Genomic DNA, 1,003,906 nt, shown 5'->3' with positions numbered 1-1,003,906 from the left:
TGATATCGAGAGAGAATTTCCAGAAGGAAGAGGTGGAGCAACAGTGCCGGGAGTCCAGGAGGGCCCAAAGAAAGGGAAGGAGCAGCCATCACAGCGCTTGAGTGCACGCAAGCATTCCAGGTCTGCAGAGGGGCCCCTGTGCATCCTCGGCGAAGCACTGATGAGCACTTAAACGTGAGGCGTTTCCTGAGGCTGGGGAAGGAAATACCCCTCCCCACCCAAACGAGATAATCCTCGAAGCTCACCCGAAGCCAGGGATGCTTCACACTCTTGCTATACAGAGTGGAAAACTTCCTAATTCACAGGCATCAGGCAGGTACTCCAGATCAGGAAACAATTATTTCCAGACTAAAGGCTGCTCTGGTCTCACCCGACAAAGCCAACCTTGCAAGAATCCTACTCCTAGTTTGATGCCAGAACCAGTCTTGTGGCCCCACCCAATCCCACTGGAACAAGAAACAATCCCTGGGACTTCCCCGCTGGTCTAGCGCACCTGCCGATGCACAGGACATGGGTTCGATCCCTGGTTCGGGAACTAAGATCCCACAAGCTTTGCATCAACTGAAACTCCGTGTCTCGACTAGAGAGCCCACGCACCCCAACCACCGAGCCTGCCTGCTGCGACTAAGACCGGACGTGGCCAAAAATAATTTTTTTTTTTAAGAGAAAGTTCAGTGTTCTCACATTTTCAAAACACTCTCCCAAGGAAGCAGTATCATCCTAATTCATAGCCAAGCAGCAACAATCTGGGGGATCTAGAAGAATACCCCATATACATTATTATCAATGACCCAAGTTTGATCCCCAAGTCAGGAAGATGCCTTGGAGAAGGAAATAGCAACCCAACTCCGGTATTTTTGCCTGGGAAATCCCATGGACAGAAGAATCTGGCAGGGTACAGTCCATGGGGTCACAAGAGTCGGACCCAACTGAGCAACTAAACCTACCTATCTACCCCAGTATTTATGGACAGGAAGAAATCTGGAGTGGAAACATTCAACACGTCCACATCACTATGTTTTTTTGTTCATGTATTTGGAGGTAAATTCTTATAAATGAAACCTTTTGTGTAAGTAAGACAACGAGGAAACTGCAGTTCTGTGAAGCACAGTGACATTGTGCATGTTTACTAACAGCTGCTTGTACCTCTTCAGACATTGGGTGTTCTCTTTCTACACTGTTCACGAAGCTCAGTGCCTGGATCTTGAATGATATTCAACAAATGCTTGTGGAGCTGAATGCGTGACTCAGACCACTTTAGAGAACATAATTCAAGAGGCAAGAAATACTTTTTCCAAACTTTTCTTTTAGTTTGCTCATGGAAATAACAAATGAGTTCCCCATCCTGAAGGTATTTGTGCAAAAGCTGAAGAGTTACTAGTGATGTGAAAAGGATCAAGCATTGAAAATGGGTCCCTAGGACATCCCTGGCAGTCCAGTGGCTAAGACTGCACTCTCAGTGCAGGCGGCCCAGGTTCAAACCCTGGTCAGGGAACTAGCTCCCAGATGCCTCAACTAAAGAGCTCGCATGCCACAACTAAAGATCTCACATGCTGCAAGGAAGATTAAAGATTTCATCTGCCACAACTAAGACCCAGCACAGCAAAATTTAAAAAAAAAAAATTTTAAAGGAAAGAAAAAAAGGAAATGAGTCCCTTCTATACTTTATGTTCTCTGATCTGAGACCAAAACTCAATTTGCTACATCAGATAAAATCTCTTCACAACACATGTATGCCATTTGAAGAGAAATTTCACTTTAATCAGGGAAGGTCTAAGTCCAACAGAGGATGCCCTACTTCACACAATATGTAACAGGACAAAATTCCATCAAGACACACAGGAAAACAGGGAGTCCAACACAACAGTGTGTGTTCTGTGCAGCAGTGATTGTGACTGTGAGACAGGAGGGCAAAATGGGACGGGGCTTAAAGTAGAAGAACCATTTCTCTCCTGACACCAAGGACCTATTCCCTCCACGGATACTTGGCTGGTAGCCATGGGAACCATCGAGGACAAGAGATGCCTGGGTCCCCAGACAGGCCCAAACATGGCTCTGAGCTACTGTGCTAAGTCCATCACCTGCAGCTGGAAAAAACCAAGGGGACTTTGGGGACTTCTGGATACAGGGCCTTGGCAGGTGACTAATGAGGCTGTTTGTGTTCTTTCATCAGGAGGATGAGGGACTCCTGAGGGTTCTGCCCCTGCTTCTTATTTCTAGATAATAAAGACGATCAACAAAGCTTCTTACAGCTCCACGGCGCTGGCGTGCTCCCTGGGGATGCAGGGAAGGCCCTGAGGACACTGTTTTCAGCTGATACACAATGCCCAGTGCATACCTACACCTGGGACCGAGGCCTGCTTGGAGAAGATCATGGGAACTGTACAATCTTAAACTGACAGCAAGTTAAAGCTAGAGAGACCTTTAAGACAATGCAGTCCCAACCTGTATTTTTACAGATAAGGCAAACAGAGCTCAGAGAGACAAGCATTAGCAGCTGACCTGGAGCTAGACTCAAGAATTTTGACTCTAACTCTGATAACAAGGAGATAGGAGCTGGCTCTGGAGACCAAGAGCCTGAGTTCCAATTCTGGACTACACCACTGACAAGCTGTAGAGCCGTGGACAAGCTGGTGAGCACTGGGTGCCTGCTGCTTCCTCATCTGTAAAATGGGGGGTTTATTCCTGACCTCACGGTTTGGGAGTTTCTCAAATGTTAAATATAGAGTTATTAGCAATTCTACACCTATATATACTTACCCAAGAGAAATAAAAAACATATGTCCACACAAAGACTGGTGTACAAATGTTTGTAGTAGCATTACTCATAATAGCCAGACGTGGAAACAACACAATGTCCTTCAACTGAATGAGTAAATGAATGAATGAATAAACAAAATGTGGTTTATCCACACAACAGAGTATAATACAGTCATAAAAAGGAAGGAAGTACTGACATGAATGCATAACAGAGAAAACAAACCTAACTCCATACTGAATCTGTTTCTTTAGCTCTAATCTTTGAGCTCTGTTGCCTGTGCTTAGTCATGCTGGCTCTGCACCTTTATAAATGAATATTGCCTATAGCCTGACATTTATAGGACAGCCCATTCTCAAGGCTCTGACCTTTAATACCTTTCCATTCATATATAAAGAAAAAAAAAAATCCCTGCAGAACAGAAAATAAAAATTGTCTTACTGGATGTTTATAGGAACACTGTGACCAGACCTCTGTGGACAGCTGCAAGAACAAAGGATTCCAGCACCAAAAGGTTTGCAATGACGAGCCACATCTCCTCCTTCTAGTGTAAAAGAAGCCCGAGTTCTAACTAGGGTAAGATTCTTCTTTGGGACAGGATTCCACCATCTTCTGGGTCTGCTGGCTTTCTGAATAAAATCACTTTTCCTTGCCCCAACAACTTGTCTCTCAATTTATTGACCTGTTGTGCAGCAAGCAGTATGAACTTGGCCTCAGTAGCAGATGAACCTTGAAAACATTACGCTAAGGGAAAGAAGCCAGTCTCAAAAGACCATATAATGTATGATATCATTTATAAGATGCCTGGAATGGCAATCAGAAAGTAGATAACTGGTTGCCGAGGACCAAAGGTCAGGGACAGCCAGGGAAATGGGAGAGTGATTGCTGCTGTGTACAAGGCTTCTTTTGAACATGATAAAATTTTCTAAAATGAGATTAATGTCCTCACAGCAAAACTCTAAATATGCTAATAGCCATTGTACTAGCCACTTTAAATTGGCACATTTTATGGATCATATATCCTAATAAAGCTATTAAAAAATGAGTTATAATAACACTTCTCTCAAAGGGTTTTATTGGGAATTAACATGAGCTAATACATATATAACTATATCTAGAACAGTCCTTGATGCATAGTAAGTCTTCAGTGATTGCATGATCATTATTTCCTACTCTACAGGGATGGAGGAATTAAATCTGTTGACTTTTCTTCCATGAAGGATAATGAAATTAGAAGAATTGTCCACTGATAAGCTTAGAATGGTATATTTTGATCATTTAGAAAAGCACAAATTAATACAATATGGTTTTCATAGTAATATATAAATGTACATATTATATTTCATAGTAATATACAGAGTAAGGGCATATGAGGGGGTTACCCCTATAATGTTCATTTTGGTAAAATTTCAGAACACTGGGAATAAAAAGATCTCAGGTGCCTACAGAGAAAAATGTAAGTGATCTACATCCAAATGGTCAGGAAGCAAATTGTATCAGATTTTCCATGACAACCATAGAATTCTACACACAACCAAATGGTCTGATATCTAATGGTCAGATATGCAATATATCAAAAAATTTACCTTTCATTTATCCTTTCTGGGGAAACTACTGGAGAAAGTAATCCTGAGTGGGGTGGGGAAGAGTAAACAAGAGAGAAACAGTTGGGCTCTAACATAAGACAGAGGTAAAAAGAACCCCAGAAAGACAGCTGCGCAGCAGACCTCAGAGAGTGATCGGCCCAAAGTGGAAGACAGGACATCCAGCATGCCTTTCTCCAAAGACTAGAACTGACAGGAAATCTGATGAATTTCACCAAATGAAAAAATAGCATTCATGGTATGTGTGCTATTTGTCTTTTTTTTTACACATTAGATGGCATGGTTGGGAACCGTGAGTGCTTACAGTACAGAAAAATCATGAAAAAAGAGGCAAATATTGCTCTAGAAAGATACAAAGTTGTAGGAGAGAGGAAACGTAATCATAATTCATTGCTTTGTCTGTTGTCATAATAGCATAAACGCTAAGTACTGATTCAGTCAGAGTTTTTGGTATCACCATATTGGAAAAATAGGAGGGAGAAAAGGCCGAGTTGGTGGATACTGTCCAAATACTCGTCCTCAACTTTCATAACAGCAAGCCAATAAGTACTGTCTTAAAACAGGGGTCCCCCACCACCAGACTGCTCCCGTCTGTGGTCTGTTAGGAGCCAGGCAGCAGAGCAGGTGGGAAGCAGCAGTTGAGAGAGCGAAGTTTCATGTGCCTCTCCCCATCGCCAGCTTCACTGAATCATCTCCGCCCCAGCCCGAGTCTATGGAATAATTGCCTTCCATGAAACCCATCTCTGCTGCCATAAACACTGTGGACCACCATCTTAAAATGAAAAGGCACACACAAGACATTACTTTATTTATTTTTTTTAAGACAGTACTTTAAAACACAGCATACCACAAGGCATCAAGAATTTGGAAAAGGACGTACTTCCCAGGTGGCTAAAACTCTGTGTTCCCAACAAGGCTATGGTTTTTCCAGTGGTCATATATGGATGTGAGAGTTGGACTATAAAGAAAGCTGAGCGCAGAAGAATTGATGCTTTTGAACTGTGGTGTTGGAAAAGACTCTTGAGAGTCCCTTGGACTGCAAGGAGATCCAACCAGTACATCCCAAAGAAGATCAGTCCTGGGTGTTCATTGGAAGGACAGATGTTGAAGCTGAAACTCCAATACTTTGGCCACCTCATGCGAAGAGCTGGCTCATTTGAAAAAACCCTGATTCTGGGAAAGATTGAGGGCAAAAGGAGAAAGGGACAACAGAGGATGAGATGGTTGGATGGCATCACGGACTTGATGGACCTGGGTTTGGGTAAACTCTGGGAGTTGGTGATGGACAGGAAGGCCTGGCATGCTGCAGTTCATGGGGTCACAAAGATTTGGACACGACTGAGCGGCTGAACTGAACTGACTAGACGGACCCTCATGTCCCCCCAAAAACTTTCTGAGTAGCAAACTCTTCATTAAACTCTCATACCCTTTAAAAGTTTTCATTCTTAAACATAAACAAATAATCTTCTGTCACTTTTCATTCCTAGAAGAAATATTGTGAAACACTGTATTTAATGGTTCTGGTGGTTACACTCTGATAATGTGCTCTATTTCTTGGTTTATCAACTTTAGACAGTATCAATATAAGTCATGCAGTATTTTAACTTATTTTTATTTATTACTATTATTATTATTATTATTGGTTGTGCCACGTGGCTTGTAGGATTTTAATTCCCTGACCAAGGATCAAACCAAGGCCTTCAGCAGTGAGAGCATAGAGTCCTAACACTGGACTACTAGGGAATTCCCTAAATCATGCAATATTTATTTACTTATTTATTTATTCATTTATGGCCACACCACAAGGCATGCAGGATCTTAGTTCCCTGATCATGGAATCAAACCTGCTATCCCTACAGTGGAAGCTCGGAGCCTTAACCACTGGACCATGAGGGAAGTCCCAATCATGCAATATTTTTTAAAAAAATCAAAATTAGTGAAGAAAATCCAGGATGAAAAAAAATTAATACACTAAATTGTTTAAAATATGACAATAGCTTTTGCTATGTCCCACATCACCAAACCAATAAAGTTTCTGCTCTCCCAGAAACAGAACCTTACGGTAGTCAATCAGGAATTGCCCGATTAGCACTAGATAAGCTGTATGATAGACACTTGCCATTTCCTAAAGGAAACAGCTATTAAGTATAATTATAGTAACAAAAGAAATGGAAAGCAAGTCAAAGGAACAGTTTCCAGCATGGGGTCAGAACTGGCTTTTTCTCTGCAACAAAATCATTCCACGTCAAACTTAAGGGCCCCCATTTCCACCCTTGAAGGAGGCCATGCGTGGACACCTCCCACGTTGATGGGACTCCAAGAGATTCTCTGGTCAACTTTACCAGTTATTTCTTTAAATATCCAGTAGGAAACCAAAATCAAAATTAGTGAAAAACTAGGACTTCCCTGGTGGTCCAGCGGCTAAGACTCCATGCTCCTAATGAAGGGGGCCTGGGTTTGATCCCTGGTCGAGGAACTAGATCCCACTCACTCCAACTAAGAGTTGGCATGCCACAACTAAGACTCAGCAAAGCAAAATAAATAAATATTTTAAAAAACCAAACTGTTCTTGTATTGCAAATTGAGTCTTTATAAGAACTGAAATGTACCTCTAGAAGCAATTCAAACCACACCTTTTCTTTCTTCCAATTTCCAAACCTCTCCTATCCATCGTAAAAGGCTTGTAGATATTGTAAAACATCTGGACTTGGGGAACAAAATTCTTTCTTGGTGAAACTTAAATTCTTTTTCTGTGCCATGTGATATGTAAATGTTCGACCTGGTCTCCTCTAGAAACAAAGGTAATTCTTATCAGAAGGAGTGTGGGGGGGAGGTGATTTGGAAATTAGTGTGTTAGTTGCTTAGTTGTGTCCAACTTTTTGCAAGCCCATGGACTGTAGCCCGCCAGGCTCCTCTGCCTATGGGATTCTCCAGGCAAAAATACCCGAGTGGATTGCCATTCTCTTCTCTGGAGGATCTTCCAGACCTAATTTGGAAATTAGGCCTGTGAAAAAATCTTAAAAATCTTCACCACAAATATTAGTGAAAAGCTTCAGTTATTGGAGTAGGAAAACTTAACTTGAGTCCATCTGCCAGAAATACAATTTGGATCCAACTGTTCTATTTTAAACTAGTGGATTTTGCATCATTGTACTTGTCCCACATATAAAATTGAAAAACAAAAGCCATAAGATCCTATTTGCCTCTGTCTGCATGTTTATGTATGTCTATATGTTTTAAATGAGTCATTCTTTTCTAACTCTAGAAGGTATTATTTATAAAGAGCTCTATTCATATTCATGTGATTAGAATAATCTTTGGTATATAAAAGCTAGTTTGTGTTTTGATGAAAACAGGCATGCCTTTACAGTTATCAAAATTAAACACTTTTATTCCACCCAAGTTTATTAAAAGTCAAGTCAAGTTTATGTCAGGGCTTCCCAGGTGGCTCAATGGTAAAGAATCCACCTGCCAATGCAGGAGACACAGGTATGATTCCTGGGTCAGGAAGATCCCCTGGAGTAGGAAATAGCAACCCACTCTAGTATCCCCACCTGGGAAATCCCAAGGACAGAGGAGCCATCACAAAGAGTCTGACACAACTGAGCATAGCACAAAAGAAGACCCCCTATGTTCATCGCAGCGTTATTTAAACAGTCAAAGCAAGGAAACAACCCAGATACCTATCAACAGATGAATAAAGAAGATGCAAGGGTCTTCCTGTCTTCCCTGGTGGCTCAGTGGTAAAGAATCTGCCTGCCAGTGAAGGAGACATGGATTCAATTCCTCTTCTGGCAAGATCCCACATGCCGCAGAGCAACTAAGACTCTGCTCTCAAGCCTGGGAACTCACCTACTGAGCCCACCAGCCACAGCTACTGAAGCCTGGGCACCCTAAGGCCTCTGCTCACAACAAGGGCAGCCACCACAGTGGGAAGCCTGTACACCACAACTAGAGCGACCACAGCTAGAGTGGCCCTCGCTCCCTGCCAGGAGAGAAAAGCCAGTGCATAGGTGAAGATGCAGCATAGCCTAAATGAATTAAAAAGATGCGGAATCTTTTTAACACACACACACAATGGAATCCTAATCAGCCATAAAAAAAGAATGAAATAATGCCATTTGTAGCAATGATTCTTATAAGTGAAGGAAGGCAGACAGCTAAAGACAAATATCACATGATACCACTTATGTAGAATCTAAAAAATAAATAATACAAATGAACTTATTTACAAAAGAGAAATAGACTCACAGATACAGAAAACAAACTTACAGTTACCAAAGAGGAAAACAGGAAAAACTAGGAGTTTGGGGTTAGCAGATACAAATCACTACAAAATAGATAACCAACAAGGTCATACTGTATAGCACAGGGAACTATGTTCAATATCCTGTAATAAACTATAATGGAAAAGGATTTGAAAAAGTATAAACTGTATACACAGATTACTGAATCACTCTTCTATACACCAGAAACTAACAAAACATTGTAAATCAAGTACACTTCAATTAAAAAAATTCTAAGTGGAGTCTTTTAAAAAAAATATTTACTTGGTTGTGCCAGGTGTTAGTTGCAACATATAGGATCTAGCTCCCTGACCAGGGACTGAACCCAGGCCCCCTGCATTGGGAACAGAGTCTCAACCACTGGACCACCAAGGAGGTCCCTAAGTGGAGTCTTTTAAGCTCAAACTTACTTTAAGTCTTTCCAAAAGCCCCTGGAAAATCTAAAGGATTTGTCGCTCACCAGATAAGATGTTGAGCTAGTTACATTTATTTGACTTGTTATATTACTTGGGAAACATTATCAAAAAAAAAAAAAAAGGAAGAAGTGATGTTAAGAAGTTGAACCTTCTTAGATTATATTTGTATGATGCATGTTATTAATATAGGTGTTGTTATAGAAATTCCTAGAAATTGGACATATCCTAGTATAATATTATCAATCCTAATTCCAGTTATGATCTTAAAATTTGTGTATCACATAAATGACCAAATTTCCTTATTAATTCCACTGTAAAAAACTCTCATCAAATCTTTAATCATGGGCATTTTAAAGTCTTTTGGCTACAGACTACTACTGTTTTATTCTGATGCTTTGCAAAGGTCAGATTCAAGAAAAGGGTGCTACCAAGTGCTTTTGATCACTGATACCCCTGTCAAATTACAAGGTGTTGAACCTTGGGTGCATATTTCACACCTGAAGAAGGCTCTACCAGACATCTGGTCCTGTGCAAACACTGGAGACCTCAAAATCAAATTGACTAGGAAGAGAAGTAGCCAACTGCAAGTTGGACTGCTTCCTCCAAGATGTCGGACCAAGAATATTTCTATAGCAAAAAACCAAATAAGCCAATCAAAAAATGGGCAGAAGTCCTAAATAGTCTGAGTGTGCTCACACTATTTGCAGCAACACGGATGCAATCAGAGATTATCATACTAAGTGAAGTAAGTCAGAAAGAAAGACAAGTATCTTTTGCTGAGCAAGAGGGTAACTGTGCTGTGTACAGCCCTTACCACTTGCTATACTTGGACTGACACCTCTGAGGAAATTAAGACTCAGCTACATAAGATCACTGCATAAGCCAGCTGACTTTGAAAAGAGACCCTCCTTCAATAGTGTCTTTCTTTGACTTACTTGATTCTGACTGGCTTGGGTCTTGGGAACTATGGCTCTCAAGTGCACTCCAGACACGCCTCCTTATAAAAATCATAGTCGTCTCCTTCATGTGCTGTATTTTCTCAAAAGTTTTAAATACATATTTGCAACTGCTAACCACCAAACCAAGGATTTCCCAAAGACTCTCAGAAGAAAATCAAAGAAAAAAACTGACTTAAAGTGAACCTGATAGGAATTCCCTGGCAGTCCAGTGGTTAAGCCTCAGTGATTTCACTGGCCTCAATTCCTGGTCTGGGAACTAAGATCTCGCCAGGTCCACAGTGCAGCCAAAAAAAGTGAGTCTGATATTGTGAATACAACACAGAGACTCATAAAAAATTATGAGAATTCCAGAGTTTTGCTGGAAGTAGCACTAAAACCTTAAAAAAAAAATTTTTTTTTTTTAAGTTACATCTCTCAGGCTGAGTCTGATCAAAAGGAGGGCATTGTTTAAAACAAAACAGGCCCAAAATGGAGTTGCCTAGGCTGCTTCAGGTCACTAAACCTCAACTTAATTAGTTTTGGTTCTCACAGAAATGGACTCTTAAATTTAGTCAATCTGGAATCTTCAGTAATCTGCCTGAAAGATTCCTGCCATCCCTTAAAGGAATGTAATCTTGCAATAATTAACCCACCTTTTGCCTCGCATAACTTCTTCCTGCTTCCTTTCACCTAGAAAATTCTTCAATTTGGACAGCTCCTCAGAACTCCTTTCTGTCTGCTAAGTCTTGAATGCTGCCGGATTCCTGAATTGTTGAATAAAGCTAGCAAGAGCTTTAAAACTTACTCGACTGAATGTTGTTTTTAAACAAAATAATCCCTTTCAACTAACTCTTCCTCTTGCTTTAGGTGCAAAATGGCTTGGCTTGGTAAAAGTACTAAGCCCATCTTTATTTAACATTTTAATTTTTCATCTGTTCAAGCTTTTTGCCTTCAGATGGATTTTTAATAAGTTGCACTAAAAAGTTATCTTGATTGCTTGAGTTTTCTCATCCCCTTAAATTTTGCTTCTTCCCCTAGTGTGCTTCCCATCTTTCTTCCCTCGAGTTTTCTTAGTTATCACCTGTAAATTTTCTGACGGTTACACTTTTTTCTTTCCACCAGCACAGGGCTAACATGCCGGATCCAGTTCCCAGACCAGGGATCCAATCCGCGCATACCACAATGGATGCATAGAGTGATCCAACCACTGGAAGAGTCACCAGGGAAGTCCCTCTGAAGGTTATGTTAGTATTTTAAAGTTCTATTTCTTTTTCCTTCACCTTTTGACAGTGTCTTCCTTCTGTAGGATGAAGACTTTACTATAACTTTTACTTTTGATAAACTTAAAAACGTAAAACTTTGTTCCGATCAATTGTCCTAAGTAGGACTTTGGATAAACAGCACTACACTCTTATCTGTCTTGGCTGGTCTTTAAGTGCTTCCCCTGATGATGATAACAAGCCTTGGACTAGCTCTTCAGGAAAAAAAGCTCTTCTCCTGATTATGAGAAGGGGTTTGCACCCGGGATCTACATTCTAGGGGGGGAGCCCCAAACCCACCCCCCGGCCCCAGCAAGTGTAAAATGTGAACCTTGCAAAAGCAGGAATAAATTCATTTCTCTAGAACCAAGTCTCCCAGGTCATCTTAGCCCTAGAATCCTAAGTCTAGTCACAATGACTCAGCGAATCTGAGTCTAAAGAACTGCAGTCCTTCGCCTTCCTCTCTCAGACCGGCCCATTCCATTCAGAGCCATTCCCCGGGGCTAGGAGAGGGCCTGGATAGATTGCCCAGCGGAACCCCGGACTCCATCGGACACTTCCTCCTTTTGTCCCAGGGTGGTTTCAGAACAGGGTCCAGAAGACACGCCTCCCGCACCCACCCAGACCGATGGGTTCCTAACTCCCTATCCCCTAGGAACCCTTCTTCCACAAGGGTCCTTATGCCTCCACTCAGACTGCCAGTTCTTCCTAGAACCTCAGCCAAGGCGTGCTCCGCCCTGCACCCCAGGGCCTGAGCAGCGGCTCCGCCTTTGCTGGCTCCCTACTTTATGGGCCGGGCCAGCTTGACTGGGTATAAACTAGCAGGCGCTCGGTGGCGGGCAGCACCGGTGACGCCTTCTAGATGGCAGCTCGCTAAGCAGCCTGAGGGTCTTGCCTTCCACCCCTCCCCAGCTTGAGTCACCCGGGCAACCAACAGACCAGCCAATCAGCGTGCCGCCGGAGCCATGGCTGGTGAGTGTCCACTCCCCCCACTCCAACCACTCCAGGAGCCTTGCTGTCCCCAGCAGGAGGTTGTAGTTTTCTTCCTCGACTTAAAACTGGAAACGTGGAAGCATTAGAATCGCTGGATGAGCCCTGACAGATGCCGGGAGAGGAGGGGCTCCTGTTTCTACCCCACCCCCAGAAACTACGATGGGCGGTTAGGAGAGAATTGACCTTGGAAGCAAAAGGTTCCTTCCCTCTAGGGTCAGAATCAGCCGTCGGAGACCAAATTGGCCCACTTGCACACCCTGCTTAAGCTTAATAGTATTTAAAATCTTTTGGAATAAGTTGCTAACATTTAAAATAAATATAGGCAATTTCACTTAAAAAGGTGGATTCCCAACTTCTGGAGGAAAACGGGAAGATTGGCGGTGGGGGTGCTTGAGCTGGGGAAGCTGCTTCCTTTAGTTTGATGGACATCAGACCCAGCTCCAGGCTGCTGGGCTAGGAAACTTTTCAGACTGTGACCCTTGGAGTGGGCAAACCTGATCTGGGTGCTCCTCTAGTGACAGAGCCTCCCTTCTCCACCGTCAACCGTAGGGGGACCTTGGAGGCCACGACTTGAATCTAATGTGTGAATGGCCTTTCACACATGCTGGACCAGCTGCAACACCTGCTGCGGCTGGAATCCCTGTTTTCCAGAGAGCCTTACTCTGAGATTGGATAATAAGCTAAAATCTTGATACCTATTTCCTTCCTAGAAGGCAGAATTCTACCTTTTTGTAATTTCCCTCCCTATGAACCTAGTTCTACCTTCTGAAAACACACACACAAACACACAACCTCATCTTGCTAAAAGTAAGTGGGTGAGGGAAGACATTGCTTTTGGAGCTGACAGACTACTTAGGTTCTCAAGAGAAAAGGGCTAAGCTAAGCTGGGGACTGGAAGCCCACCCAAGGTTTCAGGGCCTAAGGGGTAGGCCTAAGGGGTAGGCTTGGCTGACAAGGCTTCTGCCTGCAGATTAGTGGCTGTTTCCCTCTAGGTTATTTGTACCTCAGCTGTCTGGAGGGGATCAATACCCCTCCTGAAATACTAGGGCAAGAACTATTTCCCCATTCTCCAATCCTATAGAATGTTCTGTATCTATGTGTAACAGACCCCCCAAAAAAAAGGGGTGGGGGTTGGGGGAGCTAGTGAGGGAAAATGGGAAGATTTAGATCTTGTATAACTAGTATTAAGCTTCCTAGGTAGCGCAGTGGTAAAGAATCTGCCTGCCTATGCAGGAGATTCGGCTTCAGTCCCTGAGTAGGGAAGATCCTCTGGAGTAGGAAATGGCAAAGATTTGTTTTGTGTTGATATATCCCAAATGCCTAGAGAGGTGCCAGGTGCATCCTAAGTGCTCAGTAAACCGAGGTGGGGAGGCTGGGTCCGTGAGAACATTAGCATTTCAAGGTGGGGGAAAGAAGGGTGGCTGGTGTGGATGTGGATTGGAAATAGAAGATGTAGGATGGTGGGGACACAGAGAAATGAGGACAGACTGGGAGCATATTGCTTAGGGATTGAGACCTGAAAAGGAACTGGTGCAGGGAGAGAGAGGCATTAACAATATGTGCTTAGCTATGTTACATACTCACTTCTAGCAGATGGGTTAATCACGAGCAGGACAAGCAAAGTGAAGTGAAGTCGCTCAGTCGTGTCCTACTCTTTGTGACCCCATGGACTGTAGCCTACCAGGCTCCTCAGTCCATGGAATTTTCCAGGCAAGAGTCCTAGAGTGGGTTGCCATTTCTTTATACTGAATGGTAAATTAGAGGTACTGATAATAACCCTATTTGTCTTCCAAGACTCAGCTCAAATGCAGCTCCTTCTCAAGGCCTTTCCGGAGGGGCTGGCCCTGAAGTGAACAGTTTTCCTCTGTTAGTTACTTGTGTATATGTCTTATGCCTTTCTTTGAGTAAATTCTGATAAAGTCAAGCTTGTGTAGCTAGTTAAATGGCAGGAAGGGAAACTGAGCCCTCTAAGTCCAAAAAAACTCAGATTTGGCCATGGAAAATGACCTGAAAACTGGAGAGGTGGGCTTATCTCTCGCTTTACCCGTACCTCTAGCAAATATGCACAACTGTTCTATTGATTGCCCATTTATAACCTTTGACCATTTTTCTACTGGGTTGTTTTTAAGAAATCTATATATTTCAGATTTTGAGCTCTATTTGTTATATTTCTTGTGAATATATTCTTCCTGTTTGAGTCTCATCTTATTTTTTTTTTATTTTTGAAGGTAACAGTCATGGCTGTACTGTAGTTAGTAGATGTAAGCCCTTTGAAAGCAAGAGATTAGATGTCTTGACTTACTCATTTTCTGGGAATCACCTTTATGTTTTACTACTTATAAAATGTTTGTTAATGTTGGTAAGAAGTGAAACTATATATATATGTAAATTTAAAAATTAAATATACATATGTAGGTAAGAAGCCATGAGAATAAAAACTGACAAAGCGGTATTTAATAAACTGATATGACTAATGTAAAGATAAATCACAAAGAAAACACATGTTAGAGTTTAATATACTCACGTTGCTCTCAGTAGTGTTCAGTCCATGAGTTGATAAGAAATTGGGTGGGAATTTGTTGAAGCAGCCTCAGGAATTCCTTTCCATTTTCCCAGGCTACTTCAGAAAAAACTAAATCACTTCTGTAGCATTTAAATCATCACCAAATTTATACCCCACCGAATCTGAGTTTATGGAGCCCAAAAGGCCAGGCCAAGCTTGGGAATCCTCTTTTTTGACAAGCAGGAACCTAAAACTTACACATGACTGAGTTTAAGCCAATGGGAGATGCCTACGCCAGGTGTGGTTAATACTGAAATCAGGGAGAGGACTAAAGGCTTACAGGTGCCTTAATTTTCTTCCAACAATACTATAAGAAGTTGCAGGTGTACTCTCTCCTCAGTTCCACCCACAGTCACTGCTTTTAAAGAGTAAGGTATAAAATTGTAGCTCCAATTTCGGGAGGATGGTGGTGGTGAACTTCCTTTCTCTGGTACTCTTCCCCATGCCCTGCATGTTGTTGTGTGGATTTCTCTCTATATATATTTTCAAGTTATTCCAGCTTCACCACTTAACAGGTAAATTTGGGTAACTTGCTTAAAGTTTCTGTGCCTCAGTCTTCCCATCCCTAATGATATTAATTCTGTTTACCTCACAGGGTTGCTGTGACAACTGAAAAAGAATACAGAGTACTTAGAACAATGCTCAGCATGTAGTAAGCACCCTTTACATGCTCTTGTTGCAGAAGCAGGCATGTTCTAATGACTTTATTAACACAAAAGATGTCCAAGAAAAAGCTCATCTTCCCCTCTACGTCTGCCCCCTTGCTACCTCTTGCTTGCCTAAGAAAACTGTTAACAGTGTCATGTGATCATGCCACATCTTTTTCTCTTCAGAGCAATAGACTGCAGATCTACCTACAAACATGGAGTTTCTTTCTTTTTTATAAAAGTAGATTCACATTCACGTTAAAAAGATTTTTAAAATGTGGACTATTTTTTAAAGTTTATTGAGTTTGTTAGAATATTACTTGTTTTATGTTTTGGTTTTTTGGCAACAAGGCACATGGGATCTTAGCTCCCCCACCAGGCACTGAATCCACAGTCCCTGCATTGGAAGGAGGTCTTAACCACTGGATCGCCAGGGAGGTCCCCATTTTAACATTTAATGATATATCCCATATATCTTTCAGGGTGACAGTATATCAATACATGCAGCAAACTCATTCTTGGTAACAGCATAATATTCTGTTCAGTTCAGTCACTCAGTCGTGTCTGACTCTTTGCAAACCCATGGACTGCAGCACACCAGGCTTCCCTGTCCATCACCAGCTCCCGGAGCTTACTCAAACTCATGTGCATTCAGTTGGTGATGCCATCCAACCATCTCATCCTCTGTCGTCCCCTTTGCCTCCTATCTTCAATCTTTCCCAGCATCAGGGTCTTTTCAAATGAGTCAGTTTTTCGCATCAGGTGGCCAAAGTATTGGAGCTTCAGGATCAGTCCTTCCAATGAATATTCAGGACTGTTTTCCCTTAGGATGGACTGGTTGGATCTCCTTGCAGTCCAAGGGACTCACAAGAGTCTTCTCCAACACCACAGTTCAAAAGCATCAATTCTTCAGTGCTCAGCTTTCTTTATAGTCCAACTCTCACATCCATACATGACTACTGGAAAAACCAAAGGTTTGACTAGACAGACCTTAGTCTGTCACTGTTTCCATTGTTTCCCCATCTATTTGCCATGAAGTGATGGAACCAGATGCCATGATCTTATTAGTTTTCTGAATGTTGAGTTTTAAGCTGACTTTTTCACTCTACTTTCTCACTTTCATCAAGAGGCTCCTTAGTTCTTTGCTTTCTGCCATAAGGGTGGTGTCATCTGCATATCTCAGGTTATTGATATTTCTCCCGGCAATCTTGATTCCAGCTTGTGCTTCATCCAGCCGTGTTTCTCATGATGTACTCTGCATATAAGTTAAATAAGCACTGTGACAATATACAGCCTTGACGTACTCCTTTTCCTGTTTGGAACCAGTCTGTTGTTCCATGTCCAGTTCTAACTGTTGCTTCTTGACCTGCATGCAAATTTCTCAGGAGGCAGGTCAGGTGTTCTGGTATTCCCATCTCTTTCAGAATTTTCCACAGTTTGTTGTGATCCACACAGTCAAAGGCTTTAGCATAGTCAATAAAGCAGATGTTTTTCTGGAACTCTCTAGCTTTTTCAATGATCCAGTGGATGTTGGCCATTTGATCTCTGGTTCCTCTGCCTTTTCTAAAACCAGCTTGAACATTTGGAAGTTCATGGTTCACATACTGTTGAACCCTGGCTTGGAGAATTTTGAGCATTACTTTGCTAGCATGTGAGATGAGTGCAATTGTGCAGTAGTTTGAGCATTCTTTGGCATTGCCTTTCTCTGGGATTGGAATGAAAACTGACCTTTTCCAGTCCTGTGGCCACTGCTGAGTTCCCCAAATTTGCTAGTATATTGAGTGCAGCACTTTCACAGCATCATCTTTTAGGATTTGAAATATCTCAACTTGAATTCTATCACCTCCACTAGCTTTGTTCATAGTGATGCTTCCTAAGGCCCACTTGACTTCGCATTCCAGTAGTATCATAAAATTTATTCACATGTGCTCCATAAATAGGCAATTGAGATTATGTCTAATTTTTGCTAATGACTACAAGGGTCCAAGGGTTCAGTACACATCCTTGCTCATCTATCCTGATGCTTACAGTCTGTAGGACAGACTCCCCAAAGTTGGACAACTAGATCAAAGATTTATGTATCTTTAAAATGTCTAAAGATTCAGCTTGATTGCTTTCACCAAAGGCTGAGGCAATGCATTTTCCCACTGGCAATGTGCCAGTTTTAATGCACTCTTAATAGCCCTTGATGTAATTTGTCTTTAAGTTGTTTTGCCAATCGATCAGTAAATAATGATGTCTCATTTTAATCTGTTCTTCCTCACAGGCCTGGCAGGGTACCTTCTCATTTGCTTATTGTTTTTTTTGTAATTTCCTTCTCTATCCTTATTTTTCTATTGTATTGTCTTTTTCTAATTATTTGTAGGCATTTTGGGGGCATCTGGTCCCATCACTTCATGGGAAATAGATGGGGAAACAGTGGAAACAGTGTCAGACTTAATTTTTTGGGGCTCCAAAATCACTGCAGATGGTGACTGCAGCCATGAAATTAAAAGACGCTTACTCCTTGGAAGGAAAGTTATGACCAACCTAGATAGCATATTCAAAAGCAGAGACATTACTTTGTCAGCAAAGGTCCGTCTAGTCAAGGCTATGGTTTTTCCTGTGGTCATGTATGGATGTGAGAGTTGGACTGTGAAGAAAGCTGAGCGCCGAAGAATTGATGCTTTTGAACTGTGGTGTTGGAGAAGACTCTCGGGAGTCCCTTGGACTGCAAGGAGATCCAACCAGTCCATCCTAAAGGAGATCAGTCCTGGGTGTTCATTGGAAGGACTGATGCTGAAGCTGAAACTCCAATACTTTGGCCACCTCATGCGGGGAGTTGACTCATTAGAAAGACTCTGATGCTGGGAGGGGTTGGGGGCAGGAAAAGGGGACAGAGGATGAGATGGCTGGATGGCATCACCGACTTGATGGACATGAGTTTGAGTAAACTCCGGGAGTTGGTGATGGACAGGGAGGCCTGGTGTGCTGTGATTCATGGGGTTGCAAAGAGTTGGACACGACTGAGCAACTGAACTTGGGGGGTGGATTTTAACTCTTTTTGGTAAGAGTTGTGAATATCTTCTCCTGGTTGTCTTTTGACTCTGTTTCTGGAAACTTTCATTAAACACAATTTTTAATGTTTCTGGGGCTTTATCTGTCAAGCTTTTCCTTCATGGGTCTGGGTTCGATGCACGATGCTGGGTGCTGGGGGCTGGTGCACTGGGACGACCCGGAGGGGGGATGGGGGTTCAGGATGGGGAACACGGGTGTACCTGTGGCGGATTCATTTTGATATTTGGCAAAACTAATACAATATTGTAAAGTTTAAAAATAAAATAAAATTAAAAAAAAATAATAATTAAAAAAAAAGTAGCCTCTATCCAGAGGTTATACAACTTCTCCCTTTCATCCCATACTTTTTAAGGTTTTAAAAATAACATTTCTTAAAAGTTAACATATGCATAATAGGAAACAAAAAAACACAAGAAGCAAAAAAAAAAGTTATCCCTAATCAGTTTACCTTTTGATGTGTCCTTTCTAGGTCCTATATGCATATTTATCCAATTAAACATGCATTTTTTAATAATTAAGATTATACAGTTATGTGTCATGCTTTTTTCACAAATCGTGAATATTTACCATTTCAAAGTCCCAAAGCTATGAGTATTCTGATAACCAATGATACACTACACCAACTCAATCTAGAAGAGAAAAATGTAATCTTGCCTTTCTTGGCAACAGAAATTTCATAAAAGACAAAAATGACAACAAGCCTCTAGATAAAGGTATTAGCAGAGTTTATAATTTAAATACTGTGGCCCCTTGATGTTCAATTAAAAATGAGACATAAAGCAGAGTACATAGAGCATCCCATACTAGCCTAATAGTTTCAGTTTTTAAAATTTAGATCTTTAATCTGCCAGTAAGTTGTTGCTGTGTGTGGTAAGTGGGAAACTTGTGTTGAATGTTATAGACACACTGGAAAGTGCACAAGTTCTAAGTGAAGTTTCACCAACTGAACACACGCTTGTATAATCTGCATCCATTTCAAGAAATAGAACAGGGGACTTCCCTGGTGGTCCAGTGGCTAAGACTCTGCTCCCATGAATGGGGTCCGGATTCGATACCTGGTCCAGGAACTAGATCCCACATGCCACAACAATCCTCCAAGCTGTAATGAAGATCATAGATTTCCCAAGTGCTGCAATTAAGACCCAGCAAAGCCAAATAAATATTTTAAAAAATAGAACACAGACAGCACCCCAGGTGCTTTGTTTCCTTCTGGTCATTATTCCCTGATAGAGGATAACCACTGTACTGACCTCTAACACTTTATATGAGATTTCTAAGGTGATAATTTTATGGGGACGACAGAGAATGAGATGGCTGGATGGCATCACCAACTCTATGGACGTTAGTTTGAGTGAACTCCCGGAGTTGGTAATGGACAGAGGCCTGGCGTGCTGCAATTCACGGGGTCACAAAAAGTCGGACATGACTGAGCGACTGAACTGAACTGAATTTTATTTTTATGCAGATGTTTGATTAAGTATGCCAAAACGATTTATTAAATTAGCTACTGTTTCCCCAGTGAGTTAAAAATTGCTCCTTTGATCAACGGGACTTATGAGAAAATGTATTTCTGGATGCAGTTGGACGGGTTGCATAACCCAGTGTCTAACAAAGTCACGTCTTCCATTATGGAGCCCAGCTGGGCTCCCCTGCAGCCTGAGCTTTGCTGGTTGGTGACTGATTTTCTCCATGTGCCTTGTGTGTGTCTAAATAGTCAGAAAAGCACTGATCGTACTGGCCCACTCAGAGAGGACGTCCTTCAACTATGCCATGAAGGAGGCTGCCATAGAGGCTTTGAAGAGGAAAGGATGGGAGGTCACTGTGTCGGACCTGTATGCCATGAACTTCAATCCCGTCATCTCCAGAAAGGACATCACAGGTGGGAGCGGCTCTCCCCTTTAATTAGGTCTTTGTGGAATTTCTCCCTTGTGGGCTTTCTGGCCCCGCCTTGGCCCTCTGGCGTCAGCTTCTCTTTTCCTCTCTGCAGGTAAACTGAAGGACCCCGGGAACTTTCAGTATCCTGCCGAGACTGTTTTAGCTTATAAAGAAGGCCGTCTGAGCCCAGATATTGTGGCCGAACAAAAGAAGCTGGAAGCTGCAGACCTTGTGATTTTTCAGGTGTGGTAAGACATCAGAAGGGGTGTTGAGACACTTGTTTTTTTGTCCTAGACCTGACACCTAATTAGCTATGTGCTCTTAGGAAAGTCACAGCCCCTTGACCACACTCTCCTTAAAGAAGGATAATTACTTCAAAGGTGCAGGATTACACAGATTTATAGACGTTATGAAGCTGGCTGTGTATTCTTTGAAAGTATGACTGTGACTGCAGAGATAACATGTGAGCCTTGAGCTCTTTTCCCGAGAATGTTTAGTCTTTTCTTCAATTAGTAATTTCTCATGGAATCATTCACGTTTACAGTTCTCACCCCATCTCCATAAGCATCCTGAAAACAGTTTGTAGAGCGAGGCATAAGAGCTTGACTTCTCTGCGATGGGAGCTCCCAGTGCAGTGTGCACTGCCCTGCTTAATGTGTTCTAGCAGCAAAACCACAGCCTTTCTCCTGGAAGCTGCCTCACCATTAGCAGTCAGTACTGAAACTGGGTATGCTTCTTGCAAGTCACGCTTCCCGACAATGGTGGACTGTAGTCAGTGACTTTGCTCCTACCCACCGCAACCAGCGTTTTGGTATTAAACATGGAATGTATGCGACCCTGGAAACTTCCTAAGTTTGATACTGGCTGTGATTTTTGTAGTTATTCAATCAGCTGCAAAGACTCTAACCTTTGAAGTCCCTTATTCTACCTGTTGCTATGAATCAAAGCCACATAACATTAGCCAGTGCCTCAAAGGACCCCTTTTTGGTCTATATTTTCTACTCTCTTGTTGCAGTACAGCTAAGGCAGTAGCAGTAGCAACTTGCAGTTCTGCTTCTAAGAATCACCGTATTTTATAATTGGAAAGGACGGCCTTTAAATTCAGCTTCTATCCAATGCATATGTTTTCTTTACTACCATACAACTGTATAGGTTGCACACTGCAAAACAGCAACACAAGGAAGGGCAATGTAAACTCCACAGATTTGCATATTTATTATACCAGTTTTGCAACAGATGACAGGAAGAGTCTTATTCCAGCAAAAGCAGTGTGCTAGAAATGATAGTCTGGCAACATTAAAATAAATGTCCTGAGGAAAGACTGCCCGCATTCATACCAACGTGCCACATGGGCTAGGCCCTGCTCAGCTGTCTCACTTCTCCAAAAGGAACTTGAGAGTCAACTTTTAATATCAAGCAAGCCAACCAATTCTATTTTCAGCCCTGACTGGAGAACATTCACAGGGGACCAAATCTACTTGCTCAAATAACCTACACATCCTAAAAGCTGCACATATGCCCTTCACAATTGGAGCACCTTAAATGTGAGAATATGAGAAGCTCCTAGAGACCCCTCAAGCCCCTCTTTTTATGGATGAGGAAGGGGCTTGTGTTGCAGAGGTCATGCCTCACATTATTGGCAGATTCAGGGTAAGAATGCAGGTCTCATTCTCAATCGTGTCTAAAACTTGACTTCCTTACTCTCTTTCCTGTGGGTCAACCATTCTTCAAAGGGAGAACTACCAAGTCCTACAAATTTCTTCTCTGTCCTAGCTTTTTCTTTTAACCTCTGGGCATGTTCCTGTCATCGTAGCCTTTAAGTGAGTCAAGAAGAAATACTGGTATGGCCTTGCTCGACTTTTACCAGGACAAGAGCCCCAGCATGTCTTTCTTGTGAGAATTCCCTGATGAACCTTAGTTACACTTGATCATTTGATAGCATTTTGAGTGGTTCTGTTTATTTTTATTTTTTTTTTTTTTGGTTCTGTTTATTCTAAATGATAAGATTTTACATCCATGAGCACAAGGTACAGGTCTCATATTTGTGATACCACACCCACTGAAGCAAGTTCTTGAGAAAATATTGATTTAGGTGTCACACACTGAGGCCAACTTTGCCTCTAATCCTTGCCATTTAGATTTTGCTGCCAAACGAGATTTCACAGAAACAAGTCTTTATTTCACGTGGCTCTCTTCACACCCACCTGATATTTGTTATTTGTATGCAGGAATAGGAATGTCTGTCTAGCTGACTGACCAAGGGCAATGATTTTTTTTTAAATTTTCTTTTCTTGAATGTTCTACCTTCTCCAAGAGGAATGACAGGGCCTGAAGAAAGTTTCCCCCTCAGTGATGTCATGGACAACAGCTAAGCACTGGATCTTCTGTGCTGGGGGTGCTCCCAATCTAACCTCTCTGTCCTCTGTCCCTCAGTTTCCCCTGCAGTGGTTTGGAGTCCCTGCCATCCTGAAAGGCTGGTTTGAGCGGGTGCTCATAGGGGAGTTCGCTTACAAGTATGCTGCCATGTATGATAAGGGGCCTTTTCGGGTAGGTGGATAATTGTTCTTGGTTTTCTTTTTTCTAATGCCTGGATTTTAGAAAGACTCTGTCTAGATGCAGAGTTTTGAGTACAGTTAGATACCACAATCAGGCTCCAGGTCCCTTTGGGAGAGATGTATGGAGATTAGATAAACCTAGAATGGAAAAATACTGAGAGTTAAAGCAGGATGGTGAATGTATCATTATACTATTTTCTCTTTATGTACTGATATGGACTTTATGAACGTGTCCATTAAAAAAAGGGGGTCTGTCTTCACTTTCTAGACACCCAAAACTATACAAGAAGTATTTTTGAGACCTTCTAGATCACAGGCCTCGATACATGCCTAGTACTGTGAAGGGACAGATTTAAAAAACTCTACCTAGGCACCAGCAGTCAGCACTGATTTTGCGTTACTGTGGCAGCCTTCACATGCAAGAGTATGGAATCCTGGGCCTGTCCCTCTGCGTACCACTTTCCAGGCTGGTACTTCTGCAGAGTCATACTGCATGGCTCAGAAGAGCCAACGTTTGAAGTAATACAAGGAGCAGAGCTAGGCAGCAGGGGGTGGAGGGTGGGGACTTTTATATTCTTTTCCCTGGGGCTGTTTCATTAACTTCCTGTCACCAAAGAGATGTAGATGATAATGACTTTTCTTTTACAGAATAAGAAGGCAGTGCTTTCCATCACCACTGGTGGCAGCGGCTCCATGTACTCTCTGCATGGTATCCATGGGGACATGAACATCATTCTCTGGCCAATTCAGGTATCTTGTTTTCAGTGACCCTTCAGGGGGATTAACTGAATTTTCTCTTGGGTCCAAATCCTCCAGATAACATCTGGAAACAGACCTGAGGTATGAAGATCAAAGAACTATAGAAGGGGCTTCCTTTTAGGACTGACTTGTCTTCCCCAGGACCCCAGGCTTGTAGAATAACTCATGTGTTCACATGGTCAAATACCACTCTCTCCTCCTAGCCAGAGGATAGCATGGATGACTCCCCCAGGTTTGTACAGCCACGTGACTGGCATCTCTCGCCAATCTCCCTGTCCTCCAAGTTGCTGCTACAGTCTCACAGACTATCAGAGCCCAAGAAAAGTTAAGAAATTATTTAGTTCAGCTAATAAAACTGAAGTCTGAAGCAGGTTTTTTTGGCGGTCACTGGACCCTCAGGATAATCTCCTAACGCTGGCAAGAAGAGCATGTGAGGTGGCTATCTACAGAATGAGGGAATCAGTATTAGTAATAATACTTTATGAAGACTCGTCTGGTAATGTGGAGAGGCAAAGAAACGCACCTTTGCAGGTCTTGGCAACAGTCAGCTGCTGAGAAGCTGAAACCCTCCCTGAGGTAACAGAACTTTGGGCACTTCTGGCAGATAGTGCCAGGCTGGCACAGTTTCAAAGGCTTTATTCATTAAGAGAAGAGTACAGCTGAATAGGCTAAAATAGGTAACAGCTAGGTACAGAGAGCACAAGGTGTGAGGATGGAGCTATGAACTAATTCTCAAGGCCTTCACATCAGGGTGTCCTACTGGGAAACCCAGATTAACTTTCATTGTCTGTGGTACAAGGTGTGTGGCGTTTGAGCTGTGACTCACCTCTGTGCTTTGTGTATCCTCAGAGTGGCACTCTGCACTTCTGTGGCTTCCAAGTCTTGGAACCTCAACTGACATATAGCATTGGGCACACTCCCGAGGATGCCCGAGTTCAGATCCTGGAAGGATGGAAGAAACGCCTGGAGAATATTTGGGATGAGATGCCACTGTATTTTGCTCCAAGTAGCCTCTTTGACCTAAATTTCCAGGCAGGATTCTTAATGAAAAAGGAGGTGCAGGATGAGCAGAAAAGTAAGAAATTTGGCCTTTCTGTGGGCCATCACTTGGGCAAGTCCATCCCAATGGACAACCAGATCAAAGCCATAAAATAAGATTCACAAGACCGGACTTCCTTCTAAAAATGTAACCTAATCTTGGTTTCTATTTTGAGCTTCCTTGATTTGCTTTAGTTTTTAAGATCTGTGTTTTTCTTTTTCCACGAGGAATGAATAGTAGAGAACAGACTAAATTCTTACGTTTTTGGATAGCTTTATTAAATAATGTAACCAATTCTTATGACTGCTATCATGGCAAAATCTGATTAGGCTCAAAAGGGCTCTTAGGATGTAAAGCCAGACAGAAAGGTAGAAAGATGCCAGACAGTATTCTTTAAGGCCCTCTACACAATTTAATTCCTCTCTCTTTAGGGATATATTTTTAGGAATAAATCTGGCTAGAGAGCATCCACCTCCTCAATGATCTATTTTTCTTTAATTACCTCTCTGTGGTTTATGGCAGAAGGGAATTGCTCAGAGGAAGAAATGACAGAATCTGTCTGACCTAAGGAACTTGCTTAGTAATTGCTACTCTCTGCTTGTTTGTGATATATATTAGCTTTATTACTACACAGTGACTACCATGCCTATATGAATGTCCTTCTTCCTTCAACTTTTGTTGTTAACACAGATACCTTGAAAAGTTAATAAAAATCTTTTTCACTTCAATCTTCTGATTTAATATCTGCAAATAAACCAAGACATCTGTAACTATATCTGCTATAATGAATGAATTCACAAAAAGAAATAGTACTCCTAATACCTAAAAACAGCCTTCCACAAATAGTACTTCATTTTTTGATCCATATAACTAACCTAGAAATTTTCCCCATATCATTTATAAACTGATGACTTTCAAGGATGTGTCTTGGTTCCATGAATCTGGGGGCAAAATTATAAGCCTAGAGTTTCACTAACTTTGGTGAACCATTTTGGCATTCATAATCTAACTTCCTGTTTAAATGAGGTGCATGTCTACTAAGTGTTGGTATAATCCAAGTTGAAAATGATGAAAGAATGCCCTCTTGTGGTCCAGAGAAAGAAAACAGGAGAAACGATGCAAAGCAAGGTTGCCTCTTACCTGCCAAGCAAATGATGGCGTCAGGCAGGAGAGCCTCATGTACCAGGTGCCAGCAAGCACTGGGTATTCTTTCCACAAAATCCACAATGGCAGATGGCTGGGTGCTTCAGTTTGAAAACATGAAAATGTTTTCTTTTGCCTTTACCTTTATCCTCACTGCAGTTTTATGTAAATTTCTAAAAGTTCCAAATAAAATCCATTTTTATAAAACAAACTCAAATTCACTGGTTTCAGGCAAAAGTGGAATCTACCGGGGAAGGGATCAGAGGATTCAGTGATAAACTGTGGCCAGAAGCCTAAACGGTGACTTGACTTGAGAGCTTGCCCAATAGGGCTGCTTCATTCTGAATGGTAATGGAACCTATTAAGATTCTCTCAGGGGATTTAAAGGACATTTAAGAAGATCCAGGAAGGAGTGCTTAGTTACTAAGTCATGTCTCTTTGCGACCCTGTGGACTAGCTGGCCAGGCTCCTCTGACAATGGGATTTTCCAGGGAAAAATACTAGAGTGGGTTGCTATTTCCTTCTCCAGGAGTCTTCCCAACCCAGAGATCAGGACAGTGGTATAGAAATCAAGAAAAACACGGAATGTAATAAATAAATGCCAAGGGGCAATATTTATTGTGACTTGACTGAATTATCTTGATTAATCAATGGGGCAGGCATTCTTCTAGGCACTGGAAATATACAACAGCAGACAAAATACCTATCCTCATGGAGGTTTGCATTCCATGATAGAAGAACAAATGTCAGTCAGGTGATAAATGCTAGAGAGGAAGAGCAGGTAAGAGGGTTAGAGATGCGATCTGAGTTTTATACAGGATGATCAAGAAAGATCTAATAAGGTTATATTTGAGCCAAGACTTGATAACATTAAGAGACTGAGACATGTAGATCCCTGAAGTATAGGCAAACCGGGAGTGATGTGAGCACAAACCCATGAGGTAGCAGCATGATCAGTCTGTTTTAGGGAGGGAAAGGAACTTAGTGTGACCAAAGCAGAGAAAGCAAGAGAAGGATGGGTCAGACACACAGCTGGGACAGACCACAAAGGGCCTTACAAGCATTGTGAAATGCAGAAAACAGGAAGTCAGTCACTGGATGGTTTTGAGCAAAGGTGTAACATAGGACTTATGTTTAAATCTAGTTGGTAAGTGAAGAATCAAGTATGAGGAGCAATGAGAGAAGTAGGGAGAATTGTTGGGAAACTCATGACAATCAAGGCAACAAATGCTTTGGTTCAAAGTGATAGCAATAGCTGTATTGAGAAGTGGCTGGATTCTGGATATATTTCAAAGGTCAGAGTAACATGATCTGATGACAGACTGTATAAAGGTCAAAAAACACAAACTCCCAGAGGTATTTTGGCTTAAACAACTGGAAGAATGGAGATTTCATTTTGCTCAAATGAGGAAGAATCTGGAAAGAGTACTGGGTGCAGAAGATGGGGATGGGAAGGGGAGAATCAAAATTTGACTTCAGACATGCTATGTCTGAGATGCCCGTTGTGACTGTCAAGTAGACAGTTGGGTAATAGGAACTCAGAGTAAAGTCAACACGTAGAAGTATATAAAGCAGTGTGACTGGATGGGATCAACTGGAAATTAAGTTATGATAGAGAAGAGATCTAATGATCGACTTCTAGAGGTCTCCAACGTTAGAAGGTCAAGATGATGAGAAGAGAAAAGGCCAGTGAAGCGAGAGAGATGAGCGTCGTGTCCTGAAAGCCGAGGGAAGAAAGTGTTTCAAAGACTGTCAAATACTGCTGATAAGCTGAGTGAGTGAAACAGGCATGGGAATTGACTTTTGAGAGGCCATTGGTGGTGCTGACAAGAGCTACTCCTGGAGAGTGGGGTGATAAAACCTGATTGGAATGGGTTTAAGAGGGAATGGAAAGAGAGGAAGTGGAAATAGTGTATATGCGGGATGTGTGGTAAAAGAAAATTGTTTTTTGAGATGAGGAACATTACAGAAAATTCATATTCTAGTGGGTATGAGAAAAGGTTTTGATGCTGGAGAAAGAGGGTAATTATATATATAAAACTGAATCCCTTTGCTGTTTACCTGAAACTAACACAACACTGTAAGTCAACTATACTCCAACAGAAAATAAAAATCAAATAAAAATATGAATTAAATTAAAATTAAAAAGTAAATTACAAATAAAAAAAAAGAAAGAGGATAATTAAAGGACCATGTATTTGGAAAAGCAAAAGGATATGGATCCAGTGCACCAGAGGCAGAAGAACAAAGCAGTATCAGGACTAGTATGACTACTACAGAGTTAACACTTACTAGGCACTTAGCTCCTGTGTACCAGGAACTAAGTAGTTTTATGCTGATTAACTTAGGTAATTTTTATAACAACCCTTAGGGGATCATTCTAGTTTTCCTCCCACTTTATAAAGAAACTGAGGAATGGAGAGGTTAAACCTTTGGTATAGGAGCCAGAACTTTACCCAAGAGGCAAACTCAAGAGCCTATGTTTTTAAATACTATTGTGCCTCAGAACAGGCAGGGACAATGACACCATGAAATAGAGCATAGCAGTAATCAGCTGTCTTCCTGAAAGACCATAAATGTTGCTATTGAGAAACCATAGCGATTTTTAAATTGGAAGATAATTGTTTTACAATGTTGTGGTGGTTTCTGCCATATAACAACATGAATCAGCCATAAGTTGTGTGTGTGTGTGTGTGTGTGTGTGTGTGTGTGTGTGTGTGTGTGTGTGTGTGTGTGTGTGTGTGTATGTATCCCCTCTCTTGAGCCACCCTCTCCCTGTCCCTATGCCACCTCTCTAAGTTATCACAGAGCGCCAGGTCAGGCCCCTTGTGTTATATACAGCAGTTTCCCACTAGCCATCTAATTTACACATGGTAGTATATATTTGTCAGTAGCTGCTTTTACACTTCTAAAGTCCTCCGGTGTCCCTAAGCAGGGATAAATGATGTTCAGTTCTCTGACAGGCCTAATTATATGGCTGCTGAGAATTGTTTGCTCCTCACGAGTTGACAAAGCAGGACTCTTATCAGCTTGGAGTAAAGCAAGAAAACTCTCTCCCTTGTTCTGGACACTGTAACTTAGATTATGTAACCCAGGACCACATCAGCCTTTCTGGCAGCCACTTGTAGTTCCATCTTCAGATCAAAAATACCTAAATATTTTTAATATTTATACTTACTAAATTGCATTTGGTTATTACTTCTTTCCAATGTTGCTGAAGTCCATAAATGCTAAAAGACAACTTTTAAATATATTTAGAACAATGGCAGCAGTGTTATTACTTTAGACCCCAAAAGTGAAAACTTATTTAGATGGATTATATACATTTGGATGTTAAAAAAATTCAGTCACTTTCACAGAATCAACAGATACCATCTACATTTGATAAGAAAGTATAAGAATATTGTTTAAAGCAGCATTACTGAAGCTTCAGTATTTATACATCACATACATGATATTCATGTATCACCTGTATTAGTATTTATTTAGAATGTTGGCTTTGACTCACATTTCCCCATAGTCTAGTAGGTAAACACATTATATATTTTCCTAATGTACATCCAAACACACACACACACACACATATATGTTTAAAAATAATGTTTACCCATGTAAATCACCTAAGATCATTCTGAATGATTAACTTACAGAAGAATAAAAAGAGACTGCGTCTGGATGTGGGACTGAGGGCTGGGGAGACTTTGTTTTCATCAAAAGCACCTCCACAATTCATAACTTGTCACCACATGTATGTATTATTTTACTAAACATGAAACACTTTAAGTAAAACAAAAATTCTATCACACCAAGTCACTTTTGTACACTACCTGGTAAAAGAGTAGGTACAAAGTCACTATTAAAAATATTTCTGTATTTCATACCTTTTCCTAATGACTTTAAGTTCAGTCACATATTCACGTTGTTAAAAACTGACATTCTTAGATATGACTTCACTGGCAAAGTCTGAGGAAAAAAGACAGTTAACCACTACAAAATGAAAACTTTCAATGTTTTATTTTTGACTGCAGCTGTTTACAGAAATATAGTTGCGAGTATACAAATGTTCCAATAGAAGCAAAATATCTTTTTAATATTTAACAAGTTATCACAGATAGCTAAAAACATAGATGCAAATGAAGTTCCCCCAGAGAATAAACTGAAGTATCTGGTGTCAGTGCTCTGAAATACCAACTATGAAAGCCATATACACAAAAATGTAACCCTTATATCATTGCAGGACAATGGAAGAAGGCAGCTCAGTGGTTGATCAGTGTACTCAAGCAAATAAAATTAAATTAAAAACTTAAATGGCAGAATGGTAGCTAAACCACTTGAGAACAGGTTAATGAAATAACTGTAGTATACTTATTAAAAGACTAAAACAAATGAATGAACTCAGTAAAAAGTATCCCAAAAAAGTAATAAATACTTGGAGCTTATCAATTCAAAGTAAGGGAACAAGGTAAAGCAGATACATTCATTAGATCAAAAGAAATTAGCTCAATGTCACTGGAGTCAGTTTGTCACTGAAAGTCATAAACACTTCTGTGCAGGATAGTTCTTTAATCTGATTCCAAAGTCACTCTCCAACATCTGAGAAGGCATGTTTGTGTACGTGTGTGTGTGTCTGTGTGTGCTGTCCTGAGGCTCATTAGCTAAAATAATAATAGTTATACAAACTACCTAAAATTAGGCAAATTAATTCTGGGAAAAGAAAGCATGGTGATATGGTTAAACACAGAACTTTTAAAGAAAATAATACAAGTTGGAGTTGAATAATATTGTGGTATGGTAGAATGCCTTACGTAATAAGAATATAGTATGCAATAAGGTGGTAAAGATGGTAACAGGAACAAGAAAGCAGGAATGTAGCTAGAGCATCTCCCAACAGTTTGCCTATGTATTTCCAGCACCAAAGTTTGTAGAGTAAGCCACTTACATTTCCACTGCTACTATTAAGCAAACACAGCAGTGGTGATTTTTATTTTGAAATGTGCATTTTTCTTTCATGAATTTAGTAATCGGTGATTTGTAAACACCAGCAATTATGGAGGTACTGAATTATAGAGGGAGATTAAAATGTATAAATAAATCTATTTATCTTATGGTTAGTTGCATATAATTGGAAAGGGAGAAATGCCTAAACTAAATAACACAGTGTCTTGTTTAACATCTCATCTGAACCGTAAGTTCCAACCAAGGGTAGTTACATTTCCAGTGCGTCAGTTTTCATGTAAAGCAAGCTATTTTAAAAGAAGATTTATCTATTAAAAAAAGAAATTAAATAAGGTGCTTTGTTGACCTGGCTAGCCATGTTGTTTAATAGCTCAGATACAAATGTAAATATAAGGAATGACAAATAATTTTGTTCTGAGAGTTGGTCTAGCCAGGACAAAACTGTTGTCTGCTGGTAAGGTAAGAGGCAATGAAAATGAAGCTTGTATTATCACTGCCCACAATGTACCCATTTTATGGATAAACAGGAGACTTTAGCACCCGTCAATTATGTTAGCTACTTAAATGTCACCATAGTTAAAATAAAAAATATAGACCATTGCACCTATATATTTAAATCAGTCATTTAATGTAAACTTTTTAGTATGTGGTAGGAATACACCAAACTAAGTTAACTGAATTATCAATAACTGGACTAATTGTATATGTACATAAAATATATTTCTATAGGTAGTACTGAGAATAAATTATCATTACCAGTAAATGATTATAGATAACCAGGTTAAACTGAATTTACATTTAGAACAATGTATAACTGTGTGAGTGGGAAAAAAGCCCTTTCTATTAATACATTTTACTGTATACACTGTAAACCAGTGGTTCTCAAACTTTGGCATGGATCAGAATCACCTTTAACAGAAGGCTTGTTAAAAACAGAGATTGCTGAGTCCCACTCCAGAGTTTCTGATTCACTGTGTCTGGAATAAGACCCAAGATTTTGTATTTTTAACTAGTTTCCAGGTGATATAGACATTGGCTGGTGGGCTGAGGACCACATTTTGAGAACCAATGGTTTATACATACATGTAGAAAACTATATACTATGTTATTAATATGAAAAAAATATAGGAAGAAAGCTGGTTAATTAACTCTCGAACACATAGATTAGCAAGCTGAACATTTTAATGTTTCTAAAATGATTTTCTGAAGTGTAATCATTTCCCCTTATAGTCAGTTACATCTCAAAGCCTTAGTAAGTCCTACTATACAGTCATTTTAGAAAATATTCCCATAACATACCAAGTTGGCTATCCAAAATAAAAAGGGACATAAATATTCTAAACAGTTAAAATGTATTCATCAAAAGGAATCATCACTATACAGCATTTTTCACTTCTTTGGAATGATTAAAGTGCATAATATCATTAGGGTATTGAGAATATTGCATAAAGATCTGCAGTCTTTAGAGCCACCAACAGTCATGGAAATACTCACATAGGGAAAGCAGCTCTATCTCTAAGTCACTACTATCCTGACCTGTTTGCTGCTGATGGCCCTTTCTTTAGGCACCACCACTATGGGGAGGAGCTGGAACATAGGCAAAATTAACAAAACAAAGCAGAACAGAGGGACACCCTATCCAACTCTATCTGGCTGCAAGGAATTATTTTAGTTCTGGGGGACTCAGATATAACTTCATTTCTTTTGCAACTATTTTTCATGTGCAGATTACTAAGGTTCTGATGGGCAAGAGGCACAAAACAATGAATTATTTGACTATCATTAGAAAAACTGACATTACCAAGCTTTACCTAAACTATGTGTTATTGATTTATTTTCATCCATCTTATAATTAAGAGCAGAGCAGGTGCTTCAACTTCCTTTCTGAAAGTTAACCATACCCATTTGAGCCATAGTCTCACATATAGTAAAATTTTTGACAGTTGGTCAGGATGAAGACAAATTTATCTAATTTATATAAAGTCTAAAAGAGGATCTTTTACTTATCCTCTTTCAAAGAAACAATCCTAGCTATTTATCTTTTCTGTTCCTCTTCTGCCAATGGGCGTTAGGAAGGTTTGAAACTTTTCTATGGTGATCAAGAAATGGAGAAAAGAATTACCAGAAAGAAAAAATGAAAGTCGAGACTATTAAAGTCATTTGCCTATGTGTTTTTGGCAACAATGAAAAATGAAATTATAAGAAAGGGGCACTATCATGGTAAAAAGGCACTTTTCCATAAGCATTTAATCTAGATATAAAATATTAATTTAAAAAATGTCCTAAAAGAGAAAGTGGAGTAAAAATAGATTTATATTAATAAATGAGGCTAGAATGACACAAAAACAAAGGGGGATTAAAGAAGTAATTAGAATGCTGGGACAAATCACAGATGATATTTTAGGTATTATTCTGGTATTTACTACATTATGAACATCATCTTCACTATTTAGCTCTAGTGACACAAATAAGCAGATAGGAAAACCTCTTTTTAATACATGTTATGAGATTATACTACCCCATTCACTGGGGTATATATATTCCAAGTCATTTTTCTAATAAAGCCACTGAACTATACACTCTTTTATTAAGTCCTTCCACAAAACAAAGGCATGCAGATATAACATAGCTGTCTGTCTAAGGGAAGAAGCCTGTGGTCATAAAGCAGAATGGTCAGAAGCTAATAGGTCTAATATAATTTTCAATTAGTTAGAAAATAATCAACTAGAAAACAAATACTAAAACAGAAATTCTTACCAGAAAGATGAAAAAATTCTCAAGTACTCCCAGTGAGTCTTTACAAAACCATATTGATTTTTGAGGCTTTGATTAATTTTAATTTAAGCATTTAATTTCTGGTCTATAATTGCTGATGCATCTAAACAGGTTATACTTTTCCAAAATAAGCATTTATAATGGCTTAAATGGTCAAAAGGAATTATTCTCTTAGTTCTAAGGAGGACTTAGATATAGTTTCTTTCTCATTCCCTTTGACACAGTTTTTCCTAGGTGGATTAACTGAGGTTCTGATGGGCAAAAAATGCACTGTAATGAAATTCCCAACTACAGCATAAACAATGTTACAAAAAAGAAAGGAAGGAAGAAGGTCCCTCATACTACTGCTTCTATTATAAACAAAGCCCTTTAAAAACCTGTTCTAGGGAGACTGGCAAAAACAGATTTGCATTGGTTAAATAACAACATAATACTCTAATTACAAAGGTAACAAGATAAAGCTAAGAAGCAAAATATAACTTTTAATTGTTGTATACAACTTCTCCCATGTTGGTGTAGATATATAATGGAATGACAATAAGGAATAAAGGACAAACACACACATACACACACACATGCAGACATACAGATAAGCTCCAAGCATTCATGTGAGTTCCTAAAGGCAAGAACAATTGAATGTAACATTATAAAGGAATAAAATGTGGTTTATAGTTCACTTAAGTCCTTCTGCCATAAGTAAATTTAATGAATTGTTGTTTCCAAGGACTCTGCTGGTTCTTGGAATCTCTCTCATATATAGATGTAACTTGTAACAGTAATCTTGAATCTGTATTATTAGCACAAGTATCAACCACTGACAACTAAGCTAGCTCTTCAATAAGAAGACAAATACTTTTTTTAACCAAATAATATGTTCTGAATGCTGTACTTAACATTGACCTTTTAGCAGTAAGGAACATTTAACAATGTTAAAAAAAAAATCATTACTGAATTAAGAATATGGTATCTTAGCACAGCCCTTGTACAAATAACCACAAAATTTATGAAAATAAAAGTTGGGTTTTCTGCCTCCATCCAATCAAACCACTACAGTTCAGGTGTATGTTCTGTTCTAAACTGAAATAGTACAAAACACAAAATTGGTCCCTGGTGACTTGGCATTGGCAATCAGCATTTTACAATGATAAACTTCTTGCTAAATAACAAAAGTCAGCACACAAGCCAGTCTTCTTGCCACCACTTCACCCATAGAGCAGTGTTAACAGTGGAACTTGATGAACAAATAGACTTTCCTGAGTCTCCTGTGTAATCTCTCGGGAAAAAATTCAGAAAACTCAGAAATAAACTTATAGCATTTTATTTCTACTTATTTTTATACCACTGGATAAGCTTTCTAACATCAGTCAATCCTCTGTAATTAGTTATCCATTTTAAAACTGAAGCACTGGATTGTGTGGCTGGTCCTTCTCATAACCTGAACTATACTGGGTAATTTTTCCTGATGGGGTGGGGAGATATATATATATATATATATATATATATATATATATATATATATATGAAAATGCTTTTGGTTTAGAGAATTTATAAAGTAGCTCTGGATATTACAAGATGGGGGAAATGTTATTAAAATTACAAACATGTTTTTTTTTTTAGTGTCTTTATAAATAAAAGGCATAGAATACAGAAAGCCAATTAATAATAACAATAACAACAATAATAAAATATTAAATATATAGTGAGCAAAGACTGGATGGCTCATTCTTGTGAAACACCATTTGACACAACTGCCTAGATGGGTTTCCTTACTTGAACATTTTGCTGAGTGTAAGATCCAGCGAACACACAGTAAGCTGACTTTAGCCCACTAATCACATCAAGGAACTGCCTGATGGAATGGCCACAGATGAACAGGTCATTTGTTTCAAAAGATACTTAAATACTCAATAAAGACATAACAAACCCCCCCCCCTCACTTTTATCAGACGCCACGTTGTGGTAGAACATCAGACAAACTCACAAATTTACCACAAAAATGTGTGGCAAAAAAAGAATAGTTTATATATATGTATATATATAAATTTCTATATTTATGCCAATGTACTCACTCAGTACAAATAGCAAAATAGTATACCATTTCCTAAATACAAAATATAGCTTTCCAAAAAAATGAAACACACATTAGATATAAACCATCCAAAACTTGAACGATTGAAAACTGTATTCAAAATTAAATGACCCAGAGTGGGTCTCTTTCTGAAAAGTTCCCTTCATATCGGCAAGAAGCCTGTACTACTGAAAACATAATTCAATGCCTCTCAATCAGAGAGAGAAAGAAAGAAAGAAAGGGTTGGGGGTGGAGGAAAGAATAAATGAGACCAAAGAGAAAAAAACAAATTAAAGAAGAGTACAATTCAAAGAACCAAGGAAGACCATCACAAAAAGGGGGAAAAATCCGGCTGTATAAACAAAACCAACACCACAATTCCACAAAGTTCAACTAAGTGTAGGATAGAAAAGACAAAAACAAAAAACAGAAATGTAGCCTTGAACGAACAATTAACAGGCTATTTTTTGTACATTTAAAAAAATAAATGAAACGGACAAGAATGCCAAAACATCTTATCTACATATAGAAGCCACACACAATTTGGCCTTAAACTGTATTAACAGCTTTCTACATGCCAAAAGGAGAATAAGACGTAAGCATATGTCCAGACAACAGGTTGTAGTGAGAAGCAGGCATCCCATGGGTGGTGAGAACACCCAAATCTGTATAACTAATACTACAACTGCAAGTTCTGGAGTGTGTTATTTTGCTCTCTATAGATGTAACACAAATAAATTTTTCACTTTAAGTCAATGATATGACCCTGTAAAGCCTAAGGCTTGTGGGAACCATCAGGTAAATGACCACTTCAAACTGTAAAGCACTGAGGTAACAAGTGAATTACACTCACTACAACTCAGGGAGAAGTGATGTTTCAAGAAATTTTAGTTTCTCTCTCTTTTTAAATTAACATTTACACTGCTTCCTATAAGAGGGAAAAATTTGAAGACTTCAGAACAGCACCGTTCATGGGAAAAAAAATGCATTGTTTATTTCTCAGGAGTCAGTTCCCCTTATTCCTGAAAGGGTACCCCCCTGCCTGTGCTGCAGGAGTTGCTGGGTAACCCTAGATCAACATGGTCTTTTTATCTAAGTTACTACAGGGTCACAAAGCTAGTAGCATATTACTAATTGTCTAAAATAAAGTGAAGAGGGGAAGAATAACATAGATGAACATAAAAAGGGAATACCAGTCCAAGACTGGGATAAGAAGAAAACAGACTCCAATTACTGTCAGTTTTAACTACTGTAGGAGGCTATCAGAACATAATTTACCATACATCATCCCCTTCATTTTTTTTTAATAAAGCAAGGTATTTCTTTTTCTATGCACAGTTATGACTAAAACCCTTAACAGAAACCTAAGAGAATTAATGACTCTCTGAAAAATAAAATCAATAGCATTCCAGCTGTTCCCTGTTTGTAAGTGTGTTGTCTGTGATAAATAGAGGCCTCTTATCTGTGCAGAGCTCTTAATACAGCCTACTTGTCAGAATGTTATCCCTTCAGTTTCTCCATAAAAACTGAGAAAAGATTCCTTCACTATAGCCAATAGCTGTGCTTTTTATACTGAAAAATTACAGCCTTAGTTATTATTTCAACTCTTTTTCATAAGCCACTACTTGACTAAACAATGCAGAAAAGAAAATACAAATGAACAGAAGTAAACATGAAACATGAATTATTTTCTAATAGCAATAATAACTGAGTGATCCAGCTTGTCAACTTAAACTGTACTTTTAAAGAAAGAGTGTCTACAGAAATAGCAATAATTAATTCTGTCAGCTGGAAACTCAAATAGATTCTCAGTCATCACTGTTATTAGGAACATAAAATATAAAGATGTTAACAATGGTGGTTAATCACTGCAATAGGTAGCCAAGGTGTGCTCTTTTGCAGCCAGAGTAAAATCTATCCATTTACTCAATCACAGTTTTTCATATTTTGTTTTCTTTTAAAGTAACAGTTCGATAATCCTCATGGAATCACAAGATCTCAGGATATCTTGAAATCAGGATTTTCTTCATGGAATTTCTAAAAAAAGAAGACGTTTAATTTAACTCACTAGGGAGGGAAAGCATTTACAAAGTTCCTGTTGCCCTGAATGATCCCAAAGTATATTACACTACTATAAATGATAACTTTACCACATTTATACTGTCATATTTTTTCAGATTCAAGGTTTACTTCTTGAGGAAATGAAATATGAGATGTAATTATGTCCAATATATAGTACATTCAGCAGATGTTCCATCATTTCAACAGCAAAGAAACTTAAGAGCCAGAAGGAATGCCCAGTACTAACAATATGACTGTAGGTTATCATTCAGAGCAATCAATTCAGGGTAAAAAAGGTACCCTGTGAGAAAGCCATATTTTAAAAGATCAGAGTCTAAACAGTGTTAAATTACTTAACCCAAATATGCTAAGAATAATAAAATTTATTGATGCTTTTCAATAAGAAAGAAGCCAAAATGCATTACTTACATATCCAGTTAAAAGGAGCCAGTTAAGTTGTTCCCTTGGTTTTGCAATGAAACAAGCAAATCAATCTTTTCAATGTTCTGGTTGGTGTTTATAGAGGATGCCATTGGAGAATTCTCTGGCATTTGCTGAGAAAGAAGTGTTGTCACAGGTGGTTGGCCCTCGTTTTGTGGCTGGCCTGGTGGACTTATGGCCATCAACTGATCTGGCAATGTAGCTGGTCCAGAAGTTAAAAGCTGACTACAGTCTGCAGAGACATTGAAAACAGAGAAGCTACCTGATTAGTTATTTTCTGTTAAGATTCATAAGAAGGTATTTACTAGTGGCTGGGGTATATAAATGCATTATTTTGTTAAAAGTGAGGAACCTGACAGCCTCCAAAAAGGTTTTCATCAAACAGTAGTAGAATTCATCCTCGGTTGTCTCTAAGCAGTATAAAAATACAACACTGCTTAGTTATCAACATAAGTCCTATATAAGTTCCTTGGTACATAAACATTAAAGAAACGTGGGTTTCTACCTCCTTGGAAACTACTTGCTTTAACTGGCTGAAAATTTTTCTGTCGTTTGTACTTCATCTTCCTTTCAAGGTTATATCTCAAAATGGCAGACACATATATTTAGATATATCACCACCTTTAATCCTCCCAATATCCTTGTCAAGTTTGTAGTATTACCACCATTTTAGATGTGGAAAGTGAGGCTCATGCATGTCAAATAACCTGTCCAAGGTCTCAGTCTGTAAGTGGTACAGCTGGGACTTGAACTCACTTCTGTCCAACTACAATCTCTGCTCTTAAAACCACTGTGTTGTGCTTTCTCTGGTAACGATAACGTGACCATTTCAACCAATAACATTTAAGAAATGGGAAATTAGAAAGAGTTTCTTACTATTTTGAATGCCAAATAAGAACATTCCAGATGTCTGTTGAGAAGAGCCAGGAGAATTCTGTAGCTGGTTCATTGTACCTCCTGTAGTGTTGTGAAATAAAGTAGCCTGTGGTTGAGGTGAAGATGTGGCTCCCTGGATTCCAGGCATGTTGTTCTGAGGGGAATAAAGGGGAGACTGTTGCATGTCTTGTTGGTTCATACTGGTCTGCAATGCAGACATGGATGCTGGAGAGAGGAAGAGTGTTACTTGCTGCTCTTGAGAACTGGGTGACCCTTGGACCAACTGAATCTGAGGTGAGCTATGGAACAAGGAGGTCTGTGATGATTCGGATTGGGCAGGACCTGGGTTCTGAAGTGAGGAAACCGTGGTCTGGTTCTGAAATTGCATGGGCTGCTGCTCTTGATTCATTGGGGCCATATTATTTTGTTGATGGAAAATTGATTGGTTCTGCTGCTCCTGATTAGCCACTGGATTTTGACTTGGATTGAATATCATGTTTGGTGGTGGCTGCTTTTGAGACGCCATTGGTGCCATGGCGTTCTGGTTACTGAATAAAATGCTCTGTTGTTGCTGCTGCTGTTGTTGCTGCTGCTGCTGCTCCTGGGATGGAGAGTTACTCTGGATGGCAACTATTGAGTGCTGTGACTGAAAGATTGTTCCTTGTTGGTTTTGAGGCATTGGGTTAGGAGGAAGGGAGCCCAGGGAAACCTGAGGCTGAAACAGACCTTGCTGGGAGGGTTGTGCCTGTTCCTGGGAAAGCATAGGGGTCTGAATGTGTGATATTGGAGCCTGCTGCTGGAAAGCAGCTTGCTGCTCAGTGTTTGATGTTGACTGAAGTGGAGAAATTGAATTCTGAGCTGCAAAAAATGAAATCTGTTCTTCCTGGGCCACTGTGTTGGTTTGGAGATTATTCATTGGACTTTGGGAAAGAAATATGTTGGCTGACTGTTGGTCTTGAGGAACAGAAGAGCCCTGCAGCACAGCCATGGTATTTTGAGAGTGAAACATTGGAGGCTGCATTTGTTCAGAGGAGGCTGTAGAAGTCTGACTGTGGACAATAGGACTTGGACTATGAAAAATAGAACCTTGAGTTTCCTGGGAAAGGTTCTGAGGATCAGCAATAGGATTCTGAGGATGAAAAAGCTGAGCCTGTGAATGAGAAGACTGCTGCAAAAAATTCCCTGATTGAAGTGACATCATCTCATTACCTTGCGGGAATAAACCATTGCCTTGCTGCTGGGTACCACTATTTTGAACACTTATCATACTTTTTGTAGATGAAAAAAGGCCAACTTGAGGCTGACTGTCCCCACTATGTTGCATTTGGACCATGGTCTGAAAGACACTGTTCTGAATCTGTTTTGCTTGTGCTCCAGTCTCTTCTCCATCTCCTGAATTTGATGTCTGAAACAGGGTAGTGCCAGAAGTTGCAACCTGCTGTGTGGTAGTTGTAGTAGTTTCATTTCCAGAAACTGCCGGAGGAGAAGAAAACAATTCACATTGCATTTGCATGTCCTCATTGGCTGATAATGCGCTCATCATATGAGAAGTCTGCTGGTAAACTGGAGACTGCTGAAGGTTTCCATTTGCTGAAGCAGATGAAGGAAACAGCTCTGACTGAATCTGGGCAGCTGCCTGGCAGATACTCTGTTGCATCTCCATCACCATTGCAGCTGAGGAGTCCATCACTTGCTGTTGCTGCTGTTGCTGTTGCTGATTAGACAATGTGTTTTCATTCTGTGGGTGAACACTTTCAGCTCTTCCAGCTATTAAATTATCTGGTCTGGTATGGACTGCTGGTTCTGTTGAGGAAAACATTCCAGGGCTTACGCTATTTTGAATTTGACTGACTTGTTGAAAAATGTCTGCACTAAGTTGTTCTTGAACATTCTCGTTACCATCTGGAGCAGAAAATAAAACTGAAGATAACTGCTGTTGTGCCTCTAAAACTTGTTGGACCAAGTCAACATTTCCATTGCTGCCACTGGCAGTACTGCCTGTAAAACTCCCTGCCTGCAAGTGTTGTATCGTATTTTGTAGTTGCTGACTCACACTATTTGGTGATGGGAAAATATTTGATGAAATCTGCTGCTGTAAAGTCTGTGCTTGTTCTTGCAGTGGAGACTGCTGCTGTTGCTGTGATGTCTCAGTCAGGTGTGACAAGTTAACCACTGTACCATCTGACTGTAACACCTCTCTAGACTGAGTTTCTCTTGTTTGAAACTGTGTAGCCTGCTGTAGTAGTGCGTCATTGCTGGGCAGCTGACTAGACGCAGAAACTGCTGGAAAAGTACCAGGCTGTGAAATGTCCTGTGTTTGGATAGTTGTCAGGGTCTCTGGGTTGTATGCCTTGGGCTGAATCTGTTGTTGCTTTTCATTTTCAGAAGTTAAGTGGGAAGATGATGACGAAAAAGACCCATTTCCTGCTATGTGAGAGATATTTTCTAACGTTTGTTGAGTTGATCCAACTGTCTTTGTAGTCTAAAAAATAAAAGCCAAATAATATGTATATGTATAAATGAGCTCATATGATTCTTCAAAAATTATTATTATAAAAACATATGCAGGACCAATTTCCTAGTTTATATTATTATTCAGAAAACAAGTGTAAGACTATGATTATCAGTGATAACATTATATATTACTGTCATCAGGATTTTTAAAGAAGCACATAAACAAAGACAGTCAAACAATAGAAGTAGACACAGAAGAATAATCAGCTATTGATATGCTTAGGACAGTAAGTACACATTAATTCTATGGTTCATGAATTACTAGCAAATTTTAAAATATCTCCATTTGTGCATCACTTATAACATTATTGGGAAGGGGAAATAAGAGAAAAATGGAAAAGGAAAGAAGAATCTTTCTTGGAAAAAGGAAAAAAGAAATAAGAGAAAAAGGAAAAAAGGAAAGAACAGAAAGGAAATAAAATGTCTCTATAGTTTTGAAAATGTTAAACCTGTACTTTCATTATACCAAACATCACAAAGGTCCGGCTAATGCATGAATTCCTTTCTTGTCAAAAATGTATATTGGAAGTTGCCCTGCAGGCTATTTTATTTGAATATAAAATCATTTACTCTACAAAGCAAAATTCATTAAGTGCAGCCAAAGAGAAACAGCTATAAGAGAAATAGGAAAAGTAAAAAAGCATCATCAGGGAAAAGAAATCAAACTACTCAAACTATAACTATTTTTATATTTGAGGTTAAGATGTGACAGGGCACTCACTAGTGAGTCAATATAGCTCACCTTAAAAATAGAAGGCGATCTTTTCTCTGCTGTTACTTCCATTGGAGTAATGTCTTCACTCTTAATCATAGTGCTTGATATGAGCGGAGTGATCAGAGGATTAGGAAGCATATTTACCTTATCTAAGTTACATCCAGTAGTTTTCATTGCTGTACACACACCAAAAGAAAAAAAAAGTTGAAAATCACTGAAATCAACTGTATCATTCTACTGTGTATTGATACCTTAGTCATGATTCAAAACACTAATTTTCTGATGCTCTGATAGTAGCATGAAGATACAAAATGTGCCCAAAGTGTGTCCTCCCTCTTTTTAAGTAGCAGTCCCTTGAGGACTCCTGGCAGTAGCCTGAGACTATGAGTTAAATATCAACAAGCTTGAGCACTCAGTTATCAAGTTATACCTCTCAGCACGCTTCAAAAGGCCCTGAATTACACTGCTGGACATGGCCATGCAGCCTGGAAATCTCCAGGAGGTTAAAGCTGCTCAGTTACAACTGTTATATTTTCCTCTTAGTATCTGGCTGCCGGGAAATTACAAAGTCAAACTTTGGGGGATTATAGGATTGCTTGAACATTTCTCTCCTCAACAAAACTCAAGCTTCTCAGTAGGATGCCATCAACTGATCAAACAGATTCACTTTTCTAAACTAATGTCTTAGAAAACTTGAATTTGCCAAGTTGACATATGAACACATTTTTCAAGAAAGGACTTAAGTTTTTTTCTTTTCAGAAATTTAAGTATGACTGATATTTTAGGTTTACCAATTAAATTTCCAAAGCAAAACCAGCAAGTATTTTTCTACTTCCATCTACTTCCATTTTCAGAAGTAGTTACAGATTAGAAACCAAGGAGAGGCAATATGTAGCAGATAGGTAGGTTCTACCACTTCATTCTAACTGCTTTCCCCCCTTGATTCTCTTTCTTCTTTTTTTGTCTATTTAAGCCTGCCACTGGCACTTAGTGGAGCATAGTGTTGAAGCATCACTGAAGGCAGGCTTCTGAATCGAACACATAGCCGAATTCTGAGCTAAGGTTTACCACTACTTTGAGACCCTGTGTAAAGAAATACAGATTCCTTAGAAAGCTTAGCTGTTAAACTTTTTTTTTTAGTTGAAAAACTAACAATATTTTATTAGCTTCAGGTGTACAACAAGGTGATTTAATATTTTAATACATAGATTTCTTAATTTGATACTGAAAAAGAAATCCTGGCTACAAAGAGGGTTTTAAAATGGAATATGGTATATAAGCAGGATAGTTATTTTTGTAAATATTTTGACTTAAAAATATTAGAAATCTTCTGGTCTTTATTCAACCTTTCTCACAGCCAACTGGCTAGAAACAATCACTATGAAAACTGATTATACTGGGGGAGGAAAAAGTGCCCACTGCTTTCATTACTCTAAGAAATCAATCATTTACGCATGAGTTCTGTTGATCTATTTTCACCTAGATTCTATCAATACCAACACAATTCAATTTCAATTCTGTCTGAGTCAAAGCTACAGATACAGGCAGGCATTTAAAAGTATTACAGGCCCACCTCAAAAGATAATTTGAAAGACAATTAGTATTGTCGTACGTTGATCCTGTAACATCAACTGCTATTCTTGCTTTTGGATTCTATTAGAATGTGAGTTTCATGAAGACAAGAGATTTTGTTGTTGTTGCCTGGTGCATACTAGGGAATAAATAAGTATTTGCTGAATGAAGAAACAAATGCTTTCTATGTCTGTACATAATGTCACATTTGTGTATCAAGTTCTAAATCTTATTGTAATTGATGGCTATTTTAAAGGATGTTATATGGAGGATTATGCCACAACACAAATTTAAGTCATTTATGTTGCTAAGACTTCATTATTAAAGCATAACTAATTAAATCTCTAAGAAGGACACCTGGGTGTTATACTAAAGCTCTGATTCCAAGGAATCACAAAAATAAGCCATTTGTCAAGGGAAATTCCTGCTTGAAAGCGACTGTCTTTTTAAAACTGATCAGGAATCTCCAGTTAATGATGTTGTATTTAAAAATGACAAATGAAAATTTTAAACAGATAAAATAGTTTGAAACTGAAAGTCGCTCAGTTGTGTCCGACTCTTTGTGACCCCGTGGACTACATAGTCCATGGAATTCTCCAGGCCAGAATACTGGAGTGGGTAGCTTTTCCCTTCTTCCAAGGGATGGTCCCAACCAGGGATCAAACCCAGGTCTCCGACATTGCAGGTGGATTCTTTACCAGCAGAGCCACTAGGGAAGCCCAAGAATATTGGAGTGGGTAGCCTATCCCTTCTCCAGCAGAATTTCCTGACTCAGTAATCGAACCGGGGCCTCCTGCATTGCAGGCGGATTCTTTACCAACTGAGCTACCAGGGAAGCTTGATAAACAGTTTAGTATTCAATTTTATATCTTCATAAAATTATTTTACATGATTTCAGCTGATAAAATTGTCAAAATAAGGTCTGAAGTGTGAGAAAAAATAATACGTGTGTCTGTTTCTTATTCATTTTTTAATCTTGTAAGATTTTGATTAAATGACTATATCATTTTACTACCAAAAATTAAACATAGTGTTTAACACCTTTTAACCTTCCATCTACAATCTTGTATGAGAAATTTCACACTGGATGAGATTAGCATCCCTGATACTCTAGGAAAAAAACATCTAAGCGTTTTTGGGGAAAAGCATGAAACCATCAAAGCTGGAAAAGGAAAGATCACAAATGTCCCTAACTTTCTTTAATGATTGTTTAATTATGCTATTATTAACCTAATGCACATGGTTTGAATTATTATTGCTTAGATGTTACCTTACACACTAAAACTTGATCTATCTTTTAAAATCCTAGCTAAGTGACCTTCAGCAAATTATAGAACCTCTCTGGAATCTTGATTTCCTCATCTGTGAAATGAGAATCATAAATTATCCACCTCAGAGTTTGGCTAAACAAGATAATGCTGGTGAAGAGTGTGGCATGCTGACTAGCACTTAATATATGTTCAAGAAATATATGTTCTGCTTTGGTTATCCAAAGCAGAGACTTGTAAATTGTCCTGTAGTTAAATCAGATAATTATGCACTTCAGTTCAGTTCAGTTGCTCACTTGTGTCCAACTCTTTGCAACCCCATGAACCGCAGCACATCAGGCCTCCCTGTTCATCACCAACTCCCAGAGTTTACCCAAACTCGTCCATTCAGTTGGTGATGCCATCCAACCATCTCATCCTCTGTCATCCCCTTCTCCTCCTGCCCTCAATTTTCCCAAGCATCAGGGTCTTTTCAAATGAGTCAGTTCCTCGCATCAGGTGGCCAAAGTATTGGAGTTTCAGCTTCAACATCAGTCCTTCCAAATGAACACCCAGGACTGATCTCCTTTAGGATGGACTGGTTGGCTCTCCTTGCAGTCCAAGGGACTCTCAAGAGTCTTCTCCAACACCACTGTTCAAAAGCATCAATTCTTTGGCACTCAGCTTTCTGTACAGTCCAACTCTCACATCCATATACGACTACTGGAAAAACCCATAGCTTTGACTAGATGGACCTTTGTTGACAAAGTAATGTCTCTGCTTTTTAATATGCTGTCTAGGTTGGTCATAACTTTCCTTCCAAGGAGTAAGCGTCTTTTAATTTCATGGCTGCAGTCACCATCTGCAGTGATTTTGGAGCCCCAAAAAATAAAGTCAGCCACTGTTTCCATATCTATTTGCCATGAAGTGATGGGACCGGATGCCATGATCTTCGTTTTCTGAATGTTGAGCTTTAAGCCAACTTTTTCACCCTCCTCTTTCATCAAGAGGCTCTTTAGTTCTTCTTCACTTTCTGTCATAAGGGTGGTGTCATCTTCATATCTGAGGCTTTTGATATTTCTCCCAGCAATCTTGATTCCAGCTTGTGCTTCATCCAGCCTAGTGTGTCTCATGATGTACTCTGCATATAAGTTAAATAAGCAGGGTGACAATATACAGCCTTGACGTACTCCTTTTCCTGTTTGGAACCAGTCTGTTGTTCCATGTCCCAGTTCTAACTGTTGCTTCATGACCTGCATACAGGTTTCTCAAGAGGCAGGTCAGCTGGTCTGGTATTCCCATCTCTTGAAGAATTTTCCACAGTTTGTTGTGATTCACACAGTCAAAGGCTTTGGTACAGTCAGTAAAACAGAAGTAGATGTTTTTCTGGAACTCTGTCATTTTTTTAATGATCCAGCAGATGTTGGCAATTTAATCTCTGGTTCCTCTGCCTTTTCTAAAACCAGCTTGAACATCTGGAAGTTCATGGTTCACGTACGGCTGAAGCCTGGCTTGGAGAATTTTAAATATTACTTTGCTAGTGTGTGAGATGAGTGCAATTGTGCAGTAGTTCGAGCATTCTTTGGCATTGCCTCTCTCTGGGACTGGAATGAAAACTGACCTTTTCCAGTCCTGTGGCCACTACGGAGTTTTCCAAATTTGCTGGAATATTAAGTGCAGCACTCTCACACCATCATCTTTCAGGATTTGAAATAGCTCAACTTGAATTCTATCACCTCCACTAGCTTTGTTTGTAGTGATGCTTCCTAAGGCCCACTTGACTTCACATTCCAGGATGTCTGGCTCTAGGTGAGTGATCACACCATGGTGATTATCTGGGTTGTGAAGATATTTTTGAACAGTTCTTCTGTGTATTCTTGCCACCTCTTCTTAATGTCTTCTGCTTCTGTTACGTCCATACCATTTCTGTCCTTTATCGAGCCCATCTTTGCATGAAATGTTCCTTTGGTATCTCTAATTTTCTTGAAGAGATCTCTAGTCTTTCCCATCCTATTGTTTTCCTCTATTTCTCTGCACTGATCACTGAGGAAAGCTTTCTTATCTCTCCTTGCTATTCTTTAGAACTCTGCATTCAAATGGGTATATCTTTCCTTTTCTCCTTTGCTTTTCACTTTTCTTCTTTTCACACTAGTGCATAATTCCTAATTAATCTATTTTGGAAGTGTTGATGGTCAGAAATTATAATGGCAAGCAATACTGAACTGTATATGTGAATGCTGAATTCTACTATGACACAGGGAAAAATTCCATGGAATTTGATAAAATGTATTAAGGATATTATGCCCCTTAAAAATATAAGTATATAAAATTTTTAAATTTAACTCATGAATTTAATGGCAAAAATGTAAGAAAAAGCTAGAATTATAGAATAAATCAATGACCATTATGTAACTGACATCTTAACATATAATGGCACAAAAGCATCATGATTGAGTGTCACAGATGTATTAGAAATCTGCTACGAAAAGAGTCTACTCTAACGCATTATAACATCCTGAAGACATTGTTATTGTCTGCTTGGAAATAATGATATCAGAAGAAAGAATGGTACCTAAAGCAACTTTTTCAAATGCCAATAGTTCTTATTTTGGTTCTTCAGCCTCAACGTTAAGTCCTACTCACTGGCAGCAAGAAGCTTTATACAGCTATTTTTCATACCTTATCGTACCCTATTATACTTTTAAGATTTTTAATATTAGGGAATAAAAAACAAAACAAAAACTCCTTAACTGTAACATGTTTTTTAAAAAAGTTGTTTATATGGCAAATGAATGGAAATATCAAGTTAGGAAGCAAGTTTCTGCATTCAGTGAAGTTAAACAAGTATTTAACTTTGATATTTTACAATATCAAAGATAACCTGCTAACTATTTCAAGTACACAACAGTAAATAAAATAGTAAGGTTTGTTAGAGAAAATATATAGCATCACTGATTTACAATTTTTGAGCATAATTAACTTGGTACCTTTCATGGCTTCTTCGAAAGAGCAAGGTCTTGCCGGACTAGATATTTCCTTCTTTACATTCACATTCAAAGCAACAGATGCTGTTATTAAACAAAAAAGATTAATGTATTTATTTAGACTTATCCTGAAAAATATATATCTTAAAATTCTTTAACAGGAGTATTTTCTCACAAAGCATTATTAAATTATTTGTTCAGCAGAAATTCTAGGTTCAGATGAGTTTTTATAATCTATAATCACCAGTTTACCCTCTAAAATGCACCACTCTCCAAGTGGGCAGAAACATATGCTTATTATTAAAACAAAATAAAAATAACAGCAACTTTTAAAAATCTTTCTTGTAACAATACAAATGAGAAGATTGACATGACATCTTTAAAAACGTATTAATACCAAATATACTGTAACACTAGCATGAAAAAAATTCACCATTCACCTATGTAAATGATTTTAAAAATACTGATTCAGAAACATAATTGAGAATTTTTTTTAAAAACTGTGCTGAATATACAAAATACATAGTATTACTTTTTTATAAAGCCTTAGAAATAATAATCTTTGCTATTATTAATGAAGAATTGCTACATTATTATATCTGCACATATCAAGTACACCTACTATGAAAATTTTAAATTTAATAAGCATAAGAGTAGTGATCAGTTCTGAATGGTAAAGTTAAATTCCAACTAAAAAGGTTTTCTTAAATTGACTGTATAGTAATTTTATTTAAATAGATGCTAATTTCTATTTTTCAATGTATTTATATTCCTTAACTTATTCAAAATAAGAACTGAGCCAATTTATTATCAATTTATTCTTGACATCATAATGCAAAATGATGGTTAGAGAATATTAGGATAATTAACTGTGAACAAAGAGACAAAATGTACATGTTTCCTAAGAATGAGGTTAAAACATTTATCTAAGCATGCTGTATGTAAGGGCCAACAAATGATAATCTGAACGAACTGTTAATTGAATGAAATTATCAACTGAATAGAATTGACTGGAAAAGAAATTCATAGACAATTTTAAAGCATAACATTTATTCTAACAATTACAGATTTAAGAATGAAAACTAATCTTCAAAAAATTTTTAAGTTTCTACTTTAAACACAAGTTTTAGTCATTTGTTTTTAAAGCAACAAAAAATTATGAATAAGTATTTTATCCTCCATTTCTTAGAGCAATTACCACTGCAGAGTCACTGCAAAAAACAACTAATATGATTTCTGTGTCTTAAAAGATGGAAGTAAAACAAATTAATGGTCAAGCAATGGTTCAGTGACTAGCAATGAAACACAGGTTTTTTAAGTCTGCAAAATAATGGTCTAAAAGGATGCACATGTAATGTATTTTTGGCAGTATAGACTCAGAGGGCTTTAGAGGGGCTTGTGTCTGGCAAAGCATGCAGAGCCAGTTTACGTTCACTTGAGCCCTTGCTCCAATCCTACTTTTAGACTACATACCCAAGTACATAAGATACCAAAATTTTCTGCACAACTACTCTATAGACTGTGTGTGCCATCTTAAGCCTACAGGGTGAACAGAGCTTAGGAGCATCAGCTGGTGCATCAAGGCCCTCCAGGTGGAGGATGGAGCCAGGAGAGGGAAAAGAAGGGTGGCAGGCTGGGAAATCCTTTCTTCGTGTTGCCATATTCCAGTTTGGACCTCCAAGCAGTCTGAAAATCCTAAATTCAAATCTGGCCTTCCAGGTTATTATGAAGGTATCTAGGTCAAATTAGGATAAAATATATTTATTTGTTCTTTTTTTGTCTGTAACTTAAATATTTTGACAAAATGGTGTAGCAGTCACCATTTCTACTCTTAACTCACAAAAATGAGGGTGGGTCTTGTTTTAGCTGTTATAATTACTATGTGCTAAGTCTCATCAGTCATGTCTGACTCTGTGTGACCCCATGGACTGTAGCCCACCAGGCTCCTCTGTCCATGGAATTCTCCAGGCAAGAATCCTGGAGTGGATTGCCATTCCCTTCTCCAGAGGATCTTCCTGACCCAGAGATCGAACACGCTATCTCTCACATTTCCTGCATTGGCAGGCAGGTTCTTTACCACTAACACCATCTGGGAAGCCCTATAATTATAATTATTATATGCCACTGAATATGCAAATCTTTAACCACAGTCCCCAGCTGAGTCAAAACAGCAACTAGTTTATCATAATGAGACAGTGCAAATTACCATAACCAAGTTTTCCTGAAATATTCTCTCATGTGCACACCTAAAAAGACATTCACATTTTATAAAATACAAAAAAGTGAAATTATGGGAAGATTCTTTAATTAGCTATATCATAAAGGCATAAACTGAAGCATTAGATCTCACTATAAAATTTGCACAAAATATATTTATTCAAATAAGAGTTTCTGAGAGCAACTGCGGTCTAGTATATATAAAAAACAAGGGGGAAAAACATAAAAGAATAAACATATGTCAGTGATGGTCTAAATGTGGCCAAATATAGCCAATTAGTATAGGCTTTATATTTGGTAATTTATCAAAGGAAAAATTTTAATAATGAGCATTCATCACTAAGAAATGAAGATTCATAGTGCTGATGCTAAGCACTTCAAAGTCCTGAAGTTCTTTATTATTGATCAATAAAAAGAAACAAAAACAACAAAATCTCAGTATTTTAAGGATGGTAGAACTTTAAAGCTATTCCCCCTCCCCCTCCACACACTTCCTTCTCCCCTTCCCATATGAATGCATTAATTACTGTATGGCATTTTTCTCCTTCTATGAGCAAGCTTCTTTTCACATAAAATACTAAATATTCTAGCAATTACTAAAATGCTTTAACTACCATTAGTTTTAAATCAAACTTTCTTGGATTTTTGAGACTTTCCTAGAAAGAAAACAATCAACTGTTTGATTTTTAAGTATAAACCAGTATCCTCTTTCCTAGTTTTGTTGAAGCCAGTATATTATTTCCAAACTTTGTCTTTTTCTGTCTGAAATTTCTACATGTAATCTTTTATTCTGAGACAAACACTAAAATAATTTCATAAGGGCTATATTATGGCATACTTATGTAACAAACTGGTGGGAAATAACCAATGTTGTGAAAGTTGGACATGATTTACAAAAGAAAACGGGAACAGATAACATTAAGTGATAGAGAATAATTGTCAAGACTAATTATAACTCTGTTGTAGCTACTGTGTTCAACACTTCTGTTACCAGGGCTTTCTTTTCTTGCTATCATTTTTCACTTTGCACCTCACTGAATTCTGAACAATTTGGGAAAAATGTTATCAGTAAACTTGGAGATATGGAAGAACTTCTAATTCTGGAGCATGCCTGAGATACGAATGGAGTAAATCAATGGCAGCATGGCAGCAGCCAAGTCTACATCAACAAAATACCTGAAGCATTTCCATTTCCAAAATGTTTCCTCTACTTTTCCAGTAAAGGGCTTCTCCAGGCAACTAAATGAATGTAGGTAAAAATCTCATAAGATATTTCTTACCCAGAGATATAAATTTTAAAACAACTGCTCTGGTTTCTAAAGCACCTGTTTTACCTAAATGCTTAAAATTATTTTTAAAATACTTATTCACCAGAAGTCTTTGATATTTTTGACTACACAAATTAGAAAATGTTATAGGCATATGACTCTACTTGTGATATTATCACTTATCTCTCTGAGATTATCTTTCACCTCTCCCAAAATGCATCCTGTAAGACAGCCAGACTGAAAACTACTAGCAGTTTCCTAAAGTAGTCACTTTCACCTTTCTGTACATAAGAGGTATTCAATGAATGGTAATTCTTACCTTATTATACAAGGAGTACTTGTATGATAACTCTGGAGAGCCTGACTTCAGAGAATTCCTAACTTTTCTTTTATTACTAGACCCTAAGGCAGAAACAGTTCTCTTAACTAAGAGTAAAAGCAGGGTTTGGTGACCATCTTCTTGGGAAATAATGACACCTCCAAAAAATACTGGTATCAATTTACCTTTGCACACTACTTCCTCTTTTAGGTTGGCTAGTCTTCATATTCTTCTGAAGAAGCAGAAATGGATTACTCCTTTTGATTCAGAACTTTTTATTTTGACATACCTGGGTCTGGAGTGTAAGTGAAAGGCTGAACATCATGAGATCTTCCAGCATTGGTTACTACATATATTCCCACTGCTACTGGCAAAGTTATATGTTGATCATGATATGGGGGAACCTTCACAATAAGATGATTCTAATTGAAAGAAAATTATAAGAGGCAGAAATAAAGCAATATGTAAATTAAAAATTTGAAATAAAATATTATAATTAAGTACTTTCCTGTTAGCTGTAAAGCTTAAAAAGTTTGACTAGGGGTTCGGATCCATGGGCATCATGACATTAATCTTAAAATTGCTTTTAAGGTAAAATACCAATGTTCTGCAATGGCATAAAAGGTCCCTGTCCTGTCAACTTTCTCTCATTCCCATTCTCCTCTAGCTTGTTACACTCCAGTCACACTGACTTTCTTACACTAACACACTAAATTCATTTTTACCTCAGAGCCTTACAACTTTGCTATTCTTTTTCACTGGAATACTATTCTCCTTTATCTCTTTAAATATCCAGTCCCTTACCCATTTCCAGGTCTCATTCAAATGTCATCTCCTCAGAGAAGCCTTCTCTGACCATCCTCTTTAAAGTGGCACCCCTCTCCAATCTGATCACAGAATCCTGTTTATTTCTTATCACCACCTGAAATTACTGTGATTATCTGCTTGTTTTTTGTCTCCTTTACAACCACAAGAATGCAAGTTCCAAGAGAAGCTAGGATGTTCTGTTCTTCATCCCATCTCCACTATTAAGCTCCTCACACAGAAATACTCAAATAGATTTGTTGAAAAAAAGAATGAATATATTTTCAAGAAAAAAAATTGCCCACCAAGCACAATGTCAGTTACCATATGCTTTGTAAACCTTAACGGTGGTATGTACTTTGCAGTGCAGTTCACTGCTTTCTAACCACTAACAACTAATTCTCATTTAGTCTATTTAAATTTTAAATATTTCAATTTGTACTTAAAACTAGTAACTAATTCTCATTTAAAGTCAACAGAGTTCAGTTTACCCAAAACCCAGTAAATCGAGGTCATTTCTATGTGTGTGAAAATAGTGGTAGACGCATCCTTTTAAGAGAAGGGAAGAGTTCCATAAATGCTTCAGCAGCACTTATTCAAGGGGACTACATCTTCTTAGAAGATACCATGAACTGCATCTGACTTATTCTCTTTTTCCCTGCTACGTTATAGTACTGGAAAGAACAGCAAAAGGTAGTGACTGTGCTTTTGTATTCAGTATGTGATATGCAGGAGGCCAATGGTGACAGCTGAGGATGAAATGAGTTTAATGTCATTTTTTACTTATTCAGACTCTGGAAGTTGGCTGACTCAGTTGAACAGAACATGACAAATGAGGCCAAGAGTTTGATTTTTGAGTACTTAATTTGTTTCTAAGCCATCTTAAAACATGCTCTGAAATAATCATAAATTTAAAAATAGCTTCTTATTTATGGCAACAGTAGAATGCTTTCTGAGTCCAGTTAGCTATCTCAAAAAAATCACACTTCTAATTCAGGTGGAAAAATATATAAATGTATACATCCACAGGAATTAGGGGGCAAAAATTTGAAAGCACATACTCAATTGTATATGAAGCCATCAAAAAATATATCTGCATTAACTCAAATTCTAAGAAATAAGAATTTTAAAATGTTGCCCACCTTCATTTTTCCTCCTTTGCTTAAACACTGCAACTACATCAAAAGCAGTTCTACCTACAGTTAAGATGGCTGAATGGATGGACTTCTGAAGTATCTTCCCAGTCTTAAGATTATTTGACCAACTCAATAACTGAAATTATTCTTCCAAATAAAAAATTTGTTCTTGGTAATCAGTAACAGAATTAGTATCTAAAAGTCAGATGAATATATATACACACACACATATATATATATTTTTAATCTTTTACTCCACTTGTTTTAGAGAGTCTAGTTAAACAAACCTAATTTGAAACTTCTTAAAAACCAAATGAACAAATTATTCACACATCCTCAATCTGAAATCATGAAATTCTACAAATGATTTAAATTAAAAACTAAGTAAAAAAAACCTAATCTCAAAAATTAAGAGCAATTAACTACCACTGAACTAGGAGTACAATACACACAAAACATACAAAGGGCTGGGAGGCCTGTGGAGCAGGTAGAATGTTTTCTGAGGTAAAAAGGGAAAAATATCTAAATTTTAATTTCTTAGAAAAATCTGGTTGGATTCAAAATAACAATTTTCTTTATCCCAGCAGGTAATCGTTTTTCAGAGTTTATAAGCAATGGTGCTAGACATTTTTCACTTTCCTAAGGAATAATTTATCATTGTCAAAATTGTCATTTTGCAGTTGGGGATATACACATAAAAATAACTGGAGACACAAAACAAATTCCTAATAAAACCACTTTGAAAACATATAACTTCAAAACTCTCAAGTCTTTGTTTAGCCTAGTTGTTCCCCAAAATTCTGAGGATCTTTTAGGCATTTCTTCCGAGAATTTTCTTTACATATTTCTACTGAAAATTCCATCTTCTTCAAAGCTCCACCTTATTTTTTTTTATTCTTACTCTCTAAAAAATACAATATAAAGAACCCAGAAGACTAGAAGTTGAGAAATTATAATCTATACATTTTTCTATTTTTAATAGGCTAATGTCTATTTCATGTTCTGTAAAACAAGTTATACTTATTCATATTATAGACCTCTGATACAAATGAACTTACTCACAAAATATAAACAGATTCACAGACTTTGAAAATAAACTTATGCTTACTAAAGGGGAAAGGTGGGAGGGAGGGATAAATTAGAAGTTTGGGAACTTACATATAGGCATTACTATATATATATTACTATATATATATTATATATAAAATAGATAATCAACAAGAACCTACTGTACAGCACAGGAAACTCTACTCAATATTCTGTAATAAAATTTACCCATATTAATTACCTATATGGGAAAATAATCTGAAAAAAGAATGGATATATGTATACCTGTACACTTTGCTGTACACTGGAAACTAACATAACATTGTAAATCAACTATACTCCAATATAAAGTAAATAATTAAGTGAAAAAAACAAAAGCTAAAAAAAAAAAAAAAAAAAGAGCTCTCCTAGGCTCTAAAATACTTGCTTCTAGTTTCCTTTTAAAATCACCTCCACATGCAAGCTGCTAATCTCTCCTTCTTTCTTTTAAAACCAATTTATCTTTCAAAACAATACATATATATGCTGCAGTCTGTGGGGTCGCTCAGAGTTGGACACAATTGAGCGACTTCACTTTCATTTTTCACCTTCATGCATTGGAGAAGGAAATGGCAACCCACTCCAGTATTCTTGCCTGGAGAATCCCAGGGATGGGGGAGCCTGGTGGGCTGCCGTCTATGGGGTCGCACAGAGTCGGACACGACTGAAGCAACTTAGCAGCAGCAGCAGAGAGGAAATTTGTATTTAAGATATGTATCTTATATGTACATTTAATAGGCAATTAAGGCCCTACAGAATTCATCTAAAGTTGTTAAAATGGGAGTAGATATAATGACAATGTGCCTATTGCTCTTGGTATACATGAGTATGAGATATATTATGGCGTTGACTAGAAGAGCCAAATATTAACAAAGGATTATTTTCCCAGACTTTGTTTGCCTTAATTTTCAAGTAATAAAAAAGTTTAATACCTGATGAGTTGATTTTTGGAGTTTCAAATGAATAGCTATCACAATTATATTTGCAATTTGCAAAGTCATCATTAAATGGTCTTTTCTACTTTACCATCTTCTGGTCATTTTTTGTTCTTGTATAGGCCCTTTTAACTTTTCATTATAGGCCCATTATTTCTTTATTGACCACACTCAAAGTTTCTTTACTTTTAATGTATTTTCTGATCATACTTTCTTCTAAATGTTTAATTTTTGTGTTTTTTTTCTTTAATATAATATAATCTTTAGGATTTATTTTGTATATCTCAGCTCTGATTCCACTCTAACACACTTCCCAGAAAGCCCTTTAGAAAGAAAGAAAAAAAGAAAGTTTTCTCTGAAAAAGATAAAAAAATAGCAAAACCACAGAATTAATGAAAGATCATATTATGATTTACCCTGTTTACATACTTGCTTGCAAGAACCCCAGGGCCTCTATATATAGCCACCAAATGAGGATATAATTCCTTTCCATTCCACCAAATTTTTATGATTATTCTGCATTAATCCACTGTATAACTTGTTTTACAGAGCATGAAATAGACATTAGCCTATTAAAAATAGAAAATTCCAAAAAAAAAAAAAAAGAAAATTCCATCTTCTTCAAAACTCCACTTTATTTTTTTTTTATTCTTACTCTCTAAAAAATATAATATAAAGAACCCAGAAGGCTAGAAGTTGAGAAATTATAATCTGATTTGTGTTCTTTTGCTATAATAAAACTGATATTGTTAAGTACAGTGCTTTCCTGAGTTCTGTGAGTTCTACTAGCAAATCTTTGGGGGTAGTGGAAACCCTTGAATTTGAAGCCAACTGTTCAGAAGTGAGACCTGTTCAGGGGACCCCTGAACGTGCAGCTGGTGTCTGAAGTGAGGGCACTCTTAGGCAACATTGTACCTTTAGCTTTGAGTTTGGCAATATATTGGATGCATAATGTTAAATTTCTTTATTTTTTTCAGAACACAAAGGAATTTTTAAAAATTTTAAACCAAAAATGAATATACACCGAGGTCCTACAAATACAGACTCTAAGTGTAATAAGTAGTGCTTCTGAATGCAAAAGGTAAGGAACAAATATAAAACACCTGGCACACAGCAGGTACTCAATAAATAAGTTTCTCTTATTAAAAAGTAGGTGAAGATAACCCAAGGATAATCCAAAGTAGGTAGAGATAGCAAATAAATATTAGGAAAGACATGTTTCATTTATTAACAACGGTAATTTTCTCATGGTCTTAACTTTCCAAATACAGAACTGTCATTTCTAGCATCAGTGGAATAAATCTATTTCAGTTAAAGAAACTCAAGAAAGAAACTTTAAATGATTTACTTCAATTCCATATAAATAAGAAATTTAATCTGTTGATTTAGGAAAATCTTGGAGCAAAACTCAGTTTCTCAGAGAATAAACAATCAAACTATAAAAAGTTTAAATTATACCTGATGAAATAATTCCATATCAATTTCAGCTTCTGACTTCCAAGAGTTTTCATCTGATTGAAATAAAAAACAGTGACTTACTAAAATTATGAAAAATTTTTTACTTTGTAGCTACAACTATATCTTCATAACAAAGTGAAACACCCAACAATTTCTAAGGCAGTGTTATGCCTACTTACCAGAAACATTTTCTTGGAAAATAACTTTAGTTCCTTTCAGAAAGTTCTTGCCAATTAAAAATACTTCTTCCTCTCCTTTCACCGAACAGCTATGCAAGCTCTTCTTTAAGATTTCTGGCACTCCTGCTGGTTGAGCTGTAGGTATATATAAGCATTCCATAAGAAGAACCACCAATACATTTCTTACCTAAAATCAACTCTCAATTATTCAGTTCTGTAAGTTGTCTTTGTTGACCCCTGAATTTGCCTTCTTTTATTCTACAGTGCAGGGGACCCTGATCCTGGGTTGGGAAGATCTGCTGGAGAAGGGATAGCCTACCCACTCCAGTATTCTTGGGCCTTCCTGGTGGGTCAGAGGGTATAAGAATACACCTGCAATGTAGGAGACCTGGGTTCAATTCCTGGGTAAAGATCCCCTGGGGAAGGGAATGGCTACCCACTCCAATATTCTGGCCTGGAGAGTTCCATGGACAGAGGAGCCTGGCAGGCTATAGTTCTTGGGATTGTAAAGAATTGGACACAACTGAGCAACTTTCACTTTCATTCTGCAAATTAAAATTTACCATAACAGAAAGCAAAGTTACATACCATCTTTGTTTTCTCATTACATGAAAAAAAAAAAAAAAGGTGTAAAATATGAACTTGGTCATGTTTTTAACACTCAAAAAAAATCAATTTAATAACAAACATCTCACAATCCTAACCTTAAAAATGTTAGCTGTGCTACACCTTCACAAGACTTCTGAGGCAAAGTGAGCCTCTGGGTGGTATTAAGAGTATCTTTAAGGATCCAGATCTAGGACTTAGAGGCTCTAAATGAAAAGAACACCTAAAAACAGACTGAATCCATTTCAGAATAATTCTTCCTACCAGAGGATCTCCCTGAATTAGGATACCTTGAGGATAAAAATAAAACACACTCATTTTTCAGTTATAAAGACTAACTAATCACTAGTAAATTAACAAAGAGATAGAGAAGTACTGAGGAGGATCCAGATCTAAAAAACTATAACTGGCTTACTAATCTTCCTGATTTTCTTAGGAAAATTTAATATGTACTGTTTAGTAAAATAGGTTCCAAAATTTCCCCAAACATTTCACATTCTGATGTACACTATAAATATCCAAGAACTGGGTGTAGTACACAGTTTTCTCAATATATTTGACCCCAGAAACATTCTTTGATATTGACACCTAAGGACTAGGTTTCCACCAGAGTACTCCCTGGAATACTGGTTAATGCAAATACCTACGTTTTAGGTACTCAGAAAACTACTCCCTTAAGATTAAGCACTTTGAAACCAATTACATCATTTGTTGTTTTAGTAAATCCTAATAACATACTAATTACACAATATGTATATTATATCTGTAACATATAACAACAAACCTAATAACGTACTGCAAAAGTAATTTTAAACATGGCTGTATAACTCATCAACTTCTAAATTAATGAGATAGTCTAATATATGTTGAATGTTACAAACCTCTGTCCATATTCTTCAGGCATTCTGTCTACCAGGTCTAATCCCTTGAATCTATTCGTCATTTCCACTGTATAATCATAAGGGATTTGATTTAGGTCATACCTGAATGGCCTAGTGGTTTTCCCTACTTTTTTCAATTTAAGCCTGAATTTTACAACAAGGAGCTCATGATCTGAGCCACAGTCAGCCCCAGGTCTTGTTTTCGCTCACTGTATAGAGCTTCTCCATTTTTGGCTGTAAGAATATCATCAGTGTGATTTCGCTATCGACCATCTGGTGATGTCCGTGTGTAGAGTCGTCTCTTGAGTTGCTGGAAGAGGGTGTTTGCTAAGACTAATGTTTTCTCTTGACAAAACTCTGTTAGCCTTTGCCCTGCTTCATTTTGTACTCCAAGGCCAAACCTGCCTGTTACTCCAGGTATCTCTTGACTTCTTACTTTTGCATTACAATCCCCATGATGCAAAGGAAATCTTTTTTCGGTGTTAGTTCTAGAAGTCTTGTAGGTCTACATAGAACAGGTCAACTTCAGCTTCTTTGGCATCAGTGGTTGGGGCACAGATTTGGATTACTGTGATGTTCAATGGTTTGCCTTAGAAACGAATTGAGATCATTCTGTTGTTTCTGAGATTGTACCCAAGCACTGCATTTCGGACTCTCTTGTTGATTATGAGGGCTATTTCATTTCTTGTAAGGGATTCTTGCCCACAGTAATAGACATAATGGTCATCTGAATTAAATTCGCCCATTCCCATCCATTTTGGTTCACTGATTCTTAAAACACCAATGTTCACTCTTGCCATCTCCTGCTTGACCTTATCCAATTTTCCTTGATTCATGGACCTAACATTCCAGGTTCCTTTACAGCATCGGATTTTACTTTCACCACCAGACACATCTACAACTCAGCAATGTTTCTGCTTTGGCCTAGCCTCTTCATTCTTTCTGGAGCTATTTTTCTGCTATTCCCCAGTAGCATGTCGGACAGCTACCAACCTGGGGGACTCATCTTCTGGTGTCGTATCTTCTTGCCTTTTCATACTGTTTATGGGGTTCTTGAGCAAGAATACTGGAGGGGTTTGCCATTTCCTTCTCCAGTGGGCCACATTTTGTCAGAACTGTCCACCATGACCCATCCATCTTGAGTGACCCTGTACGGCATAGCTCATAGCTTCGAGTTACACAAACCTCTGATTCATGTGATGATTGTGGTTACCTTTCTGGGATTGTGGTTTTCATTCTGGAGGTTGTGGGACTGTAGTTCTTGCTTCTTCTGTTTGCCCTTTGATGGATGAGGCTAAGAGTCTAGTGCAAGCTTCCTGATGGGAGAGACTGGCTGTGGGGAAATCTGGGTCTTGCTTTGGTGGGCAGGGCCATGCCCAGTAAATCAAATCCCTTACAATTATACAGTGGAGGTGACAAGTAGATTCAAGGGATTAGATCTGATAGACAGAGTGCCTAAAGAACTATGGATGGAGTTTTCTAACACTATAGAAAGCAGTGACTAAAACCATCCCAAAGAAAAAGAAATGCTAGAAGGCAAAGTGGTTGTCTGAGGAGGCCTTACACGCTGAAAAAGAAAGAGAAGTTAAAGGTGAAAGGGAAAGATATAACTAACTGAATGTAGAGTCCCAGAGAACAGTGAGGAGAGATGAGAACGCCATCTTAAGCGAACAATGCAAAGAAATAGAGGAAAAACAACAGAATTGCAAAGACTAAAGACCCCTTCAAAAAAAACTGGAGATACCAAGGGAACATTTCATGCAAAGATGGGCACAATAAAGGACAGAAATAGCAAGGACTTAGCAGCAGCAGCAACAGAAGCAGAAGGGTTTAAGAAGAATTGGCAAAAATACACAGAAGAGCTATACAAAATAGGTCTTAATGATCCAGATAACCATGATGGTGTGGACACTCACCTAGAGGTGGACATTCTGAAGTGTGAAGTCAAGTGGCCCATAAAGCATTACTATGAACAAAGCTAGTGGAGGTGATAGAATTCCAGCTGAGCTATTTAAAATTCTAAAAGATGATGCTGTTAAAGTGCTGTAATCAATATGTCAGCATATTTGGAACACTCAGCAGTGGTCACAGTACTGGAAAAGGTCAGTCTTCATCCAATCTCAAATAATGGCAATGCCAAAGAATGTTCAAACTACTGTACAATTTCATAGGCTAGCAATACTCAAAATCCTTCAAGCTAGGCTTCAGTAGTAATGTGAACTGAGAACTTCCAGATACACAAGCTGGATTTAGAAAAGGCTGAAGAACCAGAGATCAAATTGACAACATCTGTCGGATCATCAAAAAAGCAAGGGAATTGCAGAAAAACATCTACTTCTGCTTCACTGACTATATACTAAAGCCTTTGACTGTGTGGATTACAACTGTGGAAAATTCTTAAAGGGATGGGAGTACCAGACTACTTTACTTTACCCGCCTTCTGAGAAACCTGCATGCATGTTAAGAAGCAACAGTTAGAACCGAACATGGAACAATGGACTGGTTCAAAATTGGGAGAGGAGTATTACAAGGCTGTATGTTGTCATCCTGCTTATTTAACTTCTATGCAGAGTACATCATGCGAAATGCCAGGCTGGATGAATCACAAGCTGGAATCAAGACTGCCAGGAGAATTAAACAACAACTTCAGATTTGCAGATATTATTTTAATGGAAGAAAACAAGAGGAACTAAAGAGCCTCTTGATAAGGGTAAAAGAAGAGAGTGAAAAAGCTGGCTTAAAACACAACATTCAAAAAACTAAGATCATAGCATCTGGTGCCATCACTTCATGGCAAACAGGGGGAAAAAGTGGAAATAGTGACAGACTGTATTTTCTTGGGCTCCAAAATCACTATGGACAGAGACTGCAGCCACAAAATTAAGACACTTGCTCCTTGGAAGAAAAGCTATGACAAACCTAGACAGCATATTAAAAAGAAGGGATATCACTATACAGCAAAGATTTGTATAGTCAAAGCTGTAGTTTTTCCAGTAGTCATGTATGGATGTGAGAGTTGGACCATAAGGAAGGTTGAGCACCAAAGAATGAATGCTTTTGAAATGTTTTGCTGGAGAAGACTCCTGAGAATTCCCTGGACAGCAAGGTGATCAAATCAGTCAATCTTAAAGGAAATTAACCCTGAATATTCATTGGAAAGCCTGAGGCTGAAGCTGAAGCTCCAATACTTTGGCCACCTGATGCAAAGAGCCGACTCATTCAAAAAGACACTGATGCTGGGAAAGACTGAGGGAAGGAGAAGAAGGAGGAAAAAGAGGATGAGATGGTTGGATGGCATCACTGACTAAATGGACAAGAGTTTGAGCAAACTTTGGGAGAAAGTTAAGGACAGAGAAGCCTGGCATGCTGCAGTCCACAGGATCACAAAGAGTCGGACACAACTTAGCAATTGAACAACAACAACTAAACTTTAACCAAAGTTTTTAAGTTTTTTTCTCCTTAGGTACTTATATATTTGATAATCAATTTTATCTTTACAAGAAAGTAATCTGGGAAATTACTACTGTCAAAGTATTTATTGCCCTGTTTTCCCTAGGGCTGCCCTTTCTGTCAGAAGACTCTTGCTCCACACAAGGTCATTCTTGCCCCACTCATTTAAGGATTGGCCACATGACTTGTTTATATAATGAAATGTGAACTGAAGTAAATGTGCCACTTCCAGGCTTTACCATCTCCACGTGGTTGCACCATCTTTTTTTCCTCCACTAAAAAAACAGCAATATCCCAGAAAAAGGCAGCTTCTAAAGCCTGGTTCCCACAGTGAAGAAAATGGAGCTGTTTCTCAACTGCTGCCAATATTATCATAAAATGAGGGGGAAGTAAAACTGCGTTGTATAAGCATTTAGATTTTTTTTTGGTTGTTTATTTATTACTTTTAGCATCATTTAGTTTCATTTATTGATACAAACAAGTATCTTATCCTAATTAAATACCAAATAATATTTTCAGCAATGCGTAACAGCTAAAAAAAATCGTGATTGTGTATACATATATACTGTCTAGAACCACAGGGTTAATGTATGAACAGATGGAAACAGTTATCTGTCATACACTGGTAATCATACACCCTTTTAAAACAAAGAACTAACTGAATTAATTTATAACTTTTTGGAGTAACACTGGAACTAGATACTTGTTTTTAAATGACATTCAAAAGAAAAATATGATGAATATTATTTTGATTAGAAAACAGTAAGAGGTGCAAAATTATATGAATATAGTAACAAAATGAATGGAAAGTCTATAATCTCCCCCCCCGCCGCCATCTACTTATAAGATACTATATGGAAACTCCACTTTGCTCATGATTATCAAAACTTTTTCCTATCTCCTTTTTCCCTTTTATGCATTAAAAGGCATAAGATGGCCAAATGAGGCCCCTCTGAAGATACAATGTTTATTTTATATATTTGTATTTACATTACACAAAGAACTAGTCTGCTCAAGATAATTTAACTTTTGACCTTAAAAAGTCTTATCTGTTAAAAAATTTGGTGGTTACCTAACAGGACATACTCTATACCAAATAGAACTGAAGTCAGCATTATTTAAGCATTAGATGTTTTATTTTTACCTTTAAGAAATTAGTGAGCTGCCTCTTGAAAGGGATCACATTGCTTTAAAAAATTATAACAGAAAAAAGCAGCCACTTTTCTGGTATTATAAAGAACAATGTGCTTTTAGATGCTGTTCAAACAGGAGCCTCAAAAATAAAGCTAAAGAAAATGAATACCGAAAAATAACAAAGCAAATATTTCAACCTGTCAAAAGAATTAGAAAGCCTGTGAAGAAGAATTAGAAAGTCTGTGAAGAAGGGCTGTATATTGTCACCCTGCTTATTTAACTTATATGCAGAGTACATCATGAGAAATGCTGGGCTGGAAGAAGCACAAGCTGGAATCAAGATTGCCTGGAGAAATATTAATAACCTCAGGTACGCAGATGACACCACCCTTGTGGTAGAAACTGAAGAAGAACTAAAAAGCCTCTTGATGAAAGTGAAAAAGGAAGAGTGAAAAAGTTGGCTTAAAACTCAACATTCAGAAAACGAAGATCATGGCATCTGGTCTCATCACTTCATGGGAAATAGATGGGGAAACAGTGGAAACAGTGTCAGACTTTATTTTTCTGGGCTCCAAAATCACTGCAGATGGTGACTGCAGCTATGAAATTAAAAGACGCTTACTCCTTGGAAGAAAAGTTATGACCAACCTAGACAGCATATTGAAAAGCAGAGACATTACTTTGCCAACAAAGGTTTGTCTAGTCAAGGCTATGGTTTTTCCAGTGGTCATGTATGGATGTGAGAGTTGGACTGTGAAGAAAGCTGAGCACCGAGGAATTGATGCTTTTGAACTGTGGTGTTGGAGAAGACTCTTGAGAGTCCCTTGGACTGCAGGGAGATCCAACCAGTCCATTCTAAACGAGATCAATCCTGGGTGTTCTATGGAAGGACTGATGCTAAAGCTGAAACTCCAGTACTTTGGCCACCTCATGCGAACAGTTGACTCATTGGAAAAGACTCTGATGCTGGGAGGGATTGGGGGCAGGAGGAGAAGGGGATGACAGAGGATGAGATGTCTGGATGGCATCACCGACTCTATGGACATGAGTTTGGGTGAACTCTGGGAGTTGGTGATGGACAGGGAGGCCTGGCGTGCTGCCATTCATGGGGTCGCAGAGAGTCCGACTGAGCGACTGAACTGAAGAGAACAAAAGTTTACTGAATGATATTAGTCGTTCCCTAAAGTTGTGGAAGAGCCAGAAATAAGTAAAGGAAGAACTTGTTAATTTTAGTAAGACTTAATACAGTATTAGTAAGATAAAACATTATATTGAAGAAAGCTATGATTAATTTTGACACATTAAAAATTATTATATTAGGGTAGATACTAAAAAAGTATAAAAATTGATATTTTTACTTTGATCTAGTATATATATATTTTCTGGAGAAATCTAAAGGTGTGAAAGGAGAGGATTCTTCTATTCCCTTAAAAATAAACAAACTAAAAGAAAATGGATCCAATGGCCACTGTTAAACCAACAAGTAGAAGCAAGATTGTTTTTCTAAGGTCACAAGGCACAACATGAATTCTGGCATTAGGCCTTCTTTCCACTGAGGGAAGATCAATTATCTGTTTCCTCTCCTCCCTTTCACCTCTAGCACCTTTTGGCCCCTCTTCCTTTCTACTTACCTCTCATCTTCCTGTTTCCTTCTACCTCCCATTCCATTTCTAACGAATTATTATTGCAAAGGTATGTCTTTCTTTAAAAGAAAGTATTGCTCAAGTTTATCTAATTCAATTTCACCAAGCAGATGGCAATATAAATGCCAAATAGTCAACTAAAGGAGTAAAAATATATATCCTACACCTCCATAATAAATGACGTTTACAAAAGGAAATGGAAGGGATAATATAGGTATTCAAGCAAAATCCCCTAATATAAATTGAGATCTATTTTCTAAATTCATAAAAAATCTATAAATTACATAACACAAATCTCATAGGTAGAGGAAATAGTTTTCTAACATAATTTCATACTGTAACTATAGTCCTAACCATCTGGAAGCTATAGCTGGGATAAAATGAATCATTCAAATTTTGTTTTAGCACTGCTAAATTTTAAGTGACTGTGGTGGCAACACAGCACAATGGCTAAAAAGGAGGCTTTTAATCCTGATCTTACTACATACTAGCTACATGACCTTGAGGAAGTTATTTAAGTCTCAGTTTCATCAACTGTAGAACAGAAACAATGAAAGGCAATGGTGAGGGTAAATGACATAATGCTTATAAAATTGTTAATAAAATCTCTGGCATACTGTGCAGAGTTCAAAATATGGCAATTTTTACTATTAGCTCTATATGCCTTCCACTATATGCTGCTGCTTCTTAGGACTATCATAATTCACCCAGACACATCTTCCAAGGGAGATAACACTTTTTGCAACATGAACATATTAATATGTTACCATATTAATATGGTTAAATGGTGATAATTAACGAATGAAAATTATAACTATAGATGAAAAATTTCAGAAAATCATGTTTTCTGTTTCTTTTATATTTTCTATCTTTGGCTGGATACATTTATATTTATATTTTAACAATACTTCAATTAAATAGGAAATAAAGAAATGAACTACTGAAAGAAGAAACAAACAATTATTAATACAATAAAGTTGAGGGGGATTCGGGACGGGGCGGGGGGAAACATGTATACCCATGGCTGATTCATGTTGATGTATGCCAAAAACCACCATAGTACTATAAAGTAATTAGCCTCCAATTAAAATAAATAATTAAAATATAAAATCAAATAAAGTTGACAACCATCCCCCCCCCAGTTCCTGCTAAGGCAGTATGATCTGAATTATCTAGCATCTCCTGGATCTGGTCTTCAGAGAGTAGCTATGGTCATGCTCAAAGTATTAGATCACATAAAAGAAGAACTGCATGTACCCCCACTAAAATTGAAATTCCATCCTTATAATATTCAAGTTGAGACATATTGTGATTTATAGTAAACTAGTACCCAAATTAAAAAAAACTTCAGAATTCAATAAACCATCTACAGATTATTTATTCTGTCCCTATCTGAACACAACAGAATGGACATGGAATCTACAAACTTTAAAAGGAGCATATTTATAAGTGAACGTTCTCCAGAAATGGCCCAAGGAAACACTAATACCATAACAAAATTTTCATAATAATGAAAAATAGAAGTCTTCTGAGTTCTCTTGAGATCACAAATACATTTACTACTACTCTTTTAAAACAAGGGTATTTGCCAAGCTAATGTATAAGTATTCACATCTCAAGTGAATTAAAAGGAAGGGAAAAATAAGATTTACTAAGGGTGAATAAGTTGACAAAACTAAGCTACAATTAAATAACAAAGGCTTTGTAAATGTCTGGGGGTACCAAGGACATAATACTCATAACCATCCAATAGGAAATTCAAGTAAATGGAATTCACTCAGTCTCTTCTGCTCTTCTGAATTCAGAAGCAAGGCCGAAGAACATAATACTTAATGAAAATCTTAAGGGATGTACAAAGGAAAAAATTTTCCTACATATTACTTGTACTAATACTCATTACAGGGAAACCAGACTATATGGTGAGGCACATACAACACGACTGAATTTAAATACACACATATACACATCATTTATTTTCTATGCCAAGGTCAGCAAAGTAAGAAGTTAATTTCCCATTATACTACAGCACTTTAATTTGTAATCAGAACCCTCACTGCTATATATTTACAAAGTTCTGCTTACCTTTCTGTTCCTTTACGTTCTAACACAAAACACTTAGTATCACAGCAATTTACCACAAAATGAAGATGCTGTGAAAATCCTTTGGATTTGTAATTTACTTAGGCAAACTACTCAAATTACTTTTTAAATCAGTATAAGAGTAACAGGAAACTACAAAACGCTACATAACTTCTGAATCTTATTAGAAATTACCCACCTTTAGCTTAGTCTAGAAAACTTGACTATAGCTTTAAAAATGTTGCAAAGTTTGCATGACCATAAGCTTGAGTATGTAATACAACTGAAATTTAGAGATATCTGAACAATAAACAGAAAATGGAAAAAACCCCTCTATATATTTAGTATCTTCATATTTTCTTACTTACTACATAAAATTGGAGAAGAGGGTGTTTGCAGTGTCAAAGTGGAGCCATCTTTCCTTGTGATATTAACTCGAAAAACCAATCTGGCACGAGTGCTCTTTTTCTTGGAACCAGCAATTCCTATTCTGGCTTCAACATCAGCATTCCTCAATTTCAATATCCCTACGCAGTCAACCCTAATACAGAAAAAATATATTAATTGATAGTTTCTGCTGTATAAATAGTAATATATTCTTAAATATTTTCTTTTTAAGTATAATTTGCTTCTTTATTAATTTTTGAATATGTAATATAATTATTCCAAATTTTAAAAAATAGAGAAGTGTAAATTCTAAATATTCATAACTTCTCTGGTCAACTTTTTATTTATAATAATAACGGGAAAAAACAGTATAGAAATCACTATTTCAAAATCTGAACATAAGTTATGGTTTATAAGAGATATTTTGACAGTATACTAACATATATGGAATTTAGAAAGATGGTAACGATAACCCTGTATGCGAGAGAGCAAAAGAGACACAGGTGTATAGAACAGTCTTTTGGACTCTGTGGGAGAGGGAGAGGGTGGGATGATTTGGGAGAATGGCATTGAAACATGTATAATACCATATAAGAAACAAATCACCAGTCCAGGTTTGATGCAGGATATAGGATGCTTGGGGCTGGTGCACTGGGATGACCCAGAGGGATGGTATGGGGAGGGAGGTGGGAGGGGGGTTCAGGATGAGGAACACATGTACACCTATGGCGGATTCATGTTGATGTATGGCAAAACCAATACAATATTGTAAAGTAATTAGTCTCCATTAAAATAAATAAATTTAAATTTAAAAAAAAAGAGAAAAAAGAGATACTTTTGCTTTAAAAAATTAAATTTATCCTCTTCCTTTTTATACCTAATTCAGATATTAAAATAAGGAACAGATTTTACTTGGGAAAAAACTAGCAACTGTCTCCCCCCAAAATGAACACTGTACCATTAAAATGTACACTTTAAATATTTAATGTTATGGGAAAATGCTCATAGTAAGTGAAGAGTAGGTTACAGAGCAGTGAGTACAGTATCATCTCATTTTATCAGAAAAAAGGATGAAAAAATAAATGTCAAAATTGTAATTAGTTCTATTAAGTTGGAAGCTGGCATTTGAGGAGTATGTTTTTAGCTTTCTATTACTACTATTTTTACTAATTTTAAATTTTTATTCTGTTTTCAACTTATAAGGAATAAGTACTATTTTTATAATCAGTAATCTCTATCTTCCACCATATACATTTACTTTTATAATCCCAAAAGTTAAAAAAAAACTTTATTAAATATGTTTCAAAATTTCCCTTTTCCAACTTATTATTTCCCTCTTACTTATTCAAAATAGCTTTAAAGAAAAAAAAAACACCAAATAAAGAAAAGTCTTTAGCTATCCAATACAAATAATTACAAGGTCTATCCCATATCAATATTTGCTGCTGTTAAGTTTATCTTTCAGATTAAAGGTCCTCAACAAAAGGGGTAAGGAAAAAAAATTTTTAATTTAAATCCTTAACACTTGTAATATATTTCAGGAAATGAAAATGCATAACATGAAAAATAGGTAATCATAGGACATCATTTTTTTTTAACACAGGAAAACAGAAATAAAAGGTAAATTTAGACTAACAATATGCTTTTTCATTCCAAGATTGGTTAAAGATACCATGAATGATGTCTGTCAGTTTCTACTGCAAACACTACAAAAGTGGAACTTAGGAAAGCAAATCAAATTGGTTGTAATTTTAGTTTTTAATGTTAATATTATAAAACCAACATATAAGTCTATATTATTTTGCCAAAAGCCAGCATTCCACCTTGCTTTTATATCCTTGCCATTCACTATGGGAATTCTCTAGCAAAGGGCAAGAATTCATTTCCTCCACTACAATTCTGCCATAATCTATTCTTTTTATTTGCAATGCTTAAAACTAAAAATCTTTTATATTTACATTACAAACTAAAACTTTTCCTTCTATTGCAAAAGTGTAATGAACTAAGAAAAAAATTTTTAGTAAGTACTCACGCCAGTGTCATATTGTTGCTTGGATCAAGGCCAACTTCTATAACAGTAGTGCCTTCGATATCCACTTCTTTGCAGGGAGTTGTATTTCGCCCAGTTACCCTGCAGGCCTGATAAAATCCATGTGGTTTCACTCGACCAGAGTCATTGCCCACAAACACCTGCAACACCACTGGCTCATTATGGCCTTCCAGCTGGAATGGATAACATGGAGCATAAACACTAATTTGTATTTCAAATAATCGAACTGTAAAAATCAAACATTTAAGGTCAAGTCTTATATTATTATATTTATAACTGGATTACAGTAAAGAAATAAGTCCTTCAGAAAAACAGAGGAAAAATGTTTTCATAAAGGAGAATTAGCTAAATTTTTCAAGAAAACTTTTAAGTTTTAGTTCTGCAATAATCACATTTTAATTAAAATTTTAGATGTGTAATGAAAAATTATCATTTGTAATTAATTTTTACAACCAAATGACAATGAATACACAATCCTTTGAGGTATTTATAAATTTGTGGACTGCCAAAGCATCTGGGTTACTCAGGATTTACCACCACCACTAACGGAAAGTTCACTAAACTGTGTTAGTGGCATCATCATCAAGTAAGAGTACATCTACTAAATTTTTACTCTGTGAAAGTTATTGGGTAGGAAAGCATTTGACCTTCAGCTATATAAACAATAGAGGAACGGGCTTATTTTTATAGACTAGATGCATATATGCAACATCATAAAATCATGGGCCAGAACTAATATTATGATATGAAAAACTGCTGGTTCAAACCAGGACCTATGGGTCATTTACAGGTCTCTAACAAGCCTTCATAAATTAAACTACAGTTTGTATGCTGATGAATAAATAAATTGGGTTCTTGATAAGGTTTATAGTTAAACATTGAAGCTGCTAATACAGAACATAGAAAATCACAAAATAACTTGTACAATGCACATCAAAGTGCTTAAAAATAACTCATAAATGTTTTTTATTCAAGAATAGCTGTATCTCAGTATCAATGGTATCATAATGAGTCAAATAAGCAGTCCACCCAAGCTGTTAAGTCAGCAGTACCAGAGAACAGTGTCTGACACATAGAAGGGTACCATATCTGTTGAATGAGTGAATAAATAAACTTTTAACATCAGGCAATTCATCCCCTATTACAGGCAATTAATCTAACAATACTTCTATAGATGAGTACTTAGACAAAACTTACTTAAAGCCAGAGCAGTTAGGTTAAAATTTTCAAACTATCAAAATGTCTGGCTAAACAAATATTTACACAAAGCATAATTTAAATGTTTCACTTGCCTGTTACTTGTCCTAAGTTTGGGGGACTAAAGAAGGACTGGTGTGGTGAGCAGTAGAGGGGTAGAAATGATATGGTACATGTAACTATTAACCAACCTTATAATGGTCATGAGTAAGTTTCTTGATTTCAAGTTTCTACCATTATTTCTTTCATGCATAAAAAGAAAGGCAGTTCAATGAAATTGCGTTCAACTAAAACATTTACACAAACTGTATTTACAAGAATCTACCCTGTGACTAGCCAAAATTCCTCCCTGTTTAGTATTTTGCAAGGGGTAGGAACACTTGTTAAATATTCCCTACCCACTTTTATTTTGGTTTGTCTTCAAAGAGACAAAATCTTTATAATAAGGTAAGCCAGGTGCTGAAATTTAACTGCTCCTTCTTTTTCCTTTTAGTCTAAGTTCTGAAACGCTAAAGACTCAATTGATATCCTGTTTCCTAAACTGAAAACTTAAGTTACCTATCAACCAACTCTTTTCAGAGTTGAGTAGACCTGATTGCTTTCGACATCTCAAAAACCTTATTTTCCAAGTCCACAATAATTTCTACAATATTTCTTTGGATTCACTTTAAAATATTTTTAATATACAGGTTTGGAGAGAATGTAAAAGAGTTGCTACCAATGTCAAACATAAAGGGAAAATAGTTCATGATTGCCATATATTTTACTTGTTAGAGCACATTCTGTTTCCATTTAAACTAAAATTCAAATGACATCAGAGCAACAATATTTGGCTTATGATTCAGACTTTTACTTTAATTTCTAATATATACAGCAATTAGTTTTATTTTAGACAGCTTTTATTGGTCAAAAACAAAATAACTAATAAATAAAAGTGGATAAAATTCTTCATTTACTGCTAAATAAAATAAGTACCTTCACTGTAGGAAAGCCTTGCTGTGTTCTGTCCTTTACTGAGCCACGACTACCCTCAGTCAGGTACCGAGCTCTGTGCTGGGTCTCAGGTTGTACAACTATCTTCAGCTCCTTTCCCTCACTTTTAACAGGATACTGTCCACATAACATAGGGCTCTTCTTTACTCCAGTTCCTTTTTGGTTTTCCAATGTTCTGAGAAATCAAAGCACAAAGTGGAAAAAGTATCAAAAAGAGTTTTCTACAAAAGTCATCCAAGATAAAGGAAGAAAGAGAACAAGCAATAACATAAAAAACAACTAATTACCTTACTGACAAAATAAATACAGGCTAAGGAATAATACATTCCATAAGCAAAGTATGTTTTAAAACTTTGTAATTAAAAAGAATGTGTGTGTGTACATACAGATATATATATATACACACACACACACATTAAGTCACTTTGCTGTACAGCAAAGATTGGCACAACATTATAAATCAACTAAATACTTCAATTAAAAAAACTAATAATTGAATTTTGTAATAAAGTTGGACAGGGAAGACAAAGAATGCATATACGTAGCAAGAGGAAGGAAGACTGAATGCAATAAACCAAGTATAACAGGAAAGAGAATAGCTAATGTCACTGTAACCTTTCACATTGTACTTCAGTCAAAATAAAGTTTAAAAATTACATATATGTGTGAGGGTTACATAAAGTTACAAGATTATCATTATCTTCTAAAAGGTCTTGAAATGCAAAAGTAGGGGTAGCAAAAAGAAAAACAAAAAAACATAAAAGGCCTTAAAAAAAAAAAAAACAAGGTACATGTGCATATTCTTTTGGATATCTTCCTCAGTATATCAAACTGAGAAAGTTATACTAAAAAAAAAAAGTGATTCGATTTTTATTTGGAAATTAGCTTTATTCTAAACAATCTTTCCCAGAAGTTTAATTTTTCAGAGTATTTTCATTTGTGATTAAATAAGCCTTCAGCATATAAAAAATGTATAATCTGGGCTTTAAAGATAGGCAATTCAACATTTTTTTAAGTTGGGTTTCCAGTGTTTACTGATATATCATGCATTTGCTATGCAGAATGTATGTTCGAAGAAATATTTCAAGTGGTGGTTAGGACTTCAGGTCAATACATTTAATCTGAAGTACTGTAAATATGTGATAAAAATAAATAGAAAACAATACTATAGTTTAAAAAAATTGCCTATGTATATTTAAAAACAGAATCAGGGCCTATAACGCTTTTGGCATGATTTTCCCAGTCCTAAAGTTTACACTTATATTGAAGATACAGGATCCAAGAGATGACTGTGGCCAAAATCCTGTCCAAAAGCAAACAGGTCCCAGGAGAAATATTATGACTTCAAACATAGGTGGCTAAGCAGCCTAAAACCTAGCTCCAATGTTTACCTCTCCATTTTCTTTCTTTTTTTTTAATAAAGTTTTTTTTTTTTTTTAATATGTGGACTATTTAAAAACTCTATTGAATTTGTTACAATATAGCTTCTGTTTTATATTTTGGGTTTTTATTTTTTTGGCCTTGAGGTATGTGGGATCTTAGTTCCCTGACCAGGGATCAAAACTGCATCGCCTTCATTGGAAGGTGAAGTCTTAACCACTGGACTGTCAAGGAAGTCCCTACCCCTGTCATTTCTAATCAAATTGTTGCCTCAGTAGTCAATAATAAAGAGGGAAATGCTACATTCTCAGTGGAATTGGGACTGGGGTGAACACATGGCTAGGAAAGGGACAAAAGAATGGAGGGAAGAAGGGATGCAAAGGAATGCAGTCAGACTGACTGAGAAAAAGGGTTCAGGGTTCTGAGGGGGAAGTACTTTGCTCCATCATCTTCATATTCCTTAAATCTTGCACAAGTCCCAAAACAAAAGAAGCTGAAAAATATTTGCTGATGAAGGCAAACTTGTTGATGAAGTTTGACATAATTAAGTCACAGATTACCTGTATAAGTAATTTAAAAGGCCCTGGAAGAAAAAATTCTATGAATAAAAGTATGGAATCAAAGTCAGAACAAAGGGCAATAAATTCTATTTTTTCATTATTCTGGGTAGAAACTCAAATCTTTGCAGTGAATACAGTATTTTGCATGTGAAATTCTATAGTGATACTGTTTTTTAATCATTTGAAAAATCAAAGCAGGGACTCCTCTGGCAGTCCAGTGGTTAAGACTGTGCTCCCAGTGCAGGGGGCGAGGGTTTGATCCCTGGTTGGGGAACAAAGATCCCACATGCTGCACAGTGTGGTCAAAAAAAATTTTATTTATTTAAAAATCAAAGCAAAAATATTCACTCAAACCATATAAAAACATCCCCAAATATGCACTGAAAGGGACTAAAATTAGTTGTATTGATTTACTAGATTATAGATTATTTCTTGTCTTCTTTTTTTTCTGCATTTTTCAAATGTTTGTAACTAATATCTATTAACTTTACAATGAAAAATGGAAGACTTTTAGTCTGAAATATAAGAAAACTGTAGCACATCATTAATTTGGCAAGATATGGCTTGTATTCACTTATGGTAGCCAAAGCTATATTTATGAGGATAAATAAGATACTAAGCTTGATTATTTCAATAAAACATTTCATTTGGGATGAAAACTATTAAGGTAATGAAGTATACACATTATGGTTTAAAGAACAACACATGTAATCAGTTTGTGAAATGATACTTTTAAAAGCCCTTAAAACTAACTTTATTCTCTAGGTTTAAATGTAAAAATGGAATACACACATATTTAGATATCAGGCTGTGTAAAACTGAACATCAACTAATTATTAGAAAAGTATTCATTCAAATTACTAATTTTTAATGCTTTATGGCTTAAAGAAAAAATAAGAAAATAGCAGCTATTTGTATGGGATTTTACTTTTAAATTGACTATCTAAAAAGAAAATCCACTATCTTGCCATATTCCATTCAGAAGTCTTAAAATGATAATTTAATTCCTCTGTGCTGCACATCATTCTGGTTGCCTGTCACAAAAATAATTTTTACTACAAAATCCCTAAAACAGTTTCACATATATCATATCTTAATCTCTAGGAATATCTAGAAGAGACACTGGGCTACTGATTCTCAGGATATTTAGGTGAAGAATTTAAGAAAAATATGGGATGCTTAAATAACTGAGTAGTTTTTTAAAAATAGTTTTGTTTTCTTAGCAAATTCTTTCATTTAACATTTTAATTATACAAAATGCTATTTCCATCTTGAAGATAAATAAAAACTGCTGTACCAAAATATTTTAAAGTCTATTTTCTATAACGTAGCTTTATATAAACTGAAATTTTATGGCAAAATTTCTTTCATTTTCTAACATCTATGAACTCTTTTTTTGAGATCCTCTTAACAATTGTTTCCAAAGACCTAATTTTTTTATATTTACATATGGTTTTATCCTTTCCTCAATATAGTTCTTATAAATTCAAAGTTTAAACTTCTTCCATCATTTTCATAGGCTAGTGTCAAATGTTTTTCCATTACCTAAGAAGCTGGACATTTCTTCTGCTGCTTGATGAGTTTCTGTTCCATGAATTATTTCATGAGAGATTGTGTCTTGACAAATGTTATTATACTTTCCCTGGGTAACCTCAAATCATTTCTAAGATATATCTATCATACAAAAGCAGAAGCAGAAAAGACGTATGTCAAGATATCTTTTTAACAGCAACTGCAAATCATGTGTGTTGACTAACTGTTAAGTCAAAATTTTATTTGTTCTTCATCTGAACTTTAACATTTTTTCAGTATAAAAATGAAAATCTCTCTTATGGAACTTAAAAAAAAAAAAAAAAACCACTTTCTCCACAGAAGCCCAAATAAACACATACCTGTATTTAATGATAGACACATATGAACCTTTTATATCTATGCTACTATGTTTCAGAGCATTATTCTACAGGTTATAGTTATACAAAATGTCCTACAATTGTTGACTCTGCTAACAGCAATACTTTTGGAAAGGGTATATAAATATTTTTTAGATAATTTCCTAACCTGGACTTTATAAAAATGAAAAATATTTAAATGGGCATTTTTATTTAACTACATCACCCCAAAGGAGTAATGGGCATTTTTTATGTAACTTCATCACCCCAAAGGAGTTTTAGATGAGAGCAGAGAAGAGAGCAGTACAGAATAATCATTGCTTAAATGGTAGATATTACTTTTAAAATATACTGAGAAAATATTTAAGGACAAGTTTAAGAAACACTAAAGATATTCTAACTCTCAATCAGATTTTTATCTAAAAATCCACCAATGATGTAATCAAATAATGAACCAATCAAAAGCATCTCCATCATATTCTGTGACAACCTAAAATTGTAGGAGATCCTGGTCAACTAAAAGACCATCCAAAAAAAGTAATCTCTCAAGATCCAGTAAGTTAAACTTTATCAAACTACGTTGAATATACTGCAGGAAAATGTAATCAGAAGTCTAGCAATTAAATGTTACAATGAAAGTATCAAAGGAATTGGAAAGTCATAGGGTTCTGTACTTTAGAAGTGAACGTTTTATAATATAGCTACTGAAATATATCTAGTATGTGTTGTAAACTGGCAGAAATGAATGAAAAATCAAAATAGGTACCATGATTCTGTTCTATTACCCTTTAAATACCCAGAATCACAGAAAAAAAGTGATCTATTTATTTTTAAAGAAATCCTAAACTGGCAAAATATATTAAACAAAAAGCTTAAAATAAATACATGAATCTAAATTGAGACTCAAACTATCAATTTAGTTTTTTGTTTTCATCAAATAAAAGGAAAATAAGGTCTTCACAAAAATGGAAATAAACTGAATCATATGGGGGAGACAATGTGAAAGAGAAAACAAATTAGCCCTCTGTAAAAGTCTGTTTTAGCTAGAGCCATTACATTACTAGTTATCTCAATGAGTAAAAATATTTTAAAAATCTTTTAAAATATAAATTCATCTGAAATTTAAGTTACTTCTTAAACAGATTATTTTCATTTTCTACTACTTAATCATACCCTTACTAAGATATCTACTGGCAAAATCTGCTGGTATTTTATTATCTTCTCTTGTGAAACCTGATCATTTTAAGTTAAAATTTTCATGTTTATCAATGATAAAATTAGTATCTTTGCTTTAGATGCAAACTTGAGCTGAGCAATTAAGAAAAATGAGGAATGACTTATTTTTTTGTTTTGCATAATGGTGAGAGAACTTTAAAAAAAATGTGAATACCAACCCATTTCCTGCTTTTGAGCTGCCTTTGTTGTCCGTGGTAAGCTGAGAAAGCACATAGTGAGGTGCTTTGGCACTGTCGGCATCAAATATATCCATATTAGATTCTTCACAATCTCGTCGTTTGACCCCCGGCCTCTGCTTTGGATTTCGTTTTCGTGATTTACGAGGTACCTCAGTGTTATCATTGTAGGAACTGGTGCTCATGTTACTGAAGTTGGAGGGGGAATCCTCCATCCACATACTGCAGCTCTGCTCAGATTCCAATCCACACCCCTCATCCTGGCAGGACATCCGACTGTTATCCAGCAAGTCCTCAGGTGGTGGTGAGATGTACAAGACTGTGTGCCTCTTCGGTGTTGATGGATGCTGCTGAACTGTGTTACTGGTTAACTGCTTTTCACTTACCCCTCGGTTACTTACCCCCAAGGCTGAGGAGCAGCTCTCGACTTGCATAGCCTTGCTGTCGGTGACTGAGGTAGAATAAATGGTAGGGCTGGAAGAGGTGGTAAAGGAGCTGCAAGCACCGCCCATGGAGGAAGAGGAGGGAGCTGAAGAAGCATCTGCAGTGTACAATTTAAGAGTAAATACACTATACATGTTTTCACCTACGCTGGCTAGCAGTCCCAATGAAAAGTGATTTGTGAACTGATTGTTTTCCCCATAATGAATAGTTGGAATTTGGTTAAGTTTTAGAATATAAATGCTTCAAGCAATACAAGGCCTAAAAATGCACAATTTAAAAAAAATGCCAAAATAGCATTATTTTACTTGTTATAATTGATAAGATTTTAAAAAATCTAATTTAATGTTTTAGGCTGTAAAGCAAGAACAAAGCTTTTATTGCCTCAGCTGGATATTTCTATTGAATTTTAATCATTTAAAATAATAAAAAAAAACCCCAATATGAAATATATGCTTGTGGTCCACATTCAATGCCAATTAAATAATTCATTATAGAATTTGAAAAGTGGGACTGTGCTTAGCCACAAAATATTAAAATAAGTTTCTAACCTATGAAGCAGAGAACTACAGGTCATTTTTAATGCAGACACTCCCTGCTTCAGAGGCAAATCCTGGAATAAAAATATGAGAAAATAAATGAGAAAAGAGCTGCTGATTATTCCAGATATCAATTATAAAATGAGAAATAAATAGAAAAAATATATAATCAACTGACTTGGAGGCAAAATGGAACTGGTACCGTCACTACAATTATTTTAAAATCTAGAAGAATAAAAATGAAAAAGATTTGATTTGGAACAGGCTGGGCTGTAGAAGATAAGCAAGTTAACTACTGAGGGTCTCCAGAAGTTGGAAGTGGCAGTTCAAAACCATGATCTCTAATAATACCATCCTTTGTGGCAGAATGAAAAACAGAGGAAGGACTTATTAATGGATGGATTTTTCTTGTAAAGTACTTGATTACACATTCAGCACTTGGTTACCACTGTCCATTTACTCTCTCTTTAAAAGGTCTACTTGATTTGAACTATTAAGGGAATTTCTTCAGGTGAGTAAACAGTCAATTTTATTGACTGAAGTCTAACGAAAGAGTTGAACAGGAAAAAAAATCTCTGGAGAGAATCAGAATTATTAATAGTTCTTATAAAAAGGTTTTTTATAAAATCATTTCCCTTGCCTATGCCTAACCAAAAAAGTCGAAAGTAGATCTTTTCAAAATGTGTGGCCACTGGCAGATCAGTTCATTGAAAAATACAACTATTAAACCCTTTAACAACATAATCTATGGAAGCACACTTATGTTACAGTTGGAAGTTATCAGTCCTATACAATTTTATCTTGTATAAGATACAGAAGGGTTTATAATCATAAACATATACAAAAATGAAAATAGGCAACATGGACAACTAAAAATATGTTTAAATTGAAATTAATTTTTATCTATACCATGTATGCTACTGTTTTATAGTGGCATGATAAAATTTAAAACTGTGATGTCCAGTTACTAGAATTGCAACATCCACATTAATTATGTAAAGAGTGAAATGTAAGAATGCCAATGTTCAGACAATCAAAAGCCAAGTGCCAAAGATCTATTTTTAAATTGAAAAAATGCACCAAAACACTCAAATCATTGAAAGAACTAAATTCATCCATAATTTTTCACTGCTGTCAAGGCTGAAGAATACTGTTACTAATGTTAGCCATAAATAATGTAATCTACATAATGCCACATGGAAAGATTTTCTCAACTACCATGAGTTAAGGCACTTAATGCAATTAGATGATACCAGTTCCATTTTCCAGTTTGTATCCTTGTCAAATGCAGTAGTTGAAATTGGAAAAATTCAGTCACTTTAACTGCATTCCAATTTAAAGAAAAATTTTATCACTTTTGTATCATGCATTAATGCAATGTTTTCTTAGTAAATAAATATTTTAAAAGATTTGTAAAAACTACAAAATTCTAGATACTAATGTCAGTGACAGTTTAGGAGCTGATTTGTAGCCACTTTGGGTTTAAATAACAAGGTTTTCCTTATTTTTTTGAAAAATATGACAATTCATTTTAGAAAAGATAAAAAAGGTATTATGTCTAACATTCCTCCATCTGTTCCAACTATTGGCAAAAAAGAAACTACATGTTGTTGTATGTATGAGCCTACGTTCATTATTTTCAGAAAAATACAAGTATGCAGCATGCAATATTTGCAGTGGAACACACAAAGCATGCAACATGAATGCTGTGAACTTGTATTTCTAAAAAGACATTTTCTCCCACCCACTCTTTGAATCTAGGTACCATGCAAATGAGAATGCAGAATATGAACATCTCAGGGATCCCTGTCCATGAAAGACAGAAAGTTAGGTAAAATGTAATCATGAACTCAAAAGTAAGTTATATGATACTTATGAATTTAATATGCAAGATATAATCTAGCATTGCTCTTTAAAAGCATGTGTGATTAAATCTTGCAAGTCTTATTTCAAAATCATGGTTATAAAACCCAATTGATATAACTGTACATAAATATCTGTTCTGGGACAGGTATGCCAAACTGTGATATCATACCCTACATAAGTTAAAATATTCTCTACATTTTCCATGGACATCTAACACACATTTTGAATATTATACCTGCAGTTTCCTGGATATACTTATTAAATTAAAAAGTTCATGAGCACAAAACTATTAAAGCTGAAAACATAAACTGTCAAAAGACAGTAGCAAGCGTCTTTAATTTTTTAAATTATTTTTTAAAGGTTACCTCAGTTCGATCCTAAATTACTAAAGTTCTCCTTATTTTAAGAACATAATGAATATAAGACAATTTTTTGAACTATAAAACTCTTTACAATAGTATCATTGTTCCTCTGATGCTTAATGAAGATGGTGTATAAAACCCTTCACAAAAGCATGTTACATTTTGGTTAGGAAAACATCACCTAAGTGCATTAATAATGCCAGGTGAGGTGGTAAAGTAAGGGGTAAGAACTATGGGCCCCTAGAAAGCATGGACAACATCTTTCTCATCTTAGACTCCCCAGACACGTAACATACTATGACTTCCATGTAGTAAAAATTCTACTTTTTAATTAAATTGATTTACGGGAAGGTCAGTATTTCCTATGTATGCTGAGTTACATTAAACTGGTAAATAAATGTACCCATGTGTTAATAATAGACACATATCAGGTTTAAAAAAAAAAGATTTACTACTCAAAATGCTTAGACTATATCTTACTATAGCAACATTATCTGCTACAGGAAAAGTCTGGAAGTAACTTAAAAGAGTTTAGAGGTAACTTACTTACTATTTCTACAAAAATGTGCTAAGAATCTTCTTTCTTAAAACTCAGATATAAGTCAAGTGACTTACTTGTGTGCATGCATGCTCAGTCGTGTATGACTCTTTGCAACCCTAAAGACTGTAGCCTGTCAAGGTCTCTGTCTATGGCATTTTCCAGGCAATACTGGAGTGGGTTGCCATTTCCTCCTCCAGGGGCTCTTCCCAACCCAGGGATCGAACCCACACCTGCTGCAGGTGCATTCTTTACCACTGAGCCACCTGGGAAGCCCCTACATACTTGTGTATTAATCGATAAATTTACTAAAAAATTTAGCAAACTCTTAATATTATCTATTAAAAATAAATGCATAAAATAATAGCAAGAACATTTTAGATTTCAAATCTGTGGATGAAGAGCCAAGGACACAGAATGCCAACTGTAAAGTAATACATGGATTTTTGACTGTGCTAAGGGACAGCACCCCTACTCACTTCAACCCTCTGTCATTCAAGGGTCAACTGTATTATTAATTTGTTTGGAAAGATGAAAATGGAGTTTTAAATGATACTACATAGAGAAACCCATGTATATTTTACACAGTTTGCTTAAATTACATTTTAAAATTGAGAACTATTAGTTCTAGATTTGTAAACAAGAAATTAAATTATCACATCATTTCAGTGCTTTAAATACCATAAAAAAGAGATGATACTTTGTGGACCTAACTAAACTTTTTATAGAAAGCTATGAAATTAGAAACATTCTTTAAAGTCCTCAAAAGAAACAAATACCTTTCACTGATTTTTAAAAATATAACAGAAATGACATTTAACTAAACTTCCAAGATAAAAATGTGGTCTCTAGTATTTAAATATGCACTTATATTGTATAACTTTTCAATATCAGTGCAAAATCAGTTGAGTTTCCTTAAAAAAAAAAAAAAAAGCCATAAAAATTTACAAGTGTGCTAAGTGAACCCAATAGTGGAACGGAGAAGGAGTAAACAAGACTGCTCAGAAAATAGTAATAAAAAACAACACAGGTTATCTGGAAACCATTTCTGATCTAAAACACTTACTGTTCAGCCTAAGTTATTCTTTTTAAGTATTTCATTTTTCTTACTGGTAACAATGACTTCAAATCTAAACATTTTGTTTGATAAAAGTCACCAGATATAAGAACATATTTTCAGATCAAAGAAGAAAGATATTGACAGAAAAAATTTTATAAGGCCAACATTCATGTTGCCAAGGGATTGAAAAATCTAGAACACACAAAGTGGCTGCAAACCTGCTTTGTCAACACCTTACATGCCAACCTTCATTTTCTACTTTTCTTCTTCTTCTTAAAATATTAACGTAAAGTTTAAAACTTTACATAAAGCTTTAGTTTCAATCAGTATCAATTCACTATTTAGAAACAAAAAAAGAAAGGAAGGAAGGAAGAAAGAAAGAAAGAAAAAAAGACTTATGAAGAAGTCTGAAAACGAGACCGACCTATACCCTGGGTGAGATTGGATGGGTTAAGTGTCTCTGGCACTATTTGTCTTCACTATTGACAGACACTGTCACACAACCCACCACACGATGCCTGTCTCTGAATGGCGAAGCTAGAATGCAAGTTAAGTGTATTAATAGAAAAAACAACTAGCATCCCAGCATATAAAATAAGCAATCCAGATTACTTTACCAAAAAACAAAAATGAAAACAAAACAGAAAAAAAACCCCAAAACCCAAAAATCATAGTGTCTACCATTTAATTTACATGTTTAAAACAGTTTCAATTTCTCATTTGTACTTTTCCCACCCAACATAAGTTTATATGTTACAATAAGCAATGTTTTAAAACAAACTTTTAAAAATTAAATTATTAATACCCAAATAAATGCATATGGGGAAATTTCTTATTCAAAATTTTTGTTAACTCATATTCACCAATTTGCTCTTTTGTTTACTAATGCAATCTAATCCATAAGCCAGAATGTTTTAAGTGTTTTTAAACTGTTCCCTTACCCAAATTTCCTTAAAGAGCAGAAAATGTTATGTTCTGACAAATACACAAAAGCAGAAAAAAAAAATTTACAGCAAAAGAGTATTTTCATTTCTCAGGCCAGCTTCCAAACACTTCTTCATACCCCTCCCCGGCAAAGTTACTAATGTACACTTAAAAAAATTTTTTTTTAATTTAAAAAAATGTTTGCCTGTACTACACAGCATGTGGAATCTTAGTTCCAAACTAGGGATCGAACCCATGTCTCTGCCCTGGAAGCTTGGCGTCTTACCACTGAACTGCCAGAGAAGTTCTAATTTATACTTTTAAATTAGATATGCTGCTGTGCATAAAATGCTTGATCCCAGTGGCTCTATTTTGTAAAAAATTAGCTCTACTGCTGAAACTGAAAGGTTTGTTACTGATTTACTACAGACCATCCTTTTCTCCTCCAGTTCATCAAATTGCCAGTCAGAATTCTAATACTATACAATTAACTACTCTCCCACTTTTAATCTAAATTCTCCTAAAATAATTATTTTTACCTTGTCTGAGTGCCATTTATGAATATATTCACATAATATTTATTAATAATGTTTATTGAAAAATAAAATGCTTACAACATTTGCAAATGTCCTGACACTTAGAGCAATGTTTTTAAAATATGTATTTTGTCCTATTCAATCCTAAGTATATAAGCACAGGGTAAAAGAGGTACTAAGTACACATTATACAATTTATTTTTTAAATCTTCTCGGAAGAGAAAGATGCCTTCTATCATCCAGTGATTTAAATACTACTAGGTAGCATCAATCATTGATATTATCCTCACCCTCAAATAATTTAAACACAATAGGGAATAACTATACTAGCTGACAACTGTATTTGTTGTTGTCAAAGACCCCAGGAAGAACAGGTTTAAAAAAAATAGACAGCAATTATACTACCTGAAAGGTAATGTTTACTTGAAGACAAAAAGAGATTACCATCACATTAACTTAAGGACTAGAGAGAAAAAGCAGCTCTGAGGGATGCTATTTGAAGGTCACTTCAATGCTTTATCATATAATACATTTTAAAATAGTTTAGATTAAATAATAAAGGCACTCCAGCCAACACCAGTCCAATGTCTTCACACTTCTTTTTTTAGAAGTGACCAAAAAAAGGAAAAGAAAATAGTTTTTGTATCATTAAAATCTTCTAACTTAATTATTCAGAATGGTTTTACAACTGGATCTGGATTAGAGTGTATATTAGATCCAACTGTAGATAAAATAAAACATCTAGACAAAAACCAAAAGCAATAAATTGCTCTACTAAAAAGTTGTGATAATCGTTCACCCAACTTTATTATTTAATTTTTTAAAAAGTGGGAAGAGCATTCTAGGAAGAATACTTAATTAGTCAAATTTGCAGAATCATCTCACTGGGAAATGTCTGTTCTCCCTATGATTCATCATCCTTCATCCATGTTTTTTTATTTACAAAGGTTCCTAGTGAGAGAGTGTCAACATTAAAGACTTGAGAGAGTGTCAACATTAAAAACTAACTCAGAGAGGAAATCCCACAGCTCATGTGTTGTCTGATACACAAAACTTCAAAATAATGTAAAAAGCAGAGTGAGAATGGAAAGAAAGAAACAAAACAAAGCTTAAAAACTTGTTTTTATAAAAATAAGATCTATTTTTTTAAAAACCTTACTAACAAATGAAAGGAGAAATCCATGTGGGAGGGAGGTCAATGTTCATCTAAACATTATTAATCATCAAGCAACATTAAGTATCTATCTTCTTAATAGCCTTAAAAAAGTTTTATTACTGTCCAGTTACAGGGGTAATATGAAAAATTTACTCAATTTCCACAAGATTCTGTCTATATGATAGAAATGATAAGATAGCAATCAGATTCATATTAGTTCTTTATGATTCCAAAGCTCAAGCTAATTTTACTGTATTTCACATATAGGAAAAGAAAAATAATGTCACAGAAATAGGTGAAGTCTCTTGTTACATTCTACCCTTATCAATTTCCCTCACTCTAGTACAGTTGGAGTGTCTTTATATATAATTAATTATTATAAAATGGTTATGGTAATACGTTTTGCTTACTATCAATCTTATTGGTAACATAAAAAAGTAAGCCCACTTCTGTACATTAACTTATTAATGTGAAATTCTACAAAACACAGGGTAAAAAGAAACTGTCTATTTGATACATGTATTTTCTCTATGAATGGTTGAGAATCTGTGCAGTTTCAAAATGCTATTTCTAAAACTCGGGTGACACAAAAATGTGCTTATTCTATCAGAAAATGAATAAATCACAATATTTATAAAAGCTGCTAGAAATTAAGAGAATAAAAAAGGTAAACATTTAGGGAATAAATCATTAATAAGCCATGTGTACTTTTTGTCAATGAAAATTTACAATATGGACAGTCTCCCAAATTGGTAATTGTTTCTGAATTAACCATTACGGTTCAAGTCTGCTGATGCTTTTTTCATTCTAATAATGCAGATGTTAGTAAACATCTATACATAGGTCCATACACACATACTTCTATATGTATAAATATATGTATTTATGTGGAATTTTAAAAGATAGAATCCTACTCGGCAACATGTTTGTAACTGACTTCCTTTTGGAAGTGGTCCAGTTTTCTAGGAAAAGTAGGAATTGATCATATGGAATAACCAAGATCAATTCACCTTTCAGTTTACAACAATATCTTAATAAAGCTGTTATTTAAGAAAAATACCTGCCATATCTCTTTAAAACCCCTAAATTCTAATGTGACTGTTTTAGTTCTTCTTAGTAATTCTTACTAATATATTTTAGAGTCTTATAACCTACACTATAGGATTAAAGAAACAACAAAAAGAATCCTTTCACAACTTGAATTTTTTATCTACTCCTTGAACAACTCCTTATTTTGCCAAAAAATATAATAAGTTCATGTGGATAACTTTATGTTAGAAAAATGGCCTCTGTCTTAATTACCAAAAACCTACAATATTCTTCAGGAAGTCTGTACCTTAAAACTTTTATACATTCACATACTGAATCTCAAACTACTAAGAAACTTTCTAGTGGGATAAAAACATATGTTTTTAAAAAATGGTTTAAAATACAAATTTCAGACTGCTGATATTCAACTACACCTCCAGACTGTGACACTGGCCCTCTAGAGAGGAGAGACATTGTGAGGAAGGAAGCCCTCTTTCCCCTACTCCCAGTCCAGGTTCTTACCAGACTAAAGATATTATAAATGACAGTATTAAAAGTGTGTATAATGTAGAGACAGGAAAGGAGGTTTCAGAGACATTCTTTTACCCAATATTCTGGATTGTGGATTAGCAGCATCATGTTTACTCAATCCTTCAGTAATACGTAAAGGGAAAAAAATATAGATTGGCGAATCTGAGAAACACATTTTTAATAATTAAATAATCTTAAATGTACATGAATATCTATATGCCCAGTCTCTAAATTTTAAAATTTAAATTGATTCAGAATTTGTGAAACACAAACCTTTATGGCAGAACTAGAAGTCTGTTCCCACCAGGCCCTCATACCTGATAGCAGCCAATCCAGCTCCTTCAAAACTCTGAAGAATTAACTACATCAAGAGTCATCATTTTTATGCATTTCATATTAAAACAGCAAATGCTATAGATTAAAAAATAAATCACAAAAGTCTAAATTAATGTATCTTTCCCTAAATATCTAGTCTTTTGGCCAGAAAACACTGAGTAACTGGTAATTTACTCCAAAACTCTTTTTGACATTTATATCGCTAAGGATATTAATATGCCAAATTTTTAAAAAGCAACTCTAAATATATATACTAACTGAACTCCCTACAATAATTATTCTGCAATTTAAACTCTCTTACCTATAATGTTAGATGATGAAGGCTCTATCAATAAGACACTAGAATTCTAGAATGAGTCTATGTTGGTTAAAAGTAAATATGTGTAAAAAAAAAAAATTACAAATGGGTTTTAAATCACAGAAACTTTCTGTGTGTGAATATATGAAAATTGTCAAGGTCACCTCCTTACTCTTTTCACAATCTTACAATGTCAATAACTGCTTGATCTAATAAAAGACTATTACTTCAGAATACTTCCTTTAGTTAATTCTTGCTGCTAAGTTGCTTCAGTCGTGTCCGACTCTGTGCAACCCCATAGATGGCCTCCAACCAGGCTCCTCTGTCCCTGGGATTCTCCAGGCAAGAACACTGGAGTGGGGTGCCATTTCCTTCTCCAATGCATGAAAGTGAAAAGTCAAAGTGAAGTCACTCAGTCGTGTCCGACTCTTAGCGACCCCATGGACTGCAGCCTACCAGGCTCCTCCGTCCATGGGATTTTCCAGGCAAGAGTACTGGAGTAGGGTGCCATTGCCTTCTCCGAGTTAATTCTTACTTTCATGATTTTTCAACTCAAAGCCTTCATTCTAATTTATCTGGAGAGGATTATGGAGGGAGAGAGGGAGAGAGGGAGGAAGGATCAACATTCCATCAGTGACTCAAATTCAAAAACTTTCAATATTTATATATAAAAACTTCTAAAACTGAGTTTGGTATTATTTAAAAGGAAGTGTTGTTCTTTTTCCAAATCTAGTTAACATTTTTCAGCTTTTAAAAGGAACTGGATCTACTGTCAACAGATGTTAAAAAGCACAGAAGAAACAGACTTTTAGTTCTATACAGATTCAAAATGGCTTTAAAAAAAAATCTCAAAAGATACAAAAGAAATCAGTTAGTCAATTTCTACCTGTGGATTTAAAGTGAAATATTTCATTTAAAATTTTTAAAAAATATTTTATTATCTGATACTATTTTAAAACTAAATACTTAAATTCCAGAAAAAAATATTCAGTGCATATAAAATGAAACCAGGTCATCTTTACAATTCAATTTCTAAAAAGTTCACGATTAAATCCACAGAATCTGTTAGAAAATGTCTGGCAACACATGAACAGTGAGCAGGGCTAGTATGTTTCTTGGCCATGGTTAAAGTTTTCCTGCCCTCAACAAGGAAGGCTGCAGATTACACTGTACGGCTCAGGGGAAATATTGGTACACAAAGTGACTGGACTTAGGTTAATGCAAATAAGAAAAATACCCAAAGTTCTACTTCAGTACCAATATTGTCATTTAAACCACAACCTTCCACTTCACTGTTCTCTTTGAAACAAAAAGAATTTACTGAAAACAATCCTCTGATGGATTCTAAGTACCATTTTAAAAGATGAAAGGTATCATATTGGGCAAGAAACCTCTAATTAGTAAGAGACAGATAAAGCTTCAGAGTATGTACATATAATTTTCTAACTTTTTTTAAAAAACCAAACACACTTAGTAATCTGCAAACCCAACTAAAAAAAGAATTACAGTTGGGCAATCTAGTATTATTGAAAGCATTCTTATTATTTATCATAATCAAGACATTTTCCTATTAATTTATCTGTCAATCTTTTAATTCAGTAAAAATTTGAACCAATTTTATATAATTATAAAGTGTATGATTTGAGAGATGATTAAAAATAAACTTGATAAATTTCAAACATTACTTTCCATACATTTTCACTAATATAAAAAAGTATCTTTATATAAACATTACATTCAAATCTTCCATTACTTTTGATTAAATTTAAAATGTGTAAGGTCACACATGTTTTTAAATGTAGGGAAAAGGTTATAGTAACATGCTACCAACCAAAAAAACACTTGGTGCTTGAGTCCTTTTTCAGATTACACGAAATAAAACATTTTCCCCTTGGAGCAAACTTTCAAAAATAACTGTTTTATAGACTCAAATGTAATTTCCTATCCACAGCTTGTTATTTAATAACTTTATTATGTGCAGTCAACCAAAGAGCTTTAAACTCACTCCCATAGTTGAAGATAAGATCCATTCTGGGAGATGGATCTAACAGATGTGCCAATATGAAATTTTAAGAAATAATAAATGTATAAAAGTATTTTATAGAAAAATTTTAATGTTAAAAGTATGTATTTTAAAACCTCCTGAAACAAACCCTCAAATCACACTCTTTAATACAAATTTTGCCAGCACTGTTCATGTTGACCAGATAATGCTTTAGTTTTCTTTAAAAAGTAAAATGAAATGCATACCAGCAGCAACTACAGCTGGAGGAGGCGAGCCTGCCTCACCACCACTTGTCTGACTCATTGATGCTACAGGTGTTTCTCTAGATGGAGGTAACTGTAACTCCTTTGGGAGAAGATCATAGACAGATTCTGTTGGGAGAAAGAGAAAAAATTTTTATGAGCACAAAATTAATGTTTTTCCACTCACAAGAATTATATTATTCATACACACACACACTAAACTTCATGTAATTACTGTTGTAAAAATTATTAGCAAACATTTTTATTTTATTATAATTTTAGTGAAAGGCACAATGAACTTTCCATTCATTCTGACTCCCATTTTCTTCTTGGCTTTTCCTTTCATGCTGATGATATACAGAAAAAGTTACCAAATTTTTTAAACCATATAAAACTAGGCAGTAGAGACGCCAAATAACACAAGATGCTCCAAAATCTCTGTTTAAAAAAAAAAAAAGTATTATGTCTCATCCTTTACATGTAAGATGGCATGTACTGGTGTATATCAGCTATAAATTGGCTTCTTCAAACAGACCATTAGTCTACTCCTACTCTTTTATCCAGCACTTTCATAAAATATTTTAATTTGCTATCATATTGAATTTTTCCCTCCTAAAGACACTAGAAAGAGGAATGTTATGACTCAAGGAACTACTTCTTACTCTGAGATATCTCCAACTCAAGAAAGGCACAAGCATAGGATTCTCTGAAATGAAAAAGCATAAGTGCCTTTATTAGACTATGATTAGTTTTGTATCCCAGATTAAAGAATACTGTGTATCTTTTAAATATATTTAATAATATTATAATTGTCCATAACATCAAATTTATATCTACTATTCAAAAATTAGTTTATAATCGTTATTACATGCATTTAGGACAGAAATAATAATCAAGATATCCTCTAAAGACAGTAGAATCAATGTTGGAAAAATCTTCAGAAGACCAATTAGAATCCTATGTTCATTTTCTGAGAAACCAAGGCACAGAGTTTAAGGGACTTGCCTAGTATTCCAAGAAAAGCAATATTTCAACAATTAAGGAAGACTATTATTTGTACTAAGTGATTAAAAAAATAAAAGTAGCACTAGAAGACGTTTTATCCTCGGTAGCAAACAATATTTCTAGTTAACTGTTTACTGAATTCAAAAATATTTTGAACCTCCCAGTTAAAATATGTATCCTGAATTTCACACAGATAGGAATAAGAAAGAATATCATGAAGGAAAGCTAAAATTAGAAGTTGTAGTATTAAATGATCTTTGTTCACAATGAAGAATCAACTGAAATTTTTCTTTTGAAAAACTATTACCTAACACTTGAAATTTTCATCTTCAAAGCATTTGGCAAATTTTACATCTTTCTAAATATAATAAAAATTTTCAGCTTGTTAAACCATCGCTAAAAGCCTTAAGTGTTAGTTCTAGAAGGTCTTGTACGTCTTCATAGAACCACTCAACTTCAGCTTCTTCAGCATTACTGGTAGGGGCATAGACTTGGATTACTGTGATACTGAATGGTTTGCCTTGGAAACGAGCAGAGATCGCAGAGATCATTCTGTCATTTTTGAGATTGCATCCAAATACTGCATTTTGGACTCTTGCTGACTATGATGGCTACTCTGTTTCTTCTAAAAGATTCTTGCCCACAGTAGTAGATATAATGATCATCTGATTTCCAAAAAAGATGTCCTTTTCATTATAGGGGACTGGAATGCAAAAATAGGAAGTCAAGAAATACCTGCAATAACAGGCTAATTTGGCCTTGGCATACAGAATGAAGCAGAGCAATGGCTAATAGAGTTTTGCCAAGAGAACGCACTGGTCACAGCAAACACTCTCTTCCAACAACACAAGAGAAGACTCTACACATGGACATCACCAGATGGTCAATACTGAAATCAGACTGATGATATTCTTAGCAGCCGAAGATGGAGAAGCTCTACACAGTCAGCAAAAATAAAACTGGGAGCTGACTGTGGCTCAGATCATGAACTCCTTATTGCCAAATTCAGACTTAAATTTAAGAAAGTAGGGAAAACCCCTAGACCATTCAGGTATGACCTAAATCAAATCCCTTATGATTATAAAGTGGAAGTGACAAATAGATTCAAGGGATTAGATCTGATAGACAGAGTGCCTGAAACTATGGACAGAGGTTTGTGACACTGTGCAGGAGACAATGATCAAGACCATCCCCAAGAAAAAGAAATGCAAAAAGGCAAAACGGTTGTCTGAGGAGGTCTTACAAAGAGCTGAGAAAACAAGAGAAGCAAATGGCAAAGGAGCAAAGGAAAGATATACCCATTTGAATGCAGAGTTCCAAAGAATAGCAAGGAGAGATAAGAAAGCCTTCCTCAGCGATCAATGCAAAGAAATAGAGGAAAACAACAGGATGGGAAAGACTAGAGATCTCTTTAAGAAAATTAGAGATACCGAGGGAACATTTCAGGCAAAGACAGGCACAATAAAGGACAGAAATGGTATGGACTTAACAGAAGCAGAAGAGAATAAGAAGAGGAGGTAAGAATACATAGAAGAACTATAAAACAAAAGATCTTCATGACCCAGATAATCACGATGGTATGATTACTCACCTAGAGCCAGACATCCTGGAATGAGAAGTCAAGTGGGTCTTAGGAAGCATCACTACGAACAATGCTAGTGGAGGTGATGGAATTCCAGTTGAGCTATATTTCAAATCCTAAAAGATGATGGTGTGAAAGTGCTGCACTCAATATGCCAGCAAATTTGGAAAACTCAGCAGTGGCCACAGGACTGGAAAAGGTCAGTTTTCATTCCAATCCCAAAGAAAGGCAATGCCAAAAAATGCTCAAACTACTGCACAATTGCACTCATCTCACACCCTAGCAAAGTAATGCTCAAAATTCTCCAAGCTAAGCTTCAGCAATACGTGCACCGTGAACTTCCTGATGTTCAAGCTGGTTTTAGAAAAGGCAGAGGAACCAGAGATCAAATTGCCAACATCCGCTGGATCACTGAAAAAGCGACAGTTCCAGAATTACTGACTGTGTCAAAGCCCTTGAATCTGTGGATCACAACAAACTGTGGAAAATTCTTCAAGAGATGGGAATACCAGACCACCTGACCTGCCTCTTGAGAAACCTGTATGTAGGTCAGGAAGCAACGTTAGAACTGGGACATGGAACAACAGACTGGTTCCAAATAGGAAAAGGAAGACGTCAAGGCTGTATATTGTCACCCTGCTTATTTAACTTATACGCAGAGTACATCATGAGACACGCTGGGCTGGATGAAGCACAAGCTGGAATCAAGATTTCTAGGAGAAATATCAAAAACCTCAGATATGCAGATGATACCACACTTATGGCAGAAAGTGAAGAAGAACTAAAGAGCCTCTTGATGAAAGTGAATGAGGAGAGTGAAAAAGTTGGCTTAAAACTCAACATTTAAAAAACTAACATCATGGCATCTGGTCCCGTCACTTCACGGCTAATAGATGGGGAAGCTATGGAAACAGTGACTTTGGGCTCCAAAATCAGTGACTGGGCTCCAGTGATTCTGGGCTCCAGAATCACTGCAGATGGTGACTGCAGCCATGAAATTAAAAGATGCTTGGTCCTTGGAAGAAAAGTTATGACCAACCTAGATAGCATATTAAAAAGCAGAGGCATTATTTTGCCAACAAAAGTCCATCTAGTCAAAGCTTTGGTTTTTCCAGTAGTCATGTATGGATGTGAGAGTTGGACCGTGAAGAAGGCTGAGCGCCGAAGAACTGATGCTTTTGAACTGTGGTGTTGGAGAAGACTCTTGAGAGTCCCTTGGACTGCAAGGAGATCCAATCAGTCAATCCTAAAGGAAATAAGTCCTGAATATTCATTGGAAGGACTGATGCTGAAGCTGAAACTCCAATCCTTGGGCCACCTGATGCAAAGAACTGACTCATCTGAAAAGACCCTGATGCTGGGCAAGACTGAAGGTGGGAGGAGAAGAGGACGAGAGAGGATGAGATGGTCTGATGACATCACTGACTCAATGGCCATGAGTTTAAGTAAACTCCAGGAGCTGGTGATAGACAGGGAGGCCTGGCGTGCTGCAGTCCATTGGGTTGCAAAGAGTTGGACACAACTGAGTGACTGAATCGAACTGAACTGATAAGCCTTAAGTAAATTATTTCCATCTTTCAAATAATATAGAGGAAAGAGTAGGGAGAAACTAATTAAAACAGAAATGCCCGTCATCAAATATTGATTTTAATAAAATTATTTTTCTCAATCCATGCTGAAAACAAGAGCTTCTTATATATAAAAGAAAAGCATACTCAAGACCCTTTTTTGGGGGAGGAGATAAACAGAAAGAAATATGAAAGTAAAATTCGCTTAGATAAAAAGAGAAAGGATCTGCCAAAATGCATTTATGTAAAGGGGAAAAAAAAACCAAACCTAGGAACAGCCCAATAACTAACCACATTTCAGTTTCCCAAAGAGGAATACAAAGTTGAATCTAAATTAGAAGTATAAAAGCAGTGTTAGTAAAAATACACTGGAAAGTAACTAAATATAGAACTTCTTATATCTCAGTCTTCCCCACAGCATACCCTCCAAACCAAATAAGTCAAGTGGAAGGTGTAGGACAGATGGATTCATTCCTTCACCAAAGGTATTTTCTGATTAACTGACTCAAGTGTTTGAAAATTAGAGAATTCAGAAGTGTTATCCTATCTTTCCAAGGAAAACAGCAGTTAACAGTTCATACCGTCACAGGCTCTGACTTTAGACAGCACTCTGTTGGCTCCGCTACTTTAAGCAACTTAAATCCTCAATAAAACTTTTATTTTAGCCCATTACCTCAAAGAGATTCCCTCCAAGATAAAACTATACAACCTGACCACATACACTGGTCTTACTCTCAGGCCTGCGTGTGTGCTAAGTTGCTTCAGCTGTGTCCTACTCTTTGCAACCCTATGGACTGGGGCCCACCTGGTTCCTGTCTACGGGGATTCTCAAGGCAAGAATACTGGAGTGGGTTGCCATGCCCTCCTCCAGAGGCTCTTCCCAACCCAGGAATCGAACCCAGGTCTCCCACATTGCAGGAGGATTCTATACTGTCTGAATCACTAGGGAAGCCCAAAGAACAGCACAGGCCCTTTAAATACATGAAAACAACAAACAATCCTGCCTCATGTTAAGCAGTTATATCTATTTTCCTTGCATTATCTGTTAAATCAGCTAAATAAATATGGGAGGAATGAAATTCTAGATTTATAAGCATAGGATATGAAGAAAGAGAATGGGAAACCTATAATGGAAAAGCAGTTTGCCGAGAAAAGACTTCCTTAGAAAACAAAAGTATAATCTGTACATTTATTTTAAAGAACCTACTAGATTTTAAAAGAATTTTTAAGATTTTTGTTTTAGAGAGAGAAAATGGTTACAAGGTTTCTTTTTGGGATAATAAGAATTCCAAAATTAGATTATGGCAATGGCTACACAATTCTATAAAATATACCAACCACCACTGACTGTACACGTTAAATGGATGAATCTTACGATATGCAAATTATACATGGGTAAACGCTGTTTTTAAAAAAGAGAGAAACAGAAACAGAAAAAATAAAGATAACTGAGAACTGCACAAGAGTGAGCTAGGTCTATGTTCCTAATAAACTTCATGGACAAAATACCTCTTCACATAGTTTCTGTTTGTAAAAAGTAAAACTGTGAAGGCTAAACTGCAAACTAATTTAATTTGCTTTTTAAGGCTCTTCTATTAGATGAGGAAAATTTAACAGCCATAGGTATCCTACATTCAGTAAAATAACCTGATGAAAATCTTTAAAAGTTCTTATGAATAAGATTAATGTAGACTTCATAAAACAGATGCCTCTAAGCAACAGCACTCGAAAATCTTATGGGTTCCCCACCTTGAGAAACGCAGTTACATCAACAACTTGAAAAAAGATAAGGAATTTGCAAATGACACAGGCCTAAGAGGAATATATCATATGCCATAATTCATCACAGATAATGAAAACTGGAACATCTGCCCAAAAGAATAAAGTGAACTTTGATACAGATCAATGTAACAGCTGGTAAAAAACTGCTCTTGTGCAGTGTACTCAAATGTACTCACTCTCTTTCTCATTCTTTTTTTCAAAATCTAGAAACGATTTTACTTTTGCTTTTTAAAGAATTCTTTCCTTGGTCTGTCAGAATTGGGGTGATCATATTTTTTCCATTAATGTGCTAATAATTTGTGCAATAATAATGTTAATCAACTCATTTAATTGTTCATTATAAATTTTAGTTGACCAAAATCCCAATATAAGTGGGATTAAGTATCCATGTAACAGACTTAGATCAAGTACAATAGTTACCATAAATTATTAACATAAGTGTATGAAAAAAAGAAATTAGGCAGAAAAGCAAACAAGCTCAGAAGATCAAGAGTTTGTTTTATGTTAGTACAACAGTGCAGAGCCTACAGCAATTAGAGGAATGAAATCATTTTCAGATATTAAAAGCAAACTAAATGCTTCCTAATGTTTGATGGGAAGGTAAACAATGCAAATATTGGCTGGCTGGTTGGTGTGTGTGTTCAGTCAGTCATTCAATAAATTCCAATAGATCCTTTTATATCACTAGTTATTTCTGGGCAATTTGGTCTTTAACTCTGCAACACTGGCGAGTTGCAACACTGGCGAGTCCCATCACACTGCATCAAACTCAAGGAGACAGAAATCCTATCCTGAGGGCACAAAGCAGTGAAAAAGAAGAAAAAACTGGTAACTTAATAGTGAAGCATTTTTTTTATTCTTCTCAATTAGAAACTCTGTTTCCTAACTGCTGATCAACCAAATCACATTGTACTATTTTACATGTTGCCCAGTTTCAAAAACATGAAAGACTTCAAACCCTTATACTCCTCACTTTCCCACAGAAGAGTCCAGGGAGACAAAAACAAATGAAACAGCTGAGAAAAGACATGCTTTTCTAGTTTTTCCCCTTTGCAAAATAACACCATTAATAATGCAATTACATCTACCGTTTATTGAGCACTTGGTTGTTGGCACAGGCACTGTTCAAAGGTCTTCTACATACATACTCACTTAATTTCAAAATAATTATGTGAAGTCAGTTTTACCAATAAAGAATGTAAAACTTAATAGTTTAAAAAAAAAAGGAAAAGAAAAATACATATGATAAAACAACGAAAGAAGGGAATGATAAAGTTTAGGACAGCAATTTCCTTTGATGGGGAGACAAGGATATAGGACAAAGGAGTAGCAGAAATAAGTTGGTCTGGACAGCAGGCTCAAGAATTTTCTTTTTACTAAAATATATAATCTAATCAGTAAATACAATAAAAGGCTATGCATGGACAGTGCACAGCCTTCAGAATTGCTATAAGGCTTAACTAAGATGATCTGTTAAAAAGAACTCTGTAAATAATTCTTGGGGCTTTCCTCGTGGCTCAGTGGTTAAGAATCTGCCTGCCAATGAAAGAAACAAGGGTTCAATTCCTGGGTTGGGAAGATATCCTAGAGAAAAAAATGGCAATTCACTGTAGTATTCTTGCTTGGTAAATCCCATGAATAGAGGAACCTGGCGGGCTACAGTTCATGGGGTCGAACATGACTTAGGGACCAAACAACAACAACATCACCATTTTGCCTTTGTTGACCTGATAGCTAGCATTCAATATTCAGCTGCTTCAGAGTCAGAAAGTAAAGATCAGAATTTTCAGAGTCCACCTACTCTTGAACTTTTCTGAAGACACTTATTAACTTTCAGGTAACCAAACAAATCATAGTTGTACACAACTAATACCAGAGACTTATCTTCATGCAGAGATAAACAATATAAAAGGTGGTAGTAGTGGAGTAAATAAATGAATGCTTCTATTCAACTGTCAAGCAATCAGCTAAATGGAAGTACTTGCGGTAAAAAAAAAAAAAATGATACTTTGTGTTGGAAATGCTTTAAAAAATTAATGAAAAGTAAATTAATGTTCAGCATAGATATTAGTTATTCAAATAATGAGTGCTCCCAGATACTAGATGCAAACATTCTAATACTGGAAATGTATTTATAAATGTTTGTATCTTGTTTCTAAAATGGGATTTCACTTTGTTTTTTAAGTCTATATACAAAGCTACCTTAGCATCCAGAAGAGTTAAAAAAGACTTACGAAGAGTTCTTGCAAATGGTTTGGCAAACTAATTGCCTTACTCTTCCATGTCTTTATTAACTATCTCAATAAGCTGGTGAATCCCAAGGCTATGGTTTCACATCAGACATTCTAAAACAAAATGCCTGGCACCTCCACTGTGCCAACATACTTCTGCATTGAAGAGAGACAGCATTCATTCTGTTAAAAACACTTTGGGCTTGACAGTCATCATACTTGGCATCTCCACTGGAAAATGTACTGGCTGCAGGTCTACTGGATATTTGGTTTCTAAAAGATTATTAAGTCCAAGAATAACTTGTATGTGATCTCTGTTTTAATAAAATTTTCTCATTTAAGTTTAAATCCATTTACTAGTTTGCTGTTACTTATTTAATCATATCACCTTTTTTTGAATATATTTTATTACCATTTTCCTCAAGCTAGTGGTCTACAATAATTTTAAACAATATGCAGCAGCACAGATTGCAACAATTTGGGAAATAAGAAGAATAACTTGAGATCTATTTTTTCTAATAGGTATTATTTTTCACTTTAAAATTTCACAATTATTTTCTACATAACTTAGTAACACTTTTAAGATACAGAATGGATTATTCTATTTAACCATTTTTGTTATATATTATACTTTCTTAATTTATTTATACTATTTTCAAAAGAAGTTATTTAAATCTGTTCTAGAATAAACACTTTCAAAGTCTTACCTATGACCTGACTACTGAGTAAAACCTTTATCGATTTATAATTTCCAAACATCTTATAGGAATATTTTTTCAAATCAGCTTTAAAGAATTGTAGAGTTCAGAGTTCAAGAAGGGTAAGGAGGACTAGGGCTGAGTGTCAGAAGTAAAGAATGAGAAGGGAATCCATGGTATGGGTGGGAGTGGTGGAGGTCTGGCAAATGGTTTCAGAGCCCAAGCAGGGTGAGAAAAATATTAATGGGGAGCGGGAGGGAGAGGGAGAAGATTTCCAGGTGCAGAGTCCAAGCAATGTAAATAAAATATCTGCAGCCTAGTATGTGGTATCAGAACCCAAGCATAATGAATAACTTATCTAGGGATGGGGGTGGGGAAAGGTGGGAGAGAGTAGAAGGGTGGGATGGAACCCAAGAAAGCAGGATGAGAAGAGGAAATTTTGCCTGACACACAGGACAACCTACTGGGTTAGAGTCCAAGCAAAGTCAAAGTCTCCTGGGATGAGTAGTCCAAACAGAATGAGGACAGTATGTAGAGGAGGGAAGGCACAGAGTCTAGCATAGGGTGTCAGAGTCAGAGCATGGTGAGAAATGTAGCCTTAAGGGGATGGCACAGGATATCACAGCTAAAGACAATGAGGTGACGGAGGATACCCAACACAGGGAAACAAAGCTTGAGCAGGGTATAAAGGGTATTCATGCAAGGGCAGCCAGCTCTAGGTGTAAGAACCCAAGCAATAAGAAGGATGTCCATATAATAGGGCTGCCTGAGCTGGGTATCAAAGATTAAGCAGGAAGTAGAGTGTGCCCCGGAGAAGGCAGTGGCACCCCACTCCAGCCCTCTTGCCTGGAAAATCCCATGGACAGAGGAGCTTGGTGGGCCGCAGTCCATGGGGTTGCTAAGAGTTGGACACGACTGAGCAACTTCACTTTCACTTTTCACTTTCATGCACCTGAGAAGGAAATGGCAACCCACTCCAGTGTTCTTGCCTGGAGAATCCCAGGGATTGGGGAGCCTGGTGGGCTGCCGTCTATGGGGTCGCACAGAGTTGGACACGACTGAAGCGACTTAGCAGCAGCAGCAGCAGAATGTGCCCATGAGGGGAGTGTGGAAGACCAACATGGGAATTAGAAATTTAAGCAGGGTGAGGAGGGCATTCATATGAGGCCTTCAGGCCTGAGCAGGATGAAGAGGACATTCCCATGGATGGGCAGCCCAGCATAAGATGTTGGAGTCCCAGTGGAGTAAACAAGATATTCATGAGGTTGAGGGAGCAGGAGCATAGGGCATCTCTTAAGTAGAATATCAAAATCTTAGTAATGTGAAGGCTATCTGCCTAGCAGGGCTGCCCAAAATGGGGAGTCAGAACCCAAGGAGGGTGAGGAGGGTGTCAACAGATAAGCAAGAGGGCAGCTCTGGGAGTCACAGCATACATAGGATGAAGGAGGAAAGCAGTCACAGTCTAGAGGCAAGTTATGTATGTCCAAGTTGGATAATTAGATATCAGTGTGTAGGAAAGGGGGAAGCAATGGCAAAAGAAGCTCAATTATACAAAGGGACATTGCTCAAATAAGTAAATATATTAAAATTAAAGGGAATAAAGTTTTGCAGTGTTGAACAAAGGAGTTACAAACAGAGGGAGAAAAACAAGGAGGAACCGTGTGTTACTAAACTGCAACTGGAGGTATCAGCATGAACTCATAAGAGAAAGAAGAATAAAAATATAAATGTATATAGGTATGTAAGGACTTGCCTCATAGCTCACTCGGTAAAGCATCTTTCTGCAATGCAGGAGACCCGGGTTCGATTCCTGTGTTGGGAAGACCCTCTGGAGAAGGAAATAGCAACCCACTCCAGTATTCTCTCCTGGAGAATCCCATGGACAAAGGAGCCTGATAGGCTACAGTTCATGGGATCGCAAGAGTTGGACATGACAGCAACTAAACCACCAGTGTCTGTAACTTCCTGAATTGGGAGACTGACATTGGTGTATGACCAATGACCAATGTAAGTATATAGTTCAGTTCAGTTCAGTCGCTCAGTTGTGTCAGACTCTTTGTGACCCTGGGGACTGCAACACATCAGGCCTTCCAACTCCCGGAGTTTACTCAAACTCATGTCCATTGAGTCGGTGATGCCATCCAACAATCTCATCCTCTGTCATCCCCTTCTCCTCCCACCTTCAATCTTTCCCAGTATCAGGGTCTATGCTGCTGCTGCTGCTGCTGCTGCTGCTAAGTCGCTTCAGTCATGTCTGACTCTGTGCAACCCCAGAGACGGCAGCCCACCAGGCTCCCCCGTCCCTGGGATTCTCCAAGCATGAACACTGGAGTGGGTTGCCATTTCCTTCTCCAATGCATGAAAGTGAAAAGTCAAAGTGAAGTCGCTCAGTCGTGTCCGACTCCTAGTGACCCCATGGACTGCAGCCTACCAGGCTCCTCCGTCCATGGGATATTCCAAGCAAGAGTACTGGAGTACGCTGCCATCGCCTTCTCTGATCAGGGTCTATAAATATACGTATATTCCCAAGCTCTGTCTTCTAAAAGATTCTGTAAGAAGCACGACCCCAAAAGCATACTCATGGAAAATAAGCTTACCTAGTACCCAGATCCTGGTTTCTAAATACTCTTTTCGTCTGAAAGTAGTTAGGGCTTCTTTGAGAAATAGCTGTTATCAGGACTGGGATACGAAAAGTACAAGATTAGCCTGATATATATATTGTTTTGCTAAAGTAAGGAAGTACTCAAATAACTAAGGAGACATGTCAAAAGGATACAGAAACTATCTTGACCAGGCTCTCACTAAGCAACATGAGCATGAAAATAAGCAATGGAAGTTCCCTGGCAGTCCAATGGTTAGTACTCAGTGCTTTCACTGCCATGTCCTGGGTTCAATTCCTGGTTGGGGAACTAATCCTGTAAGCCATACAGCATGGCCAAAAAAGACAGTAATAATAGTAACAGATTAAAATTGAATGAAAACATAAAAGTCCATACTGACATAAAATAGTAATGAATAAACTGGAAGTATGATGAGGAAAGAGATATTTATACAGTTTCAAAGTACAACTTCACAAAACATTTACTGATTACAAAGGAGAAATGGGGTAACTTTGGAGAAGTCTGACAGATACCATCTTAATCAAGTGATCAAAGTGAGTATCATCAGTAATGATACAAATCAAAATTGTATGCCACCCTAGGATGCAGAAAGAATTTATCATTATTTCTGTGGTATTTGTACCAAAGATGCATAATTTGAATGCAATCATCAGGAACATTCCACAAATAAGTGATCTGTAATCTTCAAAAGTATCAGAACTGTGAAAAGTCCAGGAAAGACCGACGAACTTGTCTGACACCTTATTATTCTACACTCATTGGCTCAGTATTTTTAGCTATGCCATCTCATGTTTACTAACACCTTCAAACTGACAGAACAATTAATTTAAACATGCATTCATCATATATTTAGCACCTGTACTGGACTAAGGACACAACCTAAGAGGAAATCACTCAAGAAATTCACAGTTGAAAGAAAATAAAATTAGTCAAGTTTAAAAATAATGCAATATGCTACAAATGGGAAAAAATATTTGCAAATGATGTGACAGACAAGGGCTTACCCTCCAAAATATATAAACAGCCCATACAACTTAACAACAAAAAACAAACAATCCAACTGAAAAATGGGCAGAAGACTTTAACAGACATTTCTCCAAAGAAGACAAACAGATGGCAGTAGGCACATGAAAAGATGCTCAACATCACTAATTATTACATAAGTGTAAATCAAAACTACAATGAGGTACAACCTCACACTGGTCATAATGGCCATCATTAAAAAGTCTACAAATAACAAATGCTGGAGAAGCTGTGGAGAAAAGGGAACCCTCTGACACTGTTGGTGGGAATGTAAGTTGGTATAGTGGCTATGGAAAACAGTATGGAGGTGTCTCAGAAAACTAAAATCAGAATTACCATATGTTCTGGCAATTCTACTCCTTGGACAAAACTGTAATTCAAAAAGACAGATGCATCCCTATCTTCAGAGCACCACTATTCACAATAGTCAAAACAGGGAAACAACCTAAATGCTCATCAACAGACAAATGGATTAAAAAAAGGTGTAGTCCATATATACAATGTAATACTACTGAGTAATAAAAAAGTAGAATAATGCCATTTGCAGCAACATGAATGCAACTAGAGATTATCATACTAAGTGAAGTCAAAATGAGAAAGTCAAATACCATACGGTATCACATAGTGGAATCTAAAACATGCAACAAATCAAACTATCTATAAAACAGAAACACACTTATAGAGAACAGATTTGTGTTTGCCAAGTTGGGGGGCGGGAGAGGAATGGACTGGGAGTTTGGGGTTGGTTGATGCAAAACTATTACATTCAGAATGGCTAAACAAGCCCCTAAAGTACAGCACAGCGAACTATATTTAGCAAGTATTAGTGTTGGTCGCTCAGTCGTGTCCAACTCTTTGCCACCCCATGAACTGTAGCCCTAAAGGCTTCTCTATCTATGGGATTCTCCAAGCAAGAATACCTGAGAGGATTGCCATTTCCTACTATATTCAATATCCTGCAATAAACCATAATGGAAAAAAATATACAAAATAATGTATATATGTGTATGACTGAGTCACTTCGCTACACAGCACAGATTGGCACAACACTGTAAATCAACTATACTTCAAAAAAAATACAATATGTGCTTTAATAGAAATATAGACTGTTATGCAACTGGAGAAGAGGGAATCCTAAACACTGTCTATAAAGGTCCGAGAAGGGTGCCTGGGGTATGTGACACCTGAGGTCAACCTTGAACAATGAATTGGGTATTTGACAGATACATTTGTGAAGAAGGAAGAGAAACTTTAAAAGAAAATCTGAACAAGGAGAGTGTTTGCATTTTGCTTATTTCGGTTTTCAAGTAATTTAGTTAAATTAGAATACAGGAGTTACATGGAGAAGTAGCAAGAGATGAGTCTACTGAAGACATGCAGGGGTAAGATCATGAAAGGCCCTGTATAATCATTCTAAGCAATAAAGATTTTATCCCTCAACACACAAGGAGCTTTTGAGTGTTTCAAGAAAAGACATGATAAGCTCAGATTCATATTTGAGGATGATCACCTGCCCAGGATATGCAAAATAGACTACATCCTAGAGGTGGCGAAGAGCTAAGTTTTTTACAATCCCAGTTCCAAAGAATAGCAAAAAGAGATAAGAAAGCCTTCTTCAGCGATCAATGCAAAGAAGTAGAGGAAAACAACAGAATGGGAAAGACTAGGGATCTCTTCAAGAAAATCAGAGATACCAAAGGAACATTTCATGCACAGATGGGCTCGATAAAGGACAGAAATGGTATGGACCTAACAGAAACAGAAGATATTAAGAAGAGGTAGCAAGAATACACAGAAGAACTGTACAAAAAAGATCTTCACAACCCAGATAATCACAATGGTGTGATCACTCACCTAGAGTCAGACATCCTGGAATGTGAAGTCAAGTGGGCCTTAGAGAGCATCACTACGAACAAAGCTAGTGGAGGTGATGGAATTCCAGTTGAGCTATTCCAAATCCTGAAAGATGATGCTGTGAAAGTACTGCACTCAATATGCCAGCAAATTTGGAAAACTCAGCAGTGGCCACAGGACTGGAAAAGGTCAGTTTTCATTCCAATCCCAAAGAAAGGCAATGCCAAAGAATGCTCAAACTCCCGCATAATTGCACTCATCTCACACACTAGTAAAGTAATGCTCAAAATTCTCCAAGCCAGGCTTTAGCAGTATGTGAACCATGAACCTCCTGAGTTCAAGCTGGTTTTAGAAAAGGCAGAGGAACCAGAGATCAAATTGCCAACATCCGCTGGATCATGGAAAAAGCAAGAGAGTTCCAGAAAAGCATCTATTTCTGCTTTATTGACTATGCCAAAGCCTTTGACTGTGTGGATCACAATAAACTGTGGAAAATTCTGAAAGAGATGGGAATACCAGACCACCTGATCTGCCTCTTGAGAAATGTGTATGCAGGTCAGGAAGCAACAGTTAGAACTGGATATGGAACAACAGACTGGTTCCAAATAGGAAAAGGAGTTCGTCAAGGCTGTATATTGTCACCCTGTTTATTTAACTTCTATGCAGAGTACATCATGAGAAACGCTGGACTGGAAGAAACACAAGCTGGAATCAAGATTTCCGGGAGAAATATCAATAACCTCAGATATGCAGATGACACCACCCTTACGGCAGAAAGTGAAGAGGAACTAAAAAGCCTCTCAATGAAAGTGAAAGTGGAGAGTGAAAACGTTGGCTTAAAGCTCAACATTCAGAAAACGAAGATCATGGCATCCGGTCCCATCACTTCATGGGAAGTAGATGGGGAAACAGTGGAAACAGTGTCAGACTTTATTTTTTGGGGCTCCAAAATCACTACAGATGGTGACTGCAGCCATTAAATTAAAAGACGCTTACTCCTTGGAAGGAAAGTTATGACCAACCTAGATAGCATATTCAAAAGCAGAGACATTACTTTGCCAACAAAGGCCCGTCTAGTCAAGGCTATGGTTTTTTCCTGTGGTCACGTATGGATGTGAGAGTTGGACTGTGAAGAAGGCTGAGCGCCGAAGAATTGATGCTTTTGAACTGTGGTGTTGGAGAAGACTCTTGAGAGTGCCTTGGACTGCAAGGAGATCCAACCAGTCCATTCTGAAGGAGATCAGCCCTGGGATTTCTTTGGAAGGAATGATGCTAAAGCTGAAACTCCAGTACTTTGGCCACTTCATGCGAAGAGTTGACTCACTGGAAAAGACTCTGTTCTGATACTGGGAGGGATTGTGGGCAAGAGGATAACGGGACGACAGAGGATGAGATGGCTGGATGGCATCACTGACTCGACGGATGTGTCTCAGTGAACTCCGGGAGTTGGTGATGGACAGGGAGGCCTGGCGTGCTGTGATTCATGGGGTCGCAAAGAGTTGGACATGACTGAGCGACTGATCTGATCTGATCTGATCTGAAGTAAGAAATAATGAGGTCCTGAACCAAGGCAGTGAGAATGGCAAATAGAACACAAATTTAAACATGTTCAGGAAACTGATGAACTAACTGAACTGGATGACTGGAGAGGGAGAGACAGAAATAGTTCCAGGCAGCACATAGAAATTCTGGCACAAAAAATTAATGTAAGGTGGTACAGTGTCCCATGATAGAGAGTTTAGGAGTAAGAGTAAAATTGGAAAGTCAACAAATTAAGTTTTAAATGATGAGGCTGAGTACCTAGTGAATGTATAAACAGGAGAGGGATCTACAATGGATGATACTGGGTACATGACTGCTTTATTTTTCACTTTAATACATATCTTGTGCTAGAACTGGGGCAGAAAATTGTTAAAGTTATTGCTTGCTTTTGAAAATACAGATGTGTATGAAAGAAAGTAAATTTGCCCATGATCTCACCATCCAAAACATAATATATTTATGTTTTCTTTCCCTATTTTTCTACACATATTTTTAAAAAGTTGAATAATGTACATGAACTTAGTATTAAACTTTTCATTGAACATAACATTAATTTCTCATGTGTACTGTAAGTCTGACACCCTCATATTGTTATATATCATCTTTATGCCTATTTTCTCTCTCTCCAACTACTTGAAAACTCAAGGACAGAAACTATGATATGTCTTCTTTGAATGACTAAAGTTTAGTGGTACTATACTCACAATGGGAGTTCAATGTTTGCTGATGAGGTTATCAAAATACTAAAGAATGTTACTGGGTAATAATTTTTAGTTATGAAATAAACCATGAAAATTTCTAATTTTCGTATTATTTCAGAAACATTGCTAATATATAAAAGAAGTAATAAATGACATATCAGCAGTGACAACATTATACCTGTTATAGAATGAAGCACAGTTGAATAAATATTCTCATTCATTTATTCATTCACTCAACAAATAACTACTAAATGCCTAATGTAAGCCAAGCACTCTCTTGGTTCCTGGATATAAACCAGCTACAAAACAGACAATCTGTGTCACGGACCTTTCAGTCAAGTTTAAATTTTGGTGATGGCTTGCTTGCTAAAAAGAGAAGGAGGCTCCAGTGTTCCATAATTTTCTGTCCTTACTAAACTCACATTAACTGTGTGTGAAAGTTGCTCAGTTGTGTCCGACTCTTTGCAACCCCATGGACTATACAGTCCATGGACTTCTCCAGACCAGAATACTGGAGTGGGTAGCCTATTCTTTCTCCAGGGGATCTTCCCAATCCAGGAACTGAATCCTGTACTGCAGACGGATTCTTCACCAACTGAGCTACCAGGGAAGCAAAATAAGTTCATTTCTGGAATATAAGCAGTAGAAGCATCTCAACCAAAAGAGTCAGATATGACTGACTAAACATAGTGCATATAATATGTATACACACTTGCAATTTAGCTTACTGTTTCCAAAACCAACACTGAATATAAACCTGTTCCATTGCTTAACAGTTAACCATCTTAAATAGTCATATATTTAATAAACTAAAATAACCATGGACTTATCAATGTATATAATAATCAATGAAAATGAAATAAACAGAGCATTATTTTATGCATATTTGGTTTTGAACTTGAAAAGACAGCAGTTAATAAATGATAATCTGCTCATTCATTCATAAAGCACATTATTTAACAGTCCATTATGTGCTAGGCACAATAATAAAATAAATAAAATAGAGTTCTTAAATTCAATGTTATTTCTAATTGCATGGACTTTGGATTACAAGGTACCTCAGGAGTTTATTTTCTAAAAGAAGAAAAACATAATTTTATCACCACTAATTTATTTTGTGTATGTAAGTGTAGACACTAAAGTGACCTGTATCTGTTTTCAAACATTTACAGTCCAGTGAGGTAAACTGCATGGAATCATCAATAATTAAATCCATTCTGTTGTTAAATAATTAATGTTTATAGTTTTTACCTTTTACAAAAATAATGCCATCAACATTCTTATATGTGCATATATATACTTCCATTGGATATATATATAGGTTGAAATCGCTGAGTCAGAAGGTATGGTTCATCAAGTCTTTTACCCATTTTTATATTTGGTTGCTGTTTTTAAAAAATATTAATTTGTAGGAGTTCACTATATATTCTAGATGCAAATCCTATGTTAAATGTACATGCTGTAAATATCTTCTCCCACATAATGGTTTGCGTTTCCACCTCCATAAAGTTACCTTTAATAAACAAGAGTTCTTAATTTTAATCAAGTTCAATATATGAATCTTTTCATTTATGATTAGTGATTTTTACATACTGTTTAAGAAATACTTGCATACCCCAAGAACATGAAGATATTCTGTTTTCTTCTGGAAGTCTTTGTGCTTTATCTTCCAAATTTATATCTATGATCCATCTGGAATTGGTTTCATTATATTATTGAACTCAAAGTTCATTGTTTTTCACGTTGATATTCAAATGACTCATCAAAGAACATTTGCTTATACTCCAGAAAGAAATATCTTGGAAGCATTCATTTTCAGAAAGATGAAGTAGACACACTTTTCACTATTCCTTCCAACAAGTTCAGCTAAAAATCTTGAACACTACATACATTTAAAAGGAAAAAAAAACCCAAAACTAAGAAGATTGAAAGGTGAGATAAAAAGAAAGTAGGCCAGCCAAGGATGGTGGGACCTACAAAATTTCTTGCTAACGTCTATGGGTCACACAGAGTCGGACGTGACTGAAGTGACTTAGCAGCAGCAGCAGCATACCAGACTGAGTTATTGGGGAGGCCGATAATCTGGTAACACCAATGGGCACAAGTTAAAAAAGCCACAAGTTATTTTAAAAGCAGTTTCAATTTACTGATATTTCTTGTTACATTTTGTAATTTTCTGCCTCTTTCCATGACTGGTAGTTTTTGATAAAAATAAAACAAACTTTTAGAACCATGGTAATGATTTTTGACTTGATGGCAAACATTGAGAATTTCACTTTGTGTCCTTATATTTTCATATTCCTACAAATATTCTTGAGCTTTACTTTGGGTTATGGTTAAGTTACTAGGGAACAGTTTGATCCTTTTAGTTCTTGCTCTTAAAGCTTTGTTAGCCATGACCAGAGCATGTTTGGTCCAGTATTACTACCGAGGCAAGATCCTTCTTAACACTACTCATGAGTAAAACGGTATTCTACAGATTCCCTGCTCCTCTGGTGGTTAAGAATCCACCTGCCAATGCTGGAGACATGGGTTCGATCCCTGATCAGGAAAGATTCCAAACGCCGAGAGACAACTAAGCCCTTGCACAGCAACTACTGAGCCTTCATGCTGCAATTAATGCAGCTGACACACCTAGAGCCCATGATCTGCAACAAGAGAAGCCACTGCAATAAGTGCCCGTGTACCACAACTAGAGAGAAGCCCCTGCCTGCTGCAACTAGGAAAAAACCCTCATGCAGCAATGAAGACCCAGTGCAGCCATAAATAAATAAATAAAACTTAAAGAAAGTATTCTGCTCTTGCTGTTGCAAACAGGCATCATATCCAGCCCTTAGTGAGATTTGAGCACTGTTTCCTCTCATCCTTTTAGGCAGTTCTTTCCTCAGTCGTGGGTGGTTTTCCACCTGCATGTAATGATCACCACTTAGCTGAATAGTCAAAGCACACCCTCTGCAGATCTCTAGAATTCTCTGGCTCCATTTCCCTCCTCTCTAATATTCTGCCCCTGAGAACTCTAGCTATTTTGGCTTTCCCAGACTCCTAGTTCTACCTCCTCAACTCAGAGACTACTGGACTCTATTTGTACTTCCCCTTTCACACCAAAGCCTGGAACTTTCTCCAGGGAGTAAAGAACTTGCAGGGCTCTTCTTGCATTTGTTTTTTCTTTTTTTTTTTTTTTCTTCAAGGATCACTTTCCTTCACTGCCTGATGTTAAATGTGAAGAGAACCACTGTCTCATATTTATCTGGCTTTTTAGTTTCTTCCCGAAAGAGAGTAAGTAAATCTGGTCCCTTTGTTTAGCCTCATCTTGGCTAAACACGGAAGTTATTATAATTTTAACCCATAACAGACTGGTTTCAAATAGGAAAAGGAGTACATCAAGGCCGTATATTGTCACCCTGCTTATTTAACTTATATGCAGAGTGTATCACGAGAAAGGCTGGGCTGGAAAAAGCACAAGCTGGAATCAAGATTGCCGGGAGAAATATCAATAACCTCAGATATGCAATTGACACCACCCTTACCGCAGAAAGTGAAGAGGAACTAAAAAGCCTCTTGTTAAAAGTGAAAGAGGAGAGTGAAGAAGTTGGCTTAAAGCTCAACATTCAGAAAACTAAGATCATGGCATCTGTTCGCATCACTTCATGGGAAATAGATGGGGAAACAGTGGAAACAGTGTCAGACTTTATTTTGGGGGGCTCCAAAATCACTGCAGATGGTGACTGCAGCCATTAAATTAAAAGACGCTTACTCCTTGGAAGGAAAGTTATGACCAACCTAGATAGCATATTCAAAAGCAGAGACATTACTTTGCCAACAAAGGTTTGTCTAGTCAAGGCTATGGTTTTTCCTGTGGTCATGTATGGATGTGAGAGTTGAACTGTGAAGAAGGCTGAGCGCCGAAGAATTGATGCTTTTGAACTGTGGTGTTGGAGAAGACTCTTGAGAGTGCCTTGGACTGCAAGGAGATCCAACCAGTCCATTCTGAAGGAGATCAGCCCTGGGATTTCTTTGGAAGGAATGATGCTAAAGCTGAAACTCCAGTACTTTGGCCACCTCATGCGAAGAGTTGACTCACTGGAAAAGACTCTGATGCTGGGAGGGATTGGGGGCAGGAGGAGAAGGGGACCACTGACTCGATGGACATGAGTTTGAGTAAACTCCGGGAGTTGGTGATGGACAGGGAGGCCTGGCATGCTGCGATTCACAGGGTCGCAAAGAGTAGGACACAACTGAGCGAATGAACTGAACTAAGTATGTTTACTCAGAAAGAACTTAGAATATCATCATGTTCTACTTGTGACAGTAAAGTGAAAGTGACAGTCGCTCAGTTGTGTCCGACTCTTTGCAACCCCATGGACTATACAGTCCATGGAATTCTCCAGGCCAGAATACTGGACTGGGTAGCCTTTCCCTTCTCCAGGGGATCTTCCCAATCCAGGGATCGAACTCAGGTCTCCCACATTGCAGGCGGATTCTTTACCAGCTGAACCACCAGGGATTTAAAGAACTTTTTTAGGTTATTCAATTAAATATCTGATAAATACTATAATGTGCCACATGTAAAAAATACTGGGTTAAGTCCTTCAAGGTTTTAAAAAAATGAGAACCATGTAAAATTACAAAAATACTCTGTACATAAAGACTCATACAAATGTACTCTTTGTATTCTATGCACAAAGAAATATGTAAAAGAAAATAAAGACACAGTAGGTTATGCCCCCCAAAAACAGAATATCTGGACTTCCCTGGTGGTCCAGTGGTTAAGAATCCACCTGCCAATGCAGAGGACATGGTTCAATCCCTGGTCGGGAAGATTCCACATGCCATGGGGCAACTAAGCCCGTGCACCACAACTACTGAGGTCCAAGCACTAAGAGAAGCCACTGCAATGAGAAGCCCAAGCACAACTAGAGAATAGCCCCCACTCACTGCAACTAGAGAAGGCCTGCGCACAGCAACTAAGACCCTGAGGAGCCATAAATAGATCATAGGCCAAGGTCTTGAATAATCAGTAACATAGACTTTTAAGTCAGATCTAGTAAAATAGGCAGCACAAACCTATCATAAGACCAGTCTATAGCAATAAGCAATTATCAGACTCAGATATCTTCTAAAACCTAGTTGTGATTGTTCATAGCAGCAAGAGTGAAAACTAGGCTATTAAAATGTATAATTATGTGACACTATAATTATAAAATAATAGCACCAATACTTGTTGAATGAATATTTATATGAGTGCCTAATTTATGACCATGCACCATTATCTCTCCTCCATTCTCTTTCCCTCCACTCTCAAGATACAATGATTTTCAATACTTTAGCCATGCACTCCCTTATTTTATTTCTTTGCAAATGCTATTGTTTCTCCCTGAAATACTGACTTTTCCCACAGCCCCTTTCTACTGTTATTTCTTCCCCAAAAGCTTTTCCTAACCACTCTAGTCTTCGTTAGGTATCCTTTCTCTGTACTTCCTCTACCAGAACACTTACCACCCACTGTTTCACAATTACCAGTTTACCTCCGTGTAGTTCTTATTAAACTACATTATGTCATGAGGACAGTGGACATGACCATCTCATTCATACTGTCTTCTCAGCAACAGCACAGTGCCTGGCACAAACAGGCATTTATTTGATGAATGAACAAGAAAACAGAAGCTGTGGGAATACATAAGAATGCTGACAAACCAGATAATAAATGAAGAGGCAGAAGGGTCAGAGTGAGGGGAAAAAAACTAGGAAAAAAACTAGAGAAAGAGTCAGAGGATAGCTTGGAGAAAGTGTCAAAAAGAACAGTCTTGGAAGCTGATGCCCCAAAATGAAAATGCCTCATTTAGTTCGAATAAGAAAAACTGGAAAGAATGTATTTATTTGATGTGACAAAAGATATTTCTTGATACCTTTACCAAGGAAGTATCAAGGGAGTGATGGGGATAGAAGCCAGAAGGAAAAGAGTTGACGACCAAAGGGAAGTGAGGAAATAAATGCAGTGTAAGCAGAAATATAGACTACTATTTCACAAAGTCCCTGCAAGGAGATAAAAAAGAATACTTAAGGAGACAGGGCCAAACAATGGGTTTCTGTTATTTTATTGTGTGGAAGAAGAAATATGTACGCTTGACAGTATAAGGAAAACAGCCAGTAACGAGGAAACGTTTGAAGATCCAAGAGAGAACATACAGAAGAGATTTAATTAAAACACCACCACCATATCTGACAACTGTGAAGTCACAACTGAATTTTCAGAAGAATGCCTGTGTGCTAATAGAGGGTTATGGGACAATTAGATGGTAAAGTTGAAATTAGTGTTTCAATGAATATAATAAAACAGTTTTCTAGGGCATTGTTATAGAATTATACTACTATAAGGAGTTTGCTTTCTAACTTTAACTATAATTTCTTTTAGAATTGTATTATCATGTGCCACAGCAATTCCAGAGAAATTGTAGTTAAACAGTTTGACAACTACTACTACGAAGAAACAAAAAACATAATAAAAAATAATGAAAAACAAGAGATTGCCATGCCCTCCTCCAGGGGACCTTCCCAACCCAGGGATCGAACCCAGGTCTCCCACATTGCAGGTGATTCTTTACCATCTCAGTCACCAGGGAAGCCCATGAATATTGGAGTGGGCAGCCTATCCCTTCTCCAGGGCCTCTTCCCTACTCTGCAATCAAACCAGGGCCTCCTGCATTGCAGGTGGATTCTTTACCAGCTGAGCTACTAGGGAAGCTCATGAAGGAAAAAAAAACCATAATAGTAAATAATGAAAAACAAGAGTTGAAAACTATTAAAGCAAAGGAGTACGTTGCAGAGTCAAGTCCCAGGCATTTGAGGATGCCTTAGCATTTCTTCTACTAACATGAAAGAAAAATAGAAAAATAAGAAGACCCAAACAAATTTTTGAGATAAAGAAGCAAAAAGTTGCTTTTTCATGAAGATGGCATGGAAAGTGAAGAAGGAAGCCTTTGCCCCTCCCTGCCAAATGGCACCCCACTCCAGTACTCTTGCCTGGAAAATCCCATGGACGGAGGAGCCTGGTAGGCTGCAGTCCATGGGGTCGCTAGAAGTAGGACATGACTGAGCGACTTCCCTTTCACTTTTCACTTTCATGAATTGGAGAAGGAAATGGCAACCCACTCCAGTGTTCTTGCCTGGAGAATCCCAGGGACGGCGGAGCCTGGTAGGGTGCCGTCCTTGGGGTCACACAGAGTCGGACATGACTGAAGCGACTTAGCAGCAGCAGCAGCCAAAGCCAAAGCAAGTGCTTTGAAGGCAAAGAAAGCAATGGTGAAAGGCATCCACAGCCACTGCTGCTGCTGCTGCTGCTAAGTCGCTTCAGTCGTGTCCAACTCTGCACGACCCCATAGACGGCAGCCTACCAGGCTCCGCCGTCCCTGGGGTTCTCCAGGCAAGAACACTGGAGTGGGTTGCCATTTCCTTCTCCAATGCATGAAAGTGAAAAGTGAAAGGGAAGTGGCTCAGTCATGTCCGACTCTTATCGACTCCATGGACTGCAGCCTACCAGGCTCCTCCATCCATAGGATTTTCCAGGCAAGAGTACTGGAGTGGGGTGATCCACAGCCACACACACACACACAAAGATCCAGATGTCACCCACCTTCCAGCAACCCAAAACACTGTGGCTCAGGAGGCACCCCAAACATCTTCAGAAGAGCGACCCTAGGAGAAACAAACTTGACCACTAGGCTATCATCAAATTCCCCCTCCTCGTTAAGTCAGCTATGAAGAAAACAGAAGACAACACAATGGTACTCATTGTGGATGTCAAGGCCAAAAAGCACCAAACTAAATAGGCTGTGAAGCAGCTCTATGACACTGTTGTAGCTAAGGTCAACACCTTGATTAAGCTTGATGGAGAGAAGAAGGCCTGTGTTTGAATGGCTCCTGACTATGATGCTTTGGGTGTTGCCAACAAAATTGAGATCATCTAAACTGAGTCCGGCTGGTTAATTCCAAATATAAAAGTTTTCACTATTAAAAAAGAGAGAGAGAGAAAAAGCTGAGGGACTTTGGAGGGAGCACTTCAAAGTGCTCAAAGATAATTCAATTATTTCTTTTAGGCAGTGGCTGTGTGGAGAAGGAAATGGCAACCCACTCCAGTGTTCTTGCCTGGAGAATCCCAGGGATGGGGGAGCCTGGTGGGCTGCTGTCTATGGGGTCGCACAGAGTTGGACACGACTGAAGCGACTTAGCAGCAGCAGCAGCAGCACTGGCTGTGCTCTAGAAGTAGATGCTTAAGAGGCATGTAAGAAATCCTTCTGTATCTATTAATGTTTAAAGGGCCAATTATATACAGGAATTAGGGATTAAAACTCAAGGTATGAAACTTCTAATACTAGAGGTTGTCAATATTATTATTAAACAAAAATACACGAATTTTCATTTGACTTCGATCAGAAAGTCAGTATCAAGAGACACTATACATAGCAGATGGTTATTAGGTATTTCCAATATTATTGTAATCGTTTTTGCATGAAGTGGGGTAGGGAGGAAGGAGAAAACCACAAGGTTACACAGAAATGTATAAAAGCAGTATGATCCTTGTGTCAGGATACCATACTGTTTACAATAAGTAAGAGGTAAGTAGCACGTCATAATGCAAGAGCAAAGGTAGTGTGAACTGGGCTTTCATTACAGTTCTATCTATTTTCTGACTTTAGGCAAGTTACTCATCATAGTAAGCCCTGACTGCCTCATTTATAATATGACAGTAAGCTTATAATATAACATCCATTTATCTTGTAGAGTTGTGAGCATTAGCAATAATGTATACAACACACCTAAAACAAACTGTCCAGCATAATGTAGGCATACAATGACTAATATGCTGACAAATAATTAACTCAACCAGAAGTAATTTACTGTGAGCCAAGGATACAAAAATTAAATAAGACAAAAAGGTCCCTGTCCGTAAGGAATTTTTCTGTAATGAGAGAAACAGGAAAACAAGAAATCATTTTTAACAATTCAAAGTGGGATGAATGCTATGAAGAAGTCAAATAAGAATCTGTAATAAAGAACAAAGTGGAAACTACTATAAGAGAAGATAGTCAGAGAAGGCCTCTCTGAAAGGTTCCTGGGTATAAGTGAATCAGCAACTCAAAAAGAGCATAAAGAGAAGTAAAATCATCTGAGGAAACAACATGTACAGAAGTCAGGAAAAGACGTGGCTTGTTTGAGTAACCAAAAGGTGCACAGTCTGGCAAAAGCAGAATAACCAAGAGAATGTGCTTCCTAGCATGAGATAAGGCAGGGATGGTAGAGGGCAGCTCTTTCAGGACCTTGGCATCTTTGATAAGGTCAATACAGTGTTTGTTAAATGGATGGATAAATGAACAGAAGTATGAAACAGAATTTAAACTTCATACAAACAACACAGGCAGAAATACCTAATGATGTGGCCAGCACCTTTAAAAAAACAAAAATAAAAACAAGGAAGTACTACTTATTCAAATTAGTTCATTTTTTAGGGAAGCGAAACAAAGTAAAAATACAGAAATAATTACTATCGTCCTAGTAAAGCTAAAAATACAAATGAGGGTAAACAAGAGCTAAACACACACTAACAACACAGTACTACAGCTGTTTCCTCAACCTAAAATCTCCCAATCTAAAATGTGCCAGAAGTTTACATGTGAACTGGTTACAATCTATGGCTATCTCTACCCTAAGTCTATAAACTTTGTTATAAAGGGAGCCACAGCTGCTAAAATTACATGTATTCATTGAGGGATTACCAAGAACCATTGAGTCATGGAGATACTAATTGGAGCTCATAACACAAATAAAAGTCATAATTTCTGCCCTCAAATGGGTATGCAATGAGGAGGTTGTTATGGATATGAGACATTCCCCAAGCATTATTTTTTTCATTCCAAAGGCAATCAAGTGAATATTCATGACCATTTTAAAATTACTAATTTCACTTTGAAATGCACAGCTTTTCTTTCTGCAGGTCTTGCACTTTCTACAGCACATATCTGGAGGGCAAAAGTGTTCTGTCTGGCCCACAGAGTGTTCTAAAACATTCTGAATTAGTAGTCAACATTTAATAATGGGATTTTACATAATCCAGATTTCTGGCTTCTCTTGACAAATCACAAGACCTGGCAACATTAAGTATATATTCCCACAAGGAAAACTTTTAGTGTGACTTCCAGTTACTGAAAGTACCACCCAGCCCATTTCACTGTTTTACATTACACCGAGTCCCGTAGGCATCTGAGTTTTCAATCTCTACACTAGGAGTTTTATGACTGAGATTTTCTTGTGAAATGAAGGGAGGAAAAAACAAAAGATGAATCTTTCCTGAAGAAACTTTTCAAGAGCTTAAAGACTAAAATGGTGATCTCAACTTTCTTGATCATATGGATGATCTTGATCCCTCTCCAGAGGCAAATTTAATGAGAAGGAAACTGTATATGATAGTCAAGGGCTGGGAAGTACCTCATCTTCCAGAGTTGTGAAATAAAGATGCAGTACCAAAACACTTCATATTTTTTTTAAAAAGGTACAGACTTATACAGAACTTAATAATCTGATTTTTAGAGTTTATTTAGTCTACTTTTTTATTTTATAGATATAGACACTGTATCTATATAGGTCATAGATACCTAAACTTCATCTATATAGGGCCAAAGGTTAAGAATTTGCCCCAAATCAGATAGCTGACAGCTATATCAGAATTAGAAAGCAGTCTCAAAACCAATAGTTCATGTTTAACATTTACCAAACACCTAATATTTATAAGGCTCCATGCAAGATAATGACTTCCTTGGTGGCTCAAACGGTAAAGCGTTTGTCTAAATGCGGGATACCCGGGTTCTATCCCTGGGTCGGGAAGATCCCCTGGAGAAGGAAATGGCAACCCACTCCAGTACTCTTGCCTGGAAAATCCCATGGGCAGAGGAGCCTGGTAGGCTGCAGTCATGGGGTCACAAAGAGTCGGACATGACTGAGCGACTTCACTTCACTTCATGCAAGATACTAAAAACATAAACATGTACAATAGTACTTTTTAATATATTGCTTTTTCACTTTCTTTTTTGTTAATATTTTTATAGAATTTTAAAGAACCCCTAAAGGCTACTTTCAAAAAAAAAAAAACAAATAAAAAAACCTACTTCCTATACCCTGAAGAATAGAAAGCTGGTACTCAAACAAATACATGTATGTGCATATTCATAACATGCGACTAGCAGCACTACTCACAAGAGATAAAAGGTAGAAACAACCTACACGTCCATCAGAAAATAAATGGATAGGACTTCCCTGATGGCTCAATGCTAAAGAATCCACCTGCCAATGCAGGAGGAGACAAGGGTTCAATCCCTGATCCCGGAAGATCTCATATGCCACAGAGGAACTAAGCCCACAAACCACAACTATTTTGAGTCTGTGCTCTAGAGCCCAGAAGCTGCAAGTACTGAGCCCACATGCTGCAACTGCTGAAGTCCACCTGCACTAGAGCCCATGCTCTGCAACAAGAGAAGCCACTGACATGAGAAGCCCATGTACTGCGACTGGAGAGTAGCCCTTACTCGCCACAACTAGAGAAAAGTCTGCTCAGCAACGAAGACCCAGCACAGCCAAAAATAAATAAATAAAAATTTTTTAAAATATATGAATGGACAAAATACACTGTGGTATCCATACAATGGAATAGTACTCACCCATAAAAATGAATGAAGTACTAATAGATGCTACAAGGTGGATATATCTTGAAAACACACAAAGTGAAAGAAGTCAGACACAGAAGGTCACATGTTGTATGCTTCCACTTAGGTAAAGTGACCAGAAGGACAAATCCATAGAGAAAGAATATAGACTGGTGGTTACCAGTGGCGAGGGAGAGGTAGGGAACAACTGTTTAATGAGTACAAGGTTTCTTCTGGGGGTGGCAAAAATATTTTTGAGCTAGATATAGAGAGACTGGTTGCCTAATACTGTGAACTGCTCACTTTAAAACAGTTAATTCATGTGAGTTTCATATCAATAAAGACATTTTAAAGAACAATTCCTTATCTGACCACCTAATACAAAGTAACTGCTCTTCCTATTACGACAAAACAAAAACAAAACAAAAAGTCCCACATCCATGTAACCACCTATTAGGTACCCAAATGCAGTGCTAAATGTTTTAAATATAAATTATCCCAGCAAATCTCACACAACAACTAGGACAGATAAATTTACCATAGGGAAAGGGAGAGGCAGTTTCATTACCCAATGAATACCACTTGAATGCCAGTTATACTGCTTGCTACAAGGTACCCCTGAACAAGTTACTTTTAGCCTGTTTTCTGAACTGTAAAATAGATAAGCTATGATGTTACCTATCCTTCAGCTGCTGCTGCTGCTAAGTTGCTTCAGTCGTGTCCGACTCTGTGCGACCCCATAGACCGCAGCCCACCAGGCTCCCCCGTCCCTGGGATTCTCCAGGGAAGAACACTGGAGTGGGTTGCCATTTCCTCCTCCAACGCATGAAAGTGAAAAGTGAAAGTGAAGTCTCTCAGTCGTGTCCGACTCCCAGCGACCCCATAGACTGCAACCTACCAGGCTCCTCCGCCCATGGGATTTGCCAGGCAAGAGTACTGGAGTGGGGTGCCATTGCCTTATCCCCTATCCTTCAGAGGGACCTTCTAAAGACTAAATGAGATAATTCAAGAATTTAATGACCCAGCTTCTTTGAAAGAATTAATTTTAGCTATTGTTATTATATAATTAAATAATCATTAACATAATGTAGCTAATTTCATTAATTACTATTAATATTATTGGAAATCTATAACTGGTAGGTCTCTCAATCACCAAAAACTGCTCGTATATAATAGTACTGACAAGTGAACTGTTCAAATCTCAAGTTCTTTGATTTAGAATGTATGCGCAAGAACAGACAATCCTGAAATTATACACATCACAGAAGCAGACCTTAATAGAGAAATATGTTTTAAGCTCTGTATAAATGAAAAACATGAAGAGGACTTAGAGGGCTGAAATAAATGCAAACACTGAAAATTAAAATCTGTGAGGAAAAATTTAAAAGATGGTATCATGAAAGTTTCATTTAGTTACAACGTTCTAATACATGAATCTTCCTATTTTAACATTTTGTTAAATTACAAAAGTGATAAAAGATATATAAGAGAGACATCATTATAGAAAATTGGGATTATTTTTTAAGTATAAAGGAGAAAATAAAGTCACTTCAAATCCCAGTTCTCAGAGATAACCATTTTAACATTTTAATCTATTTCCTACTAGACTCTTTAATAAAACTGGGATCATAATTTTATATTTTCCTTAACATTCATCATGGACATTTTCTTTGATCAATAAGTGTTCTTTGAATACATGATTTATAGTCATAGATTTAGTTTCATGAACATTTACTAGACAAAAGATAATGAAGATTTCTTTACCTTTCGTAACACAGAAAAGGAAATTCTAACATTAAATTGAATCCAGAAGGATTTTAATTAGCTAAATATTTAAAAAAGTATTTATTCTTAGTTATAAAATTTTCAGAAGAAAAAAAGGTTTTATGCTTTAAATGTCTTTCATTCAACAAACTGGAAAGCTGAAGTTCAGAGTTTTACAACTACAGTTAGTAGCAGAACAAGGATTTGAATCGAAAGCCTAATCAGCATTTAACCAAATGCTTTTTATAATTTAACAAAATGTTAAAATAGAAAGCTTCATGTATTAGAATGTTGTAACTAAATGAAGCTTACATCCTAAATTTCAGGATGACCTGGTTGTGGTTTTATCTAATTACAAGTGGGTAGTCTCCTTTCGGAGAAAGCAATGGCACCCCACTCCAGTACTTTTGCCTGGAAAATCCCATGGACGGAGGAGCCTGGAAGGCTGCAGTCCATGGGGTTGCTAGAGTCGGACACGACTGAGTGACTTCACTTTCACTTTTCACTTTCATGCACTGGAGGAGGAAATGGCAACCCACTCCAGTGTTCTTGCCTGGAGAATCCCAAGGACGGGGAAGCCTGGTGGGCTGCCATCTCTGGTGTCACACAGAGTCGGACATGACTGAAGCGACTTAGCAGCAGCAGCAGCAGCAGTCTCCTTTAGTTATTCCAGTCTCAAGATAAAGCTAAAAGATGCACCTCTGAAGGAAACCCCTTGAAATTTAACAATAGAACAAATTTTAAAATAAAAGATAAATTTAAGTGGGTAGACTAGAGCTCACCATAGAGAAAACACTACATAAGTATTAGCTATTATCACTCACAGAAAATAATCATACTAGTGCAGAAAAAAAAATTGCATGATGTGTTTAAAACAGTTAAAAAAAGTAAACATAGTGATGTTTGTAACAGTTAAAAAATAGAATAAAAGCCCATAAAAGATTAGTTGATTTAAGTATATTTTGTTATTACATTATGGAATACAGTCAGCCCTCTGTATCCCCAGGTTCTAAATCCTTGGATTCAACCAACAGCTACAGGCTGACAATTACTTACATAGCACTTACACTGTATTAGATATTATTAAATAAACCTAGAGATGATTTCAAGTATACAGGAGGATGTGCATAGATTATATGCAAATACTAGCCATTTTACACAAGGGCTACAAATTTTGGTATCCCCGGAGGTCCAAACCAGGATTGAACCAATCCCTGGTGGATACTAAGGGACTAGCATTGAAGCTATTGTAATAGTTATAATAGATCAATACATAATAATATCAGGAACCAGATAAGAAAACACGATGTACTATATCTCATTTATGCATAAATGTACAATAAGAACAAATAATGTAAAGTAGATGGGGCTTCCCTGGTAGCTCAGTGATATTAAAGAATTCACCTGCCAATGCAGGAGAGCGGGTTCAATCCCTGGTTCAGGAAGATCCCCAGGAGAAGCAAAGGGCAGCCCACTTCAGTATTCTTGCCTGATATATCCCATGAAGAGAGGAGCCTGACAGGCTACAGTCCATGAGATCACAAAGAGTCAGGCACAACTTAGCAACTAAACAACAATACATGCATAGAGTACAGAGAGAGATGTCTGAAAGAATAAATAACATATTAATGGTGGTCATATAGAGATACAACAGACTTTCATGTAATTTGTTGTTTTATATCTTTCTATATTTTAAAAATTCAAGATAAATAAATATGTAAATACTCATTATATAGATTAAATATAAGGCAGTATCAACAGGGAAAAGAAACACAAGATGAAAAAGACCAATGGAGAATAACTTCAAGGAATAGATGGTTGTAGGTTGTGTCTTGAGAAATTCTTTATCCACCCCTTATTGCTTTTCTAACATATTCATTCTATTAATCTTGTACAATCCTCAATAACCCTAACCACTCATCTTCAATAACACTAACCATTCATCTTCCTGAATCACAGCATCTAAGTTTCAATGGAGAAAATAAAAACAAACAGATTAGTACCACTATGAATTCATGATCTTCAAAGTAGCTCAAGAAGTCTTTTTTGTTTGTTTTTTGTTTGTTTTTTTGGCCAAGCCACACGACTTGCAAGATCTTAGTTCCCCAACCAAGGATTAAAGCTACCCCCTTGGCAGTGAAAACATGGAGTTCTAATCACTGGACCACCAGAGAGTTCCCTCAGCTCTCCCATCTTAAAGCCACCAACTCATATCTGTCATTCTTGGTAAATGAGTGTTCATTGCTCCACAAAGAAAACAGGCAGGCTATAAGACATGAGTTCCCCACATTCTTCCTTTCCCAGATACAAATTATCCTTACCTTTGTCTCTTTAGGTCCAAGAGAAGAACCAATCCTGTGTACTAGATCCCTTTTTCCTTTCTTAGTCCTTCAAAAGTTTCTTCTATTAATAAATTCCTATTCTTTATCTTCAACTCCCTCATTCCACAAAATTCCTACTCCTATTGTATCTCTTTCTAGTTTCCAACTTCGCTTCCCTTTACAATCACGCTTAGTACAACAGTGGTCTTCACTAGCTGCCTCCACTTCCTCCACTCACATTTATTACTCAACCTACTACTACTTGGCTTCTGTTCCCACTAGTCCATCAAAATTTCTGTCACCAATAAACTTCAATAAAACTGACTTATTTGCAACTTCTGACTCTATTACTGGTAACGCCTCTCTCCATTATCTTTTGTTTCTCTTCTTCCCTCTTTGATTCTTCTTTAGTCCACTAGTTTTTCCATTCCTCTTAAATATTTTGAGTGTTTTGTCCTGCAAAATGAATTTTCAACCTTCTTCTTTCTTATTCTCCTCTCTTGTTAATTTCAATTTCAACCACAACTTCAATGATATTCATAAACTGATGACTATCAATGTTTGCCTCCAGTTCCAGATTGTTAGATATAATAAATACTGACTAGTATCTTCATTTGGATACTTATATAGACATTTCATCATTAGTGTGTCTAAACCCAATCTCTTTATTTACTTCACCCTCCCATCAGTCTTTTACCATCTTGTTAAAAGAGAACTCCATTTTTTCAGCCTGCTCAGTTCAAAAATGTGGTCATCATCTTTCACTTACCTTCTTCTCTCATACCCTACACCTAATCTTTAAGCAATTCCTGTCCACTTTTCCTACAAAATATATCGAGGACTCTTACATTTCTTGCTACATCTACTACTACCATCCTGATCTAATTGTCTCACCTGGACTGTTATCTACATTGTACCCTGAATAATCCATTTAAAACAATCCATTTAATTCAAAGAAATAACTGGAAAATAAAAACACACACAAAACCTAATTCACATCACTCCTTAGCTCCCATGTCAAAGTAAAACCTAAAGTCCTTATGTGATCTCAGCTCCTTAACATCTCTCTCACTTTATCTCCTACAACTCTTCCCCTTATCCACTCTGCTCCAGCACACTAGCCTCCTAACTAGAGTTTCTTGAACATGCCAAGCACCTTCCCAGTCTCAAATCCTCTGAACTTAACCATTCTTCCACCTGGAGAATTCTTTCCCTAGATATTACCATAGCTGTACTCCCTCAGTTGCTTCAGGTCCATGTACAAATGAAGCACAACTTCTTTGAGGCACTCCTACTACCTTATTAAAATAGCACCCACTAGCCCAGTGTTCTTGCCTGGAGAATCCCAGGGACTGGGGAGCCTGATGGGCTGCCATCTATGGGGTCGCACAGAGTCGGAGACGACTGAAGCGACTTAGCAGCAGTAGCAGCATCATTTTATTGGCTTCCCTGGTGGCTCAGACGGTAAAGCGTCTGCCTGCAATGCAGGAGACCATCTTTCCTAATGCTACTTTTCACTCCCCGTCATTTTTTAATCGATGTAATTTATGCAACAAAGGTGTTCCCTTTTAAACTGTGCAGTTCAGTGGTTTGAGATATATTCACAAAGTTTTAAAGTCATCACCACTACCTAATTCCAAAATACATTCATAACACGAAATGCTATATCCATTAGCAAATCATTCCCCACTCCCTCATGCCGCAAATCTCTGGCAACCACTAATTTACTTTCTGTCTCTATGGATTTGTCTTATTTTACCCTCTAACATTTGATAATCATTTGTTCACTGTCTCTTTCCAACTACCAGAATATAAACTGGTGAGGGCAGGAACTTTGTTTTCTTTAATTCTGTGGCCCCAGCATCTAGATTAGTGCTTGGTATATAGGAGGTGCTCAATATCCCACAACCACCTTACTTCAACATACTCAGAATGAAACTCATCATCTTCTGCTTGGCTTTCCAGGTCATACTAGTGGTAAAGAATCCACCTGCCAATGCAGATGTAAGAGATCCCTGGGTTTGTTCCTTGGGTCAGGAAGATCCTCTGGAGGAGGGCACGGCAACCCACTCCAGTATTCTCGCCTGAAGAATCCCATGGATAGAGAAGCCCATCAGGCTACAGTCCATAGGGTCACAAAGAATTGGACACAACTGACGGGACTTAGCCTTACTTTTAGCATGAAATAATAATTTCTAAGCAGCACTTATCAAACTACGCTAAAATTGTGTCTGCTCTATTATTAACAATAGTGAGTCTCTTTAAAGCACTCAGCACAAAATACATTGAATAAATGAATAAATGGCCACTTTCCCAAATATCTGAATATTCAGCGTATTAAAGACTAAAATTTGCTTAAAAATTAATAACTAAATACCATTATGGCAACAAATCATAACTTCCACTCCTCCATTCCTACTTTTTCCCTAACATCTTCTCCAGACAACAAAGACTATTAATGTCTATCAAGGATAACGCTCACTCACTTATTCATCCTCAATTAACTTTGGGTCTAAAACCTAGTTTAGAATACACTGGAGGAAGATTAACCTACACATGCCAGAGTAGGGAAGCGAAAGTAGAAATGGCTGTAGCCAGAGCTAATCTCCAAGATTCACCAAGGTGAATAGTGCAGTTACCTGTTTTCAACTATCAGGATCCTGTGACTTTTACATACAAAAAACCACAAGACATATGTAATAACTGTATAAAATGTCACTAGTTGACTATGATACTTCTGTCACATTTATTGAGCTTTCTATGATACTTGATGGTCTCTTTACTTCATCTGTGCTGCACTAATTCAGGTTCTTAGCATATTCAGCCTTGGTTTACCACATCTTTCACTGTTATACCTTTTCTCTAGCTTATTCACCCCTTCCTCAATCTCTAGTTCTACGATCCAGCTGTACTGAATTTCTTTCAATTCTCCAACATACTCATCTCAATATCTTCCAATATGATATTCTCCCCTTCACCTAAAACATTCTTCCTCCAACAAAGTCCCTTCACCTTTACCTGATGAATTTTTATCATTTCAGAACTGAGTCTGGATTTCACCTTTTATCAAAAGCCTAACCCTGGCACACTGGCACCTTCTCATGTCCTACCTCATCAATCTGTATTTATTTCCCTTTCCAGAGCACCTAAACATACTATTTTTGATGGATTATTTGTTAGTCTGTTTCCCCAACCAGAAGGCAAGCTAAGTTAGGGTAGGAATAACATTTTTTTCTTTCACTATTATATCTGCAGTCAGTTGGTAAATACATGTTATTAGCCAAGATTACAGGGGAAAAAAAAGAACCGATCAGAAGTCAGAATACGTTTCAAAACCTAGCTCTTCTACTGATTAACAGTGCAATCTTAGGCAAGTCTCTCAATCATCTGGGGTTTTGGTTTTATTGTCTGTAAGATGCGGATGATAACTATACCTCCCAGGTGCAAAAAGATTAAATGAAGTAATGTATATCAAAGCGCTCTACAAAGCTGTGGGCAAAATGTAACACAAGTGTAAGCTGTCTACTTGTCCATTCTCCAACAAGAGAAATAATCCTACTTGTTTATCATTACATTTTACATCGGTCTATTAAAGTTAAAAGGAACTTTTCTTTAAAAGAAACAAGATTTGGAAGATATACTAGAAGCAGAATGGTTCCTAGTCCATCTCTTAGCAGTTTCAACTAACAAGCAGTAGATTTTTCTGAATCTGTTAGTCAAGTGCTAAAAGGTTAATGAACAACTAGGTAGAAAAGGATAAATTCAGCCCTCTTAACAGCTACAGCTGAAAACTGCACCTGGGGGGAAAAGTTCTAACATAAAAACAGGTTAAAATACAAGTTTTTTTAATTAAAAAATGCTGATAATCTTATACTCTTACACTGTACCAAAAATGGCATCATTTCATATAATAGTAAACTCAATTAATTTCCTCTTGTTTCCTTTTTCTCATCCTATTCTACACACCTACCAGTTTTAGAATTACATTTATATCTGTATTCTCAAAATTACTTTGTTAAAAATATAACTGTGCTGAAATATTAGAGGTGAATTAAAGTTATTCTGATGGCAAATGCCATTTCAGTCTCCTCCATAGGTATTTCACTATAACATCTTCTAGAGAGACAGATAGATACAGAAACTTAGTAAAAATTAAAAAAAAAAAAAACTTGACCAATTAAAATAAAATTCTGACGATTTGTTGTTTAAGGACTTCCTTGGAGAAGGCAATGGCACCCCACTCCAGTACTTTTCCTGGAAAACCTCATGGACGGAGGAGCCTGGTGGGCTGCAGTCCATGGGGTCGCAAAGAGTCAGACCTGACTGAGCAACTTCACTTTCACTTTTCACTTTCATGCACTGAAGGAGGAAATGGCAACCCACTCCAGTGTTCTTGCTTGGAGAATCCCAGGGACAGGGGAGCCTGGTGGGCTGCCGTCTCTGGGGTTGCACAGAGTCGGACATGACTGAAGTGACTTAGCACAGCATGGCAGTCCAGTGGTTAAAACTCCACACTTTCACTGCAGGTGGCATGAGTTGGATCCCTGGTCATGGAACTAAGATATTGCACACTGCAGAAAGATTTGTTTAATGCATTTATTCATGTTTAGTAAAGGTATACACATAATCTGTAATATTCAAAACATACTGGTAATCTAAAACTAGTTTATTCATTTTGGACACTAATATAACTAAAAAAATGTAGTTAAATCTGGCATTTTCTCAACTCTCCACAAAAAGAATACAGAGTATGTGACTATACAGGCCTTTGTCAGCAAAGTGATGTCTCTGCTTTTTAATACTCTGTCTAAATTTGTCATAGCTTTCCTTCCAAGGAGCAAGTCTTTTAATTTCATGGCTGCAGTCACCATCTGCAGTGATTTTGGAGCCCAAGAAAATAAAGTCTGTCACTGTTTCCATTTTTTCCCCATATATTTGCCATCTATAGCTCTTGTATTGGACTAAGGACACAATGTAAGAGGGAATCACTCTTACAAAGTTCACAGTTGAGAGAAAATAAAATCAGCAAACTTTAAAATAATGCACTATGTGCTTTATTAGAAATAAGGGGTGTTATGCAAGTAGAAAAGAGGGAGTCCTTAACACTGTAAAGGATCAGCGAAGGCTGCACAGGATATGTGACTTCAGATGTCAGTCTTGAACACTGAAATCAGCATTTAGCAGACATTTTTTTTTTTAATTTTATTTTTTAACTTTACAATACTGTATTGATTTTGCCGTATATCAACATGAATCCACCACAGGTGTACACGTGTTTCCCATCCTGAACCCTCCTCCTACCTCCCTCCCCCCGTACCATCCCTCTGGGTCGTTGCAGTGCACCAGACCCAAAGTCATGTATGGATGTGAGAATTGGACCATAAAGAAGTCTGAGGGCCAAAGAACTGATGAATTTGAATTGTAGTGCTGGACAACACTCTTCAGAGTCCCTTGGATTGCAAGGACATCAAAAGGAAATCCATCCAGTCTATCCTAAAGGAGATCAATCCTGAATATTCATTGGAAGGACTGATGGTGAAGCTGAAGCACCAATACTTTGGCCACCTGATTAGAAGAGCCAATTCTTTGGAAAAGACCTTGACGCTTGGAAAGATTGAAGGCAAAAGGAGAAAGAGGGCAGAGAATGAGATGGTTAGATAAAATCACTGACTCAATGGACATAAATTTGAGCAAACTTCAGGAGATGGTGAAGGACAGGGGAGCATGCTACATATAGTCCATGGGGTCACAGAGAGTCAGATACAACTGAGCAATGGAACAACTAAGGGGAAGAAAGGCCAGAAAAAGAGAACACAACTTGAACTTTATAAAATTACAAAATTCAAGCTGTATGTTTATTTATTTTATTATCATTAATTACAATTTTAAGTAGAAATCTTCCTTTCAGAATTTAAACCCAACAAGCAAGTTGTTACTTAAAAACTGGAAAAAAACAGTAACAAACTCTCTAAGACTTTTAACTACAAATCTATTGTGAAGGATAGCTGTTTGTTAAGACTATGTTTGGATTTTTTACTGCTATTCATTTATTCAATGTATTTTGTATTTTATAAATATTAAACTTAAAATATTTCCCATTCATTTACTTTACCTAAAAGTCTAGACTAGAATATAACCTAACAATAAAAATGAAAAAGAATATAAGAAACAGTTTTGGAGTTCACAATACAATTTTATAAAACCTTATTAAAGTAAACTTTTAATTTACAATGTTTCTCAAATACTTTAACTGCCCATCATCTAGGTACTTATAAATTGAGCATTTACATTTATATATGACTATCTAAACCACTTTAGAAGTTATTTTCTCCATATAACCTAAGACAAAGTAACTGTAAACAACAATTTTCTAATATTTACAAGCTGAAATTCAGCTGAGTTTTAATGATACAAAGAAGAAATAATACTGTTCTGAATTATGAAACACCTCTCCTGAAAAATCCTGAGTTTCAGCTAATAAGGCTTTTGTTTTCAAATAAATGCTCAAACCTTAAATTACTAGGAAACCATTTTGTTACATATCATTGCCAATCATCTAAAACAAGATTTGTCAATTTATTGGTTCATTCAGAATTATTTATTAATTAATACTTAATCAGTATTAAGTCAGTTGGTATTTAGCACTCATCTAAATCTGTACTGAGAAGACTTACAAATGTCAAAGTAAGGAAGGCTCTTTAGATACCAGGGGTGTCAAAGAATGACCTATGATGACAGATAAAATATATGGAAAAGAATAGTGAAAAATAAAGTAACAAAGTATCAAAAAAAAAAAAAAAACAAAAAGATGACTTCCTGCTGAAGATAAGAAAGATTTGGAATTCAAGAGCCTTACCCTGAAGACTCAAAGGAGTTATCTGAATCATCCTGAAGTTTCTATTCAATCATAGTTGAATACCAAAATTAGAGATACTGCTTTTTACTGTCTATTCCTAGCTATTTTAACTCAAAAAAACTTCTTTACTCTCTTATCTTTACCAAATATTATCTTTTTAATTTCCATATTGAAGTTTTATCTACATTTAAGGATTTTTAGCAATCCAAATGTGGATTTGCTCTGTCCTAATATAGCACATCCACATTTGAATTGCTTAAATGCTACTTTTCTCACAGTATACCCCAACCTTTATGAAGAGCTATGTTTACTACAATCCATGATCTCTTCCCTATGCAATTAACACACAAGTAGATGAACAATGTCCTACTAAAAAGGAAGCAGGAAACCAAAGATGGAGCAGAGCATTACAGGGAGGCCCTTCAATACTCTGGGAAGGACCCTCCCTGTAATGCTCTGTTCCATCTTTGGTTCCAGAACTAGACAGTGGTGAATATTCAAACAGTTCTTAAAGGAAGGCCTAGAACCTTGCTTTCCACCAAAATACCTCTAATTTGACCTATCCAACAAATGGTTTCTCTCTCCTGGGCAATATTATAGGTTCCAATTTACAGTGATTTTTTCCCAAAAGACCTTACTTTTCATAGTTCACTTTTTCTGTTTTATTCATATAATAAAGGTTTGCTAAATTTCACTTTTAAATCTATTTGACTTGGGAAATTCCAACATACAGTTTATCTCTATATTGGTTGATAACTGATGTTCTGAAAAGGCCTAACAGTTAGTTCAAGAAATACTAGTATAAATGCATAGGAGAACAAAGCACATCTAAATTTAAGAGAAAATGCACTTTGGATTTAGACATAAATAAGCAAGTAAGTATGGTGAGAACACAATTACTCACTAGCTATCTTTCAGCTTTAGGTTACCTTTCTATTTTTAGAATTAGTGGCCATCTCCCTTCTGAAGTTTGCCACCTCAAGCAGCCCATCATAATTTCACCAAATGAGTAAAGCCAAGCTTGATTACAGACTTATTCTTACATATTCTTAGGAGTAGGTTGGTTTCTGTAATTAGGGGCAATATTAAGCTTATAGGTTAGTTGGGGAATCTGTGATAAGATCAGTACTCACTAAAAGCACTAGTCATTCTACAAAAATTACCGTAAATTATTTACACCTAAAACATTATTTATTCATAAATCCTACTTGTACACAGATTAATAAGCACTTATCAGTAAACTTACAAGTACTAGTCAAGATAAATTTAACTTCATTAAACTGAATCATATTTAAGTTCTCTCATTTATTCTCAAACTTAAACTTGAGCTGTGGCAATAATTTAAAAGAACGTCCTTTTAAATAGAGAACATTTTAGTAGTCTGAGGACCAAAAGAAAATAAGCACTTTAACGCTTACACAAAACAAATACTGAACTACCCAACAATGCATTTTACCCAGGAACTCTGATGAACACAATTACACCTTAAGAAAATGAACAAAAACTAATAATAATCTAGCAGTTATCCAGGGTCCTTATTATCCTCTACTAATTATTAATATAAATACAAAAAGAACATCTTTACAAGACTTAACAGGGTTTATAGTTTCCATAAACACTATGAAAAGGCCAGAAGATGAGCCCCCCCACACCCACGTCAGAAGGTGTACAATATGCTACTGGGGAAGAGCAGACGGCAATTACTAATAGCTCCAGAATTACTAATAGCTCAAAGAATGAAGTGGCTGGGCCAAAGTGGAAAAGATCCTCAGCTGTGGATGTGTCTTGTGGTTAAAGTAAAGTCCGGCGCTGTAAAGAACAATTTTGCATAGGAACTTGGAATGTTAGGTACATGAACCAAGACAGTGTACAGTCAAGTGGGCCTTAGGAGGCATTACTACAAACAAAGCTAATGGAGGTGGTGGAATTCCAGCTGAGCTATTTCAAATCCTAAAAGATGATGCTATTGAAGTATTGAACTTAATATGTCAGCAAATTTGGAAAACTCAGCCGTGGCTGCAGGACTAAAAAAAGGTCAGTTTTCACTCTAATTCTAAAGAAGGGTAGTGCCAAAGAAAGTTCAAACAAAAGGATAACTGTGCTCACCTGCTCACTCTTCATGCTAGCAAGGTTATGCTCAAAATCCTTTAAACTAGGCTTCAGCAGTATGTGAACCAAGAACTTGCAGATGTACAAGCTGAGTTTAGAAAAAGCAGAGGAAACACATCAAATTGCCAACATTCATTCATTTGGATCACAGAGAAAGTAGGGAATTCCAGAAAAACATCTACTTCTGCTTCATTTTCTATGTGAAAGACTTTGTGTGGATCACAACAAACTGTGGAAAATTCTTCAAGAGATGGGAATACCAGACCATCTTACCTGTCTCCTGAGAAACCTGTATGCGGGTCAAGAAGCAATAGTTAGAACTGGACATGGAACCAGAATGACTCAAAACTGGGAAGGAATACAACAAGGCTGTATATTATCACCCTGTTTATTTAACTTATATGCAGAGTTTATCATGCAAAATGCTGGGATGGATGAATCACAAGCTGGAATCAAGGTTGCTGGGAGAAATATCAACAACCTCAGATGTGCAGATGATACCACTCTAGTGGCAGAAAGTGAAGAGGAACTGAAGAGCCTTTTGAGGAGGGTGAAAGAGGAAAGTGAAAAAGCTGACTTAAAACTCAATATTCAAAAACTTATGATGATGGCATCTGGTCCCATCACTTCATGACAAATACATGGGGGAAAAAGTGGAAACAGTGACAGACTTTTTTTCTTGGGCTCCAAAATCACCATTTGGCCATAAAATTAAAAGATACTTGCTCCTTGGAAGGAAAGCTATGACAAATCTAGACAGAGTATTGAAAAGCAGAGACATCACTTTGCCGACAAAGGTCTGTATAGTCAAAGCTATGGTATTTCCAGTAGTCATGTACGATGTGAGAACTGGACCATAAAGAAGGCTGAGCACCAAAGAACTGATGCATTTGAAATGTGGTGCTGGACAAGACTCTTGAGTGTCCCTTGGACTTCAAGGAGATCAAACCAATCCATCCTAAAGGAAATCAACCCTGAATATTCACTGGAAGGACTGATGCTGAAGCTCCAATATTTTGGCCACCTGATGCGAAGAGCCGACTTTAGAAAAGACCTTGACACTGGGAAAGATTGAAGGCAAAAGGAGAAGAGGGCAGGAGAGGATGAGATGGTTAGATAGTATCACTGGCTCAATGGACATGAATTTGAGCAAACTCCAGGAGATGGTGAAGGACAGGGAAGCCTGGGGTGCTGCAGTCCATGGGAGTCACAAAGAGTAGGACACAACTTAGTGACTGAACAACAACAAAATAGCTTCCATAGCTATAGAAGCATATCTCACTTCATTTATGCAATTTTTCTTCCTCCTAGCTCACTGTCATTATTGTGTGACATTTATCGGAAAACTGCAATCCTCATGCTACAATTAAATATAAACATTTGCTTTCGAAAAATTAGCAAAATGAATCAGCCATGCATATTAATAGTCAAAAAAATTTCCAATCTAAATGAGGTTAATCTACTTCATGAATTTTTCACAAATTCATCTGTAGTCTAATCGTGCTCATCAAAATTTTGTTTTTGATTATTTAAAATGTAGCACACTCAGTATTGAGATGATGCCATTTACATTTAAAGCACATTTAAATTATTCAGACAGCTAAAGTACACTGTGTTAAATGGGAAAATGAAAGTCTCCCATGTGCCACCACACAATTACCTGTTTCATTAACTTTACCCCCAAAAAAGTTACTATATCTCAGTCTTATAATTACTTTTTTAAACATTTCATGTGTGGGGTAAAACATACATAAAATGTACCACTGTAACCATTTTTTAAGTCAACAATTCAACGGCGTTAAGTTCATTCACAATGTTGTACAATCATCATCACTACTATTCATTTCTAGGACTTATCACCCCAAACATAAACTCTATATATACCCATTAAAAAATAACTCCTCACTGCCCTCTCCCCATAGTCCCTGGTGACCACGTTCTACCTTTTGTCTTTATTCTAGATACTCCAAGGAAACTGACAATATTTGTCCTTCTGTGTCTGGCTTATTTCACTTAGCATACATTTTCAAGGTTAACCCATGCTGTAAAATGATATCAGAATTTCATTCCTTTATAAGAATGAATAATATTCCACTGTATTTATATACATTTTAGTTATCCTTTCATCTGTTAATGGAAACTTAGCTTTCAGTACAGAGTTGTGCATCCATCATCACAATAAATTTTAGAATAGTTTTATCATTCTCCAAAGAAACTCCAAATGGTTTAACTATAATTCTCCATACCACTGTCCATCCCTAGGAACTACTAATTTACTTTCTGCCTCTCTAGATTTGCCTAGTCTGTAGATTTTATATAAATGGAATCATACAATATGTGGTCCTTTGTGACTGACTTCTTCAACTGAGCATATTTTCAAGACTCATCCATGTTGCAGCAAGTATCAGTAATTGATTCCTTTGGCCAAATACTATTCTATTAAATGGACATACTACATTTTGTTTATCCATCCATTCATTAGTTAATGGACATTTGGGTTGTTTCCATACTCTGTCTATTATTAACAATGCTGCTAAGAGCATATATATACAAGATTTTATGTGTACATATGTTTTCATTTCTCTTGGGTATGTATCTAGAAATGAGGTTGCTGGATATGGTAACTCTGTGTTTAACTTTTTGAAGAACTATCAGATTATTTTCCAAAGTGGCTGTACTGTTTTATACTCCACCAGCAATGTGTGAGCTTATTTCTCTACATCCTTATCAACACTAATTTTACCTGTCTTTTTGATTATAGCCATCTTAGTAGATCTGAAGTGGTATCTTACTACGGTTTTGTTCTGCATTTCCGTAATGACTAATGATGTTGAAAAATTTTCATGTGCTTATCAATTTAATATATTTTTATTAAATCGGTGCCTTCATTTTAAAACATTTGTTTATCAATACTTATGAAAAATATATTAAAGCCAAAATACTCTTAAATATAACTTAAATAAATATGTTTAATAGCACGAGCAGTATTTTGCTATTACTAACTAAATACATATATATAACTAAATATAACTAAATACACAGGAACAGTTAACCTAATCAATAAAATGAAGTATAGATTCTTCATACTGTTTCTTTATAGCCAATCACCTATGTATTTCTTTCATTTAACTAAGCTGTTTTTATTTAAATACCATCAATTCCTGTGCTCAAGAATGTCAGTCAGGTGCAGCCACTAGGAAAACAGTACAAAGGTTCCCACCAAAATTAAAAGTAGAATCGTATGATCCAACGATTCCACTTCTGGGTATTTACCTGAAGAAAACTAAACAACTATCTTGAAAAGGTATCTGCACCCTCATTTTCACTGCAGCATTATTTACAACAGTCAAGACAAGGAAACAACCAAAGGGTCCATCAATAAATGAATGGATAAACAAGATGTGATATATATATATACACACATACACAGAGAAATATTATTCAGCCATAAAAGAAGGAGATCCTGCCATTTAACAACATGAATGGACCTTGAGGGCATTATGCTAAGTGAAATAAGTCAGACAGAGAAAGACAAGTATTGTATGATCTCACTTATATAAGCAATCAAAATTTTTTCTTAAAAACTGAACTCAAAGATATAGACTGGTGGTTTTGGGGGTGGGGGAGGGTGGGTGTTGTAAATGAAATGGGTGAAGGTGGTCAAGCTTCAAGAGAACCTTCTTATTTGAGTATCCCAGATTTAGTGATCAAATCTACCTCCATTTTCACCTTAATTACTTAAACCTTTGTCTTAACAGATTAAATAACTCCAATTCTTTAAAGGCCTAGCATCCTTCCACCTGTAATAATTTTAATTTGGTTATTATTCCAATCAATGGTTTCTACATGGTTTATACAATTAGAGCACAATCCTCAGACTTTCAAGACCATTCCTTCCTTCTTTTTTGCATGTGATATTCATTCATTCAGTCATCCATTCAAGCACCTTTCAGATATAAGGCACTTGTGCCACATAAGAGAATGTGAGGTCCTTGAGAAACAAGGTTATCAGTATAACTTTTTAAACAAAACTGGACTTTACTAAATGCTCTTTATGGTTTATTGCAGCTTTAATTTCCATGGTTGATTCTAATATTGTACAGTTACCTTATTGTGGTTTGGGTTTCATTTCCTGATCACATGCGTAAGGTATTACTTTAATACTAAAGCTCTCCTATGTTTTGAGAGATCTTTCTTCAAATTATTTCCATAATTTTATTAAAAACAATGATCAAAAAGAATAAAATACTTAAAAATAGATGTTTAAAAGATGTAAAACTTATATTCTGAAAACTACAAAACATTGTTGAAAGAAATGAAAGAAAACCTAAATAAAGGAAAACACATCCCATGTTCATAAAGACTGAATACTATTAAGATGGTAATGCGCCTCAAACTGGCCTACAGATTCAATGCAACCCTTATTAATATCACAGCTTACTTTTTTGCATAAATTGAGAAGTTGATTCTAAAATTCAAATGGAAATTCAAGGGACCCTGAATAGCCAAAACAATTTCATAAAAGAACAAAATTTAAAGATTCATTCTTCCTAATTTCAAAGCTATAGTAATCAAGACAATGTGGTACTGACATAAGAATAAACATACAGATGATTAGAAAAGAACTGAGGATCCACATGCCTATAGTCAACTGATTTTCAACAAGGATGCCAACGCCATTCAATGGGAAACAGCAGCCTTTTCAACAAATAGTACTGGGGGCAACTGGATATCCACATGCAAAAGCATGACACTGGACCCCTACTTCACACCACAGACAAAAACTAACTCAAAATGGATTGAAGACCTAAATGTAAAAGCCAAAACTACAGAACTCTCAGAAGAAAACATAGGTGTAATCTTTCTGACCTTGTATTAGGCAACAGTTTCGTAAATATGACACAAAGCATAAGCAACAACAACAAAAACAGATAAAGTAGATGTCAACAAAATTAAAAAGATCTGTGCATCATAAGACTCTACCAAGAAAGTAAAAAGACAATTCACAGAACAGGAGAAAATTCTGGTAAATCATATATTTAATAAGGGACTTGTAAAAAGAATATAAGAGCTCCTACAATTAAACGACGGAAAGACAAATAGTTCAGTTTTAAATGAGCAAAGCCTTGAATCGGTATTTCTCCAAAGATATTAATGGCAAATAAACATATAAAAGATATTCAACATCATTAGTCATCAGGTAAATATAAATCAAAACCCCAGGAGACTGCTTCATACCCACTAGTGATAGCTATAATCAAAGAGACAGATAATAGTAAGAATGACAACAATGTGGAGAAATCAGAACCTTCCTATACTGCTGCTGAAAATGTAAAAAGGTGCAGCTATTGTAGAAAGCAGTTTGGCAGTTCCTCAAGAAGATAAATATAGAGTTACCATATGACCCACCATTTGCACTCACAGGTATACACCCAAGAGAAATGAAAGCATCTGTACACACAAAAACTTGTACATAAACGTTCATAATAGCCAAAACAACCCAGATGTCCATCAACTAATAAACGAATGGATAAACAAAAGTATGTATCCATTTAATGGAATATTATCCATCCATAAAAAGAAATGAATTACTGATACATGCATGAATAAACCTTGAAAACATTATAAGTGAAACAAAGAACTCACAAAAGACCACATATATGATTTCTTTTATATGAAATGTCTAGAATAGGCAAATTCATAGAGACAAAAAGCAAAAGAGTGGCTACCAGGGGCTGGGGGTGGGGAAGGGAATGGTGAATGACTGCTAAATGAGTAAGGGGTTTCTGCTTGGGGTGATGAAAATGTTCTGGAATTATATAATGGTGCTGGTTGCACACTATAAATGGACTAAAACTCACTGAATTATACATTTTAAAACTATTAAAATGATAAACTTTATCCTCTATGAATTTCATCATAATTAAAACAAAAAGATAATCTGGAACCAGGTAGGTCTTTAAGAATTTGGATTTCATCCTAAAAGCCCATGGGCACCATTATAGGATTTTTTTAAGCAAGCAATATGATTAGATTTGTATTTTAGGAACATAAATTCTGCAAGACATATTGCTGTGAATATCTAAGCTTTAGCATATAAATTTAACAACATCTGATTTGGGTGTTCAGAACCTTATGCATAATAATAAAACCCTGTTTCCTTACTGTATCTTAGCTCTACATATGAATTTTATTTAACAAATATTTATATACTGCTTACTATGTAGCAAGCTCTTTAGAAATATTAACAAATATCCAATCCAATCCTCATAACAAAATATGAACCTATTAGCTCCACTTTATAGAAAACAAATAGAAAGGTTAAATAACTTGCTTAAAATTACACAGTTCAGTTCAGTTCAGTCGCTCAGTCGTGTCCGACTCTTTGCGACCCAATGAATCGCAGCACACCAGGCCTCCCTGTCCATCACCAACTCCTGGAGTTCACCCAGACTCACGTCCATCGAGTCAGTGATGCCATCCAGCCATCTCATCTTCTGTTGTCCCCTTCTCCTCCTGCCTCCAATCCCTCCCAGCATCAGAGTCTTTTCCAATGAGTCAACTCTTCGCATGAGGTGGCCAAAGTACTGGAGTTTCAGCTTTAGCATCAGTCCTTCCAAAGAACACCCAGGGCTGATCTCCTTGCAATCCAAGGGACTCCCAAGAGTCTTCTCCAACACCACACTTCAAAAGCATCAATTCTTCAGCACTCAGCATTCTTCACAGTCCAACTCTCACATCCATACATGACCACAGGAAAAACCATAGCCTTGACTAGACGAACCTTTGTTGGCAAAGTAATGTCTCTGCTTTTCAATATGCTATCTAGGTTGGTCATAACTTTTCTTCCAAGGAGTAAGCATCTTTTAATTTCATGGCTGTCTGCAGTGATTTTGGAGCCCCCCAAAATAAAGTCTGACACTGTTTCCACTGTTTCCCCATCTATTTCCCATGAAGTGATGGGACCAGATGCCATGATCTTCCTTTTCTGAATGTTGAGCTTTAACCCAACTTTTTCACTCTCCTCTTTCACTTTCATCAAGAGGCTTTTTAGTTCCTCTTCACTTTCTGCCATAAGGGTGGTGTCATCTGCGTATCTGAGGTTATTGATATTTCTCCCGGGCAACCTTGATTCCAGCTTGTGCTTCTTCCAGCCCAGCATTTCTCATGATGTACTCTGCATATAAGTTAAATAAGCAGGGTGACAGTATACAGCCTTGACGTACTCCTTTTCCTATCTGGAACCTGTCTGTTGTTCCATGTCCCGTTCTAACTGTTGCTTTCTGACCTGCACATAGGTTTCTCAAGAAACAACAGAATGGGAAAGACTAGGGATCTCTTTAAGAAAATTAGAGATACCAAGGGAACATTTCATGCACAGATGGGCTCGATAAAGGACAGAAATGGTATGGACCTAACAGAAGCAGAAGATATTAAGAAGAGGTGGCAAGAATACACAGAAGAACTGTACAAAAAAGATCTTCACGACCCAGATAATCACAATGGTGTGATCACTCACCTAGAGTCAGACATCCTGGAATGTGAAGTCAAGTGGGCCTTAGAGAGCATCACTACGAACAAAGCTAGTGGAGGTGATGGAATTCCAGTTGAGCTATTCCAAATCCTGAAAGATGATGCTGTGAAAGTGCTGCACTCAATATGCCAGCAAATTTGGAAAACTCAGTGGCCACAGGACTGGAAAAGGTCAGTTTTCATTCCAATCCCAAAGAAAGGCAATGCCAAAGAATGCTCAAACTCCCGCACAATTGCACTCATCTCACATGCTAGTAAAGTAATGCTCAGAATTCTCTAAGCCAGGCTTCAGCAGTACGTGAACCATGAATTTCAGGAGTTCAAGCTGGTTTTAGAAAAGGCAGAGGAACCAGAGATCAAATTGCCAACATCTGCTGGATCATCGAAAAAGCAAGAGAGTTCCAGAAAAACAACAATTTCTGCTTTACTGACTATGCCAAAGCCTTTGACTGTGTGGATCACAATAAACTGCAGGAAAAAATTACACAGCTATTAAGTAATATATGTTTTTGAAATTGTGTTTTTATTCACAATTCAGATAAGTATATGGGACTTTGATTTACTTATTATCATCTCTAGCACTTTTAATTTATTATGAATTTATTAGAAAATCACTTCATATTCTTTGATTTCAACTCTTCTTTTTATTTGTTCTCAATTCAGGATGCACTAATTTTTTTTTTCCTATGCAGCATTTACAGTGTTATCCACTCTTGTGAAGTTTGGGAAACATTCTCAAAAAAGTCATTTTTTAGTTTTTATTTACTATATTTTACACTATAAACATGTTATTTATGCTTACTATAACAAAGCAGTAATTTGGTTAACTAGTGACTTTCTGTCCTTCAATAACTTCATTATCCTGGTTTTTTTTTTTTTTTTTTTAAGCAATAAAGAGTTTTTAAAGGAATTAAGTGGTGATTTTATCCAAGGCATATTAATCAATTAGTATATATAAATGTTCACTCTCTACTCAATATCATAGGCAAAAGTAAACTAAGAAAATGAAAAGTTCTTCAAAAATCATTATAAAATTACAAAATTCAAGCTGTATGTTTATTTATTTATTTTTAAGCTGTATGTTTATATTTCCCATTCATTTACTTTACCTAAAAGTCTAGACTAGAATATAACCTAACAATAAAAATGAAAAAGAATATAGGAAACAGTTTTGGAGTTCACAATACAATTTTATAAAACCTTATTAAAGTAAACTTTTAATTTACAATGTTTCTCAAATACTTATAACTGCCCATCATCTAGGTACTTATAAATTGAGCCTTTACATTTGTGAACATTCATTTATTATCATTAATTACAATTTTAAGTATAAATCTTCCTTTCAGAATTTAAACCCAACAAGCAAGTTGTTACTTAAAAACTGGAAAAAAACAGTAACAAACTCTCTAAGACTTTTAACTACAAATCTATTGTGAAGAATAGCTGTTTGTTAAGACTATGTTTGGATTTTTTACTGCTATCAGACACTTTTAAATACAAGGTTTTAATTGATTCCCCTAGAAAATTGTAACAAAAACTTTATTTTTATTTTTTAAATTTATTTTTAATTGAAGGATAACTGCTTTACAGTATTGTTGTAATGAAAACTTTAATTCAAGCAAATAGTTAAGGTTAATCACACCTTCATCAATAAACATTTAATCGTTCTGTTACACTGTTTTACAAAAGTATTTTAACGTCTAATGTTCAAACTAGTAGTAAAGTAGTATAATACAATTATAGTAGTATAGTAGTACAATATGATTACTGGGCAAACATGAATTTTACTCAAAATTAGCATTTATAATTCACAACCAAGCACAAGATAGTACTCACATGGGACAGAAAGCTCACACTGTTTTTACCTTTATGATCAGTATAAGTAAGTACATACCCTCCACATATTCTTCAACTCTATAACCTTCTGAAGACTTAAACAGTTTTAAAAAGAAAGTTTAAAGTTTTAAACCTCAATTTACAGTTATTAAATAGGGGGACAAATAACACTCAGATACACTCTGCACAAAAGTATTTTCCTATTAACAAACAGGAACTTCATATTAACTTCATCCTCCATTCTAGAATGAATTATAAAACCTTTTAAAACTCTGTTATCACTGCTTATTTACATACAATCTCTATTACTAAACTATAAGCAATATGTGGCCAGGATACATGGGAATAAATTCACTTTGAGTGAATGAATAATAATATTACTATAATAATATAACAATAACAATAATATGACTATGTAACCTATAACCCTGCACATAGGCATAAAAGAATTATCTCTAAAATAAACCACACTTGGCTACATTCAGAATACAGAAATAAAAAATGCCTTACTAACTTTATGTCCTTTAAAACACTAGTTTTCCTTTTTAGAAGGTTATGGTGGTTGAACAACAAAATTAAAGAGAAGAGTACACACTGCATACTGTAAACAGTGTGTTCTGTATAAATCCATTTATACAAATTTCTAAAAAAGGCAAAACTAATCTAAGGAAAAACAGATCAGTAGTTGCCTGAGGGGCTAGAGTGGGCAGAATTGACTACAAAAGAGTAGAAGTTCTATAGCTTGTCTGTAGTGGTTAAACAATGTATACACTTGTTAAAAACTTCAGGAACACTTAAAATGGGTATACCTGTGTACATGTATAAAGATGGTTTGTTTTTGTTAAAAGAGAGGAAAGAAAGGATACAAAAAGTAACAGCAGAACCAACAAGCAAAATGTAGAGAGAACCATGAGAAAATGGAGACATAGGTAAAATGGGGAGACTGGGTGAAAAAAGAGAGCGAGACAGTGGAAAGAAGAACCAAAGTAAATTTAATAGGGCCTTTTGCAAAATATCACTATTTTTTTCAAAATCCTCTAACATTATTTCAGTTATTCTTCCCCACAACTCTTAGGTAAGCAAGTCTGATGATAATGTCCCTGCTGAATAAAAGGACCACTTATACGATTTTCCACGTGGTCTAAAGGCTTAATCAAAATTAATATCCAGATTTTCTACTGCCTAACAATTTTCAGCAAGCTCAGGAACTAACACCAACCACAGCAAGAAACAGAACTAACTCCCAATGTTCTATGAGTACTGCTTTTTCTATTGCTTATTTCTTCTTGGGTTTAGTTAGGCTCTGAAACATACCAGCAGAAATAGGGTGCAGTGACTTCTATGCTTCTATAAACTACTGCCAAAGAAATGAAGAGACCAACGGCATCCTCCATTTTTAAAGCAGTCCTCCTTAGGTGGTGGCTTGCTTACCCCTCCCCTTTCTTTTCACTTGAGCACCATCATCAGTCAAAACAGGTTCAAACAGCAGTGTGCTTCAGATAAATCTTAAAGACACCCATCAAAGTGAGGCACTGATTTGCTAATTTTGAGCATTAAAATATTTCTCAAAAGGGTCATCATCATAATCTTTACTGATTTTTATGTGTGGCTTATAGAATTTCTCTCATTATTTTATAGGAACTGTTAAGCTAAAGAAATCTACACAAAGTATTCTTTTTACACCACTTGAATAGTAGTATAACCTCATTAGGGCCTGAAGTATAAATGCCAATTACCAAATATTTGTACTGTTAAGAGAGTAAGTAAAAACTCAAAACTCTGGAGTAAAATAGTCAAGTTTCAAATTCCAGCCTCCTCCACTAGCTAACTATGTGACCTTAAAAAAATTATTGAATCCCTCTATACTTCAGTTTCCTCATTGATGAAACAGGGATACTCACAGGATTTTTCTGAGGATTAAATGTGAAAAATATCTGTAAAAGCTGATAAATTGCTCAAAAAATGTTTTCAATTATTACTAACACTGAATTGATTACTCTTTCTTCTCTTTACCAACACTGTTTCTTCTAACATGTCCTACAAAGATGGCTTTACATAGATGTTTTTTTAAAACTAAAACTAAATTTGTAAAGAGTAATCAACAACTTGGCTCACTATTAGTAACTCTTCTGTTCTTGTCTCATTTTAAAAACCAAGTACTAAATTTACTAAAGGACTAATAACATTTCTGAATGGGAAAGACAGGATAAGGATTCATGGCTGGCCTGCAGTAATAATCATTACCAACTTTAGCAACTAAACAACAACTTATCAAAGTAAATATTAAAAATAAAAGAGGAAAAAAAATCTATTTTAATAGTTATTAATAAATAAAAGTAACTGAAAAATCTCATGCATCGCATCTTTAGTTTAAACCAAAAATATAGATGCTTCATCACAACATGAGGTTTTATTTATACTTGGAAGCTGAAATCATTATCTATAGTTAATCCATAAAGATGATTTCTACCTTTTCATTCAAGTACATGTTTATAATTAGTGTATTATACTTCATTAGATTTTTTAACCTTGATTTTTATTAAGACAGCAGGAAATAAAAGACACATGAATCTCTCTCACGTAACTTGAAATAAAATCTTAATAACAAGAAAAGAGTATAATAAGCAACATTACTATTGAAGAACATCTTTTACCTCTCTAACAGAATTATCCTCTGTCACTATATAATCAGGCCCAACTGATGGTTCAGATTAATTTGATCTTTATTTTTTCTAATTACATGTTATCCTTAATAGAAAACAATCTAATCAGTCAACTTTTTCTAATAAAAAGTGGCTATTTATATAGTTATTGATCACAATAAGAAATGTCTTTCTGTACTTTCATTTTCAAGTTTTAGGGGACTCCTGGAATAAATACAGTAGAGTCAAGAGTGAATGAAGACCAGACCAAGAACCATCTGATTAAATATGTATTTCTATCCTTTTGCTGTAATAAGCAACCGAATTCTAGTACTGAATAAAAATTAAAATTAAAAAAAAAAAGAGAAACAGAGTTTAGGAAGAGACAAAAAACAAATGAAATTAGAGAGATGGATCCTAGAAACAAAAAGTTGGCATAAACTAGGTATAAATTTGTTATGTTTAAAATTCATTTCTATAATTATTTCCATAATAATATTTTTAGTTTGTTAGGTATAGACGAATAGAGATTAATAGATTCTAAACCAGAAAAGGATTCAGTAGAGTACTTTTAACATTAAATATTTCCAAAAAGTCCTTTCCAGTAAGTTATCTTAATACATATCATCGTGTATGCCCTGACTATCTTATGAACACAAGCCCTAGGAAAAAAATAAATCAGACTTAGAGGTAATTAAATATCCCAGTAATATCCCAATAAAATCTGTTTAAAAAAAAACCTACTATTTTTAGGATTTTCAATTTTGAACTATAAAGTAACATTACTGCATGATATAATATCTAATAGATTTAGAGTAGTGGGTTTTTTTTAAGTAGTTTATTTTTCCCTAACTCATTACAATATTTCATCTTTTCTTTTAAAAATCTTCCAATCTTAAATATTTAAGTCATTTCAGGACTACATCATATTGGTGTTTAGCTCTTATCTAACCAGTTCTTTAATTTGATCCATATGTAATTTCTTGACTCATACTTTTAAAAGTATTTTAATGTAATCTCTTAACTCATACTTTTTGAAGCATTTTAAAATTTTAATCCCGTTTTTATTACTCTATTTTCTTCTAATTTGCTTATATTATTTTCCCTATTTTATCTGATTTTCTACCACCTTATATTACATCTCTATAGGTATTTCAAGAATGACTTATTGCTTATTTAACTTTGTATGTCAGTTTTTACATAGCCACCTATATATGCCAAAATCAACATTTTTTAATATAGAAAGTGTAAGAAATGGTTTTTTGTAGCTGAACATTTTTTCCAGGCACAACAAAGAAAAATCCTAGCCTTAAAGTCTGAACACTAAGTATAAACCACTTTATTTTTTAAAAAATATATATAAACTACCTTCTTTAAAGAAAGCAGGGAAAATGCAAAAATAGAATCAAAAGGTAAAAATCTGCAGAATATACTTTTGTCCAGGACTTTTTCTATGCAAGCTATTTTTAATATAATTACAGTCTTTTATTTACTTATTTTATTAGGAGTTTCACATGTAACTATGGGGTCATCAGAAACATTATTTTAATGGCTATGAATCATTATATTAACTAGCTAGACCGTTTTCCTACTGTTGGGCAACCACTACATTAAAACAGCAGTAGCAGAACTATGTAGGGTGACAGAAGGTAACTAGATTTACGGTGATCACTTCCCAATATATATAAATATCAAATCTTTGTTGTCAACTTGAAACTAATATATGTCAATTATTTCTCAAGTAAAAAAAGCAAAACCTAATTTCCTGTTCTTAAAAAGGAGACAGAATAGAAAGGTCCATCACTGATATGTAAGATAAATGCAAACAAACTGAATAGTAAAAAGATTTTGAAACTATTTTTAAAGCTAAAAACTCAACTGTAGGTTTTCCAACTTTTGTTTCAAATCCTCCCCCCAAAAAAACTTTAATTTGTAAAATCTATGTTCTTTAAAAAGCTTAACAAATTGTATGATAACAACTCAATTCCCTCACTCTGGGCTGTGCACATGTGTTTAGTTGCTAAGACATGTCAAGATTCTTGAGACCCAGTGGACTGTAGCCTACCAGGTTCCTCTATCCATGGGATTTCCCAGGCAAGAATACTGGAATGGTTGCCATCTCCTCCTCCAAGGGATCTTTCTGCATCTCCTATGTCTCCTGCACTGGCAAGCGGATTCTTTACCACTGAGCCACCTGGGAAACCCCACTCAAGGCTGATTTTTTAGTTATCAGATGGAAATCTGGACTACTGACGTAAGCATACAATAAATATTACTAGACAATACTTCATATTATATATCATAGCAGTCAGTACAGTTTAGTACTTAAGAGCACAGACTCTAAAGTGAGACTACTTGGGTTGGAATCTTGTCTTTACAACTTATCAGCTGTGTGACTCTCTATGTAAGTTACTGAAACTCCCTGTGCCTCCTTAGCTTCCTCATCTGTGAAACAGTGTAATAATAATGATCTCAAATAGCTGTTATGAGAATTGAGTTATTTGTAAAGTTCCTGGCACACAGTAAAAACTATGTAGATGACTGTTTAAATTTTTAAAATTTAGGTAACATTTACTGTGTTTACTATGTGCCAGGCTAAATGCTTTACATGAATTTGCCTCAAATAATCTTACCACCACCTATTAAGATACTATTATTGTCCCCATTTAAAAAACAGAGAAAACCAAAGGACAGAAAGACTAAATGACTAAGCTGAGATCATACACAAACGTCGAACAAGGATCTGAACCTAAGTATGACTACATAACCTACAAATCTAGCATAGATTTTCTTGTACACTTGAAGCAGTAGCCTCCTGCTGTATTATATCTTGTTGAAATAAATTAGAATATGTATTTCCTGGAATAACAGAGTATTTTAAGAAGTAATATAAGAAATATCACTCTAATACAGAGGTATTTATACATGAAATGATTATGATGTCTGATATTTAATACAGCTTGAGGGAGGAGAGAAGATTAAGAAGAGTAGACATATTTTGATAATTGTTAAAGTCTGGTCATGGGTCTATATGGCTTCATCATTTTATTCTCTCCACTTTTGTATATTCTTTAAAACTTCCACAATAAAAGGTTGAAAATAGAATAGGGTACATAGATTAAACTCTTTTATCACACAAGCAAACAACTTTCTTTTGATACTTTGTATCAGAGATATAAAAGGACATGACAAACTTGATACTTATACATTTTACAATTTATATATAATCTGTAAAGGGTGATCTTACTTTAAATAAGTGAATATCCTCTCAACCAAAATGAAAAATTAGTAAAAGCATTTTGGTTAAACATATACATATTAAATTTCTGTTTGCATTTCAAAACATTTGCTTAAGTAATTAACACTCATATTTTTTCTTTTCTTTCTCCTGCCTGATATCTCTACAATTATAACACTCTAATTTGTTGCCCATATTTATACAGACAAATATGACTTCACAACATGGTCACAAATTGAACATTACAAATAACAACAACAAATATGCTTCACTAAGAGACGCTTCAGAAATTCCTTGCCTCAAACTGAAGTTGATTTGTATATTAATATATAACTATGGACTTCTATAAGTATAAATATAATAAAAAATTCATTTGAGAACACTTTATATGTTTTAAGTTATAGTTAAGACAACTTGGCTGATACTAAAGGAACAAATACACAACAAGCCAGACACTATACTAAGCACTTTCATACACATTAGCTCACTAAATTTAAGAGATTATATACATTTTAATAAAAGAATATTAAGACTTAGAGAGATAAAACCACTTCCCCCGAGGTCACAGAGCTAATAAGTAGCTAAATGGTATTCAAATTTAAGCTTACATATAAAACCCACTTTTTCCCTTGCTATATATACCAGGCTACCATATGGGAGGCAAAAACCTACACTCAAGTCAAACTTAAATATTTAGGGCCTTTTTTTAAGTGGACCATAAAATGCTTAAGTTGCGGGCTACATATATATTACAGTGGCAGCTTGGGTTCGGGTAAAAAGTACCAACTACAACACAAAAGCACTGTTTACTTTGCTACTGTATGACTCTCCCCCCTCCCCAAGTCTCTTAATTTCAGGTTACTCATCATAAGGAAGTTAACATCTCTGCAGTCCAATTCCCAGGGTTATTAGATTCAAAAATGACATATGTGAAATCACTTCAAAAACTACAAAAACAAAACAAGTAGTCCTTTTTTTTTGTCTTAAAATGCTGAAGGCAACACAGAATAAAGTTTTCTAAAGTAACTGTCAGCCGTTTGTTCAACAGTCTATTAACATTTCCAGAACTTTCTAAAACCTTTTTTTCTAAGCATAACTCAATCAGTATCTCTATTACTTGGCTTTTCTCATCCTTCAAAATGATGCAACAGTAACGACATCAATGCTTTTGTAATAAATAATTAATATTCCATTCTGAAATGCTCAGCCTATAGAAGTTCTAAATTTTGACTTTTCAAACTAAACATGTGTTTGGTGTCACTCTAAGTCTTATTCATTACCTTACTTAATGTTAGAGCCTTTTTACATTCAGTTTGCTTTGTAAAAAACTTGAATCAAGATACGGAATTCTAAAGTAGAACACCCAACACATAATTTTTAAGTTTTGTGGGTTTTTTCCCCAAAGCTTCTCAAAACAGATACAATAGCTAACAAGGACATCAAACACAGCAATAAAATCCACTAAAACATTCAGCTGCTCTAAAAGAAGGATCAGGCTCTTCAGGAGAAAACTACATTGTATGAGTTTGCAAAGTTTCTCATTTAAACTCCATTTTAGAGAAAGCCTTTGCATACTCACACAATATGCTTTAAAATGGCACTTTGCTGACCTTCCAATAGTCCAGCTCTATGAAAATTCTGTGATGGGTGTAACTTCAGAGAATCTGAAAAACACAAAAAGCATTAAGTACTTTTTATGCTGAATGACTAAAAAAAAAAGCCAAGGATAGCATACATCTCTTATATAATTGTCACGTATTTTTAAGAGCTAAAGTCCATATTTGTGAATATATTCTCTGCAAAGGAAGGCTGAATTGCCTCTACACTGGTCTTCATGCTGAACTTAGATTTTCATAAAGCATTTGTTTCATGGAAAATTATCTGATGGTTACTGCACAAATGGTGTTAATGTCTTGACTATTTTTAACACCCAATTGTATCACATTAGCCCTCCTCTAAGGATCACCTCTAGATACCGTCTCTTCCTTCTGACACTCAAAATTACAATATTTTCAAGCTACTTCAGGTAATGTTGCCCGAAAAACATCCTACAGGGACTTGATTGCCAACTAAAGTCATCAGAGCAACAACAAGACAATGGCTACAGTCACTAAGTAGGACTCTACAAACGTCAGTCTATAAAGCCCAGTACCTTCCAGAGTAAACCATCGCACTCGGATTCACTTAAGCGATTTAGATAGAACAAGGTGAGGCTGAAGCCGCCCTTTTTGGAAGAGGTGGGATCAGCGGGTGGATACATCAAACCCAAAACTAAAGAAACCCTGAATTTCTCAGTAAAGAGGTCCACATTGGTATTCATTTTTTTTAATACGTCAAAATAAATGGCTAATAGCCCGGTAATATCTTTTACCCCCTCTCAATGGTTTAAAAAGTGGTGAAGAGTGCAGTGAGAGAATTTTGGTTAGACGGCCCTTGCACAAGAAACCTGTTCTAACACATTCTTGTGTCCAGTATAGGAATTTAACCCCAGTAGAGATCAGCTCAAGTGTTAATATTTTATATCCCGGGAATCCCCTCCAAGCCTTAGCCAACAGTTTTAAAACTGGAAACTCTGTCCAATGCCCCCTCCCTGCAACAAGCCCCAGAACGGCAACGAAAGAGAAAATTCTCAAAGGACAGCGTCTCTGCCCTGAGCTGGTACCCCTGGGACAGGAGAGGAATAAAACTAATGCAGAGAGAGCACCCCTCTCTTTGTAAAACAGAGGGAGAAGTAATTAGAATGTCACAGAGATGGAAAGAGAGAAAAAAGAAAAGAAAAGAAAATTCGGGCTCTTTCCAGCAATAAGATGACGAGGAAAGAAGGACGCCTGGTCGAGGGGGGCCGTCCCAACAAGGGGAGGGAGTGGACTAGGCCGGAGAGAGAGGGGGGGAGAACCACGGCGCACAAACAACCTGGAGGGGGAGAAAAATGGTGATCCTGCACCCAGAACCAGCTCCAGGCTACACTGCCCCTTTGGGGGCAACTTTGCTGGGGAGGGTGGTCCTGGTAAGAAGAGCCACGGCGCCCGGATCGCGGCAGCTCCAGCGCGGGGCCCAGTCCTGGGTGATCCTCAAGCCGGGGAGGCCGGGGCCGACCGCCCGGGGAGAGGGGACAGCCCGCCACCGAGGGGCGCTCAGAGCCACCGGGGGCCGCAGACCCGGGGGCCGACGGCATTTGGGCCCCGGGCGGCAGGCGGCTCCGCGGGGGAGGGTTCACCACTCCTCTTGGGCCCCTTCCACCACCGCCCCCAGCCCCTCGGCCTCTCCTTACCACCGCCCCCCCCCCAAGACAGACCATTCCGGCGGAGGCTCGGCCGCCCCCCGACCGGGACCCCTCCGGTTCCCCCTGGGTCGGGCCTCCCCGCTTCCCCCCCACACACCCAGCCCCCAGCCTGACTCACCTCGTGAGTACAGGGACTTGGGCGACTCCAGGTCTAGGTCCGCGCTGAGCAATGAGATGAAGTCCGAGGGCATCGCAACTCGACCCAGCCCGGCCCGAGGGCAGCGGGAGGGGGGGAGCGGCGGTGGCGGCGGCACCTCCTCTCCGGGACCGCGGGCACCGAACCGGGGGCGGCAGGCGAGGGCGGCTGCCGCTGCCTCCTCCTCGAGGGCAGTGACTTCCACCGAGCCGACGAACCGAGGAAACAGCGGCGGGGTGGAGGGGGAACTCCACGGCGACTAATTCCCGGCGAGCCAGGAGGGGGGGGTTCAGGTCGGGGGAAAGGGAGGGGGAGAGCCAACGGGTCCGTTTCGTGCTTCTCCTCAGCGAAAACTGACGGTCGCCGCCACCGCCGCCGCCGCCGCTGACAGGAATCTGAGCCCCGCCTCCCGCGAGGCACTGCGCAGGCGCGGAGGGGGGCGCCCCAGAGCAGGGAATAGCCCAGGCGACTACCGGAGGGCGGGGAGGCGCGCCACGGAACAGCATCAACAAGGGCTCCGCTTCCTGCTGCAGCGGCCCGGGGCTGCTGTTCACGAGCTGGGAAACGGCCCCGCCCCGCTGCCGAGAGGGAGGGAGGCTGGGAGGTGTCCGCGCCTGGGGCCCCAGGGAGAGAAAAGGTATTTGCACCGACCTGGTGGCGGCAAGCCGGAGGCGGCCGGCCCAGCTCCAAGCTGAGCTCAGGAGGACACAAACCTAGGGGAGCTGAGGTGTCTCCGGGAAGAGGGGAGAAACCCCCCCACCCCCAGAGCCGGGACATCCCGAGCGGGCAGGCGTGGGGTCTCAGAGGGGAATAGAGTTTCGTCCCTTGGAGTTACCACTCCTTTGGGGTTTTCATAGCAATGTCTGAATTGAGTTGGCCAAAGGACTATCAAACTCATTTCTTAATTAGGAAATGGCAGACCATATCCTGAAAACCTTGAGTTATTAGTTGTTTTTAAATTAAAGTACCTTCTCTCCCATCTTTACCCTTCCCCTTCTTTCTCTCCCCCTCAACCCCCAACTTTTAGAGGCTGAAAAAAAAAAAAAAGAAATTTAAGTCTCTCATTGTGCTGGGATGGCCGGGTGTTTTCAGAGTGGGAGATAAAAGTCAATTTAAAAACTGAGTCCTATGAACCCACCTGACTGTTGTAGAGGGAAAAAAGCAAACTTAAAAACTATTCTTACAGTTTTTCTTTTTCTTTTTAACCTGTGGACTATACAAGAATGGAGAAAGGACACTTAATTGAGTTTTTGCTCTTCTATTCATGAGACCAAAAGTTTCCGTTGCAAAACTGAAAATTCTCACATACACCACAGACCGTTTCCTGACTCTAATAGACTTATGAGAAATTTTTAGTCAAGTTATTAAAAATCAATCATATCAATTGGAGTGCAGGGTATGCTACATAGGAAATAATTTTACTCTTGTGTGGAATAGTAATGCCAGCAGCCACTGGGGCAATATTTTTAAGCTATTTGAGTTGGTTTCGTTTCTATTATTTACAAAGATAGTTACAAATCATAAAAAAATTGGCCTGTTATTTATATATATATACATATATGTGTGTATACACATACATGCACACAGGATTTGTGGAACCTTTCCCCCAAGAATTTGAGCAATTCATCTGGACTTGGAGTGGTGGGGATAAGGGAGAAGCCCTAAGCAAAGGAGACCCCTGTCAAGTGTCTCTGGGGTGGGACCCTCTGCAAAGCTTTACCTGCAGACCAGGAATTTAAACTTGTGTCACCAGAGTCTACCTATCTTTCCATCTTTACATCTGAGTCAGGTTGCCCAATTCTCTTCACTGCCTTCTGTGTAGTAATCAACCCTGTGAACATTCTCTTCCTATCAGAGGTAAGAAAGCTTTTCAGAGCCACCCCAAGATGGCAAAGCAGAACCAGAAATTATTCTCAAAAGTACATCACCGCTGTACGCTGTTGTAACAAGTCCCAACGGAAGTCCCTTCAAAATGGGCCAAAGTCCCATTCATTTGAGAGAGGAAGATTCAGACCCCACATTGCCCAACAGGCCAAGGATTAGGCCAAAGCTTTTGGATCTAAGTGGGTGTGAACACCTATTGGAGACCTCCCCACTCCATTAGTCCATATGTAATGTGAGAAGAGGAAATTCTGCAAGGTACCAGGCAGAACCCCATATAAAAAAAAAAGTTGAATGAGTCACTCTGAGCTTATCCCTCTCCCCCAGATCTATGTAATCATTCAACAAACTTAGGGTATAGGAAATCCCCATTGCTGTCCTGACCCTAGTTAACAAGTCAAGAATTGGCAAGGCCTCTTCCTTCCCCTTTCCCTTAACATTTCTCTGCTCTTTTATGACTTTTTTCCTAGTACTGTGCTAAGCTTTGTTGTTTATGTTAATCAGATTTTCCCTGATTGAGTAAAAGCAAAGTGAATAAGTTTCCCCCAAAAAGTAACTTGACCTCAACTGAATTCCAGAGATTCTTTGGGCTCAGGACCCACTCCATCAAGCCCTGCATCAAGCAGTGATTGTATCTAAACAAACATTTGAAAACTCAGTGGTTAACTCCACCTCCCATCCTTTCACAGAGATACTTAAACAAAACAAAACAAAAACGCTTAAATGGATAGTTTTCATGGTCATGCTTTGCAATACCATAGAGACGCAGATTTTCAATGACTAAAAGTACAGATTCACCAGTAAACAGTGTTTGCTCTGCTCTGATCACAAAAATACAGTTTGACCTTCCTAATAGTCAGGGTTACCAAAAATAATTCTCTGATCATTGTGTTTTTAGTAAATTACATGCACTGTCAAGTTCCAATGGTATTTCCTTTTCTGGTCATTGATATCTCATTTGCTTTCCCTTTTATCTGATATTTGAAATAGTCTCATTTTATATTTTAAAACCCACTCTATTACTAGAACATATTAGCACCCCCTTGGTGGCTCAGACTATAAAGAATATGCCTGCAATGCAGGAGATCCGGCTTCGATCCCTGGGTCGGGAAGATCCCCTGGAGAAAGAAATGGCAACCCACTCCAGTATTCTTGCTTGGAGAATTCCATGGACAGTGGAGCCTGGTGGGCTATAGTCTATGGGGTCGCAAAGAGTTGGACACAACTGAGTGACTAACACTTCCACCAGAACATACTTCTTCATAAAACCTTTTCTATGCACAACATGAAGTAAAACTTTAAGCATATAAAATTTGGAAATTTCCTTTCACTGGAAATTACAATAGAATCATGGGACAAAACATAAAGAAGACTTAATAGTTTGTAGAATTTCTTTACATTACTTCCCAATGGTTATATCATATTCCCTAGTTATTTGATTAAGATGTTCCCAGAAACCCAGATTCAACTACAAGGTTGTGTAGATTATGCAATAGAGTGGCAGTTCTTACACTGACGGTGTGTCCTTTAACCCCTCCTGGACCTCTTTAGGCACCGTAGTGAATAGCTGGATCTGCTCTCACTGAAAGAGGTTCAAATATCAACCACTGAAAAGGAATTAAATAAACTCACACAGAATAGAGGCATGTGTTGTCACAAGATCTTCAGAATTTTCGTCATTCTAATACAATTAAGGCTTTTAAAATAATTTTAGTCACGTGTATATTGTAGTGAACCTGCTAAACAAACACAAAACCTGAAAGGAAAATTTCCAGAGCAATTCAAGAAACAGACAAAAAAAAAGTTTAGACCGCAAATTATCTTTGCCCCACCTTGGGAGCGCTCCTTCATAATAATGGAGAATTGATAGTGGTGGGAAATAGCAGTGACAGCATTTGTGCTGAAACTGTAACCGAATTCTTATTTGATGATGTTTATGCATCAATTTTCACCCCTAGAACATGTTCTAGCAAATATTCCTGAAGGCGAAATTTGTTTCGATAGTTTTGCCATGGAGTTTAGAATATTTTCACTTCTGACATCTTTCAAAGTGTACCTAAATCTGATAATCAGGCATCTCATTCACTTTGATGAAGTACTTTGGCATTTTATGAGTTGCTTGGTCTGGGTCAGAGTTTTCATTTGAAGACCCATGGAGACAAAAGTCTCTCAAGATTTAGAATGGTTGCAAGTCCTGAGATACAGTGCAATCAGTTTGAATCCAGAGGATTTAGCAGTGAGGAAAGAGGTAAATGCCAGAGGAATTCAAAGGGTGGATCAGGGAGGAGTAACTTAAATGGGAAAATAGAAATTCTTGAGCCCTTTAAACCAAGAAAGGAAGGAAGACATCTCTAGGTCATCCCATCCCAAGAATAGGCAGGTTAGACTTAGGCAAACTGCTCAAGTCCTTATTCACATTGGCCTTGATACGACCACCTATCTTTGCCATGGTGCTCTTTCCACATCTAATTATAATATATATTGAGTCTATCAGCCCCACCTTGGCTGTGATGTTAGTTTGACCAAAAGTACAAATTATAAGTGGTTTTACAATCTCCTGTTACCCTCTCTCAATTCATGGAGTTTTAACCTGAGGTCCCTTGGTTTTCTTCAAGACATCTGTGATCTCCTTAAACTTGTATACAAAGTTTTCTAAGTGTGTACCTACATATGTCTCTTTCTTTAGGATGAAAGTCTTTAACTTTCTATGTTTTTGGAAAAAGAAATATACTTAACCTGGAAAAAAATGAAAAACCATTCTTCTGTATGAATACTATCTATTCTTATGTCTTTCCACAAATGGGCCCTGGGAACTATGCTAAGTACAAGAAACATGAAGATTGTTACAAAGATGAATATGAGAAATATGTGTGTGTGCACGTGTGTGTGTGCTTAGTGGCTCACTCATGTCCCACTCTTTGCAACCCCATGGACTGTAGCCCACCAGGCTCCTCTGTCCATGGGGATTCTCCCGGCAAGAATACTGGAGTGGGTTGCCCTCCTCCAGGGGATCTTCCCAATTTAGGGATCGAACCAAGGTCTCCCTCACTGCAGGTGGATTCTTTACTGTCTGAGCCACCAGGGAAGCCCTATGAGAAATGTACTCTCTGTCTAATGGAGGAGCTGACCTGTAAACAAGCTCACATTGTGACAGGTGCTAAGCTAGAATTCTGTACAGGTACCCAGAAATGATTTATCCTTTTACTTTCTTAGCTGATAGAGGGGAAGAGAAAGGAATGCCACCTGTCATTCTTTCTCCTCCCTCTACTATGCTCCACAGCTGATATCTCTTCACTCCAACCCTAATTTTGTAAAGTGGTTAAAAGAGGCTAGATCATTGCTGAGCAAAGTTCTAACATACCAATGTTTATATTGTGATGCATCACAGCTATTTTGTGTTGATACAAGTATTCCAAGAAATACCTGGGCTTCACTGGACTTTGTCAGTAGATGGTCAAAGAAGCAGAGTATCTTTTTCTCAGCTTTGCTGAGGATTGTGACTAAATACTTAGGTTAAGGATGCACTGACAAAATAGTTGAATTGGTTATCCACATCTAAGCTCCAGAATTGAAGGGCTAAGCTGAAGTTATAAGATAAATTAGACTGCTTTGGAAATAACATATTCCACCTGCGAAACATGTCATTCAGCTGAATAAAGAAATGTGGACTGCTCCAGACATGGGGAAGTGACACAAAGGGATCTACCCACAGGTGTTAGGATCTAATTATAAAATATGAGGCTTAGAGAGAACATTTATTTATTTATTCAGTTTCTCTACCTGCACAAATCCTACTTATCCTTCAAAGTTCAGCTCGGATATTAGTTCATCTGTGAATCCATCCTGAACCATTCCAAGCAATATTAATTTTTCTCCCCTCTGGGTTCCCATAGCATTTTGTTCAAACTGTAGTACAGCAATTAACACAGTGAATTACATTTTATGGGTCGGTCTCTAGTATATTGTGAACACTACTTGTATAGTCTCTAAGATCAAAATAGATAAAACACATCCTTGCCTTAAATAACTCATAATTGACTGTGAGCACATAATTTAGTACCAAGACAAAATGAAACAAACTCTCTAATAAGCCATTTATAGATATTTTAATAGGAATTTGATGCTGAGTACAGAGATGGATAGAATGAAAGGAGAAACAAAAGAAGAAAGAAAAGGACAGAGGCGAAAGGCCTTAAGTGTTATGCCAAACATTTTGTTCTTTATCCTATAGTACTGGGGAACCACTGAAGGTTTTTTGAGGAGGGAGATGACTTGCCCAGAGTTGTATTTTAAGAAAGTAACAGAGGCAGCAGTGTAGAGAGTAAATTGGCAGCTGAGAGGCTGGAAAGAGAACCCAGCCAAGACAAATAAGGCCTGAAAAAGAAGAGCCTGAAAAAAATGGAAGGAAGGCTTTGTGTACAAAGTATAAAAGTAGAATCAGAAGAACTCAAAAATGCTTAAAGGATGAGTGAGGGAGACAGAAAAGTCGGAGGATATTCAAGAAAAGCAGATAATGGGACAAAGGTTTGAAATATCCACATACAGTTTCTTCATCGTTGCAGCGAAAGAGCTTAACCTATCAAAAAAATAATATTTAATGGAGATACAAACACCACTAAATCTGAACTACCCTCAAGAGACTTTACACTTTGTTATCCAGAGCAGCAAAAACTCTAACCAGAAAAGAAATTATCCTATATTTACTTCTTACCAATAGGAAATCCAAGTAAACACAATTTGCTGAAACTCAGTAAAGGAGTAAACTGGTAAGAAACAAATCTACATGAACTTGCATTTCCAATTTTCACTCTAAACGTACATCAGCATTAACACAGAAGCCTTTAAATGCTTCACCTTCAGAGTAGCTATGTTTGGCAGAATTTCAAGAATCCTAGGGCTTCCCTGGTGGCTTAGTGGTAAAGCATCCACCTGCCAGAGTGGAAGATCCAGGTTCGATTTCTGATCTGGGAGGATCCCACATGCTGCGGAGCAACTAAGCCCTTGCACCACAACTACTGAGCCTGTGCTCCACAAGAGAAGCCGCCGCAATGAGCAGCCCTTGCACCACAACTAGAGAGCAGAGAAAAAGAAGCCCCAGCACAGTCATAAAGGAATAAATAAAATTATTACTTAGAAAAAGAATCCTAAAGGCCAACAATTTTGAAAAAAGGGAAGTAAACAAAAAGGCTCGTAGAAATAAAAAGCAACCACGATGTTTTTAAAGATCAGTTTGCAAACATTCCATTCGTGGAAGAGTTGGGTAATAATGGATTTAAGGTTTACTCTGTAAGGTCTGGACCAAGGCAAAACATTTAAAAGTCAGGTACAAAAGAAGGTGCGGGAACTCTGAACCGAGCCCTGCCTGCCTGAACTGGAGCCCTAAGGAACAAACAGATCATCTGCCCTTCATAGTTATCAAGTAAGTATCCTTTTGCGGGTGCAAGAAATAGGAAAAGGGGGGAAATTCAGAAAGAGAAAAACATGAGAAAAAAACCCATGGAGAGGTGATCCAGGAGATATCCCTCTAGAATAAAAAAGGAAGATTAATTTTTATTACTGCTCTTGAGCAGATTCACCCTAAGGTCCGAATCTGACTTTGTCTTCAGAGTTGGGGGCAATCTTTTGAGTTCAAATTGTTTCTAGATAGACTTGGTATTTTCTTTTCAGGGTTCACATATACATCAGTGGCCAAAAACTACCTAAGGAGCATGTGATCACATGATCCAAGGGAATATGGGACAGATCTGTATTTCTCATGGATGTCACATATGCCTATTTAAGTCTAGCAGAGGGTATTTGATGAAGTGGCAAATAAACTGAATTGGAACCAGGGATCCTCTAAGTTCTAGTTCTCAGCACATACTAAGCAGAGGATGTGGCCTTTTGGAATGCCTAGCAGGCAGTCACACTTCTCCTGAGTGGGGTGAGTTTCCTCCATGGAGGAGTTTTGGCTTGCCCGCTGGACTTAATCGTGGGTGGGGTCAGGCTGGAACAGCTGGCATCACCTTGCCACACAGAGGAAAAGAGCCTGTCTGAGGTGGAGGGAATGGAGAAAGCATTGCCAAGAAGTGGAGACGGGGGCACAAAACACAAATCAAAAAAGTCATTTGAGTTTCTGGAGGAAGCCACACCTGACCTCAATGATTTGAATTGATGAATCCATTTTTAAAGGTTTTTTTTCCATGGGAGGTATGGCATTGGGTATTCAGTCACTTCAAAGAGAGAGAGTCTTAACTTGATACACTCTATCCAGGGTTATGGAACTTTCTTGGGCCTTTGTCTCCTCTCTGTGAAATAAGTCAGATGATTTATCAGGCAGGCGTTGTGTTTAGATGCTGGAACCATGCTGTGCAGGGCCACTCAAGACAGACGGGCCATGGTGGGGAGTTCTGACAAAACGTGGTCCACTGGAGAAGGGAATGGCAAACCACTCCAGTATCCTTGCCTCCAGAATCCCATGAACAGTGTGAAGAGGCAAAAAGAGAGGATACTGGAAGATGAGCCCCCCAGGTCAATAAGTGTCCAATATGCTTCTGGGGAAGAGCAGAGAAATTGCTCCACAAAGAATGAAGAGACTGGGCCAAAGCAGAAACAACCCGCAGTTGTGGATGTGTCTGGTAGTGAAAGTAAAGTCTGATGCTGTAAAGAACAATATTGCATAGGAACCTGGTATGTCAGGTCCATGAATCAAGGTAAATTGGACATGGTGAAGTAGGAGATGGCAAGAGTGAACATCGACCTCTTAGGAATTAATGAACTAAAATGGATGGGAACAGGAAAATTTAATTCAGATGACCATTATATCTACTGCTGTGGGCAAGGATACCTTAGAAGAAATGGAGTAGCCCTTATAGGCAACAAAAGAGTCTAAAATGCAGTACCTAGATGCAATCTTAAAAACGACAGAATTATCTCGGTTCACTTCCAAGGCAAACCATTCAGTATCACAGTAATCCAAGTCTATGCCCCAAGCACTGATGCTGAAGAAGCTGAACAGTTCTATGAAGACCTACAAGACCTTCTAGAACTAACACCCAAAAAAGATGTCCTTTTCATCACAGGGGGCTGGAATGCAAAAGGAAGTCAAGAGATACCTGGAGTGACAGGCAAGTTTGGCCCTGGAGTATAAAAGGAAGCAGGGCAAAGGTTAACAGAGTTTTGCCAAGGGAACTCACTGATCATAGCAAACACTCTCTTCCAAAAACACAAGAGATGACTTCTACACGTGGACATCACAAAGTGGTCAATTCTGAAATCAGACTGAATATACTCTTTGTAGCCAAAGATGGAGAAGTTCTATACAGTCAGCAAAAACAAGACCTGGAGCTGACTGTGGCTCAGATCATGAGCTCCTCATTGCAAAATTCAGACCTACACTGAAGAAAGTAGGGAAAACCACTAGGTCATTCAGGTATGACTTATATCAAATCCCTTACAATTATACAGTGGAAGTGACAAATAGATTCAAGGGATCAGATCTGGTAGACAGAGTCCCTGAAGAACTATGGATGGGGGTTTGTAACACTGTACAGGAGGCAGTGACTAAAACAATCCCAAAGAAAAAGAAATGCAAGAAGGCAAAGTGGTTTTCTGAGGAGGCCTTACAGATAGCTGAGAAAAGAAGAGAAGTGAAAGGCAAAGGAGAAAAGATAAGATATACCCACCTGAATGCAGCGCTGCAGAGAATAACAAGGAGATAAGAAAGCCTTCTTAAGAGAACAATGCAAAGAAAGAGAGGAAAACAATTGAATGGGAAAGTCTAGAGATCTCTTCAACAAAATTGGAGATACCAAGGGAACATTTCGTGCAAAGATGGGCACAATAAAGAACAGAAATATCAAGAACCTAACAGAAACAGAAGAGATTAAGAAGAGATGATAAGAATACACAGAAGAACTACACAAAAAAGGCCTTAATGGCCTGGATAACCATCATGGTGTGGCCACTCACCTAGAGCCAGACATCCTGGAGTGTGAAGTCAAGTGGGCCTTAAGAAGCATTACTACAAACAAAGTTAGTGGAGGTGATGGAATTCCAGCTGAGCTATTTCAAATCCTAAAAGATGATTCTGTTAAAGTGCTGCACTCAATATGCCAGCAAATTTGGAAAACTCAGCAATGGCCACTGGACTGGAAAAGGTCAGTTTTCATTCCAATTCCAAAGAAAGGCAATGACAAAGAATGTTCAGACTACCATACAACTGTGCTCATTTCACATGCTATCAAGGTAATGCTCAAAATCCTTCAAACTAGGCTTCAGTAGAACGTGAACTGAGAACTTCCAAATATAAAAGCTGGATTTAGAAAGGGCAGAGGAAACAGAGATCAATTGCCAACATTCACTGGATCATAGAGAAAGCAAGCCCGTTCCAGAAAAACATCTACTTCTGGTTCATTGACTATGCAAAACCCTTTGACTGTGTGTATGGAAAATTCTTCAAGAGAATTTGGTTCTCCAAACCACCTTACCTTTCTCCTGAGAAACCTGTATGCAGGTCAAGAAGCTAAAGGCAGAACCCGATACGGAACAATGGACTGGTTCAAAACCAGGAAAACAGTACATCAAGGCTGTATACGGTCACCCTGCTTATTTAACTTCTATGCAGGGTACATCATGCGAAATGCCAGGCTGGATGAATCACAAGCTGGAATCAAGATTGCTGGGAGAAATATCAACAACCTCAGATATGCAGATGATACCATTCTAATGGCAGAAAGTGAAGAGAAACTGAAGAGCCTCTTGAGGAGGGTAAAAGAGGAGAGTGAAAAAGCTGGCTTAAAACTCAACATTCATAAAACTAAGATTATGGCAGCTGGTCCCATCACTTCACAGCAAATAGATGGGGAAAAGTGGGAACAGTGACAGATTTTTTTCTTGGGCTCCAAAATCACTGCAGACAGTGACTGCAGCCATGAAATTAAAAGATGCTTGCTTCTTGGAAGAAAAGCTATTGACAAACTTAGACAGCAGATTTAGCAAAGACCTGACTTTGCCAACAAATGTCCATATAGTCAAAGCTATGATTTTTCCGGTAGTCATGTACAGATGTGAGAGCTGTACCATAAAGAAGGCTGAGTCCCAAAGAACTGATGCTTTTGAATTGTGGTGCTGGAGAAGACTCTCGAGAGTCCTTTGGACAGCAAGGAGATCAAACCAATCAATCCTAATGGAAAGACCATGCATATTCATTGGAAGGACTGATGCTGAAGCTGAAGCTCCAATACTTTGGTCACCTGATGTGAAAAACTGACTGGTTGGGAAAATCCCTGATGCTGGGAAAGACTGAAGTCAGGAGAAGAGGGTGACAGAGGATGAGATGGTTGGATGGCATTATCAACTCAAATGGACATGAGTTTGAGCAAACTCCAAGAGACAGTGAATGACAGGGAAGCCTGGTGTGCTGCAGTCCATGGGGTTGCAAAGAGTCAGACGTGACTTAGTGATTGAACAACAACATACCCAGTGGCTCACAGACTTTATTTTTCTCATGCAATGAGTCTGGATTAGGCAATCCGGTACTAGTCTTGAAGTCCTGCAATGCCATCAGGCACACAGGCTTTCCCCTCTGCCAGAGTTTGAGATTTGGGCCCTTGTTCATATGTTTGCAAGATGACTGTCACCTCTAGGCATCCTGTCTGCATTCTAGTTGAAAGGCAAATGGAAAGATGAAGGATAAAAAGAGCAATTCTGATCCCTGGAACACCCACACAGTGGCTTCTACTTATATATCATTGGCCAGGATGGTGTCAAATGATCAACTCAGCTCAAAGAAGCCTGGGAACTGTGTAGGTACACTAGATGGCTACGCTGATGCTCTGAATTCAATTGCAGGTCAGTTGGCAAGGAAGAGGGGGAGAACTGATGTTGGGTAGACAATTACAAACGACGCAGCACCTTCCACAGACTTTATAATAACAAAGGTAACCTCCCTCTCTGAAATTCTGAAATTCTAATCTATTTCATTTTGCCTGTTTCTTTCCTTTTTCTTTTCTGGCTGTGCCTCGAAGCTTGTGCAATCTTAGTTCCCATCAACCAGGGATTAAACCCATAGGCTTGGCAGTGAACGTGCAGAGTTCTAACCACTGGACCACCAGGGGATTCCCCCTAATCTTTTCTTAATGAAAAAGAAGTAAATATTTTGTGGAAAGGGAGCACATGTGAGTGATCAGATTAATAGTCAGAAACCCTTTACGTTTACTTTCTCTTTTGTGAAACTTCCTTCAACTTTTTAATTTCAGTCTTCAGGAAGCCTGTTCCCACTCAACTCCACTATTCTGATGTCTCCTTTAATTGAACCAAGTTCTCTAGTTTTTCCTCCTAGTTTCCGGTACGTACTTCTCAAATGACTTAGAGTCTCATCTTTTCTCTCTCCAACTTAATTGTAAACTTATAAAGAACACAGCCCAACACTTAGCACAAAGCAGGATGTGTAGAGAGCAATCGATAATGGCTGAGCAATGGCTGGATAAATGAATAATTGAAATCTGAATTTGTATTTCTTTTCTCTCCTCAGAACTCCTGTTCTCAATGCATGCTTGTTAACTGACTATATCTCAGAGTCATTACCAAGGCAATTTGTATCCAGGGAAGCCAGCTTTAGAAAGTCTTTGGTTTTCTACCTTTAAGTGTCTCTGGCACAGTACATTCAGGTCAGCCCCACGAGTCAGCAATCTGATCACCTCCCTTCACTTAAGTGTTTCACCTGTATCTTTACCTTCGCTTCCTCCCACCAGCCTTGCAACTTGCAGGATCTTTGTTCCCTGACCAGGGATCAAATCTCGGCCCACGCAGTAAAAGCACAGAGTCCTAACCACTAGAGCACCAGGAAATTCCCTAGACTCTTACCATTTTAACAGATTTGAAGGTCTTACCTTGAAGAAATTCTTATATCTAAACTAAATTCTGTACATAGCCATTTCCTTCCCCTTCACTCTTAAAGTTGACAGAATGTAGCAGTAAATCACATGTTCACTAATGCTTTATAAAGGCCTGAGTAGGGTTTTTTTCATTTAAAAAAAGTTACATGGAGGTTTTATACAGCAAAAACAATATGTGTTCATTGTAAAAAAAAATAGCAGAAAATATAAATAATAATTAACAATTAGTCAAAAACTAAACCACAACCAAGAGAAGATCAAATTTTTTATGTATATTTGCATCATATATACAAGAATTGACTGCTCCATGTATACTGTTATCCTGCCTTCTTGACACAACTGTGGACATCAGTACACATCAATAAATATTCTTAATAATGTGTGATGGCAGAGAAGTACTTAACTGCAGAATCTATCTTAATTAGCCAATCATCTACTTCTGTCATTTAGTTTGCTTCCTTTTTTTGAAAACCTTTGTAAATATGGAACACTTACTCTATGAACTTTTATTGTTATTGTTCAGTAAAAGTGTCTCTATACTATAATCACTGCAGATGGTGACTGCAGCCATGAAATTAAAAGACGCTTACTCCTTGGAAGGAAAGTTATGACCAACCTAGATAGCATATTCAAAAGCAGAGACATTACTTTGCCATCAAAGGTTCGTCTAGTCAAGGCTATGGTTTTTCCTGTGGTCATGTATGGATGTGAGAGTTGGACTGTGAAGAAGGCTGAGCGCTGAAGAATTGATGCTTCTGAACTGTGGTGTTGAGAAGACTCTTGAGAGTCCCTTGGACTGCAAGGAGATCAGTCCTTGGTGTTCTTTGGAAGGAATGATGCTAAAGCTGAAACTCCAGTACTTTGGCCACCTCATGCGAAGAGTTGACTCACTGGAAAAGACTCTGATGCTGGGAGGGGTTGGGGGCAGGAGGAGAAGGGGACGACAGAGAATGAGATGGTTGGATGGCATCACCAACTTGATGGACGTGAATCTGAGTGAACTCCGGGAGTTGGTGATGGACAGGGAGGCCTGGTGTGCTGCGATTCATGGGGTCGCAAAGAGTCGGACATGACTGAGCGACTGAACTGAACTGAATACTATAATCTTGAGTGCAAAAAACAAGACTATATGGACAAAGGCTGAAAGATAGTAGGCAACAATAAGAATGAACTGAGATGAACATCCTTGTAGCTAATCTGTGTTTATAGCCTATCTTAACTATTTTCCTTGGATATATATCCCTCCATAAGCTTTACCTTGATGAGCAGTAAGGGAAAAAATGTATGAAATGAGAGAATGAAGCAAGTCCATAGTAGTTTTTCCCCATTATTTTGGGACATAAAATGCATTTGGCTTGCAGGTTCCAGGGCTTACTCAGCATATCATAATGCAATGATTTTAAAATATTTTCCTGTGGCTCAACACCTGGAAATCTGAGCTCTCTGCAAAACACTGCAGAAATGCTGATGGGGAAACTTAAAATCACAAGACACATAACTTCATGCTACATCAGAAGCCATCTACTCCAGCATCTTGTACAGACAAGCAAGAGGTATCCATTTAAGAAAAACACATAAGAGAAAATGGCTGGCATTATCTGATTTGGTGGAGCTCAAAAACTATTAGTGCAGATGGGAAAGCAGAATAGTTTGAGTCTCTACTCTGCCACTTAGTAAATACATAAATCTCTTAATCACTCTGAAGCCTCAATCTTTTCTTCTGCAAAATGGGCTTATAATAGTACCTTTGCCATTCACAGAGTTATTTTAGGGGAAAAAATGAGCTAAGTTGTGAGAAACTGCTTTGTGAAGTATAATACTGTAACACAAATGTTACTGGTAATGGCTATTATAATTAATGAAGTGTTGAAAAATTCAGACATTCCTAGAACTGAGTTTGTCACAAAGATTGGACAGCATAAATACAATCCTAAATATAAGAATTTAATGATTTGAGAGTACTCTATATCAAAACTGTCATCAAATAAATATAGAAACAAATACTTAAATCAGCCTTTAAAAGATGAGGTTAAAAATTTCCCTTCAGTTCTAAAAGTTCTTTTATTCTGTGACTCAAGTGGGAAGGAACATTTATTCTATGAACTTCTATTGTTATTGTTCAGTAACAGTGTCTCTATGCTATAATCGCAAGTGCAGAAAAAAACAAGAGTATATGGACAAGGGCTGAAAGATAGTAGGCAACAATAAGAATATTTGCACCTAGATGGCAGCTTTACAGATTTTTCTTTTTAAAATTCCCCTTGATCATATTACATCATTTCAAATAAAATTTTAAATGTATAAAGAATAAAGTCTTTCCTCTTTGTCTTATCTTTTTCTTTTCTATTTCTTAAAGTTTATAATCACATGGGCAAATTGATTTAAAGAAATGTATCTCAAGTTAACAGTTCTTAGAGTTCTATGTCCTTTAATCAGCTTATTCTTATCCAACTTACAAAATACTTATAATTAGGCAGAAAACATATCTCTACTCTATGTTCTAGAATAATAAAATCAATCTTCCTACCCTGGTTTGAAACAAGTCACAAGATAAATAAATGTTAAGGTGAGACAGAAAGAATATTTTAAAGGAGACAAACTTATGGTCATCTCAATCAATGTAAAAAAAAACCACTGTGTCATATTTAGTACTCAGTCATGGTACAAAAAAGAAAAAAAGCAGCAAACAACAACAATAAAAACTCCAAGCAAACCAGGAATAAAAAGGAATTTCTTTTATCCAATAGATGTTTAATTAAGATAAGTTTACCTGCAAATGACAAAACAAAAACAGTGGGTGAAACAAGAATTTATTTCTTACTCATGTGAATATGGGCAATTCTGGCTAGCATGACAGCTCCATGATAATCAGAAGATCAGCTATCAAGAAGGTAAACCTGGGAATTCCCTGGTGGTCCAGTGTCTAAGACTCCGAGTTTCTACTGTGGAGGGGGTGGTTTGATCCCTGGTTGGGGAGCTAAGATCTTGCATGCCTCCCAGCCAAAAAATCAGTTAATTAATTTTAAAAGCTCACATACTTTAAAAAAGAGAAAAAGGTGAAGCTATCAAGAGAAAGGAGGAGGAAAGGGAAAGAAGAGAGCATCCCCCCTTCCCTTTAAGGATATGGACCACCTTGATCATACATGCTTGGCTGAAGCTTAGAGAGAACCATATCTTCTAACTGCAAGGGAGGCTGAGAAATATAGTATGCATTTTGTGTAGCTATTTGATCAGCTAAAAATCTGGGGTCCTATCACTGTAAGAAGAATAAAACAGATAATGAGAGATAACTATATACCAAAAATCTACAGCAAATTTACAGCAAACACCATGGTTAGTGCTGAAAAATTACAAACATTTCATTAAAATAAGAAACAAGACAGGCTTTCCTCTCTGTGCTACTATTCAACATTGTTCTAAAAGTCCTAACCAATGAAATAAGAAAAAAATAAGAGGAATAAAGATTCAAAAATAATACAGAAAAATCTTTGCTATTTGCAGTTGAAATGGTTTTTTATGTAGGAAGTCCAAGAAAAACATTCAAAGAGTTCAGCAACTTGCTAGTAAAAACAACATCCAAGAATCAAAAGCTTTGGTAATGACAAAAAATACAATAAGAGCAACGAAAACTATGAGATATCCATGAAAAAACAGACAAAAGATGGACAAGACCTTTAAGGAGAAATTTACAAAATATTATTGAAGGATATAAAAAATGACTTAGGTAAACAGAGACTATACTTTGTTGGTGAATAGAAGGACTCAAAATTAGCCTGTAAATTCATTAGTTTATAATGTCAGTCTAGAAATTCATCATAATAATCAAAATTCCAAAAGGACATTTTATGGCTCTTGATAAACTGATCTTAAAGTTCACATGAAAGAACATAATGCCCAAAATAGCCAAGATAATTTTGAGGGGAAAAAATATGGAGGAGGGAACTCGACTTACCAGATAAGAAAAACTTATCATAAAGCCATATTTAAAAAAAACAATTTGAGACTGGTTTAAGGATAGACAAACAGATTAAAGGGACAAAGGCCCAGAAACAGCTGAAATACATATGGAAACTTGGCATAAAATAGAAATCACATTATAAATCAGTGGTAAAAGATTAAAAACTCAATAAATGATGCTGGAACAATTAGCTACTTACACAAAAAACAAAATAAATTTGTTTCCTACCTTATACTAGATAAAAAGAAATTCCAAGGGAATTTAAAAGTTTTAAGGTAAAAAAGTAACTTGCAAAAATTGTTAGAAGAGAACAAGTAATACCTTTGTGACATCAAAATAGGGAAAGATTTTCTACACAAGACTCAAAAGTACAAAAATAAACAAAAGCATCTGATGCTATTAACATTTTAAATATCTGCCCTGACCATAATATACCATAGAATGTATCAAAGGATGTTTACCAACTGAAGATATTTACAACTCAACACAACAAAAAATTAATAGATGACCCAATAAAAGATTAATACACTGAATATATATAAATTCCAGCAAATCATTTAAAGAAAACAAATGTGTGTGTGTTAATCAGTGTCACACATTCAGTCGTGTCCGACTCTTTGCAACCCCATGAACTGTAACTCATCAGGGTTCTCTGTCCATGGAATAGCACATTTTAAAAGATAGCCAAAGGATGTAAACAAGAAATTCATCAAAGAGAATACTGGATAGTCAATAAATATATGAGAAGATGCTCAACTTTACCAGTAACAAGAGGAATGAAAATTAAAATAACAATTAAATACCTTTAGGAGTACAAAAAATTAATAGACATTACATTCTGAAATGGCTTTAGATTTACAGAAAATCTGAGAAAACAGCATTTCCGTGTACCTCATGACCAGGTTCCCTGTATGTTGATATGTGTGATACATTTGTTACAATTAATGACACATCATTATTCATTAAAGTCCCAGATTTTCTTAGTTTACCTAACACTCTTTTTGTATTCCAGGATCTCTCATCCAGGACCTTTACATGTGGTCCTCTTGTCTCCTTAGAATTCTCTTGGCTGTGACATTTTCTCAGACTTCCCTTGTTTTTGATAACCTTGACAGTTTTGAGGAATACTGCACAGATATACCAGAGAAGGCAATGGCAACCCACTCCAGTACTCTTGCCTGGAAAATCCCATGGACAGAGGAGCCTGGTAGGTTGCCGTCCATGGGGTCACTCACTTTCACTTTTCACTTTCATGCATTGGAGAAGGAAATGGCAACCCACTCCAGTGTTCTTGCCTGGAGAATCCCAGGGAAGGGGGAGCCTGGTGGGCTGCCGTCTATGGGGTCGCACAGAGTCGGACATGATTGAAGTGACTTAGCAGTAGCAGCAGCACAGATATACTGTGGGATACTCCTCTATTCGAATTTGTCTGATATTATTCGTGTGATTATACTGAGGCAATGAATTTCTTAAAGGAAGACCACGGAGTTAAAATGCCACTTTCATCACATCATATCAAGCGTACATACAATCAACATGATTTATGATGTCAATCTTACACACCTGGCTAAAGAGTAGAAACATTTAGGGACCTTAAAATTCAAAATATAATCAGACAAAAAGTAAATGAGAACTTTCATACACTGCGGATCCTAGTGGAAATATAAATTGACAAAACATAAACAAATGAACAAATCCCTAAGTTTGTGTAGAAATTTGGCAACAATGTTTGGAAAGTAGGACATCTCTATACTCTTGACTTAGCAGTTTCCCTTCTAGATCTGATAAACTTTCACTCATGTATCAGTTCAGTTCAGTTCAATCACTCAGTTGTGTCCGACTCTTTGTGACCCTGTGAATCGCAGCACGCCAGGCCTTCTTGTCCATCATCAACTCCTGGAGTTCACTCAGACTCACATCCATTAAGTGGGTGATGCCATCCAGCCATCTTATCCTCTGTCGTCCCCTTCTCCTCCTGCCCCCCAACCCCTCCCAGCATCAGAGTCTTTTCCAATGAGTCAACTCTTCGCATGAGGTGGCCAAAGTACTGGAGTTTCAGCTTTAGCATCATTCCTTCCAAAGAACACCCAGGACTGATCTCCTTTAGAATGGACTGGTTGGATCTCCTTGCAGTCCAAGGGACTCTCAAGAGTCTTCTCCAACACCACAGTTCAAAAGTATCAATTCTTCAGCGCTCAGCTTTCTTCACAGTCCAACTCTCACATCCATACATGACCACTGGAAAAACCACAGCCTTGACTAGACGGATCTTTGTTGGCAAAGTAATGTCTCTGCTTTTGAATATGCTATCTAGGTTGCACTCATGTACATAAACATGCAATAACATGCTTATTGCAATATTATTTGTAATATTAAAAAAACTAGAAAGTGATAATAGATGTCATCATTTAAGACCCTGGATCCACTGGTGCTGAAGCCTGACCAGCTCTCTCCTGCAGCTCAGAGTTTTTCACTTTTACAGCCAAATAAAAGTCCATCCTAAGCCTGTTTGAAATGATTTTTCTGTCACTTGCAAGCTTGTTGAGACCTAACCGATACACCTAAATATTATTGTCAAGTACATCTAAATCCATGCCTAGTTTTTAAAAAAAAAAAAAAAAGGCAAAAGGCAACAGCTATTAAGCCAAGCCTAAATGCCTAGACTCTAGACCCTAAGAGGATAATTAAACTACAATAACCAACATCTCTTGGGTTTACAGTGTATAAACTATTCCAGACAGGTCTTGCTCAAAGTGCAAAATCAATAAATGAAAGACATGAAATAAAAATAATACTTGAAATTGAAGAAAATATTTTTATGAAGTGATGTCTTACAAAGTTTGACATTCATGTAATCAAAGTGAAATCTTTCTTTTTGTTTAAAATAGGAAATATTTCAAATGTGCAGGAAATAGATGCCATATACCCATCACCCAGATTTAACAAATTCAACTTTTCCCTATATTTCTTCATAATTTTTAGAAAGACAGGAGACATTATACATAATGTAGAAGTCTTTCTCATCCTTTTTTACCTTTTTCTACTCCTACAGTAGCCAGTATTCTGAAGTTGGAGTGGGTCATCCCATGCTTGGTTATGTACTTTTACTACATATATTTATCTCATTGTTTAAATTTGCTTATTATTGAGTTTGAGCATCTTTTCAGATATTTACTGACTAATAAATGTCCTCTTCTGTTTATTCCTTTGTCACTTTTTTTTTTCATTCGGGTGGCATGTCTTTCGTTATAGTCTTTCATATATTCTGGATACAAACTTGTTGTTGGTTATGTGTGTTGCAAACATCTCCTCCTCCCTATCCATAGCTGGTCTTTGCTTTGGTTTATGGTGTCTCAAGAACATCTGAATGACCTCAGACTTGAAAGCCAAGTCTTGGGTAAGGTGGGTCTCCATCCATTAGAGATTTGCTTCTAGGTCACAAAACTCTGTCCAATGTGTGAATGGACAACTGCCTCTAAAATAACTAAATAAAGCTGTTTGTTACAGGATCAATAATCTGTAAGGCTCTCAGAACTTTCTGAGAATCTGAGAATTAGTACATGGTTGTCAACACATATTCTAATTTATGCCAGTATTCTTTTATCACAGAGTTTTTGGAGTAGCCAGCTAAACTTCCTTGAGTGAATTAAGTTTTCTTCAGTGGACACAAAAAGAAGGCCCCCAATTCAGATGCTTCTATGTAATATGAGGGAGTCATATCTTAAACTAATACTCAAAATGTGTTCCACACAGGACATTACTTTTTTGGGATGTTTATAGATGTAAATGGAACAAGAGAGTTTTGTGATCAAATACGTGGGAAATGTTGGGTTAAAATTCTTTTTACTTTGGACTTTTTTTTAACTTCTTCACTTTTGATATCTTACTGTGCACTGTGAATCAAGGGCTAGCTAGAACAGACAGGGTTTCCCAAACTCTTTTGACCACAGAACATTTTTTCCATGGATTTATTTTCAGCCATTAAGATTGATTAAGCAGGATCAAGCTTTCTTTTTAAAGGATAAGAAGATAGCAATAATAAGAATAGAATGAACTAATGCCATCTGCAGCAACATGGACGGACCTGGAGATTGTCATACTGAATGAACTAAACTCAGATAAAGACAAATATCATATGATATTGCTTGTATGTGGAATCTTAAAAAAGGGTCCAAATGAACTTACATGCAAAACAGAAACAAGAGTTACAGCTGTAGAAAACAGACTTATGGTTACCAGGGGGCAAGAAGGGAAGAGGGATAAACTGGAAGGTTGGAATTAACATACACACTGCTATGTATAAAACAGGTGGTTTTCTCACTAGTAAGTGAGAACCTACTATATAGCATAGGGAACTCTACTCAAATACTCCATAATGTTTATATGGGAAAAGAATCCAAAAAAGAGTGGATATCTGTATATGTATAACTCATTCACTAAGTTGTACATCTGAAACTAATGCAACATTGTAAATCAATCATATTCCAACTGTAAAATGTTTTCATCGTAAAGAGTAAAGAGATAATAATAACAGCTGTCAGTTCCTTAGTGTTTGCAACATTGGAGGTCCCACGCAAGGCACATTATTATTTCATGTCCTTGTCACAACAACCTAGAGATACATATTATTACGACCTGTGTTACATGAGAAAAGTGAGGTTCAAAGGTGTCAGGTATGTGGCTGAAGGTCACATAGGAGTTGGAATGGAACCTCATTCAATAGCTGGAGGGCTCTCAGTGCTGGAGAGAAACGGCAGGGAACACGTGTGCCAGGCTCAGGGTGAGTTCTCGATATTCCTATTATTGTTAACTCTCATCAGTGATCTACTCTGAGGCAGGTACTATTATTGTGTCCATTTTGCAAATGAGGGAACTAAGGTTTTATTCTCCTATCCTGCTCAGGATTCCCACGCCTCAAGGTGCATGTTAAGATGCAGAACAATGGTTACAGTACCAGTACTGATACCTCAAAGCAACACTATATGTCACCAATTTTTATGACCTATAAATAGGAATACATGAAAAAAACTACTCAGAAGAATACCATATATTGTTCATATAAAATTTATGTGTATATTTCTGTATGTATACACACACATATTCAAAAATAAACTGGAAGGGAAAATCCCAACCTCATGATACGGGATGGTGGTTAAATCAGCCTTTAGCTTTATCTTCAGTGTTTCTTTTTTCTTTAAACAAACAAACAAAGATTGATAGCAAACATTAAAAAATGTTAATGGTTATTCCTGAGTCAGCTGTGAGAACATACGTCTGGTTTTTATTTTGTTACTCTGCATTTTTCCATGTTTTTGAAATGTCTCAAAATATAAGAGAATTTATAAAGCAAAATGGGAAGGAACTACACCAAAATAGTAATAGTGATCATCCTTTCATTCTTCCTTCTGCTTTTCTATCATAATTTCCAAACTTTTGTAATAAGCACATCTATACTGGGAGGGAAATTACCACATCATTTTTGTCTTGTCCTAAAGTTTTATTTCTAGCAGACATGATCCTAATATCTGGAGGTAATTTCAGTATACAATAAACACTGAGCTATCATCTTATGCATTTTTATATACATTCTTATTAATATAATCCCAAGGACTGAGTAGCTACAATTAAATAGGAAAAGCCCATACTGTGTTAATACTATTCCTAACTCAGATCAGTAGGTGAAAGCCCTCTCAATGAGCTTGGAGTCATGAGGACATGAGTCATGGACATGATGTCAATGTCTATTAAATCTTTAATTTCTAAAGAATAGAATATATATTTGCCTGCACATGTGGGTATTCTGATACCCTGAATTGCGGTTACTGCCCAGAGACAATGGACACATTCAAGATAAATACAAGTGAGGCATTTATTGGAATTAGATAGGGTTCCCTTACAAACTGTTTTATCATTCACTGCATTGATGTTAACAGTTGGGTAACAGGAGGTGTAAGCGGGTGAAATGACCCTAAATCACAATCACGTGGCGGAAGTTAGGAAAACTGCTCAGAGCATGGAAACCTTTTTACTTTTGTAACGATCTGAGCAAGCAGAGCTTGCGTTTCCAAGTCTACTGACAGATTTATTTTAATGTAATTGAATAATTGGAGTTTTCCACTGTCAGAAACTTTTATCCACTTTATTACTTAGAGGATTAAAAGAAAATCTGATCTGGTGTTTTATGGAGTTTTCACTTTCCAGGGACCTAGAGAGGGAACAACGGGGGAACACATGACCCTGGATATTATCTGTTTCCACTGCATCTGACTGAGCACAGTATATATGAGATCACTGCCAAGAATTTAGAGTCAGCCTCTCCCCTCTATTGTCTTAGGATGATTGTGTTTTACGAGCTGGCGGAAAGAAACCTTAGAAATCGCTGAAACCCTCTCATTTTACAGATGAAGAAATCAGGGCATAATTTTGGCAGGAACCAGTGAAATTAAAATTAGGTATTCTCTGTATCAGGCTTCCCTAGTGGATCAACGGTAAAGAATCTGCCTGCAATGCAGGAGATCTGGGTTCAACCCCTGGGTCGGGAAGATCCCCTGGAGGAGGGCAAAGCAACTCACTTCAGTATTCTTGCCTAGAGAATCCCACGGACAAAGGAGACTGGCGGGCTGAAGTCCATAGGGTAGCACAGAGTCAGACACAACTGAAGTCACTGAGCAGCAGTATTAGCATTGTCTATACCTCAGCAATTCTACTCTTGAGAGCAACCAAGGAGATGTTGATTGCAGTACTGTTTGTAACAAAATGAAAATAAAAAGCTAGAAACAATTAAAATATTCATCAGTAGGAGAATGGCTGATAAAACATAAAATGGTTGTACCATGAAGCATTATGCAGCAGATAAAAGGAAGGCACTAGATCTAAGTAGACAGATGTCAAAACCAGAGTGAATCCAAGAGCTAAGTTGCAGAAAACTGTGGGAAATACATTTATATAAAAATTTATAAAACAAATGCTTTGAATGTACTTACCAGGGGCCTGAACTCACCTTTAAGAGTAGATGAGGAAAGCTTCCCTGATCATGTGACAATATGGCCTGCTCTTTTCACCAAACATGGACAGCACCTGTCTGCCATGGGCACAATTTTGAATAAATAAGTTCATGCCAGTGGTCTGTGACAAGGACATCAGATGTGACTTCTATTATCTAAAGCTTACTCCACTGGCATATCTTGGGCACACTGCCATGAACCTAAGACTAAACCAGCTAGGGGACTTCACCAGTGGTCCGGTGGTTAGGACTTCACGTTCTAATGCAGGGGGTGCAGGTTCAACCCCTGGTTGGGGAGCTAAGATCCCACAGGCCTCATGGTCACAAAACCAAAACGTAACACAGAAGCAGTATTGTAATAAATTCAAAACAGACTTTAAAAATGGTCCACATTAAAAAAAAAAAACACTTAAAAAAATAAAAAGACTAAACTAGCTGGTTAAAAAAAAAAAAAAATGGAGCCCGGCTATAGGCACTGTCCTCCTCACAAGAGGTCTGGAGGTCATAAATAGTAAAGCAAAATGAGAATCCAGGATTTACCATGTTTTATATTCCTCTAAGAATTTGAACAGAATCTCTCTCTCTCTCTCAGAATTTGAACAAGGCTCCCTCCATTTAGAGCCTTGACAACAAAAATTTTTGACAACAAAAATACAACTGAGTAGAGAGAAATGGAAAAGACCTGTTAGATCACCAAATATCTCCATCCCCAGTGACTACGGGAATTGGGAGTCCCTGGTTGGAAGATGTGATCAGATCTTTGTTCCTTTTCTTAATGAGGCCAAAAGGGACTCCTTGGAGCCGAGGCATCTATTTGAACATGTTGACAACTGTGTTTGGAAAGCACCTTTGCATCCCACTTTAACTTCCTAATTTTTTTCTCCCCTGAAAAAGAGTGGTACCTTGGACTTAAGAGAGGGAGCTTAGCGATCTTTTGCCCTACCCATTGATATTATACATGAGAAAACCAAGGCCCAGAGAGGGGAAGCATCTGACTCACCGTTGCACAGCTGTTTGTGACACAGGCATTCTCAATCCTCTTGATCTCTTCTTTCACCTATATTTGGGTGGAATATATATACACACACACACACACACACACACACGAGAGAAATGTATGGAAATATATATATACATTCCCAAATATAGGGGAACATATAGATACATAAAGTCAAAAGTGACACAGCTAAATGCAATGAGGGTCTGAGAGATCCTGGAACAGGAAAGGGACACTAGAGGAGAACTACTGGAGTCCAAATAAAGTCTGAAGATTAACAGTAGTAATTTACCATATTGGTTTCTTTGTTTTGACAAATATTCCAAACACCCAAAGATGTTTACAGTAGAGGAAAGCAGATAAGGAGCATAAAGATTCTCAGCACTATTTCTGCATGTTTTCTGTAAATCTTAAATAATTCCCCAATAATATTATTTTTAAAGGTGCATTAAAACGAGTTCAAACAAAACAGAAATGTTCAAATACAAACCAAAAGGAGACCTTGTAGAGTCTTCTACACTGTTGGTAGGAATGTAAGTTGGTGTAGCCACTATGAAAAACAGTGTGGAGTTTCCTCAGGAAAAAAATAGAATTACCACACAATCTGGCAATCTCATTTGTAGGAAAATACCCAGACAAAACCAGCATTTAAAGATACATGCAGCCCTCTGTTCATAGCACCACTATTCACAATAGCCAAGACATGGAAACAACCTGTCCTTTGACAAATGAGTGGATTAAAAAGATGTGGTACATTTATACAAAGGAATACTACTCAGCCATTAAAAAGAATCCAATAATGCCATTTGCAGCAACATGGATGTAACTAGGTATTATCATATTAAATGAAGTCAGTCAGGCAGAAAAAGACTAATACCATATGATATCCCTTAGATGGCAAATCTAAAATATGACACAAATGAATACTTGTGAAACAAACAATCACAGACATAGAGAACAGGCTTGTGGTTGCCAAGGTGGGGGGGCTTGGGGGAGGGATGGAGTAGGAAGTTGGGGTAAGCTTTTATATACAGATTGGATAAACAACAAGGTCCTACTGTGCAGCACAGAGAACTATACTCAATATCCTATGATAAGCCATAATGGAAGAGAATATTTTTTTTAAAAGAATGTGTGTGTGTATATATATATATATAAACTGAATCACTTTGCTGCACGGTAGAAATTAACATAACATTGAAGATCAACTATACTTCAATTAAAAATATAATATGTACACCAAAATAGGCCTTGTAATTCTGCCCTTAAATTCTAACCACTTCTAATAGCTCCTTGTGTCTCTTTCCAGGCATTTTCTTTTATGTTTATTCAAAGAGTCGGAGACGACTGAGTGAGTGAACTGAACTGAAACACACACATACAGTATTTAAATTCTATCTCATTTAAGCCTTCAAACAACCATATGAAATCACAGTCAAATGAAGAAACTGAGGCTCAGGAGGTTAAGTAACTGGGTCAGGGTCACAATCAGACAGTTCAGTTGCTCAGTCATGTCCAACTCTTTGTGACCCCATGGACTGCAGCACACCAGGCTTCCCTGTCCATCACCAACTCCTGGGGCTTGCTCAAACCCATGTCCATTGTGTCAGTGATGCCATCCAACCATCTCATTCTCCGTCGTCCCCTTCTCCAGCCTTCAATATTTCCCAGCATCAGGGTCTTTTCCAATAAAGTCAGTTCTTCGCATCAGGTGGCCAAAGTATTGGAGCTTCAGCATCAGTCCTTCCAATGAATATTCAAGACTGATTTCCTCTAGGATTGACTAGTTTGATCTCCTTGCAGTCCAAGGGACTCTCAAGAGTCTTCTCCAACAGCTAGTAAATATCTGGGACTAGATTCAAAGTAGATTCTACCTAACTCCAAACCCATGCTGTTCCCAGGGTCTATGAGGCTGTGCAGTGCATAAGGGGAGCCCCACTATATACTCCATCAGTCATGCACTCTGGCAAGGGCTGTATCTGACTGTGGGGCGGAGGCCTCGTTTCCTTGACATGAAGGCTTATCTTCCTCTCTCCTATGCCAAGGGGATGGTGATGCTGGCCACAGCCATGATTTTTACAGAAAATAATGAGTGTAATTTTCAATGTGTTTTGCGTTGCCAGTAGTGAAGCGTACAAAGAGGGGCGTATCCTGTAAATATCAGGAAACACAGGGGCATGGCATTTCATAACAGGTTAATAGCCAGCCCATATTCTGCCCATCATAGGCTCACGTTTTGGGTCCTCCAATATTAACCAGTAGCAAAAGATTCAAAACACAAAATAGGTTCAGCTCTCTTCCCCAAAGCAGTTTGCTATGCCTGCCAGGAATGGAATTTTCACACATTTAAGGTCAAAGTGAAATTTCTGGGAGGGATCTCAGTGAAATCATAAAGCCAGTCACCACGTGCAGGGCCTCTGAATAGGAGGAAATCGGAACAACAATATGCTGAGTTTTTCAGCGCTCGCCTGTGGGCAGTTCCTGAGCCCTGTGTGACCTTCCCAACAGCAGAATCACCTTTGGTTACATTATCAGAGCAGCATTCTATAAAATTCACTGCCAAAACAATGTATAAACATTGACCCTTAGAACAGAAGAAACTACACTGGTATTAACCTTCACCCTGTGCCAAGTCTAGCATCGCACACTTTTATGCGCTCTTATTTCATCTTCCCATCTCTCTGTGATTAATGTACTATTTTCATCCCCATTTCACAGGGGAGGAAACTGAGACCCAAGGAGGAGAGGCGACTCCACTAAATGTCACACAACCACTCAGCAGCTTAAAAAGGACTGCAATTCAGATGCATTCGACTTGGAACCACGTGTTTTTTCTAAATGTTTTAAAGTAACTTTGAAAACAAACTATATATATATATATATATATATATATATATATCTTTTTTAATCTCCTAAACTAAAAAAAAAAAAACTAAACTAAACCATTTCTACAGCATATGCTATTCCCACACTGTGGTTTATATTCTGAGACCAGATGGTAAAATAACCAACAGTCCTTTCCAGCACTCACACAAGTTCTGCTCACACTTTTCTACTCAAGGAAGATCTAAATACATTGGGTATGATACCCAAGGAACAGATTACACATTTCAAACTTGGCATAACGTGCTTACCTTGTGCCTGACTTTTTCTAAGATTTGCTCCATTCTCTTTTTAGTAAACAGTTCTGAGATCAACTAACATTCATCTACAAAGTTACCCCTTCTCGATATTTTATTATGAAAACTTTCAAACACATAGACAAGTTGAAATCATTATTAATATATAGGGAACATATATATCCACCACCTAGATTCTACCATTAACATTTTAATACTTAACATTTTTAAAATTGGTTTTAATAGGTGCCTAGAACTTTGCACACCTCACCTCAGCCACGCCATGAAGTTGGTACTACTATTACTCCCACTTAATGGATGAGGACACTGAAGCTCAAAGAACTGGAGCGACAGACAATGAGGTTGTCTCCAAAGCCACGATTCTAGTTATAGACATAAAGAGGGAAGCCAACTCAAGCTGAATCTAATGTAATCTTACTAGTTTAGTTCATTTTGGAGGTTTGTTTCCTGAATCAGAGGAGTTTCCAGGTAAAAAATTCAGCAAAGGAGACTATATGTTGAGCAGGAAGAGGTTTGCTCTTTTGAATTCTTTTTTTAAAAAGTGCACAGCAGAGATATATACACAAAGATGTTCCCTGCAGTGTTATTTAAAATAGGAAAAAGTCTGAAACAATCTAAATACCCTAAATTAGAAAAACAGTTGATCACAGTATGCTCAAAAGATGGCATATGATGCAAATACGAAAATTCATCTTCCCTTTGCCTCATAGAAATATTTGTCAGTATAGCATAGGACATACATGCACAGTCCAAATGTAATGTGATAGTCAGAAATGTAAATGCTAAGACTGCATATTATTCTCTTTGGCATAGGAAAATAACAGATTGAATATCAGAATCTGAAAGGCATAGAACTCCAGGAGAAATGGATCTGTAAAAAGGACTATCACTGAGGACATGTATTGGGTGCATTTAGTTCAATCTTGAAAAACCTAATATAAAGTGCAACAACAACAAATCACCAGCATCTTTGATTGTGCACACATTTATCAAGTGCTTATTAGATGCAGATACTGGAGACTCACTGGCGGAGGAAAAAGTTTCCTATCTTAGTGAGGACAACAGTCTCTATAGGAAGTAATCGTCCTACATCATCTCAGGGTCACATCAAATGACTTGGGTTAGCAAAGATTCCTCCATCTAATAACACTTAGAGCAGTGGTTCTCAAACAGAGGCAATGTTTCCCCCGCCCCCTCACCCCAACAGCATCTAGAAGGAATGGTTTGTCACAGTTTGGAGGCAAGTGCCACTGGCATCAGTGGGCAGAGGTCAGGGATGCCCTAAACAACCTATGGTGCATAGGAGAGCTGCACATTCCCCTCCCTCCCAGAGCCAAGAATTATCTGACCCAAATGTCAGCAGCGATGAAGTTGAGAACTCTGACTTAGAGAGACTCTCAGGATTCCCTTCCTTGGAAGTTACAGAGAAGGAGAAACATGGAAGCAGAAAAAGGCTGTCAAAAGCAGATGACAGCCCAGGGGGGAGGGGAGGTGGAGAGGATTTACCTGGGTAATTCCAGAGATTGCTAGGCAAACCCAAGGGTAGAGACAGCTCTGATTTATTGAGAATCCTATTGCAAAAGTTAATTTGTAAATATTTCTTTGGCATATCTTGGATCCCCTTGCCTCCCTACAGGAGAAGACCATATGGTCCAAATGAAAGGCTCCAGAGATAAAATCAGATGATCTGGGTGGAATCCCAACTTTGCAGTGATGAAAATCACTTTTGAGAAATGGGAATGCAAGTGATCCCCCTCCCACTGAGGAGATGAGCACAGGTGTTTGAACCTGCCTGGCTCTCTTCATAGGCTCAAAGGTGACACTGTCATCATTATTGTTTGTATGTTCACAATGTATCCTTGAGTGAAAAGAACAGTTATATAATAGCACATATGGTATGTGTCCAATTTCTGCTCAATATGAATACCTAGGAGAAAAGAGTATGGAGAAAATTGTATCAAATGGCTAACACACATTGTGCCTGAGTGAAGAGAAACAAAACAAAATACCAATCTATTGCCAATATATGTTGCTTAAACTCTTAAAAGTTTTCTTTTTCTTCAAAAAGATGTTTTATGATATGAAGAAACACTTGCTGCTGCTGCTGCTGCTGCTGCTAAGTTGCATCAGTCGTGTCCGACTCTGTGCAACCCCATAGACGGAAGCCCACCAGGCTCCCCCGTCCCTGGGATTCTCCAGGCAAGAACACTGGAGTGGGTTGCCATTTCCTTCTCCAATGCATGAAAGTGAAAAGTGAAAGTGAAGTCGCTCAGTCCTGTCTGACTCTTAGCGGACCCATGGACTGCAGCCTACCAGGCTCCTCTGTCCATGGGATTTTTCAGGCAAGAGTGCTGGAGTGGGGTGCCATTGTCTTCTCCGGAAGAAACACTTAGGATACAATTTAAGCAATAACTAAGGCAAGATAGAAATTGTATACAGCTGGGCTGATCAACAGTGTTGCCACTAGCCCCATGTATCCACTGAATGCTTGAAACCTGGCTAGCCTGAATTGAGATGTGCTAGAGTGTAGGAGAAAAATAAAGATGTCTTTTTTTTTTTTTTTGCCATGCCACTCAGCAAGCAGAAACTTCCCCAACCAGAGACTGAATCCATGTTCCCTGCAGTGGAAGTGTGGAGTCCTAACCACTGGACTGCTAAGGAATTCCTTCAAAAAAGATTCCAAAGAGTTAAAAAGAAGGTAAAATCTTTCATTAGAAATTTAATGAAATTATTAAATTTTCAAAATTTATATATTGATTTTATATTGAAAAGGTAGATCTACTGGATTAAATAATTATTAAAATTAATTTTACTTGTTTATTTACATTTTTCTTTAATGAGGCTACCAAAACAGTCACATATCTTTTGAATAGTGCTGTCTCAAATATAAACAGCATAAACTTGACTGTAGAATCTGAGAAAAAAACTGAATGGAAAAATACCAAATTCACCATCATGCCTGAATCTAAATGATAGGACTATGGGTGTTTTTTTTTTTTTTTTCCCCCCAGCTTTTTTACACTCTTCTGAGCTTTCCAAGTATTCTGCAGGGTGCAGATACCCCTGTGATAATCTCGAAACAGGCACAAAGAACCGAGAATCTCTCACACATTCCAAGGCAAAAACTGTCCTTTCTTCAAATGATCACGTCGAGCGGGGACTATTGTTTTGCGGATTGGAAAATGACCTGGTAGCTAGCTAGCTGCCCTCTCCCCTGGTCCTGGTTATGACAGAGAAGGTCCGGAACTTTGTTCCTGCTCTCCAGAGGAAGGCAGGACGATCCTCCTGGGGTCTTCCCCACAAAAAGGGAGCAGAGGGTGTGAGGATGAGAGGAGCAGCTCGGTGCAGGCTCACATCATCCCCGGGCAAGGAAATGAGTCAGCCAGTGAGTCAGCCCCGCGGCTCGGCTTTCATTCTTGGTGTTGTTCCACCTCACTGCTCCTCTCTGTCACCCTTTGCCCCTAAACCACATGCGCGGCCTCGTCAGGCGGAGCTGGCTGAGAAGGGCATCTGGGTGTGAGCACCCAGGGTGCCTCCTTCGTCCCTCCCCCATCCTTCACCTGTGGTCCCCACTTCATGTCTCACCCTCATGGCTACCTCCTTCAATATAGGTGTTGTTAGCATTGCCACCTCAAAAATGAGGAAACTGAAGTACAGCAATTCTGAGTCAAGGGCTCACACACAGGAAGAGGCCAAGGTGAGATTCAAAGTCAGACCTGAGTCCAGCCCAAGCCAGTCCTCCCAAACATGACAGACCCCATGGCTTGGCCCTTCCTAGAGCTCTCAGCCAGGTCTACCCACCTCCACCCCCAAAAAGAAGTAATCAACGTGTGTCTTTCCATTGCCCTATATTTCAGGTGTCCTGAAATGGCCCAGGCACCTGAAATATAGGTGGTCTGCTTGCTCTCTCCCAAAATATGTCTTTGGGAAAGCATCTAAGAGTCTGTCTGATACCAGACATGTAGACCAAAGCATGACTTCAGGCCTATAATTTACTCCTTCAGGAAGAATCTGTAAGGCGAAGTCCTACTGCAGTTGTGGGGTGAAAGAGAGAAAAAAAGAGATTTCTGCCATTGGGAGACATGCGGGAGAGAGGCCTGAGGGAGAACAAGGGTGTTCTCAGTTCTGTTCCCTCTTGAGAATCCCATTGACCCAAGAAGCCAAGTCCCGTCTTCAGTCTATTAGCAGGGTGGGTGGGGCAGAGGCCGAGGAAGCAGACGCTCATGTGATGTGACTGCCACAGAATGCCACCCCCTCACAGATTCCACTGGAGGAGAGTCATGCTTGGGGATTAAAGACTTCCCCTTTTTTTAAACATTTTTATTTTTTTGTTATTTAATGTTTACATGGGTAATACTTTCACGTAATTCAAAAATTACATACCATTTATATAAATGCGTATAAAATGACATACATTTTTAACCATGTGAATGTCTTACACACACACACACACACACACACACACACACACACACAGTTATACTTAATAGTCTTTCTCTGATTGGGTCCCCCCTGCCCAGGTCCCCACTGCCCAGTTCCTATCCCACTCCCAAGGTCACCTCACTGCGGTTACTAGTTTCTTGTATATCTTTTCATACATACAAATAAATATAAATACACATGCACAGATTGCCACCCTTTTTTTTCCCTATAAAAGTTGCAAGCTCTTTTTACAAAACTAAAAATGCTGGAGAGAAAAACACATTGTTACTAACACTTTTGTGCAAAGGAGTCTGTAGCTATTTTCTTCCTGGGGGCCACTGAGCCAGGGCCTCTTCCTTTGTTTGGACTTTTTTTTTTTTAAGTCTTTATTGAATTTGTTACAATATTGCCTGTTTTATGTTTTGGTTTTTTGATGAGGAGACATGTAGGATCTTAGCTTCCTAACCAAGGATCCAACCCACACCCTCTGAATTGGAAGGACTGCTAGGGAAGTCCCTGTTTTGCCGTTTTAAAAGTCAGGTATAACGAGGCATCATTTACATACAGGAGAATTCACCCTTTTCAGTGGACAGTCCTGTGAGTTTTGACTGTCATGTATACAGTCATGCAACCACTACTGCCATCAAGATATTTAAAGATTTTATCACCTCCGCACCTCCCTTCAAAAATTCTTTCCCGACTCTTTGTAGTCATTCACTACCCACCCTCTCTGCCACTCGATTTACACTCCCATCTCTGGCCCCTGAGCCACAATGGGCTTTCCCTGTGGCTCAACAGGTAAAGAATCCACCTGCAATGCGGGAGACCTGGGTTTGACCCCTGGGTTGGGAAGATGCCCTGGAGAAAAGAAAGGCTACCCAGCCCAGTATTCTGGCCTGGAGAATTCCATGGACTGTACAGTTCATGGGGATCATGGTGTCACAAAGAGTTGGACACGACTGAATGATTTTCGCTTCTCCAGCCCCTAGCAACCACTCATATGTTTTTTTTTTTTTTAATTTTTAAACTTTACATAATTGTATTAGTTTTGCCAAATATCAAAATGAATCCACCACAGGTATACATGTGTTCCCCATCCTGAACCCTCCTCCCTCCTCCCTCCCCATACCATGCCTCTAGGTCGTCCCAGTACACTAGCCCCAAGCATCCAGTATCGTGCATCGAACCTGGACTGGCATCTCGTTTCATACATGATATTTTACGTTTCAATGCCATTCTTTCAAATCTTCCCACCCTCTCCCTCTCCCACAGAGTCCATAAGACTGTTCTATACATCACTGTCTCTTTTGCTGTCTCGTACACAGGGTTATTGTTACCATCTTTCTAAATTCCGTGTATATGCGTTAGTATACTGTATTGGTGTTTTTCCTTCTGGCTAACTTCACTCTGTATAATAGGCTCCAGTCTCATCCACCTCATTAGAACTGATTCAAATGTATTCTTTTTAATGGTTGAGTAATACTCCATTGTGTATATGTACCACTGCTTTCTTATCCATTCATCTGCTGATGGGCATCTAGGTTGCTTCCATGTCCTGGCTATTATAAACAGTGCTGCGATGAACATTGGGGTACACGTATCTCTTTCCCTTCTGGTTTCCTCAGTGTGTATGCCCAGCAGTGCGATTGCTGGATCATAAGGCAGTTCTATTTCCAGTTTTTTAAGGAATCTCCACACTGTTCTCCATAGTGGCTGTACTAGTTTGCATTCCCACCAACAGTGTAAGAGGGTTCCCTTTTCTCCACACCCTCTCCAGCATTTATTATTTGTAGACTTTTGGATCGCAGCCATTCTGACTGGTGTGAAATGGTACCTCATAGTAGTTTTGATTTGCATTTCTCTGATAATGAGTGATGTTGAGCATCTTTTCATGTGTTTGTTAGCCATCTGTATGTCTTCTTTGGAGAAATGTCTATTTAGTTCTTTGGCCCATTTTTTGATTGGGTCATTTATTTTTCTGGAGTTCACTCATATGTTTTTTGTCCTTAGAGTTGTTCCTTTTCAAGAATGTCATATGAATGGAATAATCCAGTACTGTAACCGTTTATGTCTGCCTTCCTTCACTTAGAATACATTTAAGATTCATCCCCACTATTATTGTATACGTTGTGTGTATCAATACAGTTGATTCTTGAACAACACGGAGGTTGGAGGCACCAACTCTCTGCCCAGCTGAAAATTCATGTATAACTTACAGTTCACCCTATATATTTGAGGTTCCTCTGTATCCATGGTTCCACACCCTCAGATTCAACCAATGGCATACCATATAATACTGTATTTATTACTGGAAAAAACTGGCATGCAAGTGAACCAGTATAGTTCAAACCCATGCTGATCAAGGGTCCATTGTAGTTTATTCCTCGTTTTCAAGGAGTTCTATTCCATTGTATGGATGTATCAGTTTGTTTACGCATTCATCAATTGAAGGACATTTGGGTTGTTTGCAGTTTGGGGCAGTTATGAATAGAACTGATGTAAACATTCAAATACAATTGTGTGTATGTGTGTGTATGAGCATCCTGGAACATGCATTATCATTTTCTCTTGGGTGAATATATAGGAATGGGATGTCTGGGTCATATGGAAGGTGTGTATCATTTTGTTTTAACCCTTCTGATAGCCCCACGTCCTGGTCTTGTTAAGCCTCATTCTTAGGGGGGAAATCTGAGGGCCAGAAAGGTTTAGAAGCCTGTGACCTTTATCACCCATCAAGTTAAGTGAAAGAGCTGCAACTTGAACTCAGATCTGAAAAAACATCCTCTGGTAACTGTGATATAATACAGTTCTTTTTGCTCCTCTTGTTAAAAGAGGTCAGAGACACATATAAGATATAAGGGCTCCAAGTATTAATGAGACACAAACCATATTTCTAATTCCGGCTCCTTTATAAGAATTCAGACCTCCAGTTGAGAGGAAATCCTAATGGCCCCCCCCTCCCCACTTGGCTGGTATACGCTCTGTTGCCTCAAGAACACCAGCTTTTCCAAAGGGAATGATTCCTAATGCTTATGAGTGGGTCTGGAATGTTCTTAAAAGTTTATAGGTCACTTAACATGCATCACCTCATCAGAGAATGATTTCATGACGAGTGGACCTGTCTTTCCCTGTAACCCACCCAGAGCCACTGACAGCTGGTGAGCCTTGTGCAGAGGGATCCTCTTTTATCCCTAATTTCACTCTACCCTGAGTCGCACATCCCTCCCTCCCTTTGTGCAGTGACAACCTGGCAATCCCAAACGCTCTCCCAGCACACCTAGATTGGCAGGGTGGTGGCCTGGAAAGGGTGCGGGTCTGGGACTCCAGTTCTTCTCTCAGGAATCCGTTGGGAATTAGGAGGGCTAATATGGGTACCAAGCATGGGACCTGGCACCCTAAAGACTATCAGCAAATGCTGGCCTCCTTTCCTTTCCCTAATAGAGAAGACAGGTACCGAGCCAGCAAACAAGATGCTTGGGGTTAATTTCTGCCACCAACATACCATTCGCTCGAGCAAGGCACCTCCCAATTCTGTGCCTTCAGTCTCCACATTCATACAAGTGGACCACGTCCAAGTTCACTATATGGAATGCAATTATAAATGGAGCCTTTCTTTAAACCTAAAGAAGGGGGATTAAGGAGAAAACTCCTTATCTCCTGGCTGCCCAGAGGCCCTGTCCTCTCCAAGCAGAGAGGAGATTTTAGAGCCATGGAGGGGAAACAGTAGGGAAAGGCCTTAATCTTACTGATCACACATTACTTCACTAGATCGTTCTGAGGTGAAATGAGACCATTTCATTTCACACCATGAAATGTGAGCCAGAGGTCTCACAAGAGTTCTGTGTGGGCTGCACGTAAGTTAACCAACCTGTCCTAGTTCACAATGCAACTTCCACACCCCAGGAAATCCCTGAGTCCTAGAATAGTTGGTCATTCTACCTACACGCCCACTTTTTAAAGTTGAACTCACAGCTAAATTTCAAAATTTAGTCACATCAAACATCCCAAATGTTCAGAATCCTTTAAAAACTAGAGGCTCTGTCAACTCTTTGCCCATATTTATGCATGGAAACAATGGGCTGGGGCTGAGTGGTAGCAGCTTTTTTAAGATAAATCAAGCACTCACCACTTTGCCACAGTCCCCATGACTCCCTTTTGTCTTTCACCATCATACCACGCACCTCACTTACTGACATTACCTGCCTGGCTCCTGTAGCACTGAGGTTTGCAACCCTTGGCGTAAATTCACTCAAACTTCAGAACAACTCAAAAATTTAATAGATGTAACTTGTAAATGTTGCCCCTAGGTTGCTCCTTTTCAAATGGTCCAAGATAGTATTACACCCAAATCCCAACATTTTGGTGGCTACAAATCACCATCAATTTTTTCCACTAGTGTTCTTTATTTAAAAACAAAATAATATAAACTGTAATAACCTATATTGTTTTGCCATGAAACTTAATGTATTGTTGTTTTCTAATGTAAAAGAAAATGCAAACTCAGATGTTCTCCTCATGAATTGACCCTCAAGCACAAATTCTAGTTGCAAGTAACAGAAATGTAATCTCAAGCAGTTTAAGAAGGAAAAGAGGATGGGGGTGGGGGATGAGCAAAGAGCAAGAAAGCAAAATCAGGTGGGAAAGAGAGATTAATTTAAGGGTTACTGTAATCAGGCTGCAGACAAGTGGGAGTAGGGGTTTGGATCTAGGGTCAATAGGATTCAGGAACTTGGGCTCTGCCCAGCTAGGAGACTCTGGCCTAGGTGCTCTCTGCAAATCAGCTTTAGTCTTTCAGGCCAGCTTCTATATACAAGGGAGGAAAGGAAGAAATGGAGCTCTGGGCTCACATCTTTACGGTTAAGGAGGGAAAGGGGGAGTGGTGAAGTGATGGTATTTTCTTTTCTATCACTGAAAGATCCAACTGGAAAAATCCTAGGGAAGAATTCTGATCGGTCTTGACTAATTGCTATGGCTGTTCCTGGACCAATCATTCATCTAGCCCAGAAGAAAAGAGGGATGAGTACTACATCCAAATCACAGCCACCAACAGGTCGCTCTCTGCAGGTTTAAATGATCTCCAGGGCCCTCCAGCCTGGGACGCTCTTCTCTGCAGTCTAGTTTTTTGGTAGCAATTATGGTGATGATTGTGCCAGGTACTGACTTAACTGTTTTGCCTATATTCTCTCATTTAATCTCCTCATTGACCCTCATTAAGGATTTAATCATTACTGGTTTTACAAAGAGAAGAAACTGAGATGCCAAGCAGTTAAGCAACCTGCCCGAGTGTGCTGTGAACCTGGGGAGTCAGCCAGAAATCACGTGACCTACTTGTATCACAACCACCTATCTGGAAAGAGCTACCTGCTAGACTATAAAATTTTTGTCACAAATGCCCATGTGTTGGCAGTGTTCAAAGGTGTAACCACTAATGGGGTGGCTTTCCATCTGTGAGCGTGGGTGGGGGACTGGGTGAGAGGTCCGGATTCCTGCCACGCTTACTGCCTGTGCTGGGGAAGCCAGCTTTGATCTGCCTCTGAGCCACTGGGCACAGGCTATCTGTTCATCTAGCCCTCTGCCAGGCACCTTGGCCCAGACTTTCCTTCTGCTGCATTTTTGTTCCTCACCAAGTCTTTCTCCAGTGACCCAAGCCCTGAATCAGGAGTCAGAAAAATCGTATTTTGATTTTTGTTTTGTGTTCCTGGTCCTGGCTTGGACTCAAACGGAATACAAATAACAATGTGTTCCTTGTTTGGGTTTTAGGGGAGTTCGATTCAGTCCAACAAATGCGTAGTTTCTTACCCTGAGCCTAACTATGAGGCCAGGGTTAGAGCAATTAAATGAGAAGCAGACTCTGCCCTTAAAAAAATTTTCAGGCTGCATTTTTGTTTTTTAATCCCCGTTCCTACACGGCTCCATTCTGTACTAGGCAAACGCTTTCTTGACTCTCTGGGTCCCTTCAGTTTCTCGATTTTTGGAAAAGTCCTATGGACCGCAGCCAGCCTAAATGCTTTAAAATGCCGCTTTCATCCACAACTGGGGTGTTATTTTTACCCCTAACACTAAGTCAGACCTTTAACTCAGGCCTTGCTTAGAAGTGTGATAGCCTTCTCTCTTTTCCACTCCTACCAAGTGAACTGATTTGCTCCCAGTATCTTTAACCTATTACTGCCTCCTGGTTCACACTTCTTTGGAATTTGCCTTCAACTGCAGGTCTTAGTAGGCTCAGGCAGCCATGTTTGAATCACGAGCGTTACCTCCTGACCGTAGTTGATTGTTTCTGAGGGTCACCTGACTCAGGGTACCCATCTGGAGGCTGGGCTGAGCCAATCAGCTTTTCTTCCCTTGATGTTCTGACCTAAAAGGCTCAGAAATCGGATGGGGATGGCTGGGCCTGGAGCAGGAGGGTGTTGTGGTGTTAAGGTATGAAGCTTGCACCGAGTAAAATCCTAGCAAGAGAGAGAATCGGAGAGGGAAGGGAGCTGAGTGTGGAGGAAGTGGTAGAGGTCAGAGACAATCCAGGAGGCATTGCAAGGAGAAAGGGAGGGAGAAGAACCAGTCCGGTGTACCAGATCGAGCCTTCTGGTTTCCCTTTTGAAAGAACTCTACTTTCTAGCCTTGGATATCTGGTACACCTTTCCATAAACTCAAAACTAATTTGAGTGAGTTGGGCATGATCTCAGTTCCTTGCATCCAAATAAACTGTGATTAGAGCCTCAAAAAGTTTCTTCCCTACCCTCATGTGCACAATTATTACAATAAAGTGCAGCCATTCTGTCCACCCCCAACACATACTGATGCCTTTTGATTCATCTTTAGAGCTCTACCACTTTCTTTGGCCTCAGCACCTGGCAAATGGTCCACCTTCAATAAAAGCTTGACGGAGGAAGGTTGATCTCCTCTACATTTTTTTGCCTGGCTTTTCAGCCTCCCCCTGTCTGGCCCCATATCTAACCTCATTCCCCACTACTCCTCACTACACACCCTTCACTGTGGTTAAACCAGTCTCACCAAGACATCCAACTCATTTCTTGGGGCCTTTCCTCATGCTGGAATGCCCTCCTCCCTCTTCCTCACCTATTTATCCTCCTAACATCGGCCCCCTCCTTCTACATTCCTTCCTTTAATATTTACTGAATACCCATTCTGTATCAGGCATTATCCTAAGCACCAGACTGCAGCAGGGAACAGAAGACAGAGGTTTTCTGTCACCATGGTGCGTCTGGTCTCTCTCAAGCCTTCTCCCACCTTCTCCCTCTTCTCATGCTTCCTGTAAGATTAATTCTTGGTACCTCGAAACTGCTGTCAGTTCAATTTCTTGGAGTTGGTTTTGCCCACCACGCCTCCTCCTGCTCACTGGATTTTATGTGCCTTGAGGGCTGGAGCCTCAATTCTGTACTTTTTCTATTTATATTTATGAGGCTCAGCATTGGGGACACCGTGGGCACCTCGAAAATAATTCTTCACTGCCTGGCTGTTTGATTGAAAGTGTCTCCTGCCCTCTTGGCCTGGAAAATGGAAGGACAGAGAGGCATCTGTCTCTGCAATCCCAGGAATAAACACCAGCCTGGGTTTTGGTTGATCCCCATAACCCTGGCCATAAAGCACCATCTAAATCCAGGGTCGAGAGGAACAAATAGAGGTTTCATTTGTTCTGTCTAGTGCTGGGTCCTCTGGGGAGGGCTTCACCGACCTCCTTACCACAAACCCACGCTGACAAACAAGAAGCCACTTCTCTCTGGCAGCCTTCTGAACGGGCACCCTTTTTACCTACGAGTCAACTCTCTCGTCTCCAGGTTTTCTGAAAGACATCTTTCAGCTCTGCATGTCTACTGGGTGGGAGGGGAAAAGGAAAAAAAAAAAAAAAAACCCAGGGGCGCTAGATTTCATTCTCTCCCCAGACATAAGCAAAAGTGGTTCATCCCCAAACCAAGCCCAGCAAGCCCTCACCACAGAATTTCTCTGTATAAAGAAAGTACCTTTTTGAAACACAAAGTTACTCTTTCAACTCAGGAAGGGGGAAAAAAAATTAATCCGCCGAGCAACCCCTAAACCTGTGCTTGGCTGGGATCCTGATGTCGATGGTGGGATGGAAGTGAATCATTTCTCTCTGCTCTGACTGCATCAGCAACAGAACGACAGGCAGACGTGTCTGGGAGCTGCTGGGTCCCCAGCAGAGGCCTCACACCACACTTGCGCCTAACTCTGATTGCCTTTTTGTTTGGAAGCAGGGCCATCTTAGCCAATGCAGGACAGGAGTTAGGTTTAACCCAACCAGCTGAGGCCGGGGACTGAGAGTTTTGAGGAAGAATCTGTTGGGTACCCATGAGGGATTACTGCTCCTGAGTCTAAAACGCAAGCCCAACTAGCTCCATCCCTCTGTCCCATTTGAACACTCATCAAGGCCTTCAACAGGAAGTCTTACTTTATAGGTATCTCTTCACAATAACAATAACTAGCAATTTTTGAACCAAGTCTTCCTAAGTACCCTGCCTTTGCTAAATGTTGTTTGTATGTCATTTCATTAGTTCCCAAAAACAAAAACAAGCAAAAAAACACCCATTTAAAAAACAACAACAAACCTATGAGGTGAGTGCTATGTTCTGTTTTATAGACATGGAGACTGAGATCCGGAGAATTGAGGTGGCTTGTCCACATCTAGTAACTGGCCAAGGCAGGATTTAAACCCACAGCAGCCAACTCCACAAGTTCTTACTCTCTATGCTAAAAGTTCTCTTTCTCCTCACTTTTCCAAGGACTCCCCATTCCCCAAAGACTGAATAAAATTCCATCCCCTCCCAGGTATCTGTAGGCCCCTCTGGCCTTCTCTCATCTGACGGACTTCCTCTTACCTGTTAGCATCCCTCAGGCCCTTCTGAAGAAACCATTCACTCATCCAACAAACACTGAGGGGAACTTCCCTGGTAGTCCAGTGGCTAAGACTCTGCACTCCCAATGCACGGGGCCCAGATTCCATTCCTGGTCAGGGAACAAGATCCCACATGACACAGAAAGGACCCTGCAACCAAGAGTTCACATGCCACAACTGGGGGAGGCAGGGGAAAGGAAGGGGTCGACTTCCCTGGTGGTCCAACGTGGTTAAGAATCCACCTTCCAATGCAGAGGGCATGGGTTCAATTCCTTTAGGAGAACTGAGATCCCTCATGCCACAATGAAGATCCTGCATGCAGCTAAATAAATAAATGAATAAGTATTGAAATAAACAAAAGCTCCCAAATACCGAACACTTACACATGACAAGCACAGTTCTAGAAGACTTGGCAGTGAACCAAACATATAAAAATCCCTGCCTTCACGGACTTTACATTCTAGTGGGGGAAGTCAGATTTTTAAAAATATAAACACATGAAAAATACATGTGTCAAAGATGACAAGGAGTGCCAGCAAGAGACATGAGGCAGAGAAAGGAGAGAGAGAAGACATAAGAAAATGTACAATTTTAGGCAGGAGGGCTAGGGCCTCACTGAGAAAGTGATACCAGACTTAAGCTCTCACAGACAAGAGAAGAAATTGAGTCGTGGAGGGGGAAGGGCATTTGAAACAGAGTGAAGGGGATGTGCAAAGGCACAGAGGCAAGAGTGTGTTCGAGGACTGCGCAATGTGGCTGGAGTAAGACCAGTGAGGTAAAGAGCAATCAGAAGTGAGGCGAGAGAAGTAAGGAGAGGAGGCCAGGCCATGCGGAGCCTAGCAGGCCATGGCAAGGGTGCTGGCGTTCACTCTGAGCGAGTCAGGAAGCTGATGGAGTATTTCAAGCAGATGTGCATTTTAACAGAATCACCCTGGCTGCTGTATTGAGATCAGGCTGATGGGGGACGAGGTTGGGAGGCTGTTGATAATCCAGGTGAGGAATGCTGGAGGCTCGAATGGAACGAAGGTGGTGAGAGCAGTCAGAGACTGGGTGTCTTCTGCACTGAAGTCAGCAGGACTTCCTGACAGATTGGAGGTGGGAGGTGAGAGAAAGGGAGGAGTCGGGAATGACACCCAAGTTTCTGGCCCAAGCATCTGGAAGAATGGAGTTGCCATTTACTGAGCTCTCTGTGGGAGGAACAGGTTTGGAGGAGGGAAAGCAGGAGCTCAGTACTGGGTATGATAAATGTCAGATGCCTATTAGAGATCTAGGTGAACAGGCAGTTAAACAAACAGTTCTGGCACTCAACGGAGCAATCTGGCTAGATACACAAATGTGGAAGTCATTAGGGTGTGGATAGTATTTTTTTAAGCCACGAAATAGAGTGGAGTCACAGAGAGTGAAAGTAACTAAATAGGTAGGGTGTAAGGACCATGCCCTGGGGTGCTCAAACATTTAGAGGTCAAAGAGATGAAGAGAAAGTCGGCAGGAGACCAAGAAGGAACAGACAGGGAGATAAGATGCCACCTAGAGGAGTCTTTCAAGGAAGAGGGAAAGATTAACTGGCAAAGGCTTCTGATCCATCAAGTGATGAGAGAAATTCACCCATCTGAGCAAAAGAAGAAATGTTTAGTTGAATAGTTTTCTTGTTTTGTTTAGATGTGCATTCATCTAGACTTCTCAACCAATCACAAGGGTGAGAAGAGCAGAGTTGGATCCTCACCCCACTGTGCTTCTGTCCCCTACTCTTCTCCCCACCTCCCTCTTCTCCTCCCCTCCCCCCATCATCCATTAACCCCTTCCCCCCCACCTCTAACCTCACCTCCAACTTTTGGTGGGGTTGACTTACCTAAGCCAGGGGAATCTTGGGCCTGAGCTGAAACAACAGAACAATCTCTGAGGCGAGTCATTGCTTCACAGATTTGGTGAAAGAAGTAAGCTACTATCTCTCTTTAAAAGGGCTTCCCAGGGAGCACTAGCAGTAAAGAATCTTTCTGCCAATGCAGGAGGCAAAAGAGATGTGAGTTTGATCCCTGAGTCGGGAAGATCCCCTGGAGGAGGGCATGGCAACCCACTCCAGTGTTCTTACCTGGAGAGTCCCATGGACAGAGGAGCCTGGCGGGCTACAGTCCAAAGGGTCGCAAAGATTCCAACACAACTGAAGCGAAAGAGAGGGGTGGGACTTCCCTGGAGGTCCAGTGGTTAAGACTTTGCCTTCAAATGCAGGGGGTGTGGGTTTGATCCCTGGTCAGAGAGCTGAGATCCCACCTGCCTTGTGGCCAAAAAAAATCAAAACACTAAAAAAAAAAAAAAGGCAGCAATATTGTAACAAATTCAATAAAGACTTTAAAATGGTCCACATAAAAAAAGAAATCTCTAAAAAAAGCGGAGTGGGGGGGAACAGTAAGAGGGATAAACTAAAGGTGGCAGAAAGGGAAGACACAGACACCCACGTAAAGGGAAGACAATTTGTTTTTAAACAATGCCTGCAGCAATTCTGTTGTTGTTGCCATCAGGAAGCAAAGGAATTTATCTTGGAGCTGCACAGCTCTTCAGTTTAGGTGAAGTCTTTCATGAGCCTTTTCTAGCTGACTCCATCCTGGAGCCTAGAACAGGGTAGAGGTTGAGAACTAAATTCCTCTGCACTGAGTTCTCACTTAGCAGGTGAGGGAGATAGGTGTGTCGGAGGCCGGGAGCTGGGAGAAGAGAAATGGGAGGAAAATGGCTGGCAAAGAATTCCCAGGGGTGGGGTGGGGCTGAGGAACCTGTTTTAAGAGCAGTGAGGTCTAACAATTTTTTTTCTGGAACACTTTTATTGAAGTAATAATAGATGTAGAGATAAATGTCTACTACCTGCTAACTTTTCACATACACCCATATAACCAGCACTCAAGTCAGGCAATTTAGCAGCTGCCCTTGGATTCTTTTCCAGTCGTGACTCCACCCCAGGGCAGTCACTATCCTGACTTTGAACAGCATGGACTAGTTTTGCCTGTTTTTGTATATTATCAAGATGGGCGTGCCCTTTAGTATATGCCTTCTTTCACTTGATATTGTATTTGTGAGGTTCAATCATACTGGTGCATATAGTTATACATCTTTTATTTTTCATTGCTGGAGACTGTTCCATTTTAATGATTATAATGCAATTGATTTATCCTCTCTATTGCTGATGGACAGAGATGTTATTTCCACTGGGGGCCACTGCAAACAGTGCTACTACAAACGCACTTGGACATTATCTAGATTTCACTTTTCCCCCAACAGTTTATTTTCAAATACTACAAACATAGGAAACTGCAATTATTATATAGTGAACATCTATATACATATGACTGGATGCATTTCAAAGCAAGTTGCACTTTCCCTAGCATTTCAGAATATGTATCATTGACAAAAGTTTACTGTTTATTTATGGGGTTTCCTTTGAGGGAAGACTTACATGAAGAGAAATGCATTCATAGTAACAGTATATAATTCATTGTGTTTGAGAAATGCATACACCTGTGTAATCCAAATCTCTAACAAAATCTAAAATGTTGTTACCATCCAGAAAGTTCCCTTGTGCCTCTTCCCAATTCCCCACTACAGTCATTGTATTCTCCTTTTTTTTTTTCCCATCAAAGATTAGTTTTGCCAGCTTTAGAACTTCATATAAATGAAATGACACAGTATGGACTCTTTTGTCTAAGGCTTCTTTCACTTGGCATAATGTTTCTGAAATTCATTCATGGTGTTGCATGAATAAGTAGTTTGTTCCTTTTCACCGCATGAATGTACCACAATTTGTTTATCCATGCTCCTGTTGATTGACATCTGGGATGCTTCCAGTTTGGGGCTTTATAAAGAAAAACGCTATTATCACTCTCATACTAGTCTTTCTGTTGGACATATGCTTTTATTTCTCTTGGGTAAATAACCCAAAACCAAAATTGCTGGGTTGTAGGGGTATGTTTAGCTTCATGCGAAACTGCCATAGCTTCATTTCAAAGTGGCTGTATGACGACCCAGAGGGATGGTATGGGGAGGGAGGAGGGAGGAGGGTTCAGGATGGGGAGCACATATATACCTGTGATGGATTCATTTTGATATTTGGCAAAACTAATACAATTATGTAAAGTTTAAAAATAAAATAAAATTAAAAAAAATAAAAATAAAGAAAATTAAAAAAATAATTAAAAAATAAAATGTAAAAATAAATAAATAAATAAATTTTCACTAGAAGATACTGAAAATAAAGATGTAATTTTTTGCCCCTTCAAGCTTCCTGACTTCATGCTTTAGCGGTAGAAGTGAAAGGACTTGTTTATGAATTGATTTGGCTAATAAAGAGGTGAGAAAAAGAAAGCATATAGGGATAGGTGAGAGCATAATTTGGGTGTGCAGACATGACTGAAATAAAAGTTACTGTGTCTGGGCTAAAAAAAAAACAAAAAAAACAAACAAAGTGGCTGTATGACTTTAGACTCCCAGCAACAAGATGGGAAAGTTAACACTGGTTCAGTACTTTGCTGACATTTGACGGTGTTTGCCTTTCTCATTTAAGCTGTTATGGTGGGTGTGTAGTGATACCTCACTGTGGTGGTGTTTTTTTTCTTAAAGTTTTTTTTAATGTGGATCATTTTTAAAGTCTTTATTGAATTTGCTCCTGGACCAGGGATCGAACCTGAACCCCCTGCATTGGAAAGTAAAGTCTTAACCACTGGACCACCAGGGAGTCCCCTCACTGTAGTTTTAATTTGCATTTCTCTGATAACTAAGCCATCCTTGTTAGTATAGTGGTGATTATCCCTGCCTGTCATGCAGGAGACCGGGGTTTGAGTCCCTGATGGGGAGGCAACACACCGTTTTAGGGCTTCCCAGATGGAGCTTCCAAATGTACTTCCAGATGTACAAGCTGGATTTAGAAAAGGCAGAGGAACCAGAGATAAAATTGCCAACATACGTTGAATCATTGAAAAAGCAAGGGAATTCCAGAAAAACATCTACTTCTGCTTCACTGACTATTCTAAAGGCTTTGACCATGTAGATCACAACAAATTGTGGAAAATTCTTAGAGAGATGGGAATACCAGGCCACATTACCTGCCTCCTGCAAACGTGTATGCAGGTCAAGAACCAACAGTTAGAACCGGACATGGAACCTATATGCAGAGTACATCATGTGAAATGCTGAGCTAGATGAAGCACAAGCTGGAATCAAGATTGCCTGGAAAAATACCTATAACCTCAGATATGCAGATGATACCACCCTTAAGGGAGAAAGCAGAGAGGACGAGGGAACTAAAGAGTCACTTGATAAAGGTGAAAGAGGAAAGTGAAAAAGCTGGCTTAAAACTCAACATTCAAAAAATGAAGATGATGGCATCCAATCCACCACTTCATGGCAAATAGATAGGAAAACAATGGAAACTGTGACAGACTTTATTTTCTTGGGATTCAAAATCACTGTGGATGGTGACTGCAGCCATGAAATTAAAAGACACTTGCTCTTTGGAAGAAAAGCAGTAACAAACCTAGACACAGTATTAAAAAGCAGAGACACTACTTTACTTACAAAAGTCTGTATAGTCAAAGCTATGGTTTTTCCAATAGTCATGTACGAATGCGAGAATTGGACAATAAAAAAGGCTGAGCACTGAAGAACTGATGCCTTCAAACTGTGGTGCTGGAGAAGATTCTTGAGAGTCCCTCGGACAGCATGGAGATCAAACCAGTCAATCCTAAAGGAAATCAACCCTGAATATTCATTGGAAGGCCTGATGCTGAAGCTGAAAGTCCGATACTTTGGCCACCTGAAGTGAAGAGCTGACTCATTGGAAAAGACCCTGATGCTGGGAAAGATTGAAGGCAGGAGAAAGGGACGACAGAGGATGAGATGGTTGGATGGCATCACTGACTCGATGGACACAAATTTGAGCAAGTTCTGGGAGTTGCTGATGGACAGAGAAGCCTGGCATGCTGCAGTCCATGCAAAGAGTCAGACACGACTGAGAAACTGAACAAGGTGGAGCTAGTGGTAAAGAATCCACCTGGCAATGCAGGAGATGCAAGAGACACAGGTTCAGTCTTTGGATAAGGAAGATCCCCTGGAGAAGGAAATGGCAACCCACTCCAGTAGTTTTGCCTGGAGAATCCCATGGACAGAGGAGCCTGGAGGGCTACAATCCATTGGGTCACAAAGAGTTGGACACAACTGAAGCGACTTAGCATGCACGCACTGATAATTAATGACATGGAGCATGTTATCAAGTGCTTACTGGACATTCATCTAGCATCCTTTGTGAAGTGTCTCTTCAAATTTTTGCCATTTTTTAGTGGGTTATTTGTCTTTTGTACTCTTGACTTACAGGAGTCCTTTCTAAATCCCAAATACCAATCCTTTGTTAGATAAATGCTTTCTTTACAAAGAATATCTCCCAGTCTATGGCCTGCATTTTCCTGTCTTAAAAAAAAAAAAATCTTTATCAACCAGTCACAAAAGATATTCTCCTAGAGAAGCTTTATAGTTTTAGTTTCTACATGTAGGTCTATGCTCCACCTCAAAATAATTTTTGTACGTAAGCTAATGTTTGAGTTTTTTTTAAATTACACATATCTAGCTGTTGCAGCATAATTCAATGAAGAGTCTCCTTGCTCTGTTAGACTGCTTTAATACCTCTGTCAAAAATTAAATCATATTATATTTCTGAACTTCCTATTATGTTCCATTAACCTATTTGTTGATCCTTATAATAGAATCTTGATATAGAGCCTTGACTACTATAACTTTATAGTAGGTCTTGAAATCAAGTAGCAGGAGTCCTTCTTATCTTGTCCTTAAGCTCCTTTTTCTTTCAGTTTGGGTAGTCTATCAATAGGTCCTCCATATAAATTTTAGAATCAGGTTGTCGTTTTTAAAAGGTTGCTAGGATTATGAAAGAGACTTGTTGAATTTCCACATTTGTAGTGATATCCTTTCTTTTATTTCTAATGTTGGTAGTTTGTCCTCTCTTTTTGCAGGGGGTGGAGGGGGGAAGTAGTTAGTACAGCTGGGGGTTATTTCTGTTGATCTTTTCCAATAGCCAGTTTTGGCTTTGTTAAATTTGTTTATGGGCTCTCTCTTTTATAACTTCTGTCCTTCTCTTTCTTACTTCCTTCCCATCATTTACTTTAGGTTTATTTTGCTCTTCTTTTTCTAGCTTCTGAAAGTGAAACCTAAGTCTTTTTTTTTGCCATTTGGTTTTAAAGCTATAAATATATCTCTAAGAACTGTTTTGTCTGATCTCACAAAGCTCATATATTTTATTTTTATAATCAATCAGATAAAATACTTTCCAATATTTGCTGAGGCTTTTCGTATTAATTTTTTGTGTGCATGCTAAGTTGCTTCAGTCATGCACGACTCTTTGTGCCCCTATGAACTGTAGCCTGCCAGGCTCCTCTGTCTATGGGGATTTTCCAAGCAAGAATACTGGAGTGAGTTTAAATGCCCTCTTCCAGGGGAACCTACTGATGCAGGGATTGAATCCTGCATCTCTTACATCTCCTGCATTTGCCGGCAGGTTCTTTACCACTAACACCACCTGGGAAGCCCCCTAATTATTTAGATCTGTGCTATTTAAGTTCCAAGTATTTGGCATTTTTCTACATACATTATTATTACCGACTCATGATTTCATTGTGGTCAGGTAACATTCTCTATATGATTTTAGCCATTTTATTTCATTTTGTCTTTTATTTTGGCTGCACCACGCAGTTTTCAGGATCTCAGTTCCCCCAGTAGGGTTGGAACCTGTGCCCCCTACAGTGGAAGCGCTGAGTCTTAACCACTGAACCACCAGGGAGGTCCCAGCTTTAGCCACTTTAAATTTACTGAGAATTGTTTTACGGCTTAGCATGTGATCATTGTGAATACATCAGGGGCACTTGAACATGAAGATAATGTGCATTTTGTTGAGTACACTGTTCTGTAAATATCAATTAGATCAAGATAGTTGGGGTGTGTGTGGGTGTGTGTGCACATGCTCAGTAGTGCCCAACTCTTTGCAGCCGCATGGACTGTAGCCCGCCAGGATCCTTTGTCCATGGGATTTTCCTGGCAAGAGTACTGGAGTGGGTCGCCATTTCCTTCTCCAGGGAATCTTCCCAACCCAGGGATCGAACCCGGGTCTCCTGCATTATAGGCAGATGCTTTACAAGATAGTTGATAGTAGTGTTCAAATCTTCTATATCTTTTACGATTATTTTGTCTTGGCTGAAAAGGTGTTTAAAATATCTAATTATGATAGCAGATTTCTATCTATGTATCTATCTATGTATTTTTGAATTCTGTCACTCTGTTTTTCCTTTATGAACTCGCTGAAACTCTGTTATGTAATGATTGCTATACCTTCCTGGTGATACTTATTACCCTTTTTATCTCTGATAATAGTCACTGTTCTCATGTGTCTTGTAGACAGGGTACAGTTGAAACAGGCATTTTTATCTGTTCTGACAATTTCCACTTTTAATTGAAGTGCTGTAGACTATTAACTTTTAATGTAGTTATTGATTTGGTTGGATATAAGTCTACCATTTTATTATTTGTTCTTTTCTTTGTCCTCTGGTATGTGTTTGCTTCTCTCTTCTTCCTATCTTGTCTTCTTTTGGATTAAATATTTCTTCAGAAACCTACTTTGTCTATCAGATTTTTTGTTATGCTTCTTTGCACCTTTAAAGTGGTCCCTGTACCCTCCTACACTGTTGGTGGGAATGTAACTTGGTGTAGCCACTATGGATAACTTAAACTTTTATGGAGATTCTTTAAAAAACCTGAAAACAAACAAATTAAAAATAGAACTACCATATGATCCAGCATCCTACTCTTGGCATATATTCAGAGAAAGCCATAATTTGAAAAGCTGCACTCACCCCAGTGTTCACTGCAGCACTATTTACAAGCTGAGACATGGAAGCAACCTAAATGTCCATGGACAGAGAAATGGACAAAGAAGATGAGGCACACACACACAATGAAATACCACTCTGCCATAAAAAATAATGAAATAATGTCATTTGCAGCAACATGGTGGACCTAGACATGATCATACTAAGTGAAGTAAGTCAGATAAAGGAAAAGTCGTATCATATGATATCACCTATCTGTGGAATCTAAAAAAAAAGTTACAAATGAACTTATTCACAAAACAAAAACAGACTCAGAGTCCTCAAAAACACATTTATGGTCACCAAAGAGGAAAGATGGGTGGGGCGGGGGTGGGGGGGCGGGTGGAGGATAAATTAGCAAGTTTGGGATTAACATATACACACCACAATATAAAAAGATAGACAATCAATAAGGACCTACTGAATAAGCCCAGGGAACTCAATTCAATATTCTATAACAATTTATATAGGAAAAAATCTGAAAAAAGAATAGACGTGTATATGTATAACTGAATCACTTTGCTGTACAGCATTGTAAATCATCTATACTCCAATATAAAATAAAAATTAGATAAAAAAATTTAAAAATGAGGTAGGCAATGTATAAATTAAAATGCATATCCTTGGGGATTCCTCAGTGGTCCAGTGGTAAGGACTTGGCACTTTCACTCTAGGCCCTGTGTTCAGTTCCTGGTCAGGAAACCAAGATCCTGCAAGCCATGTGGTACAGCCAGAAAAAATACATACATATATTTCAGGATCTTAGTTTATATATATATATCCTCAGATATAGATTATATATATATATCCTAACATTTCACAGTCCATTTAAAATTAATATTGTGCCATTTAATGTAAAATACTTATTATTTCATAAGTATTTTAAAGAAATGAAGTATTTTCAAATGGTTCTTAATACTACTCTTTTTATTTGCCCTTCATTCTTCCTAAAGATCCAAGTTTCTATCAGAGACCATTTCATTTCACTCTGAGAAATACCCCTGTAGTGTTTCTTGCAGTGCAAATTTGCTGGCAGTGAATGATCTTAGACTTTGCTCATCCAAACATATCTTTTTAAAAATTTAAATAGTTTCCTGTCCTGAACTGTGCTGTAGTCTCTTTGTTCCCCACAAACCTTCAGGAAAAGTCTCTTACACAAAAAGCCTTGTTGCTGATACCTTGGGGATGTGAGGAAAGAAGTGTCTGCATGGAGTGAAAAGCATTACCCAGAGAGGATCACAGCTGCCTGGGCAAGAACTTTTTGAGGGTTAGGGAGTCAGGGTAGCAGAGACTGAAAGCAGGAGCGGACAGAGGCAGTACAAACCCTTCTCCCTTTCCCTTGGGAGCATCCCAAACTCTATGCAATGATGCCCAAGCCTCTTGTTTGATTGTTAGAGGAAAAATAACCTCAGATTTTGTTGTTATTCAGTCGCTAAGTCGTGTTGCAACCCCATGAACTGCAGCATGCCAGGTTCCTCTGTCCTCCAATGTCAGAAACTTGGAGCATTTGAGAACATTCAGGTGACACCAAAGAGAAGTTGAATTCAATGTGACAGGTATTATTAGGTGGGTAATGTGTACCTTTGTGCCTCCGTTAGGACTTTCAGAAGTTTTACTTTTCATCCAGGGAATGTGGAGACTCAGCAGGAAGACACTCTCCCTCACTGGTCTGTCGGGTCAGCTGACCCCATGACAGCACCTGGCTGCAGGATGTGCCCCGTGAACAGATAAATGTGTCCGAATGGAAAAAGTTGAAAAAAAGTTTTCTCCTGCCATCAGTGATGCCAGGGAGAGAAATTTCAGCTCACAAAGCCAGGCACACATGGGGTGGGTGGTGTGGGAGCTTCTTGCCAGCTTTCCCTGGCAAAGATGTTCAGGGCTGGGGTGAGGCAAGAGAGATATTTGTCTCAACTGCAGAAAATTTAAAGGGGTGCCAAAAATTCAGCAATCAAGATAAATAATATTTTAGTGCAATGTTTTCTTTTCCAAAAAAGAAATATCTGTGATGAATATCAAAATTCTAGGGAAGACAGAATCTGACTCTGCACTTGTAGAACCCACGTCATTCATCATTTTCTGATTCCAACCCTGCTGGGTCTTGCCGTCACTTAAAATACTAACATTTTGTTCATCATGGGTTCTTTGATTCTTTTGGATTAAAGAATCAAAATTCTTTAATTTTGATTTTTTAAAAATATACCATAAAAATGGCATTTATCTTGATAGCTGTGGGTTTTGGCAAGCCCTTAAATTTTGCATCTGCCTCACCCTTGTACCAGCATTGTGTATCCATGAGAATCTCTTTAAAATCCCTCCTTCTACACCCCCATACCCCCAAGAGAAACCAGCCAGCATACCATGATGATAAGAAGGCATTGTTTTTCATATATAAAAATAAAACGCTTACTGGTGACACTAATAACAGCCAAATGAGGAATTTGGGTAAGTGGTTGGCACAGTTCGTTTAGCAGTTTTATAACTGGGAACTCTAAAAGACTTCTGGATCTCAGAGTAAAGACTCACAACTAAAATGATCCTAAATTTTCTCATTTCAACATAAAAGACTAAAGAGTTTAGGCTGAAAATTTCAAGAAATTTGTTATATTTCATTATGTTTCTTACAGTGCATATTAATGTATTTGTTATATATTCAGGAATGGCTTCAGTTGGATAGAAAAATTAAAACTCAGGTCAGATACTTAGTGGTTGAGTATGCTCATCATGAGTACAATTCATAAGATACTGAATCCCTTTTATTCAGTGCCACTGCATGTGGGTAGAGGTTGCTGCTGCTGCTAAGTCACTTCAGTCGTGTCCGACTTTGTGCGACCCCACAGACAGCAGCCCACCAGGCTCCCCCATCCCTGGGATTCTCCAGGCAAGAACATTGGAGTGGGTTGCCATTTCCTTCTCCAATGCATGAAAAGTGAAAGTGAAGTCGCTCAGTCGTGTCCGACTCTTAGCGACCCCATGGACTGCAGCCTACCAGGCTCCTCCGTCCATGGGATTTTCCAGGCAAGAGTACTAGAGTCGGGTGCCATTGCCTTCTCCGGTGGGTAGAGGTTACACAGAATAAAAGTAGAATTTGAGATTGAGAATCCCAATTGTATTTACCTGTGTCAATTTGAGCAAGTCATTAAATGTTCCTGGGTCTCACTTGACTCATCTGTAAAAGATTGCTACGATTGACTTTAAATATCATGTCACTTAAAAACAACAACAAAAAGGACTTCCCTGGCGGTCCAGTGGTTAAGACTCCACCTGCCAATGCAGAGAACATGGGTCCTATCTCTGATCCAGGAAGATCCCACATGCCAAGGAGCAACTAAGCCCAGGACCCACAACTGCTGAGCCCACGCACCTAGATGTTGCACACTGCAGTGAGTAGACCCTGCTTGCTGCAACTAGAGAAAGTTCATGCGAAGCAACAAAGACCCAATACGGCCAAAAATAAACAGATACATAAATAAATATTTTTTAAAAAGTGGACTTTGAGTTCATGGAGTTTACAAAACACACACACACCACATAATACAACAATGATACTTATCTATATGAAATGATGAATGATAACTTATTGTAATTATTTCACAAAATGTGCAAGTCAAATCATTATCCTGTACACTTTAAACTTATATAGTGCTGTATGTTAATTATATCTCAATAAACCAGAAAAAAATTGTCATCTGAATGTTAATGACATCTAAACAAAAAAATCTCTACAAGAGTGTGAAAAAAGAAACTATAATTGCCCTGTTCTTTATTTATGCTAAATAACTATAGGCCATCTTAATTATGCTTGATCTCAAAAATTATAATTTTATAAAAAATATAAAAAGAGATCTCAAAATCTTACAAAAATTATAAAGCTCTGAAAAGCAAAAAATTATTTCTAAAAGAACATTTTGAAAAAGGAGACAGGATTAAGCAGAGAGATCTGACAGAATGTGGTCCACTGGAGAAGGGAATGGCAAACCACTTCGGTATTCTTGCCTTGAGAACCCCATGAACAGTGTGAAAAGGCAAAATGATAGGATACTGAAAGAGAAACTCCCCAGGTCAGTAGGTGCCCAATATGCTACTGGAGATCAGTGGAGAAATAACTCCAGAAAGAATGAAGGGATGGAGCCAAAGCAAAAACAATACCCAGCTGTGGATGTGACTGGTGATAGAAGCAAGGTCCAATGCTGTAAAGAGCAATATTGCATAGGAACCTGGAATGTCAGGTCCATGAATCAAGGCAAATTGGAAGTGGTCAAACAAGAGATGGCACGAGTGAATGTCGACATTCTAGGAATCAGTGAACTGAAATGGACTGGAATGGGTGAATTTAACTCAGATGACTATTATATCTACTATTGCGGGCAGGAATCCCTTAGAAGAAATGGAGTGGCCATCATGGTCAACAAAAGAGTCCGAAATGCAGTACTTGGATGCAATCTCAAAAATGACAGGATGATCTCTGTTCGTTTCCAAGGCAAACCATTCAACATCACAGTAATCCAAGTCTATGCCCCAACCAGTAACGCTGAAGAAGCTGAAGTTGAACAGTTCTATGAAGACCTACAAGACCTTTTAGAACTAACACCCAAAAAAGATGTCCTTTTCATTATAGGGGACTAGAATGAAAAAGTAGGAAGTCAAGAAACACCTGGAGTACCAGGCAAATTTGGCCTTGGAGTACGGAATGAAGCAGGGCAAAGACTAATAGAGTTTTGCCAAGAAAATGCACTGGTCAGACCAAACACCCTCTTCCAACAACACAAGAGAAGACTCTACACATGGAAATCACCAGATGGTCAACACCGAAATCAGATTGATTATACTCTTCGCTGCCAAAGATGGAGAAGCTCTATACATTCAGAAAAAACAAGACCAGGAGCTGACTGTGGCTCAGATCATGAACTCCTTATTGCCTAATTCAGACTGAAATTGAAGAAAGTAGGGAAAAACCACTAGACCATTCAGGTATGACCTAAATCAAATCCCTTATGATTATACAGTGGAAGTGAGAAATAGATTTAAGGACCTAGATCTGATAGATAGAGTGCCTGATGAACTATGAAATGAGGTTTGTGACATTGTACAGGAGACAGGGATCAAGACCATCCCTGTGGAAAAGAAATGCAAAAAAGCAAAATGGCTGTCTGGGGAGGCCTTACAAATAGCTGTGAAAAGAAGAGAAGCAAAAAGCAAAGGAGAAAAGGAAAGATATAAGCATCTGAATGCAGCGTTCCAAAGAATAGCAAGAAGAGATAAGAAAGCCTTCTTCAGTGATCAATGCAAAGAAATAGAGGAAAGCAACAGAATGGGAAAGACTAGAGATCTCTTCAAGAAAATTAGAGATACCAAGGGAACATTTCATGCAAAGATGGGCTCGATAAAGGACAGAAATGCTATGGACCTAACAGAAGCAGAAGATATTAAGAAGAGGTGGCAAGAATACACAGAAGAACTGTACAAAAAAGATCTTCACGACCCAGATAATCACAATGGTGTGATCACTCACCTAGAGCCAGACATCCTGGAATGTGAAGTCAAGTGGGCCTTAGAAAGCATCACTACGAACAAAGCTAGTGGAGGTGATGGAAGTCCAGTTGAGCTATTTCAAATCCTGAAAGATGATGCTGTGAAAGTGCTGCACTCAATATGCCAGCAAATTTGGAAAACTCAGCAGTGGCCACAAGACTGGAAAAGGTCAGTTTTCATTCCAATCCCAAAGAAAGGCAATGCCAAAGAATGCTCAAACTACCACACAGTTGCACTCATCTCACACGCTAGTAAAGTAATGCTCAAAATTCTCCAAGCCAGGCTTCAGCAATACGTGAACCGTGAACTTCCAGATGTTCAAGCTGGTTTTAGAAAAGGCAGAGGAACCAGAGATCAAATTGCCAACATCCGCTGGATCATGGAAAAAGCAAGAGAGTTCCAGAAAACATCTATTTCTGCTTTATTGACTATGCCAAAGCCTTTGACTGTGTGGATCACGATAAACTGTGGAAAATTCTTAAAGAGATGGGAATACCAGACCACCTGACCTGCCTCTTGAGAAATCTGTATGCAGGTCAGGAAGCAACAGTTAGAACTGGACATGGAACAACAGACTGGTTCCAAATAGGAAAAGGAGTACGTCAAGGCTGTGTATTGTCACCCTGTTTATTTAACTTATATGCAGAATACACCATGAGAAACGCTGGGCTGGAAGAAATACAAGCTGGAATCAAGACTGCCAGGAGAAATATCAATAACCTCAGATATGCAGATGACACCACCCTTATGGCAGAAAGTGAAGAGGAACTCAAAAGCCTCTTGATGAAAGTGAAAGTGGAGAGTGAAAAAGTTGGCTTAAAGCTCAACATTCAGAAAACGAAGATCATGGCATCTGGTCCCATCACTTCTTGGGAAATAGATGGCGAAACAGTGGAAACAGTGTCAGATTTTATTTTTTGGGCTCCAAAATCACTGCAGATGGTGACTGCAGCCATGAAATTAAAAGATGCTTACTCCTTGGAAGGAAAGTTATGACCAACCTAGATAGCATATTCAAAAGCAGAGACATTACTTTGCCAACAAAGGTTCGTCTAGTCAAGGCTATGGTTTTTCCAGTGGTCATGTATGGATGTGAGAGTTGGACTGTGAAGAAGGCTGAGCGCCAAAGAATTGATGCTTTTGAACTGTGGTGTTGGAGAAGACTCTTGAGAGTGCCTTGGACTGCAAGGAGATCCAACCAGTCCATTCTGAAGGAGATCAGCCCTGGGATTTCTTTGGAAGGAATGATGCTAAAGCTGAAACTCCAGTACTTTGGCCACCTCATGCGAAGAGTTGACTCTTTGGAAAAGACTCTGATGTTGGGAGGGATTGGGGGCAGGCGGAGAAGGGGACAACAGAGGATGAGATGGCTGGATGGCATCATTGACTCGGTGGACGTGAGTCTGGGTGAACTCTGGGAGTTGGTGATGGACAGGGAGGCCTGGCGTGCTGCGATTCATGGGGTCGCAAAGAGTCGGACACGACTGAGCGACTGAACTGAACTGATACTGTTTTAGAAGTAAGAAGAAGGGCTTCCCTGGTGGCTCAGTGGTAAAGAATTTTCCTGCCAATGTAGGAGACACGAGCTCCATCACTAGGTCAGGAAGATCCCACATGATGTGGAGCAACTAAGCCCATGGGTCACAACTACTGAAGCCCCCATGTTCTAGAGCCCATGCTCTGCAACAAGAGCATCCACCGCAATGAGAAGCCCTCACACCGCAACTAGAGAAAAGCCTGCTTAGCAACAAAGATACAGTAAACCAAAAATAAATAAATAAAATCATAAAAAAATAAATGTAATGAGAGTTCCTTGGTGGTTCAGTGGTTAGGACTCTGTGTTCTCACTGCCGAGGGCCCAGGTTTAATCCCTGGTCGGGGAATTCAAATCCTGAAAGTCATGAGACATGGCCAAAAGTAAACATATACAAATAAATAAAAGTAATAATTTCAATGGTTTTTCCAGCTATGGTTTTTCCAGTAATCATGTATGACTACTGTACACATGTATGATATGTGTGAGAGTTGAACCACAAAAGAAAGCTGAGTGCCAAAGAACTGATGCTTTTAAACTGTGGTGTTGGAGAAGACTCTTGAGAGCTCCTTGGACTGCAAGGAGATCAAACTAGTCAATCCTAAAGGAAATCAGTCCTGGATGTTCACTGGAAGGACTGATGCTGAAGCTCCAATACTTTGGACACCTGATGGGAAGAACTGACTCATTAGAAATGACCCTGATGCTGGGAAAGATTGAAGGCAGGAAAAGGGAACAACAGAGGATGAGATGGTTGGATGACATCACCGACTCGATGGACATGAGTTTGAACAAGCTCTGGAAGTTGGTGATGAACAGGGAAGCCTGGTGTGCTGCAGTCAATGGGGTTGCAAAGAGTTGGACACGACTGAGTGACTGAATAATTTCAAAACTTTTGGGGGCCCAACATATTGGTCTGCATATGCCAGATGCGGAGCAGAGACCATTTTTTTTTTTTTTTTGCCATGGGGCATGCAGGATCTTGGTTCCCAGACAAGGGATGGAACCTGCATCCCCTACATTGGAAGCTCAGAGTCTTACCCACTGGACCACCAGGGAAGTCCCGTGACTACTTCTAATCTGAAACTTCAGAGAGTTGAGAGTAGACACTCTGGGCTAAAACATCAGTGATCTGATGTTTTTTACAAAAATGGGAGGGGCACTTAACATCTGGGCTAAAGCTCCAGCAGACAGAGTAAGAAAACTGCTCTTGACAGTGGCTGACTGTCATAGAGGGTGGAAACCACATTCTCACCAGGACTTAATTAGGAATCCAGGTTCTATTATTAATCTCCTCCCCAAAGTCTAATCTTGTCAGGGTTACAGTTCATGATTCTGATTGTACAGCATTTGGTAGGTTAGAATTACTCTTTAATGATTTTAGCAGAACATATATCTGCTCCTTGCTTCCAATTCCAGCAGTTCTTTTCTACCATGCAGCCAGGTAAATCTCCTAGGACCTTTTCCACGCACCTGGCATGAGAGACATTAACACTGTCATCGAAAAGAACAGGAACTAAACCCCTATGAGGTTTCTAGGATAGCTTGTCTCTTTATAATTTTTTTATAACAGCCTTATTGAGATGTAATTCACATATACAAGTTACCTATTCGAAGTATACAATTCAATGGCTCTTACTATATTCACAGGGTTCTGCAACCATCACCACACTCAAATGTAGAACAGTTTCATCATCACTCCAAAAAGAAACTCTGTATCCACAGGTGCTCACCACTCATTCTCCCATGCCCCACACCACTAGGCAACCACTGGGCAACCACTAATCCACTTCCTGTCTATAGATTTGCCTGTTCTGGATGTGGCATATAAATGTGGTCTTTCGTGACTGGCTTCTTTCACTTTAGCCAAGGTTCATCCATGTTACAGTATGTATCAGGACTTCATTCCACTTTATGGCCAAATAATATTCCACAGAGTAAATATACCACATTTCACGTATCTATCGATCAGTAAACATTTTTTTGGCTGTTGTGAGTAATACTGCAATGAACATGTTGGAATATGTTTCCAATTCTCTCGGGTATGTATCTAGGAATGGAACTGCTGGATCGTGTGCTTCTCTATTCTTTTCAATGGAACAATGTACCAATTATGTATTCTTGCACAGGAAATAACCCCGAAAGCTTCATGCATTAAAATAATAGTAATTTCTTCTCTCTCAGTTTATGCGAGTCTGAAATTTGGGAGCACCTGGGATACGAGGTTTTGCCTCCAGGTCTCTCATAAGGTTGCAGTTAGATGCTGGTCAACGTGGCAGTCGTCTGAAGGCTTGGCTGGAGCCAGAAGATCACTGAGATGACACTCACACAACTGGCAAGTTAGTGCTGGTTCTTGGCTGGGGGAGGGGGAGGCGCTCAGTTCCTCTCTATCTGGGCTTCCCCACCAGGATGACTGAGTGTCCTCAAAATATTAATAGCTGGCTTCCTCTAAAACAAGCTAACCAGGAGACCAAGGCAGCGGCTGCCTTATCTTTTACAACTTAGCCTCCTAAGTTAGACTGTGTTGCTTTCACCAGATTCTACAGAGGCCAGCCCAAATCCATGTGGGAGGGGACTAGTTCCACAAAAGGGGATACCAGAGGCGGCAAGGTTGGAGACCGTCTTGGAAGCTGGCTACCGTCTTGGACAGGATGACTTTGAAGATGTGTTCTCTGTTGCTCCTAAGAAGATGATCCAAATTTACAGACTCCAGGCAGGAGGTCAAAAAAGTGCACATCAAAATCTGTAGGATCCTAACAGCTCTGTGATTCCCTCCTTCTATGGGATGCATTTAACCTGCAGTGGAGCTTCCTGAGTCCCCCGCAGGGGAATTTGAGGAGAACCTTAGTATACTTAGCGCCTGGTGGAAATAAGATAAAGAACTCCAAGCCTGCTGCTGACCTTGGGTTAATGCTCTAGGTATTCACCTCTGGAAGTGCCAACACTTTGTCTCTCTATCCACACCAGCAAAACCTTCCTGGAATGTCATTTGGGTTATTTAATCCAGAAGTCAAATCCACTTTCTTTCCTGGCAAATCAACAAGTACTTACTAGCATCTACAGTGTACCCAAGAGCAAACTCCAGGATCATTTGAGACCAGTGTAGATGGAGAAGCCAAAAAAATGCCTAGGCATGACCAAAATAGATTGTTGTCAAACCCACCTGTCTTGAGGCTTCAGAGGCAAGGAATTGAAAAGGGCTTTTTTTTTTTCTTCGAGTTAACATTTAGAGAAGTCACAGTCATGAAAGTGCTTTTAGATTTAAATTTGCTTAGAAAACTCCTGAGGACATGAAAAAGAAAGAAAGATTGGGGAAAGATTCTAGAGTAAAGAAGTTAAAGATACCTATCGCCAAAATGAAATGCTTATTCTGGATGAGATACTGGACAAAGGGAAAATAGCTATAAAATACATAATTGGAAATTGGTGCAACTGGAATTCAAACTGGAGAGTAGATAACAGTGTTAGATCAATGCTCTCTTTTCTGAATCTTATGATCATATTGTGATTATGTAATAAAATACATTTGCTCTTAGGAAACACAAACTTAAGTATTAAGGGGCAAGTATGTCTACAATATACTTTCAAGTGGTTCTGAAAAAAAATTCTGTATACACGCACACACACACACACACATAAGGCTCCCCTGATATCTCAGATGATAAAGCATCTGCCTGCCAATGCAGGAGACCCACGTTTGATCCCTGGGGTGGGAAGATCCCCTGGAAAAGGAAATGGCAACCCACTCCAGTATTCTTGCCTGGGAAATCCCATGGTCAGAGGAGCCTGGTGGGCTACTGTCTATGGAGTCGCAAAGAGTTGGACACAACTGAGCAACTAACAAACATGGAAAGAGACAGAACATATGCAGCAAACAGACTGAAAGATATGTAGGAATTCTTTGTGGTATGTTTGGAACTTTTTTCTAAGTTTGAAATTATTTCAAAATAAAAAGCTTTTTAAAAGAAAAGGAAGCTCCTAAGGGTTTTCTGTGAAGAACAGGATTACTTTGGTGCCACTGCTCCTTCGAGGAATATACAAAAACAAATTGAGGTCAGATAGGTGTCAACTCCCCACATGACCCAGCCAACATTGTGGCTAGGGTGCTGGACGTGACTTCTGTCTGAGTTGACATCTCCTGACAGTTATTAGGAACCTGAGCATTAGGAACCACAACTTTACACGGTGTTTGTGACCCCAACTTCAGCCCCTGGAAGTGGTGGTTTCAGCTCACTCCATCCCTGACCTCTGGTCTGACAGCCATCTGTATGGCTCCTCCATCATGTCCCAGGCTGGCCAGTGGCATCACCTGATCCCTTGCTCCCTAAGAATCAGTGTATTGAGCCCTGAGTTGGAAGACATAAATCTCTCCCGTTCCCTCCAAATCAGAGGCAGCCTAGCCAGAAAGCCATAGTGCAGAATCCCCCAAATTTCCAAAAACATCTCAGAGCCACAGAGTTAGCCAAACGTCTCTGAGCTGGCCCTGAGTCAGAAATGCTTAGTCTCAGATGTAGGGTGCACACTCTGCTTCCCATTCTACTAGGTGGGTAGGAGGCAGCCGGGAGCTCCACTGACTTAGAAGAAACAGACTCAATCAAGGTCCAGAGGATGCCCAAGTGAAACGGATTGGCCCTCTGGCCTGGAAAACTCACTAAATCCTAATTCTACCAAATACTCTCAATACCAGCCATATCCGAGTATCACTATCTATCTGCTAAAGCCAACCCACTAAAGCCAACCCACTGACTTCCAGTGAACAGTAAGAGGAAGTGGAAAGCTCATCAGTCCCAAAGGCTTTCAGAGAGAAGGAGGTCAGGGAGCTCCCTGACAAGACTCAGTCACAGCACCCACCATGTGGACAGGACAATATGGCATTTCCAGTTCCTAGGAAAGTGGCTACTGGGACTTCCCTGGCAGTCCAGTGGTCAAGTTTCCATGCTTCCAATGCAGGGGACTAGGGTTCAATTCCCGGTCAGGGAATTAAAATCCCACGTGCTGCACAGTGTGGCTAAAAAAAAATTTTTTTAATCTTTAAAAATTGTTTCAATTAAAAATAAAAGTGGTTACTAGACTGTGATGATCCCCAGTGAGCCCACAGCCCAGTGGCCATGTGCTGGGGACAAAGACCAGTCACCTCCAGCTTGAATTCTCTGCTGTGTGTGTGGAAAAGATCAGCCTATGTCTATTCACCAGTCTCCAGGATGTTCTCAGCCTTCCTGACCACCCGAGACGTGGCAAATGAATCACAGGTCCAACACACAACTTCTCAGCAGCGGCACACACTGTCATAGCGCTTACCAAGTGCCGGGCGCTGTCCAAGTCACTTTACAGATAACACCTCGTGTAACCTCCCAGTAACCCTATGAACAGGGTACTCTCTTATTACCCGCATCTGGCAGCTGTGGAAACAGGCACAGAGAGGTAAAGCAACATGCCCCAAGCCACTGACCTAGTAAATAATGAAGCCAAGATTTGAACTCTGGTGTCTGGCTTGCATTTGTGCTTCTAGCCACTTCCTTATGTGAGGCCTCCTGGCTTGTTCTGCGAGCTGCTTCTAAAGAACCCGTAAGTGAGGAAATACACACTCATATTTCAAAAATCATATACAGACAGGAAGAGAGGGATAAGGAGTCTGCAAAGCAGGTTGATGGGTGGTAGGAAAAAGGGAGTGGGTCTCACCATTCCCCAATACATTCATCATCTGTACTGAACCATCCATCTGCCAATTCATTACTCACTCACCCCCTCATATTTGGATTCAGGACCTACTAGATGTTAGGGTGGGAGGAAACAAGAGGAGTCCACTTTAGTTAATGAAATGAAACCTGGGCACACAAATAGTGAAATAATCAGGGAAGGAGGATTTGAGGCAGAGTGAGCGGTGCTGACGTCAGGAACAGGGTGGGATTGGGAAAGGAAATTTGGGCCAACTGCACTGGCACAAGTCTTGGAAGTGTTACCCTGACCGCCACCAATGCCCCCACAGGTTGAGCGGGGGGCCCTTTTTTAGTCCATCTGTATCCACCCACACTCACTATCCTGATTTCAGCATTTTCCACACCGAGCTGAAGTTGCCCATCTGCTTTCCTGCCCGCTATTAATTTCTATATCCCTTATGAGAGGCTTGAGATTAGTTACTCAGTATTTGTCAGATGACTTTCTGAATGAAGAAGGCACAAACATACTTGTGAGGGGGAAAAAGCAGCTCATAAGGGTACTGAGGGAAAATGAGCAAGCAGGCTCATCTGAGCAGGGTGGGTTCGAGCAGTGTTTCTCAACATGCGGGCACATGAGAATCACCTAGGGATCTTGTGAAAATGCAAATCCTGACTCAGCAGGTATGGGGTGCAACCTGAGAGTCTTCCTTTCCTACAGTCTTGCTGGTGATGTGGATAACGTGGATACTGCTGGTCCCTGGACCTCACTTTGAGGTATGGGGCCCTCAATGATCTCTGGCTCCTCCCAGCCCCAAGAGAGCCTCATTCCACCCTAGGACTCCCTTCCTCTGCCCTTGTGCTTCTCCTAAGGCCCTTCATGCTGCCTCAGCCCCTCAGCCTGTGGTTTCCATTTGGTTTTGGCCAATGTGGTCACTGCTAGGAGACCTGAGAGCACGAAAAGAACATGGAGGGGCTTCCCTGGTAATCCAGTGACTCTGCGCTCCCATTGGAGGGGGCCGGGGTTCAATCCCTGGTCAGGGGACTGAGATCCCGCATGTCTCAAATGAAAAGATTCCACGTGCTGCAACTAAGATCTCAGTTCACTTCAGTCGCTCAGTCATGTCTGACTCTTTTGTTAGCCCATGGACTGCAGCATGCCAGGTTTCCCTGTCCATCATCAACTCCTGGAACTTGTTCAAACTCATGTCCATTGAGTTGGTGATGCCATCCAACAATCTCATCCTCTGTCATCCCCTTTTCCTCCTAAGATCTGGTGTAGCCAAAAAAATAAATATTAAAAAAAAAAAGAGAGAGAAAAACATGGAGATATTTCATCCTCGCTGCAGACTCACACACCTGGGCAGTGCTGCATCTCTACAGCCTCATCCCCCTCAAGGTGACTCCTCCACAGCTCAGCTCTCACTGGGCTCCCTTCGGCCTTGCCACCCCAGGATGCTAACAGCTGTCTGTTGTCACAAGTCCCAAGGCACCTCGCCATCCCTGCTGTTTCTTTCTGTCCTCCCCACTTCACTGGATGGAGTCCTGTCACCAATTACCTTACTTGATTTTATTTTTCAGTTAAACCCTTTGAGTGGACCATCTGTTCCCTGCTAGGACAGAATGTTGCATTTTTTATCAGGTACAAGGTCCTAACTTGGCTTAAGCCAAAGCAATGAAGTTCTGATCGTGGAACCCGGGGCCAGAGGGAGTCCAGAGACAGAAGGTACTTTGTGACAGGGGAAGTGTGCTGGTGCATCTCAGGGACCTTAAAATCCAACTACATCAAGACCCAAAAGTTGGCTTCGAGATAATTTTATTCTGTTCCACTGCTGTGTTCCAGACACAGTGCTCAGGCTTGTGGGAACCAAGGGCAATGGAGCCCAGGCCCTGTGTCCCAGAGCCTCCCACTCGGAGACACTCAGGCCAAGGCAGAATGAAAGCCCTGGAGTGGAATTGAATGTGACAGGCAGCCAAGCAGGGCAAAGCCGGCTGAGATAAGGACCTAATCAGAGTTCAGACAGAGAACAGTAGCGGAACAGCAGGCAGAGGCTTTGTTCCAAAGCTCAAGACCTGGGAGGACCTCAGAGGGTGGAGGAGGAGGTCACACAGGACCTTGGAGGATCAAGAAGCCAGCCAATCAGCTGCCTCAGTGCAGAAGCCAGAGCAGGGCCCTTTTCTGCAGCCTCCTGGGGAAGCCTTTTTGGACGCTCAGGCAGTTTTATTTGCTCTGAATTCTTCTCGCACATCTTAATACTTTCCTCCCACACTGATGGAGTGCCTACCCTGTGCACAGCGCTGGGGCTTCGCACCTATACGTGCCCAGTCAATCCTCCAATCCCCTCCTCTGGGTGGATGCTATTTACCCCATTTTATAGCTAAGGAAACTGAGGCTCAGTTCAAGTGACAGACCCACAGTTTTATGAACAGGCCTTGGAGGAACCAGGATTTGAATCCAGACTGCCTGGCCCAGAAATGCACTCTCTCTCAATCACTTTTATTTTATCTGCATTGATTTCTAACTGGAGGCAGCAGTGGCGCTAAGCACTTTGTATCCTGTCTCATTTGCTCCTCACAGTGCCCCCATGAGGTAGGTCTGAGTATTATACCCACTTTTTGGAAGCCGAAACTGGCCTCCAAAAGGGCTCTTTCAAGGTTATGGTGGAGTCAAGGTTTGGACCCACGAGATCAACTAGGAATTCATGCCCCCACCCAGTACATTCCTTGAGAGCACAGCCTAGGTTATTAACGTTTTAATACATCTTACTTTGTAGAATGGTTTTAGATATACAGAAAAACTATGAAGATAATACAGAGTTTCCTAACTGTTCTTGCTAGGACTCTCAATACTCTGTTAAATAAAAGTTGCAAGAGTGGGCATCCTTGTCTTGTTCCTGATCTTAGAGGAAAAATTTTCAGCTTTTCACCACTGAAGACGAAGCTAGTGGTGGACTTGTCATCTATGGTCTTATTATGTTGAAGTACATTCCCTTTATAACTTTGTTATAAACTTTGTTGAGAGTTTTCATCCATAAATGGATGCTGAATTTTGTCAAATGTTTTTCCTGCATCTATTGAGATGATCATGTGGCTTTTATCCTTCATTTTGCATCCCTAGAATAAAACCCACTTGATCATGGTGTTCAATTCTTTTAATGTGTTGTTGAACTTGGTTTGTTAATATTCTGCTGAGGATTTTTGCATCTATGTTCAACAGGGATATTGACCTATACTACAATTATCAACATTCTGTCATTCCTGGTTCATCTATATCTCTACCCACTTCTACTCTATTTATTACTATTTTCTTATAGCCCACACCTCCCCATTTTTTTTCATCCCCCCTCTTCAGGCTTCTTGCACTGAGTATGGTGTCTCTGAGGTTTCCCCACACTGTTGTGTGTGTGTCAGAATTGTATCCCTTTCTGTTACTCAGTGGCATTGCACTGAATGCATTTGCTGCAACTTGTTTATCTCTTCCCCTGTTAATGGGCATTTGGATGGTTAACAGCTTGGGCTAAAGCTGCTGTGAACATTTTTGTACGCTTTGGGGTGTATATTCTCATTTCTTGTGGATAAATACCTTTTTATATGTTTCTGTAGCCACCAATGTTTACGAGCTAGTCACTACTCGAAAAAAAAGTGTGATAAAATGAACTGAGTGGTGGAACCAAGAGCTGCTGCTGCTAAGTCGCTTCAGTCATGTCTGACTCTGTGCGACCCCAGAGACGGCAGCCCACCAGGCTCCTCCATCCCTGGGATTCTCCAGGCAAGAACACTGGAGTGGGTTGCCATTGCCTTCCCCTCAAGAGCTGCTAGGTGGCAATAATCGTTTCATATAGTAAAGTGCATTCCATTAAGTTCCAAAGTTGAGCACAAATGCCAAGAGCAAAGCCTGGATAAAAAGAAAGGACATCTGAAGTAGGGACTGAGTGATTCAGTCAAGAATTTTGAAAAAGAACAGGCTGTTAAGAAGAGCCAATATGTAAAGAAAACCAGGAGACTTCCTCCTGCAAGGGACAGAGACTTCTCTCCAAAACATTGGCTGGACTGGGAGACCAGCAGGGTGTCTCAAAGCAGGACAGTTTGGGTGGGGCAGATGCAGCTGGAGCAAAATCAATGCCCAGAGTTTGTTAGTGAGATCTGTCATTATGTTTTATTATGTCTTGTTGAAGATCATTGTTCCCCTTTGTTTTTCCTTTCTAAATCCACTCCTGACCTGCCACACCAGAACAAGAGACCATCCAGCAATCTTTCCTCTTTGGCGTGGGGAGATGTTTGTGTGTAGTTGGGGAACCTGGGCTTCTGCCATTAACTAGCCATGTTTGCCTTTGTCTCCAAAGCTCCTTCCAGCTCTGAAATATCATGACCCAGCAACTATACTTCTTTTTTCAATTCATGCTGCTTATTACAAAAGTACATGTATTCACCATAAATAGTTAGAAAATGTAAATAAGAGAGTCAAAGAAAATATAAAATCACTCACTGGGCTTCCCTGGCAGTCCAGTGGTTAAGAATCCACCTGCCAATGCAGGGGATGTGGGTTTGATCTCCGGTCTAGGAAGAGTCCATATGCCATGGGGCAACTAGTTCTGTGAGCCACAACTACTGAGCTTGGGCTCTGGAGCCCATGCTCTGCAACAAGTGAAGCCATCGCAAAGAGAAGCCCTCGCACCACAACTGGAGATGAGCCCTGCTCTTCACAACTAGAGAAAACCTGTGGGCAGCAACGAAGACCCAGAACAGCCAAAAGTAGATACATAATGAAAAATAAAAATAAAATCACTCACCATTTTGTCACCCAGTGCTAACCCTTATTAACCTTCACTCATTCATTAACACATATTCATTGAGCGTTTGCCACATGCCGAGCAACATATGAAATATACCTTTCTAGGAGATTCATATTTTAATGAAATCGTCCTGCTTTGTAGCTTGCCTTTCACTTAATAAAGAGTTGTGAACATAGTCTCACGTCAGTAAATATTTTCCTACAACGTTCCAGTCTCTCACGTTAATGAACACTCTCAGAGTTAAGATTTTGAACAAATTCATAGCCGTTACTTTAAGATAATTCCCACACGTAGAAATCCTAGATTAATTAGTAATCACCCTGATGAAGCCTCTGGCAGGCGAAGCCAAAAGTCAGCCTTTCTAGCCTCTCTTTACATCCGTCCACTCAAACATCTGCATTTAAATGGTCTATAACCCCTGCTACCCATTGCAGCAAACACGAGACACACAAGGCTGTGGATAGTTAAGTTAAAACTAATTAAAATATAGAATTCAGGGCCTCAGTTGCACTAGCCACATTTCAAGCACTCCATGGGCATATGTAGTGTTACTGTGACAGCACAGAAAACATTTCCATTATTGCAGAAAGTTCTACTGGACATCACTGGTCCAGATGAGAGGTTTTACTGATGTCAATTATTGTTACTTTGAGGTACAGAAATTTGAGGGGATTTTCTGGAGATTTTCCTTTTTATTGCATTTCTTGGTCCTTTTATCTTATTTGGCCATGAGGCTTGTGGGATCTTAGTTCCCCAACCAGGGACCGAACCTGAGCCCTGACAGTGAAAGCACCAAGTCCTAATCATTGGACCAACCAGGGAACTCCCTCCTGGTCCCTTTATAACGAGCATTTACCAATTATTGTTTTACATATTTCATGTTTAAAAGCTTTCTCCTCTTTGGAAAGGTGTACCTTCTGCTCACTGGTCCCCTGTAGATGTCTAACTATGGGAAAAGCTCAGAGCCCTTACGTCTGGTCACTGGGTTTAAATTCTGATTTCCTTCCTAGAGACAGAGCTCCAAAAGAGTTGCATTAATAATCTCTATCCAGGGACTTCCCTGGTGGTCCAGTGGTAAATAATCCGCCTGCCAATGGAGGGGACATGGTTCCAGCCCTGATCCGGGAAGATCCCACATGCAGCAGAGTAACTAAGCCCGGGCACCACCACTACTGAGCCAGCACTCCAGAGCCCGAGAGCTGCGACCAGAGAAGCCACCACAGGGAGAAGCCCATGCGCAGTAATGAAAACCCAGCGAAGCCAAAGATAAACACAAAGAATCTCTATCCAAATTTACTTACATATACATAAGGAAATTCTGGAAGGATTCAAAAAAAAAAAAAACCCTTAGGAACGTAACTTACATTCTCTATGGCATGCAGAGCACCTGTCTTTGCAGATGAAGACAAGAATGAGAAGGAGACTTTCCATGTGAATGTATCACCAATTTAAAAATAGATCAAAAATAAATTTAAAATGTCTTATTACACAAAGAGCATACAATTGTAAAAAAAAATTAATAGTAGACAGCGAAATTCCTTTCACTGAAGGTTATTAATGGGAGGTTGGTGAGACTCCTTTCAGATTTGGGTCTATTATGAACAATCATACATAATACCCTTTTTTTATATAAATAGGGTCATGGGCAATTATGCTCTTCAGCGTACTTAACACTTCTCTAAAATTTTGTCTTGTCAGCATGATTTCACTCCTTAGACATCACCAGAGCCTTCCTTTTCCTTCCTGACAGCTGGAAAAAGTGGGCTTTTAGAGCTCTAGGAATTTTTTCTCTTACGTCTCCAGGTGGCCCTTGATAACACCTCCACGTCTCTCTCTGGAAAGCCCGTCTGTCAGATCCATTTCTAGATGATGGCAGAGCTGGCGTCAGTTGGTCCAGGTCAGTCCCACCCTCACTGACGTTGCAGAGTCGGCTCCCCCACAACCCTCGCCCTTCCTCAGGTGTCTCCCGGTCCACACCTTTCCCAGGCAGTGGGAGTGAAGGGACTCAGAGCACTTCAAGATGCGGTGTCAGGGCAGGAAGGAGGCAGGGACATGGGGGTATGAGTCACCTCCAGGTGCTCCCTCTCCTCCTCCAGGCAGCCAATAACAGCCCCATTTCGGATCCACTTCCAGACGCTGTCTTGCTGGACTTGTGCCTGAACATGCATCTTTTTCTGCGTTTCTGTGATGGGTTTCCCACACTGACCTTGGAGAATCCCTTCCCTACCCCCTGCTTGGGTGCATCCTTGTTCATCATCTTCCACAGGAGAGGAGGGGGCATTTCCAGAGGACTGGGTAGGCCTGGGGAGCCACAGCGAAAGATCCCATGTGCCACAACTTAGACTCGGTGCAGCCAAATAAATAAAAATATTTTTAAAGAAAGAAGTAGAGGCAAAGGGTGAGTCACCTACAGGTGTCACTGATGCCCTTGGAAGTCACCCAAAACCTGGAACAAAAAGAGAAATCTGGGGGGTGAGTGTGCCCCTTCCCCAGGGGGCCCAGTAACCGGCCCAGCTTCAAAGACTCTGATCCTGGCCACGCAGGTCTGGAACCAGCAAGTCCAGAGAGACAGAAAGTAGATTAATAGTTGCCAGAAGCTAGACTTGGGGGAATGCGAAGCGACCGTCAGTGGGTACAGGGTTACTTTTCACGGTGACGAAAATGTTCTGGCTAATGGTGATGGTTGCTCTGTGAATATGCTAAAAATCACTGATTTGTACACTTTAAAAGGACGAATTTTATGGAATGTGAATTGTGTCTCAATAAAAAAGGAACTTGGAGGGTTGCCAATCTATTGAGATATAATTGACAAGCACTAAAATGCACTGAACAGGAGTATGTTAAGGCTATATATTGTCACCCTGCTTATTTAACTTCTATGCAGAGTACATCATGAGAAACGCTGGGCTGGAAGAAGCACAAGCTGGAATCAAGATTGCCGGGAGAAATAGCAATAACCTCAGATATGCAGATGACACCACCCTTATGGCAGAAAGTGAAGAGGAACTCAAAAGCCTCTTGATGAAAGTGAAAGAGGAGAGTGAAAAAGTTGGCTTAAAGCTCAACATTCAGAACTAAGATCATGGCATCTGGTCCCATCACTTCATGGCAAATAGATGGGCAAACAGTGTCAGACTTTATTTTTTGGGGCTCCAAAATCACTGCAGATGGTGACTGCAGCCATAAAATTAAAAGATGCTTCCTCTTTGGAAGGAAAGTTATGATCAACCTAGATAGCATATTCAAAAGCAGAGACATTACTTTGCCAACAAAGGTCCATCTAGTAAAGGCTATGGTTTTTCCAGTGGTCATGTATGGATATGAGAGTTGGACTGTAAAGAAAGCTGAGTGCTGAAGAATTGATGCTTTTGAACTGTGGTGTTGGAGAAGACTCTTGAGAGTCCCTTGGACTTCAAGGAGATCCAACCAGTCCATTCTACAGATCGGTCCTGGGATTTCTTTGGAAGGAATGATGCTAAAGCTGAAACTCCAGTACTTTGGCCACCTCATGCGAAGAGTTGACTCCTTGGAAAAGACTCTGATGCTGGGAGGGATTGGGGGCAGGAGGAGAAGGGGATGACAGAGGATGAGATGGCTGGATGGCATCACTGACTCGATGGACGTGGGTCTGAGTGAACTCCGGGAGTTGGTGATGGACAGGGAGGCCTGGTGTGCTGTGATTCATGGGGTCGCAAAGAGTCGGACACGACTGAACAACTGAACTGAACTGAAAATGCACCTATCTTAATGTAGAGTTCAATGATTTTTGACAAAGACACCCACACCACCACCACCCTAATCAAAATATAGGACATGTCCATCACCCCAAAGTTCTCCTGTGCCCCTTTAGCATTATTTTTTCCCCACAAAATTTAACAGTGTAGAAACTATCAGAATCCATCACACATAGTAAAGGGTATTAATTCATAAAATTTACATTTTATTTATATTTAAAGGTATATATACACACTTTCACTTTTCACTTTCATGCATTGGAGAAGGAAATGGCAACCCACTCCAGTGTTCTTGCCTGGAGAATCCCAGGGACGGGGAAGCCTGGTGGGCTGCCGTCTCTGGGGTCACAGAGTCGGACACGACGGAAGCGACTTAGCAGCAGCAGCATACACACACATTATAGGGTTGTGATGTGAATCACAGCAAAAAGATCTGAAAGTTCCTACTGAAACAGAAGTACCATGGAAGGTGTAGGGGTCGTGGCAAAAATGTTATGCACTTGCTCTGAGGCTGCTATGGGCTGAGCTCTCTGCTCAGCACATAAATGCAAGACTTCAGTCAATACTTACAGCCATTTTCTACGATGTGTCTCATCACCTCTTTCTGCAGATGAGGAAACCAAGACTTTATGATCTTTGCTGGAAGCTAGATCTGATTTCAAAACATACTGCCCTTAATGCCTCAGTTTTCTCTTGTTTGTTTTTCAGTCGCTAAGTTATGTCAGACTCTTCTTTTATGACCCAACAGACTATAGCTTGCCAGGCTCCTCTGTCCATGGGATTCTTTTGGCAAGAACACTAGAGTGGGTAGCCATTTCCTTTTCTGGGGAATCTTCCTGACCTGGGGATTGAACCCGTATGTCCTGCATGGCAGGTGGTTTCTTTACCAATGAGCCACCAGGGAAGCCTCTGTTTTCCCTGTGGGCTTATAATTCCAGCTGAAATGTCAAATCCTAGAGGATGAAGACAGTGTCTGTCAGCCTCTGTTCATTCATTCAAGCACAGCAAAAACAATAAAGAGAAGAAGACACAGCCCTCCCTTCATGGAGCTTGGTCTAGTCACAGGTGTGCACACCCACCAGAGAGCCTGAAACACCACAGACAGGAACACATGTCATGTTTCTCTTTGTAAGCCTGGGTGTAACCCTGGGTGTGATGGGCTGGCTTTTCCTGTGTCCAGTTGTTGGGAATGTTGCCCCAGTCTTTTTCTGAGACAATCCCAGGCAGTCAGACAAGGTGGACCCTGTGAGGCCCACTCCCTTCTGGGTTGTTCTGCAAGGACAAAAGGAGTCCTCACGATACACAGAGTCCTGAGGCTCCAAGGACCCCGGGCCAGAGGTCCTGCTGGAAACACTGGAGTCCTCAAGAACCTTCCAGAGTTCTCCTGCCATGCACCTGGCTGCAGAGCAGCAGGGGAAGGATTTAAAACACAGAATTTCTCAGTAGAGTCTCTGTCCCTGAGTTACTCCTCCATGATAAACTCGTAGCCACCATCAGTCTCTCATTTCAAGAGTCAAGCCAGGTGGCATAAATTCTACCTTCCAGTCAGCCCTAATTGAGTTCACCCTGAGTTGTTGCTAGTTAATGAGCCTGTTTACATGAAGACTCAAATCCTTCTTTCTCCCTTAGATTCTCTGGCATCATTAAATCTTCTAAACATTAGGGAACATCTCTAAATGCAAGTCTTGGACATCACCGCGCTCAGCACACCCCATGTTCTGGAACAGTCAGGGGACTCCCCAACAGAGGCCAGTTTTCATCCAAGGAGTAGCTAAAACCCTGTGAGTTTTGAGGTTACTAAGTCCTCCTCAATGTGCTCACCTGGGATGGTGTGGAAAGCTTTGGAACCACGCTGGCCTGGGTTAGGGTCCCAGTCTATCACTTGCTATCTTTGTGGCCTTGGGCAATTTACCTAACCTCTCTGAACTCGTTCTTATCTCAAAAAAAAAAAAAAAAAAGAAATGAAACACCAAAGCAAAACAAAACAAAAAACTACGAGCCTTGTAGGGTTACTGTGGGATTAGATGAAATCAAGGTATGCAGTTGGTACCTAATACATACTAGCTCTCCTCCCCCTCCTTCTGCCTGCCAAGGTGATTAACGTTCTGCAGAGACAAGAACAGCCAAGCAACTTTCTCTAAAAGAAGATTCGTTTCTCTGTTCACGTTTTTCCTGGAAGGGCACTAACAGGAAACCTTAGACTGGCAGGAGCACCTTCACTTTGGTCCTTCTGCGCAGTAATAAAAGGTTCCCACAGAGCCTCACCCGCCTGGAACTGGCGTGTATGACATGATATGAACCACGTGCGTCCATTGGAAAATGGCTGTCTTGCCATCTATGGCCACCAGGAAGTCAGGGCTCGCATCTCCCACTCACCTGGGCCACTAGTCAGCCTCGCTTCGGTCCGTCTTCCACTCTTGCCCTCCCCGAAGACACTTCTTCCGCGGAGGCCAAATCTCAAAATGCAAATCTGCAAATCCAGTTACAGACGCCTGCTCTGCCCCCTCCATCGTCTTTCCTGCAAACCCCAACGCGGCCCACCCGCTGCCTACCACTCCTGTCCCCGTCCCGGCCTCCTCTCTCCCGGAAGCTGGACCTTCCTTCTCCCGGAAGCTGCACCAGCCACAGGTGTTTTCCCTTTTCCTTAAGCAGCCCCATTTGTTTCAGCCTCAGGGCCTTTTCAGCAGCTGCTCACTCCACCTGGAGCTCTTCTCCTCCAGATGGAAGCTGCTTTTGCAATATGTAGGTTTTGGCTCCAATGCACCTTCTCAGTTCACATCCAGTACTTCACCCTATTTTATTTTCATCCTTGCCCTTGTCACTACATTTAAAACTCTCTGGTTCGTTGTCTGTCTAAATCACAGTGCACCCCAGGGACGCAAACCATGCCTGGTAAATAAATGAACCCAGGGAATTCCCTGGCGGTCCAGAGATTATCAGCTCTCACTGTCGATGGCCTGGGGTTCAATCCCTGGTCAGGGAACTAAGATCCCACAAGTTGCACGGTGTGGCCAAAAAAATAAATAAATGAAGCCTCTAGTCTTGCCATTTAAGTATAAATCAATGATCTTCAGGAAGGCCTCTCTTCATAGGAGAGCTTCTAGTGTGTGTCTAGACAGCCCTTTTATTTTTGGCATTTTTGGCAAAATGACTTGCTTCTGGAATTTAACAAAACCAGACAACGCCTGTCTCCCTAGTCTCACCCAAAGCTGTGTTACCTCTTCTAGAATCTCCGAGACTCTGGCTGCCCAGCTCCTCCATAATAACCAGGCATGGATGAGACAGAGATTTTACAACCCTCACTGGAATATCCTGCTGCCTGAAAAAGCACCACGGACCTGGAGTCTTGAAACCAGAGGCAGCCCGAATCCAGCCACTGTCCCTGCTCCTCAGCAGGGTTGATTAATTCAGGCAAGAGCCAGGCAAGAAGTGCTGGGGGATTTTAAGATCCAGATGGAAAAAAAACCCTTGGGGTGGGAGCGGGGGTGTGGGGTAGGAAGAACACACTCTTCTTCATCCAGGGGATTTTAACCTCCTAGGACTGATATTAAATGTGAAACTGGGGGTATCTGTGTGTATGTACATTTGGGGGACAGGGTCCATAGTTCTTATCAGAGTTCCAATAGGGTCCCTACCCTAAAAGGTTAAGAACTCTGCATCTGGAAGGCAGGCAATTAGGTTAGCAAATCATCATCCTAAACATGACCTGAACTGAGACAATCACGAGAAAGGAAAAGTGCTTTGTGCTCCAAAGAAAACAAAAGCTATTTCCAACAGGAATTGGCTGTCACATTCTCTGCACTTGGAAAAAAAAAAAATCAACAGAGCATCCGCCCAGCCTGCCCAAGGCCCATCCCTTAAGCCCAGGTCTCCAGGGAAGGCTTCGAGCCTTTGTTTTCCAGTCTGTGGGCAACTGGTTGGGCAGAGAGCCAGAAGGCAGAGACCTTGATGGAAGAAAATATAGAGATGTGCCAAATTGTGTGGGCTAGAAGCACCTGAAAGTGGGCTCTGGCTGCTGCCATGAGACCCACCAGGTGAGGGAAAAGGTGCCGGTTCAGACCCAGTTCTCTTCTGATGCCTTGCTTTGGCTCCAGCCATGATGTCAGGCCTGCTGTTTCCTCCAGGTGCTCTGGGCATCATGGTACTCATCGGGGCCTGGGTGCCTATTTCTAAGCAAACTTGGGACCCTTCAGAGTTAGCAAGCCCACTTTTCTCCCCGTGGCCACTGCCTATTTAAGGCTATGTGTCCCATCTGGTGTTCAGAAGGGACACTCCCTTCCCCTGGCCCTCCTTGCCTTTGTAAGGGGAGGACCTCAGACATGGCAGAAGGCCCAATAAACACTGGAAGGAGCCCCACGAGCAGGCGGGTGGGCTGGGAGCCAGAGTGCTGTGCCAGCACTTGGTGTAACCTCCAGGGAGGGTGCAGTCCACACACGTCCTGGCTTCTGAGGCGGGCGCTGGGTGTCAGCCCTCAGCCATCGCCTCTCCTCCTTTGCCTCTCTGTGAACCCCACGGACTTTTGCTTGGCCTTGATTTGTTATTCTTCTGCGTTTGTATAGGTTCTATCTTTAATACGTCCCTGTGCCGAGGTTTCTGACTTCCCTCCCCTAAACCTGGCTCTCCTCTGAGCTTCCCCATCTCGGCCAGCAGTGCCTTTGTCACCTTGGGGCTCGACCCTTCAGGTCCCAGCTCAACAGTGTCTCCTACCTGGAAAGACCTTCCCAGACAGCCACCCATACCCCAGGATGCCCTCCTTCATGTCATCCTGTTTGTTGACGACGTTCCGTAATTGTTTTTTCTCTTTGTCTCCCCACTCAAAACCTAAAGTTTGTGACAACAGGGGCTCCTAGGCAGTTCCCCATTTGCCTCTGCAGGGCCACCGTCCAGCCTCTTCCCTCAGGTCTTGCTGGATCCTCCTAACCCTGTCGTCTTCCCAGGCCCAGGTGGCATTGGCTGCCAGCTGTCGCCACCCCAAGGTGCCTCGCCACCATTCCTTCACCAGGTATCTCTTAGCCCTGCCCGCATTTCTACAAACTGTCCCTGCATTAAACTGTCCTTGGTGACCCCACCTGAATGTGCATTGGCTACCCAACGGTGGTTCTGACCAAAACAAGGTTCATATCTAACTCTTTGACCACCATTTTGCCAACAATGTGCTAAGGAACATCTGGCATGTCCTAGGTATTCAATACATGTGTTTTGAATAAATTAATGAACAATAAGGAAACTGTGTTTGTATTGACATTTCTGTTCAGATCTAATTCCCATACCACTGATTAAACGGAACATGCTTGTAATACTTAGTGTGCTATAGAAAGTGTGGGAATCAAAGAATGGTGGAGGGCCTGAGGGAAACACTAAATAAATCTCTGATAAGTAAAGAAAAGTTAAAGAGAATTAGGAAAGTTGGTGATCCCAGTAAGTAAAACAAAAATGCTTCCCCTTAGGATTTGCCTGATGGTCCAGTGGATAGGAATCTGCTTGCCAACACGAGGGACATGGGTTTGATCTCTGGTCAGAGAAGATTCCACATGCCTCAGGACAATTAAGCCCATGGGCCACAGAACTATTGAGCCCACGTGCCCCAGAGCCCAAGTTCGACAAGAGAAGCCACAGCAATGATAAGCCTGTATGACACTCCTACAGAGGAGCTGGCCTCAGCAATGAAGACCCATCACAGCCAAAAATAAATAGGAAAATAAAGTTGTTTAAAAAAAAAAAAAAGCTTCCACTCCCATGACCATTGTCTGAGGTTCAACAGCAGGAGTTTATCAAAGAAGGGGAACATCCAGCTAAGACTAGTACCTCAGAAGGTTTAACAGAAGGTTAGAAACACATCTATTTTAAGGTTTGCAGCCTAAACGTCACATAGGAATAAAAAAGAACCCCAGTGAAGGACTCCTCACATAGAATTCCATCACAAATTAATCACAGGTTATCATAAGTTGAGGGAAATGGCAGTATAGCAGAAAAAATTTATTTTAATTTATACCTCTAATTAAGCAACATTTGAAACTTTTCTGTTTAGTTGAAAGTCTGTTTATCTACTGCTGAATAATAAAATACCCCCAAACATATATACATACGTGTGTGTGTATAATTCACATACCATTAAATTCCCCCTAAGGCATACAATTCAGTGGTTTTTTCAGTATATTCACAAATTGGTCAGACTATCACCGCTAACTCCAGAACATATAGTGTCAAGTGTAAACTGTTAGTCGCTCAGCAGTGTCCAGCTCTTTGCAACTCCATGACTGTAGCCTCCCAAGCTCCTTTGTCCATGGGATTCTCAAGGCAAGAATACTGAAGGGGTTGCCATTTCCTTCTCCACGGGATCTTCCTGAACCAGGGATCGAACCCTGGTTTTCCTGCATTGCAGGCAGATTCTTTACCATCTGAGCCACCAGGAAAACCAACACCAGAACATATTCATCACCTCAAAAAAGAACCCTGTACCCATCAATGTCACTCTCCGTTTTCCCTGCCCCCTTGCTCCTGGCAATCAGTAATCTGCTTCTGTGATTTTGCCTATTCTGGACATTTCCTACAAGCAGAATGATACGTGACTTTCTGTGTCTGGACTTTCTTCACTTACCACAAAGTTGAAGTATTATCAGCGTTTCATTCCTTTTTACGCTGAATAATATCCCACGTAGGTACAGACCACATCTCACTGATCAGTTGATGGACACCTGGACTATTTCCACATTTTGGCTCTTATGAATAATGCTGCTACAAAAATTCATGCCCAAGTTTTGTGTGAACGCGTTTTCAGTTCTCTTGGGTATATACCTAGATGTGGAATTGCTGCTGCTGCTGCTAAATCGCTTCAGTCGTGTCCAACTCTGTGCGACCCCAGAGACGGCAGCCCACCAGGCTCCCCCATCCCTGGGATTCTCCAGGCAAGAACACTGGAGTGGGTTCCCATTTCCTTCTCCAATGCATGAAAGTGAAAAGTGAAAGTGAAGTTGCTCAGTCGTGTCCGACTCTGTGTGACCCCATGGACTGCAGCCTACCAGGCTCCTCCGTCCATGGGATTTTCCAGGCAAGAGTACTGGAGTGGGTTGCCATTGCCTTGGTAATTCTATGTGTAACTTTTTGAGGAAGGATTGTTTTATTCTTTTTTTTTTTTTTGCCTGCACATGGGAATGTAGTTTCCCCACAAGGGATCAAACCCACGCCTCCTGCACTGGAAGCTTGGAGTCTTAATGACGGGACGTCTGGGAAGTTCCAGGATTCTGTGTTTTAAATCTGTGCATCCCACAGCACCACACAGTAATTTCCTTGTCCTGTGGCCCCAGGTACAGGCATCTGCATGAAAGAGAACCCAAACTGACAAGGACGTGGAGCAAAGCAAGTCACACACAGCAGGCTGTCTCCTGCTTACACACCCACGAGACAGCCTTGCACATGTGCACCAGCATACAAACAAGGATGCTTCCAGTCATGCTGTTGGCCCCAAATCAGAAACAATCCAGTGCCTATTCACAGTGCCTTGCATAAACACATCGTGGACTATACATCAAAGAAAATAAACGAACTACAGCCACACATCACAGCATGGATGCACCTTACGGACATGGTGTTGAAAGAAACAAGTCACAGAGAATATGTGTAGTACAGTTTCCTTTATATAAAGTTCCAAAGCAAAGAAAGTGAAATCATGTGGTTTAGGGATGCAAATGCGGGTGGAAAAACTATTAAAAATTGTTTCAACCAAAAAACAGGATATTGGTTACCTCTGGCAGGGAGAGTAGGAGACGTGTCAGGGAGGGACACGGGAAGGTCCTCTGAGTGGCAGCCAATTTTCGAGTTCTTGTCCTGGGTGATGGATACACCAGGGTTCACTGTGAATTATTTTTAACTGTACATAGGTACTTACTTACTCATGCACTATTCTTAAAGTTTTATTTCACAATTCAAAGGACAGATGGAACAGAACCCACGTCGAGGGGTCAGGACACCTGGATTCTAGATCGGGTTACCCCTAAAGAGCCGAGTGACATAAGACCAATTCTTTAATCTCTCTGCCTTGATGTCCTCATCTCTAAAATGGGAACAATGATAATAATTGACACTTACTTAGGACTATTCCCAGGCACCACGCTAAATGTTTTTACATATGTCATCGGTAATATGTCCCAGGAGCACAACAAACGTAACTGAAGCCAGCTCAGGCAAGAAGCATGACATGGTTGCAGAAATGGCCTCCATCACCTCCGGGCAAGGTGCAGAGAGAACAGAGAACAGAAGCTGTCTTTCATTGCAGCTCTTCTCTCTGGAACTGTTGCATTCTTCTCCTTTGCTGTAAACTGGTTGTTTTTGCACTCCACTCACATGTGAGCAAATGACCACCCACAGCTGCCAGGTTTATAACTTCTCCATACAGTAAGAGACTTTATTTTGGGGGGCTCCAAAATTACTGCAGTCATAAAATTAAAAGACGTTTGCTCCTTGAAAGAAAAGTTATAACCAACCTAGACAGCATATTAAAAAGCAGAGACATTACTTTGCCAACAAAGTTCCGTCTAGTCAAAGCTATGGTTTTTCCAGTAGTCATGCATGGACGTGAGAGTTGGACTATAAAGAAAACTGAGCGCCAAAGAATTGATGCTTTTGAACTGTATTGTTAGAGAAGACTCTTGGGAGTCTCTTGGACTGCAAGGAGATCCAACCAGTCAATCCTAATGGAAATCAGTCCTGAATATTCATTGGAAGGTGGGAAAGACTGAAGGCGGGAGAAAGGGACACAGAGGATGAGATGGCTGGATGGCATCACCGACTCAATGGACATGAATTTGGGTAAACTCCAGGAGTTGGTGATGGACAGGGAGGCCTGGCGTGCTACAGTCCATGGAGTCGCAAAGAGTTGGACACGACTGAGCAACTGAACTAAACTGAACTGATTCAAGACACCAGCCAGACAGAGCCGAGACATCTCTCAGTACAGATTACAGAGTTCCTTGGAGAAAGAACTCTTACTGCTTTAGTTTGCATCTGGCCTCTGCCCTGATCCAATCAACTGTGGCATGGGGCAGAGAGACACACCATGCAAAACGCCTGCCAGGGACAAACATCATGAAACCAAATGGGAACTATGGACAGTCAGCATTCAGCCCATGGAAATCTAACTCTGGAGAGATGCCTGTTCCAAAGAGGGCGGCTCTGAGAATGGCATAGAGAATGAAAGACAGTCCAATATCAACCATTATTTCATCTACTCTTCGTAACAATCCAACTAGGTACTGTCAGTATCCCCACTGTATGGATGAAGAGACTAAAAGTCAGATTAGAGCCAGGGGTTTCCCAGCAGCAGCACTGCTGCCATTTCGGGCTGCACAGTCCTTTACAGTAGGGAGCTGTCCTGTGTGCCGCGGGATGTTTAACAGCGTTCGTGGGATGCTCCTCTAGTTGCGACGATCAAAAATGTCTCCATAGGTTGCCATATGGTGGTAAGAACAACTGACCACTCAGCTTGAGTACACTTCACAACACAGTTCCACTGGAAAGACAGAGACAGGATTCAAATACAGGTCTTAGACTCTAAGGTCTGTTCTCTTAGTCACTGTCTCTTTTATGATCATATCTAAATTACCTACCTCACAAGGCTCAGTGAGGATATACTGGATGTATAAGCACCTTGATGAGTTAGGTGGGACAGAAATTAAGACGTCTCCACATTCTGAGGAGCTTCCAGTTCTGCAGGTCAGCGTAACTCCTCAATCAGGACAGGGCTATAAGGAGCTAAGGAATTTGAATTCCATGGGTCTGACCACCAACCAGATTCCCCATTTAGTATCATGATGTAATCACTCTCCAAATCCACCTCCTCATGAGGATTTATATTACCAGCAACTTGCTACCCCAGATCCAGTTCCATTCTCCAACCTACGATTTATGGTAACTTTCATCTTAAAAAAAATTTTTTTTTAAATGTGAACCATTTTTAAAGTCTTTATTGAACTTTTAACAATATGGTTTCCATTTATTATGTCTTTTTTTTTTTGGTTGAGAGGCATGTTCGATCTTAGCTCCTTCACCAGGGAGCTGCACCCCCTGCATCGGAAGGCAAAGTCTTAACCACTGGACTGCCAGGGAAGTCCCTATGGCAACTTTTCTTACCTGGTTTTCCTCCAGTGGTGCCAAGTCTTTTTCTAGATAATTTGGTCCCCGAAGCCTATATATTCTTCTTCCACAAACAACTAACTCAACATCTTCCATCCCTTCCTCCATGAACCAGAGGTCTCAACCTAGGCTGCATGAGGTTGCTGGCTGCAGTCTTCAAACTCTGTGGTTTCTCTGGAGTGGACCCTCCTGTAACTAGAATGCCTCTCTGAGAAAGACCAAGCCTTATGTGGACAGGTGCCAGCCTGTTAGCTTTCATTTTGGTTTTTAATTGTCATTGTGACTGAACTCTAAAAACGATGAAGTACTTCATCTGTAAGGATGTGACGCCCTCCCATCTGAACCCTACGGGAAAGCATTCTGGCTGAGATTAGAGAAGGCTGGCCACACACTAGTGACAGGGGGTCTTCACAATGAGATTCTGGAAGCCTATCAAAGAAAGCACATCACTGTAGCTGAGTTTGGCTGCCTAATAAAATGACCACAATATGGCATTCATATCCTTCCACTCAAGATATAAACAGTTTGTGTGGAGGTCTGGTTACAAGGTAGTATCTCTACTAAAAGTTTACTAAAACTTTCTTTTAAAAATTGAAGTATAACCTCCATGCAGAAAAGTACACAAACCATAAGTCTACAGTCCAATGAATTTATCCCAAAGTAAACACACTCACCAAACCACCACCCAGATCAAGAAATTACCAAGATTCCAGAAGCCCCTCTGAGGCGCCCTCCCAGCCACTGTCTTCACCCTCTCCTTAAATGTAACCACGCTCCTTTTAGTCTTATGACCTCCATACTTTTTGTGTATCTGATGGCCCAGATAATTATCTCTGGAGGCCAGAGTTAATCAGAAGCTGGGAGGACTGTTTCCCCATGAGTCATTCCTCTTAGGGATAGTTTATCAGTGAGGATGCTTCCAGCTGCAAGTAATAGAAACCCCGACTCAAATGGCTTAAACAATAAGAAAATTTACAATCTCTGCCTAAATGGAAGTCTTGCTGCAGGGTGCGCAGGCAGCTGGCAACAGTCTCCTGTTCACTGTGCCAGCAGCTGGCAACAGTCTCCTGTTCTCTCCTCCACTCAGCCATCCTGGTGTGTTGCTCTCTTCTCAAGATGGTGCAAAACAGCCATAGCAGTTCTTTCTGTGACCCTTGTCTTTGGAGAGAAAATTTCTTCCACAAGTTTCATCCCACTGGTGAGAATTGGGTCATATGTAGAACCATGCGGGACAGAAGACAGGCCCAACTGTCCTAGACTTATCAGCTCGGGTGTGATTGATGTTGAGAAGCCCATGCCAGTGCTCCCTACAGCAAGCCACAGAATGAAAGCGGAAAAATGCCTGCCTCCACTCATGTATATACATGCTTTATACTGATCAGTGGTAGCAAGGGTCATAAACAGGGGAGATCTGTGGCTGAATCTAATGTTAAAGAGATTCAAGGTTAGAGGTAAGTAACTCTCTGGGAGGAGAGATTAAATTGACCGTGGCAAAATAAACACAGCGGCCTTCTGCCCTCTCTCCCTCTGCTCTGAATGTCAATGATCCTTCCTCTTGGAATTGCCCATTTGGGCACTGAGTCATTAACATTTTTTGACGTACTGGGATGGTGTCTGTTACCAGTGATGTTGAGCACAGAACATAATGCTTCAGTATACTCTTAGGACAAATCTTACCTCTTTACAGATCCCATGATGGCAGGCAGGACTTATATAGGTAATCAAGGCTGACCTGGTGATCAAGGACAACCTCGTCAATCATACATCTTATTGATAGTATATACCCTTGACATGACACAATAATAACAAATTACATCTAGAGCTTCCCTGGGCCCCAACCAGACCTATAACCCCAGTCTAATCATAAGAAAAACATCAAGTTCCAATTCAGGGCATCCTTCAGTGTACCTGGTCAACACTCCTCAAAACTCTTAAGGTCATCAAAACAAAAGTCTGAGAAATTGTCACAGTCAAGCAGAGGCAAAGAAATGATGACTAAATTTAACAGTGGAACAGAAAAAAAAAATTATGTAAAAATAGGAAGTATGAATAAATTGCAGACTTTGATAATAATGTATTGATAGTGGTTCATTAACTGTAACCAATGTACCATATTAATGCTTAAGATGCTAGTAATAGGGGAAACCAGGTGCTGCTGCTAAGTTGCTTCAGTCGTGTCTGACTGTGTGACCCCATAGACGCAGCCCACCAGGCTCCCCCGTCCCTGGGATTCTCCAGGAAGGAAAGCTGGAGTGGGTTGCCATTTCCTTCTCCAATGCATGAGAGTGAAAAGTGAAGGTGAAGTCGCTCAGTTGTGTCCGACTCTTCGAGACCCCATGGACTGCGGTCCACCAGGCTCCTCCATCCATGGAATTTTCCAGGCAAGAGTACTGGAGTGGGTTGCCATTTATGTCAACTCTTTGTATTATCTTTGCAATTTTTCTAAATTTAAAACTGCTCTAAAAAATAAAGTTCAGTTAAAATATATCTATGAAACCAACAAATGCTGGCAGCTGAATTCATTTACAGAGAAGACAGAATCGATTTGTAGGGATGCAGGAGTGAATGGGATTCTTGGTTGTTAGTGATGTGGGAAGAATTAGAATTCATCTCAAAATTCTACTTAGGAGTCCTAGATACTTCTGCAACAAATTTGGATAGGTTGCTCATTTAGACACAGCATGATAAACCATACGGAATCTACTTAGTCCTTCCTATGGCCCAGTATAAAGCAGAACAACTTGAAGGATGCAGAAGATGCTTCCTTCAGGGGGCATATAGCCTATTAATGAAGGCACTCAGACAAAATACACAAAGCATATAACAGTACCTGCCTTGGCTATCTGCTTCCCCCTGATCTTTCTCCCATTCAAACCTGAGGAATGTGTCCCATTGTCTTTGATGGCACCAGAAATGGACACTCTGATACTATCTGGCTAATTACATTCTCACTTCTAAGAGTTAGTCTTCCTCACAGGTTTGGACTGGAAACCAAAACCTTGATTCCCACTGGTTCTAGCACACATGAGGTTCAGTTGTGCTCCTTACCCCTAGGTCCCATCAGATGCTCATTCATAACTGATTCATAACAAGTGAAGTTCCCTTTGCAACTGTTATCTTAAATACATTTATTTATGTATCTTATTCTATGACAAAAATAAACTTGCATATATTTTTTGAATGTGTATCTTTTTAAAGTAATGAATAGTTCTTCTTTGCAAAGATACTTAAGACTTGGTACAGAATAAGAAAATGAGTCTCTGCCCTACAGGAGCTAGGTATACTTGGAGAGGCTGAACCTTTTCAAAGATGCTACCGAGGCAGGCATTTTAAGGTCAGGTAAGCTGCAGGGGCCACTGTATTCAAGATACGTTTTAGAAACCAAGTTTGAACTAGCTTGAGACAAAAACCAAACGTACTGACTCAAACACAAAAGGTTCAGAGGTAGAATTTAGCCGAGCAAGGTCAATCAAGATGTCCCAACAGGACTGCACTAGTTCACATGGATGGCCCAGCTTAGAAACAAATCAGCTTTATTTCTTCCAAATGTTCTCTAAGACAGGCTAGTGGGTATATTTTTGGACCATAATACGTAAAAATGAAGGGACGCGTAGCTGAGGTGTAACCTTGTCACTTATTAGTAAAACATTAGTTTAAGGGGGCCAGATGGAGCAGAATGAAGTGTAGAAAAAGTCTAAAAACTAAAAAGCTTAAAAAAAAAAAAGATTCAAGGAAAAAAAATCGGGGTGGGGGCAGTGTGTGTGTGTCAGATTGGGAGTCTTGGAAAACTCATTTTCCTGGACTGCTCTTGATTAGATTTCTTGGATAATTAAATCAGAGTGGACAGGTGTGTGAGAGGATTTCTTTTTATTGTGGACATCTATTGTTCTGTAAGGTAATGCCACCTTCCTTCCTGAAAAACTTAAATGAGGAAACTGGGGGGGAGGGAAAAAAGATCCCCAAAGTAAGCTTCTCGAAGAAGAAATGAAATTCAGGCTCCTGGGTTCTTAAATTTTTCTCTTACCAGGTCCATGTGGTTCTGAAGTTAACATCACATTGATGTCTCAGGCACAGAGCTCAGGACCAGGAGCAAACAATAGGAAACTGCTCTGAGACTGGCACTGATGAATCAAAAATGCCACTTGTCACACTTGGAACAAACAGTGTTTGTTTTTGCATTATGTTGTGCTTCCTCCAATGACCTTGAATCATCTTTTGCAATGATATAAGAAAAAAAAGCCAGAAATGACAGTTTCCCAGTCTTGTGTGCTTCACGGCATGAAGTGGAAGACTTTCATTTTTCGGATTTCCTCATGATTTATAGTTTCAGAAGAGGCAAAGGTCAAGCCAACGTATTAACAATCACTCATCATTAATAATTATAAGTTTACACATAAGTATATGTCCAAGTTAAATCTCATCCAGAACCCTAGACTGGGTTATAGGATGGAAGAAGTTATGTAAGAACTTCTCATCTCTGCTGCCTAAGGATTTCAATAGTCTTTAACTGTTTTACAGACTACCTTTTCTCCAAAGTTGACTCTAATAATACAGTTCAAATCTAAATTCTCATTAACTAGCATCAAGAAACTGTTTCGCAAGGAAGGGAGTGAGGGTCATTTTAAATTTTTCACACTGAACCAACAGGATTCGCTTCAACAATGAAGACTTTGGGGGTGGACTCCTAAGATAGTACCTACTTTCTGGTATCTACTGATTAAGAAAAATGATTGTATTATTCATGATTCTATTTTATTGACCATACACAGAAATATCTATATATATATATGTGATAATCAGTAGTAGAATACCAGGCATATTATTTCGGTACAGCTAGAGCTCAGTTTTGGGGTCTTTTTGGCCATGATGCATGGCCTGTGGAATCTTAAGTTCCCTCACCTGGGACTGAACTTGTGCCCCCTTGCAGGGGAAAGCGCAAGCAGAGTCTGAACCACTGAACCAACAGGGAAGACTCTAGAGCTTAGTTTTCATATGGGAACAACCAACACTAGAGATTGAGAGCTGTGGGGCTAGATTTGGGTTTAAAATCCAGCTCACCTCTCAGTTGTGTGGCCTCAAGTCACTGGTAAAATTTGGATATCCTCGATTTCCATGTAAAGACCCTGCGGAATCAGAAATGTGTGGAAGTCGTCTAAGATGCTGCACGGCAGATAGGTGGCACATACGTGAGTGTTACAACTGTGTCCTCACGTTTTGCCTGAAATCCAACCCTAGTCTCTCCTGAATGCTTCATGTAAGAATTGTTTTCTAAAATGTTACGTTTGTGATTAAGCTGACTGGCCCTGAAAATGCAGTTCCAGGCTTAGCGTGGTTTAACTTATAGTTTCTCTACTTTATGACAGTGGAAGTGATATGCATTCAGTAAAAATCATACTTTTGAATTTTGATCTTTACCTGGGCCAGCGATATCCAGTACGATATTCACTACTGGGGTGTAACCATCTCATAAATGGAGGAAAACCTGCAGAGTATACAGATATCTATTAAGCTAATTAATGTTAGGTTACCTATGTTACCTGCAATTACCAATCATTTAGCAGTCTGTGTGGGTGCTTGGTCCCTTAAATTTACACAACTGAAATCACAATCTTCCATCTCAGGTTTTCAGGAATCAACCAGGATTTGTCAAATACTTGCCAAATACTCAGCATCAGGAACAGTGAATTATTAGGACTGAAGATGAAACATTAGACTCAAACACTAGCAACAAGAATGGGACTTTTCTATTAGTAATCCTCAATTCATATGATAGTGAAATAACTACACCCTAGAATGATGTCTCATGGTACTGTTAGAAGGCTATCAGTGTGTTTTAAAAGGTAATTGTAAAAATGGCTTATTTACCTTGTTTTATTAAGTCACTAGAACTTCGATCTCAATGCTTAATTTCCCCCAACAGTTTAGCTATTTCCAAGAAAAACAACCATTTGAAGACTGACATTATAGATAACAAATACTATTACCTTGAACTGGTTTCTCTTTATCAGATGGTTTCAGTAAAAACCTGTCTACTTCGTTGCCATATCATATCTGTTAACACAGCAAAAGTCTTGGTTTGTGCCTCTCGTGATTATCAAATGAGCAACACACATCAAGGGAAGAGCAACAGCAGCAAGAATCCTGAAGAACCACAGAACTCTCTTCAGTTACACTAACCCCACTATTAGCACAGATACAGGCGGCTTTTATGCTCTCTAATTCTTTTCTTCCAGAACACCTGAGAACTACAGAACCAAAATTTCGACTAAAAAAAGAAATTAAAACAAACAAACAAAATAACTGTAGTCAGGGCAAGAAATGGAAAACAGTATCTTTATTGTGTGTCGTTCTAAACAAACACTCACTGTGTGCACATTCCAGCAGACAAAGATCTTTGTTCAAAATATGCTGATAAAATAGGTAAACAAACTCCATTTATTGAATACACAAAAGGAATGTTAATATTACTTGCTCAGAGTGGAGGGTAAAATCAAAAGAAAGAAAGTGAAATCATTGTGCTTTGCCTGAACAGCAAAGGGAGAATCAGGTGCAGGTGCCAACTGGGCCCTCAAGTTCATGAGTGAGAAGCTAGGTGTGGAGTAGGTCATCTGAAAAATACCTCTCTGCTTCTTGGAACCTCCCCTCTGAGGTCACCCCCAACAAATTACAAACCCAGCTCTCTCAGAGCACAGCCGCCAGATGGGACTAAACTCATTACTTTCATGATATTTGGCAAAAGAACAAGATGGTTGAAAGAAAGAAAGAAAAAACAACAACCGTCTCTGTTGACACAAGACACATGTGAATCCATTTCTCCTGGGGAAGGAAGTAACCAGTATTACTGTTCTGTGTTTCTAAAATGGAATTTAATCAGACGGGTATCACTTGAGATTTTAAACTTGAGATACTCTGTAAGTAATGATATATCTGGCCTGAAAAGCATTTTTCTTTGCTCCACATGGGAACTGAGTGAGTGTAAACACAACAATGTTCTTATTTCACAACATGTGCATTCATGACAATTGCTGAAAGAACTTTACAGGGTCAAATTATAGGTTCCAATGGATTTTTGTTGCAGCTTAAGTGGTCACATGAGAACTAAACACAGTGTAAACTTTGTCCCCACCACTTTCCTGTCTTTACAAAATGTAAGTCATTTGGAAACCAAAACCAACTCCTGAGAGAGAGAGGCAGGAAATCTTGGGACCCGGCACTAACATCCTTATTTGGGGGCACTAATTTCCCCTCATCTCCTCTCCTGTTGATCTCCAGCCATTATGCTGACAGTATGGTGGGCGCCGGCGGTTAAGTCTTCCTTGGGAATAAACAACCGAACACTCCAGACACCCCAGGAGGCTCGGGACAACAGGGGCTGGCTCCACTGGCTCTGCAGAGGGGTTTTTTACAACCCATCAACGTCGAGGCTGTTTCAAGAATTCCCATCTATGTCTTCAAACAAAAGTCCTTTTTGATAGATTTGGCTAATATACTTTATTACTTTATTGTTTAGATAAAAACCTCTGCAAGCTCTCACACAAGCTCTACCTTTCACCTGGCTGTTTATGTAGGCAGCAGAATAATAAGTGGACCCAAAAGTGGTTTTTATAACATAAAGTGACATCACATTAGCAGATCAAAAGAGAGCCCTGGGTATTGGATGGATTTCATGGCTGGCTGAGACAAAGTCTGAAAATCTTTTCCTCTGGCTCTGAATGAAAACAAGTCCAGATGTAAACAGGAAACGACAATCAATATGAAACAGAAAAACATACCTTTTGCAGTGATCTTCACCTTAAAAAATATCAAAAAACACAAATTTTACTGAAGAATATTGTTCTTTAATATTTCTTCTAAGCCAGATGTTTTCCATTCAATTTTGGGGACTGCCAACACATTTTTAATTGATCCAAGTTATCTTCTGGCTTAGTTTTAGCTTGAATGTTCCCTTTTCCAGCTCCTCAATACTCCTTTGTTCTTCATTTCTACCCCAGTGTGGGCCCATGTCATCAGGTGACTTAAATGATTACAGCAATTAAATATCAATTCTTATTCAAGGCAACCCTTCTTTGCCTTCAAATTGAGGAGTAATCAAGTCACACCACCCCTGTTACATAATCATCAAAGATTTTTCTTTCAGTAAATTGTCTTAAATTGGCATCTTATAATGCATACAAAATATTTTCTAAAGACGATAAAAATTTTAAAGTTAAGCCCACATCCCTGACATATAAAAGCTGGCCAGAAATCCCCTAAAATTACTCCATAATGTCATAACCAAGTGCACAATTACCAGGTTAATGTTATTTTTATGAATCCTGAATTTGCTCAACTGCTAAATCACAGGATACGAGACCTGGGCTGAACTTTTTCTTAAGCAGTTTGCATGGGCAGACCCTGGTTTGCTGTGTAGCTTCCTGTCCTGTCAAGTCTCTGGCAAGCAGGAAGAGGGGAGCAGACGCTGAGCAGTGACCATGGTCCTTCCTGAACCACAAGGTTCCCTGCTGTACGTGACAACGGCTCAGAGCAGACTGGTCACCCTCAAAGGACAGGGAGGAAGAATCACCACAGTCGTCAGCAGAAAACTACCAGTGGACGGTCTCCTCAGGTGCTTCCAGAGAGGAAGAGAGCAGCCAAATACGCCAGAGAAACGCCTGAACTGAGAAGAAACAGTAATATAATTCTGAATAATAACCTACTCCTCACGGAAACAGTTATCCAAGGGAAAAAAAAAAGTAACTACCACTTTTTTCCCCCCCTCTCAATGGAAAAACAACAAAACCACAAATTGGAGCCATGGAGGTAAAATACAGATGAAGTGGAAAACACTCTTGTCCCACTCTCCTGCTTCCAAATGCTGCTTTACCATGGGAGTTACTTTACTGGGGCAAACAGAAGATCAAATACTGTTTCTTTTATCAATTTGGAGTCTCTTACTTTTAAAAAATGGGGGATAAAACATTGCCAATTAATTTTAAAAAAACAGCAAAATCCTTCATAAAACTGTAAAGCTCTAAAGATACACTTACTTGCATTTTACCCATAAAAGATGGTAACTTAAAAAGAAGAAAAAAGATGGTTAGGAACTGGTGCCAAATCAAAATAAAGGATGAAAGTTTTAGTGCTTCTTCTGAACTCTTGCCCTTAAAGTAGTATTTTTCAATATTTTTCAAAAGAAAGATTACTGTGAATCCACTCTGTCACCCTAATTCATCTCTCCCTCTCCCTGTTTCTCTCCACTCCCAATGAACAAAAGGGAAGCAGCGTTCTGCCCAGCACCACCATCTGATGCCTTAGAGGGTGGCAAGGGCTCCTTGCTACACTTGGGCAGTTTTAACAAATACAAACAAGGAACAGGATAATTCTGCAGTTGCATTTTAAGTCACAGATGTGCAACCTGATGCCATGAATTAAAACCTCTTATGATAAATAATAAAATTAAGTCATAATTTAAAAAATAGGAACATTTACTTAAAAGAAAAAGGGAAAAATAAAAGCTTCAAAACCAGAACGTGACAAGCTGTTAAATATGTCTAGTGTGCGTTTGAAGCACTGGAAAGCAGGCCATTTTACCAAAGGGAATGCCACAATGACATGTGGACTGTAATCACAGAAGACAGTCCTGAAACATAAAGGCGCTCCTGGAAAAGAGTAAAGAGAGGAAACAAAGGCAAGGATACAGAAAAACGAGCAGGTGCTTTGAGAGTAAGGCTCTGAGAGATGACTTGGACACGGCCGTGGAGCTGAGGTGGACGTCTGGCCAACGGTCTGGGTTCCAAGGGGTAAGAATACAAATGGCAGGACTCGAGAAGAGGGCACCGCTGCAGGCTCCAAATAAGTCTCTAGTTCTTGCTCCCAAGTGGAAATGCTTTCCAGACTTCAACAAGGTCTCCTCAGGAGGACTTGCTCTCCGCCATGTAGTAACGATACAGAAAACCTAAGAGAATAGCACCCACGATGGGGAAGATCCAATACGACCAGTAGCTAGATGTTCAAGGGGGAAAAAAGCAATAAAATTGTGAACATTTCATACCAAATGTTCCCTATCATTCAACATTCACATTTTAATACTGAAGTATTTAAATACTTTAATATTTAATATTCTCCAAATCAAAAAATTTTGATTTGGAGAAATTAAAAAAAAAAACACAAGATTTTAATTAAAGTGAAAGTTCAACAATAATTTTAAAAGGACTAAAAATGGAACATATAGCATGATACCAAAAAAAGATAATACATACACACACACACTACGTTTTCACAAAGACATAAATGGTTATTTCTGGGTTATGGGATTACAGATAGTTTAAATTTTTCTTCAAGCCTTTTCACATATTCTACAATTAACATCCTTAAACAGGAAAAGGCCACCATTTTATGTATATAATTATCAGTGTAGAACCAATGATACCTAATACAATTGCTGATGATATTATATCTGCCCCAAATATATTTTTAAAATTTAATCCTCACAACAATCCTATGAAATGAGTACTATTATTATTCTCATTTTACACATAGAAAACACAAGCTCTGCACCCAAAATCACAAAGGGAAGTTGGTCAAGCAGCTTGATTCCTATCCTCCTTTGGACACTAATAAGGACAGACACACACACAGAACATACTGACAGTGCTAATGAAGTCAGGCAAATGGTAGCCGGCTTAAGAAGTCCTACAAAGAAATTTTCCTCAGTTTAAGGACAGTCATTATTCTCTTCAAAATAAAGAGAATTCCCTGGTGGCCCAGTGGTTAAGACGACACTTTCACTGCGGTGGCCCTGAGTTCAATCACTGGTTGGGGAACTAAGATCTTGCAAGTTACATGGTACAGTCAAAAAAAGAAAAAAAAAAAAAAAAAAATCCTTCTTCGCTATTAGAACTTAATTAACGCTGCTAGTTTTAATCCAAATGACCTGGCTGCCCCTCCACTTAAGACATATGCAGTCTTAGTATTAAAAGGCTTTGAAGTCCACAAAAACCAGCTGCCGTTCAATAATAAAAATTATTCTTTTTGCCTGAACATGCCAAGTACTTGTACATTAAAGTATGGCAGAAAGCTATTCTCCACAAGTTTAGAATGTCAGCCAGGTAGCTTTGCTTAAAGACACAAGCAAGTTGGTCAGTATGTACAACAGCTATATGGCACGGGGAAACATAAAAGTAATCTCCCCAAAAGAGTAATGATTTCAGGTACCTTTCAGGGCAGCCCAAGAGGCAAAAGAGATCAAAAGCAGGACCCTTGACAAAACACAGAAGATAAAGCCTTCCGTGCAAAAGACTATGAGTGGTTGACCATCAGTCCTCAGATAATCCTCTGTAACTTTATGACCACTGAGAACAGAAGCAGAGGAAATGCATCTATACTGCAGCAAAGGAGATATAGGTTCAACAACAACCTCTTGCCCACAAGACAGAACTCTATTCATTCAGATTTATCCAGGTTATTGCCAGTAGCTGTGACTGTTATATTTTTGTTGGTTTGTAGTATTCCACTGTGTGAATATCCCAGAATGAATTCATTCATTTTACTAATGAATGGTTATCTAGGTCGTTTCCAATATTTTAATATCTTGAATAATGTTGCTATGAGCATTCCTGCAATGTGTTCACTGGTATATATGTATACACATTTTTCTTGAGTGTGTGTGTGTGTATATATATATATCTCCCTAGAAATGGAATTGCTGGATCAAAAGTTACTATATTATTAAATTTACTTGATATCAACTGTTTTCCACAGTGATTGTACCCATTTACATTTCCTCAAGACCCTAAAGGGCCTAAGAATATTGGTAATTCACTTCCTAAACAACTCTTCTTATTTTTAGAATTTTTAATTTTGGCCAATAGGTATGAAATATACCCTATGATTTTAATTTACATCTCTCTGATGACAAATGAAATCAAATTTTTTTTAATATGCTCATATTTGTGCTTCCTCTTCTGTAAGGTGCTTAAATCTTTTTCTCATATTCTATAAAGTTATTTTTTAATTGATTTGTAAAAATTCTTTATGTATTCTACATAATAATTCTTAACCAATTTTAAGTGTTGTAAAAGTCTACAGCAAGTTTATGGCCTGTATTTTCAAATTCTTTATGGGACTTTGGGCTGAGTATAAATCAGCTGAATTTACTAACAGTTTCCTTTAATTTCCACTTTCTAAAAATATTCTGACCATCATATCAAACAAAAACGACATGGTACTTTTATAGGGGCGGGGTGGGGGAAGACACATTTTCTCTTTCTATGAAATGCCTTAAGTGTGATCTCAGAAAGATGAAACAGCTCGATATAATCTCTGTAAATTTTTATAAGCCAAGGATTCTACAATTATCTCAAGCAGAGACACTATTTAAGGGATGCCAAATGCATACTTTTCAGGGCTACCACTACTGTATTAGCAACATTACTGCAAGGGACATTACTAGGTAAACCTTTGATAAAACTCAAACTCCTGAATATGACTGCAATACACAATTTTTTTCTTTTGTAAAATGTAATAATAGCACCCACATTATAGGTGTGTTGTGAGGATTAAAAGAGAATAAGTTTTTAGTGGAAACTGCATAGCTGGGCTGAGCTGCAGACACTGTGGGTCTGACTTAGGAGTAATACTTGTCCATGCACTCTTGCCTCTTACTACGTATAACTCTGATTTATGTCACAATGAGATTTAAAAACTACTCAAGGCAAGAACTTTTTTGAGATTATTCAAGATGACTGAAACTGGAAAAATTAATTTTGCTAAAGCTAAGAGACTACTGATTTGCAGTAATTTTGACCAAAAAAAAAAAAAAAGAATGAGCTGTCGAACTACACTCTTAAGTTATGTTACATATGTATATTTATGGAAGGCACCTCTTTGCCACGTAGTATGTTGGAGCATAAAAAAGTCTATTAAGGGAATACCAACCTTTTGCACGTATTGCTTTTCGGAGGTTCCTGAAGAAGACGCATATTTAAAAACAAACAAAACAAAAAAACATTAACACAGAGTATATAAAACTTCTCAAAAATATTCATGTAAACTATGAAACTAAAATAACAACTTCATCTTTCATGTAATTTGATGTTCGCAAGTATCCATATGTAATGGGAAGATGGGCAATTCTTTTTCTGATAATATACTGGCATTCTCTAGTAAAGAATCACTATGAAAGCATACAGAAATGACCTAAATTCTTTTTATTTATTGGAAAAAAAAATGCCATTGATACAAACTATATTACAATAAACTAATGAACTAATTTGCAGTCACAATGATATGCCTAGTTTAGCTGGGCTTGCCACTGGCAGTAGTTAAAATCACATTTCCCGAAAACATATTTAAAAAATAAAAACTCCTCTGTCGTAACAGAGATCAACTGGGAAATGCTCAAAAGCATGCAGATGACTGCTCTGTGACTTAGAGAAGCAAACTGGTTTACTCTCCGAAATCATAATAATTAAGATTAGAGATCTTAGGGCTTATTTCACACCGAAAACAGGAAAAATGGGGTTAGGGTTAAGAAAATACCAAAATAAATTTTAAGAAAAAAGTGGCAGCAACTAATCAAGAGGTACTGATACATCAGTGACAACACAGATGAACCCTGAAATTGTTACTTGACAAAACCAGACAAAAAGACCATGTATTACATAAGTCCATTTACATGAAATGTTCAGAACAGGCAACCAAAAGGCAAGAAAGTAGATCAGTGGTTTCCTAGGGCAGGGAGAAGAGGATCTGGAGGGACACGGAAAATGACTGCTGAAGGTTATGGGGTTTCTTTTTAGAGTGATGAAAATGCTTAAAAATTGATTTGTGATTATGGTTGAACAACTCTAAATATACTAAAAACCCTTGACCTATACATCTTAAATAGGTGAATTGGATGAAATGTGAATTACATCTTAATAAAGCTGATACCAAAATTTTAAATTCAATTTATATAAACATCAAATGAACTTATGGATTTCATTAATTAATTGTAGAGTACAAAAAAGCATGCTAACTTACCGCCAGAGGACAGTAACTCATTAGCATAGGTTACTGCTGCCTGAAAGATCATCTCTGCCAATAGTCAGCAGTATGCCAGGGTATGAACACATAATTACAGTTCTCAGTAATCTCCAAGAATTCCAACAACCCTACATACATATTGGCCTAGATACTTTAGAGCAGACCATGAGGTGAGTTTTAGCTTCCTATATCCAGAACACTGTAATTCAAATGAGACCATGCCTCAAACCTGAAAGAAATTCACCTACAGCCAAGTAAAACCTCTAACAAGTTTTAGATAAATCTTATTACTTTAGTATTACATTTCTTTGCAATCCCGATAATAACAATCTGGGACATTTCTCCTTGAGTAGAATGAGTCAGGCTAGTTAAAACATGTTACTGTCAATCTTTGAGAAATACAGCAAATGTTTTGCAGAGTTGAAAGGTGGGAGTGGTACTGACGGTTGTGTCTGCATCTCATTTATTACACTGCCTTTCAAAATATTCCACTACAGTAACCAAAAAGTGATTGAATTCTATGAATAAAATGTCCATGGTCTTTTATGCTTTCATTATCCACAAATATACCAATGATTTATAAAACAATGTAGAATTAGCATTTTTTTAAAAAAGAAGGTAATCTGAAAGGCTTACATGAGAGCATAATGAATAATATATGTATCACTTAGCTTAACCTATAAAAACATTAAAAGCCATTAGTTCATATAAAGGAATTCTCTAGAAGTTTTTAGCTTCTTTTACAACCACAAGCACTGGGTGTGTGCTAACTCGAGTGAACCTCAGACAATGCAGTAAGCAACCCAGAGAAGAAAGAGGGCGGGGAAGAGAGGAGACATACCGAGACCATAATATACTGAAATGGTAATAGTTCCTAACAAGCAATTTTTTAAAATTTAAATATATATGGTTTCCATCCTTCCTTCCCACTGCTCATTCCTCCTTTTAACCAAGTACCTCAACCCGTTTTAAGATCAAGCTTTCCCTGAAGGCAAAAAGAACTACCACCCTAACACTGGAGGAAAGAGAAGAGAAAGCAGCATATCCTCTTTAGAATACTGACAGCCAAATAAATGCCAAAGGACAGTTACTCTGCTTTTAATCAACTATAAATGAAAGAGTAGTTTAAGGCACACTGCTCATGGTAGCCAAGTGCCTCAGCCAACTTCAGAAAGAAGCCAAAAAAGTTATTTTTAATTTAACAAAATTAAAAAGAAAAAAGTTCTATTAACACAGAATCTTTCTTCGAGTCTACCTTTCTGTTCTCACCGTGCACAGTTCTCATTTCCACTCCAGAGCTCTGTGCTGAGTCTAACAGATGCTTAGGTGAAATTCCTACAGTTTATGATTGACTTTAATTTACCCCTGTGGGTGTTCAGGCATATCTTGGCTGCTTATGTTCTTGAATTTACATGCACGATTGGTCAGGAGAAGGCACTGGTCTCCATCTTTGGCACAGACAATAATAACTACAATACCCTATGATTTTAGTTACAAAAGAGCAGTTCAAGTCCAGAGTTTTTCTACGAAAAGCTTTCTCAAGTCATTAACATCCATGTTTTCTTTCTCCTCCAACAAGTCTGGAATATACTCCCCAACAACCACATCGTTCTAAGTCTACTCTAACTTTAATTCAAAATTAACAGAAATTAACTGTTTAAACAAGGTGGTTCCTCAAGTTCAAGATTCACTAAGGCTTTAATTCCCTCATAAAATAAATATGTAAATAAATACATGCACATACATATAAATACTAAACAAAGGAAATAGTTCATAATTTTTGAGTAACCTTTTAATTAATGCTGATTATAACTGAAATTACACCTGGTATCTTCGGGCTCCATGCTAAATCCGTTTCCTCACTTGTGAACTGAAAAGCTCAGATCAGATGAACCTGAATTCTAAAGTCATATTCAATTAACTCAACACATTTCTCTGAGCCAAGGGCATTGTAGCAAAACTTACAAGAGCAGACTTCTAAAGATTAGAGAAATGTTAATACCATGCTCCCACATCCAGGAAGACTGAAGGAGCACAACCACATAGAGATGCTTCGATCTCACAGATGCTCTTCTGATATGCTTTCATGTGGTTAAAGGAATGATAAAGAAATCTCAAAACTGGCAAACATATGGGAACAGATTTAGGGATCAGTGGGGGGTGATTTCAATATGAATCCTGTTTAGAGAAAAAAACATAGGAGAACACATTCTTAAGGAATGGTGTCTTTTGTCACCAGAATATACATAGGAAGCAATGAGTCAAAATTATGGTTATGAGGCATTCAAATATATAGACAGGGCATTATACATATACTTCAAGCCTAAATAGCTTATATTTAGACTTTCAGAGATTTAAATAAAAGGGAAACATAAGGTATATAAGAAGCTTATGTGTTAATTCCTAAATTGAATATTTGCCATTCCTAGAGGATTCCAAGTATTTAAAATGGGAAGAAGTGGATTTTAAGCCACAGGACACCTTCAACAACTTTAATGAGTATTTGGGCAGCCTGGTAGTTTTTGTAGCTTTTTATTTAGAATAGTTTGGTTTGTATGTGGCCAGAAACATGAAAAACAACTTGGGAACTTTGGGCTTCAAACTATTGCAAAGGGTTCTCCCCTCAGAATACAAAAGACTATGTAACATTAGCTATTACTATATGAATTCTAACGTTAGGTTCATTGTACAATCTAGGAAGTCTGAGTTTTGAAAGTACATGATGTCAATATATTCATGGGCATGGGGTATGGATCTTGAGGACAGCCTTCTCAGGAAGCTCCAATGTACTAAGATTTCTTTCTAGATGAGAATACAGTTGTGACAACTACTGTCTTGTGAAGCACAAATGCCTGGTCAGCCCAGTCATACAAAAAATAGTTCCCTGTACATAAGGGCAAATGCAAACATGAAAAACACCCGCTGAGGCAAATTTCTACGTGACTCTCTCAAGAACCCACTGTGACAAGATATAGAAGATAACACGGAAGGAAAAAATTAAAACACTCAGAGACTATTCTACTTATCACCACACTGGAGGGCTGATTTGAAAAAGATGTTACCCTTGTCCTTCTGACATCCTGCTTTGCAAAACTACCTGTCATTCCTAAATAAAGCATTACAAGGAGAGACACTAACCCTTGAGATTTCTCAAGAAGGGTGTTTTGTCTTTCAAGAGTGACCTTGCCACTATAGTCTGCTTTATTTCAAAAGATTATGTTACAAAATACAAATGTTAGGTAAACAAACAGTCAACAATGAAACAACCACACAAAATTCTTTGATAAATAGCAAGCACTACTCATCCAAAGGCATATCCATTTCAAATATTAATAAATTGGGTTGTAGCTATGATAGGAATATTTAACAATTCTTAAAAGGAAATTTTTAGTATGATGCAACCAACTACATCACAAAACTATAAAGTACATGTTCTTTTTAGTTTCCCTCTCATAAAAGAGAAGGTAAACGGAACATTATGTATGTTCCTGCATGTAACTATAATAGAAAACTCTGTGTAACAAAAGTCTGTAATACCTGGGAAAGAAAAATGTACTTGCCTTTAAATGTAATTTACAAATTACTTCTAATATAGACAGAACTGACTAGATTTCAAGTTAAATTTCTTAAGTTGAAAAATGAAGTTTAAGAAACATGCTAAGCTTTTATAGAGACAACCTTACTTGCTTAAAAAGATGTTTATAAATTGATAGGGAACAGTCACTAAGGTAAAATGCTTTAGCAGAAAGAGGCAAGGCTCAGAACAGCATGTGCGAGATTTTTAAAGGATGGGGTAGTTGGTCTGTTGGTCAATCCATCTGCCTTCCACCCATCCATTTACATTTATGTATGCACAGAATCCCTTCAGAAGAGTAAACGAGAAAATGGCAGCTGGCTACCTCAGGAGAAGGGAACCCGGGAGACACAGCTGGCGATGGGAATCATTTTTATAGTATACTTTTTCATACTATTTGAATTTTTAACCATGTACACCACAAACTTCCCATTCAAAAAATGGAAAAACGGTCAAGTTATTGGGTCTATTCACTGCAATGAGACTTGACTAGTGAAGCAGTTGGGAACTGTAACCTAGAAAATACCTTCTGAATAAATGAATGAAACAGTACCACATTTTTTGGTCAGGTTGCGTATGTATGTTACCTCATCTCCTGAACTAAAGGTAGACTCTGACTGATCAAGGTTCTAGCCAATAATTAAATGCATAATCAAGAGACATCACTGACCACAAATGTATCTTGGTTACTTGCAGCACAGTAGGCAGGCAAATGGGCACAGAAAACAGCTTCTAAGGTGAGTTTCCGTAACTCAAAAGCAGACCAGAAAAATTTTAACTCAAATGTGAACAGAAGACTGGTAGCATGGGGACTAATTCAGCTGAGGAGAGATTTAAGAGAGAAAAATGTTTTTAATTCTAGTTATTTTCAACTGAAGCAGGTAAGAAAAACATCCGCAGTCTCTAAGCTTTTAAGCTTTGGTATTATAACAAACACTTCAGGGTCTTGAACCTCAGGCATTACAAGGAAACAATGGTGACCATCAGTGTCAAAGCAAAAGTAGTATGAAGAGCAGTTTCTAAAAAACTGGGAAAGTTCCTGATTTGCAGTTGGGAATAGCATGTTTTAGGTGCTTTAAAAAAAGTTGTTTGTTTTTTTTGCAGGGGTGCGGAGGTAGTTTCAGACGGGGAAGAGGTATGGAGTTGTGGAGGGAAGAGAGAAGCAGAGAAATAAAGGAAGAAGGGAAATGAAAACTCTGTCCATAAGGCAGGAGAAACCTCTAAATGAGGCATTGTAAAAAAAAAAAAATCAATTATTTACAGAGGTTCTGAAACCTTAACTGAAAGCACAGTAATGAAATGAACTTGACATTTACTTCTTCATGGTAAATGTAAAAAAAATTAAGAAAAGAGATAGCTGGAGCCTAGATGCAGAAGGGCTTATTTAAAACCTATGTAAGAAATAAATCTGAAGGCTCAAGAATTTCTTTCTGGAACTAAAATCAGGCTGGACTATATAAGCTCTACGACAACCTATGTAGGTGGTCTTGAAATTTTTCCCAAAGGTTTCCCTTGGCTGGTCTGCCTGAAGTACAGCAGTGTGACTGGAAACACTCAATAATCAGACTCTCTATTTAAAGGAGACTGTAGACTTTGAGTACAGCAGACATGAGGAAAACACAGCCTTGAAAACACTGCCCTTAATCACTGCTTAATTTAAGCTGGGCTGGGGCCAAACTACATTTGGAGACTTCTAAATTCTTACCAAATTTCATCAAATCTCACCAGTTAAAAGCGTTTTTCTTTATTTCTTATAAAAAGTTCAAGGCTCAATAGTTTTATCTGAGACATCTCTAGTTACTTCTTTGGGCTACAGAAGGCAGACAGCGCTTTCCACAGAAAAGAATTAAAAGCTCCCTAAAAGTTTTCACATGAAAAGATGGGCATGTCATTCAGCCAAATGTCTGGCGCTTGGCTACCTGGGTTACTTTAAATGCAAACTCCCACCTCCAGACAGCATGAATCAGTAGTAGTAATGGAAGCCCAGGGAATACGCACTTTGGAAAACATGCCAAGAGATTCCAATACAGGCGGTACAAGGAACAGAACTGGAACAACACTGCTCTCCATTCCTAAGGATGGTCCTAACTCCATACTATACCACCAAGGAAGAAAAATGGCAACAAGAAGCAATTTGTAAGACTTCTGGACACTGGAACTTCTCCCCTCACAGATTTTGTTTTAATATAGAAAGTGCTCTCAGGGTGCTATGAACAAGTGGGTTATGGTTCCTGAATTAAGGTACATCTCCTGTACAAACAGGCATATCCCTCAAATCAGATGTTGACCTCTGAGAGCAATGGTTTCTGGACATGTTCAATATACCAAACAAGCCATTGCTTAGTTCAAATTTTACCTTAATTACACAAGTGAAGATTCAAGAATGGATAGTACACGTGTTAGGAGGGGAGGACAAACTACCAGAGCTCACAAAGCCTTTAAGGAACCACTTCACATCCCCTTCATAAACAATTCAACAGTTCAGAGTAGCAGAGTGCAACGAGATGGAAGAGTTAATTTACACAAACACTCCAGATGGTGGGGGAACAGGTGGCAGAATCTGTCAAGCAACCTCTAGAGTTGAAAGAATCCGTGTCTTGGCCAACTTTACTGTCACACAGGTTCAGTAATTCCAGCTCAATGCGGAAAGGGAAGCTAGGAGGAGGAAAAGGGGAAGGAGCATCGCCTCCAAGAAGTTCTGGTGACAACTAAGTGCTGCGTCTTTAAATTCAGAGAGAAGAAGAGTTGAGGAAGACAGAAAAAAAATGAGGGAATAAGGGAAGTGAGGCATCCCGCTTGTGGGAAACAAAAAGGCATTCAAATTTTCTTCCTGGTACATTATGCAGTACACATTAAAGTTTTCAAATATTTAATCTTCTACTTTTGTGGTAGAAGAATTCACCGAGTGAATGGGAAGGGTGTGTAGACCTATTTGAGCCCAGACAACAGGGTAATGGGGACAGAAAGGCCTGTTCCAGTCAGTTACTCAATTATTCCGGTCTACAACTTGTTCTAAGACTTGCAAGAATAAATCAACTTTTCAATTCTTTTTCCAACACAGAAGCAATTCTTATCACCTATACTATTGAATGTAAGAACACGAGTCATAGCTTTAGAGTTTCAATTTTTTAAAAAAATGAACAGGGGCCTGAACAAAATGTTCCTATTGTTCAAGTCTCCACTACTTTTTTCTGAGATGGTACTGGATGCAAATTCCTGAAAAATGAGATTTTTGCTTGGAGGGAAAAGTAAACATTGCTCGTTAAAATACTTCAAAAAAAAAAGTAATTCCATTTGAGTAAATAGAAATATAAACACTTGAAACACACAAGAGAAATAGAAGACTTCTTACCTTGCTACCACCTCCAGGTTTAAGGTCATTCTGTTTAAAGAGGAAAACAAATAATATTTTAAGACACATCCAAACAAACTCTCATTACGTACTTATTTCTAACTTTGGGACATGAGACTACCTTCTGGTAGCAATTCCCTAGGAGGTGCCAGGATCTATAGAAAGGCCCTGCCCACTACCCCCGACCTCATCCCTGCATCCCTGACTCTGAGCACATCACGGTCCCTTGTTGGAATGGCATGGTCCACAGTTACCACTTTTAGCAAAGAATTTGCAAGAACAATCAAACCACTATTTTAGATCAAGGTATTAACCTCATTACAAAGAAATTAATCAACTAAAAACCCACTTCCAAAATCAGTTCCTTTTCAGAGATACTCTATGTGCTGATTTACAAACAAGAAGCTCCAGCTTAGCACAGTAAGGCCGGATGATTTTGGAGAAAATTTAGCCTCATGGCTGGGCTGAATGAATCTCCACTTTAGTCATTCATTCCCTCATCACGACCTGTGGCTGCTAGATAGCTTCCTCTCTCTACAAGCACTCCTAGCTCGGCTGGTTCTTACCGGGTGCACGTCACCAATATAGTACTGCTTGAGCATTTCTCTGGCGTCTGAGGAGTGGCCTACATCTTCAAAGCTTTCAGTTGCATCTCCTCCAGCTTGTTCCATCAGAACCTCTTCTCCACCAGGATGCTACAAGAAAAAGATATTTATTAAAGTAAGGGCTCTCTAAAAAGCTAACTGATATAAGCTCCTCCCCTGCTGCCCTCCTCTTTTCCCTTTTCTCCTTTAAATGGCAGCAATGGGATGAACCAGCACTGTATACCCTGTGACAGGAGCAGTGGGGAGAACACTACGTAATTACTGTGTCTTCTGGCCAAAAATGCATACTGTGAGTTTATGAGGAAACCTAGGAAAATCGCAAACTGAGAGACATTCTACAAAATGATCTGCCCGTGATCTCCAAAAATATCAAAGTCAAGAAAGCCAAGGAAAGACGACTTTTCTATTCCTGGTCTGGGATGATTCCACATGCTGCGGGGCAACAAGCCCACGCGCCACAACTGATGAGCCCGCAATTACCGAGAAGCACAAGCTCTAGGCCCATAGGTTTCAGTAGATTAGTTATTGCCTAATGGTTATGAAGTTTGTTTGGGGAAATGAAAAAGCTTTAGAAATAGATAGCAGTGTTGGTTGTACAGACTGTGAGTGCAATTAATGGCACCTAATGGTACAGTTAAAAATGGTTACAATGGCAAATTTTATGTGTACTTTACCACACACACATACAAAGCTTGGTTTACATACCTATAATTAATGTAACCCAAAAATTTACTTTTGTCTGAATCATAGCAAAATAAAACAAGTAAGACCAAAAGAGTCTGGAGGTTAGTGAACTAGATTGGTTACCAGTGCTATTCAAATCTATCACACAATCATAAATTTCTCCCTGTTTTTATTAAGTAGACCTAACATAAGGTGGTACACATTTCCCATTTTTTTCTGCTTTACTTTTAAATCTCATATGAATCTGCAAAAAAGATTCTTCTGAATTTGACAGCCTTTATGTTTTAAGACTAATGGATCTTGTCTTAGCTTTTATTGTATAAGCAATTAAATAACATTACAAATATTTCAAATAAACTATATGGCAGTCAAGATCATAAACTTTCAATTGATGAAACAATGCCTGTGATGGATTCATTTCTATTTCAGTCCAGCAATAATCAATTGAAATACTTCACAGATACAAAGGAAACTTTGTGATGTTCTTCTGTGAAGGGTTTTAGTAAATTCAAGAAATATATGGCAGGGAGCAAGGGAAATCTTTCAGCTTTTCATTAAGTTCATGTACTAAGTATTATTGAAAGGAGGACAGAAAATTTATATTTTAATACAGAAAAGAAAGAGGACAAATTGCTAACATAAAATAATACTTCTAGATTGCTAATTCTATGGAATGGATAAGGAACAGACGGACATAAAAGAGAATGTGAAGAATGACAGTTACAGAATAAAAATCTTGTTGGGAAAAAAATTACACAAATTCTCTGTGAATGGAAAAAATCTCTGTGAATGGAATAGTGATGTAATAAAAATGTAACAATAGGATATGCTAAAGACCACCTGACTTGGAAAATGAAATCTAGAAACATTAAGATTACGGAAGCTGCAAAATTAGGCCAGGTTAGCCAAACAGATTAGCAGAATACTAATCATCAAAATAAGATATGGAGGTTAAAGTTTTGGAGAGGATAAATACTACTTCATAAAAAATAGTCTGACAACTCAAAGAAAGATAAGAGACCTGGGTGGTGAACAGCAGGAAATGGTGCAGGTCCATAGGTATTTGCGTTTGGATTAGAAAGAACCTAGTAAGGCAGGGGTGTCACCTAGGAGAGGTTAACCTGATGGCTGCCAGAAAGGGTGTAACTCTGGCAGTTCCAACTGCTCAGGGTCTAAATATCAGGTCTGCAGATCCAAACGTAACTCATCCCCACCAGATGATACACCCGTATTCCCCACCATGTTAGGCCCTACTGCTACAGATTCTCACAGTTCCCTAGGCATCTGCATGGTGTTTATCACAACTGCAACTGTTTATTTAATGTCTTCTTCCTGCACTAGACCATAAGCTCCCTAAGAACAGGAACCATGGCTGTCTTACTCGTGGCCATATTCCTGAATATCACAGAACCTGGAACACAGTGAGATCTAGGGGGCGCTCGCGGTGCCCTCCTCCACTCCCACCTGCCCCCTCTCTGCCTCGCTGGCATGTATGCCGCACAAATACACACGCCAAAGTCAAAGTGTCCATCAGGGCAGCTCACCTGGGCAGTGCTGGAGGTTAAATTTTGCCTCATGTTATTTCTAGCTTTCCCTAGGACTAGCCACATGGGCCTGTTTGAGAAAAGAAAGCATACTTTCTATAGATTTGCTAATTCCACAAGCTATATAACGACTGAATTGCACTTTCATTTGACCAGCCTTGGAGAAAGACAGTAGGAATTGTGCTTAGTCAAACTCTGAAGCTTTCAGGGGATGGCACCAAGCAGAGCCCACATCCTGTCTTTCCTAAAGCAAGACTACTCTACCACGCACAACAATTGCTTGTGCACAGATCTCATCTTCCTGGCAAGTCCAAAGCATCTGATTCACCTTTACATCTTCAGGGCATGTGCTAGTTACTATGCACTCAAAAGCTTACTGAGCTTTTTATATCAGGTACCATGATAAATCTTTGTATGAATTACCTAAATTAACTGTCTCAACAACTCTGTGGAGTAGATACTATAATCTCCCTTGAACAGATGGAAAAAGGTCTTTACAGAGCACATTTTCCTAAAGTTATAGTTAAGTAGGAAACTGAACAAGACTTTTTAACCCCACAGCCCACATCCAGTCATTAGAATGTTTTATATACCAAATGTGTGTGTATATATATATATGTGTGCATGTATATATATACATCTCACCAAAATTCTCTTCAAAAGACACCTAAGAAAACGAGAAGGCAAAATACAGACTGTGAGAAAATATTCACAATACATATTTCTGAAAGGACTTGCATCCAGAATATATAAAGACTGCCTTCAAGTCAGTAATAAGAAAACAATACAATTAAAAATGAGCAAGACTGAACACACCCTTTATAAGACACACACAAGGCCAATCAGCCCTTGAAGATGCTCAAAATCATTAGTCATCAGGAAAAACAAGTTAAAACCATTGTTATGTACAGACACACATCTATCAGAACGGCTACAACTAAAAGCACTGAGAACACATCATGCGTCAGTGAAGATGGAGAGAAACTGGAAGACTGACACACTGCTGATGCGACTGTAAAATGAGGGGGCCACTCTGGCAGAAAAAGTCTGCCAACTGCTTCAGATGTAAAACAAAAACAATAGAAAACAAAAAATATGAGCTATAGGAATTCCCTGGCATCCAATGGTTAGGACTCAGCTTTTACTGTCAAGGGATCCCTGGTTGGGGAAATAAGACCCCACAAGCCATGTGGTACAGTCAGAAAGGAAAAAAAACAGAACAGCAATCTCACTTGTAGGTATTTCCCCAAAAGGAATGAAAATGTATCTACACACAGATTTGTACATGAAAAGTTCACAACAGCATTATTCATAATAGCCAAAAAAAAAAAAAAGAGGAAACAACTCAGCATCAGTCAACAGGTGAACAGCTAAATTTTAGTACAGTTACAATGAAATAATAAGCACTAAACAGGAACACGCTGCTGACACATAGAAAAAATATAGATGAATCTCACAGATACATTGAAAGATGTCAGGACAAAAAACAAAGTGTGAGAAATCAATCACTGGCTGCACAAGAACACAGATGGTAGAAATGTTCTAAACAGTGATGGTGATGCGGACTATACAGGTGAGACCTCTGTCAAAGCTCATGGAACTCCACGTATAAAATCTCTACGTTCTGTTGTATGGACGTTAGATCTCAATAGAGTTGACTTAGACGGGGGAAAAATCTACACAGCAAAATATTACTAACGACCCAAATGCTTAGAAATAGGAGACTGCTTGAATAAGTCAGAATCAGTTCAACGATTTCTATGAATAATAAGAAAGTGTTCCAGATGTGGATATGGAAAGACTCTTGAGATATATAGTTATGTGAAAAAGGCATGTTATCAGTTACCTTATGGGGGAGGGGGGGAGAATGAGAGGAACTACATTCACTTTTGCTTACAGGCACAAAATAAAACTCTGGAAATATTCACAAACAGTAGTAGTTAACTTTAGGAGGAAGTGGAGGTGGGCAGATGGGAAGAAGGCTTTGCACAGGATACCTATATGACCTACTCAAAAAATTAAAAAATTACCTGGGTTCCAGAAAAAAGGTGCTAGTTCTAACTTCCCTCTAACACATTCCCACCCTTCCAAATTACATCTAAGATATGGAAGAAGGTGGCTGTAAAACAGACCTAATTCTATATTCTATAGCCATGAAAAAAACAAAAAACAGAGGCAAATCCTAATGTCATGGGCACAGGCTATCTGGTCAGACTGCTTGTATCAGTGAGCATTATGACTTTTTTAAAGTTATTTCTCTGCTCCTCAGTTTTCTCATCTCTAAAATGGGCTATTAAGTGGATTAAAAAAGAAATTATATGCAAGCTGTTAGAATAATAAGCACCTAACACAAACTATTACTATTCTGAATCAATTAATAGACACTATAACTTGATTACAGAGAAGGCAATGGCACCCCACTCCAGTACGCTTGCCTGAAAAATCCCATGGACAGAGAAGCCTGATAGGCTGCGGTTCATGGGGTCGCTAAGAGTCCGACAAGACTGAGCGACTTCACTTTCACTTTTCATTTTCATGCACTGGAGAAGAAAACGGCAACCCACTCCAGTGTTCTTGCCTGGAGAATCCCAGGGACAGGGAAGCCTGGTGGGCTGCTGTCTCTGGGGTTGCACAGAGTCGGACACAACTGAAGCGACAGCAGCATAACTTGATTAAGGAATACTATGATTCTATTTCTGTTTATCAGTCAGTTCAGTCCCTCAGTCATGTCCGACTCTGCAACCCCATGGACTGCAGCACTCCATGGAAGATGGAGAATTCAAATTCTTGGGGTTTAAAGAGTTCCTTTCTTCCCTTCTGTATTGTTTTTCCCTTCAATCTAGTCTCAAAACCTCAGCAAAAATAATATATTTGAAATAAATTCCTTCAATGTCACCCCCATGTTAAAACACATCAGTGGTTTTCCATTTACCTATGGTATGGTTCACAAATCCATACCACCTACCCAGCCTTGCCTGTCCTGGCTCCTGCCAAGCTCTTCGGCCATTCTTGACCTTTACTGGATACACTAAAGCCACAGCTGCTTTCAGTCCCACCAACACGCCAAACTCTTGCTTGACTCTGCAAATGCCGTAGGAATGCTCTTTTCTTTCATCTTCCCAAAGCTAGTTCCCTCTCATCAACGAAAAGTCATCTTCACAGAAGCTTTCTCAGATCACTCTTATTAAAGTAGATTTCCCCACCACGGCCATTTTACTTTCTCAACTTCTTGCCTGTTTCCTTCCCAGGAAGGAAACATTTGGCTGTTTTTGCTGTGTCTCCCTTAGAAGGGTAGCTTCAAGAGGGCAGATCTATGTCTATTTTTATACTACCAGGACCTAGTACCACAGCACTTGAGAAGAGTCAGCACTAAACAAATGTTTGCTGAATGAATAAAATGCTATCCCATCTGTGAAGCAGATCCTAAAGCAGTATACCCACTCATCCCAACAGTCACTAAAAAAGTACATAGAAAGCTTTAAAACAGCATAATGGGTTATTTTAGGTTACTGTTGTCAGAAATGGTTAATTATACATAAGACAATGGTTTCCCAAATTTTCCCACTTGTGATACAGTAATAAGAATATAAACTGAAACGAAGTTCACAAAATCATATTTACCTTTGCTAAGATGTACTTTGATATTTCAGTCAATGGCATAAGATATTGTAACCATTTCTACATAATTTTTTTCAAAACCACTAAGTAACAGAAATACAATGTGTACGATTGTAATGTTTTGGTTTTTCATTTGTGATTTCAATAAATTAAATCAATACCACTGACCGAAAACTATGAAATTAATCTATTAGAAGATAATTCAATTATATTACCAATCCTAAATTATCACATTCAAAGTCCAAAGTAACACTCTAACCATATTCATTAATCAAAAAAGAAAGCAATCTATAAATGCTATATACTCAAATGAGGACCCTCTTTCTGAGGAGGAGCCCCAAAGCGAATTCAGATTGGAAAGAAAAGGATGAAAATTGATGTTTCTTCCTGATCTGATCTAACAGCAACCCAGTTCCTCCAGACCTCAAGGCAAAAACCTCAGTCACCCTTGACTCTCAAATTTAAGGCATCATTAAAAAAAAAAAAAGGCATCATTAAATTTATTGGCTCTACCGTCACAGTACATCCAAAATCTGACACTTCTCACTACCACTACCACCACCCTAGCCTAAGCCACTATCTCTAGCCCAAGTTACCGTCACAGCCTCCTAACTAGATTCCAGTGTTCCTTCAGTCTCTTCTCAACAGTGCAGCCAGTGATGCTTGAATAATAAACCATTAAGTCACATATTACTGGTCCTCTGCTCCACTATGCTTGGGAGAAGGCAATGGCACCCCACTCCAGTACTCTTGCCTGGAAAACCCCACGGCTGCAGTCCATGGGGTCGATAAGTTGGACAAGACTGAGCAACTTCACTTTCACTTTTCACTTTCACGCATTGGAGAAGAAAATGGCAACCCACTCCAGTGTTCTTGCCTGGAGAATCCCAGGGATGGGGGAGCCTGGTGGGCTGCAGTCCATGGGGGTCGCACAGAGTTGGACACGACTGAAGTGACTTAGCAGCAGCAGCGGCAGCTCCACTATGCTTACCCATCTCAGAACAAAAGTCAAAATCCTTTCTAAAACCAGCAAAACTGTACTTGACCTGCTCCTCACCTTGATCATGCTGACCTCATCTACTACTCTCCAACCACCATAACCTCCCTCACTGTTCCTCAAACACACTGGACATACTCGCACTTCAAGGCCTTTAAATTTGCTTTGAACAAGCTCTTCCTGCTGATATCCACAAGGCCAGCTCCCTTAACTTCTCTCTGACCTTTACTTTAGTCATCATCTTAATAAAGCCATTTCTGGCCACCACACCTAAAATTTCAACCCCTCATCTTCATGCTGTCACTCCATACATGTCCATAGTCCTCTTCTCTGCTTCATTTTTCTCCTTAGCACTTGACTTGGAATGAAGAAGAACACAGGGACAGAGACTCTGGAACAGGGTAAGTGAGAATGGCGAACTGCAGGTAAAGATCTGCAAGTCAAGCTTGAAAGGCCATGCTGGCACACCTATGGTATCTCTGGCTTCATCAGCACATGGTGAACCACGCTAGTAACTGTTCAAGATTAAACTAATGTCCACCACATGCACTGAGTGTTCCTTCCAAGTTCATTATCTATTCTGAATTAATCAAGAAGAAACTGGAGGGGAATGAAACCACAAAAAACCCCATACTGGCTACCCATTTTGAACTATGCTTTACTGTGCTATAAGCCACACTGGAAACTTACGAGGCATACACCAAAGTACAGCTAAGACTAGAATTCCAAAGCACTGCTATGTAGACAAGAGAAACCAAGGAATATATCTAAGACACACCCTGCCACTAATCAGTTGCCTGACCAAAATCTTTCTGAACCTGTTTCTTATATTCTTGCTAAAATAAGGATCAATACTATTCAGTGAAAGTGAAAGTGAAGTCGCTCAGTCGTGTCGCACTCTTTTCGACCCCATGGACTGTAGCCCACCAGGCTCCCCCATCCCTGGGATTCTCCAGGCAAGAGTACTGGAGTGGGGTGCCATTTCCTTCTCCAATGCATGAAAGTGAAAAGTGAAAGTGAAGTTGCTCAGTCGTGTCCGACTCTGAGAGACCCCATGGACTGCAGCCCACCAGGCTCCTCCATCCATGGGACTTTCCAGGCAAGAGTACTGGAGTCGGGTGCCATTGCCTTCTCTGGTTAATAGGTTTATATTATACAAATATGCCCAAGAAATTAACCATTAGATTATTAATCTACTGCTCAAAATAAAAATATACACATCAAAAATAAACCACCAAATACATTTACACTTAAAATATCCCAAACCCTCAGGGATTGGGATTGAGAGGAATGACTGCAAAAAAGCACGAGGGAAATTTTTACTGTAATGAATATGTTCTTTCTCAACTGGAGTTGTGATTACATGGATGAATATATTTGTCAAAACTCATCAAACTGTACATTTTAAACATGCACGATTTATTGTATGTAAATTACACCTCAGTAGAGTTAAAAGTGTATTTCTTAAAAAAAAAAAAAACAATCAGTTGCACCAGTCTCAAGGAGAACTTGTAAAACCTAATACACACGCTTGATTTACCAAAGAGGTAACAGTCTGAGTCAGAAGCCAAAAATAAAAAACCCCAAATCAGCTCATAACCTCTGGCCTCAAAGTCTGCTCAAAACAGGAAAAAGAAACGCAGCATAATGGTAAGAAGGGAGAAGGCATCTCAGCTTCTTCTCAAGAAAATTAAAACCAAACAGTGGTATTACTTCAGAAGGCACAGTGAAAAAAAATGAGTAGAGATTTTGCGCTTTCAGACCTAGGTTCGAATGACTCTAGGCTGTTAGGTGAGAAACTCTGAGGCTCGGTTTCCCTTTCCGTAAAATGGTGATACCGGTGACTCAAAAGTTTAGCCAAGCTAACAGTAAGTGCTCAATATGTGGCAGAAGCATAGTATTGAAGGTACCAGCACTTAATGGCGGAAGAAATCCACGCAGACCTAAGGTCCCCCCTCAAACCCACCAAACTCCGTCTCGAAGGGTCTCGGTCCCTTTTCGCACGTCTTTTCGTCCTCAGCTAGGCCTCACTTCCCTCCCACACACCCTACCAGCGTTTCGGGGCCCGTACCCCCTCAGCGCAGTCCACCTGCCGGGCCCCACCTCGTCAAGAAAGCGGCTGACATCGTAGACTCGCCCGTGGATCACCAGCCATATGTCCTTCGGGGAATTGCGCTTCGCCACCTCCTCCAGTCGGTAATAGGTGACGGAAGTCTCGACTCCTTGCTCTTTTCCATCGCCGCCGCTTGCTACCACAGTGGCCATTGGGCCTGAGATAACCTCTTTTCCACCGCTATTCCGGTTTCCACTACCAACTTCCTGGAAGTCGACCTCCTGCTCTGTCCTCACCAGCTTCCGTAACCGGGGCCAACCTGTCAACAGCCAATCACGCCTACGAATAGTTTCTGGTTCGTTTTCTTTTCACCAATGAAACGAGGAATTCTATTTCAAATCCCACACACTCCTCACCAGACCCTAGGGGCGTCGGCCTGGTTCGAGGTAAAACTAACCAATCTGGATCACCCATCCCCTCCAATCTCACCAATAAGATACCGTGATTTTGGAAAGGCGCCTAAGAGACACGTCTGTCTAAGAGGTTTCTTCTTCAGTCGGTTTATGTGTTGTGCTTAGTCGCTCAGTCGTGTCCGACTCTTTGCGATCCCATGGGCCATAGCCCGCCGGGCTCATCTGTCCATGGGGATTCTCCAGGCAAGAATAGTGGAGTGGGTTGCCATGCCGCCTCCTCCAGGGGATCTTACCAACCCAGGGATGGAACCCAGGTCTCCAGCATTGCGGGCGGATTCTTGACCGTCTGAGCCACCAGGGAAGCAGCTTACAGACCTGCAGAATTCTGGAAGACGAGGCAAAGTCACCTTTTTCCCATTTTCCTTCACCTTGTAAAGGATCCGTCTTGAGACAAGAGCAACTTGTTCTGCCCCTACCACCACCCCAACTCCTGAGCAGCTTCTGTTCCAGCCCCAGATGTACATTTTTACTTTGCACTCTCCGGGCTGTGACCTGTCTCTTTAAGGCTCAGTTTCCTCTTCACCAGTAAAACGGGCATGATAATCTCTACTTTATAGAGAAATTTGGCCGATTGAGAGAGAGAGAGCGTGTACCTGCAGAGCGCTTGGTGCCTAGTATTCAGTGTATAAATGACAGGCGGTGAACCGGCACTTGAGACAGTGTTTGAGGGTATGATATGGAGAATCCCAAGTTTGTGCTATTACTGAGAATCTGATTTTCTTGTATGTCAATTATCTCTAAATAAGGCTCAGGGCGGGGTGGGGGGAGAGATCTGTTTTTAAGTGAATTATTAAGTAACCAGGACAACTACACTGTTTCTACGTATCCTAAAATAAAATTTCGCCTCAACTGTGGCTGGTTAGAGGTCCCAGCATTTTGGAATTATAAGTATAGTTAATATGCAATATTGTGAGCTACGCATTCTTAACTGCCATTACAAATGACAAACTGGTCATGGTGAGATGTTATTTTCATCATGTCACTCTCCCATATTCTCCATGCATTCATGTATGCTAAGTCACTTCAGTCATGTCATTACTCTCCATAATCCATCCCCAGCCATTCCCTTTTACAAGCCTTGTGCACCAGTCCCTGACTCCTAAACCAACTGGTATAAGCCCACATCTGTGATCATATCAGGTCCACCCACTTATGATACCCTCTTCCTTCTGATGCCTACTCACCTTTCAAGCTCCTTGAATTCCTTCTTTATCACAAACTCTGCTACCATCCTGAGCTCCAGTGATCCCATCTCCATATGGTACTTAAGCACATTACTATTTCAGAAATTTCTGAAAGGAACAAAAACATTTACATATATATATAAATTTAAGTGCTAGCAATAGAAATTTGTAGCAAATGCAAAAGGACACAGTTCTGTAAACATATTTGTTAAATGATGATTCATACTTAACCCTGGTGTGCATGAGTCAACTAGAAGGCTACGTTAAAGATGCAAATTCCCAGGAATTCCCTGGAAGTTCAGTGGTTAGGACTCTGAGCTTTCACTGCAGTGAAAGTTTGATCCCTGATTGGGGGAGCTAACATCCTACAAGTCACGAAGCTCAACAACAACAAAAAAGCAGATTCCCTCCAGTCCAGACTTAGAGACTTTCAGTCACTCAGTCGTGTCCGACTCTGCGACCCCATGGACTGCAGCACGCCAGGCCTCCCTGTCCATCACCAAATCCCGGAGTTTACTCAAACGCATGTCCATTGAGTCGGTGATGCCATCCAACCATCTCATCCTCTGTCGTCCCCTTCTCCTCCCACCTTCAATCTTGTAGGTGAGACTTTTCCTCACCTTAAATCTTGGCTTTCCTTGTTACTTACTTTGGCCAATACATTGTGACAGAAATGGTACTGTGCAAGTTACAACATCTAGACTTCAAGAAACCTTGAAATTTCCATCTTCACCATCTTAGAACACTTCATGATGCTGTGAAGAAGTCTGGGATTAAAGATGTTACCTATATATTGGCACTTGCCACCTAACTCTGCTGCTGCTGTTGCTGCTAAGTTGCTTCCGTCGTGTCTGACTCTGTGTGACCCCATAGACGGCAGCCCACCAGGCTCCCCCATCCCTGGGATTCTCCAGGCAAGAACACTGGAGTGGGTTGCCATTTCCTCCAATGCATGAAAGTGAAAAGTGAACGTGAAGTCGCTCAGTCGTGTCCGACTCTTGGAAGTCCCATGGACTGCAGCCTACTAGGCTCTGCCCTGCAGGCTCCGTCCATGGGATTTTCCAGACAAGGGTACTGGAGTGGGTTGCCATTGCCTTCTCCGGCCACCTACCTCTACAAGGACCAAATTATAAGCCACTGCAGCTGCAGACCTTCAACACCCCATGAAAGGAGTTAAGGTGGAGATCAGGAATGAGGCACTCTCTGCTCTGGTAAAAACTGGCAGAACAAGTCTTCAGATAATTAGGGACTTTCAGGAGATGATTTTATGAGCCCAATTTTTGCATCTCCTTGAATCTAGAAATGCACTAAAATCCTTCCTGGTGACACATGCTCCTCGTGACTATCAGTAATCTGCAAAAACTATGTGTTTCATTGCATGCACTCTCCCTTCACCAAAATCACATATATATATATTGACATTCCCCCCTACCTCTTCGTTGCAGTTTCTCAGAGCTATATGAAATGCTATCTCTTGGGCTATAGAAATGCTGTCTTTTTGGGCCTGCTGCTGCTGCTAAGTCGCTTCAGTCGTGTCCGACTCTGTGCGACCCCATAGACGGCAGCCCACCAGGCTCCTCTGTCCCTGGGATTCTCCAGGCAAGAATACTGGAGTGGGTTGCCATTTCCTTCTCCAATGCATGGAAGTGAAAAGTGAAAGTGAAGTCGCTCAGTTGTGCCCGACTCTTAGCGACCCCATGGACTGCAGCCTACCAGGCTCCTCCGTCCATGGGATTTTCCAGGCAAGAGTACTGCAGTGGGGTGCCATTGCCTTCTCTGCTCTTTGGGCCTATTTTGCCCCAGATGAGGCAAAACACAGCTCACACATTGTGCTTTTTTTCCCCCTAGTCGACAAAGATGAGCTACTTAGGGTGTCTCAGCTGAGACTGCCCCTTAATCAACTTAATACAAACCATGACTGTGTTCAGGCTATATCAGCAGGTCAGCCCCATCAACCCCAGCATTATGAGATAATAAAACATTGTTTTAAGACACACAAAAATTTAAAAAGCCAATTCCCAGCCCCATTTCCAGTGATTCAGGTCCAGCAAGTCTGGATATATAATCAGAAATTAACATTTTTAGCAAATTATTTTGAATGACGCTGATGCATGTGATCTACGGGTAACTTTGGGAAACACTGAACTTTTTTACACAATTTTTAAAGGTTTCACTCATTTACAGTTATTACAAAATACTTGGCTATATGCCCCATGGTGTACAATATGTCTTTGTAGCCTACCTTACACTCAATTATTTGTACCTGCCACTCCCCCCAGTACTGCCCCTCTCCCACCCACCTGCACCCACTGGTAATCACTAATCTGTTTTCTATTATCTGTGAGTCTGTTTTTTTTGTTGTTGTTGTTAAGCCATTCTATTTTGTTTTTCTTCTGGCCACACCTTGAGGTTTGCTGGATCTTTGACCTCCAACCAGGGATTGAACCCTGGCCCTTGGCAGTGAAAGCACAGGGTCCTAATCACTGTACTGCCAGGGAATTCCCTGTGAGTCTGTTTTGAAGCATATTTAATATGTGTTTATCTTTCATACAGTAAATTAGCAAAATCACATGGCATTTCCTTTACTACCTCCACCTCTAGGAAACTGAGTCCAATAGTGTTTTTGAAGATCCTAAGAAGCTAGCAGAGGATGAGATGGCTGGATGGCATCACCAACTTGATGGAAGTGAGACTGATGAACTCTGGGAGTTGGTGATGGATACGGAGGCCTGGCGTGCTGCAACTCATGGGGTCGCAAAGAGTCGGACACGACTGAGTGACTGAACTGAACTGAACTGAAGAAACTAGCATGGAAGAAACTCTCCACCAAGGGAGGGGTTGGACAAATATATTTGGAGTACCACAAAAGCTAAATTGGGCTTCCTGAGTCTGGGACGAAGAAAGCAGTTTGGGATTTCTCCAGTAGCAAGAACCCTATAAGCTTTGCCAAAGGGACCTAGGTTAGTGACAGGATTTTGAAGTGGAAGGGTTACATGATGCATGCAGAAAGGCTGGACCCTTGTTGCCAGTGCTCCCAGCTAGTAGACATATTTGAGCATCAGTGCAGAGGCTGCCAGCTCTGCCCGGTCTTCAGGAAGTGACCAGTGTGGACTGAAGACTAGAGGGCCCCTCCTGAATGTTCTGCACTATGTAAAATCCCTGGGGCAGAGGAGAGAAATGTTCATAAATGACTGAGACTCAATTTGCCACCATCATGGCAACTGGAATTAGAATCAGATTAAAGTGTTTTTTTTTAAAAATTAGTATTTAAATTTCTTTTTTAGAATTTCAAATGGTTTTTCCAGTAGTCATGTATGGATGTGAGAGTTGGACCATAAAGAAAGCTGAGCGCCGAAGAATTGATGCTTTTGAACTGTGGAGTTGGAGAAGACTCTTGAGAGTCCTTTGGACTGCAAGGAGATCCAATCAGTCCATCGTAAAGGAAATTAGTCCTGAATATTCATTGGAAGGACTGATGCTGAAGCTGAAACTCCAATACTTTGGGCACCTGATACGAAGAACTGACTTACTGGAAAGACCCTGATGCTGGGAAAGATTGAAGGCAAAAGGAGAAGGGGACAACAGAGGATGAGATGGTTGGATGGATGGCATCACCAACTCAATGGACATGAGTTTGAGCAAGCTCTGGGAGTTGGTGATGGACAGGGAAGCCTGGCGTGCTGCAGTCCATGGAGTTGCAAAGAGTCAGACACAACTGAGCGACTGAACTGAAGTTGAAATAATAATTTAATCAATTCCCACTTTAACTTAGATTTACCAATGGTTATTATTTTTCCATATTTTATTTCATTTATATTTATTTTTATTATTGTCATTAATATTGTTAAACCAAACCATTTCAGAGTTAAGTTGCAGACCTCATGACACTTTACCTCCAAATAATTCCGTGTCTTCTATGAAAAGCCCCTGTATGATTTTCAAGTTCAGAGAATTTAACATGCAGATAAAACTATTATCTAACAGGCTGTCCACATTATTTTCCAATCATTATAATACTGTTCTTTGTGAAATTTTGGTATGTCTATGGGATCAAGGATCCAAGTCAGGATAATGTATTGCATTTATGTATGTCTCCTTGGTTTCCTTTAATCAGGCATGATTCTTCAGCCTCTGCTTTTTTTTTTTCCATGAAAATAGATATTTTTTTAAAGAATAGACATGACAATAGACATTCTTTTTTAAGAATATGGCTTCAAATTGAATTTGATTCAGGAAAATACTATGGCTTAAATAAATTAATATTCACAATGGTAGCCTATGATAGCCAGAAAGTCTAGCTTGAAATCTGTGTCCCTGCTACTCACAAACTTGGTGACCTCAGCTGGCTTTCTCAATCTCTTTTTTCCAAGTGGATACTTAGGGTCTCAACACTATTTGATGAAAACAGTTCCCCACTGAATTGTTTTCATGTTTGTCGAAAACTGACTGACCATGTAAGTGTAGGTCTTTTTCTCAACTTGCTAGTCTGTTCCAGTTATTTGTCTAGCCTCATGCCAGTCCCACACTATCTTGGTTATGATCGCTTTGTAAGGCTGAGAGTCAAGCTTTTGTGAGTTTTCAAAATTGTTTCTGCTATTCTAGACCCTTTATGTTTTCACCAAAGTTTTAAAATCAGCTTGTTGAGCCACGTGATCAAGGTTAACATCACCAGTGACAAATCATGTTGATAGCATGTACTCCCTGGTATGTGCTACAAAAGCACTTCCCCACTCTGGCATTCTTCCCCCAAACCCATAATTCCATCTAAACAGGAGAAAAACATTAGGCAAACCCTAATGTTTTAGGCAAACTGAGGAACATTCTACAAAATACCTGACCAATAGCAATCAAAACCATCAAACTTACTTAAAAAATAAAAACAAGGACACAAGGAGAAATTGTCACAGACCCACTTTGACTAAGGAGACAGACAACTCAAATGCAAAGTGGCAACCTGGAGTGGATCCTAGAACAAAATAAAAAGGATATCAGGGAAAAAAACAGTAAAATTCAGATTAAAGTGACAGTAATGTACCAGTGTTGATTTCTTAGTTTTGACAAATGTACTATGGTATATTCAAGATGGTAACATTATTGGACGTGGGGTAAGAGGTATATAAAAACTCTGTACTATTTTGCAACTTTTCTGTAAATCTGAACGTATCCCAAAATAATAAGGTTACTTTTAAAAATCAGCCTGTTAATTTCTGTAAAAGCACTTATAGATGAATTTACAAAGAATGAACACCTTAATAATCCTGAGGCTCACAATCCACCAACATGGTACACTGCTCCACTTATTTGAATGTTTTTTCAATTTGTGGTTTACAGCACCGAGGTCTTCTACATCTTTTGTCAAAATTATTTCTAAATATTTTATGGTTTTCTGCTATTACAAATGGAATTATTTCATCTTCAATTGTTTGCTGCTATAATAGAGAAATATAATTGATTTTGTACATTGACTTAGTATCTTATAACCTTGCTAAACTCACTTATACTTCTAGTGATTGTAAATTTCTTAGAAAACTCTACGTGGCAATCATATCATCTGCTAATAGGGATGGTTTTACTTGTTCCTTTCCAATCTATATGCCTTTTTCCTTGCCTTATTTCACTGGCAAGGAGTATTTCACACTAGCATTTCTAGTAGAACACTGAATAAAAACGGTAAAATGAGCATCTCTGGCTTGTTCCTAATCTTAGTAGGAAAGCATTCTGTCTCTGACAATTAAATATGATGTTTGTAGATTTGTCAGTAGATACTCTTCATCTGATAGAATTCCCCTACCTACATTGTTTCCTGAGGTGTCTTTTTTTTTCTCTTTAAATCATAAAAGGAGACTAGAGCCTGTAAAATATTTTGTCTGCTCTATTAGGATGATGTTTATATGATTTTATATGATCATCTAGATATGCTATGCTAAGTTGCTTCAGTCGAGCCCAACTTTTTGCGACCATATGGACTGTAGCCCACCAAGCTCCTCTGTCCATGGGATTCCATATGTAGATAAATAAATGTGTATGTGTCCTTACAATGAAATATAATTCAGCAGTAAGAAAAAGAGCATGCTAAAACATGAATGTACCTTGAAATCATCGTGCTAAGTGAAAGAAGCCCATCGCAACAGACCACATACAGTATGACTTCATATATATATAATTTCACGAAAAGGCACATCTAGAGACCTCCCTGGTGGCCTGGTGGTTAAGACTCTGCACTTCCACTGCCGGAGGTGAGGCTTCGATCCCTGGTCAGGAAACTTAAGATCCCACATGCTGCAGGGCAACGAAGCCCACCTGCCACAACTAAGACCCCACACAGCCTACTTAATTAATCAATTATTTTTTAAAAAGGCACATCTGTAGAGACAGAAAGTACATTTAGTGGTTGTACATGGCTGAGAGGGTTGGGAAAAATGGTGAATGACCACTAATGGGGATGAAGCTTCTTTTGTGTATGGTGACGATGTTATAAAATTAGATTGCAATGATGCCTGCACGACTCTGTAACTACACTAAAAGATACTGAATTGTATACTTTTGATAGATAATTTGTATAGTATGTGAGTTATAAAGCTGCTAAGGAAAAAACAGACAAAGTTAATTTAGTGGTTAGGGGAAGGGCATAAGGAGGGAATCAAAAAACATTAAAAGACTACAATACTTTCCAGACGTGGAGCCAATGAAAAAATGGATGTGAAAAGATGTTAACACTTAGAAATTCTTTACCCGGTAAAGGGTTCTTTTTGATAAAGATGATCCAGTTCAGAGATTGGATGATGTCATTGTTTTTACTACAATCTACTGAGCCAAAGGCCACTTTGAAAAATCATAATGTTTCCATAAACACAAAGTTTCCTTTAGGCAGGTTTTTGCCTTCAGAATGTTCCAAATGTCTTTGGTCAATGACCTTTATTTAATCTGTGGAGGATGAGGGGTAAAGCACAGAAATCTCCTTCGTGATTAGATTAATCTCTAACATGTTTTTTAAGTCAGCTTTTTAAAAATATATATGCACTAATGTACTTTTTATAACCATCATCCACATTCATTTAATGAAACACTTCCTCAGGAGAGCGGCTGGAGGAGTGAACAATGGCTATGGATTAAGTGATAAATTAATAAATTAAGATAAGAGGTAGTAAAGGGAAGAAGTTTTAAATTTAATTTCTAAGTCTTAATATATTCACATGGCTCCAAACTAAAAAAAAATTAAACATCTCAATAAAAAGTATCTTGCCCACCACCTTTCTACCTACTTTCCATTCCCTTCCACTCACCCACCACAGAAACCATTTAATAATTTTTATGTGTATCCTTCCTGAGTTTCTCCATGCAAAATGCAAGTAAATACACATATTTATACTTAGTTTTAAGGGCTTCCCTGGTGGTTCAGACAGTAAAGAATCTGCCTGCAATGTGGGTTCAATCCCTGGGTCCAGAAGATCCCTTTAAGAAGGGAATAGCTACCCACTCCAGTATTCCTGCCTGGGAAAACCCATGGATGGAGGAGCCTGGCAGGCTACAGTCCATGGGGTCACAGAGTCAGACACAACTGAGCAACTAACATTTTTATACTTAAGTTTTCTTTACATATAAAATGTAGTGAACATCACCCTTCTGCATCTTGCCTTTTTTACTTAATGACATCTTAGAAATGTTTAGATAATGATACATAAAGTACCTCCTCATTTATTTTTACATAGTTTTTACAGCTGCATAGTTTTCTACAGCTCAGTATTCAGAGTTTGGTATGAATACATCATAATTTAACTAGTCTGCTGATGGAGATTTGGGTTTCCAGTGTTTTGGAATTGCAAATAATGCTGCAATTAATACAACTCTGATCTTTTATCACTGTACACATGTATAAGAAGAAATGGGAATTCTAAGTCAAAAGCACATGCAATTGTAATGTTAGCAATTGCACCAATTTATATTCTCACTGGCGATGTACATGAGTGCTGGATTCCTCACAGTCTCAGAGTGTGTGTTATCAAAGTTTTTGGATTATAACAGTGAGACATTTTTAGGACTTCCCTGGTGGACTCGGTGATAGAGAATCCGCCTGCCAATGCAGGAGACACAGGTTCAGTCTCTGGTCTGGGAAATTTCCACATGCCGTGGGGCAGCTCAGCCCATGCGCCACCAATATTGAGCCTGCGGCTCTAGAGCCTGGGAGCAGCAACTACTGAAGCCCAGAGCTCATGCTCTGCAACAAGAGAAGCCTGTACACTGCTCGCTGCAACGAAAGAAAAGCCAGCACAGCAACGAAGACCCAGCACAGCCAGCAAAACCAAACGATGAGACCTTTTAAAAATTATATCACACTGTGGTTTTGACTTGCATTTCACTTCTTAAGAGTGAGGTCAAACATCTTTTTTCTATAGTTAAGAGTGACAGAGGAATTTATCAATCTTCCATCTAGATCCATATCTGAAGGAAAAAAAAAAAAAAAAACCAACCCTAATGGCCAAAAATTTCTTTTTTGAGTCAAGATGGTTTGATTTCTATATGCCAAGCACAAGCCTACTTTGGGGGTATTCTCTCTGCCCAACTTCACATTTAGATTTATCAGTCTAATCTCTGGTTAAGTGTCAACCCCTGGGTGAGGCCTCGGTGAGCCTCCACATCCTGAGTGGCTGCTCTGTCCAAAACATCATTGTGTTTTCTTTCTATAGAGCGCATGGCTACATGATATTTTTCTTTCCCTTTTCCCTCTCAAAATCAACTTTATTGGCATTCTGGAAACTAAGCAAAAAATTACAACAACCAGGTGAACACTTAATCAAGGAAAAAAAAAAAAAAACAGATGAATCTCAGTCAGAGAACTCTGTGATGTTTTAACTTGCCCTGTCTCCATCCCCTGCTCTCCAGTTCGGCAGAAAGCTTTGACCATGGCAGTCCCCATTCCTAGCACAAGTTCCTAGTCCTGGAGGTAGTAGCAGTGATCTCATTCTTCAAAAATTGTGGCTGTTCATTTCAACCAGTCTGGTGGCTCTCTGAAGGGCCAGCTCAAAAACTTTACCCTCATTTTGCTTAATTCAGAATTCCTCCAAGTACGAGGCAGCTATGGGGGGCGGGGGGTGCATTTGATAGATTTAAAGGCAAATGTATTAGTCGCTGCCTCCCAGAACAAGAAATAATGGTTGGGCAAACAAAAGACCAACCAAAAATAATAATATTTAGGTATAAGGCATTTCTTTGAGACCCTGATTTTAAATCTTTTGAGTACCTGGAAATGAAATTGCTGGATCATATGGTAATTCTATTTTTAAGTTTTTGAGAAACTGCTATACTATTTTCCATATAGCAGCTATACCATTTTACATTCCTATTCCTATCAATAGTGCACAAGGGCTCCAATTTTTCCACATTCTCACCAATACTTAGTATTTTTAAATTCTTCATAGTACTCATCTGAATTGGGGCGATGGGAAAGGAATCTGGCTTTGCTACTGGGCTGCTCAGGCAGCCTCAAACCCTGAGGCATTCTTAAAGCATTTAACTTCGTGCTAACTTTGAGCAGTGGACGTGAGATCCACCCCGGTTAAGTTCAGGTTAGCTTTGGGACATGGGGATATTTTCTTTCATCCATAATCATTGGATCTGGGCCTATAAATCAAATAGTTAAGAAACAAAACACAAACAAGGTCATAATTTGTTTCTTCCTGCCCTCTGTTTTTCTTGGCATGGAGAAAACTCAAGCCTTTCCTGACTGGGGATGGGTAATGACACTGTTGGAGGGTGGGTTGTGATTCATTAAAAGTAGCCTGAGTAACTAGCCTTTTATTTCTTCTCATTCTTTTCCCTTATTGTCCCAACTCATGTAAGGAAACACATGGAATAAAATAATTCTCCTGCTGATAAAGAACTTTCCCTCAGCTCTTTGTTCATTTGCAGCTATATGCTCCCAGAATCAGAATCAAAATCCTGGGGCTCTGGAGGCAACTATGGCAGATGTGATGGGTATTTCAGAATAGAGAAGGAAGGTCAAGAACCCTGGCTTATGGAAGCCACCTTCTTCACTCGCTTTTCTCACAGAGGTATCTATTACGTTAGGAAATTGTATGTGTCCCCTGGGATCCTGGCCACACGGCAGGGGTTGGGTGTGGCTGTGGTGAAGTCACAGTTCCCTGTCTCTAGTGTGATGACACTCGCACTTTCCTCTCAGCTGAGGGCCACAGTGTCAACCTTTGCTGAGGCCACGAGAGGGAAAAGGAAGCAGTGAGCAATAGAAAATATTCACTTAATAGTATACATAGATCATAATACTAAGAGAAATAATATTATAAGAAATAGCATAATATTTTCCTCTTTTACACTACATGCTGCTATTTTGTTTGAAATATTTTTATAATCTTTTTTAAAAGAAATGAAGAATACATTAAAAAATATGTATAGAAAGAAGGGTGGACAGTAACAGACCAAAATCCTAACGATAGCTATCTTAGGGTTGAGGGCTTAGAGTGGATTTTAGTTTTCATCTTTATACTTTTATGTATCTTTTTCCATTCTTTTTACAGACTGCATATTATTTCTGTAATCAAAAAGAAATTATAGTGTTATTTTTTAAGTTGATTTGTGTGCCCCAGCTTCCCGCACCTCTGTGGAATTGGAACAATTTATTTTCAAAGAGGTGGGCTTGGAAGGACCCTAGTGGGATGGGAGAGGTGAGAGACACACATGTGACCACACTCAGGGTCAGGGTGAGGTTGTGGAAAAATACCAGCGAAGCCACACCCTCAGTACGGTTTTGGTCAAGGCTACTATTTTTACTATTTTTTTAACCCGTGTTTTTTATTTTATTTTTAAAATTTTTACTTTTTGGCCACGTTATGCAGCATGCAGGATCCTAGTTCCCTGACCAGGGATCAGGCCCACATCCCCTGCATTGGAAGCATGGAGTCTTAACCACTGGACTGCCTGGGAAGGTCCAAGTTACTCCTGAATCACCCCTCCACTGGCTTTCCCCCCGACCCGCCCATGTGAAATAATCCCAGTTTACAACCTGCTGTTGTAAATCTAGCTTCCTTGCCTCTTATCATTTTTGTGGTCACCCTCTGAGCCTGCTCCCAGCACTCCACTGTCTCTGCGGACAGCTTCTCCTGTGGGGGACCCGGCCAGGAAGGGGAGCATGAAAGGATGAAATCTGTGGGTCCCTAATAACCGAAGTGGATGGTTCTTGTTGACTTTTGAGAAGGGGCTCAACAAAAAGGACACCCCTTCCCTATTCAGTCTCTGAATCAGCTGGGGGTCTGGGTGGTCAGGAGATGAATTATCTTCTGATAAGGCTATATGTTAAGAGACGTGGCTGATCATGTGTGCCCGGTAGGCTTTCTTGAATTCTAATTAAATAGACTTTCCCACAGTCCCAGGAAACACTGGACCAGGGTGCCCTCCGTGGGTGGAGGAATGCTGCTTCCCAGCATCTGGACCCTGAGAGCCCAGGAAGAGGACGACACTGGGAGACTCATATCCAGCTTCTCCTAATACTCCTTCTTCCCTAAGTGCAGGAGAAGGAAGACATGGAGAGGAGCTGTGAGCGTTAACGCTAATTGATGACCCTCTACAGGAAGGAAATATCTAGAGTGGGGAAAAAGCATTTTCCTCTCCCAAAGTTTTACTATTTCTTGGATTATAGAACATTGGGAAGATATGAAGCAAGCTATAAACCACCCCCTCAAAAAGTGCACGTAAGTGCCCGTGGCTTTGGTATTAATGGTTTCTATCTGCCTTTCCCTTTCTTCTGGTCTCTGTACCCCATCTTCCCAGGAGGAACTGTTCCTGCTGTAGTGTATGCAAAGCTAGCAAGGGCTGCTAATCAGATGCTGTTGGGGCATGTGATCCAATCTGTCCAATTAGAGAAGCTCATTTCCCTGGCCCTACTGTTTCAGGAAGAGACACTTGATCTAAGGTACCCAATCAGGAAACAGGACTAAAGGCAGGAAGACTGCTTAATATGAATACTGGATTTGGAAAAAGAGTAAACCTCAGAGCTCTCCACAGCTATTTTGTCTGCAAAAGTAGCAAGAATCTAAAGAATAGAGCCCAACAAAACAGAAAGGTGCCCTGGGGACGTTGTTGACCCTAGGATCTAGTCAGAAATGAAATCTGTCTAGTCTTGTGGTTACATGAGCCACTAAACTTGCCCATTTCTGGCTCAAGCTAGAGTCAGGTAGGTTGTCCGTTCCTTGCAATGTATGCGCACACACAGAATTTGGCCTCCACTTTCCAAGGGTGCTTAGGCTGTGAAGCCCAAACATCCATCGGACATTCAGAGCCCCTTCATGGTGCCCTTTATAAACTTGAAAATTGATCAAGTATTCTAAAAGATTCAGATAGCTCTGGTTACTGCATTGGGGCAGCAATACTTGCTTCTTCATGTTGGTGCCATTTCTGCTTGCCAGCAACCTGGACACACAGACTGGAGGGCCTATAGCTTGAGAGAAGACAAGTAATATGGGTGTGCTGGAATGCACAAAATGCTAGGAGAAAGTGACTGATTCTCTTTTCCTTTATATGTAATGAATGAGAATTGGAGGTAGAAAGAAAAGGAAGACAACCCCAACCAAAAAGAAGAGGATGTGTGGGCAAGTTAACTTGCAAGATGGTGCTAGGATGCAGGGCAGTGTAGAAAAAACCATGGAAAAATAACAGCTAACACTTTATTTAGCATTTAATCAAGAGAGACATTAGGCACTTCACATGCATTGTAACAATTCTAGGTGGTAGGTACTATTGTTATTCCTACTCTACATACACTAACACTGAGATGAGATGGGTTAGGCACCTGTGAGAGGGTTCCACAACCCTGGAGCCAGGACTCTACATCATGGTCATGTGAACCCTGCACTTCCTAACCATCACGTCCTCTTCTCAAGTTAAACACCTGAATTAGAACCTAGCCTCTGTCTCTTGCTTGTTGAGTGACAGTGGGCAAATCAGCCTCTCTGCGCATGTTGCCTCACCTGGAAAACTCATATTATACCAGATAGATAACCGTTTTCTTAAAGCTCTTTTGGGACTTCCCTGGTGGTCCAGCAAGGGGCATGGGTCTGCTCCCTGCTCCCCCTAAGATTCCCACATGCCACCCAGGGCAGCCAAAAAGTGAAAACAAACAAAAAACCTCTTTCAACTCACAATTTCAGGAAAACAAAAACAAAAACTTTTAAAACACAACTCCCCAATCTAGGATTTATATTCTTGGCCTGAGCTTTGCCCTTCAAGATCATATAGATTGGTTTTTCCCATGGATTTAGGATCAAAGGGCTCCTTCGGGTTATGTGTTCCTTTGAAATGGATTCAAAGGCATGCTTTTTCAAAGTGCAGGGGAAACTGGAAAGCCTTCATCCTTGCTGAGTGAATCACCATCCCAGAGCACAGGTGACAAGTCCTGACCCATCCCTACACTGTCTGATAAACCCACAGGTCACAGGTCTAAAATCAACCCCACTTTTCCTTCTTCCTGGCTCCTTTGTGGGCTTTCTGATAAGGTGCCCTAAGTCAGCTGTGACAGTGTTTTCTCTCTCTGCAAACAACAGTCCCCAGGGCGTGCACTCTGCCTGCAAGCTCCCCAGCTGCTTCCAGCTCTCGCTCTGCCCAGAGCCCTTTAATTGCTGCATTCCAACAAATTAGCCATGTGACAGAAGATTATTTTTAACTTCAATAGAGCAGCTCCCTCTCTTTTAATATATCATGCTTGGCCCACATTCCCTCGGTGAAAAGGGCACCATCGGCTACTTCTGAGAACTTTTAATTACTTCAATTGTTTGCAAAATCCTTAGAAGCTTAAAAAAAAAGTTCCTTCTCCTTTTCCAGTTTTCCCATTTGCTATTTAATGAAAGCTGAGGCTGACTCCAACATGGGTATTTACCAGCTTTAAGGGGTCTCCCCAAAGCCACTCTATCTGCTGCCATTCTCTGCAGGACAGTTTTCTGAAGTGCAAACCCATTGGGGGTTGAGAGGAAGGCAAGCTCCAGAACAACAGAGGCTCGTTCCTCAGCCCCACATGGAACCCCAGAAGGAGGCAGGATGGGGATGGCTGGCAGCCTTAGGAAGACTGAGTGCTAAACACCTCCTAGGTCTTGGGACCCTCCAAGAGGCTCCTGATGATTGAGCTTGACACTATGCTGAGCCTTTCGCCTTCAAGTAAACCACACAGAACAATGAGCATCTCAGGGACCACCATGTGGACCAAAGACCATTTAATTTTTCTGAATTTTCTCAACTCCAGATATTTCTTGGCTCAGGTGGCCAAGTTGGCAGTGTGGCCAAAAAAGAGCAACATTGTGTCACCCACCATCACCTTTAAGTTCAAGTCTCCCCCAAATTGAGAAATGTACATTTTCTTATGCCTGAGTTTTATAAGGCAATTCATACAGGTTACAAAATAATTCATACAGAAATGTATCATTCCAGCCATTTTCTATCTAATCCCACCCCTTCCCCACGGTTTTGCTTTCTACCATTTCTGTCACCCACAGTCAACCAAGGTTCAATAATATATGGAAAATTCCAGAAGTAAGCAACTTATAAGTTTTAAATTGTGCACCATTCTGAGTAGCTTGATGATATCTCGTGCCATCCTGCTTCATCCCAACAGGGCTGTGACAAGTATCCACAATATATATGCTAACTCGATAGTCACTTAGGATTCTATTAGGTTATCAGACTGCCATCATATCACAGTGTTCAGATAAATCTTATTTTACTTAGTAACATCCCCAAGGCTCAAGAGTAGTGATGCTGGCAATTTGGATATTCTCTTACTGTGCCTAATTTAGAAATTAAATTTTATCACCCTGAATATTCATTGGAAGGACTGATGCTGAAGCTCCAATACTTTAGATATCTGATGTAAAGAGCCAACTCATTGGGAAAGACCCTAATGCTGGGAAAGACTGAAGGTGGGAGGAGAAGGGGACGACAGAGGATGAGATGGTTGGATGGCATCAACGAGTCAACGGATAAGCAAACTCTGGGAGATACTGAAGGACAGGGAAGCCTGGCATGCTGCAGCACATGGGAGTCACAAAAAGTCAGACATGAATTAGCGACTGAACAACAAAAGTATGTATGTATAGGGGAAAACATAGTATATATGGAGTGTGGTACTCTCCGAGGTTACAGGCATCCACTGAGGGTCTTAGAACATACACCCCATGTGTAAGAGGGAACTATTTTATATATTTTTTTATATTTTATATTTTTGATGCACTGTGAATTATAAAAAGACAGATGTGCGTGTGCATGTGTGTGTGTATGGGTGAATGGGTGTGGTTATATGTTGGTAAAAAGGAAGGAGTGTTTCAGGCAGTGGGAACAGCATACATGCATGCTGACAGGTGAGAAAAAGCACAGTGCACGTGGGGAATGGAAAAAGGCCAGCATGACTGGGATCTGCAGGGAGTAACATGTTATACCCTCAAACTCCAGTTCTTTCAAATTTTTTTTTCAAGTTTTTAAAATTGAGGCATGTTTTACAAAAATCAAATATCTACATTATAATGTGGGTCAGTGAGTTTTGACAACTGCAAACACTCATGTAACCCACCACCCAAATTAAGATATAATGTTTCCTTCTCTTCAGAAAGGTGCCTAGTATCCCTTTTCCAGTCTCTGCCCCCCAAACCTGGGGCGGCCGCTGTTCTGATTTCTGTTACCTATATTTGTCTCGTTTCTTCTTGGAATCATGCAGTGTGCACTTGTCTTTCTACATTGTGTTTTTGAAATACATCTGTGTTGTTCCAACAGCTCCCACCTGGGTGATGGTTTTCTGTTGGGTTTGCAGGAGTAAGTGGAAGTCATAAATTCGGGCCTAACCAAAAAAATTTCATTAATGATGGATTTTCTTAGAACAGGCTTACATCAACTGCCATGGACCACAGTAGAACTATTTAGACGTGGCAAGGTGCTTCTGATTAAAAAGAAGCTGGCAAAATGTAACTCAAAGCTTATCCTTGACCTAGCTCTTTTACATTTAGGAGTTTCTCTTACATTTAAATATACTCACGCAAGTACAACATGATGTCTGTATAAGAATATGAATGCCAGGACTATATTTCATAGCTGAGGATTAGAAACAAACTAATGTCCATCAGTAGGGATCTGATTAAATAAATAATAATGAGTCCAGAAATGGAACCCTATCCAGTCATGAAAATAAGTGAGAAGGTTCCTTATGGACAGAAATGAGATGATTTCCTAAGGGCAAGAAGTGGAACAGTGTGTTCATTCACTTTATTCAATGAACATTTATGAAGAAACTACAGTATACCAGGTGCCATTCTACACGCTGAGGATATAACACTATAGCATTAAAGTCCCTCTCCTCGTGCTGCATCCATTCTAGTGGCAGGAGTAGAAGGAAAAACAGACAGATGAGAAATGTATTTGTAGGGTGTGCTATCATTAATATAAAATAAAAGAATAAAAGCGGGGAAGAGGAACTTAACCCTGGTGGTCCAGTGATTAAGCCTCCATGCTTCCCCTGTAGGGGGCGCGGGTTTGATTGCTTGGGTAACTAAGATCCTGCATGCTGCAAGGCACAGCCAAAAGGTAGGGGGAAAAAGGGAAAAGAAAACATAAACGCATTCTTTTATTTTTTATTTTTAAATAAATAATGCAATGCCTCGAGGCTTGCATGATCTTAGTTCCCTGACCAAAGAGTGAACCTGGGTCCGGGCAGTGAGGGCTCTGAGCCCTAACCACTGGACCACGAAGGGATTCCCAATGTGTTTTTTAAAAATACGCATAAAATCTCTATCTTGAAGAAGATACTCCAACTGGTAGCACTGGGGAAGAGAACTGGGAAGCTGGGGCACATGGACAGAGGAATAAATACCACTTTGTGTTCTTCATACCCTCTGAATTTTAAAATTTTGAATGTTACCTAACCCAGAACTAATGGATATAATTACAATTTTTTTCTTTTAAGTTGGAAGAAGTTCTTGGCAGTAGTTCCAAGCACCTGGGCCCTCAAGTTGTGGGAAACGCCCAACTGCTTTTGAATCAGGGCTGGAGGAAAGGGCTAGCTCCAGGCTGTCACTCACTGCTGTCATGAACCAAAGTTATAGCATCACTCCAGGAAGATTAAAGAACCATCAGGGGGACAGAAGGAAATAAAATCAATCTTGAGTCACTTATGTTTCACGGGTATTTATAAAAGGCTTAGGAAGCTCCTTCCTAAATATGAATTAATGTCAAGAGCAAGTCATCTCAGGAAATGCAAGTTCCTTTCTTTAAACTTTCTGGGACCATCCCATTCTGGAATGAACTGCATAGGGCCAAGTTCTTTCACAGGGAACATCTGTGTGTGGGCAGGTGGAGGGATGGGAGCATAATAACAGGACCATCTAAAAAAAAAAAAAAAAAGAGCGAGGGAGACCTTCTAACACTGAATTTGGACCTCATCTTTTTTCTCAGCTTCCTTTGAGTTCTCCATATGTTTGGTTGTATGGGAAGGAAGGTCTATAGGATTATTGATTGGGTTTATTCATGTGAAAGTGGCAATCTGTAAGAGGAGCCTGACTGAACTCTGTTATCTTTTTTCTTTTTCTTAATATTTACTTGGCTGTGCCAGGTCTTAGTTACAGGATATAGGATCTAGTTCCCTGAAAAAGTGAAAGTGAAGTTGCATAGCCGTGTCCGACTCTTTGCGACCCCATGGACTGTAGCCCCCCAGGCTCCTCCGTCCATGGGATTCTCCAGGAAAGAATACTGGAGTGGGTTGCCATTTCCTTCTCCTGGGGATCTTCCCAACCCAGGGATTGAACCCAGGTCTCCTACATTGCAGGCAGACGCTTTAACCTCTGGGCCACCAGGGAAGCCACCCACGCCCCCTGCATTGGGAGTGTGGAGTCTTAGCCACTGGACCATCAGGGAAGTCCCTGAAATCTGTACTCTTTGTGAATGTTTGTGTTCCAGAAGCTTCCCAGAATTATTGCATGATGGCTCTGTGACTACGATCTCTGTGTGGTCTCCAGTCAACCAAAATGGGAAAAAAAGTTTGGCTTTGAATAACAGGTCTATAATTATCTTAACTCACAATAAATTACCCCTTTAAAAAATCCTATCATTATTTTTCTTATATTTTTATTAACTTTTAATTAGTAGTTAACATAGGAATCTAATTTTGAAAAAAGTAGATTGTTGGAGATAAAATTTTGGTTCTCTTTAATCATTTCCTACAATGCTAATTTAATTGGTCTGGAGTGTGGCTGGCAAGTATTACTTTCTTACAATGATTCTAATACTCAGCAAAGTATGAGAACCACTTGTCTAACTGATAAAGGACTCCAATATTTTTGAAAACTCAATACCTAGATGTTATGGAAAATATATACATACATTGAACATAATAAATGGTTTTCTTTCTCTAAGTGAAAGGTGAAATTTCCCTTTCAATACGGACTGCATTTTAGCAAAAGCACTTCCATAAACTTTTGGGTTTTGTAAATAAAAAGCCAATTTGTGGGACTTCCCCGGTGGCTCAGTGGCTAAAACTCTGCACTCCCAGTAGGAGGCCTGGGCTTCGATCCCTGGTTGGGGAACTAGATCCCACATACTGCAACTAAAGACCCAGCATGGTCAAATAAACAAATAAATATTAAAAAAACAAAAAAAGCCAATTTGCAATCCTGGAATGAAACCTGAGGACAATGAGACCCTAAACTTGTATCAAAGTTATCACTGTTGGGGAATGTTGCACCTCTGTAGATCATCAACATGTGGCTTGAGACTGGGGACTGAGGAACCAATGAAGAAGTTTCTTGGCTAGAGACAGAGAAGGTTGTCCAGACCCTTCTGGAAGGTAAGGCTGAGACACTTAAGGACTGTGCTGTCCAACACAGTAGCCACCATCTGCATGTCGTTGCTAAATATAAGTGAATTAAAAATTAAATCAAATTAAAAATTCAGTTTCTTAGTCATAGTGGCTACATTTCAAGTGTTCAATAGCCCGTATAACTAGTGGCTACAATACTGGATGCGAACATAGAACATCCCCATCATCAAAGATGATGACACAGAGCTGTCTTTGGGACAGCACTACTGTAGAAATCATTTTACATGGTCTTATCTGGTTGGTAGTTTAAAATTCCCTTTCCTGAAATGTAATTACGTGCTCTCATTACCAAGCTTTCGACACAGTTTTAAAGTGATAATAACAGCTAACGTTTATTGTACACTTAACATAACCATCAGTTCTCTTGGTTGCAGACAGCAGGTTTCTCTCTTGCTAATTTAAGCACGAAGGGACTTATTAAAGGGTATGGCTTTAGCGCACAGAATCGGTAAGAAAGTCAAGAAACAGACTCCAGGCTAAACATCCAGGAACCACTCCCAAAATGATACTGTGGAACTCGTTGACAAGCAAGCCACAGCCTCTGTCACCGTCCGGAAGCTTCAGAACTGCTAAGCTGCCACCACAGCTGCTGGTTCTAGAATCACGAGGCCTTGGCCATAAACGGCCTCAGCAAAATGGATGCTTCACACCTGCCTCTTCCTCCACGTAGCTCCTAGTTCTAAAGACTCACACAAATGGAATCCAAGTCATAAACAGAACTGGAGCTGCAAGGGAGTTTGTGACATGTTATGCAGGTTTATCCCTCCAGCCTCCTGAAGTTCAGAAAGTGAGCTAAGACAGGGCTGAAATGGGTTTGGAGCAAACCAGTCAGTCTAAAGTAACTGCCATGACCTGCTGTATGCCAAATCCTGTGAACATGCCTCATGGCACTGCTTTCTTACAGAAATTCAGGGAGGAAGGACCTGTAATCAACCCCCTTTGACAGAGGAGGACACTACAGGAAATGGTGGGGCACACAGACAGTCTTAGCTGTGCTTTGCGAAGTTAGAAGAGGGCCCTCTGCCCACTCAGGGAGAGAAGGAAAGTGGAGCGAGGAGGGGACAGCTGCCTTGAGAAGCAGGGATGGAAGATGACCACACAGGAGAAAAAAAGCAGCAGTCCCAAGGTGACAAAGGACAGCCAGAATGAATTTGAGAACTCACGAGTGCTGCTGCTGTACAAATTCATGCCAGATTCCAGAGTCCCTGCCCTCTCCACAAACCCACGCCGCCCTCAGTGGGAAGAACCATAACTTGACGCACAATTGAGACACAAGGACACTTGTCTGTCTACATCCCAACAACCCCAGTTGCATCTGTGGCACAGGACAGGAGTACAAAAGTAAAGAACTCAAGCAGGGAAGGCTTCCAGAAGGAGGTGAGTTTTTAGTGGGTTTGAGAGGAGATGTGTAAGCTTATGCACAGCTGTCAGAAGGCAGAGGGTTTCAGATGAAAGAGCGCATCCATCCTCATGCCAAGACTCATGCCAAGGCTGAAAGGGGGCAGCCACTGTAGCATATCAAAGCAGTGCCCTTGACTGAGGATGAAGGAGGTGAGTCAGTGTTTGGGAGAGAACAATAAATAAGCAGGGTTGGGAAGGGAGTTGATTTGCAGGATAAAATCATGTGAAACCCTTCCTATGATAATAATTAAATTCAAATATTAGTAAAGTATGTATTGAAACTGGACTTGAAGCAGAACGAAAATCTCAGGGAGTGGGTCCTAGACATTTTCTAACAAATACTCCTGGGTTAATTTTCCTGATCTGCCTGTCCTGAGGACTATTCTCAGTCTTAGCTTCTCTGTGATGCAGCTCAAGTTTTGGTGAGCAGGGGTTGGGGTCCCTTTGCCACATCATTCTTTTCTGGAGACATTACAGTAGGATCAAAAGACAACTACATCAGGGAAAAGAATACAGCTCAAGGAAATGGGACTCTTGGAGTTGGGCAACTCAGGAAAATTTAAGAAAGGGATGTCAACACCCCAGACATATGCTGGCAAGTTTGATTCTCACTGTGCTTAAGCTTTACCAAACAATACATTTTAATAAGTGTTTCCACCTACCAAGTTCAATCTTAAGCCATTTAATAATATATTAAATCATTTAACCCTCACAGCAATTACCAACACTAAGCTTTCCTCATTTTACAAAAGAGAAACATGAGGCTTAGACGGTCCCACAGCTAAGAACTGGACTCCACAGCCCATGGATTTAACTATCCTGCTATGCTGCCTTGATTTCTTCTTCCTCATTTGTGTTTTCTTATTATTTTTCACGTGTTATGTTTATATACTTGTCAGCTCCAAAAACTAGAAGTTTCTTAAAGTGTAATGATCAAGTCTAATAATTCATCCTTTGATACCCTTACCCCCAGCACTTACCGGAGATGAGCACACAATGAGTGCTTAATATACATAAGCAAGACAGAGCTTTGTGACAAAGTGATCATTCACCTTATACTCATCAATTCTTGCAGACATTCACAGCTTCCAGAGAACAAGTAGAAGGAGAAAATCCTCATTCATAGAGGACCACAGTCAAGGCTCTTGGATCCTGACAGTCACAGGCTTAAATCTTAACTCAGACATTTTAGTGGTGTAATCTCAGGCAAATGTTAAAAGGAAAAATAAATTTAAATTACAATTTATAGGCACTTCCCTGGTGGTTCAGTGGCTAAGACTCTACGCTCCCAAGGTAGGGAGACTGGGTTCAAACCCTGGTCGAGGAACTAGATCTCACAGGTCATCTGAAGAGTTTGCATGCCACAATGAAGATCAAAGATCCCGCATGCTGCAACTAAGATCCGGCACAGTCAAAAAACTAAATAAAACTAATTAAAAGAATTATAATTTATAAAGAATTATTCTTAAAAAAAAAAAGGCACTGCTGTTGGGACATGAAAAATAGCTAGGAAAGTTTATGATTCAGGATTTAAATACATATATTAAGTATGTGTTTTATAGAAGTGGTAGGTGGCTGTGTTCCCAGAAGAGCTCAGTGTCTTGCTAGCGGGCCTACTGACTCTCCTTGGCCCCTCCTATTGAGAAAGACCCAGCAGCAAGAACAGGGACTCATGGTTAAATGTTAACTTGTGTTTATTTCTCTACAACTGCCTGCTGTTTAATTTGGCCAACCCAGTGAAGATTCTTTCGTAAGCCTGTGTGTAATTTCTAAACACCAGACCTACGACCTTTACACACATGCTAAACATTTATAGAGTGGGAGAGTTCTCCTTTTTTCTCCATCAGTGGAGTGAGTAAATACCAACATCCTCCCCTCCCACCCCCTCCCAAAAAGTATTCTTTGATCTGCACTACAGATAAACCAGTAATAATTCATCCTGATCAGCTAAGAGCTATAAAGCAGATTCTTTGATAAGCCAATTAATTTCAGAGGGCACTGGGGCTTGTTTCTTCCTGATGCCGATTTAGATTCTTAAAGTCATAGAGTTTTAGAGCTGGGAAGAGATCTTTTAAGATTAGCTTGTCAAACTGTCTGATGTTAACAGAAGGTTGCTGCTGCTGCTGCTAAGTCGCTTCAGTCGTGTCCGACTCTGTGCGACCCCATAGACGGCAGCCCACCAGGCTCCCCCATCCCTGGGATTCTCCAGGCAAGAACACTGGAGTGGGTTGCCATTTCCTCTTCCAATGCATGAAAGTGAAAAGTGAAAGTGAAGTCGCTCAGTCGTGTCCGACTCTTAGCGACCCCATGGACTGCAGCCTAACAGGCTCCTCGGTCCATGGGATTTTCCAGGCAAGAGTACTGGAGTGGGGTGCCATTGCCTTCTCTGTTAAAAGGAGATGAGAAAACCGAGCTTCAGAGAGGGGAAAAAGGCAGCGTAGACTCACTCACAGATGTTAAGGAAGAAAGAGCCCTATAGGAATTATTTGTCACAAATTTCTACAAAATTTTAAGGTTTCTTTGATATTGCTTTTTGTTTCTTTTGTAATCTGGTAATTCAAGTATAGTTTTGGGGCCTGGAATTGGAAATCTGTGGACACTGATCCTGTTTTACGCTGACATCAGAAATACGTGAGAATCATTGCTGCCCCCTGCTGGAAGTTTAAAATCTCATAGGTTTTGCAGGTTATAGGGAATTTTTTTTAACCAAAAAAATTATAAAAGTAATGTTTCTTTAGGTTAAGAAGTTTAAACAGCATGAAAGGATGAGGGGAAGGGACAGTTAGAGAGTTTGGGATGGACATGTACACACCGCTGTATTTAAAGTGGATAAGCAACAAGGACCTACCGTATGGCACATGGAGCTCTGTCTGCTCCATGTTTGTGGCAGCAGGATGGGAGGGGAGTCTGGGGGAGGCTGGATGCATGTGTATGCATGGCGGAGTCCCTTAGTTGTTCACCTGAAACTGTCACCACATTGTTAATCAGCTGAACCCCAATACAAAATAAAAACTTAAATAAAAAGCATGAAAGGGTATAAAGAGAAACTAGAAATCTGCTTCCCTGCAGTCATACTTCCCAATGATATTTGTCATTAACAATTTTGGGGGAACATTCTTCCACATTTTTTCTACTTATGTATATATATATGCACATGTGTATATATGTATTACACACAAATTGGACAATACTATGCACACTGTTTTGCAACATGTTTTTCTTTTTTCTTTAATTTACTGATTTTTGAATAATACATTCAAACTAATGTTATTTCAATTATACCTCAATTTTTTTTAAAAAAGAACTGTCTTGAACACCTTTCCAAAGCAGTATATATTGACAAACCTTGTTCCTACAATAATATTTATTTCACTGCTTGGGTGTATCACAAATTATTCATTCAGTACTTCTTTGATGGAATAAAACATAAATCTCTATAAAAGTAAGGATTTTATTATTTTCTTGTTAGTGCTGTCTCTCATAATGAGAATAAAGCTCAATAAAAGTTGTTTAATGAATGACTGACATTTTTCTAGTTTCAATTATTTTTCTGTTTCAAAAATGCTGCCCTGAATATGTTTGTGTCTGTATTTTGGGGCACAGGATAAAATCTAGGAAGACGAACAGGTTCAAAGGCAAGCAAATCTTAAATTTTGATTGATGGCCAATTTGGTACTTTTAATGATTCAGGAGTTTAATAATTCTATCATTCCCATCCCTGACTGAGCATCAAAATTCAGATTCTCCCAGAGAATTTAATTTAAAATAACTCCTTTCTGCACATACCTTTCCGGTTCTAATTCAGTTGTGTGTGTGTGTGTGTATGTGGAAGGAATATATATATTGAATAGCCCCTCCACAACACCGTGATTCCAGTGCATACCCAGGACCAGGAACACCTTACCCACTTCTTGCTACACTGCAGCAGATGGAAATGTGCTCTCCTATATCCTGATTGTAACATGGTTACTCATTTGTTATGCACCTGATGCTTATCGTGTGCCTACTGTATGCAGGACCCTGTGTTCCCTCTCCCAGAGGCACAGCTGTACAGGGGGTGTGGTATGGATTTCGCCACTCCCATGGGTGGTGGTGCTGGGTTAAGTGGGTGAGTCTGTTGGCTGTACTTGTGTTGGCCGGTGGCTGGGGTTTGGGGAGGGAGCAGCATGTGGGTGAAACTTAGGAATCCTGCAGCACTACAGTGGCAAGAATCTTTAAGAGGCCTCGATGACATGTCTGTGTGTCTGACAAACACGGAGCCAGTCCAGTTCTAGGTCCTCTTAGGCGACTGCTACTGGGGTTCCCTACAAGTGATGTGTGGGGTGGGGCACAGTCCTTTTCCTCTGGGCCCTTCTAAGGCAGATAAAATAGAATGCAGATGAAACACACATGGGAAATGCACTGTGGACAGCCAACAGATCGGGGTCATAAAAAAGGATGACAGATTCCACGTCATTCGTGACCCACCCAAATGTCACATCCTTTGGCAGTTCCTGCCACAAGCAGGTTTGTTTCCACATACTTCATAGCACTGGAAATATAACAATGGAAAGAAAAAAAATATATGGCTACCACTGTCACTTGAGGTTTATTATGTCAAAACTTCTAGTTGCTTTACTGGGCGACCCCATCATATTCCCCCAATAGTGCAGGAAACTCAGGGAAGTTAAATGACTAGATAAAAGCCACACAATTTGTTTAATGGAGTGGTCTTCATAGTTTTTCTGCTTGTAAATGCCATCACATGGGCTTCCCTGGTGGCTCAGCAGTAAAGAATCTGCCTGCCAATGCAGGAGACTTCGGTTTCGATCCCTGAGTCGAGACGGTCCCTTGGAGAAGGAAATGACAAACCAATCCAGTGTTCTTGCCTGGGAAATCCCATAGACAGAGGAGTCTAGCTGGCAACAGTCCCTGAGTCGCCAGAGGGGGTGACATGTGACCCCATGTCATGGGGTCACAAAAGAGTCAAACACAACCTAGTGACTAAACAACAACAAATGCCATCAAACAATTTTGAAAAATGGCGTATCCCTAGAAGCAGACACACTTCTATGGACGTTTAACTTAAAACAAAGGAGGCACTACAAAGAGTGGGAAAAGATCTTTTTAAAAAATAGCGCTAGGATCCCCGGATACCTAATGGAAAAAAATGAAATTGGACCTTTCTTCATTTCAGATACAAACATAAAATCCAGGTGGATAAAGACTTAAATGTGAAAGGCAAAAATCTACAGTTTTTTTAGAAGATGATATTATCTATATCTTTATGACTTATGAATGAAAGGATTTCTTTAACAAGCCCTGTCATCTCTCATGATATAAGAATGATAAATTAAATTATACTTAATACGTAAATTAAGATACCCAGTGGTTCTTAAGTATACTCTCTGAAGAGTATAATAATAGATAAAGCACAGAGTGAGAGAAGATATTTGCAATAGGTAACCATATAATCGGGGGAGCCGCTGGGCTGCCGTCTATGGGGTCGCACAGAATCGGACACAACTGAAGTGACTTAGCAGCAACCATGTACTCAACAGACTGTTGCATTATTAAGCTTAGGCAGCATGGTTAAATGGATTTACTGGAAAACAGGCATTCTTTGAATGTATATTTCACAAGAAAAAAAGAAAAGAAATTACTGCCTAAGAATATGTATCCCCTTGTCAATTTTAAAGTTGATATCTGGGAGGGAGGCTCAAGAGGTGCAGATATATTATACTCAGAGCTGATTGACATTGTTGTACAGCAGAAAGGAACATAATATTATAAAGCAATTTTACTCCAATTAAAAAATAAGTGGACATCTAAAAGTTTTTCATCTTGTTTACATGTTTTAAACTTGTACAATAATGCTCACAGCAGCCTTATTTGTAACTCTCAAATTGGAAACAGCCCAAATATCTATGGAGAGTGAATAAACAAATTGTGGATTTTTGTACAACGGAACATTACTCAGCAATAAAAAGGAACAACAGGGATGAATCTCAAAAACATGGTGATACAAAAGAAGTCCAGCAGAGAGCGTATATTATACTACATGATTCTGTTTATACGAAATTCAGGAACAGACAAAACCAAGGCATTGAAACCCAAAGAGCAATTGGGGATGCGGATTGGCTTGAAAGGGGCATAAGGGAATTTTCTGAAGTGGTTCATCATGTGTTAACTAGATACAAAAGATGTAACTTCTGCACATTACAGATCTTAACATTTAAAAATAAAACTATTTATTATATTACTGTCATAAATATATCCAATGAAATATAAATGCAGTAGTGATTTGATATCTACCATCATCCATTTAAAAATAAAAAGATATGGGGATTTCCCTGGTGGTCCATTGGCTAAGACTTGGCATTACTGATGCAGAGGGCCTGGGTTCAATCTCTGGTCAGGAAACTAGATCCTGCATGCCACAACTAAAGATCCCCTCGATCGTGTCTGAATCTTTGGACCTCATGGACTGTACCCCAGCAGGCTCCTCTGCCCATGGAATTTTCAAGGCAAGAATACTGGAACAGGTTGCCATTTCTTCCTCTAGGGGATCTTCCCAACTTAGGGATCGAACCCGCATCTCGTATGTCTCCTGTGTTGGCAGGTGGATTCTTTACCACTGGCGCCACCTGGGAGGCCCCAAAGATTCCTTCATGTGGCAACTAAAGATTCCTGCAGCTAGAGATCCCATGTGCCACAACAGAGATCCCTCGTTCCGCAATTAAGACTTGGCACAGCCATATCAATAAATATTTTTAAAAATTCAAACATATCTGATCTGAGATCTAACTCAAACATATTCATTATGGTATCTTGGGCAAGTCAACCTCCTAGAGACTCAGTTCACTCAACAGTAACACTGGCAAAATGAGACCTCTTTTGCAGCATTTTGGTTAAGATCAAATGAAATGGCAGATCTAAGTCATCTTAGCATAGTAAGTGATAAACAGTAAACATGCAAAAAATTTTTTATGAGTATTATTTCCATAAATTTGTTGTCACATATATGTTTCTATCCTTTTTCTCTTATTACCTCTTGAGCATAAAATAATCTTTGGGTCCAAAATTATTATTTTATGGTTAGGTACAATTTTTATTACCAATAAAAATTCCTTACTATGAACACACAATGACTTAGTTAACAATTTTATTATCTTTTGAGTTCTGATTTTTTTTACATAACAAGTAATGTTGTGATGAAAATCCTTGTACTTAAATCTTGGTGCTCTCATTCATGATTATTTCCATAGAGTAAATTTCTGAACAAGGCAATTTGTATGGCTTTTGCATTTTTTTTCCCTTTTTCTTTTTCTGAGTTGCTCTCTGGAAAAGCTGTACTGATTTACTCTCACCAGCACTGGCTGAAACTGCTTATTTCACAGCACCCTCCCTGACACTGGGTATTAGTATTTGTTAAAATTTTACTATTACTATGATAATTTAACTGGAGTGTATCAGGCATTGTTTACAGGCCTTATCTCATTTCCTCTTCACTACAACCCTCTAAAGGGTCCATTTGGTAGTCTGGTGTCCTTAGAAGATTGGGAAAACAAGGCTTCCAGAGGTTAAGGTCCTAGCCAAGCTAGTACAGGCACACCTCATTTTATTGTGGGTCACAGACGTTGAGTTTTTTTTTTTAACAAATTGAAGGTAATTCGTGCGACTCACTTCATTGCAGTGGCCTGGAACTAAACTTGCACTATATATCTCTGAGGTATGCCTGTAACTTCATAGGGCCAGGATAAGCCTATTTGGTCCCTAACATGCTAACTATGGCGCTTCCCTGGTGGCTCTGCTGGTAAAGAATCTGCCTACAATGTGGGAGACCTAGGTTCAACCCCTGCCTTGGGAAGATCCCCTGGAGAAGGGAATGGCTACCCTTCCATGGACTATAGTTCATGAAGTCTCAAAGAGTTGACCACAACTAAGTGGTCATGCTGACCATGGCTTCTCCCCTATATCACACTGCCTCCTGCTGGTGCCCATTGAGAGGGCAAGAAGTCCTGAAACTCCTCCAATCAGATTCCTTAGATGAGATTTGGGTATTTGTGGTCAGGAAGAGAGTGATGCTGGGACAACCACATAATAGTGGGACTCTGAAAAATGAGAAAGCTCATCAAGCTTTTCCCTTAATATTTATGCAATTTATGTGTTACACATTAACTTTAAAAAAGAGAAAACAAAAAATGAGATTTTTGATATAGAAGAAAAGGAAAGGCATTTCAGGCAGGCGGGCAATGAATGGATAAGTTAATAAAAGTAGCTCACACTTACTGAGCCCTCATACAAGCCAGACCCCCTCACCAAGGGCGCTGGAAATACTAATTCATTTAATTTTTATACAACCCCTATGTGGTACCTCTGTTATTTGTGCTTGACAGATGAGGAAACAGAGGCACAGAGATGGTTAAGTAACTTGCTCAAGGTTACACATCTAGCAAATCCAACAGTCAGGATTTGAGGCAGGTAATTTGGCTCCCGGTTAGAAGCAGATAGGCTGGAGCTTCTCTGGTGGTCCAATGGTTAAGAATCTGCTCTGCAATGCAGGGGATACCGGTCTGATGCCTGGTCCGATCCCTGGTCCAGGGAGATCCCACATGCTGTGGGGCTACTGAGCCCATGAGCTGAAATTACGGGAGCCTGCACATCTAGGGCCTGAGCTCCATTATAAGAGAAGCCAACGTAATAAGAAGCCTGTGTACCGCAACCAGAAAGTAGCCCCCATTTGTTGCAACTAGAGAAAGCCTGCACAGCAATGAAGACCCAACTCAGCCAAAAATAAGCAAATAAGGCAGGCAGGCTGGGATCACAAAGCAGCCACAGTCACCAAAGATCTGACAGAATGAGAGGCCTCTTCCCCTGTACTGGAAAGTCCACCATAAGGAGATTTTGTCAGACCAGGATACTGAACAGTTTAAGGTCCAAGTCTAATTCATTCAAGGATCCAGCATGTCATGTCACATCCTCAATGATGCTGCCACTTGTCCTCCTGAGTTCTCATTTAGTGGCCCCAAAATAGATCTCTGCTGATTATGGTCCAGTGGCATTAGTGGAAAAGCGTTTGAAGTAGACCAAGTACTGGGCCTCCCAGAGAAGGGGCACATACACCCACCAGAGCTGCGATTTCTCTGTTTAGTTCCGATGATGCGCCATGAATTCCAAGTGCATCAGAGACACCTATAGGTGGCTCACATCCTATATCCCCACTTGCTACCTACACCCACAGCCCACCTAGTCCTTTGGAAATGCCCCTTATTCACTAACTCCCTTGCCTGTGGAAGATATGGTAGATGTGGAAGACAGTGACACATGCAATGAAGAAGGCTCTCTAAGGTCAATGTGGCAAATCAAACACAGAAATGTAAAGAAGCAAGTAAAGCTCAGGAACCCAGTTCGTGTAACCCCAAGCTGGAAGTGGATTTGGAACTGGGATTGGACAAGACTTAGAAAAGGAGAGATGAAAAAAAAAAAAAAAGAAAGAAAAGGAGAGATGGACCTCTCCAGGCTATCTACAAGGATAGAAATGGAGAAAATAACTCAGGGTATGTATCCTGTAAAGTCATAAGATTATGCAGTCAGCGGCTCTGTAGCTAGAAAATCATAACACAAATATTTAAGAAAGGGGAGGCAGTTACAAGAATGTCCCTGTTTGAGTAAATATAGTTTCCTGGTGGACACAGAATTAAATTTCAGTAAAAATAAAACACTGGTGGTACAGTTTTCCAACATGTATCACAAGCCTTACTCATGTGCCTCCTCAATTCTATCCAACCTCACGTGGCAGGCCCTGGGCTAGGCTCTTGGATGCATGGCAAACAAAAAGACAGAGTGCCAGCCCCCAAATGAGCTGACTGTGGAGAATGTATTTCAGGAAGGGTGAAGTATGAGGTGCTCAGGACACAGCACAAGCAGGATTTAACCTAACCCAGAAAACCAAGAAGGGGTGAAATGTCTTTTCAGTGACACTTGAAGGACAGGAAGGATTTAGGAAGGCTAGAGTGGACAAGTGAAGTGAAAGTTGCTCAGTCATGTCCAGCTCTTTGCGACCTCATGGACTATACACAGTCCACAGAATTCTCCAGGCCAGAATACTGGAGTGGGTAGCCTTTCCCTTGTCCAGGGGATCTTCCCAACCTAGGGGTCGAACTCAGGTCTCCCGCATTGCAGGCGGATTCTTCAGTGAGCCACAGGGAAGCCCAAGTGAAGGCTCTGAGCAAACTGAGTAGTAGGTGAAAAGGAAACGATAGAAGTTGTATACACACACACACACACACACACACACACACACACACACGAAACATGAGCCCAAAATCAAGTTGGCAATAGGCTCCTTCTTCAGGCTTTAAAAGCCATTTTAAGGGGTCTGCATCATGTTCAAAAGTAAAAGGGAAGAGTGATGAGTGAAATTCTGATCAGTGTTCTACTGTATATTCTTTGACTCAGTAATTCTACTTTAAGGAAATTATCCTAAGGAAATAATTATGAATTTATGCAATGATACATTTAAAAGGGTATTTCTAATATTGAGATAGTCTAGAATTACAAAATTTTGAAATAAACAGAATAACTTATGGTGGTGAAAGTGATAGTCTCTCAGTTGTGTCGGATTCTTTGTGACCCCAGGGACTGTAGCCTGCCAGGCTCCTCTGTCCATGGGATTTCTCAGGCATTGGAAGCAGATTCTTTACCACCTGAACCACCAGGTAAGCCCCCTTACAGTAGTTGTTTAGATAAATGAGACTTTGGTTCATTGGTAAAATGTTCAGTTCAGTTCAGTCACTCAGTTGTGTCCGACTCTTTACGACCCCATGAATCGCAGCACACCAGGCCTCCCTGTCCATCACCAACTCCCGGAGTTCACCCAGACTCACGTCCATTGAGCCAGTGATGCCACCCAGCCATCTCATCCTCTGTCGTCCCCTTCTCCTCCTGCCCCCAATCCCTTCCAGCATCAGTCTTTTCCAATGAGTCAACTCTTCGCATGAGGTGGCCAAAGTACTGGAGTTTCAGCTTTAGCATCATTCCTTCCAAAGAACACCAAGGACTGATCTTCTTTAGAATGGACTGGTTGGATCTCCTTGCAGTCCAAGGGACTCTCAAGAGTCTTCTCCAACACCACAGTTCAAAAGCGTCAATTCTTCGGCGCTCAGCCTTCTTCACAGTCCAACTCTCACATCCATACATGACCACTGGAAAAACCATAGCCTTGACTAGACGAACCTTTGTTGGCAAAGTAATGTCTCTGCTTTTGAATATGCTGTCTAGGTTGGTCATAACTTTCCTTCCAAGGAGTAAACGTCTTTTAATTTCATGGCTGCAGTCACCATCTGCAGTGATTTTGGAGCCCAAAAAATAAAGTCTGACACTGTTTCCACTGTTTCCCCATCTATTTCCCAGGAAGTGATGGGACCAGATGCCATGATCTTCGTTTTCTGAATGTTGAGCTTTAAGCCAACTTTTTCACTCTCCTCTTTCACTTTCATCAAGAGGCTTTTGAGTTCCTCTTCACTTTCTGCCATAAGGGTGGTGTCATCTGCATGTCTGAGGTTATTGATATTTCTCCCGGCAATCTTGATTCCAGCTTGTGTTTCTTCCAGTCCAGCGTTTCTCATGATGTACTCTGCATATAAGTTAAATAAGCAGGGTGACAATACACAGCCTTGACGTACTCCTTTTCCTATTTGGAACCATGTTATGTAGCTGCTAAAGACACCATAGGAAAAAAAAAAGCAATGACGTGCAAAGATGTTCATTACATGTTGGATGCAAATTGAAGTTTACATAAATATACATAGTATAATCTCAATTTTGTATATATACACACACACACCTACACACACACAGCGAAATAGGTATACAAGATATTGGAAAGCTATAAACCTAAATTTCAACCTTTCTTTTCATGTGGGATAATGTTAATATTAATAGCTGATTTAAACTTATACTTTTTATTTTTTCTAATTGTTCTATATGTGCTACTTCTGTGATTTTAAAAAATTATGTCTTAGAAAAAAATTTAAAAAAAAAACAAAAAAATTAAAAAGAAAATTTATAAAAAGAAAATAAAAAAATTTTAAAGATTATATGTCTTACATGTTTAGAGATTTCTGGGGTGCCGACCATATTCTATTTCTTGACCCCTGATGGGTTAACACTGGCCTTTTGCTTTACTTACTAAAACGCAAAACGTAAACTTTAGAATAAAGTTTCCTCCCTGCATATTACATTTCACGATTTTAAAAATGCTTAATAAGATGCACGCATTTTTCAATAGTTTACACATAGCCCCGCGTCTCTAACGTTCCGTAATTTCGGAGTTGGCAACCGCAAACCGTGGTTAGTGTATCCGTCTTGGCAACATAGACTTCAACTCCCAGCAGGCATTGCGGCCAGCACACTGGGATCTACGGGGTCCGAGAGGGAGGCTGGGAGCCTCCGGTTCTTTCCCTCCCAGAAGCCCGCGGGCGGCTCGGAACGCCGTCCGTATCATGGCCGCGGGAGCCGGGACGGCGGGCTCTGCTTCCGGCCCGGGCGTCGTGCGTGACCCAGCGGCGTCACAGTCGAGGAAGCGTCCCGGCAGGGAGGGCGGGGAGGGCGCGCGGCGATCAGACGCGATGGCGGGAGGAGGCGGGAGCAGCGACAGCAGCGGGAGGGCGGCAGGCAGGCGGGCGTCCCGTAGCGGCGGGCGGGCTCGGCGGGGGCGCCACGCGCCCGGGCTTGGGGGAGCCGCGGAGCGCGGCGCGGGGGAGGTGCGGCTAGAGGAGGCGGTCAACCGCTGGGTGCTCAAGTTCTACTTCCACGAGGCGCTGCGGGCCTTTCGGGGTAGCCGGTACGGGGACTTCAGGCAGATCCGGGACATCATGCAGGGTGAGGGCCGGCCCTGGGGAAGGAGGCTGGGGGCTCCTGGGAAGGGGATCTGTGCACACTCCCCGCGCCCCCACGTGTCGCGGCTGGGGGTCGCCGAGTCAACGATGTCTTCTTTCCCAGCTTTGCTTGTCAGGCCCTTGGGGAAGGAGCATACCGTGTCTCGGCTGCTGCGGGTTATGCAGTGTCTGTCGCGCATTGAAGAAGGGGAAAATTTAGGTATGGCTATTTTTTTATGTTATTCTCTTAGCTTATTTAGGGTTACACTGTTTTCAAACTTACATCCTGAAGGATTCGGGGTTAAGGTGGGCTCTTATGTTTCAGTCACAGTGGTCTTTTTCCTTCTAGGACGAGTTTATTATCTGGCTCTACTTTTCTCCACTTAGTATATTCTCTTGGCTGCTTTTTTGTGTTTATTTCCTCCCACCTGTTTCTTGCTCGCCCCAACTTTGTTGCTATCTAAATTGAATTATGTGAAGATGGACATTTTTCCTCCATAGTAGAGGGTTTTTAAAGTATGAGCACCTTTTTTTTTTCTTTTCCTAAATTGATCTTGACAGCTGTTTAGCAAAATGATCTATAGTTTCTGTTTGTATCTGATTCTGATATTTAAGATGCATATGCATGTGTTAAAAAAAAAAAAAAAATTTTTTTACCTGTCCTGAAAATTACTGAAGGTCACTTGAAATTCAGGGATTTGAATTTGGACCCTTAACATGTTTGTAAGCCTGTAGCCAGGATATCAACAAATTAAATGCAAGTCTTAACTATATTTGCATGTTTTATATATATATATATATATATAGACATAATTCTTCTGCTCTTTAGAAAACAGTTAAAGTGAAAACTGTGCTTTTTGTCCTAGACTGTTCCTTTGATATGGAAGCTGAGCTCACACCACTGGAATCAGCTATCAATGTGCTGGAGATGATTAAAACAGAATTTACACTGACAGAGGCTGTGATCGAATCCAGTAGAAAACTGGTCAAGGAGGCTGTAAGGCTCTATTTTTAATTTCTTTTTTCTTTTAACAAAGATAAGAGTTCTTTGAGGAATCAGTGCTTATCTTTCCTGTGTGGGGTGGAGGACAGACAGGGATGGAGAGAGAGCAAGTAAGCACACTCAAAACACATTAACTCACACACACAGGTGTTACTTCATCAGGTGACCCTTCTTCCTAGCCCAGTCTTGGAAAGGACTGTTGAGGCACGTGCTCAGCTTTTGTGATTTTTGATGGTCTTCCTTGTGGCCATGACAGGAGGGGCCACAGTACACAGGAAGTGAGTTGGCATTGAAGAATGACATTTTGGAGGTTGTACCATTCAGAGCAGCATGTTGAAAGTGCTAAAAGTAACTGGCCTAGGATATGGTCACCCTTGTTTATTATAGACTAAGGAGAAGAGCTGGTGCCTTGGAAAATGTGGGACTGCATTGCGCTCTTTCATGCAATTACTGAGAGGCTTAAGAAACATTCCCTTTGAGCAGACAAAATCAGAGATGCTGAGATAATCAGCAAGTTAGAAAAACAGTAATGGTAGGAGGTTGGTGCAGGCAGCGTTCTTGACAAGAAAAAAGCTTGTAGAGTGTCTAGAAACTTGGGACTGGAACTATGTTATGGTTCAGTTAGCTTTAAGTAGTGGAACTTATTTATATTTAAAACACTGAAGTGGCCATGGAAACCAGTCAGAAAAAGCTTTTTCTTCTCCAATAACTAAGGCTGGGGGTATGGAAGCAGATGCAGAGATAGGGACTGAACAACAATAGCTCAGCATTGTCTTGGTGGTGAAAGTAAGGAAATTGGTAAGAAAAGAGCACCTCCTAAAAGGATGAGATCTCAAGAGCAGAGAGGTAGGAGATAAAACCTTGCTTAGCAAAGACTTTCGGACCCTTGGCTGTGTGCTGGGTACTCAGACACCCTGTTTAAAAAAAAAGTTAAAAAACTGTGTGGGATGCCGATACTTTATTTATTCAGTTAAGGACCTTGGGGCAGGATCTGCTTTTGGTATTGCAAAGAATGCTGAGAAAATTCCCATTCCAAGGAGGAATGATTACAAGAATAGATTTTTAGTATCGGTGAGTCAGGTTTGTGTCAGAGATAAAATGCCAGAAAAGACATTAGCAAAGGAGAAATCCATGCCTACTTGGAAAATAGCTTAAGAATCTTTTGAATGGGAAGAAATGGTGCTAGTTCAGGGTAGGAATCTGGTAGTGATTTAGCTGTGTTTCTATCTGGAAGTCTCTGATGAGATTATAGTGAAGCTGCCTGCTACGGTTGTAGTTATCTGAGTTTTGACTCATCCGGGGCTGATGAGTCCACTTCTGTGCTCACTCCATTGGTTGTTAGCAGGACTCACTTTCTTGCTAGCTGTTGGCTTGAAGACTTCAGGTTCTTGTCTCTCCTTTGGGCTACTTAGAGCATAGTAGCTTGCTTCCCCTAGAGCAGTAGTGATCGAAGAGAAGAGAAAGCTGTAGTCTTTTATAAACTAATCTCAGAAGTGACTTACCACTTCTGCCATATGCTCTTGTTCACGTAGACCTGACCAGTTGGATTAGTGTATGGAATGGGACTATGCAGGAGGTGGGGATCACTGGGAGCCATCTTAGAGGCTGGCTACCATAGTAATATCCAAGTTATTAAATGATGTTGTATCACTTGTCTCTCCAGTTTATTTATTTAAAAAATTTCTTATTTAGTCATAGAATCTGTTAGTGGTCATCTTTAGGAAAATATCTTGGAATGCCTAGGCTCACTGAGGCTTTTTGTTGTATTTTTAAGCTTTGTAAAGTTTATTAAATTTGTTTTTTAAAGTTTATCAAATAAGTTATTTGTTAAGTATGAACTTCTCCATGCATGGTCCAGGGATCTTTGCAGGTCTTTGGGACCCTGAAAGGGTTCAAAACTATTTTCATAATAATGCCAAAATGTTAATTGAGGTTTTCAGTGCACTGACATTTACACTGATGATGCAAAAGCAGTGATGGGTAAAATTTCTGGTGTCATAGCATGACCAAAGCAATAATAAAATGTATTAGTAGTCATTGTCTTCTTCATTGGCACATGCTTACAGTTAAAAAAAAGCCAGTTTCAGTTAATGTCTTTGATGAAGCAGTAGAAATTAATTTTATTAAGCCTAATTAATTTTATTAATACACCTAAGAATGTCTGATGAAGCAGTAAAAATTATAATTTTATTAAGCCTTGAACAAAATGTTTTTTCAATATTTCATCTGACAAAATAGGAAATTTTCCTGTAGTATTTCTATTGCATACCAAAACATGATGGTTTTCTTCAGGAAAAGTACTTGTGTGATTGGGCTGCATGCTGACCTAGCTGCTTTTGTAATGGAACACCATTTTTGAAATTGACAAAGTTTGGTTTTTTGGATGTGGTAAATCTGGTAGTCATTTTCTTGAGACAGCAGAGTGAACTTGTCATGTCAATGGAAACAATTGGGAGCATGTGTTGCCAGAGATAAAATTTAAGCTTTTCAGGTGAAAATTAGAATTTTGGAAAACCTACATTCATATGCTGGGTATCTTTCCAATACTTAATTCTGATATGATTGATAATAATATTAATAACTGTGATTTTGAAAATATTTTTAATGAATGTATCAAACACATGGAAGATCATAGCTCAGTAAACCAATATTTTCCAAATGACCAATGAATTGTATTGCAAAACCATTCAAGGGTAATAGATCCATTAAAAGTGCAAGCTAGACTATCACATTTTAATATAATAATGATGAAAAGTTCACTTGCCAAAGTTTGGTGCAGAGTCAAAGAAGAATATCCACATTTTCTAAAAGAGCTCTTAAAATAATCCTCCCTTTTTCAACTTTGTGTGAGGCTGTAATTTTTTAATATCCTTCAACCAAAACAACATATCACAACAGAATGAATACAGAAGCAGAATACCATCTTTCTTCTATTAAGCCAGATTTGCAAAAATGTAAAACAATGCCACCCTTCTCATTAAACTTTTGTCTTAGAAAATAAGTAGTTTTCATGAAGATATGTTATTTATATTAACCTGTAATAAGTTTATTGTTATTTTTCAATGAATAAATATCTTGAATTTTTATGTTTTATATTTCTAATAACAGTAAATATCAATGGATATAACCCATGTAAACAAAAGTTCTTTGGGGGTCCTCATTAACATTTAACAGTATAAAGAATCCTGAGACCAAAAGTTTGAGAACTGCTTCTGTAAGCTGTTAATGATATTGACACTATGTTGGTTTTCTTTTTATAACTAAAAGAGGCCCCAGGTTTTTGTGAACACAGGAGAATAACATATATGGCATGTCCTTGGGGAAACATTTATGTGTTGCTTTTGCTGTGCACCTTTGGTGATACCACCTTGGTTTTCTTTGGGGGGGAACTTACCCCATTTGAGGGACTGGTGCATCTCACACTGTCTTAAAATTTTAATTTCTTGAAACAGAAAGCTTTGTCAAGGCTTTTTGAGCATTTGTGGTTCCTTAACATCCAGGTTTCTTTCTGAGTTTGCTTCTTTAGCCTTTCTTCACTTCTGTGAGTTTGGCTTTCTCTTCTCAGGTCCTTTCTGGCATTTCCTCCAACATAAACCTATCTCAGCTATTTTGAAAATATGTGCTTGGAATTTTGCTTTTATTTAAGTTATCCAGAGACCATTGCTGTTGCTTACATGATAAGAACCTTAACAGATACATGAGAAGAAATTATCCTTATCTCTCAAAACTTCCAAGTTTTCAAAAAGCAAAGTTTCATCTCTTAAAAAAACAACAGCAGCAAACAAAAACTTCCTGGGAATCAAATTAATGCATAGTTTTTAAAAGCTCATAGTACAAACTTTGGAGGTAGGCTTTCAATTTAGATTTTGAAAGCATTCACATTTCCTGTTTCACAAATTAAACACAGTTGGGCCTGTATTCCAGTTCTAGGGAAGATAGATAAGCATACTCTTCTGTCTTTCTTAATGCAAGTATAAATCTTGGACAGAATGAATGGAGCAGCTATCTGAGAACACAGAAATGTAAAGGGCAGTAAGCAAATGGAGAAGACCAGAGTATGAAAGTCTACCAAACTGCTGATGGGTAGATGACCATTTTTCCCCTTTCTAGTATCACCAGGCCTGGACTTGAAGGATTCTGAACCTGAAGTACACTCCAGGTGTCAACAGAAATAACTCCAAGAGAAGCTCTCTCTCTGGTCTGAAGAGTAGGAAAGGGAATCAGCTAAGGGTCAGAGAGGGTGGAAGAAATCTCAGGGGGTTTTTTCCTTCCTTTTCCCCCCTTCTCTATCCTAGCACCCAGGCAGTATCACACTGGTGGCAGCAGTGACATAGTAATGATTACAGTGGCAGGGGGGCAGGCACCTAAAACCAAAGGAAGAGAACCTTTTTTCTTTAGCAGTGGAGCTGTAATTCCCAGAACTTGAAATGGATTCCACTTTTTTTTTTGTCTATTCTGATGCTTAGTCCTGGATGCAGATACAGTTAGTATGTGGCAGAATGGGGAAACTAAAGCCCAGGAATGCAAGGCTGGTTCAATATTTGAAAATCAATGAATGTACTTTACCCTGCTGGTCCAAAGAAAGAATCATATGATTATATCAATTGAAGCAGAAAAAGCGTTTGACAAGATTGAACATCAGTTCATGGTAAAAACACAGACCAAACTAGGAACGGAAGGAAACTTACTCAACCTGACAAAAGGCATCTACAAAAAACCTATGGGGAACATCATAGTTAATGGCGAAGAACAGAATGCTTTGACCCTAAGATCCAAAATGAGGGAAAGCTGTCTGTTCTCACTTCCATTCTACATCATACTAGAAGACCTAGCCAGTGCAGTGAAGTCAAGAAAAATAACAGATTGGAAAAGAAGGAATAAAACTGTCCCTTTTTTCAGATCACATGGCTATCCATATAGAAAATTCCATGGAATATATCAAAAACCTATATAATAAATAGTTTAGCCAGACTGCAGGATATAAGATCAACACACAAAATCAGTGATATGCTAGCACTGAAATGAAATTATCAAAACAGTATCATTTATAATAGTTCCAAAGAAGAAAAGAAAAAATACTTAGGTATAAATCTAATAATACAACATGTAGGTGGGACTTCCCTTGTGTTCATTGGTTAAGAATCTGCCTGCCAATGCAGGGGACATGGTTTGATCTGGGTCCAGGAAGATCCCACATGCTGCATGCCAACTAAACCCACGTGCCACAACTGCTGACGCCTGCGCGTCCTAGAGCCCATGCTCTGCAACCAGAGAAGCCGCCGCAAGGAGAAGCCTGACACTGCAACCAGACGGTAGTCCTGCTCACTACAGCCAAAGAAAGCCATGCACAGCAACGAAGACCCAGCCAGCCAAAAACAAACAAAAAATGTAGGATCTGTATGTGGAAAAATTACAAGATGCTAACGAAATCACAACCTAGTCAATGGAAAGAAATACCCTGTCTATGGATTAGAAGACCTAATATAGTTAAGATGTCAATTCTCTCCAACAGATCTATGGATTTACTATAATTCTAATCACAGCCTCTGCAGGATTTTCTGTTAGACTGATTCTAGATGACATATGGTAAGGTAAAAAAAAAAAAACTAAAATCACGACAGTTCTGTAAAAGAAGAACAAAGCTAGAGGACTCACACCCAATTTTAAGAATTACTAGAAAGCTACAGTATTCATGACTATAGACAGATGAGTGGAACAGAAGACAGAGTCCAGAAATAGACCCATACAAACATGACTGATTAATTTTTAACAAAAAAATGTGAAGGTGAACTTCCCTGGCGGTCCAGTGGCTGGGACTCTGCGCTCCCAATGCAGGGGGCCTGGGTTCGATCCCTGGTCAGGGAAGTGGATCCCACATTCTGCAACTGAAAGATCCTGCATGCCACAGCTAAGACCTGATGCAGCCAAATAAATATATATATTTTTAATGTGAAGGAATTTTAGTGGAAAAAGGATAGTCTTCCATAAATGGAATTAAAACAACTGGATGTCCATATGCAAAAATAAAGGAACCTTGACCTAAAGCTCCTACAAAAACTTGATTCAAAGTGGATCGTAATCTAAATGTTAAGCAATAAAACTTTTAGAAGAAAACAGTAAAAAAAAAAACAAAACTATGTCCTGGACTTAAGGTAAAAAGCTTCTAGATATGATACTAAAAGCATGCTCCACAAGAGCATGAAATAGACTTCATCAAAATTAAAACTTGAGAAAAACACTGTTCAGAGAATGAAAAGACAAGCTATAGAGTGGGAGAAAATATTTGCAAATCACATATCTGACAAAGAATTTATATCCAAGATATCTAAAGACCTTTCAAAATGAACAAGAAAACAAACACCCCAAAGAAAACAACTAGAGAGAATATACTGTTGGCAAATAACATTAAAAGAGGCTCACCATTTAGACAGTGGGGAAATTCTGGCACATACCTATTAGAATGGCTAAACTTTAAAACTCCTCTAACACTAATAAGTGTGAGTGTGAATATGGAGCAACTGGAGTCTTCATACATTGCTGATGGGGATGCAGAAAGGTATCTCAAGGGCATTATTGTACTAAGGGAAAGACACAGGTCTCAAGGGCATTACACTAAGGGGAAGAAGCCAGACTCAAGGCTATATCCTTTAAAAACTAAGCTGAGTGACTCCATTTATATGATACCATGTACATGACATTCTGAAGAGATGAAATGGTGAAAAGATGAGGGGTTAGGGGTGGAGAAGAGGTAACTATAGAGTGCAGCATAAGGGAGGTTTATTGGATCCGTGGCTCTGGCATCATTGTGGTGGCCGCAGGAGTTGACACGTGTTAGAACAGTACACCTAAAAAGAGCTAAAACATAATAGGACCTAAATGATTTATAAAAGGTAAAACCTTTGTATTCTTCAAGAAAGTAAGTATAGTCTTAGTATAGTTTTTCTGCTGATAATGATGTAAAAGTGAATATGATGATCTGATTAAAATGAAAAGACTTACTTCGTCCCCTCCCTGGCAGCAGGAACTTAGTGTTGTAACTGCTATTCAGAAGCATGTGACGCCAGTTTCCTTTGCCCTATATGGTTGTGCTCAGCCTGTTGAGGACAGAAGCACCAGAAATTTGTATTTTCTGAATTCCCTTGCTAGTCCTCCTTCCTTTGATCTGTATGTATCTCCTTAAACTCTTCCCTGTGAAGAACTGAAAATATCTGTGGAACAGTTTTCCTTCCTTTTTGTGTGTGTGTGAGGTATGTTTCTTTGACACTGTATTTAAATTAGCTACTTTATCCTATTAGATAACTCCAGGTGGTACCAATTTTTTCCTGGCTTTCCTCATTTTTAAAAAAATGTGCACATGTTTTTAAATATCCTTTTTAATTTTCAATCACTGTTATTTGCCCACTCTGTGTGTGCTCTTGGAACATAGAACATAGGTTTCTTGACTGACTCTCCTTTTTCTCTGTGACTGAGGAGACCTTCTCATCCTATGTGGAACTTTGTGCTGTTTTCTGTGCTGCTTGTGGAGTTAGCCCCCTGGGGTTTATAGTATGAGAGGCTGTGCTGGTTCTCTTACTGAATTGGCCTGAGTTCCACTAGTGGACCTCTGGTCAGCAAGTCCCTCCCCCTGTCCACCCCGCAGTATATCCTCCTCTCATTCCCCGTTACATCAAAGCTTGTGCATCCCAAAAGAACAAAACCACCTGTTCCAGGGGTCTTCTGTCCATTTTGCCTTTCCATAGGAGGCCCTATTCAGATTGAGTAAATGGTCTGTAATCCAGTAGATCAGATTCTGCTGTTATCAGCTGTCTTTTTTTTTAATTCCAATGTAATATTGAATTAGTGGAGGTGATGAAATTCCAGTTGAGCTAGTTCAAATCCTAAAAGATGATGTTGTGAAAGTGCTGCCCTCAATATGCCAGCAAATTTGGAAAACTCAGCAGTGGCCACAGGACTGGAAAAGGTCAGTTTTCATTCCAATCCCAAAGGCAATACCAAAGAATGCTCAAACTATTGCATAATTGCACTCATCTCACACTCTAGTAATGCTCAAAATTCTCCAAGCCAGGTTTCAGCAATATGTGAACCTGAACTTCCAGATGTTCAAGCTGGTTTTAGAAAAGGCAGAGGAACCAGAGATCAAATTGCCAACATCTGCTGGATCATGGAAAAAGCAAGAGAGTTCCAGAAAAACATCTATTTCTGCTTTATTGACTATGCCAAAGCCTTTGAGTATGTGGATCACAATAAACTGTGGAAAATTCTTCAAGAGATGGGAATACCAGACCACCTGACCTGCCTCTTGAGAAACCTGTATGCAGGTCAGGAAGCAACAGTTAGAACTGGACATGGAACAACAGACTGGTTCCAAATAGGAAAAGGAGTACGTCAAGGCTGTATATTGTCACCCTGCTTATTTAACTTCTGTGCAGAGTACATCATGAGAAACGCTGGGCTGGAGGAAGCACAAGCTGGAATCAAGATTGCTGGGAGAAATATCAATAACCTCAGATATGCAGATGAGACCTAAAGAGCCTCTTGAAGAAAGTGAAAAAAGGAGAGTGAAAAAGTTGCCTTAAAGCTCAACATTCAGAAAACTAAGATCATGGCATCCAGTCCCATCAGTTTATGGCAATAGATGGGGAAACAGTGGAAACAGTGTCAGACTTTATATTTTGGGGCTCCAAAATCACTGCAGATGGTGACTGCAGCCATGAAATTAAAAGATACTTGCTCCTTGGAAGAAAAGTTATGACCAACCTAGATATCATATTCAAAAGCAGAGACATTACTTTGCCAATAAAGGTCCATCTAGTCAAGGCTATGGTTTTTCCAGTAGTCATGTACAGATGTGAGAGTTGGACTATAAAGAAAGCTGAGCGCCGAAGAATTGATGCTTTTGAACTGTGGTGTTGGACAAGACTCTTGAGAGTCCCTTGGACGGCAAGGAGGTCCAACCAGTCCAGCCTAAAGGAGATCAGTCCCGAGTGTTCATTGGAAGGACAGATGTTGAAGCTGAAACTCCAATACTTTGGCCACCTGATGTGAAGAGCTGACTAATTTGAAAAGACCCTGATGCTGGGAAGGATTGAGGGCAGGAGGAGAAGGGGACAACAGAGGATGAGATGGTTGGATGGCATCACCAACTCAATGGACATGAATTTGGGTAAAGTCTGGGAGTCTGATGGCCAGGGAGTCCTGGTGTGCTGCGGTCCATGGGATCACAAAGAGTTGGACATGACTGAGTGACTGAACTGAACTGAATACTGAAAATCTAGTACATTACACACTGTAGTACCTTACACAGTTGTTCATATGGTTGAAAAATAATTGTTAGTTTTTTATACAGGAATTTGATAGAATGTGAAAAGTTCTTGGATATATAAGACTCAGTTTTACTTTTCAGTAGAGCTTATTTTGATATTTGATATTCTGATTATATCTTTCATTATTACAACAGTTAAAAATTTTTTCCTCCTTTTTTAGGCAGTCATTATTTGTATCAAAAACAAAGAATTTGAAAAGGCTTCAAAAATTTTGAAAAAACATATGTCCAAGGACCCTACAACTCAGGTAAATTTGATATACTTTGCTTCCATTACCTATATCCAGCTCATTGCTTTTTATGGGGAAACAGGGAAAGGGTTCTCTGTCAGGAATGTTAATATTCAGTATCTTGAACATGTCTTTTATATCTAAGATAATTTACTGTTAGAATGGCTTTTCAAAAATTTGAAGAATTTACAGAAATCATTTACTTGACCATTTCTGCCAGGTGTGTGACAAAACTAGTGATCAGCACCGGTACTAACACATCTGACTTTATTTACATAAATGCTGATCCTGCAGACTTGAGAATCTGCCTTACTGAGGACTCAACGCCTGTTTTCTGGTGTCAAAAACTCTGCTGGTACCCCGCTCTTTTTTTAATATATAAATATAAATTTTATTTTTGAAAAGTTAACACATGTATATAATACAACATTCATAAATACAACAAAATAGCTTAGTGAAAATTCTCTCATCTCTGACTTGGCTATCTCATTCCTCTCCTTAGAGGGAACCAATGCTTTTTTCTCCTTAAGAGATTCTGTGCATATGTAGGCAAATAAGTGTGCATGTGTGTATGTACAGACAGACACATATATCCAGTCTTCCTGTTCTTCCCACATACATATGTGAGTGTATTCTACACACAAACTTGACCATGAAATTGCTATTTTCACTTAATGTATCTTGGAGATCTTTTTATACTAGTACATACAGAGCTTTTCATCTGTTTCGGTTATCTTTTTTGAAAGTTTAAAAGTCTTTATATGTAAAAGTAGAAAGGTACTTTAGATCCTAAGTTCTTCATCTTTTTTTTTTTCCTTTTGTATAGCTACATAGTAACCAACCGTGACTGGTCAGTAATTTTTGACCTGTTCTACACTGTGGTGGAGAAGGCAATGGCACCCCACTCCAGCACTCTTGCCTGGAAAATCCCATGGATAGAGGAGCCTGTTAGGCTGCAGTCCATGGGGTCGCTAAGAGTGGGACACGACTGAGCGACTTCACTTTGACTTTTCACTTTCATGCATTGGAGAAGGAGATGGCAACTCACTCCAGTGTTCTTGCCTGGAGAATCCCAGGGATGGGGGAGCCTGGTGGGCTGCCGTCTATGGGGTCGCACAGAGTCAGACACGACTGAAGCGACTTAGCAGCAGCAACAGTTACACACTGTGGTAGGCTTCCTTTTCTCCCAGTGCTATTCATTGACAGCACTGAGAAAGTTCTGATAGTGTTGTCTTAACTCATCACTGAATCTTTACTGGAGTTTTTCTTTCTCATGTTTCTACTATTGGTCCTTTGTGTAGAAGCTGAGAAATGACCTCCTAAACATTATCCGTGAAAAGAACCTGGCCCACCCTGTGATCCAGAACTTCTCCTATGAGACCTTCCAGCAGAAGATGCTGCGCTTCCTGGAGAGTCACCTGGATGACGCAGAGCCCTACCTCCTCACGGTGGGGCTTGGAAACATTGGTCATTCTAAGTTTCAAAGAAAACCAAAAGTCTGGCTTTTGCATGTGAGCCCAAAGGTCTATGTAGGATTCAGAAACTAGATTAGGGGTGAGAGTAAAAGGACAGAAGAGGAGACATAAAGTAAAATCACTTAGTTTGTTGTCCAAAATAACTGTTTGGAATTCTTGCAACATCAAAATCCTTTTAGTACTACTCAGATTGAGTTCTCCTTTAGTATAGAAAACTATGAGCCATTGTGTGGGGAAGGAAAGAAGAAAGAAATTTAAGACAGTTCTTTAAGTTTTCTCCCTTTTTATGTCCTCCTGTAGTCTTTGCCTAAATTGGGTTTGTAAATGAAACATGCTTGCATATTGAATATGTTCATGGTAAAAGCAGAGAGTTAATGAAATTCTGTGACTTCCTCTTCTTGACGATATTTTTCCTTTCTCAGATGGCCAGAAAGGCTTTGAAATCTGAGTCCTCCGCCTCAGCCACAGTGAAAGAACCACAACCTCAGCCAGCACCAGAGCCTGTGGAAAAGCCACTCAGAGAACCTGCCAGGTAAGAGGGATGCACTTTTGTGATGCTGGGATGAAAAACAGAGGTAGTTGGAAGCATAGTCGTCATCTTAGAGCAGAGTCAGTTCTTCCTGGTGATTTGACCTCCTAACATGTTACTGAGCTACTCAAGGAAGGCACTGTGGGTTTCACAGAGCACACCCTGGGAAAATGGGAATATTGAAAACAGGAGGTTAGGTCTTAGGCAGAAGTTCCCGACTGGCTATTTATTCTTCAAAGGCTCTTTCCTTCTGTTTCTCTGTCTTTGCCTCAGTACTTCCCTGTTGATATGTTATCTCAATACAGCGTTTAGACTTGTGAATCAAATTCCTGAGACCAGTTAACAAAGCAGAGATCTCTTTGAGGGCCCTGTAGGAGATGTAAAGGAGCAAAGTGGGTCCAGGACAATACAGTTGAGGGCATGGGACTGCGACCCAGAGAAAGCATGCTTTCCAGCTTTGTGTGATAGTTGCAAAAAATATTTTTTGAGATTTCCCAATTTTTGAATGTTGGTAGTTAGTCTAATTAAGGGGAAAGAAAAAAAGGTTAGATAAGACACATCTGCCAGCTAGGATTGGCATGCCGGCTGCCAGTTTGCCTTCTCCTTACAGTCTTTACTTAAAACATACTAGCTATTCCAAATGCTCGATGAACTTTATTTTGAAAAGGCAGTTTCTTATTGTTCCAAGACTGTGGCATGCCCCTCACTGAGAATTCTCAAGATCCCATTTATAAGTGTATTGTAGGAGAAACAGGGAAGAATTGAGACCACTCTTTAACTAGTCTCACATGAGGGTTGGACTGGGACGGCTGGAAGAAGAGTTTAGACTTGAAGGTGAGATTGCTGGATTATCAGTTGGTCATCCAGATGGACTTATAGCTGTTAGACATTCTGCAGAGCTCTTGCATTAACGGAAAGCATTGCTTTAGTCCATGCAGAGTAACGGATTAGTGCACCTGCTGAAGAGGTCTCTGGAGGGAGTATCTTTGGCCCTAGTTCCTTTTAGGTTCTCTTGAAGTTTAAGCTTCATAATTCAATTTACATATCATATTTAAAACCTCTGCTTAACACTTATAAATGGAAGTGCTTATAAATAAAGGCTGTATCACGCACTTTTCCTTTTTTTTAAATGAAGAGTTCTCAACTTGAGTCTGTAATTTGAAGCTTCACAGTTTGAAAAAGTTGCAGCTGCTTGGACAGGCCTCAGCAGTGATGAAACTGATTTCTCTGTGTTTGTGTTGTTTGTAGGCAGCTACAGAGCACACCAACCACCATTGGGATTAGGACTCTGAAAGCAGCTTTCAAGACTCTGTCCAGTGCACAAGATTCTGAGGCAGCCTTCTCAAAACTGGACCAGAAGGATATGGTCTTTCCTAATAAAGTGTGCCCACCATCACCAGCCCTCAAAAACAAGAGAACAAGAAAAGATGATAATGAAAGTTCTGCCCCCACTGAGGGTGAGGGTGGCTCTGAACTGCAGCCCAAGACCAAGCGCATGACAATAAGCAGACTGGTTTTGGAGGAGGACAGCCAGAGTACTGAGCCGAGCTCAGGCCTCGACTCTTCCCAGGAGGTCACACCGGCATCACCATCCAAGCCCACTGTCCTCAACCAACCCCTCCCTGGGGAGAAGAATCCCAAGTATGAAGACCTTCTTTGTAGAAGTTTGGGGGCTGGTTGGTGGTCCTGGTTAGGCCTGGTATTGCTTCCATGAATGAAGTAACTTTCAGCTACGTTATTCACCACCAAGGCTTGCTCAGACTTCTAGAGTGTGACTCAGGGTGGGGAGGGACATCATAGCCATTCTGCCAGTTCTGAAGCCCTGTGCTGGGCTTCCAGGCATTGCACTAGGTGGGAGTGGAAGGGTGTCAGAGCCTCCTACTCACCACTGCTTCCATTTTTAGTGAACTGCTGAGTGCCTTGACTACTAAATAGTAGTCTTCTTACAAGAAGTTTGTTTGAATTGGGCCACATTATACTCTGATCCTTAAAAGAGATTTATGAATATTTATAGTTTTGCATGTTCAATGGACATTTGAAACTTGGCAAATTCAGTAAATACTAATCTCTCACATTCTGCTAGGCTCTGTGGGGCAGTGGTTAGAGTGCTTTCATTTCGCTCCACTTCATGACCCCAACCTGGCTTTCAGTTTTGCTACCTTTGTGCCCTCTTGTGGATCTTTCCTTTAGGCTGACTGGTCTGCTTGCTCCCCTTAACCCTGTTTCTGTCACTCTGCTCTTCTTGCTGCCTCTCATTCCCCAGTTTGGACTATCATTCTTCCATCGCTTGTCAGAACCCCATCTGTCTTTCAAAGGGAAGAGAAGCGATGTTAACTAAATACTTTCTGTGGGCCAAGCACTTTCAATTATCTTAATATCTACACTCCTCACTCTGAGTGATTTATTAGCCCCATTTTATCGGTGAGGAAGGTTCAGAAATGTTACTAACTTATCGGAAGCCATACAGCTAAAAAGTGGCAAAATTGGGCTTTGGGATTTTTAAATCCTAGTTAGTCTTGACACAAAAACCCATGTTGATACACCATGTACACCAAGCTGCTTCACCTCCATAAACTTCCCCTGGTCAACCTGCTGTAAGTGATCACCTCACTGATCTAAGGTCACTGCCATCTCTACTTCTGCACTCTGTTGTAGATGTTTGGGGACCTATGCCCCAGCATGCTTGTGCTAGGTACTGTGTGGGGCTGTGGCATCTGATAAGTGATTTATACTCAGGCACAGTTCTGCACTATATACCACTATCTGCATTTAGAAGTGAGTCAGTCATTGGCTGGGCAAGCTGAATAACACACAATTATCCTCATTTGATACCTGATCTCTGCCTCTCACAGCAATTCTATGAAGTATAGGTGTTGCTCCCATGAACAGATGAGGAAACTGGAAAGAGTATGATTACAGTGGCTTTATAAATGGAAGGATCTGTCAAGGGTATGAGGAAGGATGGGTACTCTAAAGCAGAGGTTGGCAAATTATGGCCTCTTGGATAAGTCCACCTGTTGCCTGTTTTTGTAAATAAAGTTTTATTGGAACAGCCACACTTATGAATTATGTATTGTCTGTGGCTGCTACCTTGAGTTGAGTAGTTGCAACAAAGACAGTAAGGCCTGCAAAGCTTAAGATACTATATGCACTTTATAGAAAAAAGGGATTCCCTGACTCTGGTTCTAGAAGAAGCTTATGTGAGGTGCCCTGGGAGCTGCAGGGAAGAAGAGCTGACCTGGGCAGCAGAGTTGTGGGTGGGCAACCTTGCAGAGGGGCTAGCCTTGGAGAATGAGTAGGAAGTCATCCAGCATATTGGGAGCTGTGGGGTTCTGGGCAGTGGGAACCTCTTACAGCTCAAGAAAGCCTGGTATGCTCCAGAAACTGTCATGCAGTCTGTATGGCAGGAGAATACAGTGCACAGAGAGGATGAAGGGAGAAAGGTCTGGAAGGTAGATGGGCCAGATTTTAGCTCCTATTCTGTTCTATCAGGCAGAGATTCTAAGAGGGGCTTCATATCAATAACCTGCAGTGTTGGGTTCCTGACTACTGAGTGAGAAGGGATGGGGAGTGCTCTCTAATCTGCTTTGCTGTGCCCCAAATAAATCTAATACACCTAATCTGAAAGCCTCTGAGCAGACATCACTGACAGCTTTTGTACCAACACTGAGGGAAAGGAGAGGAGGGTGGTGGAGCCTGCTGCGCAATCAGGACTCAGGGGAGGCTGGGCCAGTGGAATCGGAGGCAGGGAAGGCAGGCTTAGGGTCTGTCACCTTGATGGGGCCACAACTATTAGGCTTTCATATCCCTCATGGCACTTGGCACAGAACTAGTGCTTAAGAGGTATTTTATCAACCAAACAAAGTAACAGTTCTTGGTTCTCGGAATTTAAGGGGCCACTAGCAAAACTTCTATAAAAGGGTAAGAAAGAAAAAAAAAAGGGTAAGAAAGGAAACATTTTAGCCTTTGTGGGCCATTTGTGTCTCTGTTGCATATTATTTTGTTTTTTTTACCACCCTTTGAAAAATATAAAAACCATTCTTAGTTCAAGGGCTCTACAAAAACCAGTAGCCACAGGCTATAGTCTGCCAACCCCTCTAAGACCATTAAGCTGTTCTAACTTCACCACTTAGGAGCGCAGTGAGCCAGGAGTCTGCACAGCCAGCTAGCAGTCAAGATGAGAACCAGGTCTGAGCCCCGTCTACAACATGAGAAGTTAGGAAATACTGAAACGTTTATATATGTAATAAATGCTGAGTTCAGAGGAGGCGCAGAAAGTTACCAAAGTGATCTGCAAAGACAGTCTACAGAAGAATGACCAGCCACTTAGGTGAAAATGATGGACATAGAGGTAAAAACCAGTTTTATCCCAGGACTTGGATAAATTGATGGAAAACTTAAACTCTGATCCTGACTTTTATTTATGAGCAGTACTTAACACAGCTAACATCCTGAGATGGATAAACCTCATGTAATTTTTACTCTGTCTCAAATCAGTTATTCTTAGAAATACCTTTTGGAGGTTATGATCTAATTTAAAAACAAGAGTTCACTATTTGTCTCAGTCAGTTAAGTAACTGTATAGAAAACTTATGAAATTTTTTTCAAGTGTATGCATTTATTAAGCAAATTGCTTTCATTGCTCATTTGAAAAATACCCCCACAGGCTTTGCAACAAAATTTCATAGTGGGGAAGAAGACAGCAGTTTGTCTGTGCTCCCTTGTCAGGTTTTTCAGGTGATTTTGATCTCTATAAATTCTTCAAAACTTAGTTCAGATACTTTCCATGTTTGTTTTGTAAAGGATGTTATAATTCTGAGGTCGGATTTGTGCTATGTACGGTAAGACAATATATAATTCCATTTATTTAGCAACTTGGATTTTGGATTATTTTTTAGTTTTGGAACTGTTTTTGGTTGCAACTAGGTACTAAAAATTTCATGTTCACAGGGAGGATTCTTGTTTGCTTACTACTGTAATCTTTGATAGTATAATTCCTTTATGGCTCTTTGATAATCCAATTGTTAGTTTAGTTAATCTCTCTCCAGCTTCTGTTAGGGTATGTGTTACGGTGCAAGGGTTTGGGGTAGACAAATGAGGATAATGGTCTCTGCTGTCAAGGTGCTTATGGTTACGGGTATGGCGTGAAATGGTTGTGTAGTACAGTGGAAGCAGAGGAGCAAGGGATTTTTGTATGTGTCGGGCAGTCTTCATTGAGAATGGTGGCCTTGAAAGACTTCACTTGGCAGGGAAGGGAATCCCAAGCAGAGAGAACTAAACAGAGGCAGGAAAGTAGAGCTCATAGGAGAGAGGAGGGTGAGGCTGTCCTGTTTGAGTGAGTGTGTGGGTGGTGTGGCAGGGATGTTGGTGGGGAGAGGAGGAACTGATGAGAAACTGATGGGCCAGACTGGATGATCTTGGCTCCCCTATATGGCCATTTAGTCTTAACTGTTTACACAGTGAGAAGCATCACTGAATAGAGGAGGGATCTGTAAGTTTAGGATGACTGTTCAGGTGGCTTTGGAAGGAGAAGGGGCTGGAGGGGAGAGATTCCAATTAAGAGGCTAGTATGATACTGGTGAAAGGTACTGGACCGTGGGCTTGGGCTTGAGGAATGGGGAGGAAAAGGAGAACACTCCAAAAAAAAAAAAAGAACACTCCAGAGATAGGAACAGAGCATCTCTATGACAGAGGGGAAGGAATTTGCAGCTTCTAGGTTAGAATAACGCTGAAATCTTTAGGAGTTCAAACCAACCAAACAAAAAGCCCCAGGAAAATGAACAGGTTGTTGAAAGGGGATGGTGATGTATTCAGTGCTGAGTTTGGGATGATTTTGTTTTACACCTTGTCCTCTCATTGATTTTACCTCAGAGTAACTAAAGGCAAGTGGAACAGCTCTAATGGGGTTGAAGAAAAAGAGACTTGGGTGGAAGAGGACGAACTGTTTCAAGTTCAGGGTAAGCCAGAAGATTCTCACTGGTCTCTCTCCTTGACACTTGCTGAAGTACAGATGCATGCTACTGTCACATCAGTGTTCCAGAAACTGCTTGTCTCCAAAATAGAAAAAAGTTTAAAAGTTCCATATAGTGATTCATGAGGAATCAGTTTTGTCTTTTCCTATTAAAGAATGGAGACTATCAGAGCAACATTTTACAGTTAAAAGAAAATTCTTGGTTTGGTTTAATAAACCCTATATTTAATGGTAGTTGATATTCTTCCCAAAGTATTTTAATTAGAAAAGGTAGAAGTGGTCATTCCCTACATTTCTTATTTAACTAAATGGTCTCTTACCAGTTTCTGTATAGTAAATGTTTTTTTCCCAAGATGAGAAATGTTACTTTCCCTTAATGAATACTAAGCTTCATAGCATTTGCATTAGGATCCTCCCCCCCCTTCCACATACTTTGCACTCTAATGAAAATATCTACATGCTAAACCTTAGTCTTGTAACAAGGTTTACTGTAAAAAAGCTGAAGACTTTTGTAACACAGCAGCAACCAGTAATCTTTTGCCGGTCTCAAAGGTTTTGTCCTTAAGAATTACCTTTTGTTGGCAAAAACATAGTTGGCAAAATCAAGATTACACAGAAGATGGGAGAAATAACGGTTAATAAAAGTGGCATTAAATATGTTTAAAAACAGGATATAAAAGTTCTAGAAAACATCTACTTCTGATGCAGTCCAGATTTGTCAGTTTCAGAAATCTGCTTCTACTATATATAGTAGGAAATACTTCATAATTTAAAAATAATCTGCTCTTGTAAGTACCCCTTCTTCTGCGTTACCCTCCCTCATTCTTTAGGAAGCATACCTGGGACAGTGATGTCTGCTAAGGCAGACCCTGCAGCAGGTTCCACGTTTATGCAACTTTGCCTTACACAGCTTTTTAACTGGCTCTTGTTGGCTTGAGATGGCATGTCTGGTATACCCTCCTGTAGCCCTCTGGTCCTTTAAAAAATTATCTTGGTCCTTGTTTTATGAAGCCTGACCTATAGCCATAATGATGAAAAGGTAGAATCTGAATAGATCTTACATGGTCTGTTGGAGTGGGAAGCAATAATTACCCCATTCTTTTTGTTTGAGGAATTGAGCCAAATTTTACTTACATCTAATATTTTGGAAATTAAAAAACAATAAAACTGGGTTATTTCAAAGCAGTGGTAAACAAGGAGTTAACAAATTATACACACACACACACACTCATAGGTGTACGTATATACACAAATACATATATTACATATTCACACATATATGTATGTGTATATTAGGAGTATATACATATATTAATATATATATTAGGATTTTAAATACCACAGTTCTCAGTTAAGTTTAGAAAACGATACTGGTTTTACTAAAGAGCCTGAAATCCTGACCGTTTACTGAATGCCTGTTTGTGAAGTATTTGCTTTGTACAGATTCTCATGGACTCAAATGATTGGTATCTTGCAAGCAAAGGACAAAGACAGATTATCCTTTAGTGATATCCTTTATTCTCTCAAAGTTTGTAAAATCTGAATCAAGTTTTCCCTTTGGCGATGTTGTGTGTCTTTTTCTTGTGGGTTGTGCTGAGAAAGGTGAGCTCTGATATGAGTCTGCTTGTAATGTTTTCCAGCAGCACCAGATGAAGAGAGTGCAACCAATACAACAAAAAAGCAGGTAATTTTTTTAAACTGTCTTTTCTAATCTTTTCTGGTTGTAGCGGTAGAAGAGAGGTAAAATAATAAGTACCCACATTTCTCAGGCATAGACTACCCATGCACCTGGTAAAAAAATTTGTAGTTTTCAGATAATCCAAACTAAAGTAGTAGTTACTCTCTGGAAGAAAAATCTAGGTCAGAAAGCTGACAAATTTCCCAACCATAAACAATAGATGTTTAAAGTTCTAAATGCAGAAATGATTAGTTGAGGACACAACAGTAAGACAACTGAGAATTAGTAAATGTTCAAATCCATGGTGTTAACTTATAATCTGTATCATGTTTTAAGAGTATAAATCCTTTCTTTGGGTTCAGATTATTCTCCTAGACCTCTTCACTATATGAAAATGTAAGTGGAGTGAACAGGTGGTGATAAATCCTTTGCTTCTCTCTTTTCTTTCCCCTTGCAGAAGTGGACTGTAGAGGAAAGCGAGTGGGTCAAGGCTGGAGTGCAGAAGTATGGAGAAGGAAACTGGGCTGCCATTTCTAAAAACTACCCATTTGTTAACCGAACAGCTGTGATGATTAAGGATCGCTGGCGGACCATGAAAAGACTTGGCATGAACTGAAACAGGCTTTCATTTCCACAGAATTCACAGGAGCATGGTTCCTAATAATAGCCCCTGGTAGTCTGCTGTTTCTTTCAGAAGCTGGGCTGGGATGAGAATTTTGGGCATCCTCCTCTCATGTGGGAGAGGTCCCAGTTCCACTTCATCACAGTTGGAGATCATGGAGCTGAGAAACAAAGCCAAGTCCACCCCATGTCCTTGGCAGAGATGACAGGCACATAGCTTGTACAGTGCCAGAATACCATTAGTATTTCCCTTCTTTAGTGGTTTGCTTGAATTTAAATCCCTGGTAATCAGTAGAACCTTCTCCTAGGAAATGGTGGAGTCTATTAGGAGCCACTTTTGACTCCATGACCTGTTAAAACCAGCAACATGAGCATTATTTGGAGTGAACTTCTTCCAGGTAAAGCTTTGGCCTTCTGATGCAAATGCAAAGGAACTTCAACTGTCGTGAGCCCAGGTTGATGAGAGCCCAGTCCTGGTGGAATCAGAGTCCCTTTAAACATTGTTCAGCCAATTGTGACATCGACACCTAGAAATGTGACTGCCTTGGCATTTGCTCTATTTGCTGGCCTCTGTAGGCAGGTTTAACCTCCACTTCTCACGTGGTTGAACCAGTGTGTTTTTTGGTAAAATGGTGATTGTAGATAAGCTTAGCCCCTGTCCCCATCCACTCTTCCCAATTCCCTTCTTTATGCTGGACTTTTAAAGCTTAAAAAAATCCTGATTAAGTATAAATGCCTAATTCCATTCTTTGTGAAATGGTTGCTTCCGCCTGGTTCCCTAATTGTGCTGTGTTAGTGTCTTGCACTGGAATTCAACATTCCCTTCTCCTTTTGTACTGTGTTGTGCTTGCTGTCTCTCAGATCCTTAACGACTGTCTTTTTAGCAAAAGAAGAATTTCAGTAAAGTGTTTTCTGTAATCTTTTTTTAAAATGAGAACTAATTATTGTCCATAACTTGTAGCATTCTTCATTAAAGTCTTGCTTCTCTCAAATTTAAGTAGCTGTTTAATTGCAGCTGAAAAAACGGAGATAGCAAAATGCTGAACAAGCTTTGGTAAACCCTGCTGTTTGTGTTAAGAAACTAATGTCAAACTGTATTGAATGTTCTAATCCTTAGAAGCTGTGCCATACAGACATGTGGAAGTTCTTAATCTGTCTCATTTCTTCATATACCATACCTCTGAGGACAAAAGAATTCCCTTTTGTCCATTTCTTTTGACAAAACAAATGTTAAAGTTTAAAATTCATCTTGTAGTTAAAATTTGGAAACTTTGTACAGCTTTAATACCTATTAACTACATGTTTGGGGGTTTGGTACTGCTGTTTTTCTAACAGTTAACCCCAAATTAAACTAGTAAGAAGGTGAGAACTTGGTCTCCACTTGATGTTGGTGGTAGCTAGTTGTGGTCTCCCTCCAAACCAAGCTTTAAGATCCAGTAGCTTCTTTATTTCCAACTCTCACATTGTTAGATGGCACACTCTAAGTAAAAGTGTGACACTGGGATATACTTAAGGAAGCAAAATATTCCATTAAGTGTTTCTCCAATTTGAGAAATGCATAGATCCACTAGCCTCCCCCCCCCCACTTTTAATATAACTTCAATGTTATTTTTTACTATAATGTTACGGAATGTGTACAGAAAAACCTCTGCCTATAGTTTCTATGGGACTAGACAACTTACCATGAACTGATGACTATTTTGGTGAATCTGTCACTGCTTACCACATATTGGTGAGCAGTGATAGGACTGGGGCAGTGGTGGGACTCCAGTGGAGGTGCTGGTCACTGTGCGTCACTGGGTAACGATCCCGGTGTCTCCTACCTTCACCTTAGCAGCACTGCAGCCACTGTGCCTCCAGATTGCTGTGATGTCATCTGGCCTTGGAACTGACCACAATTATGAAGTACATTCTTCATAACAGCACATACTTGGTGACAGTTAAAAGTATTACCACTCGGATTCATTGTGATACATTCTGAAGCAATACTTGGTTAGAAGGTACTCATGCTTAAGATGATGGCTGAGAGAAAAACATGTAGACTCTGTCAGAACTCAGAGACTGACAGACACACTGTCCTGAGGGGTAGGAGTGTGAGGCCTACTCAGGGCCCCAGCTGTGCTTGTAGATGGTGAGTTAGCCCCTGGACCCTGGATGTCCATTTCATTTCTAATGTAGTAGGTAATGGTACTTCCGTTGTAGGCTGATGTGAGAATAAGATGCAGGTAAATCTCTCCTCCATGAAGACAGTGGGTGTTCAATAAGTCTTTTTCCCCCTGTGGGTGCTAAAGAAGCCACAGATAAAAGAAGACATATCAAGTGTCTGAACAACGTAACAGTCTTTCAGTGGGTTTTAGATAGCTTTAGGGGTGACTGTTATCATTCAGGTGGATGGTAGCAGAATGAGGAGGGTTAGCTGGAGGAGTTTGACCACTGTCTCTTGCTCACTCTTCATCCATTTAAATGTTTCTACACACTTCCATGCTGTGCTTTGCTCTCCTATGCTGTAGCACTGGGCAGAAAGAAGTCCTGAAACAGGTTTTGCCCCTTGTATCTTACAGGAGCAACAGGTATCATCTAACAATTTGATATGAATAAAAAAAATCTCCCAGCGACTGTGTACTGAGAAATAAGTCCATACATTCAAATAGTTGGAAATAAACCTGCTTAATGTTTATTCCCAACAGGTAAAAACTGAAAAATGACAGCCCAAAGGAAGGGTGGAAATCGCTCTTCTGAAGTAATAGTCTATGTAGAAACCCATTAAATAGGTTTGGTAAGCCACTGAGTTTTCGATGTTAAAGCAAAAATTCTTCCTGTGAGCCAAATGTGGGTATCATGCCAATTCTATTCTGGAATATCTTATGCGTGGCCCTGAGACTGGCCTAAGTGTTACTTGTGGAGTTAATCATTACCCCAGCAGTGGTCTAAATTGCTTGATTCCGTGCTTGGTTCAACAGTACATACACTAAACTGCTTGATTCCACTGGGCTGCACACACAGGAGTCTCCAGGGAGCAGCATGTTCCCTTTGCTTTTTGTGGCTGGACTGGTTGTTCTGAACCTAGTGAGCTCTGCTAGGAGCCAGAAGACAGAACCCCTTAGTGGCACTGGGGACCAGTCCCTCTTCCGTGGAGCAGATCAACACGACTTTGCCATTGTGATCCCTCCAGGAGGCACAGAATGCTTCTGGCAATTTGCCCACCAGACTGGCTACTTCTATTTCAGTTATGAGGTGGGTACGTGGTCATACTGGGGACTTGTTTTTCTTGTTTGTTCATTTCCTTTTATAAAGGGGGTCAGGTTTTAAATAAACACAAGGTTCTAGTTGTCTTTATTATGCTATGACTCCCCACCTGTTAGTGAAATGGGTCTGCAGTTAAATGGAAACTTGATAGATGAATAATCACTAAAACATATGGCTTGGTTTCTCAAATTTGGGGCTGTGGCAGTGTGCCCGAAGTCATGGGACAAACTGGGTGCCTCTTCCTGGAGAGAGAATCATCACATTTACTTGAATTTGGAGATGAGAGGGGAAAGAAAGAGTCCATTTTTTAAATATTAAAATAATATGGATATGGTACCAAGCTGAACAAAAAAAATCACACGGACTTTGGAGACAGACCCAGAGATTTCAAAGACGCTTCAGTTTATGAAGTTGGGGAAACAATATTACTCTCTTGCCTTTAGGGGTAATTCCCACAAATTGAAGAATCACCGACTCAAGGTTTCTCTATGTAATCAGTCCTGTTGCTTAAATACTTTAAGCCAAGTACTTTAATCCATGCTGTGCCCAAGGATGGTCTTGCTCACCAGTAACTTAGTTGGTTCATTTCCTTTGTTCTTTACCTTGGAAACCTATTAACTTTCTAAATTTTGTTTACATATTAAAAAACTATATTAGTCTTATGCCAATGTAACTTAAAATTCATTTTATACTAACTTATCAGAGATTTTCCTTATCTCTGAATTAATAATAGAATAGTAGCTACCACACAGCTCACAGCCTGGGCTTGTCCAGCTTGGAGACAAGTGCCTATTGAATGCCTTACTTGCTGTCAAGTATCAAAAAAGCCCAAGTCTGGTATACCACTGGGGACGTCAAAACCAAGTTGAGTTCAGCCAAGAACTACATGGCCAGATTCAAGGTCTGAGACACGTTTTCTCACCAGGTGCTACTGGCATTTTGGACAATTCTTTGTCTTGCTTACTGTTTCTAACATGGCAGGATGTTCAGCATTGCTGCCTCCCGGCCCTCCCCTACTCGCATGCAACATCAATGCGATACCTCGACCCAAATTCAAGGTGGGGGTTGGGCAGTACCACCCCTGACTGAGAACCACCGTACTGATGGTCACTGGATGTCAATCTTACCATTCAGTTAGCTTCCTGATGATGTAGCACGGGCTTTCCTCCCTCTTTAATGTGTCTCGGCAGGTTCAGCGGACAATAGGAATGTCACATGACCGGCATGTTGCTGCCACTGCACATACCCCACAGGGTTTCCTTATAGAGACCTCTAAGAATGTTCGGGGACAGATTAACTTCTCTACCCACGAGACAGGTCTGTTTTCATTCTCACAGCTATTGTAATAATCATGTATTTCTTTGAAATTGGGAAAATAATGAGGAAATATTGAAATTAATAAGTACTGAGATGCAAAAGCCCTGACTTTTCCACATATGGATGGTGAAACAGTAGGGGAAAAAAATTAACCTTGAAAACCAGAAACCAGATTTCCTGTAGACTGCCAATGGCCAAGGACATTAATCAGATGTCCTTGATTGGGCTCCAGAAGCTCGATTTTATTTCATCATCTCCAGTGAACCAGATTATGGGAAAGTGATCAAAACAGGCAGATCCATTTATGATACAGAATTACAATTAATAAATTTATTATGGGATAGTACCCCAGTCATCGGAACAACTTGAGCCAGTTACCAAAAAGCAGACTCAGAATATAAGGAAAATGCATGGCCATGACAAATATCCACATTCTACAACAAAGCACTTCTCCAGTCGCCATAAAATTCCCACAGTCAGATCGAGCCTGTCCTCACTCCGGACAGCACTAGTCAGTATGAACTGTTCTCTGTACCAGCCAGGTGCACAAAAAAAGACAGTATTTCTCAACAGGTACATAAGACAATCCTTCAGTTCACAGCACAGGGTATCAGCATTATTATTTAACATCTTGGCCCCGATATGCCAGTAGTGCCTTCCAGTCGCTTAAGACGATCAAATACCCTGCCACATCTTTCGAACCCTGCTCCTCCCCACTGCTCCCCCACCGCCACGTGCAGGAGGCGACCTCAGTTGAGAATAAGCATCAGTACATACCCCAAACCAGCAGCCCCCATACAAACCACCTTGCAGGAAGTCACTCCTGGATAGCTTCTTTCATTCATACAGCATCCATCTTTTTCCTACTTTCAAGATCAAGATGATATCCCAGCTCTAATGGTGTACAAGCAGGCAAACAATATGCTCTTAATATGCTTGTGGTTAGAAATAGCTTAGAAGATGTGAGAATTACAGGTTGAAAAAGATGAAAACGTTTTCTATCCAATACAGAGCTCAAGTTACTAAAATCTGGCAAAACATTATAGTATTTAGTAAAATACATTTCAGGTAGGATCTTCCACGTCAAAAACTGAATCTTTGCAGTTTTGTCTATAGTAGCACATTTAATTTTGGAGAACAGTTATCTCCAGGGAAATTTAGAGGGCCGGAGGGTAGGAGATCAAGAACTTGGTAATGATCTCGGAATTTGTACAGGTTTTTATCAGCTTTGTCTAGCAAACCAGCAAAATCGCTTTGCTTCCGTCCAAGTATACCTCAACTTTGGAGTCTTCTATGAGGGGCCTGAGATGCACCACAAAGAGAATGAAAGAAAACAACTGAATGATACTCTGGATGCAATTGAGGTAACTGTTCCATGGGAGAGAAACATCCATGGAAACTAAGTTTAAATTTGGAGGAAAGATTAGAATTAGTGGGAATAATATCATACTAGTAAAAGCTCATTTGGGTAGAAACCAAACAGGCGAAAAGATTTGAAGCCTTTAATTTTGTGACTTGGAGCTCTTGAAATTCCTCACTTGATGCCTCTACCAGGCATCAGCAAATAATGGCTCGCAGCCTTTTAATTTAGATATAATACACCACTTTTAGTGTACAGTTTAGTGGTTTACAAAGTCCTGCAACCATTACCAGCATCTAATTCCAGAAGTTTCATCACTCCAAAAATAAACTGCATGCCTGTTATTCACTCTCTGTTCTCCATGCCCCCCTAGTCCTGGGTAATCCCTCACTAATCTATTTCCTGTTTCTACAGATTTGCCTCTTCTGTACATTTCACATGAGGGGACTCATACAGTGTGGCCTTTTGTGTTTGGCTTCTTTCATTGAGCATGTTTTCAAGGTTCAGCCACATTGTAGCATGTGTTAGTACTTCATTCCTTTTCCTGGATGAATAATATTCTATTGTATATATGCAATGTATTTTGTTTCTTATCAGCTGGTAGGCATCTGGGTTATTTCCACTTCTTGGCTATCATAAATAATGCTGCTGTGAGCACCTGCATATAGATTTTTGTATGAACATACTTCTATTTCTGTACACATAAAAGTGGTATACTCTGCTAGTATGATAACTTTTTAACTTCAATGAGGAACTGCTCTTTTCCACTGTGGGTAACACATTTTACATCCCACCAGCAGTGTCTGTTGAGAGCTACAATTTCTCTATATCCTTGCCAATGTGTTATTGTCTTTGTTATAGCAATCTAGTGGGTGTAAGTGGTATCTTGTGGTTTTTGAGTTGTGTCTCCAATGACTAATGACACTGAACATTTTTCCATGTGTTTTCTGGCCTTTTGTATATCTACTTCAGAAAAATATCTATTCAAATCCTTTGTCCATCTTAAAATCTAGTTTTTTTAAATGGTGGAGTTCTAAGAGTCCTTTATATATTCTAGATAACAGTCCTTTATCAGATATATGGTTTGCAAATATTGAGTTGGCCAAAAAAGCTTGTTCAGGATTTTCTAGCCTATCTTCCAGAAAAACTTTTCAGCCAATACAGTATTTTATCCCACTGTTTGGGATCTCTCTCCACTTTCTTGACAGTCTCCCTGATGCACAAAAGCCCAGTTTTTGTAAGTCAAGTTTTACTGGAACAAAACAATGCTCATTTGACAATTACAGTTGGTCCCCCTCTGTATCTGCAAGTAGAGAATCTGAAGATATGGAGGGCTGACAATGGGACCAGAGCATCCTCTGCAGGTCCTGGGACCAACCTCCCTGAAGATACTGGGGGACAGCTAACTGGGCACATGTCCGTGGCTGCTTTTGTGCCACAGTGGCAGAGTTTAGTAACCGCAACAGAGACTGTATGGCTTTCAAAGCCTAGAATATTTACTGTCCGGCCCTTCAGTAAAAAATTTGCAGGCTCTTATCTTCTACCATATACAAAGAACAGAAGACACTGCCCAGAAATCATTGATGTGCTGAGTATATGTCTACATCTAGACATACTCTGGAAGAGCTTTCTGGTTTCAGCACTGAAGTTTTTCATTGTAAAAATTATTTTTAAAAAACTGACATCCAGGTAATTTTTTCATATACAACAAAACTAGCCATTTACCAACAACTCCAATAGCCCATTTTTTTTTGTTCTGCACCCTCAATAGCCAACTTTTACATATCATAAAATCACGTGAATATAGGAGGTTAGTGCTGGTGGGTGCCCAGGCGAGGCTAGATGAGAGGTAAAAAGGAACCCTTTCTGTATTTCACTTTCTGTCCCACAGGAGAGCACACGAAAGGTGCATTACAATATCTTTCACATGTGGCGACACTACAACTTCGCTCGCATGAGAAAAACAGCTGACTTTTTCCTTCTCCAATCAAACTATAACTATGTGAATTGGTGGTCAACAGCCCAGAGCCTTGTCATTGTTCTTTCTGGGATCCTGCAGCTGTATTTCTTGAAGCGTCTCTTCAATACCCCAATGACTACAGAAACACAGAAGCCAAGATGCTAACCTCAAATGACTACAGTGCCCTAGCTCTTTCCTTCTGGGCACAAGCTTTGTCAAATCTTTGTAAAGTTGGGGAAAAAATCAATTTTAGAAAGTTGTACTCTATGGCTCTCATCTACACAGGCAAAACAGCAATAAAATAATAAAATGTGTTAAGTTCTGACACTGATTATTTCTAAAGTATGCACTAAATGCTATCATCAAAATACTGCCCATCATATTGCAATCTCTTAACCTTCACTATATCTATTTAGAAATTAACAGAGAACCTTGGAAGAGAGAAGAGTTGAAACAAATGGGACAAAAATATATAAACTGGGGTTTATATGTTGCATACTAAAACAGGAGTTGTAGAGTGCTTTGCTATAACTGAAAAATGCTTTCTTTTTAGAGATGTCATCTTCCGAATTTAAAATAAGCAGTATATGCACTAAGGAAACTACAATGCTATGCTAAGTCACTTCAGTCGTGTCCGACTCTGTGTGACCCCATAGACTGCAGCCCACCAGGCTCCCCCGTCCCTGGGATTCTCCAGGCAAGAACACTGGAGTGGGTTGCCATTTCCTTCTCCAATGCGTCAAAGTGAAAAGTGAAAGTGAAGTGGCTCAGTCAAACCGACTCTTAGCAACCCCATGGACTGCAGCCTAACAGGCTCCTCCGTCAATGGGATTTTCCAGGCAAGAGTACTGGAAGTGGGGTGCCACTGCCTTCTCCGAAAGAAACTACAATACAGGGAGTTAAATTTTTTCTATGATATGCTTTTTTGCTAAAAAATAATAATTCTAAAAGTAATTTTGGAAGGCATGGGGGAGGACGGAAGAGCTGAATTATTATTGCAGGGTCTCTGATTAGTGCTTTTTGTCCAATCCAGTGAGGTAATTAAAGATTTATAAGAATATACATATAAATGAATCACTCTGCTGTACACCTGAAACACAATATTGTACATCAACTATACTTCAAGAAAAAAAATTGAATTAAAAAACCAAAAGATTTATAATAGAAATCAAGGTGATAAAAATAACATTCAGCCGGGGATCATACCATTCAAGAAAAAGATCAAGAAAACCGCTTGCTAAAACCAAGGTAATATAATCAAATTATGTTCATAATATCCTATTCTTAGTAACAGAAATACTCAGTATAAGTGTTACAAAAACAAGTCTTAGCATGTATTCAACACCATCATTTGCCAAGCGTTGTGTTAGGTGCTTTACAATCATAATTCTAAATTTTAAAAACTATTCTTAGGAAGATGGGTAAGGTATTTTCAAAGAAGAAGGAAATGAAGCTTATTGAAGTTTAATGACTCATCTAAGGCCATATAGCTGGTAAATGTGAGAAATGGTGTTTGAATCAGAGTTTTTTCTTCCATACCACACAGCACCTATCATATAGAAAAGCCACAGAATAAACTGCCCTTACTATTTTATCTATATTTCATTTGTAAAATCCCAAACATGACCTACTATTTTGATATGGCAATATCTATTTTTCATAATATTAATAAATAGTTAAGAAAATTCATTATGTCCTTATCATGTGTTTGGAAAAGTGTTATCACAGATAACAATAACAAGCTATTCTTGTCCTCAGTTCCAACAATTTAGAACCTGTTACTCAAACAAGAAGCCCTCTGATTCAAATATAAAACAGTAATCTATTGAGTCACAATCACAAAGATCCAAAACCCCATTTTTAAGTCATTTCTGCATAGTAAGAATCCAGCCTGCATTTGTCGGTGATAAAGAGAATATTAAACTAAGAAGTCCCTGAAGAGGTCACAGTGTTGACAAAAATTCAACATGACGGTGGCGCCTACAGAGACACAGGAAACAAAACTAGGCCCTTCCACACAGCCACAAGTCCTTGCGACGATTTTGCTTTAAGTCAATGTCTCTTCATGTCGCACATATTCCCCAATGTCTGCTTGATGAAATACCACAATCGCCATGGGGTCTACTTTCCTGCAGTCTTGTGTGGACTTTGCTGCCACCCCAAAACCCTGGGATTCAAAAGAAGAGACACTGATTCACTCAAGTCATTCAATAAATACGCATTGAGGTCTGGAAACAACAAAGACGAAAAAATACAGTTTTTTGAAGAATTCAAAAGGTGCCAAGAATTTAGCCTCTCAAGAGCAGACTGAAAACACATTCTTCTTGAAAGAAAAGATACTTGATTATTTAACAGCCACCATCTCTACTCACCAGAGGGACATCTGCCATGGAGTACACCACGACTCCCTGGTACTGAGAAGTGTTTTCAGTGATTCGCCCAAGTCCAGATTTCAGCACATGGTTCCCATACAGAAAGGACTGCTCTGCTCCAGGTTTTATCCACACTTTATACTAGAAGAAAAAGAATTAAACCCAAAAGACATAAAAATGCTAACAGTTACACCCTTGTAGATCAGCTAGCTACCACGTCTGTGGTTTATTCTTCTTATGAACTAAGCTTTTCTTACTTTGACATTGAATTATGTGCGTGTATGTGTATATTCAGTTGCTCAGTCGTGCCCGACTCTGTGACCTCAAAACTGAAGTACCTTGACCTATAATACTATGTCAGTTGGAGGTACAAAACATAGTGATTGTTATTTCCACACATCATTTATTTTGTCATATGAATTTTCAGGGAAAGAGGCCTGTTTCCCTTAAACCGTTCACTCTATGACGAGAACTACCAAGAGATTCTTTCCTCAACTCTTCAATTTCTCCCATGGGCTAAACGTTTAACAGCTCTTTTTCTGTACCCCAATGGGCTCCTCTTCATAGCCACCTATTTGCTTTTCAGTCTCGAGCTGCGTCTGCATAGGCTTTTCCATTTTTGCTGGAGATAAGACCACTACGCAGCCCCACAGGGTTAGCTCCTAGCCCCCAGCCCCAACGACGCCCAGGTAGCAGATGTACAGCTTCAGGTGCTGGCACTGACCCTAGGCACGGTCAGCAACTCCGCTGCATAGCAGATGTGCCTAATTCTGCGTTCTGACGTGGCCCTCAGCCTACACTGACTCCATCCCTAGCGGCGAGCTGAAACCACCCTACAAACCTTGGCATAGGGTGCTAGGTAATCCAGAGCCGTGATATGCAACCGAAACTTATGAGTCTTGGTGAATTTTCCGAAACACGTCCCCAACGACACCAGCTTGTCACCGGAGATATTGGCGGCCAACTTCAAAATCTTCTCACTGAAGGGATAGGGAAAGAGGAGGTGAGGGAGTACGGTGGGACCCAGGCCCGAACCCACTCCACGCTGCCTACCTGGCCCCGCGCCGCCTCACCTCACGTAGTACACCCGGTCGTTGTGCAGCCTGAAACAGTAGGTGCCGTCGGGCCTGTCGACCAGCAGCTGAAGATTCTCCCCGATGCTGAGAGAAAAATGAGGACTGGAGACCGCGCCCGGAGTCGTCCACGCACCGCGACCCCCGCCCCACCCACGCCCGTCCCCGCCAACCACACACTCCCTCTTCTGCTCCAGCGCTCTTACTATTTTGCTATCTTCTCAAACATTACTCGGGTCTCCTCTTCAGTAAGCGGCCTCATTTTCCCGCTGGGTTGCAACGCCGGATCCTCGTGCCTCAGTTAGCGGAAACGGAAGCCCAGCCGCCGGGCTCTCCTTGGCAACCCCAAAGCCGGCCTCTCTAGCTGCTTTCTAATCGTTCCCCACGCTAGCGCCCCGTAGTCTGGAGGACTCTCGGGAAAAGAAAGCCGGCCTGACGAGAAACCATAGAGACCGTGACCGCCCCCCCCCCCGCCGCTTCCGGTTCTAGATAAGAAAGTCAGCGCCCTCCCTGGACGGGAGAGGAAGTGACGCTGTTGCCGAAAAGATGGCGGCGACGGCGACTATCCCATCTTCAACTACGGCCTCGGCCACGACGACAGCCACCGCGGCTGCTCTCGGGGAGGTGGAGGATGAAGGGCTCCTGGCATCGCTGTTCCGGGACCGCTTTCCGGAGGCCCAGTGGCGTGAGCGGCCTGACGTGGGACGCTATCTCAGGGAGTTGAGTGGCTCAGGACTGGAGCGGCTGCGGCGGGAGCCCGAGCGCCTGGCCGAGGAGCGAGCGCAGCTGCTGCAGCAGACGCGCGACTTGGCCTTCGCCAACTACAAGACCTTCATCCGCGGCGCCGAGTGCACCGAGCGCATCCACCGCCTCTTTGGGGATGTGGAGGAGTCGCTCGGCCGCCTGCTCGACCGCTTGCCCAGCTTCCAACAGAGCTGCAGGTGCGACGGGCCCGGAGCTAGAGGGGCTTCTAATAACTGTAATAGCTGTCTTTATGATGATAGAAGTACTTAACACTTAGTGCTTACCATATTCCAGCTTCTCCTGTGAGCATTTTATTAATCTTTTTAAGCATCACAGCAGCCTTCGAGGTAGGTACGCCATTCCCATTTTGTGTATAAGGAAGTTGAGACCGCCCCAGGATGTTTCGAAGTCAGAATTGGAACCCAGCAAGCACGTCCCTCTTATAGGGCTGTTGTGAGCACTAAATGGAATGCATACAAAGCACTTATCATTGGGTCTGACATATCATAATTAACACCCTACAACTGTCAGTTTAATATATGTGCATATTTACGTAAACATACACACATCACACATATACACAACACACACGTACATAACGATAGCTTTCAGAGATCATCTGATCCAAAACTTTCATTGACAGGAGACTGACGGGGAAATCCCATTTGGGAGCAGTAATACTCAAAAAACCCCACAAAAACCCCACCAAACTTCCTTTTTGAACCATATTCTGCCTCTCTCCTTCATAATCCCTAATTCTGCCTTCCGGCCTTTCATGAGAAAAGTGTTTTCTTTAGAGTCTTTCAATATTTGAGAATAGCTTTCATATTCTTCCAGTTCTCTAGAATAGAGAGGGGGCTTCACAAAGCAGGCCTCTGCAGTTACAGAGAAGGGAGACTGTAGCAGGAACTAAGGTTGGACAACAGCAGAGAAGATTAAGAGGCTGGGGGAACTTGAGGATTAGGTTGTAGTTCAAAGCTACTAGGGGCATCACGCAAATAAGAACAGCTGTTATTAAAGGAACATTTACTCCATATCAGATTCTGTGTTAAATGGTTTACACCCATCAACTCATTTAATCCTCACGTCCTTATGAGATGGGTCATAGTACTATTTTACTAATGAAGAAACAGTTCAGAGAGACTTAAGTACCTTGCCATGGCTTGTTAAGTGGCATATCTGGATTGAAATCTTTTTTTTTTTTTTAATCACTTACTAGTTGTGTGATCTTAGACAAGTTGCTTAAAATCTCTGGGATAAAAGTACCTGATGAGTTTGGTGTGAAGATTAGATTACATTAATCGTCTAGCCTGGTGTCAGTTCATAGTAAGTGCTTGGTAACTGGATGCACAGTAGTGAACTACCAAATGTTCTCCTGACTTGCTAGGAATTTTGTGAAAGAGGCTGAGGAGATCAGTTCCAATCGCCGGATGAACACCCTGACTCTAAACCGGCACACAGAAATCCTGGAAATCCTGGAGATCCCTCAGCTCATGGACACCTGTGTCCGGAACAGCTATTATGAAGAGGCCCTGGAGCTGGCAGCCTATGTACGCCGACTAGAAAGGAAATACTCCTCCATCCCTGTCATCCAGGTAGCCAACTTGCCCAGAGAAGACTCAAACCGATGTTCTTATGGTCAGTAATTCTGTGGTCATCACTGACCCTTTAGGCATAAATCTTGGGGAAACTCCTTGCATATTTCACATCAGTTACTGCAAGGCAAGCAGGCTTGCTCATAAAACATACATTCATTATTCAGTCAATTGATAAATATTAACCACGGGCCAGACAGTGATCTAGGTGCTGGGGAAGTAGTGTGAACAAAGGCAAGGCTGTGCCTTGTGTGACTATAAGCTGTTAACTGGCAAATAAATAATATCCTTTCAGATAGTGAAATACGCCAGGGAGCGGGCTAGAAAACTAGGTGGGTTGCTCCAGGAAGAGTGGTCAGGAAAGGCTTTTCTAGAGAAGTAACATTTAAGCTGAGATCCAGATTATGAGAAGCCAGCCACATGATGATGTAGGGAGACACCAAACCAGAAAGTGTCCAACCAAGTATAGCAGGCTAAGGAGAGAAGAAGTTGGGAGTGTTTAGAAGTAAACAAGACAGCCATTCTGGCTGGTATGCGGTGAGCAAGGGGAGAGCGTTAGGACGCAGGTGAGGGCAGGAGAACCAGGCGGGGCCTGTAGGCCACAGTGAACCAAATCTTTGTTGGTGAGCCTGGATGCATCAGTTGTAGGAGGTCTGTCTCATACATCAGGACAGCAGTGGGAATATTGATTGGCAATATTCAGGGCTAGTGGAATGGATTGTGGGGAGTGTCTTCCCCAACGTACTGACTCACCCTGTGTTGTCAGGGCATTGTGAACGAAGTGCGCCAGTCCATGCAGCTGATGCTGAGCCAGCTGATCCAACAACTGAGGACCAACATCCAGCTCCCTGCCTGCCTCCGTGTCATTGGCTTTCTACGGCAAATGGATGTCTTCACCGAGGCTGAGCTGAGGGTCAAGTTTCTTCAGGCCCGAGATGCTTGGCTCCGTTCCATCCTGACTGCCATCCCCAATGATGATCCCTATTTCCACATCACAAAAACCATCGAGGCCTGCCGTGTCCATCTCTTTGATATTATCACCCAGTACCGTGCCATCTTCTCAGATGAGGACCCTCTGCTGCCTCCTGCCACGGGTGAACACATGGTGAATGAGAGTGCCATCTTCCATGGCTGGGTGCTGCAGAAAGTCTCACAGTTCCTGCAGGTGCTGGAGACCGACCTTAACCGAGGGATTGGCAGCCGTCTGGACTCTCTGCTGGGCCAGTGCATGTACTTTGGGCTGTCCTTCAGTCGAGTAGGGGCTGATTTCCGGGGTCAGTTGGTGCCTGTTTTCCAGCAGGTGGCTATCAGCACTTTCCAGAAAGCAATTCAGGAGGCTGTCGAGAAGTTCCAGGATGAAATGAACTCTTACACCCTCATCTCGACTCCAGCCGTCCTGGGCAGCAGTGCCCTGCCGGCTGCTGCTCCAGTCACTCAGCCAGGGACGCTGCAGCCGCCCATGGTGCTCTTAGACTTCCCGCCCCTTGCCTGCTTCCTCAACAGCATTCTGGTCGCTTTCAATGATCTGCGCCTCTGCTGCCCTGTGGCCCTGGCGCAGGAGGTGACCAGGGCCCTGGAGGACGCCCTTGACAAGGTGAGCGCAGACTGTTGGCTCTCTACTGGGGCCTCCTTTTTTTTTTTTTGCCGGGGCGGGGGGTCGGGGGGGCGGTGGGGGCGCTCCTTTCGTTACAGGTGGCGACTTTTGTAATACACCAGTCTGTGTGACGGTGTCTGTTGACTTAGGTTTAGTGTGGTTTTAGAGGTTTTTCTAGTTGAAAAGGTCTGCTTAGTCCTCCTTCGTGAAGTGGCTCACTTGTAGTAATTTTTCAGTGATGTATTGGTTTTCTGTTGCTGCATGACAAACTCACACAAACATAGCAGAAACAATACATATTTATCATGTCTCGATTTCTGTGGGTCAGGAGTCCAGGCACAGTATAACTGGGCTGACCTGCTCACAAGGTTGCAGTCGAGTTGTTGGCCCGACCGACCGTGGACTCATCTGGGTCTCAGGATCCCCTCCTTTCAGGTTCATTCACGGTGGCGTATTCCTATTCCTTACAGTTGTAGGACTGAGGCCCTCAGCTCCTAGAGACCACCCCACTCCATGAGCAGTTCACAGCTTTTGATTCTTCAGAGCCAGTGGGAGAGCATCTCTCCTGCCTGAGTCTCTTCCTCAGTCCTCTTTTTAAGAGGCTCATCTAATTAAGTCAGGCCCACCCAGGATAACTTCCTTTTTCATTAATTCACAGTCAGCCGATTTGGGATGTTAATGAAAACTGCAGAATCCTTCACCTTTGCCATATCCTATTGGTTCTGCCTGTGCTCAAGGAGGAGGAGAAAACACAAGGGAGTGGGTACCAGGAGGTGGGGATCACAAGAGCCATCTTAGAATTCTGCCTAATATAAGTAACACTACCGATCCCACTAATATCCGAGTATGGTGCACATTTTTAAACATTAAATCTTTAGATGTTGAGGTGCTTCTTATAATTGATGGCATCTTATAGTCCCTGTCAGCCAGGTGGCAGTTGTGACGTGGTTGCATCAAGTCTTTCTGTTGATGTCCTCCGGTAAGAAACAGCAAGAAAGCATGAGCAATGAAACTTTATAGGGTCAGTGAAATTCAGATAATAGTAATTACCTAATATCCATCTAGAGCTTACCTCATGTCACATAGATCATCATACTTTATACATATTCAGCCTTTATCCTCACAACTCTATGAGGTTAGGTCCTTCTGCTGGCTCTGCTTTATAGATGAGCGAACTATCAGACACAGAGGGCTTAATAATCACTTAGAGGCCACAGAAGCACTGAGTACACAGCTGGAACTAGAGCCCAGAACATCTAGCACCAGAGGCTCTGTTATTTACTTGTTTGTTTGGCAGTACATTGCAGCTTGTGACCAGGGATTGAACCCAGGCCCTCGGCATCCTAACCACTGAACCACCAGGCAATTTCCCAGAGTCTCTGCTCTTAACCCTGTCACAGCTGTCTGTAATGTTAGCTAGGCTTGCTCTGTTATTTGTATGTGGAAATAGTGAATGTTCTTTGTATGTGAAAATAATGTATGTTCTTTTCCAGCTCTGTTTTCCTTCTCCTTTACAATTTTCTAGTGGTTCTAGCATTCTGGAACGTCAGAGGCCTTACTCAGTAAAACGCTGGTATTTTCCTGGATCCATCAGAGTTCTAGTCCATCTCCCATGGGAGCCAAAAATGATGTATTCTGTGTATTTCATGATGTTCCTGCACTGGAATTGGAAACTGCACCAATAATAAAACTAGTTGAGTAAGAAATACATCATTGAAGTAACAGAATTGTGAAGACTGACCACAATTGTGAATTTAAACAAGATAATGATGTACTGTTTGGAAAGACTGTTCTTTTGGAAAACTTGAGGGCTGCACATCTTTGTCACTGCTGATGGGGATAGATTAACAGGTAATTGGTGGTGCCCTTTTCTCCTAGGTAACTAAAGTAATCCTGGCCTTCCATCGTGCGGAAGAGGCTGCCTTCAGCAGTGGGGAGCAAGAGCTCTTTGTCCAGTTCTGCACTGTCTTCCTGGAAGACCTTGTTCCTTACTTAAATCGCTGTCTCCAAGTCCTTTTTCCTCCAGCTCAGATAGCACAGACCTTAGGTAAGAAATGAGAAGATAAGATTTTTAAAACTATTTTACTGACATAATTCACATACTAAATAACTTACCTATTTTTAAAATTCAGAGTTTTTAGTAAAAATGTACAGAGGTGTGTGCAACCATTGGTATCATCTAACTTTAGAACATGTCCATCATCCCAAAGATCCCTGGTGTTCATTCCCCAATCCCACCCTTGAGTGAGTGAGTGAAGTCGCTCAGCCGTGTCCGACTCTTTGGGACCCCATGGACACCAGGCTCCTCCGTCCATTGGATTTCCCAGGGAAGAGTACTGGAGTGGGTTGCCTTTTCCTTACCCAGGGAACTTGCTGACCCAGGATCGAACCCGGGTCTCCCACATTGAAGACAGACGCTTTACCGTCTGAGTCACCAGGGAAGTCTCTAATCCCACCCTTAACCCCTGGCAACTACTAACCTACTTTCTGTTGCAGTAGATTCTCCCTTTCTGGACGTTTCTTATCAGTAGACTCATTCAATATGTTTATATCTGGCTAAGTGAAAGAAGCCAATCACAAAAAACCACTATGATTCCACTGCCATGAATGCTTATAGACGGTGTTTATGAAGTATTTTTTTGTAATTTGCCTTCGTATCCCTTTGTCCACTGTCTCTGTGCGGTGAAGGGCATGTGGGAGAGCAGTGGGCAGTGGTCCCACCAGCAGAGTGGCTGCTCTTGGCTCCCCCAGCTTCTCTTTGGCCCTGTCCGGGGAAGCCGGTGCCTGTCCTGGCTCTCCTGGCACTGTCTATCTCCATCCGCCCTGCACTGAGCTGTTCCGATTACGTTCACAGTCTGGCTTTACGGCACAGCTCCCTGTCCCCTGTCACAAAGGTGACTTACTGTACTGAAATGTGGTAACTGTGTTCGTTACTCCCAATAAGTATTTTGGGTTTTTTCCCCTTGTGACACATAAATATTTAAACTTATTAAACGCTTTTTTCACTTATGTTCTTTACCTTCTGGGTCAGGCATTCCACCCACTCAGCTCTCCAAGTACGGAAACCTGGGGCATGTGAACGTCAGCGTCGTCCAGGAGCCTCTGGCCTTTATTCTGCCCAAGAGAGAGCCGGTCTTCTGTCTGGACAAGGAGCTAGTCCCTGAGCTCCCGGCTCCAGCGCCAGCACTGCCGCCCAACGCGCCGAGCCCCGAGCCCGTCACCCCGGTCACCCCGGCTGTCCCTGACGCGGGGCAGGAGGAGGTGGAGTCCGCGGGGCCCCCGCAGCCCGACGAGCCTAGTGCGGGCATCTGACCGGCGCTGCCTGCCCCCCAGGCTGATGCGGCCGGTATCTGGACGTGGGGCCGGGGAAAGTTAGGCAACCCCGGTGGGAACGGGTGTTGCCGCGCGTGGGAGAGGCTGCAAAAGGGGTAATTCAAGAGAGAACCCCCAATACTGTAAAGCAACCATATTCCAATTAAATTTTAAAAATAGTGAACCTCTTGGCTATTCTTGAAAATGCTTGGTTAAACTATCGTAAAAGGGACTTAATAAGGCTGAAAGCCGCCGCGGAGAGGCAGGCTGCGTACGGGGAGCGGCGCCGGCGCTCCCGGAAGGGGCACGGAAACTTCACTTCCCGGCGTCCCTGGTGGCGGAGCCTCGGCTACGGGGGCCGGCGAGGGACGCGGCCGGCCGGAAGACTGCTCCACGCGCCATGGGTCTCCTGGGGGCTGGGCTGCTGCTGCGGTGGCTGCGGGCGCCGCGCTGCGTTGGGTCGGCCCTGCTGTGGGGAGAGCGGGTAGCGGTCGGCGGCGTCCGGGCCTACAGCTCCACGCCCACCCGGGATGGACTCGAGGGGCCGGCGCGCCGGCGCTCCTACTGGCGCTACGTGCGGCGTCTGGTGCAGGGAACGCCGGAGCCGCCGTACCCGCGCGTGTGCCAGGTTGGGGATCCGGCGCTGCGGGCCGTGGCGGCCCCGGTAGAGCCCGCGCAGCTGGCGGGACCCGAGCTGCAGCGGCTGGTGGAGCGGCTAGTGCAAGTGATGCGGCGTCGGCACTGCGTGGGCTTGAGCGCGCCGCAACTCGGAGTGCCTCTGCAGGTATTGGCGCTGGAGTTCCCTGAGACGCTCTTCCGCGCTTGCGCGCCGCGTGTGCGCGAGGCCCGTCAGATGGAGCCCTTCCCCCTGCGCGTGTTCGTGAACCCCAGCCTGCGGGTGCTGGACAGCCGCCTGGTCACCTTCCCTGAAGGCTGCGAGAGTGTCGCCGGCTTCCTTGCTTGCGTGCCCCGCTTCCAGGCGGTGCAGATCTCAGGTGCGGAGAGGTGGGGTCCCTGGGGCGGCGACTGGGTGCCTGTGTGCTCCCCTTCAACCTATGTAGGCGGCGGGCTCGGATCCCACGAAACAGTTTACCCCAAGTTGCAGTTAAAGTGTAGACATGTTGATGGCTGATCTCAGGAGCCTACCGACATGAACAAAGAGCAGACCCTAGAGTGGACGAAATTCAGGACTGATGGGATGGGGCGGGAGGTGCCTGTGAGAGCAGAGCCAGCTCAACCGGGGCACAGGGGTGGGGACTGGAAGAGTGGCCTGGTTCCACTGTGAGCTCTCACCCCGTCCTCTGCCCTGTCGCTCACCCTGTGTCTCTTTTCTCTCTCTCTCTCTCTCACACACACACACACGCATCTCTGCTGCTATTAGATCTGTCGTGGTGGCTTGGGAGAAGTGGAACCCAGCTTTGCCTAGCTCAGGGTGATAAGCCAGTACCTGTCTGTCATACCACAGGATATTCTGCAGAATGTGATTTTTTGCTGGAGGGTTGGGATGGTGGTTCTTCTTGAGCAAGCCACTTGGGAAGATCATGTCTCATTTTAGCCCCATAGTGAGCCTAGCAACCCCCCTGTCAGGGTTGGGAACCTGGTTGAATACTTGGTAGAGTCACAGTTCAGACTTCATTTTTTAGGAGGGAGAGGCGCTGCAGTCTGCATTCCCTTCCGATGTTGCCTCTTGTAAACACAGCCAGGGGCAGGGAAGGTCTCAGTAGGTTGAGAATGACGCAGTTCCAGCATGTCCTCACCCAGGCTGTACCTTCCTTTGCAGGGTTGGACCCTAGAGGAGAGCAGGTGGTGTGGCAGGCGAGTGGGTGGGCAGCCCGCATCATCCAGCACGAGATGGACCACTTGCAGGGCTGCCTGTTCATTGACAAAATGGACAGCAAGACGTTTACAAACATCCACTGGATGGAGGTGAATGACTGACCAAGACACACACACTCCAGCTTTGAGCTGGGCACATCTTCCTTGCTGGACTTGGTGCTGGCTCTGCTCTGACAGAAAACAACAGACTGCCAAAGCTGCCGAACTGAGTTGGAGGAGGATGCTAAAAATGTGTACCCTGAAATGAGCTATGGACAATATATCTTCAACTTGAAAAGAGAAACATCTCCCCTAAAGGAGTGGGCATTTCCTAGCAATTTTGTATAGAGATGGGAGGTGAGGGGTGCAAATAAATAGCCACTCTCAGTAGACGTGATTTCAGAAGGGTGTAGCCATCTATTCCCCAAGCCAAGATCAGATTACGATGTAACCCCCAAACGTCTGAAAGCTATGTTTAAAATGCAGATTAAGGCTGTGGTTGCTCGTCTTCACCAAGTCTTATGTTACAAAGGGTCCATGTGTGTTACTTGCACAGTCTCTGTTTGTTTTGGATACCAGTCTGCCTGTGGAAGCACAACACAGGACAGAATATCCCCAGTTCAATGACAGTCTTAACGTAACTGAGTGGTCATACATTTTTCAAGGTTCAGATACAGTTTAGGTCTCGGGCTTTTGCTTTCCACCTTTAATAGGCCTGGGGAAGGTTTTCCTGCTGAGATCTCTTAGGTAGCTGGTACGTGGCTCATTCTTTGGGTGGAGGCCATGGAGCAGGGCGTGGAGCGATACAGGTTTCCCCGTGATCTGAAAGAACATTCTGACGAAGCCTTTCCTAAGCTGAAATAGCACACAGGGAAGAAGCAGTTACGGAGGACACATCATGCTAACAGATGCACAGAATAAATCGAGATGCAGCACAGACGCTCACAGACACAGTGCAAAGCGATGACGGCTGGATGCTGAGATGCTGAGTGTAGCTCCTGGGGAAGGAGCTTGGTGGTGCCATTCTGGCTGCTCTGAGTGCTTGCTGCTTCTGTAAGAGCTTGCTGCAAAACAGAAGTGGAATGCTGTTTTGGCTTTTGCCTTTTTTGTTAAAGTGAAAGTCCTCTTCAAGTTTCTTTCCATTAGTGAAAACAGGTACTAATGTAGGTCTTTCAGAGAAGCAAAGCAGTGCAAAGTGGTTTCAACAAGTGGGGACTGCCTGTAGTTGAGAAGGAGCAATGAGCCTTTTCCTGTCACAGTCAGGGCAGAAACAGAAAGCAGGACATCTATTTCCTCGTCACCACACTTATTCTGAAAAAATAAACCAGCATCATGGCGACAACGGTTTTAGCTTTAACATTCTGTCAGAGCTTTGTCAAGAGGTGAAGGAGCTCATTTTTATGTTGAGTTTTGCCATGCAGGTACTCTTACCGAAGTCCTCCAAAATCCAAATACAGGTATAGTAAGAAGTCCAGTAAGCTGTTTATAGAGAAAATGTATCTTAAACAGTAGTTAATCAAACGACCCAGGAAAGACCCATTCTTCCCAAGTGCTTTCTCTAAACAGCCAAGTCTGGGGTGTGTGAGGCCATGCAAGCCAGCCAAGTCTGGCTTTGCGTCCCTCACACTTCAGGGAGGAACAGGGCCAGCGCTGCCCTGAGGTAGGGACAGACTCAGCCCTCTCGGAATCTGTAGTAAGCTCTCGTTTATATTGAAAACGTGGCCCCTTAGGAAAATTAGGATTCAGTGAGCCTCCTTTCCCTTGCAGGATGGCATTAAAACATTCTGAAGGTTCCTTACAGGCCCTGAGGTTAACAGTCCTTAATCATGCCTTTGTCATACAGATTGGTAGTATCTGCTGGACACTTCCTGACTTAAGGCCCAAAGAAAATGACTGCTCAGTGTGGACCTCGGGGAAAGCCTGAGATTCTGTTGCTGACAATAGATAAGATTTATGGTTGTAATAAACAAGGATGGATTTGATCAATTAACCCAAGACAGTACAACCCAAAGACAACAAATCCTTGCCTTTACGAGGAAGAAACTCTCTTCCATCTTGGGCACATAGATCAGCTGCAAAACCAAACACATGATTCAGCACCTTGAGCTAATGAAAGTTTTAGAAGTCAACTTCCACAGTGTAAATCAATGTAGGCAGAGGGTTAAGAATGGAATCCCCAGGTAGGGAGGAAGTGAATTTCAGAGTAAGCACTTAGGGAAGGAAGTTCCTCTGCACTTATTAGCCATGTTGAGCATCACCACTGTGCCAGGCTCAGCAGCGAACAAGACAAGTGTTTGCCCTGTCACTCAGGGTAAAGAGAGAAGTGGGAAGGCATGGCAACTGTGATGAGAACTGTGGCGATGAGCCCCAGCAGCCCTCCAGTTTCTGCTAACCCCTGTGACTTGCCAATGTGTTCAAGCAGCAGCAAGAAGGAAGCAGGTTAGGAGAAAAAAAAAAAGGCAAGGGCCTTCCGTTTTAAATAAAGGTAACGAAACACAACTGACTAAAATGAAGCAGTACAGGGAGGGGGTGGCCAGTAGTTTTTGAACGGTATGTTCAAATGGTAACTGGTGGCTGAGGGTCCATAACCAACTAATCAGGAACATGATGTGGAAACTCTCCAGCAAGTGATACAGCTCCCCCGACCCAGCACAGCACCATCTGGAGGTCAGGCCTGTTGACACTCCAGGTAACAAGAGCGGGGCTGACCCACTGCACTGGAGAGCAGCACTGCGCCTACGTCTTCAAGGAACCAAGCAAAAGCTGGCTCAATTCAGCAGACACCCCTACCCAGATCAAAGAAACACCACGGTGCAATGCTAACAACGTGGGCCATTCTGGTTGAAGGCACTGACACTAAGTTTGGGAGGGGGAGGAGAGCTAGAGCAACCAGATGCCAGGCTGCTCCTGCCGCCCCTCAGACAGTACTCCCTGGCCTGCCACCAGCTCTGGAGCCGTGGCTGCCTCACTTCCAGGAATCACAAACTCAAGGGGCCACCGGGGCTGGACAGGAAATGCCAAGGAGTGAAGCAGTCCGGGTGGGGAGGGTGAGCCGGAGGGCACAGTCCCCTGACGAAGAAGGCAGATCCTGGATGCAGGGCCAGTGTTTCCCTAACCTGCTTCAGAAGCCAGAGATCTCAATTTTTGTCAGCTCTTGACTTTTAAATGTTGGCAGCAGACCAAACCAAAGCACAACCACAGGCCGTGTCTAGACCACAGGCCTCTCAGCTTGCAGCCTCTCATCTGGAGGTTGAACAAGAACTGCCCAGGTCCCTGAAACACACCCACCGCTTCCAAGGCCTTGGGGGAAGAAAGGTCTCGTGAACGCGATGGGAGAACAGGCCCGGAACTGCAGTCGCTGGTGACATTCCGGTTTACTTGCAGCTCCACTGAAGAGAAGAGAGCAGAGACCAGAGGGTCTTTCTAGGGGAAGCAAGTGTGGCCTTCAAGGAGCCCCCAGACAGGAGTCAAAGATGAGAGCACTCTCAGGTGGCTCAAGAAATGAAAAGGGTTTATTAGCCCGCTTCCAGGACAGGGACCCGGGGCAGTGGCTGGGCTCAGTGTTCTCACATTCAGAGGGATTAAAAAAGAGGCAGCAGTGACACCTGCCTGACTGCGTTCCCTCGGTCTGATCTACACAGCTTTGTGCTCACAAAAACCATCCTCTCCTCCTGCAGGGAGGACACAGGGCCCAGAGGAAGTGAATGGCTTGGCTCTACTCGTGGCCCATACAGGCAGAGTCTGGACTGGGGATCCCAGGCAACAGCCATTTGGTTCACACGGAGCAATACTTGGATCTGGAAGGGAGGGGCAGCGGGGGCGCTGGGCAGCCATTCTGAAGGGCCGCTGCACCAACTCCAAGGCCAGGGGCTGCTCCCACTCCCTGACACCTCGGGCAGGTTTTAAATTTATAAACAAGTCAAAAATCCAAGCAGCATTAATTTAGGGAACAAAGAATGGTTTAAAAAAAAAACCATGGGAGGCGGGCAGGACAAGGAGATGGTGAGCATCCAGAAGAGGAGGAGGAAGCAGGAAGAGCCAGTACCCCCCAGGTACCGAATGTGCTTCTGTGACTCCGCAGCGGGGAGGCCCTTCCTTCCTGCTCCCCCACTGACGGCCGGTCAGCAGGGGGGCACTGCAGTGGCCTTGGGACGAGCCCTGGAGCTCTGTGTGGCCACTGACCTGGGGAGTACCATGGATTGACCCCAATCAACCTCCCACCTTCACCATCAGGCAAATGAAGAAGCTTTTAACTCTCCTGTCCAAAGTCCTCTGAGAATTTCTTCACTTTCAGGAGGTCTTCTGCATTCACAGTGGGTCGAGTGGTGGCCAAAGACCGGAGCATGTCCGACTGCAAAGAGAAGTGCAGGCAGGTGAGGGGGCTGGGCTCCGAGCCCAGCTTAGTCTCAGCCCCACACAGTCCAGGGTGGGAAGAGGGGTGGGAAGAGCCCTGCCTCTGAGGTCACCCCCAAGTCCCAAATGCAGAACTCCCACTGCCTGGCTTCTGCCTGAAGGCCTCCTGGGGCAACCCATAACATTTCTAGACAGCCTACTTCCCGTTGAGGGAGTCTTAAGTTCCTGTTATCTCTTAACTCCTGTGAGAAGCTCTTTGTAAGTGCACGCCTACCACACCAGGCCCAGTGATCTTGCCTGACACCACCTCACAGGACAGGCAAGACCACTGGCAAGGCTGAGATAAGGACAGGCCAGGAACAGTGAGCTGAGTGGCTGCCTGTGCAACTGCACCAAATCCACAGTGCTAAGGACAGTTACTGGTTCCTTCTGGGTAAGGAGGCCAACCCCAAAGGTACCAAAGCAGCAGTCCTCACCTGGCCTTTACTCTTCCTGTTGAAGAAGATACAATTCTAACACTACGGCCTCCATCCTGGGTCCCCACTGAGCGCCAGCAGAGCCCCAGAGACCATTCTGTCTAGGAGGAGCCACAATAGCACAGAACATGGAAGGGGAGGAGCAGATTTCATTCTTGGACGGAAACCCCCAGGTTCCTGGGCTCTCTGTAGTCCTCTCTCCCAGCCAGCCACTTACCATGCAAACCACAGGCTCTAGGAGTTTGTCACCAGGGACGTCCATCCAAGTCATCTCTATGGCTCCTGGGTCCCCCGGTGAGCATGGGGTCAGGAGGTCATCGATCATAATGCTAGGGTTGGTGCGGGAAGGGCCACAGACCTGAAACCAAACGGGAGCCTGACTGGCTGGAAGGGCTGCCCCTTGGCACCTGGGGAAGGGGCGAGACACCTCGGGTTTCTGAGCCCTGAGGAGAAGGTGACAGCAAGATGTGGATGAAGGCCTGGGTTTCTAGATCAGCAGTCTGATCTGAGTGATGGGCTCCTTCAAACTCTTGGGCTCTTGGAGTCTGGGTGGCTCCAAATCTGATTTCAGAGGTTTGCGATCAGCATGCTCTTCCAGCTGTTGTTCTCCAGAACCACAATCTGTGACCCAAAGACCTAGAAAGCTTCCTTTCCTCATCAGCTCCATCAAATCTCACTATGAACGTGGTGACGTCAAAAGTGTTTTTCCAACTGAAGGCTGCCTGCTCCGTTGGCAACATTTCCCCAAGTATCTCCAGGGCTCAACACTTACGTCCTTCAACTCTGGACTCAGTTCACCCAGGGTGCCCCATCCATTAAGAGTGCAACCTACCCACACCCCGTCCAAATCGCAGAACACAAGACCTCCCTCCCTTGCTGTTTCCATCACCCTCTAAGAAAGGAGTCTTTGCTGTCTGTCTCCCCCACTAGAAATGAGGCTCGTGTAAGGGTTTCCGTCTGCTGTGGTCACAGGTGTCTCCCCAACACCCAGAGCAGAGCCAGCAGTGCCCACAGTGACGCTGACAGCCATCTACCGCGTGAATGCATTTCCTCTGCGTGGTGTGCCATTTTATGCCCCTCGCTTTCAGACACACAGCAGGGCCCACCACGAGCACTGGCACAGGGCTGACACAGGTGGCAGAGGTGGTGGTCACAGCGCCCTGTCCTCTGGCATCACCCGATTTGAGGTGGTTGCCCTCAAGCCAGTATTGCAGGGGTGGTGGGAGCATGTACAGCCCTGGCCCCTGAAGGCACTTAACCTCGGCTCCCAAGATGCATTGTCACCCAAGCAGCCAGAGAGCCAACATCCCCTTTCCTGTGACACTTTCTAAGTGGCTCCTTGTGGGCCTGCTCACCTTTTTGAAGTGTGTTGCTGACTGCACTTTCCTCACGGGCTGCATGAGGGAGTCCCGCACAATGACGCTGATGTCTGCACCCGAGTAGCCTTCTGTCTTCCGGGCCAGCTCGTGGATGTTGGCCTCTGTGAGGTTGTGAGGAGTGCTCCCCAGATGCAATCGGAACATCTGGGCACGGGCAGCCTCCTCCGGCAATGGGATATAAATTCGCTTTTCAAACCTAGAGAGCCAAGCACATGGCAGGACTTGAAAGTGGAAGGCGGGATGGTCTCAACGGAGAGGCTTGGGCGCCCTCCAAAAGCTGGCCTCACTAAGGGCTCTGCAGACTCGGAGAAGCCGCCAGAGAAACAGGGTCCAGCTATATGCCTGCTGCCAGCTGCAGGCTGACCATGGCTGGAGACAGACCTTGGCCCTGGGCTCCTCCAGGGAAGACTCACCTCCTTCTAATGGCCGAGTCCAACACCCACGGGATGTTTGTGGCACCTAGCACCAGAGTCCCATCATTGTTGTTCCCCACCCCTGTGGACAAAGGGAAACAGATGCCAACTCAGCACCTGCCAGGCTCAGTCAGGACCTGGGAGGGAAGGAACTCGGGGGCTCTGTGTCCTGAACTGGAGCTGTCCCCTGATACCCCCGGCAGGGCCCTGGCAAGCCTTACTGGGGTACAAGCCCCACAGCCCTGCCCACCTCGGGAGGGGCAGAGAGGCGGCCAACCAAGGCCTCAATGAGAGGGAGCTAAGAACTGCTTCTCTGCTTCTCTGTCCCTCCACCGTAAGAGTAGTCAGATTCAGCCACAGCTAAATACCAAAGCCCAGGACTGGCTTCAGGTGGGGAAAGGAGTGGGGAGGAGACCCAGGACTGGCACACACCCTGCATCTGGACTAGGAACTCGGTTTTGATCCTGCGGGCAGCCTCGCTCTCATTCTCGTTGCGGGATCCGCAGAGCGAATCCACCTCGTCGATGAAGATGATGGAGGGCTTGTGCTGGCGGGCCAGCTCGAACAGGTTCTTGACCAGCCTGTGAGGGGAGACATGGGTGGGATCCTGGCCCAGCCCGGGTCCCTGGCACCACCCTCCTCTCGCCCTTCCCTCGGAGAGGCTGAGTCGACAGAAAAAACAGTAGTAACAAGTCCTCAGGCAGCCCTGCACTGGGAGGAAGAGCAAGCCTCAGCATCAGTCTCGAATCCCAGCAGCCCTGTTCGTTAGCTCTGGACAAGGACAAATCCCTTCCCTTCCTCTCAGCCTCAGTCTCCTCATCTGCAAAATGGGAGCCGGTGTGGGGAATAAGTTAACTGTATAAAGTCCCCAACGGAGGACACTTAGCTGAAACCCAGTTACTGTGAGTGCCTTTCCTTTCCCCTCACGTGGACTCATGGCTCCCAAGTGACCTTCCAGGCTCGGCTGGCTCTGTCAGGACAGCGTCCCACCTGACAAGCTAACAAGACACCCCTCTCCCGGCGCCTCTGGGAGGCGAGTCCAAGGGCAGGGAAGCCAGGCTGTGAGCAGCCACTGCGGCTGCCATGGGAGCAGAGCCTGGGTGGACTCACTTCTCGCTCTCCCCCAGCCACTTAGACATCAAGTCTGAGGAGGACACAGAGAAGAAGGTGGAGTTGTTGGCCTCTGTTGCCACTGCTTTGGCCAGGTAGGATTTCCCTGTGCCGGGCGGTCCAAAGAGCAGTATCCCCCGCCAAGGGGTGCGCTTGCCTATGAGAAAGAATGAACTCGAGTGAGCTTCTTCCTGACTGGGGAAAGGGAGAAAAAAAAGCAGAGGGGCCGGAGTCATGGTAAATATGGCTGAGAATAAAAAGCTCTACAAGACGACTTTGCTGTAGGAGCAGAAGAGTCAAGGCAACTAAATCACCTGCCGAGAGCTTGGTCCCGGCCCTGGCTCCAGACCCCCAGGACCTGGCAAAGTGACGCTGGCTGGCGCTGGTTCCTGACCCTGCCTACCACTGGAACGGTTCAAGGTTCTAGTCACAAAAGTGTCTCTAACATGGAAAGAAGCCAAGGAGTAGGTGACCGCGGCGAGCCGGCCCTGGACCCTCCCTTGACGGAGCGCACTCGGGAGGGCCAGGCCCTCACCTGCTAGGGGCGAAGGGAGCCAAGTTGCCACCTACCCCCTGGATGCCTGCATCACGGGGCCCTGAGCTGGCGCTCTCAGAAGCCTGACTTTTGTGCACTGGGGCCTAAAGTGGCTTAACTCTTACCTGTGAACAAGTGCGGGAATTTAATTGGCAAAATGACAGCTTCTTTGAGGGCCTCCTTGGCTCCCTCCAGCCCAGCCACATCATTCCACCGGATGTTGGGCTTCTCCATCACAACGGCACCTGCAGGACCAAGACAGAGTCTTCGACCTGGAGCTCGACCCATCTGGGGGTCCCTGCCACCACCCACCACCACCACCCTCACCCCCTCCCACCACCACGGGCCTCAAGCTGCTTACCCATCAGCTGCTCTTGCAATTTCTTTTTCTCTGGATTATCCCCTTCACTGTCACTATCGCTGCTGGGAAAGGAGACAGAAGACGACAGGCTGGAGTGAGAGGCAGCTAGCAAGGAGGCTCAGAGAGCGAGACCAGGCTCTGATGGCCAGCCCGGTGCTAAACAGACACTTTCCCTGCTTGACAGTGGTTGAGAGGTCCGCAGACAAGGCACCCCAAGGATGTCGGGGCTACACATCGTCAGCAATCCCCTCTGGATCCTCCAGGAAACACTCTCCTCACCAACCCTCGCTTCTTCACAAAGGGCAGAAAACTGAGACGTGTGCGCTCTCAAGAAGGCCGGTGGGGGCCTGGTGCTCTGGCTGGACATCAGGAGCAGCCGGGCAAGCACTGGGAGCTGCTCCTGGCCTTTCACAGGGACTCACAGCAGGACAGTATGTGGCTGTGCCTCCAGGGCCAAGCCCGATCCAGACACAAGTCATGTGTCATCCTTAGAACTCTTCCAGGCCCCGGGGCGGGTCCTCTCAACCCAGGAGCAGAGCTCCCCACTTTGGGGTCGGGGGAGAGAGCTGACACATCACCTTTCTCTCTCCTGCTCCACCACCTCTGGCCTGCACACCCGCCCTTCACCTCCAGGACATCACTGGCCTTTGTGCTCAAACCACAGATGAGAGGTGACAGGCTGTGGAGGGAACGCTGGCTGTAGAGTCCAAAACAGAGGCCCCAGGTCTGGGTCCAGACTCCATCAAGTAACAGCTCTGCAACCGTGGCCATCCCTGAACCTCTCTGAGCCTGCCGCTGTTCATTACATGAAGATGAGACCCTCTGATAACACAGCTGGCACTTATTTGATCCCTACTGTGCTCCAAGCTGTCTTCTCCGGGCTTTTCCTGCATCATCTCATTGGCTCCTTAGGGCAACACTGGGAGGGAAGTCCCACTACCTTCCTCCTCCTACAGATGAGGAACCTGCAGGCCCAGCAGGGTCATGGTACTTGTCCAGGGTCACATGACTAGGAAGTGGCAGAGCCAGGCTGGATCCTGACAGTCTGGCTGCAGAATCCAGGGCTGACTCCCCACCCTGCCCACAGCTTTTCCATACAGATCTAGTGAGACAACGGATGTATGTTTCCTGTAAAGGGCTCGGTGAAAAAAAAAAAAGGGCTCGGTGAAGGCAGCTGCAGGCATCATCTCTATTACAAGGAGAATTCCCCAAAGGACAGCACCAAGGTGACAGCACGCAGGAAACGGACCCTGCTCGCGGGGGTGTCGGGCCCGCCGGGTCCTCCACTCCTCCGTACTCACCCCTTACTCTCGCTTTGATTCTCTTTGACTGGCTTCTTGCCATGCTTCTCTTTGTTTCGTAAGTAATCCTTCAGCTTCTCCGCCCGGTCCAGGTACTGCATGCACTTGGCTCGAATGCTCTCCTTGGCTTTGTCACTGTGTGCTTCATCTGCAGAAGGGGGACCACGGAGGGGCCCCTGTGAGCTCCGTGTGCCCGCCCTCCTCTCAGCGCGGCTCTGAGGCTACGGAGGACCCTGTGGGGGACTCACATTTGATAGCGTGCAGGAAGTACTCCACGGCATGCTGGTAGAGCCGGAGAGCCTCCTCGTAATTCTTGGCTTTATCCTCTTCTGTGGCTTTTGTCACCAGATCAATGGCTTTCTGGAAAGGCAAAACACACAACCCAGGGCTTCCCACAAGATCCAGAAAGCCCCTGGGTTCCAGGCAGCAGGAGTACACTGATAAGAGATATTGCCAGGCCCGGGAATCCATCAGCTGCAGACCTTTATGTTGGCCTACTTGTCCAACATCAACTAGAAAGGCCTTGAAAGGCAGCTTTAAAAGACAGCTGTTCTGCTTCACAATATATTCATACAGTTAAAAGCAACTGCCTTCTCAGTCAAGTGGAAGCCTGATCAAGTATCTCAGGTTAGGGCTCAAAAGGAGAGTTCACTTTCTATTTCGCAATTTCAGGGGAAAGAGAAATAGAGCTGGACTGAGAGCCTGCAACAGGGCAAACAGCAAAACCAACTGATTGCTGCACTGGTCAGCATGGAGGCCAGAAACTACCCTTGACCTTGTGGGCCAGAAAGGACCCAGCCAGCTAGGAAAGTCCTTCATCAACCCAAGAGTTTTATGATATGGACTTAAAGGGATCTCTACTTTTTTGTATTAGCCCAGCTCACTTCTCTAGGCTGAAAAGAGAAGACAGTTTCCCTAAAGTTGATTCCTAGGGAAGGGATGCTTAGCTACGTGACTCAATACACAGATACCTCCAGGAAGAAAAGTGCCTGCTTACTTCAAAGGCATCTGTGTGCTGCCACTGGTGGGGAGTGAGCTTCCAGACCCTCCTAAGAACTCTGGAAGAGTGTCTTTGTGAACCTGCTAAATCCCGCAGGCCTGTGCTCTGGACTGAACTGAAAGCCTGCTGGATCTCTCAGGCAGCTGCCCCACACCTACACATCCAGTTTTAGAAACCATGGCTTCACCAAGCTGGGAAGCACTACCAGAATTATCCTCTTCAAACTGAGACAGCACTAGACAGCAGGCAGGCAGAGACCACTGGCCACAGAGCGAACAATAAGCCTCCTGACTAGCCCTTGGCAGGGCCCAGGGCCTCTGTGCGGCCCTTTCTCATCAGAAAGGAAGAACTCTCAGAAAGACACAGAGCGTTCTACAGAACTAACAGACTGGGACAGGTCAGGCCAGGCTGATGGTACACAAGCACACCAGCTTGAAGAGATGAGGAAAGGCTACTGTTTTCTAGCTCCTTATACTCCTTACAAACAGATAATGGCTGGGAGCCCTGAACCTTCCTGGATGATGAGCTTAAACACAAACTTCATGTGTTTACTGTCCTCCACGAGGCCTCTCTTCAGACAGACATGAGACGGGGTGCTCCTGTCACCAGTGGCTTCTCATCTCCAGAACACACCTCCAGATCCTTAGACTTTTCAACTCTACACACTTTGCTTGGGTCTTTTTTGAAAGGGGGGGCTCGGAGCGATACTCTAGGAATGCTCTGCTTCTCAGGTGGCAAAGTAGGCCTACTCACTCCCTCTTTCTAGATCCTCAGTGCACCTCAGAGCATATTCACTGTTTCTGGCAACCATACATAGTTTTTCACATACAAGAGGCATGAATTGCAATTTAGAGTCAAACAGTTTTGCTTAACAGGAGGGAAAGGCAACAAAACTGTCTGTGGAATCTCCAGTAACAGGTAAGAAAAGGGTAAAAAAGACATGCTAACATGTGGCAAACTTTCCATAAAAGACCAGAATGTAGATATTTTAGACTCTCCTGCCATATAATCTCTGTTGCAACTACTCAACTCTGCCTTTGTAGCCCCAAGGCAACCAGAGACAATACATAAACGAAATGAGCAGAGGTGGGTTCCAATAAAACTTTACAGACACTGGAATTTCAATTTCATGACTGTCACATATCATGAAACATCCCTTTTTCCAGACACTTAAAAATGTAAAAACCGGGGCTTCCCTGCTGGCTCAGTGGTTAAGGAATCTGCCTGCCAATGCAGGAGACATGGGGTTTGACCCCTGATCCGGGAAGATCTCACATGCGATGGGCACCACAACTATTGAGCCAGTGCTCTAGAGCCCGGGAGCCACGACCACCGAAGCCCTTGCACCCTAGAGCCTGTGCTCTGCAACAACAGAAGCCACCACAATCAGAAGCCTGTGCCCTGCAACCAGAGAGTAGCACCTGCTCTCTGCAACTAGAGAAAAACCCACACAGCAATGAAGACCCAGGACAGCCAAAAAATAAAATGAAATACATTTTTTTTTCAAAAATGAAAGAACCCATCACACAGGATCACATATTATTGATATATACTTCCATTTATATGAAATGCCCAAATTAGACAAATGCTTAGGGACAGAGAATGGATTAGTGGTTGCCTAGGGTTGGGAGAAATACAGCTGGGGACTAGAGAAGTGTGACTGCTAAAGGAGGCAGCATTTCTTTCTGGAGTGATGAAACTGTTCTAAAAGTGATTGTGGCGATGACCACACAACTCTGTGAAAGTCACTCAGTCATGTCCAACTCTTTGTGACTCCATGGATTATACATTCCATTTTATGGAACTCTCCAGGCCAGAACACTGGAGTGGGTAGCCTTTCCCTTCTCCAGGGGATCTTCCCAACCCAGGGATCAAACCCAGGTCTCCCGCATTGCAGGCGTATTCTTTACCAGCTGAGCCACAAGGGAAGCCCGAGAATACTGGGGTGGGTAGCCTATCCCTTCTCCAGCGGATCTTCCCAACCCAGGAATCGAACTGGGGTTTCCTGCATTACAGGGGGATTCTTTACCAACTGAGCTATCAGGGAATCCTCTGAATATACTAAAAGCATTGAACTGTACACTTTAAATGAGTGAACTGTATGGCATGTGAGTTATATCTTAATAAAGCTTTCCTTTAAAAAAAAAAAAAGGAAAAGGCATTCTTAGCTCACAAGCCCTGGGAAGGTGAGATCTGCAAGCCATGTTGGTCTACCCCTGTGATAACAGCTTCCACTGGTAGCTGGTAAGATCTGGCTCTGGACACCAGCAAATTCTTGGCCTAGAACCCACTGTATTCCATGCCTCTGTTCCCCTCTTTCTCTCCACCTGGAGTAACTGTCCCTGCTGGTATCTGCCACCCCCCCATTCTTTGACTACGGACCCAAATGCCTCTTCTTCCTCGACCTCTTGCCCAACTCCCCGAAGCACTGTACCTGTCACCACTTAATGAGCACTGAATATGTGCTGACACTGCGTTAAGAATGCTCCACATGAATCACTCGATCTAGAGCCACTATCACAACAACCCTACGGGGCATCACCCCATTTCACTGACAGGGAACCCGAGACTCCAAGATCAGCTAACGAGCCCAAGGTCACATGCTAGTGAGTGGCAGAACCAAGATTCAAACTCAGGTCTGAGACAAGAAGAGCGCGTTCCTGTTTTCCGGCCCAGCTAGGTCCAGCAGCACCTGGAGGACGGGTCAGTCATGCATCCAGGTGGCGCCACCCCAGCACTACCTAACGCGATCCAAGGAATGAATGAAGGGTCTTAGGCCGAGAAGAGGAAATGGGAGACAGGGGGAGGGACGGAGGTCGTTCGAAGGGAGGCAGGAGAAGAAGGGAGATCCAGCAGCCCGACCGCGGGCCCGGGCGTCGCTGTGAGGCCCGGGTGAGGCTGATCCCCAAGGCAGCCCCGGGTCGCCAGCTACACACAGCGACCTGGGGCTCGGCCCGGTCTAGCAGGCCCGGCATTCTAAACGCGAAGCGACCCACAGTTCAGAGCGCGAGAAAAGAGAAACGGGCACAGAGCGACGGGGCGGGGGCGCGAGGCCGCGGCTAGGAGGAGGCCGCCCGCCTGCCCGCAGGCCCCGCCGCGCTTCCTTCGGCCTCAGTAAGCCGGCTGGGCCGCGGCGAGGTACCTGGAGGGTTGACGTTGTCATTTCATCTCCTGGGTCTGCCCCACACCCCGCGGCGCTGCTTGCGGCCTCGGTCCTGCCCCGGGAGCCGAGGAGCTGGTCCGGCGCGGAGGGCCCGATGGGTCAGCGCTGGGCGCGGGCAGGGCGGCCGCTCGCAGCCGGAGCGGAGTCCGAGGGCGAGCGAGGAGCGCGGCCCAGAGCGGTCGGGCCAGAGCCGCGCGGCTGCCCCCTGGCGGCCACGGCCGGCACTGCAGGCCGCCGCTTTCAGCCGAGGCTGTGGGACCAGGGCGTGAGCAAAGGGGCGTGTCGGGGGCGGGGCGAGACTGCCCCCAGGGGGCGGGGCCAGAATAGGACAGGAATGAAATCATCAAGTCCTGAATCCCACTTGGAATAAAACTTCATCTGTTGGGCAAGTTTTTCTCTCACAATAAGCCTGACTTCTCAGAGCTTTGGGTTTCTGATGTTTAATTAAAGTTTTTAATTAGTATCTACCTTGTCTGCCTTTTAGAGGAAATGAATGAGCGAGCTAATGTAAACACTGGGTCTTATTAGACCCTGTTTACTGTTATTAAGATGCCAGTGGCTCTGTCTAAAGCCAGTTCTGTTTTCCTTTGTATTACTTTTCTCCCTAGTAAAGTGATTTTCTTAGGTCTCCAAAGCTAGGGGCTCTACCCAGGAGATCTTAAGCATAGCAGATTGGTTATTAACAGAAGCGCAGCGTGTTTAAAAACCAATAGGAAGAATCCAGTAAAGAAAGCTAGCCAATGGGAATGGGACCAAAGCCTAGGTGGGTGGATAGGCTGCAGACGGTAAAGTGGGAGCTGAGAAAATAGATGCCTACCTTGGCTGGGCAGAAGATAACAAGACGTTAGGAGAGTGCCTTTGGATGCCTTCTGTTTTCTTGGTGAATTAGAAGAAACGAGAATCTTCTGATAGAGGGAGAGAAAGTGGAAGGCCTGTGGTTTGAGGAGTAAGGATGGTTTGAAATCATTTCAAGTGAACAAAGCTGGTAAAGGGTGGCAACTCTATAAATGTATAGAGGTGACAATTTGTGTATCTGTTAATCCCAAATTCCTGTCATCCCCCTTTCCTGCTTTAGTAACTGTAAGTTTGTTTTCTATGTCTATGACTATTTCTGTCTTGTAAATACATTCACTTGTACCATTTAAGATTCCACTTATAAGTAGTTATAAGAAGTATATCTGTCTTTCTCTTTCTGACTTCACTTTGTATGATCATCTCTGTTGTTGTTGTAGTATAGTCTATAAGTTGTGTTTGACTCTTTTGTGACCTCATGAACTGTAGCCCTCTAGGCTTCTCTGTCCATGGGGTTTTCCCGGCAAGAATACTGGAGTGGGTTGACATTTCCTCCTCCAGGGGATCTTCCCGACCCAGGGATCAAACCCTCGTTTTCAGCATTGTGGGTGGATTCTTTACTACTGAGTCACCTGGAAGGTACATGATCATCTCTAGGTCCATCAGCTTCATCCATTTTACTGCAAATGGTATTATGTCATTCTTTTTTATGGATGAGTAGTATTTTATTGTATATATGTACCACATCTTCTTTATCCATTCCTCTGTCAATAGCCATTTAGGTTGATTCCATGACTTGGTTATTGTGAACAGTGCTGCTGTGAATATTGGGGTGCACGTATCTTTTCAAATTAGTTTTCATCTTTTCTGGATATATGCCCAGGAGTGGGATTGCTGGATCATATGGTAAATCTATAATTTTTTTTTAAGGAACCTTCACACTGTCCTCTACAGTGGCTGCATAATTTGTTCTTTCTCACACAGCACTTTACTATATTGGGTTCTGATTACACTGAGAATGTGACATTTGTTGTAAACCCAAGCTTGGACCAGTAAGTCAACTCTGCTTAGCCCATACAACTTCATAAAATCAGACTGGCTCATGCAAGGAATGGGTTCTGAGCAATTTGTTAAGGAGCTTCTTGGTTGACAGCAAGAACCGTGTGGGGAGGAGGAATAAAAACAAGGTTTAGGTTTGTAACATTTTGGAGAGGTAGGGCCAGGGCAAAATTATGCTGAGATATCACATAAAGTGACTGATACCAAAATAAATAGAGCACTGAGCTCCTAGGAAGATTCCTGAGAAACTCTCACCTCACTTTGCTCTGTGCAACTGAATGTATGATAAAGCTCAGATTGATCCAGTGATTAAGTTCCCATCACACAGATGGTCAGTGGTAGAACTAAAACAAAAACTAAGTTTTTAAGGGTTTGGAGTTGCCCTAAATCTGTTTAAAAATGGCATTAGAAGAGGCTAAGATGTGACAACCAAACACATGTGATACTGGATAGGATCCTGTGCCGGGAAGGAAATGGAGACATTCATTGTTGGGAAGACTGGCACCATTAAATGGGGTCTGTAGATGGGTGGCAGTGCTGAAGCAAAGTTCACTTCCTGATTGGGAGGGCTGTAGGGTGGCAGTACAGGAGAGTGTCCCTGTGTTTGCAAAGTACACACTAGAGAATTTAAGGGTGATGGGCATCATGTCAGAAAAAGAGGACAGGGTAATGCAACAAATGTGGCAAAATGTTAACAATCAGGAAATTTGGGTGATGGGGATGCAGTTATTTGTATTTTTTTTTTTTAAAGATTTACTTATTTTTGGCTGCACTGGGACTTCATTGCTGCACTTGGGCTTTCTCATGTTGTGGTGTGCAGGCTTCTCATTGCAGTGGCTTCTCTCGTTGCAGAACAAGGCTCTAGGCACATGGGCTTCAGTTGTTGTGGTGCATGGGCTCAGTAATTCCGGCTCATGGGCTCAAGAGCACATGATCAGTAGTTGTGGTGCCCTGGCATGTGGGATCTTCCCGGGTCAGGGATCGAACCTGTGTCTCCTGCATTAGCAGGTGGATTCTTTATCACTGAGCCGCCAGGGAAGCCCCTTTGTACTGTTCTTAAAACTTTCCTGTAAGTTTGAAACTATTTTAATATTAAAAAGTGAAAAAACAAGTCTAAAAGCAATTCTTTTATTTACAGTATAAAGGTTACAAAGGTATATATGTATTTATATATATAATACCCTTAAGTTACAAACTTCATTGTAATGTACAATGCTCTATGTTGATGTGCAACTCAAGGGAAAGTGTTGTCTATGCATTATACTTACAGAGTACACATAAAGCTTTTTCATTATTAAGAATAAAAATACTGCCCTGTTTTACACCATGGGTTTTGATTTGGTAGTCTGGTAATGCCAGAAGACTTGAGACCTAAATTTTAAACAATACTTAAAAAGAAGTCTTGTTGAAATGCAGGATTCCAAAAGGAAGGAAAAACCAGAATATCACATACTTTTAACTCCTTGTAGAAGTGTTATCTTAGCTTTCTAGGTCTTAATACTTAAAAAAACGAGAGTTGTGCGGGACAGAATACATACAAAAGAGTATAATCAGAGTTTGCACAGATCAGCCAAAACAGGCCTTTATAGGTGGTGTTTTGCCACATTAGTTTCTAAAAGACCTTGGGTCTGATACCACAAAGGAAACAGATTCTTTGGGTACCCAAGTCTTATCACACTGAACCCATCAGTGTTACAGTGTTACCCAGACTTTAAAACATAACACTGGAGTCCAAACTAGAGAAAAACAATCGGAAATTGGTTCTTATGATAGAGAAGATTTGGTTTAAAGTATGAAGAGTGTCATCAAGATTGATGACTGTGCCAAACCCCAAACTTGTAGTTTAAATCACTTCTTTTCCTCTAAATTCTATTAATTCACAAAATAAGAGGTGAGAAAATGTAACTGACACCCACCTGAACAGGACTGAGATAGATGGAAAGAACTTCTTCCAACCTATGCAGAACAGACATTCACACAATACATGCTGGTTCCAACAGAATCATTAGCACCTGATTGTCAAAGGGGGTGGTACAAAGTGAAGACCAAGACATTATAGGGATGACCTAAATTCTGTGCACAACTACAGGACACTGAAAAGCGTGGAGAAGGAGCCCAGGAGACTGTGTTCCCTATGCCGTTCCAGTCACTAACATTTCAGCGCCTTTCTGGGCATGACAAAGGCTGTGGCCGAAAGGCTGCCTCTAGTGATGGATGGGAAGCAGCCTGGATAGAAAGGGACTGACATTGAAGGAAAAAATGGAAAAACTCATGCAACCTCCCTTATTCTTGTAAGGTGCCCTTTTTACTGAGTTTGAATGCCCAAGTGTTCTAGATTAAGTGAAATTTTGCTAAGTTTTAAATATCTTCATTATTTTGATTTCTCAGATGAAGCAACAGCCTATCTACCACATGTAAGGAGTTTGAGCAAATGAGATGTTTAAAGGCTGTAAGTGTGGAAATGATTGGATCAGCAGAATCTACAAAGGGGAGTAGATAAAATATACCTTGATCTCTTCTGTTGATAGGTAAGTATTTCTTTAAAAAGACTTTCTCATTGATCCACTTAGGGCAATAGAGCTTACTTTTAGTTGTGATTTGCCTTACTAAGAATATTCTACACTATTCTCCTTCCCAAACTTAAGTCTGATTTTGCATTAAGTAAAAAAAAAAAAAAAAAAAAGATGCATGATGAAAAGACCAACCTTCTTAAATGTGCTTGGAGTTCTTTCATGCTGGCGTGGACCAATGACTGAGCATCCTTTTAAACACTTTCCAGTTTGCCAGGTGAGCAGAACTGGAGGTTTACTTTGGTAAAAATATGGGGTGGTTAATGACTTAACCTCTGACTGATAAATAGATGGCATGGTATGACTGAGAAAAAATGGATGAGGTGTTGCTTGAGGGCAGGAATTTTCATTTGGACCCTTCAGAGTGCCTGTGAAGAACTGCACATGAATAAATGCTTATTAGATGAAAGAATCCATGAATTAATATATAATTAACTAGATTTGTCATTTCAAAAATTTCTCTAGGGCCCCAAAGAACCTTTTGTCTATCCATTAGGGACTTCTGTCACCTTAGAAGAGGTGATAATCAGGCTCCAAGGGTCTATATGGGACTAGGATAAAGACGGACTCAGAAAATTTTGCATTTGTGTCAATGGCATGGAGCTAAGATTATTATTAAACTGAGCAAAGTACTTCCAGGACTCAGAAGTTAGAAATATACCAGAATACCTAATTTTACAATAAAATGAAGTATCATTTCTCTGTTACATCTTTTTAGTTTCAACCAATCTATTTTGTGGCAATTCAAAGATTACAGGTCATATGATAGACTTTTGTTGAATACAATCAAATGTTCATTGGAGAGCAAGCAATAAATGGCATATTTGTGCATTATATCAAGGGCAGATTTACTTTTAAAACCAGAATAAGCTTTGGTTCAGTCAGCTAAAGTGGAAAGTAAGAACAAAGGTGACAAGAAATTCAGCTCAAGTTGATAAAAGAAGAAATCTTGTTAAGATACTTTTTAAAGTTAATACTTAGCAACCATTCTTCCAGTTGGCAGTTTAGCTAGTGTTGAAGAGACAGATGTGTTCTATGTGTCTATTAATTGTACCTTAACTGGAAATTACTGATCTGCTAGAAGTATGTTTGTGTGTGTGTGTGCTTTAGGGAAAGGGTTTCAAATCAACCACCTATATAGTCTATTACTAGTGTAAAATAAATTTCACTTAATATCATTTACCATAGAAGTAGCTATATTGCTCAAAAACACATAATCCTGATATACAGCATAATTATTTTAGAACTGTCTGTCATCACACATTTAATGAGTGTCTCCATGCCCAGCACAGTGAAACATATAGCTTAAAAAGGTGGGCAGGGGTGGGAGGACTGCTGCTGTCAGTTTTTAAAGACAGTATGCATAAAAAAATAATTCTAGACCACCAAGCAATTAAAGTAGGGACATAGAATGGTAGAAAATGGCAGATTCCTCTACTTTGATCTAATGGAGGGAAAAAAGCCATGATAAGAATTCATATTTAAATGAAAGATATTTCCAATAGGATGTAGTACCACTTGGCATGTAATATATCTGATAGACATGGTAAAACAAATGAATATGACTATAATCAAATACAACTTAAAGTTTAAGCAGAATCCCAAGTCAGTCTCTCTTCCTTACACAGATATGCAGATCTCAGTATGCTTTGAGACAAAAGAGATCTAGCATTTTACTTCTTCATTGGATATTGGGGGGAAAAAAATGACCTTTGGCTTTCTAACCAGCCATTTCATTCACGGCATCAATAGTGGATGGCAGTGACATGGAAATGTATGCTGGATATTTGGATGGTTTAAATATTATGTACAATCAATAGCTTATAACCAGTGAAAATAATAACATAATTCAGCGTGTCTAAGATATAAGAAAAAAAAAAAAAAAAGCAGAGAAAGTGCTTAAGTCTACAGGTCTTCCCTGAAAACTTCAAAAATGTTTATAACTTTTTAAGTAGGTAGGGCTTTTAATAGATTTTGCATAGCAGCTTACAATTTGAATTTAAAAATATGGATATAAATTAAACAAGAAGACTGGAGGGTCTCTCAAAATTAAAAACAATCCATTATAACTTTTTCTCAAAAGTGAACACACTTTTGTCCATCAAAACCATTTACAGTGAAATGTAGTCTTGTCCAGATTCCACACAGCTTAAATTTTTTTTAAAGAGTAAATTTTGGTTTATTAGCTAAGTGCATGTAATCAGCTGAAAAAAGCTTTGTTACCATTCTGTTAGGATGATAAATTAAGAGAATAATCAGTAACAACTTTAATTATTTGTTGGTCAGAGAGATTTTTCCACTTATAAAAATATAGGAAATAAACACTTTGATCTCGCCTGCATGCAATAATTTTCAATAACTTTGAGTACAGATGACAGGAACAGGCACTATCAGACTTCGCCTAGCCTAAAAGGTGCTAAAACATGGCTTTAAAATAGGCAAATGACCTTCAAAGTAATATTTTTTATTCCTGTACATGTCCCAATATTTAATCTGAAACTTTTCTAGGTAGGTGAGTTTACAGTTATGACTACCTAATAAATACTGTATAAACATACATTAAAGTATTTCTTCATATAAAAAATCAGATACTAATTTCCAGGTAAGGTTTGTTTGAAGACTTGAGGAAAGGACTCACATTTTCCAGAAAAAGTATAATTGAGCCTTTTCTTCCTTTCCTTTTATTTTTGGAGAGGGAGGGGAGAAGTTTTAGAGAATGAGGAGGAGGAAAGCTCACACCCCAGCTGGCTGCTTGTAGGCATCTGTGTGGAATGTGGAGAAGACGTCTACACCCTCAGGTGGGTCCCGAGGACACAGGACGGGTCCATCAGAATGAGGGATGCTACTCTGCGGCTCCCTTCCACTTGACACAGGGAAGCCCACCACATCCTCAACAGTCTTCCTAGTTCAAAATGAAAGAGAAATGAAAAGCCAGCTGTTCTAGAAAAGAGGTGAAATACCAAAACTGCCCATCTGCAGTTACTATTTGAAGATAATTTGCCACATTTTGGCATCTTGATACAAAATACCTATTTACCAAGGCTGTCTCATTGATAAAAAGCACTTCATTTGTGGTATGAGAGTCCCACAAACATACTTACTTGAAGAACAACCTGGTTACCCATGATTGGAAAGCTGCTGACATTTGTTAAACAAGCAGCTGAAGGGCTCTTGCTCGTGTGGGTGCTTGTGGTCAAAGGAAACCCCCCATACACTTTCATTTCGCATCAAGACTCAAAAGATGTTAAGAAACCCTAGGGATCTTGGTGCTGTGACAGTTAAAGCTTGAGCAAATAAGCCGAAATGCACACAATGCCTTACCTCTCCTGCCCACATTTAAATCACACCTCTTTAATAGATCTTTTTCATATAAGGAATGAGCAGTGTGGCTCAGAAGTTCCCCCAGAAAAAATTCTCAGTGTCTTATTAGCCTTTCATACTAACACAGAAAACCTCACCAAATGGCTTTGCTGCGAAGTCTATGACTGTATTGTTCAACTTCTCAGATTAATAATACTCTCACTGCAAAAAGCGTCTAAGCTCACTTATCTGAGGGTATTGTGTGTTGACATTCTGCTTCTGGAAATCTTAGCTGGATCTTCAAGATATTTTCTTTCTTCTCTGACTTGCAACATATCCCAGATGGAACCAAACTTAGATTTATGAAATTTCAAAACATAAGAAAAGCTCTTAAAAGTTATATTCTAGCCTAAATTTTAATTTCCAGTTTTAAGTAGAACATTTTGGGGACTGGAGTTGGGAGAAGAACTGACTTATGGGGCGGGGGAAGACAATGAGTTTACAAAGTCTAATTTGAACCGTCTCTGCTCATTGGTCTGCTCTATGTCCTCCTGTCTATAGGTTTGTCTGCACTCAAACCAAATAGCTCTTTGCAAATAGTACATCTGTGGGTGTTTTTTTTTTCTTTCTTTCTTATCTTTGGATTGCTATCCTCCAACACCCTCCATAGTACATACATCCTCTATGGCATTCCTGATGATTCTAGTAAATGAGAACTATTCCTAGACCCTTCCAAAGAGAGCACAGAGGACAGCCAAGTCAATGCTATCTTTTCTTTTGGATCTGGGGACTGTACTAACCTTGACATTTTATATAGCTATTATACTGTTGTAAATGGTTTCAGATATATACCTCCTTCATAATTAGGAAAAAGAAGCTGAATGCGATTCTCCGGTACCGCAGAACCAGCACCTTCGCTGCTGCTGTGGTCTTCCGATGACACATCTGGTGATGCTGAGCGAAGCCCAGGTAGCTGTTCCATGATCTCGTTGCCCTGCCCACTGCAGGAGGCGTCACTGAGCCAGCAATGAGTGAGCAGTGCTGACGGATGCCACTCTGCTGCCCCAGAGGGAGAGAACCTGGGCTTGGATCCTGCCTGGGCTCACACAGCCCAAAGCGATGTGACACGATGTTTGCGCGGAAGGTATGCTGGCTTCACTGATGTGTACTCTTTAAAACAAGCTGGCTCTACAGGATTTATCTTGCTTCAAAAGATCTACCAGGAAAAGATACCACACTAAGGAAACCCACCTCAAAGACTGTTCCTCAAAATTAGAATAGATGACTTCCCTGGAATGGCAGTGATATCCAGTTATTCAAACAGTGACTAATAAAGCTCCATTAACCCTCACCAAAGGCACATTTGGTCAGCAATAAAAAATGGCTTCAGCTAAAATGAGGATTTTCTTTTAAAAGAAATCTCATCCCCTGGCTCCTACCAAAGAGAAAAATCAGAAAATCCTAAAACAAGCAAAACTTTGCTTTCAGAGCAGTGGTTACCAACTTGCTCTTCAAGTTGGTCACTACTAGAAAGGGAGTGGAAAGCAAGGCAAATCAAATCTCCTAAGTTCTAAGTCCTAAAGTGAGCACTTAGGTGTGACAAAGCCAGTGATGTGGCGGGATGTGATGGTCAGGGTGGGATACAGGGAGAGCCAGGACATGTGAACATGTGAAGAACCCTTTGGTGATGCAATTCAAGGACTTTCGAGGGTAGGAGGAGTAAATAAGGACAGTAAATTCCAACCAAATGTCTAACCTACACAGAGTGACCAAGAAGCCCAGGCTGCTGCAAACTAGCACCTGTGAAGGGATGGTTGTTCTAAGTAAGTGGTCAAGGTTAAGCCTGAAACAAATTCTACTGGAAGGAGGAGGAGAAGAAAACTTAGATGTTTGATTACGCTCAAAATGAAAAAGAATGAGCCACCCTTCTTAGCAAGGGAAATAAACCTAATTACTTAGAAACCACATTAGGAGACTAGACAATAAATTAACAGATTCATTTTGGAGCTTATTAGAGTCCTAGAATTTCTGGCCAAGGTAGCTTGTAAAAGGCAAGCTCTTCTTTAAACACGGTTACATTTCAGCAGTGATTTGCAGGTCCTTGTCAAGGCACTGTGCTGGAGGAGAGAGCAAAGAGCTTTCTTTTTGTGCTTTTTTTTTTTTTTTTTTTTTTGAGGTGTAAATACTTCTTATGACATTCAAGGCTCTTTAACTGATTTTTTTTTTTTGCTGCTCATACAAGCAGTCCCATGCGAGTGACTTTGGCCGACAAGAATGTGTGCAACACAAATACAATCGGCTTCGGACAGGAGTGCAGGTCCATGGTCTGTGGAGAAAGGACATTAATCATCACTACTATATAGAGATGCTTTAATACACAAACGTGCAAAGTAAACAAATTTGAACATGATATTCTACTTTAAAAAAAAAGATTTATTCATTAATTTTTTGCCTGTGCTGGGTCTTTGCTTCTTGGAGAAGGAAAACTTTCTCTGGTTGTGGCGAATGGGGGCTACCCATCCTTGTGGTGCTTGGGCTTCTCATTTCGGTGGCTTCTCTTATTGCAGAGCATGGGCGAAAGAGAGCTTGGGCGAAAGAGAGCTTGGGCTTCAGCAGTCATAGCTCGCAGGCTCTACAGTGCTGGCTCAGTAATTGTGGCACACAGGCTTAGTTGGTCCCTGGCATGTGGGATCTTCCTGGACCAGGAACTGAACCTGTGTCCCTTGCATTGCAAGGTGGATTCTTAACCATTGGATCACCAGGGAAACTACTTTTTTGTGTTCTACTTTTTAAAAAGAACTTGGGTAAAGGATGTGCCAGATTTATGGCCACACTTGGGCAATTAGAGCTGCAAATGGAAATATACTCAGAAGTAAGGCTATCCCATGGCATAATTAAACACTAGCCTGAGAGTTCACATCCACAATTAGGACACTATTAGTGGTGTACTAGCTTCCACCATGCCAGGTAGGAAGAACTTAAAAGTAGAAGAGGTAAAGAAAAGAGGAATATCCTATATGGAAACCAGTAACTGTAAGTATATTTCCCACAGGGAATCAGTGAATGCAGCTGAAGTGTGATCATCTATTAAGATTTTTGACACCCCTTATCAGTTTGTGGTGGGAATGGCAAATCTTGAAGCTAGTTGGGAGGGCTAGCTATACCTTCCTAAGCTCAGGCCTCTAATTTGGACAGCTGACATCCGATGAACAGGCTTCAACAGGCTTTTGAAGTCCATGGCTATCCATAGTTTCCTAAAGGTTCATCATTTAAAAGATTACTAGTCATAGTTTTCTCATTTGGAGTTTGAACTATATTATTCCTAAGATCTCTGTTAGTTCTAAAACTTCAAGATGCTGTTTTCCAAATTTATACCTGTTGTGACTATATCAATAGACATAAGATTTCACATATAAGATAAAACTTGAACTACTGGCTCAATACCATAAGACATAGAGGCATGACTTTTTGAGTCCTTTATCATAATTTCTGGTTTCTGAAGTACCCTCGACACACTTCTCTTGTTCTCCAAGGGGACTCAAGAATTCCTGTGGGTATTTCCTTTAAAGGACAAGGAATTCAAAACAGATGATGGGTGTATGGACATATATTTGCATTTTTTTTTCTGACCAGCAGAATTTCTATAGCAACTAAGTCACTATTACTTTTAATTCTTATCCCAACAAATTGCTGATAACAGCAATGGATAGAACTCATTTATTAAAGTGTGCCAGGTTTAGTATTTTATATCTTACATTTGACAAAAGCCTGTTTCTTATAAGGTTATCTAATTTTTCTTGCTGATATTCAAACAAAACTTTAAAAAGGCAATGATTCCCTAATGTGGGGAAAACACAAAACAAAACCCCAAAGCCAAACCCATGCATCTTTGAAACGTGAAGAAGAAGTTCCTTGGCTTCAAATGGAATATTAGATGGTAAGTCCATAATTTTCTATAACAAGAGGTAAGAAATGATAAGAAAGAGAATACCTATTAGAATAAACATGTTTTTCAGAAACATGCTTACCAGTTCTCCTTCGGGACCACCAAAATCCAGATACAGATTTCTGATGCCATCATCAGCAGACATTTTCAGCCTTTCGAAGGGGTAGCGGTATAAGATGCTACTGGAGCCTCCATTTTCCCTGGAGATAGTGAACCCACTTTCATAGTGGATGGTGAGTTTCACCTCTTGGCCATTTAATGTGCAGCCTATTGAAGACAAGCAACAGACATCACTGATGAAGTTTCTACTTCAGTTACGAGAGTGACAAAGGCTTCTTCTGACTTCAAACAAGGGAAAAGGGAAAAGAAGCTTTCTGAGAATATGTGATACCTAACCTATTTGGAATGTCCTGAAGTGAATTCTGTTTTGGTCACTCAAGTCAACATCTTGATTGCGATGAGGAAGAAATTACCATAACTTTACTTGACATCTGATCTGATTCAGTTCAATTCAGTGAGTATCAACTGAACACTGTGTGGACAGGAGGCTGTGTGTGGTGCTGGAGAAGTAAGAGGCATGGTCTCTGCTCTCAAGACCTCATAAGTGACAGGCGTAGATGTGAAATCCCTAACTGCTTAAGGTAAAGGGTATAGAATAGGACTAAATACCAAACTCAATAAGGCCCAAGTTGAGGAATGGTTTCCTGGAGGAATGGGACTTGAGAAAGGCCCAAAAATGTGGTCAAACCTGACAGGCAGTGAGGAGTAGGAAGAAGGTTTCGAGTGCACAAGGAGGAACAGCCAAATGAGAAAAGGCAGAGACACCTTTCAGGGGCAGTAACATGGTTGGTAGTTGGGAAGTCACGCTGTCAGTCCTACCAAAGATAAAATTCGAAAAGATACGTCTGAATTGATGGGACCAAAAGAACTGATCATCAAGACTGGCAAATGTCTCCTGTCAAGACTGGTGAAGTCCAAGTTTCACCAACATTTAAGCTGTTTTATTGTTAGTACAGGGGCTACTGGTGAGAGGCCCTATGCCCCATAGGAATTAACACAGTCCTCTGAGAGCCGAGTTCATCATCACTCAAAGGGCCAGAGCCGAGAGAGGAAGAATGCTGTGAGCAGGAAGAATGGTTCCCAAACAAGCAAGTCCTCATACTCAGACCAACGTATCCTCTCACTGGACATGAAAAACATGCAGTCAAGGTAGCTGGCATGTTCAAGAAATAAGGAAAAGGAATAACTCACAGAGGAGAGTTTTGCACAATGAACTCTGAATATTAATTACTTCAGAAAAGGAGCCAACAATTTAACAGAAGAAAGTGGTAACATGAATCTGAAGGACATGCCAGCTTATTTATGTCTGTGCATACATGTGTATGTGCACACCAAGCACACACATCCTATTAAAGGTATAACAGACTAAGCGCCTGCACCACGCATGAGGACATGCACACACGCACATTTTAAAGAAATCCTGGTTCTTGCAGAGTGATTTGCTTTCAGCCAGTTTAGTATGTCTGGAAAGCTCTAAATACAGAATAAGTGATTAATAAGTATATCAATTGACTTGAACTGTGGAAATGAAAAGTATTACCAAGGTAAAATATTGAAGTAGAGCTGTGAATGAGAACAAAAAAATTCTAAATTACCAAAAAACAAGTTTCTTTTGTCCATTTAAAAATATAAGGAACCAGGTGGTCCTTATTTTCTCTCTATTCAAGCCATTTGTATTTAAACAATTGTGAGCCAAAGACTGAATAGATTTTGCTTTCCTGTAATACGAAGTTTACAGACACCAAAGGAACAACACGAAACTAAAAAGTGTTCAAAAGCCACATTGTACTCTGTTTTGGGAAGCGTCTCTCTCCAGATACTTGAAGATATGGTGACCCTATGTGCCAGTGCCAGACCCCTGGGACTCCACACAAGGACACAAGGCATCCAGCCTGTCCAACCGAAGACTTCTCCATCCCAGAAATCACATTCTGTGGCCAAGACAAAAACCAGAGCCCCAGAGTCCTTAATGTAGTGACCAATCACAACGGGTGGGAGACAGCAAGTGAGAAAGACAGTGCGGTGTGGTGACTTTGGTCAAAATCCAAGGCGGGATCTAGTCATTGGTGTCATCGCTTGAACCATCGTTGTGGTTGTAAGGAAAATACAGAGTACGTCCTAAACAGCTGAAGAATTGTTACAACACTGAAAAGCTGTCTGGTGTCACTGTTAGAAGATGGCCCATGGAAATGCTGCTCATGCAGTTCTAAAGCCATAGAGACCCCTCACTTTCCAAAAGCAACGGAATGGAAGATAAATCACAAGACTTTCTGCTCTCAAACATTTTCTCTTTTTACATAAATCCTGTAAAACTAGGTTTAGGAAACAAAATTTAAGAAAACAGGAACAAAACTAAACCAACTTCCAGGCAAGATGTTCAAAGTAATTAAAACCATATTAGAAACTGTAATTGTGTCTTAATTTTGACAACTCTGTGTTCTCGTTAAAATGAAAAGCAATCTGGAAATATCTATACATAGCGTCTGTCTACAATGCGGGAGACCCGGGTTTGATCCCTGGGTTGGGAAGATCCCTTGGAGAAGGAAATGGCAATCCACTCCAGTACTATTGCCTGGAAAATCCCATGGACAGAGGAGCCTGGTAGGCTACAGTCCATGGGGTCGCAAAAAGTCGGACACAACTGAGCAACTTCACGTTCACGTTCAACCATATACACAGACACATATGAACCCATCCCTTCAAATTCATACAGACAAGCCACAAGAGGGCGCTCCAACAATGGAAAGATACCACCAGGGTGACTTCCTTTAGATGCTCATTTCAGTACTTACTGGGCACACCTCTTCCAACTTTGCAACAGAAACCCCAATTCCAGATTCTTCGCTTTTCTACAGATATAAGCTCTTCCAGATGGTCGCACTTTTAAGGGTGTCTATCCATGTTCCAAGTCTTAACAAGAGGGTCAACACACCCAGTATTTAGTAAATGAGTCCTCACATTATTAAATATTTAAATAATGAAGAGTAAAACTGCCATGGTATGTTGTACAGAAACTGTTGTGAATGTGTTCAGAGTCACATAAAAAACTTACGAAAACTTTGCTACTAAAATAGAGAAACTGAGTTTCTTTCCATCATGATCACCTTCAAGTGTCTTATTTCAGAACATTTTTTAAGTCTGGCACACAAGATAATGATTTTTACTTTAAAATAAAGAAGATAGTTCCATTTAATTACTGTTAGAAATGAAATGCCAGGATCTATACCTAGAGAGACTTCCTTGATCAACTCAGCAGCTGCATGGCAGCCCTGAACGAGTATTCGGGTCCAGGTGGACAGATCCCGATGTGTCTCCACCCTGAAGAGATGCATCTCGATGCCCTGCCGAGAGCCTGTCCTGGTGGCGAATGTCAGGTCAGATCCAAGGGAGGGTGAGCGACACCCAGAGCCAGAATGAACCAGCCTAGGACCACAAACACAGCAAAGTTCAAAAGTCATTAATGTACTGTCAGAGGACAATCTCAGCAATTTATGCTGATAAAAATGCAGAAAATTATAAACGTCATCAGCATTTTTTAGGTAAGTATATCTCAAAACAAGATTATAGTCTTTGACATAGATACTATTCTGTTTTCCCATAAAAATGACTCCTGGTGTCACAAGCAGAACACTAGGTCAGATGGCCCAAGAACCCCAATTTCCCATTTGCTTTTTCATGCTCCCATGAAAGGCTGTACTGTGCTTAGTCACTCGGTCGTGTCTACCTCTTTACGATGCCACTAGGGAAGCCCTCCCAAGAGGCTAGGCAGGTCAAAAAAAAAAAAAAGACTCAATTTTGATTAAGAAATAAGCCACAAACATGCATATCCTCCCCCACTGTCAGTATCACCAGAATGGTAATTTTTTACCAAGGATAAATGTATACCAATACATCATAATCAGTCAAAATCCAGGTTTGGACAAATATATCAATATAAAGACATACAGCTGTTATTATTATATACAGAGAATTTTCATTGCTCTGAAAATCCTCAGTATACTGCCTACTTATCCTCTCTCTCCCTGGGCAACATCTGATCTTTTTATTGTCTCTTGGAGAATGTCAGATCTACAGCAGAAAATACACAAGTCCAGAATGTTCTATCATAACAGCTAATATGGCAATTCTCAAATATCTTTTTTTTTTTTTTTGCCACACAATGCAGAACTTCCTTGACCAGGGATTGAACCCATGTACCCTGCAGTGGAAGCATGGAGTCTGAACCACACCACTAGACCACTGGGGAAGTCCTCAAATACTTTTATATAAAAGCCCTATCAAAAAGGCTCAGAAGTCCAGCTGAAGAGGCTACTATAGGCCAAAGATAGACCATGATTTTTTTTTTTTTTTAAACTGACTGGTTCCTCAAAAAGTTAAACAGAGGTACCATATGTTCCAACAATTCCACTCCCAGGTACATACCCAAGAGAAATAAAAACATATATTAGAATAAAAATTTGTTCACAAATGTACATATCAGCATTATTCTTAATAGCCTAAAAGTGGAAATAGCTCAAATATCCATCAATTGATGAGTAGATAAAATGTGGTATGTATATACAATGGAATATTATTCAGTCATAAAAAAGAAACTTTGGAACTACTTGGCTACAGCTCTTGACTCTCATTCACTTAAAATATGACACTGCTGCTGCTGCTGCTGCTAAGTCGCTTCAGTCGTGTCCGACTCTGTGCGACCTCATAGATGGCAGCCCACCAGGCTCCCCCATCCCTGGGATTCTCCAGGCCTACCAGGCTCCTCCGTCCATGGGATTCTCCAGGCAAGAATACTGGAGTGGGTTGCCATTTCCTTCTCCAAAATATGACACTACTCTACTAAAAACAAAACAACAAAAAAAATGATGTGACATCTTTTTACTTGAAAAAGAGTTCTAGGAATTCCCTGGCAGTCCAATGGGTAGGATTCAGCACTTTCACTGCTGTGGCCTGGGTTCAAATCCTGGCCAGGGAACTAAGATCCCATAGGCTGTGCAGCATGGCCCAAAAAAATCATCCTGGGGAGAAGCGTCAAATCAAGAATGAGACAGCAATGAAACAAAACGGAGAAGAGAAAAAACATGAGAAACATAAGCAAGAAAGAACCTTAGTTTCTACAATGTGTCCTACATATTCTGCCCTATAAGATGCTCCTAAGAATAGGGTTTCAAGGTCAAAGATAAGAAATGTGACATTCATGAACTAAAAAATATTTTCGGATAAAAGGGAAAGAGCAGAACATTGTCTAAGAAAGTATGACTGTTAAAGCATTTTAAAAATTCCTTCAACTAATAGTGAAAAGCTTCCCACAAAGAAAACCTTAATCCCAGATGGCTTTGCTGATGAATTCTATCAAAAATTTAAGAATCAGTACCAACTCTTTATAAAGTCTTCCAAAAAACAGAAGAGGGGGGAATACCTCCCAACTCTATGAGGCCAGTAACACCCTAATACCCAGACCAAAGACATCTCAAGAAAAGAAAAACCACAGACCAAGATAATTCATAAATAAAAGACACAAAAGTTCTCATCAAATTATTAGCAAATTGAATCTAGCAAAACCAAATAAGATTTATCTCAGAAGTACAAGGTTGGTTTAATATTCAAAATCAATATGGTAATTTATTTATAAATTGATTCAATTTAAAAATTGTTTTAAAATTGATTTATAAACTGATAAGTAAAACCATATAAATAGAATAAAGGACAGAACCTACAAGATCACTGTAACAGACATGGAAAAAACATTTTAACAAATCCAAAATCATTTAATTAAATCCAAAATTGAAAACACTCAACAAATGTGGAACAGAAGGGAACTTCCTTACTCAGATGAAGTGTACCTATATAAAAACCCATAGCTAACTTTGGGTTGTTTAGGGCTGAGGGAGAGGAAAATGAAGAGTGAATGCTAGTGGGTAAGGAGTTTCTTTTTGGGGTGATTCAAGTGTCCTAATATTGACTGTGGTAACTGCAGAACTCTGTGAAAATATTAAAAAGCATTAAATTTTAGGGCTTCCTTGGTGGCTCAGTGGTAAAGAATCTGCCTGCCAATGCAGGAGATACAGGCTTGATCCCTAGTCCAGGAAGATCCCACATGCTGCAGAGCAACTAAAGCCATGTGCCACCACTACTGAGCCTGTGTTTTAGAGCTCAGAAGCTGCAGCTAGTAAGTCCATGTGCCGCAACTACAGAAGCCCACGCGCCTAGAGCCCGGGCTCCACATCTAGAGAAGCCATGGCAATGAGAAGCCCCATGCGCCACCTGCTCTTCGCACTGTATTTACTATATTAAGAAATACAGTATATTTACTATAATGAGAAATTAAAACTGATAAATCTTTAAAATATTAATTAATTTTAAAATAAAAATAACAAACCTATTAGGTGCTAATATAATAACATATTTTTATTAAAAATAATATTTTTCAAAATGAATGTGAAAACTGGCACTGTTTTAATTTTTTTCAAATCTCTTTCATATACAGCTTAATAAAAGACAGCTGAATTCTCTTATGTGTATCTGCATTCTGCCACAGTATGTAGCTGAAGTATACCCAGCCTCACACAGGTATGCAGTTGGACAAGGAAGGAGTCTTTTACCAGCTATTTCAGATAATTATGGCTATCTTTCTGTCCACCAAACCAAAAATCAACAAGTAGTTTCTTAAAGGTTAGTTGCAAGGTAGGATCTGAAACCTTATCAATAAAGAAAGTTTTTATTTGTGCTAAGTTGCTCCAGTTGTATCTGACTCTGGGACCCCATGGACTGTAGACCTCCAGGCTCTTTTATCCATGGGATTTTCCAGGCAAGAATACTGGAATGGGTTGTCATGCCCTTCTCCAGGGGATCTTTCCAAGCCAGAGATCGAACCTGCTTCTCCTGCATTTCAGGCAAATTCTTTACCACTGAGCCACCAGGAAATCCTCAATTATCTTGTTACATTAAAAAATCCAATGGTCTCTCTTGCAGTTTGAATAGATTTTTTTACCCTTGCATGATTTTGCAGCATCATGAATTGGTCATTTGGAATTTATTGACCATTGGAATTGGAATTTTCATTGAGTTATGCACATTTCCAAATGTTAAAAGCATTTTATTATATAAAAAAGTCACAGTTGGTAATATTGCCACTGATATCATCACATAAGTCTTTAAGTACTAGGAAGCTGTCAAAATTTATAGTGAGAGACACAAGTTTTCCAGAATTCTAATTTTTTGTTTGAAAGATAGAAATTTTTAATTGTTAACAAATACCATCAGTGTTTTCTTTAAATGACAAATTCATTTTGAATTTTATTTTAGAAAGAATTAAAAGTCTGACAAATAACCCAAGTCTGAGTAGCCATAGTCTGTCAGTTTTTTTTTTTTTTTTAAAGGGAAAGTGGTGTTCCATTAAAAAAAAAAAACAAAAAAACAGCGAGTTCAGCTCACAAAAACCACACATGCTTTTCTTTGCAACAAACCATCACACCTCCATATGCAGCAGAAGTGAACTCTAAGCACTTCCCACATCATCTCACAGATTATCAACAAGATGAATACTCAAGGGCTGAGATTAAATAAAACTAGCAATTTTCTGCCTCAACAAAGGCATTTTGAGGTTAAATTGGCATGTTTTCTCCCTGAAAGGCCATACAGTTCAGTGCCAAGTGCCTTGATTCATGATAAGCAATTTTACCAAACTCAGTGCAAATGTCAACAGTGAGAAAAGCAAACAACATGTTAGTATTACTGTGAAAACAGTTTTGAACTTACAGACCCCCTGAAGAGGGTATCCCCAGAGATCCACAAAAGTATTATTTGAGAACCACCTCCCTGAGCTGATCCCTGTAGAACCAACATGCCAATTACACATTAGCTACCTCAGCAAGAGTTAAACGAGTTTCAAAACTACTCCACATACAATCCAAGTAATACAGAGTGTGAGCAAAGTGTCAGGGTGTATTCCCCCATATTCAGTTTGATTGCTAATCTCAAATCAGACCTTAAAAAATATAAAGTCCAGGAGAATTTTTCCTACAGATTTGATTATGAAATATTTGGCAGAGGGAAACTAATTCAAACCAGCTGCTGGACTCTTGCTGCACAGCAGTTGGTTATAACACACTGTCAAAAGGGCCCCCTTAGTGGGAAGGCCCGATGAGCTCATGCAAAGGCAGTACAGCGGCTTTGGCCCCATAAATCCCATAAGCACACCACCACTCAATTTTCCACATTGTCAAGCAGCCATGCTTTCTCTGGATCTTTTTCTTTTCCAAAGAAGGCATATAGGAAAAGACTACAAAATGCACATCCTGCAAAATCTACAGCACCTGTATCTAATTCTCTACCTGTATCGGGCACTTGGCTTTCACCTCAGGAAATGTGTCAAATGAAATAAGAAGAATAAAATAAAAATCCTCTTCATTTATCACTTTCATGTTTTACTTAATTCCCTGACCATCCCAAAATATCAACTATTAGATCAGCTTTGGTTTCTAAGAATCTGTAAATATGCAAGCCAATGTAAATAGTAACTCATGTTAATTTATATCACCCTAACAGTGTTCTTTGATTTTTGAACTATAATTAATTTATTTATTTATCAGAGACCATGTGCCTTTGCTATTGAATCATCAAGGCCCTTTCTGCAGGACCCTTATATCCTGAAGGAATTAAAGAGGGGACACCTTTTTAACTCTGAGGCTCAATAAATCCTTCATCTCTATTCTGTGATCTAAGGGCTACAGCTCTAAATTACAGAGAAACTTCTGAAAAGCTATGTGAAAATTATATTTTTAAAAAATAATGATATATGTAAGGGAACTTGGCAAATTGAAGGAAATCCTACATAACGTAGAAGTCTTCCTGTAATTTAAGAATTCTTTCCTCACATGAATCTTTGTCTCCTGAAAGCAGGAGCCCCTACACTGCTCCCCGTGGGACGTACTAGAGGACGCCATCATTTAGCCTTTTTGACTGCCAAGTACTTCTTTGTGGGGCTCCTTTTTAATGTGTAGTTTTTGAGCTGTATCAAAACTGGATTCTTTTTTAAGCCCAAATTAACACTGAATGTGAATATGTTTCCTAGTTTCACACTAGATAACTAGTGTCTGGTTATTTCTTAAGACATCTTGGCCTCCAAATCTACACTTCTCCATTCTTTTCCTTACAGCTCCCTACATCTGGCATACTAGAAACATCCTGTTGCTTCAGGTCAAATAAATGTTTACTTGATGGAATCAAATGTACTCTTATACTAGAAAGAGAAGTTGAAGAATATTTTGGCTAAGTTGTGTAGTTTATCCACAGTACCACATTCTGGTTTAAATGATTTCATCATTCGGTCAAAATGCTGCCACAATTTCAGTGGTTTTCTAGTCACAGTCAATAAGGGAAAGAAAACACCAAAACACAATTTATTTATTTTCATGAGTAAGCAAGTCTTGAGAAGAGCAGTTAGGGAGCTGCTTCGACAACTTAAAAAATACACACAAAAATACTAGTGACAGAAACCATATATTCTGAGCTAGGAGCTGCAAAAATGATCAATAGTGTTGTGAAAGACAAGTTTTTGTCTACATCATCTACATCGCTGCTTGAATGCTATTTTAGGCACCTAAAAGATAACAGAAGTCGTTTTAAAATTCCTTAGTAGATTCAGAGTAGGACAGATATTTTGTTGTCTTTAGTCTTACCTTGTGGCAACAAGAGGGTAGCTATGACATGGTGATGCCCAGGCATCCCTGGTCCATGGCATACAGTCATAAAGCAGCAGGTCCTTCTCAGTCACGGCCATGAGGACAGGTCTCCACTGCTGCCTTCCACCATCTAGCTTTGCCTGTTACAGAGGTGAGATCCAGAAAGTAGAGCTAACTATAATAATATGTAACCGTGAAAGTTCCTTCAGTGACCACCTAAGACAGTGGGTCTCCATTCTGCCTCCCCATCCTAACCCATGTGAGACAAAGGAAATGCCCCACAGATTCCTTCCCACTGGCAGGGCCTCTCCACTGGGAGGTGTGAAGTAGATTGTGTGTAGCTGGAGAAAGTGCTCCCTGAGTGAATTACACACATTTTCTGATGATATGACACAGTTTCTTTCCCCTACTCCACAATAACTGCTGCTGCTGCTGCTAAGTCGCTTCAGTCGTGTCCGACTCTGTGCAACCCCATAGACGGCAGCCCACCAGGCTCCCCCGTCCCTGGGATTCTCCTGGCAAGAACATTGGAGTGGGTTGCCATTTCCTTCTCCAATGCATGAAAGTGAAAAGTGAAAGTGAAGTCGCTCAGTCGTGTCAATAACTAATTATCACCAATTCTAATTAAATACATAGCACTCAGTTCAAAATGGTAATGGTTTTAGTATATCTGATGTGGGAGTAACATCTTCTAAGTGCAAGACAGAAACTGTTACCAAGTCCGTATAATCTAAACATCAGTGTTTTTCAAATATTTTTGATCAAGACTTGCAATAAGAAATACATTTTACATTGCAACTCAACACATACATATAAATACTGAATTTTAAAATTTCCTAAAGAACCATAATTCCTATCCTTTGTACAATGCACTCTGATAATTTCTATTTTATCTTTTTAAAATGGCAAAATGACCAACTATGTTCTATTTTGGAAAACACTGATATAAACTACTGTCAAAGAGTTGCCCATTACAGTTCAGGAAGTTTATGCTTCAGTTTCAAATGTACCATTGCATTTAATTGCATAAAGCTCAGTTATCTCTGTGATAGTTTAAAAACAAAGGAAAACAACCACTATTTATATATATTGTCAAGGATCCAAGGCCAAAAAGCAAAAGACTATGTTCAAGTAAAACCCTGGTATCATCAACATGTTTGCCTTCCTAAGATGAGACCTTTGAGCAGGGAGTGCGTAACAACAGTATTTCAACCCTCAACTTTTCAGCTTGCTATCACTGACAGCTTTGAGATAAATTTAAATTGATGAATCACCTTTCTCTCACTTGTCTTCAGATCCACCTTTTATCTTCTCTTCCTTAATGACTTCTGAAGGTAATTTGAACATGTCAGAGCATTTTAAGAATACATCTATAATCTGAAAAGTGGCCTGAGTGGTTCATTTCTGTGCTGTAACATCTACACTGGGCCTCTATTCTTGCTAGAGCTATGACTGGATTCCACGAGCGGGAAATGAATTCCAGCCAGTGAAGCTACCCATGTTCAACCAGGTGCTGAAAGCCCAAAATACATGACCCAACCCTGAGAATTCTAGCAAAATATGGGAGAAATAATTGATTCTTTCCTTAGTGGTGAACCTGAGTTTTCTAAGACTTTATACGTCTAGGGGTAAAGATTGTGATGTCTTTCTAAGCTTTTATACGTCTAGGGGGAAAGACTAAGATTGTGATGTCTGGAGGGAAAGTATCAGCTGTAAAGAGGTTCTCTTGGATTCTTCAATTTTGGGTCACAGATACTCCAAAGGGATTTCTAATTTATATGCACTACTAAGTCTTTGTCTCTGAGATTGTTATGGACAATGTTTCATAGGGAAAATAATATAAAAATCTATCTTCCCAAAGGGATAAAATGATAACCTGATTTTTTAAATTATAGGTTATAAGACAGATTGTGAATGCTAGGTCACAGTATATGCATTTAGAAAATCTGAATTAAATGTATTTCTTCCCAAAGAAGAGAAAGAAAAACTGCCAATGTCAATAGAAACAATATCCAATTTAAAGACAGAGAACTTGTGTTTTCAATAAACAATTTTTAAAAAGTGTTTATTCTTTAGCTCTTTCAAGTCCTTCACTTTTGGAGAATATCTTTTCCCTCTTCTACTTAATCACTGGAGAAAAATGAAACCTCAGTTTCAGTCATTCTGTTTGCCTATCTGCCTTAACTTATAAGGGTACTGTTTGCCTTCACTGGAATCAGAATGCCGCCGGCTATATATAGCACGTGCTTTCAGTTGTGGTATCAGTACAAGCAGCCTTGGGGCTCAACTGCTGAGGTGGCTTTTTTCCCCTGCTATCGAGTTTTTGGCCAGAGAAAAAAAGGATACTAATGTTAGGGTTCTGCTTTGCTTGTGTTTCAACAACCACACAAGTGTACACCTGGCCAAACAATAGTCCTCTCCAAATTTTGTTTTTTAACAACTAGAGTTGAATAGCACTAAAGATGAAAAAATTAATCATAGTTATTATTCATTCCCTAAATCTCTTCATCCTACAAATCTTTTTAAGAGGTGATATATTTCTGTTCTTTTTTTTTTTTTTTTTTTTCTGTTCTTTATGCATTTTAGTATTACGATAGAAAATATAGAGCAAAAAATAAACTGTGCCATTAATTCTGATTTAGTGTATATGTTTCTAATTTGAATCTTTACACATTTTGAGAATAATGAGGGACAAAGTACAAACTGTGAAAACAAAGCTTTCTTTGGCTATCTTGGTTTTCCCATCAATACTCAAATGCCTAAAATACTTATTTTGTAGATAATATATGTCTCCACACTTGGTAGGCTTAAAGAAAATTACCTCTTAAGAATATATAGTTCTTAAAAAAAAAGAATATATAGTTCTTAAGAATATAAGAGGTATAGTTAGAATATAAGAATATAAAAGTAATAGTTATCAGTCACATAAAAATCAGCATCAATAAAGAGATAAGTCCCTTGCACAGAAATTATTTATTAGTTATCAAACATCTATAGCCTAGGTTTTCCCTATTTTAGGCAAACTCAATTTATGATAATGTGAAATAACAAACAGATAAAGAAAGATCATTTAAAGTTAAATAAATAATCCTTCCTTAAGTTATCTGCCCCAAATGCCTATCTTTTCTAGGTACAACTAAAACAGTTTCATTTATGTGTATGCTTTTCAGGAAATATATCTATTGCTAAAAGAAATGCTTACCTATTTTAAAAAGATTACATGATCTGAAAACAGACTGGCCATTTTCATACTCATAGAATTAAATAATATTACAATTAAAGAAGGCTTTGGCATTTACCTAGTTCAACTTTATCAAATATGTAAGTTCATTATAAAATTCCTCTGAGAAACAATATCCAATCTTGCTTGAACACCTTATTCTAAGTGTATTTGATTTGGGTGACCGAAACAACTACTTGGAAAAAGTAAAAATCACTAACAGTTTAAAAACAGCACTTTGGATTAGTTCTGTAGTACCATTTTTTAAAGAACTTGAAACTATTCAACTTAGTATTATTTCCCAACCCTGAGCTTGTGTTCCTGGATAGTGTTTAATGACTTGTCTACTTGCTTTTTGCATGTATATATGTAGACAAAGGAAAAAATTACTGAATATCTACTATATACAAAGCATTAGGCTAAGTTCTCTGGGGCAAAAGATTTGAGAGAAGTGTGCTCCTGTCTTTGAAAAGCTCACAACTGAGTGGAGGAAACACACACATAAAATATAGTCTATCAAGGGCAGACTGTGATGAATTTATGGCTTTATTTTTTTCTCCTTTCTTCTGGTATGTATGTAGCATAAACCAAATTAACTCCACTTTAAAGGTCTGGCAACTCTCATATATTGCTGGTGGGAATTTAAATTAGTTCAATCTTAATGGAAGGCAATTTGACAATATCTATCAAAATTATTGATACAAAGTGTTAGTCCTAGTGTTTGTGGTTGTGTGTGTTAGTCGCTTGGTCCTGTCCGATTCTTGGCGACCCACATGGACTGCAGCCTGCCAGGCTCCTCTGCCCATGGAATTCTCCAAGCAAGAATACTGGAGTGGGTTGCCATTTCCTTCTCCAGGGGATCTTCCCAACCCAGGGATTGAACCTGGGTCTCCTGCATTGCAGGCAGATTTATTACCATCTGAGCCACCAGGGAAGCCCACTGATACAAATGCCTGTATCTTTTGTGGTAGTTTAAAAAGATGTCCACACATTCTTTACCATTCTTCCCTTTAAGAGCTGGAGCCCTGGGGTGTAGACTGGACTTAGTAATAACTCACTTCTAATGAAAAGAAGAGAGAAGAAGAGCCTAGGTCATAGCCACATAGGTATTGTAGTGTCCATCTTGTTCTCTCTCTCAGATCACTTGCTCTGAGGGAAACCCACAGCTGTATCTTGAGGACACTCAGGCAATTTTGTGGAAAGGCCTACATGGCAAGGAGCTGAAGACTTCTGCCTATAAGCAGCAAGAAACTGAGACTTCCTGTCAACAGTGATATAGATGAATCATGTTGGAGGTGCACCTGCCAACCCATCAAGCCCTCAGATGACTGCCGCCCTGGCTGACAGCCTGACTGCAACTTCCTGAAGGGTCCTGGGCCAGGACCACCCAGCTAAATGGCTACCAGATTCGCAATCCTTAGAAACTGTGGGACATAAGCGTTATTCCAAAAACACTAAGTCTTGGGGGTAATTTGCCTTATAGAGATAGGTTATTAATAAACCCTTTGAAACAGCACTTCTGAGATGTATCCTAATGTTAATGCTAAGTCGCTTGCTCAGTTGTGTCCGACTCTTTGCGACTCCGTGGACTATAGCCCACCAGGCTCCTCTGTCCATGGGATTCTCCAGGCAAGAATACTGGAGTGGGTTGCCATTTCCTTCTCCAAGGGATCTTCCCAAGCCAGGGATCAAACCCAGGTCTCTCGCATTGCAGGCAGACGTTTTAACCTCTAAGCCAGCAGGGAAGCCTGCTGATATACACATATTCAGTTCTATGAACTCTAATAATCAAAGCTCAGGAAATGATGCTAAAATTTTGGATAAATCCTTTTCTAACCAAAGTTTTACAACTTACTACCAGAAACTAAAGAACCAAAACATTCAGATAATGTGTGTTCTCTTGTTATCTGCTCTATCTGGATTCTGGAACCAAAGAGTTTGGACAGCACATGTGTGAAAGGACAAACCACAAGGTTATTCATTATAGCAAGGTTATTCATTCTTTGTAAGGGCACAAGATTATGACGACAACACTGGAGGAAATGCTTACTTAACTACAGCCACACAATGAAAAACTATAAAGTTGTAAAAAAGAATGCTCCATATATTTTGATATAAAAAGATCTCCAGGATATATTGTTTCATGAAAAAAATCAGCAAAGTATTGATATAGTGTGCATAATATGCTTTCTTCTTTTATTAAAGAGAAAAAGAACATATTTCATATTTGCTTTTACCTGCATAAGAAACTCTCAAAAGAGTCACTATAAAGGAATCAAAGTGATTATCTTTCTGGGGGCTGAGGGGTGGGAATTAGGTGGATGGGGAAGCAGAAGGAGGGTAAGACTTCACCTATTAACTTCTCATTTTAATCTTGGAACCTTGTGAAAGTATTTTTTTAAAGCATGAAGATTTCTAACATTGCCAAAAGCACAGAACAACTACCACCCCATTGAGTTTTTCAACCAGCATATAAAAACATAGAAACCATGATAAAATACTAAAACTTTCAAAGTCATTAAGTACTTATACCATGATTTTCATTAGTCTCTTCTGCTTATTCTAGTCATGCCTCCTAAAAATCATCACAGTACAAATTCTGTGTTCTAATTTATTAGAATCATTATTTGAAGTGTTCATAAAATTTCATGGCTGAAAATAAATAGATCAGTGGAATCCAAAACTGATTCACCACACTATCACCTGGGGGAGTGAATGAGATTGCCAGGCCCTACCATCAGTCTACCAAATGGGGACTCCTGAGGGGGACCATGGGGAGCCAGACCCTGAAACTGTACTTAAAACAAAACAAAACAACAACACAAAGGAACTGGGCTGATACTGATGCAATCCCTGCCCCACTGGCACACATGAAGGAACTAGGGTGCAAAGATATAAAGGAACTTTTAAAAAGAAAACCAATGAAAAACAGACTTAGCCCCTGAACACTCATCTCTGACTCCCTAACCCTGTTTGTTTTCAGCTCCCTCTGGCTCAGCTGACGGTGAAGGCCCCGAAAGAAAAAGGATGTGTTGTAACATCATGTACAACTTTTAGTCTCCCTTTTGTCAAACTTTGGATCTAAACTAACTAGGGTTATGTTCTTCCTTTCCTTTCACCCAACCTCTATTTAAGTTTTCTGGTTTCTTTCCATTTGTCAGTTGTAGAAGACTACTATACATGTGTTTAATAGCTTGTAAAATATTTTGTATATTTTAAACTTTTCCCAGATCAGGGTAGTAAGCCTGTTGTCTCTGAAACTCTGTCAATAGACTAGAGCAAGAATTGGGGAACTATGGCCCGTGGGCCAAATACAGCCCACTTTCTGTTTCTGTAAATAAAGTTTTATTAAAGCACAGCCACATCTATTCATGTTCATGTTGTCTATGACTGTTTTGCTGCTATCATGGCTGAGTTAAGTAGTGGTGGCACTAATAGCCCTTTGCAAAATAAGTTTGCTGATTCCATTCTAAAAGCATGAAAATTATCTCCCGTCATTAAGGACAGAAATGATAAAAATCTCTTCATGGTTATGTTATGATGATGACTATCATGACAGTCAATTCTTCTGGTGGAAGTGATAATTAGCAATAAATAGCTAAAGACTAGGGGAGGAGAAACAAAAGATCTACAAGTTAGACACTGGAGACCTGACTGTGTGATAAATATTCCAGACATACGAAATGGGGGAACCATCCTGGCTCTGAACGGTGACCCGGTGAGACCTTGCCCTGCCTCCCAGCCTACCTGTTCTGCCAGCCAGGCAATGTGCTTAACCTCCTTGCTGCCTCCCGCTGTACTGGTTGCACCAAGCATGGCATTGAGTTCAGCCAACACCTGTGGGAGGAGAGCCATTATGTTGGTGTGGATAGCTACGAACCAGGAGTGTGCTGTGGCTGTATCCTTGCAACGGAGGATCAATGTGTTCCTGCTATCAGGAGAATGGAGCTCTATCAATCTGTGTGGAAAAAGAAAAAAGAAAATGAGCTAGATCAGAAGCCATCAAAACTGCCACGGTTTAACATATATAACTGAAAATCAACTTTAATTTTACATTCCAGAATATAAATGCTTTTTCTTAATTCCTTAGAGTCCAATTCCAGAGAAATCCACATGTGGAAAGATCATCACCAGAAAGACTAACTGCTGGGTCTGCTGTTTCAGTATTCATGAAATGACCTGAAATGAGAGAACCTAGTGTAGAATCGGTACTAAGAACACTTCACTCCGCCTTCATTTCCAAGTCAAAGAAATGGAGAGCCTGCTTGTTGAATCTCATAGGCACACTGTAATGAAATAATTTTTTTTTAAATACTTAGAAAATTCTGGTATATAGTATTGCTAGGTAAGTAAAACTTATTGCCAAAAATTGAACTGAAATTTCCACTGTGTGAAATAAAATCGCTGAAGAATATGCCTCTCTTTGAAAATTTGGAATTGTTTTCTAGGGTCTGGGTAATGTCATATGATTAAATCATCCTCCAAGTAGTGGAGGAAAAATAGTTAAGAAATCTTCAATTCTATGACTATTATTTATTAATGCTCAACTAAGAACAATGTCTACTTCAAAAGTAACTTTTAGGACTTATTTAAATTTTTTTAAAGGTACACGCAACCAATTCCTTATAAAGCAATTTGCTGGGTACTATCTTGTGTTTTGATCAAAGCTTTTGCCAAGATGAATTTTAAAAATCAATCAATAAATGACTAACATATGTTCACTGCTGTGCTCTAACAGTGAACATATATATCTTTTAAAAGGGAAAAAATTAAAAGCTCTTAGTATTTTTCATGGTAGGCTGAAAACTGACAGACTGCCACTGACCAAGGAGAGAACTTTTTATTCTTTCATCTTTCTGAAGGCAGTTTTTGCTTCCCTGCAGCCCTGTCACGAGGTCCCTCACTGCCTGACCAACATGACTGGTTTACAGGTACAACAGCATGTCTGCTTGGAAGCCTGCATCCCCTCTCTCTGCTCATATTTAGAAATTCCTTTATAATTCCATTTTAACTTGCCATACTTAATGTGGCAAACATTCATTCTCATTTGAGCTCTGGTCAGCCATCCTTTCTTAAATAAACATTTAATGAAAACCTACTGTTTTCTAGATTCTATGCTAGACACTGTATTAGAGATACAATAGTGAAAAAAATAGAGAAAAACTAGTCTCTCCTCTTACTGGGCCTATCATCTAATGGGGAAGGCAGAAAGTTTATATTTAACTAATATACAAGTTATAAAAACTACTTCTATAAAGAACTGTGATGACTACCACAAAATTCGTGGCTCAAAAAGGTACTCCTGAGATGTTAGCAGCAAAGCAGGACTGCAATGGGGGCCTCTTTACCACTGGGGCACACTTACCGAGCTGGTATACAGCTTATAAACATATCTATCCATGCTACCTACCTACTTATCCACCGACACGCCCTCCCACTAGACTTACCCTGCTAGCTACCTGAAGGTCTACCCACCAGTCTATCCATGTTTTATATGCCTTCACAGTTTTACAGCAATAGTTCTAGAAAATAGTCAAAACATAAAATAAGATCTGTGACCAGCTGAAACACTTCACAAAGCCCATACCTGAAGCATCTTTAAATAGCAAGTCACAAGCTATTTTGCTTCTGTTTTAGTTATAGTTTTGGTGAGTTTATTTGATTTCCTATCCTATAGCTAAATACAGCAAGAAATAGCTTGAGATAAAAACTTTGGGGGTTTTGAATAGCAGGTTAAATCTGGATGTTAATTGGTAAGCAACGTGGAATCACTGAGGATTCTGAACAAGGGGACAATATGATCAAGACAATGAATTAAAAAATTAACTTTATGAGATATCTGTACACCTAGGTTCAGAGGAGCATCATTCACAATCCAAAAGGTGGCAACAACCCAAATGTCCATCAATGGGATGGATAAACAAAACGGGATACACACACACACACACAACATTCAGCTTTAAAAAGGAAAGAAACTCTGTCACATGCTATAATGAGTGAAACTTGAGAGGATTATTCTAAATGAAACAAACCTATCCCAAAAGGGCAAATATTCTATGAGTCCACTTATATGAGGTACCTAGAGCAGTCAAAGTCACAGAAACAAAAACTAGGATGGTAGTGGCTAGGGGATGGGAGGAGAGGGAAACGGAGAGCTGTTGAATGGGTACGATTTTTATTGTGCAAGAGGAAAAAGTTTTGAAGATTGGTATTATAGTAATATGAATATAATTAATACCATTGAACTATACATTTAAAAATAGTTAAGATGGTAAATTTTATGTTGTGTGTGTGTGTGTGTGTGCTCAGTTGCTCAGTCATGTCTGAATCTTTGCAACCCCATAGACTATAGCCCACCAGGCTCCTCTGTCCATGGGATTTCCCAGGCAAGAATACAGGAATGAACTGCCATTTGCTCCTCCAGAAAAAGAGTTATGATGGTAAATCTTATGTTATGTGTATTTTATCACAATTAAAAATAATAAGCTAAAAAGTAATTTGATGGTGGGATGTAAGATGGATTACAATAGAGAAATGGCCTAGGGAGATTTAATTGGACCCAAAAAGGATGAGACTACCTGCTGAGTCACCAGCAGGACACACACTCCTAGGCAGGAGGAACTCCTCCATCCAAAAAGCCCAGAAAAAGTAGAGAGAAGGAAAGAGATTCCTGACAAATAGCTTAATATTCACATTGACCTTTATTTAGTTTTCTACATTATTTTATGTTTTTTTCTTTTTAATGTTATTTTTCACTCTATCAATTGTTGCTGTCATGGTCCTTAACATAAATATTGATATTTGTTGGCTAAAAAATGATTATATTCTCTAAAGAAAACAATTATACACTTGTTATGGGAAGATTTAAAATAGTACATTACCCCCACTCCCTGGCTCTGAACTCCTGGCAACTGTTGATCTGTTTCCAAGGAATCCTGTAGTATGTAACTTTCTCATTTAGCAATATGCATTTAAGGTTCTCCATGTCTTTTGTGGCTTGAGAGCTTATTTCTTTTTATGGCTGAATAATATTCCACTGTCTGGAGGAACCATAGTTTGTTTATCCATTCACCTATGGAAGGTCCTTTCGGTTGTTTTCGAATTTTGGCAATTATGATGAAAGCATTCATGTGTAGGTTTCTGTGTGGACCTAAGTTTTTGACTCCTTTGGGTAAATACTAAGGAGCACAACTGTGGGGTCACATGGTAAGACTACTGTGTTTAGCTTTGTAAGAAACTGCCAAACTGTCTTCCAAAGTAGCCGCTTCATCCTGCATTCCCCTCACTGATGAATAAGCCTTCCTGGTGGTGTACATCTTTACCAGCATGTGGTACTGTTCGCTGGATTCTGGCCATTCTAGTACATGTACAGTGACATCTTAATGTTTTAATTCACAATTCCTTAATAGAATATGATTTTAACACTTTTCATTTCCCCATTTGTCATTTCTATTTCTCCTTTGGTGAAATGTCTGTTGCCCATTTTAAAACTGGGTTGTTTTCCTATTACTGAGTTTTAGAATTCTTTGTATATTTCAGATGTCAGTCCTTTATTTCATATGTATTTTACAAAGATTTTTCTCCCAGTCCTCAGCTTATCTCTTTGTTCTCTTAACAGTGTGTGATGGTTAATTTTATGTGTCAACTTGACTGGGCTAAGATATGTCCAGGTAGCTGGTAAAACATTATTTCTAGGTGTGTCTGTGAGGGTGTTTCTGCAACAGATTAGCATCATCAGTAGAATGAGTAAAGGAGATGGTCCTCGCCAGTGCGGCTGGGCATCATCCAATTCACCGAGGGCATAAATAGAATAAAAAAAGCAGAGGAGAGGCAAATTAGCTCTCTTCTTAAGTTGGGACATTCACCTTCTCCAGCCCTCAAACACTGGTGCTCCTGGTTCTTGGGACTTTGAACTTGGGGTGAATTTTAAGACTGGCTTTTCTGTTTCTCCAGCTTGCAGACCATGGGACTTCGTCTCCACAACTACATGAGTTAATTCCTATAATGAGTAAATAAACCTATCTATCCATCCTCTTGTTTGTTTCTCTGGAGAACCCTAGTACACAGTGTCTGTTACACAGCAGAAGCTTTCATTGTTAATAAAGTTCAACTTGTAAAGTTTTCTTTAATGTACTGTGCTTTTGGTATTTTATCTAAGGAGTCATTTACAAATTTAAAGGGAATTTTAAAAAAGCATAATCTTATAAGCTCAGGGAGAAGATGAGAGGAGCGACTACAACAAAATTTTGGAAGCTGGCAAGCAGACAGAGTAGTTAATGATTTAGCAAACCTAAGAAAAGTAGGGGAGAGTCAAATCCGAGCCAGTCCATGTTGCAGAATCCTGAAGAGGCCGAAGAATTGGAGGCACCAGTTACCTCTGGAAGTGGGAGTAAAGCACGCAGCTAAAATAGAGAGGCCAGCTGACCGGTTCAGCATTCCCCACACCCAGCAGCTAGTGACTGCCCCACCCTCAGTCCAGCAGAAGCCTGACCTCCACCCTCATCCCACCAAACTGAATGCAAGAGCCAGGGATGTCCTTAGTTTACACTCTCTACTGGGCTGACCATTTTCTACAGCGGCTGTTCATTTCTACCTGGTTGCTTTGGTACTGTAACCAGCTTAACATCCTTAATCACATGCTAAAAGTTCAGTCACAAAACCATGACGAAAAATTTCTTTCACTCCTTCTACTGACCTACTTAACACTAAAGGCAGGAATCAGCTCATCCTTCTCTGGGCACAAAACATTCACCTTCTGAAAAAGCCTTCAGACCTCATACAGTTCCTGGGAAAGTCTCAGATACAGGTCCTTGGCCATAGTTAAAACTCTGAAAATCCTGATGTTAAAGTTCCTACTTATTAATAAGTGAAAGAAAGGAAAATAAGTCTGTTATAAAATAACCTGATTAAGCAGAAGATCATGGAACCACTAGGCTAAAAAAGGGGAAAACAGGAAGTAAAACAGTTCCCTAGGACAGAATCACAAACTTTTCATCCAAAGAGAGAATCTGTAGTGTTTCTTAAAATGTGATTGTAAAATAGGAAATTAAATTAGAAGAAACAGAACATAAACTCCACAAGAGGACTTATGATTCTAGGATCCAGAAGTCTGCCTTTGAAGAAGCAGCCCCTGGAGCCGATAAAGGGAACAAAGTGTTTCCTAATGTTGACTGCTGTTTTAAAAGACAAATTCAGATGAAAACTACTTAGAGTTTGGAGGCAGTCTGCCAGTCATTGTTTGGGCCCACAGGAGAGAGGAGGAGACAGCTACAGTGTGAAGAGGTCTGGCCTCCAGTCAAACCACTGAGGATTTCCTGAGAAAAGCAATTACATTCTGACCAGATGAATCAGATCATGGTTAGGTTCACAGAAGCATAAGATTCTTTAAGTCTAGCCTGCTTATTCTGTTCAGAAAAGTCTTTGTCATAAAGTATGAGTTCAATTTATAATAATGTTCAATTAATAATGTTGTTTTGTATGTCATAAAGCCAAAATTTACCATTTACATGGAAAACAGCCAAAGCGAAGATGACCCAGACCTTGAGAACCTCAACGATAACAGAGTTACATTTCCGAAAAGCAGCTTTAAGAACACTGTGTTCTCGATAAACTCTGCACTGCCCATAATGCTATTTGCTAAGGAACAGGCTCATGTTCTCTCCCTGGAGTCTGTCATTATTTATTTAGCTTTCAGTTTCCACAATGAACTGCTTATAACAATCAGAAGCATCTAGTGAGGTCTTGAAAGAGGAGAGGTGGAAAAAGTAAATTTCTTCCCCCTCCTCACTTACACATTCTGATAGTCAGCACTTTTTTCCAGCTCTAGATAGTCAAACTAAATCAATGTAGTGAAACAGAGGGAAAAAAAAGGCTGCTTTCCTCTCCTGTCAAAGAAGTCTTTACATAAACACAAAGGATGAACCACAAAGAGATTCCACTATATACTCATCAGAACACTAAAAAGACTGACACTCTCAGTGTTGGTATGGATGTAGCTGGTAGGAATGTAAGACGGCACAACCACTTTGGAAAAAAGTCTCACAGGTTTTTTAAAAAAATAAACATACACCTATCCTTTGAGTCAGCAGTTTCACTCCTAAGAACTTACCCACAAGAACTAAAAATGTATGCCCACAAGAATTATAACCATCAATAGGAAAATTGATAAAGAAACTGTGGTATATCCATAAAATATGCTACTACTTAGCAATAAAGAGAAAGAACTATTGTTACACATAACAGGAAGGATGAAGCTCAAGAATCTTACACTGGAAACCAACACAACACTGTAAAGCAATCTTACTTCAATTAAAAAAAAATCTTACACTGAGTAAAATAATTCTATCACAAAAAGTACACATGACATGACTATAATTTTATGAAGTTTCAGAATAGTTGAAACCAATACATGACAGCAAGTCAGAACAGGAGTAGCCTTGGACGGTGGGAGAGAGAATTGACTGTGGAGGGCAAAAGAAAACTTCCCAGGGTAAGAGTAATGTTCTGTATCTTGACAAGCTTGGGTCACACAATTGAATGCATCTGTCAAAACTTATGGTTTGTATATTTTATTGTATGTAGATATTATCTCAAAAGAAAAAAGTTACAACAAAAACACTGAACTCTATATGCATGTTTGAGTAGAGGGAAGCATAGTAATGTATGCAATTTACTTTGAAACAAATCAAAAATATAAGATGGACTGATGGATGGCTAAATGGGCCTATTTTGTGATAAAGCAAACATAGTAAAATGTTAATGGTAGAATCTAGGTGGTGGAAAAATGAGTGTTGACTGTAAAATTATTTCGACTTCGCCTAAGTTTGAAGATTTTCACAATAAAACATTAGGGAAAAAATTAGGGCTACAATGTGATAAATATCTTGGTGACAGATATCCTGATAAAATTTATTTTTATTGTTCCTAAATGAACTGTTTCTCTCCATGGCTTTAAACATTGCAGTTGTGTTACCTGTCATGACATTCCCTTTGACAGAGCTGAGATAAATTTAAGGATGAATGAGCTAGAAGCGATTTTATAGATACTATCTTATTTATTCTTGAAGTAGTTCTAAAAAACAGAGTTGAACATGTATTATTATGTTCATTTTATGGAAGGAAAAAAATAGGAGGACAGAGAAATGAAGGGACTTATTTAAGGTTACAAGGACACCAGCAGCAGGTATAATAATAATATACTGAGAGCATTTTATGCCAATTTTATAATCATTCTCTTATTTAATCTTCACACAAGCTTTCATTTTCTACAGGAGGAAACCGTGGCTTATGGAAAACAAATAGCTTGACTGAAGTGTCAAAGTCCATCACCCTAACTTCAGTCTAATGAGTCAATGGTTCTGAACTTTTTTTTTTTACCAAGACACACACACAGGATAAAGATCCACATTCCTGTGGGGATAACCAAAGTCACAAGTAATTTTTCCAGGTACCTGCAATTCTACTGCTTTTCTTTTTTTCTAGAAAGCACGCTTGGAATGCAAGTAAGAGTGACATGAGAATAACTTTGAATCTCTTTCAATTTATATTTCACAAAAAGCAGATCATTTGCAAATTTGGTGTTTCTTTTTTTGGCTGCACCGTGGGGCATACTGGATCTTAGTTCCCCGATCAAAGATTGAAACTGTGTCCCCTGCAGTGGGAGCATGGAGTCAACCTCAGGACTGCCAGGGAGGTCCCCAAATTTGGTATTTCAAGCAACATCAGAAATGAATTTTTTTGCAGAATTAAGCCTGAGAATCTTCAACAGCCTGACTCTTCTAAGAACTTCCCTTGTATAGTACACTCTGGTCAAGTAGACCAATCAATGGTCTTACTAAAAAGCATGGTGTGATACACTCTTGTAGCCCAAACTGCCCTCTCCATTTGGTTCTAAAAATCTATTTCAAATTTGACCATTGATCAAATATCTTTAGCATATGTGCTAAAGAGCATGCAGCCCCAAGTTTCAATAAAGGTCAAGATTATTGAGCTCTGAAAGACGTCTTCGTGGATGATAAACTAGCACAGCTTTCAGCAATAGAGCCAAGTCATTTCATCTTCCTCCTTCCTTCTTTCCTCACTCTCACAACTCCAGTATCCTACGGAAACCGTGTAATACTTTTTCTTTTCTTACAATACTCAGATATAGCAGCAGCACTCCAAGTGCTATAGACTAAATGTTTGTGTCTTCACCTCAAATCCGTATGTTAGAATTCTAACCAGAATACGACAAGATTAGCAAATGGGGCCTCTGGCAGGCAATTAGATCATGAGGGCAGAGCCCTCACAGATGGGACTAGTACTCTCCTGTGAGAGACCCCCCAGAGAGCTTTCTAGACTTCTCTGCCATTGCAGACATGGCAAGCAAATGACCACTTGGAGCAAGTGACCTAGTTGGGACTCAAACCAAGGCCTGTGTGATTGCAGAACTCAGCTGTTTCCAGCATACACACAATATACTACAGAGCAGGAGCTTCTATGTCCCTATGGCCTAAAATGCTCAAGGTCATTCAGTTTCTGGTTGTCTTCTGTGAACCAGCCCATCCTGACTAGGCACCTGGCTATGCAATCAGATCAGAGGAGACCATAAAAGTCAAAGTAGGTTATAAAAAGTTTGTCCTTGTGAATGCGAAAGTTAGTCACTCAGTTGTGTCTGACTCTCTGTGACCCCATGGACTGTAGCCCACCAGGCTCCTCTGTCCATGGAATTCTCCAGGCAAGAATTTGGGAGTGGGTTGCCATTTCCTTCTCCAGGGGATCTTCCCAACTATCGTTATCTTTCTTTTTACCCTTAATGTCTATTCTAACACTAAGTTTAACGGTACCACTGCATGGCATTAATGAAGACAAAGTCATAGAAACCAAATGGTGATAGAACTAGGAGGGACATTAGAGATTATTCAATCCAGTGCTCTCATTTTACAAATGAGGAAGCTGAGGTCAAGAGAAGCTAACTTGCAAGGGTGATATTAGTAGTTGATGCAACCTGATCTATAATGAAGATCTCTGATTCTTTACGCTATCCATAGTATAAGGAATTTCCTTCTATGGAGATATTTTTAAAAGTTTCTTGAACAAGATTTTTTTCAGTTATTAAGTCATAATCACAATGAAGGAGTAATATTAACACTCCATAAAGGTATAAAATGAAAAGTAAAGGCCTCTTCTTTCCTTCTACCTTCTAATCCCACTTCACTCCCCAGGGATAACCATTATTAAGTTTCTTGTGTGTTTGTCCAAAATTGTTTGGCCATCTGATGCAAAGAGCCAACTCATTAGAAAAGACCCTGATGCTGGGAAAGATTGAAGGCAGGAGGAGAAGGGGATGACAGAGGGTGAGATGGTTGGATGGCATTACCGATTCAATGCACACGGGTTTAAGAAAACTCCAGGAGATAGGGAAGGACTGGGAAGCCTGGCGTGCTGAGTCCAGAGGGCCGCAAAGAGTCAGCCAAGACTGAGAGACTGAACAACAACAACACACATATATGTGTGAGGAAATTTAAATATGGAAGCCCAGAAACGATTCTCTCATCTCAGATTGATGTTTTTCTTTACCTAATTTAGTCAACAGTCATAATATTCCATAAAATATGCAAAAGCAGTATTATAATATATCCGTTTAAGTTTGCAAAGCTGTGAGTAGGTAGGATGTTCTCCTTAGGTACAGCTCACCTGTTCTCCAGGTCCGGCATGCTTAAGTTTCTAGCAGCAAAGCACATTTTGAGCGGGATGACCTTCCTGTCCTTGGTGCTGTTCTGGTGTTTTGGAGAACCAGAGTCCTCACTGCCACTAAAGCTGGGTGACTGGGGAGCAGCACCTTCCCAGGGCAGATCTGACACCAATGATGGCTTCTTGATATATGGCGTTACTTCTCGTATGAATTTAACTATAAACAAAAGTCAAAGAAGAAGGTCAGTATTTTTACTTCCCATGAAAAATAACAACTGAAATATATACATATAGGAACTATCTGGCATGAAGTGAAAAAAAAAAATACACAAAGTTAAAGAGCCTGCACACAGAATCTTAGGATTAGAGGGTGCTTTAAGAGCACAGGTAATCCAAATGATATACCACTACTCTATCCTAAAAACTGAATTCTGAGTCTTTGCATATTGTTTCTTCTTAGGACTCCCTTCTCCCTTTGCCTGCCTGGTCAACTCACCTCCTCAGCAGCCTGTCCTGTTTACTCTCTCCATGGCCTTGCCATTTACTCACTCCTCTGTAATAACTTCTAAGCACTCTGGGGTGTAATCCTTTGTTAATAATACTTCAGTTCCCCTTCTGGCTGCAAGTTCCCCAAAAGCAGGGTTTATGGTTTATTCAATCTCGATGTCCAACATTCACACCAGTGCCTATTCAGTAAATGTTTGAATACACGAGTAAAGGGGGAAAAATGAACAATTAAATACTTGAATTATCTCAGTAGTGGGACAACACAAATGAATCTGGATATAGATTCATTACCTCCTGAGACAGCCCCATCTAGCTTTAAACAACCCTTAGCATTTAGAAAACTTGAAACTTTCACTCATTGGTTTGCTGTCAACAGAGGCCATACAGAACAAACTTAACCTCTTCTACTTGAGGGCCCTTCAAACATCTGAAGTTCGAGATTATTTCTCTCTTCTCCAGGCTAGGTATCTCTACTTCAATTAGATTCAACTCAATCAACATTTGTAGCTACCTTCCAAGTATCAGGCATTAGGCTAGCCGCTGAGAATACAAGAGCAGCTTAGGCATGAACTCTGCCCTCAGGAATGCCCAGTCTAGTAAGGGAGACAGTTATGAAAACAAACCGTCATAGCTTTGAAAAACAAGTACAAAGATACTGTACTTGTTTTTCTATTAATGGTAGCTTTCTATTAATGGTATTAAAGGGTTTTTCTATCAATGGTAGTCCCAAATTAAGATATGGCTTTTAATCAAAAGAAAACATTTTTCTTTTTAAGTTCACTTTTAAGAGGTACACTTCTTTTACCTCCTTTATGACTGGCAACTACTGTCATTTGAGGCATGGTGTTCTTATTTCAAAAACTAGATAAAGTGAACATTATTAAAATCTTAAAAAGCATTAAAATGTCAATAAATAGTTGAATATAGATAAATCAGTCATCATTTCCTCTGCTAACATCAATATATGTTACTGCAGGCATCTACCTCCTCTCAAATTACACTGTGGTAGCTCATTAGAGTAGTATCAAGGGAACTGAAAAACTAGAAAGATATGATCATTATTGATGCTTATCAATGTCATAATAGCTAGTATTAATCTTTTATAGCATTAGAAACTTTACAAGCCTTTGAAACTTTACTAATAGATTGTATGTATGTGTGTTTGTTAGTTGCAAACAAGTAAAAATTCTAGGCATATACTAAACATTCAATAAATAGTAGATGCCTTTCTTCTTCTCTAAATTAAAAAGCTAGAAAAGTTAAAAAAATTTAACAGCTGTCAGTAGAAGAGGCAAAATTATTTTCTTATAAGTTATTGAACAAGATCTGCTTAAAGTTAAACGTACTTCTAGGAGATACAATAATACTAATGTCAACATTTAGAAAGATTTCTGTGTGTTTATGTGGGTGCTTTCTATGTCTAGTTATAATACGTGTATTTTCTAGGTGGAGAGAGTAAGAGTTAACTGCTTCAGGTTGCCAAGGAGACTTTATCATCCTAGAAAAATGAGCAGGGCTACACCTCGTATATGCCTTGAGCAGCTGACTCAGGCATCTGAACACAAGCGTTAGTTTAGCTCCGTGCTTTCAAGAGAGAATAAGATCACAACAACTTTGGCAGAAATTCTTCAGGTTTCCAGGCACTGCTAATGGCAGAGATTTACTTTTTAAACATTTAAAGCAGTATACTAACTTTTGGGCTCACAATTGGGAGAAATTAAAGACATTCTAAATGACTATTCTTAAATACTATAGTGTTAGAAAAGCCCCCTTTATGACATACTCAGATGTTCACTTGATCACAGAGTAGCATCAGTGAGCTTATTACTATACATATTTAAATGAAACAGACATAAACACATAGCCTCCTGCATGGCCTTATTAAAGGAGCAATGAGTTTTACTTGAGTTGATGACAATGGCACCCATACCCCCATCTAACTGGCCATCCACAACAGCTGGAGAACCATAAACAGATATTTAATTTACCTGGGAAGCAATACACAGGCTTATGTGATTTCAGTGTTCTGCTTTAAAACAAAGTAACTATCACTTGTGTTTGTCCTGAGATTTTCAATTAATTTCATTACCCATCATCCTGGGCTTCCCTGGTGGCTCAGAGGGTAAACAATCTGCCTGCAATGCAGGAGACCTGGGTTCGATAACCTGAGTTGGGATGATTCCCTGGAGTAGGAAATGGCAATCCACTCCATTATTCTTGCCTGGAGAATCCCGTGGACAGAGGAGCCTGGCGGGCTACAGCCCATGGGGTCACAAAAAGTCAGACACGACTGAGCAACTAAGCACAGCACCCATCTTCCTACTCCATTTCACTCCAAGGCCTGTCCAAGTCCCCAGAAGTAGGAGATACATCCTTTCTGAGGATCTCAAATTACTACTGAGACGACAAAGGAGAACTCAAATTTCCTTTTAAACCTCTAAGCTACAGTGGAATAAATCCAAACAAACCAGAAATAAGGTATCTCTGAAATTCATCCCCAACAATTAAAATTTTAGGATTTTAAAATTATGGCCTTTTATAATAAATTTATGCAAACTGGCAAAAAAGGATATTTTTTAGGCCTCAATTAAATTCTAACATGGCTATCTATTACTTTTATTCAAAAGTATTAGCTTTCATGCTTTTATATATATGAACACAGAACAAACGGTTGAAATAATTTGGGTATTTGGACTGTTTACTGTATAATTTCTCCTTGGTAGTCTTCTTCAACTACTAATCTTATATGGTAAAACCCACTGTGGGTCATTTATAAAGTAAATATTTAACAAATGAATTTAAAAAGTGATTTTCTTTGGAAAGTTTCTTCAAACTGCAAAAGTATATGCAAGCTTTTCATTTTTTCACAAAAAAATGTTTTAAACATCTTAGGTTTGCATTTTTAAATGTTTTTGTAAGGAAGACAGCTACCAGCAAATTTCCTTGTGGAAACTGCTAAACAGTAAGTAGATGTTTGTTGAAAATCCTTTATATAACTCATCCACAACCAGAAAACACTGTGCATTTGAAAAATTACTTCAAGGTATGTATTTTTCTTTTCTTTTTGGTGTTGACATTTATGTTTATTTTCTGTGACATTTCTCCCTCCCCTAAAGAGAAGTACTGCTTTATGTGAAATAATGCTCCTGTCTGTGTCATTCCCTTCTTGCTTACTTCAAAACATACGAAAGCAGGGACTTCCTTTTGGTCCAGTGGCTAGGACGCCACACTCCCCATGCAGGGGCCCATGTTCGACCCCTGGTTGGGAAAGTAGATCACACAGGCCGCAACTAAAGATCCTGCATGCTGCAACTAAGACTCGGCACAGCCAAATGAATAAAATTAAATAAATAAATAAATAAATATATATATTTTAAATAGAAAGCAGAGGACTGTTGACAACTGTAAGAAAGTCTTGACCACCTATAGTATTAGAAAAAAATGGGAAGATAAAGACTTTTATTTTCACTAAAGCAGAGGCAACAAGAAAGGCACTTTGCATAAGGCTGCTTAGGAATAATTTATATTGCTTCTTAATCTCCTGCTAAAATACAAAAGTAGAGGCTAGTTTTATTTTGTTTTTTAATTAACCTTATCAGATTTTTAAAAACGATGTAAAATGACTCAAACAGTATAAAACCAAAGGCAAAACTCAGGGTATATCAGAGTTACTAGGTGAAAAAAGTAAATTCTCAAAAGAAAAATAAACGCTTTTATGTTTTAAAAAATTATATGTAATTAGTATGTTCATGAAGTACTCAAGAAAATATGCCCATTTGCTAATAATGGTTACATCTGTATTGTAATTACAGTGATTTCTTCTATTGAAAGTTATTTCTACAATGCTTGAACTTTTAAATAAGCATGTGTTCTATTAAATAAATAATACTAAAGTTAATTCTGGACTTCCCTTGTGGTTCAGCTGAAACCCCCTGCAACGTGGGAGACCTGGGTTTGATCCCCGGGATGGGAAGATCCCCTGGAGAAGGGAAAGGCTATCCACTCCAGTGTTCTGGCCTAGAGGATTCCATGGATGTAGTCCATGGAGTCACAAAGAGTCGGACACAACTGAGCAACCTAATACATGCCATCAAATAATGAAGAAAAACATGGATTAGAAGCCAATTTCAGAAACAGAGTCAAGGGCAGAGACAGCAACAATGGGGAAAAGTGACTGTTCCATAAATGCTGAAAGAACAATGGAGTATCAGCATGCAGTTGTCGTACATCTGTATCTCACATCCTCCAATGCATTTGCTAACCTACAGTTGATGCTCTTTGGATAATTTTTGTAAAGTCACTGAAGTATAAAAACAGAGCAACAAATTTTAAAGTCAAATGAAATTCAGTACAAGCCTTGATATTACCATTTACCTTTTGAGAGGTCTGAAGCACATAATTTTCTTGTCTAAGCCTCAGTTTCCACATTTGTAAAATGTTAAATACCAAAATCAAATGGCTATGGCGGTTGAATGAGAAATGTAAGAAAAGTGCCAATGCCTGTGCTTGAGCACACAATGAATATCAGTGTGTATTTGGGTGTGCAATTAATACAATATACTCTGGACAATGTGGCTCAGAGGTTAAAGCGTCTGCCTGCAAGGCGGAAGACCCGGGTTCGATCCCTGGGTTGGGAAGATCCCCTGGAGAAGGAAATGGCAACCCACTCCAGTACTCTTGCCTGGAGAATCCCATGGAGGGAAGAGCCTGGTAGGCTACAGTCCACGGGGTTGCAAAGAGTCAGACACGACTGAACTACTTCACTTCACTCTGGACAAAGTAGGTAGAGGCTAAGGTAAGAAATTGAACAGACCATATTTGAATTTCAGTTCTGTCAATTATAAACTTCATGATTTGGACAAATAATTCAACTTTTCAATTTCAATTTCTAGTCCACAAAACTCTAATATTAACCTTAATACCAACTATCCTGAATAACTGAGAGGATTAAATAAGATTAACTATCTTCCTGGGTTCTAAAATCACTGCGGGTGGTGACTGCAGCCATGAAATTAAAAGCTCCTTGCTCCTTGGAAGGAAAGCTATGACAAACCTAGACAGCATATTAAAAAGCAGAGGCATCACTTTGCTGACAAAGGTCTGTATAGTCAAAGCTGGTTTTTCCAGTAGTCATGTACGGATGTGAGAGTGGGACCGTAAAGAAGGCTAAGCCCCAAAGTCTCAGGGGCTCAGAAGATTGTGCAAAATCTTGACGGACTGCAAGATCAAACCAGTCAATCCTAAAGGAAATCGACCCTGAATATTCTTTGGAAGGACTGATGCTGAAGCTCAAATTCTTTGGCCACCTGTCATGGAGAGCTGATTTACTGGAACAGACCCTAATGCTAGGAAAGACTGAAGGCAAAAGGAGAAGCGTGCAGCAGAGGATGAGATGGTTGGATGACATCACCAACTCAATGGACATGAATCTGAGCAAATTCCAGGAGACAGTGAAGGACAGGGAAGCCTGGCATGTTGCAGTCCATGGGGTCACAAAGAGTTGGACACAATTTAGCAAATGAACAATAACATATGTCACAGTTTCTGTTTTGCTCATCTTTTCCATTTGACCAAGGGTCACTGAAGGGATTAAAAGCCAAGACTACAAAAGTCAACAATAATTACAACACATCACCTCTATAGTGTTTATCTATCCATGGTTCTTCACTCTTTTTAGTCACCCCTCAGAATTGCGTCGCTGTCTTTGCCGGACTACTTAAGGTCCTGAATACATTCTCTTGCACATTCATGAGGTGAAATTCATGTACTTTCATAACACATACACAATCTTTTTGTGACTCTGGCTTGACATCACACTTGCTTCCAACCTTTCAGAGCAAGTTTTACCCCAATCCATATGACATCACTGTAACAATATGTGTACTTAGTTTTAGTACAAATGAATGTAATACAATGGTCAAAATTTGGCAGTATCTTGATTAAGGGCTCACAACAGGGATCATGAACATATAGATGAACCACAAATACTGGCTGATGAACTATGAACAATTCTGTCACAAATATAGATATATTTTATAGTCCTAATTTCCCTATCCTGGGGAAAACATGAGAAATATTTATGGCATGGGTGGTAAAATCCAGTTAAAAACTGCTGCTAATAGCTCTAGATTAAGGATTTTTGCAAATATTTGAATACAGCGTCCATGTTCAACACTATCATCTTCTTTTTGATTATGTGGAAACTGGTCACTCCACAGACTGAAGGTTATCACACAAAAATGCGTATGAATGATCTTTGTTGAGGTTCTTGTCAACTAAATTTGTTATTAGAAAACATAAGCCATTAGAACAAAATTCTACTTAATAAACTATTATCTACTTAAACACATGGTTTACGGATGAGCAGTTTGTTCTTGAAGTGATATAAAAATATAATATTATAGGGAGTCAATAATGGTTTAAAACATACTTCTATAAGAAAGCCCTTGTCTCACAAACCCAAGATAACATGCTTTTATCTACTCCGAACATAAATGAGCTTCCCTCATAGCTCAGTTGGTAAAGAATCCGCCTGCAATGCAGGAGACCCTGGGTTGATTCCGGGGTCGGGAAGATCTGCTGGAGAAGGGATAGGCTACCCACTCCAGTATTCTTGGGCTTCCCTTGTGGCTCAGCCAGTGAAGAATCCACCTGCAATGTGGGAGACCTGGGTTCGATCCCTGGGTTGGGAAGATCCCCTGGTGAAGGGAAAGGCTGCCCACTCCAGTGTTCTCGTCTGGAGAATCCCATGGACAGAAGAGCCTGGCAGGCTACAGTCTATGGGATCACAAGAGTCGGACACAAAATAGCGACTAAACCACCAACATAAATGATAGGAGACAATTTTTACTATTAAAAAAAAAAAGATTGTAATGTTTCCCCCTTTTCAACATCAATGAACTCTATGTGCAAAGCATGTAGGTTATTTAAAATGTTTAATACACACTCTGACCTCAAGTTGTTTAGTTGAAAAGGAAAAGAAAGATATATAACCTGCCCCCCAAAAGACCAATTAATAAAGGAGAAATGAGAAAAGATACTATATGATGAATGCTGTTAAAGAAATAGAAATAAAATGTTACACAAAACTGGATGTAACAACAGCAAACAAAATTAAATAACTGAAAAATATTTAATAAAAACACTAATAAAGTAATGTTTTTCTACTAGACCAGAAAAAAAAGACCTAGCAGTTTAAGCACAAGGAAATGCTTATCCGTTGCAAAGTGGATGTCCTGGACTAGCTGGACATACCGGATGGTTTGTTTTAGACAGGCACTCCAAGTGATAAACTATAGACGGAAACACAGTATTAACCCAGCACAATAGCTGTGCTCAAGGGGTCAGCAAGCATTCCATCCTGAACATCCAGTCAGTTACCACGGGGGAACAAGAACGCCATCCAAGTTTCCATCTCTTTAAGCACTTCACAATTTTTTTTATTGTACAAAAGAACTGCTATTAGTAAGTGCCAAGCTTTTGTTGTCACGAGGGATTTTCTGACCAAATTGGCAGAATTAACTGAGTTCAGGAAGAGGAGAAAAGACAAAGATGTGTTCATTTTCTTTTCCTCCTCCTTCTTTTTTTCCCCTCATTCTTATATAACACATGACTGAGGAGTTCAGCTGTGGTAGACCGAGAATTGTCCGAGTGCACAGACATCAACCACTGTTGTGAATTTAAGCTACAATGCAACGTACTGGTCAACCCACAACAAATAACGGCTTTCACTTATAATTCGTTTTATTAACTTTTTAAATTAAAGGGTAATTTTCAAAAAGCTGAAACAATTTAAGCATCAAAATAAATAATAGTGGTATGGGATTATAAATATCCATGAGTCCACACAGATATAAATAATTGAATAAATAAATAAATGAGGGATAAGGGATAGCTCTTAAAGATGAATTTCAATTAGAGAATTCCCTGGTGGTCCATCCACTGCTTAGGTCCATTCTTATGGCAGAGGGCCCAGGTTCAATCCCTGGTCTGAAAATTAAGATTCCACAAGCCATGTGGTGCAGCAAAGAAGCAGAAGGAGAAGAGGAGGAATTCCAATTAACAAGTGTTAGAGGAATGAGAAAAAAAGAAAATCATCATTAGGACACTACACTAATAACTGTTGTACACCAAACCAGTAATGAACACTAAAATTAGTGAAAAGCTTAAAGACTAAGGGTGAAAGTTCAAATAGTAATAGGATACTTACAGTCTCAACAGATCTTCACCAAGATATTTATTAATTACAAAGGAGGAAATGGTACCTTTATGTGGAGAGATTCGACAGTTATAAAGTATCAAGACATTGACATCATGCACCCTACCCTCCCATATATACTGAGAAGGATATATCACTTCTGTAGTATTCTTGCTCAAAAAATACACAAGGTCCATTTGTTCATGATAAAATGTGACACAAATCCAAATTGATAGATATTTTACAAAATGATTCAAATGGTTCAAAATAGATTCCCACAATAAGGTTAGTTAACACATCTATTACTTCACATAATTACAATTTTTAAGTGTGGTGAGAACATTCAGATCTATTCTCTTTGCAACTTCCAAGTATATAAGACAGTTTTGTTAACTATAGTCATCAGATTGAACATCAGATCCCCAGAACTTATTCATCTTATAATCGGAAGTTTGTACCCTTCCAATTATGAAAATACCACTTTTCATTTCCCTCCACTCACTTTTAGTTTTACTTATTCTTAACAAGTCAGAGTAAATTTGAGAGGTCAGAATCATGACAAAACCAAAGAACAGTGTCATTCTAGAGGCCATTCCCTTCTCCAGGGATCGAACCCAGGTCTCCCGCACTGTAGGCAGATTCTTTACCACCTGAGCCACCAGGGAAGCCCTTTTCATTTTAAAGGCATCTACATGTAATTCCAAAATTTCATGCGAAGCGTTCCTGTCAAATAATACTAAGTAATACTATAGTGCATCTTTGGATATGTGAGAGTTTGCCCTTGCAACTGACAGTCAATTTGTGTTAATATTAGCTTCCTATAATCAGTAAGAGTGCTTATCTTGAGATTATGTTTATCTTCATGCATTCTAAATCCACCTCTCTCCCAGAGATTATTCTAGGAAAGGAGAAAGATCCACAAGTGTAGAGTGTAGTATGTACCCTTGAATTATAGAGCTACAGTCAATATAGCCTAAATAAATGATCATATTTAGAGGTGAATGAAATAGCTATCAATTTCACATGCATTATGTTTTGACTCCTTACACACACACACACAGCCGTCCAGAGTGTCCTGTGGACAAATACTAATCTAAATAATTTATAAAACTGCAGAGCTAGAGGAGACCTCAGTGATCATTTGTACAAACTGTTCATTTTTAAGGATGCTAAACTGAAACTCTAAGAAAAAGGAGGCTCAAAGAAATTTAGAAAACTTCATCCAAGCTGCAGTCTGTGGCAAAGCCACGGCTAAAAACCCATGTCATCTTTTCCTGAATATGTCCTCAACTTTTAGTATGGCTTTTGAGATAGTGGAAAGTCATAAAACACTGTTTCTATAAATCCATCAGCCACCAGTACAAATGAGTCAGCACTCAAACTTACTCACTGGGTCTATACAGTTAAAAAGTGGAGTAACCAGGTCTTATCTAAGATTAACAGCATAATCTCACCGTGTGTGCAAACAAGTGAGCATTTCAATTCATGTTTCAAGAATGGGGGGGGGGGGGAATAAAAAAGAAAAAAGGGCTGGCTAACAACCTTGCAGAAGGGTGTGAATTTTACGAAGACCTTTCCATTAGCATATTTTAAAAACTCAGGTCAGAGTCCTTTCACCCTGTGGTAATTCACTTTTTCTGTATCAGACACAAGACTTTAATAATAACAACCAGGGATCAATATTTAACTCACTAGCCTGCCCACACTGACAGCACATGGTGCTCTGAGCCGGCAGCAGCACAGAGGCGCCAGAACAGTCAGAGCCGCAGTCTCCATCCCCGCCGTAGGTGTGGCAGCGATAGGGCGGGGGGCGGAAAAGCGGCTGGAAAGCCCCAGCCAAGACAAAACTAAACAAAAAGCACGAGTCAAGAATGCTAGTTTTCAAAAGCAAATGATTACTTTTTGGAAAAGAGTGTGCTTCCATGTGTCCATCCTTCAGAAGAATTTACATCCATGCTTGTGGCTTAATTCCATTTTTTTGGAGTTCAGCTTCCTTATATGTAAAAATCATAAAGTCTATCCTTAAGGGGTTATTGTAAAGATTAAATAAAGCATGGACTGGAAAAGAATTTTATGAATTATAACAGCCATACAAATTTGAAATATTACTATTATGACCTAGTGCAGAACCTGACCATCATTTTCACCAGTTTCAGAAATTAGCATAGCACAGGGTAAAAAGCATCTGTTAAATGAATGAATGTACAAACTGGTTAAGACCTCCTCCCCAGGAGCATTACCATAGAACATAAAGGATTACATATGGTGTGAACTCAGAAAAATGACCACTGTGCCTTTCTGCATCTGCCCTAATCACAGCAGAGAACTACCGTGAGGGTTAATGAATAAAGCTCACAAAGCAGACCTGATCTCAGAGGAAACAGGCCCCTCTCAGCCCCGCCATCCCCGAAGGATGAATAAAACACATCCCATGTCTCTACCAGTCTCAAGATATAATAGAGGACACAAATATTCAATCGCCAACCTCGATACTCAATGTTCAAAAACAGAGTTAAGTGTTTTATGTGAATAATTTCACTGAATCTCATGATAACCCTAGGAGGCAGGGACATTTATTACTCCCATTTTACAAATGAGGATATTGAGACCTTAGAGAGAAAAAAAAAACTTGGCATGTGCCACTCTACCAGTAAATAACAAAGACAGAAAGAAAGACCAACCATGTAAATACTACTATATTTTACCAATGAATAAGTAATAACAACTCAGTATATTAAGCTCCATTACAGAACTATATACAGAATGTATTACACAAAGTAATAGGAGACTTATCACTGAAAGATAGCAGAAGTACCCCAGGCAGACAAGGTGGAAGTGAGTGCGCCTGGCTGAGGTTACAGCATCCAGTCGAGGACATGAAACATTCAGAGAAATGAAAGCAGTTAAGAAAGGCCAGAATCAGGGTCAAGGTAAAATGCTGTGATCTGTTCTAGAAAGGTTGTTGATATTTAGTTAAGGGTGATCAAATACTGTGAAAGGTAGCCCTGGCTGTTATGGATCATTCCTCCTTAAAGAACTACCAAGGTGAATATTCAAAAAGAAAAAAGTGAGGTCACTACTGAAACACAGATCACAAACTTCATAATAAAATGGATAAATACGTATTTTAAAGAACTGAGTTAAAGAAAGGATACAACCTAGATGTCACTCAACACATCACTTGAGTTGTGAGCAGGATTGGTATAAACTGTGCTCTGGAGCGCCTTTCCTCAGTGGCAAAATGTAATCAAGTCAAAGGATTGTTCGTCTGCACTCCAAACATACCTGCACAGGATATTTCAAATTTGTCCCTAGCCTAATCTACACACCTATGTGGGCAAAATCTGAAAGAAGTAGGCTGGAAATGCTAGACACTGGGAAGAAGAAATGGGAAGGAAAATATTATCCAATTAAAATAAAAAGCCATTATGTTATACCCAACAAACAAGACACCAGAACTACCCCTCCACACACCCAAGGATCAGTAGGCAAGAGAAGGAAGGAAAAAGGAAGGCTAAAACTGGAGATCTTTCTCCCTGCCTTACTAGGAGCCTGTGAAATATCAATTCTGGTAACAACCTCTTCCCTGGGATGGATCTGAGGGCAAATGCAGAGAAAGTATTTCATATAACTTCCCTTAAGCTCTAAGAAAGTAAATTAGGCCATGCATATGAGAATTCTCCTTTTGCTAAGATTTCCCTGGTAGCTCAGATGGTAAAGCATCCACCTACAATGCAGGAGACCCGGGTCCAATCCCTGGGTCAGGAAGATCCCCTGGAGAATGGCTACCCACTCCAGTATTCTTGCCTAGAAAATCCCATGGACAGAGAGGCCTGGTAGGCTACAGTTCATGGGTGTCACAGAGTTGGACATGATTGAGCAACTTCACTTCACTTCATGATTCTGTAAATAGGCAATTAAAAATATAACTTCAGGAAAACAAACTATATACATACCATGACCATGTGTGGCCAATGCAGCAGTAACATCACAAATAATTTTCATTTCCACTTCCATAAATGAATTCAGCCCAACGGTCAAACTAAGGATTTGAACTAAGTAAAAATGTAATTGATGCCAAGAAAGATGTGGTAAACTGAAGAGCAGAAAAATACTTGTTTATGCCACAAGCTATTCAATTGAGACAGACTATTGAAGAGGCTGAAGTTGCCAGTTTCCATATGTTGGTAGGGTATTGAAAATATCTTGCTTCAGTTTAAGACTGGATGCTGTTAAGTATGTTTTAGGTTTCCCAAAGCTTAAATCTGTAGTCAGTTCATTTAGGTGTGGGTGATGTATTTAACCTGAGATCCTTTCTTTCCATGGAGCAGAATTAATGAATCATCTGTCCCTGTGAAAAAATCTGTGCTTCTGAAAGAATTTTAAATCTAAGCTAGGAAAGGCCTGAGGTGTTACATCTAAAAGGAATTGTGGCAAAGTCTGACTTCTTAGAAACTACTGTCTCAACATGTTTTTCTTTTGAGGAGCAATAAAATTCCGTATTTGGAATAATACCTGATGGCACGAATACAACCAGTGAATCTGGAGCTAGGGGGAAGATTTCTGGTGTTCCTGGTGCTCCTACGGAAGCAAAAGCCCTGAACAGCAATGCTACCCACTCTTGCTTCCTCACACTCTGAGCCAAGGAGGACAGTCCTCACCAGTCTCTAGCTTATAAGACAACATTAAGAGAAGAATCTCAATAATAACAGATTACTAATGGAGTTAAAAAAAAAAAAAAAAAGCAGGAGGAAAGGGTTTGACGAAATATTGTAAATGGAAAAGGCAAAAATCCAAAGGTTAATATTTTTAGAAATTCCAATAGTGCATAAAATTCACAACCTACATGTTGTATGAATAGGAACCATCACACTACCTTCTACTATAAGCTCTTTAAAGGTAGACATTTTTCTCTGTTCAAAATAATTCCTACTAACCAGGGAGGTTCAAGGACTTACTCCTGCTCTTCAAAAGCCTTAAGGTAAAAACTGGGAAGGACAAACACAAGGAGAAAGCCTCTAATCCAATGAGAAGAGAGGAAGGAGACAGGGCCAGAGGCTGTACACCCTTAAACAAATAATAAATGACTGCAAAGAAGTTTGCCTAGGTCAGGGTTAAATCCGATATGCTGGTAAGGGGTCACAGAAAGGCTGGGAACAAACAGCTGTAGCTAAACATTATAGATATTCAGGTAATTGCTGAAATCACATGAGCAGATGACCTAAACACTGGGTGTACACGAGGGAGATAAATAAGGCCCTGCTCCTAAACCAGCTCGCACCAGTTTCTCCAGACAGGCAGAAAGAGATCCTAAAATAATTTTCCATCCAGGTATAATGCATAAAAGGGAAGGAAAATTAACATTGTTTGAACACCTGTTATGTGCTTCATATAAATGGACATAAATTTGAGCAAACTCCAGGAGACAAGTGAAGGAAATGGGAGTCTGGTGTGCTATAGGCCATGGTGTCACAAAGAGTTGGACATGACTTAGTGACCGAACAACCACAACTTCATATAAAACAGTTAATGTAACCTTCGGAATCATTTGACTGAGAAACAGAGGCTTAAAGAAAATAAACTGTTTTCCCCACAACATGCAGAGCTCTAGGTCTGCTAGGTTCCAAAGCCAATGCTATTTCTTCTACAACACAATCACCTGCATGGATTCAGTCGGGTGTATTCTGCTCAACAGTAAAACTGGTGGCCTTCTGATCACCTCGTTTTGTGGACCTACAGGTTTCTAGACCATAATAAGCCACTGATTCCCTAGCTCTTGCCTTGATGAAAGCTCCTGGGCTGTGCCTATACTGGCTGACAGCTGTACAACTTACTCCTGCTGCTGAGGAGACACTGCTGGGACAGGATCATGAAAAGGCATGCATGAACAGCCAGGAAGCTAAAAACATGTGAAAGCAGGATTCTATGGGGGTCAAGACCTCCAATTCCACCATTCTCACTAATTGAAGAGATAAGGAAAGAGTTCACAATAGTGGATACTCCCAAAATAATTTAAATTTATGGGACTTTTTTGTTATTTTGTAGCAGCAGCTTTATCTCCAGTTACATTTTGCTCAAATACTGGCCTTCCCTTGTGGCTCAGCTGGTAAAGAATATGCCTGGAGATGCTAAAGATCTGCCCAAAGATCCCCTGGAGAAGGGAAAGGCTACCCACTCCAGTATTGTGGCCTACAGAATTCCATGGACTGTACAGTCATGGGGTTGCAAAGAGTCAGACACGACTGAGCGACTTTCACTTTCACTTTCAAGCAAATATTAAAATTTATCTTCCATCTCATAGTAAATGCTGCAGATTATGGTAATTCACTCTTCACCCAGAGCCAAAGAGGACAAGAGAAACTCAATTAAGATGACATATATTAGGAAAATAATAGCAAATCTGATTAATCTCATATGAATAATTGAGTTGATTATGCAAAAAAATGTTTAAGACAAAACTCAAGATTATTACCCTTCAAATAAGAAATCTAAAATAACCTGCTCAAAATTTTTCCTGAAAATCTGAGAATAATTTCAGATTGGTATTTTTTTTTGGTAGTGTTGTTGACAATAAAGATGATCTAACAGGATTAACATTCCTTCTAGCTGTAATCTGTATCCTAATCTGGTTAATATCCAATGATTTAGCAACTGTTCCCCACCCCCAACTTAAAAATATACTCCTTTCTTAAAGAATTTCAGATTTCTACAAATGGATAAAATGAATACCTTACTAAGCAGTATTAAAGGATTTTGTGTCCTTGCCTCCTTAATCCTTTCTATTTTGCCACAGCCCCCTCCCCTATTCAGTATATCAACATTACAAAAATAAGTTAGTTGCTGCTTTAAGTACAGATCTGCATTTAAGAAAGCCTTAGGTTCTAAGACTGCTACTTTTGGTTCAGTGGTTCTCTCCCATTTATTGCTGTTAATCAATGGTCCTTCTAGTTCTGTGACATTAATACATCACAATGCTAATACTACACAAGATGCTTAAACAAATGGTAAGGCATCGAAATCCTTAAATAATCATGCAGTCACACGTAATACTTCATTATCTCAATGGCAACCCTTAGGCCAGGACGCTGTTTTCCTATGGCTTTCCTGAATACCTGCTATAAAATCAGGCCCTTGGAGGCCCTGAAGGTGTAATGGGGTGTAATTACAAAAAAGAAAACAGAGAGAGATGACTCAATTTGTCTGAGATTTCAGTGAGACACCACTGAAGAGGGAAAATACAGAAATAAACAGGCAGCAGGAGTGTTTAAAGGGTTTGGTAAAAGTTATATAGAGAGTCCCCTGCCATTACCCCCAAAGAGAAATAATGAGAATATTAAAGGTAGATAACTTTTAGCAGTCAGCTGAGGGCTATCTATAGCAAAGAAAAGTAGTCAATATACAAAAGATGACTTCAAGATGGACTGTAGCTCTAAACTTGAAACACAATCACAAAGCTTCTGGAAGAAAACATGTGCCCGTGAAGTGGGCAAAGATTTCTTGGACAGGAAACATAATGCTACCATGAAAGAAAAAACTTCAGATCATCCAAATCCACCATTAAGAAACTGAGTGGTCTTACAGTCCAGGGCCTATTGACCTGTGGCAGCTCCCTATTGCTGGAGAAGGAGAGAAGGGTCTCAGATCCTTTCAGGACTCTTGGTCTTTCAGGAGGGACACAAAAGGGTCGAAGGGAAGAGGGAGGAAAAAAAATCCCTTAGATCTTAGCAGAATTTACTCAAAAAGAAAATAAGAGAAAAATACTCAACATGCAAAAGTCTTGTGAAGAAAAAGGAGGAAAACCACAGAACATGCCAAAGGCTGAGGAAGACAGCCCTTAGGACAGGAGGCAGAAGGAAATCCTCAACTCTCCAAAGAAGGTGCAAGCCCAGGAAGCAGAAGGAAACCTTAGAGGAGGGCTGACTCTGCCTGGTCAGAGACACAACCATTGGGCATCTGGACCATGAAGAAATGATAAGAGGAGCAGATGAGTTGGAAAGCCTTAGAGAAGAGATAAGAAGAGTAAGAAATAAATTTGTGATGATGGACTAGAAACTGGAAACAGTATGAGCAGTATGAAAAGGCAAAAAAATAGGACACTGAAAGAGGAACTCTCCAGGTTAGAAGGTGCTCAATATGCTATTGGAGAAGAGTGGAGAAATAACTCCAGAAAGAAAGAAGAGATGGAGCCAAAGCAAATACAACACCCAGTTGTGGATATGACTGGTAATGGAAGTAAAGTCCCATGCTATAAAGAACAATATTGCATAGGAACCTGGAATGTTAGGTACATGAATCAAGGTAAATTGGAAGTGGTCAAACAGGAGATGGCAAGAGTTAACATTGACATTTTAGGAATCAGTGAACTAAAATGGACTGGAATGGGTGAATTTAACTCAGATGACCATTATATCTACTACTGTGGGCAAGAATCCCTTAGAAGAAATGGAATAGCCCTCATAGTCCACAAGAGTCCAAAATGCAGTACTTGGATGCAATCTCGAAAATGACAGAATGATCTCTGTTCGTTTCCAAGGCAAACCATTCAACATCACAGTAAGCCAAGTCTATGCCCTGACCAATAATGTTGAAGAAGCTGAAGTTGAACACTTCTGTGAAGATCTACAAGACCTTCTAGAACTAACACCAAAAAAAGATGTTCTTTTCATTATAGGGGACTAGAATGCAAAAGTAAGAAGTCAAGAGACACCTGGAGTAACAGGCAAATTTGGCCTTGGAGTACGAAATGAAGCAGGGCAAAGACTAACAGAGTTTTGCCAAGAGAATGCACTGGTCATAGCAAATACCCTCTTCCAACAACACAAGAGAAGACTCTACACATGGACATTACCAGATGGTCAATACTGAAATCAGACTTAATTAGTCTTTGCAGCCAAAGATGCAGAAGCTCTATACAGTCAGCAAAAACAAGACGGAGCTGACTATGGCTCAGATCATGAACTCCTTATTGCCAAATTCATACTGAAATTGAAGAAAGTAGGGAAAACACTAGACCATTTATGTATGACCTAAATCAAATCCCTTACAATTATACAGTGCAAGTGACAAATAGATTTAAGGGATTAGATCTGACAGAGTGCCTGAAGAACTGTGGGTGGAGGTTCATGACATTGTACAGGAGGCAGTGATCAAGACCATCCCCAAGAAAAAGAAATGCAAAAAGGCAGAATGGGTGTCTGAGGAGGGCTTACAAATAGCTGAGAAAAGAAGAGAAGCTAAAGGGAAAGGAGAAAAGGAAAGATATACCCATCTGAATGCAGTTCCAAAGAATAGCAAGGAGAGATAAGAAAGCCTTCCTCAGTGATCAATGCAAAGAAATAGAGGAAAACAATAGAATGGGAAAGACTAGAGATCTCTTCAAGAAAATCAGAGATACCAAGGGAACATTTCAGGCAAAGATGGGCTCGATAAAGGACAGAAATGGTATGGACCTAACAGAAGCAGGAGATATTAAGAAGAGGTGGCAAGAATCACAAACTACACAAAAAAGATCTTCACGACCCAGATAACCACGATGGTGTGATCACTCACCTGGAGTCAGACATCCTGGAATGCGAAGTCAAGTGGGCCTTAGGAAGCATCACTATGAACAAAACTAGTGGAGATGATGGAATTCCAGTTGAGCTATTTCAAATCCTAAAAGGTGATGCTGTGAAAGTGCTCCACTCAATATGCCAGCAAATTTGGAAAGCTCAGTAGTGGCCACAGGACTAGAAAAGGTCAGTTTTCATTCCAATCCCAGAGAAGGGCAATGCCAAAGAATGTTCAAACTACCACACAATTGCACTCATCTCACACACTAGTAGAGTAATGCTCAAAATTCTCCAAGCCAGGCTTCAACAGTATGTGAACCATGAACTTCCAGATGTTCAAGCTGGATTTAGAAAAGCCAGAGGAACCAGAGATCAAATTGCCAACATCTGCTGGATCATTGAAAAAGGAAGAGAGTTCCAAAACAACATCTACTTCTGCTTTATTGACTATGCCAAAGCCTTTGACTGTGTGGATCACAACAAACTGTGGAACATTCCTCAAGAGATAGGAATACCAGACCAGCTTACCTGCCTCCTGAGAAATCTGTATGCAGGTCAAGAAGCAACAGTTAGAACTGGACAGGGAACAACAGACTGCTTTGAAATTGGGAAAGGAGTACGTCAAGGCTATATACTGTCACCCTACTTATTTAACTTATATGCAGAGTACATCATGAGAAATGCTGGGCTGGATGAAGCACAAGCTGGAATAAAGACTGCCAGGAAAAATATCAATATTTCACATCTCAGATACGCAGATGACACCACCCTTATGGCAGAAAGTGAAGAAGAACTAAAGAGCCTCTTGATGAAAGTGAAAGCGGAGAGTGAAAAAGTTGGCTTAAAACTCAACATTCAGAAAACTAACATCATGGCATCCGGTCCAATCACTTCATGGCAAATAGATGGGGAAACAATGGAAACAGTGCGAGACTTTATTTTGGGGGGCTCCAAAATCACTGCAGATAGTGACTGCAACCATGAAATTAAAAGATGCTTGCTCCTTGGAAGAAAAGCTATGATAAATCTGCTGCTGCTGCTAAGTTGCTGCTGCTAAGCTGCTTGCACAGTGTCCGACTCTGTGCGACCCCAGAGACGGCAGCCCACCAGGCTCCCTCATCCCTGGGATTCTCCAGGCAAGAACCTAGACAGCATATTAAAAAGCAGAGACATTACCTTGGCAAGAAAGATCCGTCTAGTCAAAGCTATGGTTTTTCCAGTAGTCAGGTATGGCTGTGAGAGTTGGACTATAAAGAAAGCTAAGCACCGAAGAATTGATGCTTTTGAATTGTGGTGTTGAAGAAGGCTCCTGAGAGTTCCCTGGACTGTGAGGAGATCCCATCAATCCATCCTAAAGGAAATCAGTCCTGAATATTCATTGGAAGGACTGAGGTTGAAGCGGAAACTCCAATACTTTGGCCATCTGATGCAAAGAACTGACTCATTGGAAAAGACCCTGATGCTGGGAAAGATTGAAGGCAGGAGGAGAAGGAGACGACAGAGGATGAGATGGTTGGATGGCATCACCGACTCAATGGACATGAGTTTGAGTAAGCTCCGGGAGTTGGTGATGGACAGGGAAGCATGGTGTGTTGCAATCCATGGGATCACAAAGAGTTGCACGTGACTGAACTGAACTGAACTGGAAACAAAGACATTCACACTGCCCTCCTCATCCTGTTCGCTTTAGGCCTTGAATTCTTTTAGGTCTAATATTAAAAACTGGCCTCTGCTTTCTTTCTGTTAGCATTTTCTGGTGTTTCTCTGATTTTTGTTTTATTTTTAATCATCTGGTGGAGTTTTGTTTTAGGTAGTTTCCTTGTTACCAGCATCTGGATTTTCTATTTTGACACATTCTCCAGGTCTATTTTTCAACTGGGAAGTTTCACACATATGCATGAAAATATGTTCACCCCATATCATAAAGTAAAATATAACAGGCTACAAGGCAGTATATTTAGTATCAGCTTACATACATAGAAGAAAATCTCAAACTGTGTATGTGTGTGCGTGCGCACGTTTGTATACATACATACATATATCAAAAATTTAACTGTGCCTATTTCTACGTGGTATTTCTTTCTTTTTGCTTATATATATTTCTTAAAGAACACATCAAACACAAAAAAAGAATTAAAGGTTTTTGCATAATTAAGAGTCAGTCAAAGAATTTGCAATCAGTTTATATAAGGGCAACTGGAGCACCTAAACTCTTGATGAAAGAATTGTTTAAAAAAATGTAAACCTCAAATAACCTCTTGATCTATAAGCCAGAGGAATAAAACTGGCAATTTTACAGCTTTAAAAAAAAAAAAGAAATTGAGTAGACAAGATACAGGATTGAAAAAATAGTTACAACATAGACATCTGACAACAGACTTGTATCTAGAAAATATAAAGAGTTCTACAAACCAACAACAAAGAGATAAACAACCCAGTAAAAATTTAGGTAAAAAGACTTCGACATTTTTTATTCCATTCCAATAAATTTCAAGAACAGAAAAAACTGGGACTTACCTCATGGCACAGTGGATAGGAATCTACCTGCCAATGTAGGCAACGTGAGTGCCATCCATGATCCAGAAAGATTCCACATGCCTCAGAGCAACTAAGCCCATGTGCCACAGCTACTGAGCTCTCGCCCTAGAGGCTATGAGCCTGTGTGCCCTAGAGTCTGTGCTCCACAAGAAAAGCCACTGCAATGAGAAGCCCTCGCTTGCAGCAACTAGAGAAAGCCTGCACGCGCGCGCGCACACACACACACACACACACACACACACACACAAACGCACACGGCAATGAAGACCCAGCACAGCCAAAAACAGATAAATAAAATTTAGAAGAAAAGGAATAGACAAAACTAATTTGTGGTGAAAGAAATTAAAAAATGGTTACCTAGGGGTGGGGTGGGGAAAGGAATTGACTGGAAATGGCCATGAGGGAACTTTCTGGAGGTGAGAGAAATGTTCTATAGCTTATGTAGTGGTTACACAGGTGTATAAAATGGTAAAAACTCATTGAAATGAACAACTAACAACACATTATTGTATGTTAATTATACTTCAAGTTTTTTTAATGTTAAGAAGTCAGAATCAAAGTGATAGTTAAGTGATCCAGCAAAAAGAAAAACTGGACAGTTGTCTAAATTTTATCTGAATTTTAAAAACTGTGAAATATTTAAAATATGCTTAAATACATAGAGTACAGTACAATGAACATTCACATAACTCATCTTTATCAATCTTAAAATTCTGTCCTATTTGTTCAGTTTTATTTCCTAACAAAAAGCCCCCATGAACCTCTCCCCAACTCCATTTATCTTCCTCGTTGCTGTTGTTCAGTCAGCTGTGTTCTACTCTTTGACATCTAAATTCCTAAATTTATTCCATGAATAAATTTGCTTGACAATAATGGTCAACACAAATAAATATAATAAAGGGCATACTAAAAAGTGCAAAGAAGAAGGAATTATTTGGCATCTAAGTCCCAGGTTTTGGTTTTTCTTTGCAATATTCATTAAAATAGTCTTGCCCTTGCTCACTAAGAACAATGAACAAACTTCAAGTTACACAGTAATCAGTGGCAAAATTAATTGTAATCTAGATCGCTCAGTTTTCCTTCTTTCTTAAGGGATTCTCCTCTGCTTGGAGTAAAAGATAGCTTAATAAATGTTGCCTATGTTGTTCTAAAGGAGATTAGTTACTAGTTATAATGAAAGGTAGACACGACTAAAGAACAACAGAAGAGCAAAAGCTGGTTTTTCTGCAAATCTCTTATCTGGCACTTCTGTGTATCTCTCTCTCAACAATAAAGTTGAGGGAATTCCCTGACTGTCCAGTGGTTAGAGCTCCATACTTCCACTGCAGGGGACACGGATTCCATCTCTGGTCAGGCGAACTAAAAAATCTTGCATGCCCTCAGGTACAGTCAATAAATAAAGTGCAGAATGAAGTATTATAAATGCTGAGGTTCCATCTGAATGATCAGAGAACTTCACTATATTTAGAATATCTTTACTATTAAAATTAATTGGATTATATCCTCTCTGACAATCCATCTATTTCTATAGTCAGTTTATAGTAATTGTAACTGTGCATTCTCTATCTCATATTAGAACTATAAAATGTGAGAACTAAAAAGCATTTTATTTTTAATAGATAAGAAATGCAAGGCTTGTAATGCTAATATTTTTTCCAAGGTCACATAGGGAGCTAATGGCCACTAGAAATGCTTTGCTGTATTTTTTTTATTATTCCTATGTATCCTGTCCTCTCATGCTTCAGTTTGGGACCTAAGCATTTTTGGTACAAGACTCAGTTTCTGTGACTATATCCCTAAGGGTGGAGATGCTTGAAGATCCCAAAGACTTCTCTTGAGTCCCAAGCACAGAGGAAGTAGGAGGGAATATGAGAAATAAATGGAGAATGGTGGGAGTCAACTGGTGGGTGGTAGAGAAATAAGAACAAATTGAGATCTTTCTCCAACCACAATCTCCTTAGAGAGAGAGCAGAGGAAAAACATTCAAGAAAACAAATTTCTTATCAAAATATATTGTGGGAAAAAACCCTACAAATTTGGCTTTCTGAGAATACCTGCCAGACCTGGCTGCTACAAACCAGCTTGCTAGCATTTAAAACTATTACAGTTATTTATTTTCCAGTATAAATGCTTTACACTCATCTTGTGAGGATATCATTATTCTGCATCCTAAGATGAAATTAACAAGTATAAAAATCAACTCTATTGTACTGTAAATGGATAAAGTAGATCAATATTAAAACATCTGTTGTGAGCAACGATTTTTAGAATTTCACTTTAGTCTTTTTTGTTGCTGTTTTGGCTGATGCTGGGAAAGACTGAAGGCAGGAAGAGAAGGGAACGACAGAGGACGAGATGGTTGGATGGCATCACCAATTCAATGGACATGAGTTTGAGCAAGCCCCAGGAGATGGTGAAGGATAGGGAAGCCTGGCGTGCTACAGTCCACAGGGTCGCAAAGAGTCAGACATGACGAACGACTGAACAACAAAGAGTCAGCTTAATTTTTTCAGTTACTTTTACTTTACGTTCACTGTAAAAATAAATGCAGTTCACAGAATTCCTTGGTAGACCAGTGGTTAGGACTCTGCTTTCACTGCCCAGAGCCGGGGTTCAGTCTCTGGTCAGGAAATTAAGATCCCACAAGCCCGACAGTGTGGCCAAAATAAATAAATAAATAAAGCATAAATGCAGTTTTATTCTAGCATGTAGTCAATAGCCTTTGAATAAATTAATACCTTCATCTTCCAGACGCCCCACGCCCATTCTACAGCCTGCCCCTCTCACACCTGAGAGAAACACATTTCTAACGTCCGTCATTCTTGTACTGCAAGTTCTCTCAGTATTTGTCCATCACTTGCATAACATGTATGAGACAATCTAGATTAACTTATGTCCGTTTATTAGCATTTATAAAGCCATTTGGAGGTAAGGGTGGTGGGGCTCATGTTTTCTTTCTGCTTCTCCTAGTGTCCAGCAGAAATGTGCGTATTCAATGAACTGATTAATCACATACAGCTATCTATTTGTGCCTGGCATGGAAAATCAAAGACTGGGAGGCACTAACAATAATAACCTTCAGAGGACCGATGCAACAACCCAGAATCCAGAGCATGACTTCCTGCACATGAAGCCAATCATAGTGATAAATTCTACTGGTCTTCAGGCTTGCTAGCTTCTTAAACTGATTCATCGGAAAAGCAATCTATTAAAACAGTAAATAGCAGCAGCTGTGGAGTCTAATAAATCTGTGCCTCTACCATCCAAGTGCTGCAACCTTGGGCAAATTATTTCATCTCTGCAGGCTTCAATTTCTTCATATTTAAGATAGGCATGATAATACCTGCCTCACGGGGCTGTTAAAAGAAACTGACAATGCATGTAAACAGCTTAGCAGAGTAAAGGTCTCAATAATGTCATTATTACTTATTTCTACTGTTTTAACTTTTAAAAACTTTACAATTTAGCTACAAAAATATTTCAAGCACTCTAGCTTCAGAGTCTGCATTATTATCATGGACATAAGTTTGCTTAGCATCTACTCCATTCCACATTTCACAGTTTGGTGATGCTGCCGATCTCAACACACGAAGGATGGGTACATGAGGCAAGCCTAGATTATAGTCTCCACCATTGTGGAAACAGAGATATGTCCCAAGGGTAGACAAAGCAGAGTTAATCAGAGTCCTTCCCAGAAACTGCAGGTGCTAGAATAAAAACTTTCCTTTTTTAAAGGGGTTCTTAAGTTAGGGCGATACATTCCTACAACTGCTGGCGCCATCTTAGCTGACTACACAGAATTAGATTCTCCACAGCAGATGTTGCAGCCAAGATAATTTGAGCCTTTGGATCCCTCTGGACCTAAACCTAGATCCACCCCCAGTCTTAGCAGTTATATGAGGCAATACATTCCACTTCTGCTCCGTTTGGTTTGGGTTTCTGCAAACCAAAATAATTCTTACTAAAAAAACTGTCTATGTCTGTTCTGATAGACAAAGATTTTTCTCCATCCCAGTCTACCTCTGGCGTCAGGGTCCGCCTGTAAGCTCTAGATAGTTTTCTTTCCCTAGTTATAAAACAATAATCATAATACAATCTTGAAAAGTTTCTTGAAGTGTATAAAAAACTGATGTTCAAAAGAGAATGCTGAGACTAATAATTTATTATGCACTTTGGAGTTTCAAGAATCTTTGAAATGCTCCAACTAGCTCGCCTGTACCCAAGCAAAGGTATTCTTCTTGCTTTCCCTTTACAGCTGTTTATAAAGTTTCTAAATCTCTTAACTAATATGGTAATTTCTCATTTAATCTCTAATACGAACCTCTGGTGGTTTTAGAACATTGGAGTGGGTGTCAATTGTTTATGTCTGCTACCATCCATTCCTCCTTCTTTTGGTAACATCAACTTGATTATCTTTTGAGAAACTCCCATGTGATTTAGGCCTGGCCAACTGGAACATCCCATTATCTCCTGTCACATGTCTGGAATATATGAGTGAGGTCCAATACTTCTGGCAAAATGACTGGGAACGAGATACTACAAAGATCTCAGTTCTCTTAAAAATTAATTTATGGATTTAATACAATTTTAATCAAAATCCCAAAGGATTTTTTTTAAGAAATGATAAAACCACTCCAAAATTTATCTGGATAAATAAGTAATTACACCAGCCTCTAATTATTCATTGTTATTTTTCCAAATTCTTCTTGACTGGTGTAATCCACTTGAATGATCAGTTATTAACTGTTAAAGTTACAACATACAGCATGGTTACAAAACACTCAAATAAAAAGTCCAGAATCAGATTGCAGAATATAAAAATTAAATATATAAACAGTGGTGCAATTCAAATCAGCGAGGGAAGAATGGGTCATCCCTACGGTGGCAGGTATGTAGCACGTGTATTATATGCCTCAACGCAGCACACTCATTGCAGACGTCCCTAGTTAAGCAAAGACTGTTCTCCTGCTGCACCCAGGTATGACTTTGCAATCTTTCCCCACATGGTACTCCAGGCAGCCCCATCAATCTAGCAGACAGTGCATACAAGAGGTTATTTGACAAATGCTGAGACAATCATTAACTATTTGGAAAAGCATAGAAAGTGGAATCTCTTGCATACCTATGTCAAAATAAACCTGGTGTAGATTAAAGAGTTAAACGTAAAAAGTGAACCCGTAAAAGGACTAGAACAAAGCTGTTGCAAAAGAACATTCTCAGAGAGAAACAGAGAAGCTCTGAGATGAGGAGACATGAGCAAAAGTGGAAAGCGTAGTCCTCAGCACTGCCTGGGTCCTTGACATTTCTGAGGCCTGGCTGCTCAGCTTTTCCTGGAGTCCTGAGACCTGTCTATATCTTTCCAATACTTTCACCCTTCAATTTGAACTGGTGGTGAAACCAAAAAAGCCTTGAATAACACACATGCATTATCTTTTCTTAAAAAAAAACAAACAAAAAAAACAACTCATTATCAACTGATTTTACCAAAAATAAACCTTTGTCTCTTTCAGTGAAAAATCAAAACTTCCCAGTTTCCAAGTGTGAGGTGTAAATATTTTATATATACAACAGCTAAATCAAATTTAAAGATAAAGATTCAACTTTCTCATCTCTCTATCCCATTACCTTTACTTTCATAAAGCATTCTGAAATACTTGTAAAATTAAAAACAAGAGTAGAAGATGGTAGAAAGAAAAAAATGTTGCAGAAAAGTCAAAGTAATTTTTGTAAAAAGCTGCACTTTGGGATTTCCCTGGCAGTCTAGTGGTTAGGGCTTTCACTTTCACTCATGGGGTACTAAGATTGGCAAGCCACGAGGTTTGGCCAAAATAAAAGGTTGCACTTCACATATTCTTCACTAGTTTACGTGTCGAATCATTCTAGCAATGTCATGGGAGCCGGATCACAGAAACCAAACCAAATTTGAGTTTTGTAACTCCACTCTTTTTAAATCTACTGATATCATAATCACTGGCACTCTGTTTATATACAGAATTATTTCACAAATTTTTGTTTTCACACTGAAATCAAACACACATTTTATGAAAGACTCAGTGCATATTCCTTAGAATGGCACTTAAGTAACTAAATCAACCGTTACTTCCCCAGATAGAAAATATTAAACTCACCCAAATATACCATCCTTTCTCCAGAAGCCCAAAACTCCTTTCGCTAATCTAGGGGGATAAAACCTTTAAAGGAAGAATATGTTCTTATGCCATGTGACTAGATGTGATGTTTATAAACTAAAATTTTTCTTCTCAATCTCCACAGCCAACTGACCAGAGTTACGCTGCCTAAGGGCTTCATAACATGGCTGAGTGCTCCTGCTGTCCCTGTCCCAGAGTTAATTCACTATATCCAATCTACCCCCACATCCTGTCATTTCTTCCTTCAAAACAGTGGCTCTCTAGTTTCCACTCCAACGACTCTGAGGGATCAAATTCCTGTGCTAGTAACAGAGGCCAGAGATTCTCTACAAGTGTCCAAATTTTGGGTGTCCCAGGCAGTCAGAAGGAGGCTATCTGGGCAGGAAAAGGTCCCTAGTGGATTCTGCTGTTCCCTGGCAAGAAACCACCTGCTTTAAAGTGTTTCCTGAATTGAACCAGCCCCTGTTCCCAGTGCCACCACTGTCACCCCTCCAGCGGTTGCCATCTCTGCGTCGGCCTCCTCTTCCCTGCAACAGCTGTCCTTTTTCCTACCTTTGCTCTCTCCTCTCGCATTGCATCCAGAGCATCCGCTGCTGCCAACCCAACATTCTGTTCCCATCATGTCACCTCCTGGCTCGGGAATGGATCGCATCAGTTCCCCATCCCTTCTCTCTCTTCAACCTCTCCCGGATCGGGAATGGATTGCATCAGTTCCCCACCCCTTCTATCTCTTCAACCTCTCCCTTCTCGGCCAGCCTTTTCTCCTTACTGTACAAGTAGGTCGCAATTCTTTCCCTTAAAACAAAATAAAAACCAAACAACTACAAAAGTAGGATTCTTCTTGGATACTTTATTCCACTCTAGTTACCACCTTTGTGGCGTTTATTTTTCTGAGAAGCTTCAGAAGCTGAGAAGTATGGTTTATTCACTGCTCTCTGCTCCTGTCACTCAGCTGAAATTGCTCTTAAGAGAACTCTCATGATTTTGTTCTCTAATCACCAAATCCAATGGACTTCTGTTTCCTTCTTGACTCCTCCAGCATCTCAAGATGCTGATCACCTCCTCCTTTTTGAAACCACTTCTTTCCAGATTTCTGTTCCTCCACTCTTGCTTTTAAATAGAGCAGTTCTGCAGGGTTCCATCCTGTCCCTACTTCTCTTTTTAATTTGCACTCTCCTAAGGATTACATCGACACTTACAGCATCAATCACCCCTCCTACACTAACATCTCATGAATCTTCAGCTCATTTCTGACAGTTCTCTTGACTACAGACGTGTACCAGCCTTCTGCACCAGGATGTCACACAGGTGACTCAAATTCTACAAGTCCAAAACCAAACTTCTCTTCCCCACAAAAAAACTAGTTCCTCCCCCATTCATTCTGGTTTCACAGTTATCCACTTTCCCAGGCCAGACATCTAGGAATTATCCTCTCTCTCTTTTCCTTTCCCCCTCAGTCTCCAAACATCATTTAGAATCACCACTTCTATCTACTTAATATCTTTCAGTTTCCTAACTGTCCTATCCAGTCTCACGAGCCTCATGGTGTCGCAACAGGCTCCTAAGTGCTTTCCCTGACCTCATAGTCTTGAGCTCCTACACTCCGCATCTGCCACTCTCTCTGGCAGATTGCTCCTTTGTTTAAAGCACTCCTTATTTAAAGCACTTTAACAACGTGGGTGGCTTGCCAGATCTAAAACTCTTGATAGTACACACCCATCAGTAAACATATGAGTCTATGCGCTCATCCTACGAATATTCGTTAAAGCATACGTATTATAAAACATATACAAGACATAAACATCAAGAATGAATGAGATAAAGATGAAATAAATACCCTAAATATATCCTTGATGAAGTCATGCCATCATTAGCTACTGTATGATTCAAAGTACAATACAGCCTTATATAGTTCATTATTAATGGTAATGTGTTAATCCACATTTCAAATACTCTTCTTGATGATTTCATTTTTTAGGCTGACGTCTTAACAGACAGGATTACCCTGAAATGTGACAAAGAGCTCCTACCGGGAGAAAAGTAAAACTCTACTTTTTTGTTATCATTTGTATTGCTAGAATTATCATGAATCCAAGGTTTCTCTGTGCAAATCTTTAAGCCACCTGTTCACTTTGTAAAGATAAATGCAGTTAAAAGCAGATAATATATCATAAATCCACTCAACTAGGCTCAAGTAATAAGTTGCAATAATAGGAGCAGAAAAATGAATAAAGTCACCACTCTCAACTCCTGTGCTCTGTGAAGTTTTCACTCTTCCCTGGAGACATCACCCTGTGTATCAAGTATGAAATGTCACTGTCTTATAAGACTGAGGAAGAGAACCAGGGTTATCTATAAACACTAATACAACTAAAGTTCTTCTTTTAGGTTTTAGGTTGCAAATATAAACTCCACTTAGAGACCACTGCTTGGCACTGCCCACAAGACCCTTACCAATCTGGTCTCTGCCCACCTTTCCAGCCCGCTCTGCTGCTACACCCTTCCCACACTTTCCCACGCTTCACTTCTCACAACACACCAGCTACTCATCACTTCCCTGCCTTTGATAGGCCATCTCCTCTGCACTTCTACCTCTGCTTCCAGGGCACCATGTTCTCATCTCTTTTAAAACATGTATCACAGTCTGCATAATTGCTTCCCTACAAGCCTAAAGGGCAGGGATTCCTCCCAATTTTGAGTTCCCAGCATCTACCACAACACCTCACTTGCAGTAGATACTTAAGGTTGACAGAATGAAAAAGGTCCAAATTCCTTGGCCTGCTCTCAAGGCCTTGCATAATCTGGTTTCAATTTATCTACTTGGCTTAATTTTCTTCCTCCAAATCCATTCCTATCGTCACTTCCTATCACAAGTCATGCTTGTTCTGGCTTCTGCGCATGTTACCTCCTCACATTGAACTGCCTTCCAACTACAGAGAAGCGACTCATCCTTCAAATTCAGACAAAATTATCCTTTCCCCATGAGGTTACACTTGACTCTTCCATCCCCCAGTGGGTCACCTCTTCAGAGAATTCTTGAAGAGTGAGTACTATACATTGCAGCAATTACTCTCTGTTGGATGGGTTCTCTCCCCAGTTTCAGTCTAAGTTCTCCGATGCCAGGGACCGACCACCTCCAGCTGCTTTTGCGCACTGCAGCAAGATGATGCACGTGAGACGCCGGAAGTTCTGACTGACTGGCTGCAGACATCATGGTACCAGGGAGATAGCAGTGAACCAACTGGGTCTTAGTCCAAGTTCCATAACTGGTTAGTTAGATGACCTTCAACACGCTTATTTGACCTCTTTGGTCATTAAGTCTTCATCTGCAAGGTGAGACTTTTTTTAACAATTTTCAATATTCCAGGTAAGACTTTTCCTCATGCTCACAAGAAACATGAACATTTTTCCCCTAAAAATAAAGAGAAATTCTGAGACATTCAGTAACTCACTTAACATGAATAAACTTCAGTGCAATCAACATCAGCCTCAAAGGACGGTGTAAAGGTCAAATGAGAAAATACACATGAAAATGCACATACAATTTTAAAACCCAAGTAAAAAACTTAAGGCACTGTCATGCTATTCAGCGGGAAATGCAAGCAAGCGGCATCATTTGTTCAGCTGGTGAGGAGAGTATGCTAGCCTAGCCAAAGACAGTGATTGAATCCTCAAATGACCCAGTCTGCTAAGCCCAGCAGAACACTGTTCCATAGCCACAGGCCCTCACCCCTCAGGTACAAAGACACACATCTGATCACAAAGTCAAGTCAGCTTTATCCTTGAAGGACTATAGACCAGGGAATACATCAGTTGAAGTTCTGAGTTACAGTTGAGACCTAAAGTAAAGCCCAGGTATGGTTTCCAAAAATGCTCGTAGAATTTTCATAACCACTCTGTATTAGAACCAATAAATTTCTCATATTTTTCTAATAATTTAGAGAGCATATTTTAGCAAGAAGGGGACTCTATAAGAAATAATCTGGTTACAAAGATATGGCTGCTTATACAAAAAATGCTTAATCACTCAAATGAAACACAATGAGGCTAGTCAAAAAAAAAAAACAAAATCCAGAAACATAAAATGTCCTGACAATTTAGTGGTTCTTTAAGACACAGACTGATATATGGCAAAGTCTCAAAGAAAACATAAAATGTTTTCTCTAGAAGACTCTTAAAGTTTCCAACACACAGTGAAGAAAACAGCAGTGTAAGAACCCAAACTAGCTTCTTCAAATGAGCAGCCTAATAACATCAGCAGTTACATGTCCTTTAACATACACAAAGCATCAGTCATATATGACACTCAAAATCTCAAACTATAGATACAAAAATTATTTTCAGCTCTGAAATTAAATTTCTTATCAGTCTACTTCCTCTATATACTTATTTTCTTTTCCATAGCTTTGATAACAATAATTTTAGAATATTTACACAATAAAAGATGATTTTCCAGCAATATTCCAACGAGAATTGCTTCAAAATTTTACTGATTCTTTTCTCAAATTTTAGATCTTACATTGAACACCATTCTGTCTTTCCTAACCTCCTCTGGAATACTTTTCAATGTGTAGTCTAATTCAAATATAAATTCTAGAAGCTTTCTGGATAGACTATCTCTAACACACAGATGTAGTTTTACTCATACAATATGATGGAAGAGTTGTCACCCCTTTATGCTGAGAATCTGTGTATCTCTGCATATCCTAACATCAGACATTAGTCAAAATTACAAGTACACAGTTATTAGCAAGTTTTAAGGTTCTGAGCAGCAAGTGTGAAGGAACAGGAACAATCAGAGGGATGGAAAAGTAAATGCAAAATTTAAGGATAAAAAAGTTGGCCTACACGAGAGATGACAGGAAAACAAGATTAGAAAAAGGGGTTTGCATGCAAGAAATGCAAAATCATTCTTGACCTGTTCACCTAAAATAACTTATTCTTATCATGTATTTCTTTTCAAGTAAAATGGAGCCCTGGATTTTAACAACTTACTCGTAGCATACCTTCACAACCCAGTCCTACCTTCCTTATTCGGACTTTGTTTTCATTACTGTTGCTTACTGCTTCTATTCCCAGTTCCCCCAAAAGGCTCCCGGCACGTAAACTGTCAAATGAGCAACAGCCCTGTGAAGAGGTGTTACTATCATTCTGGTTTTACAGATGAGGAAACTAAGGCTCAGCAAGGTTGAGTAACCTGCCTAGGGGTTACAAACCACTAGCCAGAAACATGCCCTGGTCTAGCTGACCACAAAGCCCTCATTTGTGCTCTAACCTCCCTGGGCAAAGTGACTTCTTCAGGTCTCTCACTTGTCTTTACTGGTAGTAGCTCTCTCCTTAGGGGAAGGCTTGATTCAAACTGGAACTTCTCCATCAACCTTTTCTTGGGCATCCTCAACCTCTGATGCCCACAAGGGTCTTTCTTTGAACTGCACCCTCTCCAGAGTTGTATTCTCACACTGTTTTTAGCCCTTTAGCTGTACTATTTCTTAACTCTCTCTTATCTCAACTCCAAACTTCCTGAGGGCAGAAATCAGACTATCTTTAAGCGCCTCTGGCAAGTGGAAGAGCTGAATAAACCTTTGATGTATGAATGAATAATCCCTACAAATCCATGAGATTAAAAAAAAAAAAACAACCACCTTCAATTCACTGGGTTCCCTAACCACAGGCAACCAGAGACTATAGCTTTGCTTTGCCCGGGGGTGATAAAGGCATACCTAAAATTCCCTGCACGCACCACAAAGAGCATCACGGTGCTATGCTAAGGTAGTTTTTCAAGTTTTGAGACATCAAATGGAAGGATCATTCAGTTCTAAAATTCTAAGGGCTAAGCATAAAAATCTCTTTTTTAAAAGTAGCCTTCCTGGATGGGTCACTAGCTCTCAATTTTAAACGTTTGATTCTATGAAATCATTGTTTGCAGTGGTTCTGCATATTATAAGCAACTTTATTTTTATATCCTTTGATTTTTAAAGTTCAGTTTCATACCTCTCCACACATATAAAAACAAAAATGTCTTATCTTTTAGAAAATGGGAAAATAAAGTAGAACCTGTGTTAGGTAAACAGACATTCACTAAATGTTATGCTGCCATTTGTAAAGCCTCCTCCTAAAAGCACATACGGCCTATTTTAGGTGAATGAATACTGTGAAGTGTTTACTAGATGATTTTTATTTAAGTGGTATGAATACCAGGTTCAAATTATATCTAAACAAAAACTAAATTAAAAAAACATAGATATGGGGTTAAGAGCTGAAACATCTGCCCATCACCACTGAGCACCACATAAATAGTACTACAGTCAGTATTCTGGCTCTAAGAATTTATAACCAAATTCTTAGCTAGCACAATTTCAAGATACACATTTATGGCAACTTTTTCTTTTTTTACATACATACCACCCACACCGCCACAATTTATAATTTTACTCCTTTTATTAACACTAATTTCTGAGTAGTGCCTAGCCCCACCTAAGCAAAATATAAATATTTATAAATAGGATATTATAAGGTGGGACACTGGAATTTCACAATTAGAGCACATTAAAATATTTACTTGGAAACTAACACTTTCCCAAATGTTTACTAGCAGATTTAGGAAAAAATGAAAATCACTTTGCCAAGCTGGACTTCTGGCCCCTCAGTCAGTTTGATGACTGGCCCCTTCCTACCTCCACTCCCCACCCCTTCCCTTCTGTTCTTCCTCTGCCTCTTGACTCATCCCTGCCTGTGTCCATCACTTCCTTGGAGACCTGGCTCAAGACTCAGCTTCTTGAAAAACTCCTCCCTGATTAAGCTGATTTCCACTACTTCCTAACTTTGCACTCCCTTGGTATTCATATAGTTTGCACTCCACAATCTATAATTTGTAAGTTGTTTTGCATTTTTCTATCATTTTCCCAACTAGACACCAAATAGAGACACATCATCTTTTATATTCTCTTCTCTATAGCCAGCAATAAATGCCTCTTAAATGACTGAATGGGTGAAAGAAGGCTGATTGCTCAAAAATTTCTCTAGTAATATTACCTCCAGCATGCATGAGTCCTTCAAGAAGATAAAATTTATTTTGCCTTAGTTCCATAAAATACCCAGGTAATAGATCACATTCAAACTTAAAAGAATAATCCTGACTATTCAAACATAACTTGAGATTTAACACTTCAGGCTTCTGAATAAGCTTAAAGCCTTGAAGCCTGTGAATGGTAGGAAGCTGGCACCCCGTCTCCTGCAAAAAGGGGCAAAATTCTAGTTGGCAATAAATGTTCAAACACGTGAGCCTCCACTGTTAAACAAGGCTCATTAACCAGACAAACTTGCTGTTTCAGCTTTCTGGCTTCGATGAAGTGCTATGATCTCCTTTGGTTATTGTTGAGAGCCAATGATGGGTTAAATTCCCATAAATTAACCAGCGTTTTGGTGGTTTGCCCAAGCATACCGCTGACATCGGTGTGGATGAATTTTTTTTTTTTTTTTTAACAGACCTGCCTGCCCTGAGAAGCCAGAGGTGAGTGAAGAAAGCGTCACTTAGGAGGCAAACGGAGACCTTCAGAAGTCCTGCTCTAGTTCTTAGTGTCAGCTTAGCGTGCAGAGGCGGGGCTTCAAGCACGGCTGCTCCAAACTAAAACCTTCCTAGGGGACTGCAAGCCACACTTCGGCGGCTGCCCAACTTTTCCTGCAGGGAGCATCAGTTTTTCCATCCTCAAAGCCCCAGCATCGGGGTTGTGGGGAAGCCTGCCGCCAGCAGAGGAGAAGGTGAGGTCTCCGGGTGGAAGGGAAGGGGCAGGCCCCGCAAAGGGGGGCAGGGTGGCAGAACAAAGTGAGCGCCGGCCAGCCCAGCCCAGTGCCGCCCGCCCGCCGGCCCGGCTCACCCTCCAGCAGCACCTCCTTGCCCGCGCGCTTCAGTGCCTGCACGGCCTGGTCGTGGGTGGCCTGGCGCAGGTCGGTGCCGTTCACCGACAGGATGGCGTCGCCCAGCCGCAGCGCCCGGCTCTGGTCGGCCGCCAGTCCCGGGAAGATCTTGGAGATGAGGATCGGCATCCGGTTCTCGCGGCCGCCCTTGATGCTGATGCCCAGGCCGCCCGCCTCCTGCTTCACCACACGGACGCGGCGCACCGGCGGTGACGCGCCCGCCTCGCCCGCCGGGCTCCGCGGCGGCGCGGGTGGACTCGGGGGGCCCAGGCCGCGGCTCGGGCTCCCGGGCAGCGAGTCGCCGGCGCCGCCGCCGTTCGGGAGGCCGTTGAAGGCGGCCGCCGCGGGCCCGAGAGCGGGCTCAGACTCAGCCGCCGCGGCGTCGCCCGTCAGGCTCAGGCTCTCCCCGCTCAGCTCGGCCACCACTCGGACCCAGCGCTCCCTCAGGAGCAGCTCCACCAGCCCCGCTTTGGTGGCCCGCGTCCACACCGCCATGGTCGGCCCCGCTCCCGCCGCCTCAGTCGCCGCAGCTACCCTCATTCCAGTCAGGCAGCCTCGGCGCTTCCCCCTTCCCGCCCGTGGGGGCGGGCCCGGCCCCGCCCCCAGCGGTGATTCATTATTCATGAGGCCACGCCCACCTTCCGGAGGTGTGGGGAGAGGACAGCCGAGCCGCTTCCGGGAGGTTAAGGAGTTGCCCGCAGTCCAGTGGGTTACAGCGGCAGGTCTCGTGGTTTGGGCTCTGTCTCACTTTCTCCCTCGTACGCCTCCGATCTCCCCACCCCCAGCTCCTCTACCGTGCAACTCGCCAGAGCTGCCTGGGCACGGAGAGTAAAATCAGCTTCGAGAGGCACTTCGCAAGCCTGCAAGACCCAGTTGCAGGTACACTTTTGCATTGATTGGTTTACAGAACGAGTTGCAGGTTCACTTTTGCATTGATTGGTTTACGGAAAGCTCTGCCAAGTGTGCTCCTTTTTGAGGCCTGGAGATGAGATGAATAAAATGCACCACAGCTGAGAGTCTAGTTGGGGAGGAAAAAAGAGAATCAGCTAACCTGATGTTATAGTATGTGGTGAGTGTCAAGTAGAAAATGCCCTGTGAGCAGAAGAGAACATTTAATTAGGCCTGGGGTCAGCCTTACAGAGGTGACAATGAAACTCAAAAGTCCAAGCATTTGTCACTCTGTTTTGTAATCCCGTTTACTTGCCAGTAATGTCAGAGGAAAGGTATCTTTAGCCCCGCGGCCACGATATGTAGGTCTCAAAGATATCTGTAAAATGATGGTTACTTAGGGAGATGCCAGAATCCAATGTCAACAGAGGATAGGGTCAGTGGCAATGACAGGATACGAGTGTAAAAAGCCGCATATAACCACATATTTGGAGGTGTTTGGACTTGAATTTGTAGATCTAACTTTCTCACCCTGGAGGCCATGGCTTTATGTTGGGGCAAGTGCACATGGGCCTCCCCAGAAACACTGCACAATGTAGGGCCTGCAGCAGGTTTTATCCAAAGATATAGGTGATACAGTTCACTTGCTTCTTCCAGTTTCATGGGCTCCAAGAGCAGAAAGTAACACAACATTGTAAAGCAATTATACTCAAAGGAAAAAAAGAATGGGGAGAATAAATCAGCTATCTCACCTTAAAATTACAAAACAAAAAAAGAGCTAGGAAACTGAGGCCCAGAAAGTCAATTCTGGCCCAAACGCCACAATGAAGAAACAGACAACTCACGTCTCCCACCCTCCTGGTCCAGTGTTTTTTTTTTTTTTTTTAAAAAGTCCAGACCTCAAGGATGAGGTCCAGAAATCACACTGGGAAGATTGATCTCAAAAACATGAGATCACTGTGCCCTCTAACGTTCCTTTTTTGGGGGGGCAAGAAAAGCAAAATTCCCCTATTTGCATTTGGGCAGGAGGGGAGTTGGTGGCAGGGGGAGAAGGGGGATGCCAGCCCAGGGAGTGTACACCAATTCCTGTAAAAGGGGTTTGTATACCTGCTTGCTCATGAAGTTCATGTTGAAGCTCGTAAGCTGTGTCCATGCAACACTCTGAATGCACATTCAAGTATGGGCAGAAACTTTCAAAGAGCCTCCTATACCAGAAATGAAAACAATAAAAATAGAGACTAGAAGTCACCCAGAGCCCAAGTGAAGAAAGAATTCACAATGAGAAGAGTGTCTTACCCCTAAAAAATCATTACAGCAGAATCCTCTTTGCAATTAGCAGAGCAGGATTTTCCAAGCTGCAAGTGTCAGCAGAAGCTCAACCCTCCAGCCTCTCCTAAATCAACTGCAGTGAGGCCAGCTGGCTGTTCCGGCAGGTCCCGATGTGCCCACGTGCACCTGCAGTCACAGACGTTTCTGGCTTTGCTCCAGCTGAGGCGTGAGCCCCCAGAGGCCTGAGTTATGTGAAATTTCTGCTTATTAGAGAGCACTTGGCAGCTGACTCCTTAGAGTATAAGCACAATTTTGAATCTTTTACGTACATAATCACCCAAAGGTTAGGCACTTGAAGATACCCTGATGAGCAAAAGGGAAGTGCTGGAAATTCTTTCCAAAAATGTCATGACCTTTTGGTCAACAGAACTGAAGGAAGTCATAGATCTTACAACTAAATAGTAGGTGAGGGCACTTATATAAGTTATATAGCAAAATAACCCTAGGAAGAGAGAAGGTAATGGAGATTGATATTGGGATTCCAAACTATTGAACTGGTTTTGTTTTTGTTTTTGATTTTTTTTTGAACTGGTTTTATAAGCTCTTCCATCAGAACTTAAATTAATTTTCCATATTCTCTTTCATCACTACAGATTGGCCAAACTCACCCAGAGTCTCCCAAGGACGCCCCGCACATTCCTGCTGGAGACCATCCTTCTAAACGCTCCCTGCCCCTTTTAACCACTTAACCACCTTGCAAGATCTCATCCCAGTTTTCTCATCTTCCCAATTTGTTGGGATTCTTTTTCCTTTGAACAACTTTATTCTATGCCTTGCTTGTTTGTCCAAGTAGGTTACAGAATACAGGAGGGCAGGAACCACCCATCGACTTCCTTTTGTTCCCCACTCTTCCAAAAATACCACCTTGCAGAGAAGGAACTCATTAAACACGTGATTGACTGAAATTCAGTGCCTCCTGCGCTGCAGTCATTTCAAATAATCCCTCTGAAGGTTATTGGTTCCTTGCAGAGTGAAAATTGCCGTCTAGGAAATCTCAAATAGTCAGTGGAAATCTACTTACTGTGGATAATGAAATCTGAATTAAAAAGAGTACACATCTGTTCCCATAGTTTCTTAGGGATGGCAAGACAAGCACACATAATTCTTTGAACAAGCATGCTATTTTATCTGCCTCTAAAAAAGGGAATGGCTGTGATAATTCCTAATCACCTTTCATTCCTGTCACCTATCAGTAGGTATTCTCTGCTCAAGCTGTTATCTTACCATTTTCTCAGAACAAGGCAGGCATCGTTGCTACAATACTTTAAAGTGAGGGGGCTGGGTTAGCTCTCTCAGTTCCATCATTTCCTACAATTCTGACTCAGGCTCTGATTCTAGGCTCTCTCAAAAGCCTATGGCCCTTCTCCCCCTTTCTTCTTTTCTCTCATAGTATGTGTGCGCTATAGCATGGTAATTAAGAGCACAAGGTTCAGCTCTGTGATGACTTAGAGGGGTGGGAGAGAGGCTCCAGAGGGAGGGGATATATGTATACATATGGCTGCTTCATGTTGTTGTACAGCAGAAACTAATACAACATTGTAAAGCAATTATACTCCAATTTTAAAAATTAACAAATAAACCTGTATCAGGTGCTTGCCTCAAACAAACAAAAATAAAAGCACAAGGTTCAAATCATAGTCTGGCCACTTACTAGTTATATGACAGCGCTCAAGGGACTGAGGTCAGAGGCTCAGTGTTCTTCGAAAAACTTCAGACATCTACCTCAAAGGGCGGCTGGGACGGTTGACTGGGACGATGGCTGCCAAGTGCTCGGCAGCACTGTACCTGAGGCGAGAGTTCCATGAAAAGTGCTGCTGCTGCTCTCATTACCTGCTGACCTTTCGCAGCAGCCACAGTGAAAACCTTTGGAAGAAACTCTCCAGCTGAGAGTCTATACTTTATCGAGGAATGAGTCCACCATCCTATTATTTGATTCCAGGCTTAAAGGGCAAATGGCCAAATTAATTTTGGTAACAAACAGATCTCGTGTAAAGCTACACTTCGGCTAAAAGGGAGTACAGAGTGCCAAAAGTCCGCCAAAGGAAAGAATTAGTGGATCTGGGGCTGCTTCCAAGGTTTGAGTGTTGTGTAATTTCATGAGGAAGGAGGGCCTCAGGCAAAACTGCAGCCCTTAGCAAGCCTGAAGGTTACACCACAAAGGCGGCCTGATGCCAGAGGAACAAAAGCAAGAGCTGCTCAGTCACTACTAACGAAGAGGCCAGAGGGAGAAAGCAGCTTGGAAGATAACCAATCCAACATCCAACTCTGAAAAAATATCCACCCCCGTTAGGGAACAGTGAGATCAACTGTCCCTTTCGACAGTATGACTTTGTCTTCCAGGAGAAATATCCTAGAGTGTGTTTTTCTCTCCAGCACAAACATGAAGTGCAAGAGGAAAAGGCGCCTACAGTACCCTTTAGCTGATGCAAGCGCATTTTAAAATTCATCCCACCAAGATAAATCACTATCCATCTGAAACCCACAAAAATGGATTAACTATCTCAAGCGTTATAACTAAAACCCACATCTGTTAACCACATTCCTAATGAGAAGCAGCTGGTGACAGTTTTGTAGCTCTGCGACTTTCCTTTTAGGAAAATATTAGGACATTAACAAGCAGAAGTTTAGTTCATTGAAACCACTTAAGTTACGTAAAATCACCAGTGTTTTTTATTGACAATCATGGTAATTATATAATTTCCCGTGAAATTCAAAGAAGGTCCAAAAATAAAAATCCACTTTCCTTCCATACCAGTTCTAATGGAATTTCCAGTGCCTTGCAGTTAACAGCTGTAGTCTTCTAGTCAGCTTAAACTCTCTTTCTTCATATACAAGTGAACAACAAATCATGTTTATCGATGCCTGTGGCGTTTCCAGTAAGGCCTTCGTCTCACATAAACAGCCAACTGGGGAGGGATCATGGATCCTTTGAGCTTCCCAAGTGGCACTAGTGGTAAAGAACCCACCTGCCAATGCAGGAGACAAAAGAGATACAGGTTCAATCCCTGGGTTGGGAAGATCCCCTGGAGGAGGGCATGGCAACCCACTCCAGTATTCTTGCCTAGAGAACCCCATAGACAGAGGAGCCTGGTGGGCTATAGTCCACATCCACAGGGTTGCAGAGTTGGACATGACTTAAGTGACTTATCATATACACATGGATCTCCTTGGGAATCAGCTGCCTGCTGGGGACCCACCTCAGACAGATGCACATTTGTGTAAAACTCAGCATTCAAACCTGGGGGCTCACAAAGCCCCTGAAGCCCTTCCACACACACTGTCATGGGCTGAATCGTGTTTCCTCAAAATTTATAGGCTGAAAATCCAGGTCCACAGCACCTCAGAGTGAGACTGTGTTTGGAGACAGGGTTTTTAAAGAGGTAATTAAATTAAAATAAGGTCATTAGGGTGGGCCCTGATCCAATGTAACTTATAAACAGATTAGGACACAGACACACAGGTAAGACGCAAGGAGAAAAGGGCCCTCTACAAACCAAGGAAAGAGGCCTTAGAAGAAACTGAGGAAATGTTACTTCCTTGATCTCGGATTTCTAGCCTCCAAAATTGTGAGAGGATGAACTTCTGTTGTTTAAGCTACCCAGTGACTGTGATGCAGTATGGCAACCCTAGCAAACTAATACAAACCCCGAGGTAAAAACCTACACAAGAGCCTGTTATTTGCCTCCCTAACTGCCAGTCTCTTCTGCCCTTTACTTACACAAGTGGACATTTTTACTGTGCCATCTCTTGGAATGTGAGTGGTTCATAACTGTGTCTTCCACTGAATGATAATTCTTAACTGCAGACTTCAAGGTCCACTTCTATCTGGCCCTATTTTTCACTACACGTGGGCTTAAGGGCTCTTGATCCAAATCTCCTTACCTAAGCTGCTTAGCTCTCCTCTGCGCTCTCTACTCTTACCTTTCCTAGGTGCTTCATCTGCTGCTTGGTTACTATCAGCTGGGGAAGCTGTCACCCCCAGGGTGCGCCCAGGACTACGTACCCTTCAGCCTCATTTTCCTCCGTTTCTGATCTATGCTGTGTTTCACCCACATGGCACTACTGGTGAACCCTTGGACAGGCTATGCTCTCGCTTCAGACCTTTGCATGCAGAATGCTGCAGGAAGGCCTCTCTTCTTCTCCTTTCCACCTTGCTAATTCCTACCCAGTTCTCAAGGACTGTCTCCTATCTTCAACCTCGTTAGGTGCCCCTTCTTTGTGCTCATCTCTAATGTTGATGGGCTTCTCTCCTCAACTAGGCAGTGAAGTTCTTGAGGGCTAACACCATCTTCTGTCTGTTGGCTGATACAAAGCATATAGCAGACACTCAATAAATGTATGTTAAATAGATATTAAGTTCTAAAGACAGAACTGACACAAGCTAAGCCTTAATATCTAGATCTGTGTTGTCCACTAAGAAACCCACTTGCTACACATAGCTATTTAATTTTTTTTTTTTGGCTGCGCTATGTGGCTTATGAAATTTTAGTTCCCTGACCAGGGACTGAACCTGGGCCCTCAGCAGTGAGAGTGCAGAGTCCTAACCACTGAATAGCTAGGGAATTCCTAAAGTCAATTAAAATTTAAAAATTCAGTTCTTTTGTCATACAAGCCACATTTCAAGTGCTCAACAGCCAGATGTGGCTATGGTACAGCACAGATACAGAACATTTCCACCACCACGGAGAGTTTACTGGATACTACATCATAAAATGCCTTGAAATATGAAAGAAAGAAACAACACATTAGGAGGAAAAGGAGACGAGGTCATGCCATTTACACAATTAGCCAAATAGCCAAAATACACTAAAAAGTGAGCAAATTCATGAGTAAACAAGGAAAGGCAGAACACTATTTTTCACCTATTGGACAGGCTAAAACTAAAGTCTATCACTAGAGTGTCAAAGTTTTAAGGAAATAAGTAAGTGCTTTCAAACCCTTCTGACGGACATATATTCAACTCCAAAGGGAAACTGAAAGAAAATGAGCACCACATGAGTTAGCAAGTCCAGCCCTAAGAATGAACCTCAGAGTAACATCCCCATGAGAGCAGCAGCAGACAACATGCGAGGTTGTTCATTACAACACTCTCTGGTTTACACACAAGACTGCCCAGAGAACTCATTCTAATAGCGAAATCAAGTGCTCATCCAGAACAAGAAATGCTTAAACACCTTTTCTGCAGGCTGTGGAATGGAAAATCCTTAGCAGACCATGCCTGCTAATCCTATTTATGAGTGCATCCCTCCTGCTAAGAGACAGTAGAAGAATAATTATTAAGGATGCTACCTTGGCTTCTAATGAACCATTGTGTAACCATGGGAAAAATCACCTTCTCTTGTTCTCCATTTCCATGAGTGTGAGTATAAAAATGAGGCCAAGAGCCACACAGGTTTCTTTCAGAAAATCTTGGGCCTTGCTCCCCCACCCCCACCCCCAAAAGCCTAAACAGCTCCACTTTTATCTGTAGCATATATTTCAGTTCAGAACAAAGTTCCATTTGAAGAAAGTTTTGATACTTAAAAAAAAACAAACTTTAAAACCCTCAGAGTACATGATCTCTAACTTTCTTCCAATATCCAAGATTTCAGTTTCTCTCTGTCTAAACTGGCGTAATCTCCCTGGTAAAGATTTCATTATCCATTCAGAGATCAATTACTAGTTACTGCATGAGAAAAGTGAATTTTTAAAGCAATTGAGTCAGGTTCGCAAATATGACCTTTCTCAAGTTGGTCTCAGCTCAAAATTTTTCTGTGGCACTCGAGTATGAGCAGCAGTCTGCAAAATGCCTGAAACAGAAACATAATGCGTCTAGGTTACACAAACTCCTAAAGTAAAATCACCCTAAAACGCAGGCTCCAAAGTGTCCCTTACATACACTATTTCCCTTTCCCTTCCCCCAATTTCTCTAACTTTCTGCCCCAATCACTTTCTGCTTCATTTGTAATTCAGAAACTCTCCGCTTAGGAAGAATTTCGAGGCCCAAAGCTTTTACTTCCCATACCATTTATGGAAGTCCAAGTCATTGGCTGGAAATGTTGCAAAGGAATGCTTTCTACTTTCAGAAAAGTTTTACTTCCTCACTCAGATGATCTGTGAGCCCTCTCTGTCAGAATTACACCTGCCACCATCAACAGGATTTCAGAATATGTTTAAAGTTAAGTAAAGCAAGTCTTAAACTAGATTCCAGTTAATAAAGAGTCTATGAATTTATAGCTCTACAGTCAGGGAAAAGCGAGTGAGTTAATATTTAAGGCATTCTAGCCTCCTTCGGAGAAGGCAATGGCAACCCACTCCAGTACTCTTGCCTGGAAAATCCCATGGAAGGAGGAACAAGGTAGGCTGCAGTCCATGAGGTCGTTAAGAGTCGGACACAACTGAGCGACTTCACTTTCACTTTTCACTTTCATGCACTGGAGAAGGAAATGGCAACCCACTCCAGTGTTCTTGCCTGGAGAATCCCAGGGACGGGGGAGCCTGGTGGGCTGCCGTCTATGGGGTCACACAGAGTCGGATACGACTGAAGTGACTTAGCGGCAGCAGCCTCCTCCTGATCATAGTCACTGTAGCTCAGTGACTTGAACGTTGATTGCAATCACACAAAAGAAGACCTCAAAGATTTCTTAGGAAGGGCAGGATATTCCAGTCTACTGAAAGCCTGGGCTAGTCCAGTCAAATGCAGACCGGAAGAATATGTCTCACTAAGAAGGTGTACTTAAGAGAGAGGAAAGTTACTTTACACAAATGACCTGAAATGTTGCATCTATTTGTTTACTCTTCTCACTGGAAAAAAAAACATAAAAAGATGGGGCAAAAGGGACATTATAAACCAACCATTATACACCTTGTTATATCTCTTCTCTCTTAGTAACCCGAAATAGGCTTTCCTTTATATTATATATTATACGGCTCTGTTTATCTTATTACCTCTGTTAATTCTCCTACTAGAAATTCTCATTTTTTCCCCCCTTTCCAGGCTGGAGGGCAATACCAAAGAATGCTCAAACTACTGCACAATTGCACTCATCTCACACACTGGTAAAGTAATGCTCAAAATTCTCCAAGCCAGACTTCAACAGTATGTGAACCGTGAACTTCCAGATATTCAAGCTGGTTTTAGAAAAGGCAGAGGAACTAGAGATCAAATTGCCAACATCCGCTGGATCATCAAAAAAGCAAGAGAGTTCAGAAAACTTCTATTTCTGCTTTGTTGACTACGCCAAAGCCTTTGACTGTGTGGATCACTGCAAACTGTGGAAAATTCTTCAAGAGATGGGAATACCAGACCACCTGACTTGCCTCTTGAGAAATCTGTATGCAGGTCAGGAAGCAACAATTAGAACTGGACATGGAACAACAGACTGGTTCCAAACTGGGAAAGGAGTACATCAAGGCTGTATATTGTCACCCTGCTTATTTACCTTATATGCAGAGTACATCATGGAGAAATGCTGGGCTGGATGAAGCACAAGCTGGAATCCAGATTGCTGGGAAAAATATCAATATTTCACACCTCAGTTATGCAGATGACACCACCCTTATGGCAGAAAGTGAAGAAGAACTAAAGAGCCTCTTGATGAAAGTGAAAGAGAATGAAAAAGTTGGCTTAAAACTTGACATTCAGAAAACTAAGCTCATGGCATCCAGTCCCATCACTTCATGGCAAATAGATGGGGAAACAATGACAGACTTTAGTTTTGGGGCTCCAAAATCACTGCAGATGGTGACTGCAGCCATGAAATTAAAAGATGCTTGCTCTTGGAAGAAAGGCTATGACCAACCTAGACAGCATATTAAAAAGCAGATATATTACTTTAACAAAGGTCTGTGCAGTCAAAGCTATGGTTTTTCCAGTAGTCATGTATGGATGTGAGAGTTGGACTATAAAGAAAGCTGAGCACCAAAGAATTGATGCTTTTGAACTGTGGTGTTGGAGAAGACTCCAGAGAGCCCCTTGGACTGCAAAGAGATCCCATCAGTCCATCCTAAAGGAGATCAGTCCTGAATATTCATTGGAAGGACTGATGCTGAAGCTGAAACTCCAGTACTTTGGCCACCTGATGCAAAGAACTGATGCACTGGAAAAGACCCTGACGCTGGGAAAGACTGAAGGCGGGAGGAGAAGGGGATGACAGAGAATGAGGTGGTTGGATGGGATCACTGACTCAATGGACATTGAGTTTGAGTAAGCTCCAGGAGTTGGTGATGGACAGGGAGGACTGGTGTGCTGCAGTCCATGGAGTCGAAAAAAGTTGGACACGACTGAGTGACTGAACTGAAGCTGGAGGGTGGGGTTCATCTCAGTAAAAATGTTTCTCATCAGCACTTTACTCATGATGTCATCAGAGCCCTCATATTCCTCTGTCTGTACCACAGCCTTTCACCTATCCCAAACAAAACCACACATACTGGATTTCCATAGGTATGCAACAGAATATATCCACGTAGATGAGAAAGAAATCTATCTGCTTCGTTCAGGTCAACTTTAGTTCTTCATGTTCTAATTTAAAAGATCACATTAAAACTCATCAACGATGACACCTATAAGAATAACAATGTCAAAGCAAGCAAAAGAGAACAGAAAGGGTGAAATATTATACATCAGGCTTTTGGGTCCCCACCTCCACTCCTGCTCTGTAAGAAAATGCCCAATGTTTTCCCTAACCTTTGGAATGGGCTTAGAACATAAAAAGATATGTTACTGAGACTGATATCCCCAAACCTGATTCTTTCCTTTCAAACAAAATTTAATAGTTCACTACCAGTGGCTAAGGGCACCTATTTTTCAGATGGAGCATTACAGTTAAAATTCACTTTTGAAACATAACCCTGATTATGGCTTTCGGTAGTGAGGCCGGCTTGGATAAGCAACCACAGTTTCCCTATCCTCGAAGGCAACTTGGGCCAAGTCCCCACACCTCTGACGGGCTGTGGGCTACAGGCTGGTAGACAATGAAAGTTGTCAGCCTTTGGAAGCCTCAAGCACGTGTTAGGAAATAGATGGCAACTATCGCCTTCCCCCACCTCTGGGAGTAAGGTCTGAAGAACAGGATACTAAAAAAAGTTGGATGAATTTGTGGTTAACTGGAACATTATCCAAATGACAAATACCTGGCAGTTTCTGTTCGCTTTCAGTCGATGAAGGGAAATTACTGTCCAGTATTTTAGAGAGTAACATTCATAATGACTAGTCCTAAAGAATAACTTTGTTTTATTATCATGATTTGTGAAAACAGGGTAGACAGTTCAAGGAAGGACACAGATGGTGCCCTTTTTAGGTTCCAAATTTCTTCTTTTTGATGGGTGGTGGGAGCTGAGCAACGATGTCATCCAGAGGCCGTTCTACCGCCACCAGGGTCTTTTCATCCAGGAGATCCACAAAGAGCAGAGGCTGGAGAGAGATGGTAAGGTTCTCACCAGGAATTAGATTCCAGGGCTAGTTCTCAGCTGACTATCTAGGGCCAAAAGGCTAGCCTCGTGCGAGCTGGAGGGAAGTAAATCTCTGATGAGCCTTCCTGCCCTAGAACTCCAAAGGTTGGGAGCTTTTATAACTGAATCCAATCATTTAAGATTTTAGGAGGATTCTTCATTTTTCTCTGTAAAGAAGGTCTGTGAGCCTCTAATTTCTTATGAATTGATGGTAACAGAGGGCTCTGGAGCCTAAACTTGATAAATGGCAAATTACAAATTACTTAAATTTAAAACACCTCCTCCTCTAAAAAATTCTGCAGACCCCCAAGAAATGTTCTAGGATTCAATGAATACGTGTTCTATCAGAGTGGAAAGCCTAGCCCAGAAAGGGGATCATAAATTCAATGACTTCCATTTGCTTGAAACTTATCCTGTGGAAAAACTATTCTCCACTGGAAGTCAAATTTAAAAGCCCAGCTTTAACCCAAACAGAGACCCAACTGAGCTCCACCATCATTTCTCACAACCTACGTATTTCATTTTTGTAAAGTATGATGTGCCTGGCTCTAATATACTGAGGCAAGAACAATCAACTACAAATCTAAGGGACAAACAGCCTCAGAAAGGCAGCTTATTTCCCCAAACCAGGTTCCCTGCACGTACAATGAAGGCACTCTTGTCTTCCTCTTGTGGGACTTAACTACATTTTGATAATATCACAGGGAACCAACCACTCAGAATATGATGGAAGATGTATTACCTTATATTTCTTAGAAATTTTAAAGGCATGAGCTGTGCGCCTCCTGATGACATCGGATTCGTTTGTGGGAGGCAGTGGGTTGTACAGTAAGGTTTTGTCATTTGGAAGAGGCTAGAAAGACAAAAATATGTTGTTTAATAATTATTATTGTTTAAATTGGGCCTCTACAGACCAAAGGACTCTAGTGATTTTTCAGGAAAACTCCATCTTCTAAACATCATATTATACACTTACTACCTCTCTGATTCTTTTTTTTAAATTAATTTATTTTTGACTGTGTCGCACGGCATGTGGGACCCTAGCTCCCTGACCAGGGACTGAAATCACACTCCCTGTGTTGGGAGTGCAGTCTTAACCACTGGATCACCAGGGAAGTCTCCCTCCCTGACTTTTCTTACTTCAGGGAGAAAGCTAGAGCCACACACCCAGCTCTACTGTAGAGCGGGGGGAATACATGGCAAAGAGAGCTTGGTACCCTCTGCCAGCAAGATCAAAGGGCTGGCCCGGGGCTTCTGGCCAGTCTCGTCAGTAACACTTTGTGAGACAGAAACAAACTGGCGTGCACAGGAGCTCAGCCTGTGCAGGCTCTGCTTTCTAGAGTCTCCCCCAGGCAGACCATGCATGGGCTACCCAACTGACACAAACCACCCCCACTGATGTCACTGACACTGCGAGAGATGATGACCTCTAGCCAAGCAAGTGATTATTTCATTTCTGACTTCCTTGGGAAATAGCTCTGCCCTTCATGAGGAGGCGATGGACTTATCACCAATACTGGGGGAACAAAACAGCTTGGGCTGATCTGAGTTGAGTTATAAAGAGGCAACGGAGTGGGAGGGGCCCTTCCTATACCATCATCTCGCAAAAGGCACTTGTCAGCCGGCTCTGCTTCCCACACCCAGAGCACGCAGGGCCCACGAGATGAGTTCCAGTGACACATCACCACGCACACCTCCTTTAGAGCCATCTGCTGCTCTCCCCATGCTGTTCCTACCCCACCTTCACAATACACCAAAACACCGTGGGCCGACTGCTGTAAGCCCAGACTGCATTATGGCGTGGCCACAGCTCACACCGCTGCTGGGAAGACAGTGCCTGCCCAGAAAAAGACATGAAATTCAGGGTGAATCAAAAGAGCAGCTGGCAGAGGCAGGAATCTGGAACGGAAAAAAAAAATGTTCACATCCCACCTAAATTACAGCCACGAAGGATGGAATTTTCCTAACTGGCCTTTTCTAAAGACGCTAACAACAGCTCCTCAAACTGGCAGATGGTGTGTCAGTAAATTCAACTCAGGGGGGCACAAGCGGTCAAAACCCCAGCCTGTATGTATATCCTTCAATGAAATCGTGTCAGTCACCCCAGGGTGCAAAAGCGGAAGTGACTGAGTGCCTGATTATGGCTACTTTCTGAATATGGACCTCATCTTTTTCCTACTTAATTTTATGTGCTTAGAGGCAAAGCAGGGAAATATTCAAATCAGCAAAAACCAGCACACCAAGGCCTGCCCCCTCCCTCAGAGCCTCCGGAGACTGGGAAGAAAAATGAGGAAATCTGCAAAACTAAAAGCTCCTTCCCTCCAAAGAAGGTACCAGCAACCTTTACTCTGATTCTCTTCCTCTAACTCATGGTCCTCCTTTGCTTTCAGAGCGAAAGACTGCTACGGAAAGCAGAAGCCAGTGAGAGCACAGGTGGCAGTGGAGAAGGACTCACCAGTGACTTGTCAATGAGGCAGAACATGTAGGTGTCGTGGAGGAGGATGTGCATTGGTCTCTTGGGATGAAAACTGATGTGTGTGATGGGAGTGTCCCTTTGGAGCCAAAGATGATGGAACCCCTGCTTCTGGACAGTCCGGCTCCATTCCGTATACTGTTTGTCTGGGATGCTGTACTCAAATACCTGAGAAAGGATATGACACAGAGGAAATGCAGGCTGGTACCCAGAAAACCAGAAGGGCATTCCTGACCGGAAAAACAGCTATATAAACCTTGCCTGTATCATATTCAGGATACACATTTTCACTTTTTTTTTTTTTGGTTGCACCACACAGCATGTGGGATCTTAGTTCCCCACCTGGGGATCAAACCCACGACCCCTGTAGTAGAAGCACAGAGTTTTAACCACTGGACCACCAAGGAAGTCTCGAATGCTGTTTTTTTAAAATAAAAACGATGTAAGGTAAATTACAGAACAATAAACAATTCAAACAGCACAGAAAGGTTTATATAGTGAAAAATCACCCTGCAATCTTAATATCTCTTTTCTCCAAGACAAAAGTAGCCTGTTCCTTATTTACATCTTTTCAGAGATATTTTATGCACAGAGTACACACTGTTCTGCATGTTGCATTTTTCACTGAGTATTGTATCATGGAGACTGACTCATACCAACGTCCACACACGTCACTTATGCTCCCTTTGAAGAAGGCATAATAATAATCTATTCACTTCCTGCATGTAGCAGGATTTTTCTATCTGTTTAATGAGCACTGAGGTATTTCCAATCTTCAGCTACTACACATGAGGCTGTAATGATTCTCTCTGTATCAGTGTCTTTTTTGTACAACTGAAAGCATACACCTGCGGCGAGAACTTCTAGAGCTGGAACTTCTGAATCAAAGATGAGGTGAATTAAAATCTTTTTTTAGGTTTCTCCAAATGCTCTCTAAGGGGGTCATACTAACTTATGCAATATATGAAGTGCTGTCTCCTGGTATCCTCACTGCAGTGTGTAATGCTGCTGCTGCTGCTAAGTCGCTTCAGTCGTGTCCGACTCCACGCGACCCCACAGACAGCAGCCCACCAGGCTCTGCCGTCCCTGGGATTCTCCAGGCAAGAACACTGGAGTGGGTTGCCATTTCCTTCTCCAATGCATGAAAGTGAAAAGTGAAAGTGAAGTCGCTCAGTCGTGTCCGACTCTTCGAGTAAGACTCTTAGTCTTGCTATGGTAGACTGCAGCCTACCAGACTCCTCCATCCATGGGATTTTCCAGGCAAGAGTACTGGAGTGGGGTGCCACTGCCTTCTCTGGTGAGTAACGCTATTAATCTCTAATTAGCAGATACAAAAAATTTCCCGCTAGTTTTAACAAGAGAAGAAGTTAAAATGAGAGATTCCATTTTCTTCATGTAATCGAAATGTCTGTGTAAAAACTGCTAATCAAAGTAGCCAGCATCATCTGCCTAGTGGTCTACTCAAGTGTGCTTCTTAGAGCCCTGCATTGAGATGGTTCAGCTTTTTAAAATGTTTCTGAATTTTATGATAATTTATAAAGTCATATGTATATCTGTATATAATATTTATAAACTTAATAGAATTTATAATAATTTGGTTTTTTAAAACAGTGGTTCTTGAATCACATTTAATCTTTTGTATACTAGCTCAGTGAGGCAGGTATTATCAAGCCTATTTGACCAGAGAGGATTTATAAGTATTGATAAATTCATGCATAATGTGTTCTGTAGCTCAGATATTCTACAGTTCTTATAATCATATTCTCATTTACAACTTGGTATGGAAAAAAGTGGTAGATAAAGCACTAATTTTGTCCATTGTATATTCTTATCTCCTTTGTTGAAGATAAACTAACCCATTGGTAGGTGGGTTTATTTCTGGGCTCTCTAGTCTGTTCCATTGATCCCTATGTCTGTTTTTGTGTCACTACCAAGCTGTTTTGATTACTATAGCTTTGTAGTAATGTCTGAAGTCTCGAAGGGTTATGTCTCCTGCTTTTGTTCTTTCTCCTCAGGACTGCTTTGGCAATTCTGGGTCTTTCATGATTCCATATAAACTTTAGGATTACTTCTTCTGGTCCCGTGAAAAATGTCACAAGTAATTTGGTAAGAATCACATTAAATTTACAGACTACTTTCAGTAGTATGGTCATTTTAACAATATTAATTCTTCCCATCCAAGAGCAGGGGATATCCTTCTATTTCTCTGAATCATCTTTGATTTCCTCTATTAATGTTTTATGGTTCTCAGCATAGATCCTTTCACTTCCTTGGTGATGCTTATTCCTAAGTATTTTATGTTTTTTATGTGATTTTAAAAGAAATTGTTTTATGTGAAAGCTTTATTACACACCAGAGGAAACTGCTTTTATATCATTCAGTATTTGCGAAGAAAAGCTCCTCCAAAATTGTTATTATCTCAGCTTTTTAGTTCCCATCCATTTGGAGGGAATTAGAAAGCACTGGGATCTCTTACCTGCTGGTCAGAATGAGCAATGACGAGGTTGTTGGTATTGGGTGCGATGGCCAGAGCAGTCACAGGGAAGTTGTAAGCAGGCACTGTGCAGTGAAGCTGGGGACAAATCAAAGACAAAGGAAACTCTAAAACGGGATTCCATCCCCCAGGAAAGACCGGATGGTCTAGGTCAGTAGTTTTAAAATAGTGTTCCTTGGAACTCAAAACGTTCTATTCTACGGAAGTTCCTGTAAATGTCAGGTATTTCCCCAAACAATAAACTTTAATTTCATTTTTTTAAAAAGTGCAAGTTTAACTGCCAAGAAAAATGACAGTGTTCACAGAAGACCTGGAGGTAAAGCCTTCCCTGCTGTCTCTACACAGGTATGAATTGCTCGTAAACACATCACTGAACAGGGGATCTGCAGCTCTACACTGAACTTAAAAGAAATTAATGCCTGTATAGCAACCATATGCCAATAAACATTAATTTAAAAAAAAAAGAAATTAATGACTAGGCAAGGACATATATGTCCATCACAAGGCATGGGCACTGGTACACAGAACACTTTAAATGCCAGGCAAGGCTCAAAGAGCAGTACATGCTCTTGCCACAATGCAATAAAGTTATTAAGTTTAGGGTAATTCTTTTTTTTTTCTTTTGTATTTTCTTTTTTTAACTGAAGGATAACTGCTTTACAAAGTTTTGTTGTTTTCTGTCAAATATCAACATGAATCAGCCATAGGTATACATATGGCCCTTCCCTCTTGAGCCTCCCTCCCATCTCCCCCGCTATCTCACCCCTCTAGGTCGATACAGAACCCCTGTTTGAGTTCCCTGAGTCATACAGCAAATTCCCATTGGCTATCTATTTTACATGTGGTAATGTAAGTTTCCATGTTGCTCTCTCCATACATCTCACCCTCTCCTCCCCATCCCCACCCCCCTTAAGTTTATGGTAATTATTATCTGACTTTCAGATGAAGATGACAACCTATAAGGGAACACTAGTAATTCAATCTGGGGATGACAATATCATTGCTAATTAGTGAAAAATGTTTTCCTGCTATTCCTAGTTCTGTTTAATTTGAAAATATCTTGAGATTACAAGGCAAGCTATTGAAGGAAATTGTTTCTATCTGCACCTATTCCTCTGTAGATCAGAATTTTCCTCCTCAAAATACAGACAAAACTAGATGTAGATTTCATTACTCATAAATCCTTAATTTCAAATTTATGAGCACGAGTGGCTTCACTGTTCCTATTGACTGATTTTTAATTTAAGATTATAGCTCTGGGGTTTCAAACAGGTAAAACAGGAAAAATTTACAAAAAAAAAAAAAAGGCCAGTAATTTTCCAGGTCCTCTCAGTCTTCCTGAGTCTTGTAACTGCAGGGCTAACTTCCTCCTGTTTGCTGCAACCAAACCTCATGCTCACCTTTAGCTGTTTCACGTTGTACACGTGGACACCGGCACTGGAGCCCGAGGCAGCGAGCCAGTTTCCGTCTGGACTGACTGCTAGCAAACACATGGACTGCACGGTCCCTGTGAGGACAGAAGAGCAGCTCAGTCTCTGAATTCCGTGTCCACAGCCAGCCACCCCTGCCCTGAGTCTGACGGCAAAAGCCACCTCAGTTTCCGATTACTGACAGGACAATTTCTCGACAGTTTTACAAATAAGTTCTAGGTGCTAATCTGTCTACTACTGTAATTTAAGCAGCCATTCTTCATGTAAAGAGGAGCCAGAGAGAAAGAAACCGGAAAGCAGCGCTTGCTCGGGAACGAGATGAGCTCCCAACTGTGAGAGTGGAGAATCAGAGTTTTTAAGAGCTATCACCAAAATCTATACCTCAGTTGTTCTACCGTCCTTTCCTATCAAATGTTTTTAATCAGTTACAAGCAGCAAATTCAATAGGTCTGAGGCAGATCTTTAATTTACAAAGTGCCTGCTATATATTTAGCCCTAAGGGAGCATGGGCACAGATGAGCCATCTCTGTCATTAAAAGAATTTGAAACCAATGTGGCAACATGAAAATTCTTTTTTTTGTTGTTGTTTTTAGGTAATTTTATATATGTGATAAACTGAATCAGTTGCTACATTATTCTTAAACATTTCCTCCCATCTTATTGGATGAGTTAAATCTAAAAAATAGTTTTGTTTAAATCTGAAACACACTGGTTATTTAAAAAACTCAGTTTTTAAAGTAAAGCTGAAAAGTAACTAAAGTAAACAAAAACAGTTAGAAAAGTATAAAGATTAATATGAAAATAACCATGTGGAATTACTTCACCAAGGGATAACCACTGTTAATCTATTGATGAAAACGGTTTGTTATCTCTTATGAATGCCTACACACACATATGTTCCTACACGTTGTTTTATGAAATTGGGATTGCGCTAATATACTGTACATTAATATATATATTTATACTGATTTTGAGCATTTTTTCATGACAAGAAAGATTCTATATTACTTTTAATGCTTGCAGGATATTGCCTTATTTATCCTATATAACTGGAGAAGGCAATGGCACCCCACTCCAGTACTCTTGCCTGGAAAATCCCATGGATGGAGGAGCCTGGAAGGCTGCAACATTTAAGAGAGAACACATTTTCTTTCCTTTCTCTCTTTTTTCCCTCCCTTCTTCCTTGCCTTCCTGCTTGGGTACCAGTCAAAATGGTTTCCAGGAAGGGCATATTAATCGAAATTTTCATCAGCAGATCACAAGTGCCTGATTTTCTATTCCCTTTTCAATCCAGATCTTTGATATCAGACAGTGATGTGATATGCCAAAGTAAGTGCTGCCTATAAAACATCCCCAAACAATGAAAAAGCTTTACAACTAGACATAAACTAGATGCTAAAGGATGAGTGAGGTGGGTAGAAAAGGGTGGAGAACACTGTGAGCTAAGTGACAAGGACAGGAAAACACAGGTTTGAGGCCTGTGAAGAAACCAGCCTGACCATCAGAGGCAGTAAGATGAGGCAGGAGGACAAAATAAAGTCACGTACATGATGCAGACCACAATTTGAAATGAGTGCTAAAGGCAAGGTGAAGAATCTAAGTTTCATAATAAAACCACATATAGGTACTCAATAAATACTGTCAGTTTACTTCATCTGATTCCTGATGTATAAGTTTCTTTTCCTGTTTGCTTCTGGGGCTGCTTATGAGCAGTGAGACTTTAAGTTGATTTTAAAAAGTTGATTTTCCAGGGACTTCCCTGGTGGTTCAGTGGTTGAGATTTCACCTTCAATTCAGGGGCCATGGGTCTGATCCCTGGTCAGAGAACTAGGATCCCATATGGTTGGTGGACAGAAAAACCAAAGCATAAAACAGAGACAATACTGTGGCTAATTTAACGGAAACTTTGAAAATGGTCCACATTAAAAAAAAATCTTAAAAGTTGATTATCCAGACGGAGTCTAAATAATGGTGAAGTCATTATAATCCTGGACAAGGGAGGAAAAAAAAAGACCCATGGGAAGTACTGAGTACTAAGTTCTTAAGGGTCAACTCATTAAAAGTTATCTACCCATAGTCACACATTCATGCACACTCATGTTCTCAAAACATACAGAAACGTAGCCAAAAACATTAGGACAGGTAGTGAAACTGTATGCACAAGTTCATCTTTATAAAAAAAATAACAAACCCAAAATTAACGTGTCCACAAAATACCTACATACAAGCACCTCCTAGAAACATACACAGATAATAATGGTGGTTATCAGGATCACAAATGATTTTAAGTTTCTTCTTGCTCTACTAACAAAACTCCAAGAAGCGTGATGAAACTTCTCTGGCCCTAAATAAGGAATCAAAAACCCAGTGAGAAAAGAGTAGGTGTGAGCAACACTTCAGATCTCATCAAGCGTTTTCACTTGCCAGGTATCTCCTCCTGCTTTAAATCGCAGATACGTGTGTATGTAGTTTTTCCAGGACTGAGAGGAGCGTTAGCAAACCCCCGAAAATTGAGATTTAAGTGAAAAAATAGAAACATCGGAGACTGGCAACTCTCTCCCGAGGCCAGGTCCCAACTTGTCACCTGACTGGGGCTGGAAAGCACGCGGGTGCGTGAAGCCTCCTTCCTGGAGCCGAATGACGCGAAGAGACCCTTGATTTGATGCCACAAAGAGCTTTGTTGAATCCTCAGAAAACAAAATCTGGAGGGCAGAGCGAAGGAACACTGGCATTTTGGAAACCTTGGGGGAAACAGTGGTAAAGGTCAGAAGGAGAGAGAAGTTAGACCCAAAGCCCATAAAAAATTAGCAGCGCCAGGCTCACATCACATGAGTGCTTCCTATCTCCAAGGAGGCCCACTGGCCAAGGGCCTGGAACACTGACGCGCCTACTCCCCTCCACTCCCCCCCGTCATCTCCTCAAAAGCCTAACCTTTTACTGCCATTTTGTGCCATTTACCTACTCCTCCAAAAACATAATTTTAAATTTGGCAATAAGAGACCATTTTGTAAGTTTTCTCACTGAACAAGGATTCATATCCTTGTTCAGAAAATTTCCACTTCACACAAAAATCACCCACTGTAAGGTTTCTTCTTATTCAACCAGACCCCGGGTTATCACTTACCCTCTGCAGGCTTATGTTGTCATGTTCGTAATTCAGTCGATACAGAAAAAAACGAGACGCTGTAGAACAGGCGATCCAACCACCACATGGGGAGATACAGCTGCAGATAATGTTCTCAGGACCCTGGCAGAATGAGGAAGCAGGACAAACGGTCAAGTTAAACTTCATTCAAGGTTCACTGTGACATGGATCCTCAAGCTACTGCCACTCTGAATCCACAAATACCTACACATAATCCCGACAGTCATGTGCTGTGCATCACTACGATTATTTCACAGGTGGAGCATCTGAAGGGTGTGGCTTTGATTTCCAGAACAGAGGTCTCTGAATAATGTCAGCTTATCACAGCCCTTCACCTACTTCATAGGTAGCTTCCTACTAAACCTAACTCTAAAAACCTGATCAGGCAGGCATTGAATGCAAGGGAGCTTTGGAGGCCTGGTGACTTGGGGACTGGTTTTCTGTTTTGTCAATGACAACCTCCTTTAAAGACCTCTAAGAAATATTAAGTGAGAAAAAATTTGCACTACACAGGAAAAGTGTAGTGTAACATTTGTTATCATTCAAAAAACCCAAAGAACGTCCAAATGTAGGTAAGGGGACTTCCCTGGAGGTCCAGTGGTTAAGATTTCACGCTCCCAAATCAGGGGAGCACAGGTTTAATCCCTGCTCAGGGTACTAAGATGCCCCATGCTGCCCAGCATGGCCAATAAAAGGAAAAAACATTTAAGTATGTATGTACACACACACACATAAACTCATATGCAGAACAAGGTCGAGGAGCATATATAGCTAATCAATTAACAGCAATCATTTCAGGAGGGGTGACTAGAATTAAAGAGCTGGACAAAAATATGAACTATCACTGTTGTTTGAATTCTTTATAGGAAGCCTGTAATTCACAAGTATTGTGCAATTGAAGATGTTTTAAAAGGAAGATACCAAAGCTGTGTGTATAGCACAGTCCCATTAGTACCAAAAGAAAGGATATACACACATACACACAAGTGAACATTTTTTCTAAAAGAATATATAAGAAACCGTTGGCAGCAATCATCTCTGAGGGGCGGGGGGTTAGAAGGAGGTTCATTTTTCACTGCATACTCTTTTTGCACTATTTGAATTTTTTAAGAATATGCATGTTATCTTCATAATACCAAAACAAGAAAAACCAATTTCTTGTATTAATTCATCTAATAAATTCTGAATGCCTGACTTATAATCACAGGAAACCCAATCCTCTTGATATAGTACTTCATTCAAATAATTTTACATTTTACACAGTTTAGGATATCAGCTAAGGACCCCCACCCAAATTTAGAACAGGAAATATGTTCTGGATTTCAGAATCTGAACACCCAGTTCAGCTTCCTTACCTTTGTCTTGAGGTGAAGTAAATGATCTGCATTTTTAGAGAGTGGAAGGGTATCCCCATTCTTTCCTGGAACAAGAAACATCTCTGATATTTTTCTTCCCAAAGGAAGGCTATACAAATGTTTTTTTCTTTTAAAAAGAAAAAATGGGTAGAATGGACTCTCTACCACTGGGAAATCAGAAACATGTCTGACAGAGTGAGCTTAGAGTCTTCTGGGGGTATGTATACGAAGAGGAGAACAGCGAGCACTTTCTTGGCCTCTCCGTGGGGGCCCTGAATATGGCCATGGTGCTTCTTTTCTGAAGCTGCTCCCCACAGCCAGGCATGCAGGTGGATGGATGTGAAGTTTGTGTGGCCTCAACTTCAACTTCTTTTGTTCATCGTGGAGCCTAAAGCCAAAGCCTCTACTATAAAACAACAGCACCCACACATGTGTCATACCTAAGGCCACGAGGCTGTCACCCTGGTAAGATCTGCATGACCTTCTTTTTCATGAAGGCTTGACAGAACTCAGCATGAAAATCTGTCATTTTTCAACAGCCTGTTCTGATCCCAGTTCAGCCAGGGCGAACTATTCCACTACCCCTGCCTCCCTGATACCCTGTGGTGCACTGTATGGAACTGCACACTTTCCAAAGGTGATTCGGTGTCCAGCTAATGATTTTCACACTCTGAGGAACTTCTCTGCTCTATCTAGTGGACAGGAAACAGTAAGGATGTCAAACAGAAAAATAATTGACTTCCATTTTTCCACAAGCAGAATTTCAACTGCAATTTCTGGCTTCTCTCTCCCAGTTTTCTTGTTGTGAAAAAACCTTCTCCCAGCTTACCTGTTGCAACTGTGGATCCCAGTCGCCAGAGTTCCAAGTGATGAGCAAACTGGAAGAGGAGGAGCTGCTTCTTTTTTGCACAGGAAACAAGCCGTCGCTGTACCCGTCCAGGAATCAAAAAGACAGAAACAAGCTGAGGTCATCTAGTACAGCAACACCTCAGAACACTTATACTGTTGAAATCCACTGACTTGACAAGTATTTCCTAAGTACTACCATACAACAGGGACTGTCATAGGATCTAAAAACACAGCGGTAAATAAAAACCTAGCTACTGGGACTTCCCTGTTGGTCCAGTAGTTAAGAATCAACTTTTCAACATAGGGGATGTGGGTTTGATCCCTGGTCAAAGAACTAAGATCCCACATGCCAGGGGGCAACTACTGAGCCCATGCGCTCTACAGCCTGTATGCTCAAACAGGGGACGCCCGTGAGCCACACCAAGGATCCAGCTCAAACAAACGAACAGACAAAAAACCTAGCTACTGCTCTCAAGCTTACAGTTTAAAGGACTGATGTAAAATTAAACAGGCAATTACACTAAGGGTGCAAAGAATTTTAACACGGCTAAGCACAATATGTGATGAATAAAAGTAGAAAGGATATTTAGTTTAACCCCACGGCAGTAAGGGGCTTCCCTGGTGGCTCAGAGGGTAAAGCGTCTGCCTACAATGTGGAAGACCCAGGTTCGATCCCTGGTTGGGAAGATCCCCTGGAGAAGGAAATGGCAACCCACTCCAATACTCTTGCCTGGAAAATCCCATGGACTGAGAAGCCTGGTAGGCTACAGTCCATGGGGTTGCAAAGAGTTGGACACGACTGAGTGACTTCACTTTCACTTTCAAGGCAGTAAAGACAGGAGCCCAGACATGGTTCACTGGTAAAGATCACTCAGGAAGGAAATCGGGTCAGGATGTTCCAGGCAAACACGTGGCTCGGGAAACATCTCAAAGATAAGAAAGCATTGTGCGGAGTAAAGAGAAGTCCTTCAGAACTGCCAGACTGGGTAGGGGTGGGGATGGAGGTGCTGCAAGAGTGTGAGAGTAGAGGGGAGGGAAGAACCTCTCTTCTCCGTATCAAGACAGGTGTCATGAGCCATGCTAAGGAAGCAGGTCTTTATGCTGAAGGCAACGAGGGCCAACCAAAGGCATTTAAGCATGGAGCGATGAATAAAGTTCCTTTCTAAACAAATCATGTGGAGAATAAGCTGGAGTGACACAAAACTAAATAAAAGGAGATCATTAACAAGATACTGTTAAAAAATCCAGATGAGAACAGACACGGATCCAAACTAGGATCATGGCAGTGTAGACAAAGAGAAATGGCTAGATTCGAGAGAGGATGAGGAAACAGACTCGGTAAGGTTTACTGGTTGAGTGGACCGTAGAAGCAGGTAGTGGGCAGAAGAGTTTCTAGCCTAGAAAGATGATGAATTTACCTAGAAAAGAACTCTGGAAGCCTGGATTTTTTTGCTCTCATCCAGGATAATAAAGAGCCAGCCTCCAAAACAAACAAAATCTCCATAAACCACACCAAACTGGAAAAAGGAGTGATTTCCCCAAAAGCTGAACTAGGAATGCTGCCCTAAACCTCTTGGCCCCTGTAAATATCTTTGCCAGAAGCTTGCTGAGAAACAGATGGAAGAAAGAAGGCAGGTAACTACAGAAGACCTACAGATTTGCCCAAGAGTGAGTGGTGCTATCTTGCGGGACAGATGGACGGGGAGGTGAGGAGGCGGTGGGGTTAGAGGATGATACTCACGTGGGGAAAAGTGATTTTTCGGAGAGCAGCATCGTAATTCTTTACCTCCACCTTCTCCATCAGAGGACGAATAACTAAGTGAGTGTCGGTGCCTGCAGTGAAAAGGAGAGGGGAAAAAGCATCGGAATTAGAAAAAGCTCCGCATGAACCTAACTGGAGACGGGCAGAGTAAAGCAGCAGCCAGGCAGAGAGCAAAACCCACCTCCAGATATCAGCGCAGTGGGGCTGTGAGCCACGGCTCGCACGTCGTGGGTGTGATGCTGAAATGGCTTCGTCCGCACCCACTGCTTCTCGCTGCTGCTGGAAGTCACAGAGACCAGCTGAAAATGGAACACTGTCCCCTCAGCTGTGCCCACCACGAAACTGTCTTCTTGCTGAGAAAGGAAATCATCAGGGAGGTACATTTGAGCAAAACAAGGCCCAGTGTTAAAATATTCCCCGAAGTTTTCTACCTGGAAAGCTTATGAGGGAAAATGCCCAGAATTGGGGACAGGAGGTTGCAGGGGTCTTTTTTCCTCCAGAAGCTAACAATTCCATGAATAGGTCACAAGGCGCCCCCTGCTGACAAAATAAACAGGAAGTACTTTGAACTTATGAATGCTTTCATACAATGCAAACTAGACCTCAACAGCGGAGAAGGCAATGGCACCCCACTCCAGCACTCTTGCCTGGAAAATCCCATGGATGGAGGAGCCTGGTGGGCTGCAGTCCATGGGGTCGCTAAGAGTCGGACAAGACTCAGCGACTTGACATTCACTTTTCACTTTCATGCATTGGAGAAGGAAAGGACAACCCACTCCATTGTTCTTGCCTGGAGAATCCCAGGGATGGGGGAGCCTCATGGGCTGCTATCTATGGGGTCGCACAGAGTCGGACACAACTGAAGCGACTTAGCAGCAGCAGCAGCAGACCTCAACAGAATAGCAATAATATTGGGCAAAAGAGGAGGGGCCTCAAAAGAGGCAGCCAGAAGACAGAAGTTCAGAAAACCCTAAAATTCACTGTTCTTTTTAGAGAAGCAAGGGCAGCCTGAGGAGGGAAAGTGGCCTGATCAATATCACAAAGATGCAGGTTCCCTGGTTCCCCAGTTTAAGGCTCTTTCTGGTCAGTATGTTGAGCACGGGGATTTCTGTTAGTTTTAAAAAGTCTTGCTGTGTCTACAACTACTTTTTAAAGTTTCTCTAAAATCATTTTCATTGTAACTTTTTTTTTTGCACATAATTCTGAGTAAGAAAAAAACAAAACAGGATACTTGATAGGGTAGTGAGAAAAAAATCAGGAACCTGGATCAGTAGTTAAACCAGTCAAATAGTGTAAAGAGTAGGTGAACTGATCAACAAGTTAGAAGTCTGAACACATGAGAACGGAGCTGCCATCAACTACACATGGTGCTAGGAACTTTAAGTCATATCATCTCTAATCTTTCACCAGCTGGAACGTTAAGTATCATTTGCCCTATTGGGAGCAACTCTAAAGGACTGAAATGAGCACAGCAAGTCCTTGTCAAGGGAGCCCTTTGATTGTTCAAGAGCTATTTCACAACTCTACGAATTGTGAAAAGCTGAGTGATGCAAAAGATTCTCTTGCGTAGAGATGCAAAGGGATTCTGCTTCGTAGAATGCAGTGGATGACTGCCCTGTGGACACTGAGTTTGCAACAAAATCGTAAAACATTTCACCTTCCTGATGGCCTGACATAACTGTGTTCTCTGATTTCTCCCTTTGAACTGCTTGTGACATCTTACTGGCTCCCTCATTAATTAATGAGTTACAGAAAATCTTGGACATACGTCTATTTCATGTTTGTATGAATCATGATTTTACTTTTTCTTTCCCCTGCCTAATCATCATTTAATAGGCCTCTACCCTGATAAGGAATCTGGAACTTCAAGAGTTTACCTGCTTGTCCATTTACAGACTTGACAAAGCTACATGCTCTCTGCTGCTCAAGCCTTTGCTCTGGGCACAGGCCTCTCCTTTACCTCCTCTGAGGGTACAGTTTGAAAGACATCAGTCCAGAGCAAAAGGGGAAATACTGAGCTGCTTAGGAACTCACGTGCTCTTTGCCTCTACCTCCACTAAACAGATCAAGTGACCATGTGCTCGAAGTCCTACCTACAGAGAAGAACTGGGAAGGCAAGTCTCTCACCCCACCTTCTCTTTCCTTGAGGTCGTATCATAAAAGCACTAAGGAAACAAAAGCTCTCTGGGGGCTTCCCTGGTGGTCCAGTGGTTAAGAAGCTGCCTGCCAATGCAGGGGACATGGGTTCGATCCTTGGTGGCGGAATGAAGTCCATGGGCCACAATTAGAGAAGCCCAAATACCACAACTACTGAGCCCATGCTCCACAACGAAAGAAGCCTGCTCACTGTAATGAGAGAAGCCCTTGTGCCACAACTAGAGAAAGCCCATGCTCTGCAATGAAAAGCAGTGCAGCCAAAATAAAAGTTAAACTAAAAAAAACAAAAAAAAATTTTTTAAAGGGCTTTCTTGGAGTGCAGCAGGAACCAAGCAAGGGAAAAGCTGAGTGAGTGGAGCTTGGAAGAGGGGTGTATGTGATTGTGGACACACACAAGGCCTCCAAGTATCAAAGGACTGGGTGTTTGCCAAAATTCACTCTTTAATCAAGGAAAAACCATTAAAAAGAAACTTAAAAATAATCATCTGTTCTGGCAAGAGAGTGTGGAGAAAAGCTTGAAATTAGGATTGGTTTTAAGAGATGTAAAAATGGTACCAGCACACTCACTGCGCCAGACGCCGTACCTAGCACTTCACGAGTACAACCCATTTAACCTTTCCTCATACGGCTCGGAGGCAGGTTATTACGAACATTCCTGTTTTCACAGAGGAAGAAACTGAGGCGTAGAAAGCAGCAACCTGCCCGAGGAAGGTATGGAACTATATTAAGTGGCACAACTGGGATTCAAATCAAAGTCTGCCCAGTTCCAGAGTTTGTGATAAGCATTTCTGAGGACTGGAATTTGTATCACTGCATTTTTTTCAGTTTTTTTTTTTTTTTAAGTACCACAATCCTTTGATTCTCAGGTACACACTCTCCCACATTTTAACATCTCTGAAATAAAAATCTTGTATCTGTCAATCTTTGTATATGTGACATCTTCAGATAAAGAACGAATATCAAAACTTCTGGAAGAGTTGTCAAAAGCCTAAAAGAAAACTTTGTGACCACAGTGGGGCATCTTCTATGAACACCGTGGATGGCAGAGAGGCATGTGTGGGAACCATGGAGCCTGAGAACTGAGTCCAAGTGATTCAGAGTCCAGCTGAACGTGAAAAAGTTCTAGGAATAACCTCATTGCTTTATTTCACACACTTTCCGTTTTATATATGCATAAGAGTAATATGACAAAAATTTATGTTGAAGTCTCAAGCAGCTTTTCAATAAGAAAACATAAATTCTACATTTAAGAAAGCACTGTAGTCAGAATGGCCATCATCAAAAAAATCTACAAACATTAAATGCTGGATAGGATGTGGAGAAAAGGGAACCCTCTGGCACTGTTAGTGGGAATGTAAATTGATACAGACCCTATGGAGAACAGTACGGAGATCCCTTAAAAAACTAGGAATAAAACTACCATATGACCTAACAATCATACTACTGGACATATACCCTAAGAAAATCATAATTCAAAAAAACACACGTACCCCAATGTTCATCACAGAACTATTTACAACAGCCAGGACACGGAAGCAACCTAGATGTCCATCCACAGATGAATGGATAAAGAAGTTGTGGTACACAGATACAAGGAATGCTACTCAGACATAAAAAGGAATGAATTTGAATCAGTTCTAGTGAAGTGAATGAACCTAGAGCCTGTAACACAGAGTGAAGGAAGTCAGAAAAACAAACATTGTAATATAAACGCATATATATGGAATTTTAAAAACGGTTCTGATAAACCTATTTGCAGGGCAGGAATAGAGATGCAGACAGAGAGAAAAGATGTGTAGACACAATGGGGGAAGGGGACGGTGGGACAAATAGAGAGAGCAGCACTGGAGCATATATATGTGTAAAACAACTAGAGGGAAGTTTGCTACATAACACAGGGAGCGCAAATCTGTGACAACCCAGAGGGGTGGGAAGGGGGAGAGGTGGAAGGGAGTTTCAAAAGGGAGGGAGCATATGGATACTAACGGCTGATTCACGTTGTTGTATGGCAGAAACCAAGGCAACATACTAAAGCAATTATCCTCCAATTAAAAAATTTTAAAAGCACTGTATCAGTTTATATTGTAAAAGCTTATATTATATGCTTATAAAATATGAATTTTACATTAAAAAAACCCCGCTCTGTCAAAAGGTGGGTTAACCGGGGATGAGGAGGCTCTGAAAAAAGCCTCTCAGCTAACTAACCTTTTAGGGACTATTCTCTATCTGTTGGAGAGTAAGAGTTCAGGCAAATTCTGTGGGTTTTGAGACACACTGCTCTAAGCTCATCTTCCTCCACTACAACACTCAGCATTAGGGAAGAGTGTTGGTGGCACAGCACTGACACAGCCTGCTCCCCTCCCCGCCCAGGGTGGACAGGAACTGCTCCAAAGGGGCTATACTCACAGGGGATACAGCAATGGACTGCACGTCAGCATTCGAGACCAGATGGTTCTTCACGAGGGTCCCGGTAGCTGAGTCCCAGATCTGCACCTTCCCAGCAGAGTCCACGCTTATGACAGTGCCATCGGACAGGAAGGCCACACCCCAAATGATGCACTTCCGCTTCGACACGCCCATGTACTGCCTATCCACCAGCATCTTACCAATAGCGCTCCCTGGTAAAAAAAAGCAAAGCCCACGTTTGAACAGCACTCATTTCTCCTTAGTCTTGAAAAGCTGTCTATGTTAGCATCTGATAAGTTCAGCTGCTTGAGCCCAGACCACAGAGAGCCAGTAAACAGTGGTTATGGTGAACTCAAGTATGGAACACCAAAATGTTACTTAGAAAAGGAGGGTGGGGCAGGGGCTTGTTGACAGAAGAAATTTGTGGTGAGGAGGTGAGATGGAAAGGAGATGTTTGATACTTCACTTAAAAATGGCCAGCTGTGCATACATATGCTCCTCTGCTCGTTTCCAAATCTCCAGGAGAATGGGACAGAAGACAACAGTGTCAAAATTTGGGGATTGGAAAGCAGACACAGAGTAGTAACTGACTTACTAGAACCTGAAAACTAAGTCCCAAATTAGCAGTAAGAAGAGCCAAGAAACCACCTGATTTCTACCATGGAATCCTCAGAAGACCCAGCAACTGGTGACTCCAGACACACTGGAAATAGAGGGGAAAGTGCGGTTAAAAGGAGGGACTGGTTGAAAAAAAGTTTAAGAAACCTGAGATGCTAAAGGCAAAGGAGAAAAGGAAAGATATATCCATCTGAATGCAGAGTTCCAAAGAATAGCAAGGAGAGATGAGAAAACTTTCCTCAGTGATCAATGCAAAGAAATTGAGGAAAACAATAGAATGGGAAAGTCTAGAGATCTCTTCAAGAAAATTAGAGCTACCAGGGGAACATTTCAAGCAAAGATGAGCACAATAAACGAAAGAAGTAGTATGGACCTAACAGAAGCAGAAGATATTAAGAAGAGGTGGCAAGAATACACAGAAGAACTGTACAATAAAGAGCTTCACGACCCAGATAATCACGATGGTGTGATCACTCACCTAGAGCCAGACATCCTGGAATGTGTTAAGTCAAGTGGGCCTTAGAAAGCATTACTATGAACAAAGCTAGTGGAAGTGATGGAATTCCAGTGGAGCTATTTCAAATTCTAAAACATGATGTTGTGAAAGTGCTGCACTCAGTATGCCAGCAAATTTGGAAAACTCAGCAGTGGGCACAGGACTGGAAAAGGTCAGTTTTCATTCCAATCCCAGAGAAGGGCAATGCCAATGAATGTTCAAACTACCGCACAATTGCACTCATCTTACACGCTAGCAAAGTAATGCTCAAAATTCTCCAAGCCAGGCTTTAATAGTACATGACCCGTGAACTTCCCAATGTTCAAGCTAGATTTAGAAGAGCCAGAGGAACCAGAGATCAAATTGCCAACATCCGCAGGATCATTGAAAAAGCAAGAGAGTTCCAGAAAAACATCTGCTTCTGTTTTATTGACTATGCCAAAGCCTTTGACTGTGTGGATCACAATAAACTGTGGAACATTCTTCAAGAGATGGGAATACCAGACCAGCTTACCTGCCTCCTGAGAAATCTGTATGCAGGTCAAGAAGCAACACTTAGAATTGGACATGGAACAACAGACTGGTTCCAAATAGGAAAAGGAGTACATCAAGGCTGTGTATTGTCACCCTGCTTATTTAACTTATATGCAGAGTACATCACGCAAAATACCAGGCTGGATGAAGCACAAGCTGGAATCAAGATTGCTGGGAGAAATATTAATAACCTCAGATATGAAGATGACACCACCCTTATGACAGAAAGTGAAGAAGAACTGAAGAGCCTCTTGATGAAAGTGTAAGAGGAGAGTGAAAAAATTGGCTTAAAATTCAACATTTGGAAAATTAAGATCATGGCATCCAGTTCCATCACTTCGTGGCAAATAGGTGGGGAAACAATGGAAACAGTGGCAGACTTTCTTTTCTTGGGTTCCAAAATCACTGCAGATGGTGACTGCAGACATGAAATTAAAAGATGCTTACTCCTTGGAAGAAAAATTATGACCAACCTAGATAGCATATTAAAAAGCAGAGATATTACTTTGCCAACAAAGATATGTCTAGTCAAAGCTACGGTTTTTCCAGTGGTCATGTACAGATGTGAGAGTTGGACTGTGAAGAAAGCTGAGCACCAAAGAATTGATGCTTTTGAACTGTGGTGTTGGAGAAGACTCTTGAGAGTCCCTTGGGCTGCAAGGAGATCCAACCAGTCCATCCTAAAGGAACTCAGTCCTGAATACTCATTGGAAGGACTGATGCTGAAGCTGAAACTCTAATACTATGGCCACTTGATGTGAAGAACTGCCTCACTAGAGAAGACCCTGATGCTGGGAAAGATGGAAGGCAGGAGGCGAAGGGGACGAAAGAGGATGAGATGGTTGGATGGCATCACTGACTCAATGGACATGAGTTTGAGTAAGGTCTGGGAGTTGGTGACGGACAGGGAAGCCTGGCGTGCTACAGTCCACAGGGTTGCAAAGAGTCGGACACGACTGAGTGAGTGAACTGATATGATATCCCTTAGATCCTGCCTGACAGCTAAGAAGCCAGGCAACTCCCCAAATTCCACTTCTCAGAGGAGACTAGAAACTTATTCTCTGAAGAGGGCTATCAGTGTAACTGAGGGTGGGAGTGCTATATGGAGCATAGATTAAGTGGCAACTTCTCACTCAACATTAAGAACACCAGTTTTCTTAGAATGCTGAGGGCCCTGCTTGTTATCACCCCACAGGAGAACAAAAAACACTTCTGGGAAATATGACTTGGACAAGACAAAAGACCTGTCTTTAGAGCTTCCCCATACTGACAGTCAAGCCAGACCATTCCTCAGTGAAGCTTAGATGCAATAAACCTGTCTGGTGATGAAAGGAACCCCTAGACACTGGAAGACAGCCTTAGTATGGAAGGCAGAGGCCCAAGAGAGGGGTAGAGAAAAATAAATAACAGTTGCAGAAGAGAATAGTGTTGGAGAATAGTATACTATATAATGAAATAAAAAGAGAATGCTCTAAAAAAGAACATTCAGGAAACAAAGAAGAAGTCTAGAAACAAACAGCAGAAAGGAAAATCTCAAGAAAAGGTCTAAGATAAAGATGACAAACTCTCTAAGGAAGCAGAGTAAAAAGTTACGAGATGAAAAGTAACAGGAAAAAGAAAGAAAATAAATGAGAAAAGCCAATATTCAAATGCTAAAATTCTAGAAAAAAATGGAGAGCAACTCATTTAGAAAATGATTATAAGAATTTTTCCTCAGAAATGGAAAACATGGGTTTTTGGATTAAAGGAACCTATCAAGTTGTCCAATATAATCGATATTAACAGATTCACACAACAAAGAACATAATTATTAAATTCAGAACAGTAAAGATAAAAGGAAGATCTTAAAAACTCCCAGGAAAAACAAACCACAAAAACCCACACAAAGCATCTACTCCCAGAAAGGCATCAGACTTCATAACAGCAATAGACGTTGAACAGAAGAACCAGGGCTTCAACGTTCTAAGGAAAAATAATTTCCAACGTAGAATTCTTTCTCATAAAAACCCTTTCTCAGGATCCACCAAACAAAGTGATAAACTAGGAAAGTGCATGACATGGCTATGGGGAACTCTACGTGAGAAACAAGCAAAGGAAATTCCCAGAATGGTTGAAAAATCAGAATTCAAGATCTCAGAGTTGTGCAGCAGGCCCAGAAACTGGCTCCACTCGACTGAGGCAGGGCACAAGGCTCTGGGAGAGAATCCTTCAAGGAGGCAAAAGTGGTAGGAAGAAAACCACAAGTGGGAATTACCTAGTGGTCCGTGGTTAGCGGCGGTCTGGTGCTTTCACTGCAGGGGTCCAGGTTCAATCCCTGGCCAGGAAACTAAGATCCTGCAAGCCATGCAGTGCACCCCACTGCACCCAAAATGAGAAAGAAAACCAGATGTAGCAGAACCTACCTTATACAACTAGAAGAATGTAGAGATGAATTACTGATATAGGTATCAATCACACACACGAGAGAGAGACACACACACAATATTAACGAAAAGAATACAGGGTACTTCCCAATTAAAAATAAAATTTAAAAAGACCTTACAGTAAAAGGAAAAGACATTTACTCTGCAAGTAGTACCTATATAGTCTGAGAATAAAAATATCAACTGCTAATCTGAACAAAATTACAATATAACCGTCCTAGGAGGATCAAGAAGAAATGAGTGCATGTAGCAAAGTGCAAAGAAAGAGGGTTAATACAGAAGTCAATAAATAATGGGCTAAAACTGAGAAAATAAAGTACAGTGTTTTAAGCATACTATGTATAGCACAGAGACAAATACCAAAAGAAACAGCTAAGAGTTGCAGGTTATTGCCTTTGAGGAGCAGGAGAAGGGATACTGGGGGAATCCTGCTTTTTTGTAATAAGCCTTAAGGAATTCTTTGACTATATGCATATATGACTGATAACAATAAAAAACTTGCTTAAGCAGTACAGAGAAAGAAAAAGGCGACATCCCTGCCGTGTGTATCCTCTCATCGTAGAGGGGAGTACAGACGGCCACCTAACAGGTTGAAGTCAGTCTCATCACTAAAGGAATCCATCAGCCAATCCTCCAGGCCAAGAGCAGAGGAAATACGTGACTGTGTTACCAAGAACTAAGGTTCCTCAGAGACAGACATCTTCTTTTATGAAGAACTGGTATATATAAATAGGTATCTACTGGTTATTTATATTAAGTGGCTTACTGGTTGAAGGCAAATTTTAGTGTGAAATTCTTATGACGAAAAATACTGTATTTAATTGAAGAATCAAGAGTCTCCTAAAAGCAGCAGTAGGAATCTAAGAAAGACATGAAATTCATGGTGACATCTCAGAAGGCTGGTGAAAGCACAAGGACACAAGCTTTTGGAAACAGACAAATGTGAATCTGCAAACAAGACCCACATCCCAAATGAGCTGAGAAAAACAGTCACCTGATTTGGAGTCAAACACGCTAATATAGTCTATGGAGCCAGCCGCAACGTGAGTACCAGCAGGATGCCAGCTGAGACTCAGGATTCGACCTGGGGAGTTTTACAACCAAGGAGAAAGTGACATACACGTAAATATACAGCAAACGGTAACTGAGTTCTCTTTCCACAGTGATCTACAGGGCTAGCGTTCTATAGTCTTAGCGCTTACCTACTGCATTTTTGAGAAGAACTGTTTTGTAACAGGTGAGGAACAACTTTTTCCTGGGACTCACATGACATATTTGATGCTTGCTTTTAATAATGGATAAATGGTTGACAGGAGTGCAAACAAACACAAACTTCTGAGGGTGATCCGGCAGTAACCAAACAAAATACAAACGTGCATATCTGTCACAGCAACTACACTGGCAATTTCACCACAGAGAAATATTACTGCAGTGCCCAAGTGAAGAGAAGAATGTTCGTTACAGCAATGGCTTGAGTAGTAAAAAAAATATTAATAATAATATCTATCAATAGGAGTTTGGTCAAATAAATTATGGAACACTGTAAAATGGAATGCCACTCATATGAGCACAACTCAACTCACACAGGAAGATGTCTGTGATATAGCAAATGAAAAAAAAATAAGCTAAAAAGCAGGTGCAAGCACTCTTGGAAATGTATCCGTCAATGTATCCATCCATTTGAAGATACAAAAAGGTCTAGATTCATTTAAAAATGTTGCCTACAGACTGAAATGAGCCACTTATTTTTTCTTTCACCCTTAGCCAAACACATGGAATTTTTTTTTTCAAACGCGTGAAATTTTTAACAACACTGTGTCACCTTTGTAATTAAAAAATACAACACCTGCAAGATATTAAAAACAAACATACAGGGATTTGATGAATACAGAATGAATATTACTGTTGGACACAGAGAACATCTCAGACACCACTCTCCAGAAGAGGAGTCAGCATATTGTAACCCAAAGGCCAACTTGAGGTGAGTTGTCGTTAATGAAGTTTTAGGCAAGTACAACCATCCCCATTTGTTTAAGCATTATCCAGGGCTACTTTGCTGAAGCCTACAATATATATTAGCTGGTGTCTTTACAGAAACAGGTTGCCAACCTCTGATCTGGAAGTCTGTGTGAGTAGCTGCAGCTGGAACAGGGGCAACTGTCTATAAAATTCCCACATTCAACTTGAATGTACTAGCAGGACTGAGAACCAGAGCCTCTACCTACAGGAAAAGTCCTAGTTTTGAGACTTTATGCACATTTATCAAAACTTCACTAACGTGAGTGAGAACTAACAAACTGATTCACACAGAAACACTTGCTTTTCTATTTTGGACTGCCAGTTTTCTCTGTTATTACCTAACCAGGCAGTCACAACCACGCTATGTTACACAGTAAAGAGAACCTGAGCTAAGGACATCTGCCAGCATATACCCTGCATCACAGAAAGCTGGCACACAGATAAAATACTCTCTGGACCCATGGGAAAGTATCCCATCTCCAGCGGCACAGAAACGTAACTTCTTGTTAACACTACTCGCTGCCCTGATGACAAATAACCCTTACTTTTCTGACGATCAAAATTTCTTTCAAACTGGATTTTGTCTGGGGTGATCTGAAATAATTTCACAGATCCATCTTCACAGCCAACCTATCATGGAAAAGGGGGTGGAAAACAGAGAAAGCATTTTAGAGAACCAAATATACACATTTAAAATATATACATTTCTTCCCTCAAGCTAACACTTGCTCTGAAAGAGGAAAAATAGTTTGTGAGATGAAAAAAGTACTGTTATCAAGAAATTTGGTTCCTGGCAGCCTTCATAACCCAACCAGAAAGCAGGCCAATGAGTGGCCTAATTCCTGCACAGGACATGGAGGAGAAATAGGATTTCACGGCATGTCTGTGCTAGATACAATGGCCTAAATTAAAGACCCATTAACTGTGTCACTTTCATGGAGATATGTCAAGATACTGTAAAATAGTACCAAAAAAAAAAAATCAGAAACTTATTACAGAAAATTAATGGTAAGAATGTGCGGGGAGGAGGGAAATCTTAAGTCTGTGCTCAAAAAATTTTTGAGAAACATGGTTCCACAAGTTGACTTGTAAAAAGACCTATCAGAACTTTTAGTATACTAACATGTGTTGTGAATCTACAGAAGGATTTAATACGTGGTAATTCTGAAACAAAATGTATCATAAAACACAAAGTACAGCAAAACAAAAGACAGTGTCTGTATCTCCCAATTCCAAAGGACACAATTTGGGAGATGCTGAACCACACTGAAACCTCTGGTGTCATAAATGAACAAACAAGATCCAAAGTAGAAGCAGAAAGGGTGCAAAAGGACAAGGGATTTTTACATCTCAGTAATAACCCTAGTCGTGTATCTCCTATTGGAATCCAGGTACAATTGGTTGCTTGAATTCAGCTCAGACTGGAATTGTGACTGGCCACAATGTAACTTCACCTTCCTATGAACACAGGGAAGCAAGTGTAAATGGGTGCAAGAGGAAATCTCGGTTTGGATTACCAATAGTTGCATACTGACCAAAAGTTGAGAGCCATTGGGGCTGGCGGCCATGCTCCAGATGGGCCCTCCAAAGGCATCCACAGCATACTTGATGGTCAATGCCTGTAAATCATACTCGATAATTTCTCCATTGAGTCCAGCACTAAACAGTCGCTGTCCTTTCGCCCAGCACAGAGCTTCTGTGGCCCGAGACTCATGACCTGGGAAAAACTACAGAAACACCATAACTTCTCAACCCACCAAGAATTCACCAGCTACCAGCACTGAGTGATCACAGGCAAACGGGGAAAATTAAAACGCCTCTCTAGAAATAACTTAGTGTGGAGTTTCACATTATCTGAAGATCATGATACCGATATTTTCATTTTTTTTCAGGCTCACATTTTAGTTATACAGTTGGTTTTGTTTCTTCTTCTAGGACTTGTTCTGCAAAATGTTTTCGGACAATAAAGTCTGCAAGTAATTGTATTTGATGTTATCTGATTTTTAAAAGTCATTGCAACGATCTTGATGGATGATTTCAAAGGTGTATACGTGTCAAAAGTTATCAATATGTATACTTTGAAAACATGTTGCTTATTGTGGGCCAATTTCACCAATAAACGTCTAAAAAATGAAAATAAAAGAAATGAATGCAGCTCACTCCAGCTTTTCATTCAAGTCTCAGATTTCTAAGTGTTCTCTTCTTGCTCAAAAAGCATTCATACAATCAAGGAATCTTATTCTTATAGCTGCTTGCCACCAAAGGGAATGAAAGTGAAACTGAAAGGGAAGTTGCTTAGTCGTGTCCGACTCTTGGCGACCCCCTGGACTGCAGCCTACCAGGCTCCTCTGTCCATGGGATTTTCAAGGCAAGAGTACTGGAGTGGGTTGCCATTGCCTTCTCCAGGAGAGATACAATTTTTCCTATCTGAACTTGAAAAAGCAAAGCACCTGTAAATGGTCTGCCCAAATTGCCAAAGTCAATGACACAAATAGAAGATAAGTCTCCTTACTACTAGTCTCTACTCTTCACTCTCATGATCTGAGAGTGATCACCCAAGCTAATCAATCTTCAATAGCCAGAAAGGGAACAAGGAAACCAAGTGGAAGACTAGACTGAATTAATTGTTCAAGAAAAAAGAAAACTGATGGGAGTGGAAAATAAGATGTACTAGGTAAAGACTGGTCGAATATATATTAACTCAGTGATGCCTTTGTATTAAGCACTTGCTAAATGCTGGGAATACAGCCATATCACTGACAAGATCCCTTTTTCATAAAATCTGAAGTTCAGCAGGGAAGAAGACATTAAACAAATATATAAACAATTATATAGTTGCAATGATAACAAGAAAAATCACAGGATGCAACAAGCGTGCATCACAGCATGTTTTTCACACTATAGAATGAGACTCATTTTTTCCGACCAGTGATTTCTTAACTCTGTTATTGCTTCAGGGGTCAGCTCAGGTAAGTCATCCCTTTCCAGGAATCCTAAACCCACCTCATCAGAGCAAGGTACCTCTCCACTAAGATTCTATGCCCATGCTTAGGTCTATCATAAAACTGACCACACTATTTCAAAACTGTATAGTCATCTTTCCCCCACTGGATTTTGAGCTCCTTGAAGGTAGGGCCTCTGACATTTATCTTAATGCCTAATGCTTGTAGTCATTTAGAAACAGTTACAGAGTACCTAAATTCCAAGTACTAAGCTGCAAGACACTGCATTCATTTTTCCTTCTATTCATTTGTATCATGGTGTTGAGGGCATGCAAGGCACTCAATAAATGTGAACTGAATTATTTTGCTGCATCTGAAATCTGTAATCAGAGACTTTGAAAAATATGCTGCTGTAACAGCCCTGTGCGTATACCCAAATGATATTTTACCTAATTTAAAATCTTCTTTACTTCCAAACATTAGGTATATAAATCTACCTTCTCTCAAATAGATAGTTTAGGAATTCATCTTCTTGCTATCACATCACCAAAAAGTTTGATATTAAAACATCTCATCATTTTTTTCTGAATTAGCAGTGAAATGGGTAATAACACAGCAGGAAATGCCACTTTACTAAAGTTACAATGGTGCAGAGACTGATAGGAAGCAATGATCTTGACAATAAGAATGCTGTGCCCGACAGATCTAGTAAACATCAGTTTCTAAATGGCAGTGAGCACCACAATTCCTAGGTAGGATCTTTCTAACCAACATTACATAGATTGAAGCTCTAAGCTCATCAGTCAGACAAGAGATTGTATATTTGTTCTGTGTTTCTAAACAACAGAGAGAGTAGGGGAGAGTCATTTTCTTCTTATCTCTTTGCATACAAAAAGGACATAGAAGATTTTGCAGAATTGAACTTAAGAAAAAAAAATTAACATCGACACCACCAAATCAGGCTCCCAAATGACTTACTTTCTCCTGAAAGTAGTTTGCTGACAAATTATAGATTTCCACAGTGCCATCTGTTCGTGAAACAGCCAATCTGTTTGACTGGTTATTGTAAGCCACACAGCGGATCCCTGATGGAACATAATTAAAGAAACGCACTCGATGGACATTAAATTCACCCATTCCTAGGAGAGGAGAAAAGAATCATTGTTAAACAGCGGTATGTCACATCTATTGTTTTTTATTACCACTCTTCTGGACTTTCGTCATGGCTCAGATGGTAAAGAATCAGCCTGCAATGAGGGAGACCTGGGTTCCATCTCTGAGTTGGGAATATCCCCTGGAGGAGGGCATGGCAACCCACTCCAGTATTCTTGCCTGGAGAAGCCCCATGGACAGAGGAGCTTGGCAGGCTACAGTCCATAGAGTCGCAAAGAGTCGGACACGACTAAGCACAGCACAGTACCACTGTTCTACGTGGCAGACTCCAAATGTATCTCACTGAGGTTCATTTCTATTTTTTCCCTCCTTTTTTGGGGGTGGGGAGAAGGCCAGGCAGGAACTGGGGGTAGGGAGGATATGGGATCTTAGTTCCCCTGCCCCCTTCACTAGAAGCTCCCAGTCTTAACCCCTGGACCACCTGGGAAGTCTGTCTGAGGTTCATTTTAACATATTCAACTAAAGATGCTTTCATGGTCCACACAGAATCTATCAAATAGTCTCCAGAAGCTCAGGATTCTTCCACAAAAAAAATTCAAAAATCATCACATAGAGCATCACCCAGCCTCCTAGCAATCCTGCAAACTGCCTGAAGGAAGTGCTCCAGGAAAAGAGGTGAGAATCTAAAACTTGATCTTAGAGCAAAAGACTGAACATAACCTTATTTTTTTACTTGGAGTGCGCGCTTGAATGGAGCCACAAAGAGCTGACCAAATGTATTCGAAAAGAAAGTGAAGTCGCTCAGTCGCGTCCAACTCTTTGCGACCCCATGGACTGTATGTAGTCTACCAGGTTCCTCCACGCATGGGACTTTCCAGGCAAGAATACTAGAGTGGGTTGCCATTTCCTTCCCCAGGAATTGTATTCGAGGCAGAACTAAAGTCTCCTTCGTATTTGGTGCGTGAGGTTTCTGGGGCTGCGGGTGGTGAATAGGAGGATCAATACCTCGACCATTCTAAGAAAGCAAGAAATGGTGACAGTCTAAAGGAGTCTCTCAAAGTCAGGTCCGCAGAATTCCTAAACCAAAACGATCTTTAACAAGGCAGGATTCCGGGTACTAATCCATAGCTCCAGAATTCCAGTCTTTTGGGGTGGGAGATGATCAAGGAACCTGAATTTTGGCAAACATCTCCATCTCCACTGCATGCTGTCTGCAAATCACAGACTCAACTACGGTGGTGACGGTGGGGCTGATGGGCAGGAAGAACCAAGAGCTTCTTAGCGGGAAGAAGCGACAGGACTGATCGGGCATCTGTCAGTTACTTTCTCTATCCCCAGCTCCGCCGCCGCCAAAAGACGCACTCGGGTCAAGTTCGCCCCGTTACTCATCTCCCTTCAAGGTGAAGAATCTGCCAGGAGAGAAGGCGCGTTCGGCCCAGCTAGGCTATGTGTGTTTCCGAGGCGCGCGAGGGCTCCGCCGCCCCTTCCCTCTCCGGGGATCTCTGGAATAACCTCCACCCGGCCTCGGCAGAGGGGAATCGGCGAGTTTCCCGGGGGGCCGACCTAGAGCAGGCCGCACTCCCTAGATACACCCCCATTCCATCCCCGCCCCCTACGCCCCTTCCCCAACTCACCGGTGGAAGGGCTCGCCACTCAGGGAGCTCGTCTCTCTCCGCCCCGGCCCCACGTGCGCGCGCTCGCGTGTTCTGCCCCGGAAGTGCTCGCGGCGCAAGGCCGGAAGTGCGCAGGCAGTGCTCGCGGCGGCGGCGACGGCGGCGGGAGGTTCGGTTGTCGCCCGTTGGCCGCGCGGCGCCGCGATCGGCGGCCGCCATTGCAGGTCAGGCCGCGGGCAGGGAGCGCGGGAGGCCGCGGGGAGCGAGGGCTGAGCCGGGGATGGGGAGGCGAGGGTGCGAGAGAGCGGGAAGCTAGGAAGCTGGGGCCGGGCGGGGCGCGCGGCTCGAGGAGAAGAATGGCGAGCTGAGGGGCGGGGAGCGGCTGGCGGGGGAGGGGAGGCCGGGAAGGGGGAGGGGAGCGGGGAGGGCCGCGCAGAGGTGGGGGCGACCCAGAGGCGCCCTCGGGGTAGGAGAGCCGGGAATTGCGGAGAAGGGAGCGGTGCGGAGTCGGAAGGCGGAGGGAAGGGAGCGAGCTGGGCGGAGCGGGAGAAGGGCGGAAAGAGTGGCCGAGCGCGGGCGGAGGACGGAGAAGGGGGCGGCGCGGGCCGGAATCTCGAGGTATGTGCGGGAAGGGGCTTTTTTCCCTGGGTTGGGAGGGAACCCAGCACGCGATGCTTGCTAGAGTGGGGGAGACCTGGAACCCAGGAAGTAGCGGGAACATCAGAAAGGGTCTAAGCGGGGGGTAGGACTGTGAGTTCTTTGGAGGGGACATTTTTAAATCTTGGGGGGAAGAGGCTATTGGGAGCGGTAGTTGGGAGAGTGACTGGAAGGAAGAGATTGTCTGGAGAGTGATCCAGCTTCTTTTGTGGGTGGAGTGAGAGGCCGGAGAAGAGTGGGGTGGAGTTCGGGTCCTGGAGGAGCGAAGTACTTAAGAATTGGGGGACATAGGAAACGATTTGGAAGATGAGGGTGGTAGAGGAATAACGTTTAGAGCGATCTTTAGGAGGGTGAACGGTTTGGAAAGACCATTCTGGGGTTGGAGGGTGGAGTTTAAAATAGTTTCCTTGGGAGGTAGGAGAAAGGCTTGGTAAGAGGTCCTAGAGAAAGTCGGGGGGGTTGGGGGGGAGGTGGGCAAGAGACGGGTAGCGGACAGAGAAGTCCCAGAAAGTGAGAGGGGCTAGAAATAGGAAGTGCTTGTAGCTCAATTTCCAGGGAGAGGAGGAGGGGGTCGGGGGAGATGGTGAAGATGGGGCTGGTGGGAGGGAAATCCAGTATAGAGGGAGACCTCTAGCAGAGCTAGACAGGAAGGGACTTTGGGCAAGGGAGGGGCTCAGGGCAGTAAAAGGAGGAAGGGTAGATGGGGCCGCAGAGTAGCAGAAGATGGAGAAAACTGGAGTAACTCAGAACGACTGAAGCCATCTTTTCTACCTATTGTCTACGAATACCAGTAATTGATTCCCTCCATCATGGGAATCTTAAAACGTGATGGGAAAGTCCCACATGTATGCATAGTGTCCACACACGTTTTTGAACACACTGTTCACTAATGAAAAGTTCGGAAGCATTCAGTTCCACCTACCCTCCATGGCCCCTTTTCGGAGGAGAGCAGACTTCTCATTTAGAAACTGGATTTTAGCATTTAATAAGTCTGTCAAGAGACAAGGTCTTCCCTTGAAACTTAGATTATCCCCATCAGTCACAAAACCACAGTAACACTGCTAATAAAAGTAATCTGTATCCAGTTGTATGTAAAAGTTCATGAATTGTTCATTTGCTGGAAAGGCACACAGAAATAGCTACCATGCTTAGAGAAGAAAACCTTCCAGAACTTAATCCCTGAAGCAGATTGGTAAACCCTGCCTGCCATGTTTGAATTGTTCTCCCATTGTGTAAACTTGACTTTATTCTTAGAACATGCTGCTTTTATAGGATGTTTTAGTCCACTGTAAAGATTAAAATAATAATTAAACAGAGTAAAGTCACTCTATTGGACATGTACTAAGAAAATGCCATGTTCCTCCAGGTAATCAGTAGCTTGACCCTAAGTTTTACCATGTTAGGCACGTGCTAAGGACTTTACATTCATAACTTCATTTAATAAAACAACCTTTTTGAGATAGGTTTTTTTATGCTCAGTTTATTGGTGGAGAAACTGACATTACGTTACCTCCATCATACATAGGCTAGAAAGATGGTAGACTCAAAGAAGGCAGGTCTGACACTGAATTCTCACTAAATCCCTGAACACAGAATAGTCTTTGGGACTGAATAAGGACTCAATAAATGCTAATTGTTGGCCCAGCAATTTGCAAATATTTTGTCATATTTAATTTTTTAATAAAAATGAATTTTTAAAAAAGTGAAAGTCTTTATTCCCCTTTTTTTTTAAAAAAAAATTTGTAAGGGCCTAATGAAAACAATTTTAAAAAGACTGTTTAGCTCTAATAAAATTTAATTCTGTGTAGTTAGGTTAAACCATTGAGTCAGAGCCCATTGTTTCCATAAAAGCTGCATATTCTGTTTAATACCATACATACCTCACTTTCTGCTGCATCTTATTTTGGGAGCTGTTAACCATTAAGGATCCTTGCTCATTGCTATTCTCTGTTAAGCGCTTAGTAATATTAACAAACAATTCAGAAACCAATGGATAAAAAATTTTGTAGATAAGATGAATCAGTGAGAAAGAATGCTCTGTTCTTTTGACTGACTTTGTCTAACATTAAGGAAACGGGTTTGGGCCATAATTTTGAATCCTGGAGCTGACCTTGAGTACATCTCTAGGGATTTCAGAAACTTAAGCCTCATCAATTGGATATGATGAAAAGCAGGCTTACTTGATTTCAGCTGCCTACCCCACAGATGTCATAGTGGCAGTATGTAAGATTTTCCTCATAGGTGGTTTATTTGCCATCCTGTGGTAGATGCTGTGAGAAGGGCAGTGTTTATAAAGCAAGTTCCTCTATAGACATCAGGCATGGGGGTGGGGGGTCCTATGTGAGAGGACCAAAGGAAAGGGTGGATTGTGGGCCATATTCCGCAGCAGCCACTCTCAGGTGTTCGACCAGTTACTTAACCTTTAGCTTCTACGCTTGTTTCCTCACTGTAAAAAGGCAGTGACAGACAGTGCCTGTATCATAGCATTGTTTGCAAGGTGAAAAAAAATCCAGGGAAATGTTCAGAGAGGTTTAGCTATGTTAGAAATGAAGCTTCTGTATTAAAAAGATAATGCTTTGCCTGAACTTTTCTTCCTAAGAAACTGGTGGCACTTTGATTTTTCAGGTTTTAATGACTTTAATAGTAACTGACTTCAAAATGACAGTTAAGATGTATCCCAGATTCGGTCTGATTTCAGACAAACCTTTTGACTTTTGATTAGGGCTCCCATTGTGAGTATGCGTTTGTTTTGAGAAGGGATTCCTTTGCTACTCTCTGGTTTGTTCAGGCCTCTTGAAGTCATGCAGACTACTGTCTTGAGAAACAACAGTGTTTCAACTTTACTTTTCCAGAAATCTTGAAGCACCCCCCCCCCCCCCCCCCCGCAAAAAGACATTTTGTTTTTGTCTTTCCATAAAGGAAAAAAATAGGAGTTAAAATGTACACAATGCTTTTTAAAAAGTTTCTTTTACATAGCTAAAGTCATTTGACTAACGAGTACAGAACACATTTATTTAGCCATGTAACAGCCTCAAAAACGTAGGTAGAAAAAAAATTTCCCCTTTTATAAGAGGGGATAGGGAGTCAAAATAATTCATTGCAGGGAAAAGGTGTTTGGTTTTTTCCATACCTTCCATCTCCAAGTCCATACTGTAGTCGTGGCCTTTGAGACTCCACTCTGAAATACATTGAATTTAAACATCTTTTTAAAAAGTAAGATCATAACATTCTTCCTGGCTCTACAGGAACTTGGAATTATTATTCTTAACCAAAGACAGTTGATCCTATCTAAATTTGGGATTAAACTCAAGGCTGTTGAGAGAGAGAGGTGCTGGGCAATCTTTTCCACTGACTTTTAGTTTCGTGATTTGATATGGTACATTGGTCAAACTGTGCCTTCAGATATTGCTCTTGATAACAGCTGCAGTTTCTACACAAGCAGTACCTTAGAACAGACACTTAAAAGTTGCATTGGTTATTTGTAAATGTTGGAATGAGTTGAGACTGAAGACTTAGAAATCTCTTTGTTTTACAGAAATTTTTCATTATAATGTTACTTGTTACCAACAGGATTTGACTTATATTTTACTTCTTCACCTCTTTGTTTTCCTACTAACTTGCTCTGCCTGCTCTCAAGGGGATGGGGACATATTAGACTGCATGTTCTCATGTTTTTACTTTGACTTTTCACTTTCATGCATTGGAGAAGGAAATGGCAACCCACTCCAGGGCTCTTGCCTGGAGAATCCCAGGGGCGGGGGAGCCTGGTGGGCTGACGTCTATGGGGTCACACAGAGTTGGACACGACTGAAGTGACTTAGCTACACTGGGTGAAATGCACCTCCATTAGGTGTGTTATTAGTGAAGTGCCCAGGTAAACATACCTCGTTTTAAGAACAGCTGTTTAGAGCATGGAGCAAGAAAAAGAACAATCTGATTCAGCCAGTGGGATATTTTAAGGTGCTAAAGGAGAATTTTAAAATACAAAGGGATGCGTTCCCCTGCATTATTTATTAATACTAACTTGGTAAATACACCCCCATGTACATAAATATAGCCACATCAGTCCACGGGTTCCTATGAGCTAGACTTTTGCAAGCTGGGTGTGAACTTCATTTGTCATCACTTTCTCCAGCCTCATTAGGTCTAAAGTGTTTAGGTCACAGGATTTTTGTTTTTAGGAGAATTGCTAGCTGCCTGCCTGTATCAATAGGTGTACTCAAGCAGGGCCGCCTACATAAGTGGATAGAGAGCTGTGTGGTCTTGTTGGAGCATTAGCAACAAGTATGGAAGTGCAGCTACTCTGACCCAGCTACCAGGCATCTGTTTTCCTTTATCCACTTCGACCACTTTTTTTCTGGTTTTTGTTTTTATTTATTTAGCTTTTTTGGCCACACCTCGCAGCTTGTGGGCTCTTAGTTCTCTGACCCAGGCCCATGGCAGTGAAAGCCCTAAGTAGGCCACTGTTTTGAATTCTTGTTCTGGCAGGAGACTCCAGGAAATAGGGAATGCACCAAAAGTATTTCTATTAATACATCCCCTTTTTCTAAACAGTCTGTACATTCCTACCTCAGAGTCAGAGGTCTTAAGGGTTAATCGCCTTCCCTGCTGTGATTTTCCTAAAATGTGTATCTGTGTGAACGCTTTATTGCTTCTCTGAAACTACCTGTATTTTACTATCACTTGCACTTACCAAAGAAAATACACTGTATCATCAGTCACCAAAAGTTTATTTAAATCAAATGAATATTGTAAAGCAGTTATCAGGCAAAAAAATAAATACAGTTTTAAAAACTCATTTACAAGAACTCTTTCTTGATCTACATGTATTTATTAACCCTTAGAAACTTCACAACTTCAGTTTCAGTTATTGAGCCTTTTTTGATTTATGGCTAAAGTGTACCTACCATGCTCTTAAGTTTTATAGTTATAATGTGGAAATGCTGATTTACTTATCCTTTGAAAAATCAGCTATATGTTAGTCTTTTAAAGCAGTTCCACATCTTACAATATTTGGTCTTCATAATAGTTAAATGAAGCCGACAATCTAGGTTTTAGCCCCACAGTGACTTGGGTATGATGAGTGTCCACACTTCAGGCTGGAACCTGAACTTAGGGCTTCTAATTTTAAATTGTTAGTCTTTCTCCTTCAGGAGACCTTGGGAGAATATTAAAAGTGCTTTGGTTGGTCTGTTGATGGTGGAGGTAGGGCCTTCTTACCTGTCAGACCTTTGTTCCCCTGGGCCAGTGTATTACCTGTGGTCGGGGGCACCACACTTGGCAGTGCTGCAGCAGGTCTGGCGTATTCAAGCATGCCTTCTGGATGTAGCTCTTGCTAAATGCATGTAAGCAGTGCCTGCCTGATGCTTTCATGCCTTTCTGTCCTCTCTTGGTTTTCTCCTTGGTTGAGAGGTATTGATTACAAGCGTGAAGTCAGATGGCCTACGTTTTTACGCTGGCTCTGCTACCTGCTAGCTGTGTTTGTACCACATATAAGCAAGAGTATATCCCTCAGTAGCTTTTATCTGCAAAATACGGCTAAGTCCTTGTCTCACAGTAGTTGAATGAGATACCATCCATAATATGTATATGCACAGCATCTGATTCATAGTAAAAATTGAATAAATACTGCTGCTGCTAAGTCGCTTTAGTTGTGTCCGACTCTGTGTGACCCCATGGACGGCAGCCCACCAGGCTCCCCTATCCCTGGGATTCTCCAGGCAAGAACACTGGAGTGGGTTGCCATTTCCTTCTCCAATGCATGAAAGTGAAAAGTGAAAGTCAAGTTGCTCAGTCGTGTCCAACTCCCAGCGACCCCATGGACTGCAGCCCACCAGGCTCCTCCGTCCATGGGATTTTCCAGGCAAGAGTACTGGAGTGGGGTGCCATTGCCTTCTCCGGAATAAATACTAACTGCTATTTATACTTGAAGTCCAGTAATTGACCAGCCTCATGATTCCAAAGTGTGTTTGGTGCTCAAGAGTAAGAGGTTCTGCTGTCTTACAGGGATGCTGGCAGTATATTGATACTTTTCCCTGGAGATCCAAAACAAAGATTGACATGTCAATAAGGAAACCTGTTTAAGCAGGTGTTTGCTAATAGCACAATTATAATACCTGTTAACTTGTTCTACAGTTGGTAAACACTGATCTGATAACCTTACACTAGGCTTCATCTATTCATTGGAAAGATTTTTACAGAAGTCATAGTTTAGATCCCCCATCCCTTTAGTCCCCCCTTTAATCTACCTCTCTTAGGAAGACAGGTATAAGAAGCCAGTTTCAGGCAAAAATGTCCCATTTTAACTCATTCTTGTAGAGTACTGCAAACTTGCCACCAGGTGGGGCCATTGTATAAAATGAAGGATTAAGCATCAGGGTTGTTTTAGTGTCTAAATGAAAGATGGGCAATGTGTTTGATGAGAATCACGTTAGAAAATAAGCTTTACCATTCACTAAAGTCTGAAGGACCTTTTCCGTTCTCTCAGCTTTTAGTTCAGAGAGATCCTTTGAATCTTGAAATAAAAGATAACCAAAGTGGCAGACATCGACTTACACCATCACCAAAGGAAAAAGTAAATCTAAAAGAATTCCTTAGTTTCTTAGACAAACACAGAATGGAAAATACAATGCCCCTGAGAAAGGCAAGTTGGCATACTGACGAGAGGGTGGGCTCTGCAGTATATGTCTTAGGTTCAAATCTTGGCTGGTTGACTAGTAGCTATGTGACCTTGAACACACTGTGGTACCTATTAACTTTCCACACTGTGGTTGACCCTTGGTGATCTGAAGCAATTCTCTATGTATAATACCAGTTTAAAAAATGTACATGCTATGGAGTTTTTAGGGGAATGAAACTAAATGTGTCTGAAGCATTTAGAAAGTGCCTGGCACACAGTATTCATTACGATTATCCTAAAAAATATATTTTTCCTCTACAGCTTCTTTTCCGTTGCTTTTTAAAGACGTAAAGCTCATGGTGCAGATTGTTATTTCCAGGTGAGTAAATTTTGAGGGTTTTAATTTAGCTTGAACGATCAAGTCTATATAGGTTTGAAATTTCCCTGAAAGAATTGGGGTCCTCAGATGCATCCAGCACAAATCCCAGCCTTTCAGTTTTGAGTTCAGTGCGTGGCACTGCCCAATTTCCCAAGAACTTGTGCTCAACAAGGAGTTCCCTTGGGCCTTGAATGGTGGTGTAGGACACTATGATTCATCCTTCACCCCTCCAAAATAGTGTAACCGCCAGCCCTTTGCTTGCAGTGCTGGGGCTGGAGGCCTGGCAGAATGGGTGCTGATGGAGCTACAGGGGGAGATCGAGGCTCGCCACAGCACTGGATTAGCTGGAAACCTCCTGGGAGACCTACATTACACCACTGAGGTGAGGGGACTTTTCTTTCCCTGCCTAATGCCTCAGGAAAGCAAGCTACACCAAGGTGGTGCTCCCAGGACCCACAGTGAGGACTGCCCTCAGGTTTGTTATTCAGGGTCTAGCCAAGCCCCTCTTGTTCTCCCCCCCCCACCCCCGACCTCTGCAGTAGCAGGGTAATTTAGCTTTGGGGAATCTGGAAAGGTCACAGTTCTGAAAGTAGACATTCTCTCACCTGGGGCCGGAAAGAGTAAAAAGGATATGAGGGTGGGTTATCCATTGTGGCTTCTCAGCAGTGGTAGAGGGAGTGGAGGTGCCAGCATTGACTCCTAAGAGCATCTCTAGAAGGCACTTGAATATTATGACTTCGCCCTGAACCTCAGGCATCTCATTCTTGTTCTGCCAAAGGGAATCCCTGTGCTGATCGTGGGGCATCATATCCTATATGGGAAAATCATCCACCTGGAGAAACCTTTTGCCGTCCTTGTTAAACACACTCCCGGGGAGCAGGATTGTGATGAACTTGGCTGCGAGAGTGGCACCCGGTACCTGGTGACTGCACTCATCAAAAACAAGATCCTTTTCAAAACTCGTCCCAAGCCCATCATCACCAACGTCCCCAAGAAAGTATGAAAGAACCTCGGATTTTCCCTCGAGAGCGGCCAACTCCTTGGACTCGTGCTCCCCTGCCACCTCGAGGACGGCTGGACGGTTCCCTGGGACCCCAGGGGGGGCCTGTTCTAAACACAGGCCACCCACTGGGTATGAACTCAGATCCCTTCCTTATGGCAAGCAGTTCTCTTGGTGGAAATTTGGCTCCATTTCCAAGGAATCCCTCTCCTTTTCCCACTTCATCAGGCTCACTGGCTTCAAATCCAGCACCTTTCCCTGCTGGTGCTCGTGACCCGGGCCTGGCTTCTTTTCCAAGAGGGATGAACCCCACTAGCACAGGTGCAGTTTCTTTCCCAAGGCCGGGTGGTCTCTTGGGCCCAAGCCCAGGGTCAACTCTGAATCCTAGGGCAGGGGCTCTTCCAGGCCCAGGGCCTCTGTCTAACCCAAGGCTAGGGAGTCTCCCAGGGCCAGGTCCGGTGTCCAACCCAAGGCCAAGTGGTCTTCTGGGAACAGGTCCTGACCCCAGAAGTGGTGGCCCCATGGGCCCTGGATCTGGACCCAGCCTGAGAGCGGGTGTCTTGTTGACTCCTGGAAACGGTCCTCCCAATCCTAGACCTGTTGGCCTGGGCCCTGGACCGAGTCCCAATCTGAGGTCAGGCTTTGTAGGTACAAACCCTGCCCCGAGGTCAAGTATGTTTCCAGGTCCTGGCCTTGGGCCCAACCCAAGATCAAGTGGCCTGGGCCCAGGCCTTGGGCCTAATCCAAGGGCAGGTGGCCTGGGCCCAGGCCCTAATCTGGATGCCAGAGCAGGTGGCCTCTTGGGCACAGGATCTGGTCTTAACTTAAGAATGGCTGGGCCTCAAGGCCTAGATCTTGCTCCCATTCTAAGAGCAGCAGGTCTTTTAGGAGCAAATTCAGCTTCTTTCTCACAGGCTTCTGGAAACATGGGCACAAGCCCATCTTCCATGGCCAGACTTCCTGGCCCCATAGGCCCAAATTCAGGGCCTGGCTCTCGGGGAATTGGCCTTCCAGGGCCAAATCCATCTCCCCTGTCAAGGGCTCCTGGCCCCGTTGGCCCTAATTCAGCTCATTTTGCAAGGCCTGCTGGCCCTATGGGAGTAAATGCTAATCCCTTTCCAAGGGGGACAGGTTCAGGGGGGTTGAACCCAGCTGCCTTCTCTCAGTCTTCTAACACATTGGCTTCAAACCCAATTAACTTCCAGAGGTCTGCTGGCCTCCAGGGTTCAAGTCCAGCAGTTTTCCCAAGAGCCTCTGGGCCACTAGGCCCCAACCCAGCTAACTTCCCAAGGGCCACTGGCTTACAGGGTCCAAGTCCAGCTACCTTCCCCAGGTCTATTGGCCCGTTAGGCCCTGGTCAGGTTACCTTCCCCAGGCCAGCTCCAGGGCCACTAGGCTCTTCGCCAGCTGGCCCCGTGGGTATCAACCCAGCTCCTTTTGCAAGGCCAACTGGGACCCTGGGTGTAAACCCAGCTTCCTTTCCAAGAATGAATGGCCCTGTGAGCAAGACTTTGGTTCCATTTCCTAGAGTGGGGAGCCTCCCTGGCACAAACCCAGCTGCTTTCCCCAGACCAGGGGGTCCAATGGCTGCAATGTACCCAAATGGAATGTTGCCCCCTTAAACACCATTTTCTCTCCAGGACCACCTTGGTTTCCAGGCACTGTGGTTCTGGGCAGGTAAAGTAGTAGATATGGAACTACAATCTGAAGTACATACCTGGGGCTCAGGTTCAAATGAGCCTTTTTCCCCACTCTGCGTCTTTCTTGACTGAAGGAACTTTAACTGTGGGATGTGGACTTTAGCAGGTGGGAATGATCCCACCTTGAGAGAAGGAATCTCCAGCCTTCAGGAGCCTGCTGTGCTTTTGTCCCACAGCTTTCTGCCCCTTGTTTCTTACTGGTTTCTTGAATTGTTCTTGTGGACCTTTCCTCAGGGATACATTGGCCTGCAGGTCCCAATTCATACATAGTCCCCTGCTCACCACTGGAGAATGAGCTCACTGCTCTCTAGAAATGTTGCATTGGTGAAAGGACCATGCTTCTGCAACACTGACCTGGTCATCCTCTACTGCCATACCTTCTTCCCCTGGGGACTTGAACACCGAACAGGGAAGTGCAGCCACTTCAGAGAGCCACCAAATACAGCATCCGCTTGACTGACTGGGTCTGCAGCTTCCTTCTCCTGGGACTTAGAGGAAGCCAGAACCAAGGCTACACTGCTCATCCAACTCCCTCTCCACTGGTACTCCCAATCAAAGAACCTCAAGATTAAACTGATGTGGATGGGATTATGGGAATTGGGGTGGGGGGTGGGGGATAAAGGGGAGAAATCACTGTGCTTTGTTCAGCCTGATGTGAAAGGATGGTTGGTGTTTTTCCCACATTGTATCTTTTCTTACTGTTTCTTTAATAAATGAGATGAGAGGGCTGTTGATTTCACTCCCTTTTTATTACCTGTTCCACAGGGAAGGAAGTTTACCCACTGCTTTTCATTGTTTCAGCTTGGCCACAATCCTCCATGACCTCTCAGATAATACACTTTCATTTAAGGAGGAAGCAAGCTTTGGTTTTTAGCCTTAACTGGTTAGCTAGGGCTAACTCATTGGCTCAGTAATTTCTCCAAAGATCCTATGCATCATCTACAGTAAAAACTAAGCCACCACAGGTGTGCAGTTACTAAGCAGGCCTACTGTATTCCCCAGGTCCAGAGGCAGCTTTGACAACTTACCTGCTTCTGAGTTCCATTGGAATTACCTTGACAAAACTAGTTCTGCCTCAAATACCCATCTTGGAACTGAATTACAGACCTTTCATTAGTTCAAAGAGGGAAGGAGGAGTTCAGAGATACCAGCCTTAAGTGAGATTCTTTATTTTGACAAATAAGTGCAGTATAAAAAATTTCACCAGAAAGTAAAAAAAAAAAAAAGTAAAAATAAATATGTTTACAAATTGTAGAAATAATACAAAAGAGGGTTAAAATTCTCATTGAGGAAAAACCAAAACGTGTCCAATTGTATAAAGGCTCTTCCCTTGCAAGAACGGGAATAAAGCTGAAGACCCAGTTTGGTTTCGCTGCTGAAAAATGTACAAAATAACTTAGAAAAACCAGTCGAGGTCAAACGTTGTGAGCCCACTTGTACCTGCCTGCTCGACCTGGGGAAAGTTGGTGATCTCTTAAGTGCAAGGCAGAGCTGAGAGGCGGACTGCCCAGACTCTCCATCTGGGCGTCCATCCCACGTTAACCTTCAAGTAAATGCTGAAGAAAAACAAGCCCTTAGTGAAGTCAGCTCTGCAGTTGGCTGACCGGATTTCCTCCATTGTAGTGCTCAAAATAGTTTACTTCTTGGCCAGCAAAAACACGGAAGAGCCCGGAACAACTGCCTTTAGCAAATGCCTGCTGCCTCTTCCTAGCCTTCTGGATTAGGCCTGATGTCAACCAACAGTCTTCTCAGAAGCTTGAGGCCTATGCGATGCAGCAGTGTTGGCGCACCTGGAAAACCCACGAGTTGGCGGGTGATGAAGGGAAGCACCAGGGTTTGCCAGTCTGACTCAGAGTGCACCTAGTTCCTTTGTGGGTAGCACCTGGGCACACTAGAGGCTTGCCCCTCAACTACTCTCCACCTTGGTGCTGGTTCTGACAGGTCAGCAGGCCCTCTGGAGTGGACATTTGGAGAGAGCACACTGGAGCAAATGACCCCTAAGTCAAAGGCTTAGTCAGTATCCCAGGTTTTAAACCCAAGAGCTCAGAGCAGTCTTGTGGATTGCAAATCTGTAGAAAATGGCCTTCCCTCACACCCTCTCCAAAAAAGCAGAGGAAAACCAAACATCCTCAAGAGGCGTGAGAGAAGACAAGAACCTTAGAATTTAGATACCAGTTCCATCCCCTTGTTTGATTTCTGGACAGGAGCAAGCAAGTGCAGTAGTGACTATCCACAACTTGGCTGTAAGAATTCCCTGGAGAAGCCACTGAGGAGAATGGACAGTCTCAACGATGACCAGCTTGGACTGAGGGCTCACTTAGGGAATGCTGAAAAGCTTTCCATTAGAGGTGATTGTCAAGAACTATAGCCTGAATGTCATGTGTGCTGTCCAGCTGCCAAGGAACCTGTCCAGGCAGTTCCAGGCTGCAGCCAGTTTGGTCAGAGACTCCTAACAGTTTTCCCCCCACATGCTGACGGCAGGCTGGCCTACTGCAGAGGGGCCAATGAGAGCCCTAGGCTCTGTCTCACTTGCCACCTTGCAAAACTTAACTCGGTGAGGAGGAGGGTGGGAGAGGTGACTTATCACTGTGAAGGGAAGCCAAGTGAGAAGGCTGGCTTAGACTCAGAGCTGAATTTGAGAGAGGAATTCAGGAGTATACAGCTTGTAATACCCAAGTCCTCACTTCCTTTCTCATCATGTTAGGGTTTAATCTTCTTGGTAGATGACCAGAACATTTTACCTTCTTAGAAGAGATCACAGACAAGCTAATCTAGATGTTTGGGCAATTTCCAGGTAGAATTGTCAGCTCCCAGCCTCCCTGTAACCCATGGCTTTTAGCACCACCACCACCACCACCGTTTGTTCCTCCTGGCCAGCTTTCTTTTTTAACATATATACACACACATACACACACACACACACTTAACAACAGTACAGTGCTAACTCCCTGCTAGTCTGGCTCATCCTTGGGATGCTGAGATGCGGAATGAGGTACTTCACATAAGAAAGCACCATTCCCGGACCCTGTTTTCTGATGCCCAAAGATCAGGCTTCTGGGCCTTGTATTTCAGGCACAATCTTATTGCATTGATAACTAGATTGAGGTGGGGACATGTTACTAGCTGGCCCAGATCACTCAAAAGTACTCCCACCACCTCTGATTGTGTTCAGGTGGACTAAGAGAACCCCTTTCCTTGGGCCCTTGTTGCTCACTCACCCATGAGAAGTTGCCACTGAATGGAACTTACTATTTGCTTTAGCACACTTCTGAGTTCCCTCTGGATCTCAGGGGAGGAAGTGGAATCTTGCCCAGAGGCCACCTGTATGTGCGGAGGCAACAGACAAGCGGCCTGAAAACAGTATGCCTCCTCTGCCTCTCCTCCGCTGCACTGGACTTGCCTCCTTGAAGCAGAGCTGTCCCAGGCCATACGACAGTCACCATTCTTTGCACTTTGGACCATTAAGAAACTTAAACAGCACTCCCTCTCCCTCCCACCCTGTCTTTTCTGTTCCCCTTCCCTCCCTTACCCATTGCACTCGTCCCGCTCTGCTTGGGGGCTGCATCACACCTCAGCAAAGGCTAAGCTATACTGTTCTGGCTTCTTCCCGCATCGCCGGGCGATGATGGCCAGGTACAGCATGAGGAGGGCCACCCAGTAGCAGCCGTACAGGATGGCCCCAGAGACCAGGAAGGCCAGCTCTGTCTCACTGAACAGATCCTGGCAGTAAGCTGTGTAGGCCAGCCCCCCAAGGAGGACTGCCACCCAGATGGACACAGGGATGAGGCCAATAAAGTTCACCACGATGGTTTTTCGGCCAGAGGTGCCCCAGCCAGACTTGTTGATGGTAGCAATGGCAAAGATCTTGGCCGGCAGGAGGCTGGACATATAGAGAAGGGAGTAGAGCGACATGAAGATCATCTCTGCGTTGCCCCGCAGGAAGCAGGCGTAGGTGGCCTTGATAATGCCCACTAGCTGCACTGTCAGCAGAAAGAGGAGAATGTTCCAGATGCGGCCCCGGTAGAAGAGCTGTATGACCGTGGCAATGAGGAAGAAGGGGAAGAAACCTGTGACCACTGACTCGTAGGTCATCCAGAGGTGGTGCTTGTGGAACCACAGAGAGTTGTAGAGCCACTCCCGGAAGTAAGACTTGCTCCAGCGAGTCTGCTGGTTGAGCCACCGGAGGTACTTGGTGGGGGTCTCCGTGAGGCATTTAGAACGAGCTGTATACTTAGTCCTGTAGCCAAGACTCAGGACTCGGTTGGTGAGGTGCCGGTCATCCCCAAAGCTGCACTTGCTGCCCAGAAACTTCTGGTGGTACCAGTCCTCTAGGAATTGCTGAAGGAGGCTGTTACGGTACATGCCCAAGGGCCCACTGATGCACTGCACACAGCCAAAGTAGGACTGGCAAGCCCGCTCCACGTTGAAGGCCATCCAGTACCGCACACTGCTCAGGAAGGAGATCCATGAATCGTACTTGTTGAGGATCTGCAAGGGAACCAGAGATTCTGGGCCTCCTTGCCTGATGATGAGAGCCCCAGGAGACAGACACCAGAGAACAGGAGGCCTCCTTACACTCTGAGATCTGTAGCCCTTGGCTCTAGTTTCTGTCCACAAGTCCCAGCTCTCTCAGAGATGGGAAACCAGAGGCTGAGAGGAGGCAACCACACCCAGTCAACTCTTCTCAGCACCAGCCCCACCTCTCCTCTGTGTCATATGCACCAACTGTCCCAATGAAGTGCTCTAGCAGCCAAAGCCACCTTCAATCTCAGGAGGCAGCCTGTGGTGGCGGCTGAGAGAAAGGCTTGAGAAAGAAGCAAAGTAACACCCCAGCCCCCTACACTGACCCTTTCTGCAGTTGGAAAGCTTCTTGGAAAGACATGGTATGTTGCCAGTAGTTCCCTTGGAAGAAGATCTGGCCCTTTATTCATACCATACTGCACAGAGCTCTTCACTGCATTGTCCCCAACAGCAAGCGTTTTTCAGGGGGTCTAACTTTGGAGGTGCTTGCTGCACCACTGGCCAAAAAGGAAGCACTCTCTAGGATGGATGGCCTCAGAATACTGTGCCTCTCCCAGCAGCACAGGCTCTCTACATACCAGTCAAGTAATTTTCTGCCCCCCCTGCCCCTGGTGGAAATAGAACAGGAAAGGGGGTGGGTAGCAGATGAGCCCTTTGGTACCAATAAAACTGTCAAAGAGGAAATCCCCCTCCAAAACAAAATGCCCACTTCCCCAGTATATCCAATTAGATGAAGAAGCAGAAAGAATCCAGACCCTCCACCCACAGGAATCCTTGGTTACTTCTTACTTGGACATCTCCCCCGACTCCCCCTACTTGAGGGTCCTCCTCCAGGACTCGAAGCATCTCAATGGTGCAGGCTGGATCCAGCACAGTGTCAGAGTCACACACCTGCAGAAGGAAGGTACTGTCAGTCCATTCTGACACACACACACACACCCACCCCACCCCTGGTGGCTCACTGCCTAAGGGACATAACCCCTTCATCAGACACACTTCAAACCACTAACAAAGAGATCTATGCCAAATAGAAGGGGTGAGATGAATTACCGAGGGAAGTAAGAAACAGGAGAGTTCAGGTACCGACTTGATAGCTGCTTGGCTGAGAGAGGAACCCAGGGGACTTTCAGTGGTGGGCCCAGAAAGGGAAAAGTGTCTAGTACTGGACAGATCTTTAGCCCTGATTGAGCCAGGCTCCTCAGAAGTGGTCTTACTATATTTCTCTGGGGTCCTTGGGAAGAAAGGAAAACGTCACTGAAATCAGGCACTGTGGCTCGAGCAAGGCCAGCAGACATTGCTCAGAAGGCTGAGAAATGGCTCCTGCCAGAGGCTACCACCAAAGCTTGCTCACGGGATCATCACGAACCGAGCTGCCCTGTTTCAGTCTCTTAGACAGCCAGCCCAAGTGGAGGGTGTATCTAGCCCAGTCACAACCCCACCAGTGTGGCTGCCAGGCCACTTGTGCCCTGTTGGCCAGGTCTCCCGGACTAGGGCCCAGCAGAGCCAAGGGCTGTTCTCACCTAGATTCCAGCTCTGGATGGGCCTAGAAGCTGGTAGCAGCTCCTCCACTCAGAACCTGGATCAAATCCTGCCCACCCACCCTCCCCTCCATGGGAGACTCCTGGTTTGATTCTGTTAGGTGACCCATTGTTGTTAATAGTTGAACCTGTACTACAAACACTTACCTTATTGCCTGACTCCTTGTCTACATTTTAGAAAATTACTGAGATGCTGTAAAAATCCCAAATAGCCACTGGGTAGGGGAACTGGCTTCCTGACCCCAACAGAGCAAGAAACAGTATCCACAGATGAGCCCAGAGTCTGCAAAAGCCTAGAATTCTTCTACTAAAGTTGCTGAGTGAGAGCCCACTAGCCTGCAGGAAGGGGGCTGCACTCCAACCCTCTGCTTTCTCTCTCCATCCTGGAAGATTCAGTGACTGCAGACAAGCAGCAGAGGGCAGAGGGGAACCAGCCAGAGTCATCGCAGCCACTCTGACCTGCCTCCCCATTGACACATCCTTACAGCACTGGCCCAGACTGGGAAGGTCGCAGGAGGCTCAGGCCACACTCCCAGAACCTCCTCAGCTTATAGGCCAAGCTTCCCAGCGCTGCTGGTCACACAACTACTCCAGCCCTGACTCTCATTCCTCACACTGCAGCACTTCCTTCATCCCAGGGAGGTCTTTCCAACTGAGCAAGGTTAGGAAACGGCTGCCTGGGCTTCCCCACTGGCTGAAGCAGGGTTATCTCCTGAAGAGGGAAAGACACCTTCAGCGGGCTCATGAAGACAGACTGAAATCCAGAGTGTTCACTGACAGGCAGGCCCAGGGCTGCCCCAGGTGAGCCCATGTGCTGACCCACCAGAACACACTGGAAAGGAAGAGGTGTGGGAGGGCAGGGTTGAGGGGATCCTGTGCTTCGAGGGAATAGACAGCAGTCACTACGGCTTGAGCCTGTGCCAGGGCTCCAGGGCTTTTTCTAAGTCGTCTGAGTCCACTGGCAAGTCTCAAAGGCCCCTGACCCTAGACGGACTGCAGAATTAAGACCTGTCTCACAGCCCTCCCTCTCTGGCGCTGAGGAGGCCCTTGGGCCTAGGAAGGCAGGAAGAGGTAGGTGTACCAACTCTTATGCGAGGGTACAACTTGCCAAACAGCCAAGACAAAAAAATCTGCAGCAAGCTAATTTTAGGTGGGTACCGTATAGAAAATTTAAATATTGGAGTACGCAACATGCTGTCAGCAAGACTGTGCTGGTACGTAGGTGGGCGACCACAGCAGCTGCTATTCATTCAAGCAATGGGCATATGTGCAGAAGGGCAGGAACAGAGAAGGGGGAACAGATGCTGGACCACAAATCTGGGTCCTGGGTGTCAGTTTCTACTCGGTACTGAGATGCATAATCTTTGATCAGTTTTCTCTAGGTTTTGTTATATGAAAACTGGAGCCGTGTTACCTTGTCAACATAATAAAATTTTCAAGGAGGTGTCAATGCCCGCTTCAGCTGGAAGCGAGGCAGGGTCTGTTGGGGTCCTGGCCCTGCCAAGATGGCTGCAGCACTGAGCTGGGGGCTAATTCGCACGTGTGTCCCTCCACCTCACAGACAAGAACCTGACACCAGAAAGAGTGAGACTTTTCATCAACCCATAACTAAAACTATCTGAGTGCTTTGGAGCATGATTCTTTTTTGCTCTTCCCCACACTTTATGAAGAGGCTCATCCCCGTGCTGTCAATGGTGAGGCAGTATTGCACAAGGACAAACGGCCTGGGCCCAACTCCTGGCTCTGCTCATTACTGCTGTGCGACATGAGGCAAGTTAGGCATTAGGCAGCTGCACTGCAGGCTCAGTTTCTGTAAGTAAAAATAAGCACGGTACCCATCCCCTAGGAATATTGTGAGGATTAAAAGAACTAAAACACATGAAATACTTATAACAGTGTCTGGTATAAAGTAAATGCTATACACTTGTTTGCCACTCTGGGGATACCAATCCACAGACCTGCCCAGAGTCCAGAGACCTGCCCAGATTCACTCAGCTAAAGCACCAGCAGATCCAAGATTCCCGCCTAGGTCTTCTTGACCCCAGGACAGCTGTTTAAAATTACTGTGTTTACTGCCTTCTGAAGTGTAGGGGAGGAAAATACAAGACACAGGGCACCCAGACTGGACCTAAACTTCCCCAGGAGAGTATGCCTGGCTGGCTGAACACATCCACACATCCACACACACCTAGGGAAGCACCCTCACCTGGATGTAGTCCACCGAATCACCAAGGGCCTTGAAGGCCGTGTACATGACCTCTCGCTTGCCTCCCCACTTCTGCATGATGCACGAGAAGGTGCTGGCCCGCACCACGTCCCGAACGCGGTCCATGCCCTCCTGCAGGCTGGCCTCCGTCTCACCCTCACCCGCCTCATGGAAGTTGCTGCGCCACACGAAGAAGCCGGCTTGCTCGGTGCCACCGAGCACCTCGTGGAAGATGTCCAACATGTAGGCATCCTCCTGGCGATTGCCATCCACCACCAGGACCACTTTGAGGTCGGGGAAGGCGATGCGCTGGGCTGAGCGCAGGCACTTGCGCAGGTAGTCGGGGTCCTCCTGGTACGCAGCGATGCAGAGCGCCACCGAGCGCCGCAATGGGGAGGGCAGCTTCAGTGTCCGGCCTGCCCGTCGCATGCGCCGGTGCTCCAGGAAGGCAAACAGGCTCTGGATGAGCAGGTGCAGGCCCAGGATGGCACCGTACAGCCCAAAGGACAGGTAGTGTTTTTCTGTGTGGATGAACTGGTAGCCTGTCACATAAGCTGCCAGGATCCCACCCAGCACTGCCAAGGCAAACAGGCTGGTGCCCACCACGCGCAGGGCTGTTGTCAGCTGCACCGGCATCTGGTGGGAGAAGGTGGGAGAAGTGGGTCAGCGGGAGGCAGTTTCTCTGGTCAATGGCCATGGGGGCATGTTCTCTGGGCCTGGCCTAGAACTGGGGAAATGATCCACTAATAACAACCATCACCATTTATTGAACATGACTAAGACTGGAGATGCGAAAGCCAGACCAGTAGTAGTAGTAGTTTAGTAGCAGACAGAGGACAGGCAGGATCCTCTGTCCATGGGATTCTCCAGGCAAGAACGCTCAGCTCTGCCACTTACTGTGTGCCTGTTCTACCCCTTATTCATCTGTAAAATGTGTGTTGCAGCACTAACCTCCTAACAGCTTTGAGGATTACATGGGTTATATACATAAAGCACTCAAAGCAGCGTTTACTATCATTAGCTAAACCCAAGCCAGAGAGATCTGAGAGAGACCTAGCTGGTGGCAGAACTGGGATCTACCTGACCCAAAGCTCTCACAGGTAAGCTTCAGTAGCGGTGAGCCTGAGGCCAGAGGAAGCTCTGAGCATCTGAAAAGCCAAGAAGAAGGAGGAAGTGGAGGGGCAAGGGCAGCTAGGCAGCCTTTATGCCCTATACTCACCAGGGGATCACACCCATGAAGAAAGTGGGGAAGGAAAAGATGAGAAAGAGCAGGAAACAGAGAGAGGTGCCTGAGGGAAAAAAGGAGGAAACAGCTTCCCTTTCTCAAAACAACTAAATCTGTAAGAGAAAGTTTACCAATGTTCTCTGTTTTCTCATCTTTTTCTCTTTGACTTGAGAGGCAGCAAAAAAAAAAAAAGGGAAAGTAACCAGGAAAAGCAGACAAGGGAAAGAAAAGGAAATGAGAGCTGGGGTGTGGACAGCCCTCCTGGAAGCCCAGCACTGGGGCACCAGGGGGAACTGCAGCTGCCACTGCAGCAGCCCAGCAGCCCAGCAGCCCAGGACGGGTGCCTGCCAGGAAGCCCCATCCACTTGGCCCTAGTGCCTGCATGGAATCTCCGTCCACGTACCCCTGTACCCCTGCCCCGCTACTCCAGGAAATGCTGGCAGGTTCTGTTAGGAAAACTCAGGACTTCCAGCATCTGCCCATCTGAAAAGAGCTGGGTTTTAATGAGCCGAGTCTAGCACTTGGTACTTGAAGCCTTGTGCTGGAGACACAGCCCTACTATCGCCCTGGCTGCCTGATCTTGCCCAAATTCTCTGGGACTTAGCAACTCCTTGGGGGAGGGATTCCAATGGTTTCTTGTTCCATAGGTCCCAGGTAAATCATTATACTGAACAGTAGCCCTGAAGGACTGAGTGGGGGAGGGGAGGGGTTGGGGGAAGGCTGATGAGGACAGCTCCGTGCCCGCTACTCTGAGGCCCTCTCCCCATCTCCTCTCCTTGCCAACTGCCTGATCTGGAGAATCCTGTTACCACCACCACCCACCCTTTACAGACAAAGGGGTCTCACTTCCAAGCTTGCTCCAAGTCTAGGTCTCACTCAAACTGACTCCTGACTGCCACCTCAACACAAACATACTTTCTTGCTAGGGGGCTGGTTCCCCTGCCACCTCTCACACAGGAGGGGTGAGGAACACGTAGTCGGTGCCTAAATCAACCGGAGACTCAGGCCTCAGCAGCATTCCAGCAGCTTCGGTCCGGAAAGTGCTGTTGGCAGCCTCACCTCTCCGGGAAGCTCGGCCTCCGGGCGCTCTGCCCCGCTGTCCCGGGGAGCCTGCCTTGTGCTTCCTCTGCAAGATTCCCAGCCGTCCTTGTCTCCCCCGCCCCACCCCCCGGGGGGCTCTCGCACGCGCTTGCAGTCCCCGGGCCCCTAGGCCCTGCATCCACCACCCAGGAGAGCCCCCACCCCCCTCTAGAGCTTATATGCCATGGGGGCGCTGCGGGCACTGCTGCCTGCCTGCGCGCTGGTAAAGAGCAGGGGGCGCCGAGGCCAACCCAGCAACCTGCCCGGCGCTGGCGCCCCGCCTCGGTGCAGTGCCAGAGGCGGTGCCCACCAGGTTAACGCAGCCCGGAAGGCACTGGCCATGCTTCTCACCCCCACCAGACCCTGGCTTTCTAACGAAGGCGGTGCCAGCCACACCCACGTGCCCGTTTCCCACGACCCAGCCGGGAAGAAACGGAAAATGCAAGGAATCAGTCGGACCAGGCCCCACTCACCTCTTGGGGGGAGGGGGGACGGGCGCTACCTTGGCAAAGTGTGCCTGCAGACAAAGGCGGCATCCTCAGTGTCGCCGGCCCCCTCCTTTCCCGGGCAGGACCCCTCCTTCCCCGCTCAGGAACTAAACGCTTTATCCTGGCACCCCTATACCCCCAAGAAGGTCCCGCAGCCAGAGACCCTATGTGCAATCAGGCTCTGGTGCCAGCTCCGCCTCAAGTGGCCCTGCTCAGACAGGGGACCGTGTCTCCCCTCAAGCCGGCGGAGAGGAGCCTCTTGTCCCCCTCCACCCGCTTTTCTCAGAGGAGATCCAGGAGAGCTCGGCCCCTGTAGCTTAATGCGCACCCGGCTTCAAGGGCAAGAGATTGGGGACGCGCCCTAAGCCCTCCCCCTACCCCGAGAGACGTGGAAAAGAGAAAACCTCCAGCCAAAGACGAACGCCCCAATCTACTGCCGACACTGCGCGGGGCTGCCCAGTCTGTAGCCTCTCCAGCTGACAGGTGTGCCCTGCTGCGGGGCCCACACGCGGCGGGACGGAAACTTGTGCGCGGGGCAGGGGCTCTTTGCGCCCGGCCTCCCTCCCAGCCCCTCCGAGTCCCCAAGGAAAGGGGAGCCCAGGCTGCGGGTACTTGCGGCCACGGCCTGGTTGACCCGCAGTAACCAGGGCCCCGAGCATCTTGGTGCCTGGACAGGTGCGAACACCCGGGCCGGCCTGGGGCAGCGAGACTCCAGCCAGCCTGGTGCGCCTCACCGTCGTCCACCTCCTAATCCATTCACAAAACAGGAGCCGCAAGGGAGGAAGGGAGGAGAGGCTGGAGAAGGAGAGGATGAAGAAAGGGAGGAGGGGTCAATGGGGAGGGGGCTACAGGAACAGCCGCCGGGAAGCCTGGAGATGCCGCAGCCCTCAGCTTGCCTCGCGGCGCTGCACGCAGCACCCACACGGCTGGCTGGGGGAGCCGGCGGGGTCCGCTGGGCTGAGCAAGCGCCACCCCTGGAGCCCGGGTTCCTCGGGCAGCCCGCCCCTCTGAGAGGGCTGGCCGGGTAGCCAGGCCCGCGCTCACCGTGCCGCCGGCTGCCCGCGCTCCGGTGCTCAGCAGGCCCGCGGCGGCTCCATGCCCCTCCTCCCGCTCCTCGCCGCCGCGCCTCGCTCCACCGTGCGCCGCCGCTGCTGCGCGCTCCGACTGACGAGCGCTGGCCCCGCCGAGCAGCCTTTAAGTACCCAGCGCGCCCCCGCCGGGAGAAGCGCCCTCCTACGGCCCTGGGGCCGGGAAAGTTGGGAAGAGTGGGAGGGCTTCCCTGAGGGCCGCGAGGGAGCATCCCCTTCCCGACTTGGCCGGGGGAAGCCCGGCGCGCGGTGGGACGCAGGGTCCCGAGTGGACGCGGCTCCTCCTGTTCGGAAAGACTCGCAGTCTCCGCACACTCCGAAATTGGGTTTCCCAACCGAAGCCAAAAGCCAAGTTCCTCCGCGCTCAGCCCGGGACCAACTGCCCAGGGAAGAGGTGGTCATTGTGCTCAACATGGAACCTGAAGCAGTTAACTTCAGTATAACCCATAGGGGCTTCCAAAATTGTGACTCTCACTTGCCCTCTGCCCCACGCCCCGTCTTCTAAGCCTCGAACCCTACTCACCCTGCAAAGCGAGCAAGCAGGTAGAAATCCCCCGACTGCTGCACGCGGAGCTGTGCTTTGTGTAGAACACAAAAAGCTAAACCTAAAGCTATAACAGCAGAACCTTCCTGCTGGGGGTAAAAAAGGCTCAGAAGACAATACTCGTTAAATTAAAAAAAAAAAATGGTCAAAGGTTTTAACAATTTTGACAAGCTCTGAATTCCGCAGTGGGGCGCTGATGACTTCAAGGCTTTCAAGAGCTACAACGGTTTTGCAAGAACCTTGAAAGTTCCCTGTGTCCTAGAGCCAAAACCAATTCCTCCTCCCCTTTTTTACACCTTTACTTCCGACACCCACGACTTCCTAAATTCCCAACTGACCTTATCACCAGAGGTTTCTAAGTTCCCTAAAGCTGACGCTAGACCTGGGTGAGGTGAGGTGGGGTGGGGTAGAGTTGGGCAGAGATGAGTTCTTAGCATTCAAGGAAGGAAGTTTACAATCAGCTGAACACAATGGTTTCTAAATCTCGGAAAATCTTGGATGTATTATAATTGAAGACTAGTAAAAAATGAATTTACATATCCTGGATACCCCTGGGACAACTGCTATGAAAATTTATAGGAATGTGAGTTGCAGTCTGCAAGTTGCTCCTCTCAGAAGTCTGAGGGGCTCACCATGACTCACACTGGGCCACAGAGCTCACGCCTCAGTCTCCCAGGTAAACAGACCTTGACACATCTCCACCCACTCCCATCCTGCAGTATATAAACCAAATCATTTTGGACTCTTGCTTGAGAAAATCATCACTAATATGCTACATAGTTTAAACATTCCTTTTTCGTGTGCTTTTTATAACAAGTGTTCAAGGACTTCCCTGATGGTCCAGTGGTTAAGGATCTGGCTGCCAATGTAGGGGACACGGGTTTGATCCCTGATCCTGGAAGATCCCACAAGGGGATCTTCCAAGGAGCAACTAAGCCTATGCATCACAGCTACTGAAGCTCAAGTGGAGAGAGAAGACCTTGGGTAAGCCCTTGGAGTAAGTTCTGTCACTAGCCAGCCATGTGGCACTAACCTCAGTATCTTCATCCCAGAGATGGGACTGATTATCTGCTTGACAGGACTGTCATAAAGATTGAAAAGACCAACCAAGAGTAAGTGCTCAGTAAAGGTTAACTCCAGCCAACTTCAACCAGAGAATGGCATCTGCTTGCCAATGCTATGGATTCTACATACCTATCCCTCTAGGGTGTGACGCTTGGTGGCAGGAAGTTCAGTATTCATGAAAAATGCCTTATCTCAATTGCATTATGGACTCCCTGAGCTCTAACTACTGCCTCTACACGCAGGGGCATTATAGAGTCTGGAGTTGCCAGACTGGAAGAGCTATCTAATTCTACCTCCCATTGTAATCTACAAATTATTAGAACAGGGGAAACAAGCAGAGGCTGGGCAGCAACAAAAAATTAGTGATCAGCTTGGTGGGAAGTGAATGTCCCATTTAAAGGGGATGTCCCTTTGAGAGAGATGGCCCAGCATGGCCAGGTGCTCTATCGTTAGGAGAAGCCAGAAATTCAGATTCTTATGTGAAGTCTTCTCCTACTGAAGTGTTAGCTACTAATTCAAACGTTAAAAAACACTCCACAGGTCAGGCCAAATGTGTCTGAGTCAGATCCGGCCAACTGGCTGCTTGCAAGTGACCTGTTTAGACAATTAAGGAACAGAGCAGCCGGTTTGGAAAGATCCCTTCTGCCCTCAGCAACACAGCAGCATGACTTCTCCGGGTGCAAGTTTCCTGGGGCTGCTCCGGGATCATCTCATGCCTAGTTAATTTCCAAGACTCCAAATTTGTCCCACAGGCTTAGTGCCTAACTCACTCAGCTGGTTCCAGGGAGGTTTATAGGTGGTGAGCTGATATAGCACCACCTCACTAGTCAATTAAAACCTCTGAAATAAACAGCAGGCCCAGGGCACCATTATGAGAACAGTAAACACTCTGCCCATATCCACTGGCTTGACCCCCTAAATGGCTTCCCCTGGTGAGCAAATTCTCTTTTTCTGGTCTTCAGGGCCAGGCAACCTAGTGTGATCGGGCAGCTAGGAGAGCTTTACCCTTGTGGCCAGGCAGAATTTGCCTGTAATTAACATCCACTTTGCTGGGCCCTATTTGCATTAGTCTCTTCAGGGGGAGGTGGGTTGGGGAATCTTTAAGGGGCTGATACAACCAAGCTCACATTTATCTCTGCTTACCACTGGGGATTTAGAAATAGGAATAATTCCATATACAATTACTTAAAAACGTGATTTCAGAGGGTGCTGAACTAGCTGCTACCCAGATTCCAGAGGGTAAGCCTCCTATTCAGTTCTGTGGCAGAAGGTTCATGCGGTATTTCAACATTCATATATGACCTGCTCTGAGCCAAGAAGGATGCTTTTGGCCCTGCAAAGTCTCAGGCTGGTCTCTGCTGTCTAAATGGTTATCCATTTTGAAGACAAATACACTTGAAAACTTGTTACCATAGAAGAAAGTTTATAATTAAATGTTGCTGAGAGACTCCAATTAGAAGAATTTGAAGATTTTTTCATGAAAGAGATCTCTGAGCTGGTATGGGCTGAGCAGAGTTTCACGAAAAGCGGCAGGAGCATTCTAGACAGAAGGCATCATTTACAAATAAAGAGTATATAGAGGAGGAACTTCCCTGGTGGTTAAGAATCCACTGGTCTTCCAAAGCAGGGGACATGGGTTCCATCCCTGGCTGGGGAACGAGGATACCACATGTGTGCTAAGTCACTCAGTCGTGTCTGACTCTTTGTGATCCCATGGACTGTAGCCTGCCAGATTCTTCTGTCCGTGGGGATTCTCCAGGCGAGAATACCAGAGTGGGTTGCCACGCCCTCCTCCAGGGGATCTTCCCAACCCAGGGATCGAACCCAGGGCTCCCATATTGCAGGCGGATTCTTTACCATCTGAGCCACCAGGGAAGCCCAGGATCCCATGTGGTGGCACAAGGCAACTAAACCCTCGTGGCAGCACAGCTACTAAGCCTGTGCATAGCAACTAGAGAAGCCAGTGAGCCACAACGAAGATCCTGCATGCCACAAACTAATACCTAACACAGCCAAACAAACATTCTAAAAGAGAGAAAGTAGAGGAACGTGTCCAGAGAAGGCAATGGCAACCCACTCCAGTATTCTTGCCTGGAAAATCCCATGGATGGAGGAGCCTGGTAGGCTGCAGTCCATGGGGTCGCTAGGAGTCAGACATGACTGAAGCGACTTAGCAGCAGCAGCAGCAGAGGAATGTGTGAGGTGTGTTCAAAGCCCAGCAAAGACCAGTCATGAAACAAGAAATTTACACTTAAGAACCTGCATCGCTGCTGCCATGTACAAAGTGCCTGATAGTCTACCTGCAGAGGAAGAAGCTGGGAACGGATTCTGGAGGGCCTTGGGTGACAGAATGGTCTGGATTTTATCCAGTAGGTAACAGAGACCTACTGAAGATGTCAGAGCAAAACAGTAAGAGGTTATAAGTCTTGTTTGGTACTTTGGGGTAAAGACTAGGAGTTGGGTAGGAGACCTGTTGGGATGCAGAAGGGATCCTCCCAACTCAGGAATCTAAACAGAGTCTCTCAAGTCTCCAGCACTGGCAGGTGGGTTCTTTACCTCTAGCGCCACCTGGGAAGCCCTAGAATGTAGATAAATCACAACAAAAGGGTGAGAAAGGGCTGTTGTGTGAATTGTTGGTGCTGCCTCCAGGAAGTGGAGGTGAGGGCTGGCAGTGTCAACTACCAGGCACAAGTGAGACTACAGGTGGTGGAGTAACCAAGGGAAAGAGACTTCTACAGTTTGGAGGGCTGAAGAGGCCATTCTCAAAGCTCTGGAGGGTCTGAGGTGACTGAATCTGACACTACTACAAACCAATATCTCACCTTTCAACTAATTTTCAAATCCAAACCCATGAAATATTCAAATACCTGTGCCAATAGGAGCCTGCTGTTCGATCCCTGTTGTCATCACTCATGCTTGAAGCTGTGGGATAGCCCTGCCAGGTGCTGCTCTGCTCCACTGGTTGCCTACTGAGTCACTGGGCAGAGGACGGGTAGAGGGATGTTCTAGCTCCACAGCTCCCCCGTGCCCTCTGACCTCACGCTTCAGTGTTCCACCCTGGCACCCAGCCCACAGCTTCTAGCAAAGCAAGCAGAATGGAGGATGGCAACCAAGCCATGAGGTCTCCTCCAATCTCTCCAGGCTTCATCCCATCAACTTCCTCTGGGCTGACCACAATCAAAACCTCTCAAAGCTAATGAAGGTGAAATTTAAATTGGCCCCCAAAGAGCAGCAGGCTATGTCTCCCAGGTGACTAAATAGGGCTTTGTCCTCAAGGCAGCTTAATCTGCAATACTAGTTAATACATAATTCAAAGTGGAAGGTGTGTGCCTTGACAGCAGCCAGGCAGCTACCAGCAAACAAAGTTATCCTTTCATAGCTCTCCCCTCTTACCGACAAGTAGTCTGTAATCAGTACCATTTCTAGGTGCTACGTTTGAAGGAGGAGGCTTAAGGACTTCTCTGTCCTGCAGTTACAGTGGTTAGATTTTAACTCTAGTCTTTCTCTCCTTGGATGGAAGGGTCGTTTTCATTTAACGTTAAGGGGCCTCTGCTTGACTGGAGGCAGGGCTGCCAGTTCCTACTAAGGGGCCAGGTTCTTTTATGGTGGCTTGAAGGTCAGGATTAGAAGGGCACACAAGAACGATAACCAAGTATCAAGCCAGACTTGGAGATGCTTTTCTTGGAATCCTGAACAGGAAAAGCTCTTCCTGGCCATCTTTCCTTCCTCTCCCTCCCTCAGGTGAATGAAGAAAGAAATCCAGAAGGCGATTTTAAAGCATAATCTACCTTCTTGGTGGAATATTGTGCAGCTACTAAATATAATGTTCAGGAAGAGAATGTAGGAATATGCAAAAAATACTTATAATGCAATATTAAATGAAAAGGCAGGATACAAAAATCATCATGTATGAATGACTGCATAACATTGCTGTTTTCTTTTGAATCCTATGAATTAAAAAGCAGGAGAGAAATTCACCCAGATATTAATATCAGATTTGGGTGGTAGGTCAATGAATTTTTCTCTTTGCTTTTTTCTCTGTACTCTCCAAATATTCTATTAATGGTACAGTGGATAGGAATCTGCTTGCTAATGCAGGGGTCATAGGTTTGATCCCTGGTCTGGGAAGATTATTCCATTTGCCTCGGAGCAACTAAGCCCATGAGCCACAACAACTGAAGCCTGCATGCCCTAGAGCCCATGCTCTGCAATAAGAGAAACCACTGCAACAAGAAGCCACCTCACTGTAACTAGAGAGCAGACCCCGCTCTCTGCAACTAGAGAAAGCCCGTGCAACAACGGAGACCCAGCACATCGAAAAAATTAATAAATAAAAATAATATAAAATTATATAAATTGTAAATTCACAGAAACTGGTGCTGGGTGGGACATAGCATCATATATGGGTTCACGTTCAAAAGGTCCGGCAACCTCAGTCTAATGAAAAAGCAGGGAAGTTGGGAGGGCCAGCATGCAGGATTAGTGGCCGCCAAAACTCCAGTTAATTTGCTTTATTTAAATCCCTCGAACTGTTCAAGAGATTTTTTGCGGGGAAGAAGGGAGTATGTAGATCTGGGCCTGCTCATCCAGCAACTCTGAGTGAATTCCAAAAAGATTCTTTCCTTTTGGCAACACAACCCTGAACCAGGGCACAGGATTTGCCTGGCACAACCCAGCTGGTGTCAACCTCCACTCAGTCCCTCATCCAGGGTCATGGTGATCCTGGGGAAGAGAGGCAGGCACTCTAAATGTGGGCTCTAGGAGCACCCTGAGAGGATGCTCTTCCTGAAAAAAAAACGTATTTCCAAGAATGATGATGTCAGCAGCATCGCACTCCTGCCCAGGGAGAGGCTGTCTTTTCTGGGTGCTGTAAACCGACTCCCATCCTGATAACCATGGGCATGTCCACACCCACACGTGCACATAACATACTGTACCCAGAACCAACACGTGCATACTCGCTCATTACACAAGTACACACTCACTTTTCTCAGACCTGATCGGGACACAATCCCAGCCTAGAGCTCCAGTTGTAGGACCAAGGATCAACAGGAGGGGAACAAACTGCTTAAGGTAACCTCGTTCCATATTCACCTGGGCTTTGTTACAGTATTGTCAATTACAGTTCTTAAATGTGCTCGTACTTCTGCTTCATGTCCTCTTTCTTGATTAAAGACAGTTAGTCACTGTCACAGAGGAGGTCCAAAGCTCCATCATCCATAAAAGCAACTGGAGAAGAGCCAATGGTAGGGGCAGTTCCCATCAGTCCTCTGTGGGGAGAGACCCCCCCAAATATGTCCCACACTCGTATTTTTTGTTAGGACACCTCCCTAACACATACACTCTGTGTCTTTCTCTCTTCCTGCCCCCTGCCATCCTTTTCTCACCAGATAAGCTAATGCAGCGGTTCTCATGTCTGGCTACTGCACATTAGACTTTTAAAACTCCAGGAGGTTTTTTAAAAACATGAATGCCTGGACTCTATCCCGGATCAATTTAGTCACAATCACTGGGGGAGAGCTCCAGGCTTGAATTTTTATTGAATTCCCTAGGAGATTCTATTATGCATCCAGCATTGAGCACGCATCCCATGGATTCTCCTCACATGGGTTTGCAAGTACATCTCTGTGACCTGGAGGACAGCAACCAACCAGCCAGTCCCGGGGCTGAGCTCCAGAGTAGACGAGTGTCTACCCAGCACCTTGCCTGCCACACTGGTCTGAATGAAGTGACCTCAAAGACTTAACAATGAACCAATGAACTACTGAGCCACAAGGTAAAAAGGAAAAGGAGAAAAGACATTAATTTGAGGTAGAAATTAGCAGGGAGAGCCGAGGAGATAAACAGAGGTGGATGGGGACTACCTAGGCGTGTACCCAGATCTCTGAATCTACCTGGAATGGGGTTGATACAACCTTTCCATTGGCAGAAGTGTTGCCTGCTTTTTCCAGGATAACAGGGGTAAAGCCAGGGAGGAGAGAGTTGCCAAATAGCAACCAGGATTTGTTTATTTCACAAATGACAGGACTTCTGTGCATGAAGGGCTTTTCCTCCCTGAAGGATGGGTTAGGGTGGTGGATCTGGGCTGCTCTTTTTTGGGGCACAGAGTCCCGACGACTCTCTCTCACATGGTCCTGGCCCTGGCCACAGAGCAACTCCCACAAGGCATATGCTGGAGCCTTGTTCTTTGCAATCTCTGAACAACACTGATACAGTTTCTTTGGGAAGTGGTGGTGGGAGGGTAGAGACTCACCCCAGGCCCAGCTCTCTGAAGCATCAGCACCACATTTCTTTTAGTACAGACAGCCTAATTTCAGGCAGGCCTTTCCCTAGGATTAATATGGTCACCACAGGTTTTAAAGTGTGGAAAGTGGGTGTGTGGTCTAATAAAGGTGTGTGTGAATGTGGGGGGTGGGGCGGGGTAGGGGTTGGGGAGCCTTTTCAAGCTCTAGAGACTCTGGAAACTTGGAGCAGGCAGCTTTGTTCTCCCCAGCGCCTGGCTACCTATGCGTGTGATGTCTAGGGCTGTACCTCTGAAAAGCCCCACCCAGGCACTGTTCTAAGCAGGCTTTAGCTCTTAGGGCAGACAATGAAGATTAAACCTTACCTCATTTAATAAACCACTTAAAGGCCCAGTAGCTGTCCCCAGTCCCCCAAGCAGAGAGGATGCTCCTGCAGCTCTGAAGCGGCTCCTCACAACAGCAGCTCCACCCTTGGCGCCCCTGCATCTCTGTGATGGAGTTAGGTGCTGGCTACCTGGTTCCTATAAGAACCAGTGAACAGGGACTTCCCCAGGGTCTAGTGGCTAAGACTTGTTGCTTTCAAATGCAGCAGGCCCAGGGTTCCATCCAGATCAGGGAACTGAGATCCTGTGTGCCTCAACTAAGACCCAGCAGAGCAAACAACCAACCAAAACTAGCGAATAATGTCAGAAGCTTCTCTGCTCTAGTGCACTCATTTCTCCGTTTCTCTCTCCATTTTTAAGAACTTCTCTCTCTGAACCCTATTTTCCCCTTCTGCAAAATAGGCCCATGAATTCCAGTCTCATTTTCTATGAAGGAATGGTATGGAATACAGGTGTCAATGTATATATGCAGGAAATATATACCCAAGAATTAAAACCATCCATTGTTATTCTGAGATACTGAAATCTGAGAACTGAAACCCTGCTCATAAGAGGTGAAAAATTGAAACAAAAAAAACAACAAACCTTTAAGGAGACATTTCTGGGTTCTGATTAGAGCTCATGGGAAGACTTGCTACATTTTCTATGCCCCTACACAGCAGCTCTGCAGCCTCAGAGGTCTACTGCCTTAGGTACCCCAGAAAGAACAGGTCCATCAATGAGCGATTTACAAAAGCTGTCTAAGTACAGAAGCAGACAGGCTAGGGGGCTTGAGCAAATCTCATGTCCGGCTGCTGAACAAAGGACAAGGTCAAATACAGTATGTGTAACAAGTTCTGGTGTTTGAAGTTGGGTTTTGATGTACAAGGACACTATCTGGAGGGAGTCTGGCCTGAGGTTTACCTTGAAACACATGCTCCATCTGAACAGGCAGGGAACCATTGTCTTTATCCTCACTGATATTAAGAACAGTTTTTTGGATTTCCCTGACGGTCCAGTGGCTAAGTCTCCATGCTCCCAATGCAAGGGGCCCAGGTTAAACGCCTGGACAGTGAACTAGATCCCACATGCCGCAAGTAAGGATTCACATTCCACAACAGAGACTGAAGATCCACGAGCCGCAACTAAGACTAGCACAGCCAAATAAATAAAATAAATATTAAAAAAGGAAAGGAAAAAAAAGTGTGTGTGTTTTTTTACCACTTGGAAACATAGTGTCTGTCTATTGGGTAGCAAAGCACAGTGGCTAAAAGCCCAGCCTTGGGAGTCAGACTGAGTCCAAATACTGGTTTGGCTACTTTTCACTAACTCCGTAATCTGGAGCAAGTAATTAGCCTCTTATGTGTCTCAGTTTTCCCATCTACAAAACAGGGATAATAATAATACCTCCCTCATAGGCCCAGTGTGAGGATTTAGTGGATTAATAAAGGTCAGGTATAGAGAAGAGCATAATAAGCTCTTTATAGTGTTAAGGTGATGTGGAGCTCCAGCAATCATTCCACCTGGGTTTTACAGGATGAACCTGATACTCTGAGTCGCCGTCAGACCCTAGGTCCTGAGTATGCCTTGGGAATCACGGTCATTATCAAGGGGGCACTTCTAACCCCATGAGAAGGCACACCCTGAACACACAGGACTGAGTCTCAGAGTGGAGAGCCTTGTCCAGGTACTTCTGAACAGACCTGGGGGACTTGGGCTCTCTCTCCAGGATGAGTACTTATAGCTGGCTGCCGGTGAGCATAGCTGCAAAGAGTGTCACTGTGCTCCATTAGTGGCTGTGATCCACAGAAAACTCCATCCTCTGAAGACTCCCTGGGCCAGAATTTTTTAGAGAATGGTGTTAACACTACACTGTGGTGACTGAACCTGTATGGCATGGCTATTTAACACACTGTCAGCTGAGGATGGAGGAACATGATCAGCACAAGTGGGTTCATGGACGTTTTGGTACAAACACTGAAAACATTTGTATCTTTTCAATCTGTTCTTCCAACCTCTTAGGACTTATAGAAACACTTCAAGATGCAAAGAGTTATGTTTGAGAAGCACTGGAAATTAGAGATAATTCAGCTGACAATCAAGAGGCAAATGCTTAAACCAGCTGTGGCTCATCTATACAATGGAAGACACACCACATCACAGGGCAGAGTCTGTAAGTACTGAGAATGTCTCCAAGATATGTGACTAAGAAAAAAATACACAGGACAGTCTTTATGGTGACAATCCCATTTTTCCTTTGGAAAGCAGTAATGTATATTTGAGTGTTCATTTGGGAAAAGGGGGAAAGGAAGGAAAGATCTGGGGATATATACCCAACTGCCGATCAGTGGTAACCTTGGGTAGGAGTGGAGGTGAGTATGTCTTTGTCACATATACTTTAAGTCTGTTATAATGCATAAAACATATGTAACACACATGTGCATGCACAGACAGACAGATGCAGCCAGGGCGTTTGTACCTGAGGAGCTGGCTTTGCTGCTCGTCAGCACTCTGAGGGCAGGGGACAGCACAGGGCCAGCATCCCTCAGCACAGGTCCTTGGAGATTCAACCACTGCTTCGTGGGACTCATGTGTCAGGGCTTCTGTGTGTACATGAGCCCCTGAATGTTTCCCAAACTGTGCTCCAGTTGGAAGTGTTTTCCTGCTATACTAGTTTTGTGGGGAGAGGGTCCCTAGCATTCAATGGATGTTCAAAAGAGTCTGCTTCAACCCCTCAGGAGACTTTGGCCAAATTCCACCGAAGAGGAGTAACAATAGCTTGCCTCTCCGATCCACGATGCTGTCCTGAGAATCAAACAACCTCATGGATAAAAAACGAAAGGAAACTAAAGGAAACCCAGAGGGACTGACCTTGCTCTTCTATGCCCAGGGATGCAGAGTGTTTTGGGGGTGGAAACAGGTAACACCTGAGCCCTTCTGGGAGCATGGACCCCCTGAGTCAGCACGAAGGACAGTGGGGAGGGACCACAAGGAGGACCCTTTGAGTAACTGGAAACAGCCCCTTTCAAGGCTGGTGATGTGAGTCTGTGCTCCCTCTACACGGCTGGCAGGCACGGGTACACTGAGCACAGCCCTGAGCCCTGGCAGCAGCCGGTGTTGTAAGAAGACAACTCCCAACCCCCAAGCAGCCAGGCAGCTCAGAGCAAGTGGTGCATGGAAGGGAGAGGAGCACACACTGCAGTGAGGCTGCCGCGTGTGACTGCAGAAGCTCCATGGCTGCAGAACTCGCTGGAGGACACAGCTGGGCCCTTAGAGGTCATGCCTGCTGCTGTCCAGGAGGCAGGGGAAGAAGCACATGCCTACTCCTCTTCCACGGTCAGGCACAGTGGCTGCCTCCCACAGCCCACCCTGAAACTCAGTTCCCGTTTTCTGACTCCCCTCCTTGCACTGAAATTCCAGCTGAGCCTTTGATTCTGTGCAGAGACTGCAGAGGCCAGTCTGATTGTGCACAGGTCAGATGAATTGTCCTCCCACCCACTGATCAACTTTCACTCGCCCTGGCTGTCCCTCCACAGAGGGACTGCTCGCGAGTCACAGGCAGGTGGCAGGCAGGGCTCCATTCACTCACAGCCTCACAGACAAAGAGCTGGAGCAGGGCAGGGACGGAGGCCAGACCCACAGGGCTGCTGTCCTCTTTCTTCTGCTGCCAAAGAAGGAGGGTGGTGAAAGGGGACAGGGCTCACTGCTTCCATAGGACTGAGGGGAAAAAAATCCATGGTTGGGTATGAATTCCCTTTGCCTCAGTGTATTTCCCATTTTACAGCTTTCATCACCTTGGCCTCAAAGTACTTTCCAAAAACAAGCTGAAAGAGAATTCACCTTCCAACGTAGGGGGTGCAGGTTTGATCCCTCGTCAGGGAACTAATATCCCACATGTCTCCTGGCCAAAAAACCAAAACATAAAGCAGAAGTAATATTAAACAAATTCAATGAACACTTTAAAATGGTCCACATTTAAAAGAAAAAAAAGAATCTTAAAAAACACCAAAAACATGCTGAAGGGGCTTCAGCTGGAAATAGGTCTGTGGCTGCCCCTACCTCACTCAAAGTGGTCCACAGGCCAGGCGCCCCACACCCCTCCCCTCCATTTCCAGTGGGCTCACACCATCCCTCCTCTTTCACCTCTCTCCTCTCCCACCTTGGACCCTGGCACTCGCCACTTCCTATGCCTGGACTGCTCTTCCTCCAAGTATCTTTATGTCTGCTCCTTCATCTCCTTCTGATCTTTACTCAAATATCAGCTTCTCAGGAGACCTTCTCTGGACAACTTATCCAAACTTATAGCTCTCAGCCCATACGCAGACCAATTCCTGACCTCAGTTTTCCCTATAGCACTTATCACCATTTGATATTCTATCCTTTATCTTATTTCTTGTCTGGCTCCTTCTGCTATAGTGGCAGCTCTCCCTGAAGGTCTGCTGTGTTCTCAGTGCCTGGTACAGCATCTGGCACATAGTAGGTGCTCAACAAACTGTTGTCACTGTGATTTGCTTTCCTACCCACCGTCCCTGGTTGGCTGTTATCTGGGGATGGATTGACAGAGCCATAGGAAAGTGAAGGAATGGAGAAGAGAGGTGAAGAAAGAACAAGAACATGAAAATATGGAAAAGTATGTGTTTGGAGAGATGATATGGAGCAAAATGCAAGTTAGGAGATTTCTGATTAAATAACAGCGGGTGGAGACGTCCCTGGTGGTCTAGCGGTAAGACTCCATCCACACTCCCAATGCAGGGTTTGATCCTTGGTTGGGGAACTAAAGATTCCCCATGCCACACAGTGCAGCATAAATGAATGAACGAATAGATAAATAAATAAATAACAGAGGGTGTGTAAAAGGGCAGGTATGTGCCGAGGAGGAAGGACAGCACACCAGAGAGGGAAGCCATCCAGTGTGTCCGAGAAGTCTAACCTGATGAAGCAGTTGACACTTGGGTAGAGTTCCTGGGTTTGGCTGCAGCCACAGCTTTCGGCCCCTTGCTGGTCTTTTGCCACAGTCCCATCCTCTGGAGATCAAGGGAGCTGTGCCAGCGGGCCTGGAAGAGGAAGAAGAAGCAGGGAAGGGAAGGAGCACGAGTAAAAGACCCATGAGTGATACAGGGGAGCTTGGGGCCACTATGCAGTGGAGGAACTGGAGGTGAGAGGCCAGAAGAGCTTCGGTGGCAGAGACGGAGGGAGGAGCCCCGAGGAGCAGCAGGAGAAGATGGCCCCAGAAGGAGGAGAGATGAGCAGAGGCGGAGGCAAGTGGAGGGACGCAGCTGTGACACAGAAGCAGACACACCTTACGGGCCTGTGCAGGGAACTGTCACCACTGCTCCTGCCATCTGCCCCTGGAGTTCTGTACCTTTTTCTAAGTTTTGTGTTCTTATTATCCTAAAGCTCTAAATTCTCATGCTCTTTCTCAGGGATGGAAATGTATATAGATATACATATCTATATAACATCTATACAGATAAACATGGGAGGTTATAATTTGGAAACTTTTCACGTTTTAGTCATATTTGGTGTTTAGGAGGGTGACATTAAGGTATCCCTCCCCTTGAGTTCGGGCTTCCCAGGTGGTGCTAATGGTAAAGGATCCACTTACTAACGCAGAGATGCAAGAGACATGGGTTCAATCCCTGGGCTGGGAAGATTCCCTGGAGTAGGAAATGGCACCCCACTCCATTTTCTTTCCTAGAAACTTCCATGGGCAGAGGAGCCTGGCAGGCTACAGTCCAGGGGGCCACAAACAGTCAGACACGACTGAGCAACTAGCACACACAATGACCCTTTGAGTTTGGTAACAAGGACAGAAAAAGTCACTCTCTGAAATTGAATCCATCAAAATCAATAAAGAACAAATGCTTTTAGCCACTTGCCAAATAATTCAAATTAAGAGACAACTTCTAAATGGAAATAAAGGGACCAGGATACTCTGCGAGGCACTCGCTAGATGGGTATTTAGACTGGAGAGTTTCTCAGTCTAATCAAGTTGATCCATTAGGGTATGTCCCAAGAATTGTAATGCATTTAATGCAAATAAAGTTGTAAATTAAACCAACGGTCTGACACATCTGATTATCTTAAGAGGGTGGTATGGAGTTTAGTTAGAGGAAGGCCAAGAAATAAAAACTTCAGTGTCTATCCAACTGGTCCACAGGAGATTCGTCTCTGATCTGAAAGTCCAATCCTGATGTTCTAGACATCTTTGATCTGGAGAATGGAATAATCTTAATATCCTAGCTGAATGGAAATATTCCTTAAAAACACCTGACTCCCTACGTTCTAATTCACTGCTCACCACAAAGGTTCTAAGCTAAGGACCATGTCTGTAATTTGGCTAGAGGGAAATAGTCTGAGGTTAACTGGCAAATGGACCTGCTTGTAGACAGATCCTTCAGTCACTTGAGAGTTTTGGGAAACTGTGTTTTGCTTCTGCTGGGGCCTGGTCAACAGAGAGTAGGGATAAGACTCCAACAAAATTCATCCCTGATGACTGGTTAAAGACTCTGGGTTAGCCTCACCAAGGTGTTGATGACAGAGATGGCTTATCTGAAGCAGTCATCCAGTTTCTCCTTTTTGTCTTCTCTTTTAGCTGCAATCAAAATTCAGAGGTCGAAATATGTAAATTGGTAAAAAGACATCTATAGCACTACATGTGAAATGACTTCAGTAAACATGGCATCAGGTCACCAATAAACAGCACACTTCCAACAGGCATTTAGTATGAACACACTGTCCAAGCATTCCTCAATCTAAAGGAGCATAAGACTGAAGGCAGGATATAAGCTCTTATCTGAGATGTTCATGGCTCTTTTCTCCTATTATCAGGGCAACTCTGTGCAAACAGCAGCAGAGGAAGTGAAAGAAAAAGGCCTGGGAGGGCAAACACAGCGCTTACCCTTCTTCTCTGGAAGATTCAACCAGTTTGATTCTTTTCTCTGGAGATCAAATCCTCCTTAATGCTACAGCTTTTCATCTCAATAGCAGAGGACCAGATTCAGACCTGTTATTCTTTCCAGCTGAGTTTATTTTATTCCATTTTTGCACGTTTTGGTAACAAATTCCTTTCCCTCCCTACCACCAACTGCATCTCCATCCTCTGAAATGCCTCCTGAGCAGCCAAGGATGACAAGCCCTGGCTGCTCCTCATCACAAAAGGGACCATCAGCAGGGAAGAATATCAGGTATGTGATAGGTGAGTGGTCAACCTCTTCTATACTGAAGTCGTAAGAGAATGGTTAATTAACCAAACTCCATCGGTTGTGTTGAACAGATACTTCCATCAGGTAGATGTCCTTCTCTGAATGCTACAGGACAGTGAAAAATGTTCAGATCAATGAGACCTGTAATCTCTTCCATGAGTACACACTTTAAGCTGGATGCAGTGTGACTAAACAGATGATACAGGAAGGTCCGCCTGAAGACACACGTGACCAGAGACAGAAAGCCACCTCCAGGGGCAGCCATATTGCCAGCTCCAAAGGGGCAGTGGGGCCACCTGCTGGAAGGCCTGGACACTGCTCAGGATGCTTGGTCCCTCTGCCTCCTCCAAGTCCTTCAAGGCTGGTCTATGGCAAGACCGTGATCTTTTTCTCCAGCTTCTGTGGCGGAAACAGGAAGTTTCTCATGATCCCATCCAGCTCTTCCAGGGCTAGCTGGGCATGAAGCCTGGCCACATCATCGGGCTCCAAACACACCACGTGCTTCAGCAGGTGGTAGAGATCCTTGAGGACGTCCCTCAGCACCTGGACGAGAGAGACAGAGTCAAGGCCATCTGTCTACTGTGCCAAATTTTCTCTGAGTGACCTAAGTGCCTTCTCCTATCTGAGGTATTCTGGGAGGAAACCCACAGGCTCCTTTAAGAAGATAAAACGTGGTCCTCTCAGGTGGGAGATGGGAGTGGGGCAGCTGTATTGAGATAGGCTTCCCTTTGGGTTTCTCACGCACTCTTAACCCCTTACTACGCTGGCCTTTGTGGTTGCCTTTTAGCCCCTGACCCAAGTAGAGATCCCAGACCCCTTCCTTCAGTCCCAAAGCATGGCACCAACCTCAGGACCACAGGCAGGCAGTACTGCCCAATGCAGGTGTTCCTGGCATCCTCCCCCACTAACTCCCACAAAGCCCTCTGTGATACCCACAGAACTGGCATCTAGCTTATGAAACCAGGAGGCTATTCTTTGGCAACCATGCTTTCCCTTGCCACTCCTTTAAAATTTTTCCACCAGTTTCATTTTGGTACAATTCTCTCAGCCACTCTGTAACTTTTTTTCAACTCCAACACTGCAATGGGAAACAAGATAGGACTTCACAGACACAGTCAGACCCATTTCTTCTTGTCCAATACTCTAATCTGATGGTCTCATATGGAACTGGGAAGGTGCCAAAGAACAAAGCACCTCCTGCTAGAAGCTTCTAATTTTTTCCCCAATCCTCCTGGCTTGGAAGTCAGAACTTCTAGCAAGAAATGGGTTCTTCTAGCAAGACAGCAGGGAAACTCAGTATAAGGGAACTTAGGGATCATTTGGTCAAACGAAGGACTGAAGAGTCCAGGTCACTAGTGGGTCACATATCTTGTCTGCAGCTACTTGCAAAGTTACTTCTGGTCTAGGACTCTCTGCCTCAAAAGCTACATTTTTTGGTTCAGGTACTATACTAGATATTTTCTTTATATTATCTAATTTTTATGCCAGTCGTATAAAGGGAAGTTTTTAGCCCCACTTTACAGATGAAGAAATAAGAGTTGATTAGAGGGTTAAGTAAACTCCCAACATCATTTGGCTAAAGAAAGGAGGAACCAGTTTTTAAACTTTCAGAGTCTGTGTTCTTACCTGTTTATTTTTATTGAAGAGGTAATACAGTATAAAGAAGACCATATTAAAAAATAAGTCTCTCTTCTACCAAGACTCCTAATTTCTCTTCTAAGAGGATATCATTCTTAATTGTGCAAAATATTCTGGGTGTTTATAAGCATATCTGCCTTTTTTTCCCTTCCCCTTTTTAAAGCACAGAATTATATGCTACACTGCTAAGTACCATGATTCCCACTCCACCCAATGTATTTTGAAGATCTTTTCCTATTACAAAAATTATTGCAATAAACATTCTGATACCTAATCTGCAGACATGCACAAGTATATTTGCAGGACAAATATCCAGAAATGGAATTACAAGGTCAAAGGGTAATGTGCAGTAAAAATCTTGATAGCTGGCCAGAGAGGTTGTAATAATTTATATTTTTACCTATCACTTTGAAAACTCCTATTTCCCCATATTCTCATAAGTATTGCAAACTCTTTATTAATGGAAAATAGCACCTTGCTGTTTTAAATTTGCATCTTTCTAATAGATAAAAAAAAGGAATAGGAGAATGGAGAAATTCTTTCATTCTTTCGCTTCTATGGCTTTTCATAAAAACCATGTAATAAATATATATATAACAGTTTATATACAATAGACACAGATTATCTCTGCAAAATACTGGTTGCCTCCAGCAAGGGAAACTGGAGAGAGATGTGGGGGATTACATACCCTTTTGTGCCAGTTTAATATTGTATTTTATGAATATAAAAATCTATTAAAAATAAACAGTCCTTTTTTGAACTGGATTAACTACTAGACAAAGATTTTCCTAAGGCTATTTAATAGGTAAAGGAGACACAGAACCTGCTTTTAAAAGCTTACCCTCTGGTGGTGAGTCTGCTTACCCTCTGGCGGTAAACGAAGACAATATAGAACGGAACATGGAAAGTTCCTGAGAGCAGAAAGTGTGTGAAAAGAGGTTCGAGGAAACAGAGGTCATATTTTAGGAATAGGAAGTGAATTGGAAATGGTGAACAAAAATGATGGGAAATGGTTAATTCAGTGGGTAGCTAGTACACTTACATCTGGCCCCACGATCCCCTGAACATTCCACCCAAGTACACTAAGCATGTAGCATCACAAATCTTGAACTTGCTAAAGAACAGAGGATGAGGGACTTCCCTGGTGGTCCGATGGCCAAGATTCCATGCTGCCAATGCAGGGGGCCTGGGTTCAATCCCTGGTCAGGGAAATAGATCCCTTATGTTCCAACTAAGAGTTCGCATGCCTCAACTAAAGATCCTACATACTCCAACAACAACAAAAAAAGATTCCTTATGCTGCAACTGAAGATCCAGGACAGTCAAATACATAAATTAATGAAAAGAAAACAAAAGAATAGAAACAGAGCCCTCTCCATCATTTGATATTGTCGAACAGCATGGGCACTGGAGAGTGGAAGGAGGTAGGTAAGGGGTGGGGGACACAAAACCAGCTCCCTAGGCCACCTGCTGGTCTCCCTCTTGTCCCTGGGCTCCAGCTGTGAAGGCCTTCTTCTTTCCTTGTCTGAGCAAAGCCCCTCCCCAGCTCAAGGCCTTTGCTTATGCTGTTCCCTCAGCCTGGGAGACCACCGTTGCTCTCTCTTCAACTACAAGTCCTCCTCACCCTCAACCTGAAATGCCACATCCTAGCTCCCACCTAGGTAAGCCTTCTAGAGTTGCGTCTGTAGCCTCTCTCACACTTGGAATTTAAACACTCACTGTGTAACTAAAAATGTATTTTCCTCACTAGCTCACAGGTACTACTGATGCTGATGCCATGTCTTGCCTTGTACACTGTGGTGTAATCACAGTGTCTCATAAAATGACTGGCACATGGCAAGTATCTAAAAACTATTTATAAATGAGAGAAGGCACACATGTATGCTATTCCTGGCCAGTCTGTCACTTGGTAAAAGCTAAAAATTCTGAGAACATCTACTGAAACAGTGTCATGAAACCAGGCCTGACTCACAGGTGTGTGACCTGTGCAGCCACACAGGGTCCCATGATCAAGAGGGCCCCGTGCCTGGTTTAATGGTCTGCTGCTGCAACCTGATACTTAATAATTGCATATTTGAGCTTGATTTTATAAGTGAAGTTCAAAAGGACACAGGAACCTGAGAGTGAGCAGAGGAGATCTGCCCCATATGTGTGTCTCCCATTCCTGCCGGTGCTGCATGAGCTCAGCTCTGATGCACCTACGACACGTGGGAGTTCAGCTAGTCCTGAAGCCTCTACCAGGGGAGGGCATCTCTTACATTCATGACTGAAAAGTGAAGGCACTGAAAGCCTGCACAGGCCACACTTTCGTGGAAACCACCACTCGCTTTAAACATAGTAAGCAGGCGACGACTTTCCAAGAAACATGGATGAGGAAGGAATCCATCATATCCTCTGCGTGGATTCCCCGTGTTAGCCAGCCATCTATGCTGAAAATGATGACACAGAAGGAAACACAGTTCTTGTTCTTGTTCTTTCACCTTTTTCTTATCCATCAGTAAACTGAAGATAAAGGGTGTTGGTAAGATGAGCATGTATCAAGATGTGAAATAAAACCAGTTAATTTTGTGCAGACTTTCCACTGTTCTGCTACATATGCACTGTTATGCATATGTAGCTGGTACATATGCATGTACCAGCTACAGAATACAAACTGTATAATTTTGGTGATCCCACATATAAGTTAAACATGTGTGGGTTTAAATGAGTTAAACATTTGAAATTGGCATCACACAATATAAAGATGTTCAGTAAAATCCATGCTAATGGTCTAACACATAAAAGGGTCTCAACTTAGAACAGTGTTAAAAAAAAAAGAAAAAAGAACAGTGTTAACAGCAAATAATAAACACCTTGACAAGTCAAAGGACAGAGAGACTGTGGAAGAAAGGAAAACAACTTGATATTTAAAAACCCTGAATGGTACTTTCTCCTTGTTTTGTTTTTTTTTTTAAACAAGTGACCCTGCATTTTCATTTTGCACTGGGCCCCACATATTACGCACTTGGCCCTACAGACAACTCTCTCTGCTCTTTGCCCAATGTCTCGGCATTAAATGCCTGAATCCTACAGGCAAAGTCCACAAAGATGGCACCGCACCTCTGCTGTGCAGTTGTCTCCATGTTGTCCGGAGCTGCTGGGTCATGAGGCGCAGGTCGGTGTCTGACTCTGGCACTATTGCTTGCTGCCCTCTCATAACTTAGCTTTCTCCCTCCCCAGGGCTGCCAGTGTGAAAAGGAGAGACGATTCTGGAAAGAGGATGACTCCCTGCAGCGATTGCCTCATGCTTACTCACTCATTCAATAATCGTTATTGAGGGCCTACTTCGAGCCCAGGCAGTGTGCTGGTGATAAAAGGTGAATAATGTACAAACCCCACCCTCCAGCAGCTATAGCCCAGCAGGGAGGCAGACACGCACACTGGACGGTGTGATCCTCAGTCTAAGAGATAAGTGTACGTGATTCCACGGAAGCAAAGGAAGTGGTTTCTGCCTGTGGAGGTGAGGAGGAACATTTCCCTGCCATGCGAAAAGGCCTTCGCTCTGACTTTTATTTGTAGCCAATGGGTGGCACCACAGAGTGGCCAGGGGAAGTTTTACTGTCTGTCCCCTCACCCTCAAACCACCTCAAATAAATGCAGAGTCTAAGCAAACCAGCATGCCTGTTTGTGAATAAAGCTTAAAGACAAATCTCCCAACACGCTCTTTAATGGATTATAGCCCAGTGTCTCTTATACAGAAATTCTAGTGTTCCCATTGTTTATTATAAGGTCATCTCTTTTTCTTCTTTCACCTAGTCAGAAATATCTTAAAAATTTTTTGCTAGAGCCTCCTAATGGGAGATTTGGATTGACATATATACATGACCATGTGTAAAACAGATAGTGGGAAGCTGTGGTACAGCACAGGGAGCTCAGCTCATTGCTTTGTCATGACCTAAAGGGGTGTGATGGGGAGAGTGGGAGGGAAGTCCAGGAGGGAGGGCATATATGTATGCATACGGCTGATTTACTTCACTGTACAGGAGAAAACGAAAACAACACGGTAAAGCAATTGTATTCCAATTTTTAAAAAGAAGACAAAAACAAAGTAAGACGAGCTTTTCTTTGTTAAAAAGGAGAGTTGTAAGGCATTCTGGTCGCTAGGGTGCTTTTTCTTTCCTGGTGTGGGTAGGAATTTTTTCTTGGCACTGCTGTGTCCTTAAAACAACAATAATGCTTGTGCGAACACCACTTCATACTTGAGGGGTGCTGAGTCCTTTGTTATCAGTTACCGGATCTCCTTTTTTAGGTAACTGAGTGTTAGGAAAAAGGCTCCTTCTTAATTAATGGGTCTGTCTCAGCAACCCGCCCTGAGACTTCTCCCCAATCCCTATAGCGCTGAGGATCCCACACATCACAGGACTTCCTCCGGACTCCCCAAGGATCAAAGCTTTCCGCCAGCCAGGGATTGTCACCAAATCCCGTGGATCAGGGGCTGAATACAAGGAGAGTTCAAAGGTAAAGTTACTCACAGGAGCCTCTGTGGTGGGCAGGATATAGGCAATCCCACAGAGGAAACCTCTCATTAAGAGTTCAACACACCTGCTCTCATCGCCCCACGCAGCAAGGCCCCAGGACTCTAGGGAGAGGTGGTGGAGGGTGTGAGTAGGGTGGGTCAGGGATGGCTTCAAGAAGTACCCGGATTCCTAGTCTAAAAGCTCTTTGGAAAGGGATGGGGTTCAGGTGGTTTTTAGAAAAGAATGTAGAGTGTGGGTGCAACACACACAATTCCTCTCCCCCCTCCACCCTCGCCCTTGCAGGGGCCAGTTCCCTGGAGCGCACAAAGCTGATGCTTCAGGGACACAGGCAGTCTTCAGGGTTAGACATGGCTTAGAAAAGCCAGATGAGGCACGACCCTCTGAAAAGGGACTGTGTGAGCAAAAGACTGCCTTGGGCGCACAGGTGCCTTTTCAATGGAAAACCAGGAAAACTGTTTGACTCTTTCAATGAGCTTGACCCCAAACACGCCCAGAGTGGTGGTTATATCTCTGTGTTAAGATCAAAAGAAGAAATACATGGCGAATTGCTTTCTTCACTTTAATTTCTAAGCTTATTTATATATTTGATTATAAAGACAATATAACCACAACCCAGAATATCTGGGAAACAGGAAGGAAAAAAGTCTCTAGTCAAATTACCTAACACAAACTCCATGAGTAAATACATTTAGCAATTAGTATTCATTTACATTTAAAAATTATTTTAAAAGTCACACTTCCAGGTGATTTTACAAATGAAACTAAAGTAAGTGAAATTACTATTCTTTTGTATTATTATGTGAGATCAGTAAGACATACAAATGGCCACAGATGAGACATTTACAGAAATAAGAATTCCAGAAAGCGTAATCTAGAGGAGGACTTTCCATCTATATTTTTGGAATATTTAAGGAAAAAATGGATTACTAAATATGAAAGGATTAAAAACTTAAATGCTAGCACACACTAACTGTATTTAGAAATTCAGTCTTCTATAGAGCTAGAAGAATTGTGATTCCTTTTGTGGTTAAGCAATAAGTGCTGAGCACAAAGACAAAAGCAGACAAAGAACAGGGAAGTCAGACATTGAAATAAAAGGCAGGATCTGACATGAGAAATAAGTGAACTGGAGTTGGTGGCTGGATACTGACCTTGCAGACAAAAAAATTTTCTGACTGGGGCCCAGAAGACGAGGCGACCCCAGAATCCAACTACGTTTAAAGACAGGCTGAAATAAGCATCAGGTGTGGCATGAGGAAGTCAGGTCAACCTCTGAGAATCCTCATCTTGACCCCTGTGCTTCCATGTTAAAACCAATGTTTGGGGACTTCCCTGGTGTCCAGTGGCTAAGACTGCATGCTCCCAATGCAGAGGACCCAGGGTCGACAGCTGGTGAAGGAACTAGAATCTACTTGCCACAATTAAGGGTTTGAATGCCACAACTAAAGATTCTGCATACCAAAACTAAGATTAAAGATCCCACATGCTGCAACTAAGACCTGGTGCGGCCAAATAAATTAAAACCAAGAACCAAGGTCAGCTTGATGTCTGAGGGAAATGAGCGAGATCAGAAGAGACTAGTTATGGGACAGAGTCAAGCATCCACAAGAGAGCACAAGCTGGCCAACATTTCCCGAATGTGTGCAGGAGACTGAGCTCAGCAAGCTGGGTGCTGAGGGCCAGCTCCAACCCTCAGGAGCTCACCACTGACTGGGGGAGACAGACATGCAGAGTCGAACCTAATGGTCTGCTGGCAGGTGAACTCAGTGAAGTGAATCCTGGCACCCCAATTACCAGCTAGGGAATCCTGAGCAAACCACTTGGGCTTTTGGAACACCAAAGATTTCCTCTCAGGATGGGAATAACACTGCCTCCTTTTAAAGCTGTTGTGAGAATTGCTATTTGTAAAGATCCAAGCGCAAGGATTTGCACGTGGTGGCAGCTGCACAGGTGGCACTAATACTGTGATCTCGGGACTTCCCTGGTGATCCAGTGACTAAGACTGAGTTCCCAATGCAGGCGGCCCAGGTTCCATCCACAGTCAGGGAACTAGATCCCGCTTGTCGCAACTAAAGTTTCTGCATGTTGCAACGAAGACTGAAGATCCCATGTGCTGTCCAACTAAGACCAGGCGCAGCCAAATAAATATTTTTAAAAATACTGAGACAGCTCTGAGGCCAGATTGCGTCCATCTTGCTGCTCTTGCATCACTGAGACCGCAAGCAGAGCCTGGCAGGTAAGAATCTTTGACGAACATAAGAATGAATGAACATGTGATAACAACAGCTAATCTCCACATAATATCTATTATGTGCCAGATGTGGTTCCAGGCAATTTATCTCTAGTAACTCACTGAATCCTCACAACACCACGAGAGAGGTACTATTATCTCCAATTTGTCCACACAGCTGGTGACAGAAGGAGGCAGGATTCACACCCTGGCTGTCTGGATTTGAGTCAATGCTCTTTATTAACCACTAGATTATCCTGCCTCTCCAAGTGGTTATTACTTTCACTACTAGGAGTGGGGGACATAAGCACATATATTGCCTACCTTACAAGTTTACTGTGAGAGCAAAAGAGATAATGCAGGTGAGGGTACTTTGCTATCACAGTGTGGTGATCAATAATTCAAAGTGTCAGTGGTACTATTATTCTGACATTGAGGTAATTGGATTTACCACCCAGGGGCTAAGAAAATAAGGGGAAAGGCTCAGCTCTGAAAATGAAAAAGAGAGAGCAGGAGCCAAAGAAGAAGCAGTCAGGAAGATGAATAAATGGAGGAGAGTCAGAAGACAAGGGGAGGGCTGTAAGAGAGGGGAAACAGGACTGATGCAGCCTGAGCATGGGATCGGGGCCAGAGTTGAGTTCTGGTGGTCGGGAACACAGTGCGCACCCTGCACAGAGCTGAGAGCACCAGCAAGGGCTCTTCTGGGCAAGCAGAGAGCAGCCCAGCTCTGAGGTCTCCCTGGGATAATAGGCAGGAAACAAAGTAAACTGGGGAAGCAGGATGGAGGCAGATAATCTGAACATTACTGAGGAAGTTCGGTCCAAAGAAGGATAAATGCTTTACTGATAAAACCTAAAACTTCACTTTGATGGCTCTATGAAAAAGAAATCAGGCCCAATTCAAACAGAAAGACCTGGCTTTTGAGACACTTCATTGAAAAGCACTGGGTGGGTCAGCAGAGAAAGACAGGATTACTAATGGCTGAGAGATTCCTATCTGTGCCTGACAGATCATCTCAAACATGCTGAAGTTCAGGGCGGCATTCTTATTAATGCTGGAGGTTACTGAGCTTTTCAAAACCTTTTATTCTTAAAATATTTTTCTCTGCTAGGCCTAGAAATAAACGGCATTTTTACCCTTTCTGGGTTGTGTCTGGCTATTAAATAAGAAGGGCATCTCAAGTGCAAGGTGGAGATGGTGGGTGAGGAGGGGATGAGGGGATATCAGGCATGATTTTCATTGAAGAATAAGGGGAAATTTGTAACTAGTGATGTGCTCAAAATGCTACAGGGATGTAGACAGGCTGGGCAAGTGAGGGGCAAAGACTAAGACGGGCTTTACAGTGAACCCCTGGGAGAGGTAACAGTTCAGGGATCCCAAACAAAAAGTAGGCACTGGGGCTGTTCACTCACTGTGGCAGGGACTGGAGCAGCTGCCGTGGTGGCGCTAGGAGCAGCAGTGGCAGCATCTCTCAGAATGTCTTTAAATAGCAACCTGAGGAAGGCAGCAGTTTTCCTACATCCCCACAGGCATGGAAATAGAACAAAGAAGGCAGGAAAAAATGGCCGGAGGATGTGCAGAGGCAGCAAGCTGCTGCTCGCAGGAGAGGAGATGGGGCGCTTTGTCTGTGGAAGGGGATTACAATCCCAGCTTTCAAACTGTACTCAATTACCGCATCTGGGGGAAAAGGGCTTCATTTTTCTTGGCCCTCGAAGCTTCCCATGCAGACACCCTGCCGAGGGAGAACCGGCCTGCGCCTTTTCTACACTCATGCTTCCCACCTGGGATTAGACAGCGCCTGTCAAGGCTCACTACTACCATTCACTGAGTGTTTACTAGCTTCAGTCACTGCTAAGCCATTCATGCGCATTATCTCATTTAATCCTATGAGGTAGGTGTTATGAGGCCCAGTTGACAAAATAGGGAAAGGGGATTTAGAGAGGTTTAGTGATTTGCTCGGAGAAGGCAATGGCACCACACTCCAGTACTCTTGCCTGGAAAATCCCATGGACGGAGGAGCCTGGTAGGCTGCAGTCCATGGGGTCGCTAGGAGTCGGACACAACTGAGCGACTTCACTTTCACTTTTCACTTTTATGCATTGGAGAAGGAAATGGCAACCACCCAGTGTTCTTGCCTGCAGAATCCCAGGGACGGGGGAGCCTGGTGGGCTGCCGTCTCTGGGGTCGCACAAAGTCGGACACGACTGAAGCGACTTAGTAGCAGCAGCAGTGATTTGGTCAAGGACACAGCTAGAATTCAAATCTGCATCCATCAGGTCTCACTACAAACCCTGCTCTTACTAGGAAATCCAACACACAGGCGGATGCTCTGGAGAGAATCTGACCTTTTTCCTGCACTTTCAAAGCAGCTGATTTGGATGAGGCCTGGCTAGGGAAGAGGAGGAACAGCAGCTAGGTTACTGGCTGACTACAGGTGGTGGGTTTCCTCTGGGGCACTGCTTAGCTTGGGGCATCTCACAGCACCCCAGGCTCCTGTGGCTCATATAGCCTCATGTCCAGCTTGACTGGCCATCAGTAAAGTGCAGGCCACTCCCCGTAAGGTGAAAGTGAAGTTGCTCAGTCGTGTCCCGACTCTTTGCGACCCCATGGACTATAGCCTACCAGGCTCCTCAGTCCATGGAATTTTCCAGGAAAGAGTACTGGAGTGGGTTGCCATTTCCTTCTCCAGAGGATCTTCCCAACCCAGGGCAGTCCTCAACCTTTTTGGCATCAGGGACCAGTTTCGTGGAAGACAGTTTTTCCATGGACTGGGGTTTTGGGGGATGGTTGCAGGATGATTCAAGTGCACTACGTTTATTGTGCACTTTATTTCTATTATTACTACATCAGCTCCACCTCAGATCACTAGGCATTAGATTCTGGAGGTTGGGGACCCCTGGTTAGAGGGTCTGCCTAGTGGAATTCAGGCTTCCTAGATGGCTCAGAGGTTAAAGAATCCATCTGTCAATGCAGAAGACGTGGTTTCAATCCCCGGGCTGGGAAATCCCCTGGAGGAGGAACTGGCACTCCAGTATTCTTGCCTGGAAAATTCCAAGGACAGAGGAGCCTGGTGGGCTACAGTCCATGGTGGGCTACAGCCTGGTGGGCAAACAGTCGGACACGACTGGGCGACTGAGTAGGCATGCACACACACTAGTGGAATTCAGCGCTCTGTGCAAAATGCCTCAGGAAGAAAAGGTTATAGTTACACCAACAGGTCAGAGAAAACCATAGTGACTGAAGTCCTGGCGGGGTTGGTAGTATGTGTTCATATATATACGGCATGGACTAGAGCAGAAAAAGCAACCTGCCCACCAATGCTTAAGTATTGCTACACAGCCCAGACTCTGCCTCTGAGCAACAACACCATTCTAACACAGTGATTCTCTACCTCTGCTGCAGATTACAATCCCCTGGAGAACTATGAAAATGTGTGGGCCCCCATTTCACACCTAAGAATCAGAATATTAGGGGTATGGCGTTAAAGGCTTAAAAGAATTTTTTTTTTAATTTCTTTTTATGCTCTCCAGGTGACTCTAACGAGCAGCCAGGATATAGCGATGCAACATGTTAGGCAAAAATACTGGGTGTTGCCGTTGTTGTTTAGTCACTAAATCATGTCCAACTTCTTTGTAACCCCAAAGAGCAGGCTGCCAGGTTCCTCTGGCCATGGGATTTCCCAGGCATCCCATGAAATTTCCCCAAGCAATCCATTTCCCAGGAGTGGGTTGCTATTTCCGTAAGAGACATGTCATGGTTTCCAAAGAAGGCTCACTATGACAACTTTGGCCATGAAAAATCCAAGTGCCAAGAGCAAGGGTGATGGGATCAAGACATGACCTGTTGCACTTTATAGAATTTTCTTAACTATCAACTACTAGATTTTGCATTTTCTAGCAAGGGGACTGGGTCAAAAACATTTTGATCCACAAATTAATACTGCATCTTTTTTCCTGAAATATTTAAAAAATTTGTTCTTAAACATGTACATTGGAATATAATTCTTTTTTATTTTTTGAATGCAACTCTGAAGACAGAGAAAGTTATAGGCTCCCCAAAAATGCATGCAGCTGCCTCCATTACTAGGTTAACTGTAATTACAGCAAAAAACCTCTGCTCAGATGGGAGGAAGTAAGGAAAACACATATGCTACAATTTTGACAGCAACGTATACATACACACACATACATAAGTGTGTGTGAGTGTGTGAAGCCAAGTTTTCAAATGCAGCCAGCTCTGGCTGCTTGTCAGTGTTCTTTCTGTCACCATGCCTCAGGACTCCTCCCAGCTGATCTGGGGACAGCATGTCTACAACCCAACTGCAATGAAAACTGTAGGTGTTTCTGAGTAAGGAAGGTAAAACTCCCTCCTAACGAGAACACCTATTTGGGCAACTTCTGATCTGGGGAAAGGTGAACACTGGACAAGTTAGGAAGCACCAGAATTTCCAGTTTAAGATCTAAGCAGTCTATTTGTTGCAAAGGCGGGTATAAAGAAATTTAAGACATGTATTGCTCCATGCATCTTAGACAAAAGATTCCATGCACTCTCTTAACAGACATTTATTAAGTGTTATTCTGTGCAAAGCAATGTGCCAGATTTGGGGAATATAAGAGTGAGTGGAAAAGTAGTCAGATTCACAGAGATGGACAGGACAGAGATTGCTAGGGGCTGAAGGGTGGGCTTCCCTGGCAGTTCAGTTGGTAACGAATCCACCTGCAATGCAGGAGACCCTGGTTCGATTCCTGGCATTGGGAAGATCTCCTGGAGAAGGGATAGGCTACCAACTCCAGTATTGTTGGGCTTCCCTGGTGGCTCAGCTGGTAAAGAATCTGCCCGCAATGCAGGAGACCTTGGTTTGATCCCTGGGTTGGGAAGATCCTGGGTTCAATCCCTAGATTGGAAGGGGCTGAAGGAGGGGGAAGAGTTAGCATTTAATGGGTACATGGTTTCCGTTTTATGAGACAAAGAGTCCTGCAGAGGGATGCCAGTGGTTGTAGTACAAAAATGTGAATGTACTTAATGCTACTGATGTGCTGTGTGTGTCATGTATATTTACTACATTTAAAAAATTATTCATTTATTTGTTGCACTGGGTCTTAGTTGTGGCATTTTCAATCTTTGCTGCAACATGAGGGATCTTTAGTCTTTAGTTGCGGCATGTGAGATCTAGTTCCCTGACCAGGGCCTCTGCGTTGGAAGCACAGACTCTCAGCCACTGGGCCACCAGGCAAGTCCCTTTACCACATTTTCTTTAAAAAAAAAAAAAAATATATATATATATAAAATCAGTGTGTTCAGGGGCTGCCGCCTGTCGACAACAGAGGTGAACACAGAAGTGCAATATCTACTGAGCTGATACATAAACTACTGTAGAGCCTGGAAAAAGGAGGACTAAATTTGCCTGAGAAATCAGGATAGGCTTTTTACAAAGACCAGAACATTTAACATTTAGAGTTCTAAAGGATGAATACAAGTTTATCAGATGGACAGGTTGGGGCAGGAGAAGGCATTTGAGGCGTAAGGAACAGTATGGACAAATATCTGGAGGCAAGAAATATTACACTGACTATGTGGGGTTGGTGCGAGGTTCTCAGGGCTCCTGGGGGGAAGTACAGGAGAGAGAGTTATAAAGTCCAAAGGGGTCCAGATTATAAAGGACCTGCCTGTCATGCTAGGGAGCCTGGCCTTTATCTTAGGGACCACAGGGAACCTTTGAAAAAAATGTTAGCTGAGGACAGGTCTTCAGATTTGCATTTCAGAAAGATCTCTTTGGCTGCTCCCTTACCACACTGAGTAACTATTGAATATCTGCTAATCAGGAGAATTAGAGTAGAAGTCCCATGGTGAAGGAAAGAAATCCTAGGAATCTAGGTTTGTCCTAGTACACTTGTAACAGTTTACCTCTTCCTCAAGTATAATCTCAGGCCTATTCTTCTTAGTTCCTTCAGAACAGACAAGCTGGCAATGAAGCAACCTGGGTTTGACTCAGCTCTCTTCTGTCTGACTTGGGCACCTAAATGTAAACTTTCCACTTACCCATAAATAGGGTTATGAGCATAATTATCTCACAGGATTGTCAGGATTCAATGAGATAAAGCATGCGAAGAACTCAGTGCTTGGGATTTTCCTGGTGGTCCAGTGATTAAGAATCACCTTCCAATCCAGGGGATGCAGGTTCAATCCCTGGTCAGGGAACTAAGATCCCACATGCCACAGAGCAACTACGCCCACATTCCGCAACTAAGACCTGACACAGTCAAAAAAAAAAAAAAAAAAGAACTCAGTGCTTTGCCTGGCGTATGCTATGCTAAGTCACTTCAGTCGTGTTCAACTCTGTGCTACCCCAGAGACAACAGCCCACCAGGCTCCCCCGTCCCTGGGATTCTCCAGGCAAGAACACTGGAGTGGGTTACCATTTCCTTCTCCAATGCATGAAAGTGAAAAGTGAAAGTGAAGTCGCTCAGTCGTGTCCGACTCCTAGCGACCCCAGAGACTTCAGCCTTCCAGGCTCCTCCGTCCATGGGATTTTCCAGGCAAGAGTACTGGAGTGGGGTGCCATTGCCTTCTCCTGCCTGGCATATAGTAGGCCCTTAATACATGTTAGTTACATCATTATTAAATACTAAACCTCAGAGAACACATAATTTGTTTGGAGCAGATTTGCTAAGAGCAAACACACTGTGGGGTGATGAGCAATGAGCTGGAACAGACCCCAGAGCATTAATCCAAACTGTCTTTTTAAGTTACTCCAAGGAGACTACCCTTAGTCAGAACCTCGCCCTTTCAGAGGATGGAGCAGAGATAAGTGGGTTTTGCAACCCAGAGGCCTATCTGATTATTAGCACAATCACTCTTAGAGGAAGAGCAGATTCTCAGTCAGGCTGCAGGGCAGGAGGGAAGTCCCAAGCCTCACTTCCCAGCCTGCAGCCCCAGAGGTACTGTGTCTCTTTCAGTTTTTTTCAGCTCCCTTCCTTTTCAGTTCTGGGTCCATTATGAGAAGTTGCTAGATGGCATAGTCCATGGTTGGCTTATGCTTTTGGCAAGGGCTAGAGGAACATGAGGAAGAATAAAAATGAAGCCTGGGCTGTTTCCTGTCTCTGCTCTCTGAACAGTTCACTCTGGCAGGTCCCAGGAGCAGGGCATCTGGGTCCGAGGCTGGTCCCAACACTCTCCTCTCCCTCTCTGTCATTCTCCAGGGTAGACAGTAAAGCATCAGCAAAGAGAGACTCTGGTCTGTTTTCCTTTTGGTTTCCAGGATCCGAAGTCACCTTCCATTAGCTGTGTTCTATGTAGAAAATGCCCAAGTGACTCAGTTTCTGAGTCCTTCAGATGACAGTCACAGAACCTGTGAGTACAAGTTCGGCAGCTGCACTGCCCGGGTTCATTGACTGGGCTGTAACTTACTACTAAATAGTTGCTGAACAAGTTACTTATCTTCTCTTAGTTTCCCCATGTATAAAATGGGGATATTAATCATACCTAAGTGGGATCATTATGAAAATTAAATGAATTGAATTAATTTAAAGCACTTAAAATTTACCAGTTTGGAAAATTAGGCTACTCAACTTACTTCTCAGTAGCTGGTATAAGATATTTATTATTGATTTGTATTTGTAGCCATTACATTCATGATGATTCTACATAGAAGAGGAACTGAACAGTTCATTGTATCTTTAGAGTTGGCCTAGATATTTCTATATTAAAATATGTTATTATAAAATACTATTATTTTATTCCTGCTTTATATTATAGTTGAATATTACATTGATTTTTAAATATAGGTAGGTTAAGGAGCTATACATTTCATTTCAGGAGGATAAAAAGGGGAACTCTAAAATATTTGTTAAAATAACTTGTTGTAATCAAAGTATGTTGGTTCTGATCTAGAGAAAGGGAGCTGACATTGATGTTTCTACATATGATGGTTATCTTGTGCTCCAATTCACCTTCATGATGTGACCTAAGACATTATGGATAAAAAGGTGAACCTTGTTCAAGTGGGTGAGAGAATTAAGCAAGAGGAAGAGGGGGGAGATACTATATTCTCACGAGCCCTTGACCAACGTAAGCTCCCAAGAATAACTGGAAACAATGCTAATCCTTCCTGGCATTACCTTCGGAAAATCTTAACTGCAGTCTCTTCATGAACTTCGTTTCTTCATTCATAAAATAGGATGGTTGGATTATTTTCCAAAGTATGTCCCATGGAACATTATTACTTGGCATGCTTATAATGAAAACAGGGTTCCTTGTTAAATGGCTGAGGAGCTGAGGAAGCTGCTAGTTTTCTTTGTTGCAGGACTTCTCAAACCCCTTAACAGGCAAACGCACACAGAATCTCCAGGAGGGGAGTATACAGCAGTACACAGCATTTTTCAAAGTTATTTGACCATGGACACCTCATGTTGAAGGAGCAACTCACGGAACTAATAAGCAAAGTCAAATTTTTTGTGAATTATAAATGAAATAGGCTCTAAGGCCTTTTCTACCACAAACATTTCAAAATTCTGTGCTTCAATAATAGTATCTTCTTGGCGATTTTAGATCAGATTAGGAAGGGTAAGGATAAAGCTATCCTACAGAAAATAAAATAGCTTAAGTCTGATGCAGAAGAGGAAGACAACTCAGGTTCTAACATATGTAAATCTATGTAAATGATTATGCAGAACAGGCAGAAAGGGAGCAGTCTTTAAATGTTAGGTCTTCCAAACTGTCACTTATGTTATCACTAGAAAAAGTTGTACATTTATATTTTAGCAGAAACAGTACGGTACTGAGTCCCAACCTTTTCAGTTTTACTTCTTAAATCCATCACAAATGTCATATTGATTTGGCCAAGTTACTGTTGAGGAAATCTACAGGACTATCCCCTACTCCCAGACACTGGCTCCAGCCTCTTCTCTCATAAATGGCTATGGGGGAGGCTGAACCTGGTTTTATACAAATCAGCAACCCCACACGCCCCACTTGGCCCAGCCACGCTGGCTGACCTGGGATGGGTATCCGATCTTAGCTGGCACATTATGTTTCTTCCCTGAAATTTTTGCATTTGAGGCCAAAGAGAGAATATCTCAATGTTAGACATAAGATGCCACACTGGGCTACCATCAGTGGCCATGCTGCTGTCAGAACAAAAAGAACTAACAAGGCCATGGCAACAAAAGTTTACATGCTAGAAAGCAGCCGGATGAATCCTAGGGTCATGGTCCTGATTTGCCCAGGTTAGTACAGATTACATCCACTGTGATGCTATAATTATTAATAGTGTCCTCTCAGAAGTGTGTGATTTGGATGGTAAATTGATTCTTAAATCTAAGAAGCCCAGAAGCAAGTCTAATGCACCACAGAAATGCAAAAAGCTTTAGGAGTTGACGGGCTATACTTCTTAACATGGAGATGAACAGAAGCCCTGGTTAGAAGTTATGTATGAGTAGTATTAGGTCCCCTAATGCCTTCCACTCAGAGTATCCAGGTGACTGCCTCTCCCCAACCACAGCAGAAGTCTATAGAGTTTTATCTTTTTGAGGTCCAATTAGAGAGACTCTGGATAGATGGACATCGGATGTAGTTAAGGATGAGGTTGCCATGTTGAAAACACAACAATTATGTCAAAGTCCACACACTGAATGGTGAGACTGCCATCTTCCTCCTTCCACCTGTCTTTCAGAACCCGGGCAGCCAGGCTCACATCCTCTAGGAAGGACACAAGACAGTTCTTCTCTAACCAGACTCAAAGACAATAGACTTCAAACTAAGTCGGAATTTCCCACTGAATTGGCCAGATCACCCTCCTATAAAGTCCACCTGTTCATAAGTATTGCCCATGCACACAGAGCATCATGAGCTTTTAAGTGTTCTATTCTTAAATCTTGCAACAGGTTTAGAAAGTAATGGGTCCAGAGAAGAGCCAGTGGATGAAGGGTTGTAGGAGTCATGTGAAGATATTAGAGTACTTGATGTATTTGAAACTTTTAAGAGATTTATAAACTTTTAGCAGAGATTGGGGAGTAATTGATAATAGATTTATAGAAAAGGAACAACTGTAAACCTGAGACATTTATTAACCTCAGAGAAAGCTGAAATTCATATACAAAAGGAAATATCATATTACATGGCTCAGCTATGGATAACGGTTATAGTCAGAATAATATAAACATTAAATGCTGTACAGTAAAAACTATAATGTAGTTATATAGGGAGAAGGGGGAAAAGGAATGCATATATTTGTGGGGAACACACTAATAATAACTAATACATACTGAGTTTTTAGAACCTATACATTCCAAATACTTTATATAAAGAAGTTCATTTAATTCTCACAACAACCCTATACAATAGTACTATTATTATCCCCATTTTACCGATGAGGAAACCAAAGGGACTCAGTCTTAGACATTCTAGTCCTAGAGTTCATGCTCTAAGTCTAAGCCACATATACTCTGCTGTTTCATTCCTTCTCACTGCAGGCCAGTTTTTTATACCTGAGGAACATAATGACGACATCCCACTTGTACATATTAGATCTAGTTAGAAGTCATTAAATGAACTGAAAAATCAAGAAAGAAAAGTATAAGCATGCTACTTAGAAATGTAAGAGTAAACATTTTAAAAAGCATCTAATCAGCAAGATACAAGATTAACATACAGAAACCTGTTGCATTTCTTTACACTAATAGTGAAATATCAGAAAAGGAAAGTAAAAAACAATCCCCTCTAATACAGTATTGAAAAAAAAATACTTGGGAATAAACCTGACAAAGGAGGTGAAAGACTTATATGCAGAGAACTTTATAAAACATTGAAAAAGGAAACTGAAAATGATTCAGAAAGATAATCCCTGCTCTTGGATTAGAAATGTTAATATTGTTAAAATGACCATAATACCCAAAGCAATCTACAGATTTAATATGATCCATATCAAATTACCCACATTTTTCATAGAACTAGAACAAATAACCTTAAAATTTATACGGAATCCAAAAGACCCAGAATTGCCAAAGCAATTCTGAGGAAAAAGAACAAAGATAGAGGCAAAATCCTTCCAGATTTCAGACATTACTGCAAAGCTACAGTAATCAAAACAACATGGCATTGGCATAAAAACAGACATATGGATCAAAAGGACATAATACAGCCTAGAAATAAACCCAAATCCTACGGTCAATTAATCTTTGACAAGGAGACAAGAGTATACAGTGGAGAAAAGACAGTCTCTTTGACAAGTAATGCTGGGAAAGCAGGACAGTGGTATGCAAGTCAGAACACTTAACACCAACACAAAAATAAATTCAAAATGACTTAAAGGCAAATATAAGACATGACACCACAAAACTCTTAAAAGAGAACATTAATCATAAATCTGACATAAATCACATAATCATATTACATGGCTCAGCTATAGACAATAGTTATAGTCACAATAATATAAACACTAAATGCTATACAGTAAAAACTGTAATATGGTTGTATAATGAGAATGGGGAGGAAGAATGCATATATTTCTTATGTCAGTCTTCCAAGACAATAGGAAAAAAAGCAAACAACAACAACAAATGAGCACTAATCAAACTAATAAGCTTTTGAACAGCAAAGGAAACCATAAACAAAAAGAAAACAACCTACAGAAAGGGAGAAAATATTTGCAAACAGTGGAACCAACAAGAGCTTTATTTCCCAAATATGCAAATAGCTCGTGTAACTCAATAACAAAAAGACAAATAACCCAATCAACAAATAGGCAGAAAATGTAAATAGATATTTCTTCAAAGACATACAGATGGCCAATAGGCATAGGAAATGATGTTCAACAACGTTAATTATCAGAGAAATCAAATAAGAATTACTAAGTTAAAAAAATACACACCAGTCAGAATGGCCATCATTAATGGCCATCAGTGAAAACTCCACAAACAATAAATGCTAGACAGAGTGTGGAGAAAAGGGAACCCCCCTAAACTGCTGATGGGAATGTAAGCTGGTATAGCCACTGTGGATAACAGTATGGAAGTTCCTGAAAAACTAAAAATAAAGTTGCCATATGATCCAGTAATCCCATTTATGGGCACATACCTGGACAAAACCATAATTCCAAAAGATGTATGTTCATTGCAGCACTATTTACAATAGCCAAGACACAGAAGCAGTCTAAACGTCCATCAACAGATAAATGAATAAATAAGATGTGGTCACATATATACAATGGAATACTACACAACTATAAAAAAGAATGAAATAATGCCACTTGCAGCAACATGGATAGACCTAGAGATTATATTAAGTGCAGTAAGTCAGACAGAGAAAGACAAGTACCATATGATACCACTCACACGTGGGATCTAAAATACAAGTGAACTTATTTATGAATCAGAAACACTCACAGACACACAAAACAAACATATGGTTGCCAAAATGGACAAAGGGGAGGAAGGATAAATGAGGAGTTTGGGATTTGCAGATACAAACTACTCTATACAAAACAGATAAACAATAAGGTCCTACTGTATCATGTAATCACCTACAATGAAAAAGAATACATGTAACTGAATCACTGTGCTGTATATCAGACACTAACTTAACACTGTAAATCAACTACAATAAAATCTAAAATAAATAAAGTACACCACTTTACACCCAGTAGGATGGCTATAAATCTGGTAAATGATAGACAATAACAAGAGCTAATGAGAATGTGGAACATTTGGAACCCTCATGTGCTGCTGATAGAAATAAAAAAAGATGGAGCTGGAGAACAGTCTGGCAGTTCCTCAGAAAGCTAAACATAGAGGCACCGTACAACCCAGCAATTCCACTCCTAGGTATATATCCAAGAAAACTGGAAACATATGTTGCACAAAATCCTGTACACAAATGCTCATAGCAACATTATTTAAAATAGCTGAAAAGTGGAAATAACCCAAATGTCCATCAATGAATGAATGAATGGGTAAACAAATATGCTAGATCCACATAGTGGAATATTATTCAGCCATAAAAAGTAATGATATCCTGATACATGCTACAATATGGATGATCTTGACCACATTATTCTAAGCAAAAGGAGCCAGACACAAAAGGTTGCATATTATGGTTCTTTTTTATAAGAAGTATCTAGAAAAGGCAAATCCATAGGCAGAAAGTATGCTATCCATAGTAGATATCCATAGGCAGTAGTGGTTGCCATGGGTTTCAGGGGGTCATGGGGGAATAACTGCTAATGAGTACAATGCTTCTTTTTGAGAGTAATGAAATGCTCTGGATTAAATGGTGGTGATGTTTGCACAAGTTAATGAATATACTAAAAACCTTGAATTGTAGACTAATTTTATAGATATGAGTTACATCAGTTATATCTCAATTTTAGAAATTATGTCAGAAAAACCTACAAGGTGAGGGGAGAAGGGGCTACTGTGCTATTGATGGACAGAGCACGGTCATTTTACCTTCCTCTGGGTCAGCAGCAGTGGCCTTGCAGAAGTGTCTTTGTCTGCCTGGACCTGGCCTTGCCTCTCTTCTGTTCACAGCTTCCCTCAGGCTGGGTCTGTCTCCAGCCTGGTCCTACTCCTCTCCTGACAACTTTCCAGTGCCTCTCTAGGACCCCGGCTCAGAGCCTGGAACAAATACACCACTGAAAAATGCCCCTGACAATCTCCAGGGTTATCTAGCTGCAAACCCTCTTTAACTCAGGGGTTTCAAGGCACGACTTCTGAATCACTATCCCATATAGAAATTTTGAGAGAGATGGTAGAGATCCTTGGAAAAACAAGCATTCATTACTGACTAAACATTTAATTTCTAATGTGTGGGAATGAACATTTGAAAAGTTGTGCTTCTGGTCTGACTGGGTCTTAGGAAGTAAAGAAAGTCATCACAATTTCTTGGCAACACTTTGCTAGAGGGAAGGGATGAGAACTTGCTATTTACAGAGAAAGTATATGGCTAAACAGGAACTGAAACTTGGTACCAAGTCTCTACTCAATAAACCGCAACACTGCTTTAAACATTCTCAGCATGGGAAATTAAACCAGTGACTGCTTATTGTATATTTTCACATATTATTGGTGTAATTCTTTGCATTAAAAAATAATCTTTATCCACTCTTTGTTTTTTAAAAAATAAGCAGTTTAAGGTTCAGAACAGTAAAGCCAGCTAGAGCACGGGCCTTACAGAAACGCAGCCAGGGCTTAAACCTCTACCACTCAATACTAGCTGTGTGATCTTGAGTGGTTTGTTTAACCTCTGAAGGGCTTCCTTTAGCTATCTGTAAAATGGGGGTAACAACACCTACCCCTCAGAGGTCCTGAGGGAATCAAGTGAGACAATACAGCAACGAACTAGCTCAGTGCCTGTGTTATGAGAGCAGATAGCATGGTTCTTCTTCTTTTGTGGTCATGTATCCACTGCTTCCTTGTGGTAGGGAAAACAACAGTGTTGGAGGTTAAATAAAGTCCCAACATATAAGTCCTTTTGGTTCAATAACTACAAAGCTTCTAGGTTCTTGTGCATTTTCCCAGTCAAGCTGGTAATAATCATGAGGAGGAACGAGGTGATGTATACAATTGTGAGATGCTTGCAGAGTTGAAAGTCTCAACTGCAAAATCTGAGATGACTGAGGGTGAGGGGCTGACATGATAGAAAGAAATTTCCTATTCATTTGGATTGAATATAAAATTATCTTTGGTGGGTTTTCAATAGTCATTCAACAACCCAGCAAATCTGTGGATCAGACATTAGTGGTGGTTATAGTGGTAATGATAATAACAACATCCCCACTATAATCCTCATCATTGTTGTCTTTGATATTTGAGACACTCCACACGGAACAGGCTCTTCTCAAGATGCAACAATAACGAACAGGTGGAGAAGCATAAGCACAAAAAGAAAGGACTATGGAACCCTAAGCGCCTGTTATGAGTTAAATTTTGTCTTCCACTCCCCCTATGTTTAGGTCCTAATGCCTAGTACCTCAGAATGTGACCCCACGTTATTTGGAAACAGAGTTGGAGTGATATAATTAGTTAAGATAAGGTCATACTGGAGCAGGGTGGGCTCCTGACCCAATATGACTGGTGTCCTTACAAGAAGAAAGCCATGTAATGACAGACACAGAGGGAGCATGCAGATCACCACAGAGGCAGAGACTGGAATAAAGCAGTGTCAAGCCAATAAACACTAAGGGTTGCCGGCAAACCACTGTAAGCTGAGGAGAAACAAGGAAGAATTTCCCAGTTAACCTTGGAGAGAACATAGTCCCCCTTGATTTTACACTTCTGGCCTCCAGAACTACAGGACAGTAAATATTTTACTTTATTATATTATTTTTAAATTATTTCATTTTATATTTTTTTGGCTGTGTCATATGGCATGTGGGATCCTAGTTCTCTCACTAGGGATCAAACCCATGCCCCCCTGCAATGGAAGCGCAGAGTCCCAACCACCGAACCACCCTGGGGAGTTCCAAGGCAGTAAAGTTTTGTTGTTTTAAGCCACCCCATTTGAGGTACTTGTTATGGTAGCCCTAGGAAACTGATACAGAGCCTAAGAGGAGTTTTTCTCTACGACTGAAATGGAGCAACAGCAAGAAGAATGTCTAAGAGTGAGTTAGAGGGAAGTGTCTGTAGGGGATACAACACACTTTAAAACCCTTCAATGCCTCTGTCTCCAGAGCATCATAAATGATGTCCCAAAATGCTGAATTCCTATTAAATGCCTTTTATTAATACTATCAATAGGTAAACACCTAAGCCTGGGCCAGTAGTGGATGATCGACAGAACTCCTGCCTTGCTCAACTGGCAGTGGCTTTATGCTCCCAGAAAGGGGTGATGCTCCTTAATTTCAGTCTTGAAAGGGCTCTCCCCAGCTCTTTTTCAAAGTTTACAAAGGAGTAATTATTACCTGGATCCCAGTCATTTTAAAATAAATGTTCTTTTCATTTGCTCATCATATGGAACCTCTGATCTGTTAAAAGGAGTGGTGTCTGTGGAACCAGCTCTGGGAAGGAAACTGGGCTCATTTAACTGCACCCATAGCACCAAAAAACCCCACAACAAATGTCAAAATAACTTTGGGGATAAAGCAAAGCCAATAAAATGAAGAAAAGATTCCATGTAGTCTGTCAGTTCACTTACAACCTGCTGCATCAGAGACTGTCACACCCCCCTTGGGTTCTAGTTCTCAGTCTGGACAGACAGGCACAAGATTGAACCCAGGACGCATTTGCTAATCTTTTGGATGAACCATGTGTGACTGCTGTCATTAAAAAATCATAACATCATACACACATCTCTTTTTTCTTTCTTTTTTAAGCCTTGGTTTTTGCCTTTTCTCTCACAGAAAAGTAGAAGAGCAACTTCCAACTGCACAAAAGTTAGTGAACCCACTATTCCTAAAGTTACTGGGAACAGACTTCTAGTATCAGAGTCCAACCCTGGACTCAAAAGAAGGAATTAAAAACCATTCCTGGGACTTCTCTGGTGGTCCACTGGCTAAGACTCTGTGCTCCCAATGCAGGGGGCCTGGGTTCAATCCCTGGTTGGGGAACTAGGTCCCACAAGCTGCAACTAAGACCCGGCACAACCAAATAAATAAATATTAAAAAAAATTCCTGGGTGGAGGCCTGGATTTGGCTCTGAACTTGACTCAACCATCAATTAATAATTAATCTCAAACTCTTCTCCCTGAAGATGCTTCTAGATTTTGCATATTTTTGAAGATACAAGATGGTGTTGAGGGTTGGTTGTCATCTTGAAGGAATAAATTCTAAAGCTGACTTACTTATCTCCCATTAGAGTATAGATTATTCTTTTGTCACTTAAAATTAGGGATTAGAAGGAAGAAATGGTATGTGCTGTAATTACTTTTTAATGTTAAAAAACAAGGGAGAAAACTTCAATATTAAAATGCCATCATACTTAGTCACTACAAACCTGTGTGCAAAGTTCTAAAGTATTTCACAGTTGTTGTTTTTTTTTTTTTGACCACACTATGCAGGATCTTAGTTTCCTGACCAGGGATCAAACCCATGTGGCTTGAACCCATGCCCCCTGCAGCAGAAGTGCAGTGTCTTACCTACTGGACTGCCAGGAAAGTCCCTCACAGTTCTTCTAAGTCAACTTTCAATAAACTATGCAGAGGACTGTGGTATTAGTTACCTACATAAATCTAGAACTATGGTAAACCCCAAATCATTCATTCTTTTTCTTAAGATACTCAACCTTTTCCCCAGTGTATATATAGTTGATTCTTGTTATTCATAATATTAATAGTTATGTTCTATAAAATTGTGTGAACACTGAATTAACAGATCCTGAATTAATGGATACTGAACTACTGCTCCTAAGGGGAATATATGGTCAGGATTCTGAGAGCCTCTGGTCACACCAAATCACTCATTCAAAAATCTTTAAAAGGGCTTTCCTGGTGCCTTAGTGGTAAGGAAGCCAACAGCCAATGCAGGAGATGAGGGTATGATCCCTGAGGAAAGATCCCCTGAAGAAGGAAATGCAACCCACTCCAGTATACTTGCCTGGAAAATTCCATGGACAGAGGAGCCTGGTGGGCTTCAGTCCATGGGATCGCAAAAGAACTGAACATGACTTAGCAATTAAGCATGCATGCACCCCTAATGCACTGCATGCCTCCCAGATACAACCGGTAGGCTGTTGCTCAGCCATTACTGTTCCAATTATTCATTACTGTCTTTGGAATGAATGAATGTTCTAATAATATGGATGCTCTAAACATTTACAATTTTCAGAATAAACAAGTCACCTTGCAAAGACTTAACTTAGGAAGAGTTAGAGAGTTAGGCACAATTTTCCCATGCTGTCTCCCATCTCATAATCTCCATGATAAGGAGGGCTGTTCTTAACTCTGAGGCCAACAGAAAGCACAGGTCTAAACGTATCTCCTCTCCTGGGTATTCCTTGTAAATTCAATTTTCAGCAAAGGTAAGGCAGAATTAGCTTATAAAGGGGGTTCCCTTCTGGCTGCAGGTTATACTTGGGAATGAGTAAATAAACAGATATGATCATAACGCCAAAACAGGGCTAAGCAGAGAAAGTGTTGCTGGAGAGGGTGTGGAGAAAAGGGAACCCTCTTACACTGTTGGTGGGAATGCAAACTAGTACAGCCACTATGGAGAACAGTGTGGAGATTCCTCAAAAAACTGGAAATAGAACTGCCTTATGATCCAACAATCCCACTGCTGGGCATACACACTGAGGAAACCAGAAGGGAAAGAGACACGTGTACCCCAATGTTCATTGCAGCACTGTTTATAATAGCCAGGACATGGAAGCAACCTAGATGTCCATCAGCAGATGAATGGATAAGAAAGCGGTGGTACATATACACAATGGAGTATTACTCAGCCATTAAAAAGAATACATTTGAATCAGTTCTAATGAGGTGGATGAAACTGGAGCCTATTATACAGAGTGAAGTAAGCCAGAAGGAAAAACATAAATACAGTATACTAACGCATATATATGGAATTTAGAAAGATGGTAACAATAACCCGGTGTACGAGACAGTAAAAGAGACACTGATGTATAGAACAGTCTTATGGACTCTGTGGGAGAGGGAGAGGGTGGGAAGATTTGGGAGAATGACATTGAAACATGTAAAATATCATGTAAGAAACAAGTTGCCAGTCCAGGTTCGATGCACGATACTGGATGCTTGGGGCTAGTGCACTGGGACGACCCAGAGGGATGGTATGGGGAGGGAGGAGGGAGGAGGGTTCGGGATGGGGAGCACATGTATACCTGTGGTGGATTCATTTCGATATTTGGCAAAACTAATACAATTATGTAAAGTTTGGAAATAAAATAAAATTAAAAAACAAAAAAAAAAACCTCAACACTCAGAAAACTAAAAAAAAAAAAGAAAGAGAAGGCTATATTTCCCCCCAAAGTGGCTATTCTAGCTATGTACAAATGGGAAAGAGGTAAAAGCTACCCCATTGGTGGGGGTGGTAATGTCTTCCCTCTCTGATTTCATCCTATCTCCTGATCTTCTGGACCTCACTTCTTACTGGACTCTTTGCTTTCTTTTCAAGCTGCTGGGACCACAGTTTGTAGGCCGGCACATCCACGAGAAACAGAGAATTCACTGAAACCTAGGATTATCTTTTGGCACTCTGCAGCTTGAGAGACAGTGATTAAGAGGAAACAAAACAAAACAAAACTTCACCAACAAAGCGGCATTTTCATTTCAGCTGTTCCTGGGGGCAAAACAGAGCAGTGAAGAAAATCTTAGATTGAAAGCTCTGTGGTTATCTCCGCTTCTCATTAAAGTGTCCCTGATGATAATCACACCTACGATTACAAGACTTAACACACCTGGCCTCAAGGGCGCAACAGGAAGAGAAATCGTACACTCATCCCATCTCATTTCCTTTTCTTTATTCACTGAGTAAGCACAATTTATACATTTCAGTGAGTAAAGACTGGAGACAGTTTGGAGAACAGAGGTTTTTCATTCACGTGGCTTTCTGAAAGTGACACAAACCTTCCATGGCTACAAATTATTTCAGTACTGGTGAGACAACCAGTGTTGTTTTCAGTGGCTATATACAGATGTGAAAAGATCTGGATAGCATTTCTATTTCTTCTTGTACTTTACTAACCAGACATTTGCTATGCTACACACATACACACACATACTTTTTCTCTCTCTCACTGAGTAAAGGTGTATGCACTTACAGAGTTTTAAAGATTCAGTTTAATAGTGTTGTAACTCAATTTTTAAAATAAATTTTTATTTTGACATAATTTTAGACTTACAGAAAAGCTGCAAGGACAATAAAGAAGATTCCTGTATACGCCTTACCCAGTTTCCTCTGTTGTTAACAACTTACATAACAATGCTATATTTGTCAAGAGTTTTGTAGATTTTGACAGTGGGTTAAAAAAAAAAAAAAAAAAAACACTGACTTTTAAAATTCCATTTTGTACAGCAGATTCTCAACAAGAGCAGTGAGTACCCTAAAACCATTATCTGAAATGTCGAGTTACGATCTCTCTGTCCCCCACTCCAGTCAAGGTCCTAGATAAAATAACTGGGGGATAACTAATGCTTGTACAAAAATGGTGTCGGGAACTCAATTTGGCAAAATTCTAGCATGAACAAAGCCAAGTGTCTAACAAACACTTTCCTAATGGCTTCACTGACACTTGGTTAAATACTGATGTGCCAGCCGTAGACAAGCATTGTGGATGCCAAAAAGTGAATTATTAATGCACACTCTCTTTATAAAGTCAACTGGGAATGTGTTTCCAATAAAATCAAGCAGAAAATTAATTTAGAGGCCATTCATTCTCAGCACACACGTGAATAGATATACTTTCTTCCTAGACTGGCCACACACTGGGGAAAATCCAGCCAAACCCACTTGGAGGAGGAATAAAAGTTTAATTTATGCAATGACTAAAATCTCATGGATTGCACTCACAGCTAGAAAGGAGACATTTGAAATGAAGCCCTTTAGTGATTCCATATGAACAATGAAATGAGTCAGGAAGACAAATCACTCAAGTTCACGCTATAAAAACCAGGCTTGGTGCGGTCCATAGCTCACCCTGGAACCTGTCCCTCTGAAGGGAATGCTGAGGCCCAGGACCTCAACCTATAAACTTGTGTCCTGGTTTTTCTGGAGGTTAGTGTGCAGTTTGCCCAATGTGACACAGAGAAAATAGAGACTCTTACTGAAGATGCAAACAACAGAATTTTCCTGCTATAAAAATCCCTGATGACTGATTCATCTGTATGAATTCACCCAGGAAAAAAGTTCCAGGCCTGTCCTGGTGAAAGGAAGACTGATGAACAGATAAAAAACAAAGAGGGAGGGGATTTGCAAATGGTAAGAGACTGACTTACCTCAGTGGCCTTCTGGCTGAGTCCCCGAAGCAGCAGCACAATCACGTGGATGGCAGCTCTCCGCACTTGAACTTCATGGTCTGTTTTCACCACAGCAATCAGACAAGCTGTTACCTAGGAGGGTGAGAGAAGACGAAGTCAATAAAAATCAGAGTTGCACAATTACCTAAAGCCTTTCAACTGTGTTCCACTTTCTACACATTCATTGCAAACAATCTGGCTTAGCCAGGGATGGACTGCTTCCTCATTCTCCATGAAGAGGGAGAGATCTAGTGGTGGAGACCTTGATTTAGTCTGGCTTTTCTGGAAAGGGGCAAAATCTGGTTTGGAATTCAGGAGGGAGATTAGGGAGTGGGAAGGAAATATACGTGCATATAATAAAGGCATGGTCAGAGGTAAATATCTCCTCCAAAGTGGGATGAACTGTTACCTACCCCACTTTGGGGACATCAAGTCAAAGAAAGAAAAACTGGTCTGAAACACGGTGGTGTATAGGGACTTGAGGCCCCTTAAGATTGAGCCAAGCAGGCTTTCGAGTTCAAGGCCTGGCAAGAGGATCAATGTGCCAACTGATGAAATTTTCAGTCCAGGGATAGAGAAATACATAAATATTCAAACTGATATTCTAGTGCATCCAGATACCCCATCCTACAAGTCCAGTGTATGGCCCAAGGGAATCACCAGGGATCAGTTTCTGAGACTCCCTGCCTGGGCATCTTCACTTGTGGAATGGGTCTTTTAGTGTTCATTTACTTTAAAAGACAGTTCTATAACAGAAAAGACTTGGGAATTCTTTGCAAAACATGGTGCAAGATATATGGTAATAATTATATGTCATAAAACGAAAATTTTCTATACCTTGTACCAGCTATCCTGCTCCCACCCAGCTCCTGGTAGGCACCACAAAAATATTCTAAAACCTCCATAAAGAGATACCACTAGAAACAGCAGCAACGATCCTTTATGAGGTATTTGTGCAAGATTGAGAAGGAAAAAACAAACATTGTGAAGTGTAACCAATGACAGCAAAAACCTGAAGGTAAGTCTAAATTATTCACTTGGTTTTTTACATACTTTGTTATGTGATTTACTGTGTGAGTGTATATCTTGGCCAACTGGAAGGATTGCTAACCATGATAGAGAAAATAGCCAGATTGTGTGCTTGGGAACATGTATAAATACATATTACATTTAAAGAATGGTTTTTTAAAAAGGTTTAAAAAAAGCACGTAGGCACAAATGAGGAAATAGCTTGTGCAGAAATTTTAACTATGCAGGTTGTATTTTTCACAGCTTTCAAACAGTTGGGCATAGTTCAAAGTGTCTAATTAATCAGCGATGGCAAAGGGATTAGAAGTAGCTTGTTCTTAAATATAATTGCATCTGTGATACACTGGCATTTAATCAAGTTGTACATCTATTAGACAAGCCTGACGCTTACAAGTGAAGGGAAATTCCAGAAAAACTCAACTCTTTGGGGACTGTTTCTCAATAAGACTCAGCAAGCTGCTTCTGCTTTTGACCTGGGACCCCAACCCAATGCCATCAGTGGCTTCCATGCCTCCGGCATTAATGGTAGAAGCAATTCAGTCCTCGGAGGAGTCCCTTGGGTGACCTCCAAAAAGGCAACAGTATAATAGGTACCTCCACTTGCAGGCTTAGTATTTACGAGGTAAGAGCTGAAATCAGAGAACAAGTTGGAGCTAGGTCTGAGGCCTTCCTGACACATAAAAGTTTAGCTTATTCAGTCTGATAACTGAAGTATGAAAGCCAGCCCAGGTCCATGTAATACATAGACTCTCCAAAGCCTTTTGCCTGCTTACTTCAAGGTTTAGTTTTGGCCCACATTTCTACATTTGGTGGACAAAAGCCTCCTGGCCTGGAACCCCGCCTGATCCAATGCTTCTGCCTCAAGGCTCAGTGTAGAATCAGCTCTGACTGTCAGGCATTTATTCCACAGTCAGGATAGGCAAAAGAATCTTGACTGGAAAAGGGCTTCTGCTGTAAGGCCAGCGCTGAATCTCTGTGCTACCTTAAAGGTGCGACTGGGAGAAGCCGGTTATTCCACACCTTGCTGAGATCAGCCGTAATGGCCTCCTGCTCTTGATGACTTATGACTAGACTGTACCAAGTCCATCTGCAATCAGCCACTCAGGACAGGCAGGCAGAGGTCTGTGGCCATAAGTATTTCTGGACCTTCCTCAACACCTTCATCACAGTACCAAATCCCATTACATGTATACAATGTTTGGTTGTGCAAAATGTTTTTTAAAGCATCAGAATTTTAATCCGGTCTTGCACATACCATCAAAAGATACAAACAGCTTATTCTGTTCAGGTCAAGCTCCCATAACCAACTCAGAACGCTGTCCTTCGGCAGGCCAGTGGGGCAGACTCCTCGTCAAACACTGCAAGCAGGGAAGACGCCTGGCCGCTCTCTTCCATCTGGCCAGTCTGAACAAGTCACTCTCATGGCTGGTCGCTCTCACCTCCAGCCCCAAAGACATACTCAACACTGCCTTCCACTCCCCTAAAAGCTTTGGAGAACAGATAGATGATGTAAGGTCTTTACTAATTTATGAATTGGGATAGTATTTCTCTTCTAAGTCTTCCCAAAGGGCAGAAACCCATTCCATGGTATCTTCATGTCACCTGCCCTAAGGGCCAATGCACCTATTCTAATAAACCAAACTATGGAAGGCTTTTTTTTTTTATTGGCTAAACTATGTAAATCATCTCCACTTCTGAAAGCCGTGCAGAGAGAAAAACGACGATTGCTTTGGAAATGCTAAAGGTCAGTTTAACCAATTTGACACTTGATAGGAGCCAACAGAAATATGGAAAAATATCACTCCCCAAATAGCTGGTGCACACCAAGCATAACCAGAACTATATAAATAAAGATAAAACAAATGGCAAGAGGGCCAAAAATAAACTTTGGAAAATTTCAGAAGAGAAGTAGGCAGGGTTCAGGTATCAAGAAAGCATGATTTCAATTTTCCAACAGCACCTTCCTCCCCTTTCCCAAAACTTCCTCTGTTAAAATCCAGTCAGTCTGCTAACTTGTTCAATACTAAATCATTTGTCTTTCTGTCAACTAAGAAACTTTAAGGTGGGACAAACTGAGAGAGTAGCACTGACATATATATACTATCATATGTAAAACAGCTAACAGGAAGCTACTGTATAGTACATGGATCTCAACCTGGTGCTCTGTGATGACCAAGAGGGATGGATGGGATGGAGGTGAACATGGGAGGGAGGCTCAAGAGGGAAGAGACATATGGGTACATGCAGCTGATTCATGTTGTTGTATGGCAGAAGCCAACACAACATTGTAAAGCAATTATTCTCTAATTAAAAATAAATAAAAATAATCTTGCAATTGAAAAAAAAAAAACAAAAACTTTAACAGCCAGGCAGGATCCCTCTAATTCCATGTTCTGCTTGCTCACTTAACCTGATGAGAAACAGAACCACGGTGGCTCTGTTCGCTTCCCTGAGGTTTCCCAGGACAGTCACACGAGCCCTCATCTCAGTGCACGAACTGTTATTGAGAAAACAGCACTGATGGTGACAAATCTGCTCATCAAATCTAATCATCATTCACTGGAATCAGAGGTGACAGCTCTGCATCAGCCTTCAAAGCCCGGGTTTGCGGAATTCTGGGCACCACTTTACAAGTGGTGTGCTCCTACACTTGTCACCTGGGGCATATCTTATCTGCTGTTCTGAGGATGGGCCTCTCACTGCAGTTCGCTTAAATCATATTTACTTTTCATGGAGAATGATAAAGATGAAAGATACTATCAAGATTTGGTTTTAAGCAACACAGTTCTTGACAAGAACAAGGAGAAATTGGGGAAAAATAATAATAGTTTCCAGACAGGTTAAATCTTGACATCAACAGAGAGGAAAAACCTGAATTCCCAGTAGAGGCTGTGAAAGGGCTGGTCCTTTCATATCCTTTTATGTTCCTTCCCTACCTGTAAGCAGTGTCACGGCACAGACAGTACCCAAGTCTGGACTACCCAACACGGTAGACAGCTTTGTTCAGAAGCCTGAGAGCCATAGCTATGACCCCTGGATCAGATCATGTTAGACGCGCCTAATGGAGGCTGGTTTGTTCAATTTTATATCAAAACAGGTTACACTTCCCCTTTCCTCTGCCTGCCTCACGCTTGATCAATGTGACTTCCTTGCTGCCCCGACAGGCCTACCTGAGGGTCCCAGCTCTGTGTTCCCTCAGGACCTTGGGCTTGTCATGGGATATCACTCTATTCCACTGTCTATTTATTCCTGTGTGCCACAGTTTACTGAGATTTCCCTGGGGGAAGAGATTGGCTCCTTTGTGTCCTTTCATATACCTGACACATGACAAACACCCATGAAGAAGAATTCCTTCAGTTTGCAGCCAAAGACACATTTCCCCAGAGGTAAAGCTCCTTCTCCACTAGTACATGCTGGGGTCAAGCATTTCTGAGACCACAAAAGACTTCAACAGCTTTCATGAGACAGTGAAAAAACTGTAGAAGAAGAAGACACAATAAACTTTTAAAATAGATAGGACTTCCCTGGTGGTCCAGCAGATAAAAATCTGTCTGCCAATGAAGGGGAGGCTGGCTCAATCCCTGGCTGGGAAGATCCGACATGCTGCAAGGCAACTGAAGCCTGTGTGCCACAGCCACACTCTAGAGCCTCTGGCTACAACAAGAGAAGTCACTGCAGTAAGAAGCCTGCGCACTGCAACGGAGAGCAGACTCTGCTTACCGCAACTAGAGAAAGTCCATATGCAGCAATGAAGACTCAGCACAGCCAAAAATAAATAAATAATTTTTTAAAAATAAGTTAGATAATTTCATTCCTCTGCTCTGGTTACCCATCTCACTCACAGTAAAAGTCAAAGCCCAGAAGGCCCTCTCCCCATGTATCTGCCAGGATCTGCTCCTGCTCCTGGTCCTTCATGTGTACTTAGGTCACTCATCACTGAAGCTTTCCCTATTCATCCTGGTTCACAGATTCACCTACAATAGCAAACTCCCTCCATGCCCTTGCCTGACTAGACTCATCTCCTTAGCACTTACTCTATATGACACAGTACATATTTGTTGACTTGCTTGTTTGTCACCCAACCGTCCTCTTTAGAATGTCAGCTTCATGAGGACAGAAACTCCGTTCTGTTCAGAGCTGGATCCCAAGCATGTGGCTTGGCTCCAGTCTCATAACTGGCACAGAGGAAGTGCTCAGGAAGTATTTTTCAAATGAAAAACAAATGAATGAACAACTACAAAAAAACCCAGGCCAAATCTCCCACTTATTTGATGTGAATGAACAAGAGTAGCCTGACTACAGGAGGACTCAGTAGCTGAAATACTAAGACTGTCAGGTGTCCAATCATGTTCAAACTTGCAGTCCACGAAGGCAGCTGGTTTGGCACTGATGACACAGCAAGCGTGGGGTACTACATAAGAAAGAGCATCTAAAAAGAAGAGACAGGAATTATGTGGGATGGAAACACCTGGTTTTTCAAATCAGAGGGAATACATTGTCTTCTGAAGTTTCATTGCCAAAAGCAAGTGCTGTTAAAACAAAACTGCATGACCCTTCCTGTCAGGAGCTTTTCTCATATGGCAACTCTCCTTCTTTTTCAAGGGCACAAAAGCAATCTTATAAACAAAATGAAAACATTCATCGAGAGACAATACAGAGGAGTCGTTAAGAGCACAGGTTCAGGAACCAACTGCCTGCATTCAAATCCCAGCCTGGCATGACCTTGGCAATGAATTTAATCTCTCTCATTTATTTACGTAGGCTGTGTCGGGTCTTAGCTGCAGTGCATGGGCTCTTCGTTGTGGCACGCTGGCTCAGCTAAGACCCGCAGCACATGGGGTCTTAGTTCTCCGATCAGGGATTGAAAGTGTGTCCCCTGCATTGAAAGGGGAATTCTTAACCACTGGACCACCAGGGAAGTCCATAACATACTATATATTTTAACAAGTATATTATTTATTGTCTGTCTCCTCTCACTAGAACATCCCATCCAAGATGATGGGAGTCAATGTCTATTTCGAAGAATGATACATATCCATAATGCTGTTTAGCATATATGCTGTTTGGCTCTCAATAGCAATTGTTGAATGAATCACTGTATACTGTATCTAGGCATATATATTATCCTAGATCCTTGTAACAATCCTGCGTTATAGATATTTTAATCCCATTTTCTAGGTCAGGAAACCAAGTTCAGAATCTAAGTCATCTGACCAAGTGAACACACAGGTAAGTGGGTGGTAGAGTGGGCCTCATTCATTCCCATCCCCAAGTATGCTTGGAAATTTGGTTCTCTTCCAACAGGTCAGGTGGGTCTCCAGAGAGATGACACTTCTTTTTTTTTTTTTGACACTTCTTAAATGTCGCAAAACCTGCTTTGGCACAATCTTTCTAATTAACCAAACCAAGAAATTTCTCTAACACTTTCAACAGGAAATCATATGCTATCAGCATGTTACAGTTTCCTTAAGAGAAGAAAGGAAAGATGAATGGTCTCAGTTTCTGGGTTCAGAGAAGATCATGATGTCAAGCATAGTTTGAGTTCATTGGTTTTAGAAAATGTATGGGATATGGTCAAATCTGAACTGATTCACTTGGAGATCTGGATGACATTTTTCTTCAGGTCATATATTGTATTGTTAGTCATTCAGTTGTGTCTAACTCTTTGCAACTCCATGGACTGTAGCCCACCAGGCTCCTGTGGGCTCCTCTGTTCATGGGATTCTCCAAGCAAAAATGGAAATACTCCATTCCCCACGGAGTGGGTTGCCATGCCCCGCTCCAGAAGATCTTCCCTACCCAGCGATCAAACCTGGTTCTCCTGCTTTGCAGGCAGATTCTTTACTGTGTGAACTACAGGGAAGTACCTATTCAGCTCATGGCTATGTTCAACAAAATTGGGGGATGCTCCCTCAACTCTGAAGATACTAAAAACCATTGAGTTGTACTCTTTAAGTAGGTGAATTATGTACAGTATGTGAACTCTATCTCTGTTATTAGGAATAATAGTATTTGGGTTTGGTTCAGATCATGGTCCAGGAGTTTTTTTCAGTTCATGGTTTATGGTTCAGTTTGGGTTGAGTCACATGATCAGATCAAATAAACGGAGGGAAAAAAATGGGAGCCATTTCAATACTGGACCCAGAATATTTATAACAGGCTGAAATCTTTAGCTAATATAACAAAACAGGCCTGCAAAGTCCTTAACTGTTGCAAGTTAATAGACTAAACAGTAAGAGAGTGCAAAGTGCCATCTAAAAAAAGTAAAAATCAAATGCCCAGTGGTTCATGTGTATTAGCACACTGAAAGATTTTAAGTTGGTAAAAATCATTGTTTTTAAGTTATTAAAATCTTAAATACAAAGGGGGTTACCTGGTGATCCAGTAATTAAGAATCCACCTGGCAATGCAGGGGACGTCAGTTCGATCCCTGGTCTGGGAAGATCCCATGTCCTGTGTGGCAACTAAGCCCGTGAGCCACAACTACTGAAACCTGTGCACCTGGAGGCCATGCTCCACAAGCAAAGCCACTGCAACAAGCCCGCACACCGCCACTAGAGAGTAGTCCCTGCTCAGGACAACTAGAGAAGAGTCCGCATGCAGCAACAAAGACCCAGCAGAGCCAAAAAATAAACATAAATAATTAGATTTCAAACAAACAAACAAACAAATACAGAAAGTTGGGCATAGGGCTATGCCTCTTGGGTTAAAGGAAACAACTGATGTATAACTTCCTAAAAATCCTATGTTGGAATTTAACAATAAGAGGAGCCTTTACAATCAATTCAACAAAGCATATAAGCTGAGGAATCAGGAAATACCATAAATTCAACTGTATGTAAACATCCACGAGTGTGTTTTGCCACCTGTTGATAAGACATAACCAGACACTGAAGAAAATTCCTTCTCAGTAGGTACTTCTTAAGATTTGATGTTCAACATGGTCAGTCCTAGGACACTGAGTAATGTGAAAGAAGCCAGTATTACAAATTTTCTAAGTTTTTGTTCTTGTAATGTGCTCCGTATGAAAAATCTAGTCTCTTATAAATAAAAAGGTAATATAAACTGTATTCTATTTACATATTTATAATTTATAAGCCATCTTCTTCCATAAAAGATTTAAGATGGTGAAGCCCATTAGTAGTAAAAAGACTCCTGGTCACATATTAACTAGTCTTCTTTTTGCCCATCATCCTCAAATAGCAGAATGTCTAATACATAGTAGGTGTTCAAGATACATGTTAATATACTGATGACTAAGTAAACACAAAGGCAAAGATAAAATTTAAGAGGCTAAAGAAAGATATTCATAGAAGACAACAGTGTGATATACCTTTCACCAAATCTGAAACTCTAACACCAGTCTTTTAAACTCCAAACACTGGGGAAGCGAGCATCCAGTGCTGATATCTGTATGGCTATTTTTTTTTGCTGCTCATTTATCCTTTACCTACTAGGTACTAGGCACTGGGTATAATGTGGTGAACAAAACATGGAACTTAATTAGTCTCTTCTAGTAAGACCCTGTCTCCCTGAACACAGGATATCTCCAATCAGTGGGGGCCAATTAGAATATGTATTTGCCTGAGACGTTTCTGTGAACAGAGATGACACTCATAGATGGCCCAGAGATCTAGGGCAAAGTTCTGTTTGGCCTTCCTCAAAGTTTCTTCTGTTCTGTTTCCTTGGAATCTTTACAGTATATCACCTTTTATGGCTTAAAGGAGGTTAAGATGACTTCCTGTCACTTGCAATTAAAAAATTCTTACTAATACAACTTTCAACATACATATGAGACTATCAAGGCTGAGGGTGGTTAAATGACTTTCTAGATCTAGAAAAAGAACACAGGTCTCCTAACTCCCAGGGCCAAGCTACATTATAGGTCCAAGTAAAAACAAGCTATAGAGAAAGGAATCAATCTGCAATACCTCATGAACCACGGAGCCCAGCATGAAGTCCAGCCTCTGGCACAGCTCTCCAAGGTTGGACAGGCTGCTGGCTCTGTGAGCACTATCCGGATCTCTTGCTCCTCTGAGGAAGGTGTGGATTAAAGGTTCTCGGTACTTTGAGACCATGTCCCCTGTAGCAAAAGAGAAGAAATCACAGTCTTTTAAAACAAACTTTCAACTTCTTAAAGAAGGAATAATATGTCACCATTGAACAGTGTATGGTGTTTTATGCTTTTCAAATTACTTGTATAACCATTAAAAAATCATATCTGGAAGAATAATGTTAGGGAAAACATGCATGATGAATTATTTTGTGAAAAAGCAATTTATATATATATATGAAATAAAAATATATATATCATAAGTATATAGCTTAGTAAACTTTCACAAATTCAATACAACTCTCACAGTCACACAAATAGCAAGTTTGGTCCTAGGCTAGACCCTGGTCATCAGCCTAGTACTTTTCCTACACTATCACCCTACCTACTCAAGCAAAGTGAGTGAAAGACAATCAAGGCATTTTGGATCCTTGTCAAGGAAAGCTCGACAACTTATTTATTGAGAGACCTACTATGGGCTAAGCACAGTTGCTAATACTTGGGATACACCTATGAACAAAAGAAACAAAGAGCCTTGCCCTCTTGGAGCTTCCATTGCAGTAAACTATACAGTAGGTTAGAAGGTAATAAATGCCATGAGGGGCAGCAGGAGAAAAGCAGGGTAAATATATCAGAAGGAATGAGGATGGTGGCAGATTTGTTTTTATTTTATTATTATTATTTTTTGGCATACAGGATCTTAGTTCCCCAAGCAAGGATTGAACCTATGCCTCCTGTGGCAGAAGCTCAAAGTCTTAACTACTGGACCACCAGGGAAGTCCCAGACTTCTTCATTGAGATGGTTGAGACATTTAGTCAAAGGCTAGAAGGTGAGGCTGTCCCCATGTGGATATGGTGGGGAGAAGCACATCAGGAAGAGGGAACAGCCAGGGTAAAAACCCTGTGGAGGAGCATCAAGAAGGCCCAAGATGGGACTTCCCTGGAAATCCTGGCTAAGACTGTGCACTCCTAATGCACGGGACCTGGTTAGGAAACTAGATTCCGCACGCTGCAACCAGCCAAATAAATAAATTAAATAATTTTTTTAAAAAAGAGAAAGCCCAAGAGGAGGCTAGAGGGGAGATGACAAGGCGGGTGGTGGTGCAGATCTTGCAAGGCTTTATAGACCTCTGTAAGGACTTGGACTTTTTCAGAGTAAAATGAGGCCTTTGGAGGATTTTAAGCAAAAAGATCACTCTGGCTGCAGTGCTAAGAACACACCCTAGTGTATGTGAGTATGTATGTCTTGTGGAAACAGGGTACAAATCAGGAAGCTGCTTGACAGAGAATGGTAACTTGAGTAGAGGGGGTGAGAAAGATTCTACATATTTTCTAAAGACTGTACCAACATGACTTTCAGATGACTCCAACGATGACTCCTAGGATTTTTGCTTTTGCGTGGTAGGATGAAGTTACTACCAACTAAGATGGGAAAGGCTCCAAGGAAATCAAGTTTGGGGCAGAAGAAAAAGTCAGAATTCAGTTTTAATATGTTGAGCAAGTAGAAGATATACAAAGTGTTCAGAAAAGAGAAGTCTAGGTTGAAGATACGCATTTTTGAGTCAAGGGAATGTAGATGATACTTAAAACCTTGAAACTAGATATATAATCAAGGAAGTGAGTTTAGGTAAGGAAGGCAAGTAGACCAAGGACCAAATCTGTATGCTTCCTTCGACCTTAAGTCTGGGATGAGTCTGGGAAGAGAAGAACCAGCAAAGGAGACTGAAAAGAAATAACCAGCCATGTAGGAGGAAAATTAGCATGGTATCCTAGAAATTAAGAGAAGAAAGTCTATCAGAGAGTAAAGAATGGTCTGCAATAACTGCTGCTAAGTAAGGTAAAAGAAGACTAAAAACTGACGATGAGACTGAGCAACAATGAGCTCACTGTTGACCTTGACAAGAACCGTTCTGATGGACTGGTAGGGGTGAGCACATGACTGAAGTGGGTTTAAGATAGAAAAAGAGAAAAAAGTAGATCATTTAAGGAGTTTTTCTGCAAAGCAGATAAAAAAAATGGGGTGATAGCTGGTCAAGGAAATAGAGTCAAGAAAAGTTCGGGGGGGACTTCCCTGGTGGTCCAGTGGTTGAGACTCTGCGGTTCCAATGCAGGAGGTGTGAGTTCGATCCCTATTCAGGAACTAAGATCCCACATGCCATGCAGCCAAAACAAAGAAAGAAAAATTTGTGTTTCATTTTTAAAGAGAGGAGAAATAGAATGCTAAAGCACTCTAAATTGACTTTAAAAACAAAACAGAAACAACTTCTTCCTCCATGGACATGCTGAGAACTAAAGCTGTTTTGGCTTGATCTTGGCTTTGAGGCCCTAGTCCCAGAACCCAAGTTTAACACTTCACTTCCAGCTTATTTGTAGCTCCAAAATCACTGCAGATGGTGACTGCAGCCATGAAATTAAAAGACACTTACTCCTTGGAAGGAAAGTTATGACCAACATAGATAGCATATTCAAAAGCAGAGACATCACTTTGCCAACAGAAGTCCGTCTAGTCAAGGCTATGGTTTTTTCAGTGGTCATGTATGGATGTGAGAGTTGGACTGTGAAGAAAGCTGAGCATTGAAGAATTGATGCTTTTGAACTGTGATGTTAGAGAAGACTCTTGAGAGTCCCTTGGACTGCAAGGAGATCCAACCAGTCCATTCTGAAGGAGATCAGCCCTGGGATTTCTTTGGAGGGAATGATGCTGAAGCTGAAACTCCAGTACTTTGGCCACCTCATGTGAAGAGTTGACTCATTGGAAAAGACTCTGATGCTGGGAGGGATTGGGGGCAGGAGGAGAAGACGACAGAGGATGAGATGGCTGGATGGCATCACTGACTCGATGGATGTGAGTTTGAGTGAACTCTGGGAGTTGGTGATGGTCAGGGAGGCCTGGCGTGCTGCGATTCATGGGGTCGCAGAGTCGGACACGACTGAGCACTGAAGTGAACTGAAGGTTACATGACATCTAAACAGTGACAATGGTTTCTGAAACATGTGTTTAAAGTCACCAAAATGATAATTACACAGAAAAATCAACAACCTACTCTATCAGGCCCAGCTCTGTGCTGTCCTGTGCTTAGTCGCTCAGTCATGTCCGACTCTTTGAGACCTCATGGACTGTAGCCCACCAAGCTCCTCTGTCCATGGAATTCTCCAGGCAACAATACTGGACTGGGTAGCCATTCCCTTCTCCAGGGGATCTTCCCAATCCAAGGATTGAACCCAGGTTTTCCTCATTGCGGGCAGATTCTTTACTGTCTGTCTGAGCCACCAGGGAAGCCCAAAGAGTAAGGCGGACTCTTTACCATCTGAGCCATCAGGGAAGCTCCAGGCCCAGCTCAAATGCCTCAAATTCTACTTCCTTTGTGAAAACCTTCCTTAATATTCTATTAGCCTTAATTAGGCCTCCTTGGAAACCCCACAATACTTTGGTTTAAATCACATTTGTTACTAACACCTTGATTCCTAGATGTTTTCAGCCTATATCTATTTCTCACATTAGACTTTAAATTCCTTGAGGGAGAACTTTGACTGCTTCATCTCTGTTGTTATCAGTTCTTAGTAATCTTTGCACATCCTAGATACTCAACAAATGCCAATGTTGACTTGAATTCACTCATTTCTTCAACTAAATATAATTATGTGCTGGTATTATGCTCATGTTCGAGGGATACAAAAATTGATAAAACATAATCTTTACCCTTTAAAAAGCCCAAAGTTTAGGGGGTGGGTATAAACAGATAAGTACCAACAATTATAGTCCTGTGTGGTTAATGCCGTCATAGAGTCAAGCAGAGGTTGCTTAGTATAATTTCACTAATTTTAGTCACTTGGAAGGGGGAAGAAGAGAAAGTTTATTTTTTGCTTTCCCTCAAAGACAGGAACACAATGTACTTTCCTTACAATGTAAGAAAAAGATGAGGGGTAATTTCTCTAAAATGCTCCCAGTTCCTAATATAATACATGCAGCATGAGACTCACCCCCCTGCCCAGTAACATCAACATAAGATGCAGAAATTGAACCAGTGATGACTTAGTCATACCCTGTTTTCAGAACAGGAAAGAGGGGACTCTGTGCCTACTAAGACCTAGTATTTGTATTTCTGAATACCAGGCCTAGTGAATGCAGGCACATGTTATGCACAACAATTTGCATAAAGGCTTCTCTGTAGAGCTGTAATCATGAAAAATGAGAAGATATAAATTAAAATGAATTAGCGTGAAAGTGGTTAAGTAACTATACATATTGTGGAATACTACATGGTCATTAAAAGGAACAAGACAGAATTGGAAAGGTATCCCTGGGACTGTCCTGGCGATCCAGTGGTTAAGACTCTGTGCTTCCACCGCAGGGGGCTTGAGTTTCATTCCACAGGCCTCTTGGTCAAAAAAAGAAAGAGGAAAAACTACTAAAGAAATATTTTAAGACTATATTAAGTGAAAGAAACTAATAGAACCAGTATCATTCCATGTATGTGCATAAAAATGCACACATGTAACTTCTCTCAAAATTAACAAACCACATCTACAGATTTAAATATGTATATTAAGTATACAAATGCATAGAAAGAAGAGAAAAAGGATATATTGAAATAGAAAGGTTAGATAACTTGTCCAAAACAACCAAGATCAAATGTAGGTAGTCTTACACTTAACTATGATACAATGCATTTAAGATACTTCCAACTAAAAGAAAAACATATTTCTCTACTTTTGGTATAACACTGTCCTTTTCTGGAGTCAGAAAGGAGCTTGCTTCTTCTGCAGTGAGATGTGCCTCTAGAGGTAAGAGCTCTACATTTTAATTTTGCTTAATTTTTATTTTTTCGCAGCACCACTCAGCATGCAGGATGTTGGTTCACCCAACCAGGGATCGAATAGGTACCTCCTTGTAGTACAAACATGGAGCCTTAACCACTGGACTGCTGGGGGAGTCCCTCTGTGTTCTAATTTCTTCCGTGAAGCCAACTAGCAGTGTGACTTAGGGCAAATCCCTTCACCTCCTCAGACCAACTGGAGATGAGTCAATTAGACGAGACGGTCTCTCTGGCCCTTTCCAGTTGGAAGTCTATGAGGTGATGAGTCACCTCTGGCTTAGCCATCGGGGGAATGAGATTCAGGAGAGCAGGAAGGGAAGAAAAAGCATCTATTCATGAGCCCTGGAGTGGGAGGCTGCTGTGGTTAAAGGAATGAAGGTCTCTGTTGGGAAGGAAGTCACTGAGAAATGACAGAAGTCTGGAATCCATAAGGAGGGGAAATTGCAGGTTGAAAAGGTAAGAGCAGATGACAAACTAGTTATTATTTATTAATGTAGGGATTTAAAGTTAAAAATAAGAGGTAAACTGTAAAGCAACTATATACCTCAATTAAAAAAATAATAAGTGGAAAACACAGTACTGTAAATTAGTTATATTTCAATTTAAAAATGGATTAAAAAATAAGTAGTAAAGAAAAGGTACTATTTGTCAGGTAGAGTCCCTCCTCTCATGGTATTCAAAGCATACTGAGGAAAAGGAAAAATACTGACCAAGCAACAACACTGAAGTGAGATGTCCCCAAAATGGTGACAGAGAAAGATACTTTTATGAGTAATGTTTTAATCCGGTTCCAATTTCCATTAACAACAGCTCCAGTATTCTTATTCATCCAGACTCAAAAGCCTGGTGTTCTTTTTTGACTTCTCCCTGTCTCCCTTCAGTCAGTCAGGCAGTTCATTTATTATTCTTCAACCCTCATTTACTTCCCTATGGGATTTGAGGCAACTTTCAATAAATAATACTGAAACAAATGGATATTTTTTAAAAACTCTATAGTGAGGAAGTACTGATATTCCATGCTAAGAATGGTTATTGCAAATGAACCCCAAATTTAGTTTAGCAATTCTAACAGCTAAGGCAAAAAGGGAAACAGAAAACATAGTTCCCATTAGTCAATAAAAGAAGGTACACCTACTTCCTTCTTTAGGAAGAATACCAAGAGGGATTTCACTCATTCATTCAGCAAATCTTAACTGAGTGCCTAAAACGTTCCAAATATGACTTCAGCACTGGAGATAATATATACCATGAAAATGAAAGTAAAGTTCCCATCTTTATGAAGCCTACTTCTACTGGAGGAGAAAGACAATAAATAATAAATAAACTTTCCAGCAGCAATAAGAGCTATGAAGAAAAATAAGGAAGGGGGAGCAGTTAAGAGTCAGGGGTGAGGGCTCAGGGAAAAGGTACCAGAGAAGAGCTAAAGGAAAAAGTCACGTGAAGACATGGGGGAAACTGAAGAATAGAACAGACAACAGTTTTATATTCAATGTAGGAATTATATGGCTGCTTCTTATACTTTCTCACCATAAAAGGTAAGGGCGTACCATTACGTTAACAAAATCAAATTTTAACATTCCATTTATATAAATTCCTGCCTTGCCTGAGCTTCATTACAACTTTCCAAATGAGCATCCATTTAACTCCATGCTCCATCAACCCCACTGCCAAGCGTACCTAAGAACTAAGAGGAGCTAGTGGAGACCCGGAATGAGAGCCCACACTGAATCCAGTCAGCTGGCTCCGGGCCCACCTGCTGCCTTGTTTTCCAGGTACTGGGCTGGGCGAGCTGGAACACTTCCTGCACCCACTCTGCATTTCTCAAAGTGTTGGGCCGTCATATCTTCCGCAACCTGACCTCCCTAAGACCTCAGACCTTCCTCAGCCAGGACGTGTCACACCTTGCTCAAACCTGGTCTTCTTTGGAGATTTACATCTCTGCCCCCATTTCCTGAAGGCTCTGTTAACCTCTGACGGTCTTCGCTCTCCCGTGCTCCTATTGTGCTGTGTAGTTGGTTTCTTAAGATTGTACTGGATCCCAGTCACCAGTTAGTCCTGACCAGGTTTCTATGCAGAACAAAATGAATGCACGTGAACAGAGAATACAGCTTCTGGGGCTACATGTGACACCAGCACAGAATTCAAAGATCCTACAAAAAGGGTTCTTAGTTTTAGCTTAAGGGATCTCTATGTGTCAAATTTTCTTGTGTATGTCTCACTGGCATTCTCCCATTCTTCCTTGTAAAACCACTCTAACTTTGCTCAAATATGCATCTTCTCCCTGTCCAGCCACCACTTATCTGACTCAGGCTAAGGTCTTTATTGCTCTAAATGAATCATGGTGGACATATCCTCTTGTCTTAATTGCTCTGGGCATGTGATCCAGTGTGAACAAAGAGATGTGAAGGAAAATCTGATGGAAGACCCTAAGAAAATACTTTGCCTCTGGTTATGTATAGCCTGGTGGGCTACAGTCCATGGGGTTGCAAAGAGTCGGACATGACTTAGCGACTAAACAACAACAAATGATTTTAAGAACATAACACCTCAGAGTTGCTGCAGCCAATGGAAACTATGAGGGACTAGGAGATGAGGCTGGCAGAGTAGAAAGATGAAGAGATTTGGGGTCTTGAATGATGTAATGGAGGCAAAGAATTAACAAATTCAGGGCTTTTTGTCATGTGTAATGATTTATTCCTTATTGTTTAAGCCAGTTGAGAATTTGTTACCTGTGGCCAAAAATATTCTGATTTGACATATGAAAATTTAACAGTGTAGAGGTCTTCTACATCAGTTCTATGTCTATCAACACAAAGTCAAAAAAGTTAGATTTGCCAAAACAAAGAAACTTAAGACAGTGTATGTTTTTAAAAGGATTCAGAAGTCAATTTTATAACATAAAAAAAAAAAATAAGCCCGATACTTTTCTTTCTTCTAATTACAATTTTAATTGGGACAATAGCCTAGTATACAGCATGACTCAAAATATCAATGTATATATATTCTGGGTTGACCAAGAAGTTCATATGGGCTTTTTTCCATAACATCTTTTTTTGAAAGTTGCTTTACCATATTGTGTTGGTTTCTGCCGTACAACAACGCAAATCAGTCATAATATATATTTATCCCCGCCTTCTTGAGCATCGCTCCTCTCCCCTTCATCCCATCCCTCTAGGTCATCACAGAGAGCCAGGCTACACCCCCGTGTTGTACAGAAGCTTCCCACTAGCTCTTTTACACGATAGTGTATATGCCAATGCTACTCTCCCAATTCCTCTCACGCTCTCGTTCCTCCGCTGTGTCCACAATTCCATAAATTTGATTAAACCTTTTGGCCAACCCAATATATACAGCTTTACCAAAGAGCAGAGTCATCTTTATACATCTGCCAACTTATTAAATAAAGAAAAGTGAGTATTTACAGTAGGAGCTCATGTAAAGGGGTTACATCTGAGTGTATTTCACAACTACTGACTAACCACCCATTTCATTATGAACTAAAACCTCAGGCTGTGGGACATTCACTGCTATTCCCTAGTTTCTGATTAAGCAACAAAATCTCAATTATCCCATCTGGTAGGGTGTTAGTTAATATATATTTTTGGCTTCTTTTTCTGCTCTTCTTTATCCAGATGAGATGTTTGTATTTCTTCAGTTTGAACTTACCTGAACCACAAGGTTCTAAGATCCTAATTCACCTTTTGTTAAAAAAGGTGGCATACACTTGCCCCCTGACAAGGGCAAGTATTTATTACCATCCTGCTATCTCCTTCAAAGTATGCATACTGTACGGCTTTTACAAAAAATAGTATTGATTTCTGAACTCCCTAATCCCCATTTTCAGAAAGTATTCGCCATAGACTACAATATTTAGACTAAGATATACCCATGGAACTGAAGTTGGAGAGACCATCATCTTTTCCTTAGGCATTTAGCAACAACTTCAGGGAAATGAACAAAGTAAACTTTAAAACTCAATCCAATTGTTGGGTTGTGGCCAATTACCTGTGCCTATTACTTCTGGGTTACCCTGGTGGATTTCTGTTCTTAGGGCTCTGATTGGATACCCCTTAGGAAATTTGTTTTAGATGAGTGTTCAGTCCTGTTCTATCTATTCATAATAATTCTAGATGGCATCCTCTCACCTGGCCAATTAAAAATACCTGCTCTGAGGCTGGCCATAGATTCAAGTTTTCTCTTAGGGTCATTTAAACTCAATCGGAGTGATGAGCTAAGTCTCAATAAAAAATTAACTTCTTATCTATTAAAAGGAAAACTCCTACAATTATGGGGAGGATCTACATGGTTAACACCAGGCTATGGTCATTTAAGTTTAAAGGCTCCTCTATGTTGGGAATGGTTAAATCATACTAAAAATGATCAACCTGGCAATTATGAGACAAGGCTGGGTGCCTTATGAACTATGCCTGTTATTACCCTTAGAGAGAGTGATTGGTATGGAACTCAGTGCATTTGTGGCACTAATTTATGGCCTTGACATCTACAGGGATGATACAAAGGTGTAGCCTAGGATTCCCGTGAATTTAAGGTCATACATGTTAACAAGTTACAGGTAACCCCAAACAATCTACCATTGGTATGATCCCAATGGGTCAAAGATCTGTGTTCTACTGGTATGACCATTTAGCAGCTTGTGTGTGTGTGTGTGTGCGCGCCTTCAATGGGGTTGGAGGATGTAATTGACCACATCTAAGCCTTGACAACTTTCATAAGCTTTAAATGATAGTAACTGGGTTATCAGCCTATTGAATTCTGAGATCTCTATGATGAGAAAGGCAGTGCTACACAACTGCAAGACCCTTGACACCTTATAGCATCTCAGGGAGATATTTGTGCTATAATTCAAACTGAATGCTGTATTTTTGTACCTGATAAATCCTTTAATGTAACACACTTGAACCACATGAAAAATCAGATTTCTGCTCTAAGTGACCCATTCCCTAGTCTTGACAATCTTAAAAAAAAAAAACTGGTGTGGGAGGCTCATGGCTAAAATATTTACTTTTAATTCCACTAATGTTATTAACTATACCATTTGTATTTTGCTTGTTTCACAAGACTATTATTCTTGTATCACCAAGTATATGACTGAGCCTTCAACGGAAATGATGACTAGACTTGAAGCAGTCGATCAAATGTATAGTTCGATATATGATCAATGATCGTAATAGTGTAACTCTAGAAGGCAATGGCAACCCACTCCAGTACTCTTGCCTGGAAAATCCCATGGATGGAGGAGCCTGGTAGGCTGCAGTCCATGGGGTCATGAAGAGTCAGACACAACTGAGCTTCTTCCCTTTCACTTTTTACTTTCATGCTTTAGAGAAGGAAATGGCAACCCACTCCAGTGTTCTTGCCTGGAGAATCCCAGGGACGGGGGAGCCTGGTGGGCTGCCATCTATGGGGTCGCACAGAGTCGGACACAATTGAAGTGACTTAGCAGCAGTAGCAGCAGCAGCAAACTCAAGACCAACTTTTAGAAACTTTCTCAAGTTGATTTTAGTTGAGTTTATCCTAGTTCAGCTCTAATGGATTTTACTTTATGCAATGACAATGATAACACCTGGCTATTTGCATCTCTGTATTCTTCTCAAGAAGTCAGAAATAATCAACCTTATTTTAAAGCAAACAGCTGTGCATTCAAGGGAGTAAATGAAGGATCTAGATTTGTTTGATCAAACAATTAAAAAATGAGTTTCTTTGGAAGGTGAAAAATCAAGTGCATAGTGAAAAGAGAGAGTTGAAAGAATTTTCACCTGTCTTTGACTTGTGTGTATCAATTATCATCTATATGAAAAGATTCCTTCAACAAATTAGGATTCAGAAGTTTGTTTTTTTTTAATCAAGTTTTGCTATGGTACTTTGAAGTCTAGATTGATGGATTCATTTAGGCCTATCAGATCCTCCCTTCTCTCATAAAGGATCTGAGATGATCATCTGCAACAAGAGACACTTACACAGTGAAAGAGCACCATCAGATCTGAACTGACACAGCGAACTTCTGTAGTTGGGGGGATCTGCTGATTTCAAGGGCTCACCTACTCTTCTAGTTCACTGAAACATATCATAAAAGTGATATCAAGAAGAATTAAGTGAGAAAGAAGATCCCATCCTTGGTCAAATCTTTACAACATCCTTTCAAAACTCTATTATTAATGTCTGTGTGTGTGTGCTCAGTCGTGTCTGACTCTTTGTGACCCCATGGACTGTAGCCTGCCAGGCTCCTCTGTCCATGGGATTTTCCAGGCAAGAATACTGAATACCATTTCCTACTCCAAGGGATCTTCTTAAACCAGGGATCGAGCCTGTGTCTCCCAAGTCTCCTACACTGGAAGGTGGATTCTTTACCACTGCGCCACCAGGGAAGGTCTGGAGGGCCTCTATTCCTTCCTTCTTGCCTCTCTCTCTCTCTCTCTCCCCCCCAACTTTTTTTTTTCTAAGACATAGAACTGAGTACAGATAAAATCATTCCTAACTACTCTCTTCTATCTACCAACAGGAAGTAACTAAGAAATACCATATTCTGCTAGTGAAGGTGCTGCTGGGTAAAAGTAATGATATTTTCCAAAGATTGAATGATCACGTACAGCCAGCACTCCTCTGTAATCAGAAGTTTACATACATTCTGAGTAATGTTTTAGATCAATGTTTGTCAAACACAAACATGGGCACTGAAATTGCGCAGTGCAACTTGATTATAATGTGTATCCAGGTGATTCAGAAATATCATTAAAATGAAAACACAGTATTTAAACAATTCTTTTAAAGAATTCACAGATCCCTGAATTATATCCAAATTTAATCTCCATACTCCAGCCCTTCCATGTAGCCAATTCAATGAAAACATTTAATGTGTACTACTACACACAAGGGACTCCGCAGGGCACTAGAGACTTAGTGAAAGTGAAAGTCGATCAATTTTGTCTGACTCTTTGCAACACCATGGAATCTACAGGCCATGGAACTCTCCAGGCCAGAATACTGGAGTGGGTAGCTGTTCTCTTCTCCAGGGGATCTTCCCAATCCAGGGATGGAACCCAGGTCTCCCACATTGCAGGCAAATTCTTTACCAGCTGAGTCACCAGGGAAGAGATTTAAGGGTGAAGGAAATTTTGCATATACACATCCAGTTGTTCCAGTACCATTTGTTGAAAAGACTGATAATGCTTTTTTGAGGAAAGGAATGGTTTAACTGGAGATTGGGTTTGGAGTATCAGATTGTATATGTGTGTTTATAAAGAATAAAAGTATTTGTTCTAGGATGGAGAGTGAGGTTTGCATTGCAATAACTTATATGCAGAGTACATCATGAGAAATGCTGGGCTGGAGGAAGCACAAGATGGAATCAAGTTTGCCGGGAAAATATCAATAACCTCAGATATGCAGATGACACCACCCTTATGGCAGAAAGTGAAGAAGAACTAAAGAGCCTCTTGATGAAAGTCAAAGAGGAGAGTGAAAAAGTTGGCTTAAAGCTCAGCATTCAGAAAATGAAGATCATGGCATCTGGTCCCATCACTTCATGGCAAATAGATGGGGAAACAGTGGAAACAGTGGCTGACTTTATTTTTCTGGGCTCCAAAATCACTGCAGTGATGACTGCAGCCATGAAATTTAAAGACACTTACTCCTTGGAAGGAAAGTTATGATCAACCTAGACAGCATATTAAAAAGCAGAGACATTACTTTGTCAACAAAGGTCTGTCTAGTCAAGGCTATGGTTTTTCCAGTGGTCATGTATGGATGTGAGAGTTGGACTATAAAGAAAGCTGAGCACTGAAGAACTGATGCTTTTGAACTGTGGTGTTGGAGAAGACTCTTGCGAGTCCCTTGGACTGCAAGGAGATCCAACCAGTCCACCCTAAAGGAGATCAGTCCTGGGTGTTCATTGGAAGGACTGATGTTGAAGCTGAAACTCCAATATTTTGGCCACTTGATGCAAAGAGCTGACTCATTTGAAAAGACCCTGATGGTGGGAAAGATTGAGGGCAGGAGGAGAAGGGGATGACAGAGGATGAGATAGTTAGATGGCATCACCAACTCAATGGACATGAGTCTGGGTAAACTCCAGGAGTTGGTGATGGACAGGGAGGCCCGGCGTGCTGCAGTTCATGGGGTCGCCAAGAGTTGGACACGACTGAGTGACTGAACTGAACTGAATTTATCTTCGGATAGATCACTTCTACGAGAGAGGATGACATCATTGGATGGCATCACCAACTCAATGGACATGGGTTTGGATGAACTTCGGGAGTTGGTGATGGACAGGGAGGCCTGGCGTGCTGCAGTTCATGGGGCTGCAAAAAGTCGGACAGGACTGAGTGACTGAACTGAACTGCAATGTCTTCAGTGTACTCTTACTCTGTTAACTGGTTGTAAAGTCACAGTCAGACAAAGGATATGATCATCTTTTAGGGATCAACTCCCCCCACCAAATGAACAATGATTCAAATAGTAAGGGGTTTCTCTACATAATAAGGGTAGTAAATAAAATATTAAGATTCATGGAATGATTGAAAACTTTTATATTCTTTAGCAAGAGAAAGTCTTTCTATGATAGTCACAGATGAATCAGGTCATTAACCCAATCACTGCATGGTGAGGCCTTATCAGCTCAGAAGTGCTAATACCTCCTTCACTCTCAATGTAGGATGGGTTTGTGTGTGTGAGTGTGTGTTTTCCAGTCACAACCAACTCTTTGAGATCTCACGGACCATAACCTGCCAGACTCCTCTGTCCATGGGATTTCCCAGGCAAGAATACTGGAGTGGGTTGCCATGCCCTCTTCTAGGGGATCTTCTTGACCCAGGAATCAAATCCAGGTCTCCTGCACTGCAGCCAGAGTCTTTACCATCTGACCCACCAGGGAAAGATACAAAGAACTCTGACAACACAATTAAAAAAGACATAAGTCAGATTGACATGCACATAGCTGATTCACTTTGTTGTACAGCAGAAACTAATACAACATTATACTCAAATAATAAAATAAGAAAAAGCCAAAAAAAAAAAAAAAAAAGCCAGTTCAAAAAAAGGCACATGTTGTATGACTTCATTTATAGGAAATATCCACAATAAGAAAATTCTCAAAAAAAGAGAGTAGGTTAGTGACTGCGTGACTGGTAATGGGTATAGGTTTTTCTAGGGGTAGTGACATGTTCCAAAATTGACTGTGGTGGTGATGGTTGTACACCCTTGTGAACATACAAAAAATTTTGATTTGTGCACTGTAAACTGTTGAATTGTAAGGATGAAGTATATCTCAATAAAGCTTTTTTTTTTAAGTAAGTTTTTGAATAAGAGGGGTAAAAGCAGGGCTGCAGAATCTAGTTTATGTTGAAGCTGGAAAAATATATAACAGAAAAATCTTTACATATTACAAGAGAAGAGGTGTATGTGTATAAGCAGAATCTGATAATGAAACATAACTCTGCCTTCCAAAAGCTCAGAGATCAAAGGCTTGAGGCAAATCTCACAGACAATTCACAATAGTGGCTCCCTTCAAACATGAAGCGGGAGATCTGGATTCTTTGATGGTATGCCCACTACAGGAAACAGGTCCTGCCCTTGACCGCCAGTCAAGCGGAACCCAGAGCTTTCTCAATGCTTTACAAATGGCATTGCCTCTCCTAGCTCTATGCTTCCTTATTTGTCAGTAAAAAATGGTGCCAATACAGTTTCAGTCTTTACTACCTCCTAGCTGGCAGTTTAACGGGTAACATTTTTAAAAACCTTTTAATTTTCACTGCATCAGTTAAAAAAAAATTAGTATAATATAAAAGTCTCTTAAAAGAGGCAAGGAAAATATTGAAGAGATAGACTCAGAGGTTCTTACATATTGTTATAGCCATTTGGACCAATACTCCATCTCTGGGTATGCCAAACCACACTTGACAAACACTAACCCAGGGACAGTTAAGACCTCCTGCCAGTGTTTTAAAGCTTTTGTGCTCCAGCCTTTTTATTGTCTGTCCCAATTGCTTCTTTTTATTTTATTTCCTCTTAGGGACCAGACTCAAGTGGAGATGAAGAACTGGGGTCTTTGTGTGCATATCTCTGAATCTTATCTTTCCAGGTTCCAGGATCTCAATTATATTGTTTGAATCCCCTTTGTAATCTAACCAGTTCAGGTAGTCTCTTCCTTTTCCAAGACAGTACTTTTAGATTTGATATTAGATATTCTGGGAAGAAAATAAGAATAAAGGCATAAAGAGGTCAAATGTCACAACACACACTTGACTTCACTAAATCTACTACTGGAAAAAGGGATCCAGAAAAACTACCTTTTCTCCCATTTATTTGGGAACTAAAGTGACTAGATCTTTGGGGAAAGTACATGGTGGAGAGCCACATGCGCTCACAGAAATATTTCTGCTGATCCAGTCATTGAGGAAATAGGAGACAAAATACAGATCTGACTCTCTTCATGGACACTTTTATGTCCTTCATAACATCTATTAATTTTTCCTGCATTTCAGGGCCTAGAATTCTATTTCACTACTGAAAGAAATATAGTAGAATTATTACTGGTTTCTTTTAACATTTCATGATTACAAATTATTGCCACATGTGGACCAGAGTCAACAGAGACAATAATTTCAATCAAGGTCAGAAGGAAATTAGATTGACACAGCAGATCCTAAAGCCGTTTAGAGAATTAAATAATTTAAATGCAATTAATTTTTTATGAAATTCATCATTTAAAAAATTCATAGGTAAATTTTGATCTATTAACAACAATTACTTTTCAGCCATGAAGTTTCCCTACAGCTCTAGGGAAATCACTTCTTTTCTGATTTTAGTTTCCCTTCTCCACACAGCCCTTTACAAACACAGAAGAGATTTTAGTTATGATAAAATGTGCAGCTACAGTACAGTGGGAAAAAAAATGGTGTGTGCATTTGTAAGCCTCTTTATCTGCAAAACACCTGTGTGCCTATAAGTGCATAAGAATTTGACGTTGGTAGAAAAAAAAATGTTCTTAACTCTGTACTAAAGAAAGAAAGAATTTTAACAGGCTGATCCCAGGTCACACAGCTACAGAAAGACAGATACATTCTCTAGTCTCCTGGGCAGAGGGCTCTTTCTTTCTACAGCCATCAGGACATTTACTTGGCTCATTAACAACAGCAGGAACTTCCGCTCTAAAACAAAGGATATCACTGTGGCCCGCTGATTCCCTGACACCTCTGACATTTCACGGTCATCACCAATTTTCATTCTTGTTTAACCTCATAAGGCATGAGTGGAAGAGAAGCCAGGGATTTATGTCTTATAAAAGGGCAAAAGCAACTGGGCATAATGGGAATAATTTCCTAATTCTAGCCTGAAGAGGAGAACAAAAAAAATTCCCCTCTTCTTTACTATCTTCAAAGTGGTAACACTTCCGGTTTCCTAAGAGTAGGAGATGACTGGTAAATGGCCTTGTGAAAGCTGTTAAGCCCTATGCTTGATGCACATATTAGGGCATTAGAGGGCTGGAGCCAAAGCCATCTTCTGGTCTTGATGGGGCTTGCCAGGGAGGCAGGAGTCACCGGGCAAGAATGCTGGGTAGTTCCTGGACAGATTCTTCCTTACTGGTGTCTACATGTCAGGACCCCTTTTCTCCCTCAGGCTAATTGTTGATCTGCTGTTTTTTGTTTTTTCCATTCATACTGTTATCCTTTTTAAGGTAATGTAACCAAAAGGTGACCCTGAGCTAGGAATAGATCAGCAAAGATATGAGGGGCTAGTTTCATTGTACTTCATCACACAGACTACATAGGACTGGATGATCTGGATATAAGTTGTAGGGAGACAGACTTTGACAGGCTTAGATGTAACCAAGGGAAGATTTCTGTGGGACAAGTATTAAAACAAACAAACAAACTTGTTAGTAGGACTATTGTTGGTGCAACTGACTTACCAAGTGTGCTTTAAAGAGATACAGAGACCGTCTTGTCTCCAAATATCTCTATTTGCAAACTGTATTGCGTCAGAGTCTGTTTAATCATTAGAACTATGTTTCTTTAGCCTAAAACACCTCCTTATTCAAAATGCAAACCATTCCAAGAAGGCAGCACCATAGGAGGCTATCATTCACACCTTAGTAAATATTAATATACCTGCCACCTCCTTTCAACAAACTGGGAAAAACAAGAATGATTTGACATGATTTCTAAAATTTAATGACTTTCTGGTGATGGTCAAGAAGAAAGTTTTAAGTGAGAGGGGAGAAGAAAAAGGTGAACGATGGGCACTAAAAGGAGAGGAAAAGACTGTACTTTACACTCTGACTCTTCCCATGTCTTCAAATAAGAGCAACATGCAAGTAAGAACCATAGATAAATATCTCTTGGACAATGTAAAACAATGCACAGGAAATGCTTTGTACCACTGGATTTTTGGCAACCGAATGAACTAAGGTAATAAAGAAAGAAAGACAGCTCGAAACAGAGGATGCCAAGATTTCTGTAGTTGTGTATTAACTAGGTTACTCATTTCATCTCAACAGGTCATTGAATTCCAAGATTGGTTTAACCAGTGTATTAGCTTTCAGTTTACACAGTTACCCTACAAGGAAAATCTACAACAAATGACTCTACCCCAGGTTACTGACAAGACAGAGATTAATTCTTCTGAAACCTGTGCTGAGACAGTAACAAACTTCAGAAACATGGTGGAATTTTCTTAAAGGGCGGAATTAATAAAGTAAAGCCAGAAATGTGATCACAAGGGAAGAAAAGTCCCAGGTTTATGGTAAGTTATTTTAAAAGATGAAAGAAGAAAAAAAAAAGTAGATATTTTAAGTGAAGTAAACTCTCTTTATGATTTTGTAATGATGAAAGTATTAAAATCATTCCAGTGACTTAATTAATTTAATTTGCTACCTAAATGTTTGAACTCGTTAAAGCATGCCCAAGAGTTAGTGAACCTCATAATATTGACAAACAGAAATCAGGAAGCCTGTGGCCTAAGAATAAAACTTCATGCATAAATTCTTAACAGAAAATCCCTTAAGTGCTATGAAATCAGTCTTTACCACATCAGGTCCAGCAAAAAGAAAACTAAGTTACAACTTCTTTCTAAAGGGAATATTCCAATCAGATTGCTAGCTTACTCTCTTGCAAGACTGTAAGTAAAAGTGAATGCAAGAATCTATTCTGAATCCAAGAATCTATTTTAAAACTTGTAAATAAAAGATGAGATGTTTCACTGTCCTTCGTTTCATAGTCATAAGAAAGAAACCAAATTAATGCGTTAATTTACTCTAAAGTGGAACTGGAGCTTCCCTGGTGGCTCAGTGGGAAAGAATCTGCCTGCTAAGCAGGAGAAGGGTTCAATCCCTAGGTTGGAAAGATCCCCTGGAGAAGGAAATGGCAACCCACTCCAGTATTCTTGCCTGGGAAATACCATGGACAGAGGAGCCTGGTGGGCTACATACAGTCCATGGGGTCACCAACAGCTGGACATGACTTAGTGACTAAACAACAACAACAACAAAATTGGAATTAGGGGTGTGAGATGAGAAAACAAAAGTATGAAGACAGGAAAAATAAAAATAACAGCAGAATAAAAAACTGAAACATTCAAGTATACAGTGTCCTTCAATATCTGTGGGAATACTGAAGTTTGTTCCAGGACTCCCTGAAAATATAAAAATCCATGGATGCTCAAGTTTCTTAGCTGGCCCTTCATATCTGCAGGTTTACAGAAGCAGGGCCAGCTGTAACTGCGTCATCTTTAAAGCAAGGACTCTTTGTCAGTGACATCTTCTATCTCCTGAGCTAATAACTGCAGCTAGTGATTTTAGAAAAGAAATGTAATATCTACCCAAATCTATTTAAAGAGCTCTAATTATAAAGGGTAAGGTTTCTGCTGTTTAAGACACAAAACTTGATGTAGCAGGAAGAAAAACTTAAGAATGACTTTGAAAGATGTTATCCTTCCAAAGAAACTTCACTGATGAGCAAGCAATAAAGGGTTGCCAAAGAAATATATACATATGTATTTACTTGAATAATGGTTACCTTAGAAAAGTGTCAGCAGACTTTTTCTATAAAGAGCCAGACAGTAAATAAATACTTTTGGCTTCAAGGACCAATTTATCTTTGTCATTGTAACTATTGAATTTTGCCAATGGAGTGCAAAAACAGCCATAGACAATACATAAATAAGTATGACTATTTTAATAAAACTTTCTATGGACATTAAAATTTGCATTTCACATGTCACAAAACATTATTATTCTTTTACCTCCCCCTCTCCCAAACCATTTAAAAAATGTGAAAACCATTAGCAGCTCATGGGCTATATAAAAGAGGCAGCAGGTAAGATTTGGCTCAAGGGCAGGGGTTTGTCAACCCCTACAATTCCCTAACATAAAAGTTCCATGGAATGTAAACTGATGTAGCCACTATGAAGAACAGTATAGAGGTTCCTTAAAAAACTAAAAATAGAGCTACCATGTGATCCTGAAATAATTTGAAAAGATGCATGTACTTCTATGTTCACAGTAGCACTATTTACAACAGCCAAGAAACGGAAGCAACCTAAATGACTATCAACAGAGAAATGGATAAAGAAGATATGGCATGTTATGTGTGATATACACACACACATATGTTATGTTAATACATATACACACATACAATAGAATACTACTCAGTCATAAAAAGAATGAAATAATACCATTAGCAGCAACAAGAATGGACCTAAAGAGTATCATGGGCTTCCCAGGTGGCTCAGTGGTAAAGAATCCGCCTGTCAATGCAGGAAACGTGGGTGTGATCCCTTGAGAAGGAAATGGCAACCTGTTCCAGTATTCTTGACTGAGAAATCCCATGGACAGAGGAGCCTGGCGCACTACAGTCCATGGAGTTGCAAAAGAATCTGACTTCATGACTGAACGACAGATATTATCATAATAAATAAAATCAGAAAGCAAAAGACAAATATTGTATGATATCACTTATATGTGGAATCTAAAAAAATGATACAAATGAACTTACAAAACAGAAAGAGACTCACAGACATAGAAAACAGACTTGTAGTTGTCAATGTGACAGTAAGAGGAATGGGAAAGATAAATTACGAGTTTAGGATTAACATACACACACTACTAAAAAGCAGAAAGGGAAAGATATACCCAACTGAATGCAGAGCTCCAAAGAATAGAGAGGAGAGATAAGAAGGCCTTCTTAAGTGAACAAAGAAAAGAAATACAGGAAAACAATAGAATGGGAACGACTAGAGATCTCTTCAAGAAAATTAGAGATATCAAGGGAACAATTCATGCAAAGATGTACACAATAAAAGGACAGAAATGGTAAGGACCTAACAGAAGCAGAAGAGATTAAGAAAAAATGGCAAGAATACACAGAAGAACTGGACAAAAAAGGTCTTAATGACCCAGATAACCGATGGTGTGATCAGTCACCTAGAGCCAGACATCCTGGAATGTAAAGTCAAGTGGGCCTTAGAAAGCATTACTATGAACAAAGATAGTGGAGGTGATGGAATTCCAGCTGAGCTATTTCAAATACTAAAAGATGATGCTGTGAAAGTGCTACACTCAATATGCCAGCAAATTTGGAAAACTCAGCAGTGGCCACAGGACTGGAAAAGGTTGGTTTTCATTCCAATTCTGAAGAAGAGCAATGCCTAAGAATGTTCAAGCTACTGTACAATTGTGCTCATTCCACATGCTTATAAGGTTATGCTCAAAATCCTTCAAGCCAGCCTTCAGTAGTACTGGAACCAAGACTTTCAGATGTGCAAAATGGATTTAGAAAAGGCAGAGGAGCCAGAGATCAAATTGCCAACATCTGCTGGATCACAGAAAAAGCAAGAGAATTCCAGAAAAAAATCTACTTCTGCTTCATTGACTAGACTAAAGCCACTGTGTGGATCACAATGAATTGTGGGAAATTCTTAAAGAGATGGGAATACCAGACCACCCTACCTGCCTCCTGAGAAACCTGTATGCAGGCCAAGAAGCAAGAGAACTGGACATGGATCAACGGATTTTGGTTCAAAACTGGGAAAGGAGTTTATCAATGCTATATACTGTCACCCAGCTTATTTAATTTATATGCAGAGTGTATCATGCGAAACTCCAGGCTAGATGAAGCACAAGCTGGAATCAAGATTGCTGGGAAAAATATCAATAACCTCATATATGCAGATAACACCATCTTAATGGCAGAAAGTGAAGAGGAACTAAAGAGCCTCTCGATGAAAGTGAAAGAGGAGAGTGAAAAAGCTGGCTTAAAACTCAACATTCAAAAAGCGAAGATCGTGGCATCCGGTCCCATCACTTCATGGTAAATAGATGGGGAAACAATGGAAACAGTGACAGACTTTATTTAAGCTCCAAAATCACTGAGATGGTGATTGCAGTCATCAAATTAAAAGATGCTTGTTCCCTGGAAGAAAGGCTACGACAAACAGTGTATTTAAAAAGCAGAGACATCACTTTGCCAACAAAGGTCCATATAGTCAAAGCTATGGTTTTTCCAGTAGACATGTACAGATGTGAGAGTTGAACCATAAAGAAGGCTGCTCAGTTCAGTTTAGTCACTCAATCGTGTCCAACTCTTTGTGAAATAACTCCAAAGAGTCACTGGAGAAATAACCTCAGAAAGAATGAAGCAATGGAGCCAAAGCAAAAACAACACCCAGTTGTGGATGGGACTGGTGACAGAAGAAAGGTTCGATGCTGTAAAGAGCAATATTGCATAGGAACCTGGAATGTTAAGTCCATGAATCAAGGCAAATTCAAAGTGGTCAAACAGGAGATGGCAAGAGTGAATATCAACATTCTAGGAATCAGCAAACTAAGATGGACTGGAATAGGTGAAATTTAACTCAGATGACCATTATATCTACTACTGTGGGCAGGAATCCCTTAGAAGAAATGGAGTAGCCATCATAGTCAACAAAACAGTCCGAAATGCAATACTTGGATGCAATCTCAAAAACGACAGAATGATCTCTGTTCGTTTGCAAGGCAAACCATTCAATGTCACGGTAATCCAAGTCTATGCCCCAACCAGTAACGCTGAAGAAGCTGAATGGTTCTATGAAGAGCTACAAGACCTTCTAGAACTAATACCCAAAAAAGATGTCCTTTTCATTATAGGGGACTGGAATGCAAAAGTAGGAAGTCAAGAAACACCTGGAGTAACAGGCAAATTTGGCCTTGGAGTACAGAATGAAGCAAGGCAAAGGGTTCATAGAATTCTGCCAAGAGAACGCACTGATCATAGCAAACACCCTCTTCCAACAACACAAGAGAAGACTCTACACATGGACAATACCAGATGGTCAACACCAAAATCAGGCTAATTATATTATCTGTAGCCAAAGATGGAGAAGCTCTATACAGTCAGCAAAAACAAGACCGGGAGCTGACTGTAGCTCAGATCATGAACTGCTTATTGCCAAATTCAGACTTAAAGTGGGGAAAACCACTAGACCATTCAGGTATGACCTAAATCAAATCCCTTATGACTATACAGTGGAAGTGAGAAATAGATTTAAAGGACTAGATCTGATAGACAGGGTGCCTGATGAACTATGGATGGAGGTTCCTGAAACCATACAGGAGACAGGAATCAAGACCATCCCCAAGAAAAAGAAATGCAAAAAAACAAAATGACTGTCTGAGGAGGCCTTACAAACAGCTGTGAAAAGAAGGGAAGCAAAAAGAAAAGGAGAAAAGGAAAGATATACCCATTTGAATGCAGAGTTCCAAAAGAATAGCAAGAAGAGATAAGAAAGCCTTCCTCAGCGATCAATGCAAAGAAATAGAGGAAAACGACAGAATGGGAAAGACTAGAGATCTCTGCAAGAAAATTAGAGGTACCCAGGGAACATTTCATGCAAAGATGGGCTCAATAAAGGACAGAAATGGTATGGACCTAACAGAAGCAGAAGATATTAAGAAGAGGTGGCAAGAATACACAGATCAGATCAGATCAGATCAGTCACTCAGTCGTGTTCGACTCTTTGCGACCCCATGAATCACAGCACGCCAGGCCTCCCTGCACATCACCACCTCCCGGAGTTTATTGAGACTCACGTCCCTCGAGTCTGTGATGCCATCCAGCCATCTCATCCTTTGTCGTCCCCTTCTCCTCCTGCCCCCAATCCCTCTCAGCATCAGGGTCTTTTCCAATGAGTCAACTCTTCGCATGAGGTGGCCAACGTACTGGAGTTTCAGCGTTAGCATCATTCCTTCCAAAGAAATCCCAGGGCTGATCTCCTTCAGAATGGACTGGTTGGATCTCCTTGCAGTCCAAGGGACTCTCAAAAGTCTTCTCCAACACCACAGTTCAAAAGCATCAATTTTTTGGCGCTCAGCCTTCTTCACAGTCCAACTTTCACATCCATACATGACCGCAGGAAAAACCATAGCCTTGACTAGATGAACCTTTGTTGGTAAAGTAATGTCTCTGCTTTTGAATATGCTATCTAGGTTGGTCATAACTTTCCTTCCAAGGAGTAAGCGTCTTTTAATTTCATGGCTGCAGTCACCATCTGTAGTGATTTTGGAGCCCAGAAAAATAAAGTCTGACACTGTTTCCACTGTTTCCCCATCTATTTCCCATTAAGTGGTGGGACCGGATGCCATGATCTTCGTTTTCTGAATACACAGAAGAACTGTACAAAAAAGATCTTCATGACCCAGATAATCACGATGGTGTGATCATTCACACTCACCTAGAGCCAGACATCCTGGAATGTGAAGTCAAGTGGGCCTTAGGAAGCATCACTATGAACAAAGCTAGTGGAGGTGATGGAATTCCAGTTGAGCTATTTCAAATCCTGAAAGATGATGCTGTGAAAGTGCTGCACTCAATATGCCAGCAAATTTGGAAAACTCAGCAGTGGCCACAGGACTGGAAAAGGTCAGTTTTCATTCCAGTCCCAAAGAAAGGCAATGCCAAAGAATGCTCAAACTACTGCACAACTGCACGCATCTCACACACTAGTAAAGTAATGCTCAAAATTCTCCAAGCCAAGCTTCAGCAATACGTGAACCATGAACTTCCAGATGTTCAAGCTGGTTTTTAAAAAGGCAGAGGAACCAGAGATCAAATTGCCAACATCTGCTGGATCGTCGAAAAAGCAAGAGAGCTCCAGAAAAACATCTATTTCTGCTTTATTGACTATGTCAAAGCCTTTGACTGTGTGGATCACAATAAACTGTGGAAAATCCTGAAACAGATAGGAATACCAGACCAACTAACCTGCCTCCTGAGAAACCTGTATGCAGGTCAGGAAGCAACAGTTAGAACTGGACATGGAACAACAGACTTGTTCCAAATAGGGAAAGGAGTACATCAAGGCTGTATATTGTCACCCTGCTTTTTTAACTTATATGCAGAGTACATCATGAGAAAAGCTGGGCTGGAGGAAGCACAAGATGGAATCAAGATTGCCAGGAGAAATATCAATAACCTCAGATACGCAAATGACACCACCCTTATGGCAGAAAGTGAAGAACTAAAGAGCATCTTGATGAAAGTGAGAGAGGAGAGTGAAAAAGTTGGCTTAAAGCTCAACATTCAGAAAACGAAGATCATGGCATCTGGTCCCATCACTTCATGGCATATAGATGGGGAAACAGTGAAAACAGTGTCAGACTTCATTTTTCTGGGCTCCAAAATCACTGCAAATGGTGACTGTAGCCATGAGATTAAAAGATGCTTGCTCCTTGGAAGGAAAGTTATGATCAACCTAGACAGCATATTAAAAAGCAGAGACATTACTTTGTCAACAAAGGTCCATCTATTCAAGGCTCTGGTTTTTCCAGTGGTCATGTACGGCTATGAGAATTAGATTATAAAGAAAGCTGAGTGCTGAAGAATTGATGCTTTTAAACTGTGGTGTTGGAGAAGACTCTTGCGAGTCCCTTGGACTGCAAGGAGATCCAACCAGTCCATCCTAAAGGAGATCAGTCCTGGGTGTTCATTGTAAGGACTGATGTTGAAGATGAAACTCCAGTACTTTGGCCACCTGATGCGAAGAGCTGACTCATTTGAAATAAGACCGTGATGGTGGGAAAGATTGAGGGCAGAAGGAGAAGGGGATGACAGAGGATGAGATGGTTAGATGGCATCATCGACACAATGGACATGGGTTTGGTTGGACTCCAGGAGTTGGTGACGGACAGGGAGGCCTGGCGTGCTGCGGTTTATGGAGTCGCAAAGAAAAAAATTAAAAAAATAAAGAAGGCTGAGCACCAAAGAATATGATGCTTTCAGACTGTGGTGCTAGAGAAGACTTTTGAGAATCCCTTGGACAGCAAGGAGAACAAACCAGTCAATCCTAAAGGAAATCAGCCCTGAATGTTCATTGGAACAACTGATTCTGAAGCTGAAGCTCCAATACTTTGGCCATCTGATGCAAAAAGCTGACTCACTGGAAAAGACTCTGATGTTGGGAAAGGTCAAAGGCAAGAGAAGGGGACAACCACAGATGAGATGGTTAGATGGCATTACGGACTCAATAGACATGAGTTTAAGCACACTCCTGGAGATGGTGAAGGACAGGTAAGCCTGGCATGCTGCATGCAGTCCATGGGGTCGCAAAGTGTCAGACACGACTTAGCAACTGAACAACTATTACTACTATATATAAAACAGGTGAACAACAAGGACCTACTGCATAACACAGGAAAGTACATTCAATATCTTAATCTATGATGGAAAAGAATTTGAAAAAGAACGTATATATATATATTTTAAAATATATATTTATAGATATAAAACTGAATCACTTTTCTGTATACTTGAAAAGGACATAACATTGTAAGTTAATTATAATTCAATTTTTAAAAGTCCCCGTAAGTTTTTTATCACAGAAATTCTGTGTTGCTACTGCAGTCACCAAGGTATATTTTACCTCTAGGAATTCATGCCAATATCAGACAGCTGATTTTCTAATTTCACACTAAAATTTGGCTTTTACAATCTTCACATTAATTCAAACAAAAATTTGGGTTAAAGCAAACAACTGTTTATTACAGTTGTAATTAAGGGCATGATCTTTGCAATCAGTAAAATCAGGCTTTGAGTCCCGGATTGAGCACCAACCTGCTATCCTGGGGAAGCACTAAGTACTCCGAACATGCTGCTTTCTCTATAAAATGGTAATGATAATAAAAGGAATCACCTTTGTAGAGTCATTTCAAGGATTGTGTGAGAACATGTACATAAAGTGATTAATGGAGAGCCTGGAATAAAATAAGTATTCAACTATGATTTGCATTCTTTTTTTTTTTTTTTTTTTTGAGTTTTTACATGTGTCCATTTATTGATTGCTGGGAATAGAGCTTATTGAGAATACACTGACATGCATTTGAGGGGAGAAATTAACCAAACCTGAAAGGAAGCCATTCAGTAAGCCTGAGAGTTAATAAGGTAGGAGAAATTAGATCTAAAGACACAGTATGTGGGGTGACACCAACCACCACGGAGGGCTGTCCTTAAGATGCCAGCTGCAAACGCTTTGGGAACTTCTCTGTTCTGAATTACTGTGGAACTACCAGGAGAGAGAGATCACCCTGCCTCTTTAAACTAATGCGATAAAGAAAGCTGTTCACTGATGTGCCAAAAAACTTGCTGTCACTTCCAACTGTTTAAGGTAATTCCATTTTTACAAATTCCTCCACACCAATTTGTATGCTTTAGAGTTATAAGCAGCTATGAGATTTAGGAAAGATTCACAACGGATGCAAAAGATTGTAATCATATCATTCCTGTATCTACTGATTTAGGCTCTGTTCTAATACTAGCAGATTTTTACAGCATATTATCAATTTTTCCCCAAGGTGTTGAACTCATTGATACGATAAAGTGGTAGAAATTAAAAGAATTCCATTTATACTTAAAAGGACAGAGAGATTAAATTACTGGAATGTCTCAGATCATAATTTAAAATTATTTAATGATATATGTGGTATATACAACATAAAGATTGTAACCTAAAGGTGGATAAAGTGCTGAGACATACTCCTAACTGCAAAGCTACATGCCACAGTTTCTCCCAAACTTTGTAATGGGTATTTTTTCTTTAAAATTATAACATCAATGTTACTTGGTATTCAAAATGTTTTGAACTGCTTTTGTGGTAGCAGGAATAAAAAAGAGAAAACAGAAACGGACATACCCCAGTGGAATTAAAAAAAAAAAAGCGGGGGGAAGATTTTGGCTTTTTTTTTTTAAGAGGCAGTCTGTTCCTTCCATGAACCATGTTCTCTCCTTAAAGCTCTGGGGGTTGGGGGGACTGATCATGGCTTGCACCGCTGGACAAACCGAGGGTACAAACACACATCTCAGATATGGTATCTGTCCAGAATCCAGGTTAAGAATCGTTCCAAGCCCAGGCCATAGCCGCCATGTGGACACGTGCCATATTTTCTCTGATCCGTGTACCAGTAATAGGGAGTGGGGTCAATTCCTTCTCTTTTGTAACTTGCCAAGATCTCTTCATTATCCCAGATACGCATGGAACCACCCACGATCTCACCAACATTGGGCATCAACACGTCGACAGATTCGGTGAGCCGGGGGTCCTCGGGACAGCGCTGCATGTAGAAGGACTTGATCTCCACGGGAATGCGACACAGCAAGATGGACTCGTTGATGGTGTCCATCATCAGTCTCTCTGGAGCTTCCGGGATGTCCTCTCCAAATTCATAGAAAGTTCCGTCTTCTTTCTTTATGTTGTGTTCTTTCAGCCACACAATCGCATCTGAATAGTTCATCTGTTTGAAAGGCTGTTTAGGGGGCTTAAAATTCAGGTTGAGGTCGCGCACTATGTTTCCTGCGGGTGATTTCAGGACTCTATCGACCACGTCACACACCAAGTCCTCCAGGCGGTTCAGGAGCTCCTCGAAGGTCAGGAAAGGACACTCGGCTTCCACGTGAGTGTATTCAGCCAGGTGCCTTCGTGTTCTGGACTGTTCTGCCCTGTATGACTGTGCAATGCAAAAGACGTCCCCCAGAGCTGGAATGCAGGTCTCCAGGTAGAGCTGAGAGGACTGCGTCAGATACGCCTCTTCCCCAAAATAGTCGAGCTTGAAGAGCGTGGCGCCGCCTTCCACCTGTGTTTGCACCAACGTTGGAGGAGTGATTTCATGGTACCCCCTGTCGAAGAAGTGGTCTCTGAAGCACCTGGTGATCACGGAGCGCGCCTTCAGGATTTTGGACATGTTCTCCCCCCAGATCATCATGTGTCTGTTGTTGAGCTGGACGTCCACATCGGACTCCTCGTTGATCAAGTTGTCAGCACCTCCGGCAGGGGCCAACCCGATCAGCTCCCAGAAGTCGCAGATCAGCTCGTGGCCCCCCGGAGCCTGCTTGCCCTTTGGGGTAAGATTCAGCATTCCATACACTGCGACACTGCTCTCAGTGGACAAGACAACGCCATTGTAACACTGACACAAATCATCTGACAGGACACACTGGAGAAAACCCGTACCGTGCCGCAACACCAGAAACATTAAATTCTTTCCTTGCCTACACAGCCTGTGGACCCAGCCAAACACCTTTATCCTTTGGCCTCTATATCCTTTTAGTTCCCGAATCTTCATACATTTCGGCTCTGGAAGACTTGGGTCATTTTTAATGGTAATCTTCTTTGCTTCTTCCAGGTTCTTCTCTCTTCGCAAATTGTCTTCTGCCTCTTTCTTCTCCCGGGACTCACTCTTCATCTGCTCCCTGTGCCACAGCTTCCTAATGTTCTTCATCTGGGACTTAGAAATAACATCCCACCTCTCATTTTCTTTTTGTGAATCTACGTAAATGGTAGGAAAGGGTTCTTTTCCAACTGTCATCAAAGCCTTAAGGCCTGTTTTAAAAGGTTTCTCCTTGGTTCCATCACCGGTAACATCATTTCCCTTTCGGTCGGAGACATACAGTTCTGCGAGCGCCATCCCTGCGGCCGCCCTGACCACCTCCAAGGACATCGCCCCCAACACGCAGCCACCTAGCCTCCCCACGGACTGCGCCGGCAGCGTCCTCAACTCTGATTTGCATTCTTGAATAGGACAGGATGATCATACATTTTACTTGTCTGAAGGGCTGTTTATTCCGGGTTGGCTTTGGCCATGGGAGAATGGAGGAATACATTATACTAACTGAAAAATAACAAAAGAAAATAATAGCAACATTTATTCACCCCTTACCATGAAAGATGCTTGTTGTGAACACTTTACATATATTATCTTTTTAATTTCATAACCATGCTATCAGGAAGCTACCATAACTATCCCCATTTTACAGAAAAGGAATAGAGAGGTTATGGAACTTGTTCATAGCTATTAAATGTTAAGAGTCAAGATCAAAACTGAGGAAGTTATGACTCTGGGGTGGCAGTGCATACTCCTGACAGAGAAAGGTTAAATCTATACATCAAATTCCTATTTCCCTACCCAATGACTGCCATTGTAGATAGTCCTACCTCTCTTCATTGGTCTCTGGCAACCTCAGTACAGGAATTAATATAGCCATAAATATATCTCTATAATGATACTCAAATGTTTCTAAGTGATTTTGTGTGTGTGTGTGTGTGTGTATTTTATTTCATTTGAGCCTCTCAACATTTCTATGAGAAGGAATAACTGGGTGGACTACACTAGGTAGAATTGCTGGGTGGATTATAACTTCATCTCCACTACATGTTAAAAAAGATGACAGTCTCTCATTTCTTCCTCTGAATTGCCTATAATATCTACTTTTTCTCACCATTCTCACAGACATCCCTCTAATCAAAGTCTTCATCTCTTTATGCCAGGGAATACCACAACAGCCTCTTAGCTATCTCTCTGGCTCCAGCCTCTCCTTTCTTCACTCATGTTTCATGCCCCTGCCAACCACACCTATACATCTCTCATCACATTGTTTCCTTCCTTAAGAATCCATAGTGATTCCCAAATGCCCATCACATCAAGTCCTAACTCCTCTGCCCAGTCTTCAAGGCTCTTTGCGGTCTGCCCCACCCTCTCTATCTAGCCTCACTTCCCCAAGGCACCCAACACAATTTGCTGCAGGGAGACAGGTCAAGTCTCTATTCTCCATATGCAGTACAAGCATCCCACTTTTGTTCTGTTCTCACACTTTCTTTCCTATCTGGGGACATCATTTTCCCTCTTTATCACATGTAAACCCTCACTCAATATCCATCTCTAACAGACTGTCCAACAACATCCTATCAGTCTCCCTTCTAATCTTATCTCATTCTCATCCTTCACATAGCAGCCAAAATGATTTTGCTAAAAAGTAATTATGATCAATTCTTCCCTTCTTAAAATCTCTCCCTGACTTCCATTTAAACTCAACATATGTCTGGAACTCTGAGGTCCAATGCAAATGGAGACCCATTGCCTCTGTTCCAGGTAACCCTACAGACATCTGTCAGGAATATACAAATATCTTGTTTTATGTTCATATATTTTCTTTTTATGTTTATAATTGGATCAATGAAATAATATATAAAGATGAAATTGGTGAAACTTTGTTCAACCATAGAAAAGTGCTTAGGCAAGAAATTCTATTAATATACTTTAAAAACAAATGTAAATTAGGAAATTTATGGTACAAGGATGTTATTCTTTGGCTAAGAATGATATAGTTATGGATAAGTAAATTGTTTATGTTCTCTATGTCATGTGTCTATGATCTGTGTCAGTGTCAAGACTGATACTGTTCATTTACCTAGGAGAAACTAAAGTATAAATGATCCCAATTTACTACTTACTTAAATGACTAAATGAAACATGGAATTCAAAGACTAATAAAAATAATATTAAAAAAATAATAAAGTCAACATAAATCAAAATCCCTTAACACAGCACATATAGCTCTTTATGATTTTGGTTTCCTGAGCTAAGCCAGGCCATAGCAACCTGGCCTGGGTTTAAAAAAGGATGAGAATGATGGCTTCTTCTTTTATAACGTTATTTTCTCCCAAAGCAACAAAAAAGTAGGACAAAGACTATAAGGAAGGTAAGTATGTTTCTCTTGGATCTCAGGGAAATGTGCTGAAATTATGTACAGACCAGCCACAAAGCAGCTTGCGGCTAAAACTAGAAGAACTGAAGTGAGATTTGAATTACTGCCTGCTTCAGGTAAGACAAAATCTGAAGTTTCAGTCTAATTTACTTGCCTGCTAAAACAAAAATTTAACACTTTGAAGGACTATAACAGAATCCATAGCCTTCTCAACATAATTTAATAATGTCCAGGACATAATCCAAACTGATGTGCAATATGACCCATTCTCAAGGAGAAAGATACTCAACAGAAGCCAGGACTGAATGATATAGACATTTCAGTGATCAGAGACAGATTTTAAAGCAGCAACTATAGCTGTGCTCAGTGAGGTAAAGAAAAATACAATGAATGAAAAGACAGGAAAAATACCTGAAGTTTAAACAAAAAACACCACATTTCTAAGAAAGCCATGGTAGAAAAAGAGATCACAAGCAAAGTTAGAAAATATTTTTCAATGAAAACATATCAAAATTATGGGATTCAACTAAAGCAATTCTTATAGGATAATTTACTAATGGGGCTTTCCTGGTGGCTCAGACGGTCAAGAATCTGCCTGCAAGGCAGGAGATCCACTCTATGAAATAAGTCTTATTACAATGATCATTGTACAAATGAAGAAACTGAGACAGAGATGTTAAATAACTGGCCTATGGTCACATATTCAAAACTCAAGAAGTGGCAGCTTTCAGATTTGAAAAGAGCAGCCTGACTTCAAAGCAAGGGGTTTGTAACAGTTGATACAGAGGGAAAATATGGGAGTAAGCGTTCATCATACAACATACAAAAATTTGGGCATGCTGCTCTAAAAAAAAATTCTTCACCATAACATCAGAACCATATTTACACTGTGAGCAGTGACTTCATCTCCTTTCTCATTTTAGCAACACATGATGTATCATATCAAAATAATGTCATCAATTTGATATTTTTGTTGCCATTAAAATTTTAAATTTGTTCTTAAGCTGTAAATGAGCTAAAATATATAACTAATTGTATGTTTTTTCATAATAAATTAATATCATCATTAATATTATGATAAATATTTTCACCAGAAAAAGTTGTATCTCCTCAAAAGACACCATTAAAGAAAACACTGGTAGAAACTATTAGCAATACATATACGTGACAAAGGACTTGTATTTACTCCATACAAAGGACTCTTACAACTCAATAAATACTTGGAAAAATAAAGAGAAACAATCCAATTAAGAAATGGAAAAAGATCTTAACAGTTACTTCAAGAAAGAGATACAGGAGTAGAAAATAAGCACACGAAAAGACAAGAGCTCAACATAAGTAGTCATCAGGGAAATATAAATTAAAACTATAATAACATAACACTACACATCTTTTAAAATGGCAAAAAATTTTAAAGAATGATATTAAGTGTTGGTAAGGATATGGAGCAGCTGGAACTCTCATATCTTGCTGGTCATAATGTAAAATGATACAATTCCTTTGGAAAACATTTAGGTAGATTTTTATACACCTATTATATGATCCAGCAATTCCATTCCTAGTACTTACCCAAGACACACACACACACACACACACACACACACACACACACACACACACACACACACAGCTTGATTCCTGGGTCAGGAAGATCTGCTGGAGAAGGATATGGCAACCCACTCCAGTATTCCTGCCTGGAAAATTATATGGAGAAGCCTGGTGGGCTAAAGTCCAGAGTAAAGAGTCGGACATGACTGAGCATGCACCACCACCACATATCTTCACACTAAGACTTGTACCAGAATATTCACAGCAACTACACTCAGAATAGCTCAAAACTGGAAACAACTTGAATGTCCATCAACAGGTAAATGTATGAATGATTCTGGTACATTCAAATATAGTACTACTACTTAGTAATAAAAAATAGTGAACTACTAATATACACAACAAGGATGAATGGCAAAAACTTTCGCTGAGCAAAAGAATTCAGACACAAAAGGGTATACACTTTATGATTCCATTTACATAAAACTCTAAAAAACAAATCTAATCTACAGCAGCAGAATGCATATCAGTGGTTGTCTGAGTTGGGGTGTGAAATGGGAGATGATGTGGGAACAAAGGAGCTTTCTAAGGTGACAAAAATGTTCTATATTTTGACTGTAGTGATAGTTACATGAGTTTACAGCAAACCTCATTGAAATGTACACTTGAAATGGGGGCATTTATTGGATGTAAATTACAACTTGGTAAAGTTGATTTCAAAGAAAGCAAACTGCAGACTAATAATATGTAATAATATATACTTAGAGTAAAAATAATAGTATGTTAAGATTCTGTTTTTTGTAAAAGAAGGCCAGTGTAAAAAGCCCACATGTTTGCTTATATCTGTAGGAACACAGGAAGAGGTGTGAAAGAATACATACCAAACTATTATCATTGTTTACCTCGGGAGGTAAGAATATTAACTATAATATTTGGCAGAGACTGGATTTTTCTTTATATACCTATATATATCCATGTATTGTTAGGCTTCTGTCAACAAACAAAATAAGCATGCACTAGTATGCAGATATGTTTACCAATACTCCATCCCTGAATGTGGTTTCTCTCATCAAGAATCAGAGGCTACTTCCCTTCCCCTTGAACCTGGGCTGGTTTGGGGACTGACTTTGATAGCATATTGTGGCAGAAGACATACTAAGCCAATTCTAGGTTTAGCTCTTTTTTTTTTTTTTTCCATTTTTACAGTAGATTTACTCAATCACAGTTACCAATTAAATTAGCACCGCTTTTATGTCCAACAAATTTTAAGAGTTGAGGCCCTATTAGAGAAGCTACATATTATGAGTCTATGGCCCATGCTGTATTTTACTTCTTAACCTTTATTTTTATTTTAAATTGTATTTTATTTTTAAACTTTACATAATTGTATTAGTTTTGCCAAATATCAAAATGAATCCACCACAGGTATACATGTGTTCCCCATCCTGAACCCTCCTCCCTCCTCCCTTCCCATACCATCCCTCTGGGTCGTCCCAGAGCACTAGCCCCAAGCATCCAGTATCATGCATCGAACCTGGACTGGCATCTCATTTCATACATGATATTTTACATGTTTCAATGCCATTCTCCCAAATCTTCCCACCCTCTCCCTCTCCCATAGAGTCCATAAGACTGTTCTATACATCAGTATCTCTTTTGCTGTCTCGTACACAGGGTTATTGTTACCATCTTTCTACATTCCATATATATGCGTTATTATACTGTATTGGTGTTTTTCCTTCTGGCTTACTTCACTCAGTATAATAGGTTTAGCTCTTAAGAGGCCTGGCAGCTTCTGTTTCTGTTCTCTGGGAAACCATTCACCATACTGAAAAGTTTGGCTTAGACTGCTAAATGATGACCATCCACACGTAAGAACAGGCAGAAGCCATATGGAGGAGCACCAGGGTGCTCCAGTCAAGGTCCCAGCTGAATGCAACCTCCTGGGTGAGCTTAGCTGATCTGAAGGCAGTAAAAGGGCCACCAGCTGAGCCCGGACAACACCATGTGGAGCAGAGATGAGATGTCCCTGCCAAGTATTATGTGGTTCACAGAATTTTGAACAAATAAATTGTGGTAGTTTTTTGTTTTGTTCTTGAATTATGGCCATATCCCGTGGCAAGTGGGACACTAGCTCCCCAACCAGGGATTGAACCTGCACCCCTTGCATTGGAAAGCAGAGTCTCAACCACTGGACCTCCAGGGAGTCCCCAAATGGTGGCTGTTTTAAGCCATTGTGTTCCGAACTCTTTTACTACATATAAGGGAACCACAACATATGCTATGAAGCAAAAAGCCCTTCAGTTCAGTTCAGTTCAGTCACTCAGTCGTGTCTGACTCTTTGTGACCCCATGAATCGCAGCACGCCAGGCCTCCTTGTCCATCACCAACTCTCGGAGTTCACTCAAATTCACGTCCACTGAGTCAGTGATGCCATCCAGCCATCTCATCCTCTGTCGTCTCCTTCTCCTCCTGCCCCCAATCCGTCCCAGCATCAAAATCTTTTCCAATGAGTCAACTCTTCACATGAGGTGGCCAAAGTACTGGAGTTTCAGTTTTAGCATCATTCCTTAACACCCAGGGCTGATCTCCTTTAGAATGGACTGGTTGGATCTCCTTGCAGTCCAAGGGACTCTCAAGAGTCTTCTCCAACCACAGTTCAAAAGCATCAGTTCTTCGGTGCTCAGCCTTCTTCACAGTCCAACTCTCACATCCATACATGACCACTGGAAAAACCATAGCCTTGACTAGAAGGACCTTTGTTGGCAAAGTAATGTCTCTGCTTTTCAATATGCTATCTAGGTTGGTCATAACTTTTCTTCCAAGGAGTAAGCATCTTTTAATTTCATGGTTGCAATCACCATCTGCAGTGATTTGGAGCCCAAAAAAATAAAGTCTAACACTGTTTCCACTGTTTCCCCATCTACTTCCCATGAAGTGATGGGACCAAATGCTATGATCTTAGTTTTCTGAATGTTGAGCTTTAAGCCAACTTTTTCACTCTCCTCTTTCACTTTCACCAAGAGACTTCTGAGCTTCTCTTTACTTTCTGCCATAAGGGAGGTGTCATCTGCATATCTAAGGTTAATGATATTTCTCCTGGCAATCTTGATTCCAGCTTGTGCTTCTTCCAGCCCAGTGTTTCTCATGATGTACTCTGCGTATAAGTTAAAGAAGCAGGGGGACAATATACAGCGTTGATGTACTCCTTTCCCTATTTGGAACCAGTCTGTTGTTCCATGTCCAGTTCTAATTGTTGCTTCCTGACCTGCATATCGGTTTCTCAAGAGGCAAGTCAGGTGGTCTGGTTCCCATCTCTTTCAGAATTTTCCACAGTTTATTGTGATCCACACAGTCAAAGGCTTTGGCATAGTCAATAAAGCATAAATAGATGTTTTTCTGGAACTCTCTTGCTTTTTTGATGATCCAGCGGATGTTGGCAATTTGATCTCTGGTTCCTCTGCCTTTTCTAAAACCAGCTTGAACATCTGCAAGTTCACGGTTCACATATTGCTGAACCCTTTAAACTAACATTTTAAAATTAGTAAATTAAAAGTTTAAATATTTCTGGAAACTAATTAATTAGAATGCCCTTAAGGTGATTGATTATAATGCTGCACCTTTAAACAAGTTTCGTTGAGCAAGATACTTCTAAAAGCAATTTGTCATTCCTTGACTAGTATTATATGTTATTTAATAGCAAAACGCATTAATAATTTATTACTTTTTTTGGCTGCTGCTGTGCAGCTTGCAAGACATTAGTTCCCCATCCAGGAATTGAACCCACGGCCTTGGCAATGAAACTGTGGAGTCCCATCCACTGGACAGCCACGGAATTCCCAGGAATTTATTACTTAAAATGCCTTTCTTCCCATCGCAGTCAAGACAAACAACAAAATAACACAAAAGAAGGCATTTTTAGTCCACTCTCCTTGAAAAGCAATTTTCAAAAGATATTTTTCTCTATTTGACAACAGACATAGCAGGGGGCTTCAAAAAGCCCTATCTCACCTACAATTTCAGGAAGTAATCTGCTAGTATATAAACAGTTTAAAATAGAAACAGCCAGTGACTGAGTGAATCCATTTTGGCAAGTATCAATCTCACAGAAATAAAGGCCCAGTACTTTAATATGTACATATATATGAACTTTGCATATATACATATCTAATAAATATTTCCATTGGCCCACATATATGAGTATTTATATTGCAGCACTGCGTGTCATGGGAAAAAAATAGAAAAAAAAAAAGAAGTTTCAGCCACAAACGGCTGAATAAGTGAACTGTGGTGCATCTATACTATAAAATTCTATGCAGCTGTTTAAAAGCGTCTCTCTTTGGACTTCCCTGGTGGTACAGTGGGTAGGAATCTGCCTGCCAGTGCAGGGGACACGTGTTTGTTCCATGGTCCAGGATGATTCCACGTGCCACGGAGCAACTAAGCCCGTGCGCCACAAATACTGAAGTCCAAGCGCCTAGAGCCCGTGCTCTGCAATGAGAAGCCACCATAATGAGAATTCCTCCCACCACAACAAAGAGTAGCCACCGCTCACCACAACTAGAGAAAGCTCTCACACAGCAACCAAGACCCAGCCCAGCCATAAATAAATAAAGTTAAAAAAAAAAAAAAAACTGACTCAAATTAAAAAAAATTTTTTTTAAAAAAAGCTCCTCTCCTCATCTTAAATCCCAGGCAAACCTAACTGGGTTAACTCACAGTAGCCTGCTGGACAAATTCAGTTATTCCATTTTCCTTTGTTTTCTACCACTGGCTAGAAGGTGTTCGTCAGAGCAGAGCCTGGTGCTGAATCTGCTCCTCTATGGGCAGGGACAGTCAGGTTTTCTAGAATCAGACTACGGGCTTCATCCTGCAGTTGGATGGGATCATGGGCTACTTATCACGTAGATTCACTGTAAAGTGGCAACACTGAACTAAAACAAAAGCAGATGATACAGAAAGAGTTGACAAAACACATTAAATGAGTGTTATGCAGGCTGTAAGAGATATATATATATATATGTAATACACACAAATATACATCTCTTAAAAGCCCAGGACCCACCCTTCTCAGGGCATATAGAGTAATTTGAGAAAAGGTGCTTTCTAACCAAGAAGTATAAGCTGCTGTGCCCCAGTATTCTCAGTGTCACTAGCTGCCACGGCGCAGTCTAAAAGAGACCTGAAATTTAGTTCTCTCCTCTCATTCCTCATTCCAAATATTAATTCCTTGTGCTTTCTTACAGTGTTCCCTGAAGGTAAACTCTTCAGATGAAACAACGTGAATTTGACTTTCTATTTCTGCTCTCAATTTTCGACGATTCTGACCTAGAGTAAACTAGAACTTGTCTAAGCTTGCTGATTAGAAGACTACGTTCTGTCTCTAAAAATAAAGTGCTGTTCTTTGTATGTCATGATGACACTACCAGATCTGAGTTGCTCTTCCAGGGCAGCTCTGAGTCATGTACCCACCCTTTCATCCATCAGTCCCTCCCTGACCTCTTTTCCTTCACCCACGCCCCATCCCTCCAACATTCTCTGACAGATTCCTCCATTCATTCTGGGAGCAAAGGTACACATTTCAGAGATGGCTGGTCAGGGTTCGCGGAGAAAGCCACGGCAACCCACTCCAGTACTCCTGCCTGGAAAATCCCAAGGATGGAGGAGCCTGGTAGGCTGCATTCCATGGGGTCGCTAAGAGCCGGATACGACTGAGCGACTTCACTTTCACTTTTCACTTTCATGCATTGGAGAAGGAAATGGCAACCCACTCCAGTGTTTTTGCCTGGAGAATCCCAGGGACGGGGAAGCCTGGTAGCGTGCCGTCTACGGGGTCGCACTGAATTGGACACGACTGAAGCGACTTAGCAGCAGCAGCAGGTCAGGGTTAGAGGATAGGTATGAAGCCATGGAATAATTTTTCTCTGTGAGAAACTGGCAGTCTCTTTCACTACTGACAAGAGAGTACAGATCTGGAGGGCAACTTAGCACTAAATATCAAGAGTCTTAAAGTACAAGCATGCACATACTTTGACCAAGTAATTTCCCTGTAGGAACCAACCCTAAGGAAAGACTCAAAGATTCACCAAAGGATTTATGTATAAGAATAATCAATAGCACACTTTTCATAATCCTCATAAAGTTCCTCATAAAGTAAGAAACCAGAACCACCTAATTAAACACTAATATCTTTTGAGAAGATAATTAAATAAAATTATAAATTCAGTTGATTAATTATAATAACCAATAACTCTTATATTTTCAAGAAATATTTAATGACATGGAAAAGTGCTTATAAATAATGTTAAATGTAAAAAAGGCAGCATACATACAGTATAATTACAATTCTGAGAAAGAAAAAGAAACTAAAGGAAACATCAAAATATAAACAAAGAATGGTTACTTCTGAATGGTGAAATTATCAGTGATTACTTTTTTATACTTTTTAATAATTTCCAAATTGTCCAAAATTATTACATATTACTAATACAATCAGGAAAGGAAAGGTCTATAAGTAACTTTTAAAATTATACCTCTAAAAAAAATTGACATGAGGAAAACAGAAAGAAGTGAAGAAAAAAATTATTCAGCCTGAGCTTCAACTTTTAATTTTGGCCAGATTAATATTTTTAATTCACATTAATCTAAGTATTTGTTGAACTATACTAATGCTAACCTAGGCAACTTGGCAAGAAGCATTTCATTTGATTTTCTGAATTTTGCTGAAAAATTCTCCTTTCAAAGTATGTAAACTCTAATACTTGACAGTCATTCATTGCTGCTGAAATCTATGAATACTGAACTCCCAGACTGGTATCCAATTATTCACACATTCAACATACTTTTTCACTTTAGATCAAGCTTTGCTGTTAGTTGAAAATCTTTGAAAGCTGACATACAAAAGCTGTTTTTCAAAAACTAACCTGCTGTGTTTGATAACGATGCGGAACTGATGTAGCCCCATAGCACTCTGCCACATTTAACTGCAGGGTCTGAGCAGAAAAAGGACAGACGAGACTATTTCCTCTGAGCTCCCACAACACTCCACACAGGCCTCTCCATAAATTAGCAGGTCACCTCACAATGAAGTGTGTATGAGCTGACCTCTCTGACTAAACTATAAGCTCCTTGAAGGAAGAGACTGTGGATTTCCCATGCTTCTATCTCCAGCCTCAGGCACAGAACCCACTGTTCAGTGCATAATCAAAAAATATTTTTAAACTGAACTACACTGATGACTTTACGCCCCAAATTAAGAAAAAAAAAATAACCATATTCAAGATAAACAAAACCAACTTCGAGCATTAGGAAGAGTTACCAAATAACTCAGGAATGTATATGATTTAGAACTTGACAAAAGCAGGAAATTAAATAAGCATTCAGAGAATGTTCGGGTATTACTACAGGCAGAGGCGGAAACTATTCTTCCACCAAAGACTTCTGATCCAAGCTCCAGATTGAAATGAGAGCCACAAATGAGTAAAAAGCAGTTCTATTTATTTCTCTCCCTTTTTCCTTAGAATGAGAAATAAATATTAACAAAGGATATAAAATATTCCCTAAATACAAGAGATAATTTTAAAATACACTTTAGTTCTCATTATGGTTCATTAAATGTAAACAGAAGGCAAAAAAAGAGATACATGTAACTGCTTCAAAGGTGGTCACAAGCTCTAATAAGGACACACTCCTGTAGTTAGTAAAAATCAGAAAAGGCTATCCACTAAAAAGTATGCTCATAAGATTGGTATAAAATACATAATATTAGCCATGTGCAGAACCTCCCATATGCAAAAGCATTTGTAACTACATTACAAAAATGAATGAATAACTTTTTCCAACTCTCTCCAGTGAGAGGGCAATCTAGGTTGCAACTGAGATGCAACCTAAGGGATAGGGGATAGGCTGGAATTCAGCTAAGGCCATGAGGATGACTGCACAGCTGAGTATGGGGACAGCTCCAGAGCATGCCATTCAATACAATGATGTTTCTCAGACTTTCTGATCTGTGAACAACCTGCACAATTGTATGTGGCAGTCCTGGATTTAATTAACGCATCTGTGATATTATGAAGCAGAAACAGGAGCTCTAGAACAGGGCACATCAACAGAAGGCCTACTGACATTCTTGGCCAGGTCAGGGGGTTGTCCTGGGCACTGCAGGATGTTAAAAAACTTCCCTAGTGTCTACCCACTTAATGCCAGTAACATCCTCCCTGCCCCCAGCTATAACAATTAAAAATGTCTCCAGACATTGCCAATGTCCCCTGGGGGACAAAATTCTTCCCTCCACTCCCCCATTTGAGACTCACTGTTCTAGAGGAACAAAGAATTGGGTAGTGTTGGTCCAGCTCTGCTGAAGAGAGCGAATACACTGTATCTGCCATATGTGAGCACGGAGTGTAGTCTACAACAGATCAGGAATAACACTAGGCAATCTCAGAAGGAAATACCCTCACAGATGAACTCAGTATCTTTTGCTTTAATTGCACTTGCCAGGTGTTTCCCAATTATCAATTCAATATCTTGAGCACAGTTACTTAATTCTATACATTTAAAAGAAGATTTTTAAAAATGCAATGACATATAACAACCCACAGGTTATTGCTGACACTGGGCCATATAAGAGGAAACAGATGGAGAAACATTTGGAGTGACTGGTAATTTAGCAATGTGTTAAGATTAAATTTCTAAAAGTACAATAAAAACTAAATAGTTCTTTAAATAAAAGAAATGAAACTAAAAAAGAAGAAATGGAGAAAAAAGGAAATGAAACTAAAATTCTTTCACCGTATTTTCTATGTTAAGGAATAGAGATTAAAATATTGGTTTGCCAAAAACTTCATTTGTGGTTTTCCGTAAGATTATACAGAAAACCCCAAACCAACTTTTCAGCCAACACAATATATAGATTCATATTTATACGACGCTGCTTTAAGAAAGCTTTTCTATATAAGAGAGAAACCATAAAGGAAAAGATAGATTTGCCTACATCAAAATAAAAAGCTTCTGCAACTCAAAACAAGTTAAACAGAAAATGCGAACAAAACTAAAATGTGAACCCAAAGAAAATATTTACAACATAAATGTTAGTGGTTCAAGATCTATAAGTAAATAAAGCTTTACAAATTAAATACCAAAATAAACACCACAATGGAAAAATGAAGAAAGGATAGGAAGAAGCAATTCATATGCACACGCACAAATAAAAATTTAGCCAATAAAAATATGAAAACTATTTAACCCTATCAACTGAATAAATGGAAATAAAAACACAATAACATTTCTTTATATATCTGTTTGATAAAAATAACACACAGCATAATAGTGCTGATGAAGGTACAAATATCCTCAAACATTAAGATATAAACTGGAACAATTTCTTGGGAAGACAATTTAGCAATAATACATTTAAAAATATGCACATGCTTTTAAGAAATTCTACTTTTAGAAAATTTTCCTAGGAAATTGTCATGGGTCTGCACAAAGATTTAGCTATAAGAATAGTCATCTTAATATAATTCAAAATAGTGAAAAATTAGAACAACTGTAAGCTGGTCAGTTGAAAAAATTATGATACATTCAAATGATATATTATCATGCAATCATTAAAAATTATAGAGGATGTGGAAAATGTGCGTGTTAATGACAGGAAAAAGATGCTTACTGAGATGGGAAAATTTTCAGGATGTAGTATCGTGTAGTGGGTAAGAGACTGGGTCTGGAGTCAGAATGTCTGGGTTAAATTTTGGATCCATCATTAATTAGCTGTATAATATTAGGCAAGTCAGTAAACCTCTCTGAAGCTGTTTCCTAATGTGTAGAAAAAGGTAACTTCTATGAAATAATACCAACAATCGAGGCAACAATCACCAGTGCTTACTTAAAACCAACAGAGGGAAGGTTGATGGGGAAGTTTATTATGGACTTATCCTATGGGAAATATCACTGATCAATCTTCACATCACTAAAAGAGAATACCAGACATCATACACCTCGAAATGTGAGACAACAGGAAACAGAAGGCACAACATAGCCTGTGATATATTCTTGCCCCTTAAAATCTCACCCAAATTTACCCAAGCGCCTGTTATCTATCAACTTACTGGAAATATGGGGATTTAATTCCATTAAAATGAGATTCACAAGACAATCAAAATAAACTAATGCTGATAAAATGTCAGAAGAGTGCTTACCTCTGGGGCAGGTATAGACTAGGCAGGAAAAAAAGGAAACTTTATGGGTTATTAGAAGTTTCTCTGTATTGATCTGGGTGGTGGCAAATATGTAAAGAATCATAAAACTACACTATTAAAATTAGTGTACTTTATATACTTTTTTATATGTATGCTGCTGCTAAGTTGCTTCAGTCGTGTCCAACTCCCAGCGACCCCATGGACTGCAGCCCACCAGGCTCCCCCGTCCCTGGGATTCTCCAGGCAAGAACACTGGAGTGGGTTGCCATTTCCTTCTTCAATGCATGCAAGTGAAAAGTGAAAGTGAAGTCGCTCAGTCATGTCTGACCCTTAGCGACCCTATGGACCGCAGCCCACCAGGCTCCTCCGTCCATGGGATTTTCCAGGCAAGAGTACTGGAGTAGGGTGCCATTGCCTTCAATACTTCAATTGTTTTAAATGAAAGTGAAAAAAAAAAAAGCTCCAGCTGACAGTTCACCATTGTCTAGTGGTAGAAAGAAAAGTAGGGGTGGTTAGAGAATTGAAGCCAAGAGGAAGTGGTGGTGTACAGCACCTGGCTGCTACATGTGGGTCTCATGCTCCCATAGAACTCCCCCCCGCTGCAAAGAAGAGCTGGAGGGTGGGGAGAGCACAAGGCCTGGACCACTGGGAAATTAGGGTACTTACTAAAGAAATCTTATAAAGTGGCTGTCACAAGGATTTCCACACCAATAGGAAACTAAGGATATTGGCTACATTGTAAAAATGGGTTTTAATTTCACTTAAAGGATTTCAATAAGCCATCTCATCTATGCACCTGGACAAGTTGGTAAAGTGAATTAGCAAGTAGCAGTTAAATCTACGGCAATGTTTACAGCTGGATACTTGTTGGAATAGACATCAGGAAGATTAGAACTCTGAGCATTGATGGAATATGCTTTGAAATGCCAGAAGGCAGTTTTGGAAACTGGCTAATTATAGAAATATGTAAGGAGGAGCAAAACCTGTCTCCCACTCAACCTAGACCTTCATCCCCACTTTCACTCTCACCACAGGAAGTGATTTGGACTGGCCCATGGAGACAGAGAAGCGTGCATTTTCAGTGTTTATCTTCCCAATGGTAGAGATTTACCAGAAGTTTCAGAGAAAAGATATGTTCTGCTGATGCCATCTATGTATCAGACACATTCTTCCTGAGATGAACAGTCACAATGTTACACACAAATGGAAGTCAGAAGTTGCATTGGATCCTGCAATACATTAAACTCAATACTCACACCTACTGTGAGAGAATCATCGCTCACAATGGTTCACTTGCCTGGTATGTTTCAGATCATATTTAAGACAAAGGCAAATATAGAAAGTCTGCTGTTCTTCAGAGGAGAGAAAAAAATCATCTTTTTAATTTCACTCTCATGAGATTTCCCTTTCAGTTATGAAAGAATTTAAGTGTCTGGAGATCTAAGTTCTATCTTCTTTAGCCAGAAGGGTCACCCAGAAATTAGGAAAATTAATGGCTATATCCATAGACATGATGTATGACTATGTGAAATCTTTTGAAATCCTTGGAAGTACTGGTGAAGGAAGAACTCAGTGAGATTTCGTGATACCAGAGGCAAAAAAGCTAGTTAGTTTTCCAAAATTTTCCCCTAGTGAGTGAAGAGTAAAATTTAACCCTTACAATAGGCATATGAGGTTAAGTGTTATTAATATCTTCTTATTATATATGAGGACACTGACACATCAGGAGGTCAAGAAACATTCCTATGATCAAAAGCCACTAGCAAGCAGCTTGGGATCTGATCCCAGGCAGCGCGACTCTGGAGCCCACAGTCTTAATACTCCCAGCTCATGGCTGTGGTTTTGAGCAACTTCCTTTGAGTTGGCAGGTTCACTTCTTCTTTTTTTTAATTATTTATTTGGCTGTGCCGGGTCTTTGTTGTGTCATGCAGGATCTTTAGTTGCGGCATGTGAACTCTTAATTGGGGCATGGAGGATCTAGTTCCCTGACTAGGAATGGAACCCAGGCCCTCTGCATTGGGAGCATGGAGTCTTAGCCATTGGAGCACCAGAGAAGGGCCAGCAGATTCAATTCTTAGCACTACTATTTACCAGCTGAATGAGTCTTGAACAAATTGCTGAAGTTCTTTGTGCCACAGTTTCCTCACCTATGAAATGGACCTAACAATAGTCTCTTTATAGAATGTCTTGGGAAAATTAGATGAGATCATAAATGTAGATGCCTAAGGACACAAGAGCCATTTAACCAGAGTTAGCACCCCTCCTTCTGACATTCCCCTTCTTTTCTTGCTCACTGCTGCTTAGCAAGTGGGAAGCCTCTCATCCCAGCTCTGAGGAAAATCATGCCCTGACATAGCTCAAGGGAGGAGACTAAGCCATTGCAACAGCATGGGCACTACTGGGCCAGTCTCTTGGTGTGCACTGAACATTTGCTAAATCCTTGAACATAAAATAGTTCATCCCAGCTCCCAAACTGTCCTCCCCTTGCTAGCATAACAAGCCTCCAAGGTGCACCGACTTCGGTTCCACAGCCACACCACTCCCTGAACCCATTTCAGAGGCTGGAACAAGAAAACTCACCTAATGCCCTGACGATTCGCATCAGGATTTCCCCCACTTTCATTCTGGTCTCCGGTGTGTGCCTGTCTTTACTGCTGTCATACTGAGCCAGCAGGCCAGGCAAGATTTTCTCAGGGTACACGTCTGAGAGGAGGGCAACCCCTAGGGTTAAAAATAGAAAGAAAGGATTCATTACTGTTTAGCGCTGAAAAGAAAATAAGCCCAGACAGCTTGTGGTGGGATGAACACAGAGGCATTTAAATCCACCTCTGTAATTCCACCAGCAAGAGCTGCCCTTCATTTGGAATGACAACATTGGTAGTGGAAAGAACATGGGTCTTAGAGTTCACACTCCTGGATTCTTCTGGTCTCAGCCCTATATGATCTCTAAGATCACATTCAGCACTGACATTCTATGACCTATGGATTCTAGACTCTAGAAGCTGAGGCTAGATGATTACATAACATAGCAGGGATCCACACAGCCATGGGGACAGACTCGATCAAATGCCCTGGAGGGAGTCTTTCCGGTCTGAGTCAGTAAGGTTCAAAGTCTAGTATCGCTCCTGCCAATCCATCAGCCTGGAGCACAGTAGTGCTTCCTATCTTTGCTGCAGTTCTTTACCCTAGAATGAGTTTCCTCTGTAAAACTGTCAATGATGAGAGCAATTCCCATAAGGAAATAAGGAATGCAAATTCTGGGCATGATGAGGAATAGAGACCTATGCTTCCAGCTGAGTTTCCTGATCAGAAGGAGAGAAGATCCTGCTCCTGATTCCTCCTTCCTAGTACTTGCCGACACCCTCTCTCTTCATACAGCACCCCTAGAGGTGGAATCTGCAGTAGTGGTAACATTATCTGAGCCCAGATCCATAGCAAGCAAACTTCACAGAAGTTGAGAGAAGAAGGGAGATAAGACTAAGACAGGACCAGAAATAAAAAGCCTAGTCTCAAAGCTATATAAACACAAATTCCATTACTTTGGGGTTAGGGAAGGTTTGGGGAGAGGTTATGTACTTCTAAAGAATAGTGAGGAAAAAGAAACACCTGCAGGTGTTCTACCACTGATGTCATCACAAGGCCTAGTACATATTACATATCTGTAGCACCATAACTCCTACTCCATCAGAAGTGCCCAACTCAGCAACTCCATGGATCTGTCTCCTTTTAGGAATATAGTTATACCTTTATAATGAAAATCGGTGGGGACAGGGGATTTGCTCTAAAAAACTATGATCTGTATCTAACTTCTCTGAAAAATATATATTACCAGAGTCCCTTCTACTGTCATTTATGCCTAATTTTCTCTCACTAATCTTTAGCAGAGAAGTTATTTACTTCTGTGAGCATATCCTGCTGTATACTTCAAAACCAAATGAACTGGGACTTCCCTGGTTAAGGATCTGCCTTCCGATGCAAGAGGTGCAGGTACGATCCCTGGTCAGGGAACTAAGGTCCCACGTGCCACGGAGCAACTAAGCCCACACACTACAACTAGAGAAGTTAGTGCACTGCAACAAAGGCCCAGTGCAGCCGAAATTAAAAAACAAAACAAAATCCAAGTGAGCTCTTGATTTTCTCTCTGTAGCAAACAGACTTTGGTGGCACATAGCATCTATTCTCTCTTCTGGTAGCGACACCTGTTGTTCCTTTAGGAAATACTCCTTCCCTATTCTCAGTCGATGTTGTTTGAGTGGGGTTAATGACCCACCTTCTCTCTCTCCATATGTGAACAAACTCATATCAAGGGTGCCTTAGGATATTCCATCCCATCACCACCACAATGTCTGGTTCAGGAATGAGGAAAGAGACTCAATCCTAGAACCAATTTTGGAACTGCTAGGGAAGATGAGCTCCTGCAGTTTGTGTGTTTGTGTGGATGGTTATTTTGGCTCTTTGTTTTCTTGCCTGTTGAAGTGATTAACCTGGAGCTCCCAGTGGCCATCATTGGGAGAAAGTCTGCCCCACAATGGTACCAATACAGAGGACGGTCAAACCAAGAGACCAAGGAGGAAAAGAGAACTGCATCATGCTTTGAGCCCCTGGATCCAATTATACTTCTACTCATTAGGACCTTAGGGTACATAAGCCAATAAATATCCTTTTACGTTTATAGCAATTTGATTTTTTTTTTCACCCAAAGGAATCCTAATATATCTTTCTTCAGATTAAAGAAACAAATCCAGGTTAAAAAATAAAGTTTCCCATAATGCTAGACTTGTAGTTGTACCAGGGAGCTTTAATTCTTCTAATCTTTCATAAAAAGGTTGCCGACAGCACAGTACAGTTTCCTTGCTTCCCACAGGTCCAGGTTAGCGATTGTTTATCTTCCCGCTGGCCTGCTCCACTAAGGGCTGCCAAATGGCGCTCTGTTTGAATTTACCTTCTAGGATACAGTTGCTACCTATGAATTTATAAATCCCTAGAGAACACTGGTTCCTTCCTTACTCTTATATGAAGCAGTGAAGAGAATCACATATGATGGTTAAGACTACAGAACAATTTTTTTTTTTTTAAAGATAAGATTTTTAAAATTTTGACAACTGAGGAAACCTGGCCTTAACCTTCCTATGATCCTTGGTCCCTCCTTTGTAATCTGAAAAATGGGGTAATTTCTGGGTCAGTCCAGGCTTTAAGGAAATATGACACATCAATCCCTTTGGCAAATAAAGACCAAATGATTGTGTGAGAGATACCTGCTCCTGCTCTGATCACAGGAAAATGACTAGGCATTTTGAGATGTGGCGGAATAGATAAGATACATAGAAGGCAAAGGTGAATCAGATCTGGCAAGAGTTCATAAAAATGTTCTGATCTGTGTTTGGAGGCAAAGCATAGGATAAGGCAAATTAAGCAACTGAAAAAATATTACTGAAAGTAATTATGCAACAAAATAGAGATAGTCAATTTTGTAAAACAACTGTTTTTTTCCCCCAAAGACTTTCATTACAAAGCCAGAAATGTATTCTGATCCAGTGCTGACTTCAAGATGATCCCTTAGCATACTGCTCAGTGATCTGCAGACCTTGGAAAGTCACGGTAGTTTAGGTCCCACTTTACACAGGAGTTTTACATTGTACGAAAGATAGTCTAACCCCAAATATCTTGGCTAACTAACTCTCCCCTGGAAATCTGCTAAGTCATCCCCACTTTAAAACTAACCTGACTTACTCTCCTGAGTAGATAACAACTTACCTCCCAAAATACCCACATCAACTTGGAAAAGCACCTACTCACTTGAATTTCTGCTGAAAACTGTAAGAAACAGAAATGCCTGCATACTGTATGACTCTATTTACATAAAAATGTCCAAAATAGGCAAATCTGCAGACAGAAAGTAGATTTCGTGGGTGCTTAAGGCTGTGGGAGTTGAGTAAGAAATAGAGACTGACTGCTAATGATATGGAATTTCATTATGAAGAGATAAAAACATTCTAAAATTAATTACAGTGATGGTTACACACACTGTGAATATAATAAAAGGCACTGAATTGTATACTTTAAATGGGTGAATTGTATGAAATATGAATTATATCTCAAAGACCGGTTATTTAAAAACTGTAAGATTCATAAAACTCAATAGCAAAAAAAAAATCTGACTAAAAAATGAGCAGATGATCTGAATAGGCATTCTTCTAAAGAAGACAGACAGATGGCTAAGAGAGGCATAAAAAGATATTTAACATCACTAATCACCAGGGAAATATAAAACAAAACCACAATGAGATACCATCTCACACCTGTCAGAAAGCTATTATCAAAAAGATAAGAAATAACAAGTGTTGGAGAAGACATGGCAAAAATGGGATTCTCATGTACTGTTGGTGGGAAGGTAAACTGGTATGACTACCATGGAAAACAGTATGGAGGTTCATGAAAAAATTAAAAATAGAGCTACCATAAGACCTAGCAATTCTACCACTAGGCATTTATCTGAAGAACATAAAAACACAAACTCAAAAAGATATGTGCACATCTATGTTCATTACAACACTGTTTACAATAGCCAAGACACAGAAACAATCTAAATGTCCATCAATGGGTGAATGGACAAAGAAGACATTGGTAAATAAATACAATGCAATGCTAATCATCCATAAAAAGGAAAACTCTTAAATTTTCAACATGGATGGACCTTGAGAGAACTATGTTAAGTAAAGTAAGTCAGACACAGAAAGATATTCACAAGAAAATGAGAAGCTTTTAAAGAACTTTTATGGAATAAATTCTAAGATCCATTGTTAAGTGAAATGCAAGGTGCAAAACAATGTGTATAAAAATTCAACAATTTGTGTACAAAGGGGAAATATTCATCAATAGTTCTGTAAAGATATACAAGAAACCAATGATACTGGTTCTTTTAGGGAGGGAAAAAGAGTAACTAGAGGATAGATAAGAGGGGTTTTTTAACTCTGTATCTTTGTATTCCTTTTTAATTTTGAACCATGTAATGTATCAAACATAAATAAATAAAATATAAGTTAAAAATCAGTGCTAAGAGACAAGGTCTTTTAAAATAGGACAGTCTCTTTTGGAGGTGAAATGTAAAAATAATTTTCAATCAGATGTAACAGAATGACCACAAGCATCTTCCCCCTGAAATCTCTCTACAGTTAACAGGCAAGGAGTGAAAAAGGAATAAACTGATAAGAATGAAAAGAATATAGATATCAAAGGCTGAAGTATGGGTAAAGAGAACAAAGATGGGACAAAATAATGACACGCATTTGCTAGAGCTGTTGGATCATTTCGGGAAAAACAGCAATTATTTGATAGAAAACTAAGCAAATACACAAGAAAGGACAACTGAACTAGGCGTAGCCATGAATAATATTCATAGAGTCAGCAGCAAACACTGCCCAGTGATTTAACCAAAAACTGTGAAAGGGAAATGGTAGGAAGAGAAGGGATACAGGTATGTGTGTACAGGCATGTGTGTGCATGTGGATGTTAACCCTCCATCCAACTTACAGGAAATGAGTAGATAATGTGCAGAGATTTTAACACTGAGATCTGTGAAAGAATTTTACGTATAAATATACTAGAACAAACTACTTAAGGTGGGTGGAGGGGATGATTATCACTGAGGACTAACTGTGAGGGGTAAGCTGGGAAGGAGACAAGCTTCTCAATTCTTCACAAAGGATGTTCAAAGAAATTAACAGATACATATTAATTTAAAAAACTAGAAAAAAGGTAAAACGTATATTAACCTGGGAAGAAGCTCTAGTTTGAAAGAACAATGATGGTGAAGATGTAAGGCACAAGGAACTTTTCCTTCCGATTCCAAAAAGATAATCACCAGCCTGTGACTGTCCTCTCCTGCTGCAGCTCAAGGACACACAGAGAAGAAAGGCTGACCCTGGAGAGAAGGAGACTGCTACCCTCTAGCAGATACTTCAGTTGTTACATTAGAGACTGCTCATTATAATGAAAATTAACAATCATTTCAGCTCCAAGAATCCAGGAAGCTGTACAAACTGGGGAAGTTGGTTATTAAATCAAGGAAGTATGGGGAACTCAACTGAATAGCCAGGTTGTCTTTGTAATTAGAGTAAATGATAATGTCTAGCATGCCAACATAATGTTCAGTTTCTCTAAAGCTCCAAAGTTGTGCTAAGTATGGACAAGCCCCAACACATTTCTAAAGATTTAAGGTGAGTGAGTGTTACTCAGTCCTGAGGAAAAAAGAAGGTTAGACTAATAAATTGAAGATTTGTTAAGAACGGCGGTACAGTACCTACAGTCTGCGGCTTTAAACCAAGATTAAATAATATACTCAAACACTAAAATCAGGCAAATATATTTACTTACATTGTTCTCTAATTCCCATTTTGGAAGGAAAAAAGCTATAATCTATATTTAATGACAGTTAACTGTAGCCAGAAGCCATTTGGATTATGAAATATTTACTTATTATAATAAATGAAAATCTTGTAGCAAAGACAATAAAAATTCTTAATGTTTAATGAGTGTTTTCAATATGTCAGGCATGGTCTTAAGCATTTTTTATGCATTCATCTGTTTAATGCTTCCAACAATCCTTTGCAGTAGATGCTATTAATACTATCATTCCTAATTTTACTGAGGGAGAAGTTGAGGAACAGAAGGGTGAAAAATATGGTCCCAGATCACACAGCTGCCATGTGACAAGAGCAGGACTGCAAGCCCACATCTGCTATCCCACCAAAAAAGTACCAGCTTTGCAAATCCTAACCCTAAAGACAGCAAATCTTACATTTTCAAGTGTTTCTCAGCCATAAGATTTACTTTCCATTAGACTGCAAGGTCAGAGGAAGGAGAGGCACTCTGCACCCGGTATGAAAAGGCAGAATCCTCTTGGGTTCCAGTTGGGCTTCATAGGAACTGCTTTGTTCTTAATTGGTATATTTATTTATATTTATCTCAATGTGGAAAAGGGAAGTAGCAAGGTTAATGAAATTCACAAATGACTTTGACTTGAGATGTTGCTGACATTAGCGATGACAGAGGAGACCTACAGGGAAACTTGGATTTTAGTGAGTTTCTGTTTTTAATCAGTGATTCTCAAATATCTCCATGTCACTTCTTTATGGGCTACTGCAATTCCCCTAAATCTCTTATTCTACTACCCACCCCCCAAATAAATAAAACCCAAGTCAGCACCAAAAAGCTTAGAATCTACCTTGTTAGGACTGCCTGTATCAATTACTTCTGGGCGATACAGAACGGAGCTGAGAAAAGTGAGCCTTAAGAACACGATGATCAAGGGCTCTATTGTAAGTACAGAAATACAAACAAAGCTGCCCTAATACTGACTGAAGGCATAAGTGAGGAAGGAAGGAAGAGAAAACAGCAATTAGTGCTGCTGTGAGAGTAATCATTGCCCTGTGCATTCAGAGAAACTTGCATTTCAGCTGATCCTGGTTGAGAAAGAAGCAGGATGTTATTTATTGAGTTCTCTTTATGGTACCTTTCAAACATTAACATTCTCTTTATGCCATGAAAAGAAACAATTGCTGATAATATGAAGAGAGGGCCTTCTGATTTTCCAGAAAACAGTCTGTAGTTCTCTTTTAGCTGAATCTAGGCAAGAAACAGTCTTGGAAGACCCCCAAGCTAGGTAGTCCCAGTAGAGGGAGTACCACCTGAACTCCAGATTGATTTCTTTCTAAGTTTTCTACTGACATTTCACCTCAAACTTAGGCAAAGAGAAGCTGCAGAATCAGCAAAGCTGACTGATACGTCGGGTTCTCACTAGTTTTGAGAGAGTCAGACCTCCCAGGGGAGTGATCACCCGGCCTGAAGCTCTAACAAGACATGACTGATCTTTCTCATGATCCAGTGTCTTAAGGCTCGGAGATCTGCTCTGTGCTTTGGGTACCAAGCAGTGATAGAGCCAAGATAGAAACTCCGAGTTCTCCCTTTTTTTCCTTCAGTTGAACGTAGCAGATATCCTGATAAGATGATTAGCTAAGTCTTTAGGTGCTCTGGGCCAAGACTGGCTTAGAAAAAGTGACTGTTGTGAAATCAGTAACCATGACATGTAGGATATAAATGGTAGTTTCATATGGAAACCAGGCAGTGCTGCTATAAATTTGCCCTGATAAAATGCATATATATACTTAAACACCCTGCCTACAATCCTGGCAAGTGACCAGACCTTTAGTCAAGGCCCTCAGGTTAAAAGTCACTCTGCTAAGCAGGGCATCTATAAACAGAGGAGAAAAGGAGAAGCCTTGAAGAACTATTTCCACAATCAAAAGAACGTGACTTTTCCCCCCAACCATACATAAAAAACACATGGTCACTATAAGAGATTCAAATACTAGAGAAAAACATAAGAAAAAAGTCACCCATGGATGTATGGGAGGATTGAGGAATAAAGGCTATGGGGAACCGGTCTCTTTTTAGGGTAATGCAAATGTTCTAAGATGGATTGTGGTGATCGATATGCAACTCCAACTACACGCAAAGCTATTATATTACACACCTAAAAAAAGCAAATGGTATGGTATGTGAATTATATCTCAATAAAGCTGTCTTAAAAAAAAAAAAAAAAACTTGAAACCTGAAATCAACATAAGCATTTTAGTGCCCTCTCATCCATAACTCACTCTTGTGAATAAATACATGCACACATACACACACACGTATACACACTTTTTATAGTGAACAATTTTGTTTTATTTAACAGTCTTCTTTTCTTCTGGGAAGATGGGGGGGGGTGTTTATTCCCCCAGATGGCTTGGCTTTCACACTAGGTCATTTGGAGTTGTCTAACAATAATAATGAAAACTTTAATAGCGATACTATTATTTAGCATGGAGAAATAGTAGAGATTCTTTTCAATTTTACTTTCTTTAAAAAGAGGGGGAAAGGGGTCAATTAAAAAAATACAAATTGGTTATATAAGAGCATACAGAAGTAATGCGCAGCTATGGCATAAATCCTAAAGCTTGGAAAACAGCTTTAGAATAAAGGCAATAGATATCATTCTTTCACACATTCACACATTAACAGAGTTCTACTACGTGCCAGGTACTAAGTGTCACAAATGTAACGAGGCACGACAGTGCCAATCTAGAGAGACAAACCAAACAATGATTACAAGACAGTGTGGTTAGTACAGCATTTTTGAGTGTAATGAGAACACAGGGAGAGAAAAGTGAAAAAAGGGGTTTAGGAAGGGGTGGGGCTTCCTGGAGAAGGGGACAAATGAGCTATGAAAGCACAAGGTTCTTCAACTGGGTTCTTCAACTGGGTTCTGTCCCTGGGACCAAGACCCATTTGCACAATTATTCATCAATGGAAAACATTTCATAGACCTTGTTAGAATTAGTAAAAGCACCTAACTCCCATTTATATTCTTAGGGTAGGTTTCCCCAAAGATAAAGAACTGGCTCCAAGGGCATAAAAACATTTTCAAAGCTGCCTTCCTAAAATGTTCCAATTACTTTTCCTACCAATAGAGTTCAAGGGTGCCTATTTCACTACAACTGGCCAGCACTGAATATTCCCATCTTAAAAAAATCTGTTTTATGAAATGGTGTAAAAAACTGTATTTCATTATTATTTTAATCTACATTTCTTTGCCTATTAGAAAAGTTCCTTAAATCTTTATTCCCTGGAGAAGGGAATGGCAACCCACTCCAGTGTTCTTGCCAGGAGAATCCCATGGACAGGGGAGCCTGAAATGCTACAGTTCATGGGGTCTGAAAGAGTGGGACACGAATGAGCAACTTCCACATTCCTCTACCATGAACTGCCTATTTTTTTAAATTATTTTTTTACTGAAGGATAATTGCTTTACAGAATTTTGTTGTTTTCTGTCAAACCTCAACGTGAATCAGCCATAGGTATACATATATCTCCTCCCTTTTGAACCTCCCTCCCATCTCCCGCCCCATCCCACCCCTCTAGGTTGATACAGAGTCCCTGTTTGAGTTTCCTGAGCCATACAGCAAATTCTGGTTGGCCATCTATTTTACATATGGTAATGTAAGTTTCCATGTTACTCTTTCCATACATCTCACCCTCTCCTCCCCTCTCCCCATGTCCATAAGTCTATTCTCTATGTCTGTTTCTCCATTGCTGTCCTGTAAATAAATTCTCCAGTACTATTTTTGTAGATTCTGTATATATGCATTAGAATATGATATTAATCTTTCTCTGACTTCACTCTATATAATAGATTCTAGGTTCATCCACCTCATCAGAACTGACACAAATGCATTCCTTTTTATGGCTGAGTAATATTCCATTGTGCATATGTACCACATGGACACCTAGGTTGCTTCCATGTTCTAGCTACTGTAAATAGTACTGCAATGACACTGGGATACATGCATCTCTTTCAGTTTTGGCTTCCTCACAGTATATGCCTAGGGGTGGGGTTGCTGGGTCATATGGTGCTTTTATACCTAGTTTTCTAAGGAATCTCCATACTGTCTTCCATAGTGGCTGTATCAATTTACAGGCCCACCAACAGTGCAAGAGCATTCCTTTTTCTCCACACCCTCTCCAGCATTTACTGTTTGCAGACTTTTTGATGATGGCCATTCTGATCCATGGAGGTGGTATCTCACTGTGGTTTTGATTTGTATTTCTCTAATAATGAGCAACATTGAGCATCTTTTATTGTGTTTGTTAGCCATCTGTATGTCTTCATTGGAGAAATATCTGTTTAAGTCTTTTTCCCACTTTTTGATTGGGTTGTTTGTTTTTCTGGTATTGAGTTGTATGAGCTGCTTGTATAATTTGGAAATTAATCCTTTGTCAGTTGTTTCATTGGCATTATTTTCTTCCATTCTGAGGGCTGTCTTTTCACCTTGCTTTTGGTTTCCTTTGCTATACAAAAGCTTTTAAGTTTAATCAGGTCCCACTTGTTTACTTTTGCTTTTATTTCCATTACTCTAGGAGGTGGGTTATAGAAGATCTTGCTTTGATTTATGTCATTGAGTGTTCTGCCTATGTTTTCCTCTAAGAGTTTTATAGTTTCTGGTCTTACATTTAGGTCTCTATTCCATTTTGAGTTTATCTTTGGTATGGTGTTAGGAAGTGTTTAATGTCATTCTTTTACATGTAGCTGTCCAGTTTTCCCAGCACCATTTATTGAAGAGGCTGTCTTTGCCCCATTGTATATTCTTGCCTCCTTTGTCAAAAATAAGGTACCCACAGGTGCATGGGTTTGTTTCTGAGCTCTCTATCTTCTTCCATTGGTCTATGTTTCTGTTTTTGTGCCAAACCATACTGTCTTGATGACTGTAGTATAATCTGAAGTCAGGAAGGTTGACCTCTCCAGCTCCATTCTTCTTTCTCAAGACTGCTTTGGCTATACGGGGTCTTTTGTGTTTCCATATGAATTGTGAAATTTTTTGTTCTAGGTCTGTGAAAAATGCCATTGGTAATTTGATAGGGATTGCACTGAATCTGTAGATTGCGTTTGGTAGTATAGTCATTTTCACAATATTGATTGTTCTTACCCAGGAACATGGAATATATCTCTCCATCTGTTTATTTCATCTTTGATTTCTTTCATTAGTGTCTTCTAATTTTCTGTGTAGTTTCTTTGTCTCCTTAGGTAAGTTTATTCCAAGATACTGATTTTTTTTTTTTTTTTGCTGCAATGGTGAATAGGATTGATTCCTTAATTTCTCTTTCTGAATTTTCATTGTTAGCATCCAGAAATGCAAGTGTTTCTGTGTAGTGATTTTCCATCCTGCAACTTTGCTAAATTCACTGATTAGCTCTAGTAATTTTCTGATACAATCTTTAGGGGTTTCTATGTGCAGTATCATATCATCTGCAAACAGTGAGAGCTTTACTTCTTTTCTGATCTGGATTTTATTTCTCTTTCTTCTCTGATTGCCGTAGCTAGGACTTCTAAAACTATGTTGAATAGTTGTGAAAGTGGACACCCTTGTCTTGTTCCTGATCTTAGGAGGAATGCTTTCAGTTTTTCACCACTGAGAATAACGTTTGCTGTAACCTCTCTTGGAGAATTTTGAGCATTACTTTACTAGCGTGTGAGATGAGTGCAAATGTGCGGTAGTTTGAACATTCTTTGGCATTGCCTTTCTTCGGGATTGGAATGAAAAATGACCTTTTCCAGTCCTGTGGCTGCTGCTGAGTTTTCTAAATTTGCTGCCATATTGAGTGCTGCACTTTCACAGCATCATCTTTTAGGATTTGAAATAGCTCAACTGGAATTCCATTACCTCCACTAGCTTTGTTCATAGTGATGCTTCCTATGAACAAAGGCTGGACTTTTGTGTGTGTTAAGATGTTGGAAGTAACACACACAAATTATTAAGTAACAAGGCTTCCTATACTCAAAGAAAAATAAGATGAGCTTGAAAATATCTTCAGGGATAGAAAACAACCAAATCTGATGTAGCACATTTGAAAAACAAAGAAAATGTTAAAAATAAAGAGTAGGATAAAATTAAAACAATGAATGAGTTTTACAGTAGACACAGCAAAGAGAGAGTTAATGAACCAGAAGATAGAAAGGAAGACATTATGCAGAACGCAGCACAGGGAGACAGTATTTAGTCTCTGGATGGAGAAATCAAAAAGAAAAAATTAATAGATGTCATCTCATAAAGTTTAAAGCTCATTAATGTCAAAATAATTTAACCTTAATTGAAATGCAAAGTATAATTAAAGAAAAAAGATTTGCAATGAGGACAAATATAAACCAGCAGAGACAGAAAAAAGATTTGCTGTTGCCTAGAGCAGGGAGTCTGGACAGAAAAGGAAGGTAACTACACAAATGAAGGAACGAACTAGAAACAGAGAAGTCCAAATAAATGAAGAGAAAATAGGCAAACTACCTGAAAAAGAATTCAGAATAATGACAGTAAAGATGATCAAAAACCTTGAAAACAAAATGGAGAAAATGCAAGAATCAATTAACAAAGACCTAGAAGAATTAAAGAATAAACATACAGAGACAAACAACACAATTACTGAAATTAAAAATACTTTAGAAGGAATCAATAGCAGAATATCTAAAGCAGAGAATGAATCAGTGAGCTAGAAGATAAAATGGTGGAAACAACTTCTGAAGAACAAAACAAAGTAAAAAGAATGGAAAGAACTGAGGACAGGCTCAGAGACCTCTGGGACAATATCAAACGCACCAACATTTGAACTACAGGGGTCCCAGAAGAAGAAGAGAAAAAGAAAAATAATTACTCTGTGCTGCATTTTGCATAATGTCTTTCTTTCTATCTTCTGGTTCATGAACTCTCTCTTGACTATGTCTACTGTAAAACTCATTCACTGAAGATTTAATTTTATCCTACTCTTTATTTTCTTTCTTTCTCAACATGGAAAAGGAACTAGTCAATCAAGTCTAAGAGGCACAAAGAGTCCCATACAGAATAAACCCAAGGAGAAACACGCCAAGACACATACTAAGCAAACTAACAAAGACTAACATAAAGAATATTAAAAGCAGAATGGGAGACGCAACAAGAAACATACAAGGGAAACACCATATGCTTAACAGCTGATCTTTCAGGAGAAACTCTGCAGGCCAGAAGGGAATGGCAGGATATATTTAAAGTACTGAAAGGGAAAAATCTACAACCAAGAATAATGAACCCAGTAAGGATCTCATTCAAAATTGATGAAGAAATAAAAAGATTTTCATACAAGCAAAAGTTAAGAGAATTCAGTATCACCAAATCAGCTTTACAACAAATGTTAAATGGACTTATATTATATAGTCAAGAAATACAAGAGAAGAAAAAAAGACCTACAAAATCAGCCCCCAAAAATTAAGAAAATGGCAATAGGAACATATATATCAATAATTACATTAAATGTAAATGGACTAAATGCTCCAACCAAAAGACACAGGCTGGCTGAATGGATACAAAAACAAGACCCATATACATGCTGTCTACAAGAAACCCATTTCAGACCTCAAGACATATATAGACTGAAAGCAAGAGGATGGAAAAATATATTCCATGCAAATGGGAAGCAAAAGAAAGCTGGAGTAGCAATCCTCATATCAGACAAAATAGACCTTAAAATAAAGAAGATTACAAGAGATAAGGAAGGACACTACATAATGATCAAGGGACCAATCCAAGAGGAAGGCATAACAGTTTTAAGTATCTATGCACCCAACTTAAAAGCACCTCAGTACGTAAGGCAAACACAAACAGACATAGAAGTAAAAACTGACAGTAACACAATAATAGTAGGAGACTTTAACACCCCACTCACACCAATGGACAGATCATCAAAACAGAAAATTAATAAGGAAACACAAGTCTTAAATGATAAATCAGATGAGATGGATCTCATTGATATCTTCAGGACATTCCATCCAAATGCAGAAGAATACACCTTCTTCTCAAGTGCACATGGAACATTCTCCAGGATAGACCACATCTTGGGTCACAAATCAAACCTCAGTAAATTTAAGAAAACTGAAATTGTATCAACCATCTTCTCTGACCACAATGCTATGACACTAGATATCAATTACATGAAAAAAACTGTAAGAAACACAAACACATGGAGATTAAACAACACGTTTCTAAATAACCAACAGGTTACTGAAGCAATCAAAAGGGAAATCAAAAGATTTCTAGAAACAAATGACAATGAAAACACAACAACTCAAAACCTATGGGGTACAGCAAAAACAGTTCTAAGAGAGAAGTTTATAGCAATACAATTCTATCTCAAGAAACAAGAAAAACATTGAACAGACAACCTAACTTTATACCTAAAACAACTGGAAAAAGAACAACAAAAAACCTCAAGATTAGCAAAAGGAAAGAAATCATAAAGATGTGAGCAGAAATAAGTGAAAAAGAAATGAAAGAAACAACAGTAAAGATTAATAAAACTAAAAGCTAGTTCTTTGAGAAGATATATAAAATTGACAAGCCTTTAGCCAGACTCATCATGAAAAAAGGAGAATCAAATCAACAAAATTAGAAGTGAAAAAGGAGAGGTTACAACAGACAATGCAGAAATACAAAGAATTATAAAAGACTATTATAAACAGCTATATGGCAATAAAATGGATAACCTTGAAGAAATGACAGATTCTTAGAAAAGTTCAATCTTCCAAGACAGAACCAAGAAGAAATAGAAATTATGAACAACCCATTTACAAGCACTGAAATTGAAGCTGTGATCAAAAATCTCCCAAAAAACAAAAGCCTAGGATCAGATGGCTTCACAGGAGAATTCTATCAAACATTTAGAGAAGAGCTAATGCCTATCCTTCTAAAACTCTTTTAAAAAACTGCAGAGGAAGGAATACTTCCAAACTCATTCTATAAGGCCACCATCACCCTGATACCAAAAACAGACAGAGACAACACAAAAAAAGAAAACTACAGGCCAATATCACTGATGGAACATAGATGCAAAAATCCTCAACAAAATTTTAGCAAACAGAATTCAGCAACACATCTAAAAGCTCATATACCATGATCAAGTTGGGTTTATTCAATTAGGATTCTTCAATATGTACAAATCAGTCAATGTGATACACCATATTAACAAACTGAAAGATAAAATCCATATGATAATCTCAATAGATGCAGAAAAAGCCTTTGACAAAATTCAGCACCCATTTATGATTAAAACTTTTCATAAAATGGGCATAGAAGGAACCTACCTCAACATAGTAAAGGCCATACATGATAAGCCTATAGCAAACATTATTCCCACTGGTTAAAAACTGAAAGCATTTGAAAGCATTCTAAGATCAGGAAAAAACAAGGGTATCCACTTTCACCACTATTACTCAATATAGTTTTAGAAGTCCTAGCTACAGCAATCAGAGAAAAAAAAGAAATAAAAGGAATCCAGATAGGAAAAGAAGAAGTAAGGCTCTAACTGTTTGCAGATGACATGATACTGTACATAGAAATCCCTAAAGACAGTATCAGAAAATTACTAGAGGTAATCAGTGAATTTGCATTTGAACTGTGGTGTTGGAGAAGACTCTTGAGAGTCCCTTGGACTGCAAGCAGATCAAACCAGTCCATCCTAAAAGAAATCAGTCCTGAATATTTATTGGAAGGACTGATGTTGAAGCTGAAACTCCCAATACTTTGGCCACCCAATGCGAAGAACTGACTCCTTGGAAAAGACCCTGATGCTGGGAAAGATAGAAGGCAGGAGGAGAAGGGGATTACAGAGGATGAGATGGTTGAATGGCATCACGGACTTCACAGACATGGGTTTGAGCAAACTCCGGGAGCTGATGATGGACAGGGAAGCCTGGTGTGCTGCAGTCCATGGGGTTGAAAAGAGTTGGACACGACAGAGTGAATGAACTGAGCTGAACTGAAGTCCAACATCCAAAGTCTTCTGGGACATTGTTTCCTTGTGCTTGGCTATTTTGTGACTATGCTCTAATTATTATACATAACTAAATATACAATAATTATTTTGAGAGAAGGAATGGGTAGTTATTGCTTAATGGTTAAGAGTTTCTGGGTGGGCTGATGAAAAAGTTTTGGAAATAGAAGTGACACAACATTGTAGATATATTTAATGCCACTAAATTGTACATTTAAAGATGGTTAGAATAGCAAATTTTATAATAAATTTACCATAATAAAATTTTTAATCATTAAAAATTAAAAAATTATTATGAGGATTCTTTCGGGTCTAGGGTGATGGTCCCGTCTTCTATAGAGATATGCTTTTTTGTAAGACATCCACAGACACCATGAGTATATAAATATTTAAAACTCTAATTCCCAGTTTGAACTTTCCTGAATCCCAGTAATACAAATCTGCAAGAGAGGTGGACCATTTTGGGATTACAATCTCTCCAGTGACAAGACAATGCCCTTCCCAGACCCTGGGGATAAGGTGAAGGAATACCATTTTCACTTTTTATTCACCCGAAGGTGTATTCCTTTGGGATCTAAGTAAGCTTAACACTAGAGGTCTTCTATTAGACTCCCCATTTCAAGTTGGGACTAGCCAGGCTTTCATTTCTACAGGTCTGACCTTCAAGAGCAGGAAACTAAAACTTAATTTCAGCAAATGCCCTGAGGGCAAATGCAGGTTCTTAAGCTCCATTTACCTTTTAGGATCTTGCTTTCTCTTAAGAACACACTCCAGTATTTTGGGCCGGAGGATTCCATGGACTGTAGAGTCCATGGGGCTGCAAAGAGTCGGACATGACAGAGCCACTTTCACTTTCTCTTCAGATGCTGGCTTGGTAATTTGCTGTTTTCTTGTTAGCTCTTTTATGCTTTTAAAGTGTCTTAAATATGTTAACCTGCATAAAATTGTTTCAGCTGAGGTATCTCATTGTGGGACATCATCGACTCAATGGACATAAGTTTGAGCAAACTCCAGGAGATAGTGAAGGACAGGGAAGCCTGGTGCACTTCAGTTCATGGGGTCCCAGAGTTGCACATGACTGAGCGACTGAACAACAATATCTCATCATTGGCTTCCCTGGTGGTTTGGTGGTAAAGAATCTACCTGCCAATGCAGGAGACACAAGAGATGTAGGTTTGATCCCTGGGTCAGGAAGATCCCCTAGAGGAGGAAATGGCAACCTGCTCCAGTCTTCTTGCCTACAAAATTCCTTAGATAGGAGCCTGGTGGGCTACAGTACAGGAGGTCACAAAGAATCAGCACATGTTGAGCATATATCTCACCATTACTGGAAATGGAAGACAGAACTGTATTTTCTTCTAGATTTTTGTCTAGTCTGAATAGAAGATTTAATGTTTTAACACATCTGACAAACATGGTACATACTGAGGTTTCTTTGTTGTTAGCAATAGTTAGCACGTAAGATTTTCCACTTATCAAATCTGTCATCATAAACAGGTGACAGTGCCTTTCCTTTACACTGCTGTCTCACTGAGCTTAACCTGAAGTTATTTTCACATTTTTCACACACAATTTTTGACCCACTCAACAACCTAACAAGTGTCACATACAAAAACTTCTAATATGAACTGATGAAAGACCAAACACACGGTGCCACCAGAGAATCATTTAAGAGCAGAGCAGGGTGGCTCTATGACTATAGTTTTCCTTTTATGTCCTTGTTATGAATAGCATCTAGATAGACATATCTGGACAAAATTTTGCTTCTATTTTAACCATTTGGTCGCTCAACTGCAAGACAAGAAATAATAGATTCCATTTTATCTAATTAGTATTCCTCGACTTAGTAATTCTGAAAACTGAATCACTTTGCAACCTAAATATAGAAAAGTTATTATTATGGTCTGGTTCCTAAGCAACCATTTCATTAAGAAAAGCTCCACTTGGGAAAAACATCTGTTTGTCAGTAAGGTTTCTGCTGTTATCATATAATTTCAGTGAAAAAGCCATGGTCACCCCGTGCCTTAGTAATCCCTAGTTGTGAAAAGGTCAACAGAGGGTACTATAACAGAGAGCCATCTGTTTCAATCTGGGATAGTCCTTGAAACTTGTTACCAGCTTTCCTAAACCACCACATAATTTAAAGGCCATTATCTTCTGGTTATAAAAGCAATAAATGTTCATGCTAGAGAACATGAAACCTGTAAGAAAAAAAGCACAAAGAAAATAAAAGTCATTTGAGTTTTTGATGCCTTCATATTAGATCTCACTGGAAAAATGTATTCTGCTGCTATAAAAAAAAATTGAAAACCACTGACCTAAAATAACTCCGTATGTTTTGCCTTTGTCATCTGCAATAAGAGTATTTTTTGTAAGGTTTAGGGGCTGTGTGTTGGACAACTGAACTGAGAGATTTCTACAGTCAAACATTCAGTGACAATCTGACGGGGCGAGAAGGTGATGAAAGGTATGTGTCATATGACATATCACATGTGACACGGATTATAAAACTTCCTTGTCAGGTCATGTAGATGGCCCAGGACAGTGATTTTTTGAATCTTTTGTTGTTATTTTTAAAGCAGCAGAATCTTGTTTTCCCATATTTTTTAGAGGAGGCTCAATGAAAGAGAGAAAAAGAAAAGAGCCTACCCAGCCCACCCCTTCTTCACTGATCTTTGGGGTCATCGGGTCTGCAGGCTCCTCCCCTGGTACAGCACTGCTACTTCACTGTGCCCTGGGTCTGGATCACTGGTCCCTCCCTTCTTCACTAGGCACCAGATCTCAGCTAAAGGGTCACTTCCTCCTACCCCTTTCTGTCAGGTAAAATGTCCCCAACACAGGCTCTCGTATCACTGTGTACCTTTCTTCCCAGCATCTGTCAAAGCCACATTTCACATTTGTGTGACTTTTTTTTAACTTTTAAAGACTTTTTTTTCCCTTTGATGTGAACCATTTTTAAAGTCTTTATTGAATTTGTTACAATACTGCTTCTGTTTTATGTTTTGGTTTTTTGGCCCTGCGGCATGTGGGATCTTAGCTCCCCAACCAAGGATCGAACTCACACCCCCTGCACTGAAAGGTGAAGTCTCAACCACTGGACTGTTTGAGGAAGTCCCATATGTGTGGCTTTTTGATTAGCATTTGTCCCCTGCATCTCCTCCCTGCCTCAGACTATATATTCCATGGAGGCAGGGCACGACTGTTTTTCCTCAGCAGTATACTGAGCACAGCACCCTTACACAGAATAGGTGGTCAATGAATATTTGTTGAGTGAATGACCATTTAAAACTATTAAGGAAAAAACCAACAGCCAAAGATATTTTACAGTCTTTCTGTCACTGTCTAAAGTCAGGTTACCAAAAATGGAAAACAGATGTTAAACATAAAATACAAAAGTGCTTCAGAGGGGCTTCCCTGGTGGCTCAGTGCTAGAGAATCTGCCTGCAACCAAGCTTGTGCGCCACAACTACTGAGCCTGTGCTCCAGAGCCCAGGAGTCACAATCACTGAGCCCACGTGCAGCAACTACTGAAGCCCGAGCGCCCCGGAACCCGTGCTCTGCAACAAGAGAGTAGTCCCTGCTTGTCACAACTAGAGAAAAGTCCTCACAGCAATGAAGACCCAACACAGGCAAGATTAAATTTAAGAAAAAGAAAAGGAAAAAAAGTGCTTCAGAAACCACCTTCTCCTAAGAAAGAAAAGTTCAGCAATAGTGCCTTGGCAGGTGGACGGAAGGATGACCTAATTAGGTCTTTGGTAGTGCAGAGTCTGTGATCTGCATTTTCTGAGGCTCAGTTCATTCCCTATCTTCCAGCCTCCTTGGGGACAGTAGAGATGTCACAAGGTCAGGAAAAAAAATCAAGTGTAAAAGTCTAATGCAAAAATCTAAGTGAGTTGCTCAAAACTATACCGTTAAGTGCATTTTTCCACCACTGCCCAAGATCTTGACGTGACCACAGAGGGGGAAATTGATATTTCAATCAGTTAAAAATGTTAACCTATGATTCAAAAACACAATTCACTGTGTCAAGGTGAATAAAAAGATATAATTGGGCTTATTAACTGTGTGAATAACTTCAAGAATCATCTTAATCACACTGGGTGTGATTAGGAATTTTAATTTGTATTTGAAATGAAGGGTAAGATAAACACTTTAGTTTGGGAGGGAAGAGCAAGAAAGGGTGACCCTCCAGCTGTTGCCTCAAAGAAGTTCCAGTAAAATATGGGACAGACATAGAAAACAGACTTGTGGACACAGGACGGGAAGGGAAGGAGAGGGTGGGATGAATTCAGGGTAGCACTGACATATATACACTACCACGTATAAAACAAGGGCTTCCCTGATAGTTCAGTTGGTATAGCATCCACCTGCAATGCAGAAGACCCCAGTTCGATTCCCAGTTCGATCCGTATTCCCAGTATTCTTGGGCTTCCCTTGTGGCTCAGCTGGTAGAGAATCCACCCACAATGGGGGAGACCTGGGTTTGATCCCTGGGTTGGGAAGATCCTTTGGAGAAGGGAAAGGCTACTCACTCCAGTACTCTGGCCTGGAAAATTCCATGGACTGTATAGTCCACGGGGTCGCAAAGAGTAGGACACAACTGAGTAACTTTCACTTCACGTGTAAAACAGGTGGCTAGCGGGAAACTGCAGTATAGTGCAGGGAGGTGAACCTGGTGCTCTGTGATGGCCTAGAAGGGTGGGATGGGGGGATGGGAGGGAGGGTCAAGAGAGAGTGGATATGTGTATACTTATGGCTGATTCACACTGTTGTACAGCAGAAACTCATACAACACTGTAAAGTAATTATACTCCAATTAAAAAAATTTAATGTAAAAAAAGATTAATTCCTTAGAGATTAAAGGAATACTGTACTTAAAGATAAGTCTTAAGAATAACTTGCTATTTTAGTTGTGAGCTCTCTTGTTCTTTTATCCTTAATTTGTCTTCAAATATCAACTTGACTAAAGAAAGGACGGCTCCAGGGCAAAATTTAAATAGCTGTTCTGCAGGGAAGGTATTTACAACCTTCTTAATAGCTTGTAGACATTGAAGCAACTGAGTATTTATCCCTAGATGTCTCATAAGTGCCTTATAGGTAATAAATTCTGCCTTAGTGACAGCTAGTTTACATGAATAGGAGGTAAAGGATTTGAAACAAGCCATGGAAACCAAGAAATTAAGACATATGTAATTGCTTAGCAGAAAATGTCAAGATCCACTGGTTCCATGGCTTAATTCTACTGCCTGAAAGAGCAGAGGCCATGGTGACTGGAGATGGTGAGAAAAAGGAATGGAGAGAGAGGAGGGAAGGACAGAGAGGTCTATGGCCTTGACTTTGGAGTTGATGCTAGACTTCATCACTCACTGGTTAGCCTTTTATTGGCAACAATCTTTGAGCTTTGGTTTCTTTGTCTGAAAAATCAGTAGATAAAGATATTGACTCTTATAGAGTTTTTATGAGGAGTAAATCAATTAATGCAAGTTACATCTGATATTTGGTTGGTGCTCAATAAATCATGAGTGAATATATACTGGGTTGGCCCAACATCTTAACCTGAACGAACCTTTTTGGACAGTCCTATAGAAACAAGGAGATAAAATAACAACCATCAACAAGCATGATACTTTCAAATCCAGGCAGTCCATCACCAAGACATTACTGGTGGACTGGCAACAACAAAAAGCCTTTAAAGCCCTCCTAGAGCCCACAAAGAAAGTTCAGCTGCCTTGTCTTGGCATTCTGACAGCTTATGGATTCTAGCCTAGTCCCACTTCTCCCCATCCTTCCCAGTTTGTTCCGCTAACAATCTGAACTGCTTACAGTACTACCTGCCTTTATACTTGCCCTGCTCTTGACCACCTTCTTACCTTTGCTTTTCTTTCAGCCTCAGTCCCCTCACTCCACCTCTACATTCTAAATCCTGCTCATCCCTATTAACAGTCCTAAGAACTCCATGAAAACCTGTTTTGGATTTTTCTAAGTTTATTTTTTAAAGTATATATAATGCTATTAAACTGAGAACAAAAAATAAAAGTATGTAACTCAGTGATCTTTAGTATATTACAAGGTTGTCCAATGATCACCACTATAAGCCCAAAACATTTCATCATCTCCCCAGAGAAATCTCTTATTCATTATCAGTCACTCCCTGTTTCCCTCTTCCCATTCTCAGGCAACCACGAAACTGCCTTCTATCTCTATGGATTTGCCTACTCTGGACATTTCATACAAAATGTGGTTTTCATGTGTGGCTCCTTTCATTTATCATGTTTTGAAGGTTCAGTCACTTTATAGTATGAATCAGTACTTCCTTCTTTTTTGCTGCTAAATAATATTCCACTATTTAAATATACCACCTTTAATTTATCCATTCATCAGGTGATAGAAGTTTAGGTTGTTTCTACTGTGAATGAAAAATATTGCCTGCCCTACCGGTAAATAAAAGATGTTACAGCCGTTAAGCCATCACATTACAGTCTCTCTGATGGTGAGCTCTGGGGGAACTCAGGATGAAATAGGATGCCCATCATCTAGCAGTCAGCCACCCCCTGACTGCAGCCACCCTGACAGTGCCCCCTGAGGAGACTCAGGATGAGAAGGCACAGGATGAGGCAACAGACAGCTGAGGTGCATAACAAAGGAATCACTTCAGTGAGCCCAGACTCTTACATCTTTCCATATACAGAAAAGCACTAAATTCCTTAACTGGACATATCTGGTTTCTTTAATTAACAGTAATCTTTTCATGTTCTGAATACCTGGTCTTTGTGGCAAAAACTCCTATATATCCTGGTTCCTCCCTTATCTTTTCAGAGTTATCTAAGATGTTGTATCCTAGGCTTGAAGTCCTCAGAAAGTCTGCCAAATAAAACATAATTCTTAACTTGTAGGCTGTGCATTTTTTTCAGTCGACACTACTTTTTTGGCTATTACAAATAATGCTGCTCTGAGGATTCATATGTAAGCTTTTGTGTGGACATGTGTTTTCATTTCTCTTGGGTGTATATCTAGGAGTGGAATTGGTGGATCATATGGTAACTATGTTTAACCTTTTGAGAACTGCCAGACTGTTCTTCAGAGGAGCTGCACTATTTTATGTTTTCACCAGCAGTGTATGGGCATTGCTTTCATAAGCTGTATTATTTTAAAGTAAGTAATTTTAAAATGCAATTTATTGGCATCAGAAATGTAACAAATATCAAAAGTCCTATACAGAAAAACAAGTCCTATACTTGTTTTCCTAATCCACAATCTCAGTAAACTATATATATATATCCCAGGATTGTTCTGAAGGCTCTCTCCTGACACTCCTAAAATGAGACTGGTGTCTCCAGTGCTGAACAGTGGGAATAAGGACTGGCAGTGTGAGGTAACATATATACGCCACTAATGGAAGATGAGTTAGAGATACACATAGAGATTGCTTAAAAAATAACACAGTACTGGGCTTCCCCGGTGGTCCAGCAGTTGACAATCCGCCTGCCAATGCAGGGGACATAGTTTCGATCCCTGCTCTTAGAAGATCCCACATGCCACAGAGCAACTAACCCCATGCATTGCAACTACTGAGCCCAGGCCCCACAACCACTGAAGCCCCCGCCCCCGCCCATGCTCTAGAATCCATGCTCCACAAGGGAAGCCACAGCAAGGAGAACCCACGCTTGGCTACTACAGAGCAGTCCCTGCTCGCCACTACTAGAGAAAGTCCCTGTGCAGCAGTGAAGACCCAGCCCAGCCAAAAATAAATAAATAAATCTTAAAAAAAAAAATACAGTACTCACTGCTAAACGAGTAAAACCACATACACACATACAAAATCAAGCAAACATGAGATCAGCATATTATTAAGCTATAGGAAGAGTTCATTTGTAGTGAAACCATGTCTCATACACAGGCCTAGTTCTCCCATACCTTTGACCATCTGAGAACTCAGCCCTTGTGCCTTGGAAACAAACAACTATTTTAGAATTAATTATTTTTCACTGTGGCAAGAGCAGTCTTCAGAATTGGAGAGACTTAAGATTCAAATCATGGTATTAACATTTGGTATCTGTGTCACTTTGGGCCAGCTGCTTAACCACTTTGAGCCTCAGTTCCCTCATCTGTAAAACAGGGATAAAAATTTCTAACTCGTAGAGTTACTATGACAGGCACATAATAATAAGTGGTGACCTCCATAATGCTTATTTCCATCTCTTATATAGCAGTTATCCTGGGAAATCTTAGAAGGTGAAAATAACTAAACCTGAAGTAGCCAATTATCTTTTACTTGTAGGTAAAAGTACTAAATTGCTAAATGTGTGCATGCACGCTAAGTCACTTCAGTCGTGTTCGACTCTTTGTGACCCTTTGGACTGTAACCTCTAGGCTCTTCTGGCCATGGGATGCTCCAGGCAAGAATACTAAAGTAGGTTGCCATGCCCTCCTCCAAGGGATCTCCCTGACCCAGGGATGGACGCCGCATATCTTATGTCTCCTACACTGGTAGGTGGGTTCTTTACCACTAGTGCCACCTGAGAAGCCCAAATTGCTAAATATTCTGATGTAAATATGAGTGAATCAATTTTCAACTGATAGAGGAAATCACTGGACAAGTATTTCAAAAATGAGCTCATGTAAAATGCAAGTATTGGGGGCTATAAAATATAATCTCTGATTTGGAGAAGACATACTTCATCTGCACTGCAGTAAAATCAGGTACAGTGGACTGGGAATCCCTAAGACATTGGTCTGCTATTCCATTATTCTCCCAACTTTTATGACTGTAGGCAAGTCAATTCTTCATTTATAAAAGAAATTTAATATCTGTTTTTATTGTATTTCAAGACTGTTCAAAGAATCAAAAGGCTTTCTAGATGATTAAGCATTATTCAATTTTAATAAATACTGATAATCATAATCAAATCTGTTTTCCATCTTTAAAAGTACAACAATAGGAGCAAATTCTACCATTATTTGGAAAGTTCTAGAGTAACCAAGTGTATTGGGGAAGCAGCGACAAGATTTGAAGGTCAACAAGGTTCAAATTATTACTTGCTATGTAATCTTCGAAAGGGGACTTAACCTGTGTAAGTCTCAGGATCTTTAGCTATAAAAAGAGGCTATCTCTCATCATACCCAAAAATTAACTCAAAATGGATCATAGACTTAAACATTTAAGAGCCAAAACAATAAAACCACTGGAAGAAAACACAGAAGTAAATCTCAGTTATCTTGGATTAAGCAATGATTTCTTAGAAATGACACCAAAAGTGCAAGTAATAAGACAGGAAACTGGTAAGTCAGACTTCATCAACAGTAAGAAGTTTAGTGCTTCAAATGACACTAGGTATTTTTCCAAAGAAGATTAGAAATGCACAATAAGCTCGTGAAAAGATGCTCAGCATCACTAGTCACTGGAGAAATGCAAATCAAAATCACAATGAGATACCAACTTTACACTCTAATACGGCTATATAAAAGGATAGACAATAAAGTATTGGTCAGGACGCATAGAAACTGGAGCCCTCATACATTGTCCCTGCTGCTGCTGCTGCTAAGTAGCTTCAGTCGTGTCCGACTCTGTGCAACCCCATAGACGGCAGCCCACCAGGCTCCCCCGTCCCTGGGATTCTCCAGGCAAGAATACTGCAATGGGTTGCCACTTCCTCCTCCAATGCAGGAAAGTGACAAGTGAAAGTGAAGTCGCTCAGTCGTGTCCGACTCTTCACGACCCCATGGACTGTAGCCTACCAGGTTCCTCCGTCCATGGGATTTTCCAGGCAAGAGTACTGGAGTGGGGTGCTACTGCCTCCTCTGTACGTTGTCCCTGGGAAAGTAAATTGGTGTGGCCACTCTGGAAAACAGTTTGGCAGCTCCTCAAAGGGTTAAACATAGAATTACTATAGGACCCAGTAATTCTGCTCCAACGTGTATACCCAGAAGCAATGAAAACGTATGTCCACACAAAAACCTGTACATGAATATTCATTACAGTGTTACCCATAATAGCTTAAAAGTGAAAACAATGCAAATGACCATCAACTGAGGAATGGATAAACAAAATGTGGTTAATTAGTAGTACAATGTAATATTATTCAGCCATAAAAAAAGAATGAGACCCTGATACATGCCACAACAGGGATGAACCTCACAAATGTTACGCTAATTGAACCAGACACAAAAGTCCACACATTGTATGATTCTGTATTATGAAACATCCAGAATAGGCAAATCCATAGAGACAAAAAGGAGATTAGTGGTTCCCAGGGAAGAGGGGGAGTGAAGAATGGGAACCAATTGATAATGGATATAGGGTTTCTTTTTGAAATGATGAAAAGTTCTGAAATTAGTGGTTTGACTGTACAAATACTAGAAACCACTGAATTGCACATTGTAAGACAGGTGAATTTCAGGTGTGTAAACTAAATCTCAAGAAGTTTAAAAAATGGGGATAATGCCTATTTCCCAGAACTTCAAGAATTTACTGAGCTAGCATATATGAGAGATGTTCTCTAAATGCCCATTTGTTAATTAGGTGCTACAGAACACCAAAGGAGTCTTCCCATTTCAAGGAAATAAGCCGAGATGATAAACTTCCCAGGGTCACATTCCACATTTCAATGCCCTACTCAATTAGGTGGTCCTTCAAGGGGTAGAATTATTTTCAGCTGCTGAGCGCCAAAGAATTGATGCTTTTGAACTGTGGTGTTGGAGAAGACTCTTGAGAGTCCCTTGGACTGCAAGGAGATCCAACCAGTCCATTCTGAAGGAGATCAGCCCTGGGATTTCTTTGGAAGGAATGATGCTGAGGCTGAAACTCCAGTACTTTGGCCACCTCATGCGAAGAGTTGACTCATTGGAAAAGACTCTGATGCTGGGAGGGATTGGGGGCAGGAGGAGAAGGGGACGACAGAGGATGAGATGGCTGGATGGCATCACTGACTCGATGGACGTGAGTCTGAGTGAACTCCGGGAGTTGGTGATGGACAGGGAGGCCTGGCGTGCTGCGATTCGTGGGGTCGCAAAGAGTCGGACACGACTGAGCGACTGATCTGATCTGATCTGAATGGTTCGCCAACTTACTTTATTTGAAGTAGAAATCTGAGAATAAGATAGGGAGTTCAGTCTCTGACAAGTTAAGACATGTAATCCTGCTCAGTTTGAAACTCTATAAAAACAATTTCACTTTGTATCTACTTTCCTGCCTTCCAGGCTTTTTGCCTTTCCCTCCTCTTGGCTCTTCTGCCAGAAATGAAAACTCTTCTGTGAAAGGAAAAGGGTGGAAGAGTCAGTGCAATTTGTTCAGGCACGTTATGTTGAGATGACTAGATTCTCTGCACGATACTGGCATACTTTCACCTCTCATGCTTGGCTCAGAGCCTACAGTTTCTTTCTTTTTTTCAATGAGCCAAGAAGTTTCGCCCAAAGATTCTTTTGACAGGGATGGGGATCACTTGGAGCTGTGAAATGCATCTATTGCTGGTGTTGCCTTCAAACTGTTCTTTAAATAATTAAAAGTGACCACGAGGACCCATGAGTAGATCCATACTAAGATAGATAACTGGGCCATAATATCTTATTTGAAGAATATCACGTGTGTATCACATTCATTACTGGAACGTGTATTTCAAGACTGAAATGTGAAAAATGCTCAAAACATCAAATATACATTATGGGACTCTTAAGGACATATTTCATCTCCTATTTTTGAAGAGAGGAAGACTTTTACTTTCTATCTTATACACCTTCTTGCCATTTACATGTTTTTTAAAACAATAAGAATGTATTAACTTGTACTATAATGATGATAAAACAATGAGAAAAAGAATATACAAGGAAGTCTGAAAAGGAGAGACACTTAAAGGACACGTCTAAGATTAAGTGTCTATTTATAAACTCTGGATTGTAACTGGAACTTAGCAACTTGTATAGAATTCTCTGCCTGAAGAAGCTGCTACTGAGTGTCTGGGAGCAGCTGCTATGAGAATTAAATCAACCATCACTTTCTCAGTAGAAATAAAAAGAGATGTGGTCTTTCATAAAACTAAATTTTAACTCATAGGGAATTTAGTCCTCAGGCTGTTGTGATGTACAGATAATATGTATATCAGAAATTTCTGGGATCCTGGTGGTTCAGTGGTTAAGCACCCGCCTTCTAATGCAGCCCCCTTGCACTACAGAATATCTACATGCAGGCTGGTCTTGTCTGCCTGCCTGACTGGAGTCCAGAATGGCGTGGCTCTGGAGTGTTAGGCCTAGGCAAATGACACTGACATGCAGGTGGGAAAATTCAGCTCTTTCGTTTCTTAATGGGAAATTCACCTAAGGCCTTGGCCTTGAAGTGTATGGTACAAACACCAAAAACATCAATTAATTCAAACTTGTCTGCTGTGGGGAACTGAGAACAGAAATTAGACCTCTACCTCCCACATTCCTTCATCTCCAAATTAGCTACTAACTGATTAGCATACCAATTAAAAGTACTATAAACAAACACAAAACCAGCAGTTGTGATTTTTATAGCAGACCCTAGAGGCTAATGAGCTCAGTGGGTTAAACAGCTAAGAGGTTTACACAGCAGCGATGCTGTATGAGAATGACACACCGCCACTTCCCGAAAACTCTGTCCAAAAAAAAAAATCAACGAGAAACATCTCCTTGACAGTATTACAGTTTCCTGGAAAAAGCACAGGATGACTTGTTTCTGAGACTTACTAATTATCAGCAGTTCAGGTCCTTGCCTCTTTGATTTATTTGATTCCCATAAGTGCCATTCACTGTCATGTGGAATTCTGAGCTCCATCAAGTCCTCAGGCTTATCTCAGTTCCTGGCCTCTGTGACCTCTCAGCTGCCAATAATTACTTTCTCTCTCAACACACTCCACTCTTCTGCTCCCTCCTAGCTGTCCTTTTTCCTTGATGAGTGGTTATTTTTGTCTCCTCTGAAGAATAGACTCTTGAGTTTATTCTTGCTCTTGTGCATTTCAGCCATCACCATGTGAATGTACCTGGGGAGGCCCTGGACCAGGAAGGATCAGTAAGAAGCACAGCAGAGAGATGTGCAGGGAACAGCAGGACTGCCCAGCCCAGCCTAGGTCAGCCGAACCCCACTGGTCTACAGATGTGTGAGTGATCATAAACAAGTGACGATAAATAAACGATACTGAATGTTGAGTATTCTGTTACATAGCAGAAGCTACCTGATAGAATACACCTACTCAAGCTTTAGCTGAGAAGTTACACATATCACCATGTTATTACCTAGCAATCTAACAAAAGAAATGGTAGTGACATGCACTGCTATATTAAAATGGATAACCAACAAGGTCCAGTTACAGGAAACTGCTCAATGTTACGTGGCAGTCTGGATAGGAGGGGAGTTGCGGGAAGAATGGATACACGTATATGTATGGCTGAGTCCCTCTGCTGTCCACCCGAAACTATCACAACATTGCTAATGAGCTGCTAATAAGCTATACTCCAGTATAAAATAAAAGTTTAAATCTAAAGAAAAGAAATAGTAGCGATATGACGACGATGATGAAAACATTAATATCATAATTAGCTAACACATACTGAACACTTAATATGCACTAAGCACTTTCAAAGTACTAACGCATTTAATGTTAGCCCCCTTCATAAATAAACTTTTACTCACAGAACAGTATTCAATTTACAGATTTATTGAGAAGATGCACACAGAGTTCCTGTATACTGCATACCTGCTGCTGCTGCTGCTAAGTCACTTCAGTCATGTCCGACTCTGTGCGACCCCATAGACGGCAGCCCACCAGGCTCCCCCGTCTCTGGGATTCTCCAGGCAAGAACACTGGAGTGGGTTGCCATTTCCTTCTCCAAGGCATGAAAGTGAAAAGTGAAAGTGAACTTGCTCAGTCCGGTCCGACCCTCAGCAACCCCATGGATTGCAGCCTTCCAGGCTCCTCCATCCATGGGATTTTCCAGACAAGAGTACTGGAGTGGGGTGCCATTGCCTTCTCCGATAATGCATACCTAGCTGCCCCCTACCACTAACTTTCACTTTAGCATGGTACATTATCACAATTAATGAACTAGTACTGACATTTCGTTATCAACTAAAGTCCATAACTTACTCAGATTTTTTAAGTTTTTCCCTAATGTCCTTTTTTTGCTCCAGGATCCTATTCACCACATTATATTTAATCTCCTTAAGCTCTGACGGTTTAATCCCTCTCCTCCTCACTAAATTCTATTATTTTTTTGGCAACAGCTTTATTGAGACACAATTCACATACTGTAAAACTCACCAATTTAAAATATACAATTCAAAAGTTTCTACCATACTGACAGAGTTGTGCAACCATCACTACAGTCAATTTTAGAATTGTGTGAGCTTTCATCACCCCTCAAGGAAATCCTGTACCCTCTGGCCATCACCTCCCAAACCTTTCCCCTTTCTCTCCAGCCCTAGACAACTGCTAACCTACTCTCTGTCTCTATAAATTTACCTATACTGGACATTTCATATGAAGGAACCATACAAAATGTGGTTTTCTGGGAATGGTTTCTTTCATCTATGTTTTCAAGGTTTTACCCACATGTTTCAATACTTCATTTTCATTGGCTGAATAATATTCCACTGTATATACACACCACATTTTGTCTATCTGTTCATCAAATGGTAGACATCTAGGTTCTACCTTTTGACTACTACGAATATTAATGAACAAGTTTTTGCATGAGCATATGTTTTCATTTTTCTTGGGTGAATACTCAGAATTGCTGGGTCAAGTGACAACTCTGCATTTATTTTTTTCAAAGAACTGCCAGACTATGTTCTAAAGCAGCTGTAGGGACTTCCCTGGTAGTCCAGTGGCTAAGACTCCACTCATCTAATACAGGGGGCCTGTGTTCAATCCCTAGTCAGGGAACTAGGTCCCACATAGCAAAACTATGACCTGGCGTAGTTAAATAAATGAAGCAAGCAACTGTACTGTTTTACATTCCTACTTAGCTCCCTTTTTCACAGGTAAGAAACTGAAGCCCAGAGGGATTAAGTACTTTGCCAAAGTTCACATAGCTGAAAAGCAGGAGGGGTGGGGGAGGGTTGGTGCATCCTGGTGATCAATCTCCAGACCCCAGCTCCTGAGGACTACAGCACACTACAGAGCCCAGAGACTGTGAGTTAATTCTGCCTTCTTACCAGGTCTGCCTCCTACCCTTCTAGGGAAAGGTGCTTAACTCTCCACACCCTTTTTCGTAAAGCCCCTCTCTAGATTTAAAATCCACAAATTAACAGAAGACGGAATCACAACAAAGAATCATAAATGAGAAATAAAATGACTGCAAAAAATGTTTTGATAATGAAATATATTCTGAGATTCTTTTAGTTTAACAAGAGCGCAAAGGTGCACAATGACAGTAGCCATGCACCTAAAACATCAATGTAATGGGAGCTCACAGGTGAGGCATTCTTTACCTCCTCAAATTTGAGGAAACGGGATTTAATCTATAGAATGATAAATAAACATAAATAAAGGCTTCCCCATCATTATGAGATACTGAACTCTTCAGGGTCCCTTTAGGAACCCTCCAGAAATATTACTATCATGACTGAAATTAAGTCCTAGCTAGGAGGCAGGAAAATGGACAAAATGACCAGCAGGTTATGATTCTATGACTTTAGAGATTTTGTGAAAACACATGATTTAATTTTTGGTCCACAGACTTAAAGTCCTAAGCAGGACTAACTTACCCTGAATAGCAGACAGATATACAAAGGTGTCTTCATGCTCCAAGTTCTCCAAGAATATCTGAAACCACAGAATATAGCAGTGACATGATTCACAAACAGCAAGAGAAATTTAAGACACCTTTAGAGCAGACTCAAAAGAATAAATGCTTGTAGTCCTCTTTGCTGTAGCTAGATACTGGTCTGACTGTGAATCTTGTAGGGAAAATAGTATATATGTTTGAAGTTCCATTTCTATAATGGTTAAAAAAGGGCAGCGATCCGGCAGAAATACTTCTTGAAGTTGTCTAGTATACATTAAAAGTAGGCATGGAAACCAAAATCTGGAAGAACAATTCTCACATTTTTTCCACTACAGCCCACGGTAGATAGCCCGTTCTTAGGCCTGTGACAGACTACAGGCCCTGACACACAAGAGGCCAGGTTTGGGGCTACATTCAATGAATGGCATATCTGCTATAATTTGATCCTTTTCTCTTGCACTCAAGAAAGCATATGGAAATGCAAGGGCAAGACAGAGATGTTATTACTGGGATAACCTTGAATCTGTTCTAATTTATTAAAAAAAAATCTTTTGCAAACTTCAGCTCTTCAACTGATATTAGTAGCAGCCTGTAAAACCTCTGGCCTTCTGCTCATGTTCAACTGAGTCTTGCTTCTGTAGAACAATTACAATTTCCCCAAGGGTGGCCCAGGACAGGGCTTGATACACAGTCAAGGCTCCTGGACAGTGGCCTCACCGTGTGTGTGTGTGTGTGTGTTTGAGTGTGTTCTACTCACTGCGTGTTTGTGTTCCACTCACCATGTGTATGTGTCTGAGTGTGTTCTACTTACCTTGAGAAGCTTCTCCTGCATATTAAGGACTTTTGCTTCTCTCTGCTCTATCCAGCGAGAAAGAGTTCGCAAGGCAGCAGCCCGTGTTGGAATTTGAGGATCATAAGCTGATAAAAGAGCTTCCTGGAGCTCTTCTGTGGTTACACTTTCTGATTTTTGCTTTGCAGTGGTGCTGGGCTCACGGACTTCATGAGAAGCAACATGGCTTTGCTGTGGTTCAAGGTGGCCATGAGATACATCGCTGTATCTTTCATAACTGGTTTGTTGCTGCTCTTCCCTTTTACCTTCTGGATCCTTTTTGTTTAGGGTACTCTGGGCGGCCACACTGACAGCCTCTGTGGAAAAGGCTCCATGAGTAGAGATGGTAATGCGGAGATCAGCAGCAAGTTCCTGGATGACAGGGTCAGGGTATGTGCTAGAGACCTTCTCCAACAGAGGCAGCAATTGCTTCAGGACAGCAAAATCACTTGACTTCAACTACAAAATGAAATTTTAAAAATGCAAACCCAAATTAACATAGCAGATGCTAATATGACCACAATATGAGCACAATATGACGCTAATATGAGCACAAGGCAACAGACACTAAGAAAAAGGGGCTGGAAGCAAACCTTGTTCCTGGTGTGATTCGCATATAGCCTGAATCTGGCACTCTAACACTATGGTCTTATAACTATAATTAACATTTATTGAATACTTACCGTGTACAGGTACTTTTCTAAATCAAAAAGTACATCAGAACAAATAGTATTACTCTTTTTTCCCCCTCCCCACTCCCTCGCCTATTATTACTCTTAATATTTATAATCTGATAGGCAAACATGGCTGTTATTTTAATTTGCATTAATCAGACTAATAGCAGTATTAAGCATCCTTCCATGTTTATTAACTGTCTACATTTCTTCTGGGAACAGCCTGTTTTCATCCTTTGAACCCCACTCACCTCTTAGTCTTATTTGTCTCTACAGTTTCTTTTTTTTTAATTTATTTATTTTTTAATTGAAGGATAATTGCTGTACAGAATTTTGTTGTTTTCTGTCAAACATCTACAGCTATTCTTACCATGACATATTTTAATACCCAGTCATATGGTGAAATTCTTTTATATTTTGAATTGTATTATATTATAGTTTTTTACTAGGATGTACCTTTTGCCATAAAAAGATGAGTTCACATTAGCAAAGTACTTAGTGCTTGACACACTAGTAAGTACTATGTGAATGGCTTAAATATAAATACAATAAACAAACAAATCACACACACACATATTCACAGCCCTATAAAACAGTTACTATCTATATGTTAAACAGGGAAGGGACTTCATGAGTGGTCCAGGGGTTAAAATTCCACACTTCCAGTGCAGGGGACACAGGTTCAGTCCCTGGTCAGGAAACTAAGATTCTACATGCAGGGTGGTGCAGCCAAAAATTTTTTTTAATTTAATTAAAATTAAAGTCACACAGCTGAAAGACAGTAAGATGTGAACCTAATAAATCTGGCTCCAGAGTCCACACTCTTAACTAAACGCTACACAGTCTCATTTGAATGAGTAAAGCTATTCTTAACTGCAAGATCTAAAGTGGCTGGTCAGCATACAAGGGTGACTCAGGCCTGGAAGGGACTGTGATGGTAACTGGCAGAAGGGAAGTTCCCCTAGAAAATGAGAGTGAAAACTACTTAAGATTTTATTCTCTCTAGAAGCTCTGTTCTAATAAAGCCTTACTAGGAAAGGTGCATGGGCAGTCAGTGAAGAAAAATCAGTGTGTATTTCACTGAAAAATCAGTGAAAAATCAGACAGTATTTTCTGTCTGAAAATACTGGAAAAACTGTCATACGAAACTTCATGAAGCCCTGATCATTTGAAAACCTTACACATCTTAAATCCTTTTTAGAACAAGGCAGGGTATTTATTACTCACTCATTCACACACTTCATTATCCAACCAACCAATCAATTAACCAACTGTTTTCATAGGACCTACATAATATTCTCATATTACACTTCAGCTTCACAGAATTGTTATTGTTCATTTTCTCTACCACTTTCCTCCCAAGTAAATGAAAACTTGAGATATATGTCAGGTTTGTACCTGGAATTTCACAATAAAAATATATATTCCTAAGAAAAAGGTCCATCTTATCAAAAATCTAGTGGTACTGGAAAAGATATTTTAGGATAACTGTGCTAGCGTTATCACCATGCTGGACTTCATTCAGTGCCTCTGTAGTATCACGTGTCTTTGTTTTTTCTTTAAGTATCTGAAATGAGAATATCTACTTATACCTATGGAATAAGGTATAAGTGTATGGCTTCTTTTTCATTTCTCGTATATATAACAATTTCTTCTTAAAAAAAAAAAAAAGTAAGACAAATAGACTAATGGAACAGAATAGAGAGACCAGAGATAGACCCACATAAATACAGTCAACTGATCTTTGACAAAGGAGCAAAGGCACTACAATGGAGAAAAGATCAACTTTTTAATAAATGGTGCTAGAACAACTGGGCATCCATAGGCAAAGAAATGAATCTAGACACAGACCTTACACTGTCACAAAAATCAACTAAAAATGGATTACGGACCTAAATGTAAAATTGCAAAACTATAAAATTCCTATAAAATAACATAAGAGATATCTAGCTGACCTCAGGTATGGTGATGGCCTTTTTTAGGTGAAATACCAAAGAAATCCATGAAAGAAAGAACTGATAAGCTGGACTACATTAAAATTTAAAACTTCTGCTCTGCAAAAGACAATGTCAAGAGAAAAGACAAACCACAAACTAGGAGAAGGTATCTGCAAAAGATACATTTGATAATGGACAGTAACCTAAAATACACAAAGAATCCTTAAAACTCAACAATAAGAAAACAAACAACTCAATTAAAAATGGGTGAAAGACCTGAACAGATACCTCACCAAAGAAGATAGCAATTGAAGATATGCTCAACATCATATGTCATCAAGGAACTGAAAATTAAAACAACAATGTGATAACATGACACAACCATTAAAATAATGAGAATCTAACACTAACAACACCAAACACTGATGAGGATGAAGAACAAAAGAAACTCTCATTCAGTGCTGGTAGAACAAAATGGTATAGCCACTTTTGCAAGACAGTCTGATAGCTTCTTACAAAATTGAATGTATTCCTACTATACATTTGAACAACTGAACTCCTTGGTATTTACCCAAATGAGCTGAAAACTTATGTCTGCACAAAAACCTACACACAGATGGTTATAGCAGCTTTACACATAACTTCTAAACCTGGTAGCAACCAGATGTCCTTCAGTAGGTGAATGGATACAGATTGTGATATATCCAGACAATGGAATATTATTCAGAACTAAAAAGAAATGAACTACCAAACCACAAGACATTTAAGAACCTTAAATGTGTATTTCTAAGTGAAGGAAGTCAATCTGGGAAGGCTACAGAGTATACGATTTCAACTACATAATGGTCTGGAAAACACAAAACTGGGGAGACGGTAAAAGATCAGGAGTTAGGGGGAGGAAGGGATGAATAAGCAGAGGATTTTGGGGTTAGACTAGCTATTAGGTACAATGCTATAATGGTGGATATTATGCATTTGTCAAAACCCATAGTGTACAACACTAAAAGGGAACCCTAATGGAAACCACAGACTGCAGGTGATAATGATGTGTCAATGTGTGTTCATGGATTGTACCAAGGTACCATTCGGGAACCAGATGCTGATACAGCAGGAGAGGCTTTGCCTGTGTTGGGGCAGGGGATGTACAAGAAATCTCTGTACCGTCTGCTCAATTTTGCTCTGCACCTAGAACTGCTCTAAAATATAAAATCTATTTTTAAAAAAATAGCCATGTTTTCTCCCTATTTTCAAACTTGGTCACTGTGCAATTAATCTTATTCCACTAGGTAATGTCTCTAATCACCACGGGCAGCTACGTGGATTCTGAACCAAACAGTTTCTAAGGAAATGAAAGTTATGTATTCGTTCAGCTTCACAAGGCTATAGATTTCTCACTATGAGAATAAACAGGGAAACCTAAGACTACAAGTGCCAACTATTTGTTTATAAATGTTTAAAAAAGTTTTTGAGGTATAAAGTAATATTTACTTAATTGATAAATGAGAAAACTGAAGCATTAAGTAATTATCAATTATTTTTCAAGAGTCACCAAGGGCCACTACCAAAATTGAGACGTGACTGTAGTCCTCATTTTTCCTCCTGCCATTGCTTCTCAGCATAGATCTCAGATCTAGATCTCAGAACTCTGTATAAAAGTCTCGAGGCTGGAAAGAGCATCCCACAAGTGAGTGACAAGACTCCCTCAACTGGCTGCCTCTTTCCCAGTTTCTGGAATGTTTCAGAAACAGAACGAGCAGTGCTATGTCAGCCCACTTCTACAATCTCCTTTAGGAATGGAAGTTAGGTAATGACTTGGAGTAGAAGTTAGATTAATTACTCCTTCTAAATCTCTGCAAATTCTCAAATTTAGAAACTGGTGGTTAGATCAGTAGGGGTGGAATTAAGGGTGGTGGGTGGTCGAAGAGGGCATGTCCTCTAAGACCATGGTCCCCAACCTTTTTGGCATCAGGAACCGGTTTTTCCTGGAAGGCAATTCTTCCGTGGGCTTGGTGGAAGGGATGGTTTTGGGATGATTCAAGTGCATTACATTTATTGTGCACTTTATTTCTAACCGAATGCCACTGATGATCTGACGAGAGATGCTGGTCTTTGGCCTGGAGGTTGGGGACCCCTGCAACAGAGGAGAACTTGGGTGGTCGGCCAGAGGAGGGCGTATGTACCTGAAAACCCCCCACAGGAGACTTTACAAAGCTCCCCTGGAGGACAAACACACTCTCACTCTGCCTTACCTGCTGCAGTGAGAATTATTATTTTGGAAGAATCCAAAAGTCTCTTCCAGCAATAAAATGCTGACCAAAAAATTCCTAATTCTGAAAAATACTTACATTTACCTTGTGTTCTCATTTTTTGTGTATCACCTATGTTTCTTCATACATTTAGCTGAGCAGTTTATATGTCTAGGTCCTTATTTATAATGTTACTGAATTAACTTACAAGTGGAACTTGAAGGTAAACTCCATGAGGGAACAGACACTTGATAAACATTTCCTGATTGAGTTCATCTTATGATACTCTTGGAAAAGTATTAACAGCATGAAATCTCAAGGTTTGGGTTCAAGTCCCAGCCCTCCAAGACCATGTCTGCTCCACGCAGCAGGGCTTCAGAGGACTCTGTGGGCCCTGGAACATCATGCATAAACTGCTTCCTGAGGGCACAGGGAAGTCATCAATACCATACTTTTATTGATGATCAGTCTTGACATTTAGAAAATACATTTGGAATTACAGCTGTCTAGCTAGCAGCCTTAAGCCTATACTTTCTCCAAATCAGCTCCTCTTCTTAGACACTATGTTCTAATAATCATCTTATTTATATAAATTAGAAAGGAAAGAAAGGTTCAAAAGCTGTTAGATTCTGTTTCATTAGCTAAAACAATGAATCATGATCAGGGATAGGTACAATGAAACCTTCTAGACTTTGAAGCAAAAACCTAGCCTAGCCTGACAATGAACATCTGAAAATATAATTCAGGATCATGACTTTTTTTTCTAATAGAAAGACAGAAAACCTAGCATTACTATAGAAGCCACTTATAAATCCTTCAATCAAAGAGAAAAAAAAATTAATAGATCTAGGGCAAAGGTATAGGGGTGACGTGTTATGTTCCCTTTAACTGCAAAGTCAGAGGAATTCAGGATATAGTCGGTGAGTCAGGATGGCTCATGGAAGGGCAGGGTCACGGTAAAGGCTATACTACATCTGCATCAGTCAGGTGAGTATCTGTTAGAACAGGACTAATCTGCATAACCAGCCCCACAATAATGGACTTCAAAAAGGAATTGGAGATTTCTGTGTTCTGTTTTGCGACACGGTTTGAAATTCTAAGTGTTAAATAAGCAAAAAAGCACACTCTCAACTACGGAAATAAAGATTTTTCAAATCAATACTCAACCAGAAAAACACAAATCAATCAGGTCAACTAAATCCATTAATAGTACAACTTAAGAAAAATTATTCCAGGGACTTCCCTGGTGGTCCAATGATAAAGATTCAACGTTCCAAAGGCAGGGGGTGCCAAGTTCGATCCCTGGTCAGGGAAACTAAGATTCCCACATGCTGCTTAGTGCAGCCAAAGGGAAAAACAATTTCCTTGGTGAACTCCTCCTTGACAGCTCTAACAGGAGGAATATGATACAGTAACTGAACCAAAAGTGCTTTTTTCCAAAAAAATAAAAAATTAGGAGTGCTAAGTAAATCTACCAAAAATGGGTTTCACATTAACAACAGGCCCAAATAAAATTTCTTTTCTCCTAAAGGACAAGCTAGAGAGAGGCAAATTCTAATAGATCAAGAATCAGTATCAGAATTTAATCCTTAAACTCAAACATCCATTCCCAGAGGAGTTCCCTACTCATTGCTAAGAGTTCTGTCCAGTTTGATTTCAGGGAAGATTTCATAATACTTGCACTAATCCTACTTCACTTTCTCGCAGTCTTCTAACCTAATGTGATATGTCACACACACAGGTGCTTACCTTTCCACTTTGTTCTGACTCCTGTCTCTACAGTTCAGCTACACAGCCTTCTATCAGTGTCTTAAGTATTCAGAGCTCCTTCCTGCTTCCAGTCCTCATACATGATGCTCTGTCATTGAAAGAGGCCCCTCCATCTGCCCTACACACACTCCCAAACTCCTATGCATCAAGTCTTAGCTTAAACTTATATAGATAGTCCTTATGGAAATCTCCCCAGCCTAGGTTAGATGTTATGTTCTCTTGGTACCCTCTACTTGAGGTACTTCACTCAATTCTATTTTTTGACACAATCATTTAATGCCTGGCTCCCTCATGGGTTCTAAGCTTCATGGCAGGAGGGACCATGTCTGCTTCATCCACTGCCCCATTTCCAGCACCTTGGCTCAGCGTTTGGCACATAACAAGGCAATACATATTTTTTGAGTGAATAAAGCTTAAAAATTATAAATTAAGTATGTAAAAGATACATGCACTGGAAACAAAACTTTTAACATGCCACATGATATGAGTTGAACAATGGATCCTGTGCCAAAATGGAACTATTGAAAACATGGAATCCTATGTAGCCGGTAGGTTACAAAGATTCTTCCCTGACAACAGCAGCAGCAACAAGGGCTGAGCTTCAGAGAACCAGTACAGTGAAGGCCAGAGAATCTAGTATTCACCATAGATGCAAAACAGGTATTTCCAAATCCAGCTTACACCCAGTCAGAAAGGGCCCTGCCCTTTTGATGGGGAAGTCTACCCAGGTAACAAAGAGGAAGTGGTACTGTTTTCTTGTCTTCTACTTGGAGAGAATTCTTATCAACAACCTGACTTGTTTGGCCCAGTTCTACTGTGTGCAGTAGCCATTCTGACTTCTCACGGGGTATGGATAGGAAGGTTTTTCTCTTCTCCCTCCTTTCAAGTTTGGCTCACTTTTCCAACTCACCTGAACGGCTCCTCCCAGCATGACGGCCACCAGCCCCATGGACATGCTCAGTGTCTGTGACTCCACGGTGCTCTCTGCCTGGTGGGCCAAGCTTGCACATGCTCGCTGCAGGGTTGCTGCTACAAAGTCCACAACCTACCACAGAAATGAAATCTAGAATCAGCAAGGAGCAAGAAAAAAACAAACTCAAAATGCTCTTTACATCTGATGTCTACATCTTCATTTTCTCCCTCATCAACGTCACAATAGCAAGAAGCTTCAAGAACAACTGCTACTGTGCAGCAGGCACGGTGCTCAGGGTTCTACATGCACCAGTTCACCTAGGCGTCACATCAGCTCTAGGATGTATTCTTGTCCTCATTTTCAGAAGAAGAATCTCAGACTTAGGTGATTTGGAGGGCTTCCCTGATAGTTCAGTTGTTGAGAATCCACTGCCAATGCAGGGGACATGGGTTCAAACCCTGGTCCGGGAAGATTCCACATGCCACGGGGCATAAGCCCTAGACCACAACTACTAAGCCTGGGCTCTAGAGCCCATGTTCTGAAACAAGAGAATCCACCACAGTAAGAAGCCCATGTAAGCAGCTAGACAGTAGCCCCGGCTCGCCAGCACTGCAGAAAGCCCCTGAGCAGCAGCGAGGACCCAGCATAGCCAAAAATAAGTAAATAAACACAATTTTTAAAAAGAGGTGATCTGCTCAAAGCCATACAGTCAATAAATGAGAAAGTCCACTTACACTTTCTCAAATCTTTTAATACACCATCTTACCTTCCTTTACTTTTTGTGAATTTTGCTGGGAAATTTAAATGAAAGATGATTTGTTAAATTTCTGACCATCTCCGAGTGTCTTAGATCTGTTTCTCCTAATGAGGATTCCTCCTCAAATATTCCTTACTCCCATTTTGATAGACTAGTTCTAGTAGGCAAAGAATATGCAAAAAGGCATTCATTCTATTTAGAATTCAATGTCCCCAAATGATCTGCACAACCAATCCAGAGTCATTTTTCAAAGTATTGAATGGTTTTAAAGGATTAAGATTATTCATATACAAGAGTTTACACAGCATCTGGATAACAACTAAGCCTTAAATGAAATTAATTTGGTCAGCATTATTTTAACTGTGCTTTGATTAATCATCTTAAGTAGAAACACATTTGAATTAAAAGATGCCTGCACATACCTATATATGTGCACACACACATACATGTACACACACTCACACTTACATTTAGGATTAATGGCTCAAAAGGGAAAAATCAACTTGAAAATGGGATGGCTGAGATAGGTCATAATAAGCCTCTAAATAACATGCAAGCTTGTATGTTCAACTCTCTAGGCAAATCACATGCTATGCTACAATCTTTATTGCAGACTTAAAGTTAGGAGAATGGCTTGTTAACACTTGTCTTTTGGAGGTCAGGCAGGAAACTAGAAAGGTTATTAAAAGTTCCACTTACTGAAATAAACAACACGGGTTATGGCAACCCTCTCAAGCCTGAGAATTTATTGATTACTAGAAGTTAAGGACACTGGCTTTTCCCAGAAAAACTGGTGCATCTACCATCTTGGGTTCCACCTATTTTGACTTCAAAGAGTCTTCTAAAACACTCCTTGATTACAGGAAGCTTCTATTTCAGCGAAAATACACTGTTAAAATGCTGGAACAGAATTATGTAGCCTTCCAACTTATTCTAAATTCCTGTCCTCTATCTCTCTGCCTAACTACCTACTGATCTATCTACCCCACTATAGATTGATCTATCTACTATGCTTAATATTGCTAAACAAGTAGTATGATCCTAATTTTGTTAAGAAAGAAACTTTCAGTTTGTATGTGTATTAAAGGAAAAAAAAAAAAAAAAACCTGGGTGCTGTTAACTGGTATGACAGCCAGCTGATATTATTATTCATGAAGTACCTTTGCTCCTAAACTTTCCTGTAACAACAAAACCTGTATACCCATTTTGACAACACCTCCTCCCCCACTAATCATTTCCTGTGATTTTATGAACTGTCAGCCACGAGAATAGGTAGGTATGTGACTGCTGTTGGTTCTAGAATTTATGTGTATTGAGCAGACAATGGAAGACACCTTTATTTTTTACTTAAACATTTTTGTAAAGCAATGTCATTCTAAAAGCCAAATACTCGTGAAAGTTTATAATAAAAAAATGGCAATTGCCTACCCTATTTCTCCCCATCTGATTCTACAGAGGCAACTGGTTTTACTTAGCTATTTTAGTGACAATAGTAAGCATTTACAATTTACCAGGTACTGTTCTGAATGTGTTATAGGTATTTACTCACTTAAATCGTCACAATGATCCTTTGGGGATATGTAAACCTATTGCCAACACTGCCCTTACAGATGACTATAAGGGAGCTGAGGCCTCACTGTTAAGTCTGCAGACTTCGACTTAATCCTCCCATTCTGCAGCATGCTGCATCAGCCAAGTTCAAAGTCTCTGGGTTCAACCTCTCTCAACAATAAACCTCTAGTTTTTTGCTGGGGAGGGGAGGTGGTTGTACAAAGTTAAAGAAGGAATCAAATAGTCTTCTGACTCTTGTGGAGCTTGTCAACATGGTTCAAATTCAGCTCCATCTTTAGGGCTCATCTGGTGCCCCCAGTCCTTCCAGGCTTCTGCAGAGAGAAGTGGTTTGCCTTTTTCCCCCTTTTCTCAAAAAACTTTTAACATACTGTATTGGTGTTTTTCCTTCTGGCTTACTTCACGCTGTATAATAGGCTCCAGTTTCATCCACCTCATTAGAACTGATTCAAATGTATTCTTTTTAATGGCTGAGTAATACTCCATTGTGTATATGTACCATGGCTTTCTTATCCATTCATCTGCTGATGGACATCTAGGTTGCTTCCATGTCCTGGCTATTATAAACAGTGCTGCGATGAACATTGGGGTACACGTGTCTCTTTCCCTTCCGGTTTCCTCAGTGTGTATGCCCAGCAGTGGGATTGCTGGATCATAAGGCAGTTCTATTTCCAGTTTTTTGAGGAATCTCCACACTGTTCTCCATAGTGGCTGTACTAGTTTGCATTCCCACCAACAGTGTAAGAGGGTTCCCTTTTCTCCACACCCTCTCCAGCATTTATTATTTGTAGACTTTTGGATCGCAGCTATTCTGACTGATGTGAAATGGTACCTCATAGTGGTTTTGATTTGCATTTCTCTGATAATGAGTGATGTTGAGCATCTTTTCATGTGTTTGTTAGCCATCTGTATGTCTGCTTTGAAGAAATGTCTATTTAGTTCTTTGGCCCATTTTTTGATTGGGTCAATACAGTATACTAACGCATATATATGGAATTTAGAAAGATGGTAACAATAACCCTGTGTACGAGACAGCAAAAGAGACACTGATGTATAGAACAGTCTTATGGACTCTGTGGGAGAGGGAGAGGGTGGGAAGATTTGGGAGAATGGCACTGAAACATGTAAAATAGCATGTATGAAACGAGATGCCAGTCCAGGTTCGATGCACGATACTGGATGCTTGGGGCTAGTGCTCTGGGACGACCCAGAGGGATGGTATGGGGAGGGAGGAGGGAGGAGGGTTCAGGATGGGGAACACATGCATACCTGTGGTGGATTCATTTTGATATTTGGCAAAACTAATATAATTATGTAAAGTTTAAAAATAAAATAAAATTAAAAAAAAAACAAAACACAACTTTTAACAGCTCTTTAGAGGCACATGGCTTTGCTTCCTGACTTCTCTCATGCAAGCACTTGGCTTTCCATCTTCTGAAGTTGCTACTATCTTCTAGTTACTCTCTTTGACCTACTGTATCTCCTCTCCTGCTCTGCTGGTCACTGTGGTTTCCAGAGGGAACAGATAAACACCATCTTTTGTTCAATATAGCATCTTTAATCAGAAGTCTCTACTTTTTATAAATTTGTACTCTTATGTGGCTTAAATATTTTTACAGTGAGCAGGTGCAGGTGTTACTTATGTTAAAAAATGTAACATATGAAAATAGAACCCCTTTTACTCTGCCAATTACAGTGATCTAGTTACAGAATGGTGCAGAGGGTGGCAGTTTCCTGGAAGGGCAGGAAAAAGGGAATCTTGTTCATTCCACTCCATATACACTGCCCCCTTGCTGATCCTGCCACACTCTGGGCATACTCCCTCTCATCTGAAACACTCTTCCCCTAGGTATATCAATGGCTCCCTCCTTCCCTGCTTCAGATCTTTGCTCAAAAGTTACTTTTCTCAGTGAGATTCTCCATGACCACCCTATTTACCTTACCACACTCCCTTCACCATCCCTTTCCTTGTTAGATTTTTTCTTTCTAGTGCTTATCACCATCTAACATGCTGTGTATTTTGCCTTGTTTACTGTCTCTCTATATATACATATGAATGTAAGCTCCAGTTAGAACTGGACATGGAATAACAGACTGGTTCCAAATAGGAAAAGGAGTACGTCAAGGCTGTATATTGTCATCCTGCTTATTTAACTTATATGCAGAGTACATCATGAGAAACGCTGGGCTGAGGGAAGCACAAGCTGGAAGCAAGACTGCCAGGAGAAATATCAATAACCTCAGATATGCAGATGACACCACCCTTATGGCAGAAAGTGAAGAGGAACTAAAAAGCTTCTTGATGAAAGTGAAAGTGGAGAGTGAAAAAGTTGGCTTAAAGTTCAACATTCAGAAAACTAAGATCATAGCATCTGGTCCCATCACTTCATGGGAAATAGATGGGGAAACAGTGGAAACAGTGTCAGACTTTATTTTTCTAGGCTCCAAAACCACTGAAGATGGTGACTGCAGCCATGAAATTAAAAGACGCTTACTCCTTGAAAGAAAAGTTATGACCAACCTAGATAGCATATTCAAAAGCAGAGACATTACTTTGCCAATAAAGGTCCGTCTAGTCAAGGCAATGGTTTTTCCAGTGTTCATGTACGGATGTGAGAGTTGGACTGTGAAGAAAGCTGAGCGCCGAAGAATTGATGCTTTTGAACTGTGGTGTTGGAGAAGACTCCTGAGAGTCCCTTGGACAGCAAGGAGATCCAACCAGTCCATTCTGAAGGAGATCAGCCCTGGGATTTCTTTGGAAGGAATGATGTTAACGCTGAAACTCCAATACTTAGGCCACCTCATGCAAAGAGTTGACTCATTGGAAAAGACTCTGATGCTGGGAGGGATTGGGGGCAGGAGGAAAAGGGGACGACAGAGGATAAGACGGCTGGATGGCATCACCGACTCGATGGACGTGAGTCTGAGTGAACTCCGGGAGTTGGTGATGGACAGGGAGGCCTGGTGGGCTGCAATTCATGGGGTCGCAAAGATTCGGACACAACTGAGCGACTGAACTGAACTGACTGAAGCTCCATGAGAGCACAGATATGTCTGTTTTGTTCACTGCTATGTCTCTGATACCCAGAAGAGTAGGTGGCACATAGTAGGCCCTTAATACATATTAATGGAATAAAAGAACTTGGGAGTTGGAACAGGGCTCTGAATCAGTAAAGACCATTCCATGCCTCATTCTTCTCTGCATTATCTCACATACTAATATACCATTTGCCAACACAGTTTTTTTTTCCATTGTATGAATATATCACAATTTATTAATCATTCTTCTAATGAACACAGTTTTTAAAATTTTTCATCTTTCATCCAGGAACTCTTCAATATGCATTTGTAACAAATAGAGAGATGTGTCTTTTTACATAACTGTGCTGTGTTTAGACGCTCAGTCGTGTCCGACTCTTTGTGACCTCATGGACTGTAGGCCACCAGGCTCCTCTGTCCATGGGGACTTCCCAGGCAAGAATACTGGAGTGGGTTGCCATGCCCTCCTCCAGAGGATCTTCCCAACTCAGGGATCAAATCCAGGTCTCCTTCATTGCAGGCAGATTCTTCTTTACTGTCTGAGTCACCAGGGAAGCCCAAGAATACTGGAGTGGGTAGCCTATCCCTTCTCCAGGGGATCTTCCTGACCCAGGAATCAAACTGGGGTCTCCTGCACAGCAGGCGGATTCTTTACCAACTGAGCTATCTGGGAAGCCCCTTTTACGTAACTACCTTTACTACAAATACACAAAAAACAAATTATTTATATCTTCTAACACTGGGTCCATGACTTTCACAAAAATGTCTTGGTACAATTGGTTTGTTTGAATCAAGAACCACTCATTACACTTCCCTGATAGGTCGCAAGTCCCTTTTAAGCTGCAACAGCCCTGTCCCTCCTTAATGCCATTTATCTGATGAAGAAACTGGGTCATTTGTACTATGGAATTTCCTGCATCATGGATTTGGCTAATTGCTTCTTCATTGCACTTAATTTGCTCCTTTATCCTGTGGGGTGGTGAGGGGATGGGGATTGTTTTATATTGTTTGGGGGTTTGGAGAGGAAGAACACTTCCTGGTGGTATGGCATATGTCGTACTGCATTACATGAGAGGCACATCATAATGTCTGCTTCTCTTTTTATAGTGATGCTAAGATTACTCAGCCCAGTGAATTCCCTGGCAGTCTAGTGATTGGGATTACTTGCTTTCACTGCTGAGGGTGCAGGTTTAATCCCTGGTTGGGGAACTAAGATTCCACAAGCCACACAATGCAACCAAAAAAAAAAATAATCAGAATAAGCTGAAATATATAGGGAAACATATACGAACACTCTTTCTTTGACTCTCTGAAATGAGTCAAAGCGTCAGACATCACTGGGCAACTGAACAATGACATACTGATATTAGCATTAACCCTGAAATTCACCAAAAATAAAATGGACAGGCAGATGGAGATATAGATAAAAATGTGATAAAGCAAATACAGTAAAAGACTAATGACAGAATCTAGGTGGTGGACATCCAGATAATCACTATAAAATTCTTCGAAATTTTTGAAAGTTTTTATAATTAAATGCTGGGAGAAGAAAGGATCAGATGGTTTGGGTATATTTGGCCTAATACATTCATTATAAAGTATCCCTAATGGTTTTTGTAGACACTGATGATTGCTACCTCAATCGATTATTTCATTAGGGGATTGCAAAATATTGATATAATTTTCTAGTTCTCATTTTGAATTTTCCAGCTGTGGCTCTTACACAAAGAAAAAAATTTCTTCATTGACTAATTACATGGAAACATAATTCCCACAGGAAAGATAAATGTCTTATTCTTTCCCTGCATTTATCGATTTACAAAGTAGTGAACTGATCACCTAGGAACCTCCAAAGATGTCCTACAAGATACCTTTCGGGGGGGAACTAGATGCATTTCAATCCACTGCAGGCATTATTCTCTTTCATGCTCAAATTGTCCTACCTGTGGTCAGTGGGAGCCCCTCCAAAGTTAACTTCTGAACGCTACTGACATGAGCCTGTTAATCTCAGACTGCTTCCTGGTTTTCAGGCACAACAAGATGTCCTGAGGCTTACACTGTACAATTTCTGCCCTGGACCTTTAATCCAATGAGCTTCGTGTTCTTCTGGTAGGAAGTGGTGATTAGAAACTATAATCTGGTACTAGTGATGCTTAGGGCTACTGGACTGTCATTGCTTCTTGGCACGGACAATGGACTGAGCTAGGAAATATCTGTTTTTGAAAATGAGAAAAATAAACTATGAGTTCAAACAAACACTTCCAGTTAAAATTTAATATGACAGGGGTTCTACTTAACTTAAATTCATTAAACTCTTTTATTTTTTATACTGAAAGTCTTCATTCCTAATGATATTAACAAAATTACTTTTAATTTATTACTTATAATTTATCCATATGCATGTATGTATTTCAAAATAACATACCAAAATTATCACCATCACTAAGTCTACAAGATGCAGTTTAGTGGGGTTTTGTGTGGTCCTTTTTGTCATGATACAGTTCAACCTCAGATGAAGGAAAATTTAATGGGACAAATCACTTTTGTATCAGCCTAATGCCATTGTTCCTTAATTAGGAGCAAAGGGAGATAAGTGGGAAAGTTTAAGTCATATCAGTTTTTAAACCATTTCCCTTTCCAATGGGCATCCTGAGACAAAAACAAGGTCTGGGTGAAAAATTCTTTAGCGAATTGATATAAACACAGGAGAAACAAATCACCCTACTGAGTAATACAGGGTCAATGAACTGAAGGAGTAAGAGGCCAGAAAAGAAATCATGAGCATAAATCTCATTAAACAGGCACGATAAGTCAGAGCTGACAGGCAGCTGCAAAATTTCTCAGCAGGAGCTGTAGTGAAATGCTGCTTAGCAACACCCGAAGGCAGAGGACAATGACGATGATACAAAGAGCTGGAGTGTCAGATTTAAGTGTGACAATCAGACCATCTCACAGCTGATTATTCACCAACCAAGCCACAACCAACTGTGGTAAAGGGTAAAATATGACTACACTGCCTATGCTTTAGTACTTTTAATTCCTACTTTTAAAAAATGCTGGCAAAAGGTTTCCCTAGTGGCTCAGAGGTAAAGAATCTGCTTAGCAATGCAGGAGACACATTCATTCCCTGGTCCAGGAAGATCCCTCATGCTGTGGAGCAGCTAAGCCCATGCATCACAACTATTAAGCCATGTTCTAGAGCCCCTGAGCTCAACCACTGAGTCCATGTGCCACAGCTATTGAAGCCTGCAGGCCCCAGAGACCATGCTCCATAACAAGAGAAGCCACTGCAATGAGAAGCCCGTGCACTGCAATGAAGAGTAGCCCTTGCTCGCTGCAGCTAGAGAAAAGCCCTTTCAGTAGTAAAAATCCAGCACCGCCAAAAATAAATAAATAAATATATATGTATGTAAAAAACGCTGGCCAAAAAAAAAAAAAAAAAGGCTGAGCCGTTAAATTCAAGCACTGATCTGATCCACAGTTACTTGATCCTGAAGGCACTAAATAAAATCTGTAAACTTCACTGGCAAAATAAAAAGGCAACAAAAACACTTCACAGGTTGTGATAAGCTGTTAGAGGACCTATAAAATTCAATGTGATCATTAGTGATTTTTTTTTTTTCAAATTTGAGTTTTAATCATTCTCAACATTTTTTTTTTCCTGCCATGACATATAGCTTACAGGATCTTAGTTCCCAGACCAGGGGTTGAACCCGTGCACTCTGCATTGAAAGGCCAGAGTCCTAACAACTGGACTGCCAGAGAAGTCCCTCATTCTCAACTTTTAGTGTACATTAAAATTATCTATGGAGCTTAAAATAAAAAATACATATGCCCAGACTCTAATGTAGACATACTGAATCAGAATTTCTAAAAGTGGGCTGGGCATCAATATTAGGAAAAAGATCCCAGGCAATTTATTTGCACCAAAAGTTGAAAACCACTGAGATATATAAATATTTAAAACAGTTCTGTTTTATGTGCACAAGAACCACTTCAAGAGCTTGTTAAACATGACAATTCCCAGGACCTATGAAAGTACTGATTCTCTTAGTCTGGTGTGGCTCAGTAATTTACTTTTAACCAGAATTCCAGGTGTAGCACTGATACAAGTGTCATCAAAACACACTCTGAGTGACATTTTAAAAAATATCTTTGGGAAAGAATGAAAGAAACCAAAACAGACAAATACCACCAGGCTGGGATCCGTTATGTGGCAGCCACTGACCTGAGTGATGTTGGTGAATATCTGCTCAGACATTCTCTCACACAGAAGAGCCACCAGTTGGAGAACCAGCAGCTTCCGCTCCTGACCTTCCACCAGAAGAGTCTGGTGCTGTTCTAATTCCAAAAGGCTTTTGTTGGAGAAAGACTTCATTTTTAACTCTGTTTCATCTTCCACAGCCACGTGAGTTAATTCCTATCAGTGTGGGAGAAAAGAAAAAGTAAAGAAAAATCCTACAGAACTAAGGACTTTAAAAACAGAAAACTCATTTGAAATGTATATATGGAGAACCAGTCTCTGTTCATTACAGCATTAGTTATAATAGCCAAAAACTGGAAACAAATGTCCTTCGATAAGAGAATAAGCTGTGATGTATTTACTATATTGCAGCAGTTGAAATAAATGAACTAGATCTACACAGATATCAATATAATCTTAAAAACACAACTGAATGGAAGAGGTAAGCTGCAGAGTAATACATATATCAATGTGCCAAGTATATGAAAATGATAAACTTTACAATAAAAATCATAAACACACACAAAGAACTAGCCTGACAAACTACTTACTTTATCACTATTTTTATGATCTCTACCACTAGCCTCCCTTGAACTGAGGTCATATAACATTTCCAAACCCTTTTCAGTGACTATTAGATGCTTTTACCACCAGAGTTCTTTTTCCCTAGGATATTCAGAACTGAACTTCTACTAACAGGTAATTCATTACTGTGGGTTTTATAAGATTTTCCCTAGCTTTCATCTGTAAATTTCCGTGGGAAAGGAAAACCTTAAGTTCCATAATAATGAATACTTTAACCACAGTATTAATAACTGACAGTTTAGAGCAGTGGTGCCCAACTGTTTCTGGGCAATTTTGCTCTCCAGTGGGCACTTAGCAATGCTGAGGGACATTTTTGGTTGTCATAACTGGGAGATGACACAGACATCTCTGAGTAGAGGTCAGGGATGCTGGTAAACATCCTATGATGGACAGGAAGCCCCCACTCAAAGAAACAAATACCTAGCCCAACATGTCAATAGCACCGAGGTAGAGGAACTTTGGTTCAGAGCAAAGCCCTTTGACTTTTTGAAACAAATTTTAAAAAATCATCCAATTAGGAGAATATTTTCTTGGGATGTTATTTACAGTGAGTGGCTGCACAGGGGTATGAATGTGAATAAGAGAGGTGAGAAACCTCAAAAAAGTATCCCCCACTTCAATTCTAGGAACGTTAGCCCTGATTTCCTCCTCTCATTCTCCCAACCCACACCAACCTTAAACTCCAAAGACATTCTCTTAGAGTGGACATTTTCTTTAGGGAAAATACCAAAGAAGGCAGAGATCAATGAGAGGGAATCAGAGACACTGATTCATGGTCTCTAACAATGCAAATAAGGAGTAACAGGGTGTAAGTTACTGACATTAGAGCAAAAGAAAACAAAGCCACCAGACTAAGAAATAAACCCGGAAAAGGCTTCAAGTGGCTACAAAATGAAATGAGAGGGGCAGAACTGCTAAATCTCCTTTGCAAATACCTGACAAAACAACAGTCAGAAAGGATGAGGGATTATTCCACAGCTGTAAAACCTGCTATTAACTTCAAAAGAGTTCTTACTGTCAACACAGAGCAAAGATTAACCCTTTCGTAGATCAATCGCTTTACTTTGGTCATCTCTAAAAATTCAGTGGAGATTACCTCGCAAAGGAGTTCGATCCTATGTATACTGCTGAAGGTAAATTTCTTTTTGACTGAACCAAATGCTACTGAAAAGCAAATATTACCCTATTAACTTTATTTCTCCTAAATTAAGACCTAATTTTAGAACCTAAAATTATGACTGCCTGGCAAATTCAAAGGTGCTCCTGATACTACCCTAGAATAAAAATGACAGTGAGCTATACACAATTCTTACCTTCAAGCAGAAGATGAAGAAGTCACCTGCTAAACCACATTCCTGGCAATGGGACAGCAAGCCCCCAAGGTGCTCCACTCGGCACTGCTCTGAGGACACCTTTTGGTACAGGGCTTCATCTTCATCACTGCAATGCAGGGGGAGATTTATTTCCCAGAGTTATTCTTTTTTTTTTTTTTTTTGGAGACCCCATTAATAATCTTCTAAAGTAACATGTTAATTTCATACAGTAAATCATTATAAAGCTCAAAAATGTTTAAATTATTTTCCTGTTTCTCCATGCTGAAAAAGTTATTTATTCTCAGAAGCTAGGCTATCATGTTTTGTATAGTCATTTGCTCAAATGGGGAAAAGATTCATTTGAAGATGGACGTTGAAAGATCACTATTGATATTATTTCAATAAGCTTCAAATGCAATGAGGAATTAAAGTACAGGTTTATGCATATATTCTGGTTCCTGAAGAAGAGAAGAGACAAGAGAAGGCTGAAAAGTGAGGCCAGATCACAGAGAATGTTGGATGCCAGTCAAAGGAGCTTGGATTTTTTTCAATGAGCTGCTAAGGGTTATGAGCAGTGGGAAAAAGACATAATCTTCATAGGAAGAGATTCAGTCAATCTCAGTGAGCCAATTGTTGACTTGTAAAAATCCATAGATTCAGAAAACTGAGCAGGCTGAATTTCCAAGTAATACTGTGGCTAAATTATCAAAAACAGTGTTGTGATCTCTGCAAAAAGTTTAAGGAAAATTCTCATAAGGTACTATGGCTTCTAGTTTTCATTCATCAGACAAGTGAAAAAGCCAACATATAATATTCTTATACTATATCACGTAAATAAATACAAAGGTACAGAAGATACACTAAAAACAAGACGCTAAAATCGTGTAAACTGTGATTAGGACAGTTGGTAACTTTTGTTTCCTCTTTATGCTTTTTTATATTATACAAAGAACATTTACTATTTTTGTGATGAAAGAACAAAACTTCTTTCAGATTAAATTGAGGGAAAAAATGACAGGTGTTGCTTCATTTCAGTGAAAAGTACAATTATTAAAGTTAATTTAGCAAACAGTCTCACTGGGCAGTATGTCCCAATCTGCTGGTTCACTAGTAACATAGTATTTATAATCCTTTAGTAGAATGAATCACCTAGAAGTTAAGTTTAGGATTACTTCCTATATTATCCTATCTTTTAGAGATCATTCATGTTATCTCCAACACATTTTAAGTTAGAAGAAAAGCTGAAATTGTGTCTAACCTTCTGTGAACCATCTTATCAAAATGAAATACCATATTCAAAGATTCTTTAAAAAATAAAAAAAGACATGCTAACAATTACCTTCAGAAGCATTGTTTTATTCATTCTTAAAACTGCAATGGAAGAATCAATTTCAAATAGTCATATTTAGCTCCAGAAAAGTAAAAATTCTGGATCCAAAGATGATAAAATCTAAGCTGCTCTTCTAGTTTCTTTAATCAGACTTCTTATTGATAACTAATGCTGCTGGGCAGAATGGTGGAGTGAAAGGTAAGTGGCGATAAAGACCACGGGCTTGGGGGATGAACACCATGAGCAGTTTTAAAAGAAATCGTAAACACACACACCAAGACACCACCACCACCCCACCATCCCAGTCTGGTACAGTGTCAACTTACTGGAGAAATGGAGTGTCTTCAATATGTAATGGAGGCTATGGACCCTATTTTCAGCAAAGAATCTGTATTTGCATATAAAAAATCCCTTGTGTGTAATTTCAAGGGGATTATAGAGTCCCAGAAGTCCATGTAGAGACCCCTAGTTAAGGATCTATCGCTTCTGGCAGTGAACGGAGATTCATTCTATCACTGCCTATTTACTTTTTTTCCTGCCAAAGAGAGAAACTATAGTTTCAATAGAAACTATTGATTTTGACATACTTGCACTAAAGACTTGTTAAGATAGCACTAAGTTTTAACTGCTGATAAGTCAAATACTATGAAATTTTCTATGCAGTCACTAAATTGGTTCTAAACTGTTCCAAAGTGGTTTTAAATAAAAATGACAAAAAATATTAAGCTCCCTTTGTTCAGGGGCATAGTTGTAACTGCAAAACCTACACTGATGGTTCTATTTGCAATCAATATTTTTTTTCTGTTCGAAAAATAGAAAAATTTTCTGATTGAATACGTGTTTTAAAACTTAACCAAAAAAAAAAAAAACTTAATCAAGCTGACCATGAATAAAAATATTAGACTTAAACACTTTAACAAACAGCAGGACTTTGAATGTGATATGACATTTGAGTAGAGCAGCTGCCACCAGTTAAATATTACATGGACTCTGATCAACAAGAATTTATGTTCTGAGGTGGTAACATATACACATATCACCCAGAAAATGGAAATAATGTAAAATACATTTGTGAGACACAGGAGAAATAAATTATCCATTCCACTAACATCAGTTAGCTGCTTTCTAAACAATCCCTAAGAGAAACAAACCTCTATCACAAAATTACCGTAAGAGTGCTCTGAGAGAATTTCCCTTAGGAGTAAGTCTGACTCTGAACACACATATACCATTTTGAATGTCAGAAAGAGAACTGGATTGTTACAGTGTTGAGGGTGAAAGGTGTTTGCCAATTACTCTGATTCACTGGCAAAGACTCCGCGAAATAAGTGGGCTTGTTATGACACAGAGCTGTGAGACTGCAGTAAACTGCACCTATTAGTTAGCATCTAGGAAAAACCTGGAGGATCATTTAAGGGTCACCTTTCACTTAGAGATTATAAATAACACCTCAGCTGCTAATTTCTGGTTTCCTTTCTATCAGCGCCCCTTAGTGGACAAGTCATAGAACAGCCTTTTGGGTACAATTAAATCTGAAGAGAGAGCAAAGAATGGGTGGACTCACCAAAAGGCCTCTTTGATGGTGATCATAATGCCGCCCTGAGTGGCAGCTCTAAAGTGGCACAGAGAATGGAGAGCGGGCACAGATTTGTCCAACCCTGCAAATCCTTTCAGGCTAGCAATTGCCTTCTTTCTCTCCAGTCTCCCCAGAATCCATAATAAGATCTCTTGGCAAAGTGACCTGGCAGAAAAAAGCAGTTATAAATGAGCTTGTCATCATACTCTACATGTCTAACAAGTTAACACAGAAAAAGAAAGAATGACTGTCAGGTTCCATGCATTCTAAACGCTGGCACAATCACCTAGTATTACTGACGTGTGGGAGCGGAAACTATGCTTAAGAATTTCAGAAAGCAAACATCCTGAAATTTGATGAGCGACTGACTAATCTCTGGCTGTAGAAGCAGCTCTGATATGACACATGAGCCCCACATGGTTTTTTTTGTTAATTCCAAGTGTACTCACTGCCTTTGGACCAGGCACTGTGAAAGAATGCTGGCACGGATCAAACCATCTACCATCAATGGGACCAATAACTGGTGACCAAGAAATAGTACACCAGCAAATTCTAGCTGATTCCTTATCCCCTCTTATCTGTGCCAGTCAACCAGGAGAGAAGTGGAATAAACGTTTGCTTCTTCCTTCTCAGTCTGATGAGACATGATAGTGCTGTGAGGACTTCAATTTCAAAACTAGAACAAGAGTTATTATAGGAATGGTCTTCAGAAGCCAAATTCACACATTTATACCCTCCATCTTCCAATGCACTTTCTCTTGTCACTTCCCTCATGGCTGTAGGCTTCAGTGACACCCTAACCAAAAGGCAATATGTAAGCTGTGAATAATATGCCAGACTGAGTACTTCCCTTTATCAGTTAACAATGATGATGATAATGACTATTTATTGAGCTTATAATTTGCCAAGGACAGTGCTATACACTTACTTCAATATAGTTAGTCTTCATAATAACCCTATGAAGAAGATAATATTACTGTGTATGAGATTACATATGGGGGGATTTCCAAACACCAAAAATCAGAATTCTGTAGGACTTTGGAAAGGATAGAAATTTTTTAAATTTTTGTTGGAGTATAGTTGATTTGCAATGTTGTATTAGTTCCAGGTGTATAGCTAACTGAATTAGTTATACATATATCCACCCTTTTTTAAGGTTCTTTTCCCATATAGGCCGTTATCGAGTATTGGGTAGAGTTCCCTGTGCTATACAGCAGGTCCTTATTATCTATTTTATACCTAGTAGTGTGTATGTGTCAATCCCAATCTTCCAATTTAAGTCTAATAAGGAGAGAGAAACAACACAAATCACTGTGAGAACAGTGTCCATACATAATGAGTCCCACTTAAATTTCAATACAGAAGATTATTTTCTGGATGACTGAGGAACTCCTTCTTTCTCATTAACACTGTGCACAAACACCAAATCCAGGCCTAAATTACAGAGTGCCACATTCAGATCCAGGTTTCCCAAACTTGATTTCTAATTGCTCACAAGGTGTTCATGGTCTAACCTCTATTTCCTCCTCCCCAGACATACAGTAGCAGTATTGTTCACTGGTCAAACAGGGGCATGCTCATACGTGTACAGAGATTTTCCCTCTGATGTCTAAAACAGAGACTGAGGAAGGTCATTCTAGAAACTAAATCCAATTCCCCTGCAATCTGCAAAGCACTCTTTCTTTTCTAGAGGACTGTCAGAAGTTTTTCTGACCTTGAAAGAAAAAATAAAAAACAACTACGAAGGGGCATAAGTCATATTCAAAAGAAGAACAACATGCAAGAAAGACTTCACTGTTTACAAACAAGAAGGTTCTCTAGGTTGTTTACCTTAGATGAGACACGCTCTGCTTGGTAAAACAGTAAAGAGAGAAGAGGACTCCCAGGACAGGAAGCAGAGAATCCACCAAAACTGATAAAGGTTCATTCCCGACCACATACACCTAGGGAAAAGGACACAGCGGTACAGTGAGTGCAAGGCCTGAGGAATGGGAGTCAAACACCGCACACATATCAGCAGGGCTGAAGGCTTACCTTAAGTAACACTCCAGTCCTAAGGTGAACATTTTTAAGTCTAAGGCTAAGGAAAACACCTGAGATTGGCAGACAGGTTGAAACACAGCGAGACTGAAATGAAGTATCACCCTTCATGCATGCAGCCTGAAGAACTGCTGGGGAACCAGGCAGATGGACCCATTTTCTGACCTATTCCTTTCCTACTTCTGACTAGCTCAGAGCCTCCTCATCTACTATTCATCTATACAATAGTTATCTTACTGCTAAAGGCCCTGCTACTAGGACTAACAAGCAAACAGAAAAGCTTAAGACTAGATTTGAAAGAAAAAAAAGCAAAATAATAGTTTGCTCTAGGTTTGTCCTTTTTTTTATTTGTTTTTATTTATTTATTTGGCTGTGCTGCGTCTTAGTTGCAGCATGCAGAATCTTCTACCTGTGGCACGTGGGATCTAGTTCCCTGACCAGGGATTGAACCCCGGGCCCTCGGCATTGGGAGCACAGAGTCTCAGCAACTGGACGACAAGGGGAAGTCCCTAGATTTGTCATTCTCCAGATGTGACTGCCACATGGGCAAGTCCTATTCTCCCCAGTTCAATCAATGTGCACCTAAATCTGCACTGGCTTTATAGGGTTAAGTGTGTGAGGATGCTGAAGCTTATTAACAATAACTATGTTAAATATTTTATTTGTACCTTTCAAAAAGGATTCAACAAACTTTTCTGACTACATACTGGAATCAAACTACTGTTCTAGGCACTGCACTACTCTGAATATCAAGGTGAAGAAAAATTGTTCTCTTTCATTGCTTGTGATCTAACAGGAAGAATAAAATGAGTTAAAACAATAATACTGTTGTTATTATTCAAGGTGGATAATTTAAAATACCTTACAAAGTGCTAAAATGCTATTCAAAACTCCAATCAAGCATAATAGGATTTTAAAATGTACTTAATTCTATTCTAATAAATTAACTAAAACCTGATGGTGTCAACTGTAATAATAATAAAAGAAGAAAAAAGAGGCTCTGACGATGATTACACACTTGACAATGGAGCACACATATGTGTTCCAGGAACTATGCTAGGATTTTTATCTTCCAGGTACCAGGTTAGATTCTTTTAAAGAGCTGGCTCATTGAAATTATAACAATCTCACAAAGTCTGTATTAGCAGACCTATTTTTTTTTTTAGTATAATTGGTTTACAATATTGTGCTAGTTTCTGCTGTACAAGTGAATCAACTCTACGTTTGCATACTTTCCAGCTGAGACTCCCTGTGCCATACAGCAGCTTCCCACTAGCTACTTTACACACGGTAGTACATATATGTCAATCCTGCTCTCCCAATTTGTCTCGCCTTCCGCTTCCTCCAAGGTGTCTGCATGTCTGCTCTCTACAAGCAGACCTATCTTAAAGGGTGAAGAAAGGAAAACTTAGAAGAGGCCCTAATTAACACAAAGAGGAGTGAGGTGGAAATCAATGATGGGAAACTAAAGGTCAAGGAGGCACAAGCTGGAAAAATCTCTGTGCTTTTCCAGAGAACCCTGTCCCTTTAAATCAACCCTAATTTTTCATACTCCTTAAGCCTCCCAACTCCTCTGTGGAGCCTGATAACGAAGGAGCCAGCTTCCTGTGCATGATCTAATCTCCATAAGCCCAGCTAAATGAGGTACATTGTATGGCAGTGTTCAGAAATAATATGCAGGCCTAATTACGATATCACAAATTACAGGAGGTAAAAAAGGAGATCCCCCAGATAACGTAAGGGCCTATTGTTTGGCTCTGGATTGTGTGTTCCCAGAGGTAATCCCTGTGGAGCCATCCTTCCTTACCAGTATCTTCAACACAAAAAACTAAAAAACAAATGAAGCTAAATCTGTATTATTTACTGGGCCAAAGCACTTCAAACTTTAACATGAATTCATATCAAGCACATCTCTCAGAGGGTATGCTGTTGTTGATAAATTCCTCCAATGCTTAAATTCTCTTCTAATACTTTTCTATATTTTCTTAGAAGGAACAGAAAAAACTGTAGTTAACTTATACAAATGAAAATGTTATCCATTTTTACATAAAGGTGGAGCACATGTTTACTGAGTGCCAATTTTGTGAGACATATTCGTGGTTCTAAGGATATAGTGGGAAACAAATTATCTGCTTCATTCTAGCGAGAGGACAGAAACTAAACAAATATAAAATATCAGGTAGTGAAAATGCTAGGAAGAAAAACAAGTTTAAAAGGACAGAGAGTGATGAGGGGAAGACCATGTGGAAAGAGGGAGAAATTAAGAGTAACTCTTATCAAGTCACCAACTAATAAACCATTAAGTCCATAGATAAGAACAGAGAAAAAAAATTTTTTCAAAGTAGAAAGACTGAAAGTCTCCTTTGGCTCAAACTGATCAATTAGCTTTTTCTATGAGCATTCAAAGAACTTGAATGACTTCTGCTTGATACAAACAGGATTGTCACCTCCCTTTCAACATTCATTCAGTTAAAATTCTTCCTTGGACTGAGCTCCAATTTACTTCTCTTTAAATGTCCTTACTGGAAGTATATCTATTTTCCAAAAATTTTGGACTGATCATCTAAAACAATCATCAAAATCTGTTTTTTTTTTTAAATCCACCCTACAATTGCTCTGCATCCTAATGATCAGACAGCATTTTACAGATGAAAGACAGGCAGTGGTACTTATGAAATTGATCCAGCTTAAGTTCTACCTCTTCCATAGGCCTGCTCTATTAGTTCATTGTTCAACAGTCCATTCATTCATTCTCTAATTCAAATAACCATTAAGCAAATAATCACCATCTATGACTTTTCTTCTATAAATTCCAGAAGCATTTTAGAGCTTGTAACATATAATCGGTCCTTGCATATACAGTTATCTCTGACCTCTTCAACTAGCCTGGAAGGCAGAAGTCAAGTTTCCTACTTTAGCACCTGTACGAATAGATGATTAAGTTGTGTTACCTGAATTTTTGGTGAATAAGCAGTTGAAACGCAGCAGTATACAATTTAAAGGCACCCAACTGTTACCGCTTTTATTAAGCAATCAGCAACAACCATTTATTGCATGTCTCCTCAAGAATGAACCAGGTATTCAGCTAAATATTTAACATATAATCAATCCTCACAAGAGTCTTGCAAGTTAAGCATTTTATTCTTATTCTAAAACCGTGGAAAACTGAGGCTCAGAGAAGCGAAGTTAGGTGGGCAAAGGCAGACTGTTAGGAAATGGCAGGGCCAGGATGAACCCACATCTGTCTAACATAAAAGCCATGCACAACCTAGAGACAGAAAACAGATTAGCAGCTCCCAGGGTTGAAGGGAGGGAGAAGTGGGAACCAAATGCTTAATGGGTATGGGGTTTACATTTGGGATGATGAAAAAGTTCTGGAACTAGCCAGTGGTGATGATGGCTGTGCAACACTGTGAATGCCACTGAATTATACATTTTAATATAAAATGTATAATTTTATGTTGTGTGTGTTTTATCACAGTAAAAAAAAAAAAAAAAAAAAAAGAGCAAAGCATATACCCCATGGCCTCTCAATACTGATCTCTTGTGCATAATATTTTTCTTTCTTCAATCCCTAACCCATACCAACTTTATCCCTGCTGGAGCCCCTCAGAATCAGTGGATCCCAGCTTGTTAGGCTATTAATGGCCCTGTTTCTGCAACCTCTGCAAAGTAGGTCTGAAGCTCCCAGTGGCACCATGGACAGCACCTCTGTGTGGCCTCCTCTTCCTTCTACTAAGAAACTTATATAGCCCCTTTCTATCAAGGTTGCCATAAATCTCCAGGGCCACAATGTAGCCAGTCTCTTCCAAGGACAGCCCCCTCCTTCCAATGTCTTGCCTCACATGCAGGTTAACAGTGTGGTCTGCACCTGGCATCTAACATTACCTTCCATTTACGCTCCCAAAGTGAAATCTGGTCACTTTCCCCTTAATGTGGATGTTCCACATCCCTGACTTATATCCAGAATTCAGTGAACCACAAAGGGACACGGAAGGCTGGGCTGATTCAGCCAATGCTGCAAAGCGATCTCTTGGTGCCAGCACTGACAAGGACCAAATGCACTAGGGGGAAAAAACCCTCGCAATGAAATCACACCACAGATGGAAAAAACTGTTGGGGCCGGTTTTCCTCCTAATCGCGTGCACACTAGGCTGGTGACAATACCAACTGAAGAAGCAACAAAAACACAATAGGTAAGTTGTTCCTGCCCAACCAAGGGGAGGATCTGACTGCCCTACCTCTGTGCTCTAATACCCAAATGTTGTGGAATTTCCTTGGACTATGCTTATATGCAGTCTGTTTCTAGTGCACAGTCTTCCCTGCTCACTAGGAGGCAAAGTGGGATGGGGATTCAAGTTCTGAAACACAATCTAATACTTGTTATCTTATTTCTTCCTGTGATAAAGATGTTCCACATCATTTGGAAGTTTCCTTTTTTTAGCAGTAAAACTATCAGGTGTGTTACACATAGGATTGCTTGTAAATACTTCCACTGACCTGTTGAGAGATTTAACATGAATCAATTGACTTCTCTGAATCTTAGTTTCCTTATCTGAAAAATAAAGTAGTAGTAGTAGTAATGTTAGTCACTCAGTCATGCCCGACTCTTTGCGATTCCACAGACTGTAACCTGTCAGGCTCCTCTGTCCATGGGATTCTCTAGGCAAGAATACTGGAGTGGACTCCCATTCCCTTCTCCAGAGGATCTTCCTGACCCAGGGATCAAACACGAGTCTCCTGCATTGCAGGCAGATTCAGAAAAATAAAGAGGTTGGTTTAATCACACTTTAAAACTCTTCTCTATCTTATCTAGCATTCTCTGACTGGACTGCAAGTTTGCTCATGGTGGTCTATACTTTTCTGGTACCCCAGCCACTGAGCAGTAAGACTAGTTGAAAAAAATGGACCATTCCTCCCTACCCCCAAATATTTGAAACACTGACTCTTGAAACACTTGCCTAAGATATAATAAATTTCTAACCTTTCCTCACATGCTCTCTGTTCCATCAGTTCTGAAGTTAATACTCTAAAGATGAAATCCTGTTTAGCTGAAAGGTTTCCTGGTACCTCAAGGGTACTTAAGGTATCTGTACAACTAGGGATCACCAAACAAAATACCAAGAGATGGGAAAGCTAAAGCAGAGATGGGAGAGACAGACTCTTAAGGTATCTTTTTAATTATTTGGTATGAAAAAGCCTCTCTGAGAATAAGTGAAAAATGGTGCTTTGAAGAAAAGTGGAATTTCTATAACAACTTGTGACTTTTTCAGTTTCAGTATAAATGCACAGGACAAGACACAGAGGCAAAATAAGAGACCAGTATGTATCTAGTAAAACCAAAACAGCTCAGAAAAGATTAGACAAGGAGACAGATGGGTACCAATGACCCCACTGGCAGCCTTGGGATTTCCTCGTTCCTTTTTGGGGATTTCCACATCCATTTAGGAATGCATCTTGGCCTACTATTACAGATCCAGCCCTGGGAAGAGGCGTCTGTGGTTAAGCCTCACAATCCTTCATCTAAATCTAGAGGACTACTGCTCTGACAAGTAAGAGAGGCATGTTTCTGGGTGCTCTTAACTGTAAATCACACTCTACTGTAACTCTTTCTTTGCTTGATTGGGAGCTCCTTGAAGGTAGCAGCTGATTCTTAATCATTTCCCTACTTGTAAACTGAGCAGAGTGGCATTCAGTAGGTACTTGGTAAATTTTTTGGCATCTGATTGACTGAATCAGAGTGAACAAAGTAGACTGGATACTGTTTACTTTCTCAAAAGTTGTATTTTTGTGGGAAAGTTACAATGCCCTCTCTATTTTCATTTTTTCTTTAAACAAAAGCTGCAGCATCTAGAAATTATTAGTCAATGCAAATTAACTAAACAGAATCACAGAACTTCAGTCATGGAAGGAAGAGCAGATTGAATAGGAAGTTTGATTTTATTCTATTGACTTGTTCAGCATCTAGCTTCATGTCTGGAGGGCTGAATTTCTCTGGAACGATTGACTGGAAATCTGAATCTAAAAAGAAAGGAAAAACTAGGAGGAAACAAACAGTCAAAAGTATTAAGAATAAATATGTGTTTCTGTTTCAAAGCAAAACAAAACAGAAAGCAGCCCTCATGTGCTCATTTCATAGACTTCCATCATATTGTTAAACACATCCCTTACACACCCCTGCAGAGTAGCTGCAAAAGCACCGGGAAGCACTGAAAGAGCATCTGGTAGTCCACTGGTTTAGACTCCAAGCTTCCAATGCAGGGGGTGTGGGTTCAATCCCTGGTTGGAAAACTAAGATCCTACATGTCTTATGGCCACAACCCCCCAAAAAAAACATAAAACAGAAGCAATATTGTAACAAATTCAGTAAAAACTTGAATTGAAAAAAAAAAAGGAAACATGGGTGTGAACTTTGTTTCAGCCACCTATATAGTTGCTCAAATCTACACAGTAAGTGAACACATTTAAACCTCTCCAGGTCCCAGTTTCCTCATGTATAATGTAGGCATTAAGCTTTTAGCATAAGCACTGATTAAGATAATTCATGTTAAAATATTTTATAAAATTTACAGCCACGTGCAAATGTTAAATTTAGTCCTAAATATTTTATTATTGTTGCTGCTACTGTAAATGGAATGCTTTTCTTAATTTATGGCCTTATCTTCTGCAGAGATGTACGTGTATGGAAATACAAATATGATGAGGCTATTCAGAATCAAGCTGACTAAATCCTAACACTGAAATTCAGTACAGGCTGGAACTTGATTTTACCCCTGTTAAAGATTAAACTAGTCAAATGCTGGCTTCTAAAACATCCCAGTGATCCTTTTGATTAGTAGTGTTCCAGAATTTCTAATGCACTTACTGAGTTTAATTAAGACTTGTAAGAAGCAGAAGAACCAAGCAAGTTACTTAATATAGTACTTTGCACTATTCATGCTTTCAGAGCATAATGCATAAAATAGTCTTTTAAAAAAAGTTTCCCTGAACCAAAAAGGAACTGATGTTTTTTGAGCACCTATTATAGAATATAATGAGCCTACCAAAAGTTACTTTATTCATCCAGTAGGCAACCCAAGTGTCAAATTTAAGTGACCTAACATCACCTAGATAGTCAACCCTGGAGCCAAATTCCAATCTTAAGTCCATTTGACTCAAAAAGCCAAGTGCTTTTCACTACATTATACCACAGAATCTGAACTGCAGCATTTAAAAAATTTACTGTTTGAATCTCCCACATCCTTGAAGGATTTTTTTTTTCCAGTCCTCTGCATGTTATTCAAGGTTACAGTTCAACAGGAGACGGAAACATCCAGAAAGAATGACTGCCTTTAGGGAGCGTCCACAGGTGAAAGGGAGACTAATGTCTCACTGCAGAGCCTTTGGCACTTATTAAATTCGTACCTTGTGCAAATATTGTCTTTCTAAACAAAGAAAGAGTAAGAGAGAAAGAGAGAAGGAAACATTGGTCCCGGGACCAGCTCTGCCACTCACTCGTATGGTTTGGGACAAGTCACTTCACAATCTTTTGGATTTTGTTACCTTTACTGTAAAAGGAGGGATTAATTTGTCAAAACCCAAAGAATGTACCACATCAAAGGTGAACCTTAATGTAAACTATGGACTTAGGGTGATATTGACATGTCAATATCAGTTCATCCACCATGACAAATACACCATCCGGTATAGGATGTTGACACTGGGGGCAGCTTTGCACATGTAGGGGCAGGGGATACATGGGAACTCTATACTTTTCACTCCATCTTTCTGTGAACCTAAAACTGCTCTACAACATAAAGACTATTAAGAAAAAAAAAGGATTACACTAAATAATTTCTAAAATTCCTTCCAGCTCTAAGATTGTAATATTCTAATTTACTTCACACAAATCATTAAAAATTCAGAAGGAGGAATAAACTGGTCAATCTTTCATTAAAAATTCATTAAGATTAGATGCAGGGGTGGGGTGGGACAAAGACTTGGATAATTAAAGTCAAGATTTCCTAAACCTGGAAACAGAGAGATAAAATGGAAATGAGAACGTAGAAAATAAACTAGGTCCTTTCTAGCCTTTCCAATCCTAAAACTTATTCTGCCATTAGGGAGTCTTGGGCAAGCACAGTGAGGAATAAAGAGAGGCAACATCCCTCCACCTCCAGTATTGGATTCTGGCCAGTTCTTTTAAACGCAAGAAATGTGCTTATCAGAAAGAACTGGAATTCTTTTTTTGGCTGTGCCACACAGCATGAGATCTTAGTTTCCCTGTCAGGTATCAAACCAGGCCCCCTGCATTGGGAGTGGAGTTTTAACCACGGAATCCCAGGGAGTTCCCAGAACTGGAATTCTTCTATCCTGTCCTACCCAGAACCAATCTCCATGCCAACTGGGCCGCTCTTCACCTCTGTAGGTAAAGAAAAATACACGAATGAATCCCTTTCATACCAGGGAGGACAAAAGAATATAAACATTCTAGAGATCAGGCTCCAGACACTCAGAGGCAGGAGACAGAAAGGAATGCCACTGAACTAAAAGCTATTTGAGAGGCATATACCTTTTTTAGCTTAATTTTACCAGAAATAAAGCACACACATAGAAATGATGACAGTTATTTATGCAGATCAAGTACAAGTGGCTACGCCAGGTTTTCACTTCAGTTCGCCCAGCACCTGTATATATACTACCTGTCCTGCTAAGAACTTTCCCCCTGGCCCACAAGGGTCACCCGGCTCCAGCCCGTGCCGTATGTGAAGGATGCGAGTACAAGAAGGCCTTCCCTTGTCATTGTTCCTGCCATAAAATTTTCATTCAGAGAGCTGGTAGCTGATTCCTTTAAATACCAAAATGTATTTACATTCTAACAATTTTGGAAGGAATTATATCTAAGATGAATTATGTGTAACTCTTGCCTTCTTAAACAAAGTACACTGAACACAAAATACTTTGTTTTTCAACTGATTATATACCCTTTGGGGGTATATTTTTGTGTCTCCTTTCTTGATCTTCTATGCTGTTGTCCCTGTGTCTTAGTCAGTCTAACTTCTGTTATTTCTAATTCTGCTGTGGTCTTTAAAAGATAAACAGTCTGATCAGGACTGCTTATAAAGCAGAGATGAAACTGGCTCTGAGGACTGAGGGACTCTGAGTAAGACTAAGAGAGCAGCCAGTTGGACATCTGTCATAACACAGGTGACATGGGATGTTAAATTCGAAATGTCAAGTAAAGCAACAAGATAAAATGGACTTAAAACTCCAAAGTAAGACATCAGACTTTGATGCAATCAAGACTATAAAAACTCCTCATTCGGAAAGAGGGAAGGAAAGATCAAAGGTGTGGAGACCGAGAAATGACTGATGAGGAGGATTTCTTCAGAAAAAGCTGCTGGTGACAGTGAGTCCCACTCCACAATCCACCAATAACAAAAAGATAATAACCCAATATAAAAATAGGCAAAGGCTCTTAGAAATTTCTCCAAGGAAGACATGCAAATGGCCAGTAAGCACATGACAGGCTGTTCAACATCATTAGCCACGTTGTTGTTATTTAGTTGCTAAGTCGGGTCTGATTCTTTTTGTGACCCCATGGACTATAACCTTCCAGGCTCCTTTGTCCACGGGATGTCCCAGGCAAGAATACTGGAATGGGAAGCCATTTCCTTCTCCAGGGGATCTTTCCAACCCAGGGACTGCACCTGTGTCTCCTACATTGCAGGCAGATTCTTTACCACTGAGCCACCAGGGAAGTATGTATGCCTCATTAGCCATGAGGGAAACATAAATCAAAGCCAAAAAAATATTTTTAAAAAACCATCAAACACTGAAGAGTCAACTACAAAAGACGACATATTATATAATTTCATTTACATAAAATATCCAGAATAGGCAAATCTATAGAAATAGAAAGTAGATTAGTGATCACCTAGGGTTAGGGGCAAAGCAAGGAGAATGGGAGATAGCAGCTAATAGATATGGAATTCTTTAGGGGCATAAAAATATTCTAAACTCAGATTGTGGTGATGGCTGCACAACACTGTGAATGTACCAAAAAAACTGAATCAAGCATGTAAATGGGTAAACTGTGTGGTATGTGAGTGCCATCTCAATTAGTCTGTTAAAAAGACAAAAAGAAAGAGAGCAAACACCAGAGCTGGAAACATTCCCAAATGCCTCTCTAAAATTAAAACACCCTCTTGTACCCTCTCTTGTTTCCGAGTGAGTTGCTGGATCAATTCAACCACCCCAGATGTTTTCCTTGTTTCCTGCCTTTGAGCTGTACTCTATAATTTAGTATTAGCAGAAAGTTAATAAAGACAACATACTCTTTGTTGCTCAATTTTACCCCATGTTTACCATTTTCCTCCAACATACACATTTTCTCTGTTTTCCCTCTGCAGCTGAGCTGTCAAAACCTTGTAGAGGGAATAATTACCCTTCTGTACCCCTTCCTGCTTTCAAGACGGTCCCAGTCCTTGTGCATAATCAAGTGTCTACAGCAAACTAATGTTTTGCCTGTCTCTTCAGGAAGTTTTTACTTCACTCAACTGTTCACTATGAGGGGATTTTCCCCCCTCATGGGGGGCAAGAACAGGAGAAATGGACAGGACTCACTATTTCTCCATCTCTTTGATTTTTAGAGGCCAATTCACTTGCCAGAAAGAAGTTGTCTTGTTTTTCTTCAAAAGCAATTTGTTGACTTCCACTGAACACTGTGAGGAGGAGTTTGTACCAAAGTTTAGTCAAAATTAGTCCTATCCCTACCAGCACTTTCAAGTCTTTCTAACATTCCACACCTGGCTATTTTACTATTTTTCATCACAGTATTTCTTAGCTGGAATATAACTGAAGATAATCTTTCTAAAAGTTATTTGGGCCTTGTTCTTTAATTCAGAACTTTTGCTTTCTAGACTGTTCTGTATAATTTCTTGTCTTCATGTTATCTGAAAAGTACTCGCCTACTAACAGGTAGAACAGGATATAAGAACTTCCTTTTCATAAGTCTCTAAATGAGGCATTAAATAAAAACAAACAGTATTATAGCCACTAAATCATCATGTCTTGTTTTATCCATGAACAATTTAATTCTGTACTTGTGTGCCAGGTCAACGTTATGAAGGTTATACACTATTTTTTTCAACAGCAAAATTTAATAAAAGGTTAGTAAACATCAAACTTTAGGAAAAGTGACTGTTACAGAGAATGAGTTTGGAATGTTTAAGCAGCATGCATTTATATCTACCAATTTATTAGTATCATACATAAAGCATAAACCTAACCAAACCAGAAGCATCTGCCTTCCCTTTGGGTTTTTTTGGCCATGCCACATGGCATTTGGGATCATAGCTCCCCGACCAGGGATTGAACCTGAGCCCCCTACATTGGAAGTACAGAGTCCTAACCACTGGACCACCAGGGAAGTCCACATCTGCCTTCTTATCTGAAACAACATGACCTAAGATTAACTTTATACCCTTATGCACTGCTGGGAGCAATGTAAAATGGTACAGACACTTTGGAAAATGATCTGACAGTACCTCAAATGATTAAAACACAGGATTACCATATGATACAGCAATTCCACTTCCAGGGATGAGAAATAAAAATGTATGACACACAATAACTTATGCATGAATGTCCAGAGCAGCATTATTCATAATAGCCAAAATGTAGAAATAACCCAAATGTCCACCAAACGGTGAATGGATAAACAAAATAAGGTACAACCTACAACAGAATACTATTCAGCAATGAAAAGGAGTGAAGTACTGCTTCATGCTATAATAGAGATGAACCTTAAAAGCATCATTTTAAGTGAAAGTGAAAGTTACTGAGTTGTGTCCGACTCTTTGTGATGCTATGGACTATACAGTCCATGAAATTCTCCAGGCCAGCATGCCGGAGCAGGCAGCCTGTCCCTTCTCCAGCAGATATTCCCAACCCAGGAATTGAACCAGGGTCTCCTGAATTGCAGGGGGATTCTTTACCAACTAGGCTATCAGGGAAGCAAGAAGGTAATCACAAAAGACTACATACTGTATGATTCCATTTATATGCAGTGTTCAGAACAGGCTAATCTATATTAGACAGAAAGTAGATTAGTGGCTGCCTAGGGCTGGGATGTGGGAAGTGGTGTAGATTTCTTCTGAGGTAACAAATGTCCTAAAGCTGACTGTGATGACAGCTGCACATATCTGTGAATATTCTAAAAGGCCAGTGATTTGTAAATGGGTAAATGTATATTATGTAAAATATATCTCATAAAGTTGTCTAAAAAAAAGATTTACTCTAATGCAAAAGACCATCAATTGATGACAAATAGAGTATGTTAGATATTCATAAGATTAAATATTTTACTTACAATAAAAAGGGCCAAAATGCTAACTCATGCAACAACCTGGATGAACCACAGAAACACAATGCTAAGAGAGAAAAAGAAGCCAGTCACAAAAGAACACATGTTGCATGATTCCCTCATATAAAATATTCACAAAAGGCAAATCCAAAGAGATATAGAGCAGATTAGTGGTTGTTAGGGATTAGAGGTGGAACAAAAAGTGACTATACATAGGCACTAAGGATCTTTCTGGGGTGATAGAAATGTTAAAACTGCACTGTGATGAGAGTCTCACAACTCTGTAAAATTACTGAAAAATCACTGAATCATATACTTAAAACATTACTTTTTGATCTGTAAAGTATATTTCAATAAGGCTGTTTTATAAAAAAAATTTATTCTAAAAACATTTTAAAGAGACAAATAACTCAATTATAGGAAAAGGAGTACGTCAAGGCTGTGTATTGTCACCCTGCTTATTTAACTTATATGCAGAGTACATCATGAGAAACGCTGGGCTGGAGGAAGCACAAGCTGGAATCAAGATTGCCGGGAGAAATATCAATAACCTCAGATATGCAGATGACACCACCCTTATGGCAGGAAGTGAAGAAGAACTAAAGAGCCTCTTGATGAAAGTGAAAGAGGAGAGTGAAAACGTTGGCCAAAAGCTCAACATTCAGAAAACTAAGATCATGGCATCCGGTCCCATCACTTCATGGCAAATAGATGGGGAAACAGTGGAAACAGTGGGTAACTTTACTTTTTTGGGCTCCAAAATTACTGCAGATGGTGACTGCAGCCATGAAATTAAAAGACGCTTACTGCTCGGAAGGAAAGTTATGACCAACCTAGACAGCATATTCAAAAGCAGAGACATTACTTTGCCAACAAAGGTCAGTCTAGTCAAGGCTATGGTTTTTCCAGTGGTCATGTATGGATGTGAGAGTTGGACTGTGAAGAAAGCTGAGCACCAAAGAATTGATGCTTTTGAACTGTGGTGTTGGACAAGACTCTTGAGAGTCCCTTGGACTGCAAGGAGATCCAGCCAGTCCATCCTAAATGAGATCAGCCCTGGATGTTTGTTGGAAGGACTGATGTTGAAGCTGAAACTCCAATACTTTGGCCACCTCATGCAAAGAGTTGACTCATAGGAAAAGACCCTGATGCTGGGAGGGATTGGAGGCTGCAGGAAAAGGGGACGACAGAGGATCAGATGGCTGGATGGCATCACCAACTCGAAGGACATGAGTTTGAGTAAACTCCGGGAATTGGTGATGGACAGGGAGGCCTGGCGTGCTGCAATACACGAGGTCGCAAAGAGTCGGACATGACTGAGCGACTGAACTGAACTGAACTGATGATAATTCCACGTTTAACTTTTTAGGGAACTGCCAAACAATATTCCCAATGCAGCTTTACCTTTTTACATGAAATATAATTCTGAAAGCTATTTACTCTTGTAAATGTTTTTAATAGTATGATATCATTATAAATGCATTGAAATAAACTTTAAAGAAGAGTATTTACCCCAATGCCATCTGGGCCTAACAGTAATGGATTTCATTTTTGTCAAAAATATGTATTTCATATATATTTAAGATTATAATCATAGAGAACATATAATTTGTATAAATATTTTTTCACTTTTACTGTATATTTAAGAAGTCATTTCCATAACTCATTTACTCAAACTTACTTCTTCATGATGATGATTCTATCAAAAATTATAAAGTAGATTCAATATTATCATACATGTTTAGGAAGCCTACAGTATTGCAAATACCTTTGTCAATTTCTTCTAAGGATATGCTTTCATCACTGGCATATGCACTTAAGAGAATCTGAACTGCTTAAGATTCAAAGTAAATGATAAAATTAACAGCTTATAGTTTCCAATTTTCAAAGTAAAAAGATTTTGATGGTTTGGAATTTAAGATTAGTAATTCCAATCTTGAAGAATCAGTTTAAAAGGCAAAATTATTCTAAAAGACTAACTACAAATACTAACTAAAAATATTAGTGACTTAAGTTACCAACCTTATATATATCCTCAATACATCTGCCAAGTTGTTCTTCTGTCACCAAAATGGTTCCTGGCACCATGTCACTCTCTCGAATCTCTAAAGGACAAAAAACAAAATTACTCATGCTCAGTATCTCAATGAGCCTAAGGAAAAATGCTTTACTAGAAAGTTTGGGAAGTTAACAGCTAAAATTAGAAAATCAACATGGTTATAATACAGCACCATTCAAATACAATATTTCACAGACTGTTTCACTGATTACAAACATGCATTGTTATTTTATGCATCAATAAGAAAGGGGAAAAAAAAGCATTTCCAAGTAACCTATGAAACATTATCACTTAGAATTCTAATTCTAAATTAATGAATGGGAAGTTGGAGATTAAATTAATGAAAATGGCAGAACCAATAGTTGTATCTGGGTTACTGGTACACAGATGTTCATTATACTATTCTCTGTATATGTATTTGAAAATTTCCCTATAAAATTTAAATTTTTTTAATTTAAAAATTTTTAATTTAAATTTTAAAAATATAAAAATTTAAAAGCTGAACTTTTAAAACAGAGCTTTTAAAAAAAAAATTAAGAGAACTTAGATTAGATTTATTTTACACAGTTTTGTTATATATCGTTCTTTTTTATCTTTGCTATTCTGCATAGCATACAGGATCTTAGTTCCCTGCCCAGAGATTGAACCTGTGCCCCCTACAATGGAGGCATAGAGCCCTAGCCACTGGACCACCAGGGGAAGTCCCTATCATTCCTGATAAAAGCTAAATAATTGGAATAAACATGATAAAGAATTAAAACTTCACATTAATTAGTGTCCAACTCTTCTGAAACATTTTTCGTATCTGTGTTGTGCCATAATATATTGACCTCTGAGCCAAAGAGTGCAGTGATGTGATATCCTCAAGAGCCCTTGGTTTTATTACTGTCATCACAATTTTCTTCAAAGTCACTGACATCCATTCTACAAGTTTTAACACTCACTTGCAGACATAAACAATACCACAGTTGCTACCTGGCCAACAATGATAGTGAGATGCATCTAGATATTAGAGTTACTACAATGCGAAAGAGATTCCCAAAATAAAGTTTTTTTTATGTGAAAAAAAAGTGCATCTTGGAATTGATAAAATATGGTAATTCATCATACTTGCTACATATCCCTAAAAAATGTGCTGCAATATGAAAAACAAGTAAGAAAGCGTACGCGTTAGATTGTTTTTCCAGTGGCAATGATGGGGTTTACGTAAAAGATCAGTCATATTCTAACTCAGTCCTTTTTGTTATCAACAGATGTTATATGCAAAACATGTAGCTGGCATTACAGATGTAACCTAACGCATGAGAATGCCTGGTAAAGAGATGCCCAATAAATATTCTTTGAATGAATGAATAAGGCCCAGGACAAAAATAACTGACCCACAACTGGACTGACCCACAGCTAGGCCTCCCAAGCATTGTGCTCTAGCAGTAGTGTCAGTCACTCAGTCATGTCTGACTCTTGCGACCCCGTGGACTATACAGCCTGCTAGGCTCCTCTGTCCATGGAATTCTCCAGGCAAGAATACTGAGTGGGTTGCCATTTCCTTCCACAGGGGATCTTTCCAACCCAGGGAATGAAGCCAGGTCTCCTGCACTCCAGGCAGATTCTTTACCACTGCACTACCTGGGAAGCCCTAGTGCCCCAGCCCAGGGCTCAAACCGGAACACAGACTTGAATTACCTAGTGGGCCAGTTGAAACAGTGCTGGGCACAACATCAGAGTTTCTAACTCTGTAGGTCTGAGGCAGAGCCCAGAAAGTTGTTATTTCTTATAAATTCCCAGGTGATGCTGATGCTTCTGCTCTTGGGACCACACACTGAGAACAACTGCTCCAGACTAAAGGAAATACCTGGTCGGTCACAAGCAAGATAAATAGATTAGGAATGAGGTATGCTCTCGCATGAAATTAGATATAAATGAAGTCCTAGGCCTTGATGATGAGTGCCAATAGAAATAATACTTCATTTTTTGAGGAATACACTAATCCCAGACTAGATTTCTATTAAATACATAAAGGAATTTTAATTATTTATTCAAATATCATGTTTATGATGTTTGAATAATCACAAGTTTCACTTCACCAAAGCTCAATTTGGTGAAGCTTTACAAGCACAAGAATTAGGCTTTCTTTACGCTCACCCACTGAATATTCACTGGAAGGACTGATGCTTAAGCTGAAACTCCAGTATTTTGGCCATCTAATGCAAAGAACTGACTCATTTGAAAAGACCCTGATGCTGGGAAAGACTGAAGGCGGGAGGAGAAGGCAACGACAGAGGATGAGATGTTTGGATGGCATCACCGACTCAATGGACATGAGTTTGAGTAAACTCCAGGAGTTGGTGATGGACAGGGAGGCCTGGCGTGCTGCAGTCCATGGGGTTGCAAAGAGTTGGACACAACTGAGCAACTGAACTGAACTTAAACCCCTCTACACAGATTCAGAAACATTTATACTATAAATGACTTCTATACAAAGTCTACCCAGAACTGAACTGGGCTTAACCACACATCAATTTTTCTCTTTATTTTTAACCTCAGAAAATACTATTATGGAAAGGTTTTGTTTTTTTTAAAAACTCACTAAAAATGCTGAAATGATACTCTGTATCCTAGCACTAACCTCAATAAAGCATGAAAATATACAGAGGGAAGTGGTTAAAAGACATTAAAACACAAGGGAGGGAGGCTCAAGAGGGAGGGGAGGTATATATACAGTTATGACTGATTCCTGTTGTAGGGTAGAAACCAACACAACACTGTAAAGTAATTATCTGCCAATTAAAAATAAAAAACAAACACACTTAAACTCTCGGCCAAATCTGGGAAAATCTGAGCATCAAAATGAATATAGGAATATTCAGTCATCCACTGAATCTGTTTTTAAAGAGATGAGCCAAGGAGAAAAGAAAAGCTCTTCCTTACAGAAGAATATCAACTAACAAAATAGAAACAATTAAAAAAAAAAGAACGTCACCATTTTACTGGCAAAAATTATCAGGGGATACCAAACCACAGTATGAAGGACTGTTTGGAGACAGGATATTCACACTGTCTCATATGTCGACCATCCCATAGATTATTATTAATTAAAAAGGGAGGAAGGTATTTTTACAGTGGAGAAATCTGGTTGCTACCACCTTAATCAAATAATCACATTTAACTTCACTAATGGAATAAACTGATGACATGCGTCCATAATCTGATGGACTGAAAAATAAAATCGTATACAGTATTCCTGACAAAATGTTTAACCTGGATCTAATCATGAGGAAACAATTAGACAAATACAAACTGAAGAACTGTCTATAACCTGGGCTTCAAAAGTGTCAGAGTGAAAGACCATTAGGGATCTGTTCTACATTAAAGAATTAATGTAACAAGTAAATGCAATGTAATTTTAAAAAAACAGATATAAAGAAAATTCTTCAGACAAATAAGAAATCTGAATAAAGTCTATATATTAGAGGATGTCTGCAACTAATTCTCAAATGCTTCAGGAAAAAAAATATGTATATGTATAGGAAGAGAGAAAGAGAAAGTGAACATGCCAAAATGTTAATTATGTGAAGTATACAGGGATGAGACAATGTATTCTTCTTAGAACTTCCATGAAGTAGATTTTTCAAAATAAAAAGTTGAGGAGAAAAAAACAAAACTAAAGACACCGAACTACATAGACTTAAGTCACTTAAATCCAAAACACGGAAGAAGGTCCTTTAGAAGGACCCCAAACCCCCAGACTTCCTTGTTTACCTGCTGTATTTAAACATCGATGAAGAGGAGCTAACACGGGCTGAAGTAAGTACTTGGCTGCCAGCTGTGGCTGTTCTCTTGACATAGTTATAAAGGTTGTGGTGGCAACTCTCTGAAATTGTCGTGCTGCCAATTTATCTTGAAAGTGAAATAAATCCAAAATCTAAAAGAAAAATTCCCTAAGGTAAATACCAGGCTCTTTGTAAGAAGCAACAACTAAGAAAAGAACACATTTCACATTAATTTCTTTACACCAAAAAATAAATTCACCGCAGTAACACTGATCCAACAGAACTGTTTGGTTTTTTAATTAAGTTAACAACCTAGCACCAAAGGGTATGAGAACTGAAGGAGCTATGTTTTTATTAAACAATTTTATCAGATTTATAAAATATGTGTTATTTGTAGAAAATCTGGAGAATAATTTTTAACAAAAAAAATTAAATTCCAAATTACTATAAACACTTTTGGTTTATTTTTTCCAATATGTTCCCTGTATAATTCTTTCCTCTTTTCAACTGAGACCATACTTAATATTCAGTTTTGTGTATTGCTGAAACTTCCTCATATTGTTATAAATTCCTCAAAAATATTATTTCCAGATATTCAGATTTTCTCCCAAATTTTGCTATGATAAATAGCAATTATGGGGTCAAGGCATATAAATATATTCAGAATCTGAAGAGCCTGTCAGATCTGACCAAGGGTCTACTTTATTCTCAAAAAATAAACTTAAAAAACAAAAACCAAACAAACCAACCACTGATATCTCATATTTGAGTCTAAGTACCCAACAGAAAAGATCATTCTGTTCCTGGCTTAAAAGTGACTCAAATGTTTTGTAGACAGGAGAAGCCACTGTCCCAAAACTGTATGTGACCTGTGATGCTGCCAAAAACAGGCTCAGCAATACTAAAACCTATGACTTGATTGTCTCATTTTCTTAAGTGCCAAAATTATAGCTACTAGTTTTAGAAAATGTTTACTCATCATTGCAAATAACTTTATCCTATAAGATAATTTCTATTTAGTATCTTCCAGTGTAAGATTTTACATCATGATATTTTTTCCTATGCATGCTTCCCTGGTGGCTGCGCGGGCGCCAGAGGGCCTAGAGGAGTTATTCCACGTTCAAGGTTGGGAGGGGCGGCGGTGAGGAGATACCCCTCGTCCAAGGTAAGGAGCAGCGGCTGCACTTTGCTGGAGCAGCCGTGAAGAGATACCCCACATCCAAGGTAAGAGAAACCCAAGTAAGACGGTAGGTGTTGCAAGAGGGCATCAGAGGGCCGACACACTGAAACCATAATCACAGAAAACTAGTCAATCTAATCCCACTAGGACCACAGCCTTGTCTAACTCAATGAAACTAAGCCATGCCCGTGGGGCCACCCAAGACAGGCGGGCATGGTGGAGATCTGACACAATGTGGTCCACTGGAAAAGGGAATGGCAAACCACTTCAGTATTTTTGCCTTGAGAACCCCAATGAACAGAATGAAAAGGCAAAATGATAGGATACTGAAATAGGAACTCCCCAGGTCAGTAGGTGCCCAATATGCTACTGGAGATCAGTGGAGAAATAACTCCAGAAAGAATGAAGGGATGGAGCCAAAGCAAAAACAATACCCAGCTGTGGATGTGACTGGTGATAGAAGCAAGGTCCGATGCTGTAAAGAGCAATATTGCATAGGAACCTGGAATGTCAGGTCCATGAATCAAGGCAAATTCGAAGTGGTCAAACAGGAGATGGCAAGAGTGAACGTACATTCTAGGAATCAGCTAATTAAAATGGACTGGAATGGGTGAATTTAACTCAGATGACCATTATACCTACTACTGCAGGCAGGAATCCCTTAGAAGAAACGGAGTAGCCATACTGGTCAACAAAAGGGTCTGAAATGCACTACTTGGATGCAATCTCAAAAATGACAGAATGATCTCTGTTCCTTTCCAAGGCAAACCATTCAATATCACAGTAATCCAAGTCTATGCCCCAACCAGTAATGCTGAAGAAGCTGAAGTTGAACCGTTCTATGAAGACCTACAAGACCTTTTAGAACTAACACCCAAAAAAGATGTCCTTTTCATTACAGGGGACTGGAATGCAAAAGTAGGAAGTCAAGAAACACCTGGAGTAACAGGCAAATTTGGCCTTGGAATACGGAATGAAGCAGGACAAAGACTAATAGAGTTTTGCCAAGAGAATGCACTGGTCATAGCAAACTCACTCTTCTAACAACACAAGAGAAGACTCTACACATGGACATCACCAGATGGTCAACACCGAAATCAGACTGATTATATTCTTTGCAGCCAAAGATGGAGAAGCTCTATATAGTCAACAAAAACAAGACCAGCAGCTGACTGTGGCTCAGATCATGAACTCCTTATTGCCAAATTCAGACTTAAAGAAAGTAGGGAAAACCACTAGACCATTCAGGTATGACCTAAATCAAATCCCTTATGATTATACAGTGGAAGTGAGAAATAGATTTAAGGGACTAGAGCTGATAGAGTGCCTGATGAACTATGGACGGAGGTTCATAACATTGTACAGGAGACAGGGATCAAGACCATCTCCATGGAGAAGAAATGCAAAACAGCAAAATGGCTATCTGAGGAGGCCTTACAAATAGCTGTGAAAAGAACAGAAGCGAAAAGCAAAGGAGAAAAGCAAAGATATAAACATCTGAATGCAGAGTTCCAAAGAATAGCAAGGAGAGATAAGAAAGCCTTCTTCAGCGATCAATGCAAAGAAATAGAGGCAAACAACAGAATGGGAAAGACTAGAGATCTCTTCAAGAAAATGAGAGATACCAAGGGAACATTTCATGCAAAGATGGGCTCGATAAAGGGCAGAAATGGTATGGACCTAACAGAAGCAGAAGAGATTATGAAGAGGTGTCAAGAATACACAGAAGAACTGTACAAAAAAGATCTTCACAACCAAGATAATCACAATGGTGTGGTCACTCACCTAGAGCCAGACATCCTGGAATGTGAAGTCAAGTGGGCCTTGGAAAGCATCACTACGAACAAAGCTAGTGGAGGTGATGGAATTCCAGTTGAGCTATTTCAAATCCTGAAAGATGATGCTGTGAAAGTGCTGCACTCAATATGCCAGCAAATTTGGAAAACTCAGCATTGGCCACAGGACTGGAAAAGGTCAGTTTTCATTCCAATCCCAAAGAAAGGCAATGCCAAAGAATGCTCAAACTACCGCACAATTGCACTCATCTCACACGCTAGTAAAGTAATGCTCCAAATTCTCCAAGCCAGGCTTCAGCAATACGTGAACCATGAACTTCCAGACGTTCAAGCTGGTTTTAGAAAAGGCAGAGGAACCAGAGATCAAATGGTCAACATCTGGTGGATCATGGAAAAAGCAAGAGAGTTTCAGAAAAATATCTATTTCTCCTTTATTGACTATGCCAAAGCCTCTGAGTGTGTGGATCACAATAAACTGTGGAAAATTCTGAAAGAGATGGGAATACCAGACCACCTGATCTGCCTCTTGAGAAACCTATATGCAGGTCAGGAAGCAACAGTTAGAACTGGACATGGAACAACAGACTGGTTCCAAATAGGAAAAGGAGTACGTCAAGGCTGTATATTGTCACCCTGCTTATTTAACTTCTATGCAGAGTACATCATGAGAAACGCTGGGCTGGAAGAAGCAAAAGCTGGAATCAAGATTGCTGGGAGAAATATCATTAATATAATATAAATATCATTATATTAAATTTAATATCATTAAATATCATCAAGAGGAACTAAAAAGCCTCTTGATGAAAGTGAAAGTGGAGAGTGAAAAAGTTGGCTTAAAGCTCAACATTCAGAAAACGAAGATCATGGCATCTGGTCCCATCACTTCATGGGAAATAGATGGGGAAACAGTGGAAACAGTGTCAGACTTTATTTTGGGGGGCTCCAAAATCACTGCAGATAGTGACTGCAGCCATGAAATTAAAAGACGCTTACTCCTTGGAAGGAAAGTTATAACCAACCTTTCAATAGACAGCATATTCAAAAGCAGAGACATTACTTTGCCAACAAAGGTCCATCTAGTCAAGGCGATGGTTTTTCCAGTGTTCATGTATGGATGTGAGAGTTGGACTGTGAAGAAAGCTGAGCACCGAAGAATTGATGCTTTTGAATTGTGTTGTTGGAGAAGACTTTTGAGAGTCCCTTGGACTGCAGGGAGATCCAAGCAGTCCACTCTGAAGGAGATCAGCCCTGGGATTTCTTTGGAAGGAATGATGCTAAAGCTGAAACTCCAGTACTCTGGCCACCTGATGTGAAGAGCTGACTCATTGGGAAAGACCCTGATGCTAGGAGGGATTAGGGGCAGGAAGAGAAGGGGACGACAGAGGATGAGATGGCTGGATGGCATCACTGACTCGATGGACGTGAGTCTCAGTGAACTCTGGGAGTTGGTGATGGACAGGGAGGCCTGGCGTGCTGCGATTCATGGGGTCGCAAAGAGTCGGACGTGACTGAGGAACTGAACCGAACTGAACTGAACTGATGCTTCCCCATGAGAACGTGAAGACCAGCATAACAACTGAATGACTTTCTTTACACTGTACTCCAAAAGGCATATCTTACATCTAAAAGCATGTGGAGTGGTGACTAAGAACACTCCTTCCACATTTTCACCTATCAGATTAACAAAGAAAAGTTTGTTAATACAATATTGTAGAGTAATAAATAATAATAAATAATAATAAAAAATAAAAATTCAAAAAAGGGGAAAAAAAAAGAAAAGTTTTGTAATACACTGTGTAGGCAACGGTGTGGGAAAACAGATCCATATGTATCAATCAAAAATTTAAATAAATATACTTTTTAAGCCAATCATTTCAATTCTAAAAATTTTCCCTATTAACTGGAGCATTGTAACAGCAAAACAATAGAAACAATTTAAATGTCCATTAATAGGAAGCTGGTTAAATAAATTATGGTACATAATATGATGAAATACTATGCACCCAAGAAAAAGAATGAGACAGCTTAATATGAAATGATCTCCAAAGTACATTGTTAAGTGAAAAAAGCAAAACTGAAAAATAGTGTGTGCAGCATATTATCATTGGGTAAAAATTAGAATATAAAAACAAATACATACACATATAATTGTATACACATTATTCACAGATTGTCTCTGCAAAATAAATAAGAAACTGGTACAGAGACAGGAGAGAGACATTTTTCCGCTTTCTCTTTTGTGCTTTTTAAAATTGTACAGCATACTAATTTACCTTTTTTATTTACTACATATTTTTTAAAAAATAATTAAAAACACAGAAAAGATAATAAATATGACAAAACTAGTTTTATATTCCAGTTTTGAGGGCAGGCTAGTCAGTTACTAATGATGAAAGTGAAAGTCACTCAGTCATGTCTGACTGTTTGCAACCCCATTGATACAGTCCATGGAATTCTCTAGGCCAGGATACTGGAGTGGGTAGCCTTTCCCTTCTCCAGGGGATTGTCCCAACCCAGGGATTAAACCCAGGTCTCCCACACTGCAGGCAGATTCTTTACCAGCTGAGCCAGAGGGGAAGCCCAAGAATACTGGGTAGCCTATCCCTTCTCCAGGGAATCTTTTCAACCCAGGAATTGAACCGGGGTCTCCTGCAGTGCAGAAGGATTCTTTACCAACTGAGCTATCGGGGAATCCTAACAGATCAGTCTCTCCCACACGTTTTTAATGTTATTAAGAAAGTCCTTCACTGAATAATAAACAGTATATTAACTCAATACTGTTGTTGTTGTTTAGTCACTAAGTTGTATCCGACTCTTTGCAACACCATGGACAGACAGGATTTTCCAGGCAAGAATACTAGAGTGGGTTGCCACTTCCTTCACCAAGGGCATCTTCCCCACCCAGGGATCAAACCCGCGTCTCCAGCACTACAGGCATTTTCTTTACCGCTGAGCCACTGGGAAAGCACCTAACTCAATATTAGGTGAACATTTAAAGTCCTCTTTCTATAAATAAACAGATAATCCTCAAACAGACAAAAGAAACACGATTTACCTGGGGGCAGATATCTCTATAATAATCCTCTGGTGAAAGAGACTGCTGGGGACAAGAGGCCAAAATCTTTGCAATCAAGTCACACTTCTTCCAGTCGGCAGCTGTGGCCTCAGCATCACTCCCTCCAGCCGCCCCAGCTGTCAGCAATGGATACAGACGTCAAAAATTCATAGCACCTCACCACATAAGGTCCTTAAATTAGAGGAGAAACTACTTTTTTCCCTATTGAAAGTCGCTAATTTCTTCTGTAAGATAAACTACCTCTTCGTACTTTCGTTTTGATGTTGGTCTCTGGCAAGTTCAGAGGAAAAAAATAGCACTCAACCATTGTAATTAGAGTACTCATATTATCTGAACACTAGTTTCTTCTTTGTGCTTATTACTGACATGTTTTAAATGATTAATATTTCTATTATTCTGTCTCTTTATATGCATCTTGTCATTCAAACTGCCTTAAACTAGAGTTAGGGAGTAACAGGTATCAGATTTACCTAACCCCCTTAGAAAAAATATGTAAATGGTGGCTTTCAGACACTGGATAAAAGCAGCCCAAGATACTGGTCCCTAAGAGAAGGGAAGCAAACAAGGTGAGCCCCGTGAACGCCCTAGCCTACTACCTTGAGAGAGGTTTGTTTTTTTTTTTTGTCCATACGACGAGACATGTAGGAACTCAGTTCCCTGACCAGGGATTGAACCAGTGCCCCTGCACTGGGAGCATGGAGTCTTAACCACTGGACCACCAAGGCAAGTCCATAGAGAGTTTTGAGGCCACACCACAGGTAAAGGAGAATCCAATGAAGCCTGCTATGCTGCTGAATTAAAGAAGAAAACACAGTTCAGAATTCAGGGACGTCAACACAGCTAGAGCTTTTCGGGTAAAACAGCAGACAGGAGAAAGCTACACAAAGAGGGAATTCCAGAGATCAGCAGAGGAATCCTCTCTCAAGTCTTCTGCAGAGTATGGCGTGTGTGTGTGTGTTGAGAGAGAGGGAGAGCAACAGAGAGAGAAACCCAAGGCAAGAAACACCAGAAAGGAGTAGGGAGAACAATCCCCAGCGTTCATGCAGGGCTTGGAATAGTTAGTGTTCCTACTGGTGAGCATGGAAAGCCTCTTAATACATACAGAATCAAGTAAAATCCCAGAAAGGTATCACTTTAGTATTGGTGCCAAATTACCTTAAATTAAAGGCTGTTATCCACCCACAGTAACAAGGTTTAAGAGCCAGAACTGAAGGACTCAAACTGATATCAAGAAAATTAACCGCATCCTAGCACAAAGCCCAACAAAGGAATACAACAAAATACAGCATTCAGCAGTGTTAAATTAAAATGCCCGCTATCCATTCAAAAATTACCAGGCACATCCATTCCAGTGAAATATTTTTTAATATAAGGATTATGGTTAGAAAAAATATCAGAAGACACCTGTTCAAAATGTTCCAAGTGGTTGCTTCTGGGGATGGGAAATGGAGTGAAAAGCCGCTAAGGACTGCTATTTTTCTCTAAAAGTATTATAGACCTATTGATTCTTTAAATTATGTGCATATATAATTTTGTTTAAAAGTCAAAAAATATAAATTAAAAACTACTACCATACTTAGTATGATAATTAACATTTCTTCTCTTAATGAGGACTAAGAGAATATAACTGGAAACGAATCTAAAATTTCATTCCAAAGCTTCTATCTCTTGGGTATCTCAAACTTGAGGAGAATGCTTTTGTATTTTAAAGTCCTGAGGTGAAGTACTCATAGGACCTCTGGCCTTTTCCACAGAGAATTTCTTGGTTTCTATAGGGTTTACTTAAACTTTCTGTACAATGTTTTCCTCTGGTATTATAACTTATTTGAAACAATCGATAATATTATGCAACATGAGCAATGTATCACAACTATTTTGGGGGAAAATAGCAAGAAAATGAGTTTTTGGAAAAGGAGTTCATTAAAGTTTAAATTCCTCACGCCCCACAAAGGCACAAACAAAGCCTAGTCTACATCAGGTTTTACAGTCAAAGGCTAGAGACCAATAAAGAAAAGTGGATGCCGAAGTAACAAACGTCTATTTCTTACCACCTGCTCCTTCCAAAATGCCCCGGACTACTGCCTGAACACCGCTGGGTCTCATCAACCTTTCAGAGAGGAGCTGCCCACACAGACGCCGGAGCCAAGCTGGGGCTCGACACCTGTCTTGCATCTTCCCTTCTGAGCAGGACTGAAAAACGAAGGGAAATGTGTGAATGAATGTCAGCGTAATGGATAGGATTTTTTTTGTTTGTTTTTCAGATAGGATTTACAGTCCAATCTGAAATATACAAATATACTGAGTCAGACTGATAATTAACAGTACGCTACACAGACTTCAAAAAGGCAAAAATTTTTCTTTTAAAAAAAAGGGAAGGGGAGAGTTCTCTGGTGGCCCAGTTGTTAGGATTCCTTCAACTAGGATTCCTTCGACTTTCGCTGCCATGGCCTGGGTTCAATCCCAGGTTGGAGAACTTAGATCCTGCAAAACCATCATGGCAAAAAAAAAAAAAATTTTTTTTGTAAACATTTATAAAATCTCTTCAGCCTCACTTTTAATTTTAAGGAAGTAAAAATACAGTGAAACTTCTTCAAAAAAGTATCAAGTGAAATTTCAAGCCCAGAAATATACAAATGTTTGTGAATAAAATATAGACTTGGGGGGACACAAAATCCATGTAACCAATCTGAATGCAGTCCTTCCAATCAAATGCAGCTTCCAAAGAAGACTCACCACTAAGAGGAGAGTCTCCAACAGTGAGAGGGCATTCCTCTCAGTGTCTAACAGTTAATACAGTTAACTGTTTTGAGCCTTCATGCTTTTAAAAAAAAAAAAAAAAATGTATTTATTTGGCTGAACCAGGCCTTAGTTGCAGCATGTGGGATCTAGTTCCCTGCCCAGAGATTGAATCCAGACCCTCTGCATTCAGAGCACAGAGTTTTAATCCCTGGACCACCAGGGAAGTCCCATCCTTTGGACCCTCATGCTTTACTCACCTAAACTCGTTACTAAAATTTAGGTACTAAAAGAAAATAGATAATTCCAGCTACATCACCAAATTGAATCATTCTGGAAAAATAATCACTTTTAAGGAAAAAAGAAACTATATTATGCTGAGCAGTATACTATTACGTTTTTACTCTAAATTCCTTGACTTCAAATACTCCATTCAAAGAGTAAGATGTCCAAATACTTTTGCCAGAAGAATACTGCCAAACAGCCAAATTTTAGTTTAAAAAAAAAGACCCAGTTTGAGAATGAATAAAGTATATTTTTGTCATAAGCCCTAAAAAATTATCACAATATTATTGGGAAAAGTGTCCATTTTTCATTAAAAGAAAAATCCCTTAAAATTATCCCAGAGGTCGGTGTAATTTAGTTTGGCAAATACCAATTAACAATCTAAAAGATGAAACAGTATTCAACTAGACTAATTTCCAGGAGAAGACAGTTGTTTAGTCACTCAGTTGTGTCCAACTCTTTGCAACCCCGCAGACTGTAGCCAGCCAGGCTCCTCTGCCCATGGGATTTCCCAGGCAAGAATACTGGGGTGGGTTGCCATTTCCTTCTTCAGGGGATATTCCCCACCCAGGGATCAAACCTGGGTCTCCTGCATCGCAGGCAAATTCTTTACTGCTGAGCTACCAGGGAAGAAGACAATACACTACACTCTATCATTAAAGCTTCACCCACAAGAATCCCCAGGTGTGCATACCTGGGGCGGTCCTCCCTGGAGGATAAGTAATTCTCGGACTGCTAATGGCTGATACACTTGATCCAAGATGTCTCTTAGGGCCTTCTTCGATAGGGCTCTTTCTTCTTCAGTTAACACCTAAAAGAAACATGTCCTTGGCTTCTGTGAGATAGAAACCAGGCAAGCAATAGAAGGTAATGCTCTGCAACAGTGAACAAAGATGCTTGTGAGGGGAGCAGGAGGCCGACTTCTTTTGCCTTTTTTTTTTAACTTTTTATTTTGTATTGGGGTATAGTCGATTAACAACGCACTGATAATGTCAGGTGGACAGCAAAGGGACTCAGCCATTTATATACATGCATCCATTCTCTCTCAAACTCCCCTCCCATCCAGGTTGCCACATAACACTGAGAAGAGTCCCATGTGCTATATAGTAGGTCCTTGTTGGTTACCCATTTTAATTCTTTTGCCTCTTGGTTTCCTTCCATTCAGAGGAGGCTATAACAAGGAAACACTCCTGGCCCCCTCTCCATTCCCTCACCCACTTCTGGGCAGGAGACTGCATCCACTCATCTGATTGTTGAGTTCTGGCACACACAGCTCGCTCCTCTTCAGTCTCTTGGGCATGAGCGCACAGTCTGTTCTGCTCTTCTGTGCCATAGATTTTTCAGGGGCATGTCCTCTGCATTGGGGCAGAAGGAGCTGCAGTTTTCTAGAACTCTTTAAAACTGGGTGAGAAGTGCATCTCATTGTGGAATGCACTGTTAGGAGACCCATGGGTCTCTCTCTATAGACCTTCCAGCTCTGCCTTGATGAGTAATAAAGGTGACATTCTGACTTGTCATCTCTTACTCTGTTAACTGTCTTTTCACTCATTCAGAATCTGGGCAGCAAAGAGGGTGCTGTTTAATTGGGTCCCTGCTCCAAGCCACAACAGACTGACCCCCTTTGGGAGCTTCACAGTCAAGACTCAGAATCCTGCTCAATACAATTTAGTAAATTGTGATGCAGATGCTGATCGGAGCAGGAGCTGTTGCGGGACTTGTCCAGCTTCATACTGTCCACTCACCATGTTTCCCCTTCTCCTTCCACCCCATCACTTGGTCCTTTCTGTGTTTCCCTTTTCTTTTCTCTCTTCTGCCTGAGACCTCTGGGTACTGCTCAGCTCAAACAACAGGCATAAGACCTGCTCCAGACCCCTCATCTCAAGGAAGTGCAGGTAGCAGGCACTGATGGAGCCGTCAAGACGCACACCCTGTTGTAAAGAGCACAGAGCTCTGCTCCGCAAAACATAAGGGCGCTGGAGGAGACCATAATTTCATGTGACTACTCAGGTGACAATGGCTTTTAAGTGTTTTCTGTTTTATTTTCTTTTGTGAGCACAGGGAGAACAAACAGAAAAGGAACAAGTTGGAGGGTGACATAGAAAGGCTGACAGAAAGATAAGTGAGTGGACATGATAAAATCTGGATGCAGGAGCAAAGGAATTACACTGCACGTGACCCTGGTTACATTTATACCTTAACAGCGTCTTCTGTTTAGGTTCCTGTGCTAAGGCTGCAGCGCTCTCATGGGGAAGCAGTGGTCCCTGTTATGTTACACTTGTGAGTCTTGTCTCCCCAGTGACTGTGTGAGCTGTTGGAGAAAAGGGCCACATCTAATGCTTTTGTATCCTTCGTATCACTTTATCGTTCAGACGCTCAAATCCCTACTGACCATCAACAAAACACTTGCCTGTACCCTCAGCACCTAACAACCAACACTGACTGGATTGTGGAGGGCACCCAGCGCTTGCATACTTCATCTCACTTAATTTTCCCGAGAACTTAATGAAGGAGGCGTAAACAGTTTAATATTAATAGTAGTAGTAGTAACTTTTTGGTGAGCACTGCTGGGTATTGGGCCAGGTAACTTACACACATTATCCTTATTCCTCACAGCCACCTTCCAAGGTAGGTATTGTTTTGTTTCTCAAGGCAGGCATTAATAAACACATTTTACAAAGTTGGAAAGAAACAGAGATTCAAAGAAACAGCTTGCAACAGCTGTTTCAAAAAATGGAAAGAAGGGAACAGGTGAAATGGACTCTCCAGGAGTGAAAGGACTCGTATTTAATAAATGAAAGGTCCAACCCCCTAAAAAGATTCGTCTATCCACCAGAGATGCTTAGGCATTTAATAAAAATTCTAGGTCTTTCCATCAGCACTTTTCCAAAGAACTGAGATGATCTCTTATAGCAACCACACACAAGGACACACAGAGATTCTCACACTCTCTCTCTCTCTCCCCCCATGGATGCTTACCTCTTCCTCAGGACTCAGCAGCGATCTCTTGCTTGGGCAGAACCCCAGCTGGCACAGACCTGCTGCGATATCCCCAAAATGGCGGCAGAAAACCAGGCTCCCCAGAGACGCGTGCTGAGCAACACTGAGGAGGACGCTGCAGCTCGTATACAGCCTCCGGGTTGCACTGGGAGCAGCACTGAGACACACCACGTCCTGAACAACGGCCCCAAACTCGGTCCTGAATCTCAGAGGGACTCCAACACCAGGCGCGAGATAGGGGCAGACACCCAACATCACTACAAACTGCAGAACTGACTGGACAGTCCTCTGCTGGGAGACGCTAAGCGTGTCCGGGCTCAGGGCAGGAGCAGTTTCTGGAGTCTTCGGGTTGGGTTTACCTGGATTGAAATCAGCTGCCAGGCGGAGCATGGTTTCCTTCAAGCACAGCAGCAGCAATAAAGTCTGGGAAGTAAAACGCCAGGTGACGTCCATAGAGTCTTGCGGCCATTCTGCCTCATTAGCAATTTCATCCCGTAGGAGTTTCAGTATCTTCCAGTGAGGATCTTTCAGGAACTTGTGCTCCAAAGCAGACAGGTTAGATTTTAAAGTAGCCAACAGGATATCATGTTTCGTGATCTGCAGTGAACTTGAGCCTGATCCTTCTGAAGAAAAATCAATCAAATTACATACATGGAAAACAAATTGTGCTTCCCTCCATGAGGAATACCTTGCCCACTCCAGTTCATCTTCTGAAGCCTGACTCAGATGTCATTACTTCTAGAAAGAGGCCCCCCAACTATGCCTCCCCAGGCAAGGCAGAATTCCAGACCACATTTCCTGCCTTACCACAGCACTTTTCATGTAGTTAGAATTATGTACAGAACACATTATATTGGGTTAGCCAAAAAATTCATTTGGGTTTTTGAGAGCATCCTATGGAAAGACCTGAGCGAACTTTTTGGCCGACCTAATACTTCATGGTTTGTTTCCATTCCCCACACGTTCTGAGGGGACAGGGTGCTTGTTGCCCCAGAACCAAGAGGCCAGATCTTAATCAACTTACTGGGCTGAAACTATATCGAGAAGAGAAATCTAAAAAGGTAAACATTTACCAGAGAAGGTTCATTCAAGCTGTTCTAGATCCCAGGAATAAGGCATTGAAGAAAAAAAAGTCCTTTCCATCATAAAATTACAACCAGTGAGGCAGATCGCAGAATATGGACATGGGATGCAAAGAAATTCAATCATACACACTCCCTAATATCTATTCACAATTTTTCCTGAACTCTCCCAAAATGGTCTTTACTGCCCTCTGCTGGTGAAGGAGCTCGTGCACTCTCTCAGCAGCTGACATCCTTGCTGACTCCCTCCTTGAAACGCTCCTCTCTTAGGTTCTGGGGCAGCAAGCACCCTGTCCTGGTTTTTTTCCTTCTACCTCAATGGCCATCTCGAAGTGTCTCCTCTACTGGTTCTTTTCCTCTACCAGATATCAAAGTGCTCCAAGGCTTGTCCTGAACTCTGGATTATCTTCCTCGACAGTCTTAATCTGGCCTAGGTCTTTAAAAATGAGCTAAAAACTGCTGCTGCTGCGGCTGCTGCTGCTAAGTCGCTTCAGTCGTGTCCGACTCTGAGACCCCACAGACGGCAGTCCACCAGGCTCCCCTGTCCCTGGGATTCTCCAGGTAAGAACACTGGAGTGGGTTGCCATTTCCTTCTCCAATGTATCCAAGTGAAGTTGCTCAGTCGTGTCTGACTCTTAGCGACCCCATGGACTGCAGCCTACCAGGCTCCTCCACCCATGGGATTTTCCAGGCAAGAGTACTGGAGTGGGGTGCCATTGCCTTCTCCGGAGCTATAAGCTAACAGCTTCCAAATTTACATGCCTGGCCCATGACTACTTAGAGCCCATGATTCTAAGTTTCAGAGACATATTTCCAACTGCTGAATGAAATCTTCACTTGGATATTTCTTAGGCTTTTCAAATTCAACAAATTACTGATTCTCACACGTACCTTACACTCCTAAATACAATCTAACCTGGCTACTAACTGGTTACATCTCCACCTTTTTCTTTTATCCAACCCATCACCAAGTCTTTCCTGTTCTGCTTACTAAACCATTCTCAAATTTATTTTTCTCCATCTTACAACTACAACCTTTGTCGAAGCCATTAACATCTTTAAACTGAAGTACATCAGAACCCTCTTGACTGGCCTCCCTACTTTCACTCTCCTAAAAATTTACTTTTCACACATCAGATCCTCTTAATATTTAAAACAGATTTCTCTTGAGAATTCCCTGGCAGTGTAGTGGTTTCCAATATTGGAGCATGGGTTCAATCCCTAGCTGGGGAACAACCTAAGATTCCCACATGCCATGTGGTATGGTCAAAAATTAAAAATAAATAAAAAATAAAATAGATTTATCTTGGTGGAAGCACACACACACATTCCTGATGTATATACACCTAAAAGCAGAAGTGCTGAGACACAGATATCCAGAATCTCAATCTAAATATTATCTCCTCACAGGTGGCCTTCCTTGACCACTCTAAAAGCCATTGCCCACACTATTAACTCTGTGATAACACCCAATTTCTTTTCTCTATAGTACTTATCGTAATCAGTAATTATTTTATTGGTATTTACTTTCTTTCTTCTCTTAGAATTTAAACTTAATGACGGTGGGTACCACGTCTCTGTTGTTTGGTCGGTGCTTTGCACAGCTGACATAAAGTAAGCCCCAAACGAGCATCTGTAGTTGACTGAGTAAAAGAATGAATAAAGAGTGATAATAAAGATCTCCTTAGAACTCCTATAAGACCAAGCCTCTCTCAGATAACTATCAACTCTGAACAAAGAGTAAAAAGCAAATATCTGAAGATGCCTGAAGGTGATGAAAGGGAACAAAAACTAGAGAAGGCACCCAGGAGGAAAAAACAGCACTGAAGAAGTTTCCTGCTTTTCAGTCTGGGGTTAGGTCTTTGCATACCAAAAACACTAGAAGAAATTCATCTTACTGACAAGAACCAAAGCATACAATTCAGGGCAATTACAGCAGGCGGAAAATAAGAAATCTCAGAAAGTACAGAACCAGAGAGGAAGAGCTCCCAGCTCTGCATTCAGTCAGTTCAGTTCAGTAGCTCAGTCGTGTCCGACGACTCTTTGCAACCCCACGGACTGCAGCACGCCAGGCTTCCCTGTCCATCACCAACTCCCGGAGCTTGCTCTTACTCATGTCCATCGAGTTAGTGATGCCATCCAACCATCTAATACAAACTGTGCTTAAATCTATGGCTAATCTTTGAACTAAGCATCTATGGGAAGAACTTTAAATACCTCAGCTAAAATGGAAAGAACTGAAAAGAGCTGCTGCCCATTGCAGAAGAGACAGAGCTTAGAGTATGAATCAGTCAAATGAACTGCCTACTTCAGGGAACTCCCTGGTGATCCAGTGGTTAGGACTCAGCACTTTCACTGCAGTAGGCCCAGGTTTGATCCCGAGTTGGGGAACTACGATCCCACATGTCATATGGCATCGCAAAAAAAAAAAAAGGCTACTTTAAAACAAAACCAAACCAAAAAAGATCAATCTTCTCTGGAGGACTGTAACAGAATCTAGAGTTTCAACAGCATATCCTTCATGATGTCAATTATACAATCCAAAAGTCCTAGACAGATGAACAAATCTGAAAATGTGATCCACCTCAAGAGAAAGACAATCAAATAGAGACTGATCCGAGATGACCCAGGTGTCAGACTGAGCAGACAAAGATTTTCAAGCAACTCTTTTAACTGTGTTCAAGCATGTGATGGAAAGTACTCATTATGAATGAACAAAATACAGACTCTCAGCAAAAAAGTAGCAAGCATTTTTTAAAAACCCAAATGAAAATACTAGAATTTAAAAACAAAATATCTGAATTTTTTTAAAAACTCAATGGACGGACTTAACAGCTTTGAGATGACCCCCTTCAAAAAATGAACTTGAAGATATACTCCTAGAAATTATCCAATCTGAACAACAAAGAAAAAAAGATTTTATAGAAACAGCCTTAGTATCTGTGAACACTATCAAACGATGTATTTGTAATAAAACAGAGAGTAACTAGAATAAAAGGAGAGAAAATGAAGCACAAAAGGATGTGGAGAAATAATGATCAAAATTTTCCAAAATTTAGTGAAAAAACATAAATTTACAGATTCAGTAAGCTCAGTGATGCCCAATCAGGATAAGTAGAAAGAAAATCACATCTAGGCATATTATAGTCAATCATTGAAATAAGATAAAGATCACACTGATAAGAGGGCAGAAATCAACACAAATACTGTAAAGCAATCATCCTCCAATTAAAAATAAATTAAAAATTAGACAAAGAGAAAATCTTGAAAGTGGTCAGAAAAAAGCAGTCAGCATAGGAGACCAAAGCTATGAATGACTGTACTCACAAGCAATGACTTAAAAGATAATGGAAAAACATTAAAGTGGTAACAGGGTAAAAAACAAACAAAAAACAACCACCACCACCTGATGTGATGACAGGAGGAAAAAAAACCACCTATCAAGTCTCAATTCTATATCCAATAAAAAGTAACCTTCAAAAATGAAAGAAAAAGGAAGACATTTTCAGATCAATAAAAACTCAGATAACTGACTGCCAGCAGATCTGGAATACAAACAAATGCTAAAGAAGTTCTTCAAGCTGAAGGAAAAGAGTACTAGATGGAAACTTGGATCTTCAGGAAGGAAGGAAAAGCATCAGAAATGGTAAATATGTGGGTAAATATGAAAGATTCATTTGTTTCCTCTTTGTTTAAATACATATAACTGTCTAAAGTAAAATCTATAAAACTGTATTATGGGGTTTATATCTTACATAGATACAATGAACATGAAAACTATAGCATAAAACCCAAAAGGGGTGGAAGGCTATAAAAGAACCCTTACAGTTACAAGGTTTTTATATGTCCTATGAAGTGGTACAAGATAAATTCTAAACAGATTGTGAAAAACTACAATGTATATTGTAATTCTAGGATGACTACTAAAAATGTAATGCAAAAAGGTGGGTTATGGTTATAAAACTACAATAAAATGCTGAAAACATAAATGAAATCAAACAGCAACAGACTTCAAAACTAAAGTTAATATATCTTCTAAGAAAGATGCAACTGATGATAACTAAAAGGGTGTTCAACAATACATTATTTATAATAGTGTAAAATTAGAAATACACGTTGAGTAAATTATAGTCTACCTGTATCTAACATACTGTATTTTATATGTAACATTTGTTTTGCTTATTATCGTCTCTCCACCACCGAGAACAAAAACTCCTTGAGGACAAGGATATTGCTCTGTTTTGTTCACTGCTGTGTTCTCCTTGCCTGGAACAAGGCCTGTCTGACACAGTAGCTGTTCAAAATAAGTAGTTATTTATTGAATGAATGAATGAATGACAGATGGATTATTTGAAGCCATTATACTATGGTGAACATTATTCAATGACATGTTCACTAAAAATATTCTAAAGGGAACAGAGCATGAAGTACTACATGGGGAAAAGATATGAACAGTTTACAGAAAAAGAAATGCAAATTGCTCTTAAACATGAACATATGATCAACCTTGCTCCTAAGAGAAAAGTAAATTAAAACTATACTGAAATATCACTTCCCATCTATCAAGTGGCTAAAATCCAAATGTTTTTATAACACATTGTGTGTTTTGGGGAAACACTTTCATACACGGCTGGTAAGAGACTAAAATGGTACATTCCCTAAGAAAAGAAATTTGGCAATATCTAACAAAATTATATAGGCATTTAACCATTGGCCCAGCAATCCCTCTTTTAAGAATCTATCCTATAGATAGATACACAGGCAAAAATGCAAAGTGACATATACACAAAGCTTCTCATTGCCATATTGTTAGATACGCAGCAGTAGGGAAGGGATGGGGCTCAATCAAATTGCGCTTTGTCTCGCAGAAGCTAACCCTTAAATTGCACCAGGTGTCTCCAAAAGGTTACAAAACATCCCACAAGACACTGTAGTACACGCAAACACTCAAGCACCTGTTTGCTTTCAGTTTTGGGCAACCTAGAGTAACCGCTGCCTCTTTATATTGCTTATGGATGATCATGCCTGCCCTTTCAGGAATATGCATGCCTCCCGGGCTTAAAACTACCCTGGTCCAATGGTTAGGGGAGATAGTGCTTTGAGGCCTATTTAACACAGAACAAACCTGACTCCAGATTGGGTCTATTCCTTCAGCTCTAATCTTTGTGCCCTAGCCTTTTCTCTACCTCCTAGGTTTGACCTTTAAAGGTATAAGGCGTTTCCACTTACACAGAGATAAAAAGTTGCAGAAAAGAAAATAACATTTCTCTCCATTGAACATTTTTCTCAGTTGGAGGTTTATAGGAACATCATGGCTAGATCAACAACTGCGCCAAGTCTGCAACAAGCCACACCCTATCCCCTTTTAGTAAAAAAGAAGCCTGAATTCTAACTAGGTTAAGATGGTTTTCTGGTACCACCATCTTCTCAGTCTGCTGGCTTCCAGGTAAAGTTGTTATTTCTTGCCCCAACACCTGTCCCCCAATTTACTGTCCTGTCATGGTAGAGCAGTGAACAGTAATAGCTTGAACTTGGTAACACTATCTCCCTGCCTCCTTACTTGTCACGTGTAATAAATGCTTCTACTTTAAGAAAGTACTTGGTGTGTTCACTAAGGACCCCAAACCCACTGAGTCTGGTAAAAGTATTTTTTTACATTAACAAAAGGCTTAAAACAACCCAAACATCCATTCATAGAGAACTGATGAATAAACAGTGGCATATTCACATAATGGAATACTATGCAGCTGTAAAAGGGAAAGAGGAAGACTTCTACCTACCACTATGCAGGTATCTCTAAGACATATTAAATTTTAAAAGATACAGAAGAATGTATATAGTATGCTAACTTTTGTGTTAGAATGGGAAGGTACACAGATTATTTTTATTTTTTAAAAGTAATGGAAGAACAAATTAAAAATTCACTACAATGAACTGTCTATAGAGAAACGGAAAAAATCGGTGGGAGTAGACAGGGATAAATGTATCCAGTTTTAGAGTTTTCCTCTTAAAGCACTGAATGTTTCTCATGAGCTTCAAAGGTGGTGCTACTAGTGAAGAATCCACCTGCCAATGCAGGAGACATGGGTTAAATCCCTGGGTGGGCAAGATCCCCTGGAGAAGGAAATAGTACCCCACTCCAGTACTCTCACCTGGAAAATTCCATGTACAGAGAAACCTGGTGGGCTACAGTCCACCAGGTCACAGAGAGCTAGACACGACTGAGCACACACACATTTTTCATAGTTTTAAAAAAAAACAAATCAAAAGGAAAATTCAAAATATTCCTAAAGATAAAAAACAAATAAACCTAAAAATTCTATACTTTATGTCCAGGGTTGCCAAAATACAAGCTACAGGTCAAATCTGGCCCTGCCCCTATTTCCACAAATAAAGTTTTACTGGAACATAGTCATTCTCATTTATTTACATATTACATATGGCTGCTTTCGAGCTATGATGGCAGATGTGAATAGCTGTAACAGAGACAGTATGGATCACAAAGCCCAAAATATTTACTGCTTGCTTTTTACAGAAAAAATGTTCCAGCTCTTTCTCTAAACCAAATTAGCAGCATAACCACACATAATTATTTCAAATGACTTGACATATAGAACTCTGTACATCCTGAGGGCAAAAACAAACAAACAAAATCCCTTAGAAACAGGTTTGTTGATGATAGTAATGTTAGACTTGTTATTTTAAAACACTATACGCATGTGTGAGTATATATGAATATGTGACTATATATTTGAGTGCATATATATATGAAGGAAGTAAATAACTATTAATTTTATTAGGAATCAATATTTATAGGTAAGAGAAAATATAAAGATAAAAATATAAAATACAGTAAAGAAGAATGGCTAGGTGGACAAACACATGTTAAAGAGTCTAGGTCATGGTATATGAGTTTTCATGGTAAAATTCCTTCAACTTTTCTATAAGCTTAAAATTTTTCTTAATGAAATGTTAGGAAAAATTTAAACTCTGTAACATTTCATTTTAATTGGGAATATCAGTAGGAACTTTCAATTTGCTTTTTTTTGTTTTCTGAAAATCCACATATTTCCTGGCTCTAATCACTGAAAAAGTCTGAAGCAATGACATCTCAGTGGCAATAAATATTACTAGTGTCCATCTTGTGGTCCCTAAATATCACTTATTCTTAAAAAGAACTGCTTTCAAGCATAGAGCAAGAAATGTATAAGATGAATCTGAATATCTTATGTCTTAAAGCAAAGAAGCAATCAAAGACTACTAGGTCACATCAAAGAGTCCAACAGCTAACTTGAATGACTCCCACAGGCCACAGATGGAACAATTAAGAGTATCAAGAATAATCACTAAAATAAATTGAAACATATATATACACAAAAACATGATTACATAATAAAACAAAACCAAAAAATATCACTCCGTTGGCTAAATTTGGAGACTAAGACACTAATGTATTTTTCTGAAAACTGATGGATAAAAAAACAGGATGAACCTAGCTATGAAAACTTATATGTATGTGTGCCTCAGTACACACATAGAAAAAGATCTCAAAAGCTATACTTCAAAGTGTTAACAGTGATGATCTCTGGATGGTAGGGCTTTGGATAGGTAGGGCTTTTTCTTTTTTGCTTCATTAAAATTTTTTTCAGAGTGAATATGTATTATTTCTGTACTAAAAATATATTTTAAGGTTAGAAAACAGTATGTAGTATATGAGATCATTTTTGTAAACAAATAATATATATATATATCTCTCCAAAATGTAATTTCTGGATTGTGGGATTAAGGTCATTTTAATTTTCTTCTTTTAGCTTCTCTTTTTTTTAAAGCTTTATAAGTAATATTAACTACTTCTATGAAAAGAAAAAGCAACAATAACATTTAAAAATGTTAATCAATTTAGTGAGAATCACTAAAATAGTGAGAATCAGAAGAGTAAGATTTTTCAGGACTTCTCTAAGACTGATCAGGGCAAGTGTTTCGACTCACTGGCATGAATATCTGTTGCCTTTGAGTAATACACACCTAAAGAGGAAATGAGTGCTTTCATAGCTTGTTGCCACTAATGATTAAGATCCATAAACAATCTCTAAGTAACTTCCTGTGACTTTATAAGATCTTGGAACTTAAACATGGGACACAAAGTGATTAACAAAAGCTGCTAGCCCTTTTTTCTCAAGAGCCCCTTTTAAAGTGGTCTCCTCTGCCCTCTTCTGGTGATAAAAATAAAAGCTACTTGAGGAGAAGGAAATGGCAACCCACTCCAGTATTCTTGCCTGGAGAATCCCAGGGACGGCGGAGCCTGGGGGGCTGCCATCTATGGGGTCACACGGAATCGGACACGACGGAAGTGACTTAGAATAAAAATAAATAAATAAATAAAAAATAAAAGCTACTTGAAAATAAACACGGCATTCTCTGAGAGCAGCAGTTCTCAAAAGTGTGGTATAGGGTCTCAGGTTCTGAGGGCCTCCCCAAGATTCTCTCAGAAAGTCAGCAAGGTCAAAACTATTTTCATATTAATACTAAGACAGTGCCTTTTATGTTCTCATTCTTTCTTGAGTGTACCAAATATGAAAATTCATTAATATGAGTTCATATTCTATATTAAAATCAACCTTTTAAGAAATTACCTCTTGTTGAGTTTTAAAGAGGAATACACAGTTATCTGAAAAGATGATGGAAATTTCCTCCCTTTCCACTTACATATATAGATGTGTGAGTCTAGATATCCATCTGTTTCAATAAAAAAACCTGTCATGACAGATTGAACACAGAAGCAAATATGAAAACCCAGCTCCCTTCTAATAAGTCAGACACTTAAGATTTACAAAAGTGTAATAAAACAATGCCATTCAAAAGTAAAACAATGTTACTCTTCCAACTGTTATTTCGGTAAAATATATTTTTTTATGTTAACATGTAACAGGTTTGTTACTGTTGCATTTAAATAAATTTAAGAGTTCTCTTAAACTCTTAATTTGTAATACAGTAAATATTGATATACATAACCCACATAGAAGCTCTTTTAAGTCCTCAACACTTTTTAAGAGTGTAGGAGTACTGAAACCAAAAAATTTGAGATCTGTAGCCTTAAAACAAAGTCTTTCAAACTAGAGTCATATAGTGCTTCCACAACTTTTTGGCCATTTATTTTGAGCACCAGCTGTATTGTTATTTGCTTTATTCATTTATTTCTTCAAGTTAATCTTTTTAAACTTAAATTAGTAATAGTTAATATACTATCCTAAGGGATATGTATTTAATTCAATCCTTCTACCAACTCTGTGAGGTGTGTGTGTGTGTGTGTATGTGTTAGTTGCTCAGTCGTGTCTGACTCTTTGCGACCCCATGGACTGTAGCTTGCCAGGCTCTGCTGTCCATGGGACTCTCCAGGCAAGAATACTGGATTGGGTTGCCATTGCCTTCTCCTCTGTGAGGTGTAGAGTATTATATTAACATCCTTATTTCCAGATAAGAAGACTAAGGTTAAGCCATTTGCCAGAGAGCATGTTCAACTCTGGCAACCCAGTTCCAGAATCCAAGCTCTTGATCACTATTTGAAGCTTTTCAGCCTCAAAATGTTTCTCTACATACTGCCTACAACCATCCCCATCATGCTTTGGGAAATGCTGCCCTCATAAACAAAGTTATTTATTCTTCCCACCACCAATTTAAAAGTCTACGCTTTGTGACATTTAAAAGCAGACTTCATAATTTGTGTGGTACTTTTTAGTAAATGCAAACTGGAAAATAAGGGACTTTACTGGTGGTCCAGTGGCTAAGATGCTGCACTCCTAATGCAGGGGGCCCAGGTTTGACCCGTGGTCAGGGAATTAGATACCACATGCCGCAAGAAAGATCAAAGATTCTGCATGACACAACTAAGGCCTGGTGCAGCCAAACACATATATGTGATACAGCTTCATCATATACAAATCACCACAATTTACAGCCCCCCAGTTCAGTTCAGTTCAGTTCAGTCGCTCAGTCGTGTCCGACTCTTTGTGACCCCATGAATCTCAGCACGCCAGGCCTCCCTGTCCATCACCAACTCCCCGAGTTCCCTCAGACTCACGTCCATCGAGTCAGTGATGCCATCCAGCCATCTCATCCTCTGTCATCCCTTTCTCCTCCTGCCCCCAATCCCTCCCAGCATCAGAGTCTTTTCCAATGAGTCAACTCTTCGCATGAGGTGGCCAAAGCCCCCCAGCCACCACATAATTCAATTCTAATGACTGAGTTCAATGAACATATATTTAGTCTGGCAAGTTTGTTTTTTGTTTTTTTTTTTTTAGGAAAACTACTGCTAAAATGCTGGGAAAGACCAAGGGCGAGAAGTGGGGAACAGAGGATGAGATAGTTGGATGGCATTACCAACTCAACGGACATGAGTTTGAGCAAATTCCAGGAGGTAGTGAAGGACAGAGAAGCCTGGCATGCTGCAGTTCATGGCATCACAAAGAGTCAGACACAACTTAGCGACTGACCAACTGCTGAGATGACCTCAAGCAAAACTTCACTAAAACTGACAACCCCTTTCCAATTCTGCTTAACACACTTCCTAATAAGGGAAGTGGAGCTATTACTCTTACTTGCCCCACAACTGAGAACAGAAATGGAAGGCAGGTGAAGAGAAAATATGTAATGCTGTAGACCTTTTAATAGCTCAAAAGGGAAAGACTTGGTATCTTCCTTCCTTTCTGTCTATTCAATTTCCATCTAGACTGAATTCTCCTTCCTCTTGTATCCTTCCACAGCTCCTTCCTCAGATAACTCCTTTACTAACTAACCAACTGCTACCTGTTCCCTCCATTCACCACTAGTATTAATATTATCTGCTATGTTGAATATATCGGCCTGTATGTGGAGTGAGGCTTCCTCATGGGCTCAGCAGTAAAAAAAAAATTGTCTCCTGCAGTGCAGGAGACACAGGAGACCCTGGTTCGATCCCTGGGTCGGGAAGATCTCCTAGAGGAGGAAATGGCAACCCACTCCACCATTCTTGCCATGGAAATACCACTGACAGAGGAGCCTGGCAGGCTACAGTCCAAAGGGCCACAAAGAATTGGACACAACTGAGCGACTGAGTACAATATATTTGGAGTACCGTCTCCCCAAACAAGATACTTGAGAGCACAAGTTGTTAAATAATATTTCTATCTCCAAAATCACTGAGGACAGAATACTACATACAGTTGACTCTCAGTAAATATTACCTAAAAGGAGTCAATTGAAAGACCAAAAGAAGTTGAACTAGCTGGAGGTACTTTTAGCAAATACTTTCATCTTGTCTCAAAACCCTCTGTCCATCAGGAACATATGAATACTTATTACGCACAGGAATTTTTGTAATTCCTTCAGCAGCTGACATGACAAAAGAAAACAGCAGAAAGATTCACACAATATAACCTATCTGAAAATAATATCATTTTACCTAATTATTCTTTTTCAAATAATAATGCTTGTTTTTTCTTAAGCTAAATGAATACATGTAGTAACTCCACCACATACTCTGAGAGTTAGGGTCTTCCAAATACAAAGTGTATGTGCTTTGCGACAGATGACTACTTCCAGACTATTTAACTTATTGAATCCCTGTTCTCAGTAATGTTCTAGATAGTTGCAGTTGCTAGACAAGCAACCACTCCACTAACAAGTTAAAAATGTATTTTCCAGTTTAATTCTTCACTGTGGCAAAGTAGTATATACACTTCCATACTACAGTTGAAGGCATGTGAAATTTAAATCCTAACTCTACCACTTAGGAGACTGGCATTAGGCGATTTCCAATGTACCTGAGCCTTCATCTGTAAAATGGAATACAAGTAATACCTATATCATGGAATTGCTGTGAGGATAAAAAGATCCATACTTAAATAGCACACTATAGGGGCTGACACTTAGCAGGCACTCAATTACTTTTTTTTTTTTCCTTTTTGCTCATACTTCTCGGCTTGTGGGATCTTAGTTCCCCCACCAGGGACTGACTCAGGCCCTCCGCAGTGAAACCAGGGAGTCCTAACCACTGGACTGGCAGGGAATTCCCCCCACTAGCTTTCACTTGCCCCTAGTATGATATACTACTTACTGTTTCCTGACTTTTCGAAGTTTGGGGTGGAGGTGGGGAAATCTCAAAATGTGAGACTGGGAACATAACCTTCATGTACCTTACCTTCCTCACCCTACAAACCCCTTCCTCCAAATTGTACACTCTAATTTAAAGTAGGGCCCTATTTCATTGAGGTAGGGCCCTATTTCATGTGTTATCTTCCCCAAAGCTCCAGATAACATCAGAGGCTCCATACTGAATAATCTGCCTTGGTCTGACAAGAGGGTTCGGTAGACCTTGGTTCTAAGTTCGTGTTCTGCCTCATATCTGACCATCTGATCTTGGTCAGGTTACTTATTCTTTGATGAGCCGGGGGTATCCTCAGGAGTAAAAGGAGAGTGCCAGGCTACACCACTCCCAGGGTCCCTTCTGATTCTAAATTGGGAAAGACTAAAAGTGACTGTAAATCCCTACCACAGACTGTAAATCCCTAAATACTCTCCCCAAAACGCAGCTCAAACGTCACTGCTTCCTTTCTCTGGACTCCTTGGCACTCTGTACAAATGTCCAGTGTCCACATCAGACCCTGCGCTCTCAAGAAACTGGGACCTCTCCGAGGCAGCTCTGGGAGACCCTCTGAGGCTGTGGTTGCAGTCCTCGCAGAGCTGCAGTGAGGACGGATGAAAACACGTACCCACGGTGCTTAACACAGTGCCTGGCCCAAGGTAACAGCTCGAGATACTTCGGCTAGTATAAATATTCAGCGGTTCCCATCCCTCCTTGAACCTCGGTTTCCTCAAGGGTAAAATGACGCTGGACAGACCCTGCCCAAAGGCCCCAGTGCAGCCCGGCGCCGAATTCCGTCCTCTCACCTCCCGGGCTCAGCAGCAGCTTCAACGCCTCCAAAATCTGCTCCAGACCACACTTTTCCAGAACCCTGCTGGAAGCAGCCTGACTGACCGCCGCCATGACTGAAGCGCAAAGCTCCACTGGGGACCTGCGCATGCGCCTCAGCGGAACGGCGCCGCTGCCGGGTGGCGTGTGGCGGACGCACTAGGGGCGGGATCGACTCGGCTGGGAACGCCCCCTTTGGGAAAAAATGTTTTTCTCTCGCCACCTGAATTTCCCTGGGGTAGGGGATGTAAAAATAGCTAACACAAACCGTCAATGTGCACGATTTGAGAAACTCAACGTGATTAACTTCTGTATAAAGGATGAGAAGTAGTTTATAAAAAATATGAATTTTACTCAGTATGAAAACATTTGGTCACCAAAACACTGAAATAGTGAAGTAATCAGATGCCGTACCTTCTTATAATGAAGTTCGGTATGTAAAATAATACTCAATTGTTTAATTTCTTCACTAATGATATTTGTGCTTCCCTTGTAGCTCAGACGGTAAAGCGTCTGACTACAAAGCTGGAGACCCAGGTTCAATCCCTGGGTCGGGAAGATCCCCTGGAGAAGGAAATGGCAACCCACTCCAGTGTTCTTGCCTAGAGAATCCCAGGGACGGCGGGCTGCCGTCTATGGAGTCGCAGAGTCAGACACGACTGAAGCGACTTAGCAGCAGCAGCAGCAGAGGAGCCTGGTGGGCTACAGTCCATGGGGTTGCAAAGAGTCGGACACGACTGAGCGACTTCACTTCACTTCAGTGATATTTAAAAACAACTACTAAACACACACACCGACTGCAAATAGCTGCAAATATTGTTCTTGATGATACGATTTCTTAAAGGAACTAAGTACAGCTCCCAATAAAAGCTCTATCTTTGCTGTATTCACAGACATTCCTGGAAAATTCAGTGTTTGTTAAAATCGTGCCACATCAAAATTGTGTTAATATGTAAAACAGATGGGTTGGAGATATATCATCAGTAACAGCTTTTCACTTACAGGAATCTCGGTGGGACATTCAAAATTCATGTTGTCTGAAAGAATGTGAAAGTGAAGTCCGTCAGTCGTGTCCGACTCTTTGCGACCCAGGTCTCCCACATTGCAGGCAGACGCTTTACCATCTGAGCCACCAGGGAATGGCAGGCTGCAAATCCAGGACAATGTTTCTGAGGGCAAGACTAGCATGCCTGCCTCTCCTTTCATTGAAAGTCAGTAACCTCGCCTACCATGGTCACAACCGGCTCCAACACCTGGCTCTAACACCCTCTCTGTGAGACTGCTCCCAAGAGGCTGTCCTGCTTCTCTTTGAGATCCCTTAAGTTAGCCTGACGTCATGACTGATGACTGCTCTTCAGTACTTAGCTGCTGAAAGCCTTAGGAAATGGGATGTGTTCCATATGCAAGACCATGCCACTGGGGGAAGAAATGGTTCGTTTAATTCTCTCCTCAGTGAGTCAGGCCCCTTCCTAGTCACTCCCATTTCTCTGGACTCCAGCCCTATGCCATCAGCCATTTCCTACTCTCAAAGGTAACAGAATCATTTTCACGAGGCTATCTTGGGGAATCAAAGTGATACTGTTTGTCCTCAAGTATTTAGCTATGTCTGCCACAGAAGGCATGCTTAATAAATTGCACCTGGATCTTCATCTCTTCCTTAAATAAAACCTACTAAAACATCTTTAAATTGGAAACTACATTTTTCAAAAAATATTTATTTGCCTGCACCAGGTCTTAGTTGTGGCAGATGGAATCTTTAGTTGCAGCATGTGGGATCTAGTTTCCTGACCAGGGATGAAACTCAAGCCTCCTGCATTGGCAGCACAGAGTGTTAGCCACTGGACTGCCAGGGAAGCCCCAGCCTTGCTTCTTTCTATCCCTCCGTGCAACCCACAGTAGCTTCCCCCTGACAAAGAGATTTTATTGGTTTCACCACATGCCACATCACATACCGCATGGATGGATATCCTTCAAATAAATTGACCTTAGAAACACAGTTTCCCCTTCCCCCTATTCAGTCCCAACAGAATGACACGAAGTTCAGGAATAGACATTTTAATATGAAGCTTCTCTCTCCATGTTTTGAATGAGCTTACCTACCATTTGTCTGACCTGGAATTTTGCAATCAAATAAAAGAAGTTTGACAATGGTGTAACAAAATTCTTTAATAAAATTTATAAAAAACAAATAATAATTTTTGCAGCTTGAATTGCTTTCCTTTTCCACTCCCAAAGAAAATATAAAATTATCGGCACCCACACACATATTACACTCAAAACTATAGTGACATTCTCTACGTAGAACTACATTAGAGTTTAAATTGCTGAAAAATCAAGACAATTCTAAGAAGTGGTTGAGAGATGTTCCTCTTCTTCTAAAAACAGTTGATAGGTAGGGAAGTAATTTAGATAAAATTCTTGTCTATGGTTGTCAAAAGTTTCTTAAAAGATGCATTTCAACTAAAAGAAGATCCAAATCAATGTACTCCCTACCCTCACCTTCCTTTGCTAACACCCTTTCAGCGAGTGTTTTCTTCCTCTGCAAAGGAAAAACAAATTGGATTTGAAAAATATTCTCAAGTTTCATAGCTGAAATTTGGGGCAAATGTGTCCAGACCAGCTAGCATTCTCTATAAATATCAACAAAAGCAGGCTTGGGGATTCTGTGCTTTGGGTCCAAGGATCCTGGCAAGAAACACATGTTGAGATTCCTCTAGTTCAGAATTTCCAGGGGGTGGAGGTAGAGCCACCTCAACTGTCTTCAGCCTCAGCTGGCTCAATTGCCAGGCTTAGTGGCAACTGCCCCTGCCATCTCGAAGCCCATTTTTCACATTTGCCCTCTGCTGTGCCCTCTTGCCAGCTTCTGTCTTTGGCTACAGCACTTTAGGCACTATTCTAAGTCCTGGAATATATCACTCTTTTGTTTTAGCGATAAATAAACATTAGAAGTCTAGTAGTGGGACTTCCCCGGTGGTCCAGTGGTTAAGAATCCTCAATTCCCCTGTTAAGGGACGCAGGCCTAATCCTTAGTCAGGGAACTAAGATTCCCCATGTCCTGCAGTGCGGTCAAAAAAAAAAAGTTCAGTGGCACCTGAAACTCACCACCTTTTCTGGCCCAGCCTCCCTATTTAGAATCAAAGTACCTTGTAATGACATTCACATGACCAACACCCTTACTCAGAACAAGTTAACTGGATAGATGCCCATTACAAGTTACATACTCAGAAGATAAAAATGAAAAACCGTTAAGCTGTTAAGGTCTTAAGAGTACACAATACCCACACAGTACATGGCCAGCCTAAGACATAATCCTCTTTCCCTAAAAGGGCCCAATAATGTCTGCATCAGAGAAATGTAATAAAATTCAGAAGGAGTAAGAGTGGATCTCAGAACACAGGACATCAGTGCCGTGACGGGAGGAACAAAAGCACACAATTTACATATATATATATATATACACACACACAGTAGGGAAATTGACCCCTCCCCTTCCTTTTAAAAATGAGACAACGCCCTTAAGGAAATCTGTAAGTTCCTAGCAGAAACTTCTGAGACTGAAACTATTCTTTTGAAGTATTAAAATTTAGGAGTCTTTTGGACATCATCACCATGTCAACAATGATGAAAGGAAAAAGATTATTCAAGGAATAAGTCTAAATCGTTCTAGTACACAGATTAGATCTATGAAGTGGAAATCAGGACTATGCTATCACTGATCAGTCTCTTCTCCAGAAACGTATCCCAAGTGAAGGGAGCTGGCAAACAACCAGGAGTATGTTTCCCGCATTTTCCATCACACGAGTGTAGGGACCCATCTCTCTTCCCATCAGTCTTGAGTCCCTTAGTCATCCTCGCCGCCTCCATACATGTCCGCCAGCTTCTTGAAGCGATTGCCCCATTCATTCAGGTAGTCATAGTCCTGGTCTTGGTCTGACTCTGAGGAGTTCAGGGAGCTCAGAGTAGCAGCTTCGGAACCACTTCCTTCATAATCAAACACCAGCAGAGAGTCATAGGGTGGGGCAGTGGGGTCACTATCAGCTGCCTTCAGGTTCTACAGAAGGAAGACAATAGGATCTTTTATTGAGAGGAATTGCACACCTGTCATCTTAAGCAAAATACCTTCTCTTGGTGAATAAAGCAAAATGCACACAACACACAACAATGCAACCATCCTGCAGAAACACCAACAAAGTAAACTTAATACAGACTGGAACAGAAGATGGTCATTATATATTTCTAATGAAAGGAAAAAGTCTGTAGTAGAATGTTAAAAGTGGTAAGTGATATGTAGTCAGGGGAGATGAGCACCAGCCAATCCAAATGGACAGACTAAAAACAGTCATTCCAGGATAGTCTTGTGTGCGTGCTAAGTCGCTTCAGTTGTGTCCGACTCTTTGTGACCCACTGGGTTCCTCTGTTCATGAGATTCTCTGTCCATAGGATTTACATTCTTTTCTTTATATATATTTTCATAATTTATATTTTTAAAATAGCAAACATTTTACTTTTGTAATTAAGAAACAGCTACAAGCACAAATAAACATAAATGGAGGAAAAGACCTGATCCAGATGTATCTAAAGGGATGGTTTAAACTGGCCCTTCCTGTTCTCAGTTTTCTCTAAGACCCAGTGCTAGAATGGATCTGGCTTGGTCCTGTCCAACACAGCTGTGCTTTTAGAGTCCCTGGTGATGACAACTCCCCTAGAAAGCTAAAAGCCATGAAGTCTCACTGAAGGCCAGTGGACCATCAGACCAGCCCTGAAAATCATTCCAGTGACCGAGTAAGTAATCAGGTAACATAGTTTAAGGAAACAGATCCCACTGGACTATTATTTTCCCTGGTTCTTTGCTTAATCCCACCATTTCTTCCTCATCCTACCTGAAGCTAATTAAAAGTCCTGACCAATAACCTAAAGGATGAATTTCTTTCTTGCCTAACAGTTTGCTAGAAAGATTTTGGTCCTCTGCTCCGCTCTTCCTACTTCTTGAATGGAAAACAGGCCCAAGGCCTGGAAGCGTGGCAGCCATCTTGTGATCAGGAGGCAACAAGCATGAGAACAAGGATCTACATGCTTAGATCATGCAGCAGGAAGATGGAAAAAGCTGATGCTCCAGCCTAGACTACTTACCTCAGTCTTCTATTTGCACAAGGTATCGTATCTATTTAAGCTTCTGGTATTTATAGCTGAATGCATTTCTGACATATACAGAATGGAAGCTATTTTTGTGGCCCTCAAGTAGCCTTGAAATTACACATTTAATATTACATCCCAGTGCAATGCAGGGAAAGAGACCCATTAGTGAAACCAAACTGAATCTACTTTGAATCTCTTTTTCCTTCCTAATTCTATTAAATCTTTTCAAACAAGTCTCAGTTTTTCAGTATAGACTTTGCAAATTTCCAAACACTAATTCAAAGTGCTTTTAGTTCTGAAATTTAGATGAGGCACAAATTAAAAAAAAAAAAATAGGTGGGGAAGAGGAGGTAGCTCAGGGATCATACAAGACGAAAACATGGTAAAGGAAAGAACCTAAAGACTTTTTCTCACTTTTGACGCAATTGCTTCTCTCCAAATTTACAGAAAAGCTTGTTGTGCCTTGACTTTTGACTGTGCTTGCTTACTTACTTCATCAATAAAGTTTCCAATTTCATCAGGATTGGCAGGGCGGGGTCGGTACTGGGGCACACTCATGAGGGTTGGTGCCACGTCATTGCGAGTCACTTCAGGCCGAGCATCCAGGCCCCTATGTAACTGGCTCAAGTCAAAGTCCTTTAGAGAAAAAGTAAAAACAGGGTAAAGAGTAAAATAGAAACAGTCATAAACACAGGGTCATATATGGTTTACATATTATAGTACTGGATGAGGCCTTAAGTGTCAGCTGTATGATATCTACAACCATGTACCAATGTAATCTGAAATAGCAGTTTGTTTGTTTGTTTGTTTTCCTGAAATGGTAGTTCTCAACCTATGAATCTCCAAAAAAGCACTGGAAGGAGATATAACATAAAAGCCTTGTGAGGAACACTTGTGGGAAGAGATGGAGATTGTTTTAAGAACTTTTCAAAGGATACGATTATTAGATTATTATTCAACAAATATTCACTCCTTTCCCACCGTATCCTCTGTGAAAAGAACAGAAATCTATTTATGTGGGGCTTTATCCTTTGACTTGCTTTGACCAATGGAACATTAAAACATGTGACAGAGGCAAAGGCTTTAAGTGTACTTTTCCGGGACAAAGAAGGCAGGAATTACTTGGAACCTATCTGAGTGCAGGAACAAAATAAATGTTAACAATGTTTATTAATGATGTTGGTTAATGACAACATCTGTTTTCTTGGGTAAGGTCTTTAAAAAAAATACACAAAGTGACGTGGAACTATTTTACATATCTGCCTTCTTCTAATCATTGCTTCCTCCAAATAAAGAGATTGCCATTAAGCTTTGTGCCATGGTTTTCAACACCCACCTGATCTTCTTCTCCACCTCCTTCTTCATCATAGTAATACACATTGTCCCGGGTGTCATCTTCTGGGGGCAGTAAGGGCTCTTTGACCACCCTTCTCCTCCGAACAAGTAGCAGAAGCAGCAAAATAAGGACTGGAGTAGGGAAGAGAGAGATGAGAGCCACAAATCAGCAAGGATGTAAGCAGCAGCCAGCACAGACTGGATAGACGGCTGTTAGGCAACTTACATGTCTTCACAGCCCTCAAGTTAATATATGCAGCACAACACAGTAGACAAGTACACGTGACCTCAAGTGTGGTCTTTAATTGGACCTTAAACCCATCAGCCATTTCTCAAAATCTGGGGCAAAGTACTCTGGGAGCAGAAATGGTCCAAGTAAAGGCCTTGCAGCAGGAGCAAATTGGTGTGATTAAGGAAAGGCCAGGTCAGCGGAGGGACCTCTTGTGGACCTCTGGGGAGACTGTGGCTTTGATTCTGAGTTAGAGCTGTTGATGGTTTGCGACAAGGGCTGTATCAGCCTCAAGGTTTCTGATACATACATATTATTATTATTCAGTTATTGGGGTGGGGCACAGTCTATAAAATCACATAGCACACAATGAAAAAACATTAAAAAATTTAAAAATTAAAAATAAATGACAGCAAAAAAATTACTTGGCATATGCTTTATCTTAAGATAAGCTTTAAAATCTATTAATTAATTTTCAAGGTTTTCATCTGATCTTGGGTTATATACAGTTAACATTGTAGAAGCAAAAGGCTGGAACACTCGCCAGCAGTACTTACTCAGAAAAGCAAGGATGCCTCCGAGGATCCCCAGGATGGCGGGAACTTGCAATCCTGCTTCAACAAAGGCCGTGGACTTCCTGCAGTTGCTGACGATCCCATCACAGTCACACACGTGCACATCAAGTGTGGTCACCTGGTCTTTGTTCTGGTTGTCTATGAGCTTGAGATTGATTTTGTGGTCACCCAGCTCTAAGGTTTTCTTTGGCTTCAAAATCAGAGACTCACGTTCTGGAGGAAGCAACAAAAATGAGGGGATTGGAAGAGAAAAAGTTCATTCCAGACTAAACTGATTAAGGAACTAGAGACATTCCAAAACCAAGTGAAGATGACAACTATTTGAGCTGCAGCTTAATAGGCAGCATGTCACAGACTAAGATGCGAGAAACACAAAAGGACCTTTGGTTCAATGTCACAAATGTAGAAGGGACCAGGAAACATACCTTAAAAGGAGTGACAAGTGGATACTGAGAAGCGAAATTCAGAAGGGCAGGGGAGGGGAAGCAGAGGGTCAGAGCAAAGTTTCCAAAATAAGAAAGGCTCTGGTGCCCACCTTGGTCATTGTACTCAATGGTCCAATTGACACTCGCCCCATGTGTCAGTTCTGCTGTAAAGGGGGAGGTGTTCGGAGGGAGATCAGGATCATTGATGTTGATGATATGAGGCTCAGGATTCCTCTGGCAGAAGTCCATGGTCCGGGGTTCTGGTACGGGGCCATTGTCATTCACATCATCGAGGAACAAGAGCAGGGTGCCTGTCCCAGTGGCAGGTGGAGAACCTAGTACAGAGGAAATGTCACAGCTCAGGACGACCAATGAATCCCTACTGCCTCCCATCAGACCGAATCCAAATCTTGTTCTGGCTCTTCAGGGCTACAGGACCAAACCCCAAGCTCCCCTCCAGAGCCGCCCCTCCTGCCGGTCCCCAGCCACCCTCAACTCCTGGATGGGCAGACCTCTGACTTGCTTATTCCTCACTTTGATAACAGTTACTCAAGTTATTTCTCACACCAAGGACTCCCTCTGTCTTCATACATAACTTTATTCATCCATTAAATTTATCCTCTCTATGCCAGGGTGGGAGGTGGGTAGGGAAGGGAAGGAATGAGATGAGCTTGGGATTAGCGGAAGCAAACTATTACATATAGGATGGGTACACAACAAGGTCCTATAGTATAGCACAGGGAGCTGTATTCAGTATCCTATGGCGAATCATAATGGAAAAGAATATGAAAAAGAATATATATGTATATAACTAAGTCACTCTGCTGTACAGAAGAAATTAATACATTATAAGTCAACTATACTTCAATGAAACTTAAAAAATATATATTTTAAACCACTCTAAAAATTCCTCATCACAGGACTTCCCCAGGAGGTCCAGTGGCAAAGAATCTGTGCTCCTGATGCAGGGTTCACGGGTTCAATCCCTGGTCAGGGAACTAGATCCCACATGCCACAATTAAAAAGCTGCATGCCACCAGGAAGATTGAAGAGCCTACATGCAGAAACTAAGACCTGATGCAGCCAAATAAATAAAGAAAAAAAAAAATCCTCATCGCCCTCTATTCATTCACCCTCTCTGAACTTCCAAGGCTCTTAGGGTCATTATCACAGAGTTGAACCTTTTAAAATCACTGCAAATCAATTTTCAAGCAAAATTTGGAGATTTGTACATATTTCTGTTTGTATTTCTTTCACATCCTGACATAGCACTTGGTAATACAAAGGAAGGTCCTCAAGGAATCATAGGGAAAAAAAGCCCAGAGGAATATATCTCAAATCCATAAATATTTATACCTGGGTGGCTGTAGTGATTTTTTTAACCTCTTCAAAAAATTGTGAATTAAAGAAATTTACCATTTTAACCATTTTTAAAATGTACAGTTCAATAGTGTTGGTATAATCACATGCTGTGAAACAGCTCTCCATAACTTTCTCACAAAACTGAATTCTGTACCCACTAAACAATTTCTCGTTTCCCGTTCCAGTTCCTGGGAACCACCATTCTACTTTGTCTCTATGAATCTGACCACATTAAAATCTCATCTACGTGGAATCACACAGTATTTGTCATTTTGTGACTGGTTTATTTCACTAAGCACAATGTCCTTTGGGGAGAGAGAGGGAAAGAGACTTAACCAGAGGAACTAGCAGTTCTCTTTAACAGTAATTCCGCTTCTGAATATCTATCTGAGGGAAACACTTGCCCCCAGAGGCATGTACAAGGATGTTTACTATCATTCACAGAAATAATGGAGAACTGGAAACAATCCTGGTGTTTTTTAATGTGTGAACGGTTAAATTATGCTATATCTGCATAGGGCTTCCCTGGTAGCTCAGCTGGTAAAGAATCATCCGCGTAACATTTTACTGAAAAGAGGCAGATCTACAATGTGCCTAGATAGATCTCTGCGTCTTCAAGGCATATGTTCAAGGGAAAAAAATTAAACACGCATATGATAATAGTTTGTTTTGTAATAAAAACAAAAATAGGCTATAAATCAGACAGTAGTTTTATAATAAACCATATTTCCATATGTATATAAATGTATTCGAATACACAGAGTCTGGAAGGAGCCACACTTCACTAATGGTGATGATAATATAAAGAAATGGCAGTCCTGACAGAGCATAGAATAGGTTAGCAGGCACTCTTCCAAACACTTCTACATAAATTTAAGCTAGATAGGGTATTATCATTTTGTCGGATAAAAGAAGTAAGAGACATAAAAATTAGGTAAGAAGTTCAAGTTCACACAGGTATTAAGCTTTGGTGCTAGGATCTAAGCCCAGGCCGTCTGGCTCCTATGGGGTTACAGAGCGAGTGGTAAAAAGGAACTTCTGCTTGACCTAAATTCGTGCACTTTGGACAATTATTTTGAGAATGCTTTAAGAATGAAAGAAAAAGAAAGAACTCATGCCTCCAAAAGGACAGGGGCAAGGAGGTAAGCTATTTAGGAGCGGGAGATGGCAAACCCTCGATGGTAGGGGCATCCTCACCATTGTCAGTGGCTATAATGAGGGCCGTGTACGTGCTGTTCTTCACATGATCGACATCCTCTCTGTCCAACTCAGCCCGAGTGGAAATGGCACCCGTTTCTGGATTAATCTCCAGCCAGTTGGCAGTGTCCCTCCAAATCCGATACCTGGAAAGACACAAGCTCTGGTTTAGAACAGGAACAGCAAACAGCAGATGGCTGAAGAAGGTGAAGGTTCCTCTTTGTTGATATATACTTTGCTTCCCTATTTCATTAAAAAACAAAAAAATCACATCTATAGAAATTCTACCAGAAAGGTTTGAGGACCATCCACATACCCTTCATCCAGATTCACCCATTGTCAGTATTTTGCCATATACATAAGTGGATGCACATATAGACATAAATTCTTGTTTTGCTAAACCATTTGAGAATAAGTTGCAGACACCATGTTCCTTTACTGATGAATACTTCAGTTTGTTTCCTCCTAATAACAGAGGGATTCTCTTATATAACTATAATTTGATTTTCAATTTCAGGAAACATCACTTCATACATGGTACATATTCAAACGGTCAGCTTCCTCAGAACTGTCCTTCACAGCATCCCCACTCACCCCTGCCCCATTTAGAATCTAATCCAGGATCGGACACAGCATTTAAATGTCAGATTTCTTTCTTTTCTTTATAAACAGTTTGCGGCCATGTTTTTCGTTTTGTTTTTAATTTATTTACTTGGCTGCTCCAGGTCTTAGCTGTGGCACTCGGGGTCTTTTGTTGCGGTGCCTGGACTCTCTAGTTGCTGTGTGCAGGCTCATTAGTTGTGGCACTTGGGCTTAGCTGCTCTGCATGTGCCAAGTAGGATCTTAGTTCCCCAACCAGGAATTGAACCCATGTTTCCTGCATTGAAAGGCTGATACTTAACCACTGGACCACCAAGGAAGTCCCAGACATCAGATTTCTTTAGTTTCTCTCAGACCAGCCCCCAAAGGGTACAGTAGTTCTCAACTGGTCACAATATGGCACCCAGCATCTCTGCCATGAGCATTTGGAGATCTGTGTTGATACAGTGACTTGGAGATGTGTTGCACTATTGGCATTTAATGGGAAGTGCCAGGGAGGGTAAAGTTCCTTCTGGTCCTACACAGTCAAAAATAAATAAATAAATAAAAACACCAAGAAAATCTTGTTAAGCAGCATCCTATTAGGAATACCAGAATCAGAAGAAACATAAGCACGAGAAACAGATACACTGCCCAGTTACCTGTCGAGGTCATGGAAAGGCTCAGAAAGGGAAATAAAGACACTGAAGGAGGAAAGGGTCCTAGATAATTGTGGACTTATCCTCAGGACCTAAGAAGTGCACAGCAATGAACTACATATACAGAGTGGTCTTTATTCCAGGGGTAAGGGTCTCTGCAAACATTATTAAGACTTGATCCTTTAACTTCCCCCAAATAGATGCTTTGAACATCTGTTTCGCTACCACAAGCTAAAATATTAACATAGCCTGGAAAACATAGAATCCCAGGCTTTATTTCCAAAACAAAAATCCTATAATATCACGTCACTAACACATCTAGCAAAAATAATAAGTACTTAATAATGTCTGTTGTATGTGCAAGTTTCTCTATTTGCCTCAAGGATGTTTTTTATAGTTGGATTGTTTGACTCTGTCTTCAAACACATTACAGTTGGTTGATTTGTCTCTTAATTAATATCCTTAATCTATGGAAGATTAAGACCTTTGCCTTTTTGTCATTATTTGTGAAGAAACCCAGTCATTGGACATAGAGCTCCCATATTCTGTATTTGACTGACTTCTTCCTTGTGGCATTTAATTTGTTCATTCTCTGCATTGCATCTAAATCAGATCCTAAGGCTTGATTAGATTCTGTTTCAGCCTTTCTTGTCTCTCTCAAATATTTATCACATTGAATGGCACATTGTATTGGGCTCTCCTTGCTTTTTCAGTAGATGTTGACATCTATCAGGAGGTTTGGATGATCCCAGCTGAGTTCCTCCATTAAAAACTTCTCATTATCCTCAATCCCATTGCTTCTAGCAGCTGTGAGGATCACTACCTGGAACCTTCACCCGGTCCATCCTGTACCATGCACACGCACAGTGTAAAGGTATTTATGAGTCATTCCAATCAGGGTGCCAGGATGACCTCACTTCCCAGGATAACCTCAAAAATTGAGGTTGCACTTAAACTCTTTTTGTTCCATTTACATATAATAAGTTACAGGCAATGATACTAGAATACAAACACCCCTCCCCTAAACATGAATATGCTCAGTTAATCACTAAGCCTGACTCTACTCTGGATTTGCATAACTTTTTCTTAGTAGTTCAGAGCATTCTGACAGTTTCCTCTAAAGTAAATATTAGCTGATAGGAGTCTCTCTCTGAGAAGAGGAAGTGGGCATACTGATCAAGATCTTTGTTATCCCTGGAAAACATGCCCTTACTAACAAGACCCAGACGTGCCATGCTTGGATTTGTGCTGATAGTCTTCCCTTTGTGCTTCCACCATTGTCACACTGGAGCACCAAGCATGCAGTCAGACCCAGCCCTCAAAAGAAGAACGTTCTTTTTCATGCATGGCCACAAGGGCATTGTTGTAGGCGGATTTGTCTGTGTGTTTTCAGCATCTGTGGCTGTGATTTACATTACAGAGGTATCTTCCAAGTTAGAGGGAAAAAAGAAACAGTAAGCTACTTTCAACACGGTGCCATGTATATAAATTAAAACCACATTCCTATCATACTTTGAGAGAGAAGCACAGTAAATCTACAATGGCTGACTATGGAGGAAAGAAAAGGTGTGGGAAATGGGGGCAAAAGGCAGGGAAAAAAAAAAAAAGCCAGGGACTTCCTTGGTGGTTCAGTGGTTAAGAATCTGCCTTCCAATGCAAGTGACACAGTTCGATCCCTGGTTGGGGAACTAAGATCCCACATGCTGTGGGGCAACTAAGTCCATGCACCCCAACTAGAGAAGCCCACACAACGCAGTGAAAGATTCCACATATGGTGTATATGTATCACTGAGTCCTTCACTGTTCACCTGAAACTATCACAACCTTGTTAATCAGCTATAGCCCGATACAAAATAAAAAGTTAAAAAAAAAAAAAGAGATTCCACATGTGCAACAAAGATCCTGTGTGCTGCGACTAAGACCTGAGGCAGCCAAATAAATATTCAATAAATAAGCAAGCAAGTCAAACAAGATAAAGGTCTTACACAGACCAACAATGATAAAATGTCATGAACAAAATAGTTTATACACATACATACGCACACACCCAGTTGCTCCACGTCTATGGAAAGCCCCTCACACTTACGTGATCTTCTGTTCCATAAATGTGTCTGGCTCCCGGGCAGTATAGGATGTGATCTCCAGGCCCACGCCAAAGTCCTCGGGCACTTCCACTCTCTTTTGAGGAGGCACAAAGATGGGGGCTTCATTCACATCTATCACATCCACAGTGACGGTGGCTGTGGAAGTGGGGAGAGTGACTTCAAAGGGGGCCACATTTGTCACTGCCACGTACAGGATGTACTGCTGCTTGGCCTCAAAATCCAAGCCCTAAAGAACAGAAAAACCAAGTTAAATCCTTTTTGGTTAGCAATATATCAGTGGTTCTGAAATCTGGCTGTAGTAAGAATTAACTTGAGGGACTTCCCTGCTGATTTAATGGCAGAGGCTCTGAGCTCCCAGTGCAGGGAGCCTGGGTTCAATCTCTGATTAGGGAATGAGATCCCACATGCCACAACTAAGACCCAGAACAGCCAAATAAATAAAAAAATTTTATAAAGGAAAAGAATTAACTTGAGAACTTTTTTTTGGCCATGCAGCTTGTGGGATATTAGTTCTCCCATCAGGGACTGAACCTAGACCCTTGGCAGTGAGAGCACAGAATCCTAAGCACTGGACTGCCGAGAAATTCCCTTGAGAACTTTTAAAGAAAACAGATGCCTGGGTCCTAACCCTAGAGCCAGTGAATAGGAATCTCTGAGGCTGGGGTCTGGACGCTGGTATTTTTAAAAAGCTCCCAATGACTAATATGCAACCAATTCACGGTGAGGTCCCCAGGAAAAGAATAAAGATGAATTACATGAAATCTCAAGTGGGAAGCCTCTGTTAATAAACATAGCCCACCGAGTCATTTATTAACCCAAGACTAGTAAGAATGTTCACATCCTAGGCTGACAAGCTGTTTGTGTGGCAGCGGATAGATAGACAATGCTGCCTGGCCATCTCTTTAAACCCAGTAAGTTTAGTGGCAAAAATACGAAGTTCAGAATCAGTCAGCAGCAAGCTCAAATCCTGCGAGGACATTTCCTAGCTGTGTGATTTCAGCAATTTAACCTCAGGGTCTGTTTCCACACACATAAACATGTAGGAAAAGAAACTATCTCACAGAGGCACTGTAAGGAATAAACTGGAACTTTTATGAAGGACCTTGTACATGAAAGGAACTCAATACTACCTTCTTTCTTTTTTTGACAGAATAACATGAGAAATCCTTGACATCAAATCTTTAGTGGGAGAAAAGACTACATACTAAGTGATTCAGAAATGAAGCACCCCCTCACTTGCTCAAGGGGAGGTCTGGGGCTAATCTTGGGATTCGCTAACTTTTTGACTAACTTCAAGAAAGAAATCACTCAGCTTCTTAGGGTTTGAGTTTCCTAGACGTTTTTCACAGGCATATCTGTCCCACTTCTAAAGTCATCTGGCAAAATAGCAGTAACCATAAACCATTTTTCTTCTCATCAGCAAAACAGTTGGGGGAGATGGGCAAATGTTTCAGAGAAAGAGTGTATTAAAAGAGACGGATATGTATGGCTAAGTCTCTTCACTGTTCACCTGTAGCTACCACAATACTGTTTATCGGCTATACCCCAATACAAAATATACAGCTTTTAAAACCTGTATTTTTAAAAATGGTATTTCCTGGTAGTCCAGTGAGTCCTAGGCTCTCACTGCCAAGGGCCCAGGTTCAATCCCCGATCAGGGAACTAAAATCCCACAAGTCATGAGGTGTGGGCCAAAAAAAAAAAAAAAATGGTCCACTGGCAACTGGGAGAGCCATCTACCCCCACTCCACCCAGGCCACACCAGGCTACACTGGAGAAGGCATCAGGGACAAGGGTCATTGGCAGGGTGGTCAATTTCTGCATCTTGCAGGAACCATACAAACCTTAGCTGTTTTCAGAGTGCCTTCATTGGTGACTGGGTCTGTGACGACGATAAATTGCTTCTCGTTATCATTTAATACTGTGTAAACAGCCTCCCATGCCGGGGTGTTGGGGTCGTCGGCATCAGTCACTGTGAGTGTGGTGATGGCCACATTAGCCTCGTTCTCAGGCACCGACCCCACGTACTGAGGAGCAAAGGAAAAGATGGGTCACTTAGGATGTACTCAGACCCAGCAGTGGAGCCAGAACTCAGGGGTCTAAAGGAGTCCTTTCTTGAGCCCAAACTTTGAGAAGAGTCTGGGAGAAGTGCCCACTCTACAAGCACGATCCTTATTTCCTGTCAGTGGAGCAGCCGGCACTTAGGCGCCCTGTGGGTACCTGAAAGAGCCAAGGCCTTGCCTGTCCACACCCCTCAGCACACTCTGGCCCAGTTGCTGACACTGTCGTTTATCCCCTACTCCCCTCTGCTCCCATTGCTCTCAGTGGTACCAGTAATTTTCATAGAAGTCTGGCCATTATAACCTCCTGCCCTTTGATAACATCCCACTGCACTTAGGATACATCCTGAAGTTCTAGATTCATTTCACAAGGTTCTGTAAGAGGCAGTTTCATTTGGCTCACTACACTATTTTTCAGTTCTTGCTATGCAGCAAGCTTTCTCTTGATTTGGGGCATCAAACTGTCTGTCCGAAGCTTCTCTTAAACTCATAAAACCTAGGCTAGAGTGGCAGACACTGCTGTCTACTGAATATCCATTCTCCTCTTCTTCCCTAACATTAATACATGGTTGATGGCAGCAACATGCCCAGATAAAATACTGTATTTCCAGTGTTCTTTTGCAGACAGCAGTAGCTAATGAGAGATAAAGGAAATTTATGGGATGGGTCTTCACAGAAATAAAACTTGACTTCTTCAGGTTCTCAGTACCTTCTTCTTGACTGCATTTACTAAAATTACATACAATAATTAGTTGTCTAATGTCTCCCTAGCTAGACTCTTAAGCTCCATGAGAACAGAATTATTGTCTGCTGTGTTTGTGATAATATGCCCAGTGTCTAAGACAGTGCCTGGTATAAACCCAGAGGATATTTATTCAACAGATAAAACCTGGTAAGATCTGCTACCAAGATGCCCAATATAAGGACATGGATTCAGGAGGTGCATTTTGCAACTCAGAAACATAGGCCAACAGGCATCAGGCTGAGGATGACAGACAACTGGCACCTCGACCCGCTTGCTCTTTAGCCTGAAGTTGACTCGTCTGGGAAAAGTTACCTAAGGGTTCACCCCTGAGATACTGGGAAACAACCAAGGACCTTTCTTTGGAGACTGTCTAAGAAGGGGCAGGGTTACCGTGGTTGGGTTGAATCTGGGAGCATTATCATTGGTGTCCAAGACTGTGATCACGGCCGTTGCAGTTGTGCTCAAGCCTTCGCCATTAAGGTCTGCTGCTTGGACCATCAGGGTGTATGTGGGAAAACTCTGCAGAGATCAAACACAGCTGAGTCAGGACCCACAGCTACATCAGGTCCCACCCAGCTCCCAGCAGAGAAACAGATTACTTTTTCATCTGCTTAAATGCCAATAACTCCACCGGCCTGTCTGGCCTCAAATCTCCAGACAAACACTGAGATGCAAAGCTCAGACCATCACCATGCTAAATGCTGACCAGCCTTGGCAGAGTTTTGCATCATCCAGGAAATCGGGTTAATGTGTATTTGCCCTCCACACCCTCTGGATCCTCCTGAGCCCTGACCTCACGGTCCAGCCCGGTGGTGAGCACACTGATGACGCCTGTTTCCTTGTTGATGGTGAACATTTTGTTGTGCGGCAGCATGGGATCTTGGGCTAGGATTTTGTAACCGATGGCAGCGTTGTAGGTGTTCACCTCGTCATCTATATCTGTGGCCGTGACCTGCATCACAGAGGTTCCTGGAAGCAAAGAAGATTCGTTTCCAAAATTCTGACCAAAGTGCTAGTGGAGGAAAAAAGCATTCTACCAAATGAATTAATGGTGTTCCCAGAACCCAGCTGGTTCAACTGAAACATTTTAGTTCAACTGAAACATTTTTGCTCTGTCTCATACACTAAATGAATAGTGCTTAAGAGAGGAAAAATCCCAGAAATTTCCACAATTCGCTTCTTAGCCACATTTCCACCTGAGAGAATGGTCATCTGAGATCACTGCCTTCAAGGTGAAAGGAAATATTTATAACATTCGTGACAAAGCACTAGTTACCAGGATACTGAAATAACTCTAAGAATCAATAGGCAGGGAATTCCCTAGTTGTCCAGTGGTTAGGATTCTGTGCTCTCACTGCCAAGGGCCTAGGTTGAATCTCTGGTTGGGGAAGTAAAAATCCCCAAACCAAACAGTGGGGTGGGGAAGGGTGACAGAAGGTGGGGAGAAGGAGAGAATCAATAGACGAAAGACAAAAAGCCCAAGAGAAAAAAAAAAGGGCAAAAGACTTGAACATATAAGTTGTAAAGAAACCCAAATGGTCAGCAAACATACGATGCTTCTTTATCCCATTAATAATTATAGAAATGCCATTTTACATTACATTGAGATATAATCACATACTCAACTGGCCAAAAAGAAGTCTTACAATTCCATGGCGTATATTGCTAGTAGGAGTGTAAATTGGTTCAACCACCTTAGAAAACTGTTTGTCACCGTGTAGAAAAGTAAGCAAAACAAGGTGTTACCCAGTGTTTAGTACACACATCAGAAAAGATGAATGAAAATAAGGGAATAATTATCACAAAAGTCAGGGTGAAAGTTGTTCAGTTATGTCCGACTCTTTGTGACCCCATGGACTGTACAGTCTATGGAATTCTCCAGGCCAGAATACTAGAGTGGGTAGCCTTTCCCTTCTCCAAGGGATCTTCCCAACACAGGTCTCCCGCATTGCAGGCGGATTCTTTACCAGCTGAGTCACAAGGGAAGCCCATGAAAGTCAGGGTAGTGGCTGCCTTCAGGGGATAGAGAGAAAAATGTGATCAGGAAGGGACTGTACAGGGGCCATAAACTACTAACAAGATCTGTTAACTTTTCTTGGCTGCACAGCATGGGGAATCTTTAGTTCCCCAATCAAAGTTTGAACTCACACTCCCTGCATTGGAAGTGTGGAGTCTAAACCACTGGACCACCAGGGAGGTCCCCAAGGATCTATTTCTTAATCAGGGAAGGTTATTCTTAAACTGCTCTATATTTGTTTATTTAGCTGCCCCAAGTCTTAGCTGTGACATGTGAGATCTCTGGAGTATGGAATCTTAGCCACTGGACCACCAGGGAAGCCCAAACTGCTCCTTTCTTAAGCTGGGCTTGAACATTTTCTACATGTTTCTGTCAGGAGGATATTTTACACACACACTATCTTCCAAAGAAGTTCTGCGCCTATGAAAGGCCTGACCCGAAATGCCAGCCCCAACACTTGGGGAAGGGGGCAGTCCAAAGAATCTAAATTGTCTTGGTGGGTGTTGAGTTCCTCATGGCTGGACACACCTGGAAGAGCGCCTTCCAGGACAGACCCCTTGAAGACCTCCTGGGTGAACTGGGGCTTGTTGTCATTCTGGTCGGTCACGGTGATCACAATCTCCATAGGCTCTTCAATGGCTTGTCCATTTGAAGACACGGCATGAGAGAAGAGCTGCAAGAGCCAAGTGAGGGTTACGCGGGAAGAGGACGTAGGAGAAGTGGTCCGATCAGAGCAGCGTGGGCTCCACTGGACCCCACTCTCTTCCACTCAAGTAAGGACTCCCCAGCACAGAACTTAACCCACACATGTGCTGCTGCTTCAGTGAGGTCATGGCACTGGTTAAGACCATGACATGGGAAGACCCATGGGCTGAAGAACACCAGGTCAAAGGCCCCATTGCCCACATGGGGGCTGAGGACCAGGGCTAGGAGATAAAGGTGGAAACCTGAGACTCTCCGACTTACTCCAAGCAGTGTCAGATCTGCTCTGGACACTTGAGTTTAAGGTTTCCCCAAGACCTTTCTGCATTTGGCATCAAGGCAGTACCTCCCAACTTCCCTGCTCTCAAGACCCAGAAATGATTTTTGTTCTCCAACATCATCACCAGCCTCTGCCTTTGTGTCGTCATTGTTGTTTAGTAGCTAAATTGTGTCTGACTCTTTGCGACCCTGTGGACTGTAGTCTGCCAGGTTCCTCTATCCATGGGATTTCCCAGACAAGAATACTGGAGTGGGTTGTCATTTCCTCCGCCAGGGGATCTTCCTGACCCAGAGACTGAACCTACGTCTCCTACATCAGCAGGCGGATTCTTTACCACTGAGCCAGCAGGGAAGCCCGTCTGCCTTTATGTCAGGGACTTTTAATCCCAAGAATAGGTTGACATCTTGGGTCTAAGATCATGTCTGATACCTCGAGACTCTCTCCAACTTTATTCCTAACAAAAACAGCCCCTAGTTTTTCCCAGGTTCTCCTGTTATTTCTCCTTATTGACAGGTCTAGACAAGTCAAGCTCTTCAAACGTCCAGAGCATCTGATCTACGACCAACATGAGTTGACCAAAATATTTTGGAAACATGTAACCCCATCATTAACAAGCTTCTAAGAGACACTCACAATGTACTTGGCAATCTGTTCTCTATCCAGAGGCTGTGTCACTTTTAACCATCCTGTTTCTCTTTCAATAATAAAAACACCGACAGGGGGTGTATCAGCTCCTTGGCCAGTGATGCTGTAGAAAACTTGGGTTTCTTTCTCCTTGTTAGATTTTATCTGGAGACAAAGCAGAGAGAGATGAATGAGCAAGAAAGGATCCTGACATTGGTTGTTTCCCCTTTCTCTCCTAGGTCCTTCTCGGCCAAATTCCCTCCCAGAGAAATAGGGAACTTCCTTCTGTACCTGGACCAGCGACTTAGGAAACGGGCCTTTCTCATTTTCTGGGCAGCTGATAGGAGGAATAACCCAGTCTCTCTTCTGTCTCCTGAGACCATGGTGGGGACCAGGAAATGTGAGCACTTCCGTCTGGGTTCCAGAGGGAGAGTCCTGAAAGGAAAGAAGTTGAGGAACAAAATGGGATCATTTAGGCGAGATGATACAGGCTGAACAGTTCAAACTACCCAATAAGAATCTCCAGTCTTCTGAGAGAAGGACATGGTTTCCATTTAGTAACAAACGAAACAGCCAAAACAAAACCCAATGAACCCTTTACCATATCACCAAGCTGGTTTCCTCTTTGGATCTTTCCTGGTGTCCAGAGTTCAGGCAATCATGCATACAAGGTTACAGGGTTTGAGGGTTTGACATTACATTATGAATTATATCAAGTCCACATTTCACACCCGTGTTGTTTTGGGGTTCTTTTTTGGTTTTTGGCTGCATAGCATGCAGGATCTTAGTTCCCTGACCAGGAATTAAACCCTCACCCTCTGCAGTAGAAGCACAGAGTCTTAACCTCTGGACCACCAGAGAAGTCCCAACATTTGTCATTTTTAAAGGACATTATGCCCCCAATGACTTAATATCAGAGCTTATGCAACAATTTGATATCCCAGTGTTTTATATTTTTCCTCTTATATTTTTCCTAGGGATACAGGTCTCCAAAGTGGAGTTAGCCTACAGAATAAGTTTTAGGAACTGATACTAAGGATTACTTTGTGATCAATACTAATCCCTTAATCTCACCGTGTTATTCTATTGGTTTGGTTGCCATTTGCTCTAACAAAAGTTGTTGGGATGGGAACCAAAAACGTCCTTTGAGACTCATATTGAACGGTTTTCACGTGCGATAAAGATAGCTTTTTATGCACACACAGCGAAATGAGATAGCTGAAGATGGAAGGAAAGATCTTCCGAATTGTTTAAGTTAAAGTGATTGGCAATAACACAGTAAAGGCTCCAGAGGACAATTCCATCTGCCATCTCCCACACTGTCACTCATGCCTGTCTATGACGTGTGTGTCAAACCTTATTTCTTACCTTTAAAAATGTGATTCAAAATGCACAGGACAGACATGAAACATGACCAGATAGCATCACAAAATCCTTCTCATTCTTTTGTACTAGTCACTCACACACTCCTTAACACATACACACACACGCTCTGCATTCATCTTCTAGAGAAGCAGTCCCACCCTGGCCACGGGCAGGCTGTGGAGCCAGGCTGACTGGCTTTGCATCCTCACAGTGACACCTTGGGCTAGATTATTTAACTTCTGTGTCCTACATTTTCCTAATCTCTAAAATGAGGATTATATCAGTACCTGCCTCACAGGGTCCTTGAAAAGTGAAAAGTGAAAGTCACTCGTGTCCGACTCTGTGATTCCATGGACTGTAGTCTGTCTCTCTCCTCTGTCCATGGAATTCTCTAGGCTGCCATTTCCTTCTCCAGGGGATCTTCCCAAACTGGGGATCAAACCCAGGTCTCCTGCATTGCAGGTGGATTCTTTACCAGCTGAGCCACAAGGGAAGCCCTATAGGGTCCTTAGAAGGATTAAATGTGATACCAGTGTTGCAATAAAGCACTTAGGATAGTGTCTGAGGAATTCCCTGGTGGTCTAGTGGTCAAGAATCTGCTTGTCAAGGCAGAAGACACAGGTTCAATTCGTGGTCCAGGAAGATTTCACATACCGTGGGGCAACTAAGCCCATACCCCACAACTAATGAAGCCCAAGAGCCTAAATCCCATGCTCCATAACAAGAGAAGCCACTGCAGTGAGATACCCCTGCTCCTTCAACGAGAGAAAGCCTGCAAGCAGCAAATGAAAACCCAGTGCAGCAAAAAAAAAAAAAAAAAAGAATAGTGCTCGAAACAGTAAGTGCTCGACAAATGCTAACAAAGATGATGGTTGGACTGGTTGGAAAACAGAGTTATAGTTTTAATGAAATGGAATTTGAGGTATGACCTGAACACAGGAACAAATATTAAACTGATTCTCGATACTGCATCTTAAGCCTAAAAATGACCATTTTGCACAGCCGTGGTGAACAAACAGATCTTGATGTATGAATGCAAATTCATTTGCCATACTGAAGAGGAAGGCAAAGTGCATACTTTGCTGACATCAAGATTACAGAACATTTTCAGAGAATGATAATAAATAATGATGAACACTATGCTGGCAAAACATAACATTAACATCTTTATGTGTGAAATTATTTTTTTTTTTTTTAAGATATTTATTCATTTATTTAGCTGTGTCATGCAGCTTGCAGGATCTTAGTTCCATGACCAGGGATTGAACCTGGGATCTTGCCAACCCAGAATCCTAATGATAGGCCACAAGGGAACTCTCATCCTGTGTGAAATTAAAGGGAATCATGTTTAAGCATAAACAAACTGAATATAGGATCCATCCCTCAGGAAAAAAGGATACCAGACCAGAAAACTTATCCAACCTAAGAGAAAGAACTAGAAAGTTAGATCGATTTATAGTCTTCCCCCAGCTTTCTTGAGGTATAACTGATAAAATAAAAAACTGTTTCTATTTAATAGAAAACATCATGTGATGTTTTGATATAAATATATAGGATCTATTCTTATATGAATGAAAAGAGAGGTAAGATTGTCACCCCTTCCAATGTAGGGCCACCTGGAACCACAAGAGTGCTTTGAACTGGAGACAAACCAAAGGCATCCTCAAACCAGTTGTGGCAGACTTGCCACCTTACCATCCAGGCTTCCCTGGTGGCTCAGATGGTAAAGAATCCACCTGCAATGTGGGAGACCTGGGTTCAATGCCTGGGTTGGGAAGATCCCCTGGAGAAGGTAATGGCTACCCACTCCAGTATTCTTGCCTGAAGAATTCCATGGACAGAGGAGTCTGGCAGGTTACAGTCCATAGGGTCACAAAAAGTCAGACACAACTGGCAGATTTTCACTTTCACTCAATATCTGTTCTTTTTTAAAAACAAAAACTTCTTTCCCTTTCTCCCACGCTTTCTCTTGAGATTATATATATATATAATCCAACAATGTACCCAAGTAAAACTACACTTCCTGTACTACACCTGCTGCTAGGTGTGACCATGAAGCCACATTCTGACTAATGAGATATAAGAAGAAATACTGCTTCAAAATTCCACAAAGTCTTCTTTAAAATGTGGACAGCTAAGTGATACATTTTGGGGCTTCATCCCGTTCAACTTCCTACTGTCCAGAGGAAAGATGTGATGACTGGAGCTCCAGCAGCCATCTTGGACCACGAGGTATCATTGAGGACAGAAGCCATATATGTGCTAAGGATGACAGAATAAAAAAGAAAGAAAGAACCTAGCTTCCTGATGACTGCAAGAGTGTCAATAATGATCACAAGTTACAACTGAATTGCCTAAACTTGAAAGACAAATACTGTTTTACATAAACCACTGCAATGTGTGCTTTTCTATAACATGTATTTGAAGGCAGATGGCAAAGGTGGAGAAGTAAAGTTGAAAGACCAACTTTGTTTCCATCTTTGGCTCACAAGAGGCCTCCATGCACCACTATCTAGCAAGAACTTACCAGACAGGACTAACATGAATGATGGTATCAGTTGGAGACCTGAGTCAGGAAGCTATGTTAATTTAGTTCTACTAAGTTCCCCATTTTTCTGGTCTGTCCAATTACACCAGAGAGAAAAAAAAAAAAAAAAAAAGATCTCCCAGGAGTATTAAATTCCTAGAATCTCAGCAGTCTTCAGGGAGAAAAACTAGAGCCAGCCTGAATGGCTTTGGCACTTACAATACTTCTACACTCCCAGGATACAACTACAATAGCCCCCTAGAGAGACGTTCAATAGGAAACACCATGGGAGCAGTTTAGAAACTGGCAAAGGCATCCGGCTTTGGGTAACAATTTCAGAAACATTCTTGCCAAGAACCTGGGCAGACTTATATCCTTTTCTCTGTGGCCAATCCACCCATCTGTCCACTCTGGGCTCCTGGCATGTGCCAGACTCAAGGGCCAGGCATTGCAAATTCAGTGGGGAAGGAGCTCGTGGAGATTGCAATCCAATCAGGCCAAAGATTCATAGTGATTCCTCCCGTTCTTTGCCAAGACCCTCCCCACTAGAGACACGAAGAGCAAAATGACCAGAAAACTGACTTTGTGTAAATTCTTCCTCCAGGTAGAGAATGAGCAGAAAAGTTAAAAATGACTGACTTACTTGTTGTATGCCTTCCATAGTTTCAGCATCTTACAAGTATTAATTTATGTAGTCAGTATCATCTCCATTTTACAGATAAATTCAAGCACAGACAGATTAAATAACTCCCCCATGGGACTTCCCGGTGGTCCGGCGGCTAAGACTCTGTGTTCCCAATACAGGGGGCCCAGGTCAGGGAACTAGGGAACTAGATCTCCCATGCTGCAACTGAGAGTTTGCATGCTGCATACAACTAAACATCTCAAGTGTCACAATTAAGACTTGGCACAGTCAATAAATAAATAATTTAAAAATAAGTACTCAATTCCAGACAGAATCCATGCCCTCACCCTTACTCTACACTATCTGCAGAAATAAGGTAGTATATCTTGCGATCAGCCTGACAACAACAAATCAATAGCAAGAATTAGTTCAGTTGGACCATGCAGCTATTTTGCATCCCGTCCCTCTACCCGCAGGGGGCATTGGCAGTGTCTGGAGGCAATTTTGGTTGTCACAGCTGGCAGTGTTACTAGCTTCTAGCAGTTAAGACCAGGGATGCTGCTAAATGTCATAGAGCGCAGAGGACATCCCCATAATCCCCATAGAAATTATCCAGCCCCAAATGTAAATTAAGCAGCAGACTAAAATAATAGTGAACTTCCAAGAAACACTCCAACTTACATGATGACTGTGGTGGTGGTGGTGGTGCGCTGATACCTCCAGTGTCACTTTGGTGGAGAGCTTCCTGTGGGTGGAGTCCCAGGCATGGACAAGAAAACTTAGCTCTGGACGATGAAGGTGTACAGGTCGTCTGACTGTAAGCACGCCATCTGTGTGCACTTTGAATCGGGTGTCATCAGAAACATAGACTGTCCTTGGTAGGCCAGCACATCCTTCAAAACTCACTGCAGGGCGTAAATGACAGTGATTAGAAAACTGGGGAGACGAAACGGCATTCCTTTTCTAGAAACTGAACTTCATTCACCCACTAAAAGTCTAACTCACACAAAACAGGCGCAAGGAAAACAAACCAGAGTCTGGTGACAAACGGCAAAGACGACAAAGTAGCAGGTGCCATCTTCACAAGCCCAGGGCGATTTAACTGTGGTGACTCTTTTCTCATCCACTTGGAGACTGAGAACGATAACCTGCCTAGAAAGTAACCTCCTTTTCAGTAACAAAAAAGGGCCTCTCCTTCAGATGACTCTTGATTACTTGAAAAATAACTGAGACAGAATACCTATTGAGTCCAAAAGTTACAGACTGAGGTACAATGAGATACTATGGATTAACGACATTTAAATAAACAGTGTAGGGACTTCCCTGGCAGTCCAGCAGTTAAACAATCTGACTTCCAATGCAGGGGATGCAGGTTCAATCCCTGGTTGGGAAACTAAGATCCCACATGCCGCAGGGTAACTAAGCCCACAGCTACTGAGCCCGCATGCCTCAACAAAGAGCCCATGCAGCCAAAATTAAAAATAAACAGATAAATAAGCAAACAGTTTACATTTCAATAAACAGTGGCAGATAATAAGAGGAAGCCAGCAGGACATAATGGTTAAGAGTAAGGGCTTGGGCAAATTTTTTAACCTCAGTCTCTTCATCGGGCTTCCCTGTGCCTTAGCTGGTAAAGAATGCACCTGCAGTGCGGGACACGTGGGTTTGGTTCCTGGGTTGAGAAGGTCCCCTGGAGAAGGTAACGGCTAACCACTCAAGTATTCTGACCTGGAGAATTCCATGGACAGAGGAACCTGGCAGACTACAGTCCAAGGGGTCGCAAAGAGTCAGACGCGATTGAGTGACTTTCACTTTCTTTTCTTCATCTTCAAAATGAGGATAATCATAGTGCTCACTCTTCAAACATGGTCTTATTTACTGTCAAGGGCAGGGCTCAGGTCCCAGCTCTGTTTATTAGCTCTGAGACCTTGGGCACATCACTGAATCTCTCGGTGCTCCAGTTTACCCATCTGTAGAATGAAGGTATTTGACAACAACTACTTCCTAGGATTGTTTTAAGATACACAGAACAGTGCTTGGCACATACTAGACACTTCATTTATTCAGTATTCCACAAAAGACATTGATAATGGCAGATATTCATTTAGAACTGATTATATGCTTATTTTCTGAGGCCTTGAGAGGTAATGCCTTCTTGCAATCTGAGACCACCCAGTGGAGAAGCTGTCAGGGAGACAGTGAAGTCACTGTCAGGGGAGACAGTGAAGATTTCACAGGAAAATCTTCAACCTGATCATACAGTGCAGTGAGACAAATGCAAAAGACAGAAGACTACTTGGATGAGGGAACTTAGGATCAGTGGCTTAGAGACAAAGCTACTTAAAACTTTACAGTCATTAAAGTATTAAAACTTAAAAAGTATTAATACCCAATGCTGGAGAAGCTGTGGTGAAAAGTGTCTGCATTACACATCAGAGTCCCAAAGGACTCATTTAACAAGTTTCCATCAAATAATTTGTCAGACATTGTGCTGGGCAGTAAGGACAAAATTGTGAACAGACAGGCAAGGCACCTGCTTCCATTGAGCTTATACTATATTGTGAAAGAGATGGACACATAACAAAACTGAATCTCAGGTAGTGACAAATGCTAGACATAAAGGAATTTAAAAAGAGGATAATATAAGAGTGATGGGGTGGGGGAAGAGTGATGGAGAAGAAGTATGGGGAGTGTATAACTTTTACTGGATGGTGAAAGCTGGCCTCTCTGAAGTTGTAGGTGTCTGAGCTGAGACCTGAAGGAGTCAGCCTTATAGAGATCTTGGCTCAAGAGCCTTCCAGGCAGAAGGAACAGTCGATGAAATTTCCTTCAGGGAAACTCAAATCGGTCTATTCTCCCTTTCAAATAATTATCTCTCATTCCTCCAGTGCAATTCTTAGTTTTTCCAAGAGATCTTTTATTTTAAAAAAGTTCTGTTCTTTTGCCTATTTTACATGACTAAACTAAGCACAGCATAGACACTTCTACATGGACATGGATCAGGTCTCTGCCAGAAAGCCCTCAAGTTGGTTATGGTGTCTGGGCTGCAGTTTTCATTTGTTCCACTAGGGGCCACCATTGCCAACTTTTCTGGCCCAACAGCCCCACCCTTGCTAGAGAAAATAAGACCTTGGTCGCTAAGAGTCGGATACAACTGAGTGACTTCACTTTCACTTTTTACTTTCATGCATTGGAGAAGGAAATGGCAGCCTACTCCAGTATTCTTGCCTGGAGAATCCCAGGGACAGAGGAGCCTAATGGGCTGCTGTCTATGGGGTCGCACAGAGTCAGACACGACTGAAGCGACGTAGCAGCAGCAGGGGGCAGAGGATAAGCACCACGATTATTCCCATTTTGTAGATGAAGAAACTGAGGCTCACAGAGGTTAAGACATTTGTTTGATCCCTATAACTAGTGAACAGCAGAGTTGGGATGGCCCTTAATATGAGTAACCTAGTCTCAATCACTCCTGAACCCTCCTTTGCCAGTTTGTTTAAAAAAAAAAAAATTAAAACCATGTCACATGCCTACCCTCACCTTTTAGTCTGGTTCTACAACTGATTTCCCAAGTTTGAAGGGGTTGGGGAGGGGTGAGCATGGCAAGGATTTTTTAAAATGACAGGAAGAGGTTGACAAGAACAGCCTCAGAGTCTGTGACTGGAATGATTATATAAACCCAGATTTTTTCACGTTCTTGCAGAGTGACCTTACACAAAATGCATAACCTCTCTGGGCTTCAGTTTTTTCTACTGGCACCTGAAGGATACCACTGACTGAGCCCACCTCTTCAGGGTTTTGTGAGATTAAACAAGACAGTGAATGTGCTCACAACGTTCTCCCACCCACACCCCAGCAGAAACAATGGGGCCACTGGGCTGTGTTTGGGGGGCTGGCCATATAATCAGGGAACAAGAGCCGCCCTCATTTTCCACACTGAATTCTGTTCCCCAGCTGGCCCAGACCTGGGCAGTGAGAGCTGGGACGAGCATGATTGGACTTGCCAAGAGTGGCAGCCTGAAAAAATGAAAATGGTTTTGCAAATAACTTAATGCAAGGCTCTTAACCTGCTGTGGGGCATCTTGGCTTAATGGTGGCTAAGCCCTGCCCTGTGAGAAGTGACATAAGTAGTGAACGCGCCACAGGCAGGCCCAACCTGAATTTCCAGGTGCTCATTAAGGCCCATTATCTTTCTGTGCAACCTGAGCCTCTGGGCCGATTAGCCAGAAATTACAGAAATGACTGAGGGGATCTCCAGTTCTGAGAAGGCTCTGGGAAGCTGGCTTCAACCCTGGCAAGGGCTGGACAGTGCCTCAGAGCCACAGGGCACACTAACGCCAGCATGTAGGGGAAACAAGACTGGCAAACTGTAGAAACCAGATCAGTATATGAAGATGGGTATATTTGAACATTTCTTTTAAAAAAAAAAAGTGTTATTTTTTTCTGTCTGCACTGCACAACACGTCTTAGTTCCCTGACCAAGGACTGAACTCTTGCTCCTTACAGTGGAAGCGTTTCAGCCACTGGACTGCCAGGGAAGTCCTATTTGAACATTTCTAAAATAAAAAGTTAAATAAAAAAGACAGCAAAGAACTAAGTGTTAAATCAGCATGTTGTCCTTTCCTAAACCAGTCATTTGGTCACTTGATTTCAAAACTAGATCCTGATGACAAGAGCCAAGAACCCACTGGCCATCTCTAAATGGGAAGATCTTTTCACCACAATAACATCATCATCACCATCAAAAACTAGATTCAACAGCTTCAACTACCTTTTATTCACTATTTTCTTAATATCTAAACATTTAAGAACATTGTGTGTCAGGTTCTACTCTAAGCACTTCACAAATACTAACTCATTTAGTCCCAGAACTCTGTGAAGTCGCTGTCATCAGTGTCCCCTTTTTATAGACGGGGAAACTGAGGCAGTTACTAAGTGGCAGAGCCTAGACTGGGACTTAGGTACGTCTGAGAGCTCACGCTCCTGACCACTCTGCCTCTCTACAAGTCAGACTCTTGTCCTGTGCTCCTTATGTCTGCTAGGGGAAGCACAGGGACTGAAACCACCCACCCTGGCCAGGCACCATAGTAACCATCTGCATGAGTTGTTTTATGACAGGAGATCCTGATAAAGAATAGGGGACTAATAAGCCACCACCAACCGAAAGAGTTCAGGAAATGTCAAAAGGAGATGCTGCATGTCCGTCCGCTTCCCAGAATCCCTCTCGCTAGCATCCATCTTGGCTGAGCGATGCGTGCGCCACCAGGAAAGATTCTGAATTAGAATGATTGGCCAAAGACCACCGGGAAACTAATCCCATCACCATAAGACTGTGAGCCACGCAGCAGAGCAGTTCTCCTGGGTTCCCTTGCCCTACTGCTCTCCAGCCGGGTGCCCTTTCCCAATAAAATCTCTTGCTGTGTCAGCACATGTGTCTCCTTGGACAATTCATTTCCAAGCGTTAGACAAGAGCCCAGTTTCAGGCCCTGGAAGGGGTCCCCCTTCCTGCAACAAGTCCAGTTTTCTGATTGAATCCCCCACCCCAGGCCATCTTGTGGTGTAGGCATCACCTGTCCCATTTTCTCTGTCCTGAATTAAAGGCTGGTGGGTGGAGGGGCCAGGCTGTCTGATCCCAGAATGAGTGTTCTTCACTACTCTTCCCATTTGCAGTCTGGGGATGGAATACTTCTTATGGGGCGGGGCGGTAGAAAAAAGACATTCCAGAGCAGTTGGAATTCTACACTGCAGGAGGTTGACAGTAATTTGAGTGGAAGTGGAGGGAAGGTTGAAAGAGGTACAGATCAGATCAGATCAGTCGCTCAGTCGTGTCCAACTCTTCTCGACCCCATGAATCACAGCACGCCAGGCCTCCCTGTCCATCACCAACTCCCGGAGTTCACTCAGACTCACGTCCATCGAGTCAGTGATGCCATCCAGCCATGACATCCTCTGTCGTCCCCTTCTCCTCCTGCCCCCAATCCCTCCCAGCATCAGAGTCTTTTCCAATGAGTCAACTCTTTGCATGAGGTGGCCTAAGTATTGGAGTTTCAGCTTCAGCATCATTCCTTCCAAAGAAATCCCAGGGCTGATCTCCTTCAGAATGGACTGGCTGGATGTCCTTGCAGTCCAAGGGACTCTCAAGAGTCTTTTCCAACACCACAGTTCAAAAGCATCAATTCTTTGGCGCTCAGCCTTCTTCACAGTCCAACTCTCACATTCATACATGAACACTGGAAAAACCATCGCCTTGACTAGACGGACCTTTGTTGGCAAAGTAATGTCTCTGCTTTTCAATATGCTATCTAGGTTGGTCATAACTTTCCTTCCAAGGAGTAAGCGTCTTTTAATTTCATGGCTGCAGTCACCATCTGCAGTGATTTTGGAGCCCAAGAAAATAAAGTCTGACACTGTTTCCACTGTTTCCCCATCTATTTCCCATGAAGTGATGGGACCAGATGCCATGATCTTCGTTTTCTGAATGTTGAGCTTTAAGCCAACTTTTTCACTCTCCACTTTCACTTTCAACAAGAGGCTTTTTAGTTCCTCTTCATTTTCTGCCATAAGGGTGATGTCATCTGCATATCTGAGGTTATTGATATTTCTCCCGGCAATCTTGATTCCAGCTTGTGCTTCTTCCAGCCCAGCGTTTCTCATGATGTACTCTGCATATAAGTTAAATAAGCAGGGTGACAACATACAGCCTTGACGTACTCCTTTTCCTGTTTGGAACCAGTCTGTTGTTCCATGTCCACTTCTAACTGTTGCTTCCTGACCTGCATACAAATTTCTCAAGAGGCAGATCAGGTGGTCTGGTATTCCCATCTCTTTCAGAATTTTCCACAGTGTATTGTGATCCACACAGTCAAAGGCTTTGGCATAGTCAATAAAGCAGAAATAGATGTTTTTCTCGAACTCTTTTGCTTTTTCCATGATCCAGTGGATGTTGGCAATTTGATCTCTGGTTCCTCTGCCTTTTCTAAAACAAGCTTGAACATCACGAAGTTCACGGTTCACATACTGCTGAAGCCTGGCTTGGAGAATTTTGAGCATTACTTTACTAGCGTGTGAGATGAGTGCAATTGTGCGGTAGTTTGAGCATTCTTTGGCATTGCCTTTCTTTGGGATTGGAATGAAAACTGACCTTTTCCAGTCCTGTGGCCACTGCTGAGTTTTCCAAATTTGCTGGCAAATTGAGTGCAGCACTTTCACAGCATCATCTTTCAGGATTTGGAATAGCTCAACTGGAATTCCATCACCTCCACTAGCTTTGTTCGTAGTGATGCTTTCCAAGGCCCAATTGACTTCACATTCCAGGATGTCTGGCTCTAGGTGAGTGATCACACCATTGTGATTATCTGGGTCGTGAAGATCTTTTTGTAGGGTTCTTCTGTGTATTCTTGCCAGCTCTTCTTAATATCTTCTGCTTCTGTTAGGTCCATACCATTTCTGTCCTTTATTGAGCCCATCTTTGCATGAAATGTTCCTTTGGTATCTCTGATTTTCTTGAAGAGATCTCTAGTCTTTCCCATTCTGTTGTTTGCCTCTATTTCTTTGCATTGATCGCTGAAAAAGGCTTTCTTATCTCTTCTTGCTATTCTTTGGAACTCTGCATTCAGATGTTTATATCTTTCCTTTTCTCCTTTGCTTTTCACTTCTCTTCTTTTCACAGCTATTTTTAAGGCCTCCCCAGACAGCCATTTTGGTTTTTTGCATTTCTTTTCCATGGGGATGGTCTTGAGCCCTGTCTCCTGTACAATGTCACGAACCTCATTCCATAGTTCATCAGGCACTCTATCAGCTCTAGGCCCTTAAATCTATTTCTCACTTCCACTGTATAATCATAAGGGATTTGATTTAGGTCATACCTGAATTGTCCAGTGGTTTTCCCTACTTTCTTCAATGGAAAGAGGTACAGTTGGAGGCAGTTTTTAAAAACGTAACTTCCTGAAACATTTTTGTATTGTATGGTATGTTACAATTACAGTGAGTCACTTTTTAAAATGACAAAGAGAAGAGTGAGGTAACAAGCGCCTTTAGGGATTTCCCTCATCGTCCAGTGGCTAGACTCTGTGCTTGCAAGCAAGAATTTGCAAGCCACAACAAAAGATCCCACAACTAAGACCTGGTGCAGCCACGCAGCCAAACAAATAAAATATATTTATGTGTGTGTATTCTAAAAAGCATCTTCAGAACACTGTGACTCCTGTAAATTGTCATTCATCCTACAACTGCCCCATTTTCTTGCGTATTTGGCAGAAGTAGTAGCTTAATCGGAGAAGGCAATGGCACCCCACTCCAGTACTCTTGCCTTGAAAATCCCATGGACGGAGGAGCCTGGTAGGCTGCAGTCCATGGGGTCGCTAAGAGTCGGACACGACTGAGCGACTTCACTTTCACTTTTCACTTTCCTGCATCAGAGAAGGGAATGGCAACCCACTCCAGTGTTCTTGCCTGGAGAATCCCAGGGACGGGGGAGCCTGGTGATCTGCCATCTATGGGGTCGCACAGAGTTGGACACGACTGAAGTGACTTAGCATTAGCATTAGCATTAGAGCTTAATCTGAGGACTCCCAGAAAAGATGCCTGAAGTCCAAATACAAATGAAACCCAAATCCATGAAAAGCTTTGTAGTCCTAGGGCGGCAACATTCTTTGCTTGGAATTGTGTCGTGCCACAAACAGTCCTGCCTGAAGGCTCCCGTTTCTTCTCACCCCCGTCCAACTGGAATGTGAGTGGGTAGGAACAAGACAGTTTCCAAAGCCTCCATATATTTTAGGGAGATGTAAGGACCGGGCCTGCCATCAGATTCAGCTACGCATAGTTATTTGGTAAGGAGCAGGATCACCTGGTCTCTCAGAAGCAACTATCTACAAGTGGGGTTTTCCCCACAACACACACAAAGAGGTGCCCTTCTGGGATGGCTCCTTCTCCGCAGGAGGCATTTTCCATGGCTAACACCAAAGAACACTGCATTTGTTTTTATATCAGGGACCACTGGAACAAAGCATCAAATGAGAAAATTTTACACGCAACCTCAAGGGCAAGATCATAAGCCTTCTGAGGCTCTTGGAAATCCTGGGGGCCACACTGCCATTGTGCACCCCCAAACCAAGGGTTTCGGATTCTAACTTAAATACTCAAGATAAGGAACAAGAAGTCTTACTTGATGGACGAAAGGAACCCTGGGAGACCAGACACGTACCGTCTGGCTGGGCAGGCGTTCACTTCTCTAGAGAGCCACAGTGTTTCCAACTCCAACCACAAAGCCCTAAATCTCCATGGGTACCACCACCTAGAAAGTTCCTTTCTAGGTTCCATTTTCCTTGATGGACTGGGTGACTGGAATGTCTTCCTTTGGTGGGTGTTCATGAAATTACTGCCATTCCAGGTTTAATAGGCACCCGTGCTCAGCAGAAAATGTAATTCAATGTTTAAAAAAATGGGAGAGAAAGGATGATGAGGCCTCCAGTTTGTCCACACTCGGGCAATGTTGCATCAGAAAGACTATCATTTTAGCCCCGATGAATCTCCAGTTATGTGTGCCCACTTGTTCCTGAGAATTACGGGCAGTAACACCACCTAACAGCCTGACTAGACATAGCAGCCTTGGTGGGTAGAGTCCAGCAGCCCCAGCTTCTAAATGAGGAAGTGGGCTCAGAAGTCTCAGTGAACAGACGTGGCCAAGCCACCTAGCTATGAAGTGGCAGGGCCTGTGGTCTGACGCCCCATCAGGACTTAACCAACAGGCAGCCTGCCTCCTGCTTTGATGAGCCATTTGTGAGACTGGTTGCTAGCCGAATGGCCACAGGGAAGTGAGTTCACAAGACAGAATGGGACAGGTGGAGGGGAACCAGAATAAAAATAGCCAAGTTTCCCTGTCCCCATCTCCACAAGACACACACACTCACCCCTTCTCTCCTCGAATGAAAGATGAAAGTGACACCTCGGAAATCCAGTGCCGGGGCCTCGGAAAAACATAAGGACAACCAGACAGGCAAAGGAGGGAGTTTTAAAGATTCAAGAATGTTCTGCCTTAGGTCACTGCGTTACATAAGTTGAAATAAGTCGGAGTTCTTTTGATGGGCCAACTTAACTCCCAGACATTTTTTCTGGTTAAGATAAGCAGCTTGGAATATCACGTTGCACAAGCACAACTCGTAGGTGTGTTCACAAGAGCCTGTGCATTTTGCTCCCTCAGGGTGTTCTCGGCTGGGGCACCAGCAGCCCATCAAATCGCCCTTGTCCACAGGCAGCTCCCATGGAATCCCACGGATGGGAAATTTTATTTTTAATACTTATTTGTTTGACTGTGCTAGATCTGTGGTGTTCAGGATCTTCAAGGGAAGTTTATTTTCATGAAGCTTATCGAGTTGTTTCTCCTGGCCTCCCAGCATGTTGTTGCCCAGAACAAATTATAAGTGGTCTCTGTCTTCATTTAACTCACACCCTAAAAACAGATGTCAACAATGGGCACCGCCTCGGAGGGAGGCAAGGAACAAAGTCTCCTCCTGTCTGTTTCCATCCAAACAGACTGGGGTGGAGGGGGCAACAGTGTGCAGAGAAAATGGTGAGGCTGCGGTGGAAGGACAAGTTATCCCAGAGCCCTGTGAAGATGTGCCCACAGGATAAGGGGTGATCATCACCCTGGATCTCCCCCTCTTTTTTAAAGATGTATGTATTTCTTTATTTTTGGCTGTGCTGGGTCTTCATGGCTGCATGTGGGCTTTCTCTAGCTTCAGTGAGCCGAGACTGCTCTCCAGTTGGGGTGTGTGGGCTTCTCACTGTGGTGGCTTCTCCTGTTGCAGAACGCTCGAGCGTTTGGAGTTGAGGCATGGGACTTCAGTAGCTGTGGCTCCCAGGCTCTAGCGCACAGGCTCAGTACTTCTGGCACATGGGTTTAGTTGGTCTGTGGCACCTTCCCAGACCAGGGATTGAACCCATGTGCCCTGCATTGGCAGGTGGATTCTTAACCACTGGACCACCAGGGAAGTCCTCCACCTTTGTTTTAAGGTTACACTCATGCGGCCTGGGTCACTCCAGCAAGGCATGTTTGCTCCCAGATTGTGTTTCTGCTTAGGCTAACGCAGAACATTCTCAGACAGCAAACACCATGGATGCTGATCACAATCAGCACAGTGAAAAATGTCACAAACAGCACTTCCACAGTTGGGTACAAGCCAGTGCAAATACTTTTATGGCTTTACACTTGTGTGAACAGGATCAACCACAGTAGGGTCAAACCCCAGCTTCACTTTTTTAGGTGCTATGGTAGACAAGTCACTTCGACCTCCCTCCTTAAATATCATTTTCCCCTTTCCGTAGAAGGAGGCAGTTTCATTTCCTTCAAGGGATTGCTTCAAGGATTCTTTCTTCAACAAATATTTACAGAGCCTTTACTTGTTGCCAAGCATCATTCTAAGGCCTGGGAAATACAGCAGTGAACAAAGCACGCATCCTGTCCTCATGGGGCTTTCATTCCAGTGGGGAAGAGATAATTAACAAATAAAATGAAAAGTGTTAATAGAGAAAAACAAATAGGTAAGGGGGTTCCAAGCTTCTTTGCAGCAGCAGGGCTGGAGGGGACAATTAAATGCATTTAGGGAAGGCTCAAAAAGAGGCATTTGAGGGACTTCCCTGGCAGTCCAGTGGGTAAGATTTTGTGCGTCCACTGAAGAGGGCATGGGCTGATCCCTGGTCGGGGAACTAAGATCCCACATGCCACAAAGGCATGGCCAAAAAATAAACTAAATAACAATTAACACACACACAATATTCCACTGTATGGATACAAGAACATGAATAATCTTCCCTGGTGGCTCAAATGGTAAAGAATCTCCCTGCAATGCAGGAGACCCGGGTTTGATCCCTGGGTCAGGAAGATCCCCCGGAGAAGGAAATGGCAACCTACTCGGGTATTCTTGCCTGGGAAATTCCATGGACAGAGGAACCTGGTGGGCTACAGTCCATGGGGTCGCAAAGAGTTGGACACAACTGAGCGACTAACACATACACAACAACAGGAATAATCAAATAATTTAGGGAAAAAAAGGAGGGGGAGCATTTGAAGAGATGGCCCCAGCTTCTGGCTGCGTGCCAGACCAAGGGACCAAGCCACAGAGCAAGGGGCAGTAGGTGGCCTGCTCAGCACAGCACACCCACTTTCGCTGGGCTCTGTTCCAGGGCTGAAGACCCATGTAGTGATCCCTGCCTTCCCAGGGCTCACGTCCTAGAGGAATGAGAGTAACACTAGCACATGGGTCCCACACAGGCCTGGGAGGGGCGTTGGCTCTGTCCCTCCAGTTTAGGACCAGGGGGCCTCCCCAGACCACCTGCCCTCGAGATCAGGGCCAGAAAAGAATTCAGTTTGAAATCCTTTGCCTTTCTGGGCCTGTCCTGGACAGTTCAAAAACAAACCCATTGATAAAAACTTCACCCTGTTCAATCACCATCTTCCTGCCTAGATGGGGAAGAGGCTCTAGTGTCTCAACTGGAGAAGTAGGGGTTGCTTCTCTGCTCAAATCTGAGTCCGAGGCCTTGGCTTCAGTTTCCAGGGTGGACACTAACTGCCAAACAATCTCACTGCCATTCATTTTAAAAAGGGAGGCAGGTGAACCCCACTGTTAAAGAAGGAGCTGGCCGCCTGCCCACTGCAGAGGTGCACAGGGACCTCTTTGCTGTCACAGGGAGGAGGGAAACTGGTTTGGTTTCATCCAAGAGAATGAGAAGCCCTCTGGCTTACACACTTAAATTGGGGGAGTTTTATTATCCAGCTTCTGGCTGCCAGTTAAATACACAAACACCCGACCCGCCTGCCTGAATAGAGGTGCTAATTGATTACTCCCACTGGCTGCAACCCAGCAAACATTCCTGTGGCCAGGTTGGGCAACTCCAGGAACTGTTTGCTTATTGATTAGAAAGAAAAGACTTCTACCCACACCACAGAATCTGCCCACTTTTCCTTTCTGTTGGGCTCCCAGAGGCCAGGGAGCGCCCTTCTCCCTTCACCTTCTGCTAACTCCTCAGGGGAAGGGGCGGCTGGCATTCCTGGGCTGGGGGACTGGCTCCTAGGTCCCCATGTGCCAGGAAGGGGTCTCCAGTTCTTGGCTGCCCACTTACAAAATAAAGCACTTTGACCAAAATACCCCAACCTCATCTCCATCTGGGGTCTAGTGTAAAGTGCCCTGCACAGAGACTATCCTCATCAATTCAGTTGCTCAGTAGTGTCTGATCTCTTTGCAACTCCATGGACTGCAGCAGACCAGGCTTCTCTGTCCTTCACTATCTCCCAGAGCTTGCTCAAACTCACATCTGTTGAGTCTATTTGATTCCATCCAACCATCTTATCCTCTGTCGCCCTCTTCTCCTCCTGCCTTCAATCTTTCCCAGCATCAGGGTCTTTTCCAATGAGTCAGCTCTTAGCATCAGGTGATCTATCCTAGAGACTACCCCAGCATGCTTCTTAAAAATACCCAGACTTGGGCTATGACAGGCAAACTGATCTCTGAGGCTAAAGGATATTGAATTTTAAACCTTTCCCCCAGGCACTTGGAGCAGGCACTTGGTGGAGAATGGTCCTACAAAGGCTTCCCCAGGGAGAGACAAAAGGCAGAAATAACACAACGACCAATGAGGGGAGTTATCACTCAGGTTTTAATGATAAAGGCTCAGAGATGTTAAGTGACTCTCCCAAGGTCACACAGCAATGAGCAGCAGAGCTGGGATTCAAATCCAGGTCTGGCTGGCCCTAAGACCCATAGTAGGGACCTGGCATTGTTCTGCTTCTCCAGCAGAACAAATTGTCTATGGTAGCTCAACTCTGTGAATATATAGAAAAGCCATTGTATCCTCCTACACTTTAAAAGGGGGGAATGTTAAGATGTGTGAATTATATCTCAGAGCTATTATCAAAAAACTAAAAAAGAGAGGAGAAAAAAAAAAAAGAGAGAGCCAAAAGCACAAAGCACTCATGAACCCAACCATGCAGAAGCCGCTGTCTAAATGCTCTGTTCTGTATCCTTCAGATCCTGGTCCACCCCTCTCCTGATTCACTTACTTAACCCTGATATCCATCCTATGATATCCTGTTTTTCTAAAATTAGAGTATGAACACTACTATATTTTTAAACATCTTTTTTCCCCATATTCCTCTTTCTCCCCATTTTCCCATTAAAAAAAAAATCCAACTATATAGTTATTAGGATGGAGAAAATATGGTATAGCTACTCATCAATAGAAAGGGACAAAATACAGTAGCATAGGGACTTCCCTTGTGATCCAGCAGCTAAGCCTCCACGCTCCCAACGCAGGGAGCCCAGATTCGACCCCTGGCCAGGGAACCAGATCCCATGTGCCGCAACTAAAGGGTTGCACATCACAACTAGAGATTCTGCATGCTGCAACTGGAGGGGCTTACATGCAGCAACTAAGACCCAGTGTGGCCAAATAAATAAATAGTTTAAAAACTATTTAATAGCATAGATAAACCTTAAAGGTGTTATGCTAAATTAAAGAAAATGACAAAAGACTACCAGTCATGGAGATAGGATTCAGTTAGTCTGGAGCAGGGTTCTAGAAATTCTAGGAAACCAGAGATTCATTGGAAAAGACCCTGATGCTGTAAAAGATTGAAGGCAGGAGAAAGGGATGACAGAAGTGGACGAGTTGGCATCACCGGCTCGACAGACATAAGTTTGAGCAAGCTCTGGGAGTTGGTGATGGACAGGGAAGCCTGGCATGCTGCAGTCCATGGGGTTGCAAAGAGTCGGACACAACTGGCAACTTAGCACACGTGCATGCAAGAGTATTCTAAAACTAGGCTATGCAGCTACCACACAGCTGCGTACATTTATAAATATGACCTGGCTGTATGCAGTGGGTAAACTTTATGGTATGTAAATTATGTCTCAATGAACCTGTTAAAATATAGTCATTACTAGGGTTTCCTTTGAGGAGGACCCCATGAGTTCAAGTCCCAGGGTTCAAAAAAGACACAAACCCATTCATCTAAAAACACAAGGTCAAAGTGATGAAAAAGTGGGGAAGGAAAAGAGGCCATAAATCATTCTTAATGAATAATAATTAGAAGAGTAAATATTCCACATAATGACAGTCATTATGTGCGGGCACAGTGCTGAGTGCTTCACAAACACTGACTCCTAAACTGCTAGGAAGCAGGTGGGGTTTTTTAATCCCCTTCATCCTGATGAGTCCCTGAGGCCCAGAAAGGCTTGAGTCACCTGTTCAAGGTAGGAGAGCCAGTCAGTCTATGAAGAGAGCCACACACCCAGGACCAGCCAAGGCTGGTTGAACCACTGGGCTAAAACTGCTCTGCCCTGAAGGAGAGGCGCTTCAGGGGAAGGTGACTGCCAGATGAGATGGGTCCAAACCCACGCTGGGCACAAAGGCAGGTTGCTGTACATGGATAGAACCCAGATAGACGTTTCCAGTCTGGGGGCAGCATTTCCCCAGCACTAATGGATGTGGAAACATGCTGACACCAGCACGGAGCTCCAGATTTTGAATCATTCAGTAAGTCATGAACAAGGTCCGGAAACCTCTTCTCCAACACAAAGAATGAATATGAGGCTTGTACCATTTCCAGCTGTGGGCTGTGCTGGAAAAGCTTGGGCCCTCTGCGTCTGACATTTGGAGCAGAACTCCCCAAGCACAGCTGGACGCCAAAGCTGCACAAGTCAGGCATTTCCCACAGAGTCTCCAGGTCACATGCACTTGCAGATGACTCCGAAACAAGTGCTCACTTGTCCAAGAGCACTTACAAGAGGAGGCTTTCTCTTTTTCAATGGAGGCCAGCATCGTTTTTCCTCATCAAGAACAAATAAGCATTGATGGGAAAGGCCGTTGCTTCCAAGAGCGTTTGCCTGATCTGCTCAGCTGGCTCTGGAGGTGAATGCTTGGCCCCCACGTGCGCAGGCTCCTGGGAAAGAAGCCACACAACCATTCCCTTCCCTCCGAGTCCCAGGGAAAAGCATAAATATCTCAGGCCAGGGAGCTCAGCCCAAGACTTCCAAGTAGGCAAGGCAACAAAAAGAAGAAAATTACATGAAGACTCCCGGCCACAGGTCCCACATGAAAGCATGTGTTGGGCACAGCCGGGGTCCCGGGGCTAATTCTCAGGATACACTTGCTGCCACAAGGCCCTGTGGCACCTGCCCCAGGAGTGCTTCTCACACTTTATTTTTCTGGTTGTGGTTCTTACAAGATTCAGTGGTTCCTCTACCTGGCTTCTTCCCACTTTCCAATCAACATTTGGAAACTTGCACACATGCAGAATGACGTATGTACAAGGTTATTCACTAAGGCATTGTTTGTACTAGCAAAACATGGCAGAGAACTCAAGCATCCATCAAAGGAGGGTTAAACTGTGGAATTTTCTTACAATGAAATCTGATGTGGCTCTAAAACAAATGAGAAGGTTCCTGATGCACTGCTGTGAATGTACTTTAAGACATTAATATGATAAAAGCAAGGTGCAAACCAGTGCAGGGGGATTAAGAATACAGGTTCACCTTTCCTTGTATTTGCATCTCAGAAAAATAACTGAGATTACCAGTCTAGGGGAGGGGCTGTTGTTGGACCCAAAGAGGATTGGGTGGAGGTAGAAATTTTTCCTGTATGATTTTTTATATTGGTTGATTTTCTAGCCAGAAATGTATTATCCATTCAAAAGGTTAAAAAATAAAACCAAAAACCTCACAGGGAGCACAGGCAAATTGCTCACTATTTACTTTGTAGGAAAACATTAATTTTTGCAATTATTCAGAGGACCTTGATCCCTCTGAGAATCTCAGCAACCCAAGATGCAGGAGACTATAGGAAGGGCTCGGTGGGAGTGGTGAGCAAGAGCAGGGATGACCCACACATGACTGGAGAAGGAAGAGGTGCTGCAGGGGAAATGATCAGCTGGTCTAGGAAGAACTAAGTCAGGTGATGGATACTCTCTGGGGTTTGTCAGGAAGACGAGTGCTCAGGCAAGTCCCTTTCATTCATTCATTTAGGGTTAATTTATTCATTGGTGACACAGAGGCTGAAGTGTAAGAAGTAGTGCTGGAAGGCTGTGTTGAACAGCATGGCTAGTAGAATCAGTATGACTTTTTTCAGAGGGCATCCAGACCACATGTATAGATGCCACATGCTCACATCCTCTCATCCAGCAGAGCCCACACACAGGACCTCATCCCACAGAGGGACCCACACATGTGCACGAGACAGATACACAAGGAACCTCACCATGGTAGCAAAACATGGAAACAGCATCAATAGCGGCCTGATGAAATAAACAATGGCCAACCACTCAATCCGTTCCAATCCCAAAGACAGTCAATGCCAAAGAATGCTCAAACTATCGCACAATTGTGCTCATCTCACACGCTACTCACAGCTCAGTTGGTAAAGAATCCACCTGCAATGCAGGAGACTCCGGTTTGATTCCTAGGTCAGGAAGATCTGCTGGAGAAGGGATAGGCTACCCACTCCAGTATTCTTGGGCTTCCCTTGTGGTTCAGGTGGTAAAGAATATGCCTGCAATGCGGGAGACCTGGGTTTGAGTCCTGGGTCGCAGAGATTCCCTGGAGAAGGGAAAGGCTGCCCACTCCAGTATTCTGGCCTGGAGAATCCCATGGATTGTATAGTCCATGGGGTCACAAAGAGTCAAACACGACAGAGTGAGCTTCACTTTCACATGCTAGTAAAGTAATGCTCAAAATTCTCCAAGCCAGGCTTCAACAGTACGTGAACCATGAGCTTCCAGATGTTTAAGTCGGATTTAGGAAAGGCAGAGGAACCAGAAATCAAATTGCCAACATCCGTTGGATCATCGAAAAAGCAAGAGAGTTTCAGGAAAACATCTATTTCTGCTTTATCGATTATGCCAAAGCCTTTGACTGTGTGGACCACAACAAACTCTGGAAAATTCTTCAAGATATGGGAATACAGATCACCTGACTTGCCTCCTAAGAAATCTGTATGCAGGTCAGAAAGCAACAGTTAGAACTGGACATGGAACAACAGACTGGTTCCAAATAGGAAAAGGAGTACGTCAAGGCTGTATATTGTCACCCTGCTTATTTAACTTATATGCAAAGTACATCATGAGAAACGCTGGGCTGGAAGAAGCACAAGCTGGAATCAAGATTGCTGGGAGAAATATCATTAACCTCAGATATGCAGATGACACCACCCTTATGGCAGAAAGTGAAAAGGAACTAAAAAGCCTCTTGATGAAAGTGAAAGTTGGAGAGTGAAAAAGTTGGCTTAAAGCTCAACATTCAGAAAACTAAGATCATGGCATCTGGTCCCATCACTTCATGGCAAATAGAGGGGTAAACAGTGGAAACAGTTTTTGTTTTCTGTTTTTATTTTCAGTGGAAATAGGCTTTATTTTCTTGGGCTCCAAAATCACTGCAGATGGTGATTGCAGCCATGAAATTAAAAGACGCTTGCTCCTTGGAAGAAAAGTTACGACCAACGTAGACAGCATATTAAAAAGCAGAGACATTACTTTGCCAATAAAGGTCTGTGTAGTCAAAGCTATGGTTTTTCCAATAGTTATGTATGGATGTGAGAGTTGGACTATAAGGAAAGCTGAGCCCAGAAGAATTGATGCTTTTGAACTGTGGTGTTGGAGAAGACTCTTGAGAGTCCCTTGGACTAAAAGGAGATCCAACCAGTCCATCCTAAAGGAAATCAGTTCTGAATATTCATTGGAAGGACTGATGCTTAAGCTAAAACTCCAATACTTTGGCCACCTGATGCAAAGAACTGACTCATTGGAAAAGACCCTGATGCTGGGAAAGATTGAAGACAGGAGGAGAAGGGGACGACAGAGGATGAGATGGTTGGATGGCATCACCAACTCAATGACATGAGTTTGAGTAAACTCCGGGAGTTGGCAATGGACAGGGAGGCCTGGCGCGCTGCAGTCCACGGAGTCGCAAAGAGTCGGACACAATTGAGTGACTGAACTGAACTGAACTGAACTGAACCGAACCACTCAGTAGCAAACACTGCAGAAATTTTAAAGAACAAGGTAGCCACTAAAAACAATCAAGTAAATCTACATGCAATAACATGAGAGGAATCTGTCTGTAAAGAAATGTCAAGAAGCAAAATAATACGGTAGAGAAAATGTTTAGAACATCTTTCAAAGGATACAAGAAACTGGTACCACTGGAGAAGGGGGCAACAGCGGATGAGATGGTTGTTTTGTATCACTGACTCAATGGACACGAGTTTGAGCAAACTCAGGGAGAGAATGAAAGACAGGGAAGCCTGGAATGCTGCTGTTCACGGGGTTGCAGAGAGTCGGACATAACTTGGCGACTGAACAACCACCACCACCATTGGTTGTCTCGGGGGATGAACTGCTGGCGGAGGAAGTACAAGATGGGAGGGCTGCTAGCCTTTATATTCTTCCGTACCACTGTAATTGCTTCATGTTTGCTTTCCCATCATCACATAAACAGACATTTTTCTTTTCTTTGAACTGAAGGAGGGAAGGTGTTAGGTCGACTGACTTCAACGGGAAAGCCCTGCACTCAGGCTCCCCAAACCCCTAATGCTGACTTCAGTTACATTATCCGAAACAAGACACCCAGGATAGGGGAGGCCATCTGGTCCCACTCTGGTCGATTCTATTTGCGGTTTGCTAAGTACACTTCTCTGGGTTACAATCTAATGGTCTAAATGACGACTGCTGTTTTTTCTCCCAAGAGTCATGCTTTAAGAGGGACATTGACCTGTGGAACTGGTCCAGGGGAAAAGGGGCACAGAGGGTAAGTGGCAGAGGGACAGACTGGTCCTAAGATCCACAGGGCAGAGTCCTTCTAGAAGGGTTGGTGATGGTGGCACCAGAGGGCAAGATAAGGGCCAGCGTAGAGTAGGATTAGTGAGGCCACCTGAGAAGAGAAGGAAATGTTTTTGCTAAGAGCTGACCCCAAACACAGAAGGGGGCTGCCAGCCTCCCATATGCTGATGGCTTCTCGGGTGCAGCTTCTACATGGACTGAGGTTCTGTGTATAAGCCTGAAGTTTTCATAGAAGAAGAAGATGGCAACCCACTCCAGTGTTGGGAGAATCCAACTGGAAAATCCCAAGGACGGAGGAGCCTGGTAGGCTACAGTCCATGGGGTCACAAAGAGTCAGACATGACTGAGCAACTTGACTTCCCTTCATAGATCTGGATTTTAATCTCATCTTTGCCTCGAGCCATGTGACTTCAGCTTCCTCTTTCTAAAGAATGGTCCCTATGCATGGGCTCTTTGGACAAGAAAAGAGTTCTTATCAAGAGCTCAGCATAGCCTTCTTTGTTCATGTTATATCAATAGATTTATGGAACTAGAAACTTCTGCAGCTGTCTGAGGTCACCCTGCTGGAGAGACAGGGCCACCAAGGAGGTAGAGTCTGGGATGCTCTCACGAAACCAAAACCCTATCAGAGCCTCCCTCTGGCCCATCCACACCCGCACTCCTGCTGTAGGGTGTGGTGGTCCCTTGCCTGTGGGCAGACTCTAAACCAGACTGATGGGAGGTCAATCTGCTCCCACCCTTCCTTCCAACCTTTCAGGCCCAGAGGGAGCCGTATCATATCTGAAAGTCACTCGGTCATGTCCTACTCTACGAACCAGGTCAGAATACTAAAGTGGGTAGCCTTTCCTTCCTCCAGGGTGTTTTCTCAACCCAGGGATCAAACCCAGGTCTCCCACACTGCAGGTAGATTCTTTACCACCTGAGCTATCAGAGAAGCCATCATATCTGAGGTTACTAATATTTCAATAACCTCTGATATACAGATGACACCAACCCTTATGGCAGAAAGTGAAGAGGATTCAAGAGCCACTTGATGAAAGTGAGAGAGTGAAAAAGCTGGCTTAATACTCAACATTCAAAAAACAAAGACCATGGCATCCAGTCCTATCACTTCATGGGAAATAGATGGGGAAACAATGGAACCTGTGAAAGACTTTATTTTGGGGGGCTCCAAGATCACTGCAGATGATGACTGACTCTTGCTCCTTGGAAGAGAAGCTATAACCAACCTAGACAGCATATTAAAAAGCAGAGACATTACTTTGTCAGCAAAGGTCCATGTATTCAAAGCTATGGTTTTTCCAATAGTCATGTATGGATGTGAGAATTGGACTATAAAGAAAGCTAAGTGCCGAAGAATTGATGCTTTTGAACTGTGGTATTGGAGAAGACTCTTGAGAGCTCCTTGGACTGCAAGGAGATCAAACCAGCCCATCCTAAAGAGATCAGTCCTGGATGTTCATTGGAAGGACTGATGTTGAAGCAATACTTTGGCCATCTGATGTGAAGAACTGACTCACTGGAAAAGACCCTGATGCTGGGAAAGATTGAATGTGGGAGAAGAAGGGGACAAGAGAGGATGAGATGGTTGGATGGCATCACTGACTCAATAGACATTAGTTTGAGCAAGCTCGGGGAGTTGGTGATGGACAGGGAAGCCTAGCATGCTGCAAACCATGGGGTCACAGAGTCAAACACAACTGAGCGACTGACCTGAACTGAACTGGAGCAACGTCCACCCCTTTGCAGGCCACCTGGGAACCTCTCTGTGGCCATGAAAAGAAGTTTCTCATGTCACTGTTCTGCTCAGTCTGATGCCCTCCCTGAGGACTTAGCAGTGAGCACCTGTGACTTAAGCCAAGGTTCCAGGTCTGTGAATGGGTGTCAGAGAAAATGCGAGCCCCTGGAATTAGAGTGGAGACATGGAGACCTACAGAATGCTCCATGGTCTTCGATAAAGGGTCCTGAGATCCCCAAAGAGGAGCCCTACACTAGACATGCTTAGGGTTTAACATCATGGATGCTGGGAGGGAGGAGGAGAGAATGAAAAGGCTCAACCAAGGCCACAATGACTGGCTGCTTCCAGTGCCTCCCAACCCCGCTGATCTGAGCACCAGGTGATAAATTCACTTCAAACCTCTAAACCTTGAGTCCTGTGAATAATAAAAACAAAGCACATGTGATGAGCAGGGGGGTTAAATGGGGCATGAGAGACACATCAAACACCCAACTCTTTGCTTCCCATAGACCCACTTCATTTCTTGACACCTGAATTAGTGCTTGTGTAAGTGTTCAGTCGTGTCCGACTCTTTGTGATCCTATGGGCTATAGCCCACAAGGCTCCTCTGTCCATGGGATTTTCTAAGCAAGATATGGAAGTGGGTTGCCATTTCCTTCTCCAGGGGACCTTCCCAACCCAGCAACTGAACCCATGTCTCCTGCATTGCAGGCAGATTCTTTACCGCTGAGCCACTGGGAAGCACCCTGGACAATTTGCAGTAGCCTCCAGATTGTCTTCCCAATTCTTGCCCATGTCCCCAAAGCCTCTTCTCTGCACAGAAGTCCCAGTGAGCTTGTTAAAATCTCAGGTAGATCCTGACGTGCCTCTGCTCTCCTCACAGCTCTCCAGAGATGAGCCTCTCTCCTTTCCTTCCCTCACAGGTCACCCCCCTGCCCCAGCACTCCCTCCTCATCCTTCTTCCCTGCTTCACTCATTTGGTATATCCTCCCAGTAGAATGTAAGTTCCATGAGGGCAGGGGGTTTGCCTGCCTCTAAAATGTCATTTCATCACTGCATGTGTGTGTGCATGCTAAGTTGCTTTAGTCATATCTAACTCTTTGTACCTGCGGTCAGCCCCAAGAGAAGAAAGGATGCTCATTGAGCCAGAAATACCCACACAACTTCACGAGTCTTTGCAGGCAGATTAGGACTCTAATCATTCCATGCTATAGTTACCACCAAGTGATCAGCAAGTGACCAGTTACCAGCAAGGCACGAGAAGCACCATGGAGACCCTCAGTCAGTCCTCACACCCTGGCAGGCAGGTACTGTGGCCTCATTTTACAGGTGACTAAACCAAGACAAGATTTACACAGGTGAAGTGACTCGCCCAAGGTCACAGAGCCAGCAGACAGGCAGAGCTGGAAACTGAACTCAGGGTAAGGGCCGCTTACCCTGAAGCTGTCACCTCCACCTCGCCCTACTCCTCTGATGTGTTCTGTCGCTATGTCTCCTCCCTGGTTGTCTCTGCCTTTTCTCTCCATGCACAAAGCCACCAAAAGGCAGTGTCGTGTTCCAGATGGGAGCACTTTGTTCCTGAGACAGCCATTGGGCATCTCATTAAACCTGCAGTGCAGGTGGAAGGCTAAAGTGCTGACAGGCAGGCAGTGTGCAGACATCTGAAAAGACCTTTTTAGACGAGGTCTTTGGGGAGTTTCCATGGCACAGGAACTGGCTCTGAGAGCTGCAAATAAAGCTGGCTCAACACCCTGGCTGGTAATGGGGCTCGCTGGCCCCAGCAAAAGCTGAGCATCCACTGGCCATCCCCGAAGGCCTTAACTTGCTTAAACGAGAGCATCACCTTTGGGTGTTAATTCCCAGAGAACTTCCTGCTTTCTAACATAAAGGAGTTAGAGCTAGCATGCCAGGACTGGGGGGAAAAGCCCTCCCTCAGTCAGTCAAGCCCACGGGAGGACTGGGCATTAACTAAACCCCATACGACAGGGCCAAGGCATATCACTCATGCCAGCTTTCATACTTCCCCTCTCATTCTTAATGCGCCATTTCTGCTGACTGGGCAGGAGGTTGGAGAACCCGTCGGGCTACAGCTTTCTCTTCTAAACACCCTTTTAAGCCATTAGCTTAGGCTCATCTGGAAAGTCTGCCTGCCTGCCTGCCTTTTGATTACACAATATCTCAAACTTATCTGAGTATCCATTTTCCTGGGCAGATAGGTGGCTATGGCTTCCTGGAATCCCTTCTGTTTATGTGAAGCCTGTGAACCAAGGTTCTTCAGAGAGCAGGGTGGTGCAGACCCACCCAGCAGCTCAAGGTTGGTGACTAACAGCTCATAGCAGCAACTCTCCTCCCGCCAAGAGCTTTCTGTTTCACCAATGATCTTATTTTCTCCCCCTTGGCATTTTATTTTCAAACTGAGATATTAATTCACATAGTTCCACCAACTCAAAGTATACAATTTCAGTGGTTCTTAGTTATTCCCTATGTTGTACAACCAGCACCACTGTTTAATTTCCGGAACATTTCCATCATCCCAAAAGGAAGCCATGTACCCATCAGCAGTTAGCCCCAATTCCTCTCTTCCCCTGGCAACCACTTGTCTGTTTTCTGTCCCTATGGATTTGCCTCTTCTGGACATTTCATCTGAATGGAATCATATAATATATGGCCTTTTGTATCCGGCTTCTTTCACTTTTTTTAAAATTCATTCATGTCACAGTGTATATTAATATTTCATTCCTTTTTTGTGGCTAAATAGTATCCTATTGTATGGATATACCATGCTTTGTTTACCCACTTAATGGCAGATGAACATTTCGGTTGTCTTCACTTTTTGGCTACTCCGAATAATGCAATGAACAGTTTTGTGTAGACATACATTTTTAAGGCTCTTGAGTATATACCTAGGAGTGGAGTTGCTGGATTATATGGTAACTATGTTCAACTTTTTGAGGAAACGTCAGACGGGTTTTCCACAGCAGCTGCACAATTTTACATTCCCACCAGCAGTGTATGAAGGTCCTAATTCCTCCATATCCTCCAAAACACCTGTCATTTTCAGTTTGCTTTTAGGGGTGTTATCTCACTGTGACTTTGCTAATGACCTTTTTTAAAAATTTATTTTTTATTGAAGTATAGTCGAAAAAAATGACTTCTTTTTTTTTGACCAGGGATCGAACACAAACCCTCATCAGTAAAAGCATAGAGTCCTAACCACTTGACCACCAGGGAATTCCCACTAATGACCTTTTAACGGAACATCTTACTTCCTAACAAATATTTCTTTGGGTATTATCACCTAACAAATACTATTTTGAAGGCAATCGTGGCTAAAGCCTTTGGTGGTCGTCATAGTAGTCGTAAGAATACTAACAGCTACTACTACTACCATGAACACCACTGACACTTTCCGTAGCACATACTGTGTGGCCAGGCTCATTATACTAGACATTGTATCCTCACAATAACTGGATGAACTGAGTGGTATTGTTTTCTCCATTTCACAGATGGAAAAACTGAGGGCAGAGGGGTTGAGCAGTTTGCTCAGGGTCACATAGCTTACAAGTCACTTGTATGAACCTGAAATCTGAGCATAAGCAGTCTGGCCCAGAGCTCTGGAGCACTGCTTTCATGTATGACTTTCTGGCACAAAGTCTGTTGGGAAAGCCTGGAGGTAGCACAGGAAGCACATTATCAACATATCTGAGCACCACCCAAAATAAGCCCAGGATGATTCTTCAGCCCAAGGTACAAAGCCTGTACACACCAAGATTCCATCCGTGACGGGCAGGACTATCAGCACAGGATGTGGGACCTAATGGTGGTAACGTGTGACAGCTCAGATGGCAGACACACCTGGGCTGAGGTGTCAGCTCGACCACTCAGACCTCCAGCTAAAGTGAAGCCATCTGCCCTCCCCCAGTTCCTCATCCATAAGAGGGGTCTAATGGGGACCTCAGAGGACTGTAGCAAGACGTACTGACAGAACACATCAGAGAAAGTACAAGAAAGAGACCAATAGGCTTGCTGACATTCAAGCCTGGCAGACTCAGATTCTACCCGCATGTTGTTTTGCAAAAAACCATGCATCACTCAAAAAGCACTAAGTTTTCCCTTAAAAGTAGATGTGAAGGATTCCCATTCTTTAAAAGTTGCACATAAAATGACACTTTACCATGAGGGGAACTCCCTGGCAGTCTAGTGGTTAGGACTCAGATCTTCCACTTTCAGGGGCCTGAGTTTGATCCCTGGTTGGAGAAATGGGATCCCAGTTTTTTGATGGTACAGCCAAAAAAATAAAATGAGACTTTCCTATGCAAAACCTTAGAGTGCAGTTTCAAGTCTGACTGATTCAAATTCACAGAATGTGAGTGCCGTGTTTCAAGGGTTAACATCCAACTCTGTGTGCATCAGACATCACATAAGCACTGAGTCATTTAGGTTTAGGAAATGGAGATTGCAATTATGCAAAATAGCAGAATTATATGAACTGCGCTTGTTACCTGTCATTGTATTAAAAGAATGTAATAAGATAGCTCTATTGGGGGACTTTTTTACTTTCACTGCTAAATAACCCCCCTTTGTGATCTGTGGAAGACACAGGAAGAGAGGAAAGGGGAGTGTTTAGCTAAAGAGAAAGGCCAAGTATCAGAAGTGAGACCTCTGGAAGAGCCTCACATCTGAGCTTATACGGTCTTGCCCTTGAGGTCTAATTCCAGGGTCTATTAAATCATAACCCTTTGTTCCTTTTGAAAGCAACATGCTGACACCGTCAACTCTGTTCACCCTTAGAAGCCTCAGATCTGGAAATGCCAGCTAAGCTATACTACAGGGGAGGGAAATATAGTAGGTCTTTTAAAATTACAAATTACAAGTTTGTAAAATTAAAATTACAAACTTGAATTCCTTATATGGCTGTGTGTACATGGGTAGAGCTTACATGAAACTCGTGTGCTTATAAACACAAAACAGAAACTTCCAACCCACCCCTCCTAGCGTCCAACAGATGCTTCAAGTTCTGCCCAAAAGTGGTGGAATCAAAGGAGGCTAGAAGGCTCTGGTCGGAAGGCAAGAAGCCATCTTTCTTCTCTCACTGCCTGCTGTGTACACAGTGGGGGCTATGATCACTGAAGCCAGTGCTTTAAATGGCTAGAGTGTAAGAGTCTATAATAAATAAGAGACATTCTTGAGATTCTTGGGGATATTTGAATCTGGGGCAGATGGTTAGATGATATTGTAAATTTTCTTTGCTGTGATAATGGTTCAAAATGAGAGCACCCTTACTCTTGGACAATGCAGGCTGAAGTATTTAGTAGTGAAATGTCTGTAATATACTTTCAAGTGGCTCTCAAAAAAACCATTCGCACAGATAGTGCCAACAAGATAGTATTGGTTATAAAATGAGGGTATTCGGGTGTTCGCGGTACTTTCTCTCAACTTTTATGTATTTTTAATGTTTTTAATAATTAAAAGTTCTGGGGGTGGGAATTAACCAAATTAACTGAAAATGTATTCAGGACTGACCGATATTCAGCTAGTTTTCACTGACACAGATGGTCCAAATATTGAAAGAGCCCCCTTTCAGTTGGTGAAGAGCCTCTGCCCTGAGCCTCCTGGGGGTTGCCCCCAACCCCAGGTAGTGGGCTGCCCCTATCCTCCAGCTGATGCTCAGGACCCTAGCACCTGCTTGACTACCAAACTGCAGGCGTTCCCTTTGATCAAAGGGTCCGTGCTGCATGGGTCATCATTAAACATTTCAAAACGTGAGTTCTGCACCATCTCAACTACCGGCCATTCACCATGGACCATGCTCTCCTTGGGGTTCCAGAATCTCTCCTCCTGGCCAACCCTGTCCACACGACTTGCTTCCTGGGAATGCGAATGGGAAAGCCCTGTCGCACAGAGCTTAAAGGGTATGATGGACCACAGTGTAAGTCCCAGCCCTGCCACCTCTCAGATACATAACCCTGTGGCCAGTCACTTTAATTTGCCAAAACTCAGTTTACCTCACTGCAAAAAAGAACTCACTAACAGTCAGTTATTCTCTAATGCTGGTTTTGAAAATCAGATGTTTTTCTCAGCATGAATGATAGGGAACAATTTGAGCATAACTCAAAGTTTCAAATTTGCTCATGTTGTGTGGTTTTGTCTGAGAGAAGCACTAGGTGAACGTGGAAAAGTGTACTCAGCGCAAGTGTAGGAATGAACAAAGCACGCGTCTCTAGGTTCCTAGCGTGGTATGTGCCACACCCATTCCATCTGGGGTTACAATTTTCCACTTCCTTCCAGACTGTCCACCTTCCACAGTAACTCACAGGCTACAACCCTTCAGAGTTACTCCCATAAGCAAACTGTTTTTCAAGTATCACAATGAAGTTTCTGAGTGTCATGCCGCTAGCCATTTATTTCCCCATAAAGCTTGGTTTTTATTGGGCAGTTCTGCAAAGCGTGGTGATTAGGAAGGCCTCCGTCACCTTACCACAGAGCTGACTGGGGTTTCCACCTCCCAGAGCCTGGTGAGGTGTATACAGACTTAAACAGGCAGAGGTTAGCCCAGTGCTGGGCATGCTGTAAGCACTTAGTCAATGCTGGTCTCTTGCTTTGAATGCAGACAGAGCCTGGTGTATAAAATGTGCTCAGTAAACCTTTCCTTGAAAGGTCTGTGGCTCACTAATTTTAGTGGATTAATTAAAGAGGTTTATCCTTCTCTCCCAAGAGGTTGGGAGGGGCAGCAGTTGTCAAACTGCAAATTTGAGCTGGGGTTTCAAAGAGCTGATGGAGCCCTGACCTTCACAACTGGCCTGAGGATAAGAGTTGTGACTGTGTGTCTCTTTTGTGCAAAGAGTCCAGGACTGTTGACCACAGGGCTATACAGGGCCAATTTTGAGACAAGGAGCCTAGACTCTGAGTACTTAATTCAGGGCCCTGGTAGAGTATTAAGTGGTTAAGAGCCCAGGTGAGAGGTCATATGACCTGAGTTCAATGTGAATTTTACCCTTATCAACTATGCCACCTCAGACCCGTAATGTCACCTCCTGCCTCCCACTCTCCCAAGTACAGCAGAGAGATTGATGGTTCCTATTTCCTAAGGGGGTGAGAGGTCAAGTCCTTAGCATAGTGACAGACCCAGCAGGAAAGTTCAATGCACATTAGCTACTACTTTAGAACTAGGGGAAAAAAAAAAATTAGAGGCTACCAGAAACAGAGTTGGGGCAGGAAACTGTACGAATGAACAAGCAGCAAGGGGAGGTCTGATTTGGCTAGAATTGAAAAGGCAGGACACTGTGGGCAGGAACTCATTTCTATCAGCCATCCAACTCTAAATCCCTTCTGACATGGAGCCCACACTCAGCTAAGCCATGTTCACTGAACAAACTTTATGGTTTGGTCTCCAGATGGTAATTTCCAAAAGAAACAGAGAGCCTCCTCCAGCTGAGGGCAAAGGTTCCCTAATTAGCCAGAAGGATGCATCAGCCACATGGACTGGTTTGCGGCACTTCATCTGGGTGGAAGCTGATGCGGAGACATTCCTCTGCCCTTCAGAAGAGACCGCCCAGACCAGAGACAAGCTCTGGCCTCCTCCTGCCCCTCCAGTGTCGTCGGTCACCTGTGACCCCATCGTGTACACCAGGCCCTCGCCTCCTCCAGCTCACTGAACCCTCTAGCCTCAGAAGCTTGATCCTTGGGGCTTCCTTTTCTGGGGATTCTCTTCCTACAGTTCTTTTCACAGGTTCCTCCTTCCAGACATTACAAACCACACACACTTCCCTGTGGCCACTTGCCTGCCCCACTCAGCTACAGAGGACCCCTCCACACCCAGTTTCTCCCTTCCCCATTTTCCCACTTTATTTCTTCATAGATAGATGAAAATCGGCTATGGAAACCCACTCCCTGAAATCCTATTTATTTACATGCTAATGTCCGCTTAGACACTAGAACTGAACTTCCTGAAGGCAGAGGCCTGGTGTGTCCCCTCTGCAGTAGCTGTGTACCTGGACCAGTACCTGGCACACACAGGCCCTGAATACACATGGACTGACTGAGGCGAGTATGGAGATAGTCATTTACCCATAAATAGTAGAGGGCTGGGTTCTATGCATGGGGCGGTGGGGGCAGAGGGGATAAAAAGAGACCCAAGCCCTGACCTCAAGCCCCATGGGAAGGATGTGGTGAGAAGGGGCCTAGCCAGGAGTGATGTCAGGGGAAGCAGGCCCTTTGTAGAGGAGGAGGCAGAGTCAGTGCTGCCCTGGGGCATACACCTGGTGGTGGCAGGCAAGGCTCTCAGGCCAGCAGGTAGGAAGCTTGACCATCTAGGCCAGAGAAAGGGCTGGACCACTCTGCTCCCAAGAGCCTTTCCACCTCTGAAACTGTGATTCTTGGGCAGAGGTGAAGAAAACCAAATAGTGATAAAGATAGGACATGGAACTGATTGGGAGGAAAGGTCTCCAAGATGGACTATTACCTAAAAAAGCCAGGTGCACAAAAGACTCCTGACAGGAACCCAGAAGCAGCCAACAGGTGTTCAGTAGGTACAGCATAGCAAGATCACGGTTTTGAATCACCCACATGTACACACATCTCTGTCTATAAAACACTTATATAGGCCTTTATCCATAGTTACTGATAGAGATCATATCTGTAATAAATACAGAAATAAGAGATATATAAGACCTACTATGTGGACTTCCCTGGTAGCTCAGTCAGTAAAGAATCTGCCTGCAATGCAGAAGACCCAGGTTCGATCCCTGGGTCAGGAATCCCCTGGAGAAGGAAATGGCAACCCAGTCCCAGTATTCTTGCCTGAAAAATCCCACAGACAGAGGAGCCTGGCAGGGTAGTCCATGGAGTTGCAAGAGTCAGAGACGACCAAGTGACTAAAGCACCACCACCACTATGTGTGTGGTAGTATTCTGAGCCTTAGAAGTGCAACAAAGGATAAAACAGACTAAGTCTCAGGACTTCCCTGGTGGGCCAGTGGCTAAGACTTTGCACTCCCAATGCAGGGGGCCTGGGTCCGATCCCTGGTTGGGGAATTAGATCCCACATGCCACAAATGTAAGTTAGAATACTGCAACTGAAAGATCTTGTGTGCCACAGTAAGACCAGATGCAGCCTAATTAATTAAAAACACACACACACACACACCGGATTAAGTCTCATCTTTAAGGGACTTACATACTAAGAAAAGGAGACCAGGAAATGATGGACAATATTTAAGTTGAACAGTAACCAAGACCATGAGGGAAAACACACACACAGGGAAAGGCGGTACAGCGATAGGATATGACGTGCACTATTACACAAGACGGGCTCTGGTGAGGGTGAACCTGGGACAGACCTGAATGATCTGAACGAAGTAGGAAGAGAGCCCCAGGGATACCTGGGGGAAGGAGGGGTGTCCCAGACTCAGGAAACAGCAGGCACCGCGGCCTGAGGCAGCAGAGTGCTGGGGAATGATACCCTTAGTAAAGTCTCCACCATTACATATTACTGCTTTCACAGGCATTTATATGATATCACCACCTACAAGGTCCAGTAACAGAAACCTTCTCCAAAACGTTTCCTGCAGTGTTATCTAGGTAGTGATGCTATGTACACTTTTTCTCTTCTTAGCTATCTACATTGTCTAATGTTTCCCCACAGCAAATACATACCAGTTGTATAATGAAGACAACTACAATATAAGAGGTACAGGGAAGATAAGGGAATAAGAGGTACTGCCAGGATTTCAGGCAGGCTCAAGGTCTTTGGAACAGCCAGATTCCCAGCTAAAGCACTGATTTGTGCTTAATGCCCAGAAACCCAATCATGCAACTAATCTTATTTCGTTCTGTTTTGACTGGTAGCAAGCTCAGAGTCAAATTAGTGGTCTGGTTTTAGCTGGGACAGAGGCTCTGTGGCAAGCATCTGGCTACTCAACTCTCCTCACTTTCATCTTTATTTTTCCTTAATCCATTTCTGATTCCTATCTGAGACACATGCATTATATACTTAAGGTACCTGTCCCACATCTTTATGATTCTTCATTGGAATGAGGTGAGAATGAACAAAGTAAAGAAAGAGACCAACACAGGCCAGAGGTTCTTAAAGAAGTCTTGAAAGGTAATTAATTCCCTGACAGCCCAGTAGTTAGGGCTGAGCTTTCACTGCCAAGGGCTGGGATTCAATTCCGGGTCAGGGAATTAAGATCCTGCAAGGGGACTTCCCTAGTGGCCCGAAGGCTTAGACTTTGTGCTCCCAATGTAGGGGGCCTGGGTTCGATTCCTGGTCACGGAACTAGATCCCACATGCCTCAACTAAAGATCCAGCATGTGCAACTAAGACCCAAAACAGCCAAATAAATATTTAAAAAAAAAAAAAAAAAAAAAGATCCTGCAAGCCTTGGCATGGTCAAAAAATTAAAAAATGATAATAAAATGATTCTTCTAAAGCAGAAAAAGTAGTCTTGAAAAAGGAATTGTTTCAGGAAGATTTAGCACCATGGGAAAGAGAACCCCCCTTCTCTGGGGGATCCTGACTTGACCATCATTGACCATTGCCTAAAATGGAAAAGAGATGATCCAGTTCACCAGCTTCTCTCATGAAAAGGATAAGACTGCCTTGAAAAGTGAAAGTGAAAGTCACTCAGTCGTGTCCGACTCTTTGTGATCCCATGGACTATACAGTCCATGGAATTCTCCAGGCCAGAATCCTGGAGTCGGTAACCTATCCCTTCTCCAGTGGATCTTCCCGACCCAGGAATTGAACAAGGGTGTTCTGCATTGCAGGTGGATTCTTTATCAGCTGAGACTTAAGGCCTTCTAAGTAGCAGATCTCTGTGTCTCGGTGGACCCCAAGCTAAACGAACCTCACTGAGCCTCATTTCCTCATCCACAAATGGAGTCTAGTACTCCCTCAAGAGTGGTGGGGAGAATTATATAATGCTCTGCAAAGGTTCAGGGCACTGCTCAGAAAATAGTAAGAGCTCTATCAATTCTAATAATAAAAATATTATATTTTACAATTATCAATAATAGTAAAAATCAGTACTATTTCTGACTGCCCAGTGAATGCCTGACACCCTGTAGTCCCATTTTGCAGATCATCAGTCTGCTCATCCATCAAATGGGAATAATTATAATAGGGTTGGTATGAAAAATACATAATACCAAGTTTGTATCAAGAACTGAAGGGTTCTTTATAATATCCTTTAATTATGTGATTCAGACATTGAGGTAGATTAGCTGAGAAAAGGCACGGGATATAAGGAAAAACCAGATCCAATTATAACAGGGGACTTTCCCATGAGAGAAAAATCAATCTTTAAAAAGTGTTCAATATCTAAAAGTCATGACATGTCCAGAAATATTGGGCTGGTCAAAAAGTTCATTCTGTAAAATCTTACTTATTAAAAAAAGAAAGACAGAAAAGGAGATGAATCACATGTTTTAGGGAAAGCCTGTTCAATAGTAAGCAAAGGCAACCCAATAGTCCTGGGGTTCATGATCAATTGCGCTCTCCAAAATAAAAATATTTGAAACGTCTGACATAGTCTCTGGATCTGTTATCAAATTCCACACGGATTAATCATAAACCACTCCTTCCTCCCCCCACCAAAAAAATAGAAAAGCAACCTTACTCCCCGTCCACAGTAAGGAAAGTCCCTACAACTATTTCTTGGCCCGACCTAAACCTGAAACTTCAGCTGCCTTATCTCCGTGTTGGATCTGTTTTCTGCTCCACTTGAGTTTCATGCAGACTTCGCCAGGATAGCAGGAGGGCTTGTGAGGCATTTTAATATTGGGCTGGGCGACTCATAAATTAAGGAGCTGTGTTTGTAGGCTCGTAAGTGACACCTTGGTCCAAAACTATGTAAGTTAACTTGTCAAGTCATCCAGCAGCCTGAGCTATCCGGGCTGCCCTCCCTGCTCCAGCAGCCTGGATGGCTAAGATCTTGGATAAAGCAGATGCCCAGTGACTATCCGAATGGAAGAATGAATATGGTTGGATGGCAGGATGGCTGGATGAACAGATGACTCCTCCCCAAATACACTGAAATTCTTCCTCCAACGTTTTTGCTGTTTGTCAGACGTCTTACATATTTTGTTCCTATTTGCTTCTCCAAGAACACTTGGGGAGTTTGTAGCCCTCAACCTTAACTTCCCTTCACCCCTGCCTCAATGGACCTGGAATTGGTTCCCACTTCAGACTGATTATTCCACAAACAGCCAAGGCTTGACCACCTATTTTGGGGAAACTTGAGTGCCTCAGAATATGATAAAAGCTATGGATCCTCTGAGCCAAAAACTGCACGCACACACTCATCTTGTCTACAGCTTTGGGTAGGTTCATAGACTCTGGTCCCTTCACCACCACCACCAAGAATCATTTGGAGAGTGTGTTAAAGGGGGAAAAAAAAATCCCCTCAAGTCCCCTTAGCCCTCTTGACTCCTTCTCTGGAGGGAAGGACCCACTGAGTCTATACCTCTAAGTCTTCCCACAGAGCCTGACTCTAGTCCAGGTCTAAAGTGCCATCCCGGGACCTCTAAAGCAAGCACTGAGTGGAGTTTATTTAAAAATGCAGATTCCTAGATCCCACCCAGATTTATAAACTGGCAACGCTGAGGGGGTGAGACCCAGCAGCCCGCATTTTTAATTAGTTCCACAGGTGGTTCTGAAGCAGATAAAGACTGAGACCTGTTTCCCAGAATAAAGGGTTTAACACTTTTGGGCTGAAAGCCTGTAAACAATTGTTAATTAATGCATCAGCATTTCAAAGGGCAGAGCCTGGGTGACCACATTCCAAGGAGTGGGGAAAGGGAGTGAGAGACATCTGCCTTGAATGACCACATCAGCCCACCCCTCCCCCTGCCCACCTATTCCCAGTCCCCCGAGCCCCTCCCACACAGACACCCACAACCCTCTTCCAGTTCCGTCTGCCCTCCTCCATTTCCCTCACCCTCCCAGCCACTTCCTCAACTGCCCAGACACCCCAAGTAATGCCCGCCGTTCCTTCTCTCACCCCCACCTCTGAGTTGTGCAATGGAAGGGGCCTGGGACCTACAGCAAAATTACAGGTACAACCCCCCCATCAAGACTCCTCTCCCACCCACCCTGCTCACTCAGGCTTTCCAGGCGTGTACCAACCACCTTCTGACACTAACTTACTGTTTGTTGTCCCTCCTCCTTCACTTCTAGAATGGACAATCTGCACAGTGGGTAGATTTTTCACCTGTGACCTGTGTCTTCCCAAGGCCTGGTCTGAATGCCCAGCACAGGGCAGGCGCAGCAGATTGCAGACTTGAGTTGAAGTTTTGGGTTCAGTCCCTGGCTGATGCTAAGCAAACACTCAAAAAAGCAGTAGCAATCAGATCACCCTAACTTCCCTTCCATGTAAAAAGCAGGAATTGAACACTTTCAATTGAGCTGCTTTTAACAACTGATTTACCTTTAGGAAGCAAACAGCCACGGAGGGAGGGGAGGATGAAACTTTTTAAAATTCCATTATTGTTTAAAAGGATGACCACAGGGATTGCATCTAAGCTGAGCTGAAAGTGGGGTTTTTTAGTTTGTTTTTCAGAAGAGGAAGATCAAAATCCAATGGAAAAGATCAAAGACTAGGAATCTGGCTTCCTCATCCACATTATAATTCACTACCCCATCCCCAGGGACCCTAAACCCTCATTCTCCACAGCAAATGGGCCTCTCAGAGGACTACTTATTGTTAACTACATTCTAGGCGCCATGCTGAGGAACGTCTCAAGGCACACAGCCTGGTGGGTGGGGAGGAAGGAGAACCCAGGGGATCTGAACCTGAGAAGGTGTTGGGGAGACAGGGGGATGTTCTGACTCACGTCTTGAGAGCAGAAGATCAGGGATGGCTTCCTGGAGGAAGTAACCACTGAGCTGGCCCTGAGAGAGGAGTTAGTCAGGCAGGGAGCATAGGAAAAGTGTGCCGGTAGAGGCGTGGAGAATCCAGATACCCTGGGGAGGGACCCATGGGCCCCATCAATGAGAAGCCCGGGAGAGGCCCCAGGCCTCCTCGGAGCTCACCTCCAGAGCCTGGGCGGTCAGAGGGCAATGTCCAAGCTACAACCACCAGTCTAGTCCTCCTTGAGGACTATCTCAGGGCCCAGAATAGAGCTGGGGGGGCGGAGGAAGGGGGCAGGGCGCAGCAGTGAGAAGACAGAGCTGGCAGGATATGGGGACTGGATCTGGACTGCAGTGGAGAGACACAAGGCCCCCTCCCATCACCCCTGCCCCGATCCCTGGAATCCTCACTCACAGGGCTCTGGACTCTCCTGCTCTGCCCCAGGCCTCCACTTGCCACTCCCAGGGTCTGGAACACACGCACATATCCTGATCCTTCACATCTCTGGATCTTTGCTCAAAGCACCCCTTCCATGAGGCTCTTCTCAGACCACCCACCACTTCTCAGCAACTGCTCACTCATTCTTAAACACCCTAAACATTTCACGTATTTATTATGTCTCTTGCCTGTTCCCATCAATGCACTAGAATACAAACTCCACACAGAAAGAGATTCCTATGTTTCTGGTTCTCTGCTGTACCCTAAGTCCTAGATCAGTGCTTAGCACATAACAACTACCATTATTTATTAAATGAATGAATGAACGAAACGAATGAATGAATAGAACTGGTGTGCCATTTGAATGAATGATGAATAGAACAGGTGTTGTCATTTGTTGAGAAGGGAAGCAAAGTTGGGGACAGTAGTGGATTTCGGATAAGCATTTGGAGTGGCTGAGGGACAGACAGGTAGACCATGCTGGCCTGAGGGCCACACGGATGGTGGGGCTCATTTCTGGTTATCTGAGGCCACTCCAAATGGCCTCGGAGGAGCCTGGGACTGAGTCAGTCCAGTGGCCCCAGGGCAGACAGAGGGAGGAGAACCTGCTGCTCCTGTTCCCCGGGTTCACCCAGCCTGCCCAGGTCTCTGCCCACAGGGCCCCACCCAGCCAGCCAGCAGCAGCCTTGTGATATAGTCCTTTTATGGCCTTTGTCAGCCAGAGGCCAGGCCGGAAAAGCCATGGGGGACAGGGTGGTCCTGATAGCCCCCGACCCTCCTGGTGGGGCTCCAGGACAGGAAGCTCAGTTTTACCTCGGCTACCTGAGTCATCACCCAAACATCCCCTGTGTCATATTCCTGGCTCCCAGAGTCTGCGTGAGAGGTCCCTTCCCTCCACCTAGGCTAAAGGCACCCCCCCTCCCTTGGCCAACAACAGACACACCACTGCCTCCTCCCCCCTCGCCTTCCTGCTCACATGCCACCCAACACCCCAGACCCACGTCCCCCTGCAGAAGCTCCGCCAGCTGCTCCAGCCCACACAGGTCTTCCCCTACCTGAGTTGTGAATACACCCTTTGTCTGATAACTTGGCATCTCAGCACTTTGATGCTCTTCACCTCATTTCCACAGCTCTCTCATCGCCTGCCTCCAAACCCCCAGGGACAGGAGAAACTTTGTGACTAACACAGAGCACACAGTAGGCACTCAAACACTGTACTGAGGGGACTTGGTTGGCTTCTGTGATACTAAAAACACCTTCCTGAGGTTAGAATGAGAAGAAAAAACTCCACAGACTGATGGTCACATCTTACATTGCCATTTGCAGAAAACTTCAGTTTTTTAAAAACCTACAAATACAGGCACATGTGTCCTGTAAGTGATTAGAAAAATGTCTGGGAGGATGTACGCCAAATCGCTAATGTCAGCCACTTGAGAAGGGGGGGCGGTGTTTGAATTTTCTCTTACAGATTATTTAGGTTTTCCTTGAATGGTTTAAGCTTTATAGTGGAGAATTTAAAACATATTCCAAAGTAGAGAAAATAGAATGATGAGCCCCATGTATTGAATGCCCAGCACCAACAACTAACTGCACGGTGGTCTTATTACATCCACACTCCATCTCAGACCCCTTATCTTTCCAACCATAAATAATACATCCCTGGTTATCTCCAAGGGATCAAGAACTATAGACAGACAACTAGCCCTTGAACAGACACTGGGTCAAGAGTGTCTTAGATCTGGGGAGGTCAGGAAGCCAAGTGACAAGGCGATGTAGCTCTCCTCATCCTCAGTTCTTCTATCTGGCTCCTTCGCTCTTTACATTTTTTTTTTTTTTTACCCCCTTGACACAAGTCTAAAGTGGAAACATCTAATAATAAAAACTGAGTACTTAAAAGAGTGTTTGCTGTGTGCCAGGCACTGAAAGCACTTTATGTCCGTTAACTCATTGAATCTTCATAGCAGCCCCGTGAGGTGGGAACTACAATTTTATCCCCTTTTTACAGGTGAGGGAACTGAGGCACAAAAAGGTTAAGTAACTTGCCAAGGACACAAGGCAAGAGTTGAATCAGGATTTGAACCCAGGCAAACCTGTTTCTCATTCCACCCTCCCCAATTCATCTTCATTCTCGGAGGCTCAGGGAGGCTGACTCCTTCATTTCACAGGTTAAAAGAGAAATAAATGCTGAAGATGAAAGCCACAACCTTGATATCAAATCTCTGTTGAAACTAAGAGTCAAGACTCACACCTGCTAAGTGATGTAAGTTTTCTAAGCTGAACAGCCTCCCCAGGTATTTAGTTCCCAAAGTCTTAAGTACTCCCATGGCTTAGGCAAGAAGATTAGCAGAGGGGAGATAAAAGAAACCATAACTGAATTCCAAAGTCCAAAGAAAAATCAGCACAATTTACACAGAAGTTTCAAAACCAAAGACTCTGAGAAGCTCTGAAATATCCATCTGTGAGGCACAAAAGAGCATTTCTTTAGAAAGGCAGACTTGAGAAGGCAAAAGGTACAGGAAGCACACCCACAAATTCTCATTTCTCTATAAAGTTTAGTCATGATGACAGGCCCAGGAGGTGGGGTGGGAATGAAATCAACCACATGACCCTCCCCAGCAGCTGTTGAACCCAGTCATTCCCACAAGGCCGCGGGCTCCTTGTTAAGAATGCAGAGATCTAGGGCCAGTATCTCCCAGGATTTATGAGTAAGAGCCAGCACCAAGAGTACCTGTGACCATGAGAGGTGATGTCAGGGAGTTGATTCAATCTCTGATACAATAACCTCACCGGGAGAGGCCTCTCGATGGCCGTGATTCAGGGCCCTGCCCCAGCTGTCAATAGGGCTCAGGTTCTTAGACCAAGCTGACTCAAGGGGTGATGTTCTCTATGGAAAAGCCACAGCTTTTCCACAAACAAGTTGGTCAACTCATTCCCTTTTCAAAGACTCCCACACAGTTGTGACGAAGAATTTGTGGGGGAGGAAGTCTGCTGTCTGAAAAACCTCGTATGAAACCAGGCTTCATTCTAACTGTCAGGTCCTGGGACCCTGGTAGACATGTGACCCTCCCCCGGCCCCCTCTGCCATGAGGAAGAAACTATGAGGAGCCGCAATCCTCTCGGGCCACACCCCAACATGGGAAGTGGGGTGGGTAGCATGGAAGAACTGGATCCTGGTTTTTGTGACAATTAGTTCTCAGGATTATTCTTCTAGAAAAATGCCTGCCCAGAGTATGGTCATTACCTGGCACCAATGTGGCCTTAAAGAATGTGGGGAGGGACTCTCCTTGTGGTCCAGTGGTTGATTCCCCGTTTCTACTGCAAGGGGCGAGGGTTTTATTCAGGCGACTAAGTTCTCTCATGCTGCCCAGCCAAAAGAAAAAGAAAGAACGTGGAAAGTCCCGCTCTCTCAAGAAACAGCCCAATTCTAATTACATATTCAGCGTCTCACTTCTTCAGGTCTTTACACTAATGTCTTTCTTCTTAGTGAAGACCTCCCTCAAATCCCCCCACCCCAGCACACCCAATTCTTATCACCCTTCCTGCAGTATTTTCTTTCCCTTCCATAGATCAAGATCCAACTGCCTCCCCCAGGCCCCTCCAATGAGAAGGGAAGGAAATCCACGAGGACAGGGATTGTCTTTTGTCCTCTGTGAGATCCCCAAGAACAGGACACGACTGAGCAACTGAACAACAAGATCCCCAATATGTAGCGCAGTGCTAGGTAAGTGCCCAGCGTGAACTTGTTCTATAGACAAAGGAATGCCTCAGTCATCCCAAGGGATGTCTCTCCGAGTCATTCAGAGCAGGAACTATCCATTGCTTTCACTTGGCTGCTCACAGACCGTCTGCTTAGTTGGCTTTTCCTGCTGTGAAGAGTGCAGACTTTGGAGTCCAATAGCCACTGAACAAGCAGCCAGGCTCTCCCACTTCTGATCTGTGTGAACTGCAGCCGCTCAGGGTCTGTCACTTACCACTGGCTTTGTGAGGTGTAAGGGAGAGACAGCATTGGGGAAGAGCACGTACTACCCATACAGTATTATGATAACAAGTCTTATGTCATAAGAATAAAGGATTATTGTCTGAGTTTTTTGCATCTTCCAGTTCTCTACCAGCTCCCTCCAGGCTCCTGTGCATTGCCAAGAACTGGAAGAACGGAAACTGAGTCTTGAAGAATTAATGGGCCTGAAGGATACCCGGGAAGGTGTTGGGTGTATCTGGAAGCCCTGCTCAAGGAAGGTGTCACCCAGACAATAGGAAGCCAAACAGATGGCTCTGGCGGGCTCAGATCTCTTGTTTAGATTTTGATCAGGTGCTTCTTTACACCAAGAAGTGTGGGGAAGAAATGGCTCATCTGACCTTTCCGCTCTAGTCTGCAAGCTGTTTTGTGACAAGACAATGAGGTAAGGTTACACCAGGGATGTGCAGGGCTCAGAGAAACTGGGGAGTGCCAAGCGGAGACACAGGCCCTGAGAACATCCTCTTCTCCTCGTGTCCCTTCTGTGACTGATACTGAGAAAATTTCCTCTTTTCTTTAAAATAAAAAGCACAATAATACCTGAAACTAATATATGTCAATTGTATCTCAATTTCTTCGGAAAAAGGCACCACAGTGGAATAACTACTAAAAGCAAAAGATATGTACATACCTATATGTACACTCTGAAACCTCATTCATTCATTCAACAAATAGTTACTGACACCAAATATGTGTCAGGAACAATTCCAGGTGCAATACCAATACAGCCTGTGAACTCAATAAGACAAAAAGCCCCTGGCCCCTAGAGCTCTTGTTCTAGTGGGAGGAGACTGACGGTAGACAGGAGAAATAAGTGAAATATTTGTTAGATGGTGAAAAGCAATACAGAGGAAAAAGAAGCAAAGAAGGGGGAAAGGGTTACGCCTCAAACACGGGGTTCAAGAAAGGCCTAATTGAGAGGGTTACACTTGAGCAGAGACTTGAAGACATAAAGGAATGAGCCATGCAGTTGGCAGGGGGAAGCTACTGTTGATGATAGACAGTGCAAAGGCCCTGAGGCATAAGTGTGCCTGATGTGTTCTAAATACAGTCAGGGCAAGAGGTAAAGGGTGGGGCGGGGGGGAGGGTGGGGTAAGGGAGGCAGATTGTGGAAGGCTTGTAAGTTTGAGAAAAGACTGGTTTTCACCCTGTGTAAAATGAGAAACTATTGGCACTTATTGAATAGGAGTGATGGTCTCTAACTGAAATTTTAAAAGCCATGACTCTGACTGCTGAGTGGAGAAAAGATTGTGTTGGGGGGAAAAAAAAGAGAGATAAGACTGTGTTGTGGGAGGGGCAGAGGAAGCAGGGAAACCAGAGGGGAGGCTGTTGCAACGTCGATGTGAAGACGCTGGGGGGAAAAAAAAGTCTTTTGGGAAAACTCTCCTGGGAACAGAGGAGGTGCATCAGTGTGTCTGAGTGCCAAACCACAGAAACAGGTGTTCCTCTTAGCCTTCAACTTGCCCAGGTATCGTAAATCTGAAGGGCTTTCGGCCTGTTACATGCTCCTCTAATTACAAAGCCCACTAATGATTATCTAGACCTTGGCCAATTATCCCACAGGATCCTGGGCTGGCCACCATTTATGGTTTTCCTCAGGGGGAACAGGTTCAACTCTTCAGGTGGGTCCCAGGTGGTCCCAGCAGTGACACCTGAGCTCACAGGGACCCAGGCATGTGTTCCCTCTTCCTGGTGTGGACAGATCCACACCCAGACCTCTGCCTGGCTCTCGCACCTTGAGTTGGTCCCAGGTTAGAACATGAGTTTGTTTAGGACACTTTCCCTCCCAACCCGCCTGGAATGCCAGTATAATTGCACTTTCAGAGACCCAGAAAGTCGAAAAGACAGAAAGGGGAAAAAAGTGCACTTCACCTAGCATTTTTCTGAATGAAAGTCAAAAGGGACAGAGGCTGAAAATGGCTCAGAGGTGAAAGACAAAAGAGGTCCTCAAAAAAACAGGCTGAATTCTAGCATCACAACTAAAAGTGAAATGCAAAGGGTGTGAACACCTGTTTTTCAAAGGGGAGAAGGAATTCGCCTCAAAAAGGTGAATTAGCAGCCTTCCCTGGTGGTCCAGGGGTTAAGAGTCCCTCTTGCCATGCAGGGGACTCGGTTGGAAACTACTAGAACCGTGAAACTACTAGAAAACTACTAGTTTCTACTAGTGGACAACTAGAAAGCTGAAACTACCAGAGCCCATGCACCTAGAGCCCAAGCTCAACAAGAGCAGTCACCGCAAAGAGAAGCCTGAGCACCACAACGAAAAGCAGCCGCCTCTTTCTGAAACTAGAGAAACCCCGCACACAGCAGCACAGACCCAGGGCAATCAAAAAAATATATAAAACGATTATTATTTTTTTTAAGGTGAGTCAGTTTTACTGGAGATGCAGTGTGGCGACAGGGCAGTCGAGGGGCGTGGGAAAGGGCACAGGTTTCAGAAGATAAAAGTCCAGCCCTGCCACTACCTGGCTGGGTGAGCCGACAAGCTGTCCAACTTCTGAGTCAAGGAGATAACAACACTTCCTGCCTTGGGCCACCGGGAGGATTAGCTCAGCTGTTGGGTCTGTGAGGACCCCACTTTTGCAGGTCCCGCTCCTAATACTGGTTAGAAACAAATACTTGTATTTTTTGTTTGTTGGCCGCCTCCAGATAAATACCCTCAGCACAGCCCTTCCATCACGTTCTCCTCCAGTGTGTGGGGTCCCTGTAACATCTCTGCACCTACTGACACGAGATTAAGGGAAAAGGAGCACTGCCCTATACAAATTCCCATTTATACTGATGCCTGCTGTTCTTTCAGACTCCAGACCTGAAAGTCCCAAATGCCTCCAAGATGATGCCACTTCTGGGTCTTTAGAAACTCTCTCCTAACCAAGACTTAATTTTCCTTCTCCAACTTGCTGCTCTTTCCTCTCTCTTCCCAGCAAAGGACCACCATCTCATTCACCAAGGTGCAGGGGTATAACTGACTGCTGCTCCAATCCTCTGAATATTTTCCCACACAATGACTTTCTCCAGTAAATGGGAATAGCCACTGGTGGGGGGCGGGGAGTCTCAGAGAATTTCTGGAATCTCCCTGAAGACCCCCAGCACTGGGTGTACAGTGGGGAGAGGTTGGTGTACTGGCTACTTCCCAGTGCCCCCCCATCTCCATCCCATGGGCTCTACCCATCAGCCCTAGAGGTCTCCTTCACTGGCATGGTGGAAAGATCAGTCTTACCCTTCTGGATCAAGGGTGCCCTTGGAGCCCTGGACAACAGACGCCCACACCCTGGCTGCCGCTGGGTATTTACTCATCAAACACTCGGGATCAAGCCTCTGGAGTCATCTGGGGTGGTGAATCAGGTAGACTTTTGGGGAGCTTTTTAAAATGCCCTGTCAGAACTGCCCCTTTCAGAGACTGTAGCTCAGTGAACCTGCAGGGGATTTTTGAGGTAATCTGATGCTTAGCCAGGGTCTCAGGCACAGCATTTTTTGAAACCGAGGAAAAGACAGGCATCCTTAAGCCATGTGCACTATGAAATATGTTTCAAAACCAAGCAAAGGCTTCCAGGTTCAAGGTTATCCTCATTTTCTGGCCCCTGCCCTGACCCAGTTGTTCCTTGCCCACTGACCCCTCCCACCCCAATTCTGAACAACATTTATGGGCAGGTCCCCAGGCAAGCTCACCCCAGCCTCCCCTCCCACCTCCCAGTACACTGCACAGCAGCAAGCAAGAATATACTGCAACATTTCCTTTCCACGCAAAGGGCACTTTGGTCTAGTCACTGTTTGCTGTTGGCAGAGTAGTGTTTGCTTTAACACAGAAACAGGGAGAGTGAGGAAACTGGTTTGGCTGGTTTGCTGCGTGGGAGAGCACACAGGGAAATGTTTGAACCAAAGCTAAAACGAGGGAGAGTCTCAAACAGAAGGCACCAAATACTCTAGGGGCTTTAATGTGTCACCTTCATTGGGCACCTGATACACAAGATGACACGCGAACTATTACGCCCATTTAACAGAAAGGGAATCCAAGGTTTAGAAAGTCCTGGGCCAACGTCTCTCAGCTGGCAAGGAATTCCTGATTCTAGTCTAGGCAGTCTGACTCAAGAACCTTCTGAATCTTCTTGGGCCTTGAGAGGTGGGGGAGTGGAGGATTGAGGGTGATATGAGGAAGGAAAGGGAAGAGGAAACAACAGAAAGAGGGGGCTTAAAACGCTCCCAACAGTAACAAGCAAAAGCTGAAGTATATAAAAGGAAAACTTCAATTAGTAACAGAGAAAAGGAGAGAGAGGGGAGGGAAAAGAAGAGAGACACCACAATTTTTTTTTTAAATGGACCAAAGACCAAAAAAAAATTTTTTTTTTAATGTCTAATAACTGCCCTTCCATTTCCAGAATCAGGTTTGAGGTCTGCCCTCTGTGCCCTCGCTGGCTTTCAGAGGGAAGCACTCAGTACCCTATATCCGTAGACACACTTATCACTATACCCCAGCCTCAAGAGCTGCTGGCTGGGCATGAAGCTCTCACAAGCATCTTTTAAAAGTTCTAACAGACCCCACTCTCCCTGACAATTACAATCAATACCAGAGGCTAGCCCCAGGCCACAGTTTGAGATGAGAAAAATAAACCAAGGGGTGAGAGGTAGTGAATATTCATTCATTCATTTGTTCAAAAGAATGAGTGCATACTCTGTCCTTAAGAAATATGAGCCATTTAATGACTCTTCCCTGTTTCCTTACATCCTTCTCACTTTATGTTCAATCCACATCAGCTTTATTCGTGACTGTAATTCCAGATCCAGCCTGATGATGACACTCAATCTGCACTCAACTCACATTTGTTGACCAGAGAATCCAAGTGAAGAAACAAATATGCAAATTTAATCCTCACAACAATTCTGTTTAAGTATGATTGCCCTCCCGCCCCCCAGTTTTACAGATAAGGAAACAGGCTCATAGAAGTAACATGATTTCCCCAAGGTCATACCGTTATACCAGTCAAAGCTGTGGTTTTTCCAGTAGTCATGTATGGATGTGAGAGTTGAAGACGGCTGAGTGCTGAAGAATTGATGCTTTTGAATTGTGGTGTTGGAGAAGACTCTTGAGAGTCCCTTGGACTGCAAGGAGATCCAACCAGTTCATCCTAAGGGAAATCAGTCCTGAATATTCATTGGAAGGACTGATGCTAAAACTGAAACTCCAATACTTTGGTCACTTGATGCAAAGAACTGACTTACTGGAAAAGACCCTGATGCTGGGAAAGATTGAAGGCAGGAGAAGGGGACAACAGAGGATGAGATGGTTGGATGGCATCACCCATTTGGCAGGAGTTTGAGCAAGCTCCAGGAGTTGGTGATGGACAGGGAAGCCTGGCGTGCTACAGTCTATGGGGTTGCAAAGAGTTGGACACGAGTGAGCAACTGAACTGAACACAGCTAGTAGTGGAAATTCAAGTCTGGTCTTTCAACTCCTGGAACTATCCTAATCAGCCCCAACCCAACGGTCTCCAGCCTACAGCCCTGAATGGAGATGGGGGTGGAGGCAGAGTGGAAACCCAGGAAGTCTGATTGTGATAGTTGCCTCTAAGGGATTTTTGGGTCTTGGCAGCTTCTGGGAGATTGAGAGCTGATTATTTCAGCATCTGGCATATCTGAGGCTGGAAGGAACATTCCAGAAAAAGGTTCACCCAATAAAAAGCCCCAAAAAGCAAACAGGGATTTCCCTAGCAGAGGGGAAAGGCAGTTCTAGTGGCCAGTAGAGAAGCAGCAGCCACCAGTCTTCCTTAGGTGGCCTTCCTCAGGTCTTTTCTGCCACTTCTCATGAGACACAAAGGCAAGGGCAGGATGATGGTCCATTAATCTCCTTCCCCAGGGTCTAGGCACCAATTCTTGTCACAGAGCCAGTAAGGGGAAGTGACGTCTAGGAGTTTGAGAGGCAGGGAAGTGGGGATCTTATGATGTAAGGTAACCCCAGGCAGGCTTCCATATTTGTTTTTTAAAGCCTGGTTTAATTAGGGGGCCTGCATACTGTTTCCATCACCTTTCAGCACATCTTTTAGAAGGAGGGGGAAATGGGTGTATTTAACCCGCACAGGTGGGTGCCTGTGAGCAAGGGCCATCCATCAAGCAGTCAGAGCTCAAATGCAAAATATAAGCCCTGTTTGCCTAAAGCCAGGTGGCAGAGGAAGCGAAGCAAAGAAACCATCAGTTTGAAAGCCTGCCTGGTTTTTTTTGTGTGTTTTTTTTTTTAAACACCACCCCTCAATCAACTCAAAGTTGAGTGCCCTGGGATAATACTCCTGAGACCCGAAACTAACGCCTGGGTTTCACAAACAAGTTTGTATTTAAAAAAAAAAAAGGAAACTGATCAGAAACTCTGAAGACCAATGTACAGTTGTGCTTTTGGTGTTTTTTGTTTGTTTGAACGTTCTCCATTCTAAAACCTGGAGAGAAACCAAAGTAATAAATACAAAGCTGAGTGAGATGGTGGGGTTCAGCCATTTCACAGGGCACAGGACCCAGAAAACTACACCCCAAGACCCCCTGAGTTTGGTCAAAACCCTATTTCTGACATTCTTCAGCCACCTGTAGACATAACATCACAGTCTCCTTGTTCTCACACTCCCATGCAGCAAATTTCCCACGAGGCCAATGTTTAAACCTGGCACTAATAATATCCCAAGCCTCCATCTTCCTGGACTGTCCAAAGGGAATGAGGCTGCCTCCCTAAATCCTGGTTGCCTTTTTAAAATCACAAAGCCAGTTCCCTGAAGTTGCATGTTTTTACCAGAAGGGCACTTCCATCCTGGGGCAAGTCCACAATGGGTTGGAAAGAGACCTTATGGTCCAAAAAGGCCAAAAAAATTAAACGTCAGGAGATCTGTTGAGTGGGGCTGGGTGTGTGTGTTTCTGTGCGTGTGCTCAGTTATGTCTGACCCTTTGGACTATAGCCCGCCAGGCTCCTCTGTCCATGGGATTTTTCAGGCAAGAATACTGGAGCAGGTTGCCATTTTCCCCTCCAGATGATCTTCCCCACCCAGGGATTGAACTCAGGTCCCCTACATTGGCACATGGACTCCTTACTACTGAGCCACCAGGTGTATAGACATAAACAGAACTGGAACCAACGTCATGAGCGCCAGGATTCCAGAGGCTGCTTCTCCCATCAACACCACGAGCTACAGGCTCCTTCCACCTCCCACCGGGTCTGGTCCACCTCCCTCACCACCAGCCCCCGTCAGGGTCCAGGTCCATCACCACCTCTGCTCTCCAGGGCACACAGGGAGGAGGACTTCACAATGCACAGGAGTTCCCCAAATACACTCTTTTTTTTTTTTTTTTTTTTTGAGATTGAGAGGAAGAAGGAATGGGAGAAAGGCCAGCTGTTGATCCCTGAGCAGAGTATGGAATTGCCTTATGAGGCAATTCCTGTTTCCTCATCTCAAAACATAAATAACAATGGTGCCCACCGACATAAGATTCAATGAGGTGAAATATGTGATACACCTGCCCCAGAGTCTGGTTCAAAAGTGAATAGGTGTGGCTATTAATAATAATATAATAATAATATTTGTATTATTATCATGTAATAATATTATCATGTAAAAATAACAATATCATGTCAGATATAAGGACTTGGTGGTGGGGGTGGGGGATAAAAACTAGACTAGCCCACCTTTGGTGTTACCAGATGTCTTGGTGAAAGAAAACAAAGTGACCAATACTTGTGTCGCAACACCTCACACACAGATGTACACACAGTTTCTAAACTTTGCCCTGAATTCAAGGTTCAGTCAACTTTGCCTCCTCCCAGAAGCCAGTCTTTGCTCCCCACTGATACCCATCCCTGGCCACCCACACTGCCACCTAAGTGCCCATAGACCACAGTGTCCTCTAAGCAGGTCCTGGGACATTTCGGGACATTTCTCATCAACCTGCTGGAATGGGAAATACCAAGGGCAATGGTGGGGTATTCCTTTAAGTCCTCAATCACTCCTGGGGTCCAGCAGGGCCCGGCAGAACATCAATCTGAAATGGGCCAAGTAATGGGGGACCCACTGCAAAATCAAGCAGACAACACTAGATTTTTTTCCTTTTTGACCCAATAGAAAGCTCCACACAACACAGACAAGCCTCAAAAAAACAAATATGTTTAATCAGTCAAGCTGCAGTTTGTCTGTTTAAAAAAAAAAAAAGTCGCCTACTGTTGGAACAACTTCCAAAGTTTAAAAAAAAAAAAAATATATATATATATATATATATATATAGCATGATTGCTGCATTTTTCACATGGCCAAAGACTGGAAGAATAAACAGTGAACTCCCTTAGGGGTATTGTGGGTGAGTCCTTTCAAAAAATGTTTCTTTTATTGTTATGATACTCACCCAATCAACTAAATCAAGAAGGAGAAAGTCCTTTGGTAGAAAATAAGCACCTGGAGATCAGTGAAACCAGAAGAGAAACCAACCTTTCCTTGCTCTCACTCCCGGGCAAAGTGAAACAAAGCAAAATCTAGAATCCTGATTATCACAGTGATAAGACCCAGAAGTACACTGTGTCTGTTTTTCATTCCCTAAGTCAGGGCTACCAGGCTTTAAAAAAAAAAAAAAAAACACCAAAAAACCACACATACACACACACAGGCCTGCGCGCCGCGCGCACGTGCCACTATTCCTTGGGGAAACAGTACCTGTATAAAAAAAAAAAACTTCATCTCTATGAGCAAAAGCCACAGCCTAGTAACCAAGAGAGGACTCCTCAGTCATTCCAGAGATGTTGAATGGGGCCTGGAAGTCAGAATCTAGATCAGATTCCTACTTTGACCCTGGGGCCAGTGGACTCCACCCTCCTGAGTCTCTCATTTGCTCATCTGTAAAAAACGGGAATTATCACCTCCCCCACCACCCTCTTCCCACACATCAGGTTTTAGACGTTGGAAAGGACAGACTGTCTTAAAGTGGTCAGGATAATAAGGGACACACTGAAGACCCCTAATAAGTGTCCCCCATAACTAAGTCAACCATACAAGACAGCCCCTCAAACCCAACGCTTTATCCTGGCAAAAGTTTAGATCCCCGCATCTGTGTAATCTACAAAGGGTGTCACCTGAGCCAGGAAAGACGGTGCTCGCCCAGTTCGCTCGCCCAGTCCAGCCCGCGGGCGTAGGAGCGCCGCTTCTCCGACCCTGCCCACTCCCACCCCACCCGGCTCAGGGACACTGGCGGCGCGCCCTCACCTCTGCCTAGGACTCGCCCTCTCTCCAAGTTCCGCCGGGGCACGGTGAACGTGTAACTCTCAGCACCAAAGCCAGGAATGCAGGGCTCTGGCTCCTGGCAGAGCCACGATGACACCTGGGGTAGGGGAAAGGTATGAAACCGGGGTGACTTGGTGAGCGGGGGTCTCCTCCTACCCACATCGAAACCAACAGCGCCTCCCTTCCCTCTGCTGGCAACAGGACTGTGGGAGGGGTGGGCCCACCCACCCCCAACCCCCCACCCCCTCCATTCTCCCGCATTTCCCCCATCCCCATTTCCCCACCCCCATTTACCCCCATTCCGCCACCCCCATTTCCCCCCATTCCTCCCCACAGGGCAGCCAGCCAGCCACGTCAAACTCGTTCATTCAGAAACCTGTGGCCGCCAAGCCTCCAGGACTTCTCAGGAGGGAAGGCTGCTGGCTCACCTTTTCCAGCCTCAGCACCCCTTTCCTTTCAGTCTCCTTTTCAATTTCATTGGAGGCATCTTTACTCTTCCCAATTCCACTCTCCCTAGACCGCGGGTGCTCCAACCTCTTTACACCCTTCCTTATCCCGGGTGGGGGTGGGGGGTGGGGGGCATACCTATTCACTATCCTTTACAGGGTAGGTGCCTTTATCTATTGGTTCCGCTTTCCTTTCCTCGTTCCCACTACTCCCAGCTCCGCCCGGACTTACACCAGGGCTCCCCATCCCATACCCCGACGCCCACCCTGCTCCATGCCCTCTACTCCCCGCCCGTCGCCCACCCGAGTACCCGGAGGCTGCAGTGAGGCGCGCCCCTACCTCTGGCATTTGCGGGAGGCCGTCCGCAAAGCCGCGCTCGCCCTTCACCCTCACTGGCTCCCTCTCCCACTCCCTTCCCCATGGAGTCCTGAGCGCGGCGCAGTTTCCGGGCCATTCAGGCCCTTTGGACCCAAACTTTTTTGGAATAAGAGGAAACAGGGGACGACAGGAGAAGAAGAGAGAGGAGTTTGGGGGCTGGGGCGCGGCTTATGGAGCCGGAAGGCATCCCGCGCAGTCAGGGGACCCAACGTACCTGCAGCAGCAGCAGGAGCGCAGAGAGGTTGCGGCACCGAGGGCCCATGGCAGGCCGGGCGGGGGCTGAGTAGGATCTAGCTGAGTTGGATCTAGCTGAGTTGGGCCGGGCTAGAGTCTGGCAGAACTTCTACGAACTCACAGGTGCTTTGAGGCTCCGGACGCCAATGAGCTGCGGGGCGCGGCGGGAGCCAGGTGAGCCCCGACGGTCCCGCCCCCGGCACCAGGATTGGCTGAGGATGCACCTGCCGGCCGCAACCAATGAGCGGCGAGGCAAGGCCTCCGCTTCCTCCGCGGACTTGGGCGGACGCTCCGCCCCCGATCCCGCCCCGAAGCCGCAAGCAGACCGGGTGACCTGAGAGTAGTCAGAGTAATGCAATAGTAGGGGCTCCACAATTCCTATTACCATTAGGTTCGAATACCACCCTCGCAGTGGCTCACTAACATCTGGGGCCAGAGAGGATTTTACCCTTTAACTACTTCTGTCTTTTAAACTTCAGATCTCCATCGGTCCTTGTCGACAAATCAGTTCACTGGGCAGAATCTTCCCTTTCAAAGCCTCAGTTTCTTCACCTACTAAATGGTAAAATAATCACAAATGCCTTCTTGTGTTGTTGTGAAGTTGTCATACAATTAATTAAGACCAATGTTTCGTGCACCACAAAAGCACTATGCAGATGTGAGGGACAATAATAAGTAACGATTGATACTGGGCATTAAAAGTTACTGTGCCACAGGCTCTGTGCTAAGCATTTGACATTAACCATCTTATTTCATTTCATCTCAAAACAACACAAGAGTTGTGCTATTATTCCCATTTAACAGAGGGACAACCCAGGCATAAAAAATTTGAGGCCAGTAGGAAGTAGCAGGGGGCTTCCCTGGTAGCTCAGATGGTAAAGAATCTGTCTACAAGAATAACTCGCTTCAATGTCCCATGCAAGGGACATTATATTTCCTTTTACGCTGGGTTCGATCCCTCGGTCGGGAAGATCTGGAGAAGGGAATGGCAACCCACTCCAGTATTCTTGCCAACAGAACTCCACGGACAGAGGAGCCTGGTGGGCTACAGTCCATGGGGTCACAAAGAGTGGAACACAACTGAGCGACTTTGAAAGATACAAGACTGGAACCCACCTCCACAGCCCGTTCCATTGGCTTCACCTCATGTGGCTCCATATAATCTTCTGGCTGGAGCTGCAGGTTTCAATTTGTCCTTTAATGTTGACAGGAAGAGATCCATCAGAGATCAGCCAAACCTGTCATTTGCGAATAACTCGCTTCAATGTCTCATGTAAGGGACATTATCTTTTCTTTTACCCTTGAAGCATGATCAGAACTACAGTGTGTTTAAAAAGAAATGGTAATTATGTGATATGATGGGGGTGTTAGCAATGAGTTAGGTATGTGTTAGCTAAGTGTTAGTTATTATGGTAGTAATCATTTTGCAATATATGTGTCAAATCAACATTTTATTTTTGATAAATTTATACAATGTTATATGTCAATTACATCACAATAAAGCTGGAAATGCTGAAGAAGGGACAGACTACCCACTCCAGTATTCTCGGGCTTCCCTTGTGGCTCAGCTGGTTAAGAATCTGCCTGCAATGCAGGAGACCCGGGTTCAGTTCCTGAGTTGGGAAGATCCCCTGGAGAAGGGAAAGGCTACCTACTCCAGTATTCTGGTCTGGGGTTGCAAAGAGTCAGACACAACTGAATGACTTTCACTCACTTACTCAAAGCTGGAAATGGGTTTCCCAGGTGGTAAAGAATCTGCCTGCAATGCTGAAGACCCAGATAACCTGGGTTCAATCCCTGGGTCAGGAAGATATCCTGGAGAAGAGAATGGCAACCCACTCCAGTATTCTTGCCTGGGAAATCCCATGGACAGAGGAGCCTGGTGGTCTACAGTCCATGAGGTCACAAAAAAATTGGACACGATTGAGCATCTAACACACAAACACACAAAGCTGGAAAGATACAGTAATAACAACAGTAACAAAAACTACAGTGTGTAGCTATGTGACTTCGGGCAAGTCAGTATTTTCATCTGTAGAAATGGGTCCTTAGGAGCTAATATAAGAAAATCACTGTGGCTTTCCTGGTGGCTCAGTGGTAAAGAATCTGCCTGCCATCGCAGGAGACACAGGTTAGATCCTTGATCTGGGAAGATCCCACGTGCCTCGGAGCAACTAAGCCCTATGGGCCACGACTACTGAGCCTATGCTCTAGAGTCATGGAGCCGCAACTGCTGAAGTCTGTGCATCCTAGGGCCTGCGCTCTGCAGTAAGAGAAGCCACTGCCAAGAGAAGTCCGAGCCCCACAACTAGAGAATAGCCCCCATCAGCACAATTGGAGAAAAGCAATGAAGACCCAGCACAGCCAAAATAATAATAATAAAATAAAATTATAAAAAATATAATAGAAGGCTGAATAATATTTTTTTTTACTTGAATAATATTTTTTTAAGAAAGAAAATCACTAAGCAGAGTACTTGGAACCTGGTAGCAAATGCTCTGTCAGTGCTGAGTGTGGAGGTTGTTCTCTAGAAAGAACCAGCCCCGATCCCCTATGCTCATGGGGAAGACCATGTTTAGAATATTTCACCCAGAATTAAAGCTCAATCTGAGCCCACTGTGGCTACTTTCTCAACCCCAGAGAAGGGGCACTGTCTCAAATCAAGACATTGTTTCAGGTCAGTACAGCTCCCTAGCCCCCACCTGTCCCCTCCATTTAATGGGCTCCTGAACACACGCCCAGGCCATTTGGATTTCTGCCTCTTAACCCACCAAGAGGTTTGGAGGATAAAGGCTCCAGTATTTCCTTTCCCACTGGGGCTCCAGCAGGACTGCACATTAACCAAGATAATGGAAATACAGAGAGGCGTTTCCCCCATGGGGTGGCTCATCCGTTTATTTTTTTTTCCCTCAGTTATGTAAAAATTCATATTTTATACCATCGCTTGGCCCAGGGAGCCTTTAGGGCTTTGCTTTCTTCCTCTCAGCAAGCCCTGGCCTTGCAACTCCACAGCGGCTCTCATCGACTCCTCCATTAAACTCTGATAATTCAATATAAAGGATTTTAGAGAACAATTAGAGGCAGTGAGGACAGGTTGGGCATGAGCTTGCTTCAGACTTCTCGGCAAGCCCTTCTCCGAGCTCCAGGGAGTGGGCTGCCTGCCCTCAGCTGTCCAGGATGAGCCAGGGTGAACAGGGGACCCACAGGGTGTCCCTGTGGAGACAGGGCATTGTGCAGCCCTCCATGAACTGCCTCAATGTCTTCTTCCTTCAAAAAAGGATACTTCATTGTGAGCCTCAAATAAGCAAAGGTGAGCCTCTCCTGCCTGACCTCAGGCTGATGGAGGGTTCAAATTCCTGCTCTGCCACTAGCTGGGTAGCATGTCCAGTCTCAGTTCCCTCATCCATAAAATGGGGATGTAGGTAGCACTTAATTCACAAGGTTCTTAGAAGTGCTAGTGAAGTCAGCTATTAGCTCTCTAGGCTCAATGCATTCCCCTCTCACCAGTGAAGTTGCTCAGTCGGACTCTTTGCGATCCCATGGACTGTAGCCTACCAGGCTCCTCCATCTATGGAATTTTCCAGGCAAGAGTACTGGAGTGGGTTGCCATTTCCTTCTCCAGGGGATCTTCCTGAACCAGGGATCAAACCCAGGTTTCCTGCATTGCAGGCAGACGCTTTTCGTCTGAGCTACCAGGGAAGCCACATTCCCCTCTAGCTTCCAGGAAAAACCGTGAGCCCCCATGAATATGCCTCACCCCCAGGCTGGGAAAATCTCTTTCATGGGGGCTGTTTAGTCATTTAGACCTGCCCAGAGTCATTCGCATTTTAAAGAAAGCACTGGGATAATTCTTTCAAAGGCAGGAAAACCCTGAAACTAGTTAGTAAACTCCACCCAGTGTTCTTTACCTGGTGTCTGTGGGTGGGCGCCATGGGGTGAGAGGTCCTGAAACTCCTGAGATTGTTAGCAAATTTTTTGGTGCAGGAGGTATGGTCCATGGCATTCATTAGCTTCTCAACTTTGGGGAAGAAAAATCAAAATCTTGGAGTCAAGGTCTCTCTGAAGGCTGGTCCAATGTAAATGGTAGGATTTCAGGCATCAACCGGGAAAACAAATGTTGAAAGGGGCCTTGCAGGTACCACCTCAGGCGGACAACAGACCCTACTACTCCTGGTGCTAACCAGGCTTTCATGGTTGGCATGACCAACATCAGATTTCCTTAGTGCCTGCAGGGTGTGTCTCGGAGGACGTTCAGTTCCTGGGTGTCCTGGCAACTGGTCACTCTGGAGGCTAAAGATTAACTCCCCAGGCAGTCCTGCCCCTTTCATCTTCTGGCAAAGGGGTGATGATAACGGCACTCAAACTGGGAGGGGCACCTCTCCCCGGCCTCTACCAAGAGGAGCCCAACCCCCTAACCCACTGGGGAGGAACCCCAGGGAAGATGGAATTGCTGGGGACTGCAGCTGGATCAGGCTTCCCATTGAGTGGGGAGAGGAGGCTCCATACCAGCTCTCCCTGGGTCTCTTGACACCTCTGCTGGGCTGCTTGCTGGCAGGCAGGGGAAAAAACTGGATATCCTACTTCAGTCTCCTGTTAAAATGTGGTAACTGATAGGGGTGCCACCTCTTCCAGCTCAATCTACAAGAAAAATTTTTATTTCAAACACAAGGAAAATAGTATAATGCACATCAGTATATAGTATAATAAACCACCATGTATCCATCATCCAGCTCCAAAAGTTATTTTTTTGCAATTTGTATAATTTTGTAACATGTGAACATTGTATCAAATCTTGTTTCATGATTTCATCCTTGAGTTTAAAAAGAAAATTGAGACTATTTCTTATGGGAATTTGCTGTATGATTTCAGGGAACTCAAACCGGGGCTCTGTGACAACCAAGAGGGGTGGGATGGGAAGAAAGGTGGGAGGGAGGTTCAAGAGGGATGGGACATATGTATACCTATGGCTGATTCATGTTGATGCTTGGCAGAAACCAAGGCAGTTCTGTAAAGCAATTATTCTTCAGTTAAAAAAAAGAAATACATTGCAAATTGAAAAAAAATTAAGACTATTTTTTAAAAAGTAGTTTTAGGTTCATAGCAAATTTGAGTAGAAGATACAGAGATTTCCCAAATACCTCCTCCCCACATGCATAGCCTCCCCATCAACAACCCCTACCATAACAGTGCATTTATTAAAACTGATGTGTGTGTGAAAGTCACTCAGTCATGTCTGACTCTTTGTGACCCCATGGACTGTATAGTCCTTGGAAATATCCAGGTCAGAATACAGGAGTAGGTAGCCTTTCCCTTCTCCAGGGAATCTTCCCAACTCAAGGATCGAACCCAGGTCTCCTGCATTGCAGGTGGATTCTTTACCAGCTGATGAACTGCCCTAAAAATTCACTGTGTCCGGCCTGCCTGCTCATCTCTCCCTCTTCCCAACTCTGGTCAACTACTGATCTTTTTACAGTCTCCAAAGTTTTGCCTTTTCCAGAATGTCATGTAGTGGGAATCACAAAGTATACAGACCTTCAGACTGGCTTATTTTACTGAGTGATATGTATTCAAGGTTGTTCCATGGCTTTTCCTGGCTTGATAGCTAATTTCTTTTTTTAGCACTGAATAATATTCCATTGTTGTGATGTACCACAATTTTCATATCCATTCACTTACTGAAGGGGATCTTGCTTGCTTCCAAGTCTTGGCAATTATGAATAAAGCTGCTACAGACACCTATGTGCAGTTTTCTGTGCGGATGTAAGTTTTCAACTCCTTTGGATAAATACCAAGAAGCATGGCTGCTGATTATATGGTAAATATTTGTTGAGTTTTGGAAAAAAAAAAAAAATGGCCACACTGGCTTCCAAAGTGGCTGCATCATTTTGTATTTCCACTGGCAGTGAATGCGAGTTCCCACTGTGCCGCATCCTCACCAGCACTTGGTGGTGTTAGTATTCCAGACATTTTGGGCATTCCAATATGTATGTACTCCTGCATTTTTATTTTTGCAGAATATTTAAAAACAAATCTGAGATAACATAATTTCCCCTGTAAATATTTCAGTCTTCATCTCTAAGAACATGACTATCATCCAATTAAGTCATAATGCCTGATAAAATTCCCAATAATTTCTCAATATTGTCCAAAGGCTAAAAAATGTTTTTTTAAACAACTTAAGAACATATATTTATTTACTTATTTGGCTACACCAGGTCTTAGTTGTGGCACTCAAGACCTTTATTTGTGGCATTGTTGTTAGTTGTTAAGTCATATCCAACTCTTTTGTGACCCTGTGGGCTATACCACGCCAGGCTCCTCGGTCCATAGCATTTCCCAGGCAAGAATACTTGAGTGGGTTGCCATTTCCTTCTCCAGGGGATCTTTCCAACCCAAGGATCGAACCAATGTCTCCTGCCCTGCAGGTGAATTCTTTACCACTGAGCCACCAGGGAGTTCAGTTCAATTGCTCAGTCATGTCCAACTCTTTGCAACCCCATGGACTGCAGCATGCCAGGCCTCCCTGTCCATCACCAACCCCTGGAGTTTACTCAAACTCATGTCCATTGAGTCGGTGATGCCATCCAACCATCTCATCCTCTGCCGTCCCCTTCTCCTCCCACCTTCAATCTTTCCCTGCATCAGGGTCTTTTCCAAAGAGTCAGTTCTTCGCATCAGGTGGCCAAAGTATTGGAGTTTCAGCTTTAGCATCAGTACTTCCAATGAATATTCAGGACTGATTTCCTTTAGGAAGGACTCATTGGATCTCCATGCAGTCCAAGGGACTCTCAAGAGTCTTTTCCAACACTACAGTTCAAAAGCATCGATTTTTTGAGCCACCAGGGAAGCCCCATGCAAACTCTTAATTGCGGCAGGTGGGATCTGGTTCCCTGACCCGAGATCAAACTCCAGGCGCCCTGCATTGGGAGCATGGAGTCTTAGCCACTGGACCACTAGGGAAGTCCCTACAATATTTTTGTATCAGAATTCAAGCAAGAGTCACACTTTACATTGGGCTGTATGTCCCTTGCATCTCTTTATCTTTGTAAAAGTCTCCCCATCTTTTTTTGTCCAGCTTTTTCAAAGTATAATTGACTGCATGTATTTCAGTAGACAATTTGACATTTTGGCATATACAAATACTCAGAAACCATAGACACAATCAAGAAAATGAACAGATACTTTTTTGTTTGTTTGCTTCTGTTCTGATGTAATTCCAGATTTTTGTTTGTTTGCTTGTTTCTGTTTTGATGTAATTGCAGATTTACAGAGTTTGTTTGTTTTTAAGTGGCATTTAATTTTTTAAGATGCCAGGTCATTTGTCCTGTTAGAGGTCTTGCATTTTTATATTTGGTTGAATGCATCCTCAGGATGTCACTTAACATGTCCCTCTCTCCCATATGTCATGGAAACTGGTACTCAGATCTAGAGCTTTGATTTGAGTTAGATTCAATTTTTTTTTTTAGGCAAAAATATTTCATAACTGGTATGGAGTCCTCCCTATAGCATCACATCAGGAAGCAAGAAATTGGCTGACTCACTTTTAGGATACCAAGATTCAGCTGGTGTCAGCTGATCCTTCTATTTTCACATTCTCCACCAGCCTTTCACCTTGTGGTTTTAGCACCATGGATGATGGCTGCCTATATCTATTATACCATTAGGGAAAACAACAAACATTTATTAAGCACTCCCATGTGCCAGCTACTCTGCTCAACAATGAGGACACAGAAATAAACAAAATATGCCCTTAAGAAACTCATAAGGTGACAGATGCAGACAGGTAAACATTCATCCACTTATTTATTAAATATTATTTGAATGCTAACTAGGTACCAGTATCATGCTAAATGCCAGTAATTATAATATAGTGTGTAAGAAAAGTGACAGCTACCATTTGTCAGAACTCACGATACTCTAAGTCAACATACAGCACTTTGGGGGCTCTCACTACACCCATTTTATACATTTGGAAGCAGAGGCTCAAAGGGTAAAGAGGTCTGCCCAAGGTGACATGTTAACTGACAGAGCTGGAATTTGATGGGTTCAAAGCCTTTTCATCTCCATGCTGTACTGCTGAGACCAGGGCAGGTTTTTATTTCCAGATGCCATTTGAAATGAGAGGCAAACCTTGCTTAATTTAGCAAGAAATGGTCTGTCAGTTGACCTGACATTCCAGACCCCAGGGTGGCAAATACTGGTTTTTTGGGCTTCCCTGGTGGCTCAGACAGTCAAGAATCTGCCTGCAATGTAGGAGACTGGGGTTTGATCCCTGGGTCGGGAATCTGAAGAAGGGCATGGTAACCCACTCTAGTATTCTTACCTGGAGAATTCCATGGACACAGGATCCTGGCAGGCTACAGTCCTTGGGGTTGCAAAGAGACAGACATGACTGAGCAACTAACAGTTTCACTTTTACTGGTTTTTTAGCCAGGCTGGAGCTTCCAGTACATGAGGAGTGGGATAGGGGTAATATTGAGAGCTGGGTCCTGGATCGAACCATATGGTCCTCCAACTTGCCCACAGAGCAAAAGATATTCTCCCCATTTTGCAGAGGAGGCAACTGATGCTCAGAAAGATGAACAGTGAGGTCATGGCAGAAGCAGGCCTCAGGTGGATGCTCTGGCTTCAGGACCAGTAAAGCAAAATGGTTCCCAGCACAGATGTTAATGCCTCTCTGCCTGGGTCTGAATCCTGCTCTTCCCCCTGCTGGCTCTAAACCTTTGAATGAGTCACTTAAAACACTCTGGACCTTAATTTCCTTATCTGCATAAATGGGAACACTATTAATAATAGCACCTACCTTGTTGGGCGGCTGTGGGAATTGGGTAAAATAACCTAGGTAAACGTGGAAGGCAGGAAGCCCTAAGTAAACATTCAGATCAGATCAGATCAGATCAGTTGCTCAGTCGTGTCCGACTCTTTGTGACCCCATGAATCACAGCACGCCAGGCCTCCCTGTCCATCACCAACTCCCGGAGTTCACTCAGACTCACATCCATCGAGTCAGTGATGCCATCCAGCCATCTCATCCTCTGTCATCCCCTTCTCCTCTTGCCCCCAATCCCTCCCAGCATCAGAGTCTTTTCCAATGAGTCAACTCTTCGCATGAAGTGGCCAAAGTACTGGAGTTTCAGCTTTAGCATCATTCCTTCCAAAGAAATCCCAGGGCTGATCTCCTTCAGAATGGACTGCTTGGATCTCCTTGCAGACCAAGGGACTCTCAAGAGTCTTCTCCAACACCACAGTTCAAAAGCATCAATTTTTCGGCGCTCAGCCTTCTTCACAGTCCAACTCTCACATCCATACACGACCACAGGAAAAACCATAGCCTTGACTAGATGAACCTTTGTTGGTAAAGTAATGTCTCTGCTTTTGAATATGCTATCTAGGTTGGTCATAACTTTCCTTCCAAGGAGTAAGCGTCTTTTAATTTCATGGCTGCAGTCACCATCTGCAGTGATTTTGGAGCCCAGAAAAATAAAGTCTGACACTGTTTCCACTGTTTCCCCATCTATTTCCCAGGAAGTGATGGGACCAGATGCCATGATCTTCGTTTTCTGAATGTTGAGCTTTAAGCCAACGTTTTCACTCTCCTCTTTCACTTTCATCAAGAGGCTTTTTAGTTCCTCTTCACTTTCTGCCATAAGGGTGGTGTCATCTGCATATCTGAGGTTATTGATATTTCTCAATATTTCTCAAGATTTCAAGCAATCTTGATTCCAGCTTGTGTTTCTTCCAGTCCAGCGTTTCTCATGATGTACTCTGCATATAAGTTAAATAAACAGGGTGACAATATACAGCCTTGATGAACTCCTTTTCCTATTTGGAACTAGTCTGTTGTTCCATGTCCACTTCTAACTGTTGCTTCCTGACCTGCATACAAATTTCTCAAGAGGCAGATCAGGTGGTCTGGTACTCCCATCTCTTTCAGAATTTTCCACAGTTTATTATGATCCACACAGTCAAAGGCTTTGACATAGTCAATAACGCAGAAACAGATGCTTTTCTGGAACTCTCTTGCTTTTTCCATGATCCAGTGGATGTTGGCAATTTGATCTCTGGTTCCTCTGTCTTTTCTAAAACAGGCTTGAACATCAGGAAGTTCACGGTTCACATATTGCTGAAGCCTGGCTTGGAGAATTTTGAGCATTACTTTACTAGCGTGTGAGATGAGTGCAATTGTTAACTATTATTATTTCCACATTAATGAAGGTCAAGGAGGTTGACTTTTCTACATGAGCAGCAGGATCGCTTGGTTCACTGAGAGAGGGGGAGCCCATGGCTTCAGGGTTCCATAGCTGGCTGGGTGCCTCCTCTTGGCACAAACACCTCTCTAGCTGGTCTCTCAGATAAGGTGCTACAATAAAAAAATAAAATAAAAAGATAAGGTGCTACAGAAGAGCTAGAGAATATAAAACCTCAAAATAAGGCTCCTGCCTCCCACCTTCAAGCACAGAAGGCCCCATCCCTCCTCTCAGAGCCAGGGACCTGTCCACGTGATGAGTGGAGAGAGAGCTCTTTCTAGTCTCGCATCCACGTGGAAAAGACCAACCCTCTCCAGGACCAGCAGCCAGAAAAATCACTCTGTGCCACTTTGGGCCTGGCATAACCTTAACCAGTCAATCTTAAAGGAAATCAACCCTGAATACTCTTTGGAAGGACTGATGCTGAAGCTGAAGCTCCAATACATTGGCTGCCTGATGTAAACAGGTGACTCACTGGAAAAGACCCTGATGCTGGGAAAGACTGAGGGCAGAAGAAGAAGGGGGAGACAGACGATGAGGTGGTAGGATGGTATCACTGATTCAATGGACATGAACTTGGGCAAACTCCAGGAGATGGTGAGGGACAGGGAAGTCTGGCGTGCTGCAGTCCATGGGATGGAGAATAGTCCATCACGACTTGGTAATTGAACAACAACCCTAATCCTAACCCAAAAGTTCATTCAGGTTTTTCTGTAAGATATTATAGGAAAGCCTGAACGAACTTTTTTGGCCAACCTAATACCAAACTCCAGGAGGCAGCTAGAGCAGTGTAGGGAATTGACCTTGTGACTTGAAGCAAAATCTTTCCTTCCCCAAGTCTTGGTTTCTTGTCTGTAAAATGACTCAGTTGGCTTGGCTGAAAAGATCCTTTAGTTTTCTTCTGCCTCTAAAAACTCTGATTTTGTGCTTTTTGAGACTGAGTCAGTGAGCACTGTATGTGTGTGTGTGTAGCATACACACATGTGCTCACCTACTCATGGGTTCATGAAAGGAGTGCATCTTGGTTGTCCCGGGCCCAACAGTTCTCAGTGAGAGTACAAGTCTTGCAGGAAGGGAAGGTGAAGCTGACCAGACAGGAACCAGACTGTGGCAGTTGGAGAGACAGCTTCCTGCAGGGGTGGAGACCAATAGAGCAATAAAACCTGGGCAAAGAGCAAGGTTTTCACCGGAAGTCTAAGAGAAAACTCCAGGGTTCAGACTGAGGATGGGGGTCCATAATTTTCTAGAAAGACTCTCCAACATTTTAGAGCACAGTCATTCATTTACTCATTCATCCATCCTTTTATTCAGTAGACACTCACCATGTGCCTAGTGCTTTGCTGGTGAGGGAGGTGCCCCCCCATCCTCAGAGAGCTTTCAGTCTGGTGGAATACGACAAGGGAACCAGGTATTTATGATCCAAGGCAATAAGCAAGGATGACATTAATATTTAACAACTGGTAGAACCAGGCCAATCAAAAATGAATACCAGCCAACACATCAACACACCAACATAAGGTCCTCAGTCCTCCTGCTGGGCCAGCTTTACCCTTTCAGTTGCTGGGTCGGGTCATGGGGAGGCGTGAGGGCGCGGGAGGGGCTGGGGTTTGGGGGCCACTTGAGGGACTCAGGGAAGCAGCTGATTACCAACTGATGTGAAAAATTTTCAATACTGTATTTTAGCCACTAGAATAGCCATATCAGTGATCCTGGTTGGAGGATAGCCCTGGTGATAATGATTCAAGATTAACAAGGCCCATGAAGAGAAGGCACAGGGGCTCAGGGAAAGCTCTGTTGGGGGAGTGACATTTAAGTTGAATTAGCCAGAGTGTGTTTGCCTGGGCAAGAGGAGGAGAGCTCAGCATTTTCAGGTGATTCGGTTTTGCTGGAGGAGAAAGAGGCGGAGATTAGACCCAGAAGGCAGGTAAGGAGAGTGTGTGTTGTAGGGTTCGGGGTAGGGGCCATGTTAGTCATGCTCAGTGGCTTGGACTGCATCTCTGGAGCAATGGTGAGCCATTGAAGGATTTTAATTAGGATCAGGGGAGTCACCCGATCCAGTTTGCAAATCCCCCAGGCAACACCAAGGAACCCATTTTTCCAAAGACATGAACCAAGGCTCAGGAAGGTTAAAACACTATCAGATGATATGCCGCAGGTGGGATATAGTATAAATAGAACTGCTCACTTCTGGGTCCCCTTTTCTATTGAATACCATGTGTATCAGAGGCTGCCCCTTTTGTATGGAGCTTTAGAGTCAGCAAAGCAGACTAAAGAAACTCCAGAAACATATGAGCCTAAGTAGAAAAAAAAAAAAAAAATTGAGGGCTTACATACTAAAAAGCACATGATGGGTGGACTTCAGGCATGGATAGCTCCAGGTGGTCAAATTATGTCATCATAGAGCTGTCTTGCTCAGTCTTTGCTTTCCTCTATGTTGATTTTCTTCTCAGATTCTTCTATCAAGGCAGAAACAGGCTACTAACCCACCAGTTTAGCAATCCTAGCCACTAAATACCATACTTTTCCAATAGGTACAGCACAAGTCTCAGGTTTCACTTTTACGCCCTGACTTGGCTTATGTGAAGACATGAACCAAGCCTGTGGCCAGAGAGATAGCTAGGTGGTTCTGATTGGCTAAGACCAGGTCATGTGTCCAGCCCTGGCATGATGCAAGAGGAATCAGCCTTCTAGGACCACATGGACTAAGAGCAGGGGAGGTGTGGTCCCCTAAAGAAAAATGATGGTGCTGTCACCTAGAGAAGAGTGAACAGATACTAGGCACATAGAAACTAACATTTAAGCTATAGCCTGATCCTTCAGCATTAGGAGGAGGCTGCTCACCTGGGGGAGGGTGGTCTTCTCTGACCAAGGAACTCAAAAAGGTGAGGGGCATGATCTGCCTGGTGCCTGCTCCCTGGGGCAGGAACCCTGCCCCTCTGCAGAGCTCCACCTTTCTAGAGCCAGCCAGGGAGCTCCAGTCCAGCTTGGAGCCCCCCAAACCACTTTCCTTCTTCTTAATTCCAAGTTTTGGCCTGTGCCTGCTGGGGCTTGGGTTGGAGGCTAGGTTCCCTGCAGATGTTCCTCTTAGTAGACAACTTAGTCATGATGTGACCGAAAATTTTTTAAAAGTTTAAAAATAAAATTTAAAAAGCCAAGAGCACAAAGATAGATGCTGAGACTGTGTTTGCAGTAAGGTCTCCCCCCTTGTAAGCCTCTCCTTCCCCCACTCTGTCCCTGGTGAGACTTGTTGCTGGGCTGTGGTTTACACTACAGAACCCCCCAAAAAGCAGAATTGGGTAGTGCTTAAGAACACAGACTCTGGAGACAGGCTGTTTGGGCTCAGATCTGAGCTCTGCCATTTAATAGTTATGTGCAAGTTATTGACCCTATGCCTCAGTTTCCCCACCTATTAAACAGGTTTGCTGGTGCTGACAGTAGAACCTCACATGTAGGGTTGTCTAGGAATCAAGTGAGCTAGTACCTGTTCAGACCAATGTCTGAATAAGCAATATTGCACAGAATAAGCAATATATATATATATCTAAAGGGTGGCTATTATGTGCCACATCAGCTGCTTTGAATTCCTTTTAGGAGACCGAGGACAGGAGGTCTGTCCTGGAGGACAGGGCCTGGTCTGGCTTGCTTGTCACAATATTCCTGGTGTTCACTGTGGAGCCTGATCAAAGCAGGCCAAGGTAAATAACTACTGAATGAATGAATGATTGAATGGCTAGTACCATGGGAGCAAAGACCATCAGAATCTAGGCTGGCTGTGTGACCTTAGGTGGTTAGCTTCCCCTCCTGAGCCTCAGTCTCAACCTCTGTAAAACAGATCAGATTAGCCAGTGTTACTCAGACTTTTCCAATCAGGGCTCCCGTTTATATTGTGCTGGGACATACACACACTGAAATTGAAATTTTCACAAGATAACACTTACTTTCCTGTGTGCGATATACTCTGATATATTCTATTTTCTTCTGTTTTACTCTATTTTACCCTTTTTCATTTTTTAATAAATACAATCCTGACCCAATGAATAGATTTGAAGTCTCACTAACTTCTGGAGACCTACAGTTGAAAAACTGAACTGGATAAAAGCATGGTCATTTCTGACTTGGACCCTGATGATGTTATAAATCTAAGAAACATCATTTGATTTTGTGTGATGGTTAAGAGCTTGGGCCCTGGCAGGAGAGGGCTGGGTTCAAGTCCAGGGATACTGACCTGTGCTGATCTTGTTAAGTTATTAATATGTAATCTCTAGGTGCCTAGGTTTCCTTCTTAATACAATGGAGGTAAAAATGACTCTTTCCTCTTAGGAATGGTGTGAGGGTTAAGTGACTTGATACCTACAAAGCACTAAATGCTTCTAAATTCTCCATGAAGAACTTTTAAAAAACATTTTTGTTACTTGAAAAGAATATCTATAACACTTTGTGGGTAGCCTTCAGAGAATCAGACCTCAGAAGATATTTGTGCATTTTTTGGAGGTTATAAGAGCATTCCTCTCCCTCTCTGGGAAAACAGACAACTGAGTTTTCAGGAGGGGAAGGTACTTGCCCAAGATCACCAGCAAGTCAGAGACAGAGCTTCAGGCCTCAGATTTTAAGGAGGTTCTACAAACTGTTGATTCCAGGGAAAGCAAGGGAAACTCCCTTTCCTCACCGCTCAGAATCCACAGATCTCAAGCCTTCTTTCTTTTTCTTTGCATAAACCTTTTCCCCCTGTTTTTAGTTCACTGATTTCTAAGATGTCAGTGTTCACTCTTGTCATCCACTGCTTGACCACATCCAATTTACTTGATTCATGGACCTAACATCCCAGGTTCCTATGCAATATTGCTCTTGACAGCATCAGACTTCACTTTGACCACCAGACACATCCACAACTGAGTGCCAGTTCCGCTTTGGCCCAGCCACTTCATTCTTTCTGGAGCTATCAGTAATTGTCCTCTGCTCTACCTCAGTAGCATATTAGACACCTTCTAACCTGGGTGGCTCAACTTCTGGTGTCATACCCTTTTGCTTTTTCATACTGTTCATGGGGTTCTTCTCGTGGCAAGAAAACTGGAGTGGTTCGCCATCCCCTCCTCCGGTGGACCACATTTTGTCAGAACTCTTCACCATGACCCATCTGTCTTGGGTGGCCCTGCAAGGCGTGGCTCATAGCTTTTGAGTTACACAAGCCCCATTCGCCACAACAAGGCTGTGATCCAGCCTGTAGAAGGGCATCTATCTTTAAAACACTGAAGTATGTTCTACATATAGTAAAATTCACTCCTTCTGGTGTGAAATTTCGTGAATTTTGATAAACATATACAGTATGTATCGACCCCCCCAACTCAAGATATAGGACAGCTTCTATCATGCCAAAAATTTCCCTTGTGCCCTTTGTAGACAATCTCTCCGTCCACCCCTAGTCCCTCCAGCCACTGAGCTCTTTTCTGTCTTTTCTGATAGTTTTGCCTTTTCCAGAATTACTTCTGAGATTCATCTATTTGGTACATATATACATTTTTGCTTAGCAGTATTCCACTGTACAGTTACCACAAATTGTTTATCCATTTACCAGTTAATGGGCATTTGGGCTATTTCCAGTTATGGGTTATTATGAATAAAACTGCTGGGAATATTCGGATGTCTTTATGTGGACATATGTTTTCATTTTTCTTGGGTAAATATCTATGAATAGAATCGCCGAATCAGATGGTTACCATATGTTTAACTTTCCAAGAAATTGCCAAACTGTTTTTCCCAAAGTGACTATGCCATGCTGTTATGCCATCAGCAGTGCATCAGAGTTCTAGTTGCTCCACACCAGTGTGGGCACTCTTAAGTTTTAGCCATGTAGTGATATCTTATTGCGGTTTTAATTTGTATTTACCAGAGCACCTGACCTGCCTCTTGAGAAACCTATATGCAGGTCAGGAAGCAACAGTTAGAACTGGACATGGAACAACAGACTGGTTCCAAATAGGAAAAGGAGTACGTCAAGGCTGTATATTGTCACCCTGCTTATTTAACTTCTATGCAGAGTACATCATGAGAAACGCTGGGCTGGAAGAAGCACAAGCTGGAATCAAGATTGCCAGGAGAAATATCAGTAACCAATGAAGATTCAGCACAGCCATAAATAAATTAAAAAAATTTTTAAACATAATCAATTAATCAAATTGAAAACTGGGCAGGCACAGACCAATGATATAAATGTATCATGAATCCAGGATTATGATTCATCTAATTCTCAGCATATGAGATGCATTAAAAATTAAAAAGGAATTCTTCCTCTCTGAGCCCCAGCCACTCCATTCCCCTCCCTAAAGACAATCACTGTCACCACTTTTCTGTATTTCCCTCAGAAATAAACAACCTTACTCTACCTATGCTATTAGTAACTGTGTTTTTACTCAACAGCAGTTCATGGACAACCTACCACATCAATAAACACAGATTTCTAATAGCATTTTAATGGCTGCATAATTTTCCACTACCTAAGGTGCCTATATTTTATTAAACTAATTCCCTTTTTGATGGACCTAGGTTTCCCGCCCCCTCCCCCACACTGGCTCCTCACAGTGTTTATTCTCATAAACAGTGTTATGGGGAACTCCTTTATATACATGACTTTGATGAATTGTATAGAGAGGTCTTTAGGGCAAGTTTCTCCAAGTGGAATTACTGGGTCAAAAATGATGTGCATATTTCAGGATTTTGAGCCATATATTGTGCCCACCAGCAAGGAGAGAGGTCTGGCGGCTGGCCTGGTGCTGTAAGGTCTTTTGTTACTGAAGCTACACCAGAGGTTATTCAACAGCAAAGCCCTATTAACCATTCCCAGGACCTCCCTGTGGGGCAGCAGGAAATGGGGCGGCTCCCTGGACAGAGGAGAACAATGAGTCTTTATTAAAATGCAACTCACCGAGAATGCTTTATTAGCACAGATCTTGCCCTTGCATTTGGGCAACTCTTCGGGACTGGTGTGGGACTGTGTCCTGAGGAAAGAAGAGCAGGAGCCCAGGCTGTGCCCGGCTCCTTAGTGCCATACCCCACTTCTGGTCTCTAAATTATACAATTAATAATGTGCCATGGGGAAAAGTTAGCATGAGAGTCAGATGGCCTGGGTTAAAACCTTTGTTCCTCTGCTTCCCAGCTGTGTGACTCTGGGCAAGTTTAGAATCTCTCTAGTTTAAGTTTGCCCTTCCCTAAAATTGGGGTTAATGCTACTTAGCTCATGTCTGTTTTGACACATAAATGAGGTTATATACATAAAGTATTTAAAACACACTTGGCTGGACTTCCCTGGTGGTCCAGTGGTAAAGAATCTGCCTTCCAATGCAGGGGACATGGGTTTGATCCCTGGTCCAGGAAGATCCCACAAGCTGCAGAGCAACTACTGAGCTAGTGCTCTAGAGCCCGCATGCCATAAATAGAGAAGCCTGGACACTGCAATGATAAGCCTTTGTACCGCAGTTAGAGAAAGCCCGTGTGCCCCAACCAAGACCCAGCACAGCCAGAAAAAAAACAAACAAAAGCGAACAGTTGGTGAGGAAAGTGCTGTGTAATTATGAACCACCCCTAGGTACCCGCCCTTGGCTAGATTCACAACCCCTTCCCTCAAGTCATCCTCAGACTGGTGGGGGAGATGGAAGCTTTTACAATCCAGGGTGATGAGTACATTAAGGTAGATGCCAAACCTGGAAGACTTCCTGGAAGAAATGTCATCAGGGCAATAACCAAGTCACTTGTAGGCTAAAGGAGAGGCAAAGTGGCTTTGAGAGAGGAGGGACCAGCCAGGAATCGGAAAGATGGGTTTCAGAGAAGGTCTTGGATTTTAAGTCAGCAATTTCTCAGCACCAGCCTGGTCCCAGGTACTGCATTCAGTGCCAGGGATGAGTGCGGGTTGGAGATGATCAGGCAGAGACCCTCAGTAAGCTTACTCTCTAACTGGAGAGTAAAACATGAAGCCTAGTACAAGCGCTGGACTCTGATGAAATCTACTAGAGAAAGGAACAGTGTCAAGAAAGCAACTAACTCTGAGACTCCAGGATTGTGAAAGAAAGGGTTTGCAGAGGAAATGCTTGCACGAATTGATCAGATTTGAGGGGCGGAGGGAGTGCAGAGTCAAGGAGAAGTAAGATACCCCTGATGGGGGAAAAAGGCCCAAGCAAAGGTGAGGCAATGGGAAAGCCAGCATCCTAAAAAGATATTGCGCGGCTTGTGGGACCTGCCCACCCCACAAGCTCTGTGGGGCAGAGCTGAGGGGTGGGCAGGATTAAGGCTGTAAGGTCAACTGAGGCCAGGGTCTGGAGGGCATCACATGACATGCTACTTGGACTTCATCTAGTAGGTCATGGGAACGGAACAGAAGTCTTTAATCAGAGAAGGGACGTGATGAGATCTGTGTTCTGGGAAGGTGACCCTGGTACAGATGGGGGAGGAGTCCTGGGAGGCAGCATTGCTTAAGGGCCACTGCAATTGTCTAAGCAACAAAACGGGTGGGCACAGAGAGACTGGGGTTGGGGGAGGGCGGTGGTACGTGTATAAGCAGCTCTCTCAAACACTTACAATCCAAACCCCTGAAGTTATTCCCTGGTGACTCTTGAGCTGAGCTGTCTAATATCGCTGGAAAAATAAACCTGCTCCTGACCCCAGGCGGCGGGAGCAATAGTAACCCAATATGCTTGTTGATTAGGATGAAGGTCAACGGAATTACTAGGGGGAAATAGAGAGACATATTAAAGTGAAATGACTTGCTTTTATTGTTTTTTCCTTAACAGAAACAATACATGAGATCAACATGTAAAATAATTCTCAAGGATGGTAAAGTGCAGTCCACCAAAACCAGTCTTGACTTTTGTTTCCATACAGACATAAATGGAGAGGAGGGACTAACGAGTGGGGAGATCTCAGGAGAAGGAGGAGGAAGGGGAGAATCTGGCCCAGAGGGAGTGGCAGGGCCAGGGGCAGAGGGAGGAGGAAGATGCCCTGGAAGGGAGGCTAATGTGCTGGGCCCAGAGGTGGACTGAGGATGAACCTTGAACTGGAGGCCCAGCCAAGTTTCGTACCTTTCTTAGCTCTGATTTTCTTGTCAAATGGGGGTAAAAACAGCCTCCTGATATGGCACAATGAATGTTATTGACCTGGGTTCAGTGAAAGTGCTGGGTCCGAACCATGGGACCACCAGGGAATTCTCAAAAACTCCCAAGAAATTTCTTAAGATGAGGGGTTGTTGCTGCTGATAGCTTTACTGACTACCATTTTCTTTTGGAGTTCTCATTGGCCTCATGTCATCCACAGTGATTCAACCGTTCTTGTTTGAAACCTCTCTCATGGGGTTGTCCAGGATGGGGTGCTCTCACAGCTTCAGGACCCCAGGTCCAGTGGCTCGCAGCTTCCTCCATCCCCAGCTTCCAGGAAGTGCCAGGGGTCGATGGGGTGACTTATTCCTCTTCCACCCCACCGCCCACAACTGCCTGGCAACTCATGAAGTGATATACACAAGGGCCCTGAAGCTATTTCTTTCATGGCCTGTGCTCAGGCCTCACCCCTCAGCTTTTGTTTCTCTCCAGTAAACCACCCATGGGAGGAGAAGAGGGATATGAAGTACAGGATGTGGGTTCCCTTCATGATAAGGGGTCACCACTTCTCCTTCACTCTTCCTCTTCCTTCCTCTCCAGCTGGTGGTGACTTCCCTCTCCCATCTCTAGAAGGAAGCAGAACAGATGCTGAGAAGCTGGCACCAAGGCCCCCTACCTTCCAGGGGCCCCTGGCCTGTAGCCAGCCCAGAACCCTCTCCAGAACTCCACACCTGTAGAACCCTACTGCACCTGAACATTTCCACTTCCACGTCCAATAGGCACCTCAAAGTGCTCAAAAATACAAGCAAGTTCAGAACAAAACTCACCATTGCCCTTCTCTGACCTGCTCCTCTGCTCGTCTTCATTTCAGAAAATGGCACCATTATCAACCCAGCTGCCCAGGGCAGAAACCTGAATATCGTGTCCTTAATGCCTTCCTCTTGCTCACTGCCTACATCTGATCAGCCATGGAATCCTTCCAAAGATCCCTGAATTTACCCATTTCTTTTTTCTTTGGCTGTGCCATGCAGGTTGCAGGATCTTAGTTTCCCAACCATGGATCAAATCCCGCACCCTTCACAGGGAAAGTGTGGAGTCTGAACTGCTGGACCGCCAGGGAATTCCCTCTACCCACTTCTGTCCACCCTACCCCTCAACCTTTGTCCCAGCCACCTTCACCCCCAATCAGACAACAATAGTGCCTTTTATGCTCGCTGGTTCCTCTTTGCCCACAAATGCACTCTTCTTGTTTCTACCCCTGCTTTGTGCTCCAGAAGCCCGACCTGTCTGTATGGCCAGCACCAGCCCCAGATTCTTGCCTTCTGGCTTCCAGCAAGGAACTCATAAGAGATGGGGCTGGGAGGAGAGTGGTTCAGACTCCCCTCTCCCGTCCCTGCCAGCTGAGGTTTGGCAGTGGCTGCATTCTACAACCTACGGCCACAGCTCCTGTCATGTGGACCCTCTACTGCGGCTCCAGCTCTCACTGGGGCGTGAAAAGTCATTTCCTCCCCTTGTCCTATGTCCCATCAGACCTAAGGGTGGTGATGGCTTCCCATCTGCTAGTCCCAGGGGTGTCCAGCTATCCCATACTGGTGATGGAGCCCAGTGATTCTCAACCAGGGATGACTGTGCCCCTCCCTGGGAACATCTGGCAATCCTGAGAGAGGTTTTTGGTTGTCATAGCTGGGGAAGGGCACCACTGGTTTCTAATGGGGGGAGGCCAGGGATTCGGCTGAACATCTTACAATGCACAGAACAGCCCCCACCTCACCCCTCGACAAAGAACTATCCCTCCCACAAGTCAACAGTGCTGAGCTTAAGAAACCTTGCAACCCTGCCCACAACACTGTGAACAGTACCTGCACCAGCGCTGCACACTTGATCTTTTGAGTTTGTCTCTGTTTCTTGCCAGCATCCTGACTGGTACATCGGGTCTCCCCTTTCTCTCTTTCTCCCTTTCCAGTTCATTCTCCACACAGATAGCCTGAGGGCTCTGCCTCGCTGCCTCATTCCTCAATTTCATTTTTTTAAATCTAACTTTTGAGATGGGTAAGGCATTCACCTAGTTTAAAAATAACAGGAGGACTTCCCTGGTGGTCCAGTGGTTAAGACTCTGCACTCCCAAAGAAGGGGGCACGGGTTCAATCCCTGGTTGGGGAACTAAGATCCCACGTGCTTCACTGTGTGGCCAAAAAAATCAAACCAAACCAACCAAACAAAAGACAAACAAAAAAAAAATCACACAACACAAAAAAGGTATGAAGTACAACTGTCCCTCCCACTCCTGTCAGCTGTCCAACTAATTAATTCTCAGCGCTCTCCCAGCAGTTAACTAACTACTGTTAGGAGATTCTTTATATTTTTCTAGAGCTTTGCAGTCCAATACGGCGGCTACTAGCCCCATGTGGCTATTAGATTTAAATTTAATAATTAAGTTAAAAATTATGTTCCTTGGTCACATTAGCTACAATTCAAGTGTCATCTGTGGCTAGTGGCTGCTGTGTTAGTCAGCTGAAATACAGAACATTTTCATCATCAAAAAAAATTCTATTGCACAGGGTTGTACTACAGTTTCTCTCTGCAAATTTACGTAAAAAATTCATGTAGTCTCATTTTCCTCATTTTCTTATACAAAAGGTAGCACACATTCCACATTGTTCTCCAACTTGTTTTTTCACTTGACAAGATATCTTATGGATCTTTCCACATTTTTGCATAAAGAGCTTTCTTTTTTTCTTCTTTTTTGTTTTCAGTTGTAGAATATTTCAGTTGTAGAAACCTTCCCTGACTCCACATCAGGTCAGACTAAGATCACCAACCCTGTAATTGCCTGGTTCTTCCTGTCTCCTGGTCTCCAGGCAGTGAACATGACACAGTTTATTTATGCAGTCACTCACTGATGGACTAAGGGCTGCGACCAATCTTTTGCTCTTACAGACAATGCAACAGCAGTGAATGGCCTTGTCCACCTGGAATTTTGCATGTAAACGTGTCTATTTAGAACACATCCATGAGGGATCATTCTAGAGTATCAATTTGGTCATGCCTCTCCCCTCCTGAGCACACGCTGCTCCTCCTGATCTCCATCTCCAGCCCACAGCAAACTGCAGGTCGGATGTCACCTCTTCCAGGAAGCCTCCCTGACTCCACATCACATCAGACTAAGATCACCTACCCTGTAATTGCCTGGTTCTTCCTGGTCTCTTCCCTCAGTCTGGAGCTTTATAAGGGATGCACAGGGTGGGGCTGTCTTGTTTTTCCATGTATTCCCAGGGCCTGGCACTCAGTAGGGGTCCAACAAATATTTGTTGAATGATGAGGCAGGTACCAAGTTCTGGCAGTGGTTCTTTCCAGCACTTCATGGGCTCTCGAACCAAGGAGCTAGTGAGGAGAACCCCAGTGAGCAGCTGATTCAGATGGGGAAACTGAGGCACAGAGGTGGCAGGCAGCCTTTGGATCAGCCTCCCTGACTCTAATCTCTTTTTTTCTAGCTCACTTTATAGTTAATAACAACAACAATAGTATTAACATTAACTATAAGGTTAATACTTACCAAGTATTTCTATGTGCTAAATGCTGTTTTAAGTGTGTTACATGAATTAACTTATTTGATTGTTGCAGCAACTCTGTGAGGTAGGTACCCCCATCATCCCCATCTTACAGGTAGAGAAACTGATAACTTGTCACAAATGGCAGAGAATGACTTGAACCCAGGCTCTGGGGCTTCAGAGCTCACACTCTTATGCACTCTGTTGAGCTATCTACTAGTCTCGGCAGCTTCTCCCTTACCCAAAGTTCACTGTGGCTCTTCATCAACACTCAAACCCAGAGCTTCTTCTCTTGTCATCCCCATCCCTCCCAGCTTGACTTAGTTTATTTTCTACTTCATTGGGTTCTCCCAGAACAAGATCCTGAGACCTGAGCCAGACTGGGCTCTCCTAGACATTTCTCTCTATGCCTCAGTTTTCTCATCTGTACAAGTCAATGGCAAAGGAAAGCATGGCCCTCTCCTTTCTTTTAGCCTCTTCATCCAACTCCCATGTATCCTTTAAGGACAATTTAAAGAGCCTCTTCCTTCAGGAAGTCTTCTCAGATTTCTCCAGCCCCTAAAGTTCCCTCCCACTCTTCCCTGAACATAGGCAACTATTAATGCTCAGATTAGCACTTAATTCTTCTTTTATATTCTAGATTGTAAATTCCCCCCCATGCCCTCCTCAACAAAGAAAGTGTTACTCTTTGAAAGAACATATAAGATAAAAAGCAGAGCGTGGATTTCAATTTTGGAGCTTTATTCTTTGAAGTACCACCTTCCTGCACATGTGTACGCTTGCATACATGTTTACGGCATACCCGAATTCCACCTTCGCTAATCCTTACTTAATACTGTTTTTTAAAATGGACTCACTATTTAAAACTTAGAAAAACTTATTTTAAATGAAAAACTAACAATGTTGTAAATGAAAAACCAGCATCCTTTGCCATAACTAAGGTGAAAATAAATACAATGATGATGGAACAGTGTCATTAATTTCTAGGCCTTGCTTCTCTGGTTAAGAGAGAGAACCATAAAGATTAAAGTCACTGAAGACTTGCTAAGCACAAAAAAGAGGACTCTTTCCTTGACCCAAGCAGAAAAAAGATTGAAAGAAAACTGAAAACGGAATGACTTTCTCTGTGTATGATTCAGGATCACATTAGACTTTAATACCTTGCTCACACATCACCCAACACCCTCTCACATCCCACACAGGCCTAAAGCCTATACTCTGGGAGTTGGTCAGAACAGACAGAACCAGCACCATCTTTCATTTCCACCTCTCTCTAGCCTCAGTCTGTAGGATGGTATGAACATAAGCACCCCAAGACTGCTGCAGGGTTAAATGAGATTAAAAAAAAAAAAGGCAATGTTACAAGTGGCATCCCTGGATTCTCTCAGCTCTGCTGCTTACCATCTGGGCATGACCATGGGTGACTTACCTTGCCTCCCTGGGCCTCAGCTTCCTCACTTCCAAAAGGGAAATTATAGAGGACTTCTTGGGTGGTCCAGTGGTCATGATTCCACACTTCCAGTGCAGGGGGCATGGGTTCCATCCCTGGTCAGAGAACTAAGATCCTGCCTGCCACATGGTCGGGGAGGTAGTTTATAAAACCTTCCTTGAGGACTGTAAAGCACCTTTATTCCTTTATTTGACAAACATTTATTGAATACCTACAATGTTCCAGGAACTATTCCATGGACTGGAGATGTAGCATGAAAAAAAGAAATAAAAATCCCTGTTCTCATGGAGCTTATATTAAATGGGGGTTTGGGAGGGCAGAGGACAGATGGATAAAATATATTTTCTCTGTCCAGGGGATTCTCTGGTCAAGAATACTGGAGTGGGCAGCCATTCTCCTTTCCAGAGAATTTTCCCAACCCAGGTCTCCTGCATTGCAGGCAGATTCCTTACCATCTGAGCCACCAGGGAAGCCCCATAGTTCAGTACAGTGACAAGTAATAAATACTATGGAAAAATAAGGTGTAGTGGGTGGGGGCAGGGTTGTACTTCTGAAGTGGGACAGAATTTCTGACCGGTGGACATTTGGGTGATGCCTGAAGGAGGTGAGGAGCCATGATACCTGGGGTGAGGGGCATGCCAGGCAGAGGGCACAGCAAGTGCAAAAGCCCCAAGGTGGGAACCAGCCTGCACAATCCTGAGAAGAACAGGAGGCTGACTAGCCAGAGCAGTGGTGAGGGGACAGCAGTGGGAGGAGAGGTCCCGGGGCTATGGGGTCAGATCCTGCAGAGCCTGCTGGGTCATTTTAAACTCTGGTTTTGATTTGCAGTGAAATGTCAGTCAGGGTATCATCTTACACATAGTACATGTACATAACTCACAGCCGCTCTAAAAGTAGTAATTCCCGAAATTACTTAGTATTGCCTCACCGGAAGCCCTGGGTTGTCAGGCTCCAGGGTACAACAGGCTTGCCCTCCACTGCCCTGTTGGCTGGCCCTGGTTTACTGGAAGGCAGTGGGACGGGAATGGATGGAAGTGAGCCCGGGCATTCCTGACCCACCCATCCCCTCTCAGATTCCTCTCCAGGCCCGTCACACCCCTGCCGCGTGCTGGGCAGTGGGCACAGGAATGCTGAGGCAGCTGAGGGCTGGACTCCACCCGGCCTTGCAGAAGGTCTAACAACAAGCAGCAACAACAGTGGTGGTGGCGGTTACCAGTTATTGAGCCCCAACTGCCTGTCTGGCAGAGCACTGAGTGCTTTTCACATATTGCCTCACACTGGCCTGCTGTTAGCCCTTGGAGAGAGGTGTGGTCTAGGGGGGAAAGGAGGCTGGTGAGCCACACCCTCGCCTCTGTGATCTCTAGGGGCTCTATTCTTCACTAGGGCTTTGTGCCCCCAGACCCGGGGCTTCTTTGTGACAGCTCCTTTCCCTCAGTTCAGGGGCCCCCGACAGAGAAGAATCTTGCTGCTCCAGCCTGCCAACTCTGCAGCTGCCCGCAGGCCTGGACAGGTCCAGGCCGCCTTCTTGGTGGCTGAGAATGGAGCAGAGGAGGAATCAGGTTTCGCCGACTCTGGGATGGAGGCGAGGCTGCTGAGTCGGCTTTTCCAGGGCTGCTGGGATCAGGCCTTGCCTTCATCTCAGCTTGCAGGCTGGGTGTGGAGGTGGCGGCTCAGGACTGGGCACTTGGGCCCCACTTCGTATCCTTCCAATCTCATCTCCCACTGCGTTCTGGCTCCTCCCTCTGCTCCAGCAGCCTCCCTGAGGGACTCAGCTGAAGTTCCCCTAGCACTCTGGCCTCAGGGCTTTAGCATTCGCAACTTTTCCTAGACATAGCTGCATACTTGTTCCCCAGTATTCTTCATTCTTTGCTCAGATGACCCCTTCTCAGCAAGGCCTTTTCTGACTACTAGAATCAAACACTAATTCCAGCCCCTTATTTCCTACACCCATCATAGGGAGTTGGTGATGGACAGGGAAGCCTGGCATGCTGCAATCCATGGGGTTGCAAAGAGTCGGACACGACTGAGCAACTGAACTGAACTGATCCTAGCTTTACTTTCCTCTATAGCCTCACCTTTCACTGTTCTATTTTACTGATTCATCTTGTTTACAGTCTGTCTCCCACTGAATGTCAGCAGGATGGCCCTTGGGCTGGGCAGGAAGGCCCTGTTCTGGGCCTCCCTGCCCTTCCTAAGGAGCTATGGAGCTGTGACTCCTAGAACCTGTCTCCCACTCTGCCCAGCACAAATGGTCCCAGGCCCTCCCCACACCTGTCCTGAGGGAAGCCAGCACAGCCCGGGTGTACTCCCAGGCCCAAGGTCAGTGGAAGGCTACTCTAGATCAGTAGACTGAGCTTGGACAGGTGGGCTGGGGAATACACACACACACACACACACACACGTGTGCACAAGGACCCTCATGGTATAGGATGGAGCCTGGGGTGAGGAGAGTGGCAAGCTGACTGCCACTCCTGGGCTGGGGGCTAACTCTGCCCACCTAGTACCCTACGTGTCTGGGAACCCAGATTAAAACCTGGTCTTCCAGATAGCTATGAAGACATGCTTGTCCATGTAGGAAGAGAGGATCTTTTATTTAACAGTTTATGACCTCAACTTATATGGTATGTGGATCCTCAGTTCAGTTCAGTTCAATTGTTCAGTCGTATCCAACTCTTTGTGACCCCATGGACTGCAGCATGCCAGGCCTCACTGTCCATCACTAACTCCTGGTGTTTACTCAAACTCATGTCCATTGAGTTGGTGATGCTATCCAACTATCTTATCCTCTGTCATCCCCTTCTCCTCCCACCTTCAATCTTTCCCAGCCTCAGGGTCTTTTCAAATGTGGACCCTACACACATTTTTTTCCCCAGTGCCACTCCCTGCCCCATATATTAGGACTGGACTCTTTCATTTTCTGCATTTCTGTATTCCCTGCAACCTAGAACAGGTTGCACAGCCTGGCACAGTACACACATTCAATAAATAGTTGTTAAATTAATGAATAAAAAAGCTCTGGGGTGATGTCCCACATGCCCCAGAAGCAGTTGGAAATTTCTGTGTCAGGACTTTAGAGTCTCAGGATCAGGTATGGCCAGCTGTGTCATGGCGGGAGCAGGAGGGGAGGCTATTCCATATCTGAAGGGTCTCCTCCACTGCCTGCCTGTGCTCATACTCCCAACGAAGCTGAAAATTTTTTTCTTATTAGTTAAAAAAAGCGCCTGTAATACTAGGGAATCAAGAAGACCACTTCCTGGCTCTGTATATTTGTTAATCTCTCTGATGCTCAATTTTTCAAAAATGAAAACCCCACACATGGTTGCTGGTGTCAGAATGTACATAACTGACTACACGCATGTGAAGGGCCTGGCCAGTCATCGCCCGATAAACATGACTGCCACCACCACTCTCATCATCACTATCACCATCACAGTGTCCAAGGCAGTTCCTGCCACATGGCAGCCAGTGTGACTGTTCCACCCCCAGTTCCCTCTCAGTGACCAGGTTGAGTGGCGCTGGCCATGCTGTGGTTTGAGTGAATGGTGCCCTCTGCTGGCTTCATAGAGGAAGTGCCTCCAGGGAAGTAACAGCTATGGAAGGGCGGTCTCCATCCAAGGTTTGAGTGTGGAGGTAACTGGCCCTGCCAGTAACTCAACTACCACCACTGTAGTGATGAGAACAACACCTACTCCAGTGCCAGAAACCCTTCTAAGCACTTTCCAGATATTAACTCACTCCTACATCTTCCAGTCGATAAAAAGTGAGGCACAGAAAGGTTAAGTGATTAACCTAAGGGGTCACTCCTAGAGGTGCTGGGATTTGAACCTGTGCCTTGAATCATGCCTCCCTGATGGGAGTACTTTAGTGGAAGGTGAGAGGTAGGCTCTGCCTTTAGCTACAAGGCATGGGGTGAATCTGGAACTGAACACGCAGGGTGTGGGCTGCCCGAGAAGCTTCCCAGGGTGACCGCCCCACCCTTTCAATGACAGGACTGTTGCCTGGCTGACCTCAGGGCCCCTTCCTTACTGGCCAGCCCTCAGCATTTCCCTACCTGGGTCTTCTTGCTGCATCCCTGTGTGGGCTTGTGGTTAGGAAGGTCCATGTCTAGGACCATAGGAAGCCAGGAATTCGAGGCCTCGGCTACTTGCCAACCTTCCAGGGATGACAGCCATCCCTTTGGGCCCCTCCAGGCCTGGGGCAAAGCCTGCCTGGTGATACAGGTCCTATCAGCAGCCTTTCTGGGAGGGAAAAAAAAGATGGTCAGGTGCCAGGGAAAAGGCACGGTGAGAAGTGAGTCTTGGGCTCTGTCCGTCTGAGCTCCACTGGAGGGATCTTGGGGAGTGCCTGGTTTTGGAACCTCTATCTTTTCCCATCTGAAAAATGACGGGCAGATTTTAAAAATGCTCTGCATTTGGGTTCTTAAGGAGAAGCATTGGGAGGACAAGGCCAAAGGCCAGTCTCCAAGCAAACTGATCCCTTCTTCCCATGGTTTTATCTTTTTTTTGGTTAGACTAGGGTTTTTCCAACTTTGGCTTTAAGTCTGGAGGGGAAATCATTTAACAGAATGAGCCTGAGGAGTCCTTTCAGCACCAACCCATCATCCTGGACCTTCACTCAGAATCAGGCAGCCTTGATCCCAACCAGGACCATGGGCCCCCCTCACTTCTCTGCAGGTGTTGGAGGACTGGTGTTGAGGCGTCTGCAGAGATGGATGTTCCAGGGAATTTATTTTAACACTGTTACGGGGAAAAAACTACAATCACTAGTGCCCATGGGTGGCAGTGAGACTCAGTCAGTTCAGTTCAGCTGCACAGTTGTGTCTGACTCTTGGCAACCCCATGGACTGCAGCACACCAGACCTCCCTGTCCATAAATCCATGCTAACATGAAACTTCCCTGGTGGTGTCCAGTGGTTAAGACTCTGTGCTTCCACTGCAGGGGGCCCAGGTTCAACTCCTGGCTGGGGAACTAAGATCTCACATGCTGCATGGCATGGCTAAACAAACAAACAAAAAAACACCATGCTAACTCATCCATGATGAGTTAGATGTGTTGGAGACAAGAAGGCAATGTCTCATTGCACATCCTGTTAGAAAAGATACAATGCAAAATGTGCATGTAGTGGATTGAATTGTGTAGTGGATTGGAGGGTGGGGAGAGTAAAGGATGGAAGGATGCATGCTCTACTGTTGCACATCAAAATGTGAAGGATTAACGTTCAGTGTGTGCAAAGGCCAACATTCAAGTAGTCCCCACTGGTTTGGCTGGCCACACTGGTTATCTACAGCTAGCATTCACTGAGTGGTTGGCCCTGGTGAGTCACTAGCTGCAAATATTCTGACTTATTACAGGTCCTAAAGACCAGAGTCCATTTTGCAGAAGAGACACAGGTCCCAAGTGAGAGGGTGACATAACATCCATCCCCATCACAGAGCCCAGGATCCTTCTTTCCAGATCACTCAGAGGCTGCAGGGCAGTTCCATTGTCAAGGGAATCCAGATCTACTGCAGAGAGCAGGCTTGGCTAGGAAAGGTTGATTTTGCTCCTTCACTCCCTCTCCAAAAAATCTCAGAGGAGGAAGGCCAGCCTGGACAGTGGCTGCTTGGTTTTATTATTAGACTCAGCAAAGATACAGGGTTTCAGGCTTTATTCAGGCTTCTCAGAGAGGAGTTTAAGATAATGGGCAGCAGGTGTTTGCTAGTTGAGACACTTAATTCTTCCCACACAACCTTATCAGCAAGAGCTGCAGGGCCCTGGTAGGGGGGACGCTGAGGTTGAGGGAGTCAGAGGCTGCAGCTCCAGGGAGAGACAGGAGGCAGCCAGGAGCGTGGGCTGAGGCACTGTGGACCTAGGGTGGGTGAGACACTTTCTTATCAGACTTTGTTCCCTTTAAACTTCCCCATCCAGAATCTGAGGCTTCAGGACACCCACAGCTTCACCCTTCAGAGTCAATTCAGTCACTCAGTCGTGTCTGACTCTGTGACCCCATGGACTGCAGCACGCCAGGCTCCCCTGCCTTCACCAACTCCCAGACCTTGCTCAAACTCATGTCCATCGAATCAGTGATGCCATCCAACCATCTCACCCTCTGTCATCCCCTTCTCCTCCTGCCTTCAATCTTTAGGACTCTTCAGAGTCTCAATCTTAAATTGCGTGGGCATCAGAATCACCTGGAAGGCTTGTCAGATCAGACTGCAGGGTCTCGCTTGCTTGCAGTTGCTGGTTCGGCAGTGGTGTTGAGGCTGCTGGTCCAGGGACGGCCCCCTGGAGTACCATTTCTTTACAGAATCAGTCATTCTCTCGCAGGAAGGAGACATCTATTTCCACTTCAGTGATTTTCGCGGCTGCACTTCAGATTCTTTTCTTCTAGTTCATTGTAAAGATAAATTTAAAACTTTGCTTTAACAAGGGCACACGTGGAATTCCTGCTGCCTCTTCATCCTGCCATCTGTGCCCTGTTGTTGCCCGGAATATTCTAATTTCATTGACATCCTGGGTGAGTTCTCTAATTTTCTGGCTTGATTCTGGTGACAAACAGGTGTCATTTAACAAAAAAATAAAATGAGGCCGTTCTTAAAATGAGGAAGATTCCCTCAGCGGGTGATTGTGAGGATTTGTTGAAAGGAAATAATTGGAAGTTAAGTGCTGTCTGGATCTAAAAAGTATTGACTAACGGTGGCTGTTATCAATGAACACGGATAGCACCTGCTATGTGCTGGATATGAACTCACTTCATCTCCATGGAAACTCCCAATTTTACAAATGAAAAACCTGAGGCAGGTAGAGGTTAAGCAACTTGCTAGGAAGTAGCAGAGCTGGACCCCACCCTCCCCTACCCCCGCCACCCTGCAAACATCCTGCCTTTCAACATAGAGTCCACAGCACAAAGAGGAAATCTCCCCATACTGCTGGTCCAGAAAAGAGGAAATCTCCCAGTACTGCAGTTGTGGTGCGGCTCGGTCAGGAGTAAGGAAGTTAATGGTTCTCACACAGGGACAGCAGCTCTCATCTGTAGGTCGGCGAGCTGACGTCTGCCTCCTCCCAGGTCTGTAAACACATCCTGAGCTTCCACTACTATCAGGAGGAAGCTGGGGTGAAGCCCACAGGGATAAAAGCACAACTCCACACAACTGCAAGTTCTAGAAAACCACTGAATTGTACACTTTACATGAGTGAATATGATATGTGAATTATACGTCAACAAAACTATTAAAAAACCCCCAAAACTTCACTCCCCTGCCACCTCTGGGAAAAAGTTCCTTTAATAAAAAAGTTCTAGTACATTTACAGGATTGTCATCACTCTTCATCTACAGCACTCGATAGGGAAAATAAAAAATAAAGGACCACTTAGATGTGCTCAGTATAAAAATGCAGTTATCCAATCAAACAGGAGGTCTGGGGGCCAAGAGACCACAGAGAAATGCATGAGGGCACGCCTGGGCTTCTGGAGCGCTCCAGGGGGTGGTTGAGGACCTGCCTCTCACTTTTTGAAAACAGCATTAAAAAAAAAAAAACGAAGATTGTGGTAAGAGGCCTGTTACTAAGGAGAAGGGTCCATTCCAGAGCAAAAGCCGTCATGGGAAAGTCAGAGTCAGTCAAAACCCAGGACACAGCGCTGAGCATTTTATGGTAGCGAGGAGACTCCCAGAAATTGAGCAGCCCTGGCTTAGGCTAAGAGGTGCTCACTGTTGAAATCAAACTGCCCACGTTCCTCCGTTCTGAAAGGCATAGAGACCTGCCCCTTTGAGGTCAGTTTCGAGGCCTCTTCCCTCCAAGTTGCTAAGGCCAATTCTCAACAAGCTGCAAAGTCCTTGGCCAACGTGGGGATAGTGACCCCTTGGAGACGCTGCTGCAGCCCGGCGTTTAGGGAGTCCTAGTCGTCCTGGCCCCCGCCGTACATGTCCGCCAGCTTCTTGAAGCGGCTGCCCCACTCATTCAGATAGTTGTAGTCTTGGTCCTGGTCAGAGGTTGAGGAGGTGAGCGAGCTCAGAGAGGCGGCATCGGAGCCACTGCCCTCATAGTCGAACACCAACAGGGAGTCGTAGGGCGGGGCCGTGGGGTCTGTGTTGGCTGCCTTCAGGTTCTGGGGGATGGAGAGCAGGGTGTTAAGCACTGTGGGACCAGACACTGGGCAGCTGCGAGAGCTCAGAAAAGTGAACTCATCTGGCTGAGCCTGTGTTTCCTCATCTGTGAAGCCCTGTCTCCCCTCCCTTAAGGTTTTGAAGGTTGAACACGAAATGCACGTAAATCCTCAGCTCAGGGCCCAGCTGAAAGCGAGTGCTCAGCGCCACAGGCCAGCGGATCAGGGTGGGGACTCTGAAGTCAGACTTCACACAGACTTCTGAGTGTGTAGACCTGGGCAAGCCTCTTAAAGTCTCCATGCCTTTGTTTCCCTCATCTCAAAAATGCATGCTAAGTCGCTTCAGTTGTGTCTGACTCTTTGCAACCCCATGGACTACAGGCTGCCAGGCTCCTCTGTCTATGGGATTCTCCAGGCAAGAATACTGGAGTGGAGTGCCATGCCCTCCTCCAGGGGATCTTCCCGACTCAGGGATCGAACTCACGTCTCTTTATGTCTCCTGCAGTGCCACCTTGGAAGCCCTCCATCTCAAAAATGGGGAGACTTCATATAGTTTCAGAGGAAGAAATGAATGTATATAAATATAAAAGTGCATATTAGAGTTACAGGGGACCATAACAGAATTCCTCCTTTGCAGAGCTGACACAGCGAGGCATTAAACCAGACAGTTATTTGCAAACTATCCGACACAAATATTCTGAAAACTGTCAGAAGATCTCCTGGCCTTTGGCTCCAAGGCAAAGATGCCCTGAGCAACATTCCCCAGACGCCTTTGTTTCTGTACAGGATTCTCAAATGTGCTTAAGGCTAAAGAACGGAGTCTCGCTAGTTCGAGAAAGCAAGAAAGGTAAGCCGAGTTCAGGCCAAAGTAAGGTATCCTGACCACCCACTGAGCCCTGTGCCTACTGCTGCTTTCTCCAACCTCCCAAATCCATCCGTCCTTCCCTCCTTCCTCTTCTGTTCCCTCCTCCTTCCCTCCCTCTTATTAAAAACCTTTTACTGACTACTTTCATGGTACCAGCCTATGCTAGCCTCACATCATTATCTCCTATGTATATTTTATTTCATATATATATATATATATATATATATATATATCCTGTATCTTTTATTTCTTGGGGAACTAAAGAAACATCAGAGCTTATGAATTCCATGGTGATCCAGTGGCTAGGACTCTGCGATTCCACTTCAGGGTGCACAGGTTCCATCCCTGGTTGGGGAACTAAGATCCTGCATGCTGTGGAGCATGGCCAAAAAAAAAAAACCCAAAAAATCAGAGCCTAAAAAAAAAAAAAAAAGAATATCTGGGTTCAAGTCACTGATACTTTAAAAAATTCCTTAGATAAATCAAGTATGTGCCCAGAATTGAGAATATGGGTGACACTTAGCAACAAGAGCTGTCATTACCTAATTAATACAGGATAGGTGCCAGGCCAGTGGTTCCCAAACTTAAATTACCTGGGAATCTTTTTTTTTAATTAATTTACTTTTTAATTGAAGGATAATTGCTTTACAGAATTTTGTTGTTTTCTGTCAAAGCTCAACATGAATCAGCCATAGGTATACATATATCCCCTCCCTCCCATCTCCCTCCCCATCCCATCCCACCCCTCTAGGTGGACACAGAGCCCCGGTTTGAGTTTCCGGAGAGAGTAACATGGAAACTTACATTACCATATGTAAAATAGATAGCCAAGGGGAATTACCTGGGAATCTTTAAAAAAAATATTCTGAAGTCTAGCCCACATGCAGATCAATTAAATCACAGTCCAGGGGGTGGGGTGGGTGGGGTTGGGGGGTGTCAGAGGCTTCAGTGTTTGAAGTTCCCCAAGAGATTTCCTGAGCCAGCACTGCTCGGTCCTTACTCATCCAGTCCTTAAACCAACCTATCCCAGAGGCCCCCAACTTTGCTCCACGCTGGAATCACCTGAGATCTTTACAAATGCAAACCCAGGGAGTCCGGCTCCGAGTTTTCTCCTAACAACCACTATATGTGTTGAATAAAGAAATAATTCCTAATCAAAAATCCTGTCAAACCAGAGATCACCTGGAAAAGTCAAGAGCCTTGACTCTGAATTCATCTAGACTGCAACAGAGCCTGCTCTTCCTCATTGGTTTTTATTGATCAAATTGTTCATCTGTGCCAGACCCAGTCCTCTCTTACTTTTGTTCAATGATAAATGAAAGTGAAAGTGTTAGTCACTCAGTCATGTCTGACTCTTTGTGACTTCATGGACTGTAGCCCGCTAGGTTCCTCTGTTCATGGAATCCTCCAGGCAAGAATACTGGAGTGGGTTGATCTTCCCACTCCAGGAATCGAACTCAGGTCTCTAGCAATGCAGGCAGATTCTTTACCATGTGAGCCACCAGGGAAGATGATAAACATCAACAAATAAAAAGAAAAGAAAGAATTCCTGACCTATTCTTTAACCACTTCGAAACTTTGGGTTTAATGGAGGAGGAAACAGGAGGCCCAGAAGTTGCTATATATGCCAGAGGTCACACAGCTAGCTTGTTGGTGACAGACCCAGGATTTGAACCCACAGCCAAGACTCCAAGCCTGTGCTCTTTCTCTCAAGCTGCTGGTGCTTGAACGAAGGACTGCCCTAGGCTGGGCCCCCATGCCTCACCTCAATGATGAAGTTGCCGATTTCATCTGGGTTGGCTGGCCGAGGACGGTACATGGGTGTGGGGATGAAGGATGGTGCCACATCGTTGCGGAGAACCACCTCAGGCCGGGCCTCCAGACCCCGGTGGAGCTGGGTGATGTCATAGTCCTTCAGGAAAGTGAAGGAGAACATGGAATGGAGAAGAAGCCTCCCACTCCCCCCATTTACATCTCATCCCACTTCTGTGCCACTTGGATGTTTTGGTTCAAGAGTAGGTCTTAGAAGACAATGTCAGAGATCTCTGAAAGCCCTAGATTCCACACCCCCTCCTCTCAGATTAAGCACAGGCTCAAGGTTGGGGTGGCTGGGGCCAGAGACTGGAGCAGTGGACGAGGCACCCTCTCAGAAAACTGACGCTTCAGACCAGGGTCTGGGCGACACAGCTAACATGGTCAGTTGGTTGACCCAACCATCCCTGCCAGGGGCCATGGGGGCACCGCCTCCCAACCCCAGGAGGGCCCCCCATGCCCTACCTGGTCCTCCTCGCCACCCCCCTCTTCGCCGTAGTAGAAGACGTTGTCACGGGTATCATCTTCTGGGAGGAGAAGGGGTTCCTTGATCTTCCGTTTCTTTCTCACCAAGAATAGGAGCACCAGCAGAAGGACTGCAAGAGTTGGGGAGTGTGAATATTCGCCCCCAAGCTCTTGAAGTCCCATGTAATTTTTGATCCCTCCACTCAGTAGCCGGAGCTTTACACACTTCAGTGGCCCCTGTGCACCTAGGAAAACCCTCACCTCCTCATCAAGGCTGCAGGACTGGCCCCGACCTGTCTCCAACCCTCCCTCTCTGGCCAGGTCTAGAAACAGTGGCCTCCTCAGGGCTCCTCGAATATACCCAGCAGTCTCCCACTTCAGAACCTTCATCCTGGCTCTTTTCTCACCTGGAACACTCTCCATGCATACACATGGCTCTCACCTTCCTGCTCTCAGCCTAAAACCACTTCCTCCTACTGGTATTCTGACTTCATTCCCCCACCTGTAATTCTCTATCATTTTACTGTTAGTCTTCCCATATTGATGTACTGGTCCTTATGGAAATCCTCCTTTGTGGGATGGGGATCTCCCAGTAGATGTTTGTTTGTTTGTTTGTTTGTTCTTGGCTGTACCATATGGCTTATGGCAGCAGTCCCCAACCTTTTTGGCACCAGTTTTACCGCTACTTTCTTCTCTGTGGAAGACAAATCTTCCACAGATGGAGGTGGGGGATGGTTTCAGGATGCTTCAAGTGCATTACATTTATTGTGCACTTTATTTCTATTATTATGATCAGCTGTACCTCATCAGATCATCAGGCATTTGATCCTGGAGTTTGGGGGCCCCTGGCTTCCTGGATCTTAGTTCCTTGACCAGGGATTGAACCTGGGCCCACGGCAGTAAATGCACCCAGTCCTGACCACTGGACTGCCAGAGAATTTCCAGATGTTACTTTTCAATATGACTTTTTCAGTCACGAGGTGTCCCATAATAGCCAGAGACTTTAAGTTCAAGACAAGACAATGCAACTTTGATGTGGTACAGTAATCTGAATTTAGGTGCAAACACTATTTTGGAATTTTAAGATAGAGACTGGGTTTCAGTGATATGATCTAAAAGGCTGGAGGTCTATTTGGACACAATGGGAACTGGCTTATTAGTGCCCAGCTGCTGCCCCTAACTGTTGTGACTACCCCCAGTTAATTCCACATGAGGAGTGCAGTTCTGGCCCTCCCTGTGGCTGTTTAATGGGGGAGGATACAGCCATTGCTCAGCTTTATCCCCCTTTTTCGCCTGCTGAGGGAACCATTGTCCTCTCTAGCCAGACAAAACTGATGGAGCCATCTTTGGGAGTCCCTGGGTTCTCAGGATGCACACCCTGTGTGAGTCAGACTATGGCCTTTCCCTCCCCTTTCCTCCCCATTGGCTTAGGGAAAGGCAGGAGGCAACCTGGACTGCCTACCTGCACCCAAAGCCTGTGTTCGGCTGCCTACTGTTACCTCCATTTGGACTTTTCCCATGGTCCTTCCCAAACTGGTTAATGGAAACTCCGTGTTTCTACTTGTTCAGGCCTTGAAGTCATAGATGGCTCTTTTTCTCATCTGAATCTTAATTGATTCTACCTTGAAATATGACCAGCTCTCACCACCTCTAATGCCACCCTGGATCTGAGCCACAACTCCCCCCTCACCCCCAAATTATGGTAGTAGCAGCCCTCTACAGTCTCTTCAGGAGGAATCCTACAAAATTCAAGTCAGATCACATTGCTCCTCTGCTCCAAACCTGATGACTTCCCATTTCACCCAGAGTCCTTACAATAACCCACAATGCCCAATGCAATGCTCCGCCACAGCCATCACCTCTCTTCTCCCTCTTGCTTTTTCCACAACAGTCATTGCTGTTTCTACACAAAGCACAGAGCCACCTCAGGACCTTTGTACTGGCTGTTCCCTGGATATCTGCATGATCTGCTTCCTCAACTCATTCAGGTCTTTACTCAAATGCCCCCTTCTCAGTAAGCCTGTTCTTGCCGATCCTACATAAAATACCAGATCTCCTCCTCTCACTTTCTTTTTTAATCCATAGCAACACCCATTTCTCTGCTGGCTTATTTGCTATCTGCTCTCTGCATTGGAAAGTAAGCTCCATGAAGGCAGGGGCTGGTCTGTTTTTTTTTTTTAATTAATTGGAGGCTAATTACTTTACAATACTGTGGTAGTTTCTGCCATACATTCATATGAATCAGCCATGGGTGTACATGTGTTCCCCATCCTGAACCCCTCTTCCACCTCCCTTCCCATCCCATCCCTCAGGGTCATCCCAGTACACCAGCCCTGAGCACCCTGTCTCATAAATGTTTCACTCTCAGCACCTAACACAGTGCTCAGTGCAAGTACGATGATTAAAGCTTGTGCTTATTGCATTCATGCGTGATTGAATGGGTGTTTTTTGTGTAAGGACAATTCAGAGAGTGAAAAAAGTAAATGTGATAGGTTCTACCATGACAGCAAAGAAATTAGTTTCTAACTAAACACTTCTGCTCACTAGACCAGTGTCTCTCAAGCTGAAACATGCATTAGAATCCACTGAAAGGCTTGTAAAAATACAGATTACTAGGTCTTACCCCTAAGCTTCTGACTTGGTAGGTCAGGTGTGGGCCAGGGAGTTGGCCTAACCAATTCCTGGTGATGCTGATGCTCTTGGTCTGGAGACTACACCTTCAGAACCACCACTGTAGCCACCAGATGATGTAACAGCAGGGCCAAGTCTGCTCCCCACTGTATCCCCAAAGCCTGGCACCTCCCAGAGGCCCCATAAACATCTATGGACTAAATGACACTTCCAGAATTAAGAGGACAAGGAACAGATGGGCAATGTCGGTGGCTCGAGTCTCTACGTTTGGGGTGGACTCAAGTTTCTAACTACCCCAACCTCAGAGGGAGAGGGTGCCAGCACTCACGCAGCAGAGCCAGGGCAGCACCCAGGATGGGGAGGAGGAAACCCCACGTCCAGGGGTCCCGGCAGGTCACCATGTTGCCGTGGCAGTCACACACGGTGGCTCTGATCACTGTCAGCTGTTCCTTGTTGCCGTGGTCGGACAGGGAAAGGTGCACATCGTATTCGCCTTGCTTTAGGAACTTCTTCAGGGACAAGGCTACTGCGTCTCCTGGAGCAGACAGATAATTATTCACCTCGGAAGGCCACGAATGGTGGGAGCCAAGCACACCATGATGGAGAGTTGAGGAGGCAGACTGCATCTGGGCCACAGGGAGCAATGTCGTCAAAGCAAACTTACGCCAAGTGTTACAAACGGATACTTGGTCCAAGCCAAATCCTCCACTGAGGGAAGGATTATTTGGATAGAAGAATAAAGTCATCATTCTATTTAAGAAAATCAATAATCACAGTATTTCTAAATATGACATTTTAAAAAATTCATGGCATGCAGGGCCAATAATTTCTGAGCATTATTAGCTGCCAGATTGTTCTTTGCTTCAAAACAAACAAGCAAAGAAACAAAGTTCTTCCTAAGAGACAGCTAGCACAATCTTTTAATATTTATATTAACTGGCCACCTGTTTCTCTACCTGAAAGTTTACTACCACTTGTTATGGCAGCATTTTGCTCTTTCAATTGTATATATAATGTTTATACCTTAACTCTATGATAGAATTTCAATATATCTGAAACTTGGATATTTCTGAGTGAGCATCAGTTATTAAGAAATCCAAATGCATATTACCTGGCGATGTAACTGATACCAGGAGCAGATCAGAGCATTAGTGACTGCACACAAGCTCAGAGGTGCCGGCAGTGAGGCTGTGCTGGGCACCGTGCTAACTGGCCTTTGAAGGCCTGGGGCAGGCAGCAGGCAGCCACAGAGCCGAAGCCAAGCTTTGGAGCAGCCTGCACGACGGGAGCCACTCTGGGGAGGCTGCTTGGCCATCATGGAGTGGGGATGGGGGCTATGTTTGTGGGTGAGAAATATAAGGTCAGAGGCCTCTCTGCAGAAAGGCCTTCGGTTTAGACCCAAGTTTCTCAAGGTGGGTGCTATTAGCTTGGGTGGAACTATTCTTCATCACGAGGAACTTTCCTGAGCACTCAAGTCCTCACCACTAAATGCTAACAGTGCCCCCCCAACCCCACGCATCATTGGGACATTCAAAAACAATCCCGCGTTTCCAGCCCACCTGCCCTCAGGCTTGCTGGCCTATTTCAGCACTGACCTCGAGCCACTTTCAGTTCACAGGCTCTGCACACTCCCTGGGCCCCTCTTAGCTGAAAGGCCAGAGGGAGAATTCACCCTGTTCCCACTCAGCAGTGGCAGACAGACAGAGTTCTGCACGCTGGATGTCTGGTCCACCGAGTGGAGAGGCCAACGTGGGGCATTTCACCAGAACATCCCTCCTGCCTTCCTGCTCCCAGGCTGGAGAGCTGACTTCTCAGCTGATGATGGTGCTGGTGGTGGCAGTGGGGACTCAACTGACACTTATTACATGCCAAGCCCGACTCTGATCTTCACCTCAACTTTAAGAGACAGGTTCTGTTACCCCTCATTTTACAAATACAGACACTGAAGCTTAGGGAGGTCAAGTAACGAGCCCAGTTCACATGGGTATAGAGTTGGGATTAACTCCTCTCACAATAGAACACAGACAGATAAAACGACTAAGTCAAAACCAAGAACCAATGGTAGTGTCAGGCGTTGGTACCACTGGGCTTTGAGGTAACGCTCACTCTTGGCAGAGCCAGATTGTGCCTGTTGGTGAAGACGGCCACTGGCATCGACTGAGCACTGATGCACCAGAAGAGGTAGGTGCCTGTCGTGTACTCAGTCTTCACAGTGACTGTACAGAGGTACAATTACTGGCACCATCCTCCAGGTGGGGAAAACTGCTCAACAGTAAGGTTCAGTAACTTGCCCACAAGCTGGTGAATGGAGAGGCTGGATCTTGAACCAAGGTGTTCTGACTTCAGAGGCTATGCTCCGTAAACCAGTCAGGGAGGGGAAAATGGCTTTCAGGCCACAGGGAGGTAATAGGAGACCAACTTGGGCTTCCTCGAGGAAAGGTGCTGAGTATATACCCCCAAATCAGAGGAATCATAAAAACGGGACAATGTGTGTGTCTGAGGCAGGTCTCCTCAGTCCTTTCTGGACAGGCTCAGCAGCAGCAGTAGACACCAGGCATTTGGTTACTTCAGGGAAGAACCTGAATGTACTGGTTCCCCATTCCCCTCTTGGGGGACCCTAGCACCAAGAGGAAGAGGGAGGCATTTTAAACCAGGGTGAGCTTCTCCAGGGGCCTTATTGGCACTTGGGCATGGATGCACTGTTTTTACGCACCTGAGTCCTTGCCCATTTGATGCCAGTAAGTCTCCTCTTCAGTCCTGTGACAACTGAAAAACCACTGAAGGCTGAGGAGCGTTATGGGGTGGGAAAGAGAAAGGACAGGGAGGTGGTTGGGAGCAGGGGCATGAGGGCCAGGGACCTTGTCTTCTACTTCTTTTCCACTGTTTACCCACACTGTGCCTTTGGACATGCCATTTAACCTTTCTGAGCCTGATTCTCATCTGTAAATAGGGATAAAAATACTGATCACAGAGGATGGTAGAAATTTAAAATAAGTATAAAAAGCATCTTGCAAATGGCCAGGGGTGGATAAATGGTAGGCAGCAGAGGATCCTGGTAGAGCAGACTTCCTGCATCCCAATCATGGGGCCATTATTTTCTATCCATAATGCCCCTGACAGGATATTTAAGTTTCTGTAAGCCCTGGTTTCCCTATCTGTCAAACGGGTGCACATACATGTATATGTATGATTAACAGTACCTGCTTTACAGGGTTATTGTGAGGATTCAGTAGCCGAATCTGTGTGAAGTGTCTGAAGTGCACATAGCACATAGCAAGCATGCTCAGGCATGTTAGTTATTACTGTGCTGGGTTCCCGACTCTCTCATTATGTCATAGTGAGAAAGGCATGTCCCATCTCTCTCTGGGCCTCAGTGCTTCCAACTGTATAGGAAAGTGGTTGGGCTAGAATGGTCTTTAAGGATTCCTGTGGATTCCCAAAGGTTTAGACTAAGTTAATAAGCAGCATTTGACTGACATCGTCTTTGTGTGTTATTGGCTGTGCAGCTTGCAGGATCTTGTTCCTTGACCAGGCATCAAACCTGTGCTCCCTGCAGTGGAAGCCAGGTGTCCCAACCACTGGACTGCCAGGGAATTCCCCTGACTGACATTCTTGAGGAGACCGGTAACTCAGTGACCCACAAGATGGAGCAGGAAGGTAGATGCTGGATCTTGGTAGGGGAGAGAGGACCCATTTGCCACCACCACTCAGTTACCTTTCTCGTTGACTTCTGCTGTCCAATAGACGTCCGAGTCGTGTGTGAGTTGGGCCTGGAAAGGGGCAGTGTGGGGGGACAAGTCCTTGTCTGTGATGTTTAGCACCTGGGGCACAGGGCTTTGGTTGCAGATGGTGATCTGACGGGGCTCGGGGACCGGACCGTGGTCATTGATGTCCATCAGTGTTAGCAGGAGGGTCCCTGTGCCAGTGGTGGGAGGGCTCCCTGTTCAAATCACACATATGATCCCTTTTCAGCATCTGCCTTTGGCTGGGTTGATGAATCCATATTAAGCTCCCCTAGGACTTATCCAATAAACCTCAGAAGGGTCCTGTTTACTGTCCAACTGTAACCTTTCAAGAGTTTCCCTGCCCTTGCTTCATTATAAATCAAACCAGTGATGGCAAATGCATGGCAAACATGCCATCATTCTCATTTTGTGTCCACAGCAGACATCACTAACTGATCACAGCACAGAGACTTCATTCAGACAGCCACTACCAATCTATCACCAAGAGAAAAAGATTGGCCACCTCAGGGCTAATGTGTTTGCTGACCAGCTTCAGGGAAGTTTCACTTCCCAGCCCTGCAGTAACCTCTCGCCTGCCTCCAGGTCTTGGTTCAGTATGTGTCAAATAGAGATGTTATTACATCAATATCCCCAACCATGTCGTGGCATGACATCACTCATCAATCGTAACACTTGTAAGGCAGCCCCTTTTAATCAATCACAAGGGGAAACCAACAGGCCAATTCAAGGCTCAGTAAAGCACAAACAGGCTGAAAAGTGTCTTTAGGATACCTCCTAACTGCTGGGTCTTAAGGAAACTGGAACCGGCCAACTCTAGGACTGACCACTCTAAGTCTCCTCCGAGAGACCACTTTGACCTCTCAGATAGGATTGCTGACACTCCCTTCCCCACATCACACTCAGCCTGCAGAGGGGATCTGCTGTGTCCTGGGCTCCAAAGGGGCCCACATAGAGGGGCTGGAGGGAGCTCTCACCATCATCTGTGGCCAAGACCATGACTTCGTAGATGTTGTTTCTCACAAACTGCTCATCCTCACGGTCCAAGACCCCTGCGGCAGTGACTTGTCCACTGTCTGGGTCCATCGCTAGCCACCCTGCTGGGTCTCTCAGGATGTGGTAACTGGAGCAGAAAAGTTGCAAAGAATCACACCCAGGATACTTAAGAGTTCTAGTGTCATCATTCAAAGTCTCCTCATGTCAATTAGCAGAGGGTTTCATGGGACTTGGGGCTCATAGACAGGATCACATGGAAAACGCATCTCACCCCCAATTGGGCTCCTGAGCTGAAGGTGGGAGGGGGCCAGCAGGGACATGTGAGAGGGATTGGGGAACACCTGTCCCCTGGACTTAACTTCCTCTGTACGGAGGGTAGGAAGGGAAGACCCTGTGCAGGGGTGGTAGTCAAAATATTTAACAGTCTTTATGGCAATTAGAACAAATACTGATGCATATAATAAATAACCCATCCAACGTACCCATGTCTTTGGCTGAACACGAGCCGAACCCCTGCGTACCTGATCTTCTGACTCCCCTTGTCTGGGTCCCGTGCAGTGTAGGCACAAATAGGCTCCCCAGTGGAGATGCCCTCCTGGATTTCGATGACTTTGGACGGGGGGACAAACACGGGTGGCTCATTCACATCCTCCACGAGGACCACTACGGTGGCTGTGGAGGTCGGGAGTTTCACCACAAAGGGAACCTCGTTGATCACTTCGACGTACAGGGTGTGCTGGGTTTTGGCCTCAAAATCCAAGCCCTGGGAGAGAATAGGAAGGAGGATCAGAGTCGTCATTTTGTGAGGAGGCCCCATGCCGTGCTGTGATGTCTGGAAGAGAGGGCCCATCACGAGGGGCTGGGGCTCCCACCAGCAACAATGCTGCCTCTGCCCTGCCCCATAGAGCCTCCTGGTTTCCTCCTGCATTTCTGGAGTGGATACCCAGTGGGGCCTTCTCAGACCATCACCCCAAAGGCAACTAGACTAGTAAGCCCGAAGCCTAGAACTGGTTCTCAATGGGGTGATGACCTCCATAGTGGTTGTCGTCGGAACTTGGAGGGGGCATTTCTAGGTGTCCTAATGACAGGGAATGCCACTGGTGGGGGCAGGGACACAAAGAACTATCTCAAGTCCCACGGGACTTGCCAATATCCCCCGGACATTCATGTATTCCTGGGCATGAAGCTCTGTTTATAGTTACAGTCTAGAATGTGTTTTCCATACAAATCAAGTTTTTGGTGTGGTTTTAATTTATACTAAATTTCCTAGGAATGCAACTTCTGAGGGGAGCTCCTCAAGTTGTTTATTTGAGGTTCTGGAAAAACATCAATACCACTTGTGGTATGACTCACTTCAGCGACATACAGTATCTACTACACTTGGCTAATTCCACAAACAGATGCAAGAAACTGACCACTTCATCATGTTTTCTAGTATAGTTGTGCCCAAAGGTATACACAGGGAAGCAGTTTATTATCAGTAACTTTTCCTGAAAATCCTCCTTTATTTTAATTAGGGCATTCCATTTTTCTAGAAATTACATAAGTTATTATAGAGAAGTTATAAACAAAATTCATTTTACAATGTGAAAGGGGCATTACAAAACTTTGGTTACAAGGAGGGGACAGCTTTTAAACTATTGTGGCTCAGATGGTAAAGTGTCTGCCTGCAATGCTGGAGACCCAGGTTTGATCCCTGGATCGGAAAAATCCCCTGGAGAAGAAAATGGCAACCCACTCCAGTACTCTTGCCTGGAAAATTCCATGGACGGAGGAACCTGGTAGACTACAGTCCACAGGGTCGCAAAGAGTCGGACATGACTAAGTGACTTCACTTTCACTTTCTTTCTCAAACTGGGCCATTCTTTATAATAAACCAAGACGTAAAAGACATCAAGAAAGATTAGTCTGATTTTCTTGAAGCATCAATTTTACTCAAGATTTTTCAAGAGGCAAGGGTATGCCTAGATGTAATTCAAAACAGTTAAAGTAATTTAAAACTTTTAAAGTAAAACATTTTACTATCCAAACACTAAGATGTGAACTATGGATTGAAGGCAAAATAGCAAGGATTCCAATAAAACAGACCTTCTGTGTAAGACCAATTAGGAGCAGCCACTAGACACACTGGGAGGATGGGCCCCACTGACTGGCCTCAATTGGATCAGTGACTCTGTTTTATGAACTGGGTCTCTGGGGAAGATTTAAACAAAGGAATTCCCCCACATAAGAGGGATGGGAGAGTGTTGCAAGCCACGGGCCTGGTGCACTCCCTGTGAGTGGTCCCAGGTATGTGTCCCAGGCAAGTGGTACCCCTAGTCCTGGAGACTGGAGACCTCCCCGCCCCAGGTGTGGCCCTTGTACAAAGCCCAAACCAATTCACCTTCTGGGTGGTCAGGATACCCTGGTTGCTCTCGGGGTCAGTAGTGATGGTAAAATGGTCCCCGTTGTCACCTCCCACGATGCGGTAGGTGGCACGCCATGCTGGTGAGTTAGGGGCGTCCAGATCAGTCACTGTCAGCCTCTGCACCTCGTGGCTCACTGTGTTCTCAGGCACACGGGCCTCATACTGTCAACATGGAAAACACAACACTGTCAGAGCAGAGAAGCTGACTCCTCCGAGAGGCGGCCCTCCTCTCTTCACCCGCTGTGAGTCCTCCACCCAACTCCAGGGGAGCCCCATGCTGCTCACCCTTTCTGGGACATGCACAGATGCAGAATGCCCCAGGAGTCAACTTCACAGCTTGCTAGGACAGACACACCACAGTGACCCTGGGCCTGCTTTCCCTACATCCCACAGCCTGATGCTCCCAGAATCTCAGCCATCCGGGTGCCCAAGCCCCCAGGGAGAGTAGTCACCTGTATCTAGCTGAGATCAGAAAGGCACAAAGAAGGTGGCAAGAAGGGCTAGGTGTCTGATTGCTCTGGGGCACTGACCAGGGACTTTTTTGGAAATTTAGAACAGATGGCCGTGATGGGGAAATCAGCTATTCAGAACAAATTTCACCAGGCCTGAACAGTATTTAGCAGCCCAAGTTACCTAATGATGGAAGCGGGTGGGTATCATCTTGACTGGCACTGAGTCCTCTGTCATGTCAAGTGACAGGCATTCACCGGGGGTAGGTGGGCAGATGTAGGTGTGAGTCAAGTTAGGAATTTCCATATCAACAAAGATTTTCATATTGAGCACTTAGGTACCAGGGATTATGCTAAGAACTCTACATAGATTATTTCATTTAAAACTCAGAACAATGCAGCAGGTATTAACACTGTCTCCATTTCACAGACTAGGAAATAGGGCACAGAGAGGTTAGGTGCTTCCCCTCAGGTCACACAGCTTACAAGTGCTGGGGCTGGGACTTGAAGCAATGCAGGCTGATTTTGGAAGTTTCATCAGAAAGGAGAAACTTAGCTCCTCATCATCTGACAAGGAAAGAATGAATGGAGGAAAGGGTGTTACCTTCTGGGGATCAAACACGGGAGCATTGTCGTTGGCATCGAGGATTTCCACTATGGCCATAGCCGTGGTGCTGGAGCCGTCCCCATCCATGTCTGTGGCATGGATGGTCAGTGTGTACTCGGGGACTCTCTGGGGAGAAAAGGAGAGCGGGAGTGGAAGCCGCTGAGAGCAGGGCACAGCCTTGAGTGTACGCGGAGGGAGGGGAATGTTTCTCCTTTCCAGTGTTCACCTGATCCCTTGCTCACACACTGCAGGGAAGACCAGGAGCCAAGGGTGGAGGGAGAGGGGAACTGTGGATCCAAACGGTTCTCCTGGGCCAGTCAGTCGTGGGGTGAAGCCTGGGCACTGCCTCCTGACTCAGGGAGGATCCAGAAGGGGGGCTCTGAGCAGGAGTTTGGCAAAAGTATGAATTAGGGAACTCTAGTACCTATGGAGCTAACTGCTTTGTGGTACACGTGGGACAAATCTGGGCAATGTGCATGCTAAGTGAGCCATTCCAAGAGGAAATGAGAAAACCTACGGAAAATATCAAATGTCTGTGTTTCACAGCTGCCTCCTCAGCTTTAATGAGATGGCTTGGCAGAGCGCCAACAGTCCAAGGGTGCTGTGGGACATCGATACAGCACCTGGCCGCAGCCCTTCCTGGCCGACTTGGGCTCTGGGGCAGGGGCTTCTGCTCTGAGTGTCAGGGCCTGGCCTGGGCAGGCAGCCCCTTCCTGAAGGGCCACTCACTTCCCGGTCCAGGCCACTGGAGATGACGCTGATGGTACCCGTGCTCCGGTGGACTGTGAACATGAGGTCATTCGGGTCCTTTGGCTCTTGACTGTGGATGGAGTAAGCAACCACACCGTTGTAGGTGTTAACGGCGTCGTCCTCATCCGTGGCTGTCACCTGCATCACGGAAGTGCCTGGCGGGGAAGAAGGGCTGATGAGTGAGCACCCTGCCCTCCCAGTGCCAACTTTAGCCTCACCCACTTCTGGAACCCTAAGAGGTTCCACCCTGCACGTCAGTTTGGACCCACCTTCCCCTCTCATCAGAGACTGTTAGTTGCTGCCCACTTCCCATTCTCCCTACTTCCTTAGAAACATAATCCTCATAATCACTCTAGGTTGGGCACAGGCCCACCAGGAACCAAGGCCATTTCCCACCGCAGGTAGCTGTGGCCATGAGACTGAATTGTGACAAATGGGATAAATACCTTCAGGGAAAGCATTTTTCTGAATTAAGGGGCTTACTCTTCCCACCCGTTCCCTCCTTCCAGAAGTAATGGCTGGAGCTCCAGCAGTATTCATGAGGTGATCTTGGGAACGAAGCCAAAATAGCAAAGCAATGAGACAGACGGAGCCTAGGTCTCCCACACTTTAAAGCACCATTTCAACCTGGCCTGACCACGTCTAGGCTTCTGGAATACAGGGGGAAGAGGCTCCATCTTGCTGAAGGTAGTTTTTCTTTTAAAAATGTCTACTGCAGCCTCACCAATTCACATTTCTCTGTAATTTTCTACAACTCAAAGGAAGAGGGGTCCTCCCCAGTAGCACCTGTCTGTGAGGTCATTAATGTGTAGCTATTTCTCTAGTCTTTTGCCCCAATTAATTTTCTCTCTTTTTTTTTAGCTGCACACATGGCATGCAGGATTTTAGTTCCCCAACCAGGGATTGAACCCACGCCTCCTATATTGAAAGCACAGAGTTTTAACTGCTGGACCATCAGGAAAGTCCCTACTCTAGGATCATTCTTATTCAGGGATTTTGGGATGGAGTGGGGAAATATGGATTTTTAAGAGGATCCCAGGTGATCCGATGTACAGCCTAGGAAATCGCATGTGAAGGGCTCTTCCAGACTTTAAGAGTCTGGCTGACCTCCAGACGGTTCCAGTTGACCCAAGGCCAGATCTGGGCCCAGGAGACCTCTATAGCTCCTCACCTCCCCAGTCTCCTTACCAGGTAGCACCCCTTCCAAGACGCTCCCTCTGAAGACATCCTGGGTGAACTTGGGCTTGTGGTCATTCTGGTCTGTTACAATGATGGAGATGTTCATGGGATCTTCCACAGAGGCGCCGTTCTCTGATACAGCATGGCCAAAGAGCTGTGGGGGCACAGGTCTGTGGTCAGTCTGGCACTCCCCTCCCCAACAGGTTCTGGGGCCCTGCTGGATGCTAAAGGTTACTTGCCTCATACTTGGCAATCTTCTCCCGGTCCAGTGGCTTATTCAGCAACAACCAGCCTGTTTCCTTCTCTATAGCAAAGATACCCTCTGGTGGGCTGTCTGCCCCAGGCCCCGTGATGCTGTAGAAAATCTTGGTGCCTCTGTCCTTATTAGATTTGAGCTGGAAGCAAAAGAAAATGGCAGCTGAAAAAATGATAACAATCTCACAATTGTAGCAAAGAACCCTCTATGGAGAGGGGTGGAGAGGCATTGCCTGATCAGAAATTGCTCCCATCACAGAGGCTTTCCTTCTGGAGGCCCCAGGGCTTAGCAGCAAGAAACCTCACACTCAGGCCTTTGAATGAGGGTCCCTGCAGCCACCAAGCCTCCCGGGGGGAAGGCACAGCCATACCTGATTCAGCCTCTGGGGGAAAGGACCCTTGCCATTCTCAGGCACAGATATTGGCGGGACCACCCATTCTCTCTTGCGCCTTCGTAAGACAGGTGCGGGTGGGGAGATCTTCAGTGCTTTCCTTTCCTGCAGGGAGAGAAGATGCCTTAACCCAGGTGTGCAAACACACCTGGAACACACCTATCTCCTCTCACCTATAGGAGCTCAGGATGAGGAGAGAGGCCAGAGGCCTAGATGGGTTTTTTTGCAGAAGAAAACTTGGAAATAATCCAAGTGTTCACTTACAGAGAAGGCCCAATTAAATACACTGTAATATATCCATCTAGTGAAAACCGTATACAGCTCGAAAAATGAGGATGAGGAAGGTCTCTCTGTGCTGATATGGAAAGATCTTTGATATACACTTAAATGAAAAAGAACACAGTACAGAACAGATTAATATATTAACAGTTTAGTGCTCTATTTAACAAACATTTATATAGGGCTTAATATGTGCTAGGCATTGTTCCATCTTTTGTGTAAAAGGGTAGGGAAATAAGGCATATATTCATATCTGCCTTTACACAGTTTGGGGGATACTAGAGAAACCAATAATGGTGGTTACTGGTGAGAAGGTGAGAGGCCTTGTATTGATTTTTTTTTTTTTGCTCACTTATTTATTGTATAAAATATTAAAAAAATTTAATTTTATATTGGATTATAATTGATTTACAATGTTCAGTTCTACCAATGTATTTTTTTAGTTTATTTTTTTATTGAAGTACAGTTGAATTACAATGTTGCCTTAATTACTGCTGTACAGCAAAGAGACGTAGTTGTACATACACATACTGATGTATTTTAGTGCAAAAAGAAAGTGAAGCCATGTAAATGTTATTTTTTTCATAAAAAAGAGGAGGGAAAAGTCTGTTTTATATCTACATATATAATATACATAAATATATTTAATATAAATATAGAACAAATACATAAATCAATTCTAGAAGGAAAGAAACTGGTAACAGGGTAACCTGTGTATTCTGTTAGAGGGGTGAAGGCATTAGGCAGATGAGGAGACACAAGGGGAGGTTATGTGTTCTATAACTTCAATATTTAAAATTTTGGAACCATGTGGATATATTAGCTGTTCGAAGAATTAAAAGAAACAAAGAAATGTGGCCCAGAGCTTCAGGTCCATCTTCCCAGAAAGTGAAAGTGAAGTCATTCAGTCGTGTGCAACTCTTTGGGACCCCATGGCTCCTCTGTCCGTGGGATTCTCCAGGCAAGAATACTGGAGTGGGTTGCTATTTCCTTCTCCAGGGGATCTTCCCAACCCAGGGATCGAACCCAGGTCTCCTGCACTGCAGGCACATGCTTTACCCACTGAGCCACCAGGGAAGCCTATCTTCCCAGAGGGTCTTGGGATTGACAGTCCCATGTTGGGATCGCCTTCACTTGTGGTTTACCCTCAGGATGTGGGAAAGACAAAAAGGGAGATGGGACAGGGAATTCCAGGGAGGAAGAGCACTGGACCATTACTCACAGGGCAGCTCTCAGCCCCACAGGCCTAACTCTGGCATCCCCTACTGGGCAGCAACAAGCACTGCCCTGCTTAGATGGTTGCCCACGCTCAGAGCTATGGGCAACTGACGGCTAACCCTGTGTGCTCTGCAGGGGTAATGTGGCTCCCGACAGCCATGGCAGCCTCGGACTCCTGGCCAGCAGCAAGCTGGGTGTGCATGGAGAACGTTTTCCTTCTGTCCTGCAGGTGCACACGGTGTTTTACCTGGACTGTTTCATCGTTCAGAACAATGAAGTCATCGTCAGTCAGCAGGGCCGACTCTTGCCCAGGGCAGTCTGTGAAGACCACTGTGGGGAAGGGAGGAAAAGAATATTAGGAAGGAGGGGGCTTCTGGAAGCTACCCCATGAGAACCAAGACCTGACAACAGCCCCCTGACTGGATCAAGGGCTGTTCTAGGCCACTGCAGAAGGAGACTTGACTTACTTCATCTGACCAGCTGTGTGACCAAATATGAGTTTCAGATGGGCTCCCAAGTTTGGTCTTGAGAAGGAGGACCACTTCAAGGTTTGTGGGACAAAGAACCAAGACCACAGACATTCAGCAACATGAGACCCATGGAGTCTCACGAGACCCAGAGCTGAGCCAGGATCACAGCTGGAGGCAGAAGAGTTGATGCATTTCTGAAGGCTACATGTCTCCCTACATGCCGTATGCACCCTGCTATGCAGTCACCCACACAGATCATTCTGATAACCTTTGGCTGTTTCAACTTGTCATGATCTTTCTGAATTCTCCCCGCTTGGCCACCCTTTAAATAAGCAGTCTGAGTTAATAACTACCATTCGCTAAGCTGGAGACTGGGTCCATTTCATCTTTACAACTATGCTACCAAGGTAGGCATTAGCCCCTTTTCAAAGAAGAGACAACTGAGGTTCAGAAGGCTGACCCCAAGGCATATACTAGAGAGTATTCACAGCCAGTATTCTTATCCACCCTTCCCTGTGGACAAGCATGTAATTAGGAAACCTGCCAGGGGGTACCTCTGGGCCTGTCAGCACCATGCTCTGACTCAGGGGTTCCCTTATGTTGGACTATGTCGGTTTCCTAGGTGGCAGCACTACAAGGCCCACAGGGAGAGGACTGTGCCATGAAAAGGTCAGGGTGAGGTCTCCCAAGTGTTCTAGTTTGAAAAATTGTCCTTTAGTTTCAGATGATGATGATAATTGTTTTAAAAACCCTTCCCTAAAGAAAGAATAATAGATGAGAGACTGTAAACTACACAAGTAATGTGAACATCATAGCAATATATAAGAATATAACATAAAAAATAGAATTCCAAATAATACTCTGCTATATAATGAATTCCTAATCTCAAGAACAACAAAAAATATATAACCCAGTCTAAAAAGAAAAAGACAAAGGAGGTGAAAAGACATTTTTTCAAATAAGGTATACAACTGGCCAGTAAGCACATGAAAAGATGCTCAATACCTCTATCATTTGGGAAATACAAGAGCTTCCCTCATAATTCAGTTGGTAAAGAATCTGCCTGCAATGCAGGAGACCCTGGTTCAATTCCTGGGTCGTGAAGATCTGCTGCAGAAGGGATAAGCTACCCACTCCAGTATTTTGGGGCTTCCCTTGTGCCTCAACTGGTAAAGAATCTGCCGCAATGTGGGAGACCTGGGTTTGATCCCTGGGATGGGAAGATCTCCTAGAGAAGGGAAAGGCTACTCACTCCAGTAATCAAAATTACAGTGAGATACCACTTCAAACCTACTAGGGAGGCAAAAAAAAGGTAAATAAGATATAAAGAAAGATGACGTCTTCTGCATTGGAAATATGAAATGCTGCAGCCACTGTGAAAAAGTTTGGTGGCTCAAAAAGTAAACATAAAATTACCATATGATCCAGCAATTCTACTTCTTGGTTTACACCCTAAAGAGCTGAAAGTAGGAACTCAAACAGACACTTATATATGTATTTTCATAGTATCCCTATTCACTTCCCTGGTGGCTCACAGGGTAAAGCGTCTGCCTGCAATGCAGGAGACCTAGGTTCGATCCCTGGGTCGGGAAAATCCCCTGGAGAAGGAAATGGCAACCCACTCCAGTATTCTTGCCTGGAGAATCCCATGGATGGAGGAGCCTGGTGGACCACAGTCCACAGGGTCGCAAAGAGTCGGACACGACTGAGCAACCTCACTTTCTTTCATTTTCTATTTACAATAGCCAAAAGATGGAAACAACACAAGTGTCCATGAAGATCTAATAAACAAACACAATGTGGTCTAAACATACAATGAATATACATACATACATGTATAAATACACATTTTTTATAAGGAATGAAGTTCTGACACATGCTATAACTTGTATGAATCTTGAAAACATTATGCCAAGTAAAATGTCATGCATGTGCGTGCATGCTCAGTCGTGTCTGACTCAGAGATCTCATGCATTGTAGCCTGCCAGGCTCCTCTGTCCATGGGATTCTCCAGGGGAGAATACTGAAGTGGGTTGCCATATCCTACTGCAAGGGAACTTCCCAACCCAGGGATCAAACCTGAGCCTCCTACAGCTCCTGGATTGGCAGTCGGATTCTTTACCACTGTACTACCTGCCAGGCACAAAAGTGACTGCACTTATAGGAGGTACCTAGAATCCTCAAATTAACAGCAAGTAGAGCAGAAGTTACATGGGGCTGGTTGGGGGGAATGGGCAGTTATTGTTTAATGGGTATGGAGCTTCTGTTTGGGATGATGACAAAGTTCTGGAGATAGACTATGGTGAAGTGATAGTTGCACAACAATTTAAATGTACTTAACGCCACTGAATTGCTTACGTTAAAAGAGTTAAAATGGTCGATTTTATGTTATGCATATTTTTACCTCAATAAAAAAGAAAAGAAGCAATCTGAAGTAGGAATGCAAGATGGGATAGTCACTTTGGAAAACTGCTGGGGAGCATTTACTGCAACTAAATATACATGCTCCCCAAGACCCAGTAATTGTACTTTGAGGTATAGATACAACAAAGATCCACTCGCTCAAAGGCAAGTATAATAATATTGAGAGCAGCATTATTTATCATAGGTAAAGACTGGAAACAGCTTCAATGTCCATCAAGGTAGAATGAAGAGAAATGTGGTGGAATATTCACATGATGAAATAAATCAATTAGAAGGACATATGACAACATGAATGAATCTCACAAACATGGTTAAGTGATAGAGTCAGATACAGAAGGACATATGATTCCATCAACATGAGGTTCAAAAGCAGGTAAAACTGGGTGAAAGAACTTAAGACATTGGCCATCTTTCAGGGAGAGGAGTTGTAAACGGAAGGGGGAGGAAAATGGTCTTTAAAGCATACAGATCTGACTTCAGCACCCCAGAGCCCCAGACCTCATACACAAGGCAGGCTCCTTCATGGGAAAGCTGGGATGTGCCCATGAGAAAGAGATTACTTAGAAACCAGCTCTGCCTCCTTGACGACATCCCCACTGAGAAGTCCTGGGCTGTGACAACATGCTCGGCTAGCGAGAGGAGGGGAAAGAGAGATCTAGGCCCGAGTCAGCTCCGAAGGGCCCCAAGCACAGGGAGATCCCCATGGGGGAGCCTGCCAAATTTATTTATTTGACTATGCTGAGTCTAAGTTGTGGCATGTGGGATCTTCCTTGTGGCGTGTAGGATCCTCAGTTGCAGCATGCAAACTCTTAGTTGTGGCATGCAGGATCTAGTTCCCTGACCATGGATTGAATCCAGGGCCCCCCGCATTGGGAGTGCAAAGTCTTAGCCACTTGACCACGAGGAAAATCCCTATAGTGAGAGTTTTTAAATTATCTAGAGAAGTTCTTATGCTATGAAGATATAGTATGCAGAATGTAAAACTGCACATATAGTATACGTAATTCTGCACAGGGGGGAAAAAAAAAAAAACACGGGAAGGAAATGAAGCTTTCCAATGGCTGGAGTTACCAGCATTTTTACCTATTTTTCTCTATCTATTTTTCTCTAGGTCCAAGTTTTCTCCTAACATGATTGTGTCCCCACCCTCTCAAATTCATATGTTGAAGTCCTAACCCCCAGTACTGCAGAATGTGACCATATTTGGAGAAAGGGCCTTTGAAGAGATGATTAGATTAAAATGAGGTCATGAAGGTGGGCACTAATCCAGCATGATGAGTGTTCTTTAAGAAGAGGAGGAAATTTGCAAACTAGACAGTTACAGAGAGAAGACTATGTACAGACACACGGAGAAGGCCGCCATCTACCAGCTAAGGAGAGATTCCTCAACACAAACCACCCCTGCTGGCCTGTGCTGATACTGGACTTCAAGCCTCTTGAGTTGTGAGAAAATAAATCTCTGTGTTTAAGTCCCTCAGTTCTCGTTCCTTTGTTACGGCAGCCCTAGCTGCCTAGAATACGACAGGCATCCATCGAGAGTCAGGAATCCCTCCTGTCATGAATTACTATTATTTATAGCTAAAATGTTTATACTTTCTCACTTAATCTTCACCAAACACCCTATGAAGTAGATTTTAGCACCCATTTTCTAAATAGGGAAAATGAGAGGTTAAGTGAATTCACTAAAGTTACATGGCTAGGAAATGGAAGAGCTACAAGTGGTACCTAGACCTGTCCAGATGGAGTTTTTGTTTGTTTTTTTTTTTAACCACTATGGTTGTATTATCTTTCTGATACACCTGAGAGTATGTTTTCTCATCTCCTCCCCAGCCCCCATTACCTGTTGTCCTTCTCCATCTATTGAAATAGCAAAGATTGATTTTTAGAAGCCCAATGGGGCAATGTGATATTTGGAGAAAAGTACTAGATTTGGGGATAATAAAAGTAAATCTCTTAGAGTTGTGAGTTCTAAATGTAAAGAGCTGAAAAATAGGAAAATGCATTATGGCTGCTGCTGCTGCTGCTAAGTCACTTCAGTCGTGTCCGACTCTGTGCGACCCCACAGATGGCAGCCAACCAGGCTCCGTAGTCCCTGGGATTCTCCAGGCAAGAACAGTAGAGTGGGTTGCCATTTCCTTCTCCAATGCATGAAAGTGAAAAGTGAAACTGAAGTCGCTCAGTCATGTCCAACTCTTAGTGACCCCATGGACCGCAGGCCACCAGGCTCCTCCATTCACGGGATTTTCCAGGCAAGAGTACTGGAGTGGGGTGCCATTGCCTTCTCCAGCATTATGGCTGGGTCTGCTGTTAATGTTAGTAATGGAGATGAAGACCTATTCTTGTGTAGGCAGTGACTTTAACTTGCTGGGTGAGCCTGGGAAAGGCACTTGACTTCTCTGGACCCCCAGAATCAATTGTTTGCTAAAGCTTTGAGCCTAAAGCCTACCTTCCCTTGGTTTGAAAGGAGAGAAGTATGCTATTAAAGGATGTACTCAAGAATGGCAGCACCAAACACAGTTTCTCCTTGATGTAAAAAGAAGAAAAGCTTAAAGGGAATACTTCAAGTCACTAGGTGATTCAGCGCGGCTTAAAGAAGTGTTAAGGACACATGCAAAGGTTCCTCAAAACTCCAGAAGTTGGAACCATCAGTGCGTTGATACAGAATTTGAATTAACTTATTAGGAATTCAGGTTTTCTCATTTGGAAGATGAAAATTAGACTGACTTCACAGGGTCATCTTGAATACCAAGTAAGATAAAACCACAGAACACAAATGTGTAAAGCTCAGAACTTTATATGAACTCTTATACCACCAGAGAAAATGGGAGTTCAGAGGTGAGATGGCATACCAACATCGTACATCTAGTGAGTGGAATTAGAGAGGTGGGAAGAAGGTTTAAGAGGGAGGGGACATACGTATACCTATGGCTGATTCATGCTGATGTATGGCATCAGATCAGATCAGATCAGTCGATCAGTTGTGTCCGACTCTTTGCAACCCCATGAATCGCAGCACGCCAGGCCTCCCTGTCCATCACCAACTCCCGGAGTTCACTCAGACTCACGTCCATTGCGTCAGTGATGCCATCCAGCCGTCTCATCCTCTGTCATCCCCTTCTCCTCCTGCCCCCAATCCCTCCCAGCATCAGAGTCTTTTCCAATGAGTCACATAAACCAACACAATATTGTAAAGCAATTACCCTCCAATTAAAAATTAATTTTAAAAATTGGTTGGTACAATTCACCAGTGGGTGGGGTGGTGGATAACTGGAACCCAGGGTGGTCATATTCTAAAATCAAGTTATTCAACACAACATTCATTCAAGAACAAGTTGAGTGTTTCCTAAGTGCCCAATATTCTAAATACTAGAGATGCATTGGGGAACACAAATATGTTTCTCCAAGTACCTTTAAGTTCTTACAGGATACTGCCTCCTGTCCAAAATCACCTTTCCACAGCTATTCTATCTACCAAACTAATCAATAATGCATTGATTGTAATAGCTAAAGTCTAGACAACCTAGATGTCCATCAACCAGAGAGTAACTCTGTATTATGATACCACCTATACAAGGACTTCCCTGGTGGCTCAGACAGTAAAGTGTCTGTCTACAATGTGGGAGACCTGGGTTTGATCCCTGGGTCAGGAAGATCCCCTGGAGAAGGAAATGGCAACCCACTCCAGTACTATTGCCTGGAAAATCCCATGGATGGAGGAGCCTGGCGGGCTACAGTCCATGAGGTCACAAAGAGTTGGACACAACTGAGCGACTAACACTTTCACTTCCTAAGGGAAGGTCTTCAGCTAGCAGAGGGGCTGGCCAGATAAGCCTGTCAGCTTTTTCACTTAGTAAGAGACTCTCAATGAACTCTCCGATCTCCTCCTACCCAGCAGGGAGGTAATGGACTGACACTCCCATTACTCAAATGCCTCAATTCCCCAAACTCTAAGAGCTGCCAGAAACCCAGAAACCCTCTTCCTGCTGCCTACAAAATCAGCCCCCCAGGAATGTACAGCACACTTCACTACCCTGTTTGCTGGCACATTCGCATGGTTTTATGGTTCCAAAAACTTGCAGCATTTTATCTGGGCTGTCCATCTGTTCTTAGAGTGGACAGTCCCAACAATCAAGGAGACGTCAATAGTCATGTTCTCCAGGTGTACGTGCCTCCCACTCAGACTGCACATTTCAGCGGCACCAGCAGGCCTGGTCCCATCAGCTCTCACCCACGTTCAGCAGGATGCAGAATACAATCAAGGGGCAGGAGTCAGGCAGGCAGGAACAAGTTTCAAAGACCCACTCCGCCCGAGACACCCAGCTAAGTGTTTTCCTATCCAAGTCCTCAAAAAATAACCCGCAAGGTGGCTGTTACCATCCTATTCGGACAACTCAGGAAACGAGAGACTGCCCTGGGGTTGAAATGTCTCAGGAAACAGTTTCAGAGAGGAGAGCGAAGTAGATGAAGCCCCGCAACCAGGAAGCGGCAGGACCAGATTTCAAATCTGAGAGGCAGAGGCAGATGAGTAACAAAGAATATAGGATTTGGGGACTTCCCCGGTGGCCCAGTGGTTAAGAATCCGCCTGCCAATGCAGGGTACACAGGTTCAATCCCTGGTCCAGGAAGATCCCACATGCCTCAGGCCAACTAGGCCCATGTGCCACAACTACTGAAGCCCACACCCACACACCTAGAGGCTATGCTCCACAGCAAGAGAAGCCACCGCAATGAGAAGCCTGCGCACCGCAACCAGAGAAACTCAGTGCAGCACTGAAGACCCAGTGCAGCCAATTAATAAATAAATAATATGGGGTTTAGAGGCCAAAAGACGTGGTTCACATCCAATATTATGTGAACACACAGAAGCTGTTTTCTCATCTGGAAAATGGGAATAATACCTAGCTCATAAGATTATTGGGAGAAATAAGTGGCATAATGTTCACACAGCAATGAGCAATATGTCTGGACCAGAGTCAGCCCTCAATAAAAGGGACCTTTAGGTCGCTCACAACTAACCAGGGTTTCTGACTCCACGTCTAGGCCTCTCTCTGCACCATAGAGAAACCATCTCTCAAAGCAGGCATGGGGTTAGCTACAGCCATGTAGCTTTACCCGAAGGCGGAAACATCGAGAGGAGAAAGGAACACACAGGACCAAAGAGCGTCACAGGGTGGTGGCTCAGTCCGCACTTGGAGAGGACTGTTCTGTAGGGGGTACTCCAGGGTTTACTGGGAGAGGTGGAAGATGGCACTCTCACAGTCAAGCTGACCCGCCCAGGGAAACTTGCTGAGGCACCTGTAGAAACATGAGCAGTTTTCTCCACAAGCCGTGAGTCACACAGAGGCTGGTAAACGATAAGCCCCGGGGCAGATCATTACAACTTCCTCCCAGATGCTTCCTGGCACTGCTGGCTTGTATCACTGGTTTCAAAATGAAATTGATCTGAAACCAGGTCTCATCATTACTCATCCCCCTTCTCCCCTTCCTTCTAACAGCTAGTGAAGTAAGCTGATTCCCGTTCCTGATTGAAGTCTATCTCCACAAGCCACGAATCTTGGCCTAGTCATGGAGGCGTGAATGGGCTTGTGGCAAACTGTTTCTGGGGCAAGTTGGTGAGCACTGATGAGCACATGGGGCAACAGTTTAGATTGTAAGGCCGAAAAACAAGAGATCTAAACATAGCTCTTACTTCCACACCCACATAGGACCTTAAAGTCATTTGACTGCTTTAAACTCTGTTTCTCCCGCAGAGATTCTGAATCATAAAGTCTATGAATCTGATGAAGAGGTAGGCATCTGTACCAATATAAACTGATAGGTTTCAGCACTGAGTCTAAATACACAGCACCAGGGACTTCCCTGGTGGTCAGTGGTTAAGACTCCAGGCGCCAAATGCAGGGGGCCTGGGTTTGATCGTTGGTTAGGGAACCAGATCCCAAATGCCCCAACTAAGAGTACACATGCAGCAATGAAGACCCAGTGCAGCCAAATAAACAAATATTAAAAAAAAAAAAAAAACACACACACAACACATGCAATTCCTAGAATACTGTTGAGGGAGTTAGTAACTTGAGGCTACTTCTAGAGAAAAAAAAAATCTTTTTTTTTTTTAGATTAGAGCTCTAGTATATCTGCTAGATAGAAACATTCAGTGGAAACAGGAGTCCCTGGCCTGTGCTCAAAGCTCCTCTCTAAAGACCATACTGCCAAGCATGGCCTCAGATCCTGAGCTGGAAGCACTGTAAAACCTGGTCAAGAAGGGTTGAGTCCCTGGGGTACTAGAGCCATTGAAAGAAGAAAGCTTTTGCTTCTTAAATAGACTTCTAAGAATTAATGGATACTAAACTGAGAACTCATTCCAGGCCTGCTTTTAGGTTGGAATTGAGTCAGTTCAGTTCAGTCGCTCAGTCGTGTCCGACTCTTTGCGACCCCGTGAATTGCAGCACGCTAGGCCTCCCTGTCCATCACTAACTCCCGGAGTTCACTCAGACTCATGTCCATCGAGTCAGTGATGCCATCCAGCCATCTCATCCTCTGTCGTCCCCTTCTCCTCCTGCCCCCAATCCCTCCCAGCATCAGAGTCTTTTCCAATAAGTCAACTCTTCGCATGAAGTGGCCAAAGTACTGGAGTTTCAGCTTTAGCATCATTCCTTCCAAAGAAATCCCAGGGCTGATCTCCTTCAGAATGGGACTGGCTGGATCTCCTTGCAGTCCAAGGGACTCTCAAGAGTCTTCTCCAACACCACAGTTCAAAAGCATCAATTCTTCAGCACTCAGCCTTCTTTACAGTCCAACTCTCACATCCATACATGACCACTGGTAAAACCATAGCCTTGACTAGATGAACCTTTGTTGGCAAAGTAATGTCTCTGCTTTTGAATATGCTATCTAGGTTGGTCATAACTTTCCTTTCAAGGAGTAAGCATCTTTTAATTTCATGGCTGCAGTCACCAACTGCAGTGATTTTGGAGCCCCCCAAAATAAAGTCTGACACTGTTTCCCTATCTATTTCCCATGAAGTGATGGGACCAGATGCCATGATCTTTGTTTTCTGAATGTTGAGCTTTAAGCCAACTTTTTCACTCTCCTCTTTCACTTTCATCAAGAGGCTTTTGAGTTCCTCTTCACTTTCTGCCATAAGGGTGGTGTCTTCTGCATATCTGAGGTTATTGATATTTCTCCCGGCAATCTTGATTCCAGCTTGTGTTTCTTCCAGTCCAGTGTTTCTCATGATGTACTCTGCATATAAGTTAAATAAGCAGGGGGACAATATACAGCCTTGACGAAGTCCTTTTCGTATTTGGAACCAGTCTGTTGTCCCATGTCCAGTTCTAACTTTGCTTCCTGACCTGCATACAGGTTTCTCAAGAGGCAGATCAGGCAGTCTGGTATTCCCATCTCTTGAAGAATTTTCCACAGTTTCTTGTGATCCACACAGTCAAAGGCTTTGGCATAGTCAATAAAGCAGAAATAGATGTTTTTCTGGAACTCTCTTGCTTTTTCCATGATCCAGCGGATGTTGGCAATTTATCTCTGGTTCCTCTGCCTTTTCTAAAACCAGCTTGAACATCAGGAAGTTCACGGTTCACATATTGCTGAAGCCTGGCTTGGAGAATTTTGAGCATTACTTTACTAGCGTGTGAGATGAGTGCAATTGTGCAGTAGTTTGAGCATTCTTTGGCATTGCCTTTCTTTGGGATTGGAATGAAAACTGACCTTTTCCAGTCCTGTAGCCACTGCTGAGTTTTCCAAATTTGCTGGCATATTGAGTGCAACACTTTCACAGCATCATCTTTCAGGATTTGGAATAGCTCGACTGGAATTCCATCACCTCCACTAGCTTTGTTCGTAGTGATGCTTTCTAAGGCCCACTTGACTTCACATTCCAGGATGTCTGGCTCTAGGTCAGTGATCACACCATCGTGATTATCTGGGTCATGAAGATCTTTTTTGTACAGTTCTTCTGTGTATTCTTGCCAGCTCTTCTTAATATCTTATGCTTCTATTAGGTCCATACCATTTCTGTCCTTTATCGAGCCCATCTTTGCATGAAATGTTCCCTTGGTATCTCTAATTTTCTTGAAGAGATCTCTAGTCTTTCCCATTGTGTTGTTTTCCTCTATTTCTTTGCATTGATCACTGAAGAAGGCTTTCTTTTCTTTTCTTGCTATTCTTTGGGACTCTGCATTCAGATGCTTATATCTTTCCTTTTCTCCTTTGCTTTTCACTTCTCTTCTTTTCACAGCTATTTGTAAGGCCTCCCCAGACAGCCACACCTCCAAACTCTCAAGGGCACACCCTTGAAAGTCAGAAGCTTGTCTTCTCAGCCATGACACAGAGGTTTTATTTAGTCCCAATGTCCAACCTTGTTGGATGTTATGGCAAAATAAAACCATCCATCATTCTGGGGTAAATGTCCTTCAAATGATCAATCTTGGACAGTTTCCCTACTGATATTTGGACATCTTGATGAGAAGGAAAGAATAATGCCAGTTTAAAAGTGTTACAGCCAAAAGGCAACTTGTTGGGGAATGGGGGAGATACTGTCAAAGATGTTTCCATTCTAGTTTGCTTTAGGGACACCTCTAGTTTATAAAGCAAACAAATTTATCCTTGTAGCTATCACTATCTTTTGTTAAGGGATTAGGATAAAAAGGTGAGAGGGAAAGTGTATGGAATTGCCTTCAGAAGAAGATTCTGGCATTTTCCTGAGTAAAATCATACATAGAAAATAGTTCACTTACTAAGAAATACAAAGTAAAAGGACACGTGTTGTGAAATACTTGGGGAATGGATGCTGCTAAATATTGTTAGAGCGTTAGAGGAATGTAAATTGGCAGAAACTTTTTGGCAATTAAGCCTTAACGAAATCCTCTGATCAAGGAATTGTGCCAGGAAATCAACCAAGATGTGACAAAACCATACCTGCACCGATGTTCATTGACTATTGCTTAGTGTTTAAAAAGTCTCAACAACTTAACATTCAACAGAATACTTAAGTATGTGTGCTACAGTAGCTCAAACGTCTCATCTACAGCCTTCAATGTTGTAAAAAATATCAATGAAAAACAATGGTCTGCTCAGGGGAAAAAAACACGTCATAAAAACAGCCATTTATAGCTTATAGCCTGAGCCTGACAATTATAACATAAAATATTAATATTTTTATACTTGTAAAAAAAAAAACTGGTGGGGGTGGAGCTGAGTCTTGGCTGCTGGGAAGGCAGACTAGTTCTTTCCACAACCAACGACTTTCCAAGCCAAAGAAGTCCAAGATGGAGGAGCGTGAGCAGAATCTGATCTGAGGAGGCCAATAGGCAGAGGCCAAGAGGCATGCTGGGTGGCAGGGGTAGGACAAGGGGAGCCCGTGGGGCAGGCTGGGAGCCCAAGGGGCTGTCCCATGGCATGGTGGAAGATGAAGCATCCCAAGTGTCCTGCCATAGCTGTTTGGCATTCTCAGAGGAGCCAAACTTTGATTCCCAAATGCTGAGAGCAGCACAAGAGGACCCGCTGCCTTGGATGTGTTCATGATGACCCATCACCACTAGATCACCACCGTGGGGAATGCTAAAGAGTCAACCACAGAGCTAGAGCTGAAGTATTGGATGAAAGGCATTCTCAAATGCCTGTTGGTACAAGGAATGGCTTTACAAAGCCCTTCTCTGATTCACAGAAGTAGAAAATGAAGCTGGATTGTTGAGAAAGGAGGGCCAGCTGTGGAGCGATAAAGCAATGGGACTCCTCTCCCTCAGATATCCTCAAGGAAGACTTGGTTAGGAAAATGGATGTGGAAGATCTATTGAAAATGTTCGTTTGAAATGACTAAAGTCCTTAATGGGTGGTAGGCCTCCATTCTGCTCATCTTCCAGTTTTTTCACAGTAAATATGTTTTGCAATCAGAAAGAGATGTGATTTTGCCCACCTCTGCCTAGTAAAGTTATATGGCAACTCCCCGTTGTTGAGGAGGAAGCAATTCTTTCTATGAGAAGTTTTGCCTCTCTGCACAAAGCTCTTTGGAAAGACCTAAATAATGTTACTCAGGTTCTTCTCACCCATGGGAGCTGGATCCTCCCTTGTACTCTCCAGAGAGAAACCCAAGCTGAGTTGTACTCCACAGCACTATGGGAATTCCAGAGACAGTTGACTCAAAGCTCAGTGTTAGCGTGCTGTCAGTGATCCTCACCTGAAGAATGAGAGCAAAGATCTGGAGATTGACCTGGGACCTCTGGGATATCAATCAAGGGTCTGGTGGGCAAAAGTGTTGCACATTGGCCCTGCAGCCTGGGCAGGTCAATTCATATTTAAGCTGTTAACAGTAAGCTCTCAACAAATTATTTTTAGTCTCTAAAATGGGAACACACATACACATACATACTCAGGCTCTGGTTAGAGCCAAATAAAATGCACTGTGCTTTTCAAAGCACAATTAAGTATTCAAAACTAGTGACAGTGATTTAAAAAGCAAAACAAACAAACAAACAAAAAAACCCAAGAAGGTAAAGGTCATGTGAAATACTGAAGTAAGCAGAAAATTAAGGGAAAAAAATGGATCAACTGCCATTAAGACAAGCATTGGAAGTTAAATTCAAATTGCCATGCTTTCAGAAATTCCCTGGCAGTCCAGTGGTTAGGACTTGGCACTGTCACTGCTGGTGGCCCAGGTTCAGTCCCTGGTCAGAGAACTAAGATCCTTGCAAGCCAAGGGGCCAAAGGAGGTTGGGGGCGGGGGGAGCCACACTTCCATTCACATCTCACAAATCTGTCCCTTTCTTTTATATTCTCTCTAAAAGAGATACACCTAGCTCTTTACAACGGTCTTCATGATATCACATAACAATGGTTCCCAAACACAACTGATAAAATCACCTAGAGAACTTTAAAAAAAAACATTCAGATTCCCTGCTTCCAGCCCACCCATCACTTCCACTGATCAGTTTCTGGAGGTGGATCCAGGGAAGACAGTTTGTTGGTTTTTTAAAGTTCCTGATTCTCACCTTTACTTCTTGTAAGGTAAATTGGTATAGATTTTTGAGGGTGCTTCAGAGTATGTATTAAAATTTCAAATGTCCAGATCCTTCTTCTGACCAACATATATACCTGTCTTTTCAATATCTCCCCCCTGATGCTTTAAAGGCATAATCCATAATAGTAAAATCATTATGTCAAAAAGCAAATTCATGATCTTCTTTGCTCTTGGCCTAAATCTGGTCCTTTTCCAGTCTCCCAGGGAAGGGTACAGTGTGTACTCAGCTATACAAACCCAAAATCTGGGCCTCAGAAGCAGCCCAAGGTCTGTGTCTAGAGTACCCGAATTCAAATGTTGGTTTCAGTGACAAGACTCTGAGCAATATGTTTCCATTGTCTGTAAGGTGGGAAGGATGCCAGTAATACCTACTTCAGGTAAAGGAGTTACTATTTAGCATAGTGCGTAGCCTACGGTTATCTAGCATCCTTTTCTTTGACCATTTCTCCCTCAGACTTTTCTTGCCAGTCAATCGCCAAGACTCATGTCTCTCCATCTCTCCTTCCCCCAGCTTAGTATTTACTACATCATTTTTAGCCTAAATGAATACAGTATTCTCCATTTTAATAAAGGAGGACCTTTTAGAAATTCTATAGATGATACATTTGAGAGGGTAAGATCACTTCCTGTTTTGAAACTTATCAGTGATGTGCCACTCTTCTCAGGATAAAAACCAAAATCTCTAGTGTGCCCAGTCCCTATCCGCACTGTCTAGCTACAGTGGCCCTCTTAAGTGCATCGTAACCCCTTACCACAGGGCATCTGCACACCTGCTCCTTCAGTGTCTCCTACATTCCCATTCCAATGCTACCCAGTTACCTCCCAACATCTTCCAGATCCAAATTCAAAAATTACTTTCTTAGGAAAACTTTCCCTCAACCCTCCCAAAGTAGGTCAGTTTCCCCTGTTAAAAACTCTCCTGTGCTCAGTCTTGTCCAACTCTTTACAGCTCCAAGGACTGTAGCCCACCAGACTCCTCTCCATGGAATTTTCCAGCAAGAATTCTGGAGTGGGTTTCTTACTCCAGGGGATCTTCCCGATCCAGAGATAGAACCTGTGTCTCTTGCCTCTTCTGCATTGGCAGGCAGATTCTTTACCACTAGAGCCACCTGGGAAGCCCATGTAACTCTCTTCCACAGGTTTCATTACAACTTGTAATTACACGTTTACTTCTATTGCCTATCTCCCTTAACTAGTTTGTATAATACCCAAAGGCAAAGACTGTTAGAATCTGCTTATTACTAAATCTCAACACCTAGCACAGTGCCTGACACAAAGTAGGCATTCAGTAATTGTTGAATGAACTACGAAAGTCCCTTAACCCAGCAATTTTGCCTGTAGGAATGCAGTCTAAAGATACGTGTATAACAACTAGTCTAGCTGTAGCAACATGGCTATTATTACCACTGCTAACACCTAACATTTATTTATTTCATGCTTTTTTACACACTAACTCAGCCTTATGAGATCCTCATTATTACCTCTATTTTACAGATGAGGAAACTGAAGCATAGAGGTTAAGCAAATTTACCCAAGTTTCTACAGCTAGTAAGCAGACAGCCTGAACACAGGCACGGTGGCTCTGGAACTCCACACAGTTATATTTTTGCAGACTTCAGTTGTCAAAATTTGAAATGTTGCTGGAAATACTAAAGTCTCACTTTGCATGCAAAGTTTGAAGAAATTAAAATCTCCCAAATTAAGAAAAATGTAAAAAGTGACATAATTTCAAAACAAGAGAGACCAGTGAATGATAAGCATCTAATGGTTTTAGAAAAGGCAGAGGAACCAGAGATCAAATTGCCAACATCCGCTGGATCATGGAAAAAGCAAGAGAGTTCCAGAAAAACATCTATTTCTGCTTTATTGACTATGCCAAAGCCTTTGACTGTGTGGATCACTATACACTGTGGAAAATTCTGAAAGAGATGGGAATACCAAACTGCCTGATCTGCCTCTTGAGAAACCTGTATGCAGGTCAGGAAGCAACAGTTAGAACTGGACATGGAACAACAGACTGGTTCCAAATACGAAAAGGAGTACATCAAGGCTGTATATTGTCACCCTGCTTATTTAACTTATGTGCAGAGTACATCAAGAGAAACGCTGGACTGCAGGAAACACAAGCTGGAATCAAGATTGCCAGGAGAAATAGCAATAACCTCAGATATGCAGATGACACCACCCTTATGGCAGAAAGTGAAGAGGAACTCAAAAGCCTCTTGATGAAAGTGAAAGAGGAGAGTGAAAAAGTCGGCTTAAAGCTCAACACTCAGAAAACGAAGATCATGGTCCCATCACTTCATGGGAAATAGATGGGGAAACAGTGGAAACAGTGTCAGACTTTATTTTGGGGGGCTCCAAAATCACTGCAGATGGTGATTGCAGCCATGAAATTAAAAGACGCTTACTCCTTGGAAGGAAAGTTATGACCAACCTAGATAGCATATTCAAAAGCAGAGACGTTACTTTGCCAACAAAGGTCCATCTAGTCAAGGCTATGGTTTTTCCAGTAGTCACGTATGGATGTGAGAGTTGGACTATAAAGAAAGCTGAGTGCCGAAGAATGGATGATTTTGAACTGTGGTGTTGGAGAAGACTCTTGAGAGTCCCTTGGACTGCAAGGAGATCCAACCAGTCCATTCTGAAGGAGATCAGTCCTGGGTGTTCTTTGGAAGGAATGATGCTGAAGCTGAAACTCCAGTACTTTGGCTACCTCATGCGAAGAGTTGACTCATTGGAAAAGACCCTGATGCTGGGAAAGATTGGAGGCAGGAGGAGAAGGGGACGACAGAGGATGAGATAGTTGGATGGCATCACTGACTCAATGGACATGAGTTTGGGTGGGCTCTGGGAGTTGGTGATTGCCAGGGAGGCCTGGTGTGCTACAGTTCATGGGATCGCAAAGAGTTGGACACGACTGAGCAACTGAACTGAACTAAATTCCCTTATTCCACACACGTACACGTCACATATGTTCATAAGAGGACATGTCTTGAATCATGGGAGTTATGAATTATTTGAGGTTTTCAAGGGTAAATCTTTAACATCAGTGCAATCACCCTATACAAGACTGTTTATTGCAGTGATATTTGGGTTTAAGGAAAAAAATCCATAAGCACCTCTTAGAAAATAAGATCAGAAATAAGTATTTTCTTTAAGAATGGAAATCAAGTTTTATTCATCAAAATGCTTGCTAACTAGATTTTGAAAACTAAAGAGAAACTTGAGGAAAAGTGCATTTCACTCTGATAAATATCACACTCTCAAGCTTTTAACATCCAAGGAAAATAATACAAGTGCTAATATATTTGATAGTTCACATCTGAGTTCTGCAATTTAAATTTTTAGAATTTTTTATTTCAAATGCTTTTGAAACATTCAGATAATTAAATCTTAAAACAATGGTTAGTGTGAAAACTCATGATTTTTAAATGTTATAGTAACCTTACTAGGCTTACTGCAAACTCTGTCTTGAAGGTATTATTCAAACATAAAAGTTTAATTTATCTGAATGGGGTCAAGAGGAACAATTTATCCAATCGTCTTTCTGCAGCAGTCTTTCCTAATAAGGTGATTCCTGAGAGTTAGATTTCTAAAAATCCAAACACCTCACAAGTTTTACGGTAACTCCCCCCTACTTCCATGTCTGCAGAAGATAAAAATAGGGGGTTAGCTAAATAAATCATGGTATATCTGGCAGGTAGAAAGACTAAGGAGCTGTCAAAAGCAAGATAGAAGTGTATTTACCAGTCTGGAAAGATGTGTGTGAGTCAGTAAGTTTAAAAAAAAAAAAGAAAAAGTAAGTTGTAGAATGATTGTAAGTGTGATACAGGTCCAATCCTTGTTACAAAAATTCCTGTGTGCACACCTAATTTCGTTGTCAAGAAAAAGGTCTACAGGGATTCATGTTCAACTATTAACTGTGCTTATCCTGCAGGAGCAGAACTGAGGAAGAGAAGCACTTTCACGTGTTTATTTTTTATTTGCTTCTGTTGAGATGCAGTGGAGCTCAATGGTTAAAGTTCAGGCAGCTTAGATTTGAATCCAAGTTCTGCTATCTACTATTTTCATAATTCTGGGCACGTTATTTAACCTCTCTGGCCTCAGAGGTTAAATGGGGTGGTAATAGTATCTACTTCAAGGCATGATATGGTGATTAAACAAGGTAATACATGTAAAATGCTGAGAAGCTGTACCTGTCACATAGTCCATGCTATTATTTTATTGAAAAACACTGTCTTTACAGTGAACAAATATTAATGTGAAATCCCAGACAGTGAGCCCAACTCTACACAAACTATATAAAATACTATATATGAAAGGGGGTGTGACAGAAATAGAAAGCTCCCTAGGCAATTCCAACAGTCAGCCAAGCTTGCAAACTACTGACTCAAAACCAGCTGGGTTCCAGTTGGGGAACGCAGGAGCATTCTGGAAGTGGAAAAAGACCATAAAAGACCAGAAAATAGTAGGTCTTGAAGCCCTGGTGGGAAGCCCCGGCTGAAGCTGACTCTGGGGTGAGGGCAGGGTGTGGGCCTGGCATCCTGTTCTGGCTTGTGTGCGGGGAGCCCACAAGTAGCTGTCTTCTCTCTGCCTGAAACTATAACAAGATGGGGCTCGTTGGGAGGAGGCAGGCGGCCTTAAGCAAGACACCCAGGATGGCAGCTGAGGCCTCCGGCCCTGCCCTCTATCTGACCAACCACGTCCAGGGCTAGCCATGGAGGCGCTTCCCACACAAGAGAGTTAGGGCCGCAAGGCCGAGGAGCTGGAACCAGAGCACCCGCCTGAGGCCCAGAAGCCCGGTCTCCCTCGCCTGCGCCCAGACGGACGCCATCAGGTGTGTCCTTTGACAAGAGCCCAAACAACTTCTGAACAGACCTGAACTGGGGAGGGTGGAAGACAGTTCCAGTGGGGAATATACTAGTTTCCAAACTTGGGGGAGGAATCTTCTCAGAAAAACCCACAGGCATACAATTAATTCCAGGGAAAGCAGAGACTTCTCAAAGTTAACGTGAGACCCTGAGGTCTGACCTCCCTGCTGGGCAAGATCAACCTGTCTCTAGTCTTCAGCACAGGTTTGAGGCTTCTTGCTAAGGGAGATGCAGTTTCAAGCTGGTCCCATGTGCTCTCAAGCAAGGAAGACTGCGGTCACTGAGACTGAGGAGAAAGAGGAAAGCCTGGGCTCAGGCCTCCCTGGCCGCATTCCCAATCTAACCCCTGGGACACTCAGAGTCTGGAGGGAGGGCCGCTCTCTCCTCCTCCTAGGGTTTTCTGTGGCCCACAGAGGCTCTGGGAGCAGGAAGCAGCCCCCAGCCCTCCTGCCTCTTAGCTGTGTGGCCCTGGCTCCGAGCCCTCTCCTCGGATGGCAGTGACAGAGCCACAGCTGTGAGCTCAAAGACAGGGTAAAGGGAGGAAGGAAAGTGTTCACTGGGCTCTCCTCCCCAGGAGGAGGTGTTTTGGTTCACTGAGCAAACAGCAGGACCCCAGGACCCTGAAGTTCATCAGGACCCTGGCAGCCACAGCCTGGAGGGATTTTGGTCAGTCTGAGGAATTTGTAGGCTACTGATGTTCTAGGAGACCCGCAACCTCATGGGTGCCCAAATTTGGCTGGGAGAGCAGGGTGGGTGCTGGATATCAAGCTCCTCCACTCAGAGCAGGGCTGGGGGAGGTCCTTGATGCTGGGAGCAGGTGAATATGGGGTGAGGAGAGGGAGGAGATGAACCACCAGAACTGACAGTGAGCACTGTCCACTGTGGCGCCTGGTATCTGGGCGCTCCCTATTCCCCCACATCCTACAAGGGAGGCTGGGGGCCTGGATGGAACTGTCCCCTCCGCAGCCCCTCCCCTATCACTCCAGATCCTGGTGATTAACAGAGGCCTGCCTGTGGAGGGAACAGGAATTCAGAGGTCTCGGGTCAGATGTTAACTATTTCCAATCTTCCCCAGCGTGGCTAAGGCCAGAGGACTCACAACCCTGACTCCCAAGTACCTCACATGTAGGAGTCCAACCTGCTTCAAGTTCTGATTCCACAATCTACTGGCTGGGTGACCTTGGAGGAGTTACAAAGTCACAAGCCTAGATTTCCTATCCAGTGAAATGGGGCCAATTCCGCACCCCTCATGGGGCTTTTAGGAGGATTAAAAGGGCTTATTACATAAAGTACGGAGTGTAGTTTCTGGAACTCAGTAAGCGCTCCAGTAAATGGTATTTAGGTTGTTTTTTTTCTGATTTGTTTTGTTTGAAAGCCCTTCCGTGCCAGCCCTGCTGCCTGGTAATGCCAGCTAACTCAATGAAACGAGGGGGAAGATTCAGCTGAGGCTGACCACGTCTTTGGGTCTGGGAAAAGTCGGGAGTCGAGAAGGGATGATGGAGGTGGGCCCAGGGTCCTGGATCCAGAGGAGACTTACGAGACACTGGGCTCCATGAGGGCACACCTGGAACTCCAGATACACCACCTGCCTTTCCCAAACACCATGCTGCCTCTCCTATGGGGGATGGAAATTCTGAGCTGGACTGGACCCTCCTACTTCGCTTTTGTTCTCCACACCTTACACTCCATGGTCCAGCCAGACTAAACGTGTTTAAGTTCCTGGACCCCATATGCTGTTCCCTTGGCAGGAACACTCCCTGCCACCCCTCATGTCCCAACCCCTTCCCCAGTCTCTGCCTTGGATATCACTTCCTCCAGGTGCCCTCCACCTCCAGGAGCACATCAGCAGCCTTTCGTATGTGACTTTATATTTTTCTCCCTTGATTTTCTCCCTTGATATATATATATATAAAACTTATTTTGTCCATCTCCCCCAACTAGTAGGTGGAAGGGCCTGCAAAGCCACTAAGGCATACCCGGCACCTAGACTAGAGCTTCACACTTGGTAGGTGCTCAATAGGTATTTGCTGAATGAAGGATTCACTATTAAAATTGCCTGGTGACTGATCTGCTTCCTCCTGTAGTTAGGGAGCTCACTGAGGTGAAGGAGCTACGGGCCTTGCTTGCCTGTGAAATCCGAGCACCCAGCAGGTACTCAGGCGTTTGCTGGCGGCATAACAACCAGTCAGCTTGGCCTTGAGTCTCAGATACCTCACTGCCTCTGTGACGAGGGAGGAGCTGGACTCGACCACCTTGGCCACATGAGAAGGCTGCCACCCACCCACACGCTAGTCAGGACAGACATCTCCACCCAGGAAAATGTTCTCACCTGAGAAATTCAGGGCCCTTTCCAGATTCCCCTTCTACTTTGGGGGAGTGTGACAAGCATGAGCTTAAGGACAAATAAAGGAAAGGATTTCTCCCTCAAAACAAAGGATGTCATCAGGTATTTAATAAAGAACTGCTGTCTCTTAGCACAGGGCCAGGTGGGAAGCAGGAACCCAGAGGGGATGGGTCCAGGAAGGAGACTGTTGGGAGAAGGGGATGGTAGATAAAATCCAGAAGAGGCTCAGCAACTTCAAGACACAGAAAAGCTGACATCTCAGTACTCGGCCACTGTGCTGAGATCCCAGGTAATCCTCAGTCAACCCAGCAATTAAACTCCCAGTTATGTACCTAACCAACCCGCCTCTACAATTTCACTTGAACAATGGGGTTCGCGCAGCACTAGCTGTAATAGCCAAAAAAATGGAAACTTCTCAAGATGCCCATCAACAGCAGGAGTGTGGATGGTCCCATGACGAATACTATGGAGGAAAGACAGTCTACCACAACCACATCCAGAACTATGCGAGAATCCCGAATGTGCAATGAAAGAAGCCAGATCCGAGAGGATATTCAGTTCAAATATAGGCGAATCAATCCACGGTATTTGAAGTCCTGATAGTGGTGGTTTTCTTGGGAAGGGTAGACATGGGGAGAGAAGTGGCATCTGAGGTGCTGATAATGCTGTTTCTTAATGTGTATGCTATAGGGACACGGGTGTTTTAAGTGTGATGTTCAGTTACAGTGGTTCTTTGAATGGAGATGGTTCAGCCTCAGGACAGAGGACTCCACTGCTTTGGGGAGGATGCCACTGCTCTGGGGAAAGAGGACCTTCTCTCTCTCCTCCTCCATCATCCTCCAAACACTCTGCAGAGCTATCGTTTCCTAGAAATTCAAGCTTGTGGTAGGCCATGCCTTCCTCACACAGCAGGGAGGTGAGGGCACCCTGCACGGGTAACCTAGGAACAGAGTGTGTGAAGAGGTGGGAAGGGAGACTAAAGGTTTGAGACCTGCTCCCCAGGCACCAGCTAACGGTGATGAACGTCAGGCTCTGCAACCAACCCTACTTGGCTGCTGAGCTAGGAAGGCAAGCCAGGTAGGCTAGAAGCCCCAGTTCCCAACTATTCATTCCACAGAGGCAGATTTATTGGACACCATGGAATCCCCTTGGGTGTAAACCCTGGCCTTACTGCTGACTTCCCTGGAGACCTCTTGCCAAGTTTCTTACCCTCATTTTACAGATGAGGGGGAGATATCACCACCTTTATGGTAAGGCACTTATAAGCATAAAAAATAACTAATCTTAGACAGTTAGCTCCTCCACGGCAGAGTCTTAGTTTTGTTCATTTTTTTAGCCATAGTTCAAGAGTACTGCCTGATACATGCAGCTGTTAAATACATGTTTACTGAAAAAATAACATGTAAATAGAGGGCCTAGCCCATAATGGCAGCTCCAAAACAAAAGGCGATTTTTATACAAGTTGAAATAAGCAAAACCATCTTGACGTTAACTCCTGCTCAGCCAGATTTATTACTGAACTTTGAAGTTTTCTACCAGAGCTAATGAGGGTTAGCTTTAATCTTACCCAATGCTGACTAAGGGTGAGTTGAACTTGTGCAGGGGCCATAATGAAGTACTGGATTTCTTTTACTGTAATTAAGCTGCTTCTCTCAACCATTCACCATGAAGAATGTATAGACCACTTGAAGTCACTCACTTTTAATCACTACACCAATACCACACAACCTCCTTCTTCCCACATTACCTTTGTCTTTGCTTTTAGACCACACTTGAAGGCAGGCAGACTCCAGAATGTGGGGTTGGGGCAGGGGAATATTCCTGCTCTACCTCCTTCCAGATTAACCTCTCACTCTTGGTCTCTGTAAGCCTGGCTTCATCTGACCCAAGCCCCCATCACTAGGACACTTGAGAGACTGCATTCAAGCTGATTTCCTCTGCAGGTGTGTCTCTGGAAAACTATGATGAAAAGGAATAAATGATTAAGTCCTCTTGAGATAGAAGGCTACTGTTGGTGGGATTTGGTGCTCCAACATTGCACTTCATTTCATCCACCTCCCACTTTTCAGTGGTTTAAAAAAACACAAACATTCTAGGAAACTTGGGAGTCAGAAACCTCCATTCAAGACCTATTGAGTCACTGCAGAGATGACTTTGGTGAAGTCACAACCACTGAAGTTTCATCTGTAAAATGGGCAGAACTTCACAAGATTGTCATAACTTTTGCAAATACCTTCTGGGACCTATAAATACCAGGTCCTGGGCATAGACCTAGAAGTGAAAGTCATATCTGTGACCCTCAAGGAAGCTCAAGAGTTTAGCCTAGGGAATTGAATCCATTAAGCTGTTCCTATGTTTCTCCACCTCTAAAACCTCCAGCAAGATTGAGATACAGTTTCTGAAGTCCCAGCTCTGGGATTAAGAGCTCAAGTTGTTTAAATGTACCTCACCAGCTTCAAGAGAATGTCAGGAGGATAAAGCAAGCTCAGAGTTGTGCAAATGCTTTGAAGAGGAAAGTGCACATACAAACAAGGTATTAATTATATCAGATAATGTCTTTGAGCTCAACTTCATAGACACCTGTGAAGTTCATAACCCGGGGGCAAACAACAGGGGCAATTGTTCCTTGGCTATAGGGAAACTGTTGTCTGCTTGGCCAAACTTGAGAGTTTGTATGTACCCTCAGGTCAACTCTTTTAACATGGCGGGAGCCAGGCTGGGGCTCCCACATATTGAGGATAGGGAGCTGGTATGGAGGAAGGGAGGTAGAAAAGGTATCAGCTGTTGAGGACTAAAAGAAGAAATACGACTTTTTTGCTTCAGAGTTCCAATTTATTGGACAAATTGGGCCCAGAAACTTGCTTTTACTTAAAAAGAAGGCAGCATCCCATTTCATGGGAAGACTCCCCTAAGAACTCGGCACGTTGCAGGGAGCTCTGCTCAAGGTTAGCCAAGCACGTTAACCCACCTTTTATTTTATAACCCAGGTGTGCTCCTGGCCTGAACCCACCATTTTTACAACCATAAACCAGACATCCGAGAAAGCAGAATTTTCTCAAAAGGTTTAACATGACTGACGTCACTGAGAAGCAAGTACTTGGCAACCGGACCGTGAAATAGAAAACCTGATCACCACTTCCCCACAACAATCTCAAGCTTAGTGAAGTGACAGTTAATCTGATATTTCTTCCTTCAGTAAGAAAGATAAGGTGCAGACTACAGTCAAAGCCATAGCCTGCTCTCCCAGAGTATAGCTGGAGAACTTGACAATGAGGGGGAGGGGGTACAGATTTGGCAGAAGTCTGGTTAGCAATAAAGCTTCCTCAGGGAGCCGGAATTGGATTTGGGGCCCTGCCCAAGTTAACATTTTTACAGGTTGGCTGAGCTGCAGTTTGTTAGCCAGTCAGTAATAAACCCATGTGCAAGAATTTAAAGTTTATGAGGCATGGCCTCTTAATGCTTCTCCTCAGCTCCCTGCAGCCAAGAGTTTAAGGAGCTTGGCCTAGCCTGGGTGTTAATTGTTTTGTCAATCTGCAGAGTTATTTGGGGGGGGGGGGGGCGGGGAGAAGGAAAAAAGGCTTCCACAGACTGTAGGCACCCAATCCTCTTTTTTTTTTTTTTTTTAATTTTTTTTTTCCAATCCTCTTTTGAAGAGACAAAGGAGAGCCTTTCTATCCCCTAGCCATCCCCACATTCAAGCTCTGGGAATCCGTACCTGGGGTGAAGGGTAGGCTGATGTGGGAATCAGAAAAATGCTAGGTGGCACGGGTTTTTAAATTGCTTTGAAATTTTTAACTGTAGATCCCCTACCCAGAAAAATCCACACAGAAACTCTTAAACAACTTTACAGGTTAAGGATCCTCTGGACCCCACCCAAGGATCCTGGGATACACTTGTTTAAGAAGTTGGGTTTGAGCGGTTGGAGGAGCCCCCACTGTCTTGGATGGAGGGAAAGAGGCCACCATCTGCCCCTCAGTTGCCTGAGTTTCATAACACAGTGGTTCTGCTCATCAGAGTACCCCCCATCCACCTCAAGTTTTTGAACTTCAGGTGGTGGTGGGGGGCAAGTAATTGTGAGATCAAAAATGAGCTTTGATTCCTCATCCGCCTACAGATGGAGACTTTCCGGCTTCTGGATCTCCACTCCCTCAAGTACCCTAACATTCCAGTCCCGAGACACTGGGGGCCAGGGGTGTCCCCAGGGTGTAATGGCCCCAGTTCAGGTGTGCCAGGCCCAGTTTCCAGGCAGGCTGCAGGGGCGCAGGCCCTCCGGGAAGGGCAGGGTTAAGAGTGCATTCCAGCTGCCGGGGGAGAAGGGGGGCGAGGGGAGGGAGCGCGAAGAAGAGAAACAGACCGGGTCTGTCTGTCGGAGACACAAAGCACGGTACACAAAGGGGGCCCTAGAGGGGCGAAGGGGGCTGCCCGGGGCACGGCTCATCCCCACACCTGCGCGGGGGCTGGGGAGGAATGTGGACGGCGCATTCCTCCACTGGGGCCAGCAGGGGAGAGCTTCCTATGTCCGGGCGGGGAGAGTAGCCCAGCCGCCCCGCACCGTGAAGGAGGGGGGCAAGGTAAGCCGCCGCAGAGGGACAAGGAGGGGCTGGACGTCAGAGGGCTCTACGCTCTCCGGCCTTTCCCTTCGGCCGCCCACCCCTCTTCAAGTCCCCGGGATGCTGTCTGCGCCTCCCCCACACCTGAGGCGGCGCCAGGAGTTCCCCGCGGCAGCCTGGACACCCCACGTGCGGCCCCCGCTCCGCAGTTCCACAGGCGGGCCCAATGGTGGGGGGTCCTTACCTTTTCCCAGCGCCTGGCCCGGCTCCAGCTCCGCGCCTCGCGCCTCCAAGGTCACTTCAGCTTCCCCGAAGCCTGCCCGGCACGGTTCCGAGGCCGCGCGCGGCAGCCAGTAAACCTGTGCCTGAGGGAAGGAGGGAAAGAGGGAGGCTGGGTCATAGGCGTGCCCGGCCCTGCAAACCCATCCCGGGGAGTCCTCACAGGCTGTCCCGGACAACCCTGGCCCCACGGAGCCCAGCCCCGCGCTCTCCCGGACGCCACCGCCGCGTGCGGACCCCTCCCGCCAGCCCTCTGAGGAGCGTTCCGGCCGGGGTCAGGGCAAGGCAATGGAGTACCTGGAGTAGGAGAAAGAAGCGCAGGAGGAGGGACGCGAGAGGCCCACCACGGAGCCCCATGGCTGGAGAAAGAGGGGTGAAAAGCTGCCGCAAAAGCGGGCTAGTGCTCCGCTAAGCTCAGCGTGAGCCGTCGAGAACCGCGGCCCGCGGGAGCCGGAGGGAGGGGGCCAGGTGAGCGCAGGTAGGTGCTGATTGGTCCAGCGCCGAAAGATCCCGCCCTCTCGCAGGTGGGGCCGTGGTTGGCGCGGTGGAGGCATCCAAGACCCCCACCCCCCCCACCTCGTGCGCGCGCGCGCGCGCACACACACACACACACACACACACACACACACACACACACACTGTCTTTACACACACATACTGTCTTTACACACACACAGTCTCTACACAGACACACACACACACACACAGTCTTCTCCCGTTCCCTCCTGCGTTCTCTTGGCTTTTCTGGAATGCCTCCCGGCAGGGACCCAGGCCCTGTCTTGCAGCTTCTGAGTTCGAGAGGGGAAAAAACCCCAACCCACCCCCTCCTCAGCCTTCGCAGCACGGGAAGAAAAAGGTCTCTGTGCCTTGCGGCTAGAGTGGGAAAAAGAAGTGGAGATGCATCTGAACCCGGCTGGAAACAGAGGCGCCGCGTTCATGCTTGCCTGAGGCGCTCTGTTACCCAAAGCTTTGATGGAGGCCGGGTGTGTCCGTCCCACACCCGGCGACAGCGGGGGCGCGCGGGGGGTGGTACCTCCTGCCTCTTTCCAACCTCCCACGTCAGCCTGCTCCCAGGTCTCCAGGGTTTAAAACTGGCAGCGAGGTCACCAGGGACCGTTACAAAATCTGCTACAACTCACGGAAGACTCATTACTTCCCTGGCACAGCCGAACAAATGGAGGCTGGGAGAGAAGATCCCAGAGTTCGAAGCCGTGGTGACACCAAAAGGTGCGAGGCAGAGAGGTGGTTGTTAATCCCAGCATCTCAGGCAACCTCCCCCCCCCCCCCACGTCAGATACATAATTAACAACTTCTCAACTTGTGAAAACGCAAATAAAGGCATTTTTAAAATCGCGACTGTTTTTATTGGTCTGCAGTACTGAGTATAATCTAAGTGAAAAATGCTGGCTGCGCGGAGCAGCCTTTCCGTGAACCTCCCTTCAAAACAGCTCTTCCGCATCCTTCCCGGGAGCAGACGGCGGAGCTGGGCGGAATTCGTCTCTCGACTGCATACCCAAAGTGCCCTTCCCCTGGCGACACGCAAATGGGCCATGGGCCCTGAAACGGTCCTGACTCAGTCGCTCCACAGTGCACGCCGTCTCCGCACCGAGCTGAGCTTTCCCGGCCAGTCCCAGCCTCTTGTTCCCGGAGCCCTTCCCACTTTCCTTAGCTGTCTTGAGAATTTCAGGCTGAATCCTCATCCCTTTTCTCTCTTCTCCCCATTTCACATTCAGAGGTTTGAGGAAGAGACTGCAGTCTCTAAGTATAGATTTTTTTTTTTTTTTTTTTTTGGCCCTCAAAGGCTAACCTGGAAGCCTGCCTGTCTTTACCACCAGGCCTGCAGCGAAGAGGTCGGTTTGCGCTGTGACGGTGGGAGTTCTCTTTCAAAACGATCTTTGGCTCTGGGGGCGCACCGCCTGCGCTTAAGCCGGGATTCCACCACTTATTAGCGTGGTGGCCTCAGGCTAGTCAAATAACACCTCTGAGCCTCAGTTTTGCATGCCTCTAGTGGGGCTATTGTGCTAACTGGTCTCTAAAATCCTAGGATTGAATGAATTAATGCAAATAGAAGAGGATTAAGTTAATTAACACGTTTAAAATGCTAAACTCAGCACTTGGCATAGAGCAAGTGCCCAAACGTTGCCTGATATTATAGCTTTAGGATCCAGCTCACTGGTTGCCTCACGAGCCGTTTCTCTCTGTAGTACCCTCAGGTTCCCCAAACTAAGAGAATAAGAAACGCTGTAATCCTTCAAGTTCACGACTGCTGGTAAAGCGAGCAATTGCATCTGGTATCAGGGGAGCGCTCGGTTATCGGGCCTGTGGTCCCGGCAGCTGGTGGCTGGGGAGGGCCACGCGCGGTTAAAACCCAAATCCATCTGCTGAGCACCAGCCCCCGTTGCCTCGCGCCTCTCTCTCCCGTAGGGGTCGCTTTCCGTGCCCGAGGGGAGGTTAGATACCCGAGCAGAGGCTTTTCCAGGCGGCGCCGGCCCTAGACTGTACCCGGGGGGCCCCGCCTACCCTCGCCTCGCAGGTATCCCCGCGCCCGCCCGGAACCAGATGAAGCCATTAGGCGGACAGTTAAACACCAACGAGCGTCGGGATACAGGCCCTAATTAAGTAAACACCCGACTGGAGGGCTGTTGAGCGCGCTCATTTCCGTCTCCTTCCAGAGCACTCAGCATTCCGGGCGGGGGAGAGGTGGGGAGCGGAGAAGCTGAGAGTCAGCTCTTCTGCCTGCACCATGGACCACACTGCTGGCTTCCCTGTAGCTCCCCTAGCCGTCCGTTCGTTCATTCAATTAAGAGATACTTGCTGACGGCCTGCTGTGTGCCAAGCACTGGAGATACAACACTGAATGAAACAAACACACCCGCAACCTTGGAGCTTCCATTCCAGATTGTGAGGAAAATAAGTAAATATATATATACATATTTATATACCTATATAGGAAAATAAGTATAAATATATAGAGAGGAAAATAATATACTTATAAGGAAAATAAATATATAGCATGTTAGTCGGTATGTGCTATGCAGTAAAGAACAGAATCAGTTCAGTTCAGTTGCTCAGTTGTGTCTGACTCTTTGCGACACCATGAATTGCAGCACGCCAGGCCTCCCGGTCCATCACCAACTCCCGGAGTTCACTCAGACTCACGTCCATTGAGTCAGTGATGCCATCCAGCCATCTCATCCTCTGTCGTCCCCCTTCTCCTCCTGCCCCCAATCCCTCCCAGCATCAGAGTCTTTTCCAATGAGTCAACTCTTCGCATGAGGTGGCCAAAGTACTGGAGTTTCAGCTTTAGCATCATTCCTTCCAAAGAAATCCCAGGGCTGATCTCCTTCAGAATGGACTGGCTGGATCTCCTTGCAGTCCAAGGGACTCTCAAGAGTCTTCTCCAACACCACAGTTCAAAAGCATCAATTCTTTGGCGCTCAGCCTTCTTCACAGTCCAACTCTCACATCCATACATGACCACAGGAAAAACCATAGCCTTGACTAGATGAACCTTTGTTGGCAAAGTAATGTCTCTGCTTTTGAATATGCTATCTAGGTTGGTCATAACTTTCCTTCCAAGGAGTAAGCGTCTTTTAATTTCATGGCTGCAGTCACCAACTGCAGTGATTTTGGAGCCCCCCAAAATAAAGTCTGACACTGTTTCCACTGTTTCCCCATCTATTTCCCATGAAGTGATGGGACTGGATGCCATTATCTTCGTTTTCTGAATGTTGAGTTTTAAGCCAACTTTTTCACTCTCCACTTTCACCTTCATCAAGAGGCTTTTTAGTTCCTCCTCACTTTCTGCCATAAGGGTGGTGTCATCTGCATATCTGAGGTTATTGCTATTTCTCCTGGCAATCTTGATTCCAGCTTGTGTTTCTTCCAGTCCAGAATGGGAAGTGCCAATTCACGGGACAGAAGGCAGAGTTGAAAACTATGAATAATGTGATACGGAAGGTGGTTTTAGGTCAGGATCTAGCAGGAGACAGAATCCAGCCACATGTTGATTGAAGTCTTAGTGAAGGGACTTGAGGAACGGGCAGGGTTCAGGGGTGTTGAAGGTCCGGAGATAGTAGCAGCAGAAAGGCAGCTACAACTTGGAGGGCTGGATGGCAAAGGGAGGAAATGCTGTCACTGGGAGTCAGGGGTTGGGGCTGGGGGAGCTGGAGTGCGGAGGACCACCCCCTCAAGTGGAGCTGCGGTCTGGGAGGGACAGGACACTTGCTCAGAGCAGAGCAGGGAGGATGTGTGTGTGGTGGGGGGAAACAACCCAACATCTCTCTCCTTTCACCTTTCATCTTCTGGCATTGCCTCCCAAGGACCAAACCCACGCAGAAGCCTGAGGGCAAGAAAGCAAGAGAAAGGCAGAAAATGGAGGAGGGGCTGATAAGCAATGGGGAAAAAGCCCAGAGTCCTCCTTGAGGAATACAGACCTTAAGGCAGCGGGGAGCAAATTACACCAGGATAGCTGAAGCACGAGGATTGAACGAGGGAATACATACAGATGAGAATTAATTAATATTTTAAAAACACTAAATTCAGCACTTGGCACAGAGCAAGTGCCCAGGTATTGCTTAGTAGTATTTCCAAGCAGAGAAAATAAGGTGAAAGGACCTGGACCTGAGGCAGGAGATTACTTCGGACAGGGTAAAAAAACAAAACAAAACAAAAAAAACAAACCAGTGTGGCTGGAGTGGAGTGAGCTAGTAGGAAATGAGTCAGATTTGGGAGGGTGAGGAGCAAATCTTATAGAGCCTCCTAGGCTATTGTAAGAATTTTAGCTTTTCTCTGAGAAGGAAAGGAGGAAGGCCCAGGAGGGTGTGAGCAGAAGAGAGGTGAAAAGACTATAGGACATGAGGGCAGAAGCAGTGAGGTCAGATGGGATTCCACTGCAGTCAGTCAGGCAAAAACTGAAATGGCTTGGTTCAGGGTGCTCCTTGTGGAAAGGGTAAAAAAATTATCAGATTTTTAAAAATTAATTAATTTTTAATTGAAGGATAATTGCTTTACAGAATTTTGTTGTTTACTGTCTTTAAAAAAAAGAAAAAAACAGAAAATAAAAAGTACTGGTGAAGAAGTGAAGAAATCGAAACACTTGTGCACTGTCGTAGGAATGTACAATGGTAGAACCACCATGAAAAATAGTAAAGTAGTTACTTAAAAAATTAAAAATTGAATTACTGGGACTTCCCTGGTGGTCCAGTGGCTAAGACGCTGCACTTCCAATTCAGGGGGCCTGGGTTTGATCCCCAATCAGGGAACTAGATCCCATGTTACATGTCACAACAAAGACCCGGCACAGGCAAATAAATAGATATTTAAAAAATATAATTGCTGTATGATCAAGCAATTCCATATCTAGCTGCTACTGCTTAGTCGCTTCAGTCATGTCCAATTCTGTGCGACCCTATGGACTGTAGCCCGCCAGGCTCCTCTCTGTCTATGGAATTCTGCAGGCAAGAATACTGGAGTAGGTTGCCATGCCCTGCTCCAGGAGATCTTCCCAACTGGGATTGAACCAGGGTCTCCTGCATTGCAGGTGGATTCTTTACCAGTCAGTCATTAGGGAAGCCCTTCCACTTCTAGGTATAACCCCAAAAGAACTGAGTGCAGGGACTGTAACAGATATTTCTACATCCACATTCACAGCAGCGTTATTTACAACAGTCAAGAGGCAGAAGCAACCCAAAAGTCCAACAACAGATGAATGGACAAACAAAATGCTTAACAGGTACAGAGTTTCAGCTTTGCAAGATGGAAAGAGTTCTGAGGATGGATGATAGTGATGGGTACCCAAAAACGTGAATGTACTTAATGCCAATGAACTGTATGTTATGTGTAGTTTACCACAATTTTCAAAAGTTACTTTAAAAAAAGTGATCAGACTCTGCATGTATCTTGAAGGTATTGCCAATGAGATTGGCTAAAGGATTGGATGGGGGTGTGAGACAGAGCAGGTCAAGGATGACTCCCAGGTCTGGGGCCTGAGCAACCAGCAGGATGCCAATGCCATTTCCTGAGATGGGTAAGGCATGTGTAGTGGACACTGTCAGGGTGCTCTCAGGTCCCCTGGGATCCCTTTGATGGCTTCTGAATGCCCCCTGTTTGGCTTCTGTGTGCTGATGCTCCCAGGAGCCTGAACATGTGAAGAGCTAGAGGCTTGCCCTTTAGTTACTGGGATCCCCTTTCCCTTGCAAGGAAGTGCCCAGGAGTTTACTTTCCCAGCCCTTAGCCAATAACCAACTGGTGCTGGAGTGTGGAAGCCGAGTGCCCCCACCCCTAAACTCCCAGGGGTAACTTACATCCAGCGTTCGTTCCCCTGCTGGATCAGGATGAAGCTACTCTCCAGGGGCTTGGTCTGAAATCACACCCTTACTTGGCTTCTTGCCCTCTTTATCCTGTTCCTCCACTCCTTCACCAGTTCCTCCTGGGAGCCCTTCCATATTTAATAAGTCCTGCAGGGTTGGCTTCTTGGAATCTCATTGTAGGCAGAGCAAGTTCGGGATTGGGGGAAGATCAGGACATCAGATTGGGGCATGTTTAGAGGTGCCCAGTGGCGGCATGTTGAGGAGGCTTGTGGTGGGATACACAGGTCCAGGGGAGACATCTGGCCCAGGATATACCTTTGTCACAATGAAAAAGCATCAATTTGTGGAGAAAGACTTGCCCAAGTGGAACCCTGAACCTCAGGAGCTTCCCATCTTGGCTAGAGCACAGCCTTCTTCGGCACAGATATTTGCTCTGTCCCTGATACCCTCCACCCAGACAGGGCTGAGATTCTCACTCATTTTGCTCTTTCATAAAGAAGTACACTTTCCCTGTGTTTCTTGTATGCATTTCACATTTAAATACATGCTACTTACTGCCTTGTGGGATCTCTGGCATTATTCCTTTCCTTTACTCAGACACTCTCTTTCTGCCTCACTGTCCACTATCTCTTTCCCCTTCCTTGAAAGCTCCTGAGGTCAGGGATCAGGACACTCAGAATATCACTTCTGTAGATTTCCCCACAGCACACTACCAGCCAACTGCCTGTGGCATTTAAGTTAGGGTTGGAAGACATACATTTGAATCTTGCCTCTGAAAATGTCTGGGTGATCTGGGATGAGCTATTTAATCTCTCAGTCCTCTGGAATGAGTAATTCCTACTTGGTGGGTGATGGTGAGAATTATCCCAAACTGAACTGACCTTCCCCTGCAAACCTGCCCCTCCCACAATCTTTCCATCTCAGCAACTGCATCCTTTCAGCGGCTCAGCATGAGCTGTCTTTCAGGTTCTAACTCATCCTCTACCACTTGTTCACCCTGCTTTTCCAGTGCTGGCCTCCCTGTGGTTCTCTGAACACACCAAGCGTGGGCCTTTACACGGTGCTTCTCTCTGCCTGGATCACCCTTCCCCAGATGGCCACCTGCCTCTCTCCCTCATCCCTTCAGGTCTCTGCTCAGATGTGAACCCTCTGAGAAGCCTTCCCTGACCTCCCTGCATAGAGAGCCCTCTCCCATTATCCTCCTCCCTTTTTACCCTGCTTTATTATTTTTTTCATAGCACTTACTACACCCTAATCTATAGGGTGTGATAATATATTAGTACATATATAATTTTTTTAAGAGGTAACAGTAGTGCTTAAGAGCAAGGACTCTGGAGTGATGCTGTCTGGCTTTTAATCATTAATTCAGCTCTTCTGAGTTGTGAGACCTTGGCCAAGTGACTCTCAACTCCCTTGTGCCTCAGTACCCTCATCTGTAAAATGGGGTAAGCAAAATAATACCTTCCTCACAGGTTATGAGTTAATATTTGTAAAGCAAGTTGGAAGACAGTAAACGTTAAGTATTCATTATACTGTATTGATTGCCACTCTCCCCTCACTTAGTGTATCCTCCCGAGGCAGGGATTTTTGTGTTTGTTCATTGCTGTACCTCCTGGACACAGAACAGGCTGGCATAAAACAGATACTAAAATATGTATTGACTGAGTGAAATCAACAAGATAATAACTGCTAGGCATCTGGCAGGGTGCTGGATGCAGAGTAGATGCAAAATCAATGTAGGTTCCCCGACCTGCCTCACAGAGTTGATGTGAAATCCAATGAGCTAACAGAGGGGGAAGTGTTTTGCAAAGTGTCATACAAATAATACAAGTCATAATAAAATGAACTACTATCATTTCCTGAGCACACTCTGGATTCAGATATTAAGTATTTTCATGCATTATTTCATTCTCATCCTTCCAACTCTACACACTATTTCATATTACATATTCCCTTTTCACGGTGGGTGGGGGGGAACTGAGGTGAAATCCCTTGCCCAGGGCCACACAGCTGGGAAGGACAGAGGCAAAGCCACGGTGCAATCCAGTTCTGTCTCACTCTAAAACTCATTCCCTGAATCAGTTGCCAACCTGCTATCCATCAATGTTTGCTGAAAGAATGAATCTGAGGAGCAGGTCTTTAGTATATTAGGAAGAATCCCATGATATCCGATCTTTTCTCTTAAGAACCTCTTAAACATATTTGCCTCCGGTCCAAGGTTAAATTCTGAGTCCTCCAAGAAATATTTAGAAGGAGCTTTTCTGCCCATTTTTGGTAGCAAAATTCCCAGAGCTCCACTCCCACATAGCACACTTACAGGGATATGTCCCAAAGACATAGCGTGTTCTGCAGTCTTTTCTAGGAAGTATCCTTAAAATTGGGTGAGGTCCTATTTCCTGCTCCTCCCTCCCCTGCCCAGTGCCCCATACAAATGCTTCCACAGTCTTACTTCTTTGTGTTTCTTCCAGAGCTTTCTGGGACCCTCTGTTCTCCCTAGTGATATCTCTGGCCAGCTTCCCCATTTATCACTTCTAAATCCTTAAAGGTGCTGAGGCAGCTGATGCCCAGCCAGAAACCTGATCCACATACCTTCCCTTTCCCTGAATCTCTGGCAGGGTTCTGCTGCCTTCGGCACTGGTGAATGTGAGTCAAGACCTGAGCTGTCAGTTTCCAGAAATCAGAGGCCAAGCATTTATGTATGCATGTACATTGAAGGCATGGAATTGATTAATCAATAAGCACTCATGAAGCCCTGAATCCCTGTGGTTGGCTAAGGTCTAGAGCCTTTAAGATCTGTTCAATTCAGTTCAGTTCAGTCACTCAGTCATGTCTGACTCTTTGCGACCCCATGAACTGCAGCACGCCAGGCCTCCCTGTCTAGCACCAACTCCCGGAGTTTACTCAAACTCAAATCCATCGAGTCGGGGTTACCATCCAACCATCTCATCCTCTGTCGTCCCCTTCTCCTCCTGCCTTCAATCTTTCCCAGCATCAGGGTCTTTTCCAAGGAGTCAGTTCTTTACATCAGGTGGCCAAAGTATTGGAGTATTAGGAGGCCCCAAAAGACCTTAGAGAAAATATTAACAACAAAATAATGACAATCTGTTCTCAGAGTCATGCTTCATCCTTCCCTTGAAAGGCAGGGGTGACCTCTGCAGATGGGGTTTCCCAGGCTCACGTGAGAGATACTGATTCAGCCAATAGGAGGCACTAGAGGGGGACTGGAGGGTGGGACAAAGGGAAAAGCCAGGGTATTCCTGCTCCTTCAGCTGTCTTGACATGGCTGTATCTAAGCTACAGCTACAGTTCCTGCTGTGGGTCCAGGTTCGGCCAGACTCTGGGCTCCAGAAACACCACCATTTCCCTCTCTTCCCCCTGCTAAGGGGTCGAAGACTTCTTGCTGCCTAATCTCTAGGTTGTTTCACTGCCTCCTGTTGGCTTCTCAGCCTCTCCGTCACCTCTGCATTAAGTTCCCTCTGCTTTAAATATGCACAGTGGTTTGTCTTCCTGATTGGATCTTGACTGACAGAATAGTTAAAACTTACCCAGTACTTACACCGCTTGGAGCACAGACACTGCTCCAAATGCATGATGTAAATTAACTTATTTAATTTAATTGTCTGAGGCATCATTGTATTTTACAGATGAGAAAACTGAGGCAGAGAGAGTTTGACCTACCCTAGTGAGATACCAAATCTGGATGTGTATCAAAAACTAATTGCCCAGGAAGAGGTGGGCTTCCCTGGTGGCTCCTTGCCAATGCAGGAGACACGGTTCGATCCCTGATCTGGGAAGATCCCACATGCCATGGACCAACTAAGCCTGTGCACCACAACTTCTGAGCCTGTGCTCTAGAGCCCAGAGCCGCAACTACTGAAGTCCGTGCTCTGCAACAAGAGAAGCCTCTGCAATGAGAGGCCCACACACTCCAACTAGAGCAGCCCCCAATTACTGCAACTAGAGAAAAACCTACGTAGCAATGAAGACATAGCACAGCCAAAAATAAATAAATAAACAAATTAAAAAAAAAACAAAAAACAGAGGAGGTGATAGATGCCATTCTAGCCCTACTCAATTGGATTCATCAGCCCATGAGGCCCAGGAATCTGGAGACTTATTAACAAGCTCCCTAGGAGATTCTGATTACACTAACCCAGCACCCCTCCATGAACTGGTACTCAGGAAACCCTGACCTCATTTGGTGATGAGGACACTAAGATCCAGATCAGTCGTACAGCAAGCTCTGTGGCAGACAAAAACACCGCCAAGGACAGCGCTTTCTGCTACTTCCACTGCCTTCTCCTTCAAGGTCACATGGCTGGTCCTGATGTTTGCACTTGCTCTCCCTGGAGCCATCTGAAGGCACTTCTTATTAGAAATGTTTTGGAAAATTCAGTATACAAACAGATGTGTATGCAGGACTGCTGAGGTTAATCAGTATTTGGGAAGAGAAACAGGGAGGTGGTTTAATTCACTTAATCTCTTTTTTTCAGTTTTTTCTGAATCACTTCAGGGAGATAGTTACCCCTCCCTTCATTCTACCTTCCCCATTCTGACTGACTGTGGTCAGGCCAAGAATCTGTATTTTTCAGCAGGGGCCCAAAGTGATCAGCCAATTAGAAAAATACAGTCAAAATTCAAAATGTTCAGGGACTTCCCTGGTGGTTCAGTGGTTAAGAATCTGCCACGCAATGCAGGGGAAGTGGGTTTAATCCCTGGTTGGGGAACTAAGATCCCACACGCCGCAGAGCAACTAGGCCCAAGCAGCACAACTACGGAGCCTCAGCGCTGCAACTACTGGCAACTATGGAGCCTGAGCACTGCAACAAAAGACCCTGCATGCTACAACCAAGACCCGATGCAGCAAATAAATACGAAAAAAAAAAAAAAATTAAAATCCCGAATGTCCAGAGTCTGAACAGACTTCTGCAACAGCGTCAGCCCCACAGGGTTGAATTGTCGCTTTTCCCCCTACGCCACTGCCATATTCTCAGCACCATCAACAGTGCCTGTCACACAGCAGGTACTGAATGATATTTTTTTGCATTTAAAAAATATTTTCTGTACAGCTATTCACTGATCTTCACGATGGACAAAGCAGATATCAGAGTCCTCATTTTATGGAAAATGAAACTGAGTTCAGAGAGATGAGGTGACTTTCCAGGTCACACAATAAATGAAAGGTGTCAGAAGCTCTCTCCATGAAATTCTTTCTTCCCAGCTGATGGTGGTGAGAAGGGACACAGGCAGAAGAATGCAAATATGAACACAGAATGAGTTACCATTCACTGATAGAGGTCAAATTAACTCAATAAGGATAAGAAGTTCTATTACTTATCACTGTAAAAGGTGATTAGAGATTCAAAGATTCCAAGGGATACACAAGTCCCTCTATCATTGGACTCAACTTTCCTGTCATTAAATTCAAGCAGTCCTCACTTATCTGCTATATTGATAACAGTAACCTGACCACTCCCGTTCCTTATGGTTAAATGCTAAGCACTCTATACATCTTATTCCATTCAACCCTGTCATCTCTCTCACCTGGACCATTGCAGTAGCTTTTCTTGGTTACCCTCCCATCTCTTTTCACCACTACTGTCAGACTGATCGTTTACAACTGCCAAGCCTGATCACTTTGCATCTATGATTAAAATCCCAAAATGCCTCTCCACGCTGCTCTGTCAAGGGCTTGTTTGGTCTAGTCTCCACCTACCTTTCCATTCGTTACATTCAAGAAATATTTACTATGTGTCAGATGCTATTCTGAGCACTGAGGATGCAATGGTGAATAAAATAGACTTAATCTTTTATTCTCATGGACTCTAATAAAAATGTAGAGAACAAACAAGATAATTACAGACTATTGAAAGTGCTAAGAAAGAAAAAAAGCAATAAGATAGTCACTAGGGAAGCTCATTTTTGATAGAATGTCAAGGTAGACACTCTGAGGAAGCAGCAGTGAAGCTAAGACCAAGACTGAGAAGGAGTCAGTCATAGAAAAGCTGAGAGGAAGTACTCCAGGTGGAGGGAACAGCATGTGGAAAAGTAGGCAACTGCTAGAAACCAGGAACACAGAAGTCAGTGTGGCTGAAGCAGTGAGTCTTCAGAGAAAGGGAGATGAGGCTGGAAACAGGTGAGAGTCACAGATCATATAGGGTTCTAGAGCCACGAGTAGTCTGACTTTTACTCCAGAATAAAAAGAACGCTACTGAAGAATCTTAAGCAGAGGAGGGATATGGCCTGATTCATATTTTATAACAATCCTCCTGGCTGCTCTATGAAAATGAGAATTGGGACAGGGGGAATGGAAGTAAGAGAAAAGAGAGGGGGCTGGTGCTATGTCCAGATGAGAGATGTCAGACCTGGCAAGGACTACTGCCGAGGAGACGAAGGAAAATGGTCTGATTCTCAACAGAGTGTGGGGTAAAAGTCACAAGACTTGGTGATAGACTGATTCTGAGGCTGAAGAAAGGAGGAATCAAGGCCTTCTCTTAGGTTTGGGGCTTAGATAGATAATAGTGGAATTATTGCAGAAGAATCGGGTGCTAGAGGAATCAAGAGTTCCATCTGGACCATGAAGTTGGAGGAGCCATGAGCTAGCTGAGTGCAGACATCGACTTGGTCATGGGCTATTTGTATGTGGTGCTAAGAGGTTAGGCTGGGTCAGAGTACAAATGTGGGTATCTCCAAACATGATGCTTAAAGGTATTGGATGAGCCCCGAGACACACTGACATTCGAGGGCTAAGTGGAGGAGGAGGGACTAAGACTAATCAAAGGAAAACCAGAAGACTGAAATCAACAGAAGTAAGATTCAGAAAAAAAGTGGTAGGCTGGGTCAAAGGCTGCTGAGAGGCTATGAAGGATGTGGTCAGAGATGTGTCCATTAAATTTAGCTGTTTGAGGTCACTGGGAGAAGAGTTTCACTGGAGAATCAACCCAGAAACCAGACTGGATTAAACAGAAGAGGTGAGAAAGCATGTACAGTCTTGACATTTCTTTTCAAATTTTCTTTTAACAGGAGTTAGGAAGTGGGGTATAGCTGCAGGTGTGCATGGAGTCAAGTGAGGGTGGTTGCTGTTTTAAGATTTTTTTATGTGGACCATTTTTAAAGTCTTTATAGAATTTGTTACAATACTGCTTCTGTTTTAAGTTTTTTTGGGGGGATGTGAGGCATGTGGGATCTTAGCTCCTCCACCAGGGTTGAACCCACACCCCCCACACTGGTAGGTGAAGCCTCAACCACTGGACCACCAGGGAGTCCCTGTTGTTGTTTCTAATGGAATTTACTAGAGCCATTTTCTCCAAACTTCAGTCATTGAAGAACCCTCTGTTTTGGTCCCATCCTTATACCATGGGTACTCTATACTTAAAATTTTTCTTAAAATCATCTCACTTTTAATTTAAACAAATTTACCTTGAACACTTATTTAAGAAGCAATTACTACAGTACATCAAATGGGAAACCAATATCTCTTGCCATAAACAAAAGGTAACTGATGTGAAAATCAGTACAATGAAAATAAAGCACAATGTCAGTAAACTAAGTGGTTATTATTGCTTGCTGAGGACTGATCCTGGGACCAGCTCTGTTTGAAAAGGGAAATCATGAAGTGTTAGACATTAAAGACATATTGACATCAAAGGGAAACTTTCTCCTCAAAGGACTGAAAGAGAATTGAAAGGAAAATAATTGTTTCTCTGTGTGATTTAAAATCACCTACTACCAGACCTAACCTCTAGGAAACACCTATTAGAACACTTCCTTTTTTAATTAAGATATAACCTGGACTTAGGTGAGTGCACAAATCTTAAATGTAGAGCTTGATGAATTTTTACATACGCATATACCAACGTAATCACCACTCATCTCAAGACATAGAATTGTCCAGCAAAAAAAAAAAAAGAATTGTCCAGCAAGGCCAGGGCCAGGCTTAAAGCATAATAGAAAAAGGCTGTGTCCTCGCGGCATTGCCAGTTGTTCCTCCTGGTACACCTGGTGCCTAGTACAGTGCTAGGACATAGGAGGCAGTCTGTCTCTTTTTAGCTTATTTATCTATATATTTTTTTTTCTGTAAGCATTCTATAGTGAAAGCTGCTTACTCACGTCCAATTCTTTGTGACCCCGTGGACTACACAGTCCATGGAATTCTTCAGGTCAGAATACTGGAGTGGGTAGCCTTTCCCTTCTCCAGGGGATCTTCCCAACCCAGGGATAGAACCCAGGTCTCCCACATTGCAGGTGGATTCTTTACCAGCTGAGCCACAAGGGAAGTCCAAGAGTACTGGAGTGGGTAGCTTATCCCTTCCCTAGTGGATCTTCCCGACCCAGGAATTGAACCAGGGTCTCCTGCATCGGAGGCAGATTCTTTACCAACTGAACTATGAGGGAATGCTGCAAGTATTCTATAAAGAATATGTATTATTTGTGATTTAAAAACCAGTCTTATCTGAACTCTGATTTTCCAGAGGGTCTAATTCAGAATCTGAACTCCAATTTTCAAGAGGGTCTAATGTAGAATCTGAACTCTAATTTTCTAGAGGGTCTAATCCAGAACCTATCAGTCAAAATCTATCAGAGCAACATCATTTCTCCCTCTGGATATAAAACCCAGCCTGAGAAGACAGAAGTGTCCAAACAGAAAGAACAATTCTGTTTGAGACGCAGATGATTTCTCCTGCTTCCCCATTTCCACCTGGTCCCCCACTAACCTGTGTTTTTGCTTTCACACCCTCATACACAATAGCTGAGAACACCAAAGCCGATTTGTCTGCTCTCCTCAATAAAATAGTGACAGCAAGACAAGTAAGTCTTTAAAAATTTAAAGAGCCTGATAAGTCCTCCATTCAGCATCTGCCGCAGAAGGAAACGGCCTCTGGCATATGCCTCTTGTGCTCCCCCCTTCCCCAGACACCTCCTGTCCAAACACCTCTCTCCATGGCTTATCCTCAGCTGCTTGCAGGAGGGTGCTAGGCCCCTTGCTGGGGGAGTTGGAGGAAGGGGAACCCCCTTAAATTCAGAGGAGTGAAACTAAGAATTGTTCTTCAAGCATGTTAGGGATCAAAGCCTGAGATCTGAAGCTTTGGCAAGAAGACAGCCATCTGCGGGCCTGGGTGGGCCCCAGCTGGGGGGCCCTGGATAGCAGTGCCAGGTGCTATCCACACCCAGCTAAGCCTGCTTGTGGCAAGGCAGGTGTCAGGACTGGCCCAGGAAGGCTACATCCCTTAGCAGATGCTGCAGGAAAGGAAGCATTCAGAACCACTGTGATTAAATTAATATAGGAACTGGGGCAGGGAGTCCGGTAGTAAAGAAAGAGGAAGAGGAAAACAGTTACCAAACCAAATTAACCCATGTTGCCATTTTAACTTCTTTGCTTCTAGTGTTTTTCCTATGTATAACTTAAAAAAAAAAAGATACTAGTATCCTTTTAGCATAATAAGAAGAACATTGTGATTAAAACCAAGATCCTTCTTGATTCCTACTTAGGCATTCCCATCTCCGCCTTCAAAGAGGCCAAAACTCTGAGGTGCCTTCCTCTGCAAAACTGGAGCCTATTATACAGAGTGAAGTAAGCCAGAAAGAAAAACACCAATACAGTATACTAACACATATATATGGAATTTAGAAAGATGGTAACAATAACCCTGTATATGAGACAGCAAAAGAGACACTGATGTATAGAACAGTCTTTTGGACTCTTTGGGAGAGGGAGAGGGTGGGATGATTTGGGAGAATGGCATTGAAATATGTATAATATCATATATTAAACGAGTCTCCAGTCCAGGTTCGATGCACGATACTGGATGCTTGGGGCTGGTGCACTGGGACGACCCAGAGGGATGGTATGGGGAGGGAGGAGGGAGGAGGGTTCAGGATGGGGAACACATGTATACCTGTGGCAGATTCATTTTGATATATGGCAAAACCAATACAATATTGTAAAGTTAAATAAAATAAAATTAAAAAAAAATACTTTTATATAAATGTCATAGTCCTATAACTTGCTTTTTCCAGATGATCATATCTTTTTGAGTATTATCCAAGTTGTTATTGTTCAGTCACTCAGCCGTGCCTGACTCTTTGCGACCCCCATGGACTGCAGCACGCCAGGCTTCCCTGTCCTTCACCGTCTCCCAGAGCTTGCTCAAACTCATGTCCCTTGAATCAGTGATACCATCCAACCATCTCATCCTCTGTCATCCCCTTCTCCTCCTGCTCTCAATCTTTTCCAGCACAGGGTCTTTTCTAGTGAGTTGGCTCTTCGCATCAGGTGGCCAAGGTATATCCAAGTTGATACACATGAAATTTACTGTTGTTGCCTTCAGCATGTATATAACCCTTATGTTGCTGGTAAGCATAACACAGGCCAACACTTAATAGCATTCCTCTCTACCACAAACTATTCCAAGTATATTAACCCCTTGAATTCTTTTGAGACCTAGGAAGACAGAGGGAGAAGTCAAATAAATTTCTTGTCACACAGCTGCTAAGTGGCAGGGTGGGATCTGATGCCTAAGTCTGAGGTTGAAGTTGACTCTTACCCACTACACCATCCAACCTGTATCTGTGTCGATTCCTAGTTTTTGATCGTGCAAATGAGGTCCCAACATTGGATCAGTTAGGCACTGCTGGGTATCCAACCATTCCTAAAATGTAGTCTCCTAAAGCAGTAACAGTTTGCTATTTCTCATGGTTCCGTGGGTGGACAAGATGGTTCTTCTGGTCTTACCTGGACTGACTTAGTGGCTGTGGTCAGCTGGCAGCTTGGCAGGCTGGCCCACAATGGCCTCACCCTCATGTCTGGAGCCTCAGGTAGGATGTCTGGCCCTCTCCTTCCAGCCAGACTTTGTCATGTGATGGTAGAAATGTTCCAAGAAAGTAAGGGCAGAAGGTCCCTGAGATCTAGCTCAGAACCTGGCAATAATCACTTCTGTTGCATTCTGTTGGTTAAAGTGAGTCATGAGACCAGCTCAAATTCAAAAGATGGGAAAAGAGACCCCACCTTTTGATAGGAGGGACTGCAGAGAATTTGTGGCCATTTTTAATCCATTAAAGCAACCATCTTTATATGTATTCCTGGTGTGCAGGGAGTATGCATCTCTGGGTTGTGTACCAAGAAGACGTAGTGCTGGAACAACATAATTCAACTTCAATTCTTTAACTAGTCGAAGAGTTTTTTTGTTTTTTTATTTTTTACTGATATATAATTCATATACCATAATATTCACCATTTTTAAGTGCAGAATTCAAGAGTTTCTATGTTGTGCAACCATCACTATTATGTAATTCCAGAATATTTTTATTAACCCAAAAAGAAATCCCTAACTCATTTGCAGTCAGTCCCCATACCTCCCTCCTCAGCCTCTGGCAAGCGTCTAAGCATTTAACTGTTTTGGACATTTCATAGAAATAGAATTATACAATATGTAACCTTTCATGTCTGGCTTCTTTGAGCATAATGGTTTCAAAGGTCATTCACACTGTAGCATGTATCCGGATGTCATTCCTTTTTTTGGCTGAATAATATTCCACTGTGTTGATTAACTACATTTTATTCAACCATTCATCAGTTGATGGACATCTCTGTTGTTTCTATTTTTATGCTACCAAGAATAACACTGCTAAGAACATTGATACACAAGTATTTACACAGGTACATTTCAGTTCTCTTAGATATATATACCTCAGAATGGAATTCCTGGGTCATATGGTAATTCTATGTTTAACTTTGTGATGAACTGCAAAACCTTTGTCCACAATGGCTGGACTATTTTACATTTCTACCAGAATGAATGAAGTTTCCATTTTTTTCCATATCTTTGCCAACACTTGTTATTTTCCATGTTAAAAAAAAAAATTAGCCACTTTAAAAAACAGCCATCCTAGTGGATGTGACGGAGAAGGCAATGGCACCCCACTCCAGTATTCTTGCCTGGAAAATCCCATGGACAGAGAAGCCTGGTAAGCTGTAGTCCATGGGGTTGCTAAGAGTCAGACATGACTGAGTGACTTCCCTTTCACTTTTCACTTTTATGCACTGGAGAAGGAAATGGCAACCCACTCCAGTGTTCTTGCCTGGAGAATCCCAGGGATGGGGGAGCCTGGTGGACTTCCGTCTATGGGGTCGCATAGAGTCGGACACAACTGAAGTGACTTAGCAGCAGTGGATGTGAAGTGGTATCTCATTGTGATTTTGATTTGTGGTTCCCTAATGATGTGAGAGTTGGACTGTGAAGGCGGCTGAGAGCCGAAGAATTGATGCTTTTGAACTGTGGTGTTGGAGAAGACTCTTGAGAGTCCCTTGGACTGCAAGGAGATCCAGCCAGTCCATTCTGAAGGAGATCAGCCCTGGGATTTCTTTGGAAGGAATGGTGCTAAAGCTGAAATTCCAGTACTTTGGCCACCTCATGCGAAGAGTTGACTCATTGGAAAAGACTCTGATGCTGGGAGGGATTGGGGGCAGGAGGAGAAGGGGACGACAGAGGATGAGATGGCTGGATGGCATCACTGACTCGATGGACGTGAGTCTGAGTGAACTCCGGGAGTTGGTGATGGACAGGGAGGCCTGGCGTGCTGCGATTCATGGGGTCGCATAGAGTCGGACAAGACTGAGGGACTGAACTGAACTGAACTGAACTGAATGACAAAAAAGATCTTCACGACCAAGATAATCACAATGGTGTGATCACTCACCTAGAGCCAGACATCCTGGAATGTGAAGTCAAGTGGGCCTTAGAAAGCATCACTACAAACAAAGCTAGTGAAGGTGATGGAATTCCAGTTGAGCTATTTCAAATCCTGGGAAGATGATGCTGTGAAACTGCTGCACTCAATTTGCCAGCAAATTTGGAAAACTCAGCAGTGGCCACAGGACTGGAAAAGGTCAGTTTTCATTCCAATCCCAAAGAAAGGCAATGCCAAAGAATGCTCAAACTACCGCACAATTGCACTCATCTCACACGCTAGTAAAGTAATGCTCAAAATTCTCCAAGCCAGGCTTCACCAATACATGAAGCGTGAACTTCCAGATATTCAAGCTGATGTTAGTAAAGGCAGAGGAATCAGAGATCAAATTGCCAACATCTGCTGGATCATCAAAAAAGCAAGAGAGTTCCAGAAAAACATCTATTTCTGCTTTATTGACTATGCCAAAGCCTTTGACTGTGTGGATCACAATAAACTGGAAAATTCTTCAAGAGATGGGAATACCAGACCACCTGACCTGCCTCTAGAGAAACCTATATGTAGGTCAGGAAGCAACAGTTAGAACTGGACATGGAACAACAGACTGGTTCCAAATAGGAAAAGGAGCATGTCAAGGCTGTATATTGCCACCCTGCGTATTTAACTTATATGCAGAGTACATCATGAGAAACTCTGGGCTGGAAGAAGCACAAGCTGGAATCAAGATTGCCGGGAGAAATATCAATAACCTCAGATATGCAGATGACATCACCCTTATGGCAGAAAGTGAAGAGGAACTCAAAAGCTGCTTGATGAAAGTGAAAGAGGAGAGTGAAAAAGTTGGCTTAAAGCTCAACATTCAGAAAACTAAGATCATGGCATCTGGTCCCAACACCTCATGGGAAATAGATGGGGAAACAGTGGCAACAGTGTCAGACTTTATATTTTTGGGCTCCAAAATCACTGCAGATGGTGACTGCAGCCATGAAATTAAGAGACGCTTACTCCTTGGAAGGAAAGTTATGACCAACCTAAACAGCATATTCAAAAGCAGAGACATTACTTTGCCAACAAAGGTTCATCTAGTCAAGGCTATGGTTTTTCCAGTGGTCATGTATGGATGTGAGAGTTGGACTGTGAAGAAAGCTGAGTGCCAAGGAATGGATGCTTTTGAACTGTGGTGTTGGAGAAGACTCTGGAGAGTCCCTTGGACTGCAAGGAGATACAACCAGTCCATTCTGAAGGAGATCAGCCCTGGGATTTCTTTGATGCTAAAGCTGAAATTCCAGTACTTTGGCCACCTCATGCGAAGAGTTGACTCATTGGAAAAGACTCTGATGCTGGGAGGGATTGGGGGCAAGAGGAGAAGGGGACACCAGAGGATGAGATGGCTGGATGGCATCACCGACTCGACGGACATGAGTTTGGGTGAACTTCGGGAGTTGGTGATGGACAGGGAGGCCTGGCATGCTGCGTTTCATGGGGTCGCAAAGAGTCGGGCATGACTGAGCGACTGAACTGAACTGAACTGAATGACTAGTGATGGTAAGCATTTTTTCATGTGTTTGTTGGCCACTTGAATGTCTTAGAGACAGATCTATTCAAATCCTTTGTCCATTATTAAAATGGGTGCTTGTCTTTTTATTGTAGAGTTGTAAGAGTTCTCTAAATATTCTGGATACTAGACCCTAATTCAAATACTTGAATTATTTGGTGTTCAAATACTTTCTCTGTGGGATGTCTGTTCATTTTCACAATAGTGTCCTTTAAAGAACAAAAGTTTTTATTTTGATGAAATCCAATTTATCTATTGTTTCTTTGGTTGCTCATGCTTTTGGTGTTGCATCTAAAAAATTGTTGCCTAATCCAAGATTATGAAGATTTACACCTATGTCTTCTAAGAGTTTTATAGCTTTAGCTCTTACATTTAGGCTTTCAATTCAGTTTAATTTTGCTTTTGAGGATGGTGTGAGATAAGAGTCCAGCTTCATTCTTTTAGATATCCTGTTGTCCCAGTACCATTTGTGGAAAAGATTATTCTTTCTCCGCTGGGACCCTTGTTGAAAATCAGCTGCTACCATTACAATACCAAGTAGTAAGAATGACAGCATCCTTGCCTTGTTCCTGGTTTGGGAACAGTTCTATTGTTTCACCATTAAGTTTGGTTTCATGTTGGTAGGGAGATACGTCAAGAACAGGAATTTCCCTTTAATTCTGATTTACTAATGTTTAATCATAAATAAGAATTTTATCACCTACTTTTTCATGCAGGTATTGAGATGATCACATTTTTCTCCTTTAACCATACAGTGTAGTACATTACATAAACAGTTTCCTTTTTTTTTTTTGGCTGTTGAAATGCCCCTGCATTCCTGGAATAACCATTTGTGATTATTTTCTGCCCTGAATTCCTTTTCTAGCTCCATGTCTTAGATTATGCTTTGGAGGGGCAATGGCATTTCCTGTCTGGGTCCTCATCAAAAACTCCAGTTTCTTAGTTGAATGTTCTCCCAGGAGCTTCTGGAAGCTTGGACTTGCTCATTAGTAACGTGGTGGGGGTGACCAAGAGGCTCCAGGGCAAAGCCAGTGCTTTCAGCTGTGTGAGTATTTGCTGCAGAGGAACCAGGTGAAAGTCAGGTGGGAGGCAAGTAGCAGTCTCCCAAAGTCACCTACTTTTGTCCTTAAGCAATGGAATTCAAATTCTCTGTCCTCGTCTCTAAAGTTTATTCTATCTCATGAACATTTTTTTCCTGTGAAAAGTATAATTGAATCATTCTGTGTTCTGAGCACTTTCTATATGCCAGACACGGTGCTTAGGGCTCTCATATGAATACATTATTAACAATAATTCCAGCTACCATCGGCTGATACTTTACCTGGTTCTAGGTAATTGTTTTACAAAAGTATTGCATTTAGGGACTTCCCTGGCAGTACATTGGTTAAGACACCATGGTCCCAGTGCAATGGGCATGGGTTCGATCCCTGGTTGGGGAACTAAGATCCCCCATGCCTCACAATGTGGCCAAAATAGAAAAAAATTATTTTTCTAAAAAAAGTATCATCTCTAAATTATAGATGAGGAAGCTGAGACTGAGAGAAGCTAACTTGTAGAGGTTAGGTTCAAAATCAGACAGAGCTGAGGTTCAAAATCAGGTTTGCCTCACTGCAGAACCCATGCCTTTAACGACTGTTGGACACACTGTGGGTAATTAATTAGCTCTGTCAGCCCAAACTCCCATGATCAGTATTAAGCACCAACAGTGCCCTGTGACCAGCGCATGACTGAGCAGTGCCACACGTGATAGGCTGGAATCATCTGTGGTCTAACTGGTCTCAGTGTCAGGCCATGACACTTGCTCACATGAGGTGTTCTGCAGTAACATCTCCCTTAGGGAAATTAGTGTGCATGTTTTCATAAAAGCTTTTTACAAAATAACAGCTTTGAAATGTAATGTATCTACCATACAATTCCCCCATTTAAAGTGTACAATTCAGGGGCTTCCATGGCAGTCCATGGAAATGAACCTGGGAAATGAAGCTTTCATTGCTGGGGCCTGGGTTTGATCCTTGGTCCAGGAACTAGGATCCTGCAAGTCGCATGGCATGGCCAATAAAATAAAAGGTTTCAAAATAGATCAATAAAGTGCACAATAAAATATTTTTTGTATAGTTACAGACCTGAACAATCATCACCATGATCAATTTTAGAATAGTTTCATCACCCCCAAAAGAAGTTTTAAACTCTTTAGTAGTTATTCCTCATTTTCTCCCAAAGTCCCCACTACTGGGCAACTGCCAATCTGCTTCTGTCTCTACAGATTTGCCTATTCTGAGTGAGTATTTCACCTAAATGGAATTATACAGTATGTGGTCTTTAGTGACTGGCTTCTTTCACTTTGAATAATGTTTTCAAGGTTAATCCATGTTGCAGCATGTGCCAGTACCTAACTACTTTTTATTTTCAAGTAATATTCCATTATGTGGATATACCACATTTTGTTCATACATTCATCATTTGATGGACACTTATTGGCTACTGTGAATAATGCTGCGATGAATATACAGAGAAGTTTTTAAGTGGACATATGTTCTCAATTCTCATGCTTCATTTTTCACATGGCATTACTTTTTTTAATGCAATCTTTGCCCATGTCCAATTCAACCTCTTACAACTTAAAATGCTCAAGAACATGGATAAAGAAATGGCAACCCACTCCAGTTTTCTTGCCTGGAAGATCCCACGGACAGAGGAGCCTGGCGGGCTACAGTCCATGGGACTGAAAAGAGTCAGACAACAACTGAATAACGAGCCAGAATGAAAGGGGTTAACAGCCTAATCCCTGGAACCGGTAACTATGTTACTTTTCAAGGCACAAAGGATTTTGCAGATGTGACTAAATTAAGGATATTAATTTAAGAGAAGGTAAGATTATCCTTCACTCAGTAGTAGCCACAGGACTGGAAAAGGTCAATTTTCATTCCAATCCCAAAGAAAGGCAATGCCAAAGAATGCTCAAACTACTACACTATTGCACTCATCTCACACTCTAGCAAAGTAATGTTCAAAATTCTCCAAGCCAGGCTTCCAGATGTTCAAGCTGGGTTTAGAAAAGGCAGAGGAACCAGAGCTCAAATTGCCAACATCCGTTGGATCTTTGAAAAAGGAAGAGAATTCCAGAAAAACATCTACTTCTGCTTTATTGACTATGCCAAAGCCTTTGACTGTGTGGATCACAACAAACGCTGGAAAATTCTTCACGAGATGGGAATACCAGACCACCTGACCTGCCTCCTGAGAAATCTGTATGCAGGTCAGGAAACAACAGAACTGGACATGGAACAACAGACTGGTTCCAAATAGGGAAAGGAGTACATCAAAGATGTATATTGTCACCCTGCTTATTTACCTTATATGCAGAGTACATCATGAGAAACACTGGGCTGGATGAAGCACAAGCTGGAATCAAGATTGCTGGGAGAAATATCAATAACTTTGGATATGCAGATGACACCACCCTTATGGCAGAAACTGAAGAAGAACTAAAGAGCTTCTTGATGAAAGTGAAAGAAGAGAGGGGAAAAGTTGGCTTAAAACTCAACATTCAGAAAACTAAGATCATGGCATCCAGTCCCATCACTTCATGGCAAACAGATGGGGAAGCAATGGAAACAGTGACAGACTTTATTTTTGGGGGCTCCAAAATCACTGCAGATGGTGACTGCAGCCATGAAATTAAAAGATGCTTGCTCCTTGGAAGAAAAGTTATGACCAACCTAGACAGCATATTAAGAACAAGAGACATTACTTTGCCAACAAATGTCCACCTAGTCAAAGCTATGGTTTTTCCAGTAGTTATATATGGATGTGAGAGTTGGATTATAAAGAAAGCTGAGCACCGAAGAATTGAGGCTTTTGAACTGTGGTATTGATGAAGACTCTTGAGAGTTCCTTGGACTGAAAGGAGAACCAACTAGTCTATCCTAAAGGAAATCAGTCCTGAATATTCATTGGAAGGACTGATGCTAAAGCTGAAATTCCAATACTTTGGCCACCTGATGTGAAGAATTGACTCACTGGAAAAGACCCTGATGCTGGGAAAGATTGAAGGCAGGAGAAGAAGGGGACGATAAGGATGAGATGGTTGGATGGGATCACTGACTCAATGGACATGAGTTTGGGTAAACTCCGGGAGTTGGTGATGGACAGGGAGGTCTGGTGTGCTGCAGTCCATGGGGTCGTAAAGAGTCGGACACGACTGAGTGACTGAAGATTATTTTGGATTATCTGAGTCAGCCCAATGTCATCAAGAAGTCTGTATTCATGAAAGAGGGAGGGCCAGAGATGGAGAAAGAGATATGACGATAGAAGCCCTGTGACGCTCCGTGAGGAAGGCTCAGTCAATCATCGCTTGCTTTGAGGATGGAAGGATGTCATCCTCAGAGAATGTGGGCAGCCTCCAGATGCTGGACAAAGTAAGGGGATGTGTTCTCCCTGACAGCTTCCCTGGCAAAAAGGCAGCCCTGTCAACACCTTGATTTTAGCCCAGTGACATGTTTTGGGACTTCAGATCCTCTGAACTGTAAGATAATACATTTGTTCTAAGTCACCAGGTTTGTAGTCATTTGTTACAGTAGCAATAGAAAAGTAAGACAATACACTTCTGCTTTCATTCATTCAGCAAAACTGTTATCAAACACCTTCTATGTGATAGGTAATAGGCACAGGAGACTCAAGTGAATAACCAGATGATGTCCCTGTCCTCATGGAGTTTATGTTCTAGTGGGAGAAAGTAGATACAAAACAAACAAAAATGTAGTATGTCAGGTCATGTTAAATGCTGTGGAGGAGGGTGAGAGCGTTAGAAACTGATGGAGCTCAGCGTTGGGTGGAGATGGAGGAGTAGGCAATAAAGGAACATCTGAACAGACATAGGAAGTGAGTCCATTAAGTCTCTGGGGGAGACCATTTTACACAGGGGGGAGCAAGTGCAAAGGCCTGGAGATAGGAAGGCACTTGGTATGTTTAAGGGACAGCAAAGAGACCACAGTGGCTGAAAACGGGTGAACCAGGGGCAGAGATGCAGAGTGAAATTATAGATACAGGTGAGAGAAGAGGGCCAAATCATGTGGGGTCTTGAAGCCTTAGTCAGGATTTTACTTTTTACTCTGACCAAAATGTGAAGTCCCTGGAGGCTTCTGAGCAGAAGAATTATGGGATGTGACTTAAACTCTAAAAGGATCGCTCACTGCCGACTGGAGAACACAGTGGAGCCAGGAGGGCAGCAGAGAGACCAACATGGAGGCCCTGGCAGTAATCCAGGAAAGAGATGATGCAGTTCGGCCCGCTCTGACAGCAATGGAGTTGGTAAGGATAGGAGTCAGGATATATTTTGGAGGTAATAATACATAATTTGCTGAAAGAGCAGATGTGAGTGTGAGAAAAAGGGAGGAGTCAAGGAACTCCACATTTTTTGGCCTAAGCAACTGGAAGAATAGAGGTAATATCTAGAGAGATGAAGGCTGTGAGAAGAAGGTATAATGGGAAGACTGGTGTTTCAGTTACCTATTGGAACAAAAATAAATCGCCCAAATGTATTAGGTTAACAATGATTTATGATTTCTCTTGACTACTGGGTTGGCAGTCTGGCTGTTCTTCAGTGATCTAGCCTGGGTTGAGTCAAGTGGTTATCTGATAGCCCATCTGGGGCTAGAAGGTCCAAGACGGCCTCCCCCACATGGCTGGATCCAGGGCCAGCTGCTGGATGGGCTGCCTCACTCAGCTTTCCACATGGGCTCTCATTTTTAGTGAGGTGAGTCTGGATTCTTTTCCACGGTGGCCGCAGGATTCCAGAATGAGAAAGTAAAAGCCTCTTATGTCCTAGGTTCTGAAATTTCTACTCCATCACTTTCTATTGATAAAAACAAAATACAAGGCCAGCCCAGGTTTGGGGACAGGGTAGGGATGTGTGTGAAGAAATTAATGCTCACATTGCAAACAGGCATGGACACAAGGGTGGGGTGATTCACCAGGACAATTCTTACACCAGTTACTACAATGAAGAATTGGTCTGTGGGCACATTAAGTCTGAGATACCTCATAGACATCTGGGTGGAGATGTTAAGTAAGCTGTTGGATACATGAGTCTGGAGTAGAGGAGAAGGGTTTAGGGAGAGCATACACTTGGGAATAATCCTATAGTAATTAAATCCACAAAACTGTAGGAGAAAACCGAGAGAGAGAGAGAGAGAATAGACAGAGAAAATGGTTTAAAAACGGAGCCCTAAAAAAAAAAAAACACAACTGAGTCCTGATGCACTTCAACGTTAACAGGTTGGGTTGACGAGGAGAGATCAACAAAGTTGACTAAAAAGTTAAGAGGAAATGCAGGAGAGAATGTCATTCTGGAATTAAGGAAAGAAATTTTTGTAAGGAGCAAGGAGTCGTCAAATTCTGCAGCTGACAGACTGAACAAGGCTAGGGACTGATAAATGACTGTTCAGTTTCCTACAGTGGAAATCACTGGCGAGCTTTATGAGAGACATTCTGGTTGTCCATTGAGGCAAAAACTTGATGGGAGTTGGTAAAAGAAAGGATAGGACAAATGGAGACAGATGTTCAGACCAGTTTTTCAGGACTTCCACTGGGAAAGGGAGCAGAGAAATGAGGTAACAGCAAAAGGGAGATACAGGTCAAGATAGAATTTTTCCTCCAATATTTTATTAATGAAAAATTTCAAACACCAAAGGGTTGAAAGAATTTTACACTGAACAAGTAGAGCCACCACTTTGATTCTTCTGCCCACATTTTCCTAGACTTGCTTTATCACATATATGTCCATCTATCTACCCATCCCCAAGATAGGCTTTTAATTTTTTTTTTTAACATTGACACATTATAGCAAGACTGAAGGTTTCTGGGAAAATCCAGTGGGTGGAACAAATTGATGAGGCAAGAGCAAGTCCAGGGAAAGATTATGAGTACAATGGGCTGGGTGGGAAAGAGAGGCTGCGATCGAGTGCTAAGGAAGGGGTTGGCTTTCAAAAAGGAGCACAGACAGAATAGCCATCATTACAGGAATGAAGATGAGGCACGGATGCCGGAAGGTAGGTGCGTGCAAGTGTGGGAGCTTGTGGAAGTTCTCTCCTAATGAAGTCATCCACTGAGAGTGAACACAGTGGGCGGAGAAAGAGTTGTAAATTAGAAGAGAAAGGAAAGAGGTGTGCAATAATCTAGAAGAGTGGGAGGATGATTTGTCTCAGAAATACAGGAAGAATGCCAAGCAACCCCGGGGGTCCATCCGAAGTTAATGGTCAGGCATTTGAAATGAGACAACACGGCTTTAAGTTTTCCTCAGCCTTGTTCAGGTGCATGGGTACAGGTGCAGTCGAAGAGTTAGATGTAATAAATTTTTTTCCCAAGTGAGTATAGCAGAGGGGTAGAGAAGTTGAGGATGTACGCGCAAGTATGACAATAATACTGGAACATGGAATTAAAGCCACACAAAGAGGGAAGTGAGGAAATGATAAGGGTAACAGACAAGGGAAAAGTGGTGGGATAAATGCACTTCAGGTCTCAAAAGAGTCAGAGAATACAGATAGAGTTTTGAGTGGCAATTACTGAGCAGGATGCTGGAAACTGAGATTATGGAGGGGCTGAAATTATTGGAATGATAAGGTCAAGGCCATGTTCATGGGAGTGAGTGACTGAGGTGAGGTGTAGAGGACACAGTATTGGGGGAAAAGAGATCAGGGAACTGAGCAGTTTTTAAAAACAGCTGTCCTGAGATAAACCTCTCATACACTTTGCCCATTGAAAGTGTAAAATTCAATGGTTTTTAGCATACTCACAGAGTTGTGAGAATCCATCACTAAAATCAATCTTAAAAACATTTCTTATTACTTTCTAAAGAAACCCATACCTTTTTGCCATCAACTCCTATCTCTCCACATTTCCCAGCCCTAGGCAACCACTACTCTACCTACAGTATCTGTGGATTTGCCTCTGGACATTTGACACCAATGAAATCTTATAATATGTGGTCCTCTGTGACTGGTTTCTTTCACTTGGCAGGATATTTTTGAGAGTCATCCTCTTTGTTAATATTGGAATGACTAAAAAGTTATGACTGTTGGTGCTGGAGAAAAGGACAGTGATCCAGAAGTTAAAAAACCCTCAAGGAAAGGGAAGTGATCTAGGGTCTGCAGAAGTCTGCTGTAAGGAGGGGAAGAAGATGGTACAGTTTGATGAAATCATAGTCGGCGCAAAGAAAGAGCAGTTTACTCCAGGGAGTCCAGTGAGAGAAGATGATAAGGCTGGCTACAAGGTACCAGAACCCGAGGTCAAAAACCAAAGTTGTGCACCCGGGATCCCATGCTGTCTCACGCTGCCGCTCCCTTCCCTCACCTCACCTGCCACAGCCTCCGGAGCTCCCACACTCCATAGCCTTTCCTTTCACGCATGTTATATTGCTGTCTGATTGACTTCATCACCAGGTCCTACATTTCCAGGACAGGGAATGGGACTGGCTCAACACAGTCCGAGAGTTGGTGTCCCCCTGGATCTGTTCTTCACTCCCGGTTCAGTCAGTCCTGGCCTGAGTGGTTACGGTGGGGTCATGAGACAACACGGCAGCTCAGGCAGTGGGTTGAGAGCCTCTCAGAACCGACATGACTGAGAAGAGGAGGACTAGCCTCACGGGATCCCTGAGGAAGGCACCAGAGAAGAAGGCAGGGCAGCTGTGCTTACGTTCAGGGCATTGCTGCCCCTGTGGTGGAGCTTCAGGCTAATGCCACCTGTGGGCTGTCCCAGCCTGGGGAGCAATTTCTGGCTGTCCCACACCTCCCCAACCATCCCGGCAATAAACCCTCACTTCTCAGCAGGCAGGAGTCAGCCCTGCTGCCGGAGGAAGCCTGACTAACACACTCTTTTCTCACAAACCAGCGCTGGAGGATTTGCTGAGGCCTCTTCCTCTCATTTCACAGAAACTTCAGGAGACAGAAATTTCATCAAAAAAGGTCAGTCCAACCACAACCCTGCCAATGCCCTGAACTGATCTGCATGGAAGAGAGAAGGGAAAATAAGAACAAAGGAACGAACTCTCTGAATTTGAAGGGAAGGGGAGTTGAAGGTTATTTTATTTTTAGAAAGTATTATGATTAAAATAAATAAATAAACATAGAGAGACAACACAATTACTGAAATTAAAAATACTCTAGAAGGAATCAATAGCAGAATATCTGAAGCAGAAGAACAAATCAGTGAGCTGGAAGATAAAATGGTGGAAATAAATTCTGAAGAGCAGAATAAAGTAAAAAGAATGAAAATAACTGAGGATAGTCTCAGAGACCTCTGGGACAATATCAAACGCACCAACATTCTAACTATATGGGTCCCAGAAGAAGAGAAAAAGTAAGGGTATGAGGAAATTTTTGAAGAGATTATAGTTGAAAATTTCCCCAACATGGACAAGGAAATAGTCCATCAAGTTCAAGAAGTACATAGAGTCTCATACAGGATAAACCCAAGGAGAAACATGCCAAAACACATATTAAGCAAACTAACAAAGACTAAATACAAAGAAAGAATATTAAAAGCAGCAAGGGAGAAGCAACAAGTAACATACAAGGGAAACCCCATATGCTTAACAGCTGATCTTTCAGCAGAAACTCTGCAGGCCAGAAGGGAATGGCAAGATATATTTAAAGTACTGAAAGGGAAAAATCTATAACCAAGAATACTGTACCTGGCAAGGATCTCATTCAAAATTGATGGAGAAATAAAAAGCTTTTCAGACAAGCAAAGTTAAGAGAATTCAGTACCACCAAACCAGCTTTACAACAAATGTTAAAGGGACTTACATAGTCAAGAAATACAAGAGAAGAAAAAAGATCTACAAAATCAACCCCAAATAATTAAGAAAATGACAATAGGAATATATATATATTAATAATTACTTTAAATGTAAATGGATTAAATGCTCCAACCAAAAGACACAGATTGACTGAATGGATACAAAAACAATACCCATATATACGCTGTCTACAAGAAACCCACTTCAGATCTCAAGACACATATAGAGTGAAAATGAGAGGATGGAAAAATATATTCCATGCAAATGGGAAGCAAAAGAAAGCTGGAGTAGCAATCCTCATATCAGACAAAATAGACCTTAAAATAAAGAAGATTACAAGAGATAAAGAAGGACACTACATAATGATCAAGGGATCAATCCAAGAGGAAGACATAACAATTGTAAATATCTATGCACCCAACATAGAAGCACCTCAATACATAAGACAAACACTAACAGACATAAAAGGAGAAATTGACAGTAACAAAATAACAGTAGGAGACTTTAATACCCCACTCACACTAATGGACAGATCATCAAAACAGAAAATTAATAAGGAAATATAAGTCTTAAATGATACATTAGATGAGATGGATCTTATTGATATCTTCAGGACATTGCATCCAAATGCAGAAGAATACACCTTCTTCTCAAGTGCACATGGAACATTCTCCAGAATAGACCACATCTCGGGTCAAAAATCAAAACTCAGTAAATATAAGAAAAATGAAATTGTATCAAGCATCTTCTCCAACCACAATACTATGAGACTACATATCAATTACAAGAAAAAAACTGTAAGAAACACATGGAGATTAAACAACACGTTTCTAAATAACCAACAGGTTACTGAATAAATCAAAAGGGAAATAAAACAATTTCTAGAAACAAATGACAATGAAAACATGACAACTCAAAACCTATGGGATGCAGCAAAAGCAGTTCTAAGAGGGAAGTTTATAGCAATACAGTCCTACAAGAAGCAAAATAAAACATCAAATAGACAACCTAACTTTACACCTGAAACAACTGGAAAAAGAATAAAAACCCCCAAAATTAGTAGAAGGAAAGAAATCATAAAGATCTGAGCAAAAAGAAATGAAAGAATCAATAGTAAAGATTAGTAAAACTAAAAGCTGGTTCTTTGGGAAGATAAACAAAATTGACAAGCCTTTAGCCAGACTCATCAAGAGAAAAAGAGAAGAATCAAATCAACAAAATTAGAAATGAAAAAGGAGAGGTTACAACAGACAATGCAGAAATACAAAGGATTATCAAAGACTATTATGAACAGCTATATGGCAATAAAATGGATAACCTGGAAGAAATGGGCAGATTCTTAGAAAAGTTCAATCTTCCAACACTGAACCAGTAAGAAACAGAAATTATCAACAACCCAATAACAAGCCCTTAAATTGAAGCTGTGATCAAAAATCTCCCCCAAAAAACAAAAGCCCAGGACCAGATGGCATCACAGGAGAATTCTATCAAACATTTAGAGAAGAGCTAATGCCTATCCTTCTAAAACTCTTCCAAAACACTGCAGAGGAAGGAACATTTCCAAACTAATTCTACAAGGCCACCATAACCCTGATACCAAAACCAGAAAAAGACAACACACAAAAAGAAAACTACAGGCCAATATCACTGATGAACATACATACAAAAATCCTCAACAGAATTTTAGCAAACAGAACTCAGCAACACATCAAAAAGCTCATACACCATGATCAAGTTGGGTTTATTCCAGGAATGAAAGGATTCTTCAATATACGCAAATCAATCAATGTGATACACCATTTTAACAAACTGAAAGATAAAATCATATGATAATCTCAATAGATGCAGAAAAAGACTTTGACAAAATTCAGCACCCATTTATGATTAAAACTCTTCAAAAAAGGGCACAGAAGGAATCTACCTCAACATAGTAAAAGCCATATATGATAAGCCTACAGCAAACATTATACTCAATGGTAAAAAACTGAAAGCATTCCCCCTAAGATCAGGAACAAGACAAGGGTGTCCACTTTCACCACTATTATTCAACATAGTTCTGGAAGTCCTAGCTAGAGAAATCAGAGAAGAAAAAAAAAAAAAAAAGGAGTCCAGATTGGAAAAGAAGTAAAGCTATCACTGTTTGCAGATGACATGATACTGTACATAGAAACCCCTAAAGATAATATCAGAAAATTACTACAGCTAATCAGTGAATTTAGCAAAGTTGCAGGATACAAAATCAATCCACAGAAATCACTTGCATTTCTACATACTAACAATGAAAAATCAGAAAGACAAATCAAGGAATCAATCCCATTCACCACTGCAACAAAAAGAATTAAATATCCAAGAATAAACTAACCTAAGGAGACAAAAGAACTGTACACAGAAAATTATAAGACTCTAATGAAAGAAATCAAAAGTGACATAAACAGATGGAGAGATATTCCATGTGCTTGAGTAGGAAGAATCAATATTATGAAAATGACTATACTACCAAATGCAATCTACAGATTCAATGCGATCCCTATCAAACTACCAATGGCATTTTTCACAGAACTAGAACAAAAAATTTCACAATTCATATGGAAACACAAAAGATCCCAAACAGCCAAAGCAGTCTTAAGAAAGCAGAATGGAGCTGGAGGAATCAACCTTCCTGACTTCAGATTATAGTACAAAGCTACAGTCAACAAGACAGTTTGGCACTGGCACAAAAACAGAAATATACACCAATGGAACAAGATAGAAAGCCCAGAAATAAACCCATGCACCTATGGGTACCTTATTTTTGACAAAGGAGGCAAGAATATACAATGGGGCAAAGACACCTCTTCAATAAATGGTGCTGGGAAAACTGGACAGCTCCATGTAAAAGAATGAAATTAGAACCCTTCCTAACACCATACACGAAGATAAACTCAAACTGAACTCAAGACCTAAATGGAAGACCAGAAACTTTAAAACTCTTAGAGGAAAACATAGGCAGAACACTCAATGACATAAATCAAAGCAAGATCCTCTTTTACCCACCTCCTAGAGTAATGGAAATAAAAACAAAAGTAAACAAGTGGGACCTGATTAAACTTAAAAGCTTTTGTACAGCAAAGAAAACTATAAGCAAGGTGAAAAGACAACCCTCGGAATGGGAGAAAATAATAGCAATGGAAACAACTGACAAAGGATTAATTTCCAAAATATACAAGCAACTCATACAACTCAAAGCCAGAAAAACAAACAACCCAATTAAAAAGTGGCAAAAAGACCTAAACAGACATTTCTCCAAAGCAGACATACAGATGGCTAACAAACACATGAAAAGATGCTCAACATCGCTCATTATTAGAGAAATGCAAATCAAAACTAAAATGAGATATCACCTCACACAGGTCAGAATGGACATCATCAAAAAGTCTACAAATAATAAATGATGGAGAGGGAATGTGGGAAAAGGGAACACTCTTGCACTGTTGGTAGGAATGTAAATTGATACAGCCACTATGGAAGATGGTATGGAGATTCCTTAAAAAGGCAAAAATACAATTTCATGAGACAAAGCAAGCATCAGAGCCTGATTCAGACTCAGACATGATAGGGATGTTGCAATTATCAGACCAGGAATTTACAACAATTATGCTAAGGGCTCCAATGGATAAAGTAGACAGTATGTGAGAAAGATGGGCAACATAAACAGAGAGCTGGAAATTCTAAGAAAGAACAAAACAGAAATCCAAGAGATCAAAAACACTGCAACAAAAATGAAGAATGCCTTTGGTGGGCATATTAGTAGGCTGGACACAGTTGAGGAAAGAATCCCTGAGCCTGAAGATATTTCAGTAGTAACCTCCAAAACTGAAAAATCAAACAATGAGAAAACAGAATGTAATAATGAAGAACCGTGGGACAGTTACAAAAGGTGTCACATATGTGTAATGGGAATATCAGAAAGAGATGAGAAAAATGAACAGAAAATATTTGAAACAATAATGATGGAGAATTCCCTCAAATTAATGTCAAGACACCAAACCACAGAGCCCGTAAGCTCACATAATATCAAATAGGATAAATGTTGCCCTACTCCCACACTTCACTAGGCATATCATTTTCAAACTATGGGAAGTCAAAAAAAGAAAAATCCTGAAAGAAAAAAGAAGGGGGGAAAATTACCTATATAGGATCAATTCGAGACCATTTAAACAAGAAAAAAATGGAGTGAAATTGCTAAAGTGTTGAGAGAGAAATTTCACCAACTCAGAATTCTATACCTTGTGAAATTATCCTTCAAAAGGAAAGGAGAAATACAGATTTTCTCAGACAAAAATCTAGAGAATTTGTTGCCAATACATCTAACTATATGTTGTCTATAAGAAACCCACTTTAAATGTAAAGACACATATAGATTAAAAGTAAATGGATGGATAAAGATATACCATACTGACACTAATCAAAAGAAAGCAGTGGCAGCTATACTGATTTTGGTCTTCAGAACAAGGATAGTTATCAGGGATAAAGAAGGGCATTGAATAATGACAAAAGGGTCAATTCTCCAAGAAGACATAACAGTCCTTACCATGTAGATGCCTAACCACAGAGCATCAAAATATGTGAGGCAAAAACTTATAGAACTGTAAGGAGAAATATATGAATCCACTATTACAGCTGGAAACTTCAACAATCCTCTATCAGAAATAGACAGATCCAGCAGGCAGAAAATCAGTAAGGACATAAACTCAACAACACCATCAAACACCATCAATATAGACTACTTCACCCTCCAACAGCAGAATATATATTCTTCTCAAGCCCATATGAAACATTCACCAAGACAAACCACATTCCAGGCTATAAAATATATCTCACTAAAATTAAAAGGACAGAAATCATACAATGTCTGCTTTCAGACTTCATGGAACTAAACACAAAATCAATAACAGAGAGATAGCTGGAAAATCCCCAAGTACTTGAAGAAAAAACAATACACTTCTAAATAACACACAGGTCAAAATTCAAGATAAATTTTAAAACATTTTGAACTAAATGAAAATACAATTTATCAAAAGGTGTGGGATGCAGCAAAATGCATGTTTAAAGGGAACTTGTAGCACTGAATCATGTATTAGGAACTTGGAGCACTGAATCATCCATTAGAAAAGAAGATTTCACTTCAATCCTCTAAGCTTTCACCATAGGAAACCAGAAAAATAAGGAAATTATTTCCTTTTCTTTCGGCCATGCCATGCTACATGTGGGATCTTACTTTCCCAACCTGGGATTGAACATGTGTCCCCTGCAATGGAAGTGTGGCATCTTAACCACTGGACCACCAGGGAACTCCCTAAGAGAAAATAAAACTCAAAATCAGGACGAGAAAAGAAATGGTAATTAGGGCAGAAATCAATGGAATTAAAAACTGCAAACCAATAAAGAAAATCAACAAAACTAAAAGCTGGTACTTCGAAAAGATCAACAAAATCAGTAAACCTTTAGCTAGACTAAGAAAAAAAAAGAGAGATAAAAATTTCTAATATTAGAAATGAAAGAGGGAATATCACTATAGATCCCCAGGACATTAAAAATCATCAAGGTATACTATGAACAACTCAATGTCTACAAATATGATAACCCAAATGAAATGGACCAATTTTCTGAAAGATACAATCTGTCAAAACTCACACAAGAAGAAGTAGACAATCTAAATAGACCTCTATCAGTTCAAAAAATTGAGTAAACGATGAATAACCTTTCAAAACAAAAAGCATCAGACCCAGATGGATTCACTACTGAATTCTACCAAACGTTTAAGGAAAAAATTATACCAGTTCACTACAATCTCCCTCAGAAGACCAAAGCAAAGCGAATACTTCCTAACTCATTCTATGAAAACAGTATTAATCTAATACCAAAACCAAACAAAGACATTAAAGAAAAGTACAGAACAATATCTCTTATGAACACAGATGCAAAAATCCTCCACAGAACAATAGCAAATTGAATCAAATAATGTATAAAAATTATACATCATGACCAATTGGGATTTATCTCAGGTATACAAGGCTGGTTCAACATTTGAAAATCAATGTAATCCATCACATCAACAGGTTAAAGAAGAAAAATCATATGATAATATCAACAGATGCTGAAAAAGCATTTGGCAAAGTTCAACACAAATTCATGATAAAAGTTCTCTGTAAACTAGGAATAGTGGGGAACTTTTTCAACTGAATAAATAATTATCTACAAACCTCCTGAAGTTAACATCATGCTTCATGGTAAGAAACTTGAGGTTTTCCCACTAAGATCAGGGACAAGGTAAATGTCCCCTCTTACCACTGCTTTTCAACATCATACTAGAAGTCCTAAATAATGGACTAAGGTCAAAAAAAGGAAGTAAAAAGGATGCATACTGAGAAGAAAGAAATAAAACTGTTTTTGTTTACAGATGACATTATCATCTATGTAGAGAATTAGAAAGAATCAAGCAAAAAATTCTGGAAATAATAAGTGATTATAGCAAGGCTGCAGGGCACATGGTTATTATTTTTTAAAAAGAAAATCACTTTCTAATATATTAGCAATAAACAAGTGGAATTTGAAACTAAAATCACAATACCACTTACATTAGTATCCCTCAAAATGAAATACTTAGGTATGAGTCTAACAAAATAGTACAAGGTCTAAATGAGGAAAACTACACAATTCTGATAAAGGAAATCAAAGTTAATAAATGGAGAGAAGTTACATGTCCATGGATAGAAAGATTCAATACTGTCAAAGTGTCAGTTCTTCCCAACTTGATCACTAGATTCAATGCAACCCTTATCAAAATCCCAGCAACTTATTTTGTTAACACTAACAAACCTCTCTAGAGTTTATATGGAGAGGCAAAAGACCCAGGACGGCCAACACAATACTGAAGGAGAAGAACAAAGTTAGAGGACTGACACTACCCTACTTAAAGATTTATTATTAGCCTGCAGTAATCAAGACAGTGTGGTACTAGCAAAAGCACAGACAAATAGATCAATAGAACAGAACAGAGAGCCCAGAAATACACCCACAGAAATATAGTCAACCAATCTTTGACAGAAGAGAAAAAAAATACAATGGAGAGTAATAGTCTTTTCAACAAATAATGCCAGAACAACTGAACATTCACATGGAAAAAAAAAAAGCATATAGATACAGACTTACACTGCTCACAAAAATTAACTCAAAATAGATCACAGACCGTAAAGATAAAACACAAAACTATAAAAACTAGTAGAAGATAACATATGAGAAAATCTAGATGACCTTGGGTATGGCAATGACTTTTTAGATACAACACCAAAAGCACAATCTCTGAAAGAAAGAACTAACTAGCTGGAGACTTCATTAAAATTAAAAACTTCTGCTCTGTAAAAGACACCTTTAAGAAAATGAAAAGACAAGTCACAGACTGTGTTTGCAAAAGATGTATCTGATAAAGGACTGTTAACGAAAACACACTTAAAATTCAACAACAAGAAAACAAATAACCCAATTAAGAAAAGCACAAAAGATCTGAGAAGACAGAAAGTAAGCATATGAAAAGATGCTCCACATCATGTCATGAGGGAAACGCAAGTTAAAACAATGAAATACACACCTATTAAAATGGCCAAAATCCAGAGTGCTGTACATTAACTGCTGACAAGGAGCAACAGGAATTCTCATTCATTGCAGGTGGAACCCTATGGGCAGGGAAGTCTGGGAAGCGTAGGATTTAGCTTTCCTACATCAACAACTAGAAGAGGGTGAATGACCCAGGTGGAGAGAGCCAATCCATAGTATTCACTTCACCCTCCACAGAGGTGTTACCAAATTTCACTCCCAGCAACACAGGATCTTAGCAATACTTTGAGCTTTGCCAATTCAGTAAATGAAAAACATCACCTTATTGTTTCAATTAGCACTTCTTCCCAGGTGGCTTACTGGTAAAGAATCTGCCTGCCAACACAGGAGACAGCTGATTTGATCCCTGGGTCGGGAAGATTCCCTGGAGGAGGAAATGGCAACCCACTCCAGTATTCTTGCCTGGATAATCCCAGGGACAGAGGAGCCTGGTGGGCTACAGCCCATGGGATCTCAAAGAGCCGGACACGACTTGAGTACATCTCTTCCTTTGGGAGAAGTTGAGTATCCTCTTACAGACCACTACAATGTGCACCTCTGTGAATAGAATTCATTGGGAGTACTGCCCTCTGCTGCTGTGCAACATGGTGAGCCTGTAATATAGTTACATACAATTTTAATTTCCTTTTGTGAATTCTTTACATCCTATGCCCACGAACTGGCTCCCCCCACCCCAAGATATATTTAACTGAAAACATACATTAGGGCCTGAACATATTGCATCTTCAGTGTCACAGATTTCCAAACCTACCCCTCAGTGTAGGTTAATTTTGTGTCAACATGCCTGGGCTAAGGGATGCCCAGATAGCTGGCAAAACATTACATCTAAGTGTTTCAGGAATGGATTAGTATTTATACCAGAATGAGTGAAAAAGACTGCTTCATCAATACTGGACATTATCAAATCCACTGAAGGCCTAAATAGAACAAAAAGGCAGAAAAAAAGTGAATTTGCTTTCTGCTTGAGCTGGGACATCCATCTTCTCCTGCCCAGGAACACCTGCACTCCTGGTTCTTGCCTTTGGACTTGGACTAAGACTTCTACCGCTACCCCTTCTCCTCCGCCAGCGCTCTGGGTTTGGACTGGTACTACATCTCCAGCTTTCCTGAGCTGACTTCTCAGTCTCCATAATTACATGAGCCAATCCCTCACAGTAAGTCTCGTTCTATATGCCTATATCCACCCTATTGGTTCTGTTTCTCTAGAGAACCCTGACTAATACACCTAATCACCACACTTTTCTCCCTTTTTTTCTTCCTCCCCAGGGTTGGTCCTGGTGAAGGATAAGGGAGGAATAACCTCAACTTGAAATGTCACAAGCATTTCAAGCTCTGGAGCTCTAAGAACTTTAAGTTGCATTCAAAGTGCTTCTCCCAAACAGTTTACATGAAATCCTCTTTTGCCTCCTGCCTGCTGCGGATTTAGTAATGAATTCTGCTGGACGGACCCATGAGGACACAGCGTGCCTAGTAAGCTGGGTGGCCTTTCCTGCCTGCTGGGCTTGCGTTCTTGAGGTTTATAATGTCTTCTCGGTGAATAATAGCCTCGTGTTCATGCCAAGGCCTTTTCGTCTTTGCTGACCAAAGAAGATGGAAGCCTGAGATCTCAAATTCATCAGCAGGCCTTTTAAAACTGGTCAATCAGGCCACATGGAGCCACAGAAAGTACAAGCTGCTGATGCAGAAGGACCCAAGCACTCAGAACACACCATTTGCCTGGAAGTGTGGGGCTGAAATTTTTTTCTCTGTAAAATGTCCAGTTGCTAAGGGGCTTCAGATGCTCAGTGGCAGGGCCAGCGAGCAAGGAGTGTTCTTAACAGACTTCCCTCTAAGCTCTGATCTGATGCATCAGATTCCATCGTTAGATATTCATTTCTTTGGCCCAAATCTCCCCACAGTAACCCAGCAGTCTCTCCTGACTTGCTGATTATTTTTCACTTGATCAGTCTCAAAGCATCCTAGTCATTTTTAACCCCTTCCTCTTGGTCCCCTCCTCTCATCCCCCATCCAATTAATGATGGAGGTGCCTTGATTATTCCTTCAGTGTGTCACTGGGGAAGGTCTACTGGAGTGGGAAAAGTACTGGTTGTGTGACCTTGAGCAAGTGATTCACTCTCTCTGAGCTTCAGTTTCTCCATCCGTAAAGTGGCACTAATACCATCCTACCTCATAGGGCTTTTTGTAAGGATGAAAAATAATTCATGAAAACACACACACACAATGCCATTTCCCCAGAAGCCTCTTCGGTTGGCTAGTGTCAAGCCTAGTGATTTATAAGACCCTTTGCATATATTATAGGACACACAAATAATACATGGTTTTATAAAAATGAGATCAGAGTTCATCTTTTGAAAAGAGAAATGTGGCCCAAGTTGTTTTTCTCCTTTCTGTTCCCTGCTCCACGACCCTAATTCAGGCCATTACTACTTTCTACAAAAGCTTCTTAATGGCCCTCTCTATAACCATCTCCCCCAACCCTGTCCCATGTGAAGTTTCCCTCTCTCTAAAACATCCTCTCCCTCACTGATGCTGCTCAGGTAATTTTTCTAAAACAATCTATAGATTAGAACCTCCTCATGCTCAGACACCTTCAATGGCTCCCACTGCCTTTGAGTGTTAAGTCTAAACTCTTTAGCCTGGCAGTGAGGGTCTCTCCTGAACTGACCTAAATCTCATCCAGTTCAGCAAGCATTTCCCCAGGGCCCATTATGTGCCAGCCTCAAGCTTAGCACAGGGATGGGGATTTGAGGCTTAGACATAAGCCTCAAATTGCCTACATTTGTTGGATAATGGAGAAAGCAAGGGAGTTCCAGAAAAACATCTACTTCTGCTTCATTGACTATGCTCAAGCCTTCGACTGTGTGAATCAGGACAAACTGTGGAAGATTCCTCAAGAGCTGGGAGTACCAGACCACCTTACCTGTCTCCTGAGAAACCTCTATGCGGGTCAAGAAGTGACAGTTAAGAACCAGACATGGAAGAACTGACTGGTTCTTTTCCAAGTTGGGAAAAGAGTATGACAAAGCTGTATATTGTCACCCTGCTTATTTACCTTCTATGCAGAATACACCATGTGAAATACCAGGCTGGATGAATCACAGGCTGGAGTCAAGATTATCAGGAGGACTATCAACAACCTCAGATATGCAGACGATACTACTCTGATGGCAGAAAATGAAGAGGAACTAAAGAGCCTCTTGATGAGGGTGAAAGAGGAGAGATCATGGCATCTGGTCCCATCACTTCACAGCATATACAAGGGAAAAAAGTTGAAGCACTGATAATTTTCTTTTCTTGGGCTCCAATCACTGCAGATGGTAACTACAGCCATGAAATTAAAAGACACTTACTCCTCAGAAGGAAAGCTATGACAAACCTAGATATCATATTAAAAAGCAGAGATATCACTTGGCCAGCAAAACTCTGTATAGTCAAAGTATGGTTTTTACAGTAGTCATTTTCAGATGTGAGAGTTGTATAATAAAGAAAGCTGAGCACCAAAGAATTGATGCTTTTGAACTGTGATGCTGGAGAAGACTCTTGAGAGTCCCTTGGACTCTAAGGAGATCCAATCAGTCCTAAAAGAAATCAACCCTGAATATTCACTGAAAGGACTGATGCTGAGGCTGAAGCTCCAATACTTTGGCCACCTGAGATAAAGAGCCAACTCACTGGAAAAGACCCTGATGCTGGGAAAGATTGAAGGCAAAAAAAGAGATGGTTAGATAGCATCACCAACTCAACAAACACAAATTTGAGCAAACTCCGGGAGATACTTATTGTAGAGGAGCCTAGTGTGCTGCAGTCCATGACTTAGCAATGAAGAAGATTTACTCAGCTCCACCACCTACTGGGGAGGGAGACAACGAACAGCTATTTTCTGTAAGGTAACAGTAGGATAAAGGTAATCAATCCCAAGGAACTCTGAAAACTTGGGAAAGCACCTGTCTACCTGGTCATGTTCTCATCTCTCATCCAAACCCTCCCTATTCTGAGTCCTGCATGTATTAAGGCAATGTTTCACCCTCCAGGTGGGCAGGGCCTGTTGACTCAGATAATAACACTGAAAAAGCGTCTGCTGTCCATTATTGCTTTCATTGATTGCACCACTGCCAAGACCGCATACTCTTCAAGGACATCAACAGTACAACAGACAAATCAACTGATAGGCTCACCCAGTAGAACACTAAACAGTAATGGGAATGAATGGGCTGGAATGACAGTCAACATGGATGAATCTCATGGACATAATGTTGAGTGAAAGCATCCAGACACAGGGACTTCCCTCATAGTCCAGTGGTTAAGAATCTGCCTGCCAATACAGAGGACATGGGTTTGATCCCTGGTCCAAGACGATCCTACATGCCGCAGTGCAATTAAGCCCATGCACCACAACTACTGAGCCCGCACTCTGCAACAAAGGGTAGCCCCCACTCGCTGTAACTTCAGGAAGTCCGGGCGCAGCAATGAAGACCAAGTGTTGCCAAAAATAAGTAAATAAATAATTTGAAAAATGCTTAGCACACAGTAAATATTAAATAGATGTTTGCTAAGTCAGGATTCTTTCCTCTAGGATACTGGAGTCAGCCTCCCACTTCATTTCCTCTTTAAAGGGCTGTATTAGTTAACTGTTACTGTATAGTAAACCATCATGAAACTCAGTGGCTTGAAAAACAATTGCTCATGAGTCTGTGGGCCAGATGGGTGGTTCTGCTGCTCTGAGCAGGCTTGCTCATCTCACCTGGGCTCATTCATGTATCTGTAGTCAGTCAGCTGGCAGGTCAGCAGGTGGCTGGCGGGGCTAGGACGGTCTCATTCATGTCTGGAGTTGGCTGGCTTCTGTCTGGGCAGCAGGGGTGACTGGGCCATGATGATCCAGCAGTCTAGCCTGGGCTTGCTGTCATGCATGCAAGGCTTCTTGGGGCCTGAATGTGATCCACCATCACTTCTCCAGCACTCTATTGGCCAAAGTAAGACTGGTCCCTATTCAAGGCCTGGGGAACTAGACCCTACCTTTTATATGGAAGAGTAGCTAAGTCATATTATAAAGGGTATGGAGATGGGAGGGCTGAATGTGGCTAGTTTTGATATAAAACTAGCACGAGAGCATTGATGCCTGGTGTGGGGAGTTCGGAATATACTTGTCAGTTGAGGAAGTAGGAGTGTCGCCTCCCAGTTTTAAGGCCAGATCAGAGTGGATTCAAATGCCAGCTCCAGCAACCATCTGAGAGGCCTTTGGGTGACTTACTCCACCTCCCTGACCTTCGGTTTCCTCATAGGGTTGTTTTGAAGGTCAATCAAGAGAACACAGGGAAGGGGCTGAGCACAGGCCAGTGTACCTGATGCTCACAGAGTGAAGAGTCAACAACTAGAGCTCACCTCATCCTTAAAACACAGGGTTCATCCTGGGCTCTGCTGACTCCTGCCTCGGCTTCCCAAGGCTGAGAAGGAGATGGAAACCAGGCCATGTGGGAGCATGATTTCATATTGAGAACCATGAAATGTCAGTTACAGAGTAAGAGTTTCATTATAGTTCTTTGGGGAAAGAAGGAAGGAATGCGATCTGGTGGGCAGAAGGGAGGGGGCTGAGGAGGAGGATGGGAGCAAGAGAGATAGATGGAGGTCAAGAGGGAAACGCTGAGCCATTGGAAAGGAGTCTCCCCTCATCCCCTAAAAAATAACGTGAGTGACATTTTTATTTGATGTTTTGTTTTTGCTCTGATTAAAAAATTACTGTGTGTTGACTTGACAGAGTTTTAAAAATGCACTGACCAAGAGCATTATGCTAAGTGAAGTAAGTCCAACACAGAACATGTGTGCTCACTTAGATGTGAAATCTAAAATCAAAACAAAAAACCCAAACTCACAGATACAGAGAACAGATGGATGATTGCCAGAGGTGGGGGGTGGGTAAAATGGGTGAAAGGGGTCAAAAGGAGCAAACTTCCAGTGATAAATAACTCATGGGATGTAATATACAACATGGGGACTATAGCTAATTATACTATAGTGCATATCTGAATGTTGGTTAAGAATAGATCTTAAAACTTCTCATCACAAGAAAAAAATGTGTAACTATGTGTAGTGACTAAACCACCACCACCACATGTGGTGATGAATATCAACTAGACATGCTGTAGTGATCATTTAACAATATATGAAAGTGAAAGGCACTCAGTCGTGTCTGATTCTTTGAGACCCCATGGACTATACAGTACATGGAATTCTCCAGGCCAGAACAGTGGAGTGGGTAGCCTTTCCCTTCTCCAGGGGATCTTCCCAACCCAGGTCTCCTCCATTGCAGACAGATTCTTTACCAGCTGAGCCACAAGGGAAGCCCAGTATATACAATATAACAATATATATATAGTTGTATATATACAAACAGCAAATCATTATGTTGTATAGCTCGAAGTAATATAATGTTAATGTCAATAAAAACAAAACAGAACAAAAGCAAAATACACAGACTCTTTCACTCCTAATCCCACCAACCGGGTATCAGCGGCTATTTACAAGAGCCTCAGTGTGTGTGCCCACACTGTCACAAATGCTTTGTATGCCCATGACTCTCGTGGTAACTCTAGGAGCTGGATGTCTTGGCCCCATTGCACAGGGGAGGGGCGGACGGGAGCACAGAGAATGTAAATCACTCACCCAGGCCATCAGCTCTGGTGAACAGCAGAGCCTGGATTCCAATCCAAGCTACCTAGGGCCTGAAGTCTTGCATGTCCCCACAGGGCAAGGCACCACCTGGGCACGGCTGACACTTGGTGTATTTCCCTTTATTTTCTTTCACTTTCTGGAAACTGTACCACTACTTTATTACTTTTTCAAAGGCTATTTGAAAAACGAGTACTTGTTAGATGTGGCTGTCTTCCCCTTCCCATTTTTTTTTCTGTAATTTGTAATTTTGATATATAGTCATCCCTCCATATCCATGGGTTCCCTAATGAAGGATTCAACCAACCACAGATTGAGAATATTTGGGGGAAAAAAAGTCCAGAAAGTTCCAAAAGCAAAACTTGAATTTGCCACGTGTCCAGCAACTACTTATATGGCATTTACATTGTATTAGGTATGATAGGTAACCTAGAAATGATTTAGCATATAGGAGGATGTGAGAATGGTGTTATATGCAAATACTGTGCCATTTTCTATAAGGGACTTGAACATCTGTGGATTTCGGTATCTACAGTGGTGGGAAAGGCAGGGAGTGATACTGGGACCAATCCCCTGTGAATACCAAGGGACAACTGTGACTTCAAACTTACAGAAGGGTTGAAAGATTAGTATAAAACACTCTATATCAACCAGTTGTTTACCACATATTTTCTCATTTTCTCTCTTCACATAATTATTTATATGTGTGTATGCATTTTTCTGAACAATCTGACATTAAATTGGAGACATCATGGTCTTTAACCCCTGAATGCTTCAATATGCATTTCCTAAAAACAAAGACATGTCCATTCATAACCACAGTACAAAGAGCAAACTCAGGACATTTAGCATTGTAGCAATATTATCATCTAATTTATGGTCCATATTTAAACTGTGTGTGTGTCTGTGTGTGTAATTTTTTTCCCAGTCCAGGATCTAAACCAGGATCCTGTATTGCAAGTAGCAGTCCTATCACTTTAGCCTCCTTTAAACTGGAATACAGTCTCAATCTTTGTCTTTTTCCTTTTTCTTTTAAATGAAGTATATATGATTTACAATATTGCGTTAGTTTTAGATGTACAACATAGCAAGTCAGTATTTTTGCAGGTTCTATGCCATTACAGGTTATTTCAAGATAATGGGCATAATCCGTGCTGCACCGTATATTTTGGCTGTTTTGAATAATGCTGCTAGGAATGTTTGTGTACAGATCTTGTAAGGACACATTTTCCTTCCTCTGGGGTATATACATGAGAATGGAGTTGCTGGGTCACATGGTAACTCTACATCTAGTCATTTGAGGGACTGGGAGTGTCCCTCAGTGGCTGTTCCATTTTATCTTCCCACCAGCAGTGTAGGAGGATTCCTTTCAAAACACTTCTACAAACAGAAACAACCCCAGAGATGGGCATCACTACTCTCATCTTCCCAACAAAGACTGAGGGGCAGAAAGGGGATGTGACTTCTCAGAAGACACCCTGCCGCAAGGACTAGGCTCCAATCCTGGGACTGCCCTCCTTCCTTCAGGAAACCTGACTTTTAGGCCAAAACAGTAGGTCTTTGAGAGGTGATGGGGTAAAGGGCAGAGAAAAGGAATCTGCAGATACCAAGCCTCACAATAGAGATGGAAGTTTCTGGTTTTAGGAATGGAGATATCAAAGCCACTTATGTTTTTGTTTTATTAGGCGACAGCCAGAGCCAGGTTCTGACTAATTAATGATGATCAAAGTGCTCTGGCAAGATGTGCTCTGCAAACACCAGCCATGAATTATTCACAACTGGGTCTTCTTAGCTGGAGGGGAGGAGGCTGCCAAGGAAAAAAAAAATCAAGGTCCTCACTTCCCCCTCAGCTTGCATGAGCCTGAGCCCTCCTGCAGGACTCAAGTTTCTCAATCCAGAAAATGGGTCTAGATATGAGCTCTCATCCCTTTACATTCCTAGGCCAGGACTTGGCAACCTGAGTCCTGTTCCCATCAAGGCAGTACGTACCAAGCTGCCTCCACCAAACAATAATTAATAATACCACACAAAGTTCAGGGGTGGACAAACATTTCCTATAAAGACCAGGTTTTTATTAGGTCTTTGGGCTAATTAAACACTTGTGCTTTGCAGGTGTGTCACAGCACTCACCCCTGCCTTTGCAGTGCAAAGGCACCACACACAACACATAAATGAATGAAAGCAGCTGTCCCATGAAATGTTCTTTGTGGACACTGAAATTTGACTTCTGTATAATTTTCACATGTTATAAAATATTCTTCTTTTGATTTTTCCCTACTATTTAAGAATATAAAAACCATTCCTAGCTCTTGGACTATATAATAACAGGTGTTGCCTCAAAATGTTAAACATAATTGCTGTTTAACTCAACAATTCTACTCCTAAGTATATACTGAAAATAAATGAAAATGTAAGGGACTTCCCTGGCAGTCAAGTGCTTAAGACTCCACACTTCCACTGCAGGGGATGTGGGTTCGATCCCTGGTCAGGGAACTAAGATCCCATATGCTACGTGGCCAAAAAAACAAAGTAGAAGAAAAACACAAATGTCCATCAACTGATGAATGGATAAACAAAATGTGGTATATCCAGTGAAATATTGTTCAACCATAAAAAGGACCAAAGTTTTATATACACATGTTACAATATGGATTGGCCCTGAAAACAGTCAAGCTTTCAAGAAAGCCAAGGCTCAGAGAAAGCACAGACAAGGACGCAGGTAACCAGTGGTGAGGTGTGAGCAGAACCAGGTCTTTGAAATCTTTGTCCAGTGCTTGCTGCAGCAGACTTTCCCAGAATTACATTCAGAAACCAAAGTATGTCACTCCTCAAAGCCCCAGGGAAGAAGAGATCTAGGGAGGGGATGCCTCCCTAGACCTGTCCCTCCCTCCTATGCCTCTGCATCATCCTTCCTGTTCCCCATGCCACCTTCCTCCTCTCTGCCCCTGGGCTCCTCCCAGTTCTTTTCTCTCCTTTCCTTCCCAGAACCACTAAGCAAGGCTGTCCCTCCCTACTTCTTACTCAGGGTGCTGGGGAGGGGGGCAGTGGGAAGACTACAGGGAGGCTTCTCCAGAAATCCAGTCCATGTGACACATCTGGAAAAGGGCTCCAAAAGTGTGAGGAACAAGTCCAGGTCACACAGCAGATATGGAACATTTGAGTTCCTTGATATTTTTGAGACTGAAGAGAGAAGGTGTGGGGCAAGAATAGGGTTTGTGGTGAGCCAAGCTCCATCCCATTCCTGATTTTTCTCCACACAACACATACCCCTGCCCTGCTTCACACTTTCAAAGGCACTAACTACTACAATAAGGGCTTTTAAAAATATTAAAATACTGAGTGTAGAAAAAAACCAGCACCTGGATTCAAATCCTGGCTTCTTCACTCACCATCTGTGTGACTTCTGGCAGCTCATTTCGTATCTCTGACCTCAGTTTCTTTACCTATAATATGGGCATGATAACAGTACCGATTCAAAGAGTTGTGTGACAATGAAATGAGGCTATAAAAAGCACTAAAAACAAGTGCATGGCCCTAGCAAGCACTTAATGCATCATTGCATTTTCCCAGAGATTTCCTTCATACATTTTTTTCCCTACAAAAATGAAATCATTCTGTATTCACTATTTTATAATGGATCTCACCCCTCACCTTAACTGAATTAACATCTTTCCATAGCATTAGAAATTTTCCTATAGAACATCTTTCTTTTTCCTTTTTTTTGGCCTCACTATGCATGGCTTTTGGGGATCTTAGTTTTCTGACCAGGGATCGAACCCAGGCCTTTAGCAGTGAAAGGAGAGTCCTAACCACTAGACCACCAGGGAATTACCTAGAACATCTTTCTTAAGATAGCATATGCATATGTACTATTCCATTTCCTGAAGTGGGATCCTTAGTATGATCTTTGTTTTTCCATGACCAAACATGTTCTTCCTTGTCTTTGACCAATTACTGCTTCAGGGTAAATTCCTAGGGAATTGGCTGAGTCAAAGGGTGTGCAGGTGTTTTAGGCTTTCGGCCTGTAACTGTCAAACTGCTTCTAAGAAAAGTTCACAACTAGTTTGACTTCCATCAACTTGGAAAAGAAGGCTCCATGCTCTCCAAGGCCTTGTCTCCTCTTACCATTTAGAAACATCATTTCTAACTTGACCCAAGAGAAGTGCTATTTGCTGCCATATTTTGATCTGCAGCCCCAACTCTTCCTAATGGAACTCAATTCAGGCATCTGCTTAATCCTATGATTCTCTGGGTGGCTCTGGGCTGGTCATCAACTTCTCTGAACCCAGAAGTCTCAGCTATAATTCACAAATAAGTCCTCTCTCTCGCTTTTTTTTTTTCCTGCACCAGGTCTTACTTGCAGCATGTAGGTTCTCAGTTGTGGCATTATGGATCTAGTTCCCTGACCACAGGTCGAACCTGGGCCCCTGCACAGTCTTAACCACTGGACCACCAGGGAAGTCCCCTAAGTTTCCTACATAATATAATATATGTAAAAACTCAACTCCAAGTCACATTCCAATTATTTGAAACATGGCTGTAGCAGAAACAAGGATGGCATTTCAGAAGACCCCTGTAGGTAACTGTGGTGCACATGGGGAAACTGAGGCCTGGGATGTGGAAGTCTTCCCAATAAAAAATCAGAAATATCTTACAGAGAATGGGTGAAAACATGACTAGGCAATTTAGAGAGGAAATCTAAATGTGTGCTACTAGACAAAGAGATGTTCAAAGTCATTAGTTATCAGGAAAATGCCAGCAGAACAAAGAGAAACCAAGTCACAGAGTAGCAAACATTAGGAAGTTGGATAAAACCAAGTGTCGCTAGGGTATAGGGAAATGGGGCTTTATACACCACAGCAGAAGCAGACTAAGACCGTGAAACCCAGCAATTCCATTTCTGGAAAAATATCCCAGGGACCTTCCCACCAGCCAAGGATGTTTACTGCATTTGCTGTCTGTGGAAGCTAAATAGTGTAGTGTTAGTGGCTCAGTTGTGTTCAACTCTTTGCGACCCCATGGGCTGTGGCCCATCAGGCTTCTCTGTCCATGGAATTCTCCAGGCAAGAATACTGGAATGGGTTGCCACTCCTTTCTCCAGATGATTTTCCCAACCCAGGGATCAAATCTGGGACTCCTGCACTGCTGATTCTTTACTGTCTGAGCCACCAGGGAAGGAGAAAAATGCCCCTCACTGGGAGCAGATATGCAAAATAAGATGAAGGCATCTTATAGAACAATTATGCAGCAATTTAAAACAATGAAATAGACCGGGGCTCAACAAACAAAGGCCTGTGGGCCAAATGTGACATGTCACCTGTTTTTGTACAACTTCACTGGAGCTGAGAATGATTTACATTTTTAAATGGTGGAGGAAAAAAGAATATGTTGTGACATATGAAAATGAGTAAACATATTATCTCCCTTGACTCCTGTGGGTCAAGAGTTTGGGAATGGCTTGACTGAGTGTTTCTTACTTGGGATCTGTCATGAAGTTGCAGTTAAGATGTCGATGGGGCTGTAATTATCTGAAGGTTTGACTGGGGTGGGAGAATCACTCAAGATGGTTCACTTACATGGCTGGCAAGTTGGAACTGTTGGCAGGAGGCCTCAGTTCTTCTTAGACCACTCCATAGGGCTGCTTGAGCGTCCTCACAGCATGGCAGCCGGCTTCCCCTAGAGTGGGTAATCAAGGGCAGCAAAGAGGATACTGCGATATCATCCATCCCCGAGCCTTGGAATCTGCACACTGATATCTTTGCCAATAGCCTATTTGTTGAGTAGGGTATGCACTTGCATATAATTGCATAGAATTGCAATACAACTGCACTGTATTCAGTGCAATTCAGCAAATATTCAGCTCTCTTCAGGGACTGCTCAAAGATATGAATACTGGGAGATCTCACTGTGGGCCATCTTGGAGGCTGGCTAACACAGTAAGAAACACAATGTGACCTACAGTAGATCCTTTTAATTAAAAAATTAAATTCACAGTCACATAAGACAATACTACACACTTGACAAAGCTACGTACAAATTCAAAGGTATTTATTATAAACGGAATGGGGGAGGAGGGTAATGGGATTGGAGAGGAGGGATGACAAGAAATGAATGAAAGAGTGAATTAATAAAACCAGAGAAAAGCCTTGCACAAACCAACTAAGAGTGGGCTAGGAACTGAGAGGATTAATTCAATTCTCTTTACTCAAGCCCCCACCCTACTCTGTACCACTCCCACAAAGGGAAGAGAGATGAAGAAAACAGTTTCCTTGATTTCTTAGATCACAAGAACCCAGCCTCCCTCATTAAGCACCCCTTTCTCTGCCTGACACATATTATTCAATTCACGGTTGTCCCGCAGGGTTTCCAGAGTTCCAGTTCCTGGTTAAATAGAGATTTTTGCCTGCAGGAAGGGGTGTGGGGACCAGCAGAACAAGCCTGGGAAGAAAAGCCCTAGCTATTACCCAAATAGTGGTGCTGGTGCATTGCTCATCCCTCTTGCCAGGGTTCTTCCTTCTCTGGAGACAAAGGGCTTTCAGAGTGCAGAGGTCTGCAAATGCCCTGAGGTCCAGCGTGTGGGTGGTGGGAGAACTGAAACCCTCATTTCTTTAAAAATATATCTTGTGGCTCTAGGCCTTGTGATTTCTTTTATTTCTTTTAATCTTCGTAAGCTCACTATGCAAGAATTGTTATTTCAAGATACCCAGAAAAGTTACATTGTTTTTAACTGTTTTACCTTCCTGTAAAGTCATTCATTCATTCATCCAGCAAATACTTATGGAGAACCTACTATGTGCCAGTACTAGCCATACAGCAGTGAACAAAGCAGGCAAAGCCCCTGTCATAAGGGCGTGGGGGAGTAGTAGGAACAGACATTAGACAGTATACAAACAAAAAATATATAATACGTAAACTAAAATCGGCCAAAGAGACAAAAAGTCATTGTGTTATTAGGGAATCCTTGTATTTGAACTGAGACCTGAAGGGTAATAAGGAGTTAGCCCAGTGAAGAGATGTTTTGGAGGAAAAATAGCAGGTGTAAAGGCCCTGAGGTAGGAATAAACTTGTGTTGGAGGTGATTAGGAAGGCAGGCAGGACTCATATCAGAGACGTTATGGTAGTTCTTTGTCTAAAGAACTTGGGCTTTATTCTGAGAGCGTCATATACAACTGATTCCACCATAATTAGTCACATGACCTTGGCCAAATTACTTCACTCCTCTGAGCTTAGTTTACCTATCTATAAAGTGGGTAATATTCAGTTAGCCAAAAGTTCCTTCAGTTTTAAAGTAAAAACAAAGGACACATTTTCCATTTTCACCAAGAACTTTATTGAACGTATTCACCATTTTGTTCTACTACCTTCTGCCATTTTTCAGGCAACTTCATAATCCCATCTTCCCAGAACTTTTTGTCTTTTTGAGCAAAGAACTGGTCCAGGTGCCTTTTACAGTCTTCCAGGGAACTGAAACTTTTTCCATTAAGAGAATTTTGTAAAGAACGAAATAAATGGAAATCCGAAGGTGCAATGTCTGGTGAATACGGCGGATGAATCAGAACTTCCCAGCCAAGCTGTAACAGTTTTTGCCTGGTCATCAAAGAAACATGTGGCCTTGCATTATCCTGATGGAAGATTATGCGCTCTCTGTTGACTAATTCTGGACGCTTTTCATCGAGTGCTGCTTTCAATTGGTCTAACTGGGAGCAATACTTGTTGGAATTAATCGTTTGGTTTTCTGGAAGGAGCTCATAATAGAGGACTCCCTTCCAATCCCACCATATACACAACATCACCTTCTTTGGATGAAGACTGGCCTTTGGTGTAGTTGGTGGTAGTTCATTTTGCTCACCCCACCTTCCCTTCTGTTCCACATTATTGTACAGTATCCACTTTTCATCGCCGGTCACAATTTGTTTTAAAAATGGAACGTTTTCATTACATTTAAGTAGAGAATCACACGTGGAAATACGGTCAAGAAGGTTTTTTTCACTTAAGGTACGTGGGACCCAAACACCAAAGCGATTAACATAACCAAGCTGGTGCAGATGGTTTTCAACACTTGATTTAGACACTTTGAGTATGTCGGCTATCTCCCTTGTGGTATAACGTTGATTGTTCTCAATTAATGTCTTGATTTGACTGCTGTCAACTTCAACTGGTCTACCCAACCGTGGGGCATGGTCCAGTGAGAAATCTCCAGCACGAAACTTTGCAAACCACTTTTGACACGTTCGATCAGTCACAGCACCTTCTCCATACACTGTACAAATCTTCTTTTGTGTTTCAGTTGCATTTTTTCCTTTCTTGAAATAATAAAGCATAATATGTGGGAAATGTTGTTTTTTTTCTTCCATCTTCAGTATTAAAATAGCTACACAAAAATTCACCAATTTTGGTTAAGTTTTTTGTTTTTTTTTTTTTAACGCATGCTAATATGACAGCTATCGCAATACAATCTAACAAAATTGTTTCCAATGAAGCTAAAGACAACTAAGCACTACTAGATCAATCTTGCAGAAAAAACCAAATGAACTTTTTGGCCACCACATCTTAAGATTCCCATGATGAAGGAAATCAATTACTGGTATTTGCAGAAGGCAATGGCAACCCACTCCAGTACTCTTGCCTGGAGAACCCCAGGGACGGGGGAGCCTGGTGGGCTGCCGTCTATGGGGTCGCAGAGTCGAACACGACTGACCGGACTTAGCAGCAGCAGACAAGGGGTAGAAAAAATGGCTTCAGTCGATCTGAGTTACTCCAGTTTTCTCCATCTTCTGCTACTCTGCGACCCCACCTACCTACCCTTTCTCCTCCTACCGCCCGGAGCACCAAAGCCCCTTCTTTTATAGCTCTGCTTGAGGTCTCCCTCTATACTGGATTTCCCTTCCACCAGCCCCCATCTTTTTCCACCCTCTCCCTTGAGCCCCTCCTCCTCTCGCTTGAATTTGAGCTACAGACACTTCCTATTTCTAGCCCCGCCCACTTTCTGGGACACCTCTATCGACTTCTCTCTTTCCCATCCCTCCTCCAAACTACGCTCCCCACTCCCCCCACACACACTTTCTCTCGGACATCTCACCAAGCTGTTTAACCCTTTCTCCTATCTTCCAAGAAAACTACTCTTTAAACTGCCTTCCTCCACCCACCCTCACCAGTCCCGAAACAGTCTTTGCAAACTGTTCACTGCTCCCAAAGTTTACTCTTGAAACGTTATTCCTTTACCACCCTCATCTTCCAAATCGTTCCCTATTTGCCCCAATTCTTAAGTACTTAGCTCCTCAGGACCCGACTCCACCCCACTCTTCTCCGGTCTCTCACTCCACCCACAAAAGAAGCTGGATCACGCTCCGGACAGTCTCTTCCTTCCAGTCACCCTCCCAACTACCGCTCCCAGCAGCCTCTCCCTCCACCACTTAAAACGTCCCCTCTTAAGAACCTCACAGTCCTACCTTCCGCTAAGTCCCCTCTCTGATGTTCCCGCTACTTCCTGGGTTCCAGGTCTCCCCGACTCTCGCAAGCATCACGCGCAGGGCTCCCTCCCCACCCAGGGAAGAGCCCTTTCCCGCACATACCTCGAGGTTCTGGCCCGCGCCGCCCCTTTCTCCGTCCTCCGCCCGCGCTTGGCCACTCTTTCCCTGTTTCTCCTGCTCCGTCCTGTTCGCCCCCTTCCATTTCTCCGCCTTCCGACTCAAAGCCACTCATTTCCTACTCCACAAAGGCGTGGGGGGGGGGGCCTCCCTACCCCAGGGGTCCCTCTGGGGCGCCCCTACTTCTGCGCACTTCCAGCAGTGCGCGAGCACTTCCGGGGCAAAGCACGCGAGGGCGTGCACGTGGGGCTGCGGCGCAGAGGATAGCGCCTAGTGTCAAATCCACCAGCTGTAGAGCTGGGGAAGGGGCGTGGGGAGCTGGGATGCGCCGGGGATGGGGAGTGATGGTGTATGGAGTTCGAGCGGATGCAACTTGCGGTGGGGCTAGTGGTTAGAAGAGTGGTTGACATGCTGGACTAGTCGTGTCAGAAGCTCTGGGTTCTCCCTGTCCCATGAGTCCCACCGCCACTACCGTAGTTGAGTCTGATCTGCAAACTTGGCATGCAATAGAGATAGAGATGTTTGCCAAAATGCAGGTTCCAAGGCCCCGGCCCCAAAGACAAATTCTGGAGCCATGGAATAGGACCTAGAATCCTGTGTTTTTTAAAAACCATTTTCCGACATTTTGATGCAGAAGTCTGCGAAACTGAGACTCAAAAGACTGTCAACATTCCTTGCTTCCTTAGACTGGTCGTGGTATTTATTCTCTTCTACACCAAACTCATCCCTACCCCTCAGAAACCTCACACACAAAATACAAAGGAGACCTTAGTTCTGCCTAGAATACAACTGGTCAGCTCCATGTGGCTCCACTCAAACGCGCACTCCCAGTTAGAGAATGAGGTTATAGTCAGTCTTCTGCTCCAAGATCAAGTTTTAGATTCTCGTCCCTCTTTTCCTGGACCACTTCCTTCAGCAAGTTGGCAGGACTGCTAGAAGTCTAGGTGATGCTCTATGTCTTGATATTTTAAATATTTTTTTGCTGAATTTTGATAGAACCTGTGTGTGCCATGAAAACATTAGTTGAATATTTAGAAATAAACGTCCGTTGGACTTCCTGACTGTCCAGTGGTTAACGCTCTTTTCCCTTAATGCAGGGGGCCAAGGTTCCATCCCTGGTCAGGGAACTAGATTTCACATGCCACAACTAAGGGTTTGCATGGATCTAAATAACCAGAAACTAGCTCTCAGGGCCCGGAGAAGGCAATGGCACCCCACTCCAGTACTCTTGCCTGGAAAATCCCATGGACGGAGGAGCCTGGAAGGCTGCAGTCCATGGGGTCGCTGAGGGCCGGACACGACTGAGCGACTTCACTTTCACTTTTCACTTTCCTGCATTGGAGAAGGAAATGGCAACCCACTCCAGTGTTCTTGCCTGGAGAACCCCAGGGACGGGGGAGCCTGGTGGGCTGCCGTCTATGGGGTCGCACAGAGTCAGACACAACTGAAGTGACTTAGCAGCAGCAGCAGCTCTCAGGGCCTCTATCCGCAAGGGATGCACCTGAGGGGAGGCGATCTGGAGTACCTGGCAATAGGGCAGATCAGCGTCAGCGATGTTAAGACGCATCCAGGCATCCCTGCAACAAGCTCGCCTGGTACAAGTTCTGCAGCCTCCAGGGCACCCTCTTCGATGTGACACCGCCCTCTGGTGGCCACAAGCATGCTTGCGGCGTCCGGGAAGGGAGACGGACGGGACCCTGCAGCACTAGCTCTCACTGGGACCCGCTTTGGGAGAGTTCCCCACAAGGGCCGCGCCCCCGCAATCCCGACTTGTTCACCGAGGGACCAAACATTTTAGAGAACGCCAACTACGAGCCGGCACAGGGCAAAGCGCTGTACAGATATTAACTTAATCCTCACATAAATCCTAACAGGTAGCCTCATTTACGGAGAAGGCAATGGGATTTTCCAGGCAAGAGTACTGGAGTGGGGTGCCATTGCCTTCTCCTGCAGCAGCCTCATTTAAGAGTTTGCTACAGGTCACTCAGAGAGCAAGTCTTGACTGTTTTTAGTTGTATAAAATATATTTGTGTCTCCATTTCTGAAAGATTTTGCTATATACAGAGTTCTAGGTTGACAGATTCTTTAAACACAATGAAGACTTCAATCCTCATTCATAGGGCTTCCACAGATGCTATTGGGAAGTCAGAAGTTAGGTTTTTTCCCTCTAATTGCTTATTTACCTTTTATATTACTACTTTTTCACCATGATGTATCTGTCGTGGACTTACTTTTAGTTATCCTCTTTGAATTTCATTGGGTTTCCTGAATCTGTACCTTGGTATGTCTTTCATATACCTTTTTCTGTATTTTCCTTCTGGGAATCTGATTAAATCTATATTGATCTTTCTACCCAACAGCTTAAGGTATTTGTTTTCTGTACTTCTCTATGCACTAGTTTCTGAACAATTTATTCTCACCTATATTACTTTGTTATCCTCTTTGAATTTCACTGGGTTTCCTGAATCTGTACCTTGGTATGTTTGACATATACCTTTTTCTGTATTTTCCTTCTGGGAATCTGATTAAATCTATGTTGATCTTTCTACCCAACAGCTTAAGGTGTTTCTCTTCTGTATTTCTCTGTACACTAGTTTCTGAACAATTTATTCTCACCTATATTTCAGTTCATTAATTCTTCTTTTATATTTAATTTGCTGTCAAACATATGGCTGTTGGAGTTTTGTTTTGGTTTTTTTTTTTTAGCTTTAAAAAAAAAATTCCATTTGGTTATTTTCTCAAAACTTCTATGTCAATTTTTTAAGGTTTGCCTTCATAGATGTTTTCAACAGGGTCTTTTATCTCTTTAAAAATACTAAGAAAAAATCAAGAAGTGCTATTTTATACCCTGTTAGTCCCAATATCTGATGTGTTTGTGTCTGTATTTGTTGTCTATTATTTCTGCATGTTCTCTTTCACGATTTATTTCCTTGAGTGTCTGATTATCTTTGAGAGTGTACTGGACGTTATTTGAAAAAGAAGGGTGTGTGTGAATACTTTAATGTCTGAGATGATAATATCTTTATCTAAAGGATCATTTTCATTTGCTTTTATCAGGCAACTGAGCGCACCACTAGGTCAGTTATAGGGTTTGAAGGCTGAGGATCTCTACACCTCCAAGACAAGCTGAATTTGGGAGACATATCTATGCCACGGCTTATGTCCAGTTTAACATTTTCATGAGGGTGTCTCCATTTGGGGTCCCAGTTCAAATGTGGGGCAATTATTCAGACTCCCAGCTTTCAACATATTTACACTTGTATCTCTTATACTGCAAGTCCACCAACCTTACAGCTGGGTTTCACAGGTGTCTCCTTCCACCAGCAAATGTCTTCAGGCAAAAGTAGCTTTGAGCGTTGGGATTATGATTTAGTCTCTTGCTTCTCCTAGAGTTTGATCCTTAATTCTTCACTCTCCTCTTAGCTCTTTGGAATGCTTTTCTTTTTCAACGTTTTATTCAGTTGAAGTTATTTTCCATGGAAGAGTAGTAAGAGTAATTAAGTAGACTACCATTACCACTAGTGTAACCCTTCACTCAACGCTACGTTATTCTCCCTCCAGCCTACCTGCACAGGACCCTTCCTGTCCCCAGGAAGGGAGCTGACTGGAAGAGAGAAGAGGAGATGGTGTTTCTGGTTTTATGGCTCTGTTTCAAAGTAGAAATTCACAGTTCCTCAGGAAAAGCCACACTTTTTCCAGAAAGTGGAGATAATACCTTAAATTTCTCCACTCACCTAGACTACCTCCTGTCATAGGGTAAGGGAGTTAGAGAAGGCAAGGTTTGGGAAAAGAACTAGACCGGCACTTTACAGGAACAGATCACCTTTAATGAGGCAAGAAAGGGCAACAGTATTAGTGAGCTGCTGCACTAACCCAAGAAAAGTGTAAGTATATATAGACATATATGTGGAAATCTACTGTCTTAAGGGGGCCAGTTCTTCTCCAAGGTTGTTCAGATTAGTTATCTCTTAAACTGCTGGGGCAAGGAATTCTGGAGATCGGCCAGAGGCTGGGCCTGGCTGGGAGCTGGGCAAAATCAACCTTAACGTCCATTTTTTTTCTTCCCATGAGAGAGTTCTTTGTTTTGCATAGAATGGTGGGGAGGATCCAGAGGGGAGGTTTAACTCCGGGCTGTTTTGAGCGGTGTAACTTTCCTTCAGTATGATTCAACGTCTCCCAAATTATCCAGATCAGGTGACAGAGATGGCAGTTTCCGGCCAATGGGCAGAGCTAGGGAAAACAGGACAAGGTCCCGGCCTGGGGTGTTCTACGCTAGCCATGGGACACGGGTGGTTGGTGGAGGCCACAGGAGGAGGGTAGCCTGGCTCTGGGCAAATACCATGCACGCGCCCAAGCTCTTGCCCTCTCTGCACTTTCTCAAAAGGGAATGAACACCAGACAGAGTGCAAACCTCCCCGCGCAGCTCGAAACTGAATGTGTCAGGCAGGGGTCAGACCCACGTTCCTTTCGCAAAGAGCGCCCCCGTCGGCGACGGAATACATCAAACCGGAAGCAGAAGTGCTCCACCGCCAAGGCTTTCGGGAAATGTAGTCTCCAGCCGCGGGACGAGCCCCGGGCCGCTCCGTCCGCATGCGTGTGGCCGAATTCTGTGGATTACACTCCCAACCCAGAGCTGGTACAATGTTCCGGGGTGGAAATGGGCTCACTTTCTTTTTTCTGGCCTCGCAGCATGCGCGATCTTAGTTCCCCAACCAACACCAATGGAACTGTAGTGGCTTCCTCACAGGGAGATGCGCGCTGGTTTGGGGGCTGCGTTCAGCTTCATCCCAGCCCACTGTATTCATTCATAGAGGAGTGGTCTACTTCAGTCCTCACCTCCAACCCCTCTCCAGGTGGGTCACACGCGAGTTTGGTGGGGTAGCCCCTGGGACACAGTCCAATGGCTCTTGCCCACCGTCTAACTTCTTTCCTTGGGTGAGCTCATGCACAGAATAAACACATGTCCCGGTGTGCCAGCACAATCCCAGCTTCCCATCTAGTTAGCTCCCCCTTGAGAATGAGCTCAATGGTCCTGGTTTAGTGGATCAATAACGAGTGAACACGCACTACATACAGTCACCCTACCCAAGATCCACTGAAATCCTGGTCTTCTAAACGCTGACGGCAAAGAAGTAGGAGAGAGCCGGCTTGTCTGACCCCTGACACTCAGTTTCGAACTCCGCCTACGAACAACACAAAGGCGGACCCTCAGAGGGCTTCACACTCAGTGGGTAGAGTTTACTCCAGCAGCACACACCCCCCCGCCCCCCGCCCCTTCAGAAATCTCCAAACTGTGGCAGGCACCTATCGGTGTTAGATTACTCCCACCGCCTTACCACCAAATACAAACGACATGAGTGCATGGCGAGCTCTCCTAAGAACTGGGGGTAGTAGCCGCGTAGTGGGCCTGTGGTTTTGCTGGAGATAAAGACATAAGCTCCAGCGATTTCAGATGCCCCTAATACCTTTTGGTGCCTGATATACCTAGCACCATGCATGGGGAGGGATAGAGGCCTCACGCTATGACCAGAGGTACCGTCTCCTCTGGATACGACTCTGTTCCGTGGTTACATGTCAGTCGGGCCCTAGGAGTGAGAGGCTGTGAATCTCCTACCTCCTAATGAATCCTGTGGAGAGCATGTGCCCAGTTCTTGTGGTGCCCTTTAGAATGTAGGGGAACATGACATTTTTCATCTTTCAGACTTTAGCAGCAATTCTAAGCTAACAGAAAAATCCATGCCAAAACCCTGTGACAACTCTTTAACTTTTGAAAATGAATATTAAAATTTGAGAACTGGTAACTGCTAGTTCCTTAATGCACTTTTGTTTTAGTAAAACAAAAACCCCATTAATCATTACAGCTAAAAATTATCTGGTCGTACAAGAATAAAATACGATCTATGTTGGCTTCCATCTATGTTATCAGGTCCAAATTTCTTGGCTCCTTTATCCATTAAAATGTTTACCAAAAAAAAAGTTTTTCCAAAATTATAAGGCTTTCACTAAAATTTGCTAGCAAAAATTAGCTCTTTCTTTCCACCAACACCTGCCAATAATCATTTATGCTGCTTATCTATAGAAAGCCCTCTGCTCCCCTGTCGTCCCCTTCTTTTTAATTATTCCCTCAAATGGCATTTCTAGAGAGTGGAAACTGCTTTACTTGATTTTGACAGTACCGAGACATCCCTTTCTTGGGCCTGGATCAACTTCCCATCCTTGGAAACATGATTGCCCATTATTCCTTTTCCTAAATCCTTCAGGCATGCTGAATAGGTCAGCAAAGGTTGATGATACCAAGGGGGAACCAAGCTTGATTCCCCAGCTTGGTTGTGTGTGAGGAGGAACCAGATTAAGAGCAGGGAGGCAAACTAACTGTAAAAGAGTTTAAAATTCAGAGACACATATACAACAAATATGCATCACCTTCTTTTAACAAATATTTTGAGTTTTATTAAAAAAAAAAAACTATAAAAGTTTGTCTGTCTTTATCCCTTCCCATCCCTTTCCCCTCTAACTCCAGAGGAAACCACCACTCTAAAGCTGATATTTTAATACTTTCCTACCTTTACTTCGCAAATTGATTTTTAAAAAGGTGATACGGACCTTTAATAAGCTTTATCACATTGTATATAATCCCTCTGTAACTTTATTTTCAATTGTTTTTGATGTTAGCCTTGTTAGTACATGTACATGCAGTCCAACCATTCATTAAACATTTGCGTTATCTCCTATACTGTGGAAAGGGCACTGAGAAAGATATGTAAGTTGCTGTTCTCAACCATCAAGCTGTTCACCTATTTTTGTACTTTAAGAATGTTATGTTTCAATAAAATTTACAAGTACATCATGAGAAATGCTGGACTGGAAGAAACACAAGCTGGAATCCAGATTGCCGGGAGAAATATCAATAACCTCAGATACGCAGATGACACCACCCTTATGGCAGAAAGTGAAGAGGAACTAAAAAGCCTCTTGATGAAGGTCAAAGTGGAGAGTGAAAAAGTTGGCTTAAAGCTCAACATTCAGAAAACGAAGATCATGGCATCCGGTCCCATCACTTCATGGGAAATAGATGGGGAAACAGTGGAAACAGTGTCAGACTTTATTTTTCTGGGCTCCAAAATCACTGCAGATGGTGACTGCAGCCATGAAATTAAAAGACGCTTACTCCTTGGAAGGAAAGTTATGACCAACCTAGATAGCATATTCAAAAGCAGAAACATTACTTTGCCAATAAAGGTCCGTCTAGTCAAGGCTATGGTTTTTCCTGTGGTCATACATGCATGTGAGAGTTGCACTGTGAAGAAGGCTGAGCGCCGAAGAATTGATGCTTTTGAACTGTGGTGTTGGAGAAGATTCTTGAGAGTCCCTTGGACGGCAAGGAGATCCAACCAGTCCATCCTAAAGGAGATCGGCCCTGGGATTTCTTTGGAAGGAATGATGCTAAAGCTGGAACTCCAGTACTTCAGCCACCTCATGCAAAGAGTTGACTCACTGGAGAAGACTCTGATGCTGGGAGGGATTGGGGGCAAGAGGAGAAGAGGATGAGATGGCTGGATGGCATCACTGACTCGATGGACATGAGTCTGAGTGAACTCCAGGAGTTGGTGATGGACAGGGAGGCCTGGCATGCTGCAATTCATGGGTCGCAAAGAGTCGGACATGACTGAGCGACTGATCTGATCTGATCTGATCCCCCCCCCAAAAATAGAAGGGCATATAAAAAGGAAGTAAAATATTTACTATGTCAGGTGGTGGTAGGTATTGTAGAGAAAATGAAGCTGGGAAGGGAGATGGGAGTATGCCATGAAGGGGCACTGGTTTTTTACTATTATTATTTTTTGGCCACACCACACAGCTTGTGATATCTGAGTTCCCCTGAGCAGGGATTCAACCTGTACCTTCAGCAATAAAAACAGAGAGTCCTAACCATTGGACTGCCAGGGAATTCTCACAAATTGCTATTTTGGTACAATAGTCAAGAAAGGGTTCACTGAATAAATATCTGCTGGAGGTGAAGAACCAAACTAAGTGATATCTAGGGGAAGAGGATTCCAGAAAGAGTGAAAAGCAACAAGATATGGCCATCTTCATAGATCCTGCAAGTTAGCAAACAGAACTTAATGAACCTTGGATGTGGGATGTGAAAGAAAGGAATCAAAAATGGTTACCCGGTTTAGGGCTTGAGCAACTGGGGTTACCTTTTCTCAGATGGGAAGTTTGAGGGAGGAACTTGATAAAAGATGAGATTGGGATGGGGAGATCGTGAGTTAGTTCATCTTCGGACATATTAAATTTGGGATGTCTGTCAGAAATCCAAGTGGAGATGTCAAGTAGGCAGTTGGTTATGAGTATGGAATCTTGGAATGGAGATAAAATTTTCAACTGGGTATTTAAAGCCTTCAGTCTGGATAAAAGCCCCAGTGAGGGGGACTGTAGAAAAAGAAAAGAGGTCCAAAGACAGAGCACTGTAAGACCTATATTAAGAGCAAGGAAAGATACGGAACTTCCCTTATACTGCCAACAAAATATTCTCATTTTCCCCCTGCCAGACTTCAAACTTTTTGCCAGCCTAATGAATATGAAATAATATCTCACTGCTTTCTTTTGCAGTATTCTGATTTCAAGATAGAACATCTTTTCATTTTGAAAAGCCAATCTTCTTTGACTATCAACACATCTCCACTGTACTGTTAACAAGACTACATTAAGTACCTATTGTGCCCCTGGCATTGTGATAGCAAGGGAACAAAAAAAGTTAGCCAAATGATGTGGACTCTGCCTTCCTGGAACTCACCATCTACTTCAGGGTTGGGAGAAAAACCAATCAATCAAAAGTACAAATCATGGTAAAGTGAAGGACATCAACATAATCTATTAGAATTTAAAAGAAGGCCAATTTAGCCGGCAGTCATTAAAACCTTCCCTGATGTGACATCTGCATTTTAACAAAAAAGGAATTAACTAGTTCAGTATCTATCAAAGCCCACTGTAGCTATAAAGACCTGAGCACTAGCATCAGTATACCTAATAACAGAATAATTGTTTTCTTATCCACCCTTGCATAGAGAAATGCAAGAGGCTTTGTAGGACATAATGCCTGCCCTGGGGCCTTCCCCACACATACCCAGGCAGCAGGAGTGGAAGATTGGTTTTCTCCTGTTTCTCTTTTGTAATTTTGGGACAATTATTCCTGCACTATTATATCCAGTTCACTCTTATATGAACCTCACACCATCTGGTTATACTTATCTATACATGCTGACACAGTAACCCCATTTTAGATGTTTATCTCACTATGGGTATTTTAAGAAAAAAAATTCCATGGAAATAAAAAGGCAAGGGTGCTTCAAAAGGTATAATAAGTATTCAATGTCATTATTATAAAACCAATGCCCCAAACTACCCAAATATTATTGCAATAGTAGTGGATTTCTTAAGGGGATCATGACACTATGTAGCAACATGAAAACATTTATAAGAAGGTTTTTTATTTAAGTATGATACAAGATTTTATCTACAGTACAGGCAAATACAAATAACTGATATATTAAGAGGTGAAGGTTGTGGGTGAATTGGGGGGACTTAATTTACTGAAATAGTCAAGAAAAACCTTCCAAGGTCCTTCATTTTGTTTCCACTTGGGTCTCTGATTTAAACTATCACCATATCCCTTCTTCCATTCACCCTCAAAAGCCTGTTATATGCAGCTCCTTGAACATAACATGGCTCTGAAGACATGATGAAGATTAGAGGTTAAGAGCTGTGCCTTTGCAGCCAGGCAGTTCTGGGTTCCAAGTCTGATATCTCTCTGGGTTTTTCTCCCCATTAGAAAACAAAGATATAATACATACACTGTTTCTTCAATGCAAGAAACAGATATACAACAAAAGGGGAATCATTCCACTGGTCGTGGGAAACCCACTGAATCCCAGGAAAAGCTTCGGAAATTGAATCCAGTCCAGGGACTTTAGGAATGAGAAATGAGAATACCATCCTGTCACCTCATCCTCCACAACAACAGCAGACCTGCTCTCTCTGGTAAGGAATCAGGTTCCAAGCAACTTTAGGCCTTCACCTTACCAGCCTAGCAACCTCAAATCAAAGTATCCTTGCTAAAGTCTGTTTTAAAAAAATTTCTGTTCAAAGACTCTAATTGGCTCAACAGCCCCTGAAATTATCTTTGAGCTCCTGGATGTCCTGACTTGTGTTCTTGTGGTCAGTACAGTAGGGATTGTTACAAGAGGAAGAGGGGGGCAAAAGCTGGGCAAAGACAAGATACCACAAAACCTATTAGGGGAGCTGTAAGGATTATGAAATGATGGCTGTAAAGTACTTAGCAGTGTCTTCAAGAAGTAAGCATTCAGTAAATGCTATTATTAACTCACCTGGATGTGATGAGTTTAGCAGTTAATCCCTCTTCCTTTGATGCATCACTCTTTAATCTTAGCCAAGTTCTGAAAATGGAAAAAGACAAACTGACTCCCATTCAACGAAGAAGGCTATTTATTGAAATAATACAATGATGTTCCAAGGAAGTAATTCATATTGCCTAGAAAGCTCGGTGTTCGTAAATGCATGGTGTGTGGTTGCTGGGACTAAGCAATCCTCCATTCATACATACATCCTGGGCTCCCCCTGCCAATGACGATGTGCTGAGATTCAGGGACTAAAGCTGGATCTAGGCCAGACTCCACACACAAACCAGTGGTCTCCTTTAGGTATCCTGGAACCAAGTCTTTATAAACTTCCGTAACAGTTATGTTGCACTCAACTGATTACAATTCATGCCATTCTTGCAAACAGTCCACTATGGGGATCCCCAAACAAAAGCAAAAAGAGTTTCTGATAGGCTTCCCAGATAAGAAGCCAATCAGTGGAGGAGGTTCTGAGTAGAATTACTGACAACATAGGCATGTCTTGGCATTGTGTGTGCACGAAGGACTAAGTGGTGAACATCACAGAAAAGGTATTTCTGAACAGTACAGAAGTCTTGGGAGGACAGATCTGCTACAGAATAACCCATCGTGTTTCATGTGTGATAAATGCACTGGGCTAGACATCCCACATTTCTGACCCCACACACATTTTTCCTGCAGAGGATTATGAAGGATGTTTCGGAGCTGCATGACGTTATCCAGGATGAGACAAAAAGGATAGCTCCTGCTACCTGGCATGCAGAGAAACCAGTAAGAAAGGATTACTATATCAACACCAACCCTTACCACTCCTCCCCATGATTCATCATTAGGATGGAAAAATCTGCTTATCCTGGGGGCAGGGGCTCTTTCATGAAAGGTGTCAATTTCCACAGTTGCTCCCAAGTTTATCTGTACTACTGGTGCCAGCGAATGAACAAAGATTCTGGAAATTCCTTTAGCACAGTCCATGGGAGATTTTAAGGGATATTAATGACTAGAGTGGGCTCCTGACGTTTACCTCATGCTTTACTGATGGAAAAGCACCATAGAGCCAAAACTGTTAATTTTTTATGATGAAAATTTCCTTGGCACACAAAATGATCTGCTATATGCTGATTCCCTTAACTGATTTAAAGGCAAATTTTATGGCAAGAGATAAATGGATTCATACTTTAGAGTAAAATTAAATTGGGGGATTTTTTTTTCTCTATGGTTCTGTATTGTTTTCCCATTGATCAAATCAATATAGGAAGCTTGGTGCAGTGCTTTCCCATGGGAGGATCATGAAAAGCACAGCAGGAAGACTTAATAAATTCTATGAAACTGACCATATTTCCTGAAATATGATACTTGGGAAAAGGAAAGAAGTCATTAGTAGTTCTACTATTTACAACTTTGGTTGTAAGCTTCCAACAAGCTGCTTTAAATAAGTATGACAAATTTGCATATGTCTTGCTGCCTCTTATATTCAACTCCTGAGTGCTTGTTAAATATTTGTGCATCTGATTTATTTTAAAACTTATTTTAAAGCCCTGAATTCCAAAATATCTTTTCAGCGGCAAGACCATGGGGCCAAAGATCCAGAAGACCTGCATTTTCCACCCAGCTTTACTGTTATAAACTGTATCAGGCTTGCAAACCACTTCACATCTTTGGCTTTCAGTTTCATCTGTACAAGGAAGAGGCTGGACCAGCTGATTTAATTCTTTGAACGGTGAATTCCTGGAGGTGAAACTGGTTTCCATGGTAAATTTAATCTAAGAGCTGCAGTTGAATTCATTTGTCAAGCAATTTAAAAATGAGTTTTGGTCATCACTGTGGGAGTTTTATTTATTAAAAAAGGCTGTAAACACTGAGAGTTACAAATTAAATTGTTGAAAGTTGGTGATTCCCTGCATACATATATTCAAAAGCTTTACAAAGTCCAATATATAGGCATGTCATTTCTAACAGATTATATAAGACATCTGTAGTTGTTTTCACATGTATGTAATCAGATCTGAGAATGTGGCATTTAAAAAAAAAAAAACACTGCTAGTACAAAGATTTCTCAACACACAATGCGTACAAGCATACACACCTGCACGCATGTGTGCGTGCACACACACACAATTCATTATATCCTCAAGCTTCCTCTCCAGTAAGAATCTCCTGATACTGAATAATATTTTAACTAAAGCTTTCTTCGTATTTCTTAATGTCAAGGGTCCTAGAGTTTATTTCGTGTATGAATTCTCATATGTTTAGTAAGAGCTGAGCTTCGACTGAAGTTTTTCCCACATTCCTTACAAGCATAGGGTTTTTCTCCAGTATGGATCCTCTGATGATCATGCAGATTGGTTTTCTTTCGGAAAGCTCGCCCACATTCATTACATTCATAGGGTTTTTCTCCAGTATGAGTTCTCTCATGCTGAATGAGGGATGAACTCTGACTGAAGGCTTTCCCACAGTCGATACATTCATAGGGTTTCTCTCCAGTGTGGGTTCTCTCATGTTGAGTTAGTGATGAGCGTCGACTGAAAGCTTCTCCACATTCATTACATTCATAGGGTTTTTCCCCAGTATGAATTCTGTGATGCTCTATGAAACTCGTACTCCTTTTGAAAGCTTTTCCACATACATTACATTGATAGGGTTTCTCACCAGGATGAGAAATGGGTTGTTGACTGAAGGCCTGTTCACAATCATAGGGGTTCTTGTCTCCAGTGTGGATCCTCTGATGGTCAGAGAAGTCTGCAATGTGACTGAAATCTTCCCCACAGGCATTGCAATGATAGGACTTCACTTCAGGGACATTGCTTTCATCTTGAGTAAGAGATGAGCTGTGCTTGAAATCTATGCTGTAGTTATTGCTTTGGTAAGGTTTGCCTCTCTTATGAATCCTCATGTGTTTGTAAAGGGATGGGCTCTGACCAAAAGCTCTCCCACATATGCTACATTCGAAAGGTTTCTCTCCTGTATGTGTCCTCTCGTGTTGGACAAGAGAAGAACATCGACTAAAAGCTTTCCCACATTCCTTACATTGGAAGGGTTTCTCTCCACTATGTGTAACCTCATGCTGAGTGAGGGATGTGCCGTGCCTAAACGACCTCCCACACAAATTACATCGATAAGGTTTTTCTCCTGTGTGAATTCTCTGGTGCTGAACGAGAGAGGAGCTGCGCTGGAAGGCTTTTCCACAAAGACTACACTGATAGGGTTTCTCTCCAGTATGAGCATTCTCATGCTGACCTAGGGAGGAGCTATGCCTGAAGGCCTTCCCACACACATTACATTCAAAGGGTTTCTCTCCAGTGTGAATTCTCTGATGCTCAGTAAGTTGTGTCTTCCAGAGGAAGGTTTTCCCACAGTCAGTACATTCATGGTGCTTCTTTCCAGGATAAATTCCCTGATCTGTACCGTTGGGGAAAGCTCCATCTCCTTTATGAGTTTTCTCATGTTTAGTCAGAGATGATCTGTGAATAAATGCTTTTCTACATTTATTGCATTTATAAGGTTTCTTTTTTGCAAGGATATTATTCTGATTAAGTAAGTCTAAATTATGTCCCAAATTGCTCCCAAGTGTATCACATTCACTAGATCCTGGAGGAATGTTCAGTTGTGTAATCAGGTCTGTGTTCAATCTACAGTTTTCACCAAATGTATTTTGCTCACAAGTTTCCTCTGGTGTGATTATCTTCTTCTGGGTGGATGAATCTGGCCCCAGATGTCTCTTCCAGTTTTCCTTATGCCTTTCTAACTGGCCACTAAGGTCCCAAGCATCTTCTCCCGTGGTATGTGAGAGCTCATCTGTGCTAAGGGATACTTTAGATATACTCTGCTGCAGATGTGAAGATTTGGCTTCAGGCCTGGTCTTCCAGTCTGAAAGAAACCCAAAGTGCAAACATCCCCTATTCCCCTCTGTTAAAACAAACTGCTATAGTAGAAATGAAAAGACAGCAATTACATATCACTTTGTTTTGAAATTAGTCCAATAACTTCAAAAGAAGACCCTGAATGGAGAAAGGAAGAGTGGAGAGAGATGACAGAGCTATCATTGCAGAGCTATCATGAAGGATAAGTCCAGAATGAGAAAGCCCACATAGGGAATAAGGGAACCAGTTAGCATGAGAGAGTTAGGCACAGATACAAACAGAATAGGATCATAGTCTTTCATGCAGAGTCCTATCTGCTATTCATGCTCTTTGTCCATTTTACAAACTGCCATGGAATCTATCTTCCTAATACATTCATTTCATAATTTCTTTCAAGTCATTTCTGAAGCTTCAGATCTTCAAACCTTGCTGAGAAAATATGTAGCCAGTGAACTAACTGAAATGATTCTTTGACATAACTGGAGATAGAGGGCTATACTTCCCAAGCAGATAAAAAAGTAATATTTCAAGAGGCAAATCATCCTTGCCCTTACAACTAGAGCTGTGGTTTTAGTCTATCTGAGTTCTGATTTTACATTAATCACCTCTCTTAACCAAAAACAAAAAAATTGACCTTTAAACCTTTGTTTAACCTCTGAATACTAACAGCAGAAATTAATTACTGTCTAGGTTCTAAGAATGGTAATCTTTTAAAAACTAAGGGGAGGGAGGTTTCTGGAATGCGGGAGATGTTCCGTATCAAAAGAAGTTTGGGTTAGACAGGACAATGCATTTGTCAAAGTGAAATAAATGGTGCTTATAAGAGGTGTAAATTTCACTGTAATGTTTTTAAAAAAAAAAAAAAAAAAAGAACTATGAACAAATATTGAACTCCAGTCAACTATATACATGCTGAAGTATACAGGGGTGAAATGTACTCATGTCTGCAACTCACTAGGAAATGCATCAAAAGAAAGACAGATTAACAGATGGATAAAGATACGTGATAAAGCAAATATAATAGGTTACTATATAACAACAGGTTAACAATTATAGCATCATGGTGGTAGTATACAGTGTTCACTGTATAATCTTTTCAACTTCTCAAATGTTTGAAAATTTTCATATAAACATTAAAAGGGGAAAAAAAGAACCAGTAACTAAAGAATCCTAAATTCCCAAATTCCTTACCCTGGAACAAGACTCAATTCTAAATTCCTGAAGACAGAGAATACTTTGCATTCCTTTTAGAATATTTCTCAGTGGGACATTCAAGAAATGTTTGGTGAAATTAATGAATGAGAAAGTTCTTTCCCCAGCAAGATTCCATAACAATCAATAATTTTCTGACTGCCTTCAATATGCTCTGCAACACAGAGGGAAGATATTTAGAAACATAATAAATAGACACTCCAGGAGCTTAAAAATCTAAGAATAAAAACAAGACAATCTTTTGATGACTTAAAAAAAAAAAACCAATAGATGGCATGTAGTAAATTTGATTTTGTGTGGTAGAGATTACATAAATGGTATTTGTGACCAGGGAAGAAAGAAACAAGTATATTAGCATATATTAGGTTTTATGATTGAGAGAGACCTTGACTTTATAGATGGCTTTGGACAGAGAGAAACTATTATCTAATGAGGGAAATTATATGCTTCTTACAGAGAACATCGGAAAGTATGTAGGGGTGAAATGTACTCAGGTCTGTAACTTCAAAAAGAAATTCAGCCTAGTGGAGCTCTCTTTGGCAGGAATAGAAAGATATTACTGGAAGGTATGATGGGGACCTTTAAATCAAGGGAGTTTCTGCTTCCTATAATGAGGTAAAAGGTTCTTTCAGAGAATGGTAGTTTATGAGATAAAGCATTAAAATCCAACATGGTCCATGACGTGATGAATAAACAAAATGTGATATATCCATACAATGCAATATTACTCAGCAATACAAAGGAATGAAGTTCTGATACATGCTGCAACATGAATGAACCTTAAGCTAAGTGGAAGAAGCCAATCACAAAGGGCTACATATTATGATTCCATTTATAGAAAATGTCTAGAATAGGCAAATCCATAGAGACAAAAAGTAGCTTAATGGTTGCCAGGAGCTGGGGGGAATGAGGAGTAGAAAGTGACTGCTGATGGGTATAAGATTTCTTTTTGGAGATATTGAAAATGTTCTGCTTAATTAGATAGTGGTGATGGCTGCACAACTCTGTATTTATCCCAAAACAACCATTGAAATGTACACTTTTAAAGGGAGAATTTTATGGTATGTCAATTATACCTCAATTAAACTATGATTTTAAAAACCCAATATGGATTACAAAAAGATAGAGTGAGCAATTTCAACTGGGAATTATAGTAATCTAAATCTGAGGTGTGGTTTAAGATGTCACCAGTCCAATTTAAAAGGCAGGAAAATCTAAGATATTTCTCAAAGGAGGAAAATAACTTGGATTGAAAGAAAAAGACTAGACTGACTGTGGTTTCTGGCCTGAGGGACTGGCAATCTGATAATTCCTAATGGGCAAGAGGAGAAATGGGTAATAGGTAAGGTAGCAAAATGTGCTGACTGGGGATGCAAGATGATTAACTTAGACTTTACATCTTTAATAAGAACTCTGTGGGACTTGCATTGGAGGGGTCCTGTGGGAAGGGAAGAGAAAAAAAAAAAAGTAACCAGGGTATAAGTAAGGACAATTCTGAGTCTATAGCACAGAATAAAGACTTGTAACTATCAGAAGGCAGGCACCCTTTTATAGAGAAGTAATATAGAATGGGCTTCCCAGGTAGCTCAGCTGGTAAAGAATCCACCTGCAATGTAGGAGACACTGGTTTGATTCTTGGGTCTGGAGAGTTCCCCTGGAGAAGGGATAAGTTTACACACTCCAGTATTCTTGGACTTCCTTGGTGGCTCAGACAGTAAAGAATCTGCCATGCAATGTGGGATACCTCGGTTTGATCCCTGGGTTGGGAAGATGCCCTGGAGGAGGGCATGGCAACCCAGTATTCCATGGCATTCCAGTATTCTTGCCTGGAGAATCCCCATGAACAGAGGAGCCTGGAGGGCTACAGTCCATGGGTTAGGAAAGAGTCGGACATGACTGAGCAACTAAGGACAATATAGAAAGAATGGAGAGGAAGCCAGAAGGCAGGCTCCTAATCCTAAAGACAGATTCACTAGGAGGGAAAAGCAAGAAAAGCCAAAGACCTAAAGCCAAGAAGCACTGAACAAGTGGGGAAGTCAGGAGAGAAGGATACTCTAGGAACTTTGGAGGGTAGAAATGAATCAGATGGGCAGGAGTGCAGGACAAGAGGAAGATAGCATTGCTCCCCAGACAGGTGGAACAGGAGTGTAGTCAGGGAAAGAAGTCTGGAGGGAGGGAGAATCAAGATTATGGGTATTCCTACAAGTCTGGGGCATCGACAGTGAAAGCAGCAAGATGAAACAAAGAGGAGACATGGGAGTTCAATTAATGTCTGAATGAGTAAGAAGAGAGATCTCCAAACAATGCAGGGACACTGAGGATACTAGAGGAGAAAATGATCCAGAAGTAGTGTTACAAGACAGGGAGAGATGGCATTCTGACTAAGACAAAGGGCTACTTTCAAAAAGGAAAAAGGGGTACCTTTTCCTCTGAGACCTATCAACAGCAACACGCCCTACTGGAGAAGGGAGACACACAAAGGTGTCATCCAGGAGACAGTGCAGCTCTTCTACAGATGGAGGAGCTCCCAAGGCAGCAAAGTGAAGGCCTCCCTCTCCCTCAGCTGTGCGACATTCGGCACTGATTCTTGGATTCTCCCTCATTTACCTGGACAGACAGGTCGTTGGATTTCTCCCTCTGCTATCCATGGTTCTTCTCCTTGCTCCAATTTGAAGATCACCTCTGGCTTGGAAACTTGATATCCTGCTCATAGGTAAACACATAAGATTTGGTTGTTTATGCAAGTTGACAAAAGAACCCTCTAAAAGTCAGAACTAGGACTTATCCTCAGCAACTCTGAAGGGAAAAAAAAAAGGTGCAATTTGAGGAGTCATGCAATCAAATGGCCTATTTCTGGTTCCTATTTACCTAAAAAGCAGGCTCAGAAACCCATAAAGCTGGGTCTCAACAAGATGAACAAACTGTAACCCTGAACACCCTGCTCACAGTCACCCAAACTATGAGCCCCACAACCTGATCTTCTGAGAAAGGGAAGACCTGCCAATACATAGACAAGAAGATGTGGTCCTTACCAAGAGAAACCAAGTGGCTATAGTTCTCCAACATCACATCCCTGTACAAGCGCCTCTGAGCAGCATCCACGTGGTGCCATTCTTCTTGGGTGAAGTTCACAGCTACATCCTTAAATGTCAGTGATTCCTGTAGGAACACATTCTTGCTCAAGTAGGGATCAATCCCACAAATGTTCCCATGGCAATACTGGGAACCTACTATAGGGTCTATCAAAAAAGGTGATCACATGTTTGATATCCTGAGGGGGCAAAGTGGGTTAAATATACTAGTTGTTACACAATTTTATAGAGAATCTAATATGGCACGCAGGAAAGTCATGAGGGGCAATATATTCCACAATCCTGTACGCCTACTTAGCTTTCATCTTGTTCCCTTCAAAGCCAAGTCTGTCTACATTATCACCAATTCCTCACTGCCCATGCACTGTCTTTGCTACAAAACCCAAATACAGCAGGGAATAAAAAGTGACTGCACCCCTTCACCCCCATTGCCAATCCCTCTAAACTCCCTACAAGTAACTACTATTAACAGTTTGGTGTATATACTAAGCCGTCCCTTTCCATGCTTCCTTCACCCTCTCCCCTCCCCCACACAGTCTTGTTTTATGAACTATCATTTATATTGTTCTACATCCTGCTTTTTAGATTTAGCTATGCATCTTGAAAGTCTTCCCTTAGTGCTTTGTATACTTTCACCTCATTACTTTCAATTGCTTCACAGCACTCCAGAGTGCATTTGGAGTACCATCACACACCCATCACCTAAAACTCACAGTACTCCACTGTGCTAAGAATAAGATTCAAGCTCGCCCCATCCCTCACTGGGCTCTGGCCCTGCTGACCTTGCTGACCCCTGAACACATTAAGCTTCTTCCCACCCTGAGCGCTGGATTGCCACATGGCTGACAACCAGTCACTAGTCCTTTAGGTCTCACATCCAGAATTGCCACCTGAGAAAAGGTGTCTCACCACCTCCTTCTCATTTACTACGCATCATATTACCATGCTTAATTTTCCTCCTAGCACAGACAAGTATCTCTCACTGTCCAAATTCCTGCCACCTGAACTTTAACTCAGGAACGAAACAGATGCAGATTTAAAAGGATGCTTGTACTTCTAGTAATTATCTGGAATTTCTTATTAGCTTTTCTGTCTCCCTGACTGCACACTCTGTGAGAATAGGGACTTTACCATCTTATTCAGTTATATGCCCCTCAAGTGCCTAAAGTAATACCCAGCAAATAGTGGATGCTGAAAAAAATACTTGGTGAATGAATAAATGGACAAATTCCTTTTGGATATTTGTATTAATTCCAATATTTTGCTATTACAAGCATCACTGCAATACATCCTTTGAGCAAATATGCTAGAATTTCTGTAGGCTGGCTAGCTAGAATTAGAAATGCCAGATCAGAGGTATTTTGCAAGCTATACTCCCCTCCAGTCACTCCTTCCTTACCCCCCACTGAAACCAGGCTGGCTAAGGACTCCCATGCCTCTGAATAGTCAAGTTCTGTTGTTCATGTGTTGATTTCTGTCTTGCCTCACCAAGCCTTGTTAAGACACCTGTCATCATGCTCAATATGAAATACGTCCTTTGGTCTTGGTGAAACCGATTTCTACCTCAAGAAGTACATAATAAAGTATGTAAAGACGATCAGCAGTAAAGCAAAGCCATGAGATTGCTGGAGCAGTGAGGGAAAGTTACATGGTTTCTGCCTGATTTCATGCCCTCCCTGTGTGCTGAGCTATAACTGAACCTAAGGAGTTCTTAGGTTCCTGGAAGACATCATCCTCTCCCCACCCTCCTGTCCATCTGTCCCTTGCTAATTACATTTCACACTTTGGAGGTAGATTAGCACATCTTCACAGAGGTCTTCTATCTCCCAACAGAAGGTCAATCCCCATATGATGTGCTTTAAGCCGCTCTGCAAATCCACAACTATTTAAACAGACCTAGTAATCTATTTAATCCTTGTTACCACCCTTATGGCAGAAAGCGAAGAAGAACTAAAAAGCCTCTTGATGAAAGTGAAAGAGGAGAGTGAAAAAGCTGGCTTAAAACTCAACATTCAGAAGACTAAGATCATGGCATCCGGTCCCATCACTTCATGGCAAATAGATGGGGAAACAATGGAAACAGTGACAGACTTTATTTTTCTGGGCTCCAAAATCACTGCAGATGGTGACTGCAGCCATGAAATTAAAAGACTCTTGCTCCTTGGAAGAGAAGCTATGACCAACCTAGACAGCATATTAAAAAGCAGAGACATTACTTTACCAACAAGTGTCTGTCTAGTCAAAGCTATGGCTTTCCAGTAGTCCTGTAGGGATGTAAGAGTTGGACTATAAAGAAAGCTGAGCACTGAAGAACTGATGCTTTTGAACTGTGGTGTTGGAGAAGCCTCTTGAGAGTCCCTTGGACTGCAAGGAGATCCAACCAGTCCATCCTAAAGGAAATCAGTTCTGAATACTCATTGAAAGGACTGATGCTGAAGCTGAAACTCCAATACTTTGGCCACCTGATGCAAAGAACCAACTCACTGGAAAAGACCCTGATGCTGGGAAAGACTGAAGGCAGGAGGAGAAGGGGAAGACAGAGGATGAGATGGTTGGGTGGCATCACCGACGCGACAGACATGAGTCTGAGCAGGCTCCGGGAGTTGGTGATGCGCAGGGAAGCCTTGCGTGCTGCAGTCCATGGGGTCGCAGAGTCGCACATGACTGAGCAACTGAACTTCCTAGTTAGATGGTGGGCATTATGAGAGCAGGGGCCATATTTTTTTTCTTTTTTTAACTCTAAAATACCAGTGTCCAGTAAGTATCTGACCCAACACTAAATATCTGTTTCCGGACTAAGCTGAGCCTTAAGGAGACGGCTGAGATCTGAATTTTAGAGAAAAGGGAGTGGCCCCCATCTCCTAGTGACTGAGGTGCACAATCACATTCATAAACAACAATGGTTCCTCCCTATCATATCTCTGCTCAACACTGTGGCTGTGTCTCCACAAGAACAGTGAAGGGCTGAAAATGTGGTAGATTTTTCTGACAGAGGTCAGGGATCTGACTGTGCCAGGCAAGATGATGCTAGATTAAAAAAGAAAAGACACTAGATATGTATTAGGTACCTGGCTTTACCATATGCACTGTGGTAGAATAAAAATGCAAATGAAAAACACTGCAGTCTTTGAATAGGTTTCAGTTTATTTTAAAATGTGTTATTTATTACTGTGTATTGTGAGGTACACAGTAATAATACACAGTGAAGTGAGGTGCTACCAATGTTCTGGGCACAGAAGAGAAACTTTAAGGAAGCTTATGTACTGGGCCTCGAGGGGTAAGTACCATTAGGAGGGGAGAAGAAAGAATGGGAATCCAGTCCTGGGATTGACAAATGAGAGAAGGGAGGCTGGTCTTGGGATACAGATGACCAGCAGGGAAAAGGTTTGGATCAAAGCAGACATTTTAAGTTAGGTTGTGAGAAGTAACACCTTTCCATTCCTACTCTGTCCTCTAAACATATAGCCCCTGTGGTTTAGGAACAGAGTTGCCAACCAACCTGTATTCCTTTGCTTAACTGGTTCCCTATGTTTAATGCATGGACTCTTGACTTTATTCTGCTTCCCCAAATAGGCTGAATGAATAGTAAAGTATGTGCTGACCAGTAACATATGTCTAGTCCATGCCACTCATCACTTCTTGCCCTGGTTGGACAGCTAACCTGTTCTACTACTCATGGTTTCACCAATTCTTTCCTATGTACTATCAGAGTCACTTCTCTAAAACACACATTTGATCATACATACAAACCCTTCATGTCTTCCCACTTTTCCCAATACTTACTGCCCTCACTCAGCACATGCCACCATCATCTCTTACCTGGATCACTGCTACAATCTCCTACCTTGTCCCGCCTTTTCCACTCATGCCCCACCCATCTCAAGTCTGTTTTCCATATAACAGCTAGACTCATCTTCTTAAAACCTTTCAGAGCAGGTCATTCCTTTGCTTAAAAGCCTCTGATGGCATCCCAATTCACCCCAAGTAAAAGTCAGTCTCTACAGTAGCTACACAGTCCTTCACAATCCGCCCCCACGCCCCGTCTCCCTGCCTTCATCCTAAACCTCATCTCCAACCTACTGCTCTCTTACCTTCACTCACCCCACCCTCCTAACAACAACTGGAACACAACACACATGCTTCCACCTTCAGGTCTTTGCTTTGCCTGTTCCTTGACTTGGAAGTCTCTTCCTGCAGATATGCACACGGCTCCCCACTCAGTTTCTTCAGCTTTTTGTTCAAATGTCACTTCACCAAAGCAACCTTCCCTGACCACATCATATAAAATAGCCCCCCCCCCCCCCAATCCTCAACTGTCATTCTGTTCTTTTCCCTTTTCATAGTCCTTATACCTGATACGTGACATTTTCATTTGTTTACAGGCTGCATCCCACAGCAGAATATAAATTCCAGGAGTGTAGGAATATTACCTATTTTCTCTATAGCTAATAAATATTTAATAAACTTTCCTTGAGATTAAAAGTTGGACTCCTTGCTGTGAGCTCCTGAGCCCTTCCTAAGTCCTCACCTAATCCCACAGCCTCAGCTTTGGCTTCTCTTTCCCTTGCGCACCATGGTTCAGTGTGGAGAACATTTACACCTCCTTGACACAAAACGATCTCTTTCTCTTGTGCAAGTTCTGCTTCAAAAGGCTGGTCTTCCCTTCTCTGCCTGACTAACACTCTCACCAAGACTCAGTCAAGTTCTCCCCTTGAGGCTCTATTCCTACCTACAGCTCTGGGTTAAGTCCACCCCCACCACAGCTCCCTCCCTGGGTTTCTCTTCAGCACAGCTCGTAAGACTACATAAATTACAGTGACTGTTACCTAATTGTTCAGTGGTCTTCTAGGGGGTCAAGTTCTTTGTCTTAGGAACCTTCAAATCTTCAGAGGCCAGAACCATTTCCGGACATAAGGACAGTCAAGAGTTTGCAAGATTAAATCGGTAAAAAGAGCCTTGGTGTGAGTCAGCCACTAAGAATTAGATCAGCTTTAGGGCATTCTAATGCAAGTCACACCTCAGACTGTAATGATCCAAAGATGCCTTACAAACACTGCTTATCCTTCTTCCAGATATAACTGGAACTCATAATCAATAAGTTTTAAAAATTAACAAGGAGTATTAAATATTCCCCTTCCTCATGCTGACATAAAGAGGACCTTGGCCAAAAGATGGAGCCCAAAGCAAAGAACTGGAAACAGCACATGCTAAGTTGAGAAGGCCCAATGTCATGGGCCCCTAAAAGGCTCCACAACTAATAAATGTGTAGTTTCCTTAGGCAAATCACACACATCTCCTGGAGATCCAATTTTCTCATCTATGACACAGACTCCCTGAACTGAAGAAATACGAGTTCTACCAGCAAAAGGGTGAAAGAGTATATCCAGAAAGGACATTTACAACTGTAAAGCGACAGGTTCCTCCAACTATACCCTACCAACCCTGTAGGAGAACTCCCCTAAAACTAATACTCAGGAAACTTTGTAGTTTTAAAACTTTGCAAAGCTGAAAACCAGAGTCTGGCAGCTAATGAGTAAAAATAATCTTAATTATTTGTTATATATTTTAAAATATTATATTTATACTATATGTGATCTTTATTATATTTAATAGAAAATGTAGTATTTAATTAGGTATATTATATACAATTGGCCACACAATGCCCTAACGCTCTAGATCTATGCTGTCTAATACAGTATCCACTAGCCACATGTGAATACTGAATACTTGTAATGTGGCTAGCCCAAATTAGGACATGCAGTTAAGTGTGAAACAATGGATTTCAAAGACTTAGTACAAAAAAAAAAAAGTAAAACATGTCATTAACCATTTTAAAACGTTGATTCATGTAGAAATGGTAAGATTTTGGCTATATTAGTTTAAATAGTATACATTACTAAAATTAACTTCACCCGTTTTCTTAACATTGTGGCTACTAGAAAATTTTAAATTATCCATGTAGCTTGTATTATGTTTGTTTTGGATAACACTGTTCTAAATTGTTCTAGATCTCCACCTCAGGTCATTCTCTCTAGGTGACTGAATCATCTTTCTAATTTTGCATCCTGCCATACATCCCATGCTTTCCACAAGTGGACTCTTTGCTCTGACTATATTATTACTCTTTCACGTTTCCTTGCCTTTGCACATCCTGTTCTGACCATTGTTTATTTTCTTCCCTCAGATCTAGACGAAAAATTCTGAGTCATCCTTCTAGAACTAGTTCAACAGTCTCTTCCTTTCTGAAGCTTTTCCAGATCCCGCATCCTCCCCCTGCCACCTCTGGTATTTGGTCTCTATCTCCATTTCAGAACTGTACCTATATTTTCATGTTTTTCTCCCTCAACAATTTCTCAGACTTTTCACTTCAGTATTTTCAAAACTATGTATGTTGGAATTTTCCAGAATCACATGGGCAAATTACAAAAATTGGCCAAGCGTGAAGGGCCCTACCAGGCAACATTTAAAAGCCCCTCATGTGATACATCATAAAAAAGCAACAATTAACATTTATTGAGCATTCACCCACACGTCCTCTCACTAAATTTTCTCACTGACTCCTTACTGCCAGCCCACAGGAAGCAGGCACCTTCTCCTGACTGGTTCTGAAGGGCGACTCTGGCTAAGAATACCACCTGGCATAGAGCAGGCATTCCAAAAATGTCTGCTGAGTAAATGAAAAGGGTCTGGGTAGTTCTTACCAAAGGAAAATGAGGAGTTATTTTGAGGGTTAAAAAATATAAAAATTAGTGAATTCTGATCTTGAATTATAAAAAGCAGGGGTAAATGGCAAAATGTTGGCATTAATAGCCAAATCTAAAAGCTGGCTCCTCTGAAATACTGGCCAAACAGAAAAATCTCTGACAAATCTAGTGAGAGAAGAAATAAAAATAAATAAAATTTTAAATAAGGAGATACAAATGTCTATTGCTCAGGCATATACAAACTAAGGAAGATTTTTAGCAAGAAGACCCACCAGCAAGATTTTCTGATGTCCAGATAGACAAAGAAAGATACCTTGGTTTTGGTGATATGTATAGAACAGGAGCCTGCCAGTAGAATTTTTTTTGAATAATCCTGAGGCAGACTAATTTTGAGTGGCCTGTTCTGAAATGATGGATCAAAGGGGCAATGCAGGTCGCCTTGAATGCGACTACTAGGTATAGTGGAAATGAGTATGGAACACAGTTTCTGCACTACCAGTGTTTAACAGTTCGGCCAAACGTCATCCTGCTGTGAAGAGATTTATAGCACCCAACTTTACTTTTCCAGATAATTAACGGGTTTCATATGCGATAAAATGTTTTTCTTTTTTTTGAAAAGCAGAATATTTATATACAAACATATACACTAGATGGAGCTTTAAAAACACAAATAGATTCTACCACGGGGTAAGATATAGTAGTTTGCAGCGGACCAGAACAACAACAAAAGCACTCACAAAAAGCATCTAGTTAAATGCAACTTATTGGTGTAAAAACAGAGAAGGCTAGAATGTTAAAATTCAGGAGAGAAGTAAATGACAGAAAGGATATGGGAAAATATAGTTGTTTTTCCTGGGGGCACTCGCCGATTTTGGCTACAGGAAGGAAACTGAATATTGAGCTTGTCTCAAGCAGAGGGCTATAGCTTGCGGGGGTCACAGGTGAGGGTTAAGGGAGATTAGAAACCAGGGAATGGCAGAATTTTGGCAATCAAGGCTGGAGTGAAAATTTTTTAAACATAAGTGGCTTCAAACACAGCCAGTCTCTTGAAATTTTCAGAATACTGACACAGGGCAGGAACTTGAAAAATCTAAGCTGAAAAACAGTATTGGGGGAAAAAAATGAACAGAATTCATGAACTGCCAGTAGAACAGACTCTTGGAGAACACAACATGCTATCAATAAAAGCACAAGGTCATCCCAGAGGTAGATTGTATCTTATCAAAACTGCAAATAATCCATGACTCATATTTAAAAATCTACCTAGAAGGAAAACTCAGAAACAGATGTCTTCACTCACTGTAGTTATTCTAAACGTTTAAAAAAGAAAGAATACCAAACCTTTATAAACTTTACAAGAGAAAGGAAGGTGGGACCTTTCCTGTTCATTTTATGAGGCCAGTACAACCTCAACAACAAAACCTTTAAGACATTTCAGTAAACTAAAGTTATAGATCGCTTATCTTATGAATTTAGATGCAAAATCCTAAAATCAAAAAAAAAATTCCAGCCATATCAATGGAAAATATACCTTGACTAAATGATGTTTATTAGAGAAATCAAAGGATGGATTTAATATTTAAAATTCAACTGACTTAGCCTTCTACTCCTCTTTATCTCAGATTCTCCTTTCTCCCTTGCATTTTGTACATTTCTCTTCTGCCTTCCCTTCTCAGAGTTGAAGAGTCAGAACAGCCCTGCCTTGGAAGATGAGAAAGGTGGTGTGGCAATGTACCCACCTGCATCAAGAGTGCTGAGGGCAGGTGGAAGAAATGGTTAGCATGGCTGAGATACCAGTAACACTGAGCAGATAAGTAAATGTATTGAGAATGTTGAGAGCCTGGTTTCTCACTGCTGGAAAAAATTATCTAATAAAACTGAAAGGACAGAAGCTAGGAAAACCACCTGGAGTACTGGACTGGAAAGTAACTCAAAATTTTAAATACACAGAAATAGTTATATTAAAAAAAATAAGGGGATAAACCAATAAAATACCCAACAATGTGTTAAGAAATGTGAAAGATCTTAGTGAAGTGGGTAATTTTAAAATCCTAGGCCACCAATGTTGACAGAAAAAAGGAGAGACAGTAATTGAGGAAGAAATAGAGAAAGTCATCCTTGCTATAAAAAGCCTGGATCCAAATATTTTATAGGTAAATTATTTCAAAAGACAGAACTGAAAAGCAATCAAAATGTTTCTACAAATTAACTGTGAGCATGCCACCAAAACCTGCCAAAGAGCCAGCTCTTGCTCTGAGGGTTGCGTTACTTAAGAACACAGATGTAATTTTAAAAAAAATTGTTTTAATCATCTATTGTAACCAATGGGATTTTATCTCAGTATTAATAGTAGAAGCATTAGAAGCAATTTAAATGTTCTATGAGAAATGGTTAATTTTGGCATATATTTTAAGCAATATAAAACAGCCTTAAAAATGATTTAAAAAATGAAAGATTCTCTCAAAAATTATACTTAATGTTTAAGGGAAGTGTTCAAGGGAAAAACATATATAGGGAGAAAAGAAGGAAATTCATGAGAATAAATAATGAAGTGCTAAAAGAATTTTTTACTAAAAAGCCTGTATTAAATATATGCTCACACACTTTGATAAAATGTATTTTAATAAAGGTAATAGAAGTCACAGAAAATTCAGGAAAACAATTTTATTTTTGAAATGTGTCTTAGAGGAATAGGTTTTGACATACTAACACTGTCTTAAAAACAAATTTCTTAAGACTGTTCAGTGAAAGTCACACTGTTTCATGCAGTTACTTTATCAAAAAATGAGCATCACCACAAATGGAAAAATTACATTTTTGTTATGTGAAGAGAAGAAAATGCAGAAAGTATAAAATGACTTCTTAGGGTTAAGTGATTATTAATGTTCATTCACGAGACACCCACTTAAAGCATGTGTACTCTGGAGCAAAGGATGAAAGAAGTCAGGTGGTCCTACTGCACAAAAGCAGGAAGCCCCATACAGAGATAGATGGGTAAGCACATCACTCCATGACCTAAGAGAGCACTATGACAAGTATGCACAGTGCACAGGAGAGGCACTTGATCTTACCCAGGGGAAGTAGGGTCTGAATTGAAGCTTAAAGACCAGCACAGTCAGCTCGGGAAGAGATTAAGAAAGGGGGCCTCCACACAGAGGGAGCCTGAATATCCCTGACCACAAATATCCTGATCTGGTTCAGCAAGTGGCTTGGTTTCCCTGGAACACTGTGTCTGAGTTGCAGTGACTTGAGACAGCTTTTGCTGGGTCTGTTCATCCTGATGACCAAGCCAGAGCTCTCTTGGGATCTAAAGTCAACAGACACCAGGGCCTGGTCCCTTTGCATTGCCTCCCCTTCAAGATACAACACCGAGAAACCTGGTCGCCACAAGCAGCTTTTGCTTATAAAACCTTCCTCATTTCCTACTTTTCCGGTGGCTTCAATTTTAAGAATGGTAAACAGCTTTTCAAAATCCTAACTAAAAACACAGTACATATATAATGAAAAAAAAAAATGCATAGTGTTTACACAGCTATAGTTATTAACAATTTATACATAGATCCCCAAGATTTGGGGGTATCTCACCTGACCCATCTCTGCTCCCACTGCCCTCCCACCATAGGGCGACTTCAATTGTTTGTTAGCCAAGACCTGGGAGAAGGTCTTACCTGCAGGAGCCCCAACTTTCAAACTCTTGCTCCTGCACATCATTCACAGCAATCTTTAATTGTACAGTTTCCAGCTCAAAAACTTGGGCTCAAGCTACAACAGTCTCCTCGCAGCTCCTTGAACACACCAGACACACATCCCACTGTTTTTCCAGACCTGAATGTTAACTCCCATACTTCCTTCCATTCATTCATTCATACAGTCATTGAGCAAATAGTTAATGAACCAACCCCTATGATATGTTAGGACACTTTTCTAGGCAACTGGGAAACATTAGTAAACAAAAAGCAGAGACCATTACAAATTTTGTTCCCTCATGTATCCCAACCACCTAGAAAAGTGTCTTGGGCTTCCCTCATGGCTCAGCTAGTCAAGAATCCACCTGCAATGCGGGAGACCTGGGTTTGATCTCTGGGTTGGGAAGATCTCCAACAGAAGGGAAAGGCTACACTCCAGTATTCTGGCCTGGAGAATTCCATGGTCTGTATAGTCCATGGGGTTGCAAAGAGTTGAATACAACTGAGCGACTTTCACTTCACTTCTTCAGAAAAGTGTCTTAACACAACATAGGGGTTCAGTGACTATCTGCTGAATGAATGAATGGATTACCAAGGCCAAAAAGAAAAAAGCCCAAAATCCCTTGTATTCTCATCTTCCCACACCGACTGTCATACAGGACAATGGTTTCAGGTGTAGGCCCCTCATCTTCTTGCCTCCCAACCTGTGTTCCCAGATGCTCAGTTGTGTCAGACTCTTTTCGACTCCATGAATGGTAGCCTGCCAGGCTCATCTGTCCACAGGATTCTACAGGCAAGAACACACTGGACTAGGTTGCCATTTCCTTCTGCAGGGGATCTTCCCAACGCAGGGATAAAACCCACATCTCCTGTATTGGCAGGTGGATTTTTTTTTTTTAACTGCTGAGCCACCTGGGAAGCTCCCCAACCCCTGACCACAGTCAGTCAGCTCTACTCCCATTACCTATATTTTTACTTGCTTCGAGCCTGCTCCTATTCAAAGATGCAATCTTCATTGAATCTTTCCCACAGGCACACTTTCCTCTCCCTTCTGCACTTACAGCAGGCTCTGGATCTCTGCAGCAACACTTGACACCACCTTTCTAGTGCTATACTTCTACATGAGGCTGTCTTTCCCTATTAAATTAACTTCCCGGATAAGTAGTCACATGACTCACTATTCAACTTTTGTACTCTTAACAGAAGCAGAAGATATTAAGAAGAGGTGGCAAGAATACACAGAAGAACTGTACAAAAAAGATCTTCATGACCCAGATAATCACGATGGTGTGATCACTCACCTAGAGCCAGACATCCTGGAATGTGAAGTCAAGTGGGCCTTAGGACGCATCACTACGAACAAAGCTAGTGGAGGTGATGGAATTCCAGTTGAGCTATTTCAAATCCTGGGAAGATGATGCTGTGAAAGTGCTGCACTCAACTTGCCAGGAAATTTGGAAAACTCAGCAGTGGCCACAGGACTAGAAAAGGTCAGTGTTCATTCCAATCCCAAAGAAAGGCAATGTCAAAGAATGCTCAAACTACCGCACAATTGCACTCATCTCACACGCTAAATGCTCAAAATTCTCCAAGGCAGGCTTCAGCAATACGTGAACTGTGAACTTCCAGATGTTCAAGCTGGTGTTAGAAAAGGCAGAGGAATCAGAGATCAAATTGCCAACATCCGCCGGATCATCGAAAAAGCAAGAGAGTTCCAGAAAAACATCTATTTCTGCTTTATTGACTATGCCAAAGCCTTTGACTGTGTGGATCACAAGAAACTGTGGAAAATTCTTCAAGAGATGGGAATACCAGACCACCTGACCTACCTCTTGAGAAACCTATATGCAGGTCAGGAAAGCAACACTTAGAACTGAACATGGAACAACAGACTGGTTCCAAATAGGAAAAGGAGTACGTCGAGGCTGTATATTGTCACCCTGTTTATTTAATTTCTATGCAGAGTACATCAAGAGAAACGCTGGGCTGGAAGAAGCACAAGCTGGAATCAAGGTTGCCGGGAGAAATATCAATAACCTCAGATATGCAGATGACATCACCCTTATGGCAGAAAATGAAGAGGAACTAAAAAGCTTCTTGATGAAAGTGAAAGAGGAGAGTGAAAAAGTTTGCTTAAAGCTCAACATTCAGAAAACGAAGATCATGGCATCCAGTCCCATCACTTCATGGCAAATAGATGGGGAAACAGTGGAAACAGTGTCAGACTTTATTTTTTTGGGGCTCCAAAATCACTGCAGATGGTGACTGCAGCCATGAAATTAAAAACTGCCTACTCCTTGGAAGGACGGTTATGACCCACCTAGATAGCATATTGAAAAGCAGAGACATCACTTTGCCAACAAAGGTCCAGTCAAGGCTGTGGTTTTTCCTGTGGTCATATATGGATGTGAGAGTTGGATTGTGAAGAAAGCTGAGCACCAAAGAAATGATGCTTTTGAACTGTGGTGTTGGAGAAGACACTTGAGAGTCCCCTGGACTTCAAGGAGATCCAACCAGTCCATTCTGAAGGAGATCAGCCCTGGGATTTCTTTGGAAGGAATGATGCTAAAGCTGAAACTCCAGTACTTTGGCCACCTCATGCGAAGAGTTGACTCATTGGGAAAGACTCTGATGCTGGGAGGGATTGGGGGCAGGAGGAGAAGGGGACGACAGAGGATGAGATGGCTGGATGGCATCACCGACTTGATGGACCTGAGTTTGAGTGAACTCGGGGAGTTGGTGATGGACAGGGGGGCCTGGAGTGCTGCAATTTATGGGGTCGCAAAGAGTTGGACACGACTGAGCGACTGAACTGAAGGGCCATGCTCAAAGAAAGAGAACCACTGACATTGGGAAATTTCTGCCTAAAAAGCTCCATTTGTAGGGCCAGTGTTCTGTCATGTCCTGTCCTCTGTCTAGTCATCAACTGCAGCCTGAGGTAGGTAACCCAAGTGAACACTGTCAGGCCGTTCTATGAGAATACAGCTGAACCAGAGTGCTTTAGGGAACACAGGCTTAAAAGTGAAGTTTAAAGAGGTCTCTAAGTTCACTGCTTGGAACACAGATCCATTTTCACCATCAAAACGTAATCCTACCCCCAGCGGGGAAATGATAATCACCTCCATGATGTGTCAAGTATGTTAAGTCATCTGAATTCTCACAAGCTACTGAGAAAACACTTTATATGGAAAGGTGCTGATGAAGTGATTTCCTCTGGCTCTCCTCAAACCAAGTAACTGGTTTGTTCTAGTTTTGTTACTTGTCTTACTCCTGAAGGCTCACTCATTAAAAAGAAAACATGTAACAAGAAGTAAAATAATATAAAGGCATGATATACTGTGTTTAATTTACTGTAAACTGCTTTTAAAGAACATCAGTAATTTTTATCTGCTTCGACTGTCTCCTGCCCTAGCAACTAGAATTTGTGATTTTTTTCCCCCTTAACTGTAGGAGAGTGTGGATTAAAACACCAACTGAACCTTGTTATATTTTCACGGATAGACTCTATGTAATTCAATGGGTAAGCTCAGAGTTGGGATGCTTCTAGAAAGTGCCTCCTCTCTCACAAGAATAAATAGGTTCACAAATCAGTATCATATTAATTAAGTCGAAGGCTGGACATCCTGGGACGTGCATTACTATACCTGTTAGAGCAGAAAAGAACACGAAAAGCTATGGGACAATCTTCCTTTGTTGTTTCCCTCCTTGCCTGGGAAGAGACCATCTCCAGCCTCTTCCTAAGCAACTCCAGACCAGGCTTCTCTGGCACCTGGGTCAGAAGCTGGGGCTCCTCTCTCCTTCACTCACAGTCACTTTCCCCTCTACAGTTTTCTATCCTGTCACCCCACCCTCCAGATTCCTAATCCAAAGAGTTCAAGGAATTGGCTTGGCACTCGGGAGTCTCAACACTGGCACTCCCCAACACGTCCACTCTCAACTCCTCCCACAAGACCACCCCTCCCTGGTCCCCTCCTTCCCACAATGCAGGGCCCCTTCGGAGAAGCCCGCTCCGCCCAGCTCTGGACACTCTGGTTTCGCAAGGCTAGGAGGCTCCGAGGAGGCGAAAGAGCCGGGAAGGGGATTCGCTCCAGTGGAGAACAATGACCGCTCCAAATACACCCCGGGGTAGCGACGGGCTGCTCACCTGGTGCCTGGCCGTCGGAGGCCTCGGGGCCATCCCTGGGTCGCCGGGCAGGGCTCCCAGGGACAGGGTCTGGGGAGAGAGAAGAGGGCCCACTCAGCCGGCTGTGACCGCCGACTCCACCGCGGCCCGCCCGCCTCCGCCCCCGAGCCACTTCTCCAGAGTAGAGAGGTGGGGAAGCGCGCGGGCCCCGCGTGGGCCTGCCTTCCCCAAAATGAAAGGCTCGCCGCCGGCCTGACACTCTCCTCCGGCCACGCCCAGTACCACCCGCGGGACCGTGGGCGCGGTTGCGCGCACGCACGCCAAGCCCGTGGGAGGGGCCGCCCCGACCGGCGCACTCGAAATCACCGCCTGCTGGGGCTCCGGACTTCGCGGCCTCGGGCCCATACGGTGCTCCGGCCGGCTCCTTCCACTGCGGGCCTAGTTCTCGGCAATTCTGAAGCGCTCGGGGCGGCCCAAAGCGGCCTTAGCCGCACCGCGTCTGGACAATGGCCCCAGCGGCCCGTTAGAGCGGGAGGTGCGCCTGCGCACGCGGAGCCTAGCTCCCTCCACCCCCGGCCGTGGCGGGCGCGCGACTACACTTCCCAGAGGCGCCCGCGCCTGGGTCCCACCGAGGCTGCCGGGGAGGACGCGCGTTTTCAGAGGCGCCCAGGTGGGGACTGCTGTCAGGGCCCAACGGGGCAGAGAGTGGAGCTTGAGTACTCCTGCGTCCGAGTAACAATCACCGAGTGTCTTCTCTGTGCCAGGGGCGTGTTGCTCGTGGCAGGATACTGCGATAAATCGGGCAGGAAATATCCTGCTTTTGGAAAGCGAGCGTGCACTCCTGTGGACTAGGCAGTAAAACGTAAATATATCAACAAGACAATTTCACTTACTGACTTCAGCCATAGGAATGAGACAGTGGAGGGCACGGGGCAACATTGTCTCTTCTGTGCCGTCTTCACTCGTGGGTCAGTGCTGAAGGCTTGGACACGGACTCCCCAGACCACATATACTACGACTAAAATACTTGATGAAATAGTTGGTACTAGAGAAGGAAAGAACAGAAAGCCTTCAGATGAATCCCCTGGTAGCCTCCTGAACAGTATTAAAAAACAAACTGTACTGTGGTTCTTGTGGTTAAGTCACTAAGTCCTGTACGACTGTTGCCAGCCCATAGACTGCAGCCCATAGGCGCCTCTGTCCATGGGATTTTCCAGGCAAGAAGAATACTGGAATGGATGGTCATTGCCTTCTCCAGGAGATCTTCCAGACCCAGGGATCCAACCGGGGTTTCCTAAGTTGAAGGTGGATCCTTTACTTGACTGAGCCACCAGGGAATTACAATATTCAATCAGTTCAGTCGCTCAGCCGTCTCCATCTCTTTAGGACCCCATGGACTGCAGCACGCCAGGCTTCCCTGTGCATCAACAACTGGCGCCTACTCAAATCCATGTCCATTGAGTTGGTGATGCCATCCAGCCATCTCATCCTTTGTGGTCCCCTTCTCCTCCTGCCTTCAATCTTTCTGAGCATCAGGGTCTTTTCAAATGAGTGAGTTCTTCACATTAGGTGGCCAAAGTATTGGCGTTTCAGCTTCAGCATCAGTCCTTCCAATGAATATTCAGGGCTGATTTCCTTTAGGATGGACTGGTTGGATCTCCTTTTAGTCCAAGGGACTCTGAAGAGTCTTCCCCAGAACCACAGTTTGAAAGCATCAATTCTTTGGTGCTCAGCCTTCTTTATGGTTCAACTCTCACATCTGTACATGACTACTGGAAAAACCATAGTTTCGACTATATGGACCTTTGTTGGCAAAGTGATGTCTCTGCTTTTTTAATACGCTAAGTTTGTCATAGCTTTTCTTCCAAGGAGCAAGCATCTTTTAATTTCATGGCTGCAGTCACCATCTGGAGTGATTTTGGAGCCCAAAAAAATAAAGTCGGCCGCTATTTCCACTGTTTCCCTATTTGTTTGCCATGAAGTGATGGGACCGGATGCCATGATCTTAGTTTTCTGAATGTGGAGTTTTAAGTTAACTTTTTCACTCTCCACTTTCACTTTCATCAAGAGACTCTTTAGTTCTTTTTCCCTTTCTGCCATAAGGGTGCTGTCATTTGCATATCTGAGGTTATTGATATTTCTCCCAGCAATCTTGATTCCAGCCTATGCTTCAACTAGCCAGCATTTCTCATGATGTACTCTTCATATAAGTTAAATAAGCAGGGTGACAATATACAGCCTTGAGGTACTCCTTTTCCTATTTGGAACCAGTCTGTTGTTCCATGTCCAGTTCTAACTGTTGCTTCCTGACCTGCATACAGATTTCTCAGGAGGCAGGTCAGGTGGTCTGGTATTCCCATCTGGTGAAGAATTTTCCAGCGTTGTGGTCCACACAGTCAAAGGCTTTGGCATAGTCAATAAAGCAGAAGCAGATGTTTTTCTGGAACTCTCTTGCTTTTTCAATGATTCAGCGTATGTTGGCAATTTGATCTCTGGTTCCTCTGCCTTTTTAAATCCAGGTTGAACATCTAGAAGTTCATGGTTCATGTACTGTTAAAGCCTGGCTTGGAGAATTTTGAGCATTACTTTACTAGCACGTAAGATGCGTGCAGTCGTGTGGTAGTCTAAGCATTCTTTGGCATTGCCTTTCTTTGGGATTAGAATGAAAACAGACCTTTTCTAGTCCTGTGGCCACTGCTGAGTTTTCCAAATTTGCTGGCATATTGAGTGCAGCACTTTCACAGCATCACCTTTTAGGATTTGAAATAGCTCAACTGGAATTCCATCACCTCCACTAGCTTTGTTTGTAATGATGCTTCCTAAGGCCCATTTGACTCTGCATTCCAAGATGTCTGGCTCTAGGTGAGTGATCATACCATTGTGGTTATCTGGGTCATGAAGATCTTTTTTATATAGTTCTTCTGTGTATTTTTGCCACCTCTTCTTAATATCTTCTGCTTCTGTTAGGTCCATACCATTTCTGTCCTTTATTGTGCCCGTCTTTGCCTGAACTGTTCCTTTGGTATCTCTAATTTTCTTGAAGAGATCTCTAGACTTTCACATTCTATTGTTTTCCTCTATTTCTTTACACTGATCACTGAGGAAGGCTTTCTTATCTCTCCTTGCTATTCTTTGGAACTCTGCATTCACATGGGTATATCTTTCCTTTTCTCCTTTGCCTTTCACTTCTCTTCTATTCACAGCTATTTGTAAGGCTTCCTCAGACAACCATTTTGCCTTTTTGCATTTCTTTTCCTTGGGGATGGTCTTGATCCCTGACTCCTGTACAATGTCATGAACCTCTGTCCATAGTTCTTCAGGTACTTTGTATATCAGATCTAATCCCTTGAATCTATTTGTCACTTCCACTGTATAATCATAAGGGATTTAATTTAGGTCATACCTGAATGGTCTTGTGGTTTTTCTTACTTCAATTTAAGTCTGAATTTGGCAATAAGGAGTTCATGGTCTGTGCCACAGTCAACTCCCGGTCTTGTTTTTGCTGACTGTATAGAACTTCTCCGTCTTTGGCTGCAAATAATATAATCAATCTGATTTCAGTATTGACCATCTGGTGATGTCCATGTGTAGAGTCTTCTCTTGTGTTGTTGAAAGAGGGTGTTTGCTCTGACCAGTGCATTCTCTTGGCAAAACTCTATTAGCCTTTGCCCTGCTTCATTCTGTACTCCAAGGCCAAATTTGCCTGGTTACTCCAGGTATTTCTTGACTTCCTACTTTTGTGTTCCAGTCCCCTATAATGATGGAGAAGGCAATGGCAACCCACTCCAGTACTCTTGCCTGACAAATCCCATGGACGGAGGAGCCTGGTAGGCTGCAGTCCATTGGGTCGCTAAGAGTCGGACACGACTGAGTGACTTCACTTTCACTTTTCACTTTCATGCATTGGAGAAAGAAATAGCAACCCACTCCAGTGTTCTTGCCTGGAGAATCCCAGGGACGGGGGAGCCTGGTGGGGTGCTGTCTCTGGGGTCACACAGAGTCGGACAGGACTGAAGCGACTTAGCAGCAGCAGCAGCCCCTATAATGAAAAGGACATCTTTTCTGGATGTTAGTTCTAGAAAGTCTTGTAGGTCTTCATAGAACTGTTCAACTTCTTCAGCGTTACTGGTTGGGGCATAGACTTGGATTACTGTGATATTGAATGGTTTGCCTTGGAAACGAACAGAGATCATTCTGTCGTTTTTGAGATTGCATCCAAGTAGTGCATTTCAGACTCTTTTGTGGACTATGATGGCTACTCCATTTCTTCTAAGGGATTCTTGTCCACAGTAGTAGATATAATGGTCATCTGAGCTGAATTCACCCATTCCAGTCCATTTTAGTTCGCTGATTCTTAGAATGTCGACGTTCACTCTTGCCATCTTCTGTTTGACCACCTCCAATTTACTTTGATTCATGGACCTGACATTCCAGGTTCCTATGCAATATTGCTCTTTACAACTTCGGACTTTATTTCCATCACCAGTCAGATCCATAACAGGGTGTTGTTTTGTTTTGGCTCTGTCTCTTCATTCTTTCTGGAGTTATTTCTCCACTGATCTCCAGTAGCATATTGGGTACCTACCGACCTGAGGAGTTCATCTTTCAGTGTCCTATCTTTTTGCCTTTTCATACTGTTCATGGGGTTCTCAAGGCAAGAATACTGAAGGGTTTGCCATTCCCTTCTCCAGTGGACCACGTTTTGTCAGAACTCGCCATCATGACCTGTCTGTCTTGGGTGGCCCTACATACATGGCTCATAGTTTTATTGAGTTAGACAAGGCTGTGGTCCATGTGATCAGATTACAATGTTATTTGATTACTTATGATAGTTCAGTTGGTAAAGAATCTGCCTGCAATGCAGGAGACCCCAGTTTGATTCCTGGGTCAGGAAGATCCGCTGGGGAAGGGATAGGCTACCCACTCCAGTATTCTTGGTCTTTCCTTGTGTGGTTCAGCTGGTAAAGAATCCACCTGCAATGCGGGAAACCTGGATTCAATCCCTGGGTTAGGAAGATCCACTGGAGAAGGGAAAGGCTACCCATTCCAGTACTCTGGCCTAGAGAATTCCATGGACTGTATAGTCCATGGGGTCATAAAGAGTTGGACACGACTGAGCGACTTTCACTTCATTTCTTGATTCCTTAGTATCAATAGCTTCATATGCCATTGCTTAGTATCCCCATTTTGTACTTGGGGAAATATATAAATGATGGAAAATTTTGACACAAAGAATTAGATTTACATAATTATGTTTTGTCGGGAAGATCCCCTGAAGAAGGAAATGGCAACCCACTCCAGTATTCTTGCCTGGAGAACCCCATGAACAGAGGAGCCTGGCAGGCTATAGTCCATGGGTTTGCAAGAGTTGGACACATCTTAGTGACTAAACCATCAATTATGTTTTATATACCACAAATAGTCTAAAAAGTTCCTAGACTTAGACTTGACTTTTTGACATTAGACAATCACACATTCATGTGGTAGAAAATAATTGCAAGTAAATGTTCCTTACATGCTTTATCAAGAGGATGGATATTAAAAAAAAAATAATGCTTTTCACCACTGCTGCAGGAATGTAACGCTCTGGAACAAAGCAAGCATCATTCAGAAATATGAATGAGTGGTCTAAGGAGGCCACTCTGAGGCAGGGACTCAGTAGACTGAGACTTAAGGAGGCAACTGCAGGAACGTGAGGGAGAAAAGAATTTCAGGCTGAAGGAACTGAGGGTGCCGAAGTCCCACGGTGGAAACAAACTTGATGGGTTTTCGAAACTGATACCTAATGGAGCTGTAGCAGAGTGAAGGGGAGGGAGAGTGACACAGAGGTAAGACAGTTAGGCTGGGGTTTGATGAAGCAAAGTTTTAGAGGCTATAAGGAGTGTGGATTTTACTTTAAGTGTGAGGGGAACCACTGGATTAGCAGCAGTGGAGTCACTTACTGCTATGAGGGGATAAGAGAAATATTTCCTGTTGTTCCAGAATTGGTAACCAGGACTCAGAGCTGAGATTAAATTCTTCTGCATTGAAAAGAGAGACAAGGGACTTCTCTGTTGGTCCAGTCATTAAGAATCTACCTGCCAATCCCAGGTCCTTCCCGGACCTGGTTTGATCCCTGGTCCAGGAAAATTCCACATGCCATGGAGCAGCTGAGCCCATGCGCCACAACTACTGTGTACTCTAGAGCCCATGCTCTGCAACAAGAGAAGCCGCTGTAATAAGAAACCTGAGCGCCTCAACGAGAGAGTGGCCCCCCCTTGCGGCAACTAGACAAAGCTCTTGCACAACAACGAAGACTCAGCACAGCCAAAAGTTAATTAAAATAAAATAAATAATTTAAAAAGAGAGGGACACATGGCGTTTTTCACAGAACTAAAAAAAATTATTCTAAAATGTGTATGGAAACATTAAAAACCCCAAATAGCCAAAACAATTTTGAGAAAAGAAGAACAAAGTCAGAGGTATCACACTTCCTGATGTCAAGCTATATGATGAAGCTGCAGTGATCTAAACGGTATTGGCACAAAAGCAGACACATACATCAGTGGAACAGAATAGAGAGCCCAGAAATGAAGCTACACTTATATGGGCAATTAATCTATGACAAAGAAGACAGGAATATACAATGGGGGAAAAAAAGATAGTCTCTTTGATAAACAGTGTTGGGAAAACTGGACAGCTACATGCAAAAGAATCAAACTGATACTCTCTCACACTGTGCCCAAAAATAAATTCAAATGGATTAAAGGCTCAAATGTAAAACCTGAAATCATAAAACTTCCAGAAGAAAACATAGGCAGTACTCTCTTTGACAGAGGTCTTAGTAATATATTTTTTGATATGTCTATCCAGGCAAGGGAAACAAAAGCAAAAATAAGCTAATGGGGCTACATCAAACAAAAAGCTTTTCCCCAGCAAAGGAAATATCAATAAAATAAAAAGACCATCTACTAATGAAACAGGACACCTACTAACGAAACAGAAAAAAAAAAAAAATCTACTGAATAGAAGATACTTGTAAATGATATATCCAATAAGGGGTTAATATCCAAAATATGCAGAAAACTCGTACAACTCAACATAAAAAACCAAACAACCAAATTTTAAAAATGGGCAGAAGATCTGGACAGACGTTTTTCCAAAGAAGACATACAGACATATGAAAAGATGCTCAACATCACTCATTATCAAGGAAGTGAAAACAAAACCACAGTAAGATATCACCTCACACCTGTCAGAATGATTATTATAAAAAAGACAACAAATAAAAAATGTTAGGGAGGATACTGAGAAAAGGGAACCCTCATGCACTGTTGGTGGGAATGTAAAGTGCGACAGTCACTATGAAAAATACTGTTGGAGATTTTTCAAAATATTAAAAATAGAACTACCATGATCCAATGATTTCACTCCTGGGTATTTATCCAAGGAAAACAAAAACACTTAATTACAAAAGATATATGTACCCTATGTCACTGCAGCATTATTTACAATAGCCAAGTGCCCATCAACCCATGATGGGCAACCCAAGTGCCCATCAACACACGAACGGATAAAGAAGATGTGGTATATACACAGTAGAATATTAGCCATAAAAAAGAATGAAATCTTACCATTTTTGACAACATGGATGGACCTAGAGGGCACTATGCAAGGTGAAATATGTCACAGAAAGACAAATACTGTTTGATTTCACTTGTATGTGGAATCTGAAAAACAAAACAAATGAAACAGAAAACAGAAACAGAGTTACAGATACAGAGAACAAACAGGTGGAGAAATAGACGAGGAAGATTAAGAGGTACAAACTTGCAGTCCTGAAATGAGCCACCGGTATAAAATTACAGTGTGGCAAATATAGTCAGTGACAAAGTAGTATCTTTGTGGTGATGTACTGTAACTAGGTGATCATTTGATGTGTATAGAAAAAAAATCACTATGTTGTGTAACAGAACTAACAGTGTTGTGGGTCAATTATACTTTAAAACCAAATAAACAAACACGCAAAGTCATAGAAAAAAGGATCATATTTGTACTTACCAGAGGCAGAGGGTAGGGGGGAGAGGAAATTGGATAAAGGCAGTCAAGAGATATAAATGTCCAGTTATAAGTAAGTTCTAGAGATGTAATGTACAACATGAGCTATATCATTAACACTGCTGTATGTTATACATGATGGCTTTCCATAATGGCTCAGGGGTAAAGAATCCGCCTGACAATGTAGGACACGCAGGAGAAACAGGTTTGATTTCTGTGTTGGGAAGATCGCTTGTAAGAGTAAAAAGCAACCCGCTCCAGTAATGGCTGGGAAATCCCTTGGACAGAGGAGCCTAGCAGGCTACATACAGTCCATGGAGTTGCAAAGAGACGTGATTTATGAGATTGAGCACACACCCACGTGAGGAGATTAAAGGAAGAATTCTTCAGAAGAGCAAGCCTTCCACCTAGTGGGGAATCTGAGGTTCTACACCCTCAGCCAGAAGAATGTGAGAAAGAAAACCCTGAGAGCCCCCCAGAAGGGGAGGGTTTATAAACTACCCCAAGGCCTCCCCAAAGAAAGAGAAAGGGGAATTATAGAACAGGATGATGGAGTGTAAGGAGAGCAGGCTGAATTTTCATTATTTGTGTAGTAAGTGGATGCAGTGGAAAATGACTGGACTTCATTCCCCGGGGGCGATGGGTCATGGGTGCAGCTCACAACAGTTAAGAGGCTTTGGAATTAATTGATTATGAGAAGAAGCTGAGGAGTTAGAAGAGGCCGAAGCAGAGTCAGAGCTCGCAAGTCTAGTATTAGCGGGTTTCCTCTAAAGAACTCACAAACACACATCCATTTAATTAATGAAATATTTTAAAAATCTTTTAAAAGGCACTGGGGAATTACAAAATGGGTAAGGAACACACAGAGCCAAAATGAAGCAAAACTAACTCAGAGTAGTAGACAGACCACGGAAAACTAGTTTTCACCTGGAAGTCATTTGCCAAATGAGGCAGACCTGAACTTTGTTTCATGGTCCTGTAAGCACTGAGGCCAGGTGATGAAACTCAAACCCCATCCAAGGATGGGGATCTAACAGAAGACACACACACACACCCCAATTCAAACTGGGACCCCAAAGGTGAACACCCTCCTGGTGGAGACTAAAGGTAAATTGCCTGTTTCAAATCTTGGCAATGAATGGAAGAGGTGGAAAATATCTCCCCTGAGAATTTGTAACAAGAGGGTCCCTATGTGGATTTGCAACCTGAATTCACAGTCCCTGGGTGGTCTAAAAAACTGCAAGCTAGGGGCTTCTCTGGTGGTGTAGGTGGTTAAGAATCTGCCTGCCAATGTAGGGGACACAGGTTCGATCCCTGGTCTGGGAAGATCTCTGACATGCGACAGAGCGACTAAGCCTGTGCGCCATAGCCCGTGAGCCACAACTACTGAAGCCTAGGAGCCTAGAGCCTGTGCTCTGCAACAAGAGAAGCCAATGCAATGAGAAGCCCGAGCTCTGCAACAAAGGGTAGCCTCTCCTTGCCCTGACTAGAGAAAGCCCGTGTGCAGCAACGAAGACCAATCACAGCCAAAAAAAACCCTCGCAAGCTAAAAACTTAGTTTCTGTTGGTCCCAGGTTAATGGAGCATCTGACAGAAGTAAGCACAAATCCTGCCTGGAGGAAACTACGTTCCCAAGAAATAGAAGCTCACAGTCTTGAATCACAAAACACATATAGGAAACAAGGAACAAAGAATGACAGACAGTAGGAAAAAACTGTATAGTCAGATTTATAACAATGTCAAATAGAGGGAGTTTTCAAACAGAATTAACAATAATATGTCTAATATGTTTCAAAAATTATTTTAATAAATTCAAGTATGGGTTGAGTGTGTGAGTAGAGATCAAGATTTTTATAATCTTATAAAACAGAACTGAATAAGATCCAAGTAGAATTCTTATAAATGAAAAACTATAGTAGGTTACGGGCTTCCCTGATAGCTCAATTGGTAAAAAGTCTGCAATGCAGGAGACCCCGGTTCGATTCCTGGGTCGAAAAGATCCTCTGGAGAAGGGAAAGGCTACCCACTCCAATATTCTTGGGCTTCCCTTGTGGCTCAGCTGGTAAAGAATCTGCCTGCAATGCAAGAGACCTGGGTTCTATCCCCTGGAGAAGGGAAAGGCTACCCACTCCAGTATTCTGGCCTGGAGAATTCCATGGACTGTATAGTCCATGGGGTCGCAAAGAGTCGGACTCGACTGAGTGACTTTCACTTCACTTTCATGTAGGTTACATTTAAAACTTCACACACAGAGTTAACAGCAGATTAGGCATAGCTGGAGAGAAAACCAGTGAGCAGAATCTAGACCTCAGGAAATTATTCACAAAAGGACAAAGAGAAGGAAAAGATGAAAAAAGCAGAGAGCTATAATATATCTGATCTGAGTTTCACCAGTGGCTCAGCAGTAAAGAATCTGCCAACAATGCAGGAGAACCAGGTTCGATCTCTGAGTCAGGAAGATTCCCTGGAGGAGGGCATGGCAATCCACTCCAGTATTTTTGCCTTGGAGAATCCCATGGAGAGAGTAGCCTGGGAGGCTACAGTCCAAAGGCAGACAAAGAGTTGGACATGACAAGTGACTGAGAATGCATATTGTATTTAACTGGGTTCCAAAAGAATAAAAGAAGAAAATAATGCGTATGAGTAATATTTGAAAAGATAAAGGCTGAGAATTTTCAGAACTGATGAAAGCTACAAACTTACAGATTCTGGAATACCAATGTCCCGAGCCAGATAAATAAAAAGACACTTACACTGAGACACATCTTAGTGAAACCAAAAAAACCCCAAAGATCTTAAAAGTAGTGAGAGAAAAGACAGGTGATCTTTGAAAGAATGAGATGTCACTCATCACAAGCTCTAGGGATCAGAAGGGATCTCTGAGAGGCAGGAGGGAGACTTGAGCTGGGCTGGAGCTGGGTGTGCTTAGCCTTCGGCGCTCAATGGCTGTAGGATAGCAAAATGGTGCAAAGATGTTTATTCATTTTTTAACCTAAGATTTAAAAGTCTTCAAATGTCCATTTCAAGGATTATTTGTAAAACCTGAGAAGGGACCAACTGGAGATTTTGGAGGGCAAAGCCCCTTGATTCACATCGCTCTGGTGGCTGGCTTGGATTTCTGCGTAGACAGATTCACAGACAGACGCACACACCCGGGAGGAATCTCTGATTCCTCCTCATGTTCTGAAATCCCACCCCAAACCGAGGTACCCCTAACCGTTCTCCCAAACCAGTTCACCCAAGGTCTGGGTGGTAACTGGTGCCTGTCAGCTGACTGCTGCTCCGGATATCTCACAGGGCTCTGGGCCCTGGGGAGGAAGCCAAATCCACTGAAGAATGGGGGGATGGTCTGCAATACTCAAGAGCAGCCTTGAGTAGCTCTAGACAGTGGCCCCTGGGTCCCAGGCACGGTCCCCTTCCTTCTGCTGGATGTCTGCACTCTGGACAGGAGGGTAGGGGCACCTCGCAGGGAAAGTGAGGCCATATCCCATTCGGCTCTGCTGCTGGAGGTCAGGGGACAGTTATAGACTGGCAACAAAGCATAGACATCTGAGTGGCCAGTTTCCTCGAACAGGTTCATACCTGCGGGTAGACCATCATGCCAGCTTGCAGTTACAAGCCTCCCAGCCAATCAAGAGTCATTTTCTTCTCTGCATCCTCCTGTCTCCATGACAACTACCTCAGCATCTGCTGCAGACTTGCAGTTCTCCTGCTGAAACAACTTTCCTGCAGGTCCAGTCCAGGTTCCCTGCTAGGGATTGGGCTAGGGAGATCGGGGGGCAGGGGTCTAAGCATGCTAGTGGTACCCCAAAGCCTCTTCACACCCTGAAACCTGGTGGAGCAGAAGATGCTAGATTCAGCGGGACTCTGTCTCAGCCAGGGCAGAGGTAATGTGCTTTCTACGTCACCTGCTCTTTTACTGCCCACATAGATTTGACCGTTAACTCTTCACTAGGTCTGCTAAGGGTCTAGGTTTTTGGCTGGGGCCTCCTCTATAACACAAGCATATTCAAGTTCCAGTCATTTTAAAACATTCATTAAAATGTCCCACTCTCCAGTTTCCACGAAAATTCGTGAGAGGATACGGGTCCTGGCAAAAGTAGCTGGCCCAAACCAACCCTGTTAAATCAGAAAACCAGCAATTCCTGGAATACCAGGGAACTCAGGTCTCCTATCTTCCATATGCACATTTGAGCCAGAAAGACCAGACGGGGGCCCTGCATGGGGGCTGTGTATCTTCAGCCATCCACTGCAAGATCTTTGGCTGAGCTTTGAGTCAGATTCGGGGAAGCGAGTCTCAGCACCCCAGTCCTCTACTGCAGATAAGACCAAGCACCTGCTTCAGTCAGTTTGTGGCTTCCAGAGCATCCTTCAGCGGAGCGTGGGGCTCGAGGGCCACCTGCCTGCCACTGTGCATCTACTGCTGTAAAGATAATCCGCATAGCCAATAACACAGTTATTGGAAGTTTCTGCCTGGCTTTAGGTGCCTCACATTCAGTACAGCAACTGAATTTAACAACCTATGAAATGGATATTCTCATCCCAATTTTACAGGTTCAGAGAATTTAAGAGACGTGTCAAGGTCATTTAGCTACCAAGTGTCAGATCCAGGATTCATCCTATCTCAGGCATGCTCTTGAAAAGTGAAATGTTAGTTGCTCAGTCATGTCTGACTCTTTGCAACCCCATGAACTGTAGTCCACCAGGCTCCTCTGTCCATGGAATTCTCCAGGCAAGAATACTGTTGTGGGTAGCTATTCTCTTCTCCAGGGGATCTTCCCAACCCAGGGATCAAACCTGGGTCTCCCGCATTGCAGGCAGATTCTTTACTGTCTGAGCCACCAGGAAACCCTGTGCATATACTCTCCCACGTTACAGTTGAATCCCTAGTGATCCTGTTCCGAGGGCCCTCTAATGGGGTCTTCTGCCTGCCTCTGACCCTATAGGCTCAGCACAGTTTCCCCCCAGAGCTCTCATGCCCCTCTGTGGATCACCACCCACTAGTCATCAGACCAGAGTCTGGCTGGCACTGAGACTCACCTGATGGTAACTGTGCATGCAGGCCACCACACCTTAAACTGTACCACCGAATTTTTTTCTTATTGCCAGTAGATTCAGGGGCTAAGTTTTCATTCATTACTAGGTTAACCCATTTAATATGTTGTAATGGACATCTTTTTTCCCCTTCTGCTCAACATCCCTTCCCTTCTGTCTCAATAGCACCCCCCTTTCTTGAAGGAATTTCTTCTCCCTCCTCTATGAAGAGATGGCTGATGGGGGGTGGGAGAAGGGAATGGGAAAGGGGGATGAGAGAGAGAACATAGGAGCGAAAGATTGTCTGAATGAGTCCTGCACTAGCTGGATTTGTGTGTGCAGCTGTTGCCCAGCTGGTCCATAGTTCGATCACATGCACCAATAATTTCCTCTGTTCTATGCCAGTTTAAAATGACTTCTTCATCTCTTGCCACTAGAGTCCTAGATACTACATTACAGGAACCACCTCTGAACTTGAAATATGCAAAACAGATTAAAGCCACTCACTAGCCTTGTACCCAGTTAACTGGGCTGAGTCGATGAAATGAAGGCTTTGCTTAATCATAGAGGGCGATGGATTTTGAGATCAGCCAGGCCAGCTTCTTCATTTTATAAAAGCAACAGAAGCCCAGACAAGGAAAGACACTAACTGGAGAGGAAGAAAATGGTATAGGAAGGAAAAGATGCATGTGATCAGCTAAAGGAGATTCTTCAGTTACATTGTAGTGTCATATATATGCATACACACAAGTGTATTTAAACGTGGGGTTTAAAACCTTCTAAACTAAAAAATGGATAATAAAAAATGACACATTGGCATATTGGTCTTTCTCTTCAGCTCCATTTACAGGACTGCTGTTGTGTGGTCTCCTGTACGTGTCTTTCCCTCTCTGGGTTTCTATTTCATCTTTAAAAGGAAGGCTCTAGTTTGGCTGATCCAAAACCCTATTTTATATTTCTTCCACAACTGCTATGCCTGGCTCAACCAGGAAAATAATGCCCTGAGTGGAGGTGAGAAAACAGGAAAGTGAAAGTCACCTGAGTCCTTCGTCCCTGCCTTTGCCTGGAGCTGATGGCCACAGATGCGGGAGCTTGGGCGTTCTCTGCAGCTCCCTGCCAGAGTAGGGATAAGGCAGCAGTGGGCTCTGCGGTTACCACAGCAACCCACCTGCTGGCTTATCCTCTGTTTCCCTCTAGTGGACATCCAGGATACCTACAGCTCTGTCATTTTTCCCTTGGGCGGCCTGTTCCGCGGGCGGCTGTCCAGGGAGGAGGCCCTCCTACAGGCCCTGCTCTGCTAGGCCGTTCTGAGCCTTGGCTTCAGTGGGCCCGGTACCTGTCCCACCAGTTCAACCATTCCAGCTTCTCTCCCCTGGAGCCATGTTTCTCTGACTTTGTTGCCCATGCCCAATAGTCCTAACCACTCACCCCTTCCAGCCAGAGTCCTGGGGTCTTAAGGGCTCTTACCCAGGGCACTTCCAGAATTCCCCTAGAAAGTGCAAAGTCCAATATGATGTGAAATAAAACACTCTTCCTTCAGCAAGACCCCACCTCTCACCCCAACAACCCTTAATTGGAACTTCAGCTTCTGGAGCCACTTTTCCAGATGGACTTTGTCCATCCTTAGGATGGGGTCCCATAGACACAAGAGCCTGGCCAGGATCCAGGAAGGGATCAGTGTGGTGTGGGCATTACCAGAGCTGGGTATGGCAGCCTCAGTTGGGAAATAGACAAGGCTTCAGACAAACTTCAGTATGGGACTTGGTGGTGGTCGGGGACCAGAGGCGGATTTCCCTGGTGGTCCAGTGGCTAAGACTCTGAGCTCCCAAGGCAGGGGGCCGGGGTTCATATCACATGCTGCAACTAAGAGTTGGCATCCCACAGCTAAAGATCCCACATGCTGCAACTAAGACCCAGAGCAGCCAAATAAATAAATACTTCTTTAAAAGTACATGCATGAATTTAAAAAAAATGTGACTGGGGATGGGCAGTGACAAGGTTGGTGGTGCAGGGTACACTGGGAGCAGGCGTAGGGAAGGGGGACTTTCCCCAGCCTGAACCAGAAAGAAAAGCTTCTTGGTGGATGCGATGTCTGAGTTGAAGCTCCAAGGATGAACAGGCACATGGGCTAGAGTAGAGATGTGAAGGGACTGGGAGGTCTTTGGAGTCTGCCTTCCTGAGGATGCTGTTCCTCATCAGGGTCCATGGATCCTGTACTTGTCCTTTTCCTGTTCTCACCCTGCTCTCTCTCCCTGGGCAGTCTCCCCCAGTCCCAGGATTATAACCAGCATCCCTTTGCTACCTGTGGTCCATTCTGCCTTGTCACATGCAATCCCTTCTACCTGGACTGCCCTTGACTTACATGCCTCGCTGGGGAACCCATCGCTCAAGACCCACCTTGATATTCCTTTTTGGTGCCTTTTCAAAACCAATCTTTCAATCATACATCCATTCTACAAACTGCTGTTGAGTACCAAGCGTTAGGTCCAGAATGGGTCCCTACATTGTAACTTCACCTGTCTGTCTCTCCCCAGCTGACCAGGATCTCTTGGGGGCAGGGGCAGGCAGGATTATGTCTTTTGTTTTCCTAAACCTCAGCTTTTAAGATTATTCCCTGTATGAATGGATGGCTGGCTGAATGAATTTAGGTATAGCATCTGCTTGTAAAACCACAAGAAACACCCCAGTTACCAGAGCTGGAACCCTCTGACTCCCAGTTCTGTCTCCTGACACTGTCCCCAAAGAATGTGCCATATGTTATTAAACTGAAGTGAATTAAAATTTGCTTGAAATAACCACAGACTCCCCCGCTCCCCTGAGCCTGCAGTGACCATATTACATCTCTTCCAGGCACAGAAGTTTGACATTTCATTGCAAAGTCATTTTCTTCTCATTTCCTTATGTTGCTAAAATATTCTATTTCTCTTCACTTCCCCTTTGTGTTCCCATTACTCACATTTAGTTAAATTTATCTGCTGCCATTTAATCATCTGAGATAGGCTTGCTGGTGGGGACATTCTTAGGGCACTGCCTTCCAGACCATCTGTCTCCTCTGGGGCCACTCTGAAAACAGGACCCAGATCCCTGCCCCAGGGCTTCTAGGCTGACCCTCAGACCTTCAGTTTGTCCCCAAGGCAACTCTGACTTCAGTCCCCTCTCCCTCCCATAGCTATTGCCTTCCTCACCCCACCTTTCTCCTCTTCTGTTTCCTGGGGTCTGGTTTTCATTCTGCCTCTAAGCTTGACATCTTCTAAAACCCCTTTGGTCACCCTGAGCAAGGGGCCTCACAACTGTTCTCTCATTGGGTTTCCTGAGAAAATCTTTAATGGTACAAGGTACCCAACAAGGCAGCCAGTGTGGGGGTGTTTGGTGCCTGCTTGGGACTCGGCCATATCCACCATGGTTTTGTGGCTGCTGGACACCTTTCTTCTTACCTGCCCACCTACCCGCATCACGTAAGGGTGGGGAGTATTCTTTTCCCTGGAGACAGTTGGCAAAGATCAGGAAGGCCACTTTGGCTTGAAGTGGAATTCCAATTTCCCTTCTCAGTAGCTGTCACTTAGGGAGCTGGGGTTGCCCTTGGGACTGAGGGCTTAGAATTGCTCAGGACAGGGGTGGTCAAGGCCCAATGGCCACAGAGCCCCTGCCTGGGCCCTGGTGGGGGGCAGGACCAGGAGCCCAGGATGGCTGCCATTTCCTGGGCATTTGCAGTGTGCTGGTTGCTGTGGGCACATCTGGAGAGCTGGGGCCATGAATCTCCTCTTCCCAGGGGGATACTGAAGGATGCTCGCTCCCCACCTCAAGCTTGGGGAAAGGGGCTTCTGGGAGACCACTGCAGAAAGCTCAAGACATGTCCTTTGGAGCCTCAGGGACACAGTGAACTGGGGTGACTCATGCCAGAAAAATCCTGATGGAAGGAGACAGGCTGGCCAGATGGCTTCGCAGTGCAGCTAGGAGAGTAGTCATGTCGGGATCTGCCTGCCCGCCCAGAGATCAGGAGGGCAGAGGATGAACGAACATTTGCAGAGGATGAGAGGTGGCACTGACAGGAGAGAGCCAGCACGGGGCTGTCTCACGGCCTGATCAGAAAGCCTCCGGGAGGAACAAAAAGACATCAGCCGAGGGGTGAAGAAAGGGTCAGAAGGCGATTTAGCTTAGATTTCACCCAGGGGCTGGGGAAAAGGTAGCTTCATAAGTACGTTTAAAGGACAAAGGGAGACAAAGATAAATTGTTTATAGTTAGTTCTGTTTTATGAGTCATGTCTGTAGGGCTACACATAAATTACTCTTTTTCCTTAATGAAATGTACGTCATTCTTGTGTCAATTCAAAACATCTTCATCTTTCTAGAACAAGGTCGTATTTCCAGTCTTTACTCATCTATATTTTCTATGGTCTCCGGTTGCCCTGAGGTTAAAAACATCTATTATCTTTATTATATCTGAAATAGTTTATGCCCTAGAACTCTTATTTCAATTTTCACAACAACCCTGGAAGGGAAGGGCTCATGTTAGCCCTGTTCTGTTTTTGAGGGTCAGAAATTCAGAACGGGGCTAAAGGGTACACAGCAGTGAGTGGCAGAGGCAAAGTCTAATCGGAAAAGCCAGGCCTGTATTGGGGTGAGGGTGCAGGCAATGGTGGTGCGACAGGGGATGAGGGGCAGCCCTCCCCCAAGCTCCATCCCCACCCTCATTAGACATATATATATGCACATACATATTTATTTAGCTGGGTCGGGTCTTAATTGTGGCACACGGGAACTTCATTGTGACATGTGGGCTTAGTTGCCTCGAGGCATGTGGGATCTTAGTTTCCTGACCAAGGATCAAACCCTCATCCCCTGCATTGCCAGGCAGATTCTTAGCCACTGGAGCACCAGGGAAGTCCCTCCCCGTCCCCCCACCCCCCCCCCCACCCCGACTTCCATCTTAAGTATGCACAGCTGTTGTTGAGATGCCCTCTGAGGATGTTCTGGGTGGGGCTTCCTGACAAACACCTATAGGACAGTGGCCCTGGCTGCTCAGGACTTTCACAAGAGTGCATGAACCACTCTGTCCCCTGGAGACCACCCCACAAAGGAGCCAGAAGGAGGTCTTAGTTGATAGCCGCTCTCACATTACCGGATCAAATGGGATGGCTAGAATTAGTGAGCCCAGAGTCACGCTTGTGTGAGTTCAGGTTTTAGGGGGAGTAGGACCCAGAGCTAGGAGATGGGTGAGCAGCCCCAGGTCCACACCGGGAGATGCTGCCTGTGACTGAAAGTTCCTGGGAGGCCTGGAGGGCTCCCGCATTTGGTTCCAGCCCAGGATCTCCCTGGATCCCTGCAGAGACACTTCCCCTTGTAACTTTGGCTATTGATGGTTCTATTCTCACATCAATAAACCCCCAACTAAGAAACTAAAAAACTGGCTTTCACAAAAAACTTACAATTCCCTACCTGCACTGACCCACACCAGATTCCTCCTTTCTTGATGCCACTTACTCATCAGCACTGTGTCTCTAAGAATGCTATGTGGTCCCAAGAAGGCCACTAGCCCTGCCTTGGTCCCCTAGCCTCTTTTCTGCTACTTTGTTTCCTTGGACTAGATGGAGAAAAATGGGAAGACTGGTCTAACACCTAGCCCTTTGTCCAGCATATGGCTGCAGCTTGCAGGAGGGACAGAATGAAGTCCCATGGGTTTTTCTCAGCCCAATCTCACCTGCCTGGTAGGTCAAAGGGGATGTCTGCCAGAGGCTCAGACGCAGCTGACATCAGACTGGTTCTGAGCAGGGGCGGAGGGTGTGGGGGAGGGTGCGGGGGCGGGGGGGGGGGGTGGTGAAGGGGCAGGTGCTGAAGGGGCAGGTGGAGGGCGGTGTCTTGCATTTCACTCTTTCCGGACTTCACAAGCGATTTAATGTGACTGTGGTAGAGGCCACACTGGGGGTATTTGGCAGGTGCTATTTTCAATCAGAAGCTCCTCTTTCATTTTTTCTGGTGAGGGGGTTTCAGCAGGTGTTGAAGAGTCTGAGGCAGTAGAGGGTGAGCTGCAGTAAGCAGCGTGTGTCTGGCATCTGATTTGATTTGACTTGTTTTCCTGGCCATGCGAACCTGTAGCCAGGAACAAAAAGCACAGGCTGCGGGGGTGACAGCTCCCTGCCTTGTGTCTCTGGCTCCCTCCAGCCCAAGGGCTCGCTCTATAGCTACAGGGCCATGCAAAGGGAGCACAGCCAAGGACTCCTGCTAGGCATACAGCCTGGGAGATTGTTTTTGATTATGTTTGAAAACCTCCAGAAAAATCTCTTCCCCAAACTTTCTGCAATTATGCAAGCAGGTGATTTATGAAGCATGGGTCAGACTGGGCCAGCTCTCCTGGTTGGCTAAAATTGGCCTAAAAAATAATGTGTGGTTGTCAGATCCTAAATTAAATGATTCAAATACTACTGCGGCTGATTAAAGGACTTTATTCAATTTCCTCTTGACCACATGCTCTTCTGTGAGGGCAAGAGAGATACCGTTTCTGGAAGAATTGCAATGTTTGGAGACCGTTGATCTAATGTAATGGATGTTTATTAAATATGGTTCCTCCTCCCTTCTTTGATGAAAGGTGAGACTAAAGAGGGAGGAGGAAATGACTTACTGTTTGTTTTACTATGAACGACCCTCCCTCTGCCAGGCATCTGGTTAGGAGCCTCCACAGCGAACCAAGGCTGGGTGGCTGAGGAATTTTTAAGGATCCTTAAGAGACATCTAGGCAATAATAACAAAGGTCAACAAATGAAACTCAAGCATTAGTAAACAGATTAAAACAGTGAATGCATCTGGGACGCTAGCAGACAGTCTTTAGTGGTGCCTGCCGCAGGACTCTAAAGAGCACCCAAGGCCTGGCAGGAGAGACAGCCTTGTGCTGGTCCGTTCATGTCCTCCCTTCTTGGCCCCGCTGACTGGACCAGGAGAGGACTGTGACCCAAAACAACCCATCCAGAGACACACAGCACGCTGTGGCAAACAGCAGGTGAGCAAGCTTGGGAACATGACGGCAGAAGTCCAGCCCTGAGGTGGTGAGCAGCTGGTGCAGACACGGAGAGGAGGAAAGGGAGAGGTCAGGAATTGGGGTCGGCAGTATGTTCAGATATGAGAAAGCAGGCACTATCCGGAAACGGAAGCTAGGAGACGGGAAAGGAAACTCAGAGTGAAGGAGAAACCAAGGATCTGCTGGTCAGGAGAGAGAAGACAGCAAAGCAGGCTCAGAGACTGAGAGAGACAAGGAGAAGCCTACTGGCCCCCAGAGCAGCCCTTCCCCCTGGCTGCCCTCTGTTCCGGGCTCTGGCCCAGTTTGTGCTCGTCTTGAAAACCCCTTGGTAAGGTGGCCTAAGCAGGACTCTAAAGAGCCCAAGGGAACACAAGAATCAACAGAAGTTTTCAGCACTGAACAACAGGGCAGTTCACCATATGAAACACAGGCAATTTATAGAGAGTGAGTCATCTAATCTCAAAGGGATGTGATGAGGCGAAACCAGCGGGGAAAGGAACGGCCTTTCGGCCGCAGCAAGAAGGACAGTGGCAGGCACTGGGCAAGAACTGGGTTCGCCTCCTCCAGGGCCACCCCTAACCCTCTTCTGGGCTTCTGTCTCTGGAGGAAAGTAGGCCATGCAGACAACAGTCATGTCCTGGCCCTTCTACTCCAGGGCCACAGTCAGGGACCTCACTGAAGGGAAGTTCGCTTGTGAATCCCAGGTGCCACCTAGATCTGGAGAGGCAGAGAGACCACGGAGGCCCGGGCACCCACGACCCCGCAGGGCCCATCGAGAGGTGCTCCCTACGCAGGCCACTCCCTTGGAGTCTGGGGTTTGGGTTGGATGGTCCCATGGTCATCAAACCTCTCTCATCGCATTTCATAGGGTTGACTTTTGCTGCCATCCCAGCTGAGAAGGGCAGAATCTGGGTTGGTTATCTCCACCCAAATATTCGTGGGGGCTTCGCTTCTACTTCCCCACATCACGCCTTTCTCTGCTGAGACACATGGGGTCAGCTGTCACATGGCACTGGTTGCAGAGAAGTGAGCAAATGCCAGGGCATTTTCCTCACTAAATGGTTAGCAGGCAATCCTCCCTGAACACCTCCCACGGCCTGGGCACTGGTGATGGACCGGGGAGGCGGGACAGGAGCCCACCACCTCCTGTCCACACAGACAGCGCCTCCAGCACTGACCTCAGGGACTTGACCAACGCTCCTCCCACTGACATCCACCAGGCTCCCTCCTTCCCTTTCTTTAGGTCTCACCTCAAGTGTCACCTTCTCAAAGAGGTTCAGTTGACGCCTGATTTAAACAGGCCCCCTCCTCCCTACCCTGCTATTTCCCCCATGCCCTACCCCACGTGCCATAGAATACGATTTCATGTTCACTGTCTGTTTCCTTGCACTGGAGTATAAGCTTAAAGTTTTGTATGTTTTGGCATCTATTCCCCTGCATCTGAAATAGGGCCTGGCTCACAATAGGCATCCAATAAATACTTGTAGAATAAATTAATTTACCAAATAGTTTTAATTTACACTTCACTTTTTTACCCAGAGTTTATGTTTCTCATATGCTGAGAAACAGTCTGGTGCCGTGAGAAATGTCCTGGACTCTGGTGCCAGGCTGCATGGTTAGATACTGGCCCTGCCACTTACTTTATAAGCTTGAGCAAGTCACTTAGCCTCCTGTGCTTCAGTTTACTCATTTGTGGGATGGGAGTACTCCCTAGTAACGCTTTTGAGATTTAAAGGAGTTGATGCATATAAGGGCTTGCAACAGATCCTGGTATGTAAACATCACCTTAATGTTTTATTGGACATTTGTGTTTCATTTCAAATGTCTCTGATCCTGTCCTTTGACCATATTTATGGGGGTACTTTTTCTAATTGACGGGCAGGCTCTTTAAGCCAGTGCCCTCCTGGGTGTGTGCTGCACATTCAGGGCTCGCACCGCCTCCAGAGGGCGCCCGGGTCCCACTGGCACTGGGGCACAGAACTCCAGATGGAGCTAAGACCTGTGGGTTCGTCCTCCTCGTCTCCACCCTCTTCCCACTCCCCGACCCAAGGACAGGGAGCTGGAGAGGGGTCCAGCGTGGATGGCTGGACTCATCATCTGGGGAGCACAGCCTCCCAGATCGGCCCCCACTTTGGATGATATCACCCCCCACCACCCGCACTACACCCCGCAGAAGCAAGCAGGAATGCCGGAGGGTCTCGGAGGATGACCCTGCAGGTTTCCCACAACTCAAGCAAAAGGCAGCCCTGGTTATTTTACTCAAGAGAATTTGTACATTAACATGTCTTCATGCGCGTCTCACTGTGATGGGAGAAACTAGGGACAGAAGCAGGGGTGGGGTGGGGTGGGGGTAGTGGGAGGGAACTGGAGTGGGGTTCCTGCCAGCCTGGCTAGTAGGGTCACCAGGCAGCGGCTCCTTGCCCAAGCAGGGGTCTTAGACGGCAGTACCTGGAGCCAGGGAGGCAGATGATGGGCTTCAGGGGCCCTAGAGGGAGGTAGTGGGATGGACACAGGGTCCCAGCTGGAAACGAGGGGACACAAAATCCTCAGGGCTGCTGACCAGAGACCTCCTGAGAGAGACACAGGGTGCGGGGTGTGGCCAAGACCGTCCGGGGTCCAGTCTGGACACGGCAGCCTGAGGTTGCAGCAAGCGGAGGGGCATCAAGGAAGCTTGTGACCAGGATGGTGGGATGGGGCGTTCACATCTCATAAAAGTTACCCAGGGTGAAGACAGGTCTTTGAAGTGGGAAAGGGTGAGTCAGGGCCCAGAGCAAGGACTGGAAAGTCGGGGGACAGCATGAAAGAGCCTCAGAGGTAGGTTGGGGGCTTTGTTTAAGGGCCCAAGAGCCATGGTCTTCAGGGGTATTTGGGGAGGGGGTGCTGGAGAATGAGCAACAACCCCCAGGGGCTGTGGGGAAACTGTGGTGGGAGGGAGTGCATTAACAAAGTAGGAGATGGACAGAGAGGCGAGCATGTTTCTATGGGGATGGTGCCTGTGGTGGGAGGACAGCAGAGGGGAGCAGGTGAGAAGATACGAGACTTCACTGGATGGGGGTGGGGCGGGGGGAGACTGGGCAGGCCTCAAAGCACCCCAGGGCCTCCAGATAGAGGCCACGACAGCAGAGCCCTCGCCCGTGCCCCGACCTCCCTTCACTGCTGCTGCTTCTTTGCAGGACCTCTCTCCTGTCAAGAACCCCCAGCACCACGACGGGGTCCTTTGGAAGGAGGGAGCCTTGGGCTCTCAGCACACACCCAGGAGCTGCACACGTGAGAAAGCTCCCGGAAGCCTTTAGTGCTTTAAAGGGCCCCGGGCTTGGTGTGCTGGCCCCATTAGAGGGAACATTTTCTCACAATGGAGGCACAAGTAGGTTGTTTGATGGTAATTGCTTTTCTAACCCATAGAGAAAGTGCATCACAAACCCACCGCAATTAAGTGAAGTGGTCACAGTCCTCTTTCTTTTTTGATTTAGAGCTATTTAGAAATATAAGCAGCTGACTTTGCTTCCAGGTTTTTGTTTTTTTCCCCCCTCCCTCAACTGAATTTTTATTTTTTTCCTTTTGAAACCCATTAAATAATCTAAGTGCTCCAGGAGGGAAGAATGAAAAGATGTTTGCGTTTCCAGCTCTGCAGCCAACCACTGTTCAGATAATACCCTCACTGCGTAACCTGGGAGTTTAATATCCTCAAATATTTATAATTATGTAAAAATAGCCCTAAGAAACGTTCAGCTTACTCACAGCTAGGTAATTATCCGTATCCAATATTCACAGACTCAGAGCTGCTTCTCAAAGTTCAGGGGCATTCCTCTGCCACCTGAGGCATTCTGGGTACGTGGACTCAGTGGGCAGATCCCTAAAGGGGCAAGGAGATGGCTTGTGCAGGTCCCTCTCCCGGGCACACTGCGGCCCCCTTCCCTGCTAGGTTTCAGATCCCTTTTCCTGGGTTGGGAAGATCCCCTGGAGAAGGGAACAGCTACCCACTCCAGTATTCTGGCCTGGAGAATTCCATGGACTGTATAGTCCATGGGGTAGCAGAGTTAGACATGACTGAGCAGCTTTCACTTTTCCTTCGTCAGAGCAAGAAAAGTCCCAACATACAAAGCAAATGGCGCCCAGCCCCACTGGTCATGAGGAAGTCACTACATTGTACAAACATGCACAAAAGGAGGACTCAGTCATTTCCAAGAAATCCTTTAGTCAACCCATGGATGAAGTCCCACACCAGGAGTATCCATGGAGTCTCAGATGCCATCTGGAAAAGGATGGTATGATCAGATAAGCAGGGATAAGCACACTCTACTCCGTGGTCCTTTGGAGAGGCACAGTGCACAGCCTCTATTAATACATTTCCCCTTTCCTGTCGTCTCTCCTGCTGCTCTCTCTGCTCCACGCACATTTCCAGAAGAATATCAAAAAAACTATTTTCCCTGCATAATTACCCGCCTCCTCCCCACCCACCTACACACATCTTTCCTGCTTTGAAGTGGCAGCTGCTCTGATTTCTTTAAGTGGACTGCACTCTGCATTTACCAGTCAGGTAGAGTTAAAGGGAGGGAGCCCCAGCCAGGCTGGAGGTGAGGGACCTCAGTACCAGCCCTCCCCTCACCAGACCTGCTGCCCCTTGGTTCCTCTGTCTGATTGAGGGCACTTTCCCACCTCTCCTGAGCTGGGGGTGCAAGGCTACGGGTCCCTGAATGGGTCACCAACATCCTGAACCCAGGCAGCCCCAGTTTTGACCTTGCTACCTCATTGGAACTTCCGGTTTAGTGAGATCAGCTAGCATGCTCTCAGCTGGAGGTGACAGGTAACCCAGCCCAAACTAACACAACAGAGTGGGGTGGTTCATGCAGCCTCAGAGTCCAGAGGTAGCTGATGTTCCAGCTGAGCAGGGCAGTGTCTCCATCACCCTGGTCCTATCAGGCCTGCCTGCCTCTGGACCTCATCCCCAGCCTGGCCACACTCAAAACCACAAATGGAACAAATTTGGTCCAAACCCATGCCCCCATGTCTGTGCTCTGACCACTCAGAAGAGTCAGTAGATCTTTCTCCAGATGATTAAGATAACATGTCTCAGGGGCCCTTCAAAAATTCCCCTGGTCTGGTTGACCCAGCTTGGGTCTGAGGTCCACCCCTTAGCCAATCACTGGGGCCAGGTGGACAGATGTGCGGACTCATTTCACTCAATCAAGGCCCACCATGCTGCTGGGGGCAGGTGGGAAGTCCACAGGCTGCCGGGGGCAGGATGGGCATCCCAATAAAATGTGGAACAGGGTAACAAGGGAAGGGAGAATGGATGCCAGAGGCCACAGTGGCAAATGTCCATTTCTCTGGATAACTCATCTCTTTGAGAAGCAAAGGTGAACCTCCTTCTCTGTGCACCTCAGTAATGAGATTTCCCAAGTAGGGTCCTTGCCTCTCTTGTGTCTCCGGTGCCTGGAACACTGGCTGACCAACCAGGTGCTCTACCAGGATGAGTGGGAGGAAGGGATCAAAGGGAGGAAGAAACAGGGAAGCCAACTCCCCGCTGGCTTGGTGTGGCTGGATCTGGGCTCTGGGTGAGTTGACGGACTGTCAGCCCTGGGATCAATGGAGCCGGATGGCTGGGGGCCCAGGGCCCAGAGTGACACATGCCCTTCTCCACAGGCCTCGCTTCTGAGATGGCCAGGAGGAGGGAGAGCTTTTACCAACAGATCTGTGTGTGCCTGGCATATAAATATTTCACTACCCAGGCTACAGGGGCAATTCAATAAAATTCTGGAAGCATCTGTGGAACGTCTACTTAGCCCAAGTCCAGATACGGGTAGTGCAGAGCTCAGAGCAAGTGGACAAGACACAGCAAGCCTATGCCTTGTGGGTGTACAGTCTGGTGGATGCAGGCCACAACAAAGCTGGCACAGAATCAGGGGCACTCCATCACCAGAGGTGGGAGGGGTCCCCTCAGGGTACCCTCTGTGTCACCTGAGGTCTGTCTCTCTGCAGCCAGGAGGAGCCCCCAGGTGCCCTTGTATAGATGCTGGGTGTGCTGGACATTTTCCTTTTATAAACACGTGGTTTGTGAGAAATCAATCCAAACCTGCATGTTTTCACCTTAGATGCTAAGGCTTGAAGGGCAGAGCGCCTCTCCAACTTTCCTTATGAGGAAGTTGGTACCTTGGACATAATGTTCAGCTTCCTTGAGAGCTCTTCTTAGTAAAAGGAATACATTTATTTCTTCAGGAAAATAATCTGTTGCTCTAAATTTTTGAAAACTGCCTTAATCTCTATGCCTAATTCCAGAGTGGATGTGTGTTCAATGTCAGGGGTCAGGAGAGAGTCCAGGTCAGGTGCTGGGGCAGTGATGAGAAGGGATCCTGCGGCCTTGCAAATCCAGCTCCCATTTTCCAAGAAACAGAAAGAGGAATAAAATGAATAAGAGCCACATGGCAGCATGTAACATAAGGGATGCAGCAGGGAGTTTGTTAGTAACCTCTCTGGCAGCTCTTTCCTGGATTTACCCCTTCACTGAGACCCCCTAGATCCCCTGAGTCTGGGAGTAGTTGGGTCACCTAAGAGGGGCACTCTTGGGGTTGGGATCCATGGTGTGTTCAGTGGGAGTCCATGTTGGTCACCCCCGGAGGGCACTGCTTCCCCCTCCTTGGCTATTCTGGTTCATTTACCAGACAAATGTATCCATTCACCTTGCAAATAAATGTGTGTTGGTCACCGTCCATGTTTCAAGTTCTGTTCTAGATGCTGGGTCTGAAATGCTGGGCTACCTAACTCTCAGGACTGAAGAGGGTCTCTGTGTTCTCCCCGTTTTCTCAGCCCTAAGGAGGAGGCATGGCTGAGAACAGGTGCCAAGGAAATTTCCAATCCAGGCTTCTCCCTGGGCAGACTGTGTTCCTAGAATACACGTGGGCTCCTCTCACTGACATGTCAATCAGGCAAGCGCATACCTATGCCATCCACGTTCAAGGCTGCCTTACCAGACACTGGGAGAGCATCCCTGAATAAATCTCACAGGCTTTAGTGGGAAGAATCCCCAGTGACTCTCTAGTTCATCTCTCTTGTTTGATGGGTGAGCAAACTGAGGCCCAGGGAGGCTGGAGGTTTGCCCAGGAGCCCATTAAAGCAGGATGGGGACAGAGTGGTGAACTGAGTCCTGGACTCCTGATCCCCAGGGCAACATTTCTATCGGATGGATTAATTAGGAAAAAGCCCAGCAGTATCTGCTGAGAATGAGGGGACTTGGGTGAACTGCCTGCACTGGGATAACTGCTTTCTGGGCATTATGTCATTTTCTAGGGTGTCCAACTGTCCTGGTTTGTCCACTACTGTCTACTATTGGAAGTCCCCTGAAAGTGGGACTTCCAGTGTAAAAATGGAAAAGTCCCAGGAACTTCCCTGGTGGTCCAGTGGCTAACACTGCACTTCCAATGATGCAGGAGGACTGGGTCAGATCTCTGGTCAGGGAACCAGATCCCACATGCCACAACTAAGAGTTTGCATGCTGCAACTAAAAATCCTGCGTGCTGCAATGAAGATCAAAGATCCTGTGTGCTGCAATTAGGACCCGGCACAGTCAAACAAATAGATAAAAATAAACAGTTAATAATAACGAGAAGTCCCAAATGGGACAAGTTAGTCACCCTATATTTAACCCTCTCAAAACCTTATGAAGGAACCACCACTGCCACTTCCATTTTTTCTTTTTTTTAATTAAATTATTTTTTAATTGAAGGTTTATTGCTTTACAGAATTTTGTTGTTTTCTGTCAAACCTCAACATGAATCAGCCATAGGTTTACATATATGCCCTCCCTTTTGAACCTCCCTCCTATCTCCCTCCCCATCCCACCTCTCTAGGTTGATACAGAGTCCCTGTTTGAGTTTTCTGAGCCATACAGCAAATTCCCATTGGCTATCTATTTTACATATGGTAATGTAAGTTTCCATGTTACTCTTTCCATACATCTCACCCTCTCCTCCCCTCTCCCCATGTCCATAATGCCGCTTCCATTTTAAAGATAAGAAAACTAAGGTTCAGAGATAGCATGTGACATGTTAAAGGTCTCATAGTCAGTAAATAAAAGCAGCAGCCTTGGAACCCCGAAAATTCAACTGCAGAGCCCACCAGCCTAATCACCAAGTCAAATCAGGAACCTTTCCTAAAGGAGGAGGAAACTTGCAAAGTTTGGCCTGTGAGCACATGTATTTGGGAGACTGTTTTTTTCTAGAAGAAGAGTCTAAGGCACTGATCAGATGTTATAGGGTCTTAGGTCCCCACTGAGGCTGAAGAGAAGGTCTGGGGGAGGCTTCACAAAGATTCCTATGCCAAGTTCACTTTCCTTTTGCTCTGAAGACAGAAAAGGACTCACGTGTAAGATTAGGCCTCTCAGGGTTCATGTGCAACTGCAGGAAAATACAGAAGATGTGGGCTGTACAATTCTGCATGGGTCCTGAGGAGTTGTAAAACTACCTTCCTTGGAAGTGTTTGCAAAGGGGAGAGTCCCTGCTCAGCGGCTATGACTCAAGCTTGACCTCCACCCAGCTCTGGGGGCTCTGGGGGTGCTAGCCCTCAGGTGTGTAATCTGGGGAGGCAGGAAGGAGCTCCCAGCTTTACCAGCTCAGCAAGTCCACTTGCCACTTCCTGACCTCCCTGCTTAGGTCAGGTCAGCAACTAGTAGGGGGCCTTGGGATTCCCCTGGGAAGGGCTTTTCTAGAATACACCATGTAAGCTAATATTGATGGAGTGGGTATTTACAATTTGTAGTACTGTGCTAAGTGCTTTATGTGAAAGAACTCATTCATTCCTCACCACAGCCTATGAGGCAGATACTATTACCATCCTCATTTTACAGGGTAAACTGAGGCTCAAAGCTGGTGATGGACTTGCTGAGGTCACCCAGCTGGTAAGAACTGGCCCTGCATTGGAATCCAGGCAGTCTGATGCCAACCACCCCTCTACCAAATGCCTGGCTATTTGCTTCTCTTGCCATTACGGTCTCTGTGGCTTGTTCCTCCCCCGCTGGGTGCACAGGGGCACTCTGAATGTCCCTCCCCACAGCTTGGTGCTTAACCTGTTTATAGACCCCTTGGGAGACACTACGGACATCAGCACAGTGACAGAGGTCAGTGCCCCTGTGACAAGGATGGAAAGTGAGAGGACAGAGAACGAGGCCTCCCCACCCCGACCCATGTGGCATTCCCCAGGATGAGCCCAGAGAAGACAGGAGTGGGGGGCCCACAGCTACTCAGCCTGGCAGGGCAGCAGCGGGGCCTCACCTGCAGGATGAGGAGAGCTCTGACCTGGAGAGGAAGGCTCTCATCCACAGAGGCACACCCCAGTCCTTCTTCCCCACGTTGGCTGGGGAGTTGTTTTCCCACCAGCATCCAAATAAGCATCCCATCAGCTCCACAGCCCCACATGCTCCCCTGAGCTCCAGGCCTGTGAGCTGCCCCCGGATGTGAGCTGCCGCACAGAGCTCTGGAGTCTGTTTACTGCACAAGGGTGGGTGGGCAGCCAAGGGGACCCATGGGGCTGAGGTCCAGCTGTGCTCTGCTCACCCAGCCGTGTGCCCTGGCAGGAGGCCACCTTTGCCTGAAGGAAAGGACGGCCTTCCTTCCTCCACACAAAGGCACCATATGAGCTGGTGGAAGCCTTGCGTTTATATCCGTCTCCTGATAGTTCCACTAGGTACCTGACAGGCATCTCAAATGTTGCAGGATCAAGACTTGAGCCCTTGATGTCTGCCCCTTCAACCTGCTCCACTCTGGACTTCTTCTTTTCAATGACTGGCACCTCCATTCACCCAGTTACTCACCCAAAACACTGGACTCCTCCTTTTGTTGCCCTCACGTGCAAACCAGTGGCAATTCTATCAGCTCCACCTTCAAGCTGGCCAGCTCTCCTGTCCTCCATAGCTCCATCCAGGAGAAAGGCCACTGTCTTTGCCTAAACAGGTACAGTAGACATCTATCATTTCACTGCCCTGCCTCAAACCCTCTGGGGGATCCCCCACATTCTTAGAATGCTAACATCCAAACCTCTCACAGTGGCTGACAGATGCCTACCAAGTGTGCGCGCCACACTCCCAAATCCAGGAGCTGGCCTGGGCTCATCATAAAGGGATCTTGCCCAATAGAGCTTCCTTCCAGGTGAGGGGCAGTGACAGAAAGAGGCTGGCATAGGTCACAAATGGCCACTGGAGGAGGTGAACCCCATTCCCGAGAGTTGCATCTGGAGGTTCCTCGTTGGGGAGGGCATGAGGAGGAGCTCTGAGGAACCCATGCAAACACCCAGCTGAGAAAGATCCAGAAGTTACACATCAGTCACAGAGAAGGTCAGGATGTTGGATCCTAGCTGCAGCATCAAGAAAGACCTTCTTGGGACTTCCCTGGTGGTCAGTGGTTGAGAATCTCCCTGCCAATGCAGAGGACACCAGTTCGATCCCTGGTACTGGAAGATCCCCCATACCATGGAGCAACTAAGCCCTTTGCCACAAATGCTGAAGCCAGCCTGCCTAGAGTCCATTCTCCGCAACAACAGAAGCCCCTGGTTGCAGCAACAGAAAGCCTGCGTGCAGCAACGAAGACTAGGCACAGCCAAAAATAAATAAATAAATAAAAATTTAAAAGTAAGTCCTTCTTGCTTCTCTCTCCACCTCACACCCCCTCCCTAGTCCATCCCCAAAGAGATGGACTACACAGCATCTGGCAAGTGGAGGGTGAGCTGGAGCAAGAAAGACAAGACAGGCCCCCCACAACCTCCTTGTCCCACTGCAGGCTTCTGTGGTGAGGCAAGACGAGGTCAAAGTAGGACAGATACTTGATTACATGAGGGTGGCTGGAAAAGATCTGGAGCGTGCTTGAGAGGTTTCCTGACAGGTGGAGGTGAGACTAGGGAGAAGGCGGGGTTTGCAGAGGCCAAGTCTGGCTCGTTTGATAAACTCCATACAGGAAAGCTGGAGACAGAAAAGTGCCAGGCGGTGTCCAGGGAACAAGTCACTCCATGTAGCTGCTATGTGGCGCGTGCTGAAGGCAGTTGTGGGAATGGTGGTGGGGAGCAGGCAGGGACAGGTCACACCGGCCTAACAGATCAGGTCAAGTCATCTGAACCTTCCCCTGAGGACGGTGGGGAGCCAGAGACAGTGGTAGGCAGGGAGTCCCAAGCTTTGATTCATATGTTATAAAGTTCATTCTGAGTGTGAAGGGTCAGAACTGACGTCTAAGGGGCCTGAACAAGGCCAAAGGAGGTGGAATTGCCAGGGAGGGGGCGGACTGGTGAGAAATCAAGGAACTGAAACTGGCAGCACTTGCTACCTTGGTCCTAGGGTCCCTTGCTACACTAATGAGTCACCGAGGCCTTGGGGGAGGAGCTGAGCATTGTAGCATGCCAGCCCCAGGCTGAGTCTTTCCCTTTGTCGCCCACCCAGTCCTTAAATGACCCTGGAGGCAGGGATCATCACCCCAACATGGCCAGTGCGGGGACTGGCTCAGAGAAGCCCAGTGATTTGTTGGAGGCCATACATTTGGGTAGTGAAGCAGCCAGGACTGGCCTCACTGCTAGCCCTGAGGCGGGGATCCTTCCTTTCCTGCCACTCACAGAGGAAAGGGGGTCACAGGAGACCAACTGTCCTTGTCTACTCACTGAGGGACAGAGCAGGGCTGGGACCAGTCTGAGCCACAGGGGTCTGCAAAGTGTCAGGTAGGGTTCTAAGTGTTTCCCGCTTTATTCCTTTAACCTTCTCAGTGGTCCTTGGTGTAAGTTACTATTATGACCCACATTTTACAGATGAGTAAATGGAAGAACAGAGAGATTCTCTAACTTGCCCAAGGTCACACAACATCTGGTAATTGACCAGGCTGGGGCTTGAACCCAGGTGGTCTGGCTCAAGTCTAACAGTGTACGTCCCGCCCCCATTCCTCCAAAGGCCCTCCTGTCCCCCTCATCCCCTGCATGTATCCTCTCCTGAGCTTTTCCATCTCACAAGATGTTCCTACTCCCTCGGCCTGAGTGACCTTGATCCAGCCTCAGCTTCTCGTCATTACCATGGCTACTGAGCCCACCCCTAAGCATCTGCCTTGACTTGCTCAAGTGCCTCAGGCCAGGACCTCTGAATGGACCTTCCCTGTCTACTTGGCCTGAGGGGAGTCAAGTAGACCTTCGGGGTGGAGGAAGGGCACCACCCCTGCAGGCATGATCCTCAGGGGGTCAGATGAGGGCTGAGAGCTTGGCCCACTGGCGTCCCTCCCACCACAGTCTTGGCACGTGCACAGGCCACAGACCACAGAGACACCGAGTCCTTTGTTCCACCCAGTTTAAAATAAGTCCAGCCCAGCTCCACAGCGAGGGTGTCAGGCCACCCTCCTCAAATGGACTTGTGCCTAGGGAGCTCTGGGACTGCAACTCAGTGACCACTATGACCACCTTAACCCCTTCCTCTCCATGGAGACAGTTTCCAGTCCAGACGGTAACCTTCTTGTCTCTACTCTGGGTTCCTCGCCCTCCAGCGGGAGTGGTAACTACAAAGAAGGAGGAGGGGCAGTGGTTCCCTGGACTCCAAAAGGCCTGGGGTCATAGGTCCGGGGTCCAGGGCAGGCAGAACCAGGCCTCAGCCTCTCCTGATCCTTCGGTGTTTCTAGGGGGACTGTGCAGCCCAGCCTACGAGGAAGCTGAGCTGGCCTGTGACCCCATTTTAAAGATAAGGTAGTGAGGCCTGGCCCTGGAGAGGGGAATGGCAACTCAATCCAGTATTCTCGCCTGGAGAATTCCATGGACAGAGGAGCCTGGTGGGAAACCAGGCCATGGGTCGCAAAGAGTCGGACATGACTGAGCAACTAACACAACCACAGTGAGGCCTGGAGAGGTAGGAGCTACCTAAGGGCAGCCAGGGAGGCAATGGCAAAGCAACGGTTCAGGCCCATAGCTGTGGGCGCCCTGCCCCACGAACACTCCATAACCACGCCTGAGAAAGGCCGTGTCTTATTCTGACGCCCTAGGACACCTCAGCCACGCCAACAAGGCAGTGACCTCGAAGCCTGTTCTCTCCAGTAGTTTTTCCTAACCACAACACCATGATTTTCCCTTTCATTTATTTTCCCACTCATCCACATGAAGAGAACATAAAGAAAACATAATAAAAGAGCTCTTTAATTAGAGATGGTCCATAATGGTAAAGAAGTCTAACTATAAATAGAAGAAATCTGACCTCTCCAAGCTGCCCCTGGGATTAGGCAGAGACCTTCACCCTCTCATTAAGCAGCCCCCTCATCCTACCTCGGGCCCTGGGAGGCAGCTGGGTGGGGCAGAGATGGGGGCAGGGGGCACCTATGGGTCATGTTGCACAGACACACTTCCAGTGTGGGGGTTTTGGCATCTATTGTGCGCAGCATTTCCTCTGCTGGGGAGGGAAGCCAGGGACAGATCTGGGGGTAGTTCGTGGACGGCATCACCTGGGTTTGGACAAGATGCCTGGCCACTCTCTCAGGATACATTCTTAGACATGGACGATGGACATTCAAGGAGATTCAGAAGCAGCTGGTTCAGCACCCTTGATGGCTAACCTTCCTTGGGTATTTACTGTATGCCAAACCCAGCACTCCCCACACATGAGCTCATTTAACCCTCACAACAACCTTGTGCTGTAGTATTATGATTGCCTCATTATACAAATGATGCACAGAGAGGTTAAGCAACTTGCCCAGGTCACCCAGCAGATAAAAAGTAGAGACGTTTGAACCAGGAATCTGCCTCCAGTGCCTGTAGGTCTAACCACAACACAACCCTGCTTCCTGGAAAGGGCTGGGGAAGAGATCTATGTCAGCTTGGAGAAGGGTCTCTGATGCCTTAGCCCCATCTGGTTTGACAGGCCCAGGATAAGGAAAGAGGTAAGTAATAGACTGGCTATGATAGAGGATGACAAGGAGCCACGAGGGATAGAGGAAGGGAGGGGCGGCTGACATGAAGGAGGATGTTCCTGATCCTCAGAGTTACCTGGCAGGAGCTACAAACCACCTCCATTAGAATGCAACATCCCTAGGGGGTCATGGAGAGCTGGGAAACAGGTCCTCAGAAACAGGAACCCAAGTGGAGGGAAGGTCGTGTGCCACGTCCGAACAGCAGTGCATGCCACAGGTACCCATCCAAGCGGGTGGTTAGAGAGGCCAACATACTAGAAGCTGGCCCAGGGTCACGAGTCAGCAGCGACTAGGTGTATGGGGGCCCTGGGTCAAAGACAACTAGGGTCACGGGTACCCTGGGCAGCAAATCCTCAAGACCATGGGCCTCCAGGGTGCCACATCCCCAGGCCTTTGAAGGCACCCAGGGCCACAGATCCTGACCCATACCTCCCTCTACCTCCAACCTCCCTGGTCAGAGAATCATCCCAGTAGTGGCAGATGGGTTTGTGGTCCCAGTGTCTGAGGGCAGCAAGGCTCTGAAAGGTGAGGACATTCTGCTCAGCATGAAGATGCCAAGCATAGACAGGGGCCCTGGAGGCTGGTGTGAGGTGCTCTTGGCTGGGAGGCCCAAAGGGTTAGGTAGTCTGAGGACCCACCCTTGGGAGGATAGCACCAGAACACAGAAGGAGAGAGGCTGTGCCATGTGGCTTTGGGAGAACTCAGAGCCTGCTAGGGGAGGGTGCTTGAGGGGCCAGGATGGAGTCACAGATGGGGAAGGCCTGAGCTAAGGCAATGTGGAACAGTTCCTTGCTCACAGGCTGCCCTGGGCTGAGGGCAGAGCCAGTCTTCCATTCAGGGCCCCAGAGCCCTGGCTATATTCAATCCTAGGAGGCATGCCGAACACAAAAAGCATGGCCATCCGGGAAGACAGCCAGGATCCTCACCAGGGCCCCGAGATTTACAGAAAACGAGATGCCAGATGCCACCTTCTGTAGGCCTTGAGGGACCCTCACCAAGACTGCTGGGGTGGTCTGCCTGATTGTTCTCTGAAGACCCCCATCAGAAGCCTGGCCACAGTGTTCAGGGTGGCCACCCTGGAGCCCTGGACCAATCCAGACCACTCAAACCCTAGGTGTGGCCTGAAGAGCCAGACAAGGGGCCAGGAGAGACAGCTTCGGCCTGGCCTTGACACCCTGGGACCAGTGTCTCCAGCGAAATAAGGCAGTGCTAAGAAGGCTGGCTTCTTTCTCTGGCATAATACGCTGGCACTAATAAGGCCACTGCTGTGCACATTTACAGAACCTCTGATTTCACAATCACCGAGGGCTTTGCAAGTATTAATTAAGGCTCAAAGCCCCTGGAGCCTGGAGCAGATTCTCATTAACCTCAATCTGCAGAGGCTACGACTGCCTCCACCCCCCAGCCCCATGGATGTGGCAAGAGCTCCAGCCCTGGGAGCTGGGCTGGCAGGGCTTCCTCCCCGTGTCTCAGGGTGGCAGGGTAGACAAGGCTCTAGGCTCCTGATGACTTTGTGACACTCAGTGTCAGAGCTGAGTCTAGATCAGACAGATCGCAGCTTCTACTAGAGTAGCTGACACAGAAAGGATTTCCCTCCTTTTGGCTTTTTAAAAAACAACCGCTTTGGGAATTCCCTGGTGGTCCAGTGATTAGGATTCTGCACTCTCACCGCCAGGGCCCAGGTTTGATCCCTGGTCTGGGAACTAGATCCCACAAGCTCCGTGGTGCAGTAAAAAAAAAAAACAGCTTTATTGAGATATAAGTCAAGCACTACATACTGTGCCCACTGAAAGCGTTCAATTCAATGTTTTCCAGTATATTTGCAGATTTGTGCATCCGTGACCACAATCAATTTTAGGACAATTTCATGACCACATTCTCATGACCACAAAAGGAAACTCTCACCCCTTGGCCATGACCCCTATTTTCCCAGTATCCTCCCCAGCCCCAGGTAACCACTAATCTACTTTGTGTCTCTATAGATTTGCCTCTTCTGGCCTGTATTTATTTATTTTTATTAGGGGGAAATATGCATAACATAAAATGTACCAATTTAACCATTCTTAAGCATCCAGCTCAGTGGCATGAAGTGCGTTCACACTGTCCTTCACCACCACCCATCTCTGGAACGTTTTCATCTTTCCAAACAGAAACTCTACACCCATTAGACAATGGCTCCCTGTCCTCCTTCCTCCCAGCTCCACTGTAACCACTATTTTACTCTTTGACGCTGAATTTGTACCTTTGCTACCTTTTGGAACCATATACAATAACTGTCTTTTTGTGTCTTGCTTATTTCACTTAGTGTAATGTTTTCAAAGTTCACTCTGGCTTGTTTACTTATGAACTACTTAAGCCAAAGGTAGAGAAAATTTGCAACATAGCTCCCTTATTTAAGTCACATATCTCTGATCTATTAAATGTGTTTGTTAGCCTCTTGCTATATTTGCTGTTTTCATCTGTTTTTGCTATTGTCTTTCTCAGAGCTAATCCACTTGTATCTTTCTCGTTCACGTTTTCATATTTTCATGACCTAAGTTTATAACCATAACAACACATGGTACTACTCTGTGTCTTTACAACATACTTACTGCTGCTAAGTCACTTCAGTCGTGTCCAACTCTTTGTGACCCCATAGACGGCAGCCCACCAGGCTCCCTCGTCCCTGGAATTCTCCAGGCAAGAACACTGGAGTGGGCTGCCATTTCCTTCTCCAATGCATGAAAGTGAAAAGTGAAAGTGAAGTCACTCAGTCGTATCCGACTCTTAGCAACCCCATGGACTGCAGCCTACCAGGCTCCTCCATCCATGGGATTTCCCAGGCAAGAGTACTGGAGTGGGGTGCCATTGCCTTCTCTGTTAAAACATACTTAAACGGTGTCAGATACTGTCCCTCTTGTCATTTTCCCTCCACTCCACATTGTGTCTCTGAGATGGAGGCGTGTTGGTCTGGGCAGCTCTGGTTTGCTCATTTCTCCTCCTACACAGTGTTCCTATGCATTGTGTACTCCACTCTGGCTTTCTTCAGGGGCTTCCCACATTTGGATTCTCACAAGAGAAGCTAGGGCCGCTCCCATCTAAGCTGGGCAGACACAGACATGCTCCCAAACAGTGGAGCAGCCACCCAGCAAGAAGGCTGAACGTGGCAGTGGGCCCAGAGCCTCCACTATTCATACCAGCGCAGGCTCTGGGCTTGGACCCATGAGGGCCACAGCCTGCCCTCCTGTGCGGGGGCCAGCTCCACAGAGACGGAACAAGGTTATCATTCTTTGTTTCATGACCTTGGTCTCTCTTTCTGGATTGCAGACTCCCTTGAGAGGCTCACAAAGCCAGGATTTTCTCTCCGCATGGAAATGCAACCACAGAGAACCTACAAGCTGAACCACTGGCCCCCGGGGTTGGGCTCCGGTCACCTCTTCCCATTGGCTTCTCTACACAACTTGGGGAGCCGTGTGGCTTGAAGGTGTTAGGGAGGTCTGACTGGACCTTGTAGAGATGCTTGGTAACTGCTTCCTGAGTGAGCGATCACGTGAATGGATGGATGAGAAAACACACAGAGCCTCTGGCACAGTGCCTAGTGGGTGCTCAGAAACAGTGGCTGTGATTAACATGTGTGTGTGTTTAAAGTTAGTTTTAATGAAGTATCTTTTACATAGAGTGGAATCTACCCTTTGTAGTAAACAGTTCTATGAGTTTTGATAAATACATATCACATGATCACCATCATATTCAATGTATAAAATATTTCCATCACCCCAAAAGGTTCCCTTGTGCCACTCTGTAGTCAAGAGTCCCAGCCCACCCCACCCCAAGGCCCCAGAAACCACTAATCTGTTTTCTGTTCCTATAATTTAGCTTCTTTCAAAATGCAGATGAAATCAGCAGTATGAAGTCTTTGAGTCTGGCTTCTTCCACTCAGCAAAATACATGTGACATTGATCTCTAGTGCCACTCATATCTGTAGTTGCTTTCTTTTCATGGCTGAGTAGCATCCTGCTATGTGGACGTACCACAGTTTGTTTATCCATTTGCCAACTGAAGGACATTTGGATTGTTGTCCAGTCTGGGGCAATTAGGTCTAAGGCCACGATAAATGGCGCTATACAGGTTTCTGTGTTAGGTTTCTAACTTAATTTCCCTTGGCTAAATATCTAGGAATTAGGGTTTCTGGATCATATGGTAAGGACATGCTTAGCTTTATAAGAAGATACCAAAGTGTTTTCCAAATTGGTTGTGCCATTTTGCTTCTCTCGAGCTATGGCTCAGAGTTCCAGCTGCTTCACATCCTAACCAGTACTTGGTATTGCCAGCTTTTTTCTTTTGACCATTCTAGTAGGTGTGTGATGGTATCTCCTCATGACTTTAATCTTCTTCCCCCCATGACTAATGATGATGAATCGACATGTTTTATTGCCAGTCAATCCTGCGGCCTGTGGTGTGTGGCTGACCAGCCTCCAGGTGCAGATATTGCAGGGGAAGCGCAGGCAGCACCCCGGTCACCGTGAGGCTCAGGTGGGGACAAAAGGCAGGACTGGACCTGTGCCAACAGCCCCATTTTGCTCAAAATGAGTGGGACGCCTGCTGTCTCACCACACTCAGCTCCTCACCTAGGATGGGCTGGCTGGCGGGGTGGTAACTTGGCTCAGGCTGTGACAGCTGGTGCTGAGAACACCTTCAGCTACCCACGGTGGCCCCACTCGGGGCACAAATGCACTTGTGGTACCAAGAGTAAGGGTGAAGGATGGGGCAGAGCTGCCCACGGCAAAGGCTCATTCAAAGGCCACACTTGTTTCCCATGAGCTCCACTCCACACCTGTAAGGACAGAGGCGCTGCCCCATTTTATGGGTAGAGCCCCACAAATAGGGGTATCTACTTCTGTACCCAAATGAGCTCTCAGTGGCTCCCAAGCAGATCCTGTCACTCTGCCCCACACCCAATTTCTGCTGCCTGGAGTCCCAAGGGAGAGGCTGCAGGTGGTAGGGCCTCAGCCTCACCTCACCAACCAGAGACATCCAGACCCAGGCCTCCTGGCCGCCCCCATTTTCCTGTCTTTTCCACTGACCACAGCCGCAGCTGGTACCCTGAGTGAAGCACCTGCCTGGCCCCACCAGCCCAGCTCTCTGACCTGGCCTCCACTGTTCATCTATGCTACCCATCCTGGCAGACTCCAGAGAGATGATCTCCCCTTCGGGCCTAGTTCCCTAGAGTCCTGGTGGCCTCCAACCTCCACTCCGGCCCCACCCAGCTGTAGATCTGCTGGTCTGGGTCTTGCTCACCTCCCACTCCCTTCTCTGGCAGCCTCCCTCACTGGCTCCGCAGCCTGCCTGAGACTGGTAGTGGGACAGGAGTAGATAAGGCAGGATGTCCACAAGGGCTGGGGCAGCAGGGAAAGCATCCTGCAAGACCTGGAGGACAGAGCGGGCCTGGGAGGGAGCAGAGGAAGTTTGGAAGAGGGAGGAAGGGATGTCAAGGAGCAGGAGTCGAGGTGCTGCTGGGGGTGAAAAGGACATGTGGGAAAGGGTGGAGGAGGGTCTGCCACGTCTGAAGGACTCTACGTTTGACTCTAGAGGAGCTTGGTGACCAGCAGGAAGGCCAAGGTCAAGGGCTTACCCGGCCTGTTCATTTCTTCCCACCATCCCCCCATCCAGACCTGCTGGAGCCCCAGTCGCTCTCCCTCCCATGCTAACTGGTGTAAGGCCTGGGGGCTGAGGGCCCATCTGTCTGGCCACTTGCTCCTCCCCTTCCATCACACACTCAGCAAGCAGCCCATCTCTTCTACCCCTGAGCAGGCAAGGCCTGAAGGACACAGAGAAAAGCCCGGAGGAGACTTTGTGGGGGTGACTTGTGCCTTAGGGCAGAGCCATGTCCCTCTGGACTGTGTACCCCACATCTGCAGCTCCCAGGTAGCACCAGGAGGTCTGGGGAAGTGTTTGCTGCACAAACACAGCACAGAGATCACAGCCCCCCTCCCCGGTGCATGCCCTGCCCAGTCCTTCCACATTCCTTCTCACTCACCCAAGGTGGGAGGGCAGCCACCCCAAGTGGGCCCCACTGGCAGTGCTATGGAGATTTATAGAGTGCCCCTTCCTCCAAGTTCCCCAGTTGTCAGCAAGAATTCATGCCCTGGGTCCTGGGATGCCCAGCTTGTACCACCTGGCTGGGGCCAAACACCTCATCACGGGCCTCCTTCCTGGGGTTTCTCAGGCTGGCACCACCATCCAGTGGCCGGCTCTGGTCTTTCCCATCGAACCAGGGGAGGGCCACCCTGGACTGAGAGTAATAACACCTCCGGGCTCCTGCTCTGTGTGCCAAGCACCACCGGCTTAGCACAAGCCTTATCTCCCAGCACTGGGCCTCTCCAGCTCCATCCTGCCCGGGGGCTCCTCACCTGTGCTGTCCATGCCTGGACCACTTTCCCCACACCTGCTGCTATCATGGCAATAGTCTGGTGGACAGGGAGGCCCAATCCGCCAGCAGGCCTGACTGGGCAGGCCCTGAGAGAAGTCTCAGTGGTTCAATGGGCAAGGGCAGGAAGGCCCTGCTGGTGGTGCCGCAGGGCAGGGAACAGGCCAGTTCTGAGTCAGTGACCACTGGTATCCTGTACCCCACAATGCCAAACACAGAGGACCCTGGGGAGCCCTCAGGGCCCAAGTGAACAAGCGTGGCCCATATCTGCCAGTGCCTGGACTCCTCTTCCAACCTCTCCAGGCCTCCATTTCACCTAACATCAAATGGAGGGTTGAGTGGCCACCTCTAAGTGCCCTGTCAACCCTCAGCATCAGCTAGTCCACGAGTTGCATCCTGAGCAGGAGAAGCAGGAGTAAACATCTTTGACCCCTCTTCCCAAACCCAATTCAGAGGGTCTGTGCTCAGTGTCTTGACCCTCACAGGGTCCAGATTGAGGCCGAGGGAATGCAGACATAAATACCAACTTGCAGAGCCTGTGACTGGGGTCTGGATCGTCTCAGAGAGGGGAAGGGATTGTCTCCCCTGGTCACCCAGTGAGGGTGGGGCAAGGGATTGGAACTCAGGACTCTCAGCTTCTCTGCATGACCCCCGTGCTCTATCCTCTACACCAGACACACACCGCTCCTGCCCATGGCCCCTCTCAGCTCTCCCACCTAACTCTGCCCATGCACACATTTTGAAGATGAACTCTGGTTATGGTGAATGCCATTCTGAGGTCACCTGGGCACTGAACTCTGCAGGTCAGTCTAAATCACAGAAACCTGCCAGGACAGTGCTGGACTCACTGTGAGTAACCAGAAAAAGGTCACATGGCAGCAAGGCTCAGGGACTACAGCCGAGACGCAGCTCCTTGGCGTCATCAAGCTGAGTCATCAACCTCCCCACCAGGCTCTGGCTTCTCCTCCCTTCCCCTTCTGCCCCCAAGGATGGGGACTCCATGGGAAACTGAAGCCTTTCCTTCCCAGAAGTTCAAAGTTATGGTCCTTGACTGCCTGAGGAATCCTGGCAAGAGAGGACAGCAGGGCTCTGTTTCACAGGTGACTGACAGCCTCCAGGAGTCCGTTTATTTGCAAGCTATCAGATAGGAATCACTAACATCCTGCTGGGCCAGGGAGACACCTGCAGTCCCCACCTTTGTCTCAGTGAAGGATGGCTGCCCAGGCAGGAGGTGATGGATGGGTGGGCAGGAGATGTGTGCCTTGACTCGCTCCTGAGCCAAATGGCCATCCCTCTATCCCTCCAACCATCCTTCTATTTATTTTTTACGTATTCTGGGTTTTTGGTGGAAGCCGGGAAAGAGAAGTGTCACTGAAGCCAAGACAAGAAAGGGCTGGTGGCCATGGGGAGGGAGGACTCTCCTCTCTCTACAAGAAAGTCCCTCCTTTGTCCTCTCACCACCACTACCCACTCAGATCCCCCGTCGCCTCTTCCTAATGACCTTCCTGCCCGTGGTGTGTCCACGCTCAAATCCACCCTCTGCTTTGGCTGCCAGGGTCCCTTTCTAAAACACAAGCCTGATCTAATCACCACTTGTGCCCCTCCCATAAATACCATCCGCATCCCTTAGCAGGGACTGGAGGGTTTCACAACCTGACCCCAACCTGCCTGAGTCATCTCTGGTTCCAAAGAGGCACTGATTAATGTTGATGAATGAACAAATGGACAAACAAAGAGCACACTCCAAAGTCTGGTGGGGCTCACTCACACCATACAAATATCAAGGTTCAGAAAGGCCAGGCCCCCACAGTGACCAGAGGGACATGGACGTCAGCCTTGCCTTCTAGTCCTGGACGCTGCTCCACAGCTCCTGCCTGAGGGGAATGGGCCAAGATCAGCAGCCTTGACCTGGGTGGTCCCCAGGGTTCTAGAGCCTTCAGTTCTATGACTCTTCCTAGGGAAGTCTGGCCTGGAGGCTGTCTCCTTGGAATAGGGCCCTGAGCCAGGGGCCAGACCTCTCCCACAACTGACTGGGGCCCTGACACTAGCTGAAATCACTGATTAACACAAAAATGAACTTCTGTGGAAACTGGGCTGTAACTGTTGGACTGTGGCTCTTTGGGCCCGGAGGAATTTTCTCAAGTGCTGAGCTAGAGATGCCTTAGTTCATTACCCTCAGGTCCTGTTCAATTCCTCCAGCCTCTGGGCAGTATCATTGACAAACAAGCCTCTTAAGATGATGCCAAGTCTGACACCATCTTCTGGAAGGATTTCCAGGAGAGCCCTCCCTCCCTGTCTCGGGCCTGAGGAGTGCATGTCTCAGGGATTCAGTTGTAGTCACCAGCTAGACAGATGCAGTGGAGATTCTGTTCTGAGGGTCCACCCTACATTTCATAGCCAGTCAAGAAAGGGTATGTGAAAAAGTCATACATTGTTCATGGGAATGTGAAATCAAACAACCATTTGGAAAATAGTCTGGTAATTTCTTTAAAAGTTAAACATATACCTATCATATGACCCAGTCATTCCATTCCTAGCTGCTTACCCAAACATTCACATGCAGATATTCATCAGCTTCAAACTAGAAACAACCCAAATGTCCATCAGAAGGTGAAGAAATAAACAAACTGTGGTATAATCCATGCAATGAAATACCACTAAGCAATGAAAAGGAATTAATTATTAATATACACAACATGGATGAATTGCAAAACAAATATGCTGAGTGATGAGAACAAGCAAAAGTAGTACATACTAGATGAGTTCATTTCTACAAAATTCAGAAACATATAATCTAAGCTGTAGTAACAGAGAGCAGAGATGGATGGTTGCCTGGAAACAGTGAGGATGGGATGGAGGGATGACAAAGGGACACAAGGAAACTTCCGGAGGAGATGGATGTGTTCATTGGTGGTGGGGATGGTTTCACATATATCTGTTATATACACATATACACTAAAGCTCACCAGATTGTACACATTAAGTATGTTCAGTTTATATATGTCAATTATACCTTAATAACGCTATTTTTAAAAAGGAATAAACAGGTGTGTCTCCTTGGACCTTCACTGCAGCCTTCAGGACAGAGTCCCCACTCAGCTTGGTCTCCAAGGCCTAGTTTCCTGCATCCTGGCTGTTCTCTCCAGCCTCTTCCCGTGTTTCTCTACTGCATGGCAACCAATCAGCTGTGGCTCCCTGAAGGTGCCAGGCCCCTGTGGCTTTGTGCACACTGTCCCTTCCAGCGGCTGGGTCATCTGCTGCCTCATCCACACAGAGAACTCCTCCTGTGTCAAGCCCTGTTCAGCTGTGCCCTCTCTGGGGAAGTGGGTCACAATGAACAGCTCCCTCCTCTGCACCCCACAGCCCAGGTACACAATCTGTCACCAGCATTTGTCTGTCCCAGCCAGACTGGGGGCTCCTTGAGGCTAGGGACACCGACATGTCCATCCTTATCTTACCAGCGCGAGGCACATGGTCAACCATCAGGCTTTACTCAGGAGATTCCACCTGCCCAAGAAGGTGAGGTGGGTCAGCGTGGGGGTTCAGAACTAAGGAGCTAAGAAATGGGGGAGCAGGGCAGAAGGAACAGCTCCAAGGAGAGGCAGGGTGTCTCCCTGGGAAGGGGAGGACTGCACTGCTCAGGGTTCAGCCAGCGCCTCAGGTAGGTAGGGATGGACAGGGTGCACCCTTCTTCCCTTTCCAAGGGAACACAAGCAGCCTTCACAGAGGAGAAGGACCAGCTCTGCCTCTTGGTCCTGGGATTCATCGAGAGCTTCCAAAGTCTGTTTGTGCCCCAGGTCGGGTGGGAAACACAAGAAATCCCATCTGCGGTGAGCAGCTTAGAGGAGCAAAGTGGGTGGCAGGCTCTATAGCAATTCCCGGACACAGTGAGAGAGAAACATCACAAAGGGACCCACAGGAGGGCCCCGCGCTATGGGTGACTGTCACCCATAGCACCCTAAAAGTCCTGACCTCATCCTCCATGGTGCAGGGGTCCTGAGCAAGTCTCTGGCTGAACACTGTGCCAGGGCGACCCCTTTGCCACACAGCCCTGCAGCCTTGACCTTCCCGTTTAGCGTCAGCCTTAGCTAAGCTAGCTCATCTTTGTGTTGGGAGCAGGGCCATGCAGGCAGATGAGCGCTCCCACTCAGCCTCATCAATCAGGGAACAGTGCAGAGGCTGAGCGCAGAAGGCCTGGGGGAACTCAGTCTTCAGGGTTCAAATCTGGGAGACTAAATACCCAGAAATGATGCCCTACAAGCTTCTAGGCTAGTAGCTAGAGACACATGTGTGCTTGGGGCTAAAATTCCTGCACCTGAGCAGCATATTAGGGAGGAAGGACATTCATGAGCCAGAGGCACTGCCCAGGGTAACAAGCCTGGGCTGGAGGCAGAATGCTGCTGTTCCAACCCTGGTCAGACTAACTCCTGACACCACAGACAGACGATCATAAACATTGCACTTTTCTCAGAACTCGAGTATCCCTGTGGGGAACTGCTCCCATTCTTTACCCCTCAGGAGAACCACCTGTGAGCTGGTTGTTCTTGGGTCCCATCCTAACTGGTGTAGTAACTGGTTTCCCACCAAAGGGCTCATTAAAGTTCAGTCTGTCCTTGAAGGTATCCTGTGACACCTCCCTCAGGGATGTACCTTCTAATGTTGCATTGCTTGCAATTTTCTCAAGCTGGTATCACCAGGTGAGGTCCTATAAACTCATTCTTAAGTCCACATTCTTTGCTTTGGAAAGTTGCCAAGACTTTCAGCATCTTAGCATCTTCCATTTCAAAGGGCCTGCAACTCACTCCCTCTTTCACAAGTACTTTGAGCGTGCCTGCTAACGTGGAGCCCCATACTAGATGCCTCAGGGAAGACAGATGAACACCCTGCTTCATGGAGGTCGCAGCCTGCATTCCGAAGCTCAATGACCCATAAAGCCTATAGAGTCTGGTCCAGCAAGCCTGGACCTGGGGATGTGGAGAGTAGGAGTGAGGGGTAGGGCGGCACTTGACCCTGTTCACAAGGGGCCTACAGCCCAGTGGGGGGACCAAGAAGCCAACACAATCCCAAGTGCTCTGTGAACTGCTCAAAGAATGTTCCAAAACAGGTGTACCAGGAAGGAAGGTTGGGAGTAGCACTTGTTTTATATATTCTCATTCAGAGCTCACTGTCCGGCAGAATTAGATGAGCTACATCTTTCGATTGGGAGTGTCAATGGTCAGGGCCAGCTTGTGGGGAGGTGCTGCTTGAACAGTCTCTGAGTAATAAACAGAGGTTTGCCAGGTAGGTGAAGGGTGAGAGGGCAGCCCAGGCCAAGGAAACAACACAAGTACATCTCCAAAAAACATCTTATGATGCGAGATAAGAAGCATCTTGAAAGAATTATAAACTTTGCTATGGGAGTTCAAAGAATTCCAGAGAAATTCCCAGATTAAAAAAAAAAATGCAGTGATGTTTGCCTCTCAATACAAGAATGGGTGCCTGAGTCTGGTGCTGGCCTGATTCTCCTCTCTCTGCTTCTGTAGGGAATGTCTTGGAGACAGCTCATGCTAAAAGCCCTTAGTAATGTTTTCCTCTGAAGACACACCGATTCCCCACTGGATAATTAGGATAGAGCTGAACCTTCCGGGAAGGTTCGAGAAGGATATTGCCTTCCCTAAAGGCCCTAAACTGCCGCAGCCCAGGGACCAGGGCTCCTTAATGATGCATTTTATCCCCATTTGAATCTCATTTTCCATTTTGTAAGGGCTTGTACCTTTTTTTAGCTAGATGAGCTTGTTTTAAAAGCTGTCTATTTTATGCATGCGAACAGGTAAAAATGGAAAAAAGGGCTGCACTTGATAAGCCAGTGACTTCCTTCTATAAAGTATTCTATAGTGAGTGAGGACAGTGCGACTTTTCATTCTTACAGACCTGGGCTGCTCTATAGCCAATGCGATTGTCTCCAACCTGCTCCCACCCCACCTGACTCTGAGATCAAGAAGGATCTCTCTGGGCTGGGATCCTGCAGTGCGCACTGTCAGAGTGGATATCTGGGAACTGGTACAAGGGCCATGGAGACCAAAATGACTGAGGTTAAGCTCAGGGAAGGACAGGAGGGTCCCCAACTAACACCAAATGGGGCTGAGAGGACAGGATACTGCAGTGTCATTTGACCCTGAGTTTCAGGAATTCTCTTTGGGAATTTTATGTTATCTATAAAAAGCAGTATCTATGACCTTGGAAACGTGTTAAAACCCTCTGCAGTCAGGGAGTGCTGTGGTAACCCAGGCTAACACTGGTGGTGGGGTGGGTGTGGGTGGCAGAACTGTAATAGCAGCGGGTGGAGGGGTCAGAATTGACTCTGGGGAGAGCCTGCACAGCCTCCAGGGGACTCCTTTGTTCCAGCTCCTCAGGCCAGAGAGAAGCACTCTGACCTCCTGACTCCAGAAACTGGTTCCTCTGGGAATGAATACTTCCCAGTGATCTTTTAGACACAGGGGATTTTTTTTTCTCCTCCAGAGGCTAGGTTCACAAGCCAAGTGTGAACAAAGTATGTGCAGTCAAACACCCTTGGAGGCCTAATAGGTATCATTTCTGGGGATGCTGCTGAGGCCATGGGTCCAGACTTCACCAGGGGCCCTTCATACTCCCCAGCACTGAAGCTGGTAGTCAGGGACCTCCTCTATCACTGGCACCCAGCCCAGCTTGCTACAGACCTTCATGTGTGGGTCAAACTTTAGCTGGTATCTCAGGGGTTGAAAAAGGATACACAACTCTGGGCATTAGCCCCCCAGAACCTTCGGCCTCAGACTTAATGACTGGGCTCCTGCTTTGTCCCAGGGATCCAGCCCCACCAGGACATAAGAGGAAAGGGAACAGCTGTTTACTATGCCAGGAACAAGCACTACGTGTAGAGTTCTGTCTTTACCTTCCTTTTCTCATTTAATTCTCCCAGCCACCGTTTGAAGTAAATAAGACTGATGCCCAGAAAGGAAAACTGACCTACTCAAAATCACACAGCATGAATATATTGTATAGCACAGGGAAATACAAACATTATTTTGTAATAACTTTAAATGGAGCATAATCTATAAAAATACTGAATCACTAGGTTGTACACCTGAGACTAATATTGTAAGTCAACTATACTTCAATCTTTAAAAATCAAACAGAATGAGAAGCTCCTCCAACTTCTGTTTCAGAGAAAACAGGTGCTGAAAACAACCCCAAATACTAGATGAGACACGAAAAACTCTTTTTAAAAAGTATCAAAAAACTGGCAAGAGAGAAAGGAATAAGGTCAAATCAAAAGAGAGGCTAGAATTGTGAAAAGTAAGGAGCACCAAAGTCATTTTGGCTCTGTGGGTGTTGGCAGCTACAGGTATATGTAAATCTCAGTCTGAATGGCTTTGAGGGACAATGGGGACACACGCTAAAACTTGGGGCCTGTCACAAGTCAGGGACCTACCAGGAGACCCTCTTAGATTAAGCTGGCACCCCAGAAGGCCTTACCTCCAGGGGAAGGCAAAAGAAGAGGGGCACCCTTCTTCCCTGAGCACCTGTAACCACAAGCTAGACTCCTTACAGAGTAGCTGCCCAAATTCGTATCATTGAGTGGTTCAAAACGGCTTAAGTCATGAATTCAGTTCAAAGCACTCCTGGACTGCTGCCTGGCAGAGGATAAATACTCTCTGGAGGAAGGCAGCTCCACCCCAGGCTTCAGCAAATAACTATCAGTAAAATTTCAAGTAACTTTGAGCAGTACACAAGTCAAAAGTAACCAAGTACACAAGGAAACAACGAACAAAACCCAGCAGAGACCACAGACATGGATGTACAACAACTTCAGATAGCGGACAGATTATAAGCCAATCATGCATACTATGTGTAATGAAATAAAAGACAAGCTTGAAAATATCTGCAGGAAGTAGAAAACTATAAAATGTGACCAAACCAATTTGAGAAAGAAGTAAATGGAACTTCCAGAAATACAAAATCACATAACTGAAATTTTAAAATGCAATGAAAAAAAATACATATGTATAACTGAATCACTTTGCTCTACACCTGAGATTAACACAGCATTATTAATCAACTATATTTCAATATGAATTTTTTTAAATAAAATGCATAAGATTAGATTTAGCAAAAGGGACAACTTGTGAACTGGGAGGTGGATTAGAAATAAACAACAGAAAACAGCACAGAGGGACCAAAAGATAGAAAATACGGAATAAAAGCTTAAGAGACACAGAAAAAGAGTGGTGTATCATTAGTAGGAGTTCTGGTAAGAGAGGAGAAAGAAGAGAAGAGAGGCAATACTTGAAGACATACTGGGTGAGAATTTTCCAGAACTTGTAAGAGATGCCATTCACAGAGGTTAAGTATCCCAAGAAATTCCAAGCAGGATTGAAAACAGAAGAGGAAAAGAAAGAAATACACCCTTAAACACACACAGTAAACTGCAGAAAATACGGGCTAGAGAGGGAGAATCAAATAAAAAGTCAGTGTGCTTAGATTACAGCTGATTTATCAATGGCAACAACAGAAGCTGGGAGTGGGAGAGACCTGACAGGCCAGAATTCTTTATTCGGTGAAAATAACTCATTCAGTCTATGAAAGAGCACAAAACAAACATTTTTCAGGCGAACAAAACCTGAGAGAATGTATAACCAAGGAATTCTCATTAAAGGATATTGGAAAGAATGTATATTCGGCTAAAAAAAAAAAAAAGGCTACAAATGAACTTATCTACGAAATAGAAATAAGATTACAGATGTTGAAAACAAACTTGTGGTTACCAGGTAGGAGGAGGCGAGGGGTAAACTGGAAGATTAAGATTGACATATACACACTACTATACATAAAATCGGAGAAGGCAATGGCACCCCACTCCAGTACTCTTGTGGAAAATCCCATGGACCGATGAGCCTGTTAGGCTGCAATCCATGGGGTCGCTAAGAGTCGGACACGACTGAGAGACTTCACTTTCACTTTTCACTTTCATGCATTGGAAAAGGAAATGGCAGCCCACTCCAGTGTTCTTGCCTGGAGAATCCCAGGGACGGGGGAGCCTGGTGGGCTGCCGTCTATGGGGTCGCACAGAGTCGAACACGACTGAAGTGACTTAGCATAGCATACATAAAATAGATAACTAATAAGAACCACTGTAGAGTACAGAGAACTCTACTCAATACTCTGTAATGGATCAGAATCTGGTAGGAACCTGAAACATCTTGAAGTTGTCTGAAGATTCTTCGATCACTATGTCAAGCGACACAGATATTTCTCTTTCTTCATATGATGAAGATCAGGGATCTAAACTTATCCGAAAAGCTAGAGAGGCACCATTTGTCCCCATTGGAATGGCAGGTTTTGCAGCAATTGTTGCACATGGATTATATAGATTGAAGAGCAGGGGAAATACTAAAATGTCTGTTCACCTGATCCACATGCGTGTGGCAGCCCAAGGCTTTATTGTGGGAGCAGTGACTCTTGGTATGGGCTATTCCCTGTATCAAGAATTCTGAGGAAAACCTAAACCTTAGAAGAGGAGATGCTATCTTGGTCTTGTTGGTGGTGCTTGCTTTAGTTAGACATCTCATATTGAGGTTATATGTTTATGCTGAAAATAGTTTGGGTCAGACAAGAACATGGTAATTTGAATACTGGCTTCCTTTCTTGCATGCTTGATTGCCTGGTGACCAAGTTACTGGTGACCAGTTCACTAGCTAGGTCATTCAGGGAAGTCAGATCAGCACAAAATAAACATGTCACTTTTAAATACACTTGATAGTGGTACCTGTCCACCTTCTTAAACTCTTCTGTTGAAATTAGTTCTAAAGAAACAACATGCCAATCCTGAAAATGCTCCCAGTTGCTGCAGAATATCATATGCTTTTGATGTAATGTAGGAATCCTATTTATCCCAGTTAATTTAACTTTCTGACGGCCTTGTGGACTGAGTACTGTTTTAAGGGCTGGTTGGCTCTTGAGGAACCCTTTTAGAACAGTGCATGGAATACAACATTATAAACCTCCCTGCAAGTCTGTGTGTGTTTTTAAACCAAAACTAAAAAGCTGGTAACAGAGCCACTTTGAAGTAGTATTTACTTTAGAATCATAGTTATAAACATGAGAGTAACTTAACTTGTGGATCCCTTTTAGCTCTTTTGTAATTGCAGAATTATATTTTGCTGCTGTTATATTAGAATAATTTTAAATTATTTTGAAACATGTATTTTAAGTGCTAATGCAAAGGTAAATGAAAAACACTTTTTAAATGTGTGCAGTATGTTTATTTTCTTCAGAAGTATCATCAACTAAATAAAATGCCTATAATGGAAGTCATTGATGAGCAAGCTGGTTTGGTCAGACATTATACAAACTTTGGTATATCACAGAATGCGTTGTTGTACTTGTGAAATTCTCATCTAACCTGAATTTACATTCCATGGTGATAACATGGTAAATGTAGTGTTATTAAAGTAAATGAACACACACACACAAAAAAATAGTCTGTAATGGCCTATATGAAAAAAGAATCTAAAAAAGAGTGTGTGTGTATATATATACACACATATAAACTGATTCACTTTGCTGTATGCCTGAAACCAACACAACTTTGTAAATCAACCATACCCCTAATAAAAATTGTAAATGGATGTACAGTAGGCAGAAAAAAAAATTATCCCAGATGGAAAATCTGAGATGCTAAAGGTATGAAGAGCCAAAAAAAGTGGTAAATACGTGGGTAAAGCCAAACAAACATTTGCTGTATAATATAACAGGAATTATAAGGTCCTTTGAGGTCACAGTAAAACCAGAGAGAATTAAAGCACATTATAATAATGTAACAGTCAGGAGGGGGTAGACAGAGTTAAGATGTTTCAAGATTTTGCAAAGAGGAAGGTAAATTGATTAACCTTAGATCTTGATAGGTATGCATGTGGTAATGTTTAAGAAATCTAAAAGGAAAAAGAAAAAGAAATACAGTGTATAATTTTCAATTAATAGAGAAAAAAAGACTAATAAAATAATAAATACAAAAGAAAAATAAACACACAAAAAATGAGAAAAATAAGAAGCACAAAATAGGATAGTGGATTCAAGATCACTGTGTGTGAGTGTGTGTGTGTGTGTGTGTGTGTGTGAAGCTGGCTTCATTTCTGGCTCCACACAACCTTGGAAACTCATCCTCCATCCCGAGCATCCCCACTGCCTCCTGACACAGCCCCCAGCATTACTTGTCTACTTGTCTACGGCATGGGCTTCACATCCTGCCCCTTCCAGTGACCCTCCATCAGGGTCGGGCTCCCTAAGGGTAGAGACTCAGCATGGCATCAACAGTGATCATCTGCTGCGTGCCTCCTGACTGACCGCAGGTGCACACTGTGCATGCCACAGCCATATCCTCATTTACTCCTCACAGCTCCTTCGCATGTTGGTTGTGACATCATCTCAGTTCTACTAATGAGGAAACTGAGGCTTTGAGAAGTGAACTAACTTGCCCAAGGTTACCCAACTATGAAGCCAAAGTTACCCAACCTGCGCCTGTTTGTCTAATTCAGAGGTCATACCCCTGAAACATTAAGCTGGCATTCAAGGATTTTAGCTGGGGGCAGGGGTATGGTAAAATACCTACAACATAAAATATACCATCTGACCATTTTTATATGCCCAATTCAGTGGTGTTAAGAACAGCCACATGGTTGTGCAACCATCACCCATCCATCTCCAAAACACTTCATGTTACAAAGCTGAAAGTCTGTACCATTAAACAACTCCCTTCCCCCTCCCCCAAGTCCCTGACAAACACCATTCTACCTTCTGCCTCTTGGTTTTCCAGGAATATATACCGACTGGTCCCAAGCTCCCATCTAACTATCTCAGCCTACGCTCAGGCAACTTAGTCCTGTCCTGAGTATGCCCTGCATGATCCTAACTCCTTGCCTTTGCTCACACAGATTCCTCCTCCTGCAATTTCCTTCTCCAAGCCCTAGTCTTCTGAAGTCTCATCCTAAATGTCTCCTCTCCAGGAAACAGCTCCTGCCTTTATCGACTGTCAGGGACTTGCATCATGCTCAAGTTATGTGTTCACATATCACCTGCCCTACTCACCTGCGGCGAGTTTACTAAGAGCCGGGACCATGCATGGTTTGTCCTTCAGCCCCCAAAGTACCCTCTGCAGTGCATGGTGTGCATGTTTTCTGAAACCTTTAAATCCAGTTCAAGCAGATTGGTAGAGGCTGCTCACAAGCAGATCCTTTCCCAAGAAGTGCAGCTTGAAGGACAGGGCACTTTCTCCTGGAGCTGGGCACCGAAAGCATTCCTGCCCTCCCCGTGGGGCAGCAATGGAGAAGTTTCTGTAGGCAGGGATGCTCCTGGTGGTGGAAGGGCTGCTTCTGAGCTCAGGACCCCTCTTCTATAGCCCCTTACCTTCAGGAATGAGCTCCAGCTCCTATTAAGCCCTAGCCTCCAGCCCTGAGAACAGTTTGCATCTCTGTGCCACCACAGCATGTTTCCTCTCCAGAATTCACAGGAAAACTATTAACTACAGCTAGCAAACCTCTCACCTTCCTTCTAAGACTCAGACCCGGGTAAATCAAACCAAGGCAATCACTGCCAATTTGGTGCTGCACCGATGAGGCCAGGGGCTGAGGAGATACAGTAGAATGAGAAAGGATCAGTCCCGTTCCTGCCCAGGAGGAGCTTACAGTCTAGGTGGGGAGATAAGACACAGGGGAAAGCTATGCAGAGGAAAATGAGATTAGGCCCAATTACCAGTTGCAGGCCATAGGGGAAGAGATTCCACAAGACTGAGCCTCAGAGACAGGCTTAGCACATGTGAGGGGAGCCAGGGCTGAGGGAGCCAGGGCCAGAACAGGCCCGTGCAGCTGACAGAATCTGGGACCCAAGCTGATTCTCAGGCGACTGAGTACAGGGTCATTCCTATGTGCAAAAACGAGGGACTGGAAGAAGGGTGTAGACCAGGTATGGGGTGTGACCTTGAGGTGACCAGCCTAGATAGTTGGACAGAGGGCTGATGCAAGAGTCGGGGAAAGGAAGGTGAGGTTGGAAATGGGCCAAGCTGGGGACACCAGGCTGAGAATCTTGGGTCTTGATGGGGACAGGGCTGAGGAAGCACTGAGGAAGATACAGCAGGCAGCACCCCCACCTCCCGCTTCTTTCTCCACAGACTCGGCGCAGGGAGCTGACCCCTAAACCCTGCAGAAACACTCCCTTTCCAGACCCAAAAACAGTAGAAGAAAAAAATAAAGCCTAGATCCACTCGGAAAAGGGTAAACCAGCCTCTCCCAAACTTTCCTTTGATTTGCCCCCAAGACCTTAAATACACCCTTTCAACCCCTTCATTCATTGCAGTTGCTTTTCTTTGAAACCATCAACAAATGTGGGGCTGTAGTTTGTCTTGCTGGCAGGAAAATTCCACACACAACTTGCAGCATTTAAAGAGTGGGAATTGCTGGCCTGGGAGTAGAAGTCTGAGTGTATTTCTTTTCTGGACCCAGGAGTTAAGTTGCATTGTGATGAGCTAGTTGGGTAATCTTGGGCAGGTCACTGAATCTTATGAAACCTCAGTTTGCTCACTTCTGATATGAAGATAACAATACTTGCTCCCACTCAGGAAGGCTTGCCTACCTTCTAAGCACATGGGTTTCTGTGTCAACTAGGATGTCAAGCTAGTCGAGATTCCAGTTGTTTTTAAGAATTCTAAAATTTGCTTCTCTCTCCCAGCAGGGAGTTCCGGACCCTCTGGCGGTCACTGTAAGAGATAAATATCTGGGAAGGCACATTGTCACCAACACTACTGTCCATCAAGGCTGGAATGGCCTCAAATGGATGCTGTCCTGGTCTTTGCCTCTGTGATCAATGCCAGATGGGCATGCTCCAGGACATCCAGAGCAGGGGGAAGGGGCACAGTGTCCCCACCAAGTGCTTGAGTGTGAGCAGGAGATCAGAGGCTGAACAGCTTAGGAGACATCAGAGACAGGACAGTGGCTTCGGGAAGAGGTGGAAATGTGGAAGTGTGGGGGTGGGGAGAGGACAGAATACTAACTCATCCAGAGCACCAGGAATCTTGGAAGAAACTGGCTGAACCTAGACCCTTACCTCACACTGTATACAAGCATTTCAATGGATCATTGACTTCAATGTAAGAACTAACATTATAAAATGACTAGAAAAAAATACAGGAGAAATCTTTTATGGCCTTGGATTTGGCAAAGATTTCCTATATGATACTCAAAAAGCACAAGTTCTAAAAGTCTTCATCAAGATTTAAAACTTTTGTGCTTCAAAATACATTGCTACAAAAATTAAAAGGTAAGCACAGACTAGGATAAAATATTTGCAAACTATGTATCAACCAAAAGGCATATTTTGGTGAATGTATATATATATATATTTATAATATAAATTATATAAATGTTCAGTTCAGTTCAGTTCAGTCGCTCAGTCGTGTCCGACTCTTTGCAACCCCATGAATCGCAGCACACCAGGCCTCCCTGTCTATCACCAACTCCTGCAGTTCACTCAGACTCATGTCCATCAAGTTAGTGATGCCATCCAGCCATCTCATCCTCTGTTGTCCCCTTCTCCTCTTGCCCCCAATCCCTCCCAGCATCAGAGTCTTTTCCAATGAGTCAGCTCTTCGCATGAGGTGGCCAAAGTACTGGAGTTTCAGCTTTAGCATCATTCCTTCCAAAGAAATCCCAGGGCTGATCTCCTTCAGAACGGACTGGTTGGATAAGCAAGTATAAACTTTAGTCTCTTTGATGTTTCAATATAGTTGTTACCTGATTCCATTTTACCATAGAAACTGTCAATAAGTTCCCAGAAAGAATATAATATATTTGAATAGATATTTGAAATACAAACCTTTTGGTGGATATACAGTTTGTAAATATTTAAATATAATATATAATCTAAAAATATTTTCTAAACCTGATATATTTTAATTTTAATGTCTAATATGTAACATATAAACTATGTTATAATTATTTTACCTATTATATTAATGTAAACAACCCAGCTTTAAAAATGGGCAAAGAATTTGAAGGGACACTTCACCAAAGAAAATATATGGATGGCAAATAAACACATGAAAAATGTTCAACGTCACTAGTTATTTGGGAAATAATGGTAAGTTAATAAGATACCATGACACATCCCCTAGAATGGCTAAAATTTAAAAGACCAATCAATTCTGAATGTTGACAGGGATAGGGAGAAACTGTAAGTGGAAATGTAAAATGATTCAACTATTCTGGGGAGAAGTTCGGCAGGTTTTTTTTAAAGTTAGACACATGAGCCAGCCATTTCATGCCCAAGAATCATAAAAACATATACTCACACAAATTCTTGTATTGATATATGAACATTCATTGAAGCTGTATTTCTAGTAGCTCCAAGCTAGAAACAACTCAAATGTCCGTCAACATATTAATGGATAAACCAATTGTGGTATATTCATATGGTAGAATACTACTCAGCAACAAAAAGGAACAAAGTAATCATATATGCAACAACATAAATAATAATGTTGAGTAAAAGAAGGCAGATAAAAAAAAATACACATACTGTATGATTCCACACACATCCAATTCTAGAAACAGAAAACCAACTTATAGTGACTGACAGCAGATCGATGGGTGGCTGAGTGGGCAGAAGGGGCAGGAAGGTGGGGCTTCAAAGGGGCACAAGGAAATGAGTGACGAATACGCTCAATGTCCTGACGGTGGTGATGGCTTCACAGGGGAGACCTAGGTCAAACTAATCAAATTGTATTCTTCAAACATGTGAGTTTACTATACATCAATTATACTTCAATAAGGCTATTCAAAAGAAGGAGGAGGAGGGAATGTGGCAGCCTTCAGCCCCTTGGTGGAGACCAGTCACTCTGCTCTCCTGGTTGGGTGCAGGCGTGGGTGTGGGGTTTATCTACAGAACTATGTCTCCTCTGCCATCCAGCTATTCTTTACCTATTTGGCTATATCTCCCCCAGTTGTTTCAAGTTTCTCAAAGGCAGGGCAGTGCCTTCTGTGTCCAGCCTCTCCCCCTGGGGAAGAGGAAGACAAGGATGGAGCAGCCTCCATGGGGAGCAGAAAAAGGGCTGGTTTTTCACTGGGACCAGTGGTGATGACATGAGGATCCTGGAGAGTCCACCCAACCGAGTGGAGCATGTAGAAGGCTGTCATTCCTGCCTTGTTTGTGGGATGTGTAGCAACCTACTTGGGGAATACTCCTAACACTGCTGCAGAACTGGATAAGGCAGAGCTGAGATGCTGAGCCCCATCTGATTCCCCAAGGAGCTTACCCTTCAGGTCAGGCCTGTTGGACAAGATGGTTATTATAAAACCTACAACAAGCTGTGAAATAATTCTGGAGCCAGGAAGACAATGCTGTGTGCAAAGTACTTCTCCAGCAATTGACAGAACCCAAATTCCAATCTTTACCATCCTGACCTCGTTGAGATCTCTATGGTCCTCTGGACAGACTGTCATTCTGGCTGACTCACCCAGAGGTTGGTGACCTTGCAAGGCCAAATTCTTAACTCTCTCCCTTCTAGTACCCAGGCCAGCAATTCTTCATGTCATCAGGGCTTGGCTTTCTGAGGGCCAAATAGTCGACTCTACATGAGGAAGTTAATTTCTATTGCATTCAAGCACTACAAGGGACTACAGTGGCAATGGTTCCCACTGCCGTTGTTTTGTCGGTAAGTCGTTTTCAACTCTTGTGACTCCATGGATGGCAGCATGCCTGTCCATGGCTTTTCCCAGGCAAGAACACTGGAGTGGGCTGCCATTTCCTTCTCCAGGGGATCTTCCTGACCCAGGGATCAAACCTGTGTTTCCTGTATTGGCAGGTGAATTCTTTACCACTGAGCCACCAGGGAAGCCCAATGGTTACCATAGATTTATATAAACTAAAGTATAAACAAGGCTGAGAATGCAATTCCCCATCCTGCTGTCAGCCCTGCCAACAACTATGACCCTCCGTCACCCCTTGTGGATTATCCTCGACAGCATCAGCCTCACTGAAGGAAAGCCTGATTCAAAATGTTGACCACAGAGTGGACATTTGGGACTACTTCTTTCATGACCAAAGGAAAAACTGTTTCCTCCACTCACAATACTTCTGATACCAAATGTGTGGGGTTTTTCCTTACATTCAGCAATTCTGACCTAGAATTAGAACAGACCCCAAAGATAAAAGGCTCAGCCGCACAAGATTGCCCCTCTTCAGACAACCATCAGAAGTAGTGGGTCTCCAGGTTACCCACACTTCCGACTCGGCTACAAATTGGGAGTTTCCACGACCCCCCTCTTCATGTTCCATAGTTTGCTCACAGAACTCAGGGAAACACTATACTTACTATTATTGGTTTATTATAAAGGTTCCAAGTTGGGAACTGTCAAACAGAAGAGATCCAAGGAGCAAAGTATGGGGAAGGGGCACAGAGCTTCCATGTCCTCTGTGGGCACATCACCTGCCCAGCACCTTAAGAAAAGAAAGAAGAAAGTGTTAGTCACTCAGTCGTGTCTAACACTTTGTGACCCATGGACTGGAGCCCACCAGGTTCCTCTGTTCATGGGATTTTCCAGGCAAGAATACTGGAGTGGGTTGCCATTTCCTCCTGCAGGAGATCTTCCCAACCCAGGGATCGAACCCACATCTCCTGTGTCTCCTGAATTGCAGGCAGATTCTTTACCAGCTGAGCCACTGGGGAAGCCACCACCAGCACCTTAACACGTTCACTAACCTGGAAGCTCTCTGAAGCCCTTCATTTAAGAAGCTGAGATGCACATGAGCCTGAGACTCTCTGTTGCTGCAGCTGGCTTCCTGTCTCTGCTTTTCACTCGCCACTTGTCTCCAAGCCACCTTCCTCAGGCTTTGGCCTTCTCAGCTGTGAGACTCGTGTTCAGTCTTCACTCATTCTGTGGACTCATACCAAAGCTGGACTTCCTTGGCCTGACTCCTGAGTATCCCTGTGTCCAGCTGCTCTCTCCCGCCTCTGGCTATTTTGTCTCCTATCTGATCCAATCTGGCCTCAACCCACACCCACCTGCCAAAGTATCGAGTTGGCTGGTCGTGCCTTATAAGCATTCCCTGATCCCACTTGATGGAGGATAGTCTAGAAGGAATGAGGGGTATGACAAAGTACGGGGGTTCAGGGTAAGAAACTAGGGGCTCCTCAGGAATTAGATGGGAACAGGAGCTCGAGGCAGGTTCATTCAAGATTTGAGAGATATGCTTGAGGGGGCCGTCATGACTGACGGTGGAAGCCTCCTGGAGATCCCAGGAGCCAAGCTGAGATGCTAAGAGCGGCTAAGCTGGGCTTGAGGCCAGGAATCAGAGAGACTGAGGGAACTCAGCAATTGGCTGGAGACAGCTCTCAAACTGGGCACCTTTGTCATCTGGACTCCCTATGTTCTTGTCTGCAGCATCTCAGAGACACTGCTGGGCAAAGCACACCAGAGACTGGAAAGGCCAGAAGAGGAAGAGCCACAGTGGCCAAGAGAACTCCACCCTGGGGTGCTCTGCTGGGTGCTCTGGAGAGGGTTGCATGCTCACCTTGCAGACCCGGCTAGATAATCCCTAGGGCACGACACCACAGGTCTAGAACGTCAGAGTTCTCTTAGCTCCTTCAGGCCACACAGATACAGTTAGTAAATCCTGCCCTAAGGAATTTCATATTAACTGCTCCCATCTGTTTATCATCCAAAATCTAGAGTAGAGCTGGGATGAGGCAGGAAACACATATTACAGTTCAAGATGCCAGGATCTCAAACAAGCGTCAAGGAGTTAATTTGGAAACGTATAATCAACTCCTAAGAAGAATGTGGCTCCAAGGCTTCTAAGAAATGAGAATGACGCTGAGATGCCAGCATCCACCTACGAGTGCCATCTCTAACCATCAGCAGCCATGTGGCATGTGCTGACCCAAACCAAGGCAGGGAGAAGCCCAGTGCTGAGCCTAGTTCTGCCACGATTTGCTGCAGGATCCTGGGCAGATCACTTCTTTCCTGGCTTCAGGTTCCTGGTCTTTACGACACTCCCTGCCCTGTGTCAGGCTGCACAGGGAGCCTCACCTGCTGAGCGCAGCTCAGTCTAACCGGCCTGATTCCCCAGTAAAGGCTCTCTGGGCTGTTGATCCTCCCCCATCAGAGAAACTGAACTTCTCTAAACCTCTGTGGCTCTCAGACAGCCTTTTGCTGGCACAGAGCACTTTGGGGCCAGTCCTCTGAAAGTGGCCACTTCTCTCCATGTGACCCTGACAAAGGACAACCAAAAGGAGAACAGAGAAAGGAGAAGAAGACCAGAGGTGCATGTGCCCCAGAGAGCGCTCGGCTTCCTCCCGCAGGCCACAGGGCTCACTGCTGGCCTTCAGAGGGACAGAGTGTTTAAGCTGGACGGCTCCCGTGGCTTCTCTGCTCTGTGGCCTTGCTGAGTGACTGTCCTGCTCTGTGCCTCGGTTTCCCTGTCTGCCAAGGGGCCCAGTCATGAGAATTAAGTAAGGATGTGTGTTAAACAAGTGTCATAAAACAAACACCTCACAAGTGTAATTTCCTCCTTGCTCTCTTTCTAACCACCTCTTGCTCGTCTCCGGGCGTGGAAGCAGCTGCTCTGTAGCTCTCAGTTTGCCATAAGTTCAGAGTGGACCTCCAGGCTCTGCATGAAACAGTTAATGAATGGCTGTAAAAATGTATAGTTATGCTCCGAATAAACGCAATTTTGGGTGTTCCCTGTTGCTTTCTTTAAAATCTATTATTTTTTCCTAGCAAACTCTACCACCAGCTGAATTTTGGAAATCCAGTGTTTTTGATCATTTTAGTGGATAGGAATAGCAAAAAATTATGTTAGCTCAAACCACTTTTTTTAAAAAGGGAGAACAAAATTGAAACTGAATTTATTTTTAGAAATGTCTTTTTGAGGGCAAATATTTATTTTTAAGACAGCAAGAATATTAACACACATATGAAAAAGGACTTCTCCTACCAAGTATTTGGCTGCTCAGGCTCAAGAAATCCCAGAACTCTTCAAATTTTCCATTCTGATCCAGATCCAATTTCAGGGCTTTCTACTCATACTGAATGGAATATGAAATTAACTCTTCTATTCTAAATAATATTTGTTGAGAAAACAGTCTTACAATTTTAAAAGCAAATTTGTTCAGAAATATTTCAGAACCAGCTTTTATGCTGTTTCTTACCATGCCTTATTATTGTTTGCACTGGAGTATAGTTCAGTTAGTCAAAATTGCCTGACTTTCACTGATGATTATCACGTTGACTTTACATTTCACTAGATTAGACAAGGAGCCACAAACTGGAGAAGCCAATCACAGCTGTAGTTGACTTAGTCTCTAGAAAGAGTTTCCATACTTTTCCATCAGATAGTTTAAAAAAAAAAAAAAAAAAAAACCACACACACATTTATTTTTACTTGGCTGTGTTGGGTTTTAGTTGTGGCACACAGGCAAATGAATTAGAGTTACCTGTGTCAATATGGAAGATTCTGAGATGTAACATGGAGCTGCCAGCCCTATGGGCACAGAGCCTTCATGAGCCATGCTCTGTTTCACTGGGTCCTGGAGCAGGTAGGGGATGGCTTCCTAATGGTGAATGTGAGAATCATACACAAGACTGGTCTGCATCAAAGTCATCAAGGGTCCAATGCCCAAATTTCCATCATTAGAAATTTAATCTTCTGGGTTAAAGTTAATCGGCTGTTTTAGAAATCAAAGAGATCCAATAGTTTCTGGTTCCACTGTACTCTGCTGGGCAGCCACCAGCCACAGCCAAACCCGTTCTCACTAAAAAGCTCATGGAAAGAAGCTGAGGCAGGAAGGCTGAGCAGCAGGGCCAAGGACAAAATTGGAGGCACACCAGTAGTTAAGGTTGATGAAAGGAGGTCAGAGCAAACAACTGGGAAACATTAGGAGACAAGAAAAGCCAATGAGGGACTTCCCCGGTGGCCCAGTGGCTAAGACTCCAAACTCCCAACGCAGGGGGCTGGGGTTTGATCCCTGGTCAGGGAACAAGATCCCACATGCTGCAACTAAAGATACCACGTATCATGACAAAGATCGAAGATCCTACATACCTCAACCATGAACTGGCACAGCCAAATAAATAAATATATTTTTAAAAAGCCAATGAAATCACAAGAGTTTAAGGAGGCATTACAGAAACTGATCACATATCACAGAGGTAAATCAGTTCACATGAAAAGATGTCATTAATAACTTGACAAAGTGCCGCTAGTGGCCTCAGCAAGGGCAGTCTTGTTAGAATGATGGGGGTAGAGTCCCGATTTGGTGGGGAATCAAAGAAGGAAATGGAGGCTCAAAACATGGGTTACTTTCAAGACCTTTGTTCAAAAGACAGTGTGGGAGGTGCCCAGAAGAGATAGTAAAGCTAAGCTTTTCTAGAATGGGACAGAATTATGCTTGTAGAGAGAAGGAAAGGAAAGGGAAGGATTAGGGAATCAGAGAAAGAAAGAAAGGGTAATTTATTGACCTGGGTCCTGGAAGCAGCAAGAGAGGGTAGGAGGGGGAGCCTAGGAGGAAGCTGCCCTTGGAAATGACGCATGAATCCTGTTGGCAGCCAGAAAGCTAGGAGCTGAGAACCTGACACACTCCATGCTCCCAGAGCAGCAGACATTACAGTCACTGGAGACAGAGACAGCAGTGGGGTGGACCTTCTGAGGAGAGCTGGACAAGCAGGAAGCAGCCACCATGGGGAATGAAATTAGTGTCTGGCCAAGTGTAAATAAAAGGACTGACAAAGAGCCAGCTGAGGTGGAAACCACATCTCTGTAGTGGTGCTAATTTTCTTTTGTCCCAGTAGAGCTGGACAGACCTGAAGCCCCACAGAGACACTGGAAAGCTGGATTATTCCAGGAGAGGGTAGGCAGAGAGGGTACAGCTGGATATGGGGCTTAAGGCCACCGAGAGTGCTGGTTAGGTGACAGCAGCTCTGGGGACAGCTGGGGTTGGGGAACAAAATAGACTTCTCCAGTTTTCTTTTTCATAAGAAACAACAGTGTATTGTTGTATCTTAAAAGCCATTATATAGAAAAGCCATCTGAATGACTGGAGTTGACGTTTTCAACATTGAAGTAGCAGGCTGTACCCCACCCTGCTTCTGGGTCACTCACCAGTCAAGGGACTGCTATGGGCACACAATTTTCCCCGCCTACGTCTCTGGGCCTCAGGTCCACTCCACAAACTCAGAGGTAACAATCAGAGGAGATTTCTGTCTTTACTTCCCACTCCTGCACCAGTGACTGGTACTTAAGGTGTTAAAAAGAGAAGTTTACAAGTTTCTAAAATGTGGAATTTTGGTCAACCTGATGAACCATTATTGACAGAATGCCTGGGTTGAAGACTATTGTGTCCAGTCTTTGCTTTTTGAATAGGGACTTGCTGCTGACCACTGCAGCAGTTTTATCACCCTCTTAAACATCTTTAAGCAATTTGTCAGTTTTTCAGAATTTAGAGATGTGTTCTACTTTTTTGTGCTTTACAATTTTTAACTCATTTTCTGGCAACTATTCCTGCTCTGCATTGTTTATACTCATAAAAAATCAGAATTACCTAAATATCCAACAGGAGTTGTTTATAGTCCTCTTTTCTCTTATTAGAAAAACAATGCATGTTCATGTCATAAAAGGTAAAAGTGCAGACAGGAAAAAGAACTGAAGGATGTGTGGACTCCCTCCCAGAGACACCAGTGCTGGTGAACACCCAGAATCAAGCCTTCCAGGTCCTTCTCTAAGCCAGTATATAGTGGGTTCACAGCATATTTACTTTTTGCAACCACTTAAAATTGCCTTAAGGAATCCAGAACTCCAGGCTTAAGTCCCCAGTCTACCACCTCCCTCCCCAACACACACCCGCTGCCTGGCTTGTGCCCTAGGGAGGGGGTTTTGTAAGTGAGAGCTGAGGATGCAGTGGGGTAAACTTAAAGAGGAGGAGAAAGACATTGTGGGCTCTTGCTGGAAGGTGAAATGGCCACATCTACCTCAGGGACTGCAACGCCCTCACTGAATAATCATGTTTACCACCACCCCAGGACATCTGTAAGTCATCTAGAACCTTGTAATTTGTGCTTTTGGAGAGTTCCACAAAGCCGTGGGGAGCCCCTCAGCTGGGGACACTCAACTATGGCCGAGTGGAGACAGCGAAACTTGAACTTGAGCCATAACAGACGAGGAACAAATTTCAAAGGATTAAATGAACTACAAATGCCAACCACCATCCTGAATGGTTGTTGTCCTGAAATAACATAGAAAGAGTGCCCTTTTCAGCACGGAGCATCCCAGGGTGTGGAATGTGGAATGAGAAGATGTGCTCCAGACCCCCAGAGGTGCTGCCTTTCCCTGCCCACCATCAAATTCTGTGACCCGGTTCTTTCAGCCTCCAGTACAGGAAGATGGAACATGGGGAGTCTCTTTCACGCCCCTAGGACACCGCAGTGGATGGCATTCCCCATGCAGTCTTCAGGAAATTAATGGGTGGATTGGCCTCAGTGGGCCACATGGTATATCATACTTGGTTCTGCCCCATTCTAGACCTTGAGAAAGTTACCTAATTTCTCCAATTCTCCAATTACTTGCCCATAAAATAGGGACCCTGGTAGGATTATGAGGACTAAACTGAGGCTGTGTACGAAAAACACCTGGCACCTTCCCTGGCATGTACGTGGTACCCAGTGAATATTAAACTCTTTACCTCCCAGCCCAGTGGTCCCATCATGCCTTCTCAGACTTACCACAATCTGAGTAAGAGCATCCCAGAGACGGGAGCAAACAGCATGTATTCATTCAAGTCACAGTTACACAAAATGCCTGTGTGCCTAGCACCCTGGAACGTCGAATTCACTTAAAGATTTTTCAAAATACTATTCTAATATTCAGAAAAATCTCATGGAGAAGAAAGCAAAATTTGCATTAACTTTAAAGAAAAATGTAAACCATCTGGCCCATGCCCCAGGCTTCCTAGGAATCCCATACAGAGAGGCTTGAAGGTGCTAAGTCGACCAAGGACAGGACCTGAGGCCCAGGTCACACAGATCGTCACATTTTCCTGCAGTGAGTCATAAACCAGAAGTGACATGGGCCCTCCCTAGAAAATCAGGGTGGAAAAGAACTGGTCCAGAGAAAACCAGTCAATTACACAGCAAGCCCTCATGGTCACTGTGTTCACTGTCCCCAGAGCCTTGCTTGCACAGCCTGTCTTGCTGAGAGTCATCCTTGGGTCAACTCTTTCAGGATTATCTCACCTTCAGTTCTCTGGAAAAGATACTCCCATTTCTAGGAAGACATCATGAAATTTGCTGTATGTCAAATCTGGGATGCTCGGCCAGGTCAAATTGAGTTGTTTTCCTCACTTACTTTCTAGTCTAGCCTCCAACACTTCCATGGTCACCCTCCAAGGTCAGATTCTGGGATGTAAACTGGATGTGAATCCATCCATTTACTTTTGTTCTCTGTGCCCTGATGGACTCAGATCTGTGGGGTCCTCTTAACACAGGTCAACCTGGGCTGGAAATCATATCTCCCATGTTTATCTTCTCATCATAAAAATGCAACTCCTTCACTGAATCAATCACCATGTCAGATGTCAGCTAATTTCATATTTGATATAAACAGAAAAATAATAGCCATAACCATCTCTGAGTGGTGGGAATTTTTATCTCTAATTTCATCATTTTGCTTACCTGTATTTTCTCAATTTCAACAATGAAATGTACCTTTTGTGTACAGAGAAAGAGAAAAATATATAAAGATTAGCATTCCTCTCACTTAGCTGTTTCCCAGTAGATTTACATTCTAAATTCAAGCTTAAAATTCAAAACCAAAAGCAACAGAACATTTTTCCATAGGATAGGAGACTAGAAATCCAGAAACCCCTCCTTGCTCTTGACCAAGCTGAACCAAATTCCAGTTTACACTTAGGTTTACCAAATCAAAGGAAAATGTTTTTGAGGCAGGATTATTTACCCAGTGTATTTTGCATATGGTTATGAGCCAAAATCACAACAAAAGCAGAAAACCTATTGGTGAGATAATTCAAAGCCAAGGGCTGGGGAGATCACATTATTCTCCAAAACAATGTAGTAACCTGAGGAGGTTACACTGGTTGTGCAACTAGATTTACAATTCATTCAACAAATATTTGCATATTCTCTGTGTTCTAGGCACATTCTAGGCACTGGGTATGCAGCAGTAAACAAAACTAGCAAAAATCCCTGGACTCGGGAAGCCTGTATTCCGATCAGGGAGACTGAAACAGGAAAATCCTTAGCTTAGTATTAATACTATTTCTATTGTTTTGATTGGTTTCCTGTCATTTTTCTCAGTGAAGGAGAATTTTCTACCAAGTCCCTACTGCCTCCAGTGGCTGGGTATTTCTTGATACAATCCTTTCAGGAGTGGGACAGACTGGATCCCAGTACCTTTGGAGTCACAGTAATTAAAGAACTGGAGAGCTGCCCTGCCTTGATCTTGCTGCAGTGATTGTCACAAGGACTTAGCTGATACCAAGTGGTTCCTTTATTCCTAGAGGAAGAGGATGAAGCACCCCAGCCATGAATGGAATCGAGAACTGAGCCAGAACCCTGGGAGACCAGGAGCTGCCACAGCGGGCTACAGGGATAAGCTGAAACAGGAATAAGACTGACGTAGGGAGAAGATTTTAGCTCCAGGTAAGTGAAAATATTTCAACAGCCAGAGCTGCCCCACAGTGGAATGCGCTGAAGAAAAGACAATTCCCAGGCTCTGCTGATGAATGACCAGCTCAGCTCTGCCACTTACTGACTGTGTGACTCTCAGCTACTCCCATAACCTCGATGGGTCTCAGTCTCCTTGTCTGTAAAACGGGAATTGCAGTGATGCTTAGTTCGTGGAATTGTGGTAAAGATTTAATAAGAGAAGCAGGTAAAGTTCCAGGGTACTGCCTGATACAAAGTAACTTAGACACTGAAAAACTCTACTTAGATAAATGATGTTTGAGAACTTACATTCTATGCTGGCTTCATAGTGGATTTTATCTTATTTGATATCAAAATAATATTATATACAATCATATTTGGCAAGAGGATTAAAATCTACAATTGCAGTATTAACATCACAAAGATCACTAGCTAGAGCAGGGATAGAACATACAGTCATCTATGAGGATCACTCTGAACCATGTGAACGCATTTCTGATACGCTATGGTCCAGGCCCAGCCCATGACCTCTGGCTGATTTGGACACACCGTGATCTTTGTCCTCCCTGGAGGTGCACCAGGGTACTAGGCAAAGGCCAGGATCCAGCAGTGCCAGCCTCAGCCCCACTCTGGGTCATCCAGGGCTGATGGATTCAGATGGCAGCCTGTGAGGCAGGACTCTGGAGGCACAGCCAGGCAGGGCTGGAGAGCCCCAAGCCACAGCTCAGTTGGACAAAGGGCAGCCTGAGGCAGCGCAGGGTAGAATCCCAACCTACTCATAATCCCTCCTGTGTTTCCTGTGGTGGGGGCCATACTCAGACAGGTCTCCTCTTCTGCCCCAGTGAGGATGCCCAGGGGCAGCTGCACAGCCACAGGTGACCTGCTTAGCCCCGCCTCCGGCCCTGGCTGTTGGTAATGGTCCAAGGGTAGAAGAGGGCAAGTAGCTGGTCCGCCTGTGTGTGCCCAGCAGGCCCTCTGACAACTGCCATCTCCATTCCGACGGCCTTGGGGTCAGTGGTCAGTTTTTAACTGTTGAGCCAGTTCTAACCCACAAGTGCCTGCCATCACACCCTCTCACCAGCTTTCCAGGCATGCCTAGACCTGTCTGAACTCTCAGCAGGTACAGAGCTCAGGCCTACTTGCTCTGAGTACACACTACTTAAGTATCAAAATCCCAAACAATAATATATTATATGTGTGTGGTGCTTGGCATTTTTCAATGCACTTTTCATATCCCGTGTATGTGCTGTGTGTTGTGCTTAGTCGCTCAGTCATATCCAACTCTTTGTGACCCCATGGACTATAGCCCACCAGGCTCCTCTCTCCATGGGGATTCTCCAGGCAAGAATACTAGAGTGGGTTGCCATGCTCTTCAGAGGATCTTCCCAACCCAGGGATTGAACCCAGGTCTCCTGTATTGCAGGCAGATTCTTTACCATCTGAGCTACCAAGGAAGTCCAAGAATACTGGAATGGGTAGCCTATCCCTTCTCCAGGGAATCTTCCTGACCCAGGACTCGAAGCAGGGTCTCCTTCATTGCAGGCAGATTCTTTACCAGCTGAGCTACCACGGAAGCTATCCCATGCATAGCTCACAAAATCTCCAGAAGACTTGAGACTCAATGCCCCAAACCCCAACTCAGCAGTGGTCTAAGGAGATACCACCATGACTAGAGTCTAGCATACAGGCCCTGCCACCTGCACCACAGACACCCTTATGCTGGATGGTGCTCATAACACTGTTTTCACTGGAAACTGAGATTGCACCCATCAAGTCCCCACAAGGGTTGTGAAGCAGACCCTGCTCCTTTGCTGTCACTGGCTTCTAACTCAAAACTGGTGAGGGGTGGCACAGGTTGCGGGTAGGGCTTGTCTGACTGGAGAAGCCCGAGCCTAAGCCCAGTGTCTAGGTCTTAGTTGAAAAGGAAAATGGCTCTACCTCATGAGGCGTGGAATTCCTCAAGCACAGGAGGGAGGCTCAGCTGCCGAGCAACCAAAATGAATGACAAATATCCAGCCTCGCATCTCATTCCATCATCCCACCAACACTTGAAGTTGTCAGAGAGATTTTTATTATCCCCATTTTAGACAGCAGAAGCTGACCAGCAGCTTCTCTACACATTGAAACAAAACAAGGAGAAAAGCAAAGTCTTGTTTTCGGTCAGGTTTAAAAAGATTAGCTGCAGAAGTATGGAATAACAGGAACTAGGTTTGCCTTCAGGTCACGTAAAGACAGTCTTAGAATCTCAGCAGACCTTGAGCTTCATGTGAACCAGCTAAAGAGGCTGCTGACATGGCCACTGCAGACTTGTGAGTGCGACAAGGTCTTGGCCTCTGGGCCTGCCAGACTTACCTGAGGTTGACCATTCCGGTCTGACCACATTTTTGCAGAGACGGGCAGCCAAGGTAGGGAGGTTCTGTAACAACTGGTGCGTGGGCTCTGCTGCTTCAGAGGGCAGAAATGGGGCCACACGGGAGCTACAGGGACCTCATGCCACATCAACACCTGTAGAACAGGGCAAAAACAAGACAGGCTTCTTTGTTAGGTGGAGAATACCTTATGTGTGTATACCTTCATGTACAAAGAACACCTTCCTGTGTATACCCCACTGCCAGGAGAATACAAACTCTGGTACAGAAAGCCATCTATCAGAAATTTTAATTGAACTAGATGATAACTACAGTCCCTTCCCACTCTAAGAGGCTATAAGTCAACAATGTGCTCTAAACATTGGGCATAATCTACAAGGTAGGACAGTGACCCTCCAAGAGCCTCCTAGGGACCCACAGAACTAAACAATGACAAAGAAAAACAGAAGTGTGCGCTCTTCCTAGACATCAATTACATGCAAAAATAAAAGCAAAGGTCATTTTATGTGTTACATTAGCCCAAACTGAAAAGTAACGTTCAGTACTGGAGAGGTTGTGATAAAGCTGGAACACTCATGCTGGCAACTGGGTAAAATGGGTACCAATCCTTTTTGAAATCAATGAGGCAGGTGGTATCAAAAAAACCAAAAACATATTTAATCCTTGATCCCAATAATTGTTCACTTGGGAATCTACCTTAAAGAATAATTTGTAAAGGGGAATTACTCTATACTTAGAGGTACTCATTACATCATTATTAATAACAAACAAGCAGTCTTAAACAGAAGAGAGAGATTAAGTATAGTATGGTGTTAGATGGCATATTAGGCAATCATTGTAGATGGTATTTATAAAGAATCCCTATTCCTCAAGGGCAAGTCCTGCATCCTATTTACTGCTGTAGCCCCAGCACTGTCTGGATCATAGAAATGCCTCATTTGGTATTTGTTGAATGAGTGAATGAACAACTGAACAAAAGAATTCAATCTTAGCAAGGGAAAATGCTCATTATATGTTGGAAAAAAAAAAACAAGCAGAACTCAAAATTATATCTAATTTATAATTTCCAGAATATGAAAGATTATATATGTGTGTCCTACATGTGGACTGTGTGAAAGTGAAAGTGTTAGTAGCTTAGTCGTGCCCGACTCTTTGTGACCCTATGGACTGCAGCCCATCAGGCTCCTCTGTCCATGGGATTTTCCAGACAAGGACACTGGAATAGTTTGCCATTTCCTTCTCCAGGGAATCTTCCCAACCCAGGGATCAAACCCAGGTCTCCTGCATTGCAGGCAGATTCTTTACCAACTGTGCTACCAGGGAAAAATAAAAATAGATGTTAGGGTCATATACTAGGGATGATGTGTTATTCATTCACCATGTTTTTCTGAGTACCTGTTATGTATCAGGTACTATGCTACATGCTGTGAGTAGAGCAGTAAACAAAATAAGACACAGTCTCTATCCTAAAGGAGAGTTAATTCTGGTGGGTTAATGGAGTGAGAGTGGGGAAGAGACAGATAATAAACAAATAAGTAAATGAATATATGTCAGGTGGTAGGTAGTAAGTGCTATCAGATAAAAAAAGAAAGAAAGAAAGAAAGAAAAGCAGGAAAGAGGGATAGAGAGCTCCAGGAGAGGAAAGGCTGCCATTCTATATGTGATGTCCATGAGGATATTTAGGGAAGATCTTTCAAGCAGTGGGAACAACAAGTGCAAAGGCCCTGAGGCCAGACTGTGCTTGATGCAATCAAGGAACAGCATGGAAGTCAAAGAGCTGAAGCAGAGGAAACCTAGGGGATGAGGCGAGAAGCTATAGGAGTCAGCATAGATGAGGCCCTTAAGCCATCATCAAGACTTGTAGGGCTTGCACTCAGAGACAAAGAGGCCACTAGAGGCATTTATATAGAGATGTGACTTATGTTTAAGAAGGAATCACTTCTTTTTTATCCTTTTATAAGAATATTTTATGAAAGTTTAAGATGAAAGGAAGAATTTTAAACAATGGGCAGATTATCATAACATTCCTGAGTTGATTCACAAAATATTTTCTGAGCCCCCCTGCTTCAGAGGGCTGGAATAGCATGTCTATTTCAAGATTATAAAGATATATCAACCATACAAAAGTCTTTTTTTTTTTTTTGGCCTCACAGCACAGGATCTTAGTTCCTGGATCAAGGTTTGAACCCAGGCCCTCGAACAGTGAAAGAGCTGATTCCTAACCTGAGACTGCCAGGGAATTCCCCACACACGAAAGTATTTTTAAATAACACTGTTTTTTTCTTTAAGAAGAAAAAAAGAGAGAGAGATTATTCAAATTATTTAACTGATTTTGTCCTTTTTTTCTTCAGAAATTATGGAGGTAATTTTTTAAATTAACATTTAGATGTACATTTCATATTCTATACCAAGTCCCTTAATTGTAAACCAAGCTGCTACATGGGAAATCCTAAAGTTGGCTGCTTATTTGACTCCTCTTAAATATCTCATGCACAACTTCTACAGCATCACTCACAACCCATCATTACTGACAGGAGACCCTTGTGGGAAGTCTGTATGTGCTGGCAAGATGATCTGAAAGACTAATAAAATCCTTTTCAAGGATGCAGAAAGGAAAACGGCTACATTTCAAATTCATGGCATTTCAAAGGCATGAATTAAGCTCTAAACTCTACATTTGAAAAAAAAAATCAACACAAGTTCTCTAATTTATGTTTTAAACTGAGAAAACAAATCGTTGCTAAGAAATGAAATTTGCAAAATTCTTAAACACATTTTCTAGTTGATATGCATGTACTTAAAACTACAAACTATACCAAAATATAAATGCAGGAATCACTAGCATTGAACTTGGTTGATATGATTTCATCATGAAATCTGGAATTGTTGTTTGGTTTGGTTAAATTTATTCTTAGATATTCTGCCTTTTAGGTATATATAAAACTGATCATGTGTAGATGATGTTGAGATGATACTTCTGTGAAAACATATGAGAGAGTTTATTCCTTCTCTTCCTACTTACCCCTCATGCTCTGGGTAAAAGGGCTCCTTCTTAGCTCTTCAACATCTTGATTACTGTGATAATTATGTCAGAGGGCTCTGCACCCTATCCCTTCTCCTTGCCCTCATCTGTTACCTTCTCACACAACATAGAGTTTGGCATGGGGCTACAAGACTTCTTCTCTCCTTCAGAGCAGTCATATTCCTGGAAGATTTCCTAATGACCCATCCAACAAATGTGCTTCTCAAACCCATGACCTCCTCTGTCCACTCCAGCCACCCCGCCCCTGCCTCTGCCCATAGCTCCTCTACCTCTGACCAGCATGTCTGACCTCTCTGCTCTTCCCCACTGAGAACCCCACCCCTCCCATCTTTCCACCCCATTCTGGCTTCCCCTCATTCCTTTTTCTTGGTGTACTACCTCTTCTACCTCTCTTGTCAGCATCTCCAGCTTCCTGGAAGAATTGTCTCCCTTGTCCTGAAAGCCCAGCCCTGGATCAGCCTCACCAGTAGCTTTCTCCCTATCTCAGGGCTGATGGGATGCTGAAGAAACCCCATGCCTCACAGATTAGTGCTCCCACAAATCCATGGCTTCCGGCCTCATCAGTCCCTCACCACTAGCCCGCAGTCTCTGTGGGCTGCTCTTAGCTTTCCCTCCTCTTCTCCACAGCAGCCATCTTGAGTATTTTCTTCCTTCTTCAAGCTTCCTACCCCATCTCACTTCCTCACACTGAGCAGGTATTCTTGCCTCCCATCCCAAGAGAAGTAATAGCCATCAGGCGTGAATTCCCTCCATTTCCTGAACCCACCTCCTGACTACCTACCGACCAACTTTTGATCTACCTGCATCTCCAACTCCTCCTTCTCTTCTCCTGCCTGAGGCTCACTCTGAACCTCACTGCCCCACCTCCATCCTCTTGCTGACCTCACTTCATTCTTTAATCCTTCTCTTTCCTGTATCCTCAACTATTCATATACAGGCTTTTCCCTACGAATATTTTTAAAGGTCCTAATCTCTCCCAATTTAAAACTGTCTCCCAACGCTATTTCCTTTCTGGTTTTCTCTCTCCTCCCCTTCAAAACTGCTAACAAGAGTTATCTACATCTACCTCCCACACACTCAGACTTCCACCCTGCTGCTCCATTGAACCTGCTCTCTCTAGGATTGCCAGTGACCTCTTTGTTGCTAAATTTGGTGTTCATTTGTTCAGACTTTGGCTTACTAGACTGTTCTACAGCATGTCAACTCAAGTCCTCCATGTGGCTTCTGTGCACACTATTCTTTGGTTTTCCTCCTATTTATCTGTTCTAACCTTTCCTTCTGGGCCCTTCTTCCTCTACTTGTCCCTTAAATGTTGGCATATCTCAAGAGATTTTTGTTTTCTCTTTCACCCTCTCTACAGAAGAGTTCGGAGAAGGCAATGGCAACCCACTCCAGTACTCTTGCCTGGCAAATCCCATGGACGGATGAGCCTGGTAGGCTGCAGTCAATGAGGTCGCTAGGAGTCGGACAGGACTAAGCGACTTCCCTTTCACTTTTCACTTTTATGTATTGGAGAAGGAAAGGGCAACCCACTCCAATGTTTTTGCCTGGAAAATCCCAGGGATGGTGGAGCCTGGTGGGCTGCCATCTATGGGGTCGCACAGAGTCGGACATGACTGAAGTGACTTAGCAGCAGCAGCAGCAGCAACAGAAGAGTTACATTCATTTCCATAGCTTCAGTTATGATGTATATGTTAAGAGCCTGATAACTTACGGTACTTTCTCCAGATCACATCTCTCAAGGATGACAGGCTCTCAGGCTCTGTCTTTTTGGTTTGAATTAGGTTCAGAGTAATAGTATCCATGATCACTTCTTCTTTGGCCTGAATTCATTACTCCCATATATTAAGGCATTCTCCCAAGATAAGCTCCAAATCACCCAATGGACATCTCACCTGATGTCCCACGCACCTCAGACTTATCTCCTCCTCTTCCTGCCTAAGCCTGCTCTTTTACTATTCCATACCTCACAGGAAAGCACCACCATCCATTCACCTAGTTATCCAACACAGATACCTGAACATCATCCTTGACTCACCACTCTCCTCCTCACCCTCAGCTTATCACACACAAAGTCCTCTTAATATTTCTTTCTTTTTTTTTTTGGCCATGTTATGCAACTTGTGGAATCTTAGGTCCCCGAGCAGGGATCAAACCCAGGTCCCTGGCAGTGAAAGCAGTGAGTCCTAACCACTGGACATCCAGGGAATTCCTTGAATATTTACTTCCTTAATACAGCTCAGATACACCCTTTTTCTTCTTCATGGACTCTGTGCTTGATAACCGCAGCAGCTTCCAACCTACATCTAAGCCTCATTCTCTCCTGGTCATTCTCCACACAGGCCCTGAAAGTGCAAGTATTAGTCACTTAGTCCTGTCAGACTCTTTGCGACCCCATGGACTGTAGCCTACCAGGCTCCTCTGTCCATGGAATTCTCCAGGCAAGAATACTGGAGTGGGTAGCCATTCTCTTCTCCAGGGAATCTTTCCAATCCAGGGGATTGAACCCAGGTCTCCTGCATTGCAGGCAGATTCTTTACTGTCTGAGCCAACAGGGAAGCCCCCACACAGGCCCTAGACCTTTTCAAAATGTACATCTTCTTAAAAATCTTCATTATCGTTAAAATAAAGTTATATTTCTGATATACTAGGCTCTTCGGGAGCCCACCCCAATTAATTACTCCAGCTCCATGTCTGAGATTCAGCAGCCTAGTTAATCCCCTCATTATTGAATTAGAAGACATATGGAACTTCACCAAGACCTTTTGTCTCTCTAACAAGGTAAGAGGCTAGCTCAGGGTTCCCCTGGAATCCTTTGCAACTCCAGTTTATAACCATCTAGAATTTTTCCTACAATTCTCTGCTCTGAAACCACCCCTCCATCCTTAAAAAAGACAAAACAGGGGAGTTCCCTGGTGGCCCAGTGGCTAGGACTCTATGCTCCCAATGCAAGGGGCCTGGGTTTGATCGCTGGTGAGGGAACTGGAACCCACATGCTGCAACTAAGAGTTTGCAGACCACAACTAAAGATCCTGCATGCTGCAAATAATACACAGTGCAGCAAACAAAAAACAAAACAAATATGTGGAGCGCATGTCTGAGCAAAATCATATAATCATAAGAGAGGGAATGGGGATTTGAACTCAGATTACCCAGAACATTACCTCCTGTCTATTTATCCATAGTCAAACCAACTTCTAATTAATTCAAGATGAAGATTGTGGAAAGAGACAAACATTCATTCAGTGCTTAATATTTATGAAGTGTTTTACATAAGGCATTTCATTTCTCCCTTTCAACACTGTCAAATAAGCAAACTGTAGATCTGAGAAGGTGGTTTTACAAGGTCACACAGCTAGTAAATGGGTTTGAATTCCCCACCTCCACCTTATTAGCTGCTCCCTACCACCAATAAACAGCATTTTACAACTGAAGAAACAGGTCTAGCCTAGGGTCATATACACCTAGTCAGAGGCAAAGTCAGAATTAGAATCTGGATTTCCCGACTCAGCTTGGGTGAGTGGATGCTATTTTAGTCCCTGCTTTTTGGGAGAATCATGGAACCCTGACTTTTACCCTGCAGATAACAATTTCCTGAAAACTAGCACTACTCCTGAAAGGCTAAGCTGACCTCTCGAGTTTCAACTGTTGCTCCAGGAGGTCTTCTTGGGCAGCCTCCTGCTGATACTCTGCTTCTGCTGGGCTGATGCCCACCCTGTGGTGTAGTCCTCCCCGCTTCCCGCTTTTCCAACAACCTCTGCTCTCACTGCATCCACAGAACTAGGCACTCTGTGTCAGCACAAATCCCATTTCCCCCTGCCTCCTACACTTTCCTCATCCTCAGTAATAAGACACTCAACTGTCCATTTAGCTCCAAAGGCCTTTCCTCGTGGTTTAACCAGAATCAAAGCCTCTCTGTCATGCCCCATAGAAATCCTGTTAGTTCTTCTCTAACTGCAATCTATTTGACTCCTTCTCCCATTCTAGCCTTCCCTCTCTGCATGTCATCAACACAAGGACTTCAGGGTTGCTTTCTCGGGCTCTGTCCTTTTGGTTTGAATCAGAATCAGATTCAGATAAACCTCCTTGTTACTTCTCTGGCCAAAAATTAACTATTCCTTTTTATTAAAGCATTTTTCCAAGAATGCTTTAACTAAAATATATCCAAAACGCCTGGACATAGTGACGTGTGAAGCACGTGTGGGATTAATTGGACCATCTGGCCAATACCAGGGTTTCGAATGGGGAAAAAAATCAGAAAAGATGTTACCTAGCAAGGTGGGATAGCACACCAGGGCTCTATGATGCTGAGAAGAGGGCTGAAAGAAGGGCAAGGATCTCAGACTGTCTTTACTTCATTACTGACAGGAGCAGGAGCTCTTTCCCAGAAAGGGAGTAGGAGGCAGAATGTTTAGGCACAGAAAGAAGAAGGGCCAACAGCTAGAAATAGAGGAACACGAAGAACTGATGACATTTAGGGGAGAATTCACAGGACTTCTAAGGAATAATAAGCATAAATCTATCACTCCCTGCGTCACAGGACTGAAAACGTCAAGGCTCTCTAAGCACTCAGGCAAAAATTCAATCCATTTTGTGAATAACATAAACTTTTCTTCAAAAGGGTGGCATCTCTCTAGTTGAACACTTTCAGCAATGGGAAATGTCTAACCTTAAGAGATTAAAATCATGGAGGTGGAAGGCAAATTCAATTACACTATATTCAGTTTCAACTCTACAAGTATCTACCGAGTACCTACTATGTGCCAGACACTATAGGCACTGGACTCTAAGTGTGAATAAAAGGCATGGTTCCTGCTCTGTGGATCTTTTCTGTGGAAGACAGGTATTCAAACAAGTAGAATGAGGGAAGTAGAGAGTGCAGCTCAAACACAAGGTGAGGTATCTCATAAGTAGCCGGGCATCTGGGAAGGCTTCACTAAGGAGGCAGCGTCTAGGCTGGGGCTTGAAGAGCGTGAGTTAGCTGAGCGCAAGGTGGAGGGACGCACGGGAGAGAACGGGTGCTTAAGGCGTCCCGGCTTCCAGAGAAGTTCAGAGTGTGGCAAGAAAGTGGAGTCTAGATCTCGAGGGGCCTTTAGATTGATACTGAGGAATGTGGTTTAATTCCAGAGGCAATGGGAAGCCTGGTGAACGCTTTTTTTTAAAAAAGCAGGAGAAGCGCCCTCTCTACGCCGTGAAAGACGTTGCGGTACGGGGAGGAAGGGGGTGAAGGAGGCCAGAAGCCAGGATGGGAAGGCCTTGATGGCACAAGGAAAATGACCAAAAGTAAAGCGCCTCTCTACGACAAGACAGGGCCAAAAACAAAGGGATGGAGTTCAGAATGCGCCCCTTCCACTCTCAAGCCGAAAGTCTCCGTCCTCTCTCACCATTGCTGGGCAAAGCACGGAGGCTCGCTCTCGGTTTCCCCTCACACCGTGGAGTGTGGGCGGAGAGACGACTCCACGCCCTTTTTCCCATATAAGAAAACTGAGAGGCCCACAGTCCTGGTGTGGGGACCAAGGCGAAAAAACAATGCAAACGGCCTCCCAAGAGGCTGCCCAAAGTCACGCACAATCCGTCGAGGGTCCCGTGGCCTGCCCCATTTCTCCATCAGCCATTCCCAACTGGCCGCCTTTGCTATAGAAACAGTCCTCCCGCCCTCCTCAGCGCCTCGGTTTCGTCAATGCACCCTGGGAAATGCAGTCTATCTCTCGTTACCTGTCCGATGCATGAGCCCACTCTGCGTCCTTAAAGGACTACAAGTTCCAGAAGGCTATGCGAAAACTCCGGTGGTCTCTCGGGGATGCGGTCTTGTACGAGAGACAGAGGAACCCCGCGGGCGGGGCCGAAGGGAGTGGGGATGGCGCCCCCCAATGGGCGGCCTCCTGGGCGGAGCCCAGGCCACCATTGGCTACGGCGGCACGGAGGAGGCGGGGACAGCGGAATGAGGCGCGGAGCTGTTCGCAGCTCCAGGTGCTGAGTCCGAGGGAGGCTCCGGACCGGAGAGCCGCGGTCGCAGTCGTCGCCGCCGCTGCCGCCGCGAGAGCCATCGCCTGGAAGCTGAAGCCGTGAGGAGCCCAGAGGAACTGGGTGCGCTGCAGGGCGGCGATAGCCCTTCCGCCTCTCTGAGGTCGGTGCTGCTGGATTCGCTTTTGTTTTATTGGGGAAGGAATGAACCGAGGCGTGAGGGGACCTGGGAGTTGATGGGACCAGTCCTCGCCGCCCCCAAGACCATCTGTCCCAGA

At 42.1% G+C, this 1,003,906-nt stretch overlaps 18 protein-coding genes, 5 long non-coding RNA genes, 4 other non-coding genes and 1 pseudogene across 64 annotated transcripts; 14 read left to right on the top strand and 14 right to left on the bottom strand.

Moving 5' to 3' along the window:
• Positions 1-12,065: 12,065 nt before the first annotated feature.
• Positions 12,066-25,477, top strand: NQO1 (NAD(P)H quinone dehydrogenase 1). Its single transcript, XM_019979990.2, has 6 exons — positions 12,066-12,233; positions 20,236-20,400; positions 20,509-20,639; positions 22,830-22,943; positions 23,600-23,701; positions 24,560-25,477. Exons 1-6 carry the CDS (start codon positions 12,227-12,229, stop codon positions 24,863-24,865), a joined length of 825 nt encoding a protein of 274 aa, XP_019835549.1. The 5' UTR covers positions 12,066-12,226; the 3' UTR covers positions 24,866-25,477.
• A 4,410-nt stretch (positions 25,478-29,887) lies between these two features.
• Positions 29,888-149,433, bottom strand: NFAT5 (nuclear factor of activated T cells 5). 14 transcript variants are annotated; one of them, XM_019978937.2, is made up of 15 exons: positions 149,025-149,433; positions 147,234-147,287; positions 89,031-89,156; positions 77,147-77,705; positions 71,906-72,098; positions 69,716-69,906; positions 67,665-67,837; positions 57,504-57,638; positions 57,325-57,377; positions 52,195-52,327; positions 48,105-48,182; positions 42,326-42,474; positions 39,070-41,551; positions 38,182-38,425; positions 29,888-37,728 (listed from the first exon to the last, which is right to left on the bottom strand). In XM_019978937.2, exons 1-14 carry the CDS (start codon positions 149,095-149,097, stop codon positions 38,190-38,192), a joined length of 4,635 nt encoding a protein of 1,544 aa, XP_019834496.2. In that variant the 5' UTR covers positions 149,098-149,433; the 3' UTR covers positions 29,888-37,728; positions 38,182-38,189. The 14 variants fall into 14 exon arrangements, with proteins under 14 accessions (XP_019834496.2, XP_019834495.2, XP_070626927.1 ...); XM_019978936.2 differs by having other exon boundaries at positions 48,105-48,185; positions 149,025-149,432; XM_070770826.1 differs by having other exon boundaries at positions 48,105-48,185; positions 147,203-147,287; positions 149,025-149,431.
• Positions 149,434-236,780: 87,347 nt separating this feature from the next.
• CYB5B (cytochrome b5 type B) lies at positions 236,781-261,195 on the bottom strand. The gene is made up of 5 exons (XM_019979310.2): positions 260,946-261,195; positions 251,961-252,089; positions 251,395-251,424; positions 243,380-243,408; positions 236,781-240,445 (listed from the first exon to the last, which is right to left on the bottom strand). The coding sequence occupies exons 1-5, from the start codon at positions 261,105-261,107 to the stop codon at positions 240,355-240,357; spliced, it is 441 nt and encodes a 146-aa protein (XP_019834869.1). The 5' UTR covers positions 261,108-261,195; the 3' UTR covers positions 236,781-240,354.
• Positions 261,196-261,395: 200 nt separating this feature from the next.
• On the bottom strand, positions 261,396-328,281 carry NIP7 (nucleolar pre-rRNA processing protein NIP7). Of its 4 annotated transcripts, none has more exons than XR_011561754.1 (6): positions 328,027-328,264; positions 327,821-327,907; positions 327,589-327,727; positions 326,748-326,888; positions 262,553-262,660; positions 261,396-261,693 (listed from the first exon to the last, which is right to left on the bottom strand). XR_011561754.1 is itself a non-coding variant. In XM_070771981.1 (5 exons), the coding sequence occupies exons 1-5, from the start codon at positions 328,080-328,082 to the stop codon at positions 318,547-318,549; spliced, it is 654 nt and encodes a 217-aa protein (XP_070628082.1). In that variant the 5' UTR covers positions 328,083-328,281; the 3' UTR covers positions 316,765-318,546. The 4 variants fall into 4 exon arrangements, 2 of the variants coding, with proteins under 2 accessions (XP_070628082.1, XP_019834072.1); XR_011561753.1 differs by lacking the exons at positions 261,396-261,693; positions 262,553-262,660 and adding exons at positions 316,765-317,507; positions 318,175-318,777 and having other exon boundaries at positions 328,027-328,281; XM_070771981.1 differs by lacking the exons at positions 261,396-261,693; positions 262,553-262,660 and adding an exon at positions 316,765-318,777 and having other exon boundaries at positions 328,027-328,281.
• LOC139177088 (uncharacterized) lies at positions 272,730-279,900 on the top strand. Its single transcript, XR_011561510.1, has 3 exons — positions 272,730-272,782; positions 274,072-274,251; positions 279,495-279,900. It is a non-coding gene; the product is annotated as an uncharacterized lncRNA (long non-coding RNA).
• TERF2 (telomeric repeat binding factor 2) lies at positions 295,274-317,484 on the top strand. Of its 2 annotated transcripts, none has more exons than XM_019978506.2 (10): positions 295,274-295,667; positions 295,788-295,883; positions 296,530-296,660; positions 306,150-306,236; positions 307,520-307,666; positions 308,116-308,225; positions 309,471-309,863; positions 314,094-314,179; positions 315,834-315,877; positions 316,329-317,484. In XM_019978506.2, exons 1-10 carry the CDS (start codon positions 295,289-295,291, stop codon positions 316,485-316,487), a joined length of 1,632 nt encoding a protein of 543 aa, XP_019834065.1. In that variant the 5' UTR covers positions 295,274-295,288; the 3' UTR covers positions 316,488-317,484. The 2 variants fall into 2 exon arrangements, with proteins under 2 accessions (XP_019834065.1, XP_019834066.2); XM_019978507.2 differs by having other exon boundaries at positions 295,400-295,667; positions 315,837-315,877.
• On the top strand, positions 319,452-324,693 carry TMED6 (transmembrane p24 trafficking protein 6). Its single transcript, XM_019978512.2, has 4 exons — positions 319,452-319,726; positions 320,929-321,055; positions 322,271-322,419; positions 324,307-324,693. Exons 1-4 carry the CDS (start codon positions 319,514-319,516, stop codon positions 324,538-324,540), a joined length of 723 nt encoding a protein of 240 aa, XP_019834071.2. The 5' UTR covers positions 319,452-319,513; the 3' UTR covers positions 324,541-324,693.
• Positions 328,282-328,327: 46 nt separating the features above from the next.
• On the top strand, positions 328,328-338,222 carry COG8 (component of oligomeric golgi complex 8). Of its 4 annotated transcripts, XM_070771973.1 has the most exons (6): positions 328,328-328,761; positions 329,952-330,159; positions 330,926-331,753; positions 333,632-333,800; positions 334,785-334,958; positions 336,846-337,277. In XM_070771973.1, exons 1-6 carry the CDS (start codon positions 328,367-328,369, stop codon positions 337,001-337,003), a joined length of 1,932 nt encoding a protein of 643 aa, XP_070628074.1. In that variant the 5' UTR covers positions 328,328-328,366; the 3' UTR covers positions 337,004-337,277. The 4 variants fall into 4 exon arrangements, with proteins under 4 accessions (XP_070628074.1, XP_070628075.1, XP_019834064.2 ...); XM_019978505.2 differs by lacking the exon at positions 336,846-337,277 and having other exon boundaries at positions 328,330-328,761; positions 334,785-335,249; XM_070771974.1 differs by lacking the exons at positions 333,632-333,800; positions 334,785-334,958.
• A 2,152-nt stretch (positions 338,223-340,374) lies between these two features.
• VPS4A (vacuolar protein sorting 4 homolog A) lies at positions 340,375-351,133 on the bottom strand. Of its 2 annotated transcripts, none has more exons than XM_019978508.2 (11): positions 350,951-351,133; positions 347,057-347,168; positions 346,809-346,956; positions 345,508-345,569; positions 345,272-345,391; positions 344,612-344,768; positions 343,934-344,082; positions 343,502-343,583; positions 343,065-343,284; positions 341,927-342,067; positions 340,375-341,231 (listed from the first exon to the last, which is right to left on the bottom strand). In XM_019978508.2, exons 1-11 carry the CDS (start codon positions 350,969-350,971, stop codon positions 341,130-341,132), a joined length of 1,314 nt encoding a protein of 437 aa, XP_019834067.1. In that variant the 5' UTR covers positions 350,972-351,133; the 3' UTR covers positions 340,375-341,129. The 2 variants fall into 2 exon arrangements, with proteins under 2 accessions (XP_019834067.1, XP_019834069.1); XM_019978510.2 differs by having other exon boundaries at positions 345,508-345,566.
• Positions 351,134-352,677: 1,544 nt separating this feature from the next.
• On the top strand, positions 352,678-360,088 carry LOC139177279 (uncharacterized). Its single transcript, XR_011561755.1, has 2 exons — positions 352,678-355,350; positions 359,560-360,088. It is a non-coding gene; the product is annotated as an uncharacterized lncRNA (long non-coding RNA).
• SNTB2 (syntrophin beta 2) lies at positions 353,935-424,749 on the bottom strand. The gene is made up of 7 exons (XM_019978504.2): positions 424,086-424,749; positions 389,273-389,486; positions 379,346-379,556; positions 372,376-372,518; positions 365,925-366,121; positions 362,721-362,905; positions 353,935-361,018 (listed from the first exon to the last, which is right to left on the bottom strand). The coding sequence occupies exons 1-7, from the start codon at positions 424,747-424,749 to the stop codon at positions 360,926-360,928; spliced, it is 1,707 nt and encodes a 568-aa protein (XP_019834063.2). The 3' UTR covers positions 353,935-360,925.
• Positions 367,599-367,670, top strand: TRNAE-UUC (transfer RNA glutamic acid (anticodon UUC)). Its single transcript has one exon. It is a non-coding gene; the product is annotated as a tRNA-Glu (tRNA).
• Positions 424,750-424,910: 161 nt separating the features above from the next.
• LOC109571983 (uncharacterized) lies at positions 424,911-427,979 on the top strand. Its single transcript, XR_002182717.2, has 2 exons — positions 424,911-425,004; positions 426,936-427,979. It is a non-coding gene; the product is annotated as an uncharacterized lncRNA (long non-coding RNA).
• Positions 427,980-435,536: 7,557 nt separating this feature from the next.
• Positions 435,537-465,740, bottom strand: UTP4 (UTP4 small subunit processome component). Of its 2 annotated transcripts, none has more exons than XM_019978917.2 (17): positions 465,622-465,740; positions 463,853-464,013; positions 461,468-461,659; positions 460,478-460,562; positions 458,908-458,997; positions 453,843-454,054; positions 449,461-449,632; positions 449,259-449,350; positions 447,498-447,594; positions 446,669-446,733; positions 445,293-445,415; positions 444,753-444,909; positions 442,139-442,245; positions 440,721-440,816; positions 438,227-438,412; positions 436,514-436,624; positions 435,537-435,733 (listed from the first exon to the last, which is right to left on the bottom strand). In XM_019978917.2, exons 2-17 carry the CDS (start codon positions 464,009-464,011, stop codon positions 435,617-435,619), a joined length of 2,061 nt encoding a protein of 686 aa, XP_019834476.2. In that variant the 5' UTR covers positions 464,012-464,013; positions 465,622-465,740; the 3' UTR covers positions 435,537-435,616. The 2 variants fall into 2 exon arrangements, with proteins under 2 accessions (XP_019834476.2, XP_070628072.1); XM_070771971.1 differs by having other exon boundaries at positions 463,853-463,959; positions 465,622-465,686.
• Positions 438,800-441,163, top strand: LOC139177280 (uncharacterized). Its single transcript, XR_011561756.1, has 3 exons — positions 438,800-439,541; positions 440,260-440,350; positions 441,005-441,163. It is a non-coding gene; the product is annotated as an uncharacterized lncRNA (long non-coding RNA).
• Positions 465,720-474,258, top strand: CHTF8 (chromosome transmission fidelity factor 8). 2 transcript variants are annotated; one of them, XM_019978914.2, is made up of 4 exons: positions 465,720-465,824; positions 473,198-473,255; positions 473,520-473,637; positions 474,034-474,258. In XM_019978914.2, exons 2-4 carry the CDS (start codon positions 473,233-473,235, stop codon positions 474,256-474,258), a joined length of 366 nt encoding a protein of 121 aa, XP_019834473.2. In that variant the 5' UTR covers positions 465,720-465,824; positions 473,198-473,232. The 2 variants fall into 2 exon arrangements, with proteins under 2 accessions (XP_019834473.2, XP_019834475.1); XM_019978916.2 differs by lacking the exon at positions 465,720-465,824 and adding an exon at positions 466,199-466,218.
• On the top strand, positions 474,255-476,683 carry DERPC (DERPC proline and glycine rich nuclear protein). The gene has a single exon (XM_070771979.1). The coding sequence runs from the start codon at positions 474,255-474,257 to the stop codon at positions 475,875-475,877; it is 1,623 nt and encodes a 540-aa protein (XP_070628080.1). The 3' UTR covers positions 475,878-476,683.
• Positions 476,684-477,100: 417 nt separating this feature from the next.
• Positions 477,101-503,352, bottom strand: HAS3 (hyaluronan synthase 3). 4 transcript variants are annotated; one of them, XM_070771976.1, is made up of 7 exons: positions 503,216-503,352; positions 502,839-502,909; positions 501,245-501,368; positions 484,221-484,856; positions 481,266-481,367; positions 479,485-480,443; positions 477,101-477,745 (listed from the first exon to the last, which is right to left on the bottom strand). In XM_070771976.1, exons 2-6 carry the CDS (start codon positions 502,877-502,879, stop codon positions 479,520-479,522), a joined length of 1,827 nt encoding a protein of 608 aa, XP_070628077.1. In that variant the 5' UTR covers positions 502,880-502,909; positions 503,216-503,352; the 3' UTR covers positions 477,101-477,745; positions 479,485-479,519. The 4 variants fall into 4 exon arrangements, with proteins under 4 accessions (XP_070628077.1, XP_070628079.1, XP_070628076.1 ...); XM_070771978.1 differs by lacking the exon at positions 501,245-501,368 and having other exon boundaries at positions 503,216-503,284; XM_070771975.1 differs by lacking the exon at positions 503,216-503,352 and having other exon boundaries at positions 501,245-503,186.
• On the bottom strand, positions 503,324-687,785 carry TANGO6 (transport and golgi organization 6 homolog). 2 transcript variants are annotated; one of them, XM_019978905.2, is made up of 18 exons: positions 687,671-687,785; positions 673,644-674,287; positions 671,362-671,478; positions 669,695-669,836; positions 667,626-667,762; positions 661,584-661,746; positions 657,788-657,870; positions 643,210-643,322; positions 641,368-641,544; positions 638,474-638,600; positions 636,561-636,752; positions 626,965-627,099; positions 619,410-619,886; positions 618,579-618,636; positions 587,054-587,194; positions 541,767-541,918; positions 532,786-532,899; positions 503,324-504,062 (listed from the first exon to the last, which is right to left on the bottom strand). In XM_019978905.2, exons 1-18 carry the CDS (start codon positions 687,765-687,767, stop codon positions 503,886-503,888), a joined length of 3,246 nt encoding a protein of 1,081 aa, XP_019834464.2. In that variant the 5' UTR covers positions 687,768-687,785; the 3' UTR covers positions 503,324-503,885. The 2 variants fall into 2 exon arrangements, with proteins under 2 accessions (XP_019834464.2, XP_019834465.2); XM_019978906.2 differs by having other exon boundaries at positions 673,644-674,284; positions 687,671-687,782.
• Positions 568,010-570,973, bottom strand: LOC109572270 (asparagine--tRNA ligase, cytoplasmic pseudogene; annotated as a pseudogene).
• Positions 654,757-654,829, bottom strand: TRNAG-UCC (transfer RNA glycine (anticodon UCC)). Its single transcript has one exon. It is a non-coding gene; the product is annotated as a tRNA-Gly (tRNA).
• Positions 687,786-689,838: 2,053 nt separating the features above from the next.
• CDH1 (cadherin 1) lies at positions 689,839-762,553 on the bottom strand. The gene is made up of 16 exons (XM_019979992.2): positions 762,371-762,553; positions 761,314-761,428; positions 712,921-713,144; positions 708,014-708,157; positions 707,732-707,887; positions 706,645-706,789; positions 704,893-705,068; positions 704,490-704,618; positions 703,139-703,321; positions 701,276-701,520; positions 697,952-698,097; positions 695,503-695,727; positions 694,950-695,180; positions 694,165-694,295; positions 693,321-693,464; positions 689,839-691,743 (listed from the first exon to the last, which is right to left on the bottom strand). Exons 1-16 carry the CDS (start codon positions 762,416-762,418, stop codon positions 691,534-691,536), a joined length of 2,652 nt encoding a protein of 883 aa, XP_019835551.2. The 5' UTR covers positions 762,419-762,553; the 3' UTR covers positions 689,839-691,533.
• Positions 762,554-772,301: 9,748 nt separating this feature from the next.
• CDH3 (cadherin 3) lies at positions 772,302-911,621 on the bottom strand. Of its 8 annotated transcripts, none has more exons than XM_070771946.1 (20): positions 911,578-911,621; positions 911,153-911,248; positions 903,447-903,515; positions 889,048-889,147; positions 886,861-886,914; positions 838,772-838,892; positions 813,090-813,172; positions 811,325-811,450; positions 810,938-811,093; positions 810,708-810,852; positions 809,499-809,674; positions 808,767-808,895; positions 807,690-807,875; positions 805,828-806,069; positions 805,288-805,433; positions 804,283-804,507; positions 800,896-801,102; positions 797,937-798,067; positions 797,425-797,571; positions 772,302-772,750 (listed from the first exon to the last, which is right to left on the bottom strand). In XM_070771946.1, exons 2-20 carry the CDS (start codon positions 911,191-911,193, stop codon positions 772,739-772,741), a joined length of 2,496 nt encoding a protein of 831 aa, XP_070628047.1. In that variant the 5' UTR covers positions 911,194-911,248; positions 911,578-911,621; the 3' UTR covers positions 772,302-772,738. The 8 variants fall into 8 exon arrangements, with proteins under 8 accessions (XP_070628047.1, XP_070628043.1, XP_070628044.1 ...); XM_070771942.1 differs by lacking the exon at positions 772,302-772,750 and adding an exon at positions 793,957-794,797; XM_070771943.1 differs by lacking the exons at positions 772,302-772,750; positions 886,861-886,914 and adding an exon at positions 793,957-794,797.
• On the top strand, positions 791,606-791,680 carry TRNAG-UCC (transfer RNA glycine (anticodon UCC)). Its single transcript has one exon. It is a non-coding gene; the product is annotated as a tRNA-Gly (tRNA).
• Positions 843,998-844,070, top strand: TRNAG-UCC (transfer RNA glycine (anticodon UCC)). Its single transcript has one exon. It is a non-coding gene; the product is annotated as a tRNA-Gly (tRNA).
• On the bottom strand, positions 890,778-893,038 carry LOC139177277 (uncharacterized). Its single transcript, XR_011561748.1, has 2 exons — positions 892,921-893,038; positions 890,778-891,842 (listed from the first exon to the last, which is right to left on the bottom strand). It is a non-coding gene; the product is annotated as an uncharacterized lncRNA (long non-coding RNA).
• On the bottom strand, positions 905,499-1,003,252 carry ZFP90 (ZFP90 zinc finger protein). Of its 4 annotated transcripts, XM_070771958.1 has the most exons (8): positions 1,003,049-1,003,252; positions 994,605-994,757; positions 933,764-933,859; positions 927,044-927,195; positions 926,172-926,240; positions 911,578-911,704; positions 911,153-911,248; positions 905,499-907,340 (listed from the first exon to the last, which is right to left on the bottom strand). In XM_070771958.1, exons 5-8 carry the CDS (start codon positions 926,202-926,204, stop codon positions 905,689-905,691), a joined length of 1,908 nt encoding a protein of 635 aa, XP_070628059.1. In that variant the 5' UTR covers positions 926,205-926,240; positions 927,044-927,195; positions 933,764-933,859; positions 994,605-994,757; positions 1,003,049-1,003,252; the 3' UTR covers positions 905,499-905,688. The 4 variants fall into 4 exon arrangements, with proteins under 4 accessions (XP_070628059.1, XP_070628060.1, XP_019834962.2 ...); XM_070771959.1 differs by lacking the exons at positions 933,764-933,859; positions 994,605-994,757; positions 1,003,049-1,003,252 and having other exon boundaries at positions 927,044-927,255; XM_019979403.2 differs by lacking the exons at positions 927,044-927,195; positions 933,764-933,859; positions 994,605-994,757; positions 1,003,049-1,003,252 and adding an exon at positions 926,517-926,718.
• Positions 975,746-976,043, top strand: LOC109572077 (HIG1 domain family member 1A, mitochondrial). The gene has a single exon (XM_070770824.1). The coding sequence runs from the start codon at positions 975,780-975,782 to the stop codon at positions 976,041-976,043; it is 264 nt and encodes an 87-aa protein (XP_070626925.1). The 5' UTR covers positions 975,746-975,779.
• Positions 1,003,253-1,003,906: the final 654 nt, after the last annotated feature.

Source organism: Bos indicus, chromosome 18 (genome assembly GCF_029378745.1).
Source record: "Bos indicus isolate NIAB-ARS_2022 breed Sahiwal x Tharparkar chromosome 18, NIAB-ARS_B.indTharparkar_mat_pri_1.0, whole genome shotgun sequence".
Lineage (NCBI taxonomy): Eukaryota > Metazoa > Chordata > Mammalia > Artiodactyla > Bovidae > Bos > Bos indicus.
This window is presented reverse-complemented; position numbering and strand designations above follow the sequence as displayed.

Coding starts and splice junctions, on each gene's coding strand:
- NQO1 (XM_019979990.2), top strand. Junction 20,401..20,508: donor CTCCAGAAAGGACATCACAG/GTGGGAGCGGCT, acceptor TCCTCTCTGCAG/GTAAACTGAAGGACCCCGGG. Junction 20,640..22,829: donor CAGACCTTGTGATTTTTCAG/GTGTGGTAAGAC, acceptor TCTGTCCCTCAG/TTTCCCCTGCAGTGGTTTGG.
- NFAT5 (XM_019978936.2), bottom strand. CDS start 149,097: ATGCCCTCGGACTTCATCTCATTGCTCAGCGCGGACCTAGACCTGGAG. Junction 57,639..67,664: donor CTCTTCTCCAATTTTATGTA/GTAAGTAAGAAA, acceptor ATATACCTACAG/CTCAACCAGCAGGAGTGCCA. Junction 41,552..42,325: donor GATCGCCTTCTATTTTTAAG/GTGAGCTATATT, acceptor TTTATTTTTTAG/ACTACAAAGACAGTTGGATC.
- CYB5B (XM_019979310.2), bottom strand. CDS start 261,107: ATGGCCACTGTGGTAGCAAGCGGCGGCGATGGAAAAGAGCAAGGAGTC. Junction 251,425..251,960: donor ATATTGGTGACGTGCACCCG/GTAAGAACCAGC, acceptor CTCTTTAAACAG/AATGACCTTAAACCTGGAGG. Junction 240,446..243,379: donor AAAAGCAATACGTGCAAAAG/GTTGGTATTCCC, acceptor TTGAACATCTAG/CTACTGGTCGTATTGGATCT.
- TERF2 (XM_019978506.2), top strand. CDS start 295,289: ATGGCCGCGGGAGCCGGGACGGCGGGCTCTGCTTCCGGCCCGGGCGTC. Junction 295,668..295,787: donor GATCCGGGACATCATGCAGG/GTGAGGGCCGGC, acceptor CTTCTTTCCCAG/CTTTGCTTGTCAGGCCCTTG. Junction 306,237..307,519: donor CCAAGGACCCTACAACTCAG/GTAAATTTGATA, acceptor TCCTTTGTGTAG/AAGCTGAGAAATGACCTCCT.
- TMED6 (XM_019978512.2), top strand. CDS start 319,514: ATGTTCCCTTTGCTTTTTGTGGCTGGACTGGTTGTTCTGAACCTAGTG. Junction 319,727..320,928: donor ACTTCTATTTCAGTTATGAG/GTGGGTACGTGG, acceptor GTGTCTCGGCAG/GTTCAGCGGACAATAGGAAT. Junction 322,420..324,306: donor ATACTCTGGATGCAATTGAG/GTAACTGTTCCA, acceptor TCTGTCCCACAG/GAGAGCACACGAAAGGTGCA.
- NIP7 (XM_070771981.1), bottom strand. CDS start 328,082: ATGAGGCCGCTTACTGAAGAGGAGACCCGAGTAATGTTTGAGAAGATA. Junction 327,728..327,820: donor GACCGGGTGTACTACGTGAG/GTGAGGCGGCGC, acceptor CTATCCCTTCAG/TGAGAAGATTTTGAAGTTGG. Junction 318,778..326,747: donor CCATGGCAGATGTCCCTCTG/GTGAGTAGAGAT, acceptor TGGCTTCTTTAG/CACCCACAGGGGGAAAAAGA.
- COG8 (XM_070771973.1), top strand. CDS start 328,367: ATGGCGGCGACGGCGACTATCCCATCTTCAACTACGGCCTCGGCCACG. Junction 328,762..329,951: donor AGCTTCCAACAGAGCTGCAG/GTGCGACGGGCC, acceptor CTGACTTGCTAG/GAATTTTGTGAAAGAGGCTG. Junction 330,160..330,925: donor CCTCCATCCCTGTCATCCAG/GTAGCCAACTTG, acceptor CTGTGTTGTCAG/GGCATTGTGAACGAAGTGCG.
- VPS4A (XM_019978508.2), bottom strand. CDS start 350,971: ATGACAACGTCAACCCTCCAG. Junction 344,769..345,271: donor ATTCCCGCACTTGTTCACAG/GTAAGAGTTAAG, acceptor TCTTTCTCATAG/GCAAGCGCACCCCTTGGCGG. Junction 343,584..343,933: donor GTTCCTAGTCCAGATGCAGG/GTGTGTGCCAGT, acceptor CTTTGTCCACAG/GGGTGGGGAACAACAATGAT.
- SNTB2 (XM_019978504.2), bottom strand. CDS start 424,749: ATGAATAATGAATCACCGCTGGGGGCGGGGCCGGGCCCGCCCCCACGG. Junction 389,487..424,085: donor CAAGGAGGTGCTGCTGGAGG/GTGAGCCGGGCC, acceptor TTTTGTTTATAG/TTAAATTCATACGAGAAGTA. Junction 362,906..365,924: donor GATCAAGGAAGTCTCTCTAG/GTATAGATCCTG, acceptor TGTCTTCAATAG/GCTGCACATTAAATGGCCAA.
- UTP4 (XM_019978917.2), bottom strand. CDS start 464,011: ATGGGTGAATTTAATGTCCATCGAGTGCGTTTCTTTAATTATGTTCCA. Junction 461,660..463,852: donor CAAACTACTTTCAGGAGAAA/GTAAGTCATTTG, acceptor GTGTTTCTGTAG/TTTTTCCCAGGTCATGAGTC. Junction 446,734..447,497: donor GGGATCCACAGTTGCAACAG/GTAAGCTGGGAG, acceptor TTCTTGTTCCAG/GAAAGAATGGGGATACCCTT.
- CHTF8 (XM_019978914.2), top strand. CDS start 473,233: ATGGTGCAGATTGTTATTTCCAG. Junction 473,256..473,519: donor GTGCAGATTGTTATTTCCAG/GTGAGTAAATTT, acceptor CTTTGCTTGCAG/TGCTGGGGCTGGAGGCCTGG. Junction 473,638..474,033: donor ACCTACATTACACCACTGAG/GTGAGGGGACTT, acceptor GTTCTGCCAAAG/GGAATCCCTGTGCTGATCGT.
- DERPC (XM_070771979.1), top strand. CDS start 474,255: ATGAAAGAACCTCGGATTTTCCCTCGAGAGCGGCCAACTCCTTGGACT.
- HAS3 (XM_070771975.1), bottom strand. CDS start 501,421: ATGGGTCTTTTACTCGTGCTCCTTCCCTTCCCTGCTTCTTCTTCCTCT. Junction 484,857..501,244: donor AGTGTCAACTGCTTCATCAG/GTTAGACTTCTC, acceptor TTCTCCCACCAG/ATGCCGGTGCAGCTGACAAC. Junction 480,444..481,265: donor GAGTCGGGGGAGATGTCCAA/GTAAGAAGTAAC, acceptor GTTCCCTTGCAG/ATCCTCAACAAGTACGATTC.
- TANGO6 (XM_019978905.2), bottom strand. CDS start 687,767: ATGGCGGCGGTCAGTCAGGCTGCTTCCAGCAGGGTTCTGGAAAAGTGT. Junction 641,545..643,209: donor CAGAGCGTGTCTCATCTAAG/GTAAACAACCTA, acceptor TTTTTCTGCCAG/GTCACTTTGCCAAGAGATCT. Junction 618,637..619,409: donor TGCAGGAGAAGCTTCTCAAG/GTAAGTAGAACA, acceptor CTGTGGTTTCAG/ATATTCTTGGAGAACTTGGA.
- CDH1 (XM_019979992.2), bottom strand. CDS start 762,418: ATGGGCCCTCGGTGCCGCAACCTCTCTGCGCTCCTGCTGCTGCTGCAG. Junction 761,429..762,370: donor CGCTCCTGCTGCTGCTGCAG/GTACGTTGGGTC, acceptor CCCCTACCCCAG/GTGTCATCGTGGCTCTGCCA. Junction 693,465..694,164: donor GAGGTGGAGAAGAAGATCAG/GTGGGTGTTGAA, acceptor TTTTCTCTAAAG/GACTTTGACTTGAGCCAGTT.
- CDH3 (XM_070771942.1), bottom strand. CDS start 911,193: ATGGATAGCAGAGGGAGAAATCCAACGACCTGTCTGTCCAG. Junction 886,915..889,047: donor AGTTCCAACTTGCCAGCCAT/GTAAGTGAACCA, acceptor CCCATATTATAG/GTAAAGAAACTGAGGTCAGA. Junction 811,094..811,324: donor TCCCCCAGAGGCTGAATCAG/GTATGGCTGTGC, acceptor TTTTGCTTCCAG/CTCAAATCTAATAAGGACAG.
- ZFP90 (XM_019979403.2), bottom strand. CDS start 926,555: ATGGGCCCGAGGCCGCGAAGTCCGGAGCCCCAGCAGGCG. Junction 911,705..926,171: donor CTCCGACGGCCAGGCACCAG/GTGAGCAGCCCG, acceptor GTGTTCCTACAG/GAATCACTGACATTTAAGGA. Junction 911,249..911,577: donor TAGCCACTTGGTTTCTCTTG/GTAAGGACCACA, acceptor ACCTATGAGCAG/GATATCAAGTTTCCAAGCCA.
- LOC109572077 (XM_070770824.1), top strand. CDS start 975,780: ATGTCAAGCGACACAGATATTTCTCTTTCTTCATATGATGAAGATCAG.